The sequence below is a fragment of the Pipistrellus hanaki genome, assembly GCF_964339955.1.
Source record: "Pipistrellus hanaki genome assembly, chromosome: 1".
NCBI classification, from domain to species: domain Eukaryota; kingdom Metazoa; phylum Chordata; class Mammalia; order Chiroptera; family Vespertilionidae; genus Pipistrellus; species Pipistrellus hanaki.
In genome coordinates this window covers 68,286,750-69,426,572 of record NC_140503.1, presented here as the reverse complement: position 1 = coordinate 69,426,572, position 1,139,823 = coordinate 68,286,750, and the positions used below count along the sequence as shown (strand labels likewise).

Genomic DNA, 1,139,823 nt, shown 5'->3' with positions numbered 1-1,139,823 from the left:
CGGTTGCAAGCTCCTCCCCAGCCCTGGAACGTGCAGGAGGCAACCAAGCTATGTGTTTCTCTCACACTGATATTTCTCTTTGTCTTTTTCTGTCTCTTCCACTCTCTCTGAAAATCAATGGAAAACTATCCTTGGGTGAGGATTAAAAAAAATAAATAAGTAAATAATCCCAGCCTGTGGTAAGGCCATGCCTTCGGGTCAGTGATCTTTATCATTCTTCATTCTATTCTTTCTCAGTCACATTTTCCAATAGTTTTAAATAGGCATAAGAGAAAATTCCTCATTGAAAACGTTATAGAAGCCATGATTAATAGTCTCCCAGTGATAAGGCACCTAAGGCTTCAAAACATATTTCTTGCCAGGAATTAGAAAGCATTTAATCTTTAAACCTAGAGCCAACACTCAATTTACTTTTCTAAAGTCTAAGGAATAACCTTATGCGTAGGGAGGGAAATAAAATAGAGAAAAGATAAAGAATGAAGATTTAAAACATGGCAAAAATGGGGAAAGTGATAATTAGGAAAGACATGCATAATATAAAGGAAATGCTCATCCAGAGAAAAGAGCTGAATAAGGTCCAGGTAATATGAAATATGTAGCTTCTGTCTCTAAGAACCCAGGTAAGTTAAAGAGAACATCAATCTCTCACCTTTAATTCGTGATTGCTCCTGTCTTTGACACTAGGTTCATCTAAGGAAGAAGACAAAAGGCAGATGCTTCTATTATATGCCCTCTAAGGCTCACAGAGTTTCTGTGAAAACCACATGACAATGAACAGAACTATTGCTCGTTATATTGCACAATGATATACATGTGTAATTTACGGTAAAGATTTTAACTGTTGGTATGATTTGAGGAGTCTAGTATATACCAAGCAGGAGAAGGGGGTACACAGGACAGCAGACAACAGGCACGTGAAATTCCCCCTGGTGTGTGCTTTCTGTGTGTTCTACCATTCCGGAAGGGTTCTCTGTCTGATCAGCTTCTGTTACTGAGGGTCACAGTACAGTTATTTCCAAAGGTATGTGGTGCTTCTTCATGGTGGAGTTATCACACAGCTATATGATCACATTCAAAAGTCCAGAAATCATTTCCAAATTTTCATTCCTATCTTCTTTAACCCTAAAAAGACAAACATTCACAGATTGCCTTTCAAACATTATACCAGAATGGTTAAAGCCTCGACCGAGAAAGAGAGAGAGAGAGAGAGAGAGAGAGAGAGAGAGAAACAGGGGTATGAAAATTATCTGTACCTTCTGCCCAATTTTGATCTGAACCTAAAAGTGCTTTAAAGAATAAAGTTTATTAATTAAATTTTTAAAAAGAAAGAAGGAAGAAAACAAGAAAAAGGGATGAAATACAGTAATTTTGTGACTTAAGAAAATGAGAATAAATAAAAGAGTATAAATATAAGTTGAGGTAGCAATTTATATAAATTTTCCACTTTGTGAATGGGCAGTTTGGACCTAGTATATCATACACATATTATACAAATCAAATTGGTTCATTAATGAATGAATGATATGATAGGGCTGCCAAAGAATGAATTAATGAAAAGTCCCCAGTAGAGGCTGGATGACAAAATTTTCAGAGGACCTACATGACACTCTGTTGTAACCCACACCAGCAATGCTCAATAGCTTGAAATCAATCAAAAAGAACTGAAACCATTAGGATGATGAGGGTTGAGAAGTGGAATGGAAGGTGAGGCAGAAGGCTACCAAAGGAATAAAAGTTTTTAGGTATTGGATAGACTCACCAGGTGGCCAGGCTGACTATAAACCACAGCCTGAAAGGAGGGCATATGAAGCCAAAAAAATAAAAATAAAAAAAGAGGTCAAACAGTTGGGAATTTGGAAAGGAGGGCAAGTAGTCACAGCTAAACTGAGTCTTTCCTGAGATTCTTCTACAATTTTATTCTATTCTTTGAGGGCAAAAATGTACAGTTTCCCTACTCAGCCCCGCAACTGACCATTCAAATAATTCTTGTTCATGAGCTGCATTCCTGCTCCATCCTTCTTCTCTGGTGCCAGCAGCAACCTGCTACATAGAAAGTTGACATCACAGTGAGTTAAGAAAAGCTTAAGTTTTGCAAGCCTGGAACATAATAACCTTGGTTAGCTTATTTATTCACTATAGATTTTATTTCTGTCCCTCTTGCCTACCTGTTTTGCCAGGGAACTAAGAGAATAGCATCAGTTAAGATTCAGAAAGATATAGTTCTTCCAAAATCAACTGGATCCTATGCAGGATCATTACAGACAAACAAAATGGCTGTATAAAACAGTCAGAGCATCAGCTAATTACAGCCTCAGGAGGGTAATGACCAAGGGATGCTGCAGAGATCTGAGATTGTGCGATCACTTGGCCTGGGGAATCATGGCCCATGGTCCTTTAGGTTTTCCCAGTGTAGCTAAGCAGGGATGTTTTTAATGAGAAAAATAAAAGCATTTGGTTTTCTTATGACAAAGGGTTCTTTTAACATTTTTATAACTATTTTTTAAATGTATTGGGGTGACATTGGTTAATAAAATTATATAGGTTTCAAGTGTAAAATTCTATTATATAAGTGGTAGGCACACAATGCAATATATGGAATTATTTTAAATCTTTGCTTTATGATGACTAAAAGTGAATTCCAGAGTACCAATTAGAAATTCTCTCTTAAATTTTTTAATCATTTAATTATTTTTATGATTATCACAATAATATTCAACTTAACCATAGAGTACATTAAAAAGTGTAAAGAATAAAGCCATACAATATTCCATGAAAAAAATACAGAGAATATATATGGAAATGAGATCTAAATTGACTTCAAAAATAACATTTTTATACATATTCCACTGAATCCTCACCTCACAATGTGAAGCAAGTGTTGTTATCCCCACATAAACTCAGAACTATTTTTCATCCAAAATTATGCAAATATTAAAATGTTGAACTACATATGAATTTAGGAATTTCTCAAATTTGTCTTCTTTAACCTACAGCTACCTTCTTTGATTTTTAATTGAATTTATTGAGGTGACATTGGTTAATAAATTTACATAGGACTCAGGTATACAATTCTACAATACATCATCTGTATATTATCGATATATTATCTGTTTGCCACCCCAAGTTAAGCCTTTTATCTCCCTTTTACTCTCTCCTATCTCTCCCACTCCCTTCCATCTGGCCATCACCTTACTGCTCTCTGTGTCCTTGAAGGGTTTTTTTGTTTGTTTTATTTTGTGTGTGTGTGTGTGTGTGTGTGTGTGTGTGTTGTTTTATTTTTTTGTTTGTTTTTACCTAACTCCTAAACCTTTCCCCCAGTTCCCAACCCTCTCCCCTCTGGCAGGTTTCAGTCATTCTCTGTCTATATGAGTCTGTCTCCAATTAGTTTATTTTGTGCATTAGATTCCACATATAAGTGAATTTCTAATTGGTACTCTGGAATTCACTTTTAGTCATCATGCCTTTCTCTGACTTAGCATATTTCACTTAGCATAATACTCTCCAGATCCAATCACGTTATCAAAAAGGTAACATATCTTTTTTATGGCTGAGTAGCATCCACTGTGTAAATGTACCACAGCTTTTTTATCCACTCATCTACTGGTGGGCACTTGAGCTATTTCCAGGTCTTGGCTATTGTAAATAACATTGCTATGAACATAGGAATGTATATATTCTTTCTGATTGGTGCTCAGGTTTCTTAGGATAAATTCCCAGAAGTGGATTCACTGGGTCAAAAGGCAGTTCTAGATTTAAATGTTTTAGAAAACTACATACTGTTGTTCACAGTGGCTGCACCAATCTGCATTCTACCAACAGTGCACCATGGTTCCCTTTTCTCCACATCCCCACCAGTGCTCGTTATTTTTTATTTATTGATGGCAGCCATTCTGGCAGACATGAGGTGATATCTCATTGTGGTATTAATTTCCATTTATCTTATGATTAGTGACATTGAGCATTTTTTTCATATGTCTATTGGCATCTGTATGTCCTCTTTGGAGAAGTATCTATACAGGTTCTTTGTACATTTTTTTAAATTGGATTGTTTGCCGAAACCGGTTTGGCTCGGTGGTAGAGCATCAGTCTGCAGACTGAAAGGTCCCGGGTTCGATTCTGGTCAAGGGCATGTACATTGGTTGCAGGCACATCCCCAGTAGGGGGTGTGCAAGAGGCAGCTGGTCAATGTTTCTCTCTCATCGACGTTTCTAGCTCTCTATTTCTTTCCCTTCCTCTCTGTAAAAAATCAATAAAATATATTTTAAAAATAAAAAATAAAAAAATAAAAAAATAAATTGGATTTTTGCCTTTCTGGTGTTGAGTTGCATAAGTCCTTTATATATTTTGAAAATTGACCCTTTATCAGATGTATCATTGAAAAACATGTTCTCCCATAAAGTAGGTTCCCTTTTCATTTTGTTTAAATTAAATCTTATTTGGTTTCATATAAATTTTTGAAATATTTGTTCCAGATAATGAAATATGCCATTTGATAGTGATTGCATTGAATCTATAGATGGCTTTGGGTAATATGGGTATTTAAAAAAAATTTGACCCATTTAAAAGCAGCAAGAGAATAGCCATAGGTTACTTACAAGGGAGCTCCCATAAGATTATCAGCTGATTTCTCAAAGGAAATTTCACAGGCAAAAAGGGATTCACACAAAATATTCAAACTGATGAAAACCAAGAACCTAGAAACCAAGATTACCCAGTAAGGCAATCATTTAAAATTAAAGGAGAGATAAAGAACTTTCCAAACCAAAAAAAAAAAAAAAAGCTAAGTAACTCATCATCATCAAACTAGTTTTATAAGAAATGTTAAAGAGATAAGAAGAAAAAAAGGAAAAGGAGAAGGAGAAGGAGAAGAAGGAGAAGGAGAAGAAGGAGAAGGGGAAGGAAAAGGCAAGAAAAGTAAAGAAAAGAAAAGAAAAGCCCAGCCATCATGACTCAGTGGTTGAATGTTGACCTACGAACCAGGAAATCATGGTTCAATTCCCAGTCAGGGCACATGCATGGGTTGCGGGCTTGATCCCCGGTGTGGGGCATGCAGGAGACAGCTGGTCAATGATTCTCTCTTAACATTGATGCTTACATCTCTCTCTTCCTTCCTCTCTGAAATCAATAAAAATATATATTTTTAAAAGAAAAGAAAAAATAAAATTGAAATAACTACATAACTATCATAAGCATTTCAAATGTAACTTGATTAAATGCTCCAATCAAAAGATATAGTGTAGCTGAAAGGATAACAAAGCAAGACCCATACAAATGCTACCTACAAAAGACTCCCTTCAGAAGGAAAGACACACAGAGGCTAAAAGTAAAGGTGTCTTAAAAGATATTCATGCAAATAGAAATGAAAAAAAAGCTGAACTAAAAATATACAATATAGACTTTCAAATAGAGGCGATAAGAGCCAAAGAAAGACATTACATAGTGATAAAGAAATTAATACAAACAAGAAAATATAGCCCTTATAAACATTCATGCACAGAACATATATAAAGCAAATCTTAATGGATATAAAGGGAGAGAATGACGGTAATATAATCATAGTAGGAGATTTTAACACCCCACCAACATCAATGATTTTCCAGGCCAAAAATCAACAAGGAAATGGTAACCTTAAATGGCACACTAGATTAGATTGATTTAATTGATATTTTCAGAGTATTTCATTCCTAAGCAACTGAATATACATTTTTTTCAGTGTACATGGAACATTTTCTAGAATAGATCATATGTTAGGACATAAAGCAAGTCTCAGTAACTTTAAGAAGATTGAAATTATATCAAGCATCTTCTCTGATCATAATAGTATGAAACTAAATATCAATCACAAGAAAAAAACTGAAAGACATAAGTAACATATCAATAAATAACGAGTGGGTTAACAATGAGATCAAGGAAGATGTAACAGATACCTTGAGACAAATTAATTAAAAACACAAAAGCCTAAAATCTATGGCATACAGCAAAAGCAGTCCTAAGAGGCAATACAGTCCTACCTCAAGAAACAAAAAAAATCTATAATAATAAAAGTGTAATATGCTAATTAAGCCAGACGTCCTTCCGGACAACCTTCCAGACAAAGCTGGGGCTGTGAGGGAAGCCCGGGTCCCAGGTGCCTGCTGGTGGCTGGAGGGAAGCCTCGGTCCTGGGTGCCAGAGGGAAGCTGGTGGCAGCAGCCAGGGAAAGGAAGGCCTGCTCTTGCTCAAATTTCATGCATTGGGCCTCTAGTCTCAAATAAATAATCTAACCTTATCCCTAATGGAACTGAAAAAACAATGACACACAAAGTCCAAAGTGAGTAGAAAGAAAATAATAAAATCAAAGCAGGAGAAAAAAGAATACTCCTAAAAAGCAATACAAAAATTAATGAAACCAAGAGCTGGTTCTTTGAAATGATAAATAAGATTTATAAGACTTTAAATAAACTCATCAAGAAAAAAAATAGAGAGGAACCAAATAAATAACATCAAAAATGAAACAGGGAAAGTAGCAACTGTTAACACAGAAAAACAAAGAGTTGCAAGAAAATACTACAATTATATGCCAGCAAATTAGATAATCTGAAAGAAATGGAGAAATTTCTAGAAACATTCAATCTTCCAGATTAAAACAAGAAATTTAAAAAAAAACTCCCAACAAACAAAAATCCTGGAATTAATATCTATTTTTCTCAAAATATTTGAAAGATGCTCATTATAAAGCCATCATTATCCTAATTTCAAAACCAAACAGACATAACAAAAAAGAGAAATTAATATTTCTGATGAGCATAGATGTAAAAATTATCAACAAAATATTAAACCAAATTCAGGCTTTCCTCCCCCCGCGCCGCCGCCGCCGCCGCACGCCAATGGCCGTGGGGTCTCGCACCGCCGTACAGTCCCCACGAGGCCAGCGACCCTCGCGTTCTGGGCGGCGGCGGCTGCTGCAACGAGGCCTAGGAGGGGGGCGGCGCGCCAGCCAGGACGGTGTCGTCAGCAGCAGCCGCCCGACCCCGTGAGGAAGAGAGGCTGTGGCAGCGCGTACCCCCTCTCCGCGCACCCCCGGCCCCCTCCTCCTCCTCCGCCTCCTCCTCCTCCTCCTCCTCCTCCTCCTCCTCCTCCTCCGCGGCGGCGGCGGCCACCATCTTCCTCTGGCTGCCAGTGGTAGCGCTCGTCGGCGGAGCTGGGGTTGAAAGACACACAGAGAAGTCTTCATGGATATAGTTGATACATTTAATCATTTAATTCCTACTGAACACTTAGATGATGCCCTATTTCTAGGATCCAACCTGGAGAATGAAGTCTGTGAGGATTTTAGTACACGTCAAAATGTCTTAGAGGACTCGCTGAAGAACATGCTCAGCGATAAGGATCCTATGCTAGGATCTGCAAGTAACCAGTTCTGTTTGCCTGTTTTGGATAGCAATGATCCCAATTTCCAGATGCCTTGTTCAACAGTTGTTGGTCTTGACGATATTATGGACGAAGGAGTTGTTAAAGAAAGTGGCAATGATACCATTGATGAAGAAGAACTGATTTTACCTAACAGGAATTTGAGGGACAAAGTAGAAGAAAATTCAGTGAGATCACCAAGAAAATCACCTCGTTTAATGGCACAAGAACAAGTAAGAAGTTTGCGACAAAGCACTATTGCCAAGCGTTCAAATGCAGCACCTTAAAAAGCACAAAAAAAGCACCTGTGAAGACTGTGTCTGCCCCTAAAGCAGGGGGGAAACAACCAGAAAGGTGTCAGACAAAAGAGGAAGCTTGTACATCACCGAAATCTGAGTATCATAAAGAGAGCAGAAGGAGCAGTCGGCAACTTGAACAAACTGAAGTATCAGAAGAATCAGTATCTTCAAGTCACTCTTCAGTGTCATCTTGTCTTGAAATGAAGGATGAAGTTGGATTAGATTCTAAGCAGAAGTGTAATAATCAAGATAAAGCAAATGTGCCATCTCATGAATTAAATTGTCCACTCCTTTCAGAGACTTGTGATAGTATTGAAGAAAAGAAAAATGAACCTCTGGTTGAATGTAAAATCAAGACTGTTAGTCCATTGTTTACATTTTCAGATAAAGAAGAACATGAAAAGAATGATTCTATTTCAGATAAAGTGGATGAGACTATGGTAGAAGAAATGAGTGCAAAGGGAAAAGTTGAACAAGAATCAAAGGAAATGATCAAATTATCCCATGAAGGTGACCAAATTGTTGAGGAACCAGAATCCTCTGCTGCTTTCTGTGGTGATGCAAATCCAAATAAGGCCGAAAACAACCTTGTAGGTTTGTCTAGCACTGTGGATGAAGTAAATGAATGCCATTTGGAATTGAAGAATACCAGGGAATTTGATCAAGCTAAGAACTCTCTTCATAGAAATGAACTAGAACCATTGAGTTATTGTAAAGACATAGAGTCTAATCATAAACAGTTGGAGAGCACTGAATTTGACAAACCAAACTTTGATGAGGTGGTTGATACTAATGCTTTTGAACCAGAGTGTAATGTTGTAGAAAATGCTATTTGTGATGTGCCTGACCAAAATTTAAAACAGTTGAATATTGTTGAAAGTATTGAAATGGAGTCTCATGGAACAGCAACCCTTCAGGATGTCAGAAACAGCCCACCAAATAGTGTTTCTTGCTTAGAATCAAAAAACATAAAATCCAAACACACAAAACCTGTAATTCACTCTAAGCAAAACACGAGCACAGATACTCTGAAAAAAATTGTTGCAGGGAAGCATGAATTAATGCACAACAAAACTAAAGCTAGTGTCAAAAGTGTGAAACGAAATGCCGATGAATTAGAATCTCAGCAAAATTCTCATAGGCCAGTCAAAGTGAGAAAAAAGCAAGTTGATAAGGATTCAAAGATTCAGAGTTGCAATTCTGGGGTTAAGTCTGTGAAAAATCAAGCTCATTCCAATTCGAAAAAAACGCAAGATCAAAATTTAGCACAGATTTCCAAACCTGTAACACATTGGTTGAGTGATAAGCCTCATGGTCAGCCTGGTTGCTCTAAAGAACCTCATCATCCTGCACAAACTGGACATTTATTACATTCCTGTCAAAAGCAGTGCCACAAGCCCCAGCAGCTGGCTCCAGCAGTAAAAACCAATAGTCATGCGAAGGAAGAGCTTGAACATGCAGGCGGTGCAGAGCATTTTAAGGAGGAGGATAAACTGAAACCAAAAAAACCTGAGAAGAACTTACAACCCCGTCAAAGAAGAAGCAGCAAAAGTTTTTCTTTGGATGAGCCACCATTGTTCATTCCAGATAACATAGCTACCATAAAAAAAGAAGGCTCAGATCATGGCTCTTCATTTGAAAACAAATATATGTGGACTCCCAGCAAGCAGTGTGGGTTTTGCAAAAAACCCCATGGCAACAGGTGTGTGTGGTGTGTGTGTGCGTGAGTGTGTGTGAGTGTGTGTGTGTGATGTGTACATTGAACAGACATTCCTTTTTTAGTGTGGGATTAGTGGGAACATTTTAATAGAAAGAAATTAACATCAAAGACTTTTGCAGGAACAAAAAAAACCCTCATCAATCCTGGATAAGTTATAGAAAGATGGAGCCACTGAATTTACAAGTATATTATTCTAGCATATTTTAAAAAGTACCTATAGCATGGTATATGTGGAGATGTTTTGTCATTGTAACCAGTTGGTGTAATTTAGTCATTACATATGGAACAAAAAAACTTTTCTGTTAATCAGAAAATGGTTATACTGTCTTGGGTCTGTATATATTTTATTTGGCTTGAGAAGGATTAGTAATAAAGTGTGAAGGTCATAAAAAAATATATATATTAAACCAAATTCAGCAATACATTAAAAAGTTCATACATCATTTATTCCAGGGAAGCAAGATTAGTTCAATACCCATAAATCAATTAACATTATACATCACATAAACAAACTGAACAATAAAAATCATGTTATCATATCAATACATGCAGAAAAACATTTGACAAAATTCAGCATCCATTTATGATTAAACAAAAACTCTCAGCCAAGTGGGAATAGAGGGAACATACCTCAACATAATGGAGGCAATATATGTCAAACCCTCAGCCAACATCATTTTCAACAGGGAAAAGCTAAAAGTATTTTCCTTAAGATCAGAAACAAGACAAAGTTGTTCCCTTTCACCATTTTTATTCAACACAGTATTAGAAGTCTGAACCTCATCAATTATACAAGAAAAAGAAATAAAGGGCATCTGAATTGGAAAGGAAGAAGTAAAACTGTAATTATTTGGGTATGACATGATACTGTATAGAAAGAACCCTAAAGATTCCACCAAAAACCTACTAGAACTGATCAATGAATTCAGTAAAGTAGCAGAAAAACATTAATATTCAGAAATCAGTTGCATTTTTATACACCAATAATGAACTATCAGAAAGAGAAATTAAGGAAACAATCCCATTTGCAATTGAATTTTAAAAAAAAGTACCTAGGAATAAACTTAACCAAGGATGTAAAAGACCTGGACTTGAAAAATTAATTATCAATTATATCCTTGAAAAATAATTGTATGAATGCAACATGGCTAGACTGAATGTGTAATGAATTTGAAAGGTTTGTTTTTTAAAGAGGCTAAATGACTTTTGTCATTTAGGATACCTGATAGATTTTGAGTATACAGTACTAGATATTAAAGGTCTTAAAACTAATTGAATTGTGTTATCACCAACATTAAAATAATTAACTTGAGTTGTTATTGGGTTTCAGATTTGTTGTGTTAAAAAAAATAAAAACATATTGATTGATTAGTACTGTCAGTAAAAGACAGGGCTCCTTTATCTCAAAAACAGACTCAAATTTTTAATATTAAGAAGTCAGCCGAAACCAGTTTGGCTCAGTGGATAGAGCATCTGCCTGCGGACCAAAGGGTCCCGGGTTTGATTCCAGTCAGGATCATGTACCTTGGTTGCGGGCACATCCCCCGTGGGGGGTGTGCAGGAGGCAGCTGATCTATGTTTCTCTCTCATCGTTGCTTCTAACTCTCTATCCCTCTCTCTTCCTTTCTGTAAAAAAATCAATAAAATATATTTTTTTAAAGAAATCAAATAAAAATAAGAGACAAAAACCAAAGTGCAACCACCAACTAGAAGAAAATGTCTAGCCTCCTTTGAATCTTGATTTGAAGCTACTGCCACTATGGTTCCCTATCTGAGAAAATAAAAGAAATATAGCCACCCACCCTCCTACTATTTCTAAAGTAAAGATGAATTTTAAAATTCACATTACAAGTATTCACATTAAAGGTTTTCACATCTTAGAACTTTTTATATTAAGTATTTTTGTTTATAAAACCAGAAAAAAAATGGTATAATTTTTACATTCTCAGATTAGGAATTTTCTAAAGCATTCATTAGTAAATTTAAGAGTTTTTATACAGAAATTTTTTCCTCAAATAAAGAAATTTGGTCTATTAGAAACCATATTTTTTACTTACTGCAGAAAGAAAGAACACAAGAATTCCAAACTAGCACTTAATTAGGATAAAGTGGGTTGAGGTGAAGAAGGACAAGTTACGTAAATCACAAGATATTCCCTGGTTGTTGTTACACAACTGATGGAAATGATTGATGGGAATGATTGTTCCAGTTCTTAGTCTTGCACAATTTGATGACTGTGCTCTGACCCAACCAGAGCATCAAAGAAAGTAGCCTCACTCCTGATCCACATCACTGTCAGGATCTCTAGATGACATTGTTGTCACAGAAACAGTAGTTTTGCATTCATTTAGAGACTGATCTCCATGCTCCTTTCGTCAAATGATGAGCTGGTGAGTCATATGGCATGACAGCAACTGTACAGCGGCACTTAAAGGTTTGGAAGTTGCTTGCTCTTTCAATGCAAGACCACAGTAATGATTAAACATTGCAGAGTGGGGTCAGAGACATAATTTAAAATTACCAAACTGATGCTAAAATAATGTGTCCCCCACTTAGCATGCCAGGTAAACCCTCTTCTTCAGTTTAGAGAAGAATTGTTCCATTTCGCTCCTATATTTATCCAAGTATAACAAAAAATGTTGGCAATAACACAGGCATAACATACTTGGTTAGCCAAAAGAAAATCTAAAGCTATTATCACCTACGCTAAAATATATAGACTTACTTGTTGTATCTCAAGAGTTGTCAGACTCATTATAGCTTTGGTTAAGGTTAATACAAATTTCTGGGAGAATAAGAAAAAGATGCTCATACCTGTTGATGATAAGACTAAGTATATCACCAAAACCAGTTTGGCTCAGTGGATAGAGCGTCGTCTTGCGGACTGAAAGGTCCCAGGTTCAATTGCGGTCAAGGGCATGTACCTTGGTTGCGGGCACATCCCCAGTAGGGAATGTGCAGAAGGCAGCTGATCAATGTTTCTCTCTCATCAATGTTTTTAATTCTCTATCTCTCTCCCTTCCTTTCTGTAAAAAATCAATAAAATATATTTTTTAAAAACAGAAGGGAAAAAAAAGACTGTGTATCACATGAGTTCCTTGTAACATTTGGCCATATCTGCTTGCAACAGGGTGAAGTCCAAGATCAGATGATATTATATACATGCATACATTAGGTGGATGAATAGGTAAGTAGATAGATTGGTGCATAGATACAGTTAAATATATAGAAACTTAGATGCATATGTAAATTCAATGTTAGGTTTTGATATGTGTATATAACATTTTAACTGGAGTAGCACTAGTAAGGATTGCCAGTGCAGGGATTGGAGAAAGTTGTTTTTCAACATTTTACATCAGATATTTTACTTCAGATGGCCAGCAGGAGGAGCACTGTGATAAAGCAACACTTGAGCAAGGACCTGAAAAGAGGGAGAGTGTGAGCTAAGCAGGTGTACCTGGTGTTGTGGGCAGAGTCCTGCTGTTCACTGGAAGGAAACGGGTGACTTGGAGGTGTGTGGGTCCCTGCATAGGGAACCAGAAGCGCTGGACCTGAGGCTCAGGGAGAGGAAACCTGACACCTGAGCTACAAAGCTGTGAAGCTTCACGACAGTAAAGCCCTAGCATCAGCTGGTAGGAATCAGGGTCAGGATACAACAGCAATATATGACAGAACCTTGTCCCCTCACTGATCATGGCTAGTAGGAGGCAGGGTTCCTTGAAAAAATGTTCATATTATAACAGCAGCAAAAAAAAAATCAAGATTGAAAAGTATATATATATATATATATATATATAGAGAGAGAGAGAGAGAGAGAGAGAGAGAGAAATTCTAATTTTTAAAAGTGTATATTTTTATTTTAAAAAGTGAAGGTGACATTTTTAAAACATCAAATGATATTCTTAGAAGAAAAATAACATAATGATTTTTAAAAAATCCAACCTTTGGCCCATCCAGGGTTGCTCAGTGGTTTTAGGCTCGAACTCCAATGTGGGTGTGCAGGAGGAAGCCTATCAATTTTTCTTTCTCATAATTAATGTTTCTATCTCCCTTTTCCCTTCCTCTCTGAAATCAATAAAAAATATTTTTTTTTTAAATCCAGCCTCTGGAACCAGAATTAAACTCAAATATACCATTAGACAAGTTATTTAACATCTGTGTGCTCCATTTCCCAATCTGTATAATGGGATGATAATAGTATCTATCTCAAGGATAGCTATGAGGATTAGATCAATTAAATAGGTAAAGCTAAGAGCAGTTCCTGACACATAGTATGTACTCTATAAATATTTGCCATTATTATTTTACCAATGAATTGAAAGAGGAAGAATTAAATCTTCAACTTGACAGGTGATATAAAGCAATGAAAGTACATACACAATACTATGAAAAGACAAGATAATTGAGATATATCACAAGATATATTTTCAGGAGGTGAGGGGAGTACAAAGGAGAAGACAAGGTTAATATGTATTAGAATATAAAACAAATTTTATTTTCAAACTGACAGACTCTAAGCAAGTGGTAATAGCCCAGGAAAGGAACCCAAGCTAATTTTTAAGTGGATAAAGCCCTTTCAAATATCATCTGACTTAGTTATAACCATAATCTGTGAGTTGTATTTCAGCCTTTGAAGAAACTGAAATTCAAAGAGGTTAAGTATTTTATGTAAGGTAAGTAAGTTGGTGCTGTTTGGACCAGAATCTCTGAATTTTAACTGTAAATTTTGAGTGATGCTATACTGCCTTTTATTTTAAGACAAAGACTATGATATTTGGGGGAATACAGAAATCTATACGTTGGGCATCCCAAATCTATCATGCTTCCTGTTTTTGTAAATAAAGTTGTTGTTTTTTTAAATATATTTTATTGATTTTTGTACAGAGAGGAAGGGAGAGAGATAGAGAGTTAGAAACATCGATGAGAGAGAGTCATCGATCAGTTGCCTCTTGCACACCCCCTACTGGGGATATGCCTACAACCAAGGTACATGCCCTTGACCGGAATCGAACCTGGGGCCCTTCAGTCCCCAAGCCAACGCTCTATCCATTGAGCCAAATCGGTCCCGGCTGTAAATAAAGTTTTATTGGAACTCAGTAATGTCTATTCAAGTATGTGTTGTCTATGGCTATTTCAATACTACAACAGTGGAAATGAGTAGTTGCAAAGGAGATCATACAGCCTACAAAACCAAAACAATCTGCCCATTTACAGAAAAAGTTTATTAACACCTGATGTACTTGACTAAAAATAAAGGCAAGAACATTCTTCAACATATAGAACAAAGTATGAAAGCAAGACTTGTGAATTAGAATGTGTAACTAAAATCTAAAGATGATTGCTACTTTTTGCACATAACCAAAAGGCTGAGATAACAAAGCAGAACAGGTGAAAAGGGAGATATGGGATACAAACATGGACTGAAGCATGGTTTTAACAAATGTATCAAATATAGGGCAGAGTAGCTTGAAAACAATAGTATGGTTCTTCTGGAAAATACTTATTTACATCATAATTTAACATATGTGAAAGGTATTATTGGCACAGTAATTTGGGAACTGAAACAGAAGGGTTAATATAACCTTTGATTTCTATACCAATCATATACTATTAAAAGTCTCTCTGTGTTATCAGGAAAGAATGTCACCTGTTAACGGGAGAAAAAAAAAAACACTGAAATCTGTAAAGAATTTTGTGAGTTCATTTGAGCCAAACTGTCGACATATTTAGGGAAGCAGAACCTCAACAAATTGAGATAATGCTCCAGAGAAAGGCGGGTTACATTTGTATTTATATATTGCAATCAAAGGAGGGACTTAGATGGGTTACATGAAATCCATTGGTGATAGATGAAGGAGGTGGGGTAAAGCAAAGCTGTGGGAAACCCCTGGGGTTGGATAAAAAAGTAAAATGGTGGACACATACTTAGGTGAGTGCAGGAACAATTAACATGATAATGAAGGAATTTGTGGTATCTGTCCTGGCTCCCACCACATTTGGTTGTGCCCCAGGGGCTCCGGGAAAAGGGAAGTTACAAGTTACCCAAACATCTCACAGATATGTTCTCTTAGAGGTAAAAGGCTCAATAAAGATCTAAGTTGATCTTCGTCAGGGAAGATACTGGCCTAGGGCCTAAGTGCCCACCATAACTGCGTTTAAAGTTTAATTTCAGACCATTCTTTGTGTTACTTTAGGTCTCTGAGTTTGCAAAGCGGTCATGCAGGCCTCCCCTGACCTTGTCAGATTAGCATGTGGCCCCTTTTGTCCACATACCCATTCTTCAGTAAAAACAAAATACAGGAGAATATGGCGCTGAAGGTCCATAAACCCTCAGTAATGTATCCCAGAAAATGGTCCTGGTTCGGTTAAGAGGGCCCTAAACTCACCTTCTCCCTCAAACATACCAAATCTACAGTACATTTGGAACAAATTCCTCTGAAAAATAAAAATAAAAATAAAAACTGGCTAAGCGACTCCTACACATAGACCCAAGGAGAGCAGGTAGGAGAGGCTAGAACACAATCTCGTCATGAACCCCACCCTGGGCTCAGTGACCCATAGTTGGAAAGAACCCAAAACCTGGAGCTGCTTCCTAAGGATCAAAGGGTTTGAACCCTACAACAAGCACCCCAACTTTTAAGACCTTCACCAGTGACAACCCCCCAAGCCTTGAAAAGCTAACAGGGCTGTCATCCACAAGACCATCAAAGCCATAATAATCTGAAAAACTACTTTTCAGGCACAGAACTCACTTGCCCCAGGGCTCAGTGTGAAAATGGTGGCCCAGGGCTATCTGAGCCTTGTGTGGGAGAAGCTCCTTTGATTTTTACCTACCATGTGACTTGACACACATTTGAGGACCTGCTAGAGCGCTCTCCAGAAAGAGACTGAGCAGCACCATCTCCTCACTCTCCCTATGCAGATCTCTAGAGCAGTGCTTTCCAACCCATATGCCCCAAGAATTTTTAAAACATGCAATACCTAACTATTTAGTCAAGGGCACTGACCTCTTTTCCCTTAATTGTCAAATTAAAGAAATGACAACAGCCAACACAATTGCTGTCTGGTGTGAATGAGTCAAAATTTACCTATTTTTTTAAATCAGTTCAGCCTAAAATATAAAATGTATTTTGGAGTTCTTCAGAATTCTAGTAGTTTATGTGTGCCAAGCGATGAAAAAGGTTAAAAATCGCTGCTCATTAGTATCTCCCCAAGGGGAGCTTCTACGTGGGTGTCTGGAGCTCTGGTCTTTGTGACTGCCATCCAGAGGATGTCCCTTGAACACCTGTTCCTGGTGGCCAGAGGGGCTGGGTTCCTGGGTCCCAACAGACTATAAAAATTGCAGAGACAGCTTTAGGCAGGACTACCACCCCCAGTGCACAGCACAGAGAGCAGTCTTTCTGTGAAAGAGGCCTATTTGCCTGAACTGGAGCTCTGGCCTGAGGGGAAAGCTTCAGGTTGGCCCAATATAGGGGCCCAGGGACAGACCTGCTCTCAGAGAATAGAGGCAAGTGCCCACCATCTTTGCATTCTCCCTCTGCTCCACAGAACTCATCATTATCTCCCAAATAGGAGCTTATATATTCATCTGAAACCCCAATTTTTGTAAATGCTATCCAGGGGGTTGCCTGGAACTGATGGTCAGCGGGGCTTATGCTTGTGGTCCCACAAGACTATATATATTTACAAATTTTAAAAATTGCTACCTGAAGATCTGGCTTTTAATCATCCTGAATCTTGGTGCTGACCAAAATCCTCGTCTTAAGAAACTGATAGGTCTTGGCATACCCTCAATAATTACTGGGAGCCATTAAAAATAAAATGGGCTTAGGAGAGGTTGAGGGAAGTTCAATGGGGAGGGGGAGATAGGAGGTATATGTACTAATATATGAAATATGTTAAACAATAAAAAAATATTTAAAAATAATAAAAATAAAATGGGCTGACCCTGGCCACTATGTCTCAGTAGTTAGAGTGTTGGCCCACACACTGAAGGGTCATGGGTTCAATTACCAGTCAAGTGCATGTACCTCAGTTGTGGGTTTATTCCCCAGCCCTGGTTGGGGTGTGTGGGAGGCAACCAATTGATGTGGCTCTCTCACATCAATGTTTTTCTCTCTTTCTCTCTCTCTTTGCCTCTCCTTTTTCCCCTCCCTTCCACTCTCTTTGAAAAGCAATTTAAAAAATATGCTCTGTGTGGGTTAACAAAATACCTGGCCACCATCTTCCAGGAAGACCTGGGTTAACAAAATAAATGAATGAAATAAATTAGAAAGTGTGGGAGATAACCAAGAGTTAGGGCAGGGTTGAACAATAAGGTTTATCTCTGATATGAAGCCACTTTTTCAAGACTGGGAGCAATGGCTGCTTTATCTAATGCATGGAAACTACCACAGACAGTCAGCAAAATGAAGACTCAAAGGAATATGTTTCAAACAAAAGAACAAGATCTAAGAAAGATGGTTCACTCTTCATGAAGGTTGGCTATTAAGGACAGAAAATTTATGAATAGTCACTTGGAAATTTTGTGTTTTAATAAAGCCACTTAGTGATTTTTTCTAAAACCCATAACCTGACTGAACACTCTCCTTACTGCCATCATCAGCTCTCTGTTTCTGAATGTGTAAATGACTGGATTTAGAAATGGAGTTAAAACTGCATCAAATATGGCTAGAAATTTATCCAGATGTGTTGAAGGTAAGGGCCATATATAGAAAAAAATCAGTGGACCAAAGAATAAAAACACCACAATAACATGAGCTGACAGTGTACAAAGAGCTTTGGATGAACAACCTGAGGAGTGTTTCTGAAGAGTGACCAGGAGGAAGATGTAAGAGAGAATGAGCAAGAAGAAAGCACCCAAGGAAATGAACCCACTATTAGCAGTGACCATGAACTCCAATTTATGGGTGTCTGTGCAAGCAAGTTTGATGAGCCGAGGTATGTCACAATAAAAGCTGTCTACTACATTAGGCCCACAGAAGGGCAAGTTTACCACAAATGCCAACTGGGCCGAAGAGTGAATGAGACCAATAGTCCAAGCAATCACTAAAATAAAAATGCACACTCGTGGGCTCATGATGGTCAGGTAGCGAAGAGGTCTACATATGGCCACATATCTGTCAAAGGCCATGGAGATGAGCAGCACCATCTCAGTACCTCCGACAGCATGGCTAAAAAAAATCTGAGCTAAACAACCCCCAAAGGAGATGACTTTCTGCTTCCTGAAAAGATCACAAATCATCTTGGGTCCTGCAATGGAGCAAAATATCATGTCAATTATGGAGAGGTTGGCTAACAGAAAATACATGGGGGAGTGTAAATAAGGATCGAACGTCACAGTGACCACTATGAGGAGGTTTCCCATCATACTGGACAAATAGAAAAGACAAGAAAAGCCAAAAAGAAGGAGCTGGATCTCCCAGGAGTTGGAGAGTCCCAGGAACACAAATTCAGACACCACAGAATGATTGGCTTTATACATTGACTCGTTTGGTAGGTGCACTCTCTTGTACCTAAAGGAAGAAAATGACACAACTCAAATTAATGCTATTATATTAATACCCTCTGTGGAAAAGTACATAAATTTTGGAAATCAAATATTACCTGAGCAATTCACAAATATCACATAACATTCTGCTGGCCACTGTTGCTGTCATTACATATGACAGTAACTGAGTTGTCAGGTGGTCTCGCTAGCACAAGGAATGGTGAGTGACCTGATGGACTGGTTCCCATGGGTGCACCTGATGAAACCATAAACAAAGGGCATTCAATATTAAATTGCTTTATCAGTTTCACCACCATTAACTATCCTCTCCCTCACATACTGACTAGGCAAAAGAGGACTATTCCATGACAGAAAGACTTGTAAGATCCTGTGAGTCTGATTTTGCTCAAGCAAGAAATTATCCTGTTTTGATTTCCAAAAATATAATTAATTCATTAATATACAAATCAAATGGTACCTCATGTCTAAGTTTACCCATAGCCCACCTATGCATCCACGTTTATTTACTGTATTTAGAGTTGGTCACATGTATATTTCCTCAAATGATTATAAACTACTCAAGGTTATAAGTCATTGTGCCTTTAAATTTTTAATCTCATACAGAATCTTACAAATATTAAGTAGTAAAAGAAATATTTTAAATAAATGAATGAGTTACATCAGAAAAATGGCAGTATGAGAGGTCCCTTTGGCCTGCTGCCCGGAAACTTCAACAAGTTAATCAACTATAACTCAAAGTATATCAACAAAGAATTCCCTGTTCAACATAGAAACACACCTGAGAGACCGGTACATTGAAGCATTTAATGGTGAGCAACTAGGAATAAACGAGGAGGCAAGAAGGGAGAAGAGCCCAAACAACCACAGATGCAGCCCAACAGCTAGGCCTGTAGAGTGGAGGAAGCTGGTGGTAGCAGGCTCTTTCTTGGATCTGGAGGAGCAGAGAGTCAAGCTGGGCTATCCAGCAGGCAAGCAGTGCAAACAGTGGCTGAGTCAGCAGAGACATGAGGGCAAGGACACAGCAGAGGGATTATGCCACAGCGTCTGCTGTTGGGCAGTGATGTTTCAGACAAAGAAATGGAGCCACAGAGCCCTGCTGCACCTTGAATTCCCCAAACTCATGTCCAGTTGCCTTGGTATCAGGTCGAGGAACACATTATCTGTAAACCAAAGGCTATTGCAATAGGATTGTGGTTTCCCTCTATGACTGATTCCCGTGTGGGGCACACTGGGAGGATCCCATGGAGGTCCAGGGTCATCAATACAGTGAGGGCAAAACAAACCCCACCCCAAGCAACACAACTGTACTGTCTGAAGAAAGTCAAAGAGGTCAGCTATGGGAAGTCACAGAGGTAAAAAATCTTGTGATTCTGTGCCACCTACTGGAAAATAGTAGAAAGACCTCTTCAGTTAAAACTGGTTGAGAAAAGTCAGCAGTACAATAGATGCCTAGACAGAGACCTACAAATACTATGAATAGCCATGGTAATGAGGAAGTTCAGAAAGGAAATTAAAACTCTCCAGAAACCAAGTTGGAACATTTGAAAATATATAATGTAAATGACCAAGAATTCACGATTGCAGTTCTGAAAATACTCAATGAGATGTGAGAAAATAGATAGGCAATTCAAGGCACTCAGAAAACAAATTAATTAACAAAATAAGTAATTATCAAAGTAATTAAAGCTTTAAAAAAAAAGAACCAATCAGAAATTCTGGAAATAAAGCATGCAATTAAGGAAATTAGGAATGAACTACTGACCTGTATACTGAAAACTACAAAGCATTATTAAAAGAGATTGAAAATATACATAACAAAATGAAAAATATCTTGTATTCATGGATTGGAAGAGTCAATATAGTTTAAATGACTATATTATCCAAAGTAATATACAGACAATGCAATCCCCATTAAAATCCTAATGTCATTCTTTAAAGAAATAGAACAAAAAAAAAATAAGATTTATAAGGAACCACAAAAGATCCTTAATAACCACAGCAATCCTGAGGAAAAAGAGCATAGCTAGAGGTGTCACACTTCAAATTCTACTACAAAGCTATGATAATCAAAGCAGCAAGGTAATGGCAAAAAGACACACATATCAACGAAACATAATTGAGAGCCCAGATATAAAACCACATGTATATGGGCTGATAATTTTTAACAAAGGAGCCAGAAACACACCATGGAGTAAAGAGACCATCTTCAGCCTGGCTGGTGTGACTCAGTGGTTGAGTGTCGACCTATGAACCAGGAGGTCACAATTGGATTCCCCGTTAGGCACAAAACCAGGTTGTGGGTTTGATCACCAGCAGGGGGCATGTAAGATACAGCCAAATGATGATTTTCTCTCGTCATTGATGGTTCTATCTTTCCCTCTCCCTGCCTCTCTCTGAAATCAATAAAAACATATTTTTAAAAAATAAAGCCTTTTCAATAAATAATGTTGGTGAGATTGGAAAGACACATGCAAACAAATGAAATTGGATTATAGCTTGTCCTGTTGTACAGAAATGAATGCAAAATGGATCAAAGACCTAAATATAAGATCAGAAACAATAAGTTACATAGAAGAGACAGCATAGGTACTAAACTTATGGACCTTGGTCATATAGAATATTTTATGAAGTTGACTCCAAAGGCAAGAGAAGTAAAGGCAAAAATAAATGAATGGGATTATATCAAACTAAAAAGCTTCTGCACCTCAAAAGAAACTGACAAAAAAGGCAGCCAACTGAATATTTGTGAACAATAGCTCTGACAAAGGCTTACTATCCAAAATTCATAAAGAACTCATAAAACTCAACACAAAGCAAATAAACAACTCAATTAAAAAATGTTAATTGAGGACCAAAACAGACACCTCCCAATAGAAGGCATACAAATACCCATAAATAGCCAACAGATATATGAAAAGATGTTCAAACTCACTAGCAATTAGGGAAATGCAAATCAAAACTGCAATGAGATACCACCTCATGCCTATTCGAGTGGCTATTATCAACAAGGCAAGTAATAACAAGTGGTAAAGAGGTTGTGGGGAAAAGGGAACCCTCATTCACTGCTGGTGGGAATGTAGACTGGTGCTGCCACTATGGAAAACAGTCTGGCAATTCCTCTAAAAATTAAGAATAGAGCTACCATGTGTCCTAGCAATCCCTCTCCTGGGTAGATACCCAAAAAAACTTGTAAACATGTAATCTCAAAGATATATGCACCCCTGTGTTCATTACAGCATTATTCACAGTGGCCAAGACATGGAGACAACTGAAGTGTCCTTTGATAGATGATTAGGTGAAGAATACTACTCAACCAATAGAAAGGATGAAATATTGTCATTTACAACAACAGGGACAGACCTTGAGAATATTATGTAAGTGAAAAGTCAAGCAGAAAAAACTGAGATCCATGCAGTTTCAGTCATATGTGGGATATAAAACTGAAACTCATTAACACAAACAGCAGTGTTGTAGTTATCAGAGGGAAAGGAGTTGGGGATGAAGGGAGCCTAATATATGGTGACTAAAAATGAGTTGTCTTGGGTGATGGGCAATATATAGATCTTGTAACATAAAAATTTACACTTGAAACCTAATTGATCCTATTAACAATGTCACCACAACAAATTTAATAATAAATAAGTCAATAAATAAATAATAAATGGACTGCCGGGACCGGTTTAGCTCAATGGATAGAGCGTCGGCTTGGGGACTGAAGGGACCCGGGTTCGATTCCGGTCAAGGGCATGTACCTTGGTTGCGGGCACATCCCCAGTAGGGGGCGTGCAAGAGGCAACTGATCGATGACTCTCTCTCATCGATGTTTCTAACTCTCTATCTCTCTCCCTTCCTCTCTGTACAAAATCAATAAAATATATTTTTTTAAAAAATAATAATAAATGGACTGATTCAATACAGTTACTGTCCGGTCCTATTAACTCATTTCCTTCAATAAACATTTATCAAGCACCTACTATGTGCTAGGAAACAGTCTAAGCACTAGAAATATAGCCAAGAACAAAAATACCTATCTCTTGGATTTACATTTTGGCAGGGGGGAAAAAGACAATTAAATATATAGATAGATATATAAATGTCAGTTGATTGTTTCAGTATGGATAAAAATGGGCAAAGGAGGGGAATAGTATGGGGAGTGCTTTTATAATAGAATTTATGAGAAATTTTTGCTGATAAGTTGACTGATAAGAAAGCTAAAGAAGGTAAATGAACAAACCATGAAGGTTTGGGGTGGAGATATTCCAGGTAGAGATAACAGCAAGATAAAAGCTCTGATGTATGAATTCACTTGGTCTTGAACCTGAATTTTTGGGGGATGGAACAAGGGGTGCAGTATGTGTAGTAGGGCCTTATGAGTCATAAGATTTAGGTTATTATTCTGAATGAGATAATTAGAGTTTGAACAGGAAAACAACAAAATCTGGCTTACATTGTTAAGAGATCACTCAGGCTGCTGAATTGTTAATACACTTAAAACTGTCAAGGATATAACTAGGATTATTTTTGCAATAATCCAAGCAAGAAATGATGGTGACTTAGAGGAGGGTGATAAAGGTAGACTTAGTGAGACCTTGTATTCTGGATGTAATGAGATGATGCATGGTGAAATTTTCAGGGCTATAAATAACCCTCACATTTTAGAGATTGTAAAATAGTGCACATCATGCAGAGCTTTTATAGGAAAATAAAAGAATTATGAAGGGTACTAATCCAGTAAATGTACATTTGGTCACCAAATTTAGTAAGAACTCTAGAATAAGGAAGCATTTGAAGCTTTAATATGGAGTCTGTAGGAAATTTAAAAAAATAATCTCTAACACAGAAAATAGAAAGCTATGGGACTCAATAGTGCAGATAGTAGTACCGGCTAAAATGTTGTTATAACCCAGTAGGAATTATTATGTGAAGATAACAAAATATTCTCTATTTAATTTTTTGAAGCTAAGTCATTGGCTTCTCTATGCAGCCTCACCAAAATACATCCAAAATTGCAAATAATGAGCAAAATACTAGCGCTACATAAATATTAGTTTCTATATTTAGCCAGAAAAAAAATATCAACTCGGTTACTGTCAAACCTGCATGTACCAAAAGACAAAATGCCTCTTTGCTATGGTTGGCTACACTGGCCAACTTACCAAGGGCAGGCCAAATTACACTTGGGCAAAGATGCAGATACAGCCCCTAAAGCATAACTTCAGCCACTTCTACTACAATGGATGGTGGATGTTACAAGAAGGTGTTCTCTTTCTGTGTCATATGCATTTATTCTGCCAAGACATCTAGAACTGTGATAGAAAATTATGTGTATTCTGCTGAACACCCACAAAGATGAACATTGAAGTATTACAAGCAAGTGTTAGTTGTACCACTATTTAAGAAGTTTCCTCTGCATATCTAAAACATTAGGCAGAGAAAAATTTAATCCTCCATAGCTTCTCTTTATAGGTTTATAACCAGGGTAAATTAAAAGTGAGAAATATTTATCTCTGAAAATAAAGAGCTAAGAATTTTCGATACTATGGTAAAACTCTGCTGTCATTAATACCTGTTAATTATCAAAACTTCAGCAAAAAGACAATTGCAAATTCTTCTCACTTCTACTTATCACCAATAGATAAAGATTTCCTATAATCAAAATTTTACAGGACCAAATGAGAAGCAGGAAAGCATTTGAAGCAATAGTCAGATGGCTCCTTGAATACTAGAACATAAAGAACTATGGCATTCCGTCAACACTCTCCAAACCCTGAAGCAAGCTATGCTTCTATTTAGAACTTAAGAGAAAACAGCATTGGAGCATCAATAAATGAAATGATGTAAGCAAAGGAAATGTAACAGTAAGGGACCTATATTATCTGCTATCTGAGCAAAGCATCCAGTAAGATTTAATGGAACATTGTTTAACTGTTGTCAACCTTTGTTTGTGACATAATATATGAGTAATAACAACTTCATTTAAAAGTAACCAAAAAATTTTATTAAAAAAGCACACATAGGCCCAAAAAAATTTTTTGTTGAAATGATTGCATATTCCAGTTATTTGCATCCTGATCTGCATACCAGCTCATTTTTAATAGTTTAATAACTACTTTCTTTAAAAGATAATTTATGGTACTTATCTCTACACGTCATTTCAATAGAAACTACATGATAGAAAAAGCAATAATAAAGTCTAATTAACTATTTTGACTGAATAATTTACCTGGATGAGTATCTGTCACATGAAATACCAAAATAAATCAATCATGAATTATGGTGAATAGTTTTCTGATATGTATTGTATCCTTTTGGGATCGAACCAAAAACTGCTTTGCAGAAATATATTAGCAATGACCAGAGGTGGGAGCAAAGTCAGAATATATCCAAAATATACCCTCAATATGTGTACCTTTCTTATAGGACTTATCAAAATACATGGAAATAGGTCCTTTTCAGTCTCTCTCATTAAGCCAGTTTTCTTATTGAGGATGCTTTTGGCATGTCTGGGAACATTTGGCAATGTCTGGAAACATTTTTTGTTATCACACTGGAAGGACCAGGATTATTACTTGAATCTAATGTGTAGCGGTCAAGGAGGCTACTAAACATTCTCCATTGCCCAGGATAAAAGTATAGCCCCCAACAACGAAGTATCCAACCCCAAATGTCAATAGTGCCAAGGCTGAGATGCCCTGCATTAAACTACACGTTTTTCCAGGGAAAAGTCAAAGTCTTTTATTCTATTTCTCCAGGTTCCCAGCACCATTCCCATCATACAGTGTGCCTCTAATTAGTGTTTGTTGGAGGGATAAATGAATAAATGGATGGATGAATGGATGGATGGATGCATGGATGGATGGATGGATGGATGAATAGATGGATAACTGGATTGAAAGAGTGAAGAATGATGAATAAATGGACAGACAAAAGACAGATAAGAATAAAGCAAAGAAATAAATATTTCTAAACAATTGCTAACAAGTCATTTTTCTAAGCATTATGAGCTAATAATGACCACACTTCATAAAAATGCAAACTTTATGGAAGAATTCATTATCTCTACACATACATACACACACACACACACACACACATACACACAAATGATTATATACCAAATGTACTCTCTAATTTGGTAGTTAGAATTAGACTTTTTCTAGGTACCCAAGTGATACACCTTGGAAACAAAATACTAATGTCTCTAGTCTTAAGCAATAAGAAATTACAACTCTTTCACATCCTTATGTAAATTACTTTTTCTTAGCACTTTTGGGGATTAGTAGCTAACACAAATATAGGTATGTAAGCCACTGTGATTTTAGACAGTATAAAAAGCCAAATAAATTTGGAACAGTATAATAAGCCTAAAGGAGATGCATCAAAGTTTTGGATAAAGAAACAAGAAAAATGTGAACTCTAAAAATGAGTCCAGTAATCTAAAAAGGGAAAGAAAGCAAAACAAAGAACTGAATATCAGAACACATTAATGTGTATATGGTTTGTATCTTCAGGGTTTCAAAAACAAAAGTGACTCCTGGTTGAATACCCAAAACTAGATGAAGGCATCTACCAGCCCCTGAAAGAGTGATATGAGCCAATTTTTGCTCCAAGTAGATTGAGTATGTTCTGCAAGAACACTGAATCTTTTGTTCTCCAGGACTTTCATTTAACACCAAACTTTTCTTAATTAAAAGCCATGAAAGTTATAATAATTCTAACATTCACTCTAAACATTGTGATTTCTTTTTCATACTTACATGGATTTGGTCAGTCTCCAGGGAGAAACTCTCATTTATTTTCAAGTTTATAGTTGAAGAAAATAGAGATAATTAGTGTGCTACTAAATCAACCTACAGAAATAAACCAGTAAGTATGTAAATGAATTTCTGGCCAGGCATATATAATGCATCAGTTGGCATATCTAAATCATGAATAAGACATAGTATTTGAGAATTCAGTACCTCTGTTTACCCATTCCTATGCTTTATCACTCTAGAGTCCAAGATGTTTTTCCTGCTTCCAACTGAACTCTCTAGTTCTTTATTTTAATTCTATATCCACTTGTCTGTTGATCTGTGAAAGTAAAATAAAGATATTATCAAAAACCCTTTTAAGTGAATCCTTACAGTACTTGATTGAATTAAGTAACCACATTAAGTTGTCCCTTTCTTCTTATGATCAGTTTCCATATTTCTAGATTCCTAAATTTATTATTTTCTCCTAACCTTATTTGACATTGTGGTGGCCAAAAGTAGATATGAAGGGGAAAAACAACTAAATACCCAACAAATCAAGATTTTTTTTTCTATATAACAGTCAAAAATTATGGTAGATATGTTGATAGACATGCAGGTGGGGTCAAGTACATTCTCAGGAAGACACTTTACCAGTCAATCCTTCTCCAAACTCTGTGTGCATCATTTGGTTCTGGTCTCAAGCATAACCATTATGGCTGTTGCAGTTTAGGTTCTTACAATGGTATTTCTTGGATCACATGATCTCACACATCTAGAGGAAATAATGAACAACATAAACAGACCCAGAGAAAGAGAAGCAGCGATCAGACTCTCAAACCTCAGAGGGAAAGTAAGGGAGGATGGGGGTAAGGGGAAGAGATCAACCAAAGGACTTGTGTGCATACATATGGGCTTAGCCAGTGGCCATGGACAATGGGGGTTGGGGGGGGCCATATCTAGGGAGGGGTTTGGGATGGGAATGGGGGAATAAGGACAATTATGTGAGACCATAATCAATAAAATAAAAATTAATTAATTAATTTAAAAAAAACAATCTCCAACTCATTCTTTATCTTTATAATAAAGATAATATTTTATCCTCTTAAAAAAAATACCTGAAGTGAATATCATCCTTTTTTAGCTTCTCTGTAAATACAGAAATAAAACAGAGTAAGTGGTCTTGACTTCTAACTTCTGTGAATTATTAATTTCCCTTCACTCCAATTAAAAAAAAAGGTCAATGAGATAAAAAGTAAGTAAATCTTTTTCTAAGTCATCATTTGAAACACCAAATCCCTTGCCTGTGCTACAGGCATTGCATTGTGCTGATCCTGACTCTCCTCCACAGCTTTAGTTTTACCCTAGAAACCTGAGATACATTTCTAGCAGCAAGTAAAAGTAAGTCAGTTATTTGATTTTCTAAGCAATCTATATTGCTCCTATATACTTCCTAATGTAATCTGTTCCTTTTCCCTACATTATAACCTACCTAACCACACCAAAATTTTTTCCTGTTGTTATCTTGACTTTTCATCTTTTGCCTACCTGTTCTTAGACCACAGTATCTTCCGAGAACTAGAATATATTGATAACTGAGCTTCTGCTTATACTAATACTAGTATATAAAAAGCTGACAATTTTTAAAAAGGCAATTAATTGACAGCACCAGAGAATAGTGATCCAGGGCTGCTGCAAAGACTGGATTTGCTAACTTAGCTCAGGTGGTCAAGGGAATTGTCTCTGGAACCCAGTCAGTTTGGTAAGAACAACTGGAAGGAAAATCTTATAATGAGTCACTGGAGATGAAACAAAACAGAGACTGGATGTTTTAAGAGCATCACCTTTGAAAATTTTTCCTGTCAATTTAGACTCACTTACTGATGATTTAAAATGAGGCAGAATACCTGGGGAGTATGAAGACATTTAAACAAAGTCATGTGGATTTTACAATAATTTTCAATCAGTTTAAGCATACATAAGCTGAAGAAGCAGGAGAAATTGCTTAATCATCTTCCACATGTATAAACAATGGCAGGGATGAAAATAATAGGGTGAACTGTTATTCATGTTTAGTGTCAAGGTGACTGAGATCTCAGGAGTGAAGATGAGCTAGCATGGAAGACAACAGTGCATTGAGAATGCTTCTAGGAAAGGGAACAGCAGATCAGGCCTGATAGGAGGCAGATAGGAGTTGTGCATTTTTTACCCTTCAAAACCTGCTCAAAGCTCTCCTTTTCCAGAAACCTCCTAGTATTGACCCCAGTGCATATTAATCCTTCCATGTCTTTTTGGCATTTTCAGGACCTTCATCCAAGCAAACCCAGCCATAAAATGTGCATAAAAATAAAACCAATGAAATACTACTTTACTTTTTTAAATGATACCTTTACATTGAATAGATGCTTTCAAAAAAAATGAAACTAGACCGCCTTCTTATACCATTTACAAAAATAAACTCAAAATGGATGAAAGACTTCAATATATTACTCAAAACCATAAAAAAATTAGAAGAAAATATAGACAATAAAATCTCAGACATTTCTCATAGCAATATTTTTTCTTCTGGCACATCTCCTCAAGCAAGGGAAACAAAAGAAAAAATAAATAAATAAATGGGACCACTTCAAACTAAAAAGTTTTTGCAAAGAAAGTCATCAACAAAATGAAAAGATAATCCACTGAGTGAGAACATATTCATCAGTTATACACCTGATAAGGACCTAATATCTAAATCTTATTAAGAACTCATACTATTCCCCTCATTATGAGCCATAAGCTGTGTGCAGGCCTTTCCTGTGGCTGAAGGCCCAGAGCCAAGATACCAGAAGACCATCTGTGAAGAAGTTTCACCATTTGGTCTCCCCCTGTGTGGGGCAGCAGATGGTCAAGACAGGGGGTAGCAGTAAGAAGCTAAACCCTGCCCCTGTGAATCTAGGACACCCAAGTCCATGAAAAAAAATTATTCCTTAGATTTGATCCAGAGGAAGAAACTAGGTCTGGCAACAATCCACTGCCAGAACCTCTATGAAAAGGAAAGAGGAAGAAGAGGCTGGGTACCAAAAGCAGAGCTTGGGCCCTGGCAGCAAAGAAATCTCAAACCAGTCCTCTCAGTCCCACAGTAGAGACAACGGTTTGGAGTGTTTGGGGGATAGACAGCCCTGCAAGAGGTGCTGAGATGCTCCAGGTGGCTTCCAGAGGCTCAACTGGTGGTGCCCACGGTGCCAGCACAAACTGCAGGTTGGTCCTGCACTTTGGCAGAGGCGAATTCCTGGCATTTTATAATTGTCAGATATCCTGGAGCTCTTCCCCAGTGGTCCAACTCACCTCTGACATCTTGCCTGATAAGTCCCATCAAGGACAAGCCTTGGAAACTCTGGGCCAGGAGTAACCTGTCTACCATACACTGTTGGACCAAAGATACTTCTCAGGCTTAGGGAACATCATTAAGAATGAAGCCGTGTACAGACCTGGGATCCATCCCATTTCTCTTGGTTCACTCCTCAGACCTCTGCAAATTGAGATCCTCATGGATCACGTGGTGGAGTTCAGTACAGGATGGCTTCAGGGTAAGTTCCAGGGCAGACAGAATCACACACAGATCTACCAGAAAGAGCAGTGTCTTGCTGGGTACCAGGTTAGGAAGGAGGCCTTTGGCCCAACCTGGTGGGTTGCATGATGCTCCCGTCATACCTGGCTCAGGCCCCAACAATTCAGTGCTTGGACCTTTTGGTAATAACAAAAATGGAAAAAAATTAAACAATCCCCAGGTGACTTCCAGAGGCTCACCTGGTGGTGACCATAGTGCCAGCACAGGCTGCCACCTGATGAGCCAGAGCAAGTCCAGCTTTCCTAAGGCACACGGGCCCCTTCTTCACAAAACCTTGCCCTACGGGGACTGTGATGCCTGAGTGTAGAGAAATGGGATGTGGGCAAGGATTGGGACTAGAGGCAGGAATTAGAGGGAAGGTTGGGTCAGAAAGATATCAGTCCTGTTGATATTGATCTCACTGAACTTATGTCTAAGGCAGAGTTTTCACAGGGTTAGATTATTTTTTTAAAGTGTTGGTTAATTCTTCCTATCTAATTCTGCCATTGTGAAAGATAAGAAAAGTTATGTTGACATTTAAGAGAAAAGCCTCCCAGAACGACAGTGGGCTAATGAAAATATAAGTCTGTGAAAATAGCTGTGCCCCAACATTGCTGTTTGGGATGTTTTCTGTTATGAAATGTTGGTTAGTTTTAAGGCCCTCCATTTGATAATCAGAAACATGGAATTGTCTTTCTTCATTCCCTGGAGGGAATCGAGGGATAAGGATGGAGGAGCACAAGGTTCATGCTCAGATTCAACCTCTTGCCTGGGTCATTTATCCTTTCTCCTGGGATGGAGACACCAGGAGAAGGGAGTGGGGTTGGGAATGAGGGTAGCCTGGGAGTTGGACACCTTTCTGGTGTGCCCTGTGGGCTTTAGAACAGAGCTATTTGTTTCCTCCTAAGATGATATATTTGTTACCAGTGATATGTGGAATCAGCAGGAATCAAAGGTTGTGGAGACAGTATAAATGTGTTAGCAACAGCTAGAAGAAACTAAATAAAAACATTTAAATAAAGCTCTTTTTAAAAAATAAAAATAAATAAAAAAATAATAAATAAAAAAGACAACAACAACATACTATTCAACACCAAAAGAACAAACAATCCAATTTAAAATGGGCAGGGCGGCAATGCAGGCCCACCTATTAGGCCCATGACTCTGATTCTTGACACATGCACATGGGGACTATGATTCTCAGTGTGTGCAAGAACTATGATTCTTGGTGCATGTGAGGACTCTGATTCTTGGTGCTTCCACACACACCACCCCACTGACACAAGGCAACAGAACTGAGCATCTGTGACTCTGATTCTTTGGGCATGCGCATGGGGAATCTCAGTGCACAAATGCTGGGACTCTGATTCATGTCATGCATGCGAGGCCCCCACTGACCCAAGGTGGCCGCACCAAGCACCCATGACTCTGACACTTGGTGCATGTGCACCTGGGGGGAGAAGGGCTGCTGCTGACCCCCAGCAGCCACACCACCCACCTGCAAGCGAGCTTACTCTCAGCACACACAGCTCCTGCAGACCCAAGATAGCCATGCCTGTCAGTGCCTGAGCTCTTCAGTGACCCTTAGGTTGCATGATGCTCCCACCATACCTGGCTCAGGCCCCAACAACTCAGTGCTTGGACCTTTTGATGACAGCAAAAATGGGGAGAAAATGAAACAATCCCCAAAGGCAGAAAAGGAAGAATTGCCAAGAAATGAACTAAATGAAATAGTAGAGGCATGTAATATGTCAGAAAAAGAATTGATTGTAATGGTTATATAGTTAATAAACCAGATGGATGAGAAAATCAACAACCTATGCAAAAATCAGGAGGAAATCAAAAGTGATATAGCAATAATCAAAAACACGATGGAAGGATTCAACAGTAGACTAGGAGAAGAGGAGGACCGAATTAGTGAGATAGAAGATAAAGTAGAGAAGCAAGCCCAATCTGAACAGCAATTGGAGAAAACAATTAAAAAGCAGGAGAGCCTAAGGGAACTTTGGGACATGAAATAAAACAAAATCCACATAATAGGGATTCCATAAGGATAAGAAGAGCAGCAAAAATTATAGAATCTATTTGAAGAAATAATGACAGAAAACTTCCCTGATAAAGGGAATAAAAAAGTCACACATGCACAGAGAGTCCAAAACAAGATGAACCCAAAGAGATCCACCCCAAGACACATTGTAATTACAATGGCAAATGCTAACCATAAAGAAAGAATCTTATGCAATAGAGAGACAGAGAGTCACTTACAAATGATCTTCCATCAGATTATCAAATGATTTCTCAACAGAAACACATCAGGCCATAAGGGAATGGAATGAAGTAAACAAAGTGATGAAAATCAAGGGACCGAATGCAAGAATACTCAATCCAGCAAGGCTATCAATCAAAATTGAAAGGGAAATCAGGAGCTTCGCAGACAAAAAAAAAAAAAAAAAAAAAAAAAGACAAAAAAAGGCTAGGGGAGTTTATCACTACCAAAGCCAGCAATGCAAGAAATGCTAAGTGAATGCTGTAAAAAAATTACATAGAAAGGAAGAAAGGAACACAGGCTTTTTATCCAAAAGCCCCAAGTTCAATCATCATGTTCCTGATGCAAGGGTTCAGAAAGTCCCAGCTCAGGACACCATTAATGCCCCACATTGGCGCCATAAATGCCAGGATTCTTATTCCAGTATTAAGAAGGTTTCAGGAGGAGGTAAGATGGCGGAAGAATAGATGGGCAGATTCTGAGCCCTCTCCCGAAGCAGAAAGAGAGAGCAACTGAGGGTCTTGTGCTGTGAGTGTTTATTGGCAAGCTGGGAGACAGCGAACACCAGAAGAAACTGCTGGGGGGCTGCTGACAGAGGTGCCCCTCACAGGGAAGCACCCACGCGGGCTGTGTCCCTGCCCGGAGCTACCTACCGGCTTGGACGGGGAAACCTCGCCATCTTGAGAGGAAGATAGGATCGTGTCAGAGGCCTGAATATCCACAGCCGCAGCGACCACCAAGCATCTGTGACCCCCAGAACGCGGATCCCAAGCGGCGCGAACACTTGCCCTCACAGGATTGCCCCACTGCTCAGCGAAAAGGTCAGATTTTGCGGGGAGAGGGTGGAGAGCGCTCGCGGCGAAAACAAAAAGCCTGTGCGCACAGAGCGCGCTCCCGGAAGCTGGAGGACAGGGGTGGTGATTACAAGTAGAAGCCCCCGCTGTTGGGCGGTTGTCACCCTTGAAAGTGGACGGGGCTCCTAACAGGGGTGATATCTAAAGAGCAACACATTTGGATCCGGCTCGGAGGGATATCGGAGAGTTGCGGGAGATTGCAGTTGCTCGGACCTGCCCCTCCCCCCCTCCATAGTTCCAGCTTCAGAGAGGACGGAAAAAAAAAAAAAGCTGGAGAGGCTTTAGAGTCTGGGAAGTCAACCTAGAAACACTGCCCCCAGAGGCTAATTCACAAATTGACTCTAGTGTAATAAAAACAAAGCAAAACCTGCCTAAAAATCAGGACTGGATCATAACAATAGAGGAAGCGAATGACCTTCATTACTGCTAATTTTAATTAAATTTTTAAAATTTTATTATTATTATTTTTTAATTTTTAAATTTTTGTTTTTTACTTTTGTTTTCATTATTTGCAACGTTTACTCAAGAAACTATTTTTTTTTCTTTTTCCTCACTTGATTTTATCTTGGTAATTATTACATTGTATATGTAATCAACATTATTACTACTAATAATTTACCTTTTTCATCTTATTTTCTTTTGTTTATTTTTATTATTTTTATTCCATTTGATTATATATATATATATATATATATATATATATATATATATTTTTTTTTTTAATTTCAGGATTACTGTTCTACAGTCTTTATCTATCCTTCTTTCTCCAACGCTTTATTCTATCTCAACCCTACCTTTATGCCCTCACCCTCTTTCCAATCTTTTCCTTTGATACCCTGTTTATCTTAACCCTTTCCTGCTCTAGATTTCCCCCATTCCATCTGTCTACCCCCTCCTAAAATTTCACCCTACTTGTATATATCTAATTTCCAACTACCTGCTCCAAACCCATTCACACCTCCCTCGCAGTTGTCCTAAAAACAAAAAACAAAAACAAAAAAAACAAAACAGTCTTACTCTCTAACTCTTTGAAGTTGTATGTTGAATGTTAACTTTACTGAAGTTGTATGCTTTTCTTTTATAAGATTGATTTGCCTATGCTTTTTGTTTGATTGTATGTTTTTGTTAGCTGGGTTCTAGTCACCCTTATTGGTGGTTATTAATATCGCAAACACATTTCGATTCAGTGCCTTGTGTGTTGTACCTGGTTGTGTTGTATTTTGTGCCTTTAAATCAAAGCAGGAGAGAGAGAACTACACAACCAGACATCATAGATCATGGGGAGACCAAAAAACAGCCCGCATATGAAAGAAAAGCAGGCTTCACCAGAAAAGGAAGTAAACGATATAGAGGCAAGCAACCTACCAGAGCAAGAATTCAGAGTAACGATCTTAAGATGGCTAAAAAGAATGGAAGACAAATTTGACAATTTGAGTAAGACCCAAGAGGAAATGAAAAAAACCCAAGAGGAAATGAAGATGACTCAAGATGAAATGAAAAATGACATCGCTACTATGAAGAACTCAATAGAAAGCATCAAGAGCAGACTAGAAGAAGCAGAGGATCGCATCAGTGAGCTAGAAGACAAGATGGAAAAAAATACCCAATTAGAGCAGCTTCTAGAAAAAAAAATTAAAAAGCAGGAGGAGAGCCTACGGGAGCTTTGGGACAATGCAAAACAAAACAATATTCGAATAATAGGGGTTCCGGAAGGAAAGAAAACCGAGGTAGACATGGAAAATGTATTTCAAGAAATAATGACAGAAAATTTTCCTGAGATAGAGAAGAAAAAACCCACACAAATCCAAGATGCTCGCAGAGTCCCAAGCAAAATGGATCCCAGAAGACCGACGCCAAGACATATTATAATTAAATTGGCAAACACCAATGACAAAGTTAGAATCTTAAAAGCAGCCAGAGAGAGACAGAAAGTTACATATAAAGGAACCCCCATCAGACTAACAACTGATTTCTCAACAGAAACTTATCAGGCCAGAAGGGAATGGGATGAAATATACAAAGTCATGCAAAGAAAGGGTCTGAATCCAAGAATACTGTACCCAGCAAGACTATCAATCAAAATTGAAGGGGAAATCAGGAGCTTCACAGACAAAAAAAGACTAAAGGAATTTATCTCCTCCAAACCAGCAATGCAAGAAATGCTCAAAGGTCTACTGTAAAAATAAATAAATAGGAAGCGAAGAAGGAACACAGGGGTATAGAATAAAAATGGCATCAAATGAGTACCTATCATTAATAACATTAAATGTAAATGGTTTAAATGCTCCAATCAAAAGACATAGGGTAACAGATTGGATAAGAAAACAAGACCCATACATCTGCTGTCTACAAGAAACCCACCTCAGAAAAAAAGATGCACACAGACTGAGGGTGAAGGGGTGGAAAAAGGTTTTCCAGGCAAATGGAAATGAAAAGAAAGCTGGGGTAGCAATACTTATATCTGACAAATTAGATCTCAGAGTGAAGGACATAACAAGAGACAATGAAGGCCACTTCATAATACTAAAGGGAGCAATCAAACAAGAAGAAATAACCCTGGTAAATATATATGCACCCAATACGGGAGCACCCAAATACATAAAAAAACTGCTGGAGGACATTAAGGGAGAGATTAACAGCAATACAATCATAGTAGGAGATTTTAATACCCCACTGTCACCCTTCGACAAATCATCCAAACAAAAAATCAGCAAAGAAATATCAATCCTAAATGACTCACTAGACCAGATGGAATTAATTGACATCTTCAGAACATTCCACCCCAAAGCCACAGAATATACATTCTTCTCAAATGCACATGGGACATTCTCAAAGATAGACCACATTTTGGGACATAGGCAAAGTCTCTTCAAATTCAAGAAGATAGAAATCATATCAAGCATCTTCTCAGACCATAATGGCATAAAACTGGAAATTAACTACAATAAAAATAATCCAAAGAAATCAAACACATGGAGACTAAACAGCATGCTATTAAACAAGGACTGGGTTACCAGAGAAATCAAGGAAGAAATTAAAAACATCCTGGAAACAAATGACAATGAAAACACAACAATCCAAAATCTATGGGACACAGCAAAAGCAGTTTTGAGAGGGAAGTTCATATCCTTACAAGCCTATTGCAAAAAAACTAGAAAAAAGTGTAACAAATGATCTAACTCTACAACTCAAAGAGTTAGAAAAAGAGCAACAAGAAAAGCCCAGTGTAAGTAGAAGGAAGGAAATAACAAAAATCAGAGCACAGATAAACGACATAGAGACCAAAGAAACAATACATAAGATCAACAAAACCAAGAGCTGGTTCTTTGAAAGGATAAACAAGATAGATGGACCTCTAGCCAGACTAACCAAGAAACAAAGAGAGAGGACCCAAATAAACAAAATCAGAAATGAAAGAGGTGAAATAACAACAGACCCCACCGAAATACAACGGATTGTTACAAAATACTATGAACAACTCTACTCCAACAAACTGAACAACCTGGAGGAAATGGACATATTCCTAGAAAAATATAATCTTCCAAAACTCAATCAGGAAGAATCTAAAAATCTCAATAAACCAGTGACTTGGGAAGAAATTGAAACAGTCATCAAAAAGCTTCCAGCAAACAAAAGCCCAGGGCCAGATGGCTTCACAGGAGAGTTTTACCAAACATTCAAGGAAGAACTAAAAACTATCCTCCTCAGACTATTCCAAAAAATCCAAGAGGAAGGAACACTTCCAAATTCCTTCTATGAAGCCAGCATCACCCTAATACCAAAACCAGATAAAGACAACTCAATGAAAGAGAATTACAGACCAATATCCCTCATGAACATAGATGCTAAAATCCTCAACAAAATTCTAGCAAATCGACTCCAGAAGAGCATCACAAAGATCATACACCACGACCAAGTAGGATTTATTCCAGGAATGCAAGGATGGTACAATATCCGCAAATCAATAAACGTGATACATCACATAAACAAATTGAAAGATAAAAATCATATAGTCATATCAATTGATGCAGAAAAAGCATTCGATAAAATCCAACACCCTTTTCTGATAAAAACTCTTAACAAGGTGGGAGTACAAGGATCATACCTCAACATAATAAAAGCTATATATGATAAACCCACAGCCAACATTATACTCAATGGGCAAAAACTAAAACCATTCCCTCTAAGAACAGGAACAAGACAGGGATGCCCACTCTCGCCACTCCTGTTTGACATAGTACTGGAAGTACTAGCCATTGCAATTAGACAAGAGGAGGAAATAAAAGGCATCCAAATTGGAAAAGAAGAAGTAAAGTTATCCTTATTTGCCGATGACATGATATTGTACATAAAAAACCCAAAAGACTCCATTAAAAAACTAATTGACTTAATAAATGAATTTGGTAATGTAGCAGGATACAAAATTAATGCCAAGAAATCCATGGCTTTTCTATACACCAACAGAGAAACTGCAGAAACAGAGACTAAAAAAGCAATTCCATTTACCATCGCACCAAAAAAATTAAGATATCTAGGAATAACTTTAACTAAGGAAGTAAAGGACCTATATGGGGAAAACTACACGACACTGAAAAAAGAGATAGAGGAAGATGTAAGGAGATGGAAGAACATACCATGTTCATGGATTGGTAGGATCAACATCATCAAAATGTCCATACTTCCTAAAGCAATCTATAGGTTCAATGCACTCCCCATTAAAATACCAACGACATATTTCACCGACCTAGAAAGAACTCTCCAAAAGTTCATTTGGAACAATAAAAGACCCCGAATAGCCACAGCAATCCTGAGAAAGAAGAGTAAAGTAGGAGGGATCTCAATACCAGACTTCAAACTATATTACAAAGCCACTGTTCTCAAAACAGCCTGGTACTGGCACAAGAACAGACATATAGATCAATGGAATCGAATTGAGAACCCAGATATCAACCCAAATCACTATGCTCAACTAATATTTGACAAAGGAGGCACGAATATACAATGGAGTCAAGACAGTTTCTTCAATAAATGGTGTTGGGAAAATTGGACAGACACATGCAAAAGAATGAAACTAGATCACCAACTTACACCATTCACAAAAATAAACTCAAAATGGATACAGGACTTAAACATCAGACGGGAAACCATAAAAATACTAGAAGCATCCACAGGCAGCAAAATCTCAGACGTATGCCAAAAGAACTTCTTCACTGATACTACCCCTAGGGCAATGGAAGCTAAAGAGAAAATAAACAAATGGGACTACATCAAAATAAAAAGCTTTTTTACAGCAAAAGAAACCATCAACAAAACAACAAGAAAGCCCACGGTGTGGGAGAACATATTTGCAAATGATACCACTGATAAAGGTTTAATCTCCAACATCTACAAACAGCTTATACAACTAAATAAAAGGAAGATAAATAATCCAATTAAAAAATGGGCAATGGACCTAAATAGAACATTTTCAAAAGAAGACAGAAGGAAGGCCAAAAGGCACATGAAAACATGCTCAAAGTCACTAATTGTCCGAGAGATGCAAATCAAAACAACAATGCGGTACCATCTCACACCTGTCAGAATGGCCAACATCAACAAATCAACAAACGACAAGTGTTGGTGAGGTTGCGGAGAAAAAGGAACCCTTGTGCACTGCTGGTGGGAATGCAGACTGGTGCAACCACTGTGGAGAACAGTGTGGAGTTTCCTCAAAAAACTGAAAATGGAACTCCCATTTGACCCAGTAATCCCACTCCTAGGAATATATCCCAAGAAACTAGAAACACCAATCAGAAAGGATATATGCACCCCTATGTTCATAGCAGCACAATCTACAATAGCCAGAATTTGGAAACAGCCTAAGTGTCCGTCAGCAGATGATTGGATCCAAAAACTTTGGTACATCTACACAATGGAATACTATGCGGCCATAAAAAATAAGGAATTCTCATCATTTGCAGCAAACTGGATGGAACTGGAGAACATCATGCTGAGTGAAATAAGCCAATCAATGAAAGAGAAACACCACATGACCTCACTCATTTGTGGATAACAAAGAGCATTATAAACTGATGAACCAAAAGATAGATATAGAAACAGTATATCAACAAGTAGACTGTCAAATTACAGCGGGGAGGGGAGGAAGATCTGGGGGAGATAATAGATCAACCGAAGGACTTTTATACATGCATATAAGTATAACCAATGGACACAAAACTCTGGGGAGGGAGGGGATGTGTGGGAGGGAGGGTGGGGGGCAAAAAAAAAAATCAATAAAATATATTAAAAAAAATAAATAAAAACATAAAAAAATAAAAAACATAAAATTAAATAAAATTAAAAAAAAAGAAAAGAAATAAATAAATAAAAATAAAAATAAAAAAATAAAAATAAAAATAAAAAGAAGGTTTTAGCAATCTGGAGAAAGTCTGTGCATAGATTAAGGAGGAGTCCAGAAACAAAAGGTAATTTTGAAATGCACTGGAGGTCAGAGTAGCTTTAGTTCTCCTTGTCTCAGGACCCCTTGCTCTTTATTAGCACAAATTGTCCTAAGGCAAGGTGGAAACATACACTTCAAAGGGTTGGGTTTTGTACAGAAGCATTGTCAGATTGGAGAATAGCCTATGGCTGTTCAGGTGCTTGGCCAACAGGAGGCAGTAACATTTAGATTAAGATGCCCTGAGCTGTCTGGCAGTAAACAATCATCCTATTCAGGTTTGGAGGAAATGCCTTTAGCCATTCCCAAGTGATAACATATGTTAGTCAGCCCTTGTTGAGTCCCCAAGTTCCATCAACCTTTTTTTTAATATATTTTATTGATTTTTTATAGAGAGGATGGGAGAGAAACATCGACCAGCTGCCTCCTGCACACCCTGCACAGCCAATGTACATGCCTTTGACTGGAATCGAATCCGGGACCCTCCAGTCCGCAGACTGATGCTCTATCCACTGAGCTAAACCAGTTTTGACTCCATCAACCTTTTGATGAACCTCTTGCAATTATGACATGCTGGAATTGGCTTCCAGCAGCTTGCAGCTTTTTATATGAGAATTCAAATTCAAATAATCAAAATTAAATTTTGGACAACTGAATGGTTTGGTAATATTTTTTTTATAAAATAGGCATAAGTCTTCTCCCTGATATTATCAGAATGGCATATAAAGCAAGCATTTAAAATTACCAAAAATAATAATAAGGAACATTATAAACTAATGAACCAAAAGATAGATATAGAGACAGTAAAGCAACAAGCAGACTGTCAAATTACAGTGGAGAGGGGAGGAAGATCTGGGGGAAATAATAGATCAATCGAAGGACTTGTATACATGCATATAAGTACAACCAATGGACATAAAACTCAGGGGAGGGAGGGTATGTGTGGGAGGGAGGGAGGGGGGCAAAAAAAAATCAATAAAATATATTTTAAAAATAAATAAATAAATAAAAATTAAAAAAATAAATAAATAAAATAAAATAAAATTACCAAAAATATGTAAAATTATGTGCTCAGTCAACTGTAATTATAATTGTGGCAGTTTTACAGTGAGTCCACTGAAATATAACTTCTAAAATCCTTAGCTATTTTAAGATTTTAGTTTAATGTTAATAAAGTATTTTGTGGAAATTTGTTGGATAATCTACAATAATAAAAGCATACTATGCTAATTAGACCAGACGTCCTTCCGGATGACCTTCTGGATGAACCCGAGGCTGCAAGGGAAGCCTGAGTCCCAGGTGCTGGAGGGAAGTCGGTGCTTGCAGCTGGGGGAGGGAAGGCCTACTCTTGCACAAATTTTATGCATTGGGCCTCTAGTTGTTTATTTTCCTCAAATGTTTTATTGATTAAGGTATTACATGTGTCCATATCTCCCCATTGCCCCCCACCCCACTCCTGTACATACCCTTACCCGCCCCCCCAGTGTCTTGCATTCATTGGTTATGCATACAAGTCCTTTGATTGATCTCTTACCTCCCCACCTCACCCCCTTCCAGGCCTCTAGTTTTTAAATAAGACTGAGTATGAAAACATTGGTTATGATGTGTGTGTGTGTGTGGGGGGGGGGGGTTACTTATATCCTTATAGAAAGTTTATATCATTGGATCATGTTAGTAAAAGTGTTCCCTTTGCTACTTTAAGCATAATGTTTACTACCTTTAAGAATGCATAAATAGGATGTTGGTTATATTTCTGAGTGTTCCTGAGCTTTGTTAGTCTACTGAAATCATTATGATAGTTAATTCTCAATTACTCACTATTATGTGGACCAAACTTTAGTCAGGATCCACTGAATCCTCTTATCCACTAGGCCTCAATCTGGCCCCATACTTGCTAGACTGGATAGCTCACTTTTAGCAAGAATATTGTTAAATCAGTTTTGAAAAAAAACTCACTTTTAATATCCAATAAAATTTCTTGGATATTAAAACCCTACCCTTGATATCTGATCACTTGGCCTACCTTAACAAGAATCCTGTTAGGTCAATTTAACAAGCATTTTCCCTATTCTTAATGTATCCCCTTAGTAATTTTCCAACCACCAGCACACCCTTTCAATATGCTCTTTGGCTATAAATCCTAACTTGCCCTAATTGTATTGGGAATTGAGGCAGTTCTATACTAAGGTCTCTTTTCTCCTGTTAAATAGTTCCTAATTAAAATCCATTTTTTACCATTTAAACTACTGCCAGAGTATTGTCTGTGAAATAAAATTAGTTACTTTAAAAAGAATTAGTTACTTTAGTTAAGCCTTAAAGTGGATTATTGAGACTGTTCTAGAAGTAATTATAACCAAAAATTAAGATTGACTATACAAAATAATAAGATAGATTTTGTTTATCAAGAGAACAAGAGAAAAAGAAGGATAGTTTCATCTTAACATAAAATATCTGGTTATTTCAGCATCTGAAAGAGGATAGTAAAATACAAAACCCAATGAAGATAGAAAGCTTTAGAAGGTTCAGGAAGTAAATTCTGTTTGCCTTAGTATCTGAAAACAAATAATGATATATGTTAATATTTTGGCAATATTTGCAAAGCTCAGCTTTGATGGATTTAAAAAAAAACTCAGAAATGCTTTACCACAAAATACTATATTAAAGAAAGACTGAAACTGGGTTTTCTCTCTGTTATAATGACATGACAAATTTATTTTGGTATAATCTTAGGTAGTAAATGTTATTCTTTACCTTCTGTGTAATCTTCCAAGCTAGCAGAGATTCTTTAGTTTGCCAAAATAATGTTGTGTCTTATCCTTACTATATTCTCCATTATTTTAAAATTATAGTTAATTGCCTAGGAGAGAGCTAAAGTTCCTCTACTGTTTATTTTAAATATATTTTTACTCTGATCAATAGGTAGCTATGATACAACCATCCTTTTTCTCTACACTACTGTTGTAGGTTGATTTGTATCCACCAAATAAATATGTTAAAATCCTTACCCCCAATACCTGTGAATGTGATCATACTTGGAAATATAGTCTTACAGTATTTGCAGATGTAATCAGTTTAAGTTAAAGTCATACTGGATTAGATGTATTAGAATATATTTCTCAATGTTCTTAGGACCTTAAAGGAGTATGCCCTTTTGTGTGTTTCCAGAAATTATTTCATATAAATATTATTCTTTAGAAATGTGGGGTAAAGATTATTAAAATTGTTGGTTTACAAATACTTTATGTAACGTTCCCCTTTCAAAAATGAATGTTCCTTCCTTCTGAGTGAGAAACAAAATGGATTCAATATCAGTGTGTATAATAAAATTAAAGTAGAGCAAAGAAGAGCTTCTCTCTGAGTTTGACTACAATAATAAACAGCAACAATCAGTGAGGGATCTTTGGAATACAGGCATAATTTAAGAGATCTTCCTGTAATTCACCAGCTGTCTGCATACTCTTCCAATTGCTACTTTCATTTCTTGATTTCTGAATGTGTAAATGATGGGATTCAGAAAAGGAGTGATAACTGCATCAAAGATGGCCAAAAACTTATCCAGATGTGTGGAGGGAGATGGCCACACATAGACAAATATCAAAGGACCAAAGAACAGAACTACCACAGTGATGTGAGCTGACAGTGTGGACAGAGCCTTGGATGAACCAGCTGAAGAGTGTTTCTTAACAGTGAAAATGATGATGATGTAGGAAATGATCAGCATGGAGAAGGAGCCAACAGAGATGAATCCACTGTTAGCTGTGACCATGATCTCTAGTTGGTAGGTGTCTGTGCAGGCAAGTTTGATGAACCGAGGAAGGTCACAGTAAAAGCTATCCAGAATATTAGGACCACAGAATGGTAATTTTACCACAAATGCCAATTGAACCATGGAGTGGATAAGGCCAGTTATCCAGGCAGCCATTAAAAATAAAATGCACATTCTTGGGCTCATGATGGTTAGGTAGTGGAGAGGTTTACATATGGCAATGTACCTGTCAAAGGCCATGGCTATGAGCAGCACCATCTCCACACCACCAATGACATGGATGAAGAAGATTTGAGTGATGCAGCCACTAAAGGAAATGACTCTATACTTTCTGAGAAGATCATAAATCATTTTGGGAGAAGTGACGGAAGAAACTCCCAGGTCTATGAAGGAGAGGTTGGCCAACAGAAAATACATGGGGGAGTGTAAGTGAGGGTCATAAATCACAGTGAGCATAATGAAGGTGTTTCCTATGATGCTTGCCACATAAAATGTGAAGGAGAACACAAAGAGGAAAAGTTGGATCTCCCAGGAATCCGTGAGTCCCAGGAACACAAACTCTGACACTGCAGAGTGATTCGCTCCATCTGTTGGCTCTGTCAGCATTGCTACCTGGAAAAATGTAAATTATAATAATTATGTAATAAATTAGGAAGGAGATCAAAGTTATGAAAGTCTTTATCTACGCTAGCATTAAAACTGACCGAATATGCCAGGGCCTCTAAAATGTGACCACAGAGAAATTGGTGGTTTTCATGTGTAGTCGTTCTCTACTACAAAGTTGTTTCTGCATTTAATACCCTCTGTTTCTTCCCAGTATCGATGCCATAATATTAGTCATGACATAAGATGGTCAACATTAATAACAGGAATTCAATCTCAAATCTTTTTATCTTTTGCTTCAAAACTAATATCTGGCCCCATTCACATAACTAATTACTATTGCAATCCTTTCCAAGCCTGTAAACCTTTATCTGACAGACCCTTCTCCTTTTCCTCCCCAGTCTCCACCTCTGAGAACATATTTATCTTAAATATTACTTAATTGTTTACCATACATATGATGTCTTGCATTATTATTACTAATATTTATTTTACTAGTATAACCACCATGTTTTCTCTGCATTTAATACCCCTCTGCTTCCTTCCAGGGTAGATAGTATGATGTTCTTCATGAGACACAAGATTAATCAACATGGGTAATAGGAAAGAGTTCAACCCCAAATCCTTTTGATTTTTGGTTCAAGATTAATATATTGTGGCTTTAGTCACACAAAACTCTTTACTACTTTTCAACTATTTCATCCATTTCTAAGACCACCAGCCTTATTCTGGCAAACAAATCCTTCTGACTCCCTATCTTTGGGATATATTTATCATGAAGGTTCATTAAATTTTAATTATATCTGTGAGGTATTATGTTATATTACCAGCATTTATTTTACTATCTCTTGTATTTTAATAAATTGAGTACAATTCTAACTCCCTAACCACACTGTAAGCTTCTTGAAGGCAGAGATTGGGACTTATTCATATTTGGATTCACTGAAGCAATGAAAAAGTGGTCCACACAGTGGTCCAATTCAGTGGTCCATGAATTGTCTGTTACCAGTTTGCATCATATTAGGACAATTTTACATCAGAACAAAATTCAAGTGTGTGATTTTGTATTTATTAAGTTTCAACCCATGAAGAATTGGGGGCTAAAAACTAATTTTTCACCAAAAGTAATTTGAGAAGCATTGCCCTAGAGTACTTACCACATGGTCTGACAAACTTAAAACTACGAAGGGCATCATAGTGTAGTGAAAAGCATTTTGTTCAAGGCTTTGTGGAAGGACTTGTTTTGTAATTGTGTATTTAATGCATAGATATTAATATGTAATTATTTAGTAAATTTTTATTTTACGTATCTTTCTTTCATTTGTCCATTATAGTGCTTAACACATGAGATAAATAAATGAATATAAAAATAAAATGGTGTCAGCCAGAAAAATTCCATATAGAAAAGATATTTCAATAACATATTATGATTACCTCTTTCTTCTATCTATATATAAAAAACCCTACTATGCAAACAGACTGAACAGCAGAACAACTGAACAACCGCTATGATGGGTGCTGACCATCAGGAGGTACAAGCAGAACATGGTGGGCATCAGCCACAGTGGGATGGAGCAGGTGAGCAGGGGGCACTGGCCCTGCTAGCACCCACAGCTGACACTCAGTGCCATCAGCAGTTATGAGTGGTGGCTGCCAGTCCTGAGGGGCGATTGGAGCAGCAGCCACAGCTCACACCAGCTGCTGGTGCCAACCCCACTTGCACCTGATGCTGGCACCGGCCCCAATGTCACTGTCAGTGCATGGGAGTATCGGCTCTGGGAGCGGGGCTGTCAGCAGACAGGGGACCAGGGATGTGGTGGGAGGGGCCAAGCAGGGCACAGAGGATGGGCTGAGATCTGCCCTGTGCCCACCACAGCCTTGTAGCCCACAGTTCCTTTCAAGGTTTATGAATTCATGCACTGTTCCCCTAGTACATAATAATTGAGTATAACATTCATACTCTTTTAGTGATCAAAATAAAAACCATCCTATATTTATTAAATATATTTTTCTCAAAAAACACTGTATTTATTTGTAGTACTTACTACAAATGTTATTCATTGGGGGTTTTTTGTTTGTTCTCCCTTTTTTTCTTTTTTTAAAATGAAATATATTGGAGTGACATTGTTTAATAAAATTATATAGGTTTCAAGTATACAATTCTATGACACATCATCTGGATATTGCATTGTGTGTTCACCACCCAAAGTCAAATCTTCTTCCATCACTATATATTTAACCTGCTTTACCCTTTACTATTCCCACACCATTTTCCCTCTGGTAACCACCATACTGTTGTCTGTGCCTATGAGTTTTTGCTTATTTGTCATGTTTGTTCATTTGTTGCTTTCTACTTTATATCCCACATATGAGTAAAATTATGTCGTTCTTGACTTTATTTGTTCTATCTTCTGATGAGACTGCAACTCCCATAAAATTAAGGAATACATCTGTCTTATTATTAAATGTGTCCCAAAACTTAGTCATACCAAATACATAATAGGCATATGTAAATATATCAGGAAATAGATATCTGAAAGGTAAAAGAGGATGTATTTAGGTGATTTAAAATACATAGTAATATGACTAATTGTATAATTAATGAGTATGGGTTACATGATTACATAGTTCCTAAACAATAGAGTTAAATAAAAAATGAGAGATTATAAAAGTGAAAAAAATAAGTCAGTCAGAGAAAAAACTAATACCATATGATTTTACTTTTTGCAGAAACTAAAGTACAAAATAAATGAACAAGCAAAATTGAAACAGATTCAGAGATACAGAGAACTGATGGTTGCCAGAGGGTAGGGACATTGAGGGACTGGGTGAAAAGGGTGAAGGGATAAAGAAGTACAAATTGGTAGTTACAGAAGAGTCACAGGAATGTAAATATAGAATAAGAAATATCATCAATAATATTGTAATAACTATGTATGATGCCAGGTGGATACTGAAATATCTTGTGGGAACACTTTGTGAAGTATATGATTGTCTAACCACTATGCTGTACACTTGAAACTAATACAAAATAATATTAAATATAAATCATAGAAAAGTAATTTTTTAAAGTGAAGAAGTTTTAGGAAAAAGAAAAATAAGTGAGATTAAAAGGAAAACATAAAAAGGATGATATTGTGCCAAAACCTCTTATGATAGTTTCTCCATAAGCTTTTGTCAGCTGTGCACATGGGGCAGGAATGTATTTGGTTTTTTTTGGCTCTCTAATCTCTATCAAATAGGTAAGAAGAGGAAATTTTAGATTTAAAGCAGAATAAGACATAAATATTAAAAACATGAGAATATATCCATTCAAATATTAGGAAAAGTTAGAAATTTGAAAAGTTTGAATCATCACAGGTTTAAAGTCACTTGAGATAGTCAGAATCCAAATCTCAAAAGTCCAGAGCAAAACTCAGAGAGATTTCTAGATGGAGGTACAAGGATATGTTTATTTACCTGAAATCTGTCAAATGCCCATAGGGAAAAACTCCTGAATAATGGTGTTCTGAAACTATCTTATCTTATAGATTGGCTATGCTTTGAACTAACTTTTCTTTAAACATTTAATTATAGTCATAATTTTTTTTCAAATATATTTTATTGGTTTTTGTGATTTTTTTTACATAGAGGAAGGAAGAGAGATAGAGAGTTAGAAACATCCATGAGAGAGAAACATTGATCAACTGCCTCCTGCAGACTCCCTTCTGGGTATATGCTCACAACCAAGGTACATGCGCTTGACCAAAACTGAACCTGGGACCCTTGAGTCCACAGGCCAATGCTCTATCCACTGAGCCAAACCAGTTAGGGCTATATTCATAATTTTTAAATAATTAAATATCCATGATCCAAAAGACAAGGCCTAACTCTTTACCTTTTATTATGATTAATCTTTTTTTATCCATAGGGAATTGATTAATTCTCCGAACAAATTTCTCTAGATATTTAATCATTTATAGATGAAACAAATATTGGTAACTAAGATTCCAAATCATAAACTATTCAAGTTGAACACAGACAGCTGTTAGGTCTAAATAAGATACTAATATAAATAATCGTCCATATAAATATCCTCCTCAATTTAAAAATATTGTGGGTTTAACATCTCCCTCAGCTCAAACTTTCTGCATTTTTGTCTTTAAAATAAATTTACAAAATGTATAGGAACTGGAGAACATTATGCTAAGTGAAATAATCCAATCAGAGAAAGATAAATATCACATGATCTCACTCATATGTGGGATATAATGATTGACATAACTTGATTAACAAGAATGGATTGATTTAGAGACAAATGGTAGGGGAGATGGGATTAGAGAGCAACCAAAGAACTTGTATGCATGCATATTAGCATAACCAATAGACACAGTCACCAGGGTGGGAATGGCTGGAGGGAGGTCATTTGGGGAAAAAGAAGACATATGTAAAACTTTAGACAATAAAAAACAATAATAAAGTAAAAAAATAAATAAACTGTCACAAAACACCATCCTTATATCCAAGTAAAATCCTGCCTCCTCTAATCTAAGGTCACCTCTACTTTACTGTTTATAACTGTGGGAAATATAAATAGTTCTTGCCCTAGCCAGTGTTGCTCAGTGGATAGAGCATCAGCCTGCAAACTGAAAGGTCTCAGGTTCGATTCCAATCAAGGGTACATGCCCAGGTTGTGGGCTCTATCCCCAGTAGGATGCTGGGGATAGAGCCCACAGGAGGCAATTGATCCATGATTCTCTCTCATCATGGATGTTTCTATCTCTCTCTCCCTCTTCCTTCCTCTCTGAAATCAATAAAAATATATTTTTAAAAAATAATAATTAATAAATAATTATGTGTCTTTTCAAAAAACTTTATGTACATAAATACAACAAATTAATCACTCTTTAGCTTTCTGTTTGCAATACTCAACAAACTAAACACCTTTTATATTATCTATGAGGATCTCTTTCTCACTTTTTCCCTTTCGTCCAAAAAAATTTAATATAGAATTAATATAAAACACTCTAAATGATAAAAGACCAAGGAAACTAGTTCAATCTCCTGGTAGTTTATTTTTTAATTTTCTACACCATATTTTAAAATTACATTACATTGGAAATTATTTATTCAGTTTTCTATTTTTTCACTCCATGTCTTTTATTTCTACTGAAGTTTCTATAAAATTATTTTCCATCTTATGAACTTGACAAGTTCCTAATAAATTTGCTTCCCTTTTCACAGAAGATGATCAGTTTATACCAATCTCTTTTTAAAATTTAATGGAAAAATACAGTTATCCTTTTTTAATATTTCCATATATCATCAATTTGTCTTGCCTGTTTATTAAGTGGCAGAGGGTGAGAATCATTTCCTTAATCAGCATTGAGATCAGAGCAATTAGTTGCAACCTATGCTGAATCCAAGCTATTACAAAACCATTTGACTTTTTCTAATGTCTTTCACATTACTCGAGCAACAATTTAATTTTAAACTAAATGTCAAGGTTAGTTAAGCTTTTCCAATATGTCAATAAACTTTTCAAAATTATTCTTTTATACTATTCAGTTTCATATCCTGGACACTATCTACTTTGCTTTAGAATAACACTCAAGCACTTGAGTATATGGCTTATATTAGTATTCATATCAATTTCAAAGACAAAATTATGTCCGAACTAAAGATATTGTTAAATTTATTTTCATCCTTACATTTTACCTGTCTGAAGAGAACAGCATCTTCCAGGAGTCTGAGATTTTCCTGTGTTCTCTAACACAAAGGGCCATATAAAATCCTGCCATAACAACAAGTGAAGCTTATTAGAGCTCAAGAGGACAGTGACCAAGTGATACTGTAAAAGAGTGAATCTAGAAAGAGCTTATGGATCAAGAGACTTTGCCTCTAGAGAACTATTTGGTTTGACCAGAGCAACCAAAAGATCTAAAAATTAATAATAAGACAACCGAGAGGAAGAAGGAAACAAGAATGGAATATTTTTGCTTGAAATCTTAATGCTATTTTGTTGGAAATTTTATAAATATTGGTAGTTACCCATTAAAATTAATCTCTGAAAATTGGAAATATTAACTCAAAAAAACTATAATCATCGTGATCATCTCCAAAAGAGCCAATGTGCTTAATATTTAGTATAGTTTAAATAGTAGAAGAATGTACATAAGACTTCATTTTTATACAATCATATTTTGAGTAATTATTGATGTGCATGAAGATTTAGCTATACAGAACTTTATTCCAGTGAATAGTGTTTAGAATTAAATGAAACAACAGAAACATATATCAATTGATGATAAATTAGTTATAATACATCAATACAGTCAAATTCTCTGAAGCCACTGAAAATCAAGTTCAAATTCTATATAGTACAAAACATACTGTTGAATGAAATTCTGGGTAGCAAATAGCATTTTTATTATGTTATTGTCCATATAAATAAATATCCATATTTGAACAAATAGAGAATAAACCTTTTTGATAAGTACTTTAGGAGAGTGGAATTGTTAGTTGGGAAAACAAGCATTTTGACTTTCAATTTTGTATACTTGTGTCAGTCTAGTTCCTGCTAGGACCAAAAATATTGGCACATTTAAATTAAGTAACTGGGAAAGGGTTTTAAAAAGGCACAAAGTCAGTTGGAGAGGGGATAAGTGGAACTGAAGAGGCAAATGAAAGCTATTCTTTTCTCTCTGCATCCACCCGTCTTTCATCCCAGGAACAAATAGGACAGGTCAGATAATATCAGAACAGAAGAAATTGAACATCATAGAATAATTAGCCATTAAATTATTGCAGAGTGATCTAAACCCAAAATGTTAGCATCCACAGTGTACATCATATGAATTGTGTAAGTAAAAGGGGAAACAAATTATAATTAATATAAAACATAAATATAAAAATTTCCTTTTGTATTAGCTGGTCATGAGACCTATGTTGATAACATTTTCCCTCATTTCATCTTATCTTCTATCAGTACTTAGACTAGACAGGGTACTGTACCTGGTGGGATGAACAAAATTTTATTCCTGTAGATTACCAGCCTTGAGATGATCCTTTGCTTAATGGAATTCCACTATTTTCCACTGGGCAAAAAAATATTGAGAAGCACTCCAATAAAGCCCCTGAATTCTGGACTTGTCCCCATTGTGGAATAGAATTCAAATTTCCCCTGATAATTGGGATCTGTCAACCCAACAATGAATACTGTTCTTAGGCCCAAATAAGAGGATTCCCTGTCTTGGTATTTACCCTACAAAAGACCCTAAATTGGCCCTTCTGAGGAGAAGCACGGGACTTGGTTGGCATGTCTATAAAGAGGATTCTCCAATAGGTCATGGGCCTCTGAGGGAACCTTGCAGAAAACAGCAACCTCTACCTTGACTTTTGCAAACAATTCCAATCCCCTAGGGTGTTTTGCTACAATCTCTATGTTTAGTCTTTAAAGACACAACCTTTCAGAAACATATATATTTTCTCAAGGATACCTACCCTGCTTATTGTACCTAGAGGTTATTTTGAGTTCAACCTCTTGTTACAATAAAAAGCCAATGAGGCAGGAAAACAGGACTGCTTTTAGTACTAAAGTAAAACAGTCCCTTAGCCCTCTCTTTCACAGAAACGTGTGTCAGAACAATGTGTTCATCCATCACTCAGGGTCTGCTGGTCAGCCCAGGCACCTTCCCAGACATACCTTTCATCATGGTGTGAAGATTTCAAAAAACTAAAGAGACATGTCTACCTGGAGCTTATTCCCATTCTTCTAGATCAGATTCTGGTTTCTAAAACCCAGGAATTTTTTTTCACATTTCTTTGGGAACTTCCCCAATTTTACAAACCTGGCTTTTCAGGATTTTATATATATATATATATATATATATATATATATATATATATATATATATCATATAATTACCCTACATAATAAAGAGCTAATATGGTAATTAGACCGGGCAGTGGAACAATCTTCCAGGATGACCAGTGGGTGGGGGCAGGGCCATGGTGCCACAAGGCAGCTACCACCCTTTGAGGGGCAATCAATGGGGAGGAGGGAGCCTCCACTATAGATTGCCCAGAAGAGGGTGGTGGTAGCTGGGGCTGCCAGGGCCGAGCCCCTTGCATTAATTTCATGCATCAGGCCTCTAGTCCTATATAATAAAGGGCTAATATGCAAATTGACTGAACAGCGGAATGAGGAGTCACTTTGACATGCACTGACCACCGGGGAGCAGATGCTCAATGCAGGAGCTGCCCCCTGGTGGTCAATGCACTCCCACAGGGGTTGCACCACTCAGCCAGAAGCCAGGCTTATGGCTGGCGAGTGCAGCAGTGGTGACAGGAGCCCCTCCCACCTCCATAGCAGCGCTAAAGACCCTTCAGGGATGTCCAACTGCTTGCTTAGGGGAGCGGGCCTAAGCCGGCAGTCGGACATCCCCTGAAGGATCTCAAACTGCAAGAGGGCACAGGCCAGGCTGAGGGCCCTCTCGACAATGCACAAATGTCGTGCCACGGGCCTTTAGTTATATCTATTGATCAACATAGACAGGACAGAACATACTGTATTAAAGTTCTGTTATTTTGATTTATAACTTTCAAATATTTTAACATATAAATAGTAGACTTCCTGTTTAAATTTTCTTTTTCTTTATTGATTTTAAAGAAGAGGGTAGAGAAAAAGAAAAAGAGAGAGATGCATGTGAGAGAGATGCACCCATTGGTTGCCTCCTGTACATGCCCCAACAGGGGATGGAACCTGCAACCTAGGTATATTCCCTGAGGAATTGAACCCACAACCTTCTGGTGCACAGAATGATAACTCCAACCAACTGACCCACACTGGCGAGGGCATGGACTTGCATTTTTTGCCTCAGTTCCTAGAAATGTCAGAGTCAGGTACTTTTCTCTCTGGTTCAGTGATACAAAGGCCCCAAAGTGGCCAAAGACTAGACTTAGCTGTGTTCTCTTTTAAAACATTCTTCCACCGAAACCGGTTTGGCTCAGTGGATAGAGCATCGGTCTGCAGATAGAAAGGTCCCAGGTTTGATTCAAGTCAAGGGCATGTACCTATGTTGCGGGCACATCCTCAATGGGGGTGTGTGCAGGAGGCAGCTGGTCAATGTATCTCTCTCATTGATGTTTCTAGCTCTCTATCTCCCTCTCTCTTCTTCTCTGTGAAAAATCAATAAAAGATATTTAAAAAAAAAAAAAAAAAAAACATTCTTCCCTGGGTTACTAGATCTCCAAACCTACTAAACCAAAGTTCATAAGAAGAATAGAAAGCATGAATTTCACCCATAAATATTTGGTCTCTGCTGCCCCACCTGCTTCCCTCCCTTCTCCCTGCCCCACCTGCTTCCCTGTCTTCTCCACCACTCTGCTTGCTTGTTTCTCGTAGCTTCGCTCCCTTCTGCAGCGCTTGGCTTCTTTCTACACTGTCTTCAGTCTTCGCTTTGGCCTGGATATGCAAATTAACCGCCATCTTTGTTGAGTAATTTGCATACTCACTCTGATTGGCTGGTGGGCATGGCTTGTGGATGTAGCGAAGGTGCAGTCAATTTGCAAGTTTCTCTTCTATTAGAGAGGATACCTATAGTATTTTCATATATGTATAACTATATATTTTATACATTTCATATAATTTGTATAAAATAGATATTTATAATAAGTATTCATATATACTTACGTATAAATAACTTTTTGTAAGATGTATTTATAAATAATATTTATCCCTATGGAGTGAGATTAGAGATAAATTTCCTATGAAGAGAAGCATTTCCCCATTTTATGAAAGAAGAGTTTAACTTCATTAAATCTACCACAAGGTAGACAGCTAGTCCTCTCAGAGTAGGGTGAGATATAGTACTACACAGGGTGCTGTCCATTTGCTTTGGTGTTGAAAAGCACTTGAGCACAAAGTGATGATAAGCAGATCAGGCTTAGTGAGGGGAAGTTCATGTTGTTGATTTTATGCAGAGATGCCGACCATGCTACCATGGCCACTTTAGTGCCAGTTAAGCAATTCTAGAGCAGCTGGGGAAAGAAGCTGATTGACATCCATAGGGATAGGTATTTTTGTTCCTGTACAGTGAGTGAATAACCTCTAATAGGATTTTACATGGTCATGAATACTGTCGTCTTTCTGTGTTTTTCTGAGAAATCCACCTATATACCTCTCCCCAGAACACCAATGTTTTATGAGTTTATTCTTTCTTAGGCTCTGAACAACTAAACAAACCATTAGTCCTGCTTACAAATTAGTAAGATTTGTGCCACAAGCCATCTTTACTTCCAAAGAAAGTGTACAATGAAAGGTATTCCCTGAGGTTCTTTCCATTAGAAAGGTTTTCCTTCACCATTATTCTTCAAGGCAATCGCTGAGAAAAGTTTAATGTACAATAATAGCCATTTAGATACAGCATAACATCATAACTATATACAAACTAGGCTGTTTTTTCTCCTCCATTTGGGAGTGATGGGGTTCCCATTTGTGTGGAAAGCTAACATATAGAAATTGTTCTCAATTAAATGAGTTATTCTGTTAGTTATTATCCGAGATCCATAATGTGGGAGTTAGGATAACAGATCCTGAATCAAAACTCTATTACTTTGAGCCAGGTTTATTACTCAATAGACCTTGAAGATCTTTTTTTATTTAATTTATTGGAGTGATATTGGTTAATACAATTATATAGGTATTGAGTACAAATGAGCTTGGAAATCTCCTCTCCTCTTGAATTTTTTGGACTACTTTAGTAAAATTCACCTATGAAGCAATCCAGTCCAGGACATTTGCATGTTGAAAGTTTTATTATTACTGCTTCAAATTCATTAGTTGTAATCTGTCTATTCATATTTTCAAATTCTTTCTGATTCAGTTTTGGAATATTGTGACCTTGAGAACATTTAACATCTTTGTGCCTCAGACCCCTCTGTTGTAAAATGGGGATAAAGAGGATATCTGCTTTATAAAATTCAAGGTAAAACACTTAAAGCAATACCTATACTTAGACTGCATGATTTCTGGGTAAAGAAAACCTGCACACATATTTTATAAATATTTTCTTTTCTATTTGTTTAAATATTTTACATTTATTTTTTGGGGAGAAACACAATGATCTCAAGTGTGACTTACTAAAACAGAATACACAATTCATCAATCACATTGTTTCCCATCAAAAAAAAGGAACATCATTAAATGTAAATATTTGGGAGGAACTTTAGGCCTACAAAATAGAATTTAATCAAAGATCTCTCTGAACGCCACTGTAGACAAAAAAAATACTGTTAATAATGAATTTTAAACATTTTTAATAATTAATGCAATAGTTTAAAATCCACTTTTAGTATGTCCTGAACAAGGAAATGTATGTTAGCAGTAGAAATTAGGAAAGGATTTAGAATTGATAAAGACGTGCTCAATGCTAATGGGAATTTACTAGGAAGAAGGAATACAAATGGGAGATGTAAAGATCACCTTTCAAATAAATCATAAGAAAAAGTTAAAAGAATGAAATATGAGCAGAAATTTAAATGTAATATTGACTTGAAGGGCAAGGGCACTGACCTAGGATCCAGAGATAGTTTCTTATGCCTAACTATCTCTGGTGATGTTTGGCTGTGTGTCTCTGGAAACATTCCAGTCACTGTTCAATTCCTCAGTTTTAGCATGTACAACAGAGAGGATTAGAACAAATGATATTGGTTACTCATTCTAGCTTTAAATTCAAAATTCTAATACAGAATTAAAAATTTCCCATACTGACAGATAAAGGAGCCTGATAAGGAAGCAAAATATCTTGATACTGGGGAAGTAAAAAGTAGGCAGATTAGGAAAAAAAGAAAATTAAAATCAAAATGGTTATGTAGTAAATAGATGAAAATAATATAAACACATATTCCATCTATCAATAGAATAATCTGTCCAAAATAGAAAAAAAATAAACCATTATTTGCTCAATTACATGGCACTTTCTTAGACCACATGTTACAAAGGACATATGATTTGGTGTTTAACACTTTGATGTACAGAGTATCCAAGAACAGCATCATTTCTAATTTAATGATGAAATAGATACCATAATTTAATAGTACTAGATCTCTAGGCACATAACATGGCCTAAGTCTCAAATATTTCTCTGAAATTTCTTAATGTTTCCTCTGCATCCAGCATGAGGGAGAATCTATAGATTCCTATAGAGCCAATTCATTTAAGAAATCTTCCTGTAATGCACAAGATGACTGCACAATCTTTTTATTGCCATTTTCATTTCTTTGTTCCTGAATGTATAGATGACTGGATTCAGAAAAGGAGTGATAAATGCATCAAAAATAGCAAGATATTTGTCCAGGTGTGATGTGGGAGAAGGCCATGTGTAGAAAAACATCAGCGGCCCAAAGAACAAAACCACCACAGTGATATGAGCTGACAAAGTGGAGAGGGCCTTGTATGAACCACCTGAAGAGTGCTTCCAAACAGTGAACAGAATAAATATGTAGGAAATGACCAGCAAGACAAAAGATCCCACAGAAATAAGCCCACTGTTGACAGTAACCATGATCTCCAGTCCTAGTGTATTTATGCAGGCAAGTCTAAGGAGCCGAGGAAGATCACAATAAAAACTGTCCAATACATTAGGGCCACAAAAAGGCAAATCTACCACAAAAACTAATTGAATCAATGAGTGGATAAAGCCAACAATCCAGGAAGTGACTATAAAGTATAGACACATTCTTGGACTCATGATAGTCAGGTAGTGGAGAGGCTTACATATAGCCACATATCTATCAAAGGCCATAGTGATAAGCAGTACCATCTCAGCGGCCCCAACAGCATGAGTGAAGAAGATCTGAGTAATACATCCACAAAAGGAGATGGCTTTGTGCTTCTTGAAAATATCACAAATCATTTTAGGGGCTGTGATTGAGCAAAAAAACATATCAACGACAGAGAGGTTAGCCAGGAGGAAATACATAGGGGAGTGCAGGTGAGCATCCAAGGTTATAGTGAACACAATGACAAGGTTCCCCATCATGCCAGCCAAGTAGAACAAAAAGGAGAAGACAAAAAGGGGAAGCTGAATCTCCCATGAATTAGTGAGTCCCAGAAACACAAACTCTGATACTGTGGAGTGATTCATTCCATCCATTGTCTCAAACACCAAGGTCCATGTTCATGTTATCTAAAAGGAAGAAAATGGAAGAAAATGGGAAAGAAAAAAAAATGTATAGCTAAGTGTTAGTATTCAAGAAAGAAAGTCTTCAGTCCATGAAAACAATCATAATATTAACATCTCACACAACCAAATACTCTTCATTACATGTACACTCGACTTCTACTTAAAGCAGTCAGCTGGTTCCCACATGACATATGGTTTTCAAAACTACTATTACAAGTTTCATTATATTTCTGGATCTCTTTTACTTTTTCTTTCTTTAGGATTACATGCGTATTTTATATCCTCCTGTTCAATGTGCTCTACTTCAATAACATATGTTATCTTCAAATAAGTTTGACTATGATTTCTTATGAATTAATAGTATTTCAGTAGTCCAGAACATGCCCAGTCTAATTAGCATATTATCCTTTTATTGGAATAGATAGTCATCTTTACATGCTTTTAAATACCAAGTTAACAACTTCATAATTGGTTCACCTTTTTTATTTACGTACTAGAGGCCTGATGCACAAAACTCATGCAGGCATAGTCCTTCCTTCCCCCGGCTGCCAGCATCAGCTTCACTCTGGCACCTGGGGACCCAGGTTTCCCTCGCAGCCCTGGCAGAAGGTTGTCTGGTCTAATAAGCATATTGTGCTTTTATTATTGTAGATAGTAGTTATATATTAGTTACATTAGTTTCAGGTATACAATACAGTGACTCAACATTTTTATACCTTAGATGTGATCACTTCATTAATGTTAGTAATCATCTGTCACTGTGCAAACTTACCACAATATTATTGACTACCGGTATATTCCCTTTCGTCTTTCTTACCCACCATGCATGATTTCTTTCCCTCTGGAAATCATCCCTTCAGCCTATTTTCTATTAGTCTGTTTTGTTTTGTTTGCTCACTCATTTGTGTGTGTTTTTTAGATTCCACATATAGGTGGAACGATATTATCTTTGACTTATTTCACTATCATAATTATTTGGACTAATTGAAAAGCAGCTCAGAAACAATGGTGGAAGGAAGATTTCATGGCTTTTTTCACTCAGACAATAAATACACACATAGTATCTATAAAGTGCTAAGCCTTAGAAATAATATAAAGATATGGAAGTAAGGAATGAAAAAATTTAACATATATAAAATGAGACCATAAGTTTATCAGGACAATTTTAAGAGTTGTATAAACTGGTTTATGACTTATAACCAAATATCTGTGTCATGAACTATGAACTAACTAATCAAACTGTTTTTAGAACTAGGCAGAGAAAAAAAGCAAAAAGATTACTAAGGGAAGAAATTTTTCTAACCAAGTTTTTTAAGGCTCCCATTAAGTGGGAATAACAATGAGAATATATTATGAAGTAAAATATAAGTGGTGTTTCTTCTACATTAAAGTTTGAATAGCAAAAACTAACAAACGAGAACAGCAAAAGAAATAGAGGTAAATTTGACTGTTTATGAATTTATAAGAAATAGAGTTAGCAAAATTAGAAGAAGATTTATGAATTCATTTAGAAAAACAATATGAAATTTTCTATGACCAAATCTAATCGAAGGCAAGAAGGACACTTTAAAAAAAATGTTAAGTACATTTTAAAAATAAAAAATAAAATTCACAAAAAGACAAGAAAAAAAGGAAAGCAAAACAAAATTGGACTTAGGATGCAGCAGATGAGCAAGATCAGTTAAATGAAAAATTATGACAAAGAGAAAGAAATGGGAGAACAGGAGCTTGTTCAGATTTGTAATCTTAAAAGCCCCAGGACCCAAAATTAATTTGTAATTGCACTAGCATTGGGTTTTCTTTCTTTTATACTAATATACTGAATTCCTTAGTTTTACTTACATTGCTAAGGGAAGGGTACTCCATTAAGCTGTTACAAACAAGTTACCAGATGGTGGTCCTTAGCTCCTCTTATGAGGCAAGAAATGAATATTTTGACAACAAAGATATTAGTGACCCCTTTTAAACCTGATTCATTACCCAAAAGAATGATTAGCTTGGCTAGGTTGCTGCAGAAGATAGGTAAAGAGCAGATGAGCTCAGCCGGAGAGGAGCAGACCCCAGGAGCAAGAGCTAAAGCTGAGAACAGAAGAAATGGGGTCAAAGACAAAATGTGCCTACTTTACAATCCCTTAAAGAGTAAAGGAGACAAAATAATACCAAACAGAAAATATCAGCAGATCTGAAAACTTACCCAGGTCCTGTCTTCAAGTCTTAAAATTTCTTAGATACCTATTGGTTCAGAGTTATATAACCTCAGAATGGCTTCTAGTGAGAGATACTAGGTTCTGGGTGCTTGATCACTTTGAAGCATCTCAGACCCTCCATGTCTCCTAAGACCATTGCCATTATTAGGTTTTTCATTTTGAGTCCCCTAGTCTGATCTACCTATTACTTAGACTACTTAAATGATCATATATAACAAATGCAGATTCTTAATGAAATGATGATTTAAATATCTTCAGCTATATGGATTTAGAATTGGGCAGCCTCTTAAAATAGAGTCATAGGATGTCACATTTTAAAATTTGGGGCAGGGGTGGGAGTGACAGAGAGAGAGAAGTTCATTATTCCCAATTAATAAAATAATTTTGGCTGGAAGAGATCTAAAAATATATTCTGACCCAATTCCTTTGTCTTGTTTCTCCATCGAGGATATGTAAGTTTTTATGTTTGTTTTTTTTTTATCAGTTCACTAGGTTTTAGAATTCATTTTCTTCCTTGGTTTCCTGCTTTTTATTAACATAACCATAAGTCTAGTGCACAAATCCGGACATGGGTGGGGTCCCTCTGAATGGCCTGCAGGGATCAGGCTGAAACCTGCAGTCCAACGTGACCTATAGCTCCTATCTGCTGCTCCCCCTCATCCTGGTCCCACTGCGCCTGCCACAGGCTCGCACCCAATCAGTCCTGATTGGGAGAGGCTTGCACCACCAGCCCTGCATCTGGCACCCTCCTGAGGAGAGTGGCCTGAAGGATCAGACTAAAACCAGCTCTCCAATATCCCCTGAGAGGTCCCAGATTTCGAGAGGGCGCAGGCCAGGCCGAGGAACCTTACCAGTGCATGGTAGGAATGCTCCAGGGTGTGTCTGGCCCGTATCACCCAGTCCCCATAGGCCGGCCCGAGCAGCAAGCTATCCTACCAGTTAGAGTATCTTCCCCTGGTGGTCAGTGCACACATAGGGACTGGCTGACCAGTTGACTGTCTGCCCCCTGGTGGTCAGTGCATGGCATAGCAAGGGGTTGAGCGGCCTTAACATATCATTAGCATATTATGCTTTGATTGGTTGAACAGTTGACTGGTCACCAGACACCTAGTATATTAGTCTTTTGTTATATAGGATAGCACAAAAGTTATTCATTACAAAAAAAATTTTTTTCCTCTTTCAATTAAGCCAATATCCATTTAATTCTTTCTCTGTGAATATAAAGGTGTCAGAAAACCTCTCAGAAAAATGTTTAATATCCTTGAACTTGGTGAAATCAAATAAGGACCACTCATCTGTACCCTCTAGATCTATTCGCCTCAATTCCTTTAGCCTGTCCTCATAGGATTTACCTTCTATCCCTTTATCTTTGTCACTCTGTCCAACCACTCCCACTTCACCACAAACATTTCATGATAGTTTCCTACAAAATTTTCTTTAAATGTTTTAAAACACAAATTAAAAAAAAAACCGTTTCCAAAATGTTTCCAAAATGTTAAAATAAAAAAAAATAAATAAATAAAAATAAACCGAAGGATTGATTGCTGGCTGTTAAAGATTATACATTTAGTCTTTTTCCTCTGTTCCTCCATCACCTAGGTTAAACGACATTATATTATTTTAGGGTGAGACATTTAGATATTTTTCTTCTCACCAAGTTTTCAAGCACTCTCTCTTCACATTGATTCTATGAAGCTGGGATTTTATTTTCTTTACTTTATTTATTACTACTACCTAATGAAATTTATCCTCTTCATTTCTTAGTTATCTAAAGACAGAAGTAAAGCAGAAAACAAACTTTTTATGAGACAACACACACATTTGTCTTCACTGTCAGTACTAATAACTGTCTCTAAAGATCCCTGGGTCCAGTTAACAAATCAACCTACATCCCAGTCCTGGCCACAGTGTGGACTCCAGACTCTGTAATGTATCTTCAGTCAAACCTTGGGATCTTCAGGTCATATCCAAGTCCTAGATAAAAAGTAGGTTAATAATTCTTGCTCTCCATATCCACAACCACCCCTATTTATTCTCCTGTTGTGCTCATCATGTCACTACCATCACCATCTGTTCTTCTTGCATTCAGGTCAAAGCTTAATTGATACAAACAAAAAGCAAAATGTTACCTGAGTGTTTCTCATGTTGAAGTTTATCTAATTTAATATCTTCTTCTTGTCAACTTCACCCCATCCTTTCCTTGTAGCTATTCACAGACCGTTATCTCAAGAGGTTTTCAAAAATGTTTCCATAAATGAAAAAAATAGCTAATTAACTGCACTGGAGGATAGTGACCAAATAAGGCTATGGTGACCTGGGGTTGCAAAACTAACATCAATTAGTCAAGGAAATTGTCTCCTAAAACTGTATTTGTTGTGATTAAAGCAACAATGGGGAAAGCTGATAATGAATCACAGGAGAGATGAATGGCACTGGAATTTACAAAACTCAATCTCTGTCCTTTTTCCTTTTCTTTTTTTTTTTTTTTTTCATTGCCACATTAAATCCTGTTATAATGAAAGAAAGCATCCCGATGTCATTTGATAATATTTATTTTCTAAGAGATACAAATTACATGAAGCAGCCTTATAAATATTAATTTTCTCTATACATAAAGAATCTAGGCAAGTGAAAGAATAAACTATAAAAAGTAATTTAAAATAGTTTATAGTGTGACTTTGATAAATAATAAATTACCATATTATAATAAGCACTTTTGAAAATATGAGCTTTTGTCTAATTCATATTTGTGTCTTCCAAAGCAACTTGTACAGTTTCCAGAAATGAAGGAGACCTAATATACATTTGTTGAACTTAACAAAAGAATTCAGTCACTGAAATAATTCCATTGTCCCTTATTGTGCTTGTCATTTGGAGGCAGTAATAAAATAAATAAGGAGGTTCACTTCAAAATATTAAGAGAAAGTAACAAGATTTGAATCTCTGTCTTTTTTTATCCTCAGATACATAAAAATGAGGTAATCATATTACTCCACAGGATATTATTAGCATTGGTTTACAAAAGGCCCCTCTCTTGTTTTACTTATCTATTCTCTTTAGACTCCATTCTCCATTTTTAATCTCTTTCCCTCAGAGGCAATCATTCTAATGTTAATAAAATGTGTCCTAATTTGTATGTTTTATCATAAAACATGTATATTATTTTATACTAAAGGCCCGATACACGAAATCCATGCAAGAGCAGGCCTTCCTTCCTCCGCTGCCAGCACTGGCTTCCCTCTGGCACCCAGGACCTGGGCTTCCCTCCAGTCACCAGCAGGCACCCAGGACCCGGGTTTCCCTCGCAGCCCCAACTTGATCCAGAAAGTTGTCCATGAGGACATCTGGTCTAATTAGCATATTATACTTTTATTATTATAGATGCACATATATAGTAAGATATATATGTTATATATATATTATTGTGATTCTTTTTTAATATGTTTTTTGTTTATTTCAGAGAAAGGAAATGTAATGTGATATTCTGGATTGTACTCTGGGATAGAAATGGGAAAACTGGTAAATCAGAATAAAGTCTAGTATTTAGTAAATAGAAATGTACCAAATCACCACCATTTGTCCACCTACCAGATCTGAAATATAATGGCTGACATGTACACATAAGAAACTGTTTGACATTAAAATTGGGACCCAAAAGAACTGTTGGCCCAGAAAGGAACTCACTACAGACTGATTCATTTGCCTCTCAGCATAACCATTATGGCTTGTCTCAGTTTTGGTTCTTACAAGGGTATTTCTTGGATCACATGATCTTACACATCCAGAAAAAATAATGAACAACATAAACTGATGAACAAAAACAGACCCAGCCAAAACCGGTTTGGCTCAGTGGATAGAGCGTCATCCTGTGGTCTTAAGGATCCCAGGTTCGATTCCGGTCAAGGGCATGTACCTTGGTTGCAGGCACATCCCCAGTAGGGGGTGTGCAAAAGGCAGCTGATTGATGTTTCTCTCTCATCAATGTTTCTAACTCTCTATCCCTCTCTCTTCCTCTTTAAAGAATCAATTAAATAAATAAATAAATAAATAAATAAATAAATAAATAAATAAAACAGACTCAGAGAAAGAGAAGCAGCGATCAGACTTTCAAACTTCAGAGGGAAAGTATGGGAGGGTGGGGGTAAGGGGGAGAGATCAATCAAAGGACTTATGTGCATGCATATGAGGCCAGAGGCCATGGACAACAGGGAGGTGGGGGCATATGTGGGGAGGGGTTTGGAATGGGAATGGGGGGATGAGGACAATTATGTGATAGCATAATCAATAAAAAAATTTTAAAAAAGACAGTCTTGCCGATCCAAGATGGCTGCCCAGGCAAACACCTAGCCGCAGCCGCACACAACAATTTCAATAAAATACAACTAAAATATAAAATGGACATTACCCAGAACTACAGGAAAGTCGACTGACTGGAAATTCTACAACGAGAAGCAAGGAGAAAACCAGAAGGAAGCGCGGAGGAGCTGTAAAAGTCTAAGGTACGGAGACACACAGCTTGCGGAGCCGGAGAGGAGGGAAGCTGAGTGCCTGGCTGGGGTTCCCTAGCGGGAAGGAGATAAAAGCTCTGACTGTGTTGGGCCCCAGTTCTGACTGCTCTGAACCCCAGTTCTAGGCCAGACCCCAGGGGCCCAGGCTCATCCATAGGGAGCTGGGCTGTAAGGCGGAACCCCGGGGGAGCGGCTAAAGGAGGTCCCGGCAGAGCACACATTGTGCACAGAGAAGGGACGGTTGGCTGTGTCGCGGAATTGCCCTGGCGGGAAGGAGACGGGGCTCCAGACTGCTCTGAACGCCACCTCCAACTCCACTTCCAACTGAACTGAACCCCAATACCGGGCTCATTGGGGGAGAGCATAGACTGTTTGGTAGCAGTCAAAAATCGAGGGCACCTTTCTCTCAGAGGCGCTTGCAGTGAGCACTGAAGGACCCTGAGACTCAGGAGCCACATAGGGCGGGGCTGATGGAAGCCAAGGCTGTAGGCTCCATCCTGAAACTCCGCCCCATCTGTAGCTGCGAAATGCGACAACGAAATTGATCACAAATGAAAGAAATGGAGGACAAAAAGCAACTGGATATAGAGTTCAAATCTATGCTTATAAGGTTTTTCAAGAATTTCCTAGAAAAGATCGATAAGACCTATGAGGATATTGCCAGGACCGGTTTGGCTCAATGGATAGAGCGTTGGCTTGGGGAATGAAGGGTCCCGGGTTCGATTCCGGTCAAGGGCATGTACCGTGGTTGCGGGCATATCCCCAGTAGGGGGTGTGCAAGAGGCAGCTGATCGATGACTCTCTCATCGATGTTTCTAACTCTCTATGTCTCTCCCTTCCTCTCTGTACAAAATCAAAAAAAAAAAAAAAAAAAGACCTATGAGGATATGAAAAGAGATCAACTAGAATTAATAAGGAATCAACAAGAAATGATAAGGGATCAACAAGAAATAAAAAATACATTGTCTGAAATAAAAAATATTATACAGAGTCCTAAAAACAGAATGGAAGATCGCAAGAATCAAGTCAAAGATTTGGAACATAAAGAGCCAGAAGACACTCCTCCACAGAAGCAAGAAGGCAAGAGAATCCAGAAAATTGAAGATAATGTAAGAAACCTCTGGGACAACTTCAAGCGAACCAACATCAGAATTATGGGGGTCCCAGAAGATGAGAGAAAGCAAGATATCGAAAACATACTGAAAAAAATAGTGACAGAAAACTTTCCCCACCTGGTGAAAGAATTAGACTTACAAGTCCAGGAAGCACACAGAACTCCAAACAAAAGGAATCCAAAGAGGACCACACCAAGACAAATCATAATTAAAATTCCAAAAGCAAAAGACAAAGAGAGAATATTAAAAGCAGCAAGAGCAAAGCAGGTAGTTACCTATAAAGGAACACCTATACGATTGTCAGCTGATTTCTCAACAGAAACCATGCAGGCCAGACGGGAATGGCAAGAAATATTCAAGGTGATGAATAGTAAGAACCTACAGCCAAAGATAATCTATCCAGCAAAGCTATCACTCAAAATCAAAGGTCAAATAAAGAGCTTCACTAATAATAAAAAAAAAAGCTAAAGGAGTTCATCAACACCAAACTAGAATTATATGAATTGCTGAAGGGGGTTCTTTCAGAAGAGAAAGTAAATAAAGATAAAAATTATGAACAACAAATACATAACTATCAAGTGAATCTAAAAACCAAGGAAATTTTTAAAAAATCTGATGAACAATATTAACTGTTGAATATAATAGAATCAGAGGTATGGAAGGGGAGTGAACTGACGATTCTTGGGGAAAAGGGGAGAGGGGGATGAGGGAAGAGACTGAACATAAACTGTGCACCTATGGATGAGGACAATGGGGAGTGGGGAAAGGGCAGAGGGTGAGGTGGGAACCTGATGGAGGAGAGCAATGGAGGGGGCGGGGGGAAGGAACATTTGTAATAATATGAACAATAAAAATTTATTTAAAAAAAAAAAAAAAAAAGGAGAGAATCCAAGATGGCTGCTCGGGTAGGCAACTAGCCGCAGCTGCACACAACAATTTCAATAAAATACAACTAAAATATAAAATGGACATTACCCAGAACTACAGGAAAGTCGACTGACTGGAAATCCTACAACAAGAAGCAAGGAGAAAACCAGAAGGAAGCGCGGAGGAGCTGTAAAAGCCTAAGGTACAGAGACACGCGGCGCGCAGAGAGGACGGAGCCGGAGAGGAGAGAGGCCAAGTGCCTGGCTGGCATTCCCAAGCGGGAAGGAGAGAAAAGCTCCGACTGTGCTGGGCCCAGCTCCAACTGCTCTGAATCCCAATTCTAGGCCAGACCCTGGGGACCCAGGCTCACCCATAGGGAGCTGGGCTGTAAGGCAGAACTCCAGGGAACGGCGAGAAGAGGTCCCGGAGGCGCAGAGAAGGGCCGGCCGTCTGTGCCGCGGGATTGCCCTGACGGGAAGGAGACAGGGGCTCCAGACTGCTCTGAACGCCACCTCCAACTCCACTTCCAACTGAACTGAACCCCAATACCGGACTCATTGGGGGAGAGCATAGACAGTTTGGCAGCAGGCGAAAATCGAGGGCACCTTTCTCTCAGAGGCGCTTGCAACAAGTACTGAAGGACCCTGAGTCTCAGGAGTCGCATAGGGCGGGGCTGATGGAAGCCAAGGCTGTAGGCTCCACCCTGAAACCCCGCCCCATCAGGAAAGCTGCCTGCGAAAATGCCTAAACCAAATAGATCACAAACGAAAGAAATGGAGGACAAAAAGCGACTGGATATAGAGGTCAAAACCACACTTATAAGGTTTTTCAAGTGTCTCCTAGAAAAGGGCGATAAAATAAATGAGACCTATGAGGATATGAAAAGGAATCAATAAGAAATGATAAGGGATCAACAAGAAATAAAGAATACATTGTCTGAAATAAAAAATATTTTACAGAGTCCTAAAAACAGAATAGAAGATCACAAGAATCAAGTCAAAGATTTGGAACATAAAGAGCCAGAAGACACTCCTCTGCAGAAGCTAGAAGGCAAGAGAATCCAGAAAATTGAAGATGATGTAAGAAACCTCTGGGACAACTTCAAACGATCCAACATCAGAATTATGGGGGTCCCAGAAGATGAAAGAGAGCAAGATATCGAAAACATACTGAAAGAAATAGTGACAGAAAACTTCCCCCACCTGGTGAAAGAATTGGACTTACAAGTCCAGGAAGCACACAGAACTCCAAATAAAAGGAATCCAAAGAGGACCACACCAAGACAAATCATAATTAAGATTCCAAGAGCAAAAGACAAAGAGAGAATATTAAAAGCAGCAAGAGCTAAGCAGATAGTTACCTATAAAGGAACACCTATACGATTGTCAGCTGATTTCTCAACAGAAACCATGCAGGCCAGACGGGAATGGCAAGAAATATTCAAGGTGATGAATAGTAAGAACCTACAGCCAAAGATAATCTATCCAGCAAAGCTATCACTCAGATTCGAAGGCCAGATAAAGAGCTTCACTAATAAAAAAAAAGCTAAAGGAGTTCATCAACACCAAACTAGAATTACATGAATTGCTGAAGGGGGTTCTTTCAGAAGAGAAACTAAACAAAGATAAAAATTATGAACAACAAATACGTAACTATCAACAAGTGAATCTAAAAACCAAGGAAACTAAAAAAAAAAATCTGAGGAACAATATTAACTGTTGAATATAATAGAATCAGAGGTATGGAAGGGGAGTGAACTGATGATTCTTGGGGAAAAGGGAAGAGGGAGATGTGGGAAGAGACTGAACATAAATTGTGCACCTATGGATGAGGACAATAGGGGGTGGGGAAAGGACAGAGGGTGGGGTGAGAAGGGGGGGGAAAGGAACATTTGTAATAATATGAATAAAAATTTATTTAAAAAAAAAAAAAAAAAAAGACAGTCTCGCCGAAACAAGTTTGGCTTAGTGGATAGAGCGTTGGCCTGCGACTGAAAGGTCCTGGGTTTGATTCCAGTCAAGGGCATGTACCTTGGTTGTGGGCACATCCCCAGTAGGGGGTGTGCAAGAGACAGCTAATCTATGATTCTCTCTCATCGATGTTTCTAACTCTCTATCCCTCTCTCTTCCTCTCTGTAAAAAATCAATAAAATATATTTTTTTAAAAGGACAGTCTCTTCAATAAATGGTATTGGAAAAATTGGACAGATACATGCCAAAAAATGAAACTAGACCACCATACACAAAAATAAACTAAAAATGGATAAAGGACTTAAAACATAAGACCTTTACATGAAAATAAACATGAAAATCTTCAAAGAACCCATAGGCAGCAAAATAGCAGACATATGTTGTAGCAATATCTTTATCAATACAGCTCCTAGGGCAATTTACACTAAAGAGAAAGTAAACTAATGGGACTACATCAAAACAGAAAGCTTCTGCACAGCAAAAGAAACCATCAACAAAACAACAAGAAAGTCCACTGCATGGGAGAACATATTTGCCAATGTTATCTACAATAAGGGTTTAATTTCCAAAATCTATAGGGAACTCAACAAAAGGAAGATAAACAATCCAATCAAAAAATGGGCAAAAGACCTAAATAGACACTTTTCTAAAGGGGCCATACAACATCTACACAATGGAATACTACGATGCTGTAAAAAAAAAAAAAAAAAAAAAAAAAAAGGAATTCTTACCATTTGCAACAGCTTGGATGGAACTGGAGAGCTTTATGCTAAGCGAAATAAGCCAGTCAGCCAAAACCGGTTTGGCTCAGTGGATAGAGTGTCAGCCTGCGGTCTGAAGGGTCCCAGGTTCAATTTCTGTCAAGGGCATGTACCTTGGTTGCGGGCTCATCCCCGGTGGGGGGTATGCAAGAGGCAACTGATAAATGATTCTCTCTCATCGATGTTTCTAACTCTCTATCCCTCTCTCTTCCTCTCTGTAAAAAATCAATAAAAATATATTTTTAAAAAAAGAAAGAAATAAGCCAGTCAGAGAAAGATAGATATCACATGATCTCACTCATTTATAGAATATAATGAACAACATAAACTGATGAACAAAAATAGAACCAGAGTCATAGAAGCATTGAACAGACTGCCCAACCTATGAGGGAAGGCAGGGGATGAGAGGATAAGTGATCAATCAATGAACTTGTATTCATGCATTTGAGCATAACCAATGGACACTGAGTGTAAGATGATGAAGGCATGTGCTGAAGGGTAAGGGTGGCTGGGGAGAGGTCAATGGGGGAAAAGGAGACATATGTAATACTTTAAACAATAAATAATTTAAACTAATAAATTAAATAAAATTACAGGGGACAGAAAAAACAAAACAGGAGTCTGTCATCCTAGATTCTAGATATGAATCTTCTATATATTCCTTTTATTACCTTCAGCTAATTGGTTAATTTTTCCAGTACCTAAGATTTCATAAAATAGGGAAACTCTATAAGATTATTTATAATTTATTTTAAAGTTCAAAAATTGTATGATCCCAATAGAATTTTAATAATTTTCTAAGTAAGTGCATGCACTATAAAAGCTATTATCTTTTGGGTCCTTCCCCCAAGCTTTTGATAGGTTTTTGTTTGTAAGTTTTAATAATTCTAAACTCTGCTCTAGAGTAAAAGCTGCTTCCTACAAATGCTATGTCTGTGATATTTTAGATTTCATTCTTTATAAATACCTTTAAATTTAACAACTTTATACTTAATTAACAGTCTTTGTATCAAACTTTCCATGTTCAAAAAACTACTATGGTTTCTGTCTCCTCACTGGACCCTGAAAAAGCCAGCTTAGCAATAAAACCGAGGAATACCAAAGAATAATGAACTGGAAATATAGAAAATAAATAATCTGTATAGTAAGATAAATCCAATGACATAAAAAAATTAACATTTATTTTAAACGTAAGATATTATAGATCACTTAAATGGGAAAAATAGAACATGGACAATAAGCCATATGTTGACTTTCAAAAAGGATTGTTTAACATTTATATTTATTCTATTGCCAATAAAAAGAGGTCAGACAATTGGTAAGAGAACCACAACCTGTAGTCTTAGGTCTCTTACATGAACAGAGCCCAGAGATTAACACCACAATTCAATTTGGGGAACAAAACAAACAAACAAAAAATACAGGACACTGAAACCGGTTTGGCTCAGTGGATAGAGAGTCTGCCTGTGGACTGAAAGGTCCCAGGTTTGATTCCAGTCAAGGGCATGTACCTTGATTGCGGGCACATCCCCAGTGGGGAGTGTGCAGGAGGCAGCTGATCAATGTTTCTAACTTTCTATCCCTCTCTCTTCCTCTCTGTAAAAAATAAATAAAATATATTTTAAAAAATACAGGACACAACACATACTAGTACATAGTGACATTCTGTTTAAATGTAACATACTTTAGTTCATATCCATATGAAATTCTAGTATACTTTGCTTTTTTATACATCCTCAGTATATTTATGAAACTTTAATTCATAACTGAGTGCATAGTCTCCTCATTGCCACCTTCATCTCTTTATTCCTAAAAGTATAGATGACTGGATTTAGAAAAGGAGTGATAACTGCATCAAAGATGGCCAGGAACTTATCCAGCTGTGATGTGGGAAATGGCCATGTGTAGAAGAAGATTAATGGCCCAAAGAACAAAACAACCACAGTGACATGAGCTGACAGAGTGGAGAGGGCCTTGGATATACTGCTACCTGAAGATTTTTTCTGAACAGTCACCAAAATAAAGATGTAAGAGATGATCAAAATTAAAAAGGAAACCACTGAAATAAAGCCACTGTTGGCAGTAACCATGAATTCCAATGTGTAAGTCTCTATGCAAGCAAGTTTGATAAATCGAGGAAGATCACAAAAAAAGCTGTCTAATTCATTTGGGCCACAGAAAGGCAGGTTTACAACAAAAGCCAATTGAGTCACTGAATGAATAAGGCCAATTATCCAGGAAGTGACTAGAAGCAAAATGCACCTTTGTGGGCTCATGATGGTCAGGTAGTGGAGGGGCTTACATATGGCAACGTATCTATCAAAGGCCATGGCAATGAGCAGCACCATCTCCGTACCCCCAACTGCATGGATAAAGAAGATCTGAGCTACACAGCCCACAAAAGAGATGGTTTTGTGCTTTCTTAAAAGATCATAAATCATTTTAGGAGCTGTGGATGAACAAAACATCAAGTCAATGATGGAAAGATTGGCCAGCAGGAAGTACATGGGGGACCGTAGATGAGGGTCAGAGATCACAGTCAGCACAATGAGGAGGTTTCCCATCAGGCTTGCCACATAGAACACAATGGAAAAGAGGAAGAGGAAAAGCTGGATCTCCCATGAACTGGAGAGTCCCAGGAACACGAACTCAGACACCACAGAGTCATTGGCTTTGTCCATTGCCTCTCTCTCTCAGCAGTGACAACTCTCATGAAACCTGAAAAAGGAGAGTAAGGAGACACTTGTTTAGGGAAAATGGCACTGACCTTACTTAATCTTGGGCAATTAGTAGTTAACAGAAAACTAGACAAAGGCTGATGTCACAACACAACCCATATTCCTTTGTTGTATATTTCATTGCCAAAATAGATTGCACAGAGTAAGAATCCTTTTACTTATTTGAATGGGTAGTTCTGGTGTATTTCTAAATGTCATTATTTCATATTTATATATTACATATGACCATAAATTAAAAAACTTTTTATAAATTATGTAACTATATGAAATAATTAAGTGACAGTGAGTTTCATAATTTGGACATCTCTCGGTATATTGATACCATATCTATAATCACATTGTCAAGTTCTTTCAAAATACATATAAACAATTTTTAAGACCTAAGTTGTAATTTTCTGATATCTGAAAATTAGGAAGATAAGGTGAGTTATTTAGAGGAAGAAGGAAAGAAGGAAGTAAAGGATGCCAGAGCATGGCACTCACCATTTTAGAGAGGGAGGATAAGTGCAAGAGAAAGTGACACAATGATGGGTTCTGTGGAGGAGATTATGACTAAATAGAGAGAGGAAAAGATGTGGGACAAGAATGACAATGATGAGTCATAAATCCCAAGTAGAAGAAAAGAGTAAGAATGAAAATATCAGTGGTTTTACAGATGGTTCTTTTTACCTGTTTATAAAATACTTAACCTTGTTCTGAATTAAATGCACACCCATATAGCAAGACACTAGTTTTTTCTTATCATTTTGGTGGAGATTTAAACCTTTGAAAAAATTCATGGTTTGAGGGGGAATGTGGAAACAGGTATTCTTTATAACCAGTGATGGGAAAGTAAACTGATAAAACAATTATCACTCATGGATATGGACAACAATATGATGATTGGCAGAGGGGAAGAAGGGAAGGGGCAGGTGGAGAAGGGTTCAAGAGGAATAAATGGTGATGGGCAGCAACTTGGGGTGGTGAACACACAATAGAGTGTGCAGATGATGTGTTGTAAAAATGAACTCTGTAAAATTTTGTTAACCAGTGTCACACCGATAAATTCAATAAAAAGGTTAAAAAATAATACTCCCATCAACTTTCTCAAGAAGGTACTTTAATTATCCCTGATTTATGAAAAGAGAAATTGCAGCATAGGGGAACTAAGTAATTTGTCCAAGGTTTCACATGGCAGTACACCACCAGGTTTGCTTAACTTCAAAAGACAGCTTTGGTACATGCCATCACAATTTTGTGATGCTTCTCATTGTTTTGTAGAATAGAGCACTGTTGTTTAGCAGGTCTCTCATACCAAGTTACCTGATAAGCCTTCAACCTTGTTTCCCAAACGATTGATCTTATCATCCAATTGTGGGGCAGGATAGAAGGGGTCAATGGGGAAAATAGGGGGAACATATGTAATAGTTTCAAGAATGAAGTTTTTTTTTTAAGAAGAAGAAGAAAGTATTCCATAGAATTTCTTGATCCCCTCAATATTTCCTCTGGCCTTCTTTGTGAGCCAGTAACAATTATCTACAGCCTATTCATAACTTTTGGATTTTTACCTTAGTCTCCTCTTCTAAGAAAAGGGACAGCGATATGTATCACAGATGTTCAGCCACTAGAAAGCAGTGGGGAAAGTTTTTCTTTCCCACTGTCCTTTGAGGACACTTCTTGGTGACTTTTCCTCTTTCGTATCACAGAATCTATTTACAAGTGGTACCAAACTTCTGTATGGAGCCATCACTGAATTCTCTTTTCTCATAGCCTAAGTAGAGCCTCTGTTTGATTGGGCCTTCCATTTTTCTCTGAATTTTCCTCTATTTCTACTTTTTTCTCATTCTTTTCTCCCAGCCACATAGATTTTCATGCTTTTCTTCAAATATACCATGCATGCATGCTACTGCCTAAAACCTCTGTTTTGGCTGTTTCCTCTGTCTGAAATGCTTCAAATTCCTATATCCACATGACTAACACTCTCCCTTCAAGTCTTCTCTTCAATCTTACATTTACAAGGAGTCCTAGCTTCCCACCTGTCGAACTCCTGATTATATTGGTCTACTTTATTTACTCTTTTCTACAGTAACTACCACTTTCTCACATGCTATAAAATTTACTTGGTTATTTTCATATTTAAAAACAAAATAAAACATTTACGAATTTGACAGTACCTTTCCAAAATTGTATATACTCTTATGCATTGACTCTGCTATCTACTTTTAGGGGGAAATTTCTGCATATATGCAGTATGTGAGCACAGGAAAAATGTGGACAAATAAAAGATATGGAGACGTTTGCTGAAGCATTGTTGCTGATAAGAGCAAAAACCTGAAAATAACTTAAAAGTGTAGAAACAGAGGAGTAGTTCAATCATTTCTCTTAGACACCTTCCCTGGAATACTGTGCATTTATAGTGCTGAAATAGACCTAATTGTACATATACAGGATAGGGAGGAGGAAAGGGGAGAGTATCATACTCATTCCTCCTGGCTTTTTAAATTATATAAATAAATTACAAATATAATATTACATAAATAAAACAATGAATGGATAGAAAATGCCTAAGTTGACACAGCAAAAGAAAACACACATTAACTATAATTATTTGTAAGGACTGGGATTGAGAAAATTGTGCAGGAAAAATAATCTATTACTTTTCACTTTATGCTCTAACCTACTATCTTACATTTTTGCAGAGAATATATATCAATTTTACTTAGAACATACATCAATGTGTGTGGATGTGGAAAATTACACAATTGGTATCTTTAGAGATTCAAAGCTCCCAAAAAACGTAATCATAAAATATCTCCTAAATTATAACACAAATCAAAGCTACTCCTCTAAGATATTCACTAATAATTTTGTTACTCCACTCCTCCCTATATCTCACACTCTAGGCTAAACTACGTCCTCTTCCCTGGACATGCACTCATATGGTATTTACTCTTCCTTCATATACACTTTCAAATAGTGTGGCTCATGGCTTCCCTCTACATCCTTTGTTTGGCCGTCAATGCCCTTGCCTTCATTACATCTCTCATTCCTCCTATTCTTCAACAGCCCTCTGTGCAGAACTCCTTCTTTGATACCTTTACTTTTACATATACCAAATGAAGATAAATTTTTATATATTGTGGCAACCAAGCTAAAACCAAAGTAATAATGATAATAATAATCATCATCATTAATGGTCTAGCAAAGGCCACTATTTAATTCCCTGTCACTGTAATATCTTTTAAATATATCTTTATAATGGCATTTTTAGATTTTATCTTCATAATGGTATAAACAATATTCACATTAATAAAAAGCAATGCAGCTTAGAATCAATTGGGGTTTTTTCACAGGGATTTTTATCAGCAACCTCCCCACTGATGCAATTTGTCCAAATGATTACATTCTATTACCTTCCTGGAAACTGAAAAGATACTTGCAAAAAAATGAACTGAACACAAAAATAAACTCAAAATGGATAAAGGACTTAAACGTAAGATGAGAAACCATAAAAATCTTATAAGCTATATGCTACAAAATAGCAGACATTTGTCATAGCAATATCTTTACTGATACAGCTCCTAGGGCAATGGAAACTAAAAACTAAATAGAAAATAAACAAATTGGACTACATCAAAATAAAAAGCTTCTGCACAGCAAAAGAAACCATCAACAAAGTAACAAGAAAGCCCAAGGGAGAACGTATTTGCCAATATTATCACTGATAAGGGTTTAATCTCCAATATTTACATTGAATTCATACAATTTAACAAAAGAAAGATAAACAACCCAATCAAAAACTGGACAATGGACCTAAATAGATACTTTTCAAAAGAGGACATTCAGAAAGCCAAGAGACATATGAAAACATGCTCAAAGTCACTAATCATCCAAGAAGAGATGCAAATCAAAACAATGAGGTACCATCTCATAACTGACAGAATGGCTGTCACCAACAAATCAACAAATGACGAGTGCTAGAGAGGATGTGGAGAAAAAGGAATCCTTCTTCACTGCTGGTGGGAATGCAGACTGGTGCAGCCACTGTGGAAAGCAGTATGGTGTTTCCTCAAAAAATTAAAAATGGAACTGCCATTTGACCCAGTGATCCCACTTCTAGGAATATACCCAAAGAAAACAGAAACACCAATCAGAAATGATATATGCATACCTATGTTCATAGAAGCGCGATTTACAAAAGCTAAGATTTGGAAACAGCCTAAATGCCCATCAGCAGATGAGTGGATTAGAAAATTGTGGTACATATATACAATGGAATGCTACGCTGCTGTAAAAAAGAAGAAATTCTTACCATTTACAACAGCATTGATGGATCTGGAGAACATTGTGCTAAGTGAAATAAGCCAGTCAGTGAAAGATAAATACCACATAATCTCACTCATTTATGGATAATAAAGAACATTACAAACTGTTGAACAAAAATAGAGTCAAAGAATCATCGAACAGACTGTCAAACTACAGCAGGAAGGTAGGAGAGGGTTGTGAGGGTAAGAGATCAACCGAAGGACTTGTATGCATGCATATAAGCACAACCAACAGACGCAAAACACTGGGGGCGGGAGGATGAAGGCAAGTGTGGGGGTAAGGGAGTCTAGGAGGGAGGTCATTGGGGGGAAAAAAGAGAGACATGTACTACTATTTGTAATACCTTAAACAATAAATTTTTTAACTAAAAAAATAAAAAATTACCTTTCTGAAAGTTGAAGGTTTACTCCATCATGCTTCTGATTTCCACTCAATGCCAAATACTTTTTAATTTTTACACAAAATCTCATTTTATCTTACCAAAAATTAATTATTTTTTATTTTTTTATTAAATTATTTTCTGTGTACATATTTTAACATTGCCCCCCCTCCCATACATACCCTCCCTTCCTAGAGTTTTGTGTCCATTGGTTGTACTTATATGCATGTATACAAGTCCTTCGGTTGATCTCTTATCTCCCCCAAATCTCCCTACAAAATTAATTATTTTATGTATCAGATCTGCAGATTGTAAAGTTACATAATTCCTACTGTTGGTAAAAAGTTTGAAAACAGGATTGTACACTCGTTGTTGTGACATTGCTTCCTAGCCAGTCTTCCATGTTCTGTCTATCCTAAAAACTTGAGGAGCCATAGTCTGTACCAGTCTCCATAAACATCTTCCCTTTTAAACCAAGTCAGAATAATAGTTTGAATCTGATCTTTTCAGTGAAGAATAGAGTGAAACTCTCTGCTGAACTCACTACTGCAAAAGGAAAATAGCTTATCAGTGGGAATCAGCAACTTAGTTCCAGTATGCCTTTGTTGGTTCCTGAATCCCACTATCCTATTAACCCAGAGCACTGACTTCTGCCCACACTCCTGCCACAAAGCATAAGATGTAAGGAATGAGAGGTAACTTAGAGATCATCTAGTGTACAGTTGACTCCCTTCTCTTTTCATGTCTGCTCATCCTTGTGCTAATCAACACAAATAGGAATCAAATTACAAATAATATGGGCTTACCACCAATTCAAACAAGGCTGACAATTCTAAAGTACTTTTTAAAGTATCTCAATGTTGTCACTCACATAAAGATTGGTAATTATCTACTTCCTAACCTTAGTCTCAAATTATTGACAAGGTTGAGTTTAAATTGGAATTGATGAAAAGTAATGAATTTTTAAAGAAATCTTCAACCTGATCACCCTAAATTTTCTCCATTAGTTTGTTCTTCTCCATGTGGGTACAAAGAACTCTGGACACTTCAGAATAGTAGAAAGATGGTACATCTACACAGTGGAATACTATGCTGTGGTAAAAAAAAAAAAAAAAAAAGGAATTCCTACCATTTGCAACAACATGGATGGAACTAGAGAGCATTATGCTAAGTGAAATAAGTCAGTCAGAGGAAGATAAATATCATATGATCTCACTAATCTATGGTAAATAATGAACAGCATAAACTGATGAACAAAATCAAATCCAGAGATAGGGAAGCATTGCTCAGACAGTCAAACCTCAGAGGGAAGGTAGGGGAAGGTGGGGATAAGGGGAAGAGATCAACCAAAGGACTTGAATGCATGCATAGAAGCCTAACCAATGGACACAGACAACAGGGGTGTGAGGGCATGAGTGGGAGAGGGGGAGGTTGGGAAGGTAATGGGGGGATGAAGACAAATATGTAATACCTTAATCAATAAAGAAATTTAAATTTAAATTTAAAAAGAATAGTAGAAAGATGTACAGGAATGGTCACTGGAGTTTCATGCTTCCCAGCTGCTATCAATGTAGCATGTCTAGTAGGAGCCTGTTGCTGCTAGGATCTGAATAAAACTTTGCTAGTAACTGTAAAATTCTTATATTTTAGAGTTAAGACAACCAAAGCATAGAGAGGATACATGGATTTGCTGACACTGAAGAATAAGTTTATAATGGCAAAGCCAGAAGTCAAATTAACCCTTGACTTCTCCAGGCAATTTCCTCTATTTTGTGCTTCTTTTGTTGTGGTGGTCTAACCTTTTCATCCAGTCTGTGGTCCAAAAAAATCAAAATATATCAAAGCTAGTTTCTTCAGCATTGTCCAAAATTCTTCACATTTTATTCCCACTGGGTTCAAATCTTCAGCTCCTACTTTATTCTCTACCTGGAGACCAATACTCAAGACATCTGTGAACATGTTACTAGAATGACTTTTCCAATATAGAACATGAAGTCATGACTCTCTTTATCCTGCTGTCTTCTATATTTTGGTTGTGAGTTTATCTGCTGCAATCTCCACAGATTTGTGGAATAACAGATTTGGTTCATTTCTCCAGGTTGATTAGATACCCCTGCTCACTGCTCTTTGTGTGTCTACTTAAAGTTCTGATCTCCATCAAAAGCAGTTTCCATCCATTTAACCTACCTGGACTAATGGAGCTAGAACAGAGAATACGGGGCTCTTGCTTTTGAAATGTTATTATCACCTGGCATAAAAAGCCATGTGTACTACCTCCTTGGCAAGAAAAGCAGCCAATTAGCAATACTTGCAAGTTACGTAACTGCTGCAGTACAGACTTAGGGTTGCCATCCTCAGTGCATTTAGCAAAGGGAGTTGTTTCCTGGGACCACAGAAATTTGGCCACAGCAACCAAAGGGAAAAGTTGATAATGGGTCACTTGAGGAAGAGGACAGGAGACTGAGGATTTTTTTGTGATATTACTAAATCTTTTGTCTTTGTACCTGATTGTTTTTCTTAGTTGTGAAGGAAGAAACTCTGTAAGAATGAAAATATATACCTTTTTAAAAAGTGAAAATGATATTTATATCTTCATAGGAAGGAATGGGGGGAGAGCAAGAGGGAGAAAGGGATGATTCAATAGTTAGTCATTCATAAAATAGCAAAAAATGCCTGTTCCATAAAAAACTCTGACTGAGGCTGAAAAGGTCTGTACATTATTTTCGTTATTGTTGGTTATATTTAAATTTTTCTTTTATAATTTAAAAAAAAGGGATTTAATGTGGCAACTAGAATGTCCTCCATGTCCCATTGAAAGGATAAATATATTAAAGATATAATATATACAGATGGTCCAACAATAGTTAGTTCTTTTTTATGTGTGTGATGTGAAGAGATGAAGAGGTGTTATGATAACAACACAAGGAGCTGAATTCAAAATGCTAATGATGCTTGAATGAGACAAATCACTAATGGTTTAATCTCTCCTAGATCGGCTTCTTAAAAAGAAACAACAGAATAGAAAACCTCTTTTGTTTACATTTTATCTTTACATCAAAAAATGTGCAGAGCCCAGCAGGCGTGGTTCAGTGGTTGAGTGTCAACCTATGAATGAGGAGGTCATGGTTTGATTCCCAGACAGATCACATGACTGGGTGGTGGGCTCCATCCCCAGTGGGCCCTGATTGGACTCCATCCCTAGGCTCCATTCTCTCTCATCACTGATGTTTCTATATTTCTCTCCCTCTCCGTTCCTCTCTAAAATCAATAAAAATATATATTTTTTAAAATATGCAGAGTCAGTGAAAGGAACATTGATAAACTATAATTATACAGAGTACTCTGTATTAATTATCTATTGCTGTCCCACAAAGTAGATTAAATAAATAATTAAATCCCTACTGCACTGACTTATTTCTCTTAGCATATTGCTCATGATGGCAATTAGGGCTAAGCTCAGCTTGGCTTTCCTTTTTGGAATCAGTTATCTGGCAGCTTGAGTGGGTTTGGAGGATAAGATGGCCTCATTCACGTCTGGGGCCTTCATGCTACCTATTGGCTACATTGCTCTCCCCCAAGGGGCTTTTATCAATCAGCAGCCTCTTTGTCTATCACCCTCATTCAGTAGTCTTGCTGAAGCTTCCTTACAGGGTATTGGGGAACATTACAACAAGGCAAAGGCAGAAGCTGCAAAACAACCTATGCCCATATGCTGGAATTAATGTAACATCATCTTTTCCACATTCCATTGGTTAAAGCAAGAAGCATGATCAAATCAATTTAAGGTTGAGGAAATAGACTCTATCTCTTTACAGGAGAAGGCACAAAATATTGTAGCTATGCTTTTCAACCAACTAGAGACTGCATAACTACCCATTCTGAGTTGTTGATTGACTAAGTCTCAGTTAGAAACTTTAATATAGGGACCTGATTCTCTGATCTGCCTCTTAACAAGACTGTTTTTTCCTCCTGACTTTCATGGAGGAGGATTGCATGACACACCTTAGTCCCCTTCTAGATGCCTCATGTTCTCTTGGCATCATAGACAGATCTAAGTAAGAGAGAAGAAAGCTTTATCCTCAAGTGTTTACAAGCATCTGGGTTTCTTAAGCTACTTCAAACACATTCATAATTCATCCTGGCTGTTTAAATAACCATAGTTAGAGAAGGCAAATCTGTATTTCAGCATTTCAGAGCATCCTGGTTGAGTTCACCATTGAATTGATCCACATGAACTCCTTTAACTTCCCATAGAAGAGACTCAGCTCTTACCGCTACTTTTTAATTAATAGAGAAACCAAAGGTGCTTTGTCTCCATGACAAAAAAAAAAAAAGAAAAAGAAAAAGAAAAAAAAAAAGAAATAAAGTGCAGAACTAAACCAATTCAAATTATATTCCCACTTTCAAGACTGCCTCCTAACCATTAAAATCCCCCTTTTTGTATCTCAATCTTGGATATGAATGGATAAAAATTAATCATAATTTCATTTTCTGCCTGCATGTTGTTTTTCTTCTCATTTGAATTGATTCTTGCTCATTAAGCCCAATGGAAGATGCTTCTATTGTACAAGGTAGCATTTAATTTATTTTTATACAAAGCAATCTTATCACCAGAAACATCTATTTAGTACTGGACTTTGGGGGATTCAACATGGTACACCAATATTCCTAAGCTATTTTGATAAATGCCACCAACCCACTTATTTGAAGACATAGCATGTGACTTTTTCCAAAGAGTTAACCACATTCAACCTTTCCCTGTTTTTTTAGGTTTTTTTTAATATATTTTATTGATTTTGTACAAAGAGGAAGGGAGAGAGATAGAGAGTTAGAAACATCGATGAGAGAGAGTCATTGATCAGTCGCCTCTTGCACACCCCCTACTGGGGATGTGCCCGCAACCAAGGTACATGCCCTTGACCGGAATCGAACCCGGTACCTTTCAGTCCCCAAGCAGACGCTCTATCCATTGAGCCAAACTGGTTTCGGCCCTTTCCCTGGTTTAAACTAGTATTACTTCATACACACACACACACACACACACACACACACACAATATATTATTATTATTATTATTATTATTATTATTATTATTATTGTGGTAGATATGACTAATTGACACATAAGAGATTGTTGACCAAATGATATTGCAATCTCGATATGCCCATATGAGTTCATTAATCCATTGGAATTGTCACCCAAAATCTTGGCAGACCAAAAGAGGAAATTATTAATGAGTCACAAAAGAGAAGAAAGTTTCTCTTTCACATGGATGTTTCTCTCTCTCTTTCTCTTTCTCTGTTCCTTTTTCCGTCTCTAAAAATTAACAAAAAATATCCCCAGATAAGGATTTTTTTTTTTTAATGGAGGGATTGGCTGGTATGGCTCACTGGTTGAGCATCATCCCATGCACCAGAAGGTTGCCTGTTCCATTCAGATCAGGACACAAGCCTGGGTTTGGTCCTCAGAAGTGGTGTGCAGGAAGCATCAGATTAATATTTCTCTCATCAATATTTCTCTCTCTCTCCCCCCATTTCCCTTCCTCTCTATGAAATCAATAAAAAACATATTAAAGTGTTTTAAAAAAATAATAATAATTTCAAAAAAAATGTTTAAAGGAAGAAAACCCTGGCTGGTGTTATTCAGTGGTTAGAGCATGAGCCCAAACACCTGAGGGTCTCTGGTTCATTTCCTGGTCAAGGGCACATACCAGTTGGGGCAAGTTAGGGAGGCAACCAATCAATGTGTGTCTCACATAGATATCTCTCTCTCTCTCTCTCTTTTAATTTTTCTCTCTCCCACTCTATTTATAAAGCAACACTTTTTTACTTAATTGAAATCTTTATTAAATGGGGGGAACCAAGATGGCAACATAAACACCTAAACTTCTGCCTTCCACAACAATTTCAAAACTACAACTAAAAGACGGAATGGACATCATCCAAAACCACAGGAAAGCTGGCTGAGTGGAAATTCTACAACTAGAAGGAAAGAGGAAAGCACATGGAGAATCAGAACTGCAAAGGACTGAGGTACAAAGACGTGCACTTGGACAGGAAGGGCAGCTGAGTGCCTGGCTGGTGTTCTCTGGTGGGAGAGGGAAGGAAGCCCCCTACTTCACTGAACCCCAGTTCCGACTGCACTGAACCCCAGTTCGGGGTGAAACACTGTGGACCCAGGCTTATATGGGAAGAGTATGGATTATCAGGTAGAGAGAAAGGCACACAGAGACTCAGAGACTCAAGGAAGCCATGGTGTGCAGAGGTCTGGACATGCACACATGAGTGTGTGCAGAGAAGATTAACTGCTAAGGTTGCTGCTAGCTCTCCCTAGCAGAAAGGAGTCAGAAGCTACTGACTGCACTGAACCCCAGTTCTGGGCAAGTCTGGGGGAATCTGGACTGTCAGGCAGAAACCCAGGGGAGCACAGAAGGCAGAGGTCTGGAGGAGCACGTGCAAGGGCAGGGCTGACAGGAAGCCAAGACTGTCTGCTCAGCTCTGAGACTCTGCCCCATCCAAACTGAGCACAGAGGCTTTTGCAATTTTGCAAGTCTGGTTCTATAAGCCTATGTCCAGCACAGGTCTCCCAGCATAGACACAACTGATACACACAGCCAGTTGGCCCGGAAGTCAATTCCTCCCAGTGATACCAACAACAATCAAGACTTAACTACAATAAGGCTGTACATACAGACCACAAAGGGTTGCACCAAGAGTGTCCACCTCAGCTGACTGGGGAGGCTGACCCACTTGGCCATTTAGGAAATCTAGCACACAGAGATACCCTAAACTCAGGGAAGCAGTGAAAATGCAGAGACAAAGTAACAGATCACAGACCACTAACAGATCTCTAACCACTATACTGTACATCTGAAACTAATACAGAATAATGTTGAATATAAACAATAGTTGAACCCTAGCTGGTTTGGCTCAGTGGATAGAACATCAGCCTGTGAACTAAAAGGACCCAGGTTCGATTCCAGTCAAGGGCACATGCCCAGGTTGTGGGCTTGGTCCCCAGTGGGGGACTTGCAGGAGGCAGTTGATCCATGATTCTCTCTCATCATGACTATTACTATATCTCTCTCCCCCTCTTCCTTCCTTTCTGAAATCAATAAAAATATTTTTAAAAAATAAAATAAAATAAAAATAAACTGTAGTTGAATATACTATCCTATCTAATAAAAGAGTAATATGCAAATTAACCATCACTCCGCTATACCTACAAGCCACATCCACCAGCCAATCAGGATTGAATATGCAAATTAACCCAACCAAGGTGTTGGCCACAGAGAGAGCAGGAGGGAAGTGTGTGTTTTCCCAACCATGGAGGAGGCCAAGCTTTCTGCACACCCTGACCAGCCCAGGCCTCCACTAAAGGCTACAAAGTTTCAATAATAGAAGATAAATAAACCCCAACAGAGCGAGTAGAAGGCTTAGCTCTGCTCCAGGCTGCAAAGTTTCAATCGTAGAAGATAAATAAATCCCAGATACCAGGCCTCTGCTTGGGTTGCTGGGGGCATGGCCAGCCTGCAAACCACCACAGGGCTCTCGCCCAGGTCATCCCACACCCCATGGGAACCTTCACCCTGATCTGAGACTCCTTTCAGGGCAAACAAGTTGGCCCCTATCCATGCATCAGGCCTCTATCCTATCTAATAAAAGAGTAATATGCAGATTGACCATCACTCCAACACACAAGATGTCTTCCCCCAAATAATCAAAGATCCTGCCCCCATATGGACACATGATGACCAGCAGGAGAGGGTAGTTCTGAGGGACCAGGCCTGTAAGGGAGGGCAGCTAGGGGTTACCAGGCAGGCAGAAGAGAGAAGTTGGGGGGGACCAGGCCTATCGGGAAGGGCAGTTAGGGGCAATCAGGCCTGCAGGGGAATAGTTAGGCATCAATCTGGCCGGCAGGGGAGTGGTAGGAGGGTGATCAGACTGGCAGGCAGAAGTGGTTAGGGGCAATCAGGAAGGCAAGCAGGTGAACAGTTGGGAGCCATCAATCCTAGATTGTGAGAGGGATGTCTCTGATTGGAGAAGGTGCAGGCTGGACTGAGAGACACACACCCCCCCCAATGCACAAATTTTGTGCACCAGGCCCTAGTTGAATATAAACTGTAATTTAAAAATAAAAACATTTTAATAAGTGTAAGTATTGTGGTATTGGAGATCATCTAGATTATTGTGACCATTTTGCAAAATATACAAATATTGAATCATTATGTCGTACACCTGAAACTGATATAATAATATATGCCAATTATATCTCAATTTTTAAAATGGGATTAAAAATTTTAATACATGAAGAAAAAACTGCAAAAAAGGAATGACAACACATCTTTCCTCAAGCTTTAGACAATTTGATCTTTTACTTGACGTTCACTGGCAAATCTGTACAGGACAAAGGTTAAAGACTTGTCAGAAATATTAATTTCAGCCTACAGTATTGTTCTTCCCATCCTTTACTAACAATTTATTGTTGCAGATGATCACTTGGACTTTTATGGATGGTTAACCAGTTTCATACATACACATGAATAATAATACCTTCACTTAACACTTGTCCCTATTTGTTTGGTAACCCAGAAAGAACAGTGAAATACTCTTTAAAATTCTGAAGTTATTCATACTTTTTAAACAGTACATTTTTAAAATGATTGTATATCTTAGCCCATCAAAAGTTTAATATATTTCTTCACTATAGCTTTATATCTCTTCATTTATAGACAGTTTTTTTGTTTTGTTTTAATATATTTTTATTGATTTCCAAGAGGAAGAGAGAGAGAGAAACATCAATGATGAGAAAGAATCATTGATTGGCTGCTTCCCGCACACCCACTTCTGGGGATTGAGCCCTCAACCCAGGCATGTGCCATGACTGGGAATCGAACCAGTGACCTCTTGGTTCATGGGTTGACACTACCCTGGATGGGCTATAGATAGTTTTGTAATAAATTTTCTTTTGTAATATCTACACTTTTTTTGCTTTTTATTTAATTATAAACCTGGTCCACATAATATAGAAATATTTTACATTTTTATTCATAAAACAGTACCACCTCTTTTTAGCTTAAAAATATTCAATTATTTAAGAGTCGCATATTTTCTTTGCCATATAAAAATAATGACTTCTTTAGGAAACAGTTGGAGTAAAACATAATTACCATATACACCTTCTGATCTCAAAATATTTGATTAATAATAGTAAAGTTTCCTGAGTTGTCACTCTTTGATTTACTCCAAATTTCACCTTTCAATTTTAATTCTAAAAACCTTAGTACTAAGTCTGAGCATGGATGGGCATATCCAGAAGTTTGAAGCCTCAAAGTTTCAAAGCTACCTGGGTAATTATCTTCATGTTGTTTATTCCTCCTGGTATATAGACACTGAGTAACTCAAAGAGCATGAATTTTGATACATGTGTAGATTAGGAGAGATACGTCTCTGAGAATCACCACCAAAGATAAGACAATTTACGTTCCTGGAAAATATGCCCAAAATGTGAGATTACAGCTTTCACTAAAGTCTTCAATAATAAAGGACACTAAGTTCCAAAACTGAAGTCACTTCTCCTCAACATTTTCAGTATCCTTCGAAAAACTGACCAGACCAGAACAGAGTCCTTGAGGAGATATTTCACAATGGAATTTGAAATCAGCTGCTGAATTAAAAAGATCTATGAAACGTTTAATTAAAGAAATTCATTTCCAAGTACTGCAGTCAAGATGAATCTGAATTTCTTGGATTATGCATGAAGGAACACTTCCTAAAACTTAAAACCTTACCAAACAGTCTCCTCATTGCTACCTTCATCTCCTTATTTCTAAATGTATAGATAATAGGATTCATAAAAGGAGTGATAAGGGCATCAAAAATGGCTAAAAACTTATCTATGGGTAAGGTAGGGAATGGCCACACATAGACAATAATACAAGGGCCAAAGAAAAAGACCACCACAGTGATGTGAGCTGAGAGAGTGGAGAGCACTTTGGAGGAGCCACCTGAGGTGTGTTTGCGAACCGTGACCAGGATGAAGATGTAAGAGATAACCAAGATAAAGAAGGTGCCCATGGAAATGAAACCACTGTTGGCAGTGACCAGAAACTCCAGTCTGTAAGTGTCTATACACGCAAGTTTGATGAACCGAGGAAAATCACAGTAAAAGCTATCCATTTCGTTGGGACCACAAAAGGGTAAGTTTACAACAAAAGCCAGTTGGGCCACAGAGTGGATGAGTCCAATGGTCCAAGCAACAGCCAAAAGAGAAATACACATTCTTAGGCTCATGATGGTCAGGTAGTGGAGGGGTTTACAGATAGCAATGTATCGGTCATAGGCCATGACTATAAGCAGCACCATCTCTGCACCCCCAACAGTGTGAATAAAGAACATCTGAGTAATGCATCCTTTCAAAGAGATGACTTTACGTTTTCTGAAAATGTCATAAACCATCTTGGGGGTTGCAATGCTAGAAACACCTGTGTCAATAAGGGAGAGATTTGCCAGCAAAAAGTACATGGGGGAATGTAAGTGATGGTCTGAGATAATTGTCAGCACAATGAGAAGGTTTCCTAGCATACTTGCTATATAAAATATTGTGAAAAACAGAAAAAGAAGAATCTGAATCTCCCAGGAACTGGTGAGTCCCAGCAACAAAAATTCAGAGACCATTGAGTAATTTCCTCCATCCATCAACTTTGTGTGCTAGGCTGATCCTGAAGGTACCTGGAAAGCATAAGAGAGAGGTAACAGGATTTTTTTTAAGTTGGAAAGGAAGTCCTGGCTACGGAGTTACACAAATGTCAAAAAACTAAAGATCACCTTGTCATTGTACACAGCTACTTCAAGTGTATGTAGTTCAACAATCACAGAGAGCCAGCACCGGAGATTTTTCCATGTCTAGATCTTTGGTATCATTTAATCATGTGCCTCAAATTTAGTTTGGGCATTAGTGGATAAAGAAGGACAGGAAAATGTAGACAAAGGCACCTAAGAATTTAAGGAGAGGTACATCAGGAAATACAGAGACTTATACTTATTTCTATACTCAGATATGCCACAGAATGGAAACTATCTGAGAGGTGCTCTATTTTATTCTTTAATGATTGCCTGATATTCGCAGTGTAAACGTTCACCTTGTTCCTAGTTTTGTTTTTGTTTCGTTGGTTTTTTGGTGGTGATTTGCTTGGCTTTTTTTTGTTGTTGTTGTTTTGGTTTATGGATGTTTTTTTTGTTTGTTTGTTTTGTTTTGTTTTTGGTATTTTTTGGCCCCTACAGACAATGCTGCAAACAATTAATGCTTTCGTTTCTGTGTCATGGATTCCCAGGAGTAGTATCGCTGGATTAAAGTACATACATATTTGTATATGTTTTTGTTGATCTTTTAGAGAGAGAGAAAGGGAGAGGGATATAGAGATAGAAGCATCTATCAGAGAGGAACATCATCAATTGGTTGCCTCCTGCATACCCCCTACTGGGGATCAAACCTGCAACCCGGGCTTGTGCCCTGACTGGGAATTGAACTGGTTACTTCTTGGTTCCTGGGTCGATGCTCAACCACTGAGCCACACCAGCCAGGCAAAAGTACACATATTTTTAATAGTTCTGCCTGATTGACTTCAAAAAAGTCTGTAACCACACATATTTCCACAAGAATAAATGTTAACATTTTTTAAAATTGTTGCCAGTATATTGAGTGTAAAGTGAAAGTTTATTGTTGCTCTAATTTTCATTTCCCAATATATTTGAACAAGTTGGGCTTTTTGTTTTTGCAGTTTGCGTTTGCTCTGTGAATTTCCTATTCATATCTTTTCTTATCAAGTTGTAGGAGTTCTTTTTATATTATAGATTTTAAGCTTTTGTCATTTGTTATATATTTTCTCTAAATTAATTATCTATTAATTTTGTTTATGGTTTCTTTTGCTATACTCAAGTTTTTCATTGTTATGTGATTAAATACAGCTATTGCTTATTTTATAGCTACTGAGTTTAATCTTAGTTAAGATTACCCTTGCTCCTGGACCAAACATGTATAACTTAGATTTTCTTTCAACATTTTATTATTTTTTGCTTTTTATTTAGAACTGTGCCCTATTATTTCTTTTTTTTTCTTTTTTAAAATATTATTTCTTGAATGTTTTAGAATATAAGTCCACTCTTCACTTCTTTGGGGTGAATAGAATTGTATGGTACTGTGTGTTAAATAGCCTATTCTTTCCCCACTGAATTTAACTAACATTTTTTCATATGCTAAATTCTGGATTCTTTATTCTACTTCCAATGATATCTTTATCTATTTCTGTATAAATATTTGGGTATTTCACAATAGTGGCTTTATCACTATATCTAATAAAGCAATTCCCCTTTTCACTGTTCTTATACCTTGTTTTCTACTTTTTGGCTGGTCTTGAGCATACATTATTACATATGCATTTTAAGATCAGTTTATCCAGTCCTCCAAAAAAATTTTATTGGGTTCTGATTTGAATTGCATTAAATGTATATATTAGCTTTGAATGAAGTAGCATTATTATGAGGATGTCTTCCCATTCAAGAATAGAACATTCATCCATTTATTCAAACCTCATTTCATGTCCTTCGGTAAGATTTTGTACTCTGTTCATATATGTGTCTCTTTGTTTAAATTATTCTTATGTATTTTATAGTTTCTTTGACATTATGAATGGAATTCCTTTCCTCATCTCCATTTCCAGGTTATTCTTGCTAAAAAGGGAGTGGGGTTGTTTTTTTGTCTGTTACTCCATTCGGCTATTGTGTAAAATAGTTTTTCATGAAAATGTGTTGGGTTTTCTGGGCCTACAAAAAAAAATAACTTTTTCATGTTTAATTTTGGTTGGTTTGGTTAAGATGGTGTTCATTTAATCAGCCCAATTATTAACACAGAAGTCCTGTTATACTTTTTGTTGTTGTTAATTGTCCCTTTTCCAGTGACAAATGTCTCTATTCCTATTTTAAAATAAGATGCCAACTATTTTTCCTACCAATAAGTTTTATTTCTTTCCTGCTTTCCCTTACACCAGGTAAGATTATATCTTCAAAATATTTTTCTCCCCCCTTCATTTCACCTCCTCTTTCCATTTTAATTAAGTTAGTTCATTTTCTTTCTGAAACTTCTATTTATCATATTACTATGCCTCCTAAAATTTACCCTCCCTATTTTCTTTACCTTCATGATTTCCATCTTCCAGTTTGAAATTTGGATTTCAAGAATAATCATCCTCTACTTAAATTCAGTTCACTTCCAAAGGATCTTGTTTATACTGCTCATGAATCCCTTTACATGCTATTATTATTTTGTATTGAAAATAGCATCTGCTTCTTCCAGCAGACCTATATCTAATATCGGTCTAATATCATGTATAATGTTCTTTATGGATATAAATTTATTTGAGATGGACCTTCAGAAATAATCTATATCAACTATCTGATTCCAAGATTCATGTAATATATCCAGTCTAGTCTGGTACATTTTTACTCTCTAATTTCTCCAGGGATGCAAATGCCACATAATACACAGTTAGGATCTTTCTTAAGCATGGCATTGAGGTTTGAAGTGTGAACAAAAGGAGCCACATGCTAACCTGACAAGCTCAGGGGAGGCCTGCGTGGCAGTCTTGCAAACTCAGAGAACTAAAATAACCACAAAAGATGGTTTGAAAATTAAATATTTAAACTACAAACAGGTTATAGTGGGTAGTCATGTCCTAGGCTGATATTTTCCCTGACAAAGATCAACTTAGATCTTCTTTACTGAGCCCATTTACCTTTTTGCTTCTAAGATAACATATCTGTGAGATGTCTGCATAACTTGTAACTTCCCTTTTTCTGGAGCCCTTGGGGCACAATCAAATGTGATGGGCACCAGGACAGAGACCACCAATCCCTTCATTATTATGTTAATTGTTCCTGCACCCACCTAACTGTGTTTCCATCATTTTACTTTTTATCCAATCCCAGGGGTTTCCCACCACTTTGCTTTATCCCACCTTAATCCATCACCAATGAATTTTATGTAACCCACCTATGTCCCTCCTTTGATTGCAATGTATAAATAAAAATGTAACCCACCATTCTTTGGAGCATTATCTCAATTTGTTGAGGTTTTGCTTCCCGGCATATGTCTACAGTTTGGCTCAAATAAACTCACTAAAATTCTCTACAAGTTTCAGTGGTTTTTTCATTAACAGAAGTAAATTGTAACTCTCAAAAACAATATTCTTATTTATTGTTTTGTGATAAAATGATTAAAGAAAAACTGACTTGAGAGTTCAGTTTCTTTAAGACTCCAAACTTAAATTAATCTCTTCCCAAGTACCTTCTGGTACAATGAAGACTGATCTTGATGACAAATAAAATTTTCTCTACAAGATCACAAAGAACTAGAATCTAAAATAAAAATCCAATTATGATGTACAAATTTCCAGTTATAAAAATAGCCACAAAGATGTAAAGTATAGCCAATAATATTGTAATAAGTATATATGGTGTCAGATAGGTATTAGACTTATCAGGGTGATTTCATAAGGTATGTCAGTGTCTACTTACTAAGGTCTACATCTGAAACTAATATAATATTGTATGTCAACTATAATTGAAAAATAAAAAACAATTTTAAAAAACATTTAACAGTTGCTATCTTTCTATAGAGTCTATGGGTGATTTTTTTTCTCTTCTCTATACTTCTATACATTTTTTATTTTGCATGTCTTTCTCTTTAACAAAACTATTAATTTAAAAACCAATTGAGCATCAACCCATGCACAAGAAGTCACCGGTTCTATTCCCAGTCAGAGCACATGTCCAGGTTACCAGCTCAATCCCCAGTAGGGGCATGCAGGAGGCAGCCGATCAGATAGCTGTTTCTCTTTCATTGGTGTTTCTATCTCTTTCTCCCTCTCCCTTCCTCTCTCTCTAAAGTCAATAAAAACATATTTTAAAAAATAAAATAAAAAAAAAAACAAGTTGATGTCAGAATATAGCCTTTCTTCACTACACTACTCATTGATAACTTAAAGTCAAAAATAATTTCAAGGGTATGAGGAAGTAGCTTTTTTACTACCAAGGTATCTAATAGAATTTCATAGAAGACAAAGGGGGTCTTTGGTATCTACAACCTCATCTCTAGCTTCTGTACAGTCTTTTGTCATGCTGACTTCTACTACTGCTTAGTTGTCTACTGCCCTCACACTGACTGCTGACTAGCCAAAGTCCTTCATTCTGTCATTCTTACCCAAATATAGTCTGTTCTAAGTTTCTAGTCTCCAGAATTATTTTTTCCAGAGCGTTTTTTAGTTAAAACTATTTACATGTTGAGCCACTTATACATGAGGTATTAGGGAAAAATTAATACAGCTGACTGGGTTTAAGAAAATTAAACTCTAATCATATTTTTTATTTTAGTTAAATATGTCGATAACTATGCCATGCTTCTGAACTATTCCAGGCTACCACAATTTTCCTACACTCAACCAGCCCTCCTTGCACACCAAAAAGAGACATCAATAAACTAACTCTCAACCTCTGAAATTCTGCCTAAATCTCTGATCTTAGTGCCCTGTGGTGAAGTTTTTACATGACAATTGTAGCTCACTGCATTCCACTGACAACTTCACCTGAATTGGATCAAAAACAACATAGATGAGTGTTCTCTGAGCCCTAGAAATGACTCACACACCAGAATGGAAATGTTATTAATCCTATTTGCAAATGAAGGCAGTGGGAATGAGAACTCTCTCTTACCTGAGTTAGACCAAAAAAGAATTTACTCTCCTCAATGGTGATCAATTTTCTCCAAATATTGTGAGATGATACAAAGGTACCATTCATTATATAAGAGTCATAATTTCTAAAAGAGAAAAATAAGGATTAGTTTGATGGATGCTGTAAACCAGAAGACAGAAATTTGGAGTTTTAAAACATAGAAACTTAAAACATTACTTAGGAATTTGTTTAGCATTAAAAATTAAAAAGAAATACAGAATAGAGGAATAGAATGGAATATTAAATAGAAACAATGAAATTATTATGCTATTTCCCCCTCCTGGAAAACAATGTTTTAGGCCAAAACCCACCCTTCATTCACAACCCAGCTAGTGTCATCCCTTCCAAAAACAAATTCCCAATACCTTTAAAAAGAGCTATTACTTACTCATCTTTATACTCCCCTTGGTGCTTTGTCAGAATACATATGTAAAAATATTTGAATAACAACTAAATTGTAGATTAAGTTAAGAAAGTAAATAATAACTGAGTAATCATTAGAGAGAGACTGTTGAATAAGTTGAACTAATGCTCAGTCTAAATAGTAAAACATTTGTTTTACATATGTTTTCCATGATAGTAATTGAGGTAGGAACATTTTTCTAGGTTCCAGAAAAGATAGCTTCACCTCCTAAGATTGTAACCATGTCCAAAACGAAGTGCCTAATATTGTTTTTCTCAAGTAAAAAAGAATCTCATTAGCAATTTGAATATTGGTGACCAAATGATTTGTCTGAGCCTTGGGAATAGTTATCTTTTCTTGATTGGATTTTCCTGGGAATTATACCTCAGGGTCAATGTTGAATTTTACCTAGGGAAAAAAAGACAAAAGAACAGAAGAAAGAAAAGTATCTTTTGGGTACCAGATTTAATGGTGCCTTAGATAGATGTACATAAAGATTTTTGCTTTAAAATGAGTAAAATTTTTGCTTTAAGATTTGCTTTCAAATAACAGTAACTGACTGAAAATCCAACACTTTAGACTGCTTAAAAAGTAGCAAAAAGAGTTTTGCTCAACTCTAGTGCTAGCAAGATTGCATAGCAAAAGCATTCTTTTTAATGAGAACAAGGAGGTAACAGCAAATAAGAAACTACAGAACATAAAATTATCTCTTACTTCAACAATTTTGGCTTTTAAGATGCTTTTCAGTCCACAAGACTCAAAACTCGTGACCTTAGACTTCAGGAAATATTTCATTGGAGTGTTGTCAAGTAACAAAGTAAAATTAGTGTGGTATAAGAGGTAATGTCAGAAAGTTTGAAAACAAATAACATTTTTCAGAAAAGCCTCCCTTGACCACATTTAATAAAATGGGTTCTTATACTTCTTTCTCATAATCCTATTTTTTCTCTGTTTCTATTAATGGCATCATTCCTTGGGTATTATTGCATCATATTAACTCTTAAAAAGAATCACAATCAATTGGCTCCAATACCACCACCATATTTTGTCATAACCTAATCAGTATAAACTAGCAATCAGTGGTGCACAGTGCAGAACATATTGTCAATATTTAATTAATATTTCTTTTAAAAATATGTTTGAGAGTCAAGATGGTACTGTATTTAAATGCAGTGCTCAGAACCTCACATAATCACATTAAAATTACAACTAAACTACAGAAAAACCATTATCCACAATACCTGAAATTTAGCTAATAGAAGTCCTGTACCTAAGGATATAAAGAAGAAACTACAGGAGAGTGGTAGGAGAGGCAGAGATGTAGACTGGACTGGAAACTTATTACATAAGGTCACTCAACCAAGTTCAAAAAACGTATCAGCTTGACCTAAAACATAAAAACAAACACAGGGAAGCAACCAAAATAAGGAGACAAACAAGTCCCAAATAAAAGAACAGAAAAAAAAATATCCAGAAAAAGAACTCATTGAAATGGAGCCAAGCAAACTAAGAAATACACAGTTCAAAATAATGGTTATAAGGATGCTCAGGGAACTTGGTGAGAACATCTACAGAATAAAAAAAAAAAAGACATGGAAACCATAAAAAAGAACCAGTCATAAATAAAGGATACACTAACTGAAATGAAGAATTACAGGGAATCAACAGTAGAGTAGATGAAGCAAAGAATCATATCAGCAATTTGGAATATAAGTAAGCAGAAAACACCCAGTCAGAAGAGCAAAAATAAAAAATAATTCAAAACATGAGGATTGTTCAAAGGAAATGTCAAGCATACCAACATTCACCTCAGGGGGGTGCCAGAAGAAGAGAGAGAGCAAGAAATTTAAATCCTATTTGAAAAACTAATGACAAAAAACTTCCCTAACCCAGTGAAGAAAATTGACATAAAAGTCTAAGAAGTGCAGAGAGTATCAAACAAGATGAACTCAAACAGGCCCACAACAACACACATCACAATTAGAATGCCAAGATTAAAAACAAAGAGAATCTTAAAAGCAGCAAGAGAAAGAAATGTTAGCTACCAATAAAAAAAATCTCCTATAAGACTGTCAGTAGTTGCCCAGCTGGCGTGGCCCAGTGGTTGAGTGTTGATTTATGAATCAGACCATCTTAAAGAGCAGAACTGCTTATGACTAGGAACCTAGCATCATCAACACTCAATCTGGTCTCAGACACAAACTGGGACCCTACAGCCACTCGGGATAAAGTCCTGCTACCACAGCTGCAGAACCAAAGACATGAACGCTCCAGACGTCTCTGTCACAGATTTCTGTGAGTCACAGAGCCCATTCCCCTCCCCTCCAGACTGCTGCAGCAGGATAGGACCTGCTAGACCCACTCTGTGTGAGCAGGCCTCCTGCCGACACAGGGCAACTGTGCACACACAGGGAGTCTGTTTCCTGCAGTGCACGTGCAATCAGGCTTCCACTGACACAGGGCGGCTATATTACCTGACTTTGATTCTAGGTGGGCACATACTGGGGGTCTGTTTCCCACAAAGTGTGACCAGGCCTCCTACTGACACGGGTGGCTGTGCCACCTCACTTTGATTCTGGGCACGCACACACAGGAGTCTGTTTCCTGTGGAATAGGAGTAGGCCTTCCACAGACACAGGGCAGCTGTGCATCTAGGCCACCCAAGCTGGCTGAGGACCCTGATTCTCTGTGCAAGAGGCTGCACTGAGCACCAGTGACTTGACTCTCTGCACACACATGCGGGGACTCTGTTTCTCATAGGGTGTGCCCAGGAATCCTGATTCTCAGTGTGTGCTGATTATCGAGAACTGCTTATCAAAGTTCGCATTTTTGATAGTTGTTAGAATTGTGGAATATGCGCTGTCCTTACCAGGAACTAATGCTGCGACTGAACGCGTTTTTTCTATGGTAAATAAAGTGTGGACATCAGAAAAATCACAATTAAGTGTTGAGACTATGAAAGCCATTTTATGTGTGAAATATAATTTAGCAAATTCTTGTGAAAATTTTCATAACCTTTTAAACAATGACAGCAATCTACTAAAAAAAAACTCACTCAAATGAGAAATATGCCAAAGAATAAAATAACACTATACATAATTTTTTATTTATTATATTTGTAAATTGTACTTATGTTGAAATTTAAAAATATATATATTACAATACTATTTTTGTGTTCTATGAAAATTTTTGTTGCTCCATATAGACCAAATTTTTAATCAAGAACCCCACCCCCCCACACCCTCCACCCCATCCCCGTCAATGGTGTCCCGCTTTACCAATGCTAAAATCTGGTCACCTTATTCATAGGGCAACTCTCAACCACTGGGACATGACGGCAGGACAAGAAAAAACTTGTTTAATAGAAAGTCTTCTTGAATTTGAAAAGCCTGAAGGCAAAACCTTCAGGCTTTATAAGGAGAAGCAGCCAGCCCTGGCACATGCCCAGACAAATTGCTCTGCAGGTGGAAAGAAGGGCCAGTGGACAGGTATCAGACCAAGAGCTTGCTGTATTCAGGTAACAGAAAGTTCAAAATATCTAAGAAGAGTGAAAAGGGGTCAATGAAGCTGGCAGAGCCAGATCTTATCAGGTTTTGAGGATCCTGGTTAGGCAAGAGGCAAGAGAAAGAAATGTTAGTTACATGCTGTGGTATCAACCTGCCCTTATCCTCCAGAGTTTTCCATGAGCTTCTCAGGGCATGTACCTCATAAGATTGGTCAGTGTGGGCTTTAGCATTCACAAATTCACAAATGTCCTCTACTCAAATCCTTTTGTTGAGTCTGCCCATCTTACCATATCCCTTAATTGCAGTGATTTTTTTCCACAGAAATCCATTGTTCCTTCTTACAATTGAGTTGTATAGTCCTAACATGATTTTCTTTAGTTCCTACAACAATCTTGAGAACATAATGAATATTTAATACCTTTTTGATTAACTGAATTCCTATTTATAAAAAAAAAAAATTTAAAATTAGTCAGCTTGGTAACTTCTTCCAGTACATTAAAAAGCACCATCAACCAGGCTGGTATGGCTCCATGGTTGACCAAAAACCCATAAACCAAGAGTTTTGATTCCCGATCAGGGCAAATGCTCAGGTTAATGTACAGGAAGCAGCCGATTGGTATTTCTCTCTCCTCGATGTTTCTATCTTTCTATCCTTCTATTTCCCTCTCTAAAAATTAATAATAATAATAATAATAATAATAATAATAAAACAATAAAAATATGTGTTTTTAAAAGCACCATCCAAAACAAAGCTTCACAGAACTATTGCATAGCATATAAAAAGTCAATTTGAATATAAGAAAAGGAATATGTGAAAAGGACATTGAATTGTGGCATTTTGAAGCCTCTATATTTAAGAGATTTTATCATTTTAAATATAATACTCTGTTAGGAAAAGAGCAAATTCCTAAACAAAGTCTGATGAGTGGAGTTAGAAGAGAAGACATTAGAAAGAAATTTGTAGATAGCTTGGTAGGTTATCAAAACTAAGATGTGCTTTTATTGTTTTATTTCATTTTGTTAACAGGCACTTACATAACACCATAGAGCAAGAACTGTTTAAAGTATTTTACAAATATTAACTCAATTAATCTTTACAGCTTGTGAGAAAGTTATGGTTAGCCATAACTTAACTGCCATTTTTGTAAGTTAAAAACAGTCAAATACAGCCTGGCCAGTGTAGCTCAGTGATTGAGAATCGACCTATGAACCAGGAGGTCACAGTTCAATTCCTGGTTAGGGCACATGCCTGGGTTGCAGGCTTCATCTCCAGAATGGAGACTGCAGGAAGGAGGCAGCCAATCAATGATTCTTTGTCATCATTGATGTTTCTATCTCTCTCTCCCTCTCCCTTCCTCTCTGAATTCAATAAAAAGATATTTATTAAAAATTGTTAAAGCAGCCGAAACTGGTTTGGCTCAATGGATAGAGCGTCGGCTTGGGGACTGAAAGGTCCCGGGTTCGATTCCGGTCAAGGGCATGTACCTTGGTTGTGGATGCATCCCCAGTAGGGGGTGTGCAAGAGGCAGCTGATCGATGACTCTCTCTTCTCAATGTGTCTAACTCTGAGAAATCATTGTTGGTTTCAATATAATTAGGGCAAGGATTAGCTCTAGCTAGGACAACACTATTAAATAGGTCATTTTCTTTGCCCATTACCTGGCCCCCATTGTTCAAATCCCATGACATGCAACACAGCTTTTGAAATAACTAGAGTAATTATAAGGCTTAATTCATAGTTATCACATACACTAGCTGAAATGTTTAAGAAGCCATAACCCAGTGATCCAATTTCAGGCTGATGTTGTGATTTTTTTTAAACTAAAAATAATTCAAAATAACTTTAACTATTAGCATTCATTTATTGAATGGCAATATTTATTGAAGGGTAAAAAGCTAGACAAGTCTTTAAAATGTACTTTTTGGTGTGCTCTCCCTCCAAAGAATATGCCCATGCCATCCCCTTCCTCCTTTCCTTCCCCCATAGGCACATATATCCTAACCTCTAAGGAACCCATGAAACTTGTAACCAGGGGACCAATGGGCAGCTGCAGCTCATCTCAGGCTAACCCCCTGACCCTGTCTCCAAGGCTCCCTTTTCTCTGACTTCTCAGTGAGCCAAAGTATCCCAGCCTAGGCTTTCCTATTGTTTCTTCTATGCCCTTCCTTGTTTCATTGCCCTAAGTATATTTTTGCTGCCATCATAGGCTCAATTCCCTTTGGCTCAGTGCGGTGTAGCCCTTCCCTGTGGATATCCCCATCTCCCATCCCCTTTTCAAAACAATAAAATTATAAAATCCCCATTTTAACTCTTATCTGTTTTCTTCACACATTTCAGTTACTCCCACACATCTAACTATAAATCTCAACAACAAAAAACTATCCTAATAATTGCAAATTTTATCATATTTTCAAAGCACTTTTCTTCAGATTCTGCATCACAAACTCCAAAAATCAATCTGACAAGGGAGAGTTTGCCTCAGAACAGAGTAGGGAAAGAGCTATAAAGCCCAGTTCAGAATTCTCTTTATTAATGAGGGGTAGTAAAATGTGGAAACAGTGCTATATTAATACATTTTTATTCCATCACATTGCATAAGAAAAGAAAATACCATATTCTCCTTGGTTATGGCAGAATCTTGCAGAAAACACATTAAGAAAATATTGGACATTAGTAATTAAACTATTAACTAAAGCATCCATGGTGCTGTGTTTCATTGGATTCATGTTGGTAGTATGGGCAGGAAATGTTAGAGATGCTTGCCTTGCTGAAACTGGGTTGGCTCAGTGGATAGAGCGTCACCCTCAGACTGAAAGGTCCCGGGTGCGATTCCTGTCAATGACTCTCTCTTATCAATGTTTCAAATGACTACCTTGGTTGCGAGCATGTCCCCAGTAGGGGGTGTGCAAGAGGCAGCTGATTGATGATTCTCTCTCATCAATGTTTCTAACTCTCTATCCCTCTCTCTTCCTCTCTGTAAAAAAATCAATAAAATATATTTTTTAAAGAAATTATTAAAAGAGTTGCTTGTCTTTCTTGATATCAAAATCACTTAAAAGAACTTCCTGAAACTCAACACCTGACTGAATATTCTCCTCATTGCTATCTTCATCTCTTGGTTCCTAAATGTATAGATGGCAGGGTTCAAAAATGGGGTGATAATTACATCAAAAATGGCAAGGAATTTATCCACTGGCACCGTGGGAAATGGCCAAGAGTACACAAAAATACATGGACCAAAAAATAAAACCACCACTGAGATGTGAGCTGACAGGGTAGAGAGGGCCTTGGACAAGCCACCTGAAGAACGTTGCCAAACAGTGACCAAAATGAAGATATAGGAGATGATCAAAATGAAAAAAGTCCCCAGGGAGATGAAACCACTATTGGCAGTGATCATGAGCTCCAATCTATAAGTGTCTGTGCAAGCAAGCCTAATAAATCGTGGAAGGTCACAGTAAAAGCTGTCAACTTCATTGGGGCCACAGAATGGTAAGTTTACAACAAATACAAGTTGGATCAATGAGTGGATGATTCCAATGGCCCAGGCAGCCACCAAGAGTAAAATACAAGTTCTGAAGTTCATGATGGTCAGGTAGTGAAGAGGCCTACAGATAGCAACGTAACGGTCAAAGGCCATGGCAATGAGCAGAACCATCTCAGTTCCTCCAATAACATGAATGAAGAACATCTGAGCAATGCAGCCTTGGAAAGAGATTACTTTCCTCTCCTTGAAAAGATCAGAAATCATCTTGGGAGCTGCAACGGAGGAAACCCACATGTCAATAAAGGAGAGGTTGGCCAGTAGGAAGTACATGGGGGAGTGTAAGTGGGAATCAGAGATCACTGTGAGCACAATGAGAAGGTTTCCTAAAACACCTGTTACATAAAATACAGAGAAAACTAGAAAAAGGACTAGTTGCATCTCCAAAGATCTGGTGAGTCCCACCAACACAATCTCAGACACCACCGAATAATTTCCTACCCTCATGGTCTCAGTCACTTTGGGCTCCAAACTTGCCTGAAAGAAGAAGAAAAATAAGAAAGCGGAATTACTGGCTGTATCAGACAGGGTTCCATTAGAGAGGCATAACCATTAGGAGACAATATACTGAGGGATTTATAATAGTGACTTGAACTTACATAATCATGGAAGTTGATTCAGCAGTCTCAGTAAATCTGTTGACTTTGCATCTGATGCTGAAGTTTGAAGTCCACAGGACAAGCAGTCAAGAAGGAAAGATGAATATACATATATATATATATATATATATATATATATATATATATATATATATATTTTTTTTTTTTTTTTTTTTTTTTTTTTTTAATACAACAATATGCTATTTACAAGAGACATATTTACACAAGAAAACAGAGATGGAAAGGTTGAGAATAAAAGTTTGGAAAAGGATCCAGCCGCTGTGGCTCAGTTGTTGAGGGTCAACCTGTGAACCAGAAGGTCACAGTTCAATTCCTGGTTGGGGCACATGCCCAGATTGCAGACTCCATACCCAGTAGGGGGAGTACAGGAGACAGCGCAGCAATGATTCATCATTGATGCTTCTATCTCTCTCTCCCTCTCCTTTCCTCTCTGAAATCAATTTTTAAAAAGTTTTAAGTATGGGAAAGTTATACTAAGCAAATACTAATCAAGGAAAGCTGATGTGGTTATTAACAATATCATTTAAATCAACTTTAAGTCAAAAAGCATTACTAAATATAGTGACCAATTCAAACTGTAAAAATTTCAATTCCATAAAAAGACATAATAATCATTAATTTGTATGCACCTAATAGCAGAGCCTAAAAACATGTAAAGAATTAGCAAAACTATAGGAAGAAATAGACAAATCCTGTATATTTGTAGAAACAGTGAGAGAGTAAAACATACTTCTCTCAGTAAAAAAATGAATAAATTGAAAAAATATCAGTCAGCAGAGAGATCTGAAAGCATAATTAGTCTAATTAAATTATATAAATCCCTGTTCCCAATATATGCCTAATATACATTTTTTCAAGCAAATATAGAACATTACAAAAACTTGCCATATACTGAACTATTTTATAAAACAAATATTAAGAAATTTCAAGACTTATCATGCAGACCACATTCCAAGCCCAAGTTAAAACCATTAACCAAAAGATAGCTAGAAAATCTCCATGTGTTTGGAAATAAACATAGTTTTAAATAACTCTTAACTCAGAGATGAAATCACAGTGGAAATTTAAAACATTTCTTTAAACTAAGACATAAAATATTTTATACAAAATTCTATGGGATGTAGTTAAAGAAGTATTAAGAGGGAAATCTATAGCTCTAGCTGGTTTGGCTCAGTAGCTAGAATGTCTGCCTGTGAGGTGAAAGTTTGATTCTGGTCCATGGCACCAGCTGATCAATGATTCTCTCATCATTATTTCTATCTCCTCTATCTCTCTCTCCCTTTCTCTCTGAAATCAATAAAAATATATTTTTTAAAGTAATGAGCTAAGTATCCACTTTTAAACATTAGTAAATAGAACAGCAAAGCATACAGAAAGAATAAGAAAGTATATCATAAGAGCATAAATTAATAAAAATATTAAAAGGACACTACAGAGAATCTATAAAAACAAAGGTTTTTTAAAAGAAGTAAAAATGATAAGCCTCTGTTGGGACTAATCAAAGAAAAAAAGAGATGGCACACAGAATATTGAGTGAAAGAGAAACTTAGAGATGTTATAGACATTTAAAGCATAATAAGCAACTTTATGCCAACATATTTCAAAAATATGAGAATGTGAGCAAATATCTAGAAAAGCATAACTTACCAAAACTCACTGTGCTGAACATTCTAGATCCACTGTCCACTTCTTCATCCTGCTCTGGGCCTGACTTTAAGGACTGCATAAGCTGGGGTCCCTGCTCTCACTGTTGGTTGGTTTTGGTCAATGGCAGGGACTGACAAGAAATAGAAGGCCAATAAGAGAGAATGAAATATACAGATATTAGTCTCCAGATTTAGTCCCCTCCAGGCCTCAGGACAGCAGTGACTGCATTTCTCCACAATAGGGTCAGTGTTTTTTAACCTTTTTTGGGCAAAGGCACACTTGTTTCATGAAAAAAATCACGAGGCACACCACCATTAGAAAATGTTAAAAAATTTAACTCTGTGCCTATATTGACTATATATAAAGTAATTCTCTTAAATAGGAATAAAATAAACACAAAGAAAGTATTTTATAATTACTTTATTATGAAATATTAAGTAAACAAAATAGTGAAAAATTATAAAATTCTTGTCTTGTCTGCACCTACGGCACACCAGGCAACATCTCGCCGCACACTAGTGTGCCGCGGAACAGCGGTTGAAAAACACTGGGGTAGCCCTCTCCTTCATCCATAACTTTCTTTACAGGTTGCAGCTTTACCACTTCTTACTGGTTTCCTTTTATCTTATCCTTGCCTTTCTAAATAATCTTTCCATTATTAATCTCTTTATTACTGTATGTGAATATGCAGTTTTCTGTGGGAAACACAATAGATAAAAATGGGAATTCTAAATAATCCTTTAACTGCATTAAGTGAAATAAGCCAGTCAGAGAAAGAGAAATAAAACATGATCTCACTGGAATATAATGAGCATAAACTGATGAATAAAAATAGTACCAGAGTCATAGAAACATCAAACAGACTGTCCAACCTATGAGAAAAGGCAGGGGGTGAGGGGGGAAGAGATCAACCAAAGGATTTGTATACATGCGTATGAGCATAACCAATGGGGCATGTGTTGCGGCGGGAGAGGGGGTGGCCAGGGAGAAGTCAATGGGAGGAGAAGGAGACTTGTGTAATACTTTAAACAATAAAGAATTTAAATTTTAAAAAATAGATATTAAAGAATTTAAATCTAATTTTTTAAATCTCCCACAAACAGAACTCTGGTTTTAATGACAAGATCTACCAAAAATTTAAGGAACACAATAATTACAATCTACAGGAATTACGTAGAAAGACAAAAAACTTTTTCCGTACCTTAATTTATGAGACTAATATAATGTAGATGCTAAAATTTGACCAGGACATCTGCTCGTGGCACTCCCCCAACACGTCCTTCCTTGAAGGGAAATCCACGTGGCAGGGAGGGCAGGAGATGATGGATTCTAGTGTAGACATGTAAAGTTTGAGTGAAAGGTGGACATCCAGGTACCAGTGTCCAGCAGTATTCATCTTTAAACAAGTGTGGGACTTCTTTGCTTTGCCCAGTTTGCATACATAGCTGACAAAAAGAAAAAGCAAGGGATTGTTAACACAAAACAAGAAGGTAAGGGGAAAAAAGATGGAAAATTGTATGTTATATGTTTTTCATCACAATAAAAAAAAAGAAGGTAGAAAGGAATGAGGGGAATAAAAATAGAGAAACAGGAGCTTTCTAGAGGTCTAGAAAAACTCTTTTAACCTGAGTGGAAAATGCACAGAGTTCATTTCATTATTTTTAGGACACTCTTCTGTAAGTACAATATTTTACAAATTTTTAAAAATAAAAAGAAAAGAAGATAGGGACAATCCAGAGAGATGAAACAGCATATGCCAAGGTACAGAGCTGAAAGAGAGCAAGCAGTACTGGGGGAGAAAAATGAAACTTTTTTAGCTGTAGTAAAAGTCTGTGTAGGAGGAACATAGGAGATAAAATGTGAATAAATGTAGAAAACAAATTATAGAGACTCTGGATAGTAGGCTATGGAGGATGAAATACTCCATGGTAGAAGAGTAGCCAGTTGGGGATTTTGAAGAGGGTTTATTTATGTAAAGTTGTGCTTTAAAAAGAAGCTAAGACTAGAGAGGTAACTTAGCAACCATCTGCACAGACATAATCGTTAAAGCCACAAGAAATACATATCTAGAGAAAAGGTCAGTAATCCTATTGGAAAGTCCAAGATGTAAAGTAATGGAAAGGAAACAAAAGCAGTGCTGCAGCCCTAGCCAGTTTGTCTCAGAGGAAAGAGCATCGGCCTGTGGACCAAAGGTTCCTGGTGTGATTCAGGTCAAGGGCGTGTACCTCCGTTGTAGGCTCCTCCCTGGCCCTGCTCAGGCACATGCAAGAGGCAACCAACTGATGCGAGAGAATATTTTTCTCTGTTTTTCCTTCTCTCTCCCACTCTCTCTAAAAATCAATGGAGCCCTAGCTGGTTTGCTCATTGGATAGAGCGATGGCCTGTGGACTAAAGGGTCCCAGGTTTGATTCCAGACAAGGGCACATGCCCAGGGCTACCAGCTTGATCCCCAGTTAGGGGAGTGCGGAAGGCAGCCAATCAATGATTCTCTTTCATCATTGGTGTTTCTATCTCTCTCTCCCCTCTCCTTTCCTCTCTGAAACCAATAAAAATATATTCTAAAAATAAATAAATAAATAAATAAATAAATAAATAAATAAATAAATAAATAAAAATCAATGGAAAAATATCCTTGGGTGAGGATTTTTAAAAAACAGCACAGTGCTGCAGGCAGAGAAAGGGTGTCAGAGAATGAGGGCTGTAAAAGCCAAAAAATAAGATTATTTCAAGGAGATGAAGAGTATTGCAATATCAAGGAGCATAAGGATTAATTCAGTGTTTCTGGAATCATTAGTAAGAAAATAGGTATTTGAAGGCAAGGACCTTCAAGAAATTCTTCACTAATTCCTAGTGCCTAGAACATGCTTAACATCAGATATGCTCAATAAATATTTATAGACAATGAATAAATTAGTAATGGAGGGAAGAACTCAGACTAACACTTAGTCTATTAAGAGTATACAATCCTGCTAGGCCCGGAGCAGCAGCTGCCAGGCTGGGAGCGGCCAGGCCCGGAGCGGCCGGGCCCGGAGCAGCCGGGCCCAGAGCAGCCGGGTCGGATGCGGCCAGGCCCGGAGCAGCAGCAGCCAAGTCCAGAGCAACTAGGTCGGGAGCGGCAGTGACCAGACCCGGAGCAGCTGGTTGTGGAACGAACCAGAGCAACAGAGGCCAGGCCCGGAGCAGCCAGGCCCGAAACAGCTCGCTCCTCGCCTGCCCCCGCCCCAAGGCTGCCTCTCAGACATGGCTGGAAACTTTTGGGGGAACTTGAGGGTCTGCTGAATCAAGTGATGAAGGCTTAGATCTGGATGTGTTGAGTTAGTATAGCACTGGGGTGTTGATCTGTGAGTGCCTTGGGTGGGGCCTGGATGAGGCTGATTGACCTATTTGGAAATGTCTTTTGTGTGAAGTGTATCATTGGGCATGTGGAAGTATTATTGATATGAGAAAATGCTAAGTAACTGATTTACTATCTGAAAAGGGATTTACTATCGGGGAAAAGGAGGGAGGAAGAGACTGAACATAAACTGTGCACCTATGGATGAGGACAATGGGGGATGAGGAGGGGGCGGAGGGTGGGGTGGGAACCTGGTGGAGGGGGGAAGAAATGAGGAACCTTTGTAATAATATGAACAATAAAGATTGATTTAAAAAAAAATTTTAAAAAAGAGTATACAATCCTATATAATAAAAGGCTAGTATACAAATCAACTGAACGGTGAAACGACTGGTCACTATGACACACACTGACCACCAGGAGGCAGACACTCAACACAGGAGCTGTCCCCTGGTGATCAGTGCACTCCAACAGGGGGAGCACAGCTCAACCAGAAGTCAGGCTCTCTGGCCTCCAGGATGTCCCACTGCTGGCTTCAGCCTGCTCCCCAGGGGGACATCCCTGTCATTCGGACATCCCGTGAGGACTCCCGGACTGTGAGAGAGCGCAGGCAGGGCTGAGAAACACCCCACCCCACTGAGTGCATGAATTTTGTGCACCAAGCCTCTAGTTTAAGAATAAAATGAAGAATACTTAAAGATCGTTTAAAATAAAGGGACTTTATAACAACTAAGTAAACAGGAGACATGGGCATTTCATATGATCCGGTAGAGGAAAATCTGAAAGTGCATATGAGCTAGAGACAATTGATTAAAAGGTTCTGGAGTAACAGAAATAGATTAAATCAAAAATAAAGTTAAGAAGGACAAAATTAAAGGGCCATGTATTGTTCTGAGTCAGGAGTGAAAAGAGAAAAAGTGTGTTAAAATACAAAGAAATGTTACATGTAATAAGGCTTTTTGCTACAGTGAAAACTACAACAGAGTAGTGACAAGTGAATTTTAACTATCCTAGAAATTAGAAGGTCTGTCTTTTAGTGACTATGCTGTCAATAAGTTGTATGAGCTTTAAATCTTCAAGTAGACATTTAAAGTTATTTCTGCCTATTACTATCCCTTTTTTCTTTTGATCATATTTCCATCAAATAACTAAAGAAAAAACCCTGAAGCCAAGGAAAAAATCATAAGGTAACTTGGAGACTGAGTATTTGAGGAAAAAAAAAATCAAAATTTGTCATGATTTATCTGGAATCTGGCTGGGATGGAGTAGGATTCAGGGAGTCATGGAAGAAACAATAAAATAAGATATATGGAATGAACAGTAGAGTTTCAAGATGATAAAGTAATGAAAATTAACCAGCCATAGATGGGAAAGACACAGTCCTGCAAAATTCAAAGTGCTCCAGTCCTCAATGTATGCTCACCCCAGCCCATTCTACAGCAGATTAATATTCTGAAAATAATAGCTATGCCTCTCTTCTGCTCAAAACTGGTGGTCTTCCATTGGCTAAACAAAACTATAGTATTCTAGGGCCTCTGTGTTTTGGCCCAGCACTATCTCACCCTATCTTCAGCTAAATCGGTCCTTTCACTATCTCTTTTTCTCCTTTTGTCTAACTAGATCCTCCATTAAAAAATATTGTGCCTTATCTATTTTGAAATGTTGCTCATCTTTCACAGCCCAGTGTAAACACCACTAATCTCATGAAACCTCCATAGTTATCCTAGCTAGAAAAAAAAAAATCTTGTTCTCCTTCTTTCCCATAGCACTTCATACTTTCATAGTGCCTTTTGCCCTGTGGTGTAGTTACCTGTGCACGACTTATTTCCTCTGTTTCCAAGCACTAGAAGGCAGGGATCCTGTGTTATTCATCTCTGTCTTCCTCCTCAGCTCTGAGGACAGTTTGAGAGGACAGAATTGTTAGTTTTGGGAATTCAGTAAGTGTTTGCTAAATTACTTTTAAGTAATTATTTTTCCAATTTAATGCACTTCTTTAAAATAACTTTATTTTTTTTAATATATTTTATTGATTTTGTCAGAGAGGAAGGGAGAGAGATAGAGAGCTAGAAACATCGATGAGAGAGAGAGTCATCGACCAGCTGCCTCTTGCACACCCCCCACCGGGGATATGCCCACAACCAAGGTACATGCCCTTGACTGGAATCGAACCCGGGACCTTTCAGTCCTCAAGCCGACGCTCTATCCATTGAGCCAAACCGGTCTCGGCCTTTAAAATAACTTTAGAAGATGAAGGAAGCATACAAAAAGAAGAAAGTGAAGGATGGTAAAGGGTAAGGAGAAAAAAATAACAAAGAAAGAAGACAAGAAAAATTAAACAAAAGAATAATAAATATAGAAAAACAAATTAATGAAAAAAATTAAGTAGGCCCTGGCCAGTGTGGCTCAGTTGGTTGGAGCATCTTCCCCATACACCAGAAGGTGGTGGGTTCAATTCCCAGTCAGGGCACATACCCAGGTTGTGGATTTGATTCCCAGTCATATATGGGAGGCAACTTATCAATGTTTTTCTCTCACTCTCTCTCTCTCTAAATCAATAAAGAAAAAAAATTCTAAAGAATCAAGTAGAAGAGAAAGGAAAAAGAATGATAATAAAAACCTTCCTCAAGTTGTGAGGCTAGGAATTAACACATGCCCAAATGAAAAATAATACAGAAAAGGGATTAAAAACCGGCTTCCATTTTTAGAGCTCCAAAGAGCCCTAGCCACACAGCCAGTGAAAGGCTTTAGAAGAACGAGTTAAACTCATGACAACAGGATCTCAGTTTTCCTTCTCAGAGAGCCTTGTGGATAGAGAATGGCAGATCCTTAATGTGGAACCAAAGTTTCCCCCATTCTTTCCACTTCTTTTCCAATGAGACAGTTTCTAAAGAATATCCTTCCTTATTTCACCTTCCCACCTCTCAGCTGTTCCTGCTCTAGGTGCAGAGTGCTGCCATGTAATTGTCTGCTTCCATCTCCCACCCCAGACTCTGAGCTCAGGAAGGGAAGAAAGTGTGTGTGTTTTTTTCTCTGTATTCCCAGAATTCTGGACAATGTTAGAAACATAACAGAAGCTTAAGAAATGTTTTTGTTGAATTAAAAAAAAAATAGATATACCATTAACCAGATATCAAGGTCCTCTGAATATTTTAGGAAGAATGGGGTACAATTAAATAAGTTAGGTAGACTCTTTTACCTCAGCAATCACTTCAGATTTTTTTCTCCTCATTCATTATAGCTGATTAAATAGGAGGGTAAATATGATTTCTTGCGTCTTTGGAAAACACTGCTTAAATTGCACACTTCTGTATGCTTGGTCCACCTAGAAGGTGTCCTCCACAATTAGACCAAATACTATTACCAACTCTGGAGTTAGTGTTTACACCAAACTAAGTTGAATCAGGAACTAAATCTAAACATTTATCTGCATCCTGATGTTATTTCCACTGCTGTGTGCCTCCTGGGTCATGCCTGACTCTCCTACATCATGGTCCTTATCATTAAATGCTTGAGACCCTTTCCATCCATGTTAAGAGGTCAAAATTGATTATGGTGATGGTTGCACAACATGGTGAATATACTGAAAACCATTGAATTGTATACTTTAAAAAGGTAAAGTATGTGGTATGTGAATTATATCTCAATAAATCTCCTATTTTAAAAAAAAAAAAATGACCAAATTAGGTTCCCTGTAGAGTATCTTTCAAACTCTGCCCATTGACTCAGCCTTTCTCAACTCTTTCTCCTTGAGGTGCTCTCTTCTCCTATACCCAGTGGTGACTTCAAAATGTGAATTAATTACCAAAAAATACCTTTCTCCACAAAACACAACAATATGATTGAATCTGTTCTTGCCATCCTTCTCACTCACCTGTTTTTGAGCAGATCTGAACTAGCAGCATCTTCAGGAAAATCACAGTAGCATATGGACTTATTTGAAATTCCCCCAAAGTAGAAAAGAGATAACTAATTAGCAATACTGAAGATAGTAAAAAGTGGTACCAAAAAGAACAGGGAACACCAATGTTACTTCAATTTGTGCTGGAAATGGACTCATAGACTACAACTGACTTTCCCAGAGCTACATAGGAGGAGGCAGTTAATGGGTCACCTAGGGAAAAGGATCCCTCATGAATAAATAAGATTTATGAGATTATTTTCCTACCTGAGGGTTTGAGGGGAAAAATGAAGTCCTGATATTTATAAAATGTCTTTTCATTACTTTTTAATAAAAATCATCTTTATTGTCCTATATACATACATATAAGATAGATGCAAATATACATAGCTGTATATTTATTTCCTAGATACATGCACTTGAGCAGGTTGGGGGGGAAAAACACAAATGTATTCTGGGGCTTAACAAGAATTAATGCTACCAAAATTATAAAGAACCCTTATCCTTGAAGCTATCCTGAATTCATTTGTTAATATAAATATTTTCATCAATATTCTTATCTCTAAATGTCTATTGCTTTGCCAAATAGTATTTATGAGTTTTATGAGTTGGAGTATATTTCCTGTTTCAATTATGGTTTTTGCAGTGTATACTTAGTGCTCTTGAAAAAAAAAATATATATATATATATATGTATATATATATATATATATACATATATATATGTGTATATATATATATTGTTGTTGTTTTGTTTTGTTTTGTTTTTACTGTTCTTAGACTATTGATTAAAATGGCAGAGAAATTCTGGCCAATGTTGCTAGGTGATTAGAGCATCAACCCTGTGCATGGAAGGGTCGTGGATTCAATTCCCAGTCAAGGGCACATACATGGGTTTCAAGTCTATTCCCAGCTCCTGATGGGGTTCATTTTGGAGACAACCAACTGATATCTCTCTCTCTCTCTCTCTCTCTCTCCCTCCCTCCCTCCCTCCCTTCCTTTCACTCTCTTTAAAAATCAATGGAAAAAATATCCTTGAGTGAAGATTAATATTAAAAATAAAGGAAAATATATGGTAGAGAAAAGGGTGAGAGGACCATGGAGTTTAAATCATTTCCAATAACATTAATTGAGATTATAACATACTAAGTTCTGATAATTATACAAAAAAAGGAGGAGAAGGAAGAGGAGATATGGATTCTCCTTCAAAGAATTATAGTCTATAGATGAGAGAAAGATAAATAAATATTTTAAGTAAAATATTAAGTGTAATATCAAAATATCCACACATAAGTAAAAAAATATGGCTAGAAAATATGAAAATGTTTCATCAAAAAGGTGGCAGCTTGACTTTGAGCAGTGACAGAGGAAGAAACATATAGAGAGATATGAAAAATCTGAAATAGCATAGCACATTCAGAGACTTGTCAGCAGTTGTGCATGGAAGGCTGTGATTTGAGAGGAGAGATGAGGATTCTGGGAAATAAGTGTGAGCACCTTGCGTTTGTGAGAGAAGATGTGACCAAAAATCACAGACCACCTTGTCGTCAAAGAGCAACGAGGAGAGGTATAAGGGGGTTATCCACGCGGCAATACACAACAAAGTGGTATTTCCATAGCATTTTTATTAGAAAATCCTGAATTTTTGTTAACTTTGAACTTTGGGAGTATGAAACCCCAATATCTTGACTTAACATGAGTTTGTAGATAATATAATTAATTTTCTTTATTTAACTCTAAACGTTTCTTACTTTTACATTTTCTATCCAAATCTAGAAATGTCATAGATTTCTTGGTGTTAATTTTGTATCCTACTACATTGCTGAATTCATTTATTAAGCCTTTTGGTTTTTTGATGGAGTCTTTCTGTTTTTTTATGTACAATATCATGTCATCTACAAATAAGGACAGCTTTATTTCTTCTTTTCCAAATTGGATGCCTTTTATTTCTTCTTGTCTAATTGCAATGGCTAGTATTTCCAGTACTATGTCAAACAGGAGTGGTGAGAGTGGGCATCTCTGTCTTGTTCCTGTTCTTAGAGGGAATGGTTTTAGTTTTTGCCCATTGAGTATGATGTATGCTGTGGATTTATCATATATAGCTTTTATTATGTTGAGATATGATACTTCTATTCCCACCTTATTGAGAGTTTTTATCAAGAAAGGGTGTTGGATTTGTCAAATGCTTTTTCTGCATCAATAGATAACACTATGTGATTTTTATCTCTCAATTTGTTTATGTGATGTATCACATTTGTTGATTTGCAGATATTGTACCATCCTTGCATTCCCGGAATAAATCCTACTTGGTCGTGGTGTATGATCTTTCTGATATACTGCTGGAACCGATTTGCTAGAATTTTGTTGAGGATTTTGGCATCTATGTTCATGAGGATATTGGCCTGTAATTCTTTTTCATTGTGTTGTCTTTATCTGGTTTTGGTATTAGGGTGATGCTGGCTTCATAGAAGGAACTTAGAAGTGTTCCTTCCTCTTGAATTTTTTGGAATAGTCTAAGGAGGATAAGTTTTAGTCCTTCTTGAATGTTTGGTAAAACTCTCCTGTGAAGCCATCTGGCCCTGGGCTTTTGCTTGCCAGAAGCTTTTTGATTACTGCTTCAATTTCTTCCATAATAACTGGCCTATTAAGCTGTTTAGATTCTTTCTGATTGAGATTTGGAAGGTTATATTTTTCTAGAAATATGTCCATTTCCTCCAGGTTGTCCAGTTTGTTGGAATAGAGTTGTTCATAGTATTTTGTAGCAATCCTTTGTATTTCGGCAGGGTCTGTTGTTATTTCACCTCTTTCATTTCTGATTTTGTTTATTTGGGTCTTCTCTCTTTGCTTCTTGGTGAGCCTGGCTAGAGGTACATCAGTCTTGTTTATCATTTCAAAGAACCAGCTCTTGGTTTTGTTGATCTTTTGTATTGTTTCTTTGGTCTCTATGTCATTTATCTCTGCTCTGATCTTTATTATTCCTTCTGCTTACACTGGGATTTTCTTGTTGCTCTCTTTCTAACTCTTTGAGTTATAGGGTTGGGTAGTTTATTACCATTGTTTCTTGTTTTTTGCAGTAGGCTTGTAGAGTTATGAACTTCCCTCTCAAGACTGCTTTTGCTGTGTCCCATAGATTTTGGATTGTTGTGTTTTCATTGTCATTTGTTGCCATGATGTTTTTTATTTCTTCCTTGATCTCTCTGGTAATCTAGTCATTTTTTAATAGCATGCTATTTAATCTCTGGGTTTGATTTTTTTTTTGGATTATTTTTATTGTAGTTGATTTCCAGTTTTATGCCACTGTGATCTGAAAAGATGCTTGATATGATTTTTATCTTCTTGAATTTGAAGAGACTTTGCTTATGACCCAACATATGGTCTATCTTTAAAAATGACCCATTTGCACTTGAGAAGAATGTATATTCTTTGGCATTGGGGTGAAATGTTCTGAAGATGTCAATTAATTCCATCTGTCTAGTGCAGTGTTTCGCAAAGTGTGGTACACATACCCCCAGGGGTACAGAAAGAGTTTGGTGGGGGTACGTGTTGCACCAGAGTTTGGAGGGGATATGCACTGCACCATGCTTAGCTGCACCTAATTCTATGTTCTCATGAGTACGAGGGGTACTCAGCGTTACGAAAATTATAGAAGGGGTACACATATGTCGAAAGTTTGGGAAACACTGGTCTATTGAGTCGTTTAGAATTGATATTTCTTTGCTGATTTTTTGTTTAGAGGATTTGTCCAATGGTGATAGTGGGGTATTAAAGTCTCCTACTATGATTGTATTGCTGTCAATCTCTCCCTTCATACCCTCCAGGAGTTTTTTTTTTATGTATTTGGGTGCTTCTGTATTGGGTGTATATATGTTTACCAGAATTATATCCTCTTGTTAAATTGCTCCCTTAAGTATTATGAAGTGGCCTTTCTTATCTCTTGTTATGTCCTTAACTTTGAGATTGATTTTGTCAGATATAAGCATTGCTACCCCAGCTTTTTTTTTTCATTTCCATTCACCTAAAAAACCTTTTTCCATCATTTCACCCTCAGTCTGTGTGCGTCTTTTTTTCTGAGGTAGGTTTCTTGTAGACAGCAGATATATTGGTCTTGTTTTCTTATCCAATCCATTACCCTATGTCTTTTGATTGGGGCATTTAATTAATTTACATTTAAAGTTATTATTGAGACTTCTGAGGAGAAACCAAGATGGTAGCGAAGGTAAACAAGTGGTCTGCTGCCTCGCACAACAATTTCAAAACTACAACTAATATACAGAACATCTATCACCCAAAAACACGGGAAGGCTGGCTGAAAGAGAAAGGAGCACAAGCGCTGAAAAGCTGAGGAGCCTAAGTACTGAGGCAAGTGCGAATCAGGCTGGTGGCAGGCAACTGGGCACAAGGCTTTTTTTCAACCTAAGGGAAACAAGCTCCTGATCACTTTGAAATCCAGTTTCTGGGGTCATGCGAGGGACCCAGACACCTACAGCGAGAAGCTGGTCTGTGGGCCATCGGGTCCGAAAGTGAGGGTGACTCTCTTGCACACGTGCGCACAGTAATCATTGTTTACTGTGCTGGGTCACAGGGACACAGGGACTTGGAAACACAGAAAAGCAGAGAAGGCTGATGGCAGCCATAGCTGTTTGCCATGCCCAGCCTAGTGATGTCCTGAGCCCCCGCCCTGCCCTGAGGCCCCTCCCCGCACATTCTACAGACCCACCCAGGCACCACACAGCTGCTTTTGCATATAAATGGCCTGTATTGTGACAACATAATGAAAGAAATTGCAGCTCCAGCAACAAAACCACCAAGTCCCAAGCAAAGAGGACAAAACTGTAGTTCTTGCTGTAGCTCCTGATGGGTGGCCTCAGACAGTAGCTGAACTGCACCCCATCAGAGATCCAGAAACTAGTGTATCTAGTGGTCGGTGTGAGACGACACCAGATTTCAACTATTCTCATAAGAGACACGTTCAAGAGAAAGACTCAGTAAGCACCAAAGCCCTACGAGAACAAGTCCTCCCCCAGCACAGCAATTCTTCCATTATAGACACAGTGGGTCCCCACAACCAATTGGCCTGGAGGTCAATTCCTCTCAGTGACACTAACAACAATCAAGACTTAACTACAACAAGGCTGTATACACAGTCCACAAAGGGGTGTACCAAGAGTGTCCACATCAGGCAACTGTAAGGCTGACCCATTGAACCATATAGGACACCCAGGCCCACAAAGTGCTTCTACTGTGTTTCCCCGAAAATAAGACATCCTCCGAAAATAAGACCTAGTGCATGGAAAAATAAGACATCCCCTGAAAATAAGACCTAGTGCATCTTTGGAAGCAAAAATTAACATAAGACACTGTATTATTTTCGGGGAAACAGGGTACCAACTCAGGGAAACAGCGAAAATGCCAAGAAAAGGAAACAGATCTCAAACAAAAGAAATGGAGGAGAACAAAGGACTGGATATAGAGTTCAAAACCACGGTTATAAAGTTTTTCAAGAATTTCCTAGAAAAGGCCAATAAATTTAACAAGATCCTCAAGGATATGAAAAAGGACCAACTAGAAATTAAACATACACTGACTGAAATAAAAAATATACAGAGACTCAACAGCAGACTAAAGAACGCAAGAAACAAGTCAAAGAGTTGGAAATCAAAGAGGAAAGGGACACTCCTCCGCAAAAACAAGAAGAGAAGAGAATCCAGAAAGTTGAAGATAGTATAAGAAGCCTCTGGGACAACTTCAAGTGAACCAACATCAGAATTATGGGGGTGCCAGAATAAGAGAGAGAGCAAGACACTGAAAACCTATTTGAAGAAATAATGACAGAAAACTTCCCCCATCTGGTGAAAGAAATAGATTTACAAGTCCAAGAAGCGCACAGAACCTCAAACAAAAGGAATCCAAAGAGGACCACATGAAGACATATCATAATTAAAATGCCAAGAGCAAAAGACAAAGAGAGAATCTTACAAGCGGCAAGAGAAAAACAGTTAGTTACCTACAAGGGAGCACCCATACAACTATCAGCTGATTTCTCAACAGAAACCATGCAGGCCAGATGGGAGTGGCAAGAAATATTCAAAGTGATGAATTGCAAGAAACTACAACCAAGATTACTCTACCCAGCAAAATTATCATTCAGAATTGAAGGGCAGATAAAAAGCTTCACAGATCAGAAAAAGCTAAAGGAGTACATCACCACCAAACCAGTATTATATGAAATGCTAAAAAGTGTTCTTTAAAATGAGGAAAAAGAAGAAAAAAGTAAAGACAAAAATTATGAACAACAAATACATATCAACAAGTGAATCTAAAAGTCAAGTGAATTAAAAATCTAAGAAACAGAATAAACTGGTGAATATAATAGAATCAGGGACATAGAATGGGAAGGGATTGATAATTCTCAGGGGGAAAAGGGTGTCTGTATGGAGGGTATGGGAAGAGACTGGAAAAAAATCATATACCTATGGATGAGGACAGCAGAAGGGGGTGGGGGGGAGGAGGAGGTAAGGGCAAAGAGTGGGATGGGAACCAGGTGGAGGGGAGCTATTGGGGGGAGGGGGGGAGAAACAATTGTAATAATCTGAACAATAAAGTTTTATTAATGTCGAAACCGGTTTGGCTCAGTGGATAGAGTGTCGGCCTGCGGACTAAAAGGTCCCAGGTTTGATTCTGGTCAAGGGCATATACCTTGGTTATGGGCACATCCCCAGTGGGGGGTGTGCAAGAGGCAGCTGATTGATGATTCTCTCTCATCGATGTTTCTAACTCTCTATCCCTCTCTCTTTCTCTCTGTAAAAAATCAATAAAATATATTTTTAAAAGATTTATTAAGATTAAAAAATTAAAATTAAAATAAAGTTATTATTGATAAGTACTTATTTGTGGCCATTTTTTATTCTTTACCCCTGTGTTCCTTCTTCATTACCTATTTCTTTTTTTTTTACAGCAGATCCTTTAGCATTTCTTGCACTGCTGGTTTGGTGATAATAAATTTCCTTAGTCCTTTTTTGTCTGTGAAGCTCTGCTAATCTATCAAATTGCTCTGTGATTGGGGTAAATCAGGCAGTTTATTTAACAAAAATTCATATATTATCGATAACAATGGTTAAATTCATAAAAGTGAGTCATTTACTTTTGACACTACTAGTTCAATAAACACATGATAGATTCAAATATTTTCTACAAATTACCTACCAATGAACAATATAATGAATGAACATCTTACATTTCACAAGCTCTATAAGTCTGTCCAATAAAGGTTTTTACTTCTTACACATATTTTTATCACCATCAGTTGTAACATACCTTAGCAGATTCTATTTCAGGTTGTACTGAATTTGTATTTTCTCAATTTCTTTGAAAACATTCTTATCTATATTGGTTCCACACAAACTATTCACAGAGGTTAATTTTTCAGCCACTTCAAACTTGTCATTGACTCCTAAAATAAATGACAACTGAGAAATATCAGTAACATTAGTCAATTTATCAATACTAAAGGAGACCAATTGCAATAATTTGCCTTGTTTTTTTAATTGGCTATTGATGTTGCTCAAATGTCCCCAACTCTGCGAGTAACTATTCTCAGTAATTATTAGTAAAAGACTAATAATCTTAAACAAGTTTATTTTATCTAGACATATTGTTTTAGCTGCCACAATCAAACATGACTTAACTCAACATTGGTAAATGGATTTTCTTGCTTGGTTAACAAATAAACTACTTGAAAATTGACTTTGGTTGTAGTCTCATTTTCATTAAAAATCCACTTTTATTTTGTCATGATGGGTATTTATTCATATATTAGTCAGGGTTAAACCAGGGGATAAGAACCACTTATTTAAAAAAAAAAAAAAAAAAAGAACCAGTTATAGCTAGATTAGATAGATAGGTAGATAGATAGATAATATATTTATTACAAGGAATTGGCTTATGTGATTTGTCATAGTATTTTGAGGGAAGGGGGGTATTTTTTTATTATCACAAGGTTTTGCAATATACATTTTTAACTGATTAGTATCAAATAATTTTATACTACTTCACATATAGTGTAAGAAATTTTCATTTCCTCTATCCTGTCCTTTCTGCTATTGTCATACAATGTATTTCTACATTTGTTATTATCTCCATAACACACTGTTATTATTTTCTCTTTAAACAATCCTTTAAATAAATTTAAAAATCAGGGGGGAGAGTCATATTTACATACATATTTAACATTTCTATGGCTTTTCATTCCTTTATGTGCATCTGAATTTTTACCCTATACTGTTTTAATTCCACACAATCAGTGCCCACTGAGGCAATTGAGTTCAGCAGTTTCTGTGCATGTTTGAGAAACCTCCACCTACTAGCTGGCACATTTGGACGCTTTTCTTAAACTCTCTAGGCCTCAGATGCCTCATCTGCAAAGCAAAGATAATAATAATTTCTACATCACAGGACTGTTGTATTAATGAAGATAACACATGTAAAGTGCTTAGCACCTGCCTGGAAATCATTAAGTGCTTAATAACTATTTCTAGTTTTTAATATGACTGTTGCTCTTAACACCCCAAGTTCAGCATTGCAAACGCTCCCTGCTCAAAGAGGGACCAACATTTACAAATTGACCTACACAATATGATTTCTGACCCCAGCATGAAGCAATGTCACAGGAAGCTTCATAATCTAGATACTTTGCCTAATGAATCTGTGTTATTTACAAGTTGTGTCTCCCAAAAATGTAGATGTTGAAACTAATTCTAGTGAGATGGTATTGGAGGTTATAGAGCCTTTGAAAGTTAATCAGTTTTCAAAAGCTTCCTAATATTTAAATCAAAAAAGGGGGAAAGTAGCCAAAACTGGTTTGGCTCAGTGGATAGAGCATCAGCCTGTTGACTGGAGGGTTCAATTCTGGTCAAGGGCGTGTGCCTTGGTTGCGGGCACGTCCCTGGTGGGGGGTGTGTAAGAGGCAGCTGATCCATGATTCTCTCATAGGTGTTTCTAACTCTCTGTCCTTCTCTCTTTCTCTCTATAAAAAGTCAATAAAATATATTTTATTTAAAAAAAGGGGGGGGGAGTAGAAGAATATCATGTAAGGGAAAATATCCTGAAAGTAAATTACATCTAGAAAATTTGTACTTTAGAAAAGTAATTGTAATGCTAACAGCAAGACACAAATGAAAAACACACATGGTGTCAAAACAAACCAGAGGAAAATCATTTGGGCAAAAAAATGAAAAAGGATCCCAAGTCAAATTTGTAGAAAATATTCCTTTATTAACTTTTGGTCAAGAATATGTTTGTATACTTTCAGAAAACAACTCTGAGACCATGTGGATTCTGGCAACAGAGAGGAATTGACAGGACTACTCCAACCATGAAGACAGGAGAGAAGCAGTCCAGAGATGGAAGATGCTGACGATGCCTTGCCATAATAGCAGTCAGCAGCTGTGTATCACGTTGCCCAGCACCAAACCAGAGAGTGTCAGACCTGCATTACCACCATCCAGAACTGAAATATCATTGCTGACATATACACATAAGGAACTGTGTGACGTTGAAATTGGGTCTCAAAAGAACTGTTGGCCCAGAAAGAAACTCACTATAGACTCATTCATTTGCCCTTAAGCATAACCATTATTGTTTGTCTCATTTTCGATTCTTATAAGTATATCTCCAGTAGGGCATGATCTCACTCATCTAGGGGAAATGGTGAACAACATAGACTGATGAACAAGAACAGACCCAGAGATAAGGAGCCATGGGTCAGACTGCTGGACCTCAGAGGAAGGGAGAGGATAAAAGGGAAAGATCAACCAAAGAACTTGTGTGCATACATATGAGCCTAAGCAGTGGTCAAGGACAATAGAGGGGTGGGGGCATGAATGGAGAATTGGAATGGAGGGATGAGGACAAATATGTGATACCTTTATCAATTTTAAAAAATTAAAATAATAATAATAATAATAATTAAAAATAAAATAAAAAGGTGGAAAAAGAAAGGTAATCAGGTCATGAAGGTGGACCCTCATGAACAAAAGTGGTGGCTTTACAGGGGTCTTCAAACTACGGCCCGCGGGCCACATACAGCCCCCAGGGGAGTCTGATCCTGCCCGCCAGGTTTTTTGGGCAGTGAGCGCAGCCAAGGTGTCACAGTAGGAATTAGTAGTTCATATAGTCCGGCCCTCCAGCTCTCTGAGGGACCGTGATCTGGCCCCCACTTTAAAAAGTTTGAGGACCCCTGCTTTATAAGAAGGGGCCAGAGAGCTCTCTCACTCTCTTTCTGCCATATGAGGATACAAGTCAGCAGACTGCAACCCAGAAGAGGGCGCTCCCCAGAATTCAAACTGGTCTTGGACTTCCAGCTCCCAGAACCATGAGAAATCAATTGCTGTTGTTTAAAAGGCACCTAGACTATGCTCCTTCGTTAGGTCAGCTTGAATAATGAAGTTCGGTTTCTAAATGGGACTTGTGTTGAGAACTGCTATAGAGGTTGATTTTGATAGAGTGTGTCTGCCACCTACTGTAATTCTTGTGAAGTAACAGCCAACAAGATTCTTCTACCTAAGGAAAACTTGGACTAAAACCTCACTAACACTGTTCTAAGAACTAAGGGAAGTGCTGCAAAGAATACTGCTAGGGTTTGATATGACCCCAAAATTACACCCCTTTTCTACCTTGTGACAAATAAATCAGGTGGCTGGAGACCAAACACTACTTTTGTTATTGATAAAGCTGATGTTGTCTAGGGTATCAGAGCTAAATAAATGTTCAGCGCCAAACCCCAAATTAGGCCATCCTGGAACAAGCAGTGCTGAATCACCACAGACCTTCCCATGTGGAAGTCTGTTCTTACAAATTAGTGCCTAGAGCAAATGCTGCCTGGGAGCAGGAAGGAGAGAGAAATGTCCATTTTGCCCTCTACACTCCCAATCAGGTATCATACAATACCTCCACCCCATAGTATTGAGTGAATGTATGCCCATCCACAAGGGAGAAAAAGTCAGGAAGGAAGGAAGAATAACTATCCCACCTTTCATCCTACCACAATACTCCTAAAAAAGATCAGGAACCCAGACAGTGTGGCTCAGTGGTTGACCGTCAACCTATGGACCAGGGGGTCATGGTTTGATTCCCAATCAGGGCACATACCCAGGTTGCAGGCTCAATTCTCAATAGGGGGTGTGCAGGAGGCAGCCAATCAATGATTTTCTCTCATTATTGAATGTTTTTCTCCATTTTCCTTCCTCTCTGAAATCAATAAAAACATTTTTTAATATCAGGAAATTATAAATTATTGAGAATGAATAATTTATACAAATAGAGGTAGCAACAGAGATGAAGAACTGAACAAACATTTTTTTTTAATTTTTCACCTACTCTGACAACCAGTAGGTAATATAATGTTAGAGTTCTTTGTTGTGAGAATTAAATTAGCTAACACTTACAGGGTGTCCCCCAAAAAATGTATTGCAAATCAGCGACCTGGACAAGACGCCTTAATGAGCCAATTAGTTAGGAGTCATCTTTATTACTCCCAGGTTCAGAGCAGATTACCTCTGTCAAATTCTGAACCCCCAAAGGAGGAAGCATTCTCTCTTTCTCTCTCTCTCTCTCTCTCACTCTCTCTCTCTCTCTCTCTCTCTCTCTCTCTCTCTCTCTATATATATATATATATATATATATATATATATATATATATATATATATATTAGGTCTTGTGTGTTATTTTTACAGACAATTTGTAACCTTGAGTGCATATAATAGCTAACAAACACTTGTAACCTTGAGTATCTATCATATTTATACAGACACCTGTAACCTTAAGTACATATCATATCTAACAAACACCTGTAACCTTGAGTATCATATCTATACAGGCACCTGGCATCGATATCAATGTATCAGTCAGAAGGTTAGCTTTCAAGGTCAGACAGTTAAATTTATCTTTTATATTCAAGCAAAAAATAAAGTTATTTTATACTCTAAAAATAACAGAGCCGACCTACAGAATAAGAGACTGTCTAAGAATAACAGAGTAGTTCAAACAGCAGTTTCAAACAGCAGTTTTCCAAAGGAGGTATTACTATGCTTCACTGGTTCATAAGTAGAATCTGCAGCCTGGTCAGTGTGGCTCAGTGGTTGAGCATCATTGGTCAGTGTGGCTCAGTGGTTGAGCATCATCAACCAATGATGCTCAACCACTGAGCCACACTGACCAGGCTGCAGATTCTACTTCATTTTCAAAATGAAATGTATTTTAATAAATATTGCCTTTATAATTATTCAAAGTGCATATACATTCTTTTGGGACACCCTGTATAAAGCACTTAGCACACACCAGTTTCCACTCTGTGTGTAGAGAATCTTTTAAAGAAAGATTGTATGTCTCCATGTATGTCTCCTCTCCACTCATAACCCTTCATTGGCTTCTGGCTCTGCTCAGAGTAAAACTTAAGGCTATAAAATGACTTAGAAAGCTCCAGGTGATCTGGCTTCTCTGGGTCTTCCCCACATTTCCTATTATTCTCCTTCCACACTCCACTATTTTCACATCCTCCAGCATGCCCAGCAGGCTCCCTCCTCAGAGCCTTTTGCACTCATTCTTCCCTCTGTCTGGAACGCTGTTCTCCCAGATGGCTTCATGTTCACACCCTCTCTCCTCACATGTCCCCATCTCAATGGATCTTATCTGATTAGAACTCCAATTACCACCAAACCAACCTGCTCAGCACTCATTATGCCCCATCCTTACTTCAATTTTCCCTTTAGCGCTTAGCACCATCTGACCCTGTAGATATATTTGCTATGGGTTTTTTTTTTTTTTTGTCTGTGTCTCCCATCATCACCCATGCACATGCGCACTTGCACACACACACAACTTTTGAATGGAGCTCCAGCAGAGCACAGATTGGTTTATTGTGTTCATGGCTGTTTCCTGATACTCTGGAATACATAGCAGAGCCCACGCGCAATAAAGATTTGCGGGATGATTAACATAACAAATGAACAATGTACCCAGTTTTCTAAAAGTCTCAGATTGTAAATCACCTGGTGTGCTTTTGGGAAGATGCAGATTCTGAGGCCCAGCCCAGACCTCCTGATTAAAATCTGTCAGGTTGAACCAGGACATTTTTATCTACCTGGGAGCACACAAATGTTTGAGAACTACTGATCCAACCCAACCCAGCCATTTTATAGGAAGGGCATGATTGCCAAGGCTACAGAGCTAGGTTGTAGAAAACAGGGACTATATCTGCCATTCCATGATATTCCCAATGCAAATCATCTTCATTTGTATCATCTAAAATAGTGTTGAGTTCTCTGGAAGAACTTGAAAAATGACACTGGTCTTTGGGATTCCCACAGAGATGTGAAGCAACAATAATTGAAACATTTATTTCAGACAAATAGTTGCAAAGTGAAAAAAATATATAACCAAAAAGATATGAGTAATTCTAAAGATATAAACAATTTTCAGGAAATATAAGTTTTCATAATGGAATTTTATTTTTTCTTTTGACCCACATTTTCCACTACTACATTTCTCTCCTATACTAAAGTGTAAGAATTTATGTAAGTGATTTTAATTAAACGAGACTACATGCTCTGTTCTAGAGCAGCAGTAACAAAAGAGACAAAGTCTCTCATGGAGTGGACATCAGAGAAATATTCCTTAAACAAAAAGATACGTGTATTATTCAGAGAGTCATTAGTGCTGTAAAAGAAACATAAAACAAGTTACTGAGATGGAAGGCCACAGGAGCAGGACAGGAAGGAGGAGTGCTATTTTATACTGGGGATTGAGGAAGGGCTCTTGGAGGCATTTACAGAGGCTGGGATAAAGGAAGGAATAAAGCCAAAACAAGGTCAAGTGCCCTGAGTCAGAAGTAAGCTTCTTGTGGGTCTTAGGTCAGGAGCTCCAGCAGCAGACTGGGAGGAAGATCTGTTTGGAGTAATTTATTAAGAAAATTCTCCCCAAGTGTTGGTGAGGATGTGGAGACAAGAAAACAGGGGTACTGGTGAGAACATTATGTATAACCACCCTGGAAAACAGTATAGAGATTCCTCAGAAAATAAAAAATAGAACTATGATATGATTCAGCAATTCCACTTCTGGGTAATACATTCACTACCTCAAAAAGATATCTGCACTCCATGTTTATAGCAGCATTACTTACCATATCTAAAACATGGAAACCACCTAACTGTCCATCAACAGGTGAATGGATAAAGAAAATGTAGTAAGTATGTATACAATGGAATATCATACAATCATAAAAAGGAAAGAAATCTTGTCATTTGCACAACATGAAGGATTTTGAGGGCATTTTGCTAAGTGAAATAAGTCAGAGAAAGACAAATATTATATGATCTCACTTATATGTGGAATAAAAATAATAATTGAAATAGAGATACAGAAAAACACATTGGTGTTTGTCAGTCTGTTGGTGGGGGTGGGAAAATGTATAAGGTTGGTCAAAAGGTACAAACTTCTAGTTATGAAATAAATAAGTCATGAGGATGTAATGTATAGCATGGTAATTATATTGTATTGTGTATTTAAAAGTTGATAAGAGGAATTCAACCTGGTGGCCAGAAGGTCAGGAGTGAAGGAGGGAGTGTGAGTAAGAGATGTGTATGTGTATGGTGTGTGTAGTGTGTGTGTGTGTGTGTGTGTGTGTGTGTGTGTATGGGTGTGTGTGTGTGTGTGTGTATGGGTGTGTGTGTGTGTGTGTGGTGTATGTGTGTGTGTGAGGGACAGTTAGGTCTCACAGGAGTCTCAGGGGCTGGTGGATCAGGCTCTCATGAACAAGACAAAGAGCCCCTGCTGCCACCACAGGCACTCCCCAAGCAGATAAAGCTTTGGCAAGGAAACAAGCCATCTTGAAGAGGAGAGCAGCAGTGACTAGGAGCACAGCCTCACCACCACCCTGAATAGCCTTGGACATCACCCTGTACCCGTGCAGTGAGCCACTCGCTAGTGAGACCTCACAAGGGACACCTGTCATGGGAGCCAGGACCCCAAGGTGAATTGCACACCAGCAGGACCTTGCGAGAGACCCCATGGCTGCAGCTCAAGGACTTCACAAGGAGTCGCATGCCTGAGGAACTGTGCTCCTGCCCCCGTGATCTGGAGCACCTGCAGCTGACACATGTGAGACCAGATCCATGGGGGAAGGAAGTACAACTCAGAACAGAGACAATCGAGGTGTGAGAGTCAAGGCAGACCCAGTCTTTGGGTTAAGGAATATCTGACCACTGGACTAATAATCCCTTCAACCTCTCAGACCTCAATCAGATTGCCCAGGGCCAGAAAGGGACAGTGACTCACCTTCACCTGCACTAGAGCAGCTTCCAGGAGAACATGGATAGATACACCAAGGGGCAGATCCAACAACATCAGAGCAAAATCCAGTGAGCCCCAACCTCACTGGCAGCAAGTCGGAGGGGCGATCCTTCCCATGAACAGGACATCAACAATCAAATTCCAATTACAACAGGAGAGTCCAAATAATGTACACAAGGGGCAGGCATAGAGCATCTAGCACAGGTGAACAAAGATACTGCACCACTTTCTACAATAGGCCAGCCCACAAAGCCTGGGAGGCACAACAATTCTATCTAGTACATAGAAGCACTACAAAGAGATAGCTAACATGGGGAGACAAAGAAGCAACCCCATATGAGATAAATGAAGGAATCTCCAGAAAAAGAACTAAATGAAATGGAGTTTAAAGCAATGAGTATAAAGATGCTTAAGGAACTTAGTGCAAATTATAATAGTATTAAAAGGGAAATAGAGGCCATGAACAAGAACCAGACAGAATAAAGTATAATATGTCTGACATCAAGAAAACACTAGAAGGTAAAAGCAGCAAGAGGGGAGGATCCAAGATGGCTTCACAGGTAAATACCTAACCGCAGTCACACACAACAATTTCAATAAAATAGAACTAAAATATAAAATGGACATTGCCCAGAGCTACAGGAAGTCTACTGACTGAAAATTCTACAACAAGAAGGAAAGAGAAAACCAGAAGGAAAATCAGAGGAGCTGTAAAAGCCTAAGGTACGGAGACATGAGGCGCGCGCTCGGAGAGGACAGAGCCGGAGAGGAGTGGCGGCTGAGTGCCTGGCTAGTGTTCCCTAGCGGGAAGAAGATAAAAGCTCTGACTGTGCTGAACCCCAGACCCTACAGCGCTGAACCCCAGTTCTAGGCCAGACCCTGGGGACCCAGATCATCCAGAGGGAGACTGGGCTGTAAGGCAGAACCCCGGGGGAGTGGCGAAAGGCAGAGCCCCCGGAGGCGCGCACATTGCTCTCAGAGAAGGGACGGTTGGCTGTGCCTCGGGATTGCCCTGGCGGGAAGGAGACAGAAGCTCCAGATTGGGAAGAGCGCGATGAGGAGCAGGAGCCTCCGCCGGGCGCCTGCAAGGAGCCGGGCGACAGGGCCCCCAAGGGAGTGGGGGGGGAGGTGCCGCTGGGCCCTCGCCTGCTGATCATGGGCCACGGAGCCAAGGCCGGGGGCTGCTTCCTGGGCGGCGCTGACCCCGGCAACAGGCTGAAGCCACGCAGGAGGCCGCAGAGAACAAAGGGGCGCTGCGGGCCAGTCTACTGAGCTTCCAGGACAAGGAGGAAGAAACCAAAGAAGTTTTCAATGTGAAGAAGTCAAGTTATAGCAAAAAGATAGTAAAATTACTTAAGAAAGAATACAAAGATCTTGAAAAATTGAAGATTAAGACAGAACTCAACTCATCAGCCAACATTGCAACATAAATGCGTTTAAAAAAAAAAAAAAAAAAAAAAAAAAAAAGGACAGAATGTTGGAGCGGCGGCCGCCAGGCCCAGAGCAGCCAGGCCCAGGGCAGTGGCAGCCGGGCCCGGAGCAGCCAGGCCTGGGGCAGTGGTGGCCAGGCCCAGAGCATCCAGACCTGGAACAGCCAGGCCCTGAACAGCCAGGCCAGGAGCTACCAGGCTCGGAGCAGCAGCATCCAGGCCCGGAGCAGCCAGGCCCGGAACAGCTCGCTCCTCGCCTGCCCCTGCCCCACGGCTGCCTCTCAGACATGGCTGGAAACTTTTGGGGGAACTTGAGGGTCTGCTGAATCAAGTGATGAAGGCTTAGATCTGGATGTGTTGAGTTGTTGTATCGCTGGGGTGTTGATCTGTGAATGCCTTGTGTGGGGTCTGGATGAGGTTGGTTGATCTATTTGGATGTGTCTTTTGTTTGAAGTGTATCCTTGGGAATGTGGAGGTATTATTGATTTGAGAAAATGCTAAGTAATTGATTGGCTACCTGAAAATTTTAAAGTTCTGAAAGTTCAAGGTCTCTTGCCAAAAAGAGGTTTTAAAGCTAACACCTTAATTTTAATGGAGAAAGGGGAGGACAAGCCCTTCCCACCCAGAACAGGTAATCCAATTCCAGCCAGCAGCTATCTTTAAACAATGTGTTCATTTACATTTGAATGGCTATGCCTTTTGATAGCCTAAGGGCAAGTTTACATGTAAACAAGTTTGCTTCTCAGTTCCCAGGGCAGAAAAAACAAGGTTTAAAATTATTAGATTTTAAAATTTATTCTTAAAAATATAAAAGTTTATTAATTAAAAAAAAAAACAAGGAAATTAAAAAACCTGATGAACAATATTAATTGTTGAATATAATAAAATCAGAGATACAGGAGGGGAGTGGACTGACAATTCTCAGGGAAAAGGGGAGTGGTGGGTACGGAAAGAGACTGAACCTAAACTGTGCACCTATGGATGAGGACAATGGGGAGTGGGCAAAGGGCAGAGGGTGGGGTGGGAACTTGGTGGAGGGGGGAAAAAATGAGGAACTTTTGTAATAATATGAACAATAAAGAATGATTTAAAATAAATAAATAAAACACTAGAAGGTATATAAGGAACTCATACAACTTAACAAAAGAAAGACAATCCAATTAAAAAATGGGTAAAGGATCGAAATAGACACTACTCCAAAATGGACATATAGATGGCCAAGCAACATGAAAAAATGCTCAAAATCACTGATCATCACAGAGATGCAAATTAAAACGACAATGAGGTATCACCTTACACCTGTCAGAATGGCTACCATTAACAAATCAACAAATGACAAGTGCTGGTGAGGATATGGAGAAAAAAGAACTCTAGTTGGAATACAGACTGGTGCAGCCATTATGGAAAACAGCATGGATTTTTCTCAAAATATTAAATATGAAATTTCCATTTGACCCAGTAATCCCACTTCTAAAATTATATCCTAAGAAACCCAAAACACCAATCAGAAAGAATGTGTGCACCCCTATGTTCATAGCAGCACAATTTACAATAGCTAAGATCTGAAAACAGCCCAAGTGCCCATCAGTAGATGAGTGGATAGAAAAATCTGTGGTACATTTATACCATGGAATATTATGCAACAATACAAAAGAAGAATCTCTTACCCTTTGAGACAGCATGGAGGGACCTGGAGGGCATTATACTAAGCAAAGTAAGCCAGTCAGAGAAAGATAAGTATTACATGATCTCACTTATTTGTGGAATATAATGAACAACATAAACTGATGAACAAAAATATATCAAGAGACAGAGGAGCATCAAACAGGCCATCAAACCTCTGAGGGATCGCAGGGGAGGATGGAAGTGAGGAGGGTAAGAGATCAACCAAAAGACTTGTATATATGCATATAAGCATAACCAATAAACATAGACAATAGGGAGCTGAGGGGGTGTGCTGGAAGACAGGCATGGGGGGGAGAGGTCAATGGGGGGGAAAGAGACATATGTAATACTTTCAACAATAAAGAATTTTTTTAAAAGAAACAAAAAAATTTATACAAAAGCATAAAAGACCCCGGATAGCTGCAACAATCTTGAGAAAAAAGAATGAAGTAGGAGGGATCACAATAGTAGATATCACACTATACTACAAAGCCATTGTAGTTACAGCCAAATTATAACCAAAATAGCCTGGTACTGGCACAAGAACAGGCATATAGACCAATGGGTCAAAACAGAGACCCCATAAATTGACCCACACCATTATGGTCAATTAATATTTGACAAAGGAGACAAGAACATACATTTCAACAAATGGTATTGGGAAAACTGGACAGACACAAAAAGATGAAACTAGACCACCAACTTACACCATACACAAGAATAAACTCAAAATGGATAAAAAACTTAAATGTAAGGCATGAAACCATAAAAATCTTAGAGGAGAACATAGGCAATAAAATCTTAGACATCTCATGTAGCAATATATTATGGATACATCTCCTAGGGCCGTGGTTGGAAAACTGCGGCTCGCGAGCCACATGTGGCTCTTTGGCCCCTTGAGTGTGGCTCCTCCACAAAATACCAAGGCCTGGGTGAGTCTATTTTGAAGAAGTGGTGTTAGAAGAAGTTTAAGTTTTAAAAATTTGGCTCTCTCTCAGAGGCGCTTTGCAGCGAGTACTGAAGGACCCTGAGACTCAGGAGCAGCATAGGGCGGGGCTGACGAAAGCCAAGGCTGTAGGCTCCACCCTGAAATCCCGTCCCATCTGTAACTGCGAAATGCGACAACAAAATAGATCACAAATGAAAGAAATGGAGGACAAAAAGCAACTGGATATAGAGTTCAAATCTACGCTTATAAGGCTTTTCAAGAATTTCCTAGAAAAGATGGATAAGACCTATGAGGATATGAAAAGAGATAAACTAGAATTAATAAGGAGTCAACAAGAAATGATAAGGGATCAACAAGAAATAATAAAGGATCAACAAGAAATAAAGAATACATTGTCTGAAATAAAAAAGTATTATACAGAGTCCTAAAAACAGAATGGAAGATCGCAAGAATCAAGTCAAAGATTTGGAACATAAAGAACTAGAAGACACTCCTCCACAGAAGCTATAATAGAAGGCAAGAAAATCCAGAAAATTGAAGATAATGTAAGAAACCTCTGGGACAACTTCAAGTGAACCAACATCAGAATTATGGGGATGCCAGAAGAAGAGAGAGAGCAAGATACTGAAAACCTATTTGAAGAAATAGTGACAGAAAACTTCCCCCACCTGGTGAAAGAAATAGACTTACAAGTCCAGGAAGTGCACAGAACCCCAAACAAGAGGAATCCAAAGAGGACCACATCAAGACCATCATAATTAAAATTCCTAGAGCAAAAGACAAAGAGAGAATATTAAAAGCAGCAAGAGCAAATTCATTAGTCAACAGAGCCAAATATCAACAGTACAACAATTGAAATTTCTTTTGAGAGCCAAATTTTTATTTTATAAAGGAGCACCTATACGATTGTCATCTGACTTCTCAACAGAAATCATGCAGGCCAGACGGGAATGGCAAGAAATATTCAAGGTGATGAATAGTAAGAACCTACAGCCAAAAATAATCTACCCAGCAAAGCTATCACTCAGAATCGAAGGTCAGATAAAGAGCTTCACTAATAAAAAAAAAAGCTAAAGGAGTTCATCAACACCAAACCAGAATTATATGAATTGCTGAAGGGGGTTCTTTCAGAAGAGAAAGTAAATAAAGATAAAAATTATGAACAACAAATATGTAACTATCAACAAGTGAATCTAAAAACCAAGGAAATTTAAAAAATCTGATGAACAATATTAACTGTTGAATATAATAGAATCAGAGGTATGGAAGGGGAGTGAACTGATGATTCTTGGGGAAAAGGGGAGAGGGGGATGTGGAAAGAGACTGAACATAAACTGTGCACCTATGGATGAGGACAATGGGGAGTGGGGAAAGGGCAGAGGGTGGGGTGGGAACCTGGTGGAGGAGAGCAATGGTGGGGGGAACATTTGTAATAATATGAACAATAAAAACTTATTTAAAAAAATAATAAAAAATAAAATAAAATAAAAATTTGGCTCTCAAAAGAAATTTCAATTGTTGTACTGTTGATATTTGGCTCTGTTGACTAATGAATTTGCCGACCACTGTCCTAGGGCAAAGAAAACTAAGAAGAAAAACAAATGGGACTACATCAAAATAAAAAGCTTTTGGACAGCAAAAGAAAACACCACCAAAATGAAAATGTAACCCACTGTACGAAAGAACATATTTTCTAATGATACATCTGACAAGGGGTTAATATCCAATAGATATAAAGTACTCATAAAACTCAACAAAAGCAAGACAAACAAACCGATAAAAAAAAAATGGGGAGAAGACCTGAATAGACTTTCTCCACAGAGGGCATACAAATGGACAAGAGGCATATGAAAACATGCTCGAAGTAACTAATTATCAGAGAAATGCAAATTACAATCACAAGGAGACATCACCTGTCAGAATGACTATCATCAAAAAATCAACAAACAAATGCTGGTGAGGGTGTGGAGAAAGGGAACACCAGTTCCCTGCTGGTGGGAATGCAGACTGGTGCAGCCAATGATGCATCGTAGAAAACAGTATGGAGTTTCCTCAAAAAATTAAAAATGGAACTTCCGTTTGGCCCAGTGATCCCACTTCTGGGAATATATCCTAAAAACTCCAAAACTCCAACCAGAAAGAATACTGCACCTCTATGTTCACAGCAGAATTATTTGAAATACCTAAGATTTGGGAACAGCCCAAATGCCCATCAGTAGATGAGTGGATAAAAAAAGCTGTGCAACATTTACACAATGAAACACTAGCCAGCTATAAAAAGGAGGGATCTCTTACCCTGTGGGACTGCATGAATGGACCTGCGAAATATTATGCTAAGTGAAATAAGCCAAACTAAGAAAGACTAATATCACGTGATCTCAGTTATTTGTGGAATCTAATTAACAAAATGAATTGACCAACAAAATAAGACGCAAAGCATGGAGGCATGAGACAGGCTGACATACCTCGATGTGGTGTTGGGCAGATGAAAAGAGATAAACCAAAGAACTTATATACTTACTAGTGGCCCAGTGCACAAAATTCATGCATGGGGGGAGGGGCGCCTCAGCCCAGCCTGGGACCCCTCAGGGATGTCCAACTGCTGGTTTAGACCCAATCCCTAAACTGGCAGTTGGACATCCCTCTCATAATCTGGGACCCCTGGCTCTTAACCTCTCACCAGCCTACTTGCCTGATCATCCCTGCAGGCCTGTCTACCCCAACTGCCCCCTCTGCCAACCTTGTCACCCCCAACTTCCCCCCACCCCACTGGCCTAATTGCCCCCAACTGCCTCTCCTACTGACCTGCTCACTCCCAACTGCCCTCCCCTCCTGGCCTGATCACTCCATGGCTTCGTCTGGAAGGATGTCTGGAAGGTTTCCTAGAAGGTCTCCAGTCTAATTAGCATATTACCCTTTTATTAGTATAGACTAGAGGCCTGGTGCATGGATTCATGCACCAATAGGATCCCTCAGCCTGGCCTGTGGGGATCAGGCCAAAACCAGCTCTCCAGCATCCCCTGAGGGGTCCCAGACTGCGAGAGGGTGGTTCTCAGGTGACACACCCAGGAATCGGGCTTTTTCCTCTCTGGTTCCGGGTGCATCACACAAGAACTGCAGCTGTCAAGTCACTGCAGCTCAGCAGCTCCTGCGTTGAGCACCTGCCCCCTAGTGGTCACTGAATATCATAGTTACCAGTTGGATGGTCAAACAGTCAAAAGGGCGCTTAGGCTTTTATGTATATAGGTAGGCATAGCGTAGGGACACAATCAATAGGGTAGTGAAGACATGGGGGGGCGCAGGAGCTAAGGGTAAAGGGGAGGGAAAGAGGGATCATGTGATCACATGATAGTATCAATAATACTATCAACAATAAAAGGTTTATTTTTTTTAAGTTGCTAAGAGAGTAAATCTTCAAAGTTCTCATCACCAGAAAAAAACATATGTAACTATGTGTGGTGATATATACTAAGTATACTTATTATGGTTATCATTTTGCAATGTATATTTGATAATGTATCAAATCATTATATTGTACTAGAGGTCCAGTGCATGAATTCATGCACCAGTGGGGCCCCTTGGCCTGGAGTGGGGTCAGGCTGAAACAAGCTCTCTGACATCCCCGCAAGAGGTCCCAGATTGTGAGAGGGTGCAGGCCAAGCCAAGGGACTCCATTGGTGCATGATCGGTGCCAGGGAGGGACACAGGAGGTTGGCCAGCCAGAGAGGAACCACAGGAGGGCTCCAGGGCATGTCTGGCCTATCTTGCTCAGTCCTGATTGGACAGATCCCAGCAGCAAGTGAACCTACCAGTCAGAGTGTCTTCCCCTTGTAGTCAGTGCACATTAGCGAGCAGTTGAATAGTCTTAGCATATCATTAGCATATTATATTTTGATTGGTTGAACGAACGACCGGACACTTAGCATATTAGGTTTTTATTATATAGGATATCTGACACTTACATAATGTTATGTCAATTATACCTCAATTTAAAAAATCATTATGTTGTCTTGGCTGGTGCTCTCAGTGGTTAGAGCATCAGCCTGTTCACCGAAGGGTTGTGGCTTCAATTCCTAGTCAAAGTTTGATCCGTGACCCTCGTCAGGGCACATGCAGGGTGCATCTCTCACATCAATGTTACTCTCTCCCACTCCTTCCCTTCCACTCTCTCTAAAAAGTAATGGAAAAAATATCCTCGGGTGAGGATTTTTTTTTTTCTTTATTGATTTGTTTCCTTTATTGATTACATATGTGTCCTTATCCCCCTATAGCCCTCCCCCCTCTACTCATGCCGCCACCCTCCTAGTGTCTGTGTCCATTGGTTAGGCTTATATACATGCATACAAGTTTTTTGGTTGATCTCTTCCCCTTACCCCCACCCTCCCCTACTTTCCCTCTGAGGTTTGATGGTCTGATCAATACTTCTCTGTCTCTGGACTTGTTTTTGTTAATCAGTTTATATTGTTCATTATATTCCACAAATGAGTGAGATCATGTGATATTTATCTTTCTCTGGCTTATTTCACTTAGCCTAATGCTCTCCAATTCCATCCATGCTGTTGCAAATGGTAAGAATTCCTTATTTTTTACAGCAGCATAGTATTCCATTATGTAGATGTACCACAGGTTTTTTAAAAATATATTTTATTGATTTTTTTACAGAGAGAAAAGGAGAGGGATAGAAATTTAGAAACAGCCGAAACCAGTTTGGCTCAGTGGATAGAGTGTCAGTCTGCAGACTGAAAGGTCCCAGGTTCGATTCCAGTCAAGGGCATGTACATTGGTTGTGGGCACATCCCCAGTAAGGGGTGTGCAGGAAGCAGCTGGTTGATGTTTCTCTCTCATCGATGTTTCTAGCTCTCTATCCCTCTCCCTTCCTCTCTGTAAAAAATCAATAATAAGAAAGTTAGAAACATCAATGAGAGAGAAACATTGATCAGCTGCCTCCTGCACACTCCCTTCTGGGTATGTGCCCACAACCAAGGTACATATGCTTGACCAGAATCTAACCTGGGTCCCTTGAGTCCACAGGCTGATGCTCTATCCACTGAACCAAACCGGTTAGAGCTGCACCACAGTTTTTAATCCACTTATCTGCTGATGGTCACTTAGGCTGTTTCCAAATCTTAGCTATGATGAATTGTGCTGCTATGAACATAGGGGTAGATATATCCTTTCTGATTGGTGTTTCTCATTTCTTGGGATATTGTCATAGAAGTGGGATCACTGGATCAAATGAAAGTTCTATTTTTAGGTTTTTTTTTTAGGAAACTCCATACTGTTCTCCATAGTGGCTGCACCAGTCTGCATTCCCACCAGCAGTGCAAAAGGGTTCCATTTTCTCTGCATCCTGGCCAGCACTTGTCATTTGTTGATTTGTTGATGATAGCCACTCTGACAGGTGTGAGATGGTACCATGGTGTCGTTTTAATTTGCATCTCTCAGATGATTAGTGACTTTGAGCATGTTTTCATATGGCTCTTGGCCTTCCTTATGACCTCTTTCTAACAGTACCTATTTAGGTCTGTTGCCCATTTTTTGATTGGTTTGTTTATCTTTCTTTTATTAAGTTGTATGAGTTCCCTATAAATGTTGGAGATTAACCTTTATCAGAGATAACATTGGCAAATATGTTCGCCCATGCAGTGAGCTTTCTTGTTGTTTTGTTGATGGTTTCTTTTGCTGTACAGAAGCTTATTATTTTGATGTAGTCTCATCTGTTTATTTTCTCTTCAGTTTCCATTGCCCTAGGTCTAGGAGCTGTATCGGTGAAGATATTGCTTCAGCATATGTCTGAGATTTTGCTGCCTGTGGATTCCTCTAGTATTTTTATGGTTTCCTGTTTACATTTAAGTCCTTTATCCATTTTTAGTTTATTTTGAGTTAGGATTTTTTCAAAAATCATTATGTGGTACATCTAAAACTAGTATCACATATCTCAATTAAAACATTAATTTTTTTAATGGGAGCAATATTTCCTGAGTCCTTATATAAAAAATAATTTGCTCCCAAAAGAAACTAGCAAGGAAGTTGGGGAAGCAGGACATGGTGGGGAGAAAGCCAAGAAAGGGCCTCATACAAAGTCCAGGCCTCTGCAGGGGACCTCTGGAATGTAGATTATTGCTCAGAGTTTAGAGTTTATCCCTACTGGAGTCAAGTTCATGCTTCTGCAGTGGCTAAGGACTGGGAGGGTTGGTGCAGGAGGAATGTAAACTTCAGGTCACTCCCTTCGTCTTCGCCTTAGCAAAGCAGCTTCAATACTGATTTTGTTTCCTTTGGCTAATAACCCAGAAGTTAAATGAAACAAGCCAGACACAGAAAGCAAATATTACATTATCTCACTTATATGTGTAATCTTTAAAAGTAGAATGCAGAACAAGAGAATAAAACAGTGATTGCTAGAGGTTGGGGGCTAGTGAAGATAGGGAGATGCTGGTAAAGGGGTATAAACTTTCACTGATAAGATGAATAAGTTCTTGGGATATAATATACAGCATGGTAACTATAGTTAACAGTACTGTATTGTATGCTGAAATTTGCTAAGAAAGTAAATCTTAAGTGTTTTTACCAAGAAAGAAAGAAAGAAAGAAAGAAAGAAAGAAAGAAAGAAAGAAAGAAAGAAAGGAAGAAAGAAAGGAAGAAAGAAAAGAGGAAAAGAAAAGCTAACTTTGTGCGTTGGTGAATTGGTTAATTAACTTGATTGGGGTAATCTTTCCCAATGTATACGTATATAAAATCATTACATTGTACACCCTAAATATATAGGATTTTTATTTGTCAATTATATCTTTTTTTTAATATATTTTATTGATTTTTGTACAGAGAGGAAGGGAGAGAGATAGAGAGTTAGAAACATCGATGAAAGAGTCATCGATCAGCTGCCTCTTGCACACCCCTTACCGGGGATATGCCCGCAACCAAGGTACATGCCCTTGACCGGAATCGAACCCAGGACCTTTCTGTCCCCAAGCCGACGCTCTATCCATTGAGCCAAACCGGTTTCGGCTCAATTATATCTTAATAAGGCTTTTGGAGAGAAGCAGTTCTAGTAGCCCAAGGGCTATCCTCCTCAGAGATTTGCAGGTGCTGGCCATTAGCAAGCACAGAAACGGGTTTTTTTGTTTGTTTGTTTGTTTGTTTGTTTATTTGTTTGTTTCAAGTATATTTTATTGATATTTTTACAGAGAGAAAAGGAGAGGAATAGAGTTAGAAACATCGATGAGAGAGAAATATCGATCAGCTGCTTTCTACACATCCCCTACTGGGGATGTGCCCACAACCAAGGTACATGCCCTTGACCGGAATCAAATCTGGGACCCTTCAGTGCACAGGCTGACACTCTATTCACTGAGCCAAACCGGTCAGGGCAGCACAGAAATGTTTTACTAAGAGAACCAATAGGATCTAGGCAGCACATTGATAAGGTTCACTATAGTGGGTTCCGGAACTGAAAGTCTAGGAAGAGGAGAAATGGTTCGCGGGGGGAGGTTGTGATACTAGTTTCAGTATTCCAGAACACCATTCTACTTTTTCCCTCTTAATAGACATTTATTGAGTACCTATGATGTGCCAAATACTATGCCAGCCTTGAGGATACAGTGATAGACAACAGAGACACCATTATTGTGCCTTCTTGGCACCTATATATAGTCTGACAATGAATCGAAACACTAAATTATTTCAGGCACCAGAGGACAGGAAACAGGGAGACAATTACCAGGTTAGGAGTCAGAGAAGCGCCCCCACCCCCCACCCCCCAGGAAGCAGTATCTAAGCCAGGACTGAAGGGAGAATAGGATGTACTGAAGCATAGGCTGGATTAGTGGGGAGGCAAGGAGGGAGTGTTTCAGAAGAAGGAACCTCATGATCAAAGGCCAGGCAGCATGAAAAGTGTGGTGAGTTCAAGGAACTGAAGGAAATCTGACATGACTGCTGCAGAAAGAGTAAATGGCAGGAGGTGAGTTTGAGGATGATGGGAGTGAGCAGATTGGCTAGTGATTGGAATTAAGAACGATATACTGCAATCCAAGGATACTGACGAGATTTGAATGGAACTTGGTAGCTAATTAGATGTGAATGTGGTGCTTGGTGATGCTGTATTTACAATACATATTTCTAAGAAAAATTAAGAATGTAAGAACAAGTTTGGGAGAAAGCATTTTTGCCACTTCATTCTGTTTTGAAATGTAAGTATTTTTATTAATGTAAGATCTGTATTTTGATATTTCAAAACCTCTGAAATCCGAGTGTTATGTAAAAATCCCATTTTTGTTTCACATATATATAAAACTTGTATTTTTATATATGAGAGAATATGCACAAAATTGTAACAATAGGTTCCTCTAAGAAAGTAGATTGCTGAAGGTTTCTGCTTCCTATTTCACATATATCTGTATTGCTTGAATGTTATGAGCATTTATTTTCTATATACTTATTAAAATGTTGCCCATAATAATACTAAAAAAGAGAGAAAAGAAAAATAAAGGAAGGCCCTCTTTACAAATAAATGTTAGTTAGAAAATATCGAAATTATTGAATTATTAAGAAATCATCCTTTAGTGCCCTGGCTCAGTTAGTTGGGCATCATCCAGTGCACCAAAAGGTTGCAGGTTCAATTCCTGGTCAGGGTACATGGCCAATTGTGAGCTCCATCCCTGGTCGGGGGCGTGCAGGAGGCAGCCGATTGATGTATGTTTTTGTAGAGAGCGGCTAAGTCTTGGACTGACCTGTTGGCAAAGCCACAAACAAATCCCAGCTTAGAGGGCACAGCGCTCTTAGCATAATTAAGCTTGACCTTTTGACACTCCCTAGATCCTTCCTGGGTAGCTAATGGGCTGTGGGAGGTGTGGCAAGTGCTGCCAAAACAAGTGAAACTCACAAGAACTATGGTGACCACTACCTTGTTTACCTCGGACTCTAAAATAAAGGCTCAGTTTGCTGTCTGGATCTGTTCTGTGGTCTCAGCCAGGCACAGAAGATCCACCTAGACTCAGCTTATTCTCTTTGTCTGTCTTTTCTTCATCCTTTGCTGGCCCTCCCTCAAGCTTGTAGAACCCTTGGCTGTGTAGGCATGGCACATATTTTTTTCCTCTCTCTCCCTCTCCTTGCTTCTCTCTCAAAAAATCAATAAAAAATTTAAAATATTTTTTTTAAAAAAGGAAATTACCCTTCTGTCAACACAATTGATCATTGATTCAAATGGGAATAATGAATGCCAAATCATTAGGAGAGATTAGTAGTAAACATGATGCCTATGATTGATTGTAACAAATGGGCCAGTTCTTCTCCCTTGTAGCCATGCCTCTTGTAACGTGATTCTGCAGCTCCTTCATCAAGAGATGAAATGTTTTTTCTCATAAATCTTAACAGGTCTTGTGATTTGTTTTGACCTATGGAATGTGGAAGAACTGACTGTATCAGTTCCTAGCTAAGACCTCACACCCACTTTCTGTCTTGGATCCCTACTGAGGTCATAAAAATAAACACAGGCTAGCCTGTCTAGGAGATTCAAGGTGCACAGGCAATAGAGTCAACATCCAGGAGCAGAGCCACCTAACAAATCCACAGCTGACCATGGATGCATGAGGAAGTCCAGCTGAAGCCAGGAGAACCACCCTCTGAACTCAAGTGAAAATGCCAACCCTCTGAGTCATGAGCTAAATATACCATTGTTTTAAGCTACTCAGATTTGAGATGGTTTGTTATGCAGTGCCTTCCTGTATCTTAGATGGACAGCTCGTTGTGTCCTCACAGGTTGGAAGGCACAGGGGAGCTCTCTGGGGTCTCTTTTACTAGTATAACAGCACTAATCGCATTCATGAGGGCTCAACCCTCATTACCTAATCACCTCCCAAAGGCCCTTCTTCCTACTACTACCACATTGTGGGGTAGGTTTCAACATGTGAGTTTTGGGAAGAATACAAGCATGGCACCAGTCAACCTATGGAATTATGAGGTATTATTATCTGAGAATATGATTTTCATTTATTTGAGAGAGGAAAAGAAAGAGAAAAACATCAATGTGAGAAACATCAATCAGTTGCCTTCTGTATGCACCTCAACTGGGAATTGAACCCCCAACGTGAGTATCAAACCCCCAACCTGGGTATATGCCTTGACCAGGAATTGAAACCATCACTTTTTCATGTATGGACAATGCTCCAAACAACTAGCCATACCTGCCAGGGTTCATGAGGAATAATTCTTGTTGGAAGCCACTAAGTTTTAGGATGACATGTAACACAGCAATAGATAACTGAAACACATATAATTTTCTCAAAAACCCTATAAGGCAACTGTCATTATCATCCTCATCTTGTAGATGAGAAAACTAATACAGAGCTTAAATAACTCGTCCAAGTGTTACTGGACAGGGTCTGGGCCTTGGGCAGGTCTGCCTAGCACCCGCTGGTTAGGTGTGGGTTCTTGACATAATGTAGGAAAGATTTCATGAGTCCAGGTGATTTTGAGAGCATAATTATTAAAGCTGGGGACAGTGAAACAAAGGAAGGGCTTTAGGTAGAAGAAGCAACAGGAGGGAGAAAGTAGGAGAAAATAAGGGGCCTTGGAGTTCAGGGGGTAAGCCCAGGACAAGCTGCCACTGCCCATTGCTCCCTGGTTGCAAAGCTCATGGGGTTCCTTAGAGATTAGGAGAAAAACAGCAGAGAGACAAGGCATGGACATACTCTAGCAAAAGTGTGCCATGGATCCCTTGTCTTGAGGCTTTTTATCTTCCTTTGGCTGGCCAGAATCCTAGGGGAGGTCTCTGGGAAGGGTCTCAACAGAATATTCATTAACTTTTCAGGTATGTCCTTCAATATGTTGACTCATCAAAATGTGTGTATAATGCCTCACTCATCTAAGGGAAATGATGAACAACACAGACTGATGAACAAGAACAGACCCAGAGACAAGGAGGCATGGATCAGACGGCTGGACCTCAGAGGAAGGGTGGGGATAAAAGAGAGAGATCAACCAAAGGACTTGTGTGCATACATATGAGCCTAACCAATGGTCAAGGACAATAGGGGGGTGGGGACATGAGTGGGGAGGGATGGGGGATGGGATTGGGGGGATGAGGACAAATATGTGATACCTTAATCAATAAAGAAATTTTTTTAAAATGTGTGTATAGAGGGGTCAGGGTTATTTCCTGGTAGTTTTATTTTTAGAGAACTTTAAGAGACACTGTGACTGAGGTCAGTCTGCCCCGAGACAGTCTGGAATGTGTAAACCATATTTTCCTAAATGTCCTTGTTAGAGAAGATAAAACCTTACTTATTAGCTGGCTGTAAATTGTTGAAATTGTTTGACCTTGCCTGGTCAGCGTGGCTCAGTGGTTGAGCGTCAACCTATGAACCAGAAAGTCACAGTTTGATATCCGGTCAGGGCACATTCCCAGGTTGTAGATTTGATCCCAAGTGTAGGGCATACAGGAGGCAGCCAATCAATGATTCTCTCTCATCTTTGATGTTTCTATCTCTCCCTTCCTCTTTGAAATTGTATATATACTAGAGGCCTGGTGCACGAAACTCATGCATGGGGGGGGGGGGGGGACGGGATGGGGGAGGGCATCCTGGCTGGGGGTCCCTCAGCCCAGCCTGCACCCTCTCTAATCTGGGATCCCTCTCACAATCCAGGACCACTGGCTCACCTGCCTGCCTGATCGCCTCCCCTAACTGCTCTCCTACTGGCTTGATCACTCCTTAACTACTCCCCAGCCAGCCTGATCGCCCTGTAACTGCCCTCTCCTGCCAGCCTGATCATCCCTAACTGCTCTTCCCTGATGACCTGATCACCCCTAACTGCTTCTGCCTCAGCCCATGACACTGTGGCTTTGTTTGGAATAACGTCCAGAAGATGTCCCATCAAATTAACATATTACCCTTTTATTAGTATACTAGAGGCCCAATGCACAAAGATTCATGCAAGAATAGGCCTTCCTTCCCCTGGCCCCAGCTTCCCTCTGGCACCCAGGACTTGAGCCTTCGTTCTGGCCACTGCCTTCTGCCTTCGCTCTGGCCCTGCCGCCCTCCTATAGCTCCCTCCATCCCTACCCCCGCCCCCATAGCAGGTGTCCCACCCCACCCTGGCTGCTCTGCACCTGCATGCTCATGCAGGCTGCTCAGAGGCCTGAAGCAGCCAGGGCGGGCAGAACACCTGTGTCCTGGCCTGGCCTCCACCTTCTTTGTCATATTAGCATATTCCCTCCTTATTGGCTGAGGGCACCACTATCTTTGTTGTGGAGTGACAGTCAATTTGCATATTCCTCTTTATTAGTTTTGTTTTTATTTTTAAAGAAACTGTTTGGCCTTATGTAATTATTTTGTCTCAGTTTTCCTTATTCCACCTGTCAATGAATTTCCCTAGCTTCTTACTATCCTGCCTCACAAGGTCACAGTTCAGAAGTGTTAAAACCAGGAATTAAAATCCATATTGATCTGATACTAGAGTCTAACTGCTAAGTATTAGATTACAGAACTCCTGACTGAGGCTAATCTGTGCCCTAAAATATAAAATAAAGTACAAAATCCAGTTTAGAGTAAAAAAGATTTGTAGATAATGTATTCAGAACTTGAAGGAACAAACAGCTTCACTATAACATTTTTGTGACCTTGAGGCAGGGACTCCAAACACAGGGCTTCTATTCAGAAAATACTGTCATAAACAGCCCTATCAGTGTTCACTCCAGGCAATGCTAGAGCACCATGGAACACAGAGACTTTTACAAAGAAAGAAAAGAAAAAAACACCCTCCCAACAGAGAGTAAAGGAAGAACAGATATTAATTAGGACCAAGCATGATCACTAACATGTGGACTCAGTAGGTTATCATGGTTCAGGAGAAAAAAGTCTTTGAAGAAAGATTAAAAACCAATGACAGCAAAATGTGCAACATCACTAGCCATTAGAGAAATGCAAAATAAGATTACAATGAGAGATCTAGCTGGTTTGGCTCATGGATAGAGCATCAGCCCACCGACTGAAGAGTCAAAGGTTCAATTCTGGTAAAAGGGCACGTACCTTGGTAGCAGACCCCATGCCAAGCCTCAATCAGGAATTGTGTGGAAGGCAACCAATCAATGTGCCTCTCACACATCCATATTTCTCTCTTGTCTCTCTCCTACTTTCCACTCTCTCTAAAAATCAATGGAAAAAAAATATTCTTGGGTAAAGATTAACAACAAAAAAGATTAAATTAAAAATTAAAGCTAAAATTAAAAATAGTGACAATGATTGAGGGTCCTCCATATACCAAAAGGTTGCAGGTTCCTGGTCAGGGCACATACCTAGGTTTCGAGTTTGATTCTCAGGTCTGGACATGTACGGGAGGATATTGATGTTTCTCTTTCACTTTGGTGTTTCTCTCTCTCTCTCTTTCTCTCTCTCAACTCCTCCCATTTCCTCTCTCTCTCTAAACTCAATTAAACCACACACACAGCCGAAACCGGTTTGGCTCAGTGGTAGAGCGTCGGTCTGCGGACGAAAAGGTTCGATTCCAGTCAAGGGCATGTGCGTTGTTTGCGGGCACTTCCCCGGTAGGGGGTGTGCAGGAGGCAGCTGGTCGATGTTTCTCTCTCATCGACGTTTCTGGCTCTCTGTCCCTCTCTCCTCCTCTCTGTGAAAAAACAATAAAATATATATATTTTAAAAAATAAATAAAATAAAATAAAACACACACACACATCTGAGACTGTCATATGGCCCAGTAGCTTTGGTTAGAGCATCATCAAAATACACCACAGTTGTGGGTTTGATCCCCAGTTAGGGTACATATAAGAATCAACCAATGGGAATCTCAGAGGGGGAAATTAGGGGACATCTATAGTACTGTCAAGTATTTAAAAAAAAAAAAAAAAAAGAGAGAAAGAAAAGAAAAGAAAGAAAAAAAGAATCAACTAATGAATTCATAAATAAGTGGGACAACAAATCGATGTTTCTCTCTCTTCTTTCCTCTCTCTCTAAATCAATCAATAGAGTTTTTTAAAAGATCTGAGATTCTAAACACCCAAAAACATTTATTAAACATAGGTACATTCAGCACTGTGGTACACTCAGAACCACAGAGATGGAATCACCCATTCTCCCTTGCTCACACATGCCTTTATGCAGTAAGCTCCCTTCCTAAAACTTTTTTTCTCATTTCAAGCCTATCTTGAATATTCTTGAATATGTTAAAGTTTGTGATTTTCCCCCCCAAGTTCATCTCTCTCCCAAGACATTCTTGGTGAACCCAAGACATCCCGCGTTTGCTTTCTGTACTGAAGAGCAGTCCAACCTGTTAGCTCCTGAAAAAAGAACCTGGTGAAAAGATGAAACCAGGAGCTCCCTACTAAGGGTTGAGTCAGGGGGCACGGCACATTGTAGGAGGCTGACAGCATAGCTTGTGAATTCTGAAATGCAGAGTACATGAGAGGCGTCAGTTAGCAATAGCCATAGACCCCCATTATGAATCTGGGCCCAGTTAAACCACACTCTTTGGCAAACACATTTCTTCTCAGAGTTTACATCAATAAAGCTATTTAAAAACAAACAACAAAACAAATGGGGTGGTGGAGAGAAACACAGAGGCCTCATGTGATATTGTAAATTTCCAGGGTTTGCCATCAGACAAGGAGGGGCTGGTATTCTTGTACAAGTCACTTGGAAATCTCAGAAGTAGAAACAATATTGCTCTCCCAGGGTTCAAAAAATAGTGGAAATGTTGGTAAAGCATATGGCACTTGGCCAGGAATTCAATTTGGTGATGGGCAAGATGGAAGGGAAGTGGGCAGCCTGCAATCAACTTCAAGCCCTAGTGCATTTTGGATATGTGACTTTAAGCAAGTTCCTTGCCTTCTCTGTGTCTCGGCTGCAGAGGGGATTAAATGACACAATCTATGTAACTATCTTATGCCAGGTACATGAGGAAAGGAGCTATCAGTGGCATTTCTCGGAAAGAACATGTTACAGAAAACCGAAGAAGAACAAAGCAATACTTAGAGAGATGGAGTAACATTTATTATGCCCAGGTGCAGAGGAAAATGTCTCTCAAATTCTGGGCCTCCTCATGCAGGAATTTTCCTATTTACCGTGTTTCCCCGAAAATAAGACCTAGCACATGGAAAGATAAGACATCCCCTGAAAATAAGACCTAGCGCAACTTTGGGAGAAAAAATTAATATAAGACACTGTCTTATTTTCGGGGAAACAGGGTATATGTTTTTACCTTCTTTGTCTCTCAAATATGGAGTGTTTCCGGCCCCTTTCCAAGTTCTTAAAGAGCCCGTATGTACCGGGTCCTTGAGACCTCAACCAGAGGCCTGGCCTGGCTCCAGCACTGATAACCTTGTCTGGGGAAGGTTTAATGGCCTCTCTGAAGTGGGAGTAGTCTTAGCAAGCAAGAATTTACAGAAGCCAAATAGCAGGGTTAAACTTTCAAACAGCAGTTTTCATATAAGATGGATGCTTCAAACAGAGGGTGGTAGACTGACCCCATTGCCCCCAGGGCTGAGAGCTGGGGAAGCTGGGAGGCTCAGGAGCAGCAGCAAAACCAACACCCAGAAACTCCATCAAACACCAGAACAGGTCAGCCATGTCACTGCTACCACCACAGCCACAGCCACCACCACCACCACCTCCCAGCCTGCCCCTAATTACATAATTCTTGATGAATTGGTTTAAGATTCCATTTGGAGAGAACCAAAATTATAATTAAGTCTTGGTTTGGTGACAAGGATCATAGTGTAACTCCATTTTGAGCCTATTGTCTTGTTTTTAGGAGCACACACACACAATTTAGCTATACCTTTCAGGGATCTTCTATTATGAAAAAATAAATAAAAATAAAAAATATATAAAGAGAACAAAGCTAAATTAAATAAATTAGAAATAAAAATGCACCCTTTGCAAAGTTCTTGAAATGTTTTCTTGTTGCTGTTATTTAGCAATGTAACTTTAAATATATATATATATATAATTGATTTCAGAAAGGAAGGGAGAAGTAGAGAGAGATAGAAACATCAATGATGAGAGAGAATCATTTATCAGCTACCTCTTGCATGACTCACACTGGGGGTTGAGCTCACAACCCAGGCATAGGCCCTGTCAGGGAATCCAATGCTGACTTCTCCATTCATAGGTGGACACTCAACCACTGGGCGGGGAGTGAAGGCTGTTTTGAGCTGTTAATTGTATGTATTAGTTTTCAACAGTGGAAAACTAATAAAGTGGATTTTTGCACAAAGGAAAATCTCTGACTCAAACTGGCTTAACAAGCAAGAAATTTTATTTTCTCATACAACGGGAAATCCAGAAGTCCTTCAGACTTCAAATTGGTTTGATCAGAGGCTCTTTTTTTGTCATCAAAGATCCAGACTCTTTGCAGCTCACCACTTCCCTACCCTCAGGGTAATTGCAAAATGGTTCCAGCAGTCTTAGGTGCCACATTCAGAAAAACCCTAAGGATATAAAGAGAGTGTTAATTCTCGTAAGGCATTCTCTTGAAGAATGAGGCACCCAATGACCCCGCTGCCCTTTGATCTGCCATTGTCTTCAGGAAATGGTGATTGACAGGGTTGCAGAAGAGAGAAACAAAACAAAGTGAACCGAAGGTAGCTTTCTTTCTGCAAGCAGGGAAGCTCTTATTCCTTTTTGTCAAGGTTATTATCTTTCTGATTGTGATATTGGCTATGGGTCTCAAAGTTCACCCAGTTCCCTGATCTCCCCATCACCTGACAAACAGTGGCTGGCCAGTTTATGAGTTTCCTAGGATAGCTAGTCGTTTGGGGGTGGAGGATATTTGTCCTCTTACCGTGGAGAGAGGGAGACAGCAACAGAAAAGAGACCCTAGGAGGAAAAACTGTTGCGTCTGGAGCCATCCCAGCTTTCCCGGTACCCACTGGCCGCCTCCTCCTCCTGGCTTGCAGGCTCCAGGGAAGCACGTGGGCCAGCGTCCTGCGGGTAGCTGGCCAAGCACGGATTCCAGGAGCCCTCACCCCAGAACAGGTGCGCATCTTGCTCCGGCAGGAAGTGGGTGCGGGGAGGGATGAGGATGAGGATGAGGATGAGGATGCGGGCAGGGATGGGGATGCGGGGAGGAATGAGGATGAGGGATAGGATTCGGGGAGGGATGAGGATGAGGAGGTGCGAGGCACACCGCGGCCGCCGGGGGGCGAGAGCGCCTCCGGTACTCGCCAGGCCCAGGAAGGAAAGGTGGTCGGCTTCCGAGGGGAAGCAGCGGCCGGGAGCGGGAGACCTGGACCGCGCCTGTCCCTGAGCTGCCGGCCTCCGTGCACAGCGTACCCGCCCTCCCATCCCCATCCCCATCCCCATCCCCATCCCCATCCCCATCCCCATCCCCATCCCCATCCCCATCCCCATCCCCACCCCCATCCCCATCCGCTGGAGGTCCCCACCCCAACTTGCGCCCGCAGGGCGACTGGACCCGCAAGCCCGGTCGGAGCGCGACCTCGGCTCCACGCCCACCTCGAAATCCCTAACCCGCTCGCAGCCCGAGGCCAGCGGGGAGGAAGGCCGGAGCACCAGACCCGCGGGCATCCACGGGCGGGAGCCGAGCCCCGGCATCCGGCCTCCGCGGAACAATGGCCGGAGGGGCTGCGGGAGCCGCGGCGGGCGCGGCGGAGCCGGGGCGCCCGGGCGCTGGAAGCCCCGCCCCGCGGCCGGCGCCCTGACAACGCGGGCCGGGCCGCGCCGCCCGCTCCCGCCCCTCGGCGCCCGCACCAGGCGGGGCCGGGCCAGAGCGCCGCCGCCGCCGCCGCACCGCAGCTGCGAGCTCTGCAGAGCGGGGCCGGGGCCGCGGCCGGCGCCCTCCCTCCCGCCTCCTCCGCCCGCCGCTATGAGCCAGGGACGCCCGGGGGACTGCGCCCCCCTCGAGCCCACCGCCGGACCCTCAACGCCCCCCAACCCGTTCGTGCACGAGTTGCATCTCTCCCGCCTCCAGAGGATTAAGGTAAGTGCGGGTGTGGGACGCCAGGGAGACGCTTGGGGGATTGGAGGAGAAAGCCATGGAGAGACCTTGGCAAAGAAAATAGGGATGGGGTCCGAGAAGGACGTGCTGGAGAGGCTTGCGGGGCGGGAGTCGGGGTGCGCACGTGGGGGTGGCGGGGAGATGAGCTCGGAGCCCCGGGGAGGACGCGGTCTGGGGCGGCAGACAGGCTCGGAGGTGTGGGAGGATTGGCTGGGTGGGGATGGAGGGCTGCCGGGGAGCCAGGGGTGGGGGAGATGGAGGGCGCGGGGGATGCGGATGGCATCCTGCGGAGGCCAAGGGGCTAGGAAGGAGGTGAAGGCTACGGAGAGCCCGGGGTGGGGGCAGGGGCGTGCTGGAGGCTTCTCCGAGGCTCTGAATGAGAGGAAACGGGTTTCTGGGCCGCGAGTCTGCGCCCTTGTGCCCTTCCAACGCCCCCTCTTTCCCCTCCCCCGCCCCCACCTCCTCCCGGTACTGCAGCACCTCCGGGGCTGGGAGGGCTGAGGACCGGGTTGGCTACAGAAAGCGCGGGGTCGCACCGGCCCAGCGGAACTGAGAAGCGGCGTGGGCAGTGTCCTAGGTTTCTGCGGCCGTCACCTCCCCCGAGGCGAGCGCCTGGGGCTCGGTTTTGTTTACCTGCACCCTCCCTGGGGCAGCCCTTGGAGTCACCCTGGCTCCTGGCAACCCTTTATCCTTCGGAGGAAAGCCGAGCTCTTCTCTTCCCCGCCCCCCCCCCCTCAGCCCCCACTCCCCGCCCCCAGGACTAGGGGAGCGCTAGTGGGCAGGCTAGAGACTGCCCTGCCGCCTGCAGAGGGGACCTCTGTGCGTTCCAACCCTCCATCTCCCAGGCCCAACAGGGAAGGAGACATCCTCCTGGTGTCTGTTGGACCTAGGAGCTATTTATGGAACGGGACGTGGGAGAGGAGGAACTATCTCCAGCCTACTGCACATCAAGCACTGTGCTGGGTGTGTTCCCGTAGGTTATCATTACACACTCTCCACGGCCTCCCCGACTTCTGGGTGCATTGCATGGCATTCGATTGTCTAGGTGGGTTGGAGACCAACTGAAAGATAGGGAAATGAGGCCCCTCGGCCTAGTCATCTTTTATTCACTTGTTCTCACCCACCTTGGATGCCAACACAGGCTCCTGTTTCTACACTGCTTGTCTCCTGGGCTACCCTGGGTAGTGGCTCTCTGCTCCTGGGTCCATCGTTGTGGGGAAAGGAAGCTTTGGAGGGAGCATCCCCCAGCTTCCTTTGGAGGGAGCATCTCCCCGCCCTGAAGTGGCCTTCTCTCCCGCCCTCTGCAGTTCTGCCTCCTAGGGGCACTGCTGGCCCCCATCCGAGTGCTTCTGGCCTTTATCGTCCTCTTTCTCCTCTGGCCCTTTGCCTGGCTGCAAGTAGCTGGTCTTTCTGAGGAGCAGCTTCAGGAGCCACTGACAGGATGGAGGAAGTAAGTGGGGGGGTTAGCTCCCGGACACCCTACTTCTCGCTTGTTTCCTGTTGTTTGTTGTGCTCCCTCTTAGAGAAGAGCAGGAGGGAGGGTTCTGAAGCTCTGGTACCCGGCCTGGCAAGGTGAGAGGAGTCAGCCAGGCCCAGACCTGGCGCCCGGGACCTCATCACTAAGCGATGTGCCCTGCGGTGCCCCAGAGTAGCTAGAGACGTCCACCCTTTGGCCAGAGTAACGGAGGGCAAAGGAAGGGCACCTGCTTTCCCAGGCGCCTACACCTGGGTGAGTGAGGGTCACGCTCCCTGCCTCCACTGACGCCCCACCTTGCCCTGCAGGACTGTGTGCCACAACGGGGTGCTGGGCCTCAGCCGCCTGCTCTTTTTCCTCCTGGGCTTCCTCCGGATCCGCGTTCGGGGCCAGCGGGCCTCTCGCCTCCAGGCCCCTGTCCTTGTTGCCGCCCCCCACTCGACTTTCTTTGACCCCATTGTCCTTCTGCCCTGTGACCTGCCCAAGGTTGTGTCCCGAGCGGAGAACCTTTCTGTGCCGGTCATTGGAGGTGAGAGAGTTTAAGGGGGTAAATGGGAGAGATGACAGCTATGGGGGGGGGGGGGCGGGGGGAGAGACAGGAATCAGATGGACACACTCTGGAGAGAACTGACCTCAAGGTTGCAGGGGAGAAGTTAGAAGAGATTGACTGATGTGGGCCAGTGAAATGCAAATTAACACCATTTGTGAACCCACATCATCGTAGACTCTGAGGGCTGGGGCTTTAGGGAAGGTGTTGGAGGGAACTGCTGGTCAGTTCCCTAAAAGGAGGATCCCTAGGACAGAGGGGTGACTAGGAAGCATCTCCTGCTGTTGAAGGCGGGGAGGTTGTGGGTGTCATTGTCCCCTGGTAGGAACCGAGTGACTCCTAGTATCCTCTCTGGACCTCAGCCCTTCTTCGCTTCAACCAAGCCATCCTCGTGTCCCGCCACGATCCGGCCTCTCGGCGCAAAGTGGTAGAGGAAGTCCGAAGGCGGGCTACCTCAGGAGGCAAGTGGCCCCAGGTGGGTAAGGGTCTGAAGACTCTCTCCTCACCTTTAATGAGCTGCTACAGAGGCCTCTCTTTCCTCTTTCCTCTCTCCTCTCCTTCAGCCTACCCCACCTCATTCTGGTCCCTTGGGTTTTTTCCTCCAGGTTCTATTCTTTCCTGAGGGCACCTGTTCCAACAAGAAGGCTTTGCTTAAATTCAAACCAGGTGAATAAAATGACAGTGGGTGGCAGGGCTAGAGGCAAAAGGAGCCTCGGTTTGGAAGAGGGACTCTGGAATAACCCAAGACGGGGACGGGTGGGGGAGGAGTGGGAGACAGGAAACCGCCCAGCTGACCCTGAAAAGCCTCCAGAAGTCAGAGAGAAGATTATAAATGAAATGGGACAGAGCCAGATCTCCTTTGAGCACTGTCCCAGACCCCTGCACTCATGCCCTCCGGCTGCCTCTGTGGACTAACCTCTGCCTGGGGGGGTGGGGGTGGAAATGGGACTTAGGAGCTTTCATCGCAGGGGTCCCTGTGCAGCCCATCCTCATCCGCTACCCCAACAGCCTGGTGAGTCTCGGTCTGAGAGAGGGGGATGAGGGAGCATGAATTCACCCAAATGGGTGAAAACTGTCAGTGCCGCGATGGGTTGTGCACGCGGGGGGCGGGGCCAGGGTGGGTCCCGGCCTCTCTGCCCAGAGAGGATTGGCCCGTTCCAAGGAAGAAAATAATGCCTTTCTCCCCTCACCTCTGTTTCTCCCATAGGACACCACCAGCTGGGCATGGAGGGGCCCCGGAGTGTGAGTTCTGGTGGTCCCTGGGTGAGGGCGGGGAGCAGGGTCTATCAGACAACTCCTGGCCCATCTTCCAATCTCCAGACAAGGCCAGGGGCCCTTCGTTCTTGGCTGAGAGCATCCTAGGAAAGATGCTTGTTTCCCTATGTTTTGTCCTGCTCTCCCAATGTGATCTGGAAGTGCTTGGAGCTCTCCACCTCATCATCCGTGCTGTGATCGCAGCTCCTTTTCACTTACTTCCTTGTTCCTCAGTGATTTTCTCCTCCACTCTTTCCTTCCTGAGAACCACCACCGTGAGGCTTGCCTCTTGCCCTTTTCCCCATTACTCACACCTCTTCCCGCCCGCAGTCCTTCCTCTGGCACAGCCCTGAAGAGCCGAGCCTCTCGCTTTCCCTCCCGCTTTTCTGGCCCTTCCCTGTCTCCCAACACACTTGCAAAACTGACTGTATGGCTAGGAGTCCATCTTTATATCAGTGAGCAGAAATTCCCCACTCCCCTCTGCCTGGTGGGAGGAGCACGCAGTGAGAAATTAGTGAGCGTCTGAAATCTCTCTTGTCTTAGACTGAAAGTCCTCTGGCTCACAGCCTCTCAGCCCTGCAGCATCGTAGATGTGGAGGTATGGCCCCCGTGGAGGGGTGGGAGAGTGGGCGTCCCCTGACCCCTGAAGCTTTTGGGAAAGAGATGGAGTGGTCACCTGGCTTGGAGATCCTGATGGGAAGTGTGTGTGTATATTTCAGTTCCTCCCTGTGTACCATCCCAGCCCAGAGGAGAGCAGGGACCCCACCCTGTATGCCAACAATGTCCAGAGGGTCATGGCACAGTGAGTATTCTACAAAGAATTTCCTGGAGCAGATATACAGGGCAAAGGGACCACAGAGGGGGTGGAGGGCTGAGGTTTTGAGTCAGAAGTGGGGGAAAGGGCTGAGACAGGGTGGATGGGGGTAAAAGGAGCCTAAATCCTCTCCCTAGTCATTAGGTCAGCCAGTAATGAACCCTTAAAAAATTCTTCTGCCTCATCTCCCCACCCCCGTCCCCATTCCATCCCTCTTCATCCTATAGGGCCCTGGGCATTCCAGCCACCGAGTGCGAGTTTGTAGGGAGCTTGCCTGTGATTGTGGTGGGCCGGCTGAAGGTGGCATTTGAGCCTCAGCTCTGGGAACTGGGAAAGGTTCTTCGAAAGGCTGGGTAAGTGACCTTGGTGATGACGAGTGGTCAGTGTCATGTATACTAGTAGACAGAAAAAGAATAAGGAGAAATGGGAAGGAGGAAGGAAAGTCTTAAAAAAAAAAAAAAAAAAAGTGGCCCTGACTGGTTGGGCTCAGTGGATAGAGTGTCAGCCTGCAGACTGAAGAGTCCCAGGTTCTGTTCTGATCAAGGGCATGTACCTTGGTTGCAGGCACATCCCCAGTAGGGGGTATGTAGGAGGCAGCTAATGGATGTTTCTCTCTCATCAATGTTTCTAACTATCCCTCTCCCTTCCTCTCTGTAAAAAAAATCAATATATATATATATATATATATATATATATATATATATACACACATATATATATTTTTTTTTAAGTGGTATGATAGAAGAGTTTTTTAAAAGATAGTGGAGGAAAAAGAAAGAGGAAGATAAGCAATTGCCCGAGTGAAGAAAAAAAAAGTAAGACTGGCTCTCAAGGGAGTTTGAGTCAGAGTATATCTTAGAAAAACACCAGGTGTACCAACACTGGAAAACTCTTGGGGCTGGACCCAAGGTCCTGCTGGGTGGTGTGCCAGAAAGAAACTGAGTCAGCTCTCTGCCTTCAACAATTCCATTGCAGGCTGTCCCCTGGCTATGTGGACACTGGGGCAGAGCCAGGCCGGAGTCGAATGATCAACCAGGATGAGTTTGCTAGGCAGCTCCAGCTCTCTGACCCTCAGACCGTGGCCGGTGCCTTTAGCTACTTCCAGAAGGTAAAGGAGCCTGGGTGGATGAAGGGCGCAGAGCTCAGCATTTAAGGATGTCATCTGAGTGGCCGCGTCAGTCGCATTAGATGACCAATTTGGAGTCTGTGCTGGATGTTCTAACCGCTGTTGTCAGATGGCCAATTGCTGAGGTCCTCTGGGAAATTCTTTTTTTTTTTTCTTTTTTTTTTTTTTTTTGAGTATCCAGTACGTCACAGAGCAATGTTTTAATCCTTGTGAGGTCGAAAAATGTAGGAATTATTGGTCAGTGAGATCCATACATTTCCAAAGCCACTTTTAGAGATTGGCAAAGGCACGGGATCATATGACCTTGAAAGTCAGTCACTGCGTGAGGGTTTCAGAGAAGAAGCATGAAGGTTGTTGGGTGGGAAGGTGACATGGAGGAGTCAGCACTGGACAGGTTAGATAGTTAAGAGTTTGAAACCCATGAGTATTTGCTCTATTTGAGCAGATTTTTAAGAATATCCCACAGCTTCTCTTGGGAATCTCTGAATTTTCTTGAGAATTTTTGACAAACCAGATTATTTCCTGGGGCTTTACCAGGTTTTTCTGTTGAATTATAATAAGGTTGTCCCAGAAGATTCTTAATGTTTATGAACAACTACCAGTGGTCCTCAGGAGCTCTTTCTTTATCTAAGATGCAGACTGTGGCTCTCCACACCCTCTGAAGGGACAGAGTGTGACCAGGTGTGTTGAAACTTAAGATCAGACAGACTGTCTCTGGAAGGAGCGCCACCCCTTAGCCTGTGGCAGAACAGAACCAAAGCCCGAGTGTCATGGCTCCCCCTAGAGTTGGCAGGCATCCTTCTCGGTCTTTTTGTAAGAAATTATGCCAGTGGCCCCCTTTTAGTCTGTTGGACCAGTTCTCCCACACAGAATGAGTGCGGAGAGAATCAATTTGATAGAGTGCTATGTCACCAGGTGACCTGGGGTAGATCTTGAGCAAACGCATGTCCTGAGAGAACTCTCAGGGCTCCTGGAGAGGTTAGAACACTGGGTTCTCGGGAAGTGGACGCAGGAGTCACCCCTGTGCCTGCTGAGAAGAGGGAGGATGCGGGGTCGGTCCCCCACATCGCCCTCGCTTCTCTTTCACACTCCAGGACGCCAACGGTTTGGTGGACTTCCGAGATGTGGCCCTTGCACTGGCAGCTCTGGATAGGGGCACAGGCCTAGAGGAGCTGACTCGCCTGGCCTTTGAGGTACCCGGGGGAGTTGGGGGGGGCGGGGCGGGGTTGGACATGGCAGCTGTGCTCCCCCACCCAGAAGCCTGTGAGGTATCCTATTACCAGTAGCTTCTAGATAGCTGGTGCTTGGTATCCAGCCCTGTGCCACACTGTGAACTGCAGAGCTCCGGTGTCTGTACGTTGAGGCTTAGCTGGGAACAGGAGGAGAGGACAGCAGCTGTGAGGTTAAATTCTGCAGAAAGGACCCAGGGGGCAGGGAGGGCCTGTGTTTTGCATTCTTGGAAGAGGAGGAGCCTGTCCGGAGAGTATGGGGGTGATGGCATGAGCAGAGGGCTTGACCTGAGTCCCCTTCTCTACCAGCTGTTTGCCGAGGAGCAAGCAGAGGGGCCCGGTCGCCTGCTGTGCAGAGACGGCTTCAGCACCATCCTGCGCCTGCTGCTGGGGTCGCCCCGCCCTGCTGCCGAGACTTTGCATGCGGAGCTGTGCCAGGCGGGACCCCACCACGGCCTCTCCCTCTGTGAGTCACACTCTTCTCAGCCCATGTGGACATTCGGGGCACCTTCAGCCCTGGGCTGGAGGGAACAAGGGCACCTTCGGCGCTGGGCCGGGAGGGAACAAGAGCTGGTTGGTGGCCAGTGCCAGGGAACAGAACATCTGAGAGGTGAGAATGGGAAGGATTGGCTAGAAGGCTGATTTGAGGAACGAAGCAGAGGTGAGAGTGACAAAACATACTGAGGAGAAAAGAGCAGGGCACCCACTTTCGCGCCTTCTTAGATAATTTTACTTTCCGCATCTCCCAATTGTCTATCCAGGTCAGTTCCAGGACTTCTCCCTCCGTGACCCACTCCACGGGAAGCTCTTCAGCACCTACCTGCGCCCTTCCCAGCCACCAAACGCCTCCTCCCCAGGCAGCTGCGCCGCTCTGGCCAATGGGACTGTGCACTCACCCAAGCAGAAGGGCGACTGAGCCCCTCCACCTCCCCAGCTTGCAATCTGGCCCACAGACTCAAGACAGCGCCAGGGGCCGACCCTGGGCCTCAAGCCCTCTCTGCTCCTGCTTGTTTTTTTGTTATTGTTTGGTTTGTTTTTTTTAAGTTGATTTTCATTTTTTTGTTTGTTTGGGGTTTTTTGTAAGAAACTATTTTATATATAAATATAAATATATATCTATATCTATTTAAAAAACATGAAGCTCGGTCACATTGATGGTATCATTAGCTGGAAGGAAAGGGATTATTAGTTGCCGGCTGGCCATTGGATAATCCCAAAAGTTCCCCAGGTTAGTCCTATGGGCCAGAGCTGGGTGAATCCTCACTTGCAATTGAACATGGTGCTTTTCTGCACAGAAATCTTGCAATTCTCGTGTCCTTTCCTCCTGTTGTCATGCCCTGTGTATGCACATTTTAACAGGCTTACTCATGAACCTCTTTTCAGCCTATTCCCTCTTGTTCTGTCCTCGTTAGAGATTAAAAAATAGCTAACTGCCATTCCATATTTAATAATCCTACTGAGATTGATGCCTCCTCTCTGTAGCTCAGACCAACCACACAAGAGGGTTTTCTGCCATGGGATTGAATTGAGGACACTTCAGTCCCTTCTGTCCACCCTCTTTTCAAGGAAGAAGGAAATAAGGCCCTCCTATAGAGGTGCATTCTAGACACAGGTGTGGGAAAATTATATTTTAAAACTTAAATACCTATCCCAGGTTTTTTATTTATTTTTTTAAATATATTTTATTGATTTTTTACAGAGAGGAAGAGAGAGGGATAGAAAGTTAGAAACATCGATGAGAGAGAAGCATTGATCAGCTGCCTCTGTACACCTCCTACTGGGGATCTGGCAACCAAGGTACATGCCCTTGACCGGAATCGTACCTGGGATCTTTCAGTCTGCAGGCCGACGCTCTATCCACTGAGCCAAACCGGTTTCGGCTATCCCAGGTTTTTTAAAGGACATCTTTCATATATATATGTGTGTGTGTTTATTGATGTCAGGGAGAGAAACATCAATTACAGCTGCCTCCTGCACGCCCCCTACTGGTGATTCAGCCCATAACCCAGACATGTGCCCTGACCAGGAATTGAACCATGACCTGGTTTATGGGTAGATGTTCAACCACTGAGCCATACCAGTGGCATCTTTCCATATAGACTTCTGTGGGGTTTTTTTTGTAATCCCTCTTTTGTTTTGATCCTTACCTTTATCTGAGGATATTTTTTCCATTGATTTTTTTTAGAGAGTAAAGAAGAGGAGAGAGAAACATCTATGTGTGACACATCTATTGATTGCCTCCCATGTGCACCCTGACTACTGGACTGAGGATGGAACCTGCAACTGGGAATTGAACACGAAACCCTTCAGTGTGTGAGATGACATTCTAAGCATATCAACCAGGGCTCAATGTAGACTTTTAAAGGGAAACAATGACAGGCTGCCCAGAGAAAACCTCCACAAACACCCACATCCAGGCCTATGATGGGGAGGGATGAAGTCACAGGGACTTCTCAGTGCTGGGGCTTATCAGAGAGCCTGCGTAAGGCTAACGGCAGGAAAGGTGTCAATCTGTAGAGTCCAAGGCCCTCCCACCTTTCTTTACAGCATCTTACCCTGTCTAGGAGCCAAGAAGTGAATACAAATGAGCACACGGAGAGTATTTTCTAACAAAAAAAAAAGGTCTTTATTCATTTTGTTCCCATACAACTCCTTCGAAGGTACTCCGCCCTCACCTCCCACCAGGACACCTCCTCCAACCTGGCTGGTGTGACCTCCCTCCCCACACTAACCACTTTTTCAGAAAAACAAAGGACTGAGAACAAGTCTCTGTGTGCAACTGGGGTGAAATCTACTCAAGGGGCCCTGGCTTCAGGGACTGGCAGGAGGGATAGGAAGGTCCTGCTGCTCCCTACTGGCACCGGCGCCGTTTCTTCCTTCTGCCTGCGCCCAAGCTGTCACGCCTTCTCTTACGGGGCTGCGAGGGTGTCTCCCCAGAGACGGCAAGTGCAGCTCCCAGGTAGGGCCTCTTTCCAGCAGGTACTGGCCCTGCAACTAGAGCTCGCTTCCTAGACTTAGCAACAGGAAATGGAGGCTGGCCGGGGCCTCTTCTCTCAGCAGAGAGGGAGCCGGATGCGCTCTGGAGCCCCTGACCTCCCATGGAGGACAAGCCTGGAGCAGGGTGAGGACCAAGAGGAGGCCGCCTTGATGACAGGCTTAGTTTAGAGGCCAAGAGGTAGGCAAAGTCAGAGAGTTCCTCGTCTTCCTCCTCATCATCATCCTCCTCTTCCTCCTCCTCCTCCTCCTCTTCCTGACCTTTGGCTCCACCTGCTGTGCTGTGTGCTCCTCTAACAGGAGAGGCTTCCTTCAGAACTGAGGCATCCCTGGCTCCCCATCGAGGGGAAGTTCTTGCAAGGCCCCGGGAAGATGTGAGCTTGGGAGTCCCATGTGCATAAGACTCTTGATTCCCTAGTAAGGGAGCAAGGTCTTTTGAATTCAGTAAGTCAGTGTCCTCCCTGCCCTCTCCTTGGGGGTGATAACTGAAATGTAGTGGGCAGGTATCCTCACTCACCCCTAACTGGAGGCCACAGCCATCTCTAACATCTAGTATATGGCTGTCAACGGTGGTTTCCAGCAGAGAAATGGAACTGCCTCTGTTCCCTGCCTCTAGATTGGCCTCGGGGAAGGTGGAGGCATCCTGGGTCCCCAGGATAATGACATTGCCTTGACAAGCAGGCAGGAGGGTTTCTTTGGAAACCAGTGTGGAGGCATCAATACTGCCTTCCAGCAAAGGGGAGCAAGCTTGAGCCCACAGATCGCTGAGATCCTGTAGGGTCTCAAGACTCTGTTCCCTGTTTCCTCTAGGCCTCAAGGCTAGGCTATAGTTCCTCTTGTCTAGGGCAGCTGTGGCACCTGTGCCTCCACAGGGAATTGGACTGCTCCCCAGACCCCCAGGTGCTGTGGTTTCTCTTAGACCCAGTGCCTGGCAGCCTCCCTGGTGCTCAAGTACACATTCCCCGTCATCCTGGAAGGTCTCTGTGACCTCGATTTGTAAGGGCAACTCTAAGCCTACTTCATCCATCTCACTGCTGAGCCAAAGTCCTGGACTGAAAGAGGCCCCGTCCTCATCCTTGTCCTCAGCTGCTCTAGGGGAAGGGCTCTGGTCAAAACTCTGAAGCACAGGACTTATGTCACCTCCCCACATGACTCCGGAGCAGCCTTCCTGAGGCTCTGCTAGCAGCTCCTGCCCTTGATACATCACTCCAACACCCCCTGCCTGCTGTCCTATCTGCAGCCCCGGTTCCTGCAGAGGAACCAGCTCTGGCCCTGCGAGCACAGCCTCCAAACTGGGAACTATCTCGAGCTGGGGATCTTCCTGCCAGCAAAGGGACAGAGCCTCGGAAGTCCCATCAGCCACCAGGGAGTGCCCCGGGGACCCAGCACCTCCCACGTGGTCACCTGGCTGTGGGGATATTTGGTTTGGAACCTTTCCAGGTCCTCTTCTCTCTGCACCTAAGGACCCTCGAGTTCCCTGTGGAGATGCAAGTTCTATGTGCAAGTCCCAGCTGCTGGGAGGTGTCAGCGTGTTCCCATCCCTGCATATGCCCCTTGGGCCATCGAGGGCCCGTTCCTGCCCACTATGCACCTCTCTTGCTCGCTTTCCTGGAGAAGCAGATTTCCCAAGGCACACTGTGCCTCCAGCCACCTGATGCCCGGGGGAAGGCCGAAGCCGTCCACCCCCATCTTCATCCTCATCGGAAACAGAAGCACTTGAGTCCAATTGAGCTCCAGTGCAACTTGGAGCTGCCTCTGCATCCTCTTCCTCCTCCAGGGCCAAGAGTCGCTTCTGAACCAGCTGGAAGGAGAATGGACACATAGCAGGCTACACGTGACTGTGGGAGGGGTGGCTGCGTGGATGGGCAGGGCAGAGGATGCAAGCAAGTGGCTTACTCGACAGTATTAAAGACAGATGCCATAGCTCTCTTCTGCCTTCTTAGGCCTTAGTCCCAACTTTGAGCCCTTACACTTCCCTTTTCCTGCATGTCCACAGTCCCTTACCTACTGTTCACTACCCGTAGCCCGCTCTGGAAGCTGTTCGCCTCCAGAAGTCATACCATCCGAGACAGTGTAGGGTTAGCTAACAGCACGCAAGCTTCCTGTTCTGATACCCCCCAACCCCTCAGGTTTACCTGGGCAAGACTGAGTCCTTCTTCTTGCTCCAGCTCCTCGATTAAAGCCAAAGGGTCTTTCTGTTGTTCTGGGGACAGTAAATCTGCTAGAAACTGAGGGTGAATGACGGCCTCCACCTGGGCAGCAGAAGGAAAAGTGATGTGAGTCTGACAGGAGGTAACTCGTGAGCCAAGAGGCTCTAGAGTAGCCATAGTGCCCTTCCTCCTCCCCGCCCCAGGTTGTTATCAGCCATGACCACCAACCACTTGCTATACACATTCACACGCGTGCGTACACGCATATGCATTGCTCAGTACAGAACGGAGGAGCCTGGGGCAGAACCCTAGATCTTCCGTTCCCTGGGTTCCCACCCCAGGATCTGCTAAGAAGCAGATATCCAGGCCGGGCCCCACCTTGGAGACAAAGACTTCCTGAGAACACAGCTCATCGATGTAGCTCAGGAGATCTGGGTCTGGATACATCCCGTCCTCCTCCTGCCGCTGCTCATCCTCTTGCAGTCTTCCGTCGGACTCCCCCGGGGCCAGGTGGCTCCCCACCAGCCCTTCCATGATGTCGGCATACTCTTTCACAGCTTCTGGGGGGATTTCCTTGGGAGCCTCAGGCACTGGGGGCCTCTGGGTTTTGCGCTGCCGTCGGCGGGGGGTCCGCGCCTTGGAGGCTGCCTTCTTGGGAATGTACACTAAGGGGAGAGATGCAAAGGGGGGATGGACAGTGGCACAGAGACTACAGCTTCTGCCTCCCAGCCCCATGGGAGAGCACAATGGCTCCAGGCTGGATAGGGCCACCCCAAAAAGTACCAGCCATGGTAAAAGATCGAGGAGCTGCAAGGTCTGAGAGAGAGCCACTATCTGAAGAATCTTGGAACCCCTGAAATTCCAAGAAGTCCCTACTCCAGGCCCCATGTCTTAGGCAGTGAGGTATTATGGGCTGCACTCACAGCCTCGGTGAGAGAGTAGTTGGTTTACTTGGCCAAGATCAATACCTAGATTGGGACCAAGGGAACGGGAGAACCCAGTCTCCTATATTTGCCTTGTTGGGAACATCAAATGCCACCCCCTGGAGGAAAAGAGGCAGAAGTAAGGGTAATGCCTTCCCCTACCCACGCTTGCTTTCTGTGTGCCTTCCTTTGAGCCCCTGGTGTAAGGCTTCTGTTAGAACTGGGTAGCCTTACCTGGCTGCTGGCAAACCTCAGGGGCCCGAAGCTGTGGAGGATCGACTTTCAGAGGGGCTGCAGGAGGCAAACCCTGGGTCCCATTCACCAGCTGTGTGTTCTTAGTCTGCATCTCCTCCTCAGCCTCAAACTCCATGAACCTGCAGAGGGGAAAGGGAAGTGCTAAGGCCAGACCCATCAGGAACCCGGACACCAGGAGGCAGCTGCTCGCAGATGACCAAGTATCAGCTCAGGAAACCTCACAAGATCACCACATAGTTCCTTCTTCACCTACAGTGGTCACCTAGGTAGCTCGTTAAGAAGGTGAACAATGTAGAGCTTGTAAGCATCTCCAGTGCAGAGCCATGCCTTTCACTTCTTTCTCATGCCTTCTCTCACACAGCACCACCACGGGTAAAGAGCAGCAATGAATACAGGCGCGTTGCATTCAATCATGCCTGTGCCACAGCCTGGTGGATCCCACAATCAGGCCCCTTTCTCAAGGTTTCCCCTTTCCCTGCCTACAACCATAAAAAATAGCTGAAACCCTGCAGGGCCTGGGGTTGCCATTCAAGGCAGTTCCCACCAGGAGACAGTGCTGAGATCCAGGAGTCCTAAGACTGGGACTGGGAAGGGTAAATATAGGAGGTATGCGTCCAGAAGATATGGGGGAGGAAGTGGGAACTAAATATAGAGGAAAGGGATCATTTTCCTCAGAATTATTGAACCAATGATTAAATCATGAATAAATGGGGGAAGGTAGTATAAGGCAGGAGACCACTCTTGGCATCCAGGACCCCGGCTGCCACAGACCAGCCTCTTCAAGAGCCAGCACCTCCCTGTGATGAGAGGGGGAACCAATTTCTGTATCACTATTTCCAAAGGAGGGGTGGTCCTAAGGTCGGCATCCATAGGCACTTTGCTACCTGGCCAGTGAGATAGTAAGGAATCTGTCTAATAGTGCTTACCTGCTTATTGCCAGATCTCTGCAACATGGAATTTTTACACTGACTGAGCTCCAATCCCATCCTCAGAGCTTCATTACCAAGGCCCTTATACAACTCAAGGTCTGGAAAAGGGAGAGCCTCCAAGAGGAGACTGGATAGAAAACCTCAAGAGTAAAGGTGGTAGAAGAAGCAACAAGGATCCAGGAGATCATATCCTAGTCCTAGCATCCCTTTTAATAATCCCCCCCACACCCAGACTCCAGCCTCTCTTACCTGACCCTGCCCTTCCAGCCACACAGCCCCCCATTAACAGTAGGAGGGTTCCTCAGACTCACTTTTCTGCCATCTCATAAAAGATCATCCGGTCAAAGTTGCTGGTGCGATCCCACTCCTGCACGGCCCTTGGCAGTCCCTCTTCCAGGGTCATGGTGGGCTTCAGCCGGGCCAAGGAACGCAGCACTGGGCTAAAACCCCCTTGGAGTCAGTCACAGTTACAAGTGTTCCCACCCCACCCACCTGTCCTGACACCATCTTAATACACACACCCAGCCCCTCATCAGATCTAGTGTGGCCCTCACTCCCCGACACGTCCCACGTGATTGGGCTTCCAAAACCTTCTCCCCACCTCCTCCCAACCATTCATTGGCCATCCTGGCCTTTCTTTCCATTGACATTTACAAATTTCACACAAAATCAAACATGATTCTTCTCCCCATCTTTTGAAATCAACCACCCTTAATTCTCACAGTGCTTTCCTCCACTAAACTTTCCTTAACTCAAGTTATTAAATGAATAGGTTTCATTGTAAAGTAGGCTTAACCCTGCCCAAAAGGCTCTTGCATTAAATAAAATAAAATAAAATAAAATAAAATAAAATAAAAATAAAATAAAAGGCACTCACTAACTCAAATGAATCTAAGTGAAAGTGGTGTGGTGTTTTATTTGTTGTTTTTTGCTAGTGTGTTTTTGCCTCCAGGATACCCCTCACAGACCGTCAAATATCAATACTCTTCAAACTGTCTGCGATTCATTTTTGCTTCCCTGAAACAAGTCCTCAAGCATTACTGTACCTAGGACCGCCTGGTGGAGCTTGTTATAAATATGGATTCCAGCACTCAGCAGTCCAGAACTGAGGGCATGTCACCAGCTTCCCCAGTGACCATTGCAGAGGGTCTAGGCTGCACTTTGGGGGTAACCCTGCCTAGAGGCCTGCAGTATGGACAGCAGGATTAGTCCAGGGCCAGAAGCAGTACTCACTCAAGAGTTTGAAATTCAGCCTGCCAGGCTCCAAGAGAGACTCAGAATTGTGTGAGGAAAGCAGGGAGTAGGTTAAGATGATCTAAACTTAATTATCTGGGAGAGCCTCTTGATTTAATCACTCCAGAGTCAAAGTGGAAAGGGAGATTCCTTTAAGAGTCAGCCACGGGAAGAACAACATGCATGTTTTTAAAATCCAGTAAAATGCAGCTTGTGTTACCAAGTGGTTTACACAAAATACCGTGCAGTGGAGAGAGGCAGCAGGTCTACGTAGGAAACAGAAAAATTTCCCAGATGGCCAGTGATGCTGTTTTATAAACCCAAGAGACAGCCCATGATGCTGGGCTCTTTGGCTAAGCATCCGCTCACACTCTTAAGCAAAAGAGTTTGACCTTTTGTGAGTTCTCTTTCTCTTCTAGATTGCCTTTTTATAACAACAGCAGCAGCTACCATTTAGTGAAGCATTCTCTGTGCCCGGCACTCTGCTAAGCACTTCACGTGCATTTACTCATTTCACTGCTCAGCAACCCTCTGAGGTAGTAGGTATAATTACCCCCTTTCTAAGTGAGAAAAATGAGGGCAAAGATATGAAGTGTTGAGCCCAGGATTGCAAATCTAGGGAGCAGTGGAACTTGGACCCTCAACCACTAAGCAAGCTCTACCACCTTCCCATTTCAATTTGAATTCCCCCGAATAAAGTAGGGGTGGTGTGGGAGGACACTCAGAAGGGTCTTTGCCTGGCCCCACATTGTCCTCCCCTCCCATAGGAATGGGTCAGGGCACTCCTCATCCTGGCAGTTTGGATGGCTCAACTCAGTGTCTAAAGGTATTAAAATAGAACCAGAGGACCCTGGCACTTGGTGTCAGAGACCTACATTCCAATCACCTCTCCACACTTTATGACAGGAAACCTCTCTGAGCTTCAGTCTCCTCATCCCTAAGTGAGGATTACCAAAAAAACACTTGCCTGAACTCGGCGTTGTGAGCATCACTGGAGAGAAGACACCTGAAGGCTGCTATATGACTGTTATCATAATCATTGTATTTTTGAACTCTTCTTAGCATCTGTATCGCCCTCATGACCTGCCTCAAGTATTCCTCCATAGCCTACCCTCTTTTGTCCATCCCACAGCCCTCCTTGGTTAAAAGCTCTAGATAAATTTATCCCAGGTCTCCCCACTTACATAAGAAAGCAAGAAAGAGCTTCTGCATCAGGACTCTGGGATAAGTGCTTCCGGGCCAAGGCTTTGTAGCGCTGCCAGCGTCGGAAGTTCTCATAAACACCCTTGGAGGTATAGGAGAGGTCAGCCAGGGATGGCTTGGGTTGGGCCGCTGACACACCTCCTTCTCCGGTTGCCCCATGTGGCCCTGGCCAAGCCTTTTCGGGGGGCACAATGGGAGCCAGTTGGGCGGCTGGTGCTGCGACCTGAGCAGGAAGGCCTGGGAGGCCCTCCTGGCTCACCCCCACAGCCTCGCTGGGCAGAAGGGTCTTCACGTTGGAGGCTATCACAAATTGAGGTGGAGGGCCTTCGGAGACCCCACAGGGAGCACTCGAGGCAATCCAATTGTGGGCAGTCTGAGTTAGGATAAAGTTCTGAGCTTGAGAGGGCTCAGCTGCCCCCGCTTCTGTCTTGACTTTGACAATGACCTTGCCAGCTTCAGCTCCACTGTGGCCGGGGACCCCATCCCCTGTCACCAACAATGGGTTGGGGAAAGCAGAGAGCACCAGAGGGTTGCCTGGAGAGAAAGCTGAAGGCACGGAGGGCTGTGGCGGCAGCTCCCAGGGAGCTTGGTCTGGTGGGCCAGGGGCAGATGGGGGGGTGGGAAGTGCCGTGAAAGGAGACAGGGCAGTGCCAGGCTTCATGGTCATGTCTGGTCCAGGCAATGGAGATGCTGTTGAGACAAAGAAAAGCAGGGAATGGAACAGGAGAAAAGCAGACCATAAAGTAGGTTATCAGAGTTCTACTTTAGTCTTTGAAGAACCAGAGCTCTGATTCTCAGCAGGAGAGGAAGGGGAAATGGAGGGGAAACTTGTGTAGTTTGCAAACGTCCCCCAAGTAACTTTGATGTCCCTTACTGCCCACTGAAAATTATCATATTACACTAGACAAGCTGCAACGGTCCTTGGCCCCAACAGCTCATGCTCCAAATTCTAGATCAAGCTCACATCCCACCCAGCATACAGGAACATCTCTTAGGCCAACACATTCCAAAGCCGGTCAAACCACCCGAACGCTGCTTTCAGCTGCTCTGTGGTCCTGGCCACCCCTCACAGAAACACTGTCCTAGGGGAAGGGGTGCGGATGAAATGTTTGCGTCTCAGAAATTTTGTTATATAATCGCAGGAATGACTAGCGATAAGGGCCAGGAAATGGGGTGGCGGGGGAGAGGGGAGGAAGGAGTTTTCCAGAGCATTGAGTAGCTGCTGCACGTGTTAACATTTGGCAATGCAGACTCTCTGTGGTTCTGCTTGGAGCTGCTGTCAGAAATTTAGGATCCACCAAGAACAAGGGACTGACGCTGAAGTCTGAAAGAGTACCTGCTAAGAAGGAGTCATGTGGGCTCTAAGAGACCAAGGATAAATACATGAAAACGTTACTTAATGAATCAGGACATGTGTCTCCTAGGACTTTTTATAATAATAATAGATCATCTGCCTAATTCTATGCCACTCTCCTCCCCTATTGTAAAGAATATTAACCTGCAAATGAACAACATTCAGCGTCTACTTCTTGACACTAGACCATAAAAGAGACAGGGAATGTGAACAAACCCGTCATCTCAACCACAGAGCAGAGGGCCAGGGGTTTAGACACAATGAAATGGGTCTGAAGGCCTGAGTTCCACAAAAAGCAGAAAAATCAGAGCGTCTCAGGGAAGCCCCGGTTCTCGTCCTGGCCCTGTGGGAATCAAGGAAAACCGCGAAGCATCTCCGGGGCTGAAGGAGCCATGAGGTGAGCAGGGGTTACAGTACCTTCCAGTCTAGCTTTTAGGAGGGCATTTCTCTGTTGACTTGGCAACAGATAACTCCACCAAACAGATTTTTAGGGGGGGCCTCCATCCCCTCCCCCCCTCCCAACACATTGAGAATGACCCCAGCTGCCAAAACCAGTTTGGCTCAGTGGATAGAGTGTCGGTCTGTGGATTGAAAGGTCCCAGGTTCGATTCTGGTCAAGGGCATGTACCTCGGTTGCCGGCATATCCCCAATAGTAGGTGTGCAGGAGGCAGCTTGGTCGATGTTTCTCTTTCATCTATGTTTCTAGCTCTCTATCCCACTTCCCTTCCTCTCTGTAAAAAAATCAAAATATATTAAAAAAAAAAAAAAAAAAAAAAAAAAAAAAAAAAAAGAATGACCCCAGCTCAATTCTCTCTTGGCAAAATTCTAGATCAAGCTCCAATTACCTAAGGAAGACACAGGAACTTGGGTGTTCCCCCTGAACCATCTCTGCGCCACACATACACACATACCCCTTGTCACCAACGCTTGTAGAAGGGGCCCCTCTTCCAGAGTAGCAAGTTGCTAAGTGCCAACCCTTCTCTAGACATCAGCACTCTCCTCCCAGCTGCTTTGACCTTCCTCCCAAAAGGGCCTCTTCCTTCCCCAACCCCCTGCCTTAATGGCACGGTCTACTTCCCTAGCTTCCCCAAGTGCGATGCCTTTTGCGGGGTCTAGTCCTTTCACATACCCCTTGGTCAATCCAAGTGTTCATCCCCAAGTAAAGTGTCAAATTTGAATCTCCAAGGAAAACGCCCCCCTGCCCCCAACACGCACACCTGCAGACTTACCTCCATCTGAAGTCATCCTCTCAGGTTTGGGCACTACCCCTGGCTGTCTAGAAGAAGCTTCCAGAATGAGAAAGTCAGCTCCAGGCCCCAGAGAGTCACCTAGCTCCAGTAGATACACAGGGATCCAAGGAGGGAAGGGTAAAGATGGAATCAAAACAGAACTAGAATCTAGGATTCAAGGCATTCTATAGGGGAGGGCATGCGGAGGAGGGGGAGGAGCGTGTGGGAGAGGGGGAGGGGCATGCAGAGGAGGGGGAGTAGCATGCGGGGGAGGGGGAGGAGCATGCGGGAGAAGGGGAGGGGCGTGCGGGAGAGGGGGAGGGGTGTTCGGGGGATGGGGAGGGAGATATTCCACAAGGGGCTCTGGTAAATTGGCAGTAACTAGGAATTCCCTCCCAACCAGAGTTTGGCAACACAATTGTTGTGTGCCACTTTAGAGCAAATTGTGACTTTTTCTCAGATTCCCAACATTATATTTTACATCTGCATTCCCTATTCAATTGTTCATCAATATGTTTAGCTTTGTGCCCTTCAATCCCACCCAGTTCTGTAACTGACTTCCTAATAATAGTAGGTCGTGGCAGGCCCTTGATTTAATTCAGTGTTCGCTATATTTTCTGAACCAACTCAGAATACATTTCATAGGGAATGGAATATCTGAAATTAGGATTGTCTGGAAAGATCCAGAGTGTTTGGCTGCTGTGTGCATATCATTTCCTTGGGAAGCTGTCATATAGTTCCCAAACAATCCACTACCATCAGCTCCATAGCCCACAGAAGGCTTAACCTTAACCCTTGGCAGAAAAGCAACACACTATAAAAAAAAAACAACTGGCATTCAGCCTAAAATATCAAGACCAAAAAGTTCTTTTGTCTGTTAAATCGTTTTTTTAAGTATTCTGTTAAGTAATTAAAAAAAAAAAAAAAAATATATATATATATATATATATATGCTTTTATTGATTTCAGAGAGAAAGCGCGCGCGCAAGAGAGAGAGAGAGAGAGAGAGAGAGAGAGAGAGAGAGAGAGAGAGAGAGAGATATCAATGATGAGAGGCTGTCCCTTCACCCTTCCCCTCCCTCCACCACCACTGGGGAGGAGCCAGCGCAACCCGGGCATGTGCCCTGACGAATCGAATTGGGACCTCCATAGGTGGACGCTCAACCAGAGGCACGCTGGCTGGGCTGTTAAATAATTTTAAAAATGTTTTGCTTATTGAAATATTTTTGTTGACACTATTGCAGATGCCCCCATTTCTCCCCTCCCCCCTTTGCCCACCTTCACCCGGTTCCCGCCCTCCCGCCCCTCCCTCGCTCTTCCCGCCCCTCCCGCCCCTCCCTCGCTCTTCCCGCCCCCGCCTTGGTCCACACTATTTAGTGTCTGTGTTCATGGGCTGTGCACATATGTGTATAGGGTTTTGTATGTGTGTAGGGTTTTGTTTTTTCATTATTGCTGACAGTATTCTAGATGTCCCCTATTTTCAGGCCTCTTTCTCCTGCACCCAGCCCCTGCCCCACTCCAGGCCTTCACCATGCTATTGGTTCTAAAGTAAAGTATGCAAAACAGCAATCTCCCTCCCACTCCTCTCTCCTGGAACCCAAGTACTTTGTCTTAAAGGAAACCAATATTATGTTTATTGTGAATCCTTGTAGAGATATTTTATGCACTACAAGTAAATGTGTCTGTATCATTACATTTATATTCTTTTTTTTTTAAACATGACAACGCAAGTCAGATATTTTAATGTAAAGCTTTTTAGGAACGCATATGTCAGGTGTTGAATTAAATTGATCATCGTTGAAAGAATATTTTAGAAAAAAAAAAGCTAAAACAGAAACAGGACATTACATAGATTGCTGCTTCTTTTCCAAACACTTCTCAATATCATCAGGAACTTGACCAATTCGAAATTCACGTCCCGGACCAAATACTTGGGAAACACTAACTTCAAACAGAAATTCATTACCCTGTGGTGGTATCACCCTTTCACACATGACTATATTCCATTTTTAAAAAGAGCTTTCAGGTTTTTCTCGTTATAAAAGTAATATATATTCCAATGTTCTTGCGATTTTAAATAATACTGCAACGATCATTTTTGTAATGTTATCTGAGTTTCCAATTTTCATTTCTTTAAACTAGAGCTCTATAAGAGAATTTCTACGTTCTTTAAAGTATTCAAAATACCCCTAGGAAGTATATCTTATTATGTTATTATTAGTTACTCACCACTATAAGAAAGAGCGCTGAATTCGTGGTAGAGACCTGAGTTTGAATCTTGGTTCGACCACTAAAACGTACTTCACCAGTTTCATAAAATAACTGCACGCTCTCTTTGCGGTACATTGAATACCCATCATGCACTTTTACCGCCAGTACTTTAAGATAGGGCTGGGGAACCGGCTGTAAAAGAGGGGAGGAAAGAAATCTTTCTTTCTTCTCTAAGGTAAAGGGGCTCTAAATCCTGGAGCCATTTATTTTTCCAGTCACTAGAAACCCAATGCCCATGAAATGGTTGCGCATCTTGTGATAAAGACAGGATTCTATTCACTGATATTCATCCCATATTCATCCCTTTCCCCCTGTTACGCCTCGCAATGTCTGGCACACAATGGGCACATTTCACGTGTCTTAAAAAGCCTACAAGGTTGCAATTGAGCACCAATGGCTGCAGGGTTGCAACTTGGTTGCAACTGGGCCATGTCCCACACCAGCGCGCCGCCTTCTGCCCAGCGGGAGAGAGGCGCGCAATTGACTACATTTCCCGGCATGCCTTGAGAGCTATTTCCGGCTACACCGGAAGAAAGCTGACAACCACGCGAAGCTCTCTGTAGACTAGAGAATCGCAGACGGCGTTGGAGCCTCCTGCTTCAGCGAGATCATGTTTCTCCAGTATTACCTCAATGAACAGGGGGAACGGGTCTATACCCTGAAGGTGAGAAGAGGGAACAGATACGTGGGCTTGGCGAGAATGGTCGGGGGATCGGGCGGAGGAGAGGAGAGGCTGAGACTCGCCAGAGCCTGGCGTGGTGGAAGCTGGAGTGTATGACTGCTGGTTGTGACCGCCGAGCGTCCTGTCTTCCTGTTTTTACCCTTTTTCGCGGGTCCCTTTCCCTATCCCAACCCTCCAGGTCTCTTTCGATGCCGGTGATTGAGTTTCCTCATCCCTCCTGTACTGAGATTATGTCCTCTCTTTCCTTCCTCGAGCAGAAGTTTGATCCTCTGGGACAACAGACCTGCTCGGCCCATCCTGCTCGGTTCTCCCCAGACGACAAATACTCCCGACACCGAGTCACTATCAAGAAACGTTTCAAGGTGCTGATGACCCAGCAGCCGCGCCCTGTACTGTGAAGGTCCCTTGCATTTCATGTCTCTCCTGCCACCGGCGACCCCTCTGAGACTTTTGCGAAACCAAGCTTTTCCGTCTGTGAGCCTTGAAGTCTTCTTACCACCCTTGCTCTTTGGAATCGGTGTCATCATTACCTTAGAATCGAAGGCTTAGGTCTAAGGCTTGGAGCATGCTTGTGTGAAGCAATCATGGTAGCACCCTCCCTTGAAGAAAACAAGTTTGAGTCTGCTTTTCATATTTTGACTGCCACGTTATTAAAATGATTTGAAAGAGCTCTTCTTTTCCGTGTGTGGGGAAAAAGGAATGGTTTAAAAAATAAAAACAAAATCACGAGGAAGATGAGAGGGAAGAGTAACCCAGGGGTACACTTTGCCGAAAATCTTAAAAACTGCTGTACCTGGAGTAGTGCTGTACTGTTAGTGATAGGAGGGTGTTGGGGAAGGGAAGGTTAAGAAAGACTCACATAAATGTTGGCCTTCACTGAACAGTACCCCTGGGGTCATGTAACTAATTTCTTGCCCCTTGAAATGCCGTTTTGACTCGAAATGGAAGAGTTGCTTGAAAGGTAATAACCATATTGTAGAGCAGTGGTCGGCAAACTGCGGCTCGCGAGCCACATGCTGCTCTTTGGACACTGGAGTTTTTAGCAAAGGCCAGCTTAGGAGTACTCTAAGTTAACAACAATGTACCTACCTATATAGTTTAAGTTTTAAAAATTTGGCTCTCAAAAGAAATTTTAATTGTTGTACTGTTATTTGGCTCTGTTGACTAATGAGTTTGCCCACCACTGTTGTAGAGGGAAGGCAGTGAATTCAAAGTCAGGAAACCAGGATTTCCCCCGATTTGTATAACTTTAAGAAAGTTACTTTACCTGTTTAGTCCCATTTTTCTCATCATTTCTAAGTTCTCTTCTAAAATGGTTTGGATCAGTAGTGGACCTTAATTTACCTACAGTGTTGTCTAAATGTGAATATTTATGCATATTTACTGCCCCTCTAGTAATATTCCCAGGCTTTAGTTCTCTTCAGGGAATTGCCGTCTTACAGTAGACACCTAATTTTATATTCTCTCTGGCAGCTAGCTGCTATGTGGTTGGGAACTACATAGATCTTAATTTAAAAGATGAGATACAAGAGATTCAAGCAGAGATTTTGTTTTTCAAGCTACTGTTAGGGGTTAATAACAAAAATACTGGGAGATTTTTGAGTTTTGGAGCAGCTGTCATGGAGCAACCATGAAATTTTAATCCAGTTTATATTAAAGGGAAGATAAGGCAAAATATTGTGTATAAGGGCATTCAAAAAATGCTAGCTTGCTTTTTTGACTCTCTTTCTTTGTCAGGTTAATCCTCTCATTTCCCAGTCTTCTCATTTGTGGCTTTTGACATTAGATTTGAATGTTTGCTTAAGGCTACAGGTTTAAAAATTGCTTTGTGGAGATTGTATGCTAATTACACAATATTTTTTTTATTGCATCAAAATTTTAGACTCCAGAGCAGATGTAACTTAACTCAGTGCAAATTTAACTTATTTAAAATTGGTCCTGAAATGGGTTAGATATGTTTCTTTTGAAATCTGAAGTCTGAGCATCCCAGCAGAAAAATTCAGGATAATTGTTGACTGATGAGGGAAAAAAAAATCTAAACTTGGATCAAAGTTAATGGAAGATATGATTTTCAAATCAATGACTTTAACTTATAGGAATAATGAAATACTTGTTTCCTGCTTAACAATTTTTTCTTAGTCTGTTCATTTACAGGGTTCTTATCTATAGATCTGACGGATTTTAAAGGGTTATCCGGTCCTATTAAGGGGATAATGATTGAAGAAATGTTTAAAATTATGCAAATGGTTAGGAAAAAGATCTATGGATTTCAGAAACTTAGTGAAATTTCTTATTTTTTTTTAATGTTGACTGCAATTCTATCTTTATATTTACTCCCCACCCTCATACTATATTCTGTGTAGACAACTGAAAAGACTTTGACCTGGAAATATTTTGAATTGAAGTAGAATAGAAAGGCAAACTGGTTTGAATATACCAAGGACTTTTTCCTTAAGACAACTTCTAGGTATTAACATCTGAAATGTGCTCAGAAATATAAGAGCCTTAAGAGGTTTAGTATGTTGGTATTAGGCAGTGTTTACATATATAAGTGAGTGAAAATACTCTGGCATAAAACAAAATTTGATATTGCAAAACTCCAACATCCTCCTATATAATAAATAGGTAATATGCAAATTAACCCTCATGTCATCACAAGATGGCTGCCTATGACCAGGCCGGCAGAGGGGGTTAGTGAGGAATAACCAAATGACTGAACAAGCAGGCTACATGGGGCAACCAGGCTGGTGTGGGGGCAGTGAGGGATCACCAAGTTGGGGGGGGGGCAATTGGGGGTGACCAGGTTGGCTGGGAGAGCAGTTAGAGGCAACCAGACCAGCAGAAGGGGGGCAGTTGGGGCAACCTGGCCAGCATGGGGAGCAGTAAGGGGTGACCAGACTGGCGGACACACACACACACACACACACACACACAACACACACACAACACAGGAGCAACCAGGCCAGCAGGGAGGGGGCAATTGAGGGTGACCAAGCCAGCATGGGAGGGTGCATTCAGAGGCAACCAGGCAGGTAGGTGAGCGACAAGGAGCCAGCAGTCTAGGATTGTAAGAGGGTGTTGTCGGTTTAGGCCCAATCTTCAGTATTGGGCATAAACCAGCAGTTGGACATCATAAAGGGTCCTGGATGGGAGAGAGTGCAGGCTGGGCTGAGAGGGACCCAACACACACATACCTTGTGCACGAATTTCATGCACTGGACCTCTATTTTCTTTATAAAGGGAAAGTCTCTGAGATTTGAATGAACAGCAGACCTGCCTGAGAAAAAACTAATCCTTCAGGGAGATCAATTTTTTGCTTCTTAAAGTTAAAATCAATAGGCACAAGCTTTATAAAAGCATCCAGCTTTGAGGAGATTTACATTTTAAATGGAAATTGTTTCTCATTTTGTTACCTGGATCTTTTTAGTTAGACTTTGGACTTCGTCATTTGATAAAGGATAATTTCCTGGCTCAGGTCTTACAGTTCTGATCTATTGCTAAGGATGATGCTTAAACATTTCCACGTCTGTAGAGCAAGGGCACAGGCAAAGACAGGACCCAGATTGTTAAATTTAAATGTCTTGTCAAAGCTACAAGAAATAACTTTCAAACAAAACATTGATGAGCCAAAATATATTGGACACCTCCATTCATTAAATAAATAAGCTAAGAACCACATTCTGGTGGCAGTAGTAGGGAAAACCTGGGAATGGGATCAAGAAAAAGTATCTTATTCAGGTCTAAAATAAAAATGTTTTCGCCGAAACCGGTTTGGCTCAGTGGATAGAGCGTCGGCCTGCAGACTGAAGGGTTCTGGGTTCGATTCCGGTCGAGGGCATGTACCTTGGTTGCGGGCACATCCCCAGTAGGAGGTGTGCAGGAGGCAGCTGGTCGATGATTCTCTCTCATCGATGTTTCTAACTCTCCCTCTCCCTTCCTCTCTGTAAAAAGTCAATAAAATATTTAAAAATAAAATAAAGATGTTTTTGTTAATGAAATGTTCAGTCTGACAAGAAAGTGAATATAGCATTTTTTTCAACTTTATTGAGGTATAGTTGACAAACTACATATTTAATGTGTACAATATGAGTTAATAGCTGAATACATTGTGAAAGACAGCGTAAAGTACAGGAAAAGGTGAGAATACGTAGCTGCATAAATTTGAGCATACAGTGCAGTGATTTTCAACCTTTTTAAAAATATATTTATTGATTATAGAGGACTGGAAAGGGAGAGAGATAGAAACATCAATGATGAGAGAGAATTACTGTTCGGCTGCCTCCTGCATGCCCCACACTGGAAATCAAACCCGAAACCCAGGCATGTAACCTGACCGGCAATCAAACTGTGACCTTCCGGTACATAGGTCGATGCTCAACCACTAAGGACACCTCCATTCATTAAATTGGGCTCAACCTTTTTAATCTCATGGCACACATGTAAAATAATTACTAAAATTCTGTGGCACACCAAAAAACATGTATTTTTCTTGCCAATCTGACAAAAAAAAAACAAGGGGGAAGATTTTGACACATTCACACCTGATAGCTGTTTTATAATTTTTTAATTTGATAATAAGGGAAAAGAGGTCAGTGCCCCTGACTAAATAGTAAGGTATTGCAGGTTTTAAAAATTCTTGCAGCACACCAGTTGAAAATCACTGACACAATGCTTTAGAATAGACTTCTACATAAAAATTCCATTGGGAGGTTTGTGATTTAAAATAATTTAAAAAATCATGGCCCAAGCCAGTTTGGCTCAGTGGATAGAACATGGGCTCCAGTGAAGGGCACTTGCCAACCAATCCATGTGTCTCTCTCACATCAATGACTCTCTCCCCTCCCTTCCACTCTAAAAATCCATGGAGCTGAAACCGGTTTGGCTCAATGGATAGAGCATCGGCCTGCGGACTGAAAGGTCCTGGGGTTCAATTCCAGTCAAGGGCACGTACCTTGGTTGCGGGCACATCCCCAGTCGGGGGTGTGCAAGAGGCAGCTGGTTGATGTATCTCGCTCATCGACGTTTCTAACTATCCCTCTCAATTTCTCTCTGTGTAAAAATCAATAAAATATATTTTAATAAAAATCCATGGAAAAATAACCTCCGGTTAGGATTAATAAAAAACAATCATGAATTTTCAGGGGCCCTCTTATTAAAGGTCCCTGAGGTATTTGAGGATAAGGGGCAGGGCCTACTCCCTGAGATTCCCCCAGGAGTGAGGAAAGGCAAGAAAGCGGGTCTAAGAGGGAAGGGGATTTGCTTTCTGAAGTGCAGGTAGCTCAGGTCCAGACAGCCAATTACAATTCCCGTCGTGCCCAGGGCCTCCGGCGTGGCCCCGCCCCCTCAACCGGGTCCGCTGTCACTCCTCCAGCGAGCGAGGGCGCGCATGCGCGCCGGCAGCGCCGTCCCCGGAGGCCGCAGAGGCGGGGCGGGGCTCCCGGCACTGGCGGGGCGGACGGTTCCACCCTTTGAACGCTCCCGGCTTCTCTTAGGACAGTTAACCTCGAATGAGGAACAAGCCGGGAGGGAAGGGAGGGCCTGCGGCGGCGCCTGCACAGCCCGCCGAACCGGGGGCCGGGAGCGGCGAGGTCACGTAACTGCCGTTGTGGCGTCCGGCCGGCCCCCCTCCTGGCAGCCCGAGCCTCCCGGGCGCGCCGCGGCCCCGAAACAGTTACCGGCTCGTAAACAAGAGCTGCGCGCGCACCCGCCTCCGCTGGCGCCGGGACCCCACACCTGCGACCTCCGCGCGCCGCCGCCGCCCCCTCCGCACGGCCGGCCGGGACCCGCCTGCGGGGCTTGTCTGCTCTTTTGCTAGGACTCCACCTGCGCCGGGGACCCGGTAGGGGAGAGAGCGTCTCCCAGCGAAGGGTCGGCTCGTCCTGTCACACGCGGGGGACACCTAGCGAGCGGACCTTGGGCTGGACGGACTAGCGACGACTTGACTTGCCACGACCCTGGGCTGCCATCGGGGTGTCTGTCCGCGTCGCCTCTCTCCCCCGATCGCGGGCACCCTTCTGCCTGCAGCGCGGGCGGGCCGCCCCCGCGCACCTCTCCGAGGCAGGAATCCATCCGCTCTGCCCCTGCATCCTCCTCCGCTCGCCCTTCTCATTCTCCTCCGTCCTCGTGTGGGATATCTTTCCCGTTATGCATGCGCACCTCTCCCACCAGACACCACTGGATTATCGGCCTCACAAACCGCGGGTGGCTCTGCTGCACACGCCTCCTCCCAGCCAGACCTGTGGGGTATTCACCTGATACACAACAGGTGGCCGGGACCGTGGTTTTTTTGTGTGTTGTTTTCTTCTTCTTCAATCTCTCTGCTGTATTTGCATCCTAAGGGTGGGCTTGTGTGCACTTGGCTCCACTAAAACCGTGAGACATTTACCAGGTAAAAGAACCAACTACCTTGGCCGACACCTGGGGGTCGAAGGAAGAAAGGCTTCACCTGCTTCTCTCAGATCATGGCCCTGAGCCCGCAGCCCTGGATCAGGAGACGGAGCTAGCTAGCTCCTCATTCCGGAGGAACCAAGTTACACGAGATTGACATCGTTTTGTCGTCTTCTTTTTCTTTTTTTTTTTTTTACTCTTAAATATTTTTCAGCTACTGGTAGTGCACTTTCTAGGACAGTCTGCTCGAATTCTGAGTATAACGATTCTTATTTGGGGCTCCGTGTGGTGTAAATCAAGGCAATTGGTGGTTTTTTTTAAAGTTATCTTTTCTATTTCTGCGATCAAAAGCAGCTAGCGTTTGGAGGAAGGATTTTGCGGGGATTTCCTTTGTGCCGTTTTAAAGGAAAAGAAAAAGAAAAAGAAGAAAAAAAAATGCATCCTCCAGAAACCACCACCAAGATGGCTTCAGTTCGGTTCATGGTGACACCAACGAAGATTGATGATATTCCAGGTCTGTCTGACACCAGCCCAGACCTCAGCTCCAGATCCAGTTCCCGAGTAAGATTTAGCTCCCGGGAGAGCATGCCTGAAACCACCCGTAGTGACCCTATGAGCGAGATGTCTGGAGCCACCACTTCACTGGCAACTCTGGCCCAGGATCCAACCAGTGACCGGACTTCCAACCCCCAGGATGTTACCGAGGGTAAGTAGAAACCCAGATGACAGGATTCTTCCTTTATTGGTGTACTTGCCAAGGATGACTCTTCTGAGAGATCGGTTTTCTGTTACACCTTACAGTAATCAGGAGCCAAGGTACCTCTTTTTGAGGTGCTTAGGAGCCCTTTGAAATAATGGGTAGCATAGTGGTTCTATTGCAGTAGCAATTTGGCATGTGGAAGGTGTATGGCAAAGAAGAAAAGTTAATGTGTTTTGACTTCCTCATTTTTGTCTCCTTAGCACTGAAATGGGTATCTTGGTTAAGGATGAAGAGCAAAGAATGTAATAGTTTTTCAGCACAGAGAATCCTAAATGCTAGCTTTGGGGCTCGATAACTTTTACAGCCTGCTTTTAAGGCCATTTTCAAGGAGTAGTTATTGATCATATACTAGTTATTGGTTTTTCTACAAAGACTTGAGATACGGTATCACAAAATTCTTTTTTTAAATTATAATTTACAGAAACAGTAGTTCCAGTAGCTAAGCTTACTCAGCTGAGGCTGAGTAGACCTAGTGTGCTATCCTTTGGATTAGAGAAATTTCTCAAGAGGTTTGTAGGGGCTGATTCCAACTTAATGTTTTCACCTTGAACTTTAAAGGGAATGTATTGAGTATTGAACCTTTGTAGTCAGGAAGTAGCACACAAGCCACTTCTGACTTAGATTGACCATTGAAGATTTTTAGCTTTCTGAAGCAATCTGTGTTGGCTAGCTTGGACCTTTTCATTGGATTTAGTGAGAAGAGGTGATGGGGAGAGAAATGAGTTAAAAGTTCATAACATTTTTTGAGAACTGCCGTACTGCTTCATATATTTAGTTTTGCATTCACTATATATTTAGTTCTGTATTCTAACTGTAGATAAGTCTGTTAGTGGAAATTTCTAGTAAGAATCTTAGGCTCTGAAAATGATATTCTACCCAAATTTGAAAGCCATAGCTTCAACCACTGACCTTTGAAAGTGACTTACCATTTTCTAGTGTCAGGACATACTGTCCTCCTAACCCAAGGGGTGAGGAAACCAGAATAATTTTAGTTCCTTATTTCTGTTTGTATTTTTCAATGTCTGTAGAGAAGGGAGATTTGGTAGTTTATAGTCCTGTCTTCAACTATAATGATTATCTTCAACTAATCATTTATTTAATGGAGCTATTACAGGCTGGTTTTTGGACTTAACTATTTTCAACTTGACAAACTTTGCACTATTTACACAGCATTTAAAATGCATTATAAAATAAATAATTCCCTCTCTTCCAAATTAACTCTAAATTATAGTTATTTACATGCTGTATTGAGGTTGTAAAAATACCAGATAAAAGCTATATCAGTGTTAATTTTTTTATTGCTGCAATTGTCATTAGGTAATTTGTAGTTAAATGTTTTTAGACTTGTGGCTTATACGTTATGGAATTACATTTGTATTTTGTTTTAAAAAGTAGGTTTGTTTCTGTAATGTGTTAGCTTTTCAGAACAGGATTCTTGTCCAGGCCATTATCTTACCTGTAAGCATTCTTTACAGTCCAGAGTGGTATCATTTTATACTATAAGAGGAAAACTTGGATTTCACCTATGTGTAGGTAAAATCTATGTTGTTTAGATGGATACAGAAGTTAAAGCTTGTCTCTATATCTAGCATATTTCTTCATGTTTAAATATTCTCTGGTATCAGATGGAAGGGAAATTAACCATTGGATCACACATTCCCCCATATTCTGAAGAAACTAGTTACCTACTTTGTCTTTTTAAAATTTTTTCTTCTTATAATGACTTCATCCTGTGATATATTTTTCTCATCCTTGGAGGGGATTGGTTAGAAATATAATTATTTTACCTTTGGCTTTCTAATCCCTTGTTAGACATAGGTCTTCAAAGAATGTTGCTGTCAAGAAAATCAAGGACATATATAAACTACATTTGTCTCTGGAGTTAGTATAGGAAAGCTACTTCCTTTTCTACAATTAATTCTATTTTTTATTAGTTTTAGCGAGTAAGGGAGTGGAAGAGAGAGAGATAGAAACGTCAGTGATGAGAGGAAATCATTGATTGGCTGCCTTCTGCACTGGGGATCGAGCCCAAATTGTGTTTGCCCTTGTGGAATTGAACCTGGGATTCTTCAGTCCACAGGCTGATGCTCTATCCACTGAACCAAACCAGCTAGGGCCAATTAACTCTATTTTTATGCTCATAGTGTATTTCAAAATTGTGTTTGCTATTTTAATATTTAGAATTCTGTTGTGCGTGTACATATATATATATGTATATATATATGTACACGCACACATATTTTCCCTTTCCACACATTCTTCTATAGTTGTAATATTGTTATGATTCTCAATCCTTTCCCCACAATCCTCAGGCCTCCCATGTTTCTTACTGTAGAGAAGTTTGCCATGCTAACTAAGTTTGTTTTCTTATTACATACCTTTTACTCACATTACATTGCACAACCCAAGGCAGGAGTGATGCATGAAGTTTTAAATACTTAATTCTGTCTTTTAATTTTTTCTACTGTTGGCCTTTTGAAAGTAGGTAATTATCTTTTTTGCTATCAAAGTATTTATTGTTGTTTTTTCATTGTGTCAGGGTTCATTAGAAGTTATGGGACTGTACAGCTGGGAAATAAAATCAAGACTCTTAGCACTGTATTTGCTTATGCCTAAAGAATGTCTTGCCGAAACCGGTTTGGCTCAGTGGATAGAGCGTCGGCCTGTGAACTGAAAGGTCCCAGGTTCGATTCCGGTCAAGGGCATATACATTGGTTGCAGGCACATCCCCAGTAGGGGTTGTGCAGGAGGCAACTGGTCGATGTTTCTCTCTCATCGATGTTTCTGATTCTCTATCTCCCTTCCGCTCTGTAAAAAATCAATAAAATATATATTTTTTTAAAAAGAATGTCTTAAAGATATAGAAGGAACTGTTGAGAATGGATATCTCAACAGATGTTAACAGACTAAAGGAATTTGAAAATAGAGTGGAGAGTGGGAATTTTTCTTTCAATTTAGAAGGATAAGTACAATTTTTTATATTAAGAGTGTATCACTTTTGTAATAAAATTTTAAAAGAGGCATAGCATGTTAGGTAATTTCAGGTAATCAAGAATTGAATTTGGGTCAAACCTCATTTTACTGAGTGAGGAAACTAAGGCTTACAGAGACAGTTATATTGTAGATCACAGAGTGCAAAACCAAAGCTGACATGCAGGCCTCCTGGCTTCTCGCCAGTGCTTTCCATTTACCTCATTTTGCTTCTGCTGGGATGAACATTTTATTACATTTGCTTCATGAGTATTTGATTATCTTAATTGATTGTCAAAAGAATAATACCAAAAAGAGCAAGGAACATATTTTTATATGTCTCATACAGGCTGTAATATATTTCAACCTTTTATAATCAATAAAGGTTCTGATATGTGTGAGGCACTCTGGTAGGAATTACAGGAAATATTCAGGTAACATATTGTTTCTGCCTTTGGAGAGCTCATCTGTAATGGTGAAAATGACGAGAACACTATCCATTCCTTCATCAAATATCTGCTGAGCACTTATGGGTCAGGCCGTGTTCTGGGTGTTTAAGGATACAGGACTGATAAAAAAAAAAGAATTTAATAACTATTCTAAGGAAAACTATGATCTAATAGAGAAAGGAAACACATTTTCATATAAATTATAATGCTGTATGATAAATGCAACAATAGAAATACACATCAAAACACAAAAAATAGAAAAAATACAGCAAGTTTTAGAATAATACACAGTAAAAAAATACAGCAAAGGAAAGTGATGAACTGAGGTGAAATGGAGACCTAACACACTGGAGGAATTGATGAGGTAAAGTGGTTGTGAAAGATGTGGAAGGATCAGACTGTGGTCAGACAGTTGAATGTTGGAGTTAATGGTTTCAGAGGAGGGGCAGTTCCAGTGTTAACATGATATATTGTACAGCCTTGGAAGTAGGTTTCTGAAGTGGAGTAGACTTAAAAGCCAGTTGAGTCAAAGAACTCCATGTATTCCAACTGAGACTGGCTGTTACCAAGTTTTTATGGAGCAGCATTAGGTGGTAGAGATGCAAAATAATTAAGGTAGGTCCCTCCCTCAAGAGTCACCCTCTCTGAAACCTTTTCAGATTCATCCCTATACCCAGATAGAATAGAACTAATCTATTTCTTTAAGTCCCTATATCCCTTATACTTATTATTATTATACTAGAGGGCCAGTGCACAGACAAGTGCATGGGAAGGGGAGTGGTCCCTCAGCCTGGCCTGTGCCCTCTTGCAATCCGGGACCCCTCAGGGAATGTAGCAGTGCACCAAGCACCAGGCAACCAGGGAAGAGCCCAAGCTGGCGCTGTGCCGATCGATCTGCCTGCTGTGCCTGCCACCGCTGCTCTGTAGCACTGCCACAGAGTCCAGAGAGGCTCCTACTGCTACAGCTGTGCTCACCAGCCGTGAGCCCTGCTTCTGGCTAAGCGGCACTTCCCCTGTGGGAGTGCACTGACCACCAGGGGGGTAGCTCCTGCATTGAGTGCCTGCCCCCTTGTGGTCGGTGAGCATCATAGCGACTGGTTGACCAGTCATTCTGGTTGTTTGGTCATAATGGTCGCTTAAGCTTTTATATATATAGATAGCAGCACCTATTTCACTTAATTTTGTTTTGTTTACATGTTATTTTTCTCAATTAGGCTGACAGTTCTCTTAAGGACAGAGACAAAAATTGTTTTGGTATCTTCAGCACCTAGAATAATTGTGATGCCACATAACTTGTATTCAATAAATATATACTAAGTTGAAGATATAGAGTTAAAAGACAGGGATGCATTTTTACTATTTTCTGTGGTGTATGTATATTTTAAAACATCCTACATAATAAAAACCTACGTGGCGTCACACCCTCCACAAGATGGCCGCGCGCACAGTAGAGGCAGGGCCTGGCAGCCGCTCGTGTGATAAGGCCCGGAGGTCCCGCAGCTCTGCATGGTGGGGAGCAGGCTGGTCCCGGCATCTCCATTGCCTTGCGTGGAGGAGGTGGGTCCCGGTGGAGGAGGTGGGTTGTGGCAGGGGCGGGCAGTTGTGGGCGATCAGGCCAGCAGGGGAGGGCAGTTGGGGCAATGAGGCCCCAGCAGGGAAAGGCAGTTGGGGTCATCAGGCTGGAAAAAGGGGGCAGTTTGGGGCCATGAGGCTGGCAGGGGATGGCAGTTGGGGCAATCAGGCTGTTAGGGGAGCAGTTAGGCATCAGTCAGGCCTGCAGGGGAGCAGTTAGAGGGAAATGGGGATGGCAGACAGAAGCGGTTAGGAGCCAGGGGTCCCGGATTGTGAAAGATGTGGAAGGATCAGACTGTGATCCTTGACCAGACTAGAACCTGGGACCCCTCAGTCTGCAGACCGACTCAGAGGAATGTCTGACTGCCAGATAGGATCCGGCCTAAACCAGCAGTCAGACATTCCCTGAGAGGTCTCAGAGTGGAACAGTTGCAGGCCGGGTTGAGGAACACCCCTACCCCCCCCCCCCCCGGCCACCCCCCCCCCCCCGTGCAAATTTTGTGCACTGGGCCTCTAGTCTATGATAAAAACTTAAAAATTGTTGAGCTGCAATTAGGTGCTTTAATTGAAAAGGCTTTCTTTTATAGAAGTTTTCATAGAGTGCTCTAGATCAGCAGTTCTCAATCTGTGGGTCACGACCCCTTTGGGGGTCAAACAACCCTTTCACAGGGGTTACCTAAGACCATCGGAAAACACAGATATTTACATTACGATTCATAACAGTAGCAAAATTACAGTTATGAAGTAGAAACGAAAATATTTTATGGTTGGGTGTCACCACAACATGAGGAACTGTATTAAAGGGTTTCGGCACTAAGAAGGTTGAGAACCACTGCTCTAGATAATTTGATTAAATGCCAGTGATTGGTAAAGTAGTGCTTCAACATCTTCTCTTTTATCTTTAATGGTCACTTCTTTGTCCTCACTAATTCTTCCCACCAAGGGTTTCAGTCTTTTCCTCTCAGTGGCATGTTCTTTTTTTTTCCTTTTCTTTAAAATATATTTTATTGATTTTCACAGAGAGGAAGGGATAGGGACAGAGAGCTAGAAACGTCAATGAGATAGATACATCGACCAGCTGCCTCCTGCACACTCCCATTGGTGATGTGTTCGCAACCAAAGTACATGCCCTTGACTGGAATCGAACCTGGGACCCTTCAGTCCGCAGACCAACGCTCTGTCCACTGAGCCAAACCGGTTTCGGATCAGTGGCATGTTCTTAATTCCAGATTCTCATAAGCTTTGCTTTGATATTACCTACTGGAATAGAAAACAAAGAAGATACTCTTGGGGACCTGGGGACCTCATAAGTCATACTTTCCCATTTTAATTAAGGCTGTTAGAAAAAGGGGCATGTTTCTAAAACTGACTTTTAAGGCAATTTGTAATGACTTATGAGTATGACATGCTGTAAACTTTTGGATAGTGGACTCTGTTTGCCTAATAAATACTTGTGGACTAGCAAGACCCTTGTGCAAATTCTAAAAAGGCACCCCTTCTAAACTTCATTGGAGAAGGGCAAATTGGATTTCAGCCCACAGCCTGCAGCCCCCTATCCTTTTGGCCTGACACAATCTGCACAGCTACACGTGGTGGCCTTGTTGACACAGAATAATGTAAATTATATGTGTTTTAAGTTCTTTGTGATGTGTTTCCTAACAGTAGGTATGAAAGTTTGGAGAGCTATATTGTAGGAATTATGAAAAATTTTTAAAAATATATTTTATTGATATTCTACAGAGAGGAAGGGAGAAGGATAGAAAGCTAGAAACATCGATGAGAGAGAAACATCGACCAGCTGCCTCCTACACACCCCCCATCAGGGATGTGCCTGCAACCAAGGTACATGCCCTCGACCAGAATATAACCTGGGACCCCTCAGTCTGCAGACCGACGCTCTATTCACTGAGCCAAACTGGTTTTGGCTTATTTTATTTTTTGAGTGGGTAAAACAAATGCAATATTTTAATGAAGTGTTGTAAGTAAATGGAAAAACAGGATATTTCCATGAAAACCCTAGGATTAGTGCTTAGCTCTATTTTTTAGAATCCCAGCAATTAAATATGAAGATATGAACACAGAACTTTAGAACATAATACATACACACACAGCACTTTGATTTAATTATGGAAGTTCAGTTGGTGATTAATAGGAAATATTATAATACTTGCTCAGTTCTACAATGTTCATTTGTCATATTTTAAATGACAATTTCATTTGTCATTTGTCTTTTTTTTTTTAAATACTTCTCATATTTAGATACATTTTACTTTTGAAGGATTTTATACCACCATTAAATCATTGGAGGAATTTAGAGTTAACAAAATTTCATAATCAAGTCAATATTGTATGTAAGTTAATCTGACGGACTATGCAAAACCTTTGGCTGTCTTAATTGAAAGAATGTAAGGGCTGAAGCTTTTTATTTATTTTTTCCTTCTAAAATTGATTTTTTTTTTTTGCAGTTGAAAAGTACAGATATGGAAAACAAAAGCCTGTATTAAGTTATAAGGAAATGACAAGTATGTTTATGTCTTAAGTCTAACTTTGGGTTGTTGTTTTTTCTTTTTAAAATTTTCTGTTATTTTAGCTCAGAACTGGTTTCAGTCTCCGGTTTCCTTGCTAAATTAATCAGTGTCAACTTCTGCTTTGCATTTTTATTACTGCATTGCTAAGCCTTATTACATTTTTAATGGCCTTGAGAAATTTGTATGCAAGATACTCGATAGCATTCATCTGTTTACAGTTGGAACCATTTGATAGGTAGCTTTAATTTTTAGGAAAGTGGCGACTGAATTTCCTTCATTTTACCAGCTGGGTCTGCTTTTACTTTGGGGTAAGGCTATTCATTTTTATATTGCTAGTTTTAAAAAAGAAAACACTAATAGTTAAACATTCTTTTATATACGTATACATTTTCATTTTGCAGATCTATGAGAAATTGAATTCAACTGAAATTTTTCTCTATTCTATTTTGAGAGTATTAGCCCCTAGCTTTTGAAAAAATACCTAGAAATAATACTTCTTTTCAAAGCTGGTTAATTTACATCCTAAAATGCATTTAAAAATTATGTTTTGTTGATTTATTTTTTTGTAGGTTAGCAGTGTGCTAGTTCCAAAAATAATTTAGTAACTAGTAGGAAATAGAAAGTGCTCTTTCCTGACTATCAAATGAAGTTAATTCTTTTCTTTCCTAAAAATCATCAGTTTTGATTTTTTTTTTTCCATTAAAAAAAAGTAATTTTCTTCTGAGGTAAGATGGGATTTCTTATCCAGGAGAAAACTGAAGCTGATATGGTTAAATAAGGAAAATGTATGTGATTCTCACACCATTGTTCTTGTCATTACACTTTCTCTTCTATATTAACAATGGTTGTCTCTGTTGAAATATTAATTAAGCTTCGGTTGTATATTACAGAAGAGGAAGCATAAAAGAAATGCAAGTTTTGTTTTGTGTACATTTTTGCAATTACTTTGGCATTGGGGCATTTAAAGGAAATAGTGGGGGGCAGTTAATAAAATGGCGTTTCCCAAATAACTTAAAGTTCTACGTTCCTAAAAGAAAATCTATTCAAACCATGTGTATTTTACTGTTTGTTTCAAACACAAACGATGTGCAAATACCAGGGCAGTGTAGTAGTGCTGAATTACCTGAACAGTTATTGATTTAGTTACTTGCATTAGTCCATTTGTTCTAAAGTTAATGAATATTTGTATTTTGACCCAAGTACAAATCTATTTTAAAATGTTTTGTTGCAGGGAAGGGAGGAAGTAATAACTTATAAAGACACTTTTTCTATGAGATGAAAATTAACCAGGACATTTTGTTTTGACTTGCGTTTTCATTTCCTTTTTTGAAAATATGCCCTAAGTTTGGACAATATGTTGCTTAATATCTGTTTTTATTTTTTATACACTGTTCATAGTGTTGACTAGAAGCTCATCTAGCAAGTGTTTCACAATGAAAGAATGAAATGTCACATCAGAAATTAAATAACTGCCAGAGCTCTCTCTTTGGTTGGTGTTTCTTGCGTTCTATCATACCTGGACTATAATGACATTAGACTAATGTAAGAGATGGGCAGCCTTATACAGGAACTAACAATATTGTAAAATAAATAAATAATAACAGTGGAAACTGAGGGCTCAGAGTACTCAGATACTTTTGATAATGGCTTTTTCGTATTTGGGTCAGCAGCCAAAATGACTGACTTAGCTATCAAATTAAAGTAGCCATTCATCAACTATCCTACTGCATTCTTTTATCTATTAAAGACTCACAAGTTTAGGTCCCTGAAGAAGTAACTGGGTAAGGTGATAGTATGTTGTGCTCTGAAGGTTCTTTCTATGCTTATAATATATTTGTATGTATAGTCCTGGTTTTATATTGCCTTTTAGTCTATTAATTGGATAACAAGATCTCGAGTTCCTTGTCTGTCCTTTGGATTCATCTTTCCTGGCACATAGTGGACACTCAAATATATTGAAGAATGCATGATTTCTTCAGCCTCAGCAAAGCAGATTTTCCTGAAGTTTAGTTTGGAGAACTCTTTGTCTTCCTTCTCTACAATATTATGAATCCACCAGAAAATAATGTGTTTTTTTTTTCTATGAACAGTATTATCTTGTAGTTGTTAGCCTCCCAATGCATTATACAATATTCATCATTGATATCATTTTATAAAAATCAGTTTTCATAGGCAGTCTTATGTAATTTTGAGATGTAGAGTGGTTTTTTTTTAAAGAAAAATGTGCTTCTTTTTAAAATGTGTTTTTTATTGGCTTTCTCTAAAGTCAATAGAAGGGAGAGGGAGAGATAGAAGAATCAATGATGAGAATCACTGATCAGCTGAATCTTGCATGCCCCCTATTGGGGATCGAGCCCACAACCCCAGGAATGTGCCCTGACTGACCAGGAATTGAACTGTGACCTCCTGGTTCATGGGTCAACGCTCAACCACTGAGCCACATCGGTTGATCGAGATGTAGAAGTTTTAAGTCCTTGCCATCCATGGTAGTTGATCCTCACCAAAATAATTATTTAATTATTTCTATAATTGTCTACAGAGTAAGGTAAAATTTAGAATTTGTGACCATTTTGATATTTTAAACTAATATTTACTGTTGCATCTGTGGGAGAAGGATTTGCTAAATATGATAAATAAGGAAAACATATTCTAAAGAATGAGAGCCAGTATACTTTTCAGGCTCCAGTTATAGCTCTAAATTTAAATAATGAATTTCTCATTCTCTTTTCGCTAAAATGTTTACAAGATTCTGTAACACAGGGCTATTGAGAATGTATTATGCAGAGAGTGCTGGTCCATGAGCTGTTTATTACCTGTCTGTAAGGCCATGAGCTCAGAAATTGAGAGTTTGAAAGAATAGTTTTATGTCTTTTAAACTTAATAAAAATTGAAACTTATGTTTATTTTTATTTCATTATCTAGTAATTTTCACTTTATTTTTTAACAAAATTTTTAACCCACAATGAATATAGTCCTTTACCAGAGATACAAAACACTGTTCTCAAGAAATGGTTCATAGCCTTTCATATGTTTGCCTAACCTGAATGACACCACATTCAAGGGGATGTGAGGTAGTGTTTGCCTACCCATGGCCCTTTGAAGCATGAGTTACCTGAATGTGGTAGGGCTAGTCTGATATTTTTTTTTAAGAATCTTTGCTCCAACACATATTATCTCTTTCCTCTCTCCATATAACTCCATATTTGAAGTTGGATATTTTAAAGAAATTCAGATCTTTTACCTCTCGAACACATTTCTCTCAACAGGATGATTTATTAGATTGACTAGTGTCCTGGTGCATGCATATTGAAAGGAAATTAATTAGAAGAAATATTTTAATATCACTATTTGTCCTTTCTTTATAATAGAAGTGTCAACCAAATTCACAATCTACAATGATAGATTGAAACACACATGTGCAGTTGGCATCTGCGAGAGCTTTATATGTATTGCTCATGCACAAGTCAACTTAGCCTTTTATAGATATAGAATAAACTTGCTTAATTAGACCTGCTTTCTGATTTAGCTAAACTTTTTTCAGCCCAGTGAAGCACCCCAACTTCTCTTTCAGGTAGTTGTCAGCAACACAGCAGTAAATATCAACATGAAGCAGGTTATTATTGTAGATCACACAGGGAGAACAAAGGGTAAAATATTTAACTGCAGCAGTGTTGGACTATATTCTGTGCAGTGAGAAAACGTGAAGTCATTTTCAAATTCCACCATTTCTTTTTTCAGTCGGGTCAAGTTTCTAAACTTTCTAAATCTCTATTTTCTGGCTAATGAAAAGAGGATTCTACCGAGTCTCCTGTCTACCTACTGCAGGACTTCTGAGAGGATCAAATGAGATGAGGCACGTGAAAATGCTTCACAAACATTTTCTCTTGACTGGAATCGAACCTGGGACCTTTCAGTCCGCAGTCTAACGCTCTATCCACTGAGCCAAACTGGTTTCGGCTGCTTCACAAACATTTGGTTAAACTGTGAAATGTTTGCATCTGGCTATAAAGCAAGTTGGGTTCCTGGACTGAAGAAACTCTAAGGAGGCTAGGTGCTAGGGAGAGGAAGCCAGGCATTGCTATGTGATGTTATTAGGCACCCACAGCAACTGTTTCCGGGCTGGGCTGGGCTATGGGCCACATTTTGCACCATGGGGTCTTGGCAGCATCGGCTGTGATTTGATGGGATGTCATTCTGGGGTGGTGGCAGGGCTTGTGTCCCACTTGAGAGAAGCTGAGTTTTGGTTTGGCTGTTTATTTTTTACTTTTTAAAATATATTTTTATTGATTTTTTTACAGAGAGGAAGGGAGAGAGATAGAGAGCCAGAAACATGGATGAGAGAGAAACATTGATCAGCTGCCTCCTGTACACCCCCAACTGGGGATGTGCCTGCAACCCAGGTACATGCCCTTGACCGGAATCAAACCTGGGACCTTTCAGTCTGCAGGCTGATGCTCTATCCACTGAGCCAAACAGTTTCAGCTGGCCATTTATTTTTAAATGGCCAGTGCGTGTAACGGCAGCTCCTGCATTGAGGGTCGGCCCTCTGGTAGTCAGTACATGTCATAGATACTGGCTGGGTGGACACTTAGCCTTTTACATATATAGATAGTCAGTGCGTGTCATAGCTGGAACAGATACTTAACCTTTTATATATATAGACTAGAGGCCCAGTGCACAAAATTCATGCACGGGTATGATTCTTAGGCCTGGCCTGCAATCAGGGCCATCTTCCCCAGCTGCCCACAGCTGGCCCCACCCACCCCCAGTTCCCCATTCGCCATCAGGTGATTGGTGCCTGATGGCGAGGGGAAGGGACAAAGAGGTCAGTGTGCCTCATAACAACTGGTCCAGCAGCTGTTCTGGTCATTCTGCTGTCAGAGTCAATTTGCATATTATCCTTTTATTATATTGGATAGAGGCCTGGTGTATGGGGCGGGGGGCCAGCAGGCCTGCCCTGAAGGGGGCCCTGGATCAGGGTTGGGGGTCCTGGCTGGGGGTCAGAGGTGGCTTGAGCTTGGGGCCGCCGAGGGTTTGCAGGCCAGCCACGCCCCCAGCTTTGTGAGGAAGATGTCCAGTCTATCCAGTCTAATTAGCATATTACTCTTTTATTAGTATAGATTGTTATAAAGATTTATAGAATAAAGAGTATGAAAAATTTACAAATGAGGATAAAATCTTTGTAGCTCAGAGTTCTTCATAAATTTACTTTGAGCCAGAACATTATTCTGTGTAGTGAAAGGACTTTAAAAAATCTATTAACCACCAGTATGTGCAAAGCCTTGTAGTAGCTGCTGATGGAGAATAAGAATAGGGTACAAGTTGTGCTGTTAAAGGCTTAATTAAAATCTCATTTGTAAGATATGTAAAAAAAAAAAAAAAGTTTAATATAGTTAATTTCTACTTGTATTTATTTAGTTGCTAGCTAGTGGTTGCAAAGATTCAATAAGAATATCACCCTACCCCTGGCCGATTTGGCTCAGTGGATAGAGCGTCAGCCTTCAGACTGAAGTATCCCGGGTTTGATTCCAGCCAAGGGCACAAGTCTGGGTTGCAGGCTTGATCCCCAGTGTGGAGCATGCTGGGGCAGCCGATCAGTGGTTCTCTCTTATCCTTGATGTTTCTACCTCTCTCTTTCTCTCCCTTCTCTCTGAAATCAATAAAATATATTTAAAAAAAGAAAAAAAGAATACCACCCTAAATATTTTTAAATAATATTAGAAGCAACTGCTTGGAAATAAATTCCACTTTAGTACTTCTTGTAAAAACACCATTTCTAATAAACCAAATACTGTAAGCACAAAACTATTAATATTAATTGGTTGCAATTTTAAAGGGTGGGTGTCACTAGAGGTCAATAGTGGATAAAGCTCTCAGAATGGATCTTCAAACTATAAGAGCTTAGGAGAGATTCATAAGATTTGAATTTGTTTCTGTATCAAACCCATTATTCTTTGCTCAGCACTCTCACTGAACTTGTGTGTGTGTGTGCATGTACACTTACACTTAAGGTATTTGCATAAGACTTTGTCATATGAGGTGTGTGAGAGTTGGAGAAAGAAGTCTGTGAAAAGGTGTGGACAGATAAGATAAATTAAATCTACATTGTGTACGCTCATGAAATCTAATCTGTTCTATTTTATATGTCTCCAGCTTTTTACTAGCATGCTGATACCTTTGATCAAGCTTTAATTGCATTTTTTTATTTTTAAAAAAGAATGTTACTAAACATGTTACTAAAAACCTCAACATCATATCTACAAGATGCTCTCAAGAATGAACAGAATGACATTTGGTAAAATTCCTGCATTCAAAATGTATGTGGCTTTTTAATTCTAGGGATTTGGTTACTGCTCACTTATAGTTTTTGTGCATCACAGATCTATTTTTAGCATGAATTACTAGATTCTTTTTTAGAATCATTTCAGTAATCAGATTGTGTGGTTCTAGATTATTTGTATATCTTTTATACAGTTCAGTTCCCAGAGGAAATACATGATTTGCTCTAAAATTTATTGACTTTTCATAATATAGTATGATAATATAACCTGATAGAAAGTCCTCATTTGAAAATAAATTTCCATTGACTTTCCATTAATTGTTTTAATCTTTTCACTAAATCTACCTTGTCTTTGTTTACTTAATAGATGGGTTGAATAAAACAAAGTGATGGTTATCATAAGTTGTTAGCTGTGATTAAAAATAAGTAATTAGTGTAGCATAGTAAATTGTACTTTGAAAATATTACCCAAATAGACCCATTCTGCTAAAAGAAATGGGCTTTTTTTTTTTTTAAAGCAGGCGTACTCACAAAAAAGTGTTTTACTGAAAGTAATTAGTAAAATAAGTATAATGTGTATAATATTTGGCCTAATATATAATGGAGTAATCCTATCCTATATTATAAAAGCCTAATATGCTAAGTATCTAGTCATCTGTTCAACCAATCAAAGTGTAATATGCTAATGATATGCTAAGGCTACTCAACCACTCGCTATGATGTGCACTGACCACCAGGGGGAAGACAATATGACCGGTAGGTTAGTTTGCTGCTGATCCAGCTGATTGGGACTGAGAAAGATAGGCCCAACAAGCCCTGGAGCCCTCCCACAGTCCCTTCCCAGCTGGCCAACCTCCTGTATCCCTCCCTCGCCCGATTGTGCACCATTGGAGTCCCTTGGCCTGGCCTGTGCCTTCTCACAATCCGGGACCCCTTGGGGGATGTCAGGGAGCCTGTTTCAGCCCGATCCCATAGGCTAGGCCAAGGGACCCCACTGGTTCACAAATTCGTGCACTGGGCCTCAAGTCCTATATAATAAAAGGCTAATATGCAAATAGACTGGAGGGTGGAACAACCAAACAACTGGTTGCTATGACAATTGCTGACCACCGGGGCATGCACATGAAAAATAGTGGGCATTGGGCATGGTGGGATGGAAGAGCAGGTGAGTGGGGGCGCCAAACCAAGGCAGGGTGCTGGTTGCTGTCATTGGGGTGAGCCTCTGGTGGTTACTGAAAATTCTTCGCTCCCATGCACCAAGGCCCTGCCTGGTGCTCTCATCGGCTACTGGTGCTGGACCTGTTCACACCTGCAGCCATCAGCAGAGCCTCTGCTTGAACCCACTGGCGCAAAGGATGAGCTGAGACCCACCCCCGTGCCCACTGCAGCCTCGAGGCCCACCGGCCCCTAGTACTATTATAAAGGCCTTTTACCCTAGCCTGTCTTATATCATACTACTTTAAAAAAAAAATACCGTGCATTTTTTTTAAAGTAAATATTACAAACCTGTTTGATGACTCTAATTTCTAACAACATTCAATACTCTAAAATCTGCCGAAACCGGTTTGGCTCAGTGGATGGAGCGTTGGCCTGTGGACTGAAAGGTCCCGGGTTTGATTCCAGTCAAGGGCATGTGCCTTGGTTGCGGGCACATCCCCGGTGGGGGCCGTGCAGGAGGCGGCTGGTCGGTGTTTCCCTTTCATCGACGTTTCTGGCTCTGTACTCCTCTCAATTCCTCTCTGTGTAAAATCAATAAAATATATTTTTAAAAAATACTCTAAAATCAGAGTATGTAAAAGCATTTATGTAACTGCCTAAACCTTACATGAAACAGAATCTGAGCCATAAGTGATGTGCTTTTATATTTAGATGCTAAGATTTTTTAGATTTTAGTTGACAGATACTTGGGCTGTTTCCTGTTGGGCTGTTATGAATAAAACTGCCGTAAACATATTTGTTCAAAAATTTTAAATGAATATACACTTTTATTTCTCTTGGGTAAATAAATACCTAGAAGAAAAATTTCTGGGTCATAGGGTAGATGTATGTCTAAATTTATTGAAAACTGCCAGACCTTTTTCCAAAGTGGTTGTACCATTTTACATCGTCACCAACATTTGCTCTACAACATTTGCTCTACAGCAGTTTCAATTGTTATTTTAATGTGCATTTCCCTAATGGCCAATAATGTTGGGCATTTCTTCAAATGTTTATTAGCCATTTGTGTAACTTCTTTTATGACTTGAATGTTTAAATACTTTACCCATTTTGTGTTAAGTTGTTTTATTACTGAGTTGTAAGGCATTTCTGTATGTTCTAGATACAAGTCCTTTGTATATTTCCTCCCAGTCTGTGACTTACCTATTCATTTATATAATTGTGTCAGTTCATTGTATCTTTTTCAATATTTTATTATGAAAGCTTTCAAATATACAGAAAGTTTAAAGACTTTTATAGTAATCTAGAGGCCCAGTGCACGAAATTCGTGCACTCAGGGAGAGGCTCCCTCACCCTGGCCTTTGCCCTCTCACAGTCTGGGAGCTCTTCGGGGACATCCTTAGTGCTGTTACAGAGGCGGAGAGGCTCCTGCCACCACTGCTGTGTTCGCCAGCCGTGAGTCTGGCTTCTGGCTGAATGGCACTCCTCCTGTGGGAATGCACTGACCACCATGGGGCAGCTCCTGCATCATCCTATATAATAAAAGGCTAATATGCAAATCGACTAAACAGTGGAACAATTGATCGCTATGATATGCACCAGGGGGTAGCTCCTGCGTTGAGTGTCTGCCCCCTGGTGATCACTGTGTGTCATAGCAACCAGTTATCCCACTATTTGGTCAATTTGCAGATTAGCCTTTTATTATATAGAATAACACACATCCACCACTCAGTATCTTTCATTAACATTTTATACTTGTCCTATCACATGTCTTTCTTATTTGTGCAATCAAGGTAAATTGCAGGCATCAATTAACTTCTCCCAAATATTTCAAAATGCATATTATTAGATTTCAGTATTTGTTTACAGATCTTTTTCTTTTAAGGCAAACTTTATACAGTGAAATAACGCACATTTTTAAGTGAACATTGGCTGAGTTTTGACAAATTTATAAACCTTGGAACTCTAAACTCTATCAAAATGTATAATATCATCATCACTTGGCAAGTTTTCTCATGCCCCATATCCCAGTTAATCATCTTCATCTCGCCATAGGCAACCATTTACCTGGTGTTTTATTTTTTGTAACATAGATTAATTTTGCCTGTTCTAAAACCTCATCAGTGGACTCTAATATTATGTTCTCTTTTGTTTAAGACTTCTTTCACATAGCATAATGTTTTTTAGTTTCATCCATATTGTTGCATTTCTCACTGATTTGTTCCTTTTTAGAGCTGAATAGTAATTCTTTGTATGAATATATCATAGTTACTTTGCCCATTCTCCTGTGACGTGCACCTGGTTGTTTCCAGGTTTTGGCTATTATTATAGTAATAAACGGCCATGGACATCCTTGTATAAGTCCTTTTATGGGAATATGTGTTCATTTTTGGGGTGAATACCTAGAAGTGCAATTGATGGGTTATAGGGGGAAAGTTCCAGACCCTTTCCAAAGTGGGTGAACCAGTAACCATGTGTGAAAGTTTCTTTTGTTCACATTCTTGCCAAATTGGGAGTTGTCAGTCTTATCAATTTTAACCATTGTGGTGGTGGAGGTATAGTGATACCTCATTGTGGTAGTTTAATGTACCTAAAACAGCTATTTCTTACATTCCACCCTCTTTATATAACCATTCCTCAGAAATAGCACTTTACCACTTTCTCACCCAGTTTTTCTGTACTATTACTTTGTCTTCAATTTCTTTATGTCCCTGAACTTTTACTTATGGCCCACTGTAAGAGAACTATTTTAAAATTGCTGACAACTATGGTACCAAAGCATCAAGTTAATAAACAAATTACTCCTGTCATAGATTAACAAGAATTTGTTACCTTCCTACTAGTTTAGTTTAGGAAGCTTTTTAGAAGGGAGAGAAGACAGGATACAATTGTACAGGGCTTAGATGCACAAGCTGTACACAGATTTATAAACACAAGTCATTTTTTTTCTGTCCATCAATTATAGAAGATTAGTTATAGCTCAACTCTTTTTAAAAACATTTTTTTTTAATTGATTTTAGAGAGTTAGGGAGAGGAAGAAAGAGAAACATAAATGATGAGAGAGTCATTGATCAGCTGCCTCTTGCATACCCCCAAGGGGATGGAACCCACTACCTGACTGGAATCAAACTGTTACCTGGTTCATAGGTTGATGCTCAACCTCAGCCACACCAACCAGGCTAATTCAACTGTTTATAAGATAAATATGAAAGACAAGATCCTACTGGAAATATCCAATGGCACTAAAATATTCAAGAATTTGGAATCCAGAATATAATATTGAAATTTTTGATAATTTGGTAGTGTTTTAGGTTCATTTGAATCAATTAGTAGAATAGCTTCCTGAGTTGTAAATACAGAAAAATCACCCAGAGTACTAAATTACCACACCTGACTTAGTTTCTTTCAATGATAAAAGTAGTTACAAAAACTCAAGAGGTCAAACTTTTCTCTTTTCCATATACTGTATAGAAGTAATTCTCAATCTTGGCTGCATCTGAGAATCATGGGGAATTTGTTGCCCAGACTCTACCTGAGAGCAATTAAATCAGAATATGTAGGATGAGACCCAGGCATCAGTATTTTTTTTTTTTTTTTTACTAGCCAGTGCTACATAAGAATTCATCAAATAAATTAATGTAATATATGACTTTGTGTGTGTCCCCAACCCCCAACATCTTCTATGCTGCCTACCTACAAAGGTGTTAGAAGTTTTTAAGCGGGGCCTTACCAGTTACAAGCTCTGTGACTTTGGACAAGTTCTTTAGCCTGATGATTAAGTGAGATCATAATGAAAACTTCCTATTGCAGCAAAGAGCATAGAGTAGGTCTTCAATAACTATTGATTCCCTTCACTTTTAGAAGTGGTGCCTATTTGAATGAATGTGGGTGAGCACACAGTAGGCTGTAGTGCATGAATTCTGCCCCCTCTCCAGCTTTTGGCAGCTCTCGTAAAGGAAAGCTGCCTAAATAGTTCTTGGGATTCTTGAGTTTAATAACCATAAGCAAAGGGTGGAGTGCTAAGTGAAAGATAAATGCTGTGGAAGGCGTGTCTTCCAGTGTTCCACTCCCTCTAAGGTTGTTGATCACGTGAGCTGAAAGTACTTCCCTATTCCCAGCGTCTGTCTCCCTTAGGCAGTGTCTGAGTCTGAAAGGGACACAGCTAGGAAGGGGTGGGCTGAGTAGACTGGAAGGAAGTTTAAATACAGAGAAAGCACAGGATTCAATAACAATGCCACACTTTACCGTGACTAAGGTAGAGGACTCTGAGGAGGAGGCTGCAGCTTCAGTCCCCCCAGAGGGGGAGTCCAGCTTAGCAGAAGCTAAAGTCCGGATTCAGCATTCAGATGAAACAGGTAAGTGCTCGACTTGGGAGCTTTGGGAACTTACAGGGTTTTTTTGTGAGAGAAACGGTAACAAATATTCAAAACACCTCCTGCAGATGGAGAAAAAATATTGTGGTTAAAGTGTTTTTCAATCAACTGTTTCACTCCCTTGTACATCTGATAACCTCTTTTCTCACATTCTGGTTTGTTTTTCCTCACAATGAGTTCTGTGTTCCTTACCCACAGGTGAAACTGAATCAGTGGCAGTGTATGAAAGGAGTTTTCAAGCAAAAAGAAAGGCACAATAAAAGTCAATTTATGAGCAATTTAGAATTCACCTTTTGCTCAGACAGTTTAAATTATATCTGGAAAGCTACATAAAGAGGGAGCATGGTTGGGTAGTTTTGTACAATGGACTTTGCACTTGTGACTTCTCAAGTTATTTAGCATTTTGCCTCAATTTACCAGTTAAACAGTAACTTAACAGCGAATGGCCTAAAAATTCTTTAATGAAAGAACAAGAGTAGATTATGGTGACCAGCATAGTATTGGGTTTAATAAATTTGATGAATGTGGTTATCCCTATTATTTTCTTTTAATAGTAACAGTTACACTTCCTGAGAGAATCGTGGTTTTGAATTTTTCAACATGCAATTAAAAGCTTCGTTAATATTATATTATTAAATATAGTTTGCTTGAAGCTCTATTTTTTAAGTCTGTAAATTTTATAAATTGTCAAAAACTTCTCTAGTGCGTTAATGAAGGCTAAGGAAATAATCTCTAAAATTCCTTTTGGTTTTAACTTTTCTCTACAGCAGTAACACATCATAATTCCTTGCTATAAACAGCTGTTGATTCTCTCCTGTCTTACTAAGCCTTCATGAATTTTTAAAAATTTTAAAGATAAGGACTATCAAAAACAAATTTCCTTTTATTTTTTCCTGTCTAGTGAGAGAATTTACTAGGGAAGATAAGAAAGAAAGTTTTATGGAAACTCTTTGCCTGCCTGGTTATTTTCATTTTGCTGAATTGTCAGGGTGATAAGAAATTGAAAGTTTAACCTACTTTGAACTTCAACTTGATTTCTCACAACCCAAATAAGAAGTTAACTTTTCCTTCAGAATTGTGTGTTTGAAGCTACACTTAATTAATTGTTCATATTTTCTGCCCTTAAATTTTAACCTTTTGTATTTGCTATTCTTCATTAATTTCACAAAATGCAGACAAGTGAAGTCTATCTGTATCTTATTTCACCTCTCATTGTTTTTTGTCTTCTCTTCACCACCTCTGTTGTACTGTTTCATCTTTTGGTGCCAAAGTGTTTGAGGAAACTTGCTGTATTCAGATTAGAACAGTGTTGAAGTCATTTAATCTATTATCAATCATCTAGAAAAGCCATAAACATTTTTTTTAATAGCAACCAACCCTTTCATAAGTGACATTGCTAGGCTTAATTTATTTTCTTCCATGGTAATTGTTTTGGACAAGGGAGAGGTGACACATATAATCTGACTTGAATTTAATAGTGGTTTTTTTTTTATTGGCATTTTCTTTATATATATATATATATATATATATATATATATATATATATATATATTATTGATTTTCTACAGAGAGGAAGAGAAAGGGATAGAGAGTTAGAAACATCGGTGAGAGAGAAATATTGATCAGCTGCCTCCTGCACACCCCCTACTGAGGATTTGCCCGCAACCAAGGTACATGCCCTTGACCGGAATCGAACCTGGAACCGTTCAGTCCTCAGGCTGACGCTCTACCCACTGAGCAAACCGGTTTTGGCTTATTGGCGTTTTCCATGACAGCCCAGAAAGTGTCCACTTGAATGAACTATTGTTTGGTAAGTGAACAACTCATGGGAATACATTACCTAAATTGTATTTATCTTTATTTTAGGGTTAAATTAGAGGGGAAGAAGGGGGAAATGTATATGGGAATAACCTAAAAATTTTGTTGTTTTTTACTTAGGACAGTGGTTCTCAACCTTTCTAATGCCTCAACCCTTTATTATAGTTCCTCATGTTGTGGTGACCCCCAACCATAATATTATTTTCATTGCTACTTTCATAACTGTAATTTTGCTACTGTTAATGAATCGTAATGTAAACATCTGCGTTTTCCGATGGTCTTAGGCTCTACAACAGTGGTTCTCGACCTGTGGGTCGTGACCTACAGGTTGAGAACCGCTAGCAGGGTCACCTAAGGCCATCGGAAAACACAGATATTTACATTACAATTCATATCAGTAGAAAATTACATTTATGAAGTAGCAACGAAATAATTTTATGGTTGGGGTTCACCACAAGATGAGGAACTGTATTAAAGGGTTAAGGCATTAGAAAGGTTGAGAACCACTGACTTAGGAGTAGGATATTCTCTTTTTAAATATATATATATATATATATATATATATTTTTTTTTTTTTTTAATTGATTTCAGAGAGGAAGGAAGAGGGAGAGATAGAAATATCAATGATGAGTTTGATCAGCTGCCTCCTGCACACCACAACTCCTGAAACACCATTTTTCCTCAAGAATATCCTACTATTGAACGCATGACTCTTCAGTTTGTAGGTCAATGCTCTATCCACTGAGCCAAGCGAGCTAGGGCAGGAGTAGGATATTCTTGAGGATAGAAGATGTTTCTGAAATAGTTGACTGAAATGAAATTTGTTCGTTTGAGTTAGAATATCCTAAGTTGATCATGGCTTTTTGCAAGCACTTCTAATATGAGCTATTTATGTAACCAGTTGATTTGTTTTTCATTTTTAAAAAATATATATTTTTATTGATTTCAGAGAAGAAGAGGGAAAGAGAGATAGAAACATCAGTGAACAGCCTGATTGGCCCATGTGGCTCAATGGTTGTGTGGTTGCCCAGGAACTAAGAAATCACCAGTTCAATTCTGGGTCAGGGAATGTGCCCAGTTTGCAAGTTCGATCCCCAGAGAGTGCGTGCATGAGGCAGCTGAGATCCCCAGTCGGGGGGAGGAGAGGTGCATGCAGGAGGCAATCGATCCACAACCTCTTGGCTCAACTACTGAGTCACATTGGGTGGACAAGTATTTTTTTCTATGTATAATGAAAAATATGGAAAGAAAAATATATAGTGTCATATAAATTGAACATATTTAAAAACCAGATCATTCTTTAAATAAAGTTTAAAATGTTTTTTAAAAAATGACATTTACTTGAACTAGACAGGTAATTTGAGATAAAACATAAATATAACTAATTTAAGCACTGTCCAGTTTGGCTCAGTGGATAGAATGTTGGCCTGTGGACTGAAGGGTCCTAGGTTTGAGTCGAGTTAAAGGCACATGCCCGGGGTTGCAGGCTCGATCCCCAGTGGGAGGGCATGCAGAAGGCAGCTAGCTGATCAATGGTTCTCTCTCATCATTGATCTTTCTATCTCTCTCTTGCTCTCTGAAATCAATTAAAAAATAATAAAAAGAAAAAAATTATTTATGAAAAAACATACTTATATAAACTAATTTTAAAAAGAAATATATTCTTTTTATATATTCTGCCATTCTAGTTGCCAGAATGCTAATCTATTAGAACCCTGCTTAAGTTTCGTTTTGAAGGGAAAGGCAGAGACTCAAACATTCATGACTGTTTTTCTTCTCCCCAGTCCAGTTTCTGTGCCCCATCCTATGTTTTCTCAGCAACTTGTCTACAGAAATAGCACATATCACCTATTTACTTCTCTCTCCCACAATAGGACTGACTATAGATTCCTCGAGAGTGGAGACTTTGTGGGATCATTTTTGTATCTCCAGGTGAATTGGACTAAGGCAATTTGCTCACCAAACCCATTTAGTGCAAATACCATGCTAGGTGTTGTACTTTTTCCTAAGGCTACAAATGCACAGGAAGTATAAGTTCTGCACTAAAGGCAGCAGAATGGCGTTAGAGCCAGAGATCTGGCTTGGAATTCCAGTCCTACTAATTATTACTAATTAGGAGTAGTGATAATTTGTATTATTATGTGAATGACTTTGGGCAGTTTATTTAACTTCTCTAAGGCTTATTTTACTCATTGATAAAACAAAAGGAATAACAGTACACGTTTCACAGGGTGGTTAAGAATTACCTGGGAAAATTCATATAAAGCACTGAACATACGTGACACACAGCACTCAAAAGTAAGAGCAACCTTTGCCCTGGCTCAGTTGGTCAGGTGTCTTCCCCTGTGCCAGAGGGTTGCCAGTTGGATTCCAGGTCCAGGTACATGTCCAGGTGTCAGGCTTGATCCCCAGTGGGTGGCGTGCAGGAGACAGCCTATACATTATTCTCTCACATCAACGTTTCTCTTTCTCCTCTTCCTTCCTCTCTCTAAAAAATCAATAAAATCTTGGAGGGGGGTGTGTAAGAGCAACCTCTTACTTATTAGTACATTGCAGTGAGTGGTTTAATTAGAACAAAAAGAAACTGCTTTGGATAACAGATGGTGAAGAGAATCATAATATGTGGAGAGGACCCTGGACAGGTGTTTCAGAGGATGGGACACAACTGATCCTTGAAGGGAGGTCTAGAGAAGGAGATTACAACAATAGGAGCACTTAAGAAAGTATGACAGGAGGTGGAAAGCATGTGGGAAACAAAAGTTCAAGGTAGTTAACACACTGAGCATGGGTAAAGATAGCTAAGAGAAGTGTTATCAACTTCATCCTCTCCCTACTCTGTGAGAATACTAGGTGTTATTGCCATTTTAGAGATAAACTGAGGCTATTGACAGACATTTGTCTCAGGTAACATGATGAGTAGTGGCAGAGCCAGCACTCACACTTCTGAGTTGTTTTTTCAACACCACAAAGGAGCATGGCTGCTGTATGTTCCAGTAGCTAAGTTTCCATCTGTTGCACCTTCTAGGAATTTTAATAGCGATGGCATTGAATTTAATCAAAAGCTTTTCAACATCTACTGAGTTTCTCAAACAGTTTTCTTTTATCTGTTAACATTGAATTACATTAATAGAGTTTTTGATGTTGAACCACTTTTATATCCCTAAAATTGAATTTACTTTTTGTCATATGCATTATAATTTTTAATTTTTTCTTTAAAATTTTTTTTATTGAATTTATTGGGGTGACATTGGTTCATAATACTACAGGTTTCAGGTGCACAATTCTATAATACATCATCTGTAATATGGTATTGTGTGTGTACCACCCCAAATCAAGCTTCCTTTCATCACCATTTTTTCCTCCCCCCTGCTCCCTCCTCTCTACTCCTTTTTGTTGTTGTTGTTGTATTTTATTGATTTTTTACACAGAGGAAGGGAGAGAGATAGAGAGCCAGAAACATTGATCAGCTGCCTCCTGCACACCCCCCCACTGGGGATAGGCCCGCAACCAAGGTACCTGCCCTTGACCAGAATCTAATCCGCGACCCTTCAGTCCACAGGCTGACGCTCTATCCACTGCTCTATCCACTGAGCCAAACGGGTTTCAGCCCTCCTGTCCACTCTTATCTGTCTCTCCCCACCCCTTTTTCCCTCTAGTAATCACCATACTGTTTGTTTGTGAGGGCTTTTTGTTGTTCTTTGTGTGTGTGTGTGTGTGTGTGTGTGTGTGTGTATGTGTGTGCTTAATCTTAACCTTCACCTTTTCACCCATCCCTCACCCTCCTTTCCCTCTGATAACTAGCTGTATCTCACCCTCCTTTCCCTCTGATAACTAGCTGTATCTCACCCTCCTTTCCGAAACTCTGATAACTAGCTGTATCTCACTCTCCTTTCCCTCTGATAACTAGCTGTATCTCACCCTCCTTTCCCTCTGATAACTAGCTGTATCTCTGAGTCTGTTTCTATTTTGTTTGTCAGTTTATTGTATTTTGTTCATTAGATTCCACATGTAGTAAGTGAAATCAGATAGTACTTGACTTTCTCTGACTGACTTATTTCACTCAAACTTCTAAGTTTTATGTGCTTCTCATCACATCATGCCAAGTCCTAGCTTTTTAAGAATAACAGAAAGTGTTCTGGCCAGGTAGCTCAGTTGTTGGAGTGTTGTCTCATGCACCAACAAGATTGTGGGTTCAATTACTGGTCAGGACATATTTAGGTTGTGGGTTCAATTCCCAGTCAGGGCGCTTATAGGAGGCAACCAATCAATGTTTCTCTCTCTCCCTGCCTCTCTCTAAAAGCAATTTTAAAAAACATATCCTCAGATAAGAATTAAAAGAAAAAAAATAACAAAGTTATTTAGTATGTTAATGTGCATGGGCCACAGGATTTTGATGTGAGCATTATTAAATCTGCTATTTTTTTTTTGCTTTTACTGAACCAGGCATATTGTTACACACATTTATTTATTTATTTGTTTTTAATTTTTTATTTAACTTTTTTATTAAGGTATTAAAATGTGTACATATCTTACCAATTCCTTCCCCCTCCCATACATGCCCTCCCTCCCCAGAGTTTTATGTATATTGGTTATGCTTATATGCATGCATACAAATCGGTTGATCTCTTACCCCCGCACTCTACCCCTCCCGCCTTCTCTCATAGGTTGGACAGTCTGTTCGATGCTTCTATGACTCTGGTTCTATTTTTTGTTCATCAGTTTATGTTGTTCATTATATTCTACAAATGAGTGAGATCATGACTACTGTCTTTTATTGACTAACATTAAAGTAGATTGAAATAGATAACCACAGAACTTCTTTGTATTGATTTAAAAAAATCTTTTCTAGCCTACCTGGTTTTGGCTTAGTAATTGAGTATTGACCTATAAACCAGGAGGTCACAGTTCAATTCCAGGTCAGGGCACATGCCCGGATTGTGAGCTAGATCCCCAGTGTAAGTAAGCATGTAGGAGACAGCCAATCAATGATTCTCTCTCATCACTGATGTTTCTATCTCTCTCCCTTCTTCTCTGAAATTAATAAAAAAAATATATTTTAAAATATTTCTTATAATGAAGATTTAAAAGCTTTTTATTTTTTGGTCCTTTTAATATTCACCTGGGTTTTTACCAACCAAACTAACAGAAATTTGAATCTGCATGTTTTAATATCTCAGGATCAGAGTTAATCTTTAAAGTTGTCTTGATGAGGCCTTGGCTCATGTGGCTCAATGGACAGGGCATCATCCTGTGCACCGAAGAGTCTAGGGTTTGATCCCCTGCTCAGTTGGGTGCCTGCGTGAGACAACCAATCTGTGTCTCTCTCACATCAATGTCTCTCTCTCTCCCTCTCCTTTTCCTTCCTCCTTCCCTTCCCTTCTATAATACACACTCTCTAAAAATCAATGGAAAAATTTCCTTGAGTAAGGATTACCAAAAAGACGTTGGCTGGATGAGGAAGGTTTTTCTGCCTCCCCCATCTCCCCTCAATATTCTATCATTGTCTGAAAGTCTTAACATCGCCCGGAAATATTTTCCAATTCTTTTTTCCTCCTATCAAAGATGACAATACTAGAATACAAATTTGAGTATGATTCCTTTCAGTTCTTTACATCTTAAAAACTTTTAGTTTGTTAATCCTTTGTCATATTATGCTCTGACAATCATAAACGCTTTCATTCCCTATTTCAATACTTTTATCACCAGGTTTGTAGAATCTCTTGATCCCCAACATTTCCTTGCTTAGTGTACCAACCCTCTGTGTACTATCTGCTACTTTTCCCCATAGGAGATATACCAGATTGGAATTGATTTTTTTCTGTAAATATAAAATTTCTCCAAAATGTATATACATGCATATTGCCTAACATTTTTATCCTATACTGAAAGAAACATCTAGTTTAGGATTATAAACACATTATTGGCCTGATGCACGAAATTTGTGCACATTAAAAGGGAATTAATTAGAGGAAATATTTTAATATCGCTATTTGCCCTTTCTCTATAATAGAAGTGTCAGAGATGAAAGAAAATTAGTAAAATGTATATGAAAATCTCCCTCCTGTCAGAGTCTGAGGCGCACCATGGGACCCAGAGTCAAGTCCCCGCCCACCACCTGCACGCACTTCAAAATTGCAGGAGACCAGACTCGGCCCCATTCCCATCAGGCCCTGCTGGGTGGAGGAGGAGGGGCGCTCGCATAGCCTCAGGTCCCCCAGCCCAGTGCCAGCTAGGGGGTGAGGCCTGAAGTCCCCTGTCAAGTCCTGTTGGGCAAGGGGACATGGCCTGAAGTTCCCCATTAAGCCCCCTGGGCAAGGGGCATGGCCTGAGGTCCCCATCAAGCCCCACCAGGCAGGGGACGCAGCCTGAGGTCCCCATCAAGTCCCACGGGGCTGGCGGTGTGGCCTGAGGTCCCTTGCCCTAGTCAGCCACCATGCAGCCTCAAGTCCCTGCTGTTCTATCCTGACATTATAATGTCGCAGCTAATTTGCATATTTCTCTATTATATAGATAAATATTGTGTAATTTCAGCATATTGTAACATTCAAAAAGTTTTCAAATTTTAGACAATTTAGACAAATGGCATAGATTACAAAATTGAATATAAGCTGATAATCTTTAAAGAATTTAGTATTTTTTTCATTTTGCCAAGTTGAAAGAAGAAACAGTCTTACTAAAATTGTCATCAACATTATAGTAATAATTGTCAAGTACCCACTATATGTCAGGCATTTTACCAATGTTGGTTATTTTAAAAAAATTTTTTATTGATTTCAGAGATGATGGAAGAGGGAGAGAGAGATAGACACATCAATGATGAGAGAGCAAGCTGCCTCTTGCTCGCCCCACACTGGGGAGTGAGCCCAAAACCCAGGCATGTGCCCTTGACTGGAATCAAACCTGGAACCAGTCTGCAGGCCGTCACTCATCCATTGAGCCAAACCAGGTAGGGCCCAGTGTTGGTTTATTTAATCTTCACAGCAACCTGGACAAGTAACCATTATCACCATTTTATTTATTTTTAAAATACATTTTTATTCATTTCAGAGAGGAAGGAAAGAGAGAAACATCAATGATGAGTGATAATAATTGATCGGCTGCCTCCTGCACATCCCTTCACTGGGGATCAAGCCTGCAAACCAGGTATGTGCCCTGACCGGGAATTGAACTATGACCTCCTGGTTCATAGATCAACACTCAATCATTGAACCACACCGGCTGGGCCATTTTCACTATTTTAGATGAGAAGAGTGAAATGCCCCAAATTAGGTTTTCTAAGTGGTAGCTGTGGAATTTGAACTAAGTTCTCTGTGACTTGAAAACCTTTTTTCTTTTCATCACCCCACACTGCCCTTTACTTATTTAGTTTTGTGGTGGTGTTTTTTCTGAATTAGGTTGTTCTATTTTCTCAGTAGTTACTAATTTTTTTTAGGTTCTATTTTCTTTGTGGATTTCTCAAAATTAATTGAAAATTACTTGCTGTTTCTATCTTATCATGTGTTGGATTGCTTTTATACTTGGGGTAAACTATTTCCAAATGTAGATACTGAATTTTAATATAACAAAAATAAATATACATCTGGAAGTATGAAAAATGTGTTTATTTTAGTGCACTAGAAAAAATTGCTAATATTTCAATTACCATTTTTAGAGAAAGTTTATTTATATAGGTAGAACATAGACATGCTATAAAGATTGAATATGGTGCATAAATAACAAATTATTTTGATCAATTCCAAATGCTTATATAGTGAATTAGGCCTCATTTTCTTTCCTGTGTGTTCTTCTCACTATGGTATAACATATAATGGTTTTGTGATGAGATTTCAGTGGTCGTATTAGAAATGGTGAACCTATAGTAAGAGTACTTTTCAAAAGCTGTCTTAATCTTTCCCCACCACATTGCTTTTGATCATATATTTTTCTTCATTTGAACTCTCTTCTCTTCTTTCTTTTTGTCGATCATAAAAAGTTACACAAACCCACATCACCTTAAGACCAGGTTCGTACTCATTTCCTCCAAGATGACTTGTCTGATTCTATACCCCACCTTTGATTATACCATCAATCAGTACATATCCATCAGAAATTAAACATACTTTGCAGTATCCCCTGAATTTGCAGTGGCTTTGTAATTATATTAGTATCTGAGGTGAGCGATAGTGTTTTAATAGTATTTTTTAAATTACTGTGTATGTATGTGTATTTAATTTTCTTATCCTCACCTGAGGATATGTTTACTGATTTGAGAGAGAGAGAAAAATGGAGAAACATCAATCAGTTGCCTTACACACATGCCCCAATGGGATCAAACCCCAACCTAGGTATGTGCCCTGACTGGGAATCAAGCCCAAAACCTTATGATATATGGTATGATGTTCCAAACAACTGAGCCACCTCAGCCAGGTCTATGGAAAATTTCAAACACAAAAGTTCAGTGACTCTTTGTTGGTGTTCTTTATTTTTAGATGCTCTCTATATTTAGGGATATCAGCCTTTTGTGATGTAAATTACAAATATTTTTCCAAGTCAATATTTCTTTTTAAATGTTATTGAGATATAATTTGCAAAAACCAAACCACACATTTATTTATTTAATATATATTTCATTAGTTTTTACAGAGAGGAAGGGAGAGGGAGAGTTAGAGACATCGTTGAGAGAGAAACATCGATCAGCTGCCTCCTACACACCCCTACTGGGGATGTGCCCACAACCAAGGTATATGTCCTTGACAGGAATCGAACCCGGGACCTTTCAGTCTGCAGGCCTATGCTCTATCCACTGAGCCAAACTGGTTAGGGCTAAACCACACATATTTAATGTGTACAGTTTGTTGAGTTCTGAAATGTGTACATTCCCCTGAAACAATGATCAGAATCAAGATGATGAACATTTCCTTTACCTCCAGACATTTCCTTGTGCCTATTATGACCACTCACCTAATTCCCTCGTCCCCAGGCAATCACTGATCTGCTTTCTGTCACTATATATTAGTTTGCATTCCCCAGAATCTTATGTGAGTGAAATCATACCCTCTTTTGTCTGTCTGTTTTTATACAGCATAATTATTTTGACATTTATTCATCGAGTCTATATCCTTTAAATTCTACTTACATTAAGGTCTTTATTATTTCTCAGAATTTAATATTTAGTGCAGTAGTTGATAATGTTACAAACCACAGATATTTGTTACAAACCATAGATATTTGTACCACACAGAGGCTTTTAAAAAATTTTTTGCCAAGATTTGAATGTTTTTTGGATTGAATATTTTTTGGATTTGAATGTTTTTCTGTAAACAGGACTTACTTTTTAAGAGAGGGCTCTGGGAAGGAAAGAGAAATCTCACTATTTCTCTGTTCCTAACTCCAGCCTCTGTCTGCCTCTCTTGAGCCAAATGACCCCTTGATCCAGCAAACAGTTAGGTGCAAGGAAAATCTGGGCATGTGAGCGCCCTGTTGGGGAGCTGGCCCAGGTCATATTCCTCAGAGAGAACAAGTTGGACAAGAAAACAGGCTGGACAAGAGCCTGGGGATGAGGATGAAGGAGACAGGTATAGGAAAGAGCTTGGCTTGGTAGAGAGCCCTGGACTTCTGGGGGGAAGGAGAGAGGGGAAAAGCAAGGGAATTCACTATCCCCAAGGCTAGGAGATGTAAGGAGACCTGAGGCTTCCTCCTGGGTCTTGGCAGGGCTGGCAGCTTGCCTCCCGCACTGCCCGCCTGGGGGGTAAACACTGTGTGCCTTTCTGCTCCTTGGAGACTGTTCCCACTGTGGTCCTTCAATAACGAAACCTAAGCCCCTCTGAGGTAGCAAAGAAAACAACCTATCCAGGGAACCCCGGCAACCAGAAAGAGAAAAATAGCTTAGAATAAACAATGTGTTGGACCAGCTAAATAGAAATGCTGGAGAAGACCGTAACTTTAATATGAAAATAATAAATAATGGGAGCATTCCCGGAGGTTCAAAAGAAGACTTTATTGAGCAAAAATATGATTTCCTAGCTAAATAAGTATTGCTTCATGACTCTCAATCCATGCACACACACTCTTTTTTTACTATTTCCACTGAAATGTAAGTATTCTAAGAGCAGGAACTTTTGTCCCTTGTATACATTGCTGATCTTTTGTCAACATCCAATGTCTACAACACTGTCTTGCACATAGGTAAGCAACCAGTATGTAATTATTGAATAAGAAATGAATGAAAGAGTGTGATCATGTATTGGCCTGGAAGATCAAGTGGAAGAAATATCAAAGCAAAGAGGCAAATATACAAAGAAATTAAAAATTAAAAATTAAATAAAAAAATAAGAGCCCCACTGGTGTGGCTAAGTGGTTGAGCATTGATCCAAGAACCAGGAGGTCACAATTTGATTCCCAATCAATGATTCTGATCATTGATGGTTCTTTCGTTTTTTAAAAAAATCTTCACCTGAGGATATTTCTCCATTGATTTTCTTTGGAGAGAGTGGAAGAGAGAGGGAAAGACAGAGAAATATCAATGTGAGAGAGACATATCGATTGGCATAAGCCCCAACCAGGGCCTGGGCCAGGGAGGAACCTGCAACCGAGGTTGACCAGAATCAAACCAAGGACCCTTCAGTCTGCAGGCCAATGCTCTGTCCACTGAGCCAAACCGGCTAGGGCTCATTGATGTTTCTATTCCTTTCTCCTCCCTTTCTCTCTGAAATCAATAAAAATCTATTTAAAAAAAGATGTTTAAAAATCTATTTTAAAAAAGATGAGAGAGAGGATCCAAGATGGCTGCTCGGGTATACACCTAGCCGCAGCAGCTCACAACAATTTCAAGGGAATACAACTAAAATGTAGAGTGGACATTGCCCAGAGCTACAGGTAGTCGACTGACTGAAAACTCTACAATAGGAAGGAGGGAGAAAACCAGAAGGAAAATCAGAGGAGCTGAAAAAAAGCCTAAGGTACGGAGACATGCTGCGCGCTCGCACGCACGCGCGCGCGGAGAGGTCGCAGCCGGAGAGGAGGAGAGGGCTGGGTGCTGCCTGGCGTTCCCTAGCAGGAAGGAAATAGAACCCCCAGCCTGGGCTGAACCCCCGAACCGGCAGCGCTGAGCCCCAAGTTATGTGCCAGACCCTGGGGACCCAGGCTCCGGCAGGGGGAGACAATCCCGGGGGACGGCGAAATGCGGGGCCCCCGGAGTCGCGCGCACATGGCGCGCAGAGGACTGAATGTTGACTCTGATGCTGGATTACCCTAGCCGGAAGAAACAAAGCCTCCGGCGGCAGCTCTGAGCCTCATTCCAGACCGCCACGAACTCCAGGTCTGGGCCAGTCCCTGGGGACCCAGGCTCGGGCAGGGGGAGACGGAGCTGTGAGGTGGAGTCCTGGGAGCGCGGCCAAAGGCCGAGCCCCCGGAGTCGCGCACACTGTGCGCAGAGGACAGTCTGTTGACTCTGATCCTGGACTCCCCTAGTGGGAGGAAGAAAGAAAGCTCCAGACTGGAGGAACGCCACGAGGAGCAGGAGCCCCTGCCGGACACCGGCCAGCCGGGCGCCAGCAAGGAGCCGGGCGACGGGGCCCCCAGTGGGGGGGGTGCCCCTGAGCCTTCGACTGCTGAGCGCTGGCAACGGAGCCAAGGACGGGGGCTACTTCCTGGGCGGCGCCGACCCCGGCAACAGACTGGAGCAGCGCGGGAGCCCGCGGAGAACAAAGGGGTGCCACAGGCCAACCTGCTGAGCTCCCAGGACAAGGAGGAAGAAACCAAAGAAGTTCTCAATGTGAAGAAATCAAGTGAGAGCAAATGATAGTAAAATTACTTAAGAAAGAATACAAAGAAGATCTTGAAAAATCAAAGACTACGTCAGAACTCAACGCACCAGCCAACATTGCAACATAAATGCGTTTTGTTTTTTTTTTAAAAAAAGAAAAAAAAAAGAGAAAAAAGGGACAGAATGTTGGAACAGCGGCGACCAGGCCTAGAGTGGCCAGGCACAAGGCAGTGGCAGCTGGGCCTGGAGCAGCAGTGGCCAGGCCCCAGAGCAGCAGCAGCCAGAACAAGAGCATCAACGGCCAGCACTGGAGCAGCCAGACCTGGGGCAGTGGCAGCCAGGCCTGAGGCAGAGGCGGCCAAGCCCAGGGTGGCCAGTCCAGGAACACCCAGACACGGAGTGGCTGGGCCCGAAGAAGCCCGGCCCAGAGCAGCCGGGTTGGGAGCAGCTAGGCCCAGAACAGCAGTAGCCAAGCACGGAGCATCCAGGCTGGGAGCGGCCAGGCTCGGAGCAGCCGGGTCGGGTGCGGCCAGGCCCGGAGCAGCGGCGGCCAGGCTGGGAGCGGCCAGGCCCGGAGCAGCTGGGTCTGGTGTGGCCAGGCCTGGAGCAGCGGCGGCCAGGCCCGGAGCAGCAGCTGCCAGGCTGGGAGCAGCCAGGTCCGGAGCAGCTGGGTCTGGTGTGGCCAGGCCCGGAGCAGCGGCTGCCAGGCTGGGAGCGGCCAGGCCCAGAGCAACAGCTGCCAGGCTGGGAGCGGCCAGGCCCGGAGCATCCGGGTCTGGTGCGGCCAGGCCCGGAGCAGCAACTGCCAGGCTGGGAGCGGCCAGGCCCGGAGCAGCCGGGTCTGGTGCGGCCAGGCCAGGAGCAGCAGCTGCCAGGCTGGGAGCGGCCAGGCCCGGAGCAGCAGCTGCCAGGCTGGGAGCGGCCAGGCCCGGAGCAGCCGGGTCTGGTGCGGCCAGGCCCGGAGCAGCGGCTGCCAGGCTGGGAGCGGCCAGGCCCGGAGCAGCCGGGTCTGGTGCGGCCAGGCCCGGAGCAGCGGCTGCCAGGCTGGGAGCGGCCAGGCCCGGAGCAGCCGGGTCTGGTGCGGCCAGGCCAGGAGCAGCGGCTGCCAGGCTGGGAGCGGCTAGATCCGGATCAGCAGCTGCCAGGCTGGGAGCGGCCAGGCCCGGAGCAGCCGGGTCTGGTGCGGCCAGGCCCGGAGCAGCGACTGCCAGGCTGGGAGCGGCCAGGCCCGGAGCAGCCGGGTCTGGTGCGGCCAGGCCCGGAGCAGCGGCTGCCAGGCTGGGAGCGGCCAGGCCCGGAGCAGCCGGGTCTGGTGCGGCCAGGCCCGGAGCAGCGGCTGCCAGGCTGGGAGCGGCCAGGCCCGGAGCAGCCGGGTCTGGTGCGGCCAGGCCAGGAGCAGCGGCTGCCAGGCTGGGAGCGGCCAGATCCGGAGCAGCAGCTGCCAGGCTGGGAGCGGCCAGGCCCGGAGCAGCCGGGTCTGGTGCGGCCAGGCCCGGAGCAGCGGCTGCCAGGCTGGGAGCGGCCAGGCCCGGAGCAGCCGGGTCTGGTGCGGCCAGGCCCGGAGCAGCGGCTGCCAGGCTGGGAGCGGCCAGGCCCGGAGCAGCCGGGTCTGGTGCGGCCAGGCCCGGAGCAGCGGCTGCCAGGCTGGGAGCGGCCAGGCCCGGAGCAGCCGGGTCTGGTGCGGCCAGGCCGGGAGCAGCGGCTGCCAGGCTGGGAGCAGCCAGGCCCGGAGCAGCCGGGTCTGGTGCGGCCAGGCCAGGAGCAATGGCTGCCAGGCTGGGAGCAGCCAGGCCCGGAGCAGCGGCTGCCAGGCTGGGAGCGGCCAGATCCGGAGCAGCAGCTGCCAGGCTGGGAGCGGCCAGGCCCGGAACAGCCGGGTTTGGTGCGGCCAGGCCAGGAGCAATGGCTGCCAGGCTGGGAGCAGCCAGGCCCGGAGCAGCGGCTGTCAGGCTGGGAGCGGCCAGGCCCGGAGCGGCCGGGACCGGAACAACCGGTCCCAGAGCAGCCGGGTCGGGTGCGGCCAGGCCTGAAGCAGCAACAGCCAAGTCCAGAGCAACTAGGTCGGGAGCGGCAGTGACCAGACCCGGAGCAGCTGGTTGTGGAACGAACCAGAGCAACAGAGGCCAGGCCCGGAGCAGCCAGGCCCGAAACAGCTCGCTCCTCGCCTGTACCTGCCCACAGCTGCCTCTCAGACATGGCTGGAAACTTTTGCGGGAACTTGAGGGTCTGCTGAATCAAGTGATGAAGGCTTAGATCTGGATGTGTTGAGTTAGTATAGCGCTGGGGTGCTGATCTGTGAGTGCCTTGGGTGGGGCCTGGATGAGGCTGGTTGACCTATTTGGAAATGTCTTTTGTGTGAAGTGTATCATTGGGCATGTGGAGGTATTATTGATATGAGAAAATGCTAAGTAACAGATTTACTATCTGAAAAGGGATTTACTATCGGGGAAAGGGAGGGAGGAAGAGACTGAACATAAACTGTGCACCTATGGATGAGGACAATGGGGGATGGGGAGGGGGCAGAGGGTGGGGTGGGAACCTGGTGGAGGGGGGAAGAAAAGAGGAACCTTTGTAATAATATGAACAATAAAGATTGATTTAAAAAAAAAAAAAAAAAGAAAAGAAAAAAAAAAAGAAAAGAAAAAAAAAAAAAAAAAAAAAAAAAAAAAAAAAAAAAAAAAAAAAAGATGAGAGAGTTGGAGGATAGACTCAGGACACCTAATGAGGCTAATGTAATTTCCTGAGTTAAAGATTTCATTGAATAGAATAAAGTTTCAGGGAAGATCGGTGATAGAAAACATACACCTAGTGTTATCCTAGAAAAATATTTAAGTTCCAAGGATTCATCTTAGAAGCTTCCAGATAGAATTTATTATACCTATAAAGTATCAGACTGGCATCAGAATTGTAATCTACAACACTGGAAATTAGGAGACAGTGGAAGAGTATCCACAGGTTACCGAGAGAAAAAATAATCCAAGTTCATATTCCCAGTGAAGGGAATATGTGGGGGCTGTTTCTCTGTTTTCCGCGACCTGCATGAAAACGACAGGTTCCTGAGTGGAGGAGCTGGGGATTAAGAAATTAAAGAAAAAAAGAGACCAAGACACAGAAATAGAGACAAGCTGGGACCCGGGTGGGGGCTGCCACTCTGATGGAGAGACAGTCAACACCCACCACAGACAACACAGTGCATTTATTTATTTCCACAGGGGGGTTTAAGGTCAAAGAAGTTTTGTGTGTGCCCAGGTCCTATTCAGTCCTCATTCCTGGGATTTAGCATATCAAGACCTGGGTAAGTCAAGGTCCTATTCGTTCATCATTCTGTACTGATCAGCCTTCCACATTTTGGGGAAACAAGTTCCCAGGACGTGTTCAGCTGATGATAATTAAAGGTCATCTGTGTAAATTCCCAGGGGGCCCTCTACACCCTACAAGTGGAAATGAATTACAAATATACAAAAATACAAATATTTCTTCTGAGAATATTTAAGAAAGGTTTTTAATGAAATAAGTGAGCCAGAACAGAGATCACAAGATGAAAGGGAAGGAAATAGTGGAAAATGACAGACTCTCTGGGTATGTGTTATGTAAATGCTAAGTAAGGGCTCTAACCAAAATGGACATACTTTAGGGAACAATTTAATAATACTTATGATGTAAAAGTTCTAAATAAATTAATGGGAAAAAACCTCAAAAGTGTGGGAGGAAAGAGGTAAAAGCTTTCCAAGTGGAGATGAGGAGAGGAAAAACTGCCAGTAAGCACATGTAAAGCTGCTCAAAATTATTCGCCAAGAGGGAAATGCACATCAAAACCACAACGAGGTATTACCTCGCATCCTCTAGGAAGGCTTTAATAAAAATGATTGACAGTAACAAGTGTTGATGAGGATATGGAAAAACTGAAACCCTTGCACACCTCTGGTAGGAACAAAATGTTACAACCACTTTGGAATACAGTTTGGCAGCTCCTCAAAAAGCGAAACAGAGAGCTACCCTATGACCCAGCAATTCTACTCCTAGATATCTACACAAATGAAAAAGTAAACGTCCAAGCAAAAACTTGTACAGGAATATTCATAGCAGCATTATTCATAATAGCCAGAAAAAAGAAAGAAACAACCAAAATGTCCACCAACTGATGAATTAATAAAACGTGGCATATTTGTATAATGGAATATTATTTGCCAATAAAAATATATGAAGTACTGATAGCATGCTACAATGTGGATGAAGCTTGAAATAATAATCTACAAAAAATAGACTAGGGGTTACTTTGGATTGGCAGGGTGACAGTGAAATGAAGCTTGACTGCTAAAGGGTACAGGGATTCTTTTAGAGGGGGACCAAATTATAAAATTAGATTGTGCTGAGAGCTGTATAACAATGTGAATATATTAAGAAACATTGACTTGAATACTAAAGGGTAAATTATCAAAGCATTGTATATGTGCATGTGTATATACACATACATACACACCAAAAACAAGTTTTTAAATTTTCATATATATACCATAGTTTTTACCTTTTTTTGTATGAAATTTAGAAGATGTTAATTTTAACTTGCATGAGTAGTTAACCTTTAACCATGACATGAAATCAATACTGGCTTTTAAAATATCATAAATGTGCCGAAACTGGTTTGGTTCAGTGGATGGAGCGTCGGCCTTCGGACTGAAGGGTCCCGGGTTCGATTCCGTTCGGGGGCATGTACCTTGGTTGTGGCACATCCCCAGTAGGTGTGCAAGAGGCAGCTGATCGATGATTCTCTCTCGTCAGTGTTTCTAACTCTCTATCCTTCTCTCTTCTTCTCTGTAAAAAATCAATAAAATATATTTTTTAAAAATCATAAATGTGCCCTAGCCAGTTTGGCTCAGTGGGTAGGGTATCAGCCTGCAGACCATAGGGGTCCTGGATTTGATTCCAGTCAAGGGCACACACCTAGGTTACAGTCTCCTCCCTGACCTGGGTCCTGGTCGGGGCTCATGCAGGAGGCAACCAGTTGATGTGTTTCTCTCACTTCTATGTTTCTGTCTTTCCTTCTCTCTTCTACTCTCCCTAAAAAAAATCAATGAAAAAATATCCTCGGGTGAGGATTAACAATAATTAATAATAATAAATATATCACAAATGCTTATCATTTCATCTTAGCCCCCATAATGCAAGGCTTTAGCTTCATTGAATTCAGGTGTTTGGGTCAATTCCTTGTTAAGTAGATACTAGTCTATATCAGTGTTTCCCAAACTTCTCTCACGATGAGAATCACCTGGTGGAGTTGTTAAAACACAGATTCCTGAATCCCAACTAAGAAGTGCTAAACTAGAATTTTTGGGAACATATAGGTAAAATTGTATACTTAACTAGTGCTCTAAGACAGATTTTATATACAGAGCACTAAGTTAGGTATGCAATTTTACCTATATGTTCTCAAAAATTCTAGTTTAGCACTTCTTAGTTGGGATTCAGGAATCTGTGTTTTAACAACTCCACCAGGTGATTCTCATCGTGAGAGAAGTTTGGGAAACACTGGTCTATATGGTCAGACATTATTCTTCCAAAACCATTTTAAAATGGAGGAAGCATGAAATAGGTTTGCTAAAATGCATGAAGAATAATTTCAATCACTTACAAGCCAAAGAAGGACAAAAGGTATCAATAATATTCTTGAATGTTTGCAATAATTCCCAAATCCTTTCTTCTGTTACTTCTTGGTGAGATTTTTGTTTTTTCTCTTAACTGTGTAAGTACTGTCCTCTCCTAGCATTTGTACTTTTCTTGATTAATCAATTTGTGGATTTGGCCCAAGAAGCTTTCTTATGTTTATATCATGCTGTGGGCTTTATTAAATCTGCTTTCGCTATTATGCTTGCTAGGTTCCAAATGTTAAATAGACTGGGCATTGAAATAAAAACCGTCTTCATCACAGATAAGTTTTTCAATTTCCAGTGAATAATCTAGGAAGAGTTTTAGCAAAACTTAATCATTCAAATAAGTTCAGAACATACTTAACATCACATTCATTTTCTTTATGCAAATCTGAAGCCCAAACAAAACAAACAAACAACAAAAAGTGTCCTTATAGCCCTGGCTGGTTGGCTCAGTGGATAGAGCTTTGGCCTGAGGACTGAAAGTTCCCAGGTTTGATTCCCATTAGGTTCATTTAAAATTAAAAAAGTGTGTCCTAAGAACATATCTCATGCTTGGTACATCCTACTAAACAGCACTGGTTTCTTCAAGGGCCTCTATTAATCTAATGCTTATACTTAGCATATGTACCAGAATTTGAAGGATATTGTATATATAATATATGTTCCCACCATGCTTATTTTAGACACCCAATATTGATGGCAGATCTACTTTTACCTCCTAGTGTCTCCTACCTCCTTTTTCTATCTGGAGCCCAATATTTTCCCCTAGTACTATCAGTACCACCTCTTCCAACATTGGACTGTCCCCTGTCTGCACAAGAGTGGGCCCCTGCTGCAAGAGATGGCCTGTATATGACTCATATAACTCTGGTCCTGGTTCTTGATTTATTCAAGCTTCAGCTACATGCCTGCTGGCTGCTATTGTCTTTCCAGCTTTTTGTTAAACCGAGGCAGATGGATCAGAGGGGAGATTGCTAAATGAATTCTCTTTAGTTTCTTCATGACTTGTATATAATATTCTCTGTTTTTACCACTTCCACCTTCATGAACTTTCTCATTCTTATAGAGTCTAGATTGTTGGGGGTAAATCGGCATGACAGCATTGCAGTCAGTTCTTTCAATGATTCCCTCCTCACCCCCCCTTCTGATTCCTTCTATGGTTTTCTTCTGTTTGCTAGTATTTCCAGGACTTCATCTCAGTTCCTGTCTTTTTATATTAACTTTTAGGAAAGTTTATCCTTTTATCTCCAATTCTTATGGTGTTTTTTGTTAATTCTCACCTGAGGATATTTTTTCCATTGCTTTACAGAAAGTGGAAAAGGATGGGGAAAGGGAGGAAAAATGTGAGAGAGACATCCACTGGTTGCTTCCCGCACGTGCCCCAACAGGGAGCGAGCCCACAACCCAATTACATACCCTTGACCAGGAATCGAACCCTTGACCCTTCTGTGCATAGGCCAATGCTCTAACCACTAAGCAACACCAGTTAGAGCTCAACTATTGCATTTTGATGATGACTTTGAAATCATTATTTCCTGCATTAACATTTTGTTGAAATTCGTCCTGATTTTCTGTCTCTGGATCTTTTTCTTTAAAATCACATCAGTCAATTATTTAACAAACAAATATTGAACATTTTATAGTGTGTACAAAGCTCTATGTTACAAAAAAATTGTTATTGTCACAGCAACATTAAATAAAGTTCTTGTCCTCGTGGCATTTATAATCCCAGATTGACTCACTTGGCCTTCTCTCATTCTATTTTTAAAAAATTATTTGTTTACTTTCCTTCTTTCATTCTTAATCTTGGCAGTTGTGTTGCTGGTGGTGGGGAAGAGGGCGTATGTCGTCGCAGCTATGAAAATTGGTGCCACAATTTTCCAACCTCAGCTGTGCTGTTAACACTATTCAGAATTTCTTCTCCGTGATTCCAGTTAGCCTCTTTTATCTAAGTTTCTCACAAAACTTTTTAAATGCTCGTTAGGGTCCCCCTCCTCCATTCCCTTATAGTTAGCACAACTGAACTTACTTCACAGAAAAAACTGTATTTCCAAAATGCCTCTTCCCAAATTCTTACCAACACCTGTATTCACACTTATCCTTTATCCTCATACCTTCTTACTCGGTTTTCATCTGTGCAGCTGTGCTATAGAGCCTTTCTTGCCCCCCCCCCCTTGTGTTTTCTACTACATTACTGATTCCTTTTCCTCAGTATACTAAAATACTCAATGTTCCGTCTCCTCCCGTCTCTCCCTCTCTTTTCCTCTGTCTTTAACCTATTGTGGTTCATTTAGTCTCCCAAATATTTCTCAAATCTATCCTCTCCATCCTCATTGCTACTCCATTTACGCTAGTCCTTTGTCGCTTCTTGTCTAGGCTTCTAAAGCCACCCATTATAGTAACTACCATATTTCTCAAATATAAATGTCATCTTTTTATTCTCCCATTTAAAACCCTGTAATGTTGGGGGGGGGGGGGGCAATGTTAAAATATGTACACAGATAATAATTTAATTTAAAAAATAATATAAATAAATAAATAAATAAAACCCTGTAATGTTTTCCCATTGCCCACTGAATCAAATCTGTACTGCTTAGTAGATCATACATGTTCCTTTCTGATCTAGAAAATCTCAACAGCCTCCTTGTCTATCTGTCTTTTATACATACTGCACTCCCGATATAAGAAATGTTCTTAAAAGTCTACTTCCACATATTTGTTCCATCTTCCTGGAATGTTCTTTCCTGCACTTATCAAGCAAATACTCTTCTTTTAAGACTGAGCTCAAACATCACTTCTTCCTTAATGGCTTTTCCATTACATTTTCCAGGGAAAGTAATATAATGTACACACTTCCATATCTATTTGTCTATATCTCTAATAGAGTACTATAATCACCCTGATGTAATCCTATCTAATAAGGAGGGAATATGCTAATTGACTGCCATGCCTTCAAAGATGGCAGTGCCCACAGCCACAGATGGCAGCACCCAGTCCCCTCAGCCGCCCAGGGCCGGCCTGAGATGCAGGCAAGCCTCAGATGGCTGCTGCCTAGCCACCAAGGGCTGCCCAAGGCTCAGGTGACCAGGGCCGGCCGAGACTTGTACTGCTGGCAGGGGCAGCATCAGAGATGTGATGGGGGTGTCGCTTAACCCCCGACGGCTGGGTTGCCTCCCACCCCTGAGGGCTCCCAGACTGTGAGAGGGGGCAGGCCAGACTGAGGGACCCCCTTCAGTTGAGTTAACAACTACCTATTGCTACTATTTTAGACACCATGCTAGAGATGCTTGTTAGCATGTGAGTAAATTACAGAAGTCTCTAATAAATGTGGCATTTATTTCACTTTGTATTGCACTCACATATCCTTACCTGAAATACTGCTCTCATTGGTAGACTTCTACTTAGAATTTTAAAACTGGGGTTTTGAGTTCTACATGATTTTTAAAGTTTTTTAAAAAAAGTTCTACTTAAAGCTCTCACTGCCTTGATCCATATTGTTCTGCTCCTTCTTGGGTCTTTGCAGCACAAAAGGCCTTTTGGCTTTCTCAGAGCTAGTTTCTTTGGAAAATGGGAGTGATCCTTCCTCACAGGGTTGCTGTGAAGATTTGGGATGACGAAAGTAGGAAATTTCCCCTAAACTAAGTTAGTCAGAAACTACCTTTATAATCTTCCCAGTTTTATGTATCATCTTTTCATTAACTTAATATATATATATTTTTTTATTTTATTTTATTTTATTTATTTATTTTTAATCAATCTTTATTGTTCATATTATTACAAAGGTTCCTCATTTCTTCCCCCCTCCACCAGATTCCCACCCCACCCTCTGCCCCCTCCCCATCCCTCATTGTCCTCATCCATAGGTGCAGTTTATGTTCAGTCTCTTCCTCCCTCCTTTTCCCCGATAGTAAATCCCTTTTCAGATAGTAAATCAGTTACTTAGCATTTTCTCATATCAATAATACCTCCACATGCCCAATGATACATTTCACACAAAAGACATTTCCAAATAGGTCAACCAGCCTCATCCAGACCCCACCCAAGGCACTCACAGATCAACACCCCAGCCCTATACTAACTCAACACATCCAGATCTAAGCCTTCATCACTTGATTCAGCAGACCCTCAAGTTCCCACAAAAGTTTCCAGCCATGTCTGAGAGGCAGCCGTGGGGCAGGGGCAGGCAAGGAGCGAGCTGTTCCTGGCCTGGCTGCTCCGGGCCTGGCCTCTGTTGCTCTGGTTCATTCCACAGCCTGCTGCTCCAGGTCTGGTCACTGCCGCTCCCGACCTAGTTGCTCTGGACTTGGCCGCCGCTGTTCCGGGCCTGGCCGCACCCGACCCAGCCGCTCTGGGCCCGGCTGCTCAGGGCCTGGCCGCTCCGGGCCCATTAACTTAATATTTTTTTGTAAATTGAGTCACTGATCTTCTGGGGTTTATAAAGGAAACTTGCACTAAATGAAATGCTAGCATACTTGCTATAAATAGAGTATAAACTAAAAATAAATGTGATGCAAATGATATTAATCTAGTTAGATACTATTGCCATGCAGAGGCTCTGAGCCTGGAGAGAGAGAGAGAGAGGGAGGGAGGGAGGGAGGGAGGGAGGGAGGGAGAGAGAGAGAGAGAGAACATCAAGTTTTGAAGAAATGTTCAAGATATTTCAGCACAGACATAAAATTAAAATATTTGATAAAGTCCTTTGACTCTGCATTAACAGAGTTAATGGCAGGGGTGTAGAGAGATGGTGAAGGTAGAATCATATCCTGATCATCTAAACTCGAGTTAGACTCTACCAAGACATTTAGAACAAATTGACTTTAATAAACTTTGTAAGGTAAAAGTTACAACAAATATTTATGAATACGTGTATTCTTCTAGAAGTAATCAAAAGTATAAAAATAATAGAAATAAAATAGTCTGGTTACTAAACCTTTTCAAATATCAAAAACAGAATCATATTTGCTGTTCTATGTGGATAACCTTTATCTCTTCCTAATTTCTCTAACCTTTCAGCCCTGACTCTATTAGCTTTCATAATCACTTGAGTTTCCCTTACCCTTCTCATGTCCTGTGGGAAGCAGGGCTCGGTGTCTGACTCAGATATATTTGTATGATATTTTTATGGCTAGAGGCCTTACTTCAAGTTTCTGGTCAGATGTCACATTATATAGTAGACCTTTTTATTTATTAATTTTTTAAATACTATATTTTTATTGATTTCAGAGAAGAAGGGAGAAGGAGAGATAGAGTTTAAAAACATCAGTGATGAGAGAGAATCATTGATCGGCTGCCTCCTACATGCCCCACATGGGGACTGAGCCTGCAACCCGGGCATGTGCCCTTGACTGGGATCGAACCCGGACTCCTTCAGTCCACAGGCCGATGCTCTATCCACTGAACCAAACCAGCAAGGGTTGAGAGATGTTTTTAAACTCCGTTTCAAAACCAGCACAGAAACTACCCTCCACTAATTCTCTCATCTCTTCTTCTGCTTTGTTTATTATCACTCTTCACATATAATGTAGTCCATTGTTTATTGTTTGTGTCTTCTCCACAAATATGTAAGCTCTTTGATGGTAGTACTTTTGTTATTTTAGAATAGTGTTTTATATGTGGAAGATACTAAATAATATTGAATAATTGAAGGAAAAGAACTACAAATTTTAAAGTAACATGGACATTAAGTTTGCAGATTAACTCATGAGCTCTCCTTCCAGAAGATATCACCCTCACAACTTTTACCATCTTCACTACATTCATTATCATACTTTCCTAAGATTCTTGCAGTAGACTCCTAATTGGTTCCCCGTTTCTATTCTTGCGTCCTCCACAGTTCATCCTCCAGCCAGCAGCTCCATCTTTTATTTTTTAAATTTAAATAATTTTTTTTGAGTTTTTTAATATTTTTAAAAAATAAACCTTTATTGTTCAGATTATTACATATGTTCCACTCCCCCCCCCCCATAGTTCCACTCCATTAATTCCCCACCCCACCCCATGCCCTTACCCCCCTGCCATTGTCTTCATCCATAGGTATAAGATTTTTGTCCAATCTCTTCTAGCACCCCCTTACCCCCAATAATTGTCAGTCCATTCCCTTTCTATGACCCTGATTCTATTATATTCATCAGTTTATTCTGTTCATCAGATTTTTTAAGCACTGATTTTTAGATTCACTTGTTGAAAGGTATGTATTTGTTGTCATTTTGTTGTTCATAGTTTTTATCTTTACCTTTTTCTTCTTCTTCCTCTTCTTTTTTAAATATATTTTATTGATTTTTCACAGAGCGGAAAGGAGAGAGATAGAGAGCTAGAAACGTCGATGAGAGAGAAACATCGACCAGCTGCCTCTTGCACACCCCCCACTGGAGATGTGCCCGCAACCAACGTACATGCCCCTGACCGGAATCGAACCTGGGACCTTCCAGTCCGCAGACCGACGCTCTACCACTAAGCCAAACCGGTTTCGGCTCTTCTTCCTCTTCTTAAAGAATACCATATAATACTGGTTTGGTGGTGATGAACTCCTTTAGCTTTTTCTTCTCTATGAAGCTCTTTATCTGACCTTCAATTCTAAATGATAGCTTTGCTGGGTAGAGTAATCTTGGTTGTAGGTTCTTGCTGTTCATCACTTTGAATATTTCTTGTCACACCCTTTCGGCCTGCATAGTTTCTGTTGAGAAATCAGCTGACAGTTGTATGGTAACTGTTTTTATCTTGCTGCTTGTAAAATTCTCTCTGTGTCTTTTGCCCTTGGCATTTTAATTATGATGTGTCTTGGTGTGGTCCTCTTTGGACTCCTCTTGTTTGGGGTTCTGTGCGCTTCCTGGACTTGTAAGTCTATTTCTTTTACCAGGTAGGGAAAGTTTTCTGTCATTATTTCTTCTAATAGGATTTCAATATTTTGCTCTTTCCCTTTTTCTGGTACCCCCATAATTTGGATGTTGGTACGCTAAAGTGGTCCCAGAGGCTCCTTATACTGTCTTCATATTTTTGGATTCTTTTTTCTTTTTGTTTTTCTGGTTGGGTGTTTTTTGTTTCCTCATGTTTCAGATCTTTGGTTTGATTATTGGGGTCCTTTGATCTACTGTTGAATTTCTGTATATTCTTTATTTCAGACAGTGTATGCTTAATTTTTGACTTGTCCTTTTCCATTTTTTTGGCAGTCTCATTAAGATCTTTAAAGGTCTCACTAAGTTCCTCAGAGATTTTTAGCAGATGCTTGAGTAATTCTTGGTTTTGAACTCTATGTCTAATAGTTTGCTTTTCTTCATTTCTTTCATTTGTGACATGTTTCTTTGTCTTCGCATTCTGGCTGCTTCCCTGTGTTGATGGAGTGGCTTTGTGTGGTAAGTGACCTATAGGGCCCGGTGGTTCAGTCTCCCCAATTACCTGAGGTGGACACTCTTGGTGCACCCCTTTGTAGGCTGAGTGCACAGTCTTGTTGTAGTTAAGCTTTGATTGCTGTTGGTTTACTGGGAGGAATTTAGCTCCAGGACAATTAGCTGTGAGGACCCACTTTGTCTATAATGGAAGAACTGCTGTACTGGAGACACCCTTATGGGGTAGGACTTGTTTCAGTGGGGCTTTGGTGCTCACTGAGTCTGCCTCTTGAATGTGTCACTTATGGATGTAAGATGTTGAAATCTGGTGTCATCTCACACTGACTACTAGGTATACTGGCTTCTGGATCTCCAATGGCATGCAAGTCAGCTACTCTCTGAGGCCACCCACCAGGAGTTACAGCAAGGTCTGCAGATTTCTCCTGGTCTTACTAGAGCTGCAGTTTGTTAGGTTAAGCTGTGATAGGACAGGCCATTTATATGCAAAAGCCACTGCGCACAGTTTGGGTGGGTTTGTAAATTGGACGGGGCAGGATTTCAGGGAGTCACTAGGGCATGGCAAACAGCGATGGCTGCTAGTCAGCCGCCTCCCCATCTCAGTGTTTCCAAATTCCCGCATGCTGTACCTCAGCACAGTAAACAATGATTCCTGTGCACAGCTCTGCAAGAAAGCCACCTTCAATTTCCCACCCGATGGCAGATAGTCTAGCTACCCCCGTAGGGGTCTGGGTCCCCAGAGTTTCACTGGAAACTGGAGTTCAGAGAAATGGGGAGCTATGTCTCACTTCCGGTTGAAAGAAACAGCACACCCAGTCGCCAGTCACCAGCCCGGTTCACGCATGCCTTCGTATCTCAGCTTTTCCGCACTTGTGCACATCTAAATGCTCTTTTCTCTTTTCTTCTAGTTGTAGAACTTCCAATCAGCCAGCTTTCCCGTGGTTCTGGCTGCTAGAATTTTTGTCTTTTAGTTACAGTTTTGGTGTGGTTGTGAGAGACAGCATGTACAGGTGTATATCTTATGCTACCATCTTGGTTTCTCTCCATTTTTATTTTTCAATTGCAGTTGACAAACAGTAATATGTCTTCTAATCCTTTTCTTTTTTAATGTTTCAAGAAAAACAATCTTAAATATAATGTTACATGCAATAAACATTAATATCTCAAGAAAACTATTTTAAATATAATAATGTTACATGCAATAAGCACCAATTATTCAAGAAAGATGGTCTTACATAAAATAATATTATATGCAATAAACATTAATATTTCAAGAATAAAAGGATTTTAAGTATAACAATATTACCAAAACTGTACTAACATAGTACGATATCACAAAAGTTGCAGGAAATATTAAAAATCTGCAAATAACTGTATTACTTCTATTATATTCTAAAATATTTCCCCCTCTGGCTCAAAAAGAAAAGAAAAATATTATATCCTTTGTATGTTAAAAACTCAAGTATTTTTCAATTTTCCTTTATGGAGTAAGACTAGAAAATATGACTTATTAACTTTTTCTGTCTTGCTTTACATTTCCATCTCACTGTTTAATTTTACTTTACCTAAGATTGCCTGATGTTTTTCACCCATCTATTTATTTAAACACAATCACATATAAATTTTTCCAGGTCTATCTAGTTTAATTGCATTAAGTTCAAAATCTGTATGAAGAGGATAGTCTTTTCAGATTTTACCTCATTTCAACTTATTTCCTTCTTAGGTTTCTCACTAAAATGAGGGTTTACCCATATAGAGAGGCAAAATCTAATAAGTATGAATGTTGAAGTAATTGTCTTTGATTCAATCTTTAGTCATCTTTGCTTAAATCAGTCAGATAATTTCTAATGATGGTTGATGCTTCTTTGGTATTCTAAAAGTCAGAGTCCAGAAAATTAGAAATATGTTAAGGCTGGTGATTGGGGTATTTGGTATCCTAAAACACTTTTGTAGTATATCTAGATAATATAAACAGTAGCATAATAAGCTAATTGTCCTGATGTATATGCATGTGGTCATGCCTACATTTCCTAAACAATTAAACAACAGTCTTCGTTCACTATTGATTGCTATTTAATGAAGTTACTGATTTTATCTTGAATGAAGATAAACTTTTATTTATTTATTAAAAATATTTTTATTGATTTCAGAGAGGAAGGAGAGGGAGAGGAAAAGACAGAAATACTAGTGATGATAAAGAATCATTGATCGGCTGCCTCCTGCATGCCCCCTATTGGGGATCAAGACCACAACCTGGGCATATGCCCTGACTGGGAATTGAACCATGACCTCCTGGTTTATAAGTTTACTCTCAACCACTGAGCAACACCAGCTGGGCCACACTGAGTTTTATTTATTTATTTTTTTTATTTTTTTAAATATATTTTATTGATATTGTACAGAGAGGAAGGGAGAGAGATAGAGAGTTAGAAACATCGATGAGAGAGAGTCATCGATCAGCTGCCTCTTGCACACCCCCCACTGGAGATATGCCCGCAACCAAGGTACATGCCCTTGACCGGAATCGAACCCGGGACCTTTCTGTCCCCAAGCCGACGCTCTATCCATTGAGCCAAACCGGTTTCGGCCACACTGAGTTTTAGATGCATAATATAGTAGACTTTATTTACTTCATTTTCTCTACCAAGAATGGTAGATGAAGTGATTATCAAAGGAAATTCTGGAGGAAAAAAGACTATAGCTGTGGGCAAACTAGGGGAAATAATAAGGCTTTTCAGCAAAACTATTTACAGAGGCAGTTTTGCAAGTGAGTACCACCCACAATCATTTTTCTCTCTATTTTCCAAGGCACATGGCAAGAAACTGAATAAAATCTTCATTCTTTACCACTTATCCAAGATAAATATATTGAGCAAGCACCTGTTTGTAAAATGACTATACTATTACTGTTTAGAGGAAATAATTTTCAGTTTATTTTTATGATTGCATTTGTATAAAGTTTTATGTGTCTATTTTTTATATGATCTACCATTTGACTGGTAGATTGTCACAGGCTTTTGAGTACTAAGTGATTATATTATGACTCAGAAGCAGATTAATTTATTAAGACCATTAAAGAGTAGAAACAGTTATATTATTGGCAAATTGTTCCTATTATAGGAAGTAATTTAGTTAAAATACTTTCATTTTGATAATATTAGGGACAACTCCTAGTCTTAGGCAAACTTGGGTGTGCCTTCACCAGTGACTTAGGCAGGATAAAATGTTAAATGGGAGAGTTCAGATTTGGACAATAGAAAGATTCCCGGAACAATGTTGTGTTGATTGCGCTACACAATTTGGATTGCATACTCAGAAACGCCCTTCAGCATAAACCATTTACCAATTATGATTTTTACGGGCATGCCTAGATTTGCCCTTGTTTCAGCTTTTACATATATTAATGAAGCATTTACAGCTCTTAAGAGTTAATCTTCAGCTTACCAAATAAGTAAAGACTCCCCCCCATTACTTTAATTATAATTGAAAGATAAAAATCTAAGTTGGGTTTAAAGGAAACTACACAGGGTATCCAAAGGAAAAGTGCAGCTTGACTAGAGAATGCACACACATCATTTAAGCCAAGCTCAGAAGGCAAGGCAGTATGTCATACAGTACAGAAGAAAATAATTTTTTTTAAAAAGAAAAATCGCTTATACTCTGACTTCTAAAATCATACCTATTGTGCCTGAGTGTTCTGGGATGTTTTTCAATTTTTTATTCAGATACATTCCTGGCAATTTCTAATAAATTATTTTAGGCTATTGTCCTTTGTTTTAGAACAAGAAAGTTAGAATTGCAGGGAATTGAGAAGCATGAGCATAGATTCTCAAGACATTGACACTATTTCTCTAATCTTTCTCTTTTGGCAGAGGTAGGATGTGTCTTTGGCCGTTCATTAACCCAGGCATTTGTCTTCTCCACTATAAATACTAAAATCTGAGGTTCTCAATTCTGTTCTAGAACATCTGAGAAAAAAAGACATTCCCATTAATTGAGAAGGAATCTTGGTATGGTTTTAGAGAGAAGTTGCTGATAACTCCTCTCCAAATTACTCTTTAGAATCACTACAGTAGATCTAGATGATGATCAAAGTTCTTCTCGTTCTAAAATTCTATTTCTTTCTCTACTCCTTCCATACTATTTATACTGTTCTCTATAATGATGGGGTCCAAGTTTTCCCCTACAAGAGGGACATGGAGAGGATGAAGGAGACCTACCCTAATATGTTAACTTACTATGGATCTGTTATTTCTACTGGGTCTTAATGTGCAAGAACAACTATTTTTTTAAAACATATTTTTTATAGATTTTTGGAGAGGAAGAGGGTGGGAGAGAGAGAGAAAAAACATCAATGATGAGAGCAAATCATTGATTTGCTGCCTCCTGCACACCCCACACTGGAGATCAAGCCTACAACCCCAGCATGTGCCCTGAACGGGAATCAAACCCTGACCAATGCTCAACCACTGAATCATGTTGGCCGGGCTCATATTCTTTTTTATTTTTATTTTTTATTGAAACCTAATCGACATACAACAATATTTTAGTTCAGGAGTATAACATAATGATTTTATATTTGTATATACTGCAAAATGTTCACCACATAAGTCTATTTAACATTTATCACCATATGTAGTTGCAGACTTTTTTTTTGTGAGAAAATTCCATTTCAGTTTTGGTATCTGATTCTTTAAATGTATTGTTGAATTATTTTTGCCAAAAATTTCTTTAGGATCATTGCACCCATGTTCATCAGGGATATTAACATTTAATTTTTCTTGTGGTGTCTTGACTAGTTTTGGTATCAGAGTAATACTAGTTTTGTAAAATAAGTTTAGAAGACTACTTTTTTGAAAGAGTTTGAGAAAAATTGGTATTAATTCTTTGAATGTTTAGTAAAATTCACTAATGAACTATATTTTTATTTAGCTAGGAAGTAAGATGAGTTCAAATTAAAACTGGGAATTCAATTGCCAATATGTTGCAAAAAACATGTTAGAATAGAAAAATTTGGAATTTTTATTTTTCAAAGCTAAATTAAGAATGAAAATCTTCTAAAAATATATGCAGCTACTATAAATGTGATAGGAAAATATCTGATATCTATGGTTGACAAATTATAGGTACTTTGATGTAATTTGTTGCCTACATTTGGAGAAAATACTAAACTTCAATTAGAGGTTAGTGAAAATAAAGGTGTAATTTCCCCCCCATTGTTGTTCACAGGCTATCCCCCTACCTTTCTCCTTCCAAAATTTTTATTCCTTAGACACATTTGAGAAAGCCAGGTGTAATCCTGTGCATCACAAGAGACTTAATCTTTGAGGAAATGGAACTGAATCTTTTCCATATTTAGCCTTTAATGTTTTTCAAGCTTTTAAAATATTTAAGTGGTTAGTTGTTAAATGGTGATTCTCAATATCTCTTGCATTAAGAACTTGGCTTATAGCCATTAATTTTATGATAGGTTACTGAAGAAATAGATGTTTATAAAAGCCAGTTTTGTCATTTTATCTTAAGTTAAATCAGACCATTTCAATAGTTATGCATGCTATATTTATGTCTTGACTTTGAGTTGTTATGGATGTGTGTCATATGTTCTGTTGTCATTAAAGAGAAAATGTAACTCATGTTGTTGGCCCTGAATCATCCCTCTGCTTTATAAAACGAGTATTGCTTTGTCAAGTTTGTGCTGTTGTTGTTGTTGTTGTTGTTGTTGTTGTTGTTGTTGTTATACTAGTAGTCCTGTGCATGATCTGTGCGCCAGTAGCTTTCTGTGGGGCCTAGCCACTCTACACTCACTGCCTAGAGGCTCTCCGCAGCCCAGAGGCCCATCCGCACCCCAGCCTGGCCAGAGCCCATCTGTGGCTGGGCACAGAACACTCATGCTGCCCTCTGTCAGCATCCACTCGCACCACCCACCCCTCCCGCCTCCCAGGACTAGGGGACTCCAGCAGGGCTGAGAGGACTGGGCACCACCATCTTGTGGCTATGGGTGCCACCATCTTTGTCATGGAGTGATGGTTAATTTTCATATTACCCTTTTATTAGATAGGATTTTTTAATCCTCACCTGAGGACACCCTGTAACTCACATATGTGCCTTGACTGGGAATCAAACCAGCAACCCTTCAGTGTCCAGCATCCAACCAAATGAGCCACTCCAGCTGGGCATTATTTTTTTAAATATGTTTTTATTGATTTCAGAGAGAGAAAGGGCGAGGGAGAGATAGAAACATCAATGATGAGAGAGAATCATTGATCAACTGTCTCCTGCATTGTACCTACTGGGGATCAAACCTGCAACCTAGGCAAGTCCCCTGATTGGGAATCAAACTGTGATCTCCTGTTCATGGGTTGATGCTCAACCACTGAGCCATACCAGCCAGGCTGTTGTTAGTGTGTGTGTGTGTGTGTGTGTGTGTGTTTAATTTACTTTTTATTTTAGTAAAAACATATGAAACAAAGTGTCATTTTAACCATTTAAATGCTGGGATGATTAATTCATTGGCATTAATTACAATTCACAATGTTGTACAACCACTACCACTATTTCTAAAATTTCTCATCACTACAAACAGAAATTCTGTACTCATTAAGCAATAACATCCCATTTCTCCATTCCCCTCATCCCTGGTAACCTCTAATCTACTTTGTCTATATATAAACTTGCCTTTTCAAGATATTTCATACAATTAGAATAGTATAGTATTTGTTTTTCTGCATCCAGCTTATTTCCCTTAGCATAATATTTTCAGGGTTCATCATGTGGTAGCATGTATCCGAACTTCATTTTTTATGTCTGAAAATATTGCGCTGTCAGTATATATCGTGTTTTGTTTATCTATCCATTTTCTGAAGGACACTTGGATTGTTCCCACCTTTTGGCTATTGTGAGTAATGCTCTTATAAGCATTGACGCACAAGTATCTGTTTGAGTTCCTGTTTTCATTTCTTTTGGATGTATACCTAAAAGTGGAATTGCTGGGTCATGTGGTAATTCTGTGGCTTAATTTTTCAAGGAAGTAATGCAATTATTTTTCATAATAGCTTATTATATTTTTGTTATCCTTTCATTAATGTTTCTTAAGCACTTAAAAAATTGTTTTGCTTATTTCCTTGCTTAACTTTTGTTGCTGATTTTTAAGAAATTATTTTGGTCATTCATTTTTTTCTTTTCTTTTCAATTGTTTGTTTTTCAGAGCCGAGTCAGAACTCCATCACAGGGGAACACAGCCAGCTGTTAGGTATTGTATTACTGTGGGGATTGACTCTCTAAAGTTACCCTTTTACTGTTTATACTAACAGACATACTCCCTTCCCTAATTCTATTTTCTTTCTCCTCATTTTCTACTTTTCACTCCTCAACTTTTTTTCTGCTGTTTCTAGTTCCAACTTGGTAAGTTTTAGGTAACTACTTTTGCAATTGATTGCTAAGACTCAGTTTATAAAAATAATTTTAATACAGGTATCAAATTATGCTGTACTTGAGGCCCGGTGCACATAATTCATACACTGGCAGGGAAGGAATCCCTTAACCCAGTCTGTGCCCTCTCGCAGTTCGGGACCCTTCACTCCTCACTGCCTGCCTGCTGCCCGTTACCACTTGGCTCACCGCTCCTTAGCACTACCAGCCGTGAGCCTGGCTTCTGGCTAAGTGGCACTCCCCCTGTGGGAGTGCACTAGCCAGCAGGGGATAGCTCCTGCATTGAGCTTCTGCCCTTTGGTGGTCAGTGCGCATCATAGCGACCGGTCGTTCTGCTGTTCAGTCTATTTGCATATTACCCTTTTATATTACAGGATATCTGAAACTAATGTAATGTTCCTTGTCAATTATACCTCAATAAAAGTAATTTTAACTTAGTCTGTGGTGTTAAAAAATCTGTAAGAATTGGACCTAAGATACTTGCTGGCTGTGACACTTTCTAGGGAATTCTTCAGAAATTAAAATTTTTATATTGTATATTACTATCTTTTTTTACTTTTTCTGTCAATGAAATTATATTATACAGGCTGTTCTGTGACTTCCTTTAGTTCACTTAGCATTTTATCTTGGACATCTCATACCAGTACATCTGACTCATTTCTTTGTGGCAAAATAGTATTCTATTGTATTCCTATGATATAATTTTACTCATCCAGTTCCCTATTCTTGAGCATTTAAGTTATTTCCAACTGTTTTACTATTACAAATGATGTTGCCATGAACATCTTGTACATGTATCCTTGCATTCCTCTTGTTGATATATTTGTAGAATAAATTCCTAACAGATGAATTCCTTACTGAAAAGGTATGTACCCTTTCAAAAAGATACATCAACTTAAACTCCACCAATAAAGAGAATGGAGGCATACTCAGCTCCCTGTCATCAAAAGTAGGTATTATCGCCTAGCTCAGTGGTCGGCACACTCATTAGTCAACAGAGCCAAATATCAACAGTACAACAATTGAAATTCCTTTTGAGAGCCAAATCTTTTAAAGTTAAACTTCTTCTAATGCCACTTCTTCAAAATAGGCTAGCCCAGGTCGTGGTTTTTTGTGGAAGAGCCACACTCAAGGGGCCAAAGAGCCACATGTGGCTCGCGAGCTGCGGTTTGCCGACCACTGCCCTAGCTGGTTTGGCTCAGTGGATAGAGCATCAACCTGTGGACTTAAGGGTCCCAGGTTCGATTCCCGTCAAGGTCACCTGCCCAAGTTGTGGCTCGATCCCTAATGGGGGTGTGTGCAGGAGGCAGTTGATCAATGATTCTCATCATGATGTTTCTTTCTCTCTCCCTCTCCCTTCCTCTCTGAAATCAATAATATATATATTATTTTTTTTAAAGTAGGTATTATCAGCCACAAAACATTTTTCTTAACCTAATCAGTGAAAATGGCATCTCTAGTTTGTATTTGTGCTTCTTTAATTATGAGTAAGTACTTTTAAGTATATTAACAGCAATTTCTTTGTGTGTATATCTTTTGGTATGAGACTTTTCTTAATCCTCACCTGAGGATATGTTTTTATTGAGTTTTAGAGAGATGAAGGGAGAGAGACAGAGATAGAAACATGGATGTGAGAGAGAAACCATTAATTGCCTCTCAGACTCGCCCTGACTGGGGATGGAACCCACAGTCTAGGTATGTGCCCTGACTGGGAATCAAATCCACGACCTTTTGGTGTATGGGACAGTGCTCCCACCAACTGAGACACCCACCCAGGGAAGTTTGAGGTTTATTTTGATTTGTATATTGCTGAACTTTTAGCTGTTTGAATATGTGCAAAGCAGCTGTGGAAAATGTAAGCTGTCAAAATGTTTAAAGTAGGGAAAGTACTTGCTTATTAAAGTTTTGGAATATTAGCTAAAGAAACTGAGATACTTCTTGTCTTCTTTTTCAAGGTTAAGGACATCTTCTCATTCCTTAGAATGAGTTTATGTGCTAGAACAGTACATGGCACCCTTGGCATTAATTAGATATTTGTGAATTAATGATTTGACTTAAACATAGCTAGAAATCTGATTACCATGGTTATAGCCTTGTGATATTGGTGCTGTCACCATTCCTTTTCTTATATTAGTTTATTTAAACTGCTCCAAATTAATCTTCTCTATATAATAATTTCATATTTGGATCAGGAATGGTTAAGATTTCATCGAAAGGTTTCGTCATATTATGAAAAGTCTATTTCTCCCTAAATGATTAAATTGTTCCTGTTTCTAATACACGACTGGCAGGTGGAGAAGTTCAAGAGTAGTTAGTTCATCATCTGACCAGGAGCAGGTATTAGTGGAGGTCGGGGAGGACTTAGCTAATGAAATGTGCAGGAGGGGGGTTGGCACTGTCCCGGTGTTACTAAACTGGATTTTGTTTCCACTTAGGCTCTTGTAGTGAAAGATAGCAGACTAATTGTATGGAAAGAGAAATAGTATGTGATTGTGAAGGAAAGGTTTTCTTAATCAATAGTGCTGCAGAGAGACTTCTCCAGACATTTGGCAACTCACAATTCAGTTTTAAACAAACCTGGAAATTTATCCAAAGTCTTCTGGCCAGATTCTCTAGTAAGTTCATCCTGCTTGCTATCCCGGGTTCTCTCTCCCAGGTTCATTAGGTCAGATTGTATTTCCTTTTTTCTCATGCTTTGGCTAACTGCCATCTTCTGTTTCCCATCAGTATCTTTGTCTTAGCTACAGCCTCAAAATCTTTAAAAAGACTGGTTTATTAAAAATTATGTTGTTTGCAAAAAAAAAAAAAAAATGAAAGATGACTTTTTGTTATATTTTCCAATTATCTTAGAGTTCTCAGAAAAGACATTGGTAGTTTGAATTCAAATCTTGCCAGTTCTCTATAAAAACCTTATTTAGGATAATTTGGCCTAGTAGGTGAAAAACTGTTCCTTTGCCTTGCCTGCCCACAGAATGGAATTAGTCATAGCATTTCCAAGGGCTTCTAAATGTTTCTTCTGTCAACAGGGTGCAGTTCTTTTGAGGTACCTACTGTTCCCAGTGACTCATCAGAGCTCTTGCAAAACTCACGGTCAGGCTGAGGAGATACATGAAAGAGTGAAACTGCTATTGTGATAGGGAATCAAGCTGTATGCTTATGATTTATGATCTCCCTCTGTCTCTCTCACTGTTTGTGTGTGTGTGTGTGTGTGTGTGTGTGTGTGTGTGTGTGTGTGTAATTTTCAATTTAAAAAATTTTGGAAAGCAAGCAAGCAAGCAAATGAGCAGTGGGCCTTAGCACTCATAAACATTTTCCCAGACATTCCAGGAAAAATAATTCCTCTCTTTTACAGTTTCTCTCAAGAAATAGAAAAACAAGTAGACACTCCTAACTCAGTTTGAGCCGTGCCTTACCTTGATACCAAAACTAAACAGTGACAATATGAGAAGAGCATAGTCCAGTTTTATTTAGGAACACAGATATAAATATCCTAAACAAAATATTTGCATCTGAGTCAAGCAATATATTTAAAAATTGTCCCTGTTGACCAGGTTGAGTTTCTAGTAGAAGACATAGTTGGTTTATTTTTTAAAAATCAATGTTAACAGTATATTAACATATTAAAGGGGAAATATCTCAATAGGTTCAGAAAAAAATTTGATTTGAAACATGTTCCCAATATTTAGATTTTATGAGTACATAATGATACTTAAAAAATCTTATTGATCTCCAGTGGAATATCTTAGTGAACCAATCATTATTCTGAGAATTGGTCAATAAAGGGTAAAAGTGAAGTATTTCCTTGCCTTTATACCAATGGATAAGCAAATAGGATATTAGAAGGAATGTTCTTTTATAAAAGTATTTCAGCCTGCCCAGAGTGGCTCAGTTGGTTGAGTATCATCCCGTGCACTGAAAGGTTGCTGGTTTGATTCACAGTCAGAGCACATACCTGGGTGGTGGGTTTAGTCCCCTGTTGGGGCAGGTATGGAAGATAACTGCCTGATCTCTCTTTCTCGCTCTCCCTGCCCTCTCTCTCTCCCTTCCTCTCTTTAAGCATGTCCTCGGGTAAGGATTTTTTTTAAAGTATTTCAGCTAATAAGGAATAATATATTCAAACATCACCATTTTTAACTCCTCATAAATTTATGGATCTAGGTATTAATCATCAATAGTTGCTAATACAACCAGATAACATGTACTTCTAATAGAAGACCAAAATACCACTCTGAAGTTTTTCTCCCTCTCTCCATCTAAAAATACTAAATGTGGTTAAGTCTCTATACCCAACTACTAATTTATAGGAAATACCTCCCAAAAATATTAAACATCATCACATGGATGCCATCATCAAAATTCAGACATTACAAACTACTAAACAAAGGACATAGTTTCTTCAACAAATAAATTGCAAAAAAAAAAAAAAGCCAAAAAAAAAAAAAGGCTTAAGAGAGATAGTGATCAATCATACTGTGTGCCTCTTATTTGGCTACTGAGTTGAACAAACACTAAAATAAAAAACATAATAAGTGGTTAATATCCAGAATTTATGAAGAATTTATACAACTTAACACCAAAAAAAAAACATTCCATTAAAAAGTGGACAAAGGACCTGAATTGACACTTTTCCAAAGAGAACATACAGATGGCCAATAAACAGATAAAAAGATGCTCAATGTCACTAAAGCATCAGAAATACAAATTAAAACCACAGTGAGATATCACCTTACACTTGTCAGAATGGCTAACATCAATAAATGAAAAACAACAAATGTTGGTGAGGATGTGCAGAAAAGACAACCCTCATGCAGTATTGGTGGGATTGCAAATTGGTGTGACCACTGTGGAAAACAGTATGGAGGGTCCTCAAAAAATTAAAAATAGAACTATCTGTGATCTAGCAATTGGGAATACATTTTGAAAAAATACAAAACTCTAATTTGAAAGGATATATGTGCAACATTATTTAAAATGTTCATTGCAACATTATTTAAAATAGCTAAGGTTGGAAGCAACCCAAGTGACCATCAATAGTTAAGTGGATAAAAAAGCTGTGGTACATATGCCGAATGGCCAGATTATTATGATCTCTGAATACATCTGGCCACTCAGTGTATATCCTATGTATATCCTATGTAATCTGGCCACTCAGTGTATATCCTATGTAATAAAAGGCTAATATGCAAATTGTCCCCTTAACCAGGAGTTTGACCTGCAGGCAGGCTGGCCATCCGCCCATGTCCCCTCCCCCTGGCCAGGCTGGCTGGACCCAGACTGCATAAATTCATGCACTGGGCTATACAAACACACACACACACACACACACACACACACACACACACACAGTGGCCATATTATTATGTGTTCAGAGATCATAGTAATCTGGCTACTCTGTGTATATTTACAATAGGATATTTACAATAGGGCCATAAAAATGAATGAAATCTAACCATATGTGATAACATGGATGGACCTAGAGGGTATTATACTGAGTGAAATAAATCAGACAAAGACAAATACCATATGATTTCACTTATTGTGGAATCTAAAAAATAAAGTAAGTGAACAAATAGAACAGAAATAGACTCATAGATACATAGAACAAACTGAGGGTTGCCAGATGGGAGAGTGATTGGGGGGCTGGGTAGAAAAGGTAAAGGGATTAACTATTGATAGTTACAAAGCAGTCATTGGGATATAAAGTACAGCATAGGGAATATTTATCTATATATATATAAAAGGCTAAGTGTCCATCTGACTTGTAGCTATGTTGTGCACTGACACCAGGGGGAAGACGCTCAGTGGAGGAGCTGCCATGACATGCCCTGGCCATTTAAAAAGAAACCGCAGACCTGGTGCCCGCAAACCAACACTTGGCTTCCCCCAAGTGGGACACAAGCCCTGCCACCACCCCACCAAATTGCAGCCAACACTACCAAGACCCCATGGTGCAAAATGGCCACTCTGGGCACCGGGTAATGACATCACATAGCAACACCCTGCTTCCTCTCTCTAGTGATTAGCCTCCTTGGAGTTTCTTAAGCCCAGGAACCCAACTTGCTTTATAGCCAGGTGCAAACATTTTACATTTTAACCAAATGTTTGTGAAGCGTTTTCACATACCCCATTTTATTTGATCCTCACAGAAGTCATGGAGTAGATAAATAGGAGACTTGGTAGAATCCTCTTTTCTTTTCATTAGCCGGAAAACAGAGGTTTACAAAGTTTAGAAACCTGACTGAAAAGAAATAAATAGTGGAACTTGAAAATGATTTCTGGTTTTCTCACTGCACAGAATATAGAACACTGCTGCAGTTAAATATTTTACCCTTTGTTCTCCCTGCATGAGCTACAATAATAATCTGCTTCATGTTAATACTTACTACTGTGTTGCTGACAGTTACCTGAAAGAGAAGTTGGGGTGTTTCACTGGGCTGGAAAAAGTTTAGCTAAATCAGAAAGCAGGTCTAATTAAGCAAGTTTATCTCTATATATATATAAAGGTCTTGCTGGTGCCAATCATACATGTGTGTTTCAATCTGTCATTGTAGATTGTGAATTTGGTTGACACTTCTAATATAAGGAAAGGGCAAATAGTGATACTAAAATATTCAATGTTCACAAATCTGTGCACCAGGACACTAGGTGTCAATAATCCTGTATAATAAAAGGCTAATTGCAAATTGTCCCTGGGGAGTTCTACTGACACAGAGTTCAACTGCTCGCTATGATGTGCTCTGACCACCAGGGAGCGGCGTGGAATGAAGGAACAAAGGAAGGCCCCTTTTAGCCCTGATTGCCAGCCAGGCCTAGGGACTCTATCTGTGCAATAGTTTCATGCACTGGGCCTTTAGTATAGTAATAACTATGTATGGTGCCAGGTGTATATTGGAAATATCAGGGGAACACTTTGAAAGTATATGATTGTCTAATCACTATACTGTCCACCTGAAGCTAATACAAAACAATATTGACTCTAAACTGGAATTGAAAAATAAAATTCTAAATAATCAAAAACATAATTTATAACATTTGAGACAATCTTTCATGTTCATATAGTCACATAATTCAAGCCTATACCTGTGCCAAGGGAAGTTAAGTACATTTACTATTCTCCTGCCTACCTCAGACCAGCAAAAGGCTATTTAACAAGATCAGGAGATAAAGAATCTGAGATTCACATTAAGACCAAACTGTAGTATAAATAGTAACTGACAAAAGCAACATTAGAGAAGTAATAGCACCACAAAACTAAAGTTTTTTATAAAGAGCAGGACATTCTATTTGGAAAAAAAAAATGTATACCATAAAAAATGGAAATCCAAAATTTTCAGTAGAACCAATGGCATTTCTATCAGTTTTTAAAAATATATATTTTATTGATTTTTTACAGAGTGGAAGGGAGAGGGATAGAGAGCTAGAAATATCGATGAAAGAGAAACATCGACCAGCTGCCTCCTCCACATCCCCTACCGGTATGCACGCAACCAATGTACATGCCCTTGACTGGAATCGAACCTGGGACCTTTCAGTCCACAGACCGATGTTCTACCACTGAGCCAAACCGGTTTCAGCTCAATTTTCATTTAAATCAGCAGTCTCTAACCTTTCCAGTCCATGAGGTCTGAAAGGTTGGCCACCGCTGGTGTAAGGGAACCTTTGGAGCAGCGGTTGCCAGGTCGCCAACCAGTGGTCAGCGGACTGCTGGTGGTCCATGAGGTCCAAAAGGTTGGCGACTGCTGATTTAAATTGTACAAAGAAACACCCAGCAGTGAGTTGCACAGTAATATTAGCATTATTTGACTAGTAAAATGAGAAAAAAGAAACATAATAGTGATTCTCTGGGCTGTTTTAATTCAAGCATAACTGAGGCCAGTCTCAGTAGGTATCCTCCAGAGGAATCTTAGAATTGTGGATAATCCTAAAACAGCCTTCCCATATGGATTCGATTCTTCATTTTTGCAGAATAAGGTTATTTGTTATTCAGACTTTAAAACTCTTATTCCATTTGAAATTTCCTGGAGTCACACCAGCTACCCAGACTTCTGAAGCCTGAACATCTATCTGAAGCAGTACTTCTTACCAAGAATTGATCAGTGCCTTTTATTGTAACCACTCCTGATTTTATGCCTGATTGATTTTAGGCCTTTCAAGTAACCACTTTTAACAAGAGCTTTGTTCCTTGTCTAATTGACCAGGAGCTATCTGGGACCCTCCCATTCTACAACTCCACTACAAGTAGACCTTTGGTGGGACAATCTTGAAGGCATTGTGGGTCTCATAAATGCAGACAAAGTCTCTAGGGACATTCTTCCATTCCCCAAAAACTAAGCAAGCAGGCAAGTGGGAGTTTGGCCAGAAATGTGAGGATCAGAATGTCTGAAAGTTGAGTTGATTATACTTGAAACTTGAGACTAGAATGGCTCCAAACGTAATGTGCCAGGACTGTAGCAAGGGGAGCCAGAGCTGCTGGAGGTGGCTTGGATCAGCAGGCAGCAGGAATGTTCTGAGGCCAGATTTTTATAGCAACATTATTGTAAGTCTATTGAACAGCAGGGAAATTGGATGCTGAAGCTTGGACTCCTGTTCTGTAACCCTCAAGAGGGTTGAAGTAGTCCTGAGCCTTGGATACAAAATTATTAAATGGCAAATCAATGAAGGGTACAATAAGGAAGATGAGCATACTCAGGAATGAAGGACTGAAGAAGAAAGGAAAAGAAATGGACTTCTAAAGAGGAAACATATAGTTATTGATATAAAACAAATGAAAGGTAGATAAGAAATAAACAATAAATTAGAAACAACTGAAGAGTATTTATGAGCAAAAAAAACCAAAACCGTACTTAGATATATCTTAATGAAAACTGCACAGCACCTAAGAAAGATCTTGAAAGCTGCCACAGAGAAAAGACACTATCAGAGAACAACAGAATGATAGTAGTATTCTCAATAGCAAAGCATAACAAATAATGTTTTAAAGTTAACAAAATTATCCTGGAATTATGCTTAGCAAGATACTCAGGAAGAAAGACAGAATACAGGCAGTTATGGGTAAATAAAAGCTGAGGACATTTCTATCACAAGACTTGCTCTAAACTAGTGGTTTTCAACTAGGAACAATTTTCCCTCTGATTTATCTAGTTATAAAGCAGTTAACATCAGGACACTGGTAGTCAATAATTCTATATAATAAAAGGCTAATTGAAAATTGTTCCTGGGAATATTTAGAGACTTTTTTTTTTCTACTGAGATTATGTAACTTTTAACATCTACCTACTAGAGGCCAGGGATGCTTTTAAACACCTTACACTGTACTGGTCAGTTCCCCCATGACAAATAGTTATTTGGTTCAAAATTTTGTGGTGCTGAAATGGAGGAACCCTTCTGTAAAGGAATTCTAAAGAGTGTACCTCAAGTAAAAGGAAATGATCCCAGAAGACTAATGTTCTGAAATGCAGCACAGAATATTGAACAAATGAAATGATAAACTTGGCTCTTGACCTAAGTCAATATTTTCTCTATGAAATAATGTTAGTGTCTTATTTGTGGAGTAAAATAAAAATAGACAACAGCAAATATTAGACAATCTAAATATTATATATAAAAACCTAAGAAACCGTTACAACTGGATGACCAGTCAGTAGCTATGATACACACTGACCACCAGGGGGCAGATGCTCAGCGCAGGAGCAGAAACCACAGGCATGGAAACTTGGAACAAACTGATGAATCTCAGAGAGAAGGGGGGAAGGGGAAGGGCAGAGAGAGATTTACCAAAAATCTCATATGCGTACTAGAGGCCCAGTGTCCATCCACCAGTGGGATCCATTGGCCTGGCCTTCAGGGATTGGGCTGAAACTGACTCCCAACATCCCCTGAGGGGTCCCGGATTGTAAGAGAGCACAGGCTAGGCCAATGGACCCCACCATTTTACGACTTCATGCATTGGGCCTCTGTAACTACCGGTATATATCTATACATATAAGAAGCCAACTACTGTAAGGGCCTTAACAACCTAACAACAGTCACTATGATGCCCACTGTGGCCAGCGAAATGGGCTGATCAGGGTGTTGGGCCAGCCGGCCAACCACCCATGGTTTCTCCCCCCAGGCTGCTGCCCACTATTGGCACCACCCACCCCATTTGGGGACAGGGTCAGCCAACCCACTGCCCACAGCCCCTCTCCATGGCCATCCCCGCCCCCAATTGGCCCCCCAATCCCAATCGAGGGTGGGGCCCACTGGCCTCCCCCAGCTGGCCCAGCAAACCTCCTGCCATCTCCTCCTCCCGACAGGTCCAGCCCAGGGTCGCTCCAATTGGGCCAGGCTGGCCGGCCAGACCCCATCCATGCACGAATTCCTGCACTGGACCCCTAGTAATATTATGTGAGACCAGAGGAGAGAGTTTGAACTGAAGCATTTGAAAGTCTTTGTTGTTTGGGAAGATGACAAACTATTGTTTAATTTACTTTTAACAGTTTTTTAAAGTAAAATATGTGGTAAAATTTCAAGAGTAATTATTAAAAGAATAGAAATAGAGAATGAAAACTCCAAAATAGGATAGAGGGAAAAGTGGATTAAGGAAAAACAAACCAAAAAGTCCAGAGGAAGAAAATGAGAATGAATCACAGGGAAAGAAGGACAAACAGAAATAAAAACATGGTAGAATCAGTCCAAATATATCAGTCTCTGATGTTGATGGACTAAACTTGACAATTATTAAAAAGACAGATTGTCAGATTTTAAAAAATACAACTATTTTCTGTGGACAAGAGAGATCTGCCTAAAGCAGAAAAGGGCATTTAACCCAAAGACAGGTAGTATAGTTATTATCGTTTTTTCCCCTATTATCTTTATTCTGCTGTCTTTCTACCTTCCTGAAATAGGTACTTAGCTAATGTAATTTTTGTTATTACTTTTGCTGGCTCCGCCGAAACCGGTTTGGCTCAGTGGATAGAGCATCGGCTTGGGGACTGAAGGGTCTTGGGTTCGATTCCGGTCAAGGGCATGTACATTGGTTGTGGGCATATCCTCAGTAGAGGGTGTACAAGAGACAGCTGATCGATGACTCTCTCATCGATGTTTCTAACTCTCTATTTCTCTCCCTTCCTCTCTGTACAAAATCAATAAAATATATTTAAAAAAAAAACTTTTGCTGGATTCTACAGGTTTCAATAGGTAGTGTTTTCATTGTCACTCAGTTTTAAAGTATTTTCATCTTTGACTCTTGAATTGTTTAGCAGTATTTTTAAATTTCTGAATTTGCAAAGATTTTATTTTATTTTTTTATTTTTTATTTATTTATTTTTTTAAAATATATTTTATTGATTTTGTACAGAGAGGAAAGGAGAGAGATAGAGAGTTAGAAACATCGATGAGAGAGTGTCATCGATCAGCTGCCTCTTGCACACCTCCTACTGGGGATATGCCTGCAACCAAGGTACATGCCCTTGACCGGAATCGAACCCGGGACCTCTCAGTCCCCAAGCCGACGCTCTATCCACTGAGCCAAACCGGTCCCGGCTGAATTTGCAAAGATTTTAAAATTTATGCTCTTATAATTAGATTCTTATTGAACTTTTTTTTATTAATCAAGATCATGGATTATATTATGCCTGTTTGAAATTTATGCAGTCTTTAAGATCTAGTACATAGCTTGTAATAAATTTTCCATGTATGTTTAATAAAATTTATATTCTCTAATTTTGGATGTAGAACTTCTAATGTCCATTAGATAAACTCTATTATTCAGAACTCTTTACCCTTGCTTATTTTGTTTGCTTTATCTGTTATTGAGAGAAATATGTTTTAAAAAATCTCCATGTGTGATGGTAGATTTGTCAATTTCTTGTATAGTTCAATCCATTTTTCCTCAAATATTTAAAGCATGGATGAGTGGGTGGATGGGTGGGTGGATGGGTGGGTGGGTGGATGGGTGGATAGAATAGGAAGCTATTTTTATTGGTATCCAATGCTCCTTTCTTCCTAGTATTCATGCCCTTGTATAAGCCTTTGCACTTGGAGTGAAGACTAGACTTAATGACTCCTTCTAATTAGTAGAATATGGCAAAAGCGATGTTACTTTTGTAATGAAATTACAAAAAGGCTGGGACATCAGTCTTGCACTCTCTGGCTCTCTTTGGTGGCTTGCTTTGAGGGAACCTAGATGCCATGTTGTAAGCTGTCATTTAGAAAGGCCCACGTGGCGAGGAACGGAAAGAGGCTTTTGTCCAAAAAGCCTGAAAAGAACTGAATTCTGCCAACAATGATGTAAGGTTGGAAATGGATCTTCCCAAGGCCTTCAAATGAGACCACAGTCCTGGAAGGCCCGTGATTGGTGCCTTATGGGAGTCTGAGGCAGAGGGCCCAGCTAAGCCATCCCCATTTTTCTAACTCATACAAACTGAGATGAGATGTATTGTTTAGGCCACTAAGTTCGGGAGTAATTTGTTAAACGAAAAGAGAGAACTATAAACAATAGATGCCCTAGTTAGTTTGGCTCAGTGGATAGAGCATCAACCTGTGGACTGATGGGTCGCAGGTTCAGTTCTGATCAAGGGCACCCACCTTGGTTGCAGGCTTGATCCCTGACCCTGGTCAGCACTCATGCAAGAGGCAACTAATCAATGTGTCTCTCTCACATAGATGTTTCTCTCTCTCTCTGTCTCTCCCTCTCCCTTCTGTAAAAATCAATGGAAAAAGTATCCTCTTGTGAGGATTAACAAAAAATAAATAAAAATAGAATTACTAAGACAAGTGTTTTATGTTTAAAAGGTGTCAGCATGCTCTTGCTGGTTTGGCTTAGTGCAGTGGTTCTCAACCTTCCTAATGCTATGACTCTTTAATACAGTTCCTCATGTTGTGGTGACCCCAACCATAAAATTATTTTCATTGCTACTTCATAACTATAATTTTGCTACTGTTGTGAATTGTAATGTAAATATCTGTGTTTTCCAATGGTCTTAGGCTCTGTTCTGTGTTTTTGAGTCTATTTGAGTTTTCTTCATTTATTTTGTTATTTAGGTTCTACATATAAGTAAAATAATATGGTGTGTGTACAGGTGATTAGATTTTAAAATATGTTGGGTATTTCACAAATTTTAATGGTTAGCACTCTGGACTCTGCATATTTACATTTTAATCCATTCATTATTTATTTTTAGTAGCCATATTATTCCATTTTCCTTCAGGTTGGCTTTTCTGTCCTTTGGCATGACCCAGTTATTTTGATAGCTTGTAGCCTATTTCCCAAGCTCACCTTATATATAATTAAGGTTATAGGACTTGAAATTAACTTATTTAATTTTTATATTGGTATCTCTTTTCTCATTTAAAATCTTGGTTCTTAATGACATTTACATACTTTTAAATTTTTGTTTATTTCTCTTCTACCAATTATAATTATATAACTTACACAGTAAAGAATCAAAGTTAAAGAAGTACTCAAACAATCCAAACACTGCTGTCTTAGGAAACCCAGTCTCTCTCTCTCTCTTTTTTTTCTTCATAGCTGGTTTACCAAATTCTATGGGGGGCCTCTTTGAACATAAAATATGTAGCAAGTGTTTGTACAAAAATAATACTTGTTAAATCACCTTATGTCATTTAACAAAAGGTTGGACAGCAGTGGAGACAAAGTTTTTACTGCCGTTATCACAGCAACAGGGTGGGAAGTAGCCTATGTCTAGCACAGTATTGAGCATGTACTCAATAAAATATTTCTTTTTTCATTATAGATTTGGGTGACTTTAAGAGACTCTACTAGGCTGTTGTCCTAAAAAAATATTTCCAGACATCTTCATATTGTTAAGAAAAGGAATGACCCTTGTTTACTTCTTAGAGATTTGTTTTTGCTCTTGTTAGAGGGGGAACCATATTCTCCAAGCAATGCTAATTGAGTCTACCTTCTCAGTTTTAAATTTGAATATGAAAATTGGTTCTATATTAATACAGAGACAATATACAGTTATTTGGTGCTGGTGCTTCTTCAAAACCAATGAGAAACTAACTTGGTTTACTTTTTCCCCAGATGATGGCCATAAGAAAGCTCGAAATGCTTATCTCAATAATTCCAATTATGAAGAAGCAGATGAATATTTTGATAAAAACTTGGCACTCTTTGAGGTAACATTTGGGAGAAAACTAGGACAGATTTTAGGAACTGAGATTTCAAGATAGCTGTTTTCTACCCCATTCAGTTTTAAAACAGCACAGGCTGGATAACTTAATAGCTAATTGTTAAAATGCAATACTTACAGCTTGTCACTATGGTTGATTTAATGCGTAGCCATTAATTAAATCAAATTCCTATGAAAGAGAAAAGGAATGTTGACATCACAGGCATATGGAGAATGTTGCTATCAAATTCAGCTGGGATGTATTATAGATGTTTACATTGGCATTATCTTCTAAGTATAAAATAATGTATTTTCAGCTCTGCATTTGGGAGACTATTATTTACCTTCAGATTACTAACCAAAACCAGTGTAGGAAGCAGGCTGCTAGAGTCAGAAGACCCGTGTGGACTTTTGAGTTGGGATGTTGAACAGAACCTATTTTATTCCTGCATTTCTGTCCACTCCCTGCTGTTTTTTTGTTTTTTTGGCTTTAAACACTTCTCAGTGTGCCTGTGTTTTAAGTGATATTTTCTCTCAGCTTCCTTCAAGAAAAGGTTTGAGGTGAATATTTAGTTCACTCACAAAAGTTTTCTATTGACCTGCCTATTCTTGGTGCTATAAATAATAGCCATAAGTTAATATAATGTTAGTAGCCTAAAGAAAGAGAGTAATCTGGTAAAGATCGTATTATCAATGTTTTTTACAAAGTTACAACTGTGTGTAGGGGCCAGCATGATTTTGTTTTCACTGAAAAGTTAAGCTATTAGAAAGACTCATGAAGTTTTTCATTTAAGAATTTTATAAGGATTAAGTGTGATATTTTACAATAGTTTTGGGGGAAATAAAATCTCATTGATAAATCATCTAAATATTTACCTGTGAAAATATTTCTGGTAGGGCGGTCCTTTTGATGCTTATTTCCAATGTGTTCTTCATCACTCATTTCTTCCATACTTCCGGTTTTATAGGAAGAAATGGACACCAGACCAAAGGTGTCTTCTCTCCTCAACCGCATGGCTAATTACACCAATCTGACTCAAGGAGCAAAGGAACATGAAGAGGCAGAGAACATCACTGAAGGGAAAAAGAAGCCCACCAAGGTGAGGCCTTGGAAAACAAGGATAAATAAAAAGCGCCTCATATATACTAAAGGATTAATTGCCAAGACATCAGTTTCTGCTCTAGAATAGCTATTTATTGAATGCCTGGTATTTGCCAATACTGTCCTGGGCACTAGGTTCATAGCACAAAAAGAACTCACAATATCTCATTGTCACAGTCCTTAAGATGCTTTAACTATGATGATAAATGTTCTAAGGAAAATTGAAGCAGGGCAAAGAGATCGAGGTTGTTGGCCAGCAAGAAAGCCAGAGCAGAAGGCATTACTATTTTAGAGAGGCTAAAATGATATTTGAGTCCAACTAATGTGAGGACTGAGCCATGAAGACCAAATACCAGTCTTTTTTTAATCAAAATTAAAATACAGAATAATATTATAAGTTAGTTTTTTGGTTGGTCACTCAGTAAAGGTAAAAGGACACTTAGATTTTTATTTTACCAACTACAATGAAGGATTTATACCAAATTTTGAAGAGCAAGCCATTAGTTAATTTTTAAATGAAAAGAGAAAGTTTAATAGCTTTGAATAACAGAACTTTTTTAAGTTGTTTGGGTGCACTTAAAGTATATTTGTGGTTAGATGCCTATGTAAACACATGTGGGGACCTTTGAAAGATAAAAATGTTTAGCTATAGGAATAATAAAAGGTATGGTGATAGACATTTGTAAGTTGGAGATTTTGTATGTGCCTTTTTTAGGATATTTATTAAACTTATATCTGCTTTGAGATGATAGTTTTAGGGAACTAGTTTTCATACAAAAGTAAAAAGATGACTATGTAATTTTTTCTTTTATCAACTTCTTTTTTGCAGACCCCCCAAATGGGTACCTTCATGGGTGTCTACCTCCCATGTCTACAAAATATTTTTGGAGTGATCCTGTTTCTACGCCTTACATGGGTGGTGGGCACAGCTGGAGTTCTTCAGGCCTTTGCAATTGTCCTTATTTGCTGCTGCTGTGTAAGTCCAGATGTGGAACCTTGCTACTGCTCAAGAGTATATGCAGTTGGCCTCTTTGGGAATAAAACAAAGAATACTAGGGAAAGGCTTATTTCAATAAGAGAGATTATTTTGATATGAAAATCAAAAGGATTTTCAGTTATTTAGTCTCAGTTATTCACTGCTTATATCTATAATAAGATGTCCTAGAAATTATAATGGAAGTCTTCTACAGGAAGTAGAAGATACAGCCTATAAAGGATTCAGAATACAAACCACTTGAGCTTGATAGCACCAATGTTGTTACAGAAAATGTGTTAGAAAATGGGGTGTACTACTCTACTATAGTGTTGAGAAACAAAACTGATAATTGTTTTGGAGTAAGGAGTGTTTATTTTGTTTTGAAGTGCCATTCATTTTCTCTTCCCTAGAAATTCAGTTGTTTTTACCAGGTCTCCTCTCCACCATACTGAGAACATTTTTTCCCCCACATCCAAGAATATGCTTTTTATTGATTTTATTTATTTATTTTTTTTAAGAGAGAGGAAGGGAGAGAGCAATATCACTGTGGGTGAGAAACATCGATTGGTTGCTTTCTGTGATGCTCCCCTAACTGGGGATTGAACCTGAAAACTAGGTATGGGTTTCAGGAATCATACTGAGAAAATTTTAATCTTCCTTTAATCGAAATTCCTTTTATCTATGTTTCCCAACCACATCTATTAATTTTATTATAAGTAGATAGATTTTTTTCAAATTATTATTTTATTGCCTGACCAGTGTGGCTCAATGGTTAAGTGTTGACCTATGAACCAGGAGATCATGGTTCAATTCCCAGTTAGGGTACACGCCCAGATTGCAGGCTCAATCCCCAGTGATGGGTATGCATCATCATTGATGTTTCTCTCTCTCCCTTTCTCTTCCTCTGAAATCAGTACAAAAATATATTTTTAAAAATTATTATTTTATTGCCCTGGCCAGGTAGCTCAGTTGGTTGGAGCACTGTCCTGTATACTAAAAGGTTGTGGGTTCAATTTGGTCTGGGCATATACCTACGTTGCAGGTCAATCCCTGTTTGAGTGCGTACTAGGAAGCAAATGATCAAATATTTCTCTCACATTAATGTTTTTCTATCTTTCTCTGTCTTCCTTCCTCTCTCTCAAATCAATAAATATATTCTCTGCTGAGGATAAAAACAATCATTACTTAATTATTTAACTAGCAACTGACCTTTTTTATTATTATCACCATTATACCATCCATGTGTGCTTCATGCTCAGCAAATGCTATACAGAGCAGGGCAGGTAGTCATAATCTGTATCATTAACAAGTTAAAATTAATTGTACCATCAAGTTTTTCCCCCCAGTTTCTTAGTATTGAAACTTCAGTGCCATGTTTGGTTCCCTGATTGCCTCTCACACCCAATTAGCTACCCAGACTAATCATGTCTTCCTCTGAAATCACTTACATTCAACCCTTCCTTTATATTTCCACTTCTACCACTGTAGTCCTTAGATTTCACAGAATTACTATAATAGCCTAATAACAGGTCACTTTTCCTCTAACCAATCCCTATCTACAGTCCATGCTATACTGCCACCAGGTAATGTTTTTTAAATACAGTCCTTGCCAGGCCAGGGTGGCTCAGTTGTTGAGCATCTACCTATGAACCAGGAGGTCATGGTTAGATTCTAGGTTAGGGCACATGCCTGGGTTGTGGGCTTGATCCCCAGTAGGGGGCATGCAGGAGGCAGCCAATCAATGATTCTCTCCCATCAATGTTTCTATCTCCTCTCCCTTCCTCTCTCTGAAATGTATAAAAAAGTTTTAAAATACAGTTCTTATGAGCTTAGAAGTCTTCAGTAGTTCCCTTCCTTACTGAATATTGCTCTTGTTATTGTAGCCAGCCTTTACTCAGTTTCAAATTTGTTTTTCAACTTGTTTAGGTGAACTAGGAGGAGATCAGTAGTTCTCAATAGCAGCTAACCTATTGATTACAATGCAGGGGCATATATATGTGTGTGTGTGTGTGTGTGTGTGTGTGTATGTGTGTATATATATATATATATATATATATATATATATATATATATATGATAGGCTAATATGTAAAGTGTCCCCTTGGGAGTTTGACCAGGAAACTGGGAGTGCGATCACTTGCTATGATGTGCACTGACCACCAGGAGGGCAGTGCAGAATGAAGGAAGGCCCTGGCCAGCAGCCAGAAGGTCCCGATTGGCCCTGATTACCAGCCAGGCCTAGGGACCCTCCCCGTGCACGGATTTTGTGCACTGGGCCTCTAGTTTTAACAGAATACTCCAGGTAATAGTGTGCCTTGTAGAATAAGTTGAGCCACATCACCTCATTTCCATGCCATTGGGTATGACAGGTAACTCCCTCCATAAAAGTAGGTAGAGATAAGTTCTCTGAGGTCCACAGATGGGAAATAGTACATAAAGTTCTCTTTTATACAGTAACAATCTCCCTTTTTCTTTACAGACAATATTGACTGCTATCTCTATGAGTGCCATTGCGACTAATGGAGTGGTGCCAGGTCAGTAGGCTAAGTGCAGAAGCCAGGGATTGTCAGTGGTTACTGTGTGTTTATGATGTGAATCCCCAAAGTATAAACGTTCGAGGAATAGAATCCTATTATAATCTGATGGCCATAGACACTAATACTGTTTGAGTTTAGGATATATTCTTTAAAAATTTATTTTTGTTCTAGTCTAGAATTTTTCATTTTTGCTGCATCCTTAGCTTCCTTTAGTTGGAATATATTTTATTGGGCTATCTCATGCCTGCAGTAAATACTCATATTTTTCTAATACTTACAAATTGTTCTGCTTCCCATGGAGCATTAGATGTGCAGTGTATCCTACCATAAAGATTTCATATTTTACTCCCCACTAGCAAAACTGCTTTTTACCACATTCAGCATTTTCAAAAGCCTCAAATATTTATCCTTCATGCATATTTTTAATTCTTCTTACTTACAATTGTTCACATACTTCTTACTAATGTATTTTCTTTATCTTGGTCACCGTGTTCTGTGTGTGTTAGCTGGGGGCTCATACTTCATGATTTCCCGGGCACTGGGCCCCGAGTTTGGTGGAGCTGTTGGCCTCTGCTTCTATCTTGGTACCACCTTTGCAGCAGCTATGTATATTCTTGGTGCCATTGAAATTTTCCTGGTGAGTAATCACTTAATTGTGTTCTACAATATAGATAATAATAAAGATTTGGATTTACGTTGTTCTTTGATGTCAAAGCTTCTGTGAGATCAGTTATAAGTGATTGATTATAATCAGCTCATTTTATTTTATTTCACTTTGCTTTATTGCGCCTTTCTGTATTGTACTTAGCACTTGGCATCCAAGTGTGGATATGAGCAAAAAGGTTGAAGGAATCTTTTGTCTGCCTACTCCTTCCCCTCTACCCAATCACCCCCACCCCATCACTTCAACCAACAAGTTAGTCTCTAAGGAAGATATGTGCAATGGGGAAAAAGTAAAATGAAGTTGTGTTATTTTAAACATCTTTATTCCAATGAAATAAAATGTGTTTCATTTCTTTATTTATTTACTGGGATATATTTTTTATTACTTAAAATAATGATAGCAGAAGTAATTCTCAAGGTAATCATTATAATTATTTTATACTTTAGGCCCGGTGCATGAAAATTCATGCACTGAAATGCGGGGGTGGAGGGGAGGGCACCTCAGCCTGGCTTGCCCCCTCTCACAGTATGGGAGCCCTCAGGGGCAGGAGGTGATGCGGCAACCAGGTGAAGGCAATGCCCTCATCACACGTCTGCTGCTGCCACTACTGGCAGCACAAGCCTCGGCTGGCCCTGGTTACCTGATCCTCGGGCAGCCGAGCAGCCGACATCCAAGGCTTGCCTGTGCCTAGGGCTGGCTCTGGGCAGCTGAGGGGCTGAAGGAACTGGGGGACTCCAGAGGCAGGTTGGCAAAAAAAGCCAGACCCATCTGGGGGTGGTCCCGACTATGCCATGCGCTTGCCATCCCAGTGGGGCAGAAGGGACTGGGTGCCGCCATTTTGTGTCTGTGGGCGCTGCCATCTTTGAGGGTGAGGCAGTCAATTAGCATATTCCCTCTTTATTAGATAGGATAACCCTTTGAATATGTTAGTGTATTACTTTTTTTTTTTTCCATTTGGAAATATAGGTATTCAGAGTAGCATGTAGACTTAAAAAAATCAGTGATACCCCATTTCTGTAGGTGTTTTAGATCCAAATAGAAATTTGGTTAAGTCTCCAGCCACTGTCTGTCTCAGCTTTGTTTTCCTTTGTGAAACCAAATCCAACTGCAACATCCTTTTACTTGCCTACTTTGAAATTACCTACTTTTTTTTTTTTATCATTATTGCTTAACAGGTATACATTGTCCCCCGGGCTGCCATCTTCCGTAGCGATGATGTACTCAAGGAATCAGCAGCCATGCTAAATAACATGCGTGTCTATGGCACAGCCTTCTTAGTACTCATGGTATTGGTGGTCTTCATCGGCGTGCGCTATGTGAACAAGTTCGCCTCGCTTTTTTTGGCCTGTGTCATTGTGTCTATCTTGGCCATCTACGCTGGAGCCATCAAGTCGTCTTTTGCCCCTCCACACTTCCCGTACGTTTCTCTTTGATTAACCTTGATTGTTGGGTAGTCATTGACAGTATCTAGTGATGTGATCATTTCAAGTCAATTTCACAGTCTCTCTGAAATTTCCCTTTGGGATAAGCCCGGTTAGCATCTAGGCAGGAGGCCTCCCAGCGAACTGCCTAGTTTGTTCATGTGGATACTCTTCCCTCTGTCCCAAGCATAGAACTGGCAGCTATAACCATCATTTGGCTATAGATAATTAGTTTTTTTTCAAAATCCTCTAATAATGGTTGTGCATATTTGAACCATTCATGAAGGGCTTTTCAAACAGTATAGTTATTGCCAGCAACCTTTATAAAGTTGGATTCCTTTGCCGAAACCGGTTTGGCTCAATGGATAGAGCGTCGGCTTGGGGACTGAAAGGTCCCGGGTTCGATTCCGGTCAAGGGCATGTACCTTGGTTGCGGGCATATCCCCAGTAGGGGGGGTGCAAGAGACAGCTGATCGATGACTCTCTCTCATCAATGTTTCTAACTCTGTATCTCTCTCCCTTCCTCTCTGTACAAAATCAATAAAATATATATATTTAAAAAAAAAAAAAAAAAAAGTTGGATTCCTTTTATTAATGAAAAAATAAAGAGTCAAAGGAAATCTAAACTCCTAAATATTTGTAATTAATTAATTTTTTAATTCTGTTAGTGCCATAATGGACTTCCTAGTCATAAAATAAAGAAAAATAAATTCATTATTTGTATTTATATCTATGTGTATTACTTATATTATACACAATAAATAGTTCAGGTACTTAAACTGTATGTATATATATATATATATATATATATATATATATATATATTATTGATTTCTGAGAGGAAGTGAGAGGGAGAGAGATAGAAACAATGATGAGAGAGAATCATTGATAGGCTGCCTCCTGCATGCCCCCCACTAGTGTTCAAGCCCGCAACCCAAGCATGTGCCCTTGACTGGAATCGAACCCCGGACCCTTCAGTCCTCCGGCTGATGCTCTATCCACTGAGCCAAACCAACAAGGGCTTAAATGTATTTTTTTTTTAATATATATATTTTATTGATATTTTACAGAGAGAAAGAGAGAGGGATAGAGAGTTAGAAACATCGATGAGAGAGAACCATCGATCAGCTGCCTCTTGCACACCCCCTACTGGGGATGTGCCCGCAACCAGGTACATGCCCTTGACCAGAATCGAACCCGGGACCTTTCAGTCCTCAGGCCGACGCTCTATCCACTGAGCCAAACCGGTCCCGGCTAAAGTGTATTTTTTGAAGCAGTAATGGATTTGTACAGATATGGGACTCACAGGCTCACCAGTTTTCCATTTGACTAGTGGCATAGGGACTAACCAGCACTGAGTGATTAGAAATCTTGTTACAGAGATTGACTTTAAAAAGTTATCTGGGGATTAAATTCATCAGTCCTATGTTGATTTAACCTGATTACATAAAAGTAGATTTTTCAAGATGAAAACTTAGGTTCATAGAGATTAAATTAAATAACTTGCCCCAAAGTTAATTACTAGCAGAGCAAGAACATAAACCCCTTGAGAATGTTTTGCTAAAGGTCAAACCTCTGGCTACTGTTTGAAGAAAGACAGCTTGGCTAGAACGAAAAAGCACATCCCTCTGTGGCCCAGTATTTCCTCTAAGCTCATTGATATCTGAAATAGGTTCCATAATACTTTTTTAACCTGCTCATCTAACTATGGAGCAGCTAAAGATCAATTTTAGAGTCATAAAAATACTAACACTACATTCTGGCTATATCTTAACTTGGGAAATTCCATTTTGCCTTTGATGCTTCTTTTCTTTGATGCTTCTTCTCTTTTTTGTTGGGTAAAAGATCATGATGTGTGGTGGTTGTTTTTTTAATGACAGTCTTTTTTTAAATATATTTTTATTGATTTCAGAGAGTACCGGAGAGGGAGAGAGAAACATCAGTGATGAAAGAGAATCATCAATCAGCTGCCTCCTGCAGGACCCTACTGGAGTTTGAGTAACATGGGCATGTGCCCTGACCCACAATAGAACCATGATCTCCTGGTTCATAGGTCAATGCTCAACCACCAAGTAACACTGGTATATCTTTATTCGAGCAAAACAAGACAAAAAACCTAGAGGAATGGATAAAACAAGACTGGAAAATGTTGACAGTTGTTGAAGCTGAGTAATGGGGTACATGATTCATTGTGTATGCATGCTGCTATTTTGCAGATTTTAAAAGTTGCTTTGTTCCACCTGGTGGCGGTGGCTCAGTGGTTGAGCATCGACCTATGAACCAGGAGGTCTGTCACTACCACCTTCCATCTGTGTCAGGGCACAGTCCCCAGTCACACAGGGGGCAGCTGATCAATGATTCTCTCAATGTTGATGTTTCTATCTATCTCTTCCTCTCCTGTCCTCTCTAAAATCAATAAAAATGTGTTGTTGTTTTTTAAAATTGCTTTGTTCCTCCTTTTTAAAGGTATTTTAACTGTGGGTATATTATTCCTTTGTTTGTATTTATATCTCTGGGTTAGAGAAAATAAAATAAAACCAGGAATGAATATTTGTGTTATCCTTAAATACCCTCACTCCCACTGGGTCCAGGCTTATGTTCAAAACAGTTTTCTCTCAGGCCACAGAGGGATATGCTTTTTCGTTCTAGCCAAGCTGTCTTTCTTCAAACAGTAGCCAGAGGTTTGACCTTTAGCAAAACATTCTCAAGGGGTTTGTTATGAACATAAGGCTTTTCTAGGCCAAAAATAAAATTAGGGGAATTTAAAAAAAAAAAAAAAAAAGGACCCTAGGATTCTTTTAGACCTAAAAGTTGGTTAATAACCTAGAAATTGTGGAAGGTGAGTCAGCACAGTATATTCAGACAGTCTTTCTATTTTAATTCTGTCACTACCACCTACCATCTGTGTTACCTCATGCCGACTACTTTATCCCCACAGACTTCAGTTCCTGCATCCGCAAAATGGAAATAATGCGTATTGTGTGAGATTGCTCTAAGGATTAAATTGGCAGAAGATGAACGTCACCGTTTACAGAGCGAGTCAATAAATAGTCTCTTTCCATCCATGACAGTGTAGCTCTCAGAGATGACATTTTCCTTGTACCAACCTATTTTCTTTTTTTTAAATCCTCCCTTTGCTTCATTTTTCTCCCCGTTTGTTTTTACATAGGGTCTGCATGCTGGGGAACCGCACCCTTTCATCAAGACACTTCGACACTTGCTCTAAGACCAAGGAGATGAACAACATGACAGTACCGTCAAAGCTATGGGGTTTCTTCTGCAACTCCAGTCAGTTTTTCAATGCCACCTGTGACGAGTACTTCGTTCACAATAACGTCACGTCAATCCAGGGCATTCCTGGGTTGGCTAGTGGTGTCATTAAAGGTAGGTTGGGAGGTTTTTGGACACGTTTTTTCTTTTTCTCTGAGGAAAATGGGCTTTGCCTTCTTAGGCTCTTCTGTAGTCCACGAAGACCCACTGCCAGTGTCACTCCCCTCTTTAAGCTCAGCATTCAACCCTAATTTCAACACCTCTCTGCTTTTATATTAGTGGATTTATTCTTTCTCAGGGCTCCCCTGCAGTGTTGTCTGAAAAGTATTACCACCTTTTGAGAGCAAATCATTTTTTAACCTAGAATAAGATAATATAAAATATCCTTTGTGTCATTGTAAACTTGCTAATGTTCTCCTGCCATGTCAGCTAGAATGTAACTATTATAATGTCACCACATCCACATGTGTAGTTTCTAACTCAGCTAAATTTCTGAAATTCGTTCCTTAAGTGACTTCTGTTTTAAATGTTTGGTCCACAGATTCCTTTGCATGTAAGTAAGTTTTACCTAAAGAGCAGCACTGATAACCACTAATTAAAAAAAAAAAAAAAAAGACTTGGCAGGGCATTTAGCTTTAATCTGCTTAAATTTTACTAATTTATATTAGTAAATTTAACTGGATTTGTATATACCAAAGTATTTTGCCAAATTATATTTGAACCAGATGAGAAAGGGCACTCATTTTTTATATGTGCTTTATTGTATAGTGTGTGTGTGTGTGTGTGTGTGTGTGTGTACACGCGCGTGCGCGTGCGCATGCGCTCATGTAGAAGCAAACATATCTTTTTTTAAAAAATATATATATTTTATTGATTTTGTACAGAGAGGAAGGGAGAGAGAGAGAGAGTTAGAAACATCGATGAGAGAGAGTCGTCGATCAGCTGCCTCTTGCACACCCCCCACTGGGGATATGCCCGCAACCAAGGTACATGCCCTTGACCGGAATCGAACCCGGGACCTTTCAGTCCCCAAGCCGACGCTCTATCCATTGAGCCAAACCGGTTTCGGCTCTTTTTTTAAAAAAATATATTATATTGATTTTTTACAGAGAGAAAGGGTGAGAGCTAGAGAGCTAGAAACGTCGATGAGAGAGAAACATCGACCAGCTGCCTCTTGTGCACCCCCTGCTGGGGATGTGCCCGCAACCAATGTACATGCCCTTGGCCAGAATCGAACCTGGGACCTTTCAGTCCACAGACTGACGCTCTACCACTGAGCCAAACCGGCTTCGGCGAAGCAAACGTATCTTTAAAAACTATATAAATGATGAATGTTATTTAGACGGTTACTTGGGTAGATTATGTAATTATCTTCCTTCCTAACTGCTGCTGATTATATCCCTCTTGTCCCCCACTATAGAGAATCTTTGGAGTAATTATCTACCAAAGGGTGAGATCATTGAAAAGCCCTCTGCCAAATCTTCTGATGTGTTAGGCAACTTAAACCATGAGTATGTCCTCGTTGACATCACCACCTCCTTCACTCTTCTGGTGGGGATCTTCTTTCCCTCTGTCACAGGTAAGCATCTGGGCTGTTTTCTATTTTAGAAGCTGTCAGATACAAGGAGTGGTTTTTTTCTCAGGAGACAGAATTATAATCTCAGGGCTCCTCGCTTTGTTTCTAGTACCTGTGTTACTATCAAAGTGTTCCGGAACTCAGTAAGTTAACTTATTCTTTTTTCCTTTTCTAAAGGTATCATGGCTGGATCAAACAGATCTGGAGATCTGAAAGATGCTCAGAAGTCTATTCCCATTGGCACTATCCTCGCCATCCTGACCACCTCCTTTGTCTGTATCCTTTTCATGGGTCCAGCCTATCTTAGTCACAGGAACATCCAGAGGAACTAGAGTGATCAGTGTTTTTATCTTGGTAGTAAAGATATCTGCTTTCTCTGACATCACTTCTCACTAGATAATCTACCCATCTTATCTACTTTCTATCTCATCTTAGCGGGTGAACATCATTTTCCTTGACTCTCAATATCATAGATTTAAGCAATGTTGTCCTTTTTGGTGCATGCATCGAGGGCGTTGTTCTCAGAGACAAGTAAGTAGTTGATTTCTTTGTAATAATTATGTTTCTGTCTTCTATTTTGTCTGACCATCCATATAGCCCCAAGAGTCAAAACTCAAAACCCAATCTGAGGTATCTATTATGGCTAACAAGTAGTAAGTACATGTACACTGTATTCACAAAAAGCTTAGCAAATAATAGGGGCCAATATCTTGATATAAATGTGAGATGCAATGACTATAGCTCTTTAATGAAGTAGTAAATTTGTCTGAATAATAAGGACTTTCCTGAACATTAAGAGCTGTTGGATCCAGCTGGTGTCACCTAGTGATTGAGCATAGACCTATGAACCAGGAGGTCACGGTTTGATTCCTAGTCAGGGCACATGCCCAGGTTTCATGCTTGGCCCCAGTAGGGGGTGTGCAGGAGGCATCCCATCAGTGATTCTCTCTCATCATTGATGTTTCTATTCCTTCTTCTCCCTTCCTCTAAAATCGGGGGGGGGGGGGGGGGGGGGGGAATGTTTTTTAAAGAGCTGTTGGAAAACAGGACCAAAAAAAAGGCAGGCAAATTTAAAAAATACTTTCTGGTGTCTCTAGCATCTCTTCTATGAGTTATAAGTATGTATGTTTGTTATTCCAAATAAAAGTTTGAAACTTGCTTTCTTCATTTCCTTTATGAAGGCTTTTATGTGTTTTTCCTTTCTTCTCACTATGAGTATAAAATACGTTTTTGCAAGAAATTCCTAGAATATGTTTCCCTGAAACTTGCTATATCTCTTCCCATTTCCCTGTTTTGGGGAGTTAATAGCCTCCCCATTCACCCCTTTCACAGAAACCTATGTGTCATACTAGACTTTTTCCCATCAATTCCCTCATCCAGTTGGTTTCTAAGTAAATTCCATCTTTCACCTTAATAGATCTTATTTTCCCCACTATTCTTTATTCCCATCACTTTGTACACGGCTTCAGTATTTCTTTTAATAATCACCCTTTCAGTTTTATTGCCTTCTAATAATTCTTCTTCCATGCTGCCACCAGAATAATTTTCCTAAAAACAAAATTTCATCATACATATTGTTTCAGAGCCCGTCAACACCCTAAAATCCCATTACCTTGACCTGGCCCTGTCTATCTTTTTCTAATCTTATCTCTTGCCATTCCATCATAAATTTCCTGTTTTATAACGTAAAGTAAAAAGTCCCTTGTATCAGATCTCCATCCATCCACACATTTATGTGGTATCCTTTGCTTGGAATGACTTGTTCCCACCTGCCAGACTTATATTCATTCTCTCCTATGACGCTTTCCCAGAGATACAACCCACATTTCAGCTACCTGCTTTTCTGTCACTCTCCCCTACTAGATTGAGTTCTTTGAGAACAGGAACCCTAACACAGGCATACCTAATTTTATTGTACTTTGTTTAACTGCACTTCACAAATACTGAGGTTTTTACAATTTGAAGATTTCTGGCAACCGTGTATCAAGAAAGTCTATCAGCACCATTTTTCCATAATAACATTTGTTCACCTTTTTTCTGTCTCTTCATAACTCTCATAGTATTTCAAACTTTTTCATTATATTTGGTACAGTGATCTATGGCGCCACAAACCATGCCCTTATAAAACGGCAAACTTAATTGATAAATGTTCTGTGCGCTCTGGCTGCTCCACTGACTGGCAGTTCCCCCACTCTCTCCCTCTCCTCAGGCCTCCCTGTTCCCGAGACACAACAAGAATGAAATCAGGCCAAATAGCACCTCAAATGGCATCTAAGTTTTCAAGTGAAGGGAAGAGTCGCACCTCTCTTGTTTTAAGTCAGAAGCTAGGAGTGATTAAGTTTAGTGAGGAAGGCATGTCAAAAGTCGAGATGGGTCAAAAGCTGGGCCTCTTGCACCAGACAGTCTAAAGTTATTTCCAGGTCCGGTTCCCCACTCTCGTTTCTCTCTCAGGTTCGGGGATGCTGTGAAAGGCAATCTGGTGGTAGGTATCTTATCCTGGCCGTCCCCGTGGGTGATCGTTATTGGCTCCTTCTTCTCCACATGTGGGGCTGGACTTCAGAGCCTCACCGGGGCCCCGCGGCTGCTCCAGGCTATCGCCAAGGATAACATCATACCCTTTCTGAGGGTGAGTGACCCTTTCTTTTCCCTCTTCCTTTTTCCTCAGGTCTCAGAGAAACAGTATGGTCCTTATAGGTTTAGAAATTATGAGATCATATAATATGAAGACATGTGGGTTTTTAGTATAGGACTCCCCAGATCTGTAGTATGAGTTAATATGTGAGTTGAGTGAAGGTATTTAAGAGGTGGTGCAGGTATAACAGTGTTACCTTTTGGATATCTGCAACTGTAGCATTGACTCAAGCACTCCCCACACTCCTGTGTCTGATGCTTCCCTTCTCTGTACAGGTTTTTGGTCACAGCAAAGCCAATGGGGAACCTACATGGGCTTTACTTCTGACTGCTGCCATTGCAGAGCTGGGAATCCTTATCGCTTCTCTGGATCTTGTCGCCCCAATTCTTTCCATGTAAGATCCAGTTATTGTCTTTACTTATTCTTGCGTATGTAATGTACCATACATGTTGACTTCCATCAGGCATATAACAGCAATGATAACCACAGAGTTAGCCAAGTACAGGTGTAACTTCACCTAAATAATAAATATGCCCGGGAAGTTTCATGTATGGCTGATTGTCATGGTTTCTGCCCACCTGTGTAGCTTCACATGTTCTTTGTCGTCATGTCTGATCATTATTAATTGGTGTAGCGTTTACTACTACTGTTAGCTTTTATTCTTTCATCTGTAACTTATTGATGACTTACTACCTACATGGCGCTGGGCACCTCCTGGGAAAACAGATGCAGGAACTGTTGTCAGATGAAGGAAGCAGTGGTCCCTGCGATGGGCACTGTGGTACAGGTGCACACTGAGGGCTATAAAGGCTCTTAAGTGAGACATGTAAGAGGACTGATGTCTCAGGGAAGGTATTCTAGAGGAAGTGACACATGTATCTTAAAGGAGGATTGGTTGTTTGCAAAGCAGCTAAGGGGTGGAAGATATTATGGGCAGAGGACCTGTGAAGGAAGTGAGGGGTGAAATGATGCAGCACATCCCAAGAGCTGAAAGCAGTGAGGCTTTGACAGAGTGCAGGCTGCCTGCAGGGCAGCAGCCGACCAGAGAAGCAGAGAGAGCCAGATCAGAATGTACCTGGAACTTTAACCTGGAAGGAGGAGGTAGTACTTGGGAGTACAAAGTGACCATTATTTGTTTTAGAATGATCAACTTGGTATAAAAGATAGATTAGAAGGAAGCTAAAATTGATCTGGGAAAGCCAATTGGGAGCTTATTTAACCAATCTAGGAAAGAAGCAATGAGAGCTTGAACTAAGGGAATAGTGATAGTGATTTTTAAATATGTAGAATCCATAGGCCTTGGTAAGCAAATTTGGAAGAAGGATGCGTAACGGAAAACACTGGGTGAGGAGTGGTTGTATTGTCACTGGGAGCGAACATAGGAGAGTGAGCAGGTTTGTAGGGAGAAGTTTGCATCCCTGCTTCCTAGTCTTAATCAAAGGCTAGTGGGTTAGAACAAAGCCTTCAATGCAGCAAAGGTCCGGTTATTAAAATAGCTCTTGAGAAATCATTTTACAATAATAGTCACTCCTCTTACTCTTTTAAAATTCTGCCAGGTTTTTTCTCATGTGCTACCTCTTTGTGAACTTGGCATGTGCTTTGCAAACATTACTTCGAACACCCAACTGGAGACCCCGGTTCCGCTACTACCACTGGTAAGTCTGCTTTTTTTCCTTCTCTCCCCACCCCACCACCCACATTCAGAGAGAGCCCATCTTTGAACTTAGAAAACTGGGAGATTCTGGGATCTTGATGTAATTTTTTTCTTGGCCAGCTATTTCAATTTTCTGTGCTTATCTAAATTCCCAACCTACAGCCATGTTTTTCATAAATGCCTTTAAAGCAATTGATAACACACACTTGAGACTAAAGATCAGAACTATGAAAGAAATAGTTACATCCTGCTGCATTCTTCAGGTTAAAACAATTTTCCCTTTGTATATCTCTTTTTCCTACTTCCCTCTTAGCTGAGCACTGGACTTCATTGCTTTCTATCTGTATTCTCATCAGTTTCATTCTCAAACTCTCTTCCTAGGATTATTTCAGTTAGTAGTTAAAACTATGAGCTTTGGAGTCAGCTGACCTAAGTTGAAATGTCAGCTCTATTTCTTAGCTTTGTAACCTTCAACAAAGCACATAACCACAAAAATCTCATTTTACTCATTTGTAAAATGGGGCTAATAGTACTATATTACCTGTCCCAGAGAGTCGCTTTGAAATATTCTCAAATGCTTAGCACAGTGCTTAGCACACAGTAAAGCTCTCAGTGAAATGTTGTTCTCAGTCCTGAAGGAGCTGCCATGTTTTTAGCTACCACCCCATCTCTCCCATCTTTCTTCTCTCATAGCTAGAAGTGCTGTAATAGATCCTTTATGTACTTGTTGCTACATTCCTCTTCGCTAACTTTCTCCTTGATCCCTTTTGGCTTCACTTACCAGTAGTGGGCATTGATGTGACCTTTATTTGACATAAAATTTAGATCTTCACTGATCTTATACTACCTCCAATCTTGTTTCTAGCTTTAACTTTAGTTAAAAGTTCATTATGAACTTTTTTGTGTTACTGCTTTGTTTTATTGTTTTTCTTTTTCTCTTACCACCCTCTATTTTCCTTAGATCCAGATTAACAATTCTCCTATTTATTCTTTGAAACAAATTATAGAGCCAGTTTATTACACAGAAGAACTTCAGGGAATACAATTGTCTAAGTCATTTTAATTGCATTTTACACAAATTCTGTCTGTAGTTGATAGTGGTGTTTTTTTTGTTTTGTTTTGTTTTTTGGTCTGTTTTTGTTTTTCTATATTTTTATTTTTAGAAAAAATAATATCTTACCACAGTTTAGAAAGGATCTCTAGCCCTGGCCAGTGTTGCCCAGTGATTAGAGTGTTCGCCTGCACACCGAAGGGTCTCAGGTTCAATTCCCAGTCAAGGGCACATACCTGAGTTGCAGGTTTGATCCCCAGCCCTAGTCAGGGCACGTGTGCGAGGCAACTAATCAATTGTCTATCATCTCGATGTTTCTCTTTTCTCTTCCTGTCTCTCTTCCTTCTTCCTTCACTCCCTCTCTTCCACTCTCTAAAAATAAATGAAAAAATGTATCTTCAATTGAGGATTAACAAAACAAAACACACAAAAAACTATCTCTAGCACAGTCTTCTTTTGTAGATACTGAAAAGAATACTTTTTTATTTGTATTTTTGTTTTTAATTTTCTAGGACCCTCTCTTTTATGGGAATGAGTATCTGTCTGGCTCTGATGTTCATTTCTTCCTGGTATTATGCCATCGTAGCTATTGTAATAGCTGGTATGATCTATAAGTACATTGAGTACCAAGGGTGAGTGTGGATTTGACTGCTAAAAGTATCAAAACTGGCTAGTTTGATTAGAGCCAACCCAAAGAAATTTGCACTAGAATCCAGATAACTTCATCTATTTATAGCTAAATTTTGTAACCCTGGTGATTCTCCCATCCAAGTACTAACCAGGCCCGACCCTGCTTAGCTTCCGAGATCAGATGAGATCGGGCGAGTTCAGGGTGGTATGGCCGTAGTGGTGATTCTCTTAACCATCCTTTAGTAGTCACAACTTTTAATCGCAAGGAGAACCTGTTGAGAAAGTATGGATGGGTGGATAAAAAAATAACTAAAAGGACATATCCAAATAATAATAAGTATTAAAGTATAACACAAATATAAATACCCCAGTAGTCAAGTCATTTCTCTGAACTGAAAAAGAAGTTAGTCCTAAATAGCTTTATAACAACTAAGACTTGACTAACAAGTACTAAAAATTAGCAATAAATAATACCGATTCAGAAGATTAGATTGAGTTTTATTTCCTCCTATTATTTTCAAAATAAACTTTGGGTCTGTATTAAACTTCCTAATTCAAGTTGTTGTTGAATAGTTACTCAGAAGGGCAAGTGAGTGACCCTTCCAGCTTTCATTCTTAGCTGTGGTGCAGTACACTCTGTTGATAAACAGTAATGGTGATCTGCTTACATTGAGTTTATGTTAGTAAGAAGCATTATTACATCATTAATATGAGTTTCGATCTTCTGCCTGTGCATATGTTACTTTTAGATTCAGAAGAAAATACTTTATTTTTTGAAATTGTGCTTGCTATGGTTTAAATCTGTCCCTGCTCCTTTCTCCTCTTTCTCCCAGAGCTGAGAAAGAATGGGGTGATGGTATCCGTGGGCTATCTCTCAGTGCAGCCCGGTTTGCTTTGCTTCGTCTGGAGGAAGGACCTCCTCACACTAAAAACTGGAGGTAAAGAAGGGACGGGGGGAGGGCAAAATGTGTAAAAGGGTCAAATATATGGTAATGGATAGAAACTAGACTTTTGGTGGTGAGCACACAATAGTGTATACAGGTATTAAATTGTAATGTTTTTCACCTGCAATTTATATAATGTTATTAACCAGTTACCTCAGTGTGAATGCTGCATCCATTTGTGGCTAGAGTTCAGGATCTGGAAAAGGGGCCGAACACAAACCAATACACTAGACAAGAAATATGGCCCTAACTGGTTTGGCTCAGTGGAGAGAGCGTCGGCCTGTGGACTCAAGGGTTCCAGGTTTGATTCTGGTCAAGGGTGTGTACCTTGGTAGTGGGCACATCCCCAGTGGGAGGTATGCAGGAGACAGCTGATTGATGTTTTTCCCTCATTGATGTTTCTAACTCTCTCTCTCTCTCTCTCCCTTCCTCTCTACAAAAAAATCAATAAAATATATATTTAAAAAATATATATGAATTTAAAAGGCATTAGGAGGCCAGGTGGAAACCCTTCTCTAGTGGAAAGGCTTCACTGGGGCCCAGGCCCTGTTAGCTTTTATTCAATTTTAGAATACGCATCTTGCCCTTAGGCAGGCAATCCAGTAGCAGACAGACTATCTTAAAGGTCAGCAAATATTAGTGAAGATTTGCTTTGAGACTATTAGGTCAGGAAATTGCTTGAGCCACCATTGTCCTGATAGAACAATTGGTGCATAACTTTTAGCCTTGCTAAAGCTTAAGGTCCATCAGCCTTCCAAGTCCTCTCTTGCACTTTCATGATAATGTAGATAATAGATAGCTTCTAGCACCTCAATAAAAAAAGTTTTTAAAAATATAAATAAAAGACTAAAAAAAAATAAAGGAAATCAAAAGAGCTTTAGTGGTGTTGGGCACATAGTTATACACAGAAATATGTGCATTATTAATTACAGTATAAGAAAATTATGTGACTCAGGAATTGGTGTAATACACCTGTTTTAAACTGTCCAAATCCTTGATTTCTGTATTCTTCTTTTCTTGTGATTTGTGATCTCAATTTCTACCATTTTTATTCTTTCTTGAAGATGGATCAATTTTTTTAAGATAGATCAATTTGAGATAACACTGGAAGGATTCAAAATAACTCTACCCTCTTATCATTTCTTCTATTCTCTTCCTTCTTTTCTTTTTTTTTTTTTTTTTTTTAAGGATGTGGACTTTATTTTTTTTATTTATTTATTTTAATGTATTTTATTGATTTTGTACAGAGAGGAAGGGAGAGAGATAGAGTTAGAAACATCGATGAGAGAGAGTCATCGATCAGCTGCCTCTTGCACACCCCCTACTGGGGATATGCCTGCAACCAAGGTACATGCCCTTGACCGGAATCGAACCCGGGACCCTTCAGTCCCCAAGCCGACGCTCTATCCATTGAGCCAAACCGGTTTCGGCTCTTCCTTCTTTCAATAACATGTTTTATACAGATGCCCTGAATTAAGAAGCAGAACAGTCATTCTGTTTCCCTGACCCAAAGTGTTTTCTTGCCCTCATCCCATCCCCCTTGGGTTTCTTTGCAGGCCTCAGTTGCTCGTACTAATGAAACTAGATGAAGATTTACACGTCAAGCATCCTCGCCTCCTCACCTTTGCTTCACAGCTTAAAGCAGGAAAGGGCCTCACTATTGTGGGCTCTGTCATTGTGGGGAACTTCCTGGAGAACTATGGTGAAGCTTTAGCTGCTGAACAGGTAAAAGCCAAGGACTATTGACACTGTGGAATTGTGCTTACAGTTTTGTGGTGTTAAGTATTAAGACCAAGTTATTCCCTTTCCTGAGTCATCTAGGGAATTTCCCCCTGAATGCTGGCTTTTGAACAATCCTATTCTACAAGGTAATAAGGTAAGCCAGAAGATAGTAATATATTCTTTCTTCCTGTTTAAAACACTTCTAAACTATAAGATTATCAAGACTCAGCCCTGTGAGAAGTCATGTAAATAAGTAAATCTTTTCTTCAAAATATGGAGATGATTTTGTTCAAGCTTGTGACAAGGAGCAGTGAGCAACTTTTCTTTCATTTTACTAATCTACATGGTATCATGAGCTAGATTTCTTAGCTTCTTCTAATTTGCTTACTTAAAATTCTCCCCGAAGAAGAAAATAGTTTTCACTTTAATATTTCTTTTTTTTTTAAAATATATTTTTATTGATTTTTTTTTTTACAGAGAGGAAGGGAGAGGGATAGAGCGTTAGAAACATCGATGAGAGAGAAACATTGATCAGCTGCCTCCTGCACACCCCCCACTGGGGATGTGCCTGCAACCAAGGTACATGCCCTTGACAGGAATCAAACCTGAGACCCTTGAGACCACAGGCCGACGCTCTATCCACTGAGCCAAACCGGTTTCAGCTCTAATATTTCTTATAAGTGATAGAACCAACCCTTTGTTTGGAGAAATTTTCAGTTACATTTCAAAATTTTTACTGGGTTTTATTTTGGAATGCTTTGAACAACAACAACAAAATTAGAAATGCTGGAAAAATATTAATCCAGAATGATGGTAAAAATAAATAAAAGGTCCAGGATTGGAAATCAAGAGAACCCTGTATAATATCCTAGCTACATTACTAACTTAATCTGTTCCTTTGGGAATTCATATTCATTTTCCACATCATTATTTCCTTCACCTTTCCACCAAGAGGGTAGAGTAAGAGTAAATGAAATATCTTCAAATTGGCTTGGATAAAAGAATTGTAAAGCAAATACAGATGTCATCAGTAATCAGCATTAAAATATCAAAAGAATATGGAAATATGAGAGACAGAAAAGAAAATCCTAAAGCAAAACTGAATTATAAGAGCCTGACCAGCATGGCTCAGTGGTTGAGCATCAACCTATGAACCAGGAAATCATGATCCAATTCCCGGTCAAGGCACATACCCAGGTTGCGTGCTCTATCCCAAGTGTGGGGCATGCAGGAGGCAGCTGATCAGTGATTCTCTCTCATCATTGATGTTTCTCTCTCTCCCTCTCCCTTCATCTCTGAAATCAATATAAATATATTAAACAAAAACCCCAAACTGAGTTATCAGATTAAGTTTCTAGTATTAATAATATGAGTCAGGGCATGCCTGACTGAGGAAGAAAGTGTTATCAGGGAAATTTAGATATCCCTTTCTCTACTGAGTGCTTGGGGATGAAGTCCTTACGATATCTCGAGAAAAAAGAATTTTCTGAGACACACACAGGAAGATGAGGTGTTTTTATTTGCATGGAATTACATCCCTGGGTTTCCAGTGTCCCATTTCCCTTAATCTAGTCCTGGGAGAAGTGTAGCTGGGGACTCAGTAGAGCTAAAAGCAAAGCCAGTGTCCAGAGTTCCATGTTGCATCCAGGTCCAGTTCAGCTTCAGGCTAGTTACAGTCTATTGTGTGTGTGGGCGAACGTGTGGGAGCCAGGAGAGTGAGCCCCCTACAACAAGGGTCCCAAGAGAAACCAAGAGTATAAGAGTACAAGAGAGCAAATTCCTTTGTTCAGGGAATTAAGTGTCTCAAATTTTGCACCTTTGCAGTGCCATGCCTACTCTGGCCAGTGATTTGTTCCCAGGTATGACTGACAGACAACTACCTCCCCTAGTCCCCCCAACTTTACTGGATCTGTGTTACCTCCCTCCCTCCCCTGTTCAGTCCCTCCCCCAGCATCTATAGGGAGCAGACCGGTGGCTCCCTGGGAAGGGAAAAGCTTTCGCTTCGTGGCGAAGCTGCCCAAATGGCATGTCTGTGTCCACAACGTTTGGCCTTCCCTTTGTCCCTTTCCTGTTATTAATAACTAGGTTAATTATATAGGTATCTTTCCTCCCTGAGAAGGAAAAGGAACCTCTTTGTAGTCTTACAAAGGAGAAATGGACAAAGGTCTCTATCTTCTTGTAACTGCTTCATGCTGCCAGGGGGGTGCAGACCTGCCTGTCCTGAGGCTCAGAGGTTCTCCCTGTCGGACAGGAAGAAGGGAGCAAAAGGGAATGGAATCTTCGTGTAGGGAAGGGAGCTTTTGCAAATTCCAGGTCAGTCTGGTGTCCCTGAGGGTGACACAGTGATGTCTAGGAGGATGACGCATTGGATAAGCTGGCATTCTGGTTGTATTCTAGAAATTACAAACTTGACAAGAAGATTAAAAGGCATGTCAAAGGTGAGGAGACTTATAATAACTAAAGGTCTAGTGAGTGGTAAAAACTCATGTGATAAGGAGAAAGAGTAATGTACAGCATCCCCAGTTAGGTTGGAGGAGTGGCTTCCCTGGAGGCAGGTGTGTCACCAGTCTGAAGCCCTCTTGTCCACTCAAGTTAAGCTAAGGGAAATATTCTAGGACTTCCCCCATGAGACCTTTTCTGTTTGCACTATTTGGTCAGAAAATGGAAAACAGTTTCAAGCAAAGCTGCTAGACTGTCCATACTTCATTGATTCAGTCATAAATCCAGACTATTGAGTCTCATTTTTAGGATAAGGTGATGCAGATGGCTTCTGCTGTGAGGCCTATATTGTGTGAGCAAACCATCAGGTAAATTAGGATATAGACATGCATTCTGTGAAAACAGAAGGAAACAAAACACCGAGGTTAATGTTCATAGCAAATCATAAACTAGTTGAGGAGCCTTCCAGATGTAAGGCTTTTGGTGGAATGGAGTTACACAGTGACAGTCTGATAGTTTGTCTGCAAATAGAACATCCCTGGTGATGTCATCGGTGCTGAGGCCTGTATGGCATACACAGACACAGCCGTAAAAACAGAATTTTGAAGACAGTTAACTGCATTAGAGTCCTCTATCTATAACTGAACATGATGATTTTCATTAAAACATAATTTTTCTCCCTAAGATTACCCTCATTTTCAGACAGGCTGTATCAAGGCCTGATTATTTGCATAAACAGAACAATAATTCATCAAATCGATCACAGGCTTTTTCAAATTTGTTTTGCTGGAATTTTCACAAGGAATCTTTAGATTGACCTTTAGTGAGCAGTCAGCCCCTCAGAGTGGAGAGGCCCAGCCATAGTTGCCATCAGGCTTTGCCTGAAATATCTGTAGGTTTGGATCAAGTCCTCAAGTCCCTGAGGTGCCCAAAGGTGCCCTGAGGTGTCTTGAAGTTCTTTTCTTGCCATCTTTCAGGAAAGCAGCCTTCATTCCTTCCCTGGAAACACTGCCATGAACCATATGACCAAGTAAGGTATTAGGCCATTTCTGCAAGTGGCCTTTGATTGGCTTCAATCAGCTTTGAGAGTCATTAAGGCATTCTGGTAACATTTAGAATCCAGGCATGTCTCTCAGACATGACATTGCACTCAAAGTCTGGTTAATGAGATCACAGATTTGGAGCTAGTCTAATTAGATTTATGCAAAGAAATGTATTGCCATGAACCACTCATTAAGAATTGCCAAATTCTGGCACTGGCCTGTGTTTGTAAGTGGTTAGAGCATTGGCCCACGCACCAAAGGGTATCAGGTTCCGTTCCGGTCAAGGGCACGTTCCTGTGTTGTGGGTTCACATGCCCGTCAGAGCTCATTTGAGAGGTAATCAATCAGTGTGTCTCTCTCACATTGATTTTTTTTCTCTCTCCCCCACCCTTTCTTCCTTCTACTCTTTCTCTGAAAAACAATGGAAAAAATATCCTCAGGTGAGGATTAACAAACAAACAAAAAATTGCCTAATTCTGGAGGGATAAGGTAGGGAGAGAAAGCAAACACATTCCATATCTTTTAGAAACAAAGTCTTCTTCACTGGCAAATTCACTGATACTTTAAGAGACATACTTCCTTAGAGACTGGTATACAGCAAAACTCACTGATTTAGCAACTCATAGGTGAACTAATTCGATTGATTGACTCAGGTAGTCTAGACTTAGATAAGATTTATTTCTCAGATGCATTCCAACAAATGGTTCAAATAAGAATCACTGGAGACCAGGTATTAGTATTTCAGAGGCAGAGAGTCTTTGACAAACCCAGAATGAAATTCCATACCAGAATAGTACTGTACTTGAGAAATAAAGACTATATTACCATTTACTTCAGGGAAGAAAAATGAAACAATCTTTCATCCCTTTTATTCTCTTAAAAGGGAGATTCAATAGCTGAGGGAGGCATTGGGGCGGGGGGGGGGGGGGCATGACATTTTAGTCACCATGGGGTCCCCTGGCAGTCCAACCTAAGCCCACTGGGGGGAACTGACATTGGCTCACAGTCCAAAGTCCCTTCCCATGCCTGAGATAGAGACCCTTCCCAGAAGAGTGATATCACTGTCCAGGTGGGGGGCCTCTAACTCCACAGGGAAGATGAATGCCCCTGACCTTACTGGAGGCTTTACCCTTTACTGTCATGGTAGAAAAAGTCTAGCACTTTTAACTTGCTTCTAATAGCTGGGCTAGCAATCTGCTGCTGTCTCATGTTTCTAACAGCCTCAGTCCTTTGAGAGGCTTGGCAGCACAAGACAGTTTCCCATAAGTCTGGCTGGGTAGAATTTAATACACCAGACCCTCCACGCGCCCCCTCCCTCCTCCCGGGCACACTGTCACGAGGTTCGGGGTGCTCACCCTAATTCTGCAGGCCTATTCTCAGATAGCGTTGAGTCACCTGCACACGCACACACTGTCCCAGTGAAAGAGAAAAGGCAGGGAGATGAAGAAGGAAACCAAGCTGTGCCCACAGAAGCTGGCCACTGTGGCTGAGAGTCCCTCCCTCCTGCACGCGACCGCAGGGGGTGGGGGTGAAGCGGTTGGGTGCTTTGACTAGGGAACTCGAAGGGTGCAGGGGCTAGGAGGTGGAACTCGGAATCCCCAGCAGTAATCTCAGCCAGCATCCACTTGTGCCTTGTGCCTTGTGCCTGCGAAATTCAGAGGGGAGATAGTCAGTGGCCCCTTAAGCCCCAGGCTAGGGGCGAGGGTTTTTCTGGCCCCAGAGTAAATTTTAAAGTAGCTCATTTGTTTTTTCCTGGCACCCATCTGCATATTGCCCCGGGGAGTTCCCAGTCCTCTGTGTGCTGTGGGTACAGAGGAGACAAAACTGAGAGGCTGCGGAGAGGTGGAGAGAGAGAAGGCCTGCAAACTGGCAGGAGAACTTGGGCACTACGAATTACAATAACTTTGTGGCAGCATAGGATTGCTGGCCACTCCCAAGGCTTAAAGAAGCTGGGGTTTGTTGTTGTAGTTGTTGTTGTTTAGCTGGGTGCTGCAGTTGAGCCCTGTTTCTCCACACGCCCTGGGGCTCAGTAGGGAGCAATAGCTCTATAGCAACCTGCAAAGCCATTTCCAGTGGCTGTCCTTTCCTAGGCCAGCTGTCTGATTCTGTGTGCCTGGGCTGCTAAGTAGTGCTTGGGGCACCTGAACCAGCAGCACCAGAGGCAGTGGAGGACTGAGATAAGGAAATAGACCAACACTAGAGAGAGAAAGAGAGAGTTAAATGGGTGATAAAACCCCCAGCTTAGGGAGGGGAGATTTCATCTCACCACATTCCAGTTCAGGTTTTCATCCTTCCCAGTGCTGGCCAGATGCAGGCCCGAATAGTTATAGGCACTGTCAGATTCTATTTCTTCTGCTATTTCACCCTGCTAGAGTGCTGGTCTGGAGGCCGTGAGGAGTGGGAAGGAAAAGAGAGACGCTTTCCATACTTTAATCCTCTTATTGAGTCCCATCTGGGTCACCATTCTGTTATCGGGGAAGTTGAGGTATTCCTTTCCCAACTGGGGGTGGCATCCTTAAAAGATCTCGAGAAAAATAATTTTCTGAGACACACACAGGAGAATGAAGGGTTTTTATTTGCATGGAATTACATCCCTGGATTTCCAGTGTCCCATTTCCCTTAATCTAGTCCTGGGAGAAGTGTAGCCGGGGACTCAGTAGAGCTAAAAGCAAAGCCAATGTCCAGAGTTCCATGTTGCAGCCAGGGCCAGTTCAGCATCAGGCTAGTTACAGTCTATTAGTCCATTGTGTGTGCAGGCGAATGTGTGGGAGCCCCCTATGAGAGTCCTGAGAGCCAAGCACACAAGAGTACAGGAGAGCAAGTTCTTTTGTTCATGGAATTAAGTAGCCCATATTTTGCACCTTTGCAGTGGCCACCTGTTCTGGCTAGTAATCTGTTCTCAGGTGTGACTGATACACATGTTCCTTCTCTAGTTACCCCTAACTTTACTGGGTATTCCTCCACCTCAGAAGGAGATCTGTTCACACTCATCCCGGTCAATTGGGAAAGAATACTAACTATTCATTTTGTGAAAATCCCTATTCTTAATATTTTAGGTATGTTACAAAGAAAAAAGCAGAATAGAAAGAAAGCCAGAGGACCTACATAGACAACCACCTATATATACAGGGTGTCCCAAGAAAATGTATACATACTTAAATGTCTGATAGCTCAATTTTTAAAATGAAGTGTATTTTAATAAACACTGCCTTTACAATTATTTAAACTGTGTGTATACATTTTGGGGGGACACCTTATATATAGTAAGCACTTAGAAAGTGAAAAAAGACAGCCCTGGCCAGGTGTCTCAGTTGGTTGGGGCATCGTCCCATACACCACAGTGTTACAGGTTCAATTCCTGGTCAGGACATATATATATATAGATAGATAGCAGGTTCAAATCCCAGTCTGAGCATATTCAGCATGTCTCCCTCTCCTCCCTCCCTCTCCCCATTTCTTCCTCCCCTCCTTCCCTTCCTCTCTCTCTGAAGTCAATGAACATATCCTCTGCTGGGGATTAAAAAAGAAAAAAAAAAGTGAAAAAGACAAAGGATCATGAAATTTCATTGGGATAATGTTAACTTTTTGACTTTTCTATAGGAGATACCATCTTAGGCAGAGTTTGGAAAGAGGAGTAGAATTAGAGACGGAGTAATTAAAAGGTCCAGGATGAAGCAATTCAGTGTTGAAGTTCTGTCTCTCTTGCAGACCATAAAGCACCTAATGGAGGCAGAGAAGGTGAAAGGATTCTGCCAGCTGGTGGTGGCTGCCAAGCTGAAAGAGGGCATTTCCCACCTCATCCAGTCGTGTGGCCTTGGAGGCATGAAGCACAATACGGTGGTGATGGGATGGCCCAATAGCTGGCGCCAGAGCGAAGATTCTCGGTCTTGGAAGACTTTTATTGGTACAAAACACTTCTTATACTATACCTGTGGTCGGCAAACTGCAGCTCGTGAGCCACATGATGCTCTTTGGCCCGTTGAGTGTGGCTCTTCCACAAAATACTACGGCTTGGGCGAGACTTTTGAAGAAGTGGTGTTAGAAGAAGTTTAAGTTTAAAAAATTGGGCTCTCAAAAGAAATTTCAATTGTTGTTCTGTTGATATTTGGCTCTGTTGACTAATGAGTTTGCTGACCACTATACTATATCAAGGGCCCAAATAGGGCAGATAGTTAAATCCCTGTTTCCCTAACCTAGGGGTGTCGAACTCAATCAGAGAAGGGGCCAAAATCTAAAATCCAGCCTAAATCGCGGGCCGAATGGTTTACTGAACAGTCATAAACTGACAATGTCATAAACTGACAGCGGAGTGCAGTGATGACAGCGCGGTGCGGGCCACATTGCAAGGCCTGGCGGGCTGGATTTGGCCCGCGGGCCTTGTGTTTGACACATGTGCCCTAACCCCAACCCCTAGCTTTGTTAATAGACGCTATGCCATTGCTGAAACATGCTCTTAAGGACACCTAAATAACTACTGGTAACGATAACCTTATTCTACTCATCCCTTCTAGCTTTACATTATGTGCATGAATTATGTCTGTCTGTCAGGTTTTATGTTAGCAATTATCTCTGAAATTGACATATTTGTGAGTCCCATATTGACATTCTCAGTGCCAGCCAGATGCAGGAATTGGAAGAGTTGCCCTCAGCTTCAAAATCTCCCAAATTCACATATTCCCCCTTAGAAATGTAGTGAATAGAATATATTCGGTAACATACATCACAGTATTCAATCTAATTCTGTTAGCTTTTTAGTTTTTTCACAGTGGTTTTCATATTTGTGGTACACCTACTATGTAAATAGGACACCTTGCTCAAAGCAATGTAAAGGAACATTGTCCTTGCTTTCCTGCCGTGGTGGGAAGCAGGGCAACCCTAAGGTTCCTCCCTGCTTGTCCTGATTCTCTTTTCTCTCCCTAGGCACAGTTCGAGTGACAACTGCTGCCCACCTGGCCCTGCTAGTGGCGAAAAACATCTCCTTCTTTCCCAGCAACGTGGAGCAGTTTTCTGAGGGCAACATTGACGTGTGGTGGATTGTGCATGATGGGGGGATGCTCATGTTGCTACCATTCCTACTTAAACAGTACAAGGTATTTTAGCATCTTTTTAAAAAGTCTTCCTCCCTTAACTTCTGTCCCATTTGTTAGATAAGTTCTTCCTCTTTGATTATATAGTGTTAGGGCTTAGAATCAGAAGTGTTGGGGATTATTCTTGGCTCTCCAGTTTCAATCTTATGAGAAATATTTTCTCTGTAGTTGATATTTACCCCTCTCTAAATGAAATCCCATAAATTGATAGTTATATGTGATGTCTTGGAAAAAACACTAACAAGTAAACATTTCTTTCCTTTAGTATTTTTATCTTATTTGATTGATTTGAGAGAGAGAGAGAGAGAGAGAGAGAGAGAGAGAGAGAGAGAGAGAGAGAGAAAGGCATCAGTGATGAGAGAGAATCGTTGATCGGCTGTCTCCTGCATGCTCCCCCACTAGGGATCAACCCCACAACCCAGGCATGTTCCCTGGCCAGGAATCAAACCTTGACTTCCTGGTTCATAGGTCGACACTCATTCCACTGAGCCACACTGGCCTAGCTAAACACTTTCTTAAAAAAAAAAAAAAAAAAAAGACCAAGGTCTTTCGAATTTGGAAAAGCAAGGGTAAACGTGCTTGTTTGTGTGTCAGTTAAACTGAAATTTAAAATAATATATTCTGTAAGCATGTGTCAATATGCTCTCTGAATAAAGCACCCTCTTAATGTATCACACATCATCTTTTCCTTTTTGCCAGGTGTTTTCTTGTTATGAAATTAAGAACTGCTTAAAACAGTCCTGACCAGGTGGCTCAGTTGGTTGGAGCATCATCCCATACACCAAAAAGTTGTAGGGTTTTATTCCTAGTCAGGACACATATACTTAGGTTGTGGGTTCAATCCCCAGTGGGACGCATTCTGGAGGCAACTGATCAATGTTTTTCTCATATCGATGTTTCTCTCTCCCCCCTCCTTTCTCTCTCTAAAAATCAATAAAAACATATCCTCGGGTTAGGATAAAAAAAAATAAGACCTGCTTAAAACAGTATTTAATGTGTTTCTTGTCAAACTTTTGCCCTAGTATAATAATATTGCAAATAGGAAGCTAGGAATCAATACTCTGGTACTCTACCAAGATGTTCTAGGCAACAGTGCCTTGTTTTGTAAGAAATAAGTCACCTTTGCCTTCTTACATAAAATTTCCCATGTGCGTACGGTCCTTTATCAGGTGTGGCGAAAGTGCAGCATACGGATCTTCACAGTAGCCCAGCTAGAGGACAACAGTATTCAGATGAAGAAGGACCTGGCCACCTTCCTGTATCACCTGCGCATTGAGGCCGAGGTGGAAGTGGTGGAGATGGTGAGAAAGCTGAGTGAGACCAAAGAAACCACCTTCACCCGCCCCTGTCCTGTCCTCCTAGTACCTTTTCTAGTTGGGAATTCTTTAGCTGCAAATGTGGATTAATCCTTTAGTCCCAACACAACCCTAATATATTGATCTAAATAAGTAGAATGTGTATGTGATGTGTTTGGTGGTTTTTTAAATTTTTTGTTTTCTTTTTTGTTACATAGCCCTGATATTTCTGTCAGATTCCTGTCTGATTAATATAATTTCATTAACTTTTCATTCATGTATTCATGCTAAAATCATAGCTTTAAAAAAAAAAAAAAACACCTAGCAGATTAAAAAAGACTAGAGTTTGTGTTTTAAAGAAACATGTAATGGTTAGATTATGGACAGGATTCTCAGGGCTTCTGGATTTGATCTGTGATCCACAATGTCGGGTTTATGTGGCTCAATGGCTAAACAAAGCAGGAGTGAAGCTTTGGTCGACATTGTGATACTTGGTCTGGTTTAATTTTGTGAGTGAAGATGAAAATGTGTGGTTCATTCTGCTTTCTCCTTTGTGTTTCTTGCCCACTCTGATATATGTGGCAGCACGACAGTGACATATCAGCTTACACCTATGAACGTACTCTGATGATGGAGCAAAGGTCCCAGATGCTCCGGCACATGCGACTCTCCAAAACAGAGAGGGACAGAGAGGTGAGACCTTGATGCATTAATCTGATCCTGGCCTATGAAATCTGTCGCTGAAAGGAATACCATATTGTTTTTATGAGATGACAAATTCTTCTCACTTTATCAGTTATCCCGCTATAGCCACATTATTGTTTAAAAATAATTGAAAAATGAAGCATGAGGGGAAATTGGGTATAGAGTCAGAGCTGTGTTGGGCCTTCCACAGGCACAGTTGGTGAAAGACCGGAATTCAATGCTACGACTGACCAGCATTGGCTCTGATGAGGATGAAGAGACAGAAACCTATCAGGAGAAGGTGCACATGACTTGGACGAAAGACAAGTACATGGCATCCCGGGGGCAAAGGGCCAAGTCAATGGAAGGATTCCAGGACCTGCTTAACATGCGTCCGTAAGTTTTCCAGCTCACAAGCTTATCACATAACGGTATCCTAATCAGGGCCACAGATACGCCTTTGCCAGGATACACAAGATGGAATCTGTTCATCTTACCCCAAATGCAGCCATCTCTCTGTTGTTTGCCTATGCAATACCAGCTACCAATTAACACTGTACACAAGGTAACCATCCTCCTTCTTCATACCATGTTCCTGGTATAAATAAGCAAACATAGAATGAGAAAACCCAAGGTGTTAATATTGTGAGGAAGTCATTTTGTTCATTTTATCATTCATACTCAAAGTAAAAACCTTTATATCTCAAGTTTTTCTTAAGGTTGTTGATGATATGCCTCGTTTTCTGTTTGCCTTAACCACTTGTCTTCCCCCTCTTCTTCCCCTTTCCCTCTGCAGGGACCAGTCAAATGTGAGGCGGATGCATACAGCAGTGAAGCTCAATGAGGTCATAGTTAACAAGTCCCATGAAGCAAAGTTGGTTTTGTTGAATATGCCAGGGCCACCCCGAAACCCTGAGGGTGATGAAAACTGTATCCTTTCCAAGAGTGGAGCTACCAGTAGGGAAAATATTAGTTTGCTTTTTATTTTTATATTTTTATTGATTTCAGAGAGGAAGGAGATAGAAACATCAATGATGAGAATCACTGATTGGCTGCTTCCTGCTTGCCCCCCACTGCGGATAGAGCCCGAAACCCAAACATGTGCCCTGACTGGAAATCAAACCATGACCTCCTGAGCCACACTGGCTGTACTTAGATTGCTTTTTAGATGTGACTACTTGGTCACTGTGAGTGATCATTCCTGCCACCATTTTCCTCTTGAAGAGGGAGACTTTTAAAAGTCTTATTAGCCGAAGCTGGTTTGGCTCAGCAGTAGAGCTTCGGTCTGCGGACTGAAAGGTCCCAGGTTCGATTCCGGTCAAGGGCATGTACCTTGATTGCGGGCACATCCCCAGTAGGGGGTGTGCAAGAGGCAGCTGGTCGATGTTTCTCATCTACGTTTCTAGCTCTCTATCTCTCTCCCTTTCTCTCTGTTAAAAATCAATAAAATATATTTTAAAAGTCTTATTAGACAAGGAATCTTACAAAACAGTGAGATTAATCTTCCTTTAAGGAGTTGGGGTTATAATATGTTCTCTCTGAACCCTAGACTTTTCTTAGGTACAGTATATTTGCAATGTTACTTCTAATATTGTGTATGGAACCCTTGCTGACAATCCCAGAGACAGAATCCCCATATCCTTTCTCCTTTCAAGCTCTACCCATTTGCAAAACCTCTTTCTTCTGAGTGGCATTAGGGGAGAAGCAGCTGAAGTGGACCCTCCTCTGAGGGGGCGGGGGGGGGGGGGGGAGTTAAAGGAAAAAAAACAAAAATAACAGGAATTTTTGAGACCGCTTCAGCACTGCAATGGTGACACCTGACCCATTCCCACCAGTAAAGAAGATATTTTTTTAAAAAAAGGAAAAAAGAGCTGGCAGAAAAATTCTACTTGAGTAACTTCACTTAGAAAACTTGGGTTCTCTCTAGAAAATCTTAATGATCTGCCTGTTGTGGCTTTTCCTTTCTTAGCTTATTTTGCTACATAATATATTACACATTACTTGTGTGTTTTCCCTATTTTTAAAAAATATTTAGAAAAAAAATGTAACAAGTGGAAAAGTCTTATATTATATATGCAAAGGGACTAGATCCTTGGATTAATTCATAGGGTGAGATTGAATTACAAAGTACAGTCTTCCAATTCTGAGTATGCAATAATTAATACAAGCATGTTGATTTTTTTAGCTTTCTAATCAGATAAACTCTGATTATCATGGTACAGGTTGTAAAGTGTGTTCTGCCTTTGTCTCCTTGACAAACCCCGAAGACATGGAGTTCCTAGAAGTGCTCACCGAGGGACTAGAGCGCGTCCTCCTGGTCCGAGGAGGTGGCAGTGAAGTGATCACCATTTACTCATAATTTCCTCCTGAATGACTCTGCTTGGCTTTCTGTTTCCTAAAAGGCTCCTATCCTCCATGAGTGCCAGCTCTTTACTACCAGACCTACCAACTAGAGGCCTGTGTCCTATACACATCATCTGAATGAATTCTTAACAAGCTGAGCCTCAAGTACTTGTGCAAAAATGTAACAACAGTTCTGCTCTTTGCTTCCATACGATCTGCCCCCCTTTTAGAAGCAAATATTCCCTCAACATTAGAAAAATGATCAATTACTAAAGCCATAGCTATACCAGTTGAAGGCGAGTTAGAATTAACAAGCTAACCAATAAAATGAATTGTCAGAAGGCATACCAGAAATGCAACTGAAGACAAAAAGCAAGTACATATCCAGCGTTAAAGATGAGTCTCAGAAGTCATGGTTCAACAGAGAAAAAAAGTCATCATTCTAAGGAATTCATGGCCAACTGTATGACGACCTAACATCCCGGTGAAGATAACCTATGGCAAGCCAAGATGAAACCTTTTTTAGCTAATTTTCTTGAGTGGATCCACTGCTCTGCAGGACTCTAATTTTATATCAGGGTACTGATATACAAAATCTGAAATATGGCTGCAGCTTCTACTTCGTCCTCCAAAACAAGATTTCCCACAAAAGCAGTGTATGTACACATACTGGGTTGTTGAATATTTCAGCTATTTGTTTTCAAACCCCACTCTGTGATTAAGATTGTAATGTAGGCAGTGTTAACATGCAAAGTTTTAAAAATGGAGTAAAAATTATTTCTTTCAGGTTCTTTTCAAATGGCCAAATTAAGGAAATCCTAAAATAACTATTAAGATTTACTGAAATATAATCTGGTTACTTATGTGACATGGGCAAGCATACAAGCTATTTTCTAAGAAATACAGATAATGATGTACACTGACCATAGGTTCACCTTTCCTTCTCACTTTTATGTCCTCTGGGTTAGCAGACACAGGTAAAAAATCATAGGAACACACACTAGGAAGCTTGGCTAACCTTCCTAAAAGGTTTCTGTCTTTTCACGGGGAAATCCAGCAATGGAATTCAGAGTTCTAGAGCCGATTCCTTCAATAGTGCCCAAGTTATTGCGATGCTGCTACTCGCTTACCTAGCTCATTAAGTGGCATACATTGGCATTGGCCTATTCAAGTAACTTCTTCCAAGAAACCTGTGAACTCATTTCTAAAGCCATAGTGAAGACTTGAGGCACTCACCTAAATGCCAAGTATGCGCATTTTCCTTTAATTTTAATTCTTCATTCTGACTGCAGAAACGTGGCTCTAAACTAGGAGACTGTCCAAGCCAATGGTCTTCTGCTATTTCAGTTTTGCTTTAGAAGCTTTAAGTATGTTATGGAAATACTTATGCAAGCTTAGCTTATTTGCTAACTTATTGATCACAAAAACATGTTTTTCAAGCATTAACAAAATTATTCTGTGTGACTAAATGGTAACTTCAAATATATGAGGATAAGTTATTTAGAAAAACTGTTTGCCTATACTTCTGGCTTTAGAATTTCAATAGAGGCCCTTTTTATTATCCTTAGGATAATGGAGCAAGCTGACCTAGGTACCAGCAGACTCTTCATTTGACCTTTATAGAGAAAACCCTTCAGTATGACTTAAAAAATTGTCATTTCAATGTATTCCTTTTACTTTTCTTTCAACCTTCAGGCACAGTCATGGTAGCAAAGCAGACAGAATTTTTTTCTTTTATTCTGCTCCTTCCTGCAGAGGGTAGAAGCATTATTTACTGCTTCCATTGCAACACTCCATTGTTTAGTTGAGTCCAGCAGTAGGACAGGTTTCCCAGGACTCAAAATATTGAAGATCCATGCTCTAAAAGTCTGCCGGTCCAGGAATTCCTCTACATTTACACACACCTTCTGGCCAAAGTGATATTTATATATACTTCCATATAGAAAAAATATGGGCAGAAGTTAAGGTTAGTTTTAAAAGCATTTTGTGGTTAGAGCTCTATAAAAATCTTTTAAAGGGATAAGGAAATTCATAGCTATTAATATAGCCACTACTTCAGCCCCTAAATACAAAATCATTGTTACATGGAAAAATGGTTATTAGGCCAGATTTAAACTCATCTCTGTCTAGGGCATTTCATGACTCTGTGTTGCTTATGTTGTTTGTCTACAAAGTATCTTGTCTCTTTTAATCACTGCAAATAAAGCAATACCGAAAACTTTACGAGAATGCACCTTAGGGGAAGGGGTTTTGTTTCAAGAAGGAAGAGAAAAAGACTTCCTCCTGCCTTTTGAATAAGATCCAACTTTTAAGTCTGAGCTATGACTTTACCAGGGCAGGTTATGATAACATACATTTTCCAATTGCTGGCCCTCTGCCTTCTATAGCTTTCTTAAAAGCTGAAGTTTGAACTGCAGCATCTGTTTGACAGGTACCAGGCTCCTCTTGGCAGGGGAAAGATGCCTACTTTGATACTTCCGTTGCCTCAGATTCCTGTGGCCCCAGCGATTCCTCCAATCCTCATTCCCCCTAAATGTATTAAAAATCCATTGTGGATATTAAAGTAGCAATTTACTGTAAGCATATTTATGTGTTTTTTCGTCTGGTTTATTTTCCTTTTCATCATGTATAATCAGAATCTAGCATTAGTTACTCACACCTTCCACAAGTGTCTCCAACAGAAGTTTTATGTCCCAGCTTATGTTAAATAGAAGTGAAATATTAAGGAAAACAGATTTATTAGAAACCGATATAATTTTTTTAAAGCATTGTTCTCGACCGTTGTTTAATTTATTGAAAGGAGATGCTGCTGTGGTTCTTGGTTTAGCAGCAACTATTCTTTTGTTTACATAGTTATGGTTTTATTTGTTGTTTTGCTCTATATTGAAAACATAAATAAAGTTTTCTATATTATTTTCAGTCAAGGGTTGTGGCACAGTTTCTTTGTGTCTGTAGTGATATATACATTATCTTTCTAGGATGTCTGGAAAAAAGGGTGCTTTCAGTTCTTCTCAGCACGAGTGATAATGTTAGGGGTGAATATCCTGAGGAATCATCACTGGGTGTAAAGAAGGTTGTAAATGAGATCCAAATACATAATCACCAGTTGCTTCTTTCTCAGGTTCACAAAAGCAGTCCACCACCACTGAACTCCATCCTCTGAAACAAGAAAGAACAGGTGAGTGGGAATGAGCGCTGAAATAATTTCCTGAATCAAGTACTTAATACTTTAATCACAAGTCATTTTATCCTTTAAAAATTACTTCCAGCCGGGACCGGTTTGGCTCAGTGGATAGAGCGTCGGCCTGCGGACTGAAAGGTCCCGGGTTCGAGTCCGGTTAAGGGCATGTACCTTGGTTGCGGGCACATCCCCAGTAGGGGGTGTGCAAGAGGCAGCTGATCGATGATTCTCTCTCATTGATGTTTCTAACTCTCTATCCCTCTCTCTTCCTCTCTGTGAAAAATCAATAAAATATATTTAAAAATAAATAAATAAATAACTTCCAGACTCCTAATGGATCTTATTTCTTAAGAAATGAGCTCTAGCCGAAACTGGTTTGGCTCAATGGATAGAGCGTCGGCTTGGGGACTGAAGGGTCCCGGGTTCGATTCCGGTCAAGGGCATGTACCTTGGTTGCGGGCATATCCCCAGTAGGGGGTATGCAAGAGACAGCTGATCGATGACTCTCTCTCATCAATGTTTCTAACTATCTCTCTCCCTTCCTCTCTGTACAAAATCAATAAAATATTAAAAAATAATAATAATATAAAAAAAAAAAAAAGAAATGAGCTCTAGCCCTGGCTGGCATTGCTCAGTGATTAGAGTATGAACCCCACACACCTAAGGGTCAAGGGTTTAATTCCCTGGCCCAGGTCGGACCACGGGCAGGAGGCAACCTATCAATGTTTTCCTCTCACATCAATGTTTTTCTGTGTGTGTGTCTCTTTCTCCCTCCTCCCGCCCCTCCCTACCCCCCATCCATCCTCCCTTTCATTCTCTCTTGGGTGAGGATTAAAAAGGAAATTCGCTCTACCAATTCTAATCCCCTACATCAAATGGATCAACTATTTACTATCCCTTACAACTGGCACCAAAGTTAACTTTTCTTCTGCCTTACCTCAGGAGGTTCAATGAAGGCTAACCAGTCTGAGGCGTGTGTAGGCAACAGTCCCATGGATTGGCACTTATAAACAGCCAATGCCAAACCCATGAGATTTCCAATGAGATACACCAAACCCTGAAGGAACTTCTGGCTTGAACTTTCTAGCATCTTGAAAGCTGTTGGGAAAACAAAGTGCCAAAACAACTTTTTAAAAAATTATGAATCAGGCACATTAATTAAGATATAAATAATACACACCAGCCCACAGTAAATAGCAAATAGAACTATTAAGGTGAACAAAGTCCAAGATACACTCTGTTTTCCCCTCCATGTCACCACCACTACCATCACCGTCCTCACACCCTCTCTGCTACTAGCCAAGAGCCATGCAAAGATTTCCAATATGGGTTTTGCCTAAGAATTTACCTTTAATTCTTAAAACTTTTGTAAGGGTTATTAGTTCAAGAATACTTACTGGCTGAAATGGCCATAAGTGCCTGAATGGGTCGCCAAGCCATCATACACACCATCATCGTAGGAAAGATGGAGATAGTATTGCCTGCCATGTACATGATGAAGAGGTTCATGGGAATCTGTTTGAGGGGACCCAAGGCAATGTCCCAACAGCGCTAAAACAAAGACACAATTTTAATCACTGAGCACTCAGTTCCACATTTATTGTATCACTGATGTTAAAGTCAAATGAACACAATTTTCAATTTCACCACCTCTGGCCGCCACTACATCACTATAGGAAGCCTGCTCTTCCACTAAAGATAAGGCATCCTCATTATGTGTCATGTTTTTCCCTATAGGTTTTTCAGGAACTCAACTCAAGTTATACAAAGCATGTTCTTTGATTACCATGCAATCAAGCTATAATAGAATTCAATAACAAATAGATAACCCAAAATCCATTATGAGTTGAAATTAACAAATGTACTCTAAATAATCAAAGAAATTATAATGTAAAATATAAATATTTTTAACTGATCAAAATACATTTTAACACCTGTAGAACATAGCTAGAAGTCTGAGAAATTTATAGCTTTAAATTCAGATAAGAACAATAAAAATAAACTAAGCATCTATTTCAATAAGTTAGAAAAAGAAAAAATGAAAAGAAAAAAAAGAGAGTAGTAATTAGTGAGATAGTCGTTAAATCAAGCCAATGGTGGTTTTGTTTTGTTTTTTTAAATTAATAACATCATACTGGTGAGCCTGATGAAGAAAAATGATGTAAGATAAATATTCAACAGGAATGAAAAAGGGACATCTCTATAGGTTTTGCAGATAATACAATGATCATACTATGAATTTTAGGAAACAGTACAATTCTAAAAAAAATAAAATACAATTTATCTAAATGGTGTAAGAAATTGGAAATATAAATAATGCCATAACTATTTTAAGAAACTGAACTTGTAAGTCTGTCAGATGGTTTTCCTTGGCAAATTTCAAACATTAAAGGAAAAAATAAAACTAATCTTATACAAACTTAGAGAATAAAAATGAACACTCTACAACTCATTACATGGGACCTCATAAATTATAGACCACTATTAGTCATGAACATAAATGCAAAAATCTTAAGTAAAATATTAAAGCAAACCTAGCTATATAAAAATAATATACCACTATCCACTTGTGTTTACTCACATTAAAAGAATAAATGCCCATACTTGTAAATAAAGTTTCCCAATGTGTCATTTACATAGATCAATTGTAAGCTTAAATATCAAATTATCCATACAACAGAACTAAAGTATTTTATGACAATCTACTTTAAAATCAGGCTATGTTAATACTTTTACTATCATGTATTATGTTACAATTTGATACCAAGATGAAAAATTATATTTATCAAGAAAAAAATTGAGAATAGCCATCATTTTCATCTTGTGAAAATCACTGAAATTTCTTGAAACAATGATCACTTAGTACTGAATAGCAAAGCTGAGAGGGAAAAAAAGTGCAGGCACTTGGGAGAGAAAAACCTGAAGCTTACAATAATGAAAAGATAGGTAGTAAAATAAGTAAACTGTGTCATGTATATGAATGACACGGAGAAATGTAAAGTGGGGAAACAGAACAGGGAGTGCCATGAGGGCAGGCTTCATTGAGATAAGAGCAAGCCATAAAGGGGCTAGGGAAGAGTATACAGGAGAGGGAAAAAGTACAAAAATCCTTAGATGGGAGCTTACCTGGCGTATTTGAGGAGTAGCAAGGAGGCTAATCTGACTAGATGGCAGTGAGCAGAGGGGAAAGTGGTAGCCCTGGACCAGAGGCTCAGTTGGTTGGAGAGTTGTCCCTTATACCCAAGGGTCCTCAAACTTTTTAAAGTGGGGGCCAGATCACGGTCCCTCAGAGAGCTGGAGGGCAGGACTATATGAACTACTAATTCCTACTGTAACATCTCGGCTGCGCTCACTGCCCAAAAAACCTGGCGGGCCGGATCAGACTCCTCTGCGGGCCGCATGTGGCCGGCGGGCCATAGTTTGAAGACCCCTGCTTATACCAAAGGGTTTCAAGTTCGATCCCAGGTTGGGGCAGCTATGGGAGGCAGCCCATCAATGTTTTTCTCTGCCATTCATGTTTCTGTTTTTCTCTCTCCCTCCCCCCCATTCTCTCTCTCTCAAAATCAATAAAAACATGTCCTTGGTTGAGGATTAAAAAATACTAGCTTTGGCCAATGTGGCTCAGTTGGTTGGGTGTCATCTGGTGCACTGAAAGGTTGCCAGTTCCATCCCGGTCAGGGCACATGCCTGGGTTTCAGGCTTGATTCCCAGTAGGAGGCGTACAAGAGGCAGCCTATTGATGTTTCCCTCTCACATCGATGTTCCTCTCCCTCTCCCTTTCTCTCTAAAAATTTTAAAATATTTAATAAAATAAATAAAGGGGAATGTGATAGGAGATTAAATCAAAGATGTTACAAGGGACTTAGTCAATGCAGAGTTAGGTAGAACTTTACAAAGACTTTTGCTTTTACAGTAAGTGAAATTAGTTACAGAAGAGTTTTAATAGGAATGATCTGACTCATGTTTTAAAAGGGTCATAGTACTGGCTGCTGTGTTAGGAATGGACTACAGGAGGAAGTAGTGAAACCAATTAGAAATCTGGGGCAGAGAGGACACAAGGAATCTTTTGGAGATGAAGAAAATGTTCTTTCAAGATAGTCGAGGTTTCAAGGTGGTATACAACTATTAAAGCTCATCAGACAGTACTTTTTAAAAATCAGTGATTCTCAACAGGGGGCAATTTACCTCCCTGGAGACATTTGGTAATGCTGGAGACATTCTGGTTGTCCCAATTGGGGAAGGGCACTTTTAGCATCCAATAGGCAAAGGCCAGGGATTCTGCTAAACATCCTACATTGCACATACCGCTCCCACAATAATGAAGACATCTGGGTGAAGGATGGTAGTGGCTTAGCCCAGGATGATAGGTGAAGTAAGAAGTAATGCCGAAACCAGTTTGGCTCAGTGGATAGAGTATCGGCCTGCAGACTGAAGGGTCCCGGGCTCGATTCTGGTCAAGGGCACGTACAATGGTTGCAGGCACACCCCCGGTGTGGGGGGGGGGGGGGGGGGGGCGTGCAGGAGGCAGCTGATCAATGTTTCTTTCTCATCGATGATTCTGGCTTTCTATCCCTCTCCCTTCCTCTCTTGAAAAATCAATAAATTTTTTTAGAAAAGAAAAAGAAAGAAGTAGTAAGATTTTGAATCTATTTTGAAGATAAAGCCAACAGAATATCCTGACAGGTTATGTGATGTAAGGAAATTAGGGTACAAAAGGATGACTTCAACTGAAAGGCACTGCCACCAATAAATAATTTTCAACCTACTTTCTTATGCCTGAGGTTCTAAATGTCTTTTTCCCCCCCAATTCTTAAGCACCTTTGGAGCTGATATATAAACTACCGTTAACTAATCTCAAACAGTTGAGCTACCAAAATATTCAGGATAAGGCCCATCTACAATAAGATATTCATGTGCGACCTAGGAGAGAAGAGTGGGTGGGTAGGGCAGGACTAGCCCCAAAACTACGGTGACATCTATACCTCTGTACCTTCTCCACCAGGATCCGGTCCGTCTCTTGCACGCTGGTATCCGGTACTTGCTTGTCCAAGTAACCAACTGGGTACAGCGAGTCTCCCTGACCACCGCCCCGGTCACTTCGGCCCCTAAAAAAGCAAATCAAGAAACAGGCTGCTCAACCAGCAGGCATGCCTCAGTGGTTGAGCGCTGACCTATGAACCAGAAGGTCATGGTTGGATTCTGGTCAGGGAACAAGCCCGTGAGGTGGGCTCGATCCCCGGTAGGGGGCCTGCAGGAGGCAGGCAATCAATGATTCTCTCTCATTGATGGTTCTATCTCTCTCTATCCCTCTCCCTTCCTCTTTAAAATTAATAAAATCATTTTTTTAAAAAAATTTAAAAAATAACGAAACTAAAGCTGTGGGCTCCCACATTTCCTGTTCTATTACTCATAGGAGTTAAGATCTTCAGGTGCATCTACCCAGATTACATCAATCCCTCCTGTAGGTTCGGCAGATCCCTGCCCATTGGGAAGATTGAACTATGCATCCTTTGGACACAAAACCTCCGCGGGTTCTGCCGCTGGCTGCCCAGGCGTCGTCGTTGTGCCGCCCCCATCCAGCCCAGGTCCCGTGCCCCGGGGGTAGTCCGGGGGCGAGGCCCTCAGCCCAGCGCCTCACCTGCTGCCTCCTCCAGGCCCGCTCAGCTCAATGGCCCACTTGAAGCGCCGGCCTCGGTTGGCCACCAGGCTCCCCTGGGCCGTCATGGCACCGGACGCCACTAACGCCGGGAAGCTGTTCTGTCTCTAAGGCGGCCCACGGAGCCTCAGGCACCCCTGTGTCTGCGACGGCTGGTCCCTGTCCGCAAGCCCACTTCCGGCGCGTGAGGGTAACGTCACTTCCGGGGGTGGGGCGCAGAGTCCGGAAGCAGCAAGCTTGGCAGGTGAGAGAAGCTGATAGAGAGTTTAACTCTTCCTAAAGCGACCCTGGGCGCCCCTCCTTTTTGGAGAGGCCCGTCAGGTGTTCGCTGACCCCGGGCGCAAGGTACCGGGCCGAGGGAAGGTCCGTACTGACTCTGCTTCAGGAGTGGAAGCCAAGAAAAGGTTTTCAGTCCCTCCGCTCTCCCGGAAAGCACAAGATTCAGAGCTCGCTTTTAATCCTGGTTTCACCACGGACTGTGGGTCCTTGAGTTATTTAGTAGCTTCCGAATAGTGGATGCCCACTGTGTTCCTGGGACTTTGTGTTTATTATTCCATGTGAGTCTCACAGCAGCCCTGGGAGGGGGATGGTGGTACCCCCGTTCTGCACCGAAGCTAGGAGGCAGGGGGCGTGGGAAGGCTCGCGGGCTCGAGATTCAGATAGCCTCCTTTTGAATCCTGGCTTCATTACTTATTTTTGTGTGACCTTGGGCAAGTTAAATTGTTTATATTGCAAAAATTGAACAATGTACCTGTTTTAAAAGTTTGTTGTGAGGTTAAATGGTGTGCTCAGCACACACGCATGGTGTGCTTTTTACGTCATTAAATAATCTACATTATTTATACTGAGTGGGTTTTGTGTTCAGTTGTACACCTATATTGGATACTTACGTTGTTTTGTTTTATTTTTCCCTTTTATAACCCATGTTGCTGTGAACATCCTTGCACATCATTCCTTATTTCCTTAAATTATTAGAACAATTGGTAGATCAGAGTATGCACGTTTTAAAGGAATTTTTATTTAAAACGCCCACTTCTTTTAAAATTACATTAATTTATATTCCAGCCCTGGCTGGTTTGATTCAGTGGATAGAGCGTGGGCCTGTGGACTGGGTTTGATTCCGGTCTTCTGGTTGTGGGCTCAGGCTGTGGGTGTGCAGGAGGCAGCTAATCAATGATTCTCATCATTGATGTTTCTGTCTCTCCCTCTCCCTCTCTGAAATCAATCAAATAATATAATGTTTTTAAAAAAAGAAAGGTAACTAATACAAAACTGAGTATACTATAATTACATTATGTAAAATAAAGGGTAAAAATTAGAAAGGAGGGAGTACATAAAATGTTATACATTGTATTCTGGTAATAATTTTGTGTAATATTGTCTGGTTTCCAAGCTATTCTTGCCTTATTCTTTTTTAAAAAGTATTTTTTTTTTTATTGATTTCAGAGAGGAAGGGAGAGGGAGAGAGAGGTAGATATGTCAATGATGAGAATCACTGATCAGCTGCCTCCTGCACACTCCCACTGGGGATGGAGCACACAACCCCGGCATGTGCACTTGACCAGAATCAAACCCAGGACCCTCCAGTCCAAAGGCCCACACTATCCACTGAGCCAAATCAGCTAGGGCTCTTGTCTTATTCTTTAATAAATTAAGGAACACTTTAAAACATTGTTAGTCACTTGAATCATATATTCCTTCCATTTTAAGTAGTCCCCTACATGTCCTAACCAGTTTGGCTAAGTGGATAGCATACTGGCCCCCAGGGACTGAAGAGTTCTGAGTTTGATTCCAGCCAGGGCATGTACCTTGGTTGTAGACTCCATCCCCAGCAGGGGGCTTGCAGAAGGCAGCTGATGAACTCACTGATGTTTCTAACTCAGTATCCTTCACTCTTCCTCTCTGTAAAATCAAGAAAAATAAATCTTAAAATAATAATAAAGTATCTCTTACAGCCCAAGCCGTTCCTCCTCTTCCCGCCCCCTGGCTGCATTTTCTTTGCCTTTCTTCTCCTAAGCTCTGTACCTTGTTTCCTGAGTCCGTGCAGCCCAGCTGGCCCACTTCTACCTCTGTGACATTCTTAACTTTCACTTGTAATTTGGAAATAAATAAAAATAAAGTATTCCCTTATTTCTTTAAAACAAGTTTAACTATAACCTGAATCAAAGTTGCTTTGGCCTCAATAGTCTTTTATTGAGGTCTTTTATTTCTTTATCCTGGGAGTCCTCATAGTGTTTAATTTGCTAAAACATATTCCAAAGAACATGAAGATATTAGGACTGAACTGAGGAAGGATTCCAAGGTAAAATACTGCATATTATATTTTGCAAATACTACCCCAGAGATTCTGTGCTATTAGTATAACATTAAAATCACAAGAAATTATTCCATAAGAATCTCCTTTAATTTTGTTTTCCAATCTACCTAAATAAGAGCCCACTCCTTATTACATCTGTAACACCCAATGGAATCAATGTTTTGTAAAACACAGTGGGGACAATGCTGTATACTACAATTCAGGAGAAAGATGAAGGCACTCTCTATAAAACATTGCTTTTTTAAGATTATAAGAATACTAGAGGCCCAGTGCACGAAATTCATGCACTGGAACAGGGGTGGAGAGGTGGGTGCCTGTGCCCTCAGGGGATGTCCAACTGACAGCTTGCTCCCCGTGGAGAGTGGGCCTAAGCCAACAGTCAGACATTCATAGCACTGCTGCCAAAGCAGGAGAGGCTCCTGCCACCATCACTGTGCTCACCAACCATGAGCCCGATTTCTGGCTAAGCAGCACTCCCCCTGTGGACGTGCACTGACCACCAGAGGGAAGCTCCTGCATTGAACGTCTGCCCCCTGGTGGTCAGTGTGTACCATAGCAGCTGGTCATTCCGCCGTTCGGTCTATTTCATATGAGCCTTTTATTATATAGGATCATTAGGAAGAATCCTTTATGGAAATGGAGTTTTAACTTGGAATTAAACTTTTGGGGATTCCAGTTTTTGTACAAATTTTATTTTGCAAGAAAAATTAAGAAAAACCTAGATTCTAATCCTGACTCCAAATGAACTAACTACCTGAGTCACTTTGAATTTGGAACTTTCTTGGCCTTAATTTCTTCATCTATAAAATGAGGGACTTAGCCGGACCGGTTTGGCTCAATGGATAGAGCGTCGGCTTGGGGACTGAAGGGCCCCGGGTTCGATTCCGGTCAAGGGCATGTACCTTGGTTGCGGGCATATCCCCGGTGGGGGGTGTGCAAGAGGCAGCTGATCGATGACTCTCTCTCATCGATGTTTCTAACTATTTCTCTCCCTTCCTCTCTGTACAAAAATCAATAAAATATATTTAAATAAATAAATAAATAAATAAAATGAGGGACTTATACTAATTAACTTTTAAGGCTACCTTCCAGTTCTAAAATGTATAATTTTTGAACATTTTGCATGTTATTTCATATACATTGAAAAACTCAAATGATAAACATATAAAGAAGTAATGGGATTTCAGAGAACTTTTTAAAGTTGTACTTTCCGCCGGGACGGTTTGGCTCAGCGGATAGAGCGTCGGCCTGCGGACTGAAAGGTCCCGGGTTCGATTCCAGTCAAGGGCATGTACATTGATTGCGGGCACATCCCCAGTGGGGGGTGTGCAAGAGGCAGCTGGTCGATGTTTCTCTCTCATCGACGTTTCTAACTCTCTGTCCCTCTCAATTCCTCTCTGTGTAAAATCAATAAAATATATTTTTTTAAAAATCTCATAAAGTTGTACTTTCCCATACTTTTCCTAGTTTTCTGCATTGTGGATTTAGAAAAATATAAATGTTTTTTAAATATCATTTGTGGTGATGGATGTTAACTAAATTCATTGTGGTAAATATATAGAGTATATAGGGTATTTTTGCATACAATTGAGAGTATGGGCAACAGTTTATTCTTATATTATTTCTTAATTATTGTATTATTTTCCATATGAGCAATTGTAAACCTACTTTTGCTCCAACTTGTATACATATATCAAATCATTAAGTTATACTCCTAAAACTAATTCAGTGTTTCATGTATTTATATCTTGATTAAAAATTTAAGAAAGAGAAAAATATTATTTTAATGAGGTAACATTGGTTAATAAGTTTCAGGTGTACAAATTATAATTCAATATCTCTATATATTATAGTACTAGAATTCATGCATGGTTGGGGTCCAGGCAGCCTGCCCCGTTGGGCCAATTGGGCCGGGCCGGTCCTGGGGAGGGTCCACAGGCGGTTGGAACTCCCAATCAAACCCCCAATTGAGGGGACAATTTGCATATTAGGCTTTTATTAAATAAGATACTCACCACCCAAAGTCTAGTTTCTATCTGTCACCATACATTTGACATCCTTTACCCATTTCACCCTCTCTTCACCCAATTATAACATGACATGATTTTAAACCTAGAAGCTTAATGGTTCTCTGTCCTGGCGTAACCAGAGACTCACCTTGAGACCTCTTAAAAATACTGATGCCTGATGCAAATCAAAACAACACTGAGGTACCATCTCACACCTGTCAGAATGGCTATCATCAACAAATCAAAAAACGACAAGTGCTGGAGAGGATGTGGAAAGAAAAGAACCCTCCTGCATGGCTGGTGGGAATGCAGACTAGTGCAGCCACTGTGGAGAACACTATGGAGTTTCCTCAAAAAATTAAAAATGAAACTGCCATTTGACCCAATAATCCCACTTCTAGGACTATATCCCAAGAAAACAGAAACACCAATCAGAAAGGATATACTATGCACCCCTATGTTCATAGCAGCACAATCTACAATAGCTAAGATTTGGAAACAGCCTAAATGCCCATCAACAGATGAATGGATTAGAAAACGGGTACATCTACACAATGGAATACTAGGCTGTTATAAAAAAGAGGGAATTCTTACTATTTGCAACAGCATAGATGGAACTGGATACCATTATGCTAAGTGAAATAAGCCAGTCAGTGAAAGATAAATATCACATGATCTCACTCATTTGTGGAATATAATGAACAATATAAACTGATAAATAAAAATAGAGGCAAAGAAGCATTGAACAGATTGTCAAACTACAGCGGGAAGGTAGGGGAGTAAGAGATCCACCGAAGGACTTGTCTGCATGCATATAAGCACAACCAGCCGAAACCGGTTTGGCTCAGTGGATAGAGCATCAGTCTGCTGACTGAAAGGTCCCAGGTTCGATTCCGGTCAAGGGCACGTACATTGGTTGTGAGCACATCTCCAGTAGGGGGTGTGCAGGAGGCAGCTGATGGATGATTCTTTCTCATCGATGTTTCTAGCTCTCTATCTTTCTCTCTTCCTCTCTGTGAAAAATCAATAAAATAAAAAAATAAATAATAAATTAAAAAAAGCACAACCAACAGAGGATGGGGGAGTGTTGTAGGGGAGGCTGCGGGGAGGTATTATAAATGGGGGTGGGGGAAAGGAGACAAGTACTACTATTTGTAATACCTTAAACAATAAAAATAGTGATGCCTGGGCTACACCTCCAGTGATTTTAATCCATTTGCTTAAGGTGGAACATGGGCATCAAGTTTTTTATTAGTTCTCAGGGTGATTCTCCTCAAGGATGGAGAAGCACTGACTAGAGCATTTTCTTGCTTTAAAATAACAAGGTTTGAATTTACACAAAGTAATTTAAGCAAATAATCAGTTTTTGAGAGCCTCCTGTAAGCCTCCCACCAGACTAAACTTGAATTAGAAAATAATGGGAATACTGAAATTGTAAAAATATACATTAAACTTTGTTTGCTTTGTGCCTTTGAGCAAATGTGATTTTAATTATAGAAACTGAGAGGAGTGTAATTAACTAGTCCACCATGATTCCATAGGTTATACCAGTTGACTTGACTTTTATAATTTGTGCCACCTACACATTTTTTGTAATTGTGTTTGTATCTCATTCCTCCCCCACCACTTCTTTAGGAGTCTGAGAAGCTGACTAGTTTTATCATAATACTACTTCATGCGATTCTCTTCAGAGCAGTTGCCTTTGGATTGAAACTTGATCAAGTACATTTTCTTTTCAACCATATTTAGAAGACTAGATCTCTCTAAGGGGGGAAAGAAGAGCTTTATAGATATGTTTTAAGTCTATGCCATTTAACAATGTCTTGTGATAAATCTATTCTGCTATCCTCACTGGTCCAACCAGTTCCCCGGTGTGCCCTAAAAGCTTTTAAGCCTTTTGACAGCTTCAGTAAAATGGGCTTCCATTGCAAATCCAAGTTATTTGTGTTTACTATCATGATTGCCTTCTGAAAAGGACTACCCTACACTATTTTATTCATGATGCAATTTATTTCATGTCAGTGATAGGGCCTTAACAAGAGGAGATTTTTGTCCATTTTGTCTGTTTGCATAGTCAAACCTCATTACTGAAAAAAAAAAAAGTTTTTATTATAAGATCCCACCTTGCGAGTTATTGCTAGGTTTCTGAATCAATTCTGTGCAGATTACATTTTTTTCAAATTCTGGTTCATGACTCTGCAGTGTCACGTCACCCTATCAGCAGTGGCCTGAACTAGTACGGTGCTGGCAGATGTTGGTTAACAAAAGCATTCTTCCTTAGCAATTAACTTTTTTTTTTTTTTTTTAATTTCAGGAGGACTGTTGTGTAATTCACATTTTAACAAGTTCCCATTATAGCACTTCCCTCCAATGCTTGCTTACGAAGCTGGGAGGATTGCCATTCCCACAGATCCCATTAAAGGATAAGAATGAACCATAGCATGAGTCACAATGATGTATTACTGATGGCCCAACATGTTTCTTCAAACTTGTTACTCTGGATTCTCTGGTAATTAATTTCAGCTATCTTGAAAGTGGTCTAAACTGTCTCTACATCAAGTATCTGAATGACCAATTTAAGTCCTTTGTGGCATTGTTTCCTATGTGCTAATTTTTAAAAACTTTAATTGATTGTTTCAAATATAAAGCATTTTTTTATAGCCTGGATTGTTTGTTTATTTTTTGGAAGGAAGATTTTAATGGACTTAATGTTTGTGTCCTCCCACAATTTATGTCTAAACCCTAATCCACAATGTGATAGTATTTAGAAATGGGCCTTTGGGAATTACTACTTAGGGTTCCACAAGGTCATGAAGGTAGGACTCTCATAATAGGACTTGTGTTCTTATAAGAAGAAACACAGAAAAAGTATATTATTGTCTAACCACTATTTTATACATCTGCAAGTAACATATAATAGTATTGAATATAAACTGTAATTGAAAAATAAAATTTAGCCAAAACCGGTTTGGCTCAGTGGTAGAGCGTCGGTCTGCGGACTGAAAGGTCCCAGGTTCGATTCCGGTCAAGGGCATGTACACTGGTTGCGGGCACATCCCTGGTAGGGGGTGTGCAAGAGGCAGCTGGTCGATGTTTCTCTCTCATCGACGTTTCTAGCTCTCTATCTCTCTCCCTTCCTCTCTGTAAAAAAAAATAAATAAAATATATTAAAATAAAAAAAAGGAAAAAGAAAATTTAAAGTTCACTAAAAAAGAAAGGAAATAAGAAGAGACACAAGGGCTTGCTCTCTCACTTAGCCAGTGAGTACACACAATGAGAAGGTGGCTGTATTCAAGCCAAGAAGAGAGCTATCACCAAGGACTGAAGCAGCCAGAACCTTGTCCTTGGACTTCTCAGTCTCCAGAACTATAAGAAAATAAATTTCTGTGGTTTAAGCCACCGAGTTTGTGGTATTTTGTTATGGCAGCCTGAGCAGACAAATACAAGGATGAGGTTGGATTCAGAAGAATTGAAGGAGAACATTAGTACCTTTAGGTACTTGAAAGACAAAGTCCTACCTTAAAACATGCATAAGTGTAGGGTTGTTTAATTTATAGGAGGTTATTTTGTAAATGGAAACATACTACACACTGTCCACTGACTTGTTCCTCCTACCCCCCACATAGTCTATCTTGGGTGTTTTCCATGCCTGTCACTCAGATCTACCTCATTCTTTTTATTTTATTTTATTAAATATTTCTTTATTGATTTCAGAGAGGAAGGAAGAGGAATAGATAGAAACATCAATGACGAAAGAGAATCATTGATTGGCTGCCTCCTGTACGCCCCCTACTGTGGATTGAGCCCATAATCCCAGCATGTGCCATTGGGGACCCTTCAGTCTATAGGCCGACGCTCTATCCACTGAGTCAAATCAGCTAGGGCTACCTCATTCTTTTTAAAGTCTACAGAGCATACATGGCATGGATGTAGAATAATTTAGTTAACTAGTCCACAATTGATGGACATTTAGGTGGTTCCCATTTGTCTCTACTATAAAAAAAAGTTACTGTGAAAATCCCTGAGTAGATTGTCAACACAGTTCTGTAGGGGAATCATACAATTAGAATTGCTTATCACAGAGGTTATCAGTTACAATGTTCACAGGTTCAAATAGGCCCTCCGAAATGTGCTGATTTACATTTTTAAGGGATTGTGGACTAAATATTTTTTGTAAGTCGAATAGTGTCAGACAAAAATTCACACCCACCCAGAACCATGTTATCTTATTTGGAAATCAGGTCTTTGCAGATGTAATTCGTTAAATGAGGTGGGTTATGGTAGGTCCCAAATCCAATGACTGGCATCATAAGAAGAGGAAAGGGCGCATACACACAGGGAAGATGTCCAGGTGACAATGGATGCAGATATTGGAGGGATGCAACGATAAGCCAACAGCTACCAGAGCTAGGAAGCGGCGAAGGGGTTCTTCCCTAGAGCCTGCAGAGGGAGAGCATGGTCCTCCCAATACCTTCATTTTGGTCTTCGGGCCTACAGAAGTGAGAGACTATATGCCTATTGTTTTAAGCCACCCAGTTTCTGGCACTTTGTTACAGCATCTCCAGTGTAAACAGTACAGGTTTCTAAGAGAGGTTCCATACAGATGAATTAAGCTAACAAGGATTAGCTCAAGTGGGAAATAACAATACAAGCTGCCAAATCAAATCCTAAACTTGCAAAAATTTGCACGAAAAGTTTAATTTCCTAATTGCTGATTGTTTCCTCTAATAAAGTGATTTTTTTTTTTTAATCCTCATCCGAGGATATGCTTATTGGTTGTTTTTTTTTTTAAGAAAGGGGAAAGGAAGAGAGAGGAACATAGATTGGTCAGCTTCCATACATGCCCTGACTGGGCATTCAACTTGCAATCTAGGTATGTGCCCTGACCAGAAATTGAACCTGCAACCTTTTGGCATACAGACGACACTCCAACCAACTGAGCTACACTAGCCAGGGCTAATAAAATGATTTAAAAAAAAAAAAAAAAGTTTAGCCGAAACCAGTTTGGCTCAATGGATAGAGCGTCGGCTTGGGGACTGAAGGGTCCCGGGTTCGATTCCGGTCAAGGGCATGTACCTTGGTTGCGGGCATATCCCCAGTAGGGGGTGTGCAAGAGGCAGCTGATCGATGACTCTCTCTCATCGATGTTTCTAACTCTCTCTCTCCCTTTCTCTCTGTACAAAATCAATAAAATATATTAAAAAAAAAAGAAAGAAATGTCTTTAAAAAAAAAAAAAGTTTAATTACAAAGGACATTTATTGTATAAAATGTGAAATGCAAATAAGTAAAAAAGATCATCAACAAATCCTGCCATGCAAAAAAATCAGTTTTTTTCCATAGACATTTTTATTTTGATTTGTCTAGATGTTTTTGATTTATATTTATATAATACTTATTTAGCATACTGCTTTATAACACTATTTCATGAAGATACATATTTTTATTTTTTAGAAAGGCAACATCCTGACTGGTTTTGCTCAGTGGATAGAGCGTCAGCCTCTGGACTGAAGGGTCCCAGGTTCAATTCTGGTCAAGGGCATGTACCTTGGTTGAGGGCACATCCCCAGTGGGGAGTGTGTAGGAGGCAGCTGAATCAATGTTTCTCTCTCATTGATGTATCTAACTCTCTATCCCTCTTCCTCTCCATTCCTCTCATTAAAAAAAAATGAATAAAGTATATATATTTTTAAATTAGAAAGGCAAAAGGTATGGCTAAATTTTTATTTCAGTTTTTCTTTAAATGCCTCTTACAGCTCTGCCAGCTGTCCAGGCTCTGTTGCTTTTATCCTCCCTGGCTATGATCAGGAGGCTCCACCCCCACCCAGCCTGCAGCTGGAGCTACATCTCTTTCCCAAGACCCCTACTAGTCCCGCCCCTCTTTAGATAAGAGAAATTGTTTAGAATATTTGTGTTCTCCTTTTTAAAATATTCAGAATGCAAGTAAGTTTGAGCAGCACTAGATAAACCTTTCTTTTAGATAGGCACAGTTAATGTCAGTATTTAAAGGGTCTGAGAAGTGCTATAATAAAGAAGTATTTGTTAATCTAGCAGTTACCAAACTTCTGTGGCCAAGGAGTCCTTTCCTTTTTCTCTTTGTTTTTCAACCTGTCAACATCTTGTAGAACCGGTGTTCTGAAGAATACAGCTAATTGGGGTAAGAACTCAAGCCAGTTTAGGTTCAGACTCAATTTTGTTATTCCAAGAGTGGTTTTGCCTTGAAGTGAATCTAATCAGCAATCTTCCTACTGCTCCCATCTCTTGAGGCTGGAGACCTGCTGTGTGTGTACCTTTAAGTTCCCTTCCCAAGGACATTATCCTGCTTTTGATAATTGTTGCTCTGCCCGTTTCATTCTCTGCCTGTCTGCCCCCTGCCCTTGAACTCCTCTTCACTCCCTGTTTGTTAAGAGGCCGCAGTAGTACTGAACCTCCTAAGCAACTGCCTGATTAGACTTACTGTATGGTCATACCTTTCAGATATTCAGTACTGATTTCCTGGCTGTCAGTATCACAGCTAGTCTGTCTCCCCAGCATTGGCCCCCACTCCGGGAGCTGGTCCTACATTTTCTAGCTCAGAATAATATTTTCCGAGGCAGCAGCCAACCATATTGTGCTCTCTGTATTGAGGGGGAAAAGCAGTGAACAGATAAAGTTAGGGGCGGGGATGTTTTGCAGAGAGAGACACAATCACTGCGCTAGGTACTGGTGTAGTGTCTTACATAGTTTATCTTATTTTCCATCAACACTGGAGAAAAGAGTATTTTTATCCCCATGGTGCATTTAAGTAAAAATGGTGCAGAAAGGGCCCTAAGGCAGTGACTTAGGATTCCAATGGAGGTGGACCTTGCTCCAAAGCTAGTTTTCTTTCTCTTCTAGCTTGCTGCCCTGAACCATCTTCCACTTGGTGAGTGTACCCTAACTACAGGTAATCTGGGTAATCTGAATTACCTCTCATCATTTCATCAGCTAAACCCCAGATTTGAAAATTATAAATACCAAATATTGCCACCTGCTTCTCAGCTGCATAAGAAACAAATTGTCAAAAAGGAGGATCCCTTACCATCCAATACTACCTACCACTTCTACCTTCCACCAGCCAAAAAAAAAATCCCAAGTAAAACTGCTGCTTCAGTTGAAAAAGATAAAGTATGTATTTATGTATGGAAATCTGTCCGTGATGTAGTATTTGTGAAATGGGAATATGATTAAGTTATATGACATGTATACTGCCAGTCCATTTTATATGTATATATGTTTACAAATACAATACATAGAAAGATTCATCCACTTGTTAATAAGAGAACTCTGGTACAATATAGGGATGGTTGGGAGGAGATTTTTATCTTGTATTTACATATGTTTCTGTACTGCTTTATTTTATTTTATTTTTTAATATATTTTATTGGTTTTTTACAGAGAGGAAGGGAGAGAGATAGAGAGCTAGAAACGTCGATGAGAGAGAAACATCGGCCAGCTGCCTCTTGCACACCCCCTACCAGGAATGTGCCCGCAACCCATGTACCGTATTTTTTGGACCATAAGACGCACTTTTTTTCCCCCCAGAAGTGGGGGGAAAAAGTCCCTGCATCTTATGGTCCAAATATAGCCTACACATATACTTTTAAAAAAAAGTTTTTTTACTTGCCCGGCTCTGTGTGGTCTCTGTGTGCTTGCCCGGCTCTGTGTGCTTGCTGCAGCCACTGTCCATTCCTCCGTGCCCAGAGTGTCTGCCCCGCTCTGTAAACCCCGAGTGGTAGAGGAGTTCTCATGTATGGTAGTCAGCCTTCATGCCCTCGCTGCAGCCATATCTCCATGTCAGCCCAGGTGCGGTGTACGGTAACTGCGTAATCCAAACTGTAATAATCGCCTGTACCCCTTGCTGGCCCGTACTCCGTGCCCGGAAGAATGCCGCGTCTATTCCCCCAATCATTCCTCTCCGCCCTCTGTTGCCATGCTTGACTACTGGGTAGGCGTACTGTAGATCTCAGCAGAACCTTTACCATAAATCTTCAACTTTATTCTAATTTATTACTGAAGTCTCTCGTTATTGTGTTTTACAGTACATTTTGTCTTTTGCTGACTGTATTTGTTAATAATGGTTCTAAATGGTTCTAAATGCTGCTGTTTACTTTACAGGGTTGATTACATGTGTTTATGACTGTGATGTTGGGTTTTAATGCACATAAAATATTTTAGGACACTATTTGTTTCAGAATCTTTTTTTCTTCATTTCCCTTCTCTAAAAACTGGTGCGTCTTATGGTCCGAAAAATACGGTACATGCCCTTGACTGGAATAGAACCTGGGACCTTTCAGTCTACAGACCAACGCTCTACCACTGAGCCAAACCGGTTTCAGCTGTACTGCTTTATTTTTGTTTTACAACCAGCAAGTATTATTATTTTTTATAATTAAAAAGAGTCCAGCAGGTATGGCTCAGGGGTTGAATATTTCCGGTTAGGGCATATGCTGGGGTTATGGGCTTGATCCCCCAATTAAGGGGTGTGCAGGAGGTAACTGATCAATGATTCTCTCTCATCTTTGATGTTTCTCTCTCTCCCTCTCCCTTCATCTCTGAAATCAATAAAATATATTTAAAAGATAACTTAAAAAAAAGTACATATTTACACATTAGGGGGGAAAACACCCTAATGCTTCTGCCACCAAAAAGGTCATTAGTATTGTGGTGGTATTTAAAAATCATGAATCTTATAAACTAGCAGTGAGATTTGCTCATTTTTGTTGCTTTTGCCTTATCTGAAATGCTCCCTACTTCCTTCCACCGTCAGCACAGGAAGGTGAGGAAGGGAGGAGCAGATAAAAGGAATCAACTTCTCACTTTGCCAAAATCACCACCTGGAATTTTCCAAAGGCTCAAATGCTGAGCAGCGGATGTAGTCACTCACGGGATGGATGAGCTATTGCTGTCTGGTGTGAGAGAGAAACATCAGTGGGCTGCCTCCAGCACACCCCCTACTTAGGGATCAAGCCTGCAAGCCAGGCTTGTGCCCTGACTGGAAATGGAAACTCAGACATGAGATGATGCTCAACTAACTGAGCCATGCCAGCCAGGCCATTTATTTTTTAAGTTTCAACTGCCATTTTAAAAAATTCTAAGTATTACATGCGTCTCCTTTTCCCTCCCATTAACCACACCCACTCCCTCAAGCACATGCCCTCACCTGCCTATGTCTGTGTCCATTGGTTATGCTCATATGCACACATAAAAGTCCTTTGGTTGATCTCTTACGTCTGCTCGATGCTTCTATGCCTCTGGTTCTATTTTTGTTCATCAGTTTATGTTGTTCATTATATCACACCTATGAGTGAGATCATGTGATTATTATCTTTCTCTGACTAGCTTATTTCATGTAGCATAATGCTCTCTAGTTCCACCCATGCATCAACTGCCATTTTTATTATGTGCATTTCTACAGACTGGTATGGATTGATCTACATACCCTGTTTCCCCGAAAATAAGACAGTGTCTTATATTAATTTTTGCTCCCAAAGATGCACTAGGTCTTATTTTCAGGGGATGTCTTATTTTTCCATTAAGAAGAATACGGTACACATTTATTGTTAAATGAAAATAAAGGAAATTTATTACCTGTATACGGTACGGTAGTATGGTAGTTGTCAACACAAACCAGACAAACTGTGAATCCTATAGTATCAAGAATTTACTCATTTATTCAATGACAATCATGTCATCATCTTCTGGAACATCATCATAACAATCCAATTCCTGAATTTCCTGGTGAATTTCTTGTGACTCCATTTCTTTCAGAATCAGTGGACCAAATCTCTCATATTTAGCCTGGGGGGGGGGGGGCTTATTTTCAGGGGGATGCCTTATATTTCACTCAGAAGGAAACCTGTAAGTAGGTCTTATTTTCGGAGGATGTCTTATTTTCGGGGAAACATGGTAATATGATACTTAATATATTTCACTTTTGTTCTTAAATATACATTTGCATAGTACAGAATCAGTGCTTATCCATGAGTAATAGACCTTCAAGGGTTCCTAATGATTTTTTCCCCCCTCAAATACTTTTATTTGATCATTTTAGATTTTTAAAACCTGCCAAGTGACTGCATACCTTTTCAATCTTCACTCCTGCTACTCTTCAGAGCTCTTTTCATTCTAATAAAATCAGGATAGACAGTGGTCCTGGTGTTACTGGAAAGGGACGGGGTCTGGAGCCGGCAGCCTATGGTGTGAGTTCTTGACTTCGTGCAGAAGAGATTTTGAAATACATCCAGGTGATTTTGAGAGTACGGTTATTACAGGTGGGGACAGTGAAACAAGGAAGGGCCCAGGATAGAAGCAACAGAACGAGACTAGGAGGGACTGCTTTGCCTCTCTATGGGAAAGAAGTGAGCCAAACTGGGGCTTCTGTCAGCTCATGAAAGAGAGAAAATGGGGCCTTGGAGACAGGTTCAGGGGGTTAGCCGGGACAAGCTGCTGCTGCCCATTGCTCCTCTGGTTGTAAGTCTCATGGAGGGGGTAGTTGGAGCCCCTCGTTCGGGCATCAATTGCCAGGGTTCTTTGCCCCCAGCCTTACAAAGCGTTCAGCATTCTGGAGAAAGGGCTGCACGTAGATGATTAAGAAGGAGTCCATGGATGAAAGATATTTTTGAGAGGCATTGGGGATCAGAGGAGCTTCCAGCTGAAGGAGCTAGAAGACTCTACTTGTCTCAGGACCCCCGGCTTTTATTAAACACAATCTGTCCCAAGGCAAGGTAGAAACATACACTTCAAAGGTTACGGTATCAAAGGAACAGAAACATTATCAGTTTGGGGAATAGCCTACAGCTGTTCAGGTGTTTGGCCAACAGGAGGCAATAAAATGCCCTGAGCTGTCTGGCAGCAAACTATTATCCTGTTCAGGTTTGGGAGAGATGCTGTGTAGCCGTTTCCAACAGGTAAACTACATGTGACTCAACCCTGTTGAGCTCCCCAAGCTTCACCAACCTTTTGGTAAAACTCCTGTAATTACTGCACGCTGGAATTGGTTCTTGGCAGGGGCGTCCCTTAGAGCTTAATAGATGCACCCCTGAGGGGCAAGAAGAGGAGGAAGGGAAAGGGGTGGGCATGCTCCAAGAAGGAGAACAGCACTTGGTCCTTTGTCCTGAGGATTTTAAAGGCTAGAGGTCTTAGGTCAGTAGAATGTTCATCAGCTTTTCCAGGTGTGACCTTTCTGGGTCATGGTCACTGCTGATTGGCCAGTGCCAGGGTCATTCACTTCCTTGGTTTGGATGCTTTTCTGGGCCTGGAGCTGAAATACAACTGAGGCCTCGATGTTATCTCCAGAGAGGAAAGGTCAAGGTGTCTAAACCACAGAGCAAGTGATATGCAGGGAGGCTGGGGGAGGAAAGACCACCCTGGGGGCAAGGTCAGTGCCAGTTTTGCCATTGCTAGGCAGCCCGGGCTTTCCAGCCTAGTGACCTGAATCTGGCTGTAAATTGCTCAGCAAGTTTGTTCAGCTACCTGTCTCCTGTCTCTGTGTCCGTGTCGTCGTCGTCGTCGTCGTCGTCGTCGTCGTCGTGTGTCCCCCCCCCCCCCCCCCCCCCCCGGCCTGTACACTTGCCAAGGAATTTTCCTAGCTCTTTACTCTCCTGCCTCACTTACTTTGCACTTCCCCCCACTGTCTGGAACACCCTGCCTGTCGAAAATCCTGTCTAACATGTCAGGCCTGGCTCCCACGTTCCTCCACAATCCCTCCCCTAACTCTCCAAGAAATGGATGTGTGACTTTGCAGGAGACTTCTTTCCTCATAGGAGTCTTTATGGTTAGGTTACTCCATACACGGCCCCTGAATGACGGACGTCCATACCCTTCCATGGAAGGGTGAGAAGCAGAAAGGCTAACTCCGCTGCCCTTCAGTCAGGTGGAAGGAATGTTTATGGCAGTGAGAAGGAAGGAATGAGGGAATGGCCTGGGTAAGATCCCTCAGAGACTGTCCACTGTGAAGGCTCACAGTGAACCCTCTTTCTGTGCCCAAGAACTGGTACAGGGATAATAAACATATGTTTGATCTGCACTTTTTTATTCGCCAAAAAATTAAAAACTTGACCCTTGCTGTTTTGCTCAGTGGTTGGAGCATCAGCCCATGGACTGAGGGGTCAAGGGTTCAATTCCAGTCAAGGGCGTGTACCTCATCTGCAGGCTCTATCCCTGGCCCTGGGTGGAGCACATTCGGGAGGCAATCAATTGATGTGTCTCTCTCACATCAATGTTTCTCTCTCTCTGTCTCTCCCACTCCCTTCCACTCTCTCTAGAAATCAATTGGGAGGGACGGGGGGAGGGATTATCCTGGGCAAGGATTAATAACAACAACAAAAACATTTAAAACTTGCCCCTGGCTGGGTGGCTCAGTTGGTTGGAATGTCATCCTATGAACCAAAAATTACTGGTTCGATTCATAATCAAGGTACACACTAGGTTGGGGTTTGATTCTCAGTTGGGGGGCATACAGGAGGCAACTGATCAAAGTTTCTCTTTCACTTTGATGCTTCTCTCTCTCTCTCTCTCTCTCTCAAATCCATTTAAAAAATATCTTCAGGTGACAATTTAAAAATATAAATAGCCCTAGCTGGTTTGGCTCAGTGGATAGAGCATTGCCTGTGGACTGAAGGGTCCCGGGTTCCATTCCAGTCACGGGCACATGCCCAGGTTGTGGGCTCCATCTCCAGTAGGGGGTATGCAGGAGGCAGCCAGTCCATGATTCTCTTTCATCATTGATGTTTCTCTCCTCTCTCTCTCTCTCTCTCTCTCTCTCTCTCTCTCTCTCTCAAATAAATAAAACTATTAACAATAAATAAATAAATAAATAACTGAGCTCCAAGGGAAAATAATTTCAACTTTATTGACTTAGAAGTGTCAATGAAGAAAATTGACCTGCATTTTCATCATTAAAATAGTATATATTTCAAAAGTAGCAATATAAGGCCATTTTAAAAAAAATTTCACCTTCAATTATGCTGACACTTGGCAGTCACCTGAGCTCTAGGGGCCAGGGCCGCTCACCCATTGGTCTAAGCCTCCACACCTGAGCCTGGAGGTGAACCTGCCTGGGACACCGTGCCCTAAGAAGCTCAGAGGTGAGAACATAAGATCCTGTCAGGCCTTCAGACCGCCTGGGTCTTACACAGGGGAGACGCTTCTGCGTTAACCCAGCAGACTTCCCGAGGCCCCGTTACTTGTCTTACCACATCATGCAGCATCCCCGAGGGTAAGTACTGTCTCATACCTTCCTCACCTTCCGCTGAGGGCCCAGTACAAGGCCTCTTCTGTAGTGGGCCATCAAGAAATTCCTGTTTCTGATAATGGTGATGAAGAAATAGCTTGGGAGAAAGTGACTTCACCCATGTGTACTGAATTTTATTTTTTTTACAGCTGCACTCCTACTTAGTGGAATGTTCTACGTTGCAGACACCTCGAACCCAGGGCTCCTGCTTTCTTCGCTCACCCTGCTGGGCTCTCTCTCCAGTCCCGTTTGCTAACAGGTGTGGCCCCACACAGAGGCATGTTCCTGCTTGTGCTTGGTATAATCCGAGAGCAGTTCAAAGGCATTGCTTACGAGAAAAACATACCCTAAAAATATTTCTCCCATGGACCTAAATTCAAGCCTGGAAAATTTCACCATTGCTTACATTTTCACAGTAAGAGCCCTGTTACTAGGGAGGAAAAATACATTGTTATTCTCAGGGCCAGAGAGGAGTAGAACAGAGCAAAGCAGAGTGTGCATCCAGAACAAACTGGAGCAGGACAGAGTGGACTCGACCATATTGGAAGGAAGCACTGCTGTCTACCCAGAGAAGCAAGTCACCCTAGGGAGACCTAGACACAGGCCCCTTTGCCCCAGGGACACAGCACAGCCATGTGCTTCCCTAGCTGTGCTGTTCTAGCGCGGTGCTGTCTCCTCAGTGAGCTGTGTCACTACTGAGTGGCCGCCATGCTGTAACATAATTAAGCTCTTTGCACTGAATAAAAGTTTGGTTGACAGACCTTAACAAACACCTTATCAAAGAAGATGTTCAGATGGCAAATAAGCATATGAAAAGATGCTCCACATCCTTTGTCATTAGGAAATGTAAAGGAAAACAGTAGGATAGTACAGATCTGTCAGAATGGCCCAAATCCAGAACACTGACAATACCAAATGCTGGTGAAGATATGGAGGAATGAGAACTTTCATACATTGCTGATGGGAATGCAAAATGGCACAGCCACTTTGGAAGACAGCTTATTGATGTGGTTCAAACGACTTTCATCTTAATATTAAGGTGCTTTGGCAGTTCCTTACGAAACTTAACATACTCTTACCGTAGGATCCAGCATCATGTTCCTTGGTATTTAATAAGATACCAAGGAACATGATGTCCTTGGTATTTTTTTTAAATGAAAACTTATGTCCACACAAAAATTTGCATATGGATGTTTGAGGCAGCTTTATTCATAATTGCCAAAGCTTGGAAACAAACAACCACTTATATTTATTATAAGATGTCTCTTTCTGGTTTAAATACTTAGGTGAAATTGTCAGTGAGATCCTATGGCAATGGTTTAAAGAGCTTTGAAAACAGTATCGGTATCCTTGCAATCCCCTTCCCCAAAAAATAAAACTCCTTACCTCTTTGCCTATCATCTACATTTAATAGATAAGGTGATATTTTTAAAAGTGGTAAATGTATGAATATTTACATAAAGTGATTTAATAGGGAGCTGACTTTTTATTTTTCCTTCATTTAATAGCCACTTCCCACCTGTGTACCTTGTAGCTGTCACTATATAAGAATAGAAAGGTTTTAAGTTAGTTAAAAAAATACATTGTTATTTTCACCTAATGACATCTCAGCTCTGATTAGTTTATCTGCCCCATAGTATTTAGAATATACCCTTTTATCTGAACTCCCATAGTATTTAGAATATACCCTTTTATCACTGCATTCACCATAGTGTATTGGAATGACTCTTTCCCTGTTTTCCCAAGCCACTGTGAGGTTCTCAAGGCTATCTCAAGCGCCTGGCACAATTTCAGTGTGGCACATAGTAGACCCTCAAAAATATTGCTGTGCCAAACATAACCAACCTATTTCTTAGGCAAGCCCAGGAGAGTTCTGTGAGGAGAGCCTTAAAAAGGTGCATCAAAGGATGTAGTCTTGCAGGGAGGATATTTTCCATCAGGTGTATTACTTGAGCCCTGGCTGGGTGGCTTAGTTAGTTTGAGTGTTGTCCTGTACACCAAAAGGTTGAGGGGTCCTATTCCTTGTCAGGGCACGTACATACAGTAGGTTTCAGGTTCGATCCTTGGTCTAGGAGCATGCCATGAGGCAACCGATTGATGTATCTCTCTCTCACATTAATGTTTGTTTGTTTGTTTTTATCTCTCTCTAAAAGGAAAGTAAAATAAAACATATCCCCAGGTGAGGATTAAAATAAATGCACTACTTGACTGGCTTCTGCAAGGGGTGAGAGGCCCATCAAAGACTACTTGCTCCTGTTACATTTTGGTTAACCTTGACCAGTGGCTCATTGTTGAAGATGGGTAGACTCTGACTCCACTAAAATAAAGATAATTACCCTCAGTAATTAAAAGCATGTCAGGGACAGACCCAAATTTGACCTCATACTTGAGTGTACTCCATTCCAAAGAGACTAAGCCTGCCTCCTGGGGACAGCATCTGCATCATGCATATTTCTTGTGTTCTTATGAGTCTAACACAGAGTCTGACACATATTAGGAACAATTATATAGTGCTTACCATGTGCCAGATACATTCTTCTAAGCATTTTATATGTATTAACTCATTTAACCCTCACAGTAGTGAGGCAGCTATGACTATTACCCCTAGTAATTTTACAGATGAGGAAACCAAAACACACAGGAATTTATATGACATACCCAACGTCATATAGCTCGAGAGTCCATGCATTTAAATCCTTTGTCCAGTGTGGAAGTGACTAGCTCTCCCCGTTGTACCATATTTTTATAGCAAATAGTTTGAAACACTTAAGGTACAGTCTCCTCCCGTCCCCCCACTAGATGGTCATTAGCACAAGGCCATTCTTTGACTTTTATCATCCTCAGTTTCTAGAGCAGGTATTACCGCGACGTGTGCGTATCTGTGACCACCAGGGGGCACTGTGGCCACACGCCCTCTTCGCCCCCTCCCTCCGGCGCTCCCCGAGAGGGGCGGGGCCAGCGTGGGGCGGGGCCTGAGAGACGCCCAAGGGGAGCAATCCCGGCGGGCCCCGCGCGCGGCCGCGTTTGAATGGCCCTGAGTGGGGCTCGGCCCGGGAGCCCGGGGACGCTCTAGGCTTCCGGGCGCAGAGGGTGAGCGCCGGGGCTCGACGGAGGCGCCGCGGGACGATGAGGCGCCGGTAAGTGACGGCCGGGCCGCGCGCGCCCCCGCCCGCAGCTTGCCGGGCCCGGGCAGGGCTCCCTCTGGGGCCCGGCCGCGCCCCGGGCCCACCTGCAGGCCCCGCGGGGCCTCGGCGCGGCCGGCCGCGGGACTGCCGGGCCGGGGCCGGGGCGCGAGGCCGCGGTCCCCGGGGCGAACCCCCTGCCGGGCCGCGGCGGGAGGTCGGGGCTGCGGCCCCGGGGGCGCGGGGGGTCCGGGCGGGCGGGCGGGCGGGGCGCGGACGGGACCTGCTGTCACTGTTTGTCTTCGGGCGGAGCCGGCGGCCGCGGCCGGGGCGGGGGACGGAGCCTCCGCGAGGCGCCGGCGGAGGACAGGCTTCCCCGCCGCCGCCGCCGCCGGCCCGGCCGCCGCGCGTTCCCGGTGCTCCGCCCGCCTCGCGGTGCCCGGACTGATAAGCTTTTGTGTAGCAGGACAAAAACTTGACATAACTGCATAAGAATTGCTGATTGCAACCTTAAAAGACCTCATTGTGCTTTCTGAGAAGTTGGTCAAGTCACTACCTAAGCCTTTTTCTTCGCTCCCGAATGGACTTACATATGGAGATAACAAAGAGCGGATTTGTTTTCCTGGTGGCTTGTAAAGCTCCTTGAAGACAGGGTTGTCTATGTCAGTTTCCTTGCAGATTAAAAAAATAAAAAATAAGCTACTGTGACAGACAGGAATTCTGGAATAATCGCCGGCTTGGCACCGGCAGAAATTCTGAGCGACTAGTCCACGTAATAGCTTAAACTTGTAAACAGCTTATCCTGCTTTTTGTGAAACCAGCTCCCGACTGGAACCAGAACTTGAGACATTGAGGCTTCTTACTAGGCTAATAGCGAATGGTGTAATAATAACAGGGTCACTGTTTATTTTGTGCTTTCTGTATGCAAGCACTGTTTCGAGACTTTCGATGCGGGACAGGTACTATGACCCCCACTTGACAAGGAGGAAACCGAGGCACAGAGAGCTGAAGTGACGTGGACAGGGGGACACAGCTGATCATTGCCGGGGCCCACGCAGGCTGGCTTCCAGCGTGCGACTATGCTGCCCTGTCTAGTCTGTTGCCTTCTTTGTATGTGGCTTTTTTTATTTTTATTTTTTTAAGTTCACAAAGCACTTTAATTTCATTTACTTCTCTCGGCTTGGATATAATATAGATGTGTGGAAAGTGTATTTGTGTCGATGTATACCCAGACACTATAAAAATTGAATTGTCTGCTCTTGTTGACCATACTTAAGTTTTGTTTTGTTTTTTAATATATTTTATTGATTTTTTTTTACTGAGAGGAAGGGAGAGGGATAGAGAGCTAGATACATCAATGAGAGAAACATTGATCAATTGCCTTCTGCACCCCCCTCCCCACCCCCACTGGGGATGTGCCCGCAACCAAGGTACGTGCCCTTGACCGGAATCGAACCTGGGACCCTTCTATCCACTGAGCCAAACCAATCAGGGCCATACTTAAGTTTTGTACACTGAGGAAAAAATCCAATCCATTGGGTATTTTAAAATAAATGGAGTTCATAAAGTTCATGTTTAATAGTTTTAAATTAATAGTTTTAAATTCTTTGTATGATTTCCTGAAAGTGTAGAGAATATTTCAAAACCTACATGTTTCCAAAAATTTTAAAGGGAAGGAAAAAAGCCCACCACTAGGTGTTCCTGAAAATATACCATTAAATATTAATGTTTTCATTCTGAAAACGTTTTGAAGGTTACTGAGCATTTCGAATGATTATACTTAACCAATCGCTCCATTAGGTTCAAAAGCAACTTATTAAAAAAGAAAACAATAGCTTACACCATTAACAGCAGTGCATTTAAATTCATTCATCAGTTGTCCAGCTTTAATTGCCTCTATGCCCAGCACAGGGTTAGCACAATAGCTATACAGCAGAAATGTGCCTGCATAATCTCCCTAAAATTCTGAGGGAGGTTACTCTAATTCGGGGTATGAGATTAACAAGCAAACAAATATGTATGTGTATATGTAATGCTCTATGTTAGTGGGCGTATGCTGAACTGAACTGAGCAAATCAGTAAAGGGTCTGCAAAGAACTGACAATTGAAGAATGGATATAGGCCAAAATATGAATGGGAATTGTAGTGAGGAAACTGTTCAAAGGCTTGGAATTGAGAATGAAAAGGATTCTTCTAGGAAGTTCCTACTGAGAAAAATAAGATGTGGGCAAGACTGAGGAATGTTTTTTAAGACATATCAAGAAGTGTAGGCCATATATATATGCAGATACATATATGATTTTGGAAGTTTTATAACTTTTCTTTTTTAAAATACATTTTTATTGATTTCAGAGAGGAAGGGAGAGGGAAAGAGAGATAGAAACATCAATGATGAGAGATATGCCGAAACCTGTTTGGCTCAGTGGATAGAGCAGGGGTCTTCAAACTACGGCCCGCGGGCCACTTGCAGCCCCCAGGGGAGTCTGATCCTGCCCGCCAGGTTTTTTGGGCAGTGAGCGCAGCCAAGGTGTTACAGTAGGAATTAGTAGTTCATATAGTCCGGCCCTCCAGCTCTCTGAGGGACCGTGATCTGGCCCCCACTTTAAAAAGTTTGAGGACCCCTGGGATAGAGTGTCAGCCTGTGGACTGAAAGGTCCCGGGTTCGATTCCGGTCAAAGGCATGTACCTTAGTTGTGTGCACATCCCCAGTTGGGGGTGTGCAGGAGGCAGCTGATCTATGTCTCTCTCATCGATCCTTCTAACTCTCTATCCTTCTACCTTCCTCTCTGTAAAAAAAAAAAAAAAAATCAATAATAAAAAAAAAATATATATATATATATATATATATTTTTTTTTTTTTTTTTCTTTTCTTTTTTTTCTTTTTTTAAAGGGAGAGATAATCACTGATTGGCTGTCTCCTGCATGCCCACACAGGGATCAAGCTGAAAACCCTGGTATAAGCTGTTACAGGGAATCAAACCATGACCTACTGGTTCATAGATCAATGCTCAACCATTGAGCCATGGAAATTTTATAACTTAAATGTATGACTCTTGCCCTGACCGGTTTAGCTCAGTGGATAGAGCTTCAGCCTGTGGACTGAAAGGTCCCAGGTTCGATTCCAGTCAAGGGCATGTACCTTGGTTGTGGGCACATCCCCAGTAGTAGGTGTGCAGGAGGCAGCTGAATCGGTGTCTCTCATCGATGTTTCTAACTCTCTTATCCTTTCCCCTCCTCTCTGTAAAAAATCAACAAAATGTATTTTTTTAAAAATAAAAATAAACGTATGACTCTCAACTGGGGGCAATTGGGCTCCCCCCCCCCCCCCCCCCCCCACACACACACATTTGGGAGAAGCCACTGGCATCCAGTGGATAGAGGCCAGGAATGCTACTAAACATCCTGCAATAGGCTAGCCCCTTCATAAGAAATAATCACCCCTAGCATCAGCGCTTCTGAGTCTGAGAATCACTATTTTAAGTTGATTGTTTATATGGTCAGCTCTGTTTCCATATGCTGTAGATAAGTATGAATGATGAGTTTTAGGAGCATGTATACAAGTAATAGTAAGTTGGGGAGAAGTGGGCTCAGGGACCTCAAGGGGAAGAAGGCTGTTGTTAGAGTCCTGGGGAAGGCAAAGACTGAAGGAATAGGATGAGAGCAATGAAAATAGACAAGGAGTGGCAAAATGAGACAATTTTTAAAAAAAGGATTTTTCTAAGTTTGAAAATAATGCAAATTTATGATAAAAAAAAATTTTAGGAAATGTGGATAGAGAAAGTGTGAAAAAGCAACACAGTTATAAACTCCCTTAAACAGGAAGAACAACTGTTAACATTTTCATGTAGAATGGTTCCTTTCAAATCTTTTTTTTTATGCTGATAACTATCTTCTCTTTTATGAAACTAGGATTATACATTTTTCTCCATATGGCGGTTGGGTGTTTTGTTTTGACTCAGCATATCTTGAATACTTCTCATTTTTCATTTGAAAAATGTTCTTTTTAATAGTCAGTCTTCGTTTTTTTGTATGTATTCTTTTGAAATTGGGAATTTTGCTTTATATTCACAGGAGACATTTTGAAGGAAAAAATATTAGAATATGATGACTGATTAACTGGAGAAAAAAATTAGGGTAAAAGTCTATAGTATCTCCAAGATTTTAAACCTGGAAAACTAAAAGAATAGTGGAGCTACTGAAATAAGTATACACACTTGTGATGCTTTTCGTTTTAGGTATGTAAACTGCCATTTACAGAGGCACATAATAACATTTTAATGAGGACCCTTGATGCCTATCACCTCACATTCTCCCTAAAACTCCTAAAGTAGTTAATCTTCCTTTAATTTCCTTTCCTTTTAATTTTTTTTTTTTCCAGTTCTTTCTTTGCAAATCTTCCCTTCTTGGAGAAAGAAATCTTCCATTCTTGGAAAGGATTTTAGAAATACATTTTTTGTTAATATCCTAGATAATGCTCAAGTTTATATTGAATTTTACTTTGAGGATTAAAAGACTAGTTTGGGCCGGGACCGGTTTGGCTCAGTGGATAGAGCGTCGGCCTGCGGACTAAAAGGTCCCGGGTTCGATTCCGGTCAAGGGCATGTACCTTGGTTGCGGGCACATCCCTAGTAGGGTGTATGCAAGAGGCAGCTGATCGATGATTCTCTCTCATCGATGTTTCTAACTCTCTATCCCTCTCTCTTCCTCTCTGTGAAAAATAAATAAAATATATATTTTAAAAAAAATAAAAAATAAAAAAAAATAAAAGACTAGTTTGGGATTTTTTTATTTTTTTTATTTTTATTTTTTTTACACATATAGATTGCTACAGTTTATAAGCAAGAGGTGAGTATAATTTTTTGTGGGGGAGGAGAAATTATCTTTAAAAATGATTGCCAAGGCTGAAACCGGTTTGGCTCAGTGGTAGAGCGTTGGTCTGCGGACTGAAAGGTCCCGGTTCGATTCCGGTCAAGGGCATGTACATTGGTTGCAGGCACATCCCCGGTAGGGGGTGTGCAAGAGGCAGCTGGTTGATGTTTCTCTCTCATCGACGTTTCTAGCTCTATCTCTCTCCCTTTCTCCTCTCTGTAAAATATCAATAAAATATATTTTAAAAAAATAAAAATGCTTTGCCAAGGCCTGGTTGGTGTGGCTCAGTGGTTGAGTTTTGACCTATAAACCAAGACTTCATGGTTGGATTCTTGGTCAGGGGCACATGCCTGGGTTGCCACTGGATCCTCAGTGTGCAGGAGGCAGCCAATCGATGATTCTTTTTTAAAAAGTATATCTTTATTGATTTCAGAGAGGAAGGGAGAGGGAGAGAGAGATAGAAACATTAATGATGAGAGAGAACCATTGACTGGCCGCTTCCTGCACACCCCCTACTGGGGATTGAGCCCGCAACCCAGGTATCGAGCCCCTGATCAGAATTGAACCGGATCCTTCAGTCTGAAGGCCAGTGCTCTATCCATGGAGTCAAACTGGCTAGGGCTCGATGATTCTTATCATTGATGTTTCTATCTCCCTCTCCCTTCCTCTCTGAAATCAGTTAAAATATATGTTTTTTTTTAAATGCTTGTCCAGTGATGGAATGCCTCATAATATCACACCAATTAATATTACATTGCTACTTTATCAATTCTTTTTTAAAAAAATATATATCTTATTGATTTTTTACAGAGATGGGGAGAGAGGGCTAGAGAGCTAGAAACGTCGATGAGAGAGAAACATCGACCAGCTGCCTCTTGCACACCCCCGACCAGGGATGTGCCCGCAACCAATGTACATGCCCTTGACCGGAATTGAACCTGGGACCTTTCAGTCCGCAGACCGACGCTTTACCACTGAGCCAAACTGGTTTCGGCAACTTTATCGATTCTTTACTTATTCAGTTAACTAGAGGCCCAATGCATGAAATTTGTGCAAGAGTAGGCCTTCCTTCCTTCCCCCAGCTACTGGCACTGGCTTCCCTCTGGCATCCATGACCCGGGCTTCCCTACAGCCTCCGGCAGGCACCCAGGACCCAGGCTTCCCCTGCAGCCCCGTCCGGTCTAATTAGCATATTATGCTTTTATTATTATAGATTTGGTGCTTTCTGGAAAACGTATTTAGGAAAGTAAATCTAAAAAACATACTCCTTAAACATAATACAAATGGTCCTTTTACTGGAAGCATACACTTTTCAAGTAGGATAGAATATAATTTTACATTGTTGGATTAAAATGCTGTGTTTTCACCTGACCAGTTTGGCTTAGCAGTTGAGCATCAACCTATGAACCAGAAGATTATGGTTTGATTCTTGGTCAAGGCACATGCCTGGGTTGCAGGCTCGGTCCCCAGTAGACAGCATGCAGGAGGCAACCAATCAATGATCTTCTCTCATCATTGATGTTTCTATCTCTCTCTTTCTCTGCCTTGCTCTCTGAAATCAATAAAAATATTAAAAAAATAAAATAAAATGCTGTGTTTTCTACTTTGTGCTCATCTCCAAGTATCTTCTGATTGCTAATATCAGTTAACTTTGGGGAAGCTTTATATTTTCTTCTTTGTTCTTAGGGCACGATGAGAGAAATGAGAGAGAAGGTAACTATTAAGGGTTCTAGTTTCAATATATTAAGTTCAAGAATAGATGGCTGTTAGACACTCATATGGAGCTGACTTGTGGGTGTTTAGAGAAATGAATCCAAAGCTTAGGGGAAACATTGAGATAATTGTTTATTTTTTAATGAATAGGTTAAATTTAATTACAGTTAAGTCTTGGACCTGGGAGTCATTACACCTCCCTAAGGTAGTGTTTGACTCCTTTGCTGGAGAAGAGTGTTCTCTAAGAGACCGGGACATTTTCAGACTTCAGTGTAATTCTGACCTCAGCCCAGGACACATAGCGGTAACAAACCACTGTAACTGATAGGGCTGTGCAGTAATCTCAATTTAAGCATTGGAGAGTAAGAAAGATTAAGAACCATTGTTCTTAAGGACTCTAGCATAATCTTTTGTTGATTTTTTTAATTCTCAAAGGACAATCTGCCCTTATATCAAGGTCTTAGGGTATCCTTCACATACTGATCAGGTACTACAAAAATTAATCACAAGTGTTAACAGATTGGTAATAGATTTGTCTCAAATCATGAAGATAGTGTTAAAGTTAGTGTAATAGCATATTAACCTATGTTTTTGAGAGTCATATATCTTAATGGTATATCCTTTCGTACATAGAATCTGTTTATCTTGAAAGCTTCAGAAATATCTTTCGTAGTTAAACAAGGGGTGAAAAAGGATCCTTAAGTTGACATTGTTTTGTATATGTATTTATATATACTTTCTTTTTTGAGTTTAAGAAGACATTTAGAAAAGTTTAGAGTATTTTTCCTCCCTGTGAATATTTCCAGAAAAACAGTGGAATGTTCTAAGAGGGAGAGTAAGGGATATTTACCAAAATTTGCTAATAAGATAATCATCTACTTGGCTTAAGAAACTCCCAAGTGTTCCCAAAGATTCAGATGCTTATATAGCCATTTAAGAAGAAATGTATAGTATATTATTAGTAAATGTATAGTATACTAATAGTAGTATTCATTGAAAGTAAAAGTCTAAAAGGGAAACATCTCCTTCTCACCTAATCCCCCTGTCACATATAGCTTCTCTCTAGAAGTGATATTTGTCCCTGATTTCTTTTTTTTAAAAAATATATTTTATTGATTTTTTACAGAGAGGAAGAGAGAGGAATAGAGTTAGAAACATCTATGAGAGAGAATCATCGACCAGCTGCCTCTTGCACACCCCCTACTGGGGGTGTGCCCGCAACCAAGGTACATGCCCTTGACCGGAATCGAACCTGGGACCTTTCAGTCCGCAGGCTGACGCTCTATCCATTGAGCCAAACCAGTTTCGGCTTTCCTGATTTTTTGTATATCCTTCCAAAGATAATCAGTGGATATATAAGCAATCACTCATGTACACATTTTGTTTTTACCTAAGTGATAGCATACTGTTCTGCACTTGCTCCCCACCCCCTCTTGAAAAAATTAAATTTATTGGTCCAAAACCACGATAAAGATGATGATAAACAACCACCTAGCTCTCAGAATTTAGCTAACTTCATGTTCCCATTTTTAATCTCAATTCCTTAATGGAGTCTGCTCAATGGACCTCGCTATTAAAACTAAAGAGGAGATGGTGGGAATGGTAATTCCCCTTTAGCATCAACTTCATACTTTTTGTTTCAGGGTGACTTACTTGGTCATAAGAAAGTTGGAATTCGGTTTGGTCTAATTGATTGTAATGATGTATTATCATGTTGTACCTGCTGAATTTCCAAAAATCTGTGTTTTCATGCTTGACTTGCCTTCCTGAATTTGACATTGTTTCTCAGACCAGCCTTCCATGGGAAACTGAATTAAGAGAAGGCGGTGCGATGAATCATCATTCAGCCAATACAAACATTGTGAGGGTTTATTTCAGGTACTAGGGTTTTGACTTGTTCTGAACATGGAATCAGATTAAGGGGACTTATTTTTATATTTTGAATATTTAATGATTATCAGGCTCTGATGACTTGGTAAATTAATCACCTATAATAAACCTAACAAGTGTAGGAGACATTCCAGGTAACTTGATTTGTCATGAATAAGTACTGCTTGTATTTGTTTCTGTGCTCTTTTTCTTCTTCTCAGTGTTCACCTTCTTCCTCCAGTCCTGCCCTCTCTGAAACATTCTTTAAAAATGTTAACTTTAATTAGATTAGAACTTTAGAAAGGATTAAAAGGCTCCAGACAAAACTAAAACTCAATAGAATGTATCATTATTCTAGCAATCTAATAGTGTCTCATATAGCTTATAAAAGCAGTGTTAACATTCTCTTGGTCACTTTTAGATACTGCCTTTGTACAAACTCCCCTCCCCACCCCTGGTCAGATATACCTAAGAAAGAGATATCACACTTAGGGAATCATGTGATCTTTTGAATCTGGTTTCACATTATTAATCCCAATTGGGATTTTGTTTTTGTTTGTTTGTTTTGAAGTCTTATGATAAGTTATAACAGCTCTATACTGGGTCACATAATTTTTCAGCCCAACATTTGTTTTGAACACTTGTAATAGTTATGAAAATTAATTTTATACATTGATTAAAATTTAGTGGAACACCTACTGAGAATCACTAGGCAAATCCTGCTGTACTAAAAGCTATTACTTTGTAAAATGATTCTATGAATATCTTTGCTTTAAACCATGCTCTTCTACTTCATAGCTTAACTCAAAGAGCAGTTTTTCTTCCTAAGCTCTTTAGATAAATCTTAAGGGATATCGCCCTGCTTAACACATTTTATTACAATTTTTTGTTTTTGTTTTTTCCATTGTAAACCTTGTGGAGATGATGAGAATTTAATTACAGGAAAGGGAAGTTTAAGGGTACAAGCAGAAACGAGGCAGGAAATTACCAGTTGGTCCTTTTTCATATCCTCAAGAATCTCACTAAATTTATCAACCCTTTCTAGAAAATTCTTGAAAAACCTTATAAACATGGTTTTGAACTCTATATTCAGTCATTTGCTTTCCTCCATTTCTGTCATTTGTGACCTGTTTCTTTGTCTATACATTTTGGCTGCTTCCCTGAGTTGATAGAGTGGCTTTGTGTGCTAGGTGTCCTATAGGGCCCAGTGGCTCAGCCTCCCAGTTACCTGAGGTAGACACTCTTGGTGCACCCCTTTGTGGGCTGTGTGCACAGTCTTATAGTTAAGCCTTAATTGTTGTTGGTATCACTGGGAGGAATTGACCTCCAGGCCAGTTCTCTGTGAGGACCTGCTGTGTCTATAATGGAAGAACTGCTGTGCTGGAGACACCCTTCTGGGGCAGGACTTGTTTCAGTGGGGCTTTGGTGCTCACTGACTCTGCCTCTTGAGTATGTCACTTATGTATGTGAGGAGTTGAAATCTGGTGTCATCTCACACTGACCACTAGGTACAGAGGCTCCTGGATCTCTAAAGAGGTGCAGGTCAGCTACTGCCTGAGGCCACCCAGCAGGAGCTACATCAAGATCTGAAGATTTTTCCTCTTTGCTTGGGGTTTGGAAGTTTTGGAGCTGACCCTGCTGCAGTTTGTTAGGTTAAGCTGCGATAGGGCAGGCAAATCGTATGCAAAAGTCGCTATGCACAGAGTCCCGCTTCTCCCCAAAGGAGTCTGGATCCCCAGAGTCTCACCGGAAACTGGAGTCCTAAGCAGTCAGGAGCTCGTGTCTCTCTTCAGATTGAAAAAAACCAAAACAGTGCACCCAGCCCCGAGCCCGATTCGCGTGCCTCCGTACCTCTGCTTTTTCGCGCCCGTGGTCTTACTGCTACGGCTCTTTTCTCTTTCCTTCTAGTTGTAGAACTTCTACTCAGCCAGCTTTCCCATGGTTCGGGGTGATAGATATTTTGTCTTTTAGTTGTAATTTTGATGTGGTTGTGAGAGGCAGCACATGCAGGTGTATACCTTATGCCACCATCCTGTTTTTTCCTCTATAATTTAAAATAGGAGCATATCGCAGGGTGACCTGTGCCGCCGGCTGGACCGCAGTGTTTGCCTCCTCAGTCTGGGTGTCCTGGGCCGGTGTCCCCCACTGAGGGCTGGACTCCACTGTCCCGGTGTCCGCAGGTGAACGGGGACGCGGCAGCCAGATCAGGAGAGAAGCCCAAAGACCCTGCCACAAGCCCTTTTCTTCCAAGTTTTACATGTATTAAAAAAGCTCACGATGGAAAAACAAAACAAAAAAAAAAAATAGGAGCATAAAAGCATCCTATCTAATAAAAGGAAACATGAAAACTGACCGTACCTCTGCTATGCTCACAAGCCACACCCACCAGCCAGTCAGGACTGAGTATGCAAATTAACCCAACCAAGATGGCAGCAGCCACGGAGCTGGAGCAAGCAGGAGGCTTGGTTCTCCCCCCTCTGCCCCCCAATGGAGGAAGCCAAGCTTCCCACCTGCCCTGGCCCGGCCCTGGCCTCTGCTCAAGGCTACAAAGTTTCAATTATAGAAGATAGATAAATCCCTGATACCTGCTTCCAGCCCTGGCCTCTGCTCAAGGAGGCACTGAAAAAAAAAAAAAAGCAAAAAAGGAGGGTCTGGGAGCTTGGGTTGCCAGGGGCCATTGCCAGCCTGCAAACAGCCATCAGCCCCTCACCTAGGCTGGCCAGGCACACCATATGATTTTATTGATTCCAGAGAGGAAAGAAGAGGGAGATGAGAGAATCATTGTTTGTCTGCCTCCTGCTCGGCCCCCACTTGGGAATTGGCCCTCAACTCAGGCATGTGCCCTGACCAGGAATCGAACCTTGACCTCCTAGTTCATAGGTCTATGCTCAACCACTGAGCCATGCCAGCGGGGCAGTGCATGACTATTCATAACAGCTTTATTATTGGTAATAGCTCAAACTGGAAACAAATTGTGGTATATCCACTGGTTCTGTGGTAAAAAATGAGTGATGTAATGCATGGATGAATCTCAAAATAAGTATGTTGAGTGAAGGAAACTGTTACCGTCTTTACCCCCCAAAAGAGAAACATCAATGAGAGAGAATCATTGATCAGCTGCCTCCTGCACACCCCCCAAGGTACATGCCCTTGATGGGAATCGAACCTGGGACCCTTCAGTCCGCAGGCTGATGCTCTATCCACTGAGCCAAACTGGTTTCCGCTCTCATCGATATTTCTAACTCTCTATCCCTCTCCCTTTCTGTAAAAAAATCAATAAAATATATTTAAAAACAAAACAAAGAAAGTCAATTAACCCCTTAATCACATATCCAGCCAATATTTAAACATCCTTGATTTTAAACAGGTTTTAAAAAACTAGGATCTAAGCAGTGTCCACACATTGCATTCAGTTGATAAAGTTTCTTCCATTGATTTTCTTTTCCTTTTTTTTTAGCAAGAGAGGAGGGGCAGGGGGAGAGAGAGAGAAACATTGATGTGAGAACAAAATATGGTGTGGCTGCTTTCTGCATCCTCCCTATGGGGGATGAGCCTGCATCTTGGACATGTACCCTGACTGGGTATCAAACCGGCAGTCTTTCGGCGCCTAACCAACTGAGCCATACCAATACCAGCCAGGGCAATACAGTCCTTTTTTTTTTTTTTTTTTTTTTTTTTAATATTTCTCTCTCTCTCTGTCTCACTCTCTCTCTCTGTAAAGTATTTGTTGAGGAAACAATTTTGTGTCCCAAAGACTTTGTTTTTCTAGATTTATCCCTATAGTAGTGTTATTAGTTTCCTTTTTGTGTTCTGTATCTGGTAGATGGTAATAGGTAGGTGAGACTTGATTATGTTCAGGGTAGATTTTTTTCACAAGAATATTTAATAGTCTTGTTTTATAGTGTTTCCTGTGTATCACATCAAGGGCATATAATGTCTGGTTGTCTCCTTTTTTGTGATGCTAAAGTTGATTAGTGGTTTAGATGTTGTCAACTTGATCTATCCATTATGAAATTTCCCATCAGCTTCTATATCTTTTTTTGCTTTTATTTATGGTCAAATTAAATAATCATTTCTGGGAAACCCAAAGTATGGAAATAAGGAAAGCTGTAGATGCTGATATATTGAGTATCAGTATATGGGTTTTGCTATGGTTGCTTAAATAGAGAGCTTTGCTTCATTTCACTTGTACAATTTCCTGTTTATCTTCAGGACTCAAATCTAGTTTGACCTGAGATATTTTCCTGGATGCTTTGGTGCTTCTCAAATTAGATGCATTGCTGCTGCTTTTTCAGCAACTTATACTGTCTATTATTCTTTTATAGCACATAATTATTTTATATTTATTGAGTTTCTTGTTATTCTTCCCCACTAGCCATAAGCTTCTTGAGAAATAAGACATACACTTTGTTTTTCTCATTTATTTTTATTAAATTTATTGGCATAATATTGATTAATAACATTATATAAATTTCAAGTGTACAACTTTATAATACATCTGTATACTCCTATTTTGTGCTCACTACCTAAAGCCTAATCTCCTTCCATCACCAAATATTTGATCCACTTTAATCTCTTCATCCTTCCCCACCCCCTTTCTCCTCTGTTAACCCCCCAGTCTGTGGTCTTTATGAGTTTTTCTGTTTGCTTTAAGACATGTACTTCTTTCTTTTTTTTAAGGAATTGAAATCTGTTTTGAAGGGAAGATTTAAATTTTTTTATATTTTATTGATTTTTTTACAGAGAGGAAGGGAGAGAGATAGAGAGCTAGAAATGTCGATGAGAGAGAAACATCGACCAGCTGCCTCTTGCACATCCCCTACTGGGGATGTGCCCGCAACCAACGTACATGCCCCTGACCGGAATCGAACCTGGGACCTTTCAGTCCACAGACCAACGCTCTACCACTGAGCCAAACCAGTTTCGGCAAGACATGTACTTCTTATTCATCTCTTGACATGATAGGTACTCAGTAAATGTACGTTGAATTGAATACATAATGCTTTCTTTCCTTTTAGCATTTAAAAATGAACCTTAAAATCTAGGACTTTGTAATGATCTTCATTTGCTCATTGGAGAATATATATATATATATATATATATATATATATATATGTGTGTGTGTGTGTGTGTGTGTGTGTGTGTGTAGTTTTTGTATATATTTAAATTAACTAAGAGTTGTTGAATTGCTTTAGGTTGTGTATATAAAAGTATAAAATCAGGCCCTTCTCATGAGAAGTTTTGCAGTCTAGTTGGCAAGAGGAAACACAACTGAGTCAGTTAGTGCCAGATGTCTTACATGTAGGCCTTCAATTATTTATTAATTGTTAAAGACCTACGCTGTGTGATAATAACTATGTTCCATTAAAAGGTGGTGAAGGAAGAGATCAGTGAAGATAGGAATCAAGAAAAGCTTAAGAGAGGAAGATTTGAACTCAGTCGTTACAGTCAGAGGCTGTGATGAACTAGAAAGTAGGGAAAGGGACTTCTCAGGGAGAAGAAACAATTTGTATCCATAAAAATCATCAAGTATTAGGAGAGGCAGGAAGTTTTATAGCAAAAATTCAGAGAATGTTATAAAGACCTAATGTTATAAAATATCCTTTCTGTGTTCAAGGATGCTTATAGTGAGTTTAGGAGTCCCTACCATTTTCCATGTCTTTTTGTGAAAGCTTTAATGTGGTTAGTTTAAGGTTTTGCCGTCTTCTCAGAAACTCACTCCTTGATCTCTTTAGTTGGATAAAGAAACTGATGTGGGGAGAAGGGGGTAAATAAGTTAACTACTACCAAATGATTAAAACTTGAGATAATATTTTGAGTGATCAATGTGATTTCAAAGTAATGGGCAAATTCTGGGGAGGGAAAGAGTACTAGTGTTGGAACTTCAAAGAGAGATCAAGTGAGTCATGAGAAGATGGCAAAAATGAAAACTAACCACATTGAAGCTCGCTCTCTCTCTCTCTCTCTCTCTCTCTCTCTCTCTCTCTCACACACACACACACACACACACACACACACAAAAAAAAAAAGTAGAGATTCCTAAACTTACTTTATCTTTTGCAACAGCATTGATGGACCTGAGAGTGTTATGCTAAGTGAAATAAGCCAGTCAGGGAAAGACAAATACCGTATGATCTCACATGTGGAATCTAATGAACAAAATAAACTAACAGACAAAATAGAAACGGACTCAGAGGGGAGGAGAGTTGGGGGGCTGGGTGAAAAAAGGTGAAGGGATTAAGAAGAAAACAACTTATAGACAACAGTATGATGATTACAAGAGAGAAAGGGGTTGGGGAAGAAGAAGAGGCGGAAGGGTGGACACATGGTGACAGAAAGATATTTGACTTTGGATGGTGAACCCACAGTACAATATACAGATGTACAATAGAATTGTACATCTGAAACCTAAATAATTTCATAAATTGTTACCCTAATAAGTTTAATAAAAAATAGAGAAAAAATTCATTGTGAGCAAGGTTTTTTATTCCTTTGGAGTGAGAGAGGGTAAAAACACACATCTCTACTTTATAGTTGAGGAAAATGAGGCTCAGCTGCTTCCAAGGTCACATAGCTAGTTAAATGGGAAAGGTAAAAATTTGAACATGGGTCTGTTTGACCTAATCTTTTAGCTATATCAGCCTTTAAGGTTGGATGAGTCTTTAATTTTTCACCCAAATAGTGAGTTGTGATAGCTATTGCATAGTGAGCACAAAGCTTTTTAGAGAGCTAGGAGAGACATGGGCAACCTAAAGGCCTTTGCAAATGCCCACTGGTATTCAAGTTAGAGGACTCCACTTCATTGCACAGAGAGGGCACTGAGGGCATCTAGCATCCTCAGGGCCAGACTTTAGTCCACATGATTGAATAGATTACAGGGGTCTTCAAACTACGGCCCACGGGCCACATGCGGCCCACAGAGGAGTCTGATCCGGCCCGCCAGGTTTTTTGGGCAGTGAGCGCAGCCGAGGTGTTACAGTAGGAATTAGTAGTTCATATAGTCCGGCCCTCCAGCTCTCTGAGGGACCGTGATCTGGCCCCCACTTTAAAAAGTTTGAAGACCCCTGGAATAGAACAAAGAGAAAGCCAGAGGGGCTGGCATTAGTAATAACCAGTCAAAATATAAATATTACAGATGCTTTGAGGAACATTTCTGGAACTTCCAGGCTTGAAGGGTGGGCTAGTTTCTTAGGGGGGAAAAAAAAATGGATATGGCTCAGTGAAGCCATTTTCTGTCATGTGCGTAGCTGATTGTCCAAGGAGCCTGGTGAAAAACCATGAATGACATGTGCTCTGCACTCCAGTTTTTTGTTGTTGTTGTTTTTGTTTTTTTGTTTTTTAATATATTTTATTGATTTTTTACAGAGAGGATGAGAGAGAATCATTGATCAGCTGCCTCTTGCACACCCACTACAGGGGATGTGCCTACAACCAAGGTACATGCCTTTGACCAGAATCGAACCTGGAACCTTTCAGTCCGCAGGCTGACGCTCTTATCTACTGAGCCAAATCGGTTTCAACTGCACTCCAGTTTTTTAAAGTCAGGCTATTGATATACATTCATATGGGTTTTATTGTACATACAGTTGTGTGATCACTTTCATAGTCAAGATACAGAACCTGTTTCTCACCACAAAAAGTTGCCTTTTATTCTTTTGCAGTCAATTTCTACCTTCTCCCCAGACTGACAACAATTGATATTTTTCTTTCCCTATAATTTTGCCTTTTCTAGAATATCATAAAAATGAAGTTGTAGCCCAGCCTTTATGGCTCAGTGGTTGAGCATCGACCTATGAACCAGCAGGTCATGGTTCTATTCCAGTCAGAACACATGCCCAGATTGCAGGCTTGTTCCCCAGTACGGGGTATGTAGGAGGCAGCCAAGCAATGACTCTCTCTTATCATTGATGTTTTTTTTGTTTTTGTTTTTTTTTAAAATATATTTTAATGATTTTGTACAGAGAGGAAGGGAGAGAGATAGAGAGCCAGAAACATCGATGAGAGAGAGTTATCAATCAGCTGCCTCTTGCACACCCCCGACTGGGGATATGCCCGCAACCAAGGTACTTGCCCTTGACCGGAATCTTACCCGGGACCCTTCAGTCCCCAAGCCGACGCTCTATCCATTGAGCCAAACCGGTCTCGGCTCATTGATGTTTCTTTGGATGTCTCTGTCTCCCTCTCCATTCCTCTCTGAAAACAATAATAATTTAAAAAAAAAAAAAAAAAGTTGTATAGTACTTAGTCTTTAGAGTCTGCCTTCTCTCATCTTATCTAATAAAAGAGTAATATGCAAATTGACCATCACTCCAAGACACAAGATGGCTGCCCCCATGTGCTCAAAGATGGCTGCCACAAGATGGCTGGCAGGGGAGGCAGTTGTGGGCAGTTGGGATGACCAGGTTGGCAGAGGAGGGCAGTTGGGGGTGACCAGGCTGGCAGGGGAGGGCAGTTAGGGGCAATCAGGCCAGCTGGGGAGCAGTTAGGCATCAATCAGACTGGCAGTGGAGTGGTTAGGGGGTGATCAGGCTGTCAGGCAGAAGTGGTTAGGAGCAATCAGGCAGGCAGTCGAACAGTTAGTAGCCAACAGTCCTGGATTGTGAGAGTGATGTGTGACTGCTTGTTTAAATGGGCAGTCGGACATCCTTCTAGGGGTACCAGATTGGAGAGGGTGTAGGCTGGACTGAGGGAAACTCCTTCCCCTGATGTATGAATTTTGTGCACCGGGTCCCTCGTTTCATATAAATATTGAGTGATCAGTAATAACTTACATGTAATCTCATTTTGATCTTCATAACCATATTTCCATTTCACATTTGAGAAAACAAATTCAGGATAGAGTAAATGACCTGCCAAAGTAACGAGCTAGGATATTATAAACCTGCATCACCTGTCTACACATTCACCCTTAATCTCTCATCTTAATGGAGAGGTAGGCAGTATAGTATATTGGTTGAAAGTAGAAGCAATAATGACAGAATGCCTGGGTTTGAGTCCTGACTAAACTTTATTGCTCTTTGACCTTGGCCAAATTATGTAACCTTTCTGTGCTTCCGTTTTGTCACCTATAGAAAGGGCATAATATGACTATGGTGAACATATAGTGAGTTTTTAAATAAAAGTCTAGCTATTATTTTTAATAATATTATTGTTATTTGATTGGTACCAATGCAGTAGAATTTTCCTGCCTCAACAAAAACTTCCTGACTTCCCCATATTAAAAAAAAAAAAAATAGTGGGGGATGTTTTGCTCTTTTTCCCCCCCATCTAATTAAAAAAATATATTAATTTCTCTTAGGTACTTGATTGTGAAGGTTTTCTACATTTAGATAAATAGTTTAGTCTCGGTGTAGTAAATCAATTTCACAAACTATGTTCCTTGGAACATCTGCATCTTTTTATGTATTTTTGGCAGAATTTAAAAAAAAAAAAAAAAAAAAAAAAGGATGGTGGCTAAGTTTGAGACCCAGAGTTGAATAAAATTATGCAGCCTTCTCAGAGACTTCTTTTTTAAACTAGAGGCTCAGTGTCCCTCAGCCTGGCCTGCGCTCTCTCACAGTTGGGGAGCCCTCAGGGGATGTCTGACTGATGGTTTAGGCCTACTCTCTGCAGTCAGTTGGACATTCTTAGTGCTGCTGCGGAGGCTAGAGAGGCTCCTGCCACTGCTGTACTCAGCACTCCCCCTGTGGGAGCATACTGACCACCAGGGGGCAGCTCCTGTGTTGAGCATTTGCTCCCTGGTGGTCAGTGCACGTCAGCGACCAGTTGTTCAGCCATTCAGTCAATTTGTATGTTAGCCTTTTATTATATAGGATATATTTATGGATTTCAGAGAGGAAGAGAGAAAAACATCAATGATGAGAGATGTTTCTGCACATCTCCTGCACACCCCACACTAGGGATAGAGCCCGAAACCTTTTTCCTGACTTGGAATAAAAAACATGACCTCCTACTTCATAGGTTGATACTCAACCACTGAGCCACACCAGCCAGGCCACGGAGCCTTTTTAATATATTGAATTAATTTCAAGGAGTAGTTTAGCCGAAACTGGTTTGGCTCAGTGGATAGAGCGTCGGTCTGCGGACTGAAAGGTCCCGGGTTCAGTTCCGGTCAAGGGCATGTACCTTGGTTGCGGGCACATCCCCAGTAGGTTGTGTGCAAGAGGCAGCTGATCGATGATTCCCTCTCATCGATGTTTCTAACTCTCTGTCCCTCTCTCTTCCTCTCTGTAAAAAAATCAATAAAATATATATATTTTTTTAAAAGAAAAAAAGAAGTAGTTTAGCCCTAGTTTAGCTTAGTTTGTTGGAGCATCGTCTCAATATGCCAAGGGTGTGGGTTCCATCCCCAGTTAGTGTATGTATACAAGAATCAACCAATAAATAAATAAATGGGTGGAAATTCTACCTAATAAAAGAGTAATATGCAAATTGCTTGCACCTTTGCTACACACAAGCCACGCCTACCAGCCAATCAGGGTAACCATGCAAATTAACCCAATCAAGATGGTTAATTTGCATATCAAGACAGCGTAGAAAGAAGCCAAGCACTGCAGTGGGAGCAAAGCTTCGGAGAAGCAAGGAGAAGCAAGCAAGCGGGGTAGGGGCGAAGGAAGGGACGGGAGCGGGGCAGCGACTACAGCAGGAAACCCAATGCAGGAATCTTCCTGCAACAAGCTACTAGTAATAATAATAATAATGCAAGAAGTAGTTTAACATGCAGCATATTCAAATATATTTGAACAGAGTAAAACATCCATTAAAATCTCTCTTTTAAAATTAAAAAAAAAAAACAAACTTTAAACATAGTTTGGAAAATTCAGTAGGAAACTTGGCAATTTGAGGATTTTGCCATGAACACTTTAGGCAGTGATAGTAAAGGATGATCTATAGGGGCCAGGAACAGAATGTTGTTAGGAAAAATCAGATAATTCTTACAGTAATTTAGGTTTGAAGTGATGAGACTGGAGATCTGACAATGGAAAGGGGAAGGTCAGAATGGATCCAGGAAATATTCTGAAGGAAGATTGAAAAAGATTTAGTGATTGTTGGAAGGAAGGAGAGAGGAGTCAAATCAGGTTTCTAGTCTGAGAGAAGATTGATGCCAGTAATTTAAAATGTAGCTAGGAAAGGCAACTAGTTGGTTTGATATTGGAAGAGGTTGAGAATATTAGTTTTAGATGTGTTGACTTGGACCCATCAATGGCAGGTCAGGAAGCTGAATACATAGAAGTTAGTGAAGAGACTCGGTATAGCTGAAACCATGAAAGAATATTTTTCCATTTTTAGTTTAGAGAGAAAAGAGTCATTGAAGATAAAGGAACCAAAAGGGAGTAAAGGAACAAGGAGAGTCAAGATAACGCTGTGTCATGTGAACAGAACAATGGCATTGACATGATAAAAATGCTAAATGGTAGATGAAGAATGTGCAGTCTTTAGAGTTGGCTTGGCTGACCTTGATAAGCATTATCATTGCTTAAAGGCTCCCTTATAGCTTTAAGTGACCTTGAAGATGCATTTTTTTCAGAGGAGAAGGCAAAATAAAAGTAAGGTCGTAAAGGGTTAAAAAGAAAATGGAAACTAAAAAGCCCTCATTGTAGAAATTTGGCAGGGAAGAGAAGTGGAGAAAGAGTATAGGCGTTGATAGAGGAAACCTGAGCATGGTTGAAAGCAGAAGGAGAGGAATCAGTTCAAAGGGAGAAATCGAAGTAGAAAGTATATGTGGGAGCTGACTCCCAGATGAGGTGAGGAGGCAAGAATTGAGAAAATTAGATGGGAGTGTCCTAATTTTGGAAAAGTTAAAATAGATTCTTCTTATAAAATGTCACCCTTGTGTGTTGGCATTTACAATGTTTTCACTTTTTTTACTTTAAGAGAGTTGAATAATTAAGCTACTTTTTATAAGATAGTGACTTTATTATGTTAAAAATATTTCCTCAGATTATAAAAATAATTCATGTTCATTGTAGAAAATAGAGAAACCTGTAAGTGAAGAAAAAAATCACCTGTAATTCATAACTTGTTAATGGTTTTATAGAACCCTTTTGAATTGATTGACTTTATATATTTTTTTTAAACCAGGATTATACTATATATTCAGTTTTCTGCTCTGCTTTTGTTTCTTTGTTTTAATCCTCACCAGAGGATATTTTTACTACTTTTTTTTTTTGTTTTTTTGTTAAGAGAGTGTGGAAGAGAGAGAGATTGATTGTTGCATGCATCTTGAACAGGGCCAGGACTGGGCCTGCAACCAAGGAATGCCCTTGACCAGAACAAACAGGGGACCCTTCAGTTTGCGGGCTGAAGTTGTATCCACTGAGACAAATTGGCTAGGGTTCTGTTCTGCTTTTTAAGATGCTATTGTTTTGGAACCTTCTTCCACTTAACGAAATAGTCCTTGTAAGTAGTGTGTTTAATATTTCCATTGTAAGGATTGATCCCATTTGGGTCAACCGTGGCTTCTCAATTCTCTTTTTAATCTCCTTATTTTACCTGACCCAAATTCCATTATTAAACACTAGTGTCCCGGTGCACAGATTCATGCACATTGAAAGAAAATTAATTAGAAGAAATATTTTAATATCGCTATTTGCCCTTTCTCTGTAATAGAAGTGTCAACCAAATTCATAATGAACAATGACAGATCAAAACTCACACCTGCGATTGGCACCAGTGAGAGCTTTTATATGTATTGAGCATGCAGGAGTTAACTTAGCCTTTTATAGATATAGAATAAACTTGCTTAATTAGACCTGCTTTCTGATTTAGCTAAACTTTTTCTAGCCCAGTGAAGCACCCTAACTTCTCTTTCAGGTAATTGTCAGCAACACAGCAATAAATATCAACACGAAGCAGATTATTGTTGTAGATCATGCAGGGAGAACAAAGGGTGAAATATTTCACTGCAGCAATATTTTCTGCACAGTGAGAAAACATGAAGTCATTTTCAAGGTCTGCCGTTTCTTTTCTCTCTTCTTTTTTCTGAAATGACAAATTTATTACAAAAATAATGAGAAGTACATTATATAATGGAAACAAGGTGTGAAATCAAAACCATATGGGGGAGGGGAGGTAAATGTATAGTTTTAGATGTGCCTATTGTAAAACAAAGAAGAAAGTAAATCACATTAAAATGAAGAGGTTAAAGAACCTCAATATAAACACTACTGAGCATTGTGTCCACCATTTCTTACTTCTTTTCAGTCGGGTCAAGTTTTTAAACTTTCTAAATCTTCATTTTCTGGCTAATGAAAAGAAAATAGGATTCTACTGAATCTCCTGTCTACCTACTGCAAGACTTCTGTGAGGATCAAATGAGATGAGGCATGGAAAAACACTTCACAGAATAGTTAAAGTGTAAAATGTTTGCACCTGGCAAGTCAGGTTCCTGGGCTGAAGAAACTCCAAGGAGGCTAGTCTAGGAAGAGGAAGCCAGGTGTTGCTATGTGACATCATTACCCAGAGCCCACAGTGACAGTTTCTGGGCTGGGCAGGGCAGGGCAGGGATGTGGGTTGCATTTTGTGCCATGGGGTCTCAGCAGCATTGGCTGCAATTTGATGGGGTGTCGCTTTGGGGTGGTGGTGGGGCCTGTGTCCCACTGGGGGAAGCTGGGTGTTGCCTTATTGGTGCTAGGTCCACATCGCCATTTCTATGTAAATGGCCAGTGCACGTCATGGCAGCTCCTGTGTTGAGCGTATACCCCTTGGTGGTCAGTGCACATCATAGCAACAGTTGGATGATTGGAGGGACTTAGCAAATTAGCCTTTTATATATATAGAATATATATAAATAAGTGCTACAGATGACCAGAGGAGTCATTGAGAGTCTGAGTTGAATTTAGAAGGAAGGAATCAGTATCCCCAGGCTCTAAAAGGTTGTCTCAGAAAATCTAATCTTTTTTTTTTTTTAAATATAGATTTTTTTAATTGATTTCAGAAAGGAAGGGAGAGGGAGAGAGTGATAGAAACATCAGTGATGAGAAAGAATTATTGATCGGCTACCTCCTGCATGCCTCCTACTGGGGATCAAACCCTCAACCTGGGCATGTGCCCTTGACTGGAATTGAACCCGGGACCATTCAATACACAGGTCAATGCTCTATCCACTGAGCCAAACCATCTAGGGCAGAAAATCTAATCTTTTAACTTCTGTTCCTTTTCCCTTCACTGAAGTCCTTGAAGAAAAAAGTCCAAGTTCATTCTTCCCTTTAACTTTTTGTGTGGTATCTGCCTCATAGAGAAACCAATGATTTGCCTTTTAGCTCTATAAATTCCCTCTGGGAGTTTATAGGGAGAAATAAAGGTTATCCTTATAGGGAGGGGAGGAAAGGATGGGAGGTGGTTTATAGTTTATGTTCATCTGTCCCTCCTTTGTCATTTCCTAGAGAAAAAGGTACTCTCATCTTCGGTTATTCAGAAATGAAAAGTGTTGACTACACTCTGGTAATGAATTGTATTCAATTAATGAAAACAAAGATGTGGTAGAATGACATGGATTGATTTTGTGCCTTTCTAACTGGCTGACTGTTGTTGGGCAACTTACTTGATCTCTGGATTAAAAAAAAAATTAGGCTGAAGCTTTAAATTCTAAGACCTCTTTATGTATCTTATTATTATATTATAAGACTAGAGGCCTGCTGCACGAAAATCGTGCAAGAGTAGGCCTTCCTCCCCCCAGTTGTCAGCATCAGCTTCCCTCCGGCACCCGGACCTGGGCTTCCCTTGCAGAGGGAGGCCCTGCCCACCCACCACTGCCCACAAGTTGGTGGCCTGGGCCTCCCTCTTTGGGGTGATTGTGGAACCCTCCAATTGATCACCCCTCCAGCTGGTGTCCTGGGTCTCCCTCTGCAGTGATGGCTGGGCTCCTGACCAATCACATCGCACGCACCTTGACTGGCTTGGCGCCAGTGGGTGTCTTAAGTGTAGTCCCAGATGGTGTTCGGATGGCCATTCCGCTGTTTGCCAGTTGGTCAATTTGGCATTTATGTTTTTATTATATAGGATAGTAGTTATAAATTTTTAACCTCAAGACTCTTGGCAAGAATACTATACACGCCCTTTGTAATGAGCATGACTTTGGTGGTGGTAATTGGAAGAGAATCACTGATACCAGAAATATTAGTTATTATAATTCTTTGTATACAATCATGCTTTGTTTTTCAAGAAGAGGAATGAAATTACCTAGTTAAGTCTCAAGCTTAAATACAATATAAATAATTGAAATGCTATAATATATTAATATAAAAAGAAAGTTTAACTTAATTTGATCTTGAGCTGTAACAAGTTATTAGAGACAAAAGTCCAGACATGTTTCATTCCTGTGTGATGAGCTTTTCTCATTGGAAGTAGGTAGAGAGTATCTGAACACTTTAGAGCTGTTTAATCTCTTGATTTGGCAGCCATTATAGTAAATTATCTGAATATATCTTTTCATCTTTCTGATATGAAATGACTACTAAATTAAGGCAATTCATCCCTCCAGCTTCTTTTACATGCCACTGTTTTTCTACATTCTCAAGAGAATACCTATAGCAATTACTTTATTGTCTTTAGTTAAGAAAATACACATTATATTAAGTGTTCAGAATAGTTAAGTAAAATTAGTATTTTGTTCTCTTCTTGATATGTCCTTTATCTCTCAAGGCCTTGTTTCCTTTTATTCTTTTTTCATTAAAAGATTATTCTATTTTCTATAATCAATTTCTTCAACCACTCTTGATCTCATTCTGATTATTCTCTTTTTGAATATTATCAAATGGCACCTCAGAAATACCTAGGAGCCTCAATAAATGCTTTAAACTCTCTGAGTAGCACTGTCAAATGTTCTTGGGGGGAAAAGAGAATTCTTTATTATTGCCCAAGAAAGGTACTACCAAATTTATAAGGCGTAAAGCAAAATAGAGTTTGTAATATAAAAATCCTTTGTAAAAAGACTACCATTATAATGTTGATTATTTTCTTCACCTTTTTAAGCTTTATTGAAATCATAGAGGTCTGGTGCATAAATTCATGCACGAGGGGAGGGCTCTTTCAGCCCAGCCTGCACCCTCTCACAATCTGGGACCCCTTGGGGGATATCCCTCTCACAATCTGGGACCCCTTTCGGGATGTCCAACTGCCAGTTTAGGCTGATCCTGCAGGGATCCCTGTGGCATCGAGCCTAAACTGGCAGTCAGACATCCCTCTGGCAATCTGGGACCACTGGCTCCTGTCCACTTGCCTGCCTGCCAGATTGCCCCTAACCGCTTGCCTGCCTGACTGATCGCCCTAACTGCTCGCCTGCCTGATCACCCTTAACTGCTCATCTGCCTGTCTGATTGCCCCTAACTGCCTCTGCCTCAGCCTTTACTTGCTGATGCGATTGTCTCTGCCTTGGCCCCTGCCACTGCGGCTTTGTCTGGAAGGACATCTGGAATGACGTCCAGAAGGTTGTCTGGCTGTCTGGTCTAATTAGCATATTACACTTTTATTATTATAGATAGCTTACATACCATAACATTCACCTGTTTTAAATATACAGTTTACTGATTATATATAGAATTGTGCAATTACCAACCCAATCAACGTTTAGAGCATTATCATCAACCCCCAAAGAAACTGTGTTCACTTGCAGTTATTCTCACTCCCACCCATACCCTAGACAACCAATACTCTACTTTCTGTTTCTATAGATTTTACTTTCATGGGCATTTCATATAAATGAACCATATAATATGTGGTCTTTGAGTTTGGCTCTTTTCACTTAGAACGGTATTCATATATATGGTAACATGTATCAGCACTTCATGCCTTTTTGTTGATGAGTAGTATTTCAAGTGGATATAACTTATACTGTTTACCCATTTACTAATTAATAGACATTTGGGTCTATCCCATTTTTGGCTGTTCTGAATAATGTTGTTATGAACATTTGTATACAAGTTTTCTGTGAACATAAACTTTCATTTCACATGAATAAGTATGTAGGAGTAGAATTGCTGGATTATATAGTAAATATATAATATATAAATATAAAAAAAAAAAACAAAAAAAAAACTGTATTTAACAGTTTAAGAAATTGACAAACTGTTTTCCAGAGCTACTATACCATTTTATATTCCCACAGTAATATATGAGGGTTCTAGTTTCTCCACATCTTTCTCAACACTTCTTATCTGTTGTTTTTATTATAGCCATTCTAGTGGTTGTGAAATAATAGCTCATTGTGGTTTTGACTTGCAATTTTCTAATGATGTAAAGTTCTTCACTCTTTAAAAAAAGTCAACATTGTACGGTTTTTTAAAAAACTGTTTTAGCCTCTGAAGAAATGAATATTTTTTCTATATAAAAGGGAGCTAGACTACCAATAAATGTTATTTTCTAAATGCAAAATATTTAAGTTCTATACATTTTAAAAATTGTGTGTGTGTGTGTGTGTGTGTGTGTGTGTGTGTGTAATCAGGATTAATTTATGAATAAAGGATTCTGGAAGTTTATACTAGAAAAGGTTGAATTAAATACAAAAGATAAAAGCTGTTTCAACCAATTATCATTTTTACATAGTATAGAATGGACTTACTCATTCAACATGTGTCTATAGAGCACTTTGTATGTGCCAGGTGGTATTGTAGGCCCTGGGAATGTAAAAATGAAAACAAGCAAGATCCCATCTTTCAAGGAGTTTATATTCTAGTAGGGAAAACATATGCTAAACAGACATATACTGTATATCTAGAGTAGCAAGTATTATCAAGAAAAACGGTAGGGAAGGGTAAGGAGATAGAGAAGTGAAGTTAGGTACTGTGGGTCAGGGAAAGTCACTAAGGAAGCAAACCATCCTAATATATAAAAACCCAGGGTCCATAACATTCAAAACGACCAAAGGCTCTACTGACTGGGAGCCAGTGCTTGGTTGCCATGGAAACCCAGCACTGATTGCCATCACTGGGGGTGCCCCAACCCAGCACTGACTGCTGAGGGGATTGCAGATCAGGACTGAAGAGAGACCTGGAGAGAAAAGCAGGGTCTGATCCAAGCCTTCATGGCAGCTGTTGATCAGCACTTGCCTCTCTCTTTTGTTCTGGGCCTGGCCAGCAGCCATGCTTCTCTTTTGGGCCTCCCCTGGGGCTATGCCAGAGATGCTGACTGTCATAGAAACCGACCAATCAGAACCTAATCTGGGTGAACTGCAAAGGCAGAACCTAAGGTGTGGGCTAAGGAGGGGTTTTAAGGGCAACAGCTGATATGTGTAAGATGTAAGAAAGCGGTTCAATTTTTTAATGACTGGTTTGGCAGTATAGTGCATATGGCTGGCTATCAGTCCAGATATGGGGATTATGTATTTCTCTTTGCCAAGAGCATCTGCTGATGAAAATGGCTCCCCCTGCCACATTTAAGCAATCCTATCCTATATAATCTATACCACTAAAAGGGTAGTACGTATGCTGAATTAGACCAAGTCGACAGGCCATCTTCCAGACGTCTGACTTCCTTCCTGACAAAGCCATGGTGGTGGGGGCCGAGGCAGAGGCCATTAGGGGCAATCCAGCTGGCAGGGGAGGGCCTTTAGGGGGTGAGATCAAGCCAGTAGGGGAGGGCAGTTGGGGATGAGATCAGGCCTGTAGGGGGAGGACAGTTGGGGGCAACCATGCTGGCAGAGGAGGGCAGTTAGGGGCGATCTGGCAGGCAGGCAGGTGAGCAGTTAGGAGCCAGCAGTCCCAGATTGTGAGAAGGATGTCCATTTGGAGAGAGTGCAGGCTGGGCTGAGGGATGCCTCCCTCCATGCACAAATTTTGTGCACTTGGCCTCTAGTATATAATAAAAGCCTAGCGATGGAATGGTGGAAAGATTGGTCGACCAGTCGCTATGATGCACGCTCAAAGCAGAAGCTGTCCCGTGGTGATCAGTTCACTCCCACAGTGGAAGCGCCTTGACTGGAATGAGCAGTACTCCCACAGGGGGCTAATCCCCACCTTTCACACCCCCCCACCAGTACATGAATCCCTCACACCAGGCCTCTAGTCTTAATGTATAAAAACTCTGGGTTGTAATGACCAGTAACACCCGGAAGCTGACCAACCGGAAGTCATTGTTGGCCCCGCCCCCAACCAAGTGATAAGGGGCAATCAGGCAGGCAGGCAGGCAGAAGGGTTAGGGGTGATCAGGTAGGCAGACAACCCCTCGCAGGGCTGGCCCTGCCCCCCAGCAAAGAAAGAGGGAGGCCCAGGCTAGCTAAGCCATTGCACCCCAGCCTGTCACCTGTAGAGGGAGGCTACTGGTGGCAGGGAGGCTACTGGGCAGCGGTGCACAGATGGCAAGCAGTGGCAGTGGTGAGGGTGGGGCCAGCTGCCTGCAGCCTGGGGAATGGAAGCTCTGGTAGGCCTTGATCTCAGGCCAAGCCTAGGAGCCCTATTCGAGGTGTCCTGGATTGTGAAAGGGTGCAGGCCAGGCTGAGGGACGCCCCTTCGAGTGCACAAATTTCTGTGCACTGGGCCTCTATTCTACCTAATAAAAGAGTAATATGAAAATTAACCATCACCCTGTACACCTGCAAGCCACGCCCACCAGCCGATCAGAGTGAGTATGCAAATAAACCCAACCAAGATGGCTACGGCCACAGAGAGCAGGAGGGAGGCTTGGGTTTCCCAGGCAACAGAAGAAGCCAAGCTTTCTGCCTGCCCTTGCTGGCCTAAGCCTCCACTCAAGACTATAAAGTTTCAATTATATAAGGTAAACAAATCCAAACAGAAATGGCGGCAGCCACGGAGCTGGAGAGAGTTGGAGGCTAGGGTTGCTTGCCTCTGGCAACTGGAGAAGCAAAGCTTTCCGCACACCCAGGCCTTCGCTCCAGGCTACAAAGTTTCAATTATAGAAGGTAAATAAATTCCAGATACCGGGGCCTCTGCTTGGGTTGCCAGGGGGCATGGCTGGCCTGCAAACCACCACAGGCCCCTCGCTCAGGCTGCCCCATGCCCCAAGGGAACCCCTACCCTGGTCCAGGACACCCTTCAGGGCACCCATGCACCAGGCCTCTATCCTATCTAATAAAAGAGTAATATGCAGATTGACCATCACTCCAACACCCAATATGGCTGCCCCATGTGGACACAAGATGGCCACCACAAGATGGCCAGCAGGGGAGGGCAGTTGGGATGGACCAGGCCTGCAAGGGAGGGCAGTTGGGGGTGATCAAGCCTTCAGGGGAGGGCAGTTAGGGGTGACCAGGCCAGCAAAAGAGTTAAGTTGGGGCAAACAGGCTGGCAGGGGAGCAGTTAGATATCAATCAGGCTGGCATGAGAGTGGTTAGGGGGTGATCAGGCTGGCAGGCAGAAGTGGTTAGAGGCAATCAGGAAGGCAGGCAGGCAAGCAGTTTTGAGCTAGCAGTCCTGGATTGTTAGAGGGATGTCCGACTGCCCTCAAGGGGTCCCAGATTGGAGAGGGTGCAGGCTGGGCTGAGGGACACCCCTGCCTCTAGTTATAATATAAATGAGATTCTGAATATAAAACATCTATAGTTCCATGTTAACAAATTGCGGACAGATCACAAGAATTCTAGTGTTTTCTGGTATAAGGCTTGTGACCGATCATGAAAATTCTTTAAAAGTATAATAGCTTGTAAAAACATGTAATAAATAACTTTAAAATGCATTGGGCATTTAATTTTAAAAACGTGCCTTTAACATTTATTAAAACGTTTCTATAATCATTCATTAGAAACTTATCTGGCCACTGGGTAAAGCTAGCAATAAAACTACTGGTCTGCAATGTGTTAAGTGATAAAATGACATTAGAGACCTCTTTCTCTAATTACTTTTATTTCTCAAGGTTCTTTTGTGATAAAGGCAACTTCATATTATTTTATTCATTTGTATTAAGTTTTTTGGGGAGGGTTGTTAATCCTCACTGGAGGTTATTTTTTTCATTGATTTTTTTTTTTAGAGAGAGTGGAAAGGGAAAGAGGGGGAGGAGAGAGAGAGAGAGAGAGAGAGAGAGAGAGAGAGAGAGAGAGAGAGACAGACACATACATTGATGTTTGGGCCAGGGATCAAGCTGCAAATGAGATATGTGCTCTAGCCAGAATTGAATCCAGGCTCTTTAGTCCAAGGGCTGATGTTCTGTCCACTAAGCAAAACCAGCTAGGGCAACTTCATATTTATTGATGAGTTGGATTACAAAAAGTTGACTTTTTATAGACTGAATAGTAATCAGGTTGTATCTTGTCAGAAACAAGGGTCTACTGTAATAGTAATTAATTTCCAGTGGTCTTAGTTCATTTTTTGCCTCATTTGTGTTTCATGGATGCAGTTTGTTCTTATCTCTTAAGGCAGTGGTCTGCAAACTCATAAATCAACAAAGTGACAAACCAAGGCTCCCGATGTGTTTTCCTCTGGGATTGAGCTTTTGCCCTCTTTTCTCAAGTCTATAAGCTTGGCTGCAGGCCTCTGTGAGGCAAGTGGTAGAATAAAGGTTAGAGGTCTTAATATTAACTTTGTAAACTTTCACTTGATCCTCTTCCCCACCCTGGTTTATAATATGCTCCTTTCGCCTTCATTCATGACTGGTGTTACCCATCCCAAAGGTTGTGTTTTAAGTTTTCCATACTATAAAACTAGTCTTTTACTGGAATGGGGAAGGGGATGTAGGGATGAATCTAGGTGTCTTGAATGGATATTCATGTTACTTGTTCTTAAGTCCACCTTTATCCTCACTTATTGAGGTCCTCAGTATTGCCAGTTACTGAACCTTTTGAGGATTCTCCTTTTCACCTTTCCTTACTGTTGTTGATTTAGGATTTGGCTTTCTCAGATCTGCCAAGTCATTTATCATTTCTGCTTTGCCATTTCCAAAATGTTGTCGTCATTTCCTCTTCTTTGTCCTAATGGGTTTTATGTGTTTAAAATTTTTTTTCTGTCATTATAATTGGGTCTCAGGTAAGGGTGGAAGTGTTTCATCTCCTATTTTTAAATGTCTCTCTTCCCTAAAAAAAAAAAAAAAAAAAAAAAAAGCCTTGACCAGTGTTGTTCATTCGGTTGGAGCATACCAAAAAGTTGCTGGTTCAATTTCTGGTCAGGGCATATACTACCTAAGCTGCAGGTTTTATCTGGATCTCTGGATATCTCATTCTTTCTCTTACTCTTTCTCTTTCGCTTTCTCTTTCTCTCTCTTTCTCCTCTCTCATTCTCTCTTTCTCTCTTGCTCTCTCTCAATTCAATAAGTGTATCCTCAGGTGAGGATTAACAACAAAAAAGCTTAGCTCATGAACAAACCCTTTATGATCTAGATCCTGCCTATCTCTTCCAGCCTCATTTCTCACCAGGCTGTAATCCACTCCCAGCCTAAGCTCCAGTCACATGCATCTGCTTAAGATAATGCCAGACAAATCTTGTTGCTTCATGCCTTTCAATTCTGCACATGCTGTTTGTTAAGACTTTCCTCAGTGAAGTTTTGCTCACTCATATGGATGCCCCTCAGCCAGTGCTTATTATATTAATGTAATTATTTATTTATTTTTTTAAAAGTCTCATCTGAGAGGTTTCTTAACCTGGAGTACATTGGATTATTTTTTTCAAAGGTAGAAGAAAGCTTTGGAGAGCTAGCTACAAGAATGAAAGAAAAATGTAAGGGTTAGTCATAAACAAGTTAGATATTTATAGTTCGATTTTGGTTCCTCTGCTGCTTGGGGTGGTATATGTGATTTGGATAAAAATTTTTAGGCTTCTGTAGATTTGAATGCCATAATTACTACTATACACATAGACTTGATTTCATGACCTGTAAGTTTAAATTTAACATATGGCTAGTGATATGGAAAATGGGGAGATAGACATTTTGTGTTGGGCTAAAATGCATGCCATGTTATTATTATTGGTGATGTCTAAAAAGAATGAGAACAGAAAGACCTTTAATTTCATGAAATGCCCTGCTCTGTATTTGTTTTGTAAAAGTGTGTAGATCAGAACTGTGTTCTCTGCTTTACTCATAAGCAGTTTTTACATAGCAAGCTGTTTTTGTATTTTTGTATGTGTATTAAGGAAATAGGCTCTTTTGCTGTTTGTATTTTCTATTTATTCTTTTTATTTTGTTGTCTAGGTATTTAAGAGATTATGGCATCTGAAACCCACAATGTTAAAAAACGGAACTTTTCTAATAATATTGAGGATCATTCCATTGATCGTCCTAGAAAAAGGATCTCTAATTTCACTAATAAGAACATGAAGGAGGTAAGTCTACAGTTTCTAGGTAACAGGTAAGACAGAAAATATTTTAGTCTGTTCAGGCTAAGAATACTATGACAGAATACTATAGACTGGGTGGCTTTAAACAACAGAAATTTACTTCTTATAGCTCTAGAGGCTGGGAAGTTCAAGATCAAGGCCCAGACAGATTTGGTGTCTGGTGAGGGCCTGCAGATGACTGTCTTTTCACTGTGTCTTAGCACGGTGAAAGGGGTAAGAGAGCTCTCTGGAGTCTTTTATAAGAGCAGTAATCTCATTCATGACACAGTCACCTTTCAAGAGGCCAACCTTCTAATAGGATTTCAACTGGAATTTTGAGGAGACACAGGTTTTTTTCATTTCATCACAGACAATTTAAACTATTAGGTGTATGGTAATTCTGGTTAAATTATTTAAAAAACAAGAGATACCAATTTTGTTTAACTTGCCAGAATTAAGTGGAATTAATGAAATATTGAAAACTTTATATTATATTCTGAAAGCTCTAAATTTTTTTTTTACCTGTGTACTGTTCTGATAGGATGTAATTTTGATATTATAATGTAATATTAAAGGATATTTTTAATTTTTAATTAATTAATTTATTTTATTGTCTAAAATTTTACATGTCTCCTTATTCTCCAATTGACCACCTCCCACCACAGCCATTCCCACCGTGGGCAAGCCCCCAATGCCCCAGTGTCTGTGTCCATTGTTGTGCTAATATACACGCATACAAGCCCTTTAGTTGCTCTTTAACTCCCTTTCTCCTACCATTTGTCCTTAGATGTATTTTTGTTTATCAATATATGTTGATCATTATATCCCATATATGAGTGAGATCATGTGATATTTATCTTTCTCTGACTGGCTTATTTCCCTTAGCATAATGCTCTCCAATTCCATCCATGTTGTTGCAAATGGTAAAAGTTCCTTCTTTTTTATAGCGGCATAGTATTCCATTGTGTAGATGTACCAGTTTTCTAATCCACTCATCTGCTGATGGTCACTTAGGCTGTTTCCAAATCTTAGCTATGGTTATTTCTGCTGCTATGAACACAGGGGTGCATATATCTTTTCTGATTGGTGTTTCCGGTTTCTTGGGATATAGTCCTAGAAGTGGGATTACTGGGTCAAATGGCAGTTTCGTTTTTAACTTTTTGAGGAAACTCCATACTGTTCTCCACAGTGGCTACATAGTCTGCATTCCCACCAGGAGTGCAGGAGGGATTCTTTTTCTCCGCATCCTCTCCAGCACTTGTCGTTTGTTGATTTGTTGATGATAACCATTCTGACAGGTGTGAGATGGTACCTCAGTGTTGTTTTGATTTGCATCTCTGGGATGATTAGCGACTTTGAGCATGTTTTCATATGTCTCTGGGCCTTCTTCTGTATGTCCTCTTTTGAAAAGTGTCTATTTAGATCCTTTGATCATTTTTTTGATTGGATCATTTTTCTTTTGTTAAGTTGTATGAGTTCTCTGTAAATTTCGGAGATAAACTCTTACCTAAAATATCATTGGCAAATATGTTCTCCCATGTAGTGGGTTTTCTTGTTGTTTTGTTGATGGTTTCTTTTGCTGTGTAGAAACTTTTTATTTTTCTTTAATTGCTCACTAATTATTATTTTTTAAAATATATTTTATTGATTTTTTACAGAGAGGAAAGGAGAGAGATAGAGAGTTAGAAACATCGATGAGAGAGAATCATCGATCAGCTGCCTCTTGCACACCCCCTACTAGGGATATGCCTGCAACCAAGGTACATGCCCTTGACCGGAATTGAACCCGGGACCCTTGAGTCTGCAGGCCAATGTTCTATCCACTGAGCCAAACCGGTTTCGTCTCACTAATTATTTTTTATTTTTTTAATATATTTTATTGATTTTTACAGAGAGGAAAAGAGAGGGATAGAGAGTTAGAAACATTGATGAGAGAGAATCATCGATCAGCTGCCTCTTGCATACCCCCTAATGGGGATGTGCCCACAACCAAGGTACATGCCCTTCACTGGAATCAAACCTGGGACCTTTCAGGCCACAGGCCGATACTCTATCCACTGAGCCAAACCGGTTCTGGCACTAATTATTTTTTGTATACATTTTAAGGACAGATATGCCAGGAAACAGTTATAAATGTGTATATTTAATACCAGGGCATAAAAGTATATTTAACCATCACTGCTTCCTTTTTCCTTACTGTCAATAATTTGGTTGCAGTCTCAGAACTGCTTATCTTTTTTTTTTTTTTTTAAATAAGTCTTTATTGTTCAGATTATTACAATTGTTCTTCTTTTTTCCCCCCCATAGCTCCCCTCCACTCGGTTCCCACCCCACCCATGCCCTTGCCCCACTGTCCTCATCTATCCATAGGTGTACGATTTTTGTCCAGTCTCTTCCTGCATCCCCCACCCCTTCCCCCTAAGAATTGTCAGTCCACTCCCTTTCTATGCCCCTGATTCTATTATATTCACCAGTTTATTCTGTTCAACAGATTTTTTATTCACTTGTTAATATTATAGATATGTACTTGTACATAATTTTTATCTTTACCTTTTTCTTCTTCCTCTACTTAAAAAATACCTTTCAGCATTTCATATAATACTGGTTTGGTGGTGATGAACTTCTTTAGCTTTTTCTTATCTGTGAAGCTCTTTATGTGACCTTCAATTCTGAATGATAGCTTTGCCTGGTAGAGTAATCTTGGTTGTAGGTTCTAGCTGATCATCACTTTGAATATTTCTTGCCTCTCCCTTCTTGCCTGCATAATTTCTGTTAAGAAATCAGCTGACAATAGTATGGGTACTCCCTTGCAGGTAACTAACTCTTTCTCTCTTGCTGCTTTTAATATTCTTTCTTTGTCTTTTGCTCTTGGCATTTTAATTATGATGGTCTTGATGTGGTCCTCTTTGGATTCCTCTTGTTTGGGGTTCTGTGCGCTTCCTGGACTTGTAAGTCTATTTCTTTCACCAGGTGGGGGAAGTTTTCTGTCACTATTTCTTCAAATAGGTTTTCAGTATCTTGCTCTCTCTCTTCTTCTGGCACCCCCATAATTCTGATGTTGGTACACTTGAGGTTGTCCCAGAGCTCCTTACACTATCTTCATATTTTTGGATTCTTTTTTGCTTTCCTGGTTGGGTGTTTTTTGCTTCTTTGTATTTCAAATCTTTGACTTGATTCTTGCAATCCTCTAGTCTGCTGTTGGATCTCTGTATATTATTTTTTATTTCAGTTAGTGTATGCTTAATTTCTAGTTGTTCCTTTTTCATATCCTCAAGGGTTTCACTAAATTTATCAGCCTTTTCTTTAAAAAAAATATTTTATTGATTTTTTACAGAGAGGAAGAGAGAGAGAGATAGAGATTTAGAAACATCAATGAGAGAGAATCATCGATCAGCTACCTCTTGCACACCCCCTACTGGGGATGTGCCCGCAACTAAGGTACATGCCCTTGACCAGAATCGAACTTGGGCTCTATCCACTGAGCCAAACCGGTTTCGGCACTTTATCAGCCTTTTCTAGAAAATTCTTGAAAAACCTTATAACCGTGGTTTTGAACTCTATATTCAGTCGTTGGCTTTCCACCATTTCTTTCATTTGTGACTGTTTCTTTGTCTACACATTTTGGCTGCTTCCCTAAGATGATAGTGACTTTGTGTGCTAAGTGTCTTATAGGGCCCAGTGGCTCAGCCTCCCAGTTACCTGAGGTGGACACTCTTGGTGCACCCCTTTGTGGGCTGTGTGCACAGTCTTATTGTAGTTAAGCCTTGATTGTTGTTGGTATCACTGGGAGGAATTGACCTGCAAGCCAATTGGCTGTGAGGAACAGTTGTGTCTATGGTGGGAGAACTTCTGTGCTGGAGACACCCTTATGGGGCAAGACTTGCTTCAGTGGGGCTTTGGTGCCCACTGAGTCTGCCCCCTGAGTATGTCCCTTATGGATCTGAGGAGTTTTAATCTGGATGGTCCTACTCTGACCCCTGGGTACATTGGCTCTTGGATCTCCAAGGAAGTGCTAATTTAGTCTCTTTTTGAGGCCACCCAGCAAGAGCCATGGAGAGATTTGCAGATTCCTCTTCCTTGTTTTTGTTTTGGAGGTTCCCAGATGAGGCCAAGCTGTAAAGTAATGCAAGATGTTGTGGGGCCTTGGGCTTTCTTTTGGATTTTCTGCGTCCGTGGTCGGCAAACTGCAGCTCGAGCCACATGAGGCTCTTTGACCCCTTGAGTGTGGCTTTTCCACAAAATACCACAGCCTGGGAGAGTCTATTTTGAAGAAGTGGTATTAGAAGAACTTTAAGTTTAAAAAATTGGGCTCTAGAAAGAAATTTCATTCGTTATACTGTTGATATTTGGCTCTGTTGACAAATGAGTTTGCCGACCACTCTTCTGGGTCTCTCTGGCTCAGCTGCAGTTTGTTAGGTAAGTTTAGATTTCAAAGGAGCAGACCATTCATATGCAAAAGCCTTTGTGCACAGCTTGGATGGGGCAGTCTCAGGGAAGAGCAAACAGCAGTGGCTTTCCATCAGCCCTTCCCTAAGAAGCCCCCGGGTCTCAGTGTCCTTTGGTAATCATTGCAAGCACCTCTGAGAGAAAGCCACCCTCAAGTTCCACCTGCTGCCGGACAGTCCAGTTTCTCCCCATTTGAGTCTTGCCCGGAACTGGAGTTGAGAGCAGTTGGAAATATGTGTCTCCCTCCGGATTGAAAAAGCCAGCTGCATACTCAATTGCCAGCCCTCTCTTCACACACCTTCGTACCTCTGCACTTTACTTCTGCAGCTTCTCTGAGTCTCAGTGTGCTTTTCTCTTCCCTTCTAGTTGTAGAATTTCCACTTAGCCAGCCTTCCTGTGGTTCTTGATGATGTCTGTTTTGTCTTTTAGTTGTAATTTTGAAGTTGTTGTACGAGGCAGCAAGTTCATAGTTACCTATGCCGCCAACTTGGTTTCTCTCCAGAAGCTTTTTATTTTGATGTAGTCCCATTTGTTTTCTTTCTCCTTAGTCTCCATTGCCCTAGGAATTGTGTCTGTAAAGATATTGCTATGACAGATGACTGCTATTTTGCTGTCTATGGAATCTTGTAGGATTTTTATGGTTTCCCATCTTACATTCAAGTCCTTTAGCCATTTTGGCTTTGTTTTTGTGGATGGTTTAAGTTGGTGATATAGTTTCTTCCTTCCTTCCTTTTTTTTTTTTTTTTTTTTTTTTTTTTTTTTTTTTTTTAATGTTTCTGTCCAACTTTCCCAGCACCATTTATTAATGAAACTGTTTTGACTCCATTGTATGCTCTTGCCCTCTTTGTCAAATATTAATTGAGCATAATGGCTTGGGGTGATTTCTGGGTTAAAGAAGAATCTTAAAAGTGCTTTTTGTTTGCCATTGTTAGGCATATCAGCACTGATATAATTTCTCTTAAACCACATTAAAATTCAACTTATTAAGTACCCTGTAAATATAATATGTGACTAGTGGCATAGAAAATAGGGAAATAGATATACCAAAAACATCTCTATACAGTGTTGTTGTAACTAATGATTGAGATAAAGCTTTACTCTGAAAAACTTAACTGTTGAATCTCAGATTTGTTAATATCAATCACAAAGTTTACATAGCTTTATTTAAAATCTTAAATTTGTTACAACTATCTATTTTAATTTTTCAGGTTAAGAAATCTCCAAAACAGTTGGCTGCTTACATAAATAGGTAAGAGCATCTCTAAAGTTTGTGGGACACAGCAAATGTTGAAAGCTGGATAAGTATTCTTTTATATTATAATAATTATATTATTCTCAAGCATTTCCTTTTTGCTAGTCATTGTGCTAAACACATCAATATTATCTCTAATAGTTACCACAGTCCTACTGGGTAGGTTTCATTCCCCCCTCCTAACAATTGATGAGGAAACCTAAAGATCAGAGAAGTTAAGTGATTTGTTCAGGGTTATGCACTAAGAAAGTGATAAAAATGGCATTCCTTCTCAGATTTGCTGAACCTTCTACTAAACCACTGCTTCTTACAGTGTGATCTGAGACCCTGGGGTTCCTGAAGCCCTTTCAGGGAGTTTTTGAGATTACTGGAGTCATATCAATACGAAGACATTATTCACCTTTTTCATTTTTATTCTCTTACAAGTGTATAGTAGAGTTTTCCAGAAGCTACATTTGATATCACAGATAGAGAAGGAAATAATGAGAATCCAGCTGTCTTCTGTTAAATATTAGAGATTTTGTAAAAATATAGAACAATGCCATTCTTCTCAGTGTGTGTGTGTGTGTGTGTGTGTGTGTGTGTGTGTGTGAGCGAGCGTGTGAGCGTGTGTGAGCCCTGGCCGATGGTGGCTCAGTTGGTTGGGCATCGTCCTATGCATCAAAAAGGTTGCTGGTTCGATTCCCAATCAGGGAAGATGCCTGGATCCCCAGTCGAAGGGGTTGATGTTTCACTTTCACGTCCGTCTTTCTCTTTCTCTTTCTGTCTCCCTTCCTATCTCTCTAGAAGTCAATATAAATATTTTAAAAAAATCTGTTAATCAGTAACAAGTCTATTCTTTTTTTATTTGTTTGTTTGTTTATTTTTAAAATATATTTTATTGATTTTTTTACAGAGAGGAAGGGAGAGAGATACAGAGTAGAGAGTTGAAACATCGATGAGAGTCATCGATCAGCTGCCTCTTGCACGCTCCCTACCGGGAATGTGCCCGCAACCAAGGTACATGCCCTTGACCAGAATCAAACCCGGGACCTTTCAGTAGGCAGGCCGACGCTCTATCCACTGAGCCAAACTGGCTTCGGCAGTCTATTCTTTTTTTAAAACATATATTTCTTTATTGATTTCAGAGAGGAAAGGAGAGGGGGAGAGAGATAGAAACATCAATGATGAGAGAGAATCATTGATCAGCTGCCTCCTGCATGCCCCCTACTGGGGATCGAGCCCACAACCCAGGCATGTGCCCTTTGCCGGAATCGAACCTGGGACCCTTTAGTCCGCAGGCTGATGGTATTCACTGAGCCAAACCAGCTAGGGCAAGTCTATTATTTTTAAATGAATTAACACATTTTCTCAGTTTTAGTTCCTAATACAATAAATATCAAATATTTCCCACATAAAAAAATTATTTTGAGACCTCAAGAATTTAAAAATTTTTTTAATTAAATTTATTGAGGTGAATTGATTAATAAACTTATATAGGTTGGTTTCAAGTGTTCAGTTCTAATACATTATTTGTATATTGCATTGTGTGCTCACTACCCAAAGTCTATTCTTTTGTCACCGACTCCCTTTATCCTTTACTACCTTCCCACCCCCCTTTTCCTCTGGTAACCACTATACTGTTAGCTAGGTCTATAGTTTTGTTAGTTTGTTCATTTGTTGTTTTCAGTTTTATATCCCACATATATATGAATTCATATGGTTCTTGACTTTTTCCATATGATTTATTTTGCATAGCATGATATTCCCAAGATCCATCCATGTGTCAGGAATGGCGGTATTTCTTTCATCTTTTCTTGTGGCTGAGTAGTATTCCATTGTATAAATGTACAACAGCTTCTTTATCAGATCATCTATCGAAGGATATTTCCATTGTTTCCTTATCTTCGCCACCGTGAATAAATACTGCACTAAACATGGAGTACATATATCTTTTAAAATAAAGTAAGGTTTTTGTGTAGCTATCCAGAAGAGGGGTTGCTGGTCCTAGGATAACTCTATTCTTAGCTTTTTTGGGAACGTCCATATTGTTTGCCATAGTAGCTGTACCAGTTTACATTCCCACTACAGTGAATAAGGGTATTTTTCTCTGCAACCTCTTCAACTCTTATTATTACTTGTCTTATTAATAGCCATCCTAACAGGTGTGAGGTGCTATCTCATTATAGTTTTGATTTGCATTTTCCTAATAGCTAGTGAAATTGAACATCTTTTCATATATCTGTTGGCCATTTCTACGACTTCTTGGGAGAAGTGTCTGTTCAGGAGACTTCAAGAATTTTTAAAAGTGCAAAGCATCCTGAGGCCAAAACTTTTGAAAACCACTATACTAAACCATGAGATGTGTTCTTTTGTGGTTTCTTATTCAAATAAAATTAAGTATACTCAACTTAATAAAAATAAACTTTAAAATATTCAAAATATATATAATTATTTGTCAATTTGTTAGAAAAAGTTTAGGTGATTAGAAATTGTTATTATTGTCATTCTAGGAGTGTATCTCACTGTTTTTTTTTGTTTGTTTGTTTGTTTGTTTAAATATATTTTATTGATTTTTCTTACGGAGAGGAAGGGAGAGAGATAGAGAGCTAGAAACATCGATGAGAGAGAAACATCGACCAGCTGCCTCTTGCACACCCCCTACCGGGGATGTGCCCGCAACCAATGTACATGCCCTTGACCGGAATCGAACCTGGGACCTTTCAGTCCGCAGACCGACGCTCTACCACTGAGTCAAACCGGCTTCGGCATGCCTCTTTATTTTCATTTGGTATAAAGTATCGTCCTGTTAATTGCTTTTCAAATGGTTTGTAATTTCCCTTTTTAAAATTTAAGATTTTTAAAAATTCTGTTTATTTCTAATTTTATTGGATTGTAATCACAAAATGTGGCCTATAAAATCTTTGTTTAAAAACGTTAAAGGTTTGAATGTGGGTCTTTTTCATTTTTTACAGAACAGTTGGACACGCTGTTAAAAGTCCAGATAAACTACGTAAGGTGACCTATCACAGAAAGAAAGTTCATTATCCTTTTCCAAATTCTTGTTTTAAAAAGAAACAGTCCCCTAGAAGTGGGGGCTGTGACATGGCAAATAAAGAAAATGAACTGGCTTGTGCAGGCCACCTGCCTGAAAAATTACACCATGATAGTCGAACATATTTGCTTAACTCCAGTGATTCTGGATCTTCACAGACAGAAAGCGCATCATCAAAATACAGTGGTTTTTTTTCTGAGGTAAGTTAATAAATTTAAGTTTATAAACTTAACTTTGTTCTTGTTATACTCTTGTTTTTTTTCTTTGCCATATTCTGCTATTTGAATAATTACCACACATTGAATTCAGGTTTATTTGAATGATTGTAACTCCTGACACAGTTTTCCTGATTACAGCAAGCTGCTGTAAATACCCAGAATGACAGATTGGCCAGTAGAGATTTAAAGGAATGTAAAAGAAATCTTACTTATAAAATAGACCACCAACCTGGCTGGCATGGTTGAGTGTCAACCTATGAACTAGGAGGTTACAGTTCAATTCTTGGTCAGGGCACATGCCTGGATTATGGGCTTGATCTTCCATGGCGGGCGTAAAAGAGGCCGCTGATCAATGATTCTTTCTCGTCATTGTTGTTTCTATCTCCCTCCCCCTCCCCCCCTCCCCCTCTCCCCCTCTCCCCCTCTCCCCCTCTCCTTCTCCCCCTCTCCCCCTCTCCCCCTCTCCCTCTCCCTCTCTCCTTCTCCCCCTCTCCCCCTCTCCCTCTCCCTCTCTCCTTCTCCCCCTCTCCCCCTCCCCCTCTCCCCCTCCCCCTCTCCCCCTCCCCCTCTCCCCCTCTCCCCCTCCCCCTCTCCCCCTCTTCCTTCCTCCCTCTCCCTCACCCTCTCCCTAGCCCAGGCATGTACCCTAACTGGGAATTAAACCATGACCTCCTGGTTGGTAGCTCAATGCTCAACCACTGAGCCATGCCAGTTGGGCTTTAGTGTGTGTGTGTGTGTGTGTGTGTGTGTGTGTGTGTGTGTATTTGTTTATTTATATGTTTTGTAAATGGAGTCACCTTTGAATAATTTCTTAAATTTTATTTTTAATTTTTATTGAATTTATTGATGTGGCTTTGGTTAATAAAATTATATAAGTTTCAGGTGTACAACTATATAATACATTATTTGTATACTAGAGGCCTGGTTCACAAAATTTGTGCCAGAGTGGGGGGGTTGTCCCTCAGCCCAACCTGCACCCTCTCCAATCTGGGACCCCTCGAGGGATGTCTGGTGGAATTGGGTCTAAATAGGCAGTTGGATGTCCCTCTCACAATCCAGGACTGCTGGCTCACAACTGCTTGCCTGCCTGCCTTCCTGATTGCCCTTAACCGTTTCTGCCTGCCAGCCTGATCACCCCCTAACCACTCCCCTGCCAGTCTGATTGATATCTAACTGCTCCCCTAGTTTTTTGCCCCCAACTTCCCTTCTCTGCCAGCCTGGTCACCCCTAACTGGCCTCCCCTGCAGACTTGATTGCCCCCAACTGCCCTCCCTTGCAGACCTGGTCCCTCCCAACTGTCCTTCCCTGCTGGCCATCTTGTGGTGGCCATCTTGTGCCCACATGGGGACAACCATCTTTTACCATATGGGGGCAGCCATATTGGGTGTTGGAGTGATGGTCAATCTGCATATTACTCTTTTATTAGATAGGATTGTATTATGTGCCTTCCACCTCAAGTCAAGTCTCCTTCCATCCAAAAATCACCATCTTTGTATAATTTTACAATATGTCTACAGGAATGATTTAATTAAGAAACTTATTTCATATCATGTTTCAGTGTGCTTTTTAAGAAATTAGATGATTATCTTTCAGGTATCTCAGGATCATGAAACAATGGCACAAGTTTTGTTCAGCAGGAATTTGCGATTGAATGTAGCTTTAACTTTCTGGAAAAAGAGAAGTATAAGTGAACTTGTAGCTTATTTGGTGAGGTAAGTGGACCTTTTTGTTCAATAAAAAGTAATTTTTAATATGCTATTTAGAAGTGCCTCTTCTTTTTTATTATTACTGGCTAAACTATGTTTAACTTCAATAGAAACAATATAGTGTAAATTACATTCAACACCAGTTAAGAGTAACCAAAATAAAGAAAACCATCAATTTTATCAGAACGAATAAAGCTGTTACCTTCTCTAAGATTATTTTTTAAAATATATTTTTATTGATTTCAGGGATGAAGGGAGAGAGAGAGTTAGAAACATCAGTGTTGAGAGAGAATCATTGATTGGTTGCCTTCTGTACGCCCCTTACTGGAGAATCGAGCCTGGAACCCGGGCGTGTGCCCTGTATCAGAATCGAACCTGGAACCCTTCAGTCCACAGGCGAATGCTCTCTCTATCTACTGAGTCAAATCAACCAGGGCTTCTCTAAGCTTCTTGTCAATTATACTAAGAGATACCAATATTGGAAAACTAAATCTTTAAGAATCCCCTTTGAGTGAAAATTTTAAATATTACCTTCTCAAATGTTACCCTAGTGATGCCTTCCTTTGCCACCTTATTTAAAAATATATACTTCTTTACTCCCTGTCTTTTCTGTGTTTTGTTTTTTTTCTGTAGTATTTACCATCATCTTCATGTTCTATATATTTTATTTGTTTACATGTTTTCTAGAGGCCTGGTGCACAAAAATCATGCATTTGGGGAGGTTCTCTCAGCCTGGCCTATGCCCTCTTGCATTCTGGGAGCATTGGGGGGATATCCAACTGCTCGGAGACAGAAGAGGCTCCTGCTACTGCCTCTATGCTTGCCAGCTGTGAGCCTGGCTTCTGGCTAAGCAGCGCTCCCCCTGTGGGAGCACACTGACCACCAGGGGTCAGCTTCTATATTGAGCGTCTGCCCCCTGGTGGTCATTGCATGTCAACCAGTCGTTCCACCATTTGGTCGATTTGCATATTAGCCTTTTATTATATAGATTGTCTGACTCAGCATTCTCCCACCCACCTCTAACACATCTCTCTCTCTCTCTCACACACACACACACACACACACACACTAGAAGGCAAGTCCTATCTCTTTACTGTTGTACCCCCAGCATCAGGCTAATTTGTTGAATGAGTGAATTTCTCAAAGGCAGTGTGAAGGTCATCCTGTATAATAGAATGTTGGAGACCTCCCGAGGTGTCCCGGATTGCAAGAGGGCACAGGCTTGGCTGAGGGACACCCCTCTTCCAGTGCACCGTGCCTCTAATATGAAAATAATTGAAGAAATTATCTCTTTAAGTAATGCTATTCTTTTTGTACCCACAGGATAGAAGACCTTGGAGTGGTGGTGGATTGTCTCCCTGTGCTTACCAATAGGTAAAAAAATATTTTTTTTCCAGAAAACAAATTAGTTTGCAAAAGATAAATTATGACTTATTCATATTTTTATGACTTGTATTTATTTTAGTTTACAGGAAGAAAAACAATACATCTCACTTGGCTGCTGTGTAGACTTGTTGCCTCTTGTGAAGTCACTACTTAAAAGCAAATTTGAAGAGTAAGTGCTGATCTGAATCTCAAGTCAATTTTCTTTTTCAACTTTCTGTGCCCTGTGAGTGCATTAGTAGAAGATTGAGCTCCTGAAAACATACATGGTTTCTCTTTTTAACTTGCTTATAGTCCAGTTAGGAAAAGAATATGAAGTGACTAAAGACAATTACAGAAACATCTATAAACAAGTTATATAAAATACAGTAATGTTTGCATTGGGTTATTTTTGAATAGTGGAAGTATTATTTTGTGTAAAGGCTTCTTAGATGAAAATACTTGAATTTTGTAACAAAATGTCATTTCAGATATATAATAGTTGGTTTAAACTGGCTTCAAGCAGTCATAAAAAGGTGGTGGTCAGAACTATCATCCAAAACAGAAATTATAAATGATGGGTGAGTATACCTTTAAAGATAACCTTATGCTTCTAAATTTTATTTTATTTTACTTTTTTTTTTTTTTTTTTTCCAGAAGAGCAGTTGTATTTAACTAGATGATAATTTTATTCTGTGATCATCAGTATATAATATTCTCTTTATTTTCAGGGAATAAATTTGGATACTGTTCATGTGTGAAAATTACACATAGAAGTTGAATTTCAGAGTCCAGTAACCTCTTATTTAGCAGAACCCTACTCCTCATTTTAGAAGGAAAAAGCACAGCAATGATTTAACCATTGTAATGAATAAGGGAGAGAAAAAGAGATAGTCCTTAGTGGAATAAGTAATGAGGTACAGGAATTGAGGTATCCTTCAGAGTACTTTAGCTATCTAGATACTAACCTTAGAATCCAGTTCTAAGAACTATATTATAATCATCATAATTTGAGTATTGCAATTAGGTTTAGTATCGAACTTTGAATTTTGCCATCTTAAAAACTATATTATAGCCATCATAATTTGAGTATTGCCTTGCTATGAAAATACGTAGGTTTTCTACCAAATGAGCAAGATTATCATGAAGCTACTAAAAATGTCTCCCAAAGTTTTCCTTAAAGTTTACAGCTTTCTTTTTAAATTCACAAAATGTCCTCCTCTATACCCAACAAGTTGTCTAAATGCTTCGTGCCTAGTATTCTAACCTGCATTAACAAATAACCTTTAATTTTTGTGATTGGCATGTACTATTTTAAAGAGTTGCCTGACTTCAGTAGTATAATATTCTCTAATAAATACTTGAAAAATTTAAAACTATTTTCATTAAATGTATTTACTACCAAAGTTCATATCATATTTGTATTTTCTTTTTTCCTCCTAGAAATATTCATATTTTAAAACAACAATTAAGCAGATTGTGGGAACAAGAAAACCATCTTACTTTGGTTCCAGGATATACTGGTAATATAGCTAAGGTAATCTATATTTAAGTTTAAAAATTTAAGGTTAAAAATTAATATTTAAGCTTAATTAAAATTTAGAAGTAATATGGAAGTATGCATTTATAAATGAATTCTTTCAAATTTTGAGACAAAGTAATTCAGTACTATTCAGTAAGGTCTACAGTCAGTTTCATATTTGCAAATGCTTATGGTCTTCTGGATATGAATGTGACTTTGACAGGGAGCACAAAATTACCCATTGAATGTGTTTGAAATATAGCCACAGAAATAATGTGTTGGAAGTTGTTTAATGACCTAGTTCTAATAAAAGAAAAATATTTGAAAAAGTTAAAAATTCAGGTAAGAAAGGGATCTAAAGATTTAGTAAGGAATAAATTAAATGGTTTGGGGATGTTATATTTTACTTGACTGTTACTAATATCATGCTCTTTAGGAAAATATACTGTTCAAATCACAATATGAATTTGATATTGGTCTTTATTGGTATATTTGTCTCTTAAAGGAAAAGGTACATTAGATTTTAATTTTTAAACTATAGAAAACATTGGTATATAAAACACATATAATTGCAGAAAAAAGTCAATTGTTAAATGTTTCCACCCTTTTATTGAGCATATTGCTATCATAAATGGACATTAGTCAGAAATATAAAATTGTTTTTTAATTTTAAAAAATATACTAAATAAGAGGATTTTTGTTATAGATTTAATTGTAAAAATTGTCTTAGATACTTTTCTTTTTTTTTGTTATTTTAAAAAATATATATTTTATTGATTTTTTACAGATAGGAAGAGAGAGGGATAGAGAGTTAGAAACATCGATGAGAGAGAATCATCAATCAGCTGCCTCTTGCACACCTCCTACTGGGGATGTGCCCACAACCAAGATACATGCCCTTGACCGGAATCGAACCTGGGACCTTTCAGTCCGCAGGCAGACGCTCTACCACTGAGCCAAACCGGTTTCGGCTGTCTTAGATACTTTTCAAGGAAAGAAGCAAAATGATGTACCAAGTATGTGTTTTACCACTGTGTACAATTTAACTTTGTAGAATTTTTAATGATTAAAATATTATAAACAGAAATCAGTTTTCCAGAAGTATTTTTCTGTTGTTCTTTTGATAAGGAGGGAGGGAGGAGAGACAATGAAGCATAAAAGCTGAAAGAAATTGGAGTGCTTTAGAGCAGGGGTCCTCAAACTTTTTAAAGTGGGGGCCAGATCACGGTCCCTCAGAGAGCTGGAGGGCCGGACTATATGAACTACTAATTCCTACTGTAACACCTCGGCTGTGCTCACTGCCCAAAAAACCTGGCGGGCCGGATCAGACTCCTCTGCGGGCCGCATGTGGCCCGCGGGCCGTAGTTTGAAGACCCCTGCTTTAGAGCATACCAGATATATCACATTGTTCTGGAGGGGTCTTATATTCTTGTGGTAACAGAACTGAAAAATTAATATTTTCTTAGAAATTTGCATTTGATCATAATTTTTTATAAATAAAGAAGCTTTATTGTGAACATGAGATTAAGATAAAGACAATATGGAGTGATTAAAAGTTCTGTGAAGTTCCTTAAGCTATGATAAAAAACCTCTTTTATAAGATTAAACACTCAATTATAAATTAATTTTCTTGAAGGTAGAAATCAGAAAGATAGGCTATCATCAAACTGAAAGAACTATTTTGAATGATTTAATGATCTTGCCTAGCTAAAAAGGCAGAATTGCTTGATCACAAGAACCAAACCATTTACTCAGCACGTAGCAAACATTTGTTGAGCTCTTGTGTGCCAGGCCCTGTGCTAAACAAATGTAGATTAACAAGTTGATACACCACATCATTTACCCTCAAAGGTTACAAAGGGAAACTGAGGCAAATCAAGTAACTAAAGGGAGAAGAAAGGGGTGGTGTATATATGTATTTACTGTACTAGCTAATGAAATGTTTTTGTTTTATTTTCTAAGGATGTAGATGCTTATTTATTACAGTTGCATTGAAAGACTTCATCTACTAAAGAACATTTGGTTATTCAAAACATCCCTGGACTATATGATTTCCAAACAAGTCTCATTGGAGAACTGTGAACTGTGGAAGAAATCAAAACCTTTTCCTTTTAAAGCCACGTATGAAACCAATAACAAAACCCTAACAATCTACTTCACATTGAAGTGGAAAAATATCCGAAAGGAAGCAGCTTCAACTTTAATAAGGTGAAAGTGCACTATGAAGATTGTTCACCTTTGCTGCATTTGGGATTTATATGGTTTCTTGGCAAGAACTACTGGATCTTAATGCAATCCTTCATAAGAATATACTTTATATTATGTGAAAAAATAAGACAAAACTTACAACTAGGAAAAGCAAAGACCAATCATCATTACTTTTTTTTAAGATTGTGTTTTGTAAGAAAACACTCAAATATGTGCAGCTATTTTCTTATTTTGAAAGACTGAAAGTTTTAAACATCATAGCAAATAATCAATACTAAAAGTTTTTTTGTCCACACTGAGATACTGTGTAAACAAAATGCCTTAATTATTAATAAGCCAATGTATATGATACCAAGATTTGTCTAAAAAAAAAAAAAAGGTAAAACCAACCATGCTTCTGGCATGAAAGTTATGGAATTAAATCAGGGGTTTCCATTTGTGTGGAATGTTGTTAAAACTTATTCCACACCATCTTTAAAACTTGAGAATATTTTTAATGTCTCTGAATTTTTTTTGCCAGAATTGTCATGTCATGTATGTATGTGTTATTACTATATAAAAGAAAGTGGTGACTATGTATTTGTATGTGTGCTTAGCTGGAAATGTTCATAGAGTTGGCTAATTTATATTCACTTTCTATTGTATATAGATTTCTAATATTTTCAGTTCTGTATCATTTAAGCTTCATTTGAGTAAATTTACTAAATACTTCCATTTTTTGCTTTTTAAAAATCTTATTTTGTATGAATTCTAATTGTTTTTCACTACATTATGATTTAAAGAATTACATACAATGCTTTAGCAATGTTTACAGTTAGTGCTGACCTTATATTTTTAATTCCAATACTTTATATTACTACCTCCTTCAATGGTTGGTATGAAATGCCAGCAGACTGTATGAGGTCTTTTTTTTTTTTTCCTTAATACCATTTTTTGGTGTCAATGACTCCACTTGTGGAATGTCTTCACAGCTGTATATTTTAGCCTGTCTTGAGAGTGATTGGGCTTTAAATACCACTGTTGTTTCCTACATCATCTCATCTTTAATGAGCTGGAGATGCATCTGAGCAAAGATTCTTAGTATTGAATTTCTGTGCAGTAATCCTTCAAGCACTTGAATGTAAGTCTTTAGCATTTACCCAATTAGTGACTACTGATGTGAATCCTAAACAGACATCTTTTATTGGTTTAAAAATATTAAAAAATGTTCTCTATTACTGAGTTCTCCTTTTGTTTAGCTATATTCCATATAGCTATGTATTCTTCACAGTAGTAATTGGCTATTTTCTTAAGTCTTTAGGATAATTTCAGAGTATTGCACTTCTGTGATTTAAGAGTTCAGTTATTTAAGAATTCATTTTTCAGGAGGTGGGAATTTGAATCGGAAATCTGAATCACCTCTGTGAAACCTTAAGATGATGAGATATAACCTTTCTTTGTTCCTATTCATTAGTTACCACTTTTATCTAATAGTTTGAACTAGTTAACTCAGAGCATGATGCTACTGAGGCTAAGGACAGGAGCTTTACTAGTACAGGTTCATTCATTTTACACACATATACAGAACTATTCATAGTTACAGAACGCACCTTTCTTAGGTATCTGTCCCAGATTCAGCTTTTGGTCACAAGGAAGATTGTGTGTATACTTAGCATAAACCCTTCACCTCACATAAAAAGATATCTCAAATAATTGGTATATGTAATACTGTAGAATTTGAATCTAATATTTAAAACAATATAATATTAAAAAGTATAATATCTAAGACACTATGTTATTATAATTTTCTCTGATAAGATCATTGAGTAAACAATATCTTCTAAGATTAAACTTCAATAAATCAAACTTTAGTAAAAATTAAGTACAAATGAAACATATTAAGAAAATGCACTTCCTCATTCACTCTGAGTTCTTGTGCCTAACTTTGGGTGTGTTGAAGGAGAGTTGATACTCCATTTTATTTACTTGGAGCTATATAAAGCAGCAGTCTTTAGCTCACAAAGATTATTCAATAGCACACATTCCTAATTCTTGGTCTTTGCAATTGGCCTTAATACCTACCTCTCACTGACTGAGTTATGATTAGTGTTATTTGATTTTAAGATTGTTGATAAAAAATGTTAGATAAGTAAATATTATTGAACACTTCTGTTGTGATTAAGCTCTTAGCATGCTATTTAATCAGAAGAGTGTTGATATCCAGAAAGAGCCAAAGAAAGTGTTTACAAAGTATTTTGGCTGTTGTATTGACCTAGATTAGGACAATTGCTGTCTGTCATCACTCATTTGTGGCTGTGCTGCTAAGCAGTGTACAGACTACCCACGGTTTCTGTGTCTTACTACCTCTTCTACCTTTTCAGTTTTCTGTACTGAACTTTGCTAACTTTGCAAGTCTAAGGACAGTTTATTGAAGAGATAAAGGGTTGTAATCAAGTAATTTGTTTCTACTAGAAATAAAGTGAATGGATTTTGTAATAAGTGATCATGATCAGAAAAAGGGTTAAAAGTTAGGAAGCAAGCATTATCAGATGGTTTTAAAAATTAATCTTTTGGCAGTAATTTTAAAGGTAATCGACAGATTATTACATGAGCCCTGAGATTGAGGATTTGGATATCTGCATCTACTTTGGGGAATCATTAATGTCAGCACTGAAGTCTAAGGGCTACTGAGGAATTAAACTCTTTTTTTTTTTTTAAATATATTTTATTGGTTTTACACAGAGAGGAATTGAGAGGAATAGAGAGTTAGAACTGTCGATGAGAGAGAAACATGGATCAGCTGCCTCCTGCACACACCCCACTGGGGATGTGCCCGCAACCAAGTACGTGCCTTTGACCAGAATTGAACCTAGGACCCTTCAGTCCACAGGCCGACGCTCTATCCACTGAGCCAAACCGGTTTCGGATGAGGAATTAAATTCTTATCCATTCCCCTAAACATATTTGGTACATGCCATATCCTAACCTTAAGAATTGGGATGTGTGTGTGTGTGTGTGTGTGTGTGTATTAAAGGCTATATTTCTGGCCTTTGAAATAGTAATTTTCTGAAACTTGGAGCATTTCTACATTTGGCAAGTTATTAATATAATTAATATTAATGGTAATTAATTTGAGTAAAGATTACTACCTATTGAATACTGGAATAGAAATCATGTAAATATTTATTTTTTATTTATTTATTTTTTAAAAAATATATTTTATTGAGTTTTTACAGAGAGGAAGGGAGAGGGATAGAGAGCTAGAAATGTCGATGAGAAAGAAACATCGACCAGTTGCCTTTTGCACACCCCCTACGGGGGGTGTGCCCGCAACCAAGGTACATGCCCTTGACTGGAATCGAACCCGGGACTTTTCAGTCCACAGACCGATGCTCTACCACTGAGCCAAACCGGTTTCGGCATCATGTAAATATTTATTTAGTTACTTAAATGAGTCAAGGAATCTGGAGGAAAAAAAAAACACCACATACACACTGTAAATTAATATTTTGTTACTCATTACCAGTATCTCTTCCTATTTAAAAACAAGATGGTAATGTCAGTTACCTTTATTGATTTAAAGGGGAAAAAATAGAATCACAAGCAGCTGACTCACTGGAGTGGTCCATTTGGATGGATTACTTCTTATCCTTCAATATAGACTATTTTCTGGACTACTTCCCGTGAAAAAAGTATTGCTGGACATTTGTTGGTAGGTATTTACTTCTGTGTTATTCTTTCCCCCTCTTTCCAGTTCTTCTAGCTGTGAAAATTGTCATAAAACAACACACTATCCCCCCTCCTTTTTTATTCTGTAACAGGAATATAGAACAAAAAGTTCCTCCCTAAACACTGTATGCTTTTAATTTGTAGTGTAGCTTGATTGATTCAATAACAGCACCAACTATAACAATAAAAATAAGTACTGCATATAATATACCCAGTATACTGAGTATACTTTTGTGTGTTTTAAAATTTATTTAATTTTAGAGAGTGGAACGAGAGAGACAGAGAGAGACAGAGAGGGAGAGAGCGAGCGCCCAACACCACCTTTTGGTGTATGAGATGATGTTCCAACCAACTGAGCCACACTAGCCAGGGCCTGAGTACATTTTCCAATGTTGTACTTATTTCAAATATTGTAGGCATTATTTTCTCAGGGTTAGATTATTGATTAATAGTGTCTGCTAAAATCACATTTAAGTACAAAACATAATTCAGTAGACCCTTGAACAACCCTGGCTCTCCCACACCCTGCAGTCAGAAATTCACATAGGATTTTTGATACCTCCAAAATTTAACTACTAGTAGCCTTCTGTTAACCAAAAGCCATCGTAACAGTTGTTTAACACTGTTATATGTATTATATGTTATATTCTCTTTAAATATAGCTTATTTTTATGTTCCTGGCATCTTCATTTCTCCCTCCTTTATCATATCACTTCCACACAAAAGCATCTCGTGATTTCATAGTAAAAAGAGCTGATTTCTCCAAAGCTCTAAGAGAAGTTAGCACTGTACACATAAAACACTTTTAGAAATTATTTAAATTCATTAGTCACAATTGTTCTCTCTTTTATTGACATAAAACAGCTAAAGATGGGCTTTCCAGAGAGCTCCAGTGAAGGCTTTACCAGGGGAAAAATAGTAGGACACACCACGAAACCAGAAGGAAAGTTCACTCCAGGTCTGTGATTTACAGCTTCGAGGTTAAATGAACTGATAAGACTTGGGATGAGGAAGAAGAACAGTAGCCAGAATGCATTGTTGGCAGACTTGAGTAGGGGAAAGGGAATGTTGACCCGAGGAAGGAGAGCTGGTGCTTAGTATGACAGCTGGCAGGTGCGTCATCAAAGGCCCATTTACACCATCATTACCTCACCACTGCACAGGAGATGTCTTTTTGAGTATTAAATTGGCATCCTCTAAAATATCTCTTTCTCCCCTTTGGGAAAAAATGTCCTGGTATTCACCACCTCCAACCTCCTTCATTCCTCAGAATGCTGTTTATACTTGAGACATTCTTAAAATCATTTTAGTTGATTGTGCATTTTACAATCTGCACAGGGAAATTGAGGCACCATTGGTGACTCTTCTACAAAGTGTTCCAGCCTAACACCATATTTCTATACAAAACTTTTTGAGAGTATTACAGATGTGTCCCCCCTTTTACCTTCATTACCTCCCTCCACTCATTTCTCACCCAGCCCTAGGCTTTCCCCACATTATTATCTGTCCATAGGTAATGCATATATGCATATAAGATCTTTGGTTGATCTCTTCCCACCCCCTCCCCCTTCTGAGATTCATTAGTGTGGTTTATGTTTCTATGCCTCTGATTCTATTTTATTCACCAATTTATTTTGTTCATTAGATTTTCTGTTCATTTATTTTGATTTTTAGATTCAATTATTGATAGATATGTATTTGTTGCCATTTTATTGTTCATTTTGATCTCCCTCCTCCTCTTTTTCATAAATAATATTCTTCAACAGTAGTTTTACGGTGATGAACTACTTTAGCTTTTTCTTGTTTGTGAAACTCATTATCTGACCCTCAATGCTAAATGAGAGAGCTTGGCTGGGTAGAGTATTCTTGGTTGTAGGTTCTTGCTATTCATAACTGAATATTTCTTACCACTTGCTTCTGACCTGCAAAGTTTCTGTTGAGAAATCAGCTGACGGTTTTATGGGCATTCCCTTGTAGGTAACTAACTGTTTTTAAGATTTTGTTTGTCTTTAACCCTTGGCATTTTAGTTAATCTTGGTGTGGGCCTCTTTGGGTTCCTCTTGTTTGGGACTCTTTGTGCTTCCTGGACTTATAAGTCTATTTCTTTAATCAGGAAGGGAAAGTTTTCTGTCATTATTTCTTAAAATAGGTTTTTAATATCTTGCTCACTCTGTTCTCCTGGCAACCCCATAAAGTGAATGTTGGTATGCTTGAAGTTGTTCCAGAGGCTCCTTACACTCTCCCATATTTTTGGATTCTTTTTCTTTCTGCTATTCTGATTGGGTGTTTTTTGCTTCCTTATATTCCAAATTGTTGGTTTGACTCTCGGAATCCTCTACTGTTGAATCCCTGTAAATTATTCTTTATTTCAGTTAGTGTATGCTCAATTTCTGACTGGTCTTTTTTCGTGTCTTTGACATTCTCATTAAGATCCTTGAAAGTCTCATGAAGATCCTTGAGTAATCTTATACCATGGTTTTGAACTCTATCCAGTAGTTTGCTTGTTTCCATTTCTTTCATTTTTGTCTTCACATTTTGGCTGCTTCCCTGTGTTTATTTCTATGTATTAGGTAGAGCTGCTGTGTTTCCTGGAATTTGTAGAGTGGCCTTGTGTAGTAGGTGTCCTGGGCACTCTAGGTGTTCCCCTATGTGGGCTATATGTACTATCTTCTTGTAGTTGAGCCATTATTGCTATTGAGTCACTGGGAATAATTACCCACGGGCCTATGAGGACCAGCTGCAATTATAGCAAAAGAGTTGCTGTGCAGGAGACACCTTATGGAGCAGGACTTGCTTCAGTGAGACTTTGGTGCTCACTGAGTCTGCCTCTTGAGTATGTCACTTGTGGATGTGTAGAATTGTAATCTGCTGTGGTCTGAAGCAGTTCACTGTGTGCACTAGCTCTAGGGCCTCAGGGAGGTGCAAAGTCAGCCACTGGCTGGGGCCACCTCACAGGAGCTACAGAGGGAACTGCAGATGGCTGCTATCTGCTATTTGTATTGGGCTTGGAGTTGCCCAGGTGGAGCCCAGCTGTGAAGCAAGGCAGGCTAGTGCTAGTGCTGGGTCTTGGGTCTTTTAATGATAGTTTTGGGGCACTCTGTCACCAGCTGCAGCTTGTTTGAGAGATTTTAGCAAAGTCTGAAGCCTGAGCCAGGACAGGCCATTCATATAGAAAAGCTCCAGCAAACAGCTTGGATGGGGCTGCAAATTGTATGGGGCAGGGTGTCAGGGAATCCCCAGGATGAAGCAAACTGTGCTCCAGGCTGATGGAGACTGAGATATGGCTACCAGGCAACCCTGTGACAGGAGGTCACAGCACAGGAACAATGACGCTTGCAGCACTCCTGTTTGGGAGAAAGGCACTCCTGAGTTTCTTCCCCGATGCCAGACAATTCAATTCCTCCCTGTATGTGTCTGGGTCCTCCAAAGCCAACTGGGTGCTGGGAGATCAAGTAAGTTCATGCACTGGCCCTTTAAAATAAACATCTGGATGAATCTCCAGGTCACTCAGTCACAATGCCCGCTGGTTTTTACAGCCTGTAGTTTTGGAGACTTCTCTTCCAAGTTCTGAAACCCTGGCCTGGGGCTCTGGAAGTCTGGTTTGGGGCTAAGACTCCTTGCTTTTTACAGGCAGCCTCCACAGAGACTATCTCCCTTCCAGTTAAAAAAAAACAACTAGTTCATGTGGGTATCAGACCAGCCCATTCCCTGCCTCTGCCCCTCCTACTACCAGTCTTAATGTGTTTTCTCCTTTACTTCTCTAGTTGTAGGACTTCCACTCAGCCAGCTTTCAGTACTTAGTTGTAATTTTGATGTGGGAGGCAGCGAATAGAGGCATTTACCTACGCCACCATCTTGGTTCTCTTTGTACTATATTCTTAAACAAAGTGAACTGGAGAGAAGAAAATGTTATTAAAATCATAAAGGAGAGAAAATACATTTACAGTATTAAAAAATATGCATATAAATGGACCTGCACAGTTCAAACACATGTTATTCAAGGGTCAATACCACAGTATTTTCTTTTATAGCTTGTAATTAATCATAAAACAAAAGGGCAGTTACTGTATACCAGGAGTTCTATGAATAGACAGCCCCATAGTTGCTAGTATTTTTCATAGCAAAGCTAGTTATATAGTATTGCTTTGATACACAAATGATAACTTTCTGAATTACGAACTTCTCAGATAAGAGATGCCAAGAGCCTGAATAAGGATTTAGCCCCTAAATACACTTGATTCTTATGTTTTACAATATTCCAAATTTTTTTTTTAATGTCTTAGACCCAGGCAAGTTTGTTGTGACTGAATTTATACCAAAGCTAAGAAGAGTTGATCCAAAGTATTTTCTAGGACAAGAAAGAGTTATTGTGGGTGTCCCAGAATACACTGAATTGCCAGGTTTGCTTGTTCCTAGAGTTATTTTATTGGATTTATCAACCAAACTTTCATCATGGAGCCTGGACTAAAATTTGACCTTACCTCACAGGAGTTAGGAGCTAAGTTAGCATCCATTTCCTTTTCTACTTTCATTTAAAGAGAAAGCAAGAAGGAAGAGAATAATAACTGCAGCTTAGCCTCAACAACAGCAGGAGAAATGTAGTCTATACCTTACTCTTAGGCAGGTTCTAAAGCTTACAAAATGTTTAGAAGAGGCTTATCATTTTTCTTTAGCCATCCAGATTCCTTTTCTGCTATTTAGAATAGATTATAAGAAATCATCAAAGGAGTGAAACCAAATCACTTTTTTTTTTTTTTCCAACTCACTTTTTAATCTCTTCTTTGAAGGTGCCTCTGCCTGTCCCTAAGACATTGGTGTTCTTCAAGATTGTCTTATGGTCTTTCTCACTCTTCTGTTTCCCTGAAAAATTCTCTTATTTTCATGGCTTCCTTTGAAATTCTTTTTAAAAATGCAAGGATGTAGCATCTTTGGGGATACATTGTATTAATCAATATTAATTCTTCTCATTTTGGGAGTGGAAGAAAGGCTATTTTGGGATTCAAGTAGGCATGGATTTTTTTAAAGGTTGAGAAAATATTGAACTGTATGTTTATCATTCTCAAAAACATATCTTGCCCTAAACCTAACTTAGCTTATAAATTATTTATTCATTGCCTACTGGAAACGTCCATCGGGATATCTTGTAGATCATATTAAAGGCAATATATCCTGAATTGACCTCATTCTCTACCTCCACTTCCTTCCACCAACCCTACCCCGCCCCCACCCCCATACAGAGGGACAAAAAGTCTGTTCTTGCTGTATCCTGGGTTTCCATTCTCACTGAATAGCCCTAACATCAGCATTTATCAAGCCACAAACCTGTGAATCATCTTTGAATCATCTCCAACTCACTGAAATCCTGTTGGAGCACCCCCTAACTCTTACCTTTATCTCCCCACCTTTCCTGCCATTATCATAGTCTCCATTATTACAGCAGCCTCCTGACTGGCACTGGTCCTTCATTTCTACAGCTCATTCTCCATACATGCTGCCCTGGAGTAGTCTGTAAAGCACAAGTCTTACCGTGTCACTCCTGAGACCTCTTAGGACAGAGTCTCAACAGTGGGATTTACTATCTTTTGACATTTCCTCTCCTCCCAGTGCTCCAGCTAGAATAAACTTGTTTCACTTTCCAGAAAGCATTACACTTTCTCTGCAAATGCTTGCTTTTTCTGAACACTATTGACCCCCAAGTTCACACAGTTATTCCTTTCTTAGCCTTGAAGTCTCAGCCTTCAGTCCACAGGCTGATGTTCTATCTACTGAGCCAAATCAGCTAGGGCTGAATTATATACTTTAAACACCACTGAATTGTATGTAAAAAAAAAAAAAAGAAAGAAAATTCTATGCTGAATTTTACAGTATATGAATGATATAGCAAAAACAAATAGTTGAAATCTTAAAAAATCATTTCTGCTTTGTCAGAATCCATATGGTTAGATTAATGTGTAATAATTTCATTCTACAAATCTTCCAAATATGAAATAGCTAAAGTTTGCTTTAAAGTTTCTGGTGATAACTAGAAATTACGCTTTGGTACATTATCTAAACTAGTTATTTTCTGTAAATGTCATTAAATATACATGTAAGTTTGGAATTAAATAATGATAGCTAAAGTGATTTTAATAATTGACATGTGCTTGGTGTAATCTTAAGGAGAATAGCTAAAGTTTTAGATTAGTATTACACCATATATTTTCTTAAGCTTTTCTTGGACAAATCATATAATTTTCTAATTAGGACTAAATGAAAATAGCCTGGCTTCTTGTTGTCTTTATTAGGTTAGTGGAACCTAATAATTCTTTGAAACTATGACCTGATATGGGGGGCCTCAGTATAAATTTTGTTTTTAAATGACATAAAAATTAGGGCTTTTCTTTTCTTTTAGGGCTTTACTTTAAATTGTAATTCAGCTGCCAACTAAGGAACTGTATTTGAAATCAAATACTTTAATTAAAAGATATTTATAAGATGTCCACAGCTTCCAGGAGCTGCTTGTAGCAGCTGGCACACCCACATTTGTCATATCACATGTGGTATGAGTTTCATGTCTGCTACTTTTATCTCTTGATCCATCTTTTCTTTCAAGAAAAACGCCACAGCTGACTATATAGAAGAAAAAGCTTCCTCAAGTACAGTCTGGTAATATTTATTAGCAGTTGTCTGGGTAAATTGTAACATCGATAATTTAGAAATATACATATACAATCACTATAAGCCAAATGTTTAAGATAGCAAAGAAACACATTTGGTTCAACATTCAACAGTTAAGTTATTAACAAGTGTTTAAATCTATATGAAGAAAGAGCTTCAAAATTAATGTTGAATCTTTTTCTTTTACTTAGACTACTTAAAATTTATTTTCTCATTCTGATTATACAGCTCTCTAAACATCATATATCAATTAAGTTTTCTAAAACATTTATTAGAAAATTAAGAAGTTGGTTTTATGTCCCAATGACTGCTAACAGGAATGATTGGGGCTATGCCTAAAGTTCTCTATTTACTGCATGTCATTGTTTCTGGTAATGAGCTGTGAGACTGTAGGTAATAAACAGATTACTTGCTATATGCTTGTTGATGTTAAGCACTATGTGGGTACAGTCACTGTCTTCAAAGAGCTATTCCTTTTTTAAAATTCAGATTCCCCCTTATTTTTAAAATTTATTTTTCATTTCAGTTGACATTCAATATTATATAAGTTTCAGGTGTTCAATATAGTGTTTAGACATTTAACCTTATGAAGTGATCAACCCTTAAGTCTAATACCAATCTGATACCATACATACTAGATATTAGTGTTATTGACTATATTCCTTATGCTGTACTTTATATACCTATGACTATTTTAATAACTGGCAATTTGTACTTCTTAATACCTTTTACCTTTTCAACCATCCCGCCAAAGCCCCTCTCATCTGGTAACAATCAATTTGTTCTTTGTATCTATGAGTTTATATTTTGTTTTTTATATTAAAAAAAATCATGTATTTATTTTTCTTTGACTTATTCACTTAGCATAATATCATCTAGGCCCATCTATGTTGTCACTGCAGCAAGATTTCTTTCTTTTGGCTGATTAATACTCCATTTTATATATGTATCACATTTTCTGTATCCATTTGTCTATCAACAGAAACTTAGGTTGATATCTTGGCCATCCTATATGATAAAAGGCTCATATGTAAATTGTCCCTTGGAGTTTGACTGCTTGCTATGACATGCACTGACCATCAGGGGGTGGCATGGAACAAAGGAAGGCCACAGCTGCAGCCAGCAGCCTGGGGAAGGAAGGCCCTAATCAGCCCTGATCACCGGCCAGGCCTAGGGACCCTACCCGTGCACGAATTTCATTGCACCAGGCCTCCAGTTGTAAATAATGCTGCAGTGAACATAGGGATGCATATATCTTCTTGTATTAGTGTTTTAGATTTCCTCAGATATGTAGAAGTGGAATTGCTGGGTCATATGATAGTTCTGTTTTTTAAAAATATGCTTTTATTGATTTTAGAGATAAAAAAAAAGAGAGAGAAACACGATGAGAAAAAGAAACATCAATTGGCTGCCTCCTGCATACCCTTTCCTAGAGATCGACCCTGCAACCTGGACATGTGCCCTGACCAGGAATAGAACCTCTTAGTACATGGATGACACTCAACCAACTGAGCCACACCAGCCAGGGCATTATAGTTCTATTTTTAATTTTTCGAGGAACCTCCTTTCTGTTTTCCATACTGGCTACAACAATTTACTCAAAGAGTTGTTCTAAAATTCTAAATGTACTACAATTCTAAAACTGTACTACAGAAAAGACTTTGAAATCTTTAGTTTTCATGTACACTTTTAGGAAGAACCAGATCTTAGCAATTTCATACTCAAATGCATAAAGTAGTATAATATTTTTTATTTATGTAATACATGTTACTTTTTACTTCATGCCTGGCTGCAGAAGAGTAAAGCTATTCACTTTGGTGTTTATAGGTCCCTCAGATCCTTTATAATAAAAACTCAAGTAGTAATTAAGATTAATAGGGAGTTTTGTATACCATGGCCATCCCTGTTTATTTTTAAATTAGATATATGATATTCAGACTTACATATTGGTTCATTATTCACCCTTAAGTCTTTTGAGAATAGTGGCATCAAGTGGATTAAGGTACAACTCAAGGACATTTTGTATCCTTTTCTGCATATTATGACTTGTTTAATGGGAAGCTGCTTGGAAGTTATCCTTATAAGAACTTGATCCAAAAGAATCCTGGTCACACCATTTCCAGATCATTTTAAACGTATCTCAGTTTTTAAAGGTTTATTGAGGTGTAATTGATATACAAAAGCTGCACCCATTTAATGGACCTGCTTCAGTTTTTCCACCCATAAGATGGGGGAAACGGTAGTACTGCCTCAGAAGGATCATGTTATGTCCTACTCTTTATAATCAGGGCAAAAACATGTTGCTGCCCATACAACAGCAAGATGCCTTTCACCTGTATGAAAAGTATGGTCACTGGTGCATGCAGCATCCCGGATTGTGAGAGGGATGTCTGACTGTCGGTTTAGGCCTGACATCCCCTGAGGGGTCCCAGATTGAAAGAGGACACGGGCTGGGCTGAGAGACTGCCCCTCACTCCAACCCCCCCCCCCCCAGGAATTTTGTGCACCAGGCCTCTAGTCTTTTATAAGAAAAAATGTATATATTATGTGGAATCATAGACTTTAAATATATCCATCCCTCGCCTTTTCCCTGAGATACCATTTTAGCTCAAGTATCACTGCCTGGGGGAATTGGCATTATACAGTGGTTATGCAATGCCTGCAGATTGTGCTCCTAATGTACAAGATAAAGCCATATGCCAAAAGCACTCCCTTTGTAGGGGTGTGGTTAGCCTAGAATAAATGCATTCTGTGAACTCTCTCAAATGAAATTGCTGAACGTTCCATTCCAGAATTGCTTAAATTCTTGTGAACTTGAGTTTTTCCTTTTTTTGTTTTAATTAATTAATTTTTTGATCATTTAAAAAAATTTTCAATTACAATTGACATACAATATTAAATTAGTTTCAAATTTACACCCCAGTGACTAGACGTAATAAAATTTGCTAAGTAATCATTTCAAAAAACCTCATACCCATCTGACACCATGCCTATAGTTGTTAAAATATTTCATTAGCTGTACTTTTCACCCCCATAATGCTACTATAACTACTTACTTTGTACTGCTAAATCTATTCTCCTTTTTCATCCATTCCCCAACCCCTCTCCCATCAGGCAACCATCAAAATGTTCTCTTTATCTATGAGACTGTTTCTATTCTACTTGTTCATTTATTTATTGACATTTTATTGTTCATATTTTTCATCTGTTTTCTTCTTTTTCTTAAAAGAAGACCCATTAACATTTCATGTAATACTGGTTTGGTGATGATGAACTTCTTTAGATATTTCTTATCTGTGAAGCTCTTTATCTGACCTTCAGTTCTAAATGATAGCTTTGCTGAATAGAGTAATGTTGGTTGCAGGTCCTTGCTTTTCATCACTTTGAGTATTTCTTGCCACTCCCTTTTGGCCTGCATAGTTTCTGTTGAGAAATCAACTGATATGGGAGCTCCCTTTAAGGGAACTAACTGCTTTTCTCTTGATGCTTTTAAGATTCTCTCTTTGTCTTTAAACTTTGGCATTGTAATTATGATGTGTCTTGGTGTGGGCCTCTTTGGGTTCCTCTTATTTGGGATTTCTGCGCTTCCTGGACTTATATGTCTAGTTCTTTCATTGGGGAAGGGAAGTTTCCTGTCATTTTTATTTATTTTTTATTTTTTTATTTTTATTTTTTTAAAATATATTTTATTGATTTTGTACAGAGAGGAAGGGAGAGAGATAGAGAGTTAGAAACATCGATGAGAGAGAGTCATCGATCAGTTGCCTCTTGCACACCCCCTACTGGGGATATGCCCGCAACCAAGGTACATGCCCTTGACCGGAATCGAACCCGGGACCCTTCAGTCCCCAAGCCAACGCTCTATCCATTGAGCCAAACCGTTTTCGGCTCACTCTATATTTTAATTTATATGACGAGAAGGGCTATTTTTTTAAAAATTTTTTTTAAAAAGAGTGCTTTATTTTTATTTTTATTTTATTTATTTATATTTTATTGATTTTTTTACAGAGAGGAGGAGAGAGATATAGAGAGCTAGAAATGTCGATGAGAGAGAATCATCGACCAGCTGCCTCTTGCACACCCCCTACTGGGAATGTGCCCGCAACCAATGTACATGCCCTTGACTGGAATCGAACCTGGCACCCTTCAGTTCACAGACCGATGCTCTACCACTGAGCCAAACCGGTTTCAGCATTTTTAAAATAGGTTTTCAATTTCTTGCTCTCTCTCATCTCCTCTGGCACCCCCATGATGTGAATGTTGGTACACTGGAAGTTGTCCTGGAAGCTCCTTACACTATCTCCATGTTTTTGGATTATTTTTTCTTTTTGCTCTTCTGATTGGGTGTTTTTGCTTCTTCATATTCCAGATCTCTGATTTGATTCCCAGTGTCCTCTACTCTACCATTGATTCCCTGTAAATAAGTCTTCATTTCAGTTAGTGAATCCTTCATTTCTGACTTGTTCTTTTTTATGGTTCCTAAGTCCTTCTTCATGCTGTTGAAGTTCTCACTAAGTTTCTTGAAGTTCTCAGTAAGTTCCTTGGGAATCCTTATGATCATTGTCTTGAACTCTGCATCTGGTAGTTTACTTGCTTCCATTTCATTTAGATTTTTTTTCTGGAGATTTCTCCTGTTCTTTCATTTGTGACATGTTTCTTTGAGTTCGCCTTTTGGCTGCTTCCCTGTGTTGGTTTCTATGTATTATGTAGAACTGCCATGTCTCCTAGAACTGATAGAGTGGCCTTGTGTAGTAAGTGTCCTGTAGGGCACAGTAATGCAGCCTCCCTAGTCACCTGAGCTGGGTGCTTCCAGGTGTGCTCCTTTGTGGTCTGTGTGCACTGTCCTGTTGTAGTTGAGTCTTGATTGCTGTTGGTGTCACTATGAAGTATTGATTCCCCAGGACAACTGGCTATGAGGATCAGTTGCAACTATAACAAAAGAGCTACTATGCAGGTATTGACCCTACGGAACAGAACTTACTTCAGTGGGACTTTGGTGCTCACTGAGTGTGCCCCTTCAGTATGTCATTCTTGGAGGTAGTTGGGTTGTAGTTTAGCATGGCCTGAAGCTGTCTATTGGGTACACAAGTTTTGGGGCCTTCTGGAAGATGCAAAGTCAGCCATTGCCTTTGCCCTGCCTGGGGCCACCTGGCATGAGCTACTGAGCAATCTGCAGATGGCTGCTTCTTGGAGGTGCCCAGGAGAGGCCAAGCTGTGAAACAAGGTGGGCTGTTGCTAGTCCCAAGCCTGGGGTCACTTAGCGAGAGGTACAGAGCACACTGAGGCCAGCTGCTGCTTGTTTGAGAGACTTCAAGAAAGTCCAAAGCATGAACCAGAGAGGCCAGGTATATGGGAGAGCCAGTGGAAATGGCTCATGCCCCAGAGTTAGGCAGGCAGGAGGTAGCTTATCAATGATTCTCTCTCATCATTGATGTTTCTCTCTTTCTCTCTCTCTTTCTCTCAGAAATCAATAAAACTATATTTAAATGAAAACTTCAGAGAATTGAGGCTCAGAGAGATTTTCAGGTGAACTGGGTTTCATTTATGTAGGAGAAATGAGTCTGACTTTAGCTTACTACCCCCAAATAATAATTAACCCTGATTTGTGATGTCATCTACATTCTATACAATTTCTGCTTTGACACCACAGAGGAAGAATATCTTGATAGAAATATGCTAACTTTGGCTTCGAAAGACAGATTTAGACAATATTTTATGTTAACTGAAATCTTTTTTATATTTCTGAAACTTGGTGAGAAGCTGAGCTAAACCTGCAATGCTTAATAAGATTAGCTCCTTCACTCTAGTCTGACCTGCCCATTTTTTGTTTATTTAAGATATTAAAGACCTCAATAAATATACAATAGCCAGTTGATTATAAGCTTTGACTATCTGTATTTATAGAAACATTACAACACCTCAGGAGAATCCAAGATGGCTGCTCGGGTAGGCAACTAGCCGCAGCCGCACACAACAATTTTAATAAAATACAACTAAAATATAAAATGGACATTACCCAGAACTACAGGAAAGTCGACTGACTGGAAATCCTACAACAAGAAGCAAGGAGAAAACCAGAAGGAAGCACGGAGGAGCTGTAAAAGCCTAAGGTACGGAGACACGCGGCGCGCGCGGAGAGGACGGAGCCGGAGAGGAGGGAGGCCGAGTGCCTGGCGGGCGTTCCCAAGCGGGAAGGAGAGAAAACTCCGACTGTGCTGGGCCCCTGACTGCTCTGAACCCCAGTTCTAGGCCAGACCCCGGGGACTCAGGCTCAGCCATAGGGAGCTGGGCTGTAAGTCGGAACCCCGGGGTAGCGGAGAAAGGAGGTCCCGGAGGCGCGCACACTGTCCCCAGAGAAGGGACGGTCGGCTGTGCCGCGGGATTGCCCTGACGGGAAGGAGACTGGGGCTCCAGACTGCTCTGAACGCCACCTCCAACTCCACTTCCAACTGAACTGAACCCCAATACCGGGCTCATTGGGGGAGAGCATAGACTGTTTGGCAGCAGGCGAAAATCGAGGGCACCTTTCTCTCAGAGGCGCCGGCAGCGAGCACTGAAGGACCCGCATAGGGCGGGGCTGACGGAAGCCAAAGCTGCAGGCTCCACCCTGAAACCCCGTCCCATCTGTAACTGCGAAATGCGACAACAAAATAGATCACAAACGAAAGAAATGGAGGACAAAAAGCGTCTGGATATAGAGTTCAAATCTACGCTTATAAGGTTTTTCAAGAATTTCCTAGAAAAGATGGATAAGGCCTATGAGGATATGAAAAGAGACCATCAAGAAATGATAAGGGAACAACAAGAAATAAAGAATACATTGTCTGAAATAAAAAATATTCTACAGAGTCCTAAAAACAGAAGGGAAGATCGCAAGAATCAAGTCAAAGATTTGGAACATAAAGAGCCAGAAGACACTCCTCCACAGAAGCTAGAAGGCAAGAGAATCCAGAAAATTGAAGATAATGTAAGAAACCTCTGGGACAACTTCAAGCGAACCAACATCAGAATTATGGGGGTTCCAGAAGATGAGAGAGAGCAAGATATCGAAAACATACTGAAAGAAATAGTGACAGAAAACTTCCCCCACCTGGTGAAAGAATTTGACTTACAAGTCCAGGAAGTGCACAGAACTCCAAACAAAAGGAATCCAAAGAGGACCACACCGAGACACATCATTATTAAAATTCCAAGAGCAAAAGATAAAGAGAGAATATTAAAAGAAGCAAGAGCAAAGAAGGTAGTAACTTATAAAGGAGCACCTATACGATTGTCAGCTGACTTCTCAACAGAAACCATGCAGGCCAGAAGGGAAAGGCAAGAAATATTCAAGGTGATGAATAGCAAGAACCTACAGCCAAAAATAAGCTACCCAGCGAAGCTATCACTCAGAATCGAAGGCCAGATAAAGAGCTTCACTAATAAAAAAAAGCTAAAGGAGTTCATCACCACCAAACCAGAATTATATGAATTGCTGAAGGGGGTTCTTTCAGAAGAGAAAGTAAACAAAGATAAAAATTATGAACAACAAATACGTAATTATCAACAAGTGAATCTAAAAACCAAGGAAATTAAAAAAATCTGATGAACAATATTAACTGTTGAATATAATAGAATCAGAGGTATGGAAGGGGAGTGAACTGACGATTCTTGGGGAAAAGGGGAGAGGGGGGCGTGGGAAGAGACTGAACATAAACTGTGCACCTATGGATGAGGACAATGGGGAGAGGGGAAAGGGCAGAGGGTGGGGTGGGAACCTGGTGGAGGAGAGCAATGGTGGGGGAGGGGGGGAAGGAACATTTGTAATAATATGAAAAATAAAAACTTATTAAAAAAAAAAATAAAGTGATTATTCATACATAAAAAAAAAAAAAAAAAGAAACATTACAACACTTTATTTGGAAGAGCACCTGGTACATGCATTCATTACCTTCTGAGAGGATTTGCTGAGTCACTTGATTCTGTTTGATACTTCAGGACATTTAGAGAACTTAAACATTATTCCTATAATTATGTTCCACAAGCACATTTTTTTTTTTACTCTTACATTCAAATCTTAATTTCCATTCATAAAATCTTCTAACATTTTATATCTATTTACCCAAGACAAGTCAGATTTATGAGAATCAGGTAATCTCTCCCATTTATTTTTCTCCCAAGAGCTGTTAGTATTTTATTGCAGTTTTATATTAATAACCATCCTAATTATTTTTAAGTTTTTAATTTAATTTATTTTTTTCTATCACCTTTTATAGCCTCTATGCCCTTTCCCAGCTCCACTCATTCCTCACCACCCCCGCACATTTTTCTAATCATTTGAGCTGTTGATATTGTACATTTGTTATTGCAGATCAAAGATAATGCTAAAGAGCACAAGTATTTAACCCTTTTTAGAAGCATAAAAGCCCTTGCTGTAATGGAAGGCCCTCAGAATAAAGAGTTTCTGGAAATTATAATAGCTAACACTGACTGCTGAGTGCCAGGCAGAGTTCTGAGTACGTTACATATACTCACTTATGTTGTCCTCACAAAAACCATTTGGTACTATAATTGTCCTTATGAGGAAATGGGAGTATAGAGAATTTAACTGACTTGTCCCAGGCCACCCAGCTCCTAAGTGGCAAAGCAGGCAACCTAGAGTCTGTGCTCCTAACCATTAAGCTATAGTCCTCTCCCAGAATAGTAAGAGAAAGAATGTGGGCATGAAGGCAATTTAAGCAAAATTCTACCTTTGAAAATGGCATTTAATTAAATAGGTATTACTATCATCCTTGGCAGTTATGTGAATTTTGTAATTCTTCAAAGAATCTATTTTATTCTCCCAGGATATGTGTGTAATGTTTTTCCTTTTGCATTATACATATTAAATCTTACATGTATATTTTGATTTGTTTCTATGAAATTTCAATTGTTCTTCATAGCAATCACTTTTCTACTAGATCTAAAATATATCTTACATGTTTATACCTGTTATAAAAAATAATATTAGCCGAAACAGGTTTGGCTCAGTGGATAGAGTGTCCGCTTGTGAACTGAAGGGTCCCAGGTTCGATTCCCATCAAGGGCATGTACCTTGGTTGTGGGCACATCCCCAGGAGGGGGTGTGCAAGAGGCAGCTGATAAATGTTTCTCTCTCATCGATGTTTCTAACTCTCTATCCCTCTCTCTTCCTCTCTGTAAAAGTCAATAAACTATATATATAAAAAATAATATTAACAATGTATCTTTGCTACTACAGCACCAAACAGTTATTTCCCAAAGTGCTGTGCCTTCCTAGCTATAGGTAGATCAAGGAAAGAAAAACTTCTTTTAAAATTAATTTTGCTAAATATAGCAAGAAATCAAAGATATTTCTTCTATTTTTCCTTAACTGTGAACATTTCAGAAGATATCAAAATCTCTTTTGCATTAAAATTGACAAGATCAAGTCTAATCTGTTGCTAAATTACAATTTACCAATACCCTAATGGAGATAAGCAAAACTAAGAAAATTGATGCCGAGATAACTATAATTAGCCTGTGCCTTAAGTTAAAGCAAGGGAAAGAAACAATTATGCTGCTATTATATCTAAAGGAGTTTTTTTTTTTAATTATAGTTTAATCTGTGAAAAGTATTCATTATTTGTATATGTGAAAGGTTTTCATTATTCAATATATAAAACCAGAGGGCAGAAAATCTCTAGGAAAAGTAATATGCTCAGGTCAGTGTGACTCAGTTGGTTGAGCATCATCCCATGTACCGAGAGGTCACAGGTTCGATTCCTAGTCGGGGCACATGCCCAGGTTTTGGGTTGGATCCCCAGTAGGGAGTGTACAGGAGGCAGCTGATCCATGTTTCTCTCTCTTCTTCTCCCTTTCTTTTTCTATCTCTAAAACCAATAAGAACATATAAAAAACGTAACTAGGACAACTCTATAGTAAGAGTCACAAAATAAGACTTCTAATCTGAAGGTAAAGTTAAAGTGATATTGGATTCCTTTCTAATCTTAAATTAGAAGGCTTACATTCTACCTACTTCACCCTTACTCCCCACCATAAAATCCTTAAAATGAACAGGAGGATAATTTTCCTGGGAAGTCTATTGCCAGGGATACAGGTTTCATGAGTGAGAGTCAGTTTCACAAAAGCCTGCCTCCTTTGATCCTGGGAAGCTTAAGGATGAGGAATAAATGGTTACATTTTCTGCCTCTTTCCCCAAAAGTGAGTTTGGAGATAAAATTCTTAAGTTAAACCATCCTTTTCAAGCTTCAAATTCTTGTCCTCCCCTCTTTCTCTTGGACACTGTTTACTGGTGTTCTAGGTGTTAGAAAAATAAAGATGAGCCCTAACTGGTTTGGCTCAGTGAATAGAGCATCGGCCTGTGGACTGAAGGGTCCGAGGTTCGATCCTCAGTAGGGGGTGTGCAGGAGGCAACTGATCAATGTTTCTCTCTCATCAATGTTTCTAACTCCCTATCCCTCTCTCTTCCTCTCTGTAAAAAAAAAAAAAAAAAAAAAAAAATCAGTAAAATATATATTTTTTTTAAAAGAAAGAAATATAAAGATCAGACTTGGCTCTGCCCTCAAGCGGTTTCCAACTTCAGCAGAGTGTGTTAGGCTCAGTAGTGGAGGGAAATATAGGACTTTGTGGGGCTCACAGAGTAAGAATATCTACCTAGACTGTGGGAAAGGAGGCCATAAAGAAAAGATTCACAGAAGTAACCCAAGCTGAAGGCAAGTGAGTAGGAGTTGCTGGTTGAGGAATGGCAGTCCAAGCAAAGTAACCAGTGTGTCTGAAGGCATTGTGGATGAAGCCAAAGGCACACTGTGGAAGGTGACAGTAGATTTATATGAGGGGCCAGATAATAAAAGATTCTGTGAGTTTTGAGAATAATATTCCAAGTCCTTGCATATATATATATATATATGTATGTATATGCCTAAAATGCAAATTGTCCCCTTGGGAGTTTGACCAGGAGACTGGGAGTTTGATCACTTGCTATGATGTGCGCTGACCACCAGGGGACGGCACAGAATGAAGGAAGGCCCTGGCAGACAGCCAGCAGCTGGGTAGGAAGGCCCCGGCCAGCAGCTGGCAACCAGGGAAGGCAGGCCCAGGCTGGCAGCCAGAAGGCCCCGATTGGCTCTGATCTCCAGCCAGGCCTAGGAACCCTACCCATGCACGAATGTGCCTCTAGTATTTAATAATTCAAAGCAATTAAATTTCATGCAAATTTATGTATTAGACAACTTATTCTGTTAGTAGTGTGGAAAAAGACTTGCACAAGGCTCAATGGAAGGAAAATGCTCTGTTAGAACACTACAGGATGACCCAGGCCAGAAGGGAAGTCATTTGAAATAAAGCAGAGGCAATGGAATAAAGAATAAGATAAGAAGGCTATTAAAGTGGACATTGTAGAAATAAGTGAAGTTGGTGTTTCAGTTGTCTGTTGTCCTAAATTTTATTGTCATACCAACAAGATTGAAGAATATAAGATCAATATAGAAAAATCTATATTTCTATACAGTAGCAATGAGAAAATTGAAAATGAAATTAAGAAAATTTCCATTTCACCATTTGCCCACCATCCAGAACTGAAATATCATTGCTGACATGTACACATAAGGAACTGTTTGACATTGGAATTGGGCCTCAAAAGAACTGGGGGCCCAGAAAGAAGCTCACTACAGACTGACTCATATGCCTTTCAGCATAACGATTATTGCTTGTCTCATTTTTTATTCTTATAAGTATATGTCCAGTAGGACATGGTCTCACTCATCTAGGGGAAATGGTGAACAACATAGACTGATGAACAAGAACAGACCCAGAGATAAGGAGCCATGGGTCAGACTGTTGGACCTCAAAGGGAGGGTGGGAATAAAAGGGAGAAATCAACCAAAGGACTTATGTACACACATATGAGCCTAACCAGTGGTCAAGGACCATAGGGGGGTGGGGGCATGATTGGGAGGGGGTGGGGGATTGGAATGGGGGGTTGAGGACAAATATGTGATACCATATATATAGGTTTTGTTTTTTTTACAGAGAGGAAGGGAGAAAGATAGAGAGCTAGAAACATCGATTAGAGAGAAACATCGACTAGCTGCCTCCTGCTCACCCCTACTGGGGATATGCCTACAGCCAATGTACATGCCCTTGACCAGAATCGAACCTGGGACCTTTCAGTCCGCAGACCGACGCTCTATCCTCTGAACCAAACCTGTTTTGGCAATATGTGATACCTTAATCAATAAAGAAATTAATTTTAAAAAAATCTTCCATTTACAATAGCACCAAAAAGAATAAAGTATTAGAAATAAATTTAACAAAAAGTAGTTTTATATTCTGAAGACTATAAAACATTGTTGAAAGAAATTAAAGAAAACCTAGATAAAGGGAAACACATATCCTGTGTTAATGGTTTAGAACATATTGTTAAGATAAAAGTATTTATGAAATTGATCTACATAGTCAATGCAATCACTATCAAAATCCCAGTTGACTTTGCAGACATGGATAAGCTGACCCTAAAATTCATATGAAAATGCAAAGGTATTAGAAGAGCCAAAAAAATCTTTAAAATGAAGAACAAAATTGGAGGACTCACACTTTGTGACTTCAATATTTGTTATAAAACTACAGTAATTTGGACAAGTAGTACCTGCTTATGAATAGATGTTTAGATCAATGGAATGAAATTGAGGTTCTTGGGGGGGGGGGAATCCTTAGATTTATGACCCATTGATTTTCCACAAAAACAAATGGAAAGAAGATAATTTTTTCAAGAAATGATCCTTATCCACATACAAAGGAATGAATCTGGACTGCTCACATCATCCACAAAAATTAAAATGAACCAGATTCAAGCATAAGAGCAAAAACTGTAAAACTTAGAAGAAAACATAGGTATAATTGGATTAGTCAATATTTTGTTCCATATGACACCAAAGACACAAACAACAAAAGAACAAATCAGACAAATCAGACAAATTTTTCAAAATATCAATTCTTGTGCTTCAAGAGATACCATCAAAAAAAGTGAAAAGACAACCCACTAAATGGGAGAAAAAATTTTTTAAAAAATATATTTTATTGACTTTCCACAGAGAGGAAGGGAGAAGATAGAGAGCTACAGACGTCAATGAGAGAGAAACATTGACCAGCTCTCTCCTGCACATCTTCTACCGGGGATGTGCCCATAACCAATATACATGCCCTTGACCAGAATTGAACCTGGGACCTTTCAGTCCGCAGACCGACGCTCTATCCACTGAGCCAAACCAGTTTCGGCTGGAGAAAATTTTTGTAAATCATATATCTGATAAGAAACATATCTAGAGTACATTTTAAAAACTATTATAACTCAATAATTAAAAGTCCCAATTAAAATAGGGACAAAAATCTAAAATAGTTCTACAAACAAGATATATAGGACAGATTAGCACATAAAAAGTTGTTGAACATCACTAGTTGTCAGGGAAATGCAAATCTAATTCACAATGAAACATCACTTCTAACTCACCATGATGAAAAAAGACAGATAACTATAAGTGTTGGCAAGGATGTGGAGAAATTGGAACACTCACATAATACTGGTGGGAAAATAAAATGGTGCAACCACTTTGGAACAGTCTGATAGTTCCGCAGCAGTGAAACGGAGTTACCATGTGATCTTGAATTCTGCTCCTAGGTACCCAAGAGAAATGAAAACATATGTCCTTTAAAAACTTGTACATGAAGGCCTATAGAAGAATAATTCATAATTTTAGGGGCAGAAATACAATATTGGGGACCAGCTAGAATTGTGAGAAATTTAAATCAAGCTCTGTCAACCATGAATGTTTTATTCTGATTAAAGAAGACACATTCTTTCTTTAAAAAAAAATAAAAATATTTTATTGATTTTTTACAGAGAGGAAGGGAGAGGGTAGAGAGTTAGAAACATCCATCAGCTACCTCCTGCACACCCTCTACTGGGGATGTGCCCGCAACTAAGGTACATGTCCTTGACCGGAATCGAACCTGGGACCCTTTAGTCCGCAGGCCAATGCTCTATTCACTGAGCCAAACCAGTTAGGGGAAGAAAACACATTCTAACATGGCTGGGAGCTCACCTGGAAAGGCAGCCCAACCTCCCCATTGAGAGCTGCCTATTATCATGGGAAGATTAAAACTGCTGCAGAAACCAGAATTGCCAGCCTTTTGAAGACCCCCAGCCCTTTGCATATCACTAGCCCTTTGAAGATCCCTAGCCCATATTACCTGTTAACTGCCCATTTAGCATACCTACTTCCCCATGTAATCTTTGTTCTTCTACCCAATATAAGCAGTTGACTTATGAAAAGAAGGAGAGCAGATTTTTTGGATGACCTGCTGGCAATATTGGAATAAATGCTAATATATGATTCAACCCTGTCTCTGCTTAATTGGCTCAAGTAGTGACAGACGACAGCACGAATCCATTGATTGTCTGGCTACAATAATAGCCCAAAGTGCCTTATGGACAATGTTTGTTTCCCCTTCCAATTCATACATTGAAATCATGACCCCCAAAAAGTGATGGTATTAGGAGTTGGGGGCCTTTGGGAGGTCATAAGGGTGGAGGCCTCATGGATGTAATTAATGACTTAATAAAAGAGAACCCTAGAGAACTCTCTTGCCCCTTCTGATATGTGAGGATATAGTAAGAAGACAGCCATCTCTGACCCAGAAAGCAGCCTGGCACCAGGTATCAAATCTGCCAAGATCTGAAACTGTGAGATACAAATATTTGTTGTTTAAACCACCTGCCTATCCTATGGGATTTTTCTTATACTGGCGTGAATGGCCTAAGACAAAGTATAAACAACCCAAATGTCCATCAACTGATAAATGGATAAACAATGGTATTGTAAATGCAGTATATACATACAATGAGACATCATTTGATAATACAAAGGAATGAAGTATTGATATATGCTGCAACATGGATGAACCTTGAAAAAATGCTAAATGAGTGAAGCCAGTTACAAATGACTGCATTGTATGATCCCATTTATATGAAGTGTCCAGAACAAGAAAGTCAATGGAGACAGAAAATATATTATTGGTTGCCTGGGGGTGAGGTGGGAAGATTAGGAAGTGGCAGTTAACCTGTTAACCGAGCGGGACGTATAAATACGTCAAACGTAAACAATATCGGGAACGGGTAGGACGTATGAATATGTCCTGGAAATATATGTTGCGCCCTGAGAGGGACGGTATATATTTTTTGTAATCTTTATAATTGCTTGTAAAATTTATAATTTTTAATTCAATGTTTCCATTTTTTTGTTGGTATTCTTTTCTATTTTTTTTTTGTAATTTTGTATTTTCCTTTGTGCTTTATATATAAGTAACTGAAAAAAATATATATCATTTATTTTAATTAAGTATAAATAAATAAAAAATAATAATATGAAATACGTCCTCCGGGCCTGACGTACTGACACGTCCTAGTGAAAAGAGTACGCGCCCATTACAGGTTGCGTAATTAAAAAGGGAACTCCCCGGTTAACAGGTTTTAAGGGGAATAAGAAGGATAACCTAAATTTGATTATGGTGATGGTCACATAACTAACTCTACGAATATACTAAAAGCCATTGAATTTTACACTTTAAGTGGGTGAATAGCTCAATAAAGCTGTTAAAAAAAACTTACCGGTAGTGTAGTAAAAACACACACACACACAAAAAAAACTAATAGTGAAGTAAAATAACAGCTGTTTTATTACGCTCACAATTTCGGGAGTGAGGAATGTGGGCAGGGCACATAGCCGGAACAGTTCCTAGCTACTCCCCATGACTGGATCCTAAGCTGGAGTGACTTGACTGGCTAGAATTGCCTGGTATGGCTCAACTCAGGTCATAGGCATTGTCATGCTGGAACCAGCTTGGAAACCGGGAAAGCCAACCGTGTACAGCCCAGCTCCACCATCAGTGGCCTGACCTGGTAGCTGTAATTGGTCATGGTGGGAGTATTTACACCACACAAATGGGAAATGCTACAGATCAAGATTTCCCGATTGGAGTGTTAAAGCAAAGTCCAAAGGAAAAAAACCCACACTGATTTCAGAAGCCTCTCTAAAAAATGCCTATAGGTGTTTTGTTCTTTGTTATTTTTCTTTGTTTTCAACTAAGATCTTAACAGAAGAAACAAGTAGTTAGCATGAAGGAAGTGTTAATAAGATGGCAGAAGGAAAATTAAGATTCGAACATCCTCATGCTAAAATCAGGCAGGTCTCTGCCAGCCTTGTTTTCAGGTGACTCTCACCATGTGACATGCTCTTTCAGAAAAATAAAGGGCAGTAGCAGTTTTGGCTAACAGATTGTTATGCATGTAAACACAGAGATTTAAAACCATACTTTCAGCCCTAACCGGTTTGGCTCGGTGGATAGGGCATCAGCCTGCGGACTCAAGGGTCCCAAGTTCAATGCCAGTCAAGGGCATGTACCTTGGTTGTGGACACATACCAAGTAGGCAGTGTGCAGGAGGCAGCAAATTGATGTTTCTCTTTCATCGATGTTTCTAACTCTCTAGCCCTCTCCCTTCCTCTCTGTAAAAGAAAAAAAAAAATCAATAAAATATATTTTAAAACAACAACAAAAAAGATACCTTCATTGAAAAAGACCCTATAATCAGTACCTGCTGTGTGCTGGCCTTTATGGGCTCTGCCCTAGTAAGCAGGTACACACCTGGAAAAAGGAAGTGACGGAAATGGCAGAAAGCATATGGAGGGAGGAGTGTGGTTGTGTGTGCTGTTGTTTTGTTTGTTTTCCTTTTTGATGGGTGCAGTTGAATAATGTTTGATTGTTTTAGATGGAAGGAATCTGGGAAAGAAGTTCTTAGTACTCAAATAGCAACTTCAGATAGTACAGGTCAGCGATTTCCATCCCTTTTCATCTCATAACTCACATAAACTAATCATACTAAAATGCTGTGGCTTACCAAAAAAATATATTTTTTGCCAATCTGACAAAAAAAAAAAAAAAAAGGTATAATTTTGATTCAGTCACACCAGATGGCTATTGTTGTGTTGGCTGTTGTCATTATTTGACAATCGAAGGGAAAGAGGTCAGTGTCCCTGACTAAACAGTCAGGCACTGCCCATTTTAAAAATCCTTGTGGGAGGCATGGATAAATGGAGCAGACTGACAGATCTCAGAGGGCAGGAGGGTGAGGAAGATGGGAAGGGATCAACCAAAAAATGTTTTAAAAAGACATTCTTGCAGCGTACTGGTTGAAAATTGCTAGTATAGATCAAAGAGCAATTGCTTTCCAGACAGACACTTTATAAGATTGCTGTGGACAGAATTTCTTTGTCTTCTAATTGGAATAGTTTTATTACTGATATATTAGGTCTAGTAATAATTAATGTCGTTTTCTAATACTTTTTTAAATCGAATTTATTTAAACAATACAACAAAATTTAATCAACAATATAGTTGCCGTTGTTTTCTACTACTTGTGCCCAACGCTCAGGAAGCATTTTAATCCCTCTGTTGTAAAATTCTTGTGATTTTGATGCAAAAAATTCGGTCAATGCATTTTTGAGGCATTCTTCATTATTAAATTTTTTTCCAAGAAGAAAGTTTTGCAAAGAACGAAACAAATGGTAATCGGAAGGGGCAATATCAGGAGAATATGCAGGTTGAGGGAGAACTTCCCATTCCAACTGGCGCAGTTTTTCAGCAGTGATTCTTGCAGTATGCGGTCGTGCGTTATCGTGGTGAAGAATTACGCCCTTCCGATTAATCAGCGCGGGTTCTTTTTCTCTTAAAGCTTGGGCTAAGCTTTCCAATTGGGCACTATACACTGCACTTGTAATGGTTTGGTTAGATGGTAAAAGTTCATAATGAAGAATTCCTTTAAAATTCCACCAAACACACATCACTTTTTTCGCATGCAAGTCAGGTTTTGGCGTGGGCTGCGGAGCCTCATTTTTGTCCAACCATTGAGGCCGCCTTTTCAAATTAACATACAGCACCCATTCTTCATCTCCGGTAACAATTTGCTCTAAAAACGGCAAACGGTTTTGACGAGAGAGGAGCGAACTGCAAATTGTGACTCTTTGATTACGGTTGTTGTCGGTCAACTCATGAGGAACCCATTTTCCAAACTTTTGGACTTTGCCAAGTGCACGCAATTGATTGGAAATTGTTTTTTGTGAACAATTTAAAGTTGTCGCAAGCTCTTGTTGGGTAATTTGAGGATTTTGCACCAAAAGAGCTTGAAGAGCTTCTTGATCAAAATTGGACACACGGCCTCGACCACTCTTGTCATCTAACGAAAAATTTCCCTTGCGAAATTTCTCAAACCAACGCTGGCATTTTCTGGCGCTAACTGCATCTTGACCAGGAGCACTACAGATGCAGCCTCACTTGCTTTTCTTCCTAATTGGAACTCGTAAAGCATGCAGTGCCGAATATGCTCTTCATCCGCCATCTTCTTAGCCCTAGTTCTGCAACAAAAACCAAACCAAACACAAACTTTTTCAAGCAAAACTTGTTAATTGCACTTCACAGGTTCTGTAAATACCACGTGTTTGAAGGTTATGTCAATACAAGTCAATGCCAAGCAAGATTTTAAACGAATGTTTAAAAACGACATTAATTATTACTAGACCCGTACACTAAATTGCTGTGTTCTTCCTATTTTACAGTTGATTGGGCTTTAGAAAGAAAAGGGTTTAAAGCACCCACACCAATAATCTATAATAATAACAGCATAATATGCAAATTGATTGAACAGCTGAACAGCGGAATGACCGTCTGGATGACCTCCCAGATGACCTTCGGGACGAAGCCAGGCCTGTGAGGGCGGCCAAGGCAGCCGGGGCTGCAAAGGCCGACTCTTGCATGAATTTTGTGCATAGAGCCTCTAGCACAGTGGTTCTCAACCTTTCTAATGCCGCGACCCTTTAATACAGTTCCTCATGTTGTGGTGGCCCCCAACCAATTATTTTCATTGCTACTTCATAACTGTGGGGTCGCCTAAGACCACTTACATTATGATTCATAACAGTAGCAAAATCACAGTTATGAAGTAGCAACACCGAAAATAATTTTATGGTTGGGGGGGGTCACCACAACATGAGGCACTGTATTAAAGGGTTACGGCATTAGAAAGGTTGAGAACCACTACTCTAGTAGAAACATAGAAGTCCAACCCTCTTTAATTTGCTCAGAATCTGTCTGATTTAATCACTTCAACTCACTGCTGCTAGTTACCTAACTGGACCTTCCTTGAACCTTAATATGTATGGTTTTAATAAATATAAAAAATACTATAGGCTACTCTTTTGGATGATAAAGTTTTATAATTCTATTAGGCAAGTTGTCTGAGGCAGGAGTTTAACAGAATTATTAAGTTTTCTCCCTTATCTCATGCAACAAATAGCTAGAGGGTTTTTTCCACTTTATAAGAAAGTCAAGTCACTTCCTGGTTTAGACTATTTCAGTGGTGGTGTATTGCCTCAGGATAAAGTACCTTGGCTTACTAGACCTTTCATGTTCTTGGCTTTGCTCATCTCATCTTGATATCGCACACTCATACCACACATGCACACCACACACACACACCACACACCGTATACCACACATACATCACTCACCACACACACACCATATATACCACACACTACACAGCATACAGCACATACCACACTAAAACCACATACTACACATACAATACACACCACACGCCATGCACACACACCACACACACATACCACACACACACACACACACACACACACACACACACACATACCACACACACACACACACACACATGCCACACCACCAGGTGCCAGTGTGCTCTTCAGCCAGTTTGTCTGACACGCCCTGCAATTTCAATTCCAAGCTTTCAAACTTGCTGTTCCTTCTGCCAAGATCACTTCTCCCTCCCTCTCCCTCTCGGCTTCTCCCCTCCCCACCTTCTGAAATAACTTTCTTGAATCTATGAGTCTTCACTTATTCTTCACTTCCAATTTTTTGTTTACATCATGTGTGCCACCTTTGTGCTCTGAGAATGCTCTGTACCCCCGCCAATGATGGCACATAGGTATACCTGGCTACACTGTAGTTTACCTATTTGTTAGTAGCTTCTTAGGTAGGATCAATCTGTTTAATTCACCACTGTATCCCCAGCTCCCAGCACCATGCATCCTAAATAAAAAATATCCAATACAATTTTTTTTCTGAAGAATGAGAAAACAAAGGAACAAAGGGCTACTGAGTACTTTTAGCCAACCAGAATATTCAGATAAGACCCAGGTGCCTGTACTTATCGGTCTCTCATTCTTCTTGGCTGTAGCCACCAACTGGCACCTGCTTCTCTGTGAAGGGAAGAGTCGCAGTAACGGAGCTGCTGTAACAGGACCCGCCGTGCTGCGGATGAGCACATCTGCAAACCCTCTGTCACGGCCATGGGGACTCGCTGCCTTACACATAGGTCATTCATTGTAAGACGGCATATTTTGTTGCAGGATGAAGATAACAAATAGACAATAGCTGTGACAATGAGACACCCACACAGTACCTTTACAGCTCCATTGTTTGATAGATGTGCTGATAATTCTGATAAAACCCAGGGGACCTCTAACAGTTCACCAGGATCTCTGCTGGCAGGTCTTCTGTGGAGGTTGATGGCCCCACCACACCAGCTTCTTTCCTCCGAGGCGTTCCCAGGGAGGGTGTGAATAGGGGGCTCGGTAACTGTATTGTCAGCATCTCCAGCTCTGCCAGGGACTTCGCTGTCAGCTTCTGCCCTTTTCTGCCTCACATCACCCTCCACCTCCCACCGATGCAAAATCACAAAGTGTTTGGGAAATGAAAAGTTGTTCTCATAGAAAAAGATTAGGGACTTTTGAGAACCAGAATTGGGTAAGACTGGGATAGGGCCATTGAACTCTCTATTGGAAATACAATTGCTGAAGATTCTTTATCTGAACATTGTTCATATTTAGCTTAACCCTATGCATTAGAGCATCCGGCTAAAAGAACAATGATTAATGCTGGTTGCCGATTACTGGTATTGCTTTTCTATCTGGTATCAGGTCATAGGCTTCTCACCACTGTAAGACCTTTTTTTTTTTCCCCTTAGGAAAACATGCTGGTTTTGAGAGAGATGTTTGGTCAGGGATAGAACATTAGTTTCCCAAATCTTGGATATGACACATGTCCATTTCAGGCCATTAATGTCTTTCTGTAAAATGATCTCTTTGTGTAATTATAGGGGAGTTTATGAGGAATGGAAGAGACTAGATAAAATTACTTACTTTAAAATAGATAAAACAGCCGGGACCGGTTTGGCTCAGTGGATAGAGCGTCGGTCTGCGGACTGAAAGGTCCCGGGTTCGATTCCGGTCAAGGGCATGTACCTTTGTTGCGGGCACATCCCCAATGGGGGGTGTGCAAGAGGCAGCTGGTCGATGTTTCTCTCTCATCGACGTTTCTAACTCTCTGTCCCTCTCAATTCCTCTCTGTGTAAAATCAATAAAATATATTTTAAAATAAAGTAAAATAGATAAAACATTTCTTTGTTGTGTGTATAATTAAAACACATGTATATTTTGCCATCTCCTGGTACTAATATATGGTCACAGAAAACTTATTAAATTGATCCCATTTCTGTCCTGACCAGTTTGGCTCAGTGGATAGAGCATTGGCCTGTGGACTCAAGGGTCCCAGGTTTGATTCCAGTCAAGGGCATGTACCTTGGATGAGGGCACATCCCTAGTAGGGAGTGTTCAGGAGGCAGCTGATGGATGTTTCTTTCTCATTGATGTTTCTAACTCTTTCCCTCTCCCTCTCTGTAAAAAAAAAAAAAAAAAAAAATCAATAAAATATATTTTTAAAAATAAATTGATCCTATTTCTAATTCTGTATTAATCATAACAAGGTCACATTGAAATAATCTAGTGGTTAGTCACCCTAATAATACTTCCATTAATTGAGTGCTTCTCACATGCCTATAGCTGTGCTACATGCCCATTCTATCATCTCATTTAATCTTCATAACAACCCTGTGAGGTAAGTACTCTAATTCCTGTTTTCTCTCTGTGAGAAATTGAGGCTCAGCAAGGTGAAGCCACTTGGCCAAAGCCTCACTGTTAGTAATGGACACAGCCAAGATTTAAACTCTGTTTGACTTCAAAGCCTGTGTATATATTCGTCACCCCTGCACTGTTCTAAACATTGAGTTGAGCTGGAGAAAAACTTGCTAGTATCCTGATATATGGACATAATAATTTTGATTTCTGGAATGTTGACTACACAGGAATCTTTCTGCTTAAAAATAAAGTATTTGCCCTAGCTGGTTTGGCTCCGTGGATAGAGCGTCAGCCTGCAGACTGAAGGATCCTGGGTTCAATTCCAGTCAGGGGCACATGCCCAGTAGGGGGGTGTGCAGGAGGCAGCTGATCGATCATTCTCTCATCATTGATGTTTCCCTATTCCTCTCCATCCCTCTCTGAAATCAGTAAAAATATATTAAAAATTTTAATACTTAAAAGAAAAAAACATTTATATTATACTTTGTTTTCTAAGTTTTCTACTTATTTAAAAATGCTTACTCCTAAATAAAAAAATAAAAAAATAAAATAAAAATAAAAATGCTTACGCCTGCCAAAACCAGTTTGGCTCAGTGGATAGAGCGTCGGTGTGCGGACTGGAGGGTCCCAGGTTCGATTCCAGTCAAGGGCATGTACCTTGGTTGCAGGCACATCCCTGGTGGGGGGGTGTGCAGGAGGCAGCTGATCGATGATTCTCTCTCATTGATGTTTCTGGTTCTCTATCCCTCTCTCTTCCTTTCTGTGAAGAATCAATAAAATATATTTTAAAAAGTTAAAAAATATAAATAAAAATGCTTACTCCTGTGATGGGTCAGTAGCTCTCCAACGTGCAGCACTAGTCACCTGGGAAGCTTGCAAACATGGGAATGCCCAGGGCCCCATCCCAGACCCACTGAGTCACATTCCCTGAGGGTGGGGGGCAGGATTCTGATGTTTAATAAGCTTCCCAGGTGATTCTGACACACATGGAAGTTTGAGCATCACTGAGGTATGTGAACAGTAGGAGGGTTATTTTTAGAAATGATAATACTCAGTAGATTTACTTAGGACCTCACAGGAAATTTGTGAGTGACTAACCTACAATGCATAAATTCCAAGCCATTATCCTAGCTAAATGTATAGACTAATTCTCAATTTGCAACATCGGTGGTATGACTTCACGTAATAGAATTTATTGTCTCCTTTTTTTTTTTTTTTTTTTTTTTTTTTGAGAGATTGCTTAGTAATGATAATAGCTAGCACTCAGGTTTATATGCGCTGAGTCTTTTTCATCTGGCATGTGAGAAATGATGATTGTATTTCCTGAAATCACTATTAATAAGATCGCAAGGAGTTTAAAACAACAACTGTTAAGATGCCAAATCCCAAGATGAAAACCATCACATACAGCCACATGTTACTTGAATTCTCCTTTATGGCATCTCCACCAAGTGGAGACATGTTCTGACAACTGAAAAACACTGTGGGAAATTCTCTAACTGCTTTAGTATTAAGGGATTGAATGACATTTTAACTAGAGTAATATGTGTCTTAAGGTCTGGTTTTGGAAATTTATGTTGATTTGTATCACTAAATTTTCTAGATTAACTCCCATATAAATTAACAGGTAAAGTGCATTAACAGTAACTCATAATTAAGAATAGGAATAGCAGCAACTGAAAATTATGACCAACTCAGAGCACTGCTGGTGCAGTGTTTCAGACAGCATCCTGTCTGAAAATTGTAGGAATTCTAACTATCTGCCCTCTGCTCATTAACTGTGGGAGCGCAGCAGCCTGCCAAGTATTGTGTGGCTGCCAGTCCTCCTCTTAGAATTCTGGTCTTCAGTAAACCAAGGCCAACTTATGTATTACGCTCAGTAGGCACAGTGCCTAGGGCCCAGAATACTTTTAGGAGTGTGTCTTAATTTCTTTTAAAATAAAAATAAAATAAATAAAATAATGAGTATATAATAATGAATCTGCCTGAGTTATATATGTCTTTATACCCATGTAGTCATAAAATAGAATTGTGTGTGTGTGTGTAGGAAGAGGTCTACAAAGGTAAAAGTGCCTAGGGCCTCCTAAAATCATGTATGGCCCTGTGGTAAGCTCTAATACTCTGTTAATGTAGCTCATAAATACAAAAATGGAATGGTTCTTAGTAATTCACAAAATATAGCATTTAGTGTCATATGAAATTCTATGTATGTGATCATAAGAACTAAAGAGAGAACTTGTATTTTAGTATCTGGACTGGGGGCCCCTCATAGTCCACCCATAAGCAGAGAGCCACACTTTGATGATCATAGCTCTCCCCCACAGAGCCCTGCTCAAAGTATAGTTCAGTGTAGTCCAAAGCAGCATACATGAATTTGTTAGAAATGAATACCCTTAAGGATCTGCCCTGGCTACTGTTCCTCGATGGTTAGATATGTTGGCCTGTGCACCGGGGGCTCTCAGGTGTGATTCCCCATCAAGGACATGTATCTAGGTTGCAGGTTCAATTCTTGTGCACACAGGAGGCAACCAATCAATATGTCTTTCTCACATCAATGTTTCTTTCTCTCTCTCTCTTCCCCTCCTCTCTTCTACTCTCTAAAAAATATCAATGTAAAAATATCCTCTGGTGAGGATTAACCAAAACAAAAACAAAGCACTTAATCAGAATGTATGTTTTTACCAAAAAATTCTCAAATTATATATATATATATATATATATATATATATATATATATATACACACATACATACATACATACATACATACATACATACATACATGGGGAAATTGAGAAACAATGTCCATTTTAGAAGCATCTATACCTAGGAGTACCCTGCATTCTAATAGGACTTCTTCTTCATAAAGGATGTGATTGAGGAAAAAAAAATCTTTTATCAACAACTCTCCCCTAAAAAAATGAGTTCAGATCCCATAAGAAGCAGAGGAATCTTCTAACAAATGTAATAAAGAGGCAACATGCAAATTGACCATCACTCCAACACACAAGATGGCTGCCCCCATGTGGTCAAAGATGGCCGCCACAAGATGGCCAGCAGGGGAGGACAGTTGTGGGTGATCAAGTCTGCAAGGGAGATCAGTTAGGAGTGACTGGGCTGGCAGAGAAGGGCAGGTGGGGGGGGTACCAGGCCTGCAGGGGAGGGCAGTTAGGGGGAACCAGGCCAGCAAGGGAGGGCAGTTAGCAGCAATTATGTTGGCAGGGGAGCAGTTAGGTGTCAATCAGGCTGTCAGGCAGAAGTGGTTAGGGGCAATTAGGGAGGCAGGCAGGTGAGCAGTTGCACAACAATGTCAATATACCCGTATTTTTCGGACCATAAGACGCACTTTTTTCCCCCCAGAAGTGGGGGGAAAAAGTCCCTGCGTCTTATGGTCCAAATATAGCCTACACATATACTGTAAAAAAAAAGTTTTTTTACTTGCCCGGCTCTGTGTGGTCTCTGTGTGCTTGCCCGGCTCTAAAATGGTTCTAAATGCTGCTGTTTACTTTACAGGGTTGATTACATGTGTTTATGACTGTGATGTTGGGTTTTAATGCACATAAAATATTTTAGGACACTATTTGTTTCAGAATCTTTTTTTCTTCATTTCCCTTCTCTAAAAACTGGTGCGTCTTATGGTCCGGTGCGTCTTATGGTCCGAAAAATACGGTACTTAACACTACGTAACCATACATCTAAAAATGGTTAGAAGGGAAGTTTTATGTGTCTTTTACCAGTTTTTATAAAAGGACAGTAAGACTCAAATCAAGGCATAAAGAAGACGCTGCTTTTAGACTTACGCACAAACGTAAAGCGTGTTAATGTTTTATAAAGGCTGGCATGTGAGGCAATTGACCCAGGGATAGTGCAAGGAGGGTTAGGGATGCTTTGTGTGAAGCTGGAGTTCAACTACTATTGCACTTCTCAGATCCTGTGACTGGTCTTAAAGCCAATCCTTTAGCCTCAGTTCCTGTGGTGCATTGAACATTCCTGTGCTTTCACTATAGGTCCTGGAGAAGCTGGGTCCACCAGGCCAGAGGAGCCCAAAGCACACAGGGTACTTAGTGTTACATGACTCCTTCATCCTAACACATTGGTTTCTTATTCACTACTGAGGCCTGGTGTATGAATTCATGCACCAGGGGTCCCTCAGCCTGGCCTGCAGGTTTGGGCTGAAACTGGCTCTCCAACATCCCCTGAGGAGTCCTGGATCGTGAGAGGGCGCAGGACAGGCTGAGGACCCCCACTGGTGCGCGATTGGGGTAAGAGTAGGGCTTCCTTTCACTGGTCGGTGAACTGGGCCTCCCTCTGTTGAACATGGGGTGATGGCCGGTCCCCTGACCAATCACACATCTCACCTGTCTTGGCTGGCCTGGTGCCATTGGTTGTCATAGCATGGTCCCAAATGGTTGTCCGGATGGTCATCCTGCTGTTTGGGCATGTAGAGTTGCATATTATGCTTTTATTACATAGGATACACACACACACACACACACACACACACACACACACACAATTAGCTTCTCCCTTTATTTTTTAAAATAGCTTTATATCTTTATAATTTGTATTTATTTTTAAAAAATCGCAAAATCAGAAAAACGAGAAAAAAATAAAATAAATATCAACTGTAAAACCCAGAGTGAACCTCTGTTGGTATAACCCAACATTTATAAAAATTCTGTGGTGTGTTTTGAGTGTCTCTGTTCCTATCCTTGTTTGCCCCCTTGTGGCCATGATACGAAGAAGCCAAGAGCCAGGCAGCAAAAAAAAAAAAAAAAAAAAAAAAAAAAAAAGAGAGAGAGAGAAAAGCAAAGGGCCTGGGTAATAAACAGGACACCTCTCACTTTCACGGTATTTTCCATAATTAAGATACATGCATCTCCTTGAAACCTATATGGGTCAGGGTCTTGCCGGGAAATACATGGGAGACTTGAAGGGGTGATTGTAAATTATCTTTTCATTAAACTTTCTTAGAAGTATGGGCAGTGGTAAGGGAAACAGAAAGCGATGTCCTACTAATACCTCCCATGGCTAAACCCAACTGGAAACACCCAGAGGACAAAGGAAACCAATCATTTTTTTATTTAAATTATGTTTTTATTTATTTCAAAGAGAGGAAGGGAGAGGGAGAGATGGAAACATCAATGATGAGAGAGAACCATAGAATGGCTGCCTTCTGCATGCCCCCTATTGGAGATGGAGTCGGAAACCTAGGCATGTGCCCTGACCAGGAATCGAACCAGTGACCTCTTGGTTGAACCAAGTTTTTGCAATCCTTCACAATCCCCCTTCCAAGGCACAAAGCAGTAAAGGTTAGAAAGTGGATCTGGCTGGGCAAACAGAGCAAGTCCAGTACAAAATCTTTCTAACATAGTTCTTTACAATTATAGTTTCTTTTATAAGGTACGAGTCCAAGGACTGCATTCTGAAATAATTATTGTATTATTTTTCACTGAATATCTATGCAATTCCTGTGGGAAGAAAACAGATAAAACTTCACGCTACCTGAAAACATTGCTTAGGCTTCTCTCCTCCATCTAATGACTGTGGAGGTATAAGTTTTAGGGGTTCAAAACCTTGGATACTCTGGTATAAGAGTGAGAATAAGGCACGGGGGAAAAGAGAAAGGCAGAAATGGGGACATAGAGAGCTCAGTTGCTGTTTGCTGCTGGTCTTCATCCACCCTTGCCCCACGTGGAAAGTAAACTTCTCAGATCCTACTTGGGGTATTGAGGCTAGCATTGATTATTAGTCAGACTAAATGGGTGCTTAAGATACCAGCAAAGCAGGGTCACCAAAAATATGTGAAAGAAAATCAGAACATTTGGGGAGGAAGCTATTTGTATCTCAGCTTAGTTATAAATGTATCATTTTAGAAAAGTGAAATGTTATTTCATACTTCAGCATAGATTGCTGCTGGTGGGAAGGGTTATAGCACATGATAATATTTTTATAGCAGACTTGCTCCTTCCAAAGACCAAATGTGAAAAAAATGGCTATCTTCAAAAGACTTAGGGAATGTTCTCCTAGAAGGCAGTTGCTGATGTCCAGGAGAATAGAGTAACTTCCCCACCCCCTCACCCACCACACACATACCTTCCGGGCCAATATAGCCAGGGAGCCCATTATATTCATCTCCCTTTGACCCCGTCTGGGGACCACCATTCCTGTGCCTTGGGACAAGGGCAAAGGGCGGATAAGTGGTGATGGAGACTGGACTTGGGGTGGTGTACAGACAGATGACGTGTTGTGGAATTGTGCATCTGGAAACTGTTTACTTCTGTAAACCAGTGTCACCCCAATACATTCAATAACAAGGAAAAGAAAACGAAAGGCTTGCTGATCGCTGAAATCTCCGGCTTAGCCCCAAGATCAACATTGGCAGGTTTACCCCCTCCCCATAACCTTGTGATGCTCACCAAAAAGCACTCGAGATAGGACGAAGGGTGTAGTGTCAGATAAATGTTCCCCAACTCTTTCCCTTTTCACCAGAGGCAACCCTTAGTAAATAAATTCACGCATTTTCCCAGCTGTTTTCTCTGTAGAGACATTATCTCTCTTGAGCACACAAAGGGGGCCTTTTCATCTCGTACGTCTTGGGGAATCTCTAGAAATTGTTTTAAACGTGTGTTGCTTTTTTTTTTCTGGATCTCTGTCTTCCGAAGCCTCCGCCTCATTTGCAGACACTCCTTCAGCCCCTCGGCCCTCTCTGTCTTACCCTCCATCATTCCCGAGTGGTCCCAAACCTCGGCGGTTACCACAGCAACACGCTTGGCACCACCGTCCTTGAGGGGGCGGTCCTTTCCCTTGACAAGCTCCTTAGCCCGCGGGCCAATCAGGAGCGCGGGGTGCGTCCGCCTCGTCTCCGCCTCGCAAGTCGATTGGCCAAAGCTTCCGGGTTTGAGCCCGCAACTCGCGCCGAGGCCGGGCGCGCTGTGATGACGCAGCAGGCGGCGCGGTGCCTGGGAGACGGGGGAGGGCTTCCGGGGCCGCGGGTCGGACCGTGGAGAGCTGCTGTCATGGCGGCCACCCGGTGGGTCTTGCTGTGCGCCCTGCTGCTGCTGCAGCTGGCAGGGAGAGCCCGCGGCTCGGAGGCGCCCGGCGCTGCCGCCGAGGGCCCGGCGGGGGCTGGGGCCGGCCTAGGAGATCGCTTCAAGATCGAGGGGCGCGCGGTGGTCCCCGGAGTGAAGCCTCAGGACTGGATCTCGGCGGCCCGAGTGCTGGTGGACGGAGAGGAGCACGTCGGCTTCCTGAAGTGAGCGTCCCGAGGGCGTTGGGATGGAAGCCGGAGGGGGACACCCCCCCCGGAGAGCTAAGTGTCAGGACGTGGCGGCGTTGCTGTCGGCGGGTGGAGGGGCGGGCTCCCCAGCGGTCTGCGCCCGCAGACCTTGCTAGGAGGGCAGACGCTGCCCCTCCCGGGCCCGCGGCTCCGAAACGCGCCGGCAGGTGCTGGGCCGGGGCCGGGGCCGGAGCCGGGGCCGGGGCCGGGGCCGGGGCCGGGGCGGTTGCATTCACTCCATTGGGCCCTGTCTGGGGACCAGCACTCCGGCGAGGGACCATTAGGTGCCGCTTGCTGAATTCTTTCCTTTGAGTTTCATCTGGCTTCCCTGGAATCTGGCCTTTTTTGCATTCTCTCTCTCTCTCTCCCTCCCTCCCTCCCTCCCTTCCTCCCTCCCTTCTTCTCCCTCCCTCCCTTCTCCTCCCTCCCTCCCTTCTCCTCCCTCCCTCCCTTCTCCTCCCTCCCCCCCCCCCCCCCTCTCTCTCTCTCTCTCTCTCTCTCTCTCTCAGCTTGATGTTGTGTAGAAAGATGCTAAGCAAGAGGGAATTATGAAAGCCCAACGGGCTTCTAGTGATGACATCGATTGGGAGGCTGATGCTGCTTCTAAAGTTAATAGGCCCCGAAGTCCCTAATCAAAGCACCCTTTTCGCCTGGAGGTTGGGCGGTTGTTCTTTTTTTCACACTTGAATTCATCGTGGGATTGGCAACCTCGCACTCGGCGTTTATGTATAAGACTAGGGTTTCTCTGTGTTGCTTACATGCTTCTGTCCTCTCTAGCAGTTAGCAGAAATGGGATTTCAACCTATCTTAAAAGACGTGTTGAATTTATTAGCGCTCTCGTGTTGAGGCAGCCCGCTTTTCGGATGTCTAGACAACAAATGTGATGTTTTAAATCCTTTTAATCGCTGCTTGGAAAGGGAAACCGCGAACTGAAAGAAAATATCTAGGAGAGGGCCGGGACCGGTTTGGCTCAATGGATAGAGCGTCGGCTTGGGGACTGAAGGGTCCCGGGTTCAATTTCGGTCAAGGGCATGTACCTTGGTTGCGGGCAGATCCCCAGTAGGGGGTGTGCAAGAGGCAGCTGATCGATGACTCTCTCTCATCGATGTTTCTAACTCTCTATCTCTCTCCCTTCCTCTCTGTACAAAAAAAAAAAAAAATCTAGGAGAGGAAGTGTTTATCTGGTGGGTTTGTACACCACCACGCAGTATCTGAAAACCAAACCAGTTAAATGTGGACATTGAATTCTAAATTTGATTTGCAAATATTCAGATCATTCAGATGTATTTGAATGAGAATTTCAACCTTAGATTAATAAATAATGACAAGAAGCTTACAACCATTACTTTAATGCTATTTGTCATTAAAGATCTGACATTAGGGTATTCTTTAGGTTTACCCTAAATAATGTTTTTATGATAAAGTTTTCATTAAGCTTTGGAAAATTAACCTTACTTGGCTATTTGGCCTGTTTCTGCTGCAGTATACAATTATTTTTCAAAGCATTTATTATTTCCATTTAAAAATAACATCTAAGTAACATGTATTGAGGAAAATATAAATAATAAAGTAGAGATAACAAACCTTAATATTTCATTGTGTCTTTTCCAGCCTTTTTGGAGTCATATTTCTATATTTTTAATAGTAAAATACAACATATACACTTTGTAACCTGCTTTTTTTTGTTTTTGCTTACTATTTTGTGAGCAGCTCCTGATACCATTTTATGTTTTTACATTTGTGTGTAGAAAGTTTAAGAATTAATATAAGGAGTTTGTCCAGGCAAACTTCTTGGAAAAGAGATAGGTAATTTGTCTTGTACCTGTTATGCATAACCAGCATGCAGTTTTGATTTCTATTTATGCTTATTGGAGGTTATTTGGGACTTGGTTAGTAGAGATGAAAGGAGTTTGGCTTGAGGACTCCCCATGCCACTTCTTGCTTTTATTACTATGTATATGAACCATAATTTATATACATCCACTGAACCAAACCAGCTAAGGCGGCAGTTTTCAATTTTTGTCAGGAAGATAATGTACTATACTTTCCTTTATAGACATGAACTAAAATAAACAGAATGGCTTAGTAAATCCTTAGGTACCTATCACAATCTACTGTTTGTTTAATGTGTCCTCTATACTTCATTTGTTTTTTCCTAGGCTATTTAAATATGATCCTAAAGATGATATGATTTCACTTATAAAAACATTATTTCGTATCTCTAGAAGATAGTCTTAAAAAAATAACACCATTATTGATTCAACAAAATTATTAATACCATAACTTCATCTACTAATACCCAGTCAATTTTTATGTTTTCCTACTTATCTTAAAAATGTTTTTATGGCCCTGGTCAGTGTTGCTAAGTGATTAGAGCATTGGCCTGTGCACCGGAAGGTCTTGGGTTCGATTCAAGATCAAGGGCATGTACCTGGGTTGCAGGTTCAATACCAGGTCCTGGTTGGGGTGAGTGTAGGAGGCAACCAGTCAATGTGTCTCTTTCACATCTATGTATGTCTTTCATCATCCTACCCTTTTCCTCTCTCCCTCCCTCCCTTCCACGCTCTCTAAAAAAATCAATGGAAAAAATAATTCTAAAGTGAGGATTAACAAAATAAATCTATACTAAAAAAAGGGTAATATGCTAATTAGACCAAGAGACCTTCCGGGAGACCTTCTGCATGTCCTTCTGGATAGTCATGGTGGCGGGCTAAGGCAGAGGCTGTAGGGGCGATCAGGCTGACAGGGCACAGGGGGTGAGCAGATGGTGGTGGGGGGCAGTTGTGGGTGAGCAGGCTGGCGAGGGGCAGTTGGGGGCAAGCAGGCCTGTTGGGGGCAGTTGGGGACAATCGTACTGGCAGGGGGGCAGTTGGGGGCAATCAGGTAGGTGGGGAAGCAGTTGAGGGGGCAGTTGTGGGTGAGCAGGCCGGCAGGGAGTGGGCAGATGGGAGGAGGGGGAAGTTGGGGGCAAGCAGGCCTGTGGGGGGCATTTGGGGGCAATGAGTCTGGCGGAGGGGGGCAGTTGAGGGTGATCAGGTCAGTGGCTGGCTAGTGCAGCTGGGGCAGCGCAAGCCTCTCCGGTGGACACACCCCCTGCGTGCCCCGACCCCATTCAGACTGCTGGAATCGGACCAGCATCGGGACTGATTGGGCACAATTCCACAGCTGCTTCTCGGTCATGGGTGCTCGGTATTGCCCTAGGGTGGGCGCTCGGAGTCTGCAGTGGAGTGGCAGCGAACCTAGTGGGCGGTGGCGGCGGCAGCGGCAGCAGGCACAGCAGGGCCAGGGTGAGTGGCAGTGTGCCTGCCGCTTCACGCACTACTACGTTCCTTGGGGGTATGTTGGACTGCAGTTTCTGCCCCATCCCTGCAGGCCACACCGAGGGACCCCGCTGGTGCACGGGCCTCTAGTAATGCATATTGATTGTTTCCCTTGAATGAACACATGGCTTCAGAACAGGAACTGTGCTTCTGTGCCTGTTATCTCTGTCCTCAGAGGGAATAGAAGTACTTTCTATGTCGGGGTTCTCTGCCTCTGTGGAGGGTCTGGGGTATTTTCAGAACCCATTCAGTGTAATTATGGAAGCTGAAGCATGGGCAACTCTTGCTAATTTGGGAGTATTTTTTTCTAATTGCTCTGAATGTCATTCTTGGGGGAGTTGGTTTGTGGGTTAACAAGATGATCTAAAACATTAGAAAAGAATAAGCTATTGATCAGAAGTGACTAAATGTGATTTTCATTTTTCCAGGACAGATGGGAGTTTTGTGGTTCATGATGTACCCTCTGGATCCTATGTGGTGGAAGTTATATCTCCTGCTTACAGGTTTGATCCCATCCGAGTGGATATTACTTCAAAAGGAAAAATGAGGTCAGCAACTGATTTAATTTTTACCAAAGTGTGGGCTACAGTATTACTTAAATTGTTTTAATCTGAGGATTGATAATATTGTAAAATTGAACTTCCTTCTGCTCTGGTTTAAAAATTATTGTAAATGTCTTAATGTGATTATATAGAGAAGAGATAAGATTGCTTACTATATAACAAAAGCACTGTGGAAGTTGTAAATGAAACGTGATTAAAGTTGGGAATAATTTAATTTTTCTAAATTGAAATATTATTAATCAGCTGTTTTCCATTGGGATTTTTTTGAGAGAGTAAATCTTTTATTTATTATTATTATTTTTAAAATTTATTTCAGAGAGGAAGGGAGAGGGAAAGATAGAAACACCAATGATGAGAGAGAATCATTGATTGGCTGCTTCCCACATGCCCCCGACTGGGGATCGAGCCCCTCTGGCCTGTGACCTTGACTGGAATTGAACCCAGAACCCTTTATTCCATAGGTCGATGCTCTATCCACTGAGCTAAACTGGCCAGAGCCATTGGGATATTTTGATAATATCTTAGTACCTATTTCATAGTGTGTTGACCTAGACATTTCTATTATTATTTTTTGGAATATTTAATGTGCAATGGAAATTCAGTATCTTTTGGGATAATAATAGATTATATTGTAGAGGTTTTTTTTGTGTGTTTTAAAAAAATATATATTTTATTGATTTCTTACAGAGAGGAAGGGAGAGAGAGAGAGCTAGAAACATCGATGAGAGAGAAACATCGACCAGTTGCCTCTTGCACACCCCCTATCGGGGATGTGCCTGCAACCAATGTACATGCCCTTAACCGGAATAGAACCTGGGACCTTTCAGTCAGCAGACCGACTCTCTACCACTGAGCCAAACCGGTTTCGGCCATATTGTAGAATTTTTAATTTTATTTTTAAATGAGATCATAAGAAGAAAAAGAAAAGCACAGTGTTAGAGGCTGACAGACTAGGAAAAATTTCAGAATTTGAGGTGAAAAGAATTTTGGATTAATTCAGGCTGTGAATATGGAATACCACAAATACATTTGCAGTTGGAATTGGTTGTGTAGATATCCATAATATTCAGATTCATTCAGCCTTTTGTTATAACCTCCAATATATTTATTTGTTTTATTATTGTATTCTTTTTGTCTAATCTCACCAGGAAGTATATGAAGCAATTTTATATATTTATTTTTCTAGCTTTATTGAGGTATAATTAACAAATATGAAACAGCTTTAAATGCTAATATCTCTTCTTTGTTTGAGCTATCACAAAATTATTGCATGTTGCTGTAATAAAGCAAGAGTCATGTAATGGCAAAAATAATTTGGGGGTTAGAGGAGCTACATTTTATTACTGACCTTTTCAGTATGTGCCAAGCCCCTGTTCAGGTTGATTTATAGCTACTCCAAATTGAGATGACATAGAGATATGTTCACTTAATACCATAATATTTACAGTTGAATTAGTGTTTACTTTTAAAATGTTTTACTTTTTTTTTATGCTTTTTTTTAGTTAAAAGTTTTTAAAGTATGATATGTAAACATGCTATAATTCAAATAGAGTAACACACAGAGCCTTCTTATCCTTTATATCAGCTGCATATTAGACCATGAGTTGATTTGCCATCATTTTCATAACCAGCTCCTACTGAAAGACATGTAGGATTTTCTTTCTCTCTTTTAGCATGTATAGTGAACAGAGACAGTTATTCCATAGTATTTTAAGTTTTTTTAAATTATATATTTTATTGATTTTTTTACAGAGAGGAAGGGAGAGGGGTAGAGAGTTAGAAACATCGATGAGAGAGAAACATGGACCAGCTGTCTCCTGCACACCCCCTACCGGGGATGCACCTGCAACCAATGTACATGCCCTTGACTGGAATTGAACCTGGGACCCCTTAGTCCGAGACCGACGCTCTATCCACTGAGTCAAACCAGTTTAGGCTAAGTTCTTAATGTTATAACGAAACCAATATCAAGATGTCATTAAAAATGCATTAAGAATTTTTTTTTAAATTGATTTCAGAGAAGAAGGGAGAGGGGGAGAAAGAGAGATGGAAACATCAATGATGAGAATGAATCATTGGTTGGCTGCCTCCTGCATGCCCCCCACTGGGGACCAAGCCTGAAACCCGGCATGTGCCCTTGACCAGAATTGAACCCAGGACTTTTAGTTTGCAGACCAACATCCTATCCACTGAGCCAAACCAGCCAGGGCTAAAAATACATTATTTAGAAACAAATTCCTCTCTTTTCGAAGTTCAGTTTTTATCTTAGATTATTCTACTTTGTCCAAATTCTAATCATATTTCTTGATGTTGGCTATTTAGAGCAAAAGTGAAGCTTGAATTGAAGCTAATACCTTGCAAATATGTTCATAAATAATCTGATGAACTAAATGATAAATGGATTGCTTTAAAGTACATGAACCTCATTAGGTATCAACTTTCTCATTCTTTTTAGGGACATAAAGATTTAAAAAAAATGTACAGGTAAAATTCTAGTATGTAAATTAAATCTTAAAAGACTTATCATGACTTTTACACATTTTGAATTGCAAGCTTGGAGATGGTAGAATATGTAGATTACAGTATACATTATATACAGGTTAGAAAACTTTCCCCCCTCACTTATATGTGGAATCTAATGAACAAAATAAACTGACAAACAAAATAGATCCAGAGATATGGAAGCATGCAACAGACTGAGGATTCCCTGAGAGGGAGGAGGAGAGAAGAGATCAACCAAAGAAACTAATATGCATGCATACGTAACTCATGGACACAGACAACAGTGGGATGAAGGCCTGGGGAGGGGATGGGAATGGGGATGTCCCTCGTTTCCCCCATTGCCTCCCTCCACCCTTAAAAAACTTTTTAGATAGCAAATACTGAATTCTGGAGGGGATGAGAATTGTTAAAAGGGAATACTTGCCTGTTAAAAACTAAATGATTTTTATTCTTTTTACTCTGTTTGAATTTTGAATTTGTAGTCTAAGCAAATAGAAATATTTTTCTAAATATGGAAGTTTTATTTGCTTTTTTACCTCGGGGAAAGAGTACTTCCTGCTTTAGCATTTAAGGACTGGTTGCAGCAATGGGATTCTTTTTTTTTTTTTTTTTAGCAATGGGATTCTTATTCTCAGATCTATTCCTAATGATTGGATGCCTAAAGCATAGATAAAAAGAAAACAAGGACCTTATCAAGTGGGATTCGTATAAGATCCTAATATTCTTGCCCTGGCTTGTGTGGTTCAATTGGTTGAGCATTGTCCCATGCACCAAAAGTTGCTGGTTCAATTCCCGGTCAGGGCACATACACAGGTTTTGGGTTCAATCCCCAGTTGGTTTTTTTGTGGGAGGCAGCCAATCAGTGTTTCTCTTTCTCCCTCCTCTTTCCCTTTCCCTTGCCCTTTTCTCTCTAAAATCAATAAAAAACGTTTTTTTTTAAAAAAGATCCTAATATTCTTGACCAATGCTTTATAAGCATACTTGGTAAGTTAGTTTAAAGTATAAGTGAGACTTTCACTTCTGACATTTTGGCCGAATGTAAAACCTTAGAATGCTGGATAAAATATGTATCGCTATTTCTTTTAAATGTGTAGCTTGATTCCAAGTCTTGTGTTTTTTCTTTACATTTTGCTAAATATTTTAGACATATGTAAAGCTACTTTGATCAGACTTTCAAGTCAAAAGTTTAGATATCTAAGTATTTGGGAAAAGCTATAGGTAATTATAAACCATTGCTTATAGGCAGTTCTTTGAACTAGTAATGTTTTTAGTAGAACTACTGATTTTTCATGTTGTTTTATCAGAGCAAGATATGTGAATTATATTAAAACATCAGAAGTGGTCAGACTGCCCTATCCGCTTCAAATGAAATCTTCAGGCCCACCTTCTTACTTTATTAAAAGGGAATCATGGGGCTGGACAGACTTTCTGATGAACCCAATGGTATGTATCAGGTTATAACAAAGTATCTTTACTAATCTCTCATTTGCTTCTAAGCAGTTGAAAACTTTTAACACTTATGAGATAGAAAGCTGACATCAGATTGTTGAGTGAAAGTATAATTAGTGGGTTTGAGGAATATTTAATGAAAAGAATATAATGAGAATTGCATGGTAGATTTGACATTGTAATTTCCAGTCAGGGCACATACCCAGGTTGTGGGTTCAATCCTCTTGTCTGGGCTCTTGTGGGAGGTAACCAGTATTTATTACCCCTCCCCCCCATTCCTCTCTTGCTCAAGTCAATAGAAAAGAATTAAGAAAAAACACTAACAGAGTACATTCTTTAGAGGTAAATTGACTTTTTTTGCTGCTTTTGAAAGTTGAGTTATTGTTAGAATTGTCTAAGTTTTGATCATTCTTTGCTGATAGCTATTCAGATTACCAATAGGAATGTTTAGGACTGTATATCCTCTAGAAAGGAATAAATTAGTACCTAGAATCTCCTATCAGGGATAAAGAAACAGAAGGATAGAGTAGATAGGAGAAATCAGCAATGAGACTTCATGTTTCAATTTCTTTATTTAAAAAAAAAAAAAAATATATATATATATATATATATATATATATATATATATATTAATTTCAGAGAGGAAGGAAGAGAGAGAGAGAGATAGATAGAAACATCAGTGATGAGAGAGAATCATTGATTGGCTGCCTCCTGCACACACACACACACACACACACACACACACACACACACACTCCCCGGGATGGAACCTGCAACCCGGGCATGTGTTCTTGACCGGAATCAAACTTGGGACCCTTTAATCCACAGTTGACTCTCTATCCACTAAGCTAAAGTGGCTAGGGCTCCAATTTCTTTTATTATTATTATTATTATTTTTAAATTGATTTGAGAGAGAAAAACATTGATCTATTGTTCCACTCATTGATGTTTTCGTTGGTTGATTCTAGTATGTGCTCTGATGGGAGACCGAACCCATAACTTTGGTGTATTGGGTCAATGCTCCAACTAACTGAGGTACCCGGTCAGGGCTATATTCTAATTAATGAAATTCATGGAAGCATATCCAAAGCTATAAGCTTCTAAGACATCTTTTGATCTGCTAAAATAGTTGCCTAGAAATATATTGCTCTAGAGCAGTGGTTCTCAACCTTTCTAATGCCGTGACCCTTTAATACAGTTCCTCATGTTGTGGTGACCCCCAACCATAAAATTATTTTTGTTGCAACTTCATAACTGTAATTTTGCTACTGTTAATGAATAGTAATGTAAATATCTGTGTTTTCCGATGGTCTTAGACTCTACAGCAGCAGTTGCAATCCACAGGTTGAGAACCACTAGCAGGGTCACCTAAGACCAAACTAGTTGTGTTAACTAAAGCTATAAACAACAAAATGGTAGATGGCACAAACTCAGAGTAAGGTATCTATTGAATATAAAATCCAAACACATACATATAGACAAGGCTTTTATATTCTGCAACAGTCAGACATTGATGAGTACCGTGTTATCAGCAAAGCTGGTTCAGGAGAATTGAGGTGGTTGCTACTAGTTTATTCTATACTAGAGGCCCAGTGCATGAATTCGTGCACATTCAAAGGAACTATGGGTTGCAAGGCTGCGGTGGGCACAGGGTTGGGTCTCAGCCCATTTTCTGCACCCCTATCTAGCCCCTCCTGCCACAGTCCCCAATCCCCTGTTTTCTGGCAGCCCCTCTCCTGCCACCACCATTCTCACACGCTGTTGGCACCGGCCCTCTCCCATTGACGGCACGGAGTGATTCAGGCTGGCAACTGCAGTGGGTGTGAGAGGCAGCTGCTGGCCCCAATTGCCCCTCAGGAGCAGGGGAAGGTGGAGAAGCCCTGAGGGGTGATTGGGGCCTGAAGCTGATGCTCACTCCTGCTGATGGTGCCGAGAGATTGGTGCCGGGTGCCGGCAGCGGGTATGAGCAGCAGCTCTGACGCTGGCAGCGGGTACAAGTGGGACTGGTGCTGCCAGCAGGTGCAAGCACCTGGTGGAACAGCAGCATGCTGGAGCAAAGAATTTTCAGTAACCACCAGAGGCTCACCACAATGACAGCAGCTGGTGCTCCGCTCTGGTCTGATGCCACCTCTCACTTGCTTCACTATGTTCTGTGCACGCTCCCTGGTGATCAGCACACATCATAGCAACCAGTTGTTAGGTTGTTCTTCTATTCTGTCTATTCGCATATTAGGTTTTATATATATAAATACAACATTTAAATCTTTAATTTTATCATTGATTAGATGCACATTTTGCTCTACTGTTAAGTGGAAAGAAACATTTTCTGATTTTTTTTTCCCTCTCACAGGTTATGATGATGGTTCTTCCATTGTTGATATTTGTACTTCTGCCCAAAGTGGTCAACACAAGTGATCCTGACATGAGACGGGTAAGATGATTGCCTAGCTGTGGGTTTTTGAACTATATTCTGATGCCTGGTCCACCAGTGGCTGGGTGGCTTGGATCTTTCAGCTTTATCCTAATTCCCAAGCCAAATTCATCTAGAGGTTGTGCTAATACAGTATTATGTCCCTGGCATTTAGATAGTCATTACCATTGCACCAGATAAATTCAGTTGTTTCAGCTTAATAAAAGCTGGTGTCTCTTCATATAGCTAAAACATTCTTAGTATTAGACTCTGTGCCTCACTTGTTATAGAGTTGAAATGTGTAATAATCCTGGTATTCTCAACCCAAATATTTTGCAAAATGATAGCTTCCTATATTCTGTTTTTACTTTATAAAACTCTTTAGAGTACACATTTAGTTTATGTGTTCACACACATGAAAAAAATTTGAATAGACTAAGGTTGAAAATAGAATAGTGGCTTTTAGACTTTGTATCACAAAACTGGACTGGGGAGATACGCGTAGGATGCTTCAAGTTTAGTGCCACAGCTTTGTCTCTTTTAAATTGGCTTCCATATAAAATCTTCAGTTTTTTAAAAATCATTGTCCATTCTTCCACTTAAACTAATCAATAAATATCTTCTTAGTTCCAAGTTTTCCCATTATAATTAATTAATGTATTTAAAAAATATATATATTTTATTGATTTTTCTTACAGAGAGTAAGGGAGAGAGATAGAGAGCTAGAAACGTCGATGAGAGAGAAACATTGACCAGCTGCCTCTTGCACACCCCCCACCGGGGATATGCCCACAGCCAATGCACATGCCCTTGATCGGAATCGAACCTGGGACCCTTCAGTCCGCAGGCCGACACTCTACCACTGAGCCAAACCGGTTTCGGCTATAATTAATTAATGTATTGATGTGTTGATATCTTATTCATTGCTGAAAAACATTTACTAATTCTAGGTTCTTGATACTGGGGAATATGCAAATGAGTTATTATGTCATCTCTGTCATCAATAAGTTCATAATCCAGTTAAATATAGTGTGGGAAATTGAATGAATTTGTAAAAATTCTTCTTGCTAAGATAAACATATAATAAATAAAAATGTTTGCTAAGATAATAACTTCTGTAGAAGGTGAGACATTTTATTCCAAGTTGCAATGACAGAAAAAGCTTTGTGGAAAAAGAAAGCTTTATAATGTCTTATAATATTTTATTGCTAAATTTTGGCATCTCTGCTTCATTGTTGGTCAGAAAGTGTACATCCTATAGATTCCTTGTATCTGTTAAGCCACTTAACTCTCTGTGGCATCAACAGATACAGCATTAAAAGTCATATTGGATTAAAAATTAATTTACTTGCAAAGTACTTTTCACATGGTAAGCAATATAAAAAGTTGTTCATTCAAGAGCTTCAGGTGTGCTCCCTCTCCCAGGAGCATGCCTGTGTCTTTTCTTCACCTTCTCTCTCAGGCATGCACCTTCTAAACTAGGGGTGTCGAACTCAATTAGAGAAGGGGCCAAAATCTAAAATCCAGCCTAAATCGCGGGCCGAATGGTTTACTGAACAGTCATAAACTGACAATGTCATAAACTGACAGCGGAGTGCAGTGATGACAGCGCGGTGCGGGCCACATTGCAAGGCCTGGCGGGCTGGATTTGGCCCGCGGGCCTTGTGTTTGACACATGTGTAAACTCTAAGGGTCCCCATGAAATTTGCAACCAGGGGAGCAATGGTCAGTGGCAGCTCATGCTGGACTAATCCCCTGAACCTTTCTCCAAGCCCCCCTTTTTCTGACTTCTTATTGAGCCAAAGCAGCCCTGCCTAGGTTCTTCTGTTACTTCTTCTGTCCTAAGCTATTCCTTGTTTCATTGTCCTCATCTTTAATAAATGTAATCTCAGAATAAAAAAAAAGAAGAGCTTCAGAATTGAACAGATTAAAAAATAGAGTTGAGCCCTAGCTGGTTTGGACATCAGCCTGCGGACTGAAGGGTCCCAGGCTCGATTCCAGTCAAGGGCACATGCCTAGGTTGTGGGCTCGATCTCCAATGTGGGGTGTGCAGGAGGCAGCCAATCGATTATTCTCTCTCAGAATTGATGTTTCATCTCTTTCCCTCTCCCTTCCTCTTTGAAATCAATAAAAATATATTTAAAAAAAATAGAGTTGATATATTTTTGCAGGGACTCAAGACTTATTACCATATACATTTAATTCTTTATTATTAGGACACATTAAACATATTTGATTTATATTTATAATGTTTCTTTTCCTGACCTTATTTGTAAAGCACTTTCTCCTTGAAAACCTATGTATAAATTCTTCCTTTGGGGAGAAAGTCCAAGCTAATACCCAAAAGGTATTAAATTTTAAGTGATAGGTAATATAGTATTTGCTATTTTTTTCATATCTGATCTTACCGTTTTAAATTCACTTTTGGAATGCCACATAAAATTCAAATGAAGCAGACGTTATAATATCAATAATATTGCAAAAGTGGAACAGTACTTGCGGGTTTTTGGCTTAATAAAGGGGAAGACAGACCTCAAAATAAAAGTGTCAAACCCTTATTCTGTCCTGCCAGTAACTTGTTTGTAGCATTTGTGTTGCTTGCTTTAGATGTTATAGTTGAGGCTACCCAGGTCATATGACATAACTGTATTACTAAGGGCCTTAGGAATCAAGTCTTAGAAATACTGCTGTTCTCTTCCAAATTATGCTGATATCTTGATAGGTAATTAAAGATTGATGTTCTGGTTATATGTATCTAAAGAAAGTGTGAGTTTAAAAACACTTGTCAAAACATTGTAATCAGGAAACAAATAAGGTGGCAGGAATATGATAACATATGTCCATCATTAGAGGAAATCCCAATATATAAAGAGCCAGGGTCCGTAATGTCCAAAATGATTGAATGGACGCCCGAATGCCAGGCTGCGCATGCAGCAGGCTGGGGTGGGCAGGGACTGGCAAGTGGGCTGAACTGCTGACCTCTCAGTCCCTCCTGGGTCATGGGCACCGTGGTGATCCAGCACTGACTGCTGCTGCCAAGGCAGGTGCAATGCGATTTGTCAGGTGGTCCCCCACAGAGGCTCCGTGATCGCCCCAAAGAGGGAAGTCCAGGCTATCTGGCCAGCGGCAGTGAGCGGGGTCTCCCCCTGTGGGGCAATCAATCGTGGGGCTCCCAGACTGCAAGAGGGCACAGGCTGAGCTGAAGGCCCTCTCCACCCGCCCCACCGAGTGTATGAATTTTGTGCACTGGGCCTCTAGTGCCTTTTATAAAAACACGAGGGGCCCAATGCATGAATTCGTGCATCTTGAAAGGAACTGTGGGCTACAGTGGGCACAGAGGTGGGTCTTGGCCCATCCTCTGTGCCTCCACCTGGCCCCTGCTGCCCCCACTCCCATGTGCTGACGGCACCAGCTTCACTCACACCGGCTGACAGCGCGGAGTGATTGGGGCTGGCGCCGTCACTTGGTGCAAGCGGTGCTGCTGCCCTTATCGCCCCTAAGGAACAAGGGGAGATGGAGAAGCCCTCACGGGTGATTGGGGCTGGCAGCTGCTGCTTGCACCCACTGATGGCGCCAAGTGATTGGGACTGGTGCCTGGTGCTGGCTGTGGGTGCAAGAGCCAGTCCTGATCACCCCTCAGGAGCAGGGGAAGGTGGAGAAGCCTTGAGGGGCGATGAGGACAGGCAGCTGCCACTCGCACCCACTCATGGCGCCAAGCAATCAAGACCAGTGCTAGGTGCCAGCAGTGGGTATGAACACAATGGCGCGCAGGAGCAAAGAATTTTCAGTAACCACCAGAGGCTTGCCCCAATGATAGCAACCGGCACCTTGCTTTGGTCTGGCACCCCGCTCACCTTCTCCACCATCCTTCTGTGGCTGACACCTGCCGTGTTCCATACTCTGCCACCTGTTGCTGACACCGCCATGTTCTGCGCCTGCCCCCTGGTGGTCAGTGCACATCATAACGACTGGTTGTTCAGTTGTTTGGTTGTTCTGCTGTTTGGTCTATTTGCATATGAGCCTTTTATTATATAGGAAGGATTAGCTGAGGCAGACCCTAGGCAAGCATTTATTGGACATTTACTATGGTTCAAAATGCATCTATAATAATAAAAGGTAATATGCTAATTAGACTGGACATCATTCCAGATGAAGCTGGGGCTGGAGCGAAGCCACCGAGGTCCCAGGTGCCTGCCAGCAGCCAGAGGGAAGCTGCCTGCATCCTGGGTGCCTGGGGGAAGCTGCTGCTGGCATCCGGGGGCGGGGAGAAAAGCCTACTCTTATATGAATTTTCATGCATCGGGCCTCTAGTACTGGTATAAAGGAGGCACAAAACATGGTTTCTGAAGTGCTTTTGGGTATAGCAGTGCATCATTGCTTAGAACCAGTGCCTTTCACTTGTTCCACTCCTTTCCTTCTTCCTTCATGGAAGTGTCAGTTGTTCAGTGACCCAGGGATCCCTGTGCCTTTCATGTCATTATGCTTTCTCTTCCTGCAGGAGATGGAGCAGTCGATGAATATGCTGAATTCCAATCATGAACTGCCTGATGTTTCTGAGTTCATGACAAGACTCTTCTCTTCAAAATCATCTGGCAAGTCTAGCAGCAGCAGCAGTAAAACAGGCAAAAGTGGGGCTGGTAAAAGGAGGTAGTTGGGCAGTCCAGAGCTGGCATTTGCACAAACATGGCAACACTGGGTGGCATTCAAGTCTTGAGGGAAAACCATGTGAAGCAACTACTGTAAACTTGAGTCATCCTTAAAGTTGATCTCCTATAACTGTTGTGTGCGATAACTCTTCAGTACATGTTTTGAACTTGGTACACAAGAAAACCCAGCTTTTATCCTTGTGTGAGGTCAATATTGATGTCACTGAATTAATTACAGTGCCCTATAGTAAATGACATTAATAAATTATATGAAGTACTATACATTATGTATATTAAAATGTCTTAACCCAGAGATAAAATTATCTTGTCATTTTTTTCCACTTAATGTTTCTTTTATTCCTGAAAGTTCTCTTCTTTCATTATCTGAGGCTTGAAGTTGATTCTTCCTGTTTAAAAAGTGGTTGATATTTTTAGAACAGCATATACCATGTTATTTTAGCCAGATTCTTCAAAATTCTCAGCCCTGCCCTGCCATTTAGCATACCCCGATGATTGACTTGTTTCTGATATACTTTCAGTTTTTATTATTATAGTTCGTTTCAGAGTATGGATATATGAATTAGAATACATGTTATCGATTTTTAAATTCTGCTTACCAACTATGGTATTCATTATTGAGTATCAGCTTTGTGCTGTGATTGATTCAAGGTGCCTGTCTCAACAGAGTTTACCACGAAGAGAAGGACAACAGTAATAGGGAGTGAATGGCCAGGGGAAGGAAATGCAGCAGTAGGAGAGCCTTCTAGAGTCTGAGGACAGAAAACCAACCTTAGAACTTCATGTAATATTAGAGGTATAGCACAAGTAGCTTTTCAATTCCCTCAGCTCTCCATCTCTGATTCTCAAGAGTTGTTGGAATATAAATTACTATTTTCCAATCAGGGGTGTCTCAAAAACTTATTATTTAAATTCGCTCCTGTATTAAAGACCTCCCCTATTGCTTTTTTCCAGGTTATTAAATCAGCAAAAAGCTTCAAAAAAGATTGGTTCCAACTCTCATTTTTCCTTTTATAATAGGTGCCATTTTCATTTTGAAATGAGGTACGTAAGTTTTCTTTTAAAGAAGTAAGTCCCCATGCAGGATATTTACATTATATAAAGGAGGAACTAAATCTCTGTTTGTATTATAACAATAAAGTAACCAAACTGGTTATTTTATGAATGATTAATGTGAGAACTAGGTCTTTTAAATAGAGTAATTTATTGAAAATAAAATACTAGAACACTAGTTAAGTGAAAGTTATATTTTAAAATAGAAAGAATATAGTAAGAGTCATAGTTATATGACCAGAAGTCATCTTGAAAAAATTTAAGAAGCAGATTGTCAGAATTTGTATATGAAATCCCTAATGACTTATGACAAAGAAATTAGAAAGCACTTCCAAGGAATTACCATTTCAAGTGTTAATGAAGAATCTATGTGTGGTTATTTTACATAGATTCTAACATGATCTGAATATTATATGTATACATCTATACATATATTTCCTACTTCCTTGAGTTCTTTCTGCTATTCCCCATTTGGAGACAATATTATTTTGCTCTTGTTTAGGGCCTGCCTTAGATTCAGTTTACATGTAGTATCTCCTTTGAAATTTAAGCATATTTTAAAATATTTTAAATCTACTAAATTAAACCTGGGTAGTCACTGTGCAGAACAACTTTTTTTGTGCAAGGCAACATACATATATATCCCTTATGTTGCGGAATGTTATTATATCACTTGCATATGAAAATCTTATCTTTGCATAGAACCTTCATCAAAGCTTAGTGTACTTACAGATACAGAAATGATTGTATATTATTAGAAAATAGGGTTTAGTGCGAAGAGCCCCTATTTACCTGCTAACTTGCTTTGTGGCTTTGGGCAAGCCACTTTCCCTCTTCGGACCATGTCTTGTTCATTGTATTTCCAGCATTGAGCATGTAGACACACAATAAATATTTTTTCAGTGAATAAATAAATGGGCCTCAAGGGTCCTCATCTGTGAATTGAGGATTGGGATTTGATCTGTAAGTTCCTTCTCAGATCTAAAATTCCACTTACTTTTAACCCAGGCCTGTTATTTCCTACCCTTAGGAATCATATGATAAGCCGAAACCGGTTTGGCTCAGTGGATAGAGCGTTGACCTGCGGATTTAAAAGTCCCGGGTTCGATTCCAGTCAAGGGCATGTACCTTGGTTGTGGTCACATCCCCATTAGGAGGTATGTAGGAGGCAGCTGATCGATGTTTCTCTCTCATCAATGTTTCTAACTCTCTATCCCTCTCCCTCTCCCTTCTTTTCTGTAAAAAATTAATAAAATATATTTAAAAAAGAATCACATGGTCAGTGATCAGTGCCAGCTTTCTCGTTTTTTTTTTAAAAATGTAGTCTTATTGATTTCAGTGAGGGGGGAGTTAGGGGTAACCAGGCAGGCAGGCAGGTGAGCAATTGGGTGCAGGTTGGGCTGAACCTCCCCGCACCCTCCTCCCCACCTCCGCACGAATTCCTTACACTGGGCCTCTGGTACTATTATATATGTTCCAAGGGCTATTAGGTGAGATGACACCATGATGGGCAAAATAACATGAACTCTGGTCTCAGAGCTTAGAATTTAGTGGAAGAAACAGACCAAACTCATACAGATGTATAATGAAAACATTAATAGGTACTTCAAGGAAAAGTCGGAAGTGCTATAAAAGCTCATAACATGGGCCATGATGAGAAGGTAGAGGACAAATGGAGGGCCACTTCCCTGAGGAGGGACCTGTGAGGCAAGACGAAAGAGAAGGAGTTATGCCGAGACCGGTTTGGCTCAGTGGATAGAGCGTCTGCCTGCGGACTGAAAGGTCCCAGGTTCGATTCTGGTCAAGGGCATGTACATTGGTTTCGGGCACATCCCCAGTAGGGGTGGTGCAAGAGTCAGCTGATCGATGACTCTCTCTCATCAATGTTTCTAACTCTCTATTCCTCTCCCTTCCTCTCTGTAAGAAATCAATAAAATATATTTTAAAAAGAAGAAGAAAAAAAAAGAGAGAAGGAGTTATACCGCAAGAACAGCACAGCTGGAGCGCTCCAGAGGAGGGGGGTACCTGGAGATGCAGTGCAGGCCCGAATTCACCTGATCCGAGAGCACACCTGGCCCTCTCAGGACAAACTGTAAGGGAAAGCATTGTGGGGGAGTTCTGAGGTCACCACCTGGCTGTGCCTGCTGCTAATCGGTCTTAGAACAAACTGTTATGAGAAAATCATTGCCAGTTGCCTAGAATCTGGCAGAAACCTCAGAATTCCAGAACTTTTGTGATAATATAGTAATTGGAAGAAAAACGAGCCTTGCCTTCCCTCTTGCCTTGCTCCCTACCCACCTCTGGTTCAGCCTCAGATCTTTAAATGGTCTGGCCCAGCAGAGGTCTGTGGCATAAAGATGCCTTTTTCCTTTTATCCTCTTTGGGAAGGCCTCTCGGCTCCTAGATGGCGTGCTCAGTCCTCTGACTCTGAACTAGCTGCTCAACTTGAGACTCTTTTCTGTCTTCACTGCTTCAGGTTGTCTGTATAGAATATGTATGTGACTTTATGTATTTGATTTTCAAAGTGTTCTTGCAGGATCCTACTGACAACTCTAATTTCTTCATTACCACCTGACCTCTGCCCTAGAGAAGGGTTTGAGATACGGTATAGGACAGTTAGGCTATATCCAGACGGGGCAAGACTCCTTTTTTTTTTTAAAGGCATAACATCCTGGCATGTGGCCCAGGAAGTTGGAACAAATTGGGAAAAAATCCCAGAGGACTGTGCTCCTAAGAGCTTCTAAATGGGACGTTGCATGTAATCCAGATTCATTTTGTTACTCTTCACTCACCCTCTCTCTTCAATCAGGTAAGCACTCTACCCTTTGCAGTTCAGACTTTGGTGCTAATTTCCTCTTCTGTGCCGAAGAGGATGGTGAGAGAAGCCTGAAGAAGGGAAATGTTTGTGCTTGGGGAGGAGGAGAATCTCAAGCCAATGGTGGGGTGATTCTCTGTCCCTCATTCTGTTAGTTTCTATTCCTGAAGGGCAGGGACAGTGTCTTATTTCCTTTTGCATCCCTAAGGTGCCCACATAGGTTAAAAAATCATTTGCCGAACAAAGGGATGTTTTTAGGCTCCCTGAGTGGTGTTTCTTGGATCCAAGAAGGAAATGGTGCAAAGGTTTGGGGCATTTGGAGGAGGTGGCTCCAGTGACTAGTAGAGGACAGAAAAAAAAAATGATTAAATGATTAAAAATGAAGCAAGGGTTACTGATTCTGAATAGAACGTATTCATTATGGAGATAAAGACCCAAGTGCTTTCATTACCACTTTTATAGATCAGGATCAAGTTAATAATGGTTATGGATAGTGAATAGATTAAGGTCTTTATTTTGTCCCAATCTGAGATTTAAACCTTCAGGGCCCCTGAGAGATGGTGCTGGGAATTTAGGAAGGAAACTTTCCCTTGAATTTCTGAGCTGCACACTCAGAGAGCTTAGCTCAAACGAGGCTCCAGATGTGTGGGACTAACGCCTCCAGAGGTACTCCTTGCAAATATAGAAGCAGCTTTACAAATTTGGTTCCATTCCATTAGTTTCCTGTATTTCCTCAGGCCAGGAGAGAAGAAGCCAACGTACTTGAAAAATGCTAGGCAACTGTCCCATGCCAGTCAAGACTGCCTAGTCCTGCCCGGTCCCTCTGCTGGCGTTGATGCTTCATACGTTAACAGTGGCTCTGAAATCCTTCCCATTTGATACTGCCCAGCATTGGTCTACAGTTTGTTCATCTACAAAATAGAGTGTTTTCCTTGCTTGGATATTGTTATGGATTGAATTGTGTCCCCCAAAATATGTTAGAGTCTTAGCCCCCAGTACCTCAGAATATGACCTTATTTGGAAATTGGGTGTTTATAGAGATAATCAAGTTAAAATGAGATCATTAGGGTAACCTAATTCAGTATGACCAGTGTGATTATAAAAGGGGGGAATTTGGACACAGAGGCAGATATGCACAGGGGAAGATAACGTGAAGAGACCCCGGGAAAAGGAGGCTCTCTGCAAATGCCCGAGGCTACCAGGAGCTGGGAGCGAGGCCTGGAGCAGACCATCCTCAGGCCTTCCGAGAGAGCAGGGCCCTGCTAACTGTGAGGTAATACATTTCTGTGTTTCTAAATCATCCAGTTTGTGGCACTATGTTATGGTAGCCCTAGGAAACAAATTTTATTTATTTATTTTCAATTCTCAGTCTGTGGCTCGTTGATAAGTCACAATTAGTAAAGTTTTTATTATTGCTGTTTTTTTGCTAATCCTCACCCAAGGATATTTTCCCATTGATTATTAGAGAGAGTGGAAGGGAGAGGGAGAGACAGAGCAGCATCGATGTGAGAAAGACACATTGATTGGTTACCTTCTGCACGTGCCCTGACCAGGGCCAGGGATTAAACCTGCAACCAAGTACATGCCCTTGACCAGAATCAAACCCGGGACCCTTCAGTCCGAGGGCTGATGTGAACGTGAGGATTGCTGAACAGTACTTAGCAACATTGTGTGTTTTAAAAAGTGTTTATGTATAGAAAATCATTGCTAATACAACTCTTTGGAGGAATGCTCTTAGCAGGACCATAAGGGCATTTGTGTTTTTTTGGGGGGGGACCTCTGGTGGTATGGGGCTTATTTGAGGGCCATCTAAAGTAAGATTAGGACTTTTTGGACAAATGGATTACCATAAGGCACACTAATGTAGATAAGTCTGAATGATGGCTTTTTCATTATCGAAGATAAATTTAACATGGATGCCTCCCCCACCCCACACATTAATTCACTGAGGGAGATGGGACAGTGCAGTTCATTGGAGGATACTTTGCCTAGATGGATGGGCCCTCTTTGATTTTAATATGAATATTTATTTGAATGTAAGTCTTTTGCTAATTATTATTTAATGTCACCAGAGTTGTTCAACTTGTTCTACTTGTGTCCTCCTCATTAACTGAAGCAATTTTTGAACATAGTAATTTGATGCTATCCCTTCAATCTTTTTTTTTTTTTTTTTAATATATTTTTTACAGAGAGGAAGAGAGAGGGATAGAGAGTTAGAAACATCGATGAGAGAGAATCATTGATCAGCTGCCTCTTGTACACCCCCTACTGGGGATGTGCCCACAACCAAGGTACATGCCCTTGACTGGAATCGAACCTGGGACCTTTCAGTCCGCAGGCTGATGCTCTAGCCTCAGTGGGGCACCAAACCGGTTTCGGCTTCCTTCAATCTTAATCCAAAAAAAAAAAAAAAAAAAAAAAAAAAACCCCACCAAAAAACCTGCAAACAAATATTGGAACTTTACTAAAAGGTTAGTTTTTCACAGTGATATGGGAGTGGCAATTCTGAAAATCTTAAAAGATTAAGCAAATGAGCAAGTGATGATTTTCACTGTTGAAGAAGGGAGATACACATATGGAAAAGGAAGAATCCTTTGGTGTAGGATTAGAATTGCAGGTGTCAATATGAATTCATTGCTTTTAATAAGTGTCCACATGTACATATTTCTTTTTAAAAGAGGGGAGAGAGAGAGAGAGAAGAGAGAGAAACATCAATGATGAGAATCATTGATCGGCTGTCTCCTGCACGCCCCCTACTGGGGATCCCCACAACCCTGGCATGTGCCCTTGGCCAGAATCAAACCTAGGACCCTGCAGTCAGAAGGCTGACATTCTATCCACTGAGCCAAATCAGCTAGGGTGACCTCCTGATTTATAGATCAATGCTCAACCACTGAGCCACACCGACTGGGCCATATTTCTTAGTTTCAGTCTAATAGTAATGAGTATATCCTGAGTCCTGATCTGAGCCAGGACCATTCTCTACTTAAAGGAACCAGGGCTCCTTGAGGAAGTGGCAGATTCCTGGGCTGGGGTAGGGAGAGTCAAGATGAGCCTGGAACTTTTTATTGTTCCAGAAAGTAAGGGAGTGCTACAATAATAGGATATGTCTAAGGGACAGTCATCTTGAAGCTCTCACTGTTTAAATTTGTGATAATTTGAGCATTGAAATGATGGAAATGGATTTTTTTTCACTCCTCACCCAAGGATATTTTTTTCCATTGATTTTTAGAGAGAGTGGAAGAAAGGGAGGGAGGGAAGGGGAGAGAGAGAGAGATTGAGAAACATCATTGTGAGAGAGACATGTTGATTAGTTGCCTTCTGCATACACCCCAACCAGCATCTGGAATTGAACCTGCAACCCAAGTATGTGTCTTTGACTGGAAATCGAACCCATGACCCTTCGGTGCGCAGGCTGCCCTTCTAACCACTGAGTCACACCAGACAGGGTTGGATTTTTAACCCAATTACTAAAATAAGAGTTATGCCCATCTAGTGTGGCTCAGTGGTTGAGCATTGACTTATGAACCAGGAGGTCATGGTTCAATTCCCGGTTGAGGTACATGCCCGAGTTGCAGCTCAGTCCCTAGTAGGAGGTGTGCAGGAGGTGGCTGATCAACAATTCTGTCTCATCATTGATGTTTCTATCTCTCTTTCCCTCTCCCTTCCTCTCTGAAATCAATAAAAATACATTAAAAAAAAGATAAGAGTTATGAGTTCATAATGATAATAAGTACATAAATAAATTAGAAAGGAAGAAAAAGCATTCCCACAATAGAATGTCAACCACTTGGCAATCATCATAGTAATAACATGCTTGGGTGAGATTAATAAATATATGCTATACTTATTGGGTGAAAACCTGATGACTCACAGGGAATTTATATAGGTTCAGTTTATTTCCCCAAATTATTAATTGCAGAGAGAAAATAGTAAATTTATACTGGAGAAATCTGGTAGGGTATTGGGTGAGACCTAAACCAAGTGATCATTGTTAACATCACTTCCTTCTGTGATACATGGAGGATAATTTGTCCAGATGAATGGCATATTATTACACAATGTCATGTGTTACTCCTGCTCAAATCGAGACAAACATTAAATTTAACTTAATGAGGAAAGATCAGACAAACCCATGAATGATGGAAATTATTTTTTAAAATTAGATTGAATGTACTCTTAAAAAATGACCATGTTATGAAAGACAAAGGAAAGCTGAAGACCTCTTCCAGATTAAAGGAGTCTAATGAGACATGACAATTTCGTGCAAGTGTGATCCTGGGTTAGATCCTGAACTGGAAAAGAAATACATCATTTGGACAACAGGCAACATTTGAGTATGGACTGTATTACATAATATTCTAGCAATGCTAAACTTCTTGATTTTTATATTTGTATTGTGGTTATGTAATATAATCTCCTTGTTCTTAAGAAATATCCACCGAAATATTTAGAGATAAATGGACACAATGTTTGCAATTTACTCCAAGTGGTTGAGAAAAAGTGTGTGAGTACACACACACACACACACACACACACACAAATGTACAAATATGGCAAAATGTTAACAGTTGGGGCACATGGGTGAAGGATATAGGAGTTCTTTGTACTATTCTTGTTCCTTTTCTCTAAGTTTAAAATTATTTTGAAAAATTTTGTTTTTTAATTTCCTTCTTTGATACTTTAAAAATGTATTTCCCTTCTCCCACTCGCCATCTGAGGTCCTTAGTAGGTAAGAGTTTGTGTAATCTCGCTCTTTACAATTGAGATGTCTGGGGGTGGGGTGGCGGATGGAAATTGGTGTCACTTACAATGGAGGTGAAATGACTAGGGTTCCAGCCTTTGGAGCAGTTGAAGCGGAAATGCTGCTGCTGTTTTGTTGCAGGGTCTGTACCAGCTAAAGGGCTGTGGTTTGGGGTCTGCCCCAACTCCCTTGTCCTGGAGGGAAAGGGAAGCATTTTAGTCCAAGGAATCTTGTCATCATTATTTCATCTTAATTTGGTCCTTGGTAACTGAGAGGAAAGGGGGAAACCACAGAGGTACAAAGAGGGATGTGTATCTATTCCTAAGTGGCCAGGCCATGCAAATGTGTGTGGGATCTCTAATCATATGGATCTATCAGGCTAACCTGAGACCATTTTCACATTTAAATGCTTTGTATTGGAATACTGCGTGGTTAAATTTCTTTAATTTCCAGAATGATGCTTGTACAATACAAAAAAGCAGCCCAGTCCCTACATCCTTTGCTATAATTCCAGTATTTATAATAGACAACTGGATATTCCAATCCAGAGATTAGGTACAGATTTCACAATTACAAAGAGTGAAACAGCAGCAACTCCCTCAAAGGACATTCACCAAAGGAGCAAAGCAGAGGCAGGAATATTGACAAATGCTTTAACCAAAATTTGTACTGAAAAGAGATTACTTCACAAGCCATCAAGTTCACAGCCAACGAGAAACACGATGTTAGCAACATAGCAGCATCCAGCATGTAAGCAGTCAAACAAAGCTCTACATAGTTTACCATAGAAGAATTTGGGAGTCAGAGTGCATAGAAGGTCACAGATTTGAAGTTAGCACACCCTACCCACCCCCCAGGTTCCTGCCGTTCACCATTGGGCCTTCATTCTGAGGACCTACCAGAGGCCAATGCTCGTGCCCCCTAGTAGTGTGGGCATTTATTTATTTATTTATTTTGGTCTATGTCAAAGGGCATAGGTAGTCTGCAAAAGCCAATGATGGGAGAAAGGGGACTTAATATATGGTGACAGGAGAAGGTTTGACCTTGGGTGGTGGATAATAAACAGATGTTATAACATAGAAGTCTGCACCTGAAATCTATAAGTTCATGCTGAACCAATGTCACCCCAATACATTTTTAAAAAGCCAATAATAAGGAGGCATAGGCCTCTCCATTACTTTCACATATGATGAACAAAAGGTCCCAGATTGCTGTGGAGCGTGAAAGTGTACCTTCAACTCCGCCACCCATCCCCACTTCAAGTTCTGCACTCTTTTGTTTGAACTGGCTTGTTTTTCTTATCTCTCTCTGAACAGTGAATGCCCAACATGGGCTTAAAGTGCTATTCCTCTCCTGGAGGGATTTTCATTTTTCTCAGGAACCCAAAGCCTTAACCTAAAAAACCCCCAACTGTTTACCTAGAGCTGGTGGAGCAGGTTTGCTCATGAAGTTACACCCTATTAGCATCACATAGGCCGGGAGCGCTCTCCTGGAGAACTGAGCCAATTAAGATTCTCTAGCAAATTCTTGGCAGGTGTCAACCTGCCCTCACAAAGGCTCAGCAGCTACATCGCTTCTAAGATGTTACACCTCAGCATTGGTCCCTACAGGGCTGGAGGGGTGCCCTGGGCTTCTGCTGCCCCGGAGCATTCTTGGGACTTAGTGAGAGGCAGGTTTGCCCTTCAGGTGTCCGGTGCAGCTCTCCTTTGCTCAAGTACATGCCTAGTTCCCAGGACAGCTAAGCTAGCTATTTTTACATCTCCTTAGCAAAGGAGGTTGAGAAAGAACTGGCCTATATTCTGTGAAATGACGTCCAGAGATTTTTAAACACTGCAGATACAGCCAACAGGTTAAATAAGGAGTCCCGTCTGACTCATCTTTAAATTTCTCCTCAGAGCTGCCCTGCTGCTTTCTTTGTGTATCTTTAATGACATGCACTAGTTTATAGTTTCAATTTCTTGCACATTGGTTTGTTTTCAAAATTATCAAAGAAACAGCTTAGATGCAGTTTGTTTATGTTCACAGATTTCAATTAAATTTGGCTTTAATAATCCTGATACTCTAATGTATGTTATGTTGATATAACTGATATATTTTTAATGGCTGTAGCCAGCTTCACCAGACTCAACTGTACTTTTCCAGACTTCTCATCCTTGACCATGAATTTGGAGTGGAATGAATAGTAAGTCATTTCTGAACCCTGATTCAAGAACCTATTTGAGAAAGTAATAAAACCTTTCCCCTGCTGTTCCTCCACAGTGAAGGGAGGCTGGAGGCTCCACAGGGACCTGCTTGTGCCTGGGAGTGAACTGGGGTCTGTGTGAAATGAGGGAAATGGGGGCCTGCTAAATGACCAAGGAATATGGGGTGAAACCAAATTTGTTTTCTACAATTTGCCTCAGGTTGGCCTTGCAAAGAGATTAGAAATAAAGACGGCTGAAAAACACTTTAAGAGAATCCAGAGGAATCCCCCAGAGAAGATCTTTAATCAGTGAAGCACTGTGTTAACAACTAGTCTTCCTAAGAACGGAACATGAATAAAATGGGCTTAAATGGGCACAAAATAGAATGCACAATATTTAAGGAAAAAAGGGGAAATCCCCACTGGTAAACCTACAATAAGTGACTGTGGAGACTGGAACATATTTATTAGCAGAATAGAGTCCCCTCTCTAGGATTGGGTGTGACCAGGCTTCAGCTCCATCCAGGCACAGGATTCTGAAAGGAAGGATGGGGGCCAGCTCGATTTCAGTGGATACCAGGAAATGGCATCAGTTGTAAAAGGGAATAGCAAGAGCTTTGCTCAGGTGTAGGGACAGGAAAACATACCACAGCGCAGAACACATAATAGCTGTATAATAAATACTTTGTGAATAAATACTGATTGCTTTATAAAGAAAGTCTTAAGAAGCCAGTTGAATACCACTCTTGTTAACAGGTAACACTTACATTCCCCTGGTTCTCACTGACACAAGACAACGTCATAGACACATACAGACTGCACAGAAGACTATGACATGTTTGCACAGGGGACACATTTCCAACCGGTCCCTGCTGTTCCCCACAGAAGGTTAGACAAAAGTGCCCTCAGTCACTCCACCGTGACCCAGCATTGACTCCCGCCTGTGAGGCCACGAGCCCGTTCACTTCAATGGCAAACTCCTTCGACATCAGGCAACCTCAGTCACAGACGGGAATAATTCAGTGGGGCAGCAGCTGTGGCAGCTGTGACTCCTTTCTATGGGCAGCAGATCTCAAGCCTTTACAGAGTTCTCAGGGACTCAAAATGACAGATGTCTTTTTTGAACACCAGCCAACCGGAATCAGGAAGTGGATGATGGTCATTCTCTTGAGGGGAGTTGGTAACTTTTCAGGGGAGCTTGCTGTTTCCCTGCCAGAACAATTTTTCTTCCACTTTTTTCTTTTTCCACCGGCAGAGGAGCAGCATCTTAAAGGTCTTCCGGAAGGTTCTGTTGCAGAGGGCATAGCAAATGGGGTTGACCGTGCTGTTGACATAGCACAGCCAGTAGCCCAGGTGCCACAGGGTGACGGGGACGCACTTGTCGCAGAAGGTGGAGACCAGGACCATGATGTTGTAAGGGGTCCACGTGATGATGAAGGCCAGCAGGATGGCACTCAAGGTCTGGGCCGCTTTCCTCTCTTTGACGAGGACCATTCTCTTCCGCTTGGTTATCTGGTGGCTGAGGTTGGGGTCCAGGCCTTTCGTGGAAGGGTCCTTGGACGCCGGGGAGGAGCAGGGCATGATTTTCACCTTGCGACAGCCGTTGTTGGCCTCCTGGGTCCCATCGGCTTTCACCACCAAGCGGAACTTGTAGGCCACACATTTCTGACTCTTGGGTCTGTGAGCAGCCGCGGGAGACAGGAAGTATTTTGGGGTGTCGCAGTCATTTCTGTCAGCTTGACCTTTCACAAAAGTTTCCTTGGTCTCTTCAGTCCCGAAGTCTTCCTGCGGGCCGTCCTTGGCCTGGCTCTTGTAGGCCACCTGGAAAACAGGGTCGGCACTGGGCTTGTCCTCATCCTCCGAGGAGGGGCAGCTGCTGCAGGTGGTGAGCTGCTCGGCTTTGTCCCACTCAGTGTTTGGGCCGGAGGCCTGGGCCGGCTTCCCGGGGGTGCTCCTGCGGGAGGACGACCAGGAGGCCTGGCTCCGCTCCCTCTGGGCCAGCGTGGGCCTCGGGCAGCCAAAGCAGCTCAGCAGAGCCTTGTGAGCTGGCTTTCTCGTCTCAGTTTCAGCTACAGAGTCAGAGCCCTGGAGGTCAGCAAGGTCCTTGGTCCGCTTCTCTGTTTCCCGGTAGATCCGGCAGTAGAGGATGGTCATGACGGAAACAGGAATGTAGAAGGCAGCAATGGCGGTGCCGAAGGTGATGGTGGGCTCTGAGAGGAACTGGATCTGGCACTCATCTGGGGGCACCGTTCGCTCCCCCACCAAGTACTGCCAGCAGAGGATGGCGGGGGCCCAGAGGATGAAGGAGATCAGCCAGGCCAAGCCAATCATGATGCCGGCCCTCTTGGGGGTACGTTTGGCCCGATACGTCAGGGGTCTTGTGATAGAAAAGTAACGGTCGAAACTGATCACCAGAAGGTTCATGACGGAGGCGTTGCTGGCCACGTAGTCCAGGGCAAGCCAAAGGTCACAGGCCAGACTCCCGAGGGCCCAGCGCCCCATGAGGATGTAGGTGGTGTAGAGGTTCATGGAGAAGACCCCGATGATGAGGTCTGCGCAGGCCAGGCTGAGCAGGTAGTAGTTGTTGACCGTCTTCAGCTGGCTGTTGACTTTGAAGGAGATCATGACTAAGACGTTGCCCACGGTGGTGATCAGGCTGACCACAGCAGTCACAGCGGCAATGGTGACGACTTCCCACAAGCCATGGCGTCCCAGAGGCCGGTGGCTCACCGGGGTGCCGTTGGCAGGAGTTGTGTTGTGGTAAGATTCTCCTTCCATCCTGGTGCGAGAATTTACATTAGGAGTGAGTCAGGTTCTCTACTGTCCTCTTGTTTACCTAACACCTCTTCTGGGACAGCATCTGGAAGAGAGGGAAATACATTATCTTCACTTGCCAGCATGAATTTCTTTCCCACTCATTGTTTATAAATTCTAACAAAATACTGAATGTGGTCCCATACATATTTGGGGCAAGATGATAAAATAAAATCTCTAAAGTTTTTTTTTTTAGAATTCTCACCCTAGATATTTTTAAAAATATGTTTTTATTGATTTTTTACAGAGAGGAAGGGAGAAGGATAGAGAGTTAGAAACATCGATGAGAAAGAAACACTGGGGATGTTCCCACAACCAAGGTACATGTCCTTGACTGGAATCAAACCGGGGACCCTTCAGTCCACAGGCTGATGCTTTATCCACTGAGTCAAACCGGTTAGGGCCACCCTAGATATTTTTATTTTTTATTTTTTTGAGAGAGAGGAAGGGAAAGAGCAAATGGGAGAGAGAGAGAGAGAGAGAGAGAGAGAGAGAGAGAGAGAGAGAGAGAGAGAGAGAGAGAGAGAAACGGTGATGTGAGAAACATCAATTGCTTCCCGTATGTGCCCCAACTTACAACCTTGTGGTGCACATAAGGACACTCTAATCAACTGAGCCACCTGGTCAGGGCAAATCTCTAAAGTTTTGAACATTTTTATAAGGGCATCCTGCCTTTGCTTATGATTAATGCCTGAGTGATTTTCATGTACAAGGGGCTGCTGCCCTCTTGTGGTTCTGAAAGGCAGTTTTTAAAATGAACTGGGATGAGAGCAATGGAAAGGGAAAGAGAACTGGATTGTTGGGGAGTATTAATGAAGAGAAAGCAGGTGACATTGTTACTTTCTACTGCAATAGCCTTAAGGTCAGACACTTTTTAAGCTCCTGGTGATAAGTATTTAGCCAATTCTACACTGGAGAGGAAGACAAGTTATATCAACTTTATAGTCCAATTATTTAGATTATTGAGTCTAATTATAAATTCAGTTATTATACATTATTGAGGCATTGTTGTGAGCCAAGACTGCATTATAAAACCTCACCCTGACTTAGTGCACAAACTCCCAGTGGGGAGCTGGTTTTCTTTTTCTTTCTTTCTTTCTTTTTTTTTTTTTTTTGGGAGCTGGTTTTCACTGAGAGTTTTGAAGTTTGTCCCATATGATAAGATGGTGACCCTCCCTTGGGCTATTTGCAATGCCATAGAAATGTTTTAAAATATCTTTCTAAAAAATTTATTTTGTATTTTTAAGATGATTTTTAAATTATAGTTGACATATTTTATTAATTTCAGGTAGACAACAGTGATTAGACATTTATAAAACTTATGAAGTGATCACCCTGATTAATCTAGTACCCATTTAACACCATACACAGTTATTACAATATTATTGACTATATTCCTATGCTGTACTTTATTTTTTTTTTATATTTGCATGATTTAAATTTTTTTAAAATTGAATTTATTGGGGGTGACATTGTTTAATAAAATCATTGGTGCAACTCTATAATACATCATTTTTTTTGTTGTTGCCATTTTGTGATTAACAGGTCTTTTATTGGTAGTAAACTAGAGCAAACTATCAGAATAATACATATGCAGTTTCAGTACACACAATAAAAGTTAGAGAAATCCAAAACCTGTATAAAACAGAACACGGGGAACCGTACATCTTAGATACAGCGGGAAAGGCCCTCTCCGCCCCTCACAGCTCGGGCTCTGCACCCCACAGAACTGAACCGCGTTCCCCAAATGAGAAATACAGACTTTAGAACCAAGTGGATGTAAGAAGGTTAAACACGTTTTTTCCTAAGAATCCTGCAGTGACTCAGAGGTGACCCTTCAGCTGGCAAAAGCACGCTTAAGGGAGGAAGAAGTGTGTGTGTGGGGGAATTAACTAGTATTCTGTAACCATCTTAATAATTCCTTATTTCCCAAACACTGCTTTCGTAACAGAAGTGTCGTACACTTGCACAAAAATTAATGAGTGTATAATACTTAATTTGTATATTGTATTATGTGTTCACCACCCAAATATCTATCTATTTATTTATTTATTTATTGTTAATTCTCACCCAAGAATATTTCTTCTATTGACTTTTAGAGAAAGTGGAAGGGAGGGAAGAAGGGAAGAGAGGAGGGAGAGAGAGAGAGAGAGAGAGAGAGACAGAGAGAGACAGAAAGAGAGAGAGAAAGATTGAAGTGAGAGAGACACATTGACTGGTTGCTTCTGGAACTCACCCTGACTGGGCCGAGGATTGCATCTGCAACCCTTGACTGGGAATCAAACCTGGGATCCTTCACTGTGTGGGTCGATGTTCTAACCATTGAACAACAATTGAACAATACTTTGACCCTACTGGCCAGGGCCAAATACCTGTTTAAAATCTGACTATAAAGTAATATGCTCTTTGTAAAAGTTGAAACAATATCCAAATATATAACTTGGAAAACAGAAGACTCTTCTAGTTCCGACTCGCAGAGGTAGCAGTGCTAACAGGTAAGTGCGTATTTCGACAGCTTTTCTTTATGCATATTAAACAACATTTAAATACAGTTATTTTTAAGTGGTTAAATTTTTTAAGTGGGTGAATTTTTAATATTTACACTCTGAATGTTGCTTTTTACTTAAAAAATCACCACAGACTTCTTTTGCATCAGTGTTTTTGGGATCAAAGAAATATATTTTTTGCATTATTTCATTTAATGGATATACTATAATTTATTTAATCAATTCCCCATTGATAAATTCCAAATCTAAAAAGAAAAATTTCTTTTCTAATTTAAAAATTTATGTACATGATAAGAGCTTCAATGGCTACACAAGGGAAAATGGTAAGAGATAGGTCTTCCTCCCACCTCTGACCTTCATACTCTCTTATGCCCCCTTTTCCAGAGGTAATCAGTTACCATTTCTTTTTTTTTAATGCCTTTTTATTGATTTCAGAGAAGATTCTAGAAGGGAGAGGGAGAGAGAGATAGAAACATCCATGATGAGAGGGAATCACTGATTGGCTCCCCTCTGCACCTCCCCTATAGGGGATTGAGCCTGCAAACCAATCATGTGCCTGTGGCTGGAATTGAACCTGGGACCCTTCAGTCCATAGGCTGGTGCTCTATCCACTGAGCCAAACCAGCTTGGACCAATTACCATTTCTTATCTTTCCTTCCAAACAAAAACGTGTGCATATAATACATATTTGGTGATATATGAAAATAGCATTACAGAATTCCAGGCACCATGGCATGATGATAGGAAGCTGAGAGAGGAGGCTTTTTGATGGCCCTCAGAGCGTGCTATGTGGCAATACCTGCTGGCTGGTTTTGACTTCTTTAGTAACAGTAATTGATATAAAGGTGAAAAATTTGTGAAGGATTATATATTTTTGTTTTATATTTTAAACTGTATCTTTAGATTTTTAAAATCTCAAATTCAATATGGCACTGAAGACATCGTCTTATAACAGAATCCAGATTCTCCCACCTTCCTCATCTTGCACCCTTCTCTTTCACATCCCGACTAATGCAGTCCAGTTTACCTATGAAATATTTCTCTTATTGGTCCCTTTCCATTCCTGCTGCTACCACACTGGTCCAGTTTCCTGTTATCTTATACCAAAAACTTCTTGGTATCACCAACATCCAAATGTTGGCAAAGTAAATCCCAAGAGTGCCAGGTCACCAGACACTGACTCACCAGAACCTGAAAAGACCAAAGTTACTTCATACCCTACAATTATCTGGGCAGATGCCATCACAGACTGTCTCCCAGTTGTCAGTACCAGGCTGTGCAGTGCAAGAATTTTCTTATTTCCTCCCCTCCTACCTTTCTTCCCTCCCTTTCCCCTCTCTCCCCCTCCTTTCTTTTTTTCTTTTCTTTTTTTTTTTTTTTTAATATTTTTATTGATTTTTTACAGAGAGGAAGGGAGAGAGATAGAGAGCCAGAAACATCGATGAGAGAGAAACATCGACCAGCCGCCTCCTGCACATCCCCCACTGGGGATGTGCCTGCGGCCAACGTACATGCCCTTGACCAGAATCGAACCCGGGACCTTTCAGTCCGCAGACCGATGCTCTACCACTGAGCCAAACCAGTTTCGGCTCCCCCTCCTTTCAATCAATATTTATTGACTGTCTATTACATGTTAGGCTCTAATGCTGGGGATACTATGGACAAGACCCTAGTGGGGGTGTAGATAAATATCTGGGGGTTGGTTCTGCATGCCAGAGTGCACATGTGAAGGGCATCTAACCCCGTCAAGTGATGGTGGGAAAACACTCTGAGGAAAAATTTCCAAGCCCAGACTTGAAACATGAATGGGCTTTAGCTAGGCAAAAGGGGTGGGTGGAGTTGGGGGAGAATGTTTCAGCCCCATCTGGGAAGAGCTTGTTTGTACGCCCAAAGCCCAAAGGCCAAAGGAGGCGCCCAGTCCTAGGAAGTCTGCGATGGGAGAGGTGAGCCCAGAGCGGTTGAGGGTGGGGTGAGAGGGACAGGAGTGGACCTGAGACAAGTCTGCTTTCTGGGAGAACTGTGTCAGCTGTTTCCAGACGCCTCACCTGCTCTGAAGGAGGTCCCGACATCCATGGTGCTGGGGAGACACAGTAAAATGAACTGACTGACTGATTGCTGAGCTGTTCGAATCAAGTCTTCAAAATAGAAATAACTGGTTTTTTGGAAGGATTTAATTCCCACTTAATTTTAGTGAGCAATTTATAACAGATAGATTGAGTGCATATTCTCTCTGACCTGATTCTCTATTTGCAAAAATAAGGAAATTGGACTATAAAATCTAAGATATTTACATTTCTATGGTTTTGTATTTTATGTAATATGGTGTATTTGTATTTGTCAACCTGATTAGGCTAGGTACCTAATTGCTTAGTCAAACAGCCATGTAGATGTTCCTGTGAAGGTATTTTCTAGATGTGAATAACATTTACATCAGTAGGCTTCAGGTAAAGCAGATTACCCTTCAGAATGTGGGTGAGCCACATCCAATCAGTTGAAGGCCATCGTGGAAAAGACAGGTTTGCCAAAGAGGAAGGCATTCTGCCTCCAGACTCCAGACTATGGCGCTGACTCCTGCTGGGACTTCTAGCCCTCTGGCGGCACTGCACATTGCAGACTTGCCCCCACAATTGCACGAACCAATTCTTTAAAACTTTCTTTCTCTTCCTATCTCTCTCTCTGATAAGCAGAATAAACTCGTTGATGCATGGAAAAGCAGTGCATTTAAAGTGGCGACATCATCTCATAATTATACACCTGAACCTGGCATTGGGAGCTTCCGGTCCAAATCACAGCTTTGAGCTACGGCTTTCAGCATAGTACTTACCCTCCCTAAATTTCAGACTCAAACTTTTAAAGTGGGGATAATAAAAAGTCATTACCTCATAGGAATATTTTAAGGATTAAATGAGATAATCCATGTGAAGTGTTTCTCAAAGTGCCTGACACGGCAATATTCATTACGAAGCTGCAAGCCATAAGGAGACTCTTCCTGCGGTGGGAATGGATCTGAGGTGTGGTCTATTAGGGGACAAAGTGGGATGAGACCACGAGGCAGTGCTTTGGTGTTTGAGGTACTGGCTGTGTGAGGTACTTTGTGGTGCAAGTGATAGGTCTCCCTTTAGTTTGTGCAGCTGGTGTTCTAGGGGCAGAGCAAATGCTCCCAACCAGCAAAACAATAACCTTGAAGAGAGCCAAGAGTAGCACAGTCTTCCTCAAAGTCTGCTCATTAAGACTATTTCACTATGCTTGATTGAAAAGAAAATGTTCCATGGTCAGTAAGTTGAGAGAATGCTGTATCCTATATAATAAAAGCATAATATGCAAATAGACTGAATGGTGGAACTGACGGGTTGGGCTGGCGAGCAGGTGGGGCTGGTGAACAAGAGAACAGGAGGCTCCAGTCCAGCCAAGTCACTTGCGAGAGGGGTGAGGGGGTTGAGAGAGCACTGATGGGATAGGGCAGGGGTGGGGGGTGGGGGGGAAGGGAGCGCAGCAGTGACTAGTGGCTCCTGCATGCCCCCTACTGGGGATCGAGCCCACAACTCCCAACTGGGAATTGAACCATCATGGGTTGATGCTCAACCACTGAGCAACACTGGCCAGATAACTTTTATTACAACATATTGTCATATTGTTTTATTATTATTGTCTAATTTTATTTACTTATTTAAATCCTCACCTGAGGGTATTTTTCACAGATTTTTAGAGAGCGTGGAAGAGAGAGGGAAAGACGGAGAGAGGAATATCAGTGTGAGAGAAACACGTCGATTAGTTGCCTCCTGCACAGACCCCGACCAAGGCCGGGGACAGGGGATGAGCCTGCAACTGAGGTACATGCCCTTGACAGGAATCGAACTTGGGACCCTTTGGTCCACGGGCCGAAGCTCTACCCACTGAGTCAAACCGGCTAGGGCTATTGCTGTCTAATTTATAAATTAAACTTTACCTTAGGTCTGTAGGTACAAAACAAAACAACAACAACAACCCCCCCCCCCCCCCCCCAGGATATAGGTTTCAGTACTATCCCCAGTTCCTGGCATTTGCTGGGGTCTGGAACACATCCCCTGCTGATAAGGGGGACAGCTGAGTGGTAGAGGCCGGATCCTCTTAAACACTAATGCTCAGGACAAGCTCCCACCACAAAAATGGTCTACCTCTAAATGTGCCCACGTTGAGAAACTCTTGATTTGTGCTAATGTCTGGCATGAGGTTTATATGTGGATGTTCATCTTGAGGAGAGCCCAAATCTGCGGTGTGCGTGAAACTTAATCTGTTTCTGCCTCACCCCCAACGAAGCCCTGATTGGCAGAAGTTTGCCCATTTCTGTGGTGTAACAGTTTCCACTGTGGCCCATTTCAAGATATCAAGTTTATGTAGTGACCATGGGATTAGGAAGAGACAATGTACCAAACCTTTATCAGTTCTGGCCACACAAGGGGGACAGGTTGTCCACTGGGTTCTTAAAAATAATATTCATATCCATCTATCTCCTGTTAGCTCCTTTATGGTGTGCAGAGAAAAGGATACAATGCTCTCCACTCGTCTCATTTTCCTGTTGTCTTAGCGTTTCTCTAGAGCACATGTGTCAAACACAAGGCCCGCGAGCCAAATCCAGCCCACCAGGCCTTGCAATGTGGCCCGCACCGCGCTGTCATCACTGCACTCCGCTGTCAGTTTATGACATTGTCAGTTTATGACTGTTCAGTAAACCATTCGGCCCGCGATTTAGGCTGGATTTTAGATTTTGGCCCCTTCTCTGATTGAGTTCGACACCCCTACTCTAGAGGTAGGATTACTTGAGTTCAATATGGGAATGAATAACTTAATCCTGAACACCGTGGTAAGTCTTAATTTTACAAGTAGAGACAAGGAAAGACTATTATTCTGCCCTGCTAGTGTGGCTCAGTGGTTGAGCATTGACCTATGAACCAGGAGGTCATGGTGTAATTCCAGGCCAGGGCACATGCCTGGGTTGTGGACTCCATCTCCAGTGGGGGGATGGGAGGGTGCATGCAGGAGGCAGTCAATCAATTATTCTCTCTCACCATTGATGTGCCCTTCCTCTCTGAAATCAATAGAAATATATTTTAAAAAATATTATCCTAACAACAGTCTCTCCTGCTTTCCCTCTCTTGACTAATGGCATCAACTATTTGGTCATTCAACCAAGAAACCTGGGCATCAATCTTAACTTTCTTATACCCCTCTGACCTTCCCAATGGACACAAAGTCCTGTTAATTCTTCAGTCTTCTATCTGTCCCTATTATCTGCCTCCTTGGCGCCTAACTTAATTCAGGCACTATTTGTGGCCTAGATTTTTCCAATGGTTTCCAAAATGCCTTTGCCTAGAATTCTTTTTTTTTTTTTTTATATATATATATTTTATTGATATTTTACAGAGAGGAAGAGAGAGAGATAGAGAGTTGGAAACATCGATGAGAGAGAATCATCGATCAGCTGCCTCCTGCACACCTCCTACTGGGGATGTGCCCGCAACCAAAGTACATGCCCTTGACCAGAATCGATCCTGGGACCCTTCAGTCCGCAGGTTGACGCTCTATCCACCGAGCCAAACCGGTTTTGGCTTTGCCTAGAATTCTAATTCTCCTCCACAGAATACCAACCGGGCAAACTCCTGCTCAAACCCCAGGCCCTGGCTTAAGGCTCTATTTCTCATGAAGCCTTGGGCAACTCCTCACTTAGGTATAGTTTGAATTTTCTTCCCCTGGGCCTTCACCTTAAGCCACCCACTGTACTCACCACTCTACTGCAATCATCTGTTTACAGGAGTACTTTTCTTGTGAGAAGTGAGCTATTTGAGGGCAGACATTTTTTTATTTTTTATTATTTTTTTTAATCTTCAGGACCTAGCACTGTGCCTGACACTGAGTAGACAACTAAAACAATGAATACATTGTGTGTGTGTGTGTGTGTGTGTGTGTGTGTGTTTAAGCCAGAAAAGACTGTGGAGGAAGAAAACACTTGTTTTACAACACTGATTGCATGATGGACATTTTAAGTCCTTGGTTTTATTTCATGTGATTTCTGCAATACAAAGTTAAAAATGACTTCCAAGTCACTTCCATGACTTCTTGTAACTAATTGCACTTTTCCGCTTGGTTAAAAATATAGACTGATCCATGAAATGGACTAGTTACTATTTACGTATAAAAGAAACCAAACATTAATAATGAGTCTCAAAAAATTCCTGCCGAGTAAGTGAAGCACCCGGCTAGACTGCCGTGAGTGAGAATGCTAGTTCCCGTTACCTAGCCCTGTTACACCAGGCGAGTTAACTTCTCTAGGGTTGTTTCCTCACATGCAAATGGGGGTAACAGGGCTGTTAGCGGGACTGCATGCCCATGTGCTCAGTAAGAGAGCGAAAGCAGTCACTCTGCAGGCACTCTCTTGAGGACTCAGGGCCTGGCCTCCCCATCACCAGTTTGGGGCCCATCTCTCCCCTCCTGGTTGCTGGCTGCAGCCCACACCACCTCTCCCCTGGGCCCTTCCGCCTTTTCCTCCACACCCGCTCTTTACCCCGAGTTCAGTACCTTTACAATTATATTCATTCTTAATAATCAGGAAATTAAACTGCAAAAGTAGTTTTATGCAAATACTCCCATATTTGTGTTGTGTGTGTGTGTGTGTGTGTATATATATACACACACATATATACATATATATACATATATATACTTATATATATATACCTATATATGTATTTTTTTTTTTTTCAAAAGCGAATTTATATTATACAAACTGTCCTATAACCTGTCCTTTCACTATCACTGTCCCTACTCCATACCACCCCGCCCCGCCCGGCTGCGGGCTCCCCCGGGGTCGGGCCGCCGTCGGAGCCCCCGGCCTCCCAGCCCGCGCCCGCCCCACCTGCCGCCCGCCGCCCCGCCCCGCCCCGCCCGGGCTCCGGGCCGCACGCCGCAGGCCCCGGCCCCTCGCGGCTCCGGCGCCGTTTCCGGTGGCCGGGCTCCCGCGCTCGCACCGCCGCGGCGGGCAGATGCAAGCGGACCGCGGCGCTCGGGGCGGCCACGGACGCCGGCCCGGCCGCGACCGGCCCGGCGGGGACCGCGACCGCGAGAGGGTGGCGGCGGCGGGCGGCGGCGGCGGGGACGGAGGCCGCCGGGGCCGCGGCCGGGGCTTCCGCGGCGGCCGGGGCCGAGGCGGCCCGCGGGGCGGACGCCGGGAGCAGGGAGGCCGCGGCGCCGGAGCCAGAGCGCCGGTAAGAGGCGGCGGTGGGGGGCCGGGCCGGGCCGGTGGGGTGCGGGTCGCGAGCCAGGAGCCGCGAATGGCGTCCCGGGCGCGCGGGGCGGGGGCGGCGCCTGCGCGGGGCGGGCGGGCACGTGGCACCCCGGGCGCCGCTCCCTCCGCCCGCCGGGCTGGCCGGGCGCACAGGGTCCTGGACCGGGCGGTGCTGGGGCTGGAAGCCTAGGGGCTGGCCGGCTTCGGGCGGGTGTCATGGGAGTGGGGGGGAGTGGGGCCAGGGCGTGGTCTGCAGGAGGTAACATTCCTGCTATTAGCAGAGAAGGGATTTTTAAACTTATTTTTTAGTCTGCTGAGGTCACTGTGCTATGCCTGGCACACCGTAGGCACAGAATAAATGTTTATAGAATGAAAGAATGGCCCCGATGGACCGGACTCAAAATTCTTGGGGATGGGATCAGATGCATAATTCTCCTTTATAAAGCGAAGTTCTCTTTTATTTTAGACTAGTGACCCGGTGCATGAAGTCCATGCACATTACAAGGGGGTTAATTACAGGAAATAATTTAATATTGCTATTTGCCCTTTATAATAAAAGAAAATTAGTAAAATGTGTGTGAAAATCTCCCTCCTGTCAGAATCTGGGGCGCACCCCGGGACCCAGAGTCAAGTCTCCACCCACCCACATGTACCTTAAAATCCTGTGAGACCCACACCCGGCTGGCCCTCCCCCAATTGGGCTGGGTCCAGACAGGCCAGTCCTACCCTTGTCCAGCCCTGCAGGGCAGGGGGCATAGCCTCAGGTCCTCTGGCCCAGACCAGGTTGGGGGGGGGGGGGGGGGGCGTGCCTTGAGGTTCTCCATCAAGCTCCATCAGGTGGGGGACATGGCCTGAAATCCCCTGTCAAAACTCAGACCAATTTAGTGTGCACATGTTACCTTTATAACAACATCATTTATATAGACATATAACTTTATATAACTATAACAACTTTATTTTTAAAGCAGCTTAAAGTTATTTAAACAACTTTATGTATTCGTTTAAATGTAACATCTTTAACTTGACAGGTTAATGGACTTGCCTACTGTCATAGCTAGTGGCAGAGCTGGGATATATTATACCGACTTGCCCTGGACTCCACTACATTTTATCTCTTAATTTTTGTGAACCAATCACCTCTTTACTGAGAACAAAGTAGACACTCCTTGTCTATAGGGATCATATTTTAATAGAAATTGTAGTAATGGTTCTTTTGGGACTTACTGAAGTGTCTGGTGCAAAGGCCTTTCTTTAATAACAACTGTCTTTATCTTGTTCAAGTGAGTGAATGAAAGTGCTTCTCTTGCATTTATCTCTGTGGAGCTAAATTGAGTAAAATGACGGCCTATCATTTAGAGGATAAATAATATTCTTTTCATTTTTGCTAATATTGTAATCCTTTCTGTTAAATTTTTAGGCTTTATCATTTTTGGAATGGTTTTTAAAGTCTCATATTATCTTTTAGGAGTTTCTCACTTCACAGTTTGATCCAATGTGTTAGTGCCTGTGAATGTGTGGCACCGTGCCTGGGGCATAACAGTTGCAGCCCCCACCACTTCTACCACTGTTACCACCACCGTAGTATTTTTTTTTGCGGGGGGGAGGGAGGAGAGGGAAGATAGGAAAGGCACTGGCATGCTCCCAAGAGGGAGTGTGCCCCACCATCATGTTTTCAGGCAAAGCCGGATGAAGAGATGTGGGAAAGATTACTCCTTCATTTTGGTTTGGGTTGTTGACCAGTAAGGTCCCTTCCACTTTCAGATTCTGAAGTACTGTTCACATTCAGGCTTGCTAAGAATAACATTATTGGTGCCTAAAGATTAGGTGGGACAAGATAGATGGCCTAACCTGAGACCTTCTTGTTCTCATATCTCATGGTGCATTTGTGCCAAAATGGGGATTGATTGAAATGATCAGAAAGAAGAAAAATCATAATACAGTCATAGCTGTGTAAGGACCAGTTGCCTAACTCTGGAATTTAGTACTGTTTACATACAGCCTTTGCTTTCTGTTTTAGACCGACCATCACACATACATGGGCTTGTAAATGGAAAATAAGACAAAATAAAACTAGATAAAAAAAAAAAACTTCTAGATACATAATACTCCAAGGTAACTTATTTTTTAATTTTTTTTTTATTTTTCTTTCTCTCCTCCCCCCCCTTTATTATCTGTGTACATATCTTACCATTGACTCCAAGGTAACTTAATTGAGTATATAGCATCTGCGAGTCTCTTGTTCCTAAATCAGTCCTGCAGATGGTACAAACCCAAAGACTGCAGAGTGTGAGTAAGCATTCTATATAATGAAACATGCTAAGTGTCTGGTTGTCCGGTCACTTTTTTCAACCAACGAAAGTGTAGTATGCTAATGATATGATAAGGCTGCTCAACAGCTCACTATGATGTACACGGACCACTAGGGGGCAGACACTCTGACCAGTAGATTAGTTTGCTGCAGGAATCTGGCCCATTGGGACTGAGCAAGAAAGGCTGGACATGCCCTGGAGCCCTCCCCAAGTCCCTCCTTGGCCCCAATCATGCACTGGTGGGGTCCCTCGCCCTGGCCTGCGGGATGGGGCCGAAACTGCCTGTCCAAAATCCCCTAAGGGTTCCTGGATTTCAAGAGGGCACAGGCCAAGCTAAGGGTCCCCACTGGTGCATAAATTAATGCATTAGGCCTCTAGTATATCGTAAGACTAATTATGATATACTAGAGCATGAGGTACTTGATGCAATCAATAACTTAAAAAAAAAACCCAAGACCCAGATATTGGGGTTTGTTAGTATTATATTCATCTTTGCGATGAGCTATTAGCAAAGAGAAAGTCAAGGCCTATTGGCTTTCTTTGGAATTTTCCCCATCTTTTCCTCCATATAGTTAATAATAATAATAATTCACAATTAATCAGCATCTGGTATGAGATGAGAAAACTTAGGCAGTTAAGTAACTCACAGTTAGGAGAGGTTAAATAATTTACCCTTTATCACTCAGCCAGCAAATTGCAAAACCTGGATTCAACCCAGGCATTTTGATTTGAGGACCTGTTCTTTCAATGACTACCCTAACCTGCCTCTGCAGTGACTTTGAGATTTGAAAAGGGGATGTGTGAAGGACTGTTGAGTGATGCTTTTCACATAACCTGTCTTATCCTGTTGTTTCGATATGGTTATAAGGCTTTAAGGTAATACTGATACCATCTTCAGTTATTGTGGATGTCAGATCTTAGCTTTCTTGCTCCATATCTATATGGCAGCTGCTTTTAATCATCTACACGAATAAAAGAGAAATATGTGAATTGACCGTACCTCCATGACACCTATCAGCCAATCAGGAGTGGGTATACAAATTAACCCAGCAAAGATGGTGGGTTAATTTGCATTGCAGGTGTGGAGTGGCTGGGCGGGGAGGGACACCTGCTATGAGAGGGAGGATGGGGGGCGGAGGGAGCTACAGGAGTGGTGCTCCGGCCCAGAGCGAAGACTTGCAGGCTCCCAGGTGGCCAGGAGCGAAACCAGGGGAAGAAAGGCCTATTCTTGCATGAATCTTTGTGCAACTGGCCTCTAGTCTATGATAATAAAAGGGTAATATGCTAATTAGACCAGATGTCCTTCTGGATGTCATTCTGGACGTCCTTCCTGACGAAGCAGGGGCCAGAAGGAAGCCAGCCAGGGTCTTGGGTGCCTGCAGGCAGCCCAAGGGAATCTGGCCCAGGTCCCAGGTGCCTGTGGTGGCTGGAGTGAAGTCAGCCCAGGTCCCGGGTGCCTGTGGGTGGCCCGACAGAAGCCAGCCTGGGTCCTGGGTGCCTGCCAGCCTCCAGAGGAGGGAAGCAGCCCGGGTCCCAGGTGCCTGCTGGAGGCTGGAGGAGGGAAGCCCGGGTCCAGGGAGCTGGAAGGAAGCTGTGCCGGCAGCCAGGGGAAGGAAGGCCTACTTTGAGCAAATTTTCATGCCTCTAGCCTAAGTGACCGAATGACTGGTGGACTGGTCACTATGACATGCACTGGCCACCAGGAGACAGATGCTCAGCTGACCAACAGGCACCAGACACAGGGCTCATGGCTGTCTGCCGCAGCCCAGAGACCGCAGTGGAGTGGCAGCAAGCCTACGGAGTGGCGGCGGCAGTGGCAGGTGCAGCGGGGCGGGAATAAGCAGGAGTGGCAGGCGGTGTTGGACTGCTGGTTTCGGCCCAATCCCCACAAGCTACGCCGAGGGGCCCCATGGGTGCACGAATCTGTGCACTGGGCCTCATGTGTTTTAATAGTTTACTAGAGGCCTGGTGCATGAAATTTGTGCCCTCGGGGGGCATCCCTCAGCCAGGCTGTGCTCTCGCAGTCCGGGGGCCCTCGGGGGATGTCTGGCTGCCGCGGAGACAGGAGAGGCTCCCACCACCTGCACTGCGTTCGCCAGCTGTGAGCCCGGCTTCCGGCTGAGCCGCCTCCCCCGTGGGAGTGCACTGACCACCAGGGGGCACTTCCTGTGTTGAGTGGGATTGGGCCGAAACCGGTTCTGCGACATTCCCCAAGGGGTCCCGGATTGTGAGAGGGTGCAGGCCAGGCTGAGGGACCCCACCAATGTATGATCGGGGATGCAGGAAGTTGGCCAGCTGCGGAGGGACCGTGGGAGGGTTCCAGGTTGTGTTCTACCCATCTCGCTTAGTTCCAATCGGCCAGACCCCAGCAGCAAGCTAACCTATGGGTCGGAGTGTCTGCCCCCTGGTGGTCACTGCACGTCATAGTAACTGGTCAACCAGTCGACTGTCTGCCCCCTGGTGATCAGTGCACATCATAACAAGTGGCTGAGCAGCCTTATATCATTAGCATATTATACTTTGATTGGTTCAATGGACGACTGCACATTTAGCATATTAGGCTTTTATTATATAGGATGTCTAATAAAAGATAAAGTAGCTGTTTAGAACTGCATCAAGGAAGGTAGTAATTGGAGGCATTTTTTTTTTCTTACCAAAAGTTTGCTTTGCAGACAATAGTGTAAACCCTTTGCCTGAGGATTTGACATTTGATATTTTTTTTGCTACTATTTCACTCAGTAAAAGGAATCTCTGACTTTGATGTTCAAGTTTACTATGAACCTGGATGAAGACAGATGTCAAATCACAGTTCCTGGCAGGTTTCTAAGGCACTTTCCCCTTCATTGTTGCTGGAAGGAGTCACCCTTATAGTGTCAGACAGAGATGAAAAGCTCAAACTAAATGACAGCCTCTAGACTACATTTCTTTCTTTTTTTTTTAAAGAAAGATTGAAGCACTTTTGGTTAAAAGCTGAATGTGTATCCCCCCCAAAATTGCTTTAAGATTAACTCTTCAAAACCCAACCCATGAAATTGACTCTCCTGTTGCAAACTGCTGCTCAGATACTAGAGCTATTTTGGTATCCTTATCCTTTCTAATGTGTCTCATTTTGAGGTTTCTTTTTCTTTTTCTTTTTTTTTAAATTTAATTTAATTTTATTGATTTTTACAGAGAGGAAGGGAGAAGGATAGAGAGTTAGAAACATCAATGGGAGAAAAACATTGATCAGCTGCCTCTTGCACACCCCCCACTGGGGATGTGCCCGCAACCAAGGTACATGCCCTTCCCTTGACTGGAATTGAACCTGGGACCTTGAGTCCGCAGGCCGACGCTTTTTCCACTGAGTTTATGTGTTTTAATTCTGCATCTCCTACAGAACTTAAACCAGAGCAAGGTTTGTTTTTCTTACCGTCATTTCACTTATATATTTCCATTATTTAAAAAAAAAATATTTTTATTGATTTTTTAGAGAGGAAGGGAAAGGGATAGAGGGTTAGAAACACTGATGAGAGGGAAACATGGATCAGCTTCCTCCTGTACACCCCCTACTTGGGATCAAGCCTGCAACCAAGGTACATGTCCTCGACCAGAATCAAACCTGAGACCTTTCAATCCATGGCCCGATGCTCTGTTCACAGAGCCAAACTGGTCAGGGCCGTATTTCTATTAATGACACAGCTAACTCATTCTTAAAACTTTCTGCTTGTATTCTGCCTGAACTATTTTTTGATAAATTATGTATGATTCTGTACTTTAACATTTCCAACATTTTAAGGTTCAGATAGTTTTAGAATATAAAATTTCCAGCATATTGTATATATAGACATTAAATGGAACCATCACATCATTGCTATGCCTGGATAGAGTCTAAATACTTTATTTCATAGTCACAGTCATTCATTTAAGAATCATATTCAGCTATTTAACAATGATAAGGTTTACATGATTTCTTATTCCTTTTAACTTGTGTTAAAAAATTTATCTTTATTGTTGAAAGTATTATAGTCGTCTTCTTCTCCCCCCACGCTGACCTCCGCTATTCTGCCCCCATTCCCCCAGACCTTCACCACACTATTATTGTCTGTGTCCATGGGTTATGCATATATGCACATAATTAGCTTGTGTTTTAATTCTGCACCTCCTACAGAACTTAATGTAATATACAGGGTGGGGCAAAAGTAGGTTTACATTTATGAATATGGAAAATAACAATAATAATATAAAAATAAGCTTTTTTGTATACTCATAACTGTAAACCTACTTTTGCCCTACTCTGTATTTTTGAATTAAAACATTTTATTTTAATTTTATTTTTTTAAATTTAATAAATCTTTATTGTCCAGATTATTACATTTGTTCCTCTTTTTCCCCCTATAGCTCCCCTCCACCCAGTTTCCACCCACCCTCGGTCCTTACCCTCCTCGCACTGTCCTCATCCACAGGTGTATGATTTTTGTCCAGTCTCTTCCGGCACCCCCACACCCTTTTCCCCCTAAGAATTGTCAGTCCACTCCCTTTTTATGCCCCTGATTCTATTATATTCACCAGTTTATTCTGTTCACTTGATTTTTTATTCACTTGATTTTTAGATTCACTTGTTGATAGATATGTATTTGTTGTTCATAATTTTTATCTTTACCTTTTTCTTCCTCTTCTTAAAGAATACCTTTCAGCATTTCATATAATACTGGTTTGGCGGTGATTAACTCCTTTAGCTTTTTCTTATCTGTGAAGCTCTTTAGCTGACCTTCAATTCTGAATGATAGCTTTGCTGGGTAGAGTAATCTTGGTTGTAGGTTCTTGCTATTCATCACTTTGAATCAGGGGTCTTCAAACTATGGCCCGCGGGCCACATGCAGCCCCCAGGGGAGTCTGATCCTGCCCGCCAGGTTTTTTGGGCAGTGAGCGCAGCCAAGGTGTTACAGTAGGGATTAGTAGTTCATATAGTCCGGCCCTCCAGCTCTCTGAGGGACCGTGATCTGGCCCCCACTTTAAAAAGTTTGAGGACCCCTGCTTTGAATATTTCTTGCCACTCCTGTCTGGCCTGCATAGTTTCTGTTGAGAAATCAGTTGACAATCGTATGGGTGCTCCCTTATAAGTAACTAACTGTTTTTCTCTTGCTGCTTGTAAGATTCTCTCTTTGTCTTTTGCCCTTGGCATTTTAATTATGATGTGTCTTGGTGTGGTCCTCTTTGGATTCCTTTTGTTTGGGGTTCTGTGCGCTTCCTGGACTTGTAAGTCTGTTTCTTTCACCAGGAGGGGGAAGTTTTCTGTCACTCTTTCTTCAAATAGGCTTTCAGTATCTTGCTTTCTCTCTTCTTCTGGCACCCCCATAATGTTGGTACACTTGAAGTTGTCCCAGAGGCTCCTTACAGTATCTTCATATTTTTGGATTCTTTTTTCTTTTTGCTTTTCTGGTTGAGTGTTTTTTGCTTCTTTGTATTTCAAATCTTTGGCTTGATTCGTGCAAGCCTCTAGTCTGCTGTTGGGTCTCTGTATAATATTTTTTATTTCAGTTAGTGTATGCTTAATTTCTAGTTGGTCCTTTTCATATCCTTGAGTGTCTAACTAAATTTATCGACCTTTTCTAGGAAATTCTTGAAAAACCTTATAACCGTGGCTTTGAACTCTAATCCAGTCATTTGTTTTCCTCCATTTCTTCCATTTGTGACATGTTTCTTTGTCTCCGCATTTTGGCTGCTTCTCTGAGTTGATAGAGTGGCTTTGTGTGCTAGGTGTCCTATAGAGCCTAGTGGCTCAGCCTCCCAGCTACCTGAGGTGGACACTGTTGGTGTACCACTTTGTGGGCTGTGTGCACCATCTTACTGTAGTTAAGCCTTGAATGTTGTTGGTATCACTGGGAGGAATTGACCTCCAGGCCAATTGGCTGTGAGGATAAACTTTGTCTACTGTGGGAGAACTTCTGTGCTGGAGACACCTTTATTAGACAAGACCTGCAAAAGCCTCTGTGCTCAGCTTGGATCGTGTTAAGTCTCAGGGCAGAGGAGATAGCAATGGTTTCCCGTCAGCCCTGCCCTAAGAGGCCCCTGGGTCTCAGTGGTAATCACTGCAAGCACCTCTGAGAGAAAGCCGCCCTTGAGTTCCGCCTATGCCCAGACAGTCCAGTTTCTCCCCGAATGAGTCTGGGTCCCCAGAGTCTCGTCTTCAGTTGCCCACCTTCTCTGTGAATGTGCCTCAGTACCTCTGCCTTCTGCAGTTCCTCTGAGTCTCAGTGTGCTTTTCTCTTTCCGGACAGTCCAGTTTCACCCTGTGAGCCCTGTTTGTAGCTGAGTGGCGCTCCCCCTGTGGGAACGCACTGACCACCAGGAGGCAGCTCCTGTGTTGAATGTGGTCAGTGTGTGCCATAGCGACCAGTCATTCCACAGTTCAGGCGATTTCATATTAGCCTTTTATTATATAGGATTGCCTGGATGAGATAGAATTTAGCATCAGTTGTTTTCCTAATTTTTGTTTTTATAGATGTAAGCACTGAGAAACATTGGTAGATGGTAATGGTTGGAGTTTCATTATATGTGTCACTTCATTCTTTGAATATTTTTCTAATTGTATGCCAAAATAATTATTATAAAAAATGTTAATGATTTGTCAGCTGTCAACTGGATTAGGTTCTCCTTCAATTTTGTTGAAAGCAAGGATTGGAAATTATATGATTTGCAGAAGGACCTGTTACTTTGTCTTTAGAATTATACTCTCTCAATATCTGTGCCTATTTTTAAAATGACCTCTTTGCTTGGGGACTCAGGGAACACACCATAGTCGGAGTGAGACTAGCTGAGAAGGGTTTTTTTTAGAGGGAGGGTGTTTCGAGGGGAGTTGGGCTGTGCACCATTTGTAGACTATGGTTTCCAGTTATTTGTCATTCTTAACAGACACAGTCTCTGCTAGGATGGAAAATGGCAAGCTCTTAATTTGTGTTTCCTGGAGAATTAGATACTAGCCCGTTGGTGCTCTTTCCTGTGATTATTTCCCCCTGTACCGGGCGGCTGATCTCTGAAGAGGTCAGGTAGCTCATCTGACCCTAAACACACCACAGCACAACTTTCTAGCATTGTTTTTATTTTTTTATTTTTATAGAAATTAAGTTATTGTAAAGGTGTTTTCTATTCAGATGGCACTATTCCCAGATGCACTTTGAAATATCAAAGGAAGAATTAAAGACCATACTGACCACAATTATTTCTATTCTATAGAAGCTACCGGTTAAACTTATTATTGGGGCATTAGATTCATTCCTTTTGAAATTTCATTTTCTTTTGCTAGCAGTCATATGCGTGGTTGTGTGTGTGTGTGTGTGTATGTCTGTGTGTGTATGTATTTTGAGGTGCCAAGAGTAAAGACATTATACTTTTTTTTTCTTTTTGATGCAAATAATTAAAAATTTGGTTTTGTCTGAAAAAGGAGTACTAGGTAGATATATGTTATAGATATTTCACTTTTGAGTGGATTTTGTCAGAGGATGTTGGGAAAAAAAATACAAACCAATGTGCTTAATTTTATCCTGATGTTGCTAGGATGATGTTTTCAGAATTTGACCAACCTGATGTCAGTCAGCCTTAACTTGCTAAAAAGACAATTTTTGTAAAGAACACCGCTCCCAGCTCTTGGTATGTGCACCCAGGATGAAAATGAAAAACTACGTAGGAGATTGATAGAGTTACCTGTTGTATACTAAGTCCTACATTTGTGTCCTCTTGCTATTAAGTACTGATATAAACATATCTGATCCCTATTTCTTTCTTTCTTTTTTTTTTTTATAAAATATGTTTTTATTGATTTTAGAGAGAGGAAGGGAGAGGGGGAGAGAGACAGAGAGAGAAAATGGGTGAGAGAAACATCGCATCCATCAGCTGCCTCCTGCATGCCCTCAACTGGGGATTGAGCCCATAATCCAGGCATGTGACCTGTGGGGGAATCCAACTGGTGACCTCTTGGTGCATAGGTTGATGCTCAACCTCTGAGCTACCACAGCCAGGGCTGATACCTATTTCTTTTAACACCAAGTCAAACTTATGTTGTGGGATAGTTAACACTCTTTAAAAAAAAGTCAATTTCAGAGAGGGGGAGAGAGAGAGAGAAACATCAATGATGAGAGAGAATCATTGAGTAGCTGCCTCTTGCACGCACCCTACTGGGGGGTTGAGCCCACAACAGGAGCATGTGCCCTTGACCAGAATTGAACTTGGGACTCTTCAGGCCACAGGCTGACGCTCTATCCACTGAGCCAAACCAGCTAGGGCAGTAACCACATTTTAATGTAATTAATCTAAGTAAAGCATCATGGGGATGACAGGACTGTTACCAAAAATCCACATATCAATGGGTTACCAGTGCTGTGATTCCTCCATTTTGGTATTTAACTGTGAACAGTTACTAATGCTGAGAGATTTTGTTAATGGGTGTGTTTTCTGTGAAATAGTCGCCATAGTTAGATTTTGATCATCTTTGGTATAAAAGGAACAATTACAGCTGCATTTTGGGAAAAATTTAAAATATCTAGTATTCCTTCTCAAAGTCTAATGTGGTGTGAATTTCATTTAAGTAGAGGATTTGGAATCTGTGGTTCTGTTGAGTGTGAATCTCAAGTTCACATCCCAGTGGTTGGAATGATATTGAGGAGTAGGCTATTTCACCCTCATGCTTTCCTTTTGCCACAAGGCTGGCAATAAAATAACATGTCCTTGTTTAATATATGGGCTTATTAGAGCCTAGTCTTATATTATTGAGGAAGGCTTAACCCCTGTTGCAGATTCATAAACTCCAAGTCCTTTCAAAGAAGTTATAAGTTTTCTGGGAGCAAAGGTTGCTGAAAATGAGTATTTTCCTGAAGACAAAGTTTGGCTTCCAGTTTTCCCTTACCATTCTTCACCAAGCTCCCAGGTTATGTTTTAGCTTGTTGCTGCTTTTCTATGTCAGCATGATTTTGTAGAGCAATTCCTATTAAGTTTTTAGAAAGTATTTTTCTCTTCACAGCCAAGAGAATCATTGAATTAAGAGGCGACCAGAAAACATTGTTTGAAGAGCACATATTTTCCATGCATTGGAAGGAGAAGTTAAGCAGCCCAGTTGATTTGTTTTTCAGTTTGACAATGTGGAAGTAGACTGAGAGGAGGTGGCGTTTAGATAGACCTGGTGGGGAGTGGAGCTCAGGTTTGCACCTCACCAGTTTTCCACGTGGCTTCCTGGTGGGCAGGGTGCGAGGAGAAGGTGCTGTTGGACCTCGAGGATGAAGGTTCACTCTGGGGGGTGGCACCATGGCGACCCCTAGCTTTAGTGTTAGACTTGGAGAATTATGATCAGGGAGTAGTTTTCTCCTCCCTGCTTGTTTTCTCCTCCCTGCATCCCCCTGCACCCCCATCCACTGGAGCCTCTATAATTCATAGACAAGTAAATAACCAGGGTATAACTTCTCAGGCCTACTAAGTATTCTGCGTTTTATTTGTCTTTCTTCCTCCCCCGCCCCCACCTGTGTTTTTTAAAAATCTTTCTTTCAGGGGGAGATATCACACGATGGTCAATGATGATATTTTGGAGTCTAATAGACTGGTTAGAATCCTACCTCCCAAGCCCTCAGATGATCGCTTTAGTTGGACAGGCCAAGTACCTGTCCCTTTTCCTCCCGTCTGTCTTTCCACACATGCATGTACTATACTTTTTAAAATAAAGATTTAAAAACATCTTTAAGAGGAAATGGTAGACATGATGTCACTTTACCCTTAAACACTTAAGTGTGTATTTCCCCAAAGCAAGGGAAGTTCTTACATAACCATAGCACAGCTATCAAAATCAGGAAATCAACATTGAGATAATACTATTATCTGTCCTTACTGAAATTTTGCCCATTGACTCAGTAACAGCCTTTATTAGGCTTTGAATCTTGAGGTAATGAATACAGCTGTAGGAGAATTAGAGACTCATTATGGCAGGTACCATGGCATCCTAGCTAGTGTGTTTCTCTTACGTCCCTGTGGCTGAATTCTCAGATTCCTGCTTCCCGCTTGTTTTCTCCTCCCTGCACCCCTCTGCACCCCCATCCACCGCAGCCTCTAGACTTCTCATTGATTGTACAAGCTACCTGAAATTCTTTTAGAAATTCCTTTTCTGCCTAAGATAGCCATAGTTCTATAGTTTGCAACCCGACCTCTGCTGTTGTATTTTTACACTTTCCATTCACACGCTGAGCTCCATGCCACCTTTCTCTGGGAAGCTTCTGGTTTTCCTCATCGAGCGTCTATTTAGGAAGTAGTTAGCAGGTGGGTGGTGCAGGCTGGAGAGAGTGTTTCTGGGCCCTGTCCTTTGGGATTTCATGTCAGGAGGACCCTTTCTGTTTCATTTGCTTTAGTTGCATTAGTTGAAGTGCCCTCCTCTTGGTGGTTGAAAGCTCAGTAACTAAAAAGTTATTGCTCTCCCAAGGGCCAGGTTGACATAAGAGCTTTAATTCACAATGGATTTTATATTTTCCTAGTCCTAAGACCATCAAACTTTTTGATTTAATGCAGGCAGCAGATTCTCTAAACTGTGAGGTTGAAACAGGAAATTTAGTAACCAGAGGTTTTATATCTATAGAATCCCTTTTCACTATTTTAAACTCATTTGTTTTATATATTATTCAAGCTTGATTATTTTACCTATGCTTCGTATCCTTTTCTACTTTTTACCTTTAATTTTTTGTCAATCATTAAATAGTTTTTTAAAAGCTGCTTATATAATTCTGTATTTTTTATGATATCTGAAATGTTAGATTTCATAGGTAATTGTAGTATTTAATTTTTCTTAACTGTTTCTTAAGCTATTGGTGATGAATTGGCAAGAGTAGATTTTTGTTAAAATTAAACTAGAATTTATTTATAAAAATGCTGTGTTTATTCTATACAGAATAATAGGATTGGATAATTTTTTAAAAATCTAGCAAGAAAAAATTAAAGTACACCAGCTGTTTAGTAGTACTCCTTTCTACTGTAAAAGAGGGCAGGACTAACTCAGGACAGAGCATTTCTTGTGCCTCATTTCCCTGCCTCATGTATAACTTTTTATCATTACACACAGTATAGGTGGAAGACAGTATCATCAGAGGCACACCTTTAAAACCATGGGGCACATAGACAAGTGTCTAGTACTTAGATCCATCTAAATTTTTAGTTTAATGATAGAATTCTAGGGAAATACCAGTAATGATACCAAGGCCATTCATTTTGATGATGGCTAAGGTAATTCAGTTTGTGGCAACCAGTACTCTCCTTTCTAGAATGTCTTGTGCGTCCATTTAAAAATTATTATTAATTTTGTTTCTTTTGATAAATGGGAATTATAACTTCTTGATTGCTTCAAAGAGATGATGTAAACATAAATTAGGTTGCTTACAAATATTTAAAAAATCCTTATTAGTTTTCTTGGTGATAAATTTCCTAATGAAACTATATACAGGAAAAAAAAAACCACCACACTTAAAACTTTTTTTTTGTTCATAGTAAGTATTGTCTGAACTTAGATTCTCTTGGTGGAAGTTGATACAACCAATAAATGAGGCAATTTGACATAAAAATTTAGCCTGTGGCCCTAAATTCTATATTTAGCAGTTTATCTTACCGAACAAGTTAGCAAATACAAGTAGATAATGGTTCACAGATGATTGTTCACGCCATGTTGTTTAAAATAAGGAAAACCTGGGAACAACTTCCTAAATATCTATTTAGAAGGACTGGTTAAGTAAAAGATGGTATGTCTATGCACAGGAATACCATGCAGCTGTTAAAGAATGGGGTAGATTTGGAAAATGTTCAATACCGGGGGAAACACTTCAGAGAAGCTAGTATAGTATCACACCATTTCTGTGAAAAGAAGGTCCTCATTTATATGCATGGAATATTTCTGGAAGGCTGTCTAGGAAGCATGTAGTAGTCACCTTTGGTGATAAGGAGGATGAGGAAACTTCTTTTTTTTTAAAATATATTTTTTTAATTGAATTTTTACAGAGAGGAAAGGAGAGAAATAGAGAGCTAGAAACGTCGATGAGAGAGAAACATTGACCAGCTGCCTCTTGCACACCCCCCACCGGGGATGTGCCTGAAACCAAGGTACATGCTCTTGACCAGAATCGAACCTGGGACCTTTCAGTCCGCAGACCGACGCTCTATCCACTGAGCCAAACCGGTTTCGGCGAGGAAACTTCTTTTAATATCTTCTGTACTACTTAAATTTTTATTTTGTTACCATGAGCATGCGTTATTCGTATGTTGAGGAAATCAGTTAAACAATAAAACTTAAATTAGCCGAAACAGGTTTGGCTCAGTGGATAGAGCCTGCGGATAGGCCTGCGGACTGAAAGGTCTTAGGTTCGATTCCGGTCAAGGGCATGTACCTTGGTTGCGGGCACATCCCCAGTAGGGAGTGTGTAGGAGGCAGCTGGTTGATGATTCTCATCCATGTTTCTAACTATCCCTCTCTCTTCCTCTCTGTAAAAAATCAATAAAATATATTAAAAAAAAAACCCCACCTTAAATTAACTGAAAGTGCTTCTTCAGGGTAGCACCTGAAAGAAATACTCACATTTAATTGATTATCAGAACCCCCCTGTGAAAGGGGCAGGCAGTCTTAGATGTAGTTTTACAGAGGAAGAAATAGTAATTGGGTGGACTTAGACATTTTTAAGGATACAGCCAAGTAATTGGTGATGGGATGGATACTTGAACTCGAGGTTTCTGACTTTTAGATTGAGATTTATTGTTTTTTGTTTATGAATGAGCAAAACAACTAATTCTGAATTGTTAATTTTGAATTGTTTCTTCCTCTCCTAATATAATTATTTTCATGCTTTCCTATCAAGCATGATAGCAAATGGTTTGGCTGCATTTGCTATATTGCTTTCCTTTCAAGCAATATAGCAAATGGTTTGGCTGTATTGAATTGTAGTTCATCCTTTAGATCTGTTGACTTCAGTTTTTCTAGTTTATTTAATATGTATCTTGTTATTCCTTGAGATTGCAACAGGTACAGCAGTAAAATATGGAGATGGGAATTTAAGGTGTCTACCAAATGACTTAGGAATTGGGGCTTCTGCCCAGTACCTAAAGTCGAAGTGTGTGACTTCACCGCACTCCTTCCCAGGCTGTAAAAGTCATACTCCCACCCCCAGGTTCTAGTTCCCTAAACATACGTTCTAAGTGGGCTGCTGTGATATGTGACATTAAAAAGATTTTTGAAACTTCCATTTGCCTTTCCTTCTCAAAGTTTTTCTTCCTAAATTGGAGACATTTATAAAAAACAAGTATTAATTCATTTTCATTCAATCACTTACACAACATTTAAATGTGAAGTCTTTAGAATGCCATCTTTATAGCTTGTAATCAATTAAATTATCCTTGTTGATTAAAAAGCTTAAGAGTTAGATTGAGAAATGCTCTGTAAATACACACTCTGGAAGCTCAAATTGCTTAAAAATGACTGTGATGGTGATGCTTCATTCCCTCTTTATAAAAAAAAACAACTAAATTTATTGGGGTGACATTGGTTAATAAGATTATATAGGTTCCAAGTGTACAATTCTATGACACATCATCTGCATATTGCATCATGTGCCCAACACCAAAGTCAAGTTGCTTCCCATCACTGTATATTTGTCCTCCTTTATCCTTTACTGTCCCTCCTACCCCGCTTCCCTTTTGAAACCACCATACTGTGGTCTGTGCCTATGATTTTTTGTTTGTTTTTGGTTTGTTCATTTGTTGCTCTCAGTTTTATATCCCACATGTGAGTGAAATCATATGCTTCTTGACTTTTCCTATCTGACTTATTTTAATTAGCATGATATTCTAAAGATCCATGCATATTGTTATTTTATTTTACAGAAGTTCTGCTTATAGGATTTTTTTTTTTTTTTTTTAAAAACAAGTGAATAGTAGTTAAAAGCAAATGTGTAAATGCCTTTTGCCTGATCAAATAAAGGGCCATCGAGCCATCTGTCAAGTGAAGGTTGGACTAGATGTATGAACTCCAAGGCCTTTGACCAGTAGCAAACAACAATGGAAAGAACATTTCAGGCCGCTCCCAGGCACCGTCTGTTGCACAGGTGTGTCTGCTCACAGCTGAGATGAAACAGCCACCAAAGCAGTTTTAGCAGTGAACAGCAGGTGGGGTAAGAAGTCCAATATTTTTTCAAATGGAAGTAACATTCATTTCATACTTGAGTCATGGAATGCATGCAAAGCTGAGTGTGTTCAAACCTTAGCTGAAGAGGTTAAAACATCAGCAACAATATCTTTTTAGTGATTATAATTCTTTTTTTTAGAGAGAGAGGAAGGAAGAGGGAGAGAGATAGGAATAGTGATGAGAGAGAAACATCTATAGGCTGCCTCTTGCACACCCCTACTGGCAATCAATCCCCCAACCCAGGGATGTGACCTGACCGGGAATGGAACCTGTGACCTCTTGGTGCATGGGTCAATGCTTAACCATTGAGCCACACTATAATTCTTTACTCGTCAATTCTGATTGCTTCCTGGATTGTTGATATTATTTCAAACCAGACTGGAAAATCTAAGGAACGATGTATACTCATTATTCTCCTTTGTGTTACTTCTTTTGTTAGAATAGTACAGTATTACTCATTGGGGAAAAGAGTAGGAATCAGAGAAACAAGTTACAGAAGAATATCATCCTTTGTTAATGGGGTTTCTTATCTTTTGCGTATGTGGGCATTACCTCTGATCATCAATGTGTATCATGGTCAAGGGTAATTCAGGCAAGGATAATTAGTAAATGTGTGAGTTTAATATGCCATTTAATATTTTATCCTTAACATAGGTATTTTTAGGTGAAAATGTTGTCTGAGAGCACATCAAAATCTAACAATTTTTAAAAATATTTATAAGGATGGTTTAATTGATTATCCTATCTAATAAAAGAGTAATATGCAAATTGACCATCACCCCAACACACAAGATGGCCGCCTCCATGTGGTCAAAGATGACTGCCCCCATGTGGACACAAGATGGCCAGCAGGGGAGGGCAGTTGTGTGTGACCAGGCCAGTAGGAGAGGGCAGTTGGGATTGATCAAGCCTACAGGAAAGGGCAGTTAGGGGTGACCAGGCTGGCAGAAAATGGAAGTTGGGGGCGACCGGGCCTTTAGTGGAGGGCAGCTGAGAGGGACCAGGCCTGCAGGGGAGGGCAGTTAGGGGCAAACAGGCTGTCAGGGAAGCAGTTTGGCATCAATCAGGCTGGCAGAGCAGTGGTTGGGGGGTGATCAGGCTGACAGGCAGAAGCAGTTAGGAGCTATCAGGAAGACAGGCAGGCGAGCAATTGGGAGCTAGCAGTCTTGGATTGTGAGAGGGATGTCCAACTGCCCATTTAGGCCCAATCCAGGTAGTTGGACTCCCTGGAGGGTTCCCAGATTGGAGAGGGTGCAGACTGGGCTGAGGGACACACACCCCTGTGCACAAATTTCGTGCACCTGGCCTCTAGTCTATATATATAAAACCCTAAGTGACCGAGTGACCATATGACCAGTCGACTGGTTGCTATGACATGCACTGACCACCAGGGGAAAGATGCTCAATGCAGGAGCTGCCCCTGGTGGTCAGTGCACTCCCACAGCCAACCTCCCATGGCTGGGCCAACCTCCCACACCTGGCCAATCCCCTGCAGTTCCTCTTTCCTGGCTGGCCAGCCCCTCTCCCCACATCAGCCCCAATCACTGGCCAAGCCGAGGGACCCCACCTGTGCACGAATTTGTGCACTGGGCCTCTGGTAAACTATAATGATGGCATTCTAGAATTGAATAGTCTCTTAAAGGCTTTTTACATTTAAATGTTTAAAAGTGAGAAAGAATGAATTGATACTCTTTTACTATACGTGGCCCAAATTTAGAGATTGACGTAAAGTATAAACTCCACATCTGTTATGGATTATCATATTCATGAAATTTCAATATAGTTTCATTTGTTACTGAGCTCTGGTGGCTTAGAATCAAGGTAGAAGTGAAATGTACAGAATAAATTTTGTGGAAAAAATTGCAGATTTTGGGAGTTGTCCTTTTCTTTTGGGTTATTAGCTTCTTCTGATGTATTAACTCTGTGTCTACTACCTTTTCTGGATTGTAAAAACTGAGTTTGCAGTTGCATTTTATGTATATAGTGACTTTTTGGTGCCAAAGCCATCTGTACCTCCCATTTCCTCTAAGAACAGGAATAAGACAGTGATGCCCACTTTCACCACTGCTGTTTGACATAGTACTGGAAGTGCTAGCCATAGCAATTAGACAAGAAGAAGAAATAAAAAATATCCAAATTGGAAAAGAAGATGTAAAACTCATTATTCACAGATGACACGATACTGTACGTGGAAAACCCTAAAGACTCCATAAAAAAATTGTTAGACTTAATTAATGAATTTGGCAATATAGCAGGATACAAAATTAACACCAAGAAATCTATGGCATTTATATACACCAATAGTGAACTTACAGAATGATAAAAAAAGCAAACAAAAAGCAAACAATCCCATTTACCATTGCACCAAAAAAAAAATTAAGATACCTAAAGAATAAACATAACTAAGAAGGTAAAATACTTATACTCAGAAAACTATAGGACACTGAAAAAAGAGATAGAGGAAGGCATAAACAAATGGAAGAACGTACCATGTTCATGGATTGGTAGAATCAACATCATTAAAATGTCCATACTACCCAAAGAAATCTATAGATTCAGTGCACTCTCCATTAAAATACCAACAGCACATTTCACAAACCTAGAACGAAATTTCCAAAAATTAATCTGGAATAAAAAAAGACCCTGAATAGCTGCAGCTATCCTGAGAAAGAAGAACAGAGTAGGAGGGATCTTAATACCAGATAACAAGCTGTATTACAAAGCCACTGTTCTCAAAACTGCCTGGTACTGGCACAAGAACAGATATATAGACCAATAGAATAAAAGAGAGAACCCAGAAATTGATGCAAACCACTATGCCCAATTAATATTTGACAAAGGAGGCAAAAGCATACAATGGAGTCAAGACAGTCTCTTCAATAAATGGTGTTGGGAAAATTGGAGAGATACATGAAAAAAAAACAAAAAAAAACTAGACCCAACTTATACCATACATATAATTAAACTCAAAATGGATAAAGGACTTAAATATAAGATGGGAAACTATTAAAATCTTAAAGGAATCCACAGGCAGCAAAATCTCAGACATATGCCAAAGCAATATCTTTACTGATACAGCTCCTAGGGCAGTGGAAACTAAAGAGAAAATAAATAAATGGGACTACATCAAAATAAAAAGCTTCTGCACAGCAAAATAAACCATCAACAAAGCAACAAGAAAACACACTGCATGGGAGAACATATATGCCAATGTTATCTCAGATACATGATTAATCTCCAACATTTATAGGGAACTCATACAACTTAACAAAAGGAAGATTAAAAAACCAATCAAAAAGTGGGCAGCGGACCTAAATATATACTTTAAAAAATATATATATATTTTATTGATTTTCCACAGAGAGGAAAGAACAGGGATAGAGAGCTAGAAACGTCAATGAGAGAGAAACATCAACCAGCTGCCTCCTGCACACCCCCTACCAGGGATGTGCCCGCAACCAATGTATGTGCCCTTGACTGGAATCGAACCTGGGACCTTTCAGTCCGCAGGCCTATCCGCAGGCTCTATCCACTGAGCCAAACCGGTTTCGGCTAAATAGATACTTTTCAAAGGAGGACATAAGGAAGGCCAAGAGACATATGAAAACACTAGAGGCCTGATGCACAAAAATATGTGCAAGAGTAGGCCTTCCTTCCTGGCTTCCGGCACCAGCTTCCCTCCTCCAGCCACCAGCAGGCACCCAGGACCCAGGCTGGCTTCCCTCCAGCCCCACCTTTATCAGGAATGATGTCCGGAAGACATCTGGTCTAATTAGTATATTACCATTTTATTATTATAGGTGCTCAAAGTCACTAATCATCTGAGAGATGCAAATCAAAACGACAATGAGGTACCATCTCACACCTGTCAGAATAGCTATCATCAACAAATCAGATTTGATTTTGTTTTGACTTCTTGATCTGTTAAGACTGGGTTTGAAGTGGATTTTAACATCAGGTTTAGCTCTGAATGATGGAGAGTAAGATGGTGAGATTAGCCTTGCATTTTTATGTTCTGTAGGTCTGCCTTTCCATCATTTAGGATACAATACAGATTCCTAAACTATGCCCTATAAGATCCATGATCTGATGGCTGCTTGCCTCTTAGGCCTACTGCTTTGCTTTTTCTTCTGAGTTTGACCCATTGTAGCTATGATGCTTGCTTTATTTCTGATTCTTGAATGTGGCAGGATTGTTCTCTCCTGCCGGCCTGTGCATGTACTGCTTGGAACATTTGTCTCTACCCCCAGAACCTGGCCTGGCTTGCTCCCTTAGCCTGCCTGGTTCTCGGCTTAAGTGTTCTTTGACTATTCTGTATAATAGTGCCTTCCTCCTTCTGCAGTTACCCTACTCTACCTGAAATCACTGTGTTTTACATATTTATACACCATTGTGTATTTATTATTCATTTGCTTGTTGTTTGACTCCTGTGGTAGAATGGAAGCCGCTGTATTCCTCCACATTGAATGTGCCTGGCACAGTACAGACTCTCAGTAGCTAGTTATGTGATTGAATAATGGATTCTGGTGTTACTTCCACTGGAAGCATTTGTGTTCATCTTCTGTTAGCAGGTTTATGCTTTTGCTATTACAGCTAAAAGCAGTAAAGGGAAACCAAACCCACCCTAAGAGCTCCTCCCTGGACACAGTCCACTGTTTTGCCATCAACGAAAAGAGCCAGAATGAGTTACAATGCCTCTGCCAAAGAAAGAAGCCTCTTCCAGAATCCCTAACAGTTTCTTTCTTTGATGCCTTAACAGCCTGAACATGTGTAGATTAGTGTCTTAGGCTAGACCTGTGGTCTGCAAACTCATTAGTCAACAGAGTCAAATATCAACAGTACAAGGATTGAAATTTCTGTTGGGACCCGAATTTTTTAAACTTAAACTTCTTCTAACACCACTTCTTCAAAATAGACTTGCCCAGGCCGTGGTATTTTGTGGAAGAGCCACACTCAAGGGGCCAAAGAGCCTCATGTGGCTTGCGAGCCCGAGTTTGCCAGCCACAGAGGTCCTAGGCCACTCTATTGATGATGAGCAGCTGTTTTCAATGAGTGACCTACCCTCTGGCCTCTTAAGCCAGGTGTGGTTGGGAGGGAAGGCAAAGGATGGAGGCTTACAGCCCTGAGGTAGTTTTGTTTTCCTTTCCTGCCTCCTTTTATTAAGGATCTGACATAAATAGTGACAGCTAAGAGAAGGGTAAAAATGTGCGCCAACTATCATGGCTTCATAAGAATCAGTGATGGGGTTTCTCCACCCTGGCAATACCCTCAGTGGACAGTGAATGGGCCCGGCGGGCATGCTGCCCTGACGTGAATGGCCAGGAGAGATGCGGCCTCGGCAAGCAGCTGAGATTACCGGGAGGACGCGACCACGGAGGAGGCAGCCCACTGCGGCCTCTTTCTCCTGCTGACTGCGATGGAAAACTGTGGACAAATTGATCACTTGACTCAGAAAAGTAAAGAAAAGCTGGCAAATGGAGAAAGGAGTGGAAACTCAGACCAGTGACGAGTCTGGGGGACCAGTGGGGTGAGTTCCTTATTGTTTTTCTTTTCCCTCTGGCCTGGAGGCAAGGGCCGGCTCTCAGCAGAGCTGCCGCCATGGTGCAAAGGCAGCTAAAATCCTAGAAAATCCCATCTTCTGGCCAGAAAACCAGGAAAATGCAGGCTGGAAAGTGTGGCAGAGTCCCTCTTTTTTTTTTTTTTTTTTTTTTTTTTTTTTTTTTTTTTTGAGTGACTGAGGGTATATGGAAAATATCTGGACTTTCTGCTCAATTTTGCAATGAACCTAAAACTGCTCTAAAGAAGAAATCTATTAAAAAAAAAAAAAAAAAGCCAGCCCACAGACTGGGATAATATATTTTTAAATCACATATCCAAAGAGGATTTGTATCCAGAAAATATATAGAACTCTCAGAACACAATAATAAGGAAATAAGTAATCCATTAAAAAAATGGGGAAAAGATTTAAACAGACAATTCCCCCAAGAAGATATATTGATGGCAAAAATGGCCTAAGACACTCAACATCATTTGTTAAGGAAATCCAAGTTAAAACTGCAATGAAAAACCACTGTATGTGCATTGGAATGGCATAAAAACCTGCCAGTACCACATCTTGGCAGTTTCTTATCAAGAAAACATATACTTACATGATTCAGGAGTCCCACTCTTAGGTGTGTATTTACCCAAAAGAAATGTAAACTTATGTGTGTGAATGCTTATTGTGGCTCCCCCCCCCCCAACAATTGCTAAAAGCCACGCACAACCCAAAGATCCTTCAGCTGGTGAGTGGATACACAAACTTAGGCACTTCTACACCATGGACTGCAACTTGGCAATCCGAAGGAATGAACCACCGTTACTTACAACTCGGATGACCTGCCCTGAGTGCACTGTGTGAACGAAGGCTGTCTGGGAGGGTTGATGGGGCTGCTCTGCCTCTCACTGTGGTGCTTAGGGGGCTCCATTTGTCTAAACGCCTAGAACTTTGAATTTTATTGTGTGCAGATTGGTCAAAGGAAATAATCATGGAACCATCTAGTCATGGTTTTGACCAGATCCTAAACGGGTAAGTATTCTAGGCCGAGAGGACTGCTACTTTTCAGGAAGTGTGTTGGCAGTTAGTAGAGGGGCATCAGCCCCCTTCAGAGGTGGAAGGGACGAGCCTGGCCACCGGCAGACTCGTAAATCCCTGGTTTCTTTTTTAAAGCGATTGAGCTTCTCTGGGTCAGGGCTCTGTTCCTGTGGACTCTCACTGTCACTGCTTTTTGAGTGGCCTCAGGACCGCTGTAGATAAGAATAAGAGGAGTTTTCCTTTTTCTCTCTAACCTTAAATGTGGATAACGTCTCAAGACTGGTCTTGGGGATTGTGTAGCAGGACGCAAGGCTTATCTTGCTGGTGACCTTTTCTTTGGGATACACTCTGTTTCCTAGGCCCTCCTTCCTGTCCCTCTTTTCTCTAGGGCTGTGGGAGACTCCCATTCAGAGCTATCTTGATAACATTGCACCCAGCACATTTTCTTTTCTTCTCTCCTTGTCAAAGTCGTGACAGTGACAGCGAGTCACTCTCAGGAAAGGGCTTTACATATCAAGTTCCTTCCATCTAGTCAGTGTTCTCTCTGTACAGAAATCCCAGCGGGCACTGCGTGGGGCGGATGAGCCTTTTTGTGCTAAGCATATTACAGGAAGATACAGCATTTTCATCCTGCCAGAGCTGAGTTCACGACCTAACAGGCTTTAGCTTTTTCAGGTTTAATCCTCTTGAGCGTGGCGATTATCATTTTAAATTCACATGCCTCCTCACTGGAGGAAAGCAATACTAGAGTTTAATTTATGCTTCTTCCACAAAAGCGTATTTGGATCCTGCTGGTGGATCTAGAGAAGGTGGAATAAAGCATTGCTTTACATTTCTGTGGAGCAGAGAGAGCCTCGCACTTCCAGAAAAGATAAGGCACACATCCCATCAGTGTTGCTGGCTCTGGGGGGATTTTACCAGCATGCAGTTCTTTAGGCTTGCTGTGCCCGCCCAGCCCCAGGGCCCGCAGCTGTGTGCTCTGCATAATCCTGGCCCTGGGATTTTCATTCTGTCCTGGTGGCTCCAGAGCTTTGGGAAAATCCACCTTTCTCTAATGCAGGGTAGAAAGCCATCCCCCTTCCTTAGGCATCTTTGCTGCCCTTTCTTTTAATTAAAGTTTTTTTCCCTCCCCAGTGTTGGAGTAGCTTCCTAAAGGTCACCCTTGAAAAGGGCTGCTGAAGAGAAATGCAGATGATAGTATTTTGTTCTTTTATGGGGAACATTTTCTCTCGAATCTTTCTGTGTCTGAAAAGTGCATTTTCTTTCTTTTCTTTTTTGTATTTCTCAATTTTGGTTAAAATAGTGTGGCTTGGAAGGAAGGTGGCTTTTTTGCTAATATGTAGCCACGATGTCATTCAGCCAGAGGCTGAGGAACAAGAGAACACCGTTCAGCCAGGACAGAAGACCCTGCCCGCCGAGCACCTCTTACATGTCAAGCACTGTGTGGCAAAAAAGGTCTTGGCTGTAATGCATGCACTTGTCTCCATAGCAGACAATGCTGTCGTATTTCAGCTATAAAATATTTGCACTTGAAATCTCTGTGTACGATTTTTGCAGTTATTTGATTTCCACAGACTTTCTGGGAGCCCGCTGACATGAGTGCCATGAGTGCTCTAGTCCTTTCTCTTCATGTTAATGTTGGCTGGGTAAGTGCTCTCTTTTTTAAAAAAAATATTTTTATTGATTTCAGAGAGGAAGGAAGAGGAAGAGAGAGATAGAGACATCAGTGAGGAGAGAGAATCTTTGATCCACTGCCTCCTAACACTCCCCCTACTGGGGATTGAGCCTGCAACCTGGGCATGTGTCCTTGACTGGAATCCAACCTGGGACCCTTCAGCCTACAGATTGATGCTCTATCCACTGAGCCAAACCACCTAGGGCTGGGTAAGTGCTCTTGAAGAGAAAAGAGTTGAATATACACAATATTCATCCAGTCCACAAAGGAAACATTATGCATTTCACACAATTCTGTCCACCAGGAAAGAGATGAAAAGGAGGATAAAGTCAAAGAGGAGCTTCAGATGGTGGAGACCAGCTCTCTAGAGAAGGAGGAAGTGTGTGTCACATTTTCTCACAGATGCCAGTAAGATACACGGACAGAGAAAGACTGCTCAGATGACTGGTCTAGTGAGCCATTCCTCATCCTTCGGTCAGTGTGTGTCTAGGGGCCGTCCCACCTGAGTGAAATGCTTAGAAGGAAGAGGGTCCTGGCCCCTGTACTTTAGTGTGAAATGGCAAGTTGAAGCAGTTTTTATCAGCGAGGGCTCACGTGTGGTCCTTGTCTAAAGATAGAACCACTAAGAGTTATGTGGAGATATTATCTTGTATCATCTGAAATTGGACCCTGTTAAACTTACAGCTTCCGGCCATAAGGAGAGTAAGATTGTAGTGCAGTCAGGGGGCCTGAATGGAGGTAATTCATGGAGCTTTCATGAGGCCCATGAATTTGCGCTGTGCAGCTGAAACGGGCTCAGTTACTAAGGCAAGCAGTGAGACTGGCCGTCCACCTGCCCGAGTTGTGAGGTGGGGCAAGTGTGTTCTACCAGATGGCTGCATCAATCCTGTAATTAATGAGGACAGATGAAGAGTACACCTGTTTGGTATGGTTTCCTTGTTTCACATTTCACCAGTTTGTCACTGGATGACTTCATCTTCTGTTTCAGTTTGCTCTGAGGTACTTCCCACAGGTTTTTCAAAAATGCTCCCAACTCCCTTGTGTAATTGCACAGTTTTATTTATTGTCATTGATTATGTGTGTCCCCCTCTCTCCAACCTCTGGTCATATTTATTTCTTCTGTTAGTGATTTCTTACTATAAAGCCTTGCTATTTTAAATGATTATTATGAATGGGTTGCTGTGTTTTTTGGGTCAGATTTGTTCTTTTGTGTGGTTGGTAGGTTTTTGTTGTGAGTACATGCCTATTTCAACTGCATTTCACCTGTGTATATGTAATTGATTATGTGTAAGGAAGATATGCCTATCTTCCAGGGCTTCCTTGAAGTTAAATAAGATAATTGAATGAGTGAGTTTTGAGAGAAGCAAGATAGTGTTATTGATATAGGGAATATGGTTGAACACATCAGATGACATGGAGGAACACCCCCTCCCTTTCTCCTTTCCTCCCTCCCTTCCTTCCTTGTTTTTAAAGTTTTATGAGACTTTACTCAAGCTAAAAGGACAAACAATTGTCAGGAAGCAAGATCTCAACAGATTGAGAAAAAGCTCTGGAGAATGGCAGTTTTGCAGCTCAGATGATTTTTGAACCATCAATCTCTGGCTTGCTACATCTCTTTTGCCCCTTGAACAGTCTCATTATTTTTCTCCTAATACTCAGAACTTTGTGTAGAACCTTCACAAAAGTGTTAGAAACTAAGACACTTGGCCTTAGCTGGTTTGGCTCAGTGGATAGAGTGTTGGCTTGGGGACTGCAGGGTCCTGGGTTTGATTCCAGTCAAGAGCACATGCCTGGGTTGAGGGTTGGATTCCCAGTAGGGGATGTGCATGAGGCAGCCGATCAATGATTTCTCTCTCATCATTGATGTTTACATCCATTTCCCCCTCTCCCTTCCTCTCTGAAATCAATAATAATAAAAAATATCTATATATAAACAGAAACTAAGAGTCTTAAAACAGTAGAGAAAATTATTTATTTTACTAAAATTTTGCTTAGCAAAGAGATGTATTTGCAGGAGCACAGGATTGCATTTTAGGCATATTTTCCTTCTTTCTCTGCTGTAAAGACCTTGGCCAACTTTTCTCTGAACCTCATTTCATATCTAAAGCCTTGGGGCTTAAACCAGATGATCTACAAGGATTCCTTAAGAGAGAGAATTGTTTAAAGCAAATTTCCAATTTGCCTGCTTGGATTAATATTGTGGAGCAACTTTGTAAAGGTATTAGTAAGAAGGTCTCTTTTAAAGGTAGAAAAGGAGCCCTAGCTGGTTTGGCTCAGTGGATAGGAAATTAATTAGAAGAAATATTTATTATCACTATTTGCCCTTTGTCTATAATAGAAGTGTCAGCCAAATTCACGATCAACAATGACAGATCAAAACACGTGTGTGATTGGCACCAGCAAGAGCTTTATATGTATCACCCATGTGCGAGTCAACTTAGCCTTTCATATGTCTATATATATAAAAGCCAAGCAACCAGAACGACAGAAAAACCGGAATGACTGAAATGACTGGTCGCTATGACATTCACTGTGATGGCCAAACCAGCCTCAATTGGTTCCCTGATTGGTTCTCCAACCACTCATGGCCCCTCCCCCTGGCCAGCTCTGCCCTTGATTGCCCCCTTACCCCAGTTGGGGACAGGGCCGGCTGCCCAACCTCCCACATTCACTCCCCTCTGCCAGCCTAGCCCTGATCGGCTCCCATTGGGGCTGGCTGCTGGACCCCACCTGTGCATGAATTTGTGCACTGGGGCTTTAGTATAGAATAAACTTGCTTAATTAGATCTGCTTTCTGATGTAGCTAAACTTTTTCCAGCCCAGTGAAGTACCCCGTCTTCTCTTTCAGGCAATTGTCAGCAACACAGCAGTAAATATCAACACAAAGCAGATTATTATTGTAAATCACTCAGGAAGAACAAAGGGTAAAATATTTAACTACAGTAGTGCTTGACTATGTTCTGCACAGTGAGAAAACCTGAAATAATTTTCAAGGTCCATCATTTCTTCTTTTCAGTTGGGTCAAGTTTCTAAACTTTCTAAATCTCTGTTTCTGGCTAATGAAAAGAAAATAGGATTCCACTGAGTCTCCTATCTACCTACTCCAGGACTTCTGTGAGGATCAAATGAGACGAGGCATGAGAAAACACTTTATAGGCTTTTGGTGAAAGTGTAAAATGTTAAAACAAATCATGTTCCTGGGCTGAAGAAACTGCAAGGAGGCTAGTCGTCACTAGGGAAAGGAAGCCAGGCGTTGCTACATGATGTCATTGCCCAGATGGACACTTAGCATATTAGCCTTTTATATATATAGAATGCAGATCCTTTGAGTGTGGCTGGAATAAATAATTGCTGGACAACAGAGTTTTCAATCCTTTTGGAACCTCTGAATAAGGCTTACTGAAATAACCCTGCTATTGGCTTCTTATTAGAATTGTTAGCTACACAGTAAATGGGACATCCCATGAAAAATCTTAAGTGATAAACATTTCAAAATAGCTGCTGATAAGGGATGTCTTTGAGGAAACTGTTCAATAACATTATTGGAACAAGGACAAGCTCTCCATGCTGTGTAAAATGGCACATGGTGGTGGTTACTTTGCCGCCTCGTTTTGTAGGGAGAGTTGAGCACTCTGTTCAAGGCTTTCTGATGAACTGCTAACAAGTGGACTGACTGGGTGAATCTGGGGTGGGTGGGTGGGTTCTTGCATATAAAAAGACATTTGGGAAATCATATTATTTTGATAAGCCAAAGAGATGATTGAAAAGGCAGCGGTTTAACTCGGATGTGAAGAAGAAACAAACCTTTGTGAAAATACCTATGCTGTTGTGAGCGACCTATGCATGTCTTGGTTTTGTATCCTCACTACCTGACCTGGTGCCTGGCTTGCAGTAACTACTCAAGAAATGCTTGTTGGGGGAATCTTGGCAACCGTTTAGCTAAGGGACAAAAGCAGCCCTCTTTGGATGCTTTGTAGGATAGACAGGAGGAAAGATAAGTGGCACTCAGAGTTACATTTAAAGAAAGAAGTGTCTTGAGAAGGAACTGTAAAGGCGACTGTAGGAAGGAAGCGGCCCTGGCCAAGTCACATCTGCTGAGTCCATTTTGATCATAAGCAGGAAGGGGTTGTTGGAACTGAAGAGATTTAGAACAAACAGTGACACTGATTAAGGGATTGGAAGTTTGTGCTCATGAAGGAAGCAATATCGTCAGTTTGGGTAGAGAACACAGTCACAGACGCAGGCATAGGGTAGACCGGCCCAATGTGATTTCTACGTAATTCAGCCTGAGGGCTGGACTAGGGCTACCAGGTTCCCTCTGGTTCCATAATTCTTTACTTGTTAATTAAGTTCTCTTCCTCTGGTGAGTTGAGGGTTTTGGGGAGAATCTTAAAGTTGGCCAGATGAACAGTTATTTTCTGGGAAATGGAAGGTTAAAACCTCAGTAACCAAGGAAACCAGTCCTATGCTAGTGGATAAGAGAGGTGAAAATTTAACTGAGCAGAGTCAAAAGAAAATCTGGCCACTTTTCAGCATTAAGCTCATGCATTGCAATCCCGGGGGGAGGTGAAAGAGGGAGGTGACCTGAACCATCACACGCCTCCTTAGCAGAAAGAGGGAACCAGCTGTGCTGGTTGTGGGGAATATGTTTTTTTTTTTTTTTTTTTTTTTTAATCCTCACCTGAGGATATATTTATTTGAGAGAGAGAGAGAGAGAAAGAGAGAGAGAAAGAGAAGAGAAAGGTTGCACGGTTCCCTCCCACACCCGACCAGCTGTTGAATCCATTCAACCTTTCAGTGTACTGTGAACGTATGCCGATGCTCCAACCAGCTGAGCCCATCAGCCAAGGTTCAAGATGTAAAACAGATAAAATGAACCTGATTCTATTGCTACTCTCCCCCTCCTTCCCGCAGGGACTCCGTGTAAAAGGACTTCCACGGAGTGTAGTTTAAAATCTCCAATTAGTCCAATTGCTGCAGTTTAATTTTCCAAACTACCCTTAGGTCATGGAAGCATAAAACGCTGAAGGTCTTTACAGTATGTCTAGCCCTGTGTGGGCTGACAGCAAATGGTAAAATTACCTTTCTGTGCCGCCTATTTTTAGCCAGCTCTGTGGCACAAAATCACCCACCTGAGACAGATGTAAGGGCTTAGGGAAAGAAGATGCAGGGATTCGGGATGAGTGAGGAGGCCTGTGAGGTGTTACTGAACAGCTGCTTGGAGGGTTGGGCACCGTATTCTCTGGCATAGATCCCTCTACCCCTCCTCTCTCCCACGGCTGATCACAGGGAGGGAGAGAACAGAAGCTGCTGTCAGTGGAATTTGAATGTAGTCTGGATCACTTTCCCCCATTCTTAGTGGCCACAGGATTTTGGTCCTCAGATACTATGTACATTGTTTGAGGCTTAATAGATAATTGAGATGTATGCCATATGTTGCATTTACTATAATATTTTTCACATATGATCATGCTCTAATGTGTGTTATATTTAATACACAATGACTAATGGAAACATTCTTCTTGGTATACCTGTATACTATATATGTAGTATACACATTTTAAAAAACATATTTTATTGATTTTTCACAGAGAGGAAGAGAGAGGGATAGAGAGTTAGAAACATCGATGAGAGAGAATCATCGATCAGCTGCCGCTTGCACACCCCCTACTGGGGATGTGCCCGCAACCAAGGCACATGCCCCCGGAATTGAACCCGGGACTCCTCAGTCCGCAGGCTGACGCATCCACTGAGCCAAACTGGTTTCAGCTAGTATATACATTTAAAATTTTTTTTTATTGATTTTCCACAGAGGGGAAGGAAGAGGGATAGAGAGCCAGAAATTCGATGAGAGAGAAACATCGACCAGCTGCCCCAAGCACATCCCCCACCGGGGATGTGCCCGCAACCAATGTAAATGCCCTCGACTGGAATGGAACCCGGGACCTTTCAGTCCACAGATCGATGCTCTATCCACTGAGCCAAACTGGTTTCGGCAGTATATACATTTTTAAATTGAAATTTAGCTTATTGAAATAATACATAAAGCTGTTTTTGCTAGAACTTTTTTCTAGTACAAAATCTGCTATTGAGTTCTTTTATTTCTTAAAAAAAATATTTTTATTGGTTTTAGAGAGGAAGGGAGAGGGAGAGAGAGAGTTAGAAACATCAATGATGAGAGAGAATCACTTATCGCTGCCTCCTGCCCGCCCCACATGGGGACAACCTGGGTATGTGCCCTAACTGGGAATTGAATTGTGACTTCCTGGTTCATAACTACTGAACCATGCTGGATGGGCATTGAGCTCTTTAATTTTAATGGTTTATGAAAGTTTCTATTGTTAAAAAGATAATTTTTTAAGTAGTGAAGCGACAGTTGCTGCTTATAGACCACAATGTGGTGATTACCAGAGGGAAAGGGGGTAGGGAAATAGGAGAGGGAAAGGGGGGATAAATGATGATGGGAGATGTGACTTGGTGTGGGGAACATGAAATACAATGTACAGATGATGTATTATATTGTAGAATTGTGTACCCAAAACCTATGTAATTTTTGTTAACCACTGTCGCTTCAATAAGTTCAATAAAAAATGAGTTACAAATGTAAAGGTAATTAAACAATGACATATTTTAAAGCTTGCTAACATTTAAAATTTTAAAGTAGGGTGCATTAATATAATTTTCCAACTATACACATTGTAACATTTTCGGTTGGATATGTTTGACAGTAATTGAATTCGGTTTCCAGTGATTTTGTGTTGGAGGGTTTCCTTAAATGTGTTCTCTCCCATGTCTTTCTATTCCACTTGTTCCCTTCTATGGTATAATTACATTTTGTGAGGAACATAGGGAACTGTTGAAGAAATGTGATTGCCTGTTTCAACCTCTTTATTAGGGTTAAAGCAGGAAAGTCTTTACAGCCCTTTACTCCAGGGGAAAGTAGAACCTTCAAAACCTGAGTACAAAAGGCTTTGAATTGCATCTGTTGTCTCTTGTTATATATTACTAGAGGCCCAGTGCACAACATAGCAGGGGTCCTCAAACTTTTTAAAGTGGGGGCCAGATCACGGTCCCTCAGAGAGCTGGAGGGCCGGACTATATGAACTACTAATTCCTACTGTAACACCTCGGCTGCGCTCACTGCCCAAAACACCTGGCGGGCCGGATCAGACTCCTCTGCGGGCAGCATGTGGCCCGCGGGCCGTAGTTTGAAGACCCCTGAAACGTGTATTGGGGGGGGGGGTGGCGTCCCCCTCAGTCTGGTGTGTGCTCTCTCGCAGCCTGGGAGCCCTCAGAGGATGTCCGACTGCTGCAGAGACGGGAGAGGCTCCTGCCACCGCTGCTGTACTCACCAGCTTCTGGCTCAGTGGTGCTCCCTCTGTGGGAGCACACTGACCACCAGGGGGCAGCTCCTGGGTCGAGCGTCTGCCCCCTGGTGGTCAGTGCGCATCATAGCGACTGGTTGTTCTGCTGTTTGGTCAATTTGCATATTGCTCATTTATTGTATAGGATTAATAACTTATGAAGTTTTTTTTTTTTTAAATATTTTATTGATTTTTTTTATAGAGAGGAAGAGAGAGGGGTAGAGAGTTAGAAACATCGATGGGAGAGACATCGATCAGCTGCCTCTTGCACACCCCCTACTGGGGATGTGCCCGAAACCAAGGTACATGCCCTTGACCGGAATCGAACCTGTGACCTTTCAGTCCACAGGCCGATGCTCTATCCACTGAGCCAAACCAGTTTCGGCAACTTTTGAAGTTTTACTGGCTTATCTGAAAGCTCTTCATGAGAAAGATCATCTTTTAAATAACTCCTGTCAGACTGTTGCTTTTTTAAAAGAAAAGTTAGAGGATATTTTAAAAGGAATGTTGCCCAAACATACAGTTCAAAGGCCAGCCAGTTAAATTAAGCAGACTGCAAATTAATGTAAATTGTTGTACGTTAAATAGGACCACAGCTTCGGTGAATGCATCTTTTTATTGGTTCTGTTGTGCATAGAGTACCGTTTGTCTATTTGTCCTAACCATTATTGAAAGTGGGATGTCGAAGTTCCAACTAGTATTATATTTGTACTGTTTCTCCCTTCAGTTCTGTCAGCTTCTGCTTTATCTATCTACTACCCGAGGCATGAAATTCGTGCAGGGCTTTCCTTCCCCTGGCTGCTGGCACTGGCTTCCCTCTGGCACCCGGGACTCAGGCTTCCCTCACAGAGGGAGGCCCCGCCCACCCACCTCAGCCCGCTGGCTGGTGGCCTGGGCCTCCCTCTGTGGGGCAATCATGGGGTGATGGCCGAGCCCCCGACCAATCGCATCGCACCCGCCTTGGCTGGCCTGGTGCCAATGGGTGTCATAGTGTGGTCCTGGATGATCGTCCGGAAGATCGTTCAGATGGTTATTCCCTTGTTTGGCCGTCCAGTCTAATTAGTATATTACACTTTTATTATTATTATAGATTTTGGAGTTTTATTGTTAGTAGCATATGTTTCTATGTTTATAATCATGTCTTTTAAGAACATGGACCCTTTTTTTCTTGTATAATGTCCTCCTTTGTCTCTTATAACAATTTTGCCTGAAAGTCTATTATCTGACATAATAAAAGCCTAATATGCTAAGTGTCCGGAAGTCTGTTCAACCAATCAAAGCTTAATATGCTAATGATATGCTAAGGCTGCTCAACAACTTGCTATGATGTGCACTGACCACCAGGGGACAGGCGCTCCAACCAGTAGGTTAGCTTGCTGCTGGGGTTTGACTGATCAAGACGGAGCAAGATGGGCCAGACGCACCCTGGAGCCCTCCTGAGGTTCCCTCCCCCCCACCCCCCGTTGGTCAACCTCCCACATCTCTCCCAGCCCTGATCATGCACCATTGGGGACCCTCGGCTTGGCCTGTGCCCTTTGCAATCTTGGACCCCTCAAGGGATGTCGGAGGGCCGGTTTCGGCCCAATCCCACAGGCCAGGCCGAGGGACCCCACTGGTCAACGTGCTCCAGGCCTCTAGTTTCTTATATTGGTGTAGTCATTATAGCTCTCTTGCATACTATTAGCATGAAATTTTTTCTCATCTATACTTCATTATAATGACATTCTGTCTTCAAATTTAATGTGTCTCCTGTAGAACTCATAAGTTGTATTCATTCTGTCAGTACCTGCTTTTTGAAAGCTTGTTTGGAGGTTCTAGCAGGGGAGCGCAGCTACTCGTATACCCTTGACCGAAGACCGGTCCTCTCCTCTTGGGGGAAAGTCGTCCTCTTCGACCGAGTGCGCAGCTTCGGGAGGGACGCACATGGATCGGTGAGGGAGGAGGGGGACACCCGCCTAGCCAGCCAGATCAGCCAAATCAACCCTGGCGATCAATGGGGTGACAGATGTCGCAGCCAGATTGCCCTCACATCCAGTACCTGCTTTTTGATTGAAATAATACATAAAGTTGTTTGAATTCTGTTCACATTTAGTGTTATTGATATAGTTGAATATTTGTCTGCCTTTTTATCTTTTGTTTTATCTGTCTCATGTATATTTTGTTCCTCTCTTTTTTTGTATGAAGTGAGTATTTTAAAAAAATATATTTTTATTGATTTCAGGGAGGAAGGGATATGGAGAGAGAGAGAGAAACATTAATGATGAGAGAGAATCATTAATTGGCTGCCTCCTGCATGCCCCCTTCTGGGGATTGAGCCCAAACCTGCACATGTGCCCTGACTGGGAATTGAACTGTGACCTCAACAGATCGACGCCCAACCACTGAGCCACATCACTTGGATATGAAGTGAATATTTTTTAATGTAACATTTTAATTTCTTCAGTTATTTTTTCACTTTTCAGTCATTTCTTATATAAATGTGCAAAATGTACTGTGTACATTTTAGCTTATCAGAATCTGCTTAATTCCAATGAGATAAAGAAACATTACTCCTGTATAGACTGTTCCCCTTTCTCTTTTTTATGGTATTGTTAATACACATTACATCTGTATGTAATAAAACCAAGTTGGGGATTAGTGAGTTATTCAATTCTGTGAAGTCCAGCCTATTATAATTGTTATAATTCTTACCTTATGCAATTTTATATCTTTTAAAAGCTATGAGAGAAGAAGAATAAGCATGTTCTTATAACTTTTGTTATATTAGCCTTTTTACTTTCCTACTAGAGGCCTGGTGCATGAAATTCGTGCATTGTGTGGTGGTGTTCCTCAACCTGGGACCCCTTGGGTGATGTCTGACTGCCGGTTTAGGCCCGATCGCAGGGGTCTGGCTGGTCAGGATTGAGCAAGATGGGCCAGTCCGCCCTGGAGCCCTCCTGAGGGCCCCCCTGTCTAGTCAACCTCCCACGTCTCTCCCCAGCCCTGATTCCCAAATCCCAGGGATTGGGCCTAAACCGGCAGTCAGACATCCCTCTCACAATCTGGGACAGCTGACTCCTAACCGCTCTCCTGCCTGCCTGCCTGATTGCCCCTAAACACTTCTGCCTGCTAGCCTGATCACTCCCAATTACACTCTCCTGCCAGCCTGATCACCCCCAACTGCCCTCCCCTTTGGCCTGATTGCTCCCAACTGCCCTGCCCAGCAAGTCTGGTCACCACCAACTGCCCTTCCCTGCTGGCCTGATCTCACCTCCAATTGCCCTCCCTTGTTGGCCATCTTGTAGTGGCCATCTTGTGGTGATGTTGTGTGTGATGCTACCTAGGCTTTTATTATATAGGATTTCTAGTATTGTTCATTTGTTTCTGTGTATTTGAGTTTCCATATGGAGTCATTTCCTTAGTCCAGTGCAGTATTGCTTCCAGCTACCTCCCATGAGCAGGTATTTGCAAATGTATTGTTGGGCCTATAACATGTAGAAACATAATTATGCACACATTGTTTTATAAAATTGCTTTTAAAAATGAGTTATGGAAGTAGAGGTCGTATCAGATACATGATTTGCAAATATTTTTTCCTATTTTTTAGGTTCCATTTTCAATTTGCTGATGGTTTTCTTCGCTGTGCAGGAGATTTTTTGTTTATTTTTGCTTTCATTGCCTTTGTGTTTGGTGTCATATCCAAAACATCACTGCCAAAACTGATGTCAGGGAGCCTCTGAGCTATGTTTTCTTCTAGGAGTTTTGTGGTTTCAGGTCTCACTTTCAAGTCTTTAATTCATTTTGAGTAGATTTTTGTGTATGGTGTGCTGTGCAGTTTTCCTAGCACTATTTATTAAAAGACAGTCCTTCCCCTTTATATAGTCTTGGCTCCTTTTTCATAAATTAGTTGACCATTAGTGTGTTTTTATGCCAGTACTATACTGTTTGATTGCGATAGCTTTGTAATAGAGTCTGATGTTTTTCTTTCTCAGATTGTTTTGGCTATTTGATGTCTTTTGTGGTTCCAGACAAATTTTAAGATTGTTTGTTCTATTTCTGTGAAAAATGCCTTTGGAATTTTGAGAGATATTACATTGAATCTATAGATTGCTTTGGATAATATGGACATTTTAACAATATTATTTCTTATAGTCCATGAGCACAGACTTATCTTTCCATTTGTGTCTTCTTTAATTTTTTTCATCAATGTCTTATAGTTTTTAGTGTATACCAGACATGTTTCAGAATGATGATATTAATATAATAATGCTTTCTTTATATTTATAGTTTTCACATTTTATCTCAGATTTTTGCAAAAGGAACCAAACATAAAATCTTTAGGAGTTTTTAAAATACACCTTTTTCCAAGTTACATCAAATGTCTTCTAATCTTCATTACTTCTTACTACGTACCCTCTGATGGAGGCTAATGACAACCGTCCTTGTTACTGCAGTTGGTGGGGGTAATGAGATCCTTGTCAGTGCATTTTCTAAGTTGGGGATTAGTGAGTTATTCAATTCTGTGAAGTCCAGCCTATTATAAACATTTGGTTAATATCAAATGATGATGATGGCAGGACCATTAATTCTGTCTAGGTCTCCTGCCTCCCATGCCAGTGCTTGTTTCATTGAGTTCATAGTTCCTTAGGTGTTTCAGATCAGAGCCCTCTTTCATATCAAGCTAATTACTTTGTCCAGGTTTACATTTTTTTGCCATTTGTTACAACTGTGTTCAGTTTTGTATTAACTGGGGAGGTCTCTGAACTCTGATTACCCAGTGGGCCAACAAAAGAATATTGGATTTTCCCAGATTAAACCTTTCTAGTATTTTCAGCTCTAGCTCTAGCCCCCAAATTCTTATTAGCTGCAAAGCTATTTTCTTTAGAATGTCCCTGGTATTTGTTATTTATATAGCATATCTCATTCAGTCACATGCCTTTCACCTGCTAGCATCTTTTCTTTCTGAGAAACTTCTAGCAATGACAGGAAAGCTCTAGGGTTTAGGCATTCTTTGCAATGCCTAGGTTATAATGTAGATTGCCATTTTTGTCTTTGTGCTGTCAAGGAAGCTTATGATGATATTTGAGGGCTGAGAGTGATCTTGGAAGCTCAGTTATTTCAGCGTTTCATGAAAACGTATGCAATTTGAATTGAGGATTGAATGGTTGATGGGTAACTAGAAATTTTTAGTGGAACAAGATAACACCACACAGAGTAATTCCTAGATGCAAGGGTGGAAACATAGTGGGTGGGTCAGTCTTCATTATCCAAACTCTGGTTAATCTTAGCATTACTTACGTTGGTTTAGCCTTTTATCATCTGTTATTTGTTGTGATGTTTTATAAAGTTCAGAGCACCATCTCTGATGAATTTTAGCCCCAAAACAAACAAACAAACATACACTTTAACATGACTCCATTGGGCAGTTAGATTTTTTTAGATTTTTAAAATTTGATATTTCCTAGAAACTAATCTACAAGAAAGCACTTTAGGGAAGTAGTCAGACAGAAGATGAGTCCTTCTGCACTCAGTAAATTAATATAATAAAAATAGAGATGCGTTATATTCAAAGAGACTTAAATGACAAGCAATTTTGATACAGTGCATGGTCTTGAATAGGACACAGACTTGAGTAAACTATCTGTAAAGGGATTTTGGGGATTAGGGAAATTTGGAAATAGTCTAGATATCATATGAAATAAAATTAACTGAAATGGTGATGTCGGAACACACCAGATTTCCTTTTCAAAATATCGATGAGAAAAATCCGGTTACCAAAAAATAGTATATAGATAGAAAAATATGTAGATAGAAAAAAATCTGGAAGTATATGCAATATAGTGTCAGTAGTGGTACTTTCAGGTGATGGGATGATGGGGTTTCATATATTATTTTTTTGCTTGTTTTCCCCTCCCAAGTTTTTGCATGTCCTGTTTCTGTGTTGACACAAACTTATTTTTAAAAAATGTATACTTGCCCGTCCTGTACAGATGGGTTGTTTTAGTATATTTCACAAGTTTTTCTTGATTTTATAATTTTTAGGCTATTTTTTTGAACTGGTCTTTAGATTCTATATGCATCTCTCTTTTAGTTATGGAAAATATTAAACACATATAAAAGTAGATAGAATAACATAATGAATTTTTATGTTCCCATATCTGGCTTCAGCAATGATGAGTTATGCCCAGTTTATTTAATCTGTACCCACCGTTCCTTTCCACCCATTACTTGAAGCAAATCCCACATCATTTCTTTTCATTCATAAATAGTTCATTATTTAGTTGTGAAAGATAAAAACATAATACACAATACTAAACTATGTATAAATAAAGTAATATCCTTATTATAATCAAATATGCAGTCATTGCTCACCTTTCTTCACTTGTCTCATAAATAATTTGCTCTAATTATATTGTTTGAATCAGAGTTCAAATAAGTTCCCGACATCACAACTGGTTATGTTCCTTCTTCTCTACCATTTTTTCCCTTTCAATTTATTTATTGAAGAAACTAGGCCCTTTATTTTTAATAATTTCTCACATTCTGCATTCTCTCTCAACCTCTGAATGCCTAAGACAGGAAACTGTTCTGTAGAATGCATCTGAGCAGGGTTCCCATTTAAAGTTTACAATATAACATATTTATGGAATGTTTGTAAAATCTGTAAATTGAAAGGGTCCATTTTTATCCTGAAGTCCTTTGAGTTTAACACTCTAACAGCCTTGATTATTTTAGTAGGAGGAAACAACTATTGAAGTAGGATACAGTGGGGTGAACTTGAGATATATAAGCCACATAAATTTTAAAGTAGGAACTCACCAGATTTCCTTTTCAAAGCTAAGTGAAAATTTACCCTGAAAGTACACTCTGGTGTAATGGGATTGTCTTGAAATATTGCTTACTATCCTCAGAGAGCTCGGTCAGTAACGTGCTCTCTAATGTGATACCTTGTACTCCTGCTGAGGCTACTGAGGTCAAGATTTACATTGACTATGTATTGATTTTCTCCAATGATTGCAGGTGGAAGATGGCAGTGATGCAGAGACCTATGGAGAAGAGAATGATGAACAGGGAAATTATTCTAAGAGAAAGATAGTCTCTAACTGGGATCGATATCAAGATACTGAAAAAGAAGTCGATAATGAAAGTGGAGAATCGCAGAGGGGGACGGACTTCAGTGTTCTCCTCAGCTCTGCAGGTATGAATTCCAATTGCTCACACACTGGTTATGCCATGAACGTTGCAGAGACATTGATGCTCCTTCTTAAGTCACATCTTTTGTCTTATGGATTTTTAAATCTAGATAAAGGACAGTGTGTCTAATAGCTTGCAAGGATAGAATGGTGTTTCTCTACGTGGAAGGCAGAGTTTCTATGTGCTGATAAAATGACTTAAGTTGCCGTTGAAGTGGATAATAGTCTTCATAGAAATGAAAAATGCTGAACCATGCGCTTCTCAAGTGGGCAGTCTGAGAAACAGCAGGGTTTTCTTTGATATCAGAGGAATTGGTACTTATGTTTATAAAAAGCTTTATAAAGTTTCTAGAATATATAATATTTTCCCCCTTGTTTTATAGCCAGAAATGTGCATATTAGTGGATACGCACATTTTGGAGACATATATACCTGAATACCAAAACTTTTCTTTTTTGCCTTGAACAGTCTTCTCTTTCAGTAGAGTAAAAATCTCATTCCTCCTATGGCCAGCTGTGTTGACTCTCATCGATGTGGAACTGGAGGGTAGTTACAGTAGAAAATGGGGAGAACTGGTTTTATGGATGGCTACTCCCTGTAGGATGGGACATAAGAAATTGAAGGATGAATGGAGGGCAGCCTAGTGGTTTTCAGGGGTTAGGGATGGGAGGATGGGAGGTGAATGTGGTTATAAAAGGGCAGTATGATGGAGCCTTGTGGTGCTCCATCTGTGCAAGTGATAAAATTGTGTAGAACTTACACACACGTGTGCACACACACACACACACACATACACATACACACACACACACACCCAAGTGAGGGCAAATGAACCAGGGGAAGTCTGAATAAGATTGGTGGGTTCTGCTTGTGTCATGTCCATATCCTGGAGGTGATAGTACACTGTAGTTTTACAAAATGTTATCATTGGAGGAAACTGGGCCAAGCATATGAGATTTCTCTGTATTATTTCTTATAACTGTACTAGAGGCCTGATGCACAAAATTCGTGTAAGAGTAGGCCTTCCTCAATAAAATATATTAAAAAAAAAAAAAAAAAAAAAAGTAGGCCTTCCTCCCCCCGGCTGCTGGCACCAGCTTCCCTCTGATACCTGGGACCCGGGCTTCCTTTGCAGTCCTGGCTTCATCTGCAAGGTTGTCCAGAAGGACATCTGGTCTATTTAGCATATTATGCTATTATTATTATAGATTTATTATAGATGTGAATCTATAATTACCTCAATAAAAATACTGCCAGGTTAAAAAAAAAACCTAAAGGATTAAGATGTGAGAAGCAGTGAGATAATATGAAAATAATATTTTCAGTTTGTTTTGAATTCCCTGCTCCCAACTTAAGAGCTCTGCCTTTATTTCCGGTCTGCCTGTATATTTTGAGTGCCTGAACCAGACTGAGAGTTATAAAGTGATGAGTTCTCTCCCAGCGTATTAGTTGGAAAGAAAGAGGTAAATGGAGCGAGTATTATTGTGAATCAGAGGAGCGGCTCAGTCTGGTGTCATTATTTGTAAGGGGCACACAGTGTAACCACCTTATGTAGAGGTTTGCTGATGGCATCCACTCAATGACTGTTCAGGGCCTGGTGACTCATCTTTTTTGCCACTCAGATGAGTATTTTTCTCTTGTTATCTGCATTTTGGCCAATTATGGGTCTAAAAGCACTTTTATTCAAGGTTGGAGAAATGTGAAATGCGTGCTGGTTAGCTTCAATTTTTATCAGTTGTTCTGCTTAAAAATTTCCGGGAAAATTGAGGCAGTGCAATAAAATTAACATGTGGGCTACCTGTGGATTTAATGGAATCAATTGTGCAGTCATTGTCACGACAGTATCTGGCGCTAAAGATACTGCAGACTGTTCTCTTGGGCAGCACATGTACCAAAATTGGAACGATACAGAGATTAGCACGGCCTCTGGGCAAGGATGACATGAAAATTTGTGAAGCATTCCATAGTTTTTAATGTCAACGGTAATTGAAAAAAAACCCTGCATAAATGTTTGAAGGTGATTCAGAATTCTAGTCTAAGGCAGCAGTTATGCACATTGGCTTATGGTTTTGGTTATTTATTTTAGCATTTTTTTAAACTTAAACCTGGCATGGTTTAAGTACATATATATATGTAAAAATATGTGTATATATATATTTGTAGTCTTTTTGCTTACTGATTTCTTAAGTGGCTTGCTTATCTGTGATTGGTTTTTGGGAGATCACAATTGTCACATCTTTTAATATGTGCTTATATTTCTTCCTTCCTCTGCTACTGATTTATTATTTTCTTGTCACATACCATTAGCCTGGGAATAGCTGTCCTGCTGTCTTCATATATGTTAGAGTGGACTGTATTGGTCTACTTTTGAGAAGTGGACTTCATTTTGTGGTCATAAAATATTAAGAATATCCTCCAGACAGCCTGACCATACTTCTTGGCATGAATCTGCCCTTGTTTGTGTAAGTCAGCATAACAACCCAGGAAAACATATCGCTGGTTTGTTAGATGTGCACATCACAAACTTTCTAGGTATCGCCAAATTGCTCTCCAATGCTGAGACAAGCTACAATTCCTAGAGTCCATTGTCTTTGCCAATATGTAGCACTGTAGAATTTTTCACTGTGGCCAGCTGGTTGAATGGTATCTAGTTGTGGTCTGTTTAACAATTATTTGAGGCCCCACTATTTCCAGGTACTGTTTTAAAAGCCAAGTAAACAGCAGTGCACAGAACAGACAAAAACACCTGTGACACAGAGTTAACGTTCAAGACAGACTCAGTAAGGAAAAGAAAAGAAGAGTAGATACCCTGTTTCCCTGAAAATAAGACAGTGTCTTATATTAATTTTTTCTCCCAAAGTTGTGCTAGATCTTATTTTCAGGGGATGTCTTATTTTTAGGGAAACATGGCAGATCTTAAATGGTGATAATTGCTCAGGATAGAAATGAAGTGGAGAGGGGCTGTTACAGTTTTAGAAAGGGTGAACAGAGAAGGTCTTTTTGAGAAGGTGGCATTTTGAATAAAGACTTGAGGAAGGTGAGGGAGCAGGTATTGAGGCTCAATGGGAAGTGTTTCAGGCAAAAGGAGTAGCAAGTTCAAAGGCTTTGAGTCTCTGAGATGAGCAGCCACTGGAGGGTTTTGAAGAGAAGAGTCGTATAGCTAATTCATATTTTAACAGGATCACTCTGGCTGCTGTGGTGGAGTAACCTGAAGACCGGTGAGGGAGGGAGCAGGTAGACCAGTTGGGCTATTGCAACAATGCAGACAGTGATGTTGGCTGTGGCCAGGGTGGTAGCAGTGGAGGTGGTGAAACATGGTTGGGTTCTGAATCTAGAGGAAATTGCATATAGGTCTTGTGACTATGGAGAATAAAATAAAACTATGCGTAGGTATGACACCAAGTTTTTGGCATAAACAGCTAGAAGAAGGGGGTTGCTATTATTTGATATGGCTGAAACTGTTGGAAGTGCTCAGTTTTGCACATAAATTCATATTAAGTGAATTATATTAAGCAAATAATGTTATAAATATCCAAATGACCCGTGGCAGAAATAAGGTTCCCCACCCCATATTTACAAAGATGTGGTTAGGTTGTAGGGGAAGCACAGAGATAGTACAGTCTGGGGAGGGCGGGTAACAGCAGAGGTGTTACCACCCCTGGCTCCCGGAACTCTGAAGGAGATTCATGGAGAGCAGTTTACCGCGAGAGGATCTCTATTTTTCTCCTCATTCTCAGTGTCTGCCATGTGGCAAATGTGTAATTCAGACTTGGTTTCTCAGACAAGGACTCTGCGCTTTGAACTGTTCTTTACATTTTATTTTTCATTCTAGAATTAGCTGTGCCAGACACACACCTCTCTGCAATTCTCAAATGTTGTTTTTGAAGGCAGACCTTTTGCTGAGAGCACATCTAGTTTAACCTGTTGTTTTCTCCCAGTAGGATTTCCATTGTAACAATGAATTTTTGCAGACCATTTATACATTTAAAGAGTAAATTTCTGTTGCACACACTGTTAGAGTATATGTATGTTGGTATATTCACTTTGGAAAAACAGTTTGCCATTTTACAGTAAAGTAGAAGATCCAGTATAGAGGAGTTCTATACATGTGCACCAATGTTCATAGCAGTGTTTCAGAAGAGCCACTATGGAAGCAACTCAAATGCCCATGAACGGTGGAATAGGTATATAGATGAGCAGACTAACCTAAAGTGAAGTAAAAGACACCCCCCCCCCCAATTCCTCGGTAGGATTCTATTTTATATATAAGTTCAAACTTAGAGAAAAGTAAACTGTGCTATTTAGAGATGCCTATTTCAATGGTAAGATGAAAATCAAGGAAGTGATTAGTACAGAATCAGGATTGTGGTCACCTAGTGGAGAGGAGGGGTAGTGACCGGGGAGGGCATAGAGCAGGTGGCCAGGGGGTGGGGGAGACTTCTGTGATGTTGGCAGTATTCTAGTTCTGACCTGGATGATGGTTACTTTTGTTTGTTTAATAATTCTTTACATTGTGTATATATTACCTATTTTTTTTTTTTTTTTTTTTTTTAGGTATCTCTCTATATACAAGGACAAAAAAAAAAATCTAAAAATGATAGAATTTTAGTTGCCACCACAGACCGTGGGAAGTGTTTTTGGTGAGATAGTCCTTGCAGCACCCTTCAGCTCGTGCAGGCAGCATGCAGGCGCCTGCTCTGTCTGCGTTTCTGGCCATGGCAGGGGGAGCTCCTGCTTCTAAGTGGAGGATGTAGGAAGGGGGCTAGTTTGAAATCATGCCTTTCCTGGTAGGGTTAGGAGTCTTCATTGTTTTTTTTAGGACTCTTTCTGTGAGTCTCTGGAATATAATGATGCCTTCAGCCTTTCTTTTTGAACAGTATTCTTTCAATTCTGTGTTACCTTTAACAAGCTTTGAGGATGGTATCATACTCTCATTTCACATTCAGGCATAAAATGTTAGATCTTTAAGCAATCCACCCCCCTACTTTTTCCCCCCAAATGATGAGTCATTGAATTAATGCCATATGCTTTGTTTCTTTCTTTCAAGATGTCACAGATAACTAGAGTTAAAAAATGTTTACTGCATGAGCAAAATGCATTGGAGCAATAGTGAAGATGATCATGTAAAAAAAAAAAAAACTATGTGCAAGTCTATAAGCTGTTTTTAAGTGGCACAAATAAAAATGAAACAGACTACAGTTTGGTCAGCAGAGTTGTCTATGCATATTTTCATTTATGTATCTTCTTCAGTGTAATTTTATGAAAAGTTAATTTTGGGAGATTTGAATATAATGACTTTTGTGTCCTTTTGCCAGCAATTAGCCTGGACGGGAAAAGAAAACATAGCAGTCTAGCAGCCTGTACTTTTAAATTAAATTCTGGACTTTTTCTTCCCGTGAAGCAGCAGGATAGTGGTATTGTCCTCATCAATTCAGTTCATTTCTTTTTCCTCTTTTTAAATGGCATTTTATTAGTTTTACTAATAGAGCCTCATATTACAAAGGCAATTTAATGGAAGAATCTTCCTTTGACATTTGAGGCATTTGAAATAACACAGACAGAACTAGACATGAAAAAAATTCTTTATTTGGATAACAACAACCAAAGCATTTAAGGAATCTTTAACCTGTCTAGGTTAAAACACAAAAACAATCTTTCCTTTCTTACAACTAGACCTTGAAGTGGGCCGGCCCAATTGGCTTTTCTCTTTCAGACCTCCTGAGATGCAAGCAGGTGAATACGTAGAAATTTGTTCACTCAACTACTGGTGTCTGCACCGTTCTATGTGTTCTGTTGTTCTGAGGCAGGTTCTTCTCTGTTTTTGCTGGTCCGGCGGCACGGTTTTCATCAGGGTCATCATGGTTATCAGCTTTCACTCTCTTGCCCTGAAACTATACTTTTCCTTTAATAGACCCAGCCGTGGCAGCTTTAATTTCTTTTCCTTTTCATCTGTGACCTTTTGATTTCCATTTGTTTAGGGATTCTTGTTGATCCTCTGTGATTTTTTTCAGTTCCGCTTTTCTACCTCTCCCTGGGCGTCCCATATCTCTCCTTTGTTCCTGAATTGTAGGTCACCGTTATTGGCGTCGTAGTTCTCTAGTACTTCTTCAGCTTTTTTTTTAAAAAATAGGATTATTCCCTCTTTTGTTTCTCTGATAAAGTCTATCCTTTTCATTAGTATTTATCTATTAAATTGATTGCAGTGACATTGGTCAATATGAACATGTAGGTTTCAGGTGTGGGTTTCTATGTTATAAGATCTATATATTGCAGAGTGTGCCCCAGCATCCAAAGTCACATCTCCTCCTGTAAAGTCCATTTAATTTTACTTCCCCACAATTTGAGAAAAGGAAATGTGGATCTACTCTTGAGGTTTGATTTATCACCCACAATTTCAGTAAATATCCTCTCTTCTAGAGTTTTCATTTCAGCATCTATTGTACTTCTGTTTTTCTTCTTGTTTAGCTCTTAATTTAGTTTACATTTTATTTTGCTTCATGCTTTTTTTTTTTTTGCAAAGTAGTCTTACTTGAATAGTATTTGAAGGCACATGGCTTTATGCTTTTGGACAGGTGTTTTTGTAAACTTTAGCATTTTTAGTATATCAGACATTGAAAATATCCATTCCTTAAATGCTTTGTGTAATGTTTTACTCATTTGAAGATTTTGTTTTTGACCCTTATCTTTTAATCTTTCTTTTATGTCACTAAGGGTTGCATCAGTTGGGAAGTCTTTTATATAAATGGGTCTATTTTTACATAATTCTTTTATGAGTCATCAGAAAGACCTTTTATACTCATGAGAGGTTTGCATGGAGAGCTTCTGCTTTTTATCTTTATCTTCATTTATTTCCTTTGATTTTCTTAATGCTTCTGTTAAAGTTTAATATATTGAATTTTATTATTATCTCCACAGGTATCCAGATTTCATTCAATTTGACCAATTCCTTTAAATTTTGTCTCATAGCAAATTAGTTACTAAAATAATACTTGATTTGATGATAGATTTTGCTCCGTGAGTAGCCATTTTTTCAGTCACCGTTTTCAGTTTCAACAAGTGAGGAAAGCTGTGGAGTTGCAGAATATCTTGAACGTGGACCCATTTAACTGAGTGGCACTGTGGCCCAATTATTTTTTTAATTTTAGTTTTTTATGTTTTTTTTCTGAAGAGTTGCAAAGATACAAAGAATTCCCTTATCCCCTTCACCTAGGACCACGGTTGGCAAACTGCGGCTTGAGAGCCACATGCGGCTCTTGACACAGCCTGGGTGAGTCTTTTTTGAAGAAGTGGTGTTAGAAGAAGTTTAAGTTGAAAAAATGTGGCTCTCAAAAGAAATTTCTATCATTGTACTGTTGATATTTGGCTCTGTTGACTAATGAGTTTGCCCACCACTGACCTAGGGTGATATCCTTTTCCTGTTCCAAATCAGGACACTGTGTTAGTATTTATTTATCTCCTTAGTCTACTCTAATTTGTGGTAGTTTCTCAGCCTGTTCTGAACCTGTCACTGTTGAACAATACTGGTTAGGTATTTTGTAGAATGTCCCTCTACTTGGGTTTTTCTGATGTTTTCTCATGGACTAAGGCTGTGGACTTTAGGGGAGAATACCACTGACATGATGTGCCTCCCTTGTTGGATCTTATTAGTGAACACATAACACCAACACGACATTACTAATAATGTTAACTTTGATCACTTGGTTACGATGGTGTCTGTCAGGTTTCTCCATTGTAAAATCACTTCCTATTATCTGTTTATTTGATGAGTGACTAATTGCTATTCACACTCAGGAGGATGGGCATTAAGCTTTATCTAAGGGAGAGTATGAAGGAATTTATGAGCATATGTTAAAACAATGACTGTAAATAGTAAGTAGCCTGAGGCTGTGCAAATACCCGGGTTCTCTCTCTCTCTCTCTTTTTTTTTTAATATATATATTTTTATTGATTTTTACAGAGAGGAAAGGAGAGAGAGAGAGAGAGCTAGAAACGTCGATGAGAGCGACCAGCTGCCTCTTGCACACCCCCTACTGGGGATGTGCCCACAACCAAGGTACATGCCCTTGACTGGAATCGGGACCCTTCAGTCCACAGACTGATGCTCTACCACTGAGCCAAACCAGTTTCGGCGGTTCTCTCTTATATATATATTTTATTGTTTTTTTACAGAGAGGAAGGGAGAGAGATAGAGAGCAGAAACGTCAATGAGAGAAACATCAACTAGCTTCCTCCTGCACACCCCCTACCGGGGATGTGCCCTGCAACCAGTGTACATGCCCCTGACCGGAATCGAACCTGGGACCCTTCAGTCTGCAGACCGACGCTCTACCACTGAGCCAAACCGGTTTCGGCTGCCCGGGTTCTCTTTAAAGGCTCAGGGGAACCAGTTCTCTCAGACTGAGTCAGAGGATTGCCTCAGATAAAAGTTCAAATTGTAGATGAATGGGTAGAGAGCCAACGAAATGTGACTCAGCCGTTAATAAGAATGAAATCTTGTCATCTGCAATGATATGGATGGACCGAGAGGGCATTGTGCTGAGTGAAGAAAATCAGAAAGACAAATGCCAGATGATTTCACTTGTATGTGGAATCTAAAAAGCAAAATAAATGAACAAACAGAACAGAAACAGACTCATAGACACAGAGAGTGGACTGATGCTTGCCTGATGGGAAGGGCATTTGGGGGATGTGTGTAAAAAGATGAAGGGATTAAAAAGTACAAATTGGTAGTTTCAGAATAGTCATGGGGATGTAAAGTACTGTATAGAGAATACAGTCAATAACAGTGTAATAACTATGTATGGTGTCAGATGGGTACAAAATTTATTAGGTGATCACTTCATAAGATATATGAATGTCTAGTCATGGGGTTGTATACCTGAAATTAATATAATATTGTATGTCAACTGTAATTGAAAAACAGTTATTTAAAAGAAAAAGTCAAATTGTGATTATTAAATAATTGACCTTTTTGTTTAAGCTTTATTGCAGAGCTATCTATATTATAAACAGTGCTGTTCAAGTGTTATTGACTCTTCTGTCAATTTCTTAAAAGAGTGGAATCATTTATGTTAACTGAAGGGGGTAATGAGGGCACATCTGTGAAACAAGGTAAAATATCAATAATTGATTTTAATTTCTTCCTCATTAATTAGTTACAGAATGCTTACTTTCATCTCAGCATTTGTGGTTACCAGGTTAAACTATATATGCAGGAATTGGCAGAAGTAGGTTTATAGTTGTTGGAAGGAAAATAAATAATAATACAAATGAATAAATAATAATAGAAGGAACAACTATAAATCTACCTTTGCTCATCTCTGTTTATATATACACGAGTGCCTATTATGATCTCTGAATGCATAATAATCTGGCCATTCAGTGTATATCCATCCTATATATGTGGTGGAGGGGGCCTCTCGGGACCCCTTGGGGGATGTCCACCTGCTGGCTTAGGCCCGCTCTCCACCTAAGCTGGCAGTTGGACATCCTGGACTGCAAGAGGGCACAGGCTGGGCTGAGGGATCATGACTAGGGGAACATTACTCTTCTTACTTGCTACTTGTTTCATTTATACTGAAAAATATGGAAAACAAAATATGGACTTATTTCAGTCCTCTGACTTGTATTATTAATAAAGTTACTCAGGTGCTCTAATATGAAAAATGAGTTTTTCTTTGCTGCTTATAATTATTAACTAGGCAAAAAGATAATTATGTGTTAAACTATGTATCATGTGTATGTGCAAATGAAATTCATTAAGGCATCACTTGTTAATATTTTTCATATTCTAAGATTCTTTTTTTAAACTGTACATCTTATTTTTTTAAAAAAATATTTCTATTGGTTTCAGAGAAGAAGGGAGAGGGAGAGGGAGAGAGAGAGAGAGGGAGACAGAGAGAGAGAGAGAAACATCAGTGATGAGAGAGAATCATTGATTGACTGCCTCCTGCATGCCCCCTCCTGGGGATCGAGCCCGCAACCTGGGCATATGCCCTTGACTAGAATCGAACCTGCAGGCTGATGCTGTATCTACTGAGCCAAACCAGTTAGTGTTGATGATCTCTCTTTTAAAGTGACAGAGTACTTATTTGCAAAGTTTCTGAATCCCAAGCTAATCTTTTTTTTTTTTTTTTTTTTTTTAGTTTTGATTGGAGGCTTGAGTGATATCATTTTTAGCATAGGCTAGTTGTAACTATATAAAAGTTATATTTTCTCCCTTATATTTGGAAATCAGAATGGTATTGCAAGTTAGTAATGCTTTAATTTGCATGCTATTTAAGTGGGATTTGGGAATTAGCTAAGGTATTTGCCTATACCTATCCTTAGAGCAGGAAGTAATTTGGGGGCTCTCTCTGTGTATAGATGATAATGATAAGTGGACCATGTTGTGGGGCACATTTATCTTCAGACCTCCACCTCTTTTTCCCTCTGTGGCACTGCTTTTCTTACCCATTAGGTGCCTGACTACCTATTTTAGTACCTGAGGCTCTTATGCACTCATTTATGCTTTGCCTGCTCTTGGGCAGCGTCTCCTAGGAAACCCAAGCATGTATGTTTAATATCCATACTTTATGCTCATGCTGTACATGGCCAGCAGGCCACACACAACTAGGGAAATGGGAGGGAGTGTTGCTTGAGAGGAAGTCCATTTGGAGTGTTCATGAGTGGGACTGTGTGTATTAGGACACCCTTATGTAAGTAAAGCAACAGGTAAAATGAAGTCATTTCAGAGTAGGCTGCTTGGTGAGCTCTTATCAAGTGAAGACACTCCCAGTGCACTGGTAGTTGAGTATTTGAAAGGTATGCCGCTAACAAAGATATTATTAAACTGGTGTGTGTAGGAGTATGCATGTCTGTCAGCTATACCGTGTAATTCCTAAATGAGAATTTGCTGTTCCTGATGGAACTTTAAAATAATGTGTTTTCAGCGCTACATATTTGATTTTCTTGTACCTAATCACCACGCTGCCTGGTTGCTATGAACCATACTAGTTTGCAGTGGGATCATTTAATAAAATAGCACTAATTCAACTAGACTATTCGAAGTCTTCTCTTGTGTTACCTTTAGGCTTTTTTTTTTTTTTTTTTTTTTTTTTTTTTTTTAACTTGAAAACTCAAAGTCAGAGTGAAAAAGTGACTTGTTTCTTGCTTTGAAACCAGAGAACAGATAATTAAAAACTCTCATTGCACAATGAATTCACAGCTGGGACAAGTTAGTGTTCACCTGGAGGGTTTCTTCCAATACCAGTTTTCAGCCTCTTGCGTTGCTCCTGCTATTCAATAACCAGCAGTTGACTTAAGAAAAACATCAGTCACATATAAGTTGCTTTTTCCCTGAGCACGTAAGGTCTCTATTGCTTCTCTGCATGTGCCTTTTAGATTCCCTAGGGCCGTGGTGGGTAAACTGTGGCTCACGAGCCACATGCAGCTTTTTGGCCCCTTGAGTGTGGCTCTTCCACAAAATACCATGGCCTGGGCGAGTCTATTTTGAAGAAGTGGCATTAGTTTAAAAAATTTGGCTCTCAAAAGAAATTTCAATTGTTGTACTGTTGATATTTGGCTCTGTTGACTAATGAGTTTGCCGACCACTGCCCTAGGGTGCGAAACTATGTTCTTTCAGTTGAGTGATATTAGTGTATCTTGAATTTTTGGTGTCTTTTCCCTCATTCTTCAAGGAGCATCATAGAATATACATCCAGAAACAGAACATATTATTTGGTCCATATCTTTTCACTTTTCAGATGGGGAAACAGACTCATATAAGTTGGGGTTTAACCTAAGGCCACATAGATATTTGTTGGAGATGAATTGCTCAGCTAAGTATCTTTTCTATAGGTTCACAAATAGTGTGGTTTCTAAATCATAGAAATATACATTCCACTGAATTCCAGTTTTTATTTGGGAGAGGAATTTGAGTAGATTTCTTTGGATAAACTATTATCAGATTGGTATGTAGAAAGGAAGTAGAGATAATTTCTTTTTGTTCTGAGTTAAAAATTCGGAATATTTTCAAGTGTATAGATACTCCTAAATATGTTAATATTTTTTTCATAAATATTCATAGAGAGTACGAAAGAAACTTGAGGTACTATATAAGCCAAAAGGTCCTAACTGTTGTCTGTTTTTGATCTGTCTTATTCCTATATTCCAGGAACACATTGTTTTAAAGTAAGTTATTAACTTGCTACAACTAGCTTGTGCCTTTGTGACCACAAGTTCACGTATTTCTTTTCTACGTAAGAAATCATTGTTGAGAGTTGATTTCCTACCCAAGGGATCCTGTAGTATTGATTACTTTCCTTCTATCCAGATGTCACTGTGTCACAGGAAGCTGACTCAGGGGAAAGATTAAAGAAACTAGCCTATGATTCTGTTGCCAAGGACATTGTTTCAAAAGTTCTTCTGGGCATCTGAGAAAGAAAAGTACAATGAATGGTTTTCTGTTTTTTTTTTTTTTTTTAATTCTCACCTGAGGATATGTTTTTTTAAAATTGATTTTTAGTGAGAGAGAGAGAGAAAGAAAGAAAGAGAGAGAGAAGGGAAGGGAGGGGAATGATGAGGAAGGAGGGGAAAGGAGGGGAAAGGAGAGGAAGGGAAGAGGGAAACATAGATTGGTTGTGGCCCCCATGTGCCCTTACTGGTGATTGAACCTGCAGCCTAGGAATGTGCCCTGACTGGAATTCGAACCCGCAGTCTTTTGGTGTATGGGAAGACGCTCCAACCAACTGAGCCACCGAGTCAGGGCCAATACATTTTTTTTTTAAATCTTTGTTTCAGCCATATCCAGCAGCTCAGTTGGTTAGAGTGTCATCCTGATTTATCAAGGTTGCGAGTTTGATCACCAGTCAGGGCACATACAAGAAGCAACCAATGATGTAGCCGGGTGACTCAGTGTTTGAATGTCAATCTATGCACCAAGTGGCCTCTGGTTCAATTCCCAGTCAGGTTGTGGGCTTGATCTTCAGGGTGGGTATGGGGGCTGCAGAAGGCAGCTGATTGATTTTCTATCTCTCCTTCTCCCTTCCTTTCTCTCTACAACCAATAAAAACATACTTAAAATTTTTTTTTTTTTTTTTAAAAAGAAGCAACTACTGAATGAATAAATAAATGGAACAACAAATTCTCCCTTTCACTAAAATCAATTAAAAAAACCTTTGTCTTTTGTCTTGGTATTTACATTTATTTAAAGCAGCGTTTTTCAACCGCTGTTCCTGGTGTGCCGTAGGTGCAGACAAGACAAGAATTTTATAATTTTTCACTATTTTGTTTACTTAATATTTCATAATAAAGTAATTATAAAATACTTTCTTTGTGTTTATTTGATTCCTATTCAAGAGAATTACTTTATATATAGTCAATGTAGGCACAGAGTTAAATTTTTTAACATTTTCTAATGGTGGTGTGCCTCGTGATTTTTTTCATGAAACAAGTGTGCCTTTGCCCAAAAAAGGTTGAAAAACACTGATTTAAAGTATTTGTATTGAAGATAATTGTATATTATGATTACGAAGGTCCTTTTCCTGATACTTAGAAACCTTAATAAAGATGTATAAGTTATACCTAGCTCTAACACACTTATCTCAAATATTGCCTGCTAGAGTTTTTCTTCCCAGACCTATTTATGGAGGACCATGAAAAAAATCTGATGCAAAAATGGCAAAACTTGATATTTGTTAAAGCTGAGAGGTAAGTACACGAGTTGAAATAATTGATAGTAAAATATTTAAAAATAAATATTATAGATTCTCAAGAATATATTTTAAAAGACTTTAAAGCCTTTTAGGGAGAAAAAGAGATTGCTCATTTGGAAGATTAGGTTCAAAATAGGAATTATTTGAGATTTTGGAATAACAGTTATGAAACTTCCTTAGTATATAGGAAATAGTGCTGGAGATGATCAGTAGATGGAAATCATTAATTTTTTACATAGTCATAATAAAATGTTACATAATACATTTATGACATAACTAGTGGCCTGGTGCATGGATTTGTGCACACTGAAAGGAAATTAATGCCGAAACCGGCTTGGTTCAGTGGATTGAGCGTCGGTCTGTGGACTGAAGGGCCCCAGGTTCGATTCCAGTCAAGGGCATGTGCATTAGCTGCGGGCACATCCCCAGTAGGGGGTGTGCAGGAGGCAGCTGGTCGATGTCTCTCTCTCATCGATGTTTCTAGCTTTCTTTTCTTTTCTTTCTTTCTTTCTTTCTTTCTTTCTTTCTTTCTTTCTTTCTTTCTTTCTTTTTTTTAATATATTTTATTGATTTTTCACAGAGAGGAAGAGAGAGGGACTGAGAGCTAGAAACGTCAATGAGAGAGAATCATCAACCAGCTGCCTCCTTCACACTCCCTACTGGGGACGTGCCCGCAACCAAGGTACATGCCCCTGAGCGGAATCGAACCCGGGACCTTTCAGTCCACAGGCTGACGCTCTATCCACTGAGCCAAACCGGTGCTGGCGATGTTTCTAGCTTTCTATCCCTCTCCCTTCCTCTCTGTAAAAAAATCAATAAAATATATTTTAAAAGAAAGGAAATTAATTAGAAGAAAGATTTGTGTGGTAATTATGTTACTGCAAAAATTACATGTCAAAATAGTATATATAATATAGTATTATAAAATTAAAACGTGTACAATTGGTGCCAAGAGCTGTATATGTATTGCACATGTGTGAGTCAATGTTTATTTCTAAATTGCCAGTACGCATCGTATGTACCGGCCGGTCGGATGGACGTATAGTCATTCATTTAACTTTTATATATATATAGAGTCCCGGTGCACAAAAGTCGTGCATGGGGAGTGTCCCTCAGCCATCCTGTATGCTCTCCAATCTGGGACCCCTCAAGGGATGTCTGACTGCCTGTTTAGGCCCCATCCTGGTGAGATCGGGCCTAAACGGGTAGTCAGACATCCTTCTCACAATCCAACACTGCTAGCTCCCAACTGTTTGCCTGTCTGCCTGCCTGATTGCCCCTAACTGCTTCTGCCTGCCAGCCTGATCACCCCTTAGCCACTCCCCTGCCAGCCTGGTAGACGCCTAACTGCTCCTCTGATGGCTCGATTGCCCCTAATTGCCCTCCCCTTCCAGGCTGGTTGCCCTTAACTGTCTTCCCCAGCAGGCCTGGTTGCCCCCAACTGCCTACCCTGCAGGCCTGGTAACCTCCAACAGCCCTCCCCTGCAGGCCTGGTCACCCCCAACTGCCCTCCCAGCAGGCCTGGTCACCCCCAACTGTCCTTCCCTGCTGGCCTGGTCACTCCCAAATGCCTATCCTGCAGGTCTGATCCCTCCAACTGTCCTCCCCTGCAGGCCTGATCCCTCCAACTGCCCTCCCCTGCAGGCCTGGTTTCCCCCAACTGCTCTCCTCTGCCAGCCTGGTCACCCCTAATTATTCTCTCTTGCAAGCCTGATTGCCCCCAATTGCCCTCCCTTGCAGGCTTGGTCCCTCTCAACTGCCCTCCCCTGCTGTCAATCTTGCTTTGGCCATCTTGTGTCCACATGGGGGCAGGAATCTTGTGTGTTGGAATGATGGTCAATTTGCATATTACTCTTTTATTAGATAGGATATGTTTCAAAAACATATTTGAAACATGTTTTTTTTTGGGTGGAAAATGATATTTCCTCTTGAAAAAAAAAAGGTTGCTTTTCTTCAATATATCCTGCTAGATATATAGATATATATAGTTTGTAGTTTAAATACGTAAGCTCTATCTCACTCTCAAAGTCAAGTAAATTACAGAGCCCACAAACCTGGAATCAACTCAAGGAAACGAAAATGTTTGGCACTGTGTTACAGTTGAAAACATATTATAAAGGGGGCTTCATGGTATTTCCAACAGTTAAATTCCATTGATTTTTTTATACTAAAATCTCTTATTATGACAAATTCTCGGTTTCATTTCCATGCCTTCTTAATTGCAAATGATGTAATTTTCTGAGATTTTGTTAATTTTAGTAACTTCTGTGAAAATTTAGCCCACTTTATAGATGTTTAGTCCTTGTTTACCTACTTGTGATTTATGTGAATTGTAGGTCCTGGTTGCTTGATCATTGTTGAGACAACAGACTAATTGAGTCGTATTCTGCATGTCTCAGCAGCGCTGTTGCCACCTGTGCCCCCTAGGCTAGCAAAAACTATTGCGTCACATACCTCACTCCAGGAATGTTGGAGTATTTGGTGGTGTCTGTAGTGAATCAAATTCATATGTTAAAATGCAAAATACCTTTGTGGATCTTCTAGATGGCACAACAATTACAGCACATACACCTTAGGAGCCAGTCCAGGAAGGGGAGGGGAGAGCAAGGAGAGATGGGATGTGTAAGGTCTCTTCTAGCTAGCAGGGTCCTAAGCTTTCCATTTCAACCCAGCCACACTAGATCTGCTTTTGTATGCGTTATACTAGTATATCTCGATGGTTTACCTAAGATCTTGTTTGAAAGAATGCAATACTACTGAAAATGATGGGATATCAAAGGTCAAAAATGTTGAGTTGTGCACACCAACATCAACCCCCAGATTTCTGTGGGGACTTAATGTACACATCACCCGCGTGCCTGAGCATCTCTAGAGGCTAGAGGACTCCATCCCGACACACATGCTGATGAATTCTAGAGTGAATGCTGGCCTTCTTCATCGCTCTTCCTACCTTAATTTCTACCAGAGAGGATAAGGTGTAGAATAAGCTTTAGTCCTTATCCCTGCTGTGAAAGAGATCACCATTGTTGGCATAGATTTCATAGTAAATTGGATACGTTGGCTCTGAAACTCAGAAAGGAGATTGGGCTTGGGTACTTGCATAGATTCCTTCTTCACTCAGGGAGGGAGAGAGCATACATAGAACAATAGTAAGATTTTAAGTCTGCCCCTTCGCCACTCTCATCTTTGAGTAGGAAGCTGATTGTGGTATCACTTCAGTTTCTTTTGCAAAATGCTTATGCAAATTCTCCTGTAATCACTTCTCTAATAGCAGGGCCAATTTAGATCCTTTTGGACAATTGATGAAGTTCTAGATCACAATGTTATGGCAAATGTGATTTCCATATGGCTAATACAGCAAATAGGAGATATATTTGATGACTGTATTTGTACACTTCAGCTATAATAATAAAAGCGGAATATGCTAATTAGACCGGACGTCCTTTTGGACCACCTTCCAGATGAAGCCGGGGCTGCCTTCGAGGGAAGTCCCGGTCCTGGTGCCAGAGGGAAGCCATGCTGGTACCCGGGGGAAGGAAGGGCCTCTAGTAGTAAATAGCATACTTCACAGACCTGATCTCATTATAGCCAATCGTCTAGTTTAATTGCCCCAGAAAGTTCCACACTTGGGGACTGTTCTGTACTTGTCCTATTTGTTAATTACTAATGAGCAGAAGATCAGGTATATTTTAGGATTGTATTCTTCCGCTTGTTTGATGAGATTGCCCTTGAGAATGTATTAGAATACATTTCCAAATTCATTTTGCACATCTATTGATTAACTAGTCCTGTGCTTCCTTGGGAATAGACAAGTTAATGAGATGTGATCCTCATTCTTGAGGCCCTCACCCATGAGGATGCAGAGTTAGGTAGGCAGGATGAATGTATAAATAGGTTTCCAATGCAGTACAACAAGATGCCATAAAAGAGGTGCGATCCAAATGCTGTGGAAGTTTATAGGCATGAAAAACTTCTGTATTACTACAGGTTACCCAGAAATTGCTGCGTGTAGAGGACTATGTTCTTGCAGCACATGAAAGAAGACATGCAGCTGATGAAGGATTAAATGTTAGAGTAGCATCATCTAATATTCAATCCTTAGATTAGGTTCTAAGCCTGATAGATTTTAGATGATGCACCTCATCCCCTGCCCTGGCATATTTAGATTATTGCACCAAGAAAATTCTGTAAACAACTGAAGATATGGAGACAACTGAACTGGAAACTGTTTTTGATCTTCACTATCCAAAGAGCATATTATACATTCATATAATAACCAGTAAAGAGGAAGCCCATGTATACATCTGACAGTGTGACCTCAAACTATGGGTCTATTAAAGTGGTAATGTTTTTTGATTGATCTGCATTCTTGAGTTATTTCACTAACACCTCTAATATCATATGAAAAATGTAGCTTGGTAAGATGTTCAAACAACTGTTGAATAATAGTGGTAGTAATTAACCAGGACATAAGACTGGAAGAATGCTTTAAGAATTCTGTCACACACCTTTGTTCAAGCAAACTTGTAACTATAGAGAACAAGACCTCAGGTTGGCTTGTAGTTATTCATAGAATTGTTATTCTTTTCTCATACATCATCTCTATTGTCTGAGTCTAGGAGCTAAGACACAAGTGACTGTTGTTTTGAACTGAGACTGTTGCAGCTAATCAAAGGATAAACTGTACCTGTGCTCTGTGTGGAGTATTGGTTGTTCTCTGTCCTTTGCAGCTAGAGCTGCATAAAAGATGATAAAAAAAAAGGAGAGATGGTACACAGCAGCTCTTGTTTTGTCTCCTTTGTTGAGCTCTTACTCCCAAATTGTTTTTATTATTTTTGCAAATTTTTAAAGACTTTTGTAGAACACAGTAGGTTGGCTTATTAAAGAGATTTTTCCTCTTTTATGAATTCATATTTTCTTCTTCCCACCCCCATTTTATAATATGTGCCTGCCACAGATTAATTAATCTATGTCATGGGATCACCTCATTATCTTTCTTTAGGAGTCTCTCATTCCGAGAGATTATTTTTCATTTTGAATGTGTGAATGATCTTCTCAGTTTCCTGAGTAGCATCAGTATTACTATTGGAACTCGGGTGAAATTTTGCTCCTAATTCCTCAGTTCTCTAAGTTCCACTTCCATTATTGTCTGGTTAGTTGCTGGTATTTTCCTCACTCCCATTTTACCATCACCTGTGAATATTATTAATGTAATGTTTACTGCCTTTTGAAAATTATTAATGAAGAAAACTGTGAAATGGTACTTTTTATTTTTAATAGTTGATGCTGTGAAAGCATCAACTGCAATGGAAGGGTCTTTCTCTAAACTGCGCCTCTGTAGTGCCTCTGTGATACGCCTTGAAATGATAGTGCTCACATGTCTCACAGCTAGTTCACACTGAAAGGATATAATCATCTGTTTGATATCACAGCCACTTCCCCAGCTACTGATGGTGATGTCACACATCAAAGACTATTCTCTCTCAGCAGGAGACTCTGGAGAGGAGCTGAATCCCCATGATGAACTATCATCCTATTCAAAGCTGGTTGATTCATGAAGAAAAGTGGCCATAATAAGCATCAAACATGCCAGCTAGTTGAAATATCCGGTTGAATTAAGCTTGGAAAACTTTTCCATTATACTGGAATGTCAAAGAAGGCCTTTCAAAAATTTTAAGGAAAATTTGAAAGTTATAGTATTGCAGATGCCAGTAAACATGCAGTGTCAGTACCATTAAATAAAACGTTAACACTTAAACATGAATTCTAGGTATAGCTCTTAATTTTATAAACAAAACTATGTTGCTTGATATTTCAGACAAAGTTAACATACAAGGTCAACAGAGACACTAAATGGAAGTACTCATTTTGACCTGAATACCTACTTTCATCTCCTCATGGGTTAAATAAAAAGTTTATAGCTTTCAGATGTTTTAAAATGTGCAGAAGATGAGGATATGGTGATAAATATCATTGCAAGGACAAAATATTTGTTCCATTTCTATGAAGCATCCAATAACACACAATCCTATTATTTTTATAATATATTTTTACATAGCATGCATAAAATACATTAGGCAGCCATTGACTACTTCCCAAGAACCTTCAACATTTTTTAAAAATTTGTTAAATCTATCAACACAAGGGCAAAACTTCCATAAATCAAATCTTCAGGTACTAGCATAAAATTCCTTGTCCATTTGTACCCATGGGATACTAAGCAATTTTCAGCTTTTTAATACATAATTGATAAAAGTTAGCTAATTGATGAAATTTAATTAATTGATAAAATTAGCTAATATTTTTTATTTTTTCACTAAAATGAAGAGGAAAATGTAGGTTAATCCACATTACTATAGTGTTTTAAAAGCTATTTTTAAACTTCAATGATCATTATTCAGAATGGATTATGATAGAGAAAAACCTTGATTTAGATGGGAAGAAAATGACTCATTGAGATTGTTGCTGATCAGAATGAAAGGGGAGAGGAATTGTATCAGTTTGCCCATTGATTGTCATTAGGAGATAAGTCATAGAAGCAAAGTCCCCAAACTGGTGGGATATGAATCTCTGAATGTTACAATGAAGGCATAAAATCCAGAAGACTTCAGAAATATAATTTTATACCCCCTTCAATTCTGTTCATTGGAAACAAATTGTTGAACATAATGTTAGTTTCATATTTTTTTTGCTAAAGTTAATTAAATTATTCAATTAGTTGAAATATTAATATTTTTACTTACCAAATACATAATATACAGACTTTCAAGGCATAGTATCAGTTTACAAAATAGATCATAATGAGGAAAAGATGAAAAGAATTAAGGATTCAGGTAAATCTCAATGTAGGCAAAAAGTAATACTTTACTTTTAGTTAGAGCTGGTAATACAAAGTAACTATATTTAAATTTCTTAATAAACATTTTTCTTTGCAACAAATTGGTACATTACAGTGTCACTGCTTATATTTAAATTGTTGTTTTATTTTGGTCCTGGAAATTGAATTCTATAATGAATTCAGATGCAAAAGACTTATGATATTTAAGGTTATTTATAGATTGCCTTGAAAAGAGTGATGGATCATGTAATTCTCTCTATTAAAATTTGAAAAGAAAGAATTCCGTGAAATAGAAGAGAATAGTTTCAAATTTTACGGTTTTTTAGAAAAGTACTGAAAATTACTTCTGATAAATTTCCTTATATTGTCAGATCTCCATAGTTAGGTGTGAGTTGCTTTTGTTTCCCCTATCTCCCGTCTTTTAAGATAATAGGAATATATTGTTCGTTATAGAATTTCTTTATGAAAAGATTGGCCTTCGAACTTTTCCTATTGAAGTTATAAAAAAACTAATAAGGTTGAATTTTGGCTAAAAAAATCTATGTAGGGAATTAAAATTCTGACAATCCTGTGTGTGTGAGTGTGTGTGTGTGTGTGTGTGTGTGTGTGTATGTGTATGTGTGTGTGTGTCTAGAAGTCTCCTTATGGGGTGATTTCTAGGGAATTTCTAAAAGGCACTGTACCCTTTAAAATTCTTTGATGGCTTCAGTAGTTCTTTGCATTTTACAGTTTGGACCATTGATCTGAGTTAAAACTGTTAAAATACCAAACATCTTTTTGTTCTATTGTTATATTAAAAAATGTCCTTATTTAGTCTCTTATATAAAAATGCCTAGGACCTTCAAGGTAAACTCAGCCCATTCCATTGAAGGGTTATACCCAGTTCACTAGAGATCGTTTTTCTTTAGCGTGAATGAGAGTGACAGCACAGTCTGCTCTATTTTTGTTATGACAAAAATCAGTCATTGAGCTTTGTCCTTTTGCACTAATAGAAATAATATAAAACACGCATTAATTTTTTCCTGTTTTACCAAGTGTCTTCAGAAACAAATTTCATTTGAATATGTTCAGTTAATAGCATCTGTGAATGGCTCTTGTGCCCCATTCAGGGCTCTCTCCATGCATTTTTTCGAGCCATTAAATAACACAGAATTGGGATTTTAAAAACAAAGACAAAGATGGGACCAAGCCAGTAAAAATTGAATGGGGATTACTTGGCTGTTGTATTATTATAGTTAGGAATGATTATTTCATGTAGCATAAGTGAAAATAAGACTTCCCCCCAGAAGGCTTGAGTTTGCATAAGGATTGCGTAAAATTGAAATCTCCCGGCTCATTCACAGCATCAGCAGGTTTGGTTTCACAGTCAACATATAATTTAGTGTTATAAAATTAAATCTTACCTGGTCGTGGTTCGTTTGAAGCTCAGTGATTCCAAACTCTGGCTGGAAATTGTAAGCTTCGATACCTGAGATGCCTTCTCTACGTGCCTTTCGTGTTTTCTTTTGCCACTGTGTTTGATTTCTTGCAGTGCCTGTATCTGTATTCCTGGTAATCCTGTAGCTTTAGTCAGGGCAGCATGCAACAGATGAAGATTCCATTCGGATAGGGCTAGAGAAGTAGACGGTGTGTTTTGCCTTTATCAGATGGCAGCAGTTGATCTGACCACGGACAATCTGAGTGTTCAGAACTTATTAAAAATTCATTGAGTGTCTCAGCAATGAGCAATCCTGGTTCTTTCTATAGACGTTCTGCCTTCTGGAAAAGTTCCGTCCATATTTCAGGATGATACACACTCCAGAATCAAGTTGCTTAAGAAATTACCTGGACAGAAGCATTTCCTTGTTTTCCCCAACTTTTCAGTCCATTAGCTTCTTTCTGTAGAGACTGAAGGGATTTCTTCTGTCCTCCTTCTGCTTCTGTAACACACCGCTCTGCTACACTGTTTTTGAATAGGGAGGGAAAAATCCAAAAGGAAGTACAGCTTTATCACATCTCCGGACAGTGAGTGTAGTTGGCATGAATGAAGAGCTGATGTGAGCTATTCACACCAGACAGCACACTGACGGGATGACGCTCTCATACACAAAAAGCCCATTAATTACTCCTCTGATGGACAGCAGTGTGCCTGAAAGGGAACGGGGACGGAGCAGATGATCGCACTTGGCTTGCTAGGTGCTCTCGAGCAGCTTGTCACTGACAAGTGGATCCAGGCGAAGCTGCAGCTTTGGAATATGATCGGGTAGAATGGGCTAGAGGTGTTTTGGCAGACAGCTAAATGACGTATCCTGGGAGGAAAAAGAGAGCAGAGCACAGGGTTAGCTGGAATAAGGTTCTAACATGGTTTGGAAAATGTTCCTTTTCTCCTGTTAGTCCTTTGGGCTGGAGGAAAGGACTCTGCATTTAACCTATGCATTGTTTGCAGTATTTGCTGAGCTCTTTCCTCATGATATAGTTTTCCCTAAAGGAGGGAAATCATTTTAAAAAGTCTTGAGATAGAAGAGTGTGCCATGAGTTTTGAAGATTTGTAGCAGGGAAAAGGCTGCTTTCTGGGAGAGGCAAGCCTGTTTTCACACATCTTTGGGCACATGCATTTTGTTGTGGAAAAAGCATTTCGAGTCAATACTAGGTAGACAATTTTAGTAGGGTCTTCATTTAAAATGCTTCTTAAATTAGATGGGATTCTGAGTAGCTGTATAAAATAGATCTAAAAATGACAACTTCATGATTTTTGTACTTCGTTGTTGTGTTTTTTTTTTTTTTAAATATCAAAAGATGTTTTTTTTTCCCCTACTTGCCCACAGAATTTGGAGTGTTTCTGAACAATAGAATGCTTATGTTTTAAAAATTAGGAAAAATATCAAACATATATAAAACTATGGAAATATATTAGGTCTAGTAATAATTAATGTCGTTTTCTAATACTTTTTAAAATCGAATTTATTTAAACAATACAACAAAATTTAATCAACAATATAGTTGCCGTTGTTTTCTACTACTTGTGCCCAACGCTCAGGAAGCATTTTAATCCCTCTGTTGTAAAATTCTTGTGATTTTGATGCAAAAAATTCGGTCAATGCATTTTTGAGGCATTCTTCATTATTAAATTTTTTTCCAAGAAGAAAGTTTTGCAAAGAACGAAACAAATGGTAATCGGAAGGGGCAATATCAGGAGAATATGCAGGTTGAGGGAGAACTTCCCATTCCAACTGGCGCAGTTTTTCAGCAGTGATTCTTGCAGTATGCGGTCGTGCGTTATCGTGGTGAAGAATTACGCCCTTCCGATTAATCAGCGCGGGTTCTTTTTCTCTTAAAGCTTGGGCTAACCTTTCCAATTGGGCACTATACACTGCACTTGTAATGGTTTGGTTAGATGGTAAAAGTTCATAATGAAGAATTCCTTTAAAATTCCACCAAACACACAACATCACTTTTTTCGCATGCAAGTCAGGTTTTGGTGTGGGCTGCGGAGCCTCATTTTTGTCCAACCATTGAGGCTGCCTTTTCAAATTAACATACAGCACCCATTCTTCATCTCCGGTAACAATTTGCTCTAAAAACGGCAAACGGTTTTGACGAGAGAGGAGCGAACTGCAAATTGTGACTCTTTGATTACGGTTGTTGTCGGTCAACTCATGAGGAACCCATTTTCCAAACTTTTGGACTTTGCCAAGTGCACGCAATTGATTGGAAATTGTTTTTTGTGAACAATTTAAAGTTGTCGCAAGCTCTTGTTGGGTAATTTGAGGATTTTGCACCAAAAGAGCTTGAAGAGCTTCTTGATCAAAATTGAACACACGGCCTCGACCACTCTTGTCATCTAACGAAAAATTTCCCTCGCGAAATTTCTCAAACCAACGCTGGCATTTTCTGGCGCTAACTGCATCTTGACCAAGAGCACTACAGATGTTTTTTGCAGCCTCACTTGCTTTTCTTCCTAATTGGAACTCATAAAGCATGCAGTGCCGAATATGCTCTTCATCCGCCATCTTCTTAGCCCTAGTTTTGCAACAAAAACCAAACCAAACACAAACTTTTTCAAGCAAAACTTGTTAATTGCACTTCACACGTTCTGTAGATACCACGTGTTTGAAGGTTATGTCAATACAAGTCAACACCAAGCAAGATTTTAAATGAATGTTGAAAACGACATTAATTATTACTAGACCCGATAATATGTGAACTTCTATAAATCCATTGCCCAGATTCAGTCATTTACCAAGCTGTTGCCACATTTAGCCTCATTTATTATTATTTTTTAGCTGAACTATTTTAAAACAAATCTCATTTCATCCCCACATACTTTAATATGTATATTTAAAAAATATGACACTTTCCCACATGTCCACTGTGCCGTTATCATACCCAACAGTAGCAATAATTAAAATTAATAGTGGGGTTGATTGTTAATAATTCTTTGGGGTCATATAATTATAGATTTTTTAAAAAGTTAGAATCTAGATACAGTCCATACTTTGTAAATGGTTATTAAGCCTTAGAATTTTAAACATGGACTTATATGATTACATATGGGAAAGAAGTAAAATTCTGTTTTATAGTGGTCTTCTCCATATACTTATGAATATCTACATAAGAAACATATCTCTAGAATATTTTCTTGAAGTTTTTCCACTTAACATTATTCATAATATTGAAAAGGAATGCCATTTTTATAGGGTAACGATTGGCCCCTGGTTAGATTCATTGTTTCCTCTAAGTTCTTCCTGACTTGTTCTGGAGGATGAGGTTCATGATTCTGCTCCACGCCCTTGAGACTCCCTTTGGGGCTGGACAAATTCAATCAAACACATTCCAGGGCCAGTTCTACTTTATTGCTGGAAAAAGACCATTTTGCTTGTTTGTCTCATCAAAAACAATACACCTCTATAATAAATACTCCAAGTGTTAAGCCAATGATTATGAAGCCATTTCCAACATTTGAATGTGACTTAGAGTTCTTTGAAGATCTAGAAAGAGAGAAGTAAAAATCAGATGGCCCTGTTATGTTCATGACCATTGCCTATAATACTATGTATTGTATTATATTGATAGATAAATTATTAAATATTTTTTCAACAATATCAGGTCCCCCCCTCCCCCCCCTATGAATTTCTATTTCCTATAAGATTTGAACTCACAGCTCCTTTCTGAAAAAGCAAAGCCTTTGTCCAGCTGCCCTTTCTTCCGCTGAAATTCATTCTTAGGTATATTTTCTCTGTTTATTTTCCCCCACCCCCCATCTTCCAAGTTGGCTAGATGAAGGAGAATGTGAAGGTGAAATATGGGGCGCCATTAAAGGGGCATCAATGGGAATTATACCTAGGCCCAAAGCCACTACTGAAGACCATGCTCCCATGTCTATTTGAGGGATACAGAATACAGCCCTCCAGAGGTCTTCCGATCATGTTTCCTGTCATATGTCATGTTATGGCATGATTGTTTGGTAGCTTTGTGTAGCACTCTATTTTTCACATTATGCCCTGTCTCATATCTTGCTGAACAAGGAGTATAGGTATGTGTTTATTACCTACAGATGTGCTTTACTGAGAGCTCAGTAAGTAGTTACTATGACCATTATATACAGATAAGCTGAATAGAAAAAGGAGAGCCAAAATGCTTCTTTTTCTAAGTTTTCTTTGTAATTTTTTCTCCTCAACATGTGAACTTTGCAAATGTCTAGGTTCCACTGTATGGTTGGTGAGAGTGGCTCTAGAGGAAACTAGATGAATAGATTGTGAGTGCATTTTTGGGTGCAAGTCCCCACTCAAATTCAAATCATCATCTCCCGGTGGACTAACTGCGAGTGGAGTTAATAGGAAAATATTGGTCGAAGCAGTGACTGTAGAGTTCCAAACCAAAGGAGGGGACCTCTGCCCCTGAGTCACTTTTCCAAGATTTTGCTGCTGGTATTCCTGATGTTGATCTGTTTTTAGAAGCTACATTTATTTTTTACTTTCTATAGAATGGACTTGATGCTGTGAATAATATTGTTGAGCAATCTAGAAGATCTAGTAGCTAGTGGCATGGTTGGCTTGTCTCCTCACCCCCAAACTCCCATATGAGGGTTCCTCTTTGATACATGTAATAAAGCACAATTTTCTTTTGTTCAGATGTTTCAACTCCCATTATTGTCATGTTTAATCTAAACGCTCCCATTTCCACTATGAAGTTGGTCAAGCAAGTTTCATAAGCATCATAGACTTTTAAAGAGCTTTATATATAAGATAAAATCTCCCCCTAAGTTTTTTTAAGGTATATTTGGTCCATACCTAGAAGCCTGCTCACAGCTATTCTTGAGTCTTTGTGAAATTATAACTGCTTTTAAAAAGAAAAAAGTATGTCTTTCATTTCTTAGATGAATAGGATTTGTGATTAAAGATCTCATCTATAAAAAGGCAACTACTTTTTAAAAGGGCATTTTAAATATTTATAATATCAATTAAATATAATTATTTTTCAGTTAATGCACCAAGAAAAAAATGTTGTATTTTAAAAGAGTATTGTAGAGTCATGAAAGCTCTTTTTAAAATAAATATGTTTGATGCTAGAACTTGTGATGTCTTGATTTAAATTAATAAAGCTGTAATACCTACAAGTTAAGCCTTTGGATTAAGTTGTAAAAGTAAATAAATTGAATTGTATGAAAAAAATATGCTTGCCAGGCTGGTGTGGCTCAGTGGTTGAGCATTAACCTATGAACCAGGAGGTCACAGTTCCTGGTCAGGGCACATGCCTCAGTGTCAGGCTTGATCTCCAGTAGGATGTGTGCAGGAGGCAGCTGATCAGTGATTCTCTCTCATCATTGATGTTTCTATCTCTCTCTCTTCCCCTCCTTTCTGAAGTAAATACAAATATATTTTAAAAAATGCTTGGCTGCTGCTCTTGTTAAAGATGTCAAATCTGCCGAAATCGGTTTGGCTCAGTGGTGGAGTGTTGGTCTGCGGACTGAAGGGTCCCGGGTTCGATTCCAGTCAAGGGCATGTACGTTGGTTGTGGGCACATCCCCGGTAGGGGGTGTGTAGGAGGCGGCTGGTCAGTGTTTCTCTCTCATTGATGTTTCTGGCTCTCTATCTCTCTCCCTTCCTCTCTGTAAAAAAATCAATAAAATATATTAAAAAAAAAAAGATGTCAAATCTTTGTTGGCTTACACAGGTCATTCTATCATTGGAGCTCATTAATTGTAATAATTGACAAATACTTGATTCCTTACTAGGCAGATGACTCTACTCTAGGTTCTTTGAATGTGTAATGTATCTATTTTTTTCATAGCTTTGAGAAACTGTTATAATTTCTACTTTATTTTTAAAAATTTTATTTTTCAAAATACAGTTTATATTTAGTAGTATTTGGTATTAGTGTCAGATGTACAGCATAGTGGTTAGACAATCATGTACTTTACTAAGTGTTCTCCCTGATATTTCCAGCACCCATTTGGCACCATTCACAGTCACTTCTATTTTATAAAGGAGGGAACAGATGCAGAGAGGTGAAGTAACTTGCTCAAGTTGGCCCAACTAGTTAGACCTTGAATTGTGGTATGAATCCAGTCAGATTCTCTTCCTGGGAGACATGCCCTTTAAGTGTGAGGCTCTTGAGTATAATTTTGAGAATGGTATCTCTTCAGCATAACCAACATTCTATCAAAATGGGGTCTGTAGTTTCTCTGAGATCACAGATGACTGGCAGATGACCCAAGTTGTTGACTGTCTTTGAGAAAAAGACAGTGAATTTAATATAGAAGGACTGTTTCCATCCTAGCTTCCATGCTTAGAATTTATAAAGGGGTGATTTTCTTTTTCTTTCAAAATCGTTTACTTTGTTCTTTTATAGCCTCTCAAGTAACAATATATTTTGGAATACTAGTCATTTATGTTTAAAGACATTTAAACTGTGTGTGGTGTTATGAGAGACTTATGAACTAGATTTGCTGTACTTTATAATAAAACTATTAATATTAAGAAACAATTAAAGGGGACATATGTAATACTTTCAACAATAAAGATTAAAAAAATTGCGTTCTTCATAATGTATCACAATCATATAAACTGTGTTTCACCTTCTTATTTGGGCTTGTTTTATGCTTATTTTTAATCTTCTTTAGATCATTACTCTGTCACAGCACTGCCTAGGGCCTTCACCTGTGTCCTAGTGCTTGGTCCTTTCCAGTCTGTCCTCCTCCTGATTCTGACTTCTCTCAGTGAGGTGCAGACACCACTAGAGGTCTCCAGCCCACACAGTAGGAAGCTCTGATTTTGCTGGCACACCCTACTCAGTGGAATGGATATGTCACTTGGGAGATTGGTTATTAATATTTCTCATTAAGTATTTATTACATGCTTCTTATGTTCCAGGTCCTAGACTAGGCTATGTCTTGGGGTAAATTAAACAAACAAACAAAAAAGGTGAGGTCTCTGCCTCCAAGAGCCCTGCAGTCCAGTGAGGACACGGAGGTGAGCGCACACGGTGGTCACAGAGCGCTTGTTAGGCACGGCCACCTCACATCCTCTTAGATCCCAATTGCCGGGGTCGCTGAGACTTCCCGGTTTAGCAGACTCACTCATACTCTTGACCTTCTCTGTAGCTCTTCATCAACAGTGAGGTCCCTTCTGCTTTCTTGCTGAGCCTGATGATGCATCTTAATGGCTCCCGCCAGCCTGATGCTCAAGGGCAAGTCAGGTTATTCGGCTAGGCTCCGGGTTTTGCTTCTGATGCCTTTCTCAGCAGCGGGTCTTCAGGGAAGCACTTCATAAAGAGTCAGTCTCTTCCAATCCCTGGGAATAAGGCACCCCTCCACAGTTTGGGACATTTCCATTTTGCTTTGTTAGAGATTTCTTTCAAGAGAGGGTCTGGGTCCACTTTGCACTTCTTATAGGTTAGGGCAGTGGTTGGCAAACTGCCGCTCTTTGGCCCCTTGAGTGTGGCTCTTCCACAAAATACCACGGCCTGGGCGAGTCTATTTTGAAGAAGTGGCATTAGAAGAAGTTTAAGTTAAAAAAAATTCGGCTCTCAAAAGAAATTTTGGTCGTTGTACAGTTGATATTTGGCTCCGTTGACTAATAAGTTTGCCTACCACATGGCTAGGGTGTTTAAGTTAAGAAATGTCTCATGGTGACGTGTTTGTGCACTTCCTCTGCATGAGCCACGAAACGCCCCTGGCACAGTGCCTGGCACATAGAGGGCAAGTGTTCGCTGTCAGCAGTTGCCATTGTTATGATGGAACTTGATTTAATTTTAGTGCTAGAAGGGCCTTCAGGGATAATTTAGTTCATTTCATACAACAGGTTTCAGTCTTTTTTCCCTTTTTCATTCAGGCTGTGTAACTGAGTTGTTATCTCCAGTGCTATCTGTCCCATATCGGGAAGGCCAGGATTTTGACCCAGTCACTATCAACTTATTGATTACAGGATTTCATAGGAATTTGAATGTGGATAAATATTTTGAACAAAATGGCAATTTTGAACTTTAAAAGAAGTTAAGGGTGAAATTGGGAAAGCACTAAAAATATTTCAACACAAAAACAGTGCTGCTCTAGAAAGCCAGGCAATTTGTTCGCCTTTTATCTGTAGCAAGAGTTCCAGGGGAATTCTGAAAAATAACAGGATAATGGCCTTTTAGAGGGTAGACCTACTGTTTTTTAAAGTGTAGAATTCTCAAATACTCAGGTGAACAATTATTGAAAAAAAAAGTAGCTTGGTTTCAGAAATGAATAACGATATGGATAAATAGAAACTATTGGATTGTATTTTAGATTTTAAAAAATATTTGGACACAGTTTATGCCTTAAAGTTGTCAAAAAATAATTAACAGAGCCACTTTAAAATGGAGCTTTAAAATTGCATGTCTTATGCCTCCAATCTTTGGAATATTAAAACAAGTCAAAACAACCTTTGGACTGGAATTAAAGCAACATTGAACCCCAAAGAACTGTTTGCAAAGATAACAAGAAATCAGTTATTCTGACTACTGCACTGGAAATTAAAAACATTGCTTGGAATTAACATCACTATGCTATATATCTGCACCAATAGAAATGCCTTCCTTCTATTGATGTAATTGCTCACTTTTTCTTTCTCATAAATATCCCATTGCCTTTGTCTTCTAATCAGACATTGTTTGGGCTTCTGCCTGAATCAGTGCATCCTGATCTCAAACACTTGTTGCCTTTCACTTGAAAGGCCTTTTAATTTTTAGATAAGCAAAGGCTATTTAAAAAAACCTTAATAAATGGCTAAATATATAAATAATCTTGGGTACCTTTAAGTGAATAGGTAATTGTTGAAACCAGCAAGAGAACTATAGGAATAGATGTCAGCTATTGCAATTGGAGAAGTTTTGGGGACTCTCTAATATGAGAAAGTTTTCAGTTAACATTTTAATACATTAATTGACAGGTAGAGGCAAGAGGAAAGCTTTAAGATTCACGGTAATATATAATGCCATTCAGGATGAGTCCTAGGGTAGGGCGTATGAGTGAGAAATTTAGTGTGCATTTAGTGTGGGCGGGAATAAGTGAAAATAATCTCGATAATAACTATGTGATGATATGCAGGAAAGTGAGGGGGTGGTTATAGGAAGGTTCTCATGCCTTAACCATGCTTTTCTGTTTTTAAAGGATCTCTCTGAGTCCTGTGTGTCATGGTAAGAAATTGGTAGACCAGCAAGGAGATTATTGTGATGCTTTAAGCAAAATATGATGGTTTCTACCTTAGTCCACAGACTGGGTGGCTCAGTCCACTGGCATTTGTTTCCCACAGTCCTGGAGCCTGGGAAGCCTGTGCTCAGGGTGCGGCATGGGCGGGTTCTGGTGCGGCCTCTTCCTGCCCTCAGATGCCTCCTCCTTGTTGTGTCCTCATGTAGCAGAGAGAGGAAGCTCTGGTTTCTCTGCCTCTTCTTAAAGGGCACTAATCCCATCACCGAGGACCCACTCTCCTGCCCTCATCTGGACCTAATTACCTACCTCCCAAAGGCCCCGCCTCCTAATGCCATCACACAGGGGACTAGGGATTCAACATGAATTTAGTCCATAACAGTTCCTTAGACTAAGATAGTAACAGGAAAGGAGAGATAGACAGATTAGAGGAATATTTTGGAGGTATAAAAGGTAGAACTTGCTGATGAATTGGCTGTCTGGGTGTGAAGGAGAGTGAAGTGTTAGGATGACTCACATGTGTCTGGGGTAACCGCTGCTGGAGGTGCCATTTGCTGCCATTGGAGAAGCTGGGTGGGAGCAGCTTTGGGAAGAGGAAGATCAAGGGAGAGAATATTGAACAAGTCGGGTGGTGGGTCTGGTAATTCTTACCTTCTCACTGGGCATGTGAAAGAATACCGTATAATCATTGCATTGAGTATCAATATATTCCTGTATGTTATAGGTATTTTTGGAAATAGGTATTTTTCTTGTATTAAGTGATGTTTTTTTCTTGTCTCAGCTATTTACATGCAACAGATACTTATCGTAATTCTCTCCTTGCAGGTAGTCCAGGGAAGTAGGGAAGTAATTGATCTTTCAATTTTCCTCTAGGGGCTGTGGCTTGTAAGACACACTCTAGGAATAAATGGGGTGTGCTCCTCCCTGCCTCCATATTCCCAAACCTGGTTGAGAAAAATTTCTTTAACTTCTATGAATGCTTTTGACCTGCCCAAATTATTATTATTTGTTATCCATATTCTTCAATGTTTTTTTTTTTTTTTTTTTTTTTTTTTTTTTTTTTTTTAATTTCTTGCTTGCATTGGCTTATAGGCAGGAAGGACTTTTCCTTCTCAGATAGTCCAGACACCTAATCTTTCTACAATAGATAAGAAAGCTGCACATCTTCGAGGTTGGCATTTGCTCAAGGATGCAGATCTTGCAACAGGTTAACAAGTAGATAACCCCAAGCATTGGAATCTCAGCCTATAGTTCTGCTTACTTAATTTTTTTCATAAGAGAAATTCTTATGAATAAGGAACAAAATGTTTTACAAGAAATGCTTGATAAGTTAAAAACGGTTCTATTGTTCTGTAGAGATATTTTATATTTGTAAGTTGATAGGATTATGCAACGTCCTCAGGTGAACAGTTTAACACCTAATATAGCTGCACTGTTCTAGGCACAGGCTGGACAAAGGTGACTGAGGAGAAACTCTGTTCCCAAGCAGTTGACATGGAGAGCGGGAGACATGCATCCAAATGAACAACGCTGTCCCCAGCGTGATACTCACTAAAGTAGCCACTGGGTTGGAGATAAGATGGGGCTTGCAAGCCGGAGGAAATAGATAGTTTCGCCTGGAGAGACCTGGGAGGTTTTCTACAGGCGATGCATTAAGCCGAGTTGGCGAGGTGCTTTTTGAAACCCTTCAGTAGACTTAATTCTAAGAAGCCCACTTTATTTTTTTCAAGTTTATTGCAAAACACTAACAAGAGGTTTGTTGTGTATGAAGTGAAGAATGTGTTTGAGATTATATATAAAATATTGCAAACATTTCTTATGGGTATGGCAACAAAACCTGCCCTGCACTCACAGACTCCTTTTTCCTCTCTTTAACCCATGTGTTCTAGTTGCCATAACAACCTGATTATGGTAGTGCACTTGTGACTGTAGTTGAGATCGTGTCAGCAGTTCCTTTATAAGCTGCAATTTTCAGGATTTTAAATTCAATGTCATGTTCTCTTCAATGACATGTAAGTTCTATCTATCTATTGATTTCATTTTTCAGTATAGTTGAGTACCCAAAGTCATTCTCCCTTCCCCTCCTATTGAAAAAGTCCATATATTCAGTGCTCAGGATTCTGCTTTGGTTTGCGAATATTTTTTTTTGCTAAAAGAAACCTCCATATCTGATCAAGTTCTCTTCCTTTTTAATGAGGAAATTGAGGCACCAGGGGATTAAATAGTTTGCCCAAGGGCAAATAATTCAAAGGAACTTAGTAGTCAACACACTTCCACACTGGTGGAGGTCAGCAGCAGCCCGTGAACCCTTCGGCCTTTGATTAAATCTCACAATGCCTTCGATTTACTTAGATATGTGTCTCTTTGTATGTGTGATGCATGTCCTTTCTCATCTATAATAGCATTCTTTTGTCACACACAGTCTGGATTGAGAAAGTTTGTTGATAGGTCTGTCCAGTCTCCACTAAATTGAGCTTCTCAGAGTCAGCCACCTGCCTCACCCACTTGTCCAGCATTTGCTGTGGAAGAGCAGCTCAGCCTCTTCTTCCTTCTTGCTGTGACTCACTTCACCTGCTTCTCATCTTCTGAGTTGCCTGTTTCTAGTTCTTAGACCTAATGGCCTGTCATGGGTGTGTTGTCATTTGACTTTTCCATGAGGACACAAGAGGAGGAGCTGGGGACAGAGGAAGTGAGCAGGACTCCTCAGCAGAAGGAGAAGCACATGAAGTCTGGGAACTCGAGGGAGCTGGCATTTGGAGGGCTGTTACTTGGACTGAAGTATATAGTGGCCAGAGACAAGTTGGAGACACTAAGTGGCCTGAACATAGACTCATACTGGACTTAACTGCTAAGGAAGTTGAACTTTATCTAGTAGGTAATAGGGACGGATTGAAAGGTCATAAGGGGAGTGGTATGGGATTACCTAAAACTACTAGAATTGAAGACTGAAATGTGTATAACAAAAGTGAGGCATAGATAGATACACATTCCCCAAAGTGAAAAATGTTAGTGCCCAGAAGGAGCAATGAATTCTGTCTGGGGAACTTCTACAAAAGAGGGGACATTTCAGCTGGATTTTAATGGGTAACTGGGATTACACCAAGCAGTGAAGTGGGAGAGATGGCATTGGAGAGATGAGAAACAGTTTGAACAAGGGATTGGAGGCAAGGACATGCTTGGCGCACCAATGTTGGTGCGGTGTAAGGTCTGAGGGGGCCAATGGCTCGAGATAAGGCTGGATATGTAAGCTTGTAAAACGTTCGCTAAAGGTTTTTGTGCCTCATCAAAGAGTGCAGACTTCATGGTCTGGAATAGATAGAAGGAAGCCATGGTCTTTCAGAAGGAGCAAGAAGGCATTGAGCCGACATAGAGATATAGCTCTGGCAATTTAGCCACTGACGAGGAGAGAGGTAGAGGTTCCTATTCTACTAGACCAGGTCAAAAGTGAAGGTGCCTGTTGAGATAGGGTGCTGGGATTAGAAGGATTAGAAATGGAGGCTAAGAATTGAAGAGCAGACACTGTCCCCTACTTTGAACAGGAAGCACCAGGGTCACAATTAGCAATTATGTGGATTTTAGCCTTCTCCATTTTGTTTTGTTTTTGCCCCCAGCTTTATTGAGTAGTTAAGAATTGCACATAATTAATATATACAATTTGGTGATTTTTGGACATATGTGTACAATCATGTTACCACCAATACAGTCAAGGTAGTAAACATATCCATAACCTCCAAAAAAAAAAAAAAAGAAAAAAAAAAGAAAAGAAAAAAAAAAAGAAGAATTGAAGAGTGGAGACATTTCAGAGGTGAATTTATTTACCAGATGTGGTGATTGACTGCAGAGAGCAAAAGAGGGGAAAGATTGGAAGAGGGAGTTTTTTCATTCAAGCTTCTAGGTGGATTATTGTGCCATTTATCAAGGTAAGGAAAACAGGAGGAGGAGATAGATTTGGGTTAAAGATAATATTTAAAGAATCATCCAAATTTTAAAAATTCAGGTGTAGTTTACTTACAAAATGCTCAGATCCTAGGCAAACATTTTGATGAGTGTTGACTATTGTGTACACCTGTGTAATCACCTCTAAAACAAGATGTAGAATAGGGGTTCTCAACCTTCAATGCTAAAGAGACATCTGGAGCACACCTGCAGTCTGTAGCACCCTCCCCCAGAGTTTCAGATCCAGGAGCTCTGGGGCAGGGCCTTGAGAATTTACATTTCTAACGATCACAGGTTCTGCTGGTTACTTGGAAAATTGCTGAACTTTGTGGTCACTTCAGAAAGGCTTTTCTCTCTCTCCCCCCGCTTCCCCATGGAACCATGGCTTGATTTATATAATCATGATTAGTTTGCCTGTTCTTGGGTGGCCTACAAATGAAATTATGTAGTATATAATCTGGCTTTTTTTTTCACATGATATAATGATTTTGAGATTCATCCATGTTGTTGCATGTAGTTTATTCCCTTTTATTGCTGAAGAATATCCTATCATATGAATACAGCACCATTTATTTATTGGCCATTTATTTATTGGAACTAAATTGGTTTTAGTTCCAATTTTGGGCTATTATGAATACAACTTCTATGAACATTTATGTACAACTCTTTGTGGCCATATATGTTTGTTTCTCTTGGGTAAGTATCTAGGAGTAGAAATCCTGGTTCATAAGGTTGATTTATGTTTCATTTTCTAAGAAATGGTCAGATCATTTTTTCATAGTGGTTGTAAATATAACTAGTTGAATTTTGATTAAATATTCATTGAATCTAGTGAGGTTGGTAGATATTGTCTAGACCAGCGGTTGCCAACCTTTTGGACCTCATAGACCAACAGTTGGCGATCGCTGGACTAGACTGAGAGACTTTTGTCAAAGAAGAAAGGGCTGGGTGGACAGGGAAGTTTGGCAAAACTACGCTTTGGGTCATACGCTGAGTTAATCAATAGAGATGCATCTCTTCTGCAAACCCTAAGAAAATGTAAATCTGTGGTTGGTCTTAAAAATATAAAGCACTATTTATTCAAATAACATTTATTAAGCAGTTACTGTGTGCTGGTCACATGACAGTACATTGGTCCCAATACTTAACCTTCTTGTATTTTAAGAAGGTTTAAGACAATCAATGTCTTAAGTTTAACCTGCTCTTAAACCTAGTTTATCTGAATGTCATTTCAGAAATTCTATGTATCAGGAAATCCTGACATAAGCAAAAATCCTCAAACCCTCAAACTCCAAAGCATTTCAGGTCATTGGGAAAAGATGGATTTGTCAATCAATGATGTTGGTCCAAGTGGAGTCATCGCCTGGGAAAAGAAAAGGGATTAAAAACTCACACTGTATGGATAGTAGGATAAAGTCTATGTGGGTCAAAAAATTTAATATAAATTTAAAAATTCATAAAATATTAGAACAAATCACTGACAAATTCAGAGTGTCTGAATGGGGAAGGTCTTTCTAAATATCGCAAAGTTCAGAAACCATAAAAGAAAACACTGAAATTTGATTAATAAAAATTAAGAATGCCTGCATGGCAACAACCATAATGAAAGCCAAAAGCCAAATGATTATGTGCAGGGAGATGGGGCTGGTGGAAAGGATCATCACTTATATCACAGAGAACTAATTTCCAATCTATATGATGAGTTTTAACAATCTTATTAAAAAAGGGCAAAGGCTATGAGCAGACTGTTCACAGAAAATGAAATGCAAATAAATGAAAAATTCTCAACCCACTCATGATAAGAGAAATGCAAATTGAAATTAAACTGAATACCTATTTTCAGCTATCAGACTGTCAGAGATCAGAAAGTTTGATTAAACACTGTTGGCAAAGGTGAGGTTGGGTAGTTGGAGAAGGACGTTTGGGTTGAGGGAATGGCAGGAGCAGAGAAATGGAGACCGAGAAGTTGGGTCAGCAAATTAGAGCAGGGCATGGACTGGGGATTGGGAGCAAGCCTGCTGACACTAGCAAGGAGTGACAACAAGCTAATGTCAGGGAAGAAGATTGGGAAACCAGACACATGAAAAGCAATAACTACAAATGTTCATTACTGTAGAGACCAACAGCCACATAGGTATCAGCAGCCTCAAAATGTCACTTTATAATGATTGATCAGGGTCGTCACAAAGGTTACAATATGTCCAGCATTTTCCTTTTAAGAAAGCATTGAAGTAGAATTTTAAATGAAATTAAGCACACTTAATAAATGGTAATTTAAAGATAGATTTTATTTTCAGTTTTCTCCAATTTAATTTTTAGGGAAAACTGTGTTTGAAGATGACAAATAAATGGAATATATCGTAACTGTTTTAGTTGCTTATTGCTATTCTTAGCTTCTCTTACAGTCACTTCTGTTACAGCACTGAAAGTTTAAGACAGTAGTGGCCAGCTCTTTGTCTCTCTGTGGTTGCCAAAGAATAGGTGGTATAATTTACAGGTTGGGAGGGACTCCTATTAGACTTACTGCTAAGGAAGTGGAGTCATAGCAAGAAGGAAAGACAATGCTTTTGCAGTGCTTGAAAAAGCAAGTAATATGTGTAATTTAACAGAATGGTGCTTTTATTTTTTATTTCCATTCTCTCTACTCCCCCATGCTTCTTATCCTTTTACTACTTCTGCTTCATTGCCCATTCTACTCTCAGAGTTCTAAAATTATGATCCTCTTTTAAATGAGGTTGTATCACTCTTCATGATTAGTTTAGTATTGGAGGCAAAAGGTTAGATCAGATAACTACTTGAGATGCCTTTTGGCCTAGAATTATCATTCTCTGCAGTACTCCATGGTTGTACTAGTAAGCGTTGTACATTGTGGATTGTGCCTTCAGATTTTACAAGTATTCGGGGCAAATAGGGCACCAAATATTTAATGAGATTCTTGGCTACTTATATTTCTAACAAAGAATTTAATTATATGCTCAACCAAAGAAGTTAATTTACATTTTCCTTCTCACTCACAATTTGGTTGCTGTCTAGACTTTAAAAAATTTAATTCTGTGCCCAAGTATATTCGATAGCTCCTTAGAGTTACTAAGGCAAAAGCTTAAGCAAAAAGATAAACCTACTAGAGTACTTTGAATGCTGATCAGTATAGATCCCCATAGGATTTTCTGATAGGCAAGGCTGAAGTTGCTATTAAAAAAGAAAAAAGACTGGGATGTTAAATAATTATTATGTTCTATGGCATCTGAAAAGCAGGTATTATTTTGTATTGGATTTTTGGAAGTGTAAGATGTCTAGTACTCTGTCCAGTGCAAAGCTGTAGGAAAGATGCCTGTTTGATAACTTTTAGTGGTCCTTTCAGGAACGTGTCTAGGCAGAAAATCTAATGATGGAGAAATGGTGATATTGATAACTCAGGTGTTATTCATCTCAATTAAGAATTGGGTTTGTGAGACTCTGAAGTAGATGGGGAAAAAAATCTTGTTTCCTGATACTGGGATACTTAGGAATCTGTGTGTATCCTTGAAGTGTTTTGTTTTCCTCTGTAGCTCCCTGTGGACAGGGTCACGCCAGACTCGCTGTTCCTGTGAGTATGTAGCTGTCCTCTTACAGTGCCATGTTAGGCACGCACATGTCGTTATTGGCGATCGACACATTTTTGTACATATCAGAAAATTAGGTGAAATTGAGTTGGCATTCAAGCAAATGCATGTTTTATTTATGCTCTTTTTTCCATTTATGCTGTTTGGGGAACCATTTTTTTTTAAAAGTTAATACTGTTTTATCATTCATGCAATTTCATATCCTTTCAAAGAGTCATTGTAAATTTTTGCCATTGAATGTATTGGTGTCTGACTCAGAAAGAGAAGAAATACTGAAATTGCAGTGAATGCGACTTAATTTCTCATTTCCCTCTAACCAACAAACACGACAGGAATCGATGTGGCAGGCAAAGCAGGATACATTTTGGAGTTGTCTTCTAAGATTCAGGGAAGAGGTTGCAAGGTATATTCTGTCTTCTCAGTGCTTTGCTTCTTCCAACTCCCTCCATCTGTACCCCTGGAACCTAGAGGGAATAGTTTTTTCTTTTGACCTGGAAAATAGAACTGACTTATATTTCTAAGGGAAGGCGCTCTTAATCCCCCTCCTCTCATTGGTGAGCTGCTGTTATCTGTATAGCCACCTTGGTTACAGACTCTCTAAAACTAGGCCAGACAGAATTTGCTTCTATATACATCCTTTGTCCCTACAGCCACGTAAATCCTGGGTTATCCAGAGATCTTGCTATTGAAATTAAATGGATTTTTGAGCTCTAGAGCTGTGCTTACTTGGGTGGGGATGGTGAATTGTGAGTGGTAAGTATTTAGGAAATTAAAGTTTGGTATTGGTCTTGCCCAGCTATTTCTCTGAAGAATAGAAGCATCCTTCTCAGTTAAAATACATCTGAAGTTTATGAATGAAATTTTTATCTTGTCCTCTCATGGTTTTACCTAAACAATTTCTTCTTAGCTCTAAAGGATGAGATTGATATTAAAGAAAAAGGGGTGGGAATCTGTAGATTGAAGTCTGAAAGGAAGAAAGAGAGGATATATAATACTAGAGGCCTGGTGCATGGAATTCATGCATGGGAGGGGAGGGGCGGGGGCTGTGTCCCTCAGCCCAGCCTGCACCCTCTCCAATCTGGGATCCCTCGAGGGATGTCCGATTGCCCTCTCACAATTCAGGACTGCTGGCTCCCAACCTCTCCCCTGCCTGCCTAATTGCCCCTAACCACTTCTGCCTGCCAGCCTGATCACCCTCTAACAACTCCTGCCAGCCTGGTTGATGCCTAACTGCTCCTCTGATGGCCATATTGCCCCTAATTGCCCTCTCTTGCAGGTGTGGTCACCCCAACTGCCCTTCCCTGTCAGCAATCTTGTATCCACATGGGGGTGGCCATCTTGTGTGTTGGGGGAATGATGGTCAATTTGCATATTACCTCTTTATTATATAGGATAAGTAATACAATTGGTCAATAATGCTATGTTTGTATTTCTACTCTTTGCTCTTCTGGAACCCTAAGGATAACGAGCAATTTTATGCTCAAATTGCTGGAGATATGGGAGAGGTAACATCAGAAGCGTCATTGTTGACAAGGGTGCACTGTACATGCTAGATGAATTCAGAAAGAGAGGGTATTAAAAATGCGCATAATGGTTATAGAATTATTGAAGTTATGCAGAGAAAATGTGCTGAATATGATGGATGTGGAATTTCTGTTTGAGAATATCTGTTTCAAATAGATTGGGGAGAAAATTTGGTTCAGTTATATCTAGAGCCATTTGGGCAAAATGTCTCCTGCCTTCAAGGGGACAGGAAGAACATGGGCTGAGGAGTACTGAGATGAGAGGTCCCACACAAAAGAAACGGAGATTGTGCAGGGGGTTGAAGGCTTGTTTATCTTTATTTAATTTTGGCTCAGGGAATAAAGGCAGTAAGTATTACATTGACACGGTCAAAGTAGCACTTGTTAAGAATTCGTTTTAGGAAGACTGCAAAGCAGTGGAACCCAGGGACCGAACAGTATTTGCCTCCTTCCCACACAGAGGCCTCCATGAAGCTCTGCTGCTGAAGCCGTCACCTCTCTCACACACCCACCCTTAATTATGCTTTCCTGGCACACCACGCTCTCTACCTTTTACTGCTGTTTTATCTGATTTTTCTCCCGAATCCACTTTTCCCTTTCCTTTAAAAACTCTCCCAAATTCTCATTTCCGTCCTGAAACTTCCCCCAGTGCCCCAGTGCAGTCAGTTAATCCTTTCTTTCTGTGTCTTCTTGGCCGTGGCTGGGTGGCTCAGTTGGTTAGAGCATTGTCTGGATTTGCCAAGGTTGTGGGTTCGATCCCATGTGGTCAGGGCACATGGAAGAATCAACCAATGAATGCATAAATAAGTGGAGCAACTAATTGATGTCTCTTCTTTCTCTCAGAATCAGCAACAACAATAATAAAAGGATATTTTCTTCCTGAATCCTCTCCCTACCTCGGACCTGTGCTCTCACAATGATTGTCATGACTTGTTTGAGTGTCTGTCTGAGCTTCTTGAGAATAGAGGCAGTGTCTTTCATCTTTGAGGTCCCAGGGCCTAGCAGGATACTTGGTATATGATAGACTATCAATAATAGTAAACATTAGTGAAATGAGTTGAATTGTCATATTTATTTAAGAGTTCAGTAGATGTTTATGTTCTCCGTTAATTGAGTTTTTAACAATATTTTAAGAATAAAAGCACAGACAATAGGGTGTTCCAAAAAGTGTATACATACACTTTGGTGTTAGAGAATATGTACTATTGGTTTACTTTAAATTTTTTGGTTCATAAGAACTGAGCTAAATAAAATTATTTTTGTTCCTTTAAAGTTGATAATCACCTTTACAGCAACCATGTCATAGCACTTGTATTAATAATCTGAACTGTTATTCATTGATTTTGGAGTTGATCAGAATCCTCCTATATAATAAGAGAGGAATATGCTAATTATTCATTATGCCTTGAGGTGTAACAACCAACAGCATAACGACCAGATCACAGAGCTGTGGGGAGGGGGAGGAAACACACACACACACACACACACACACACACACACACACACAGCAACTACAAGTGAGCAGTGGAAAGCTACAGGAGGGGGCAGGCAGCAAGCCATGGGCGGGGGGAGGGGAGGAGAGGAGGAGTGGCCTGGGGGGGAGCTCAGGAAGGTGGCAGAGAGCTACTGGTGCATGGATTCATGCGCAGGGCTATTAGTATATTTATATGAATTGTCAGATTTAAACAGCCTTCAGAAACTTTTTTTTTTTTAGATGTGTTCTTTAAATCCTGTCACTACAGTGGTGGTTTTTTCTCTTACATTTTTAGTACCTTGAGCTATTTATTGAAAGATGCTAAAAGTGTTACTTAAAAGTATAGTTGCTCTCTTTATTGTTATGCCTCTTATATCTTTAAAATATTGATGTTCTTTAGACATTTAGGAATTTAAAATTTACTTTTTAAATATACAAAATAAATTATTAGTTTAGTGATGCTTGATTCTTTATATCAGTTTGTACAGTAACTGAGAAAGCTGATATAGACAATTAAGAGACAGTATTTATATGTATATTGGATATTTTAGAAATTGTGTGTTGTTTCATGTTAATATCTGATTGTGTATATACTTGTCTACACATATAGACAAAAAATCAAAAGATTTTTGAGTATGTCTACACATATAGACAAAAATCAAAAGATTTTTCCTGTCATTCTTGAAAATGAAAAACCTTTAAAATGGTTGGAATTGTTCATGGATTTCCTACCTAGCAGACACTCATTATTGCAATAGTTTCCACCCATACAGACATTGCATATCTATCACTCATTTCCAAATGATTGTTTCCAAGGGAGTCTAAGCAATTATACTTCATGGTTAAATTACTTATTTAATTTAGTAGTTCCCCAGTGCATCTGTATATCATAGATATTTCTGTTTTTCTTGTCTTTTTCTCTCACCTTTTCATGATGCTTTTTCACTTTTCCCATTCCATGAGTTGGGGTACATACAGTGCTCAGTTTGCAAGAGCTCAGACTACCCCAGCTGCTCGGCTTTTCCCTTCCTCCCGCGGGGAGCAGTTATCGTTTGTGTTTTGCCCATATCGGCCTCCAGCTGAGGCATATGTGTCTGGCCCCCTGTGTTTTCTGAAGTGGGTTCTTGTAGTTAGACAGGAAAAGGGGCTGGCAGGGTGATCTTGTGTTTGCCACTTGTACCTTAATCTTCCCATTTCCGTGGAGGACAGCCCCGGCAGGGCGGGGGGGGGGGAATCATTGCTTCAGTGGACCCTTCTGTCATCTGGCCTCCCACCCCACCTCACACCTGGCTGCCCTTGCACTTCACATTCCCCGCCCATCAGTGGCTATACTGTTTGACCATGCTTCTACTTCTAGATCTTGTCCCCACCCCCTCTGTCTGGAATGTTCTTTCTCTGGACACCTGCCTGGGCCACTTCTTTCTTTCAGATTTCTGCTTGGTAGCAAGAGCCACAGCACATGCCCTGTTCCCTGCCCGGCTTCCTCCCCCTGGCTCCTTAGTCAACATCAGATCTGCCAGGCTCAGTGCTATTTCTCCCACTAGAACGGAAGTGCCTGGGGGCAGGGCCTTAGCTTTGTTCCCTCAGGTTTGGGAGCTTCCAGACTGAGCCTGGCACAGAGCAGTTGTTCTCTATCAGTTGATCAGTTGAATGAATTTCTCTGGAGAAGTATCCCAGCTGGCGTTGGAGCAGGGTTGGTTACGTGATTGGTTAGGAGATCTGGGGAGTCCAGCTGCACCCTCCCTGCCAGCACACATTCAGAGACATCTGTGCCTCCCATCTGGGCTTCCCTTCTAAGGCTCACGTGACTAGGGCTGCCAGGTCAATTACCTCCCATTTTTTACTGCTGTGATTTCTTCTCTGATCTTCCGGATTTAGGCTTAAAAATGTCTATAGCAGTTACTCAAGTGAGAGGTCAGGAGGGAGTGGAGGTGAGATTTGTATTTAGTTCACTCTGTCAAACCAGAAGTTGGGCCCTTTATTAATTCCTATTTCATTCACTTATACATTAATTTTTCCATGCATTTTTAAAATATCAACTTTGTGCTAGGCATATAGCTCTTGCTCTCATTGAGGCTGTGTCCTAGGGTTAGTCTGTGGTGAATCTTGATGAGAAAGCTCAGGAGTTTTTTGTACTATTCTTGTCTTTGTTAAGTTTGACATGATTGAAAAGTAAATGCTTTTAAAAAACCTGTCATTCAGGAACTAAATGGTAAAGAGCCTTCTCTGGCATGTCTGATAGCCTGATGTCTCTGTGAACCATTGAAGGTTTAAGGCAGGTGAGCGCTATAAAGATTAATAACTCTGAGCGTAAACTAGGATGGGTTTGAGGCATATGTGACTGGAGGCAGGGAGAGCAGGCTGGAGGCTTTTGCAGTAATCCAGAAATGATGAGGGCCTAAAACAAGACACTGAGGTTAGACAAAGGCAGCTTTCCCCCTAATATCCATTTTATCGGATTCCCCGGGAGCTAAAGCTGTTTCTGTGGTAACAGAACCCACTGACATCCCATTATTAAGGAAAGTGAGATTGTTCTTACAGACTAAGGGTCTCTGGTGGTGGCACCCAGAAACGGCACTAGGATTTATGACAAAATTGGCACTGCCGTGGGCAGGAAGACTTGCCGGAAGGTAACTGGGTGATTACTGACAGCTCCGTGGCTGCAGTTCTGAGACATTGCCCAGACTAAATTCAATTGGTCCGATAGAGAAAATATTGGAATTTGCACTAATACAGTTGTTTAAAGTTATCTCAGCCAAGTATTATAACCCTATTATATTGGATTGCATATTTCTATATACTGGACAGCCTTTGCTTGCTCTTGTTGCTATGGAGAGTCTGTCCCTGCTATGCTAGGCTAATCTGTGCATTACGGATTCTCTATATATCTTCTTTTTGGAAGAACCTTTCTGTCATTTTTACTTCAAGTGTTTCTCTCTCTTTAAAAAAAGAAATCTTTACTCCTTGAAGATATTTTCCCCATTGGTTCTAGAGAGAGTGGAGGGGAGGGGGAGAAAGAAAAAGGGAGGGAAAGAGAGGGGGTGGGGAGAGAAGAACATCATGTGTCAGAGATACATAAATAGGTTCCTCCCACACATGATCTGATTTTAGGGGGTGGGGGCAAGGGCACATGTGGAGAGGGATCAGACTTGCAGCCCAAGTTATTCCCTTGACTGGGAATCGAACCTAAGACCCCCTAGTGCGTAGGCTGATGCTCTCACTACTGAGCAACACAAGTGTTTTGTTTTTTTTTTTTAAACAAAAGAACTTTTGGTAAATTGAAAATGTAAAATTTCTATTGACTTCTGTTCCCATGTGGGTATTTTTCTTTGTGCTTACTGTTATGGGAACTTCATCTAAAACAACAGTCCACACAGATCCTGGTTTTCCCATATAGTATAACAGGTATTGAGAAGAATTACGGATCTGGTCAATTCCTTGCACAGGTGATAGGTCCCCAGCTCTGAACAAGGCACGGTGGGCTTCTCTGATCTGCTCAGGGCAGAGGTTTGGCCTAAGCAGTTTTTATATTCCCTGCAGTTGTCATAGAGTAGCTGCTGGATCACTGTTGAACGTAGCCGAGGAAATGGAAGGCTGTGTCCTGGGAGCCACATTAGCTGCCTGGACTTGCAGGCAACTTCATTCAGCAGGTGTCTGCATGTGTTGAGTAAATACGGTAACATCAATTTTACTTAAAGATTTGGGCTGAAGAAAGTGATTAAAAACATTAAAAAATTTGTGGCAAATACATACAACCTAAAATTTACCATCTTGGTCATTTTTCAGTGTATGATTCAATAGTGTTAAGTATAATCAAAATTGAAACAGATCCTTTAGAACTTCTTCATCTTGCAGATCTGAAACTTTTTAATCATACATAACTCCCCTTCCCTCCTTCCTCTACCTATAACCACCATTCTACATTTTATGCATTTGACTACTCTAGCTAGATACCTTATATAATTAGAATCATGACATACCTGGTTTTTTGCAACTGGCTTATTTCACTAATGTCTTTACGGTTCATCCATGTTGTAGCATGTGACAGGCTTTCCTTTCTTCTTAAGGCTGAATAATTTTTCATTGTATGTATACATTTTATTAACCCATTCATCTATCAATAGATATTTGGGTTGCTTCTCCCTCTTGGCTCTTGTGAATGGTGCTGCTATGAACATGGGAGTGCTAATATCTTTTGGAGTTCTTGATTTCAGTTCTCTTGGATATATAATCAGAAGTAAGATGCTTGGATTATATGGCAGTTTGTTTTTAATTATTTGAGGAACCTCTGCTGTTTTTTATAGTGGTTACCACATTTTATTATCCTAACAGTGCACAGGATTCTAATTTCTCCACTTCCTCACTATCACAAAAACATTTCTATTAAAACATGTATACTGTGCTGTTGAATATATGGATTTCAAATGAATTTTAAAGGTTAAACAGAAGACTTCACGTAAATTTTGACTTGATGATAGATCCTCTAACAAAAGTACTTTTGTGGAAACATTTGAGAAGATCTGAATTACAAAAGAAATGCTCAGGGTAATCGAGATGAGGAGAATTCATGTGCATACATGGAGATAAAGAACATCTTAAGGCAGCATGTCTCGAAGTACAACTCCATCTTTAAACACTTAGCACCGTAGGCATGTAGGAGGGAAGTGACTTCCTGAATGGGAGCTGGAAGAATGAAGGTAAAGGGAATTGACAGGAGGAAGAAGGTGCATTAGTGTAAAAAAAAGTGATCTCATAATTTTACAGTCATAGAATTTGACATTGAGAGCCAATTTACTGTGCTTCTTCTTCTCTGCAACTGGATGTAGTGACTGTGAGTTTTTTAATGAGGACAGGTTCAGTATTTTTGTTGTGATATTTCATCTGACACTAAATCTTCAAGTGCCGTAATGATTTGGGTCACAAAACCCTTGGAGTGAACTTAAAAGACTTGACAAACACCATTTTGTTAACTAATCTATTATGACCAAGTGTTTTGATGATGGTGATTTAGGGTAGGCTGTTCCTTTATTGTCTTCTTCTTTGAAATAACTGGAAGGAAGAAAGAATACTTACTATTAAGAGAGCAAAAGCTGAAAAACGGAAATATTTAGATACCTAACAAAATGTTCTACTTTTTGCAAGTATTGCCCATTATGTGTGACTCGAAGTAAATCTTAGTTCAAGTGTTTATATTTTTAACATGAATATTGAGTATAAGCCTGCTGTCTTATGTTTCTTTTTTTAAAAATTGCTTTTTTTAATCCTCACCTGAGGATATTTTTTCCATTGCTTTTTATAGAGAATGGAAAGGAAGGAGGGATGGAGAGAGGGAGGGAGGGAGGGAGGGAGGGAGGGAGGGAGGGAGGGAGAGAGAGAGAGAGAGAAAGAGAGAGAGAGAGAGAGAGAGAGAGAGAGAGAGAGAGAGAGAGAGAGAGACATTGTTACAACGATGTGAGAAAGACACATTGATTGGTTGCCTCCCATATGACCCTCGACCAATGGCCAATGATTTAATTAGCCACACCTACATAAAGAAGCCTCAATGAACACCCAAAAGGAGGGGGATCAGAGAGCTTCTGGGCTGGTGACCAGGTGGAGGTTCAGGGAGAACGGCCTGCTCAGAGAGCAGGGAAGCTGTGTGCCCTTCCCCACACCCTACTCTCTACATCTTTTTCATCTGGCTGTTCCTGAGTTATGTCCTTTGCAATAAACTGGTAATCTGGTGAGTAGAATAAACTCGTTTCCTGAGTTCTGTGAGCTACTCTAGCAAATTAATCAAACCCAAGGAGCGGGTCGAGGGACCCTTTGGTTTATAGTCAGTAGGCCAGAAGCACAGGTGACAACCTGGACTTGTGATTGGCATCTGAAGTGAAGGACAGTCTTGTGGGTCTGAGTCCTTAACTGTGGAACCTGGTGCTGTCTCTGGGTAGATAGTATCGGAAGTGAGTAGAGATGTAGGACGCCCAGCTGGTGTCTGAGAATCGCTTGGTGGCGTGGGGGAAGCCCTGTCAGACTAAGGCTGTGACCCCTGTCATCCTGGAGCTGCCAGGCTGTGAGGAGGAGCACGGTTCTCCCAGGTTTCCTCCATCTCAAGCCCTCGTTCATCAGGCTGTGTCCTGTAAAGGGAATGTTTGAAGCAGTGGCTTTCAAACTTTTTGAGCAGGATCCAAGTAAGAAATAACAATTTATACTGCTGTCCCTTCTCCACACATACCAGACATAAAAGATTCATGAAACATACCTTACATTTACTATATATGGTATCTTTGATGTATTCTATTGTTTATTTCATTTTGATACCCACAAAATTGATTTTACAAACCACTGATACATCGAAACCTGCAATTGAAAAATAATTCTGGTTTAAAGGAGACCTTTGTTATTTTCCTTCCTAATTGCATATTATTCCTGTTACAGTTTAACTTCCTCATAAAAGTAATGCTCCAGAACGTGTCTGTTGTAATATCTGTGTACATAGTTTGTCTTGTGTGTGTCTACATGTAACTGACAAGATCATGTTACCGAACTGAAGGGGTTGGTTTGCCTGTGTGCGTTCATCAAAGCCCAACCAAATGCAAACGGGAGTTTGCATCTGAGAAAGTAAAGGTTATTTAAGGAAATGCGCCAAGCCTGGAGTCACAGGTGAGGTAGTGCTCTAAGAACACCTGGCTCCTGGTTGCTGCTAAGGATGGGTTCTGTAGGGAAAAATCATAATCATGGTGACTCAGGGAGTCAGGGTCCTGGTCGATAATAATGGGTTGGAGCCAGAGTAGAGGGTAGTTGATCATCAGGTCCTGATATTAGCCATAGGGTTGCTTTTCCTGGTTTCACAAAGGTGTGGTCAGTGGGGTCATTCTGCTTTTCTGAGCCTGGAGCGTAAACACAACCGAGACCTACGTGTTATCTTTAGTTTGACTGGAAACTCTGTGGTCAACACACCTGAGGCTTTGCTCCTAAGACTGATGCTGACCAGAACCTAAGTGTCCTGAGGACTTAATGATTAAATGAGTTGGGGCAGGCAGGCGTGCAAGGAAGGAGGGAAGCAGATGAGTCTTGTGCAGGACTAGGCTAGTTTGAATCAAAGGAAAGAAAGGAGAAAAAGGTCCTATTAAAACACTAGAGGCCCAGTGCATGAATTTTGTGCATGGCGCAGGGGTGGTCCCTCAGCCTGACCTGCAGTCTCTCCAATCCTCCGGGAGCCCTCAGGGGATGTCCTATTGACGGCTTAGGCCTGCTCCCCGTGTTCTCTCCCTGTTCTCTCCGGGCCAGCTCCATCCGTGGCTTGCCTCACCATGCACACAGTTCCCTCCCACCCACCTGTGCATGCAGCCTCCTCCTGAGCAGTTGTGACGTTACAGCGTCCCAGACAATTTGTATTTTATATATATATATATATATATATATATATATATATATATATATATATATATATATAAAGTGTCTGTGTGATTGCAATTACTGTATGACTTTTCAACATGTGTACCCACTGGTGGAAATGGAGACTTCAAACTATTTTGTAATATTAGTTACAAATTTGCCAAATTGGGTATATGTTATTAAATAGTACATATTACAAAAAGGACCAAAGGTTCTCAGAACTTGGTTTTTATTCTTCAGATTTCTGCTCATTTGTATCAGGAGAGATAGCTTATTTATAACATCTGATGCTACTCTTAGTGATTTGCATCTTGACCTGGTAAGATGCACTTATTAACCAACTTGATGATTTTCTAATTTTTACAAACTAACTTTATAGGATACTGGGTAGTACATTTCCATGGAGGTCAGTGCCATTTCTGAATCAGTCCTGTCCTTGTCAGTGTGGCGACTCTGGTGTTTTATTCTCTCTGTGATCTCTGTGCCTTTCTGTCAGGGGGATTGTTTGGACTATAATGAGCCATTTTCTTTGTTGCAAATTAGTTGTACTTCTAGCTGTGAGAAAGAGATCTTTCTAACCAATTGGCTCTTGTATTTTGCCTACTACATGAATTCTAATGACCAAGGTCTTATTAAGGAAAAAAGAAAAGGATGAGCCTGCCCATGGTGGCTCAGTGGTTGAGTGTCGACTTGTGAACCTGGAAGTCATGGTTTGATTCCTGGTCAGGTAATATGCCAGGTTTTGAGTGTGATTCCCGATTGTGCAGGAGGCAACCAATCAATGATTCTCTCTCATCATTGATGTTTCTATCTCTTCCTCTCTAAAATCAGTAAAAGTATATTTAAGAAGAAAAAAAGATGAAATTAAATATTTAAAATTAAATAGTTGGTTTTGCTATAACCTTGTATTTGCTATTTCATTTTATTTTTTAAAAAATATACCTCCATTGATTTCAGAGGGGAAGGGAGAGGGGAGATAGAAGCATCAATGATGAGAGAGAATCATTGATTGGCTGCCTCCTGCATGCCCCCCAATGGGGACTGAGCCCGCAACCTGGGCATGTGCCCTTGACTAGAATAGAACCCAGGACCCCCCAGTCTGCTGGCCGATGCTCCATCTGCTGAGCCAAACCAGCTAGGGCTATAACCTTATTTATTTTAATGAATTTAGTGAAAACATCCAGCATACTTTCTTTTTTGGCAAACACATAAATTTTAAAAAAGGTTTTAAAAGGTGTCTTATGCCGAAACCAGTTTGGCTCAGTGGTAGAGCGTCAGTCTGCGGACTGAAAGGTCCCAGGCTCGATTCTGGTCAAGGGCATGTACGCTGGTTGCGGGCACATCCCCAGTAGGGGGTGTGTAAGAGGCAGCTGGTAGATGTTTCTCTCTCATTGACGTTTCTAGCTCTTTATCTCTCTTCCTTTCTCTCTGTAAAAAATCAATAAAATATATTTAAAAAAAAATAAATAAAAGGTGTCTTATAAGCCTAACCAATGGACACAGACACCAGGGGGTGAAGCATGAGTGGGGAGGGGGGGCAATGGGGCAATGAGGACACATATGTAATACCTTAATAAAGAAAAAAATCTAAAAAAATCACACACACACACACACACACACACACACACACAGAGGTGTCTTAATTTGATAGTTATGTGCTGGGTGAAATAACGTAAAAATAAACCTATACAAAAGATCTTATAAGTGGAATTTCAGTTTTTGAAAGCTGCCTTGTTTTTTAAGTGAAGAGGGATAATGGTTTATGATTCAGACTACAGATAATGTACTCATTATTTACACTATACCTGTCATTGGCAGTCATCTGAAAGAAAAGCACCTACAGGAGCTTGTATCTTCTGTTTTTTTCTAAGGGGTAGGTGGTGTATGCAAGTAAAGCACAGGATCTGCCCAGAGAAGGGAAGGAAAGGGGGTGTTTAAAAATCATGAACTCATGATTATCATGATTATCATGCCATTAGTTCTTAGAATTTAATTGTAACATATTGCTTTTCATTCAGAATTTCATATTTAGTGGTATCATCCTAAGTTTTGGATTCACAGTAACTATTCCCATATCATTTTTCATTTAGCAGGAAGGTATTCATAGGCTGTTTTACGTGAAAGGAAGAGGGAGTATTTTGCTCCAAGTCTTTAAGAAAAGAGTTATGGATTATAATTTATGCATATTTTATTCATGCTAACATTCTTTTGTAGAAAGTCTCTTTGTGTCCAGGACCTGGCTTTTACTTGGTTTAAACTGAACTTCATATTAATATTTAGTTAATAAACTGTCTTTAGGGATTACTAAAGGGGTTCTTTTTTGCTGATGGATCCAAAATAGTATGTCATTCTCCACTTGTGTCAAGATGCTATCCTGAATCCTATTCTTTTCCTTTTCCTTTTCCTTTTCCTTTTCCTTTTCCTTTTCCTTTTCCTTTTCCTTTTCCTTTTCCTTTTCCTTTTCCTTTTCCCTTTCCTTTTCCCTTTCCCTTTCCCTTTCCCTTTCCTTTCCTTTCCTTTCCTTTCCTTTCCTTTCCTTTCCTTTCCTTTCCTTTCCTTTCCTTTCCTTTCCTTTCCTTCCTTCTTTCTTTCTTTCTTTCTTTGGTGTTTTGATATATTAAAAAAAATCTTTATTGTTGAAAGATTACATATGTCTCCCTGCTCCCCTCCCCCCATTTACCTCTTCCAGCTGGCTCCTATCCCCACCCCAGGCCTTTACCACCCTATTGTCTGTGTCCCTGGGTTATGCATATATGCATACAAGGTCTTTGGTTGCTTACTTCCACACACCCACCCTTCCCTGCATCCCCACCCTTCCCCGCATTCCCTCTGAGGTTTGACAGTTATGTCTCTGGGTCTACTTTGTTCATCAGTTTATTTTGTTCATTAGATTCTACATCTGAGTGAGATCATGTGATGCTTATCTTTCTCTGACTGGCTTATTTCGCTTAGCATAATGCCCCTTAGGTCCATCCATGCTGTTGCAAATGGTAAGAGTTTTTTCTTTTTTATTATAGCTGTGTAGTATTCCACTGTGTAAATGTACCAGTTTCTTTTATTCCCCAATTAAATAGTCTCAACTCCAGTACATAGTTCTGCTCATTCCTGAAAGATTAGGAAACCACAGAGGGACAGAGAAAGAGAGCAGACGATTATTTGTAAAATGTTGCAAGGTATTTGTTAATTTTTTTCTGTTGTCTTGGGGACTTACTGTGCCATATTAGGACAATTTCCTAATCTGTTCCTCAAATGCGGTGCATTTATGGGATTCCTTTGGTAGATCTCAGACAGACAGGACTGTCCCCCCTCCCCTCTCCAGCAGTGATGTCTGTTATAACTGAGCATATTTATTTTCATCAGTCTGTAATCACATAATTTTAATTCAGTTTGCTAGTAGTTTAATGCCTTATGTTCCTATTTGTTCTGAATAAATTTTCCTTCTGAGATGTGTAAAGATTAAACTTCACTTGCCTGCTTCACTGTGTATTTAGGGATACTGTGCTTCCCATTTATCACCTGCAGCTAATCTTCAGCAGTGAGATTAAATGACATTTGTTAGAGGGTGTTTTGATCTACCTTTGAAAAGGGTAGTAAAGAGTAATTCATCATAGGAATGCCTTTTTCTTTCTTTTCTATTTTGTGTGCAAATTTAGGTTGCTTGCTATAACATTCTAATTTTGTAATGTAGTAGAGAATTCTTGCGTTAGTTTCATGGTTTGTTTAAATAATAAGAAATCCGATAAGTCCTTGAAGCATTTGTAGATGCAGCAGCCTTGACAGGTAGCCTCCTTTCCTGTGGCAGCTCACAAGGCCGGCTCCAGGACCAGTCCATAGTTTTTCTTGTTTTCCTTTGACCCGGGGGTTGGCCCGGGCCTGGCTATTGAAAGGCAGCCTACAGCTATGAGGTGTCCGCCACTCGCTTGAAATCACTCCCATTATGAAGTCAGGACCTTGGCAGTATGATGTTAGACTTCCTGGGTGACTGGGCTTAACGTTTCTGTGCCTCAGTGACTCAGTCCACACAATGTGTGTGGGAAGCAGAATGCGTCAAAGCACAACTAAGACTCTGGTGCTCAGGTGATAAAATGCACGCTTTATCTGCTGAACATATTGATGATTCTGGGTCAGGCATCCCGTTCTCCACTTCCCTGGGTCTAAAGCCCCACCAAGAGCACCATTTCCCTCTCCCCTGTCAGTTCCTTCGTGGCGAGCTCTCTGCCTGTTTTACTCCAAGCTTCTGTACCATTTGTTAGTCCTAGGAGTGCACTCAGCTTAGACTTACTGGCCGCAGCCCTCCCTACCTCGGTCCTTTGGGGTGGGGGGCGGGGGGTGCGGAGGGAACCTCTTCCCTGCCAACTTCACAGCCCCATCTTGCTGGCCTCATTCCCATTGTAAAATTTAGAAACATCTCTCTGCCTCTCACCAGGTCCTGGGCAGCCAGATGTGCAACATTCCATCACTGCTGAACGTCCTGCTGGGCAGTGCTGCTCTTGAGGGTTGTGTTAGATCCATAGTCCAAGCTCTCACACCTGCCCCACATTTCTCTCAAGATTTGTGACATATACTCACGGTCACTTTAAAACGTTTCCGCATTTTCACTTGGCTGTTTCCCCCACCTGAAAGCACCCCCTGCTTTCCACTTCTCTAATTCCTACATTCTTCCACTTTAGTTATGCTCAGTATGCTCAGATGGTCTTATGAGACGAGACCATCGGAAAACACAGATATTTACATTGGGATTTATAACAGTAGCAAAATTACAGTTATGAAGTAGTAATGAAAATAATTTTATGGTTGGGGGTCACCACAACATGAGGAACTGTATTAAAGGGTCGAGGCATTAGAAAGGTTGAGAACCACTGTGCTAGATGAAGTGACTCTGATTATTTTTTATTTTTTATTTTTTTTATTTTTTACAGAGAGGAAGAGAGAGGGATAGAAAGCTAGAACCATCAATGAGAGAGAAACATCAACCAATTGCCTCCTGCACACCCCCTACCGGGGATATGCCCGCAACCAATGTACATGCCTTTAACAGGAATGGAACCTGGGACCTTTCAGTCCGCAGACCAACACTCTGTCCACTGAGCCAAACCGGTTTCGGCTGATTAGTTTTTATTAATGCATTTGCTTGACTATTATATTGTAAAGTTACATATGATTATCCTTAACATTATGGAAGTAAAACACATGTTTCAGGGTAGAATAAATTCCCAAGTACTCCTTTAATTGCTCAAAGAATATTTGACTAAATCTTACCTTACTGATTCTTTTTTTCTGCCAAATAAGATTGTTTCATTGAAATGAAACAAAGAATGGTAATTATCAAGTTCATACCCACTCTTTTTACCTTATCCCTTTCTAATGCAGTTTGCCTTAATCTTGTAAAAACTTTCTAATTTTAAAATACAATTTACATTCTTAAAATATGTTCTTAGACCAATTTAGGAAGTATAAGATTTATTTTATATATTTACTAAAACATATATAATACTGATTAGAATACCTGTAAAGCAGACAAAAAGTCAACATTAATTTATTCATTCCTAACAAAATTTTGATTAAGCTTAGTTAATAGGACAAAAAAAGGAAAGAGAAAAACATTAAAATATCAAAAGTGAAGCAGAAAATGCATATCATGAAATAAACTGTTCAAAATATAAGAGTCTTTGAGATAACATAGATCCATAACAATCAGATCTTATCCCACATCAGGCTTTATTGATAATTTACTAATAATTGGTTACACAATTTGTAAGACATATTTTAAGGAATTATATGTCATAAATTTAAAGTTCTAGATTTAATAACAATAAATAATCCTAGGCAGAATTGGTATGTCCTGATAAAATAATTACATAGATCAGGATTCTTTTGTTGTTGTTGAAATAGGAAAAGTTAAAGTCAACATTTTTCTTAAAATGTTTTAAAAAGTCATTCTGAAAGAGGTTGAGTTACTTGGGAACTCGTTATGCCTTCAAGAGGTGTTGAAGATGAGTTCTGATGCCAGAGGAATTAATGCCTCCTAAATATAAGACATAATCAGAGACACTGAGTCAAAAGCCAAATTTTCTATAATGGAGATGCCATCTAGCTAGGACAAATTTCTTCTTAAGTTACTAGAGGCCTGAGGGTGTCCCTCAGCCTAGCCGGCACCCTCTCCAATCTGTGACCCCTCAAGGGATGGGATTGGGCCTAAATGGGCAGTCAGACATCCCTCTCACAATCCAAGACTGTTGGCTCCCAACTGCTGGTCTGCCTGCCTTCCTGATAGCCCCTAACCACTTCTGTCTGCCAGCCTGATCACCCCTAACCATTCCCCTGACAGCCTGATTGATGTCTAACTGCTCCCCTGACAGCCTGTTTGCCCCCAACTTCCCTCCTCTACCGGCCTGGTCACCCCTAACTGCCCTCCCCTGCAGGCTTGATTGCCCCCAACTGCTCTCCCCTGCTGTCCTGATTGCCCACAACTGCCTTCCCTTGCAGGCCTGCTCCTTCCCAGTTGTCCTCCCCTGCTGGCTATCTTGTGGTGGCCATCTTGTGTTCACATGGGGGCAGAATCTTTGACCACATGAGGGCATCCATCTTGTGTGTTGGAGTGATGGTCAATCTGCATATTACTCTTTTATTAGATGGATAGAGGCCTGGTGCTAGGTGGGGGCCAGCTGGTTTGCCCTGAAGGGTGTCCTGGATCAGGGTGGGGGTTTCCTTGGGCAAGGGGTAGCCTAGGTGAAAGGCCTGTGGTGGTTTGTAGGCTAGCCACATCCCCAGCAACCCAAGCAGAGGCCCTCCTATCTGGGATTTATTTATCTTCTATAATTGAAACTTTGTAGCCTTAAGCGGAGGCCAGAGCAAGTCAGGGCTGTAGAAGCTTGGCTTCCTCCATTGCTGGGGCAACCCTAGCCTCCTGCTCTCTCCAGCTCTGTGGCTGCCACTATTTTTGTTGGGACTTATTTATCTTTTATAATTGAAACTTTGCAGCCTTTAGCAGAGGCCAGCCAGGGTGTGGGGAAAGCTTGGCTTCCTCTATCTCTGGGGAAACCCAATCCTCCCTCCTGCTCTTTCTCTGTGGCCGCAGCCATATTGATTGTGTTAATTTGCATACTTGCTCCTGATTGGCTGTGGGTATAGCAGAGTGATGGTTAGTTTGCATATTACTCTTTTATTAGATAGAATTTGAGCTCAGGAGGCTTAGCAAGGTGGAAACAAGGGAAAGTGTCCTTGTTATCATATAATTGTTAACTCAGGACTTCACGATGAAAATGAAATTAGGGTTTATCCCAGGATGGCTAAATAACCAGTAATTTGAGGTTTCTGTAAATATCTTATGGAAATTAAAAAGATCCTTGTTTTTACTTTTATAATTAGAAAAAATGTTATTAAAAATGAACAGCTGTTCTCCCCTGTAATCTGTGCACCCCATTGTGGGCTCTCTAATGGCTTGTGTCTCAGGCAGCCAACAAAGGCATTGGTTTGCCTGCACTGAGTCCAGCCTGGCTTGAGTTAGGTGTTCTATGCATGTTTCTATGTTTCAAATTAATCTCTAGGGAGGTAGACCTAATTACTTTGCCTCTTTCAGTAGTCTAAAGAGAACAGGAACCTTAACATAGAGTGTTACTTTGTTAAAAACTAAAATTCAATGTGAAAAACTATGGTCCCAATAAGTGGTTGAAGCTAGACTTTATAGTAAAGCATTAAAAAATTATCAAGGTCAAACATAAATTTGGTGATTGAAAATTGAGAGATGAGGAAGTAAATTGAGAAAATGAATCATCAAACATTTTTATCTTTTATGTACTTGCACTATGCTAGAAGATCCAAAGGTGAATCAGGTAGCCCTTGTCCTCAAGCTCACAGTCTAGTGAGTCAGAAGGACATTCTAACAAGTGAGTCATTAGGAAGGCAGGTGACCAGTCCTCTGGCAGAGCGATGACTAGGCTGTGTGGTCTCAGAAGAGGGCCACTAATTCAGAGTAGGGTGGGCGAAAGGAACTCTTTCTGGAAGGGTATGATGAAGGGAGATGACGGTTAATGTAAAGTGTATAGAATTGAGGTAGATGAAGAAGAAGGTGACAGATATTCCAGAGAGAAGGGACAACAAGAGCCAGGGCATGGAGTGGAGACATGTCCCAGTAAATGGGAGGGTGAGGGGGCGTGTCTGTTACTACAGTGTGAAGTTCAGGTAGGGGTCAGACTGAGGAGATGGGCAGAGAGCAGATAACAGTGCTCTCCGCCCTGTCCTTAAGATTTTAGACTTTATTTTCTACATAGTGGCCTTTCAGGGGTTTTAAGCACAGAGTAGCCATGAGATTTGCAAATTAGGAAGGCTCTGTAGTAGAATATATGGCATGTGGCTAGAGGTACATTAAATTGTACCTCTAAAGGAGAAAGAGCAAGCAGTTAATGGCCATTGAAGTAAACCAGACAGGGAGGAGGATAAAGATCATATCATAGCAGGTTGATAAGAGTAGAAAGGAAAAATCAAGTATGTATATTTTAACACTAGTTTGTTAAAAAATTTCTTGCATCTGTGTATACACACACAGAAAAAAATAACTATAAAGTAAAAACTTTATTAAGACTATGACATCACCAATGTTAATTATCTTTAGATAGTAGGAATTTTTCTTTGTGTTTTTCATGTATTTTACTTTGAACATGGATTACTTTATCATCAGAAAAGGAACATGGCCTTTTAAAAATAGTGGGAGAAAAATAAAAGAGTACTGGGGTTAAGATATAAATAATATTTAGGGATGAGACTACTACAAGAAGGAACATGATAAAGTATTGACCAAAATAATAATAATAATAATAATAATAATAATAATAAAAAAGAGAAATATGCAAATTGATCAAATCTCCATGACACCTATGAGCCAATCAAGAGTGAGTATGCAAATTCACGCAACAATGGTGGTGGGTTAATTTGCATAAACAGGTGCCGAGCGGCTGGGCAGGGCAGGATGCCTGCTATGAGGGGGAGAGTGGGGTGCAGAGGGAGCTACAGGAGCGAAAACTTGCAGGCTTCTGGGTGACTGGGAGCGAAGCCAGTGGAAGGAAGGCTTATTCTTACACGAATCTTCATGCAACGGGCCTCTAATAGTAGTAGTAGTAGTAGTAGTAGTAGTAGTAGTATAATGTTCTAATAATAATAATAATAATAATAATAATAATAATAATAGGACCAAGAGAGGTAAGGCAGGCACAAAGATACAAATACTGTATGATCCCATTATATGAGGTTTCTAGAGTAATCTAACTCAGAGAAACAGAAAGGAGAATGGTGTTTGCCAGAGACAGGATGTGGGGATGGTGGGTTGGAGTTGGTCATGGTGAGTTGTTTAATGGGTACCCTTCCCCCCAAAAGAATGTAAAATATCTCAATAATTTTATATTGATTTTATATATGACTTTTGTAATAATTTTATAATAATATTTTGGAGATATTTAGTTGAATAAAATATATTAGTATTAACTGCACTTATTTCTATTTTTTAAATAATATGTCTAGAAAATTAAAACTTACATGTATGGTGCCAATTATTCAGCAATGCTGCTGTCAAGAAAAATTTCAAATATAGATCAACTTTTTAAAATGAGTTAAACTATAGTGTCTAGAACTACATTGGGTGATAAAACTTTAATTGTTTAAAGTACTACATATGTCTCCTTTTCCCCCAATTGACCCTTGCCCCCCACAAAACTATTTTTTAAAACATAGGAAGTAATTATTACAAACCGAGGGCAGGGGTTAGTAATAGGGGAAGACCTGGCTGTGAATGGGCTGCAGCAGAAGGAAGATTCCTGCTGACCAGCCTCTATTTCATGACCCAGGTGGTGATTGCAGAGGTATTTAAGCACATCCACGTATCCCAGATTTGGCCTGTTGGAAGCCCCTTTAGCTAGCTGTTCTTCTCTACTTGTGACATACCTGATAATTTTTTTGTTCCTTACTTTCTCGCATTCAGGATGTTCCAAACTCATCTTGTACCTGCTCTATCCCAATCCTAGAATTGGCCATTTCTCTCAGGAGCCCTAGTTCTTTTTTGTTCTAATGGTTTTAAAGACCAAGGTATGGGCACTAGGGCATACGTTGTTCCTGGAGTGTCTTTGCTAAGTGGCCAGAGCTAGAAAATAGATATATGTGTATATACACATATATACATATATTGATACATACATGCATAAGAGCACACACATACATGCATGTATACATCTCTACATACATATATAGTATATATTTTTGTAATCATGAATTCACACCAGTACTTCCAATTCCAGTCTATCCCCTTGGGTTCTTTCTTGCTTTTCTCTCTTCCATACTTGTATGTCCCTCCCCACAGAATGAGAACCCTGACACTCAGCAATATCAATCCATTCACTTATTTGCACCGTGCTGTAATTCATGTATTGTAGTATAGTTTCCACCACTACAAAAAACAAACCTATTAGAAAAAATTCAGGATTTATTGGCTATTTTGCCCCCACAATTCAGAGACACATCAAATATGGTCTTTATAAATTTGAATTAGTTCTTTCCCCCACCCTCCTTCAGTGTGGTTGTTTATAGAATTTGTTTAAAATACAAAGGAGTATGTTTGTTTATTTTGGTTTTAGGTGTTTCTTCCTCTACTTGCTCTTACTGATTTAATTTCTATCATCTATCTATCTATCTATCTATCTATCTATCTATCTATCTATCTATCATCATCATCATCTATCTGCCTATTTATCTATCTAATTACCTAATGAAAGAACATTGTCGTCTTTAAAAGTTAATACTATCAATATATAAGACACACCCAGGAAAGGCACATTCCCTCCTATATCTCTCCTAACCCACTTCCTCCAACCCTTGTAGGCAATTTCCATCACTGTTTTCTAGCTTATTCTTATGTTTCATTTTGTAAGAATACCTTTCCTTCTCACATAGTGTGTCCAGACTAGGCAAATCTATAGAAACTGAGAGTAGATACACGGTTACCTTAGCGGGGTAGGGAGGTTGGGGTCAATGAGGAACTAATGGGCACAGAGTTTCTTTCTGGGATGAGGAAAATGTTCTAAAATTGTGGTAATGGTTGCAAAACTCTAAAGGTACTAAAAACCATTGAATGTGAATTGTACACTTTAAATGGTGAATTGTATGATATGTGACTTACATCTCAATAAAGTTATTTTTTTTAAAAAAAGGTAGCATGTCTGATGTACTCTTTGTACTTTGCTTATTTTACATCTAACTGTATCTCCTAGAAATCACTTCCCATAATTTCATAGAGATCTTTTGCTCTTTTTAATAGTTTCTTAGTTCTTCACTGTGTGGATATAAAATAGTTTATTCAGTTGACATCCTGTTCTTGGATTTAGCTGGTTTTCAGTTATCAATGGACCACAGTGAATAACCATGTGCACCTGCACGCTCCCGCTCGCTGTTGGAGGGTTATCTCCAGGGTGCATTCCCAGAAGTGGGATTGCTGGGGCAAAGGGAAAATACATGTGTAGTTATCAGTAGTGCTGATTTTCCTTTATAGAGACCCCAGTGTCTTACTTTGCAATGAGTTGAATGGCTGTCTCTCTATAACCTTACCAACAAAGTATATTATCTAGCTTTTCAATTGTTGTCAATATGATGGCTGGAAAATAGTATTTCATTATGTTTCAGACTTGCATTTCTCTAATTTTGTGTCAAATTGAATATATTTTAATATTTTAAAGACCACTTTTATATCTTTTGTGAATCACCTTTTCATGTTTTTTTTTTTTTTTTTTTTTTTTTCCTGTTTTGCTGTAAATTTTTGTTCGTGTTCTGCCATTTAAAAAAACTCTCTGTGCTTGGCTGATGTTGCTCAGTGGTTGAGCATTGACCTATGAGCTAGGAGGTCATGATGTGATTCTGGGTCAGGGCACATGCCTGAGTTTCAGGCACCATCCCCAATGGGGGGTGTGCAGGAGGCAGCTGATCAGTGATTCTCTCTCATCATTGATATATCTGTTTTTTGCTTTTTTTTTCTTCCTCTCTGAAAAAAATAAAAACATATTTTAGAAAGCTCTTTGAGAGTCATTTACCCTTTTTCTCTGTTGTATGTTGCAAATATTTTCTCACAGCTTGTCTTTTTGACTTTGCCTATGCAAAAGTTTTAATTTTTAGCCAAATTTTTCATATCTAGATTTTAAATCATAGTGAGAAAGCTTTTCCTTATACTCATGTTAAAGAGGAACTCACCAATACAGTATTTTCTTCTAGTACTTGTTGAGTTTTGTATTTTACTTTTAGATCTCTGATGCATTTGGAGTTTATTCTGCATAGTTAGAAATATCTAATTTTATCTTTTTCCAAATAGCTATTCAGTTGTACCAATCCTATGTATTCAAAAGGCTGTCTTTATCTCAGTGATTTGAGATATATCTCTAACATATGCAAGATATGGATCTATTTCTGGACTTTCTGTTCTGTTGGCATCTCTGTATCCATGTACTTACACACTGTTTTAATCACAGAGGTTGTTTTTTTGTTTTTGTTTTTTTTCAAATATATTTTATTGATTTTCAACAGAGAGGAAGAGAGAGGGATAGAGAGCTAGAAACATCGATGAGAGAGAATCATCTATCAGCCGCCTCTTGCACACCCCCTACTGGGGATGTGCCCACAACCAAGGCACATGCCCTTGACTGGAATCGAACCTGGGACCCTTCATTCCACAGACTGACACTCCATCCACTGAGCCAAACCGGCTTCAGCAATCACAGAGGTTTTTTAATGTGTTTTAATATTTCTCATGGTTCTTCCTTTTCAATGTGTCCTATCTGTTCTTGTGTGTTTATTTTTACATTTGGACTTTATGAAGAACAACTATAAGCCAGTCAGGGAAAGACAAGTACCATATGATTTCACTTATATGTGGAATCTAATGAACAAAATGAACTAACAAGCAAAATAGAGATACAGATAGAGAGCAAGTTGATAGCTTTGGTTGAGTTTGGGTGGATGGGTTCTAGGCTTGTGTGGTGGTGGTAGAGGGATTGAGGAAAAACAGGAGGGAAAAAAGAGGAAAAAAATCTCACGGACTCAGACAACAGTGTGGGGATTGCTGTGGAGAAAGCTGTGGTGGTGGTGGGGGAGTGGAATAGGGTCTGGGGGATAAATGGTGATGGAGTGTGACTTACTTGGGGTAGTGAACACACAATATAGATGATGTGTTGTGGAATTGTGCACCTGAAATCTATATAATTTTGTTAAGCAGTGTCACCCCAATACATTCAATAAAAAAAGAAAAGAAAAAAAAGAATGACTATAAATCTACTCTAAAAGAGTTCATTGCTATCTTGGGGGATTCCATTAAATTTTACATTAACTTAGGAAGAACTGACATTTCTTTTCCACTCCTCCAATCTATACATATAAAAGCCTAAGCGACCGAATGACCGCACGACCAGTTGACCAGTTGCTGTTATGCACACTGACCACCAGGGGGCTGATGCTCAATAAGTGAGCTGCCCCTGGTGGTCAGTGCACTCCCACAGTGGGAGCACTGCTTGGCTGACTGAGGGGTGCCAGACTCAGGGCTCCTGGCTGGCTGCAGCCCGGAGACCACAGCCAGCCTACTGAGCTACAGCGGCAGCAGCCCAGAGTGGCCAGGAGGAGCAGGAGCTGCAGGCGGTGTTGGACTGCTGGTTTTGGCCCAATCCCCCAAAGCCATGCCGAAGGGCCCCAATGGTGCACGAATCTGTGCACAGGGCCTCTAGTATAAGTATAATTCATTCACCTCCTCCCCACTCTTTGTGCAATTGTTTACTTCCAAATATGCTGTGGACCCCACATTACAATGCTGTTATTTTTGTTTTAAACATGAGCGATCTTTTCAGGAAATTAAGAGAAAAGAAGAAAAGATGGTCTTTTATATCTGCTCACATATTTACCATTTCTAGTGCAAGGGCTACCTTTTTACTTGTTCAAGTTTAGGTTGGTGTTCTAGAAGTGGTGGAGAGGACAGTCTTGCCTTGTTTCTGATTTTATTTTTGGTCATTTCATTTTGACTTAGTGGGCTGATTTTCAGTTTCACAGGCAATGTATACACGTTAGTGAGAGAAGTAATTTGTGTATGAGAGTTACCACCGTGTTAGATCTCATGTCAGGTTTGCTGTATTTGCCACTCGGCATATTGCTAGCCACCCTATCACGGGGCTTAGGAAATACTGCAACGTGATTTTAATATTAGGTGAAGCAAAACATAATTAGGAATACATATCTGGGCAAATCCCCTGAGGTTCCATAATGTGCGGTGCAGTCCCATATTAATGATGTTTTGGTTGTCTCTATTATCTTCTTCATTAAGAGAACAATTGTAGTGTTGAATACTTGGGAATTAGTGTTGTTTGGAATCTGCATGCATATTTCTGGTCTCTTTAATACCAAATCAGTTTAAAAGTTTCACATTTGGTTTCAGACTTTGTTTAAAAGCAGCCATGGCTACTGTTGAGGTAGGAAAGTAAGAAACTAGGAACATTCCCTGGCAAGTGGGATGCGGAAACTGAGACAGACAGCTGAAAAAACTGGATGAGCAATTGGCTGCCAGGTACCGAAGGTCACAGGGCAGAAAGCTCCGGGTGCGTAGCAAGGGGCAAAACTGGTGCCCGACCTCACTCTGGGGGTGGCCTTTTCTCCCCTGGCATATTGCTGGTTTTTTGGTTTAGACCCCTGACCTTTCCTCTGTAGAGATAACATCTGGGCCTCAGTTGTATTTCAGCTCCCGGCCCAGAAAAGCAGCAAAAGCAGGCAGGGGATGCCAGGAACAGGTCATGACCCTGGCGCTGACCGAGCAATGGAAACCACAGCACTGAAAGGGCACACCTGGGAAAGCTGGTGAATGTCCTATTGAGACTTCCTCTAAGGCCACCCCTGAACTCCCAGCCTTTAAGAGCCCTCAAAACAAAGGGCCCTGCACTGCTTTCCCTCCTGGGAGCACAACTGTGCCTTTCCCTTCCTACCTTCTTCCCCCGGAGGCATGCGTCTCCTAAATTCTGTGTCCCCACGAGACTGGCAACCAGGGGAGCAGTGGGCAGCAGCAGCTTGTCCCGGGCTGACCCCCTGCACCTGTCCCCCAGGCCCTCTTGTCTCTGACTCTCCAGTGAGCTGACAGCAGCCCCAGGTTGGCTCACTTCTTTCCCATAATGTTTCTAGAGAGGCAAAGCAGCCCCACCTCCTCTCTCTCCTGCGGCTTCTTCTATTCTGAGCCCGTCCTTGTTCCACCGTCCCCAGATTTAATAAATGTGCTCCCAAACTCAGCTGGAGTCATACTGTGAAATCTTTCCTGCAGGAAGTCAAGAACCCACACACTAAAGTCTGGCCTGAAGTAGACCCGCTCAGGCCTGGCCCCTTTGTAGTAACATACTGTGTTTGTTAAAGCCTCTTTATATCCTTTTTCTTATTATGTCCTTTACATGATAATCTTTAAACAACGTATTTCTATCTATAAACAAGTGTTAGATTTTCACTAGTGAATGTTAGAAAGTTCTCACCGAATATGGATTTTAGTCGCTGCCCTAGAGAGACTCAGTTTCCCCCTTTGCCATCTGTGGGAATGTCGTGCACATGAGTGCCTTATGTCACCAGTCTGGTTGTGATGATAGATTTGTTTAATTCGCAGTGAAAGACAGACTTATCCCTTCCTAGAAACCACAACAGAGCTGAGCCTAGAGCAGCTAAGTGTTTCAAATGGGCAGAACTTCGACTAAAGTGTCCTATTTGAGAGGGATTAGGTTACACGTTGATGGAAATATATACTTGGTGATGTTTTATATTGTACTTTTCTCTTATGCCAAGAATTGTCCTTAGCGTTATAGGAAATAATTTTATGAGAAATCTCATTTAGATGCTTATACTTAAGTAACTTTTTCTATGAATATTTTACGTCTCTCAATTTTATTAAAAACTTCTCATAAACCTAATTTTAATGACTACTATTCCTTTTTTTTTTTTTGATTTTTTTTTTATTTATTTATTTATTTATTTATTTTTTACATATTTTCTTGATTTTTTTTTATTGCCCCCCTCCCTCCCTCCCACACATCCCCTCCCTCCCCATAGTTTTATGTCCATTGGTTGTACTTATATGCATTTATACAAGTCCTTCGGTTGATCTATTATCTCCCCCTGATATCCCTACCCTCCCCACTGTAATTTGACAGTCTGCCTGTTGCTTTACTTTCTCTATATCTGTCTCTTGGTTCATCAGTTTATAAAGATCTTTATCATCCACCGATGTGTGAGGTCATGTGGTGTTTCTCTTTCGTTGATTGGCTTATTTCACTCAGCATGATGTTCTCCAATTCCATCCAGGTTGCTGCAAATGATGAGAATTCCTTCTTCTTTATGGCAGCATAGTATTCCATTGTGTAGATGTACCATAGTTTTTGGATCCAATCATCTGCTGACGGGCACCTAGGCTGTTTCCAAATTCTGGCTATTGTAGATTGTGCTGCTATGAACATAGGGGTGCATATATCCTTTCTGATTGGTGTTTCTAGTTTCTTGGGATATATTCCTAGAAGTGGGATTACTGGGTCAAATGGGAGTTCCATTTTCAGTTTTTTGAGGAAACTCCACACTGTTCTCCACAGTGGTTGCACCAGTCTGCATTCCCACCAGCAGTGCACGAGGGTTCCTTTTTCTCCGCAACCTCGCCAACACTTGTCGTTTGTTGATTTGTTGATGTTGGCCATTCTGACAGGTGTGAGATGGTACCGCATTGTTGTTTTGATTTGCACCTCTCGGATAATTAGTGACTTTGAGCATGTTTTCATGTGCCTTTTGGCCTTCCTTCTGTCTTCTTTTGAAAATATTCTGTTTAGGTCCATTGCCCATTTTTTAATTGGATCATTCATCTTCCTTTTATTTAGTTGTATAAGCTGTCTGTAAATGTTGGAGATTAAACCTTTATCAGTGGTAATATTTGCAAATATGATCTCCCACACCGTGGGCTTTCTTGTTGTTTTATTGATGGTTTCTTTTGCTGTAAAAAAGCTTTTTATTTTGAAGTAGTCCCATTTGTTTATTTTCTCTTTAGCTTCCATTGCCCTAGGGGCAGTATCAGTGAAGAAGTTATTTTGGCATACGTCTGAGATTTTGCTACCTGTGGATGCTTCTAGTATTTTTATGGTTTCCCGTCTGATGTTTAAGTCCTGTATCCATTTTGAGTTTATCCTTGTGAATGGTGTAAGTTGGTGATCTAGTTTCATTCTTTTGCATGTGTCTGTCCAATTTTCCCAACACCATTTATTGAAGAGACTGTCTTGACTCCATTGTATATTCGTGCCTCCTTTGTCAAATATTAATTGAGCATAGTGATTTGGGTTGATATCTGGGTTCTCAATTCTATTCCATTGATCTATTTGTCTGTTCTTGTGCCAGTACCAGGCTGTTTTGAGAACAGTGGCTTTGTAGTATAGTTTGAAGTCTGGTATTGAGATCCCTCCTACTTTACTCTTCTTTCTCAGAATTGCTGTGGCTATTCGGGGTCTTTTATTGTTCCAAATGAACTTTTGGAGAGTTCTTTCTAGGTCAGTGAAATATGTCGTTGGTATTTTAATGGGGAGTGCATTGAACCTATAGATTGCTTTAGGAAGTATGGACATTTTGATGATGTTGATTCTACCAATCCATGAACATGGTATGTTCTTCCATCTCCTTACATCTTCCTCTATCTCTTTTTTCAGTGTCGTGTAGTTTTCCGCAAATAGGTCCTTTATTTCTTTAGTTAAGTTTATTCCTAGGTATCTTAATTTTTTTGGTGCGATGGTGAATGGAATTGCTTTTTTAGCCTCTGTTTCTGTAGTTTCACTGTTGGTGTATAGAAATGCCATGGATTTCTTGGCATTAATTTTATATCCTGCTACGTTGCCAAATTCATTTATTAAGTCAATTAGTTTTTTAATGGAGTCTTTTGGGTTTTTTATGTACAATATCATGTCATCTGCAAATAAGGATAACTTTACTTCTTCTTTTCCAATTTGGATGCCTTTTATTTCCTCCTCTTGTCTAATTGCAATGGCTAGTACTTCCAGAACTATGTCAAACAGGAGTGGCGAGAGTGGGCATCCCTGTCTTGTTCCTGTTCTTAGAGGGAATGGTTTTAGTTTTTGCCCATTGAGTATAATGTTGGCTGTGGGTTTATCATATATAGCTTTTATTATGTTGAGGTATGATCCTTGTACTCCCACCTTTTTAAGAGTTTTTAACAGGAAAGGGTGTTGGATTTTGTCAAATGCTTTTTCTGCGTCAATTGATATGACTATATGATTTTTATCTTTCAATTTGTTTATGTGATGTATCACGTTTATTGATTTGCGGATATTGTACCATCCTTGCATTCCTGGAATAAATCCTACTTGGTCATGGTGTATGATCTTTGTGATGTTCTTCTGGAGTCGATTTGCTAGAATTTTGTTGAGGATTTTGGCATCTATGTTCATGAGGGATATTGGCCTGTAATTCTCTTTCATTGAGTTGTCTTTATCTGGTTTTGGTATTAGGGTGATGTTGGCTTCATAGAAGGAGTTCGGAAGTGTTCCTTCCTCTTTGATTTTTTGGAATAGTCTGAAAAGGATAGGTTTTAGTTCTTCCTTGAATGTTTGGTAAAACTCTCCTGTGAAGCCATCTGGCCCTGGGCTTTTGTTTGCTGGAAGCTTTTTGATGACGGTTTCAATTTCTTCCCACGTCACTGGTCTATTGAGATTTTTAGATTCTTCCTGATTGAGTTTTGGCAGTTTGTATTTTTCTAGGAATATGTCCATTTCCTCCAGGTTGTTTAGTTTGTTGGAATAGAGTTGTTCGTAGTATTTTGTAACAATCTGTTGTATTTCGGTGGGGTCTGTTGTTATTTCACCTCTTTCATTTCTGATTTTGTTTATTTGGGTCCTCTCTCTTTGTTTCTTGGTTAGCCTGGCTAGAGGTCCATCAATCTTGTTTATCCTTTCGAAGAACCAGCTCTTGGTTTTGTTGATCTTATGTATTGTTTCTTTGGTCTCTATGTCATTTATCTGTGCTCTGATTTTTGTTATTTCCTTCCTTCTGCTTACACTGGGCTTTTCTTGTTGCTCTTTTTCTAACTCTTTGAGTTGTAGAGTTAGTTCATCTGTTACCATTTTTTCTAGTTTTTTGCAATAGGCTTGTAAGGATATGAACTTCCCTCTCAAAACTGCTTTTGCTGTGTCCCATAGATTTTGGATTGTTGTGTTTTCATTGTCATTTGTTGCCAGGATGTTTTTAATTTCTTCCTTGATTTCTCTGGTAACCCAGTCCTTGTTTAATAGCATGTTGTTTAGTCTCCATGTATTTGATTTCTTTGGATTATTTTTATTGTAATTAATTTCCAGTTTTATGCCACTATGGTCTGAGAAGATGCTTGATATGATTTCTATCTTCTTGAATTTGAAGAGACTTTGCCTATGTCCCAAAATGTGGTCTATCTTTGAGAATGTCCCATGTGCACTTGAGAAGAATGTATATTCTGTGACTTTGGGGTGGAATGTTCTAAAGATGTCAATTAATTCCATCTGGTCTAGTGAGTCGTTTAGGATTGATATTTCTTTGCTGATTTTTTGTTTAGATGATTTGTCGAAGGGTGACAGTGGGGTATTAAAATCTCCTACTATGATTGTATTGCTATTAATCTCTCCCTTAATGTCCTCCAGCAGTTTTTTTATGTATTTGGGTGCTCCTGTATTGGGTGCATATATATTTACCAGGGTTATTTCTTCTTGTTGGATTGTACCCTTTAGTATTATGAAGTGGCCTTCATTATCTCTTGTTATGTCCTTCACTCTGAGATCTAATTTGTCAGATATAAGTATTGCTAAATACTGGACTGCCCTGTTCACGGCAGATGATGACTACTATTCCTTAAATGATACTTTTATATATTAAGCAAAAACTACCATTTGAAGTAGAATATCTTCCAACTATGTATTTGTAAAACAGAGCATATGGGGAGCACTGGCATTTATTATGGCTCTTCTAAAAGACATACATGTGTTCTTTCACTTGAACTTGACAATAGATCTAGGCAGTCGATAGTATGAATTCTTATTTTACATACGAGAAAGTTAACAGGATAAATAACTTTCCTCAGGTCACAGAGCTGTGGAGCTGAGTTTTAGACACACGTCTCTTTGACTTCTGATACCGATGCCTGTTCCGAAGATCCACAGTAATTTACATAATGCAAGGAGTCTGTAGGTGACACACATCTTTCCCGAAGGCTAGCGTTTCTGCCCTTTCCCCTCATCAAATACAGTTATTGGAAGGTCCAGCACAAAATAGTGGATAGATTAGCATTTCACCTTCTTCCCTCCCTCCCTCCCTCCCACTCCCGCTCTCTCTCTCTCTCTGCCTCTGAAAGTTCTTGTGTACCTTGAGCGAACATCTCTCTCTTGATGTATAACTGAGAAGAAACTAAGTCATTCACTAGCTGTCAGCCTGTAAATAACATGAAGTTTACTGACGATTCTTAATTGTTATTGCAATGGTGTGTGTAATTTTTAACAAATTAGATTTCACTCTTTTCATATTGCCAATTAGATGGATACACCGTGATTTGCATACTATATATATGCTTTTATTCTCAGAGCTCTGTATTATTAACCATTATGTTTAGCTCTTCAATGGTCCCAGTTCATGGCTCAGAAATTATTTTATAAATCCTTGTCCTTAGATTTCAAATGTAATTTATGCTTTTAACAAAGAGTTATTCTCCCACTTGGCCTTGCTGTACTAAAAAAACATGTACCTCTTTTTCCAGACATTGCATTATTTCTAAAAGCCACTTTTAATGAAAAGTGTCTAGTGCCATGTGAAAGGCTCTGTAAAATATTTTATCATTTCCATGGGACTCATTAAGGAGAAAAGGGAAGAAATGAATGCACAGATGGGAACAGCCGAGGCAGGATTGTGTGCAGATTTTGTTGTGCTTGCTGTGGAGTCTCTTCCGTTGCTGAGAGGCAGTGGCGCTGCCTGGTCTGGGGAATATGCTATAACATGGAGTTGGCTTGACCAGAGTGGCATCGGCATGGAGGTGGTTTTGATCCTGGGCATGGTGAGAAAAAGTGGAGATGCCGGAGTGTGTCCTGAGAAGAATAGGAAACATTTATTTAATATCTATAAACTAGGTACCTGTTGCAGGAATATCCCTGCAAGACTTCTGGCGGGCTTCCCTCCTGCCACCCCCACCTCTCCCACCACCCCCACCCTTCCGCTGTGGTGGGCAGAGTGGGGCGAGCGGGACGGGTGCCCATCCATCCCGCCTGCCCCACTGCGCCCGTGGCCACCTCCACCACCTTCTCCATAGCCGCATGTGCTGCCACCACCACAGCACGCCTCGCCCTGCACTCATGACCCGCTGCACCTGCTGCTGCTGCAGCTGCCTTCAGGCCGAGCCTGCTGCTGAGCGCCCCACCCTGCCCACCTGACCTGCTGCGTCCACTGTTCCTATTGCCTCCCGCCCCCGCCGCCTCCTTGGCCCTGTGAGCACTTCACCTCACCCCGCATGTGCTGCCAGTGCTTTCCTTCCAGCAGCTGCAGGCGCCTTGCTTCCCACTCTCTCTCCCTCTTCCTTCTATGCTGTCTTCAGTCTTTACTCCTCTCTCCGAGTATGCAAATTGACTGCCATCTTTGTTGGGTTAATTTGCATACTCGCTCTGATAGGCTGGTGGGCATGGCTGGTGGGTGTGGCTTGTATAACAGAGTGATGGTTAATTTGCATATTACTCTATTATTAGTTTAGATGTTTTTGAGAGAAGATTTTAATGAGTTGGATTTAGTTCCTGGAACTGTTCTCACTGTTTTAGATTCTCCCTTCTAATTCAATGTTGAGTCACAGCGATTCATTGGTTTAAAGTTGCTTTTCTTGCCAAGAGCTCAAAGCACTTCTATAGGGAATATCTGTGATCGTGGTGGCTGCCCAGAAGTGGGCAGGTGGAGAGTTGAAGCGACAGGTAGCCAGCAGTGGCAGTGGGACTAGTGTGCCTCCTGCCTCTTGGTTAGAGCTACCGGCCGGACCTCAGAAAACACCCATTCCCTGGCAGGTCTGTCCCTGCAGGAGTAAATGCCTCAGTCCGGCTGCAAATGTTCATGTTATTCCAGCCTCACCAGCGTGTCCCATTAGACAGAGATCCTGGCATGAGCAAGGCTCCCTCTGGTGAGTTGGGCATTTTATGAGCTGCAGTCTCTCTTCCTGTCACTTTCAAGATCCTAGACCAGAAATTCCATGTGTGCTCTGTGAGAAAGGAAGCCTGTGCCACCATCGCTGTCACCGTGGGCTGCGTGAATGCACATGCATACTGCTAGAACTATCACCGGTAACAGTTACTTTGCCCCCTTGGCACCTGTGGATGGCACACACTCTGTGGCCGGTGTTCTTCCAGCAGCAGGCCAAAGCCTGGCAAGTATTGTGTCTGGAGTAAATGTGTTGGCTTTTTTTTTTTTCATTTTAATTTCTCTTTTGTTCCTTCCCACTGGTGATTTCTAAGTAGATGCTTTAATAGTTGTGGGGCAAAGTTCACAGCTACCTCATCTGTTTTTAACGCTCCCTCTAGCTCCCGTTGGCAGGTCTCGGCGGAAGGACAGGAGTGTGTGCCATCCACAGGTGCCAAGGGGACCCCGCAACAGACTCATTTTGACAGGCAGTACCTTGCTTGCTAAGCAGACGTTTTAATGCTTAAAAAGAGTCCTAGATAAATTCGAAGTTAGGTGTTTATAATTTTAATACCTGGTGGATTTAGTAATTTTAGTCTTTCCAAAATTCTTTTGATTTTAAACATTTGAAAAATGAAATAATACATAAATGTTTTTTCACTGGTGGGTTGATGGGGGATAGAAATATAGCAGACACTTTTAGCATCTAATTAATTTTTTTGTTTTACTTCCAAAACTAAATTGCTAATTCAAAGGAGCCGTGTGCAGACAGTGCCTGCAGTTAAGAAATTCTCCTCTTTGTCTACATGTTTTTGTATCTCACAGCAAACATTACTGTTAACAGGAAGAAGAGAGTCCTGCTTTCTTATTCAAACCTTGAACTATAACATGTCAGTATTTATCACATTACTGTTAGTGCATCCGTATATTATAGCATAAAATCACTTTATAATAGCAAGTGGGCAAGTAGTTTGTTCACAGGAGAACCCTATGTTTCTTTCCCACTGCATGTTTTACTTTCCTGTTCTCTGAATTGCCAGCCTTTTACCTGTCTTTCTGCCCCTCTCCAAGGCAGTGGGCACAAAATGTCACCTTTGTTCTGGGTGTGGAAGGAAAGATGTTTCTGCTCTGCGCCTTCCCCAGAAACGTGGGTTCCTGTAGAATCGCACAGTAAAAGGACAGGGCTTAAGGGGACAATAGAGATCAGAGCTGGCCCCTCAGAGCCTCAGTAGCTTTGTAAACTGATCAGTAACAAGCTCAAGCACCCAAACAGTACCCAGTAATTAGGGAGATAATTTGAGGGAAACTGGCCATGCCTCAGATCCCCATTGTGTCGCTCAGACCCATGTGACCGCCGTCATCTTTGATGGTTTCTCCTTTCCCCAGCAGCAGTCCCCTGCGTGAGCCAAGAGTCAGACCTTCTGTGGTTTTGTCCACTAACTGGATTATATGTGTTTTTTAAAACATTGATTTGTATACAGTAGCCAGGAGGGGAAACTGTGATGCTCATTGATGGATGAATGGATAAACAATCTGTGGCACATACGTACAGTAGAATATTATTCAGCTTTTAAAAGAAAGCAAATTCTGACACATGCTGCAGCACGGATGAACCTGGAGGACATTATGCTAAATGAAATAAGCCAGACACAGTAAGCACTTGTGCTGTATGATTGCATGTATGTGAGGTTCCAAGGGCAGTCAAATTCAGGGAGACGGAAAGTAGAGTGGAGGTTGCCAGGGGCTGGGGTGGGGTGGAGGTTTTGTTTGAGGGCACAAAGTTCTAGTGTGGGACGATGAAAAAGTGCTGGAGGTGGATGGTGGTGGTGGTTGTCAAACACTGTGAATGTACCTAATGCTATTGGACTGTATAGCAAAAATGATTAAAGAGGTATACCGTGTTTCCCCGAAAATAAGACATCCTCTGAAAATAAGACCTAGCGCATGGAAATATAAGACATCCCCTGAAAATAAGACCTAGCGCAACTTTGGGAGAAAAAATTAATATAAGACACTCTTATTTTCAGGGAAACAGGGTATTTAGTCATGTATGTTTTATTTGCCACAAATCTTTAAAAAAATGGATTTGTAAAGTGTAGATGAAGGAATAGTTTTTTATCTGTTGGTTGTAAATACATGTCACTTGTCTTTTGACTTTATAGTTTTGGGCTCTACAGCCACTTTACATTTTATGGAGTTACGTGAGTTTTGTATTGTGTTTATAAAGGTCTTCCTCACCGCCAAGGTTATGAAATGTAAGATTTACCCATGTTTTCTTCTAGCACTGTCACATCTTTGTATATTTGTGTCTCTGCTCCATATTGAGTCTATTTGGGTTGTCAATCTTGTGGTAATAAAACAGTTTCTTTTATTTTAGGATTTTAGGGACTCAGCCTCGGCTCTCTGTTGGATTCTTATGAACTGCCGAATTTTAACTTGTGTGCGTATGTTGGGATGGAGGTGAGGGGAATGTGTGCCTCCCAGGCAACTATTCGACAAATTATGAGGACTTTGCTAACATGCTGGCCTAAACAAGATCCCATTTCCTCCCTTCTTGATGAGCAAATCCTTTTTTTCAATGTGTGAAAAGCATGGAACCAGGGATTGACAATGACCCTTAAGAAACAGACATGTCATCTAAAGTGTACAATCCAGTTTGAAAGAAAAATAACTGGCCTTGGTGTCCCAGGCTTTCCCCTGAGACACCCCTTAAAATTCCCAGAGCTTGTCATGCCAACTGGCCTCGATGGCTGTCTTGGGGACAGAGTATATGTTTTTGAAGCACTCGGACTTCTTCGTCTCACCACTTCTTCCTTCTTTGTGGCCCTGGCCCAGGGAATCTGGGAAAGGGAGGGAGGAGAGCAATGTCCTGGGCACGGCTGAGGAGAAACGATGAGCTGCTCACTGCTAATTATTGGTTGACGGATATTGCCATTTATGAAATTGAACAATTAGGAGTTAGAAAGAGAATCTGATTTAAACTTGTAACCTATTGTGGTTGAAGAGAAATATGACACCAAAATGATATTTTAATTGACTTATCTGGCGATGCAATCAGGTATTTCTTGTTTAAAAAATTTTTTAAATTGTTTTTCTGAAACTGTCCACTTTCCCATACTAGAGTTATAATCCCAGACATTGAGAACATTCAGACACAATGTAGCTTTGTGGGAGAGTTGACTTTCTAGATCCCAGAGGGTTTCAAGGATTAATTTCCATAGAGCAATTACAATTGTGTGGTCCCAGAAAAGGGCTTAGACTCTAAGAGAGAAGACAAAGGGGGCGGGGTGGGGGGAAGAAGGTGCTAAAATACAGGTGTAGATGCTAGGACAGGAACACATGCAATAACTGTGGCCTTGGCACTCTGACTGTGAGTTTCAGCAGAATTGTTAGCAGTTAGATTCTCTGTTCTGTGCTCTTTTTTTTTTTTTTTTTTTTTTGTAAAAACAAAACAAAAACAAATGCTATCATTTGAGGATGTCCAGCTTTATAACCTAAAAGGATGAGTTGGTTTGCACTCTGGGAACACTCTTGGAGAGAGGCATTACCTAAAAAAACAGTTTTCTCGTCAAGTTAGAAATCCTACTAACTTCTGTACTGTAGGTTGCAATTTAACACTAGAAAAGTCTTTTACTGAAGCAAATAAATATAAACACCTTTGAATTACTGTTGTATTTTCAAGGGGGAACCATTTCAGCAGATGAATGACATGCATTCCACACACAGTAGCAGAGTGGGGCCCTCCCGCTGTTTCTAGTTCTGATATTGCATGTTGGCTGGGTCAGTGGGACAAATTGCAACCTGGGTGATGTGAACAGCCCAAAAGACTATTCATTTGAAAAGTTACTGGTCTTATTATGTGAACCTCTCTGCTGTGTTTTCTGGGCAGGCATGAGAAAAGATCAATTTTTACTGCTGTTGCTTCCTTAGTGGCTCAACAATAACATCTGTGGAATGAACTGCAGGCTCCTCATTTAGGCATTTTACCTCTTGCTACCTGGACCTTGTTCTCACCTACCTTTCCAATATATCATTCTTAGAGCTAATGCTTTCATCCAACTGGACTTCTTCCTCTTATCATTCTTGCCTGCCTCTGTCTTCTAATATGATAGCGTTTCTTAGAACGACCTAGCACATCCCACTCTTCTTCATATCTTCTATCCAGGATCATTTCAAATACTGTTTTTAAATACCATGAAACCTTCTCTTACGCCCCCTTGAACTTCTGAACCACTGCACTTTCTATGTCTTTTTGTGTTGTCATATCTTTGCCTTGTTTCATAGCTATTTCTGTGTATTATGGATTGAATTGCAGTTAGAGCAGCCGTACTTCGACTCATTCATCTCACCACTTTTTCCTTCTTTCTGGCCCCGAACCAGGAAATCTGGGGAAGGGATGAGAGCTATATCAGAGCTATTCAAGGGAGAAATGGTGAGTTACTCACTGCTAATTATGTTTAAGCTTTAACCCTCAGTACTTGTGAATATGACCTTATTTGGAAATAAGGTCTTTGCCAGTATAATGAAGTTTACATGAGGTCATGCCAGATAATACAATGATATGTGTCCTTAATAAAAGAGGGGAATTTGGACATAGAGAGACAGAGGAGAAAGACAGAAGGGGAAGAAGGCCATGTGACCAGGAGGCAGTGTCGGAGTGATGCAGTGACTTGGAAAGGAGCACCAAGGATTGCCAGCAACACCAGTTGCTCTACCAAAGCCTCTTGAGGTGCAGGGCCTACACCTTAATATCAGACCTTTAGCCTCCAGAACTGCAGGAGGATACATTTCTGTTGTGGGCTCCCCTAAGTTTGTGGTACTTTGTTAAGGCAGCTCTGGGAAACCAATATATTATGTTTATCTAATCTTTACTGCTGCCCTGCCCACATTATGCTGAAAATTGATTAAGTTTGGACTCTGATTTACTCATCATTTCTTCAGCTATTTTTTAAAAATAAATTAATGTCTTTGTCTTTGAGGTATAATTTATGTGCAGTAACATTTACCCTTTTTAGGCAATATCAAGACAGGACATTTCCATCAACCCCAAGAGTTTCTGTGTGTCCCTTTGCAATTCCCTCTCCCTACCCCAGCCCCTGGCTACCACTGATTGGCAGGTTTTGTTATTTTCATAGAATGTAGCCTTTTGTGATTGACTTCTTTCACATTGCATAATGCATTTGAGGTTCATCTGTGTTGTTGCATGTATCCATATGTTTCTTTTTATTGCTCATTCAGCTAATTTTCATTGAGTATTCTTATGCACTAGCTATTGTGCTGATACTCTGCAGATGCAGTAATGAATACCTACCTTCTTGAGGTTTATGGGTCAGACAGGTACAAAACAAAAGAATGAAGAATATCACAAGTGCTTTAATGGCGAAAGTACAGGGTGTTATGGGAGCACAGGGCAGAAACATTTCACTTAGATTTGAAGGACCATGGACCATGGAAGGATTCCCAGAGTAACTGATGTTGAGACCGGAGGATGAGTGTTTACAATCCAAGCAGGTGATGGGAGGAACAAATGCAAACTTGTCACAGCTCATGAGAATTGATTGTTAAAAATTAGAAAATTTTCAAGCTGATTGTTAAATCATTGCTAGCTTGAAGTTGGTAGTATTTACATAATGGATGTTGTTGAGCACATCCAATCAGGACTCTCCCCCGCCCTGATAGTTTTCCTGTATACCAGGACAAACAGGGGAGATAGTTAACAATGAAAGCAAGAAAGAGCTTGGTGTTTTTGAAGAACTAAAACAAATTCAGTAGATATGAAACCTAAAATGTTGAGGGGAGACTTGAAGGCCAGAGAATTAGCTAGGGACCAGATGTATTGGGGAATACAAGCTATGTTAATAAGGCATAAGGTCCTTGTCTGCTTATTTTAATATGGCAGGTAATTTTTGATTGAATGTCAAAAATTGTGAATTTTATCTTCTTGGGTATTTCACACTCTTGTAGTCCTATACATCTTAGGTAGTTTTATTCTAGGATGCAGTTAAGTTTTACCTGGAAACGGTTTGATCCTTTGGGGTCTTGCTTTTAAGGTTCCTTGGATGAGACCAGAGCAGTGTTTAGCATCAAGTTAATTATTCCAACTACTTCAGCAAGACCCATTTGAATATTCTTTTTGATGCCCCATGAGTTGTAAGGTTTTCTAGTGCTGGTAGAAACAGCACTATTCCTGGCCCTGTTTCGAGTACTCACATGCTTTCCTATAATCATTTTGGTTTTTTTTCTTGGTGTTGGACAGTTCCTCACACTTTGCAGTGATCAGAGTCTGCTGAATTCTTGAGGGAGACCCTCTCTGATTGCCACATTCCCTCTCTTTGAAGCTCTCCCTTTTCTGGAATTCTCTCCTAAAGACTATTTACTTTGATTCCCTGGATTCTTAGTTTCATCTCTTTGTGGGTAGTCTGCTGGACTGTGCCTAGTTTCTCCCAGATTTTTCTATTGTTTCAGGTGGGAAGATAAGTTGGTTCCTCATGTTTCATCTTAGCTGGAAATAAATGTTAAACTTTATCTAAATTCAGTGAAGGGCTGCGGTTGAGCTTCGACCTATGAGGTCATGGTTTGATTCCTGGTCAGAGCACATGCCTGAGTTTGGAGGTTCTGGCTCAATGTGTAGTAGGGGGCACACAGGAGACAGTTAATCAATGATTCTCATCATTGATATTTCTGTCTTTCCATTTCCCTTCCTCTGTGAAATCAATAAAAATATATGAAAAAAATAAAGTCAGTGGAGGGCAATTGATGAGAGCTTTAAAAAATGGGGCGACAGGATCAATTTGCATTTGAATATAATATAGAAAAGGGATTGTTTGCTTACCTAGTGGACTTACTGGGGACTTGAGACAATGATATTAAAGGAAGGTACAGCAATGAGGACACTATTGCAACAATTTAGTTAAGAGAGCGTGGTGACCAATGGCAGGGAATCATCAATATGATGTGACAGTAGTGTATCCGTGTAAGAAACACCCGTAGGGGCCCTTTTGGCTCTCTGAGCAGCTCCATGGCGGTGGGCAAGAACAAGCGTCTTATAAAAGGTGGCACAAAGGGAGGCAAGAGGTTGATTCATTATCTAAGTACGATTGGTGTGATGTGAAGCACCAGCTCTGTTCCAAATGAAAGACAGAAAAACACTGGTCACAAGAACTCAAGGAACCAAAATTGCATCTTGCTCTCAGCAACTTTCAAGCACACAGTACAGCACAGTATTATTAACTATAGTTACCATGCTGTACATGAGATCCTTAGAACTTATTCTAACAAAGTTTCTATCCTTGGATCTACACATTCCCCTTTTCCAAGCTGCTGGCAGCCACCATTATATTCTTTACTTTTATGTGTTTTTTATTTAAATTCTACAGGTAAGTGAGAGCATGCAGCAATTGTAGTTTTCTCTGTTTGGCTTATTTCACTTGGCATAATGCCTTCCAGCTTCAAATTACAGGGTTTCATTTTTTTTATTTTATATTCTATTGTGTGTGTGTGTGTGTGTGTGTGTGTATGTTATATCATTGAGCCAAGTGATTAAGTAACATTAAAAATATATAGTTGTGAGGAAATTTGCTGTTATTGATATTAATGAGTTATACAGATGAACAAGGTGAACATGAGGTTGATTTGGTCATTGGAACATCTGATACATTAATGGGTGTGAATTTTGAGATTGTCTTTTCCCTCTTATTCCATAATAATGTTTTGTGGTGATAAATTATATACTGTTATTTGGTGTAGAATTATCTACATTAATAAAAGAGGAAGATGCAAATTGACCGTACTTTTGCAATCCCCACCAGCCAATCAGGAGGACGTATGCAAATTAATCCAACAAAGATGGCAGGTTAGTTTGCATGTATAGGCGCTGAGCAGCAGGGGTGGGATGCAGGTGTTCTGCACTGCCCCAGCCACTCTGGGCCTCTGGGCAGCATGGGAAGGCAGAAAGGCGGCTCTGGCCAGAGCAAAGGCGGTGCCAGCAGCCAGGGGAAGGAAGGCCCATTCTTGCATGAATCTTCATTCATCAGGCCTCTAGTTTCTAAGTAAAAGAAATTTAATATTTAGTATTTATATGTTTTTCTTTTTTATTATGATGGAGCAGTTTATAATGGGATTTAAAAAAAAATCATCAAGTCTTGAAAAGTAGTTTGAATGCCTTACAACAGTGGCAGTTCTTCCTATGGTCCTCATAATTTACCCTAATAGTTGATGTTTGGTCTTTGAAGGCAGTGAGTTTCTCAGATAGAGTTTCTAACCTTAGTCTTTTTTATTCATTCTCATTCAAGATTACAGTAGAAATGTATTATTGTAAAAAGCAAATGTGAGCTTTCGAACAGTCAGTCATAGTACATGGCTATCACTGTTTGCATTTCATTTCATCCTGTGGACCCATGGCAAAGGTTTTTTCCTTTGCTATGATCTGTTTACAGAATTGGTGCAGGCAACTGAATCTGAGTCTGAGACGGATTAATTGACATTTTTGGGGGAGAGCCTTGGCGTCACTTGGTTTGGGGGCATAATATATCTCAGGATGGAGCAGCATCATAATTTCTACTTACTGTTTGCTTGGTGATTATGTTAACAACTATATATTACTAAGCATTTACAACCATCAGTGACTATGTTAAAACAATTGTATTTGCATAGCTCATTGAATCCTCAGAATCTCCCAAGGCTAGGGACTGTTCTTATTATCCCCATTTGACAGAAAGTTCAAACAACTTTCTTTAAGAAACACAGTTACTAAATAGTGGGGTCAAGATTCAAACTCAGATACTTGACTTTTCAAAACAAATATCCCTAAAATAAAACCCCCAATTCTGTTCTAGTGGCTTGCTTCACTTCTTTCCTCTTTTTTCCCCTTTCTTTGAAAATTAGGTCTGAGGACTGAATTTGGTATCCTTCAGGCTGGTCTCACTTTTTCCCTTGGCACCCCTGATTATATTTGAGAAAATGCAGCCCCTCACCTTTCAAGGTGTCATTGACTATTCAGTGACATAGTATAGTGTCATTGAATCTGTTAGGTAAACCTTTGCTGTTTCTTGGAAAGATTATAAGTAAGTGGATATTAAAGTCTTAAATGTATACTCTGTGAATTTCCTTTTATATCCAGCTACTGTATTCCTTGTCAGCAGTGCTGAAATTCTGTGATTATCGGATCTGACAGTAGACTCAGTTACCTGGTGATAATAACAGTGTCCATGAAGGACCTCTCAGACTGAAAGTTGACTCTGGTCCCTGTGGATCTTGCTGGGGACGGGTTGCGTGAGCAGTTAGGAGTAAGCTCTGGAAAACTGGTATATCTACACAATGGTATACTACGCTGCTGTAAAAAGAAGGAATTCTTACCATTTGCCACAGCATGGATAGAACTGGAGAGCATGATGCTAAGTGAAATAAGTCAGAGAAAGATAAATATCATATGATCTCACTTATTTGTGAAATGTCATGAACAACATAAACTGATGAACAAAAATAGAACCAGAGACATAGAAGCATTGAACAGACTGTTCAACCTATGAGGGAAGGTGGTGCACTGAGGGGAAAGAGATCAACCAAAGGACTTGTATTCATGTATATGAGCATAACCAGTAGGCTGGCGAGGGCATGTGCTGTGAGTAGGGAGCGGCCGGGGGAGGTCAATGGGGGAAAAAGGAGATTCATGTAATACTTTAAACAATAAAGAATTTAATTTGAAAAAAGAATATTCATAGTGGGGTTGGTAAAATAAATAATAGTACATGCATATAATGAAATAATATTCGGGTATTTATTCCATTTCAGAAATAATTACATTGGGAAATGTTCAAGGATTTATAAAGTGATTAAAGTGGGTTATTAAACTATATACAAAAAAAAACAACCAGTAAGCTCTGAGCTTTGTTTCAGTCTTGAGTCAGAGTAAGCATGTCGTCATGGGTCTTGTTTGTACAAATCATGTGGCCTTTTGTGACATGCATGGTTGATGGTATTTATTGAGGAGAGCTGCTTTGAAAAGTTATGAAGTCTCAGTGTGAGATCTCCTCTCTCCATTGGTGGCATTCTGCGTGATGCTGGTCTCTGCCGTTTTATTCAATATCAATTCTAAGGCTTTCCCCCCCTTCACATTGGTGGCGAGTACATATTTTGTTGTAGTTTATGACTTCTCACTGCACTGTGAAGCCAGTCTACTATGGTCTTCATGCTGTTAGCTAATCACAGGCCTGGCAAGCAACCCAACAAAAGGGAGAAGTTAACCATGTTAATGATATACAGCTTATCAAAAAGTTAAAGTTAGAAATAACAAAATATATGTAAACCGCATAATCCAATCTTTCTCTAGAGACAGTAGTTACCTGGAAATACTTTGCAGCTATAGAATGATAAGCTTTTGAATGTCATAACTGTTAAAAAAAAAAGAAGTATTTCTCATTTGGCAGGAGATGGCCCTCTCCGGAAAAGAAACCAAAGGAAAGCAGTGCCAGAATTTATTCTGTTTAAACAGTTTTAAATATATATTGGATTTAGAAACATTGACATTTCAAATAGCTATTTTTTCTCTCCACTCTCCACCAGAAAAGAGAAAACTTTAGCATCTTCTCTTGAAAAGGGGTGATACAAATTGAAATTTTATTTTGCAACAAAATTTTCCTTTACAATTCAATGATAATTCTGACTTAAAGGCAATTTTAGCAATATTACATCATCACAATGACAGCTATAAATACATAAGGTTAGTTATGTATCATTCACTACAATTTAATTTGTGAACACAAAAGAATGCTTAGTATAGTTTATTGGAAAACAGGTACGTGGAGAAGCAGGAAGTTTAGGTTCCCCTGCTTTCGTGCTGGGAGCCCTGGGACAGAGGAGGGAAAGGAGACTGCCCATGTGCCATACTCAGCAGACGCAGACTTGTAGACATCAGGTTGTATGTGTCCTGAGACAGGGACCTGTGTGCAGTGGGTGCTCCCTTTCCTTCCCTTCAGCCTGTGGACTCTGCAGCAGGGACAAGAGTCCTGCCGCTCCATACGTCCCATAGAGCAGTCTGCCCAGAGCACGGGCTGAAGAAAGTCAGATCTCTTATAATTCCCGCTTTAGAAACCTCAATTTAATTATGTACCATTTTTTTTTTTTTTTAACTTTCCTAGAACAGAATTTTCCTGTATTTACCCTGGACACAAATCTACTTTTCTTTGCATCCATTTCTGAATTACCAAGATGGGAAAATGGCTTGGAAAGTAACTTGTCATCTCTTCTACTCGCTACCCCATTTTCTTGGAAAACAAAATGGGTTCAAAATTGGATACAAGTACACCACCATTTTCCTGGGTGACTATCATCTAATCTCTTCTCATTTGAAAAAGCCTGTCAGTTACCATCCTGGATTTTATATGATGTTACTATTGATGACCATACAGGCTGGGCATATTATCAATCATTTCACCTTTTAAAAAACTTTATTACAACTTAAACTTATCCTAATTTCATTACAAAATGATACTACTGATGAGCAGCAACTTCAGGTCCTACTCATTTCCTAACCATTCAGACAGACAGTGGGCTTGGGATATTTTCCTCCTGTCCAGATAACTCTAAAAGCCAACATCACATCTTTATCTAAAATTGGATTCTGTCCTTATACATTTTCATTAATTTTTTTCTGATTTAAAAAGCATTCATCCAGAAATTGAATTTCAATCTGATCAAACCTAGTTTTAACTACGTTTTATAGGAAACGTAGAGGGAAAAAAAAGAAAAAGAACGGATTAGACAATGATATGGGAGTGCAAGTCAGCAAAATCCAGAAAGTGAAAAAACAGATAGGTTAAATGATCTGGTTTCCTCAACTAACGGTGAACCCTAAAGAGGTTTGAGGGACACATCAACTAAATCCATCCTGGGGTATTTATTTGGATCATGATTTGAATTCGGCAACTATAAAAAACAATCCTCCTCTCCCCCAAGAGAAACCCAAAACATTTTATGGAGATATTTAAATATTATCTACATATTTGATAATGTATTATTTTTATTTAATTTTAAATTGAATTTATTGGGATGTCGTTGGTTAATAAAACTGTCTAGGTTTTATTAGGTGTAGAATTCTATAATACATCAACTGTACACACTATTGTGTTTTCACAACCCCAAGTCAAATCTTCTATCTCCATTTATCCCCTCTTTAATCTCTTCTGCCTCTCCCATCTCTCTTCCCCTCTGGCAATCACCATCCTATTGTCTGTGTTGATGAGTTTTCTTTTTCCTTAATCCCTTCACCTTTTTCACCCAATCCCACAGCTCCCCTCCCCCCTGACAGCTGTCAGTCTAATTTATCATTTTTAATTACTGCAATTTATTCACATAATATTATTTTAGTATTAAAAAAGACCTCATACTTTAGAAGTATATCCCAAAGATAAAAAAAAAAAAAGGATACTATTTGGTTAATACCCAAAAAGCCTTAGATGGGGCAAAATTTGCAGAGTTGAATGATTTTTTTAAAAAGGCCCTTAACTTGCTGAATTCTGCCCAACGGCATCTCTCTGAAACACAGTAAACATGAAACCGAATAAAGCTGGTTAATTATGTAAAAATTGATTGCTAAAACTTGTCAGATAACATTTGGCAAACAGATTCCACTGACACCTTGCCTAGCTAAAGTTTCTCATACAGTGGCAAAAGGTTTAGAAGATATTTCTTCCTTTGAAATAGCAAAAGCAAACCCAACATTTATTACCCTCATCTTACTGCTAAAACACAAGAGGTACACCACTGATACAGAGATGCTACTATGTTAATTCACTGCCACAAATTCTACTCTGAGCTTTGGAATCTTGAAAAATATTGCTACTTTTGATAACACCCATGAAAAGCAATTCTTTTGAGAATACAATCGGACACAAATGTACTCCTCAAAGCAGAAACCCTTGAGAGGGAGCATCCAAACACCAGTGCTTTTTCATAGCTAATCCACCGACATTGCTGTAACTTCACAATGAATGCTTTCTGAAAAGTTTTAAGAAAAGCTTCTGGAAACTCAGTCACATTTTAAATATGTCATGGAGTCTCAGCAGATGAATCTGCTCATGAATCCTTTGTAAATCGGTAAATTATTTAGTTTATCAAGTTACTGACTTATAATTTTATGTTTCTGTATATCAGATTTCCTTAAAACTCTGTCTTTTAGATAAGGAATGGCAAATTTAGATAAAAGGAAGCCAGGCATGCTCTAAGGCAGCTGTAAATAATGAGAATCAACACCCCTGGTACTGACTTTCTCAAACAGATCTACCAAATACTAGGCAACTTGTCACTTTCCAATGAAAGCAGTGTGTATCACTGATATGAATAATGCCAGCACCAAACAGTGCTCATCAGAACGTATTGGGTAATAACCTGCCCCCCACATCTGTCATCAGTTTATCTTCCTGTTCAAGCCCAGTACATATGTATGGCAATCAGAATTCCCCAAACGAAACAATTTTATCATCTGGAATACAGTACTGTGCTCAATTTCTTTGGCCTTTTTTTCTTACAGATTCCATTCATTTCCAAAGTTATTTAGGGCAACAGCTGCCCTCCCACCCCTACTTCCTTCAGGAAGGCTGTTTCATACATTTATAATATAGTTAGATTCGCTTATCAGAGTCTACATTTTTCCCCCGTGGTATCCCCTGACTCCCCAGATTGGTTTTTAAATTTACATATATTACAATTCACTCTTCATGTTGCAGGCGCCCTAGGTTTTGAGAAATGCATGATGTTTTGTATTTACCATGATAGTATCATAAGAATAGTTTCACTGTTAAAATCCCCTGTACTCCACCTACTTTTATCCCCTCCCGAAACGCCTGGAAACAACTGACCTTTTTACTCCTGTCTCTATAGTTTTTCCTTATCCAAAATGGAACCATACAATACGTAGTCTTGAGGATTGATCTTTATATTTTTATTTATTCACTTTTATCTAATCACTTTCTCTTATCTTGGAGAGTTCTGTCCCTGGATTTGATGTTGTCATTTCTGGAAATATTTGCCCTGAGAAATTGTACTACGTAGATTGTCTACAGTGGGACAGGGTTAACATAAATTATTCAACTATTTTGAGGGAAACAGATTCTAGAATGTCAGCATCATCCTTCTATCATAAAGCCTAGAACCCTTTCATCGTACCTGAGTAGATTTGGCTTTCCCTTCTACATAATCCTTGCAGATGGGGAAGCAACTTTTTAGGGCCATTGGGAAGATAGGCACACCTATTATGTAGTGCTCAATGTGGATATTTGATGCTCAGGGGCTTTGGGGGCCCCACACCTGGTGAGAAAGCTAATTATAAGTCACTATTGAGCAGAAGGAGATATTTTTCTTTTCTCTTGTTCTTTTGGCTCATGATGACTTTTTTAAGTTAATCACTGTAGTGGCTGTATAGGCTTCCTCACAAAGACAGGTGTGAGCTGTTGCTTTGTTTTAGGGTAGATGTTTGAGGGTTTGACATCTGCATCTAGAGAGGCTCATCCATTGAAGCTTGAAGTTGGGGGAGGCAAGACTCATTATGTCCTATAGATTTGATGTCCACAAATCTCTGAATTGATCTGTGGACTTAGGATCCCGTTGGATCTTCCAACTATCTTGTAGAGAGAACAGAGATATTTAGAGAGAAGAAAGGGTATGTTTCATTTTCTATAGCAGTTATTGTGGTGACTGTTGGGGCATATTCTTTTTTTTTAATGAAGATTGTGAACTTGTCAACTGACAAAGTTTGTATGTGTTTTCCCAGATACATGGTGTTCTGGTGGAGGGCGTATTTCAAGGGCTGTGGGGGAAATAAAGGAAGGGGATCGTGATAAAGAAAAGCTAAGACCATGTAGCTGAAAGTGAAATACTCATCTAGAGCTAGTGGTACATTCCTCTTGCTTTCGAGAGTTGGTTTCCAAAAGAATGCACCACGAAGGTCTGGGCCAGTTTTGTGAGAAAAAGATCCAAATGTCTAGGACAGACGTCAGTTATGGGAATTGTCACTGCCCTATCATTGGAGCTGGGTGTTATTAGCTGGGGCACGTTTTCCATCTTCATATACACCTAAATCTGTATTGTCGAAGCGAAAGTCTTTGTAGGTTTCTTTTTGCCCAGATAAAGATTATTCCTTGTAACCCCGTCTTAACTTCCACTGGAGAGTGTGGTCATGTTAAGTACTTTTGTTTGGAAGAAAGCCTTTCTTTGCTGATCGGGCTGAAAGGGTAAGCTTAAAATTCAGACTTGTTACCTATGACTAAACTTTTAGAAAGATAGTACTGCAGAATTCTAACAAGTTTAGTGTCCATGTTGCCATTGATAATAAGACATGTGTTAGACCAGTGTAAGAAGAGAGGCAGAATGAGAATCCCGGGTATTATAAATAAAGTGTTGCTGTATTTATTTCTCTGATGCTATCATTATTAGAATACCTAGAATTCTACAAAAACACTCTTTTTTTTTTTTTTTTTTTTTTTTTTTTTTTTTTTTAAGTACTGTAATAGTTACTTAAAGAAACCCTGAGTGATTTTTTTCTAAGTTTTTAAGTTTGGATTTTCATACCTTCAAATATTGTCATCATGTCAAATATTAGTGAAGGAAATGGCATAAACTATTTATTGTTTGCTTTTGTTCTAGGGCAGTGGTTGGCAAACTGTGGCTCACGACCACTGTTCTAGGGAATTCAGATAGCTGAGAAGCCTAGTGTAAACAGTGGAAAGAGTTTTTTTTTTAGTTGTAGACATAATAATAAATGCTAGGAGCAAAGAGGTCTTGGTGTCCAGCCATGAACTGGCTCTGTGGCCATAGTCAGGCCATCGAGCCTCCCAGACCCAATGTTCTTCCTTGTTCTATAAAGAGAAGGTTGCACGAATGGCATCTGTGATTCCAACTTTGAGATCTAGGGATGTTTTGCCTTAAATGCATTCTGAGAAGGTCTCTGCCTTTAGGAAATTTAGCTTTTTTCCAGATTTCCTTATTTCTGTTTGGCTCAGTTTCAAAAGTAATAAGTACTTGTTGTTTACAAACTGGGACATGTATTGTACTTAAAGGAAGAAAGTTTCCCTTAATTCCATCCTCTGAGAGATAATCATTCTTAAAATTAGTATATAATATCTCGACTTATTTCTATGCATATATCAGCATTTTTGTGTGTATAAGTATATCTCTATCTTACTCATACTAAACTAAAACTTGATTTTTTTTCACATAGCAGTTGAGTAATGGATATCTATTCTTATACATATAAAGCTACCTTATTTTTAAAATGGCCTCATAGAATGTCATTAACTAAAATTCGAGGCACACCAAATACATACTTTGACCAAATTGTCAAGTGTGAAATCATATTTAGCTGAAGCTAAAGTGAAATATTGCTGTTGTATAATGGATTTCCAAAACACAAGAAAAATATCTTAAAATTGAATAAACTTGTTGAAATTTTTTTAAAATACATTTTTATTGATTTCAGAGAGAAAGGGAGAGGGCGAGAGATAGATATAATCATCAATGATGAGAGAGAATCATTGATTGGCTGCCTCTTGCACTCCCCCTATTGGAGGGGGGGTGTTGAGCTCACAACAGGAGCATGTGCCCTTGACCAGAATTGAACCACAGGCTGATGCTCTATCCACTGAGTCAAACAAGCTAAGACTATTGAAAAATTTTTATAATTGGTTTTGGCAGCTGGATTTAATTTTGATGATGTGCAGTCATTCTCATTTCTCACCACTGTCTTCTGTTAGATTGTCCCCACAGACACTGTGATGCTAAGTAAATGGTGGCTTTCAGCTGAGATGGGTAGAGGGGCAAGATGTTTGGCTAGCTTTGCCAGGGTGGAGTGTTGGTGGTGGTACTTAGCAGTTAAACTTGTTCTCTATTTAATGGTAACTAGAAAAAGAGCAGGTTATCAACCAGGTAAAGACTTAATCTCTTCATTAAACCCTAGATTTGGAGATTTGTTTGCTGATCATGAGTTTCATTGAAGGAATCCCAGAAATTTAAGCATTGTGCACTGCTTGAAACATTTGTTCAGAATATTTTCAGAAGCATATGTAAGATTGCTGCCATCCTACATGTCTAATTGTTCAACATTTTTGCTGCTTCACACAATCAATTGAAAAAAATCTGTCATTAATTTTGCCTCTAGAAATGTGGCTTTAGCAATGTAATTGACTTTTAAATTATAACAAGATTGTCTCAATGTCAACTGCATCTCAGATTTTATTGCATGCACACTAACCTCAGCATTGCGACAGGAATAGAATTATGTGAGACTTTTTATTATGTAAAAAAAAATGAGGACCCTCAGATAAATCAGTTTCACTTTTTTAAAGCATATCCTAGTGAACAAATTTTGTTTTTAATAACAAAATCATTGGATTTAGTAGACTGCTACTTCGGTATTCTTATCTGCAAAATATTGGGTCGGCAACTAAGTAATTGCGGATTTTAAAATCAAAGACAATTTTTTCATGGAACTAAATAACTTTATTCTGTAATGTATTGCCCATTTTTATCAATGACCTTTTGCCATCTTTCAGGCAGCATCATAATCCCACGTTCAAAAAACTTCTGGTTTTTATTAGCAAAAAACTGAATCAGGTACGATTTGACATCATCATCATTATTGAAATTTTTACCATTCAAGGAGTTTTGTAAAGATCGAAACAAAAAGTAATCAGATGGTGCAAGGTCAGGACTATATGGTGGATGTGGCAAAACATCCCAACCAAGCTCCATTAATTTTTGCCGAGTGACCAAAGATGTGTGTGGCCTTGCATTGTCATGATGGAATACAACACCTTTTCGATTTGTCAATTCGGGCCGCTTTTCTTCAACTGCATTGTTTAATTTCATTAGTTGTTCAATGTAGACATCAGAATTGATCGTTTGGTTGGGTGGTGAGAGTTCAAAGTAGACAATTCCTTTGTAATCCCACCAAACTGATAACAAAACCTTCTTTTGATGAATATCAGCTTTTGATGTTGTTTGAGTTGATTCACCTGGCCTGCTCCACGATCTTTTCCGCTTGATATTGTTGTAAACAACCCATTTTTCATCTCCAGTTATCAGTCATTTTAAAAATGGATCATTTTCATTACGTTTCTTTAGCAAATCGCAGCTGCTAATGCGTTGCGTTAACTGTGATTCTTTCAGTTCGTGAGGAACCCATGTATCGAGTTTTTGAACATAGCCAAGTTGTTTTAAGTGATTTTCAATGCATGTATGTGATACATGAAGCTTCTCTGCAATCTCACGTGTTGTACTGTGACAGTCTGAATTGATTATTGCTTTGATTAGGGTGTCATCAACTTCAACTGGACTACCAGAGCGTTTTTCATCTTTGAGTGAAAAATCACCAGAACGAAATTTGGCAAATCAATTTTGACACTGCCGTTCTTTTAAGGCTTCGTCACCATAAACAGCACATAACTTTTTATGAGCTTGCGATGCGTTTTTCCCTTTGAGGAAATAAAAAAGCAAAATATGACAAAAATGTTCCTTTTGATTTTCCATTTTTCAACGAACGCCAAACGAAAACTACAAAACAGATCAAAAAACTTTTTTTTACTGATTAACAGCTGAATAGCCAACTATCAAATAACAAAATGTGTTTTACATTTGTACTACGTCTGCAAACCTAAAAATTCAACTGAAGCCATATATGTGTGAAACCGCAATTACTTAGCTGCCGACCCAATAGAAGAGTCTGGGGTTTTGTTGCTGTTGTTCAAGCAGCCTAATGGGCACTTGCTGCTCCTTCATGTCGTTTGAGGACTTTGTATGAGTTCCACTGCCTCTTAGAAGTCATGGAATTAGTCTTTGGCTGAAGAAGAGGGAAGAGAGTGCTGTATTCCTTTAGTGATTCCTAGTTCTGGTCAGTCCACTGTGCTGTTATTTTTCGAACACACAGCTGGTGAGTGCTTCCAAAACTTTGAATGCGTATGACTCCCAAGGCATGCTCCCTTCATCATTTGTTCCATTGTCCACAATAGCTGGCTGTCACCGTTCTCTACTGGTTTCCATTCCATACTTATTCAGTTGGTGACACCATGAGTGAGAGACCAGGAGCTCTCAGACAAGGAATAAAGCAGGAGCAGAATGGAATCACTGCTAATGTACTGTGCTGTCTCACTTCACCAGTGTCTCCAGTTGTCTCTGCATGTGCACATATGTGATGTTCAAGACATGGGGTGGCACATTTGATAACACTACCATCGCTTTCGTGCAGGTTGTGATAAAATTCAGGAAGAATTTCAGAAATGTTTTCTGGAAGCACTCTTATTTCTAGGATTCATCATTTTGATAAGTGTGAACACCTTCATATTCAGTGAGAGGATTAGAGGGGTTTCCATTTCTCAGTAGTCATTTTAACTAGCTTATTTTTAAAAATCAGCCACTTTATGCTTTATTTATTAGAGTTTTAAGTTTTGTTGAAGTTTGATAACTGTAATCAAATGTGTTTTGGGTATCTCATTTTCCTCAAAGCTTTTTTTCCTGTATTTTTTAATGTGTATACTTTATATGAATTGAAGATGACTTCATGGTTGTCAGTGTGTGTGTCTGTGTGTGTGTGTGTGTGTGTGTGTGTGTGTGTATGTGATTTTATAGTTTTTCCTGGTCTTGAAATTTTCACCTTGCAAAATCACAAAATCCAATTTTGATAACTCCAATAACTTGTTTATTTTCCTTTCTCTTAGTTTTTTATTATCTCAGTCTCATCTCTTGATAAGCCTGCTGTTTTTTAATGAATTTTGGACACAGTATATAAAAGATGGTAGAGATAATTTTAGGCTATGCCATTTTCTTCTAACAAGGATTTCTTTTGCTTCTTATAGGGAGAATCAGTTTGATCTGATTCACAGATTTGCCTCAGACTTTGTGGGGGCTGGCCTATTCCTACATCATCCCTATTCAAAGATGTATTATAGTTGTCAGGGGTCCCACATGTGAAAGCCCTGGGTTTTTTTGGTTTTTTTTTTTGTTTGTTTGTTTGTTTTTAACTCTTTCTCTTTCATAGGCCCTGAACTGCAGTTTTGGTTCGCCCAATGCAATAGGCTGGTAGAAGATCCCCGCAGCTTCACAACTTTCCTGGTTAGGTTCAGTTTTTCATTCTTTCAGCACCCTCTACCCCCCTTTGGAAATTAACAAATGCCTCAAAGGAAAAAGCAGCTCTAAATATTAAACTTACCTCCTTGTGCTTTTCTTCTCTCTCTAGATCTTTGTCCCTTATGTCCTCATGGCTATGGCAGCTCTCTAATGTCTGCAGATAGATTATTTCTTCTTCTTCCTTTTTTTTTTTTTTTTTTGGCCCAGTGTTCCTAGTTCTTAGCAAGATTAGTTTGCAACAAGCTATTTAGCCATTGTTGGAGTCTCACCTGTATTTGAAAGTAAATATTCAGATATTAAATGCCTTGTTTGCATTGCTGATTATATACTAGTATTATAATAATTTGTGCAATCATAGGATCATTTATAATATAGAAGTTCAGGAATGCCAAAGATAAGCTATTCAGCTATTTGGTTAAGTTTTAAAAATCTACTGGATTGATTTTTCAAAAGAATATTTTTGATTTTGCCATTTTTAATTTCTTTATAAAAATTTTTATTTTTTGATTATAGTTTATATTTATTATTATTTATATTAGTTTCAGGTGGACTGTATAGTTGTTAGACAATCATAACTTTACAAAGTGTTCCCCCTCAATATTTTGAGAACCAAGCTGGTACCATACACAATTATTACAGAATGATTGACTATATTCCCTATCCTGTACTAAAGTTACATCTTGTGACTATTTTGTAGCTATCAATTTATACTTCTCAATTTCTTTATCTTTTTCACCCAATTTCCCAACCCTCTTCCGCCCTGGCACCCATCAGTCTGCTCTTTGTATCTATGATTCTGTTTCTATTTTGTTTATTTTATTCTTTATGATTCCACATATAAGTGAAATTATATTGTATTTGTCTTTCTCTTTGTGACATATTTTACTTAGCATAATGCCCTCTATATCCCTATCCATGTTACAAATGGTAAAATTTAATTCTTTTTCCCTTCTTTTTACGGCTGAGTAATATTCCATTGCATATAGGTACCATAACCTTTTTATCCACTATTTATTGTTGGGCACTTGGGTTGCTTTCAGATCTTGGCTATTGTAAATAATGCTGCAGTGAACATGGGGGTGCATGTATCATTTCCAATTAATGTTTTGGGTCTCTTTGGATATATTCCCCAAAGTAGAATTGCTTGGTCATACAGCAGTTCCATTTTGAATTTTTTGAGGAACCAAATACTATTTTTCATAGTGACTGCACTAGTCTGCCTTTCACCAGCAGTGCCTGAGGGTTCTCTTTTCTATACATTTCACCTTGTTTTTTGATTTATTAATGACAGTCATTCTATCATGTGGGAGGTGATATCTCACTGGCTTTAACTAGCATTAGTGATGTTGAGCATCTTTTCATATGTCTGTTGGTCATCTGTATGCTCTCTTTGGAGAAGTGTCTATTCAGGTTGGCCGCCCATTTTTAATTGGATATTTTTCATGTTGAATAGTTTGGATATTAACCCCTTATCAGATGTATCATTGGTGAATATTCTATCCCATTTAGTAGGTTTTTTTTTTTTTTCCTTTTGTTGATTTTTTTCTCTCTATAAAATCTTGTTAATTTGATTTAGTCCAATTTGTTTATTTTTTCTTTTGTTTGCCTAAGGAGATAGATCATAAAAATGTTGCTAAGAGAAATGTCAGAGGTTTTACTGTCTATGTTTTCTTCTAGGAGTTTTATGGTTTCGAGTCTTACATTTAAGTCTTTGATTCATTTGAGTCTCTTCTTGAATATGGTGTAAGAAAGTAGTCTAGTTCCTTTTTTTTGCACATATTTTTCTAAATTTCCCAGCATTTATTGCCAGTCCCATACAGTTTTTCTTATTATAGCCTTGAAGTATAGTTTGATATCAGGTAGCCAGATTAATTTTTAATTTATTGATTTTTATTCATTTATTATTTATTATATATCATATATATACTAAAGGCTCGGTGCATGAATTTGTGTACAAGTGGTGTCCCTCGGCCTGGCTGGCGATCGTGGCCTATCAGGACGCTGGCCAGCAAGGGTGAGGGACTGTGGGGAAGTTGGCTGGCCAGGGGGAAGGACCGCGGGAGGTTGGCCAGCCGCCTCCAGATCAGGGCCGATGGGGAGACTAGCTAGCTGAGGAGAGGGTTCCATGGGAGGTTGGCTGGCTGCCCAAGGGGGAGAGCCTGCCTTGGGAGGTTGGCAGGGGGTGGGAGTGGAGAAGGGCTGTAGGAGTTTGGCTGGCCGGGGGTGGGGAGGGGCCACAGAAGGTTGGCCTGATCTTGTGGCCTGGGGGGAGGGACCATGGAAGATTGGCTGTGGGAGTGCACTGAACACCAGGGGCAGCTCTTACATTGAGCATCTGCCCTCTGGTGGTCGGTGTGCATCATAGTGACTGGTCAACTGGTTGTTTGGTTGTAACGGTTGCTTACTGGTTGTTCGGTGTGTCATAGTGACATAGTTCAGTGGTAATGGTCGCTTAGGCTTTTATACATATATACTAGAGGCCCAGTGCATGAATTCGTGCATGGTTGGGGTCCCTTGGCCTGGCTGGTGATCAAGGCTGATCAGGGCCATGGGAGGTTGGCCACGGGAGGTTTTGATCGGGTTTATTGGGGCAAGCCAGCTGGGGGGAGGGGCTGCAGGAGGTTTTAATTGGGACCATCAGGGGCCAGTTGGCTAGAAGGAGGGACCACAGGAGGTTGGCTGTAGGAGCACACTGACCACCAGGGGGCAACTCCTGCATTGAGCATCTGCCCCCTGGTGGTCAGTGTGCATCCTAGTGACTGGTTGACCTGTTGTTCAGTTGTTTGGTTGCGTAGGCTTATATATATATATATATATATGTAGATACTAGTGGCCCATTGCACGAAATTCATATATGGGGGCGGTTCCCTCAGCCCAGCCTGCACCCTCTCTAATTGGGGATATCCCTCTCGCAATCTGGGACCACTGACTCCTAACCGCTCACCTGCATGCCTGCCTGATGACCCCTAACCTGTCTGCCTGCCTGCATGATCTTGCCCACAACTACTCTCCCTTGACAGCCTGATTTTGCCGCCAACTGCCTCTGCCTGCCTGATCACTGTTGGCCAGGCCCCGAGAGAAAGAGAGAGGCAAGGGGTGATCAACATGGACCCTGCCTCCCTCTCTGGGCCTCTCTTCAGGCCTGATCTGCAGCCCCCTTGGCAGTCAGTGCTGGGTCACTGGAGGGAGAAGTGGACTGGACCTGAGTTTTTGAAGTATAAATAGGATATTAATGGGCAGAAGTGTGTGGGTCTTCTGAAAAGAGGGACGGATTAAAAAAAATGAGAATAGAATGGAATATGAAATATGTTTGGAATATGGAAAAGACAGATTCTGAAACAGAAAGTCTGAAGAAATAGGAAGTGGCTTAATGAGGCAGGACCACATTTTGGAGGATTCTGAAAGCTAGGCAGAGAAATAATTCTTCATTTATAAATTAGGTGTTTTTAATGCAAATAATAGGATAAGTACACTTACAAAATAAGCCTATGTCAAAGCTCGCTGTACAGGATCATTTTTCATGCGCTTATGTTGATCTTACATGTTCATTTTCCTTTATTCCGAGAGTTCACTGTATCATGATTCATATTAACCAATCTAAGACAGACACATTCTTTGAATTTGGTCTTGCAGCTGTCATTCTAAGCAGGTGATTTTTGGAATGCTGATAGAGGTTCATAACCTCACCTCAGAGAGAGATTTTAAGTTTCATATTGTGGATCAGGCTAGAACTGCTATCCTTCAGTTCTGTTTTTCTCCTTTTCTGCTGTGCCCACTCCCCAAATCATAAATATTAGTTTCCTTGCTTGCCTTAAGCAGATGAAGTATGCTAACTACGGGTAGATGGCCTGAACTGTTTTGTTGTCTCTCAGTGAGGATGTAGGATAGTGCCTTACTGAGAGCTGAATGGAGCAGTAAGTGCAGGTTCAAACACTATTTCATGTGAGCATCATGCACAGGCTGCTGTGCAATGACGTGGAAGCCAGGGCCTTCCTGAGTTCAGGATGGTTGGCTCTTCAGAAACGGCACTTTCATCCCATCCCACAAGGGGAGTTTAGAGAACTGAGCCTTTTTTCTTGGGCTTTTCTGTGAAGTTGTATGTTTTTTTTATATTTCTAGGGGACTCCTTCTCACAGTTCCGGTTTGCTGAGGAGAAAGAGTGGGATGGTGAAGCTTCATGTCCAAAGCAGGTAAGATGGTTTGTGTTGAATGTGGGGGGTTGGCTCTTTTCAGGTCTGGAAACTAACACCTCTGATATTATTGTTGAGCTAGAGTCTTTATGTAGGAAAAACTTTAGTAATTCATGGACAGTTTAGTCTCAATTACCTCAATTGCTCAGAACATTTTTAGGGAGCTTACATTTTACAGATCCTTGGAGCTAGAGTTAACCTTTATACTTGCCCATCTGTGTGACTTGCTCACAGACTAGGTTGCAAAGGAGAAAGCTGAGAGTCACGATTTTTAGTGGACTACTTTGCCATTTGGGCTTCCTCCTTTTCCATTTCTGAAAATTCCTCTTAGGGTTGAAAATTAATTTTCCCTCCACATTGTTTTTGATGTTGAGAAAAATTCTTTACTTTATAGCTTTAAATAACTCGACTTCCAGAATTAGGTGAATAAAGCTATAAAATAAGAACAAATATCATATATGTCTTTCAGTGAATCCATAAAGCCCAGATATTTTATTTGCTTTGTGTTCATGCTATGTTTTTCTCCTTAGGAATTTTGATTATTTTTTCATGCACGATTTCACTGATTTTTTCTTATGAAAGATAACAGATATTTTCACACCTTTAAGATGCACAGAGAGCCAAAACCGGTTTGGCTCAGTGGATAGAGCGTCGGCCTGCTGACTGAAAGGTCCCAGGTTCGATTCCGGTCAAGGGCTTGTACCTTGGTTGCAGGCACATCCCCAGTGGGGGGTGTGCAGGAGGCAGCTGATCTGTGATTCTTTCTCATCGATGTTTCTAGCTCTCTATTCCCTCTCTCTTCCTATCTGTAAAAAATCAATAAAATATATTAAAAAAAAAAAAAGATGCACAGAGAATTGTTGGTGGCTTGCCATGTACTCTCTGATTAGATCCCAGGGATTAGACAGTCTGTCCAGCCTCAGACAGGTGGCTGAGCAGCAGCCCCAAAGCCCAAAGGTGAGGCACCCTCTCCCCCATTCTGCCACCAGCTCAGTACACACACTGCAGGCGGTTCATCTATGGCTGGGCTGGTGTTGTGTTTAGTTGTTTGAGATGGACATTGTCTTATACAAATTGAGGAGTTACTGTAAAAGTACTGCCTGTAACTTTGCAAAGAGTATATATTTTACAAAAAGTTGGGAATTAAAAGTATTTGTATTTGTTTCCGCCTCTTTGGGCATATACATGAGATATAGTTTAGAGTTCTAGGACAAGTTGAAATCACAAACCAAGGTCATTGATGAATGTGGTGAAAACCAAACAACTCATTTTGACTCCTTTTGTATTTTCAAAAAATTGATTTTTAGAGAGAGAAATGGAGGGAGGGAGGGAAGGAGGTGGAGAGAGAGATACGAGAGAGAAACGTGGATCAGTTGCCTCCTGCACGTGCCCCGACTGGGGAGTGAAGTCACAACCTAGGTACTAGAATGTGCCCTGACCAGGAATCGACCTTCTGCTGCATGCGATGATGCTCCAGCCAACCGAGTCAAGCTAGGTCCTCAGAGGACATCCTTATGGGAGAGGGACCCAGCGCCCTCCTGCTGACTTGCCTTCACTTCTTTGTGCTCAGGTGCAGGCTGACAGGGACGGTGGCCTGGCGGCAGGGTCGGTGCTTAGCCGTGCTGGCTCCGTCACTATAGGGAGTTTCCCCTGAGGTCCAGGAGTGGGATTTTCATGTCTTTCCTTTGGACATTGAGGGACATGTGTGGAGAGAAAGGGCAGGAGGAGAACTTCTTTGGGTGAAAACATAGATCTGTTTTTTTAAAAATCACTTTTTTTTTCTATTCCACCTTTCATTTTTGTTGACATAATGACTTGTTCAGCAGAGCTTCCCTGAGGGAGTGTTGCATGCTTGCTGGGCCAGATGCAGTGGTTCCTGAGCCTGGCTTCTAAAGGTGTAGCCCCCAGATCCCCCTCCAGACTCTGGTTCTGAGCGAGGCTGAGAATCTGTGTCTGGAAAGCTCCCCAGACTGGGGTCCCTGAGTCCCACACGAATATGGCCAGTGCTTTGGCTCCTAGGAAGGTGGGCTGGGCTGAGGAAAGGCTATGGTGACTGCTCTCAGAAAGGAAGAAGAGAAGAACCAAAGGAAAGCAGTGCTGGACTTTTTTTTTAAAGTTGCAAAGTAGAGTTTCTAGCAGGTTCTTTCCTCACCAAGTACTGTACCTTTACACAGACTCAGAGACTCGGAGCAGAATGAGGTTCCTGGACAGAGCAGAGCTGCAGGATTAGATTCTCACTCCCCAGACAGGCTTCTGTGCTCACTGAGGGCAGAGGTGGGGATGGGAAGGGGGATTGTCTGAGTTGGGCTGCTCCCCTCTGTCAGCAAGGACTGTGCAGGAGAGAGGACACCAGGGAGTCCCATTGCAGACCAGGCTGCGACTCCAGCTGCGAGTGACCATCAGAGTTGGCCAAGTAGGTTATGGAGACTGCGCTCTCCAGGCAAAAAACCCTGTGAATTATTTTAAAGCTAATTCATGGTTATTATTCCAATTAAACCTATTTTAAAGTTCACGCTTTACACAATTCACTTCATTCCGCTTTCTATCTAGGGGTGTCAGCTTTAGCCCTTTAGGGGGACAGTGTTACAGTGGTGTTTGATGCCAGGCTCCTGGCTGCGGGACTCCTGCGGGGAGACAAGGAGCAATCACCCTGGTGGCTCCAAGTGTCTTGGGCATCATGGAGGTGGGACAGCGTCAGCTGGGCCTCAGGTGACGGTGGGGATTAGAAATGTGGGGGGAGGAGACATTCCAGTAGCAAACACAGCCAAATGCCCAAAATTCAGAACGCAGCTCACAAGCACAGCAGGCCGTCTGCATATCTCTGTGTGGTCACCTCACAGACTCCTCTTTGTTTATGATGCACCTTACAGTCATGCTGCACACGATGCCAGAGAGGGCGGAGGAAGTTTGGATACCTTTAGCCAGAGCCCAGCACGCCTCAGCGGTTCTCCTGAGAGCTGAGAGCAACAGGTCGCAGAGGGCAAGTTCTCACTCTTTTGTAGGCTGAATGAAGGGGGTATACCCATGTACTTTGCAGACCCCGTGGCTGTGGGGAGGGTGAGATTTTCAGGTTGTAATTTGCTGACTGACCCGGGTGTTAAGCATTCAGGATCACACCTTACTAGTGGGCTGAGGGAGTTTCTCCAAACTGGGAAACAGGAGCTTGGCCATGCTGGGTGTGATCAGAGCATGTAGGTGCTGAGGCCAGGGCGACACCTACTGAGTTTCTCACTTTCTCATCAGGGCTTCCTTACCTCCATCCTGTTCCCCAAATACTTTTTTTAAAGATTTAAATTTAACTTTCCCAGGACTAGGGGCCCTAATTGGTGTGTCAGCATTGCTTCCCGAATAAGCCAGCCATCTTCGGAAAATTTCAGCAGGGTGTCGAAAAGCCACTTTGTTTCTTGCGATCTGTGTGCCGTGGTGGGGATTAGGGTTAGAGTGGGTCTGGGTTTCATTTCGGGGCCCTTCTTGAGCACAGCAGGAATGATGGAGTATTTCCATTATAAACTCCTCTGCCCGAGACATTCCTGCGGTGGGATCGAGGTTAGACTGGATAGAGGAGTGCTGGATTTTATCTAACTTGATGTCGGAGATGATAGAATAAGACATGCTTCCAGCTGTGCTGTCCTTGGTAGATGAGGTGTCAGTGGTGTTTGCCTCTAATGCAGTGGTCAGCAAACTCATTAGTCAACAGAGCCAAATATCAACAGTACAACGATTGAAATTTCTTTTGAGAGCTAAATTTTTTAAACTTAAACTTCTTCTAACACCAGTTCTTCAAAATAGACTCGACCAGGCCGTGGTATTTTGTGGAAGAGCCACACTCAAGGGGCCAAAGAGCCGCAGTTTGCCGACCACGGCTCTACTGTGAGGTCATTGTAACCACCTTCTAGTTTTTTCCTTCTCTTGGCTCCCAGGGCTCCCAGAGCAGCTGCTATGCTATAGGTAAGCCAGGTGGTAATCTGGAATGCTTTTTCAGATACTGTCAGTTTGGGAGGTCACTGTATGAGTATGAATGGGAAGGGAGTCAAAGGGAGCTTTTAGTGTTGGCCACACACAGCATGCTGACTGCTCAAGGGTGAGTTTCCATCCTCTGCTTTCTTGTTAGCAGGTACCTCACAGGCTCCTTGGGCCTGCCTCTCAACCTGTCACCGTCTTACTGCCTAGACAGCTTCCTCTCCTGAGGGTCAGCACCTGCATTTGAGAATCCACTTAGATTCCACGGAATGCTAATTTTTCTTTCAGTTTGCAGTAAGTCCAAGAGTGTCCGGTTTCCAGGTTATTGTGCATTCCTGACGGTGGGGTGCGCTCTCCCCGCTGCTGCTCCAGCGGCGTGAGCTGTGGCTTAGGAAGGTGGTGCTTGGTTCTGCTCATCTTAATGCAGAGGTGATAGATATAACCATATCAACCGTATCAAGTGTAATCTATGATCTGACTTACTCTCAGCTAAAGTAACTCCAGGGAGAATTTATTTCCGTCTTCTCTTTCATTTCTAGAAGGTCACATGTAATAATCACCAGGAATACATATGTATGTATGATCTATGTATCTTTCTTATTTATTTATAGAATTCAGCATTTTATGTGGACTGTGAGTCATTGGTTCAAGCCCTTCAAGAACTGCCTCTCTCCCTCCGACTCAATGTTGCTGCTGAATTGGTCCAGGTAAAAGCCCTGATGGCATCTTCGAGCTGGCGTGGGTTAGGGCAGGAGAAGGAAGAGTGAAAAATAGCCCCTGGCAGGATGTCTCAGACTCAGCTTTTCCTTTTATGAAGCTGAGGGTTTTTATCAGGTAGCACTTTGTAAAGCTTTAAGGGAGAATGAGTTAATTTTTCTAAAGATTTTTTTTTTCTTTACATTTTATAGTCGAAACATTTTAAAGAATCAGATGTAATGAAGTTTAATGAAATGTAAAAGTATAAAGTCTGGCTGGTACAATATTTATATTTGGTACTAAGGAAGCAGTGGTTGAGTAGACAGACATGGTTCCTGCCCTTGTGGGGCTTAATCTATTGGGAAAGGTGGGTATTAAACAGATTATCACACAAAAGTACAAATCGTGATAACTGCTAGGAAGGGCTAGCACAGTGTACTGTGGGATTATATAACACTGAACCTGATGTACTCTGCTGCGATTGGGAATGGATTTTCTGAGGAAGGGACAGATAAGCTGAGACCCAAGGTAGAAGGCCATTTGAGTTGGAATTTAGACAAGGATCTGATTAACAGCACTGCTACTGCTGATACCAGTAGTAGACTGCTGATACTTGCTGTGGACAGCAAGTGGGCCGAGGGGTTGGGGTGGGCGTGTTTATTGGTTAATCCAAACTTACAAGAGAGGAAAAGAGGGGATGCAAGTTGGGAGGCTGTTGCTCGGGTCCAGGCGAACTTGGAAAGGGTGATGATGAGAGAGGTGGCACAGAATTGTAGTTTTCTAAGAGGAACTTCCAAAGAAAAATTAAGAGGACTCAGAGAATGACTGAAATGGAGAGAGAGTGGGCAAAGAATTACTCTAGGTTTTTCCCCAGCTTGTGCAACACTGCTAGGTGGGACCAGGAGGGGTGAGGTTGGAATATTAGAGATTTGTGCCTCTGAGATATGAAAGTGAAAATAGAAGTCAAATAGACATAGAGATTCATAGTTCAGAATTAAGGGCTGGAAATAGAAATTGGGGAGGTGTTCCTGTAAGATAGTGATTGAGAGGAACGGACTGTATATAAGGAGCTTCAGAATTTAAGTGTGGCTCGCTTGACTTTTTAAATAAGTGAAACCCTGGGTAGTACTAGTTTTAAATAGGATCCCAGCAGCCAAAATGGCTAACTTTGCCCTTCATTTGAATGGGATGCTGTTTCTATTGCAATCACTAGTCTCATAGTTAGGGCAGCAAGGAGGAGGAGAGGTAAGGGCAGAGAAGTAGAGGGGTTTCACTGGCCTCTGACGGGAATCACTGCTCTGTAGGAATGTGGGGTGCATTTGGGGTTGTGACTGAGAGAGGCCGGGTGTCCCGGTGTTCAGGGTTCTGACGTGTTTGGTTTGGTCCCACACGATGAAGAATGGTTAAACAGAGCACACAGGGAACCACAGAGATGAAGGAACCACAGAGATGGGGGCCCAGGACTCAGGAGAGAAACAGGAAGTGTTGTGAGCATTTGAAAGTGAAGGATGTATTGGTGGTAGGCCTTAGAGCAGGGGTCTTCAAACTACGGCCCGCGGGCCACATGCGGCCCGCAGAGGAGTCTGATCCTGCCCGCCAGGTTTTTTGGGCAGTGAGCGCAGCCGAGGTGTTACAGTAGGAATTAGTAGTTCATATAGTCCGGCCCTCCAGCTCTCTGAGGGACCGTGATCTGGCCCCCACTTTAAAAAGTTTGAGGACCCCTGCCTTAGAGTAAAGGTAAATACTAATAACTGCAATAACTTTGAAAACCAGGCTAACTTTGTTTTGAAATCCCCCCCCCCTCCCCCCCGCTTTCTGTGCCATGATGCACAGCAGTTATTTTCAATTGTGTTTCTATATCAGAACCTCCCGGGCAGGTAATAAACAACCAAACCAGGTGTCCAATTCCAGACACCCGGAAGCGAAATCCCTGGACTGGAATAGAGGACCACATCCCGGCTTCGTCCGGCACACTGACAGTATGAACATTTACGTTTGTGCGTCCAGTCATACTGTCAGGAGCCTGAAGAGTTGTTAGCAAATTGGATCTGCTCAGGGTGCTTACATGTCCAAAGAGGGGACGGTGCTGCCAATAGTGGCCGGCCTTCATTCTAAACCTATCCACTCCGATGCCGTGTTGGTCACAAGGCCTCCTGCAGGACGTTGTTCTCAGCCTAACTCTGCATTGCAATTACCTGCAAAATTTTACCTTTTATTACATCACTAGAGGCCTGGTGCACAAATCTGTGCATGGGTAGCGTCCCTCAGCCTGGTGGGCGATCAGGGCCATCTTGCCCAGTCCTGATTGGGGCAGTCCAGGGGGAGGGACTGCAGGAGGTTGGCTGACCACGGGAGGTTGGCTGTGGGAGTGCACTGACCACCAGGGGGCAGCTCCTGTGTTGAGCATCTGCCCCCTGGTGATCAGTGCACATCATAGCAACTGGTCGACTGGTGATTTGTTTGTAATGGCTTTTATACATATAGATAACGTAGAGACAGAAAAGTGCATGCAAAGGCAGTACTTACCATTGACTTAGCATCAAATCAAGAATCAGAATGTTGCCCACGCTGCTCAAGCCACCATGTCCTCATTGCTCTGAGTCAGTTCCCCTAAAACCACTGTTTTTACTGCTAATGCTAAAGACCAGTTTTGCCTGCTTTTGGCTTTTTACAAATGCAATCAAATAGTATGTTTTTCTTTCCCGTCTGACATTTTTGAATTCAATTTGCCTCTTCACCTTTATATTAGTGCTTTCAAGTACAATGAACAGATCTGATTTGCTAGTTACTCCTTGGTCCTTTTCCAGAATTTAAATTTAACTCTCATCACAGACTTTAGTGTACCTTCGGTAGACCTGTGGTACTGTGATTTCTCAGGCCTGAGAGAGGACATGGCCCTTTTGATTTCAACTTCGAGGCAGTCAGCACAGAGCTGAGTGGGGGGTACAGCCCTGTTATGTCAGTGAGGTCGCCCGCATTTACCCCCATGTTAGTAAGGAGGGTGCTGTGACAGGCCCCACCGGACACCCTTTGTGAACTTCCTGTCCGATTCTAAGGCAGTTTGATGGCTTCTTTTGCTTCTGTTTCTGTTTGAGCAAATGGCACAGAACTCACATTTCCAACTCGGTTATTATGCTTCTCTTTCAGACCACCCTTCCTTTAGAGCTTCCTCAGGTGAAACCAAAGAGAAATGACGAAGGCAAGGGAGTAGGCATGCCGCTAAGGGGGCCCCTGGGGCCTGGAGGAAAGGGGTCCGTGTCTGAGCTGAAATCTGCGCCTGCTGGCTGCCCCGGGGCCCTGGGTAAAGCTGGCCCCGGACCAGGCCCTTCAGAGGGCTCCCAGGAAGCCGTCCCCCAGCAGCAAGCAGCGGACCATCTGGAGGAAGAATTAGACCTGCTGCTCAGTTTAGATGCACCTGCAAAAGCAGGAGCGAACATCTTACCAGACCAGATGCCTCAGGACCTGGAATCTGAGAAAGACGGGGAGGTGCTGGCTCAAGAAGAAAAAGGTACGGTTTTCATTTTATTCCCTATCCATCTTCTTGATTCCGTGCTTTTATGAGAACAGCCTCACCCGTGTCACATCCACACACATCTCCATTGGTGCCTGACATCACTCTGGTGTCATCCACTGACATGTTTCTGTGCTCCCATCTCCGCTTCCTCCACCTGACCTTTCTGACAACATTCCTCTCTCAATAGAGCTGCTTCCTTGCCTGATCGCAGTGTTAAATATGGGGCTGTGAACTGAACGTGAACTATAAACTGGCCTTGAGATATTTGTAGCCCTGAGGTGTGCGGCAGCAGGCCTTTTAACCGGCTGTCTGAACAGCCCTGTTAACCAGCTCTTCCTTCGTTTTACTGCTTTGATCTTGTTTTTTACAAGAGAAGGACACTTTCCTGTGTGTGCGTGTTCCCTGAGGCGGTGGCCCATCTGATGTGGAGAGGCCCAACGTGAGGCCTCAGCGTATGCTGTGGTCAAGAGCCTTAATACTCTCCAGCATTGCTACAATAGTGCATGGAAAACCGAGCATTGGTCTTTTTAACAAACTAGTGAATTGTGAAATTCAACTTGAGAATGAATAGAGGGCAAATTTCTACCCTATTCATTTGTTTGGGTATCATTGTATCTCCTTAGGGAGTAGAAACAACAATGGAATGTTTTCCCTTGCTTTAAGCAAAGTAATAATTATGGCTGAATTATATCATGGAACAATGCCCAGGGAAGCTGTCACCCTCTGTCCTGGGACTAATGTGAAGTTGTTAACTTTGCCTTTATCTCCTACTTCCTGCAGAACCACCTGTGGCGGAAGTAAAGATTGTGGAACCCAAGCAACCAAGCACATCCAAAAATGTTACCGAGGAAGAGCTGGAAGACTGGTTGGACAGTATGATTTCCTAACGAAAAAGAGGAAGAAAAACACGCCTGACGTGTAAGGCCGGGCCCATGGCTGTCCTTGAGAGCAGCTAGCTTATGAGCTTGCCCAGTGCCTGTGTGTTCCATCAGCTCACACAGTGCACACCTACCTCTGTGTTTGACAGCAGCCACAGGAATACATGACGAGGCTCGGGGCATTTTTCTCTGACTTAGTCATCTCAGACTCAGGGAGGACGGAGATGCGCTTGTTGCTAGCACAGCAAGTGCTGCTGCTGAAGAGAAGAGAGCAAGCAGCCGGGCATGCATTTGGCGAAATAAATCAATGCTGGTCTGAGGAGTGTTTTCCCTTTTTGTGAAGGGGTTTAGGGGTTCTCTTTGTCTCATGTCCCTTTCCCAGCAGCCACAGTGTGGTTGTAGAATCATCCAGAGGTGATGAATTACAAGAGGCCAAACCACGGGTCGGCATGTATCACTTTATTGCAGTGGGCACTTCATTTTACTTAAGATTCACCTAAACATAGTGGCTCCACTACTTAAGAGGGACCATAAAGCATTACTCAATTTGGCATCAGATTGAGATTTTTCTGAGTTTTCAGTACAGTACTTTTCTTCTAATAACAGCAATCGACAAGCTGTTACTGAGAGAAAAATTATATGAATAACCTTCAAGTGCAGTTTCTTAAAGTAAGACAGAATATCAACACAATTATTTAATGGGACTGTCCATCTGGAACATAAACATAAAAAACTTGCATAGCTATATCTAAAGAGGTTTTAAGGCACTTAATCGATATTTCAGTGTCGACAAAGTGTTGGTTTTTCTGTTTTCTATTTCTTTAACTGGTTAAAGCTTTTCAAGCTGATTCTGGGTACATTCACAAGTAAGTACCATGGGAAAAATTAGACTGCAGTTAAAATGATTTTTTGTAGTTCAGGTCATGAGTCACTCGTGGATATTGTCATGTGGCTGACATTCAAGTGTGTAAAATTTCATGTATTATGCATCCAAGACTTCATACTTCTAGTCCCTTTCTCAATGCTGCCATCTTGACAAGCACGTTACATGAGAACTGAAAATCTTGAAGGCATTCAACTCGAGTCCTTGATTTAACATTTTGAAAGGTTATCTCCCACAGGGTTTGTCCATTAGGCATAAGAGTCCAATCAATTCCAGAATATCAGATTGTTTTTTTTTTTTGTGGCTTCTTTTTGGGGTTGTTTTTACACAGATTTTTTAAACAAACTATTTCTTGATGTAAGGGAGGTATTTAGAAAATGTCACCTTTCAGAAATGTTGCATATGAAGAGTAAAAGAGGATTTTAATTTCACTTTTAAGTTGTCAGTCCTGACTCGGGGAGTGTCATTCAGGTTTATCCCAGCTGATCCTCATATTGTTTCCGGAAGCAGTCGCCAGCTGGGAAGAAATCCCAACACCTTTCTTGGTACATCTTCCAGACATACGATTCCTGAAATAATCGGGGGGGAAGATACTTCTTTTTAAACCACAGTAAGCTGGAGCTCGAAAACTCTGTTTTCGCTCTATTTGTCTCCCTTTAGGAATTTTGATGTGGATTAATATGAGGCTCAACTGGCACATTCATTCTTGTTCTGTTCACAGCCCATTTTGGCAGCAAGAGGTTTCTTCCCATTTCCTCCTCCCGAACACAGAAACCAGCTCAGTGATTGACATAAAAATACTTAAAAGATTACGTAATTTGTAATTGGTGGAAGAACGCACGATGGGGACCATGGAGGCCTGGCTGAGGTAGATTAAAGCCAGCTCCGGAAACCAGCTGCCTCTCATAAATGCTCGAGCTGTGAAGAATTCCTACAAACCCAGTCAAGGTTGAAAACTTGGTAACCTGCTTCTTTTGCCTGTGTTCGTTGTCTTTACATCTCATATTCAATCACAGAATCCCTTTGACACACACCTTCATTCATACTCTCACACCCACCCCTCCCCGACTCAAGATTATCTTTCTTATGCCATCCTCACAGCATTTGCCTCTGCTCCCCTGTTCTGTGTTCTCACCACCCACTCAGCTCCTCATTATCTTTTGCTCTGTAATGCCCCCAACCTCCAGCTCCTTAACTCTGAAGGGTGTGGAAAATGTCAGTGTCGGCTGGAAGGATAACCAGGACTCTTTTGGGATAGAATGGAATTGCTTTAGAATTCTGGCTTCTTAAGTCATGGTGGATGAGGCAGAAAGCAGTGGGGAACAGCGTAGATGCTGATGGGATCACCTGTCCCCGTCAAATAGCCTGTGCTCAGCCGATTCGATTCTTGACACTTAGGCAAAGGAAGTGCTGCTGTGGGGGGGTGTGATGCTTAATTAGACTTTCCCCCTCACCTGACCCGTGTGCTCTGTTTCATCTTTGTTAATCAAATACATCAGGAAGAACCTGGAACGAGGAAAAAGGGTATAAAAAATGGGGAAAAGACAATGTTATATACTTCTGTTGGGAAGCCTAGTTTCATTTACTTAATTAAAGGAACCAGAGGAAGGGTTCAAAATATGCTTTTTAGTGTCATGCTGTCCACTAGGCCTTTCTGAATTGGACAAATGTGGCATAGACTCAAACCGTCGTTTTCTGATGATAATGTTAAAATTAGCCTTTTCATGAGAAGAGATCCTTTTTACCGTCCCCAGAGCTTAAGCTAAGATCCCCTGTGGGGAAGCATTTTCTCTACCATTTTATTGTTTTAAAATATCCTAATTCAAACAATGAAGTGATATTCCAGACTCTTCCCGCATAATTTTCATCATGACATAAGAATTAAATATTTTAGCCAGATTGGCTCGGTGGATAGAGCGTTGGCCTGTGGACTGAGGGGTCCTAGGTTTGATTCTGGTCAAGGGCATGTACCTTGGTTGTGGGCACATCCCCAGTAGGGGGTGTGCAGGAGGCAGCGGGTAGATGGTTCTCTCTCATTGATGTTTCTAACTCTCTATCCCTCTCCCTTCCTCTCTGTAAAAAAGTCAATAAAATATATTATAAAAAAAAGAATGTAGAATTAAAATTACCAGTATATGGTGTTAAGGATACGGGATTTTTTTGAAAATATTCAAGTTGCCCCGATTCTTTCAGAAACACAGTTTTGTTTTTGTTATAGACAACTGAGCAATGCCAAGGTGGTTTCACTTGCTCAGCTGCGAGTGTCTGAGGTTTGGGTCTGTCTGGAACACGCAAGCATCCCGGGAGGCCGGGAGCACAGCTTGCATTACACGGCCTCAGAGACAGCTGCCAGAGGAGCCGGCCTCGTGCCCTTCAGGAAAAAGACTGAGCTCTCGGTCAGAACGAGAAAGTAGAAATAACTCTCTTCGGAGGGTGGGGAGAGCTAAACCCAGATTTTGAGTTCTCTCAGGGTCCCCTGAGTTTATAGCTTCAGATTGTGGCGCACAGTAGAGGCTGTAAACATATTAGTTTCCTCCTTTGTTTATCACACTAAGAAACAGGCATGGCCAGGATCTGACCTTGTTGAAGACTTAGGCACTTTTATTTGAGAAAGCACCATTTGGGTGTTGGGGGGAGGAGTGTTTAAACATGAATAAAATGGGTTCTTTCCCTTCAAGCTCTCTGCTAGAGAGGCACATAGAGAGATACAGACTATTAAATATAGAAGGCTAGCAAAAGATGTAGAAGGGGTCCCAACCCAAGTACCATAATGCTCTTCCTCTCTCCTCTATTCACTGGTCCTGACATGTGGCTGTGTGCTCACCTTTCATAGAAGGACGTTCACTGGACCCCCTCCAATAAGATGCAAACTCTCTTAATGAGAACGAACAAGGATGACTACCCAGACTTGAGGGAAGGCATGCCAACGTTAGTGTTTAAAAATTTGTGTTTTTGTCTTAAGAAATTCTTAAACTGTTGTCTCTTTGACAATAACACCGTTCCCAAAGGCTATCTGTTCCATCTTAAAGGAAGTTTAGGATTTTCTAAATATAGTGTGGACTCAGAGGGGCAGGGCCAGGCCAGGGAGCCAACCCCAGCAGTGTTGTTGTTTTTTCTTTTTTCTTTTCTTGTAAATGATCACTTAGAGAATCTGAATTATCAGGAAATCTGTGTTATCTATACATTCTATAAGTTATAAGTTTCACAGGCAGTTCACAGAACATCATAGGCTCTGAATAACTTGTCTGGAGTGAGTGCTTTACCTCAGGTGCTGGGATAGAGCCGTGTGAAAATGTCCCCAAACCTCACGGAGCCCATGTGTCACCAGGGGAGGAGGACATGGTGAGGACTGAAAATTCGCTACGGAACACAGCACTGTGTGGACCCAAGGCCACTTTGACGAGTGCAAATGGGAGGGAGAGGAAGAAGCAGGGCAATGGCTGTACGTAAAAATGCAGCCACAGACCTTTGTCTTTGTCTAGGATTTTAAAAGTCTGTATTGGGATAGGAAAATTCCAGCAAAGGAAAAACATTGCTGGAGTTATGTGACCTTGAGATGGATTGTGGGATTGACCTCCGTTCAGAGCAGGAACAGTCATAACACACATCTATGAAACATAGGAGGCGGGGTGCTTGCACAAGGACACGGGCTCCTGGGCCTTCTTGCCTAATTGCCACTGTTTCTCAGAGACAAAGGAAACAGCATCAACAGAGACTGAACTAAATGACTGTTGGCATTACTCTACCACTTCTCCTCCCCTCCCATGCCGCCCCCCCCTTCCCATCATCCCTATCGACCGAGGGTACTCACAAGTAGTTGGCTAAGTTGTGCTCTTGTAATGTGTGTGTTTCAAAGCCATGAGGGGTTGTGTCGAAGTAGTCATTGCCAATCCCACAGATGAAACACTTAGTCTAGAAAAACAACAGAGGTAGTAAAGGTATTAGCAGGCGTGACATTACAGGCAGGTGGGAAAAAAGTGATGATATCTGCTTGAATTGAGACACCGAAAGACATTTCTCTCTCAGATGCTTCAGGCACTTAGTCATCCACTCCCTGGTGCCACACACTTAGCTCCTAGTAGCTCCCTTCACCATGGGGCATGGTGAAGTGGATGGGATAGTGTAGAACAGTCATTTGCAAACTCATTAGTCAACAAAGCGGCAAACCTCGGCTCTCGAGCCACATGTGGCTGGCAAACCTCAGTTTGCCGACCGCTGGTGTAGAACACAGGGTGTAGCACTAAATGCCCAGCGCTGGTAGGTAGGCACCAGAAGAGGACAGGAATGGGAAATTTTATTGGTAATTCTGCCTAGTGCTGGCTGTGAGATAAAGAACTAGAATTGGAAGGAAAACTCAGGAGAACTTTACCTCCATATCTTCTCGTACTTGTTCCTGCTGGTCTCTCAACTCTCCAAAAGCATCAATAATAAGACCTGGGATTTTAAATATAAAGACAGATAAAGTGTTTTAAATAATCTGTTCAGGATAGAGGAATGATAGAGGGAATGGCACTGGCCACTTGGTTTTAAAAAGTAAGTCATCAAGCTTATTCAGAGAAACAGAAAAAAACAGTGCTTGTTTTTAAATGCTGCATCCTGGCTAAACATTCTTCCTCTCACCTCACCTTTCTGCAGTATGTGCTAACTCCCTCCTCCTAGAAACACTTTCCTCTCTGCCAGTCCCTCTCCCCTGTGTGGCTCCCCTCTCTTCTGCCACCTCTGGAGCTCTCTGCCTTCTCCTCGCACTTGATGCAGGGTTTCTCCTCAGTTTCTTTGCTTCTCCTGCTGGGAAACTTCTGCACCAACACTTATTTGACCACCACGATGGGCCTCATTTCTGTTGTTTTTATTACTTTACATGTCTTACGTTATTTCATTCCTGACTTGTTCCTTGAAAGACCTATTACAGCTAGCTAACTACTTATTAGCCCCAACGCCTGCAAGTCTTACAGGAACCATAACGCACCATGACTTCAACTAAAGTCATCCCATTCCTCTAATTCCTGACAAGCATTGGCTAAATCTCAGTATCCCTTCCCCAAGAGAAGAGAAAACCTGTCACACGTTCATAGCTCCTCTCCCAGCCCCCAGGAGTCAGGAGGCTGTGGGCCAAGGTTAGACCCAGGACCTCTAGGAAGCAGGACAAGCAGGTGATGGTCACGTTAGAGTGGGGAGTGGCAGGAGTGGCTCTCTGTAAGGATTCTCAAGTTTCTCGTATAGGCAAACCTCGGAGATTTGCGGGTTTCGTTCCAGAGCACCATGGTACGGTGAGCTGTAATAAAGTGTGTCGTAATCTTTTTTTTTTTTTTTTTTTTTTTTTTTTTTTTTTTTTTACTGGTAGAAGGCCTTGACTTCAATTTGTGAAAGTAAATGCAACATTTTATTGTGTAAAACACAATGAAAGGAGGTAAGCCTATATCAGTGCCTGGGCGGATCTTTCTATATGGGCAAGGCCTCATACGTAATAGATGCTCAATAAATGTTCAATTAACAAGTGAGTGCGTAAACCTCTCTCTATAAAATGAGGCTATAGATGCAGGATGGTAGGACTAGATTAGGCCCTGTTCATACTTGACGTAACTGGCAAACATGCCTTGAATGATGGCCAGCAAGATGACAATGACAAAGAAGAAGAAGGTGATGTCGAAGACGATGCGGTACATTTCATAAGGATCCCCAGCGGGGTCTTCGATCTCATCGCCGATGCCGCCTCCAGCTCTCACTCCCACGTACATGTGGAATAGGTAACACTGGGCAAGAAAAATAATGTCTATTCAAATGCAAGTTGCAGAGTTGTTTTTAGCAAGATGATCAGATCATTCATTTAATCAGATCAACCTGTGTCAGCCCTGAGCCAGGGGGTTGGTGCCCACCAACCATATCAGTATTCCTGCCGCTCACTGCTCTCCACTGCACCCTCCAGCCAGATTGTAAGAGAGTTGTTACATGTAGCCTTCAAATGACAAATTTTTGCTCATATTTTAAAAAGTCTTGAACTTTTTGATACATACAAGAGAGTTCATTTAAGACATGTGTAAGTTAAAAGACCTTTAAACCTGATGAGTATGGCATATACCAGATGTGAGTTTCCCCTCATTTAATTGTAAGGGCGCTGGGCTCCAGCCTCTGGAAAGAGGTCCCTTATAATTCTTCTGCATTTCCCTTACACCTAGGAGGGGAGGGATTTCCGTAGCATCTGAGAGAATAGACTTACCCTCCCTCTGGGCTTCAGCTCTCAGAGCAGGGCACCCTGCATCTTACCTCCTGCCCCTTCTGCCTGGACGGGTTAGGTCCAGAGGAAAAGGCAGGAGACTTATAAGTGATAAATAAAAAGCCAGGGGCAGCACAGAGATGGGTCACACTGGTGCTCTGGCAACTGTAGTGTTGGTGTCACATGAGTATCTCTCCCCTCCCCCCTCCCACCACTACCAAGAAAGCATAGGAGAGTTTATAGCCAAGAAGTCTGACCCATTTTCTAGAGCACACATGTCAAACACAAGGCCCGCGGGCCAAATCCAGCCCGCCAAGCCTTGCAATGTGGCCCGCACCGCGCTGTCATCACTGCACTCCGCTGTCAGTTTATGACATTGTCAGTTTATGACTGTTCAGTAAACCATTCGGCCCGCGATTTAGGCTGGATTTTAGATTTTGGCCCCTTCTCTGATTGAGTTCGACACCCCTATTCTAGAGGAATGGCAGCAGGCTGGGGCAGTTCACTGTCACCCGTCACTGCCTCATGTTCTTAGCTGGACGTCTGGTCACCAGGAACCTCTAGAATTGCTACTGCAGCTGTGCTCGCTCACCCTGAGCCATGCCCTTCTTGCCCAAAGAGGCTCTCACTGGGAATGCCCACCTGATCCTACTGCTGTTAGGTTTTTGTCAGATTACGGTGGTGAAAGAACCCGCTCTGGCCCTCGCTGGTTTGGCTCAGTGGATAGAGCGTCGGCTTGTGGACTGAAGGGTCCTGGGTTCGATTCCATCTAAGGGCACATGTCTGGGTTGCCGGCTTGGTCCCTAATAGGGGCAATGCAGGAGGCACCCGATCAAGAGAGATCATTGGTGTTTCTATCTCTCCCTTTCCCTTCCTCTCTGAAATCAATTAAAAAATATATTTTTAAAAAGAACCCATTCTGGCTCAGGGAAATAAATTGGGCACCAGAACCATGGGACTGCTCTCAGAGACAGAATCCAAAGCTTGCCTTCTAAGTATTCAGAACATTGCCACAAATACAGGTGAGCAGTGGTCTGCTCCTAGCTGAGCTGCTCTTCCACAGCCTCAGGGGAGTGCTCAGGAAACTCCATCACCACGGTTTCTCTGGGACGCTTTCCCCTGGGAATGCGACATCTATTCTGCTCTGTATCCCTACCAGTCGTGGTCCCCCAGACCACACACAGCGCGCGGCCCAGGGCCTGAGAGGCTCTCACCGTCATCATGTCGTCACACTTCATGTCGGGCTCATCGTCGTCCTCACTCTTGTTGTAGAACTTGCGGAAGAAGTTGAAAGCCACCACGGTGTAGAGGTAAACCACCACAGCCAGGAGGCCCACGGTCAGAACCAGCTGGGGGGAGAGAGAAGGAAAGGAGGTGGGTCTTCTCCGCCTGGAGGTGTTCCCGGGTGAGGCCAAGGAAACAGGAGGGTGAGGCCGAGCAGGGGACAGAGGAGATGGTAGGTAGAAACAGACTATTGAGAGAGAAGAGTAATGACGGGGTGCTGAGGACTAAATTGTCTCCCCCAATTCATACGTTGAAGCCTTTACCTCCAATACATCAAAATGTGATGATGGAGGTAGGGCCTTTAAAGAGGTAATTGCATTTATTTATTTATTTTTAATATATTTTATTGATTTTGTACAGAGAGGAAGGGAGAGAGATAGAGAGTCAGAAACATCGATGAGAGAGAGTCATCGATCAGCTGCCTCTTGCACACCCCCTTCTGGGGATATGCCCACAACCAAGGTACATGCCCTTGACCGGAATCGAACCTGGGACCCTTCAGTCCCCAAGCCGACGCTCTATCCATTGAGCCAAACCGGTCCCGGCAAGAGGTAATTGCATTTAAACGGGCCTGCAGAGTGGCCCTCCTCCAATCTCTCTGGTGTTCATATTGAGAGAAGAGATTAGGGCCTGGAGGCAGCAGATAGCTGCATGTACATAGGAGCCGAGCAAGTGGAAGAGCAGCAAGAGGGCGGCCAGGTAAGAGCCCCAGAGGCCTCAGAGAAAGCCTAACCTACCACACCTTGACCTGGGCTTCCTGAACTTCCCGCCTCCAAAACTGAGAGGACCTGTCTGTTGGTTAAGCCCCCTAAGCCAGAGCAGGCTGGTACCTGGGGCCGGTGTAAACTAGGGATGTCAGGATCGAATAGCGAAGGTGCCAGGAAGAGGGTTACCTAGTTTTATTACAGAGAGAGTAGAGACCTGAAGCTGCATGATGCCGCTTCTACTTGAACGCTGCCTCTGAAGAAACGAAAGGCTCTTTGGATTGGCAGGTGGCCTTACATTACAGTGTTTCATAAATAACCATGGACTGGATAGTTATCACAGCTTTGAAGTTACTATGCGAATTGTTTATGATGGTTGAGTAAAGTGACATTTTTCATAACCAACATATCTGCTCAGGACCTCTGCAGGGGTCATAGGGCATGTTCATTTCCTGGTGTTATGAGTTCTACAAACAAGGAGCACACAGGACCTGGCCTATAGGAGGGACTAGGTGCTGAGCAGGAACTCTGAGAATCAATAAGTTAATGTCTCTGTCCTGAAGGAGCTCTGTAATGGGTGGGTATGAGCACTAAAGTAGCAGAAGAGACATCTACAGGGATTTCTTGAACAATGAATAATAAGCTACTTAACTCCGATAGCAGGCCTTACAGAACCAGCTGGTTTTAGAAAAACAGAAAGAGCCCAAGTTTTGCACTAAAGGAAGAAAGAAGCTAATTGTGCCACTTAGTAGCTGCATGGTCTTGGGAGAGACACGGCCTCCCTGAACCTCCATTCTCTAACCTGCCATGTGAGCAAAACATCTACCTTACAGAGTAGCTGTGAGCCTGTTGCAGTACTTGCCCATGGTACAAGATGGGCACATTAAAACAAAAAATCTTGCCAGAGTGTATTCAGCAAGGCCATATAAAAAAATTCACTGTTTAAACTTCCCATTTAAGTTACAGTCTTAATGCCATTAAGCCAAATCAATAAAAACTGAAGTTGCATATCTGAGTAATTCTAAAAGAACATACTGAACTGGCATTCCACAGGCTACACTGGGAAACACCACCTTTACAGGATCAAACTTCCCAAGATGCCCATGTTAAATACATGATGCCTTCTCCCAGGAACCTGTAAGTAAGCATTCAACTCTAAGCCAACTTCTCTATCACAGGTTCTGTTCTTACCTCCCCAAACTTCAGCTTCTTGTATGTGGCAGCAAATTTCTATCTCTAGCTTTCTCCATTCTTCTTTATCACCAACCCAAACAGGACATATTGACTGTTGCGACTACTAGAAGCCTAGAAGAAATACTGAATGATCTAATATACCCTAATTAATACCTGATGACCTAGCACTTTTCATTTTAGAACAAAGGTCAACTTGATTTTTTTCTGCTTGGAATCTTCATGTATTTTTAAGGTGTACAACCTGATTATTTAATATATCTATACATATAAAATGATGATCAAATCAAGGCAATTAATATATCCATCACCTCATATAGTTATCATTTTTCTCTCTGGGTATGGTAAGAACACCAAGATCTACTCTCAGCAAATTTTAAACATATGGTACAGTATTTTTAACTATAATCACCTTGCTTTACATTAGATGCCAAGAACTTTTTCTTCTTATAACTGGAAGTTCATACCCTTTGACCAACATCTCCCCATTTCCCTGACTCCCCAGCCCCAGGTAAATACTATTTTACTCTTTGGTTCTATGAGCTCAACTTTTTTAGATTCCACATATAAGTGAGATCATACAGTATTTGTCTTTCCGTGTCTGGTTTATTTCATTTAGCATAATGTTCCCAAGGCTCATCCATGCTATTACAAATGGCAGCATTTCCTTTTTTTATTTGGCTGAATAATATTTAATTGCATGCATGTATATACCACATTTTCTTTATGTTCTTCCATTGATGGACACTTAGGTTGTTTCCATATCTTGGCTATTTAGAATAATGCTGTAGTGAATGTGGGCTGTAGCTTTCTTTCAAGATATTACTGATTTCATTTCCTTTGCATATAAAGCCAGAAGTGGTATTGCTAGATCACATGGCAGTTAAGAATTTAATTTTGTAAGGACCCACCATACCGTTTTCCAAAATGGCTGCACCAAACTGGGCACAGTTTGATTTCCTTTTTCTCTCCTCCTACAAAGGTTTAGAGGTGTGTGGACAAGTCTCAGTCATGGAATTGCACTTAATTGGAATGCTAAAGGGTCTGAGTTTATTGACAGAAATAGCCATTAGAGGATTTTAATCAAGGGTTCACCCTGACAATATTGTCCAAGACACACTGGATATTGATTGGTGAGAGTGGACATGGCAATGGCGATATAGATACATATCTTTTAACATTTACTATACTAATCTGTATATAGATTAGTATAGTAAATCTAGTATATCTATATTAACTAGTATATCTATATTAACTCAGCTTTTTATACATAAACACACACATATATGTATAGCTGTTTATGTATGTGTATATATACATGTCGTAATCATTAGTTCTTAGTTGGACACATATACCAGAAGTACCTGAGGAGTTTTTAAATTATAATGACAGTTGCTAACCTCCATTGAGTACATCAGATCCATTGAGGAAGGGGGAGGGATCTCAAAGTGATGATATGTCAATCACCTTCTTCTCTCCCCCACTTCCCTGCTTGACCTAAATGTTAGGGGTTTCTGAATTAACCTCTTAAATGGTGGCTATAATTTTATTTTTAACTAGAAGCCCAATACATGAAATTTGTGCACTGGGGGTGTGTGTCTCTCAGCCTGGCCTGCACCCTCTCTCAGTCTGGGAGCTCTTGTGGGATATCTGACTGATGGCTTAGGCCCATGGGCCTAAACCATCAGTTGGACATCCTTTAGTGCTGCCCCAGAGGCAGGAGAGGCTCCTGCTGCTGCTGCACTCGCCAGCCATGAGCCTGGCTCAGGGATTCTGGCTGAGTAGCACTCCCCCTGTGGGAGTGCACTGACACCAGGGGGCAGCTTCTGCATTGAGCATCTGTCCCCTAGGGTCAATGCGTGTCATAGCGATTGGTCGTTTGGAGTTTGGTCAATTTGCATATTAGCCTTTTATTATATAGGATTGGTTGCAATTTTATAAAAAGATCACTAGAAAGGGGTATTATATACTGTACATGTATCTTCCTGTTATGCACCAGTTGTGCTACTTGTTTTGGTTAATTTTCCACATCTAGGTCCATTCTGTCCTGTGTTAGTATAAACCCAGTACCTGTTTGCCATTATGAGTTACAGACGATAGGATGGTCCTCAGTGTCTTGAAGCCCATGGCGATATCCAGCAGGTGAGCGGCGAAGAAGAAGTTGTTGTAGTGGCCCAGGATGGACATGGTTGTGTACCAGGCCAGGTAGAGAAAGGACTGTGAGGATGGAAGAAATTTAGAGGCTTTTCTGGCATCCATGCTTCCTGATGCTCACTAAACCATTTTTTCTCAACTTTGGGGACAGAGTGAGGATAGAGGTTTTTATTTATTTATTTTTTAAATATATTTTTTATTGATTTTTTACAGAGAGGAGGAGAGAGGGATAGAGAGCCAGAAATGTCAATGAGAGAGAAACATCAACCAGCTGCCTCTTGCACACCCCCCACCGGGGATGTGCCCGCAACCACTGTACATGCCCTTGACCGGAATCAAACCTGGGACCTTTCAGTCCGCAGACAGACACTCCACCACTGAGCCAAACCGGTTTCGGCAGGATAGAGGTTTTTAGATACCGAGGTGCTGTGAACCGGTCTAAGAATTGCTAAGTGGAACCCAGTTTGTCATACATGACTGCACAAGAGAGGCCTGTCCCAGCATCGTCAAGCCCTCAATCTTTCTGCACATGCTCTCTAGCTTTTTCCTTGTGGCATCTAATGCCATCCCTGAACCTGGGGCACAGAATCTTGTTTGTCCAGATGCCATACTTACGTTGTCAGTAAAAACAACTCCCAGCTTCCAAATATGGTACTTCATGTCGATGGAACTTAGCCTAAAGGGGAATAAAAAATTTTAAAAACATGTAAATGTCAGGCTTTAGTAAAGTGTTTAATTAGGGGGAAATTAAGTTTTTTCTCTCTCAGGTTTAATAATCTAAATATGACTTTGAGCTTCTTTATCAAGTGGTATGTGTTCCCTGCGAGACTGAGAGAGGTGGAATCACCCATCCTAAAATTTTAGTTTTTTTCTTTGAGTAAGGCATAAAGGCTGATAGGTCCTTACATTTTTTTAAAGCAGTGCTCTCCCAATATGTTAGAATCTAGAGGAAACCCCTAAGCCAGACCGGAGCCTGGGAGAACAAAGATCTGATTGAGATTTTCCCCTTTAGCACCTTGAAAGGGCTGGAGAAATCAAAGGGTCTACTTTAGCCAGACCGGATTTTAACGCCTAAGCTCTGTACCATGACACCAGTGAGGCCGCCTCTGCTTTGGTCTCTTCTACGGGGCTAAAGTCCAGGGCATTTTTGTCCAAACCCAGGAGTTCAGCAATGCGTTCTGCTCCGTAGAGGTCACCATACTTGTTTATCACCTAGAGCAGAAAGGAGGACGGGGTGAGTCGGGCCACGTGTTACCAGCCATGCTTTCTCTAGCCCAGTGTCCACAGAGTCTGCTGCACTCCGGGCTCTTCCAAGAGGTTCACAAAGACATGATTCAAAATGCAACAGGAAAATAAAGAGAAAAAATAACCTCCAAAGAAAACAGAAATGATAAAGGCAATCAAAAGAAAATTGCTTTTTGAGCTGCTAGCTTTTAGGAGGGGAGAAAAAACACACAAAAAACTAGTGTGCAGAAAACAATGACTGTTAAGCTGTCATTATCTCCTTAATGCAGATAAGGAGAGGAATGAAACCAAACACCCACATGTGTTCATATGCACCTCTTCTGTGGCTTACTCTTCCCTGTCACAAAAGCAACATCCATTTTACTCATGTTTGTCTATGGAGAACTTAAAGCCTACATTTCTTTGGTGGGCATGGAACTCACCCCTCTGACAAGGCATACCTTTCTCTTTACAAACTTGTCCCAGTAGTTATTAGGAAAAGATCTGAAAAAAAAAAAGAAAATGAAAAAGGGGGGTTCTTAACATCAAGGCCAAGCACATCGAGAGCCTTTGTAGTTGGCGTGTCTGGATCTGTGATCCCGTGGTGGTTGTCCCGCTCACTGAAGGATTCAAAACTTGATTGAACTTCAGAGTCTCCACAGGACTGACATATGGTTCCACTACTTTGAACCGACTTCTAAGCACTTGGAAAGCCAATCTGCATTTTCTATCTAAAATTATGGTTAAGAGCCAGGGACTGTGATGACAGGATTAGACAGAAGTAGATATATGTTTATTGATCCCAGTATTGAGTAGAACCAGAACCCTGTAGGAAACAGCTTTTTTCTTCTTTTTGTTTTTGTTTTATTTTCCCCCCCCCTTTTTAAAATTAAGGTATTATATGTGTACATATATTACCAATGCCCACCCCCCCACTCCCATATATACCCTCACCCCACAGTGTTTTGCATCCATTGGTTATGCTTATATGCATGTATACAAGTTCTTCGATTGACCTCTTATCTCCCCCATCTCTCCCTAACCTTCCCACTATAATTTGACAGTCTGTTTGATACTTTACTGCCTTAGTATCTATATTTTTGTTCATCAGTTTATAATGTTCTTTATTATCCACAAATAAGTGAGATCATGTGGTATTTTTCTTTCATTGCCTGGCTTATTTCACTTAGCATAATGCTCTCCAGCTCCATCCAGGTTGCTGCAAATGGTAAGAATTCCTCCTTGTTTATGGCAGCATAGAATTCCATTGTGTAGATGTATCATAGTTTTCTGATCCCGTCATCTGTTGATGGGCACCTAGGCTGGGAAACAGCTGTTTTTAACTTCGTTCAATGAGCATCTAGTGTTGTCAGTAGCTGGGGTAGGTGCTGGGGATCAGTGGGGCAACACATAGACAAGGTCCCTAACTACATTAAGTTTCCAGTCTGGGAATTATCTTTAGTTAATTTCCATAGCATGTGGCTTAACCGGAATGCTCTTCCATTCCCTTCTCCATTCCCATATAATCCTGTGGGGTCTGCTTTTCTTGGGGTTTTAGATCTCTCTCTCTGTTGGAGGTGCTTCCCTAAACCATCCCATCCCTACCCCCCAGGGGGAACTTCTTTCTTCTGCTTGGCATCTTCCGCTAGCTCCACTACAAATTTCTATTGTTCAAGTCTGGAAAGAACTGTCACTTTCAGGTACGTAGGCAAAACCATTTAACATATTTTGCTCCTCTACAGAATGACTGATTCTTCCTGGGAGGGTTCCATGTGAGGCTAGATTGCAGCCAAGGAACTGCTGGCCCTGGCACATAACTTCCTCCTTCTGCTCTCCTTTGAGTCATTCTTGTTGGATGTGGCACACACAGTCTCCTCTTCTAGAAATCACCCAAGTTGTGGAGGTTAATGGGGGCTTCCCCCTCTGCATTGGCCTCTCAGAATAACCCTGAGCAAATGCCACCTCTCCCCAGCAGGTGATAGTTAAAAAAAAATTTTTTTAATATAGTTAAAGCAGCTTCTTGTCTTAAACATCCAAATGCCACCTAAAAGCAAGAACAAATGCTGGCTTTATAGAGTAAATTACTAATAAGAGGACAGAAATAATTGTGTTGGCTTTCTTCTTTGTATATTTTTCTGCTACTTGATTTTTTTATGTACTGGATTTAGAATATAAAATAAAACAAACAAAAATCAAGCCACACTTCCTCTGTCCACACTGATACCACCTTTCTCTTAAACCCATTATAAAAATGGTCCATAAAATACAACTCAGCCTTGGCTACATTTTGTTGTAAGTGGAAAATGACACAAGTGGTGCAGGGCCACTGACCAAAGGTTCCAGGCAAGCCCTTTTGCAGATGATCTTCCTTTGGTCCGAGTCTGTTTTGTCCCCTGACTAGATATGTAAGCTCCTCGGAGATAGAAAACATTTTTACTTGGAGATATTCCTTGGAGTATGGGATAGAGAAAAGAAACTTCAAAAGGGAAGTACATAAATTAATGATACATCAGTATATGAATGGTCAAGAAAAATAAGATGCTCAACTTCTTTGGAATTCACAATGAGATGCCACTGCTCACCTCCTGGCTTCGCAAAGCTGATGGCAAGTGCTGGCAGGGAGGCAGAGGAGCAGGAACTCTCCGACAGAGCTGGTTGGCAGGTAAATTGGGACAGACATTTGGATACTCTAGTCAGCAAATTATTCTTCTGGGTCTCTATCTACAGGAACTCTTTTACTTGTGCATGAGTTATAAAAATGTTCATTGCAGCACTGTTTGTAATAGCCAGAAATGAAAACACTGCCTGTAAGTATCTGATAACAACCTTCTATCAGTGTTTTGAAAATGTTTTGAAACATTTCAGTTTTGCAAATGACAAAACTGTGGGTACACACATCAGCATAGGTGAGTTCTGCTGTTTGACCCCGTGATCCCACTTCTAGGAATATATCCTAAGAAACCAGAAACACCAATCAGAAAGAATGTATGCACCCTTATGTTCATAGCAACACAATTTACAATAACTAAGACCTGGAAACAGTCCAAGTGCCCATCAACAGATGAGTGGATAGAAAAGCTGTGGTACATTTATTCCATGGAATACTATGCAGCAGTAAAAAAGAAGGACCTCTTACCCTTTGAGACAGCATGGAGGGACCTGGAGAGTGTCATGCTAAGTAAAATAAGTTAGTCAGAGAAAGACACGTACCACATGATCTCGCTCATATGGAATCTAATTAATAAAATAAACTGATGAACAGAGAGGATCCAGAGACATGGAAGCATGGAACAGAGTGTGGAATCTCAGAGGGAAGGTGGGAGAAGATGGGAGGGTGGGAGGTAATCAACCAAAGACCTGGTATGCATAATACATGGACACAAACAATTAGCTGGTCAAAGCCAGGGTTGGAGGAGAGGGGGCGGGGATAGGCTGGAGGGAGTTAATGAGGGAAAAAGGGGATATATGTAATATTTTGAACAATAGAGATAAAAAAAAAAGTTCTCAAACATGGCGCTGAACAAACGATTCAAGTGACTAACATATATGTACAGTTCAAAAATAGTTACAATGAACCAATATCTAAGAACAAACACCTAAGTGCTAAAACATAAAGCAAGAAATGATTATGACTTAAGTCAGTTAGCTAGGGGTTGGGGAGATAGGATAAAGAAGGATCATAACACCTGGGACCACAAAGCTTTCAGCAATGTTCCATTTTTTAACCTTGCTAGTTCAATTTATTATTATACTTCAAAATATACATATACATTTTATGCCTTCTAAATGTGTGTTTAACAAGATATAAATAATATTAAAAATGAAAGCTCTTCATATAGTTAACTGAAAACAACAGGTTACAAAGTATTACACATACTGCAATGCTGTTACTATGAAAAAAGTAAAGATTAATTTATCAAAAAATATTTTAAAACATCTATTTATTTATGCATTGTTCTCCTTGTGGACACTTATGCCATTTCAAATAAGTTTTATCAGCTATCCTTGTTGAGACATTTTAGTGTTCTTGCCTATCTCCTTAGGATAAATTTCTCAAAACTGAACTGCCTTTTTACTGGTATTTTGGGGCCATATCATTTTGTGCCACAAACATTACTGATAATTGCAGAAAGCCAACTAAAGAATTAAATTATATCATAGTGCCCAATATTTCTTGCCGTAATGTCCAAGGATCCGAAATGGAGCTTGACCCTCTTCCTTACTTGAAGAGATTGGTAGGCACAGACTTTTGGCGTGCACACTTAATTTTCCCCTGTGAGAAGAGTCTTCCCTTTCTAGAAACTATCTACAAAGCTCAGTCGCACCTTTGTAGAGCTGCCTCTCTCAGTCTGCTGAGCATCTTTGGGGAAGAAGCAATTTCCTTCTTGTAAGGGTCAGAGCTGTTGTTTCTAGATGTGCCTGTTCTAATTGTCCCAGCTAAGCGTTTCAACACAGTCGCCTTTGTTCACCTATCCAGCTCTATTTCTTTACTTTGTTTTCAGGACATTAGTTTATCTTGCAGCTCTCACTTTTGCAATGAATACACTAATATTAGAGCATTACTTTCACTAATGATGGACATTTTTTGAATAGTTAGGGAAAGGGAATAGCTTGATGCCACCATGTGCCAGGCACTAGGCCAAGCATTAATATCCCCAGACTGTAGAAGGTGGTATTCTCATCCCTCTATTACTGAAGAGGGAACTTAGGCTTAGAGCATGTGTGTGTGTGTGTGTGTGTGTGTGTGTGTGTGTGTGTGTGTGTGTGTAAGTGTCAGGGGGGAGGGGAGGTGATAACTTACGGTGTGTTGATTACTAAGCGGTCCCATTGCCCTTTGATGTCATCTTCAGATGGCTGTTCGGTGATATACAGGCCATCAAACTCCAGCTTCCTGGCAATTTCCTTTTCTCTTTTGAATACCACCAAAGGGACCTAGAGGGGAGGACACAGTTCCTCAGAAGGCTTCCTAATGAAAGCATTCTCTCCTAAGCATTTCAATAAACAGTCCTTCCACCTTCGGGACAACAATCTCTTTTTAGTGGGATTCTTAGGGTGCCTAATTATGTGTCCAGAGTCAAACCTCTTATCACTCCTTGGGCTAGTACAGCTTCCTTTCCAAAAGCTGATCTTACTTAAGCTACCCTTTAAGGTTTTGGTTAAACAACTAATATTAATGCAAACTGGACCCTTGAGCCATCCTAGTGAGAAGGCCATATGCAGATGGGTCCCTGGGGCGGAATGAGTTAGGTCTCCTCAGACTCCTAGGCTGGAGTTGAACTCAGAAGGGATGATTGACTATTGTGGAGTTGATTTGTTACCCATGAGAATACCATGAAATATTCCACCCCCCATCCCCACCCCCAGTGGCTAGGGTCATATTTATCTCATGGCTTTGAAATTTGGTGAATGAGACATGTATTGATGGACAGAAGGAGAGTGCTCACTGGGCCCCATACATAGTCTTTCTGGATTGAGGTTTTCTTCCTCAGAGGCTTTCCCAGGAGAGTGCCTGCCAGGTAGGAGTGCTCTTATTTGCTCTCAACGATCACTCCCTGTTGTCTTGTTCTAAGTCTGATTTTAGATGCAATTGGTGGGGTGGCTATAGAGATCTACCAAACAGAAGGATGGGGAAATAACTCATCACTCCAACCATCACCAACACACACACACACACACACACACACACACACACACACTTCAAATATGGGACAGAGTTAGTGAGGTCAGAGGCTACTGCTGAAATCCCAAGGGAAATCAGAAGAGCCAGAGCACCTCTAGCCAGAAAAGCTTAACTCAGACAGAACCACACTTTCTCATTGGCTGGGAAGCCACTGGTTACTTAGCAACATCCTTGAGACCTTGGTCTCCAAACAGTTTCTTCCAATAACTGTTCCTTAAAGCTAATGACATCCAAATGCCTCACTCTGCCCCTTTATTTCCAAGACAAAAAGACAAAGTTTAGATCATGATTTGTAAAGAGTTACCTCTTGTTCTTTCTTCTTTAAAACAATGAAACTACACTGAGGAAAGAAAAGACTAATGCTAGGAAGATGGCAAAGGCTAATAATAGGCGTTGCACACTGGGAGGAATCAATGACTGCTGTCAGCTAATGGATGATGTGGGAGGGGAAACAAAGATAAAGCTATGCTGACTAATTTCTGCTGTATTTTGAAATGACTCTGAATAACAATAGTAATACCAAGTTTTAGAGCGGTTCTAAGCTCTGGGATTCAAAGCATTCCCCTTCAGTCTTCTAGGGGTTTGTATGCTTTGTAAGCAGGATTTGCACATTTTATTCCCCAGAGAGTGTTTCTCTAGGCCAGCAGTGTATCTGCACTTTACACAACAGGTGAGCTCTGGGATGGTGACCTAGGGAGCAGCAGCTGGCACTCTCAGTTACTCTCTGACGTTCTGAATGCTTTCATGCATAGCAGTTCATTTAATCCTCCAGCAATGTTCAGGGATCAGTGGTATTATGATACTCATTTTTTACAGAGGAGGAAACAGAGAGATGGCTGAGCTGTGAATCCAACTCAGGTAGCCCGGCTAACAAATCTGTGCTTTTATTGTTACAGTTGGGTCCTCTGTGTGGTTTAGGGCAGCGGTTGCCAACCTTTCCGACCCACGGACCACCAGTGGTCCACAGACCACCAGTTGGTGACGGCTAGGTTAGGCAGGGCACATGCTCTCTTCAGCAGGGTAACTGAACTTCCTACATGATACCATAGTACACTGGGAAGTGAGGGTCACACAGATAGAAATATATTTCCTGGGTTTTTCCTTGGGAGGAGATGGCTTGGTAAAGAGCCAAGGAGATGTCCTACTAAAGAGAAGTAAAAAAAAAAAAAAAAAAAGTAAAGAGAAAAATATGTGGCACAATAGAAAAAGAACTGGTCTTAGAACACCAAACACAGAATGACTGAAGACTCACGTAAATGGGTAGTGTCTGAAGACATAACCGTGGCCCAGCGAACCTGGTCTCCTAGTATTAATGCCCTGTGCAGCCCTCCTCACCCCTGAGCCACAGTGAAAATGGGCTAGCTCTGTGACTTGCTTTCCCCGGAAGGATGCAATAGAAATGACTCTGTCAGTTCTGGGCCTGGGCCTGGGCCTTAAGAAGGGCTAGCAGCTTTCACTTCTGTGCTCTTTTTGGAAACTCCAAGGCACCAAATGCAAGAAGTCCAGCTACCTGGCCAGGGAGAGAATGTGGAGAGGCAAATGGACAGGGCAGTGCCCTGAGTCTGTGTGGAGAGGCCCAGCTATGCCAGCCTGCCAGCGGCTACCTCTCCACTGTGCAGGTGTGAGCCAGTGCCAGCATGGACAATCTAGCCCAGCCGAACTCCCACATGCCTGCTGATGTAGCCGCCTTCACATGGAGCAGAGGAGCTGCTCACCTGGCCCAGCCAGTTCACAGAATCAGAGAGATCAAACATCATTTTCAGCCACCAAGTTTAGGGGTGATTTGTTATCAGCAATAAACAGTAACTGAAACTCTAACTCATTAAGTGTTTCTCCTGATGTCTCAAAGAGTTAAAACCTAATAATTTTTGAAAGGTGAAAAGCATTTTTGTAAAAAACTCCAATATAAATGTAGAGATCAGAAGACTCTCACATGACAAGGTCCATCTGTGATTTAGACTGATGCTTCTAATTTTATCAAATTTTACAGGTGGTGCCTGAAATGGGACTTAGAGAGCAAGCCTTCTCAAAAGAATGAGGATGCAGATCTTCTGGGGATCATGTTACAGTACAGATTCCAATTTAAAAGGCCTGGCGCTGGGCCCACAATTGTATGGGTCTAACCAGCTCCTAGGTGATACCCAGGATGCTGCTCCACAAACCTTGGTCTATTAGAACAGCCTTAGAGAACAAAGGGCTGGGTGCAGAAATGATGCCAAGGAGTCAGATAAGATTCAGAGTGGACAGCAACTCACCTTGAGGCAGTAATAGCCCACCACGCAGACCAAAGAGATGATGGTGTGGATAACGGCCAGAGCTCGCAATGTGGGGGCCATGTACCCAGTGCTCTCCTGGAGGACAAAGAACACCATCGCCTCCTCCTCGTCGTCGTCACTGAAGGAATGCCACAGGTTCACCACATCCTCTGTGTCCTCTTCTAAAGGCTCTTCAGTGACCTGGCCAAGACACACCCTCTTACAAACACCAGGAAGAGCATCCGCCGTTGGGTCTCCCCACGGACTATGTCGCTGTGCATATAGCCGTGACTCAGCATTATTTGCTGAGTGTGAGGTTTTGGGGCAACTTATTCCTAGGAATCCCCAGTAGTTCTAATAATCGCAAACAACACTTTAAAGAGACAATATGTATCTTCTGAGAAAAAGCAAAAAATGTTTAAAAATTAGGGAAATTTTACTAAAAATTAGTAAAGGCCTATCATTCATGAATTCATTCCATGAACATTTATTATGTGCCTGCAGTATACAAGACCCCACCTATCAATGCCATCCATCTTCATTCTCTTGATTAGTCCCTCCTTTTCCTCACTCAGGAAACAACTGTTAATTCTCCCTTCATAAGGGTTCTAACATGGGGACCAATTATAATGGCTCTTTCTGCTACCTTATTCCGCAAGGAAAGAACTGCATTTTGAAATGACTACCACTTCCTAATAAAGGCTCAAGGACATAGCAGATCCCCCCAAAATATTCGAAAAATTTATTAGGTAATGAATAGAACAACCGTGAACTACTGGAAAAGTGTCTCCATTCTTCCCCTTGCTGAAGAACGACACCCTTTGTAGAAGCCAGTGTCTTAGAAATGTCTTTAGATATTAGAATCTTAGCTCCAATTTCTATTTTTTTTAAATGAAGTACATTTAGTGAAGTACATTTGGTAAATGATCTTTGAATGAAGCATCACCTTGTAAAAGAGCAGGATGAAGTTGATAGCGAAGGCTACAAACAGAGCGAGGAACCTCAGGTTGTAGAAATTCCTGGCCAGGTAATGCTGCAAAGGAAAGGACAGGCAGAGACGAGGAGCTTTGCAAGGAAAAGGGGACTTCCTTCTATCACACAGACGGTCGCTTCTCGTTAGAAGTTTACACAAAACTAGTTCTACTCTTTGGTAACCAGTATTCTAGGACAATTCTGGCCTTCTTGGGACTTTATTTGAGAGAAGAACCAAAAATGATGATTTAAAAAAAAATTGCTTAGAATGATGCTCAAAGGAACCCTGGCCCAGATTGTTCTTTCTGGAACCAAATGCCAGACATGCCACCAGCAGACTCAAATGCTGCTATGAAGGCATGCATGTGTGTGTGTGTTGCATGTGCATGTATCTGTATGTGTGTGTGCGCGCGCGCGTGTGCATATACTGAGCACTTCGCACGGACATTAGTCTTTTGGGACATTATGGATGACCTAAGTTCACAAAAAACCTCTCTGCAGTTCCTACCCTGCATACAACCAGACTGACTTTGGGTGTCTGTCCCTTTATAAGCCACAATCCCAGAGCCCCTGCCTCTCCCTTCCCAGGGGCACCATTTCCATCCTCACTGTCACCTTCCTGGGAAGATCAGCATTTGAGGACTAGGATGGCAGCTGCATGGGGAAAGCGCTCAGTCTCTCTGTGGAGAGCTCTCACCGCAGGTGCCGGGGACGGGGTTGTCCTGGCATCAGCAGCTGTACCTCAGGAGGTAAATCATCCGAGAACTGCAGAAGCTAGGCTGAGGGCTAACTGCATGTGGAAGAACAGCTTTTGGGGTTTGTTGTGAGAACCCACTTGATGTAGGTAGATTCTTTCTGCATCCCTAATGATCCTACTACTCGTGAACTTTGGCCGAGGAGCAGCTAAGTCCCCACATGACACAGCTAGGAAGAGGAATTCCCATGCTGTCTGAGACAGCGCAGGGCAGAGAGGGTACCCACAGTTGGGCAGGGGAACTGGAGCACTTGGCTTTTGCCAGGTTAACCTCTTTTGCTTTTCCTCCAACACAAGTGGAGCAGGCAGATAAATGAGAAGAGGAAAAGAAGAGGAATGAGAAAGTGAGGGAGCATAACTAACCACATTTTGAAACAAAATCATGGCCATTTCTCTGAGATTTTCCTCGGGCCAACTCCTGCACCAGAAGTGGGGCCTGGGCTGGAGCGCTTACCAGTAGCTTGGTCTGATAGATTTCCAGCCCTTTAAAGAAATTAGCCATGAAGGCTTCAGGCTTCTCGACTTTCTGCCCACGTCTCCGCTTCTTCTTTTTTGTTGCCTCTGCCCACAGGACCTTGGCTTGTTCTTCTCCGGCTGTCTCCTCCTTCTCCCCATCTTCCATGCTACAGGAGCAAGCAACCCATTTAGCACGGAGGCCAGGGGGAGGCCCAGCCCAGACAGGGAGACTGAATTCAAGTCTGGTAATTCTTTCTTGGGAGGTGGAAGCCTTAGCGATTTATTACCCACAGTGCCTGGACATCAACTGTGCACTTAATGAGTAGTGTCCACTTTGATGAGCCATGGTCATAGGTACAATAGTTATCAATATGTTTGTAGACTTTTTCTGAAATTTGGTTTAACTTTTAACTTTTATTTCTTCTTTGGAAAGGTCCTTTATTATTTATTTTTTAAGACCTCATTTGAGTTAGCAATAGTACATATTCTTCAAATTTGTGGCAGATATTAAATGAGATATTGTGTAAAAGACCTTAACATAAGACCTGGCATGTAATAGGTATTGAACACCATATTTTCCAGCGTATAAGACGACCCCCTAATTTTACAGTTAAAACATAGGTTTAGGCCTATATTCGCTGTATAAGACTACCCCCCACTTCCGAGGCAACACCAGTTCTTTTTTTAATAGACTGCCTCTCTGACTCTGGCCAATCTGACCAGGCTTTTTACTAGAACACAGTGTACCTTTGGGTACAGAACATGTATAATTTGCATGCATAAAAAGCCTGCTTGGATTGGCTGAGTTAGAGAGGCGGTCTATTAAAAAAAGAACTGGTGTTGCCTCGGAAGTGGGGGGTAGTCTTATACAGCGAATATAGGCCTAAACCGATGTTTTAACTGTAAAACTAGGGGGTCATCTTATATGCCAGAAAATACAGTATATTAGATACCATCATAATCAACATTATACAAAAGTTATGAAATGTTGGTGTTTGGTAATTTGGCCAGATGGTGAAATTCTGACCTACCAGTGAGATAAAATTAAGATTAATGAAATGTTTTTATCATATAGCTGGGGTAAAAATAAATGTATTCAGAGCTTGAAAAATACCTATCTATATATATATATATAAAAGCCTAAAGGACCTCTGTAACTGGATGACTGGAACAACTGGAATGATCTATGGTGTGCACTGACCATCAGGGGGTAGACACTCAACACAGGAGCTGCCCCCTGGTGATTAGTGCACTCCCACAACCAATCTCTCATTGCCCCTCCCCCTGTCCGGCCAACCTCCCGTGGCCCTTCCACTCCCTAGTCCACCAACCTCCCACATCTCAGCGCCTCCCCTTGGCCTGTCAACCTCCTGCTGCCCCCTGATAAGCCTCCATGGCCAGCCAGGATGAGGGATTCCACCCGAGCATGAATTTGTGCACCAGGCCTCTAGTTTCTTATATTATTACTAGAGATCCAGTGCATGAAATTTGTGCATGATGGCAGTCCCTAGGCCTGGCCGGTGATCAAAGTACAAGTGTCTGGTGTGGAAAGACAGGTCCCAGCTGACATCTGGGCCCTGGGTCCCTTGGCCCCCACATGCTCTCCTCCACCTGAGTCATGGTGCCCAAATTCCTACGTGGAGATACGGTGAGTGCAGGCCGGGGTACAGCATGGGCCTCTGGGCCACCCAGCAGCACTGCATGGAAGCTGGGTGGGCAGGGCACTCTCTCTCTGCTGGCTGTGCAGACCAGTTCCTGTGTGAACCCACAGGGAGCCTGACCGGCCCCTGTGGTCCCAGTGGCTGCAGCCTGGCTCACCTGGAAGATGCAGCACAGGTGTGGGGTGGACTCCTTGTGGGTGCCTGGCACTTGAGTGTGGGGGGCTTCCCTGGTATGTGAGCCCTGACATCAGTAAGAGTGCAGGGACAGTAAGAGTGAGCTCAGCGGACACCCCACAGTGTCACCACACCTCCATCCCTGTCACCCCTGCCCCCAGGTAGCTGGCGAGAGGTCACAGTGCATTGCTGACACCCGCCATGTTCCTTGTCAGCCCCTGGTGGTCAGAGCACATCATAGCAAGCAGTCAAACTCCTGGTTTCCTGGTCGAACCACCACCAAAGGGGATAATTTGCACATTAGGCTTTTATTATATAGGATAGCATTACTATATAGCTATTTACCACAGCAATAGAATAGTAAATGCTATCAAGAACTGTCTAACATGAGTTTGAGTTTTCGAAGCTACCAAGAACTTACTCTGCCTTCTCGGGTTCCACTTTTCCTTCTGAGTCATGTGCTGCTTTCATCTCTGCTGCCTAGATAAAAACAATAGTCAGTCAAGTTCTCCCAGAATCAGTGTGTTCATGGTGAAGAGCCAATATCGCTGGCCACTTTCATCTCCTTGGTCAGAAGTCCCAATGGCTTTCTCTTCTCCTGCTTCTGCTTCTCTCAGGGTCATGGAAGGTGAGTGTCCTGCTACATATCCAGGTGCTCTGGAGAGATGCCAAGACAAAGATTTCAAACCTGAAAACTCCACTGCCCTCTTATTATTAGTCAACTCAAAGAGAAAACTTGTGCTTGGATACTGTCAGAGCCTTGAGGCAGTGGTCCCACTACTCCATGGGGTCAGGGAGAGATGGACCATATCAGAAACTGCTTCCATCAGACAGGATACCTGCCTCGTCTTTAATCCTCTTAGCACCCGATCCGCACGCCTTCTGCCTGATGACCATTGTACTTCGAAGAAAATTCAAGCTCCTTACTGAGGCCTACTGGCTGCAGGATGATGGCTTTTCATTCCATCTTACACCTCTTGATTCCTTACTTCCTACACCCAAACACCTAGACCTCATTTTCTTTCCTGGGACATTCTAAATCCTTCCCTGAACCCGGACTTTTGCACCAAGCATCTCCTCTGCCTGGAGTGTGACTGCTGTGCATGTGCCTGATATCCTTCAGGACATGGTTCATAGGACAGCTTGTCAGAAGCCTCCTTGATTATCCTATTTAAAGTAGGGCCCACATTCACTCTGTAACACGTGTCCTTGTTCATTTATTTTAGCATGTGTCACAAATGGTAATTATCTTATTTATTTGTTGTCTTCTTCCATTAGAAGTTAAGCTCTATTAAAGCAAAAATGTCTTTCCTGTTAACTGAGTTTTTATAGCCTCAGAACACAGCTTGGCATGTAGCAGGCCTTGAATGAATCCTATTATGTTTATGCCCTGAGGCTACATCAGGGAGCCAAAAGGAGTAAAGAAATTAATATTGTAAGAATGCCTATAGTTCTGATGCCTTCTTCCCTGATTCGCAAAGCCAGGCGAGAGTTCTCTTGTATACATATCTTTAGCACCTGGCATTCGTCCTTCCCAACATTCTTCATGCCTGTACAGATTTATGCAAAATCTCTTCTTCACTGAATTATAGGGACAATGCACTTTTCACTTATCCTTATATCCCCAAAGCCAAAAATAATGACAAGCACTTGTTAGCTATTTAATAAATATTAATGTAATGAATGAATAAAAGTTGTCTTTGGGCTTTGATCTCTTTACACTTCTCTCCATACCCCCTTTAGTGCTAGTATGATGCTGTGAGTTGGATGATGCAACAGAGGGAAATACCTATGACCAAGGGTTGATCAAGGTCAACATCCATGACCAAGGGGCTCTGAATTACAATTATCTTATTCTCTTAATCTAGTCAACTGACTTAAAGCCCAAATTTAATAATGGCTGCATCACAATAATGAAATGTGATATTTAGCACAGTGTCCCAGCCAATAAGACTCACTGGGACACTGCTAAATTATGATACCATCTGAACCTTTTGGGACACTGCAGAATTATTGTCTCACCAGAAAAAAAACATCCACTTATGTTATACCTGGTTTTCTATGCTTTTAGTTTATTAAAGGAACCTGTCAACCATGAGAACTAACCTTCTAATAAAAGCGTGGAAGTAAAGTGATCATCACAGATCACCATGTCTGAACTCTACAATGTAAACTGAAGACTACCCAGCAATTTGACACTGAGACATCCATTTACACCTTGCACTTCCTTGACATAGTAGAGCTAGAATGAAGAGATCTGGGTAATCATAGGAGAGTGGGTGTCTAATACATTGTTAGCACTCAGGGAGTTGGTGTCAGTATTAGTTGCAAAATATAGTAGCAAGTGTTCTTCAGGGCATAAAGAAGGATGATGGAAACAAATTATGCTTACCTGTACTTTCCTTTTCTTCCGTACAGTACTCTCTAGTGTAGGGGGTTCATCTTTGCCAACAATCTCAGAGAGGTCACCCAAACCCACTTCCGGCCCATGCTTTGAGCCACCTTCTTTCTTAGAGTGGAATCCCAAAAGATCTGACATAATATCCACATCTCCTTTATCACCCTTTAAAAAGTGCACTAGTTCAGTGGTGATACCCGGCTCCGTCACTTCTGCCCTCTCAGCCTCCAAAACATCATCATGGATACCAAATTGGGTTGGATCAGGCATGTCCCCCAGGATCTTGGTCACCCTGATGTTCTTTGCCCCTTCTACAAGACCCCCTCCAAATACTGTGTTCCACAGGATCTGAAAGATTCCCCCTAAGATGGTGAAGAACAACTGGAACAGCCCCACAAACAACATCCAGAAGAACGAGAAGAACACCTTTACCAGCTCCTTCACAGTCATCTTTTTCACCTTCCTGTATTGCTTCCTGAGGTTCTTCAGGGTTACCCTCTTTAGAAAGTTGGCAACATTCCTCTTCACTGAGGCACAGGCCATGGCAAATGCAGAGGCAGACTCAAAGGATTTGTCATCCTCTTCTTCCCCCTCAATCTCTAGTGTGTAAGAAGAGTCTTCATCTTCCTCCTCCTCCTCTTCTGGTCTGTCAGTTGAGTCAGATTCAGAGATCTGAGATGCTAACTGCATTTCAAAGATGGTATCCTCACAGAAGTTCACAAATAGTTCCATCTTTTCCTGCTCCCCACCTTCATTGACAACATCAAAGATGAATTGTCTCTTAGATTCCTTCACTTGGGGCTTTTCCCATTGAGTTCGACTGGATTCACTGATCTCAAAATAAACACGCTCAATTTTCTTGGCACCACCCATAATCTCAATGCGTCCTAGGTATGGTTCGAAGTAGTTTAGCACACTTTCTGCTGGGTCCAACAGGCATTTAAGGCGAGAATCATTTGGCATATGTTCTGAGAGATTTGTCAATAACACTGCCACATTAAACCCTATGTCTTTGGCTGGCTCATGGAACCGGTCGACAAAATCAATGTAATTAAACATGTCATTCTCATCAGCTTCTGCACAAGAAAGGAGAAAGTCAATCTCTGACTGAGTGTACTGTTTTTGCCCTTCCATGGCCTTCTGGAATTCTTTTTTGGAGATAATCCCTTTACCATCTGGGTCATATTCTTTGAAGGTGTCTGAGCTCGTTAAGTCTTTAAGTTTCAAGAACATGTCAAAGAATTTCAAGATCATTTCTACATTGGTAGATGACTCCACCAGTGTGTCAACCATCTGCTTGCCAATAGTTCCATTTACCACATTCCCTGTGAGGCAGGTTCAAAAAGACATACAAATATATCAATAAATCTAAGCCATTCTGTAACTGATAAGCTATTTTTAGACTATGTACCAAATCAGTCAGCTCTTTTCTGACTGTGATAATTTGGAAATGGGCAGGAGGGAGAAGCAAGCCATAAAGACTACATCACTAGGAGCCAAGGGGGATAGAAACAGAGGGAGAAGGAGATGGCTACCCCAGTGTCTTTTATCTGGCTTGGGGCCTGAGAATTGGTTTTGTTATTAGATTATTAGGGACACATAGGAATAAGTGGTGCCCCTCTCATCCCCTTAGACCTAGGAAAGTGACCAACTAGATGGCTGGCATACACACTGGCAGCCAGATGTATTGAAAAGCAATGGGGAGAGGGAGAGAATAGGAAAGAGCAAAGCTTAGAGGTTTTCCCCAGTTCATTCTGGCTTTCCTATTGTCATAAAATAAGTTGGTTTCAGGCTTTGTCCATCAGACCATGTTCCTCTCACTCATGTTTTGTTGACGAAAATTTGGCTTTCTAATCAATGTTATATGGCATGAATGACCTGCCAGGAGGATAATCTGCGTGATTAGTATGGTTAGCCCTTGGACCAATTACAGTTGTGTGAATGCCTAGTTATACCAAACAGCCCAACCTTCCAGGAGGGACAGAAGCATCACCACCATGTCCTGAAGGAGATCCAAGAGTTCCTTCAGCAGCTCGATCTGACTGGAATCCTAGAACAGAAACAGGAGATACCCCTGAGCTATCTGATCCCTCAGCAAAGTACAGGGCAGCGAGCAAAGTACAGTGCTGCTCTGGAAATACTAGGTGAGGGTTGCGTCAATCTTGGGAATGAATTCCCTTCTCATTGTGAATGCAGAGGTCTTACCATCCACTGCTTGTAGCATCAGGAAGTTGCCTGCAGCAGGGCATGGCCAATAGCATTCCTTTACAGCTTTCCTTTTATTAGCACAATGTGGCAGATATACCACTCATTGTCCAAAACTACTGAACAACCCAATCCACCAAAGAGCTGTTAGGTATCTCATAGTTTATGTTGTTGTTCTTGATACTGGAGAAATGCAAATGAGCTTTTTGGGAATACTATTGCAATCCAATTAAGGCATTGAGCTTAAAATCACTGAATGGGTTCTCCTCTTTTTAATGGATTAATTTAGGTTCTCCTGATTCTAGTTGGTGGTGATCTGGGTGCCACTGGTCCCTTAAAATGTTATATAATTGAGGCTATTCCTCTGGATGGTTTTGATCCTAGTCTGTTTGGTTTTAATTTCAGCATTGCAGACAGGGCATTGCTAAGCTAGCACTGTGCTTTGCACCCTACATCACAGAAGGAAAATAATCCTTGGAGGATCTGAGGTGGGCAATCAGAGGGTGAGATTAAAAACGCATCAGCGCCACACTCCTCTTACAGACTCTCTTTGTAAAGATAATTACTTGTCTAGCTCTCTAAATTTCAGAGGGAAATCCCCCAGCTCTGGTGTATGTCACGGCTTTATGCGAAATAGACGTGTAGAATATTTGAGCTGGAAGACACCTCAAAGGTTCGATATTCTAACTCCCAATATTTTATAGTTGATGAAGCAAAAAACAAGAAAAGGGACCTGACTTTCTGAAATTTACCAGTGAGGAGGTGCCAGGACCAGGCTCTTGTCTCCAGAGCCCCTCACCATGCTGCCCCAGCTGGGTTGACATAGGAGTCAATCAGCTGACATGTTACTGCCGAATTAGCAGCCCTCCCAAGAACTCTCTCCTCCCATAAGGCCAGAGTCAAAAGGGGAAACAAAATGAAAGGGTTAGATAGCACATTCCAGAAGGGAGGAGGCAGATGTGACAGCCTGGAACACTGTAGGTACACATTATTTAAATAGATGCTACAAATGTTATTCTAATCAACCTGAAACATCCTGAAGTTCTCCCTCATGTGTTGCCATGGAGAGAGACGATCATCTACTACATATACTACATTTATTTGTTCATAATAAATGCTCTGAGCGAGTCTGAATCATCTTGCCAGAGAGATGGGGAGTGGAAAGGAAAGGCGGAGAGGGGGAGGGAAGGGGAAGCAAAGGTGAGAGCGAAGGCATAGGTGAATTAAAGAGACATGCAGGTATCAGACAGATCAGAAAGGGCCATCAATTGTTATAAACTGACAAAACAGTGACAAGGAAGCAAAAGGATTAGCACCATGAAAAGCAAATGTTGAGGCAATTATGAAAAGGGTAAGTTGGTGGGACATAAGGAAGGAAGCTGCATCCATGCAAAAGCCTGTCTGGGACATTCACTCCCGTCTCCCATTTAGACCCAGGGTTTTATAAATGAGACCTAATCTGCTTGGCTTTTTCAGCCATTTGATCAAGCAGCCACATTCACAATGGGAACACCAAGGGGGTGAGGATTAATTTAGCATTTCACACCAACAACTCACTGGGGACAGGCCACAGTACCTGAGAGAGTTTCATCTGCATGTTAGCAAACACGTGGAGGAAGCCGACCACCGCATCCCACAGCCTGCTGTGAGCCAGGCTCTGCTGGTTCCCAATGCAAGGGCCCTGTGGAGAGGAGGGATCTTATTTCACTGCAACATCACGAGCTGCTCTGAAGGGCTCAGCAAGGGCCCATGACACTAGCTGATATGAACAGATAGCTCCTCCCCAAAGTCACGTTTTGAGCCCAATATTTCCCCCAAGATATTTGCACCCTCATCATAGGATCCTATGTCTAACAAAAGCCACTGGAAATTTCATAGTCTAGCAATATCCAGAGGTTTTCTTTTAGCCTTAGAATATTTTCTTCAAAGAAAATCTTACACTGAAGAACATCATTTGAAAAAGCTCAGTACTCTGGCTGAATAAGAGTGAAGGGCACTCCTGCCCACTTCATTTTTCTTTCTTTTTTCTCTTTCTTTTTAAAAATATATTTTATTGATTTTTTTTTACAGAGAGAAAGAGAGAGGGATAGAGAGTTAGAAACATCGATGAGAGAGAATCATTGATCAGCTGCCTCTTGCACACCCCCCACTGGGGACGTGCCCTCAACCAAGGTACATGTCCCTGACTGGAATCGAACCTGGGACCTTTCAGTCCACAGGCTGACGCTCTATTCACTGAGCCAAACTGGTTTCGGCACTCCTGCCCATTTTCATCCACACCTTCACATACAAGGGGTCCGAGGAACTCAAGGGTTCTGTGAAGGCCAATGTGAAAATCAAGCCCTAGCACATTGACTGTTATTTGGCAAAGCTGCCTGGAGAATGCTATGACCACATGGTTATCTATTCAAATAAAAAACAAAACAAACCCAAAATACTGAATAATATTCCTGGTCAATTACTTTTAGGATTTTCTTAACATTAACCTGAACTTCAGGTATAATACCATCTCTATATTTTCTGAAAGCCATACACAGAGGGAAGACAATGACCAGTTTGCATTTTTCTTGTTAATATCCTTTCCAATTTTTTCAGATTATTGATCTGATATTTCTTATTGTAAACTCTTCCTTATAGTTCAATTTTCCTACCTTTTAATCAATTCCCAAATCACCCTTCAGTAAGAAATTTCCGAAAAGAACACTAATATTATCTCATGTTCTGGAAGAGTCTTGACAGAATTCCCAGGGGAGAGGTGAGCAGAAGAAATATTGCCTGCTTCCTTAAATCATGTAGCCTTATTTAAAAATCACTGTTCATGTACATTTGGTATCTGATTCCTAGAAAACTCTAGATTCTTTTTGGAACAAAACCCTTTGTACAAAGAAACTCACAAAGTGTCTGCTTTACGTTAAGGTGAAGTGCTGCATGGGGCATTCTGAAAATTGCAATGGGTTCTGCAGAGAGCAAATCAGATGCTTGTCAAATCTGTTCAATGGTTTTCGCAGGCATCTCCCATTCTGTGACACTTCAGATGAGACACCTGTTCCTAAGTTTATCTCTCCACGTTTTTACCATCCTTGGGTGACAATGATCAATCTCTCCCTTAAAACCTTCCTTTAAATTTAATAGTCTTAGTTTTATGTTTATCTTAATAAGCAAATATGATCTGACTGTGCCAGTTGATTCCTCCTACGGATCTTTAAGAAACATATGTAACATCACCGAGGACTGCAACATGGCTACTGATTTCATAGCAAATTATGCCCCAGTATGACCTCTTTTCATGATAGCTAGACTGCTGTAGTCAATGAACAGAGAATGCTGTGAACAGAAAAAGGATGTTGCAAGTTGTAGACATTCAACCTGAAGTTCACTTGTGGACTTAACTGGCATTCATATAGCTTATGTACTTCTGAAGTTACCTTATCCAGAGTTCATTTCTGACAAATTCATAGAATGTCATTAATTCTGTTTTTAATCTCAAGACTCAAGGTGACATAATTTATTCCTTCATTCTAACAATCATTACTTTACTTCACTGTCCATGCCTGTGATGTAGACATTGTGCTAGAAATGAGGAATTTTAAATTGAATGAGAACTTTTTTTGTCTGCAAAACATTTTCAGTTAAGGAGGGAAAGCAAAATATAACTAGATAAATGCAAGTGTGACAATGCTATGAATGAGTCACAGTGGGGGACTCATGAACCACAACTTCCCACAGAGTGTAGGTACTATTGGTTCCTATTGACAGAAAAGAAGTGTTGTCAGCAATAGGGCTAGATACCCAGTCCATCCGCGCACCCACATGTTCTGTAGGGAATGTAGAGCACAGGGATGTTGGTAATGTTCTCCTTGTGTTTGAACATGTATTCTGTGCACATACCTGGATGTATTCTGTAAGAGAATTGAAAATCTGCTTTGTGACCACTAGAGCTTTGGAAAAATTGTGCTGTCCGGATTCATCAATGATGTCCTTCCCTGAATAATACCAGTAGAAATCACTGATTGATTCCTAAGAACAGACAAGTAGAGTTTAGTATTTCTCCGGCTTCAGTTAATGTAGCTAAACTCGACATTCAGGAAGAAGACAAGGTAATCCCCATCTCTAAGACCTCTTCATTAACACAGGAGCCTGGCACTCTGGGAAGAAGCACAGAGATAGCTGATCCCTGGCATCTCGGAAGGACAGATGCCCCTCTGTAGGAAAGAACAGATAGGAGAGAGAACAGCTGGACCCAGGTGACTATGATGTAGGACAATTTACTCAGAGGAAAAATGTACCCTAAAGATAAAGATCATGATTATCATCCAAATCATCATGATAACAACACCACAATAACGAATGCTATAAGTGCCAGGCATTGTTCTGAGTTTATTGTATATATTAAATCTCTCAATCTTTACCATCACCCATTGAAACCCCTTTTACAGACAAGAAAACTGGAACACAGGGAGGTCACATAGATCGCTCTATTAAATGGCAGAAGTGCATGAAGAATCAGTAGAGAGAAAAGAGAATCCTTTTTATGTTTGTGTAGATTTTCATATATATATATATATATATATATATATATATATATATCCTGTTTCCCTGAAAATAAGACAGTGTCTTATATTAATTTTTGCTCCCAAAGATGCTCTAGGTCTTATTTTCAGGGGATGTCTTATTTTTCCATGAAGAAGAATATGGTACACATTTATTGTTAAATGAAAATAAAGGAAATTTATTACCTGTATATGGTACGGTAGTACAGTAGTTGTCAACACAAACCAGACAAACTGTGAATCCTACAGTATCAAGAATTTACTCATTTATTCAATGACAATCATGTCATCATCTTCTGGAACATCATCATAACAATCCAATTCCTGAATTTCCTGGTGAATTTCTTGTGACTCCATTTCTTTCAGAATCAGTGGACCAAATCTCTCATGTTTAGCCTAGGGGAGCCTTATTTTCAGGGGGATGCCTTATATTTCACTCAGAAGGAAACCTGTAAGTAGGTCTTATTTTCAGAGGATGTCTTATTTTCGGGGAAACACAGTGTGTGTGTGTGTGTGTGTGTGTGTGTGTGTGTGTGTGTATGTATATATATATAAATTTATTTTATTTATTTTTATTTATTTATTATTATTATTATTATTATCATTATTATTTTTTACAGGGAGGAAGGGATGGGGATAGAGTTAGAAGCATCGACAAGAGAGAAACATTGAACAGCTGCCTCCTGCACACCTCCTACTGGGGATGTGCCCACAACCAAGGTACATGTCCTTGACCAGAATCGAACCTGGGACCTTTCAGTCCGCAGGCCGACACTCTATCCACCAAGCCAAATCAGTTTTGGCTATGTAGATTTTCTTGATATTATTTGGATTTTCCTTCAAACAATTAAACCAAGTGACTTCTCAACACTAAGAACTTGTAGACTCATCTTAATTCGGACTGCTTTCTGTAACCTTTTCCTAGTGAAGAATCTTTTCTCAGTCACAGGTTGTTTGATAGCTCCAGGACACTGTGGCTAGGTTTTCACAGGCAAAACTAAAATAAACCAGCATTTCATAATAGATTATATGGTTTTAAACCACTTCCCCCAGGCCAGTCTTCAAACACTCAAATACACATTTTAGGCACAGCAGGTTCTTGAATAATTGTCTTAATGCTGTTAGGTTACACTATTGATGAGATGCTGTGGAAACTTAACTCTTGTTTTAAATCAGTTAGCCTATGGCAAAATTGGTTCCATTAAATGTTGTTTCACTTAAAGTCATCGAACCTATTGATGATATTGAGGACTTACTGTATTTTACTGCCTCTTACTGGGTTTTTACTATCTTCTGGGCCTCCCTGACCTCATGTGATTAACTGTCTTTAGATTTTGGAAGTACATCTGAGACATGCCACCACCCAAGGCCCACTCACCTGAAGACGCAGAAGGTAGTCCACAGTGCTGATAATGATGTTTACGGTGGTGGTGTTACCCATCTGAGTCCGCAGGAAATTCTGAAAGTCTGACAACAGCAGGACTGGATCAGAACCTGTCTCTGAGAGCCGGTTATGCTTTCTTTGCTAAACTCAATAGAAGCACACTATGTGAAAAACTTTACAAGGTTTAGGTCTAGGTCTTGGTGGATCTTGCAGGACCGAACTCTGACATGAGCCCTCCTATCCCAGTGACACCAGAAACCGGACCTACTGAGCCTTGAGGGCCTTGACAGAAAGGGCTGTTAGTTTCACATCTGAAGATCCTGGAAGTCACTTAGACTGGATAGTACTAAATAACTTTAGTCATGAGTCCAAGGTCATTTAACATAGGGTTTCTTATTTAGGAGTGAGTTAACGGTTGCCCTGAAATTAGCTACTGCTGGAATGGAATGTGGCTTCCTGAATGGAATCAAAATTTTGCACCTGAATGCTGTTTTCCCTTGACAAATCTCTCTGTTCCACTTACCATTGTTATGTCCTTCACAGAGTAACTGTAGGAATCTAAAGAGATCTCGTGTGAACTCGTCATTCTGAAGCACTTTTTCACCTTGAAAACAGAGGACACTAGTGAGCATTTGCTTGCTTCTCAACACAGAACACCTTCTAAGACAAATGACTACAAAAATGCTTCAGGAGCTGTGTCTGAATGCTTTGGAAAGGGAACTATGGATGTATGCTGATCAACCCGATTAACCCGGAACTGAGGCTGCACAACACAATGATCGGCAAAGCTAAAATATTTAGCCCCAAGATGCATTTGTAAGGAAAATAACCGGGCTGGTGGTAGGAATGGTTCCCAAACCATAATCCTTACTTGTTACATGAAAAACCTTTCTTTAATTAAGCATCAAACTGTTGAGTTAAACAAGTCATGCAACCACCAAGCCCAAAATGTGTTGGAACTGAGGCAATTAAATCAATCTCTTAGGATGCACCCATGGTAGGAACTCCAGCCAGAAACTCACACTTACCACGTTCACGAACAATGACTGGTGAATAAGAGAAAAAGAGGAGAGTACAAAGTAAGAAAACCATAAACACCATGACAAACTGTCTTTAGCTAGCACTGGCTCTATGAACACATCCAGCCTGGATGATGGTTTTATCACAGTTACTGATGGAAATATTTTGCTAAACTATTTATAAAATGTATGAAATGTATGAAATGTAGCCAGTCCTCAAAGATCAATGAGCAGGGCTCTAACGGGAAATAATTAAGAAATTTTTTCAGGAAGAGAGTGGCCTTCGAATTCATTAGTTACTTACGTGTTCCTTCCTCAGTAACCATCCCCAGGCCTTCAGCTTTATTCTGCCTCTCAAATGCATTCAAATCAAGGACACTTGTAATAGACAAAGGAAAGCAAGTTTCAGGGCTGTGCACACCGGGAAAATAGATTTCTAACGTCAATGCACCTACTGACTAAGATCCTGTCCTTGGGTTTTCACAAATGCACTAACACATCACAGTGTGTTTGAGAGTCAGGTTTTATGCTGCCAATGTTTCCCAAGGAAGCCTAGTGCTCACAGACCTTGTCACACCCGTGAAGAGGGGTAGAAACACTTGTGGTGGCTGTCGTTTTGTCCAGTTGGAATCCTTTCTTATGAAGATTTAAAAAGGCTTTTCAAATAAAGAAGAAATGATTTGTTTCTAAGATCTTTCAAAGGAAATTTACAGTCAATTGCTAATCAATAAAATATATTAAAAAAACAAAACACAATGAGCAGACTGTGTGTTCATATTATTTCCAATTGGGGTTCATTCTATTTCTCTAAAAAACTCTAGCTCCTTCTCTAATCTGAAAGGTTTCACAGAACATAAAGTCTCACAAGACTATAGCTCTTAGGGAAGCTTATGGCTGAACCCATTAAGATTCTGCAAAACCTACCATGCCTTTTATTATTGGGCAATGGAAATGGCCATCGGCTTGGAAAGACATTATTGGAAAACGCAAAGCCTATTTTTCCCTTTAGGGAGTCACAGACATGCTTTAATTTAGATGAATTTAAAAGAGAAAACAGTGAAAATTCCTGTTTCCATCTTGTTGGTTCTTCACAGATCCTACTGTCAAAAGGGTCAGTTCAATAACACAAATGACCTTTCATTTTGGTTTTGCTGTCCAAGAGGATAACATAGAATAGGACATTTGCTTTGAAGCAGCAGTTCTGATTCAGGAGGCAATCTAAGCAACAGACATTTCTGACCCTTACTCCATCACGAAATACCCATTTCAAATCTTTATGTTTCTCTAATGCTTAAATGTTTTACAAATATGTATTATGTTTATAATCGGACTCAGATGACTAAAATACCTTCAAACATGTGTTAGAACTCATTTGGCCTATAAAGATATGTCACCTGTCCCTCCCTCCAAGTCAGCCTTATAAATGAGTTTAACAATATTGAGTATTGCTGACCACCAAGGGAATTATTAGGAATTTAATTGAGACTTTCATGAGCAATATGGAATGGAACTGCCATGATTTTCGCCACCTGAGTGCACATGCACAATTTTACCCTCAGTGAGTCAGGACTGGCAATATTACATTTTCTTTTTCTAAGAGAGGTAATAAACAAATTGGCTCTCAGTGTGGGTTGGGGAGGTAAGAACAAGGGACTGTATTGCAGCTCAAATATACTCCCTCCAGCCCCAGAGTACAATACTTACCCAATCAAGTAAGGTTAGTAAAATTATGAAGTCCACCATAAGAAAGAATGTTCATCCTCCAAATTTTCAAATGGAAAATGTAATGTTCCATTCTAAAGGATATTAACTGGAGGCAAATGAGCCAGATAATTATATCTTTGAATTATTTTTTTTTAGAATGAGTTGCAGACTATTCAGAAATATATGTAAAAATTAGAGAATAAACTGACACTTTTCTTAGATTTCTGGCTCATTTCTGAAATGAGCAGTTATGGTAACCTGACTTTAGGTTACAAACTGTTCATTTGTCAGTAGGTTCCACCATGAGGAGAGGCTTACACACTTTGTAATATGCTTGGAAAGTTTAATGCTTTGATTTTTAGATTATGACAAAATGTTCTCATGTTAGGATGTACCTCTGTCAAAATATATACCTACCAAATATCTATTCAGGCTCCAAGGCCAGTTAAGACTAAAGATTAACAAAGTGCTTAATGAAAACATAGCATTGAGTCATAATGAGGCATTCCTCCTCTTTTCCATTCTTTTCTGGTTTGATTTTTATGAGCATACTAGAGGCCTGGTGCATGAAATTCGTGCATGAGCTTAAGGGGAGGTATGTGTCCCTCAGCCCAACCTGCACCCTCTCCAATCTGGCACCCTCAAGGGTAGTCGTACACCCCTCTCACAATGCAGGAATACTGGCTCCCAATTGCTCGCCTACCTGATTGCCCCTAACTGCTTCTGCCTGACAGACTGATCACTCCCTAACGACTCCCCTGCCAGCCTGATAGATGCCTAACTGCCCTCCCCTGCCAGCTTGGTCACCCCTAACTGCCCTCCCCTGCAGACCTGGTTGCCCCTAACTGCCCTCCTCTGCAGGCCTGGTCACCCACAACTTCCCTCCCCTGCAGGCCTGGCTATCTCTAATTGCTCTCCCCTGTAGTCCACGCCCCCCCCCCCTCACCTCCAGCTGCTCTCCCCTGCTGGCCTGGTTCCCCTCAACTGCCTTACCTTGCAGGCCTGATCCCCCCCAACTGCCTACCCCCATGGGCCTAGTCCCTCCCAACTTCCCTCCCCTGCAGGCCTGGGTCCCCCCTCACCACCACCACCACCCAAACTGTCCTCCCCTGTAGGCCTGATAACCCCCAACTGCCCTCCTCTGCTGGCCTGATCACCCCTATCTGCCCTCCCCTCCAGGCCTGATTGTCCCCAATTGCCCTCCCTTGCAGGCCTGGTCCCTTCCAACTGCCCTCCTCTGCCAGCCATCTTGTGTTCACATGAAGGCAGCCATCTTTACCACATGAGGGCAGCCATCTTGTGTGTTGGAGTGATGGTTAATTTGCAAAGTACTCTTTTATTAGATAGGATGTTTTTAGGAGAAACTCACACTCAGTTCTGAGGATAACAACATAACAAAAAAAGGAGGTGAGGGTGATTACCAATCCAACAAACAGATGTGTGTGTGTGTTTGTGTGTGTGTGTGTGTGTGTGTGTGTGTGTATGTGTTTCCCCAATGGACATTACATTTCCCCCTCTGAACACAATTTGAATATCATCCTGAAGGCTGGAGGAACAATACCCATTCATCCTCTTCACTTTCTCCAGTAGGTGACTTCTTTCTCAATAACTTCATGGCCCTCCCCATATCATTTCCCCTTCCCTTGAAGAATGAAGAGTTTAAAAACTGATGTGGGTGGTTTTCCCATATTTACCTGCAAGACTGCATAAGACCAGAAAGGCTTTGAAAGAATCCAGCATCCTTTTTCTCCTTTAGGTAATCTAACATTTTCTGCAAGGGAGACACATTTTAAAAGAAAAAAACAATGGAAACTATACCACAAGTACTGACCCTCCTAATTGTAAGGGAGAAATAAGCAAAGTCCTAGTCAAGCAGGCACACTGAGTCAGATCCAGTGGTGGGTTGTTACCCTGTGGACTTAAACCTGCCATGTGTCTGACCCCCACATCCTCTACTCAACAGAACCTGGATCGTTAAGGGTGGAAATTTTTATAAAATCCACTGGAATTTCTGCTAGGGCAGTGTGTAGATCTTTCACATTCATAGACTTACAGCTTGAAGTCTCTCCTATTTGGGAACAAGCACTGAGATCATGATTTAGTCATGTTTGTGGTTGAACAGCTCCCACAATGAGTTTGACACACTGAAGCAAGGAGCTTAGCAGTAATGAGCCTCTCTGAGAGCTCAGCATTTCTTTCACAATCAGACTTTGTCTCCTCTCTTCTCTGTTACTGTGAGGGCAGGAACTTTGTCTGGCATAATAATATTTCTTTGTTTTTAAAAACGGCCCTTTAAGAAAATCAGCTAATGAGGTGGTGATGGAGAGGGGTGTCTTAGAAAATAGTAGTTCTCTTTTTTAAAAAAAAATGTTTTTATTTATTTCAGAGAGAAAGGGAGAGGGAGAGAGAGAGAGAGAAACATCACACATGAGAGAGAAGCATCTGTCAGCTGCCTCCTGCACGCCCCCAACTGGGGATTGAGTTTATAAACTGGGCACATGTGTCCTGACTGGGTATTGAACTGTGACCTTCTGGTTCATGGATTGACCCTCAATCACTGAGCCACACTGGTAGGGCAGAAATGGTAGTTATTAATAAGACATTTGTTTGGGATTAATAAAGGCTGGGAAGAATTATATTTGATAGTGGTATAATTTGAGTTTGGATTCTCAAAAGCCCTAGGATTTAAGCACCACGAATGCCAGGAATATTTGAAATGTCACACAGACATCTGCATACAGATGCTTTGAGCCAGAGCAACAGTGGCACCGGTGCATGCCTATCTCCTGCATCCAGTTCCAATTCAGATTGTTGAATGAATTCCCTGTGCCAGGCACTCTATGCTAATGTGTTCTCATGTAATGCCTGCTGGCAGGGGATTTTATGTGCATCACTCACTGCTGCACCCTGCACCCCTAAAGCACAGCCTGCCTTCGGGGCATCACTGGCAATCACTAAATAGTTGCTGAGTGAATGAATGAGCAAACAACTGGTATGTGGGATTAACTGAGCAGGCTCCTTGCTCACAATAGAGTTGAAGTAAATAATTTAAGGTTTAGAAGATTTCTTCTAGAGTGTAATTGCGTAAAAAACAACTTACTAGTGAAAAAAAATGTTTTTCTCTTTGAACCCTGTGTAAACCCTCTCCATTAAGTACACATTTGCCTGTCAACTCCCAGCCTGGCTTGATTGGTGTCCACACTTACTCTGATCTAATTGGTCACTAAGGACAAATACCAGCAAAGATGTTTCTGGGTGGTGGCTCCTGTAGCCGAGTCAATGACTCTTCCCTGAAGTGTGATGGTTGTCGATGGGAATACCCCAGGAAGCCTGACTCCTTCTGAGAGTCCCCATTACCTGTTGCACGCCAGCATTGCCTCCATTCAGAATGGCAATCCCCAGCTTCAGAGTCTCAACCACCATGGGGCTCCGCTCACCTATCGTGGTAAAGATTTGGTTGAATCACCAAGGAAAGAGATGGTAAATCCCACCTAAATCCCACCAACTGGGCTTTATTGGGACTCTTTCATAATGACTTCATTTTACAGTATGAATTCTTGGTGGAAGTGACATGGGCCTATCCAGAAACCTTGGGAACTACCTTTGCTGGCACTTATCATCTGAAGGACCATCTCGGCAGCCCCACGATCATGCAGCCGAGCTTGCTGATAGAGGGTTTTCTGCTTTTCCATTTCTTTTTCCTGGAAAACATACACAGGGACAAGATTTGCTTATCCCCAGGGAATTCTCTGTGGGAAGGTAAGTTGAGAGAGAGGATCTTTACCTGCCTAAGGAAGGTAGCACACAAAGCAGAGCTTTTAAGTTTATTTGACAGATGCTACTCAGCTTTCCAGAACTGTCCACCCACAATTCACTCATATTTTGATAAGATTTACTTCTGGTAAGTGGAAAATTCTTCTTTTATTCTATGATTATGGGAACTAACCTCAGATTAAAATGTGCTTGATTCCAATGTCCTGCCATATAAAGAGACCGGCGGAATGGTCACCTGGAGTTTACCTGTGAGACTATAGAAAACACCCACATACCTAGAAAGTTCAGACCACAATCAACAGAGACTCTATTGGATTTGGGATACCAGAATGCCAAGGCTTTACAGAACTGTAATTATATTAATTTATTGTCACTCTTTTTTATTTTGTCTATAAAAGAGTACAAGTCAACTAATATAGTTTTATCTTGGGAGATTTAGGGTTCTGCATTGCCTCAAAAATAAAAACTGCTATAATTGTATTACATTTACAGATCAATAGGGCCAAAACCATTCCAGTGTCTTCATTGCTTTGAATTTTCATTTTTGGATGTTTGAATTTGTCCTTCTTTGGCCTGTCACTACCAAACTTGGGTATAAAGTATAAACTTGGGTATAAAGTATAAACTTTCCCAGAAGAACTAATCTAATGGGTGGTTTGCTGACTGACTGGCTGCCTGCTACCTTTCCTCAGGCAGGCAGGCAGACAGACAGACAGACAGCAGAGCCACAGGTAACAGAGTGTTTTATCCAGGCAGACTTTTGTGTTTGCTACCAGATACACATGGTGGGTGGGCCACATGGCTGTCAGCACCCACCTCTGAAGGTTGGCTTTGGAAGGTGGTTCTATCTTCAGTCTTAGTGAAAACTTACTTCAAATGTTTTTTCCTTGTCTTCCTCCTCTTCTTCATCCTCCCCATTCTGACAACTCTGGATTTGGTGGAACAGAGAAAGGAGACAGACAATCACATTACAGGTGGACCTGAAAATCAAGACTGTCCCGCTGTGAGGCAGGGGACAGGACACAATTCACAGGATCTCACGCATGTTGTAAAACCAAGGACATTCTTACCACTGCAGGGCAGTTACAAAGAGGTTCAGAAATTAGAATGGGAACTCCAAGACCACACAATTAATGAGGACCCATCTGGTTTAAGCAGAGACCTGGATTCTCTCACCCAGTCAAGTTCTAGTATAAATCAAGAGATAGGAGCACAGAGAGCTGTCCCTTTCTGAACAAGAACCAGGGCTTGGGAAGAAGATCAGAGACACCTAGAATGTAAATCCCTAAGTGCCCCTTCCCATCGTGCTGTGTGGCACATCTGGTCAAGGAAAAGGTGCTCTGTACCCCAACATGCCCCCCTTTCTGCCTGACACATTTGAGAAGAAGCAGTTCCCTTAATCACTCAGTATTCCAGAGGTTACTGTCCCTCCATGCGACACAGAAATAACATCTCTGGCCCTGCTGCCTCCTTTAGAGAACCCTAGGATCTCCCTCTAGTTTCTGAGCCTGTTTCCAAACGTACTGAACTTCCTTTGCCTACAGATGTGTTTGAACAGTTGGATGTATCTGAACACTGAGTGAAAATGCCAGGGTGGTCTGTATGTCCAAGCCCTGGTTAGCTGGTTTAGATCTGTCATGTGATCCTAGCCACTAGTACCCACTGTTTCTGCAAAGCCCCAAGGTTTCCTAGGAGGACAGTGGGGTGGTTTTCTAGTGTTACCCATATGGCACATGGACTGTGCTCTGCCTGGAGCTCTCGTCATGACTGAGTCCCAGGCCTGCTGCTCAGCATGACAGATTCTGTGCTGAAGAGCTCTAAGGAGAGAGAACAACTGAGACAGTGGGCAGGAACCAGGTGTACCTTGGCCATCATGCTGGAATAGGAGGTGTACAAAGGGTCGTCTTCCAATTTGCTGGAAAGAGGAAAGGAAATATTTAGCAGGCTACCTTCAAGGCCCAGAGGAAAAGACTAAGAGCCACATAAATCTTGAATGATATATGTACTAGCGAATTAATTAGACCCCAAACCCCCACCCCGATTCTGAGAAACCACTCTGGGGATCTGAGTGGGCACTGGCTTGCCATGGAATTGAGGGAGGAATCTATTAGACCAGTGAGTGTCTGGCATTATGATGAGAGGGCTGTGGCTTATGGGGTTTCCCTAGATGTTTCCTGATGGCCAACATGAGGGCAGCAAGGAGGGTGGCTTGAGCCTGGAAGCCCCTCTGCAGGCATGCCATCCGTGAGAGGAGGACGTGGGAGGAGCAGGTGCCCTGGTGGTGCTGACCTCCTCTCCGTGAGAGCATTGCGGCTGAAGTGGAGAACGATCTGGTGCAGTGGGTCTGGCTGCTTTTCCGTCTCTGCCTCCTCCTCCTCTTCCACCCTGGGGGATTTCTACACAGACCAATGCAGACAGGTTTTAGGCGTGGATTTCAGCATGTGCCACACAACTACATGCGAGCAGAGAGAAGGCAAAGCGCAAGGCACAGTGTCAGACTACAAGCACAAAGAGAAACCACTATGTCACGTATTTACTTCAGGACAGAAGCCCTAAGGGTGCAGGGTTCAGCATATAAATGGATATGTGTGTGTTTTTTTTCAGTCAAAGAAACATTCCAATTTTGGGTTAAAACAAGATGAAAGGAAAAGCCAAAGCCTGACTACAGCCGAGGCCCTCCACACCCCAATCAGCAAGATGCATGCAAGCTCTGGGCACCCCAGCTCAGGAGGGCAGCCCTGGACAGTCACTGAGAGGCTGGGCCTCTCACCTGAACTTGCTCTTGGAGAACTCGGCTGGAAAAGGGAAGAGGCAAGAGTGACACAGCCCTGGGGCCATTTGGGGACTAATACTACTCTAGACTCAACCTGGCCCAACATCTCTCTTTCCTAACCTCACTCCTGATTCTAAAATTCTTGTTCCTGAGAGATGCCAGCCAGTAGCTGCAAGCCTTATAGTTTCTCCTCTTGTCAAGTCTCTATCTCCTTTTACAGAAAGGGCTACAGCAGCTGATGCCAGAGGTAAAAGTGAGCTCTCTAGCACAGCCAGCAGGATGGACCATATTCAGCAAACTGGTGAAAACTGCATAGATTGTGTGAATGGTTCAGAAGAAGTACACAGCCAAAATGATGCTCACTGTCAACTTCATACTAATGGAGACTGAAGGGCACATATGAAAACAATGAGGGCCATCAAAGACAAATGGAAGGAAAGTAGGGGGGAAAATATGAAAGGGGGAAAAAAAAGAGGGACAGCGGGAAAGAGAAAGAGAATGATAGGGAGATATAAAAAGAGGAAGAAATGTGGGAAACAGTGAATATGAGAAACATGGGGCAAGACTAACAGAGAGAATAAGGGCTAAGAGAAAAAGATAAGTGAGAGAAATAAGAAAAAGTGAAAAAATAATCAACCATGGTTTGGCTAAAGGAGAGGAGGGTTTATTTTCTTCCTGGACCAGGATGAAGCTCTGTGGTCTGCTATAGCTCCCTGCCTTCCCCCTTGGGTATAATTGTAAGTAGTTTTACAGTATGATGTCTGTTAGAGATGGGGCATGACACATTTTCTGAGGGCCAACTACAGAAACGTGGAATGTAGGAAGGGGATTTAGATGTGCCTTCCTGACACAGATGCAGGGCCTGGGCTCGGGCTGGCGGCCTCCTGCGACCAATGGTGCTCAAAACTTAGCGAGAATTTCCCATGGCATGGCCGTGCATCCCAGGAAATATTAGCTGTTAATAATGATGACGAACAGGACAACAGTGATTAGCACCTCCAAGTGAAATTCATTCCCTGGCTCTTATGGCCATTATCAGGGCTTCCCCCTGGTAATTTATGCCATTAGTTCTTTTCAAATTTACACTCTTGATTTTTGCGAATTTTTGACTGTTATAATGCACACACGAATACAGAAATCAAATCCATTCACACTCATATCTTCTCCCAATTGAGTCAGTACTTACAGCCAAATCCTGTACTAGTCTCTCTTCAAAGGAATACTCCTCTGTTTCTATCCAAAATCTCTGATAGCCATGGAGGAAGAGGTTAATAGAGCGGTGCCTGAGCGAAAGGGGTGAGAGTGAGGTCAAGAGGGATCCATGGGACACCTTACTTTAGTTTGGGAGGTTAACAGTTAGTAAGCAGAACGGACTTTTGTACAATTCTTATCCTCTGATTGGTCAGAGTAGCCAATAGTACACCACCATAAGCATTTATTTCAAAGAAACCAAAACCCTCTAACACAGTGCTTCCTGAATGTCTGGGGCACCTTCTGAATGAACTAACAATGGTTAGTGGAAGGCCAGGAGGTAACCACGATCCTGGTCTCACAAGGTCTTTATCACATTTCCGCTTTAGGAACAGTTCAGAGTATTTGTTGAATACAGCAATTTGGTTCTTCCTTTTTGGCCGACCACCTCTCCAGGTGATCCCATCTAAATCATGCTGACGGGGAGTGGATTAGTCTCAGATATACTTTACCGGGCCTCCCAGGAGCCATGCCTGCAAGGCGCTCCAGCTTTTACTTAGGAAGTCAAGGCTTGGGCGAGCTGCGCTCATTAGTCTGCCTCCAGTGTGCCCTGCAGGTTCTGGCTGTGGCCCTGGTTGCTGAAAACGCTGAATAACTGGCACAAGCCACTCGCTCCCTAGAAGCCAGGTTTGACTCTGGGAAAATTAGCCACTGAATAGCAGTCAATGGGTTACCAAATGTGAGGAGAGCAGTGAGGAGGGAAGGAGAGAAAAGGAAGACGGTCAGGACCAGAGTCATCAACCTGCCATAGTTTCCTGTAAAACACAGCCGTTGCTTAGCTTTCTTTAAAATCTGACCAATCAGAGTTATGTAAAAAAATTGTACAACTTTGTGTCTTTATGGTAATGTTAAATCATGGTCAAGGAAGGAGGAGTGTGCAGAGAATGAGCAGGTCCCTCCATAGGTTACATTACCATTAAAATGGGTATAAGCCTGTCATACTGAGTTTTTTCATTAACCTTTTCCAGCCAAACCCGTTGAAAGGTGGTCAGGAAGAAATTGTTAATTTTGTGTCTGGAGAAAAGCACACAGGTTTTCTTTTAAAAACTAACATCAGAGAAACAGTTTCCACACAATAAAAGCAATCCCTTTAGCCCTTTAGTTTGGAAGGTTCCATGCAGTCTACGACATCACAAAATGAAGAAGAGGTGTGGTTTCCCCTAATAGCTCCTTAGCCAGTTTTTATTGTTGCTGTTATGAAATCTCCTTACATTCCTCCACCCTAAGGGGAAATCCAGGGCAACCCCCCAAAACAACTGGGTTAGGGGTGGGATGGCTATGTTTCATTAAGGACACAGTGAATTCCTGAACTTACTGTTACCCACACAAGGGTAGAGTTGCTGAAGGAGCAACCAAAATATGAAAGGGTAGTAGCATCCTCAGTGTATTTTTAAAAAAATAACTTGTTTTTGAGAGGTGAAATTTCTGCCTAGCTGGTCCTGGAGATATGTGCTTAGAGCTGAGCTCTTCTGGAGGCCAAATTAGCACAATGTCAGGCACGAATTCCCACCAGAGAGGAGTGTGCATGCCTTCTGTTGTTTCACCATTTCTTGAAAACAGACAGAACCCTATGCTTTTTGCCTTTTCTACCGGGCTATGAATTTCACTGTTGTTTTTTGGCCAGGACTTCAGTGAGCCTTCATTCCCATGACAGCTTGACTTAATTTTCTGATTTTTATTAATGAATTCTATTTGATTCTGTAGTGCCTGATCCCCTTCCAAAGACACTAGTCTGTTTTCCTGAGAGTCCTGGAGAAGCAGGTGTGTCTCAGAGGCCATGATTATCCACCATCTTCAAAGGCCCCAACTAGGGAAGCTCAATGGTCAGTTGACTCGGGAGAGGGTTACAGGACACTCTGGACAAATGATGGTCAAGATGCACAATTTGATAAAAGTAAAATGTCAAGCATAGAAATAGTACTTTATCTGATTTTCTAAAAAAACAAAAACCTACCTGGGAATCAGAATGTACTCAACCAAATGAGTTTATTTTTCCCAACCAGGTGAGGATGTTCTTATTGATTTCAATGCTGATAAAGCAGAGGCTGATACATTGACCACAGACCTGACCTCCCTAATTCTGAAATTAGTCTGAGGATAGAATGTGATCACATCACCAATGACAGTGAGTCCAAGGGGCCAGTGCTGGCCAAATCTGTACCGGTACTCAGCACGTGTTCACACACATTCCAGACAAGCCTTCACATAATATTAAACTCAGATATGGAATAAATACCAGGATAAAGGCATAATGTCCATGACTAGCCTTTTGGGACAGTGCCCTTTCTTCACCTTGAAGGCACATACACTGTGCAAAGGATTCTCAAGTTACATTTCTGTACCTGCTGAGGAAACACAGTGATTTTGGTGTCATCCAAGTGCCTGAGCAGAGAAATATTGTTTGATCTGTTGATGGAATTTAGAAAAAAGCAGTTGACAAAATAGTTCCTTTATTCCAGGGTGCCTTTACATCCTCACAAAGAATCCCACGTAGGTAAAACTAAAGAGTTTCCATATGCTTATGTGGCTGACTTCATGTGCAAAACAGTGAGCTGAGTAAGGCGTGGGGTACTAGGGAATCTCATCTGGTTTCAGTTTTTATGCTTACCCTGACTGCCTTAGCAGGCCTTTATATCACATGAAGACTATAATGGCTCCATGGGTGAAGGACTCCAATTTCTACCTCTTGGATCATGAGTGTCGGGGCCAGAAGAGAGCCCAGCTGTGGGAGGATACCTTAATTCCCACCACTGGCTCACAATACAGAAGATGACAGAATACTTGCCTGGGCAGGTTGTAGAGAGGGGCCATCCTGAAACAGGCCACCACCGCCCGTTTCCGCTGCTTGGACAGCAGCTTGTGCCAGACTGCCTTCTTGGACCTCAAAGGCTGCTCCACCTGAAGAGAAATCACATGGGCAAGGAGCACAGGCTGACAGGGTGGCGAAGGTGGTCATCTTTAGCCCAGACTTCTCTCAACCCTGCAAGAATTTTGATTTCTCAACTGTAGTCAGTAAGATGTACCCAGTAGTACAATGGTTGGCAAACTCATTAGTCAACAGAGCCAAATATCTACGGTACAATGATTGAAATTTCTTTTGAGAGCCGAAAACCGAATTCTGCGCATGAGGCACAAAGTTTCAATCTCACTGTACGTGTGTGCCCACACGTGGTATTTTGTGGAAGAGCCAGATTCAAGGGGCCAAAGAGCCGCAGTTTGCCAACCACTGCATTAGTAGAAGATTTAATTTGTGGAGATATTAAATTTGCTTTCTTCTCCTCACTGTGGTTGGCTATTTATTGATTAACAGAAGCTTTACAAATGGGTAGGGTATTTCATTTGAGCTAATGGCAAACATTTGTAAAACGCTGGAAGGGGAAAGAATTGAGGAGTCTGCTACCATGAACTGCCAAGATGACACCTGGGTGTGAGCTGGAATGATCCTTGCTTCTTATTTTCTGTCTTACAAGAACATTAACTAAGAGCTGAGTGTAGACAGGAGTTTTGTATTAATAGTATCTAAGGTAGTCTTGCTTCCCCAGTCCTCAGCAGATGCTCCTTACCTGTTCCAGGTGGAAGACAGCTGCTGAAATTCTCTGCACACGCTCCACAATCTTTTCTGGATCGGAAGGTTCTTCACTCTTCAAAACATCCTTATACAGATTCAGTTGCCACTTTACAGCTGGATCATCAGACTGAAAATTAAAAGCTCATACATGAGATGAAGAATTTTCGATACCTCTTGTATTGAAAGAGCCTTTCATGTCTAGCACGATTTCATATTAATCAAGACGGTATTCTATTATTGCCCCTCTCTTATTTTCTCTATTATCTTCTTCTGGAATACCATAGATTCTGTGCAGGGACTTCTCATTCTAGTCCATATGTCCCTTAACTCTTCTATTCCTTTCTCTGTACTGAATCCTAATTCCTTAAGGCAAACTTCCAATTCATAAATTCTTTTTCAGCTGTGTCCAGTCTATTTTTTTAAAACACATAAATTGGATTTCCAGTTTCAATGATTATTTTTGATTTTTATAATCACTATGAGGTCTTTTAAAATAATATCTTCCTTCTTTTTAAACAAAAATTATGTGCAAGTCTTGATTTATGGATTCCATTGCTACTTTTATCTCTTTAAATATTTTAACCACATTTAAACTCCTTTCTGCAGTTCCTTAGGCTTGAATTCTTCTCTTTTCTGGCTAATAGCAGTGGGTTTCCTTTCACACTTTGTATTTTTTAAATATGAGCTTGTCTTTGGGAAGAATTCTATTAATCGGCCCATATCCCAGGGGGTGGAGTCTCTACTAGTGGTTTCATGGTTGTCTTTGCAGGAGATTCATGTATTTCACTGGTTCAAGACTAATTTTATGTAAGTTTCTTGCTCTGAAATTATACACAATATGAGTAATTAAGTTCCACAGCTATCTTCCTTTAAGGTTATTAGAAACCCCAGCCCCTAAAATACATATCTAGAACAGAGAACTCTACAAGTTTTTCCAACTGCTTCAACCTCTCCTCAATACTATGATTTAGTTTTTTTTTTTTTTTTTTTCTGGCACTTGGGATTTCTTTTTTTTTTCTTTTTTTGAATATGTTTTATTGATTTTTTTTTTTTTTACAGAGAGGAAGAGAGAGGGATAGAGAGTTAGAAACATCTATGAGAGAGAATCATCGATCAGCTGCCTCTTGCACACCCCCTACTGGAGATGTGCCCACAACCAAGGTACATGCCCTTGACCGGAATCGAACCTGAAACCTTTCAGACCACAGGCTGACACTCTATCCACTGAGCCAAACCAGTTTCGGTGGGATTTCTTTTTACTGCCCTTTTTTGGGGAGTATGTCCAGCTCCCCTATCATTCCTATATGTTTGAGATGAAAAGAAGAGGCTATTTGTGTCAGCCTATTTCTCCATCTCAGGGAATAATGTATCTGAGGAAAGAGCTGTTCAGATTTACAGGCCTGGGAAAATATCAGATAGCCTTTACAATAATAAAAAAAAATTTATCTTTATTTTTCTGATTATACCAACACAGATATAAAAATAGTTTGTTTTCAACTCTCTAGAGCAGGAGGTGCCAAGATTCCCCCCGCCCTGCCCCCTGTCTTGCTTCACAGTTTAGCAAGCACCACTGTCAGTAAAGCTGAGGCCTGACCCAACCCTGAGCCCCCTCCTTGTTTGCATGCTCACAGGACCACATGAACACACACCACGGACACCTACGGTCTCTGCACACTCACTTCCTGGCTGAATGAGAGTGGGGAGAATGCTTTCCTGGATGCCTCTTTGCAACAGCAAAGGAAAGAACAAAATATAAAAATTAAGGGTGGAGAGCTAGTCCTATGATTTGACACAAATACTCTGAGACTGTTTCTAGGAAAACCTGAGTAAATTAAGCATGAAGATGGCACCCGGCAGCCAGAGGGAGGCCTGCATAGGTCCTCATTGCCTTCCTGTGCATCACCTTTTCCTGCAGGTGCAAGTTATTTCGTAGGTGCTCCTTCACCTCTTCGTCGGTGTCCCTCTGTGGAAAGAGATGCTCCGTTTTATTCCCAGAGGTCACTGTGCAAAGGTAAGGTGGGGTGCAGGACGTACAGATAGCCAAAGGAGAGTTTTGCTGGGATTTTTATTACAAGAATGGAAGAAGAGAAACGACAGGCGTGCTCCAAAGGGAACATGCTAACTCCCGGACCAGCTCCAACCATGAGGGCGTGCTGTCTTTGCACAGCTTGGATTTTGTCCATATGCTCCCACCCTCCACCCAGAGGAGGACGGAGGGCCTGACATGCTCAGCCATGGCAGGCGGCCACTTACGCAGCTGTATCGTGACTTTGCGAGGGAGATCAGCTCCTGATCACCCGGGGTGCACATATTCAAACCAATAGGCAGCATTTTCTTGAGCGCAGCCACGATGAGGGAGGTCTGGATGGAATACAAGTCTCCCCTCCGCTTCGTCTTCTTCCGCTCCTGGTCCTGCCCTCCAGACTAGGAGACGAGAGGACATAAACAGAGGGGCTCAGTGATTCTGAAGGGAACTGCCTCTCCTCAGGGGCAACCTGCCTCCTTGTGGCCCTGTCAGTACAGGCAGGGCCTCGGGACATTTCAAAGGACAGTAAAAGGATTGTGTTCAACAGCCAACCAGGTGGCCCTAAAACCCCGAGCCCCCTTCTTGTGCACATGCTCACAGGACCACATGAACACACACACCACGGACGCCTACGGTCTCTGCTCACTCACTTCCTGGCTGAATGAACAGATAAACTGGTATTTTTAACAAATGATGTGAGAACTGGCCAGATGACCCTGGTTCACACTTTCTCATCCCTCACAGGGAGAGTTCATCCAAGGAAGCAGTGAGTTTCAGAGGAGAGTCCAGAGCACTGGCTGAGGCAACCAACCCAGGACCCTCAGTGTCTACAACACAGGGCGGTGGGGTGGGGGGCTCAGTCAGACAAGGCACTGCGGTGATCCCACTTTTCATGATGTCAGGCCCTGCAAGAGCAAAGCTTCCCAGGTGGTGCCTTAGTAGCAGACTCTGCCTCAGCTAATGGGCACCTGCTGAAAGTGTAAGTGTGTGTGTGTGTGAGAGAGAGTGTGTGTGTGAGTGTGTGAGTGAGAGTGTGTATGTGTGTGTGTGTGTGAGTGTGTGTGTGTGTGTGTGTGGTGGGGGGAGTGATAGAGGTGGGGGTAGAGGAATGGGGGGGGGGGGGGGAGGAGGCCAGGGGCTGCAGAGCCAGAAGCAGAAAATGAAGTCAGGGATGCCGAGGAAGAGCAAACTGATGCCCACCAAAGCTCTGCTTCATGAGGTGCCCAAGAGTATCTGAGCAATGAGGTGGCAGCCCTGCCATGGGCACTGAGCCCCAGGGCCCTCAGAGCAGTGCAGAGACCAGATGCCAAACCTCGAATTGGCATCTATGACCTGGGACCCTGGGCTGGAGCAGAGTTCATTTCATACAGGGTTGCCTTTCAGAGAGAAAAGGGAGTCAAAATGAACAGTGCCTTGGGAGGGTCTCTTTAAATTACTTTCTGAAGTGTGAAAGAGGTTCATAATTATTAATAGACACTCTTAAAATGATGCGACTTCTGCCACCCAGCTCGTGGCGACTGCACCTTCGGGTGGTTATATCACAGAAATCTCAGCAAAGCCCCTGACCAGCGAGGGAATTCTCCTGGCTGCAGGGCCACTGTGGGCCAGGTGCTCCAAAACAGCAGGCCAGACCCGGACCGCAGTGGGAGGCGGCAGTGAGGAATCTGAGCGGGAGGAAGAAATGAGGCTAAAAAGCAGTGGCTTCGTGTGTTCCAGAACACGGTCAGAAAGCTGGTTCGCACAGGACCACAGGAGTCCTCGCTATCACTTCCCGAGCGCTTGCAAGGTTCCGTCATGTCCTACCTCTGGTACAGAATTCTAAAGGTTGCAGCTAAGGCTAGACTCATTTACAGTCTAAATTACCCTTGAAAATGCTTCAAATCATTCATGAAGGATACAACCCAGTTTTAAGTATATAAACCATGAGATACCCTGTACATCTTATAAATTTAAAAGATAACTCGCTGTTTACAATACAGTAAATGTGCAAAATGTGATGATGTGGACTTGATTCACAATTTAAATAGTTGATTGCTCACTCTCTACTTTATCTCACCAGTCCCAGTAGTTTATGATCAAATGCTGCTTCTATGATGTGACTCCAATGTGCCTGGCTACTGAAATAAGACATTTCTAATCCTCCCAACTCTAAAATAGAAACAAGTTGGTTTTATTGATGAGAACATGATGCTCAGAAAGTGAAGTGATTTTTGCAAGGTCACAAAACAAGTAGCAGCTGAGTCAATATGTAGACCCCAGCTCTCTGGCCATGGCTCTCTTTCCCCTTCAAACCACGGGCTCCCTGGGGCCCAGTTCCTGCACACCCCCTCTCTCTCCACATCCCCGAGGGAGAGTGCTTGAAACAATGGCAGCAGATACACGTTAATGAAGAGATAGAGAAATATTTCCAAGCAAGAACCTGTATGGATTCCCTGGAAAACTGTCTTAAGGTTTATTACACCATATATACATTTTATGCAAAAATTCATGGTTATCTGCTGACTTCAAATTCTGGACTTGGAAAACCCGCTTTGAATCATGGGAACCTTGCACAAGAGGCAGGAATGTACAGTGTGAAGGGCTGGGACCACTGACAGTAAGTGGGATTCTGACTCTGCAGGGCACAGCAGGAAAGCATCTCCCAGGTCTCAAGCTTTGTCAGTATTTCTATCCTTATTAGCATGCTGGCCGCAGAGTGGCAGCTTAGGAAGGGAGCAGAGGTAGCAAGGAGACCTCAGGTAGGTTAGGGCGAGGCTTGGCTGGCTTCCCCGGCTTTCCCCTTCCAGGGTGGGTAGGCCTACATTCACTCTTTGACAGGCAGTTGTCTTCCCTGGAGCAGGCCTGAGGAGATCCAGGTGAGAACATCCATCATGTACCACCCCCCATTGGTGATCACAGGGCAGAGGGTGGCCAGAGCCTGAGATCTCTAATACTACAACAGAAAAGACACATCATGCATTTGACCTGTACCTTTACTTGCATGGCCTGTGTGGAAAGACAAAAGAAAAGAAACAAGGAGAAGAGTCAGTCAGTAAAAGCGAGGGTCCAAGGCATAAGGTACCACATGTTAGTTATAGCTTCTGAGCCCCAGTTCCTCAGCCAACACAACAGAAACTCAACCGCTCTGGGAGCCAGTTGAACATGGCATGTAGAGTGAATGGGAGATTAGGATGGAGCTTAATTTGGCTATAAAGACTTATACCCAGACAGAGCAATGCATCATTTCAGAGACCAGCCTTCCAGAGTGTGTGACATTCACACCCAGGCCTTCGGATAAAGGCTTTAGACCTAAAGTCTTTCCCGCTCCCCCTTACTTTCACCTGGGTGAGCTGCAGACAATCTGTCATGTAACCAAAGGCCCCATTTTGTTTTTCTTCCTTCCACCCACATTATCACCTCTAGCAGATCTGTGGTTACCAAACATGTAAATGTCTAATTACTATGTTGTATACCTGTAACTAATATTATATGTCAACTATAGTTAAAAAAAAAATTAAAAAAAGAAGAAGAAAAAGAGAAGACAGACCTGTGCTCAAGGGTGATGGGTGTAAAAGTCTGCTTTTAAAAAAAGGACTCTAGGAGTATCTCAGGTTCAGAATCACTCCACAGCCTGAAGGATGGAGCACCTCACTTCTTGTGTTGTGGCCTTTATATGCCTTAGGTCAAAGCCTCCCACATCCTACAAGTTCTCATTTTATTCTTTTCTTCACATGTCGCTAAGATTAGTTAACTCAATTCATTTTTGCTAATACTGGAAATAGGTTTGCTTGTTTTTTTAAAGTTGCCTAAAGTTTTTTATTTTTAAAACAAAAATCTATGAATTACTATAACTTCAAAATTGTTTCATTTTCCCCAGTAGTTTAAGATGATTTTATGTGTGAACTTAAGGAAAAACACAGACTTTTAAGAAGGTGAAGAAGAAAAGGGTGCAGAGAGAAGGAGAAAGGAGAGGGAGAAAAGAGGGAGAGGATGTGAGAGGGAGAGGGAGATAGAGAGCACTCAAGCTGCAAATGTACAGGAACAAAAGAAATAAAGATAAAAACAAAAAAGGTGGGGGACTGGAGGGATGAGAGAGAGATTTAGATTGAGAGAGAGAAGAATAGAGGAGAGAAGAGAAGGAAAGAGTGAATAATAGGAGATATTGGAGTAAGAAGAAACACACACACAATTCCGAATACCCTTAAAAAACAGACATCTAAACTATTCCCTGTCCTTTTACAGTACTCTGAAACCACTCATGGGGTGGAGTGGCTTTAAATAATGAGTCACTCCAGTATTTCCTGCATCACAATTTTTTCATTTAAAATCTTGGTCAAAGAACTGGCATTTCTTGGGCTAAATGTGTTCTAACTTACCATTGCCCTCCGAGGAAGCTGCTGCCATTTTTTGAGAAAACAAAACCAGTTTAAAAACAAAACAAAACAAAAAAACATGTGCTCAGCTTTGTTATGTTTAGCTTAACATACATTTGCAAACTGATGTTATATTAACAAAATATACAATGAGCTCTCAAAAACCAATCTGCTTTAGCCTCCAGAGAACTCACATGTCTTTGAACTGATTTCAGTTAACCAAGTCTGAGAAGGGTGGCCCACTGTATATTTTTCTCTGCTTCCCTTCCATTCGCAATGGTGAGTGCAGTGTGTGGACATGCAGCATTTCAGTATAACGGCTGCCTTGTGCACTGTGGCCAAGTCCACTTACACACCAGAATTCAATTACGATTGGAGATAAAAGCAAGCACAGGTGACAAGTGACCATTCAGATCAGGTAGAAGGGAGAACCTCTCATTTCAGGGAGGCAAAGGCAATGAGAATTCAATTGATAATTGAAAGAATACCCCCCTTCCTTGGCTTCTCAATATGTAATTCTACATTCAAAAACAGCAGTAATGACTATGAGTTGCTGTTTTGGAGGCATGTATCTCTCTGAAATAGTGCCATGCACGTAATATTATTTTTCCCCTAGAGATGCAATTTGATATTGACTTTTAAACAAAACATCCTAGTAGAGCTGCGGGGAGTCAGGTAAATTGGGGCCCAGAGGAGGTAAGTGAATGAGGCAAGGCCATACCTCCAGTCAAGAGTTGGGCCAAAGGTAAAACTTAGCTTACTTTTAGTCTCTAGTCCTATTTACTATCACATTTTGTGTCTCAACAGATGTAAAAGGAACAATAGTAACATTTGTTGCTCCACGGAACATGGCAAATATTATTTAATATCTAGGGAGGGTCCCCACATCCATTACACTATAACTTTGACTTTATCCCATGTGGCTCAGAAAAAACTGGCATACAATGTCAATGGGAATGAAGTGAAAGTGTTTGCTCCTCTAGACTAACGTTCTCAACAGGAGAGATGCAAAGATTCTGAATATGACCATCCTCTGACAAGACAAACATACTCTTTTTCCTCACTCAGTGATGTGAATGAACATGATTTCAAGTTAGTTTGTTAGTATAGGTTAGTTGTGAAATGTCAATTCTTTTCACCTCATCTCTTTCCAAGTATAAACCCAAGGACCCAAGTATCTACTCAGCACCAGAAGGTTGATATGTCTTTGCCATTTCTGCTCCTCTGAGATATGAATCCTTATATCAGAGTCATTTCCACTGCTTTGCTGTCATCGCTGATGGTGGCAATCAATTCTAGCTGACTCAGTCCTGAGCCAATGGATATACTCCAAGTTGAAGGTAGCATGGGATCTGCCTGGGATTTACTTAGGTAGGCAGGGTCAAAGGAGAGCCTGTGGTGGCTGTAAGAAGACCCTTCAGAGGGAACTTAAGATAGATGTCCAGGGATCAGAAGTCTGAAATATTCTGTATACCTGACACGAGCAGCAGATGTGTTCACTAAAAGTTGAATGCAAAATAATTTTTTGAAAATAAAATAAATAATATAAAGCTCAAAAGAATCCACCATAGGGAAAGTTCCTAAGATTCCTCTTGAATGTAAATATGCACTCCTGATTGCTCCACTTTGCATGTACACAATTTTATTTATAAAACTTTATAGAAAAGTGTGTATCAGATTCAAAACTCCAAGAATCATTTTTTTGGGTGCTGGAAGAAGTATTAGTGTCAACATAGCTAAATGATGGAAGGGCGGGAAGTTCAGAGTGACTGAGCTGATCAGAGCTAGCCAGACATGGTGGAGACGAGTGTTGATTTTTGGGGTCCTACCAGCCCCTTGTCTGCAGCTCCACATACATAGGTCTTCCATCAAAAGATTATTTGAAACGATGCCCCAGAACTACACTATAAACCCATCTTTCCAGAACAGATTTTCAGTTTTGAGGGGTCCCCATGCATACTCCTTCATATTCCTCTAAGTCAGCACTGTACCAGCAACAAGAGACACACATCCCAGGTATTACAGTGTCACCTATACTTGACATACATTGTTAATACTCATTGAGGCATGCTTCTCAAGGGAAGAGAGTCAAAGGTAAGCCGTAACATCTGGTAACAAAACATCCCATTTAAGTAAGCCTGCCTGGCTTTTGTATATACACCTGAAGGAGTGTATGTCAGAATTCTCTCCAATCAAAATAGTAAAGCCTTTCTGTGCAGAGCTGACCTAGAAGGAACTGGAGGTCAGCTCCCCTTCCCATATTCCTGCTATAGTCCTCCTTATATGTAACTTTTATTGTCAGACAGATATCTGGTATGCCCTCTTTCAAACATTTCCAGCAGGGAGATGGACAAATGTCTCAGTTTCTGAATGCAACTCATGTGGGAAATAGACAGAAGGCATTAAGAGGTCAGCACAGTTGAAACAGAGCAGCCACTGGATGTTCCAGATAGGAGGAAAACAAGTACACGTAAGAATGTGTACTAATGAAATCCTCAAAGCAAAATAATTTTCTAATCAGAAGGTGACTCTGGGCACCTGTATTTTTGCAACGTCACCACAAAGGAAGTCGTTCTGTTTTAAAACTACTGATAGTAGGTTTGTTTTAGAGGCCTCCCAAATTCCTTATTAGGCAAGCCTTGAAACATAAACTTTTGGACATACAAGCAGCTATTTATTCATAAAAATGTGATGACCAAACTTGAGAACAGTTTCTTCTGTTCATTCTCAAAGAAACAACAATGGGGATTGTTGGTTTGACTTAAATGCTGTACGGAGTGGATTATGTCATACATCAGAGATACATAACTTAGGTGAAGGTTGAAACGTCTTTGGAATTGATTTCTAAGAACTTACTTTTGACATCTTGCTTTTGCTGTCGCCAGTTAAAAATGCCAAATTATTAATTTCATTCTGAATCACAAAATTTTGCTCTTCCCTCTTGAAGTTCTAAGTGGGGGGCGGGGGAAAAAAAAGCAAACATTATAAGACAGTTCCCCGAGGCCTGTACCTTTCATGCTGTCCCTAAGCCCAGGGCCCAGGAGTCCTTACGTGAGACTTGCACCACAGGATGAAGACCTCTGCCACCATGCGGAAGAGCTGGTCTGAATCAGCATCGGGGCTTTTGAGCCAGTTGGATCTGAGTTGAAAGGTAAAGGAATATGCATATGAAATTCAGTACAATTAAAATAATCACACTCATTGGATATTGGATGCACACATTTATCCAGATAAAACTATATTCCTACATATCATCAATATTCTCTTTCCATGCTTAGATATAGACATTGTAGATATTTTAGAGGACTTATAATAATCATTTCCATTGTCTCCAAAGGATTCAAGGATTATTTTAGCAAACAGATGTCAGAAATCAACATTTCAAAACTGTCAAAGATAGTTTTTTTTTTTCTTTAAATTGATGACGTGATTAAGATTACACTCTAAATTTTGGGACAAATGCCTTTTAATACATAAAGCAGGCAAAACCAGGAAAGTCTTGGTCGTCATGTCATCTAGTCTTATCATTTACACTTGTCATTGTCAAGCCTCTGAAATGCTGAGCACTTTACAAACAGTTCAGGCTTCATCCTTTTCCTAACAAAGCCAGTTTTATGAATAAAATTTGTAAGACAATATGTTTTTCACTGTTGACTGAAGTGCTTGGCAGAGACCAAATATCGCCTATGCCTTCTGAAATTGTTTGGAAACTCCCCATAAATAGGCATTATCCATTTGTCTAAAAAACATACACATACACAAAACAGGCTAAACAAAACCAGCTGCATTTATTTAAAAAAGCAAACACAGTAGCAACAAGAAGGCTAAATTGCAGTAGAATTCAGTCAACTTCTAAAAGTTCTCTCTCCCCTAAGTATCTTATACATTTGATTTAAATTATATTTGGAAAGGTCTGGGTGAGCTGGCATTTTCAAATATCTATAAAGAGTGAGATAGAAATTAAATTGTCTATGGCCTTCTTTAAAGAAAACTTTGGCTTTCACAATGGCCTGAAAAACCCAATGTCCTGTGGTACATGTGGGGTAAGCTATCAAAAGCCAGTTCTCATCAGAATGAATTGCGCTGAGCAGCCTGACATCCTTCCCATTCACAGAGAGCACGCACCAGACTAAGAAAGAAAGGCGGAGACTTTGAGGCCAAGACCACTTTTGGGTCTCTCTCTCATCTCCTGAATTCCTTACTGCCCTGAGTTCCAGCCTCACAGATGTTCTTATCTAATCCTTGTTTTATTTTCCTACTATTCTCTCCTTTATATGGCAGACAGTATAGGTTGTTTACTCAGTCTCTTCCCTTCATAGGAGCAAAACCCCATTTTATTCAGGATGGCACTGTGCCCTGCTGAAGGTCACATTACCCAGCTTCCTCTGAGAGATCACCATGTGACTAAGTTCTGACCAATGAGCTGGAAGTGGTAGTTGTTGGGTGAGCCTTCTAGAAAAGCTTTCTAAAAAGGGATCAGATAGCTGAAGGTGCCTTTTTGCCTTCCTGCTTCCTGTCTGGAATGATAATATGATGGCTCTAATTGGCATTTTGCACTATAAAGTAACTTTGAAGATGGAAGCCAATGTTAAGGATAAAAAGACAAAGCACTGAGGGTCTCTGAGCAGCACCACACTAGTCCTGGGCTGGGTATCTCTGGACTTCTTTTATATGTGAGAGTTAACTTCTACTTTGTTTAGGCCACTGTAATCATGTATCCATTAGCCGGAAGCCAAATGCAATCCAAACTTGAGGCTTGAGATCGATAATGCTTTTTGATTTTTTTCATATTGATTTTTCAGGAGCACTTTTTCATGGTCAAGTGCCAAATTTGATCAGAACTGGCAGCTATTCATTCTTTAGTGTTTCCATTTAAATAAGCCTTATAGGTTTGCACTGTGCCTGAGTGGAAAGAGACGAGAGCCATATTCTCTCCTACCAAGGAAAAGCACAGCCACAGGCAGTGTGAGTAGTAGCAGCACTGAAAACAACCTTAGGTCAACATTTCCTCCCAGGAGAAAGAAGATGATTTTGATCACTTTGCCTTCATATGAGAAGGCAGTTTCTGCTGAATGAATTTTGTTTTCACCACTCTTCTTCTAAGAGGCAAATCTTTACTCTTTATTTCTGGTGAACTTCTTTCGTCAGGTTCAGAGTGGTGGGTGTGCATGAAGAATATCTAATTAAATGTTTCCCAACAATGTTCACAAACTCACTGCACCTCTCTCAAGCCAGATTAAGATGGTATTTATAGGTGAGAAGATCCTGACCTTGCCTCTCCTATTTGCCCAAAGCCTTTCTTCCCCTAACATGATGTACCAGACTCATCTTCCCCTGATCCCAATCTCCCACAGAATTCATGATCTCTTAATATTCAGACTCTTGATCCTTTTGGAGGCACTAAGCTTATTTCTGAGTCTATTTTCATCTGCATTGCATGCTGCCAAAGAGCTGTGGGAAAACGCAAGGCTGTAGGTGGGAAGAAGGTTGGATTTAGAGGTAACGATCAGTGGGGGTGATGGCTGAAGCAACCCAAGTGGATAAAATTAATGAGTATATTAGTGGAGAAAAGAAGGACAACAATAAACTCTTGGGTGATGGCAAGAGTAAAGAGAGTTTGACTTCCATTCTCAAAAAGATAAGTTATCAAACATTGAAAGAAAGTAAAGCCATGCTCCTATGTTCATGGTCAGGTTGTCTGACTTAGAGGTAGGAGTGTCTCTCAGCCTTATTCCTGAGCCTCCAGGTGAAGACACAGCCTGAAGCAGTCACCACACAGGGTTCCCTTCAACAGGCTGAGAGATGGGTTTTCTCCAAAACCACACTATTTAAACTTGTTTACTTCCATGTTCTGATTGTTTCTGATTTCTAGGGAGTTGCACTTTTTGAGAAAGTGAGTCAAGCCAGAGTGTCTTGTAGAGAGATTGTCCTGGACCTATGCTGACCTAATATCTTCTGGATGAGGAGATGGAGAGCTGATTTGCCCTGCCCTGTCCGCCCCACACCACACTTGGAATTCCGGCTTGTTATGGGTTGGTCTCAAGCTGAACACTGACACACGGAAGCTTCTCTTCAGAAGAGTGTTGTAGGTGGTGAAGAAACTTGAAACACTGCCATGCCAGGGCTGAAGGAAGTACAAAGATCTAATGTAACGAGGAAACACAGGGAGGAGGACAAGAGAAGATGGCCCCCTTCAATATTTAAAGAGCTGCCACAAGAGAGATTGGCATTAGTCTTGTGTGCCTTCAATGAGCAAGATCAGAGCCAATGGTAGGAATTACAGACTGAGCTCAGATGGTGTGTGAGATTAGAATGGGAGTTGTAGGCAGGGAGAGGTGTACCTGTTGTTTATAGCCAAAGAGGATAGTCAGAGGCAGGGAATACACTGCTGGAAAAAGAAAGGGGGTATTTATTTATCCAGTTAGAGGGTGGGTGAAATGACCTCAAATATTCCTGCCACCTCCATCATTCTAGAATCCCAAGTCAGCTAGTTCTTTTGAGTGAAGAAAGAACTTGAAAAAGGTAAAGACACACACATAGAAGGAGGCATTTCCAAGCCAGGCTCAGATGACCATGATGCTCGCTGATGTTCAGGGAAGAACGGGTTGAAAAGCAGGGATGAATGAATTAATGATGATCTCAAAGACTCTCTGACATTGCCATTTTTAGCACTGTCAAACACGGTGCAGGTGGAGCACATTCTATCCTGAGTCTTGATCGTCAATAGTGACAAATGACATTAAAGAGCTATTCTCGGAGCAACCTGACTCTACTTTCATTTTTGTTTTCACCTCGAACTCTGACAAATTCCTTCCCTGAACTGTTAACATAATATGTTAATCAGAAATGACTAAGATGATGACTCTCAAAGCAGGATTTCTTTTGAGAAAGTGAGTCAAATGTCCCATAGATAGGTAAGGGATTATATGTACACACGTACACAGTGTGTGTTTGTAAGGTATTTATTGTGAAATGTTAAATATAAGTAATCTTAAATTATTTTAAATAGTACATAAAATAAATTCTGAAATGGGCATATTTGGACCTATTTTCTGCCCATGACAGAATGGCATAACACTCAAAATGTTAGGAATGTTCCCTCAAATATTCCTAAAGCTTTTGACTATCTACAATGAGGTATTTTAAAATCAAGCTTCCCCAAATTTGTCTTTTAGGCCTGCAAACGTTAAAGGGTGTGGTATAATAAAAAAGATCTATTTGGTTTTTGACTCCCACTAGGACCAACAATACTTTGATTTTTTTTTTTCCTGTTTATGGTCATTAGTCTCTTATGTGCTCATTTCCCTCATCATTCAGTTTAAATTCCATAGTCAATCTTTATAATCACCAGTTTACATATACTCTTGACTCCTAACCCCGTGGTCGGCAAACTGTAGCTCGAGAGCCACATGTGGCTCTTTGGCCCCTTCAGTGTGGCTCTTCCACAAAATACTACGGCCTGGGCGAGTCTATTTTGAAGAAATGGTGTTAGAAGAAATTTAAGTTTAAAAAATTTGGCTTTCAAAAGAAATTTCAATGGTTGTAATGTTGATATTTGGCTCTGTTGACTAATGAGTTTGCCGACCACTACCCTAACCCATTTTTTCTTTGTCATATTCACTTAACAAACTTCCAACCCTGGTCAAATCAACCTCTCTTCCTACTCTGGGCCAAAACCTGGCAGCAGAATAGACTGGAGAAAAAGACTTTAAATTCATGATCATGAATCTCAAGTGGAGCCCTTAATGCTACTTGGCATCACACCACACTTCTTTGGTCCATCTGCTCTCCCACCTCTCCCTGGTCACTGTCTTATATCTTCTTCTTACCCCTCAAATCTCTAAGCAACCTCTCCCCAACCTCACTTGTAGCTGATCATCTTGCTTCCTACTTCACTGAGGATGGAAATATCAGGAAGGGATTCCTACAGATTCTACCCATCCATATACAGGGTGTCCTTCCCAAAATGTATATACCCTTTAATAGCTGATAGCTGTTTTGAAAATGAAATGTACTTAATAAACACTGCCTTTATAATTATTCTGCCTTCCTGACTGCTGTTGTGAATGAACTATATGAGGCTGATCCTTTGCCTGTTTAAGGGCATTGCTTTAGAATCAGATCTTGTAACATAGAAACCCACACATAAAACCTATATGTTCATGTTGACCAAAATCACCCCATACAATTTAATAAAATAAAATAAAAAGAAATCCTCTCTCTGATCAATTTCCTCCTCTCTTCTGGGTTATTCCCATTAGTAAAGAAGCAAGCTGAAAAGTCTCTCATCTTAAAATTCTTCTCTTGACTCTACTTCTGTCTCCAGCTATTTCTCTGTCCTCCTTTTTAATAAAACTCCTTAAACAAGTTCTCTGTATTATTGTCTCTAAATCCTTTCCCTCCATTCTCTTCTAGTCCACTCCAAAGAGGCTTTGATCTCCATTGCTCCACTGAAACTGCTCCAGTCAAGGTCACCAATGAACTCCATCATCCTTTCCTACTGGAAGTGCCTTATAGAATTGGCACCCAGGACACATCATTTTGTTGATTTCCTCCTGTCTCATTGGTTACTTTCTTTTAGTCTCAGGCACTGGTTCCACCTCCTCTGTCTGACTTCTTCATGTTAGAGAGCACAAAGGCTGAGTCTTTAGAACTCTCTCTTCCCTTCAATCCTTTATCTCATCCAGTCTCCTGGTTCTTAAAGACTACATGCCAATATGTTGATTACTCCTAAATTCCTATATCTACACCAGACCTCTCTCCTGAACTCTGCACTCATATTCAACTGCCCACTCAACACTGTTATTTCTATATTGATGAGACAACTCAGATTTAACATGTCCAAAAGCGAGGCCCCATCTTCCTCTAAACATCTTTTGTACCCACAATCTTCCTCAACTCAGCTGATAAAGATCACACCCTTCCATTTGCCAGAATCATCTTTGACTTGACTTTTCTTTTTTCTTTCATTCCCTATCTGGAAGTCCTGAGGGCTTTACTTCATAGTAGACCCAGAATCTGATGTCTTCTGTCAACATTATTACCATGGTGGCCTCAGCCAACATCAACTTTTTTTTTTCTTTCTTTTTCTTTTTCATTTTTTAAATTAAATCTTTATTGTTGAAAGTATTGCCTCCCTCCTCCCCATTAACTCCTTATAGCCCACCTCTTTTTAATTGTGGTAAAATACGTAAAACATAAAATTGGCCATTACTGATATTTAGCACATTCACAATGTTAGGCAACTGTTTCTAAAATATTTTCAGAACTCTAAAAGGAAACTCTAATCACATTAAGCAGTTGTTCCTCATTCTACCCCCCACTAACCCCCCTTTAGTCTGGCAACCTCTAGTCTGCTCTATCTCAATTAGCTCTTGACTGGATCATTGTGATGGTTTCCTCACTTCCTTATTTGCCTCCATCCCTCACCATAGTGTTCAAAGAATGAGTCAGATCACATCACAGATGAGCTCAAAACCTCCACCAACTTCTCATGTCACTCAGAGTAAAAGCCAGTCTTCACAGTGGCCTCCAAGGCCCTGACTCATGTTGCCTCTCTGACATCTACAATCTCTGCACACCTCACTCTTCCCCAACTAGTCTCCTTGTGATCCCTTGAACATCCCAAACACACTCCTTCCTCAGGGCCTGCAACAGATGTTCCCTCTTCCTGGAATACCTTTCCCAGATCTGCAGGGTTCCTAACTTCATCTAGGTCTTTGCTCAAATGTCGCTTTCTCAGTAATGTTCTGTTTACAACAGTAACTCCACCCTACCCTTGGACTCATAATTCCCCTTATCCTGCTTTACACAGATTACTTTTATAAGTTAACTGTATATTTAAATAGATAAGTATATATAATGATATAAGTACTTATTTTGTTTATTGTCTATATGCCCCACTCCCCTCCCAGAATGAAAGCTCCCTACACCAGACATCTCTGTTTGTTTTGTTTATCCTGCTCCCCAATGCCTGACAGTCAGTAATATCTACTGAATGACTGTGTGACAGAACAGCAGAAGGGCAGGCATGGGTCACTGCTGTCCTTATTCGACCAACTCCCTCTCACCTGTGGTATTTGAGGATGGAAGAGATGGCCATGCCACTGAACATATAGGATCACTGGTCGAGGAAAGCATAGCTTGGAGGTCTCACACTAGGGACTATTGGGGGAGGGAACTGGTGGGGCCGTTGTGACCTCCCTCTATAACTTTAACACAACCAAACACCACTTTCCTCCCTGTGGATATGCTCCCCAGGCCTCCCCCGTACCTGTTGTTGTCCACATAGCGGATGAGCATGGGGTAGAAGGCATAGAGGTCTCTGCAGAGGACTGCGAACTCATCCAGGATGAGGAGCTCCGCCTCCTGAGTGTCCCCTTTGCTGTCAGCTTTCAGCTGCTCTTCCTCCTGCACAGTCTTGACAGCTTTTTTCTTCAGCTTCTCCAGAGTTGGGATGAAGTGGCTTCTGAGCAGGTCAGGCCTGGCTTTGCTGATGATTGGCTGGGCGTACACTGCATTTGCAAACAAAAGGCCTCCCCCTCATTTCATATAGTATGACAATTGATGAAAGGAAAGAAGTGCCACTGAGAGGTCGAGGCTCTGAAAATCTAGCAACTCAGGGTGGCACCTGTTCACACTTCCTAGCTCTTCCTAACAGATATCTTAAATCATTTTATAGTATGTTCATGTTGGTTTTGGCTCACTAGCTAGATTATAAACTCCCTGAAGGAAGCATTTTGTTCATAATAACCAGTACTGTGCTGAGCCAAGAGTAAGCACTGAACTCTATGCTTTCTGGTTATTTTATAGAAAAAACTTGTTGCTAAAAATACATTAACCCAACCACAGTTCTCAGCACCCAACACTTGAGAACTATCAGCCCAATGCCTGGAGGCTTCCTGGGACCCTGAGGAAGGCAGACAAACTATTATCAGCAATAATGAGCTGAGAGGAAGAGGTGTCAAAGAACAGAAACAAGCCTCAGTGGGATTTGGGACTATCATCCTGACCTTCTTAATGAGAAAGATAAAAACTTTGTCTCATCCTATTTCTTAAATGGAATATCCTATTAAGGTTTAATTCATAATAAAGAGCAGAATCTGGGTGCTTATATTAAAAAAGTGGAATGAAATGAATGAGTTGACAATATTAATGTATATTTCAAAGTTTCTTTAGTTTAGGGCATTTTAACTGAAAACAGCCTACTTTTCATCATTTAAAAATATTATTTTGTTTCATTTTTAATTTCATAAAGAAGACTGTTTTAGAAAGAGAAAGTGACAGTAGCTCTCTGTTGAGATGCATTAACCAAGAAGTCGAAACTCAGAGCCGGGATGGCTTGGATTTCACCTCACACCTCACCCCTCATGGAAGTGCTTCTCTGCCTTGGAGCTATAAGAAGGGCTATTCCAGATGTGGGTGATTTGGGATTACTATTTAAAATTGATTTTGCTCAGGTACCAGGAATTAAGTGGCCTGATGGTAGAATTAATTCATCTGTGGAATAAAAGACCAAGTTCCATTCACATCAGTGCTTCTCTTGTTGTGACATCTTTTCTCTGGGCTCCTCTAGGGGACTTTATCTCTTTCTTTATCTCTTTATCTCTTTCCTTCCTTTAATCCAGATTTACAAATGAAAGCTTACCAACAAATGCCTCAAGGTCAACAATATTCTTGGGCTAATAGATAAGAAAGGAATGCCAACTTTATTTATTCATGTCTCTCAGAAGCCTATCTCTACTATCTAGTAGCCATTAGCACTCAAATATTTATAATTTTGATCTCAGTTCATTTCTGAGAAAAGAAGGAGGTAGAAACTTTTCTTCCTTGGTCATGCGGAGGAATGCTTACTAATTTATCTGGGAAGGAAAATACCCAGAGTTGGGCTGATACTCCCTGTGACTCGGTCACTGGGTGTCACGGTCCAGGAGACTATATGGGTGAAGCTGTTCTGGTGGACTCTTCTATCTAAACTATGGGTCCATCCAAAGCAAGGACTTTCCTATCTCCTCAGACTCTACTTTGACACAGAGGACACTAAATACTCATGGATTCCTGACTGTGGAAAGTATGGTTATTTGTTTTCTAAGTCTTTCCTTTCTTTGAGGTTGTTCTAGGAACAGAAAATCAGCTAACACCATTGCCAAGAACCTACTGCATGCAAGGAGTTCCAGAGGAACACAACCCTCCACCCTAAAAAAATCATCCCAAAACAAAGTGATACAACTATGAACCTAAATTAGAGAATGTCCAAGAGAGCATAAAGTAAGACACAACTGCCAGAAACTAACAGCCCAGCCCAGATGGCAGTGAATTTTATAGATGTGGAGAACATAAAGGACCACTTATCAAGAAAATAGGGACAATTATTACCAGGAGAGCAAAGGGGATTCTTAAGTACCAAAAGCAAATAAAGCCCGGGTTATGTATGTTAGGTAGAGTTTATCAAGAAGGTCTCAGAGGCCTGGACTAGCTGGGGAGTAAGCACGAGCATTTGCTCTAAGAAAGTCTACAGAGGAATAAGTCAATTCTTTGTACTGTTAAGTAATGGAGGTGGGTAGGGAGGACAGATTAAAGATAGTCTAAGAGGTGAAAAGAAGCTCTAAGCATCATGGTCCCTGAGCTGGGCTGGGGAGAAAGGCATCTGTGGTACCTGCAATGCGCTTCATCCAGGAGGCCTCATCGATGCCCAGGTTGTTGTTGATGATTTTTAGGATGTTGCCCAGGATGACACTGAGGTGTTCCGAGGTGACTTTGGTGCACCAGGGCCCTGTGCTGGGGGGCAGGTGCTCCGGCCCTTGCTCCCACCAGTAGGACAGGTAGTTGCAGAGCATGGGCAGGATCACCTCGATGACATGGGGCATCTCCGTGTACCGGGCTCCAGACTCGGCTAGGTGGTGGATTTCCTTCATAAGGCGTTCCAGCGGGGGGATGTCAGGACACATTTCTTCCACCATGTCGGGCATCCCCAGAACTGGCCGAGAGCATACAGGAAGAACAAAGGCACAATAATTCAAAAGCACAATGGTACAACCTTCTCTCCTCTGTCCCACCCTCCCTTTGGTCAGTAGGTGTGAGTTTCCAACCGAGAGCCTTGCACGAGGGAGCCCTGGATGTGGAGCTTCTGTCAGCTGAAGACTGCAGCTTCCAGAGGCTGGGTTATCCTCCCAAATGTCAGACTAAGTTTGAAGCACTTAAACATAAGGTTAAAGGAGCATGACAGGGACCCGGATGAGGGGCATTTCCCAAGACCTCTCTGTGACCAGGCTGGTCTCTGGGCTTCTCCCTCCTGTCCTGAGTGCACTGCAGGGAAGGCGGGTCTAGTTAGACCAAACCCCCTAATGGGTGTTAGGTTGCCAACTTGAGGTTCAATCACCAGGATGGCAGCTGCACTGCTTAGAAATGGAAAGGAAACCTCATCACATGTTGCCTTAGCTGGACCAGAGACAATACGTTCCATCCAGTTGGAAATTTTGGGAAAGGAACATTGCACATGAGTTGATTTCTACATTTACAACTGACCTGTGGTGAGCTGTCAATCACTTAAGCCTTTTTGTTCCTGCAGGCAAATGTGCAAGGAATAATGAATAGCCCTGCTCTTTCTTCACTCTGAATGACTGCAATCACTTCACTGAACAAGGACAGAAGGGATGAAGTTGCAACAGAGTTCCACATTAAAGGTTATCAGATACAAGAGGAGCCAATAGAAGAAGCCAAGGGCTAGCTGTAACAGGTTCTCTGCAAGGAAAAGGACACCTCCCCTTCCTCCCCCCTTAAAGCTGGGAAGAGAGACTAAAAGCATCCTGAGGTTCCTTACAGGTGAGGAGATAAAAAGGGCGCTGAGTGAGGGACAGGGCGGGTTGAGAAAGAAGCACAAGTCCAAAGCTCTACAGGTGCATCCCTTCATCTTACTGCTCCCCACAGAGTCCACCTGGACTTGGGGGTGGGCACACGCCACCCAAAGGCCAAACTTCTCACACTGGGCCGAAGCAACAGGCACCACAGTGGCCAGGGAGTCTGAGAAGCCACAGGAAAATGTAGAACATTTTCCCAGAGCATCAGTTCCACTAGAAGATTTGAGGAAATGATTTTTGGTACTAGAAGTACAGTTCTCATGAATTTCTCAGGACAAAGCAGGAGCCTTCAAATAGAAGTTTGTGATTAGTGAAGTGGGTTATTCCTGCAGGCTCTCTGCTATTGGTGTTGCTGCTGGTTGGAGGTCTGCTTCAGACCTTGAGTCCACAGGAGCTGAAGGGTTAATGAGTGAGAGGCCAAGGCAAATTCTTTGGCCTTTAGAAATACTGGCTGATTGAAAAGGACTATTTTGATTTCCCTCGTGATCATACTGCCTAGAGCAGACATATAGAATAGCCCTGGCTCCTGTGGAGTGAATGAATCTGTAGCAGAGACAGGTGGTTCTGCTGGATGGCATGTGGCAACTCAATGATGGACCCCGGGGAGCTCCCTGCTACGGAGCAGTCCCATGAGGTCCCAACACACTTTCCCTAGGACAACTTTCTGTTGTTATCACTACGGCCTTTGGTAAGTAGCAGGCTAAGGATCTCTCTGCCTTGGAAGTTAGGAGTGGACCAATATTCTTTATTTATTTTATTTTATTTTTTAAAAATATATTTTATTGACTATTTACAGAGAGAAAGAGAGAGGGATAGAGAGTTACAAACATTCATGAGAGAGAAACACCGATCAGCTGTCTCTTGCACACCCCCTACTGGGGATGTACCCGCAACCAAGGTACATGCCCTTGACTGGAATCGAATCTGGGACCTTTCAGTCTGCAGGCCGACGCTCTATCTACTGAGCAAAACCAGTTTCGGCAGTATTCTTTAAAACCCAGACCATTCAAAAGGATTCACAACATGAAAACCAAAGACCCCTGGGTTTACAGTGGGAGGGAATTCCTTGGGCCAGATATGGTCCCCTGCTCACCCAGGCTTTCGCAGAGAACAAGTCTAGCCTCTGTCTTTTAGCAGAACAACAACCAGGGGTGACATCAACATGGGGGCCTGGAGAGACTGTCAAAAAATAATTTTATACGGTGTCAGGATAAAGAGGTAAAGACAGAGGAGTCAAACTGTCTACCTCCAGCTCTGCACACAGAGCAATGCCAACCACCACAGTGCAACTGAAGCTTATAGTTGTTTGCTATAAAATTATAAATAAGAAGGCTCCTGTGTGTGTGTGTGTGTGTGTGTGTGTGTGTGTACATGCGCATGTTTAAGTGGCATGTAGACAATACCTCAATAGGAATACTTTTTTTTTCTTAAGGAAAACACAGTGTTGCTTGAGGTTTCTGCACTGGAGTTATTATAATGACCTTTAAAAGTTATTTATATGTAATTGGATCTTGCCTAGAGGAAACATTTGAGATTCAGATGGTGTTTTGTACTTTAAATGCCATATAACACCACAGAATAAATGCTGCTGCGTTATCTACCTGAAAAACAGCCTTAGCTGGGTCTTGTCAGAATCAGACACAAGACTGTTAGGGAGGATCATTTGAACCACTGCCCTTTCATCTTCTAGATAAACAATTTTTAACCTTTCCTATCTCATCACACACATAAACTGATTACTAAAATTCTGCAGCACACCAAAAATATATACTTTATGCTGGGCTGACAAAACATAGGTTTAATTTTAATTCATTCACACCAGATGGCTATTGTTGTGTTGGCTACTGTTATTTTTATTTGACAATCTAAGGGAAAAGAGGTCAGTGCCCCTGACTAAACAGTCAGGTATTGCATGTTTTAAAAATTCTTGCAAAACACCAGTTGAAAATCGCTGTTCTACATCAATGGTTCTCAAAGTGAAGTCCTCCCAGCAGCAGCAACAGCAAAGTAGTGATAGGACCTTCTGAGTCCAGACCCACTGGATTAGAAACTCTATGGGTTGGACTCAGCAAGCTTCTTTCTAACCAGCCCTCTGAGGGATTTTGATGTATGCTGGGATTTGAGAACCACTGAGTTATTATAGATTCTAAAGATGTATATTTTTTCACTGAGCAGCTCTTCCCTCAAGAAGAGGGCAGCAGAGGTCCATGGAAACTGGACCTCCTTCCTCTGGTTAATTATCCCAATTGGGGTGTGCAAAGTAAACTGGCTGATTAGTATGTTTTGGCCAATTTAATGTTCTGATTAATAGACCACTGCCACACATAATCAAAGATTTTATCTAGTTTTGAATAACTGGTACATAACAGTATTAAACCTTTTCTAGGCATCTCTTTATATTTTTTGCATGAGTCAGAAAATGTAGTAGGATCTTGTAAGGTAAAAGAGTTACTAATATGACTACCTGCTGGCTGAACACTAACTGTCAATTAATAGAGATGTCCATTTGGCTGAAGGCTTGATAAATCAGTTCATATTGTATTTCTAAACTGAAGACTTACCTCATTTGTCACCCTATACATTCCTGCCCCTTCTTGATCCCTTCAGCCGTCCACTTTATATAATGAATGAAATCTACTTTAATAGAGTCTGTTAGGCCATCACTCATTCTCTGATTCCAGGCAAACCTGGTTACCCCACAATACATATTCATGCACAGTCTACTTTCCAAGAGCCTTACACATGATCAGCATTCACCCTTTGATTCACTGAATGTTGAAAAACATGGGCCCTGAGTCGCACAGTATGTCACTGATGGATGAAGAACTATGTCATCTCTAATCACAACCTTGTCCCTTTTCTTCTTTGTAAGTAAGCAATGATGGGTACTTATTTTTTTTTTTTTTTATTTATGAACATGTCTTATCAAATCAATGTGGTGGTATGTAAAATAAGAAGCAACATTTTTCAAATAGCTCTTGAGAAGGAGAACAATGGGACAGAGCTGATACCCTCCCTCCCAAAGCCAATCTAGGTTTCCTCCATCTATTTGTCAAGCTCTCACTTTGCCTGCTGCTGTGCCTCTATGAGCTCAGGAGCAGAGTAGGTCTCTCTCTTTCCCAACATGTTGGTGATACTGAGACAAAGGTGCCCTATTTCTTGAATCAAAGTAGGAGCAGAATGAATGTATAAATGTCCAGCACAGTCGTGACTGGGCCCATATCTCTTTGGAACTGGGGAGTAATGCTTAGTCTGGCATTTGCCTACAGATGTCATAGCCTTTCTCAACGTTACTAAAGCCACTCAGTTGCTCATCTCCCACTCAGCAGCAAGATGTGACTCATTTAGAATCATGAGAGGGTGGAAAAAAAACCAAGGTCGAAACATATTTTTGCTAGTCCAAGAAAAGGGGAGGAAGGGTGAGATGAGGCTGAAGGGAATGAACTTGGAAATTTCATCAGAGACTTTGGAAAGTTGAGGCATCTTAGCAGTGTTTCTTTCTTCACCAGCCCTGAGAATACCAGTCCCCATTGTATTCTTGCTCAGGAGAAGAGTTTTATAAAGTGGCCTTATCTAAGCCATCCTGGTGATCATTTCTGAGGGCAAGGTGTTTCTTTTATCTGAAGTAGAAAAAGCAAATAGGGATAAGCCCACCTTGGCTGAGCGCTCTGCATTCTTAGGTGGGGAGACTGGTGATAAAGAGTGGAACATGAACCTGTACTCTCTTAGCACTTTCTCCCTTAGGATCTCATAGCAGCTTGAGAAGGGGGCCCGAACTAAATAGAAGCGCTATGCTGTCCATCACTTGTTGGTCTGGTACAGTGGTCGGCAAACTCATTAGTCAACAGAGCCAAATATCAACTGTACAATGATTGAAATTTCTTTTGAGAGCCAATTTTTTTTTTTTTAACTTAAACTTCTTCTAACACCACTTCTTCAAAATAGACTCGCCCAGGCCGTGATATTTTGTGGAAGAGCCACACTTAAGGGGCCAAAGAGCAGCATGTGGCTCTTGAGCCGCAGTTTGCCAACCACAGGTCTGGTATATCAATATTTTAAGGAAATGTTGGTTCTGGTTTTAAATGGATTACTATTTTTTTAAAATTATGTTTTTTGTTTAAGGATTATGTTTTTATTGATTTTAGAGCAAGAGAAAGGGAGAGGGAGATAGAGGGAAATATTGATCAGCTGCCTCCTGCACAACCCTATGAGAGATTGAGCCTACAACCAGGGTATGTGCCCTGCCAGGAAAAAGAACAGGTGACCCTTTGGTGCACGGGATAACTACAGACTAACTGAACCACCCTGGCTAGGCATGGTTTTTCTTGATATTGATTAGGCCCATGGTGTGGTAATTTTTACTTCATGTTACTTTTTGTTTCATGTTACACCAAATTGCTATAGTTCTTTCTAGTTGATTCAAGGTTTCTGGGTGAAGCTCCTCTATTCCATGGCCCTTCAGTGGGATCCTAATTCATCCAGATGTGAGGAGTCTCCCTCCCACCCTCCAGGAGCAGGTTTACAACCTGCCTTGCATTCCAGTTCTAAGTTCTTCTAGGATAGGGGTGGACAACCTTTTCTGTAAGGGGCCAGAGAGTGAATATGTTGAGCATCACAGGCCAGACAGTTTCTGCTGCCATGACTCAGCTCTGCGGCTGGAGTGGAAGGGGAGCAGATGTGCTGCTGCAAATATGCCTCTTTGGCACAGGGATTATTTTGAGCAAGAAATAGCACACAGAATCTCTGAAGAAGGATTAGAAGTTACCCTTTTGTCAAGGAACTCTACATTTATATAAGGGATTTACATTAAAAAGGCAGTCTACCAGGAAAAGGGCTCTTATCAAGCAGGAGTTTCATCTGAGAGACCCCTGAATGGCTTGGCAACCTTTGTTTACAAACAGCTCCTCTTCTCCCCTTCCTGACTGCCTCCTTCCCTTCCACGCCCCATGCCTTTGGCCCTTTCCTTAGCCCTGATGGTTTTTAAGGTTCATTCCTCGGGCTCCTTTTCCAATCTCATATCTCTGTGGGGCACATGTACATATACATGTGATTAAAATAGTTTTATTTTTCTCTTGTTCATCTGTCTTTTTACAGGGGTTTTAGCCAAGAATAATGCAGGGTAGAGGGAAATTACTTTTCCTTCCTAAGATAGTGCTAAAGCAGCCACAGCAACATCTAAACAAGTGGGTGTGATCTGCTCCAATAAGAGATTATTTACAAAAACAGGCAGTGGGCTCATCATCACGGTTTGCCTACTGCTGTCTTAGAACTTAGAACAATGCTCTGTCCTTGTGTGATTTCACTTCCCTCTGGTGTTTTCCTGCTTTATTCCCCATGCAGCTGGAGAACGTGTGGCCATCATCCTTGGAAACAGTTTCTCCGTGGACATGAAGAGCATAATTAGGTTATTAGTGCAGACCTGCCCTTCTGCTGATGCTGGAGAGACACCGAACAAGTGATCACATCCCCAGGGGACAGGAGGAGAAGGCCCAGGGCAGACAAGAGAACCTGAGGTTTCAGGCCTCCTCATGTTACAGAGGAAGAAACCAAAGTCCAACAGTATCAAAGGACTTGCCCACGCTCATTTTCCCAGCAAGTTGGAGACATGCAACACATCCAGCCCTGACCTCTGGTCCCTCAGAGCATGTCAGGCTGCAGTGCTGCAGGCCACGGCTCCCTGTTCCTTCCTGGCTCTCCTCCCAGCACACAGCTGATGACCTGTGTGTGGGAAGATACTTACTAGATCTCTCCCTGGGGGTTTTGGTGTTGAAGACCGAGAGCGGATTGTAGCGGTTAAGGGTGGGCTCCAGGAATGCCACTGGAATGGCAGCTGCCAGGGAAGCCAGGCATTCTCCGAGGGCAGGACGTTGTCTGTAAACAAACAAGTCCAGTTAGAGGTGCTGCCACTCACATGCTGGCCCCATGCATTGGCGGGCCAGGCCCCTTCCCTAGGATGTCTCAGGCGCTTCTCTTTGGTGAGTCCATTGGACATCCCTGGGCCCTAGGCTCAGCAGGGCTGCATGCACACCTTTCCCTCCCATCTTTTGCTGGACACTGACCAATGCTCTGCATTGGTCTCACTACTTGGAATCCAGTTATCAATTGGCTAAGGTGATATAATATGCTTTGTAGTTTTGTACTTATCTCCCAGCATGTCTGAGAGTAAGTTTTGCTGGCATCCACACTGAATCTGATCCTCCTTATCCCCAAAGTGCTTTGAAATCTTCTGTGTAATTTCTCTGTCTATTCTCTGCTATGGCTGGAGCCTGTGTTCACCAGTGGGAACAGTAGATAATGGGCCAAAAGTACTAATGAGACACAAAATAAGATACCTAACTTATAATAAAAATAATAGGTCCCAGAGCATCTTGCTTGATTTAGAGGAAAGGCCTCTAACACCTATTACTTCTATCTCTTCCTTTCACGAACATTTGAGTGTCCAGCATGTAATGGGTTTGAAATCTTCCTCTGAAAAAAGCAACCAAACAGAAATAAAGTGCTTGGGATTCCCTAATTCAGACTTTTGGTTTTCCCACTGAGAGGATTTGTGCTTTCTTGTGGGATGACCAAGCCTGCAAGCGTAAGTGACGGGAACCAGCCATTGGCTGGTCTGCGTGAAGCTAGTACTGAGCAGTGCTTCCCTCTCGCAGAACTGGGCTTAGCCTCGAGTTGTACTGTCTAACCCAGTGGGTCCTTTCTGCTGGTGAGACAGTGCAGTGACAGTGCTGGCTTGAGGGCCATGTGTGGGGCTTTTATCTGTTGCTTTCTGGTGAACGAGAAAGCAGAGCCATCTGTTCTTCACTCACAAATATCTCCTCTTCGCCACTCATTGGAATACAATCATGGACAGACCACACACTGTTTCTGTGAGTTACATACGTGATGTCAGCTCCCATATAAGGGAAACATTTCTTCAAACAAACCAATACTGTGAGTCCTTCGTTAGACCATGATGCCAAGATAATCAGTGGGAAATGCAGACAATTGGTCTATAATTAAGAACTGGGAGGGCTTAGAGTGCTCAAGCCCATCTTGTTCGCTTTGCTCTGTGACTGATCAACTCAGATTGTGCACTGATGCTGTGAACATGAAGCTCACTAGCTAAACCTCTGATGCGAGGGTGTCGGGCTGTATCTCTGGGGAACCCCCATGGAGAAAACTGCCAGCAAGAGTGCGCGCACTTGCAGCCAAGAGCAGACACTTAACCCACCACCGCACTTCTGTGGAAACAGAAAAGCATTCAGCCCTCGGGTTCCCTGCAGCTCCCACCAGAACCTGCATCCAAGGCTGTGGAACCTGCCCTTCCAGGGGATAAGAGCCAACACATCTGGCAGCATCAAGGCGCACAAATGTCAAAACTGCAGGGTCTCTAGGCACAGATAACAAGCATTTACTCTGTGATGGGGGTGACCAGGGGAGCCAGTGCTTCCTGAGGAGTGAGCCAGACAGTTTTGGCCTTTGTCTTCCCTTCTTGGCTAAGCTCAAGGTGGTGGGAAAGTGTGAGAAGACAGGCATCCTCTTAACTTCAGGCCTGAGTGACCAACACCCCAGTGACCGCTTAGGTGAGGCCTGTCTCCCTCACACACGAGGATCTACAATAGGCTGCTCACTTTTCAGTCAACACTCTTTTTGTTTAACTAACCACCGTGGCCAATGAAGAGAGATACTGTGTTTCTTCTCCTTCAGTCTTGCTTTTTGAGGCGGAGGAGGAAATAAAGAGCTAAATCTCCATGGAAAAGAAATGCCATGGAGAGGGCACCGAAGGGAAACAATCCTGGGTGAAAGTCAGGGATGGAAAGGAAGAGCAGACCTGAGAGCAAATTTGAGCTGGTCCAGGGAGATGAACCTGGGAAACAGCAGGCCCTGGGTCATCTTGGTGCTAAATGGACCCGTTATTCCCCTCTTTCTTACTCTCTCACCAAAATTAAAGTCATGAACTCATGACAGTGAATTTCTAGAACGTCAGTCTCATACGAAGGCAGTCCTCAGGATGGAAGACAGTTTCCCGGTGCCGCACTGACTCGAGGGGCACGCATGTCCCATCCTCCCAATATTAATTACTGAGAAACCGGAGTCTCTCCCAGCTCACTCCAGGACGCATTCTAGTCTGGAGCTCACAATGATGCTAATTAGCCACTAGGCCAAAAGGGATATAAACAACACTTCTCCTGGCCTGAAAGTTTTATAAAAATAAAGCTCAGAAGTCTGCCAATTAATGCTCCTGGCTGTGAGATACCAGGGTGAATGACTGTGACCTCCAGGCCCCAGAGAGGCTGAGCTGATGAAGGCCTGCTGTTACAATGCTTCTCTGGTCATTAGCGCCCCCCAGAGGGCAGCGTGGCTGTGGACCAATCACGGCATGGGCTACTCAAACAGCTCCATAGCAACCAAAGGATCTATCTTCTTGGGAGTTTCTCACTGGATGTGGAAACTCTTTTGTCTTTCTCAGTTCACCCTGTCTAGTAGAGTATTTTTCATACATAGTACTTGGTCATGGTGACAGAATGAGGAGGGTTCAATTTGTATTTCAGTTTTTGTTACTTCCAAGTCGTTCTCTCAATTTTATTTCCATGGATTGGGACCTTGTTGCCAGGGACACAAGCAGAGACAAAGTCATCACAGCAATAATAATTATGCCTTGCACATATCTGGGGATTTGCAGCTGTGAAAGTTCCTGCATGTATATTGCAGAGGATGCTAAGAAGAGAAAACAACACATTGCAGGGGGCAGAAAGCAGGGGCAGGGATGGTACTAAAAAGCAATCTCAAAGGGTTAGGGACAGCTTGCAATGTTTGAGCACCCTTGGTCAAAAGCAGCCAGGGAAAGAAGGAGAAGTAAATCTCTAAAATATGTCTCACTTTCACAAAACAAAAGAAAACAAACAAAGGTGGTTAATAGCAGTAGCATCTCAAGTGTAGGATTTTAAATCATTAACTAGCAGACAGACAATTGGAGCAGCCTTAAGCTAGGTGCTTCTCCCAGCTGACTCCCACCACCACGGAGTGTACAGGCACAATATTCACAGCATTGCGGGGAGCAGATACATAATAAAATTGCAATAAATATATGAATAAAGCATGAAAAGTCATATGAATCTTTTTCTGGTCTGACATTTCATAGTTGACCTTTATTTGACCTTTTTTTCCAAGAGAATAATGCACAAGCTTTAAAAAAATGTACAAAGAAACGCATGCACATATAGATGCATGTATATACATACATAAAGATGAAAGAATAAGAAATTGAGAAAAGATTCACAAATGTTTAAGGAAGGAATTAATTAAAGACATCTTCCCTAAGTAAAATTCTTGACCAACTCCCAGCAAATGGAAAATTTTAACTTAATTCTCTAGTTGACTTGGTATAATATGGTTGAAACTTTTGTTTGCCCAGTTCTAAATGACAAACATCCATATTTTATGTAAAGCAATAAGGAAAGCTGTGCAACTATAAGGAATTAAAATCATAATAAAAATAAAGTAGTCAATAGTTTCTCAAACTCTTACATCCAGAAGCTGTGTGAAAGCTGTGATTATGAAGACAGACATTTCTTGAACATGTTTAGGTTACTAGCACATGATTTCAAGTCATAGTTCTTGAGTTTTTTTGTTGTATTTTTTAAAATTGATTTCAGAGAGGAAGGGAGAGGGAGAGAGAGATAGAAATATCAATGATAAGAGAATCACTGATTGGCTGCCTCCTACACACTGCACACTGGGGATTGAGCCTGCAACCCCGGCATGTGCCCTTGACCGGAATCAAACCCGGGACCTTTCAGTCCGCAGGCCAACACTCTATCAGTCCTAGGCAAACCAACTAGGGCTAGTTATTGAGTTTTTGAAAGAACCAGAGTATTTTTTTGTTGTTGAAATTGCAGTAAGAATTTATGTAGGTTTTGATGTTAAATAAGGATTTATTGTTGACATGATAATGGTACTATAAACTGAGAAGGCACACTGGGCATAGATACCAAGACATGTTTAGATAAAATAATTTCAGGCACAGATTGAATTCCTTCCAGTTTCCTCATTTGAAAAAAAGGGGGGGGGGGAGGAAAAGAAAGACTTCTAAGGATAAGACTAAGTTTGGTTAATACTGTGTTTATCCCTCTGATCTTCCCCATACACTTAAACAGAATAACACAATGCATGGAATTTGATGGTGAAAAGCAGGGAAGGGGTCACAAAGGCCTCCACGCTCCAGGCAGATTAGAGAGCCAAGCTGATACCCATGCCCTCTGTCAATCAGCTTGTTCAGATTCAAGATTACTGAAAAGCATTTCTGCCACCAAAGTGTGGCCTCGTTTGAAACTATAGCTAATCTGTCAGCCGAGAACGGTCAAGACCCAGGATTGTGTCACATAGAAACTCATTAAACTCTAAGCAACTGCCTCATGTCCCTCGAGTTCCTCAGCCAGCTTTAACCATAGGAGTCCTGGAAGCAATTTGGAAGCTGTGATTATGAAGAAATGGGCATTTCTGGGACCTTTTTTGGTCACTAGCACATGATTTTTAGCTTGGCTCTACTGCTCCTTCGCCAGTTATCTCCACAAAAGTCCTAAGTTCCACTTCTTAACATTGCCATAAACATTGCATAACCTAGGCTCACGGTCACCATCCCATTTCAGCGAGCATTTTGATTTTGCTGGACTGAAAAGATGCTATGGTTAAGTAATGCTTTTCTGGGCCTGAACGTGTTAGCCTCCTGTGTTCACTCATTACCTTTCCACATAGATGTTCTTTCCTGTTCCAAGGGAGTAGAGGCTGCACAGTATGTGGTAGCAGGAAATCTGCACATCACCCACTAGAAAGAACAAAAAGAGCATCACCGCCTTGCACCATCACAGCTCGCCACCTCCCGCACACCGAGAGGGTCTACCAACAGAAAAAGGCATTGGCATCACCCGAGAGCCAGAGAGATATTTTTCTTTCTCTTCCTCCTCCTACCACCTCCCATCCCTAGAGCCTCTTTTTACCCTGGTTATAGTTGAACTGGGAGAAAAAATATTGATAGAAGACTCTCCTCCACTGAGCCATCCCAGTTCCTCCGTGGGGCTCAGGTTGGGGATCACAAAGAACCATTAGACCACCGAGCCCTTCCATATGGGATTTTTTTTTTTCTGAGTAGGAGGAGACACCGTAGTCAAATTTTAGCCAGAGGAACATATTTCCTTGTTTTGAAAAAAAGAATGCAAGAAATCTGAAGTTTTAATGAGCCTTCTATTCATTTCCTAAGAAGATATATCCAATGTCTCTACCTCTTCCGAGTTGGAGCAAAATTCCTCATTTTCACCTGTCCCAAGTTCTCTGAGGTAATTTAATCAGGTTGTGATTTTGCCACGTTTCCTGAGGGAAGGACTTGTTCCACTTGGGAGCTCACAAGTTTATCTGCAGGCCACATGTCCCTGGTAATATCTGCAACTCATCACATGGCTGGGACTAACCACGCTGAGAACTAATTCAATATTTTATTTTTTAATACGGAGGTGAGTTAATTCCATGACAGGAAATAATGGGCTGAGATGTTCCCCCAACCCCACAGAAATACTAACTTTCAGTTGTTCAGGGATATAGAAGACCCAGCTCTAGCTACCGACAACTGGCTAAATTAAATTAAATCTTGCTAGCATTTAAAGTGTGAAACTGAAGCTTAGTGGCAGAATATTTTCAGGAGAGTTCTATACATGATTTTGAATGCAAACTAAGGTAAAACCAATCGAATATGGTCTTCTGAAGCCCCAGATAAGAAAATGGTAGCAGCTTTCCTTTGCTCCTGGTATTCAATGAATAAATTAGGGCTTCTTAAGAGGAAACGTGGTGTCTGAAAAGCCCTGGGAGCAGTCCTGCTGGATTATTCAGATAACCTGTTCAAATTAAGTAGGAACAAAAGGCCCGGAGCTAAACCAGAGGGTGGAAAATTTTGGTCCTGAATAATAGTAGGAAAAGATTAAATACTATATATACTCAAATTTGGGGATTTCGTGTCTTCCAAGAGTTTACTAAATAATTTTTAAATATAAAAAGAAAACGTGTGGAATGATTCTCTCTCAACCCCTCCCTCAAGGTCAACCTCAGAGACTGAGCCACACACACACACACACACACACACACACACACACACACTCTTCCTGTCTGTGGCCAGGTGCACGTGAATCCACGGCATCTGACTCACAGAGTAAATCCACCCCGAACTGGTGCTGAGCCACGTGCTCAAAGATGGACGTGAGGATGGGGAGCAGCGCCACTGTGGTGTAGTTAATGTTCTGAGAGACGCCTTTGATCTGCGTCCTGGAATGGGTGAACTTCCCAAGCTTCAGGTTTTCCGAAGTCTTCTCCAAGTCCTCCGCAGCGTTTTCAAAGAAGGCGCGCAACCCAGCCTTCACCAGCTCTGAGCCTGACTTCATGACGGTCCTGTAAGCAAACAATGTTCAAAACCAGGAGCATAGCCCAAAACTTTGGCCAACCTTCTTCCTGAAACTGGTGACCTGCAGTGCACACTGGGCAGATGTTAGACTCCCCAGCCACCCAATGACACTTGGTCAGGAGAGAGGGAGAGGGCCGTGAGCGGCCTGGGGGAACCTGGACCACACAGTCCCTAAGAGTAAGGCTAGCACTGGATGGTGTGCTCAGTTTGAGGGAATTTGTATTCAACTCGCTGGAAACACAGAGGATGATTCAGAATGAAACCGATATTGGTCACCTGGTGTCTGTATGTGTCACAGCAGGCTACCTCCTTTTGCAAAAATCTAATTAAAAGAACAGTGAGGGAAGGTTTTTTTTTTTTTTTTTTTTTTTGCAGCTCACTGTAGGATAAGCAACTTTGATAAGACCTGGCAAGAAATATTCACTCTCCTACGATGCCAGAGCTGAGAGAGAACAAAGAAACAAGCCAAGTGGTGTGTGGATTTCTACAGCTTGCAGGATGTCCTCACTTGGAGGAGGGAAGGAAAAGGGACAGCCAGCCCTTTTAAAACAGACAACTTAATTCACTTCAAGAGCTATGGATATCTGAGGCCCTCCTTCAAAAACTATTTTATAAAACTTAGAATTGGAACAAAGCCTACAATCTCTATTATTTTCCACAGGTCTGCATCTTATTCATGAGATGATGACGGGCCTGCTATAAGCACAGCTGCTTTTTATCTTTGCTTTTATGATCACCCAATTAACCAGAAAAGTAAAAACAAGGACATGAAGTCAGCGAGGCTTGATTCTTTCCTGAAAGTGGTCATGAGCTTTCCAATCTCCCCCTGACTTCCCAGTCGCAGGTTTTCTCAGGAATGATGATCACACTGACCTGCGTTTTTTAAAAAAGTGGACTCCCTCTCTGAAGGCATTCCACATTTCTGGGGGGAAAGTTCCCTCACTCACCCCAACTGCAAGGGATTTCAGACTCCTGGGTCTGATCCTGCAAACTTTGTGCTGTTTCTTTCAAAAACCTAAAAATCCCCTGAGGGTTTTCTTTTTTCTTTTTGTAACCATTCTTAGTTTGTGGTGGATTTTCCCCTGGCCACTCCGAGGTTGGGCCTCTCCTCTACATCCGGAAGTATGCCTTTGACAAGGGCTCTGCACAGTGTGCTGATGAAAGCTCCTGTCAGTCCTTTTCACGGCTTCCCTCTTTTTTATCTCATCAAATATAAAATATTTATTTTATCTGACTACATATATTTTTAAGACTTCTTTTCTGTTCAGGCATCTTTCCTACCAGACCCTCAGGCTGTGGGCTCAAACTCTGTCTGCGACCCTGCATTTCCTCCCTCCCCAGGACTCTTAGGCCTTGCCACCCATCAGCAGTGCTTGCTTTTTTTTGTGGAGAATTAGGTACAGAGTGGCATGGCACTGTGCCTCACGATCTATTTTATCTTCTCATAGATGAATTTCTCAGGAAGAGAAGACAAGAATGGCCAGATGCTCAGCTTTTGGTGTTCAGCATACACCACAGTGGTAGCCCTCTGCCACGTGAACTGAGAAATGAGAGTGCCAAGGCCAGGGTGAGAATCATCTTTTCCCTGTGTCCCCCCATATTGCCCCAACAGCACCTGCAGAGCAGTGACATGTCTTCTTGTCAGTAAAATAATGTGTGAGAGGAGAGGGTTAGAGAGGGAGATTTGAGAAATATTTGGAAAAACTGGGCAGTCTTACCTTGTGTCCAGTGTTTGAGCTAAGATGTGAAGGCAGCTCACCATCGTAGTAGAATCACTCCCTAGAACAAAAAAATATCACTGTGACTTCCTGAACCATTCAACCCATCTTTCAAACACAACCAACCACAGCCCAGTGAAATTAACCACCAACACACACATGCCAGGCCTATGGGCAAGGATGATGAGTTTATCTCTGGCCTAACATATTGCTTTAGGATGGATGTTGAAGGCAGAGCTTAAAACATTCATTGGTGTGGGAAATCTGAACTGTTCAAGGGATAGAGAGGTCATTTATCATACTTTAGACTAATTTTCTATGGCAAATTAAGGCGACACATTGGTCCCCAGGCTCAGATTGTCTGCAGGAGCCACAAACAAAGCCAAAGTGTGAGCTCAGGATAATTACAAGAAGAATTGCACCCTTCAGCAATACCTGTCTCACTCACCGAAGAGGGAAATCCTGTGCCGAACAAGAGCAGCAAGTTTGCAGAACAGGCTGAAGCAGAAAAGAGCATGAGTCGGAGAGGCATGGAGATTCAAGGATTAATTTGTCCCTCCCTCTGTCCCCCATGCTGTGACACAGAGAACACTGAATGGCACTCTAGCAAGATGCCCTGTGTTCTCCTCAAACAAGTCTCTGGACCACACCTGGAAAGCAGGTGGTTCTCATAGTCTTGTTGGAGAGTCATGAGAGGCACCTCGCAGGCAGCTCCTACCTTACCGAGAATGAGCCTTCTGGAACAGTTACAGTGTTCTGCAGTGAGCCGGTTGCTGCAAACCACACCTTGCTATAGAGTACTATAATACTAATTTGTATGACATCTGGGGATAAACAAGGACTCTGGATGGAGGCATAATTTCTCCATTGTTGCAATAGATGGCAAACTATTCGGCAGCCTTCACTGGGGTGTGAGCTTTTTGCTGGGAGATGGGCGGGAAGGTGGTGCTGGAAGAATGTTCATGGTTCAGGTATGAGCAATATCGTGTGGCGCCCCAAATGTAAGGAATTTGCTTTTCTTTGTCGTTTCCTATTCATCCATGAGCCTGTCTGGGTTGCTGTCCTAGCTGGGTCCCTGGAGGCCAGGAACGCCCATCTGCTCTGCCTTTGTGCTTTCTGTCCTACGCCACGCTTCCCGCCCATATTGTCTGCCGTGGAAGCGCTGGAGGCCAGCTGTGTCTACTGTTTTACTTTCCACAGTGCCTAACAGAGGGCCTTGGGGAGCTGGAAAGGAGCCCATGGATGTTTCTGAGCACACTGCCCATGGGCCCTGATGGACCCTGTCATTTGACCTGTGTTGTCTGTGCGCATAGGAGGAGATGCCTCTGAATCCCACCTGACACTAGCACAACTAGACAACCTGACGACCCCTTCAGAAAGTAGCCCTTCCCAGGGGAACAGAAAGAGGGGAAGCAGAATAAAACACTCGGTACTCCAAGGTGAGGCTGAGCTGAAGTCTCATTCACAGTTTCTCACGGGCTCCGTGCCCCACCCAGGGTGGAAGTCTTTCAGAGGACAGCTCAGAGAACTACTACTTCCCGAGTCGGGTGGGGATGATGACTTGCTCACCTTACCCTGGTTTCCAGTGACCACCCTGGGCCTTTGAGGGATGTCCCCTAGAAATCACAGCCCAAGTCCCTCATGGTTAGTCATTATTTCCGCAGTGGAAATAAATTGGGACCCCCAGCCTAGAGCTTAAGAGGACTCAGAATGAGTTCATAGAAACGTGGCATCCAGCTAGTGTGAAATGAAATCTGGATTGCTTCTTTCTTTTTATCTCTTCTTCCAGTTTTCCCCCCCCTCCCCCCCCCACTCTGTATCTGGTATCCAATAACTCGCAGAGTTGAGGGAGGGGGGCCGTCAGGAGGAATGGGAGTTCTGTGGTTCTGTCCTGACCAGCTGGGCTGTGGGTGAAGCCACTTAATGGTGGTCAGGGTGTCAGCTTTCTCATCTGTAAGTACAGAGTAGTCACACTGCCCTTAGCTTTTAGAGCTAGGGGCTTTCTTATTTCTGGTGAAATAAACACATGCTCTGTATAAGTACAAAATAACACCTCTCTAGCTGAAGCAGATGGTTTGCTGTTTGATCCTAGTGCTAGCATGGCTCCTCTTGCTGTGGGATGTGCCTTCTCAGGTCAGCGAGGCCAGGGCCCCAAACTTCCACAGGCTCCTCCTTGTCCCCTAGGGGGCCCATGATTTAAGCAGCAGCATTGTCCTTAGCCCAGAGTCGTGAGAGGCCTGGGTCCCCTCTGAATGTGAAGGTGATAAATTAAAGGGACCCCAGGAGAGAGCCCAGAAAACCTTGTGAATAGCATTCTGTGCACAAGAGGTGGGGCAGGGTGAAGGATGCAAACAACAGGGGTCTGAAAACGTGAGCAGGTGCAGTGAGCACCAATGTCTACGCAGAGGGCAGCAGGCGCTGCTGGGTCTGAGAGCTATTTGCAAGGCTGATCAGCTCCAGGTTGTATGCCAGCCGTGACAAATGGTGCCTGCTGAACAAATGTTACATTTCCATGAATTAATAACCTAAAAAAAAAAAAAGAAGAAGAAAACAGACACACCTGCCCTCTGTTGATGTACCTGAGTATCTCATTTTTGCTCCTCAATTTCCTAACTGCTTACAAAATACACTGGGTGCATCCTAAAAATATTTAGAAATCACTGGCCAGCAGTAGATTACAAGGGTATCCCATTTTGATAGCATGAGTTCCTCCTCTCTCAGCAAGTGAGGTAAGTAATGACAGTGCAAGGAAAATGACAGTTGGTCTTGACCGAGGACTGGGCCTTCATTCCTGCCCTAGTTTACTCACTGTTGCTTCAGGCACTGTGTCAACCTGACCAAACCTCAGTTTCCTCATCTGCAAAGTGCAGATTATAATACACAGTGTTCTTAGAATTTAAAGCATTGAGATAATGATACCCAAGTGGACACACTCTGCCTATAAAAAATTAAGCTCACTGCTTAGCCATGTGTATTTAATAAATGCTAGCTAAATCCTAATGTTGAATATCTTCCCAAAGGTGCTGATACCTAACAGCTGGGTCTTTTATTACAATACATGACCTGGTGCATGAAATTTGTGCACATTAAAGGGGATTAATTAGAGGAAATATTTTAATATTGATATTTGCCCTTTCTCTATAATACAAGTGCCAGAGATAAAAGAAAATTAATAAAATGTGTATGAAAATATTTCTCCTGTCAGAGCCTGAGGCGTGCCACGGGAACCAGAGTCAAGTCCCCGCCCACCCATGTGCGTCTTGAAATCACGCGAGATGCAGGCCTGACCAGCCCCACCACCACTGGGCTATATCCAGACCCGGCTGGCCCCAGCCCCATCAAGCCCCACTGGGTGGATGGGGGCAGGGGCACGGCCTCAGATTGCCTGGCCTGGCACTGAGGCGAGGGGTGGGGGGAGAGAGGGGGAGATGTGGCCTGAGGTCTCCCAGCCTGGCACCAGGGCACGGGTGCAGCTTGAGGTCCCCTGTCAAGCCTCACTGCGGGAGGCGTCCCTGCTGATTGCTCTTTAAGGCTCATTACAGAAACTCAGTCTCTGCTGTGGGTGCAGCCATTTTTGTTATGGCTTGACGGTCAATTTTCATATTCCCTCTTTATTAGATAGGATCATGTACACTATTCACCATCAGTGGATGCTAGGGAAGGATTTGATTGTCTGCTTTCATTATAGTCTTTAACTCTCTGTCATTTATAAATCTAACCCTCCCTTGAACTCATAAATTAAACACAGAGAGAACCTAAGGCATGGTGGAGTCCATCTCTGAGACTGATCATGAAGCATCCCTTTTGTTCTCTGCCGAGGCATCCATGTATTATGCCCCGTAAAATGTAAAGGAGCTGGTGCTTTTTTTTTTTTTTTTTTTTTTTTTTTTTTTTTTTTTTTAAACACACAAATCAAACATTATTATTGATTTAAGAGAGGAAGGGAGAAGGAGAGAGATAGAAACATCAGTGATGAGAGAGAATCATTGATTGGCTCTCTCCTGCATGACCCACATTGGGTACTAACCTGCAACCCGGGAATTGAACCATGACCTCCTGTTTCATAGGTGGATGCTCAACCACTGAGCCATGCTGGCTGGGCAAGGGCTGGTGCTTTTGATGAAAAATGTTTCCCTATTAAGAATTTAACTTGAATTATGTTGCTCAACATTGTAAATCTCAGATAGTCCACACCAGAATTTGTAAGATATGATTCTGTTTCTAAATTTTAAGCTTAAAAGGCCTGATAAGAAAGGGATTGAACATAGCATTAATTTGCTTCTTCTCAATGTTGTGTGTGTGCTTTTCTTAAGCTTGAGAATTACTTTCACCTTTATCTAAATGTTATTTCAGGATAGAAGTTAACCTGATATATAAATTTTCCCCTAGCCCTACTAAAACCCCCAAACAGTGCACTTTTCTATGTTGCCAATATAACAATCTATAATAATAAAAGTGTAATATGCAAATTGACCGAACGGCAGAACAGCCAAACAGTGAACCAACCGTCCTTATGACTTTCCAGACAACCTTCCAGATGAAGCTGGGGCTGTGAGAGCTGAGGCAGCCGGGACTGTGAGGGCCAAGCCCCTTGCATGAATATAATGCATCGAGCCTCTAGTACATAGATAAGTATTAATAAAATTACTTAAAAAACAAACAAACAGGTGATAACTAAAACCTCTGAGCCACCAACCATCAGGATACAATTCATTTCTCCAAAAGACTCATTGAGTCTCCAGGAACCTGGGGTTTATATAAACCACATCAGCACCAGGACCTTCTCTTTCCTGCAAAGACTCACCTGGCTACCATTTCTTTCTCCTTATGGGAGGCATACCCGCTGCTGCTAAGGGGCTTCAGTGGGGATGACAGGAAATAGAGGCGGTGATTGGTGAAGTACTGGTCAACCAGCGGGAGGAGCACCTGGAAAACCCAGCAGAAGTTAACTTTTAGGAAGCCAGCCAAAGCCCTTCCTGTGGTTCCTTTGGCAAAGTTCATGCTCAGTGAGCAAAGGCCTCTGACCGGCGGCTTTCTAACACATTTTCCTCTCCTATGCTTGAACCCAGAGGTCCTCGTGTGCATGAAAGGATAAGGCCACCAATGAGCACAGACCCGAGTCATCATTGTCAGGGGTATCCTGTGGGTCACCTGCACTGAGACATGACTTCCTGGGCATGGCAACCAACAGGTACCTGGTCCAGCAATACTAGCCTGGCACATTCTATCACTGCTTCTCAGAACATGGCTGACCCAAGGCTGCCTGCCCATGCAGTCAGTCCTCTGAATGGGGTTGTCTGGCAGAGACTGCTTACTGGCTCCCAGATTTACCCCTCCCCCCCGTATTTATCTTAGCAATAGAAACCCCCTAGTTTGGGCACAAGGTCACCAAACTGGAGAATGCACTATCCAGTCTCCCCTCTAGCTAGGCAAGGCTAAAGTGACTAAGTTCTAGCTATTGGGATTGAGCTTTTAAAACAGTAGCAGCTTGCCCTCCCAACTCCCTTCCCTCTTTTCCACAGATGTGGTACAGGTGAGCTGGTTAGGACCACACGGACACAGACCACACCATAGGAGACGGTGGAGCATCAGAGAAGAGCCTGCGACCCTGGGTGATGCGTGGAACAGAGCAGGCTGCCTGCCTCCTCGGACCACCTTCCTGCCTCGGGAATGTTCCACAGGAAAGAAACATGAGAAATGTCAGTCTCATCGAAGCCATTGGACTTTTGGATATCTTTGTGGGGTCGGCTTAACTTGTATCCTAAATCATATGGATCCTAAGAAGAAAGTAATTAAGTAAGCACAGAGAGTCACTTACTTTGGCAAAGAATTTGATCTCCTGGTCATGGGGAGACCTTTCAGTTTTCCCACTGATGACAATGGCTTCTACAAAGACACAAGTAATGCAGAGTTGGTCAGAGTTAAAAATCCAGAACCAGTCACAGCTCTGTTTTTAGAAACAGAGCAGCTCTTCCCAAGGCCGCGAACAGGCCATTTGACAAAGTATCTTTTATTTTACAAAGGACTTTACAGTTGTGCTGGTTAGTTACTTCCTGTGTCAGTTCTCTAAGCTGTTTCACTATCCTTTTATCCACTCATTTTTAAAAAAATTAAAAATAATTATTTTCTCTTTCTCCACGTTATTGATGAGAAAGGAGCTTCAGAGAGGGTAAGTCATATGCCCATGGTCTCACAGCAAAACAAAGAGAAAGTTAAAATAGGACAAGTTATATGAAAATAAATGACAAGTAGTTTAATCAAAACCAGCATGGAAACCAGCATGAAACTGATTTTTTAGAGGTAGGTGGAGTAGGGGTGGGATCTCTGTCACTGTTTCCTCCCCAGAAACATATGCCTAAATGAATCATGAACAGCTACAGTATGAGGGCCTCATTCCTGGATAAAGAAATATCAAATGCTTTGATATAATGAAATATTATGAGGAGCATACATGTTTGTGACATATTGCAAAGATACTTACCCAAATGGGCAATAAACTCTTGAGCAGAATCAACATATTTCAGGATCTTCTTCAAAAATTTATAGGCAAACCTCTTTTCCATGGAGAAGGCATCCAGCTCCATATCCTTCATACCTCTAAGGTTGGAAGCAGGTAAATCCCGGGAAGCAACAGAGATAACTACGTGACTTTGGTGCATCAGCAATCCTACCTGCATTGACTTCATTTTCCAAATGAGAATCCCTATTCTGGCTCAGTGACTTGACTCATTTGACTAATTTCCCTTTGTACCTGGAACTGCCTCCCTGAGCAGTTCCAGGTACACTTATACTACAATAATTTCTGAAAATATTTTTAAAAAAATAACTATTATTTATTCAACAGACATTGAGCTGAGAATAAGTCAACGAAGCAAGCAAGAGCCCCTGCCCTCCTGGAACTTACATGCTAGCTATAGACAGAAAAAAAGAAAAAAAAAAGAAAACAAGATATAAATTATATGGAATGCTTGAAGTTTATAAGTTTTGTGAAAAAAAAAAAGAAAGGAAAAATTAAAGCAGGAGGAAGGGGCCCCAGAGTGTCAGAAGTGGGGGAGAGTGGACTGTAGTGTTAAACAGAATAATCAGTGCTGCTCTCATGGGGTGCAGGATATCGGAGTAAAGGCTTGAGGGAGATGAGAGGACGTGCTTACAGACATCCGGGGAAAGAGCTTTGCATATTAGGGAGAGGAGATGCGAAGGTCCTGAGGTGGGAGCATGCATGCTGAGTTGAAGGCATATGGCAGAGGGCAGTGTGGATAGCATGGAAGTGAGCAGGCAATCAGGAGGGTGTTGTTGGACAGGAACTAAATCATTAGGGCCCTGTGTGCCATCCTTCAAATTTTGCTTTTCCTCCGAGATGGGAGGCTATTGAAAGCTTTGAATAGACGAATGACATGATATGACTTACACTGTAACAGAGTTACTCTAGATTTGAGGTTGACTGTGTGGACAAGGATTGAAACAGGGAGCCCAGGTGGGAGGCTCTTTCAGCAATCATGATGACAACATGGAAGTGGTGAGAGGTGATCATATATTAGGTATCTTAAGGTAGAACCATCAGAATTTCCTGAAGGGTTGGATGTAGGTTGGAAGAAAAAGAGAAGAGCCAAGATTTCTGGCTTGAGCACCAGAAGGGACTGCCACGGAGGGAGGGGAAGCTGAGGTTGGAACAGGTCTGAGCTGTGAGTAGCAGATACTGGGAGTTCTCGGCAGTGACAGGGACTCACTTCCTCATCTATATGTCCAAGTGCCCACCACAGACTCTGGCTCATGGTAAATGGCCACTAGAACATGCTTCCCCAATTCAATTATCTTTCTTCTTTTCCCCTTCTATTTCCTTGATTTTCTTGTTGGTTACAGTAAAGAGGAACTTTTCATTTCTGTGAGCAAGTGATTTATCAGCAAATCACCGGACGCATTCTTGGTGTTAAGATCAGGATTAAAAAGATGATGGGAGCCTTTCTCACATGCTTCCTGGAGGCTGTCTCCTGTGGCCTGACCTTTGCTGCTCAACAATATGGCAAATATGTTTAGTTATTTTTCTATGTGAGATATAACTGAAATATTTGTATAGGCTTTTAGTTGGTTTTCTGCTATTCAGTAGCAACATTCTGTAGGAAACGGAAAGAAACAGCAGCTGGCTCAGCAAACATTTCTTTAGGAGGAATGGCTCTATCAGATAGGAACACTGGTCTGCCTTTCACTCCACAAAGTGCACAGCACACAGGTCCCTGTGCAGCACAGCCACCACTGGCCTTTAACCAGCGGGAAAACAGGTTCTACTTTTAAGACGTAAGCAGCCAAGACCATTCTCATATAAAACATTCACCTAGTTAATTCTGACAAACCTAAGTTTGAGATAAAACGTCACTGATGCTTACTATTATTGTTATGTAACTTAAATAGTATATAAAACAACAAAATAAAAGTGTCAAGAGAACTGTTGATTCTATGAGAACTAAATTGCATATTTTGCAAATACCTGCAATTGCAACCAAATACATATATGTATGTACATATTTTTTAATCTTCACCTGAGGATCTGCCTTTTGATTTTAAATAGATAGATAGAGAGGGAGGGAGGGAGGGAGGGAGGGAGGGAGGGAGGGAGGGAGGGAGAGAGAGAGAGAGAGAGAGAGAGAGAGAGAGAGAGAGAGAGAGACTCTGATTGGCTGTCTCCCATATGCATCCTAACCTTTTGGTGTACAGGATGACACTCTAACCAGCCAGGGCCAAATGCATAGTTTTTAAAGTAGGTATGGGTGAGAAAAATATAAAAGATAGGGGAGGAAATAAAAAACAAAACCAAAACACCTAGAATAATACTGCACTTCCATTGTTTAGCATGTGCCATAAGTCTCACTGCTGTAAAGAAAAGCCACGATTGCAAAGCTCTGAGGATGCACAATGGATGTGGTTTATTACTGCAACCAATGGGGCAGCATATGCAGAAAGGCCTGGCCTAGAGCCCTAGACTTGTGAATGACTGCATATTTACATGTTTTAAATTACAATGAAATGTTTACAGTGTGTATGTATAATTTGTCATGACTCTGCTGTAAATGATTTTTTTCTATTTTATTAAAAATATTTTTCCCATTACTATTTACATTCAATATTATTTTGTATTAGTTTCAGGTGGATATCACATAGTGCTTAGAGAGTCATATACAAATTGTTCCCCCTAATATTTCCAATACCCACCTGGCCACATAGTTATTCCAATACTAGAAGCTCAGTGCACAAAATTCATGCACTGGGGGGAGGGTGTGTGTGTGTGTGTGTGTGTGTGTGTGTCAGGCCAGCCTGCACCCTCTCCAATCTAGACATCCTTCTCACAACCTGTGACTGCTGGCTCCTAACCACTCACCGGCCTGCTTGCCTGATTGCCCCTAATCACTCTGCCTACCAGCCTGATAGCTCCCTAACTGCTCCCCTGCTGGCCTGATTGATATCTAACTGCTCCCCTGCCAGCATGATCATCCTCAACTGCCCTCCCCATCGCCCCCAACTGCCTTTTCCTGCGGGGCTGAGGGGACAGGGGACTGAGGCTGGATGAGGCTGGATGCTGTGGGGACTGGGTGAGGTAGGGCTGAGTGTACCGGGGGACTCTGGCTGGATGAGGTGGGCCTGAAGTGACTAGGGGACTGAGGCTGGATGAGGTGGGGCTGAGGGGACTGGGTGCCACCAGCTTGTGAAGGTGTGACAGTCAATTAACATATTCCCTCTTTATTGGCTGTGGAAACCACCATCTTGTGAGAGTATGATAGTCAATTAGCATATTCCCTCTTTATTAGATAAGATCATTGACTACAACCCTTATTCTGTACTTTAGGTCCCTGTGACTATTTTGTAATTACCAATTTGTACTTCTCAATCCCTTCACCCTTTTCACCCTGTTCCTCAACCCCCTCTCCTCTGGCCACTTTCAATCTGTTCTTTGTGTATATGAGCCTGTTTCTGTTTTGTTTGCTTTATATTGTGCTGTAACTGATTTTTAAAATTAATATTGATTGGTTCTGTTTATGTCAGGAAAGAGGGCTTCATCCTGCAAAATAATTTTTTCTTCTTCTTATTTCAAAAGACACCCACTATCCTTGCTCTGACCCATTCTGTAGGCAGGTGATTAAATACCCAGAGAGGGAGGCCACACCTCCAAGCTTGCCCAGCGCACTAACATCACCTGGAAGATGACTTACCTCGAAACCACGATGCCATTCACTTGGAGGAATTTAAACAGGTCCTGTGCCTTCTCTCGGTCCCTAGACTTCTCCTTGGCAGTCAAGGTGTCATATGGAACCAAAAGAGGGTGACTGCCACCACCTGGGTCGGTAAAATGAGAGATAACAACACATTTGGCTCTTCCGTTGCACTTCTGGGGAAGCACACCTGCCCCAGCTCACCTTCGGGGGGATGTTGGGAACCAGGCTCACCTTTGCTCTCCAGCTCCAGCTTCTTCTTCTTGGCCCAGATGTTGTGATAGTTCTCAGCTATCACCTCCACCATCCCCTGTGTCCCACCAGACAGAGGATCGTCAGAGAGAAAGCAAAATAACAGGCTCATGCCTGCCAGGCTTTTCAGTTTTATATTTTCCCATACAACAGAAAACAGTTCCGGATTCTGCCTTTTGTTTATAACTTATCATCCTGGTGGTTTGATGCATTCACAAGAGACACACATTTCCATTTGGAAGTGCATTTTGATGGCACTTGATCTGCCATAGGACCTGAGATTTGAGAGCTGGAAGTGTGGGTGAAGGAAAAGTCTAGAATCCCTGAAAGCCTTTAGCTTAGCAAACTAAAAATAGTCATGTCTTGGGGAAGACTACTGCAAATTAGATTTCCCAGATAGAATTCTCTCTATAAGGTTCATGAAACAGTGACCTTGAATGTGCACTTTGGAAAAAAACTTTCTCTAAAGCCAAAGGGTTGGTCTGAGGAGCAATGGCCTCTGGCTGGGGCCTGTCACACCTGGCAATGTGTGCAGGAGGGCAGGACTGGGAGGAGGCAGCTTTAAGGCCCTTAATTTCATCTTCTTGGTATACGTGCCTAAGTCCTACTCGATTGCCTGTCTGCACCTTCTGGGAAGTCAAGTGAACCTGCTATGGGATATGCAAGTGTCCTCATGGTTGGGGGGACCTATTGGGACCAGGAAAGCACCCTGACCCAGGGGTCTTTGCATAGATTATCGCCTGTTATCAGTTCTGTTGTGAGTTTTAAAACACTAATTTGTTTGTTCTTCCTTTTGTTGAGTGATTACCTATTAGGGTGTCCCTGGTCGAAGTACAAAGCCTCAGCTTCTTAGATGGTTGCTTACTTCTGCTGAGCCCTTCCCTGTGGCCTCTGCCCAATGTGCCCCCTTTTCAAGGTTTGTATTTTAGTGGTGAGATGTTCTAGGCATTTTTCCTTCTTCTTATTCTTTAAAACACAACAACCTCTTGGGAGGGCAATGTATTCTGCACGTGGGGCTTTAGGAAGCGAGCTGAGCTGTCCTGGAGGCAGCGGCACTGACCTGCAGCTCCCTGGAGAGCGCCACGTTGCAGAGGTCCAGCGGGGCGGGGCTGTAGCTGTTGCCCTAGGGGAAGCACAGGCAGAATGACCGGGTGGCCGTTATTCTCATTCTCACCAGCATCCTAACATCAGCCGCCAGAGATGGATCCCAGAGATCCCCCAGGGCTCCGTATGGGTGGTCCTGGCCTGGGAACCCCCAGGAGGGCTTACCAAGTCGAGCCCAGTGATGTCCATCCTACCTGGCTGGCCTGGGACACGCTTCGAAGCTTCTCGTTTTCCCGTTGTTGAACGAGGGCTTCTGCTTCTTTGGTCCTCTCCACAGTCCAGCCCACAGCCAGCATGGTTTTCAGGGACTCTCTGGCTGGCCAGCGATAGATTTCCTTCTCCTGGAAGGAAATTGGAGCAGGAGAGCTTTGCAGGGCACGCCCAGCACTCTGCCTGGCCTGTCTCCCTGTGGAAGTGGGTCCCACGATTGAGCGGGTGCTACCTGGTTTCAGAGTCCTCCCCCTAGCTCAGAATCCCTCCGCGGCACTTCGCCCACAGCATGCAGTCTTTCCGGTGTTTTTAAATAGAAGACCCCATAGCCTCCTGCCCCCAGACATCACCCGCAGGCTGGCGATAAAGAGGAGTATGAACAGAGAGTGACTTCTCTCATACTAGTAGCTGGTTAAGAGGGGACTCGCTAGAACGCATTTGCCAAAGCTGTCCTTGGAGCATGGGAAACAGAGTTTCTGAGATTTAGAATTCTCTTCAGAGCTTCATAGGTGGTCAATATGCACACACATTAGGCAATTAACTTTCCAAAGTAGTTCCTCTGATGTTTCCAGTACCCACCTGGCACCACACAAAGGTATGAATGCCGTCCTTTACGTGTGACCCCAGGCCTAACGTGTACCGAGCACCTTGTATGCTGAACCCCATTTCTTAGTTAAAAAAGCCCAAGAGACCTGTGTATTTCCTTGGGGACTCTCTTCTCTACTCCTATTATCTTCCCTGATTATCTTCCATCGCCCCTCTCCCCACCTCAACCATTGAACAAAAGCCCTTCCTAGTTCAGCTGCAAGTGGCCTACAAAGGCATTTGCCTCAGCTCCTATGTGCTGAGCTATGCTTCTCTCCCCAAAGGGCTCTGAGAGCCTAAGAACAGACCATGGGCTGGCCTGTTGGCATCCTGGTGGTGCCTGCTGGTGAGTCCCTGAGGAGTTGACTGCGTTTGAAAGTCTCTAAGTAGCTGAGGGTGAATGTGGCCTCCTCTGACACTGTCCCCAGGGCAGGACACCAGAAGCCGTGCAGTGTGACCTGAGGCCCGCTCCTTACCTTCTCCGTCAAGGTCTTGAAAGGCCTTATCAGTGGATGGGTCTTCACGTTCTCGTCCAGGGAAATTCCATATTTCCACCCGCTGTGACTCTGTAGAAAGGTCCTCACTTCAATATCCTTGGCACCCAAGAAGTCCTGCTATGTGACCCTCATCCCAGCTTCTATCTTCACTGAACGTATGGAGTAATGGAGGGTGACAGAGCTTGGAAATTGCCCCCGTGAAACGTCTAATGGATCCATTCAGGCTGTCAGGCTCTCTGCCCCTGAATGTTGAACTCCGCTCCTTTATTTCTTCTTGTTTTAGCTGCTGTCCCCTCCACTGACTCGCTTGTGTTTCAGGCTCACGACAGACAGAAGGGTTTCAAAAGACCCGATAACAATGCTTCTCACAGTGTGCCACGGTCTCAGGCAGGGACAGAAGTCAGGGCTAAATAAAGACCTGTGAGGACTGGACCCACTGGCCACAGCACCCCTGTCGGCCAACCCGAAGCAAAACTGGAGCAATGCAGGGAATCGCAGAAGTTTGAGAATTTCAAGAGTCACTCAACAGACATCTTTTGCATGCCTACTACTTAGGTGCCAGACTCAGTCCTAGGCACCATAGGCACAGAAGCAAGCACGAGTCCCTGGCTTCTGTAACCTCACAGCTTAAAGAGTCCTGGCTGCTTTTACTCAGTCTCTGCCACTGGCCATTTGTTAATGTGTATATGTCTCAAGATTGTGTCCTTTCTCACTGGGCACACTCTCCCTGGGTGATCCAATCAAAGCCCACAGTCCATTCCATATGAGGACTCAGTATGTCCAGCCCAGATGTCTCTCCTAATTTCCAAACCTACGTAAGCTCTGCTTCCATGTTTCCACAGGTTTCTCCAACATGCCTGCACAGAACCTGCATTTTACTTTTCTAAGTGGCTCCTCCTCTGGGGTTCCCTGAACCTCAGGGAATGGCACCAGCTTACACTCACTTTATGAGCCAGAAATGTGAGTATCTTTGCCCCTGTTTATCTGCATCTTCTCACATGGTTCACCTCCCATCTTCTGCCAGGATTTTGATTCAAGCCACCACCAGCCATCACCAGGGTTATGGCACCAGCTTCGTACACAGGCCCCCTGCCTCCAGTCCACCACCTTTCTGACCCATTTTTTAATAGCACTGCTAGATGAGATCTATTAAATCACTCCCATCCAGTGATGTTAAAATTTTCTGGTTCCAAGCTGCCATCATGGCAAAATGCAAACACTTTCTGGCCTTTAACGCTATAGCAAAGAACTCATTGACTGTCTAGACTCATCTCATCATTCTTCCCCTGACCCACTCCATGCCCTGCCATATTGAACTAGGGTTCCTTAAACCCGCCACACTCTCTCTTGCTTCTCTAGATCTGCACCTGCTGCCCCCATAGGTTGCAATACATTTGCTGCCTTGTGCCTGAACAACTACCTGCCCTTTATCACTTACTGTAGGTGTCACCAGCTTGAGGAAGTATCCTGAGATCCCCATGATGGGATTAGGGATTCCTCCTGTGTGCTCATGCCCATCATAGCATGAGTTGTGATGAAGAACAGTGGTAGGATATGACCTGTGCCACCATGGCTGATTTATTCTGTTTCTCCCACAATACTGTAGGGTTCTTTTATTTTTAATTAATTTATTAAAATTATTTTCAGTTATAGTTTACTGTCAGTGTTATTTTGTATTGATTTCAGCTGTACAGCATAGTGTTAGGCAATTAACTTTTCAAAGTAGTCCCTCTGATGTTTCCAGTACCCACCTGGCACCACACATTGTTATCGCAATATTATTGACTATATTCCCCTATGCTCTACTTTACATCCATGATTATTTTGTAACAACTGATTTGTATTTCTTAATTCCTTCACCTCTCTCACGCAGTGTCCCACCCCGGCATCCCTCTGGCAGCCACCAGTCTAGTCTCTGTAAGACTGTGGAGTTCTTGAGGACAGGGAAAATATTCTTTTTCTTGTTAGATAATTGATGCCCATCTGGCAATGGTGAACAAATATCTTTCCTTGCAAATGTGAGGCTTAAAGTCTAGTGAAGAGAGAGAATAATAAAATACCATACCAGTAAATGTATAGTTGATAACTGGCATAAATGTATAGCTGTTGTAAGTATAACCATGTAAAGGGAAATTCTATGATGGAAAAGAACAAGGCGCCAACAGGGCTAATATCTGAGACATCTGGGAAGGAGGCATCCCGGGAACTCACATGTGGATGGGTATTTGCAGGATGAGCTGATGAATGGTGTGTGCATGTGTCTGAGTGCAGATGGGCACTGGCTCAGGCCGAGGGTTTCAGGCATGCATGTGAGCATGTGTGTACATGCGTATGCATGTGTGCAGTGCATGTGCGATGCATGCGTGTGTGTGTGTGTGTGTGTGTGTGTGTGTGTGTGGTGGGCAGTAGGTAGAAAGAAGGGATGTGGCTGGAGGGCAGAGGGTGAAAGGAGAGGTGATGCTAGAGATGGTAGTAGAGGCCAGATTAGGATGTGCCTACTAGGCCACATTAAAGATTTTGATCTTTATATAAAAAAAATAGTTAGAAGCTGTTAAGGAATGTTAGCAAGGAGAAGGGGCTGTGATGGAGAACAGTGGTAGGATATGACCGATCCGCACGCTGAAGCTGTCACTTGCCCGCAGTGTACAGGGCGGGCTGGGAAAATGCTTGAGGGGACACTAGTTAGGAGATCATCACAACTGTCTGGGCAAAGAGGACAGCAGTTCAGACTACAGCTCTGGGGTGCGGCCAGAGACGGATTCGCACTGAGGAGAGACTAAGGAGGTAAATCCACATGGCTTAGTGATGGATGGGCCATGGCCATGGACTGAGGGGGGGGGGCTGCTTTTCCCTCTTCCACAAACTGGCCCAATGGCATATGAAATGAGTGCTGAAAAAATATAGATGCTCTAAGAAAGGGTCAGCCAGCTACAGCCCTTGGGCCAAGTCTGGCTGGCCATCTGCTCCATAAACACAGTTTTATTGGGCCCAGGCATGTGCCTTCATCTATGTAACATCTGTGGCTGCTTCTGTGCTGTGATGGCAGAGATGAGCAGTTGCAATGGAGACTCTCTGGCCACAAAGCCTAAAATGCCCACTATCTGGCCTTTTACAGAATAGTTTAGCCAACCCCTGCTCTCGAACCATGAAGTATTGGCCCATTCTACAATTACAATGATTGTTGTGATCATCGGCCCCCAACAGGGATGATGGAAGAATAGAAACTGAGCCCAGACCACTCCAAGGCTGAGCCAGTGGTGCAAGGTGTCCCTCTCCAGGGCACGTGGCATGGAGGTGGTGTCTGTGGCCCAATCTGAGCTTGCTCCTTGGCTCCACACTGAAGCTGCAGTTGAGCAATGGCCCCAACCCTTAGCCGGCTGTGCCCAGGAATTCTGGACGTCTTTGGCACATTCCTCTCACTCTCCCGCCAGCATTAAAGGGCTGTCAGAACAATTATACACATTAAGCAGGCTGACCTCATGTGGTGAGGAATTTTAAACACCAGATGGACAGCCTTATGAATAAGGGAGAGTCCGGGACTTATGCTGCTGCCTGCCATGGGAAGATGTGTGTCCCCTCCTAGAATAAAATCCAGCCTCTTGGCAAAATGCAAGGGTAAGAATTTAAATTTTATTTTCCCTTTTCCAAAAAAGAAAAAAAAATGTCAAAGAGAAATTATAATAGAAGCCTCCCAACCTGTATTAAGCATTTAGGTCGAACACATTCGAGCATGTGCTTGGGTGTAAACTCCAGGAAATGCAATGTTGAGGAGGGACTGAACACTCACAGAATGGATGATCTTCTTGAGATAAATACAGAAAGCAGCACCTCCAGCTTCTTCCGCCTGTTTCTCTGACCTCCACCAACCCTGGGAGCGTGTGGCTCAGAAATAATGAATGCTCTCGGCCTGGCCAGCCTGTCACTTAGGCAGATTTCCAGCACTGGACCCTCTAATGTTCTTGGGCTGTTTTCCCCTCTGACAAATGTCAGCTAGAGGATAATCCCTACCTTGTCACAGGCCCATTTATCGTGTGAATGCTCAGCATACTTGGTGACGATGTATTCCAATTTTTCAGGCAAGGAGAAACTGAAATAAGAAGGAAAAAAAAAAATCAAATTACAACCTTGCCAAGCACCTCAGCCACATGTGCTAAAAAAGATGGCCAGAACCAACAATCAGCCATCGAAGCTGGATCTGATCAGTCAGCTAACCCAAAGCCGAAGCTGGACTCCAGGTACCTGGAACTTTCTGAGCAGAAGGAGTGGCTGACTGACTCAGTTAGACACACCCAGATCCAATCAGGGGGATCACTCTGTAGGAGGCTCTGCTGTGTAGTTAGCCTTCCTCTAGCTGTTCTGGGTTCTTTTGGCTTCTGAAGAACCACTTTGGTTCCTGGGCAAGACCTGTCTAGGTTACACAATGAGAACCCCGTCATCCAAAGACACTGGCCTGTCATCTTGTGGCTGCAATCTAGGAGTGGCAGGAATGGTGGCTAGAGGACCAAATGCTACAAAAAACTGGGTGTCTACCTTTTTGGCTTCAATGACTCACCTTTAAATGTTAGAATTTTGGAAGTACACTAGACACCTGTTGTTTCCATTAGTTCAGCAGTTTCTGTACCTTTAGTTGGCCACAGCACCTCCCTTTTCCCGTAAGGAATAAACCCTACATTGCATGCAGTCTTATGTGAACTGAGGTGGGCGTCTGACTGGGCCATTCAGACACACTCTCCCAGAAATTTGAATCTTGAGTCAGGTGAGACCAGGGCAACACACTCTTCAAGGGGGCTCATCCAATGGAGACGTCTGAAGACTGCCCACTTGGCCACTCTGTCCCGGTGTCTGCTCCTGCTGAGGCTGGTTAGCCAGCCTTTCACTGGGTTCTGATAAGGACCCCCGATCCTTACAATAAGGCCCCTTTCTGCTCATATTATCCAGAATTAGTTTCTATTACTCACATCACTTGAAGAACCACACTGATGTCAAGGTATATGCAAAGAAACCAGAACTCTCAAGTTAACATGGAACCACTCATCATTAGCACACAAATTACTGTCTCATAATGTTTGTAAAAGCATCACATTATTACACCATTTGTATCCATCAGCACACTTATATTTTCATTGAGTGAAGGTATCCAAAGTCAATACCTGCCTTCTCTTTTGGCCCCAGCTCAATGGCTTACCATGCCTCTTATCTCTTTCTTATAGCAGCTTCAATTCTCTTTCTCACCATCCATTCAGCTCAAGGCTTCATCTGATGGACTGTGTACTAATTGTTAACAAATAACAGTTTTATATGTTATCAAAGCTGACAGCCCCAGGGAAGAGCTCAGGCTGTGGCTTTCATTTGAGAACTATTGCCACAAACCACAAGTCTGAGGGGCCGTATAGGATGTCTTACTTTCCCTGCTCATTCTAAAGCCAGTTTGGAGCTCTTCTCTTAGAATGTACCTGGAGATGCCCCACGGACACACAATCATAACTGGGGTGGACCTGCCACCAGCCAAAATTGAGCATTTGTTCCATCCAAGGCCTAATCATCCCCCAGGAGTGAAGTGATGCTGGAGAATCAGAGGGAGAAATTAAAGGTGCTGTTGTAGTGTTCCAAAGCTTCAGCATCCCCTGGAACGGGGGAGAGCAGGGCCAGTCTCTCAGGTAAGGACTCCATGCTGTTCTGTCATCACACCCAAGCCTTGTGCTATTTACAGAGCTGTTTTGATGTATGATGCAATTATAACTATACAGGCCTAATTAAAAAAAGTGAAGATTTTGCAAAAAAAAAACCACACAAAAAAAACACCCCACAAACCTCATTAATAAATTAATTGCCTCATTTGTTAGGGTGGTTCTGCAATGTCTCAGATGTCACTTATTGTGGAGAGTATGCATCTCATAATAAATAAACCAACCCCACCCTCTACAACAAAAGCCTAGCATATAATCAATTATACAGTATGGAATCAGATATGGATGGATTAATCCTTCAGGAATCGAGGACAAGATCCAGTGCCTGATATGACGTGTGGTGTCAAGAGAAATGACAAAGTGTTGGCAGGAGGAAAGAAAAAGACTCTTAAATTTCTTGCTGCCTTCTGAAAGAAAAACACTGGCCACTGGGCAAAATATAAGACCATCTTAGAGGTGGTCTGAACTCACTTCATGGTGTTGATCGGTTTGGGGTCAAAGTTGCCTTCTGCATCCACTGAGATCTGCTTCTCCAATGTGGCTGAGTTTCTGGTGTCTAAGTAATCCGGTGGCAGGGCTCCGGCGATAGCACTGAGACAAGGCAGGGCCATTCGGAAAAGATCTGGGTCATACTTCTGTGAGGAAAACCAAAGAGCGTGTTGGTACAGAAACCAGAACCCTGGCCACAAGGTGGAAGCATTCCCCAATTAGCTGACAAAAGCACCATGCCCTCTTTTGTCCAGGTCAACCTGCACGGGGAACAGGTAAGCCTGGTGGAAACAAGGGGTCCTTGGAGGATGCCATCACAGTCTGCAAAGCCCTCCAGTCACCATTTGCTTCAAGTTGAAAAAATGTTAAATCAAGATTTAAATCAGTATCTCCTAGCCCTGGCCAGGTGGCTCAGTTGGTTTGATACCAAAAGGTTGTGGGTTTGATTTCTGGTCAAGGCACTGTAAGTAGCACCAGGCTTCAAATCCCTGGTTGAGGTACCCACAGGAGGCAACCAATTGGTGCTTTTTTCTCATATCAATGTCTTTCTCTCTCCCCCCTTCCTCTCTTAAAAACAAAAAACATATCCTTGGGTGAGGATTTTTTACAAAAAACTATATCTCATAAATAGCTAATTTCAAGAAAGAGTTAAACAGGTTCTTGCTAGGCCAGAAATGTCTATAAACCTGCTTGCCGTAGCATAGAAGTGTATAGTAACTGACCCAACCTGTAGCTGGAGAAGGCATAAAAAGCTGTGCTAGGCTTCTCAGTAGCTTATATGGGACCTGTGTGGATATCAGCAGCAGACTGCTTATAACACATCTATTCTCTCTTGAACGGGCAAGGAAGGAATTCCAGTCAAATAACAAGGGGTAGGGACAGCTTTGGCTTTGCTGACCCAGACCAAAGGACTTTAGGAGTGAATACAGCGTAAGCGCAGGCGAACACCTACCGTATAAGACAACATTTGAAACGAGAAAAAAGCCTGCTCACATTGGCCAGAGTCAGAGAGGCGGTCTATTAAAAAAAGAACTGGTGTTGCCTCGGAAGTGGGGGGTAGTCTTATACAGCGAATATAGGCCTAAACCTATGTTTTAACTGTAAAATTAGGGGGTCATCTTATACGCCGGAAAATACGGTATATCACTTTCCAGATTTCTGTAAGAAAGCCAGACCTACTCATGTTCTACTTCTAAAGCTGATGACCTGGAAACTTTAAATAAACTGGCTTGGGGGGCATGGGAAGCCTGAGTCGTAGGTATATTTCCCTCAGGCAGTGTGGGAGGCTCTGGGGTCAGAGGGGCTCAGTTCTCCTCCTTAAACTAGTGGTTCTGAATAACCTCCCTCCCTGTGGATTAAGTCTCCTAGAATCCCACATCCTGACCTGAGCAGATGTCAGGACTTCTCCTCTGGCTGGACCTGGCGAAGACCTGCTAACCGGGGCCCCACCTCCGGGAAGGAGTGGCAGTGGGCTCAGTCAGGGAGACTGAGGCCAAGAGTGTTTTTGTGATTCACTCCGGTAGTCGCTCTTCGCTGTACTAGCTTGGTGTGTCTGGCAAGTTATTCAATTTCTCTGGGGCTTTTCCTCACCTGTAAAAGGAGGGTTAGAGCAGTTCCCATTTTAGGGGGTGGGGGCACGGATGAGTGTCACACACTTGGCAAGCACTTGGCACAGTGCCTAGCACAGGGGAAAGCCGGAGATCGATTAGCCAGTTAGCCGCTTAGTCGTTATGATCGGTAGCAGCTGGGGGTGGCTGAGGGCCCCCCCCCTCTGTTGGAGAAGCACTGCCATTACCTTGTGGGAGAGGGAGTCAAAAATCCCCCAGAAGAGCTTCTCTGTGAGGTGCAGCTCCTCCTCCACGGCGAGGCCGTAGCTGCCCCACCCCGAGGGCAGGCAGTAATACTTCCAGCACTGCTCATAGTGGCTCGTCAGGAGCTGGCGGGTTCCAGCAGGGCGGCACCAGTGGGGAGGGGCATCGAAGATCCACAGGCATCAACAACATGCCAGGGAGAATAAAACAGCAAGCAGCCATCAGGAGAGCGAAATGAACATGGAAACAGGTGGGCCATCTAGAGACAGGCCCTCAGCCCCCCCCCCCCTCCCCCCGGAATGGTCTGCTATCCTGCCTAATGAGCTCCAGCCCGAACTGAAGCTGCCTAATTAATCCATGGGCCTCCTAGGGTGCCCCTAGCAGTTACTGAAAAATGGATCACTGTTTCCACTCCAAATGAGAGAATTCTACACTCTGAAAGTAGTCACCGTGTGTTGTTCCAATCAGTCCGGAGTAGGAAGAATTTCGTCTGAGACCTCTGCTTATGAACCTGGAAGGTGCTGGGTCATGCTGCTATGGGGGAGGGGACTGTGAGTCTGAAGATTTTCTCTAGATTGATTACTGCCCATGACTTTCCTCTCACTCCCATCCATGTAACAACAGTTTCACATTTGGCCAGCAGAGGGCAGAAGTACACTGCCAATGTTCCCATCCCAGCAGGTGGGAGCGAGGAAAGATGGAGTTTCCGAGTTGCGTGAAAAAGGTGAATGGACTAAGAAAACAAACAAACAAACAAACAAACAAACCGACCAAAATTCATAGACACAGACAACAGAAGGAAAGGGACTTGGGGAAGGTAGAAGAGGGTATAGGGAGTGTAAACAGCGATGGAAGGAGACTTGATTTGGGGCGGTGGACACAATACACAGATGATGTGTTATAGAATTGTACACCTGAAACCCACATAATATTATTGACCAATGTCATTCCTATACAGTCCATAAAAAATCCCTGATCTAAGAAGTAAAAGTGAGTTTACTGAGGACTATTTATAGGCTCCTCTGTGGGAGCCAGGATCTAGCCGACAGTCAGGCCTGCTGAGGAGGCAAGGCCAGCTTGAACTGTGAGAACCCTGGCTTTCAGCAGTGGTGCTTTCTGAGATCAGAACGGGGCGGTTAGGGTTGGAGAGACAAATGAGTCCTTGGAGGGCGGTGGAATCTCTGACAGTGAGCAAGCTGCTCTCTGCTGGTGTGGAGAGAGAGGACTGAACTAAAGGCTCCTGGGAATTCTGTTTAATCTCAGTAAAATGCTTCTTGAAAGCCTCGCTTGGACTATTTGTGAAAAAAGGAAAAAATTTGTTAAAATCACCAGGCAGAATATTTGGCTATGTCTGGGACTTTTGAAAATGCTAATATTGCAGATGCCGCAAAGGAAAAAGTTTAAAAAAACAAACAAAACCCACCCTCTTGTGTGTGGGGTGATTCTGATGACCCCTGCCCCCCAGGCTCAGATGCTCACAGTGCTAGTGAGAAATTCAGGAATGAGGGCAAAAATCAAAACCCAAAAAAACAAACAAAAAACAAACAAACAAAAAGAAATAAAGAAAGAAAAGAGAAGGCTCTGTGGCTTTCCTTTTCATCAGTAAAGAAAAAGAAGTAAAAAAAAAAGGGAGGAGGGAGGAGGATCTGTTATAAAATAAACATACAAAATAGTACGGAAGAGAAAAGGGACATTTTAGTTGTTGTACTTAAATGAATAATCACAAACCTTCAAAGGTTTTTGAGATTGAAAATATTCTGACAACCTAATTAGGGCAGGGAAGCACAAAACCCACATTGCCTCACTAACCTCTGCTAAATACCAAGAACTTGGTGGAAAGCCATGCCAGAAAATTGGAGCAGTTAATGAATCTGGAAGTTTCCTCCACCAGACACACTCAAGGAGGAGTTCATTTTGTAGGTTGCATTTTATTAGTTCTCAAAGGAGTGAAGCCCATTTAGCATGTATTTTGCTCCCAAATCGTGAGGCCATCCTGTTCTACAAGGCCAGTTTCCTGTGCCATTTACTGTATTTCTGTCACAAGCGCAGGATTTACCTTAAGGGGCATTTTGCAGTACTCATTGAGCTGCGGCACATCAAAAACTAGGCGTCGCAGGAGCTGCTGTAACATGGAAGGCCTCAGGTGACTGCAGCAAGGAACAGGAAGAACAGGATAGAATAAAAAAAAGAATAAGGAAGAAAGTAAGAAAGAATATAAGAAACACTCAACAATAACCATTTATTAGAACTAAGCCTCAAAACAATTAGCTCCTAAAAGACATGATCTTGTAAAGTACAGCCTATGATAGAACACTTTAAACACAGAGTATAGGTAAATACAGAAAGAAGGACATGTGGCTAATAAGTTGAGGTACCTAAGGTTCAATTCCAATCACCAGGTGAAAGGGTGTTCTAGGGTCTATGCACACTCAAAGTACAGCCACTGGAACAGAAAAAAGGGGCAGGTGCTTTTATTCTAAGAATCCCAAATCCTGCTGAGCTCTGCAGAGGGAGAAGCTGGGATTGACCAGTTGCCTAGGTGGAATCTGAGGCCACCTACTGGAATGACCTGAAGGGAAGTTTAAGGCCCCCTGAGTTACTATCTGATCTTTGAAATTCTCATTACTGGAATCATTTCTTTGGGCTAAGTCTCCATCCTCAAAAACATTCCCTTAAACAGCAAAGGCACTAACTAATTAGAGAATGTTTTATCCAATTATTGAAGAGTTTATGGCCTTGGCATTGGATGCAGGTGAATTCTGAGATAAAGGGGAGATAAGCGACATTGAGCCTTTATTTTCAGATTGCCTAACTTTTAAATCTTTCTTTTTTAGAATTAAAAATTTATTTTGCAATTATAATTGATATTCAATATTATAATAGTTTCAGGTGTATAACAATGATTAGACATTTATATAACTTATAAAGTGATCATCCTAAGTCTAGTACCCATCTGGCACCATAATATTACTGACTATATTCCCTATGCTACACTTTACATATCTGAAAGTATTCTGTAACTGCCGATTTGTACTTCTTAATCCCTTCACCTTTTCCACCCAACAACCATCAGTCAGTTTATTCTCTACTTTAAGCCCAGTGCATGAAATTTATGCATGAGGGTGTGTGTCCTCAGCTCAGCCTGCACCCTTTCCAATTTGGGACCCTTCAAGGGCAGTCAGACATCCCTCTCATAATCCAGGACTGCTGGCTCCCAACTGCTCACCTGCCTGCCAGCCTGATTTCCCCTAACCACTTCTGCCTGCCAACTTGATTGATACCTAACTGCTCCCCTCCAGCCTGTTTGCCCCTAACTGCCCTCCCTTGCAGGTTTGGTCCCTCCCAACTGCCCTCCCCTACTGGCCATTTGTGTCCACATGGGAGCAGTCATCTTGTGTGTTGGAGTGATGGTCAATTTGCATATTATTCTTTAATTAGATAGGATAGAGGCCTGGTGCATGGGTGGGGGGTGACTGATTTGCCCTGAAGGGTGTCCCAGATCAGGGTGGGGTTCCCTTGGGGCATGGGGTGGCCTGGGTGAAGGGCCTGTGGTGGTTTGCAGGCCAGCCACACCCCCCAGCGACCCAAGGGGAGGCCCTGGTATCTGGGATTTAGTTTCTATAATTGAAATTTTATAGCCTGAGCAGAGCCACACCTCCTGCTTGCTCTGTGGTTGCAGCCATTTTTGTTGGGATTTATTTATCTTCTATAATTGAAACTTTGTAGCCTTGAATGGAGGCCTGGGCCTGCCAGGGTGTGTGAAAGCTTGGCATCCTCCATTGCCAAGGAAACCCAAGCCTCCTGCTTGCTCCGTGGCAGCAGCAATCTTGGTTGGGTTAATTTGCATACTCACTCCTGATTGGCTGGTGGGTGTGGCTTGTGAGTGTAGCAGAGTGATGGGTAATGTGCATATTACTCTTTTATTAGATTGGATATCTATGAGTCTGTTTCTCTTTTGTTTGTTCATTCATTTTGTTTTTAGATTCCACAATATAAGTGAAAACAATGGTATTTGTTTTTCTCTGTTTGACTTATTTCACTTAGCATAAAACACTTTAGGCCCATCCATGTTGTCCCAAATTAGATTACCAAGGTTTTAAAAAAATCTAGTGGAATCTCTGGATATTCTGCAGAGAAAAGCATATATACATAATACACACAATCTGACAGAGAAGGTCAGTTTGTGAACCCATGAGTTCCTTCCACAGATGCGTAAGTACCATGGGGGTAAAGTTAGTCACTTTGAGGGTAAAGAGCTGGAATGTCGGGGAAAAAAAGCCTTGGAGGCCTCTTCAAGGAAGATGAACAGAAACTGAAAGGGGCAATAAAACTCATCTGTTTCACAACTTTTCCTAGAGCTGCTCTGTTGATAAAAAGCTCTGGAGTGAAAAGGATCAGTCAAAATACACAGCCAGTCAATGGCCTTGTAGCTAACTAGTAATTATGATGTAAAATCCCTCAACTTTCACATTATTGGTTAACATATTAGAAATATCACTTAAAATTGACCAACTTGAATGAAATCAAGGCATGGAATAAATCTCTAATTCTATTAATTCCTGATTTATTGAAAGTAAATAACTAGTTAAATTCAACCAGCTCATCACTGTATCTAGAGCTCACGTGGGCCAAGAGGAGGAATGTGGAAGCCCTTCTGAGTGTAGTAACAGGGCTGTTAGCTACCTTTTCAGTTTGATGTAAGAGTCTAATTTCCCCAAGGTCTGATTCTTTAAAAGCATTTGCAGCTGATATCAGTCTCACCAACATAGTTTTAATAGCAGGAAGTAGCTTATGCTGGGAGACAAGGGCTCCTTGATTGGTCTGGTTCCTAAGACACCTGCTGAGCTCAGATCTAGCAAAGGCAGAGCAAGATCTGCAGCTGCTCCTGATGCAGTTACCAGCCAATTACAGAATCAATAGTGTAGGATTTCTAGTGTGTAAACTCATTATTTATTCCCTTGCCACCATTGAGAAGAAAAGCAGAGACCCATCTACACAAGTAACTGGGCCATTACTCTTCCTTTGGAAGTGGCAGAGTGGAAACCCAGGCACCCTACTGATTCCTAGAGGCATGCTAGTGCTTCTACCCAGCTTTTTCTCTCTTTCAAGATAAAAAATTCTATGAATGTAATTCTCTGCCAGTTATAATAATCTTGGAATGAATGAAAGAGTTTCAGAGTATAGGCCCTGATTTTGGTGGAGTTGCTCAGAGAGAAATATCTTTTATGAGGCCTAGGGGAGGCCCATCCCTCTCAGCCTTGTCCCTTTCTCTATCCATTCTCTGCCCTCTATTCCACATCCCAGGCAAATAATACTGAACAAGGACACAGCTGGTTCCCTGAAGTAGTTAACGCCTGTAGGCCAGATGATAGAAAGACAGCAGATATATTGGGTCGGCAGCTAAGTAATTGCGGGTTTCACACATATATGGCTTCAGTTGAATTTTTAGGTTTGCAGACGTAGTACAAATGTAAAACACATTTTGTTATTGATAGTTGGCTATTCAGCTGTTAATCAGTAAAAAAAGTTTTTTGATCTGTTTTGTAGTTTTCGTTTGGCGTTCGTTGAAAAATGGAAAATCAAAAGGAACATTTTTGTCATATTTTGCTTTTTTATTTCCGCAAAGGGAAAATGCATCGCAAGCTCATAAAAAGTTATGTGCTGTTTATGGTGATGAAGCCTTAAAAGAACGGCAGTGTCAAAATTGGTTTGCCAAATTTCGTTCTGGTGATTTTTCACTCAAAGATGAAAAACGCTCTGGTAGTCCAGTTGAAGTTGATGACGCCCTAATCAAAGCAATAATCAATTCAGACTGTCACAGTACAACACGTGAGATTGCAGAGAAGCTTCATGTATCACATACATGCATTGAAAATCACTTAAAACAACTTGGCTATGTTCAAAAACTCGATACATGGGTTCCTCACGAACTGAAAGAATCACAGTTAACGCAACGCATTAGCAGCTGCGATTTGCTAAAGAAACGTAATGAAAATGATCCATTTTTAAAACGACTGATAACTGGCGATGAAAAATGGGTTGTTTACAACAATATCAAGCGGAAAAGATCGTGGAGCAGGCCAGGTGAACCAACTCAAACAACATCAAAAGCTGATATTCATCAAAAGAAGGTTTTGTTATCAGTTTGGTGGGATTACAAAGGAATTGTCTACTTTGAACTCTTACCTCCCAACCGAACGATCAATTCTGATGTCTACATTGAACAACTAACGAAATTAAACAATGCAGTTGAAGAAAAGTGGCCCGAATTGACAAATCGAAAAGGTGTTGTATTCCATCATGACAATGCAAGGCCACACACATCTTTGGTCACTCGGCAAAAATTAATGGAGCTTGGTTGGGATGTTTTGCCACATCCACCATATAGTCCTGACCTTGCACCATCTGATTACTTTTTGTTTCGATCTTTACAAAACTCCTTGAATGGTAAAAATTTCAATAATGATGATGATGTCAAATCGTACCTGATTCAGTTTTTTGCTAATAAAAACCAGAAGTTTTTTGAACGTGGGATTATGATGCTGCCTGAAAGATGGCAAAAGGTCATTGATCAAAATGGGCAATACATTACAGAATAAAGTTATTTAGTTCCATGAAAAAATTGTCTTTGATTTTCTTTTAAAAATCCGCAATTACTTAGTTGCCGACCCAATAGCTTAATTTTAATAAGGCATTTAAATAAAAGAAACTTTGTCTATAATAATAAAAGCATCATATGCTACTTAGACTGGACAGCTGAACAACCTTTTGGACGGGGCTGTGAGGGCTGAGCCCCTTGTAAAAATTTCGTACATCAGACCTCTGGTATTTAAAATATAAGTGTGAGACTGCTTTTTAGTTTAATGTTCTAAAATGAACCAATTGACTGTTTTTTTCTAGGTGACCCTAGCCCCTCAATATATGGTCACCCCTTGTGTGATTAGGAAACAGCTTATTCAACAAGAATCAGGACCATACCCAGCTGGTTTGTGGGTCCCGTCTCCAGGACAACCTAAAGCAGAGGTTCTCAACCTTGGCGGCATTATGGAATCACCGGGGAGCTTCAAAGGATAGAGGTCTGGGTCCCATCCATAAAGGTTGAGCTTGGGGGGTGGACGTGTGACCTGGGCACTGGGATATTAACCTAGTATCGAGCCAGGCAATTCTCATATGCAGTGGAGGTGGAAAACTGGCTTAAAGCAGGAGACCTGTTCCTGGGCCAGTGGCTGAGACTGCCACCAGACCCGACGGAGTTTCCCGAGAACCCAAGTCTCTTGGGTAGACTTAACCCTCTGTCCTTGGTGGCTCTGATGCCTGTGTGCAGTGGTGAAACCCCCTGTCCTTACTTCCCACTGGGACTTCTTCTCTTTGCTCCCATGCTCTGAGGAGGTAGGCTGCTTTGGTTCACTCTTACAGCTGGCCTCTGAGTGAAGGTCCACTCAGAGGGAAGGCCTGCTTCTTAGTAACGAAAACAGTAGTTCTTAATCTAAAATTTCAGGCCTGAAAGACAGTCTCATATCCTGGTCCACCAACCCTATGGGATAGAGCCTGAGCAGTGCCCCCGCCTCACTCCTCACAGGGATTAAAAATATCCTGGGGCAAATAAAGGGATGTTAAGGGTCGGGTTGGTGTATGGCAAAGGCATGGAAGCTTCCTCACACTAGGTTCTCCAGTTTTTTTTCTTTAAAAAAAAATATTTTATTGATTTTTTACAGAGAGGAAAGGAGAGAGAGAGGGATAGAGAGAAACATCGATCAGCTGCCTCTTGCACACCCCCTACTGGCGATATATCCACAACCAAGGTACATGCCCTTGACCGGAATCAAACCTGGGACCTTTCAGTCCGCAGGCCGACGCTCTATCCACTGAGCCAAACCAGTTTCGGTGGTTCTCCAGTTTTTAGATTGATAATACAATTGAATGCAGCTGACATGGGTGCGTACACACAGGTGACATGGATGTGTATGCAGAGGTGAAACACATGGGAGGGGGTACTTACTTGCAAATGGCAAGCAAACATTCTTCTATGGTGTCCCTCTGAGCTTTGGTGAGGGAGCGCCCCTTGGACAGCCTGTATATTGTCTGCAGTGTTGAATCGATCAAAGAGGTACAGTGCTCCGTTCCGGCAAAGAGAGGGGCACACCTTGTGAGGAGCGGGAGCACAGCAGAACATATGTACCTATTCAGCGCCAGCGCAGCCTCTGTGGTGCTTAGGGACACCTAGGAAAGGGTGTTGGGACATTGGTTAATCTCTCCAGGAAAGAGCTAAGCTTACCCCATGTATCCAGCGCCCATCTAGCGGGCAAGGAAGCACACACATATCTATCTACATATCACAGCAGCAAAGGGAACAACGTTGTACCTTCTCAACAGACTGATTTCTCTTTTGTATTTTAAAATGAAAATAAAAGTCCTGCTAAAAATAAATAAACAGAAGAAAGCAAAGGCTGGCTAATTCACAAGTATCCGGCCTCCTCCAAGAATTCCAAACTGTTCAAATCAGGTGACAGCCAATCTAAGCCATATCCTTGATGTTTGTGAAGTTCAACTATATTATCTCATTCTAGCTCCTTTTTTTTTTTTTTTTTTTTGTTATCACTTAAGGGAGACTCACAAGTTGTCCTCTAGTGATTCTGAGATTAGTATTATAGTTGGGTGGAGGCCATGGGAGCTCTCAAACTCACTGGTTTTGCAGAGAGACAGTGGAGGAGCTCTGACTCCCGTCACTCATTTATGAACAATTCATAACCTAATAAATGACACGAGGGCAGACCTCAGGGGAATAAGTGTCCAAGGAATAGAAATGAAGGACCTTCTCTAAAATGGTGTAATGCTCACACACAGTGTTCTCTCTTGTTCACTTAAACTGGATTCAGGGAAGGGCTCACTTAGTGACATGAAATCTAGCAAAAGCATATTTAACCATCATCTGCAAAACTTTAAAAAACCTGGAGATATGCAGAGATGAAATATTATCCTTATTTTCTGTGATCATCACAGTAATTATATTTGTAACTTGTGATTTGATAAACTGCACAGATTGCTGGTGTTCTTCTTAATTATCAGAAGTTTGTCTCATAGAAGCTTGAGTAATCATACTGAAAGAGCTAATCTTCCACATTTATCACTTTAACAGTTGTTAAAATGAGGAAGACAGAGCTTTTATTACAGTGGCTTAAAAGTTTTCAGAAAAGAATGCATGAAAACCTGTGTGCTGAGGAACTGAATAGAAATATTTTTTGTAGATAGATAGTGCTGAGGTAAGCATGTGATCTGGACATCAAATGCTAAAATAGCATTTACTATTTATCTGACCTATAAAAAAATCAAATGCTTTTATCAGGAACTTTAGGAATATCCCATAAGTTAAAAAATTATTATAATTAAGTTATATATAGAGAAAGCTGAACACAAAAGAAGCTGTGGAAGTATTGTTGTAATTATCCAAAAGGATCATATTCCCTGAACACCTTCATGGTTCTACCATCTCTTAATCTCAAGCCAGAAACAGGGGTGAAGCTCTCATTCAGATTGGGGACTGTATTGCTTCCAGTTCCAGGTCACTCCACCCATTCTCAGCAACCCATTCCCATGGAATCCATTCCAGCTAAGGTATTGGCCACCTGACACCCATAAAACAGAACTTAGATTGCTATCTCTTTTGGACAACAGGTGGAACCTTTGAGAAACTGTTCAAGAAGACATGCTCTGGCTCTTTAAAAACAAGCCTAAACTGGAGAGATAATCTTAGACTAAAGCTGATTTAATTGTCTTTTCTCCTTGGATCCAGTCTCTGCTTAGTCCTGACTTGGGGCATGAGGCATCTAAAATCTTTAACTCTTGGGGCCTCCTATCTTGATGTCTGTTGATACTGGATGGCTGTACCTTACACTTGACTGCCAAACTTGGATTTTCCCATGGCTTCTTGTCCTGTGTCATATCCTGAGCTCCAGACTATCCTGCCTGATGGACAGTGCATTAAACCTCGGGAGTAATGTGGAAGAGTATTTCCAGCCTCTAATGCTGCCATCCAGCCATTTTCATAAGCTACAGAGCCATACTTTTCACATGAGGGTGATTTTGTCTCACAGGAAACATTTAGTGAAATCTAGAATTAGTCTGGGGGTAGCAAGTAGAGGCCTGGATGCTACTAAACACCCTGCAATTCATAGGATTACTCCCCACCACAGATAGTGCTGATGTTGAGAAACTTTGGAATAGAGGGAACTGGATTGAATATCTGAGATCATGTTTACATACATCTAAGTCTCTGACCAATAAATTAATATCTTCCTTTACTTGCTTCCTCTGCTTTTTTACCCTTTAAAGCATGCTACTAAGATGTAACCAGTGAGTAGATAATAAGGGCTCACTTCTAAATCCAATATTACTTATTTATTTACAATGATGGGAAAAATATTTTTTTTCTTATTTTAGTCACTTACTGTATCGAGAGAGGCAGAGGCTCTTAAATCAGGTAAAAATCCAACCTCCAGCAGGTGGAGCAGAAAAGTTTGATCCTTAATACCGTAGACACGGTCCAAGAAGAGCACCATGGGGGACTTGTGGTCAGGGCAGAAGCTGGCTGCCATATTGGGCTCACTGACAGACCCATCTGAAAGACACACAGAGAATGTCATTCCCCCTTTTGTATCTCAACAGTCACAAAGGCAACACAGAGTTTGTCTATGACTTGTTCTACTAACAGGCAACAGGAATTTTGGAAACAATATAAAATTGTGCTGAATCCAGCTTATACTGGGTAGAAAGAGCTGATTATTAAAATTTTAGGAGTTTTGTGAACCAGTTGTTAGATATGCTCATTATTATTTCTTCAACCAGGTTTTCTATTCCTTGGTTAGTTTCCTCTCCTTCTGCCATACCTATTATGTGCATGTTGTTTCGTTTCATTTTGTCCCAAAGCTCCCTTAGGCTCTCCTCCTGCTTTTTACGTTTTTTTTTTCTTCTCCTTTTTCTTTCTTTCTTTCTTTCTTTCTTTCTTTCTTTCTTTCTTTTTTTTTTTCAGTTGTTGCTCTGTTTGGGTGTTTTTTCTACCTTGTCTTCTAGCTCACTGATGTGGTCCTCAGATTCTTATAGTCTCCTGTTGATACTTTCTATTGTGTTCTTTATTGCAGCTATGTCATTCTTTATTTCCTATTGGGTTTCGTTATTTCTTCTTGATTCTTACACATGTTGTTGAGTTTGTATGGGGGTTGTTTCTTTGTCCCCCCATTCTCTCTGTTCCTTTGTGGTTATTTCTATGTATGACACCCATTTTTTTTGAGTTTGTCTTATATAGTCAATGTTTTGTGGGACCAAGTGGTGCAATCTCTCTAGTCTTTTGGCTGGGTATTCTAGGGGGGGCCCCTACTTGGGATATTTGGGTTCTCTTGGTACAATTGGGTCTTGAGTATTACTTTCCCATTTGTGGATGGAGTCTCCTCTCAGGGTGTCTGGTTATGTGCTCACTCTCTACCACATTCACTGAAAAGCACAAAATACAACTCGACAAGACACAATACACTCATGATACCAGTAACCCCAATAAAAGTGACCACCAGAGAAAAGAGAGTTACGATAGAAAAAAGAGAGCAAAAAATGATATTGAGAAAAGAAAAAAGGTAAGAGAGAAAATAAAAAGGAGAAAAAGGTAGGGAAAAATGCATATATGGGAGAAAATACCACAAAAAGCAGATAAACCAAAAAATGCAAACAACACCCAGAAAAAAAAAAAAAAGGAGGTGGTGGGGACAGAATATATAGAGGCAGAGATTATATCCAGAATGTAAGGTTAAAGAATTGAATAAATTGGGGAATGACCATGAATCAGTATAGAGGAAGTAGAAAGAGAATGAGTTGATAAGAAGAAAAGTTGAAACAAAATAATCAATAAAAAATAAAAAGATAATAATTATCTATCTATATATTCATCTATTTTTGGAAAAGGAGAATAGAGGAGAGAGCATATAGGGTTGAGTTTAGTGAGTGAAACTAAGCAATTTGGAGAAGAAGAGAGCAAGAGAGGAAGGCAAAAACAAAAGCATGAAAAATTGGCTAGCAAAGAAAGAGAAAAGAGAAGGGTGCATAGACTTGGAGCAGGGAGAGGAAATTAGATATATGAATAAGCCATAGTAGTGTGCACAATAAAATGCTTAAAAAAGGATATATGAGTAAGCCAACAGAGACTACAATAATATCATGTCAATATAGCAGATAAAGAAGATCAATATTTAAAAAGGGGTAAAAAGAAAGAGAAAAATGTTCTTCAGGAGTCCTCTGTCCTTTCCAGCCACATATAATCTCACTAGCTGTGTTTAACTCACCAATTCTGGGTGGTTGTTATTCAATTTATTTGTTTGAAGTCTGCTCCATGAAGCACAGAACACATCTACCTATTTGGCCACCATTTTGACTTCCCCCCTCAATATGCTCATTATTAAAATAAAGTTTACAATTAAGTAAATTATATTTAAAAAGATAACAAAAACTCAAAATTCATCACTTCCTAATTATTCTCTTGAGGTTATTTACATCTGTTATATTGGTAAGTTGGAATTACAATACACTAGTGTGCTATGTGCCAACCCTCTGCTCAGTGACATCACAGTGTTAACTTGAAATTGTCCATGGTGAGAGTATTGCATCACAGAAATGGGAAAATACCAGGAGTCAGGACTTGATTTTACTGTTTTATTGATTGAAGAAAGGGAGGGAGAAAATGTAAGGCAGAATAAATTTAAAAGTCTGCATGACTATTGCTGTTACATCATAAGTAGCAGCAAACTGAGGAAATCTTCCAGTATTTTAAAAGTATTATCTGATTTAGGTGAAATTTGGATCAGATCATCCAATAATTCTAACCTTATCTTAATGAAGAAGTTCAAAGGTGAAGTGGGGAGTAACATGAAGAGAATACAAATTGCTTGACTTGGAGAATAAAGAAGGATTTTGAAATATAATAACAAAGAAAAAGTCTTCCTCTTACACAGTCCTTAAAAGATGAATCTCTAGTCAGAGCATGTTTAAATACCATACTTCATGAGGTACCTTAAGAAGACTAGGGGAGCTGGATCCGAGTTAACCTCTCAGATACACCTGGTTTGCTTAAAAACGTTTTTGTGGTATATCAGTAAGTTTTTTTTTGTGCTAAAAAAATTTGGGAAACACTGAGTTCAACATTTCTTTTTAACCATACATGTTCTCAGAGACTATAATCCAATGTACTTGATGAAATTTCATAAAAATGTGACATTTTTGAGAGTGATGTCACCACAATTGAAGAATAGGAGATCCCAGTCTCTGTACCCCACAAAGATCAACAATTAAACAGCCGCCCATGAACAGAAATAGCACTGGTAGAGCTCAGAAGTCCACTTAAGAAACTTTAGCAATGTAGTGGAATGAAACACCCAAGAATAACTGTCCAAAAAGGGAAGGAAGAGCAGCTTTATTTTGCCTGCATCATCCCATGCTCCAAGCAGCACTGCTCAATGCCAAGAGCGAACACCTCAGCTAGAAAGAGATCCCCGTGATGGAAAAGGGGGTGGGGGAGCAATCAGCTCCTCCAATCTATTGGAGCACTACTTTGCTTTCATACTTGGTGAAAATATCTTATTACTAAAAATATTTCTGGACTTCCTGACTGTTCTCATCTTTTCCATTTGTGAGTATATAGAGGCTAATATGTAGGGCAGAGGACAGATGTAAGTTCAAGACTGACACTTGAGTCAGTCCAAATTACTAACAATTAAAATACCTTGTTTAATCAATAGCTATATAAGACACACCTTGCCTTTCAGCACCTACTAGAATCTTATGAGAACTTTTCTCAGCTTGTCTTGTTTTGTACATGATAATTTAGTTCAGATATATCTCATCTCCAAACATTCATCTACAAGATTGCTCCAGAAACACCAGGCTGAATGAAAGAAAGCTTTTCCTTCAACTGTGTCCTCTAATGAATTTGAGCCCTTTTGCACAGCAGAAGAGTTTATAATGGTAGAAGAAAACGCTGTAATAGCAGATTATAAGTCAATTTTATGACTTCATTAAAACTGTTGTCATTTAATATTAAATTAGGTCAGAATGTGTAAACATTTTTCAACATAGTTGATTAGGTTTTGAAAACTATTGTACCGAAGAGCCCTCTTTGTAGCTAAGCATTCTTCCTGAAGTATAGCAAAGTCTGACAGGCAGAATAGCTGCAGGCACACTTAAGTACACAAGTACAAATAATTTACTCTGCTGGCAATTATGTAAAGAATAAAATAATTAATTGCAATTGTACTTACTAAATGGAGCTCGTCTGTTTCTGATTTACAGGGCTGTTTGTATACAAAATAACAGCATGACCTTAAAAAAGACCTTTAAGACACTGAATATTCACAGGGAGCAGAAGCAGACGGGATCTACTTCATGCTATCTGGAATTCTCCTCCAGTTATGTCCATTCTTCTGTCATTTAAGTACAGCATTTAACACGGTGAGTTGATGTTAGAGATGATTAAGAATAAGAAAGATGGGCAGGGCTATTTGTATCAACAGGAGCCAAAGTGGTCCCCAGTGACCTGCTCTGCAGAGAACCTCGGCAGCTTTGGCCACTGACTAAACCAAAAGCCAGCACAGCAATCACAGAACCTGGCACATTTCATAGGGTATCCGTGTTTGCAGATGCCCAGATGCCTGAGTCTTCCTCCACTCCCACTCCCCTCACTGCTAGAACCCAAGATCTGTACTGGCAGCCTCTGCCGCTGTGTAACTTCAAGATGCCAGCTTAGACCCCTGTAGCAGACACCCATTGCCATCTGTGCATGGGAACAGACTCCAATCGTTGGCCTTTATGGCCATGTACATATAATGAGGCCCTGCAGCCATGCGAGTGCAAACTGACAACCAGGGCTGCCATAACTGCTTGTGGGCCCAGCTCCGGCCCTGTCTCCTATCAATGGCCTGCACTGCTGTAGCTAGTACCTTAAAAACATTTTTCAAATTGATTTTAGAGAGGAAGAAAGGGAGGAGGAGGAGGAGGAGGAGGAGGAGGAGGAGGAGAAGGAGGAGGAGGAGGAGGAGGAGGAGAGAGAGAGAGAGAGAGAGAGAGAGAGAGAGAGAGAGAGAGAGAGAGAGAGAGAGAGAGAGAGGAGAGAGATCAATGATGAGAGGGAATCATTGATTGGCTGCCTCCTCCATACCACCACTGGGGAATGAACCTGCAATCCAGGCATGTGCCCTGACCACAGAATCGAAAGGTGACCTCCTGGTTCATATGTAGACACTTAACCCCTTAGTCACACCAGCTGGGCTATAGCTAGAACCTTTAGTGGTGAACTTGTACATCACTGGCCAGAGTCTTGTCACTGGCATCCACTGTTGTGCACCTGTGGCAAGACTCTGAAACAACACAAATGCACACCAACAGCCATGGTCCCCACAGCTGCTAGTGTACCTACAAATGACTCTTGTTTTTGATGCTGGCTTTGGCCATTACCACTATGTGTGGGTATGCAATTGCTCTGTGCCACTATATCTGTGGCTGGTCCCTGCAGCTGAGTGCAAACACTAGCTCTGACAATCACCACTGCCTGGCCTGTTCCTACTTGCTAGACCCAGAAGCCCGCTAAGGACCTCAACAGCTCTTGCAGTCATTGAGGATTCCTGGCAGTTCTTACCAAGGACAATACAGTTGTCAATGTTGAGGACTCCAGTGTCCCTGAGTTGACAAGACATCACTCCTCTCCCAAGACCCAAAGCTGCTAACACCCCTGCACTTGGCACCCTGCTTTACTACACCTGGGGTCACAGCACACTCCAAAGTGCCCCACCCACAGGTGAAGGTTTTTCCTTACCAAAGTCAGTCCGTAAAGTCTGGAAGAGATGACTGATTTTTCAAGTGTGCAGATAACTGCAAAACTAAAGGTATCACAAAAAATAAGGAAACATGACACCACAAAGGAACACAATAAACTTATTGTAACTGACCCTAAAGAAATGAAAATAGATGAATTGCCTGATAATTTCAAATAATTATTTTAAATGCTCAGAGAGCTACAGTAGAACACAGAAATGCAATTTAATGAAACCAGGAAAACAATATGAGAACAAAATGAGAAATTCAACAAAGAGATAGAAAATATAAAAACATAAAAACAGCTAAAAATTTTGGAACTGAAGAATATAATGATTGAATGGATGAATTCAACAGAACACATTGACAGCAAACAAATAAGCATAAAAATCAGCAAATTCTACAAAATTCCAATGTCACAGATATAGAAAAACAATCCTAAAATTCATATGGTATGACAAAATACCCTGAATAGCCAAAGCAATCTTGTAAAAGAACAAAGCTGGTGGTACCACATTTCCTGATTTCAAACTATATTAAAAAGCTACAGTAATCAAAACAGTGTATTATTGGTATACTGTGGCAGACACATAGATCAATGGAACAGAATTGAGAGCCAAGAAATAAAACTATAAGTACAAAGTCAAGAAAGATTTGATGAGGGAGCCAAGAATACTCAATGGAGAAAGGATGGTCTCTTCAATAAATGGTGTTGGAAAATTACATTCACATGCAAAAGAATAAAATTAACCCATGTCTTACACCATTCACAAAAATTAACTCAAAATGGGTTAAGAAAACTTAAGACCTGAAACATGAAACTTCTAAAAGAAAACAGTCTTAAATTCCTTGACTTTGATTTTGGTAATGATTTTTTGGCTATGACACCAAAAACACAGATAATGAAAGCAAAAATCAACAGGTAGGACTCCATAAAAACACACACAACAGACACCACACACACAAAAAAACAACCTTTGTTACAGCAAAAGAAACAATAAAACAAAAAGGCAACCTGTGTAATAGGAGAAAAATTTGCAGACCACATATCTGAAAAGGAATTAATATTCCCCGCACACAAGAAATAAGGAACATACAATAAAATAGCAAAAGAGCAAGTAATTCAATTAAAAATGGGGAAAAGACCTGAATAGAAATTTTCCCAAAGACACAAAAATGACCCTCAGGTATATGAAAAGGTGCTCAACACTAATTATCAGGGAATTATGAATTATGCAATTCAAAACCACAAGATATCATTTCATACTTATTATAATGACTATTATAAAAAACACAAATGCTAACACATGCTAGTGAGGATGTGGACTGTTGTGCAGTGTTGATGGGAATGTAAACTGGTACAGTCACTATGGACAATAATATGGAGGTTCCTCTAAAAATAGGACTTCCATTTGATCCCACTGCTGGGTATATATTAAAGGAAATAAAGTTATTACCTTGAAGATATATGCCTCCCTATGTCCATTGTGGCATTATTTACAATAGCCAAGATTTGGAAATAATCCAAGTATTCATTGATGGATAAATGGATATAGAAAATGTGACACACACATACTGGAATATTGAGCCATAAAAAATAAGGAAATCCTGCCATTTGCAACAGTATGGCTGGACTTTGAGGGCATTATGCTAAGTGACATAAGTCAGACAGAGAAAGGAATTACTGTGTGATCTCACATATGAGAATCTAAAAACACTGAACTTATAGAAACAGAGAGTAGACGGATAGTTACCAAGGATTGGGGTGGTGGGAAAAATGGGCAGATGTTGGTCAAAGATTTAAAAACTTTCAGTTATAAGATGAGTAAATTCTGGGGATCTAATGTACAGTAAGGTGATTATAGTTAACTAGTGGCCCAGTGCACAAAATTCATGCATATTAAAAGGGAATTAATTAGAGAAAATATTTTTAAATTGCTATTTGCCCTTTCTCTATAATAGAAGTGTCAGAGATGAAAGAAAATTAGTAAAATGTATATGAAAATCTCCCTCCTGTCAGAGTCTGGGGCATACTATGGAACCCATAGTCAAGTCCTTGCCCACTCGAGTACACTTTGAAATCTCACCTGAGACCCAGACCCGGCTGGCCTCACCCCCACTGGGTGAGACCCAGACGAGGGTGACCCCACCCCTGTCGAGCCCTGCTAGACAGGAGGGGGGGCAATGCCAGGGCAAGGGGCATGGCCTGAGATCCCCTGCCCCAGCTGGCAACATGCAGCCTCAGGTCCCTGCTGATTAGTCATTGCATGTCACTGCATGATGACCATTTGCATATTAATTGCATGCTAATAAGACTGGATGTCCTTCCAGACAAAGCCGCAGCGGGTGGGGGCTGAGGCTGAGACTGAGGTGGCAGAGGCCCCTGGCTGTAGTGGTGGTGGTCAGGGGCCAGTGCCAAGGCCCTTGCATGAATTTCATGCATCAGGCCTCTAGTATTGTGTATTTGAAAGTTGCTATAGGAGTAGAACAAAACAACAACAACAACAACAAAGGTAATTATGTGAGGTGAAAGATGTATTAAATAACCTTATTGTGGTAAACATTTTGCAATATACAAGTGTATCAAATCATCATATTGCGTACCTTAAACTTATATGATGTTATATATCACTCATATCTCAATAAAGCTGAAAAAAAATGAGCCACATTCTATAGCATTTTCCAAACTTATTTGACTCCAAACTTCTTGTATACCCATTAATATCTTCAACAAAAATGTTCCAAAGAATACCAGTTTGGGAAACACTATAATATTCAGAGTCATGCTATCTTTTCAATTCCCCCATCTGCTGGATGAAATTGCCCGGATAGCAGGTGGAGTGAGGAGGAGAAACTGAAGGCTTCTGGGGGAGTATACATTTTGCAAAGTTAACATGAATTATTGCCAAATGTCACAAGTAGCATTGGGGAAAATCTGTTTATGCTCCATGGCTATGAGGTACATAGATCACACTGTGGCAGAAGGGAGCCTGTTCAGGCCCTATTGCTGCCCCAGGTGGCTGCACTATCTGGGTATGTGGAGGCAGAGAAAGATGGTGAGAGTTTTCACTGGTCCCATTCCATCAGCATCCTTGCAGGGGGTTAGGGTGTTTCGCGGACTGTGAGATCTGGACTGTCCATATCTATGGGATGTACAGGAATCTCTGACATGGAAGCAGAGGAGACAATAGCCAGCTGGAGCCAGAAGGAGAGGAGAGAATTCATCATCAGAAAAGGAGCAAGACCTTCCCTGATGCTGCCTGCCCTGCAAGTAGGAGCATGGAAGAACAACACTGGCAGAGGCCTGACCCCGAGAGAATGGGAACTGGCAGCACTCAACCCTGAGCTGCTTCTCTTACCTTTGTTCAGGGAGGGCAGTTTCAAGGGAATGCTGATGATCCCAACCAAGTCCTCAGTGGGGACAAGGGAGCGTAGGATTGACCTGATCCGGATGGCTTCCCCTTTTCCTGTCTGGATAAGCTGCAATGCAAGGTTAGAGAATAAGATAAAGGAGCTCTTACACTCTCATTCCACTCCCTCCAAATCTCTGGCAGAGAAATGGTTCTACTTAAGGGGTGGGTACTCTTCTAAATTTCTGTAACTGCAAAAACATGACCACAGGGAAAGAGAGGAGCTTTCTCCTGATATTCTAGAAGAGGTGCTACTAAGGAGGTCACTTGCAACTACAATGGTCATGCAGTTATGGTATCAAGTCTCAGCAGTAAATGTGGACCTTGCTGGTGATTCTTGGTATGACAGCAACAGGGAGCTCTCTGGCTGTGACAGAGGTGTTGAGAATGTGGCCATAATTCCAGACTCCTGAATGCAGCTGAATGTAGAAAAACTTATGAATTTTAGTTTCCTAAAGGGATGATTAATGTGGGACTGGCAAGAGGAGCATAGAGAATGCCCTAGATAAACTTGGAATCTCAGTGGAGCTATTCTGGGATGGATGGCATGATCCATACAGCCATAAATGGGATAAGCAGCATGTATAGGTGACAACAAGTATGGGGGCAACAAGTATGCTTCTGGGCCCTCAGCAGAGAACTGAACTGCCATGATCTCAGAATGGAATCAATGCTAGGTCAGCTGCAGGGCATGCTGGGATATTATGCACAGAGGCCCCAGGGAAAGAATGCCTGTGCACTCAGCCCAGCTGCTATCTCTCATTCCTGTAGGTAGAGGGACAGCTGTCAGTGATGATGGCATCTCCCCTCCCACCACCACTCACAGAGTAGGGTCCAGAGGAGGGATCTGGCAAGGTGTGTGTGTGTGTGTGTGTGTATGTGTGTGTGTGTGTGTGTGTGTGTGTGTGTGTGTGTATAAGTGTCAGACCAGAGGAGAAATAAGGAAGGAAGGAACTTCTTCCCAGATGGGGCTCTGATGGTGCAGCTATCCCATGCTGCTGTCTTCCTGAGAATAAGCAAACTGTGTAACTTGTTTTCTGAACTAATGACAGGTGAGCAGGGGAACTGCCATCCCTGCACTCAAGACTGTAGAACACCTAATATTTCCCTGACTTCCTTTCGGTTTTCTTTATTTGTTTAAGGCACAGAAATAAAAATATGAGCCCATGTGGATAAGGCTGGTTTATCATAGTAGAAACTAGAATTCTAAGGATTCTGACCAGCCTTCTTTATCAAGATTTTGACTTTTGCCCTACTGGTTTGGCTCAGTGGATAAGAGCTGAAGAGCATCAGCCTGTGGACTGAGGGGTCCTGTGTTTGATTCCAGTCAAGGGCACATTCCTGGGTTGTGGGCTTGATCCCCATTGGGGGAGGCACAGGAGGCAGCCAGTCAATGATTCTCTCTCATCATTGATGTTTCTATCTGTCTTTCTCTTTCCCTTCCTCTCTGAAATCAATACATATATTAAAAAAAAAGATTTTGACTTTCTTCTAACAACAGTTGATCTAGATTCTTCCATGTTGGAATCATTTCCCTAAACATGTGTCAATGGATTTGCAAATGGGCCAGACTATATAGTAAGAAAGACCCATGAAATCCTGGAAGAAAGGTAAGAGTAGACTCTTTAACGCAGTGTTCTAAATTACAGGCGATGACCAATTAGTGGGTTGTAAAATCAAGTTAGTGGGCTGTGATCAGCATTAAAGAGCACGAGAGTATTATGGAGTAGAAGAAATTAGAGTGCAATGTCCATAGTAAGGATAAATTTTGTTTTTGGAATACATCTATACTAGGAGGCAAGATAAATTATATTTCTTACTATGATCAAAACAAATTTTTTTAGTCAAAAACTTTAAAAGCCACTACTTTAATGGGTTTTGTTTTTCATTAGTATTAAAAAATGTATAACACCCACTTGGCAGTGACCATTTATACAGTTTCATCAACACCAGATACAACTGTTTAGTTCAGCTTAATCTGCATTGCAAGTGCTTTTGGAAGATGCGCTGTAATAATCCCAATGCTGTGAGCACTACAGAGAGAGGCAGGAAGGAGCCAGAGCCCAATGAGCAAGCCAAACAGTTCTTCCAAAGAATTATTAAGTTTTTTTTAAAATTTAAAATATATCTTTAGTGTTGTCATAAAATAAGCAGTTACTTCCTCTCTCATTTATGACATGAGACTTTATATGAAATAAGGACACTTTCTTTCAGCCCACAGCAGAGGTAAAAAAAAAAAAAAAGGGAGGAGAAAAAAACAAGTTGTAAGATCAAAACTGGAAATCTGAGAAGACATCCCATAAAAACGCCCCTTTTGGGCATGTCTGTAAAGCTTATCCCTGGGAAATAATCATAGATTATGGGAAAAGACTACTTTCCTGGTACTTAATGCCATAGTCATAAAGAAAATAGGGTTTTCCATGTGGAGTAGCCTGATGGCCACCATAAAGAATAAATTTGGGAAACAGAAACAGACTCACAGATACAGAGAACAGATTGAGGGCTGCCAGAGGGGAAGGGGTTGGGGGACTCGGTGAAAAAGGTGAAGGGATTGAGCAGGACAGATGGGTAGTTACAAAATAGTCATGGGGATATAAAGTACAGCATAGGGAATACAGTCAATAATATTATAATAACTATGTACAGTGCCAGGTGAGTACTTGAAATATTGATGGAATCACTTTGTATCGATAAAGTATCTGATTGTCCACTATGCTGTACACCTGAAACTAATACAAAATAATATTGAATGTAAACTGTAGTTAAAAAAGAAAAAGAGAAAAATCATAAAAAATGAATTAAGTTGGTAACATTTTGAAGAAATTGAGGCATATGGTATATAATTTTTGGGGGCTTTTGAAACAGGATATGGGAAGATATGATCAACTAGTGCCACAGAGAAATCACACATCACAGAGATTTGCCCAGGAGTCATTCCTTAGTCCCACTTTGAGCACATCATGAGAAGGCAGGGTTCTTTGGAAAAGACAATAATGTGGGGGAAAATGGAAGACAGATGAAAAAAAGGAAGACTAAATGTTAGATGGTTTGACTTCATAGAAGAAACCACAGGCAGGAGTCTGCAGGAGCTGAGCAGGGCTGCTGAAGACAGCCCTGTGGATATCACTCACTCACAGGGTCACCAGGATTCAGAACTGACTTAACAACAGGTAATATACACACATTCCCTAGAAAGCTGCAGAGGCAGGTACCAGAGCTGGAAGCTACTTTTCATGTTAGCTAAAAGGAGCTGAGAGAACATCATGACAGCACATGACAGAAGAAAAACTTACATTCAGAAAATCTACAGTGCTCTTGGATCAAGCCCCTCCAAGTTGCCCTCTGAGAGCTCAATTACTTACATGCATTTCAGGAGCACAGCGGCCCAGTAGATCTATAAGAGCTGAATAAAATGACATAATTGCATTGCCCATGTGTACGATCTCTTCTTCGTCTTCACTGTCTTCTGTGCTGCTGAGAAAGAACCAACACAAGGAGGTGTGAGGAAGCCTGGCAGGTAGGGCCATGGCCATGCCATTGGACATGAGTTACATGATATGAAAATGCTCTGCTCATCCTGGGCATCAGCATCCTTCCCCTTGGACACCTTTCTTTCCTCCAGAAGCCAACTTAGGCACTAAGTTCAATGGACCCAAATAATCACGCATGACATTCCTAGGGTCCCATGAACTTTAAGGCATGCGTACTGATACTGGCTATCATTCAGACCATATATATTCATGGCGAGGCACCAGATTCCCCATAGTTCCTACTAACCTTTCCTCCTCCTTTCCTTCCTGAATACACAAGGAACACATTGGACAAAGAGTCAAGAGGGCTGCGGCCATGCTCAGGCTCTGTTGCTAACAAGCTAGATAACTCTGGGCCTCAGTTTTTTTCTCATGTTACATGAGGGAGTTGGGGCAACTTATGTTTTAGATTCTTTCTAGTTGTACTAGGTCACCTGACAGAATAAGTGACAAAAGAAAAAAAAAAAAAGCCAACCAGCTGGAGTTCTACCCACTCTTTAGATTCTGGGTCCAATCCAGAGGCTGTGATTGAAGAAAGGGACATGGACATAAGACACAATGAAAGAAGTCACAAGGCAATCCACCAATGCACCAATGATCTTAACCTTTAAATACCAAGGTTAGGGATGCTGTGATGTTTCATATTTGGCAGTTCTCTTTTTTTTTTTTTACCTAAAGAATAAAATCAAAATACTTTCAGAAGAGGAAGTATTAAAAGAGAGGTATGAGATGAGAAACCAAACTTTAAAATACTGAAGGAAACAGTCTCGATTTAGACAACTATGGTAAACTTGTCAGTCCAGGCCTTGTATCCTCTGCACAGCTTCCCCTGTAGGGAGGACAGTGTTGTAGGGAGGACAGTGCTGGCGAGAAGCTCAATTTGCCAATTGGTCAGAGTGGGGTGAGAAAAATGGAAGTGGGTGGAGGCGATATTGATCACTGGGCTAACTGCAAGAGTGAAGACAGCAACGTGCTTGACAAAGTGATTTAAAATGTTTTCACCACAACTGTACAGAACCTGTGCTTCCTCTAGCGGGGAGAATTAGTGACACGTCGTTAATGATTCCTGTATTGATATTTGGAAGTTCACCAGCTAAATCCACACCTGAAGGCAATTCCATTCACTTACACTTCTCTCTTGTATCCCTGAGAGGGGAGGTCGAGGGCTGGGCTCTCAGAGATCTTAATGGCACCCTGCATGGCGGCCAACAGACCATTTCCTCCTTCACCCCGCAGGGCTGGGCCGAAGCACTCGGGGCGTCTGATGAGCAGCTTGACCACGACACTGGCATTTTCTTCCACACTTTCACCTATGGAAAGAGGCATCGTTTCCTTCTCTTTGGGAAGGACAACCCCACGATTTATTTCTAATCGGTGAGGCTGGGAGAACAGCATTTGACTGAGCTTGCCACTCACTCTTTTTTTTTTTTTAAATCCTCACCTGAGGATATTTTTCCTATTGCTTTTTAGAGAGAGTGAAAGGGAGGAGGAAGGAGGAGAGAAAGGAAAATAATCGATGTGATTAAGACACTTCATTTGGATGCCTCCATACGACCTTGACCAGGGGCTGGGGGTCTAACCCACAACCTAGGTACACACAAGCCCTTGAACCAGTATCAAACCCTTTACTTTTCAGTGTGTGGGCTGATGCTGTAACCATTAAGCTACACTGGCCACTCACTCTTAAGATCAGGAGGTAATATTTTTTAAAAATATATATTTTATTGATTTTTTACAGAGAGGAAGAGACAGGGATAGAAAGCCAGAAACATCAATGAGAGAGAAACATTGACCAGCTGCCTCCTGCACAACCCCCACCAAGGATGTGACGCTCTATCCACTGAGCTAAACTGGTTTCAGCAAGATCAGGAGGTAATATTGATGGAAAGAAAGGTGAGCTTTGATAAATCAGATTGGAATTTGTTTATTTGAAGTATTACAATTAACCATTATAGAATAAAATTTTGCTTTTAAATTCAGACTTTTGTGCTGTTCAGATTATTTCACCATCTTTATGTCCTCAGAGGGCAAGAAATAACACCACAGAATCTCCCACCAACTACAGAATAATTTACAGTTGACTTAGAGAATGAAAAAACTTATATATTTGCTAACTCCTTGAGGAGCACTTAAAAGGTATCTCCTTCCTTCTGTGAGAGCAGGTAAAAGAGTAACTCAAGCTGATGTGCCTCAATCAACCTGTGAGAGGGGACATATTAGCTCCTGAGCTGTAGTCTCAGTCTAGTACCTGCCCCAGAACAGCCAAGTTTGTGTGGATGGAACTCAGGGCATTCCTGAAATTATTTCTCCATGAAACAAATCTATTTGGTAAAGTTGCCTTGGTTATACTTAAAATAGCTCCATGGGAAGCTAAAGGTTGGAGAATTATAGTCTACTGGTATTTTTCTTTGGAAGAACCGCAGACCACCAAAGAAGTGATTAAGCAGCAGGCCTGTCACACCTAGAAAGGAACAGCCAATGCTTCTCAGAATAGCAGTTTGGCAGCTGTCCAAACAGCGCCATAAAACATACCTTCTGTCTTAGATACAATCTGAATTTGTGTCTGAGAATTTATCTCTCAGACAAAACTCAAAAGACAATTCTTTTTGATGTTATACATTGGATGGAGCCTGAAGAAAAACTTCCACAAAATCTTTAGATACTTTTTGGAGGATTGAGCTCTATAATAGAGGTTGCATCCTGATATGCTGTTATATTAAACTAATAGCCCGGTGCACAAAATTCATGCACAATACAGGGGGATTAATTAGAGGAAATAATTTAATATTGCTATTTGTCCTTTCTCTATAATGGAAGTGTCAGAGATAAAAGAAAACTAGTAAAATGTATATGAAAACCTTCATCCTGTCAGAGTCTGGGGCATGCCATGGGACCCAGAGTCAAGTCCTTGCCCACCCACATGTGCCTCAAAAATCATGTGAGACCCAGACTTGGCTGGCTCCTGCCCCCATTGACCTAGATCCAGACCTTGCCAGTCCCACCCTTGACAAGCCTGGCTGGGCAGTAGATATAGCTTCAGGTCCCCTGGCCTGGCGCCATGATGGGGGGAGGGGGAGGGGAGATAGCCTGAGGTCCCCCAGCCCAGACTGAGGCAGGGGGCATGCCTTGAGGTCCCCTGTCAAGCCCTGCCAGGTGGGGGACATGGCCTGAGATCTCCTGTCAAGGCCCGCTGGGTAGGGGGCATGGCCTGAGGTCCCCAGTTAAGCCTCACCAGGTGGGGGTGAGGGGACTCAGCCTCAGGTCCCCTGGCCCAGCACTGGGAGGGGGGCACAGCCTCAGGTCCCCCATCAATCCCTGCTGGGCAGGGGGGCACGGCCTGAGTTCCTTGGACCCAGCACTGGGGGTGCACTTTGAGGTCCCCCGTTAAACCCTGCTGGGTGGGGAGCATGGCCTGAGGTCCCCTGTCAAGTCCTGCCAGGCAGGGGGGCATAGCCTAAGGTCCCTTGGCCTGGTGCTGGGGTGGGGGAGCATACCTTGAAGTCCCCAGTCAAGCCCTGCCAGGCAGGGGTGTGACCTGAGGTCCCCCAGCCTGACGCCAGGGAGAGGGGGCACAGCCTGAGGTCCCCTGTCAAGCCCCATGAGGGTAGGGGAGGGCATAGCCTCAGGTCCCTGATGATTGCTTGTTAAGGCTCCTTATGGGAACTTGGCTTCAGCTGTGGATGCAGCCATCTTTGTGATGGAGTGATGGTCAATTAGCATATTCCCTCTTTATTAGAAAGGATACGTATGCATAAAATTTACCTTAACAAGTAGCAGGCTAGAATAGTAAGCATTCATTATCTTACAGTTACTGTAGGTCAGGAATACTAGAGTGACTAAGCGAGGCTGTGAGATATAGTCAAGATGCTGGCCAGGTCTGCAGTCTTCTGAAGGCCTGACTGGACACGGAGGATCAGCTTCCACACTCACTCACATGGATGTTGGCATGAGGCCTCAATTCATCACCATGTACACTGCTCCACTGGGAGGCTTGAGTGCTCTCATGGCATGACAGCTGGATCCCCACAGAGCAAAAGCCCCAAGAGGGGGAGCTGGAAGAAGTCGCAATGCCTCTTACAGTTTTGATATACATCATTTCTGCCACGTCCTATTCATTAGAAGTGATTCTCTGTGTCCAGTTCACACTCAGCAGAAGAAGCAGGCTCCATCTTTTGGAGAGAGGGGCACTGAAAAATCTATATGCACATCAGGGAAGTTTTTCTATTTAATAACAATTTTTATGAATCAACTTAGAAGTGTTATGAGTAGAGCATCAGTATGGGAACCAAGAAAACATGTGCTTTCAGTCTAGCCTTTTAGCAAATCACGGTGAGAGTATGTACCCTGCACAATCTCACTGAGTCTTATCTGCACTGTTGTGATGTTCATGCCTCTTCTAGGTTTAGAATGAGTCTATTAGTTTAACTAATATGCAGAGATTTCTCCTGTAATGTCCAGGATTCACAGGGCTGAGCTTGCTGTCCAAATGCTTGAAATTAGCTTGTGCTCATCTCCCCATGAACTCATTCTTGAACACATTTGATGGTCTTACAGCCCTGGAGACCCAACCTTATGTCCCAGCCATAGTCCTTCTTGGTCCAGAGGTTTGCCTGCTGATATCCTTTCTTTTTAAAAAATTACTCAATTTTTTTCAATTTCATAATTTAAATTGTGCAATTTGCAGAAAAGCTCAGATAAAGTGATGGAGGGATACTTAAAGAAAAGCACCAAAAACTCAACATATTTGAAAGCAAATATTCTTAGTCATAGATAAACTAATAGTTTACTACTTTCAAATGTTTTTGACCCCCAAAACTTATCAAGTAGCACATATATCTATCCTTACAGTATCATTTTTTATCTTAAGAATAATGAAGCTAGCTTTTCTACCATGTGAGAACACAGCAAAAAGACACCAGATTTGCTGGTGACTTGATCTTTAACTTTGTAGCCTCTACAATTATAAGAAATAAATTTCCATTTTTATATAAAAATAAGAATAATGAAGCTAACACTGAAATTTCTGATGTTAAAATAAGAGGGACTCCCCTCCCACATTAATCAGCTTATTTAAATATTGTACCAATTATTTAAGTTGTCAGGATGGAAATACTTGTGGATCAGCTAGCCTTTACCAGTGTGCTCTTCAACTTAGCTCTTCACACTGTCATCAGCATCATGGAGTTTGATGAGACATGGACCACAATGCTCAAAAGGCTTTGAAAAAAATAGGCTATGAGTTTTATACTGAGTTTGCTATTGAAATTCTTTGCCACTTGAGCCTTATTTTATCTGAATCTCAGGTTCAGATTTAAGCCAATTAGGTTGGCTCTACCAACTGACCCAGGAAGTCATTCATTGATTAGTGAATAGTGGGGGATACAGAAGGCAGCCTGCAGGAGAAAGGAACTAAAGTGCAACCACTGCTGTTAATTAGAGAGGGGATCATGGGAAAGAATTTCCAAAGGCTACAGAAGGTACAGAGACTGGCATGATTAGAAGAGAGAGAGAACATTTTCTTCTTAATTACCTGTAGCTTAGCAGGCTGGACTACCAAACAAATCCACTGTAGGGAAGATGAATATTGACCCTGAGGGCATTTTTCAAGGGAGTGAGAGATCTGAGGTAAATTAGGTTTGCCCAAGGGCTTACAACAATGCTTTTGCTTGAGTTCCAAAAAGAATAAAGTTTCATAACAGTGTGACTGTTCACAGTGACTTTCTTCAAAGGCTCTCAACACTGTCTTCACATTACTGTCTTCTTTTTCACATTCCCAAAACATTGTATGGAAATGGAATGATTGCTATTTTACCCTGAAGCAGTTATTCTCACCACAGGGATGATTAGTAGGGATGCAATGGTTTTCTTTTTAGACCATCACTTTCCTTAATCTCTATATTCTAACTATAGTCCCTGTTTTAAAGTCCTTTACCTGAAATGCTCTTTTCCTCCTCATTCCCTTGATATAAACCCTTGATCTAGGTTAACTCAATTTCATCCTTCAGAGCAAGCTTGTTCTTGGAAGTCCCAAAGGACCTGGTCTTTTCAAACATCTGTTCCTCTTCCTTGAAGCATTGAACTCAAGTATAACTAATTAATTGTTTGTATCTGTTTGTGTCAGTTTTTCTCACTAGACTCTATATCTAATAAGAGCAAGGCATTATGTCTCTGTATGTTTAAGCATCTTGGTAATGCCTGACATATAACAAGTACTCAGAAAATATTTTCCAAACAAATGAAAAGACTCCATTGAGACTCAAAATAGAAGCTTGAAATGATTGGATGGAAAGTGGAGGGTGACCATGCATCACTACATCATCAGGCCAATTATTAGCCTCTGTTTACAAGAACCTGATTTCTCAGATTTCAGTTAGTCCTAAGGAAGTGAACATATCCTCACTCAAGTCCCAGTGCATTAAGGAAAATCACTGGGGGCCCAGCAGGAACGAATCTAGAGATGCTCTCATTTAGTTAATTTAGAGAATCACAAGGCAGAACTGATGGTCAGAACTCAATACTTTTTTTTTTAAGTTCCAACTTTAATATGGTGGTAGGAAATTTGTATAAACAAATTAATAAAAGTAGTTAAGACATAAAATAACCCTCTTAGTGCTTGGGAAGGGAGCTAAAGGTGTGCCAATGCCAGTAAATTTACTGTGACAGAATAGGAAAAATAGGGGTTGGTGGCACATTTGGTCATTAATCCAATCACTCATTGAGCCTGTATCACATGCCAGAAGCTGATCCAGGAACAATGGGCAAGTAGTGAAGACGACAGTTAAGCCTGGATAACAGAATGAGATGAGTGGAACAGGGCCACCCCAGCAGATCCACAGGCCTACAGTAGAGCTTTCCAGCCAATTTGCAGGTATCTGAGCAAAAAACACATGCTTAAAGTATATGTCAGTGAGATTATGAAGTTGTTTGTTGTATAGCAGAGGCTGATTGATACAGGGGTGAGAGCAGAAGTGGGGAAACCAGTTTCCCTGCAACTGTAGTGGCCTAGGTGGAGGATAATGATAGCACGGGGCAGGATGTGGACAGTGGAGGTGGCAAGAAGTCAGGAGATTTCAGGTGTATTTTAGGCGTTGAATCAACAGAATTCTTGATGGATTGAATGTGGGGAAAAGGGAAAAAGTTGAATTAAGGATGCCTTCTAAGATTTGATTTGAATATCTGCAAAGTTAGTTGAGCTAGTAAGAGAGAAGTCAAATCTATGAGAAGAACATGCTTGAGTTGATAATTATAAATTCAGCTTGTAACATGTACAGAATTTGAGATGCTTATTCAACTGCCAAGTGGGAATATCAAATAGGCTACTGGATACACAAGTCTAAGGCTCAGGGAAAAGGAAAAGGTCAGAAACGTACATTTAGGGGATGATCTGTATTTATGTGAAATTTGAAACCAACGGACTAAATAAAAATTGCAGTGTAGAATGACACAGTAATAAAAAAATTACAGAGGCCAATATTCAATCCCAGAATCATGCTACAATTTTGCCAAGGTGTCTAGAATTTGGGGATCCTATGAATTTTTCACTAAGTATGAAATAAAACTTGGTTGATATGGGAGCCTGAAATCAGAACTGAGGAATGCTCTGAAAGAATAGAATCCACCTATTAAAAATGGGCATTCTCATCGCATTGATAAAACTAACTGTGATGAGCTCATGCCATTTTGCGTGGATAGTTTTAATGCAGCAGTTTTTGTACTGCTTTACTATTTCATCTAAAATGCACAATTTTATTTAGGTATCAGACTTTATTTACCATTCTTATCAGTAAAATGACTGATAAAGAATTCATATACACATATGGGTTTTGGATGTCTGAGCCCACTGCCAAGCTGCTCAGCCACTCTCCTGCTGGAACCAGACAGGGAGCTGTGGTGAAGAACTGCTGCGCAATTTATTGAGCATGAAAAGAACATGGCCAAACATCTTTTCCTCAGGCACAAACTTCCTGATTTCGGTTCTCTGGGCATTGGTTTGCTATTGTCCTCTTTGAGTAAATTATTTTCTGTTACTTGTGTTGTTTTGACTACTTATTTCTGGGATTTGGTGCTCTTTTATTTTGAGATTTTATAGATGGAGTCACAGTTCCTTGTCTTTGTGTCTATAAGCCTTTACCTGACCTCACTGAATGATTTCCTTCACCTTCTCAGGCACAGAGATTCAAGAGGTCCAGTGGGAGAATGAAGGAAGTGGGGAAGAAGAGAATGCACATGTCTTATAATAGGTGAGAAGGTGTAACATAGATGTTAAGTACCCATACTCCACTGGCCCTATCTCAAATATGTCTCATAGTCTACCTTCTCTTCTTACTCTTGAGTACAACACTGTTATTCATAACTGTTTTAAAATATTTAAATATTTACATAGGCCAATGTTTTGAAAATTTGCTGAATCTTTCCAACTGTATTGTAAATTTGAGAATAAGCCTAACCATCCCCAGTCTTTAGTACCAATCATACTGAAGAATGGCTATTATATCCTTTCCTACTCTAAAAACATGAATACATAAGCAGAAATGAACCAGTGGATTCTTTTAAGCATCTGTACTGACTATGCCCTTCAAAGCTAATGTGCTATTTTTGTACACTTGTCCCTAAAATAATTTTCTAGCTTTATTGAGATAATAGAGGCCTGTATATGAAAATTTGTGCACTTGGGGGGAGTGTCCCTCAGCCTGACCTGCAACCTCTCACATTCTGGGACCCCTCAGGGATGTCCACCTGCTAGTTTAGGTCCACTCCCCGGGGGATCGGGCATAAGCTGGCAGTCAGACATTCCTCTGGCATCCTGGGAGCCCTTGGGGGATGTCCGACTGATGGCTTAGGCCCACTCCCTATTGGACAAGCCATCAGTCGGACATCCTTAACACTGCCAAGGAGGCAGGAGAAACTCCTGTCACCATTGCTCTGCTCGTAGCTCTCAGCCCAGCTTGTGGCTGAGTGGAGCTTTTCCTGTGGGGATTGACCACCAGGGGGCAGCTCCTGCATTGAACATCTGCCCCCTGGTGGTCAGTGCATGTCATAGCAACTGGTTGTTCCTGGTCATTCTGCTGTTAGGGTCAATTGGCATATTATCCTTTTATTATATAATATAAGATAGTTGACATATCCTAAAAGATTTATGTCTCCCAACTTAAAGGCCCATCAGTATGATCTCCTCACACTGTTAAATTGTGTCAATTTCTTTCTTCAAGACATTATTCAACACTTGCCTTCTTGCCCAGACATTCCTAGATTCACTCTACCAGATTCCAATAAGAACCATCAGTTTTGGCATGCCAACAATCATGTGCGCCACTATGTAGGTAGGTGTGGTTGATAACAGAACTTTTAGTCATTATCTTATATATATTTCTGATAATTCAACTTAGGTTTGCTCTGTTTCCTGCTTTAATTTATAACTGACACCAAGGCAGAACTTGTAGAGTATGTCTCTTCTCAGTTCTCATAGATTCTCATAAAATCTTCACATGTCATGTGATGGATGTACAAATTATGATCACTGATGATAAATCTGCCCAGAGAAATTCAGCAAAGCTAAGAGATACTATGTTTTCAACAACAAAGTTTGTAGCCTGGGGAATATATCACTGAAACACTCCAAGGATTCAAAGAAGCACAGAAGAACTCTTTCCTTCTTCTTGCAGATTAGTAAGAAATCTATTACTTCTTGGAAGATATGTTAGGAAGGGATTAATCAGGCACCCAGACATATCTGAGTCTACATTGATTATAGAATTTGCAACTGCCGAGTAAATAGAAGCTTCTGAACTTCATTATTCTCAGTTAAACACATCCCAAGGCTTCCAGCTAGCTAATAAAAATAAAGTAGATAAATTATATACTTCATAAAGTTCTTTTAAAGACAAATCTTGTTTAAGAAGATTTAATACAAACATTAAGAATGACTAGGAAATAATGTTAAAAATAAATTTCAAATTTTGTTACTTTGATAGAGCAAGAGCTTTGACTTGGCTTTTAAAAAATGTGTTTAAGAAAGCATTAGCACCAAACAGTAATTTAATAATGCCACAGTTTATTTTTGACAAGCTCAAAGGAAAAAAAAAATGCTGTTTCTCCTTGTTCATTATGGAGACAGTGCTACCAAGACAATACTGCATAATGATTAGACTGTTGTTTGGTCCCCTAGGGCCTATTTCTTTCACCAGGTGGGGAAAGTTTTCTGTCATTATTTCTTCAAATATGTTTCCAATATCTTGCTCTCTCTCTACTTCTGGCACCCCGATAATTCAGATGTTGGTATGCTTGAGGTTGTTCCAGAAGCTCCTTACATTGTCTTTATTTTTGGATTCTTTTTTTTTCTGGTTGGGTTTTTTTTTTTTTTTTTTACTTCTTTGTATTTCATATCTTTGACTTTATTCTTGGGATCCTCTAGTCTGCTGTTGGATCTCTGTATATTATTCTTTATTTCAGTCAGTGTATGCTTAATTTCTGATTGGTCCTTTTCATATCCCTGTGGTCTCACTAAATTTCTCAGAGGTTTCTAGAAGATTTTTGAGTGACCTTATAACTGGTTTTGAACTCTACATCCAGTAGTTTGCTTTCCTCCATTTCTTTCATTTGTGACATGTTTCTTTGTCTCTGCCTTTTGGGTACTTCCCTGTGTGATAGAGTGGCCTTTTGTGCTAGGTGTTCTATAGGGCCCAATGGCTCAGCCTTTCCAATTATCTGAGGTGGACACTCTTGGTGCACCCCTTTGTGTGCTGTGTGCATAGTCTTGTTGTAGTTAAGCCTTAATTGTTGTTGGTATCACTGGGAGGAATTCACCTCCAGCTCAATTGGCTGTGAGGACCAGCTGTGTCTATAATGAGAGAACTATGGTGCTGGAGACACCCTTATAGTGCAGGACTTGCCTCAGTGGGGCTTTGGTGCTCACTGAGTGTGTTGCTTATGGATGTGAAGAGTTGTAATCTGTTATGGTCTTACACTGACCTCTGGGTACAATGGTTCTTGGATTTCCAAGGAGGTGCAAAGTCAGCCACTGCTTGAGACTACCCAGCAGGAGTTACAGAGAGATCTGCAGATTCCTCCTATTTGTTTGGGATTTGGAGGTGCCCAGATGAGGCCCAGCTGTGAAGCAATGCAGGCTGCTGCTGCAGTGCCTTAGGCCTTCTTTTGGACATTTGGACTCTCTGACCCAGCTGCAGTTTGTTAGGTTTTAGGTTGCAAGAGTGATAGGCCATTCATATACAAAATATGCTGCTCACAGCTTGGGTGGGGTTGTAAATTGGGTGGGGCAGGGTCTCAGGGAATCACGTGGGTGGAGCAAGCATCAATGGCTGCCAGTCCACCCTGCCCCGGAGAGGTACCCGGGTCTCTGTGTCCCACGGCCCCATGCAGGAACAATGATCACTGTGAGCACCTCTGAGAGAAAGCCGCCCTTGTCTTCCTGCCCAATGTCAGACAGTCCAGTTTCTCCATGTATGAGTCTGTGTTCCCAGAGTCTCTCCTAGAGCTGGAGTTCAGAGCAATCTGGAGCTTGTATCTCTCTCCTGATTGAAAACAACAGTGCACCCAGTTGCCAGCCCATTTCATGTGCCTCCATGCCTCCGCACTTCCGCACCTCCTACCAATCTCAATGCACTTTTTTCTTTCCTTATAGCTGTAGAAATTCCACTCAACCATGTTTTCTATAGTTCTGGATGATATTTGTTTTGTCTTTTAGTTGGAGTTTTGATGTGGTTGTAAGAGGCAGCAAGTACAGGTGTTTACCTATGCTGCTATCTTGGTTGTTCTCTGTAATTTCTTTTACATGTATCTTTTACATTCCAATCCTACTACTACCATTATAACTCATAAGCTTGTTATCCAAACCTGAGTCTAGAAGTAGCCAGTTTTCCTGTTAGTAATTTTTTTTTTTTTTTGTAAAAAGATCTCCAAGTTCTCTGCACATTGAATCAAAACTAAACATTCCAGGTTGGCATTTAGGTTTTCCCCAAAGGAGCTGCCCAGCAGGCCTACCTTTTAAAAGACATCTTTTACTAGAGTCATTCATGTATCTACCTATCCTCTAGACCAGTGGTAGGCAAACTCATTAGTCAACAGAGCCAAATGTCAACAGTACAACGATTGAAATTTTTTTTGAGAGCTAAAATTTTTAAACTTAAACTTCTTCTAATGCCACTTCTTCAAAATAGACTCACCCAGGCTGTAGTATCTTGTGGAAGAGCCACACTTAAGGGGCCAAAGAGCCACATGTGACTCACAAGCCGCAGTTTGCCGACCATGGCTCTAGACTAATAGGACACTGTGTTTCCTGAGCATAACATGCTTTAACCTTCCAGTCACTGTTCATGCTCATCCCCAGCTGGATCACCTCTCCTACATCTCTGTCCCTAGACATTTGATCCCTTTAAAGCTTATCTGTAACATCACCACCTTCATGAGGCCTCTTATGATCTTCTCAAGAAGAAGGGAGTTACCCCTCAGGAAGCCTTCCAGCCCTCTGTCTGTGCCTTACTCCACTGAAAATTTTTTGAAAGCAGATGCTAAAATTATTTGCTCAAATCAAATGTGTCTTAGTATTACAGAGACATAATAAACATGAAAAACAAATTGCACGTATCTTCTGATTGACCAACTTGCTAGAGCTAGCTGCATTATGAAATGGCACTGTAGTCTCTAAGGGCATAAAACAACTTACTAGCAAAGGGGACAGACTGACATTTTGGTCTAGAGTTTATGTAACCAGTAGAAGAAATCCAGAAAGGAACATAGCCAATGGATTCCTTTGCCTTCTTAACCTATACAGACAGTCCCACTAAATGAGTCAATAAAGTTCTTGATTGGTCCTGTCTTTTTACATAATTTGATGAGCGTTATGCATCCTCAAAATATACTTTAAGAAAATTCTCTTTATTACTGCAGTGACGGCATTAATTTTGGGCATGTGACCACTTGGATAGGAAGTAGAACAGACATAGAGGCTATTCTGAAACTAGTCCCAAAGAAAATGGAATCCAGCAGTTCTGGTGATGAACAGATAGGGACAGACAGAAGCAAATATAGGCGATTAAGAACTAGGCTGGATGAGATCCAGAGGAACAAAATACAAACATCTCAAAATCTGTGACCCAAGCAGAAAAAGGGAAAACTAGGCAAATGGAAATTATTCAAATGTTAAGAATAGATTATATTATAGTGTAGGAAGGTAAGCACATGGGATGGGGTGAAGAGAAATGAGAAAATAACATCTATACATATAAAAACCAAGCAACTGGAATGACCAGAATGACCTTTGCTATGATGCACACTGCAGAGGCCAACTGGCCTGATCAGTGCTCCAACAGCCCGTGCCACCCCCTCTCCCCCAAATCCCAGCTGGCTCCACCTCATATCACCCCTTTCCCCATTAGATCAGGGCCAGCCAACCTCCCACATCCCCTCTCCCCTGCCATCCTAGCCCTGATCAGCCCCCATCAAGATGGGCCAGCCAGACCCCACCTGTGCATGAATTTATGCACTGGGCCTCTAGTTGAAGGTTCTATCATGTCAATATATTTTGAGGTAAATTATTATACTTAAAACAACTCTTATGATTGCTTATTAGCTGCAATTGCTTTTTTAAATCACTTAATAAGCCCAGTTGGATTTATTAGCCTGCAAGACCAAACTGGGAGAAGGAAGAATGATCATAACAATAATGTTAAAACAAGTGAATGAGTATTATAACAGAATCATCTTGGAATAGAAGGTATATTTTCAAGAAAGCAGTCCAATTATTTATACAATACCAGCACATTATAGGCTAGGGCAAGTACAAATTTTTAAAAAATATATTTTACTGATTTTTTACAGAGAGGAAGAGAGAGGGATAGAGAGCCAGAAACATTGATGAGAGAGAATCATTGATCAGCTGCCTCTTGCACACCCCCTACTGGGGATGTGCCCACAACCAAGGTACATGCCCTTGACCAGAATCGAACCTGGGACCTTTCAGTCTGCAGGCCGACGCTCTATCCACTGAGCCAAACTGGTTTCGGCAGTACAAAATTTTTGTAGACTTGGAATTCACTAAATATGGGAGGTGACTTGCACTAAGAAGAATATTTAGTGTTGCTAAAGCAATTTGTTTTTCTATGGAGTTAAGTACCTTTTATAGTTATTTAGTTATTTTTTATTTCCATTGCTAATTTATTCATTAGCCATCATTCCATCCATCCATCCATCCATCCATCCATATATCTAATAGTCTAAGGATCTGGAGGCATCTCTGCATTTAACTCTGTGAACTAGTAAAGTAAGATGAAGATAATAAGTCCCTCTTTTATTGATAGAAGAGATACAGAGAGCTGATAAGCCCAAGCCCACAGAGTAAGTTTCTTGCTGCATCTGGCACTAGAACTGAGTACTCAGTCCACTGGATGCTTCTCTTAGTCCTCGTCTGGCCTGATTTTCCCTAATATCTTTCCACCATCTGCCACCTGCCTGTAGGTATCTATCATCTTTATAAATAGGAAGCAATGCAACGGATCTTCTTTTCCCATATTTACCCACAACTGTGCCCTCATTGGTCTAAAAGGCATAGAACCCTTGGGACTCACTGTTCACGAAGACGGCAAACCTCAGGAAGGACAGGTACCGCTCCCCTTCAATGGGGTTCCACCCGACGTCAGGGTATCCTTTGGCCAGCAGCATGGGGCAGCTCTGGAGGCCACAGCCTGCCAAGTAAGTCACCACCTGCCAAGAACAATACAAAAGTAAGTGCCCAAGGTTTTTACAAAATAGCTTAAGTACTGTGCAATTCTGGGACCGGAAGGCTTTCATTCCCTTAAAAGCTAGAGAGAGCCCAACACTTTTAAAGCAAGTAATTTAGTAGATTTGAAGCCAGAACCTCCAATTCATTTTTGTTTCCAAGTAATCAAATGACTGATGATCACCCTCGTGTCTGAGAACACCATGTGCTATCCACTCCCTGGTTTTCCCTGTCCTGGCACAAGGGAGCTGCCTTTTAAAAATAGGCCTACCTAGGCACACCTGGGGAGACAGAGGTGGATCTAGGCTGGCCAGGTACACTTGGCCATGGGATCTCATGACCAAATATCCAGTCACTGGTCGACTCTCAGTGGGCCTTTAACTAATCAAGTTCTGCATCAACAACAGTTACCCAAGGGAAAAGCCAAGAAATGAAGGTTGGGGTAGAGAGGCTGCAGCCAGTGATAGATTAGGACTAGTAGTGTTTCCTTTGCTTCCAGATTACCAGACACCAAAAGATCTCAGCTCTGTGATTATGTAGAATATTAGAACCTGCCCAATTTAGAAGGTGTCAAGCAAAAGCCTGGCAAATAGACATTTTTCTTGACATTCAGTTGTTATTCTAATATAACCTTGGATATTTTATGTATACAGGGAGAAGAGGAAAATCCACGGGACTGCAAAATCCTCCTAGTCAGGAATGGTGTATTTTTCATTTTTTAACCTCCACGGTCTTTAACCAATGTCACCCGGACAAATTTATTACAAAGTAAAAATCCCCAGGGTCTGGCGCATATTAGGTGCTCAATAAGTGTTTGTCAAGTGAATAACATATTTGCTGATGTCAAACACTTGAACTCAGTTTGCAAGAATAATGAATCAAAGTCAAAACCCAGTAAGAAACTATCGTCCTTCTTAAACCAATAAGGAAACTATTCTGTTTAGAGTGTAGAATTGATTTGGCCTTTAAAATGTCAGGAAAAACATCAATCAAGGCAGGAATTAGGCAGAGTTTTCAATATTAGGGACCATTTCATTGGCCCCTAAAATAAGTGCGCTTGTGTGTGTGTATATGTGTTTGTGTGTGTGTTCTTGTTGTTGCTGTAGTTCAGTCTTAAGGGACATAATTTCTGCTGTGTTCAAAAGAGGGAAGGAATTGCAGCATTTATTGGCCCTTTCTCCATCTCTCCCAGGAGCAAGCTTGGGAAATTTCCTGACAGTGGTCTAAACTAAGTCTGTGCACTGTGCTAAGCTGCTGGAACCACTTGAAAGGGGGTGGCACACCTCATCATCCCCTTTGCAGATTTTCCTAAGTCCCTGCTTCTTCCCCCTCCCCCCAGTCCCCTGGCCTCCATTGATATATCTGCACCTTTCAAGAGAGGCTCGGGGTCTTTGTTGAGCAGTGTCATTTGAAAAGATGAATGTGGCTGAGGAGGGGAACTGAGCACTACACCTTGTGGCCCTGTCTGGCTGTAAGAGAACCATTAGCTACCTTTTTATACAGGTGCCAGTTTTCACCTCACCACCTAAAATACTGCTATTTGTTACTGTTTAAATGTAAGAATAACAGAGTTCGAGTTAAGTCTGTCCCATCAGAGGCAGAGACTGTGGATGTACCTGGCACCATGGCACAGCGTTGGAATGTGTGTGTATATAAGGTTATCTTATTTTCTGTTCTAATCACTTCCTCTTATTGAAACCAGGCTGTGCTAAAATGCAAATCATGTGGTGCTGCTCCTCTGCTTGAAGACCTCCTGTGATTCCATTCCTCCTGGCTCTGAAGTGAGGCCCTGCCATTTCACTAGAGCATGGCCCCTGGGCCCAGATACTTTTGAAGCCTGGCTCTGACAACACTTACAAGCCCCACGACTTTGAAGATGCTGCCTAATCTCTCTCTGCCTCAGTTTCCTCTCCTGTCACTGGGGGCAATAATAAGATGGCGTGTTCCAAGGCTCACGTGAGGTAATTCAGAGTGGGGTGGCAAGCAGGGGTTCTGTAGGGCATACGCTTCTGTTATTAATTGTGATGGTAGCACAAAGTTCAATTCCTTCGTCATCCTGATCTCTCATTCCCACCATGCACTCTGTGCTCTTGTCATAGACAGCTCCCCCATGCCCAGGCACCCCATGCTCTCCTCTCTGAACCTCAAACACTCTGGCATATAGGTGATTAGCTCCTATTCACCCCTCAGCTCATCACTTGCTGAGTCTCCTTTCTGATCCCCTAGCTGGGGGATAGGAGCTGCTCTGACATATGCTCCCAAATTCACCCCTCAGGGGATGACCTCTGATTTGTCCCCCCTCACTAGGATGCACCTCCCCACACTCAGAGAACACACTGTGACTCTTGTTAGCTGCCCCGTCAAGGAAGCAGTGCCAGAGTGGGGTGGGGAGAGGTTGGGTGAGTCCGCCCTGGCCACCACCACCAGAGGCGCAGTTTATGGTCCCAGCGTGGGCAGCTCAGTTCTGTCTTATTTGTACATGGACAGGTCATGCATAGAATTTGTTTCCTTTATGCTGATTATACAGTTTTCTATCATGTCTTTCTGGAATGTGAGTATAAACTTGAGGACCCAGAACCTGATCGGAAACCACAGGTGCCTGGTAGTGTTCCATGTGGACCCGTGAGGCTGGGCCTCATGTACACAACTGTCCATATACTGTGCCTATGAGGAGGTTGGCAATCTCTGCCCACGGGAAACACTCTGATCCCAACTATCATGTGCTGCCAGCTACTCACATTCCACCCCTTTTCACTGAGGGTGAAGGAGGTTATAATGGAACTACTGAGCCTTTGGTCTGCAGCTGCTTGGCTTGGCTGCGCTGTACACAGGAAAGAGCAAGCACAGTGCCTCCCCAGGGCCGGTACCTTCTCGAGGTCTGGTTCCTCTAAGCCCAGTGCTAACTCATTGTTGTCCATCACGGAGGAAGCGGCCACATCTAGCGGCGTGGATCCCCTCATCGACGGGGAGGCTAAGAAAGGAGGAAAGAAAGAGAAAAAGGGACCAAGAGAACACCCTTTGCTGAGCTGAGACTGCAATGCACACAACTGGCCAGCAGAGGACAGCAAACACTAAACCTGGCTCAGATCACTATTCTCTGAGGGGACCTCTTGCCCAGTTTAAGAACAGTTCTATTTTCTTCCGTCCTCCCTCTCCTTGTAACCCCGCCCTCCCAAAACTGATTGAGTACAGATTAAGCTGGAAAATCAGTTCACAGGATCAACTGGGACCACGTATTTTCAAGTGCTTTTCTATTTTCAAGTGCTTTTCTAGCATGAAACTTCCATTTGATGATCACCCCACAGATGCAGATGTCGCTTGAACAACTAAGCTCAAGTGACTTGGCCATTTCTGGAGCCACCACCTAGAATTTAAAAATAGCCTCAAACAGCATTTGCTCATATAGTGATCAGGTCACCAATGTTGTCTGGTTTTTCGTTGTCTGGTCCTTAGGCCACAATTAAGAAAACCTTCAGGTGGCTTTTTACAAAAAGGTCGGTAGCCTGAGGTTGCAGTTGACAAATTGTAAGCCTGAAATTTCAGATTTCACGTGCACGGATGTGTGTATCTGCGCCACTTGGTTTACATGCAGAACACCGAGTGAGGCATGTGCTTGATGCTGCTTTTCTTGTGGTGGTGAGTTCACAGTGTTTATCCACCTTGCAGCTACAGAAAGCACTGGCTGGTTGGCTAATAGCCATGCTAATAACACATGCCGCCTACAGCCAGGCTGCCAGGAAGGGACTGCATCCATGACCTTGGTCTCATTAGCACTGCTCCGTGGTCCACTCAGTGGGCCGGGAGGAGCTGTGTTCCAGACTATATCTGCAATTTCAGGCAGCATTTTATAAACCTGGTCCCAAGAGAGAGGAGGTAAAACTGTACGACTATGCCCACAAACCTGTCATTGGTACTGGCTGGGAGCAACATCCCTACTCAATGGAGAACAGGGACATGGACTCGTTATTTCACTTGTTTTTAGACCAGGCAGGGGACCTTTTCCTATTAAAAAAATCCCACAAAGCCTGGCTGGTATTGCTCAGTGGTTGAGCATCAACCTATGAACCAGGAAGTCACGGTTCGATTCCTGATTAGGGCTCATGTCCGGATTGCAGGCTTGATCCCCAGTGTGGGGCATGCAAGAGGCAACTAATCAATGACTCACTCTCATCATTGACGTTTCTATCTCTCTTTCTCCCTCTCCTCTCTAATATCAATAAAAAATATTAAAAATAATCCCATAGAATGCATGTTGCTTCTTTCCTTTCACCTCCTGAGTAAGTGGTCAGCAGGGGGAGTGCCACCTCTGAGCCCCAATGTGGAAGTTACAACGTGACATACCTAGGCCAACACTGCTATTCTCCAGCAGGTAACTCAGGTGCTCAAACATGGCCTTCTGATTCTGCCGGCTAATTCGACAGAAATAGCAGAGGAAGCGGCAACAGCTAGCCACCATCTTTGGAAAAGCGATCTGTCGGGAGAAGTAGGAAGTGTCAGGAAAAGAATCTATCATGAGGTCTTTCCAGAAAGTCTGACTTCAAGGAGTCCTAGGTTGAAGTCTGGCAAGCTGTGAACAGTTTGGGAAAATAAGTTTTCTCCTTACTTTCAGCTTGTGCCAAGACTTATTCATAGGAGAGACAAGAGAGTGTACACCTAAGGAGAGGCTTCCAAAAATACTGACAGCGAGTTATAGCTCCTGAAATATCTTTCTCAAAGGAAACAGACATCAAACAAGAATCGCATTCAGGCTCAGATGCCACGTGGAATTGCACGACCCCACAGCAGACGATTGTTTCTAAGTAGGAAGGGGGCAGACAGGACTGTGATGGGAAAGTTCAGGCGGGAGATGGGTGGTCATAGACACATGAGGCCCAGCGCTAGGTCAAACCTGAGTCCTCTGGGTAAAGGCTGGCCCTCCAGTTGTGGAAGCCTCAAGGCATCCCCTTCTCAGTCTGTGAGCTTTCCCCAACGAGTTCTGTCCTTCTCTCCTATGAGCTCCTACAGCCCTTGTAACTGGGTTCACCCAACTGAGCACTGAGATGCCATCTTCTCTTACTGTTGACTGTGTTTGGCTTCTCTGCTGATCAAAGTAATTAGCATCTCCAGGGCCTGGCCTTGTCTTAGTTTTGATCCAATAGTGCTCAGTAAATGGTGTCAGAGTTAATTTTACTCAGGATCCTCGGAAGCCCTCGCTTTCCCCATTAGAAACATGGAGGCGCTCAAAGAAGCCATGTTCTGACACCTGCTCAGGCACCGAACCTTTGCTCAGGGATCTTCCGGAGAGAATCTACTTTCCCAAGAAGGCAGATGGGAGCAAGTGAGCTTGGCATCTGTTCTTCTGTCACACCCTGCCTCTCCATACTTGTGGGACCACTTTCCTAGGACCCCGGCTTTCTAAAATTTCCAGCCTATGTTTTGAAAACATACCCCACCTTCTGCTTTCAGAAGCTATCTGACTCTGAGGAGGACCCCAGACAAGTTGGGCCCTGTTCCCTCCTTCCTCCTTGCCAGCAGAAACTCCCCCTGACAGTAGGTACCTTATGAGGACTGGTCAGGACATCCTCAGGAGTGCGGCTCACAGAGGAAACCCGCACACTCCCAAGGGGATGCTGCCAGGATCGTTACTGAGATCTTATTCTCCTTTAAAACAGCCACCTGCTGACACAGCACAGGACACACCAGGCTCCTAAGTGGACCAAGAGGAATTCCAGCTGGGAGGAGGCTGGGCTGCACACAGCAGCTGAAAGCCAGCAGAACAGTGAGAAAAATGCCTGAGCTTCCGAGGCTGAAGCTCTTGCTCTGGCTGGAGGCCACTGAGCAGCATCGTCCAGCTGTGGGCTCCTTCCTGGCACTGTGACGCCCCCCCCCCCCTCCCTGGGAAGAATAGCTGAATCAATGGGCTCCAGCCATGTGCCTGCAAGCAGGTCGCCTCCTGTGTCCCCGCCCAGGGGTTGAGTTCTGGCATTACCTGAGATTTCTCTGCGCCCAGCACGTTCACCATCACCTCCATTACCGTCTCGTGCATGCCGAGGACGCGCATGAGGTTGGGGTGCTGGTAAAACACCTTGTTGTTCATTATGTCTCTAGGGTAAGGACCAGAGAGAGATGTCAGCTCGTGCTTACTTCAATGCTACGGAAATTCAGGGATGAGAACACACATGCACATACACACACTAATGGTGAATCAGTGTAAATGGGACAGGCTGAAAATATAGTAAGTTTGCACTAGGTCAGTGGGAACATGTGTGGGGTGTGTTTTTAACTGTTAGGAATAGTCTGTGCTCTTATCTCTAGTAAGGACTTGCTTTCTCTCTTTGAAGCATTTCCTTCTAATGACATAGTAAGCTCCATGGTCTTTGTACTTATAATACTTTTTTGGCAGCCTACATCACTGAATTTCCCTCCCTCCAGGTACTTTTTTTTCCTACTGTTGTCCTTATGTCTATGTCTCTATGTTTTCTTAACCATAGGGCTGTACCCCTTTTCTCAGGGCAATTTGTATTAGATAACAATGAGGACAGTGGTCCTCAGAATCCAATGTAAATTATCAACAAAAAAATGCAAAAGGAATTATGTTTTTAAGTAATTTAATAGAAATTCACAAAATAAAGCCACAGGAAAATCCGAGAGCCGGGGCAGCTGGTGACTTGGCTGTGTGATGTCTGGCAGAGGTTACCAATCCCTTGCCAGTGCTGCAGCCTCTAAGAGAAGACACCATCAGTTTTTATTGCTGCTATGTCTTCTGCAAGGGATGAGGGAGAGGCTGATTCGGTAGCTTTTCTATCTTTCCATAAAGTCCTTTCATTTCTACTGGATGACTCTTCTTTGGAAATGAGTTTGAGGAATGCACGCATACCCCCACCCCATCTGGTATCCTCAAAGTCTCTGCCCTGGGCCCTGGTGATAGAGGCTCAAGAGTGGTGGGTTGGGACAGTCAACAGCAGGAAGGCTGCAGTTCTAGTTCTTGATTTAAATAAAGTGAAACTGTGAGCTGGTCAGTGAACCTATTTAGGCCTTCATTTTTTCACCTGCAAAATGAGGTCTTTTTAATGTCTAAAATGCTATCCTTTTGACAACATGGCTTCTAAGGATGAGACACAAGCTATTGTTATGGGAAAAGGTATCACAGAACTGACAAAAATGACACTCTAGGATAACCCCGAGAAAGAAAGGTGTAGATAGTAATGTTTCAGAGGGAAGTCCCAGAACTTTTCTAGTCACAAGCAGATAGGCTCAAAAGGTGTCTCTCTTATTGGGTTGAACACTGTCCCTTCCTCTAAATTTTTTTCAGTGCTTTTCTGAGACTATTTGCATCAGATTTGAGCTATATAATTGTTTTTCTCCAAGACTCCTCTCCACTTCTTCTGGCAATGTCCCTTCACTCTGATTGGCAGGTAGCTTGGTCTGTCAGGTTATGAAAGGTGACTGCTGTGGCAAGGATGTAATCCCACAGGGGTGCCTACAGGAGGGGCACACAGAGATGGTATATGATTTGACTCTGGAGCACCCGTACAGCAAGGTAAACTACTTTTCCCAAGTGCTGTTCTTCGGAGACTTGCACTTCACCATGAATGACCTACCCCAGCCCATTGATCATGAGCAGCTCCTCTTCCTTGCCCATTCTGACGCTGAGGAGGCAGCGAATCTGGCCCAGGGCAGCCAGCAGGTAGATGGTGTCACTCACGGAGGCCTGGCTGATGGTGTAGGTCTTCCTCAGGGCCTGCAGCAGCTCCCCGATGCTGTCGTACTGCCTCCGGAGGAGGTTGAACATCATCCGGATTAGGTCTGCATCCTGGATCTGGTCCTCCTGGGCCCAGCGGATCATTGTCTGTGAGATGAGTTCCTTCAGTGTCGCTAGAAGGACAATAGAAAGGACCAGTACTGTGGCCAACCCAGCTCAGGGAGAGCTGTGTACCTCAGCTACTTTATTCAAGCATAAGACACATCATCAGCTGATCAAGGTTAACAATTTTTTTTTTTTTTAGAACAAAGCCGGAGGTATCATACTACCTTACTTTAAATTACACTACAAAGTGACTATAATCAAAACAGCATGGTATTGGCAGAAAAATAGACACACAGACCAATGAAACAGAACTAGAAGCCCAGAAATAAACCTATGTGTATATGGACAAATAATTTTTGACAAAGGAGCCAAAAACATACAATGGAGAAAAGAAATCCTCTTTAATAAATGATGCTGAGAAAATTGTAAAGCCACATGCAAAAAAATGAAACTAGACTATTATTTGCCCCCATATACAAAAATTATCTCAAAATGGATCAAAGACCTAAAAATAAGACCTAAAACAATAAATTACATAGAAGAAGACATAGGTACTAAACTTATAGAACTTTTTCTTAGAGAGAATTTTATGAATTTGAGGTCAAAGGCAAAGGAAATAAAGGCAAAAAAATTAATGTGACTATATATAACTAAAAAGCTTCTGCATAGGAAAAGAAACCATCAACAAAATTAAAAGGCAACCAATCCAATGGGAGGAGATATTTGCAAACAACAGCTCTGACAAGGGGTTAATATCCAAAATATAAAAGATTCATACAACCTATCACCAAAAAACAAACAATACAATTAAAAATGGGCAAAGGACCTGAACAAACATTTCTCCCAAGAAGACATACAAATGGTCAACAGATATATGAAAAGATGCTCAACCTCACTAGCTACCCTGTTTCCCCAAAAATAAGACAGTGTCTTATATTAACTTTTGCTCCCATAGGCCGATGCTCTATCCACTGAGCCAAACTGGTTTCGGCTACATTTTAATTTTATAAAAATCAAATTTTATCTTTATTTTTTACTAGAGGCCCAGTGCACAAATTCATGCACCAGTGGGGTCCCTCAGCCTGGCCTGTGTCCTCTCGCAATCCAGGACCCCTCGGAGGATGTCAGAGAGGCAGTTTTGGCCTGATTCCTGCAGGCCAGGCTGATGGCCTCTAGTATGCATATAAGATCTTTGGTTAATCTCTTACTGCCCTCCCCCTTCCCCCCTCCTCTCTTCCCTCTGAGATTCATCAGTCTGTTCCATGTTTCCATGCCTGTGGTTTCTGCTCCTGCATTGAGCATCTGTTCCCTAGTGTCAGTGCACATCATAGCTACTGGCCAGTCAGCCAGTAGTTTAGGCTTTTTATATATAGATATCATCATGTAATAAATACTAAAATGGGGCATGTGCAAGTGCCATGGGGTAGAGTGGGGAGTGATAAGTTCTGGTGGATTGAGGCAAGAGAAGAAGATGTTGGTTCTGCCTCTTTAGAGTTAAGCAATATTAAGCACTGGCATTTCTCCACCATAGGCACTACCTTTACATATGTAAAAAATACCACACACCACAACTGATTAGGCCATGCCATTGATTCAAGAATTGTAAGGGATGATATAAACATATAGATACATTGGAAAATAGAATGAAATGGATAAGAATACTCTGTCAGGCCTAAAGGCTTTGCATTTGGACCATCACATCCTGTACTGTGCTGCCCAGATCTCAGCAGTAGTCAGTGGGCATTGCATCGTGGACTACTTTCACAAGCGCCAAGAGAGAAAGACCAGTAGACTTTGAATTTGGAATTTCTTATGGCTCATACTAGTGCCCAGAAATACCACTGGTTGTACAAGGAAAAATTGCTGAAGTAGGACTCAAATCAGCTGTGGGACCTTCAGAGGTTGGACTAAATGGCCCTGAAAAGTGCTGATCGACACTAGTGTGGGAGGATGATCAGAAGGGTGAGGGAGAACTGAACAGGAGGAGAGATCAGAAGGTTCCCTACCAGAATGGCTGGGTAGGCACTGCTCACCCCTCCCCATGCCAGACATACTTCCGCAAAGTGCCATGACAGAGGTGAGAAATTCTGCTTTTAAATCATAATTCAATCTAAGTCTGGCTCTGCCTATAATATTTCTGCAAGATGTGAATGGCACCAACAGCCTGAATTCAGAGCTGGGAATAAAGGCAGAGCTCAGGGAACAATGAAGGTCACACAGTCTATCAGTGAAAGGACTGAGGATAAACTCAGACGGGTGCTTCATTGCCTGTGCCATTTCTAATAGTCTAGTTTTCTACCTTCATATACTATATATGGCAGGTGTCTGCTCTACATCCAATCTTGGTTCATCAGAAGGATATAAAAATAGAGCTCCAGAAGAGATCTAGATGTAAAAGATTAATTTAACTTACCACTGTGTCTATCAACACTGTGGGTATTTTAGGCTCAAATGGGAAACATAAGCTGAAAAACTGAAAAAATGGATACTGAAGTCAGAGAGTACAGTTAAAAGATGTTCCTAAGAGATCTCACTAGGCAGGTATTGCTGACTAATAGCTGTTAGGTTAGATGATATCTGAACCCCCTGGGGGGGGGAAGTTATTTATGGGCTAGACTGGGCTCCTCTCATAGCCTTATTTCCTCAGTAGCCAAATGTAGAATTTCCTTTCTCCTAGTTACTATTCACAGTAAGGAATGAAAGCGAGACAAAAACATAAACACTCTTGGACCCAACTTAAGTTTTTTTAGTCCTGTAAGTACAATTCCCCTTTTAGCCTACATTTTGGGCTGAAAGAATTATCGCCTCCACACTAACAAGCAAATTCTCTGCAGAAATAATACACATCATCACAGTCCCTGCCACACTTGAGAAACAACAATCAGAACTGTCAATCAATCTAGGTCCATCCTCTTTTCAACAGGGCATTTAGAGTTATAATGAAACTAAGTAAATACTAGCTTTTACTCAAACTGGCTTTCAGATTAATTCAGGATTTGGGTGAGCTCTTAGCTTCACAATGCCTTAAAAATCTAAATCAATATGTATAGTCCAGAATATGGAACATTTATGGCAAAATATCTCACTTGAGGGCAAATGAGAAAGGAAACAGCCCTTTGCCTGAAAAGATTGTGAGCTCTTAGCTTCACAATGCCTTAAAAATCCAAATCAATATGTATAGTCCAGAATATGGAACATTTTATGGCAAAATATCTCACTTGAGGGCAAATGAGAAAGGAAACAGCCCTTTGCCTGAAAAGATGGAGTGGGGATCACCCATAGGTTCTTTGTCCTTCAAGGTAAGAATAAGAGAATGGGATAAAGAAATATGAGTGGGAACAAAGCTCAGTTAAAAACATAATGTGACCTCAAGATCACGATAGAAAAAGCAAGACTCATCACTGTTGTGTTATTGATGGACAGATGTAATTCATTGAAGGCATGACACTGAAGGCTATTCTTGTTGGTTAGGCTTTCCAGATGTGAGACTGAGGTCCAGAAAGTGTGAGAAAGAATATTAAAGAAAGAAATAGGAAGAAAAGTGTGTGTGTGTATGTGTGTATGTATGTTGTAAGGAAACATTCCCAAGACCCCTGAAAAGCAATGTATTTTGTGGCCTGACATATGCTAGAGACCTAGCACCACCAAGCAAGTCTAGGTTGAATCAATGAATTTCTAAAGGTCTAAACCCTCTGAAACTGAAAATGGAGCTCTATACCACTGGCAATAATGCTACTGAAAATTCCTCAAGATTTTAATTAGCTCCCAAGATCCAGTGGCAGAACAGCATCAATATCAGAAGCTAGTAGGCTCTCCATGTATCTGCACATTTGAGGATTAAAATAGTTAATGCTTATAACCATGCCAGGCACATATTGTGAGCTTTATATAGGTTAACTGCTGTCTATATAGCAGTGATAAAATTGTGATCCACAGACCCTTGAGGTAAACAAGATCCTTTAGGCAGCTTGTAAGGCCAAATATACTTCCATAATAATTCAAAGGCATATTTTCTTTTTTCATTGTGCTGATAGCTGTTCTGATGATGCAAAAGCAATGGTGGGTAAAACTGCTGGTATCTTAGCATGAATCAAGTCAGTGGCACCAAATTCTAATCTTTACTGCCACATCCCCAGGAAAATGCCCAGTTTCTCTTAAGAATGTCCTCAATAAGATATAAACAATTATCAATTTTATTAATAATAAACTTTTGAGTATACATCTTTTTAATACTCCATTATAACAAAATAGGAGGAAGTATGTTGAAGCACTTCTCCATGTCAAATGGCAGTGGTTTCCTTGAGGAAAAGAACTTGTGTGATTGAGCTGCAAGGTAAACAAACTAGCTGCTTGCTTCATGAAATATAACTTTCTTAAAAATGAAAGAAATGAGTCTATCACATCACGGAAAACCAGTGACAGCGTCTGTTTCTCTGATATAACTTGAGTTTTCAAGTGAAAACTAGAATTTTGGAAAAAGTTTATCTGCCATTGTGAGCTTGACAGTTTCCCAAAACTTAAATACTTTTCTTAGTAAATTGTTATTAACAAATGTAATTTAAAAACATTTCATAATATAAATATGTTGACATTTGGAAGCTTTGCATAACTTGGTGAACCAATAATTCCCCAATGAACAATGCATCATGTTACCTACAAAATCATTCATGGGTAGAAGATCCATTCAACATGCAAGACACATCAATGCATTTTCATGTAACCAAGTAGAAGACTTTATTTAATATAACTTTAGATTCCACATGGCAATTAACTTTTGAGAAACTACTACTTGTTGAGTTTAATTTTTAAAGAGGAGAAAATCAAAGTTTAATACATTCGCTTGGGGAATTCACATAAGCATGATAATTCCATAAAAAGTCCAAAGACAGTGAGGCAACGTTGGGTATATAAGACAGTTTTGGACAAAGGTGAAAGGGAGAGATTATACTTGTTGAGTTTTTCTATAGTATTAAAGGAGAATTTCCACAATTATCTAAACAAGCTATTAAAACATTCCCTTTTCTAATGATACATCTGTTTGAGGTAGATTTTCTTCCTACTCTTTTATCAGGTATAAGAATCCAACTATCTTCTTGAGACATATAAAAATGCAAACCAATGTCACTCTTCTTATAATTGTTTTTGTAGTAAAAGTTTTAGTTGTTTTTATAAAAGTATGTTCTTTATATAACACTAGAGGCCTGGTGCACAAAATTTGTGCATGGGAGGGAGGATGTCCCTTAGCCCGGACTGCACCCTCTCCAATCTGGGACCCCTTGGGGGATGTCTGACTGCTTAAACTGACAATTGGACATCCCTCTCACAATCTGGGACTGCTGGCTCCTAACTGCTTGCCTGCCTGCCTGATTTCCCCTAACTGCTTTACCTGCCAGCCTGATCGCCTCTTAACTGTTCCCCTGCCAGCCTGATTGACTCCTAACTAGCCCATGCTCACCTGATCATCCCAACTGTCCTCCCCTGCTGGCCTGATGGCCCCCAACTGCCATCCTCTGCTGGCCTGGTCGCCCCCAATGGCCCTTCCCTGCAGGCCTGGTGGCCCCTAACTGCCCTCCCCTGCAGACCTGGTTCCCCCCAAAATGCCCTCCCCTGCCAGCCTGGTCACACCTAATTACCCTCCCCTGCCAGCCTTGTTCCTCCCAACTGTCCTCCCCTGCTGGCCTGATGGACCCCAAGTGCCCTCCCCTGAAGACCTGGTGGCCCCCAACTGCCCTTTCCTGCCAGCCTGGTTGCCACTAACTGCCCTCCCTTGCTGGTCTGGTTGCCCCCAACTCCCCTCTCCTGCAGGCCTGGTCGCACCCAACTACATTCCCCTGCTGGCCTGTTCACTCCCAACTGCCCTCCCCTGCTGGCCATCTTGTGATGATGTCATGCAATGGCGTGACATCACCTAGGCTTTTATTATATAGGATAATTTTTTAAATTATTTTTTAAATGAATTAACACTTGTTTAAAAATTTCTGTTTTAAATTCAGATTCAGTAATATTGATAGGTACAATCCACATACACAAAATCTTTAGGAGGTCTTTGAAAAATTTTAAGCATGTAAAGGGTTCTTGAGATCAAAAGATTTGGGAACCACTGATCTATGTAACAAGGTCTCTGCTGACGGAAAGCCATGGCTGAAAGGGAACGCTTTCCCTCCACTGAGAGGAAACTGTTCCATGAGGCTGTGTGTCTCCAATTAAGTAACTGAGACAGGAGCCTCGAGAGCAAAAGCTTAGGAAGCTTTCTGTGTTGGTTTCTGGAGGGGAGATAGGATAAATGTGAACATAAGAAGAGTGAGAACATAAGAAGAGTGAGACATCTCACAATGAGAAATAAAGAGAGGATTAAAGAATCATTATTTTAAAAGCTGAATTCTGGCAGTCATCAAAGGCCCCAGTCATTATTCATTCATCACTATAGGGTTTTCCACCAGCATGAGGGGCCCTAAATGCTTCCCTCTTCTAAATTTAATACCTGGGTTTAAGATCAGCCATCTTAAAGGGAGGAGCCAGGTATTATACTTTGCACACAGAGGCTGCGTGGCCTTCTTCAGCCTGTTCTGCAGACAGTGCAATGAAATGGGGCACACAGAGAAAGGCACACTACTGCCTGGATGGACACTTAATCCTAATCCTTTGCTACTGACATTAGCTGACCCTTCAGCAATGACTTTACTCTCATTCATACTGGAAACCAGATTGTCCACTCCAGAAGACTTTGCTAGAAAGTCAGTGTATCTATTTCAGAGAGGAAGAGAGAGAAAGATAGAAACATCAATGATGAGAGAGAATCATTGATCTGCTGCTTCCTGCATGTCCCCTACTGTGGAATTGAAACCAGGACCCATCAGTCCACAGGATGATGCTCTATCCACTGAGCAAAACTGGCTAGGGTGAACCTCTTTCTTAACCAAAGAGAGGCAGATACATTAAGAACAGTTACAACTAAAAAAAAAAAAAAAAAAAAAAAAAAAAAAAAGATTTAATTTTTTGTTGTTTTTCTAAGTTCCTCTTGGAAATGCTTCCCTTTAATGACTTAAAAACACTTTTATACTAATAGAAAACACAACTCCTGAAAAAGGACAGACTTCAGGAGAAGGCGAGGGTAAGGACGAGAGCTCAAATCTACTGCTTGATACATTTATGGCCCAGTTTCTCTCTCTCTCTCTCCCTCTCTCTCTCTCTCTCTCTCTCTCTCTCTCTCTCTCTCTCACCTAAATACTCCACTTATATAATTAAATTGTTTCCATAGCCTTTGCTGCAACTCTAGGATTTTTGCCCACTGATTTACCTGTTTCAAGGAGGACTTGTCAAGCGCACTAGGTTCAGCTCATGGTTTTTTTTTTTTTTTTTTTTTTTTTTTTTTTTTTTTAAAGCTATAATGTTCTTTCCAAAAGGAAAAGAGAAAGAAAGATGAGTAATAAAACACATGTTTTCTGCTTAGATATAAAATAAACCCTATGAAACAGATTGCCTTAGGGAAGCTAGTCATGTGCATGTGATTTCCTTGGCGATTATAAATAGCTTCATTTATGAAAGTATTAACATTCTAGCTCACACCACTTTCACAATTAATGTAATTAGGGAGAGTCACAGCTAGTCAACTATTTCAAATATGTGATCTAGAAACTGCACTTGAAATTATTGTTCAGGCTAACTCGAAATGGAAATATTTCTAAGGCATTGTATTGTTTAGGAAGACTTGATGCCTGAAAGATACTTTAAAAGAAAAATAGCTACTTCACTATATGATTTCTGGATTGGTCCAATATTCCACTCAAGAAGAAAAGATTAGTCCTAACTGGGTTAGCTCAGTGGATAGAGCATCAGCTTTCAGACTCAAGGGTCCCAGGTTTGATTCCAGTTAAGGGCATGTACCTTGGTTGTGGGCACATCCCCAGCAGGGGGTGTGCAGGAGGCAGCTGATCGATGTTTCTCTCTCATCGATGTTTCTAACTCTCTATCCCTCTCCCTTCCTCTCTGAAATCAATAAAATATATTAAAAAAAGAAGAAAGGATTAGAGTGTCTTTAAGTTAGAGCTGCCTTAGTACATCAGTTTGGGAGCCCAGGTATTATTATTTACTTGTTTCCACTTGCTGTTTTGTAAACTGTGATTGGATCTTAGAACCCCAGGACACTAGTGCTGGGGACTTCGTTCCACCTCTGGCTGTGAGGCCTTGGTCAAGTTGTTTAACTTCTCTGTGTTTGTTCACTTTTATGAAGTCAAGTCACTTGTGACTTAATATTCTGGTATTCTGTCTCTCTGACCCACTGAGCTCTCAGAAGAATTGTACTAATTTATTAAAATAGCAAAGGAAGGCCTAAGGCTTTTTGGGAAGTTAATGAGCATCCAGAATTTTACCATCACATTTTAATGCCAACTGACCCTATCTTGACATTACCCAGCTTTCATTTACTAATAGTGAAACCTGAGATTGAGAAAAACTTGAACATCCCAGGGGTACTGACCACAGAGAGTGAGTGGCCATTATCAAGGCACCACTAATTGCTTCTGTGAGGAGACGAGTTGAGGCGACTCGATGGCCTTTCTGACGACTGCCCTGACCGAAGGCTGAGGGAGAACCCTTCCTATGTCAGGGGTCAGGTGGCACAGCAGCCTGCTGATTTAATTGGGAAGGTTTCCTGGAGAAGGTCTCATACCCTCTGCTCTCTATGCCCCAGAGCTTCCTCTGGGCTGAAGTCTGCTCTGCATTAAAAAGTGGCCAGACATCTACTCCTTATTAGCATAGAAGGCCAGGGTAGGAAGTGAAATCCATCCACTCCAAGGGACTTGGCAGATTCATCATATTAACCTCTCTGTGCTTTCCTGAAGCCTCTCTGGCCTGATGTAGTAGGGACCAGCTTGTCTCATTTCACTAGAACAGGATGCTGTCTGCTGTCAGAAACCCTGAGAACAAGTGACAAATCTCTGAAAACCTGAAAGGAAAAGCCTGCAAAGACAACGTGTAGAGCATTGTTCCTGAATGACGAGAAATAACTGCCCATTTACTGCATGTCCCCAGGGCCCAATGACCGGGCACTGGCACTGATCCCCACTAGCTGCCCAGTCAGAACCCCAGAGGCAGTGCTGGTTTGGGGCCTGCCCCAGGCCCTGCAGCAGGTGCGGAATATCCAAGAAAGCGCCAGCTCTCATTCATCCACTCTCTATTTGATGTTTGGATGTGCACACGTGTTTCCTTCTCTATTGGCTCCACTGGCTGGGCAATGAGGGTAAAAGTTCAGGCTGGCCAGAACTCTCTATTTCTTTTTATAATAAGAGCTTCCCATCTGTCAGACAGACTCTGTGCTAAACACTGCACCTGAACTGTCCTTTAACCCTCACAACCACCACAGAGGAATAGAAAAAGACACAGCAGGAACAGTTTCCTCAACAATGGTGGTCATTATTCGACTTCTTCTCACTTCATTTTTTAATTAGGCAAAGAAACACTCAACTTAATTAACAAGCCAAGGTTCCTGTAAATAGGCAGACTGCTGAGGCAGCAGGGGGTGAGGGCTGGGGACAGAGGCCTGGACACGGAGCCTCCCGCCTTCATCCACAACTGGCATGATCCCCACAATTTGCCCCGTCAGTCAGGCCTGGCCTGGCCACCCTTGACCTTGGCTTGCAGGGCCGGCTGGGTGTGGACAGTTGAGTGGCATTTGGGTATTTCTGCTAAGTCTGTTTCTAAATTTCCCTCCCTCAGTGGTGTCCTACCTTGGCCAGAGCCTCCAAGGGAGACAAGTGTGGAAGCAAAAGGACTGTTTCTCCAGCTGCTACACACTCTCCCTGCCAGAGCAGCCCTACAGACTACCAGTGAAACCACCAATTCAGCCAGTCCACCTCTGTGGCCCCCTGGGTCTCATTCATCACATGGAGATAATTAGCCTGTTGTTTATGAAAGCAGTCAACCAGCCCCATGATCACTTCTTCAAAAAACATTTAGGCGATTAAATGATCAATGGTGACAATGGGGAAAAGAGCAGAGAGATTATATGATGTCTGATGGGCTTGGGAGGTATGTCTCTGAAATGAACATGCAGCAGAGGTGGGACCGTAAAGGACTCAGAGGACTGAGGTCTCTGTCTTTACTCTGTGGGGGAAATAATCGATCTGCTTTTATTTTAGTTTCTACGGTCTATTCAGTATAAACTGATTATGGGGCAAGCTATGGACCAGGCATCCTCAGTATCTAGGCTTCTCTAGCCTCTCCCCTGACCCCTAGGCCCCCTCCCAGTCACCTCTGCACAGTGTTCTGAAAGGGTAAGGGCCTGGACATGGAGCAGGATTCCAGCCTTGGACTCTTTCTTACTTACGGCTAGAAATTCGTCCAGATTATTTGGCTTCTTTCAGCTTTAGTTGTCTGGTGTGCAGGTCAGGAACCTGGCTGCCCTGGCTGTATCTCAGTTGGTTAGAACATGGTCCCACACACTAAAAGGTTGAAGCTTCAATTCCTGGTCAGGGCACCCACCTAGGTTGCAGGTCTAATACTCAGCCAGGTCTAATCCTCAGTACAGGAAGCAACTGATAGATGCTTCTTTCTCCCTGTTTCCTTCTCTCCTTCCTTCCCCTATCCTCAACCCCTCTCACTAGAAGTTAACATAGGAATATCCTCAGGTGAGGAAAACACACACATACACATACACACACACAAAACACAAAACAAAACAAAACAAAAAACAACAACAAACAACAAACAAAAAAACAAACCAGGAACCTGGCTGCCACTGTATCTGGTTGTTTGCATGAAGACAAAATCAGATGAGGGGATGTGAAGTATCTAGTACAGTACCTGGAACAAAGCAGGTGCTCAGTATATTTTCGCTCCCATGACAACCAAGCTCTCTTCTCCATCACTAAAATACAGGCTACCAATGGGCAGGCCTCACTGACTGATTCAACAGACGCAGAATACTACCTGCTATGCATTTCCTGCCGAGAAGCACTGGATTAGAGCCAGTGTGCTATCTGAATGAGTTCTGCTTCCTGCCTTGCCTTCCATGGGGATGAGTTGCTTAATGCCTTGGATTCTCCATTTCCTCATCTCCAAATATTAGGACATTACACCAAGCATCTCCTTCACAGGGCTCTTCAGGTGAATGAGAGAGGTGTGAGAAATCTTGTGACTTATAAGGAGCTAAATAAAAGTCAGACTCTGCTTCTTTCCTCTGTTAACTCAATTGCCTACCTCAAGGGATCCATATAGACCATCTATAACACCCTCCTCTTCCTCACATTTCTAAAATGGTTGCCAATATATGTCAACCCTACCTTTGCAAGATGTCTGATACCCAGTATTCTCTTCTTGCTGTCACTACAAACTTAGAGACAAAGCAACAGAAATTTACAGTCTCACAGTTCTGTCATTCAGAAGTCTGACCCAGAGCTGGGCTAACCTAGACTGGTTGTCAGGGGAGAGAACAACCTAACATTTATTTAGGACCCACTTTGTGTCAGGTACTGTGATACATGATGCTTCTGGGGGAGTAACTCAGTGGCTGCATGTTTACATTTAGGGAAACCCTGCTTAAACTGTAGTGTGTGGGAAATACTGGCCTAGAACTAGCAGGCAAATGGTTTTCTAGGGAATTTGCTGGATTGGGATATGAAAACAAAGCATAACCCAGTATGGTGGGCTGTTACTATCAGATTTCCTCTCTTCATTCTCATGTGATCTTTGATAAGATTGTACAGCTTTCATCCTCAATGGATTTGGAGTTAGTTTAGGCAAATCCAGCCAGCAGGATTCTCATGGGTGCAGGACACTGTTGCTTTCTGTTTCCTAGAAATGTTGAGGTTTCCCTTCAGATTACCTGGGAAACACCACCTTCTCAGAGAGGAGAAATTGTATTACCTACCCTGGAAGCCCTGAGTTCAGAGATTTGACTTGGCTGATTTTTTTTATGTTAAAACTTTGACCTTCTGAGTACACATAACCATAAGTCAAATAGTGAGTTACCTCACAGATGCAGTAGGCAAGGTAAAATGTGATGGTTTTAAAAGGCCATTCTGTATGTAATACTTATGTTGGGGGTGCCTGATATATACACTGAAAAATTCTTTGGCAAGTTGCATGAGGCAATGGAAAGAGGGGGAATCAGTCAGAAGACTTGGATCACAGCTCTACGCATCTTGGTTACCTGAAGCTGGTGACATTCAGTCACCTGTAAATTTTTCTGGAACCAGGTAATGTGGAAAGAATAAAAGAATCCCTAATATTCTGAGTCCTATATTCATTAATTAAACAATGGAGGAGTTAACAAACAAATAAAACAAAACACAAACACAACAGTCATCCATTGGTGTCTGCAAGGAATTAGTTCCAGGACCCTCTATTGCTACCAAATTGGATGGGTGCTTAATTCCCTTATATAAAATGGTTTAGTATCTACACTAATAAAAGATAAACATGAAAACTAACCATCACTCCACTGCACCCACAAACCATGCCCACCAGCCAATCAGGAGTGAGTGTGCAAATTAACCCAACCAAGACGGCAGCCAGCCACAGAGGTGGAGCAAGCAGGAGGCTTGGGTTGCCCTAGCAATGGAGGAAGCCAAGCTTCCTGCCTGCCCTGGCCAGCCCTGGCCTCTGATCAAGGCTACAAAGTTTCAATTATAGGAGATAAATAAATCCTAGATAATTGTTTCCAGCAGGCACTGGCCTTAGCTCAAGGAGGCGCAAAAAAAAAAAAAAAAAAAAAAAAAAAAAAAAAAAAAAAAAAAAAAAGGAAAAAGAAAAGAAAAAGAAAAAGAAAAAAAGAAGAGGCTGGAAACCTTGAGTCGAGGGGGTGGGGGTGGGGGATGATTAGGCCAGGATGGGACAGGAGGGGCTGTTGGGGGTAAACAGACTAGCAGGGGTCCAGTTGAGGGTGTGCAGACCATCAGTGGGGATCTGCTGGAGGTGATCAGGACAGCAGGGGGAAGTTTGGAGTGAGGGCAGTTGGGGCTGAGCAGGCCAGTGGGGAGGGAAGGTGAGGGCAAGCAGGCCAGCAGGGGAGACAGTTGGGGATGGTCAGGCTGGCGGGGTCGGGGGCAGTTGAGGGTGAGCAGGTCTGCAGGCAGAATGATTAGGGGCAATCAAGCAGGCAGGCAGGTAGATGAATGGCTGGAGCCAATAGTCCCGGATTGTGAGAGGGATGTCTGATTGCCGGTTTAAGTCTGATCCCTGTAAACTAGCAGTAGAACATTCTTCAAGGGGTCCCAGATTGGAGAGGAGGCAAGCCAGGCAGAGGAACACACGAATTTTGTGTACCAGGCTACTATTATAGTTTGTATATAATCAGTGTACATCCTCCCATATACTTAATATCACAGCTAGATTACTTATAATATCTAATACAATGTAAGTGCTATATGAATAGTTGTTATACTGTATTATTTAGAGAATAATGAAAAGAAAAAAGTCTATAAATGTTCAGTATAGATACAACTATCTTAGGCCAAACTACAGACTAGGTGTACTGGTTAATAATGCGGATTTTTTTTCGATAGATGGTGTTACACATATGTTGATATATAAGATGATTTGATATGTATGCTATTTTGTTGTATTGACAGCAAGTTTCAAAACTTCATGTCAAATTTTCTGAAGGTGTTAACATCATAGATATTTTTATACTTAAAAATGTTGAATTTTGTGCCAAAAAAAGAGAGCATTTGTAGGAAGTTTTAATTCATTATTTTGAAGAAAAGTGCTGCTGAATACTTTGAGAAGCTTATGGTGAACATACTTCATCTCAAGATACTTGTGAACACTGGTTTAAACACTTTAAAAGTGATGATTTCGATGTGAAAGACAGAGAAAGTCCAGGTCAACTGAAAAAGTTTGAAGACCAACAATTACAAGTATATATTATTGGATGAAAATGCATGTCAAACTCAAAAACAACTTGCAGAAAGATTAAACGTTGCTCAGCAAAACATTTCCAATCATTTACAAAGCAATGGGAAATATTTCAAAGGAAGGAAAATGGGTGCCATATCAACTGAATGAAAGACAAATGGAAAACTGAGAAGTCATCAGTAAAACGTTGCTTCAATTACACAAAAGAAAGTCTTTTTTTGCATTGAATTGTGACTGGTGATGAAAAGTGGATTATTTTGAGAATCTCAAATGCACAAAATCATGGATTGATCCAGGTCCACCATCAACATTGACTGCAAAGCCAAATTGCTTCGGAAAGAAGACAATGCTCTCATTTGGTGGAATCAGGAAGGTGTGGTGTATTATGAGCTTTTAAGACCAGGTGAAACCATTAATACATGATAGCTACCAAAAACAAATAATCAATTTGAACCATGCTTTGATTGTGAAACCATCAGAATGTTCCAGAAGACACGGCCAAGTAATTTTGCTTCATGATGATGCACCATCACATACTTCAAAACCAGCTAAAGACACATTAAATGATCTTGCTGGGGAAGTATTAACCTACTCACTATATTCACCAGACCTTGCTCCTTCACATTATCACTTGTTCTGATCAATGGCACATGCACTTTCTGAGCAGCACTTCAAAACATATGAATAAGTGGAAAATTGGGTCTCTGAATGGTTTGTCTTAAAACAAGAAAAATTTTATTGGGAAGGAATCCCCAAATTACCTGAAAGATGGGGAAATGTGTAGCTAGAGATGGACATTACTTTGAATAAAGCACTTTTGATGTTTTTCTTGAAATAATCGTGTTTTCTTTTATCACAAAATCTGCTATTATTAACCAGTGCGGTGCACCTAGTAATACATGTAAGCAACAAAATAACAACGCAGAACACAAAGATATAGAGGACTGACTATGTGAAGTATTGTCAACTCACAATAGCATGTTATTCTCTTCTATACTTTTCGTATTTTATGAAATGCAAGGCTAAGAGAAAATCAGATAAGCAATAACATGGACAATATAGCCAATATTTTAAAGGATTTTGACCCCTTTATTTCAACTGGCTACATGTTAAAAAATATTTTCTCCATTCCATCAAATTAAAAACAATTTGGGGTGTGTGGCAATTAAACCATTCCTAAGATGTTCTCTTAATATGTCAGCTCTGAGTGAGAGACCTAGGTTATCTGGAACATGCAGCAGGGAATCTATACACTGACAAGCAGACATGCTTCACCACTTTTTATTTCTATTTCTGGGACTCCAAGATGGAAAATGTATGACACAAAGCTTGCACCTTTCATAACCCTGCTTGTGGAAGGGAAAAAATATGTGCTGACGACATGGTCTTCGACAGGGGTGGCCTCTTGGGTTTGCATGTTCCACCAGAGCAGACAGAATCCAGCCTTTTGGCCCAAGGTCCAGGGTCCAGTGCTAGGTTACAAGCCTTGGAGCCTGGGCACCATTCTTAGAGTCAGGGAGACTCCACAGAGCCAGGTGATCTCATCACAGACTCTGTTTCCCTAACATGAGATGGCCCCCTTGGAGGGAACCCAGTCGTGACATCTTCTATTAGAAAGAAACATCCACTTTCAAAATAGACTCAGCAGGTAATACGGGTCAGCTCAATCTATTTTTAGTTCTGCTTTGACAGGAACCACAAAGGGAGTCTAATTTCACATTCTTTTGTGCTTTTAGAAATCCTCCTAGCATATCCTCACCAAATACCCACCCTACCCAGTCCTTGGTGACAGATGGGTCTGATCAAGGGTTGCCAGGACAACTGTTGCCAAGTACCCCATATACTTTTCCAGAGGCTTCAACACTTCTGCTGATAAATGGTGAGGATTCTTTCCTTTCAGAGATGGTCTGATGAACATGGAAGGTCAATATAAAGGGCAATAAGACATATGAACCCCTAAGTTAGAGTTTTCAGACAAACCCATCATATCTTGACAGGCTATTGCTCAGACTATGATTTGAAAGCATATTCTAAGATGGATAAGAACAGGGAACAAGACAAAAGGCAACTATATTAAACCCGTGAAAATCCTTCTTCTTTAGACAAATGATATATTTGCAGAATCTGATACTAAAGACAGATTGATTATATGTAATATGCAGACAACGCTCCTTTTGCAATGTTAATGGTTTGTAGACAATAAACTGCCCCATAGAACAAATTAGGATCTTGTCTCAACATGGTCACATGGTAGAAGTCACCTACACTGTAAGAACTAAAGAAATGAATTTGATCAAGGTTTGGCATTGATATAAAAATAGAAGGTCAAAGTCCTTTAGGATATTACATTATGAAAACTGTAGCCAAAAGGCACACACACAAACACCTCCCTAAGATGCCACATCCTATTTCCTTTACTCCCCTTTTATTATTACTTTGTTTCCTCACTGGGAAATTTTCAGTGCTCAGGAAGTACAAGCAGAAGTGACAGAAACAAAAATGGTTAGAAGAGGAAGATGGTGGAAACAGAGAACACAACACAGAAACATTTGTCCAGGCATTTTTTAACTAGATACAATAAGAGCAGACCCACTATGCAATGGACCCCCCAGGTTTCAAAAAACTCTGAAAGTAAATTGCTTCAATGAGAAGAAAAGCACAACTCAATATATACAACAATAACTACCACCAATTATAGCAGATACTTTCTTTGAAGCTAGATGCCCCATCTCTATCATAGATGTTTGTTAGAAAGCTAATTCCCTTAATTAGGTCTCAGAGGAGCCCTGTGCTGGCAGTACTGTGATTGAAAGGTCACTTACTAGGGCATCTCTCTTCTTCCACTGCTGGCTGGTGCTTTTCTGGCTTGGGAGGGCCTTTGATTTTCTGCAACAAGGCACGAAGTTTGCCAGTCCAAGAGCTGTCTTCCTCTTCCTCTTCCTCTCCCTCCAGGGGAACCCCTAGCAAGTCACAGCACACAGTGAAAATCTTGAACAGGATATGAAACCATGAAATGAATGAGAGAACATAAGAACTCTGTTTCTCATCCTTAAGTATTTGCCTATAGAATGTCTTTTCACAAGTTTTTTTTTTTTTAAAAAGATGATTTCTTGTGTTTAAGAACATCAAGTAATTTCAACCTCCAAACTTAACTCTTCTAACCTATATTTCCAAAGCACTCTAAAGTACCTAGAAAGAGTTAACATTGGGTTATTTCAAATGAAAAGATCATCTGTTATCCAATATATTATTCAATCCACTGATATGTAAGCAGCACAAATGCTAAGAGCCACTTAAAACCAACAGATATGTATCAAAGGGAGGAATTGCTTGCTTAGAATCCTTTAGGCACAGACGTTACAATAGCGTATCATTGCCAAAGTACAAAGCAAAGGGGATCAGAAGCAGAGTCCCAAACCCAACTCTCTCACTGAAAGTGTTTTGGGTGAGGTTTACATAGAACAAATTACTTTATTTCCTTCTTCAGAGACACAGTCCCTTCTCATATCTCAGCACAGTCTCTTGCAGGTAGAAGACATTTCAGACATGAATTATGGCAGGATTATTTCCTGTATCTTTTCTGACCCAAGTAGTTTGGATAGAACCATTTTTTAAATAATTAGAATTGTAATTTTTAAAATGGAAAAATAACTTCCCACCTCCCCTCCCCCTACTGGCTTCTAACGAAGGAGCCAGGAACCGACTTGTCTCTGACCAAGCTGCATGCTGGAAGCTCACCACAGTGAGTGAGAAGGTCCTCATGGAAGTCATACAGCTCCTCCCGGATCTCGTCTGGGCAGGGGCAGTTCTCTCCCAGTTGAAAGTTGAGAAGCATGTTGATCTTTGAGGGACAAAGAACAATGGCTAGTTTGTTCTCAGTGGTGGTCCAAAGAACTCAGATCCTGCCCTAGACAGATACCCAACATTCATCGCAAATTTTATTTAACTCCTTTTTTTTTTTTTTTTTAAACGGTCAATGTTGAAAATCTGAAACACTAATTTGAAAGAATGTGTGTACCCCTGTGCTCACTGCAGTGTTATTTACAATAGCCAAAGTTTGGAAGCAGCCCAAGTGTCCATCAGTAAGTAGATGACTGGGGAAAAAAAGCTGTGGTACATTTACACCATGGAATACTACTCTGCCATAAAAATGAAGAAAATTTTACTCTTTGCAACAGCATGGATGGACCTGGAAACTATTATGCATAGTGAAATAAGCCAGTAAGAGAGAGACAAGTACCATATGATTTCACTTATGTGAAATTTAATGAACAAACTAAACCACTAAGCAAAATAGGGATAGACTCATAGATAGAAAAAAATAGACAGCTCTGGTGGGGGAAGTCTGTTGAGGGTGTATGGATAGGGATGAAGCAAAAATGAAAAAAAAAGAGAGAACTCATGGACATGGACAATAGTCTGGTGATTACAGAAGGGGGGAAAAGAAGCATAGAAGAAATAAATGGTGATAAAAAATTAAATAAAAAGTTAGATAAAATATAAATAAAAGTAGCTTGTAATTTTTTCTGATTATAAAAGTTTATTAATTGCATAAAATTTGGAAAATACCTAAAGAAGAAAATGTACTGATAAAACCAAAGAAAACCACTGTTAAGATTTTAGTTAATATCTTCCAAATCTTTATGTATATGGGCTGAGATTATATATGGGGGATCTAGATACACTTCTGAAACTCATTTTTTAAATTTATTCAACAATTTATCTTGAGCATTTTCTTATTTCCTTAACCTAATTTTTTAAAAATATATTTTTTATTGATTTCACAGAGACAGGGAGAGGGAGAAGGAGATAGAAACATCAATGATGAGAAAAAAATTATTGATTGACTGCCTCCTGCATGCCCCACACTGGGGATTGAGTCTGCAACCCGGCATGAACCCTGACTGGGAATCGAACCATGACCTCCTGGTTGATAGATCAATGCCCAACCACTGAGCAACACCTGCCAGGCCTTAACCTATTTAAAAAAATATATATTTTATTGATATTTTACAGAGAGGAAGGGAGAGAAATAAGGAGCTAGAAACGTCGATGAGAGAGAAACATCGACCAGCTGCCTCTTGCACACCCCCTGCAACCAATGTACATGCCCTGGACCGGAATCGAATCCGGGACCTTTCAGTCCACAGACCAACGCTCTACCACTGTGCCAAACCGGTTTTGGCTTAACCTATTTTTTAATAGGTGCATTGCATTTTCATTATATGGATAAATAGCAATTTATGTAAAATTTATGTTAAATTAATGACCTGATATGATATACTTGTTATTTCATTTCTTATCTTTATAAATAAAGTTGGTTTTAATTTCCTTTTACATAATTTTTGTTCACATCTCTAACCATTTTCTTCAGATAAAATACTAAAAGCAAAAGTTTGAGATAAAAAGGTTTGCACAGTTTCATGGCTTTTGATATGAATTGCCAAAGTGCCCTCCAGGAAGCTCACAGCAGTTTGTATTATCATCAAATTTATACAAGAGTGTGTATTTCTTTGCCATCTCCAGTACAATAATGAGAGTTAACACATTTTCAAATATTTTCCAATTTAATGGGTGAAAAATGTCATATCCCTGTTGCTTTAATTTGCATTTAATTGGTGAGGCTGAACTTAGTTTTTCCACAATAAGGACCATTTTTATTTCACATTTTAGAAATATCCCATCTATGTTCTCCTTCCATTTTTCTGTTGGGCAATTATCATTTTAAACATTAATCAACATTGCCAAAACTGGTTTGGCTCAGTGGATAGAGCATCGGCCTGCGGACTGAGAGGTCCCAGGTTCAATTCTGGTCAAGGGCATGTACTTTGGTTGCGGGCACATCCCCAGTGGGAGGTGTGCAGGAGGCAGCTGATTGATGTATCTCTCTCTCTCATTGATGTTTCTAACTCTCTATCCCTTTCAATTCCTCTCTGTAAAAAATCAATAAAACATATTAAAAAAACCATTAATCAACATGTACTTTGCATATCTCTAGACTTAGTTTTACTTACTCTTGTATTTAGTTCCACCCCCCAAGCATGGTTTTTTCATCTCTCTGATTACTTTCTGGACATAGGACTGAAAATCTTTATCTTTAAAGGTTACAGAAGGATGAGATAATCATATCACTGTTTTAAAATTCTAATTCTTATGCACTTTATTTCCCAAGTGATTTTGCATTGCTCTTCCCTAAAACTGATCTCAATCTTCCACATCCTTTGCTGATATTAAATTCTTGTTTAGAGAGCTTCATGGTTAGATTCCTTCTAGAAATGAATACTCTGGGAGGCGTGGCAGATGGGACAGCTGAGTTTGACAGCAGTTACTGTCCATTCTTTCTTTTAATTTCTAGACCAGCAGCATTAACATTACCTGGGAACTTGCTAACAATGCAAATTTTTGGGCCTCACACTTAGACCCACTGAACTAGAAACCCTAGAGGTTGGACCAGCAAATTGTATTTTATTAAGTCCTCTGGTGATTCTGATGTCTGTTCAAGAACCACTGGGCTAACACATTAGGGAAGAATTTATTGAGTTACAGACTTCTGAATTGAGTCTGAAGTGACTGGGCAGTGGATTGTTTAGAAGGCTAAAGGAGGAAGTGATGGCTGGCCCAGGGGAGGCAGAAGAGAAGGTAAGGAGGCAGAAGGGGAAAGAAAGGGTAGGAGTCCGCCTTTCCAGGAGCCAGGATCGTGAGCTACACCCAGGAGGACAGGGCACCTACTCCCATAGTTGGGAAATAACGCTGACCATATTCTGTTGATCTCTGATAGAGAACAGTGATTTCTGGAAAGATTGGACTGAAATTTTTAAAGTGGTGGATCCTTGTTGGGGTGCAAGTTGCATACTGACAGTGAGCCAGCTTTGACTTAGTGAGAGAGAAATAGATGTAAAGGAAGGGAGAGAGTGCTGCCCTACATGCAGGTTGAGAAGGGTTATTTCCCACCCAAAAGATAATTGGCAGGTGCTCCTCAGTTGTCAGATGGGGGCTGTCTCCTGGTGCACTGGGTCTTTTCACTCCCTACAGCTTGGTGCTGCCAGGCACAGAAAGGATTCAAGTGCCTTGCGCCCATAGGGTTCACATTCTTCCTTAGGAATGGGATAGAGGCTCAGAAAGGGGTTTTCACCTGCTCCTGTGGGGGTGAGCGGAACTCCTTGGTCTTCCTGGCAGTCAGAGCCGCAGACATGTTCAGGGCCTGCATGAGCTCATTGTAGCGGAACTTCTGATTCGCCTGGAGCTTGGAGACATAAATGTCACCAAATGCCACAATTGCCTCCACTCGGTGCTGCAGCTCACAGTCACAGAGGTAGCTGAGGAGCTCACACATCTGCAATAAAAGTGCATATATATATATATGCAAATAATGCTTTATGGAGGAAGCACCTAGCATCCCCATTTTAGAGATGGTAACACTGAGACATAGGCAATTTCAGTAACCTCACCAGGGTCACACCATAGGAACAAGTTGGACAGAATCAGGAGACCAGTTCTTCACCATTAAGGTCAGGAGGACAACAGAAATAAGCTCACTAAAGACAGAGTAAATCTCTCTGCAGAGAGAGAGAGAGAGAGAGAGAGAGAGAGAGAGAGAGAGAGAGAGAGAGAGAGAGAGAGAGAGAGATTTCTAAGTATGTTTTCCTCAGCTTAGTATAGAACCTACCACTGTACTGCACTGTGAGCGTGGCTCCTGCCTGACATCCTCTGGCTCTTGCACTGTTTTTGTTTATAAGCACTGCATTGCTGTGATTAGTTCCTTAGGATTGTTGTCACTAATCTTGTCACTGTTAGACTTTACACCAGTAAGAGAAACAATAGCCATCCTTCCTGAGCACTGACTGTTCGCAGGACACCGAGCCAGGCATTTGCTATCCTTTGTCTCCTCTAGTCCCCATGTCCCTGATATTTTTAGTGAAGCGGTTCCATTAACCTGTCCCCACTTAATCCTTCGTGGGATTAACCAGCACTCTCCATTTGTCTGGGTAGCGAGGACTCTCGCCTCCCTGTACACAGTCTCTGGCCTATCTGCAAAGCTCCGTTCCTGCCAGACAAACTAGGACCAAAGCTTATGCCAGTCACACATGTGATGCAACTACAACAGTTAATTAAAAACTGTCAGAACCAACGAAATAGGAAAACTAAGTTAAATGACAAAGGGATTTTTGTAAAAGTTAAGTGTTTTTTTCCCCCACCCCCAAATGCTAAAAATTGGGTGTTAGACAACTACAAAAAATGGGGCAAATCATAAAAATCTAGAAGCATTCTGCACTCAGCTTTCCAATTATCTCTAAATCTGCATGCAGTCTACTGGAACTGCCAGCTGTAGATGGTGCATGACAGGTGTCATCCATGCACAAAAGAGGGCTCTACGTGCCAGCCAGGGACTCACATTAAAGGAAAAGTCTCTCAGCCTTATATGAGACTAGCACAGTTATACATTTTAATATAGCATTCAAGGTTTATATGTAAAATTTGTTGTGCTTCTTCTCCATATTTAATACCTTGATTAACTGACCCCCTACCAATTTTATCATATTGGATAAGAGAGCTCCAATGATGGATTATTTGATGGTAGTACATTTTATGATAAAACACATTTCATACTGTATTTTATAAAAATGCATTTTAAATATGCTTTACTATATTATCATCCACATTTTACAAATAAGAAAGCTAAGACTCTGATGGGCTACTGACTTGGCACGTTTACATAGGTGGTTAAGGGATTTAGGGTGGAGCAGGAGCTGAAATTTAGGGATGCCTGAGCAGGGCTCACTCATGAGGCAGACTGTTCTACTCTCCTCATTTCCATTGATCTTTCCTCAGTTCCTAGAAGACAAATGTTATTGTCATCAGTTATTTACTGATGTTAGCTTACATCTGGCAAGACTATGTTTTAGGAAATGCTGAGGTTTCCGAGGCGATGCTAAGGGAATGCTGCTACATTACCCTGCCTCTCTTCCTTGGCTGGTATGGCAGTTCCTAGTACCTGTGAGTGTAACGGGTCCACATTCCTTTGGTGATCAGAGCATGGATACAAATGAGAGCTGGTGGTGAGTGTGGCCCCCTAAGTGTCAATTCCTTGGTTTTACTCCACAGCCAAAGGCTCCTTCCTCTCTAGATAGGATCTCACAAATGCACCTGTTAGCCCCAAAGGGCAAGAGATAAGACCAGGGCAAATCCATCACTAGTGCCAGAGAAACAGTTCTGAGGCAAGTGCCTTATTGACAAGAGCTGGTGTTTTCACCTTGGCATGGGGAGACATATTCCATGTCAGAAATGAGCATGACTGGTGGGCACTTTGAGCAACTCTGTTACCCTCCAGGTTTAGGCCAGTATCCACAGTCCCAGCCTCAGCATCGCTAGGCTCCACTGTCTCGCTCCCCAGCCCTTTCCAAGGGCAGGATCTTTGATGCCCCGAGTTACCTGCAGCTTGACGGACTCTGGTAATCGGGTCTGTAACAAGCCTTTCACTGGAGCCTCCTTGCTGGCCTTTTCCCCAGCCTCCACTGCCTTCTCCTCCACCTGAGTCATTTCCTCCTTCTCTGCTCCCTCCTCTGTCTCCCCGCTGTGCTCCCCAAACACAGATGGGTCAATCAGGAGGAGAATCTGCCGAACATCATCGTCGTCAAACACCCCCATGACCAGCAGGGTTCCAATGAGCTTTAGCACAGGCACAAACTGGAACTCCACAGAACCCCCAACGGGGTCTCGGATGTGAGCCCCACTGCCCTGCACGGCCTCTGTCAGCATGCTCAGCGCCTTTGTCTTCAGAATGTCCAAGGGAATCTCGGGGCTCTGCTTCTGGTGCTCCTCACTGGTCATGACAACACAAGGAGTGGAGAACTTGAAGCCTGGCTTCAGGCACATTCTCAGGCCCACCCCAGGCAGCCCGTGCCTCTTTGACTTGTCTGGGTACAGACGGATTTTCCTGGTGGTGCTGGTAATGGGGATGATGTACTCATTCTTCATCATCAGCTTCCTCTCCTTCACGTTGGCCAGGTGGATGCTAATGAGCAGGTCATAGAAACCGGACCGCAGGAGGCCAGGGAGGTACTTGTTATCAATGGCGTAGAAGAGCTGGGAGAGGTCCACGTGGCTACATAGGGCATAGGCTACGCGGCTATTTCCCAGGGCACACACGGCACTGTAGAGTCGCAGCGTGTGGTAATGGAATTGCATCAGGTCCTCCTGCTCACAGAGCTCCAGGATGTCCACACACCTGAGAAAGAGACAATCAATCACTCCACTGCGCGGTGGTGTGTGTGTGTGTGTGTGTGTGTGTGTGTGTGTGTGTGTGTGTGAATTTAGCAGAATTCTTGTTCTCTGAATCCCCAGGGATTTTACCCAACCCAATGAAGGCAGAGGGCATAGAAGGATGAAGGCATCTGTTACACTTTCTCTTCCTGATTATCATTCCTCTCCCAGTTCTGGTCCACATCTCATTTCTGATAATTTACCATATCTAACTATGAGGGTTTCCAAAGTCTATAGGCCTTAACAAGACTAGCTTACCAAATATTAATCTTCCTTTATTAGGGAACCCCTCCAAATCTGAACACTGAGAAACATTCAGGTATAAGACAAAGGTGACTTGGTCCTCTTAGTTGTAGGCTCAAGGGGATCTTCTGTTTCCTGATGGAAGAGGCCTCAGAAGATGTAGCTGAAGCCCTCCATCAAACTACTATCTACCTCATCGTTATAATCTCCAATCTGCCATCATCATGGGGCTTTCCTTCCCCTGAAAACAAACACACCGCATTCTTGTCCACAGAGAAAAAGTTTCCAACTAGAGATGAGCTGGCATAATCAATTCACTTTCTCCCTCCTGATTTGTGTTTGCTTGTGTCATGTTCCCTCATTTATGGGGGGTCTAGGGTGTGTGCTTGGATCTTTGCTTAGATTTTCCACTTTGACTTGCTCCTCACCATGAATCTGAGGACCCTTGGCATTGGCTCCCATGGGTGGACTTCTGGTCTTTTCTGCTCCTTCCCTACATTAGCCTGTCTGGGTGCTGTCCATGACCCAACAGAATACCCAATTGGGATCTGGGCAAGTGTCAAAAAACTTCACCCTCTATTTTTTTTATAGTCCAAGAGGACAAGGAGTCATAATATCCACAAAATAGAACTTATTTATTCTTACTATGTACAGAACTATACTATATTCTTACCTACACAATCTCATTTTTTTTTCTCCCAGCCATCCTTTGGGCATACATTGATCTCACTGTGTCCATGAGGAGATGAGGCCCGGAGTGCATAAGTAATTTACCAAAGGCCACACAACCAGAAAGTGATAGAGCTGAGATTGAACCCAAGCTATTATCCAAGAATGCCCCTTAATGAGGGGAGACCAGCAGCCTGATTCTTCATCTCTGAGCAAGTTAGGCATACCTCCTTCTCCTTCTGGCCACTAATAAACATATATTTTATAGTCACACTAAGATTTTTAATTAAGTGCATGGACAGTCCCTGAGTACAGGCACTCAGAGCTGCAATGAAGGCCCTGCAGTAGGCATATCATAGCGAATACTCTGCTGTTTCTGAGTGAATAACTAAAGCTGAGAAAAGAAAGTTGAGAAACTGAGACTTTGGGGAAACCAATAGTCATCTTGGGGCCGACTGAGCAGGGCCCTTGGCCAATGAGGATGCTCCTCCTCCCCACTGGGCTTCCTAGTCTCTGCCTCCCCACCCCCTAAGCTGGCCCCTCCACATGGGCACCCCCACTACCTGTTCTCCTCAGGGATGTAGAGCGCCATCATCTGCAGGGGCTCCAGGCACTGCACCACCCAGCCATGGCGCTCGCTCACCCGCTCTGTCTCCACCTTCAGGAAGCTGCTGGGCATGCGGCTCCAGAGCACAGGCTGGATGGTCTGCACGTCCAGCCGCGGGGGACACTGTGGGGCTGGATTCTTCTCCTCGCTCTTAAATATGGCTGCTGACAGGGGCAATGAGGTCTGGGCCAGGCAGAAAGGCATGTGGAGGAGGGAAGAACACATGTGCAATACAGAGATTCTCAGATGCTGGCCCATGTTAACCAACAGGGCTAGTATAAATTAAAGAGAAACAAATATATCCAGGGACCCCTAAGGCCTTTCCCAACATTAAGTAAGACCTCACCTCACGAGTTATATAAGCATTAATTCTTCTAGCATCCAATAGAAGTGAGAGAAGGAGAACGTGAGAAGGGCACATGAGAAGTGACAGAGTCCCTCTTGTTCTGAGGCCTAATAGTCAACATGCCTTCCCCTTCATAACCATTCCATGAGGGGACAGATAGATACCTTCAGCTTCCCAAGTTCAAACTGAAACAAAGAAGTGCTTGTGGGCTGCAGGAAGACTGCTGGGAACACTTTGGTATTGGGCTCCACCTGAAAACCAGAACAAATGGAGAGATTTGTCCAGAGTGATAAAATCACCGATGGCGAAGTCGCTGGATGTTTTTTTTTGTTTTTTGTTTTATTGTTTTATATTTATTTATTTATTTATTTATTTATTTTTTATTGTTACAATTGTCCTATTTTATTTATTTTTTATTTTTTATTTTTTATTTTTATAATATATTTTTAATTAAATTATTATTTTTGTACATATACCAATGCCCCCCACCTCCCATACATACCTTCCCTCCCCAGAATTTTGTGTCCATTGGTTGTACTTATATGCATGTATACAAGTCCTTTGGTTGATCTCTTATCTCCCCCAGATCTCCCCAACCTCCCCGCTATAATTTGACAGTCTGCTTGTTCGCTGGATGTTTTAATCAGCGACCCACTCTAACTTTGGCTGGAAGAGGAGAGAGAGAGGTCATGGACTGGTAGGTCTACACTGCTCAGAAATTTGTTGAGAGCTGGTGCCTGCTGGTAATTATTGTCTCTGTTTCCCACCTTAAATACCCAGAGGAGGGGGTTCTTGGGAAGGTAATTTCTGAAGGCAAATGGACATTGGTCAGACAAGCCCAGGCGGGCTAGCAGGGTTTCTCAACCTTGGGACGATTGACATTTTGGGCCTGGAAAGTCTTCATTGTTGGGGCTGCCCTGTGCATTGTGGGATCTTTTGGTACCCCTGACCTCTGCCTACTAGATGTCAGTAGTGCTCCTCACCCTACCATAGTTGGCATAACCAAAAATGTCTTCCAAGAATGCCAAATGTCTCTTGGTGAGAAAATCAGCCTCACTTAAGCACTGCTGCTTTGCAGGCAGGGCTGTGAGGCACTTCCCTGGAATAGAGGGCTGCCTCCACCATCTGCCTCCTCTCTCAAAGTCTTTCTTTCCCTTGGTTCCTCTGGATTTCTCTCCATCCCCTTCTCTCCCAGGTTGTAGTTCTTACATTAAATGATGTGGATTCACTGAATATCTAGCTGCCACTTAGTTGAGGCATGTGGATTTATTTATGACATTGGGGCTATACTTATCAGTTGCAAACTTTGATGCATGGCTTTTGATCAGACAGTGAAGGAGAAAATGGGACTCTTACTCCACTCACTGAAGTCTTTTGCCTTTAAGAGAATTCATACATTAGGAGATTCTTGCAACTTTTTTAACCAACCAAATTATGGGATGGTGGGTACTATGGACATACCCTGAGGTGCCCCCTCTGTCACAGAGCTCCTAGTGAGTCACACTCATGTACAATCCCCTGTGTTAGAACCTATGTGCTGTTTCTGGCAAAAGTGAAAGGACTGTCATTCTATATTTGACTCCACTCAGCAGACTGGACAGAAAGAAGGATACTGCTGTGTTGTGAGAAGGCCATGTGACAAGGAATTCCAGGGGATCTCAGGGCATTGAGAGTGGCTGGCCCTGGCTGTAGCCAGCAAAGAATGGAGCCTCCATTCACAAATGCGAGAAACTGAGTCCTGTGAACAACCACAGAAGCTTGGGGAAGACATGAGCTCCAGACAAGGACACAGCCTCGCTGACACCTTGATGGCCACCTTGAGAGACCGTGAAAGAGGACCTCGCTAAGCTATGCCCAAGTTCTCACCCATGAACCCATGAGACCATATATATATGCTGTTTAAGTCACTGAGTTCAGGGTAACTTGTTATGCAGTCACTGGAGATGAATACAGTGAGTTGTCTTCCTGTCAGGATTGTTACAGGCTTCCTTTGCATCATGAACTGCATCAATACAATAAGATATAAAGTTCATAAAAACACATTTTCATGGCTGTGACTTAAAAGATTGCATGGCTCAGTGCTATCATTTGCATTGATGAAACAGGCCAGACTGTAAACCCTAGCCTTGTGCCCTGCACATGGTCATTCTAGCACACAACAGTGGGCTCATAGTTGAAGTTCAAATATTTGCTTTATCCCCAATGCTTCAGGTACCTCTGGGAAATAGGAAGAGATAAACAACTGTAAAAACAAATAGCAGTGACAGATGCTTTATTAAAGACATTCAACAGATAATTATTTAGTACCCATTACACACTGGCTTTATGCCAGACACTGGGTTTACAGTGGTGAGAGTTGAAACTAGGAAACCCTGATTTGATGCCGGTGTGACCTTGGCCATAGAGCAGGGCTCATTTCTGGTCTGGCCCCAGATTTCTCAATACCCATTAAGTGACATCCAGAACAATGCATAACCCTCAAATCATTGCAGCCGAAAGAAAGCAGAGCTCTAGTGACTGAGAAAACTTCACCTGCACCAGCAATAAGCCCTTGAGTCTGTGTTTCTTGCGGGGAGAAATGTAACCAGCTGAAAGTTCTCTGTGCTGACCACTATCACACCTGTAGGGGAGCTAGAGGCTGAAGATGAGGGCATGATGTTAGGTCCCTCAGGACTGGTCCCTACAAACATCATAAACCACCCAGCCAAGCACCAGCGCTTCCTCACACCTCCCTCAGAAAGGAGGTGATCTGAGAGCTTCACAACACCCTGGGGGAGGCTGCTTTCTACCCCACAGAGGACACTCCCACCACGAGGAACAATGGAAATTTCTCTTCTACCACAGAAATAAGGCGACCACACAAGTGTGGGATCATGATGGATGTACACAATGATAAAACTGTTAACTGGGGGTGTGGTAAGCAGAATCCTAGCTGACTCTCATGACTCCTGCGTTACTCTGTGATGGTGTATGTCACAAGGCAGGAGGGGTTTTGCAGAGATAAGGAAGGGTACCAACTAGTTAACCTAGAGATAGATTATCCTTGAGGATCTAATCTAGTATCAGGAGCCCTTCAAAACCAGTGTTTTCATTGCTGGGGTAAGAGGAAAAGTCAGAGAGATTAGAAGCTTGAGAAGAACCCAACATGCCCCTGGGGCTTTGAAGATGGAAGGGGCCACATGAGAAAGGAATGTGGGCACCTCTGGGAGCAGAGAGTGACCCTGAGTGAAGGCCAGCAAGGACACAGGGACCTCAGAAGCCTCGCCTACAATCATAACTGAATGCTGCCAACAATGCAAATGCAAGTTCTTCCAGAACAGGGGTCCTCAAACTTTTTAAAGTGGGGGCCAGATCATGGTCCCTCAGAGAGCTGGAGGGCCGGACTATATGAACTACTAATTCCTACTGTAACACCTTGGCTGCGCTCACTGCCCAAAAAACCTGGCGGGCAGGATCAGACTCCCCTGGGGGCTGCATGTGGCCTGCGGGCCATAGTTTGAAGACCCCTGTTCCAGAACTTCCAGATAGAGCCGGCTCAGCCAGCTGACACCTGATTTTGGCCTTGTGAGATCTGGAGCAGAGATCCCAGTCAAACCTACAGAACTGCAAGATAATACACGTGTGCTGTCAAAAGCTGCTAATTTGGGGGTAACTGGTTAGGCAACACTTAACCAATACAGTGGCTTTCCAGCGGAGTTGGGAAGTTTGACAACAAAGGTTTAGCCAGCACTCGCTAGGTGCCAGGGGCTGTGTTAATGTGCAGGAGACCTGGCCATGAACATGAGAGCAGGCCTCTTTGCTTGAGGAACTCCCACTCTGGATGGTTAGCTCACATTTTAGTGGAATGGATGGCGAGTCCAGATTCGGGTCTGTGGTGGAGTACCGCTGACAGTTGCCCCTTTGTGTTTGAGGTAGCTTTGCCCCTGGCTGATCTACGCTGTCCTTGCAATAATAGCCATTCTATTTCTAATCCTGTATACAGATCAGGGCATGGGAACTGGCCTGAATGCAAAGCTACCTCTTCGCGTGACTCTGGCTCAGTTCTCAGAGCAGGGTGGCTGGGGCGTCAGCCACCAAGCAGCAGTATCTCTTAAACATACATTTTATTTCCCATCTCACCCGTGATTACATTAAGTAGGGCAGACAGGTTTTCAAATTGCCGAGCAGTCTTTAATGGGGGAGCTCTAAACACTTTGTTTGAGAGAACCCTTCTCTTGTTATTTTGGTTACTGGTCCTTTCCCAATAAAGAGACAGTGTATAAATATCACTGTCCTGCTCCTTCGAGGTAATTGAAAAATGAAAATGGCTACATCTGCAGAATAACAATTATCTCGCTGCCAGGAGACCAGAAGCACAGCCACACACTCCAGCGTCTCTCCTGTGATGAGAAGGGGCTGGCTGTGTGTGAGCCTCCTCAGACCCTCTCCCCACTCCCCCACACAGAGCCTGGCTTTCTCCCCATTCACAGCAACATTCCTTAGGACAATAGGCAGGCCTGGGACCCAGAGCCAGAAATCAGGGTTTATACATGCAAAGTAGAGGCAGGTGTTTAGGGGCTGGGGATAGATATCAACACACAGCTCAGAGAAGACAAGTGGCCAGCCCATTATCACCCAGGAACTACCGTGAAAGAGGAGGTTAAAAACAGCCACAGTCCTGCCTGCTCTTTGTTACAACATCTCAACATCATGGGAAGTCTAGTCACCGCTGCTTCGAACGCGACGGGTAGTGATTTATTTAGGGACCTCCGACGCCCAACCAGCCTTAAAAGTTATTAGATGCTTTAGAGCTCTCTGCAGCTCAGGGAGGACCCTGCAGTCAAACTCATTTCAAATTTAATGGGAAAAAGCTAATGGATTCTGAAGACAGACTAATGTATATAAGCAGTTTCTCAGGGGACTTGGGGGAGGGTGCAATCATGAGAAAACACTAGAAGAATAACAGCCTGGTTCCCAAAGGCCTTTTCCCGGGTTACAGCTGGTTGGGCCCCAGTGCTGGCCTGTGCTGCCTGCATGGTGGTGAGGATCCCACTTCTTCCGGGAACCCAGGCAGGTACACTCTCACCCACTGCAGCAGGCTGTCCCCGGACCCCCGAAAGGGATGGGCCCATCTGCTCCTAGCCGTCAAACATCTCAGATTTGGGGAAGCCGCTTTCTCTCTCCTTTCTAGATGTCCTCTCCCCAACCAGGAGCCAGAAAAAGGGCTTTATCTATTTACACAGCAGTGGGATGCTTTCATCAGCTGTACTTAGCTAAGCTTCCTTAAACAGGGCATGTCTTTGTCCTGGGTCAGCAATGTCCTCACTTCTTATCCATGACCCCTCCTTTCTAAATGGTGTTCTCAACCACTAACCACAAAGGTCCCCTGCCAGTCTGTCCATCAGTCTGTCCATTGTTCCTCAAACATATCTTATGCTTCCCTATCTGCATAATGCTTCTTGTGCCATTCTTTCAACCTAGTATATTGTATATTCTTCTCTCTTCAAGAGGAAGTTTTTTTTTTTGTTTTTTTTTGTTTTGTTTCAAAATTAAGGTTCCCCCATGCTAAACACTCTCCTGACCACTACTGATGGAGGCCGGCTTTTCCTTCTCTGAAGTCGAATGACACTGTCCACACATACATGAGACTCCCCATTCCATCCTCAGAATGTTGAGAAGGTTTAATACAAATTTAACTCCTTATCTTAGCCTTTCTGGGATGTGCTCTGTTGAACTCTAGGCTTACAGAATATTACTGTTACAGTAAAAAAAAAATAAATAAAAAAGCTATTCTTGGTCAAATAGTATGAGAAATGCTTGGTTAGAAAAGTGTTTCTCAGACTATTTTTAAAGTATTTCTCAAAGTCAGTGTTCATTGAAAACTTCAAATGGGGGATATAATACATGGCATTCTCCAGCTTACCCGGCCTCAGGGATGAAAATCCTGCTTAAAGGAAACCAGGTTTATTGTGCTTTTTCTTTTCCCCCCCATTATCTCGTAATTTTATTTTTGTCCATATTTTAATTTTATTATAAATTGGTTTCAGGTGTACAGCAATAGTGGTTGTCAACTATATACTTTACAAACTGGTCCCCTGGATATTTCCAGTATCCACCTGACCCCATATATACCAGTAGTTATTACAGTATTATTGACTACAGGCTTCTTGTGCTAATGACAGGTAAACCTACATGTGTACAACTGGTGGTTTTCCTGAGGAGTTCTGTCAGAGTTCACAGTAAGGTAATAGGGAAGCACATAATTTACACACATGCATAAATAATTATAAGGACCTGTAAGGAATCTATAGGGAATGAGAGGAACCTTCTGCCAAGTGAATGTTGCCTGGCAAATTAATCCATTTTATGGGTCTATATTTGATCACAGAAGTTTCTTTTTTTTATTTTAATTTTTGAAAGTATCACAGATGTTCCCCTTTCCCCCTCATTGATCCTCTCCTCCTTGCTCCAGCCCCTACCCCAGGCCTTCACCACACTATTGTCTATGTCCATGGGATATGCATATATGCATACAAATTCTTTGGTTAATCTCTTCCTGCCGCTGCCAACCCTCCCTCTGTCTGTCAGTTGCATGCTTCCATGTCTCTGGATCTATTTTGTTCCTAGGTTTATTTTTTTCATTAGATTCCAGAAGTTTCTTAAAGCAAGGAGTATCTCTGTTCACCTCTGAAACTCTGCATCTTGTATTGCCCAGGTAACATAAAAATTGCACAAGAAATGTTTATGAAATAAATGTAAAATCTTTAGAGACCATCACCAACGAAAAACCTTATCTTCTAGAAAGTTGAACAGCATATCTGATCAGTCAATAAATATGATATATCCCCCTACCCCTATTTTCCCCCTCTCTGGACAAAATGAAGCAACTCTGCTCCTTTTTTGTTTTCTCATCGCCTGCTAAGATGGGATGCTGAATATGGCAAGTGAGGAGCAGAGACCTAAGACAGGAACACTGCTGTCTTGGCCCCAGAAGCCACCCCTACCTGGTAACAGGTGCCAAGTTCTCTCCCATTGGCGGAGAAGGACAACATGCCCATTGCCAGATCCACGAGGCAGCCGATCTCCAGGTCCACGTTGCTGCGACTTGACCGTTGGGAAGTGGCCACAATGTCCCCACCCCAGACCATGTAGCAGTTGCTGCGCTTCACACTAGGAGCCAAAAAGATGAAAGAAAGGCACAGAGTGGGGACTGGGGCCGTTTGCAATCAGGACTCAGGGATAAACTGCCCCAGACCTTCTAGTTTGCCCCCATATAACTCTTTCTTAAACTAATTCATCTAGCTTCAACCCAGTTTCCTCAGGCACAAACCTCTCAGTTTAGGGATGTGGCAGTCAATCAGGCCACTTTGGTCCAGAGAGCATAATGTTTGGGAACTGTTTCCTGGTTCAAAATCACTCCGGCTTTCTGAACCAGAGAATGGGATGTTTGTATTCTCCCCTTAGAGATGGGAAAGGAGGCATAAGGATACCCTCCACAGGCAGATTTATTCACTGTATAGGCATTTGGCATGTGAGGCCAGAACAAAACTCCGTGTTCAGAGTCGTAACCCAGTGTCAGGGCACTTGGACACTCAGGGCTGCATTTTTTAGGATGGCAGGCCTGGGCCTGGGGAGACTTGTGGAGTAGGTCACACTGGTCTCTGATGCTCTCGCAGCTCCCTGGAGTTCTACCCCACACTCTTCCCTAACTACCAGCTGGGAAACAGTACCTTTCTCCGCTGGCTGTCCACCACCCTGCAGTATGTAATCTTTATGGTCGGCACCATTATGTAGATTTAAAAGCCAACTATAATAACGAAAGCAGCATCAAGTCTCCAAAGCCTGGTTCCTTAATTGTAAGATTTCAAATCCCAGGTTGGTTTAGAGAAGTGGCACAGGGGTAAAGGTGATTCCTGAGCCTTTTGCAATGGCTGTGGGCACTGGACAGCTGTCTGGGTCTCCTCCTACACCCAGTCCTGAGTGTAGCTGGTCACTTGAAGTAACACAAAGAGATTTTTCTCAGGTAAAACAAGAGAGTGAGTATGTACCTGATGGAAGGGAAGCCCTTTTAAACATCCTATGGTCAATCTGATTTGATCTTGGAAAGTCAAGGTTTGGTTAGAGTTCTTCAAGATTCTTTCCAGCTGTAGAATTCTATTATTCCCTGCCTGTGCCCCTCCAACCCCCTGCCCCCCCCCCCCCCAATCCCATCCCCTATTGGAAATCCCTTTGTAAGTCACTTCATGGCCACTTCCCAATGATCAGGTCTTCCCTCCTCTCTTCTAGGGCCCCCACTGGGCTGTTCCTCCATGTGAATGCCCTCAGGCAGGGCCAGTGCAAAGTGCTCCTTCAATGCATTGCAGTCATTGTTAGATTTCCATAAAGGTTAAACCGCAGCCATGTTACTACTGCTTCTTAGTGATTAGGGACTGAGTATATTCGTTACTACTACAGAATTCAATTAATAATGCATTGAAGCGGGGAGAGGGTGGAGTGCCATGCTTTGATCATATTTTAAAGGGCCCAAAATTGAAATACCAAAAAACATTTGAAGATCGACACTGCATCTCTTGTTATATGAGACAAAGAAGAATTACTGAGCACCGATGATATACAGGGTCTTATTCCAGGTGCTAATGTGTCAGTTAGTTTTCACAATAAAAACTGTCACTGAGGCTCTCAGATAAATCATGGCCAGCAAGGCACAGCCAGCAAACTAGAGAAATAAACCTACCTGAAATGGGCACATCTGCCTTTTGATTTTCTGGTTGAAAAGGAAAGCCTGGGCTGTCAACGACTTTCACATACTTTCCTCATCAACCTGAACCAGGTGTTGCTTATAGCATCTACTCTGGGTCTTATTACATGATAAATGTTCAGTAATCCTATACAATAAGAGAGAAATATGCTAATTATCCGTTATGCCGTGAAGTGTAACAACTGACTGTGTAACAACCAGATCACGGGTCTGCAGGAGGATGGGGCACAAGCTACAAGCAGGTGGTGGAGAGCTACAGGAGGGTACAGGGCAGCAACCTATGAGGGGTGGTGGTGCCGAGGGACCTACAAGAGGGTGGGTCAGTGGGCAGAGAACTACAAGAGGGCGGTAGCGATTTGTGTGTAGGGCTACTAGTAGTAATAGAAGTAGTTAATGTCTTCTAGGCATGTTTTAGTGTGGCACTCTTCTAGGCATGTTTCTATGTATTATCTCTCTCAATCTTCACAATATTCTTTAGCAGCAATTTTCAACCCTTTTCACCTCATGATAGTACATAAACCAATTACTAAAATTCTGTGGCATACTGAAAAATATATCATATTTTTTGCCCATTTGACAAAAAAAAGGTATAATTTTGATTCATTTGCAGCAGATGGCCATTGTTCTGTCATTTTTTTAAAAAAATTTGACAATCTAAGGGAAAAGAGGCTAGTGTCTCAGACTAAACAGTAAGGTATTGCATGTTTTAAAAATCCTTGCAGCACACCAATGTGCTGTGGCACACTGGCTGAAAATCGCTGCTCTATAAGACTGGAACTGTTTTTACTTTACAGGCAAGGAAATTGAGCCCAGGGAGGTGTGTGACTGGCCCCAAGTCACAGTTCTAGTCGGTACTGGAACCCAGTTTAAAATACAGGCAGTTTGCTTTCAGAGTCTGTGCTCTTAACCACCTGCCCACAATGGTCCTCCTGACATAGCACTTGAGCCTGACCACTCGTCTTTGATGAGCCAGTAGCATCTAACAAACACTGACTGCAGAAACATTCCTGACTTTATAGGGCTAAAGGGCAGCTTAAAAACAACTTTGTGTATCTTTACATGTCTGCCTGGGGAAAGACTCCCCACTCTCAGGTAGAAATAAGACACGGTCTCCTGGGTCTCCTCTGGCCACAGCTGGCCAAGGCTGCTCTCTCTGGGGGTGATGTCAGTGGACTGGTGGGAGGGTGTGGGTGTGCCTAAAATGTGTCTTCCCTAAAGACCCCTAATTTTTACTCAGTGGTTATTAGTCATGAATTTGCAGTGTCTCTTTGATGTTCTTCGTGCCTTCAGCCACGACACACTTTTGGGATGAGGAGTCCTGACTTGATTGGTTGCTGTGTGATGTGGTGCATCATTTTCTTCTGAAGCAACTTCTCTCAGGCACCCAGGGATGTTTCTCTGTGTTGTTCTGTTGTAGAAATCAGGCTTTCCCAGACACCAGGGAGGAGACTAAAATGGAGCTCAGACCTCCCAATTGTGCACCTGTGTCACCCACCCGTGGGTCATGTTTTATAGACATGACGAAATGATCCACGATTTTCACTAATAACATGTAGTACTCACCCCCACCTGTTTAGTTAAGGATTTTAAGCCTGTGCTTCATTCCCCCTTCCTAATAGATGCTGAATGTTTCCTTCTTTTGGGTTGTGGGGGTAAGGGGAAAACGGCTGCTTGGGGAGGGAGTGAGGAGCCCCCTTACCTTTCGTGGACCCGGCCTCTTTCATCCCCCAGAGTAACAGTCACCGTACAGTTTTTACTCAGGTCAAACTTTTCACTGTAGAAGTGATAGTCCGGAGTCACCCATCCAACCCAGACGCAGGAGGGGTCTTGTCCGGCAAAGATGCGGATTGCATAGTAGCATTGCTAGAGAGAGACCGCAGATGAGTGAGTGACTCTCAGTTAGGGATGTGGTGCTCAGAAAATAGGAATAGTGCTGCAGCCCCTTGGTTCCTTTTCTTAAAAAGCATACCGGGGTCTAGAGGGGCACGGCTGCACTCTTAAAAAAAAATACATTTTACTGATTTTTTACAGAGAGGAAGGGAGAGGGATAGAGAGCTAGAAACACTGATGAGAGAGAAACATTGACCAGCTGCCTCCTACACTCCCCTCCCCCCACCAGGGATGTGCCTGCAACCAATGTACATGCCCTTGACTGGAATCGAACCTGGGACCCACGCTCAATCCGCTGAGCCAAACCGGTTTCGGCTGCACTGCACTCTTGCTAGGAGGAAGGCCTGGTTAGTGTTTGGCTTCCTTATTTGTCTATTGTCTATTGGGCTTGAGCAACCACCACCCTTTGCTGAGAAGATGCTGCTGGGGAAGTAAGTGGCAGCCACTCAGAGTGGCCAGCACAGGACCCAACCCTTTCCTGGGCACTGACTTGGCCCCGAGAGAGAAAATAGTTGAGGTTCAGAGAATTCCTGCTACATTTCCACTTCTACAGAGAAATCCAGGGCATTTTTGGGAGATAGTCTTGAAAAAGATGCTGTAAAATAAAGCCTATTAGATTGGCCAAACATGCTTTATGTGGTCAGCAGGCTCATTGACACAGCAGTTCTTGGCAAATGTTATAACAATAACTAAAATTTTAAGGTAAGTGATTCCTTCACCATGTTCTTTATGAAACTGAGCACATTCATTCTTAATGAAGTTACTTCTATTCATCATCTGTCCTCTTTTTTAAACTGGAAGATAAAAGGATAAGCCAGTCAGAGCTGGGCTGGAATCTTAGCACTGGCAGCTATTAATCCTGGGACCGTTGACAAGTCCTGTGTCCTTTCTGTGTCTCAGGATATATAATGTTGCCCATCTCGCATGGCTGCTGTGGGAATTTTTGGGAAGGTGGTGCAATGTGCCTAGCGCAGTGCCCTGCACATTCTAAGCATGTGACCATTGCAGCAAGAAGCCTCTTCCTGATGGCAGTTAACCTATGAACTTGGGATGTAGGGTCACGTAATAGAAGGATGACATGAATTTCTTAAAAAATGTTTTTTGTCAAGTGCTAAAAGAAGAATGAGAGAGAAATTAGAAAGTGATGCTCTCTGACTACTATCTAGCTCTAGAAAAGGAGCCAAAAGCTGCCTTCATTTTTCAGGCTGGTTCCCTGGCTCCTGTTTCTCATTTGAATGCTTTCAACATGATTCCTGGCATTGCTCAGAGAGATGGGAGAGTTGATACATAGAAGTTTACATAAAAGAGCAAAGAAAAGGATTAAATTAAGACACCCCCCAGCTGATATTCATCTCCATTAGAAAGGCAGTGCTGGGCCCCTGGTGGCAAATGGGCAACAAGTATACAATAATGCCCAATTAGATGCTCCAGGTAGAGCTTCTGCCTCACACTGAATTACTGTCTCTTCTCTCCATCTGAGAAATGCCAGAGACGTGTATTGGAAGCATCAAGATGCATATTAAAAGACAGAGTAATTGGCAATTACAGAGAATCTCTAGACAGATCTTTGCTAGAAGGGGCATATCACCAGGCACAGCAAAGACTCAAATAATTAAAACCATAATTGAGTATATTTACTTACTGTTGTTGTTTGAGAGAGTAGTTCTTGCATCTGTTTCCTGGAGGGAAGATAATCCATTTAGTTATTTGGCTGTAGAGAGAATCCCACAATTCTGATAGGCAATTGATCTCCCTTTAATGATGAAGGTGAGTTTAGGGAACTATTTCCTATACACAAGTAATCCCAACTTGTCTTGGGATGTGTTCATTTGTAACCTGCTACCACAAGTCAGGACTATGACTCCCAACTCCTGTCCCTCAGCCCAGGGGTTGAGGGTGTTGAAACAATTATAATAACGTGTGTGGGGATACTTCTGGATATATTCTCCTGTTCTCTCAAGTAGCTGTGCTTGTTTAAAGCTTGGTAGACAGTGAAACTCTAGAGAAAACTTGGACAACACAGCTCCAAACAGGCAGATAAACCTCAATGATTAAAAATAGACATTGAAAGAAAGAAAGAAGGCAAGGAATACACTCTTTAGCAAGGAGAGAGAAGTCACTCACTCAAGAGTCACATGGCTTCTGGGCTGGACCCCAGCCATAGTAACACAAAGAAGGCGGTGTTTGCCTTCAGAAGCTTCTAATTTCACACACAGGCAACAACAACTGCAGCCTCTCCTTTTACACCAAAAGTGTAGTAATTTAGCGTGCAAGGAGGCCAGGGACTCAGAGGCTCCAGAAGAGCAGAAACTTTTCCACTAGAAGTAACTCTGTTTAGCTTGATTGCCTCTCCTAATTATGCATTGCACACACACATGTGTACATACAAGTGGGTATATACATTCAAATCCCCATTTCTTTACCTACCTGAGGGCAAAGGGAACCCTACCCACAGAGTCCTAGTTATGCTGAGGTAGAGTGAGAAACAGACAGACGGAAAGCCAACTTTAAAACAGACATGATAAGTGCCTCTGAGGGCTGGAGGCCTGGCCCTCACCTTTTCTGGAAAGCATCACTGTCCAGGCAGGGGCCGTGGCTGAAGGAGGAGTGGCACTCAATGGGCATGCTCAGGCGGAGGTAGATCATGCTGGCATTGCTATTCTGTGTGCCAAATGTCTTGTGGGTCACCTTAAGGCATGGAGGGCTGTCCATTGTGCTGTCGATCCTCATGACCTGAAAATACCATGGGTCCTTTATCTGATGCACCCACAGAAGCCTGACCTTGACTCTGTCCCTCCTTCCCTCATTGACATTACATATGTCAAGACTCTCTGTGAATGATAAAAGTGGTCACCAGTGATGACCAAATCATTATTCTCATTATTACTTGGACCTTGCCCAATAGAAAAATAACAGGTCTTTCTCTGTCTGGAGAAATTAGAGATTTAAAAACCCCCCTCCTGGGTTTTCTGCAAGGTCAAGGGTGAAGAATAGGTCCAAGATGGCGGGAGTGGCGGGAGGAGTGTCTCTGGATAATGAAGCATGTTTTCCACTGAGGCTGACCTTTCAGGTTAAGGGGCAAATGGCTAAAGAAAATCATTCCAAAGATTCCCATTGTCAGTAGGCTTGAGACTATCTAAAGGAGAGGACACCGGAAATCCCAAAGCTCATGAGAAAAAATCACAGCTCCTTGGAGGGTGCTGTCTCCCATCTGTGCATTTCCCATCTCTGCCACAGTCCCAGCCTGAGCACTGAGGCTCACCAAGGCATCTCTAAACACTGAGGAAATTCCCAGCACAGGGCATGGACAGTGCAGGGGAAGGGGTTGGAGGAAGAAAGGTCAAAACTAAAATTTAAAAATGTATGTGTATGTGTATGTGTGTGTGTGGGGGGGCATTGGGGAGGAAGAGAAAGTAAAATGGGACTTATAATAATAATGTCTTCATGTTCCAAGCATTTCTCCCTGAATTCTAGAGACTAGTTTTTATCCTGTGGTCTATGGATGTGCTTAAAATTTTTTGTGCAGTTTGTAGATTTTTCTTTGTGTAGCGTCTATAAATCCCATTAGTTTATGAGCCAGTTTTCTAAAGCAATGGCCAGGTAGGAATCTGAGAAAGAAACCTCTCCACTATGTCAGACTGTGGGGAAAAGTGGGGGGTTGAGAGTTGATGCTTGTGGAATTTAGATTGGAAGGTGAGCTAGAGGAACTTACAGTTAGGCAGAAGCAAGCCACTCAGTCTAATGCTTCCATGGAGCTGATCTGTCTGACTTTTAAGCAGCACCCCTACCCCCAACCCCAAATCATGAAAAAACAAAACAAAACATGGTGGGCACAGGCAAAACAGAGGCAAAAAGATGTAGCATCAGAACCCAAATCATGCTTCTTATAGTTTTTGGCTCTGCTGAGCCCCCCTGTGAGATGCCAGCATCATAACCAATGACTCCACCTCAGCTTAAAATGCTGGAAATGGTTCTGGAGAAATTAAACCAGTTTATGAGCAGAGGAGAAGCATGTCCAGGACATCTTAACAGGCACTGAACTTTTTAAGGAAAATGACATTGAGGTCTCTGAATACTGTATTACTATGACAATGGAAGTCCAGGAATGCCTGGAGAAAACACAGTGGCCCAAAGGCTTGGAGCCTGAGCTGCAAAGGGTATGTCTGCAAGGTGGTTGCCATATGTAAGATGCCACTGAGCTGCCCCAATTAAGGTGTCTGCAACGACAGCTCTGCGGGCCAGCGAGGAGGAGGCTGGTAAGCAGCCAGGGCATGGGCTTAGGTAAGCAGCTGCCCTGTGCCAGGGGCATTAGCAGGAGCTTAGTGACTTGGCCCATGTGTCCTGCCAGGTTTGCCCATGACGGGTAACATTACCTCTATGTGGGGATGATCCTTTGGCACGTTGACAAATGTTGGGAGGCGCTTGCTGAACCACATCGCAACATCTCGGTTCATGTTGACAGCAAAAGGCTCAAAGCCCTCTTGGAGGCCGCACATAGTATAAAACTTGAAGGTACTGGCATCCATCCCGAGGTTCATGCGGCCAATCTGAGACAGCCCCAGAGAGCAGATGGGCACAAAGCCTGCAGAATGGTGAACGAGAGCCCTGCCTCAGCCTGCAGTCTCATCCCAGGACTGTGAGGAAGCCTGACCTTTGCCTCCTTAACAGCTTTGAGTCCTGGCCAGAAAGATGGGACGCCACCCTTCCTGGCAGGTAAACTGAACAACAGCAGGCACATGGAGAGGATGGTTGCCCATGGTGTATGTGGGAAGGAAAAGTACTTTGGTTCAAAGTAATTTTGGGGAAGAAAACAATCATCCAGGCAGGATTCTCCTTAAACTGTAAATAAACATAAGCTGGAAAAGTAAAACCAATAAGAGAAAAAGTTAAATTCTTTATCTATGTCTTAGATCAGTGTTTCCCAAAGTGTGGTACGCGTACCCCCAGGGGTACGGGAAGAGTTTGGTGGGGGTACGCGTTGCACCGGAGTTTGGTGGGGATATGCACTGCACCGTGCTTAGCTGCGCCTAATTCTACGTTCTCATGAGTATGAGGGGTACTCAGCATTATGAAAATTATATAAAGGGTACACATATGTCAAAAATTTGGGAAACACTGTCTTAGATGAAACTGCTATTGGACCCTGGGAAATTTTAAATACTGCCCTAAACAGAATAGCGTGAGAAGCCTAAAGGAGGACTTGGTGCAAACACCTCACTTTTTCTGGGCCTCACCATATCCCCCAGGGAAATAAGAGCTCTGGTGATTTTATCAATCCCAGAGTATGATTCTGAGAAGTTTCAAATGCTGACAATATGCCTCTGTTTACCAAACACAGTTTCCAGCCCCCCATCCTCCTAATTACTGAGATGGTCCCCGCCTGAGCAGGAAGGCATAATTTTTGAGCAGGAGCTGTGGGAAACTCTCTTCCCTCCTGCATGTCTTTTCTCTCCAAGCTCACATCAATTTAAAAACTGCCTAATAGGCCAAAGCAGAAGTTCAAATGGCTTGGTGTTCTTCTTTGTGGGTATTTATAAATCATAATTGTGGACCAATAAATCAGCAGAGCTGGGAAAGCACTCTTTATTCCGGGTTTGGGAGGACGAGGCAGGCAGGCGACCAAGAGTACTCAGAGGGGAGGAAGGGCTCTGAGGCTGGTGGCTGACCCAGGGGTCTTCAAACTACGGCCCGCGGGCCACATGCGGCCTGCAGAGGAGTCTGATCCTTCCCGCCAGGTTTTTTGAGCAGTGAGCACAGCCGAGGTGTTACAGTAGGAATTAGTAGTTCATATAGTCCGGCCCTCCAGCTCTCTGAGGGACTGTGATCTGGCCCCCACTTTAAAAAGTTTGAGGACCCCTGGTAGAAATTGGTGTCCCTGCTAGCACAGGGATGTTTATTTAAGGGGAAATTTAAAAGCCAATTTTGTTAGCATTTACATTCAATAGTAAGAGCAGATCCATTTTCATTGTAGAGACCGGGACCAAAATGCGCTCCTCGGAACACAGTTGCTTATATGCTTTATCTAAGCCACAGAGTTCTGTGTAAATCCGTGAAGTGAGTGGGAAGTAAATCCCTCACAAGCGAACTTTGCTGCTTTCAGAAATGATGAACTTGTTTAGGACACTATTTAATACTGTGTAAGTCATTTCTAAATGAAGAGAGCTTCACTGCAATCCGAGTAGAGTGAGGGTGATGTCTATATAGAGATTGTCCTCTCCGGGCCACCAAGGACTGAGAGTAGGTGGTGGCCATGGCCCTCAGGAAGGTAGATGCACAGGCCAGTCAAACCCACATCATTCACACACCCTCCCAGGCACCGCTGTGCTTCTGGAATTGTTGCACTACGGGGTCTGATTGGTAAAACCATCTCCTTTCTGTGGACAGAGATTTTTATACATTAGGAATCTTTGGCAATCTGACTACCGAGTGAAGTAAGGATGCTTATTGGCAAAATTCTTGTCCCTGCTGGGACAGAGGCCCGGCAATATGCTATGAGAAGATGTGAAGGAAGGAAAAGAAACTTCCCAGATCTCATGGAGTTTATGGATATGAAAATGGCAAATGGACTAGAGGAGAGTCCACTGCTACTCCCAGGACAGTGCTTTGGTCTTAGATGGGGGCAGGAGACTACCACCCCCTGGAGCCATGATCATAAAGTGTTTCAGCCTATGGGAGTAGAGATAGGGTGTCTTAAGAAAATATCTCTTTTCCTTCCTCCTCCTTCTTCTTCTTTTTCTTCTTCTTCTTCTTCTTCTTCTTCTTCTTCTTCTTCTTTTAAAATATATTTTATTGATTTTACACAGAGAGGAATTGAGAGGGATAAAGAGTTAGAAATGTCAATGAGAGAGAAACATCAACCAGCTGCCTCTTGCACATCCCCAACTTGGGATGTGCCTGCAAACAAGGCACATGCTCTTGACCGGAATTAAACCCGGGACCCTTCAGTCCGCAGGCCGACTCTCCATCCACTGAGCCAAACCGGTTTCGGCTCTCTTTTCCTTTCTTGTCTATTAACGTGAATGGGGCAATAAGTGAACAACAGGTATAAAAGTCTGATTGGGAAGAAGCAGAGATGAGGACTTCTGAATATGAATAACTTCCTAGTCACAGTTGGGCAAACAATGTAAGGTATATGCAGAAAGGTAATATCTATTAGCATGGGGCCTTTTTTTCTATAGAACTTGGGCTCTTCATCATCTCTAGGCCATAAGTAGAAGAAATAGCACTCTTCTGGAGATAAAACTAAAGACTTGAAGAGGTAATGGACCCGACCAAGGTTATAAGAAGGGCAAGTGGTAACACAAGACAAGATCCAACACCCTCTCACTCATAGCCTAGCTGCCAGCCAATGCGTAAGAGCAGGAGTAAACATCATAGGAACATAATGCAAATAGTAGTTCTGTGCCAGGGCAGGGAGCTGCACTTATCACAGAGTAAAGTGTGATCCCTACAGGGTGGGAGCCCTTTTTATAGGGGAGAGTGCAACACTGCACCAGAAGAGGTGCGGGAACAGGAGTCCTAGAGGTGAAAGCAATGAGAGGGAAAGAGTGGGGGTACTTCCTGGAGGCTAAGTGGGCACAGCTGGGACAGCTCTTTAAAGCTGCAGAAGAGAAGCTACATTCAGACCTTAAGTCAGAAAAGAGAACCTAGAAAGGACCGAGAGCAGAGACAAATCTTTATAAGGCACCAGCACTTTCTCCTGGTGCAAATACTCAATAACCAGCTATATTAGATCAGCTCCCTCCACCTGGTGCAGAGGCTCCAATTAATGATCTACCCATATTTACAACTTATTTATTTGAGACATTAATACTTTATGTACCTTTATAACTCTTCATGATAGAAAAGGGGTACAATGACAATAAATCACAATAGATAATACTTATCAAGTAATTTCTAAGCACTGGGTTTAGGGCTCTGTAGGGTTATTTCATTATTAGCCCCATTTTACAGATACAGAAACTAAGGCTTAGCAGGTCAAATGACTTGCTGGAGGTCTGTCACCTCGGAAGCTGCAGAGCCAGCACATGGACAAGTCAGTCTGAAGCACAGTCCAGAGCAAGAAGTGGGGAGTGAAGCTCTCTAATTCTTACCCACAATGACTTGATTCTTACCCACAAAGTCTTCCTTCACTTTTCAAGCGATTTTCCTACGTGTCCCATCTTTGCCCAGTGTGCCTATAGAGCAGGCAGCCTGAGGTCCATGACCACAAGACCTAGGACTGATGACAACAGACAGCTTAGAAGAAAAGGGGCGTCCCAGCTGGCCACGTGGCTCCATAGAGTTGACCTGGATAAGGTAGTTCCATTTGGTAAGGCCCTGGGCCAGTACTGTGAACACTGACTCTTCTAAGCACTTAAACCACAGTGGCAAATGAAACGGGAGAAGCAAGATAGACAACTGAATGGGGACAGAAATACCCCTCCCTTTTCGAAGAGGTGTGAGGAGAAAATTTGCAGATGGCATTACCTTGAACCAAGATGTGCATAGACTTCTTATTCCGGAAAGGGAACAGAAGGCACACCTGTGCTTGAGTCCTAGGGATGATCCCAGCTTCTGATATACTTTGCATTATAGGCTTCATACTGACTTTGTGACTAGGGAGGGGGGTAGCCAGGAAGTCATCTTTTTATAACTCAGGAGCTTGGAAGGAAACCAGTTCTATAGAAAATCCAAACACCGAATCACTTTTAACCCATTTCAATTTGATGAAAGACACGAGAGCAAATCACTGCCACTTATAGAAAAACAGATCTTGGAGAGAAATGGTTAGATGACTGCCCAGACCATTCCTGGGGTGTTTCTGGTGTCTCAGCCCAACAGCACATGTATTACCCAATACTTTCCATTTCTTACTAAGCTTCCCAAAGATGGATTTGAGAACCAGCACTGTTTGCCTTGCAGAAAACACAGGAAACAAAAGGCATGTTTGCCCTGCCACAGCCACTCTCTGAAGCATGGCACCCATCAACAGAAAGAATGGCAGGGGACCCTTGGTACCAACATATTTGTGTGCAGTGGCAGTGACACTTCTGGCAAGGACATTTCATCTGCTGCCTATGGAAGAGCCGCCAGCAGAGTTGGGGGAGCTATTAAATGCCGACAGGCTGATGGCAGAAACAGCGCAGGAGGCTGCCCCTCAGACCCCAAAGCTGCCGCAGGAGCAGGATTTCCCCCAGGGGAGTACTGGCAGAGAGGCCGGACAGGAGACTGGCACAAAAGCCTCTTCCAGACGTTACATTCTGAGGTCTGGCAGGATGTTCGGGATTTTATCTTCCTTCCCTTTAAATGGAATAAAAGAGAAGGCTAATAGTAAAGGTTTTGCCATGGGAGCTGCTGGGCTTCCAATGAGAACTGTGTTGGTCCAGGCCAGGGATGGATGGGGTCAGGAACAATGATTTGAAAAACTCTAATGAGGCAGATAAGAGTATATCATTTACGATGCAGAAGAAGATGGAGATAAGGACTTATAAATAACTCAGAGAGAAGAATAGCCATGGATTTTAATGTCTGCTCCCATTCCTTTTCTCAAAGGACTAAAAACTTCCCACAGCACAACTCCCGCTGGGATAATGGCCCAAATCAAGGCCAGGAAGCTAGTGACCAGAACACAAACACATAGGGGATTTTGCTTCATGAGGGCTACAGTGCACAAAGCATTGTGTGTTTTGTTCCTGCAACAGATGCTTTTCCTAGCAGCTCAAGGTGAGAACTGCTGCCTCTCTCCACTTTATACAGCAAACAGAGAGATGTTGTATGATTATTCTAGGCTGCTGTGCTATTGTTATCAAAGAATGGCATGCAGACTCCTTTTCAACCTCCCTTTCTGAGCCATCACAGAGCTAACTGAAAGATCCTTCCAATTATCTTGTCTGTTATTAAAGTGCAATATGATACTACAGTATAATGTGTCAACATAATACAATTCTATTCTAAAACCACTTCCTAGTAATAGACTTTGTTGTTATTCTGAAGGTCAAATCATGTCCCCTCACACACAAAGCCTATGAGACATCTTTTTCATTACAATAGATGATCTCTAAAAGCAGAGCTATCCTAATATATCCTCCTATTATATAGTATTCCTCTGTTTAAACCCTATAGCAGCCCCATCCCCCATGTCTTAGAGAGTTCAAGGGTGCTTGGCCCAAATTAGATGATAAAATTATCTTGAATGAAAAGATGGAGTCTTGGTAATTGAGGCTGAAATCCGTACCTTGTCTGTCTTTCCAGCTTCATCTTCCAAAAATTCCACATGCAAATCTTCCAAACTACCCCGCCCTTTCCTGCAGTTTCCTGAGTCCACAGCCATTCTCTAGTTATATCCTCTGAGTGGAGTACCCTTCGCCTGAGAGGTAGACACCTCAGATTCTTTAATGCTCAGTGTCAATCCCATTCCTATAGAATCTTCCTTCTGTGTTAGTCATTCATAACCTATGGCTTTGCATTATTATTTTTTATCTTATTTATTTATTTTCTAATTACTCAAGTGCCCTCCCCCAGACTTCATTGATTTTTAAAAGGAGTGGAAGGGAGGGGTAGAGACACACAGAGAGAAACATCAATGTAAAAGAGACACATTGATTACTTGCCTCCTGCATGTGCCCAATGGGGGCCAAGGAAGGAGCCTGCAACAGAGGGATGCATCCTCGACTGGAATCGAACCCATGACCCTCCAGTCTGCAGGTGGACGCTCTAACCACTGAGCATAACTGGCTAGGGCAAAAGCTTCTTTTTAAAAAAGAAAATTAGCTTTCTGATTCTGCGCTTGTGTCTTCAATACATTCACAATGGTTTTCTGCTCCTCACTGAGGAAAGCACACTTGATCCATTCGCTGACACATTTAGCACTGGCACTGCGGACACGGTTTTTCTTCTTAGACAATCTCATTAGAACTTTAGGTCCCTCAGCATGAACTCTGAGAAGTTGACCTGGGCACACGCCATATACAGACTTTGGCTCTTTCCTAACCTTCTTGGTATAAAGGTAAACCATTCTATTACAAGAGGTCAGGACAGCCTCACTTTGTTCGAGGCTGTATTGTAGGGCAACCTCCGATGGATGCCATATCAAATTCAGGACCATTCTGGACATCTGTGGATACACACCATCCCTCAGAAGAGAGCACCTTATTTAATTTTACAACTGGAAAATGAATTCTTTCAGTCAGGCACCACACTACTTACTTCTCAGTCTTTAATGTGCGTACAAACCAGGGCCTCCTGGCCGAGTGCAGTTTCTGGCTCGGCAGGTCTGGTGGGGCCTGCAAGTCTGCATTTCTAGCAAGCAGATCACATTGGAGTAGCAAGGCTTTGGACTTACAAAGTTCTCTTAACCCTGCACCACAGACATAATTCTTAGCTCGTCCTTATGTTGAGTCAAAGTCTCCCAGTTAGTCAATTTCCCCAGTCCATGCACAGGAGGGCTAGGAAAAAGTCTCCTGTTTTTGGGCTCCTCCTACCCCAGGGAGCTCCTCAGATCCAGGAGGAGCCTGAACCTCCTAGTGTTTCATTTTCTTCCACTGGTGGTGGTGGTAGTGGTTGGGGAGTTGCTGGGTAAATATCTGTTTCCTAAGAGCAGTGTCAGAAGAGGTCTTCTCTACATTGCCCTCATCCACCTATATATTTCCTCCCCTTTGCCTCTGAACCAGCCCACAGGTCTTGCTCTCTGCTGGCAACGTCTTCCCACACATTTCCAAAAAATAGGATTCTTTCATTAGAACTCTGATTTAAAACCTTTCAGAGGCATTAAAATATGACCCAATCTGGCTTTAGCCATCCTGTCTTTCTAGGAAAATACATTGACTCACAACCTTTCCATTTCCCCAAATATGTCGCTCTCAGAAGAATCTTTAAAGCTCTTTAAGGGTACAATTGGATATGAATGTTCTCGATAACAGGTATCTGTAAAAAGTGACTTATAAAGCTAAAAGCATTCTGTAAATAAGAAATATTTATATTATTATGTATACAATTTCATATATTTCCACCGCTCTTGCCTATGCAGTCTTATATTTTTTAGCTTTGTCAGTAGGGACTATTTTTTTTTTTTTTTGTAATGTCTTAGACATTTAGAACTACCAAGGAGCTCATTTTAGAGGGGGGGATGAGATGCACAGATGTTAAATCAAATCGACCCAAGATGCCACAGGTGGGGAATAGCAGGGGCAGGAGGAGAGCTCAGGTCTCCTGACCCAGAGTAGTCTCTTTCCCTCTCAGCTACTCTGCCCCTTCCTTGTCTGTAACGAAGCAGCAGAGAGGGGCACAGCAATGGTGTGCACTCAGCAGTTAGTAAGTCATTGCCGTAGGATTTTATATCTGGTGAGGATGTTGTAACTGAGGGGGGGGGAGGGTCTGTCCTCTTATTATCTGGTCTGGATGGAGAGAGTGAAGCCCAGAGCAGTTAAGCCAGGACACAGCTTGTTAAGAGGGAGTCAGCTGCCTCTCCTGTCCAGTGCTCCTTCTCCTATGTGCCAACGACTTCTGTACACAATGAAGCCCTGTAGACAGGAAATCAGAGCGTCAATTGCTCCTTTGTGTGTCTAAAGTACTGCTCCGATTATGGTCCATTGATGGACATTAATAAATGCCACTGTGCTCAGGCTTCCCAGCATGTTTGATTTTCAAAATAAATTGTATTTCATTCAAGGGAACAGCTAAGTTGAACGTTAGTGTTTTAATGGTTCTCATCAAAGCATCAAGTTCAATTACACAAACATGCAGACTGACAATTTAAATCAGAATAAAAGAATAATTCTTTAATTCACTGACTTCTCTTCTGCCAGGGACATTAGTCCACATGCAGTTAGCATTTCTTCTGTAATACTAGGCACCCTGGGGAAATTTAAACTGCCAAGGTGCAGATCAGGGAATTAGAGGAAAGCTTCTTACTCAATCTGCCTGGAAGTTTACTAGTATTACTTATAGTTATGCTGTATATACCAACTATCCTCATTATCTTGATTTCTTCAATAATGATAGTATAAGGGCTAGTTTTCACCAGTGGGGTTTCAAATATGCAAAAGACAGAGCATCCTAAATAAGAAGATAGAAGAGCTCACCCAACTCTCCCTGGATTTTTCTACAACTCATGGAGTTGGAAGGAAGGGAAAGGTGGTCGATTTACCATTCTCAATCTCATAATCTGCGAAGGCAAGTTCTGAGCCTTTGTTGGTGATCAGCAACTCCCCATTCAGTGTGAAGATCATTGAAGCATCATCCAGGTTAATCATACATCCAACCACATCTCCTGGCTGCCAGGTACGTCCAAAATACCCACTCCCTTGATGCCAACGCTGGCCCTAGGAGATAAGATCCCAGAGCTCAGAGTGATGCTAGAGAAATGACCAAAGGAGCAATTTCTCCTAACTGGTAGTGGTACCTGGTTTCTACAAGGCACTCACTTCTCTACCAAGGCCAAATCACAGGGAGGAGTGATCTATCTTACAGATGAATGAAACTGAGATACAAAAGGCTCATGAGAAAAGGTGGCCCAAGTTTCCCAATACCTAGTCAGCTATGACAATAAGCAGGCCTCCCTCTAAGGCAAAGTGGTAAGACTTTCCCAGATACTGGCTGCATAGTGTTCTGTGAACCTCCTCTGGAGTAGAGGCACTGGGGTGAGGGACAAGGGCAGATAGATGTACAGGTAATTACAGAAAGAAGTTGGGTGTATAGTTCTCCCCTTCACCAGAGCAAAGAGCAAAATGATAATCACTAGGTAATAACCTAATAGTGGTTTAAATTAAACCACTGTGGTGGTGGCCACTGATTTTGAAGCCAGAGACCCAGACACTCAGTATTTTCAACTTCCAGTGAAGTGTTTGGAGCAAGAAAAAAACTTGGACTGAGGATGTGTGGACACTGTCCAGACTCACCCTGCTGCCTTCAAACACAAAGGCTTGATCATCAGCCCCCAGCTCAACATCAGGCCGACAGCCCGGTCTGGCCCAGCCCACACGCATGTCTCCTCCGGTCACCACCTCAAACTCAAAATACCACTTTCCAGATCTCACTGCATAAGACCTCTCTACTCGGAAGAATCGGATCTTGTCTATGCTGACTTTCTCCACAGCTGGGTCAGCTATCATGAGAAGGAAGGGGAGTTGAGGGTGCAGAAGGGAAAGAGAGAGAGAAAAGACAAAACTTTATTAATTAGGTAGCATTCCCTGAAAGAATCTGAAAACAACAAAGACTGATGATAGATCTCCCACTATTTAATATAATATTCTGTTCATAATATAATAATCATCATTTGAATCATATCATTTTACAGAGGAAAAACTGAGACTCAGAGAGGTTAATAAATCACTTGTTCAATGTCACAGAGCCAATAATTCAAGAGCAAGGATTTGAACCCAGGTCTGTCTTATCCCAAACCCATCCCTATAACCACTTGTAATACTGCTCCAGTGGCCTGGAGGAATATTATGGGGTATGGGATGACAATGACATATAAAGTATAGCTGTTGACTTAAATCAGTGAGAGAATTTCATTGAGGGATGAGATTATCTGGTCCAAAATTAAGCTGATATTCACATGTTTGGAAAATAAAAGAAATGAAGGTTTTGTGACCAAATAAATAACCTGAAAAGTTCAGCTATGCTGGATAATAATTTACTCCCTGTAGGATTGAGTCATAGAGGTGCTCATTACAGACACATCTGTCAATGGGACAGTGTTTTATTATCAAACATAGTTTCCCCACCCATCACCCTGCTTCTTAAAATATCCCATTTAGTTTAGTGCTCTTCAGCACCAGTATCATTTTTAATGATACAAGTTAGACTTACTCAAAGGTAGCATTTCCCCAGAAGAGGGCAAGTAAAGTTAAATAGGGACCAGAATGAGCAATCTCCACTCATTACCTAGTTCCTGGTCTGATGGCTCGATGTTATAGCCATAGCCAACGAATGTCCGGACAGCTTCGCGAAGGCTGTCCCTGTTTGACTTCTTGGTACGCTCATCCAGTAATGCATATGGCACCAGGCGGGGATTTCTTTTGTTCTTCAAATCCTAGGCAAGGCCAGAGAAAAAAGGTTTGAAGAAAATACATTCTGTTTTACAAATAGCTTGTCCCACTCACACATTCCCAGCCACAGTCCCTTCTTTCTTGTGAGTCTACTAGCTCTTCTCCTAGTGCTGGGATATTTCGCAGTATGCATATCTATTACTTCTCTTCAGACTTAAATGAGTATAAATGGGAAAAAAACTTAATTATATTCAAAGCCAGCATTAAAGAAACACTTTTTAAATAATGCCAGGCTAGGAGTATAATGAAGTGTCATGAAAGAGTTGGAAACCTCCATTCTCAAGGCAAGGCAGATGGGGATTTATGTAACTACCCCCCATGGAACAATCATGCCATGATTTAAACTGTTAGAGCCTCCTCACAACAGCCTCTTAACAGAGAAACGTTAGAAAAGGTGGCAGAACCATAGTGGGTCCATTTCATTGCAGAGACACATACTCATATCAGAGTCTGCCTCAGTTCCTTAGGGAGGACTAAGAAGATAATTGCAGTGATAAGTCATTATAAATAAATATTCAGCCTGACATTAAGCCCTTTAATTCCCTCCCTACAATGGTTCCTTTCGTAGTGGTCTTCTTGCTTCTGCACATGTGTAGGTTCAGAGACTCAGATATGAATGAAAATGAGTACACACAGCTATTCCTGAACTTCCTTGACTCTAATCCTGGTATTTAACATGAGGAAGGAAGCATCTCAAGAAGAGAGTGTGCCAGATGGTTTGGAGCTGAAATCTGGCTCTAAACTCTTCCTAATTCCTTGCTGCACCCTGGCTCTTAGGCTGCCTCCTGCTCAAACTAAGAATCATGACTGCCCAGGAATCTTGGCCTGATGAACTGAAGTAAGAGGGGCACAGGATTCTGAGAAGGTTGGTTTGCCCCTCGCCTGTGTTAGTGTCCCCTCCTTTTCACTCTCAGTGGTAGATATGTGAGACCATTCCAGAAATACAGCTGAGCTGATGTTGATTTGTGAGAGCCTTGGAGAGTGGCATGAAAGCTCAATTCTCCACAAGGCATGCAGCAAGACAGGGAGGGGATGAAGGCAGATGCAGCCAGTAGGCACACACATGCAAGGGCAACACAATCACAAGTGAACCAGACTAATAAAAGAAAGTAAAGTTGTCCTTCTATAAAATTGGAATTGTGCTGAGAGTTAATATCACTGTTATGATTATGAAGACTGTCCAGGCCCAAGATTCTATAAATAATGAATGAGCTGAGGCAGGGAGGACAGAATGCAAGGAAAATGGCCATTTTCCAACCTAACGCCCACCAAAATAATGGCATGTTGATGGAGGATCACGTCTCCTAACTTTCCCAGCAGGCCTGACCCAGCACTTCTCACCTGTTGAATGCCATAAGTCCATCCTTGTTTTATTCTGTCTTTTGCCCAGACATTATGTGCATTTTCTGCAAGCTTATCCACTAAGATTTCCTGAGAAGGTAATAGCTTCACATCAGACAAATCCAAAGGGACTGGTTTATAGCCATTAGACATGATATAGCTACAAGTAAAAAGAAAAAAAATTATGTTTTGAACAGATCTGTATGTCTCCCCCATTTCAGATTTTAGATCAATAGCACATAGTAAGAGAATTCTGAAAACTGGGCTCTAGTCACAGCCTCTCTCCTGTGGCAGAATGGATAGGTCAATTCTATTTCAAGTCAATAGATGAAGGCCCTCATCCACCATCATTTTAGTCAGAGTGTGTCACAGACTCAAAGGTGACTGCTGAAGAAAGTGTATGTATCCATCCTTATTTGTAATGAAACACTTATTGCTCTACAAATAATGGGTACCGTTAGCATGCTATAACACCAAGAAGCTCTTCCATTCTACTTTAAAACACAAAAGGTTCTAACCATATCATTAAGGACAGGACCTTGAGCCAATGGTTTCTTATAAATCAGCAGAGAATGATTGTTCAGTCTTGGAAAATTAAACCTTTACTTTGGGAATTAAAAAAAATCATGGCACTAGAGAATCTCTGATCTTGAAGAGACCTTAATGGTTAGGTGTCCGGTCCAGGAGTCACAGCCTCAAATGTCTTTCTTTTAAAGATGACGTGAAGATGAGAAAAAGCAGTATAGTCCATGTATTGTAGATGTGTGTGTGAATGCAGAGGACAGGGTGCACTGTAGAGTGACTCTCAGAGGATCAGATGATCATGCCACTTGGGAATGTGAGTCCAGAGGTGCCCATGGCTTCAGGATCAATGAATGCCCAGACCAGGGCCAGAACCTAATGGTGATGACTTGTAGACCAAGGCTCACACTACCCAGGAATCTCTAAGCAGGGTGAGATTCAGGGTCTATTGTAGGCATAAGATACTGCCCCTCCTCCACCTTTTCAGGATGCCTGATTATGAACTAGCCAAAATGCATTGATTGCTGCCACTGACTCCAGCAGCCTGGGCCAGCAGACTGCCCCTCCTTCTGCTGCCTCTTAGATGTGCTGCTCTCAGGCTCTGAGAGAGGAGCTTGGGAATTTAACAGGGAAGAAGGGGAAGAGAAGCATTTGATTAATTCTGGCAATGCCCTGGCTCCATAACTAATTATGACACCTGTGCGAATGTGTGAGCATCCAAGTCTGGCATACGAGGGAGGGCATTCGAGCAAGCCAGTGTGCCCCTGAGCATGTATCTGAATGTGTGAGCCCATGTGACTCTGAATGTGCAGGAAGGAGGAAGAGTAGGGCACATCCAGAGTTAGGGGCCAAATTAAATGTTGGCAGAGACACCCATTTTCACAAAGAATTTGGGAGGCTGGCCCGATGTGAGAGCAGTGGATCTTTGCTGTGGCTACCAACCATTTTCAGGGTCCTGTGCCAACTGCTATTTATAGACCAAAGGCAACACATCCAGCTGAGAGTGCTGCATCTCTTGGCTCAAAATGAATAGTAGTGTAGATCTGGGCAGAAGGAACAGAAAAAGGGAAAGCCTGGAAACACTTGTACTTTCGCAGGCTCCTGTCTGGGGCTTTCTGTGCAGCCTGAGGAACTGGAGGAGTCACCCTGGCCTGGTACTATCAGTACCCGGGGTTGTTATCTGTCTTTGTGCATGGGTCTCTCATTCTCCCAATTTGAAAACCAGACTGAAGCACTGAAGTCTTGGACCATTAAAAGCAATCACCTACTTTTTGGACAGTTTGACCTTCTTGAGATTCTCTTCAGCAGCTGGGTTAACATGAGCGATGTGACACCCCAAGGCCAGGAGGGTTCTGTGATGAAACAGAGGGAAAGATTAGGCTTAGCTGCAAATAGAGGACAGCCAGAACCCTATCTCACATCCCAGTTGATAAAAGCAAACAACTGTCATTCATTTAGACCAGCGGCTTACCAAAGCTTTTCTGCAAAGGGCGATAGTAAATGTTTAGGCTTTGTGGGTCATGTGTCTGTTACTCAACTCTGCCAGTCTAGAGCATGAAAGCAGTCATGGACAATAGGCAAACCAATAACCTTGGCTTTGTTACAATAAAACTTTATTTATAAAAATTGGTGGCCAGTCAGATTGGCCTATGGGCCATAGTTTGCCAACTCCAGATTTAAATGATAGTAAGCGTAAGAATATTAAAAATGCCATGAAAAACACACATGGTGTCAAAACAAGCCAGAGGAAAATCATTTGGGCAAAAAATGAAAAAGGATCCCAAGTCAAATTTATAGAAATATTCCTTTATTAACTGTTGGTTGAGAATATGTTTGCATATTTTCAGAAAACAACTCTCAGACCATGTGGATTCTGGCAATAGAGAGGAATTGACAGGACTACTCCAACCATGAAGACAGAAGAGAAGCAGTCCAGAGATGGAAGTTGCTGACGACGCCTTGCCATAATAGCAGTCAGCAGCTGTGTATCACTGCAGTTACCCAGGACCAAACCAGAGAAGGTTGGACCTGCATTACCACCATTTGGCCACCATCCAGAACTGAAATATAATTGCTGACATGTACATATAAAGAACTGTTTGACATTGAAATTGGGTCTCAAAAGAACTGTTGGCTCAGAAAGAAGCTCACTACAGACTGATTCATAAGCCTTTCAGCATAACGATTATTGCTTGTTTCGTTTTTTGATTCTTAAAAGTATATTTCCAGTAGGACATGATCTCACTCATCTAGGGGAAATGGTAAACAACATAGACGGATGAACAAGAACAGACTTAGAGATAAGGAGCCATGGGTCAGACTGTTGGACCTCAAAGGGAGGGTGAGGATAAAAGGGAGAGATCAACCAAAGGACTTATGTGCATACATATGAGCCTAACCAGTGGTCAAGGACAACAGGGGGGTGGGGGCATGAGTGGGGTGAGGGTGGGGGATTGGAATGAGGGGTTGAGGACAAATACGTGATACCGTAATCAATAAAGAAATAATAAAAAAAGAATATTAAAAATGTTGGTTCATAATCCCACTTCGAGACATTTTGGAGTTTACAAATTTGAATTAGAATTGTATCCTGCTTCTCTGATTCCAGGGAACAGATAGGATCATAATGGCAATTCCTGAGTCAGCGAGTACTGACTGAGCCCTCCCAATGCAGGGCCTTAAGCTGCACTAGTCACTGTGAGGTACCAGAGCCGTAACCTCAGGAAGCCTCAGGGTGACTGAAGACATCACATATATGAGCCCCTGGCAAGGCAGGATGACCCAGCATTGTTTTGCCAACAAACCACAGTGTTAAAATGTTTTGCCCTAGAGAACAGAAATACAATACACAGAGAAGAGGTAACAAAGGAAATTCAAGTTGGGAGATATCAACTTGGGCTAAAAAATGTAAAGTCTGAATTAGGCTTTTAATCATGTGTGGGATCACAGATAAGTTAAAAGTGGTTTTTAAATTGAATTTTAGTGAATCAAACCATGTTTTCTCATTGGTTTTTCAAAACACCATATCTTGTTTTCTTGATTTAACCTAACTACAAAAAGAAATTGGTGCTTTGATTCTGTCACACACCCCCCCCCCCCCCACACACACATTCCTTTTCTCTGGAAAATAGCAAATGGCCTCTAAAGAAATATATATGCTAAATAACAATGGTGGGTGTCATTCACTCTGCTAAATCCTTTTGTGGCATGAATAATCACCCTCTAATTTATCAGAATGGGTCATGTTTTCCAGGCAAAGGACATGTCTTTGAAATTTAGTTAAACGGCATTAAGTCATCCACTCACTTTAGTCCAAATTCAATTCCACTGAACACTCACTTTAAGGTTTCAGTTGACATTTGCAGGTTATAATTCTTCTCAGTTTCGGGAAGCTTTGAAAACTCCACAAGGCAGGGGTGTTGCCTTTTATTGTCATCCCGTATCTAGGTGACAACATAAAGAATATCATTTAAGTTTGACAGCTGGCACTGCCTTGGAAAACAGAAAAGGACACAGTGTGAAACATGACCCAGGTAATCTCTATCAGGCAAGGGAAAGACAGTTATTTGCTGATAGGCAAATAGATGATCTCTCTAGTAAATGTTTCAGTCCCCTAGCTGCCAGTGGCTTGTGCTCTGTGCAAAGCCAGGTATCTGCATTCAGAACATACTTTTCCAGAGAAGCAATTTTACACATGGTAGCCATGCTCCAACTGGCCGAATTCATGGAACTGCAATGCTACTGAAGGCAGCATTCTTTAGATCATAAAGGACTACAGAAGCTGGACCAGGTCAAGGTCAGCCATAAAGATGCACCTCACTTATGATTTCAGATTTTCTAGTAGCCATATTAGAAGAGAAAGAACAGGTGAAATTAATATAAATGATGTATTTAACCCAATATATCCATCATATTGCCATTTTAAAAGTAATATGAGATAATTTATTAGATATTTTAAATTATTTTTCATAGTAAATCTTCAAAATCTGGCATTTGTTATACTTACAGTGCATCTCAATTCACACTATGGCTATTGATTTAGTTAATGAATTACTTCATTAATTCAACAAATATTTGTTGAGTGTCTACTATGTGGTTGGTAATGAGCTAGACACTAAGAGTTCACTGGTGATCTGGGATAGCCCCATCCCCATGAGTAGATAAAGTCTAATGGGGCAGAATGCAATAAAACAATCCTATATAATAAAAGGCTAATATGCAAAATAGACTGAACTGTGGAACAACCAAACAACTGAACAACTAGTCACTAGGATATGTACTGACCACCAGGGGGCACGTGGGAAACATGGCAGGCGTTGGCTACGGTGGGATGGTGGAGGTGACTGGGGGTGTCAGACCAAAGTGGGGCATTGCTGTCATTGGGGTGAGCCTCTGGTGTTACTGAAAATTCTTTGCCCCCGTGCACCATGGTCTCACTCAGTGCTCGCACTTGCACTCACTGCTGGCCCCACTTGCACCCACCGCTGGCTCCTGGTGCTGGCCCTGATCTCTGGTGCCATCAGTGGGTGTGAGCAGTGGCTGCCAGCCCCGATAGCCACTCAGGGATTCTCCACTTCCCCCTGCTCCAGAGGGGCAACCAGGGCTGGCAGTCACTTCTTGCACCTGCTGCCAGCAATGGCCCCGCTTGCACCCAATGCAGGTGCCAGTACTGCTTACACTCACAGCCACTGCTAGAACCACCACTCACATCTGGCACCAGTCCCAATTCCTTGGAGCCAACAGTGGGTGTGAGCAGTGGCTGCTAGCCCAGATTGCCCCTGAGGGCTTCTCCTCCTTCTCCCCCTGCTCCTGAGGGGAAATTGAGGCAGCATTTGCACTCATTGATGGCCCTGGCCCCAATTGCTCAGTGCCATCAGTGGGTGCAAGCAGGGCTAGTGCAGTCAGCATCAGCATATAGGAGTGGCGGAGAAAGGAGCAGGGCTGCCAGCAGACAGGGTACTCGGGGCCGTGATGGGAGGGGCCAGGTGGGTTGTGGAAGATGGGCTAAGACCTGTCCCTGTGCCCATTGTAGTTCTTTTCAAGGTACACAAATTCATGCACTGGGCTCCTAGTAATAGAAATAAAGGAAAAGTTACAATTGTGCTTAGTTTTCTACAGGAGAGGTTTGCGGTACTATCAGAGCATACAGCAGAGAGGTGGTTAGATTCAAGGAGAATATTTCATGGTAGCTATACCAACATACGTGCTAGAGTGCAGGACCCCTGGCAGTAACTTAGCTGAACCATGAATAATTTGAGATTGTCAGGGTCACAGGAAGCTTCAGAACTCACCTATACTAGTACTTCTGCCTCAGACATGACCTTACAAATCACAGAACAAAATCAATTTTCAGCCTCAGTGAAAAAAGCTTTCTCATGAAAGAGGCTCTTTAACCTCCCCTGAGTGTCCATTAACTTAAGTGATATGTCCAAAAACCGTATTAAACAAATTCTGATTCCAGACAATGAATCAGCTTCTTTTTATCACCCATGCAGAGAGCACAACTTTCCTAAAGGAAAGGGAGATGACTGGGCTATCCAAGCGGTGCTCAGAATGGACCTCACTCGCTATTCCCTGATAAAGGAAACCATCATTTGGTAGTAAAAAGAGAAGTAGGTTCCTGGGTTTGTCTGTGCAAAGCGGTGCTCAGAATGGACCTCACTCGCTATTCCCTGATAAAGGAAACCATCATTTGGTAGTAAAAAGAGAAGTAGGTTCCTGGGTTTGTCTGTGCAGAGCTGGCCTTCCCAGCACTCCTGACAATGCTAAACCAATGACCAAACAAGCCTACTGCTGCACACAGTGGCAGCTAGACAGGTGGTAGTCAGGAGCGCGTTTTAGCATATGAGGCTCCCTTCCTCATTCAAGTCTTTGGAGAATCCTTCCAGGTAACAAGGCAATCCAACTGTCCACCTCGGCCTGGCCATTGGAAGCCGTACCTTGCCAAAAGTCCAGCCAAGCTCTATTTTGTTCATTCCCCAAAGCTCGTGGATATTTTCAGCCAGTCTGTCTCGGATCTTCTCTAGGTGAGGCGGCAAAACCACCTAAAAGGAAAAGGAACAAGTGTGAAGTCAGAACTACAAGAGCCAACTGTTCTAAATCTACCATAATATCTCTATGGATCAGGCGTTCTAGTTGACTTCCTACGTGTATCCTAGGATTCTTTCCGCTCTTGGCTTCCTCTCTGCCCATCTCCTCTCAGTCTTCTTTGCATGTTCTTCTCCTGTGAATACTTCCCTGGGCCATATATCCTCTCTCTCTCTATGCTTTCTCCCTGGGAGCTTTCACCTCCCTGCAATGGGTACTCTCAAGTAAGTACTTCTCCAGTCACGGTCTCTCCTGAAGTTCAGACCCATTGTTCCAACTGCCTACAGGATTTTTCCACCAAAGTAAACTCAATATGTTATTAAAATATAAATTCATTATTTTTCCTTTTAAACCATTTTTTTCTTCCTGTCCCCCCCCCCCCTCCTTTTTTTGTTAATGGGCCTCACCATTGCTTTAAGCCTGGAAGTCATCTTAGTGTCTTCCCTCTTGGCATTATCTGTTTCCCCATCCACCTCCCCTGTCTAATCAGTCATGAAATATGTCATGTTTATTCACTAAGCATAGTTCTGAAGGGTTCTCTTCTCTACATCATTCCACCTCATTATTTTCTCCCTAGAACACTGTAAGAGCCTCATAACGGGTCCTTATCATCAATCTATACTCCATACTCTCTCTGGTCAGAGTGATAAGTCTATAAAAGCAAAACCACATTAAAACACATTCTTCCTGCCTGTCTCCAAGTGTTCCTTGGCACTCCTAAGACATAGACTAGCTATCTTAACTAAGTGTGTTTCTTTAGTTTTCTCATCATGGTCCTCCCAAACATATTCTTTCCAAACTTCTTGAAATTCTAAAAGGTCACACACTGTTCCACAGTTTGGTGCCCTTGCATATGCAACCTTTACCTTATACTCACCATGATACACAAATGACAAAGACTCTTTCCTTGATCAAACTCTAGACAGGTACTTCTGAGCCTTTTTTTTTACTAGGCTCCATTTTTGGCCCTGCCCTCAAGACACTAGTTTTAGAACCATGCTAAATCAGTTTAATGAGAATCTCCTACTCTTGTTATCTGATCACTTCCCATATCTGATCAAATTTCCTCATCCCCCGCCATTTCCCAGGTAGCAGATCACTCCCTCCTGCCCTCATCTAGAATCCTAGTACATCAGGTTGGCAAGAATCCATCCAACCCCTGATATTTCCTTTTAGTAACTGACCATCATTGACCACCCCAGGCCCTACTCTTAAACCTGCTCCTTGGCTGTAAATCCCCATTTCTTCTCGCTGCATTCAGAACTGACCCAGCTCTGCGCTGGAGTTCTTTTCCCTTTATTGCAATAGACTCAAAGTAAAATTTATTTTTACCACTTTAACTGCTGTCCAGCTCTGGTTTTAACACAAACACCCTCAATGTTTATCCTTCTCAATTTAGCTCAAATGTCACCACCTTTGGGAGGTCTTCTACAATTACCTTCAGGGAAGAATTTCTCTTTGTTTTCCTGGAACTTTGCTTGTCTCTCCACTGAGGTTACAAACTGTGGGCCCCACCAAGTAGTTTCTCTTTGCCCCCCATTTTAGTTTTAGTTTACTACTACAATAATAAAACAAATTACAACTGGATTTTACTGGTTAACGAAGATAATATTTTAAAACCAAGTGCTCCATTAACTGATTATAGTCTGGAAGTAGATTTGCACAAAGGAGGAACCACATGCTTCAGTGAAAGAAGAAAATGTGGAAAGAGGCCTCCACATATAACCCAGATCACAATGTCAGTGACCTCAGCTGATGACTACCTAGGACGGAGTAACACAGGCTTTATTACTGCCTCCTAGAGGTCTGGGGACTGGGTTGCTCAGAGCTGGGCTCCTTTCTCTTCAGGGGCTGTGTGGTTCAAGCCCTGGGCACTGTTCCTGTGTAACCACAGGGCTCTAGTTAGTGATACTTAATCGGCATATTGGTTAATGTGCCCCAGGAAGAATGGAGTTGACTATGTGTAAGTACCTTGTATTTAACTTCTTCTTTGAAAATAATTTCACAGGATAGTAGATTCTAATAAATGACAAGGTCTCCTTCGAGGTAATAAATTGTACCTTTCCAATGAGAGCTCCCCTATTATGTTATTTCCCATACCAGTTCACCTTTGGGTCCTGACAGTACCTTTCTGGCTTGTGGATCTATCTCTGTTCTTTGATTTCCAAATGTTCAATTCTGCATGTTTAGTAACTCTTCTCACTCTTTGGTCAAGCCCTCTTCTCCTCCCTCATCAAAACTTCCCCTCATTTAAAAAATATATTTTAGAGGCCCCAATAAGCCTTTTCTGAGGAACACACAGTGATCTGGTAATTTATTAAGAAGAGCAGCACAGGGAAGCAGGAGTCATGCTCCTGTTCATGCTCTTCCCCCAACTCGGGCATTAGTATCCTTGTATACACAGAAAAGCTAATTGGGTTCTTTGGTCCTCAAACTTCTTGTCTAGAATAGCCAGGAAACAGAACCAGATGACGGAGTCCTAAGATCACCCTGACTCACAGACTCCATAGTTTCCCATCTACTAGCACATTCTCAACTCCAACTACCGTACTAGGTGCTGTACTAGGCTCTGTGAAGCAGGTGAAGAAATGCTACAGTTTCTGTTCTATGGGACCTCACAAATTATGAGCTACAGGACCTGAGAAGGAAACTCATGAGCATGTGCACACTTTTGAATGTAACAGTGTCATACGAATTATATGAAAAAATGTGTGCTTGAGACCTTCTATACAGCAAAAGAGCTTTGTGCCTCCAGACCATTACCCCAAGCACCTCAAAAACAAATTCCCTTTTCACGTATTTTCTCTAACATCTAGAATAATGATTTGAGCAGCACTGGCTTATAGAAAATACTGAAAGCTATTTATGCCCTTTATCATAACATGTGAACCAATTTTTTCTCAAAATATAGATCTTAGAAGGGAAAAATGTCCATTTATCAGCACTTTAAAAACCCTTCTCTCTATCCCATTTCTTTCAATTTTATTTCTAACTATTTTCCTATATACTTCTCTTCTTCCCAGCATCCAGCCACATAGAAGTACTAGTACTAATTACCACCTGCCCTAGTTGAGTTTTTACTTCTAGTTCCTTACTTATCCCAATCCTGCTACTTCATCCCCCTTTAAGCTTATTGAGGTCCCTGACTGAATTCTATCCTCTTTACACAGACTCTTAAACCATTCTTGTTTAGCATTTCCTTGTGCATACTCTTAATTTTGAAGTTATTACTTTTAGACTTTAAAAAAGTAATACATTCACTTTTTAGCTCTTAAACCTGGTTGTGAATTCCCAGAGAATACCAAAAACAGTTCTGCCTATGCATCACAGGGAGAGCTTAGTACAGTGCCTTGTGAGTAGCAAGTGCTTAACTTGTCCATTAGTTAAGAAATCCTTAAAGAGATCAACCTACGCCTATGGTGGAAACATGAGGAATAACAATGGTTCACATTCTATGACAATTCTATAGACAACAGAGAAAGAATGATGTAGCCCTATTACTTCATCCTCGTGGGTTGCCTCCTGTTGGCAGATTGAACCTACCTGACTGGTGTCTATGGGGCATGGGGTGAAAGAAGCTTGGGAGAGGAACTGGGTGGTTCCCAACAGATCTCTAATGCCTTCAGTGTCACGTTTATATTCTTTGACAGGCTCCAGTCTCATCTTTTCTTTGGGAAGCAAGGCTTCATAGCAAGGGGCATAGCCAGAGGGAGGCAGAAACTTAAATTCCCCATGACGTCCACCCATCAGGAAACGTACTCTGTGTCATTTGGAGAGACCAAGAAGAGAGAGGTTAAAAAATATCCCAGTCCAAATATGCACAAATTCAAGATCAGTTTCCCCTACACCCAAGTTATTTTGTGGGAAGTGACTGGATTCAGACTCAGCACAGCAAACATCCTAAAGTGTGAAACAAAAGCAGTGGACAGAGGACTGAGTGTGGTCCTTAGTTGACCATGTCAGCCACATTTTTAAAAGACTGATAAACTCACTAGAGTGAAAAAGATCCAATTCTAGTAGATAAATAATTACTACACACATTATCACTAAAGTATTAAAAATAATAACAGGGATAATGATATTATTCTCTAAAAATAAGATTGGAATTAGTGCATGGGAACTTTAAGTCTTTTAATCTGAGGGAGATTAGTCACATGTCAATGAAAGGAAGGACGATGTAAGTACCTGAGGAAAATAGGAAATTCCTATTTCTATATGAAGGCAAAGGATTTAGTAGCACCAGAGTATTAAATACAAATGGTGTACATGCCAGGCGGCTTTTATAGAAATACACTGCAGAGGCTGCAGTTCTCCAAAGCAGCCATATGAGGGCGACTCTGAGGAAACATCCTTAGGTGGCCATCGCCAGAGAGGCCAAATGGGAACAAAATGTTTGCTTATTAGAGTCCTGGTGCTTTTCTTAGGGGCATAGCCACCCTGCTGGTCTCCAAGCCAGATTCCCTGGCTCCCTTCTCTGGTGCCTGAAGGGACCTCCCTCCAAAGGAGGGAGAAAAGACAATTGGGGCTCATAGTAATGGCAGGCACTAATTACCATGCGCTGAAGTCTTTTTCAACATTTTAATTCAGCATTCTGGCTAAATTTTAGCCCCACATCTATAGGTTAGGTCAGCATTAGGGTTGGACCCCAAGGAACAGAGGGTGAAAGTGAACCATTTCATAAAGCACCTTCTTATTTTTATTTTATTGATTTTTTTACAGAGAGGAAAGAAGAGGGATAGAGAGTTAGAAACATCAATGAGAGAGAATCATTGATCAGCTGCCTTTTGCACACCTCCTACTGGGGATATGCTTGCAAACCAGGTACATGCCATTGACCGGAATTGAACCCGGGACCTTTCAGTCCACAGGCCGATGCTCTATCCACTGAGCCAAACCGGTTTCGGTGAAAGTGAACCATTTCAAAATAATATTCACATGCTCCTAAGTTAGCAACTAGAAATACAGCTTTTCCAAGTCAACTGAAATTGTGTTAAATTGATGGGGAAATGTGACTGAAGTTTTAAGTAATGAAAACATGGTAAGGTGTGCAGCCCTGCAGGGTCAACAATAATTTCACACAGGAGAAATCAATCGACACACATAGCATCTGCACACAATGCTCACCCCCTCCACTTGACCACCATTTGCTGAGCTCCTGGGACCTGCAATGTTCTCCACACTAAGGATTTAGCACCGAACAAAGCACAGAGTAGGCATCCAACTAGACAAACAGGTCTAATTTCTTATTGGGAGACATGCAGTGAGGGAATAAAGAGGGAGACAAATAAATTGGGGAAGAGGGTTGCTACTAGATTGGAGTCAAGTAAGGTATCTCTAAGGAAGAGACATATATAATAAGTAACCCCTTAGGATGAAGAAGATGCTAATGAGTTCAAAATCTGGAGGAATGCATTCCAGGCAGAAAAAAACATGTGCAAAGGCCCTGAGGTAGACAGAGCTCAGGTAGAGGTGGTATGGCGAGAACATGGAGTGACTGAGGGGCAGAAGATGAGGCGGGAGGTGGCAGGGCAAGATCAGGCAGGGTCTGTGAGCCACGAGGAGTTAAGATTTTTTTCCAGGTGGAAAACTTCCAAGGGATTTTTAGAAAAGATAAAAAGATTCAAGTTGCTCTATGTAGACAGGACTGGGGAACAACTTGGAGGCAGTTGTAATTGACACCATTCTAGTCACAGTGAGAGATGAGGGTGGGTTTGGACTGGGGTGATGATGGCCAACATGAAAACAAGCATAGAGACCCCACTTTAGGGGGAGGGAATTAGGAATGTTAGGGATTGCTGATGGAGTGGGCATGTGTGTGTGAAGTGAGGTGAGGTACACAGAGGAAAGACTGCGATCCAGCAAAACTCTCTACTAGGCCTCACTTCCTTCACCTGAAACATCCTGGCAGGGCAGCCTTGCGAGAGGAATCACAGTGTGGGCTGAGTCATTGTGACTGTAGAAATAGCCTGATTGTGAAAATAAAAAATAAAAATCTCTGCAAGTGAGAGACCTTAGGGTTTTTCCTTTCCAACACAAATACATTCTTTATTTTAAGATTAATTATAGAAATATGAATCCTCCCACTTTCCCATTTTAAAGTACTAAACCACAATGCTATAGAGCCAGCACCACAATTATTCCTTACCCATGTTCCTACATTAAATATTATGCAACAGGGCACGATCTACATATATTAAGAATATGAACAATGACATTAAAACAAAATTGAGTCATTAGCCTGCAGTGTTACTAATTTTGTGAACCTTCAGGAAATAATGACTAAGCCTGGCAACCATTTGTTGAGAACTTCCCAATCCATCCATAACAGAACAGACTGTGTTACTGACATCTGGAAACTACGGGGTAAAACGGGATCTTTTTGAGCAAGAAATGAGTGTGGGTTTTTTGCCTTTCTCTCCTCATTGAACATCCTTCCTGCAAGAAGCCGAGCTGGGAGCTTGTACGGCGAGTGTGTTCTTTGTTACTCGGAACTTAATTACTCTTGAGCTCTGTTTCGTTTTAAAATTTCTCTTACGTTTTAAAATCGGCTGTCCTCTTCTGGAAAGATAACAAATCAAGAAAGGTGGAGTTCCATGTAGCAGTAAGGAGAACAATGCTTTCTGCATGTATATTCAGTTATTAAAAAGAGAACAACAATGAAGATAAATCTTAATCTTATCTCTTGTAATGGCCACACAAACTGTAAAATGAAAAATTTACATAGTGAGCAATCAGTGTTTACTGCTTGCTGAAGCATCATCTTCCAAGCCATTATGCTATGCTTCAGTGGGTGGCAGGATTGGTCTTGGGTTGCTTCCAAGGCCTGTCAGACAGGAGCCCAGCTCCCAGCAGGTGGGACTGGACAGGAGCTGGCGCCAGGCACACCCACGGTCTGTGACTCCTTCCCCCACAGCCCATGAGGAGCTGCTCAGAGACTGTGGGATGGGCTCCAGCAAGTCGCCACCACTATTGGGGGTCCTCCCCCTCACTGGCTCACTCAGGGAAATCTAGACTGACCAGGTCGAAGGAAAGAACTAGGGATGAAATGTAGGTATGAAGGAAATAATCAAAGGAAAGGAATGAAATGGCTGAAATCACTTTATTTGAGGATATTAGGGTGGGCTCCCTTTTGTCTCAGACTTATAGCAGAGCTTCCAAAGGAGGATAATTGAGGGAATGCCAACTTTTTCACATCCTGGAGTGAGGTGCTCCCAGTTCTGTTAGCTTCAGCTCACTGTGCACCTCCACAGGGATAAGCGAGGTAAGGAATTAACATGGAGAGAGAGAATTGTCAGGGAGAAAAGGAGGTGGGGGTTCCCTCCCATCTGAAGTGAAAGGGTGAGGGAGGGCTTCAAGGACCTACTCAGAAACTTTGCAATTGGCCCCTAAGGTTTAGTAAGGGACACATTTGCCTGTGATGGGGCTGGTGGTGGGGAAGGAGAGGGTGGGAGGTTGGAGGGAAGGGAGAGAGCTCATGGGAAAAAAGGGAGAGAGAGAGAGAGATGGGGCCAAGGAGTGTGCCTCTGGAAGGCTAGATAGAGAATCTAAATGAGCCAGCTGCCAGCTATCTCCAGAAAGGAAAATTACTGAATAGAGATCAGAAACCCAGGGGGTCAGGAGCTGGGAGGCCTGGGAAAATGCAGAGGGAGGTTTGGAGTCAGAGGGAGCAGCCAACACAAGTGCAAAGCTTGTATTAAAAGAATTGCCCATGTCAGAGGCTTCCAGCTTGAGGCCCTTCAAGAAAACTACAGAAGGCCCCAGAAGGGAGAGGCAGCCATTGCACAGCTGCAACACAGAGGTCTGATGCCACATGACAACCCCCATAGTTTATTCCTATCAATACATCCATTATCTGGCACTCAATATTTGTCTTTTGGAATCATTTGCCTCATTCATAAGTGAGAAGTTTCCAATTATAATGTAAGTCTCTCTCTTCTAGGTGTATTCTTCCCTGCTCCTTGGGTTCCACAGACTCTCCCAGCATCACAGAAAAGGTCAAAGTTTAAAAAAAGATAATTTAAGAATAGATTTCTTAATTAAAATTAGTTCTTCTTTATCCTCAGATTTTTCTATGCATTAATAAATTTTAAAATCAATTTCATTAATCAATTTAATCTCTTCCACTAAAGCATTTTGTGTCATCTTCTGGGGTCCTTCCCATGGCTCAGACACTCCATCAGCTCTCAAAGATTTTTCTTCCTACAGTGATTACAGTAAGCAATTGTGTCCTCAGATTCCTCCACCTCAGAATGAGCAATAGCTTCAGTAATGGCCACTTGGGAGTACTGGAGTTTCGGGATGTGTGGAAAAATTTTCTATTTACTTGACGGATTTTGAAAATAGAGCAAATTGTATTGAAAAATCCTCATGAGCATTTTCATCTTTTGAGATGTGTGCGTTTTTGCTTGCCAGTTTGCAGAAGAGATGAGAATACCTATTGCAAATACTCAGATTTGAAAGACTGACCCATGAATAAAAAATACAGTAAAAATCAAAGCTTTGCTGTGCTCAGCAAGGGCTAGGTTTCCTTATTCACAGCTTACAAGCAATCGTGTGAAGATATTTTAGTCTTAGTTACTCTTACCTGCTACTGAGTCCCTCCCAGAGAGTTAGGATGGTGTCCCAAAGAACAAAAGGATACAGATTGTGGTTAAGAGGAGAAAGACTTAGCAAGCTTTTGTTGACCTGAATTCAACTCATAAGTCATGATTTGTAATGGCTTCTTTAGTCCGTATTGCTTAGACAGGAGACCAACCTGAGTTATGTTACATTCCCACATTCATATTTCTTCTTGGCCAGTGTTCAATGAAAGCCCAGGGCAACCTAGCCAGTGCTCATCATGTTCTTCACAGAAGTATATTTATCTCAGCAATAATTTCCACAGCATTGACCACAGCAAGCTGGAAATGACTAAGCTGTTGGTTACCCAAGTTTCAGCCAAATCCGTAGATACCAAGGGAAAACAAAAAGCAACTGCAAACACCAACCATCTTTGCATATTGAAGTTTTTATAAATTAGCAAGGGCTGGTAAAGAGTTATGTAAGATGATAACATAATATTTGGGGAGTTTATAGATATAACATATATTCTACTATAGCAGCAATTTTCAACCTTTCTCATCCCTAATGAGAAAGTACTCCTAATTATTAAAATTCTGCGGCACACAAAAAATGTATTATATTTTTTGCTGAGCTGACATAAAAACAGATCTAATTTTGATTCATTCACACTGGACAGCTATTGTTGTGTTGGTTGTTGTCATTTTTTTAATTTGACAATCTAGCACATGTGTCAAACACAAGGCCCGAGGGCCAAATCCAGCTCGCCAGGCCTTGCAATGTGGCCCGCACCACGCTGTCATCACTGCACTCCGCTGTCAGTTTATGACATTGTCAGTTTATGACTGTTCAGTAAACCATTCGGCCCGCGATTTAGGCTGGATTTTAGATTTTGGCCCCTTCTCTGATTGAGTTCGACACCCCTAATAAGGGAAAAGAGGTCAGTGCCCCTCACTATATAGTCAGGTATTGCATATTTTAAAATTTTTATGGCACACCAGTTGAAAATCACTCTACTACAGTGATAAATTCATCAATTTCCTGCAAAACAAAATGTAATACCCAAATTTCACTATATTCTCAGCTTCTGCATAATGCTCCCCAGTGGGTCATGCCGTGATGCCGTTTGGTAGGGTCAGACCATCTTTTAATAAGAGTTTCCTGGCATCTAGGTAGCTGAACCTTTTTGGTGGGCTCCAAGGTACTTATAACTCATCCCAGCTTCTGTCTTGTCATGAACAAGGCTGTTACACCGAAGCTCTGCTAACTAATCACACCGGCCACAAATCACACCAGGAAGAAAGCTAAGAAGGCATATTCATAATAGGAGAGATTACGTATTGATGCGTGGATTTTGTTAGTATCGATAACTACTCATGCTGCCTTTGATTCCACTGTGGGTAAATCTAATTGAAAATATTTTTGCTTTTTGATGACTGCTGGGAGGGACATCTTAATCAGGTGTCCTTATTAACAAGATAGTTTGTAATTACAAAAACAAAATGCGGGGTCACCAAGACAAGACTTCCACCTCAGTAAAGACCACTAAATAGGAGCAATGGGGCTGTAAAAGAGAAATCTTATTTAGAAGCCATACAGAAGTTAAAATTGAGGCAATTTCTAAGTTCATCTCTGATGGGAGAGGAATCTTCCTCTTGATGAGCATAGCCTTGCACCATGCCAGGAGAGACACTAAACAACAGGTGAAATTCTACTCTATTGGGTAAAAAATAATTTGTTTTCAATCTTATTATTAACACATTTATTTTCAGTAAGATCCTTTAACTTGGAGTTAAGATCCTGGTTTCTCTTTCTAGCTCTCTGCACAACTGAACTAAAGCAGTAGAGGACTAAAGTGAAGTAGGAACTGCTGTGCTTCAGTACAAATCACACCTCCCCAGCTGACGTGACAGTCAGTATGAGGACATCGATCCCATTTGCTCATAAGTGAAAATAAACCGACACAGGACCAGCACTGACTCTGACCAGTGACGCCATGTGATGGATTGGATGTACTTCAGCGAAAGGTATTTCCCAAGAATGCAGGCCAACTGCGATCCATCTCTTCTCAGATCATATCATGTTCTGAGAACCAAAGACAGAAATATCTCAGAGGTGATATTTTCCTGACAGGAAGGAGGCTTGAGAGACTGCAAACCCCTGGCGTCCCGCTGAAGCTTGCTGAGTTGCAATAAGCAAGAAGCTCTCATAACTAAGGTGTTAGCTTTTCAAGTCAGCACATTTGCACAGTACAGTTTCTTAAATTCTCTCAGCAGCTGTGCCTTATAAATGGGTAACCCATATCATCATATAATTTTTCTCCTCTGAGAACTCTGCTTCTCTCTCTCCCATGCATGGAGAAGGCTGCGTGATCTACTAACCGAGGGACAAGCTGCTAGAAAGATCTACAGGTGGATACCTATCAGTCACCTATTTCTTCACTTGCTAGCTGCAGTTCCTTGCCAAGAAAAGATTTTTTTAAATCACCCCCCACCACCACATACACACCAAAAACACACACACATTTAAAAGTCCTATCTCATAGCTCTGAGGGAGATTAGATGGATGAGTTAATGATTAAAAAATCATTATGCAACAGGCAAGATTGGATGTACTATTCTCTAAACACAGAACATTCGGAAAAGTCCATTAACCAGCAGACTGGAAAAGACCCCTCTGGAGAGATTTGACTTCTAGCTAAGTGCTTCTCTCAGATGGGAAGCAAAACCCATTACATGGGATGTGGCGAAGATAAAGACAGGAGGAGCACCGGTGCTGGGCATCCATGGCCATCAATCACCAGGCAAATGGGCAATGCTGGCCTGGGCACTGACGGCTCAGAGTGAGCAGTTTCTCCAGAAGAAGGCACCGAGTCCACAGGTGGATAGCCAAACGCTCTTGCCTTGTATTTAGATTTCTATTCATTCTCCTTATTTTTGGGGAATGGAGTGGGAAGATGAGCAATGGGGCTTACACTGGTTTCCCCCAGCTGCCAGGGGGTCTTTGTCCAATCAGCTTCTTTGTGCTTATGGGTGCCTATATCTTTCAATATGCTCCTTGTTTTCTAAATGTTCCTAAGGATTCAAACGAGGAATGATATGTCACACCACACATATGAAGGGAAAATTGGCATAAATTCTCATGGAAATATCATCCGCACAGAGAAATACGCACAGAGAGATACGGGAAACAACTCCCAACTTTTAGAATTTAGTCCCTGGGGCTAATGTACAAATCCTCTTGCTAAAATCTGTGATAAGTAAATTTACAAACCTAGCAAACTTTTACTATCGTGGTTCTCCTTTTCTTACAAGAATAGCCAGCAATGATAATGTTAATTTCAATATATTATACCCATCTATATGAGAATGCTTATAAATATGCACGTGTGGGTTTGTGGGTATGTACATGGCTATTGTGTTACTAGGTGTGTTTGTAAACATACATTACTGTATATACTGTGCATGCTTGTCAAATTCTAAAGGTTGAATGTCATTTCCAAAGGATAATATTTTATTCCTAAATAGTTTATTTACTGGAACAGGACAGAATTTTTATCCTCTGTTATAAATATGTGAACATATCTTGATTTTTCAGTCTGCAGGAGGTGCTGAGGCACATCACAGTGCTGTCACTCTAGAAATCCCATCACTGGGATACTGGGAGCTCTGTGATGGCTTTTTTGTGGTCCCACAAAAACTTTGCTCTGCACAACTCTCCTTCTTGTATGGCCCTTTCCCGTGGTTTCCCCAGAAACCACAGTGATCCTAACTAGTTTCCTGCTTAACTGATGGTGATCTCCTTAAGAGGCAAGAAGCAAGATGGCTAAGAAAATTTTGGGAAAAAAGAGTTAAATTAGGATTTTGCCTTCCAGATGTTAAAATGTATTGTTAATACAGCATCCAAATAGTGCAAAGAAGAGGGAGAGCAATGAATACAATAGTTAGTAATACTAGGCAGACAATCAGCATGTAGCACACACCAATAGTACAAGTCCAATTTAATGTAAAAATATTGAGATGCATAAATAAAAGGTAATGTGATTATCTCTGGTGGTATGATTATGGGGTCTTGTTATTTTCTTTAACTTATATTACTTTTGTAAAAGGGAAAAACAAAATAGAAAAATTATGTATTCAAAAGTAAATCACAAACTGAGAATATTTGAAAACTGTAAGGCAATAGTTTAATAGCCTTAATATATGTAAAAATTGTTCCAAAATTTATACCAGAAAGGCAAAAAACAAAAAAATTAACAAAGATATTGGGTTAAATAATACATAAAAACAGTAAGCGCAAACAAGCTCAACCATATTCCTACTCAAATAGAAAATTAAAACTTTAAGATACAAGTGTCCCAAATTAGCAAAGATGAAAAATATCCAATAACAGAAAAAGTTCACGAGGATCCTTTCAGTTGGGTGTTTCCATATATTGCTTTAAATGATACTCTAGAGCCAGTCCTTTATATGAAAAGTTTGGAGCTGTGTATTAGACTGCAGAATTCTTTAGATTTAAAGAAAGAAAGAAGAAACACGTAATATATTAAAAAAGTTACTACAGTCAGGTGGGCAGCTGTACCCTATAATCAAATACATTAATATTTCTATAGTTAAACAAGTAAATATTCATAAGATGTGAAATAAAGGAAAGACTAAAAATAGCCTCATTTTTGTTGCTCATAGTTTTTTTAAAAAAATATATATTTTATTGATTTTTTTACAGAGAGGAAGAGAGGGGGATAGAGAGTTAGAAACATCGATGAGAGAGAATCACCGATCAGCTGCCTCTTGCACACCCCCTACTGGGGATGTGCCTGCAACCAAGGTACATGCCCTTGACGGGAATCGAACCCGGGACCTTTCGGTCCTCAGGCCGACACTCTATCCACTGAGCCAAATCAGTTTCGGTTGTTGCTCATAGTTTTGCCACAAAATGAGTTTAGTTCAGATTTTGTGGGTGAAAGAAATCATAAGAAGTTTGTTTCTCAGAGCCTTTTAGATTTCAAAATTATTGATAATAAATTCCAAACTTTTCAATCTTTCCAAAAATCTATTGGCCACATAATTATAAACTTGGACTTCACAAAGTTCATTCCTTCTGACCTACTTGTACGAGGCACTAAATAGAAATGCAGACAAAGCTATGCTCAAGGATATTCAAAATAATTTATAATGAAATGGAATCAGCATGAAAGTGTAACAACAAAGTAATGGCTATATAATGGGAGAGCCAAATAAAAGGATATTATATGGCCATATAAATCATGTGCAGGAGGATACTTAATGACTCAGGAAAATACTCATTACTTACTCCTGAATGAAAAGTAATCAAGACATAAAAATTCAGATTTAGGGGGATGTCGATTAAAATTATACACACATATTTGTAGAATAAAAGACCTGAAGAAAATACATAAAAATATCAAGAGATTATAGCTCAGTGATGGGGTCATGGGTGATATTGTTTTATTTATGACTTGTATCTTTTAAAATATTTATAATGAGCACACGATACTTTTCATAATTGTTAATTTTCTACACAGGATTTATTTTATTTGTCTTACTATCTATCTGAGGACATTCTATAACCCTGGTAGGAGGTATGTGTTCTACAAGTGTATATGGAGTGAATGGATGGCTTTGCATTGCTCTTCCCTTCCTGGGAGAGTTAGGTTTGGGGTGGTGAAGCTCTGAAGGAGATTTCCACGCTTCCAGCTCCAGGAGTGGTGGGAGGTGGGGTAACAGCTACTCTCCATGAGGTCACGGCCATAACTTACTTGACACCTGCTGAAAAGCTCACCACAGGGAAGAAGAGCCCATCTGTGTTGAAGTTCTCAAACATCCCCTGCACAGGCTGCCCGTTGATGCGGAAAGAGATGCTGGGCACCCCTAGGTCCAGGCAACAGCTCACCACGTCGTCTGATTTCAGGAGGTGCTGGTTGATGGAGGCCACAGCTCTAGGGATGCGGCCTGGTGAGCAAAGAACAAGAAAAAAGTGTGTGGGACTCTAGAGCTAGAGGAAATGCTCACGGGCCACCTGTGGGAAATGGGAGGTAAGATGTCACACAGGAGGTCTGGACATGCTATTGCATTTGAAATGCAACCTGGCTTTCTGAAACAGTGTGAGATGAGCAAATGAGAAATGACTTCCTAAGCTGGTGAGCGGGCAGCCTGAACAGCATGAGTCTCAGAGGAAACTCTCAACCTGCCAGAAATGAGAACAAGTAAGAATTCAATCTGCTCTATGTGTGCTCAGAATCTGGCCTAGTGTCTGAAATAATGAACAAACTGCCGTGTGTGCGTGTGTGTGTGTGTGTGTGTGTGTGTGTGTGTGTGTGTGTTTGTGCTCTATATTAGTATTTCTTCTAAGTAATGTTCTGGCAAGCTTACTTACTACTAGCCTAGTATTTCATTTTTGGAGTTATAGAAACAAAAACAATAGCAATAGCATTTGTTGTTGATTACGCTGTGTCAGGCTCTCTTCTAATCACTCTACATGGAATAATTTATTCAACATTCACAGCAAGCCCACAACAGTATTATTTTCATTTGACAGATGAGGACAATTGAGTCCGCAAAGGTAAGTCACTTGACCAAGGTCACACATTTAGTAAGTGACAGAACCAAGACAGAAGCCCAAGTAGTCTCATTCTAGACACACCCCTTACCTGCTACACACTACTGCCTCTTGAGTGGTATATAGAATATATCAGTCATTTGTTTCATCAAAAGCATAGGAATAATAATGGTACCTTAACAACTATTGACAGCCATGAGGGAGTCACTATACCCATTTTACAGATGTAGAAGCTGATGGTTTTGGTAAAATTATAGGCTCAGGTACATGTAGCAGGTAAGGAGTTGGAATGTGAATTCAGTCCTCTGTGACTTCAAGACCTCTTGCCAACTTCATCCCCATGCCATCTTATTACAGAGCAATTGGAAGGATACCCACATTAAATGTGGGTGCAGGACTCTTCCAATTTGTTAGGAGCCTTGAGAGCCCTCACATGGGTAGATATAGCCACTTTAGTATTGGGTGCAGGAGCCATCAAAGTCAAAAACAGCAAAGCCATCTAGCCATTACACTATTCGGCAGAGTTGGCTTATTTCTTTTAAAGAGCATACTTGTCCTTTCAAATGCTCTCTAATGAAGTGGCATGGGGTGGGGAGTGATCTTGAAGATGCAGAAGGCTGAGTCTGAGTATAAAGCTCCAGTCTTTACCTGTTACAGAAAACTGGACCTGTGATTCTACTAAAAAAATCAGCTTCTATATCTGTAAAATGGGTACAGTGATGCCTCCATGATTATGTCAATAGTTATATGAAAGGTACATTATCCCTATGCTTTTGATGAAATGAATGACCGATGTGTTATATTGCTATATATCACTCAAGAGGCAGTAGTAAGTAGCAATTAAGGGACATGTGTCTAGAACCAGACTCCCTGGGTTTGAGTCTTGGTTCTGTTGCTAACTGTGTAATCTTGAGCAAGTCACTTACCTTTGTCAACTCAATTGCACTCTTCTTTCAAATAAATATAATACTGTTGTGAGTTTTCTGTGAATGTGGAATAAATTATTCCATGTAGAGTGATTAGAAGAGTGTCTGATGCATTGTAACCTACAACAAATGCTATTAGTTATTATTTTTGTTTTGTTACCAAACCAGCAGTGAATAATCTTGCCAGAGCACTGTATTTATTTTATGTCTTTTGTAATATTAGGAAGAAATAACAATATGGAGAATTATAGCATTAAGAACTTGTTCTAGAAAGTGATTTGAAAATCATTTGAGTTATTAAAATCATTAAGTCCCTTAACTGATAGTGGTAAAAAAAAAAAAGTCACTTTCAAATATGTTTAATGAATTTAACCCCTTTTAGAACAATGGACAGAAAATACTGTGGCAAAGAAAAGCAGAGTTGGTCCAGAGAGTGTTTCTAAATTGCCTCAACTGCTTTCTTTTCAATATATTAGGAACTCTGAGTAATCCTAGAGACCACGCACAGAGACAGGCTGGGAGGTGTGGCCCACCTGGAACTCTAGGAAAGGCCATTTCTAACCTAGCAAAATAAAGGAAAAAAAACATTTTATCATCTGTTGCACATCTTCAGATTAACCCAAGGATATATTATTGCATATTTAGTCTATTTTGATGAGTAATGTAGGCATATGGAAACACTGATGCTCAGCACATCTATTACCCTGGTCACTGCAGAGCTTGGCATATATATATATATATATATATATATATATATATATATATATAGTGACTATAATGCTGTAATGACTGAAGGCTTGACTGAACACTGGAAGCCAGTCCTGCAGTCAGTGCTGGATTGTTATGGTGACCCAACACTGACTGCTGAGAGGGCTGTGGATCAGGCCCAGAGAGAGGCCTGGAAAGAGAAGCAGGGTCTGATATGTAGTCTCTGTGGCAACTGTTGATCAGTCCTTGACTCTCTTTCTCTCTGGACCTGGCCAGCAGCATGCCTCTCTTTCTCTCCTGGCCTCCATGGGGGCTGATGATCAATCTAGCCTCTCTGATTAGGCCTAGAGATAGGCCTGGAGATATTGACTCTCATAGAAACCAACCATTCAGGACCAAATCTAGGTGAACTGTGAGGAGCCAATGGCTGCCTAGGAGGTGGAGCTTTTGATGCTGACTGGCATAGAAACTGAGCAATCAGAACCTAAGCTGGGTGAACTATGAAAGCAAAACTTAAAGTGAGGAGTGAGGAGGGTTAAGGCAGTTGAGGGTGAGATCAGGCCAGCAGAGGAGGGCAGTTTGGGATGAGATCAGGCTGGTAGGGGAAGGCCATTGGGGGCAAGATCAGGCCAGCAGGGGAGGGAACTTGGGGACAAGATCAGGCCTGAAGGGGAGGGCAGTTGGGGGTTAAATCAAGCTGGCAGGGGAAGACAGTTGGAGGTGAGATCAGGTTGGCAGGGGAGGGCAGTTGGGGGGGCAAGATTAGGCCAGCAGGGGAGTGTCATTGGAGATGAGATCAGGCTGGCAGGGGAAGGCACTTAGGATGATCAGGCTGGCACGGGAGGTCAATTAGCGGCAATCAGGCAGGCAGGCAGAGGCAGTTAGGGGTGATCAGGCAGGCAGGCAAGTGAGCAGTTATGAGCCAGCAGTCCCAGATTGTGAGAGGGATGTTCAACTCCCAATTCCTGTAGGATTGGGCCTAAACCGGCAGTTGGACATCCCCCAAGGAGTCCCCAATTGGAGAGGTTGCAGGCTGGGGTGAGGGGTTCATGCACTGGACCACTAGTTATAACATAAACACAAATACTTAGACAACTGGAAATAGAGAGGCCTCACTGGGACTGGAAAGGTCTGAGTCATGATGGGGTAAGTTTTTACAGACAAACTGGTACCTTGGGGTTCATCTTAGTAAGGAGACAATAAAGACCCTCATATAAATTTGACTGTAGAGACACATTATCTTGATGAGTCTGAAGTCATGTTAAATCAAGAGGCATAATTGTACTCCATTCATTCACTTATTATCATCATTCATCTCTTGGGAAGGTAAATTCCTCTACTTCTTCTGATTTTGCAAGGGAAAATCCAGGGCAGGGTAGGTGTGATCTCTTCCTGTGAAGCTGCTCCCTAGCCAGTAACATACTCTAGGCTTCTCTGAGTCACATTCACTTCCAAATGCAGACCTGAAAGGCCAGGCCAGGAGAGGGACAGTGGTGCCATGACAATTAAAGAACCATTCCTCCCAGAGGGAAAATGCAGAGGCTGAGCTGACCTTGGATTCTGTAGAGAGGGCTGGTCAGGGTTGAGAAGGGGGATATTTGTACCGCAGATACTTGAAAGAGAATTCACAGGCTTCTGTGGTGAAATAGACCTATTAAGACTGCCCTCCCGCTACACAGAGAAAAAGCTCATGGATACTCCCAGGATGTCATTCTGAAACTTCCTTTCTTATTCAACATGGGATTTGGGTTCTTTATCCCCTTAAGATTGGGGTACTCTTATGGTCTCGAGTGAGGGACCCAGAACTTTGGGCTTGGTCTTTAGGAGAAGAGTGGATGTGCAGACAAGGAGGGAAGTTCAAGTCATATTTACTGGGTATCCAGTGTGTGTCAAGAACTACGCGTCCCTCCTGGAGATTATTATGGTAGGTGAAATAAGCGAGTACAGAAGATAAAAATATCACATGACCTCACTTATAAGTGGAATCTAAAGAACAAAATAAACTGAAAAACAAAATAGATCCAGAGACAAGGAAGCATGTGATAGACTGATCAATCTCAGAGGGAAGGAGGTAGGTAGGAAGAGATTAACAAAGAATTTATATGCATATATGCATAACCCATGGATACAGGCAATAGTGTGGTGAAGGCCTGAGGAGGGGGCAGCAGTGGGGAGGAAGGTGTCACTGGAGGTGGGGGGAGAGAGGGAGACATCTGTAATACTTCAATAATAAAGATAAATTAAAAACAATTAAAAAAGTCATGTCCCTCATCTCATTTAAATTCTATAGGAGCGTATAGCACATCTTCATTTTATCTAAGGAAATTAAGACTTTGAGAAGTTAAGTCTTTTGCCTAGTAAGCAGAGGAGCTGGGACTCAAACTGGGCATAACTCCAAAGTCTTGCTGTTTCTTATCCACTCTTTGCAATGACAAAGCATTGGAGGCACTGCCATTTTCTCCAACCATGACAACATCTCTACTGTGCTTCCATAAGCACCTTGAAAACCAATTCAAGACAGTGGCTTAATTTATGCCTTCAACATGTAAGTTGAAAGTTAGTGGGCCTGGGCATTTGGATTTCAAGGAAAAGGAGAAAAACTGTTATAACCAGTTTCCAATCTCTCTTCCTGGCCACCCTCCATTTCCTCTTATAGCAAGTAAATTGGAGGGTCATTTCCATTTTATTTCTTCATCAGACAATTATCCTTTCATCAGATAGTCCGGAATTCACTGCTGTCCTGGTGGGAGTCATTAACAGAACCCTATTTCATCAGCTGGAGCACCTGCTGACATAGTTACCTGCAGTGCCTTCTGCGAGATATATGTTCCTTGTGTGCCGGTTGGAGAATTCAGGCCCAAGGAAGCTTTGTATTTTAGTGAGCATGAAAATTATAAATCTCACAGGCACTGGTTTCCCTATCTCATCAGGCACTGAAGACTGAGGGGTGAAGTCCTCTAAATGTACTTATATTACTAAGTGTGGGTAATGCTCAGAGAGCCACTGTCAGCTTCTGAAGAGCTGAGACCCAAGCCTCCTCCTCATCCCCAATAATAGAGGCATTGCTAATGATAACTGGTGTGAGTGTGCCCACACCCCTGGTCTTCAGAGGAGTTAGGACAAGAGGGATGAGGGGATCGCTATACTCTCATGTGCACTGTCCATTTCTGTGCTCTGTCAACTCCTGGAATGATACACAATTAGATGAGACTCAGGTCCTAAATGTATGGACAGCAGCCCTTTCTAGATATACAATGAGTAGGCTCTCTGATGCCCTCCTGACTAATTGATGTATTCATTTTGGAAATTCTACAAAGGGATATACTTGGGGTTTCATGCAGTGCTGCAAAGTCTGGAAAAGGCCAAACTTTTTTTTTTTTTTTTTTTTTCCGTTGAGAATTGTTAATTTCTCTTTGAAACAAGAATCCATTTGCTTCATCCATGGGTGTAACTGTGTTTCATATTTCTTTAACCAACCCTCATGCAGAGTTCTCTTTGGGAGTAGACTGGGACTCAAAAAAATACTCTTGCACTGTGTTGGTGAGATGGTGGGAGATGAGCAGCAACCAGCAAGTAATGGGGTAATCATTGTCTCAAGTCAATGGCTCTTCATTCCTTCACAGATTAAATTCACCAAACTCAGGAACTATGGGTGGGTGTGAGCATGATGATGTCTCCACAAATCACTTCCCTAAAGACAACTTTCTGAGAACCTTGTGAGATGTGATGATAACCTAAGCCAAATGCTACTACGGCACAGCCACACATGATGGGGGTCTGAGAACTGAGAAGGCAAGACCCACCACTACCCCATGAAGAGAAACCAGGGAAGGTTGAGTTGGGAGGATAAGCGAACAAGACAAGAATTTCACCTGTTCTAGCATCTGCTTTTATCTGTACCATGCTGACCCTCGGACACTCAAAACACGGACAGAGATGGGGCTTTCTCTTTCTTCCCACAAATAACCCAGGACAAGTATGTAAATATATTCACACCATTCCTAAGAGTTTAAAGATGTTTAAAATGAATTTAAAACAGCACCCACACCTACACACACAAATTGAAAATAAAGACCCACTGCAAGAAGCCTGTCATCAGGACCTGAGCTAATGGTTTTGGCCTGATAGCTAAGGGCAGAAGGGAAACACGATGGGTTCCCAGCTACAAAACAAAATGGACAGGTTCGTCATTTAGAGACAAACTTTTCCCTCCTACTGAATTGAAGGTAGAATGTGTGTCATGGTTCCTTATGTAAGAGGCACGCAGCACAATGCTTATGTAAGGGATTTCTATAAGGAACACAACTGCAGTTTTGCAAAAGATACAGGTAAGACACACTGCGGACAACAGACAGCGAGGGAGAACTCCTTTGCTGGGCTGAGAGCATGGGCGTTCTTGCATTTTCACCCAGCGGAAGCCAGCTCATTCCCACACAGCCACAGGCTGTGGACACACTTGGGGAAAACAATGTTTATCTTTAAAAAGGAAGTTTCAGGTTATTTTTAACTGATCACCATCTCTGATGTGTTAGGTACAGACCCATACGTTTTATAAAGTGCATCATGAAGTAACACACTGCACTGACAAGGTGTCGGGCTTATTGTCAGATCCTGACACCTCCCAAGGTGACTGTGAATAAGTGACTTAAATATTTTTATGCCTCAGCTTCCACATCTGTACTACGGGGTCAATATTATCTACCTTAAGGAGTCATTGTAAAGATAACATGGGATAAAATGTGTACAAAAGATATGTAGCTCACTGCTCAGTAATAAATGCTGGCTTTCTCCTTCCCCGTTTGTCTATATAATCCTGAAAGCCCCTGCTTGTAAGGACACAGAGCTTGAGGAAAGGGAAGGGGCCCATACCCATCAGGCAGCTGAAATGCCAGAGTCATGGCTAAAGCAAGTGTCTCATTTCAGATCTGATGCTCTTCCTACCTAACAATCTGTAGTTTACACTCAAGTCTATTTCATTCATACAGAAAGTGACAGTGTCAGCTCACACCAGTCAAGCCTCAGTCACCCCCAGTAAGAGATAAGGGGCCAAAGCTTTGGCAAAGTACTCACCTGACCAAAGGTGAAGTCCATCAAAGCCATAGGAGTATAGGTCATCACCAACACCGTTGCCTCCCCATCCTTCTCCGCCTCCTGGGTACGGAGCATAGCCTGAGGATGAGGCCCAGCCCACCCGCAGGTGTGTGGGCTCTGGCGTTAGGAAGGGGTCCACCTGGTCAATGATGAGCTCGAAGTACCACTTCTTGTACTGTGCTGAGCCCTCAGAGACTCCCAGGAAGATGTTTGGCCGGATACTGAAATTAAACATAGGGCAGATTGCATTAACTGACTCCTAAGAACTGAGAAAGTAAATTGAACCAGAACAGAGGAGGCACTGCTCAATTAATCCAAGGGCAAGAATAATTTTGTGTTTTTCATATTCCAAAGTAGAAAAAGCTTTGAGCCTCCAACAATTTTTGTTGTTGCTGTTGTTAATCCTCACCAGTGTGTGTTTGTGTGTGTGAAATATATATATATTCCCCTCCCCCACCCGCCTCACCCCCACTGGTTTTTCAGAGAGTAGAAGTGCAAGGGTCTGGAAAGGGGGTGTAAGAGGAGAGAGAGGAAAAAAACACATTGATGTGAGAGAGAGACATTGATTGGTTGCCTTCTGCACATGCCCCGATGAGGGTGGGGGATGGAACAGCAACCCAGGTACACGCCCTTGACTGTGAATCAAACCCAAGATCCTTCAATGCATGGGCCAATGCTCTTAATCACTGAGCAATACTGACCCATGGCAAGCCTCCAACACTTGATCACATTTTTTAGGAAGGTGTCAGGACAACATTAATTCCATTATAAAATATAGAGAACCTGTCTGTTTTACTTTATTTATTTTTTAAATATATTTTATTTTTTTTACAGTGAGGAAGGGAGAGGGAAAGAGAGTTAGAAACATCTATGAGAGAAACATCCACTAGCTGCCTCCTGCACACTTCCTACTCGGGATGTGCCCACAACCAAGGTATGTGCCCTTGACTGGAATACAACCTGGGACCCTTGAGTCCTCAGGCTGATGCTCTATCCACTGAACCAAATGGACAAACCCATCTCTTTTTAATTGTTCCACTCAAGGTAACCAAAATTTACTGAGTGTCAGCCACAGGTAAAGAGGTTGAAGATGTCATATAGAGCTGCACAATTATACATCCTCATTTCTTATTGTAAGTGAAAGAAATGACTTCTTCCATTCTTCCAATAAATTGGTTTAATCACCCCCATTTCCATAACACTAGCTTTGTCATCAAGCATTATTAATAACAATGGCCTTTTGAAAGCATTAAGAAGTCACATTAAAAATAAGCCAGACAGAGAAGAAAATACTGCATAGTATCAATTATATGTGGAATCTAAATAAAAATGCATAGAAACAGACAATAGAAAGTGGTTGCCAGGCGCTGAGGTGGAGGCAGGAAAAATAGAGTTGGTGAAAGGATATAAACTTTCAATTATAAGATAAATGAAGTCTGAGGATCTAGTGTATAACATGGTGACTATAGCTGATGACATTGCTTAATTGAAATTTGCTAAGAGAGAACTTAAATGTCCTTACCCTCCTCCCCCCAAAAGGGGAACTATGTGGGGTGATGGATGTATTATTATTATAATACTTTGGGTAGAGTCCCTTCACAATGTACATGAATATCAAATCATCACGTTTTATACTTTAAATTGTCTTATCATATTGTTGGTCAATTACTATATATACTTCAATACAGCTGAAAAAAATAAAGTTCAACCTAGATGACAGAAAAGGGGATGGGGGAAGAAGTCACCTTTAAGCAACTTTGTTAACGGCCAGATGTTTTAAGAGCTTGAGACAAAATACTCAGAGTTTTTCTCGGTGTCTACTACTCTGGGCTGGGGCAGTGTTCCATTTTGGGTGGACAGGGAAAAACCAGGCTGGTCCCAAGAAGCAAAATATTGGTATGGATGGCTTAGCTCTGCTGCCTGCTCTATACTTCAGAGGGGAGGTCCTTCTCTCACCATTACAGATTAGGAAGTGGGCCCAAGTGGAAAGTTGTTGAAGAACCTTGGGCCTGCCTAGTCCAGACCTAGTAAGTTCACATGACTCTCAAGTGCGGACCATCGGCCTAGAGTTCTGCCTGTGCCTATGCTTTCCATTTGACCAGCACAATTATTCCTGGGTGAATGGCCATGTGCAAGAGGATTCAATAAGCCATGGTATCAACATGGGACATCTATTCTGTAAGAGATGTTTAGAAAAAAAGTTGGTATATAGAAATAAAAATAAATATGTTATGAAGAAGGTACAAGATAGATCTGTATTGATGTTTAAAATAAAATGTGGTAGGCCACATTTTCTTTCTGGCCAAATTCTTCTGGCCAAATTCTTCAGCCCTTGGGTGGTACATATACTCCTTGGGCACTTCAGGAGAAAGTGGGTTGGAGACCAAGGCCCTAAAAGAGAACACATGTGTCTGCCTTCATCTTATGTGCCAGAATCATCACAGAAATGATGGTTTTGGAGTTAAAATCAGCTCTCTTCCCTGTCTGGAGACAAGATACCCCCTTTGGAATAATGATGGTGGCCTTACCTCATCACGTCATTAATCAGCCGTGTCTGCAGGAGCAGGTTTCTCCGGGGCAGCAAGTTGTCACAGATCAGATTCTGGTTGGCTCTCACAGCCACCCCATTGCAGAGACAGAGGGAGCACAGGACATCTAGAACCTGCAGCAAGACATGCCCACCAACTTAGGGCCTGACTGCCAGGTGACAGGACAGAAGCAAGCTTCCTGCAGGGTGAGGGCCTGGTGATAGACTTGATCAGAGTCAAGGAAGCTTCCCCTCCACCCCAGGCATGAGTGAGTAATGCCCCCAAGTCTTCAGCCTCTTGGGAAATGAGGCTGGGCTTCTTTCCATCCCCTCTGCCCTGGTCTTATGCCCTTTCCTCCAAATTGCACATGTCATTTGTGGTTACTGTTCGGTTAAAGTGGATGAGTGGGCTCTGAAGACAGACTGCCTAGATTAATACCCCTTCCAGGGCTGGAACCAGGGTGAGAAGAGGCATCCAGGATAGAAAATCCAGGCACCTCTTGGAGTTGTGCACAAGTAGAGGCCTGGGATGAAAGGTTCTTCATTGGTCACAAACTGAATTCGTGCTCCACTCTGCATCAGAATCAATAGGCACTCATGCAGCCCTCCATGAAAGGAACTTGGGTTCCCATTGGGCTAAGTCCCATAGCAGGCTAGGAAAGCTCCTGTGGGTTGGGTAGACGTGATAGCAGGGCAGGTTCCAGTTTGTGGGTCTCTCACTGTGAAGATACTCTTATATTCCTAGAAATCCATCTTCAAAAGCATTTCACCCGCTCTCCTTCTCCCCTCTAGAGTGATGCCAAACTTGCAAGAGCACAGTGGTGCCTGAATCTGAGACCATCCAGCAGCTTCTGTTCCTTTTGTTTGCCAGTTACCCTGGCCTCCTCCACCACACAGGTTGGCCTCTTGCCCACCCTGACTCCTTGTGCATAATCCTCTTTCATTCAGATTCTGTTTTCCTGCCACAGTAGAGCACACTGTGCTGGACCAGGTACTGCTCCTCCCTGTCTCCCCTTCAGGGAGCCATGGGCAAACAGCAGTCCATAAGTAAAAGCCAGGGCTATGGCAAGCTGTAATGACAAGGAGGGGGTGGCTGCATTTCAGTTTTTCAAAGTGGCCACTGGAAGACCCAATGATTGGTGGGTTGGATAGCTTCAGGTTGTTGGTGGCATCTGAATTCATAATTCTCAGAAACTAGTGTTCTACTTGACTCCCTAAATGTCAATTTTGTTCCACATAAATACAAAGCACATTTATGGGACAAGCAGAAAAGGATGCCATCGAGTTTTATGGACTCTTACCATCACCAGTCTGTGGAATGTATGTGCTGTAAAACTGGAAATCCAGAGGGTAATTTCTCAAAGAAAAGAGCTATAGATGGGCAGGAAATTAAATACTTATCATCCAGTCTATCATACGTTTTCATCTGTCTTGCCTTGGAGTGACAGATGCAGGAGCTTTGCTGTCACAGCCAGAGGGAAGCAGAGCTTAATCTATATACAATATAACAGCAGAAAGAAAAAGGGCTCCCAGAAAATATATAGCCTAATAATGTCTCATCTAGGAATAGTTAGTGCCCTAAAGCAGTGGTTGGCAAACCGTGATGTGCAGCTCTTTGGCCCCTTGAGTGTGGCTCTTCTACAAAATACCACGTGCGGGGGCACACGTACAGTGCTATTAAAACTTCGTGGCCCATGCGCAGAAGTCGGTTTTCTGCTCTCAAAAGAAATTTCAATCATTATATTGTTGATATTTGGCTCTGTTGAGTAATGAGTTTTCAGACCACTGCCCTAAAGTATTGTGGCTGACACTGTTTAGGCCCATGGTCAGCAAACTGCTGCTCTCAAGCCACAAGCAGCTTTTGGCCCCTTGAGTGTGGCTCTTCCACAAAATACCATGGCCTGGGCGAGTCTATTTTATAAAGAAGTGGTGTGAGAAGAAGTTTAAGTGTAAAAAATTTGGCTCTCAAAAGAAATTTCAATTGTTGTACTGTTGATATTTGGCTCTGTTGGCTAATGAGTTTGCCCACCACTGGTTTAGGCTATCTTTCAGAAGGCTTATCTTTGGGTAAAATAAGGAATGGCAACACACCTCCTTTCCTAGGAAATTTAAATGGATTCTCTTGAAAGTGAAAGGAGTGTAGAGAGGGCCATCATGGGGACATAGGCTCTGTGCCTACTGGTCATCTGTATTTTCCAATGGAGAAATAACATCTCAGGGACATCTGGGATATGTGACTTGCTGTGGCAGTTACTGCTGAGTAAGTCACCAGACTCTGTTTTCCTTCATATCCTGAGCACACAAGAGACTGCATTTCTCAGCCTTCATGGCAGTAATGTGAGGCCATGTGACTGAGTTCTTACCAATGAAAAATGGGTACTTCATTTACACTAATGTACTGGCCCCTAAAAACCCACAAAGTCCTTTGTGCACTGTCTCCAGCTGGTTGTAGAAATTCAGTAAGAATGATAAAACCCAATGGTCTCTTTATTCCAAATATGATCTGAGGAGCTTACCAAAAATACAGATGCTTAGGTACCACCCCTCCTATTCCCAGACTCACTAGATCAGAGACTTTTTTAATACCAACCCTAGGAGATTTGTAATCACATTACAGTTTGTGAAGCCCTGTCTTAGAGGATGGGGAAGGAGCTAGAGGGAAAGAACCTGTCTCTGACCACACAGAATAGAGCCCTCCTATTGATTAGTCTTGAACTGAGACAAGACCTGTTCATATATGTGAGTTTTCATCCATTCAAGGTGAGGTGGGAATGGATTCTGGCTCTACTCATTCATTCCTTTTACTCATTTCTTATACCTTTAACTAACGTGTATCAAATGCCTGCCATGTATAACATATGGCACTATGGGGATTACAAAGCTGATCCCTAAGGATGCCACACCCACTAGCAATGGAGAAAGATAAGCCATATGCTTCTCCAATAACACCTGCTATGAAGGAACTTTATATCTGTGAGAGAAATACGTGTGTAAAACAAAACAAAAACAAACAAACAAACAAACAAACAAACAAAAACTATAATAAAAGGCAGAATGGGACCACCATGTAACAGAGTGCAAGTGGTAAAAGGATTTAGGAGAGGAAACCAGGGCCAATTGGAATAAAAAAAAGCTTCATAGAAGAAGTGGCATTTGGACTAAGTTTTGAAGGGAAGAATTTTGAAAAGTAGGGAGGTGATGCTGAGGGATCAAGAGACAGAGTGCATTCAGAAAACAGGAAGTGGGCAGTGTACCCCACTCCTGTCCCTTTCACTTCAAGGATTGTGTTCTTTCCCTCTAAGCTGTTTATATTTAACTTGATTATGCTTTAGATGAGTAGCAATGCTTCGTATAGTAGGGACAGAAAATTCTTAAGAGAGGAAGGGAGGTATACTAATCACCACCATTGTAGATACTCTTCATTCTAAGCATGTTATTACAGGGGACATGGTACAGACGGGAGTTTCTCAAACCCACAAGATGTAAAAACCTTTTTAAAAAGAAAAATATCATGACTCTGAAGACCACTTTTAGGAACTCTAAAACTTTAACCTGAGAAACATGAACTCATATGAAAATGCCTTCTAAGTGTGAACTCATCACTACAAAGAGTTTGGTATACAAGATAACTCTAAAAATAAGAACACAAATGAAACTTTCTCACAGAGCATGTCGGCCCTGAATAACATGTTTATATACTTCAGCTTGAGAAACCTGGAAGGAATATTAAACTTGGAGGTAGGAGACCAAAATGCTGGTCCTACTCTGCCAATAATTAGTCTTGTGGCCTCTGGCAAGTTGCTTATTATCCCAGAGCCCTTGATTTCACCTCTGTCAAGTGAAAATATTAATAACGTTGCTCTATGGCGTCATAATGAGGACTAAAAAAATGCATGTGAACACTGAAGACAGTACCTGGCATTTGTAAAATACAAAATAAATGTTAGCTACCATCATCCTCATTATTACTGTTGCTGTTGTTGCAAGAGTTGGGAGATGCCTTGTGGCTGTAAATTTCTGCATATATTCTGTCACTGTCTTCATAGAAAACTAAGTAAAGGTGCAGAGACACCTGGGACTGGAGAAAACAGAGCTGCCTAGATAGGAAAATGTAACTAAGTTGGCATTTTCCAAGCAAAGTTAAAGTCTCTCAATAGTAGTCTGGTCTGTGCTCGGCACATTCTCTGCAAAGCTACTACAAATACCCCTCTTGCTTATTTGAGACTAGACTTGTCTTTGAAAATATGTTATCCAATTGAGTAATCTCTAAGAGTAGAACTAAATTCATGGCAAGGAAGCCTTCATCCAAAAATCTATCAAAAATCAAAAGGGGGACATCTTGAAGAGACTATCTATGTATCAAGACCATGTTGCCTGAGCTTTGACAACATTGCCAGGATTTTTCAAACAAGATTTCTTGGCTCTAGGCAAGTGTTTCCCAAAGTGTGGTACGCGTACCCCCAGGGGTACGGGAAGAGTTTGGTGGGGGTATGCCCTGTACTGTGCTTAGCTGTGCCTAATTATACGTTCTCATGAGTACGAGAGGTACAAAGCATTCCGAATATTATAGAAGGGGTACACATATGTCAAAAGTTTGGGAAACACTGCTCTAGACGATTAAAGATTAATCTGCTGGTGCACATAGGTAACATATAAGACCAGGAATAGATTTCTAGTAAAGCCTCAACTTATTCAACTGTAGAATGGGCAGAATAGTCATCAACCTGCTGCCAAGTGACATCCATTAATGCTTTGTGATTTTTGGCTAAAAGATGTTCTGACAAACTTGTTTTTATGAAATGCATTAGGCAGTGTGGTCACAAAGAAGCCCTGGGGATAATGACATGACAACAGCTTCCCTGTCTAAGGCTCCTTTGACATCTGCGCATAGCTCATGGCTCAGACAATGTGTTACTCAGGTACTTATCAATTATTCTCATTACATTTTGCAGGTGGGAAGAAACATGTTGGGACACTGAGAAGCTAGATTGCAGTTGGAACCTCATGCCTGCTTTTGATTCACCACATTTGGGAAAGCAATTACAGACCCCTCATATTTCTTTCTAGTCTTTGCCAAGCAATTTCACAGATGCTAAGAACCCTGGCTTTTTTACTTCCTAAGGATGATACACATAATCCAAGCAATACTGCAAAAGCTCATTCTCCTGGGCCCCCTCAGGTGTGTCTTAAATGTGAAGTGCCCTAAATGATGGCAACCAAAAAATATCAAGCTTAATTCCCTGCACTCCGCAGGATCCCAGCTGTTGTCCCCTATGTCCAGTCATGCCATCTGCTTTTGAAATACACTTCTTCAATCTAAAGAGTCAGTGTAGCAACCTTCATGTATGAGGGTAATATACAAAAATCATCAGGGTAAAATGTATTTTAATAGACTTTCCTCAAAGATCATTGTGTCTTTAGACATATAATTCCATAAAAATAGAGGTTAGGATGTAGAGACCTCAAAAAAAATTGATGTAGCATTCCACCTTAGTAAATGAAGCGCTTTCATTTTACAGAAGAAATAACTGAGGCCTAAAGTCACACAGCTGTTTTGTATCAGCTTTAGTCTTCTTGCTGGCTCATGTGCATTTATTTATTTCACTTGGCCTGACTCATGGTAAAGCCAATTTCATTTAATAACAAGACTTTCTACATTATTTGTATCTGATTTTTGTGTATTTTCTTCATATAGCTTGAATTAGCTGTTATACTGTTAAGCTCCTAGACTCTAGGGCGGAAGTTCAGCCTAACTGGCCTTGTATGGACTCTAGCTAAGGGCCTCACACAGTCTGCTATTTGTTAAGGGCTAATGATAATGAGCAAGACTTGGAAATGGAGATATCTAAGATCCAATGTGATTGTCTGGCTTGTAGGATCTCCTAGGCAAGGAAGGATCTTTCAGAACTTGTTTCCCAATGTGTTATTTATTTATTTATTTATTTATTTATTTATTACCAGGAAAGAGAGCAGGCAACACAGTCTCAATAACACCCAATGGATACTAAGTGGCAGGAAGGGAAAAGCCAGGTAAAGCCAATCACCCACCTTGTGGTTCCGTCCATGCTTATCCAGCAGGGAGATGATGGACTTGATGTGGCCTTCTGCTATCAGATTTAAGGCTTCTGGGCTTTCAATCAGGATGCAGTGCAGCACTTCCAAGATGCCTATGTGAATGCCACAAAAATCATTGGGACATTATTAAATAACTTACTGACTTGGCCATAATTTTGAGACACGAGAATGAAAAGACCATCCTGAGGGGACAGAATATCATCAATTCTCTGAATCTATTAAATATTTCCAGCCAGAAGGAAGATGCAGTCATCTCTTGTAGACTTCAGGAACCTCTGAGGGCCAACCAGTTTGGAATTAGCATTGAATTTTATTCAGCACCATCCCCATTTCCCCTTTCCTGAGCAAAGGCACAACACTTCTGTGTCAAAATATAGAAGAGCAGCTGTACACTGGAATTCTTACTTTGATCAAACCAAGAAATACTTAATTTAAAAATAAAAAAGCAGATGCCCAGGTTATTATAAATTCTAAAGGTCATTCAAGTAATTTAGACAAAGGATATTTATGCAGACATGCACAGCCCATGGGTACAGACAGTAATGTGGTGAAGGCCTTGGGGGACAGGGTTGGGGGCAAAGGGGGAGGGACAGTCAATATTTGAAGTGTTCCTCAATTAAGAGTTTATCTAGGAATTAGCCCAGAAATTATTTTTATTTTATTAGCTCACTAAAAAATACTATTTGGTTTTCCTCCCTTTTCTTAGTACATTGAAAAGATTTTTTGTGTTAAATAAAGGCTTAAGAAAAACTAACTGGTGCCCCAATAGTCTGGCATCTGTAAGGGTAAAACCAGGATAAAAATTCAAGGGAAGGTGGGTGGGTAAGAAGAGATCAACCAAAGAATTTGTATGCATATATGCATACCTCATGGATACAGACAACAGGGTGGTGAAGATCTGGGGTGGTGGTGAGGGAGAGCTAGAAATGGTCAGTGTAGGAAAGAGGGCAACAAATGTAATACTTTTAACAATAAAGATTTTTAAAAATTATACTAAACAAAATTAAGGGGAAGAAGTTGGCCAGTATCTTCCTTGGGTTTATTGAAAAAATTCCTCATCATTCTGTTTCCCCCCTCCCCCACAAGGGTTTTCATAAATTGCCCCGAAATGTAGTGTGGCCCATGTCTAAGAGATAATGAAGAAAACAGGTTTAAAAGATGAGTGGGTGGACAGTCTTAGGAGAACCTTCCCTTGGTCTGTCTTGTTCAAGCTCCTGTCTCTTCTAGACACTGAAAAAGCATCCAAATCTTTCAGCTTCTCACAGAGGGGCCCACGCCTGTCATGTTTCTCATCTCCGAGGAAGCCAACTGCTGAGCCTGGTCACTTGGCCAGTGACTACTCTCTTGGCTCAAATTCTCTGTGAGTCATGAACGGCTCTAGATATGAAGCCAATGGTGACTCAGGGATGGGATAATTGTCATTACTCTCATTGCACAGTTATTTTTCAGTCCTGCTTCTACCCCAAATTGTTAGGAGGACCATGTCCAGAGAGCATTTAGAAACCCAGAGAGAGTCTAAGCAGGAGATCATGACCCTGGTGGGGGGGCGATAAAATGATCCAGGGGATAAAGATGAATACACAGAGTGAAACATGAAACACAAGCAGACTTGGGATCAGGTTAGAATTATTAAAAGTTATAGGGGTGTCAGGAAGATTTAGCTCTTTTTTGTTGTTGAAGTAATTATTTGATTGCAATCAAGTGGACAAAGTATTGTTCAAAGATTTAACATTTTTTCTTTTTTACAAAAAAAAAAAAAAAAAGGCCATCCTCTTCTTTGGTGTCCTGTCAAGTCTTACCTGAGGAAGATTCTAGTCTGTCCAATTTGCTGATGAGCCAATCAAGGTTATTGGAGAATTGAGCACAGTTGTTTCTGTTTCCACGGATGAGGGCAGCTATGAACAAAGAAATGTTTGGTTAAAGGACACAATGATGGACATAAGAACTTGGGAAGCTGTTAAATATATTTCAGCTACTTAGCAACTAAAAGGAGATGAATGATGATCTTCCCTCTCTAGCCTTTTGATACAATCCAGTTTCTATATTTAGAAGAATATAAATCTAACATTCATTCAAATACTTCCAGAGAATCTGCTATGTACCAGATACCTGTCTAGTTGCTGGCAATAGAGCAATGGGAACACAACAGCAGAGTTCCTGCATTCATGAAATAGGATAAAGAGGTAATAAACACACAAGCCAATAAAATTACTTCACATGATGATAAACAAAAACAAACACAAAAAAAATAGTATCTGCTTGGTTATTTGCTTAAAAACTCAATTCCTTGCAACGTTCTCTTAAACCTAGCTAGATATTTAATATTTTTTCAGTGCTAAAAGAAGGCACCCAAATGAACACAGGTGGATAGGTTGGTAAAACTACCAGGTAAGTAATAATTAAACATAAAACTCTAAAATATATAGAACACATCAATATAGGACAACGGTTCCCAAAGTGTGGTCTCTTAGATCGTAAACTCAGTGTCGCCTGAGAACTTGTTAGAAATGCAAATTCTCTGCCTTTGTCCTAGATCCACTGAATCAGAAACCCTGGGAATGAGGCCCAGCATCTGAGTTTTTTACCAGCCCTCCACCATATTGTGATGCCTGCTCATGTTTGAGAAGCAATGATAGATAGTATTGCTAAGGGGAGGAGAAATATGATGTCATTAGATTTTCACCAAATCTAGAGCAGGAAGTAACCTTCTTTCTATAAGCCAATTGCAGATGTAACTCTGGAACAAATCCATGTAAACTGACTGGCCCCTAGTAGCTTGATTTTGATGCTGTTGATTTTCAAAGACTGGGCTTTTACAGATGCTTGTAAGGTATTTGGATAAAGAAAGGTCTGAAAAAAAAAAAGAATAACTCAAAAAAAAAGAAAAAAGAAAAAAGAAAGGTCTGCCTCAGGACCTCTGCTTTATGTCTGCAGTCAGTGGAGGCAAGAATTAGTTCTGAGCTCCTAATCTTCTTTTCAGGTCAGCTTAAGCTCAGGGAGGCAGTCTGCCCAGGCTCAAGCCACAGTTCCACCACTTGCAGCATGTATAACCTTGTGAGTTTCTGAGCACCAGTTTCTTTATCAATAAAAAAAGGATAATAGTAGTATTTACACCTCAAAGTGTTGCTCGTAGGATCAGAGATATTCCAGTACTTGGCACACAGAACCCAGTAAATGTTAGCTAGTATTGTGATAATTATTACTGAATTTGAGCTGTATCCTTACAAAATATTAGAGTTGGAAGAGATTTTACAAGGTCACACAATACCATGGTGGTCCAATCAGCCTGATACATTTTTGTTTTACAGAAATTTTTTTTTATTTAATAAGTAGAAAGAGTACACTCTAAAACAACAATAGACAGTACAGTATGATAAGTACATAGTCAAGTATCACATACACATGTTTGTATGTGCTATATTCTTATAGAACAAGCACAGTAGGCTTGTTTACACTAGCATCACCACAAATACATGAGTACTACAAAGTGATTACAGCTACAACATCATCAGGCAATAGGAATTTTTCAGCACCATTACAGTCTTATGGGATCACTGTTGTATATGTTATCCATCATTGACCGAAATGTAGTTATACAGCACGTGACTATGTAGGACAAAGGACTAGTATCCAAAATATGTAAAGAACTTGCAAAATTCAATAGTAAAAAAATACCCAGTTGAAGGAAATACACAGAGGGTAAGTAAGCACATGAAAAGAACCATCATCAGCCATAAGGAATTGCAAATTAAAACCACAATGAGGTATCACCATACATCTATCAGAATAGCCAAAATAAAAATAGTGACAACAAAAAAGCTGGAAAGGATGCCAATGAACTGCATTGCTCAGACATTGCTGGTGGGGATATTAAACAGTATAGCCACTGTGGGAAAGTTTGCCTGATCTTCAAAAAGCTAATAGAAGATTCCACATGATCCAGCAATTCCACTTTTAGGTATATACCAACAGAACTGAAAACAGAGACTGATACTTGGCACATACATATTCATAGCAATTGCCTATCCACAGATGAATGGATACAAAAAATGTGGTCTATACATATATTAAAATACTATTCTGCCTTAAAAAAGGAAGGAAATCCTGACACACTACAACGTGGATGAACCTGGAAGACATTATGCTAATAAAACAAGCGAATCACAAAAGGACAAATATTATATGATTCTATCACATACAGGAAGTAACTAGACTAGTCAAAATACTGAAGATAGAAAGTAGAATGGTAGTTTCCGGGGAGTGGGGGTACAGAAGAAAGTGGAGTTATGGTTTAATGACACAGAGTTTCTGTTTGGGAAGATGAAAAGATTCTGGAGATGGATGGTAGCGATGGCTGTATATATCATGTACAGTTTACAACAATTTAAAAAAATTCCATGACCAAAGGAAACCCCTTCATCTATGGTAACTGGAAAGTTAGATGCAGATCAGCTTTCCAAAGTGCTAGGATATCAGAAGATCTTAATGCCTGGGTGCTTGCCCCAACCCCAGCCCTCTAGGATTGAGTTGGCTCTACAGGCAGGTACAGGAGTTTCTTCTTCATCCTTTTTCTCTTTGTCATTCAGATCTTCTTTCTTTGTTCCACTTTGAGTATCAACAATGTCATGGTTTCTAGGAGGAAGTCTCCATTCTGGGCTGATTCTGTCTCAGCATATTTAATTTCCCCTCATTAACCATTTCATTCCACAGACTACAGAGCCCATCTCTTGTGAATGCAAGATGTATGCCTGTTTTCAACCATTTGGAGCCAAGTGGAGCCAAACAGTAAGAGTTGGAGGGCATCTTTCCTCCAGTTTCCTCCCAGCTGTCAGATCTGAAGTGCACAGGCCCGGCCACCGTGTGCCTGTGACACAGCCTCCTAGCCTCTCCTGGCTCGATGGAGGCCATGATCCCAGTGTGTCAGCCTGATCCGTGACATGGAGAATGGGTCTAAGCTGATTTTTCTGGACTCCTCTCTGGCTCCCTTTTAATGCTGAGTGTGTGGTCATGTTCTGGTGCTTGCTATGTCCAGTACCCTCCTAGGAGCCCAAACTGACAGAAAGTGGGAGGAGGACAGCAGACAACAGTACTGGCCTCTGCAAAGAGGTGGCCAAACAATAGTTGATCAGATATGGTGACAAGGCAGCATTTCCTTTAATGAAAGAGACATTGCAGAGAAAAGCCCTAAAATGCTGCCTTGTCACCATGTCTGATCAACTACTGGTGGCCAACTCTTCACAGAGGCCAGTACTGTTGTCTGCTGTCTTCCTCCCACTGCCTGGCAGTTTGGGCTCCGATGGGGGTATAGCAAGGACCAGAACATGACCACACACTCAGTGTGTGAGAAAAAAGTCTGGGTGCTGAGACATCTTTACCACCTTAATTTTCCCACTGAAGTGAAATTAGGAATAGGCCAAAGCAGCAAGAATCGTGATTGATCAATAAGCCAACAGTGAAAGGTCACCAGGTTTAAGGGAGTGACCATCCGTAAAGTGGAGGTGTCAGAAGTGTAGAACTGGAGACACCTCATATTAAAGATGAGGAGCTGAGGTTCAGAGAATGTTAAGTGTCTGCCCAGGGTTTCACAGGTAGTTCTGGAAAAATTGATCATGATCTGATTCACCTGCTACTGACTTCTTGCTCTCTCAGTTTAGAAAATACAATAAGCTACTAGTTAATGGAATAAATGGCTGGGTTAGAATCAAGTGGTTAATGAAAGGCTTCCAAGGAAGGAAGTCAGATGACAATCTTGGTTTGTCCCATGGAAATCCCAGGGAGACCGCCCTTGGAAATCTTCCCGGGAGAGGGCTCTGTGCACTTACCCAGCAGTTTGTACAGGAGGTTCAGAATTTCCTTCCAGGCCATGCCACTCTCCTCCCTTGCGATTCCTGCGAAGTGTGCTACACTGTTGTAGATATTTAAGCGATCGATGCATGTTAACACCAGGGCCAACATTCCCTGTGACAGCAAGTGGGGGAAAAGCAACAATTCCTGATGAAGGAAGTGGACCCCTTCCATTCTGTTCTTTCTCCTCCCATAACACACAGTTTTTAAGGCTAATAATGCTAATATGCAAATGGGCCTTCATATGCTGCCAGCTTGGGTTTTGTTTTGTTTTTTTCCTCCTAAAAACAAAATATTCATTTCTATGCCTCAGAGACCTAAATAGCATCCATTTGGGGAGTGAGTCAGCAGTCTCCCCTGACAGGGCTGCCCCACACATTTAACAAACCGAGGGTGAGTTGAGGAAGAGGGAACATAAATGAGTATCACAAATGCCTGCTTGGTGCCCCATGCAAAATGACTGACTCACTCAGAGCCCTGGATATACTATTTAATTTTCTCTCTTTTTCTTTAAAATATGTTTTTTATTGATTTCAGAGAGAGAAAGGGAGAGGGAGAGAGTGATAGAAACATCAATGATGAGAGAGAATCATTGATTGGCTGTTCCTGCACACCCCCATTGGGGATCAAGCCCAAAACCCAGGCAAGTGCCCTGACCAGGATCAAACCATGACCTCCTGGTTCATGGGTAGATGCTCAACCACTTAGCACACCATCCAGGCCTACCTATTTTTTCTCTTAAATCTCAAATAAGTTCAAGAAATTCTAGTCAGCTACACAAGAAAACCATGCTTGCTTCCTCCTCCTCAGCACCCACCCCAAAGGAAAAGTGGGATTTAGAGATAAGACTGAAAGAGTATTTTTAACTACAGTTCAATCTAAATTACAATACTCCACCACCTGGTAAAAAACATCTGGTCTTAAGGAGCTGTAGTTCCAATGGTCTATAAGGCCTAATGTCCCCGAGCTTCTCTGCTTAGACCATAGACTGACTGAGCAGCATGCGGCTCTATCCCATGTCACTAACTTTGGAAATGCCCAAGGGACAGGCTCTGTCCCCAGGAATGGGGCAGGACACTGCAGGAGTATGTAATGAATCCTGTCAACACAGATTTGGCCTGCTAGTGCTAAATCGCCATGTCCATTTTCAGAGACAGCATGTGACTGACTTGTCTAAGGTCATGCACATTGGGGATGGAGTCAGACTAGGGCCCCTGGAGCCCTAAGTTAGTGTTCCCCTCATATCCAGCTCCCATCCCTAGGGACTCAGAGGCTCAAGGTGCATCTAAGACTGAACATCATGTGTCTTTCAGACCAGCTCCTCAGTCATTTCTAATATGGAAACTGGGCATTTGTATTTTTTCAGACAGGTTTCCTATATAATTCTGACTTCCAAAATTGAGGAACTGCAGCCACTGCCATGGTCTAATGGCTGAGATTTACTGAAAATGGACTTTGGATGCACATGTGCACTGACATTTTAAAATCTAACCTGGCTTGAATGTGCCAATGTACATTATTACCATGTCCACTGACTGCGGCATAAGCCGGGGTGGTGGACAGGGAAGGTCAGCTGCCCATGAAGCCTTCCTTCCCAGTGTCCTCTTTTTCTGTGCTCTGTGTCTCTTTCATAAACATGTGCAAGCATGAAGACAAGGTAATGCGGTCCCAGGGATACCTTAGCCTTGGACACAAAGAGAATCTTGACGTTTAATTTTTTTGGACATACCTCTTCCTTGAAAAGATTCTGTCTGTTTTTGAGTGAGCGGAGCTTGTTTTGCTTGTCTTCATGCTGCATCTCCTCCTCCGGGGGCTGGAAGTAGGCGATCAAGTCCCGTAAGGTCTGCAGGACCTCTTCTATCGGCAGCGTCACTGGGGCAGCTGTGCGATTGTTTCCACTGAAAAACCCAACATGGACAGGGCTCAGGCACTGGGATTCCAGTAGGACCTTAGGAGCAACCACTGGGCCCTGGTTCCGCATGCCACCTCCCCCGCCCTCTGGCACAGGGCACTGTCTCCTAACGGAGTCACTATGCATGGCAGCAAACTGACATCTGCCAACTAACAGAGTAACAGAAGAGAATGTTCTGATTCCATTTTAAAGCCACGTTTTAAATAAAGGAAAATGGTCCCTGGCTGTCTGCCACACTTTTTCCTTTTAAAACAAAAACACTTTTAAAAATAATCAACTTTTTAATCCGTAGTTCTTTTTCACTATTACATGTTCTTCCTGGAAGAGGTGAAACAAGGCTGGGAGGGTTTCCATCAATGGACTCCCCCTCCACTAGATCTTTGTCTTCCCTGACTCTCTCCATGTATCTTTGATATTGGTGTGCTTTTCACTTAAAGTTTCTGTGGGCATGCATGCACTCACCTGTTTCCCCCATGCATTTGCTGATATCTCCTTCAATCTGTATCTGTCTCTTTCTCCCCTGACTTCCTGTGTGTCCTCCCTCTGTATCTCCTCCCTCCTCTCTTTCTCAGCATCCCCACCATTTCTCCACATCCTTCCTCTCTGCCTCAATGCCCCCTCCTCGCTGCCCCCACCATCTCCCTTTCTGCATTGTATTCTCTTCCTGGATGTGTCAGTCTCTCTAACACAGTTGGTCATACTTTTAAAAAAGACTTGTAATTAATCTTGTCAACACAGAGAGATCACAAACGTCCACAAAGTGTGAAATCAGCCCTCACCTTCCCCTTCTCTTGTGGGGTATATTGGTGAGTCCTCCTGAGAATAAAGGATATGAAGAAGTTGGGGAAACAGACCAGCCCCCAGGGAACTGCAGCATTGGCCCCAATGGACTAAGAACGGATTGCATGTGTAAATAATGGCAGATCTTTACCTTGGGTCAATTTCTCAAGAGTTCTCTTTGCATTTATTGGTTATTTATTAACCTGGACATGTGAGAAGTAAAGATTGTTCTCTAGACTTGAAGCAAAGACTAAACAATCCTGGAAAATACTCAGGTTATAAGGTGACAACAACTCCAAACTTGTGTAAAAAATGCCAGGTACATACAGTGAAGACAACACCCAACACCAGTGGACTGCACAGAGAAGCACTCTCACACTGTATGCTCAGGCCCACTGTGGGTGCTCAGGAAGTGGTTATAAATGATTATCTGGGATATTATTGCATGCAAAAACTGTGGGGAAGAGAATATCACGAGGACACGAGGTAAAGGTTTGGGATTACAAAACTCAACAGAAATGACTTTCCAATTCTAGATTCAGTTAAGGGATAAACACACTTTCCTTAATATTCTCTCTCTCTCTCTCTCTCTCTCTCTCTCTCTCTCTCTCTCTCTCTCTCTCTCTCTCTCTCTAACATTTTGAGTTTACTAAAGACACTGATGCCAGTTAAGTCAGCAGTGTTTCTTCAAGTGAAAAGAAAAGGTGGAAAGGAGATATTTGTTGGCATTTTTTTTTTTTAGCTTTAAAGGGCACTACACAGAGGGTTAGAAAACCCCAGTGATAGTCACTGCCATTAACCGTGTTATGTCTGAGTGCCTCCTGACCTCTTATTCTTCAGTTTCACATCTGGAAAATAGGTCAGGTATACTCTATGCTAGCCAGGGCCCTTCTGGGTCTAACATTTTGTTTTGTTGCTTTTTACTGTGATCACTTCATCTTTCTCCTTGAGAAAAGATCAATACAAGTCTGCCACTGGACTGAGGCAAAGGCATACCACAAATTGACAAGCATGTATTTAAAAGTATGAACCTTGTAAGAACAGGGGAAGTCTATGGTGTTTCAGCCTGAAGCTATTCCCTTGCCTTCCCCATTTTAAAGAAAATAAATTCTAATAGGTCAGGGAAGACTGTGTGTAAGGCCACCCACATACTCAGGGAAAATCAGAGAGGAACTTAGCTCTCTATTGATCTGTGGCTAAACATCAGCCTTCTCTATACAAGCAGATAGTAAAGCATTAGACCAGTGGTTGGCAAACAGAGCCAAATATCAACAGTACAATGATTGAAATTTTTTTTGAGAGCCAAATTTTTTAAACTTAAACTTCTTCTAACGCCACTTCTTCAAAATAGACCTGCCCAGGCTGTGGTATTTTGTGGAAAAGTCACACCAACGAGCTGCATGTGGCTCAAGAGCCCCAGTTTGCCGACCACGGCCTTAAAACTTAAAACTACCTCAACTTTTGTGTGTTACCAATCCACATGGGTAGCAGGCTTGTCATATAAGAAACAGGAAGGGTAGCCCAGCTGGTGTGGCTCAGTGGTTGAACATCAACATAAGAACCAAGAGGTCATGCCTGGGTTTTGGGCTTGACCCCTAGTAGGGGGTGTGCAGGAGGCAGCCAATGAATAATTCTCTCTCATCAATAATGTTTCTATCTCTCTCTCTTGCTCTTTCTTCCTCTCTGAAATCATTGTAAAAGAAGAAGAAATACTAAGTGAAGTCCTTCAGCCTGAAAGGAAATGATACTAGACAGTAACTAGAATCAAATGAAGAAAGAGAGAGCATTGGTAAAGTAAGTATGTAGGTAAATATATAAAAGATAGTATAAATATAAAAATGCATATAGGTATACTAGTATTTCTCTTATTCTTATAACTGATTAAAAAAACAAGTGCATAAGACAATAATTATAAAACTGTACTGCTGGGCTTATAACACATGGAGAGGTGGTGTGCATAGCAATATTATGACAAAGGAGCAAAGAGAGACTAAAACAACATTGGAGCAAAGTTGCTTTATTTCACTTGTTAAGTTTATATTAATTTGTTTCAAGTTAAATACACAGTGAGTTCCCTAGAACAACCACAAAGAATATAACTAAAAAAATAGTCAAAAACTCAACAAAAGAATGAAAATGATACACTAGAAAATATTTACTACAAAGGAAGGCAGTAAGGAGGAACAGAGAACCATAAAAGACCTGAGACCAAAATCACATAGCAAATAACAGACATAAACCCAACCCTTTGAATAACTACATTATCTATAAATAGATTACACACACCAATAAAAGGAAAATATTGTCAAACTTCATTAAAAAATCCAATGTATGCTATCTATAAGACACATGGTGTAGATTCACAGACACAAACAGATTGGAAATAAAAAAGATTGAAGAAGATCTATCATCTAAACAGTAACAATAATCTACATATAAAACATTTGGAATCACTCTAAAAGTCATACTTTAAGAAAAACAATGTTCATAGAGAAAAAGAGACACGCTTTTTAACTATACATGACTCAATTTATCAGGAAAATGTACCTATTATAAACATAAGCATCCAACAACTGAACTCAAAACATGTGAAGCAAAAATGGACAGAATTAAGGGAGAAATAGACAATTTAATAAGAACAGTTAGAAACCCAGACAATTCAATAAGAACAGTTAGAAACCCAGACAAAAGCAAGGCATAAAGAGGGGCCTAGCTATAGAGCTAAGCAGAGACACAGAAACCCTCCTAGGTGCTCCACCTATGGGTCACAGACAGCGCCCCAGGAAGACGAGTGGTATGACCGCCCTATGGAAATCCTGATAGGTACCAGGCGGGTTTTCTGGGACCTATCCTGATTATGAGGAGAACTGGAGAACTAATTACAGGACCTGGTGTGAGTACTATTCTGCTGATTCTCAGTCCTATTACTGGAATGCTCAGAGTCATTCAGGGACAGTCATTCAGGGACAGTCATTCTGCTGATTCTCAGTCCTATTACTGGAATGCTCAGAGTCATTCTAGTGTATCAATGCTCAGAGACAGCCTATCACATGTATACTATTTACCTACAAGAAATGATGCATGGCAACTAGTGATGATGGCCATACCTCAGACAACTCAAAAGTATCAGCAAGTGTTTCCCTTGAAGAGCCATCCTCCGTGACCTATAGTAGAGTGGCATTTTTGAGAACTTGAAAAGTCTCCAGGCTTTCTGCAGGGTACATTTATTTTTCTGATTGTTTTGACCTACTAAATCTATTATCTTATTTTAAGAAACTTCATGGGCCATATTCTTGAAATATTTTGGGACAAAGGGTGCCATTTTCTATAAGTCATTCCAAAATGAAACATTTTAAAAGACTGATATATCACTGCTTACTTAAGAAAATAAAAACAGTTGAGGTTTGAAAAAAAAAACAAAACCAGATATTTCAGTATTCCATTCTCAATCAGTTAATGTAATAAATATATTAATATAGGACAAAACCATATGATCACCTCAAATGACAATGAAAAAATTTGACATAATCTAATATTCTTTCGAGATAAAAAAAACACACAAAACAAAAAACCACACACACACACAAAAACACAACAAACACACAACACACACACACACACACAAAAAAAAAAAAAAACAAAAAAAAAAAAAACACAAAACAAAACAAAAAAACCCCAAAAAACCTATCAACAAACCAGGAATAGAAGAAAACTTCCTCAGCTTGATAAAAGGGCATCTACACAAATTGCATAGCTAACATCACACTTAATGGTCAAAGAATGTTTCCCACTAAGATTAGGAACAAAATAAGGATGTCTGTTCTCTTCACTTTTATTCAATGATGTTCTAGCCAGGCACAATTGAAAGAAAGAAAGAAAGAAAGAGAGAGAGAGAGAGAGAGAGAGAGAGAGAGAGAGAGAGAGAGAGAGAAAGAGAGAAAGATAGAAAATCTTCCTTCTTTCCTTCCTTCCTTCCTTCCTTCCTTCCTTCCTTCCTTCCTTCCTTCCTTCCTTCCTTCCTTCCTTCCTTCCTTCGAGAAAATCTTGGTGACTTTGGGTTAGGTAAAGAGTTTTTAGATATGACACTGAAAACATGATCCACAAACAAACAAACAAAAAGTTAAATTAGACTTCATCAAAATTAAAACTTCCATGCTGAAAAAGCACCACTAAGAAAATGAGGAGAAAAGCCACAAACTGTGGGGAAATACTTGAAAATCATAAATCTATAAAAAACAACCAGAAGATACAAAAAACTCTCAAGCCTCAATGTGAGGACAACCAATCTAACTAAAAAAATAGGCAAAAGACTTGATGGCACTTTACTAGAGAAGATATATAAATGGCTGATGAAAACATCAAAAATCATTAGTCATTTTGGGAATGCAAATTAAAACCACAATGACATAGCACTTTATATCCATTAGAATGACTACTACTAAAAAGTCAGACAATAACAACTTCAGGCAAGGATGAAGAGAAAATGGAATTTCATAGATTTCTGAATGGATGTAAAATGATGTATCTGCTTTGGAAAACTAAATTTTCAGTTTCTTAAAACTAAGCATCCCCAATTACCCACTGATAGATGAACTGCTAAAGAAAATGTAGTATCTATCTATCTATCTTATCTATCTATCTATCTATCTATCTATCTATCTATCTATCTATCTATCTAAAACCCTAATATTCAAATTGACCAAATGGTGGAACGACTGGCAGACAACCAGTAGCTATGATGTGCACTGACCACCAGGGGGAAGACGCTCAATACAGAAGCTTCCCTACCAGCAGTAGACCCCAGTAGCAAGCGGGCAGCACCAGGCCAGCTAAGGCGGGTGTGAGCTTGACCCTGATCACCCTGCTAGTTGCCCCACAGATTGGCCCTGATCACCTGCTAGGCCTAGGGACTCTACCCATGCATGAATTTCATGCACTGGGCTTCTAGTAATATAATAATATTCAACCTTAAAAAATAATGAAATTCTGCCGAAACTGGTTTGGCTCAGCGGTAGAGCGTCGGTCTGCAGACTGAAAGGTCCCAGGTTCGATTCTAGTCAAGGGCTTGTACATTGGTTGTGGGCACATCCCTGATAGGGGGAGTGCAAGAGGCAGCTGGTCGATATTTCTCTCTCATCGATGTTTCTAGCTCTCTATCCCTCTCTCCTCCTCTCTGTAAAAAATCAATAAAATAAAAAAAAAATAATGAAATTCTAACATATGCTACAATATGAACCTGAAGACATTTTTGTTAATAAGCCAAACCAAAAAAGACAAATATTGTAGAACTCCACTTATATGAGGTACTTAGAATGGCAAAATTCACATAAATAGAAAGTAGAATGGTGGTGACAAGAAGCTGGAAGGAGGGGAGAAAGGGAGTAATTGTTATGGAATTTCATTTGAGATTATGTAAAAGTTCTGGTTGCACAATAATTTCAATGCACTTAATGCCACTAAATTGTATACTAAAAATGGTTAAAATAGTCGCTTTTGTTATGAATATTTTACCACAAAAGTATTAAAAAGTTAAACACAAATTTATATATATATGACTCAGCAATTCCACTCATAGGTATTTACCCAAGAGAAATGAAAACATATATTAAAAAACTTTTGCACTAAGATCCATTGAAGCATTACTGATAATAATAAAAAAATAGAAACACCCCAATTTTTCCTCAATTGATGAATTATACAGAATGCGAAGTATGTCAGTCTCTATCTCTATAAATAACTAAATATATATGTATACATATATACATTCTAGAGACCTGGTGCACAAATTCGTGCACCAGTGGGCTCCCTCAGCTTGGCCTGCATCCTCTCACAATCTGGGACCCCTTGGGGTATGTCGGAGAGCCAGTGTGGGCCCAATCCCACAGTCCAGTCCAAGGGACTCACCAGGGCATGATCTGGGCCATGGAGAGATGCAGGAGGTTGGCCAGCTGGGGAGGGATCATGGGAGGGCTCGAGGGCATGACCGCCCATCTTGTTCAGTCCAATCAGCCGGACCCCAGCAGCAAGCTAACCTACCATTCAGAGTGTCTGACTGCTGGTGGACAGTGCATATCATAGTGACTGGTTGACTGTCTTCTCTCTGGTGGTCAGTGCATGTTATAGCAACTGATCGACTAGTTGATTGTCTGCCCACTGGTGGTCAGTGCACATAATAGTGAGTGGTGGAGCAGCCTTAGCATATCATTAGCATATTATGCTTTGATTGGTTGAATGGCCAACTGGTCGACTAGACACTTAGCATATTAAGCTTTTATTATATAGGATATGTATCTTTATACACAGAATCATACATATACAAACATTTATACATTTAGGTGTATACTAGAGGCCCGATGCACAAAATTCATGCAAGAGTAGGCATTCCTTCCCCAAGCTGCTGGCACCAGCTTCCCTCTGGCACTTGAGATCTGGACTTCCTCTGGCCATCAGCAGGCACTTGGGACCCAGGCTTCCTTTACAGCCCCAACTTCGTTTGGAAGGTCATCTGGTCTAATTAGCATATTACACTTTTATTATTATAGATGCACCTCTACATCTATAGCTATATCTGGTACACATACAAGAAGAATACTCTTCAGCTATATAAAGAAACACACCATTATGAGCTATGACAGAACAGGGTTGAACCCTAGAATGTAATGCTAAGTAAAAAGGCCCAATTCAAAAGAATTATATGATTTAATTTATCAATTTAATGTATCAAGTGAGACAGAAAATAGACCACTGGTTGCCTAAGGCTGAGGGTGGAAACTGGTATAAACTGCTAATGACATAAGGAATTGTTTTGGGGTGAAGGAAATGTTTAAAACTGAATTGCAGTGATGGTTGTACAGTTTTGTAAATTTATTAAGATTCATTCAAAAGAATAAATTTTATGATATGTAATAAATTATAGCCAAATAAAGCTGTTTAAAATATTTTTCTCGTCAGGCATTTAACTCCCACTTACTTTTTTTTTTTTTTTTTTTTTTAAATAACAGCTTATTGAAATATAATTCACATATCATACCATCAGAAGGGTGTAATTCAAAGGGTTAGTAGTTTTTAGTAAATTTACAGAGTTGTGTAATCATTACCTCAATCAGTTTTAGAACTTTTTCATCAGCTCTCTCCACCCCAATCCCATTAGTAGTCACTCCCCTTGTCTTCGATGACTACCCTAGACAATCACAAATCTACTTTCTATCTCTACAGATTTTTCTGTTCTGAACATTTATATAAATGGAATCATGTAATATGTGGTCATCTGTGACTGGCTTCTTTCACTTAGCATACTGTTTTCAAGGTTCATTATATTGTAGTGTCTATTAGTACACTATTCCTTTTTACAGATAAATCATATTCCATTGTAAGGATATAGCACATTTAATTTATCCATTCATCAGTTGAATGTTTGGGTTGTTCCTACTTTTTGGCCATTATGAATGATGCTGATTTGAACATTTGTGTACAAGTTTTTGCATGGACATATGAGAAATTGCTGAGGGAAATTTCTGGGCCTTAGAGTGACTCTATGTTTAACCTTTTGAGACAATCCAAAGTGGCTGTGACATCTTACATTCCCATCATCAGTATATGAAGGTTCTGATTTCTCTACATCCTGTCCCATACTTCTTATTAACAGTCTTTCTAATTAGAGTCATTCTACTGGGAATAAAGTATTGTTAACTATCTGTAGTGTTGATTTGCATTTTCTTGATGGCTAATGATGTTGAACATCTTTTCATATGCTTATTGTCCATTTGTACATATTCTTTGGAGAAGTGGCTATTCACATCCTTTGCTCATTTTTAAATTGGTCCATTTGTCTTTTTAATGTTGAGTTGTGAGAGTTCTTTAATCTAGATACAAGTCCCTTATCAGATAGATGATTTACAAACATTCTGTCCCATTATGTGTTTTTTTTCCACTTTCTTTAAAAAAAATTTTTTTTAAAGAGTTGTCATCATATTTTTATTTTTTTAAAAACATATTTTATTGATTTTTTTACAGAAAGGAAGAGAGAGGAATAGAGAGTTAGAAACATTGATTATCTGCCTATTGTGCACTCCCTACTGGCGATTTGCCCGCAACCAAGGTAAATGCCCTTGACTGGAATCAAACCTGGGATCCTTGAGTCCGCAGGCTGATGCTCTATCCACTGAGCCAAACCGGTTAGGGCTTTTTTCACTTTCTTGATGGTGCCCTTCACAGCAAAATAGTTTTCAATTTTGATAAACTCCAATTTATTTATTTTTTATTTTGTTGTTTTTGTTTTTTGTATCATATTGAAGAAACCACTGCCTAAGCCAAGGTTATGAAAGTTTAAGCCTATTTTTTTCTTTTGCAGGTTTTATAGTGTTAAGTCTTATAATTAAGTCTTTGATCCATTTTGAATTATTATTTTTGGTACGTGTGAGGTAGGGCCTAACTTTTAAGAAAGCTTAGCACAGAGGCAGCGGGAACAAAGCTATAGGGACAGGGGTTGAGAGAATTAAGGGCCAGATAAAGTAAACTGCCTACTTCTAAAGAGACAGTTCTGGTAATAGCCTAGACTACATGAAAAACTCATGTTTGTGTGTAGCTATCTGTTTTGCATGTACCAAAACATTCATTCTTATACCATTTCTTTGAAGAAGGGAAACATGCCTAGATGTAATTCAGCGGAGAAAGGAGGAAAATTTTTCCCAAGGGATCACAAGAAATCAGTGACAGAGCCAAAAGCAGACAAAGGATGGTTGACTTGCAGGTCTTAGTTCTACCCTGTGGCAAGGATGCATTCACTGTCTACTTTCCTCTCTCTCTTTTAGTAATGGCCTCTGAGTTGCTGGGTACATAGCCATCAACCAGATATTATATTTCCCAGCCTTCCTGCAGCTAAGTGTGGCCATGTGACTAAGTATTAGCCAACAAACTTAAAAATAAAGTGATCTACTTTAGGGTCATATTTTTAAAGCAAGAAATATCTTGCCATCCACTTTGCTCTCTGCAGGCCTGGAGGTTTCACTGCAGACACGGAGATGAAGCCCCCATGCACTGCTCTCCGCTCTCTGCCTGCCTCGCCATGCGCCATGTGAAGGAAGCCCCAATGCCCAGCAGTGTGCTCTGTCTGCCAGGCCTGGGGGCTTCGCCGATACCAACACACTAAGGAAATTCCCATGACCTGCTGTCCTGGCTCTGTTTGTGGGTCCTGAGGGTGTTCCCACTGCCACCTTGCTAAGGAAGCCCCCAAGCCCTGCTGTCTGGGCTCTGTCTGCTGGGCCAGGGGATGTTCCCGCTGCCTCTGGGCTAAGGAAGCCTCTAAGGCTAAGCCCTGTTGTCCAGGCTCTGTTTGCTGGGTCTGGGGGTGTTCCTGCCCCCTCTGAACTAAGGAAGCCTCCTTGCCCTAATGTCTGAGCTCTGACTGCTGGGCCTGGGGGTGTTCCTGTCACCTCAACGCTAAGGAAGCCACCAACCCCTGCTGTCTGGGCTCTGTTTGCTGGGCCTGGGGCTTCCCTGCCGCCGCCGCCACTGTGCTAACTGCTGTCCAGGCTCTGACTGCTATGTCTGGGACGAATCAAAAAGCCCTCCAGAAACGGATCCAGCCTCGCTGCTCCTGCGGAGAGGTCAGACACTCTAGCAGCGGAGCTGAGGGGACTGGGTGCTGCCATCTTGTGGCTATGGGGGCCACCATTTTTGTTGTGGAATGATGGTTAATTTGCATATTATTCTATTATTAGATAGGATAATATTGTGATAACTATGTCAGATGGTTACTAGACTTATCAAATATATAAATAAGGTATATAAATACCTAATCACTATGTTATACAACTGAAACTAACATAATATTGTCAACTATTACTGAAAAAATACATTTAAAAAAAATCTACAAAACAACAAAACTCTGGTGTTTGAATCAGATCCCAGAGATTGATACAATTGATACAAAGTGCCACCTGAGGATCGAGGGTGTTAAAATCTCCACAGATAAATATAATATGTGGCCAAGGTTAAGACTTCTACTCTGAGGTAGTAGTTTGTAAACTTTAGCATGCACCAGTATCAACTGGAGGGCCTATTAAAAATATTTTCTGGGGTACCACTCCCAGGTGTTTCATTTTAGTAAGTCTGGGGTGAAACCTGAGAACTTGTATTTTTAACAAATTCCCAGGTGATGCTGCTGTGCTGGTCCAGGGACAAAAGCCTGTAGGAAACTTCAAAGTAGCAAGACAGAAGGAACCGGAGCCCCAGTATCCAAACAACTTCCCTTAAAACACTCCCCTACCCTATAGTATTACCTTAAAGAGAAATGAAAGTTTATCCTGAACTGTAACAACAGCTTAGCTTACATCCCAGCACAACCCCTCCCCCCATCACATTGTTTTAACAGGAAGAAAAGTAAAGATATAATTCCCACCCCCCTCATTTTATGCAAATTCACATGCACAATCTAAACCCTCTTGGCTTTAGAGATATTTGCCTACAAAAGAAGGGTGGCTAGGAACACTGCTTATGATAGAATGCATGTCTTGTGATAGCTGGTGAACACAATCTACAGAGCCCTGTTCTGGCAGCATTGTTGAGGCTGGGAGATTATAATCCAAGCAGGCAGTTCAGTTTAAGTCCCAGTCATAGTTGGGTAGCTCAAGGCTTCCAATACAAATTTACTTGAATGTAAACCATAGCAATGATTCTGAATGATGTAGAAAGCTTTTCTAAATAGCAGGAGGGAGTCGGTCTACGTCTTTTCCCTCCTCTCCTCTTAACACTCTGATACTTAGAGCACTGAAGCTCTTTCACTTAATTTCCATGAGAAGACCTTGAGTATTCATAACAACCTGAACCACCAATGGGGCTTGGACACTTGTTGGGCAAAGAGAGAGGCCAATAGGAGGTCACCTGCTTGGGGAATATGTTTCAATCCCAAGCTCTCATTGGTAAAACTCTTTGCTAGTGTTTAATTAGTTCCTAAAAACACTCACAGTATTAAAGGGAAGTGGGCAGGTGGGATCGGAAGGTCATAGAGTAGAAACTGAGTTAGAAAGGGAAGGAATGCACATACCTTACAAACTGACTGAATAAGGCTGTTGTGTTCCTGATGATCCGAGCAGCCTGGGACTCCTCACGTTGGCATCTCTGTAGTGTTAATCCGTCATCCATGTGGCCTTCTTGGTGGAGGATGACCTGCAGAGCAAAGCACACCAGACCCAGCTCACACACACTTCACAGCTGGGCAGCCAACATTTCTTGCAGTGTTTCCCTCCACCCCTGTCCTCTTTCTCCCCAACCAAGTTCCCTCAGGCCCATTTTGAAAATGGGACATTTACAAAGTTATTTTGCCCTAGTACTGACAAGAACTGTCCTTGAGGCATGATTCTTTGATGAAAATAAAATTTTATGTGTCACTGTGGTATGAATTACAATAAATTCCTTGAGACTAGACTGTGAATTTGAAAGGATAAAAATACTTTATATATTTCTCTTAAAGTGAGCACAAAACCTTACTCTTGGTCATTGAAAAGGTCATTTTTTTAGAAAACTTATCCTTCAGAAGTAAATTGAGAAAGAAGAAAGACACATTAAGGAAAATCTCTCTGCTGGGATCAGGCTTGAAAGAGAGAGAGGCTGGTAGGGTTGGCTCACTGTTGAACTAGGGAAGTAGTTCAAGGTGGTATCTGCTTCTCAGGGAGGCTTGAGAGATCTGAAAGCATAGGCTCTGGTGTCAGCAACCTGAGTTCTAGTCCTGCTACTCAATTCCTAGCTGTGCGACCTTAGGCAAGCTCCTTAACCATTTTCTGCTTCAACACTACCATCTGCAAATGGACATATCTTAAAGGGGTGTTTGGAAGATTAAATGATTTAAATGTAAATAATTTAGTATGTTTCCTAGAATATGAATGTTTGTTATAAGGGGCAGTATGTTACTGATCTCAGATTGGTTATCTGGGAGCTAAGCATACTTATTGATCACTAATGACATCATGACAATTTTTGGGTAAGGCTAGCAGCTTTTGGTATGGAGGTCAGTAGTGTTTTCCCCTAAAAGGGTCAAGTATGTGCAGATATTTACCGGGATGGTTTGACTCTAGTTAAAATCGGGATCAAATCTTGGTTCAAGATTCAAGTTCCTGGCATAGTTTCTTCTTGAAATGAATAAGCGAAGGGAGACCATTTGCAGGTCTTGGGAGATTTGGAGTGGATAGATTAGTCAGTCTATATGTCAAATAAAACACACACATATGGCTTTAGAAAATACCTTTAGAATAAGGATTTTAGGTCTTTCTCATTCTTAGCACAAAGAAACAACGTACTTTCCTTCCCATGTGAAAATCTCTTCCCTATGTTTTTTCTTCTGAAAATATGTCCTGATAGAACAAATTCACACAGGAAGTAGAATACTGGCTTGCAATAGTTCATGTTCTCTTTTTGTAAAAATACGTTGTATCCCATCTACATATGGTAGCTCCAGCATCAGTAGTAAATGATGCCCTTTGGAGTCACCATTTCAAAACATTAATTTGCCAGAACTTTCCAGCAACTGGTTAACAGTGCTACATTTGGATTTGACAAAGCATTGCCATAGGTTTACTCTGGCCTCATTCCTAGCTTTCTAGTCCCTACAGACTCAAATCCTTAGGTTTTATTTGCTCATATAACACATTCCAGCTGACCAGCCAAATAGGAAAGTAATGAGAAATGGGGAAATGCAGCTGTTAACATATTGTTGTTATGTCCCCAAGGATCTCTGCAGCCCAGTTCCTAAGGTCCTCCCCCCCAAATCCACCCCCCCCCCCACCCCCCTGCCCTCTCAGCCCTCTGGGGGCATTCCATAGCCCAAAAGCAGAGAGCACAAGCCTGAGATATGAATGGGAGAGAAGCTGCTTCCTTTAAGGTAAGTGACCATTCTTGAGGTTTTTCACTGTGTCTGTTCTCCATTGGTTTCCCCGGGTTTCTGTTTTGTTTGTGTCATAAGATACTGAACACAGAGATCGACATCCTTTGTATTTTTAGAGAGAAACTTCACCTATTCCTCATCAAATGTCAAGGGTCCTTTGAGCATGTCCCCTCCCAGGAAGAGTTACAGCTTAGATCCACATAATCCACTCCCTCTAAATGTCACTATTATCTTAGTAGGTATGAAAACTTGTGGAGGCTGTATGATATTATCATACTCTGTAGAGGATTTAGTTTTCTGTTTGGTAGGATAGATGATGGATTTTTGGCATTTACTTTAAATTTGCCCTTATTTCTAGGTATAGTTTTTGTTCCCAGAATAGAGCCCTTTTGGGATTTAATTGAAATTTAAATGGTATTTTCAAGGGTCATTCCAACTTGAGGGACCTCTGTCTCCCTAGTACTGCTGTACTGTTCACATCGCTGCTTTGTTCGTCTCCCTCGCAGCTGATACTGAATGTCTGCTGTCTTAGCTTCACAGCCCATCCATGGGCAGCTCAAGATCCCAGAGGAACTTGCAGGTAGCATTTCAGGTTCACATTTCTACACTTCCCTCCATTCTGCAACCTTGGCCCCTCAAGTCACAGAAACCTTGGCTGACCTGGTCCCTAACCTGTCTCTCCATCCCAATGATGCTAGCACACACCCCATTCTTTGGTGCTACAACTCAGCAAATACACCTGGTGAAGTGGTGACAAAGGTGGGGCTCATCTCAATGCACTTACGCTCTATTTGGGATCTTTAGTGCTCATGTCCTGGATGCTCTGGTAGTTGAAACATTCAAATGGTTCACTTAATTTTGGTTGTGTTTTATCCAGCCTTTATAATTGTTTGCAGAGAAAGGGTTGGGCTCATACCAGCTATTGTATGGCCTCTCATTTATTCTCTTTTCTATTTCCTCCTGATCATTTTATTTTCTCTTTTCTGTATATTTTCATGGTATGTTTTATTTTATGCAAAAGTAAGCTATTACCTTATGGTTTGCTACCAACCTCTTCTCTTATCATCATCAACATTCTGGGAAATTAAACTTTTCATTATCTCTACATTGGGCTGGGATACCTGAACTAACTTTTATAATACCATCTAGAACCTCATCTAAACTCCTTGATTAACCAATCCCATGTTTTGTGAGGTTTTCCAAGAAAAAAATAGCATCGTGCCCATGGCATTTATTTTTTGGTTCCCATCAAAGAAACTCTCGCAGAAATTGGTTTGGCTCAGTGGATAGAGCATCAGCCTGCAGAATGAAAGATCCCAGGTTTGATTCCGGTCAAAGGCATGCACCCAGTAGGGGGTGTGCAGGAGGCAGCTGATCTATGTTTCTAACTATCTCTCTCCCTTCCTCTCTGAAAAAATCAATAAAATATATTAAAAAAGAAACAAAAGAAACTCTCTTATGGCAATTGATTTCCTGGTTAAAAAAAAAGAAATAAATAAAAGATGCTCTGTGTGTGTGTTCAAGCCAGTGTCCCATGATAACATGATGGACCACTCAGATCAGGATACATTCTCTGTGGAGACAGCGTCATTCCACAATATCTCATCTCTCTGCATATTGGTTCCTGTGGGCTTATTATCATGCATTTGCTTTTTCTCTGGAAAGATTCTATTTAGTCTCTATATTACAAAAACTTCAGAATAACTCAATGATCAACTTAAATGGAGGGAGCAATGATGTGGTTAATCCCCAAACACCATACCACCAAAAACCATTTGGTGCAGGTTTTAGAGTCCACTGAACAAGTTCTGCCACTCCTAACACATGTGCCTGCTGTCTGTTTAACTTTCTTTTTGAACTGAATATGAGGTCAAAGTATGAAATTAGCCTTTATAATCAGTCACAGAACAGCAACTAAACATACATCATGTTCACCTAATTCTCACAATCACTTCTCTTGCCCCGTAGCTTCCACCTTAGTGTAAAACAATTCTGGACAGCCTTTCTGACTCCTCACCTTTCTTTTCAGGGGTCCAAGGCGGGATGTCTTGGCATCTTGTGCTTTGTAGGTCACCCACAGACCACTGGCTATGTGCTGGACAAAGCAGACAGAATCTCCATACTTGATTTCTGGAACTCCCATGCCTTCTATATCTCTTTTGTGAGTAGAATCTAATTTCTCCTTGATTTCCTATTTCACAGAAAATGAAAAGAAACAAATGCCGGCATGTCTGATTAAACAGAAACACAACACAGAAAACAAATCACCCATGCTGAATTTGTAAGCCAGAAAACTGATTACCAAAATCATCATGTTGCTTCTGGCCAAGCCAGGATTTCAGCAGTGCCTGCTTCCCTTATCTGCTGTTAATTGTAAAATCAATGGTTTCAAGTTTTGGCTACTTTAGTGATTATTTAAGTCCATGGGAAAAGGAGATGGCTGGTCGGCCTCTCTTTGGTTCTGATTTTATATAATTCTCCATTATATTTCTACTTTTATACTCCTGACTCATCTTGATAATTAACTCTTTACTGGTCAATTAACTTTCATAAAGTTTTGTATCTTCCATAATTTTAATGGCTATCTTATATAAATGCTTCAGGAACTTTAAAAATATCATTTATAGAAGTCAGAAAAGCAGACTTCTCGAGCATGTGGGGCTACTGGGCACAATTGTCATGCCTGTCACTTATGGGCTTCTCAGTGTGTGCTGGGGTCATGGTTTCATTCTTCCAATGACATTGTTTCACTAACCTTATGAAAAAAGGAGTTAGCATGCATCAGGGGTCCCCTTGGTGACAACCTGAGGTGCCTGTCACAGAATGAGTCTGGAAGTAGACCTATGCATGGTAACTCTGTCCCCTCTTCATCAATCAAGACCTGCGTGGCTCTACTCTATTTCTATTTCATATTTGGATTTTTTTTCTACAGAAAATGTTGTGTACTGTTTCCTCTGCTTGTGACAACTCCATTCTCATTCTTACTGATAGAACAAGAGTAATATATGTATTGAGCTCTTACCATGAGCAAGGCTGTGTTCCAAATTCTTTACATATATTAACTCTTCATAGCAGCCTCTGTTGTAGCTACAGATATCATACCATTTTTACAGAGGAGAAAATAACGGTAAATACTTTGCTCAAGGTCACTCAATAAGTGAAAGGACAAAGATTTAAACCAGGAAGTCCTGCTCCAGAGATTTGCTCTTTCCCACTGCTCTCAACTCCTACTCACCCTTCAACACCCTGCTCAGATGCCACCTTCTCTGTAAAGACAGAGCTATTCTCTCTTTCTGTATGTCCCCAACACAGTCTCATTTCTCTACTGTGCAATTGACAACTCTAATTGTAAATGTGCTTGTTTAGATGACACTTTGCATTTGCAAGGCTGTAAAAGAATCAAGGGCTAGTCCACAGAATCTAGCATCTATCAATTACTTAATAAACATATATTGAAAGAATATATGAGTAATTTCTTCACACACACACACACACACACACACACACATAAATATATAATTTATCTTTATTGTTTAAAGTATTACAGATGTCCCCTTTCCCCCCATTGACCTCCCTCCTCCTTGCTCCTGTCCCCTCCACAGGCCTTCACACTACTATTGTCTGTGTTCAGGGTTATACAAATATGCATATAAATTCTTTGGATGATCTCTTCCCTCCCATATTCCCTTTCTAACATATTTTTCATTTCAGCCCTCTTTTCTTTTTCTTCAAACCTTCATAAAAGTAAAATTAGTTAGTTTTCATATATTTACAGGATCATTTTGAGCAATGTTAACACTTCACAAGAAATTCTTATTTTAAATGTATGTTGAAATATTGGCTGGATTGTTAAATATGACTTCTTTCTCAACACAAATATTTCCAAAGAAACTTATTTTGATTTTATTCCTGCTTTCCAATAAAAAAGCTAATGGGAAAACAGAATTTGATATATTAGGATTTCTTTACAGGCAAGTGGTTAAGAGTACATTTATTCTAAATAAAAATAACACAGTGACTACTTGATTTTCACTTCAGAAATACCCATAATTCTGTAGCTACTCAGGCCAGTAAAATATTTAAGTATGTCAAGTTTTCATCACCAGCCTGTTTTGTAACCATAGGCAGTGCAGCAAAATAAAAATAATACACACTACAACAGGTAAATGTAAATTATTACACTGATCTTGAAGAGCTCACAGTTAAAACACTGTATGCTCCCAAACTGTCCATGATGATGGATTTTTCATTTCTTTTTCACTTTTCATTTATTTAAATATGACTTTGCCAAGTGAAAAAATATCTAGGATTTTTTTCTAGAGTCTCTGAAATAAATGGATCATTATTATATAGAGAATGAAGTGTCTCACTCTGTCTTTGCTTTTACAAAATAGCATCAACTCCCCAGATTTTATGACAGTCACTGCAGTGGCTGCTTCTAATTTAAAAGAACAGGAGCAACAACAAAATCTAACACATGCAGATAAACCAACACTAAAGCCTACTCAACTGAAACCTAAACAACAACAGTGACGTATCATTAAGGAAAGGGAGTAGTCCACAATAGAGAGAAGCCTGGTTTGGTGGACAGCAGACTGGGCATCTTCTTCTGACTCGAGCATGAACTAATGCTCCCCTCTCTGTTTTCACTTGAACATGCTCCAGATTTCTCACTCTACTCCTGGAAATGGAACCTTCCCAAAGGAGAGGGATAATCCAATCACTCCTTTTCAATAACTCCCTAGTGCCTACAGAATACAATTCTCATTTCTAACTTTTATATACCATATGCTTTAATTGAATTGGCCTATGGTGCTTTGATATGTGAAGTGTTACATTTCTATAGGTCTTTATTGACATGATACTTCCTGTTTGGAACTCCCCTGCCTCCCTTCTGCATCTTCACATCTTAGCCTTCAAGCCTTTCCCAGGTCCTTTAGATTTTCTCTGTTCTTATGGCAGCTTCCTTCACCTCTCTCAGGACTCTTTAGCATCTTCTGCAATATGAGCCCTTTGCTGGTACACTCCCTGTCCCCTGCCACTTTGAAAACTCACCAAGGGCAAGCCTGAGATTTGCTTGTCTTTGTATTCCACACAATACTCTGCTTAAAATAGGTTGCAAATAATTTGCTTTTATTTTCTTGGTCTATGGGCATCAATTTGTCTATCTTTTTATCTGCACAATCATTCCTGTGTTAGATTCCAAGAAGGAACAGGTTATTTATTCTAATATGTGTTGAAGGATAAAAATATCATTATCCCCATTTTCACTGAGAGCTTACTTATGACCACATCATGATTATCACATAAATATTTGGTTTAGATGACTAAGTTGCTGCTCTCTAGATTGATTTAAGCTTTCTAGGATAAGAAAGAAAACTGGAATGAGTGTTTGTCTAGTGCCTACTTTGAATAAAATATTTTGCTAAGCACTTCACAATGATATCATCATCAGGTGAACTTACAAAAGACCCACAAAGTGGTATGTATTATATATGACACTTAAGAACACTTTCACTAAACATTTCAATGGCCCTGTTGTTTTTATGTCTCCTACTTTATAGATGATGAAACTGAGGGCTGCAGAGTTTGAACAAGTTGCTGGTAAGTAGTGAAACAATTCAAAATCAAGTGTAAATCCAAAGCCCATTTGTCAGTTGAACATACTTTTTTTGAATTGTTACCATTATCATAGATACATATCAATTATGTTAATATTTTAGTTGTTTAAAGGTGATGATAAAGAATAAATTGAAAATATACTTTAAAAATTATTATTAAAATTATATTATTAAAATATATATTAAAATTATTTTGTGAAAAATAGCTTTGGGTTTGTCTAAACTTTAGGAACTGTACATACAAACTTATGACAACTAGAGGCCTGGTGCATGAATTTGTGCATGGGTGGGGTCCAGCTGGCCTGCCCCAATTGAGGCCAGGCCAGCCAGGGGGAGGAGACATGGGAGGTTGGCTGGCTGGCCTGCCCCTGATTGAACTGGTTGGCTGGATGGGTCATAGTGACTGGTTGTTCGGGTGGTTCTGGTGGCTTGGCTTTTATATATGGCTTTTACATTTACAGGTAAGGTGATATGGTTTATATTCAAGGTATAATAGGAGGTTGGAAGAGAGAAAACTCAGACTGTCTGGGAAGTTATAGATGATTTTATTCAAGATCTACACTTGATATGAACTCAGCCAGGAGAGAGAGGAGAGAAGGAATATGGAAGGGCATAGCATTCTACGAAGATGGGAATCCTGAAAGAGACTTGAACAAGGTCTATGAACTTTATATTATAGGTTCATGTTTCTCAATGTCAACAAACTCTATGGGGAAAGAGGATATTGGGCAAATAATGTATCTTCTTTCAGAAGTCAAAGAGAACATTAGGATAGTTTAATATGGAGTCTTATGAGTCCTACAGTAAAAAGCAAACAACAACAAAAATAATTTTAAAAACTTTTGAATTCTGTTTAAGGTAGTGTCAAATTTTATTGTCATAGAATTATTGCTTGGAACATCTTTCTGGAAGAGCCAGTGTAGGTAATAAAATCTACTGAGAATTTAAAGCAGGGGCATAACAAAAAGGTTGCATCTTAGAATAACTGTTCCAGCAGCTGTGTGAGTGATGGATTGAAAAGAAACAAGGTTAGAGATGAGTGAGTTGTTAGCTATGGCATTAGTAGAGAGCATGAGATCTTGAACAGAGAAAATACTAATTCATCTGTATTAATTAGGGTAAAATTTGTTATTTGGCACAGTTAACCCATCTGTATCCACAGAGGACAACAAAGTTCCTTTCCAACAGACTAAGCACCCGAAATGTTTCAGAAGAAGAGTATATATGGGAAGATGGGGCCCATTCATAGGTACTAGAGTAAGCCATCAAAAAAGCCCTGTTACCACCTTCCAAGATGTCTCTGGAGATACTTGAGAAATCACCTTTGGATTCATTTCTCCACCAATATAGTCCTTTTCTGAATTTCTGACCATCAAATGTCCTTAAATAGATACTACTAGAGTCTGGCTGGCTGCAGAGCCTCTGCTGGGTGGCTGACAAGGGCCTCTGCATGCAGAAGTAGTGGATGTGTCTGCCTCGTTTGTGAAGGTGCAATGAGTGGAAGTCATTGTGCTGAGCTCCTTCCTCCATCCTTGCAAATCAATCTCTCCTCTCCCCGATGGGTAGGCAGCACTATTGATATTTTGTGCCCAAGGAGATAGACTCGCAGGTCATCTTCCTGGTCTCATCCAATCCTCACAACAATCCTCCAAGGCACAGTCCTTCACCCCCATTTTTTATAGGGAGGAACATGAAGGCTGAACAGCAAATGGCAGAACCAAAATTCAAGGCCAGATTTCTCCCACTTCAAGGCCCATAGTTTTCCTGCTTATTTGGTCCACTTTGAACAGTAAAAACTGGGGAAACATCAACTTAAAATAAAAATTCTTTGTAGATTTATTTAAAATAAAACTTCAGAAAGTGGTGCTGTCTTTAGATGTTTGGATCTTAAGATAAATTTTCTCCTCTCCTCCCCCCTCATTTGTTCCATACCCTCTCTTTCCCCAGATGACAGGATGGTGAGGAAATGGAGCATGCCAGGAGCCGGGCACAAGGGCAGTACTTCAGCATCAACCTATCCATTGAGAGGGGCACCATGTGCTCAGCTGCCATTTGTTTCAGGTCACAGAGGTTAAAGGTACCTTCAGGATCCAGAATGCAGGGATGCTTTTCACTCCCAGCAGAGAGAGAGTAGTTGGTGGTAGGGAAGATGACAGTGCTTAGCACATAGTAGGTATTTGCTAAATGGTGATGAAAGAGAATTTTAGATTTTTAAACCTTGAGGGAAAATGTCCTCTAATGGGGAACAGTGATAACTCTATGCATTTATGCAATAAAATAGGCGCAATTTGAGGTTCTATCTCAGTCATTTATTCAAGATTTGCTTGAACATTAATTTTCCCTTCTCTGAAATGAATTCAGTGTTGTAAACTGATGCTGAGACATGACATCTAAATAGACAGTGCTGCCATGCCAGAGTAAATATTAAATCAAGTTATCTGACAATCCCTGGAAAATGGCCTTGCAATGTCGAGAGCATGGGAAGATGATGTGAAATCAAATTCATAGAAACATGATTTAGATGTTCAAAATAATAAATCTTTTCTCCCTCAATGTTTGTAGAGAGAGTGTTATGACCCAAAATGATTATTCCATGATGACAGGATACTTTTATGAAGATGGCAGGGGTTAGAATAAAATTGATTTCACTCTCTTTTAATGTGTGATCATATTCATCTGTCCCTTCACCAAATAATTTTCAAACATCCATGCTTCACATTGTGCTGGGAGCCAAGGCTAGAACTAAGGGGGTCGTATGTGTGGTCTTGTTATCCAGGGCTCCTGGTTAACAAGCCAGTAGTGGTGGCTTTAATGGAATCAGGAACAGGGCCCACTGGAGGACAAGGGAGAGCATTTCTCCTGTAAAGGCGTCTGACATTCACCTGGAAGGATGAAGAGTTCACTCATCAAGGCATGTGGAGGGGTAAAAAGCATTTTCAGTATAGGTTGGTGGTGAGAAATAGACAGCATGTTTGAAGACTCACAAAAACATTTAGTACAATAGAGTTCAAGGCAATGGTGAGTGAGTGGCAATAGGCATGATGGAAGGGTGGGATCTTAATCTTTTATAACAGACTTCAAATAAGATGCAACTCAATTAAGATCTCATATATGATACATGAGGGTCAAGGCCAGATCTAGGTGACCTGGAGGCCACACTCTATCTTCTCCCACACCCCTTTCAGATTACAGGAATAACGTTTGATGCTGCAATTTGGAGGCAACAATACATCCCAAACTTCTGGTCTGATTTTGATCATCCCAGACATGGACAGGGGAAAAAACATTGAGCAGAATAATACTCTGCTCATTATTCTGTACAGGAAAGGACAAAAGTAGGGCTACAGTTGTGAGTACATGAAGCCCAGTTTATTCTTGTATTATTATTTTATTAATTATTTTATTATTTTCCATACAAACAACTCTAAATCTACTTTTCCCCACCCCGTATGATCACATAGCTTGCTTCAAAGACCTCAGTTTGAGTCTGTCTGAGCCAGGACATGCCAATGACTAGAAGCTGTTTGGTCTGGTCACCTTCCAACTAAGGCTTAGCCACACTCCTGTCCAAGATTCACATGGACACCTGGCATCTTTCTCATAAGGGCAGCTTGCTAAGGATGGTAACACACTTGTAGCTGTTCCAAAGCCTTCAACTAAGTACTTAAGGCTGTCACAAGCTAAGGCCACCTGACAGGAAGCATGACACAGAGTGGGAAGCACATTGTTGCCAAATGATTCACTTCCCAGCTAACCTAGTGTCATCCCAGAACACAGAAGCCCCATCAGTGCTCCTCTGGGAGTCTCTTTTCTGTCTTCTAGATTCTCCAACAAGCAGAGAGGATCGGAAGAATGCCCTACTGAACCCCATTAACAAAGGCCATGATGCACCCCAGTTCTACCTCCCAGCTTGTCCAATGAGTGCTCCCAACACCTGCATCACCACCCAGGCCTGAAGCACTCTCTCGTCTCTATCACATAACACTTGAAATAGGCAGAAGCTGGCAAGATGGCTCAATGCCCTCACAACACTGAAAAATAAGACCATCTTTCTGCAGGGGACAATGACTATTTCCCAGAGAGAGATGAAGCATACTGGAGAGCCTGTGCTTTTTGAGGTAAGGCACATTCACTAAGGAGGAAGCTGGAGGCCCAGAGAAATCAAGTCATTGCTGGCCTTCTTCCCCAGAAGTTCTCTGGATTGTACAAGGCAGAACTGTGTGTCCCCCACACATTCTCTCTTTTTGTGTAGCTTCACAGGTAATGTCATACTCATACCATGTCCCAAGGAAGCCCTGATCGCCTGTGGGAACACAGCTATATCTTGGCCTGCACAGAGCATAGGCCATTTTAATGTCAGTTCCTTTCAAATTAGAATGAAGATAGCTGGGATGAATACTGTTGCACTGAGTTATTTAAAACCTCTAACATAGTAACCTCATGAAATATAGCCACACTACCAAGTATAGGATGATGTGACTTAAGGGCAACTTTTACATCCAGCTCCACTATGCTGGAAGCCCCATGGTGTCTCAGTAACATTCAGACATCGGCTGTTTGTCTCCATGTGCATGGGAATGAAAGGACTTGGCATAACAGGCAGTGAGCCTTCTGAGGTAGAATGTGATCATAGGCCATTCTACTAAGTGGAAGGAGCATTATAAGAACTCTCTATGGTGCTCTGAGCTTTTCTGGATTTTCCTCGAGACTAGGGCATAGCACTGAGCCATCTCCACAAGGCTGACCAAGAAAGGAGTAGATGCAGAGTCCCCTTGGAACAAGATCTTTCCAGCTGCCTGGGAGGCCACCAGACTTATCTGCTGCCATAGAGGAGCCCTTTTCTGAAATGGTAAAGTTCAGTGTCAGCACATCTGCAGTGGGCTGAGGAGCCTGGGGTAGAGGGTTCAAATAAGAAAAAAGCCAAGCAGCCATTCTTAGAAAGGCATTTACTTGAACATCAACCACGATGAAACACTTCTTATTTTCCAATTCCCCAACTCTCTTCACCCACTCTCACCCCAGACCTGACACCCATGTCCCAGGTGTGTCATAGGGAAGAATGTGGTCTTGTTTATCTCTGTTCTTAGGACTTTTCCATTGCTTTGTTTCAGTGATTTTTTTAAGCAAGCTGTACTGCCCTAAACCACTTCCTGAGGCCAAAAATGTGTGTGTGTGTGTGTGTGTGTGTGTGTGTGTATGTGTATATATATATATATATATATATATATATATATATATATATATATATATAATCCTCTTGTGATAGGAATCTTTAAACAAACAAACATGAGAGTAGCATGAAAGAGGTGTGCTCAGAAAACCAAAATGAAGTCAAGGAGCCAACACACCATTGAAAGAGAGGCAGAAAATGAAGGTAATGTTGGTGGGGAATTTAGGGAAGGAAGCTGGCATCTTTAAATATTTGAAATATGGTATGGAAAAAGACTAACTTTGGTATAGGGATAGGGCAATTTTGGGGAGAAAAACCTATATGTATGCTAAGAGGATTGCTGCCTAAAAAGACTATAGGACTGGAAAGAGGGAAAATGAGTCTCAGGCCTCTGCTAAAAAATGGGTAGTGCTGAAAGCCTGTCCTCTGACTCATTAGGAGGCAGAGATGCCCCATAGAAAACTGGGCTGTCAGCTTCATACTGAGTCCTACATGAACAGAATTATCAATAACCCTTTTCTGAAATCATGTTGCGAACACAATTCAAGGTTTGTTTCAGAAAAGAGCAAGGACGAGTGAAACCAGAGATGAAGCTCCCCACGGAGATGTTGAGCTATCCTCTCAAGAGGTGCAGACTCCCTGATAAATATGCATATGTCTGTGCACAGCATTTCTTATGCTTGGATGATGTTTCCAGAACAATCATAAAGCAACCGAGCATCCAACTGTCCATCAGAAGTTAGCTCAACCTGCCATTCTGACCATCCAACTAGATCCTCTGAGTTATGAGGAATCAAAACCTGCTGAACATTTAAGGTAGAAGTTAAAAAATAGTTCTTCATAAACATGTTAAATAGTAAAAGCTACATGTTTGAGGTTAAGCTAACTAACACAAGGTTCACTGTTAATGAAGGTTGGGGATGAAGAGGTGAGAGCTAAGAGATATGAAGAGAAGAGATGACCTAGGAAAAGGATGAGAAAGGTATGGGTAACTTGGTATAATGCAAGTAACTGTAAGAAGATGTTATCTCCACTGTTGAATTTCAGAGAGAAGACAGGTGTGGGTGAATGGGTGGCTGGGAAGAAGTCAACCAAAGAACTTATATGCATATATGTATAACCCATGGACACAGACAATAGTGTGGAGAAGGCATGGGTTGGATGGTGGGGATGGGGTAAATGGGGGAAAAAGGGGACCTATGTCATACTTTCAACAATAATGATTTAAAAAAAATGCCACATCCAGAATTATGCCTTCTCTAAATATTTTCAAAAGAAGAATTTCCTTGATTCAAACAAAAGTAGCACTGAAACTCATAGGAGTATGTTACTACTGCTGTATAGGAATGAATCTGTGACTTAAACTATTAAAAACTACTTACAATGAAGTGTTAAATAATATTTCCATTAGCCTCTGAGCAAGAATGTTCATCTCTGTGATCCTTTTGTTTTTTCCTACTTTTCACTCTTCTTTAAAGTCTCCCTTAAGATGTCAACTTACATCTAAGGTACCACATTTCTCTATGAACTCAGTTCAACAGATACAGAAAGGAGGTGATTATTATAGGTTTAATTTCCAATTGTAGCTTGCTCTAGCCTACATTCTTTTCAGTCAGATTTCTACCTAGATGGTTCAGAGCTTTTGCTTTTAGAACAAGGTCAAAGTTCACTTCATCAGACCTTACCTTTGATGCTCTGAAAGAGAAGGCCGTGGACTTGGTGTCTGACTTTACCCGGTCTTGCAGTATAAGGCCTTGGTCCTCAGTCAAGGCCAAGTAATGGCCTGTGGTGAGATGCCGCAGCCGGAAAGCCTGGCCCCATTTGATGTTACTGCCACTCCAGCTGGGCAGTTGAAATAGAAAAAAAAAATTGCTTTTACACAAATATAAGTCCTTTTCAACATTTTATCCTGTGCTTTCATACACATGCTAGCAGACTCGTAACCCTTCTGGGGCTCATCCCCTATGGGACAAAGCACCAGTCTCCTGGATTGCTCTAGAATTTCCAGTCTGCCTAAAACAAAGCATGTGCTCCCTTGTGACCTCTTTTAAGATCTCCAACAAGGAACATGATCCTAGGGCAGGGCAATAGTTTAATGTAACTGGAAGTTCCAAGCTTTCAATTTTTCCTTCGCTCTACTGAAGCATCTTAATGAAAACAAAACAACAACAACAAACCAACCACAAAAAGAATGGGAAAGTTGCCTTTCAAGGGAAATCTGCTTCTGGGAAAGCAAAGCCTTTCCAAATGTGCCATCTAAACTTGAACATTTTTCTACCACAAAGAATCTTATCTTCAGAGAAACAGGACTATTTGTGCAGCGTACACTTGCCAGAGAGAGGGAGAAAATAAACAAGCCTGGTAAATAAATTAATATTATGTTATATTAGAAGGCAATAAATTCTATGGGACAAAAGTAAAGTGGGATGATTGATATAAGAATGGTCCTACATAAAAAAGCTTGGCACTAAACAAAATTGCCAGGGATAAATTACCCACTGAATATTCTATAATACATTTATCTTTTAAGTTAGAATAAAACATTTAAGAGATACATATGCAAAATTTTAAAGTAACTCTTCTCTTTATCTGACTCATTGGAGCATAAGCAAATCCAAACTATATTGTTAACATGCTTAAATTCTTCATGTTTAGGATGTAGGGAAATAAACACCTGTTACTAGCAATCTATATACATACTTAGTTTGACCTTTTTTTAAATTTAATTTTTTTTTTTGTAACAGTCCACCAACTAAGAATCACGGGCTAGCCGGACTGGTTTGGCTCAGTGGATGGAGCGTCGGACTGTGGACCGAAAGGTCCCAGGTTCGATTCTGGTCAAGGGCATGTACCTTGGTTGCGGGCACATCTCCAGTAGGGGGTGTGCAAGAGGCAGCTGATTGATAACTCTCTCTCATCGATGTTTCTAACTCTCTATCCCCTTCTCTTCCTCTCTGTAAAAAACCAATAAAAATATATTAAAAAAAAAAAAGAATCACAGGCTAATATCCTGGGAATAAGATTGTAACTTTGAACAGTGCTGGAAAAACAATGTAAATACCTCAAACAGATAATAAGTAGGTGCCCCTTAAAACCAGTATTCTTTAAACTAGCCATCTCCAGAGTTTTTCAGTAAAAATCTCTCTCTCTCTGTGTGTGTGTGTGTGTGTGTGTGTGTGTGTATGTGTAAGAAAAATTACAATATATTGTTCTGATCCCTAGTGGATTATTTTGAGAACATTTTATGAGAGAGACTTTTACTTTGAACATGTGTCCAGGGGAGAATGAGCAGAGACCTAGAGAAGAAAACCAAGATGGCAACACTTGATCCCCTTCTCTGATTCAAAGAAGTTTAGCTCTAGCCTAACTTGCAGTCTCAGCAAAATAAAGATCCAGAGCTTACCTGGATCCCCTTTTGTTACTTGAGCATTTGTAGTCCAGGTATTTTCACTCAAGCACATGGCTCCAAAGTCTCAGCCTCATATTCCTTCCATCCACATACAACACTGATCATGACAAGTTCTGGTAAGTACTGCTTCTTCACAGCTATGTTTCCAATAATGTTTTAGTCTTCCCTACCTCACACCTTCACAACCACTGCACTGTTATTTAAAGCTAACTTTCCCTGAAGACAATAAAGATGCTGAGAGGAAGACTTACATGGATTCTAGAGAATCTGGTTAAGAAAACAAGTGGGAGAAGGGCACCGATGGCTCAGCAGTCACATTGGAGCTTGCGTTCTGTAACCCAGGCACCGCAAGGGCAGCAGGAGCCAGCTGGCTTCTTAATCAAAACAGAGGTCTTAGAAATTGTGTGTGTGTGTGTGTGTGTGTGTGTGTGTGTGTGTGTGTGTGTGTGTGATTCTTTAAAAACCAAGTTACAGGCATTTTAGATTTAGATGTGGGCCAAGAACTTGAGAATCTGCCAGGTGATTAATGAAATATTTAAGAGAATGGACTGTACCAGGAAGGAAATAATCTTGAAAACAGCACCACCCTGACCCTTGTTACCTTATCCGTAGGGGTTCCACTCTCCACAGAGATCTGGCTCGAGTCGCAGCTCCCCCTGCTTCATAGAATATCCTCCTGTGAGCAGAGCTGGAGGTTAGTTCCTGTGTGACACCGATCAGCACCGGGCAGGGGACAGCTCCCTGCGGTGGTTGCTCAGACTGCTGTTTCTCTAAGTCAGCAAAGCTAAAATCAAGAGTCAAAGGGAGGCACACTTTCCCACTATCTCCCTCTCACGAAGGGAAAAAGTGCTCAAGGCGAGGGAATAGCTTGCCATATACACAGCCTGGACACTCACAGACCATCAGGTATACAATGAAGGGATTGTCTCCATTTCCACACCACGAGTCAAAACAGCCCAGTCACATGAGACTGGATACTGAGTGCTCCAGCTCTTTCAGGTTAAGTGCTTTGATGTTTGACATCTTTTTAAAATGTATTTTCACTTTTAAAACATATATGCAACATAGTGTGAATTCATTTCCACTGTTCAAGAAAGCTTGGAACAAAAGTTTATGCTCAGTGGCTATACTATTCATGATTTTATTACTGTGTTGTCTCATTTCCTGCAATAAGATAAGCTTGTAATGTGTTTTTTAAATAAAACGTTTATTTTGGAATAATTTTAGATTTTCAAAAAGTTGCAAATATAGTACAGAGATCTCCCAGATAGTCTCCATCAGTTTCCTCTAATGATATCATCTGACATTACAGTGGTACCATGTCAAAATGAAGAAACCATCATTGGTACATCATCACTAGCTAAACTCAAAACTTTATTTGGATTTCACAAGTCTCTCCACTGAATTTTTGTCTGTTCAGGATTTGTTCTAGGACACCACAATGCATTTAGCTGTCAGTCTCTCCCATTTCCTCTGGCATGTTATAACTTCTTAGTTTTTCCTTGTTTTCCATGACTAGCAGTTTTGAGGAGTATTGGTCAGGTATTCTATAAGGACATCTGGGTTTGCCTTATGTTTATCTGATAATTAGCAAAGTCTGCTTTTCTGTATGATAGGGACCAACCTATCTGTATCACAGATTATGGAGAATTAAATAAACTATTCTATTTTTTCCTGAATTACCTGGAATTCTAAATCCAGACACATTTTGAGAATCTCATTACCTTAGATTAAGACTGATCACTTAACTGCACTTAAGTTTACCAAGTTAAGTCCTTTTTCTACCATAAAGGATCTGTATACATCAACTGGATCTCTCAAGTCTCTGAAGAAACTAGCAGTTTTTGAGAATAGGTAATCAATAGAGGCAAAGAGAAAATTTTTCTCTAACATAGCAGCATAATTACGAGATAGTTAAAATACAGGGCTTGGGAGTCAGGTGACCTGAGTTTGAGTCTGTCAGCTGTGTGACCTCAATCAAGTCCCTTCAGCTCTCAGTGCACTGTTTTTCTCATCTGTAAAGTCTAATGAGGACACTTAAGTCACAGAACAGTTGTGAGAACTTAATGTTTTTTATTAATCAACTAGAGGCCCAGTGTACAAAATTTGTGCATGGGGGTATCCTTCAATCCACCTGCACCCTCTTGCAATCTGGGACCCCTTGGGGTATGTCTGACTGCCAGTTTAGGCAGGGATTGGGCCTAAACCTGAAGTTGGGCATCTCTCTTGCCATTGGGGACCGCTGACTCCTAACCACTTGCCTGCATGCCTGCCTGCTTGATTGCTTGCCTCTAACCACTCTGCCTGCCTGCCTTATTGCTCCTAACCATCTCTGCCTGCCTGATTACCCCTAATTGCCTCTGCCTTGGACCCCCGCTGCTGTGGCTTTGTTCGGAATAATGTCTGGAAGGTCTTTCAGCTGTCCAGTCTAATTAGCATATTATGCCTTTATTATTATTATAGGTGTGCCCAAAGATGCTCCCAGATGTACAAAATACTATGCATTGTGGGTTAATCCAAATTTTGTTTAAATTTAGATATTTGTACACGCATAGAAAAATACCTTTAATGATATGGGGATACAAAAACTATATTAACAGTGGCTACTCTGGGTGGTAGGATGATAGAAGTCATTCTAAAATCTTTTCAAATGAACACATTATCAGGAAACACATAGTAAATATTAGGAAAGAAATCCTACATTATTTTTTTCTCTACCACCCCAGGTGTCTCTGTGCCATGCCTAGAATAGTAATGATACCGCACTAACCTCCCAGCCACACAAGACAACATGCTGGGATTTTCACTGATGCTTCTCCCTCTCAGTGAAGGCTGGAGGGTCTCTAAGTAGGAGAGCATGGAGCAGGTCCCCTGAGGTTGCAGTATTAGAGAACACTCTCCTTCTGACCTCTAAAGAATTCTGGAAGGTTCCTCCTTCCCACGGAGAAAATACAGGCAATGTGTTCCATTTATTCTCTCAAGGTTACAGAGGTTGAAACAACCTGTTCCCATTTTCTAAAACAATTACCCCAGTTGGGTGGGGAATAGAGTGGGTGGTAAGCTGAGGTGCTTTTAAAAGCTTGGCTGACAGCTTAGCTTTGACTTCAATAGCTTACTTGACTTACCCCAGGGTGCTTGATAAGCCACAGGCAGAGCCAAGGATCAGAGCTCAGAAAGCCAGATTGATTTTGGGTTTGCACCCTGGGACAATCGGCCTCTCTCGCCAGCCTGACTCTGCTCTCAGGCTTCAGAGGGAACAGAAATTACTTCCCCCTGAAAGTCAGCCCTATTACAGTGCAATCACTTGCATGGGGTCTTTAGTGTGTTCTCCGTTCCCCATTCTTTTGTGCTCTCCCAGATTTCAGACTTCCTGGCCATCCTGGCCAGTGCTGAAAACTTACGTGATGACCTAAGATAACCATATGGCTTCTCACTCACCTTACTTAGATATCAAATACTACCAAGGCATCCCACTTTGATTAAGAGGCCAGTTGACACAAAAATTCAGGTTCCAGGACAAAAAACAACAAAACAAAACTGATTATTAATTCTAGTCTCAACCCCTTCATATATTTCTACAAAGAAATGGATGTATCATTTTTATTTTCATCTGAATTTCTTTTTTTTACCCAAAATACAAATTAGATCTCATGGAATCCTCAGCCGAGGGAGGGCCGCCTTCACTCTCATTTCAATCAAGGCATGAGTGTCTGCTTCAGGTGCCCACTTTGGGAATTCCTTTCCATCTGGTTCACTCTACCCAGTGCCTCCTTTCAAATACCTGCCAGCCTTTCTTGGTTGCCAGGATCTTGTTTAACCACCTCACTGGAGTACCCACCAAATGACAAGCTTCTCTAAGCAGTATAGTTTCTGCACAGGCTGCTTCTAATATGGCTATAACTCAATGACAGGTGTGGGTGTGGATGGGGGTGAGGGTAGAGTGGGGTAAAAGGGCTATGTGCAAAGTTAGTATTTCATTTTCCCCCAAATTCCTATTCTTAAAAGAACAGGTATGAGAAAAAAGCTCTAGGATATTCCATCTCAGATGTAACTCTGTGAAACTCACCCACAAAACTTCAATTCTTTATCCACCTGCAAACTTTCCCCTGATGCAGCAGAATAAAATATTAAAGAGACAATACGTGGGCTATTGCATAATTCACTGTTTAAAGATAGGGAAAAGAAATTGCAACCAAATAAGATCACATGACATTGTGCAGAGCATGGAGTCCTGAATTCCAAGGGAAATCAAGTTTGCCTGACCTGACCGTTGGACCAGTGCCAGGAGTCAGTGAGTGAATTAATCAGGCATTTGCGATCGGTTTGTGCTTTGTGTGTCCTAGACACTGTTCTAGCTCCTGTGTTACATCTGGTTCCCAAGAAGGGATATTCAGAGGACAGAACAAGTAGGAAGAAGACTCGAAACAATAAGGCAGGGGTTCTCAAACTTTTTAAAGTGGGGGCCAGATCACGGTCCCTCAGAGAGCTGGAGGGCCAGACTATATGAACTACTAATTCCTATTGTAACACCTCGGCTGCGCTCACTGCCCAAAAAACCTGGCGGGCCGGATCAGACTCCTCTGCGAGCCGCATGTGGCCCGCGGGCCGTAGTTTGAAGACCCCTGCAATAAGGGATACATATTGCCAGTGGATGGTTTCTAAGATGTATAACAATATGTTCAAGCTCATTTCTCCCAATGGTCCTTTAATATATCAAGTAAGGAATGAGCCCTGGATGGAGAGTCTGCAGCTCTAGCTTCTAGACTCCCATCTCCTGTCAGCCAGGGTGCAACCTTTAGGTAGGAGCCTGACTAAGATTATTTCTAAGTTGTGTGGATGTGGTCCATGCTTCTAATAAAGAGAAAGAGACAGTTAACATGGTTCCCATAGGCATGGTGCACAAACGAAGAATGTATTACCACCAGGATACCAGACTCAATGCAGTACCAAATTCAGTCTAATTTGGATTTGAGATTTGATTTTTAAAAATAAATGTATATAAGATTTCTATAGTTGTAGGGGCCAAGCTCTTTATACTCTTTTCCTCTGATGATAAACAGAATACTAAATCACCCTTCTATATGAGTTTAAGACCTGAATTAATATATTTCATCTTTAGGTTTGAATTTTTAAAATATGTTCACTGAGGGGTCAACTAGAGGACCAAAGATAGCATCATCCTCAGCATCACCCTCTCAATGTTGCCCTTGGCACCATCCCTGTGCTAAATCCAGCTGCTGGTGGATATGACATTTGTTTCCTTGAATCCTATTTTGTAATAAGTAAAAGGAAATCCCCAAACTCCACCTTAGTTACTTAGCTCATGAAAAGGGAATAATAGTGATGATCTGCCTATGAAGAGCCAGGTGGATAATTTGTGTTAGTTGCCAGACCTACTAGAATAATCAGGTAAATTTCCAATACCAAAATGAATTCTTCAGTCTACAATGAATGCTTCCAGAAACTCTTAGTGACAGGAGCAACCAGAGAAAATGAAAAGGTAGAGAAGCATAGAACTAATTGCTGAAGGAGCAGTGTACCTATGTATCTGTGAGTCAGCTCTAGTGTCCTGCCATTTCTGTTTACAAACTGTGTCCTATGGTTGACGTGGGGTTTGCTATTGACCACCACTTACAGAATTCATCTGTGGCCACCTCCAAATGGAGGTCAGTGTGAGTCATCTGAGACTGGAAAGAGGTAGGAGGTGGAGGAGGAAGCTATTGGCCTACCTGTGCTGGGAATCATTCTGGTCCGTAGATAGTATCGTCAAACACTCATCATGACCGTGGAAAAGACGTACTACATGCCCACCAAGTAGGTATCCTATAAGAGAATTATATTCTACCATAAGCTGATGCCACGTTTAATAAAGAGAACACCATGTTTAAAAGGGTAAATTTGTTCAAGTCTGAGTCAGTTATTCAAAACACCAAGTGAGAAGTATTGGGGAAATTACAGATTCCATGAATTCAGGCCTCAGGCAGAAAAGACAAGGATGTCAAAACAATTCTGACATTGAAAGTTAAATAGGGCTTCAGGGATGAGCAAGTCCAACCTCAAAAGATAAGGTGAAAATAATGTCCATTCATATAATTAAAAACCAAAAGGAAAGTTGAGTTGCTACTCTTAAGGAGATAAGGATTTTCCAATTGCTTGTAACAATTCCACACCAAAACCCCGGATGGGCCCTTACAATTCACTATGTATGCTTTGTGGAAAAATCCAAATCAGGTTGCTGGGAAAGAAAGAAGGTGCTGGGAAGAGGGTAGCAAACTGTTATTAAAAGTTGTCTTAGGAGAAGCAAGCTTTGGAATGCATTTAACAAATGCAGATCAAACCTGGACACCAATCCTACCAAAGGAATCTGAATAGCCATGGAGCTCAGAGATGGAGAGGAGACAATGAGATTCAAGGACCTGATGACCAATTAGTCTTTGAATAAATTCTGAGCCTTAGTTCACAGCACAGAGTAGCAAGAGAGGGGCTCCAGTCTGAGCCCCTTGCAAAAACAAATGGACATTTTTTATCCCACTGAGTTAAACAATTCTCTGGGCTAGTCTATTCTCAGAAGATATATGAACTTAATATGCTCAATGTCTGTAGTAGGATTTAAAACCACATATTTAGATCACTTTAGGAGCTGGTCAAACTATTTTGGGTGTTGCATGAAAACAGTAGAAATGAGAAGTCATGCCAGAAGAGAAATGTGTTAGCTGTGTATCTTGTGCAGGGACAGGCTGATATTCCCTTTCATTTTTCTATCCATCCAGGCAAGGCAAGTTTTCTTAAACTTTCCAAACATTCAAACATATTTTTCCAGTTTTTCTTTAACTTATTGTACTATTTCCAGTTGCATCTTTTTTGGCATTAAGATCATTCATGCCTGGCCCATGGTGCTCAGTGATTACAGTGTCAGCTTTAGGGTCATGTGTTTGATTCCTGGTCAAGGCTACAGGCTAGATTCTGGCCCTGGTCAGGGTGTGTATGGGAGGCAACCAATTGATGAGTCTCTTTCACATCTCTTTCTCTCTCCTGCGCTCCCTCCATTATGCTCCCCCCTCTCTCTATTCCACTCTAAAAGCCAATGGAAAAAATAGCCCTGGGTGAGGAAATAACTACAAAAAAAGATAATTCATAATATACTGTAAGGGAATTCGTAATAGCCAATTTATTTAGAAAAGTAAAATCATTTATTATCATTCTCTTAATTAAATTCTCCATAGTCGTCTCATGATGGTGAGACCATGGCCTACTTGGAGATAATCATTTATAGTTCTCAGGCTCCTCCAATCAATATTCTATCCACATGGAGAAAACTGCCAAATGCTGGCACATCATGTTTCTTAATTGAAAGATGCAGGGTGATAGGCAGGAAGTAAGGGTCCTGATGAGGGTCACTTACACTCTCAAGGGCTGGAGTGTGTTTTTCACCAGTGGATGCTGACAGGCAATTGTCTGCAGGCCCAGATGACATGTGATGAGTTACCCTCGGGCACTCAATACTTCTATAAGGACCTTTCTGACATGATTTGCAAATACTTTTTAAGTAATATCCACAAGCCCTCTGTTGGGCATGGAAAATAATTTTATTCCTACAGTAACCATGGAAAATTTAACATGGAGAAGATTCAGTCAAAACTTCCTTGGGAAAGATTTAAACCCAGTTTCTTAATTCCTCATAGAAAGGGAATGACTGACAATTAACATAGGGTGGTGGGTTAATTTTCACATAAAACAAGGGGGATAAACATACCCAGCCTTTTTAAAGCCTGGTGCAAGTCACCGAAAGAGGTAAAAGTCTGTTGTTTACTGATTAGTCAGCTTAGCTGTGATGCCATCTAAAACTGGGGCATCACCTTGCCACTCTCAGCTTACCACTGTCAAACATCATGTCACAGCAGGGCATTCCAAATTTGAAACTACTGGGCTCAGGATTAAAAACAGGGTTAAAGTCTGTGATATGAGTATTTTTTAAAAATGATGTTGCTCTGCAGTGTTACAATGTAATGTGATAACCTACAGGTCATTGACATTTGATTATTTTGCCCAAATATGATACTACTCGTGAATAAGGTAAGGCCAGTATATTTATTACATAGCTTAGAAGGTGCATTGAGTTTGCCTGGCTCCAAGAAATAGGGTATGTTGAATAGACTTTGATGATCTTACTTCCAAGGAAAAATACAATACTGAGAATATTTCATTTGTTATTGTTAAATAGCCTTCCATAAATACAAGTGGAACAAATGGCCAAACATACTTTTCTCAGAGAGAAAGTCCTTCTCCCACCTGTATGGAGAGATGCATTGGGAAGAAATTTTAACACCACCACCTTCTTGGCAAATAACCTCCTCTAAAATTGAAGTTGCTTAGTCTATTCACTTGTAACTATACTCATAAATAAAAATGAAAAGTCAGTTGGTGAAGGAAGGTGCATATCCAAGTCCAAAATGCATCTAGTGCTAAAATATTAGGTATAAGTAATTCCAAAGGATTAAAAATAGTTCCAGGAATGCTCAGGTCATCAGAAATCAGGACAGAAAATAATCCACACCAACATCAGAGAAGGGAATTCAGGTGAACTAAATCATGCTCACTGTGAGTCAAGACATTCACGCGGGAGCTGGGAAGCAGCAGAAAATGTCAATATAGACAACACAGGACAGATTGGCAGGTGGAGGGCTGCATGCATATAAAAAGCACACCTTCTTCGATGCTACTTCCTGAGCACGTAGGATGTACATTCCAGAGTGTTTGCATGAAGGAGGCATCCACTTGTATGTTAGCATTGGATATGGAGAGGTGCTGTGGCAGAAACAAAGATGAGACAGCCTTTAAATCACTTGGCCAGTCCTGACAGAAGCCACTCACCTGGAATTTCAAGGATTGAACAGCCTTGGTGTCATCTGACTCTTTCTACATAGCTGTGAAAGATTTCCTTCCCAATCTAGAAGTGGCTTCAAAATGGGACACTTTATTCAGGGAAGAAGGAACATTTAGCTACAGAGGTGACAAATGTTGACTTCATCCCTGTAGCTGGATCCCTGATTCAATAGGAATTTATAAAATGTTTATTCTTGGTAGGATACAGGAACTCACAAATGGGAAAAATTACTCCAGTCTTTGGTCTAGGCCAGTGGTTGGCAAACTCATTAGTCAACAGAGCCAAATTTCAACAGTACAAAGATTGAAATTTCTTTTGAGAGCCACATTTTTTAAACTTAAACTTCTTCTAATGCCACTTCTTCAAAATAGACTCACCCAGACCGTGGTATTTTGTGGAAGAACCACACTCAAGGAGCCAAACAGCCGCATTTGGTTCAAGAACTGCAGTTTGCCAACCATGGGTCTAGGCAATGTAAAATCTGCTAATAGGATTGGCATTAAGAAGCTTAAAAATTTATATCTGGCATTTCTCTGATCTTCACATATTCCACACATGCACCCCTCCTCCCCACCAGCCATGGGTTTGATGTCAATGATGCTTGTCTATTACCTATTCCCACGTGTAAAATCTCACCTGCATCTTCCAAATTATGATATCTCACATGCTGAAACATTTTAAATTCTCTTTCTGTCTCCAAGATAATCTTATTTCCCTATATCCCATTCTTTCAGTCTTGTTTTTCACTGGATGAGAGCTAAGCAAGGTGATAAATTCACAGTGATGGCAACTAAAGAGTTGGCTGTCTCTGGAGGTGCCTGGGGCAATTTAGCAGAGTTTGCTGGTCACTACCTTATGCTGAAAGGATAACTCACAGTTAAATTCCAGGTCCCTAGACAACCTGGCAGGGGAGAGGGTTTAATCACCTCTCAAGTACATTAGGTAAAGGAGCCTGTCTGATCCCATGTAACCCTGCTGTGGCTTTGTTCTTCTTGACCAACCGTTCCTAAAGGAAAATATTCTGAGAATAAAGATGTCTATGTTAGGAGGTACTTACAAGGTATCTTTCAGAGGATACGCTGACGAGGATAAGGTCATCTCCAATTCGAACTTTTTCTCCCTCAGACCTCTGTTTGGAAGCGGGATGTATGGTCCACCAACAGGCTTCTCCTACATAGAGACTCCTTGAGTTAGTCATTGCTTCATAGAAGCCATTGTCTCTAATTCTGTCCTTCACTCTGTTTTCTCCTGATGATAATCCCTCAAACACAATCTCTCCCTCTCCCCTCCACTTCAGACCTCAATTTCTATTTACCTATAAGCATTCCAGTTAACTCAATGTCTGCCTTTGCCAAGTCTATCATTCTCATTTCCTCTAGAGACAGACAGACAATGTTGGGAAAGAGTCTTGGAGGCCAGAAGCTACAGGAGCCTGAGTATCAATACTTTTAATACATATAGACAAATGCTTTCTTCACAGGCACTTACAAATCTCTGCTTTAAGAATTGACTCCATTGGATGACTGATCACTTATAGACTTTTATCTTTGCCCAATCCCTCTATAAATTTTACTGAAACTTCAGTATTTCTACTGAGGAGAGATTTTCAAAAGGCCTAGATCTACAGGAACTAAGATAGGTGTGAAGTTGACACCAATGAAGAGAAATTGGCATTTTGATACAAAGAAAGCAGGTAGGTGGTGTTTGGCAAAGAGAAAGCTAAGACTCAAGTCTTTGGGGGAAGAAAATGGGTGGGAAACCAATCTTAATAAATAAGACCATTCCTGTTGCATATTCCCCAGAAAGCCTCCAGAATTGGAGGTAACAGTTACTGTGAAAGCTGTACAAAAGTAGAAAATGGGATAGAAAACAGGAGGACTGGCTGAAAGTTTTAAAGGAACGTTTAACCCCCTGCATCCCTTTTTCTGTCTCCCTCACAAATACTAAACTGGCCTTCTTCAAGGATGAATTTGAAATGGATTTGTGAGAGAGAAGTAAAACAAATTATTTTAAAAGGCTCTAGGTTTTCGTGAACACCTGGTCAACCCCTTTCCACCTGTCTTCTGCTAAACTCAGCTTCTGATCAGCCAACTTGAATGTGGGTTGGCTCATGTGCTCATCTGTCAGCAGACTTCATATCATATCTGTTTTTAGGAATTTACAGGGTAAATTCCTCTATTTTTATTGGAGGCTCTAATATTAAAAAAAAAAGATTTCCTAAACACATGAATAGAAAGTGTTTTTTCTCACTTTCTTCCCAAATCTCAAAATGTCTAAAGTCATTTAATTGATATAAATAGAGTGACCTCATAACTTTTCTGATTACCTGTTCTCCAAGACTGACAGCTGGCTTATATTAAATGCCAACTTCCATTCAGAATGTGGTACTTCACTCAATTTATAATTTTCAGAAAATGTTGACAGCAACTTAGAGGAAAGTGTATTTTAAGAATAACACGTTAGCTGAAAACAAAGCAACCTTAAATCAAATTCAAATATCAATATATTCTTATTTTAGGGGGAAAATATATCGAGCTGAGGTAAGGCCATCTTCTACTTTGTACAAATAGGAAGAGAGAAAGGGTTTCTCCTCAGGGATTCTGAGACACCACTGTGTCTAATGTAGGAACAGCAGGTACATATGGTTTAAACTCCAGAGTTTTTGTCTACATCATTTGCAAAATAAGATAATCTGCATCATTTCCTTCTGAACTGACAGTTTTAGAACATTCATATAATCTTTTGTTGTTTAGCTACCTAACAATGATCTCTTCCTCTTCTTTTGGGCAAAATGCTATGATGTCAAAGACTGCATCCAGGAAGACTCTTTCTGCCATGGGACCTACGCTGTTTTCTCTTCCCTGGTCTCTTTGTTCCTGCTCCCTTTCCAAGACTGGGGCTTCAGCTTTAGGTGGGTTCTACCCAACATTATTTCAGTAAATTCTCATTCTGCTTGAGATAGCCTGAGTCAGTTTCTGCAGAATCTGGATTGGTACATAGCCTAATTTCTAAACTGAGCAGAAATTCTATATGGAATGCCCTTGGCAGATGCCCAGATTTCCCATGAATGTTTCCAGCCACAGGGAGTACTCTACATCCCAAGGCAAGCTGCTCTTCTGCTGAGAAACTGTAGTATTAGAAAGCGGTTTCCTTCATTGATATGAAATATACTTCCTTTCAACTCCTATCCACTGCTCCATTGGTCTTTGGAATAACCCACAGCAAGTCAGACCTTTCTTTGATACTATAACTATAATATAAATAAATAACTATAGTTTTCTCGACTATCAATATTGGGACTAAACTAAAAATAAGCATATGATGTATATTGCTGGTGGTAAAAAACAATTAAGCAACATTTAATCATATAGTGAGAACTTTATACTATTTTTATTACTCCTTTATACCTTCTATTTAAAAAAGAAGAAGGTTTAAATTTGGAGCTTCTATACTAGTATCATGAACACTTTTATAATATTTGACAACCATGCTTCAATGATTTAATGACATGAGTTTCTTTTCATTATATTCATCTTTATGGCAAGCAGTTGTAAAACTTTATGTATAAAGGTAGGTAAATTTAAAGAAAATATAAGTAAATGATAATGAAGTTGATTCATTGGAATGCTAAAAACCATGATGGCCATGCCACTAACATTTGTGAATATTTCTTTAGAAATGGCTGGTTCACAGTAGAATAAAATGGGACTACTCCTTTGATCTGCATCCTCCACTACATTACTGAAGCCCTTATTGTGCTATTTGTGTTTTTAGCAGTTATTACCATTGGTTTTTATCAGGAATAACTTCACCGTTTATTTTCAGTACTTAACCCTATAAAACTGTTTTCTTTGAGTCCTACAGGCGGTGCTTAAAGCATTGTTTTCTCTTAGTCTTAGTTCCTATGTTTCCATCATTCATTCTCCAAAATTTTATCAGACCTATTTCTTGACCTCAGTGGTTAGTTGGTTTGAAATCACAGTGAATAACATATTCTATATCCTTCCTGAGATCCCACTGAGCAGGAGATCTGGGAATGTGGACTTACCTGTGGCATGTTCCCGCAGGCCTACATCAAAGGCAAGTTTATCTGTCTGGGATCTTGATGTAGTCAAACATGTTAGATACTGTGAAACAAGACAGATGCTCGTGAAATCATACTCTTCTATCAGGTCTTGGCATCTCAACACTAGTTGGCTCCCAGTTGTCAATGTCAACATTGAGCTACTGTGAAAAGCGCTTCCCTTGTTTATTATTATAATACTATTGAAATATACTTTTATAATATATTTAAAATCTCAAAGATATTCTTGTCTGATGGTCCTGTGACTTAGCTTATGTGACTATATATTATAGAGATAAGTTTGACATATTAGGTACACTTTAGTTCAAAGACACTCTGAGAAACCTTTAAACTGGAAACAATATAAATGGAACATAAATGACCAACAATAATAAAAAGATTGATCAAATTTGGTACTTCCTTTTTATGGTCTATTATGTTACCATTAAGTGCTTTTATCAAGATTGTGTAATAGCATGGAACAAATACAAAACAGCCTATTTGTAGGGTTAATATATATGCAAAATTAAAATGCCTAGCAACCAGACTAAAGGAAATGATGCAAACTGACAGTAGAAGTTATCCTGGACAGAGGCACAGATTATGATGATTCCTCCACTCCTATTTATTTTTCATTTTTCAAATTTTCTGTGACCTTTAAAACATCTCAAATTATGTCTAATTATAAAAATACATGGGAATGCAAAACTTAACAATGATTTAAAAAGTAACTTGATAAATGAAGAAAACAAAACCCTGGCCTGTTCCCCGTCTCCTCTATTGACAGGCCCAGAGGCTGACCTTAGGATTAGCCTGGGAGGCAGACATGCACTTGAAACATGCTTTCTGGGTTCTACTCCTAGTTCTCTGCATCCAGAAGATGGAATGACTGCACTGTGCAGATCCATGTCTCACAGGCCCTGTCCTCAGAGCTGCTCCTGAAGGAGCAGTGTAGAGATTATATTAACCGTGAGTGGGGCTTTTTGGAAGGGCAGTAAATCTAATGGTGAATAACATGGGCCTGCATATCTCTACCACGATGTTAGCCTGAGTTTTTAAGGCCAGGGAAAAGTGTGCTGTTTGAGGTTTTGATTGTTGTGTGCAGGCAGAAAAAAGAGAGGTATTAAGGTTTAATTTTCCCTTATAGATAAGCACTAGGTTCTGAAAGAAAAATGATCACCTCTTAGTCCTAGAGATAGTCTGAATACAGTTTCCCCACTCGCTAAATGTCCCCATCTCCTGTTTGGACAGCCTTGCATTTGGTCATTTTTGTTTTCTGTCCTTTGCCATGAAGGACTGAAACAGATGAACGTTCAAGCTGAAAAGGTCAACTTTTTACCAATGCTCAGGGAAAGAAATGCTGTAATGAATGCATTATTTAAGAGGCAGCTGCTGCTCCCGCTGCCAATCTTATAGTTTAAGCATTGAGATGAACTTTGCGGTGTGCTGCAGGTGTAAATGTGTAAGAGTGAAGTCTTGAATGAATTTAACAGTTTCCATTAGAACAGAGAAAGAAGACAAATCTTACTTCCATAGATAGCTAGTGAGGATGCTACAGGCAGAGACTAGGAGTGATTGTGACTCAAGTTGGCACAGATTATAGTTGATTGAGATCACACTAATCTCCTTAACTCCCTTCCAAAGATATACATTGTCTGTTATTTACAAATTTATTTAAAACTTGGAAAAGTTTTTCAAGTTACATAATTTTCACCATTCAGGTTAATTTGGGGTTTAGATTCCTAATTAGCTATAGCTTAGTCAGCTTTCTCCTGCCTCTGGATTAACATAATACCTCCAAACTCTTCCAGCACTGGAGGCAATGGATATAATTCCATGTCCTTTAGCTAGTGAAAGAGGAAAGATTTCATGAAAATTTCATTTGGTGGATTTCCCCCTGTGCTGGTTATCCTTATATACTCGAGAAGTCAGTTACCCCATAGTTTATTTGATCAATGAAGCAAATCATTACTGAGAATCTAGTATGTCGAAGTACTGTACTTGATGGGATTATGTTTAATTAAATAAAGGCATGGTCCTTTCCTTCATGGAGTGGGGTCAGACATTATGCAAATGAAATATAGAATTGCAGATTGAGGTAAGTTATACAAAGGAAATGCCAAGATAACAATGTTACCTCTGCTGTTAATTTGATCTAGACACTTGCTGGTTTCCTGTACTTCCCCCCTCTTTATCTTTCCCTCCTCCTGGAATGGTGAAAAGTGAACACCCGGATGTGCTTACCATTCCGCTAAAAGAGTGCCGCAGGAGAATCGCATGGCCATAGAGCAGGGTCCTGTGGCCACCCCCTTGTGCTGCCTGGTAGGGAAGGAGAGGGACAATGTCAGCACAGGCCAGTTTGTGGCCTCTCACAAAGCAAAGCAGCACAAGAATCCTATAAGACAAACTACAAGGAAAAGACACATTGCAAAGCTCCCAAGAAATTCATTCTAAAAGATAGTGGACAGCCTACGGGCAGGGTTGAGGTAGGAGTGGGGGAAGAAAACTCATGACCACAGTCATGCAACATCCTTGGGAGCGGGTGTGTCGGACCAAACCTCTTTTCCAATAAGGCCCCTGCCTGGTATCAGCAGAGACGCAGGGCTGTTCTACAGGAGCAGCATGGCAATGAGATAGGCACTCCTTACCTTCCTTTGAAACTTCTCAGAAGCATTCAGAGTGAGAGAGAGAAACAAATATGATGTAACTATATGCTAACCATAGAAAGGCAGCTTGGGACAGGTGGATGGGCACATGCTGTGACTGGTGATCTTTTCCCTTCATGGCTCTTGTGCCTTTTGCCCACTCACTTAAAGCGTCCTATTTACCCAAATCTCACCATCGAGAGATAGCTTGGGCATCAAGGCTTTAAAAAGGCAAATTCTGCAGAAATAGATCCTTCAGTTGAGGGACCATCGAGGTACCTTGGCTGCCTCACCGGGCAACTTCACTTTGGCTGTTCACCCAGTGGCAGCCCACCCAGTCGGAGAGGAACGCACGTGAGAAGAGGTAGCCCTCCAGAAAGCCACTGTGCTGCTTCCTACCTTTTTCCTTAGTCGGATCCACATATAACCATTTCAACTGAGTACATGATATGAGACAAAACTATCATTCCCAGGTAACATGGAAAACTGAAATCTACAGAAACTCTAGAATATTTTGGCATCAACATTTTCAATCTTTTGCATAAATCTTTCTGTTATGATAACCTGCCCTCAGATATGATCAAATTCTCAGATATGATAAAATTATTTTGATTACATACCCCTTTTAGGGTAAATATTTGCACATAGCGCCCCCACCCATCCCCAAATACACACAAAAAGAGAATCCAATGCTTATGATTAAAATTAATCATATAGAGAAATTATATTTTCCTTCTATATGCCAAGGGCATCGTTTATGCAGCACATTTTATTAGAAGCTACAGACTCACAGCCCAGGGGCCTGGTCTGAGATGCTATACCTCTCCTGTATCTACCCTCTATCAGAGCCATGAGCAATAGGGGAAAGCAGGGGGTGTGGAGAGAAGGCAGAGGTTGGATAATAAAGCCTGGAGTGATTTTAATTCAACTCAACTTGGATGAACAGAATCACTCTGTCAAAGAGATGATTTTTCATGTCATACAATAAACCTAAAGAAAAAAAACACAGTATCTTGTTTAAAAAAAGTGGATAACTATATGTAACTCTCTCTCTATAGATATAGATATATATACACAGTTACAACTTTATATAGTTATATAACTATACATAACTGTGGCTATGGAGCTATTTAAGACTTTAATATTGTGGAGGAATTAAATGTTCTTCTTCACAATATTTCCAAGTTGCTTGAAATCATTTGAAATAACCTTAGCTGCTATATTTACAAATGTATTAACAGCTTTTGAGAGAGAGATTTTTGAGAGAGAGATATGTATTAACAGCTTTTGTTAAAATTAGTCATATTAAATTTTTACATCTTGGCAGTCCAACTGATATTTTCACTGTACACTGTATTATCACACATTAACTGAGAGGTCATGATAGCTCATGTTGTAGGTGTATGCTCCCAAATGAGTCCCATGTTTCAAATTGAACTACAGACTAAATCACATTTCCTAGTGCTGACCATGGTCACACCTTTCTTTTCATTTCTATCAAGTCTGTGAGTAATCATAAGTAAAGAGCCAAATGTTGCTGACCCCAAAAAGTGGTTCTAAAGAACTTGTGCTCCTCCCTTCTCTGGCCCTCATGTCCTTTATTATGGTGACAAGAGAAAAGACACTAGAGAGACATCACTCCCCTACTGGGATTGAAGGGGACAGTACAGTCCTGGAGTGTCCTCCCAGCCCAGCTCCTCCCTCTTTTGGGGCGACATTTATCAGCCAGAGGTGCACATCACTGGTTAAAGCAGAGGCCTCTGACCGAATTCCACAATGTTCATGTCATCAGGCCTGGGGTGGGGCCTGAGAACCTGCATTTATAATTCGTTGCAGGGGGCAGGACACTGATGTTGCTGGTCTGGTGACCACACTGAGAACCACTGCTTTAAGGAAAGACCAAGCTTCATGCTAGAAGTGGAGGGGTTTTCCAGGCAGGAACTTTGACCCTCCTCCTCCTCCTCCTCCTCCTCCTCCTCCTCCTCCTCCTCCTCCTCCTCCTCCTCCTCTTCCTCCTCCTCTTCTTCCTCCTCTTCCTCTTTCTCGTGGAAACTACTGTTGGGCACACACTATGCCCAGGTGCTGTATGTACCATCACAGCTCATTCTCATAACGCTCCCAGTTAGAAATGGTTTCCCACTTCACATGCAAGGAAACTGAAGCTCAAAGAGGGCATCTTGGCGCATGTCATACAGATGGGCATGGTGGGAACCGCACTCAAAGTTAACTCCAGAACTTGAGCTCATTTCTCCTGGCTTTTCATAACATATTCATTAGCCTACTGTGTACAAATGGGTGTACAAAGCACCGGGAAAATAGGATACAAAATACTTCCGCAGCTCCACAATGAAGGGGAATTCGCATCATTGCTGGAATTAAATGAGCCCTAATTATACAGCAGGCACAGAATTATACCAAGTGTTGTACATGAATCAACTCATTTTATCTTTTTAATTAGTGCTGTGAAGTAACTATGGTAATTATCTCCATTTTACAGCAACACAAACTGAGGCTTAAAGAAATGAAGTAATTTACTTAAAGTTGTACAGGTTCCAAGCGCAGGACTAGGATTTAACAAAGACCAGGAATTTAGCCATATGCTCCATTGTCTCCTTCTGTATAGTCTGGTAGGGGAGATAAGACTGCATAAAAACATTGTTATGAACAGAAACAACATGTCTGTTAAAAGAATTAAAGACACAGAGCATTGGGACAGACCAGGAGGGTAAAGAGGGTATTAAGGAATAGCTTTATGGAAAAGGTAGACCATAACATCCTGATAGGACTGTAGACATGTAACAATGGTAAGAAAGAGGAACCCACATGGGTGAAGACCTGGAGGTGGAAAGTATGAAGTGTACATGGGGACAAGCAGCCATTTGTTTCAGTGATCAGTGTTGTGGTAAATGGAAGAAAACAGCTGAAAATGAGTCAGGACACAAATGCTGAGTGGGCTATGACAACTGTTCAATAGCCGAGGGGACAATGGTCAGTGTCACCATCAAAACTGTACCTTAAGGAGAGAACCCTTACTGTGAAATGGTGAAAAAACTCGGGTGTTAAACCCTAGGGGCAGAAAAGATCATTTACTCATTCAGTTTCCATGAGAGCATAAGGAGAGAATAGAGATGAAAAATCTTGGAGTCATTCTTTACTCCTTTCTTGCTCACATCATACTCCACAGTCATTCAGAAGCTGCTGTGATGCTACCTTCAAAAGAGATTTTGTATCCAACCACCCCACTGCTACCAGACGAGTCCACTGCTGCCTCTCTCACCTGGACCATCATCAGGGCTCCTAACACTGCTTCCTGCTGTAATCTCCCTTCTATATTCTGAGTTAAAATGGCAGGCAGTCAGAGCATCCTTTAAAGACCATTGATCACATTGTTACTTTCTTGTTCAACCCTCCATCCCCAACCCGCAACCTCCAACTTCCTTTCACCATAGCCTCCAGGGCACTGGATCAGGAGTTGGCAAATATTCTCTGTAAAACACCAGATAGTATCAGGTCTATGATCTATTTTGAGTTAAGTTTTGTACAAAAATTAGGAACAGTAGTCTAGTTTCATTCTTTTGTGTGTGGTTTTCTAAATTTTCCCAGAACCATTAATTGAAGAGGCTTTCTTTTCTCCATTGTATGTTTTTGGCTCCCAAGAAGATAGAGAAATGGCCAACAGATACATGAAAAGATGTGTAACCTCACTAGCTATTAAGGAAATGTAAATCAAAACTAGAATAAGATACCACCTCACACTTGTTAGAATGGCTATTATCAATAAGACGAATAACAATTGTTGGAGAGGTTGTGAAGAAAGAGGTGGGAACATAACTGGTACAGCCACTATGGTAAATACTACAGAGGTTCCTTAAAAATTAAGAATCAAGTTACAATATGATGGAACAATCCCTCTTCTGAGTATCTACCCCAAAATTTGAAAAAATTCTTTGCTAAGATATTGTATATGCACCACATATTCACTGTAGCATTATTTATGGTGGTCAAGACATGGAAACAACCAGTGTCCTGTGATAGGGGATTGTATAAAGATGTGGCACAAATGGAACACTACTCAGCCCTAAGAAAAGTAGAAATAATGTCATTTGTGAATGCATGAATGGGTCTGGAGAATATCATGCTAATTCAGACAACGTTAAAGATCATATGATTTCACTCATAAGTGGGATATAAAAGTGAAAGCAACAAATGAACAAACAAACAAGAAAAACAAACAAAAACTCATAGACAGAGACAACAGTATGGTGGTTACCAGAGAGAGGAAATGTGTGTGTATGAGAGAACAGTAAAGGTAAAAGGGAATTTAATATATGGTGACAAGATGATTTGACTTTGGGTGGTGAACACACAGTACAATGTACAGATAATGTGCCATAGAATTGTACACTTTAAACCCATACATTCTTAATAACCAATGTCACCCCAATACATTTAATTAAAAAATAATACCTACAATAGGTCATCTTATTTTACATAAAAAAAGAAAGAAAAAGAAAAAAAGAAGAAACTGGATAGTAAGTATTTCAGGCATGGCAGAATACATATGGTTCCTCTTATAGTCTTCTTTATTTTAAACAAATTTTTTCAAAATGTAAAAGCCACCTGTACCTAGAGATTCTCTACATAAGCAGACCATAGGCTGGGCCTGGCCTTCTGGCTGTCCCTGCAATCCTACTGGATCTGGTTCCCTTCACTTCTCTGACTACCTCACCTACTAGGCATGCTTCCCATCACTCCCTCTGCTTCGGTCACATGGTTGTTCCTCTATTGCTTACACAGGCATGCTCCACTGAAGGCCCTGCACATGTGTTCCTCATGGCTGGAATGCTCTTCCTCAATATTCTCATTCCCAGCCTTCTTTCAGTCCTGTGCTCAGACATCTCATTAGAGAAGTCTTCTCTCATCACTCCTTTTCATGGCATTTATAATTAGCCGCTATGAATTCATATGTTATTTTGGATGTGTATCTGCCCTCCCTAATGAACCACATCAACATCACTTTTATCAGTGCCTGGCAATAGGAGGCACTCGTTTTCACATTTCATATTCATTTTCCCTGAAGGAATAAATAATAATTGGTCTTTTTGTATCCCTTTTACAAATGGGAAAAGAGAAACTCTCCCATAGTCATCTTGTGAGCTTGGATTTGAATTTGGGTCTAGATACAAATTTCACTCTTTTCACTACTTAGTGCTAATTCTGGAATAACATTCTAGGAACAAAGACTGCATGGATCTATTCACAAGGAGGATCCAGACTCAAGACCTGGAGACTTTAATGGGACGGCCGTTCTGTCTCTGTCAGGAGCAAGATTGGCTGCAGCCACTGGCAGGAGGAGAACTTGTAGTCCCACCTCAAAGAATGGGGGCAGGGCAAAGCTGGTGAAGTACCCTGCTGCCATGTCCAGAGGAAAAATGTTCAACTAGATCATTAATTCAATCATCTCACTAGTAATTTCAAAATTCATTCCATCACTGACATTTCTTTTGGTGATGCCTGGAGGACACTGCCTCCTGGTAAGATGAGCCTATTATACAATAGCAACAAAGAGGAGGGAGAACTCTGCTTCTCTCCATGCATACACTCATGAATGTTTCAAGACTGTTAGATCTCTAAACTGCCTTCTCTTGTAGTCAGAAACCCAAAATTCCACTTTGGAGGTCCCAGGTTCTAGAAGGCCCCTTGCTGAATGTATCATGCCTCCCCAGGGGGGCTTGGGCAGCATGACATTTTCTGGGTGTGCACAGGCGCTTGCATTTTTCTTTTCTTCCCAACCCCACTTCAGTTCCAGTCTGTTAGGCTATCACAGAATAACATTCCCTATCCATGCTAGAGACCCTGTATATTTGCCTAAGAGGTTTACTTTGACACATGTGACAAGTAAATGAGAATGATGCCATTTAAGTAAAAAAAATAAACAACAACACAACAACAAAAACCACACCAAAAAAACAAAACCCAAACAAGCAAACAAAAAAACACAGCCAAGTAACATTGAATAGAAGGGGGGAAAAAGAAAGTAACCCAGCATTTTCAGTTAGAAAACATAATGAAAGATTCCATTCATGATTGCTACAAGATATTATTATTATTTTTATTATTATTTTTTTTTTTTTAGGAATTTACTTAGATGATGAGCTAGACCTTTAAAATGAGCCTGAACTAAATCTTTAATGTAAAATGTCAAACCTTTACATTATAAAATGAAATTAGATTTGGTTACATTCTCATTGTTACAGAATGAGAATACTAGTAATGTTTGTAAATGCTTGTTCTCCTAAATTTAACTTATAGATTTAATGTGGTTTTAATAAAAATTCCAAGAGAGTATTTTGGAAATAACCTGCTATAAAATTAACTGGAAATATAAACAGTAGGAAGCAAAAATAATTCATTCTGGTAATGGTTCAAAAAGAAGAATGTAGCACAGTATAGGCAGTTCATAAACCAACCTCAAATGTAGCATACAATAACGCAGATTTTTAGTATAATGGGGGAATGGCAAGATTTTCAAGCACAGATATGTGGAAAGCAAATCAGAAAAGCATTCAGTAAGATCCATAAGAAATATGAAAGATAGATTCTGAATAGATAATAGAGTTAAATATTTCATTTAAAAATCAAATTCTAAAGCAACTAGCATGTAATGAATAGTCCACATCCCTTTACAGCCCATGGATAATACTTATCCATGCTTTGAAATACAGAGGAACTGGAAGGAAACAAAAAACAGATAATGCCAAGATGACAAGACTTCAAACAATGGAAATATCAACATTTAATAGACTACAGACATTCTTTGTATCATTTTGACAAAAGAGGTAACATTTCATTGAAATGTAGAAGAAAAACAAGCATAATAAAGAAATAGAAAAAGGATATGAGTAAGCAATTCATATCAGGAATAAAATTAAAGCATATGGGAGAGATTTTATTTCCTCAGAGGAGATAAAATGAAAAGAATGATTATTAAAGCAACTTTTTAAAAAATATATTTTATTGATTTTGTAGAGAGGAAGGGAGAGAGATAGTTAGAAACATCGATGAGAGTCATCCATCAGCTGCCTCTTGCACACCCCCTACTGGGGATATGCCCGCAACCAAGGTACATGCCCTTGACCGGAATCGAACCCGAGACCCTTCAGTCCCCAAGCCGATGCTCTATCCATTGAGCCAAACCGGTCCTGGCATATTAAAGCAACTTTGGTATATCGTTTTACATCATTTGAATTTGAAAAAATGGGGGAAGACCCTAATACTATCAGAGCTGCAATTTAGCAAGTGTGACCAATAGAAGTTAGCATTGAGCAAAACTCCTTTTGCAAAGCAATATTGGGATGCATGAAAGAGCCATAAGAAGATCATAATCTTTGTAGTGATAATTCTATTTATGGGAATAATTCAAGAGAAGCAAACAAATAAAAGTGTACATACAGTTGTGATAAGAGCATTATAACAGGGACAAAAAGAAACCTGGAAAGAACCTAAATATCTGGAAAAAAAAATATTATCTAGTAAATCACAGGCTTCTTCAGGATGGTCTATCCTGTGACCATTAACAACCATTACAAGAGCAAATGGAAACACAAAAAGTGTTTACCATAAACTACTGGTAAAAAGGCAGTAGACAAAATGCCTTTAACAATTTTTTTTATTCAGCAACTAGTGGCCTGGAGCATGAAATTTGTGCATGGGGAGGGGGTGGTGTTCCTCAGCCCAGCCTGCACTCTCTCCAATCTAGGACCCTTTGAAGGATATCCTACTGCTGGTTTACAGGGATTGGGCCTAAACCAGCAGTCAGACATTCCTCTCACAATCCGGACCGTTGGCTCTAGCTGCTCACCTGCCTTCCTGCCTGATTGCCTCTAATCACTCTGCCTGCTGGCCTGCTCACCCACATCTGCCCCCGCTGCCAGCCTGCTCATCCCCAAATGCCCCCAGTGCCAGTCTTCTCATTCCCAACTGCCCCTCCCCCCACTGTCCTGCTCGCCCCCACCTTCCCCCCCACTGCTGACCTGATCACTTCCAACTGACCCAACTGACCCCCCTTACTGGTCTGCTTACCCCCAGTGGCCCCTGCCATCCAATCCTGGCCTGATCACCACCCCACCCCTGCCAACACCCCCCTCTGTCCGCGCAACCCAAGGTCCCAGTCCCTCCTTTTTTTTTTTTTTTTTTTTTTTTTCCAGTACCTCCTTGAACAGGGTCAGCTGGAAACATTTAGGATTTATTTATCTTCTATAATTGAAACTTTGTAGCCTTGAGCAGAGGCCAGGGCTGACCAGGGCAGGCAGGAAGCTTGGCTTCCTCCATTATTGGGGCAACCCAAGCCTCCTGCTTGCTCCAGCTCTGTGGCCACTGCCATTTTTGTTGGCATTTATTTATCTTCTATAATTGAAACTTTGTAGCCTTGAGATGAGGCCAGGGCCTGCCAGGGCAGGAAGCTTGGCTTCCTTCATTGCTGGGGCAACCCAAGCCTTCTGCTTGCTCCAGCTCTGTGGCTGGCTGACATGTTGATTGGGTTAATTTGCATACTCATTTCTAATTGGCTGGTGGGAATGAGTTGTGGGTATAGTGGAGTGATGGTTAATTTGCATGTTTCTCTTTTATTAGTGTAGATAATCAGAAAACCTATGTTCATAGCAATTTGGTTTGTTGAGGACCATCAGACTACTGTTTTTCTGAATCTTTCTTTAACACTATTGCCATATTATCATTTTAACAAAAAGTATATGTGTATGGAGGGAGCAACAAGCTGCATGTATTTAAAGAAATGGAGTTCTATAAAACTGTTTTGTCTATTGGTTACAATTTTAGTTGCTCAAGATGTAATTTGTTAGAATCCTTAATAAATGACTTTTCCTATCTGAAAGATGGGCTGATGGATAGCTAGCCTGCCTGCTTTCAGGCACTGATTCCAGAGTGTTTAATGGAAACCCCACAAAGGTAGCTTTTATCAAAGATACCTGTAACACCCTAAGTTCCCTTAGGCCCAGCTCCAGACTCCATGGGAAATAAATCGCTTGCCACAGGGAATCACTCCTGCTTGGATCCCAAATGACCTGATTCTTCTGACTGTGCTTGGTGGACCCTTCACCTGGGATCCCATCCTTGTTCCCTGAGCCTTGGTTTTTACACTGCTTCATGCTTCCCAAGACTACTTTTCCAGCCACCAGATTGGACTTCTCCCTACTACTACAGGCCATCAACCCCATTCGGGCCAAACTCCCAAGACCCCACACTCAGTCACCTCACTTTTCTCGGTGGGGTAAACTGTTGGGACTGTCCAGCTCAAATGACATCCATGGAACTGCTGGGGCATTTTCCAAATAGGTCTTGGAGTATAAACTCAGATAACAGGGACAATTTTGCCTCTTTAATAATAGAGCGGCACATGGGGTTTAGAAAGTGGATTCCAAGGGTAGAAGGAAGCATGCACTAATTAGTCGCACCCATGACCTGGAGTCAGAACCAGAGACCATGACAACAGAAACTCAATAAGCACATTCCTGTCCTCCTAATCCCCTCCCTACATGTGAAATCCTGAAAAACCCAACACAGGACACTAAACCATTGTCTTCACTACTTTTGCTGGATCAAATACCCTATTCTTCAGCTGGGTAGTAACCAAGTCCAGCTTTTCCTGGGCTCCCCTCCCTGGGACATAAAAACATTATACAGGTATAAGGAATCTTTTTAAAAATTTGATACCTTGATTTTCTACATGCAGTGTAGTGGTTAATATGGATCTAAAACTCTTAATCAGTGGTTCCTGAATCATTAGCCACAGAAGGCCCCATCATCAGGACGAAATCCCCTGAAAGGGTTTGGGACAGTCCAACCAGGACGGCACAGGCCCTTGAAAGGAGGCTTCATTCTTGGCATTCTCCAAGGGCCTCTTGGGATAATGTTAAAAATTAAAATTATGAAATAGAATTTTAATCAAGTTCAGAAAAGAGGAGGAAGGTGTGGTAGCTGACAGTCCACTTCTCCAATTTCAGTGATCTTGGCAGTCTCCCAGGTTGCCTTACTGAAAAGCAGGGCCCACATATCAGAGGCTGCAAAGCACAATGGGACCCCTAAGAGAAAAGGCTAAATCTGGTTGGCAGAGGGCCTATGGCAGTCATGACTCCCGCCGCTGCTGTGCTCTCCCTGAAAGGTCAGCAGGGTGACCTTGACTCCAGGGATCCTGCCTCCCACACCCTCAGGGTTCCCACTCCCCATCAGCACAAATCATAGGACCGAAACAGGGAGTGCTCCAAAAACTGTATAGGGAGACAGGCTCCTTTCCTTTTTTCTTTCATTTTTAAGAAGGGAAAATAGGCAAAACCAAGTAATTCACCTACTCATGACTGACGCGCCCCTTCCCCCCATTCTCAGGGTTTATAATTCAGTGAATTCAGCCAACCCACCTTCTTGGGGGCATTCAGAATTATTTTATTTTGGCTGAGATTTGGCAATCTCATTTTTGTTCATGTTATTAATTTCATAGCCATATGGAAGGATTTCAGGAAAAAGGATAAAAGGCCAGAGACTGATTGAGGAAAGCATAACGTCTGGGTCATAAGCATCATCTTCAGAAAGAACCCATAGAGCAAGGAGGAATTCCATCCCAGGAAAATCTCTTTCACATGTTGGCCCAGGGGGTAAGTAAAATCTGAGATGTTCAGATAAATTAGGGATAGTAGGGGTACCTCTGAGCCCTTAAAGCCATGAGAAGGGGGTGGTAGTGTTGGTGCCACTCAGCCCAGCCTTCACCCTCTCTAATATGGAACCCTGGATGTCCAACTACTGATTTAGGCCTGATCCCTGAACTAGCAATCGGACATACCTCTCACAATCTATAACTGCTGGCTCCTAACTACTCATCTGCCTGCCTGCCTGATCACCCCTACCTGCTTCTGCCTGCCACCCTGATCACCCTCTAACCACTCCTCTGCTAGCCTGAAGATACCTAATTGCTCCCCTGCCTGCCTGATTGCCCCCACTGCCCTCTTGTGCTGGCCTGATCACCCCATCTGCCCTCTCTTGCCAGCCTGGTCACCCCCAACTGCCCTCCCTCATGGTCTAGGGTATCTCATCTAGGGGACACGCAGTAAAAAGCTTAAAAGGGATCTGTGCCATAGGAAAAGTCAGGTAATGAGATAAGGAACTAGAATTCATATACACAGGGTAATGAGACTGCATTCTTGAGAGAGCCCAGGAATTCTATAGTCCTATTGCTCACCTACTGACTTTGACTGAAATCAATGTTGCTAATAATTCATGGATGTGTATAAGCCTGTTGCACTGCACATCCAAATGGCAGCCCTGAAGGTAACAATGAACTTGGAAACAGCAGTTACTCATCCTCCTGGTGACCTGGGTCAATTGTCTGAGGTCAGGGAAGGGTCCACAAGGGAAGCCCACCTGAGTGGGCTTCTGGGATAGAACAGGGAGTCAATACCCCCATAGAATTGACAACCCTGTGCAGAGCAGAGGTTCTGAAATGCTAACATTTTGTTTAAAATTCATCCTCCTTTTCCTCCACTATTGGAATCTCTAGATTAAATAGGTATAGAAACATGTTTTGAACCCATTTAAAGTGAGGTGACCAGACGTCCTGCTTCTGGCGGGACAGTCTCGATTTTTAACAATTTGTGCTGCAACCCGAGGCATTTTAAAAATTGTTAAAAATTGGGACTGTCCCACCAAAAGCGGAACGTCTGGTCACCTTAATTTAAAGGCTGAGAGAAAGAATATGAATTTGAGATTTTATTTGCATCAGGTCATTTCCCCCCAAATTTGTATAAAACCTAAAATTGGACCAGAGTTTGCAAATAGTTCTTTACCAAGCTGTCGTGAGAAGATCCCCATGAGGGCAGGACACAGGGCACAGCTGCCAGTGTTGAACCAGAGGGAGACAGTTCTGCAGACTTTGTGGCAAAGTAGCTGGCTCTCTCTGCTTGTCTATGTGCCCCCAACTACAAGTGCAAAGTGCTGCCTTAAGTTTTAGAGAATCAGCTCAGAGCTCTCTCTGCTTGACTGACTGATGGTGCCTCAGTACTTAGGACGCAGTTACCTGTAGGACTGATAAGATAAAGACTGGATTTCTGTACCCCAGTAGCAATCCTGAAAATGTTGAATACCAGTCATAAACAATTATTTGAGAGAAATACATGCAGTTTTTTTTTTTAAGTAGTACATTCAACTTACCTTTGTAGTATCTCACCAAATACATGAAAATGGGTATTTTCAGGAATGCTATGCCATGGGTTCTCCTCCTGATCCCCACCCCCTCCATGCTCAGGAAGTCAGGAGAGAAGGCACTTTCTCAACCAAATTCCTAAAGACTGTTCTGCAGCAGAAACCTGTGTGGTATGGCTGCATTGCCTTTGTAACAGCTCAACCTCTTTAGAACAACATCCCTGCTCTCCTGCCCAGAGCCCTCCACCACAAAAGCCTCAGAGAAATGGGGGCGGGGCACCCAGCTACACATCATTTATGAGATGGCAGCAGGTGATTCTTATTGACGTGCTGGTTCCACTTTTCTCTCCATAATAAGAACGGGAGGCACAACTGGTGCCTATCATCTCAGAGCACCGCTCCCTTCCATCACACAGAAAGAGGAGGATAACTGCAACTAGGGCACCAACTAGTATTACAAATATTTTGTAAAGCAACAGCTTTTAAGCCATAGGAAAAGGCAGGTAATGAGCTAAGATAGTGTTTGGGTAAACAACTAAGAACTTGGTACTCACTGTAACAAGTTCAAGAACCTGTGCAATTTCAACTACAGGAGCAAAACCGATCATCAGCATTGGTGCCAAAAGGGCATTAAACGAAAGGAAGAAAACTGTTACCTAAACCATCACTATAATTTCCCCAAACCTCCACAAACCCCGCTTTTATGACAATTATACTACTAAAAAGACACAATCACAGGAAATAAAAAAGGTAGGCTTTCCCACTTATAATTTTGGCTAAATGAAACAAATCCTACCTCGTCTTTACTGTCCTCATTTTCCCCTGCTCACTTCTGAATCCTTCCTCAAGGACAGACCCTGGGACAGTGGCCAGAGCTGTTGAGGAGCTTCCAATGCAGCCCAGAGCCCACATTTTGCTGATGGGCAGAACCAGGCCCGGAGAATGGCAGTGCCCAGGCCAGAACATCCCACTTCCACCAAGCCAGCACTGTCTTCCCTCTACAAGAGCAACATCTCAGGACTGGGAAATAGTCTTAGAGTCAGAGGGGGCAGTAAACTTACTGGGGGGGGGGGGTGTCATCATTTTATAAGTTATATAAATGTCTAACCACTGCTGTGCACTTGAAACTAATACATAGCAGCGGTTTTCAATTGGTGTGCTGCAAGAATTTTTAAAGCATGCAATAGCTGACTATTTACTCAGGGCATTAACCTGTTTTTCCCTTACATTGTCAAATAAAAAAAAGATAGCAGCCAATACAACAACAGCCTTCCAGTGTGAATGAATCAAAATTATACCTTTTTTTTTTGTCAAATTGGCAAAAAAAAATATGATATATTTTTTGGTGTGTTACAGAATTGTAGTAATTAGTTTAGGTGTGCCTTGAGATGAAAAAGTTGAAAGTCGCTGTTATATGGAATGTCAAATGTAATTGAAATCAGCTGCAGAAGACACCAGGTGGAAACGGAAGCATTCAGCCTTCAGCTTCCTTCTCCTCTCAGGTGGCACTCTAGCCCTCTGGGGAGCAGAGGCCTTTACACCATCTCCCTCCTCCCTCCCTCTCTATCTCCCCCCCCCGCCCCCCCCCAAACACACACATATTTTTGTTCTTATTCTCACTCTTTTTCCATTGATGCCACCTGGTCATTTCATGCTCTTCCACTCTCAAACCAGACAGTTGAGTCCAGGGCTGGGGTGCTGGCCACAGAGTTTCTACTCCAGTGAGGATTAAAATGCCAGTTGAGATCAGGGCTTCTTTGGAACCAACTTAATTTTTCTTTACCAGAATACCCACAGAGGTGCTTTCTTAAACATCCATGAGACGGAAAGTAGTTGGAGTTTTTTCTAGGTTCTACAATGTTCCTCACAAATATGTATTTTAAATGCTGGTAGCTATTAAAAGTAAATCACACAAAGGAAAAGTATAATAAATAAACTGAAAGGTTTCCATGCTCGCAGAATTTCTTGAATGGGCTTTATTTGTAAAAAATAAGCAGATCTCTTAAAACAAAATATTTCCCCCAAATTCAAATATCTTACAATTTAGGATTAAAACACATTCCTAACAATCCATTTTTTTTTTTTTACAAACCTTCATTGCCACTGCCCTCCAATAACGTTATTTTTCTTAAAACTTTCAGTATAATCTCCCATCAAAACTTTCCTCCCCCAAGAATAAAAGTCTTTACCTACTTAGTACTATATGCTAGAGGAAGCTTAGACACCCTAACTCCTTCTCACTACTCTGAGAAACTTTAATAAAAACCTTTATGTCCCACCTGCATGGCTCAGGTTGACCTAAGAAACAGGAGGTCAGGGTTTGATTTCTGGTCAGGACACATGCCGGGGTTTCTGGCTCAGTCCCCAGTGGAAGGCATGCAGGAGGCAGCCAATCAATGATTCTCTATCATCATTATCATCATCATCATCCATCTCTCTCTCTCTCTCTCTCTCTCTCTCTCTCTCTCTCTCTCTCTCTCGCTCTCTCTCTCCCTCCCTTCCTCCCTCCCTCCCTCCCTTTCTGTAATCAATAAAAAACCTTTATGTTTTTTTTGCAGTTAAAATGTAAAACACAACACACATACACATAAACAAAAACAAGAAACCACCTTTAGTCCAGTGATGGGAAGAAGCTCAAGCTTTCTAGGTTGACTAAAGTCACCATGAGGTGACTACACTTAACAAAGCATTCAAAAGTCCACAGCACGAATGGGAAGAACTACAGAGCAAAGCTCTAAGCTATCACATTTGCCAAACAACACCAGGATCACACAGGCATACTGATTTTGAATATGAAGCACTGACTTCAGAATGAAAAAAACTGCACCAATGAGGAGGCAACTTCTTCTAAAGCTGAAGCACTGTATTCAGAAAGGGGGGTGGGGTATTTGACAGAGTTTGGACTTTAAAAATGAATTCTGTGGGTTCTTTCACTTGAAAATGCTTCTCCTCAGGATATGAAGAAATGTAAAAAGCTAGTTAAACTTAATGGTTATTCTCAACTGTTGGAATTAACATTTAATTCTTTTGTTGGCTCACTTTGGGGATGTCGTGTGAGAAAGGAAGAATGTGGAACTAGCTTTTTCCATTTTTATTATGAATTCCAGTCTCACGGAGGAGCAGAGCTGGAGTTGCATAATAGCCCTGGGAAAGGTCTGAAGCACCAAGCAGCTTGGATTAAGGCAAGGCTGCACACTTATCTTCCCAAGTCCAAACCTATAACCATGGGCCATCTAGACCACATTCAGGGGGAAAAGAGAGAATTAAACCAATTTTCAGTGACTTGAAGGAAAGGAAAAAGAATCCACAGGCAAGCCTTTCTTCTAATTACAGAGTAGCAGTTTAACATGAGCTTCTTGGCAACAGATTTCTAAGTGTGCAGCCACGTCTAATTCCACAAGATTGAAGTGTGTCGTGTTTTCTTACATGGCAGAGGCACAAAGAATGAAAATTTCCCTGAACACTCACAAGTGATAGGCCCAGCTCATTACAAATACAGCTGAAGCCAGTTGTCCATGCAAAGTACATGTAGATTAAAGGAGTGAATAACATACCCATTCCGAGAGGTCACTGAGCTAGCAAATCAAAAACAAAATAGTCAATGGATATGTTAGTGGGTGCAGGTCTTGCTGAAAGCTTTTAAGTAATTTGAGGAATCTACTGATAGTTACTACATAGGAAAAAAACAACAACAAAAAACCCCAATGAGAATAAAGAGAGTGGATTTCCTACTTGGTGAGGATTTTATTTTAGCTAGAAGCTAGCAGTAGCCTTAGATACAAAAATTTGTCTTTACTTCCTTTTCCTGGTTCAGTGCTGATGTCAACAAGAAACTAGCAAGCAAGCAATATGCTGTAGTCTAAATTTGTCTGTAGCACTTTTTCATAATTACATTATGCAAGAAAATCCCCCCTAAGGAAATGGTCAGTACCTACATTAAGTTATTTGGGATTTTTTTCTTAGAAATACTGTAAATAATCTATTAGAATTTTCTTATACTAAAAAGGGGCTTTCTTACCACAAAGTAGGTCTTTCAGATGGCATATTAGATATTAATTAGATATCATGTTATCAAAAGGTCAGTTCAACAATAAAATGAGTTACTTGCATACATTTTCATAAGTATCAGCTTCTCAGAGAAACATTAAAATACATTATCAATAAAATTCATTATCAATCCAGTATCAACATAAAATCCTAAAATCATAGCATAACACAAGAAAGAACTGTAAGGGGGGGGCAAGAGAAGGGACATATGTTTAATGGCAATTTAGTCTATGAAAAAACATATTCAAAGCTTTAGTTTGGAGATCTCTCATTACTATTTAATTTTTGAAAATAATATCTGGCTCTCTGAAGAGAGAAATCTGTCAGTGCTACAGAATGAATCCCATATTCTTTCACAAGACAATTTGCAGGAGATTCATGTCTCATGCACATCTAAAATTATATTGCCATCACTTAGTTCTTCAGGGTTGCTGTCTATCCTCTTTGTCCACACCAAGGCAGAAAGAAAATGGACACATTGATTAAAATGATGGGAGCCAGGGTCTCAGGAATAATGGCTAATATAAACAGGCTAGTATTTCCACAGCTAATATGATAACTTATAGTCAGTCCAGGGGGAGAGCAGCAGTGACACTTTTCCATTTTAACTTGGTACACTGCAATCTTCACAGACAGGAGGATGTACTTCTGCATCTAAACAATGTAGTAATTTAGAAATGGTGAAACCAAAGCCCAGAGCTGGGAAGAGCTCTGCCCACAGTCAAACTTTCAGGTGGTGAAAGTGTGAGGACTAAACCCAAACCTCTTGACCCCAAGTCATAGTCAGTCACCAGAACAAGCTGCCTGCCATGAGCAAATTTGTAAGGTGAACTCAAGCCCAATGCAAATTTTAAAGAGTAGTTGTCAACATAATCCCCCCAAGCTTTTACATGAAAGAGCAATTACACTAGGTAGATTTGGTTGTTATATTGTAAATACAAAATATTCTTTTTGGATGATCAGAAAATAGATAAAAACACACAATAGAAGAATTCAAAATCAGAATGTTATTTTTTCTCCCTTTCAAAAGAAAAACAGGGGAAAGTCAAACAAGTTGATAATTTAATACCGTGGTATACAGTCCCCACAGACTGGACACTTGGCAGGGGTAGTAACCCCGGATTGAACACATAACCTGCTGGATGCTGGCCCTGGGTGGGGAAGTCCTCATTGGGGGCACCAAGAGATACTTGGAGAGCTTGATGCAGTGGCTTTTTACCAACTAGTGCAAAAGAAGTTCAGTTTAAACACCTCTTGGGGTTATGTTGGTGCATCCTGGTTACCCTGGTATATGGGCAGAGTTGCAGTTTAACATGAGCTTCTCGACAACAAAGAAGCTCATGGGATTTACATCATGCAACTTGCAGAAGTGATTGTACTTTTTCTGAAAAAGGATATTTTATATCCTATTCTAAAAGTATAATTACTGTTAGAATTTACCTGCCTAATGTTAGATTTGACTCATTCAATGATTTTCCTCTTTTTAAAAATGTTCTCTTTAACAAAATGTCAATGGAGATGAGGTTTATTTAGAATTATGTACATAGTTCCTCCATCAGACTTCTCTCCCCACACACATGCCAAAATAAATTTTCATTTTGCCTCTTTTCTGACAATTATGAAGGGAAGGCTAAAACCTCACATAAAGAGGCTAAATCTGGATGAGGGGATATCCCCTCTCTTCTATAATATAGAAATGACAGACAGTGGGAGCTCAGGGCCCCAGAAATAGAGGTAGGGATCTTATAGGCCTTCTTTGTTCTGGATGACTACAAGATCTCTAAATGTGGGCACAGCTGGAGTTCAAACTTTAGACAGGCTTCAAATTACTCTCATCAGCATCTGTTTTTATTTGTTTATTACATAACAATGTCAGGGTAGATGCATCTTTAGCACATTCTTTTTTAATGATGTTTTCACATTTTTGTGACTAAAATTATCTATGATGATAAGATGAGTGAATGTCCTGAACTTGGCTATAAAGTTCATGACCTGTTCTCTAAGGACCTTTACATGAATAGAGCACAATGGAAGGTTATGCCACACTGATTGTTCACAAGGTCACATGATGTCAGGAGACAACCTCCTAGCTTCTAAGAAGGCATGGGAACCTCATCCTCGGGTATGACAAATGTGCCATACCATTTGTATACATTTCTCTAGCAACCGTGCTGTGGATAGTATTTCTACTCTGAAGACAGGGGCAAATGAAAGGAGCCTAAAGCTTCTTTTTAGGATTAATGGGACTTTCACATAAATAATTCAGTGAAGAAGCAAAGAGAGAGGAGCCAAATAAATAAAACCAGAAATGAAAGAGATGAAGTAACAACTAACCACACATAAATACAAAGGATTACGGGGGAAAAAAATACTATGAACAACTCTATTCCAATAAACTGGACAACCTAGATGAAATGGACATATTAGAAAAATACAAACTCCCAAAACTCAATCAGGAAGAATAAAAAACTGAAATAGCCTGATAACTACCAAAGAAATTGAAGCAGTAATAAAAAAAAAAATCTTCCAGCAAACAAAAACCCTGGTCTGGATGGCTTTATAGGAGAGTTCTACCAAACATTCAAAGAATAACTAAAAGCTATCCTCCTCAGACTATTCCAAAATATTCAAGAGGAAGGAACACTTCCAAGCTCTTTCTATGAAGCCAGCATTATCCTAATTCCAAAACCAGATAAAGACACCACAAAGAAAGAGAACTACAGGTCAATATCCTTGTTGAAAATATCAATAGATGCTAAAATTCTCAACAAAATTCTAGCAAATTGGATCCAGCATTACATTAGAAAGATCATATACCATGACCAAGTGGTATTTATTCCAGGGATGCAAGGCTGGTACAATATCAGCAAATTATAAATGTGATATATCACATAAACAAATTGAGAGACAAAAGTCACATAATAATATCAATTGATGCAGAAAAAGCATCTAACAAAATCCAACAACATTTCTTGACAAAAACTTTCAGTGAAGTGGGAATAAAGGGATCATACCTCAACATAATAAAAGCCTTATATGATAAGCTTACAATCAACATCATACTCAATGGGCAAAAATTAAAACCATTTCCCTAAGAACAGGAACAAGACAGGGATGCCCACTTTTACCACTCCTGTTTGAAATAGTACAAAGTGCTAGCCATAGCGATCAGACAAGAAAAAGAAATAAGAGGCGTCCAAATTGGAAAAGAAGTAGTTAAACTGTCACTATTCAAAGTGACATGATATTGTACCTATAAAATCTCAAAATCTCCATAAAAAACTACTAGACTTAATAAATGAATTTGGCAATGTAGCAGGATTAACACCCAGAAATATATGGCTTTTTTATATACCAATAATAAACTCACAGAAAGAGAAACTTAAAAAAATCCAATTTACCATTGCACACTCACACACAAAAAATTAAGATATCTAGGAATAAACTTACCCATGGAGGTAAAAGACATGTGCTGTAAAAACTATAGGACATTGAAAAAGGAGATTGACAAAGACATAAACAAATGGAATAACATACCATCTTTATGGATTAGTAGAATCAACATAATTAAAATGTCCAAACTACCCAAAGCAATTTATAGATTCAATGCAATCCCCGTTAAAATACCAAGGGCTTATTTTACAGTCCTAGAACAAGCTCTCCAAAAATTCATCTGGAATAAAAAAAAAAGATCCCAAATACCCACAGCAATACTGAGAAAGAAGAACAAAGTTGGAGAGATCCCAATACCAGATATCAAGCTTTATTACAAAGCAACAGTTCTCAAAATTTCCTGGTACTGGCACAAGAACAGACATATAGACCAATGGAATAGAACAGAGAATCCAGAAATTGAACCAAGCCATTATGTTCAATTAATATTTGACAAAGGAGGCAAGAACATACAATGGAGTCAAGACTTACTCTTCAATAAATGGTGCTGGGAAATTTGGTCAGAATCATGCAAAAAAAATGAATCTAGATCACCAACTTACACCATATACAAAAATAAACTCAAGATGGTTAAAGGACTTAAATGTAAGATAGGAAACCATAAAAATCTTAGTAGACTCCATAAGCAGCAAAATCTTACAGCAATTGAAACTAAGGAGAAAATAAACAAATGGGACTACATCAAAATAAAAGCTTCTGCATAGCAAAAGAAACCATCAACAAAACAAGAAAGCCCACTGCAACAGAGAACATACTTGCTAATGCTATCTTAGATAAAGGTTTAATCTTCAAAATTTATAGGGAACTCATAAACTTAACAATAGGGAGATAAATGATCCAATAAAAAAATGGGCAAAGGACCTAAATAGACACTTTTTAAAAGAGGACATACAAAAGGCCAAGGACATATGAAAACATGCTCAAAGTCACTAATCATCTGTGAGATGCAAATCAAAACAATAATTAGGTACTATTTCACACCTGTCTGAATGGTTATCATCAATAAATCAACAAACAAGTGCTGGCGAGGATGAGGAGAAAAAGGAACCCTTGTGCACTGCTGGTGGGAATGTGACCTGTGCAGCCATTGTGGAAAATAGTATGGAGTTTCCTCAAAAAGTTAAAAATGCAGCTCCCATTTGACCCAGTGATCCCACTTCTAGGATTATATTTCAAGAAACTAGAAACACCAATCAGAATGGATAAATGTACCCCTATGTTCATAGCAGCACAATTTATAATAGCTAAGATTTGGAAACAGCCTAAATGCCTATCAGCAGATGAACTGATTAAAAAATTGTGGTATATATATATACAATGGAATACTACACTGCTATAAAAAAGAAAGAAGTCTTACCATTTGCAACAGCATGTATGAACCTGGAGAGCATTATGCTAAGCAAAACAAGCCAGTCAGAGAAAGATAACTATCATATGATCTAACTCATATGTGGATATAATGAACAACATAAACTGATGAACAGAAATAGATCCAGAGACAAGGTAACACTAAATAGACCATCCAACCTCAGAGAGAAGGCAGGTGAGGGGGGATTAAAGATCAACCAAAGAACTTGTATTCATGCATATTTGTATAACCAATGGATCCAGACACTGGGGCAGTGGGAGCTTGTCTTGGGGAGTGGGAGTGGCGGGAGGGCAATTAGAGAAAAAAGGATACATATGTAATACTTTAAACAATAATTTAAAAGAAAAAGAAAACACAAAGACACAAACAGCAAAAGAAGTTTCATTTGATGTATAAATATCAGCATAGAAAAAGAAAATAATCCTATATAATAAAAGCCTAATATGCTAAGTGTCCAGTTGTCTGGTTGGCTGTTCTGCCAATCAAAGCGTAATATGCTAATGATATGCTAAGGCTGCTCAACTGCTTGCTATGATATGCACTGACCATTAGGGGGCAGATGCTCCAATTGGCAGGTTAGCTTGCTGCTAGGGTCTGGCCAATTGGGACTGAGCGAGATGGGCTGGACATACCCTGGAGCCCTACCCATCTGTCAAACCTCCTGCATCCCTCTGTGGCCCCAATCATGCACTGTTGGGGTCTCTTGGCCTGGTCTGTGCCCCTCTTGCAATCCAGGACCCCTTGGAGATGTTGGAGAGCCAGTTTTGGCCCAATTCCGCAGGCCACACCAAGGGACCCCACTGGTGCATGAATTTGTGCACTGGGCCTCTAGTAAATATGTAAGTAATAAGTAAGTAAATAAATAAATAATTTGGGGAATTAAAGAACCACCTGTCAATGAGCATATTTGTAAGAAAGGTACCTGCAGAAATAACATCTTCCCAGGTCACATTTCCTAATCAAGGTGTATTAACAGTCTGGATCAGTGGTTGGCAAACTCATTAGTCTACAGAGCCAAATATCAATAGTACAATGATTGAAATTTCTTTTGAGAGCCAAATTTTTAAAACTGAAACTTCTTCTAACACCACTTCTTCAAAATAGACTCGCCCAGGCCATGGTATTTTGTGGAAGAGCCACACTCAAGGGGCCAAAGAGCCACATGTGGCTCACAAGCTACAGTTTGCCAACCATGGGACTAGATATTTGAGCATTTCAAGTCAAGCATGACCTTATGTGTTCATGATGTTATGTGGTCTTATGTATTGTATAAAGTATAACATAAATGTGGCAGCCATAACATTAATTAAAATTATTTTTATAGGCATATTTCATATCCTTTTTTGTTTAATGGTAAAAGTCTTCCAGTGATTTAGTCAACTTTTAGAGACAATCAGAGCCCTTATCAAAAGGAATGCAGCTGGTAATTTTGTTATTCAAGGCCTTTCTTTTTCAGAAGCATTCATGTCAAAACCCATTTGTAGTTACACAGCGTTAGATGTAATAAACACCTGGTCACGTAACATGGAACTCTCTTTTCTTTGAATATGCACATGTCTGAATGGTCTGTGACAGGCAGACGTGGACCAGAAAGAAAAAGAGGAACCAATATTCATTTCCACCATCTCCCTCAATCCTAAGAGGTAGGTTGCATTTTAAAGACGTGAAAACAAGGTACAGAAAGGAGAGTTAATTTTCCCAAGAGGTCACCTGGGCTGGAAACACATCTGCCTAATTCTAAAGAATGACCTTTGCTTGCTACAAATGCTGCATGCTCTATATTCAAGGTTGTTTCTATAGGATGATGGGAATAAAGACTCAGAGGGAAATGGTGACATCACCCCTGGCCTCATGTCCTACTGAAGGTGACTGGGTATTGCACATACTGTCCAGCCCATCAATCACAAATGTAAAAAATACTTTAATGTTTGCAAGCAGAGATTGTATTTCAAACTCCAGACATTTAGCCCAGCCGGTGTGGCTCAGTTGTTGAGCATCGTACTATGAACTAGGAGGTCATGGTTGAATTCCCAGTCAGGACACGTGCTCGGATTGTGGACTTGATCCCTATTGGCGGGTATGCAGGAGGCAGGAGATTAAAGATTCTCTCTCATCACTGATATTTCTATCTCCCTTCCTCTCCCTTCCTCTCTGAAATCAATATAAATATATTTTTAAAAACTCCAGACATTTAATTGGTCACGGTGCCAAATATTTATTTGTTGGCAGTTTTCCCCAGAATAAAATCAGATAAAATTGAATCAGAGATAGAGACCCAAGGATGAGTTTAACTAGGGTGGATTCTGAAGCGCACCCAATGTTCTCTGCCCCCAGTTCCTCCTTATCATTTATTCTCCTTTTCAGCATAAAGCTGTGTCCCCTGTGCTGTTGACTGCAGCTAAGAACATTTCAATAATAAACTCTTTTTGTTAGATGTGGAGCTGGACAGTTTTTTTTTGTTTTGTTAGCAAGAGTTCCTGAAAAATTGTAAATCTCTGTAAAAGGACTTCTGTACACTCATCACGTGAATAAATAAACAACTGAAGTCATTTTTAAATTGTTCAGCTTCTGCACAGCAGTGAACAGACATACCATGCAAGGACCAATTTATGGCTGCAAGGAAAAACCCACACTCATCAAAGCATCCCCTTTGGTGGCAGCCATGATCATTAGTGAACATAATATCTATTTAAATGCAGTAGGTACCTATTTCCAAACTGAAGGGACTGGCATACAAAGGAGGTGTTACGCCATTTCAACACCCTTAGGCTCCTCAGCGAATCATTATGGTCTGTCATGTTAACTTATTTCCTTCTTTATTTTTCCTCTTTTTCTTTTTCTTCCCTGCTGAATATTATCATCTAAAATCAAATTAATTTCTAATAGCAATTGTGCACAGCAATCACTTCAGAAAAGGAAAACAACCATACTCAAGAGGTTATATACAAATATAATTTCTCATAACAAAGAGAGAGAGCCCAGATGGAATTGTGAGAGAGTTCCAAGAAGCTTGGAGTTACTGAAGCTGCTGTTTAGGTAACTAATTAGTGGAGCTGCCAATAAATAATAAAACCTTAATAATTTAAAAAGAGTATTCTGTCCCACCTTACTCCAACTCTCTTTTCCTTTCCTGCTAGCTCTAAGATTTCTAGTTAATAATAATATAATGTGTCAGGAAGTAAAATAACTGTTAGATCTCTTTTTGTTTATTTATTTTTTGTAAAATAGCACAAAAAAGGCAATAAGACATATTATCCAACGAATATTTAATAATAAAAATGTCATGTGTTTATTTTGGACTTGAGTCTTCAAAGAGAATAAACCCCCCAATAAGATTTAATGTATTGGTTTTTACATAGTATATATTAAAGATAGGCCCTGAAATATATAGCTATATTGAGTAAACTTCTGCTATAACATGGCTAGTAATTAAGGGAGGTCTCATTCATATGTTCCAAAACTAAGTACATTGGTCTTTGCCTTCTATTTGGAAAATAAATTATTTATTCTTTTTAAAGACAATTTAATTAAGGCTATTATTTAAGTTCTTGGCAACAAAGAAGAACAAGGATTATAATCAGAACACTTGAATTTACTTTGTCATCTACAGGACTTCCTGACTCACTCATGCTAAATGATAAAGGAAACAAAGTCCTTTGAAATGCAGTTTTTGAACAAAACATAATGCTCAAGAGACAATTCTCCAGTTAATATAGCTTCTGTCTTCCCACTTTCTATCCTAGGGCCATAAATAGGCAGGTCTAGCTGATCTTGGTTGGCAGTGAAAGTCATGATATTCCAAATCAACTAGTCTGCCCTCATCAAAGAAGTCTGTAAATGATGAGTTATTCATCCTGGAAAAAAAGTTCACAATGAAAAATAAATTTGTCCCACTAAACTGGAAATGTTTGAGAGTGTGTGCCTTTGGAGGAAAGCATGGGGTTCTGAGGTCAATGCAAGGAGGAAGTGAACATAGACATCAGTGAATATCAAAAGCACACAAAAAAATTCACCTGTGTTCCTACTCTAATGAAGAAAACAAAGCTATTTTCTGGTGGCTGATGAAAGCATTTTATTCTAAACCAAAACAGTGAAGAATTACAAATATTAGTGTTAATGACCCTAGACAACTAATTAAATATTCTAATTTTATAGATGAGAACCCACTGGTCTCAGGAGATGGAAGACTTGTGTGAGATTATATTAGGAGCTGGAAGATGGCCTAACTGTAAATATTGTTTCTCTTGAGCCAGTCATTGTCTCTTATACCACAAATGAGATACTTCTTTATTATGCAGGAGTTCATTATAATCAAGTAAAAATAATCCATGCTAGGTATAGCAAATAGATCTTACCTATGTGCACTTACTCTCCAGTACAAGATGCAGAAAATTAGACTTGCAATTATGGTAGAGAATGATAATAACTATTTACTGAGTTTTGCTCAAGCAAGGTACCCATCCTAGAACTGCAGGCTCAGCAAAGTCTTCTCAGTTGATCTAATACCTAAATTGGCTCCTTTAAAGAGAAGTATAGATGACCTACAGGAAGAGAGGAGTAAGAAGCTGTTCTAAATGAAGGACTTGCTGATACACATGATCATAGGCAAAGAGAACTGTTGTTCTTCTAGAAGTAAAAGGAATTCAATATGATTGGAACACCAAGTGTCCTGGGGGGATATGGTGAGAGATGGGACACCAAATCCTGAAGGCCTTTTTGTCTACTTAAGGAACTTGGAATTTTTCTCAAGATAATGCATGACAAAGGATTTTAAAATTGGGAGGTAGCCCAGCCAGCATGGCTTAGTGGTTGTCAACCTATGAACCAGGAGGTCACTATTTCATTCCTGGTCAGGGCACATACTGGTATTGCTGGCTTGATCCCCAATGGGGGCATGCAGGAGGCAGCCAATCAATGATTCTCTCTCATCATTGATGTTTCTGTCTCTCTCTCCCTATCCCTTCCTTTCTGAAATTAATAAGATATATTTTTAAAAAATAAAACAGGGAAGTATAATGATTAGATCTGCATTTTAGAAAGAACACTATAAACAGCTGAATGGGAAAAAGTGGTGGTGGTGAGGAGTAAGTATGGAAGGAACAATAGCAGTATAAAAGAACAAAAGAAGGAATAATACAGTGTATAAGGGAGATAGAAAGAGGTGTTTGTTTTTGAAATATTTAAGCCATAAAATTAAAATAATTGATGATAAATGTATATAAATAGAAGTGGGTCATTAAGGGAAAAAAAGGGTAAAATATTATTCTGAAGTCTCTGGCCAAGGACCTTCTGACACAGGAGATATGACAAATCACTCCTAAGTTTAATACTTAGGTGTCATTTTACTGGCCCAAGTAAGAGAACCTCAAGATAGCTCTGTGTTTGGTCATCATAAGTGAAACTGTGGAGATCTGGGCACATGTCCAAAATTTTGAATTCCAAGGAAATCTTTTCCAAACTGCTGTAACCTGGTGTTATATGGGGGCAGTCAAAACTCTTCAAGAAAAAAGACCCCGTTTAATAGGCACTCTCTATCTCAAAGCCCTCTGAGTCCCTCACATTTCCTGGTGGGTTATGGAATAAAGAAGGGGAGTAGGTTCAATATCCAATTCCCTGCTCAGGCAGCATCAATGGTGGTCTTTTCTATTTTTTTGGTGGAAGTTGGTTAATCAAAAGGAATAAAGATTAGGATTGCTAAATAAGAGGAATTAAACCTAGAGAGAAAGATTTACTGTCTCCATATGAATCACCCCAAGGACCCTAAGGTTTTTCCCAATCAAAGCTCAAGGAACAAAATGATATATGTATTTTGGGCTATGGTGCATCCCAATCCTCACCTAGGCCATAATTCAGGTACTTACCCCTTCGCCACCATTTTCACCTGTGTTGGCAAGCATTTCCTGCAGAGCTCTCACCGAGAGGGACTGCTCCAGCACGAAATTGCAGACACAGAGATCTGGAGGAACACACTGTGGAAATAAAATCAGAATGAGGATACCTACTCATATCAGTTAGGGATCAGTCATGTAATAACACGTCAAGGACAAAAGCCTATGAATCAAAGTGACAGTTGGATGAATGGATGAATAGGAAGAAAGAAAGTGAATTTCTCTTGTTCATGTTAAGGTGGGTTTTATGCTGGATTCTAAAGGGTGAGAAAAATAAAATTCTCAAGTGTTAAGGGAACAGTGACCAAGATGTCAGGATCAATTTAACTGAGGATTGGAGGCATACAAGGGGGAGAACACACATGTAACTCAGTGAAGAAGGGACAGGAAGGATAGGCTGAGCTACACAGATGTCTTGGAGGGACCAAAGGAAGAAAGCCACCAGGACCTCATCATCAAAATTCGTTAAGATGTTGATGGACAGACTAGAATGTGGCACCTAGATAATGATAACCAGATTAGGAAATTTGTTTATTTAAAAAAAGAAAAAACACCTTGATACCACAGTGAAAAAAGAACCAATAAGGGGAATTAAGAGCTATATAAATATAGTTATGGACAAAGAAATGTCCAGAATTATAAGAATTGATGACCTCTATAACAGTCATTCTAATTTATTATGTGCTCAGGTCATGTTTTGATATGTCTTATATGCTCTGGAATATTATCAACCACAATTAAAGAGAGCCTTCTTTGTATCGTGACTAGTAATGTCTAATGCTCATTGAGTACTTTCTCTGCCAGACATTAAGTGCTCTACATAAACTACCTCACTTAAATATCACGACTTCCCTACAAGGTAGAGATGGTTGATATTCCAGTTTCCTGCCCAGGAAACTAAAGCACAGAGAAGTTAGATCATCTGTCCAAGGTAAGGCTTTTATTTGGCTGAGGAGGATTCAAATACAGGTAGTCTGTCTCCCTAGCCCTGACACTTAAATTCTATGCTGTGTCTGCCACTGATGATAATATTAAGATATTTTTCACAACTAGAATACTTTCAATCAGCACATCTTTAAGTATGAATGACATTTATGTAAAAGACAGTGGTTGGGGATTGAGAAAGATAAAAAGACACACAAAACAAATCATTGTTCTTCAGGAGTTTACAATCCAGTCTCCCAAAATTTCTCTGGGAATATGATTTACAATCAGTTTGCATACCAAGCCTTTGTTTCCTAGGTGATATTGGCAGAACCCTGACACCATGAGAATATCAGGAATGAGGAAGGAGGACCAGAAGTCACCAGCAGCTATGTCTAACACTCCCAGACAGGTAGGGCTGTTTCCATGGAGCTTCGATTTCAAAAGTTAAAACCAGCACAGAGAACCTCTCTGACACCAACATTTTCATTTTTAAAATACAGATTATAGAATTGGTAATCTGTAAGTACCTCTTTAATTTCCAAGTGTTTGTACATTCTTTATCCCCCTCCCCAACCTCAATGCCTTACTTGCTGGTCCTGCCTACTGATCCTATTCATTAAAGTGTTAAGACCCACCCCACCTCCCCCAAGCCAAGAATGGGTAATCCTTTCCCAAAGGCAATTGGTCCATGGGTGACATACATTTTAAGTACTTTTCTACTTCAATAACTTTTATGCTTAGGGTCTTGACAGTCAGAAATCCTAAAAACCCATTCCTTCTAGAATTTTGGTATTATAGGGAATTGCCCAGTTCTCTTTATGAAAGTGTTGTAACCTAGGAGAAATTGTAACACCAGCAGGCAACAATTATTCCTCACATCCCCTGCTTTGTTTTCAAAGTCTGTTCTTGCTATAGGTAATTAACTCATTTGTATGGGACTTGAGCAAGCAGACAGCAGGTGATGCAGGGCAGAGCTTCACATCCAGTGTTTTTAGAGCACATATAGCATCATTACAAGAAGCATACAATAATAGGATAAGGCATTTCTCTAAAGACCTTATGCCATAAACATATCATCCAATTCTCCCAAAATATGATGCCATCTCAGATGATTTTATGGAGGTCTTTTCCACTGCTTCTTAGTCAACTGTATTTCATGTAACCAGAATAGGAAGACAAAAAAAAAAAAAAAAAAAAAAAAAAAAAGCCCGGTTTGAGTGTCTACTCTTCCTCCGCCACTTCACTGCAGCATGTGATTTGAAGATTTCCTAGGAATGCTTGCAGTTATGGCTAGTACTTTTCAGGATGCTCTTTGACTAATGGAATGATCTCAACATTCATGCTCACTTCTACAAGAACCCTGTTCAGTACTTTCTCTTTATGTTGGAAACTTTTCACAGTTCCAGTGCTCGAGATTCTGCCTTCACACAAGGTTGTGCAATTCTAAATCAGCTTTTTTTACTCCCTGTGCCTATGTGCTTGGACAGAAGAGAGAAGCTCTCCCCCAACACTGTCCTCACCCATCCAGACGGAGCACCACTGACAACACGGACACTAGGCATGCTTCAATCATATTTTTCTTTTTCTTCCAGATTTAAAAGGCCCATAGTGATCATGATTAAATCACTGGCAATGAAAGGGCACATTACACCAGGTCACAGTGAGCAAGGGGAGGAAGCATTTTATTTGGGAGCACTCCATCTGCCACTGGTTCACATAGTTTCCTTACAGGTTAGTTTTACTATCTCTGGAATGTGCTCCCTGCCTGGACTCTATACTCAGAGATAAGCTCACATCACATGGGCAGTTGCAAAGGAAGGAACAGGGCAACAGGAATATCTGAAGAAAAAAAAAATGCCATTAACAAATCTTCATGACATGAATGGAGTGCAGAGCACATAGTCATCTGACCCGCTACTCTAGCTGCCATCCTTAATTAAACTCCACACCAACCTGAGCTCCCTTCTACACATTGCCCAAGAATGAGCAAAAGCCACTGGTCCAGCAAAGCTAATTTGTTTTCAGCGTGATAGTCCCCCAGGAGGCCAGCTCATTGTCTCTGTGCTCCGGAGTCTGTGCCTCAGTCACTCTGTCTGGCAGGCATGGGGCATGTATTTGATGATTCTTAGCACGGAGAGGAGAGCTCTGTTGACATCTGTTCTGAAATAGCTCCTCATCACTCTCCCCAGACCTGTCCTCAGACTACAGAAGCTTCCAAATGTCCTACAGAAAACCTTGAAAAGCCAGGGCCCTGGGTAAGCTAGGAACTAGGTATTCATTTAGCCCCACTACATAAAAAATAGTGAAAAAGAAGGCCTATGGATTGTTCATGTCCCACAAATTTATGTAACATCTTCCTCCTTGCAATAAAAGTAATTTCTGGGACTTACTAGATCTAAATTGTGGGAATCTGATAGTCCTCTTACTAGATTTATTTAGCATTTTTCTACCTAGCATTCCACAATAAGTATTCAGTATGGTATTCAGACAAGCCTTCAGGGAAATGAAGAGGCAAGTTAATTATAAGAAAGGGGATTGACATTCCTCTATTACACTGTTAGCTATAGTGTGTTTTGGCTTATACAATTCTTTATGAACTATAGTCTGTTTCACTAGATTGTGGGTATCTTGAAAAATGTATGTCTAATTCTACTTTTGGTATTCCCAATACATAGACCAGTAAGTGCTCAATACAAGTGTTCTTGAACTGACTCTCTATGTCCCAAAAGACTATTCAATATGTGGCTGTGGTTGCAGATGAATTGCATGGAGCATCCACCTGCCCAGCTGAGTCCCTTCTCAAGTCTCCTGCTTATTGCTCAAGAGACCCTTCTTTTTTCATTATCATGAGACTCCTCCCACTTCTCTGTTAATCAATCTGGCTCTCTCCCAAACACGCCTAAATAATATGCCCTGTAAATGCATCAGTAAATTTGAATTAAAAGCAATAAAGGGCATATTGGTTAAGAGTGAACACTCTAGTGTAGTACTACCTGAGGTCCTGTCTCTGTTCAACTACTTTTTTTTTAATATATATTTTATTGATTTTGTACAGAGAGGAAGAGAAAGGGATAGAGAGTTAGAAACATCGATGAGAGAGAGTCATCGATCAGCTGCCTCTTGCACACCCCCTACGGGAGATATGCCCGCAACCAAGGTACATGCCCTTGACTGGAATCGAACCCAGGTCCCTTCAGTCCCCAAGCCGACGCTCTATCCATTGAGCCAAACCAGTCCCGGCTGTTCAACTACTTATTAGCTGAATGATGTTAGTCTCTGTGCACATTAGTTTCCTTATGTGTAAAATAAAGATGTAATAGTACTTACTTCTAAGGATGAACTACATTTTTATATTTAAAGAGATTAAAACAGAATCTGGTGTATAATAACTATTCATAAATGTCAGATTTTATCCCACACAGAGAAATAAAATCAATAACTCACTTAAATATTCATTTATATAACCAACTATAGGCCCAGTGCACGAATTTGTGCATGGGTGGAGTCACTTGGCCTGGCCGGTGATGGGGGCAGATTAGGGCCATCTTGCCCAGTCCTGATCAGGGCCCATCAGGGTCGGCTGGCGAGAGGAGGGGCTGCAGGAGGTTGCTGGCCAGGGGAAATTGGCTGTGGGAGCAAACTTAACACCAGGGGACAGCTCCTGCATTGAGCATCTGCTCCTGGTTGTCAGTGTGCAACATAACTACCGGCTGGTCATTCAGTGTCCGGTCATAATGGTCACTTAGGCTTTTTTTATAGATAGACTAGGGGCCCCATGGTCAAAATTCATGCAAGAGTAGGCCTTCCTTCCCCTGGCTGCCAGCACTAGCTTCCCTCTGGCACCCGGGACCCAGGCTTCCCTTTGGCCACCAGCAGGCACCTGAGACTCAGGCTTCCCTCACAGCCCTGTCTGGAAGATCGTCCAGAAGAATGTCTGGTCTAATTAGTATATTATACTTTTATTATTATAGATATTTTTGAAGTCTTATTTTGTGTAAGGATAGGCAAAACCTCTGCTCCTTAAGGCTGTGTGGTCTAGTGGAATGTTGGGGAAACAAATGGACAACTTCCAAAGTATGATTCAAAATGTCCAGAGGTGAGTAAGAATGAATGTAAAGAAGCACACAGAGTTGAATGTGTCTGGAATAGTAGAAGGAAAAGTGGGAGGAGAAGGGGGATGGGGAAGCAAGCAAAGGAAGATGAGAAGTGAAGCTGAAGAAAAGTAGGTGTAAGATTGAGAAGAGTCTTGTGTCTCCTTGTCAAGAGGGTTGAACTTTATCTTCAGAACAATGGAACACAATTAAAGGAAGTATTGCAGGAAGCAATGTAACAAAATTTTCATCTTTGAAAGATCATTAAGGTCCAGTGTGAAGGGGGCTAGATAAAGGCAGAGAAACACATTAGGAAATGGTTGCAATAAAGTAATGACAAGGTGACAATGGTATGCATTAAATCAACTGCAGTGGAGATGAAAATAAGGGAATGAATTTGAAATATCTGGAGAAGTTAGTTGTTATAAGACTTAGTGATTAATTGGATATGGGAGATGATGAGAAAGGAGTGGAAGAAGACCAGTGTTTCTATTGGATGGTGCAGAGTGAAAAAATATAGGATTCAGTGAGAACAAGCCACACCAAGTGTCCAAAGCACCACAGGGACAGTAATTACTCTTGGCAAAATGTCCACTGGAATCTCCCATTTGGGCCAATGATAATGGGAGGGTAAAGAAGTTGCTCTAACTATATATGGGTATCTCTGCAGATGCCAGTAAGGTAGGGTCATCTAGGAGGAGAGGAAGAGTTTGAGAAAATGACACATATTCTCTACAAAGAGAATTCCTAGAGACCTAGCAAACAAAATCACCCAAATTAACCTCATATTTCTTTCCCATATCCCTCAAGCAGTCAGTCAGCATGTAGGTAGCACAATAATATGCATTCTGGACTGTGCTAGCAGCTGTGGGAAACAAAAGAGAAAAGTAAGACTTTTTCTATCCTTTAGGGAATTTTTAACCTTCAAGAGACAGACCTGCTATGTACGATACTTTATGAAACAATGCAGAGGAGTATATTCAATGTGAATTTGAGGGGTATGAATATGTCTTGTAGGACCCAGAGCCCTCTCAAAGATGTTAGAAAAGGCCCGCCCAGGCTGGCCCTTGGCCGAAAGAGGGTTTATGTAGGCAAGAAGTTCCTGGCACACAGCAAAACTCAAAATTTTGTTTAATAAATGAATAAGATGAATTATTCTTTCCATTTTGTGTGTGTGTATTCTTCTCTTTTGTTTAAAATTCCATTAGTTGAAATAGCATTATTAAGTTATGGGCTTTACACAAACTTTTCCCTTACTTTCCTTTGTTTTTTCACCAAAAGAAAAAGTCAAGTACTGGAAGTATTATGAGTCAGCAAACGAGTGAGCAAAGGAAGGAGAAAGTAGTAGATAACTCCTGCTTACTAATTTTTGTACCTATAACTCCTACGTCAGTCCCAGGACTGAGCAGCTAGATAAATGTCATACTTATGGGCTGTGGGTTTACAGGAACTCAGCCCTACATCCATGGCAGGCTACAGAGTCTCACCTGCAAAGTGAAGTGACTTCTAATGTCAATCACATGAGGAGGAGTGACTGTGATAACAGAGGCCACACCTAAGGAAGCAGAGCTGAGATAGCTGGGAGAAGTGAATCTCACATTCTTGGACCCACATTATGAAGAGTCAACATAGCCTGTGGGCAGATGTTGCAAAAACATCCAATCAGTGACAAGTCTGAAGATAGAAAGCAAGGGACTCAGACAGGTCATTCTTTCCTCTGGGGTTCCATGTAAACAAGGACAGGAGCAGTGAGTATGTTAATTAAGAATCAGAAATTTTAATCCAGAATATAGGAATACATTGGCCTTTCCATCTTTACTTTTCTTGTGTACTTCCATAGGGTTTAACAAAAACAATTTTTTGGAATTTCTAGTCTACTTTGGTTAGATTATGTAAAGTGAGAAAAAATTCTTGGTCTGTAAGTGAGCCAGAACACTAAAGAGAGAAAAGTGCTCCCCCGTGGCCTACAAGATGGTAGTAGGCGTAATCAAACAGAAGAACCATAAAACAGTAGCAAAACTCAGGGGACAAAGCTGGGGGGGGGGCAGTCCTTGACAAACAGGATATCTTTATTCAAGAATAAGCCTTGAAACTTCTAGATTTTATTAAGGAAGACTACGTCAATTGTACCCATTCGTGCTCTCTTCATGCTGCTTGAGACTGGCTAGTCTCAAATCTCACAGCTCTAGATTTCAAATTGGGTGTATAAAGGAGACTGTTCCTCTAAGGGCAATTTGTCTTAACAGTCAGAGCTGGTCTCAGTCTTCTACATGATTTGAGTTCCATTTCACTGCACTGCCTCAAAGAGGACTGATAATCATCTCTTTATGATGGCTCAATGTAGTCCCACTTAGAGACCATAGATGAGATGACTTCCTAAGCCATCACGGGCAGAAAACCATTCCCTCTTCCAGAAAATGTGCCAGCTCAACCAGGCTCCCTTGGGTACAGTGTGATGTTGGCGAAGGACCACTGTCCATGGAATAGCCTCAGGATAGCCAGAGATGGCACGTGTAATTTGCATTTCAGGAGCTCTAAGCACTTTATAGACATTATCTCATCCACCTCCAGCAGACATGAGCTCATTAACAGACACCGTATCTATTATTGATAATACATAATTATTTGTATTGTGTTTATACTTCAAAGCTAGAGCAAGTCATTAACCAACCTAATACCCACATCCATCCCAACCAGGTTTGATTTAAGCATTTAGGCAGTTCAGTGCTTTTAAACCTACCTTTGCCACTGCTGCTAAGTTGTTGATAGTTTATAATAGAGTTATATAGTGAACTAGAGGCCCAATGCACAAAATTCATGCATGGGTAGGGTCCCTAGGCTGGTAATCATGGCCGATCTGTGGGGTGAGCGGCAAGGTGATTGGGGTCCCCGCTCATACCAGCCTTGGCTGGCCTGGTGCCACCCGCTTGCCAGTCCTGCCCCCCACTGGTGCTGCCTGTGGGCTGGGGGCAGCTCCTGTGTTGAGCATCTGTCCCCTGGTGGTCAGTCCAAGTCATAGTAACTGGTCATTCCACCAGTCATTCCCCAGTTCAGTTGATTTGCATATTAGGGTTTTATATAGATAGATTAGAGGCCCATTGCACAAAGATTCATGCAATAGGCCTTCCTTCCCCTGGCTGCTGGCACTGGTTTTCCTTGAGCACTCAGGACCCAGGTTAATTTGCATACTCACTTATTGGCTAGTGGGCATCACTGAGGTATGGTCAATTTGTATATTTCTCTTTTATTTGTGTAGATGGTTAAATTGAAAGCTTCTGCAAGTCTCTGGATTTCTATGAAAACAGATAGCTTAACACATTGTAGACCAGTAGTTTTATTGCTAGCTTTACCCAGTGGCCAGATAAGTTTTTATTGGACAAGTACAAAAAATGTTTTACATAAATGTTAAAGGCACACTTTAAAATTAAGTGCCCATTGCATTTTGAAGTTATTTATTACATGCTCTTACAAGTTAGTATCTTTTAAAAGCATGATACTTTATAAAACACTGTGTAATATGAAGCAAGAATTCTCATGATCTGTCTGTTAGGTGTTATCAATCATTTTAGAAGTGGGTCAACTGAGATACAAAGATATTAGGTAAAACTTCTATGGGCAAGTAGAGAAATAAGAATAGAACCCATATAACACATTTTAAATGTCTCTATTTACCTATCTATATAATTATATTAAGTATTATTCCAAATGTTCATAAATATTATCTCATTTAACCTTTACCTCAACCTTTGCAGGAAAGAAATTATAGCCATTTTACAGATGAGAAAACTGGGACTCAGCAAGGTTGAAACACTTCTCCACAGTCATATGCTGTGGATAGCATTTAAATCCCGAATTTCAAACTCAACTCTTTCTGACTCATGCTGTGTCAACATTCCTGCAGAGAAGTTTCACATCCAGACATCAAGACTACAGAATTCTATTCCCATGCCCTCTGCAAACTCTTATACTCTAATAAAAACTTAAAGAATTTATATTGGGTTCTAGACTATTTCAGAAAGAGGTTTCTATTTTGGAATGACAACTAAGAATACAAAGACTACAGAATGAAGTTGCTGGGACTCCTAGGGTGCTGGAACTTTATAAAAATCAAGATTTCTGGCAGGCAAGATCATTGCCATCTTTTCATGAACTTTCAATATCTAAGACAAACTTTCCATGTAAGCTTTCTCTTCCCAAAGGCACCTCAATTCTGGGCATAATGGGACAGTTTCCATCTAAGGACATACATGTGTGCATTTAAATTGTGTCTATCCAGATTCTAAACATTTTGAAGGAAGAGATTTTGCCTGTATTAAGAGCTGTTACCATCCATGGAACAAGGTTGCAGCACATAAAACTTTGCCTAGGTTTTCTATTCTTTAAATATTTTGCTATGGTAAAGGATAGAGAGTCTTTCTGAAAATACATACAGAAACTATTCAAAATAGTTGAGTTTCAACTTTTTGCTTGATTTTTCTAACAAAAGCCATTATATGTAGACTGCAAGGTCCACAAAATTGAAAATGAATGGAAAAACTTATTGTTGTGGAAGAGAAGAGGGATATATATATATATATATATATATATATATATATATATATATATAATTGATTTTTTTACAGAGAGGAAGAGAGAGGGATAGAGAGTTAGAACATTGATGAGAGAGAATCACCGATCAGCTGCCTCTTGCACACCCCCTACTGGGGATGTGCCCACAACCAAGGTACATACCCTTGACTGGAATCGAACCCGGGACCTTTCAGTCTGCAGGCCGATGCTCTATCCACTGAGCCAAACCAGTTTCGGCAATATATATATATTTTTAAATGAAGTAAATAAGGTCCCTCTTGATGCCTGAGGAACCAAGCACAGGAATGTGATGCTCTCAGCATCGAGCAGTCTCTAGGTGGTTCTTAATTCGAGGGATGAGGGAGCTGCCCTGGGAGGACCTAAGCTGTGGAAAATCACCAAGGCGCTGCAAGGAGACTTACTAAGCAGAATCGTTCTCAGCCACGAACAGAGCAATTACAGCATCTGATGCCGCTCTGGCCTGAGGTTTACTCCAAGACAAGAGCCAGTATTCAGAAGGGAAGTAATAACAGTTGACTATATGCAAGGAAAAGGAAGAATGTTATCAAGTTATAGAAAGGTGTTGATATTTTTAAAAATAAAAGGTTTCTAATAGGAAATTAAATATTTACTTAAGAACACTTGCTGAAACATTTTCTGTGCAAGGGAAGTAACACCACCACCTAGGAGCAGGAAATCCAAGTTGCAGGCCAATTTTCCCTTGATAAAAGTCTTGCCGAGAAATGCCAACCCCAAGTAATAAAGCACTGAAAACACAATCGCTGCTCCGTTACCTCATCCCTCAAGTGCCCAGGTACTGGCTGTTTTACTGACACTGATCGACAGAACCATTACATCTAGCCTCTTTTAGGGAGAATGTTTATTAATTCAAGTGACAGCAACATTTGCAACATTGATTATCCTTGTAATGATGCTCAGAGATTTCTCAGTAGAGCTCACATAAATATAAGCTTTCTCTGAGGCATTGATGCAGAAACATGGTGGGTGGAAGGATCTCCTGGGTGAGGCTGCTAACATTCCAGACCTTGGGACCCTTCTCCAGTGGGTACTTAAGGAGTGTTCCGGGCCTAGCTAATGTGGCTCATTGGACAGAGCGTTGACCTGTGGACTGCAGAGTCCTGGGTTCAATTCCAGGCAAGGGTACATACCTTGGTTGCAGGTTCCCCGTCCTGATCCAGGCATGAGGAAGGCAAACAATCAATGTGTCTTACTCACATCGGTGTTTCTCTCTGTCTCTCTTGGTCCCTTCCACTCTCTAAAAATCAATGGAAAAATATCCTCAGGTGAGGAAAAAAAAAGAATAGTAGTCCAGGTGTTTTCCAGGAGGCCTCTGATTCTCTTTGAGAGACTCCGTGTAGCACCTGGATCAAACAAGGAAAATCAAGTCCCTGGAGAGCAACTGATTTCCTCTAGGTCTTTTGTTAAAGGTTTCATCCAAATATAGGACTTTCTTTCAAATGAGTAACCCAATTATTTGAAATGCATGTGATTGTTGCTTTTATGATCTTACCTCATATGGTCCCAACCAAAAATAACACCAAGGTGCCCTGGTCACCTCTATTCTGCCATGCATCAGTTATTTCTGGAAATTCAAGAAAAATGTTACCAAGGGCCTGGCAAAAATGAGCGCTGTGAAGCTCGTGTTCTTTAAAATAAAGGGAGGCCAGAAGAAAATCAGAGACAAAATGCTGGGCCGAGGCTTGTCTGCCTGCCTGCTGGGGGAAGCATAACTGACGGGCGGGAGGGTTGATTTGGTTCTTGATTGAGCCAAGCTTTTCTCCCTGCCTGGCATGGTCAGCTTGTTAAATAACAAAGGTGCCAGGGCTGGACACCTGGAACACTTGCACCTGGAAAAACAAACTTACAGAGAGGCAGCAAATTATACTGTTTGTTGGCAGAGAAAACCGAAACAATTACTCTTTTTTATGATCCTAAAAATATGGCCATAATGAAAATTCAGCTTAATGAGCGGCATAGGTAATGCAACAAATTCTGTGGATAAGTACTGGGATCCTGAAGTTCCCAGTTTTCAATGGGAACTCTCCTGATAAACCAGAGCTGTTATTCTGAAGAGCGTGCATATTAGAAAAATAGCTGAGATCTGGAAAGAATAAAGGCACACGTGAGGAAGGAGATGAAACCAGCATGCATGTTCCATGCTCCACAAATCAGGGGTACAGCCTCCACTAAAGAAGAGCCCAGCGTCCAGGGTGGTGGGGTTAGAAGCAGGTCTGATGGGCAGCAAATCAAGGGACGAGGTAAAAGCTGAGTGGGGCAGGCTGGCAGGAAAGCCTCGTCTCAGCTTGCCCTTTATACTTCAGACTTGAATTTGGTTACTTTAGTTTGGGTGGAGCATGCACCTCCCACGTGTCTCTTTCTGTTTTGCTCACACTCTCCTCTCTTTGGACCCATGATATGGTTGTGAAGGAATTCAGAAACCATGGTGAAGCTTTTCCCTATCACTCTGCAGTGGTATCCGGCAGCTGCAGGACAGGAGGCTTTTCATTGCACACAGGAAAAGATTGAGGAAAGCATTCTGAGGCGCCCAGGAGAACTGAGAAAATGCTGAGCTGGAACTGAAGGTTGACAGAGAGAAGGGAGACACTGGGTGTCCAAGGAAGTGCTGTCCCCTGAGGCGTAGCTGTCACCAGGATCACTTGTTTGGAAGAACTCCACTGTACTGGGACCTCCCTGACTGCATTGCCAGCTCCGTGGGGCTCATGGACTCATGATCTGAAGTAGGCACACAGCTCAGAACAACAAGGGCAAGACGGCAGCTTGGTTTCCAAATGGCTTAAAATTTCCCCCAATGCTTCCTTCCCACTCTCAGATAGAATCCAAATTATAGTGTGGAGATGCAGTTTTTATTTTTGCCCCTCCATGTAGGGGTGAAAATATTCCAATACAAATAGGCATATTACTATAAACTAAGTTCTGGATTAAAACATGTTTAGCAGGAATATGTGAATAGATGTTCATTAAGGTTGCAGTTTTAAAAATCTTTGTGGAAGTAGATAGCAGTGATAAATATTTTTACCCAATATGGGAAAAGCCCTTCTATACCCCCATGTTAAACTAGACTCCACCCTCCAACTACCTCATAGTATCTGAGCTAAACTCCTACCACTAGATATTTACATTTGCAAGAATTAGTATTACATTCAAGGATTAGTACTACATGCTCCCCTTTGGAAGGGAGCATGTGTTTCTTATCACAGATATATTTTATATATTTTTATTAATTTCAGAGAGGAAGGGAGACGGGGAGAGAGATAGAAACATCAATGATGAGGAAGAATCATTGATCAGCTGCCTCCTGCATGCCCCCTACTGGGGAATAGAGCCAGGCATATGCCTTGACCAGGAATTGAACCATGATCTCCTGCTTCATAGGTTGAAGCTCAACCACTGAGCAACAAGAGCTGGGCTCAACACAGATATTTTAAACATGCACCTAAAGCAGAGATTTAGAACTGCCAGTCAGTAGCTACATGAATTAAAAACATTCACATAATAATAAGCACTGCTCCAGTGGATGGTAACAGAGACCTGTCACCTCATTAGGGTGCATCTTCTTTAATAGCATCACCCTCACCAGGAAGCATCCAAGTATGAGGACGGGCAATCATCAAAATGCTTTGGTTTGGGTGGATATCTGTTGAATCTCACTCTTTCCAAACCTTCCCCTATTGAAGTCACTCTGGGCATGAGCCAGTTCTGATCAACACAAGAAAAAGCATTAGGAGACTCAGTTTTCTTCCTACTTGGACCCAACCCATCACTCTGCATCTGGTGAAGCTGGCCAGGAAATTCCATGTCAAATACTGCCTCTGCCCATCTATCCAAGGTCCATGGCTGAGCCTTCACTTGAGTTCTTTCCCTTAGCTCCACTAGGAAACCCAGGTAACTGAGGGTCCCCACCCATAATGAGAGCAGAATGTGACCTTTCCTTTCTATTCCCCTCCCGGATAATCAGGAGTTACCTCCAATACATAATGGTTAATTTGGTGCCATGAAAGAGAATGAACATACTGATAGAAACAAAGGAAGCAATGTCATATCTCAGAAAAGTAAGTCCTTGTTCATGGTGACCTTCGCAAAGTTTGTCAGACACTATGAAGATTAATGCTTCAAATTAGCCAGCTGCTCTCCAGTGCTATCTGTCCTTACGTTCTGAGTGAACAAGAGGGAGATGAAAGCTGTGTTTGGCTTCCTATTAGACTCCCACATTTTGGGGAAGAAGCAAGTACATTCATTACTATAACAATTGAAAACTTTCCATGGCAAGCTTCAGGCAAGTGAATGTGATCCTAATGAAATCAAAGTCCTAGCTTTGCTTCATTTTGAGATGATTTCTGCACACCTAAGTTGGCTGGCTACTAGTACTTTGTCAATACTTAATCAGACAAGGAAACAAGTGTTGTATAATGCTGATGACTACAAATTCAGCCCTGCCAAAATTTCTGAAAGTCTGGTTTGAGGACCACCTCTCCATAAGAATCATTCAGGAATTTCAGAAAAATAAAAGCTGAATTCTGGCCCTACCCCAAACCAGGATGGGGATTGAAGGATATGCCATTTAGAAATGGTTGCCCTTCTAGGCAAATTCTGTGCCAAACCCCCTGATGCTGGCTGGGCTTATGATCTTTAAGGATAAAGCATTCTTGACATAACTTCCTTGGAAATTGGGTAGTGATCAAATATGCAGCAATACTAAGTTCTCAACTTGAAACGTGATGGTAGGAAATTGTGGACACTTTCTCATGAGCATCAAAAGTTCTCATCTTTCTCGGCTGCATTTTTCACCAAAAAGTAGTAACCTTTAGCTGTTTATTAGAGGCTTTGCTAAAGGATAATATTGGACCTCCTGCATTCACTCACTTTCAGAAGGGCATTAAATATTAAAAACCTTCCTCACCTTTATTTAGGCAAAAGAAGTGAAATTGCTTGAACCTAGATTCCACAGCTAATTAGGGTAATAATTCACATTTCAAATATCAAGTGACTGCTCTTGGGATGTAAGAGGTGGGGTAGAGATCAATTATTCCACCCTCTGTGCTCTCAGGCAGAAAGCACCTCAACCACCCAGAAGATGTAATAATCTGTTCTATTTTGAAGTAGAAATATTTTGGGATGTACAGGGAATTGCTAAAATAGGACTGAGGCAAAATCCTTGATGAAAGAGCTCCAATAAAACATGGGTCATTAGGTCTATTTTTTTTTTTTTAATTTTGTCATCCACTCCATAGCTGGAAAACAGCTGTTTGAGAGAGGTTTCCAAACATCTTTCTTGTAGCAGTTGTCTTCATCTTCTAAAGGCTCTGGATAAAGCTGAACTGAGTTTAAGTAGAATGATTTGAAAATATCCTAGCAGACAATGCAGGTAAGTCCTGGAATGACTGCATTAGGAATACTTTAAAAAAAAAATCATTCTCTGAATTTGAATGAAGAAAAACAAAATAATCCTCCACAGTGTTTTGAATTACTTAAAATTGCTGCATGTCAGGAAATTAAGAAAAAACAAGGTATTGTTTGCCTGTGATTCAGTAAATTCTCCAGTTCACATAGTTTGTTCAAGTCACTACTTTGAAAGAATAAAATGATCAAATAAACTACTGAAAAAGAGAAATAATCTTGTCTATTTAAATGTCTGAAAATTAGCCTGGCCAGCATAGCTCAGTGGTTAAACACTGACCTATGATTCAGGAGATCATGGTTTGATTCCTGTTCAAGAAACATACAAGGATTTCGGGCTTGATCCCCAGTGGGGGCGGTGTGCAGGAGGCAGCTGATCAATGATTCTCTCTATCTATCAATGATTATGTTTCTATCTCTCCCTCTCCCTTCTTCTGTAAAATCAATAAAAATATATAAAAAACAAATGTCTGAAATTTTTAATTTCTAATCAGTTTTAAACATTTCCTTTATAGAACTCGTCTTGTGTGGCAGGTAGGCAAGAAGACTTGAGCTGCTATGCAGCATAACATTTTATAGCAAGTTGGAGGGAGAGCAAAACCAGATCTCTTAAATCACTATCCAGTGTTCTTTATAAATAATAGTTTGATCTGTGAATTAGGACGATTTGCACAACTTCACAAGATCATGCAAAAAGTCCTAATTGTGACTTAAATTTCATCACCAGGTTTTTAAATAATCATGGGGGGAGAAAAAGGTACATGTGACATGGCTTGGGTACTTAAGACTCAAGTTCTAACACAAAGGCAATGCAGTGTTTTTCTTCCATTGAAAAAGCAACAACCAGGAGACATTCTCCTAATCACAGAAAAGGAAAAACAGGAAAGTCTTTGTGATCTAATTAGTAAGTTCAGGAGTTAGTGGAGGACAAAAAAAAAAAAAAAAAAAAAAAAAAAAATACTGCTAATTGAGACCAAAATAGCAGCTATTAGGTCTGAAGAGCAAAGTACTAAGCATGGCGGAGGAGCGGGGGTATGAATAATACCTGCTCATAATTCACCCGGGCCACCTGCCTGCTGTGAAAAAGTAAATGACAAATGGACAGCAGAGCGGCAGTGCCACCTTACACACCGAATAAATTCTTTGTGAAGATCTTCTACACTAAGGTACAGGCTGTCTTTAAGTAAAAAGAGGGGGCTGGTATTACCCCAAGCAGATACGTTATCATGACAGCATTAATAACTCAACTAGGAAGGAGGACAATATAGATGAGGAGAGATCTCAGGGTTAAAAGGTTGGACTTTATTTCTTCTTTTTAAGTAGGTCTTTGGAGCCAGCAAATGACAAATGCATTAATAAATTTGACGTGTATTGTGCTTGACTTTTATGCTATTTCTTCGGATCTGTTTCTCTTCTCAACACTGGATTACAACTAATAACAGGCATTTGGTTCAGTTGGATGTAGAAATAAAACTTCTGGGAAAAACAGTCTGGCTGTTATTTGGGAAGGTCTGGAAGATGGTGCCATGTTTTACAGAATCTGAGTGCAGTGAGGATTGTACTCCCACCCTTCAGCTTGATAAATTCGCACGTAGACCAACATGCTGTAGAGATTTCAGAAGGAGCATGGCTCTGCCAGCACCTTTATTTCAGGTTCTATTCTGCAGAACTGTAAGATAGTAAATTCCTTTTGTTTTAAAGCCACCTAGTTTATGGAAATTTGTTACAGCAGCCCTAGGAAAGTAATGTGCTCTATGAATAATCTATCCCATTTTATAGTCTCTCAGTTATTTTGCTTCCTTTTGGTCCATGATATTCCACACTCCAGTTCAGCCACTCTCTATCCTGGTTATACACCTGGGGCCTGTTCTCAGCCAAAAAGTTCCACTCCGAAACCTCTAATTGACACGCTCCTCTGTCTATCCATCCACTCATCTTCCAGCTTGCTTGCTTGCTCACTCAATTACTCTCATTACTATTTATATCCTTTTGCAATACCATTCTCCCCTATCTTTAATTCTCTCCTCATTCAGCTTAAATTCCAGATGTCATGGTCCAGTTGGGCCTCCACACCTTAAACTCTCGCCCCTTTGTTGTCCATTACTCTCTCTTGGCAACACATTGACTCTGGCTAAATTTAACTAGCCTTGTTCTTCATGACTATGCTGGAACTGCTGAGGGCTGCTGCACAAAATTGGTAGCACTAAAAATTCCTAGTTACCAACCTCGGCTGGCTTTCAATGTTGGGCCAGCAATCCTATTACTCTTCTCTAGGCAGCTCACTCTCCAAAATTTACTCTTCACAAAACCTACAGATCTACTTCCATCCTAGCCTTCTTTCTTTCTATTAAATGGAATAGGAGTTCTTCCTCTACTCAAGGCCAATGTTTTATTTCTGTTCATAATAATAATCATTTCCACTATGTCATCAATTTTCACACTAAACTATTCCTCCCCTCACCTGTATCACCTTCTTCTCCTTCTCGACTTGTACTTTCCCTCCAGCATTTAAACATGCTTACATCTTTCCTATTACAAAAATCCTTCCACCCCCCCAGACCCTCTCCAGCTATCCCTCTTTTTCTTTCAGAGATGTCTGCAATGGTTGTCTTTATTCTTCTACTTTTCTCTCACTCTTCTATGCTGCTAAATTGGTTTCTGCCCTAATAAACCCATTGAAAGGGCTCTCACCAAAGTTGCCTTTGGCCTCCATGCCACATACTCCATCCTATTACTTGATCTCCAAGTGGCATTCTATTGACTATGCTTATTGACACTAGTCCCTTGATTTCTGTGGCTTCTCTGATATTTCATATGGCTATTTTCCCTCTAATTTCTCAGAATTCTTTTCTTTCCCTCATTTTAAAATATTTTTTGTGTTTCTCTTCTTTCCCTAATTTTAAAATATTAACTTATTCCCGGCCATCCTCTCTTCTTAATCCATTATTTCCCCTATTCACTCTCAAAGCTTGATTTACTACCCTTAAGCCAACAACTCCTTCATCTCAACGTCTCTTCTAATCTCCCAATTCACATATCCAAATGTCTATCAAAATTTTATCTTGAATGTTTTCCAGGCCTTTTAAATTTAGCATATCCAATATTCAGTTTATAAGCATCATCACCACCATTTATTCTAAAATTTTCCTTCCTAAATACACCCCATTTTACTAAATAATATACCTTTTATAGGCAGCTAAAGCCCATAACTCTAGAGTCACACCTGACTTCTTCTACCTTAATCCCTTTACCATCCTGTGAATTCCATTAATTATACCTATTAAACTTAATCCCAGTCTATTCATCATTGTTCTATTTATGAGGAACCTACACAGCTTCCACAAGTTCATGTTTTCCTCAGACAATAAGCCCTTGTTCTTGTTCAGCCCCCATCCTTACTTCAAAATCTGTGCCTTTACCTCCTTGCTTTTCTTTTGCATATGCCAAAGCTATACTCAATTTAATGCCCTCAATATCATATGTTAGTTCCCTCTCTCTTTTTCAACCTCAATATCTCCTTCTCTACAGCCTCCTTCCTCTCTGCCTAGAAACATGGTCGGGTTTCTCATCTTGGAAACTCCTTTACAACCTAGATTCTGCTTCAAGACTATTTTCTCTTCTTTTATGACTCAGCTCCTTTCAAGAGTAGCAAACACTCACTGATGAGGTCCAGGTGATGATAGAGAAGCTCAAAATATAATAACTCTACTGACAATAACAATTATCAACCCCAGAAAAAAATTAAAAAAATATATATTTTATTGATTTTTTACAAAGAGGAAGAGAGAGGGATAGAGAGTTAGAAACATCGATGAGAGACAATCACCGATCAGCTGCCTCTTGCATACCCCCTACTGGGGATGTGCCCGCAACCAAGGTACATGCCCTTGACTGGAATCGAACCTGGGACCTTTCAGTCCGCAGGCCGACTCTCTATCCACTTATCCAAACTGGTTTCGGCAACCCCAGAAAAAATTTTTAAAAAATAATTGTTTGCAGGCACTGGGAAGCTGGAGGGAATATGACTCTTGAGAGATGGGAAGCTAACTAGGTGATATCCACATTTAACTAAATCCTACTCTGCCTGCCCATTCCCCTCTGCATTTCTCTGTCTATGGATCCCTTGGGGGATAGATCCAATAAAAACAAATAAACAAACAACCTGTTATGCAGTCAGAGGTCTTAATTTGAGGCTGTCAAAATGTCTGCAAATTAAAGAGGAGAATGCTGGAAAGAAGGGAATCACCATAGACAATAAAACCCCCAAATCAGCATACTAATTCCCCTCAAATGGTTTTCAACTCATCAACTATACAGGCAACACTCTAAGTATCTGATGGAAAGAGACAGCTGCAGTGCGAAATTGAGTAGAAGTTTCAGCAGCTACCAGTTTTGAAGTGTCATAATTTGGTGTTCAAGTCTTGCTATATACAATAGAAGGAGTTAGGAAACACTTCAGGATTTTCATTACAACCCAAGAAGGCTACATTCCCAAATCAATGATGATACTTTAGAGTTAAAGACAAAAATAAAATAGACTGAACAATCAAGGAAATCCCGCCAGTAATTTAACTGACTGCCAGAAAAAACACATTACTCTTCAGGGTAACATGAAATAAACCAGAGTAACATTGCCTACAAGGTTCAGTATACAATTACTATACATTCAAATTAATAGGAAAATGTGATTTATACTCAAGAAAAAAAAATAGTCATTAAAAGCAGACCCACAAACAATCTAAGAACTACTATAAATATGATAATAAATTCATGAGAAAAGTGGGAATAATGTAGAAGAGAATGAGAATGTGAGGAGAATGTAATGCCTTGGGAATAAACTAATGGGAATTTTATAATTTATAACATTTGATTCACTGGAGAACGTTAATAGCACATTTACATTAAAAAAGAAGAATCAGTAAAAATTAAGTCAACAGAAATTATTCAAGCTGAAAATCAGAGAGAAAAATAATTTTAGGAAATTATAAACAGTTTTAGTGACTTATGGAATAACATAAAATAGTTTAATATATGAATAATTGTGGCAGACAAAATATTTTAATAAATAATGGCCCCCCAAAGTTCCAAACTTGATAAAAAGAAATACAAAAAAAAAAAAAAAAAAAAACACAAAAAACAAGCAATCCATAAAGTTCAGCAACATCCAGTTAGGATGAATACATAGAAAATTACCCTCAAACACATCATTCCAATTCTGACAAAGAAAAAAAAAACTTCCAGAGTAAAAGACATTACCTACAGTGGAATTGATAGCTAATTTTTCATTCAAAAAAGAGGCCAAAAAACAACAAAATACCATCTGTAAAGTGCTGAAAGAAAAAAGTCAAACCAGGGTTTATATCCAGAGGAAAAAATCCTTCAAAAATAGAGACAAAATAAAAACATTCTTAGTGAAACAAAAATTGGGCAAGTTTGTCTCCAATTATAAGAAATACTAAAGGATATCCTTCAGATAAAGGAAGTTGCTATCAGATGGAAATCTAGATATAGAGGAAAGAATGAAGAGCACTGAAAATGGTAACCATGTGCCATAAAAGTATATTTTTTTCTTTTCTTAATTTTTTAAAAAGACAAGTCAATCCTTAAAACAAAGTAATAAAATACTGCACATTAAATAACATACATGATAATAATAGCACAAAAATATCTAAGGAAAGTGGTATAATATTAATTCAAGGGAAATTATAACAAGTTAAAAATTCATACTGTAATCCCTAAAGGAATTATCAAAAAATAATACAAAGAGGTAGAACTAAGCCAAAAAAGAATATACTAGTAAAGTGAAATACTTAAAAATACTTGATTTATCCTAAAAAAGACAGAAAAGGAGAAACAGAGGAACAAAAACTAGAGGGTCAAAAAAACAAATAGCAAAGATGTGCACCAAAAACTCAATAGTATGAATTGTTACAATGAATGTAAATAAACTGAATCAATATATAGAAAAGGCTAATATGCAAAGTGTCCTTCTATTGCTTGTTATGACGTGTGCTGACCACCAGTGGGCAGCATGGAATGAAGGAAGGCCCAAACCAGAAGCTGGCAACCAGGGAAGGGAGGCCCCAGCTGGCAGCCAGAAGGCCCTAATTGGCCCAAGTCACTAGCCAGGCTTAGGGACCCTACCTGTATACAAATTTTGTGCACCAGGCCTCTAGTACTCTAATAAAATAATAGAGATTTTAAATGGTGGACAAAAGCAACACCTAACTATATGCTGTTTAAATAAATATATGTTGTTTATAAGGGACATACTTTAAATATCTATAATAATAAAATTATAATATCCTAATTAGACCAGACAAAAATGACCTTCTGGATGTCAAATGACCTTCTGGATGTCTTTCTGGATGTCCTTCCAGATGAAGCTGCAGTGGTGGGGGCTGGGGCAGAGGCAGTTAGGGGTGATCAGACAGGCAGGTGAGCAGTCAGAGGTGATCAGGCAGGCAGGCAAGTAATTAGGGGCAATCAGACAGGCAGACAGAGTGGTTAGGGGTGATCAGGCAGGCAGGCAAGTGGTTAGGGGCAATCAGACAGGCAGACAAAGTGGTTAGGGGTGATCATGCAGGCAGGCAAGTAGTTAGAGGCATCAGGAAAGCAGGCAGAGTGGTTAGGAGTGATCAGACAAGCAGGCAGAGGCAGTTAGGGGTGATGAGGTAGGCAGGCGAGCGTTTAGGAGCCAGCAGTCCTGGATTGTGAGATGGATGCCCAACTGACAGTTTAGGCCCAATCTTATAGGGATCCCTGGCAGTTGGATATCCTCCTGAGGGTCTTGGATTGCAAGAGGGTACAGGCCAGGCTGAGGGACACCCCCAAGTATACAAATTTTGTGCATCAGGTCTCTAGTCTATATATATAAAAGTCTAATCAACTGTTATGACCGAACGACTGGAACGACTGGAAAGACCAGTCAACCAGTCACTATGATGTGCCCTGACCACCAGGGGGTAGATACTCAATACAGGAGTGCACTCCCACAACCAACCTCCTATGGCCAACCAACTATTGTGGTCCCTCCCCCTGGCTGGCCAGCCCCCATTGGCCCCTGGTGCGAAACCATTCATAGTCGACCTGCTTCTAGGTTAGAGTTTCCTTGTAGTAAAGCAGCTCTCTCATGGTGATCTATTGAAAGTCAGCCCTCAACACAAGGTTTTATCTCACTCTCGTCCTCTCCTTTCCCCAGGGGCCATCGATCCTCTGTGGTGGCAGCATGGCAGAGAGGGAAGGAAGAGAGGGAGGAGGTGGGGAAATGCATGGTGGCAGAATGCCAATGGCGGCGTCAGCATCTATTCCTTCCCCTCCCAGCCTGGTGACCGTTGCCTCCTCTCCCATCCCCCTCGTGCCTTTGGTGCCCGGGCTGGGAAGGGGACCCAGGGATAGGTGGTGGGGGATACGACCCCTTTCCCAGAGGGGCCAAGGGCTGGCTCCCTTCTCATGGCTGGCTGCCAACATCCTGTGATCCCTTTCCCTGTCAATTTCTCTGGCAATTGGCCTAGCCCTGATTGGCCCTGATCACTGGCCAGGCCTAGGGACCCCATCCATACACAAATTTATGCACTGGGCCTCTAGTAAATTTATAAAGACATAAACAAGTTGAAAATAAAGATACAAAAAACAAATCCCACACAAAGAGTAAGCATAAGAAAGCTTATGGCTATATTAATATTAGTCAATGTATAGAATATGACCAAGGAGACACAGGGACATTTGATGATGACAAAGGATTAACTCATTAAGAAAACAACCAGAAATATTCCTAAGTATATATGAACTTAAAAATGAGCTTTAAAATGTATGAAATAAAAGTGACAGAGCTAAAAGGAGATAACAGTTGAACACCTCTCTTTCAGTAATTGATAGAACAAGGAGGTATAACTTAGTAAGGCTATATAAGATCTAACACCACAATCAACCATCATGATTTTCATAAAACACTACATTCAACAACTAGAGAATACACAGGTGTGTTTTTTTAAGTATACATGGAACATTCACCATGGTAGACCATATGCTGGACTATATAATAAGTTCCAATAAATTGCAAAAGGATTGAAATAATTCAGAGTATGTTCTTTGACCATATTATTATTAAATTAGAAATCAGTAACAAAAAATCTATACCCTGTTTTATTTATAAAACCATTCACTCATTGCTTAACTTTTTTCTCTCTAATTCTTCATTATATTTCACTTTGAAAGGTCCTTCTAATCATTAAATTCAGGCCTTTAAACTATTTAATTAATTGATTTAGAACATGGGAAACCCGAGTTACACAACGGTTCCTGAGGACCTAATATGTGTCTGGCCTCTGCTGGGGATAATAAATGTGAATGCTTAAATGGTACTTTTGGTGTATCAGGCACTGTCATAAGCACTTTACAACTGACCCTGAATAACACAGGTTTGAACTGGACCCACTTATATGGATATTTTTCTCAATAAATGTATTGGAAGTTTTTTTTTTTTTTTTTTTTTTTTTTTTTTAAGATCTGCAATGATTTGAACAAAACTCGTGGATGACCCTTATGATTTTCTTATCTAAAGCTTAATTTACTGTAAGAATGTAGTATATAACATACAAAATATGTGTTAATTGACTATGGTATCAGTAAGATTATTAGTAGTTAAGTTTTTGGAGAGTCAAAAATTATACATGGATTTTTTTTTCTTGAGAGGGAGAGAGGGAGGGAGAGAGAGAATGAGAGTGAGAGAGAGAGAGAGAGAAAGAGAGAGAGAGAGAGAGAGAGAGAGAGAGAGAGAGAGAGAGAGAGAGAGAGATTTGATTGATTTGGTATACCACTTATTTATGTATTCATTGGTTGGTTCTTATATGTGCCCTGACTGGGGATCAAACTTGCAACTTTAGTGTATGGGGATGATGCTTTAACTAACTGAACTATCCAGCCAGGACCTATAGATGGATTTCCAACTGTGCGGAAGTAGGAGGCATCAGCACCCTTAATCCTTGTGTTGTTCAAGGGTCAACTGTATAATTATGAAACTAAATCTTCATAATAATCCTATGAGGTGGATACAGTTTTAAAGATAAGGTAACTAAGTCAAAGAAAGGAAAGTCATTTGCCCACATCACAAACCTATTAAGCAGTGGAGTTAGAATTACCAGCCCGGGAAGACTAGCTCCATGGCCATATTTCTTAACTGCTGTACTGCAGTACTGGACTTCAGTGCTCCTAGAATGGTGGAGGACAGGTAAACCATCATAATTCAATGCAGCAAGTCAATTCAATTGACTTCCCCAATTACAGTATATCTGTACCTTATATACTAACACTCAGGCATTTTGTAATCTGACCACCCCCTTTTATAAATTTATTTTCTAGAAAATATATAGTTTATTTTATACCATAAAAAATTAGCTATAAAACTTTAACACTGCTTAATGTGCTCTCTCAGTATATTTGCATTGTAGAGGTTTATTGGATTTAAGCAAAATACATATTTCTAACTTTGGAATGTCAGGCATTTAGAGGACAGATTCTGGAAGGCTGTGGGAGGGAAATGAAGAGCTTCCCAGGTATCCCTAAATTCTAACCACATGGAGAAATAGGTCTTCTTTAGCCTTAAATTGAATCTATGATACTTTTATTAGTGAGTATTATAGAAATCAGAGATTTGAGATTGGAAAGGATCTCAAAGAAAGTCATTGGACTATCTAAAGTTTTGTACCTTTCTTGTGGGATTGTAAGGAATACATGAGAGTATGTCAGCACCCACTGCAGTACAGGGCATATAGAACATGATCCTGATAAATGTAAAAAAAAAAAAGTTCAAAATTTCAACTTGTCTCTTTATATTACATGACAAGGGCAATTTTTGTAAAAAGTTTTATGCTAGTTTGGCCTTTCATAAGGCCTCAAACCCACCTATACTAATAAAAGAGAAAGATGTAAATTGACCGTATCTTTGTGACACCCATCGGCCAATCAGCCGGGAGCAGAACGCAGGTGTTCTGCACTGCCCCAGTGGCTCAGAGACTCTGGGCAGCATGGGAAGGTGGAAAAGCAGCTCTAGGCTGGAGCAAAAAGGCAGCTCTGGCCGGAGGAAAGGCGGTGCTGGCAGCCAGGGGAAGGAAGGCCCATTCTTGCAGGAATCTTTGTGCATCGGGCCTCTTAGAAAACAATACACACTAAAATACCAACCGGAAGTTCAGTGTACACACCAGGATGAACCTTTGTCACTGAAAATTTACACAGTCTTAGTTATTTATGAGTAAACAGTAAATCTATTTCTAAGTGAAAGATAAAGATAATAGAAAATAAGTTATTTTTAGCCTAGAATTCTATCACAATTTATGCTATCTGCAAAATGATGTTTGCAAAATCTCAGATGTTTAATCCGGGGTCTTGAGAGCCTATACAACTTTTCAGAAACCATAGCATACTGTTCTTCATTTTCAAAAGGAGGTGAAGACAACAGTTTGAATATTGCATTTGAAACTGAAATTCTATTTTGAAGAAACCATAATCAAGAAGATAGACAAAGTGTTATCCAACAGAGAACAACCTTCATTCTGAGACACCTAGAGCCCAAGGACTTTAGACAGTCACTGGATTTTCAAGGACACCAGAGTAAATTGTTTCACTTCATCAATTTCAGTTTTATCATCACTAAAATCAGCAAAACAAACAAATAACTCTTGGTCTAAAAAGTTTCCATATTATTCCTACATTTTGCTGATGATCTAAAATTAAAGATGGTAGAAATAATGATTTAGAAAGGTGTTGGTATTCCCCGAACATCTGACAAGGCTACAGTGGTTTAATAATTGTCATCAATAAAGATTACTGTGGACTATGGCTTATGAAATTCTTTTCCCCTTCTGCATGAGATTTCTACCTTCAGTTAGCTGTCCAATTTTGTTTTTTGGGACAACCTGCTAAAGTTGATATGATAATTATGTTGCTAGGGAACATTGCTTACAGTAAAAATGATCCCTGATTAGTATCTTGATTCTTGACTGGGAACACTACCAATACCTTATTAGGAAGCCATATCTTTGTGATTCCCTAAATATAAAGACTCTTATGGCTGCTGTGGTCCTTTGTTGTGAGCCCCAAAACTATTACAAGATACATTGGTTCCTGAGGTTCATGAGGCTTTTAAGCCATAGTGATTATTATACCCGCCTGATATAGACCTCTCTCTCTTTACACCTAAGCTGTCACCTAGGGAGGATGAGGTGATGGGGGCAAATGGAGAGATTCAGAAGCCAATACCTGTACCACCGCAAGAATCTTTAAAGGAATGTGTTACACTTCCCAGCAGGCAAGCTGCAGCTCCAGTCCCACTGAGCAGACTGGTGCCAAGTGATCTATGAGAGTCTTTTGAGTCTGGATATGAAGTATAACAAAACAAGATCTCTTGGTGGAAGTTTCAGATACACAACAGATCACACACACACACACACACACACACACACAAGACCAGAGGAAAAATAATTAATCCTGGTTCCTGGGAACAGATGTTCTACCAAAAAATGTCAGTAAACAAACATTTGCTGCTATCATAAATAAAATAAAGAAGCAATGTTTTTCTCTATGTTTCCTAGTCTTGATATAATTCTGAGTCTTTCCTACAAAACAAGATGCTTTTTAATTCCTGTAGCTGTGCTTAGTTGAAAAGTACACTGAATGTTGGCATATCCATCAATTGACATCTTCAGTTTCAGGGGAAGGGTGGGCCATGGCATATGGGAATCAAAGTGACAAGAGCTCTCCAACGTGCTAAGTAGTCTCCATGTGTGTAGCGAGTGTTGATATTCTTATACTTTTGCTTCTTATTCTTCTATCACCTCTCTCATTGCTTCAAGAGGACCTCCTTGTCTCAGGGCTTGTCCACTAAATGCATACTTTGACAATCTTATCTCATCCATTCTTTCTCTGAGGTTTGTCTTCTCTTTAGAGTGCAGCTCAATATTCTCTCTCTGAGTTTCAACTAGATTTAAAAACCATTGAATTGGAAAGCCCAAGGTCATTGGTTGACTCTGATAAGAGCAGTGGTTAATGTCTGTGCCTCATGTCCAGTGCCAGGCTTGGGAATACACTTTCTCACTTCATTGCAAGAAGTGATCTTAAGTTAGCTTCCAAGAATGTAACAATAGCTCAACTAGCTGTGTATTGGATGGTAGAGAATTAGGTAAGATATTTAGTGAAAAGGGAGGGGACATACCAGAGGGATGTATGTATAGCTGTAGTTGATTGCAGGAAAGACTAAGGACACAGAAAATGGATTCATCTAGCAGGCTGCTCCCCCAAATTTCCAAATACCTACCTACTCTAGCTTTTCTATGAACTTGACCCTGTTTCTCTGTGAGAAGCTCTCATAGTGCACTTTCCTTATTACTATGTGTAAAGAGGCATACACTCATGAAATGAGAATGGGCATGCCAACTGTAACAATTGGTAAATTCTTTTAGGAAAGCAGTTTAATACTGTTCATGCTCCTGACACCATTATTTCTACCCTAGACACTTAACTTATTCCAGAAAGCAAAAGTAAACAATAAAACCATATGCAAGAATTTTTTTTTAATAACCAAGAACCATTATTTTTATAAATAGGGCAATGGTTTGGCAAACTGTGGCTCGTGAGCCCCGGTTTGACGACCACTGACCTAAAGGATACAAAGCATTTTTAGGTTATGAGATATAGTTATTTTTAATCTGCTTTACAGTGTGTGGCTTAGGTAAGATTAAATCACAATATCCAATGGTTACACAGAGTTTGCAATGTACTAGGCAACTTACATGTGCTATGCACTTCACATGTATTAACTTATTTTATCCTAATGACAACCTTATTCAGTAGTTACTACAAAATTCCCATTAAACAGATGAAGAAACTAAGCTCAGAAAGGTCTTGGCTTATCTGCTGCATGATGGAGACAGGATTCAAACTCTGCCAGTCTGGCACCAGAGCCTGTGCCCTACACCTCTGTCCCATGCCCCACTCAGTGGATGATTAGAAAATGGTAGCAGTGGTTTCTAATTCAGGCCAACACTCCCCTGTATCAGGCTGCACCTCATTCTGGCAGATGAGAAAACTGAAATCAAGGCTGAGTGACTTTCCCATAGTCAGATGACTAGCTAAAGGTTGAGAATTAACTTTTTGACTTCTAATCGAATGATCTTCCTAATATTCCAGACTGCTGGGAATGAAAAGAAAAATATACAACTCAGACCAAAAGCAAATGAGAAAAGGCCAGGGAAATCAAGTCTAGGATCTTTAAAAAGATAAAATCTTCCTTGTGTCTTTGTTCTGCCATTTATTTTAATGTGACTCTGTCCTATTGGTATTGGCCTTGTGCAGATCAGTGAGAGTGAGCATAATTGGGAATACACTTTCTTGATTTCAGGCCTCTGAAAGATGTGTTCTAGGATAGGATCAAACTTTGCATATGTGCTTGTATTGTGTATGTTCATGCGGAGAAATGCCATGCCGATCAGCTGATCCTATAGGAAAATGTAACCCTTTTCTGATTGATTAAAAAAAGTAGATCACATCTTTAATACTCTCAACAATATAGTAAATTTTTAAAAAAATGGTTCTGCAAGGAAAGCTGGAAGGTGTGGTGATTGGCTGTGTGTCAATTTGATTAAGCTACAGTATTCAGTTGTTTAATCAAATACCAATCTAGGTTTTGATGTGAACATATATTTCATAAATGTGATTAATATCTATAATCAGTTTATTTTAAAGGTGATTGCCCTTGATAGCAAAGGTGGGTCTCACCCAATCAGCAGTCTTAACAATAAAAACTAAAAGAAGACAATTGTGCCTGAGACAGCATAACTCCTGCCTGAACTTCCAGCTGACCTGAACTAATAGATTTCAGACTTTCCAGTCCCAAAACTACATGAGTCAATTTCTTAAAATAAATCTCTATCTATCTATCTATCTATCATCTATCTATCTATCATTGATCTTATCTATCTATCTATCTATCATCTATCTATCTATCTATCATCTATCTATCCATTTTTCTACCCACTCATTTACCCACCCACCCATCTATCTAGAGGGAGAGGTTCTATTTGTTTTCTTTCTCTGGAGAACCCCAAATGATATAAGCATTTTGACAGGACTGAGAATGCTGAGCACACAGATGTACTTGACATACAGATCATAAAAAGTAGAAACAATCCAAAAATGCAAGTGTGGCTGAAGAGACATGAAATCACATGCTATCACACAGGCAGGGACCAGAACAAAATATTCTCTGCCCCCAGGTCACAACAGGCTGACAATTATAACAGTCTCAGCACAGTCAAAACTAAGAGTGTTTTTCTTGCTACAAAACACAGACCCCAGTCCCCATAGCAATAAATGACAGCTGGCAGTTAAGAACACACACTCAGATTTCTAGGAATTAATAACAGAAAGGGGGTTCTGGAAGTATTAAAAGAATCTCCTCCATGAGTTCTGATGTTGATCTCAAGGCCTCCCTATGTCCTGGTGAACACAGACAGACAAAGCCCTCTAATGCTTTCCAATGCTCTAGGTTCCTACTGAAACATGTCCTGGGCTGGGGACAGTTATGCTTTAAATCTGATCTGCTTCCCATTTGAGAAATAATCTGCCCTTTTCTTTTTAAATGAACAAACAAAACAAAAACAAACAAAGATACAGATAACAGACTGGTGGTTACCAGAGGGAAAAGAGGTTGGGATGGGTGAAAGAGGTGAAAGGGGTACATCTACACAATGGAATACTATGCTGCTGTAAAAAAGAAAGAACTCTGATCATATGCAACAGCATGGATGGACCTGGAGAGCAGTATGATAAGCAAAATAAGCCAGTTGGAGAAAGATAAGTATCACATGATCTCACTCATTTGTGGGATATAATGAACAACATAAACTGATGAACTTCTAGGCCAGAGACATAGAAGCATCGAACAGACTATCTAACCTCAGAGGGAAGGCAGGGATGGGGGATAGGAGAAGGGGTAAGAGAACAACCAAAGTACTTTTATGCATGCACATAAGCATAATCCATGGACAAAGACAGTAGAGGGCATGTGCTGGGGGGTGGGAACAGTCAGAAAGTGGTCAATGGGGTGGAGGAAGGAGACATATCTAATACTAAACAATAGAAAAGGTGAAAGGGATCAAATGCATTTTGATGTATAGTAACTAGGCTTTACTTTTGGATCACTTTGTAGTATATACAGATGTTGACTTATAATGCTACACAGTTGAAACTTTAAAAAATAAAAATAAGTAAATGTGTCCTTTCACATTTCTCCACCATCCTCATCACCATCTTCTGGAAGCCCCATTCCTTAAATGACTGCTTGGGAGGCCAAGGGGGAAGGTGCCGGGCAGGTAACCAATCTCACCTTGGCTTCTGAAGTGGGTTCCAAGAAGCACAGGCGATTCCCAAGGCCCTCGGCTGCCAGGCAGAACTTCCTCTGCTCCTTGTGAATGTTGGCGATGCATTGGAGAACCACTTCGTCTTCCTGCAGGAAGAACAGACACACAAATGTGAGCGGTCAGGGACCCCCCCACTCTATGTGAACCAGGCCCCCGAGTCACCTTGCTTTATCTTTATCAGGTGCACCGAGAGGCACATGCTTTTAAATATTAAATAGATAAAGGAGACTTTTATTCACATGCCTGGTTCACATGGTATTACTGAGAACTGCCCCTAATGAATATTCTGGTATAGAGACACCAGGAGCAAGTACATGGAGTGGACATACTACATACATATCCAGACAGCATAGACCTCACTTGTAAAATGTATACAATGCACACAACCCAGAGGAACAGATCATTTCAACACTTGAGTGAATATGAAAGCAAATCTAAACTATCTCTCCAGATATGAAATACAACAATAAGATGTGATTGAGGGAAAAGAGAATACAGCAGAGATGGGAGGGAAGTGGAATTCATTGAGGGAAAGTCTTTTTTGTGTGGGGGGCTGTGGAGGAGGCAAGAGTCATGTTTTGTCAGGGGAGAGGGTGTATGTAGGGGGGTGTATTTGCCAGATATGACAGAAGGAACCTGGAGGGTAACAGATGTTTTAGGCATATGGGAAAGGAAGATTGAGACTTCTTGAAAGTTGAGATTAAAAGAAGGAATTGGAGGAGGAGTCATTCTAAATTCCTAGGGAAATACCTCCCTCCTGTGCATCATTTTCATAAGCAGCCTCTTACAATCTCAGAGATCTTGTTTGAATTGCATCCTTCTTGTCGATGGTCAGAAAGAAGACTGACCTCCATGTACACTGATATGATTTCTTCTTGCATAACTCTGCCTGAGGCTGAGATGAAAACCTTTCCTTACCAATTCCTCCATTCTTGCTCCTCCAATCTACTCATCTGTGCCTTGTATGAACCACTACTTGACTTTGAAATTCAAGCCTCAAAAAGATGTCAGGTGCAGTTAAGTTAAAGGCGTCACCAGAGATGAGCCGGTTGGAGCTTCCTCCTTAGCTTCCCTCTCCTGTCCTCTCTTTCATCCCCATGTCCCCTGGTGTTAATGTTTATCCAGGCAGACGAAAAAGAAACAAGGCTTTATGAAATGGTGTCTGCACTGTACCTGGCCATCTGGAAAAATAAAACCCTTCCATCTGGTGGGAAGATGAGATTCAGTAGCACCAGACTCCAATAGAGGTGTCTGCTGGTGCCCAGAGACTGGTCAGGGGCCACAAGGATATGAGAGAAGCCACAAATCACAGATAAAAATCAAATATGAAATGAAGATTGAGAGAAGGAAAAAGTTCCATGCTTCTCCTAGCACTGGAATGTCACTGCTCATCATTAAAGTGAATCAGTAATAAATTCCAGAGCCTCTGCTTATAATGAAGTCAGGATTCATGGACTTTATTTGAACGGAGACAGAAGAAAACTCTAGAACATCACTGCTTTCAAAATGTGGATTCAGTGAAAACTCTGAAGAGAATAAAGACTTTCCCCAGGTGGAGTCTCCCCCAGATCCTAGAATGACCAGAAGCAATACCATCCTCCTAAAGGGCATGGGCATTGTGGAGTGCTTGCAGTTGTCAAAATGATTGAGAGGTGCTACATGCATTGTGAAGCAGGGGTAGTGTGAGTTAAATGGTCTGTACTGTAGTCTTCAAAACATATAATTTTTCTGTCCAAAAATGTCAAGAGGACCCCCTATTGATAAATATTAAATATGTAACACCTACACAGAATTCACCGTAATAAACAGGCATTTGCAAATCACAGAAGAGTGATTTGCAAAAAACCAGACTTTCATGACCTAGTGAAAGTCAAAAAAGTTTTCCCTTCAGAATTTTTCTAAAGAATCTCTTTCCATGATTTCATTTCTCACGTCCTTTCCACCCAAAGGAGCCCAAAATACCGTGGCTTCCCTTGCATTAGCTGCCTTGAGTCTCTATGTGTCTTCTGAAATGTACCTGTCCTATAATTCACATCTTCATAACCGAGGCTGCCAATCAGCTAATGCAATGAAGGAACCTGGCTCAATAGCCATTTGCTGGAGAGCAGTCCAACACAAGTCCTTCCCTAGGTCATCACTCAGGGGGACACACAGATGGGTATGGGACTTGGAGTCAGATTTACGCTCTCCAAACACTTTCACTGCTCTCCACCTGCTGTCTGGAACTGTATGCTCAGTGCTGACCTGGCTTCAGGCACCACCTGGAGTGGCAGCCTGTACCAGACAGAAGCTATTATCGCCACAAACCTTTAAGAAACAGACATCTGGAGTCTTTGAGTGTCCAGTACTGAAATCTTTGCACCACCATTTCATTTGGATAAGTTAATTCAACCTCATTTCCTCTCTCACTCCCTAGTGAAGCACAGAACACAAGCCTCTCCAGCTACCCGCCCTACTTAGTTCATTCATTCTTATATGATCTACCTTCCTTTTTCCATTTGCTTTAAACCAAGTCTGGGAATTCCAGAGAAGACCATTTCCAAGGAAGCCCCTTTAATGGCAAATTCTTTCATATTTGATATCACCCCAGAAGACTGTGTTCTCCCCATATTTTCCAGTGTCAAATTCAGATTGGTACTCTTTTACTCAGGTGCAAACACTCTTATGGTTTGAAGTAGATGATAGCTAATCTCCACATCTTCTTTGGAAATTTATCTACAGCCTAGCTACCACTTACCTGAAACCTAATGACAATAAAAAAATCTGATAAAATTTTTGGTTAATAAAAAAATTAGGTGAATAAGATTATGTAGGTTTGAAGTTCACAAATCTATAATACAACACCTGTATATTGCATTGTGTTCACCAACCAAAGTCAAGTCTCCTTCCATCACCATGTATTTGACCCCCTTTACCTTCTTCTGCCTATTCCTACCTCCTCTTTCCCTCTGATAACCCCATACTATTGCCTGTGCTTATGAGTTTTTGTTTGTTTGTCTTATTTGTTCAATTGTTGTGTTCTGTTTTATATCCCACATATGAGTGAAATCATATAGTTCTTGACTTTCTGAAGAATGATAGATTTTTTGATAGAGAAAATATCACAACTCTGGGGGTTTGTTCCTCTAAAAATGTATGGGTTTTTGTATTATGTTTAGCTTTTTTGAACTCTGATTTCACTGGAATAAGACCAAAATATTTCCCCCCCCCCTTTTTTTTGTAGTACCCACAGCAGATTCAACTCAGACAATATCAAATAACTATGCCTCCCATCTATAAGAGAAAGGGAAACAAACTAAAGAGAAGGAAGTGCTAGGTTGGAGGGCACAATAATCAGTAATGGTAAGACTTTTCAAACCCATTCTCATCCTTAAGGGTGAGGGGTAAAAATCTCTTAAGTCCCCAAGAAACAATATCTATAAGATCACAAAAGTTTTTCTGCTTTCTACCAAGGAATTCAAAGGTCCCTGACTGAGTTTTAAGGTGTCCCCCACCCTCAGTTGAGTTCTCCCTCCCACCTCCAGCCTTATCTCTCCTTCATTCCTATTACCTTACTGTCTCCCAGGTAAGTCTTGCTCTGCCTCCATAAAATGCTGCCTCTTGAAAACCCCTCCATTCCTTTATTCAATTCCTCTGGTTTTCCTGCCTTTCTGATGGAGCCTTCCCGTGTTCTCTTTCTTTTGCCACCTGTAAATATCAGAATTACCCAAGAGTAGGTCCTTGTCATTTCCCCTTAGCAAGCTCATCTATTCCTTAGTCTTCCAGTTTTATTCACAGCAGTTGTTATATCATCTTTACCTCCAACCCGGTGATATTCTAAGGTTCTAAACCTTCACCTATTCTTAACTACATGGACCTATGAACACCTCAGTATGTCCCAGTGCACTGACAGGTTTCCTTTGCAGTCTGTTTTTATGCTCCCTATGCTTGTTAAGGACACATCTAACCTCTCAGCAACCCAGACTCAAACAGTATCTCCTGTCTCTGAGTCTTCTTCCCTTCCTCCTATAGCAAATGGGCCAGGGGAAGGAGAGACTGGAGGTCTAAAGACTTTTACAACACCAGACCATTCTTCCTCTGATTTGTTGAGGGATAGCTCTGACCTTCTCATTTTCCTGCTGAAAATCCATAATGGCACTCTCGCCACTATCCACATAATAAATACAAAATCCAAGGGCCTTCACTTTCCTACCTACTTCCCCAACTTCTTCCCTATACTAGTAGAACTCCTTGGTGTTCTCTACCTCCATACCTTTACTCATGCTATCTCTAATTTGAAAGCTGCCCTGTTTTGCCCCCTTTTTCCATATTTATATATTACCTATCCTCCCAAGCTTAGCTCAAATCCCACCTTCTTTTTTAAAAAAATATATATATTGTTGATTTTTTTTACAGAGAGGAAGAGAGAGGGATAGAGAGTTAGAAACATCGATGAGAGAGAATCATTGATCAGCTGCCTCTTGCACAATCTCATTGGGGATGTGCCTGCAACCAAGATACATGCCCTTGACTGGAATTGAACCTGGGTCCTTTCAGTCTGCAGGCCAACGCTCTATCAACTGAGCCAAACCGGTTTGGGCTCAAATCCCGCCTTCTTTCATGAAACCCAAGTAATCTCTCTTCTCTGAACATTCATAGCAGTATTACCAAACTCGTGTATTATGCTTATTTACATGCATGCCTTATCCCCATTATACTAGATAATTTGAAATGGCTAACATTTACTGATTTCTGACTCTCTGACAGACAATGTACTTTATGCACAATAACCTAATTAAGCTTCAGATAAATACTCTTATATAGGTACTACTGTTATCTCCATTTGACAAACAGGGAGCCCTTATACAGAGCAGTTAAGTAATTATCTAAGCATACAGTCCATGCAGTCTGCATCCACGCTCTCTCTCCTACTCCTCTCAGCTGCCTCTGTAACCCTGGGAGGCAGGGTCCACATCTGGTTCATGTTTACACTTATCAGATTTCTCACTAGCATAATAGTTTATGCACATTTCACATCCAATTGTAATTTATTAAATGGGTATTTTTTTTAACTTGTAATACCAGTTAATTATAAACTCCGTTAGAATAGAAAACTGCTCCCCCATCCAGGCTGGGAACATAATGCTTGGTAAACACATGCTGACTGATTGTAATATGGAATAAGAATAAAATAAGAGATTTCTCCACTCTCAGCCATATCACAAGAGTTAATATGGAAAGAGTCACTGTTTCATTCATGAGTCAGAAATGAATAAAAAAAGAACAGATGTTGACATAAAGAAGTAATGAGGAATAAGCAATAATGAGGCTTTGGAGCAAACATTTTTAGTCTGTTGCTTAGTTATTATTATTGATAACTAGGGGCCCAGAGCACGAAATTTGTGCCGGGGGGAGGGGTAGGGGGGGAAAAGGGGAGGTGTCCTCCTCAGCCCAGTCTGCACCCTCCCCAATCTGGACCCCTCGGAGGATATCCAACTGTCAGTTTAGGCCCAATCCTGGGGTTCGGGCCTAAACTGGCAGTCAGACAGTCCTCTCACAATCACTGGCTCCTAACTGCTCACCTGCCTGCCTGCCTGGTCACACCTAACTGCCCCCACTTCTGGCCTGGCCACCCCCAACTTTCCCCCCCTGCAGGCATAGTTGCCCAGAACTGTGCCCCTCCACCAGCCTGGTTGACCCCAATTGCCTCCACCCCCTGCTGGCCTGGTTGTCTCTTATTGTCCCCCTGCCAGCCTGGTGGACCTCAACTGCCCCCCTCTGCCAGCCTGGTGGCCCTCAACTACCTCCTGCCCCCATGGGCCTGGTAGCCCCATGTAGCCTACTGCTCAGTTGTTTGGTCACTCCTCACTAACCTCCCTGCCAGCCTGGTCACCCTACACAGCCAGTTTGGTCATCTGTTCGGCTTTTTTTTTTGATGCAATAGTCACTTGTCTTTTATATATATAGATTATATTAACTATTCATTCTATATTGGACACTGCTGAGATGTCCCCCTAGCTTGTTTAATATTCACAACAACACAACTATGTTAAGAATGAAGAAACCAAAGCTCAGAGGAATTAGGCAATTTTAATGAATGAATATTTAATGAAGTTATTATGTGCCATCATAGTATGTATTTCAGTGTAATCCTTACAATCGGGAGGTACTAATATAGATATTTTCAAAACGGAGATAAAAAGGTTGAAGTACAGAGAGTATGACATAGCATGTAAGTAATATATCTTGACCTTGAACCTGGGGCTATCTTAATTGGAAGACAGTCCGCTTTCCCATGGTGCCAAACTGGCTCTCTTAACCCCAAGAGACTGATCTTCCCAATAAGTCTGAATTCATGCCTTCCTGGCTCTAAGGCATGGTGATGGTGCTGATAAAAATAGATAGTTTCCAGCCTCTCACATGGCCATACAACACTGCAAAGTAACCCAACCACAGAACATGCCAGAGAGAACAGCCTGGGAGCTAAAAATCCTATAAAACAACATTTTTCTGTGCCCAATGACTATAGTCATTGTGAACATCATCCCAAAACTTGTAGCAGAAGGGGAAAATAATTAAAATCCAAGGTATATTGTATGTCTGCATCCCTCCAAGCTATTCAATATGCAAACACCAGCTATTCCTGTTATAGATGCAGCTTGTGGTGGTGTTGAGTGATTGTCCCTGGATATGAATATACACTCATTGGTTCTCTTTCCTTAGATTTCATATTATCATCATAGGTCAGCTCTGACAAAGTAAAGCTTTTACTATAGCCCTCCTCTGGCTATAACTTGAAAATGAATGGAACTTGCCTATTCTATCCCTGTTGCTTCTTTCTTACACCTTGGCTCAGAGCCCAAGGCCAGAACAAGCTTGTTTGCCATCTCTGAGTTGATGGCTGGGATACCGTGGGTCTCTCTCTTCTCTCTGGATCATTTGTAAAGAACTTTTTGGTGCAAAACAAAATGGTTGACAGCCCTATTAAAGGTAGATCATTAGGCAGCTGATGACAGCCCTATAGTTAGATCTGCACATCACTGATACCAAGAAGCTTGTGATCAGGGAGCACGTGGGACAGAGTGCAGGCCAGCAGATTTCACGGCCCACATTTAAGTGCAGATATTACTGCAGAGGAAAATCCATAGTCATTTATTGTTTTAAAAATGGAAGATGTGTCTTAGCCATTCACCTTAAACATCAGGGATAATTTTAGACAACTGACGTTAAGTTATATTTAGCATATAACAAAGACATAGGTGAAAGAGCTAATTCTAAGGCTTTACCCAAAAGCACCTCCTAAAAAAAGGGGGGGGGGGGCTTTTGGATGATGAGACTATTTATCTCCACTTTCCACAAGGATTAATGACACAGGTGGGTATTTGCATATTCTAAATAGCAATTGTTTTTGACTATTTGCTTCCTTAGATTCTGAGCTCCTGGGGGAAGGAGACTCTCATTTCTCTGTGAACTCGCAGTGTCTAGCATAGTGTTTGGTACTGAGTAAAAAGCACAAATATTTGTAAAAATAATGAAAAAGCTGTATTTTTTTTAAAAAAACAACTAATACAATTAACAAAATAATTATGCATCAAATTGCATAATAAAGATCCTTTTTCACATTTTCTTACTCATAGTATCTGGGATACCAGCATGGAAAAAAATCAAGATTACATGAAGTGATCTATTATACCCTATTTGCTTCCACAATGGCTCATGACATAAACAAATATTCTTAATCTAATTTAAAAAATTATGAAGCCAAAGATTATACATAAAGGAAGAGACTAACTAGTGCCATCTACAGTTCTCAGAAAATGACAATATATTGTGTCCCTGGGACATCTCTAGAGATTCTTATTGTCTTTGAATTGGTCAAAAATTAAGAGTGGCTCCAATTCTGGTTCTTTGCTATTCGTTGATTGTTGTGAAATTTAGTGAAACCGAAATTTCAGAATCCTAAGAGACAAAGTTGATATACTCTATAATTCCTTTCTTGTTTAAATACTTTACTCATTTGTCTTATAGGGTGAGTATACCTTCTTTTGCTTTTCTCTCCTGTATAGTAGCATTCTTTCTCAGTGTCCTTGGCTGGCTCATCCTTACCTTCTCCTCTTCAATGCTGAAATAGTGCTCTAGGGCTGCTCCTCAGGCTTCTCTTTATCTGCATTGCTACTGGCTTTGAAAACCATGTGTATACTGAGGACACCCAAATTTATATCTTTTGCATAATTTTCAAATTTGCTCAAACTTTTCTGAACTACAGACTCATTATCTCCAATTGCTTATTTAACATTTCTATGTGGGTGTCTAATTGACATCTCAAGTTTAGTATGTGCAACATCTGACTCCTGATCATCTCTCCCAAGTATGTTCTCCCTGTAGTCTGTTCTATATTAAGACATGACAACTCCATTCTTCAGGTGGCTCAGGAAAAATAGGTATTTTGAAATGGAAAACATCTTAGAGTCATATTTATCCCCCCTTTTTTTCTCCTCCCCTCACATCCACAAATTCTACCCATTCTACCTTTAAACTACATCCAATTGGATTGCCTTACATCCTCTTCACCACCACTTGGCTTATGCCATCATCTATTATTACGATTATTGCAATCACCTCTGAACTTGTTTCCCACTCACATTTCTTCTCTAAACTGTATCAAGAGGGAGATTTTGAAAATATAACTGAAATCTCCACTACTCAGAACTCTCCAGTGGCGTCTCATCAGGATCTACGAGGTCCTAAAAATATGTTCACTTTCCACAATCTCTCTTCTTTTGCTTGGTTAGCATAGTTAGCATAGCTAGACTGGCCTCCCTTCTAGGAGCTCAAATCTTTGAAGCATGACTCTTCTTCAAACCCTTTGAGAGGTCTAGGTACATGCCCACACTCCTTTGGTTACTTTCTCCTTTAGGCATATCATTCAGAGGAGGAATGAATGAGGAAATATACTAATGCAAATCACAATGGTCCATGTCTAACCTCAGAGATGGCAAGGGTTGATAGTAAACTTACAGAAGGAAAATTCAGGTCTCTGGATCTAACATTGCCCTGAACCTGATTTTATAAAGGAGATTTGACTAGGAAGCTTCAATTTCCCAGTTTCACATTATAAATGCTGATGTTTTCATTGTCTCCACCTTGATGTAACCTAAGCCTTGTGACCCCAGAAAGACACAAAGAGCATTTTGATTCTACCATAGCACTACTGAGAGACCTTGATGAAACTGCACAATGATACCTGTATTTTTATATTATTAGATCTATTCTTTACTTTTAAGTAAATTTTCTTTACTTGTATGAATGGTTTCAGGACCTTTGGCTTCTAAATTGAGGCATAGTTCCTTCCCTTGGCCATACAATTCACCTGTGACAGCCCACCCACTTACAGCCTGATGTCCTGACAATACCTATGCTTATGGGAGTGAGGCATGTTACCATCTGCTCTTCTTTCTAGAGAATAAAGTAAGTATTGATGTTCTTTTTACTTATATGAGGCAGTGCCTCAGGCAGGGTACTTTTGGGATTTTTTTCCTTTAAGATTTGTAGAAAAAAATGAAATGAAAATACATAACACGTAGGACACACTCAGATACTCTGTGTATGTGCATAATCACACCAATTTACTGAAAGCCAGAACAAAGCATGCACTTTCCACACAAAATCTAATAGCTATGAACACTCTGCCTTTTTCAAAAAGGCTGCTGATAATATTAGTAGTTCTTAATGAATTTAGAGGGCTGACATTTAGGTGGGTAAGTCTTTAAAAACAGATCACTTAAAAGGCAAAAGAAGTGTTTTTATAATTGAATGGTACATAAAGCCATATGAACTGTCCAGGACTTATTCCTTTAAAAAAATCATCCATTTCTTCTAGGTCCATTGAGAACTAAGTCATACATCCATGAGAAAAGTATTTGCATACCTAATGATGTTCCAGATTCTGTCTTATGACCTGGGGTACAGTGGTGAACAAGACAGGTCAGGGATCTGTCCTCCTGAAGTTTCCCTGTTCTTTTTGAACATTCGGAGTCAAACTGGCTGGTGGTTTGCAGAAATGATATAATGGAAGACCAGAAAAATCTATGACAGAGAGGAGAATGCAGGGAGGAATGTCTGAGCTACTTCTGTTTCCTCCCTGGCAGTTTTTTTTGCCCTAGGATGAGTTCCTATGTATATGATTCTATCAGAGGTGTCTCCATCTACATAGTAATTCTTGGATTTCTTATCTAAATCCCTCTTTTCCAGAATTCTTGTCTCTATCCCCAAATTCAGAAAAGGATTTGTTTGTATCCTTGATGCCTACCAGAAGGCAAACATGTCACAAATGCTTGTCAATTGAAAGGAATGAAAGTCTGGAGAAATAGTGGATCAGAATGTGGGTCAAATCTAAGAGAAAAATCTAGAGACTGGGTTCCCCAAAAGCCGGGAATTAAATCCAAACACTGCCAGGGATCCTAGGTCCCGCCTCATGGAGAATCAGCAGACCCTGGACAGCCCAGCTAATTTCTGCTGACAGGACTACTCCTCAACACCACCTCCTGCGGCTGGGCTCAGGGCTTAGCTCTCAGTCTCATGTGGGGTTAAGTAGGCTATTGTGCACAGCAACTGCCTGTACTTGAGGATTTCGATTCCACCAGGCTCTTTCTATCCGGACACAATAAACAGCACAAGGGAAGTTGTCTATGGGCAGGCCACGAAAATATAAGGAGATTGCACCAGGCACTAGTGTAAGCACTTTATATTTCATAAAATCTTCATCAAATTAGTTATCACTATGCCCATGGTTGGTGCCCAGGGCAGGCTGCCCCAAGACATCCCACAATGGCATAGCGATTATTCAGAATTAATATCCCTAGAGAAACAGCAGAAGTAAGAGGAGCTCTCTTATCTCCTCTGTTCCCCTAAATGCAGCAAACAAATCTGCCACGGGATAGGTGCCCTCCCTGCTCCTGAGGGCTGAAAGACCACCTTATCAGGAGAGTTAAAAAATCCAGAGTCAAGAAGCCTATAAAAACAAACGTTGTAACACCCTCCCCAATTTACTTCCCCAGCCCAAACCTTGCACAGGTTCCTTTCTAATGAGCAGCAACTTTTTTTTGTCCTGTCAAGTTCTTGTGAATTTCTTGCTTTTTTTTTTTTTTTTGTCTAAAAGGTATTAAAGGCTGCCCAGTTTGATCATTTCTGAGTCTCATTTTATGATGTCAGCATCTTATTATTCTCCCACGTGCACATATGAACTTGGTTTCTCTCCTGTTAATCTAGTCTTGTGTCAGTTTTATCATTTTATTATTAGTCCACCTGTAGGACTAATAATAAAATTAGTCCTCCCTTTCCCTGACAGTTTTGATGAGCCAGCCAGGAGAATTTCCCAGTTGGAAAAGTGATTTTTCTGAGAGAACTGCAGCAAAGAGATCTGGGTGTTTGACAATTCAGCAGGCAAACAGGTAAGCTTTTCTTACCTTCTTTAGCTCCTAAAATCTTTATCTGAGGGTCTGGTTTAAAAAAGAAAAAGGAAAAAATTGTCTTTCTAAATTTAGACTAGCAGGAGAAAGCATTGGTAAAACTAGTTTCTTAGGCAAATGCAACTCTAGTAAAGATTTGGTTTGATATTTTCAAGATCCATCCATGTTGTTGCAGATCAATAGTCCATCTTTGATCCCCTGTGTTTGGAAACAGCCCCCTTATCCTTCTTAGGCTAACTCTGGCAATGAACTTTTGGAACTAATGAGGGCTGCATCCTTTGCATTCTTATGTCTTTGGTTAAGCCATGAGTAGCTATTAAGATGAATAAATCATGCCCCTGAATGGTCAGAGATTGATCCTGAATTGGAATAACTTCAAAATTGAGAAGAAAAATTTTTTAAAGAGGTCTCATATTGATATAATGGCTAACCATTAAGACTCTCTTAATAAAATTGGATAGAAATTAAAACAAAAATCAAAGTTGACTCATCTCCTTTCCTATTTGCCTTCTGGCATTTGTAGATATTTATAAAAAATCAGGACATTGGAAGAATAATTGCCGAGTACTTAAAAAGAAAAAGGGGTAAAATGATATGACAGTTTGACTTAAAGACTCTCTAACAAGATAAAACAACAGAAATGAGATTTAAAACCCAACATAAATTCCTTAAAACATGCACACACAAAAAATAAAAAACCTGCCCAAATATCATTCTACAGGTAAAGACAGTTCAGTTAGGCTCATATATGTTAAGTGACTGCAAAGAGTCAGATGGCGACTTTTTCAGTCCATCCATTATTCATTAATTTATTAAGTATTCATTAAATGCCTATTATACACCATGCATTGCTAAGTCCTGAGAATACAAAAAATACATCAAAGCTAGAAAGTGGCTATTTAAATCCAGTTCAGTGCAAATTTAAAACCTAAGTTTTTCCAACTATACTGAAGTTCCTCTTGTGAAGAAAATGTTTCAGTAGCTCCTATAATTGACATTCACCACCACCACTTAGTGATGCAACTTTTCAAGTTCTCACCTTATTGGGGGGCAGGGGAAAGGCTCCAGCTGGAAGGCTTTAATCAAAGAGACAGCTTCTTCTTTCTTAAATAACAAATAAACACTCAACTGTTTATCATTGTTCTATCAAATGAGCATAAAACTTTCAGCCCCTGGGCCATTCTCTCTGCTCCCTTCCCCCTGCCACACTCCTACCCCTTAGCCTGCCATAAAAATTTCTGAGCAACCACTACATCCTATGATAGATGAAGAAAATGCAAGCATTCTCCTGCAACAAAAGTTTTCAGAGCTCTTGGCCAACCCAAAAGCTAATAAAAACCCAATAAAATTAAAAGCATATGAGATGTGGTTATTCAATTAATTTAAGCCTCATTACTTGATTCATTTTGCTACGGAGACTAGAAGATACACCAGATCCTTCAGATGAACAAAAAAAGAAAAGAATAACTTCCAAACAGCAATGTCTGGCTCTGAATCCTTACTTGCAATAATTTCAATCTCAGTCATGTTTGGGGAAACTTTATTCTCCCTATGGCTATGTAATTCCATGAGATTCACATATTCCATGAAATTTGGAGCAAAGCACCTGGTCTACAGTCCATCTAGATTGCTGTAGAGATGCCCCTTGTCCAGATCTGTGTAGTCCTTCTGATGACAAGTATCCACTGCTTCTTTAATAATGTTATTAGCCACAGAGAATGTGGAACCCAACGTCCTCATGTATCTTGGCCCTCACAGGCCTACCACCTCCCAGGTGGAGTATATGTGTAGGTCTCTGCTACCTGTAAAACCCCCACTTTTCTCTCCATCTTCTGAAGCAAGGTTTTCCCAGGTTTGGGCACTTAGCCTTACACTATCCAAGCCTCATGGTCCATTTGCCACTAGGACCACCAAAATTTTCACCTCCATGAGACTTTGGAACATGTCTCAGTTCCAGTCCAAGATAAAAAGCAACCCCAGATCTCTAGGACACAAAGCACTTGTTGTCTTGTGGAGAAAGCAAAGAAAGGAAGAAATAATTCATTTTTTATTCTATATTTTTCCTGAAATTCTCTTGATTTGATAAGTTTACAGGGAGATAAAATAAACCTGGCTCTACTTAGAGCAGTGGGGCTAAACCCCATGTACACATGAGAATCCTCTGGAGCACTTTAAAAATATACTGATGCCTGGGCCCCACCCCAGTTCAAATGAATGGGACTCTCTGAGGAGGGATTCTGGGTGCAGGTAATTAAGCTCTCCCCAGGTGACTCAGGTCAAAGGTAACAGCTGGAGAAATCAGAGTAGGCTGGCAGATATCCTCTCCAGGTATGAAATCAAAAAAAGACACTTCCATTTTAGATGTAATAAAAGGAAAATAGTGGGGGAAAGATCAGGTATGACCTCATTTCCTTTTAGTCAAGGATCCTGAAGAGGCCATTTATGGACTCAAGAGCCTCCAAGCAACAATGCCTATACCATGTGCATGCCCCTCATTAGTTGTATTCCTCTAGAACAGAGGTGGGGAACCTTTTTTCTGCCAAGGGCCATTGGGATATTTATAACATCATTATCGGGCCAAACAAAATTGTTAATTTAAAAATTAGCCTGCTATATTTGGTCATACATTTAAATAACTCACCCCTAGTGCCTTGGCAAGGCCAGACCTAATGATTTCGAGGGCCTTATGTGGACCACAGGCCGAACGTTCCCCACTCTGCTCTAGAACATAGCCCAACTCCCTTCCTCTTTCTTTCTAGGCCTTTATAATGTTGCCTCATAAGATTTCTTTCCCTGAATACAGGGACTAGCAAGATGATCTGTCAGCTATAAGTAAGCAGGAGAAACTAATATCTCACAGACTTCTTCAAAACTAGAAAATTCTAAATATACAATGGACCAAGAAGTTTGAAACATAAAACTAGCCAACCAACCAGTAAGTACCTGTGGAATGCCCTCAATGCCCCTGGCACTATCTGTGCCATGATACTCGAGGATCCTTCCTCTCCCTTCCTAATTCTCTCCCAACCCATCCTTGAAAAGTGTGAATAACTTCAAAAGAAGATAAGTGAAACTATTTTGAATGAATAAAACTCTTTCTATTCCCTAGAGAAACTGAAGTGCTTTATAGTTGGGGTTAATTGAGCCTCAAAATGTCTAAGGGAACTCACAGGGATTTTGGAAAAGAATCAAGATTTCCTGCTCTCTCTTCAATAACACATTTCCTTTTCAGTGGCAGAAGTTAGAATATCTAAACAATGCTCCAAAGTTAACCCATCTTACTTTTTCTTAGGCACATATTTTCTACCTGGAAATATGGACAGGACAATGTTAGCCTTCTTTTCAAAATGTAGGAAATATATTCGTTTGGTATCGTACATATTAAATAATTTGCATGACACAGAGTATACTTCAAACTTTTGAAATTATAGCTCATCTTCGGGTAGCTATCCACGTGCTGAACACAAGCAACATTCTGTTCACTATGCAGTGTTTATAGTCCTAGGGATTGAGAGCCTTTCCTTTAATAACTTTAGGTTGTAAGTCTTTGAGCCAATTTAGAATTAATCACCAATATTTGCTCCTTTTCCATAAAGCAGATCAGTGATACAGAAAGGCCCCTATTTTGTCCTGGAGGGCACTAATTGCGGCTCTTATGATTGCTGATTCACACTTGACCCACTAAAACAGAGTAGACCACACCAGTAACAGCCAAAAACAGTACCCATCTCTACTAGGAAAATCCTAAGAAAGTGCTCATGATCTCATTCCTCCTACATTACCATAAGCCTTCCAAATAAACCTCCAAACCAAGATAAAGAAAGAAAAATGGTTCATATGGAATCATAGAATGCTTAGGGGGAGAGCACCTCAAAAGTCATTAAATCCAAACCTCTTGGGAATTCATCTATACAAATGTCAAGGAATTGATATGCAAAGAACCAAAGGATACATAAAACCCAACTGAAATCAGCCAGTGTGGCTCAATGGTTGAGCATCGACCCTTGAACCAAGAGGTCTCTGGTTCCATTCCCAATTAGTACACATGCCTGGGTTGCAGGCTCGATCCCCAGTAAGGGGCATGCATGGGGTAGCCAATCCATTTTTCTCTCATTTATGTTTCTGTCTCTCTCCCTTTCCCTTCCTCTCTTTCTTAAAAAAATAAATAAAAATATATATTATATTTTAAAAAACAACAGAGAACATAAAATCAACTAAAAGATGTAATACTAATTTATACACTTCTCTTTCTGATTAAAATTTCCCTTGTTATGTGCTTGCCTGTTCTGCCTACAGTCACTGTCCATTAACTAGTTAATCTTCTTGGCATTCTGCAAGATAAATTCTTTAATCTTTATTAGAGTTATTTAGCCTTTGGAATTCCCAGCAGAAAGTAAATTTATTATTCACTTGCAAGTATGGGAAGGATTAATATATGGAAAATGGTAACCATCTATTATCCACTGAGGTCAAAATGAGACAAGGTAGCCCTAAAAATATATCTGAAGAGACTGAAATAAGATAGGAAAAAGGACTTACTGAAAGTGAGGGTTAAACACTACCATAAATTATCAAAATTGGATTCCAGTTACTTACAAATAATACAGAATTATCTTTTCTGGGATTTGTAAAGTATCTAGTGACTAGAATTCTATGAGAACATATTCTATGAAAATAGCCATTAAAAAAGATTACTTTTGGTCCATTTACCCAACTTTAGAGTCTTGAGCCTCATGCTCCATGAATGCATAAACTGTGTTTAATTCTCCCTCTACTCTGTTTAGCATAGCATTATGTGCAAATAAATAGGCGATAATGTATTCTTACTGCTCTTTGTTATAACAAGGTAGGCTGATTTGCCTAATACTTTTTTCTAGAACCAATCTCCAGAGACCAGGATCCGGGGCCTGTTCTTTGTGACAATGTGACCAAGCCTTATCCATTTGTTCAATGATATAGCTGCTCTAGAGTCAATTGCTTACACTTCAGGTTGTCACCAATCTCCTATTTGTCATATCTGAGGACATTTTCTGATCCTGTCTTTCTGACCTCTCTATGTGACAATGGACACTACCGATACCTTCATTTTCCTGGAAAAGTCTTCTCTTTTGTCTTTTGAGGGAATGCACTGATCTCCCAGTTGTCTTCTCTTCTTACCTCTCATTTAGTCTCTGTCCTAAGGCTTCTGCTGTATTCATACTGTTTACCTATTGACTCCATTCAAATGACTGATTTCAACTCATTCCTCCTTCACTGATGACTTCTCAATCTCTCTTATCTGAGCACCAGATCCATATGTTAGAATGAAGGCTGCTTGTTCTTCTCCATTTGGATATCTCTGACTCACTGTGAGTCAATTCATCCAAAACTCATTATATTCCCTTTCCAGACTTGTTCCTTCTCCACTCCCTGTGTGGTTGGCAGGCATCATCCTTCACCCACATACCCATGGCAGAAGTCTGGAAGTCATCTACAGCTCCTCTCTCTTACATATCCAATTAGAATTTCCTTTACTTTGCCCCTCCTACCCATTCCCATTGCCCCTGCCCCTAGAATTGCAATGGCTTCCTTACTGAGGTTGGCCTTCTGTTCACTCCTCTCCATCAACTCTGCATGCTCCTGACAGAGTGATATCCTCAGAAGACAAATTTGAGCATCTCACTTTAGAGCAGTGGTTCTTGGCCTTTTTAATGTTGTGACCCTTTAACACAGTTCCTCATGTTGTGGCTCTGCAGCAGTGGTTCTCAACCATTCCGTTGTGACCCATAGGTTGAGAACCGCTAGCAGGGTCACCTAAGACTGTCAGAAAACACAGATATTTACATTACGATTCATAACAGCAGAAAAATTACAGTTATGAAGTAGCAACAAAAATAATTTTATGGTTGGGGGTCACCACAATATGAGGAACTGTATTAAAGGGTTGAGACATTAAAAAGGTTGACAACCACTGCAGAGCTTAACATCTCAAGTGGTTTGCCCGTAATTCAGATTTTGTGAAGATAATTCAAATTCTTCCTCCTCGTCTGTCTCCTGCTCTCAGCTCCACAGCCTCAGTTCATACCTCTCCCTCCTTAGGCCCCCTGCCATTCCAATCCTAACCTTCAGCCCTCTGGAGCTACTAGCTGAAGTGATAAGTTTTTCTTTTACCTCTAAGCCTTTGCAAACACTGTTTTAGCCTAGATTTCCTGTCTCTGTCACACTCCTCATTTTCTAAGACATCATACACTTCACCTAATCTGGAAAGGCCCATCACGTACTTCTGTAGCAGCTCTTTGCAGCTTTGTCTGCCTCCTTCTGTTGGCTGTTACAATAGATCACTGAAGATGGGGACTATATCTGATTCATCTGTGTGCCTAGAAAACGGTCTTACATAAGGAGGTGCCCAGTAAATTCCCAGTGAATGGATGATGGAGCTTAGTTGGCCCAGGATCTTAAGATTAAACTCAGCATGTTACACTGATATAGTCACAATTTAATTTATACCTTTTAGTATTTAGGCCAGGCCATTGGATGGCAAAGTAGGTGAAAAGAAAAGGCCAATGTTATATGAAATGGAGTAAGAGGCTGGTTTAAACCAAGTTTTACAAATGAGTGCCTCCGCTGCCTAGTCTGGCCAGTTAACAGGCATATCTTGTGCTACTCTCCATGCTTTCTTGTGCATCACAGATGCTGCAATCTTTACAAATTGAAGGCAGTACCCTCCAACAGCAAAACAATTACAACTTGCTTTACTGCAATACTCACTTTATTGTGGTAATCTGGAACCAAGCCCACAATATCTGTGGGGCATGCCAGCACTCTGACTGAGAGTGCTCGACAGTCTAACTCTGGTTTCTTTGCCTCCAATCTTCTCTTCTCTCAGGAGCCCTGTTTTTCAATTCTCCAGTATCTTCCCTTTGTCGAGTGAACCCCAACCTCAGAAAGAACCAAAGGACCAGAAGAGGTGATGTCTCCTAGCCTTAAGTCAAATTCTCATGATGCCATTTCAGATTCTGGGTTAATTGCCAATTTTCAGGGCCAATTCTATCCTCCAAGCCTCAGTCTGACAAGAACCCAGCAAAAGCTCATTCAAAATGAGTCACTCATTTACCTAGAGACACTCAGAAAGGAGACAATGGAAAGGCGAGGCCACGTCAGACTTGTTCCTCTCCAGCTGAGCCAAAGGGTTAATCATTTGTGTGCTCCTTTATGTGCAAGTTAAACATATGTTTGCCTCTCAACTATGAAGCTAATGTTTCCTTTTGCAATAACACCCTCATTTCTTTTCCTTTAGGTAAAAATTCATGAACTAAAATCCATGTGACCATTGCAGAAACACAAGGACAGTGCAACACCACCTGCTCATTTTCCAAAAATAACAGGGTCTGTGATAGAAAGGCAGTCAACATCTGCATACAGATGGACGTTTTTAGGAAGGCTAAATTGTCATTGTTTATACTATTGATAGACCAGTTGGTCCTTTTCGCAATAAACCTATAGAATTGTCATATGTTCTACTTGAGACTTCTGCCTTTTTATGGATAAGCAATTAGCATATTAGACTTTCTCATGCAGGCCATCATGGGAGCAGATGCTGTCTATCACTTGTGATATCATATGTTTTATGAAGAGATTGCTCTAGAGAAGGAAGCTATAAAAGGCACCCAAACAGCTAAAGGTAACCACTGGAAAAACTTGCAGAATCAGCTGCATCTGGGCCAGGATCACAGATAAATGGGAACTAAATGCCTAAAAGCTATCTGAACATTAGTTAAGGGTTTGTTGTTGTTTTCCTACAAGACTTGCTTTTTAAGATGGCACTTAACCTTCTCAACTTTCTACAATTTAAGTTGACAAATGGATGTTTTAATAAAGGTCTTAGTATGTTTAGAGCTTTGAGATAGAACTTGTTGCTTCACTATATTTCCCTTTGAAACTATAACCTACCATTCAAGTCTTTGACCCCAGAAGAAAATTCTAGTTTCAATAGCAGCAAACCTCACTGGTGTCTTTGAAGAGAGAAAAGAAGACAGAGCAAAGTGCCCTGGGCTCTGTGACTCAGGAGAGTTCATATGATAAGTTACACATCCAGAGAGAGAAAGTCTCCATCGGGCGCTAATGCATTTTGCTGCAGGTGTTTATGTAATCATGGTTCAAGCACTGAGATGTTTTTAAAGTCTGTCTTGTGCATTGACTGATTTTGCTACTTTGGTTTTCATATGAAATCCATTATAGCAGAGTGGAGAAGAGGACCAGGCTCTGAATTCAGACTGGCTGGGTTGGAAGCTTATCTGTGAATTGAGTCATGTGGCCTTGGGCAAACTGTATTTACTTCTTGCCTCAGTTTTTGTTTTGTTTTTTTCAGTTGTGAAATGTAAATAATAATTTATTGTGCATTGTTTGAGATTAAATGAGTTGGTAAATATAAAACCCCTGAAACAGTACTTTCACATAACAAGCACTCAACTGATAATAGTATTTTGTTTATATTACTATTATTTTATTGAAGCCCTTTATGAATATGCAGAATTCAAGGGTCTCTGTCTCCTTATAACAATAGACTACTCTGCTCTTTACAGACATATCACTGATGGCTCCAAAGTTACAACCATGAATTAGAAGAAGAAATTGGGCTAGTGTTTTATTTATTTTTTAAATTCTTTGTTGTTTAAAGCATTACATGAGTCTCCTTTTTTCTCCCATTGACCTTTCCCCTGCCACCTCCTTTCCCAAGCACATGCCCTCACTCCTAGTGTTTTTTGTTTTGGTTGCTTTTCTTACAACTGAGATGCCCCTTAAACCTAAACAATATATAACCCCCTAAATAGATTACTGACCTAAACCTATTCTATCAGTCCTGCTTTTGGAAGTAAACGGAAAAGAAGTTTTCTTTCTGTCTTACACTGAACTGCCAACACCCTGGGTACTGATACCCACCAAGACTGACTCAAAAAACAACCAGAAACAACTGTTCCACTAGCTTTGTGCCCCATCCGTACCCCATAACCAAGCTTGTCCATTTACTCCAAATAAAGGTTAGATCATTTTCATTCTTTGAAGTCAGTTCTAATTCTGGGGAAGAGACAAATAAACATGCCTGGCCCATAAGGTTTCACCCCGCACTCCAGTTCTCAGTGATTGCTGGAGTACAAAGGCCCTTTCCTGTCCTCCAACCAGACATCCATTGCCCTCGACGGTTTGATTAAGTCTGTGATCATGATTTAATAGAAAAAGAACCAAAATGAAATTCCAAAGTCCCCGGGTTGAGAACTGATTAGATTACTTGCTAGCTGCCTGGATTTGGGTAAGTCCTTATTGCAATGAGGCTTTACTTACAAAGTGAAGTTAATAATGCCCAAGTCAAACATTATTGTGAGAGGTACATAACCTTGTGTGGAGATGCATTCTATAAACTGTCAAACACAGGACAAGAATAAATATAAATAAGTCAAGTTCTTAGCCTTTAACTTTATTTTTTAGTCTCCCGATCTGCCTGGGGTCCTACTGTCCTTGCCCTGTAACCCCTAGCTCCTGTCTGGACTTGATCTCTGGCCTCTAAATCTTCTGGGCTCCCTTCCACTCAGCCAAGTCATGGATGAATTAATAATCATGGAGTGAATATAACCTGTTTGCCTGCCTCCTCATCTCATGTGCAGTCTATTTTTCCAAGTTTTGTTTTGTGTTTAAATTTGGACTCCTCTTTCCTGACAATCCTGACAACTTCTAACAGAGCTATTCAGCCAATTGCATGCTTGTATTCAATTTCTATATTTGAACCTCTACTTGGCAAATGGAACTGTTACTACTTGAAAGGTGTATGGGGGTAGAAAGAGATGGAGAGGAACAGAATAGGGTGCAAGTTTGAGGCAATGACTGCCAGTGACTGCTAACTGCTGAGGAAAAGATGAAGGAAGCCACCATTTACTGAATTCCTATATAAGCCTGTTCTATGAGAGACACTATATTATATAAACAGAACTTTATGAAATACTAACGATAACCTCACATGCATTTTATAAGTAACAAAACTAATAGGGTTCACAGTATACGCCGTCCACCCCTATCTACACAGTGGTAGAGATGAAATAAGAATCTAGGTCTGCTGGAATGAATCAAGAGAAAAGTCAGCTCATCTCTGCTTCTTCTCTGTCAGCTTCAGGTTGCCTCAGCCACCTCAACAAGTTTCTGATAAGGACTACAGGGAATCTTTATTTTGCTTCTTTCAGAGATCACTGCAAGTCTCAAAGGGGATGGGAATAGGCACTTGAATTTGTGAGCTGGAGAATCACTATATATGCATCTTTAACTCAAAGTAGTGAAAAGCTACCAGAGACGGAGATGTATGGACATACAGTCCTGTGGTTCAGATCATGGATTCTGGAAAGCTTTTCTTTTCTGGCATCTATGTGTGAATTGGGCCCAGCCAGGAATGAATGCTTCTGCAAAGGTAAGATCCTCTGGGCTCTGCCATCTGAATAAAGCCTACATATTAGCCCATAAACCACCTCTGTATTCAAACAAATGCATTAAGAGACCAGGCCTTACTACACTGTATCCAGTAATGAGCAAGGCCACTTCTTATAAGCAAGGCTCAGTAACTTCCAAGTAGTTTCCTCTCTGTGCTCAGGGCCCTGTAAACTGCTTTGGGGAAATACTTGATTTAGCACAGCTTGAGATGAGGACAGGGGTTGGAGGGCCTTTTCTTCATGCACACATAGTGAGGCTTGGTGGAATCCAATCCCTCTCTTCTGCCTCTGAGCCTTAGAAATCGATTATTCAATATAATATTGTAGAAGCCTAATATGCTAAGTGTCCAGTCATCCCATAGTTGGTTCAACCAATCAAAATGTAATATGCTAATAATATGCTAAGGCCTCTCAACTGCTTGCTATCATGTGCACTGACCACCAGGGGACAAATGCTCTGATCTGTACGTTAGCTTGCTGCTGGGGTCCAGCTGATCTGGACTGAGTGAGACAAGTCAGACATGCTCTGGAGCCCTCCCATGATCCCTCCTCTGCTGGCCTACTTCCTGCATCCTTCCCTGGCTCCAATCATGCACTGGTGGGATTCCTCTGCCTGGCCTGCACCCTCTTGCAATCCAGGACCCCTTGAAGGATGTCAGAGAGCTGGCTTCAGCCCAATCCTGCAGGCCCGACTGAGGGACCCCACTGGTGCACGAATTTGTGCACCAGATCTCTAGTGTGCTATAAACTCACCATCAGACTTTTAGCTGACAGACTCAAGATCTAATTATATAGCTGGATGTCTTCTTTGTGCAGAAGGGCATCAGAGAATCTCAGATTCTTGGTGAGCCTAAGCCCACAAACCCCTGCTTAGGAAAGGCCATGTATGGTGAGTGATGCCCTGGCATTCTTCTGTTTGTAAGGTGTCAACAGAACTAGCTCCCTCATCTTCTCTCTAGGTCTCAATGCTTCAATCACAGTAAGGATGAGTAGATTGAGGTGAGAGAGATCTTGGGGATACTTTCCTCTCTAGTAGGAAATGGTAGGACTGCCTATAAATACACATTCAAAATAGGTTGAATTTCCTTTTGATTATTTCTCCACCTATTGCACTTCCCAATTGCCATTTGTCCCCCTCCTCTAAAAATTTCAGTGTCTTTATGCTCCCTTCTGGCTCAATACCTTCCTTTTATGCCATGGGCACGCAATCTTTAGAGCAAAGAGATCCATGTTCCAAAGTTGATGACCTACTCCCTCACACCTTGTCAAAATGTCCATGCTCTTGATAACCATGCAGACAGATGTGAGATGCATCTCACTGTGGTTTTAATATCATCTCTCTGATGACTAGTGATATTGACCATCTTTTCATATGTCTATTGGACATCCATATGCTCTCCTTGGAGAAGTGTCTATTTGTTTATTTTTCTGATGTTAAGTTGTCTTGAATTATCTATACATTTTGGATATTAACCCCTTATCAGATGTATCATTGGCAAATATCTTCTCCCATTCAGTAGTTATCTCTCTTTTTTAATTTTGTTTATGGTTTCTTTGCTGTGCAAAAACTTTTTAGTTTTATGTAGTCCCATTTGTTTATTTTTTTCTTTTGTTTTCTTTGTTTGGGGAGATATATCAGAAAAAATATTGTTAAAGAGAAATGTCCAATATTTTACTGTCTATGTTTTCTTTAGCAGTTTTATGGTTTTGAGTTTTACATTTAAATCTTTAATCAATTTTTAGTTTATTCTTGTATACGGTGTAAGAAATGGTCTACTTTATTTTTGAATTTATCTATCCAAATTTCCCCCACCCAAAAAAAAGAGTTGGTGAGGACATGAATAAAATAGAACCCTAGTATACTGTTGCTGGGTATGCAGATTGGTGCAATCACTATGAAAACAATGTGGAGTTTCCTAAAAAATTAAAAATGAAATTGCCTTATAACTCAGCAATTCCACTTCTGAAATATATCTGAAGAAACTCAAAACACTAATTTGAAAGAATATATGCATCCCTATGTTCATTACAGTGTTATTTACAATACCAAGCACCCATCAATAGATGAATGGATTAAAAAGCTGTGGAATATTACTCTGCCATAAAAAAGAATGAAATCTTATCTTTTGTAACAGCATAAATGTATCTAGAGGGTATTATGCTAAGTAAAATAAGTGAGACAGAGAAAGACAAATACCATATGATTTCACTTATATGTGGAATCTAAAGAATAAACAAATAAATAAAATAAAAACAAACTCATAGATACAGAGAACAGATTGACAGTTGTCAGAGGGGAGGGGATTTGGTGGCTGGGTAAAAAAGGTGAAGGAGTTAAACAGTACAAATTAGTAGTTAAAGAATAGTCACAGATATGTAGATTATAACAGTGGGAATATAGTCAATAACATTGTGATAACTATGTATGTGGTCAGGTGGATACATGATTTTTCTGGCCACTTTGTTGTACATCTGAAACTAATTCAGAATAATACGGAGTGTAAACTATAATTGAAAAATAAAAAAGAAAATAAATTTAATTAAAAAAACAAACATTCATGCTCTCGATGTTATCCAAAAAATTATCTGATATTAAACTTTAGGAAACTATCATAATTCTTTTACTTTTATTGTGGCGTTTGTATTATTTTTATATTCAGTATGGGACTACACATTGCAAGGTTACATTTTAAAATATATTATTGAGAAAACAAGTGTATTTCTTTAATATATCCAATATCCTGCCTCATAAACACCCCCTCCGATGACCTCCAGTGATTCCTCCCTCCTGGGGTTCACACCCTCATGTATTCCCTGATGCTTGAGTTTGGCTAGAACTAGTGACTTCCTTTGAATGAAAGAATACAGAAAAAAAAATGGTGTGATATCACTTCCAAGATTGGGTTAAGAAGAGATGGTGGCTTCCATGTTGCATGTCATCTCTTGCTCTCTCTGGTGAATGACAGCTGCCACATGGAGAGGTCCATGTGGTCAAAAACTGCTAAATGCGGTCAATAGTCAGCAAGAATCAGAGGCTATTAACAGCCAGATGAGTCTGATAATAGGCGGATCCTCCCCCAGTCAAACTGAGATGAATACCAAGATGACAATCGATCCTGGAAACACTTGATTTAGCCTGTGAGAGACCTGGCATCAGAGGATCCAGCAGAGCCACATTCAGATTTCTGACCCACAGAAATTGGGAGAGCATAAATGTTTGTTGTTTATGTCACTAAGTTAGTGGGTAATTTGTTGCATAATAATAGGTTAACACTTTACCTTGTACATTAAATATTCTGAGCATTGAAACTCTCCCCAGGATATTCTTCTCAGACCCTTAAGTCACAACTACTTCCCTTTCTGGACCTCTGGAAGGTGTGGATAATCCATCACCACATTCTCCCTCCACACTCCAGGCAGCCACTTCCAATCCATCAGAAAGGGCCACCAAAACAAAGTCATTTGTCCTCAGGAGCTTACTGCATGAAAAGTACTATCACCTGTCAACATCTATCACCTAATGAGGCCTACAATCATATTTCTGTGCCCTCAGTTCCCTTATTCTCTGATTTTCTTCAGGAGCCCAATTACATTGAAAGGGTAAGACTACAGAAATAATTGACTTCTGAATAAATCTCACCTTTGCTCCATCAGCAAAAGGTCCCTTCATTATTTTGTCACTATCCATAAAAACTCCTGCCCATAATTGATATTTTATGTACATTTCCTTATTTCATTTAGTGTTCAGCCATCTTCAAATTTCACTTTCAAAGCTTTTTCTTTGTTCCCTTCTTTAGAAATATTTATTAATTTTTCTAGTAAGTCTCCCAGTCTCCTCTGGTCAGGGTGTTTTATAAGTCACATAGAAACATGCATAACGATTGGCCTTCTTTAGTCTTTCAGGGTTCTTTTCTTGTTCAACCAGTGCACTTTTTTTTTTCTTTTTTTCTTTTTTAATACATTTTATTGATTTTTTTACAGAGAGGAAGGGAGAGAGGGATAGAGAGCTAGAAACATCGATGAGAGAGAAACATCGACCAGCTGCCTCCTGCACACCCTCCATTGGGGATGTGCCCGCAACCAATGTACATGCCCTTGACCGGAATCGAACCTGGGACCTTTCAGTCCACAGGCCCATGCTCTGTCCACTGAGCCAAACTGGTTCGGCCAGTGCATCTTTTCAGTGTTAGATTAGGTAGCCTCAGAGTAAGTGTTTTCTGTCTAGTCATATCCTACTCTAGGTCCCAATTAAACATGACTTGGACCTGTTTAAATGAGATGCCAGGATGGGAAATGCCTCCACACTCTCTCCTGGTTAGCAGCTGAGCAGACTTCTGCTTTCCCTGGGAGGAGCTGATCATACTCTGGGAGGCTCTCAATGCAAGATTCAGCCTCCACAAGGCACTGGGAATAAAGACAAGGTGGCCAGCAGGAACCTGAAACCAGCTTAACAGGTCGAGTTTTGTACTATCTAACTTCACTGTCACAGGCCTGGTTTTGTACTATCTAACTTCACTGTCAAAGACATGCAAGTTGTGCAGTACCATTTTCTATCTATTAAATTAGTAATCTTAAAAATAGCATATTCTATTGTTATCTTAGCTCTGCTACTTTCTAATTTGGGGTAAAATAGTTAATTCACTGAGCCTCCATTCCTACCTGCTCAATTTGAGGTTTACTAGATTCTAATACATGGTGAGTGCATATGAAATACAAAAGGGCACTTATTACAATTATCATCTACTGAAGTTAATGACCACTAAAAGTTATGACCTAAGCTTTAGAACCATGTGGAATAACAGCAGTCTCTGTGATGATTAAAATGTTCTATAGTCTGTGCTGTTTAATGTGTTAACTACTGGTCACGTGTGGCTACTGAGTACCTGAAATGTGATTAACATAAGTGAGAAACCACATCTTTAATTTAATTTTAATTTTAATTAATTTAAATTTATATAGCAACATATGGCCACTGGCTACTGGACAATGCAGCGTTAGAATATCTTATCCATGAATAAGCCTAGCATTCTCACATTCAACTCACAGGGAACATAAGTAGATGGCCTGCACCGACCAGAGAGCACAGCAAAATATAACCTTGACTTCTGAATGAGTTTCAGAGCCCAATATGTCTCAGACAAGACCCCTTTGTACGCAGGCATGGGATGAAGAGGAAAGTTCTTTCAGGCAAAAACTATGCATCTGACCTACTATTTGTAGGATATTCCATTCTAGTTGTACTGAAGAAAAGGGTTATTTTATACCCAATTATCATCATTATCACTACTTACCCCAATGGAGGGAGAAGCTCAGCTTTCCTATGTCTCCCATTTTAAAGGGAAATCTTTCCCCCCAATCTCTTATGCCTGGTCCCCATGGGAACACTAATTTGAGGAAGAGAATCAGGAAAATATAAGTTAGTGAGGCCAGTGATAATTAAAGACATTTTCTACGGATTCTTAGTTTCCATCCTAGAATTCCCTCATGCAGAAAATACATATTAGGGATGGGAATATTCTTTTTAAAAACATTTTGTTAATAAATATGTTTGTGTTGGTTTTAGAGAGAGAGGAAGGAAGAAGGAAAGAGAGATACATTGGTTAGCTGCCTTCTGCACACTCCCTATTGGGGATCAAGCCCGCAAACCAGCCGTGTCCTGAGCAGGAATTGATGCAGCGAATCACTTGGTTCAAGGGTTGACACTTAACCACTGAGCCACACCTGCTGGGCAGGGGTAGGAATATTCTTTTATTTATTTATTTATTTATTTATTTATTTATTTATTTATTGTCTAAAGCACATGTGTCAAACACAAGGCCCGCGGGCCAAATCCAGCCCGCCAGGCCTTGCAATGTGGCCTGCACCGCGCTGTCATCACTGCACTCCCCTGTCAGTTTATGACATTGTCAGTTTATGACGGTTCAGTAAATCATTCGGCCCGCAATTTAGGCTGGATTTTAGATTTTGGCCCCTTCTCTGATTGAGTTCGACATCCCTAGTAAAGTTTACATGTCTCCTTTTTCCCTGATTCACCCCTCCCCCCACCAGCCATTCCCACCCTGAGCAAGCCCTCACTGCCCCAGTGTCTGTGTCCATTGGTTACACTAATATGCATGCTACAAGTCCTTTGGTTGCTTTCTAGCCCCTCCACCTCCCCTGTCATTTGTCTCTGGGTCTATTTTTGTTCATCAACTTATGTTGATCATTATATCCCACATATGAGTGAGATCATGTGATATTTATATTTCTCTGACTGACTTATTTTGCTTAGCATAATGCTCTCCAGGTCCATCCATGCTGTGGCAAATAATAAAAGTTCCTCTTTTTTATAGCAGTGTAGTAGAGAAACTGCCTCCACTGTCCTCAGGACTGTACTCTGGAGAATGACACTGAAGCTACTCCTGGGAGGACATGTAAAGGTTTAAGGGAAACAAGTCCATAACATCTAATTAGGCCCCTCAGTGACCAAGAGCCTTAAGGCTCATCTTCATTATCTAACTTAAAACACTTTTCTCTGTCCTTTATGACATTACAAAAATTACCTCAATTCTCCTCTATAAGATGTACAAAATATCACCGTACAAAATAACTTTGTTTTAACTCTCATCAAAACAATACTCATTACATATTCCCTTGAATTTATTTGAGTCTCAAAAGGGCTTTCACATTGCTGCGTGTGTGTGTGTGTGTGTGTGTGTGTGTGTGTGTGTGTGTGTGTGTGTATTTGGGGGGCAAAATGAGTGAGGAAGGACAGGAATTGGCATTCACTATTTGAGGCTGAAAACTGAGAGGCAGGTTCTCTATGTGTCTGCCACATTCCTTACAGGGGACCTCAACCAGGAAAAATAAGATGTGTTTCTGTACTTAGATGGCTAAAAGGCATTTTAATGTGAATATGCCCCAAACAGATATTTTAATTTCCTCTCCTGTCTTCCCCAATACTGCAAATACCATCATTCACTCAGTTGTTCAAACCTCAAAACTAAGATTTATTCTTGATTCCACCCTCTCCCTAATCCCCTCCAACACCCAACCTCTCATCTGTTACATCACTGTCACCTTTAAAACATATCCCATCTTTCTGTCTCATGGCACCCTCACTGCTGACTGTCAGACACCTGACTGCTCTCCCCACCTTTGTTCTGACCACGGTCACAGCTTCTTAGCTCATCCTCCCACCTCCCTCTTCTCTCCAGCCTGGCTGGTTACCTTGGTACACAAGAGGAATCTTTTCACAACAACCCACTCCTCTGTAAAATCCCTTCAAAGGTGTCATTTTCTTTGGGTAAATCCAAAGACCTTATGTGTCCCACAAGGCCTGGCATGAGCCTTCCACTGCCTTCATCACTACCTCAGCTACCATCATTCTCCCGCCAATTCACTGGGATGGGCCCAATCAAAGTCTCTTCCATGTGACGAGCCCTTCCCCTCTCAGGGCCTCAGAATCTACTGTTCTCTCTGCCTGTGATGCTCTTCTGCGAGCTCTGGGTGCAGCGGCTCACTCACTGCTCACATGCAGTTGCTGAGACAGCTCTTCGCCTTAACCTCCCTCACATGCTGTTATAATAGTATATGTTTCAGGGCACCTGCCACAGCCTCGCCTGTATGTTAGCTTCGCAAGGGCAGGCAGGTCCTGTCTTCCCTGCCCCTCTGCCTCCACCACTGAGCTTGTGCTGTGCTGGTGGCCTCTGAGCAGCCTTACCTCGGCGGAGGGGTGTGGCCCTTCACGCTGAACCCAGCATAATGAGGCATCTTTTGCTTCTTGCTCTAAAACTGAAATTAGCAAAATAATAATTTTAAACTTCCTATGTTCCCCAAAGCAAATTAAAATGCAAATCAGCTTCATTTGAGGAGCTGCTGCTAAGAAAACTTCCTGTTCCAACAAATGGAGCCAAATAACTAGTATGTCCCTTACCTGTCTGCCCAGTCTGTGATAGCCTCCTGGGCCAGGTTTGCTCACTGATGCTGTCAGCAGCAGCCCATGACGTCGAACAAAATCCCACCAAAATTTCATTATTGTGGAAACAACTTTTTTGGGCCAAAAAAACCCCAAAAAAGTTGTTTCCACAATAATGAAATTTTGGTGGGATTTTGTAGTCGGGTCGTGTGCGGCCAGGCCCGGAGCAGCGGCTGCCAGGCTGGGAGCAGCCAGGCTCGGAGCAGCCGGGTCTGGTGTGGCCAGGCCCGGAGCAGCAGCTGCCAGGCTGGGAGCGGCCAGGCCCGGAGCGGCCGGTCCCGGATCAGCCGGGCTCAGAGCAGCCGGGTCGGGTGCAGCCAGGCCCGGAGCAGCAGAAGCCAAGTCCAGAGCAACTAGGTTGGGAGCGGCAGTGACCAGACCCAGAGCAGCTGGTTGTGGAACGAACCAGAGCAACAGAGGCCAGGCCCGGAGCAGCCAGGCCCGGAACAGCTCGCTCCTCGCCTGCCCCTGCCCCACGGCTGCCTCTCAGACATGGCTGGAAACTTTTGTGGGAACTTGAGGGTCTGCTGAATCAAGTGATGAAGGCTTAGATCTGGATGTGTTGAGTTAGTATAGGGCTGGGGTGTTGATCTGTGAGTGCCTTGGGTGGGGCCTGGATGAGGCTGGTTGACCTATTTGGAAATGTCTTTTGTGTGAAATCTATCATTGGGCATGTGGAGGTATTATTGATATGAGAAAATGCTAAATAACTGATTTACTATCTGAAAAGGGATTTACTATCCGGGAAAGGGAGGAAGGAAGAGACTGAACATAAACTGCACCTATGGATGAGGACAATGGGGGATGGGGAGGGAGCGGAGGGCAGGGTGGGGACCTGGTGGAGGGGGGAAGAAATGAGGAACCTTTGTAATAATATGAACAATAAAGATTGATTAAAATAAATAAATAAATAAATAAATAAATAAATAAATGCTATCCACAAAGCTGTCAAATTCATTTCAGGCACACGGGACATCTTGCAATTACTGCTCCAATATAACCTATGGGGTATGAGATAACAATCTCCTGCTCCAGCTGCCTCTTCCAGAATAGTGCTGTGTCCCAACGGAAGTGGGTTTCAGGCTGTCTTACATGGAACCCCAGAAGAATTGTCAACACATAGGCTGGAATCACCAAAGGTGGCAGGAGTAGCATGAAGACTGAAAACAAGAGGGAATAATAAGGCAAATGCAATAAAGAGCATTCTACTGCTGTGCGCAGTGGCTGCAGCAATCCGGTGAATCCCTGAGTGGATGAGCAATATGGGCATGTTCATTTTGTGTCTGCCCCATCATTTCCAGACTCTGGGGTCCCTGGGTCTTGTAAAACAATAAAGGACTTGACCACCTGACAAGTACTACTCTGAACAACATCAAAACCTTCCTTACCATCTTCAGTAAGCAACACTTCTGATATTATATTGTCTCATTGTTAGAGGCTGTTTGCTAATTTCTCAGAATATGGGTTAATCTCTTTTTAAGTGGATTACAAACTCTTGCTTTATTAAGCAGCCCATGTTTAACATAATTTAGTCCAATGTTAATAACTTAGGCCCACTGTAATCAAATTAATTATTTATGTTGTGTCCTTAATGTGTCTGATAGCCTATCTGAACAGCCCCAGAACTCTGCCCTGTGAATTTTTCTGACTTCCAGGGTTTGGTTCATTTTCTAATGTCAACTAGAAATGTTTTGCTTTTGTTTATATAGTTTGCAATTCCTGCCTTTCTCCCATTGTTAAATGTGCTGTGGTCTTGGAATCCACATTAGTAAAATAATGATTCTAATTTAAGAACAAATATACTTTAAGTATGGCCTTCTCTATGGATGAATACATCCATTCAGTGTTTTGGCTTTGTGAAATCTATTTTGTCTATTCGGACGTCTTTGCTTATTATTAGATTAGCAGTTATATTTTAAATGTTCACAGATATTAAGTGATCTCCAAGTAAATGAAGTATTGCTATTGTTGAAATTTTTGTCTGAAACTTATGTCTTGATGAAAGGAAATTTTTTAAAAATGTGGCATTTCCAAGCAAGTTGTTGACACAGTCACGTAGTTATAACCAGTGGTTCTAATTGTCTTTGTTATCAGCATCACCATTGTTGAATTTCACTTCTTTGCAAACTAATTCCCCTATTTTATTCTTTCAGAAGCATCACAGAATACCATTTCCCATTGAAATCCTCAACTGTAATTTTTTGAAACTTTTAAAAAATGTTAGAAGCAAAGTCAGGTGGCATTAAATATATTAAAAATTTAAGTTACCTAATAATAAGCAAAATAAACCAAAAAAAAAAAAAATGAACACAAATGCTCCAAGATAAGTTGTATGAAAACTGCTAACTTGGTTCCCAGAGAACATAAATAGGAAATGACATAAAACAATGTACCTAACTCACAGTGGAAATGCCAACTGCTTGGCTGAATATTATTTTCACAGCCATCTTTTCTCTCAGGTGGAAAAAAAGATAATTTATTATATTGATTACTGTATGTTTATTGTCAACTCTCAAATACATATGTAAGTAACAGATGATACCAAGTTGATAAATCAAAAATGTTCTATTTGGTAGGGACACACACTGAAGTCACTCACTGACACTAACCCAAGTCTCTGGCTTTGAACTCTCCCTGGTTTAATTCTACAGTCAATACTCTAAGACCCAGCTGAGTGGTAGAGAAAATAAAACTTGGAAGTTTCTATGCATAATCCTAGCAGAAATAACTGACAATTAATATACTGAACAATATGTCCAAAAAGTATGTTTTTTTCGGTATAAATAATTCTCTATCCTACTCTTTTAGGAAAAAAAAATGGTTCAGTCTCTGGAATCCAATTTGGTGACCATGTAAGGATCTAGGACAGGTATTTCATATTTAATAGTGGTAATGTCCTTAGGGCATTTTTCGAAATAAAGTATAACTAAAAACCCAAATGCATAAAGCAGAACATTCAGTTAAAAGAAGAGGTCTTTTATACAATGAACTTATAGGGCATGAGCACTGTGTAAATTTAATTCTATGACCACAGAAAATATTTGGGAAACCTGATTTGGTCAAGTGGCTGGGAGCAGGGGCTGAGGAATGAGAATGTCTGGGTTTGAGTCCCTACTTGTACCAGTTGTGTGATAAGGGAACATTACTTATCTCCATCTGCTTCAGTTTCCTCACTTAAAAATGTGGATAGTAATAGCACATGCTCATCAGATACCTGTGATATTTAAATCATCTAATATATTGAAAGTACTTGGAGCAATTCCTGGAAAATTGTAAGTGCTAAGCAGTGGCTAAAATGCACCTTTTATGCACAGATGATCTCTACAAATGGGTTTTTAGTCAAAGTGACATTAGTTAATTCTGTGACTGAAATGGATGGTCAGAAAGCCATGACAATTTGTCAAATAGAGAATAAAACATGACATGAAATTTCCTCTAGGTAGTCTTCACTCTAACTGCAACCAGGATTTCAATAAGTGAATTTCTGTGAACCGTCCCATATATTTTGTCCATAGCACTCAGCCTTCTTTGAGCCTGCCTAGAGTGATGGCAGATCCTCACTGATGTGACCCTGAAGATGTGTCTGGCTGAACACTAAGTGCTTGATGATGACAGAAGCCGTTCAGCTGTGCTGTGCATGTAACCGGGGTAAGAAACCACGGCTACACAGGCCTGGTGACTTGAGAAATCATTGTTATGACAAGAAAGAGCAAATGACTCTGGCTGCTTCTCAGCGCAGAGCTCCAAGCACTCTTGCTGCTGACCTGACTGTCATTCTTTCCCTTTTGCCCTCTACATTCTTGGCAGATGCATTTATTAAAATGCTCTCACTGTGTCTATTTCAGTATTTGTTAAGGTAAACTCCCAGAACCACCTACACCAGACTTATCTGCATGTTTCAAAATCCAGGTTTTAGGGCTCTACCAAGTAGAAAGATTCTCTAGGGGTGGGCCTTGGAATTTTAGAATTTTGAAGAAGAAACCCAAAAGCTATATACTAGAGATAGTATGTGGGAGAGTCACTTTGATATGTGCAGGTTTTAAAGGTAGCACTATTGACATTTTGGATCAGATAATTCTTCGTTATCAGGGCTGCCTGGTGCATTGTACAATGCTCAACAGCATCCCTTGCTTCTACCCACCAGAAGCTATAGCACTACCAATACCCTCATAGTAACAACAATCAAAAGCATTCCTCAACATTGCCAAATGTTCCCTCGGACTAAAACCATTTAGCTAGCCTATCCTTAAACACACATGGGGCCAAGGCTTGGAGGACTGCCTCAGTGCAGCATGAGCCTCACATGGTCATTCATCTGCTTCCTTGTTTAAATGGGTTCAAGGTAGCACTTCACACACTGAGGCTCATACTTTTTTGTATTTCCCATAACACCTTGCATGAGGTTGGACTCAATTTGTTAAAAAGAAGTGTTATAACTTGGGAATTTACAGGGACTTTGTTGTATGTGGTTTTTTAAAAAATATATATTTTATTGATTTTTTTACAGAGAGGAAGGGAGAGGAATAGAGAGTTAGAAACATCAATCAGCTGCCTCCTGCACACTCCTCAATGGGTCTGTGTCCTTGACCAGAATCGAATTTGGGATCTTTGAGTCCCCAGGCCAACGCTCTATCTACTGAGCCAAACAAGTTAGGGCCATAAGGACTTTGTTTTGAGCTCCCTATTGCTAGTTGCTCTGACATCAAACCAGACCCAGAGAGTTTGAAGCCAAGGAGCAATCTCTCACAGACCTGCCTTCTGATGCATGGTTATTATAACTGTGGTGTAAGAAAATTAATCCCAGTACATTTAGTGGTTATGAATAGAGTGGTTACGAATAGCCTTACTTGTGTAATTACAACACGCAAAAGACAACCTGTTTACAATAAGGAAAGAGCAAGCACGTAAGTTTATGGACAAGAAGGGGCTAATGAATGATAATATAATCCTATCTATCATTGTGTGTGTGTGTGCTTGCTTTCTATATATCAGCCAATGAGCTAAATGCTTCATGTGGATTATTTCAATTAATCCTCCCGATAACCCCATAGCACTGGCACTATTATCATCCCCATTTTATTTATAAGGAAAGTAGAAACTTAATGATATTGAATAACTTGTCCATGATCACACAACAATTTTATAGTTGCAGTTGATCTAGTGTTAAAAGATCTTGAATAAAGATTATAAATAGGGAATGTTCCCCATCTCATTTTATGTGATTAAAAGCACTTAAGGAGAATAGGGGAAAATCAAAGACTACTCTCATTAATGAGTATAAATTTAAAAAATGACAAAATAATGGCAAGCTCAATCCAATAAAGAAAAAAGATATTATGTCATAATGTAATTGAGCATATTCCAGGGATTTTAAAATTGAGTATATAAATATACTTTCTGATGTTTCACCAATCACATTAATGGAATAAAATAGAATAATCATATGATGATCTTTACAGATGCAAGAAAAGCACTGGAATACACACACACACACACACACACACACACACACACACACACAACCTCTACCAAACTAGGAAGTAAAGGGAACTTGCTTAAGTCATATTCAATGATAAAACATTGGAAGGCCTGACTGGTGTGTCTCAGTAGTTGAGCATTGACCCATGAACCAAGTGGTCACGGGTTTTGATTCCCCATCAGGCCACATGCCCGGATTGCGGGCTTGATCCCCAGTAGGGATACATATAAAAAGCAGCCATTTGGTATTTCTCATAGATGTTTCTATTTCCCTCTTCCTTCCTCTCTCTCTAAAAAATTAATTAAAACTTATTAAAAACATTGGAAGAAATCTTCTTAAAGATTAAAAGAAGTCAAGTATAACCACTATCATTAGTACTATTCAAAATTGCACTGTGCGATGTGGCGAAGAAAAAACTTGTCCTTATTTACAGTCTATATAATTTCTTGCATAGAAATCCCAAGTGAGTTCAAAGACAAATAAATATATTGAGAATTTACAAGGCTTCTGGTTCTAAGATCAACATCCAAAACAGCAGTAAAGGATCACAAAACAAAGTTTTTGTTTTGTTTTTTTAAATGCCCAGATTTAAATAACAACAATAGCAATAATGCATAAACAAGGAAAATATGATACCAATTACAGGACTTATTTTTATTTTTTATCATAGTGAACTTCAAACTAATAGAAATCCTTACCTCTTGGCTCTTAAATCAATATTGGTCCATCCCCTTTCCTTTCTACTTCAATTCCACGAAACCCATAAAAACATTCTAATGTTTGACGTTCATCCTTTTGTGTGAATTCTCATAAGGTGTAGATTACAGTTTTATATGCATGTATATTTACCTGACATAAATGGTAATGTGCTATTGATTCCATTCTTTCATTTACTTATTATACTTTAAAATCTAAAAATTTCAGGAGAAAATCACAACCTTTATTGAAGTTAAAGAAGACCAGAATAAAGAACCATGATTAAAGGTACAAAGATATATTTAAGATGTCAATTATCCTGAAATTAATCTAAAAAGTCAGCATAACACAACAAAAATACCCAGTGTTTGTGTTTAACTTGAGAAATTGATTCTAAAAATTATATGGAAGATAAAAGGAGCAAGAATAGCAAAGACATTTGAAAGAAGAATAGTAGGGAATAAGGAAGGGACATTTGTCCATGTACAACACACTTTTAAAGTTATAGTAAGGTAATGTGGTGTTGGGGCAAAAATAAGTATACAGACCAGTGAAAAAATGTAGCTCAGAAACAGGCCACTGTGGTTGGCACTTTAAGTTGACTCACTCAATACTTGGTATTATTTATTAGGATTTAGATAGATATCTACATGTAACAAACCCTAAATAGAAGCAAGAGAATAACAAATACAAAGTTTTGGTCAGAGGTTACCTCTGAGGAAGGAGAGATTCAATTAGGGAGAGACATACAGGTATTGATAATATTTTGCTGCATTAGCTGAATAGTAAGTATATGGGATTTTAAAATCTTTATTCTTTGTACCTTACATATGGATAATATAAGTTTTATCTGCATAAAATAATTCATAAAATTGCCACGATTTCACACAAAACTCTATTTCCAAAACGTTGCTGTGAAGTTGGTCAATGTACTGTATTACAGAGAAGAGATAGATTTAGAGGCATGGAAATATGGTGAAGAATAAATAGATCCAACAGAGTTCTACAACCTTCTAGAGACAGTATACTTTCAAATATTTATTTTTTTAAATTGATTTCAGAGAGAAAAGGAGAGGGAGAGAGAGATAGAAACATCAATGATAAAAGAGAATCATTGATTGACTGTCTCCTGCATGACTCCTACTGGGGATCAAGCCTGTAACCCAGGCATGTGCCCTGACCAGGAATCAAACAGTAACCTTCTGGTTCTGAGGCCAATGCTCAACCACTGAGTCACACAGGCTGGGCTACTTTTAAATCTTGAAGTGTGCAGATGGCATAAAGCTCTTGCAGCTAATAAAAACTGCTAAGTACTGCAACCACCAGGACATTGGAGGTAATCTACAAAGCAAACACCAAAGGCTGTAACTGGCAAGCAATCAACAAATAAGCAAACAACTTGTGTATTTCACCGAGGGCAAGCAAGCACCAGTCAATATTTACTGAAAATATAATCCATATTTTACAGTTTGCCTGATGAGCTTTCTCTCTGGCACAAGTTAGAAAGGACAACTTGATGACCACATAAACTATTTTTAATGACAGTGACCTCCTGTGCTATTGTCTAAAAAAGAGGTCAACCTGCCGAAACCGGTTTGGCTCAGTGGATAGAGCGTGGGCCTGCGGACTGAAAGGTCCCGGGTTTGATTCCGGCCAAGGGCATGTACATTGGTTGCTAGCACATCCCCGGTGGGGGGTGTGCAGGAGGCAGCTGGTCAATGATTCTCTCTCATCGATGTTTCTGGCTCTCTATCCCTCTCCCTTTCTCTCTGTAAAAAAATCAATAAAATATATTAATTTTTAAAAAAGTAAAATAAAAAAAATAAAAAAGTGGTCAACCAGTTGTCAACTGCCATCAGAAAAGATACAAAATATTTTCCTATGATTTTGGAGAACAAATCCTTCTGCACTTGGAACCTTATGTGCAGTTCAAATTGGAACAGTTCAAATTGTTGCACTGTAAGAAAATGTAACCGAGCTGATAAAGATTTAATAATATTAAGTATAGTAATCAAAGAGCTGAAGTTGTGTCCATCAGGTCACACTAAAATTCAAGAGTTTGCAAATTTGTAAGGTGAGATTTGAAAAGAAATGTAAATGAAATGTATCAATGTATTCAAAGGTATGGACAAGGCCTCTCAAAACTTGAGAGAAGGAAGAGGAAACTGCTATAACTGGAAGTCTAAAATGTACTAACTACTTTTTTTACCCTTTGTTCATACCTCTATTACTGCATTCATTTTTACAGATTAATCTTTTGTAGTGTCCTGTAATCTCTTTGAGAGTAGTATTACTTCTTTTTCATCTTTTATGTCCAGCATAGAGTACCTGACAAGTTTTTGAGCACCTGGTATATACTAATTAAATGAGATAATGAATGAGCAAAATAGATTTATGTAAATCTATTATACAAATGGTATAATAATGAATAAAGAGTTTTAGGAGACATGCCTAACTGCTGACACTAATCATATATAATAAAAGTGTAATATGCAAATCAACCGAATTATGGAATGACCAGTAGGTGGGGGGAGGGGGAAAGGGGGCAGAGAGCAGGTGGCACCAGGCCAACCAAGGTGTGTGCCAGCGAGCAGAGGGAAGGGATGACAGGGGAAGTGGCAGTGACCAGTGGTGGTGGAGGGGCAATGCAGGGGCAGGGGGCTCGGGGCCGCACCTGCCTGGAGGGAGGCAGGCAGCAGCGGTGGGGTGATGGGGGTGGCACCTTCCCCTGATCAGCCCGCCTGTTTGCCTCCCACAGAGGGAGGTCAGACTGTGGTTTAGACCCGCTCCCCCTGGACATCCCCTGAGAGCTCGAGGACTGTGAGAGAGTGCAGGCCAGGCTGAGGAACCCCTCTCCCCGAGTGCACGAATTTTCATGCACTGAGCCTCTAGTGTAAAAATGTCACGCAAGGATGCTCTTATGAAAGAACAGAGAGACAGAAAGCTGAGCAGTGTAGGGACTTGGATCCAGTCCAGGTAGCAGTATTATGCTCGCACACACTGACAGAAGGCACATACCTGACTATATCCAATGTAAGATGCATCTCTCTGCTACAGACAGCAATAATTTAGAAGCCCATTTAATCTTTCTCCAGTGTGTTTGCTTGAGTCAAGGACTAATGAAGGAAAAAGTCAATATAGGTTTTGGGCAATGGACACCCTGGGTTAAAGGGTTGATCAATACACTAATTTGAGGCAGCAAACATGACTGGCATTATTTCCAGACTATCCAACTAGATTAATTTAGGCCAAAGAGTTGGAGTCTATTGATTTTTCTATCCTCACTTCATATAAGCCAGACATTGATAAAACCAATTCATTCAATTAGAATTATTGGGGCTAGATGTATTCACATCTGGTGGGATGCAAGTGGTTCCCATAGTTAAAAATTGATGAGTAAGATGGGTGACTTTATCTCAAGACTAGTTCCACAGTCACCTGAGAAGCTGACGTAAATGCAGCATTGTTGCAAAGCTCAGGAATGGGAATCTGAACTGACAAGAAGTTTCACAGCCCAGAGGAAAGGAAAAGTGTTAGAACAGCAATTTTTCTCAAACAAATGATCCAGCTACAGGATTAAGGCTGGCAGGTTAAATGTCGATGTGCTATTTTCAAAACTATGTTTATATAGTCCTTTGGGCTCCTTAGATATCAAGCTCCTCTCCCTTTCAACGTAAAGCAGATATTTGGCTTTTTTCCTGCTGTGCTTGTCATCTTTTCACATTGGCACCTATGATTTTATGATCCTCACAAGTTCCTATTCATGGCACTCATCTTGGCTTTCTCTAAAAAGCTCACTCAGCTATGAGAGAACATGCACTTATTTTTATTTGGAAGTGCATAATTAGTAATTGTGAGGCACCTGTAAGTTAAACAAGAGCCATCGGTTATATAATAGTATTTTGCAAGTAGTCAAATCTGAAATAAGTCCTGGGAAAGGACCATGAGTGATGGTAACCCACTGACTTAGCAGTAGAAATAATCCGTATTTTCAATAAGTCAAGTTGTTATCTGAAACTAAAGATCTGGTGCATGAAATTTGTGCATGGGGTGGTGGTCTTTTAGCCCAACCTGCACCTTCTCTAATCTGGGACCCCTCAAAGGATGTTTGACTGCCCATTTAGGTCCGATCCCACTGGGGTCAGACATCCCTTTCATCATCTAGGACTGCTTGCTTCCAACCATTTGACTGCCTGATTGCCCCTAACCACTTCTGCCTGCCAGTCTGATCACACCATAACCACTCCCCTGCCAGCCTGATTGCCCCTAACTCCCCTCCCCTCCTGGCCTGGTCACCCCAAATTGTCCTCCCCTGGAGGCCTGGTAGCCCCCAACTGCCCACCCCTGCTGCCCCCCCCCAACTACCCTCCCTTGCCAGCCTGGTCACAAACAACAGTCCTCCCTGCTACCCATCTTGTGGCAGCCATGGGGGAGGCCATCTTGTGTGTTGGAGTGATGGTCAATTAGCAAATTACTCTTTTATTAGATAGGATATGTTAGCATACCAATTGATGATGCAACCTCCCCACTCCCAAGCCCCACAAGCTACCCAGTCCCAAAAGGGGCAATGCTCTTCTTTTTTGTTTTAAGCTTAAATTAAATCAGTTATGACACACATTTATTTGTCTTCTTGGCGCTTCAGAAAAAGTTAAATCCTCTATGATCATCCTCCATTCTTGTCTCCTCTCTCTCTTTTCAGAGGTAAGAATTAGATTTGTCTCCTTCCAGACACACCTATAGACACATACACTCATATCTATGTGTGTTTGTATATAAATGCAGCAATAGGAATGATATGGTATCTCATAAAACTCATATATATGCCAACTTTCCCCCCCTACTCAGTGATTTTCTGTGTTGAGCTTGGACAGATCTAACCCATTCCCTTTAATTGCTTCATAGTTCGTTTCCTGTGGTATGGAAATACCTCTGTTAGTTGTCAGTGGACATGCTTATGCTTACCCCCTGCTGGATATACTGTAGTAGAAACGGTGGGTTGAATAGAAACTTCCAAGTCACCTTCTAATATGGCTGTGCTGATTTATACTTCCACATTCTCATTTATCCTTGATATTCTCAGTATTTTTATTTAGGACGCTGCACTTCGACCCACTCTTTTTTTGGGTCCCTGAGTTTAGTCATTTTCCTGGGCAGGGATAGGGAAGGCAGCTTTTATAAAAAAAAAGAGATAAGAAAGCAATTTAGAGGCTGCCAGCAGTCGATGAGCTTAAGCAATCAAATCTTGCAAAACAAACACATACTCTCCTCTTCCCCAGTTTCCCCTGATGTTGGCTGGAAATCTCACTCATCCACTTGCACACATGCCTCTCTCATTTCAGACCAACTCCAGGTAAACCCAGCTTGAAGGCCTCGTGTGCTCTGGAGACCCTCTGGCTAAAGGTATCTGGAGACCCTCTGGCTAAAGGTATCATAGAAAACAAAGAAACATCTTTATCCCAATGATACTATTTTTCTTTGCTAAAGAAACACTAATAATGGCCCATCTTTTGAAAAGAAATCTTTTTTATGCCATACAATATTTAACAGAGCACTGCCTTTCCAAAAGCCTGGGATCGGGCCTAAACCTGTTTGCGGTCAGACATCCCTCTCGAAATCTGGAACCACTGGCTTCTAACTGCTCACCTGCCTGCCTGTCTGATCGCCCCTAACCATTTTGACTTGCTGGTCTGACCACCCCTAACTGCTCCCCTGATGCCTGATAACTCCTAACCACTTTTGCTTTGGCCCTCGCCACAGTGGCTTTGTGCGGAAGGACATCTGGATGGATGTCTGAAAGACATTTGGTCTAAATAACATATTAACATTTTATTCGTATAGATTATACAACCTAAGCTTTAAGGTAGAATTGCATTAGTAGAAATGAAGAGATACTTCATTTAAAAATGTATATTGGTTTGACATGATTCAAATCCACTTGTTTATGACAAAAATCAACTCTTTAAGAATAGGATTGATTGCCTTAGCAAGTTTGGCTCAGTGGCTAGAGATTCAGCTTGCGGGCTGAAGAATTCCAGGTTTGATTCTGGTCAAGGACACATGCCTGAGTTGCGGGCTTGATCCCCAGTAGGGCACATGCAGGAGGCAGCTGATCAATGATTCTCTCTCATCATTGATGTTTTTATCTCTCTCCCTCTCCCTTCCTCTCTGAAATCAATAAAAATATATTTAAAAAAATAAAAGGTTAAGATTGCTTTGCTATCAAAGCCAAGTAAAGTGTGTCATTTGTTGTCCCTGATGAAGTCTGAGCAGCTCAGTTGCTAAGCGACTTCACTGGGTTCTTTTCAAATAAAATCTGTGGAGAAGCAGTTATGCCCACCATGCATTTAGGCTATAAAGAATGAAAGTTGGGGAGGGCAGAGTGCTTCTAGGGTAGGAGACAGTGAGGGTCAGCAGCTGGGAAACAGGGAAGACATGGGATTGCCCAGTGTCTGGAAGCACCAGAGGATATGGGATATGCAAATCTGCTGAGGGCGGGGTCAGGCCCTGTGCTTGGAGAGGTTAGGTCTGGAGGGATGGAAGGGGTGCAGTTCTGGGGATCCCCTTCCTGTGAGGCTCCTCCTCTGCCCCTTGACCCCCTAACCTGTCCATTTGGATAAAGTGGGTGGGAAGCAGGTACGCAATGCCTGGGCGGGATACCCCTCAGTCCCAGATCTTTCCCAAAACGCAGGGGAGCGGTGTTTGTATTGGTTTATTTGATTCTCCTTATATGTTAAAGGGGGTAGCAGGGGGGTGTCTGCCAGACATGGTTTCCTTCTGCTTTCTCTCCATAGATGCAAGTGATGCTTTTTCCCTTCCTTCCCCGCTGCCCCTAGCCAACGTGCATGAGATCGCCAGGGACGAAACTGGGGCCCCTGTCGTATTGCGTGGAGATTGCACTCCATAGGAACCTGCCTGATCCAGAGAGGGTTGGGGTCATTCACTGTGGGAAAGGCTCGATTTAAAAGAAACTGTTGCTTAGATAGGTGTTGGCTGAGCCGTTTGTGGAGGGTTTATCATCCCTTCTGGCTGTTTCCTTGGTAACCACAAACTCAAGATAGAAAAATTGGGGGGCTTCCCCCAGGCCAGGGGGCCTCTCGGACAGGCAGTGCGGCAGGCCTGTGCATGCCTCGGCCGGGGGGCCACCCTTGGCAGGGCTGCGTGGAGGCCCTCTTGGTGATGGCAGTCCCTGCCCACCCGCTCCTGCTGTGCATGCCTCCTGCTGACCTGCCATGATGTTATGGCATCCTGGCTAATTTGCATATTCCTCTATTATTATATAAGATTACTATATAGGATAGTATTAGAAGTCCTAGCCATAATAATTAGGCAAAAAAAAAATACAATAAAAGAAGGAAAGAAAACATGTAAGTCAGAAAGGAAGTGGTAAAACTGTCTTTGAAGATGATATTATCTTATATATAAAAAATCCTAAAGACTCCATAATATTATTATAACAAAAAAATTCAGTTAAATTTCAGGATACAAAGTCAATATAAAAAAATCAATTATTTTTCTATACAATAATAACAAACTATTAAAAAAAGAAATTAAGAAAATAATCCTATTTATAACTGCATCAAAAAAAATATTCCTATCAGCAGATGAGTAGATTAAAAAATTGTGGTACATCTACACAATGGAATACTATGCTACTGTAAAAAGGAAGGAAATCCTACCATTTGCAACAACATGGATGGAGCTGTAGAGCATTATGCTAAGCGAAATAAGCCAGTCAGAGAAAGGTAAATATCACATGATCTCACTCATTTATGGATTATAATGAACAATATAAACTGATGAACAGAAACAGATCTAGAGACGGAGAAACATCGATCAGATGCTCAAATCTCAGAGGGAAGGTAGTGGAGGGAGGAGGTGAAGGGAAGAGATCAACCAAAGGACCTGCATGCATGCATATAAGCATAACCAATGGACACAAACACCAGGGGGGTGAGGGCATGAACGGGAGTGGTGTGGACAATGGTGAGGATAAGGACACATATGTATTACCTTAATCAAAGAAAAAATAAAGAACAACATTTCTAAACTTTAATAAAAGTGTCTAAATAAACTTTTTTCAAACACTTTTATTTTTTTAATTTAAAAAACTTTTTACTTTCAATTTTAGTTGACATAATGTTGTATTATATTCAAGTGTACAACATAGTGATTAGACCTTTATATAACATGAACTGATCACCTCAGTGAGTCTAGTATGCATCTGATTCTATGCATAGTTGTTACAATATTATTGACCATATTTTTTATCCTGTATTTTATATTCCCATGACATTTTTTTAAGGTAGGAATAAATTTAACCATGAAGGTAAAAGACATGTATACTAAACACTGTAAGATTGATGAAATTGAATATGACACAAGTAAATGGAAAGATATGCCATACTTGTTGATAATAAAATATTGATATTGTTAAAATATCCATACCACCCAAAGCAATATTCAAATCCATGTAATTCCTACATGACACCAATAACATTTTTCACAGAAACAGATCAAATAACCCTTAAGCTTTCATGGAACCAGTAAAGGCCTCCAATAGCCTATGCAATTCTTAGAAAGAAGAACAAAACTGGAGACATCCTGGCTCCCTGATTTCAAAATATACTACAAGGCATTGGTAATCAAAATAGTATGGTGTGGTCATAAAAATACCAAAAAAAATATCAATAGGACAGAATAGAGAGCCCATAAATAAACCTATACATATTTGGTCAATTAATTTATGACAAAAATGCCAAGATATACAATGGGGAAAGGACAGCCTCTTTGATAAATGTTGAAAAAACTGTACATTCACATGCAAAAGAATAAAACTGGATCACTATCTTAGATCTTACACAATCATTAATTCAAAATAAAGACTTGAACTCAAGACCTGAAACCATAAAATTCCTGGAAGAAAAGCTTGGCAATAAGCTCCTTGACATGGTTTTGTTGATAAGTTTTTGGATTTGGTATCAAAAGCCAAGGCAACAAAAACAAAAATAAATAAGTGAAATTACATTTTACTAAAAAGCTTCTGCCCAGCAAAGGTAACACTCAACAAAATAAAAAGGCAACCTACTCAATGAGAGAATATTTACAAACATATGTGACAAGTTATTAATATTCAAAATATATAAAGAACTCATTTGCAAAGGAGATACCACTTTATCCTATTAAAGTGATTATTACCAAAAAGAAATAATGGTGAAAGATGTGGTGAAAAGGTAATCCTTGTATACTGTTGGTGGGAGTATAAATTGGTGTAGTGACTATGGTAAACACGGAGGTTACTTTAAAAAATTAAGAATAAAACTATAATATGATCCAGCAATTCCATTTCTGGAAATTTATCCAAAGAAAATGAAAATGCTAACTCAAAAAGGTATCTGAACCTCTTGTTCATTGCTATATTATTTATTATAGCCAAGACATGGAAATAATCTAAGTGGCTATTGATAAATGAATAGATTAAACAAATGTGATACACACAGAAACATAGCTACACACAATAGAATGAAATTCATCCATAAAAAGAATGAAATTTTGCCATTTTCAATAACATGAGGGCATTATGCTAAGAGAAATAAATCAACCAGAGAAAAAAATACCATATGATTTCACTTATAAGTAGAATTAAAAAAAATAATAAAGTAAATAAAAACACAAACTCATATATAGAAAACATCATGGTTGTCAGAGTTGGGCAGTGGTGGGCAAAACAGGAGAAGCTGGTCAATGGATACAAACTTCCAGTTCTAAAATAAATGTCATGGGATGTAATGATGCAGCATGGTGACTACAGTTAATAATATTGTATTGGGTATTTGAAAGTTGCTAAGAATGTAGATCTTAAAATTTCTGATCACAAGAATAAAAATTTTATAGTCATCTGTGGTAACGGATGTTAATTAGATTTATTGTGGTGACCACTTTGCAAAATGTAGACATATCTAATCACTAGAGGCCCGGTGCACAAAATTCAGGCAAGGGGCTCAGCCCTTGCAGCCTGGCTGACTCGGCCAGCCTTCACAGTCCTGACCTGCCCTCAAAGCCCTGGCTGGCCCTTGTAGCCGCAGCTGCCTCGGCTGGCCCTCTCAGCTTCTCGAAGCCCCGGTTCATCTGGAAGATGATCCAATCGTTCTGCTATTTGGTCTAATTAACATATTAGCTCTTTATAATATAGGATAATGTTTTATACATGAAACTAATATAATTTTATATAGTAAAGGTCTAATATGTTAAGTGTCTGGTTATCTGGTTGGCTGTTCAACCAATCAAAGCGCAATATGCTAATGATATGCTAAGGCTATTCAACCGCTCACTATGATGTGCAATGACCACCAGGGGACAGACACTCCAACTGGTAGGTCAGCTTGCAGCTGGGGTCCAGCTGATCAGGAATGAGTGATCCCACACCCTGTGTCTGGCCCTCTCACAGTTCCTCTCCAGCTGGCCAACTTCTTGTGTTCCTCCCCGGCCCCAATCTTGCGCTGGTGGGGTCCTTTGGCCTGGCCTGCACCCTTTCATAATCCAAGGTATGATGTCAGAGAGCTGGTTTCAGCCCACCAGTGGAAAGAACGGTCACTATGATGCACACTGACCATCAGGAGGCAGATGCTCAAAGCAGGAGCTGCCCCCTGGTGGTCAGTGCGCTCCTACAAGTGGGGGAGCTGCTAAGCCAAAAGCCGGGTTCATGGCTTGAGATCCCAGCAGTGGAGCTTCTGCCTCCACAGCAGTCGTGACCCACAGGTTGAGAACCGCTGTCAGGGTCGCTTAAGACCATTGGAAAACACAGATATTTACATTATGATTCATAACAGTAGCAAAATTACAGTTATGAAATAGCAACAAAAATAATTTTATTGTTGGGGGTCACCATAACACGAGGAACTGTATTAAAGGGTTGCGGCATTAGAAAGGTTGAAAACCACTGCCTTAGAGGGTTATTGAAAGGGTTGAATACAATTAGAGGTTTGTAAAAGCATTTAACAAACCATGTAACTCTTGTATAGTTTTTGTAACTATGAAACTGCCTTTAGTACAAAAATATTACTCTTACTTCTAAATGGATGGCAAGGTACCACTTCAAGGGCAATAATTTTTAATAACTAGATAAAAACAACAAAAAACACATGGAATAATGAGTGCTTGTAGCCTACTATCTTTCAAACTCAGGAACAATTCTCACTTCCAAGGCTGGATCCAACCTCATCTCAAATCTGAAAGCAGAGCTGAAACACATCAAGGACAGCAGTGGACGCCCACCATCGCCACATTTTCATAAAAACAAAGAAAACTTTCAACTAAGCAATTTCAAAGTTTTGAAATCATAGTATTTTCAAGTGCTAATTCAGTCATTGACATTGACTTTATTATTCTCTTTTGCCTTAATTATCAAGAAGTGCAGAACTAAGTTTTATGCCTCGCTTTGAAGAGAATGCTTAGCTTCTGCTTTTTGTTAGAACTTTTTTCCTGACTCACATCTCTTCCCCCTTTTATTAATGTCTTTTCAGAAGTATGCTACTGATTTTGTAGCTCTTATTATAAGACAAGAGAGTCAGGAAGGATGTTGTAAAAAAATGAAGGAACATATACACACATTTTCTTTAAATATATAAAGTGACAAAATTATGAGTTCAACCTAATAGAAAAACTTCAGGCTACAGAGTCAGCATTAGAGAACTCATTGGAGATTATAGACAAAGCAGGGTGAGCTTGTTGAGTGTTTATTTCTGAATTACTACCTATTGTGAACTCCCTCTTGACTTGTAAACAGCAGGATTTTTCTTGTCTCTCTAGTTTCAGATTTCACGAGAAAATGAAGAGCCGAGTCAGGACTACAAGTGGTTCCATCTGCCCACTATTTTGGAAATAAAATAATGCCACGAGGAATCAGAATTTCCAAGTACCTCTCAAAAAAATGGTAGAGACTACAATTTCTCCTAGATTTTACATTCTCAGAGTCATGATGTGAGCAAGAAAATTTATCTTGAGAGGGCTCATTAACAGGAGGATCTTATAAAATTCTATGTCTCCTTAGGGAGACTATTAAGTGACTTACACAAACTGAGTGTTCAATAATATTGTTGAATAAATAAAACAATGTCAAGAGTAATAGCAGCAAATAATATTTCCCCTTGGTTCACCTTTAAGGCATCTGTCCTGATGACTACATGACCACATGAAAACACAGATAAGTATAAAGACACAGAAACCGTATTTCCAAGTCTGAGCAACCATGTCAAGCTAGAGAACACAGGGAGAAAGAAAGGCTTGTTTCTGTAAAAGACTTGGTAAAGTAATTTCCATATTCATATCCTGATCCAGCCCCTACAGTAGGCATGATATACAGTAAATAGGTATGATAAATGAGATCTATCAGAGAAGGCTGTCCAAAGCAAAAGCACCCCTGGACAATCACTGTAACAGAGATAAGTGAGCCATGACCCACCCAGCATTCCAGATAGGGCATCCATAGGCTTGAGAATCAAGATACATTATTTAAATGCGGTTCAATCAGGCAGAGGGAAGAGCAGGCACTGGTCTCTGGTCACATGAATGTGCTGGTCTATAGCAGCCAGTGGCTCAGAGGGCTGAGGCGAAGGAGTGAGGCAGCAGAAAAGGCTTTCAACCCAGGCTCTCAAAGGGCCTTTTATGAACTGCCAAGCAATTTGAACTTTGTTTGGGGAAAATAGAAATACCAAGTAGTTCAAGCAAAGGAGATCTATCATCATGATTTTAGAAAGGTAAGTGCAGGCTGCATAACAGGCCACAAATTAACAATTACTGACATGCTTTATGTGCCAAGCAAAGTACCAAGAGCTCATCATGCAGTGTCCTCACAACAGGCCAATCAAGTAGATACCATGGTTTTCCCATTCTGTAGGCAAGGACATAGAGTTAATGAGATTAAATGACTTGTCCAACTTATCACAGCAGTGTGGCAGAGCTAGGACTCAGAGCAGGGTCTGATTCTGATGCTTGTGCTCATACAAGTAAAAGGAGAGAAGACCACAAATAGGATCTCCAGCCCAGAGATGAGGAGGGTCTGAACCAGGACAAGGAAAGTGGGGCTGTATAGCTTGATATATTGCAATAGCCAGGAGCTTCCGTTCTAGCAAATTGATCCTGAATGCTTCAGAAGGAATTTCAAAACAAATGATTCTCTAAAAAATTTGAAAGAATACTCCAACTACAAGCCTTAGCTTAGACACACAGTCTACAATCAAGTATTTTCTATGGCAAAAGCAGAAACACTTGTCTTAAGAAGCCTCATGAACAAAAATGTCTTCAAAGGTTGGTATTACTCACTAGAAAACATCTTTGCATATCCTAATTAGTGAGCACACAACCACAATGAAATTGTACTCACATCCAGTAGGATGGCTATAATAGTAAAAGAAAACTGCAACAGAAAATGAAAATAAGTGTTGGCCAGGATGTGAACAAATTAGAACTACCATACACTGTCAGTGGAAGTGTAGAGTGGTTCAGCCACTGTGGAAAATGTTTTTGTGGTTACTCAAAAAGTTAAACATAGGATTATCATATCTCCTAGAAATCCCACTTCTAGATACATATGCAAGAGAACTAAAAACAGAGATTCAAGCAGATATGTTTAGGCCAATGTTCACTGCAGCATTATTCACAATAGTCAAAAGAGAGAAACAACTCAAACATCTACCAACAGATTACTGTATAAACATAGAATGTGTTTTATACATACAATGGAATAGTATTCAGTTAAAAAAAGAAATAAAATTCTACAACATGGTGAAACTTGAAAAAAACAATTCAGACACAAAAGGATAAATATTGTCTGATTGCATTTAGAATAGGTATATTCATAGACAAAGAAAGAAGATTAGAAGTTACCAAGGCATGGGAGTTGGGGATGGGGAGTTATTGCATAATGGTTAGAGTTTCTAATGGTTTGGGGGCATAGAAAGTTTTGGAAATTGATAGTGCCAACCACTGCACAATATTGTGAAACTACTTATGTCATTAAATTGTACACTTTAAAATAGTTAAAATGATGCCTCACTGTCGATTTAATTTGAATCTCTCTGATGATTAGTGACTGAGCATTTTTTCATATGCCTCTTGGCCATCTGTATGTTGACTTTAAAGTGGCGTCTATTTAGATCCTTTGCCCATTTTTTAATTGGGTATTTGTTTCCTTATATATTTTGGATATTGACCCCTTATCAGATGAATCATTGGCTAATATGTTCTCCCATACAGTAGGTTCCCTTTTTATTTTGTTGATGGCTTCTTTTGCTGTGCAGAAGCTTTTTATTTTGATGTAGTTACATTTGTTTATTTTCTCCTTAGAATCCCTTGCCATAGGAGATGTATTGGCAAACATATTGCTACCAGAGATGTCTGAGATTTTCCTGCCTATATTGGCTTCTATCCCTCACACCTGTCAAATGGCTACCATCAACAAATCAACAAATGACAAGTACTGACAAGGATGTGGAGAAAAAGGAACCTTAATATATTGCTGGTGGAAATGCATATTGGTGCAGCCATTATAGAAAACAATATGGAACTACCATTTGATCCAGTGATCCCACTTCTATGTATATATCCTAAGAAACCCAAAACACAAATTAGAAAGAATATAAGCATCCCTATATTCATAGCAGCACAATTTATAATAGATAAGATTTGGAAACATCCAAGTGTCCATCAGTGGATGAGTGGCTATAAAAGTCGTGGTATGTTTATACCATGGAATACTATACAGCAGTAAAAAAGAATCTCTTACCTTTTGGGACAGCATGGAGGGATAGTAAACATTTGACAATTTATGAGTTAAAGTCCCCTAAGAACCCTTGGCCTAGTTGGCCAGGAACCACCACTAAAGATGTGATCATTGAATTTCTATCTCCCCTATGCTACTCTGGTCCTGCTAAGTAGATCTTATTGCCGGATACTCTGCAAAACAGAGAATTAAACATGCACATAAAAATCTCATTCTTGCTCTTCTTCAGAGCTTTTTGTTATCAATAAGCCAAGGAGAAGCCTGAGCCATTGCTCCAATGTGGCAGCCTGGCTCCTGCCAAGCACTTGAAAATGACTGTGTCCTGGGTCTTGTCTCCTGGAGGTGCCACCTGACACTGCAGCAGGTGCCTTGTTAGTCTTCAGAGGCATCCCCAAAAGAAAGAAGCTGGACTCTGTTGTGATTGTCCCTAGGGGCCAACCTGAGAAGGTTACCAAAAGGTCATGCCACATTTCATCAGAACTTCACAGTGGCTCCTAAGGTGCTCATTTCAGAAGGACATGGCTTGGCCTAGTCCTAAGGCTCATAAATCCAGGGTCAAAGAAGGCTCCCATAGGTCCTTCAACAAGTCCAATTCATAACTCCTTACTCACATGCTCCCCATCTCTCACTCTGAGGCCAGACGCATGTTGTAGCTGATGCCACAGCAAGAAAAGACGGTGAGATGCATAGGAGGGTTGAAGCCCTAGGGTTTTAACTCTGGCTCCTTAACTTAATCCCATGTGGGAACCCGGCACTGTTATTCACTGCTAAGTCTCTGCATTCCCAGTTTAACTCAGCAAACAGATACATGAAAAGCTGGCCCTCAAAAGAGCACTGCTAACAACTGACCATTACAAACATTAAGGGCCAGAAGCTTGAACTTGACTAATTACTGGGATGGATTCATGAGCCTGGCTCTTCCAAATCTGAGGCCCCGGGGCTGTTCTCACTATAGGCTGGGCTGGATTCTTCTTGCATTGCTTCCATTTTATTTTATCCATTTTAACTCTCTGTGGAGTTCTAGAGACTTGAAGCAACAAGGAGACAACAGCTCAGTGTGGGTCCCTGGGAGACTGAGGGCTGCGGCCAAACCACAAAAGCAATATTAGAGAAAACACTCTTGACTTTAAGTCAAAAGACTTTAAATTGCCTTTTTTTCAAGAATAGGTTCGGTTTATTCCATGGTTAAATAAAAATAAAGATAACACTGTTCACTCGGGGGTGATATAAAAAATGATGGTAATTCAATGACTCGGATGTTTCTGAGTCCTTTTACGTTGTGGCTGCTTTGTGCTTATTGTACCAAGGAAAACACTTTCACAGTCTCATGGGTTTGAAATGAGATCTCCTTCTCATGTTGGTCTGTTGTTTTTAATTTAATTTATTGAATTCCAAGCATAAACTTCGAGATACTAGCAATTCTGAGAAATGTAATGGGCCGAGCCAGATTACTGAAGGATTGAAAAACCAGGTGAAAGTGGACACCAATTTACATTATCCTTGTGCCCCTCCCTGTACTGGGCATGAACCCTTCCCCTCTCATAATTAAAGTGCTTGATTTAATGAAGCTCCTTTTTCATAGGACAACTTTCTTGACACATAATTTACATTCCATAAAAGTCACCCTTTCCACCTGTACAATTCAGTGGCTTCAGTGAGTTCACAAAATGTGTGCAATTTTCACAACCATCTAGTCTTAGAACATTTTCATCACCTCGAAAAGAAATGTCAGGCCCATTAGCAGTCAGTCCCCTTTATACTAGTCCCTGGCAACCACTAATTTTTATTTATTGATTTTAAGAGACAGAGAAACAGACCAAGAATTGATTTGTTGCTCCACTTATCTATACATTCATTTGTTTATTCTTGTATGTGCTCTGACCAGGATTGAACCAGCAACCTTGGTCTCTGGAGACAATACTCTAATCAACTGGGTTACCTGGTTAGGGCTTCTCCACAGGCTTTAATTCTTCTGTGGAAGACTTAGATCTTTATCTCTAGCCTAGATCTCTCACAACAGTCCTCTGGTCCATATATTCCTGGTTTTTTGGGCATCTCTTCTTGAATTTATCATAGATAATTTAAAGTTAAAAGGTATCTAAAATTTAGCATATTGTCTCCTATTATCCCTCAAAGCCACCACCTCTTCTTCCAGTGTTCCTTACCTCACCATTTACCTGGGTTTCAGAATCAGAAACCTGACATCACTCTTGAAGTCTTCCTCCTTTGCCTTTTGCCTCCACATCCAGTTATCACCAAGCCCAATCACATCTTCCCAAAGTCATCCAGATTACTTTTATTCTCAATGCCGTTTTCCTAGTCTAGGCCTTGACTTTTAATCTGGAGTGTGAACCAACTCCAACTTGCCTTTAGCCTTGTCTCCTTTCAGCCTAACATTGGCCCCAGAGTGACTAACTCAAAACAGCCCTGGTTAGATAAACTCCTGTGCCCAGGGCCCTTCCACGTACCTGACACAGCCTGCAAAGTCTTACAGCATCTGCTCTCTGCTTCTTTCTCTAGTCTCAACAATACCTCTCTCAACTCTAAAATTCAGACCTAAGTGTCTCCTCTAATTCACTAGGCTTTTTCTTATCTCCAGACCTGTGTTCTGGATAGAATGAATAACAAGTGAAGTCCTCTTCTCAACCTCTCCAAACGCTTTCCCCTTTTTGACCTGACTAACCTATTCAGGTCTCACTCAGTCATCTTTTCAAGGCAATTCTCCCTAACTAAACACCACTCCCAATAAATGATTAGAGGCACATCTTTTTTGTTCCCATGATACCTGTACTGCTGCCACTATAGCATTTTTCATATAATTTGAATCACCTGTTTACTTGCTTCTGTTTCCCACCAGTCTGAGGTCTGTGAGGGCAGGGGGAGTGTCTGTTCTTCCCCACGAATCCTCAGTCTCTAGCACAACACAGGTGCTTTCTACCACTCTTAGAACAGCAGCTTGCCATCTGCCACATACAGGCGATGGGCCTGCTTGGATTCCATTTTACCAACAGTGGGTGCTGAGCCAGGATATTTTTGCTTTTTTATTTTTTCTATCTGGGCATATTTCATCCTGGGCCCTAACAGAAGCAAACAGATCCCTTTCTGATATGGTAGGCAAAGAACTAGGCAAACAACTCGAACATTGGTTCGATTTTTAAAATTTCATTTCTTTCTGTTTCTGAAGGAAAGGAACAAGAACATACTGCATCTCTGAGACCTTATTTTCATGCTCCACCTGTCCCTGACCTGCTTTGCTAAAACTATTTTGTGCTTTAACTCTCTCTTGTGCAAAATGAGGACGATAAAATCTACCTTGTCAGGATGTTGCAAGAACAAATAAGAAGAGATATGAAGGTTTCTTAACTCCGAAAAGCGTGGCCTACAAAAAAGCCAACAGATTTGCCTTGCACTTGTAGGCCATTATAAAAATATTAGCCAAACTTGAATGCCTATACAAGTAACATTACACATAGAATGCATTATGCTTTGCTGGGGCATGTACACAGGGCCCTGGGGTTGAGAGCCCCAGGCCATCTGAGCACCTTCCCCTGACACTCTCTCTGACTCTTCTGTCTCTGGGTTGCTTGGCTACATGTAGGGAGAAAATCAAATTTTCTTTTTCAGTTTTGTTGGATGAGTAACACATCCTTTTCTTCTATTCAACCCTCCCCGCAACTCAAATTCTTGAGAACGAGGCTGGGTTCTCCAGAGGAGAAAATGTGATTGGGGTAACACATTAAGGGCTGCTGTGGGACACCACCTATTGTCTGATAAATTCATAATTATAGGTTGCATCTCCGCTCCCTCAGAGGCACCATAACAGTCTCAGTTTTTAATTCTGCTGGTGGAGAGAAAGACGTTAAATCATTTAAGAGACCAGCTGTGTTGTACTTCAGCTGCAAAATACGAACGTTCTCAAGTATGCTTGGCATATATTCTGAGCCGAAGCACACGCTGCTTATGCAGGCAAAACGTCCTTGTACTGCAGATGCCCAGGGAAGTGACTGGGGACTGTATGAACACGCGGCCCAGTGACACCAGCTCCCTCTTGACAAGCACATGCTGTGTCACACTTTCCTTCTGTTTCACATCTTGTCAGTAGGCACCAATGCAACTTGGAAACATCCACCACAACTTTCCGGGATGAAAAGGAGTCTTAGCAACAATCAGGTCTAATGCCTAAGTTTTGTAGGTAGATAATAATAATAAAGCCCAGAAAGTATGAGCATCTAGTGGTCATAATTGTCAGGGAAAGGCACTATTTTCCATTAAGTTTGATAGAGCCCTTCACCAGAAAGATACTTTATTTCCTTACAACTTTTCAAACGAAAGTCCAAAGGAAATCACATCGATTTTTTTTTTTAAACAGGGAGGGAGGAGAAGCTGTGTTTGTGATGAAAGACAAGAGAGTCCAATATCCGACTGATTGCTTTGTGGCAGTGAGCCTACCTCCAATAACCAATACTAACGTTCCTACTTGAAATGGATTCCCAGCCCCTTCCAGGAAAGCCCACAGCAAGCAGACACAGGACTGAAGCCTCTAAGATGCTTGTTGCAAGTGGAAGAATGTCATGTCAAGTGTGATGTGCTCCTGTTACCAAAAGAGATAAAGCAGGTTTCTGGAACCACAGTGGCTCTTTCAAATTTGACTTCTTTACCTAATTCTTGATTCCTAATGTGTGCCCATGACTCCTTGGAAACCTTCCCCTGCTAATTTCTCCCTTGCTCTTCTATATCTTCTCTCTTCTCTCTTCTCTCTCCCCTTAGAGTCTTGTCCTCCTGCCTACCAGGAGCTTAAGCTTGCCTCAGCAGGAAGCACACAGAGCAGGGTGGATGGCACCACCCCCTTTCTCCCACCAGAGGCTACTCACCTCCCTGCCTTCTCCTGCACCCTCGAGGAGTCATCTATCCTCATGGATACCTCTTCCTTACTCCATTTACCCCTTATCTCACTACCTCTGGCTCTGCCCTCACCATGCTAGCAGACTGCCTTGATTCCTCAAAGCACCTCAACTTGCAATTCCTGTTTCAACACCATCTAAATATTTTGTGAGTGTCTTCCTGCCTCTTCCCAATGTCTGAAGTGAAGGCTATCACATCTCTCGACAATGGCCTTTATTCCTGAGGGTTTCTGTCTTTGCCTTTCCCAGCAACACAATGATACTGCTTCCAGGGCTAGTTGTCTTAAAAAAATACAAATCAGATGCCACCCCCTGCTCAGAAGCCTTCACTATAGCCAAGTTTGTTCTATAGGCTATGCTCTAGGATAAAGACCAGTTTCCCCAATTTTTCCATGATCATATTCGTCCACTTGCTCTCACCTCTGCCCACACTAAATTTTTGCTAGAATCCTTGGTCCAGCTCTTTCAGGTCTTACTATCTCCCTTTATGCTTTTCTCACCACCTGAAATAAGTGCTTCCCATTTTCTCCACCTACTCTATTTCTACTTCTCCTTTAAAGTCTAGCTCACATGTCGATTCCTCCCTGAAGCCTCCCTCCCTGGCTTGCAATGGCCATCTCCTTTCTCGCTGTCCTCTCTGCTCCTAAGCACCGGAACACTCTCTATTACAACACTTAACATACTGCACCATAATGATTATTTTTTAAAAGAGGACTACCCCATCTATCAGACAGCATGGCTCTTCCCCAAGGAATTAACTGTTCTCTACTTCGGTTTCATAGTTCTTCCATGTGTTTGGAAACCATACTTGCCATAGATAGATAGCATCTCTTCCTAATGTTCATCCCTTGAGAAGGTTGCTAAAATATGATGAACTTTTGCCTGAGTCATAAATCTTTTGAGAATCATCTGAATTAGTGAGATGAGTTTTGGGAGAAAACAAATATGTTTTTACCAAGTTTCCTGAGAAATGCATCACTTTCTTTTTCTGACACGGCATAACCACTCCTATTTCCCCATCAGTGGCATGAAATGTTATACGAACACTGCATTTTTTTTTTCTTCAAAAGAAGACACTCATTTTATCTATTAAAAAATAGTCTCTGAATTAAAATTCATAGTTATCAAGATGGTACACTTGCCTCTGAGGCTCAGATATGGGCAGACCATTCCTGTCCTCCACAAGAGCACAGCAATTAAAATATGGAGAAAATAGATTAGGGAATCTTCTTTGCATGAACAGAATCTTTTTCTGTTGATCAAGATGCAATTCCAGATAGGGAAGTGTGAGGATAAGGGGGAGAGATCAACCAAAGGACTTGTGTGCATGTATATGAGCCTAACCAGTGGTCATGGACAACAGGGAGGTGGGGGCATGCGTGAGGAGGGGTTTGGGATGGGAATGGGGGGATGAGGACAAATATGTGATACCTTTTGGTGGATGGCACCAATAAAGAAATTAAAAAAAAAACACACACACACAACCCCAGTTGCTTCCCTCCAGGGAGACTGGCTTTCCTCCCCTTTCCCTGACACAGATGCCTACAAACTTGGTTTTCTCCATTTAACGAGAAAATCTATTTGCAAACTGGAAGCTGCCAAAGTGTGAGGGTGTGAAACCTGCAAACTGGAGGACAGTTCTGAAAAATGAAATTGTGGAGTAGTTTGATTTAGCCACACCGCTCAGTATTAGAGTTATATCCAAACCGGTGCATGCCCAGTAGTGCAGGAGAGGGCCCGGTCTCATCCTCCTAGGCCCTGCTGACAAACCCTCGGCCGTGAAGGGAAACCACAGGGCTTTCCTCTCCTTTCGCCAGAGGGCAGAGAGACCTCTGTCAACAAGCACAGACATTAGGATGTCTGCAGTGTGATCCTACTGGTGACAACCAAGTTATTTGATGGAAACTCACACCACCACCTGCTGCTACTCCCAGGGCCATAAAGAGCCGGGGTTTCCGCTGTCGGTTTGCTCCCCTGGGAGGAATGGCATCAGAGCCCAGGTCCAGCTCGAGAACATACCACTGGCACTTGGATGAGGTCACCAGCAAGTCAGTGCCCAGAACAACTTGTGGCCTTCCCTGTGTCAGGCCAAAGGGTGACTAAATGGAAAAGCTGCATTCCTTCACCAGAAACTACTGACTCATAACTGTGTCTAAAAGGGAAATGGGTCTATTTCATTTCACGGGTAATTTTATAATCTCTATGCCTGAGGAACTATTCCCCATAATTTAGAAACTGTTCACTAAGGAGCCTGTAATTGACACATGAGAAACCTAAATTTGATACTATACATCCACAGTAATATGAGATTTCTTGACAGACAACTGTGACAAATTCTTTTGTAGGGTTAATTGAGCTCTAAAATGTCTTTATGAAGCTAATTACTATAGGAAACAACCAAAAGATAGGAAAGACAGACCAGACCTTTGCAAAGTATCTCATAGTTTTCTCGTTTCTTGACACTTATGGTAGAGTGATGCCATCAGCACGGTACATACATGAGACACTATCAGTGGACAACCAAAAGGAAAGACCTGCTCAGAAACATCAAAGACATAGCAGCTCAGAAAACACAACCTTTTGTGTATAGGCAATAAGGGAAATTAACTCTTAAGGTAACGTTGTTGCTGTGGTGAGTTTACTGAAAAAGTTCATTTGGAAGACAGCATGCCCAGGGAACAAGTGGTGCTTCTTAATCACTCTGCATGTCTCATTTCTAAGCCAACCTTGTATCTTATTCCTTTTGATGTTCCAATGTGGCACATTAACCCCTCTCACTATGTACATTTTGATTCATTTCCTTCAATCCTGGCAATTAAAAATGTCTGTCTTCATAATCATATATATATTTCAGAGAGGAAAAGCGAAGGAGAGAGAGAAACACATAAATGATGAAAGAGAAACATTGATTGATTGGCTGTCTCCTGCATGTGCCCCCACTGGGGATCGAGCCCACAACCTGAGCATTTGCCCTGACTGGAAATCGAACAGTGGCCTCCTGGTTCATAGGTCAATGCTCAATCACTGAGCCACACAGCTAGGAAATAATTCTTAAAGGCAGGAAGCACATTTGCCTGTGTTATTTAATACCCCAAAGATGCCAAGGTGATGGTCACATGTTGTGTACAGACAAGAACAATATATTATTTACATTTAATTGGGACATCTCACAACTTTTCTCAGAGGCTCAGCAATACACTTAAGCACTAGGGAAGCAGACTTTAAATACCCAGAACCAGGGAAACCCAGGCACAGAGGCACAAACAGATCAGCTTCTGAGCCAGGGCTGGACAGTGAGTAGCAATGGTATACCAATGGGCACTATACCCACGTCTGAGCTGTGAATGGGTAAAGGAGGGCACTGCTACTATCACTCTGAAGCTGAAAGAATTTATAGTGAAAAAGAAACTTCTCTGAGAGATCTTTATATCTCAACTAGAGGCCTAGTGCATGAATTTGTGAACTGGTGTGGTCTAGCTGGCCTGCCAGAATTGGGCTAACTGGGCCGGGCTGGCTGGGGGGAGGGGTTTCAGGCAGTTGGCAGGCCAGCCCTGCCCCTGGTGGAACTCCCAGTCAAGGGGACAATTTGCATATTGGGCTTTTATTATATAGGATTCCGAGTCTCAATGATGAGATGAACATAAAGCAACCAGGAATACCCTGCTCACTGCTTTCTCAGTAGCTGGTTTTCTTCACCTGATAAGCCTTTCTTCTTAAATCCATTATGAATGGCTGGTCTGGTGTTTGAATAATGAGGATGAACTTTAGTGATAAAAAGTTTGTTTAAACTTATAACAAATCATTTTCAATATCTTGACATGTAGTGAATAATTAATTTCCACTATGGAGACTACCTGCCTCTTCATTTCAATTCATCTCAGATGATCCCAAATAGGGAGCCCGGGCTTTGTTGAATGTTCCAAATAAGCAAAGCATCATGTTCAGTTATTTAAAAATACATGATGAGCAAAAATGTCACCAAGTCTGATGAGCTAGCAGAGCAGGCCAAATATCTACTTAATCAGGGCTGTGACGTCTATTCCCTAGGTGGCTGCATTCTATGAGTTTCTCACTACAAAATATTCCTCTGGCTATCATTTATCACTGTACACAAATCCCCAGATTGCATTTATTCATGGGGATGTATAATCTTTCCATGTTTAAAATCAAATAGTGAAAGAAAGCATTCTCTTTTAACTTGACCTCTACATTTTGGGGGAGGGGGGGGAGGGTTCCTACTTGCTTTGGACTGCTCTAAGCTAGGGATATAACTTAAATCCCAGAACAACTGGATCCTGGTTCTTTCAGGAGTCTCTCAGGTAACAATCCTCCTCCAATCAGGCCTACTTAGTCTACAAGATAAATTCTTGATGTCCTCCAAGAAGTGTGTCTTAATTTAGTGTTTTTTTGGGGGGAAGGCACAGCTAGAACCCCAGGAATGAAAAAAAAAAATCCTTGAAATACTGCCTCTTACCTCTGACCATCATGGAATAAAAGAACTAGATTTATGCTTCCTCCTGAAACAACTCCAAGAAAAAGAAAATACTATATATGAAACAATAGTTTTCAGGACACTGGACATCAGACATGGAAGGCCTGTGAACCCTAAAACTGCCCCAGCTTTCTGTCTGAGGTCATTCCAGGCTAGGACATGGGGAGGGGATGCCCGGGAGGAGCCTGAGTGAAGGAGATGGAGCTACAAATCTGGGGAGACCAAGGCAGCTAGGTTTCACAGACCAAGTGCCAGAGAGGCGAGAGCTGCAGAGAGGGGGCCAGAAAATATCCTGGGTCAAGAAAGTCTGTCCTATACTGCTAAGCAGAATGCTGTCACCTAGGCCATTGGCCAAGCAAATGGGAAAACTGGACATCCTCTGCCTGTCAGCACTTGCAGACAGAAGGGCCAGTGGTTTACAATCAAAAAGTAGAGTGCCTGCTGCCTTGTGAAGGAGTGATGTTTAGGTCTTTTTTGACCCCCAGCTGGTGACACATGCACAGTGTGGATTTCTGCCGGATCTCTGAGGAGCACATTTCTAGGCACAGATAACTCTGAGTAAGTAGGTGACTGTAAATCTTAAAGATCCATTTTTCCATTCTAGAGGAGCTGTGATTGCAGTTCAGGTAGGAAATATTACAACATTGTTTTACTCAGTAGGGTTACCAGATAAAACATAAAATGGTACCTAGAATTTGGGACATACTTATATTGTACTTAAAAGTTATTATTTATCTAAAATCCGAGTTTAACTGGGTGTCTTTTTTTTTTCTTTTTTTTTTTTTCTTCTAAATCTGGAAAGCCTACTTCAAAGTGTGTCTGTGTGTCTGAGCATCACAACACAGCTTAACCCAGAATCCAGGGACTATGCTGGGAGTAAATGATTTTACAGGCCTCTTTTCTGTAGACTCCATCATTCTCTCTTTGCTCATCTCTTTTGCTACCATGGATCAAGATTTCTACTTAGCGGGTATGAAGCTATGTGACTCCCATCCAACTCTATCTAATGACACAAAGTCAAAGTTACCCAACTCGGGTCTTGGTATCAGGGTGAAATGGCACATCACCTCTCCAAAGCTTTCCTATCTCCCTCAGAGTACACACCAACATCCTCACAGTGGCCTCCAATCTGGCTCTCTCACCCCCACCTGCTGTTCCTCGGTCACATCAAACATTGCGCACCTCAGGACCAGACACTTCTTGTTCTTTCTGCCTAAAACTATCTTAGAGAAGGCTCTCTCTCTCTCTCTCTCTCTCTCTCTCTCTCTCTCTCTCTCTCTCTCTCTCTCTCTCTCTCTCTCTTTCTCTCTCTCTCCCCCCTTCCCATAAGGTCTTTTTCTAGTGAGGCTCTTCCCTTCCCCCACACATAGCCCACCTGTTACTCTGTTTTACTTCTCTTGTGACGTACACATTTTCTTGCTTATTTACTGTCACTCTCTCTCCTAAAACGAACAGTCCAGTAGGGCAGGAACTTTGCTTCATTCACTAATGTAGTCTCAGAACTTGCTCAAATCTGGCACATGTTTGGAATTCAAGAAACATTTGTGAAAGGGATCATTGGACTGGCCTGAGGTGGTGCTCCACAGTTAGCTTTCAGCAGTGTCCAAACTGATCCTTCAAAACACAGGGCTTGAGACGGTAGCCTGAAGCAGACTAGGCGTTACACTGTATTATTTGAGGATTTTCAGGGCAAGGCTGCCTGACCCACAAATAGAGAACTTCTGTCCATTGTTTCATGATCATTCTTTAGTCTTTGGCTCTTAAAAGCTTATCTTTTGGGGGGAAAAAATCTCCAGTGCAAATGTTCTTAGGAGGCAATTAAATCTCTTTTGGTCAGCACTTTCACTGTCAGGCTGATGAGAACAGATCACAAACAGAGGTTTCATGGAAGTGGAGGAAAAACAGTTGGAGGATTCCTGAGAGCAGACCTGGAACACCAAAGGCCCAGCTGTCAGGCCAAGGGGAGCTGGCCCATCTGTTATCAGGTGTTGTACTCCTTGAGACTCTTTCCTCCCTAATCATCTATGTAATCAGAGAAAGTGGCAATGAGAAGAAAGCATTTCTTTGGCATCCAATTGGACTCCTATTTCCATGTACCCATGCCAAGGCACAGAGAGTGCTCTAATGAACCAATTTGATACTCTTTCCACCCCAACCCCCTTTCCAGACACAGGGGTGATCTGGTAACTCAGGTTGAACTGTCAGAATAGCACATCTTTCCAGGTCCATGGCTAAGTTTAAGGGTAGGCACACGACCTAAACAGGGCCTTTTCAGAACTAATATGGATGATGGAGAAGGAAGGAACACATTCTTTTCTCTAAGTAAGTGTTATCATTCTTATTTCCTCAGTGAGTCAACCAAGGCTCCCCAAGGTTGTCATTTGTCCAAGGTAACACAGCGAATTATAGGGCCAGGATACATTGTCTACAGTGGTGAGGATGCTATGGGCCTGGAGCCACCGTGGGTCTCTTTGACCCCATAGAGAGAACCTGCCTGAAAATGGAGCAAAGGACAGCAGGACCAACCAAGGGAAGCAAAGCAGAGTTCTGACATCATCTAAATCTTCCTGTCAACTGGGTCTGAAGCCAATAGCACTGCTGCGACTATCCAGTTACATTAGCAAATAAGTTTCTGCTTCTATAAGCTCATTTGAGTTGGGTTTTTGACACTTGCAAGTGAATGGGTATCATTAATATACATCGTTAATATACATCAACAGGCCTTATCTGCTTGTATGAGGGGCATCAGTCTATTAATTAAGCTGACTACAATGCTTTCTATTGGAGAAACTACTTGTTGAACACAAAATATATACGGGCTAACGGAATACATCATCACACCAGACAGAGATTTCATGGTTCTCCAGATTTGTTCAATCCTCCTGCTTTCTATTATGAAAGCAAGGTAAACCTCCTGTGGTCCTAGAATTTTGTGTTTGGCCTGGCATCTTAGCCAAATAACTTACTGAAAAGGCTGAGGGAATATCCCTAGAGAGTGACCACAAGACGGTTTATAAGGTCACATCTTACCTGGGTAAGCTCCAAACCACATGCTTAAGGCAGTGTGTCAGGACTGGGGTTTAGAGCCTTAAAGAATGAAAACCATCCATCCAAGACTGCTTGCTTAGAGCACTAAGCTACCTCTTGCACTAAAAATACCCACCCAAGAAGACTGAAGTTTTCTTGTGTTTGTTTGACACCCCCCAAAAAATCATCACATTTGATTTAGAGAATACATTTATAATATTTCCATAAATATTATCTCACTAGAGCAACCTATCTGCCAAATGAGACAACAAAGGCTTTCTAATGTTACCATTTACCCAAGGTCACAAAGCTAGTTAGTTATAGAAGCAGGACTTGGTCACCTGACTTAAGGATTCATGCTCTTTTCCCTCTGCTTCCAAGTTTCCCCCAAACGCTTGATGTTTGATTAAAAAAAAAGAGACATTTTTAAACAAAGATTATGAGATTATATGCATATAGTAAAGGTATATGTTTTGTCTGAAAAAACAAAAATTAGTCTGCAAGTTTAAAAAATCAATTTAATTAGTGTCAGTTTTGTTTATATTTTTATTATGGACTTTTTTTTTTTCCATTTGCCTTAAGACTTTGCAATAGTGGTTAATACTTTTTGGTGTTGTTTTTTTTTTTTTAATATAATTTGCTTGATTAGTACACTTTTAACAGTGACTCGAGCCTAGTGTTTTTCCAATTTAATAGTCATTCTTTGTTTAAAATCATAAATAAGCCTGACTGGTATGGTTCAGTGGTTGAGAGTTGACCCATGAATCAGGAGGTCAGGGCACATGAGAGGGTTGTGGGCTCAATACTCAGTAGGGGTCAACCAATCAATGATCCCCTCTCATCACTGATATTTCCACCACTCTCACCCTTCTTTTCTCTGAAATCAATAAGAACATATTAAAAATAAATAAAATAACATATAGGTACTGTATTTTATTGATATATCAATTGTGCTAAGTGAATTAGCTATTTCAATGATAGTTATGCCAGGAAGAACCAACCAGCTGGCTAAAGAGAATGGTCTAGCCCAGTAATGGGCAAACTCATTAGTCAACAGAGCCAGATATCAACAGTATAAAAATTGAAATTTCTTTTGAGAGCCGAAAACCGACTTCTGCGCATGGGCCACGAAGTTTCAATCACACTATAAGTGCATGCTCACACAAGGCATTTTGTGGAAGAGCCACACTTAAGGGGCCAAAGAGCCACATGTGAATCTAGCCCAATAATGAGTTTTTAGATCAGATAAAGTTACTTTCAGATCACAATCTCTCTTTCCATCTATGTGAGTTAGCAGGTTTGAGGGCCATTGTTTTAATTGGCTAAGAAGGGGTGACCATTTATTTACCATGTAGAATTTTTGTGAAGATTAAATGAGCACATGAACACATAAGTGTTTAATAAAAGTTCCTTCCCTTTTAAGATCATCAATATGGTTCCTCATTTATAGTCAAGAGCATAAGCTAAAAAACAATGCAAGCAATGTTTTGATTTTACATCCTGTTAGCATTTCTACTAATGAAAGGTACCATTTCAGATGCAAGCAAATTGTCATTTTACCTCCCCATCACCCCTGAAAAGGAGAGGTAAGCACATCTAAAAAACCAAGAACATGTGGCCTGCTTTATACACGAAAAATACGCATACAAAATAACTGTTTGTCTCAGAGTTGACAAGATATTCCAAATGCTTTTTGGCAATTATATTTATTTTTTACAATTTCTTTAAAATTATTGTTGGCTAAGAGTATCTCTTCTGGCTGTAATTTGGAAATCATCCAAAATATACTTTAAGGACAAATTCAGCCAAATCCAACTAAGAGTAAAGATCTTTTGAAGAAACTGGAGAAAATAGTGGACTACTGGAATATGCACAGATATATTACTCTTATTAATCACTTAAGTTCAATGTTGTATGTCATAGACACAGAAATACCTGAATATAATTATTGTCCATGAAGCTGGTGGGAGACAAAATTATGTCTCAATTTTGCTGAAAAAGAAAAATGATTCAATTTTTTTATGTTTTCTAAAATTATATTAATTTAGGTCAATGCATCATACGTATCTGAGAGTTTTGTTACAGAATTATTATTCTAAAGTGAACTTTACAAATTGAGCTAGAATAATTTTCAGAGATTTCATCAAACCTGTTAGTATTGAAAGACTCACCTTCATTTCTTATATGTGTGTTATATTCATGTACTAAAAAATGTTTGTATTTAATATGTACCAGGCATATACATCACTGGGTAAATGTACTATAGATACTTTAAAAATATTTCAATTGATCTGTTTGATTACTTAAGAACATCTAACATCTACCAATAGGAAAAAAAAATCAAATCTCAGCATTTCTCAGTATAGTTTTCAGAATTAGTTTCATAGCTTTAGGCATCTATCTTATTTAGAGTTTCGACTTGCTTATCTTTACAAGCCCAAATATTTTATCAATTTAACTAAAGATATTGGTTCCAAGGTTAAAAAAAAGAAAAAGCATTATCTCAAACTGGTTTAATCTGCTCCCTATGCATGGTTAGAATGTAAATACAATATAAACAGTTCAGACATGCTAAAGAGATCTGGCTTCAGTTAGTGGGTTTCAAACCTCCTTATAGAGTCCTGGTTCAGAAACAAAGTCTTCAAGATTTCTCATGTCCAAATCAGCAGTTCCAGCCACACATTCATTCCTACACTGCTTCATAATAAAGATGCAAGCTAAACTAAAATACCAATGCAAAATGCCATTAACATATTCTGCCTCTAGTCATTTGATGGTGGACTGTGTCACCCATGGCAGGGTCATGACTGAGGTCGGCACTGCCCATCCACATCCATCTGTGGTAAGTTCACAACTGCCCACATCTCTGTAGTTGACACCATGGTCAACCTAATTAGTCTCGGCCCTATCAGACATATGATTTCATAACAACAAATAGCACCATGTCCCACTGAGACCTGACAAAACACAAACTTGACATCCCAGCAGCCAATCTGCTGAGTCCTTGAGGTGGAATCTTGGCATCCCTGCCTTAGGGCTGTTTTGGCTGACATGCTCATAGTCCATGCAGGATTTTCACTGTCGAAGGTAGAGGCCTAAGTCTAGCAGAGCTGTTTAATATTCAGCCTCATATTAACAAAATCGACCACAGCCTGTCTGCTATTTCCACCGTAAATCATCTGGAAAGTAGAAGTCTGGGGTCAGCTGAGGAAGAAGCGATGTTTATCCAGGCAACTTGTGACTGTACGATTAGGACAGAGTCACCTGGTTAATGCTTTTCATGTACTTGATGCAACTGGTTTATAAAAGATTTCTTTGTACCTTCAACATTTTGGGAGTAAAAATCAAATTAGGAAATCTAAATTCCATTATCACTTACTAATCCAACCACTTCAGTGGTCTATAAAATGGAAGCTGTTACAGTTTCCCTGTCCTACTAGGAAGGCACTTATGAAGAAATCAACCACAGATCAAGTATAAATTGATTAGTGCCTTATTATGTCTTTCCCATCTGATATTCGTACATTGTACAGACTATCTGTGACCAAGAAAATCTCCTTGAAATACAGTATGTCCTTGGGTTATGTCAAAAATCTGTTACTACGGTGCGATGTAACGTGATTTTCACAGTAAGTCGGAACCTACATAAGCATCTACATCACTCACATGGAGCAAATACACAGCAGTAATGAAGTAAAACAGTAAAAAAAATTTTAAAGAAAGATAACAATTCCTGATCTTTACTTGTGATAAATAAATAATAAAAAACATAAAGCACAAATGTACATATGTTGAAATGACAGAACTTTTTTTTATTATAAATACTGTAAATGAGAGATGGTGACATAACCACGAAACAACATATGTTGAGTCCAATGTAACCTAAGGACTGTCTGTACAACATTTAAACTAGTTTCCATTTCCTTTCCCTGAAACCACCGTCTCCCTAAATACCTTTAACCATGTCTGCAGAAGATGTGTTTAGATGCTTCCCTTCTCCATCCACATCTTTATATAATCACTAGAGAACAGGTTCATGAAATTCATGCATGGGGGCAATCCCTCAGCCCAGTAGGCAGCCTCTCCAATCTGGGATGTTGGATTGCCAGTTTAGGCCCAATCCTCTAGGACTGCAGTTGGACATCCCTTTTGCAATTCAGGACCTTTGGCTCCTAACTGCTCACTTGCCTGCAGGCCTGATCCCCCTAACTTCTCTCCCCTGCTGGACTGATCCCCCTAACTGCCCTCACCTGCCAACCTGATCCCCTAACTGTTATATCCTGCAAACCTGATCCCCCTAACTGCCCTCCCCTTCCAACCTGATTGCCCTTACTGCTCTCCCCTGATGGCCTGATCACCCCTAACTGTCTCTGCCATGGCCCCACCACAATGGCTTTGTTGGAATGTCGATGGGAAGATGTCTGGTCTAATTAAACATATTACCCATTTATTAGTATAGAGGGGAAGAACCTTATCTTTCTCTGGTAGAGAGTACTACTCTGATTAAGGGGTCTTTGGGCCTTGTATGTTACTTTTCTAAAAAGTCATTGTTTTGGAGGTAATATGCATTCACTTATAAAATTTGAAAAATGCAAAGGATACAAATAAAAAGAAAGAAAATGAAATCCGTACAGTTTCCTACTCAGAGATAATCACTGTGAATATTTTGGTGGATATCATTCAGTTATTTAGATATAGATTTGAGAAAGCAGGAAAGAGCAATCATAATAATTAACTCCAAGATGCTAATCAAATATAAGGTTTACCATCCATATCAGAACCTTGTTGGGTAGGGCACACATTATAAGATATATCTTTAGTTCAAAAATGTTCAACTATGGTAAAATGTGTCTTAGTCTTAAGGAAAAATATTTCTTAGTCTTAAAGAAATATGACAATCCTTTTTTCCACATGCTGTTTTGTAACCCATTTCCTCAAGTAAAATACTGTAAACATTTCACCATGTAAAATATTATCCTACAGATTAGAAATTCTAGAATGTCCACATTTTTATTTTAAAGGCTATATAGTATTCAGCTGAGAAAGGGACAGAAAAGAATACAATCTTTTGAAGAGCTGTTGAAGTTTACCAGGTGGCTTAAATTCATGCAATATATATATATAATGTGCTTGTGAAATCATACATCTGAGACAACAAAAAAGTTTCACCTATCCCAGTGGTCGGCAAACTCATTTGTTAACAGAGCCAAATACCAACAGTACAACAATTGAAATTTCTTTTGAGAGATAAATTTTTTAAACTTAAACTATAGAGGTAAGTACATTGTTATTACCTTAATTAGGGTACGTGGTATTTTGTGGAAGAGCCACACTCAAGGGGTCAAAGAGCCGCATGTGGCTTGCAAGCCTCTGTTTTCCAATAACTGACCTATCCTAAATAAGGCTATTATTGTAAGGATAAAAGTAATAATTTTTGAATCAGGTTTGAGAGGTTAAAAGTGCTCCATTGATGGATAAATGGATAAAGAAATTATGATATATATTTTTAAATTTTAATTATTTTATTTTTATATTACACATGATGTTTAATGTTATTTTATAGCAGCTTCAGGTGTACAGCATAGTGTTTAGATATAATTATATAATTTACAAAGTGATCCTCTTAATTCAATTACTCACTTGGCACTATACATAGCTTTATACACACACACACACACACACACACAATTATTATTCAATCATAAAAAATGAAATCTTGTCATGATGAGCATTATGCTTGAGGACATTATGCTAAATGAAATAATCAGACAGAGAAAGACAAATACCACATGATCTCACTTTTAAGTGGAATCTAAGAAAGAAACACACAGAAGACAAATTGGTGGTTGCCAGAGTTGTGGGGTGGAAATAATAGATAAACTGTTTTTGTAGTTTAAATAAATTAAATATTTTTTTAAAGTGCTCTGTAAATGTAAGTCAGTGCCGCCATCACCTGAAGGGAGGCGTCTGGTGGTTTCCACACTCTATTCCCCTTCAGGATGTTTGTCCCAGAGAACCATACTATTTTCAGACCTCATGATAACTGAGCAGAAGACATTGTAAAAAGAAGGTTCACAGAGTATTTTTTGCCATTCAAGTCATAGCTTTAATGTGTTGAGTTATGAGTTAGGGGAAGAAAGTGAGAGAGTGATGGTAACTTGAAGCCAACTTTTGTTTTAAGACTAAAACATCAAGCACCCTTATGCCTGTAGAATTGGGCCAAATCAATTCTCTGACATCCTCTGAGAGGACCTAGATTGTGAGAAGGCAGGTCAGGCCAAGGAACCCCACTGGTGCACAATCAAATTGGGGGAGGGACACGGGAGGTTGGCCAGCCAGGGAGAAACCACAGGAGGGCTCCAGGCATGTCTGGCTTATCTTGCTCAGTCCCGATTGGCCAGAACCCCCCCTCACAGCAGGCTAAACTACTGTTGGAACATTTGCCCCCTAGTGGTCAGTGCACATCATAGCAAGTGATTGAGTGGCCTTAGCTTATCATTAGCATATTATGCTTTGATTGGTTGAACAGATGACCCAACACTTAGCATATTAGGCTTTTATTATATAGGATTTATAGAGTATGTCTGGCTTAGTTTCTAGATCAAGGAAATAAAGGAGTTAGTTTGTGATATTTGGCCATGTAAGCATTTCTTTTCTGGGTTTCAATGTCCATAATGGGGATTGAAGGAGGAAAGTGACTCTCTGAGTGTTCTTTCCTATACAATGAGAGGTCTGTGGCTGAAAGGCTAAAATCTTTCTAGGACTCTAGACCCAGCTCACCTGTTGTCTCACTGATGCCAGCCAGCATAGATACCAGGGCCAGGTCCCTTCTACATGCTGATGTCTAGCATAGATGTGCAGGGAGAAGCAGAGGTGGGGTTGGGGACCACTGAGGCCCGAAGGCACAAAGAGGTTGCTTCTGAAAAAAGGTCAGAAATGGAAGATCGGACCCTATCTGACCCACAGACATTTTCGCCTGTCTCCAATAGAGCTTCAAAAATATGAATTTGTTGTCAACATATAAAATCAGGAGATTTTTATATAATATTTTGTATTTAAAGTTTCCCTTGAAACTCTTTGGTCTCGAGTTCCTTCTCAGTAACAACTGGCTGGAGTGAAGCAGCAGGTGTTCCCTGTAGATGAGGCACATGTTCTCCGTGTGCCACAGGCCCAAGCACTCCTAGCACCTCCCACAGGCCTGTCTCACTCCATGTCATCTGTCTGGCTATGTGATCATTCAGGCTTGAGACCTCTGATCTAGAGAGAGAGGAGCTGAGAAGAAGAGAATCTGTAGTAATCCCCCTACTTTACCAAAGAGCAGGTGAATGGCTTTCAGGTGGGTAGAGGCCAGAAAAAGACACTTGAGGTGAAAATCACAACTGTCCCGGTTGGGCAAGGTGTCAGTCAGCCATGGAAACACAAAAGGGGTTGAAGGTGCTCTACTCCCCACCCATTCAAACTGGCTATATTTTCCATTTAATTTAAATGAGAGCAATTCCCAAAAGCCTGTGCAGGCTTTTTTAGTGAGGTGTGCCTTTCTGAGCCAGAGTATGTCCAGCTTTCAGAACTACTCAAGTGGACCAACAACTGAATATGAGATCGCTCAGACAATACCTACTGGTACATCCCTCCGGGCATTGGAGAAAACTCCTAAATTCAAAATGCCTGTGTCCCTGAATGACAAATAGGTGGCCCAGACATCCACAGGGGACAGGCAGGGCAGGACAGATAAAAACTCAATTTCAAGGCGAGCGGTCCTCAAGATAAATCACCTAGCTAACCAGACAGGACTTAACAAGCAAGATCCTCAGAGTGAACTATGTCCACATCCAGGGCACGAAGCAACCAGATATGTTTTCTAGGCTGTCTGATAAACACAGGGCGCTAGCTACAGAGGAAGGACTTAGCAGAGCTTCTGCCCATGTTACAGGCAGCCTGTCCGTCATGGGTCTGGCCTTGATTCTATCGCCAGCTCAAATTTTATGCTCTGCCTGTCTCCCTAGTTTGCCTGTCAGTCATCTGAGAGCTGAGCCTGCCATGAAGAAATGTCCAGGGTTTAAGTACTTCTGTGCATAGCATCATACAGCAGTCATTGAGGTAAAAGGGCCCTGGATGGGTTCCACTTTTAAGTTTTATTTTTAAAGAAACTAGCAGTGCTCCAGGAACTAATGGTGAGAAAGAATAATGCAGAAAAACATCACCTCTGCATTAGAAGCACCTTTCTATAATCGGTCCATGGCTGGAAACTAGAGCCCCAAGTTTGTGACTAACAGAAAAAAAAATCTTACCTTGATGTGTGCACAGCTATGACAGTGGATACTAGTTTCTCACAATGGGACTTAAAGCAGACTTATGTGTTTGAGCAAAATGTCTTGTTTTTCCTCTAAAAATTACCTTGATAGCTCAATCTTTGGAAAACACATGTTATTTTCTAGTCCAGTGATTCTCAAACTTTGGGGAGCTTGTAAAATCTCAATTCCAAAACTGTACATAATATTGTACCAATTAAACTAGAACCTCTGAGAACCAGGCATCAGTATTTTTAAAAAAGCCATGATGCCCTGGCCAGTTGCTCAGTGGTTAGCGTCGACCTGCGCATCCAAGGGTCTCGAGTTTGATTTCTGATCAATGGCATATACCAAGGTTGCAGGTATGATCCCAGGCCCTGGTTGGGTGCGTGCAGGAGGCAACCAATCGATATGTCTCTTTCACTAGATGTTTTTCTTTCTCTCTTCCCTTTTCCCCCTCCCTTCCACTCTCTCTCTAGAAATTGATGGGAAAAATATCCTCAGGTGAGTGCTGACAATAACAACAAAATTCCTTATGACAAGTGGTATACTCTATATACCACTCTTTGAAATTCCAAATTTATTTCTATCTCTCAGAATTCGCTTTCAAATTCAATTTCCCTCCCTCTTGTTATTGCCCTATATGGTTGCTACATTATTTGGAAATTAGCTTGACTTGTACAAACCAGAACCAGCACATCCTGGATCCGTAAAAGCCCCAGAGATTCAAAGATGAGCTTTTTTATACAGCATCATTTTAGAATCAAGTTAGTTTGTGGCTTTAGCCAAGGACCTCATGTAAGGAAGGAAAGGATTCTCCCACAGAGTTTACAGTTCTCTTCACAGAATAACACCCCAAAGAGATACTGAGGAGAATGTCAGCTCAGCAGCCAAAGTGACAATTTGTGACTCAACAAGATAGAAAAAAAATCAACAAGATGCTCCCTGTCCCCAGGCCTAAAAACAAAAGATCTGTAATCTGAGCCAATCTGAGCTGCCTGGGAAGATGGAAGGTAAAATGGGAATCGTTTTTCTCTCTCCTGACCACCGGACCCAGATTACTACATGCTCTGATATGCCGATTCCCCATCTCTCTTTGTGGCTCTGCAGAAAATTTAACATTATTAAATTCAGGTGGAAAGTCCATGTGTGGTGTAATGCCCTGTTTCTTTGCCTACTGCCTCAGCCCCTCGTGGAGTTGTCACCTTGCTCTGAATGGAGACACTGCCATAGAGTATTAAGTGTGTGGCCTACCACATTCCCCAACATGGAAAATGAGGAGAGTAGCACTTCAGCTGACTTCCTAAGGCTGTGGGAGAGTGGACAGGTAACCTGTGCCACATGGAGTCGGCAGAGGCACAGAGTTTGGAACCTGCCACTTACAAGTTGGTCAACCTTGGGAAAATTGCTTAATTTCTGAGTCTCAAGGTTCCTCATCTGTAAAAGGGATTGCATCATCTGTCTCATGGGGCTGCTAGATGCATTATCAGAAACCACCCTGTAGAACATTGTGTCTGGAACATGTTCCTTGCTCAGTAGCTGTGTATTGGGAAAGCCAATAGGAAAAGGCGTGTTATGTTCCAAAGATCCAAGATTGGGAACTTGCCAGTGTCCAACAGACTCTGAGAACTTCCCAACCTGGCAACATGCCAAGCCTAAAATCCATAATGGAAAGTTCCTAATCCTGAGTCCTACTAAATAATCACTCCATGTGTTTGAATTGTTCTCATCTTGCTCCTCAGCCATAAGGGGTTCAAGTAGGCTCATTATTGAGATTCACTGAATAAATAACTTGTTTCCCTTACTATAAACAATACACTTTTTTGAATCCCTCCTCAATTTTTTTAACAGAAATTTATACTCTCATAGTTCTTTTTCCTAAATATATATTTTACTGATTTCAGATAGGAAAGGCGAAGAGATAGAAACATGCCTCCTGCCCGCCTCCAACTGGAGATTGAGCCCACAACTTGAGCATGTGCCCTTGACTGGAATTGAACCTGGGACCCTTTAGTCCACAAGCTGATGCTCTATCCACTGAGCCAAACCAGCTAGGGCTTCTCCTCTACTTTTTAATATGTGCTTCATTCTTCTCTTTTTCTCCAGAAATGGCTTAGGAAATGTTGCATTTTCACAATTGTTATGTAGTTCCCTGTGCTCTTTATAACAAGCTTCCTATAGAAATAAAACCACTCCCTGAGGGGAAGTTTGGGAGGTAAGGAGAAAGTTCACTTGATATTTATGCTGAAGTTTTGAAAACAAGTAATTATTTTGGGACAATACTGCAGTTTTCTCAGTCCTCGGATGTTTCAGTCCCTTAAGTTGGGTCAGCTATTAGATTCTACCTGTTAACATCCACTTAACAGAACTGTTTTTCAAAAATGTTTAACCAATCACAAAGATACACGCTCAAAGACAATTGCAGTCAACAGCATCCCTCTTAATAGAGATGGCCTCATGTGACATAGGTGAGGTGGTACCAGCTTCTCATCAGGGCCCTTAGGGAAGCCTGTCTCCAGAGTTTCCAACTCTATACCCAACGTAAGCTTTGCTGTTACCACAACTACTTATCTGTAGCTTGCCAGCTGCTCATGCAACTCACTGCCCCTGCACGTCCCTAAAATATATTTAAGCAATCATAACTGCATATACACATATAAACTTTCTTCCTTTCATTTTCAACATATGACACAATTATAAATTCTCCTTGCTTCAGTTTCATCCACTGGGTTTCTAGACTGTAGCAGATGCTGATGGTGACCCACTCATACACCCTAACACCATTTCAGTGGAGGCTGAGGTCTTGCTATTACAAACATTTTCTACTCTTAACTCATTAGCTCCTGTGGCTAATGAAGCCACAAGTGGAATAGGCTGGAAGCGTCAGGAAGTTAATGATCCCTGGATCTTGTAGCCTTCAGACAAGAAAGAAAAGAACTAGTGAAAAAAAAATACTCAATTTCTCACCCCTCAGTTAATGACTCTGAGGCATGTTCTACACAGTATCCAAGGCCCCACGTGTGGTTCAGTCCCAGTTCCACAGGGATGACCTGCTACTTACCCTGGGTTGGCTTCTTTCCCTTCCCTGCCTCACTTGCCCTCACCCTACCAATGCTTTCTGGAATCACCTTCCAAAGAAACTACTTGTACTCCAAACTCATCTCAAGATTGCTTGTGAGTCTGTCCAACATAAGACACTGATTCATTCAATATGACCAAAAAGGCTTACCATCACCACAAGATAGTCTCTTCATTTATTTATTCAACAGAGCTTGCATTATTGAAGGTTCATCATTTACCTGACCCTGTGCTAGGTTCTAGGGGGTGTAAGAGTTATCAAGACAGTATCTGTTTCTCATTAAACATATACTCTAATTGGAGAGACAGACATCAAACTAGCAAGGCTTCAATTGATGGATGCTATAAAGACAAAGTGCAGAACACACGAATGTATAATGAGACCTATCTACGTCTGGGGAGAAGCGTTCTCCTAGGAAGCAGCTTTGAGCCAAAAGCCTAGGGATGGGTAGGAATGAGCACAGTAAACAGTGGGTGGAAGAGTATCCCACACAGAGGAAGCAGCAAGTGTAAAAGCCCCGAGGCTTAAGGAGACAGCTTTCAGGGAGAAGACAAATGGGTTGGAGCATTGTGGGAGAGCCCACACCCTCTCTAATCCCTTGTGGCAAAACACCCTAAAAAAATACTGAAAGGACTATTTAATTTCCTTTGGGAGTAAAAATAAAAACTCAACACTGTTTTATTTTTTTCATCTATTGATTTGTCAATTCTGTTTGGCTCAGCCCTCCAAAAAGTGATTACTTAGAAACTGCACATTAAAAACATGAAATGATAAAATTATTGTAAAGTAAAATTACTTGGTTTCATGGAAAGTGAAGCCTCGGTGGAGGCACACCAGTTCAGAATGGTCGGACTACTAGTCCTTTCTTAGAAAATGTTGTCTATGTTTGAGAATTATTCTAATCCTTGATCTGGTGTGGGTGTGTGGAGGGGAGGGTGGATTAGTGGGGAGATGGCTGGGTGGTCTGGAAGGCTGAGGGGAAAGGTGCATGATTAATATAATTTCTATTGTTTCATGTGTTCCAGAGATCACCCCCCCATATTTGGAGGTTCACTAGAAGGATTCATGAGACTTTGCTTATAGGACTCTTGGCTATGATTTATTACAGCCACACAGTAAGAATGCACAGCTGGATCATACGGGAAAAGCAACAGGTGGAGGAATCAATATCAGACTTCCTTAAGCCCTCTCCTCCTCTGAGGGGATGCATTTGTGTGTGCTCCTTTCTCTGGAAACTAAAAGTGCAATAACATGTGATGTTTCTGCCCAGGGAGCCCATTAGAGATCCAGCACCCAAGCTTTCCTGGGGTGTGGTCACGGGGGCACCCTCCTCCAGCGCACATTGCTATTATGGATTCCAGAAGTAAGTCCATGTTCAGCACAATCACACTGTTTGTGCAAGCAGTCTGGGCAGAGTGGACCACCTTTATGTTATGGAGAATAAGTGACAGCCAAATCCCCAAATGCCAGCTGGGGGCCAGCCTCAGAAGCAGACCCTTCTAAAGAAGGCCCTTGGCCTGCTATGTTAGCTCTCTGCTGCACTGCCACCACCCCTGTAAATGAGAAACTGTAAAACAAATGGGCCTAATTTCCCCCTATTTTCAGTATCAGAAGATCAGCAGATAAAAATAAACAATCTACTAGGACATTTTATAGGAATTTATAGCGTGGCCCTGTGTGCTTGGGGAAAGTCAGTGTGTTAAGCAGCTCAGGTGAAATGTGGGCCCTTCATGTATTCAGATATTGAAGCCGAGATAGAATAACAGATTGACCAAGAACTCCTGGTTTGTAAGTCTCAAACAGACAACACAAATAGGCTACACTTAATGCTTGCTTTCATTTGAAAAACCCATTTAAAATTGACACCATCTCTTCTCCTGCCTCCCAACAGCAAGACTCCGCTTGGAATAAATGTGCAGATTTCCAGTAATGAAGCCAAGTCATCTAGTGACATAAAATCCATTTACCACACACATAAACAACTTTTCAGCAATGATTTACATATCTGAAATGAAAGAAATTGGAAACTGATCAGCATACCCTAAATAAACGACCCTCTCCATTGTCACTCTGTTATAGCCATAGTGACCTTTCTTAGTGCTAACGCAGCATATTTATGGGATGCTATTTTCTCATGTAACTCACTGTCACATTACATTTCACAAATATTCCTGAAAGCTAAAACAGCTGCATAAAATAGTAACCCATAAACACTAAGCTCTATCCTTGAGAAAGCAATGTAAAAACATTAAATAGAATTTTACAAGGAAAGAAGCATTCAAAATTTCACACAAAATACCTATTTGATCTACATGTTACTTTTGGTCTCTGTCCATATGTATATATATTTTGTCAACTTAAGATCATGTTGTACATCCATTTTCCCAGATTTTTAAACTACAAATATTTTGCAAGTGTCTCTATAAATATCATAGTTATTATTCCATTCTATTATTTGCTATCTTAGAATCATTTTACTTTTAATAAATGTCTATTAAAAATTCTTAATCTGTACACATTGTTTAAAATCACATATTTAAGAATGAGTAATATTGAAATATTACAGTCCCCTTACCATACCACATCCCACCAGCTGTCATTTCTCAAAATCAACTGCTTATAACTGTTCCTGTTTTATTTTATTTTTTATGTTTTTATTGATTTCAGAGAGGAAGCAAGAGGAAGAGTGAATCATTGACCGGGTTGCCTCCTACACACTCCCTACTGAGGCTCAAGCCCACAACTCAGGCATGTACCCTGACTGGGAATCAACCATGGCCTGGTTCATGGGTTGACACTAACCACTGAGAAACACCAGCCAGGCTAAGAGTTTCTATTTAAAATTTTTCTTTGATTATATCCATTTCACTGTATAACATACTTATGTGACTATCAATTTGACTTTAGAGATTACCTATTATTATTTTTAGTGTCTTTAATCTTTTTCTTCATAAGTAGGTATCATACTTATCTTTATTTCTTCTTCTTATCTACTAAGGCAATACTTTTTAAATTTCCCACTTTGTGAATATGTGAAGAGTTATGATTTCCCTTATCCTCCCCTTCATTCCTCCTTTCCAATCTCTAATTCTGAACTTATGTAGTTCATATTTGTGCTTTTATATGTAAGATTGATATCTTTTACATGGATTCTATGGTCATGGCTGTCTTCTATGGCTTATTTATAATTTAATTCTAAAACTTGAAATTAATAAACAATATCTATATGATGATAACTCCATAAATATTGTTCACTTTATCTTTATTTTTTAAATTTATCTTTATTGTTGAAAGTATTACAGATGTCCCTCTTTTTCCATTGACCACCTCTGTGTCCAGCCCTCTCCCACGCCTTCACCACACTATTATCTGACCATGGGTTATGCTTATCTGCATGTAAGTTCTTTGATTAATCTTTTTCTACCCCTTACCCCTGAAATTTGACAGTCTGTTGCCTGCTTCAGTGTATCTGGATCTATTTTGTTCATCAACTTATTTTGTTTATTAGATTCCACATAAAAGTGAGATCATGTGATACTTGTCTTTCTTTGTCTGGTTTATTTCACTTAGCATAATACTCTCCAGGTGCCTCCATGCTGTCTCAAAAGATAAGAGATTCTTCTTTTTAGTGGAAATTATTTAGCTACATAGTATTCCATGTGTAAATGTACCATATCTTTTTCATCCACTCATCGACTGAATATTGCTCATTTTAGAGCTAAATTGTATAGTGTGCTCACACCTCCTTTCTGGACATTTATTATTATTATTATTCCTGAAGTTCCTAATCATCTTTGTTTTCCCTCTTGCAATGGTTTTCTATATCACATACTTATATTATTTAAAAAATCTAAGGTAGTAACATGTCTATAGAATCTTTCCCCAATTATCCTTATTCTCTGATATATCCTTTATAAAGCAATCTTTTCTCCTGTTTGAATCACGTCTAATTGGTACCCGTCGGTCAGGACCACCTAGCTATCATCCTAAATTCTCTTTCATTACACTCCTGGGTTGAAACTATTTCCAGGGTTATTCCTTCCCTTTTGCTTGTTTGTTTCCCCCCATCCCTCTTCTAACTTATCTGAAAATATTTGTATTTTACCCTTACACTTGTCTAATAGTTTTTCAGTACAGAGAAATCTAAACTGAAAATAATTTCCACTAAAAATTTTGAAGTTTTAACACTATTAAAATATTGTCTCCCTTGTGGCTATGATTCTGTTCCTTTGTGCGTGGCCTGCTTTTATGTTTGTTTGTTTTTTTCCTTAAAAAGTTCACAAAGGCTCAAAATACCAGCCCCAGGTGTTGTGAACTTTCAGAAACAGTGTTTTCTCTGTAGATGGTGTTTGATTCACTTGTGCTAGACATTCTATGATGTTTTTCACTCTGGTCCTTCAATTTTAGGAAATTGTCTTAAATCTTAAATCTTTCTGGGCCTCCAGGATTTATCCTCTCTTACTATATTTCTTTCATATTTTCCATCACTGTTATCTCTATCCTATTTTGTAAAAGAATTGTTTCAATACTATCCTCAACATTTCCATATTTAAAAAATTTCAAGTCATATTTTAAATGTTTTGTTGTTCATTCCTTTTTTTTAGAGCATCTTGTTTTATGGGTGTAGTATTTATTCACATTTTCATTGGACTTATTTCTGTTTTCTGTGAGGCTGTATTTTTTTCTGTCTCTTCATCTTATTTTCTTTTATCATTTTTCAGACCATCTTCAAATATCAGGTGACCCTTAGTTTCTCCTATTTAAGACTCCATCAATAAAAAGCTTAGAGGCATTACATCCCATCAGATGGCTATTATTGAAAACAAAACAGAAAATAAATGTTGGCAAGGATGTAAAGAAATTGAAACTCTTGTGCACTGTTGGTGGGAATGTAAAATGGTAGAGCTGCCATGGAAAATAATACATGGTTCATTGAAAATTTTTTTAAAAGGTTATCATATGACCCAACTATTGCACTTCTGGATATATGTCCTAAAGAATTGAAAGCAGGGTCTCAAAGAGTTATCTGTGCATTCATGTTCATAGCAGCATTATTCACAATAGCCAAAAGGTAGAAGCAACCCGAGTGTCTATCAATGGATGAGTTGATGAACAAAATATGGTATATACATTCGCTAGAATACTCAACCTTAAAAAGGGAAAGAAATTCTGACAGATGCTACAATGTTAATAATTTTTTAAAATATATTTTTTATTGATTTCAGTGAGGAAGAAAGAGGGAGAGAGAGATTTTTTAAAATGATGAAAAAGAATCATTGATTGGCTGCTTCCTGCATGCCCCCCTCTGGGGACTGAGCCCATAACCAGGGCACATGCCCTTGACTGAAATCAAACACGGGACTCTTCAGTCCACAGATCAATGCTTTATCCACTGAGCCAAACTCATTAGTCAACAGAGCCAAATATCAACAGTACAATGATTGAAATTGCTTTTGAGAGCCAAATTTTTTAAACTTAAACTTCGAATGCCACTTCTTTAAAATAGACAGCCATGGTATTTTGTGGAAGATCTACACTCAAGGGGCCAAAGAGCTGCATATGGCTCGTGAGCCACAGTTTGCCAACCAATGGGTTAGGGCAATATGAATAAATTTTGAGGTATTATAATAAAGTAAACTAAGCCAGTAGCAAAGACAAAGCTGTATGATTCCATTTATACAAGGCACAGAGATCAAATTCACAGGAACAGAAAATAGAATAGTAGTTGCCAGAGGCTGAGGGGAGGAGGAAATGAGGATTGTTTAATGGGTATAGAGTTTCAGTTTTGCAAGATAAAGTTCTGAGGACAGTTGCACAACAATATGAATATATTTAATGATACTGAATGTACATCTAAAAGTAGTTAAGATGGTTTTTTTTAAAAACCAACAGAAAGCTGTAGCAGAAACATTGGGATCCTACCCATTATTTCTCAGAAATTACCACTGCATCCCATGCTGGTGTAATTTCAATTAGATTTGAATGTACCAGTTCATGGCAATTTTATCAATTTGAAATGTGGTCAAGCTCAATATTAATATTATACATTCATATACACATTTTTCTCCAAGAAAATGGGCTGCCTGACACCTTTAAAGTTATTCTGGAAGCAAAAATGTTCATAATTTTGCTAAAATTAAGGCACCAAGGAATGGAAGGATAGTTAGTTGAAAAAACTGCTCACAACTCAGGAGTTTTTATTCTTAATTCACATCTCCTAGGGAGATACAGAGCAAGCAAGCAGATAGTGTTGGGAGGGAAATAATTTCAGGGTGTATGGACATAATTAAATGATACTAACTTCAAAAAAACTGACAAAGAAGGTAAAAAGATTTTTCTAAAGATTCACCTTTTAAATCCATAAAGTCTGTTTTCCTAAAGAACCCTAAATAGAAACAGCAATATTGAGGGGGAAAAAAGTTGGAAGAATAATGCTTTCTGTTATCAAACTATACCACAAGGCCATAGTAATCAAAACAGCATGGTACTGGCATAAAAACAGATACATAGATTGATAGAACAAAATTGAGAGCCCCAAAATAAACCCACTTCTTTATGGCCAATTAATATTTCACATACAAGGCAAGAGTACACAATGTAGTAAAGACACCTTCCAATAGATGATCTCTTCGTAGGCCTGCAGACCAAAAGGTCCTGGGTTCTATTCTGGTCAAGGGTATGTACCGGGTCAGGGTTTGTGCAGGAGACAACCAATCAATGTATTCCTCTCCCATCAATGTTTCTCTCTATATTTCCATCTCTCTTTTATTCTCTCTAAAAATTCAATGGAAAAATACCCTTGGATGAGGATTTAAAAAATGTAAAAAGAAAAGAGAAGGATCTCTTACACTTTGTGACAGCGTGGATGAACCTACTGAGTATTATGCTAACTGAAATAAGCCAGTCAAGAAAGACAAGTACCATATGATTTCACTGCTTTGTGAAATCTAATAAACAAAATAAACAAACAAAATAGAAACAGACTCATAGATTCAGACTGCAGGCTTGACAGCTGTAAGAGGGGAGAGGGTTTAGGGGGTCAGATGAAAAAGGTGAGGAAATTAAGCAAAGAAAGAAAAAACTCCTAGACACAGACACCAATATGATGATTACCAGAGGAAAAGGGGATGGGGGAAGGTAAAAGAGGATAAATGGTGATGGAAGGAGACTTGACTTGGGATAGTGAACACAATACAATATACAGATAATGTATTATAGAATTGTACACCTGAAACCTATGTAGTTTTATTAACCAGTGTCATTTTAATAAAGCCAATAAAATTCTTAAAAAAGGAAATATTGTTTCTGTTTTACAAAATTAGACATTTTTAGAAGAAAAGAGGGCATTAGTGTCAGCTCATTTTTTAAAATTGTTGCTGTAGAAGCAAGTCATTTCCTCCCGCAAACAGTAATAACCTAAAAGATGAGTATTTGGCTTTGCCATTCAGATTTTAAAAACACTCTGAGATGTGTTTTTTTGTTTGTTTGTTTTAATGTAGGGAGATAATTAGACACTTGTTAATTTCAGGGTCTCCTCACTACACATATAAAAGCATAGTGAATGCAGTTACAGAACAAAATGATTCAAATCACTCAGCTAAAAGTAATTTGTTCAGCTTAAGTATTCTGGCATTTACAGGGATAAAAGAGAAAATTTCCATTATCCCTGTTGTTAGCCAAAGGAACATATTTTTCCATCTTCTACAAGAAAACAAAAAAACAAAAATTACCATTGAGCACAAAGAATAGCACCTGGCTCTAACTCAATTCTGCCAAGAGGCCCAGAAGTAATCAATAAACACTTATTAACTAATCATGTGGCATCTCAGTTCTCTAAATGGAACGGCAAGTGTACAAATCCAGAAAATAACCCTTAATATAGAGGGGAAAAAAGTTGGGGAATAAGAAAAAATGGTAGCAACAGGTATTATATTAAATTTCACAGGAATAAGTTAGCTTTCTTCTTTCTATACCTTCTGGGGATCATCCAAATGTAGAGGAAAAAGATCAAGGCTAATGTACTGCAGTCATATTTTATCATCTCTTCCATAGTTACCCTTCATTTTTAAATGCTTATGAGATAGCCTCATAAGTTCCACACTACCCTTAATAAACCTGTAAAAATTCATTAGTCCAAACAAATGCAAAGGACTCTATTTGTGTCCACAAAACTGAATTACAATCAGAGAAGCAAATGAATTATCCAGACAATTCAGACAAAAACCACTCTGATGCCCATAGCCTGTACTGTTTAGTAAACTAACTACCCCTTCCTTTTCCCTTTCGAGTGCCAAGAGAGAGGCAGCTGATCTAGGTTGCGGGCTCTCCAAAGCTTTTAAAAAGAACATATGCAGTCAAGTCATCTTCAGTCTGGCTTCCCCATCCACAGTGGCAAGATTCTCAAGGGAGACCTAGATTTAAAACCTAGGAGACATTGTATGCATATATGCATAACCCATGGACACAAACAAGAGGATGGTGAAGGCTTGGGCAGAGGAGGAGTTGCTATAAGGGGTCATTTGGGGGGGACAATGGGGGACATATGTAATACTTTCAACATTAAAGATTTTTAAATAAATAAATAAATAAATAAATAAATAAATAAATAAATAAATAATTCTGAGTAGACAGAACTAACTCCCTATCAAACAGGGGCAGAGTGCACAGGGATAATGTTGCTTTGATTATCTCTCTATGATCCCACTAACTAGAGATGAACTGGATTCCTATAGTTGTAAAGGTAAGACTTAGATGCTATGAACTCCATGAAAATGCTAGATGTTGACCTATGTTATTGGGTGTGAAGACCAAAAGGAAATTCTTGAAGATACCAACAAGGACTACCAGTCCTCTTAGTCAAAGAATACTAATTGTCTAACAGAGGCACCTCAAATGTGACATGTCCCCAAACTCTGACAGATTTCAAAACTGTAGTCATTTTTTTTTTTTGGGGGGGGGGCATCTTCTTATGTTCCTTCTCTCTCTGGTGACATCACCAGACAGTCAGTTGCTACAAACCTGGCAGTCATGCTACACCCTTCCTTACTCCTCCTATACTAGTATGTCCTGGAGCTCTGACATACTCATATTTGTTTTCCATCCACTGACCTTGACCTCCACTGCTGCACTCCCATCATTTTGCTCTGAGATTCCTTCAGTAGTCTCCAACAACCACCTGGTCCCCCTGCCTCCATTAGGCACTTCTTCCATCTCCTTTCTTATTGCTGTCCTATGTTCTTTAAAAAAAATTTTTCAATTACAGTTTACAGTCAATACTATGTTGTATTAGTTTCAGTGGTATAGCATAGTGATTAGACAATCATATACTTTACTGTATATTGTATTATGTGTTCACTATCCCAAGTCAAGTCTCCTTGTGTTCCCCCAATATTTTCAGTACTCACCTGGCACCATTTATAGTTATTACGATAATTATGGACTTTATTCCCAATGCTATACTTTACATCCTATGCCTGTTTTGTAAGTACCAATTTGTGCTTCTTAACCCCTTCACCTTTTTCACCCAGTGCCCCAAACCGTCTCTCCTCTAGCAACCATTAATCTATTCTCTGTATCTATGAGTCTGTTTCAATTCTGTTTGTTCATATTTTTTTATTCTTTAGATTCCACATATAAGTAAAATCATATTGTATTTGTCCTATGATCTTTTTTAATGTGATCACATCACTTCCTTATTTAAAAATCTCAGTGCCAGTGGTTCTAGGTGTAAGGGTTTGCTCATCTTTTAATTAAGATTGTTTTTTTTAGCTAAGTTAAATTTTTAAATAATACCAATGGATATTCAATGGCAATGCATGTCAAATTTTACCTCAATTCAGACCCTGAGAGCTCCTGTTGTTTCTTACATATCACAAAATTTCTCTGTGTATATATACACACATATATATAATCTTACATTTTTACCTAATTTATGTTGACAATTAAATCATTTAAATATATAGACATACTTCCTTTTTAATCTTTTTCCCCCCATTACTATTTATTCCCATTATCCCGTCTTCCACCTCTATCCACCCACTCTCCCTTAGCAATCACCATACTGTTGTCCATGACCATGAGTTCTTTCTTTTTTCTTTTCTTTCTTGCTCAATCCTTCCACCACTACTCCCAACAACACCCCCTCCACCAGAGCTGTCTGCCTGCTCTTGGTGAGTCTGTCTCTGTTTTGCTTGTTAGTTCAGTTTATTCATTAGATTCCACATATGAGGGAAATCATATGGTACTTGTCTTTCTCTAACTGGCTTATTTCACTTAACATAACGTTCTCCAGGTCCATCCATGCTGTTGCAAAGGGTAAAATTTTCTTCCTTTTTATGGCCGAGTAGTCATACTTCATTCTTTTATTAAAATTTTTAAAAATATATTTTATTGATTTTTTTTACAGGGGGGAAGGGAGCGGGATAGAGAGTTAGAAACATTGATGAGAAAGAAACACTGATCAGCTTCCTCCTGCACACCCCCCACCGGGGATGAGCCTGCAACCAAGGTACATGACCTTGACCAGAATCTTAACAGTCCGCAGGCCATTCGCTGAGCCAAACCAGTCAGGGGTACTTCATTCTTTGGACTAGTATTCAATTTAAGAATAAACTTTAATATATGTAATCACATTTCTGTGGAAATTTGATGGGTATTTTTTGTTTGTTTCTGAGAGTAAATGTCTAAATTGCAATGAATGTTCAATCAAGTTCAAATACTTCAGCAGACAAGTCCTTTAGGATCTGGCTGCTGCATACACATGTGCTTCATCCCCTCTACTTCCCCACATGCAGTCTTCCTTCTGGCCGCACAAAGCTACATGCAGTTCCCTAAAACACTGTCTATAATGTGCTCCTTGCTCTTCTTTGTCTGGCCAACTCTCACTCACCTTTTAAAAGTACTCAGATTTTATTCTAATCTTGATGTCCCTTCTTCCCCTTCTGAAAGCCCTTGATTCCTGTGCTACAGTACGCTCTATGCATTCTGGTAATAATTTTCATACTTACCCCTACACAGCAGTCAAAACACAAAACAGACGAAGGTAGGCATATAACTTGGTACAATGATAGGGATTTAGAGGATTGAAAGAAGATGAGATGAGGCCTAATGGAGCATGAATGAAAGTCAACACTCACACTCTGTGGTATTGCCACGCAACAAACAGAGCTCCTGCAGGAAAAGGATGCTGTGGGGGCAACATTAGACCGTGCTCATGGGAGACAACCATCACACAGCAGCCTGGGCTAGGTGAGCCGTGAATACTGCAGATACCACAGGAGGCCAATTGAGTGAGAGACCTGAAATCTGGGGCTATAGGAATGATTTCAATGAATGGTAGGGTTGAATTGAGCCTTGAAGGAAACATTCCACAGAGAAAATCTCAGGGTATGAAGACTGCTAGGAGCAATCACCTGGAGGACAATTAGACTGGGGCAGCCGAGGTTTTCCAAGGGCAGGAGGAAGGTGAACAGAGGGCTGACCTGAGATTGTGATGACTTTGAATAAATTAAATAAATATTTATTGAATTTCTGAATGTTCTGGGCACTGGTGACACAACAATGAAAGAAAGAAAGAAAGAAAGAAAGAAAGAAAGAAAGAGAGAGAGAGAGAGAGAGAGAGAGAGAGAGAGAGAGAGAGAGAGAGAGAGGGAGGGAGGGAGGGAGGGAGGAACCCTGACCTCATGGAGCTTTCATTATTCCAGTTCTGTTGCTAATTGCCAGTGTCACTTTGAGAAAATCACTTCACTACTGTGTATCTACCACCTTGTCTATAACAAATGTGCCTTGGGAATTTCTGAGATTCCTTCAATTTCCAATATTCTGAGATGAATAAGAAGAGGTTGGAAATGTTTGTGGAATCACATGATGCTGAGCTGAGGGAGCTGGATTCCATCTGGGCAAAGAGGGCCTTGCTGATTTGTGTATGGGGAACACACCGGAGGTTCAGGAGGTTTAGGAAGACTGGTATAATACACTGAAGACAGAAGAGAGAAAACTAGAGGTTACAATCAGTGTAGAAGATAATTGATCTTTATAAGGTGATGAAGCCTCAGACATATATCTTAAGATTCAAAATCATGGGTGAAAAGCACAGATTTGATAGACCATAAATAGGCACTTTTTCCAAAAAAAAAAAAGATACTGGCTTTAATACATAGTGAGCTATAATGACTTCATAACCATGATACTAACCAAGATTGGCAGAACTGGGAGAGATCTGTAGGCTAAAGACAATTTTGGATCTGTAAAGGACTAAGCTTAACTGCATAAGTGTTGATTCCTGAGCTCCAAAGGATATGGCATACCAGGGAAAAACCAGCCTCCTCCCATTGTGAAACACTATGCAGAGTATAGCTTAACATCGAGTATAACTATGACTGGCTGTATTGTGTAAGACGAATGCAGCCCAAGTAATGGGAGTTGTCTCCCCTGGTATTCTGATAAGTATATCATGTGGAATTTGCTATCTTTAGCCCTCTCCCTAGAAAATTCTAGTGTGCTTATCACCCTAGTAGTTAATGGCTAAGCCATCTCAAGTTCAGCCTTCCCATGGCTAAAAGACTTTAGAAGTCACTCAAAGATAAATTGTCTCTGCCAGAAGAGCCTTAAAATAGACTGTTGTAAGGATCTCTCTGGTGCGAGTAATAGGCACTTACTTCAGAACACTCATCCCGAGTTCTACCTCCTGCCTCCAAGAGCAGGCTCTTTGGTCAGCTCCTTCGCTAAGACTGGCTTATAAATTCCATTGTTTGCTCCCAATCCAGTAAAAAGCAAACACACAAACAAACTGATGAGTGTTTTAGTCTAGGGTCACAGGACAATTCAAGGCAAAGTCAGGTGGACTTTGCTAACAGAATAATGACAAATGCATTTCCCCCCAACATCAAACCAAGCCAAAGTCTCTTTTTAGTGCTTATTCTGTTCCAATCCTCTCAACATTGCCCTTCAATTCCACTCCTTCTAAACTGTAATAAGCAATGGCCACATGACTAGTCATTAACCAAGTGTCCCTTTTAACCTTATTTCAGAATATTACATCAGTTCATTAGTGTTATACAATGTCATGGGCGAGCACTTCTTCACTTTCATGAAATTACCAAGCAACAGCTAGAACTGCTTGTACTCATTTTTTTTCCTTACCAGAATATCAGAATTTGTAGTCTTTACCACCTTCATTTTACATGGGTATGAAGATTGACATCCAGAAGGGTAAAATAATTTATCCAGAGTCACTCAGAAGGAAGAAAATAGAACATTTTTAGTAACCACTCAAAAGCTTTTTATTGGATTAAATGTATTAAAACATATTTTCAACCTACTTCTTTCCTAATATTAACTTCTGAAAAGCCAAACACATACTCAGAGCATAAACACCTTTCTCATTTATTCCATTAAAAAAATTAATAGGTTCTCACTCCTCATTTGCTTCTCCTTTGCGCATCTATCTAGGATTTCACTATCACTGCAAACGAGCTTATCAGCAACTACATTATCCTCTGTCACAGATGAAGAGAAAGTTTCAAAATACCCACAATCCAAGATGCTTGGGACCAGAAATCCTTTAAAAAGTCTGCTATGTATGGCCTCTAACCACTTAATAATACTTCTCTCAGAAAATAACTGATAAATTTAAAGTATTGTGGGGCTCAGAGGTGTTTCAGTCCTGATGTTCTGATCCCTCCAAGAGTCTCAGGGTTTGTGGAAGAAAATACTGAACAGAGGGGAAGAAGCTGGCTGGACTGGGGTGGCTCCCCTGGAACTCAATGCAATGCCTACAGGACCCTATGGATGTGCATGACGACAACTACTATTAACTATATGATTATGCTATGCCAAGCACTATGTTAAGGGCTATATGTATACTAATTCTTAAAATTCTCACCACAACCCCTTAAGATAAGTAATATTATTCATGACTTTTAATAGATAAGGAATCTGATACATAAGGAACTGTATGTAACATGCTCTGGGTCACTCATTTGGTAAGGTGCAGAGGGGAGTTTGAACATGGATGAATCCAGCTCATGCATTTAATAGCTCTGCTATAAAATGTCCCACAATTAATATTACCAAATTCTACCTTGTTCCTAATCTAACTTCTTCCTAGGCTCCCCTGTGGCAGAAACAATGTTCATGTTTAACAAAGACTGCATTTTCCAGTCTCCCTAAAAGTTAGGTTGGGTCAAGTGACTGGGTAATGGACAACTAGATATGAATGGACATGATGTGAGCACAATCAAGCCAGACACTAAAAAATGTCTCCTGCATCCTTCAGCTTTCTCCTCCCCATCCACAGAGCCTCAATGGGCACAAGTTCCAGATGGTGTAGTATAAGATGGGAAGAACTAGAGTGTCCCATTCATTGTTTGGAGAAGAGCTACCCAGGAGAGCCATTCAGCTCACGGTGCTCTGAGGATGAGGGAAGCTTTTATGGACTTAAGCCACTAAGATCTCAAAATCAGTTTGTAACTACAGCATAGCCTCGCAAATTCTGAGCACACGCCATGTGATCTACTTTAAGTTTAAATCTCAGGGCCCATTATTGTCTGCATCTGCTCAAAGAACCTGGAAAATCCATGCTGCTTTCCTTGCTTCCCTAAGCTCCAAATTACTTTCCTGATCAAGAGAAGTTACACTGTTTCTGCTAGATTTCTTTCAAAACATTGCCTCATGTAAGGATAAGTAAATAGATCAATGAAACAGAATAGAGAATCCAAAAATAGACCCAACAAAGACACCGAGTTCAATAGGGAAAAGAAAGTCTTTTCAACAAATTGTGCTGGAACAACTGGATGTCTGTATCTAAAAACACAAGCCTCAACCCCTAACTCAGTCCATACACAGAAATGAATTTGAGATTGAATATGGACATAAATATAAAAGAACCATAACACTTCATAAAGAAAATGGGAGAAAACATGACGTGGTGGTTGAAGAACATTTCTTAGACAGTTCTAGTAGACACTGTGATGCACCATCCAGGTTCCCACTCTGACCAAAACCCTCAGGCCCCTGGCTGCAGATGTAGGCTATTGTGACTCACAGACAAGTCTCTCTGTAGACATTTCCCCAGAAAAAGAAATCTGCTTCACCTAGAGTTACATTCTGTCCCTAGAAGCAGCCCTCATCCAATGACTGGTCAAACTGGGATACAAAGGCATACCCCCTGGTCTCAAGTTGAGACAACTTTGAAGGGTTATCTCAAGAGAAATGAAACATGAGCACACAGAAAGATGTACTCATGGTTCAGTCTTGTTCATGACAGCTCCAAACTGCAAACCCAAATGTCCATCAGAGAATGAACCAAGTATGGGATATTCACACAAGGAAATACTACTCAATAATAAAAAGGAACATCTAATACACCCAGTGGATGTAATAGATGATCTTTAAAACATTAGGTTGCATTGAAGAAGCCAGGCAGAAAATAGTACACATGGCATGATTCCATTTATATGAAACACCACATCTGTTAAAACTATGACACTAGGAAGGAGTGGCTGTCTCTGGGATGATGAGGGGAAAGTTGCTTGAGAAGTGGCAGAAAACAAACTTTCTGGGTTGTTAGGGCTGTTCTATATCTAGTGAGGATGGTGGTTACAATTGTCAAATCTTATCAAACTCTATGCTCAAGATCTCTACATTTTCCTGTATGTTTCAATAAAAAAAAAAATGTTTGCTGGGCCTGGCCAGCGTGACTCAGTGATTTAGCATCAACCTATGAACCAGGAGGTCATGGTTCAATTCCCGGTCAGAGTATATGGCCTGGGTTGCAGGCTTGATTCCCAGTGTGGGGCATGCAGGAATTGGCCAATCAATGATTATCTCTTATTATTGGTTTTCCTATATCTCTCTCCCTCTTTCTTCCTCTCTGAAATCAATAAAAATATACATTTTTAAAAAATGCTTTCCTGGCATCTGGGCTGGCTCTTTTACCTTCCATAGATGAGCAGGGTTCTCTACTATTGTTGGATTTAAAGAGTGGTTCTTGACACAACTCCCAAAGGGTGGTTCTTAACACAACTCCCAAAGGTTGAAGTCCGAAGCCTTGAAACTTCCCTCTATGGCTTCATCCAGGACTCTGCCCCTCTTCTTTAATTCACTCCTGGGTTCCAACTGGCTGGATTTCCTTATTTTAAGGGGTTTTACAGTTCTTTGAGGGCTGTGACAACTTTCTTTTCCATATACTCTCCATCTCTGAGCTCAGTTGGCCAGACTCACTATTTTTCCAGCTAAAGAATCAGCCTTTACTCCATCCCCAGATCAGTGAGGACTTAAAAACAGCAGCAATAACAGTAGTTGCCATTTCTCCAGTGCTTATACAGGTCAAGCAGTGGGTTCTGGTAGCCCTCCGATTTGCCCCAGAACAAACTAGCACAATTACATTTCTGTCCATTGAGTGTTTACTGCAATATACTTCACCTGCTCTCAATTACAACATTACCATTTCATTACCGTTCAGAGCACAAATTTGCTGTGTGTTATTTTTTTAAACCCCAATTAAATGAAATTCAGACCACCAGACACAACTTGAAACTGTCCCAAAGGAGCATGCTTGACCTACAGACTTGAGAAATCTTTATCGATGCCACTAAGTGTGGATATTTTCCACCTCCTCTGTTAGGCTGCTAGTGAAAGGAGAGATGAGTTGACAACTAGTGACATGTCACTCAGCTGGGGAGGCAGCCACAGTTCATACCAGGTTATACCAGGTTCATACTGGGGATTCAGCTTCTGAAATTAACTTTTTTTTTCCTTTTTTTAAAATTACTTTTTCTGTGTTACTCATCTTCCTCTCTCTAGTTACCTATCTTATCAACATTTCACTACTGATTAGCTAGCTGCTCCACTGGAGAATTTTTTAATGTATTGATTTTTAAATAGTGACAGGAAAGAATAGAGGAAGGGAGGGAGGGAGAGAGAGAGATGTTTGTTATTCCACTTATTTATGCATTCATTGGTTGGTGTCCTGACTGAAATTCGAACCCACAACATTGGAATATGGACAGGACAATGCTCTAACCAACTGTGCTACTTAGTCAGGGCTCCACTGGAGATTTGAAAGAGCAAATAAAGATACCAAATTCAACCAGCTTCCTGACAGAAGCCCCAATTCAAGACATGATGAAGAAGGTGGTTTAAACCATCAGGTGAAATATGATTTATTTTCTTTAACTATCTGTAAATTTCAATTACTCTTTATAGCTTCCAGTCTCTAATTCTCTATTTCTACTGCAACACATTAAACTCTGGTTTTCACTTCCATTTGGTGCCTTGTGCTATTACAAAATACCATGAATGCTGGCAGCCTTTGGGGGAAGGCATGAGTCATGTTTTAAATGGTTTGTATTTGGAGTTAGAAACAGATACCCTGTAGAACCAAATCCCTTGCTGGGGTTTAAATGGCTAGCTGCTTAATCCCCTGGAGATGTATATTGTATTTTAAAGGGTGCAGTATCCGAACTCTTGGCTATTTTTAAAGGAAACATTATGTTTTCAGCACCACATACCATGTAAGCTGCTTAAAAATTAAGCCATTAGGGCACTTTGGGACGTCCTCTGCTCTGAGTGACAGCTCTCACTGCTAGGGCACCCCATAGCTCACAGGGTGGGCTGCACTGTCCTGAAAAATACGTTCCCTGGTTCACTCAGTGCCAGCCCTGGGGACCAACTGCATCTTCATGTAACCACGGTAACTGTGAAACAAATGAAGCAGTGTACTGCCTGTTTCTCACCCCTGTTTGCTACTTCCCACAGCCCTCAGTTTAATCATTTGGGAACTATTCAAGGGCATCCAATTTAATTGTTGTGGGTCTGCAGCAGAACTAAGCATGATAGTGCCTTTTTCTAAGACTGTCTGCAATTTAAAGCACATCAGAATATAAAAAGCAAGTCACCTTCTGGAAACACCCTGGACAAAAAGCAAAACCAAACAAAACATCAAGCGGTTGCTGTCTCAATATCTGACAAATGCCTAGAAATAAACATATTAAAATTCCACTCAGTGGTGTACCACCAACACTGTGATACTTCATAAAAACAGGAAGATCATCTATACCAGACCCTTTGCGTGAATTGTATCAGTTAGACCTTGTAGCTACCTTATGAAATAGGTATTACTCAGTCCAATGTACAGACACAGAAATAATGATCAAAGAAATCAAAGAAGTTAAATAACTTGTTGAAAGTCTGTCATCTGCTAGGTGAACTAGGGATAAATGCATCACATGATCTTGGTTTTCTCTGGCATTTCTATACAGATGGCAGAAAAAGAAGATAAAAACAAGTAAGGACTCTAAGAACACCATATGGAGATTTATTCTTAAGACAAGTTGATGAACAAGGACTCCCAGGTCAGCCACTTGCAGATGCTTATTGGTGAATTTTAGAGAGAGCAGGAAGGAGAAGGCATGATCATTTTCAATTCCCGGATAATGGACTCAAAGAGATTGGGTCCCTCAGTAAAGTCTTTGGTAGAAAGGAGCAATGGCAGAGAGATATATGGGAAGTGGAAATATAATGTTGTGTGCTATTCCCCATCATGTTGAAGCCCTAACCACAAAGTGATGGTATTAGTACTAGGAGGCAGGGTCTTTGGCGTGAAAGTTGGTTTAGATGAGTTCATGAGGGTGAGGCTATCATGATGGGATCTGTGCCCTTATAGGGAGAGGTAACAGAGAGCTCCTCTGTCCTCAATTTATTCATTTATTCTCTTCCCTTTTTCTTCTTCTTCTTCTTCTTCTTCTTCTTCTTCTTCTTCTTCTTCTTCTTCTTCTCTCTCTCTCTCTTTCTCTCTCTCTTTCTCTCTCTCTCTCTCTCTCTCTCTCTCTCTCTCTCTCTCTCTCTCTCTCTCTCTCTCTCTCTCTCTCTCTCTCTCTCTCTCTCTCTCTCTCTCTCTCTCTCTCTCTCTCTCTCTCTCTCTCTCTCTCTCTCTCTCTCTTCCTCACTCCTTCCTTTCAATCATGTAAAGACACACTAAGAAGATGCTTCCTGCAAGTCAAGAAGAGAGCTCTCACCAGAAGTTAACTATGTCAATATCCTCTAGAATAGGGGTGTCGAAGTCAATCAGAGAAGGGGCCAAAATCTAAAATCCAGCCTAAATCGCGGGCCGAATGGTTTACTGAACAGTCATAAACTGACAATGTCATAAACTGACAGCGGAGTGCAGTGATGACAGCGCGGTGCGGGCCATATTGCAAGGCCTGGCGGGCTGGATTTGGCCCGCGGGCCTTGTGTTTGACACATTTGCAACTTCTAGCCTCCAAAACTGTGAGAAAGAAAATGTCTTTTTAAGCCACCCAGTTTCTGGTATTTTGTATGGAAGCCCAAGCAAACTGAGACAATGTCCCTGCCTGCAAAGGATGGGCAATCCAGATTGGGCACCAAAATAAACACAGAGACAATGGGTGATACAAGGGTGATACAATTATTATGCGCTAAATTAAAAGTCGTATAATTTTGGAGAAAGCAAACATAGATTGGAGTACTCAGGAAGGCTGCTAAGGAGTTGAAACTTGAGCAGAGCTTTAACTTGTTGGAGGAGAGGACCTGGCAGGTGAGAGGTGCGGGAGAGAGCGAAAGGGCACACTCAAAGTATCGCCTGAGTCGCCAGTGGAAGAAGGCCAGGTTCTTGGTAATAAAGACAGGACCTTCAAACTCTGTAAATGCTGCGTCGAGGGAAGAGCCCAAGTCTCCTCACTTACTTGGGAAAGCAGTGGTGCCTCCTCCCCAGCCCTGCTGTGAGCACTAACTGGGCTCACCCACATGGAGCAGTTAGCACAGTGCCTGGAATGCAGTGAGCATCCGTGAAATGTCAGGTGCCATTTGCAGACCAGTTTCAGGAAGGCAAATGCTTCATTGGATGGGGTGAGTAAGCTTTGACTGAAGCCTCCAGGCCTTAGCTTCTTGGAAGAAATGCCCAATAATCACTGCTGGCTCAGCTCCCCAGCCCTTTGTTCCCTCCCAGCTGGCCCTGAACTCCTGGGCAGTAGTCTAGAATTCAGGCCTTCCTAATTGTAGTTTGCACCATTCACTCCAAGAGTCAGTGGTTCTCATCCCAGATAAAGATTCCTCTTGCTAGATGTCAGCCTGTCCCTAGTTCCCAGCTCTCCTTGTCCCTGGTGTCTTGTCTGCTGAGAGGCAACTGACTACAAGTGACAGAAGAAGCTGTGGACCGAGGCCAAGGCCCTGCACTACCGTTTCCCAGCTGAGCGACCCTCTGGCCCTCAGCCCCTTGAAGCTCCTGCCTGTTCCCTCATTCATTAAATAAGATAATGTACCTCCTCAAAGGGCTGCTGCAGGATCACACAAAACATGGATGCTTTTGCTAAATCTATGCATGAATGCTTTTGCTAAGTCTAAGTTACAAAGTAAATAGTAAATAAAAATATAGCTGTCCTATGCTCATGTATTCATTGGTCAAATACTTACTAAGTACCCACTATGTGCCAGAAACTGTTCTTGGAGCTGGAGGTCAAGTAGGAGACAAAACAGCCCCCAATCCCTTCCTGGTGGTGCTTATGGTTGAGGGCCTAATCTCCCTGGAATGTAGATGATGTTCAATTGGGTCACACCATCTCCAACAGCTATTGCTCTGGTTATGAGTTCTCTTCCTTCCTGGGGTCTTATGGCGGTCTTCCCTGCCTGCTTTAAGTTTCTTTAAACCTGACTTTGCCTTGGTTCCAGTTTTCCCTGCGGTTCCTCTGGATGCTTTGCTTGACTTTTTCCATCCTGGCTCACAGCCTTGCTTGTCTTGCACCAAAGCTGCCAACATCCTGGCATGACAATTCTCATAAAATGCCCAGCTGAAAAATGGAAAAATGGGTAATATTCCATCGCCAGTAAGTTTATTTTGCATCTCTGCCACAATAGTGATTGCCTATGTACGGGATGAGAACCACAGCCAGGAACTGAGAGTTAGCACTCTCGATGGCCAGCTGTGTTCAGTCTGCAAGCAGCATGGCCAGCCGGAGGATTTTCCAGCTCATCCCTCATTAGGGCCTGGACCTCTGGGTTCTGAGCCAATGATGGCTGGTGATTTTCTGACTTTATGATTATTGTCAGTAGCAGGTGAGAGGTGGAGGTGGTGCAGACCAGGTAGATTTCTGCAGAGGGAGGCAGGGTGAAGGGCTCTACCTCCTCAAATCTGCTCAGATGGAAACAATATCTTTCTCTAAAGAGTGTTCCAGCGTATGGTTTTTATAGCAGCAGGTAGAAGAAAATGCCTTCAGAAACTAAGACATACTTCCAAGTCAAACAGATTTGGTTGCCATGGTACCAAGAATCCTACAGGGGGAAAACGATGCATTTTCAAACAGTTGTTTAAAATATTCAACTAAATGGCAGTAAGATGGCTGAAAGTGTCATGAGGTCCCTTCCACTCGAGTGAATAAGCGCACATCCGTGAGCTCTTCCTATGTCCTGAGCACATTATATTCGGTGTGAGAAGGGTGCTGAGATGAATATGATACTGTCCATGCTCTAAGCCTTAGAGCCCAACTGGTTTATACTTAAGTTTGGCAGAGAAACATTTCACAAGGAGAGCTAAAACATAAGGCAGAATGTGATTGTTATTAAAGGAAAGGTACAAAACCTATTCATTTATTTACTTATTTAATCAAAGTATATTTGCATCCAAGTTGTCTTACAGGCACTGGGTATTCTGTAATAAGAAAAATAAACTGGATTTCTTTCTTTGTAGTACAGGGCAGGGAGAGACCTGAGCAGTCAATGACAGAGTAGATAGATGAATGATGGTAAATGTGATAAATGATAGATGATAGATGATAGCTAGCTAGCTAGCTAGCTAGCTAGATAAACTGAAGGTAACAGACAGGATCCTATGACAAAAATGTTCCTTGAGCACAGAGGTGGGAAAAGTATCGCTGGAAGGAGATGGGTAAACTTCATGGAAGAGGCAGGCAGTAGGGGAGCTCGACCATGGGTGATGATGAGATTTTAATAAACATGAAGGGAACCAAGGGCATCCAAAGACAAGGAATTGGACAAAGGCGCCGAGCTCTGAGTTATCAGTGGTACTGTGGACAACAGAGATTGGGTTTGGTTAGAATGTAAGGAGAGAGCTTGGAGGAGGAAGGAGAGAGGTAATAAGGTCTGTGCTGGGACAGCAGAACACAGGGGTTAAGACTTGATTCTGGAGCCCGCTTGCCTGGCTTGTCACTTTCTAGGTGTATGGTCTTCAGCAAATGACTTAACGTTTCAGGGATTCAGTTTCCTTCTCTGCAATAAACTGGGGGTTATGGAGTGATTTAAGGATCAAGTGATTTTATACAATTCAAATGTGTCAGGTAGTACCTGCAGCTAGCAATGCATGTTATGGCTGAGCACAGAATGGTGGTGTCAGGTAAAGCCTCTGACAGTGCTGGTGCCAAGCCAGAGCTAATGCAGGCCTGCACCGAGCCTTGCAAATGTCCCTGGTGATGACTGGAGGCCATTATTTGGGGTGACTGAGGAAGGTAAAGCTTTCAGGATACTTCATTCTTCTGGGCCTTGCTGTAAGTTTGGAATGAAGGCTTGCTTCTCAGATTTCAAGGCCCTTGACCCCGCACCAGAAAGAAGCTTTCTCCCATTGCTCTCCCTGCTGAGGGAGCAGCTGGCTCTGGGCTCTGGGCGCAACGCTGTGGCCACTACAGGGGAAGAGACTGCAGTCCGCGAGGTGGAGCAGACGCCTGCGCACTGAGTTCTCTTGGAAACGACGTGTCTCACTGGGATGGTGCGACCATTATATACTGAGTATGATCACCTAATTGAATACCACTAACGTGGACCGGGAGGCGCAGTTATCCACCTCACCACTCCCTGTGGTGGCAGCTTAAACAGCCTCAGCAAGGCAGCAGAGGCAAGGCGGGGAGCAGATGTGCTGCACAGACCAGCGTGGGGCTGCTGGCCGCTGAGCCCTGATGCCCATCTAAATGCACGCCCTGCTGACTCTACAGGAGAGGGTGGCGCTGGTTCGCTGGGCCTCATGCTAGGGAACCAGCGTGGGGAAAAGAGAGAGGAAAAGAATGACTACAGCAACGAGGCACGACTCCCGTCCTCTAGCCGCACAACCAGGCCATGACCCAGAATCTAGTCCTACTTCTAGATCTGGATGAGCCGAGGTCATTCAAACTCAGCAGGGGTTCACTTGTTCCCTGCACTGGGCCCTTACATCTCTCTGTGACTTACTTTTGTGACTTGGTTGCTAGGCAGGTTTTTCCTTGCTAGGCAGGTTTTTCCAAAGGGGATGATTAAGCACACTGTGGAAACTTAAAGGGTTTTTGCAATCTATTGGCAGAATAGTGAGATATAAATAAACTAGAGTTCAGTTTAAACCTCTGTTGCCCTTTCGTACCTACACTGCTCATAATACCTATATTCTATTCTTTCTGTATGGAAAATGTGCGTCACATGAGTGAGGTGAAGGACAACTTTTCATGTGAAAGATCATTTGCAGCAGAGAAGCCACACAACCTTTTTTAAGTCCGTTTTCTCAGTGGGTCTCGATGTTCACATCTGCAAAAGGGTGAGGCTGAACGGGGAGGTCTCTGGGTTCCTTGCAACATACAAGGTCTGGGAAACTTAGGGGAATATGTCGTCACCAGATCAACCAACTCTGCTCCTGGGTATAGTTTTAGGAATACAGGGAGCAGTTCAGAAATTTACAAGACTATGTAGGTATGAAGAAAGAACTTAGCTGTTTTGTTTTTAAATCATAGTGCACAGCATTGTTTAAGTTCTTAAGAACAAATCCATTTCCTGCCAACCTTGGTATCTAACCAACAACTGTGCTCATCAGCAATGGTGGAATTCTAGGGCCTCGTTTCTCTTTCCTCTCGCTTCAGGATTACTCTGTGATGCGTTCTTATGACTGGAAAAACTGTTTATGGAATGTCCTATAGTTCAGACCTTTTCATTAATTCAATCAGCTTTCCAACATTTAAGTTAAATAAATGGAGATGACATCAGAAAAATGACAGTACAGAAATCTCTAACACCTGTCCCCTTCCAGACATATCAGTTTAAACACTATCCATGTATGAAAAGACCTTAATTAGAGCTAAGAAATCTGGGTGATGAATTATAGCCCCTGGAGGAAGTGAAAAGATGAGAAAGAATGCATTGAGGAAGGTAGGAGAGATAGGCTCACATTATCCCTGTCAGTCCACTCTGCCCTGCAGTGGGACAGAGACACCTTCTCTGTAGAAGGAGCATGAAATTTTACTGCAGATCCAGCACCAAAGCTCCCCAGCACCGGGCTAACTCCTGCCACCTAGAGGGGCTCCCACAGTGCTCTCAAACCCATATCCCAGCACATTCTAGTACTGGCCTGGTCCCAGGATCAGGTGCCTCCTATAGCCTGAGGCCCCCCATCAGCTCCTGCGAACCTAGGCTCCAGGTGAGTACCCACTAACGCAGGCTCCAGCTGGGCCCAGCGCCAAGCTGACCACTCAGAAGCCAAACCCCTGTCAGGCTGGCCACCCTCCAACCTAAGCTCTCATGAAACCAGGCTCCCAGCATGCCCCAGTTCCAGATTGGTCCCCACAGACTTAGATGCCAGGACCACCCCAGTGATTCCCAGCACCTGTCTGGTCCTTGTGTACCCACGATCCGGATCTACTCATGATGACCCATATCCCAGGCCCATCATTGAAGATTAAAATGCCAGATCTGCCACAGTGACCCCAGACTCCAGGACTGTCCCCAGGGACCCAGGCAGCATGCCTGCCCACCTGCTAGCCTCAGACACAAAACCTGCCCTCCAGCAAACTCTTTTGAAAATGACAAGAAAGAGTTTTTTTGTGTTTTTTTTTTTTGTTTTTTTTTTGAAGCCAGCACTACCTTGATACCAAAGCCAGATAAGGACACCATAAGAAAAATCTAGGCCAATATCCCTGATGAATAAGATGAAAAAGTTCTCAACAAAATTCTGTCAAATTAATTCAATAGCATTAAATGGATTTATACACCATAATCAGCTGGGATTTTATCCCTAGAATGCAAGAATGGGTCAACATACACAAATCAATAAATGTGATATAGCACTTTAGTAGAATAAAAAGCATATGATCTGAATAGATGCAAAAAAAGCATTTGATAAAATTCAACATCATTTTTTATAAACATTCTGAACAAAATGGATAAAGAAGGCATGTACTACATGTAATAAACTTACAACTAATATCATACTCAATGGTGAAAGTTTGAACGCTTTCCTGCTAAATCAGGAACAAGACAAATGTGGCAACTCTCACAACTCCTATTCAACATAGTACTGGAAGCTCTAGCCTGAGAAATTAGGCAAGAAAAAGAAATATAAGGCATCCAACTTATAAAAAAAGAAGTAAACTTGTCTCTGTTTGCATATTCTTTAGTCTTCCATTTAGGAAATTCTTAAAGACTCCATCAGCAAATTGTTAAAACTAATAAATGAATGCAGTAAGTCACAGGATACAAAATCAACATTAAAAAAAACTAAGTCATGCTTCTGTACACTAAGAACAAACTGATAAAGGTTAGCTAGCTAGCTTAATTAGGCAGATAGGAAGGGGAGGGGATACAGGGAGGATGGGGGCATTTCTGGCCTGGGCAATTAAAATAGCCATAGGTAGATCAAAAGCAGCCCTGACCTGAGCAGCTGAGAGAGCCATAAGGGGGATCAAAAGCAACTCCAATCTGAACAGATAAGATGGATAATGTTGCAAAATAAGGGGAAGAGGAGGTGGAAGGCACCACTGGGCTTTGGGCTTTGAAACTAGTACTATGTAGCAGAGTGACCAGGGAGGAAAGCACAGGGGCCCTAAATTAAGGAAGAGTCCAGTTAGAAAGGGTCAGGTCCAGATAAAGAACTGCAATCTTTATAAATAAGAGACATAGAGACATGAGAGAGATTAAAGATTTCAGATTTTTTTGGATTGATGTTTTTCCCATTAGAGAGGATACAGGCTTATCCTATTTGGGGGCTCCTCCCCAGGGGTTCTCCTTTGGGACACCCTTGCCCAGATGGAGCTTGTATATGCTTCCAATAAACTTCCACATTTTTATTAAAGAGATCTGTTTGTCCACAAATTTATTCTTCAACTTCATTGGACAAGGACCCACGAGAAGAAGTCTGCACTCCAAAAAATAAAGAAAATAATCGCATTAGCCTTAAAAACGACAAAATACTTATAAATTTAACCAAGGAGGTAAAAGATCTGTACACTGAAAACTGTAAGACATTGATGAAAGAAAGTGAAAAAAACACAATCCAATGGAAAGGCATCAATGTTCATGAATCAAAAGAATTAAGATTGTTAAAAATGTTTATAATACCCCCAAAAAAATCTAGAGATTCAATGCAATCAATCTATATAAAAAATTCAATAATATTTTTCACAGAAATAGAAAAAAATCCTAAAATTTTTATGGAACCACAAAAGACTCCAGATATCCAAAGCAATCCTGAAAAAGGAAAACAAAGCTGAAAGCATCACAATTTCTGATTTCAAACTATACTATAAAGCTATAATAATCCAAGCAGTGTGGTTCTGGCATAAAAAAGTCACATAAATCAATGGAACAAAATAGAAAGCCCGGGGGGCGGGGCGGGGGGGGCGGGAATACATCCATATAAGATCAAGTAGTATTTGACAAATGAGTCAGGAGCAGTCAATGGGGAAAGGGTAGTCTTGTCAATCAATGGTGTAGGAAAAAACTGGATATTCACATGCAAAAGAATGAAACTAAACCCCTATTTACACGACTTACAAGAATTAACTATTAATGCATTAAAAACTTAAATGCTAGTTCTGAAACCATAAAACTCCTAGAAGAAAACATAGGGGAAAAACTCTTTGACAAGTCCTGGCAATGATTTTTTGGATGTGATATCAAAGCTCAATCAGCCAACACAAAAAATCAATAAGTGGGATTTCATCAAACTAAAAAGCTTCTGCAGAGCAAAAGTAGCAGTCAGCAAAATAAGAAGGCAAACTATGGAATGGGAGAAAATATTTCAAACCATCTATCAAAAGCAAAAAATAAACAAACAAACAAATAATACAATTAAAATATAGGAAGAGGACATGAATAAATATTTTCCTAAGAAGACATGCAAATGGCCAACAGGCACATGAAAAGATGACCAACATTACTAATCATCAGGGAAATGCAAATCAAAACCATAATGAGATATAACCTCACACCTATTAAAAAGGCAAGGAATAACAAATGCAGGTAAAGTGGCAGAAAAAAGAAAACACTTGTGCATTGCTGGTGGTAATGTAAATTGGTACAGCCACCATCCAAAAGAGTATAGAGATTCCTCAAAAATATAAAAAATAAAATTACCATGTTGTCTAGCAATCACATTTTTGTGTATTTATCTGAAGGAAATGATATCACTATCTTGAGACAACTTCATGCTCATTTCGGCATTATTTACAATAGCCAAGACATGAAAACAACCTAAGTGTCCACTAGTGGGTCAATAGATTAAAATTGTGAGATATGTATAATATTTAATATATATTGTATAATGAAATGTTATTTAGCCATAAAAAAAAGGAAAATCCTGCCTTTTGTGACAACAGAATGGACTTTAAAGGCATTATGCTAAATAAGTAAAAGAAAACAAATAGTGTATTTTCTTTTTTATCTGTGGGATCTAAAAAATCCAAACTCAGAAATAGAGAGTAGAATGGTGGTTACCAGGGGCTTAATGATGGGAATAATGGGAAGATGTTGGTCAGAGGATACAAACTTCTAGCTATGCATAAGATGAATAAGTCCTGGGATCTAATATATGGCATAGTGACTGTAGTTAACAGTACAATATTTTATACCTGCATAGAGGCCCAATGAACAAAACTCATGCAAGAGTAGGGCCTTCCTTCCCTCAGCTGCTGGCACTGACTTCCCTTTGGCACCCAAGGATCCAGGCTACCCTCCAGCCACTGGCAGGCACTTGGGACCCGGGCTTCCCACACAGTCCAGGCTTCGTCTGGAAGGATGTCTTATCTAATTAGCATATTACACTTTTATTATTATAGACTAGAGGCCTAGTACATGAAATTCATGTGGGGGGCGGGGTGTTCCTCAGCTCAACCTTCACCCTCTCTAACCTGGGACATCCTGCTCACAATCCCAAACTGCTGGCTTGTAACCACTCATCTGCCTGCCTGCCTGATTGCCCCTAACCACTCTGCCTGCCAGCCTGATTGTCCCCTAACTGCTCCCCTGATAGCCCAATCGCCTCCAATTGCCCTCCCCTGTTTGCCCTGTCATCCCCATCTGCCCTCCCTGCAGGCCTGGTCACCCCAAACTGCCCTACCCTGCTGGCCATCTTGTGACAATCTGGGGGCAGCCATCTTGTGAGGATGTGAGGGTCAATTTGTATATTATCTATTTATTATATAGAATAGTTATTAAGAGAGTTCTTAAATGTTATCAGCACACACACACACACACACACACACACACACACACACACATAATCCTATATAATGAAAGCCAAATATGCTAAGTGTCCAGTTGCCCAATTGGTCATTCAACTAATTAAAGTGTAATATGCTAATAATATGCTAATTATAGGCCATTCAACTGCTAGCTATGATATTCACTGACCACCAGGGGACAAATGCTCCGACCAGTAGGTTAGCTTGCTGCTGGAGTCCAACTGATCAGGACTGAGTGAAATGGGCAGAACATGTCTTGGAGCCCTCCCTAGATCCTTCCCCAGCTGACCAATTTCCTGAGTCCCTCCCCAGCCCTGATTGTGCACCAGTTGGGTCACTAGGCCTGGCCTGCCCCCTCTCACAATCTGGGCTGAGGCCCCCCCAAGCCCCTGCACCGAGTGCACAAATTTCATGCACAGGGCCTCTAGTGGTAATTATGTAAGTAAATGGAGGTGAGAACTAACCATATTGTGGAATTCATTTTATAATACATACTTTTTCAAATCATCATGTTGTATACCTTTAATTTACTTTGTTTAATCTTTGAGGCCAAAATAAATTACTTAATTAACTAATAAAAAAAAATTAAGTAAACTACATCTAAAAACTCTGAAAATGACAATAGAATCACAAAAAGAATATCTAGTTAGAAAATGGCAGGAGCAGGGAGGTAGGGGGAAAAAAGAGAAAGAGAAAAGGGAGAATTCAGAGGAGAAAAATTATGTCCCTATATCTATTTCTTGGTTATTTATTTTTCTTATACTTCCTGAACATTTTTCAGAAATGCAATGTGACAGAATTTAACATCTAGCAATAAACTACATTTATTCTAATGATATAACCACTAGGAGGTATTATAGCCTCTGGCTATTAAAAATAATTTACTTATGAAAATAAAAGTAATGTTTTGTTATCCATTTTTCACAGTTCTTAAATCAACTGCAATGTCTTCAGTAGCATTTAAATGAATGAATGAGTCCAATGCTCAAGTGCTAGAATGGCCTCTATGATAGCAGGTATATCAAATGCCACTTAGGCATCCTTGAATTCCTCTAGAGCAGTGGTTCTCAACCTTCCTAATGCTGTGATCCTTTAATACAGTTCCTCATGTTGTGGTGATCCCCAACCATAAAATCAGAAAACATAGATACTTACATTATGATTCCTAACATCAGCAAAATTAGTTATGAAGTAGCAACGACAATAATTTTATGGTTGGGGTCACCACAACACGAGGAACTGTATTAAATGGTCGAGGCATTAGGAAGGTTGAGAACCACTGCTCTAGAGACAAGGTGGCTTGTCTCCATCTGGGATGCTCTATTCTATCTGAGCTGTTAGAAAATGCTTCCCTCTGATGGGCTAAAACTCATCTCCCATATTTTCTGCAGATCAGCCCAATTACTCTCCATTTGGACCATGTGTAATAAGTAGATTCTTATATCCTAAGTTGTTCCAAACATACTTTAAAAGGTTTCCAATAGCTGGATCCAATATCAGTTATTACATTTAAATTAATTAAAATCAAACAAAATATAAAATTTCATTCCTCAACTGCATCAGCCACATTTCAAATGCTCACTAGCCACATGTGGCTGGTGGCTTACCCCAATGGGCAGCATGGTCTAGATACACAGCAAGTTTTAAGAGTGATAACGACTCTTGAAAAAGTTTCTAGGGCTCAACTCATAAGTGTCATTTTTAAGCTGACATACTGTCACTGAGAAAATACAAATCGATGGAAAGAATGCACTGCATTAGGTAATCCCTTCAAATAATTTAATTTTACTCATCACGGAAATACAAAGATGTACTTGAAAACAATTCTAGTACAAACATCTCAAGAGAGAGTATTTCTTTTAGCCAACACATACAGTGGTGCCTCACACAACGAACTTAATTCGTTCCAGGAGCAAGTTTGTTATGCGAAAAGTTTGTTATGTGAAACGCGTTTTCCCATAACAATACATGTTAAAAAAATAATTCGTTCTGTAGCATAAAATATGCTAAGATGACATAAAAAAGATAAATTTTTTGTTATTATTTTTATTTAGATACATCTAAAAACATAATTTTTTTTTAAAAAAAAACACACATTTTTTTAATTTTAAGACAGACTAAGTAGAGTCTACCGAATCTTGCACATCTTCATCTATTTTCTGCTTTTTGGCCGATGGTTTCATGAAAAACCTGTCCAAAGTCGTTTGTTTTTCTCTTTTCTCCAACATCTGCCGGAAATAACGGACAAGAGTATCGGAGTAAAGATCGTTGATCCTGTTTGCTTCAGCTGAATCCGGATAGTGGGCATTGGTAAACTCCTGAACTGCTTTCCATTTGACCAGGATGTTCTTGATGTCAGCAGTTGGGATTGGTTGATTGATTGTTGCTCCTCGTTATCAGATGATGCTTCCCTTTGAGCATTGTCCTGTTGCTGGACCAGAAGTGCTTGGAGCTCTTCAGTTGTCAGCTCTTCTTCGTGTTCCTCAATAAGCTCCTCTACATCCTCTTCCTCTACCTCTAATTCCAACCTTTGGGCCACTGTGATGATGTCCTTCACCACTTCTGTGTCATCAACTACTGCTTCTTCCTGGGTCCACGAAGGCACAAGCATCTTCCAAGCAGAAATGAGGGTCCTTTGTGACACTTCTTCCTAGGCCTTCTGTATAAGTTGTATTGCCATAAGGACATCAAATTTCTCCTTCCAAAACTTTCGGACAGTCATATTGTCTCCACCAAACTCGCATTCTTCAAACACCTTATTAAAGAGGGCTCTAGTGTAGAGTTTTTTAAAGTTCGCAATAACTTGCTGATCCATTGGCTGAAGAATGGATGTGGTGTTTGGTGGCAAATACTGCACCTTGATAAAAGGATAATTTTCCTGCAATATTGCCTCTAGGTCTTTTGGGTGAGAATGGGGCATTGTCAAGTATCAGAAGGGCTTTGAGCGGCAGTTCTTTTTCCAGCAAGAATTTCTTCACGGCAGGAGCAAAGGTTTCCAGAATCCATTTGTTGAAGATAACTTGGTCACCCAGGCTTTTTGATTGGACTTCCAATGGACGGGCAGTTTGGACTTAATAACGTTATTTTTCTTGAAAATTCTTGGATTTTCAGAGTGATAAACCAATAGAGGTTTGATCTTGAGGTCTCCGCTGGCATTAGACGAAAACATAAGGGTAAGTCTGTCCTTCATGGCTTTGTGTCCTGGCAATTTCTTCTCCTCTTTTGTAATGAAGGTTCTGCTCGGCATTCTTTTCCAGAAAAGACCCGTTTCATCGGCATTGAACACTTGTTGTGGGCAGTATCCTTCATCCTTAATACATTTTTGAAAGTTAATAGAGAACTTTTCTGCTTCTTTCTTGTCAGCACTGCCAGCCTCACCATGCATAGTAACGCTGTGGATTCCACACCTTTTCTTAAATCTAAAAAACCACCCCCTGCTGGCTTTGAATTCTTCTTCATTATCTTGATTGCTGCTACTTCCAGGGACGTTTTTCTTTAGATCGTCATAAATTCTCTTGGCTTTGTGACAGATAATATCTTGGGTTGTTACGTCACCTTTCACCTGCCTGTCCTTAATCCAAATCGCTAATAGCCTCTCCATTTCCTCGTGGCTTGAAGACCTATGTTTTTCATGAAATAGTTTTGATACTCCTTTGGCTACTTTGGCTGATTTGATTGCATCCTTATTTGTCAAAATGGTGAAAATGGTGGTCTTGCTGAGGCCAAACTCTTTGACGAGGTCACACTGTTTTACCCCACATTCACTCCTTCTAATTATTTCCTGTTTCATTTCAACAGAAATCACCTTCCTGCTTTTTTTAGAAGCCATGATATAAAAAAAATATTGAGTTTAACTTAAAAGAACGACTGCCGTGATATGTGCGTGATTTAATTCGTAATGAAGAACGATTGCCGTGATACGTGCTTAAGTTAAGCACAGTGACTAACGACTGCCTGCAGTGCCTGCGCGGAAGGATGCAATACATCGGCAGCTCAGGCGAAGCAGTCATGGAAGCTCGGGCAAAGCGGTCGTGGAAGCTCAGGCGACTTCGTTGTGTGAAACGAAGTTCGTTGTATGAATCATGAAATGAAGTTCGTTGTGTGCAGCGTTCGCTGTGCGAGGCGTTCTTTATGCGAGGCACCACTGTACTTCTTAATATGGTACACATGTGAATTTGAAAACTTACTGTACTTAACTCCTACCATACCCCAAGAAGCTCTATGCCACAAGCTAGAATCCCCTGGCCAAAGGATTCCTTGTATCCCAAAACCAAGCATTAGAAATTTGTACAAGAAGCGCTGGCTAGTGTTGCTCAGTAGTTAGAGCATTGGATTGCAAATTGAATAGTTGCAGATTCGATTCCCTGTCAAGGGCACATACTTGGGTTGCAGGTTGAACCCCTGGCCCCAGTTCAGCATGTGTAGGAGGAAACCAATTTATGATTTCTCTAACATTGATGTCTCTCTCTCTCTCTCTCTCTCTCTCCCTCTCTCTCTCTCTCTCTCTTTCTTCCTCCCTCCCTTACACTCTCTCTAAAAATAAATCAATGAAAAAAATATCCTCAGGCAAACAAAAAGAAAGAAAATTTTACCAGTTAAAATGCAAGAGACAGCTCCTGAGCCGTTAACAATCTTTAACATACTCACAAAAATCAGTCATCAAATGTAAGCGAGCCAATAATACCACAGAACCAATATGTTTTAATTGGAATGAGGGAGGACAAGAGAATTTGGAGCCAGGGCCACACTGGCTGAGGAAGCCTCTCTGCAGAGAGGAGGAGAGGTGGGAAAGGAGGCAGGAGCTAGGTAAGCTGCCCGCCTTCTCTAAGGCTGACTGATAGGCCTGGCACCTCGTGATGTCCATTATATTTTTTATTTATACATTCTACCAATGGGCATGGAGATGTCACCATATGCCATCACTGTGTTGGGAAAGGGACAGGGAAGGGACAGGGTGAGGATACAAAGAAGTATGTAATTCACTAAATATATCCTAAAGCCACTACCCTTATTCTCTAATAGGGAAGAGAAGACTCAAATCCAATTGATTCCATCACTAGGCAGAAAGTATAGGTGGAATAAGGGAGGTCAAATAAATTATACAGGCAACCCCTGGAGAATCCATAGGAGGGAACTATTAAAACTGTCCAGGGAGGCTGGGGAAACTTAGGGGAGAGGTGACCGGAGTGCTTTATCTTGGGCACTGAAGCTGGTCACAGTACGTGATGCTTCTGGGAAGGGCTTGCTAAGCGTGCAATCTAGTGTGAGCAGACACACAGACAAGCATGGAAAGGAACACTGAGCCATTCGGCTCACTCAAAGCACCGTGTGGGTGAAAGGTGAAGTGAACATTGACGAGGAAGGCAGGTCAGTCTTGGCTGCCAGGCTAGGAGTTGAGTCCTATTAAATGGAAAGTTGGAATCCATAAAGGCCTTTGAATAGAAGGTTGAAACATATACATGTATTTATACAAATGTCCAAGCTTATAGTCATGATATGGTGATAATGATGACGATGAGGACAACTAATACTTACTGAGTGATTATGTACGAAGGCCTTGTCTAAAGGGTTTACATGCATTATCTAATTTAATTCTCCCAACACCCCTTTGATGTAGAGGAGAGGGAGAAACATCAGGCTGTTCATTTTGGAACACAGCAAAGCAAAAGAGAACAGAAGACAAAAATACCAAACAATAAATGCAGCAACACAGGCCAACAGGGAGTTCTTATTTACAAGAGCTGCAGAGCATTCGGTACAAAAAAATAAGAGGTGACACATTGCGTGAGGCAGGAGTGATGTGCTATAAATAACACAGCATTAACCCTGTCAGCTTCACCTCTCGTGGGATTCCATTGAGACATTCTGAAGAGGGTCAGGATTGGCCAGTGGCCAGGCGGATAGATGGCCAGTAGCTGGGTGGCTCTGCCCAGTCACTGTTCTGCCTCCAGTCAGTTACTTTCAAGGGTTTCCCACTGAACCCGGCTCACAGAGGAAGAAGCCAGGCTTAGATCACTCTTTCCCTAATATACTCCCCTGACAAGCTTCCAAATCATCTGGGAATTGCCAAAATGCTGATTCCTGGGTCCCGAACCAGACTGATTAGCTCCAACCCACTGGGAGTAGGTTCTGGGGGTAGGAGTTTTTAACACAACACCAGGTTATTCCTCGCACACTAGGAACTGGGGACCATTGGCTCTTATACTGGCCAAGCTGCTCCCACTCCAGAGGGGAAAATCATAGAATAAAAGGGCTCCTCAAGGCTGAAGAGCTGTGAAGCAAGTGTTCTGCTGCTTATTTAGCTAATATTTTACACTTACGATGCCGCCTGGGACTTGGGCACCTGCCCACATAACAGTCTATTCTAGTTTATTATTTCATTTTTTTAAATCACCATTTGTCCCCTTAATGCCCTCTTCCACCTTGAACCAACCCACCCCTCCTGCAACCATCACCAAACAGCCCAATTAAAAAGTGGGCAGTTTATTTTCGTTTTCTCTGCTCTGGCTGCTCTTTAAAAGGTGTAATACAGAATTCCTCACCCTCCTCTGTGAAGTCACACCTATTGATACCAGTATGCAATCTCCACACTGCTAGACTGCAGACAGCCATTCAAGGACAGGTAGTTTTATTCCTCTAATGTTTCTAGTGAATATTTGCTTGCCGTCCTTCCAATTTGGCTGCAGATGGCTAAGGGACCTGTCCATTGTAATACTTCTGTCACATGTTCAGCAGCACCCAGTGGAGATCCCCAGGTGAGGAAGACAAAGACGTCTTTATCCAATGGGAGAACTCAGATCTAGTGTCTGTTTCTCACCATATACATGGAAGGTGCAGTAGCAAAGCCACACAGCCCAGCTGATGACTTGCATGCAGGCCCACCAGCAACTCAGCTCCATGGGGTGCAGCTGAGAGGCCTCCAGCTAGCGAGGAACATGCAACATGCTCCCATTAGAACAAGAGCTGCTGCTGCAGCTTTTCCCTCGATACGACTGCTCTGTGGTCAAAGGATGAAGTTACTAATAAGGAAGAAGAGGAGGAGGGGGGGGAGTAAAGAAAGAAGAAAACTGAGGAGGAAAGTAGGTAAACACCCATTTACTCACAGGTTGAGAACCGCTAGCAGGGTCACCTAAGACCATCAGAAAACACCAATATTTCATTATGATTCATAATAGTAGCAAAATTACAGTTATGAATTAGCAATGAAAATAATTTTATGGTTGGGGGTCACCACAACATGAGGAACTGTATTAAAGGGTCTCAGAATTAAAAAGGTTGAGAACCACTGCACTAGAGAGAAGTGAAAGTAAATATCTTCATGAAGTCTTGTGCATAAATGTTCACAGCAGATTTATTTATCATAGCCAAAGACTGTAAAGAGCCCAGATATCTATCAGCTGGTAAACTGATAAACTGTGGTACATCCACAGAATGCTATACTACTCATCAATTAAAAGGAACAAACTGCCATGGCCAGTGTGGCTTAATTGGTTGGGCGTTGTGCCAAGCACCAAAAGGTTGCCAGTTTGATTCCCTGTTAGGGCACATGCCCAGGTTGTGAGCTCAATCCCCTATAGGCATGTAGGAGGCAGGTGATTGAAGTTTTGTTTCTTTCTCTCCCTTCCTCCTCTCTCTCTCTAAAAAATAAAAAGGAACAAACTACTGTAATAACAAAGGTAAGTCTATGTATTAAATCTATATATTAAATACGAGAGGCCTGGTGCATGGGTGGGGTCTGGCCGGCATGCCCCATTTAGGATGGTGGGGGCTGGTCGGGGGTAGGGCTGGCCTGGGGGAGGAGCCATGGGAGGTTGGCCAGCCCCACCTCTGGTCAAACTCCAGGAAGAACTCCAGGTTGAGGGCACAATTTGCATATTAGCTTTTTATTATATAGGATATATCTTTAATGCTTAGAAAAGAAACCATACACAAAAGAGTAAATACTGCAAGGTTCTATTTATATAAAATTCTAGTAAAGAGAAACCTAATCTATAAAGAGGCTTGAAGCTTACTTCTTAAGGAGGAAGACAGATAATCAATGCACAGAAATAGATTCTTGGTGATAAATGTCATATATAAAATAGGGTAAGGGATAGAGTGACAGAGATGCAGATTTTGATGGAAGCCGAGAGAAGGCCTCTCTGAAGAAAATACATTTGAATACAGACTTCGATGAAGAGTGAAAGAGAGAGAGAGACAGAGGAAGAAAGAGGAGGAGGGGTGAGCCAAGGAAGATGTGGGGGGAGAGCATCCCATCCCAAGCACTGGGAACAGGAAGTACAAAGGCCCTGAGAAAACAGTGTCTGGGAGAAACCACTATGGCTGAAGCCAAGAGAGCAAAGTTGTGAGTGGGACAGTGAAGACCTGATCCTGCAGAGGCTCTGAAGACTGTCCAAGGGATTTGAAATGAAGAACGTAGGAAAATGCATTGAGGCTTATTTTGTTATTGTTGCTGTTCCTTTGTTTAAAAAGAAGAATAATTTTTTTATCTGATCTGGTTTGTGGTTTAAAAGCACCATGCTGGTTGTTATGTATAGGAAGAGATGGAAGTGAGTAAAGATGGAAGCAATAGTTGTAAGACTATTGTAGCACCCAAGCAAGAGGTGATGGTGACCTGGACTGGGGTGTAACTGTGGACGTGGTAAAAGGGGATCAGCGTAAATTTGGGAAGTAAAGAGAACCTACCTTCTAGGGTGGCTCTAACGAAAAACTGGAAAGTCCTTCACATACTCTAAGCACCTGAAATATTGCTTAGACTAATACTTCCAATATTCTAACGGTCTTGAAAGTGCTGAGAGTAGCACCTGGCAGGGAGTTCAGTGCTCAGCCCTGTGAGCTAGGACTCTTGCTTCTTTTTGGTAGAATAGTCATCATCCCTTGGGAAAAGGCAGTGCTTCATTTCTTTGGTCAAAGGGTTTTGAGCGGGCCTCACCCACACATGCTTAATTACTGCAAAGGGGCTAGGGACTGCAAGAGAAGCAAAATTTAACAAAGTGTTAAATTTAAGTAAAATAATTCTGCCCCTCCTCCCCTTTTTTCCCTGTTACCCTTGTTTCAATAGGTATTACAAGAAGACTCAGTCAAAATTCTGTAACTATGAGAGACTTAGGCAGGAATTAAAGACTCAGCTCTAGCGCGATGGTTCTCAGCCTTTCTAATGCCGTGACCCTTTAATACAGTTCCTCATGTTGTGGTGACCCCCAGCCATAAAATTATTTTCGTTGCTACTTCAGAACTGTAATTTTGCTACTGTTAATGAATCATAATGTACATATCTTAGTTTTCTGATGGCCTTAGGCTCTATAGCAGCGGTTAGAATCATAATGTAAATATCTGATTAGGGAGGAGGGCATGATTGTTTTCTGGGAGTGTAGCTATGAAAAATTTGCAGAGGGTTCCTCAGGCCTCAGAGGGGCAGGCTCTGGCCAGCAGCCCTGTAGAGGTGGCCAGCCCTGGAGGCACTAGCGGGAGCAGGGTGTTAAAGGAGTGCTAAGGGGGAGGGAGGGGGGAGGCCAAAGAGGGAGTAACTGTCAAACCTTCCCATTTGGTGCCCCAACTGGTAGGTATCCTGCACAAGGGCCACACTGTACCTTACCTAGCACTTTTTAAGGGTGTAGTAGCTTGATCCACTGTGGGTTAATTTAGACAAGTCCATCAAGTTGGCATTATTATCCTCATTTTACCAAGGAGGAAAGTGAGACTGAGCTGCTGCTGTGGGAGAGGGGAAGGTAGGTGGTGACAGGGGTGCTCTGACCCAAAGGGTGCTGCTCAGGCTTGCCTCCACCTGGGTCTGAAGTTGTAGGGAAGAGAGGTGTGCCCAGCCCCAGTGGAGGAGACCCCAGGTGCCTCAGGGCGCTGATGGGTGGTCGCCCATGTGCTATTGTTATGGGTGCCCCTGGAGGGGGTGGCGGGGGGGGGGGGGAAGAGATCAGGAGTAGGAGGTTTGGGCTGCTGCTACCCTGAGGCTGGGTCTTCTCCCCAATCAGTCAGCCGCCCAGTCCTTCTGAGGCTGCAGGGACTGGGGTAGGGTGTCCGTGCAGGGGGATTGGAAGAGTTCCCTGTGGCCACTTCCTCTTCCTTCTTTGCAGTCCATGCTCCTGTCAGGCACTCTCCTCAGACCCCCAGGAACTTGGATCCAGCCGCCCACCTCCTGCTGCATGTGCAGCCTCCTGCTGGTCTGTCAATATGCAAATTGGTCATTACTGGAACACCATAACGGATACTTAGCATATTACCTCTTTATATGTATAGATTACTGCTGACCATTTTTTAGATGCTTACTGTAAGCCAAGTTAGAGGGACGTTAATGCTGCATTGGTCTCTGGACGGCAAATCTCAGTCATGTCCTGCTGAACAACTTCCTTAAGACTTGGGAAAATGTTTGCTTTTCAGATGCCAGAGCTTAAGTGGAGGCTTATGAGTATCACCTAAGATTTATCTGATACTTCACCCCAGCAACTCTGGGAACCTCTTTGCCCTTCATTCCCTGGATCTGAGCCTTCATTCCCTTCATTCCCTGGCCTCCATCCTCTATCTTGGTCTTATCCTGGGAGCCTCTTCAGAAGGGCTGCCCAGCTTCTGAATTCCTCTTCACTCTCAGGATCCTCTGAGGTCACCTTGATCCATGCATTGTGGTCAGCCCCACCTGACCTCTGCCCTCAGCCAGGACCTCGGGAGCTTAGTCTTGTTGAGTACAAGGGGAGCTCTGCCAGTGTTGAGGGAAAGAGACACAGATATGGGCATATGGTATTACAAAGGAAGCATATGTTGCTATTATTAAATTCACTTCCAAAGTGAATCTCCCTTCAGTCAAGGCGGCATAGAGCTGATAACCTAATCCAAAATGACACCTTTTGAAAGCAGATTGGGTTTACAGAGTGTTAATATTTTTATCATTTATTCAGTCAATTCTAGTGGCCTGCTGCATAAAATTAAATTTCAGAAATCACCAAATCTTCAGGTTTTAACAAAAACATTCTCAGATTTGCTAATAGATCTTTACTCAGAAAGATCCTAGTGCTTCTTATATAATAAATACAACTAAGGGCTCCTTACATAAACTCACAACAATAGTGTTTGTAAATTATTTTTGATGAACTGTGATTTACCATAACAATCCATTATTCTAATTATTGCTTTGGTGTTAACAGCTTTTGTTGTTCGACAGCCTGTGATGCTTACTGAAATTAATGAATCCACAAGCCCATAAAGCTAATATTTTATTTGGCTATATTCTTTCAAGTGAGTAAAATTAGCTGATCTTTCCTTTTCCATACATAATTCTGGGCAGTAGACCCAGCTAACTTGTGCTTCTATGTGTGCTTCTCCTGTTTACCTATAAATAATTCACCTGTGGCAATTCCATGTCTACCTGGCTTTTTTAGGACCTTTGTATCCAGCTCTGTTGAATATTAGAATAGTGAGAAGCAGGCCCTAATGGTGTTTATTTTTTTAATATATTTTTCTTTATTTCAATGAGAAAGGGAAAAAGAGAATCATCAATGATGAAAGATAATCATTGACAGGCTGTTTCCTGCACACCCCACATCAGGGATTGAGCCCATAACCCTGGCATGTACCCTGACCTGGAATTGAGCCCTGATCTTCTGGTTCATAGATCAATGCTCATCTATTGAGCCATGCCAGCCAGGTCATCCTACCAGTCTTGACAACTGGTCTTGACTAATGGAAAAAACATATGGGAAATTCCCATTTGGTTCCATCTGTCTAAATATTTAGCTACCATGGGTTTCAACTCCACTACTAACTCATTATATAAACTTATTTTTATTAATACATACTATTTATTGCATGCTTATTATGTGTCAGTCACTGTCACAATAAACTGTCTATATAGAGAAGAGGGAACAGAGGGGAAAAAACTTGAGTAACTGGTCATAGCAAGTGGCGGGGCTTGCCAACCAGTACACTAGGCTGCTTCTCAATAGCCACTGAGCCAACTTCTTGCCTGGCTATGCTGTGCCAAGGATTATGTTAAGGAGTTTTATATGCATTTTTAACTCTCATTTAATACTCAAAATGAACATATGCATATAATCACTTCCATTTATTGAGGGAGAAACCAAGATTCATAGAAATTAAACAACTTAACCTTTTCCCATACGTAATTTATTTATCAACATAAATGTTACTTATAAACATTTATGTTGATATGTTCTTAACTATCACTGTTTCTTCCATCTATCCAAAGAGAAAGGTCTACAAACTCAAATTTGAATTTTAAGGCCTACCTCCAAAGTGGCAACCAATCACCAGGGGGTTGGTTCTACGTGGATCCAGCCCCACCTACTTTGTTTTTCTCAGTTGCTTATAGCAACAATAATAATAATAATAATAAGAAGAAGAAGAAGAAGAAGAAGAAGAAGAAGAAGAAAAACTGAAATTTTGATAGTAAATTGCACCTTTATTGCTATCTTTATGACAACACAGTAAAGAAGGAATGTAATTATTCTGCTTTAGAAATAAAGCTTTATGTTTAGTAGATGTTACATAGCTTGCCAAGGTCAAGTATGTAAGAGGTAGAAATGAGGCTATATCACAGACCTTTCACTTCAAATTCTGGGCTCTTTCCAATAAACGATGCTACTTTACTTAGATTCAGCAGACAGACCTCATTATATGTATGATTCATAGAACTATACTCACAGTCTTTATCTATTTCTCAAATTCAACTACAGCTCTGCTGTCCATTTGCTGGCATATCTATCTGAATGTTATAGCTGAAGGCCTTATTCCCTTGGTTCCCTCACAGTGTCTGCAATGGGATCCTGCACGAATTGGGCACTTAACAATTTTTGAATAAATAAATGAAGATTTTAAAGAATATAAACTCTTACAACTGAGCTAAGTGGTGTAGTAGGGACCTGGACAGTGGAGGTACTGGAAGATACTAAGCTCCCTTCCTCTGCAGTTAAGTATCACTGGCATTAGTGCTGCCCAGCCCAGAAGACCAGGGGTGAGAAGCAGCCATTTCCTTTGGGAGCTCGAGACAAAGGGCCACCACAGGGCCACCAGCCAGGAGACCCAGACATTCTGGATATCTTATGACTGGATTAAAGAGTCTATGAGGGAATTTGGCAGAAGAGAATCTTGAAGGTAAGCATCATGTCTTTGTTTTATGGTATCCACAGTAGTAGCAGACCCATTTCTAATGCTTACCAGCAATGTGAGCCTGCAAAAATCCCTTAAAGTTTTCAAACCTCAGTTTCCTCATCTATTCAACCACACAGGGCTGGTAGTAGGCTGTTAAATGAGGCATTGTATGGTGCTAAATAAATACTAGCTATTATTAGATGCATAAATCTTATTCTCTTTGCTTTTAAATGATTGCAAAGTAAGAAACTTTCATAATTAAATATTGAACACACTATTTCCCCTAATCCCATGCTTCATTTGGAAGATAAAAGGAAGACAAGTCTATCCAAAGCAACTAATTACATGATTTTGGCCGTCAGAGTACATGGTGAATGCTGCTGCAAGATGGTTCTATATTAGACTGGGCAAGGAAATCCAAGTGCTTTACTTGAGAATTGTTAAGGAAATTGAGGATCACAGAAAAGAGTATGTTTTCAGAGCAATCTTGCTAAAATTCCCTGAAATACAGATCTACTTATTTTATAAAGAGTATATACAAGAGTTAGTAAGAAACCGCCCCCCCCCCCTACTCCCAATCTTATACCATAACTTCCTGCCCTGCTCAGAAAGCTGATTAAATCAAGTCTAAAGCAGGTTTGCAAAGCAGATGAAAGGTCTAGCATTCTTGAATAATAAAAAGTTAAGAGTAGCATTATGAAGAGGTACTTGACACTTAGCAGTTCTTTTTGTGTAAAGATGATCTCATTGACAGGATTTGAAAAGCCTCTTGATATTTCCCCATATGTAGGTCCAGGCTTCATGGGTGGCAAGTCAAAATGTTTACCATTAATGTGTGCGGTTTGCAGAAAGGAAAGCAAATAGGAGAAAGAAAAAAAAAAAAGAAGAAAAAAGAAAAAAAAAAAAACTAATGCAGAAGTGGGGGAAGGGCAGACAAGATTCTAAAGAGAAATAGAACAGAGGAACAGTAACAATTGGGCATGTTTCTACAGGAGGTTTCTTGGCAGGTGCTTCTGAGCAGCTGAATTTAACATCTATAAGGTTGAATGCATCTCTAAGGGATTCTCATTAGGCCACGTGTATCTTGGGTCATGACAATAAAGACTTACTAAATTTTGTATTCGCCAATTTCTTTTGCTATACAACTCAAACCATTTGCTACAGTCACAAAAGTGATCTCAGGAGGTTATGTCGATCTTTCCTTTGATTCTAGGCAGCCTTCAGATGACTGGCTGTCCTATCTGCTCTTCAAAGACCTTTCAAAAGGGAGGACTCACAAGCTTCCATTTCCTAGAGCTATACAGTTAGAAAATTATTTCTTTTTTAGAAGCTAAATCTTTCCTACTGAGAAAGAGCTCTCTTTTGTATAGATGTTATAAGGATGGGTTGTTATTCTTAGGATGCCCTCCGAGGTTTCTGCTCTAGTTCTGACAGAAAAACATACCAAGATTGCCATTATCCCTTCCCTGGGGGAAAATTGCTCTGCAGGAGTACTTCATAGACTCACAGACATCTAGAACTTTAGAGCTAAGAAGAACCATCATGATTTGTGAATCTAATCCTTGACTTTATTATTTTTAATTGTTATTGATTTTGAGAGAGATAACAACATTGATTTTTTGTTCCACTTATTTATGCATTCATTGGTTGTTTCTTTTATGTGACCTGATTGGGGATTGAACCCACAACCTTGGGGTATCAAGACACTGGTCTAGCCAACTAAGCTACTGGACAGAGTCTTCTGATCCCTGATTTTATTTTATTTTAGTTTAGTTTTTTAAATACATTTTATTGATTTTTTACAGAGAGGAAGAGAGAGGGATAGAGAGTTTGAAACATCAATGAGAGATAAACATCGATCAGCTGCCTCTTGCACATCCCCCACTGGAGATGTGCCTGCAACCAAGGTACATGCCCCTGACCAGAATCAAACCTGGGACCCTTCAGCCCACAGGCCGACGCTCTATCCACTGAGCCAAGCCGGTTTCAGCTGATCCCTGATTTTAAAGAGTGGACAATCCCTCACTATTATTACCTGTGTAAAAACTGGGACCAGTTTTGAGCAAACCACTACAGTAGTTGTCATATTTCCCAATCAAATTCAATGTGTCAGCAAGTCTAAGTAGCTCTCCTTCCTTTATGATGCCTATTCTCCAACTCCACTGCTTCCACTCAATCCAAACTGCTGTCTAACTTTGCTTATCACAATCGCTCCTTCATGTGTTTCCCTATTTCTACTCTTGTCTTCCTAAAGCCTCTTCTGTACACACCATTAAGAATAACCTCTTTAAAAAAGAGATAAAGTCACATCAATATCCTCCTTTAAATCTTTCATTTGTTTTTCTTTGCAAATAAAATAATTTAGAAATATTTTACCAAGGCAAAAAAATCAGACTTGGCTGTACATTACTAGATTTTCACAAACATATTAGGCTGTTCTCTCTGAAATTCAAACTAAATAAAAATTATACCCATATCCTTTAGAAGAATAGAGATGAAACAATACTGGATTTGCTGCTCTAAACCTTTCTAGTTGGCAAGACAAAAGTCAGAAGAAAACATCAGAGAGTAGGTTCTCTGTCTTAGGAAGCATTTTCCACAGGAGACTCCTTAGGTCTAGAAAAGATTTCAAAGCCTATAGTAAATACACTGAGAGAAGAGCAAACAGGTCCACAAAGTCCTAATATGCTAAGTGGGGCATTGGGAATTACTTATACATATTTTCTAGAAATGGTCCATTTATAGCTTTAACATTGACTCTCTACATAAGCACCATGTGTGAACAGAAGTGGGGATAGGCTTCTGCTTTACAAGCTAATTGTAATAGCCAACTTAGAACCTCAGTGAAATGAATCACATATTTTGACACTAAAGCTTTTGCTTGTGAATAACATCTCACAAACTATTAGGTTAAAGAGTATCAGATCCAAAATAACTGAGGTACAGAGAAATAATACCACTGTGTTTTCAAGCTAAACAACTAATAATGAGCAGAGCCAGAACTAAGCACCGAATCTCACAGGTTTCTGTGTATCTGCCTCCCCATTAGTTTAACCTAGTTAGATCAACAAGGGAGGCTCCAAAGAGTAATGAGCTTGGCAGCAGTGAGAATCTAGACCAGTGGTTATCAAGATAGGAAGTGGCGGGGGCAGGGAGGGGCAGAGTAGAAAGCAATGGTTGACTCAGAACAACTGATCTTGTCTGCTACCAGAAGGCTTCAATTCTAACACACTTTAAAAAAAATCAATTACATTAGCATTCAATATTATTTTATACTAATTTCAGGTGTACAGCATAGTGGTTAGACAATCATATAATTTATAGAGTTCCCCCTGATATTTTCAGTACCCAACAGGCACCATACATAGTTATTACAATATTATTGAATATATTCTCTATGCTGTACTTTTCATCCCATGACTATTTTGTAACTACCAATCTGTACCTCTCAATCCCTTCACCTTTCTTACCCAGCCTCACAACCCCATTCCCCTCTCTGTATCTATGAGCCTGTTTCCATTTTGTTTGCTTGTTTATATTGTTCTTTAGATTCCACATATAAGTGAAGTAGTATGGTATTTGTATTTCTCTGGTTGACTTATTTATATTAGCATAATGGACCATCCATGTTGTTACAAATGGTAAGCTTTTGTTCTCTTTTACGGCTGAGTAATATTCCATTGTATATATGTGCCACTGCTTTTCCATCCACGCATCTATTGATGGGTTGCTTCCATTTGTAAATAATGTTGCAATATGCCGAAACCAGTTTGGCTCAGTGGTAGAGCGTCGGTCTGCGGACTGAAAGGTCCCAGGTTCGATTCCGGTCAAGGGCGTGTACATTGATTGCGGGCACATCCCCGGTAGGGGGTGTGCAAGAGGCAGCTGGTCGATGTTTCTCTCTCATTGACGTTTCTAACTCTCTCTCCCTCTCCCTTCCTCTCTGTAATATATATATTTTTTAAATAATGTTGCAATAAAAATAGGGGTGCATATATTTTTTTGAATTAGTGTTTCATGTTTCTTCAGATATATACCCACAATAAACTGCTAAGTCATAACGCAGTTCTATTTTTTTTTTTTTTTTTGAGGAAACTCTACTGTTTTCCACAGTGGCTGCACTAATATGCATTCCCACTAATAGTGCACAAGGGCTCCCTTTTCTCAACACCCTACCAACACTTGTTATTTGTCGATTTATTAATGATAGCCATTCTGACAGATATAAGGTAATATCTCATTGTGTTTTTAATTTGCATTTCTCTGATTATTAGTGATGTTCAGCATCTTTTCATATGTCTATTGGACAGCTGTATGTCCTCTCTAGAGAAGTATTTATTCAGCCCTTTGTCCATTTTCAATTGGATTGTTTATTTTTTTGGTGTTGAGTTGTATATGTTTTTTTATAAATTTATACAACTCAACAACTTTTGGATGTTAACACATTTCAGATGTATTATTGGACAATATGTTCTCCCATTCAGTGGTTTGTTTTTTCATTTTGTTGACAATTTTCTTTGCTGTGTGAAAACTGTATAATTTGGTGTAGTCCCATTTATTTTTCTTTTGTTTCCCTTGCCCGAGGAGATATGCCAGAAAAACTACTGCTAAAAGAAATGCCCAAGATTTCACTGCCTGTGCTTTCTTCAAGGATTTTTATGGTTTTGAGAATTATTATACATTTAAGTCTTTATTTTAAATTTAGTCTTGTACATATCTGTCCAATTTTCCCAACACCATTTATTAAATAGTCTGTGTTTTTAACCCATTGTTTGTTCTTGCCTCTTTTGTCAAATACTAATTGACCATATAGGCATGAGTTCATTTCTGGGCTCTCTATTGTGTTCCATTGATCTACATGTTTGTCTTTATGCCAGTACCATCCTGTTTTGATTACTATGGCCTTGTAGTATAGTTTGATAATAAGTAGTATGATTTCTCCAACTTGTTCTTCTTTTTCCAGATTACTGTGGCTATTTGGGGTCTTTAGTGATTTCATATAAATTTTTTGAATATTTGTTCTAGATATGTGAAATACGCTATTGATATTTTGATAGGAATTGTGTTGATCTATAGGTTGCTAAAGCTACTCTTTGAGAGGAAATAAAATATTAATATAATTAATAAAACATGAAAGACACTGTTAAGAGGGTAAAAAGACAAGCCATAGAGTAGAAGATATTTACAAAACATATATCTGGTAAAGTACTTGTATCTAAAATATATTTTAAAAAAAAAACTCAAAAATTCAACAATAAGAAAACAAACAACTTTAACAGCAGTTAACAATTAACAAACAATTTTAAAAATAAAGGATCTGAATAGTCACTTAAGGAAGATATACAGATGGCAGAAAGCATATGAAAAGATGCCTCAACATAATTTGTCACTAGAATGACTAAATCCAGGAAACTGACATACCAAATGCTGGCAAGATGCTGAGCAACATGAAGTCTCATTCACTGCTGCCAGAAATTCAACATTTGGAAGAATTTGGTCATTTCTCACAAAGTTAACATAGTCTTACCATACAATCCATCACTTACGTTCCTAAGTATTTACCTAGTTGAGTTGAAACCTTATGTCTACACAAAAACCTACACATGAATATTATTTATAGCAGTTTTACTCAAAATTGCCAAAATTTGAAATAGCTGAAATGACCTTAAATAGGTTAATGGATAAACAAACTAATACATTCATCCCATGGAATGTTATTGATTAAAAAAGAAATGAACTCTCAAGCCACAAAAAGACATGGAGGCATCTTAAATGCATATTGCTAAGCAAGAGAAGCCAGTTTGAAAAGGCTACCTACTGTATGATGCTAACTACTAATATATGACCTTCTGGAAAAGGCAAAGCAACAGAGAAGAGGAAAGATCAGTGATTGCCAGAGTCTCAGGGGAAGGAAAGGGATGAAGCATAGGAGATTCTTAGGGTGATGAAATTATTCTGTATGATATTCTAATGCTTGATACATGGTATCTGTCAGAACTCAATGAAATTCACAGCACAAAAAAAAAAAAACACCTTAATTCTGACAAATTTTTAAAAATCATTTAGGAGATCAGAGAAACTCAGAGAAGAATGAAGACAATGACATGAAAATTTAATTGTAATACAAATACATGAAACAACTCCACTGTAAGGAGAGAGGAAACAACTTCGCTAACCTAAGTAACTTTGGAAATAAACGCTGTCTGTAGGACTGAAGCAAAATGAACTATACACAGCACTGTGCTCCAGTGGGTGCAGTTGTTTCCCACAGGGGTATAGGTTAACAATTCTAATACTGCTGTATAGGTAGACCGGAACTGAACAATTAAGTTAATGGATGGCAGATGGTGGGAAACAGGTTTCTCACTGTGGGAGTGCAAATTATAGATAAGCAAAGGGAAAGCCTAGAACGATCCATGTGGTAATGTATCAGATTTGGAGACATCAAAAGCACTCATGTTTAACTTAATAGAGATATATATTATTATATACAGAACTAGAAGCCCAGTGCATGAAATTCATGCATGGGGGCATGGTCCTCTTAGCCCAGCCTGGACCCTTTCCAATCTAGGATCCCTCAGGGGATGTCCAACTGCCACTTTAGGCCCAATCCCAGAGATCTGGCTTAAACTGGCATTAGGACATCCCTCATAATCCAGGCCTACTGGCTCCTAACTGCTCACCTGCCTGTCTGCCTGATTGGCCCTAACTGCCCCCTGCCTGCCAGCCTGATCACCCCTAATTGCCTCTTCCTGCTGACCTGGTCACTCCTAACTGCCCCTCTGCCAGTCTGGTCACCCCCCAACTATCTCTCCCACCACCACCAGCATGGTCGCCCCTCATAGACTGCTGTTCAGTTGTTTGGTTGTCCCTCACTAACTCTCCTGCAGGCCTGGTCACTCCATACAGCCTGCTATTCAGTCATTTGGTCATCCCTCGCTAACCCCCCGCTAGCCTTGTCACCCCAGGCAACCTATTGGTTGTTACTGATACTGTTACTGTGAGGGCATGCTGGACAATTTACATATTCCTCTATTATTAGTATAGACATTTATAGACATATGTGCATATAAAGGTTAATATATACATGTATATTTGTTTGTCAGATGAAAGAACCTGAAATAAACACAGTACCAGTAGCAACAAGCTCATTTAGCATCTGGCACTTGATTTCTAAAAATCATTCTCCAACAAAAGGAGAATGGCTGATTCTAGGACTGGGGCAAGAAATATGCAAGGTGAGTATGGAGCATATTCAAGTGCCAGAAATTAGGGAAGTTCAGAGAGAGAGAGAGAGAGAGAGAGAGAGAGAGAGAGAGAGAGAGAGAGAGAGAGAGAGAGAGAGAGAGAGAGGTATTAAAGTGGTACAGGAGTCAAATGAAAGAGTTCCTAATGGCCAAAGCTAGAACAACTTAAGCAACAAAATAAAGTGACATTGGATTATAACTCAAAGTCTAAAATAATTATCCACAATTCCATACTGATATAAATATGTTATTGAATAAATTAGTAAATGGGAGAAGAGACAAACCTCCAGGCAGAAGACTTCCAAATAATTTACAGAGATGCTCCACTCCTAAGAACAGTGACTTCCCTTCAAAGAGAACAGTGTGAAAAGGGGCTAGAAAGCAACTTTACTGTGGAGAAACCTGACAGACACTTTATCAGCCAGATGATGGAGGTCAGCACCAAGAGTCATAAATCATGTTGAGAGTATGTACCTTTGGTGTAATGTGATGAAAACGGTGCTTGGCCCCTGTGATGTTCCTCCACAAACCCGAGAACCTCAACCAAATCATGAGAAAAACATCAGACAAATTCCAAAAGAGGGACATTGTACCGTATACCTGATGAATATGCCTCAAAATGGTCAAGGTCATCTAAAACAAGGAAAGTCTGAGAAACCGTCTCAGCCCAGAGGAGCTGAAGAGGACATGACAACTAAAGGAAATGTGGTGTCCTCACTGGGATCCTGGAGCAGAAAAGGGATGTTAGTTAAAAACTGAGGAAATCTGAATAAACTATGGAGATTAGTTAATAATAATGTATCAATATCAGTCCATTAATTGTAAAAATGAACCATCCTAATGTAAGATGTTTATAATAGGGGAACTGGGGCAGAGAGGGGAGTAATATGGAAACTCTGTACTATCTGCTCAATTTTTTATAAATGGAAAATTATTCTAAAAAAAAATAAAGCCCAATAATGAACAAAATCAACAAAACTAATTTGTGTTCAAATATGCTATTTTTTAGGATCTGCACAAATAAAGCAACAGGATTATGCTGGTTGACTGTTGCTCTTTCTGCTGTCTCTCACAGAGAGTCATAGGAGAACTTGCCTAACAGTTACCTTGATGTCAACAGATTTCTATTTATGACAGTATACCCCTCAAAACAGGGCATTTGGAAGTATTTTAAATACATGCCAATTCTTACATCTGGATGTGAATATTTGAAATCTTCCCCTGGATAGAGATGTTCAATATTAGGAAGTGAAGCCACATTTAAACAATCCACTGTACTGCCTCCCAAAGGGTTCTGGGGTTCCTGGTCTTGTAGCTTCATGGATAGTACTATCATATTTTGGTGCAAGTTTTATTTGAGGATTCAGATACATAATTAAGAGAAATTGATTTCCCCCATTCTTTCAATACCACTGTTTTGAAATCACTGAGGTTAGTATGTATGAGCAATGGGATGTCATAGTGTCATCTGTAGAGAAATTACAATTCTTTTTTTTTCTCAATAAAATTGTATGACCAATTCCCCGTCAGTTACGTGCCTCTCATACAAACACACACACACACACACACACACACACACACACACACACACACACATGCACTTGCACATGCACACACATGCACACGCACATCCAATTTTGTTTCTCCCTTATATTCTAAAAATCAGTTTTCACCTTTATCTTAAAAAGATAAAGAATGGTCAGTATCTTTTAGAAGTTGGCGTGGTACTGTTTTAGAAATAGAAAAATATGTAAATGATAGTTTAAAATTATGATACACCCATTCAATGGAATGTTAGCCTTTTTTTTTTCAATTCTCATCTGAGGATATTTTTCCATTGATTTTTAGCAAGAGTGGAAGAGAGAGAGAAAGACAGAGAAAAATATCGATGTGAGAGGAACACATTGATTGGTTGCCTCCCACATGAGCTCAGACTGGGGCAACAGAAGTATGTGCCCTTGATCAGAATCAAACCTGAGACTTTTCGGTCTGAAAGCCAATACTCTATCCACTGAGCCAAACCAGATAGGGCCTATGTAGCCTTTTAAAATTAAATATACTAACATGAGAAGATGTCTGAGGTAATTAAGTAATAAAATTTGTAGACTAAGTAAACATAATTTTATTTTCTTTAAAAATATTTGTATTGATTTTTTAAAAGAGATAAAGGAAGGAGTGAGAGAGAAAAACACCGATGTGAAATCAAAACATTGATAGGCCACCTTTCATATGTGCTGCCCCATCCCCCCCCCAACCCCCTATCATGATCAAGCCTGCAATCCAGGCATATGCCCTGACCTGGAATCGAACCCACAACCCTTTGGTATAGGGGATGACATTCAACCAACTGAGCCACACCAGTCAGGGCAACATAATTTGATTTTATTTAAAAATGGCATATTAAAAAACTCCAAACTGCTTTGTAGAAGGGTGGGTGTTATGATAAATAATTTTCACTTTCTTTGATTCCTGTAATGTTGAAACTTACAAATGGAGCATATTAATTTTGTAATTTGAAAAATGTTTAATATTGAAAATGTCTAGGTATTCCTTCTGAATACCATGTGGCCTCATGGAATGAGGTGCTGGTGATACAGAGAGCTGTGCTCTCTTCCCTTTCAAGTTCTGCCAGGACCCACAGTGGGTCCATGAATGAGAGAATGAAGTCTGAGGCCTCCTCCTTAGTCCTATGTTACACATTGCCTCCTCCGGTGCTCAGTTGTTATCTAGCTCTCGGATATAAATGCATTTATAGGAGCTTTCCAGGAACCATAGGACCTTTGAGCTGTAAAGAACTCTAAAGGCCATCTCACTCAACCTCCATTCATTGCTAAAATGCTCTGTTGAATCCCTACCTGGAGGTTATCCAGAGGCTGGCTGGGCACAGGGATTATAGTACCCTATAACAACCTTTGTGCTCATAAGAGTTTTATGATAAATGCCTCTCCCCAAACAAATTTCTAAATGTTGCTTTAAAATGTAGCCGTCCAATGACATCCTAAACAACTATTTTAATGCTATGCCTAGCACAATGCATGGCATATAGTAGCTACTCAAGTAATAATTATTGAATGAGTTAGTTGATTGTTCACTCTGTTCTGTTCTTCTTTCACCCGTGTTCACATCATATATTTGGGCCACTACATCACACAGTTATGTCATACTGAACTAACAAAAAAGCAATGAATCAGAAACCAAGAAACATGAGTTCTGTTTCTGGTTGTGCTAGTTATTGTCTGTACAAATGTAAGGAAGTCATTTCACACTTTTGAACTCCTCTTTTCTACTAGTAAGATGTGGGGAGGACTGGGGAGGTGGATTTTAGCAATAAAATTCTGAAAATAAGCTACAGCAGTATCAGGACTTCTGCCATCCAATATGAATAATCAGACCTTAGCTCAGGACTTTTCAATATTATTAAGTATGATCTTTATATGTTGGTCTCTTATTCTGTGTATTAAGTCACATCTCCTCACTCTACCACTTTAGCTATTTAATGGCTGGACATTTGATAACCCAACTGAAAGTGGAATGAACTGAATGTAGATTTGGTTGCCTAAAGAGACCAACTTAGCATGTTTGTACTATTTTACTCATCAATAGACTTTCACCCAGAACCGGTTTTTGAAGTTAGAGTTGAATGGAAACATTTGAGAAACATCTTGAAGGCAGTGGTCTTAAGAACCACCCAGAAAAACAAACAAAAACAACAAATAAAACTCTGCCTAAGAAAAAAACAAAACAAAACAACCAACACTATTTTTTTCTATACAAACTGGCTGATTCCAAAACTTCTTTTTGGGGGGAAAGGGGCATTCATTGATACGGATAAATATTTTTTAAAAATATATAACTGAAAGCTTTCTTAGGACACACTTGCCAGTGTACCTGCAGCCATCATTGGATCTAATTTTTCTAAATTAGATTTAAATTGTCAAGTGGTCAGTTCTGGAGAATATGTTCTAGAAAGAAATGACTTTTCATTGCTCAACCCAATGTTTCCAAAACGCATTTATTCAACCATTTGGCAGATTAGGTTCCGAGATACAAGCTGTTTAATGAAGTCAACAGGGGCGTTTCCTTTGTCAGTGCAGGTTTACAAGGATGGATTGAAGCCCCACCTTCAATGAGGGAAAAGAGTTTTCATCTGCTGATGCAGACAGGTAGCCTGCAGTAAAGCTGCTTTGTGAAAAGCAACAACAAAAATCCCAGCCAGTTTGAATTTCCACTTGCGACAGCATTTCAGTTCTCTTCCTCTGGCTGAAAATTGTCTGAAGCTTAAAATAAGCTTGCTAGGAGCTGCCATCTTCGGAAATCTTCTTAACATTCTCCATTACACTAATCGCTGCTCCAAAGCCAGAAAATATCAAGAATTGCTTCTGTATAGGAAAAATGCAGTTGCCCCAGACATCTTTCTGAATCACTAAGTAGTCAAGCTATGTGCAACTGGGCCAGGTAATCAGAAACTGAAGCAAAAGCCTGCTTCCATTCCTGGAACTAGAACCTCTCTCCCCCCCCCCCCCCCCCCCCAGCCTTAACTTCCTTCCTCTGAAAAATGGAATTGAAACAAGAAGGACTGAGTATAATAATAAATGGCAAAGTATTCTGAAAATATCAGGATGTGTAGACAGGAAATAATCTGAAGGAAACGGGTGTCTTTCCACTGATAGGAACCATCTCTTTTCCTGAGACAGTGAAAAATAGGCAAGGATGATCATAAAGCACTCTTAAGAGGGAAAGTCTGGAGCATTCAAAAGACAGTTAAATAAGAGCATCTGAAAAGTCAAATGGGTGGTGGGGGAGCACAGAGCATGAAACTGAGACAAAATAACCTAAAATAAATTCTCTGTGTGATTCAGCAGGAAGTACCACAAAGAAGACTGTGTAAAGCAAAGCACAATGAGAGGTGTTTGTTAGGCTGCAAAAGCGAACTGAATAAAAGATGAAGGTACTTTTTTAAACTTTGCATTTGATAAGGAAGAGCAGTTTAGGGGAACGGAGTTTGGTGGGAGGCAAAGAGCCACCTCCATGTTGTTAAGGAGTTCAGAACTTTCAGAGGTCCTGTGGAAACAGATTCTCCTTACTCACACCATGGCGATGCTGCCAAATACCCCTAATATAGACAGCTCCATGAATTAGCTCATGGGCTGTTCTTTTAAGCATTTTTTATTTATTTATTTTTGTGTGAGAGGTAATAAAATTATGCTTCCTGACTCCAAGTTCTCATTTCCATTATCAAAAAAGAGCTTTGCTGTGGATGTTCTTTTGTGTCTTAATTGAAGCAACAGAATATTAAAAACAATCCACTCCGGTTTTTGCAAAGCCTTCCACTTTTGCTCCTGAGATGAGGGATTGTATCTAGATTCCTCCTCACAGAAGGCAATTTGTCCTCCAACATTAACTATGAGGAAGGACCTAGGGGGCAGAGTTTGAACAGAACTTCTGAGCTATGAGTTAATATCAATAAGAAATGTCTTTTTTCCTTTGGTGGTGAGGTTAAGTCTTAGAGTCTGGCTGGGAAATTTATGGTTTGAATTCAATAGCAATGTGAACCAGAAATCTGAGGCATAAATTCAGGTAGCTAGAGAATATTTTTTTAAAAATAAAAACTCATGTAATTTTGAAAAGAAGCATCTTGTTCCTGATTTTGAATTTAAGGGAAGCAAGAAGGATTCTGAATTGAGGACACTGACAGATACAAATTTATTTTAAATATAGTAAACAAGATAATCGGTAATATTGTGTACATGAAACTAGAGACCAGCCTTCCTTGAAAATGATTTTTTAAACTATTGCAAGGTATGGGAATTCCACCTATTGGTATATTTTAAATTCTTAATCAGTGGATAGCAACTCATAAAGCACAAGTGTAAAGAAAAACCGGCATCGGGGCTGAGTTCTTAGCACAAGAAATTAATGTCAAAGCCCAATTTATCCGAAAATAATGAACATGTCTCAGCTTTCAACAGGCAAAAAAAATGGACGAGCAGCGTTTTGTAAGTTTAACTTTCATCATCTTATATTTTATTCCTAATTTCTAAAAATATTTTGAGGCCATGCAAACAATTGTCTGTTTTCTAAACCCCACGTTGGAAATGTGCAGATGGAAGGGGCCAGAAGTCAGCGAAGGCTCCCGGCAGGAGCACTTATGTAACATATGCCGCCTCCCTAAGTGCTGAAGTGATCCACCCACCACAGCTGCAGGAGAAGGACCTGCTGCTCACCGGGAAGCAGAAACGCTGCCCGTCCGTTCCCATGTTAATTCTCCTCCTCCCCCTGCAGAGTCCTGGTTAGCATGCTAAGTAGGTATAGAGCAGTTGGACTGGCCAGGTGAATCATCAAACCTCAGTTCTGTTCCCGGCCCTGCCACTAATTTGCTGGGAGGTTTTGGGTAGGTCATCTTTGAACCTCAGTTACTTCCTCTGAGAAAGCATAATTCTGGTCTAGAAATGACTTACAATCTCTTTGAGTTCTAACATCTTTTGATTTTTTAAAATCCCTCTTGGACAGAAGGCAGTGACAGATATGATAGTCTTTCTAGTCTCCTACAGGCTGTGGACACCACGTTGAGGGAGGTAATGCTCGTCACTGAGTCCTTCCTCTCCGCATTCTTGGGCCTTTCATACGAGCCTTTTTCTTTTTTTCTTTTTTTAATATATTTTATTGATTTTTCACAGAGAGGAAGAGAGAGGGACAGAGAGTTAGAAACGTCGATGAGAGAGGAACACCGACCAGCTGCCTCTGGCACACCCCCTACTAGGGATGTGCCCGCAACCAAGGTACATGCCCTTGACCGGAATCGAACCCGGGACCTTTTAGTCCGCAGGCCGACGCTCTATCCACTGAGCCAAACCGGTCCCAGCCATATGAGTCTTTTTCAACAGGGGTTCCACGAGAGAAGGAAACTCTCATGCCCTAAGCCATCCCTCTCTGTGGTGAATGATTTCCCTCCTATGCATCTAGATTGGTGCAGACTAGTTATGTAGCATCCTTAGGAGAACTGAGCAAATAGTCACTCAGATCCATGTTCAGGTTGTGTGATTCAGAAAGACTGCAAGTGGTCACCTTCCCAAAGGATCATTATGGAATATTAAAACTAAAAGACTAAAGATCACTCTATTCCAATGGTTCTCAAAGTGTGTTCCTAGACCAGGAGCAATAGTGCCTGGAAGTCTGTTCAAATGCAAATTTTCACTCACCCCAGTGCACCAATTCAGAAATTTTGAGAATGGGGCTCAGCAATCTAGTTCAACAAGCCATTCAGACAAATGCTCTTGTTTGAGAATCACTGCTCCAGTCCTTGCACCTTATTTTCAGATGTAGGGAACAGGAGTGCAGGAAAAGTCACTGGCCCAAAATGGTACCTCTGGTGCTTTAATTAGAACTGGGGCATTATAAACTGAAATATATCCTCTCCTCAAATTTATATGTGGAAGCCGTAACTCTCACTGGGACTATACTGAAGAAAGGGCAGGTCTTAAAGATGTAATTAAGGTTAAATGAGGTCATAAAGCTGGGGCCTCATCCAATGGGACTAGTGTTCTTTAAGAAGAGGAAGAGACTCCAGGAATGTGTGCACATAGAGAAAAGGCCATGTGAGGACAGAGAAGGCAACACCTGCAAGCCAAGGAGAGAGGCCTCAAGAGAAACCAACCCTATAGACACACAGATCTCAGACTTTTAGCTTCCAAAACTGTGAGAAATAAATTTATGTTGTTTAAGCCACCTCAGCTGTGGAATTTTATTGTAACAGCATTAGGAAAAGAATACACCAGGCTTTCTGATTCTCTTGAGAAGAATATTTCATTTTAATTAAGTGGTTTTAGAGTTTTGGAACAAGCTTCCAAAGCACAAAGCAGCAAAGGCATCTCTCGGATAGCTGTTCTGTCAGTGTGGCAGACAGGGAGAAGAGGGCTCCCAATGCCCCTGACCACAAACGTGCACACAGGTCAGACTCTGCTCACAAAGTTTGAAGGTTACAACACAAATTCTGACTTGTGTTACGGATTTATCACAGTAACATGAGAGCTATGCTCCTTCATAGAAGGGTTCAAAGCTGCCAATGAAGCAGGAGAAGCTAGGAAAGATTGAACAACACAGGGGAAGCACTGTTTGTCTCTCCAGAAGGAGCACATGGTAGTATTGGGACAGGTCTCTAGGAAGGGCAGTAGCCAAATGCCCTTTGATAGGCCAGCTCTGGAGAAAAGTATACACTTCACGCTCAATCTGTGGTCTTTCTTTTCTCTTCCCTATTGGGCCACAAAACATCCCTCCTCTGGCATTCCACAGCTCAGGTGTTAGCGTTTTTAATCTTCTGAATATGCTGCCTGGGACCCTTGAGGTCACCTTTGACTTTTTGATTCCCTCATCCCCCGTAACCAGCAGGCAGCACCAATCCTGCCCATTGGCCTCCGAGATACCCTACAAATCCTTCATCCCTTCTCTATCCTGGCTACCACTACTTTGGATGGCACTTTTGCCATCTTTTGCCTGAACTAAACCTGAAGACTTGCAACTGGCCTTACTGTTTCATATCCTCTTCAAAATATGGTCAGAAATCTTCCCTCCAAAACACAAATCTCATACAAAGCTCTTCGGAATCCTATCTGTCCTCCCAGTTTGTCCTTCGGGCACACCCTCATCACCTCCACCTGCTGAGCAGCAGCTAACTTCCCCAGTCCTGACTCCCCATGCTCCTTCATTCCTCTGGGTCTATATGTAGTAGTCTCAACTCCTGAAAAATGCCTGTTTTTCTGTGGTGTGTATATGTGCATGTGTGTATGTGTGTGTGTGTGTGTGTGTGTTTGTGTATGTGTGTGTAATGTCCTATGGCAGTGTTTCCCAACCTTCTCTCATGATGAGAATCACCTGGTGGAGTTGTTAAAACACAGATTCCTGAATCCCAACTAAGAAGTGCTAAACTAGGATTTTTGGGAACATATAGGTAAAATTGTATACTTAACTAGTGCTCTAAGACAGATGTTATATACAGAGCACTAAGTTAGGTATGCAATTTTACCTATATGTTCTCAAAAATCCTAGTTTAGCACTTCTTAGTTGGGACTCAGGAATCTGTGTTTTAACAACTCCACCAGGTGATTCTCATCATGAGAGAAGGTTGGGAAACACTGTCCTATGGCATAACAACTCTTGTGTTGCCACCACCAATATAAGAATAAGAACCAGAATATTACCAATCTTAAGAAGCTCTCTCCTCCTACCTCCCCACCTCCATCTGTCAGAGGTAGCAGATACTTTTAATTTGCCAGGGTATTTTAGTCTCTCACTTTCCTTCATAGTTTTACTACATGCACATGTATCCATAAATAATATGTTGTTTAGTTTTGCTTGTTTATTAGAAAAACCAAATGTTTGTATATTTTGAAGACTTGCTTTTTTACTGTTATGTTCATAAGATTTAACAATATCATTGTGGTAACTTTAGATTATTCACTTTCTTGTTCTCTATACACATATATTATGTACACTTTTTTCCATTCTATTGTTGATGGGTGTGTGGGTTGTTTCCAGTTGTTAAACACTATTACCATGCTTGAACATATGACCATGTACATGTGCATGAGTTTAGAGGCTGTATTTAAGAAAACTATGGGGCCACAGGATATGGGTATGTTCAACTGTACCATATTATCAGGTAACCCCACTGTTTTCCAAAGTGGCTGCACTAATTGGCAGTCATGATGTACTAACTTTTTCACCTATTGATAAATTCAGTCTGGTGATATTTTGTTTAGGATTTTGTATCTGTATTCAAAGTGAACTTGATAATTTTTCTTTCTAAAATAATCATCGACTGATTCTGTTTTAAAGATTGTACTGGGGGGGGGGGGAAGGTTGTACTGACCTCTTACATTAATTTAGGAGTGTTTCTTCTCTTCACAGTCTTTTAAAAGATTTTGTAAGATATCTGTTGAACCGAAACCAGTTTGGCTTAGTGGATAGAGCATTGGTTTGGGGACAGAAGGGTTCCACGTTCAATTCCACTCAAGAGCATGTACATTGGTTGTGGGCACATCCCCAGTAGGGGTTGTACAGGAGGCAGCTGGTCGATGTTTCTCTCTCATTGATGTTTCTAGCTCTCTACCTCTCTCCCTTCCTCTCTGTAAAAAAAATCAATAAAATATATATATTTTTAAAAAGATATCTGTTGCTTAACCTTTTGCTGTTGTTATAGAACTTGCCTATAAAATTATCTAAATCTTGTGTTTTCAGAGGAAATTTTTGATATGTTGATTCTTTTTATTTAATAGTTTATAGAGCATTCCAATTTCTGTTTCTTCTTGAATCAGTTTTGATAATTTATACATTTTAAAGAATTTGATCCAACACCTAAGTTTTCAAAATTATTGGCATAAAGTGGCTTATAATACTCCTTTGTCTTTTATTTTATTTCCTTTTTATTGAATTTATTGGGATGATACTGATTAACAAAATTATAGAGGTTTTAGGTGCACAATTCTGCCACACATCATCTATACACTGTATTGTGTGTTCACAACCCCAAATCAACTCTTAGTCCATTATCATTTCTCTCCCCCCCCCCTCCCCCCCCAAACCCTCCTCCACTTCCAACATTTTCCCCTGGTACTCATCACACTGTTATTCGTGTATTCCCTTATCTTTTAAATTTTGACTGCACCAGAAATTTAACAATATTATTCTTAATATTGTTTACTCATGCCTTTCTTATTAATATCAGTCTTTCAGACTCTGAGAAGCATTATTAGTCTTTGCATTGCAACACAAACTTTGTGTATCACATTCTTCTTCTGCTCTTGCACAGAGCCCATCTATTCTGGATCACTTCTCCACTGTCAAATCTGGATGAAGGATCACACTGCTGATTGGATGTGCTGACCAGCAACATGCTGTTCTTGTTGAGAGTTCTGTGTGCTTTTTATTTTATTTTTTAAATTTTTTTTACCATTTTTTAATTAAATTATTATCTGTGTACATATCTTACCATTGCCCTCACCTCCCATACATGCCCTCCCTCTCCAGAGTTTTGTGTCCATTGGTTATACTTATATGCATGCATACAAGTTCTTCGGTTGATCTCTTATCTCCTCCAGATCTCCCTACCCTCCCCACTGTAATTTGATAGTCTGCCTGTTGCTTTACTGTCTCTATATCTATCTTTTGGTTCATCAGTTTATAATGTTCTTTATTATCCATAAATGAGTGAGGTCATGTGGTGTTATTATCCATAAATGTGTGAGGTCATGTGGTGTTTCTCTTTCATTGACTGGCTTATTTCACTCAGCATGATGTTCTGCAATTCCATCCAGGTTGTTGCAAATGATAAGAATTCCTTCTTTTTTATCGCAGCATAGTATTCCATTGTGTAGATGTACCAGTTTTCTGATCCAATCATCTGCTGACGGGCACCTAGGCTGTTTCCAAATCCTAGGTATTGTAAATTGTGCTGCTATGAACATAGGGGTGCATATATCCTTTCTGATTAGTGATTCTAGTTTCTTGGGATATATTCCTAGGAGTGGGATTTCTGGGTCAAATGGGAGTTCCATTTTCAGTTTTTTGAGGAAACTCCATACTGTTCTCCACAGTGGTTGCACCAGCCTGCATTCCCACCAGCAGTGCACGAGGGTTCTTTTTTCTCCGCAACCTCGCCAACACTTGTCGTTTGTTGATTTGTTGATGTTGGCCATTCTGACAGGTGTGAGATGGGACTGCATTGTTGTTTTGATTTGCATCTCTCGGATAATTAGTGACTTTGAGCATGTTTTCATGTGCCTCTTGGCTTTCCTTCTGTCTTCTTTTGAGAAGATTCCATTTAGGTCCATTGCCCATTTTTTAATTGGCTCATTTATCTTCCTTTTATTAAGTTGTATAAGCTGTCTGTAGATTTTGGAGATTAAACCTTTATCAGTGATAACATTTGCAAATATGTTCTCCCATACAGTGGGCTTTCTTGTTGTTTTGTTGATGATTTCTTTTGCTGTAAAAAAAGCTTTTTATTTTGATGTAGTCCCATTTGTTTATTTTCTCTTTAGCTTCCATTGCCCTAGGGGCAGTATCAGTGAAGAAGTTCTTTTGGCATATGTCTAAGATTTTGCTGCCTGTGGATGCCTCTAGTATTTTTATGGTTTCCCGCCTTATGTTTAAGGCCTGTATCCATTTTGAGTTTATTTTTGTGTATGGTGTAAGTTGGTGATCTACCGTATTTTCCGGCATATAAGACGACTCCCTAATTTTACAGTTAAAACATATGTTTAGGCCTATATTCGCTGTATAAGACTACCCCCCACTTCCGAGGCAACACCACTTCTTTTTTTAATAGACCGCCTCTCTGACTCTGGCCAATCCAAGCAGGCTTTTTATGCATGCAAATTATACATGTTCTGTACCCGAAGCTACACTGTGTTCTAGTAAAAAGCCTGCTAGGGCGGTGGTATAGTGCTATCCTAGATTTCCAAGTGAGGTGCTTTCTATCCGTCCTCTTTTCTCTGTTCCCTCTGCTGAGACCTGAATTCAGACCACTGAAAAAGCCCGGTTGACGTTTTTTCGTTTCAAAAGTCGTCTTATATGCTGGAAAATACGATAGTTTCATTCTTTTGCATGTATCTGTCCAATTTTCCCAACACCATTTATTGAAGAGACTGTCTTGACTCCATTGTATATTCGTGCCTCCTTTCTCAAATATTAATTGAGCATATGATTTGGGTTGATATCTGGATTCTCTATTCTATTTTATTGGTCTATATGTCTGTTCTTGTGCCAGTACCAGGCTGTTTTGAGAACAGTGGCTTTGTAATACAGCTTGAAATCTGGTATTGAGAACCCTCCTACTTTACTCTTCTATCTCAGGATTGCTGTGGCTATTCGGGGTTTTTTATTATTCCAAGTGAATTTTTGGAGAGTTCTTTCTAGGTCAGTGAAATATGCCGTTGGTATTTTAATGGGGAGTGCAGTGAACCTATAAATTGCGTTGGGAAGTATGGACATTTTGATTATTTTGATTCTACAAATCCATGATCATGGTATGTTCTTCAATCTGTTTATTTCTTCCTCTCTTTTTTTCAGTATAGTTTTCCACGTATAGGTCTGCCTCTCTGCTTTTTAGTGGTCCCCACTTATCCATGGGAGACACATTCCAAGACCCCAGTAGATGCCTGAAACTACATAGTACTGAACCCTCTATGAACTATGTTTTTTCCTATACTAACATATCTATGATAAAGTCTAATTTATAAATTAGGCAGAGTAACAGATTAACAATACCCAATAATATGCTCTAATAAAATAAAAGTTATGCACTAACTGGTTTGACTCAGTGGATAGAGCATTAGCCTGCGAACTGAAGGGTCCCAGGTTCAATTCTGGTCCAGGGCATGTACTTAATTGCTGGCACATCCCCAGTAGGGGGTGTGCAGGAGGCAGCTGATTGATGTTTCTCTCTCATCAATGTTTCTAGCTCTCTGTCCCTCTCCCTTCCGCTCTGTAAAGAATCAATAAAATATATTTAAAAATAAATAAATAAAATAAAAGTAATATGAATGTAATTTCTCTCTGATAACCCATCTGATAGCTGAGATGGCTACTCAGTTATGACCAGATGGGAAGTAGTCCTTACCCGAGGTTCTGCTTTCATGAGCACCCAGATAAAGCAGTCTTTTCAAATGAGCAGATTTTGGCTTTGTTTTATGGGTCTTTATTTTTATTTTTGCTCTTGACTTCATCATTTTCTATTCTTCCTTTCTCTGGTTTATTCTGGTTTTTGTTTTTCTTTCTCTAAGTTCTTTTAGTTTTTCTTTTTCTAAGTTAAATGGTTAATTCATTTATTCTAATTATTCTCTTTTTTTAACAGCAGCCCTTAAGGCTGAAGTCTGCAATTGAGAGCAATGGCCAAAACTGCCCCTGACTGTTTTATAAATAAAGTTTTATTGGAACATGGCCACACCCATTCATTTTCTCCTTGTTGGTGGCTGCTTTTGTGCTACAATGGCAAAACTTAGTAGCTGTGAGAGAATTGTGAAGGTAAGTAGTGATATTTATGATTTATTCATTATAGAAAAAGTTTGCCAATCTCTGCTTTTTTTTTAAATAGGCTGATTTAAAAATTTTAACTTATATATTTAACTTAAAGTCTAAAGTTAGATCTTTACCTTTGTACAAAAATAAAAGGACCCAATAATTCTTTATCATCAATCACTTCCTTCCTAATTTATATATTCTGATTGTCCAGAATTTTGAATATGTAGTTTTTCTTTTACCCCAAACTTACTATTTCATATAAACTTGTTCACCATTTTTAAAAATATATATTTTATTGATTTTACACAGAGAGGAATTGAGAGGGACAGAGAGTCAGAAACGTCGATGAGAGAGAAACATCAACCAACTGCCTCCTGCACCCCGCCCACTGGGGATGTGCCCACAACCAAGGTACATGTCTTTGACTGGAATCGAACCTGGGACCCTTCAGTCTGCAGGCCGACGCTCTATCCACTGAGCCAAACCGGTCCTGGCTTGTTCACAATTTTTATTTGTTTCAGTTTTGTTTTCCTTGCCTTTTGCTATTTCTTCTCAGACCTTCTTTCTGAGATCATTTTTACTCCTCATAAAGTATATCCTTTAGTGAAGTATTATTGGTAGCAAACTTTCTTAGATTTGTTTTGTATATAAATGCTTTTGTTTAGTCTTTACTCTTAAAAGACCATTTCACTGGATATATTATTTTCAGCAGTTAAGGTACAAATATATGTTATATGTATATGTTTTTGTCACAGTAGAATTATTTAATTATATACTTATTAAAGAAATTGTAAAATTATTATATTGAATGTATACATTATACGTGCATTATTTTTGTTAAAGCAGAATAACTAGAAGCATTGTCATCACTAAGTGAATCATAGACACTAAGAGTCTATTTTTAGTTAAATTATTAAGAGACTATTTTATTTTCTAGCTAAGAGTCTGTTTCTAATATGCTACCAAAAATTACTTAATTAAACTGGACTATGCTTCAGTACATCTCCCTAAAATGTGGATTTAGCTAGTGATCTACTTCATAGAAACATCAGCAAATTAAATAGCTATAAGAGAATAGATGGAATAAATTTAGGGACAGGTTATTTTGCCTTCTTAACTATATGGATGTCTCTTAAAAGAGCTAGGCATCAAGAACATCTTTACATTAATATTTGAAAGAGAATAAATCAGGTTTCAAAAGGTTATTCTTCCAAAAGGCTCAAAGAATATTTGTCTTGGAAAAAACTTATTAGCTCTAATGTATTAAAAAATATACAGTAGGACGAAGAGGCTGAAAACCTTAAACATCAACCTTTAAAATAGGTTCTTTCAACTCTGCTCATAAAACTGCAGAAAAGGCTTTTTCACTTGTGAGCTGGGCTCCTGAGGAAGCAGCTTCCCGAAAATGAAGTGGAGTCCTCTGAATTTATAGAGCACTGATGAGTCTGTATGCATTACAACCATCAAATGTACCTCATTCACCAAAATAAAGACAAAACCAAAACACATAGTATTAAGCATAAACATGCACAAGCACATGGACCAGCATTGACATGGATCAGTGTTTCAGCAAAACTTGGCCTAAGCCACTGCCACCTCACCTGGACCCTGCAGTCACCTTCCAACTAGTCTTCCAGCTTCCACTCCTTCCTACCACGTGGAAGTCAGAGTACTTAACCATGTCACTTCTTTCTTAAAACCTCCCAAAAGGCCCTAGCTGGTGTTGCTTAGTGGTTAGTGGCAGCCCACACATCCAAAGGGTCGCTGGATCAATTCCAGGTCAAGGGAACATGCCTGGATTTCAGGATTGATCTCTAGTTTCATCCGGGCATGTGTGAGAAACAACCAATCTATGTGTCTCTCTTACATCAATGTTTCTCTCTCTCACTCTCTCGCCTCCCTCCCTTCCTGCCTTTCACTGTCCCTAAAAATCAATGGGAAAAAATATCCATGGGTGAGGATTAACGAAAAGAAAAACAAAAGAATAAACTACCAAAGGGTTCTCATCAGAATGACATCCTAACTTCCTACTAGAGAAAGAGTGGAACACAGTAATCAAGGGTGGAATCCTCGGAGCCACACCACTTGGCTCGGGCGTGTTAATACAATATGAACTTAGGGTAATTACAATGCCTACCGAATGTATAAGCCTGAAATGTAAGTTAAATGAGTTAATACATAAGGCATTTAAAATAGTATGCTCCACTTGATCTATTAACTTGGCTTCAAGGTCCTGTTATATATGATGTCATCTTTTTACCTCTAACTTCATCCTCCCCTTGCTCATTCCACATCAGCTTCTCCTGCCTTTGGGCCACTGACCATCTCTATCTATCTATCTATCTATCTATCTATCTATCTATCTATCTATCTCTGTCTCTGTCTCTATCTCTATCTCTATCTCTATCTCTATCTCTATCTCTATCTCTATCTATCTCTTTATCTCTGTCTCTCCTTTTCTCTGTGACTTCTCTCTCATACCATTCAGAACTTGACTAAGATATAATCATATCATTTTGTCTTAAATAACCAGACTTCTCCCCTGATTCTGTACTATTTTATTCTCCTTAACCTTTAAAAGTATATGAAATTATATTTACTCTTTTTTTTATGTTCATTGTCTGTCTCCCTCACTGTAGTGTAAGCTTCGAGAGTACTAAATGCCATGGTTCCTATCATATCCCTAGTTTCCACTGCAGTGCCTGACACATAGTAGGAACTCAAAAGTATTTCTTAAATACTAGAATAAATAAAATGCTTACTACAGAATATGGTTACTCATAAATAACCTGTCAATTATTAGTATTGTGAGATAATATTAGACCTGGAACTGAATTACCTAGCTCCAGACAAATAAAAAATAGTCCAAGTTTGCCAAACTAGTGGCAGAGCTAAGACTATGACCCCAGTGCTAAATGAATGAGTATACTTTTTAAGAGCAAATCCTGAGAAAACTAAGATTTCACTGGTTTTTGTTCAAAGTTGAATTCTGTGCAACTGTACCCATAAGATTGATGAAGGGGACTAATAACCTGGGACTAGGGTGGCCATGAGTAGCTATTCCACTGCAACTGCGATCTCTGCTATCCTGCTAGTAGTGTGCCTAGAATCCCAGTTATTAGTCCACTTCTATGGATCAAAGCAATGGAGACTGATTTTAAAATAAAACTACCTAGGCACAGTCTTTGTCAATTTTTAATACTCTAGCTCAGATTAATTCACAGGTACAGTAGCAAGATATCAAACAGAACCTCAAAGTGAAGGAACACTGATTGGGTCAGCTCTGGAAGGAAGAGTTAGAGCACAGGAGAGCCAGACTCTGAGCAGCGCCCTTTAGTATGTGTGTATGAAGATACAGTCAGCCAGTGGGAGGCACACTGAGAAGCAAAAAATGGCATTCTGGCAACTGTTCCGGTAAGATTATTTCATAAAGGGAAATGCAAGGATTGAGAAAACAAAAACAAAGAAACTCTTCTTTTCTCTTAACTTAGTATCAGTTTGTTTATGGGAATGACTAGAAGGCACGAGAGAGAAGTTTAGGTAGGTTTGACTGGTACATGAAAGACAATAGCCAATAAAGGGTATACCCCAATAATTTGGGGACAAAGAAATGTTACCCTGGAATGAAGTCAACAAGAATCTTCTTCAGATGTTACCTGTGAGATTAATTGGTCAGATGGTGACTCCATAAAATGTAACACAAAAACTGACCACCTGGCTCCTGCCCAGAATGCCTCAAGCCTGTACAAGCAGATGGTCCTGAGGAACCCTTAGGGTCTTTGTCTTTAGACACAGGATCACTTCCTTTTGACTGTTTGCACTGTCATCTTGATTTAGCAACTATTGCCTTTCTAACTCCCAACTTTTGGCTCCATTTCTTAGATTCTGCAAAATAGCTCCTTCTTCGTGTTATATAACTACAAATATCCCTCTGTGCAACAAACTCTGGAGTCTCCTGCAATTCTGGGCTGCTTATACTGGGAAGAAACCAGTCCTATGGTCAGACATTGAGTAAAAAATACACTACCATTTGCCAGGTTGTAAGAAACAGATACTGTAATAGCAAAAGGGTTTAATGCTGAAATACATAATGAGAATTTTGAGAACTAGAGATTAAGCATTTACTAGCTTGGCTCCAGCTTCAAGTATATAATATGCACCCAAGTAGAACATCTCTCCACACACTAAAATGAGTAAGCATGACACAAATATCCTTTCAGGAATATGTTTCCATCTGTCACCATCAATTCTTCACTCATCAGTTTAATGAACTTTAAAAATCCTATAAGTAATTTCTCCTGGTAAATATGAAGCTTGACTTTCTCATTTTTATATCAATCTTTTGGCATTTTTATTAGCATCACTCCTGTCCCTTAGGAAGTGATGTCCCTGGGGACATAACATTTTTAGTTTTTTTTAAGAGACAACATTAAATATCTGATGCTAACCCACTGTGGAAACCCAACTTAGAACTCACTACCTACATAGTTCTTATCTCTATATAAAGTAGAGGGGGCAAAATACTAGCACTTGTGTTTGATACATGATTTAAAAATCTTCTCTAAGTCAAGGGGGAGGCAATGGGCTTGGGAAAGAGGAGGAGAGAGGAAACAGTCCGTAGGCTTGCAGACCAGACATGCTGGATAACTACGGAAGGCCAGTAAACAAGGGACAGCTGCTGTTGCTCTCACCTTACATCTCCTTTAGCTGGATCCCTGATGGCCTACATTATTATTCCAGAGCTACACTTTACGTGAACTTATGCTTATGTTCAGAGAAAGACTAGGAAAAAGAGAGCTAGAAATGAGGAAACAGAGACGCAGCTGATAACAAGGACAAAAGAGAGAAAACACAATATAAAAGCAAGTGGGCAAGGGATAAAGGAAAACATATGCATGAAAAGGAGGAGGGGGAAAAAGTAGTCTTATAGGTATACACACGTCTGAATGAGTGTGCATCTGGATTTATTAAAACACTGCAAAATGATTCAGACATTTCAGTGGCAATATTAGATCTGGTACCCAAAGACTAAGTAAGACAATAATTGCACCCATTGTAACTTTTGGAGAGGAATGCTGCAGATCAATCTTAACTAAAACATGGGGAATATGTGGACTCATTACTGCATAAATGTAAGGTCCCCCAAACTGTAAGGAGGCTCTTGGTGAAAGCAAAGAGAGTATATCTGAAGCATTCACCTTAATGGTTCCTGTAGGTTAGAAATAGAGAGGGGGCTCATTTGAAGATGTAGCACAGGACCTTAGACCTGAAGGGGGGGATCTGAGAAGGGGTACCTGAAAACTAGGTGAGAGAAGGAAGCTGTGATGAATGGCCCTCTTGATTAGCACTTTTACAAGAGAACAATGATAAACTTGGAAAGCACTCCAGAAAGATAAGGATGTTTGTGAGCAGAGCTGTGATAACAGCCCACACTAGGGATTCAATAATTCCTTCTAGATGGACCTAGAGGTAGAGTTTAGCTGGAATATGAGGTATCAGATTTCAAATAAATGTATGTTTTCTCCATTTTGTTTTATTAATTTGTTCTATAAATGTTTATCCAGCAAATGCCATGGGCTGTGTTATGTTGGCCATTTGGGGATACATCAGAAACAACAATAAAAATCCAGTCTTTGACTTAATCTCGGATACACACACTCCTTTTAAACTACATGGAGAAGAGTCTTATGAAGAAAAGATTTTTTCTACCATGAAACAAAGTTTGTGCAATGTAAGAAGTATCAGATTATTTAGTGCAGGCAACAATAGTTAACAATTACTTTCCAGTCATATTCCTCACTAGACTTTTAGCAAAATGTTAAGCAAACAATTTGAATTTGTTTTGAATTTTTATCTATTTTTCCATGACTAAAGGGCAAGAGCCAGAGTAAATGAAGTCTGTCCAAGAAAGGGTTGCAAAATGCCACTTCTAGTGGCTTTAGAGGGCTGTGCACTCCATGGACTAGGATTGCAGGAGTGCAGGAGCCCAAGTTTAGCAATCTAAGGTATGAGGGATACCGCTGGTACTTAACAGAGTCCTCAATAAGGCCTGTAATAGGGCTATAACCCTTCAATACTAAACAGTTTCTATTTTCTAGATGGGCTTGAAGTACCTACTTCTTTTTCTGTCATCTCAAACCCCTTGGCCTGAGCCAAGGTGAATCATCTTCTGTAGCTATAGAGTAGTTCTCACTCCATGAAGAAGTAGTTTAGGTGCAACATGAGACTCTTCTCTCATTTCCATTCCAGGGGCAAGGCCAGTTCCCTGTCAGGGGATGTTCTCTCTTGCTAATCATCCCAGACCTCTCAAGGCCAGTCTTTACGGATGCACTTGCTTCAGTGATCTATGTTTGTCCCTAAAGATTCTCAAAGCATCAGATATCCAACTGTGATTTGAAGAAACCAATTTTTAAAAGATCACCCTTACATAATCTATATCTATATATTCTACTTTACCAAAATCATGCATATTGAATTAATATAAGCATATCTTTTTAAATCTTTAGAATGAATTGTATTTATATTACAGAGTTCTCCATTACCTAATAGGTAAAGGCCAGATCATCTTGATTTGCTCCCCAAATAGTTTTCCAACCTTATCTCCCAATAGTCTTCCATGTACCACCTATACTCTAACCTTTATAGTTTCCTGAACATGTCATATACTTTCACACCTCTGGGTTTTACTTTATAATGATCCTTCTGTCTGAAATATACTTTTAAGTCCATTTTCCATTGACCAACACCTTATAGAATTCACCCAGTTAAAATAATCCCTCTCTTCAAGCTTTCCCTGACTCCCTATTCAAAATTAACTATTCCCTCTAGAGTGCATAACTTATTTATATCACATTTTTCTCCCAACTTATTGTTAGTTATTTAAATGTCTGACTCTCCTAGTATATCTATATTTTAAGATCCATTGAAATAAGATTATGTATTTTGCTCACTTTTAAGTCTCTGGTCCCTACACGTGCCTTTCACATAGTAAATATTCAACAAATGCTTGCCACCTAGAGAGTTGGATGGACAAATAACACATAGCATCTCTGCTTCCCTACACAAAAATTAACATAGGATTGCCAAGACATTAACCTATTTGCATAATATAATAATAAATCATAAATGTAATAATAATAATCATAAATGTCTTGCGATCCTTTTATAAAGGTATTAGTTATTATCTAGGTCAACAGACATTGAAAAAAAATACCTCAATTGGCTCATATAAGAAAGAGAGAGAAAACTCATCATAGTCTATTCAGGAGGAAATCTCAGAAGAAGGTTCAATAGAACCTGTAGGTCCTAAAGAGGGACCAGGGTTAGGGAGAAGCAGAGATAATATAGAAGTAGAAATAAAGCTAAGCAACATGAAAATAATAAAGTATATTTCAAAGCCAAATAAAAATCAAGCCTGAGTGATTCATTAACAAACTATTAATAAAATGGCTCTCTTTATCTGTGGCTAGGAGTGAAGCTAAGTTTTCCTCCAAGTCTACATGGTCACATGCCAGTGGAGGATGCTGGAGTCTGCTGTCTACAGCACCCAAGAACCCCATGGAAATAAAGGAGCCATCTAAAGTGGTTTCTGGTCTGTGTACAATACATATTAGATATTTGAAAAGCACACAAAAATCCTTTCCGAAGTAAATAATATAATAAACATTTCTCAAATGAAGCATCAGTTTGCAAACACCTAGAAACACAAAAACTACAAAAATACCAACAGTCATTCAACTCGTGAGAATTGGGCACACATGTATGTGATGGCACAGCCATCTTCATTTCTGTTTTCACAAGCTGACTTCATATAAGTCATTGAGGCTAGACACTGAGACATTAGTCCCTATAATCCGAGTCTGAGTGACATCATGATATGGCTGGGTTTTTACGTTCATGGTAACATTTACATCAGTCTCACCAATCTTAGGGCAAAGAGAGAGAAACTTAGAGATAACTCAGTGAAGGGAGAATCATTTGTTCATTCAAGTATTTTTGGAGACCTACCATGTGCCAAGCACAATCCTTAGTAGTAAGAATTTAGCAAAGAAGACAAAGACAAAATTCTGCCCATGGAGCACAAACAGGATATGTAAATAAAATATATAGTATGTTATTTTAGATGTTGATAAGTGGCAAAGGGAAGGAAAGTAGGCATCAGAAAGAGATATTTAACATTAGAATCACTCCTCTAATAATAGAAACCTATTATTGAGTTTCATCTAAGATACTGGCATCTACAAAATAAGGTTGACATAAAAATTATGAAATCAGTGATGAAATCAGTGATGCTTGGCCTCTGCTCCTTGATCCTTATTCTTTAGATGCCTTTTTTAAAATGTAGCCTCTCTTGCTCCTATTTCTCTAAGACAGCGTTTTTCAACCGCTGTTCCGTGGCACACTAGTGTGCCACGAGATGTTGCCTGGTGTGCCGTAGGTGCAGACAAGACAAGAATTTTATAATTTTTCACTATTTTGTTTACTTAATATTTCATAATAAAGTAATTATAAAATACTTTCTTTGTGTTTATTTGATTCCTATTAAAGAGAATTACTTTATATATAGTCAATATAGGCACAGAGTTAAATTTTTTAACATTTTCTAATGGTGGTGTGCCTCGTGATTTTTTTCATGAAACAAGTGTGCCTTTGCCCAAAAAAGGTTGAAAAACACTGCTCTAGGTCTAGGAGATCCAGGGTAAGCTGCTACAGAATTAAACCTGCCAGTGCCTAGTGACCATTCCTTATCTTTCTTTTTTTTTTTTTTAATATATTTTATTGATTTTTTTTACAGAGAGGAAGGGAGAGGGATAGAGAGCTAGAAACATTGATGAGAGAGAAACATCCACCAGCTGCCTCTTGCACACCCCCTACTGGGGATGTGCCCACCCACAACCAATGTACATGCCCTTGACCAGAATTGAACTTGGGACCTTTCAGTCCCCAGGCCTACGCTCTATTCACTGAGCCAAACCGGTTTTGGCCATTCCTTATCTTTCAACCTCAACAGCCATATCACCAGATCAAGATATTATTCCTACACAATCAAACAATCTAAGAAAAAAGTATAGCAACATCTAAACCCACTCCCTTACCCTTAGACAATACATCTGCCTTGGAGACAAATGCCTTAATCCAAGAGTATCTTGAACATCAGGAATTCCATGCACCTTGTCATAGGATAAGAGACAAGTATGAGGCAAAAGGCTGACATCCTTCCCAAGGACATATTATACCGATCATGGGGCCAGAGAGAGGTTAAACCTAAGTCTTTTTTACTCTAAAACCCCAATAAACCTACTTTTTAATTTTCTTTTGATTTGGGGAGTTTAGTTCTGGGATCCTCTTCTGGCTTTTTGTGATATTTGCTTTCTCATATGCATTCTGAAAGCTTCACCATGCACTCAGCTCAGTCAGAGACCACAGCAAAGCACCAGGATCAGTCAGCGTATTTGTCATCACCTACAAACAGCTGGCAGTCAGGCATAGGTTCTTGTTGTTCATTAAAAGTGTGATTCTGGGCTTCACGGGTTCAGAAAATCAAGCACAAACACATGCACACCCACAAGTTTGCATTTGGCAAAGTTTTCCAAGGAGCAGGTGGGAGAGCTGTTTAGATTTTCCCCAATTAGTTGAATTAGAAATTATAGTAAATAAACACTTTAAGTAAATCTTCTGCTCTCCTTCCCCCAAATGTTTCCCAAATCACTGAGGAGCAGCTGCTTTGGGATCCCAGGTGGCTGTAGAAGTCAGGTCTGAGCATTGGTGCTGGGGGCCTGTCTAGGGGAATCCCCAGCTACTGGATCGTAGGCTCTACCATCAAGAAGTGAATTATATCAAATCATATTTTGTAGCAGAGAAAAGAAAATATGCATAGATGAGTCAGATGCTATGTTCATTATAGTTCTACAAACATTACCATATTTAATATCTCAACAGTCATGAGAAATGTTATTTATTCCCGTTTTAGAGATGAGGAAACTTTCAGGTCTCATAGCTTGTAAATAGCTTGCAAATGAAGAATCCAGAATTCAAACCCATGTCTGTCTTACCTGAAGCTCTCAACTACTCTCTTAATGTAGACCACATGTGATAATGATATTGACACTGCTGACAATGATCATGGTGTTTTGAAAGTAATATGTGGTTCCAGAGAAATCATCAAGTTTTAGGTTGATAGTAGGAAAGAACTAGGAAATTCAATAGAGAAAAAAATCTGGTCTGGCTAGGCAAAATTTATACTAATAGTTATTTATATGAATTTTATACAATTATGCCTGATTATGATCCAATAAAATATTTACATACAAAAATTAATGTCAGAATAACTTTGATTTAAATTTAACTTGATTAGAATAGTGAGCTCTCTGTACATGTATAGTCAGGCTTCACTATTGCCCGGGTTCTGATATGCGTGTGCGACATCTCCTCAGTATTTTATACTTTATAAAGCATGCTCTCAAAGCACATCCTTAGGCCAGACATTATCAGATGTTGGTGAAGGAGTAGTTAATAGTAATAAATAGGGCCTTCTTCTGGAGAATATTGGGGCCCAATCGTTTTAGCCTGACCCTCCCCAGTGAATTAGTTATGATTCTATAGATTAGGAAACTTGAATCTGGAATAGATAAAATAGCTCAACTATATAGTTTAGTTCTATATCCACAGCTAAAATGGTGAAATATATTGCTAATTAATAAAATACCCAGATTTAACACCAAAAGAAATCTTTCTATTGTTTTTTTAAAAAAAATCAAAAGTCCACCCATTCTGTGTCATATGGGGAAATCTCACTTGTACTTTTTAAATGAAATTTCCTGTATACTTAGCTCAATTTAGCTTTCAGTGATTGAGACGTGCTTTATGAGTGAAAATGAAGAGCTAATTTGAGTGATGCAATTTAATGAAAAACAAGATGTACCTAGACCCCCTGTATGCCTGTCACTTTTAAATGTTTAAGTAGGTAAATATTTACTCTTATCCAGGAGGAGAAAATGCTTAGGAGTTACTAAATAGCCAACATCATCCAACTTAATTTCATGGATATCAGAGAGTAGCAAAATGAGAATAATGTTTGAGAGAGGAGGGGGTGAGACTCAGAGGTTTGGGCCACTGCCCAGCAGCAAGGCCCCCAGAAAAAAGGGCACTAAATATGTAACAAGAATGGAGCTTTCCAATAGGTTCATGCTTCATATCCACAGACACGAGAACGGATCAGAGAAGGTGCAGAGCCAAACCTTTACAGTGGGATGACCTTGCATTGCTGAAAATACAGCAAGTTCCCAGGAAGGTAAATTTCCAGATTTAAAACACAGTTGAAAAAAAATCTCCCAAACCAAGGACAATGAGTTGCTTGTGTTTAGGATTCTCTAAATCATGTTGTCCATCCCTTGATGTAAGTAACCAAAAATTGTTGGAGGAAAAACCAATCAGCATTTACAACAAGAAGCCTTACAATATAGGCCCTCTGAGAATCGGCCTATCAATATGTGTTCCTGAGGCCATGTCCATTCCAGACACCTTTCCACCAGCAGAGCCTGGTCTCATTATAGTTCAGCAGGATGCCAGGATTTAAGATCACAGAATAGCTATAGGATATCATCCCTTTGTACTTTTCAACAATAAAATAAATGTGCAATGACATTTGGAGTAATGTCAATGTTTACACTGTTTGTTGAGAGAATATTAATAGCTAATATATATTTATTGAGGACTTACTATATGTTGGGCACTCTTCCAAGCACTTCATACGGATTAATTCATTTAATCCTAACAACCACCCTTTGAGACAGGCAATATTATTACTCTCATTTAACACATAAGGAAAAAGGCACAGAAATTAAGAAATGTCTCCAAGGTCACACATTTAATAAGAACATTTTGTATTATAGAAGTATGAAAATTTTAAGTTAATTGTCATAAATTCACCTGAAATGACTGATGTCCTAGCTGCCTCAAAACGAGACTGAGTTCCCTCTTGTCACTCAGCTGGGGGAGGCATGGGATGTTAAGATGTCTTGCTCACCTATAAAATTCTCCCCGTGACTTGTTCAGAGCCAGGCATCAGGATGTTGGTCAGTAAATGTTGAATAGATACCTTACTTACTCTAAATTTCATGATATCTATATCCCTGTGACAATTTTAAAGGGTGTTTAAAGAGCTAGCACAATCAGAATTCATTTTCAGGATCAAGTCTATCATTTATTAAACCCCATTCATCTGTCTGCCTGCCCATATCTCTCTTATACACTGTGATTAATGACACGTTGTCATTTACATTGACATTCTCATCCAAGGACGTTGATTGTGAGACTGATCCTACTCATAAAAATATTCATGCATTCTAGGGAGCGCATTTGCTCCAAATCTGAGATTTCATCCAAAGCTGCAAACTGGCAGGCAGCTCACAATCCTGCTGCAGATGTGTTTTGCTTGGCTGGCAGTGTTTAAGAATTCTGTTATTTGAATGAATTTGTAGACCAGACCCACCTTTTTATGTAAAAATAAAAGGGGGTCGGGGTAGGGAGAAGGCCTATTCACGCATTTAGTTACCTGCCTGGACTCAAAATATTTTTAAGTTTGTGAGCTCTGACCAAAATGTACCTAGTGATTTGAAGTCCACTGAAATTAACACCTCTGTGTCCCTGGAGTTTATAATCTATGGTTCATGCTTCAGAGTGATAGCATCCTTTTCAGGCAATCTGGCAATAAATAATCTTTATTCCAAGCTACTCCCTCCATGTACTATATACACACCTAGTTCTCTTAGAAGAAACTTGTAGTCACTTCACTACTATTTTTGATCTATAATCTATATGATCTCTGATCTATAATCATCATTGCATGATTGATAAGTGGATGAACTAAAACCCAGAGAAGGACAGACAATTCTGCAGGTATCTGGCAGTAGAAATGCCACCAAATAGAGCAAACACTTTAGCTCTGAGTTTTACCCAGTTGACTGGTATGTTCTCTGTTATGTTTTTCATTCTAAAATCCTCTTACAAATAAATGAGATTTGTTCAAGACATCACTATGACTTCTCCTTGGACACCTCCTTTCTAGCCTGCCAGGACAGAAGAGAGGATGACTTGGTGGGAAATCACTGCTAAGGTTACGAACAACAGCCACGTGTCCTGAATAATAACAATGAAGGGAGTGATGAGGGGCTCACCCTCCTCCAGGAGTAGCTGTCTTTATTTGACTTGACCTCTTGGATTCAGCCTTTGGTCCAATATGGAGTTGAGATCAACTGGATCTCTCTTACTGCCCTGGTATTACTTACAGTCTGGACCTGCTCATGGCTTAGAGTGCCGCAGTTTCAATCAATATTTCTTACACTGTGGACACTCACATGCCATTGATGGAGAACTTTCCATTTCTTGCTGTAGCTCTCTTCGCTCAGGCCCATTAAAGAACTCAGCTGTGAAATTATTGGAGAGTAAATGTCAGACCCTGTCACTGGGCTGTTGAGAAGCCAGAGCCTTCCAATAAGATCCTTTCCTGTTTGCTGCATTGGGAGATATGCAGGTCTTCTTGGCATTCTCTCTTTGTGCTGTAGGAACTGCTAAGTTGGTTTCAGGGACTCTGGATCATTTTCTTGGGATATGATGAGTAATATATCAACAAATATGATAACTAATAGTGAAATTTTGCTGCTCAAACATTTTTCTACTTCAGGAAGGCTGTGTCTTAGTTCTCACTTTGATGTAGAACACCTCATCTTATAAAAATCTGAGACTTTCTTTTTCTGATAGTTGTCTCTGATTCTGAGCCATCTAAAATGAAGTATTTATGAGCACCAATCCTGGCTGCAAATAGTGCTTTCCCAGTGCCTGCCATGAGGTTGGCCACCTTCTCCTGTGTAGCTCAAGGCTTCCTCGCCTCTGATCAAAGGTCATAAGTAGATACAGATGCAGATGCAGTCTCTGTGGTACCACCCCCAGAACCCAAACTGCTCTGCCCTGATGCTTCTTCTGCCCTCTAAGGGTTCTCCTAGAACCAGTGCAGTGCTCACTTAGGTTTGTCCCTCTTGATAGTATTCCCAAGTGCTCTTATCTTTCACCCATTCAATTCCTATTCCTTCAGGAATTGGTTCTGCTCAGCTGTTAATGATGCTAATTACTAATGGTACCCGCTGAGGTAACAGCTTTGCATCTCTATATTTTGATAGAAGGAATATGATAACTAATAGTGAAATTTTGCTGCTCAAACATTTTTCTACTTCAGGAAGGCTGTGTCTTAGTTCTCACTTTGATGTAGAACACCTCAGCTTATAAAAATCTGAGACTTTCTTTTTCTGACAGTTGTCTCTGATTCTGAGCCATCTAAAATGAAGTATTTATGAGCACCAGTCCTGGCTGCAAATAGTGCTTTCCCAATGCCTGCCATGAGGTTTGTCCCTCTCGATAGTATTCCCAAGTGCTCTTATCTTTCACCAATTCAATTCCTATTCCTTCAGGAATTGGTTCTGCTCAGCTGTTAATGATGCTAATCACTAATGGTACCCGCTGAGCTAACAGCTTTGCATCTCTATATTTTGATAGAAGGAATTTCTTGAGTCAGTGCTTTATCCCATAGGAAGACCAAGGAGAAAGAGAGCCTTTGTACATGTGTCACACTGACATCGATACCAACCCAGATTTTTATTCTAACACTATCCTTACAGCTGTGTTGCCTTGCTCATCCCTGGTCAGTTCCATAGCATAGATTAACATATAAACTGAACTCAGTGGAGAAATTGTTGATGGCTAGTAAGATTCTACAGGCAGCAACAGCTCTATCTCCAGAGCTCTCTCCTGTCTCCATTGCACTCTTAAAGTAACAACAGTAAGCAGATGTCACCCCAAAAGGTTGCCTCTATTGGAGCACCGAGTCTAATAAAAATATGACCTCATTAAACAGATAAGCCCTGAAATCAATGAGGAGTTCACTGTCTAAGAAGGTAGAAGGTGAATGAAAAACAAAACAAACACACAGATAAAAGGGGTCTGGTGCCTCAGTGTCTCCTACCTGTAAGGCTGTGTCCCACCTAAAAGGAAAAGAGCCCAGCATAGTCCTGCGGAGTCAGCAATGTGCCCTGAGCTAGAGACAGGAGGAACAGCATGTGAGGAGAGGAGGCACAGCTCTTCTGTTTTTAAATATTGCATCACCAGCCTCAGAACTGATCTGAACTTTGGTTTCTAACTATCAGAAATGACATAAGGAGGGGAAAAATAGTCTTGGTGCCTCACAAGGCCCATCCCTGTAGTTATGATCAGGGCTAAGGTGCCAGCACTTTCTCTTCCCTTGCTCTGAACCGAAGAGATGCTATGATGGCAAAACTCACTGGGGCAAGGGAAACTGCAGTGGCTGGAAATGTCTTTGTCCCTAAAATATCCCACTGACGTCCAAACAAGAGGATGGCTGAGAGGACACTAGTTCGAAGCCTAAACATGGGACTTGGCTTGCTGGGCAGAAGTAGTGCCCTGCAGCCTCAGCATTGGCTGGGCTCCCACCGCAAAAGCATCTGCTTCATCCAGGTGCAGCCAACAGGAACTCTTCAGAGGCCCTGACTCCCTAAAAAGACGTGACAGAAGCAGCAAAATCCCTGGGAGGAGAAGCAGGGCTGGTTTACAGGAAAGCTGGTCCCAATTCTCTAGGGAAAAGGAAGAATGGGCTCATAAAAGAAGTGGAAGGGAGGCATGGGGAAGGATAGCTTTGAAAGGAAGAGATATGGGATTCAATAAGAAAAGGTGGTCCTATGGGAAATAATTGCTCAGGTTATTTTCTAAGAAGACAAAAAATAACTGAATGCTCTGTTTCTGGCTCAGAATCGAGGAAGCCTACGTAGCCTCATGAAGAATATTGCGCCAACTGATTTACCTTCTCCATCAAGTCTTTTGGTCAAATCACTTGAGAAAAGTGGCCAATTGCTTTAGTCAAGTAATTTCCCAGATAGATGTACTGGGGCTAGACCAACACTGGAGACGACGTAATGACACTAAGATGAAAGGGTGGGCCTGTGGCAGAAACCATATGAGAGAGAAATGTAGCTCTGTTTCAAGATCCAGTCACAGTAGGGTTATTTCCTAGTGCAGGAGAAACACAAAGATAATCTCCTACAAAACATACCTTCTCCACTCTTTAAGGGTATTATTGAAATTACCATTGCCTCTTCCCATACTTCTGTGAAGTTGTCAAAGCATGTTCTATCTCCATACAGTGGGGCAAATAAAACTTCAATTTTCTTAAGTAACTCATCCAAGGTCACAGTGAACTAGGTCTAGAAAGAAGAATTCCTGCCTCTAAGTACATTTTTAAATTACATCATTCCATCCTACTGGGTAAATCTTGTATTAAGGGTACTATATAAAGGTACCTTTATATGGATGTGGAATTATGGGAAATGAACTAAAAAGTATTGGTATCTAAAGACATGGGACCTCCTGGGCCTAAACAAGAGATTGGTACAATTAACTAGGAGGGTGCCAAATGTATTAATAGTAAGGTAAAGAAACAATTAAATTATGAAATCAAATGTCATTCCAGGAATAAGTAAAAACAGACAATCACAAAAAAAGCAAAAGAGCAAATGAACACAAATATAATAAAGACCCATTTAAATACAAATCCTTCAAAAATAATCATCAGAGTGTTTTGCTCTCCAGATAAAATATTCTTCTTCAACATTTTTTATCTTCAGATCAACTCTAAGAAACCTGAGAAATATTTTCCCCTCTAAATCAATATTGAAAAAGAAGTAAAGAATTGTTTTTTAAAAATGTATTTCCCTGAAGTGTCCTCATTCTGCTTTGCATTTAATTTTTAATTATATTTTTATTGATTTCAGCCAGGGAGGGAGAGGAAGAGATAGAAACATCAGTGATGAGAGAGAATCATCGATTGCTATTGGAGATAGAGACTACAACCTGACCATGTGTCCTGGCTGGGAATTGAATCCTGACCTGTTGGTTCATAGGTTGACACTCAACTACTGAGCCATGCTGGCCAGACCATATTAGCATTTAAAAAAAAATCCACAGACATCAGGCATACTTACTTCAACTACAGGCCTATCTATGGTCTCACTCTTACTCTGGGCTACCACACATTCCCAATATTTCCAAGTTCACTGTCACTGTCACCTCTTTCCTGGTAGCTCAGCAGCTTAAAAGCCCTTGGGACAACCCTGACCATGGACCATCAGTGCCTTGGAGGTAAGAGCCACCACCCCTAGTCCTGATGAGGCTTTCTGACACAAGTTAGTTCCTTTGTGAGAAGGATCTAGCTTCCTTCTCACAGCTCTAGGGTCATCTCCCTGACAAGGAGGAGATATTGGATGCCCAGCTGCTCTTTATTACGAGCTCTCTGAAGGGAAGGGAGAGTCTGGGAAGGGCAGGATGTGACCTTGGGAGGCTCAATCTAGAAATGTTGTGTGTTTTCTCATTTTAACCATCAAACTAATAATTCAGCCCAACAGCTCTCCAAAATCATACGCTGGGGCATATGGACCTACCTTCCAGCACTCCGTCCATTACTGCTCAGTGTCACCCTGAGTTGCTGATCCTGAAGGAAGAAGTCACTTGTGTGCACTCCCTCCCCCTGCCTCCTTGAGGAAAAGCTATCAAAAGCATGACACTGGCATCACACAGCTGTTACGTACACAGACTCCACTGAGGGAAGAAGCAAGCAGTAATCTATAAACCACCAAGTGGACGTTCCCTGTCATCCCAACCTGGGAGAGCCTGCTCTGGAAGGACGTGAACTCACACTAGTGCCGCAGCTCAGATGCAGGGATTAGTTCTGCTCACCCTGCAGGGCAGAACCCTAATGATGGCCTTGGTCTCCATTCTCAGCCGGGTGCCTTCTCTTGTTCATTGAGAGCAGCAAATTTAGATAAAGGAGGACAACTTTCTACAAGGAGGGCTAAAAACCAATCTTCAATAGGAAATGAATAGGAACGAATGTCTACATAGTCCTGTTTCAATGAACTTTGTGGTGGAGAGGCGTTTGAAAAGAGAAAGCTGGGGTATTTTAAAGCTTAGAGGCTTTTCTCCCTTTCTTTTTAAATGGATACTATACGGGGGAACACTGAGAGGAGAAAACATCTCTGGCCGGCTCTCCCGAAGCATGACGCGGTGCCAGCTCCACCAACTGTCTGGAGATAGAGTAATTGTCACTCTTCTAACCGTAACTTCTTGCTTTCAGATCAGCGGCTGGCAGGTTTATCTGCCTCTGAGCAGCTTCGAAGCCGCGTCAGTGACATTGGCTACGTCAGCAAGAGCAGTTGGAAGGGAGGTTGATGCCACGGCCAGCAGCGGTGGAAGGAAAATTTTAGCCTTAAGTAAAATTCTTAGGTCTATTTGTCTGGCAGACTCTTTCTCACTGACTTGTACGACTGCCCAGTGACTTCAGAGACCGGGAGAGATGTATAGTTTTGCACAGCTGTTTTCAGCGTTGGGGCACAGGAGCATTTACTTAACATCACCCCTCCCACGTCCAAAGCCGAAGGCCCCACTACCCATGCGTTATAGTCATGGCTGCAGTGATCCTGGCCTATTTCATCCCATCGATAGGTCTCGCTGCTTTCATGCCTGTCACCGTCATAATAAGCAGAACACCATAACCACCAATTTGATGAGGATCCTCAACATAATGCTATTCTATGGTCTATTGATTTTTAACAGGTTTAAAAACTTCTGCTTTTGGAGTGGAAAACCTGTAAAGTTCCAGGGTTTCAAAGACAGGATTCTATTTCATCATTATATCAACCACCTTCTAGTCCAGAACAATGTTACGGTGAGGAGGCATTACATGACTGACATATGACCAAAATGCTTTAAAAGATTTTGTTTTGGGAAAGAAAGAAAGAAACCCTAAGATTCACACTGAAATAACTTCTCAAACCAAGGCATATTAAAAAGTGAGAAAACTCCTGTGCTAGCACAGCCCTGTCATTCCTGAAGCCCCTAAGAGCAGCAAGATAAAGACAAAATTTTACGAAGATCAAGATTTATGGTGATTGGGTTCAAAGAAATGATTTGGTTTTACTCATGGATAACAAAGGAGAGGGTCAGAATTTGGAAAACAGCAGTTTTCCTTTCAGTATATTTTCAAGGCTCTAAACTCTGGAATAATGCTCAATGCCCGGCTCCAGCGGGAATTTAATCTGTCACTATGTAATGACAATTATCAGTAACTTACTGGGCAACCATGGCCAAGTCCCTGATTTTTCTGAGCCTCAGTTTGGTCACCTGAGCCTATTTCTCTCCAATAAGCCAAAGATGAAGATCAGCTGCTTCACAGGGTTACGGAGGAACACACCTAAAAATACTTAAGGTGATTACGAGAAGAAAAAGAAATAGTAATGTCACATTTGGAGTCCCTCGCCCCATGCTTACTTCTACCCTGTTTCCCCAAAAATAAGACAGTGTCTTATATTAATTTTTTCTCCCAAAGTTGCGCTAGGTCTTATTTTCAGGGGATGTCTTATTTCCGGGGAAACACGGTAGCTCTCTCTGGAAGCCATAACTGATATGTGGTACCTCTGCAACCGGGGCCCTTAACATCGGTCCTGGGACCCAGGGGCTATGGCTGGGCTTTACCGGTAAAAGGAGCAGTATGCCCAAGACATAAAAGTTGAAGAACCACTGCTCTGCAGTAAGCCTTAGCTGCAGGTATACTTAACATAGAGAGGAAAAGTCAGGGAGGTGGCCGCAGAGGCCAAGAGGAACATGTAGGACTCGGATCTCAAGAAAACCACCAGGATTTTGCCTTGACCCTCTGGTTTATCTATTCAACACTGACCCTGTCTGTCAGAAGGGATTTCTTTTTTCAATCAATAATGCCTAGAAGATCACTGATAATAAACAGAGACATGAAAGACTGAGGAGGGCACAAGAAAGGGAGTACCTGAGCTGCCAGCCACCCAATACACCTATTAGAAGGAAAGCCTAGGAACTCCACAGGGCGTTGGGAAGACAGACAGCTTTGTAACAAACGGGCTGTGAAGAGGGGCAATTTTGGGCCCCATCTTGTGTGCACTGTGAGAGAGGAGGAGGGGGTCTGCTTCTTCTGATCAGATGGCTTATTCTGCAGTACCAAAAGGGTGGTAGGTACCACTCTAGCTCCCAAATGAGACCCAAGTCCCAGCCCTGATAGAGAAGCCATGTTTGGAAGAGAAATGAAAAGGAATTGCAAGAACGCACTTCAAGAAAAAGAAGGAATGGTCCAAAAGATGGACAAGAGCTAAGTTATGAATTTCAGAGATCAGGTCAGAAGGGTACACAAAAAGAAAGGAGGGAGAGAAAGAAGAATTTTGTTCTAATTTCTCAGAGCCAGACAGCACATATAAAAGGATCTAATACTTATAGAGCAATTTACAGTTTACTAAACATTATGACAGTCATTATCTCATTTAATCCTTATCACTCTGAAACGCTGGTTATCTTTTCTCCATTTTACACGAGGAAATAGAGGCTAAAAAGGGCGGATTCATTGATTTGTTCAAGGTCACCTGGCTGAAATCAGAGCTGAGGTGCAATCCCAACCCTCTCCTCTCCCCCTTTCCCCCCATCTACCCTCCCACACACTCATCCTAGTTGTCATTCACCTTGAAAGTCTTTTCATTAACTTCTAAAGGGCAAGGCTGATGTGGCTACAACAGACACCCCTCTCTCCGCACCCCCGCTTCCCCTAAAATCTGGGACAGAGCAGCGCCCTCCAGTGCCAGGGAGGGGACCTGAGTGACGCTGAGCCACACACCGGGGTTTCCCTGTCCTGCAGGGCTGGCTCCAAGGAGCCCGGAGCAGAAGCCAAGGCTCCTCAAGTAACGCTCCCATAGCAGTTGTGGGCTTGGGGCTTAAGGTGCAAAGGGATGGCGCTGGGTGAATTTTCTTCCCAGCGAGTCCAGGACTGGGACCGAACGTCTGTGCCCGCTTTGGGCGCTCGGATCCTCTAGCTGGCCCCTGCCCCGCGGGTTCCTCCCCGGAGGCTCCCCAGTGCGCGGGGCCGCCTCCGAGGCAGGGAGCTGGGGTGCAGAGTTAGGGCTGACAGAGTGGGCCGACTCTGGGGCGAGATCTTCTACTTCTGATCCTCTGGGTCAGGGCAACCAGGAGCAAGCAAGCCCTGGCTGGAAGTTTGGGCACCCGAGGTTTCAGATCAAGTAGCAAGTTGCCAGGAGAGCAATAGAGGTGGAAGTGGAGGTCTGGGATGGGGGTGGAGGTAGGGGAGAAAGGGACAGGCAGGAGAAAGAGCCTCTTCCCACGCAGCCCCTCGCGGCCACGCGGGTGGGTGACTGGTCCGCCGCTGCAGCCCCTGGGTGCGGAGAACGCGCCGGGCACCAGGCACCGGGCACCGGGCACCTCGGCGCAGCGCAGCTCCTCCGCGCCCGGCTCCGCGCTCCTCCCCACCGGCCCGCCACCTTGCCCCGCCGCGGAGACTCACAGTCCGCAGGAACTGGATCTCGTCCTCGCCGCCTTCTCCCCCTTCGGCCATGGCTCCCGAGACGTCGGCGCTGCCCCAGCCTCCGGCGCTTCTGCTTCCCCCGCAGCCGCTCTGCGTGCGCTGGTGGCTGCTGCGCTCCTCTCCTCTCTTCTCTTCTTCCTCCTCCTCCTCCTCCTGGGCTCGCGGCTCAGCTCAGCAGCGCAGAGCTAATCCCCCACCATATATAGGGAGCTGTGCTAACACCCCACTGCACTGCAGAGCGCCAACGCCAACCGCGCAGCCCGCCCACCCCTCTCACCTCTCGCCCCAGCCAAGTGCGCTGCGGCCGCGGCCCGGGAACAGTGCTGCGCCCGGCGGGGAACGCGAGTGGGGGCCTCCCCTCACCGCACCGCGCTGCGCCGCACACTCAGCGGAGGCGTGCACCCCGTGGCGACGAGACGGTGCCCCCCTACCCAGCTCAGATCCACACACAAAGGCCAGTTGCTTAGGTCCAGCGCAGCAAAACCGAGCACCAGCCCTCTGCCCACTTTGGTGTGTGTGTGTGTGTGTGTGTGTGTGTGTGTGTGTGTGTGTGTGTTGAACTCGAACGCCTTGTTCCAACCTCAGTGCCTTGGAAGGCTGAGAGGGGTGTGCCTGTGGCTTTCTGAGAGGCAGGGAGAAAACGGTGCAGGGAGGGTGTCTACCCATTCATAAGAAAGTTTGCTCCTCCAGGGACAGCCCTTTCTGCAGTCAGAGAGCCCCTGCCCCCTCCATATCCAAATAGTCTATTTCACCAGCCCCCTTGATCGTCCATTGCTGCAGGACAGGGGAACTTTTCTCCTTGCCTTAGGAAGCTTCCCGGGCTCCCACTCCAACTGCAATTCAGAGGTCAGATGGCATCAGAATCCTTTCTCTCTGCCTACCTCTCATTTCCTAAACGTATTCCGCATTGTTTGGTGTCAGCTCTGAGAACACTAAAAGGGACAGAGGGGAGTATGCACAGTGTCCTTGGGCTGCTGACATCCCACCCAGCCCTAGGCATTTAACTGGGGTTGAAGGCTGTCTGGATTGGTCCTTGCTAAAGCTGAGGGTACAGGGTGCCCCCTTCTGTTTGCTGGCCAGCAAGCTCCAGGGCAATAGGAGCATTCCAGAGAGGGGTCCCTAGGAAGAGATGAGGACCTCAGATTAGAGAAACCCAAAGGATGTATGGGTGACAATTCTGGCCTGATGGTAGCAGAGGAAACTGGAAAGCCAACCAGTTTCACATTTCCTTGTGGACCTCTCTCTCTCCTTTCGGTCTTAAGATCTCTTTCCTGAGCTCAAGTCCCACGTTATCTACTAGACATCAGAAATGTGAGGAAAATTATGTTTTTCTTTCTTGTGTTGTAATCCAAATTGCTTCCTTCTAGAGTCTGCACTTTCAGCCTACTTTCTTGTCTGAAGCCTGCCGAGAGTAAGTCAAACCCTCTGCACATTGCAGCCCTTCACATATTGGAGGGCACTTGTCATGCCCACCTCTGTGACCACCATTCCTAGTCTTGTCTTCTCTTGGCTGAAGAGTCCTCTTCCCCTCACCCATCCCCTGTAGCACAGTTTGCAGCACCTCCACCTTCTTGGTCATCTTCCTCCTAAATTGTAGTGCTCTCCTTGTTTTAGACTGTTTCTACGTGCAGCTTAGGATTGGATGGACTATGGAGCAGCTTTAAGGACACCAATTATTTTAGCATTTAACTAGAATTTCTAGGGTTGGTTTTTATCTCTTCCACATAAACCACTAAAGTCAAATCTTTCCCATTTGGGTCATATTCAAGCAGTTAAGTACAAGCTTTAAAAAAATATTTCTTCCTATTGTAATTTATTTTATTAGTTCTGTTTATATTTGCTTCTTTAAGATTTTTTAAAATCTAGATCCTCCCATCCAAATTGCTAATTATACCTAAACTATGAGATGACATACCTTTGATGTACCACTAGACACCTTCTAGGTTAACTTTCATATATTTCTTTATGATTATTTAATAGGTAAATAACCTAACTAAATATATTAATTTGCAGAGAAAATTTCTTCTTATTCATTTTGATACTACAAATACCTTTTCTTTTTACAAAAGGAAGAGGGAAAGGAGGGCTGTGACAGCATAAGAACACCCACTTGGATTCTTGGTGATCACACAACAGAATTCCATTAGTGTGCTCAGATATGAGCTGTTTAACTAGCCAGTCTAAGATATAGTCTGGTGCTCCGCCTATAGTTTCTTAGCCTATAGCTTCAACCTAAAGTTTGGGGAAAGTAGCACATATATCTCTATATGAAATCCTCGCCAGTTTCCTAAGGTTTTCCAAAAATTCACCAATAATAATGTTGTACTCTTAGAAGTTAGTTCATCCAGGTCTGCATATATAGCATTGGATGTGAAAGTCAAAGTCCTTGTTCTCAGGAATAATTGAAGAAAAAAGTGGGAAACTAGGGTAAGATATAGATAGGTAGGTAAGTAGGTAGGTAGATAGATTTATTTGATTTATTTGAAACTTTGGGCTCTGACATATGTTTTGTTATTAGTTCTCCCATCAAGCCTGGGAGAGAATAAAGTAGGGTTAAGTTACCTGTCTAAATTTATACATCTGGTAAGTGGCAGAGCTGGCATTCAGACTTGCATTGTCTAAGTCTAATACTTTCCAGTACTTTTCATACTATACCACCTTGTCTCAGGACAGAAAGGTGGAAGATGTCAGATTCAAAACTGAGTCTCTTCCCAAACCAGTTACTCTTTGTAGAGAGCAGAAAACGTGGGCCTTAGGCCTTAGAGGGTATAGTAGCTACTGTATTCTCATCTGAAAAAATCAAGCCTCCCAGGTTTTAAACCCCTGGAGAAAGTCATCAGCCATTATTAGTCAGGTGCACACACGAGCCATTCAGTGAGGTGCCCACAGAATAATAAAATACCTTTGGCTATTTAGTTTTTTTGAATGTCGGGGTATGTGTAGCTGGTGCCAACAGCAACTGGAAAACACATAGAAAGCACATAGCAACAGTCTTAGGCTTGCGGGGCCAGATTAGAATGTTCTCGTTTTATCTTTTTAGCACTGCTGTACCTTTTACATATATAATTTTCAAAGACCTGATAAAATCTGAAACCTGATTATTAAAATAAAATTTGTGTATTTATTTTTCCCTCTGAAAGATCTTCAAATGAAATATTGGTCTTGAGGGTTTTCCCACATCACAGGGCCTCTTATATGTGTTTTACCAGCAAGATTGATGTAGTTTTAAAATACTGGTGAAAAATGGCCATAGTCATGTAATTCAGTTTCTCATTTGGTATGCTTAATTATTCATGGTGGCCCACTGCCCACCTGGTGTTAATGAGGGTTGTGGATTTAATTCCAGCAGGACTGGCTAGCTTCACTCTGTATACTGGCCAAAGAGACCGGTCCCTTCATTCTAGACAAGAGCCTTAAAAATCATTGTTGATTTAACCACAGGGAAGGCAGGCCCAAGTCTGGTGACTAACTAAGACCTGCACAAAAGCTAAGAGACCACATTGTATAAAGATAGCTCCACCAGATTATTGGAGTTACATTAACCTCTACACAACATTGAATCAGTCTTCAATATCCATTTCAGCTTCACCTCCCAACTACAGGAGTCATTTATTTGCTGAAAATAGATTTCTCCAGCGAATGGTGTTCATGGCTCTGGTCTGCCTTTATCCAGACTCTGCCTAGGGAAAGTATAAAGGACAATGACAATAACTGCAGACATGAGGGGCTGATTCTGCTGGCTGTCATCTTTTTTTGATATAATACCATATGTATAAATACTATCCACATATTTACTGAAATTTTGCTTATTTTTCCCATTCGTGCTTTTTCTTCAAGTGTTCAAATTGTGAAGTTCTTTTATTGGTGGTAAGGCAAGAAAGTATTGTCACGAATTAAGCCCATGAACTTAAATTATTCCTGAAGGAACACCTTGCCTTTGGTTTGGCGCCAGTGGGAAGGATGGCATAGACACTTCCAGAATGCTGACATTAAGAAATGTTTAGCATTCATTTCCAAGATATTTGCAATAAGCTACTAAGTTGATATATTCATTTGGTTCCAAGAATTGAAAGCCAAGAACCTTATTAGTCATGTGCCCACACTAGTCATTCAGTGAGGTGCCCACAGAGTAATAAAATACCTTTGGACCAAAGAGCCTTGACTTAAATTCCTTTCTTCAGTAGGGAGGGGACAGATGCAGAAAAATAGTTTTAGTTTTCTGATATCTGCTTTATCAGATATTTAATCTCTCATTGCAGCTGCTTAACACAGGCAAGGATCCACAGTTAAGGATTCCTCTTGTAGCTGTCTTTTTTTTTTTTTTTCTGTCACCTTAAAATTGGAAGATCAAAATTAATATGCCATTCTGGGGAAAGGCTCCTGAACCTAAACCACTCAAGAAGGGGACACAGTCTGAGAGGGGTTTTGACTCTGAGTCTTAGCAGAGATGGAGGTACACTGGGCACACCTGCAGAAGCTGGGGGGCGGATCCTCCCACCATGTGTTATCCATTGAGCTGATCCATCTTCAGGACATCTCCAGCTGGAACTGTTCGGTAAAGCAATATATTAAGCCAACCACAGTATCATCGCTCATTTTTATCTGCCTCCAGTCAACCTCTGTTTAACCTCAAACTTGTACTGTGGCTACTGTGTAACATAAACTCTGACTTTAGGAAGATGAGAGTTTGAGTCCTGGGTAACATTATATGACCCTGAGAAAGTAATTTTAACCCTCAGAGCCTATTTCATCTCCTGGGAAATGGGGATAAAAATACCCACATCTCACGGTAATGATAAATCACTTAGTAGTTGGAAAATGGTTGCAAGTGTCTTGTAAAAGTGTACGATCCTGAGATCCTGAGGTATTTCTTGCAGATTTGTTCCCCGCTTCCTCCTCCTTTGTATTGGTTTCCGATGACTGCCCTTCAGGTCTGTTTGTTCCTGTCTCTAAAAGTTCCATTCGCATTTGACTTTTCATGAGGTCTTTACACACACACACACACACACACACACACACACACACACACACAAAATAAGACACAGTGTCTTTGATTTAAGGAAGCAATTTACTGCCCCAGTAAACAAAACATTCTGGACAGATCTCATGCGTGTTAAGTGAATGGTGAACAACAATGCTGTTTCCGCCTTTGATTCCTAAGGAGTTTTTCTCTGAGCTGTATTGTGTCTGCATCTTAAATGAGAAATGCATTCCGTTGCTATGGCATATTGAAATTGGAGGCTTCTTCTGGAAGGTGGGGCTGTCAGCCTCCAACCCCCTCAGGTTTTCCCTTGGGCTTTCTGAGATTGAGATCTAACCGTTTATGAAACTGCACTTAATCAGATAGGACTCACATGAAACTCAATGCCTTTGGTTTCTAATGTCTGCATTTTAATTCTTCCTGCAGTTCAGTGGCACAGATTTACTAAAGCTGCTGCCAGCAACAACTTGCTTTGACCTGCTACAGTTTTAATAGTTTTGCTGAAATAGGTGGGTACACAGTGGGAAGGAGACAATGAAGTTTTATGTCATTTATTTCAGGTGGCAGGGTAAAACCCACATTTCAGTAAGTAAAAAATATAGGTAAGTAAATTTATTCTGGCTTCAGGGTAATGTTTCTGTGGCCAACCCCAGGGTTGAATTTGTTCCTACAGCCTGTTCTGAGCAGATCCCGTTTCCAGTATCTTCGAGCTAGTGAAATTTCCATAAAAATGACTCTAAGGATGGTTCATTATGGATGTATAAAAATGCAACCAATTTATGGATATTTTTGTATCCTGATATTTTACTGAATTAATTTATCAGTTCTAGTAGTTTTTTGGTGGAATCTTTAGGGTTCTGCATATATAGCGTCATGTCATCTGCAAGACAGTTTTTTATTTTTATTTTTTTATTGATTTTTTACAGAGAGGAAGGGAGAGGGATAGAGAGTTAGAAACATCGATGAGAGAGAAACATCGATCAACTGCTTCCTGCACACCCCCCACTGGGGATGTGCCCGCAACCAAGGTACATGTCCTTGATTGAAATCGAACCTGGGAACCTTGGTCCACAGGCTGATGCTCTATCTACTGAGCCAAACCAATTAGGGCTGCAAGACAGTTTTACTTCTTCCTTTCTGGTTTCCATTGTTTTTGTTTCTTCATCTCACCTGATTGCTGTGGCTAGGACTTCCAGTACTATGCTGAATAAAAGTGGAGAAAGTAGACATCCCTGTCTTATTCCTGATCTTAAGGAAAATGCTTTTAGTTTTTGCCCATTGAGTATGACGTTGGTTTGCCATATATGGCTTTTATTACATTGAAGTATGTTTCCTCTGTTCCCACTTTGCTGAGCATTTTAATCATAAACGGGTGCTGGATTTTATCAAATGTTTTTTTCTGCATCTATCTATATGATTATGGGGTTTTTATCTTTCATTTTGTTTATGTGCTGTAATATATTTATTGATTTGCAGATACTGTCCCAGCCTTGCATCTTGGGAGTAAATCCCACTTGGTCATGGCATATGATCTTTTTCATGTGTTGCTGGATTGATTTGCTAATATTTTGTTGAGGATTTTAGCATCTATGTTCATCAGGAATATTGGCCTGTAACTCTCTCTCTTTGTACTGTATTTACTGGTTTTGGAATTAGAATAATGTTGGCCTTTTAAAAAAAAAATGAACTTGGGAGGCTTTCCTCCTTTTGAATTTTTCTGAATAGTTTGAGAAGGATGGGTGCTATTTCTTTTTTTTGAATGTTTGGTAAAACTCCCCTGTGAAGCCATCTGGACCAGAGTTTTTGTTTGCTTGGAGCTTTTATTATTTTATTATTATTATTATTATTATTATTATTATTATTACTTCTTTAAGTTCATTAATTTGTAACCTGTCTATTCAGATTTTCTGATTCTTTCTGATTCAGTTTTGGAAGATTGCAGTTATCCATTTCATCCAGATTGTCCAATTTATTGGCATGTGGTTGTTCATAATGTTTTTTTTATAATCCTTTGAATTTTTTGGTGTCACTTGTCACAATCACATATATCATGTTCATGGATAGGAAAAATTAAAATCATTAATCACTACCTAAAGAAGCTATAGATTCAACACAATTCCTATCAAGATACCAATGGCTTATTTCATAGACCTAGAACAATTATTCCAAAAATTTGTATAGAACCTCAAAGACCCAGAATACCCACAGCAATATTAATTTTTTAAAAAAAGCATTAAAGGAATCATACTAATTAATATCTAACTTTACTACAAGGCCATAGAAATCAAAACAGCATGATACTGGCACATAAGCAGACATGTACACTAATGGAACAGAATAGAAAGCCCAGAAATAAACCCTTGGCTTTATGGTCAATTAATATTTAATAAAGGAGGTACATATACACAATGGCTTAAAGATCATCTGTTCTGCCCAGCTCAGTAGTTGAGAGTCTACCTATGAACCAGGAGGTCATAGTTCAATTCCTGGACAGGGCACATGCCCAGGCTGTGGGCTCAATCCTCAGTGTGGGGCATGCAAGGAGGCAGCCAATCAATGATTCTCTTTCCCATTTGATGTTTCTATCTCTCTCTTTCCCTCTTCCTTTCTCTCTGAAATCAATAAAAAACATGTTTTTTAAAAGAGAGTCTATTCAATAATGGTTTGAAAAATTGAAAGATACATACAAAAAAAAAATGAAGCAAGGCCACCTTCTAACATCATACATAAGAATAAACTCATGATCCAGGGCCCTGAGGAGGCCCCAGGACAAGCATCTTCTCAGAGGCTGTGTGGAAGGAGGGGAGGAACCTCTGGCTAGAGGCCAGGTGAGGAATGCTGGTGTCTTTGCAGGCCAAGACCAGACTGAGGGACACCCCCCACCCCACACCCCCGTGCACGAATTTTGTGCACCAGGCCTCGTGTGTGTGTGTGTGTGTGTGTGTGTGTGTGTGTGTGTGTATATCCTATCTAATAAAAGAGTGATATGCAAATTTACTGTCACTCCAACACACAAGATGGCTGCCCCCATGTGGTCAAAGATGGTCACTTCCATGTGTACACAAGATGGCCACCACAAGATAGCCACCAGGGGAGGGCAGTTGGGAAGAACCAGGCGTACAGGGGTGGGCAGTTGGTGGGACCAGGCTTGCAGGGGAGGGCAGTTTTTTCTTTAAAAGAAAAATAATAATTCCTCACCTTTCCTTGTGGTAAATAAATAAAAAAAACATAAAGCACATGTACATACATCGAAATGACGGAACTTTTATTTTATAAATAGTAAATGGAAAATGGTGATGTAACCATGAAACAACGTACACCGAGTCCTACATAACTCAAGAACTGCCTGTATATGTGTGTGTGTATATATATATATATATATATATATATATATATATGTATGTGTATATATATATAGTGTGTGTTAACCACCCTAAGTTAAGTCTCCTTCCATCATCATTTATCTCCCCTTTATCCTCTTTACCTCTCCCAACCCCCTTTCCCTCTGGTAATTACCATACTGTTGTCTGTGTCTAGAAGTATATATATATATTGATGGAAGGAGTCTTAACTTAGGGTGATGAACACACAATACAATATACAGATGATGTATTATAATAACACACACCTGAAACCTATGTATTGATAATTGTATTAATTAGGTCACCCCAATAAATTCAATAAATAAAACAATTTTAAAAATAAAATAATTTAACAAAGTGAACCTTTTTTGTCTCTACTAGGATGCACATTTTTCTGTTGGCATTCAGAACTCCAGTGTCCTGGGATGTATGCTCTGCATTTCAAATTCCTTCCCAAAATGTCACTGTTGCTGACAGTTATGACAGAACTCTAATAAGAGTTCGGGAAACACACAGTGCTGCTGGGCGACTCCTGTTGCTCTTATCTAAGATCCAAATAAAAGCCAGAGATTTTAAGCTCTACTCACCACATTCGATCTAGAATTGAAGAGAAAATAAGCATTCTAGTCCAGTGGGTCCATAGTCAATTAAAAATCTAGAGAAATTTTTCAGTAGTCCCATGATGTTACCAGCCTTCTACGATGCTACTTAAGAACATGAGAAATCCAACTGCTAATGCTTATGACACTTGTTTTATAGAAGAGAAAACATTTTAGTATAATAGTAGAAAGGACAAATCTTGGAATTAAAAATAAATCTGACTTTATGAATAACTCATTGATATCTCTTTCTCTCTCTCTCTCTCTCTCTCTCTCTCTCTCTCTCTCTCTCTCTCTCTCTCTCTCTCTCTCCCCTTCTCCCCCCATTTGCTGCAAAGAAAATGTAAATATCATCAGAGAGTTACACTGTTTTGGGAATCATCAATGAAGTTAATCTCCCTGTTCTAAGGTTAGAATACTGAGGGTCTCTGAGATTAACTGAATTGATCAAAGTTGGGACTAGAGCCCAGATCTTCTGGCTCCTTGTCTAGTATTTCTTTTCTCCGCCTTCTTTATAATGGAATTCAGGATAATAGCCCAGAGGAACAGAAAGAACTTGGAGTGTCTTTTTAATCATCAAATACAACTATTTTGTCTTCTATAAAGTCATAATGTTAAGTGAATTTGCTATAGTCTAATTCTTTAAAGACATACAATACATATGGAAATTCTCTAATAGCCAGCTAGAGTACTGATTTCCAACTATTTACTAGCTGTTAAAACCAATGAGAAGAAACAAAACAAATCTATGAAGTTAATATTGTGGTCAATCTTAAAGACTCTTCACTTAAAGACTTAAACATTAAAACAATGTGGTGAGGAGGTTTGAGGATTATTGAAGCCTACAGTTTGGGGTGGTTATAGAATACCCTTTGCAAAACCAAAGGATTGAGTTACTAGATTGCATGACTTACACATCACTTTTAACATTTCCCATATCCTTTTCTTAGTTTCTATCTTAATATTCTAGTTGCTGGGCTCAAAGTTTAAGAGAGACATCCTAAGTACTACATGTTCATTTTGGTCTTCATTCTACAACATGAACCTTGCAGTATTTGGACCTGTTGATTAGTTACTGTTTCTTGGAACTATTCCCCATTCTTGGGCTCTATATCATGGCACCATTCTGACTCTCCTACTTCTATGCCTCCTTTGATGGCTCCTCTTCTTCATCCTGACATCAAAACTTGGCTTTCCCAAAGATTCAATCCTTTGACCTTCATTCTCTGTAAATTCAAGTGTTATTATCTTCTAAAGTTTCAGCCACAACTATTTCCATGTCCAGTTCTTTATTATAAGCTCTTCCAAATTCCAAACTCACTTTTTTCTAACTTCATGCTAAATATTTACAACTGTGTATGTTATTATTTCTTCAAACAAAATTCATCCCATAGTAGGGGTCTTCCCACTGATTCCTTTTCCATATCACCTGGCTTCTTCCTCCCAAAATCTCTATCTCCATCATTGGTCCCATTGTCCTGGATGAACAATTATTAGAATGAAGGCCTTTTTTCTTCCAGTGACACTGTCAAGGAAACCAGCAGAAATAATGAGTCAAGATATAAGGAACCCTGACCTGTTGCATGGTTGGTTGGAATAACCAGGCACTATACAAAAAAAAAAAAAAGGGAGGGGTGGGTGGTGGTTGTTGATTTGATTCCCTGTCAAGACACTTACTTAGATCTTCAGATTCAATCCCGGTTGGGGCATATACCAGAGGCAACTGATTGATCTTTCTCCCCCTCCTCCTCCTCCTCATCCTTCTTTTTCTCTCTAAAATCAATAAACATATCCTCAGATGAAGATTAAAAAATAATAAGACATAAGTACATGCTGTTTCTCCACCCCTGCTTTGGCCTTCATAACAGAGTTTGCCGCATGAGAAACAAAAGTAATGCCTCCAATAAAAAGTTACCTTCAGACCACAGACCAAGATCACCTAGTCTAAAAATTTTAAAGCAAAGACAAGATTTGGGAGTTAATAAGACAAAATGAGCTTTGCCAAGGACTCATGGGGGAAGCTGCGACTGTTATCCAATAGGCAGGATATCTACTTGTATCAGCAAATTTTGGAGTTTCTTCATTATGAAAATTTATGTTTTGAATCCTTCTTCAACATATATTAGCTTTGTGAACTTGGGTATGACAGCTAACCTTTCCTTGCCTCAATTTTTTTATTTGCAAAATGGAAATAAAATTAAATCATTTTAATAAGGTGGTTGAAGAACACAAGCAATCAATATCTGTAAAGCTTTTAGAATGGATGCTAAGTTAATGTTTGATTTTCCAGAAGCAGACCCTGAAGCAAGTTTTTGGGAGATGATCCCATGAAATACCTATCAGTGAGGAAATGAGGCAGGGCAGAGAAGGAAGGCAGTAAGAGGTAAGTTATCAAGCTAGATATCACTATGAGGAAGACAAGCCTAATTTCACATGGGAACTCTGGGAATTAGTGAGGAACATCTATTGCATAGTCATATGAAGGACAAGAAAACTAGTCTTTATATTACTGCCTCCAGTCAGTCAGTGGTTAAAGCTGGTCTCAGGGTTGTGGATACTTTGGCACTACCACCTATTCTGGCCACCAGAGAAAACCCTCAGGCAGTTGAAAACTGAGCTAGCACATATCCCACAGTGGTAGGGCCCAAGGAAATACATGAGAACATTGTCTACCAGCATGCTCAATAAATACGTTGCTGTTATTGCCATAAAGTCCAAAGGTAAAACAGATTAAAGCCAGACTCCTCTGGCTGAAGCTGGTAGGCAAAGGTGATGAACCCATGGTTTGGGAGCTCATTTCTCTCATCCCAAGTGACATACCTAAGTCACCTCTACAGATTAGAGGTCCACAGAGCAGTTTATGGAGCACAGTTCATGTTGCATACCACTGAGAGTAATTCGAAAAAGGTAAAAGTCCACTTCCTATCCTCAAGGCACTGTAACTTATCTAGTTTCAGAGACAAACTATAAACATAACACAGTAAGGTGTACAGCAATCGAAGCTATGTTTGCTAAGTGTTCGGTGAGTGGAGCAGCAATTGTTTGGAGGGGTAAGATTGCTACTGGATGTGACAGTCAGATGGGCTTGTAACCACAGAACCAGCTCAAAATGGTCCTATCCTGTTTAACGAGATACTGAGTTGTTTTTTTAGAGTCAACAGACCAAAACCAAAATCATGCAGTGGCATCATGTTGTAGAGGAAAGAATTTTGACCTCCAGCTGCACTCAGATCAAAGTCTTTACATACACACACACACACACACACACACAGAGAGAGAGAGAGAGAGAGAGAGAGAGAGAGAGAGAGAGAGAGAGAACCAAAGCACCAAGACATAACCTGAACTTCAACACTGGAATCCTTTCAGAAGTAGAAGGTGCATTGTCTGGGAAGATCTCACGTTGACTCCCCTTTACCATAAATGGCTGAGTTCCAAGGTCCTCCAGTTAAAACTTGCCTTACCACCACTTACACATTCCTGTCCCCCTAACCCCTTAAAAACACTTAACCTAGTCTAGCCAGTAAGATGGGTTTCAGGCACCATTAGGTCTCCCATCTTCCTGGTTGGCACCTTCTCCATCAATAAACCTTTCCTTACTCCAAACTGGGGTTTTGAGTTTTGGCCTTTGGGTATATTGGGCACATAGACTGTGGATCAGTAACAGTTTCCACTGAGTCAATAGGAGTCAATTCAGCCCTATAGAATGATTAGAGTTAGATTAGAAGATGAGAGTCAAGGCACAATTTCCAGGAAGGTAGAAATACATTCATTGGGCCCAAGAATTTCCCTGATCCAGATACGGAGAGTGCTGCTTATCACAGTCCCTCAGTTGTGCTGGAATAAAATACCTTATGCTGGTGGTGAGGCTACTTTCCCCAAATACCACTTCCAGAGGCAGATCCAGCTTTCAGTCTTTCTTTTCACCATTGCACTGATCTTTCATATAATCTACATATATAAAAGGCTAAATGACCATCTGACAGGCTGGTAGGTGTGGCATACACTGACCACCAGGGGCATATGCTCAGTGCAGGAGCTGCCAAGCTGCAGTGACTTGGCAGCAGCAGATCTGGTGACGCATGCTGGAACCATAGGTGGAGGGAGCCTGATTTCAGGCTGTGTCACCCAAGAACCACTGTCTTATAATCTGGGACCCCTTGGGGGATGTCAGAGAGCCAGATTCAGCCTGATTCCCGCAAACCAGGCTGAGGGACCCCACCTGCCAGAGAGACTCCACTCATTTTGAAGATACCCTTCGAGCCCAGCACCACTCCAAGTTGGTCCACTGGAGAGGGACCACAGGAGGTTGGCTCCAGGATGTATCTGGCCCATCTCACACAGTCCCACCCTGCCAGCTACCTCCTAATTAATTTTCTTTCAATGTGAAAGAATCCGTGCACTGGGGTACTAGTAATAATATGATGATGCATGAACTTTTATCACCATTTAAAGATGAAGAGATTGATAATAAGGTTTAATGAATTCCCCTGAAATTTCACAGCTAAACTTGGATTTGCATCCTAGTGTATCTGATTCCAAAGCCAGACCAAATCATTATGCTTTGATACTTGCAGTTCAAGCAAAGAGAAGAAAAAGAACTCTTAGTTACTTTCAATTTGTGGATTGATCCATAGCACTTGTATTTATATGTCATTTAGTCTCCCTCAACACAGCTAGAGTGATTCCTTCTAAGGCTACATCAATCCAACTGCTGCAAGCTTATGGACAACAAACTGAGACAGGAAATGAAGAATAGATTTAAATCCATTTGAGTGAGTGCTTTTTGGCTTTGATCAACAGATGGTGCATTTATGGCATTTTTGGATCTCTAAAAGTAGAAGAATTCCTTGAGATCTGAGTTCAACCCTATCTGTACAAAAATTGCAAGGCTTATTCAGCTAGTATTTAACATTCCATCTGTTACCTTTTGGCAGTTGTTTTTGTGATATTTTTCTTTAATCAAAAGTACTCCTTACATGAAGTTTCCTTTTGCAGTAACAGATGTGTTAAAGATACCATCATTTATTTATTTATTCATCCATTCATTCCTAACAAGGCAGGTTAAAAAAGTAGAGAGGGTAAAATATTATTCTTCAATAGAAGTAAGAAAAGGGAGATGACCAATAATGATCCTTCTATTTGGAAGATATAGATATAGATTTCAGAGAGTAAGAGATAGAAACATCAGTGATGAGAGAGAACAATTAATTGGCTTCCCCCAGCATGTCCTACACTGGGGATCGAGCCTGCAACCAGGCAATTCCTTGACCTGGGATTGAACCCTGCTCTCCTTATTCATACCTTGTTGTTCAACCACAGAGCTACTCTGGCCAGGCTGGTCTTTTTCTGTTGACATCTCCCTCCTCCTGACCTAGTCAGCATCCGCAAAGGAAAAGGCTCTGCAAGATTCTGGAGTAGATCAAAAGGCAGGGCAGATGCAGGCTCGGTTCACCTTTGTTATGGCTTGCTAATCCCAGAGGCTAAAGGTCTTTTCCAGTTTTTCAGAAGATAATCCCATGACTGGGCATTAAAAATCCTTGGGTAAAATCACACCACATGAAATAATTCAAATACACAAAGATAGTAGCCCTAGTCCTAACTGGTTTTGCTCAGTGGATAGAGCGTCATCCTGCAGACTGAAGGGTCCCAGGTTCGATTTCAATCAAGGGCATGAACCTTGGTTGCAGGCACATCCTCAGTAGAGGGTGTACATGATGCAGCTGATGGATGTTTCTCTCTCAACAATATTTCTAACTCTCTATCCCTCTCCCTTCTTTTCTATAAAAAAATCAATGAAAATATATTAAAAAGAAAAGATATTAGTAGAGGACATCTCCCCAAATATTTCAGAAATATTTAGGATATTCTGGGCTTAGCAAGGCACTGAGCTAAAACCACTTCTGTGTGTGGACGTGCCATTTCAAATTTAGAATTTCATGAAGCTAGCAGGAGCTTAGAAAATTAATGTTGAAAATTTAAGCTAGCTCCCTAAGGGGCAGTGAGTAGTCTTAATTGCCTGGAGGTGACATTGTGTTTCTCTAGAAGGATATATATAGAGATTCTTCCCTAAACTTTTAATGGTGTTGATGATAATAACAGCAGTAGTAGCAGTAACAGGTAACGTTTACTGTGTGCCAGGTACTATCCATTTTTATATGTGTAGTAAATCATTTATTTCTACTATCGTTCTCTGCAGACAGTGATATTACTCTTGTCTACATCATACGATGTGGCAATGAATTCAAGTTACTTGCCTGAGGTCACATAGTTAATAAATGGTGGGATTTAAATTCAAGCAGTCTGTATTAGTTATCTATTGCTATATAACAAATTACTCCAAAAGTCAGTGACTTGGATCTGAGTGCTGCTTAGCTGAGTCCTCTGAGTCTCACAGGCTACATTCAAGGGGTCAGCAAGGGCTGGTCATATGAAGGTCTGACCTGAGAAGGATCCACTGCTAACATCTCATGTGTTTATTGACAGGGTTCAGTTCTTTGTGAATCATGGCACTGAGAATCTCAGCTCCTCTGACTGATGGCTAAAAGCTGCCTTCAGTTCTCATCTCTCCAGCCTCTCCATGGGAAGCTTAGAGCATAACAGTTAGCTTCATTAGAACAAGAATGAGAGAGAAAGAGAGAGAGAGAGAGAGAGAGAGAGAGAGAGAGAGAGAGAGAGAGAGAGAGAGAGAAAGAGAGAGAGAGAGAGAGAGAGAGAGAGAGAGAGAGAGAGAGAGAGAGAGAGAGAGAGAGAGAGAGAGGAGAGAGAGAGAGAGACATGGAAGTCACAGTCTTTTGAAACCTAATCTCAGAAGTGATAGCCCATTGGGCCATATTATACTCATTAAAGGTGATCCACTAGTTCCAACCCACATCCAAGGAAAGCAGATAATACAAAAGTCATGAATATCATTTGCAGCAACCTGGATGGAATTGGAGAACATCATGCTGAGTGAAATAAGCCAGTCAATGAAAGAAAAACACCACATGATCTCACTCATTTATGGATAATAAAGAACATTATAAACTGATGAACAAAAAGATAGATACAGAGACAGTAAAGCAACAAGCAGACTGTCAAATTAAGCGGGGAAGGTAGGGAGATATGGAGAAGATAAGAGATCAGCCAAAGGACTCGTATGCATGCATATAAGCGTAACCAATGGACACAAAACTCTGGGGAGGGAGGGCATGTATGAGTGGGAGGGGGGGTGGCAATGGTAAGATATGTACACATATACTACCTTAATAAAAAATGAAGAAGAAAATAAAGTAAAATTCTGGAGAATTAAAAAAAAAAAGTCATGAATACCAGATGACATGCTCTCTGGAAGCCACCTTAAAGGATGCCTCCCATTCAACCTGACTGTAGATAGAAAGCCTTGACTAAGAGAGGACAGAAGTCACACAGTTTTCCTGTTTAAATTCAGAAGAACCAAACCTATCAATAAAGAGTGTAGGGATGGGGAGGCTAGCTCCAGCCAGAATCTAAAGTTAGTAGTTTCAGGTTACTTGAGCCTCTAGAATTATATTTCCCTATCTGGCAAACTTTGACACCTATGCCATTTAGCTCGGAGTAAAGAAAATGAAGAGTTGTGAATAATGATCATTTTCCTAATTCCTACTTTCAAGTTAGTGATGGGGGCAGTTTAACTCAGGAATAGTCACTCTTTCCTCTTCCTCTCCCTTCCAGTTCATTTTGTTGTTAATCCTCACCTGAGAATATTTTTCCATTGATCTTTTAGAGAGAGTGGAAGAGAGAGGTAAAAACAGAAACATTGATGTGAGAGAAATGCATCCATTGGTTGCCTCCTGCAAGTACCCTGACAGGGCCCGGGCCTGGGAGGACCCTGCAACAGAGATAAGTGACCTTGACTAGAATTGAAACCGGGACCCTTTGGTCCATATTCTATCCACTGAGCAAAATGGGCTACAGCCCTCTTCCAGCTCTTTGTCTTTCCCTCTATTATTCTGTGTGTATGTATGCACATCTCTTTGGCAATTTCTCTGTTTTTTTTTTGTGTCTCTCCTTTGTTCCTCCTCCCAACTTCCCCCTCCTCCCGCTCCCACACACACACCATCACCACACACATCCTATCTTCTTATTCTAGATTTTTCTCTATCTTTGTCTTGGTTGTTTTTTCTAGTACTTTATTTATTTATTTATTTATTTAGTTAGTTAGTTAGTTAGTCCTCACCTGAGGGTATTTTTTCCATTGATTTTTAAAGAGAATGGAAAGTAGGTAAGCCGAGGGGGGGGGAGGGGAGATAAATATTGATGTGAGACCCATCAATTGGTTGCTTCCCAAACATGCACTGACTAGGACTAGGGAATGAACTGGAAATCCAGATTCATGCCCTTGATCTGGAATCAAACCCAAGACCCTGTGGTGTGCGGTCCAATACTCTAATCATGAAGCATTCCAGTCAGGATGTTTTTACATTTTAATTTCTAAGAGGAAGAAGTCTATCAAACAAATTCATGAAAAAGTAGTATGATGGTGAGTTTTATGTGTCAACTTGGCTAGGTGATTATACTCAGTTATTTCATCAAATACTAATCCAGATGTCATAATGACATGTTTTGTAGATGTGATTAAGATCTACAGTTTGAGGACTTTAGATAAATATTATCCTGGATAATCTGAGCAGTCCTGGTCCAATCAGTTGAAAGTAAGATTTCCTTGCAGAAGAAATTTTGCCTGTGGACAGTGACATCAGCTCCTGCCCCAGAGGTTCCAGCTTTCTTGTCCTGACAGCTTGCCCTGTGAATTTAGGACTTGTCAATCCTGCAGTCTTATAAGGCAAGTTCTTTCAGTAGTGTGTGTGTGTGTGTGTGTGTGTGTGTGTGTGTGTATGTGTGTGTGTGTAATGTACATATGTGGGTACATATCTAGATCTAGATTTAGTGGGAACTTGGGAAGTTAATGTTGAAAATTTAGGTCTAACTCCCTCAGGGGCAGCAATTAGTCTTAATTGTTGGGGGGTGACATTGTGGTTTAGATCTAGATATATAAATAAATACAGAACCTAGTGACTCTTTCTCTGGCACATTCCTGAATTACAGATGACATGCTTTCATTAACATAAAAAAGAGTTGAATAACTATAAGAAATGAGTTTGCAGAGGTACTTATTTTTCCCAGAGGAGAATTCTGGATGTCCCTTAAATTATGCCCTTCTGGCCCCCTCCACTTTGGACTGAGTTAGGTCTTGATGACTTATTCAGCCATCAAATCTTCTCTTTCCCATCAAATCTTACTTGTCATATTTTCATTCTCCCAGGGAACAATTTGCTAATAAACTTTTCTATTATTCTGTTTTACTCACATTTATGTTCATGGCTCTAAGTCTTACTTATGCCCATTTAATTTATTTAAAAGATGACTGATAAGTTTGCATTTATTTTTTATTTTAAATATATATTTATTGATTTCAGAGAGGAAGGGAGAGGAAGAGAGAAATAGGAACTTCAATGATGAGAATCACTGATCGGCTGCCTCCTGGCCCCCTACTGTGAATAGAACCTGCAACCCAGGCATATGCTCTTGATCAGAATCAAACCCAGGACCTTCAGTCGTAGGCCGATGCTCTTTCCATTGAGCCAAACTGGCTAGGGCTAAGTTTACATTTAAATGGAAGCATTCAATGTCTTAACCCAAAAATAAGACTAATGATCAGGTTTATGGCACCATGAGGGGCAGTGAAAGGGAGATACTTTGGGATAGGAGGACCTTTTTATGCTTCTCAAATTCTATCACTCAGGTAGCTGCCTAAGTGGCCATCCCGTCACACAACACTTCCGTATCTGTGCCAATGTGGTCATAGGCTTACATAAAGCCTTGCAAAGTGTCTGTGCCCAAACTCAACACAAAGATCATTGGTCTCAAAATGTGGTTTGAGGACCCCTAGAGGTCCCTAAAACACTTTTGGGGGGAATGGTAGGTCATCCTTTTCTAGCTACATATCTGTGGTGAAACTAAATTTTTTTCACATACTTCAATCAAAACAACATATCCCAATAGATTATAAATAAAGGAGAGCAATTGTAAGACTCATGATGTATTTTGTGAGGTCTTTAATTAAAGATATTCTTTTAAATGTAAAACTATGCAATTTTTCTCATTAACTTGGGGGAAAATGCAATTATTTTTTCATAAAACATGTTATAGGCAATGAATTTATTATTTCTATTTTAAAATAAATTAATAAATATTTTTAAATGTATCTGCTTTAATTTTGAGTATGATAAATGTCTTTAGATGTAACACAATAAACAAAAGCTCTTTGTGTCCTCAATTTTTAAGCTTGAAAAACTGCTGCTATAAATCACTGATTATATTTCTACTGGGTCAGGAAGCACAGTGGGCCCCTAGGGGTGACTGGCTAGACTCAGGAATTAGGAGCAAATTAGAGTGACATGGAGCCTTGAGTCTAATGTCCATATCTACAACAGAGGCACTTTTTCATTTTCTTTCTTTACCTTCGGCAGAGCCCATCAGGGCTGTGATCACATTATATACACTCTAAAAAATATATTGATTTTTGTTCATTTTTAATTGTGTAAAATGTATTAATTTAGAATTAGGAGATACCAGCCATATAGCTCAAGAAGCTCAATGTAACCGCAAGAGCTAAAACCTGAGCAATTGGAGAGACTCCCTCTCTCAGCTTATTGCAGCTGCCATGTGAATCCAATGGTTGGGGAAGGAGACAGGAAGAAGGCCCAGTAACCTTTCAAGAAGCTGGAGCTGGTCTCCTCAGCCTAGAGATAGTCCCCAGTACATGGAGTCATGAAGTCCAGGAGATTCTGAAGTGTTCCTTTGGCTAGAGAAGCTGGTGGGATATATGCCTAATTTTACAGCATTGGGTCTTAGATGAACTGTAGATGAATAATTAATGATATAAACCCCGAGGTGTGCTACTTGTATACATGTTCCATTTTAGTACAGTGGTTAAGTCCAGATTTGAATATACTTACAGGTGCTGAATCTAAGCTCACCTTACTGGCTGTGAGATCTTGAGCAAATATTTCACACTCTACCTGCTTCAGTTCCTCTATGTGTAAAATAGAAATGATAGTAATACTACCTGAAAAGGTTGTAATGAAAATTAAATGCTCTAATGTATGCCAAGTGCTTAGCACAGGAGCCTGGCATAGCAAAGAATATAAACTACTATGACTATTATATATCTAACTAGTGGCCTGATGTATAAAAATTCATGCAAGAGTAGGCCTTCCCTCTGGCACCTGGGACCCAGGCTTTCCTCCTCCAGCTGCCTGTAGGCACTCAGGACCCAGGCTGGTGTCTCTCCAGTCCCAGCTTTGTCAGGAAGGACATCCAGAATGACATCTGGAAGATGTCTGGTCTAATTAGCATATTACCCTTTTATTAGTATAGATATTTCTTGTGTTAGGCAAAGTAAAGGGGCTGGAAGATGGACTCTCTGTTCTTATTTGATAGTTAATATTTAATTATATGCTAAGCACTAGAGAGACCTATTAGTTTCCACAATGCTTACTGAGAATGGGACGGGAAAAAACAAATCTCCTCTTACTTGGATCAAAGGCCCAAAGATTGAGGAAAAGGAGGAGGTAGGGGACAGCCACTCATTTACAAAAGAAAACATTCTTTCACTTTGACCATCTGCTGTGTGATTTTGCCACAATCCCCTTTCATCCAACAGAGTCCAATTTTTTTGAACAGGAGCTTCTGAGGGAGCAGAAAGGACATCGTGTGACAGGGCAGCATGTTTGTTTGGTCTTGGAGCTGCTGGTTGAGTCTCCAGGCAGAGTTGGTTTTCAGGTCTGGAGCCAGGAAAACGCACTTCTCAAATAGCCACATATTTGCAGAATGACATTGGGCTTGGATGCACTGTACTGGGTGCAGCCGCCATCTGATTTGTTTCTCAGGAAAGATTGTCTTCATGAGATATTATTAGGGATGAATTCTGTGAACGGTGTGCACCAGGGACAGCAGCCACCTAACTTTAAAGGCTCCTTCCCTCACAGGCTCCTGCAAACAGGGCTGTGTCCTCAGCCTGCCCCCAAAAGATCTGTCAGCAGAGAGGGGACTGTAACTTTGCATTGGAGAATCAAAGGGCTAATTTCGGGCAAAGATAGGCTTTTGTGTGGAGACAGCAATGGGGACTGCTTTCAAAGGAATAGAAAGCAGCATGAATTCAGACTGAATGGCTGGCTCTGGTGTGTGCTTCAATTAAAACCAAAGTAAACAAGAAAATACCTGCTCCTGCCCCTGTGATGTGCTTGGCTCCACAAGAGGCAAATTAATGCAGGGGTCCGAGCAAGAGGATGTGGAAAATGAAATCAACCAATCTACTTGTTTCAGAAGAGGGCACCAAAATAATAGAAAAGTTGGAAAGTAGCAATATTAGGTAATGTCTGAAAAGAAGCTAAAAAGAATGTATATTATTTTTAAAGAAAAGTAAAAGATGAAGGAAAAGATCTAACAAAACACTGTATGTTTAACAAGCTGTTTTCATCACTAGTGAACGGAGGCGATGGAAGTGGTTCCTACTCGACTGTTAGCAATTGGGTTACACCAGGAGAACTCTGGTACTGTAGGAACAGTGAGGAGGGGGCATTTTCAGCATCTGTTCCTGTTTGTGGCACTCCCCGCTCAGCATTTTGGGGCTCACTCCACATTCCAAATTACCCTTCCTGAGAGTTGCACATAGACATAATTAGGTTAGGTCGCCCTCTGGTGGCACAGAGCTACTCTGGCCTCTGATAAAGCTTGCGTGTCCTCTGCTATTATTCTGATTTGAGTTCAATATTCTGGTAAGTAGTGTTTTCATATGTAGCAAATACAAACCTCATCATTTTTACAAAATGAAGAAACAGGGTACACCTAAGTATAGTTTCTGTTTAATTACCTGTAAAGAATTCAGAAAGCACTTTGGGATCTTGAAGAACCTATCGATAAGTGATACTCATTGTAATATACTATCAAAAGAGGTGTTATTAATAGGGATTCTATGGTACTGAGATTGATACCATGTCTGATAAATAAGTGTTCACTGTTTATGGCAATCAAAAATTCTCTGGTCAACCTGCATAAACCTACTTGAAATACTGGGGAATAAAAGACCAACAAATATTGACAATATCTAAGAGATAAAAATAAATTTTAATAATTGGCTTTCAATAATTGTTCCAGCAACACATGTAATCAACAAACATGATTCTATTCATGATATTGTTGCTATCTACCTCTGTGTTCTTGGATTTCATTAGTTGCTCCAATAGTCTAAATAAATTTCCTATTGTTTTTTAAAATACCTCTGATATTACTAGCAATCCAAATATTAGCAAAATTAATATTAACTCAGTATTAATACTCTCCAGGAGACTGCAGTCACCATAGACCTAATAATATGTGTGTCCACATTATAAAGACAATAAAAAACAATGAATGTATGAGGAAGGCTTCCGTGATTTGGAAGGCACTGGAAAATATGGCAAAGTGAGATCAAAGCTGACATGTTATGGACACAGCTTCAAGGAGAGAGCCTGACAGGTGGTATCAAGCTCAGATTTTGGAGGCAGAGGCTGTGATGACTCCGGCTTTGGTCATGGACAACCCAGGTCTATATGCCTGAAGCTATGAATGGGATGAGACTGGGGGCTGGGGCAGATAGTTCAATAGATGTCCACTGCAAGGCAAACTCATACTATTCTTTTAAAAAAGTGAATAATCTCTTGCTTTGATCCTTGATAAGTGTGTATCTATGTTGCTGCCGTTTTTGATAGTTAATAAGGAAGTGGATTTTTTTTTTTAATTTATCTCATTGAATAAGGTAGTAAAACTTGAGCTATGTTATTTGGTTAATATATTCTAACTTATGCCACAAAAAAACAAACAAACAAGGTTTTATGGTTCTGTGAAGACTTATTACAACAATTATGGCACAATAAAAAAATTCTCAGATAAAAATACATCTGAGCCTATAATGTTTGCTATAAAACTCCATAGTTTTTTAAAGTCTATTTTTAATAGAAGAGTTTGAGGCAGGAACGAAGATCATTGATGAAGTATTCTTTTACTATGTTTTTGTCTAACAGGTTTATGTTTCCAGTGTCTTATATTAGCTATTTCCTCTAACCTTGCAGAGAGTAGAATTTTTAGTTTATGTCAATTTTATTAATTAGGGGGGAAATTTTGAGGGTTTTTTCAAGGTAACAAAAATACTCCTGAAAGAATTCACATGGTTCTTGTTTGACCCACTCAACCATCCATTGTTACATCTATTGACTAAATCTATATATTCCTTATGTATCCTTATAAGGGTAGCAAAGGTAAATAAGATAAAGTATTCCTGTATTTAAAAAGCTTGAAATATAGTGGGACCAATCAGGCAACTATATGTATAGATATAGAAAATAAGCTGAAATGGATGCTTTAAACATTCATAGGATTGAAATTTTAGAACATTAGGAGGCCTTAGAAATTATGTACACTCTAGAGAATACTTGGTATCCAGGGTCATTTCTTTTTTTTTTTTAATATATTTTATTGATTTTGTACAGAGAGGAAGGGAGAGAGATAGAGAGTTAGAAACATCGATGAGAGAGAGTCATCGATCAGCTGCCTCTTGCACACCCCCTACTGAAGATGTGCCCGCAACCAAGGTACATGCCCTTGACCGGAATCGAACCTGGGACATTTCAGTCCCCAAGCCGACGCTCTATCCACTGAGCCAAACCGGTTTCAGCCAGGGTCATTTTTTAATACTCCTGAAATATATGAGCAGTGTTTAGAAATGTCCCTGTAATATATGTATATAAATGAAAACCACCCATTTTGCATTTGCACCGAGAATAAATTCCTCCTGATATTAAGCAAACAAAATCTTCCCTTAATTTAATCTTTACTTTCTAAAGCTTTGCTTACAATTTGTAAAATCTTCTTCATGATAGATATTCTAACAATAGACCCATCTCCCCCTGGGTTGTCAGGTTTCGGGGGGAGGGCCTGAAACTCCCTGTATGCTGCTTCCCTCCTCTAGAAAAAAAAACTAATTTTGTGTTGTCCTTAATGTGATGTCAAAATGGGTCTGATCTAGTTGAAGTGTAACGGGCCACTTCATCTCACGGTAGTTGTTATATGCCTGCTAACAAATTATTCACGAGTATGTGCTTCTGCGGCACCTGTGGCACATTGATGACCTGTGTTATACTTGAATTCAACTGAAGCCCCGGCTCCTGCTGCTGCAGCCATCGTCCTGCTGGGAGAAGTAGTTGTGCCATGGAAGGGAGAGGGGTCCAAGCAGGTCTAGTTAATGAAATGGTCTTTCCACTAGCTAGATCTGAAGTATAGAATCTGGGCATGTGGGCAAAGCTAGCCCTGGCCCTGGGATAGAGGACTCAGGCTAAGAAGAAATTAAAAGAGGGTGCCCTGGATGAGGGTAGGCCAGAAAGCAAGGGAAAGTTAAAAATTTAACATTAAAGTGCAAGTCAAGTTAAAAATAAAGCTACATGTGCTGAAACCAATTTGGCTCAGTGGACAGAGCGTCGGTCTGCGGACTGAAAGGTCCCAGGTTCGATTCCAGTCAAGGGCATGTACCTTGGTTGCAGGCACATTCCCACTGGGGGGTGTGCAAGAGGCAGCTGGTCGATGTTTCTCTCTCATAGACGTTTCTAACTCTCTATTCCTCCCAATTCCTCTCTGTGTAATATCAATAAAATATATTTTTTTAAAAAATAAAGCTACATAATGAAATTGTGTCAATAAGTAACTGACAAGGATGGAAAGCAGATTTCAGAGGTGGAATTTAGAAAGGGAACTTGAAGCAATTTTAGGTCTTCCAGGGGTGAGCTCAGAGAGAAAGAGGAAGCTCTTAAGAGGACCAGTTCCAGCATCTTCACTTAATCAATGTTTACTATGTACCATGCCCTAGGCTAAGCACTGATTATAAATGATGAAGACCATGCCCAGATCTCAGAGTTCCCCCAGCCTTCTTTGGGAGGTGGATGCAGGCCATCTACCTACCTCATTGTGTGGGCAGCACAATGACACAGAAACACATGGGGGCTACAGAAGACCTCTGATGGAAGTGGGAGGTAGATGGATGAATGGAATTGGAAAGGACTTTCTGGATGGATGAGAAACATCAGGAGAAGGCCAAGAAAATGAGACACAGTATGACATGGACAGGAGCCACTGCAGTTCTTCATTGTTGGATTGTCAAGTGTTAATCACTGTAAGTCAGACTTTTCCTTTCCTGTACTTGCGACATTATGTTTAGGACCAACATTTATTAATCTTAACAGTTATATTATTTGTTTTGCCCTTTCATATTAGTCTTAGAATATTCTCAAAATATCAAAGGTCTAGATTCACTATTTTCTGGGGCTATAGATCATCTGAAAATTTGATGAATGTTCTTTTTCTAGCTTCCTTTTAGTCCTCAATTAAAAAAAAAATGGTTGAACAGTGCAGTGTCAAGTCCAGAGCCCTTCAGTAGTCTCTAGAGATCTCCTGCCAAATTGACATTGACCTAGCAATCAACATCCTACACATATAAATGTTAAATTGTTAACACTCCACAGTAATGAGAAACAGTATGACAACTATAGCCAGGAATGGCAGGTTAGGATAATTTGGAAAGGACCCAGACATATATATGCATCTGCCCAAGGGGAGGCCAGGCATATGAAGATAGATCTACATGTCAATTCTGGATGGAATCTAGTCCAACAAGCAGCACAGCAGTATCTGAAAACTGTGGTAACAGACACAAAACAAGTAGTCAACTGGGGAAGACAGAGAACGAGGATTTCATAACCTAATGGAATTATTCCAAAATGGAAGTAGAGCCGAGTGATAGAGCAGATATTTGGAAATCCAAGGAGACATTCAGAATCAAGATAATAGTCTATGATCTAGAAGAACCGTAGCTACTAGTCAAGTTTATGGGCAGAATTCCAATTCCAAGGAAAAATATAGGAAGGTGAAAATATGGCCCTGGAGATGAAAGCAAACCAAAATTGCAATGAAGCATAGGAAGCCAGTAGGTACTGGAAGTAGTTATCAGAACTTGAACACCAAGTGAGAATTTGGTTTCAGAAGCAAGAAAATAGCCTAGAAATGCAACAAGTGACCTGGGCTGGACCACTTGACAACCTCTTACCTGGAAACAGTAAGGCTGAGCATGTATGTGGAGAATGAGTGGTCCCAGGTTTAGGGAGAGAAGGGCTCTAGAGGCCAGGGATCTGTATATCAACAGTAATAAGTAGCTCATATTTATATACCCAGTCTTTATAGAAATATGAGCTACTTAGTACTTATTGCAAGATGTGGTCATATGCCTTGGTCAGTTGGAGATGCCTCTATTATTTCCCTGAGACATCCGTCTTACAACCAACCTTCTCATGAAAAGGAATGAGATTCTGTTGAAGTGGGATAAATCTGGGTAAAAGGTATTCTGAAATCTTTTGTACTTTTTTGAAACGTTTCTATAGATCTAAAATTATACCAAATAAAAGTTAAAAGAAAAAAAATAAAGCACATAATGTAGTAATGGGATGTAGTGTAGTGACTAGGTGGCTCCCAAAAGGCTAGTGTCCAGGTGGAGGTGCTAAGTATCAGGTGGAGGCAAGAGCAGAAAGGAGAAGGAAGTTGGAGACAGTCCACAAGCAAAGTTGCCCATACATGGGCAACTGCAGATATGATGCAGGAGCTCAAAGGACTCGAAGTTTTCAAGTTAAGGTGACTCACAGTTGGAAACATCCACTTAATGGTTCTGATAGAGAGCTACCGAAGAGATTTCAAAAAAATCTACAATTCCAGAAAAGAAGTGTGAATGGAATAATATTGATACCGAATTTTTGAACTGGAACCCGGATTCTTTGTCCCCCAGAATCGAAGAATGAATCCACAGACAAAAAAGTGGTATAGCAAAGGTGGAGATTTATTGATGAACAAGTACAGACTCCCATGTGGGGAGGGGAAGGGTCCCACAGAATGGACTCCCAAGTAGGGAGGGGGAGAAGGGTACCATTGGTTCTTTTTCCCCACTGCTTATATAGGCTGCAAAACTTGGTGCCTTGATATCCCCTCTTACTGGTCACAATTCCCTTAGACTGGTTACTACAGTAACTCCTGGGCTCAAAGGTTGAACCTCAACACTCCTTCCTTCTAAATGAAGGGCTTCCTTCTCCATTTTGTAAATGTGACCTTTCTTGGCTACTTCTAGTTCCCTTGTCTTATGGAAATATACCTGTTGCTGCCTCTTTGTCTTATGGAGATGTGACTGCACCTGGCTTCCTTGTCTTTTGACTGCATGTGGCCTTTGTGTTATGGAAATTACCTTCTCCCTGTCTGCAGCCCCACGCTTTCCATGGATCCCAATTCTAAAAAGTCCCTAAGCCTGCCTATGTGTCCACCTAAAATTTCTGCTTCAATATGGACTGAGTCTAGAATCACTGAACACTTAATAGACAAATAAAATGTGGTGGGGTGTTTTGTTTGTTTGTTTGTATGTGTGTATGTTAAAGTGTTACAGTTTTTGCCTATATATACTTGTGAGCTTTTTTGCTCGGGGCTGGACTCCTCTGCTCCTGCGTGAGTTACGAGTTGAGCCCTAGCATGCTAGAATAAAAAGCCTCTTGCTGTTTGCATCAAGTGACGCCTCCTGCGGTTGATTGGGGGGTTGATTGGGGTCGCCGTTTGTCCCTGGGACAGAGTGAGGGTCTACCTCTGGGGGTCTTTCAATTCAAGCAGCTAGAAAGCAAAGTTAATTAACAGAGTAAGTGGTCATCTAAAAAATAACTGAGTTGACTCAAAGGCAAGGGACCATCTAATAGCAGAGAATTTACACTTGATCTTAGCCAAAAGGCTGAGAAGCGATAATAATAGCAGAGAATTTAAACAGTATTTAAAAAAAAATAGGTTAGCCTTCTCAAAAGTATCCAATTAAATTTAATTGTGGTCTATCTGATAAATTTTTATTCATGTAATGAACCAGAAAAAAATTGCATGAATCCCCAGTGAAGATGAAAAGATGAAGATTGAGTGCTGAAAAGTAAAAACAAGCCCCTCTCAGAGGGAAGGTGAGGGAGGGTGTTGTGGGGGAAGAGCTCAACTAAAGAACTTGTATGCATATATGCATAACCCATGGACACAGACAATAGGGTGGTGAAGGCCTGGGATGGGAGAGTCAGGCGAAGGGGAGGAAGAAGCAGGTTAGAAGGGGTCAAAGGGGAAAGAAAGGGGACTTATGTAATAATTTTAGCAATAAAGATATTTTTAATGATAAGAAAAAACAACAGATGAACAAGAAATCAACCCCCACAATTGTGAGATAAGCTCTCCAAACAGGGCAGGTGCTGGCTGGGCTGCCCATCCCTCTCTGACTCCCCTCTCTGAGAGTCTGCCTCAGCCAAGTTCTGTGACTTTATCTGTTCACTCAGGTGACGAGGCTCAGTAAGAGAGGCCCTTCATGACCAGAGCTTGCTGGTACCTTCTTGACTGCACTTTCATATCCTGAAGTATCAAGCCTCCACTCTCTGCTTTTCCCAACAAGCTTCTTCGCTTCTCAACAATTGTGGGGGGTTGATTTCTTGTTCATTTGTTGTTTTTTCTTATTATTAAAAATGTATTCTTTATTCACAGTTCTTCCTTCTGTTAGGTCACCGAATGAGGTACTCATGAGGCCAGAGTGGTGAGGGACTACAAATTTATTCCATCATCCGCACACCAGTCTGGATGGCTCCAGAATCCAGTGACAGGAGTCAGCGGCTTTTAAAGGACTGTTGACGGGGTTTTTTTCTGGGCAGGGACTTCTTTATGCATACCCAGAAAAGATATAATGGAATGTGGTCACCTCTAGTGAAATGTGGTCTCAGCAAAGGGAATATCCATAGTGAAGTGACCTGAAAAGCCAGTTCCTGGAGGAGGGCTATCAATTCAGATTGCTCAATCAAACCTGCCCTAGTTCACCACATGGACCATGTGGATGAAAAGACAGGTGCAGGCTCTGAGCAGAGCATCACTGGTTTCTGCTGCCACTCTTGTCCTCCACCTTCTGCAGAACCCTGTGCTCTAACAAATGGCTGCTTTCACTCTGCTCTATGTGAACCAAACCCTGGACCCATGTCTGGACAAGTTCATGTCATCTTTGTAATTCCATCCCCAGCATTTGGCTAGGAATTGACTGGCAACAAAATTCTGCTAATGAGAGAAGTCTGCAGAGGGCTTTGGGGAAACCCAGGAAGAAATGGTCACTTCCTTAGGACATTGTTATGAGTGCATGCCACCTTTGGAGCGCCTCAACCACCTTCTACCAATCTCAGAGCTAAGATGACTCTCTGACAACAGACCAGAGCCTCAGCGGCATTGCCAAGCCACCGAATCAGATAAGCCTGAAGCCTTTGCACTTCAGTTATGGAAATGATACATTTCCTTATCAGCAGGTCACTGGAGCTGGGAAGAGATAAAAGGCCAGGGGAGTGACTGGCTGTGGGGTGAGAGGGAAACCCCAAGGCATAAGCTTAATGATGGACAGTCATACCTGAGCTCATAGACGGGCGTGGGGGTGACTTAGGTAGACTGGGGCCTTTAGTTTCCTCCCTGACTAAGCAAAAGCAAAGCAAAGCAAAGCAAAACTGAAAGAAAGAACTTCCTTGGGATTTCATCTGCATTTTTCTCAGCCTGTGTAACAGGATTATAAGTAACACAGACTCTATACTCATATGTACAGAGAAGCTGTAGTTAATTTTCTATAAACCTTCATCCTCACTAGCTACCAGAGAAACTTGCTAATTAACTTACTAATTAAAGTTTCTGTCTCTTCGGGTTTAAACAGTCTCCTTTTAGTTAAGCAATCAGTTCATTCAAAGTTCACTTTCCTAGTGGGGCTGGCATAAATCGTGCATTTTGGATGTCTTGGTCTCTGGGGTAAATTCTCAGCCTTCCAGGGTGCTGCTCTAACACTCCTCTGCATCCCAAGCGGTACACGAGGCACCTGCCTGGGTCCCTGCAGTGGGTGTCCTCTGGGGCCTTGCTGTCTCTGCTATAGTAAGCCATGTCCAATCTGCACCCTTAACTGCTCATCATTGTAATGGGATGGTGTCTGTTCTTGGAGTCAGTAGTCCTAGACACCTGGTCCCTCTGAAGGCCCCTCTTACAGGAGCCTCTTTATCTTACTGGTGCTCTGGCTCTGCCAGCCCTTTGCATCCCTTTAGCAGGGCAGGGGGGTATCTCTGCAGGAGCCAGGAGCACTGCCCCAGGCTCACCTGCCAAGTCCATTGGCTCCTCTCCATCACTCTGACCCATGTTGGACTTGAAGCCAAGCAGCACACCAGGGCTCCCCAAGAAGCTTTGCCTCCTCCAGACCTCTTCCAGGAAAGCAGTCCTGAGCCCCAGGACTGTGAATGCCTCAATACCGGCCTTAATGCTCTCACACTTTCACTCACTCAAGGTTTGGGCTCCAGAGGAGGAGAAAGTCCCTCTGGACATGCAGTCAATTACTTTCTTCTCTTCATAATCCTGAAGGTATTAAAAAAAAAAATTGGGCTTATCACTTCTCCATCTTATCTTACAGGCCTCCGCAGCTTAAGATTCTAGGATCAAGACCACCAGTCATCTGTGAACAACAACAAAAAAAAAGAGGCTTGGGACAAATCTGACAAGCTCAGGGGCCACATGGCAGGCCTGGCCAGCTCAGTAACTGAAAGAAACCACACAGGCTGATCTGACAACAAATTCCTATCTGGACAGATCATAACAGTCATCATGCTGCAGGCCTATAGCTTCCTTAGCAAAGGCCAGTCCTTACATAAATGAGCTCTGCCCATTATTCTTATGCATCTATGATAACATACCTTTGAAATGTCAGAGTAACTTTCTTTATAAGACCATTCGAAGGCATAGCTAAGAGTACCAGAGCACAGGGCCACAGAACCCTCATTGTTCTCGTGTTGCCTGATACAATCTCTGTATGCTGTGAATGTTCAATGTTGACTATACTGTACCCACCAGTGTAAAAGGTATGTTTCTCCACTTCACTTTCTCTCCTCTCCCTCATCTGCCACCAGGAGACTCTATATACCTTCCTTATATTTTCTCCTTTGATTCTAAATGTATAAAATAAGCTTCAAAACTGCCATCCTCTGGAGATTTTCTTGATCTGTTGAGGTCTTGCTTCCAGAATGTCCTCAAAATTTGGGTTAAATAAACTCTTATCAAACTTTTCTATAGATTTTGACACTTTTTTTTTTTTTAATCAACATGTAGATCTGCGAAAGAAGGGAGATTTTATACACAGAAATATCTCTTTTAGCTCCATAAAGCTTTTCTTTTAAGACTTTTTAATTTACTAAATTACTTAAGCAAAATCCCCCACAAAACTTTAGGTTTGAAATAAAAATTACCTTTTTTTTTTTTTTTTTTTTTTTTTTGAAATGTAGTATTAACCTTGTACTCATATGGGACAATGAGTCCCAAGGTTGCTTAGAGGAAGGAGGTCACAGAGTATTAGACTTAAAGGGAAAAAAAAGACAATAAATTAATTATATCTACCTGTCTAGAAAAAAATGTGTAATTATATACTAGTTAATATTATTATATTATGTTATACCATATACATGTATTTAGCCATACTCAGGTTTAGGGATTGAATGGAGACACTTGGGGGTGGCATCCCCCTAGCTACCCATTAAAACAACATTTTCTCCCCTCTCCCATAGCCCCATTGCCAACCTCAGAAATGCAAGCTCTCTGGGCTTTTTGATCATTGATACATCCTTTCTAAATGATTTGATGAACAGTTAAAATTAGTCTTGCAGATTTCTCCACTGTTACAGTAAGGAATAAAATTAGAAAAGCTACAGGTAATCTTTGAAAACATACTATTTAAATGAAGAGGGGTCTATAAATTTGTCTCAATGAATCTCAAATTAAAATAAGGGAGGCCATGTTTGTTGGGGAATTTTCATGGGATAGATCCAATATCAAAGCACACACTGAACTGAAAGGTAGGGGGAAATTGCCAACTTTTTCAGTATAGAACATTAAATCAGCATTCAATGATGAATATGGTAATTCAAGAGTCTATCCCTTAATTCCTTAACCCACGGTCTTTCCTTTTGTTGTTGTTGTTTGCTTATTTAACTGCAACCCATAATAAGAAATTCATTTTAGAAAAAAAGACTCACACCGAGGATCCAAGATGGCTGCTCAGGTAAACACCTAACCACAGCCGCACACAACAAGTTCAATAAAATACAACTAAAATATAAAATGGACATTGCCCAGAGCTACAGGAAGTCGACTGACTGAAAATTCTACAACAAGAAGGAAAGATAAAACCAGAAAGAAAATCAGAGGAGCTGTAAAAGCCTAAGGTATGGAGACGTGCTGTGCGTGCGCGGAGAGGACAGAGCCGGAGAGGAGGGGGAGGCTGAGTTCCTTGCTGGTGTTCCCTAGCAGGAAGGAAATAAAAGCCCCAAGACTAGGCTGAACCCCAGAACCAATAGCGCTGAACCCCAGTTCTAGGCCAGTCCCTGGGGACCCAGCCTCATACAGAGGGAGACGGGCCTGAGAGGCGGGATCCCAGGGCAGTGTCAAAAAGCAGAGCCCCCAGAGTCAAGCACATTGCGCGCAGAGGACAGTCTGTTGACTCTGATGCTAGATTGCCCTAGCGGGAAGGAAACAAAAGCTCCGGCTGTGCTGAGCCTCAGTTCCGACTGCTCTGAACCCCAGTTCTAGGCCAGACCCTGGGGACCCAGCCTCAAACAGAGGGAGACAGGGCTGTGAGGCGGAATCCCAGGGGAGCGGTGAAAGGCAGAGCCCCCAGAGTCACGCACATTGCGCGCAGAGGACGGTCTGTTGACTCTGATGCTAGACTGCCCTAGCGGGAAGGAGACAAAAACTCCAGCCTGGGAAGAACGCGATGAGGAGCGGGAGCTGCTGCGGGAAACCAACAAGCTGGGCACCAGCAAGGAGCCAGGCGACAGGGCTCCTGGGGGGGAGGTGCCACTGGTCCCTCGACCACTGATTGTGGGCCACAGAGCCGAGGCTGGGGGCTGCTTCCTGGGCAGTACCAACCCCGGCAACAGGCTGAAGCCACGCAGAAGGCCACGGAGCACAAAGGGGCGCCGCAGGTCAGCCTTCCAGGACAAGGAGGAAGAAACCGAAGAAGTTTTCAATGTGAAGAAAATCAAGTTATAGCAAAAGATAGTAAAATTACTTAAGAAAGAATAAAAAGAAGATCTTCAAAAATCAAAGATTAAGACAGAACTCAACTCAGCAGCCAACATTGCAACATAAATGCGTTTAAAAAAAAAAAAGACAGAATGTTGGAGCAGTGGCGGCAAGGCCCAGAGTGGCCAGGCCCAGGGCAGTGGCAGCCGGGCCCAGAGCAGCAGCAGCCAGACCCCGGAGCAGCAGCAGCCAGAACCAGAACAGCAGCAGCCAGAACCAGGACAGAAGCAGCCAGGCCCAGAGCAGCCAGGCCTGGGGCAGCAGCAGCCAAGCCTGGAGCAGCCAGGCCAGGAGTGGCCAGGCCCAGAGCGACCGGGCCCAGAGCAGCTGGGTTGGGGGCAGCCAGGCCCAGAGCAGCAGCAGCCAGGCCCAGAGCAGCTGGTTGTGGAACGGACCAGAGCAACAGAGGCCAGGCCGAAGCAGCCAGGCCCGGAACAGCTCGCTCCTCGCCTGCCCACGCCCCGGGGCTGCCTCTCAGACATGGCTGGACACTTTTGGGGGAACTTGAGGGTCTGCTGAATCAAGTGATGAAGGCTTAGATCTGGATGTGTTGAGTTATTATAGCGCTGGGGTGTTGATCTGTGAGTGCCTTGTGTGGGGTTTGGATGAGGTTGGTTGATCTATTTGGAAGTGTCTTTTGTGTGAAGTATATCCTTGGGCATGTGGAGGTATTATTGGTTTGAGAAAATACTAAGCAATTGATTTACTACCTGAAAAATTTAAAGTTCTGAAAGTTTAAGGTCTCTTGCCAAAAAGAGGTTTTAAAGCTAACACCTTAATTTCAATGGAGAAAGGGGAGGACAAGCCCTTCCCACCCAGAACAGGTAATCCAATTCCAGCCAGCAGCTATCTTTAAACAATGTGTTCATTTACATTTGAATGGCTACGCCTTTTGATAGCCTAAGGGCAAGTTTACATGTAAACAAGTTTGCTTCTCAGTTCCCAGGGCGGAAAATACAAGGTTTAAAATTATTAGATTTTAAAATTTATTCTTAAAAAAATAAAAGTTTATTAATTAAAAAAAAAAAGAAATTAAAAAACCTGATGAACAATATTAACTGTTGATTATAATAGAATCAAAGATACGGGAGGGGAGTAGACTGACAATTCTCGGGGAAAAGGGGAGTGGTGGATGAGGGAAAAGACTGAACATAAACTGTGCACCTATGGATGAGGACAATGGGGGGTGGGGAAAGGGCAGAGGGTGGGGTGGGAACCTGGTGGAGGGGGGAAGAAATGAGGAACCTTTGTAATAATATGAACAATAAAGATTGATTTAAAATAAAATAAAATAAAATAAACAAATGAAAACTCTTCAAAAAATTAAAAAAAAAAAAAAAAGAAATTCATTTTATTTTCTGTGATGTACTCCATTCTGTTTGTTTTTAAATGCTGGTAATGACTCACTAAATTAATGTCATAGCCCTCTAGTAGATTATGATCTATAGCTTAAAAAATACATACAGACTTTATTTTTTAAATTTATTTTCTATTGTTGACATTATTACAGGTGTTCTCTTTTCCCCGCTAAGATTTGGAAGTAGTCCAAGTGCCCATCAGTAAATGAGCGGATAAAAAAACTGTGGTACATTTACACAATGCCTATAAAAATGTTTCTCAAAATGTGATTCGAAGTCACCCCTCAACGCCCCATGCACACTATATCATAACCTCCTGGGGTTCTTGTTTTAAAATGCATGTTATGAGGCCTTCATTTCATTTCTTAACTCTGAAAGGGAATACATGTGCCTATGGCAATGGCTCCCAAATACTATTATCATTCTGGCATGGATGACTGCAAACCATGGGTTTAAAGAGTAAGGATGGACCAAAGAGAGGAGCCTGCGCTCAATGCTGAAGGAGGCTTGGCAAGCATCAGCCCCAAGGGGTGGGCAAGGGGGAAGCTGCAGGACAAATAGGCCAGGATGAGTGAGTGAGAAGAAGAGAGGAAAAGCAGGGCAAGGGGCAGGGGCTGAGCCTTGCTGGATTAGCAAATGCAGAACAGAGCAGCCAAAGAAGCTCCAGTTTGGCCACTCTCTGTGGGTGCTGACCAAAAGCAGAGCCTGAGAGTAAGGCCTGGGATTTCAATTGAAATAAGCTCCCTGGGAGATTTTTATGCAAATTAAGTTGTAGAGACATTGCTGGGCATTAGTTATGCCATTCACCCTCCAAGAAGATTAACATTTGCAGCTTCAGGCATGCAATAAGTGTGTAACATGTAGCTATCCACCAAAGCGAGCTTTAGTTACTTCACTGTCATGAGAAGACATGCTGGCGTCTTTCAGTGCAGTTTCCCATGTGTTTCCAGCCATAGTTTAAACAAAATATTTCTTCTTTTGCAGGAGCCCCAGTAACTGGTTACAGTTGTAACTGAAATTCAGACCCACTTCTCAGGATCAGATGACTCAGGGTCCTCGTTCAAATGGGGCTTAGGAGGGCAAACGTGTGAGACTAAGGTGGGATTTCTGAATGGGGTAGCTTTGAGGGTAGGATTTTCTCAGCCAGAATACACAAAATATCCCATCACCCTAGAAACCAAATTCAGAAAGCTAATAGGTTCATTTTTTAATGAAGAAAATGTAACTATTAGGAAGATGGATGAACCCTCTCCCTGCAGGCAATTTCCCGGGAACATTGCTTGGTGATGATGGCATTATAACAAGTGCCCATTGATGTCGGGATAAATGAATCTTCCTTTTCCCTAGGGACACAGTTGTCCCTCGCTTGGTAGGTCTCACTCCCAGGGTGAGGCACTTTCTATCCTGGACACTTCTGAGACACAATCTGGCAAAAGAATCTCTAAATCTAATTTTTCTTCCTCATTTTTACAAAACAAAGTTTTCAAAAATTTTCTCCTATTTGTTCATGAAGGAAAACAGCCCTGGTAGGTTTTGCTCAGTGCTTAGAGAATCGGCTCTCAGACTGAAGGGTCTGGGGTTTGATTCTGGTCAAGAGGACATACCTAGGTTGGAGGGGGGTTGCATGTGTGAGACAACCAATTGATGTGTCTCTCTCTCTGTCTCTCTCACATCATTGTTTCTCTCTGTCTCTTCCCCCTCCCTTCCACTCATTCTAAAAATGAATGGAAAAAATATATCCTCAGGTGAGTATTGACAACAAAATATCAATAAAAACATATTTAATACATCTATAAAATAAAAGGTTCTTAAAAAACACACAACTCATTTCATCAAAGCACACTATATAAAAGACACCCTCTCAGAGAAAACTACTATTAACAACCTGGAGATTCTTCCAGACTCTTCTGTTTCTATCAATTGTTGTTCTGATCTCTTCTGAGCATGGTAGCTCCTGCTCCCACTCCCCTCCCCAACCAGGGGTATATCCTAGCCTGGGGTAAGGCAGAGGCGGCAAGCAGAGCACACAACTCCATACCTTCTCAGAGGTGGCAGCACCCTGAGTGGGCAGCACTGTTGCACACAAATACAGAGGCAAACCCTCTGGGAGTCTGCCACAAATTCCCCATAAGCTGCCTCTGCTCAGGGAAGCAGAACTTGTCAGTGGGGAGCGAGGTAGTAATTATTAATAATACTTATGGACCATTTATCCTATGCCAATCAGTGTTTAAATATTTCTTAAGTGCTTACTTGGTTCCAAGCATTTTTTTCACACACCAGAAACAGAAATAAAATAAAACAAAATGGATGTGGGGAGAGGTGGAGGAAGGCATGGGGGATAAATGGTGATGGATGGAGACTTGACTTGGGATGGTAAACACACTACCCTGTGCACATGATGTGTGGTAGAATTGTGTGCCTGTAACCTTTATAATTTTGTTAACCAGTGACACCTCAATAAATTCAATGAAAAGGAAAAAAAAATGAAACCCTGTTCTCATCAAAATTCCATTCTCATGTAGAGGTAAACAATGTTTTAAACAAGTAAAATAAGTTGTATGTATTAAATGGTGACTAATGCTATGGAGAATAATAAGGCAGGAACAGAGGTAGACTGGAGGAGGGTAGAATTTTAAAATCCAATGCTTAGGAGAAGCATTGTATTGGGGAAGGTGGCATTTGACTAAGCACCAGAAGGGGGTGAAGGAGAGAACCATGTAAGCATCTGGGGAGGAGGGAATTCCTTTAAGAGGAAATAGCATGTGACAAGGCCCTGAGCAGCCAGAATGGCTGGGTTGGAGTCTGGAAGCAAGGAGGATAGAGGAGTCCAGGGTGGAGGCTAACAGTTTGTGTTGGGCCTTCTTTATAGGCCACCATAATGACTTTAGCTTTTACTCTAAACTGAAATGGGAAGCCCCTGGGAGAGGAAAGTAGGGAAGTGACACATTCTGATTTCCTTTTCAAAAGACCCCTCCAGCTTGCTGTGCTGAGAGCACACTGTTGGGGCCCAGGTTAGATGGGAACTTGTAATACTCCAGGGGAGAGGACGATGGCTTAAAGGTGGGTGGCAAGGTTTGGGTATGTTTCAAAGATAGAACCATCAGGGTCAAGACTTGCTGACAGATTGGAAATGGGGTCCAGAGAAAGAAAGGAATCAAGGCTGATAGGGTAGCTGGAAAGATGAAGTTGCCATTTCTTGCAACAAAGAAAACTGTGGGAGAAGCAGATAACGGGAGGAAGAGCAAGTGTACAGTTTAAATACGTTAAATTTGAAGCACCTATTAGATGTAAAAGTGGACATAACTGTCCTACCGGCATAAACATGCAGTCAGCTTGTTAGATGGAAGGAGATCACCTAAGAAGAAAGCATGTAGAGAAGAAAAAGGTCAAAGGCCTATTTCTGAGTCACACCACTACTTAGAGATCAGGGAGATAAAGAAACATCAGGTGATGAAACTGAGCATGAGAACCTAGTGATGGAGGAAATCAAGGAATAGGAAGCCAAAGTGAGGGATAAGGGAAGGGTGTTAATACTGCAAAGAGTGAAGGAAGTCCAGTGGGGTTGGCACTGAGGAAATTATTAATGGCTTCAACAACAGCCATTTCAATGGAGGCATTGAAGAATGAAAGCTTAATTGGAGTTGTTTCAAGATAGCATTTGAGAAGAGGAATTGGAAATATAATAGATAATTCTTTCTGCAAGGTTTGCTCTGAAGGGAAAGGGAGAATGAATGGATTAAAAGAATGCTAACTTGCTCTAAGTGCTTTTTATTAATTAATTCATTAATCCCTGTAACAGGTCTATAAAGTAGGAACTAGACTCATGCATAAATAAGAAAGAGATATGCCCAACCAAGCAAGACTTGTGAGTAGAAACAAGGAGCAGGTGGTTAACAGATCTACCTCAGATCCCAACAATTGGTTCTTGTGTATCTTTATGAGTTGCCTTATTTGTCTTAACTCAATGACTAAGGCTTCATTCCATATAATGTAATAAAGAGTCCAATTAGCATAGTATTATATTTTCAATCTCTCTCTCTCTCTCTCTCTCTCTCTCTCTCTCTCTCTCTCTCTCTCTCTCTCTCTCTCAATAAGACCGTATGACAAGAGGCAGAAGTTCATTTGCATCTAATGGGTCATTTCTGAATCCTCCTGCCATTTAGATTTTTCACAAGCTGGCATACTTCTGTTTCTAGCTCAATAGCTTTTTTATTAAACAGAATCACTACACAAAAGCATTGTGTGAGAAGGGTCTCAAAGTCTGGGACCCTTCCTAAGGAATAATAGAGGCTATTTTAATCCAATAAGAAGAAAATTGAAATATTTAGCATTTTAGTCCTTCAAGCTGATCATGTTTGCATGAATCACCTCTCTGATTCTAATTTGAGAAAAGGTTTCTGTGAATAACTTAACTTACCAATTAATAAAAGTATTCTTTTACTGTCACTATTCATTGCTTTTTCTCAATCTTAGTGTCACAATTTTACTTTGATGTGTCAGTGTAAGTAGTGACAGCTGATTGTGTTGACAATCATTACAGTTCCAAATACTTTAATCAAAAATATGTGTAACCATGCATATCTGCCAAATGTGAACTACAGTAATCTTTCTTACATCTTCTCCATTTCAAGTAGCAATTATGACTTTATCAAGTAGCAAGCATGTCTTTATCAGAAAAAGAAATATCTGTGTTTCTGTTTTTGGAAGAACACATGAGGAAAGATTGCATTTAATGCCTTAAAGCAGCCTAACAAAAAAATCTAACATTAAGAACCCCATTCATATTCTAGTTTTGAGACTTCTATCCAAATCAATCTGATTTCGGTTTGGAAAATTTTTTTCTGTTCTGCAAAAACACATTAAAAAATATAGAAACCCCATTATTGTTTTAAAAAAGACAGCATTCACATCAGTTATTCAGTAAATGATGTGAAGAGACAAACAAAATAGTTTTATCTAATGAATGTCATTGTTGCACCAATAGTTTTATTATATGACACTTATCAGCAGCAGCAAGATAGATTGTGTATCCTCAATCCACAATTCAACTAATTTGTTTTGGGGATTCAGCTGAAAGAAGAAAGTGAAAATGTAAACTGTTTTTAAATTTATTTATACCACAAATATTTATTGAATACCTGATATATGTCAGTCACTGTACCAGTAAGAATACAAAACTAGGGCAAATGGGTGCTTGAAAGATACATAGCATTCTTGTTAAGTGTACCTTGGTAAGGGAAAATTCTATAACAAAAAAAAAATTGCTTATCTGGTGGACTCATCTGACACCAGAATATTGATTACCTTTGTAATTTTGGGGTAGGCTGAATTGATTTAGAGACTAAAATAATAAAATCATAATATACTAATTAGGTCAGACAGCCAAAAGACCTTCCTGATGGCATTCTGGATGAAGCCACAGCAGCGGGGGCCAAGATAGAGGTGGTTAAGGACAATCACGCAGGCAGGCAAGCAGTTAGAGGTGATGAGGCAGGCAGGCAAGTGGTTAGGGATTATCAGGCAGGCAGGAGAATGGTTGGGGTGATAAGGCAGGCAGGCATGTTGGTTAGAGGCGATCACACAGGCAGGCAGGTGAGGGATTAGGGGTGATCAGGCAGGCAAGTGATTAGTAGTGATGAGACAGGCAGGCAGAGTGGTTGGGGCAATCAGGCAGGCAAGCGAGCAGTTAGGGGAGATCAGACAGATAGGCAGAGTGGTTAGGGGCAATCAGAGTGGTTAGGGGCAATCAGGCATGCAAGCAGAGTGGTTAGGGGCAATGAAGGCACGCAAGCAGGCATAGGCAGTTAGGGGCAATTAGGCAGGCATACAGATTGGTTAGGGGTAATCAGGCAGGTGGGTGAGTGGTTAGAGGCGATGAGCAAGGCAGAAGAGTGGGTAGGGGTGATCAGGCAGGCAGGCAGGCGAGCAGTTAGGAGCCAGTGGTCCTGGATTGCACAGGAATTGGGCCTAAACTGGCAGTCAGATATCCCCCATGGAGTCCCATATTGTGAGACAGTACAGGCCAGGCTACGGGACACTCCTCCCCCCATGCACAAATTTTGTGCACAGGCCTCTAGTCTATAATAATATTTAAGAGATTATTTCTAATTATTTTAAAGTTAATCAAAGGATTGAAAATGCCTAAACTCACATTGACGAACAAGAATAGTAATTTAACATGTGGATAATTTACATATAATTAAATGACAGATAGATAAAGAGATAGAAATAGAATAAATAAAATGCTATATCCTGGTGTTTGTGAATTAACTTCTAATCCATCTTTACTACAAATTAGTGAATTATTTCTCTTCAGCTCCAGATTCTTTTTCTCTTCCCTGAGATTCTACTGGGAGCAATTCTTGCTCCATGCTGGTCTGGCCATTAATGGCTGCTTCCTTATATCAAGGCACTTGTTGCCAATTTCAAAGAACACATGCTGATTAGGAGATGTACAGGTTGATATGTTATATGAGGTCCCCACTAGTTTTATTTCTTAGGAGATTTAAGAAATTGCCATGTGTTAAGCCAGCATGGCAAAATGCTTGCCAATATAAACTCATTAGTTGAATGTTCCTGAAGCATTTGCAGAAAAAATAACATGTGTATTGCATTTGGAGTTGGAAAGACACTACAGGTGCCACAATTCTTCTTTCATCTCTTAACCTTTAGACACACTTCTGTTTAGATGCCATTTAAATTCTAGGAGCTCAAGTTTTAAAGGGGTTGTACATTTATAATGGAGGTATATACATAATTCTGTGAGATTAAAGAAGAGGGGGTAATTAATTGCTCTAGGGGTTGGGGGTTTACAAAGGCTTCAGAGAAGAGCCAACCCTTGAGAAAAGACTTGAGTGTTTGCCAGAGAAACAAGTGAGGGGACTTTCAGGTAAAGAGGAAAGACATGGAGGGGGTAAACTTTCATTATGTTTAATTCAGTGATTCTTTTTAAGGAATCATAATCCAGTTTACTCTGGTCTGCTACAGAAGATGAGGGCCAACCCTGGAAAATGATGAGACTTATCTTCAACTTTATGCATCTGTTTCATTTCACAAAGACCAGCTCTCCTGAGAAACTATTCAACTCCTTTTTTTACATCAAAATGTATCTGTCTAGCTTCCTCCTTCAGTCAGGACATTAGCATTAGCTTTCCAAGGCAACAATTTCTCATTTCAAAAGGTTCAAGATAGTTCTGGATGCTGTGGCTTAGTTGGTTGGACATCATCCCAAGCACTGAAAAGTTGCTGGTTCAATTCCCACTGAGTGCACATGTTGGGGTTTCCAGTCTGATCTCAAGTAGAGAGCCTGCAAGAAGCAGCAGATCACTGTTTCTCTCTCTCCCTCTCTCTTCCTCTCTCTCTCAAATCAATGAAAATGTATACTTTGATAAAAGGTCCAAGATAAAACCTTAGTGACTGATAATAACTGATAGAGTACTTTTTCTAGAAATAGTAATATTTTAACAGGTTGACCCTAAATGCAAAAAGGTTTAATGAGAACTAATGAATCCTTATCTTTGGAATTGCTGGAATTTGGGCAGATTGTTGGGGACATATTTTAGTGCAGTAATGTCTGTTAAAACAGTGTAAAGAGCCTGGCCATTGTTCTAAGTGGTTAGAGCACTGCACTGTGCGCCAAAGGGTCGCAGGTTTGATTCCCAGTCAAGGACATGTACCTGGACAGGGGGCAACCAATAAATGTATCTCTCTCACATCCATGTTTCTGTCTCTCTCCAACCCCTTCCTTTCCTCCCTCCCACTCTCTCTGAAAAGCAAGGGTCAATGGGGGAAAAGGAGGTACCTGCAATACTTTTTTAAAATAAAGATTTTTTTAAATATATAGGTTAAAAAAATATATCCTCAGATGAGGATTAACAAAAAACTTAAAACTGTGTAGGAAAAAAAATCTTTGAAATATGATCCTTTCTTTGAATAATCAGATGTTAATATTGTCTGTTAGCCATGGTAATCTTTGTTTCATTTGCCCTTTATAATCAAGATTCTATTTTTCTCTGTCCATGATGAACTGATTTCATTGGAAGCTGGGATGCCTTTTTGAGCCTTAATTTGTTTAAAAACTAGGAAGAGGAATGGCAATTTTAAAATGTGCCAAGAAGCATTTATACTCATTTAGCTTACCAAGATTGCATTAAGTGTTTTTCTTTTCTAATGAAGCTTTTAAAAGAGGTAATTTGCCTAACTTTTAAAAAAATTTCTATGAAAAACCTTTCATCACTGTTCTGGTCCCCCTCCTCATCCCTAGTAAGTATAAGTGTAGCGGTAATACATAAATTAAATGTTCTAATCAGATTCTGTATTACAATTAAGTATTTCAACTATCCCTTAGATGTACTTGAGAAAAGGAAAAAGAGTTACTAATAAATTTTAGAAATGATTGAAAGCTCTATGGTTATCAAGGGGCCACTATTAATGCCTGGGAGATAATTCTACCCTGAATCTGGGCCATCTTTATGTTCCCGAGACAGTCTCCAGACTTGGGTTCTTTGTGCAGGGACTCTTGTGGAGTTGGGTTGTTCATAGGCATGATGACTATTTTTGTCTTTGTTGACTTTGGAACTATAGTGTGGAAGGTTCACATTTTCAAGTGTCCCAGTTTCAATTACCTGGAGTTAAGCCCTCAGGGTGAGGAAGAAGGTGCATGGAAGACATTCACTATCAACCAGAGAAAGGCGAGACGTGGTCTTTACTGTGAAGGACTAGGATGGAGTGCAGGAGGTTGAAGAGTTAACCAGCAAGGCTTGGAGCCACGCTGTGAGCCTGGGATGACAGTCAGTTTTTTAAGCCTGCTGCTTCTTTCTTATGAGGCCCAGTGGATATAAAAATCCCCCTGCTTAACTTCTCATTAGGTCTCTTCAGTTGTAGTGTTCTTGAATTGAAACACTCTTGCTGTTTTTGTATCTGGAGAGATTCTAATCACCTCACTCTCAGTTTCTTGCCTCCATATGTGACACCTGCTGATTAGACAGCATTCTAACTCACAGCTGTCATCCACAGCTATGTGACAGCAAACCACATACAAAGCTTAGATGGTAAAAGTTACAATATCTTTTTCCTCAACCTATAATATGAGCAGGACCCAGCAGGAATAGCTACTGTCTTTTCTATAATGTTATCTGGGCTGGTCAAGTAGGGGCTGGAGGACCAAGCTTCAAGATTTCTTCCTCACATGGCTGGAAAGTTGGCCCATGGGCCCGACATTTTGGTGCTTTCCATGGGTACCTCTGGCTTTCTCAAAGCATGGTGGCCAATTCCAAGAGAACCAATCAGAAGCTTTGAGGCATTTTCTAATAGCTTCAGAAGCCATTCAGTGTCACTTACACTGAATTCTATTTATGGAAGCAGTTAGAAATACAGCCACATTCAAGGAGGAAGGGACTTGAACTTCATAAGGGAGTGGCCAGTCCTAGAAAAAGCTCTCTCTGTGGTCTTCTCTGGAAATGTGCTCTGCCCCTGTGAGGTGCCTGATGCTCTGTGTTCTTTCTGTCCAAGTCCATCCAGTCTTCAGTTCCATGGCTCCTCCATGGGACCTTCTGAATATTCTATAGCCCTCACCAAACCTTTCTTTATCTGCCAACTGCCTAATGGAAAATTAGTGTCTGAATTACTCTTCTACATTTAAATTAGCTTGTAGATTAGTTCTCTTTTCTTTAAAATTAAGCACTGTAGAATAATTTCTCAGGTCCCTTGAGCACTAAACTCTGTCTGTATCTTTCTTAGTATTAAGAAGATTATACTTAGAGCATATATTATGTACTTTGAAGAACTTTCTATGCAACAACTGGCTTTTATTAATGTCATGAAAGATAGAAGAAGGCAAAAGAACTGTTCCATCTATAAGGGGACTAAAGAGAGATGACAGCTAAATGCAATGTGGATGGAACCCTTGATACAGGGAAATGCTATAAAGAACACTATTAGCACAATTGACAAAATTCAAATACTATATAAGTAATAGGCATTATGCAACTATGTATTGATTTTAAATTCATTTAATTTTAATATGTTTGAATTATAATACTTAAAGTGGCATGACTGATATTACAATAATCATAAAAATCAACAATTATTTATGTTCCAAATGAATACCCTCCCACCAGTAGCAGTAAGGCATGGTCAGGCTAGGCAAATAAATAGAATATATTTAACCAAATATTCTTCTTCAAATAATGAGGCTCTTTAGTGACTTATGGAAAACTAAACTCAGTGTTTCTCTGCTTTCATCTTTTATTTTAATATATTATTTTTTATTAATTTGAGAGAGAGAGAGAGAGAGAGAGAGAGAGAGAGAGAGAGAGAGAGGAGAGGAGAGGAGAGGAGAGGAGAGGAGAGGAGAGGAGAGGAGAGGAGAGGAGAGGAGAGGAGAGGAGAGGAGAGGAGAGGAGAGGAGAGGAGAGGAGGGAAGGGAAGGGAAGGGAAGGGAAGGGAAGGGAAGGGAAGGGAAGGGAAGGGAAGGGAAGGGAAGGGAAGGGAAGGGAAGGGAAGGGAAGAGGGAAGAGGGATTTGTTGTTCCACTTATTTGCACACACCCTGGTTGCTTCTTGTATATGCCCTGACTGGTGATCTAACCCACAGACTTGGGCTCTCAGGACGATGCTCTAACCAACTGAGCTACTCTGCTTTCATCTGACTTCACAACAGGGCTTCTCTGTTTTCATCTGACTTCACAGCAGGCGAGCCTCTCACCCTTGCAAACAGCCTAGAAATGAAGAGAGTGCTTGGCTTCTGTTTTAGCACTGACTGCTCACACTGCTGCCTGCACCATCTTTTCTGTCTCCCTTTTGATTCAGGACTTTGCCCATGTCTGGTCTGTCTGTCCCATTGGGATCTGCTCTATTGTCTGCCCAGTTCTAAAGCTGCACAGGTACCCCCTCTTAATTAAAAGTCCTCTTCTTTTCTCTAGAGAGTCTATGTCTGTTGGATTCCACACTATGGTAACTCATGAGTCCTAGACTGTCATTGTTCTGTTTTTCTAAGTATTGGCATCAGATTCAAAAAGAGGATTCAGATTCTCACCCTCACTTACTGCCAAATAGCAAGAAATTCTAATCTTGAACTCCTGTCTGTCATAAATATTAAGTAAAACTTAAATATTAAGGGGTCCTTATTTCATTGCATTTTTCAATCTATTTTCCACAACTTTCCTGCTCCCCACCTGGTCCTCAGACTGATTCACCCGCATGCCACCTCCCTGCCTCTTCCTACCCAGCCACATTTCTCTTCCTCTCCTCTGTTCCTGAGCTTTATTATGAAGACAAATTTGGCTTCTTTCCCTCACTTTCTCTCTGTTCCTCCTGTCATCTGGAGCAATGATCTGTTCTTCGAGCCATAAACAGAGAGCGATGAAGAGCAAAAAGATAAACTAGCAAACACAAGATTCATTTTTCTGAATGGGAAATGAAGCATGTGTATGTTAATCTTTTATTTAAACCCCCTTGAAAAAAAAGGTAATAATAAAACACCTTATAAAGACATGAATGAATGTTCCCACCATACCAAACTGCAAAAAAGACCATCTATCTTTTTTTCTTCATAAAGTCAAATGTTTTTTAGAGGAAACCATAGAAATGTATTGATATTGGGCATCTCATTGATCTAAAAAAAGTTGGCTCATTTGACTTTATGAAGAAAAAAAAATGGCTGCTGTGACTTTCCCATCTTTGCAGATTCTCAGTGATGGTTTCAGCAGTCCTATATTACACTTGGGCTAAAAGAAAAAAACCTGTTTGGCAATTGCCTTTTCTAGAAAGCCTTTCTCTTCCTTTCAGCTGTTGTGAACACCTCTCCTTCATCCCCTATACCTCCCAAGGGTATACTAAACTCAGACATCAAGAACCCAAAACCCAGGCCTTTCCTCTATATGATTTATTGTGAAATACTGAATAACCATATTACAAAAACATATATGTAGTATTTAAGGAATAATTAGTCAACACTCAATTGACTAATAAAATATACACCAGAAAATATATATATATTCCATAAGTCTCCTGTACCCTATCCTGTCTCTCCCTCAAAATATTAACCACTATTATGGATTTTGTAATAATTATTCCCTTGCTTCTCTTAGTAGACTTTATTATCTGCATAAGTACTCTAAAATAGATTGTTCAGTATAATCTAGTTTGAACTTTGTATATTTCAAATTAGAATGCATACATTATTTGTTACCTGCATCTTTGGAGATTTATTCAGGTTATTGAGTATAATTGAAGATTATTTATTCTGTTGTATATCACAACTTATTTCTTCATCTACTGTTGATGAAAATTTGGGCCTTCAGTGTTTTTCTATTATTAACAATGTTGTGTAAAAATTATTGTCATTCTCTGTTGGGATACCTTTGCAAGAGTTTTTTTTAGAGTATAATAGTAATGACATTACTGGTTTTTTGGATGGGTACATGTTCTATTTTGCCATTTATAGTTTTCCAAAGTGGTATTGCCAAAGTGGTTGTTTTCTCCAAAGTGTTTCCAATGGTTTTTCCAATTTACACACCACTAACAGTGTATAAGATTCTTGTCACTGCCGAAACTGGTTTGGCTCAGTGGATAGAGCGTCGGGTTGCGGACTGAAGGGTCCCGGGTTCGATTCTGGTCAAGGGCATGTACCTGGGTTGCGGACACATCCCCAGTGGGAGGTGTGCAAGAGGCAGCTGATGGATGATTCTCTTTCATCGATGTTTCTAATTCTATCCCTCTCCTTTTCTCTCTGTAAAAAATCAATAAAAATATATTTTTTAAAAATAGATTCTTGTTATTGCATACATTATTAGGCCATTCCTAACATTGCTTAAGTGAAATTTTTATTTTTCAGTGATTCCAGAAAGATAAAAGACAGCAAAGTTTTCAACTACAGAGTCTGTTATAGGTGGTCTTACAGAGGAGAAATCAGATTTTAGAGTTTTCAAGAATCTAATGTTATCATTACTTTTATCATAAATAATCCTGATGTCCTAAAAATAGTAGAGAGATTCTTAGAGTATAGATCTCTCCCAGATATTGAAAATATCATGAGAAAAAAATGTTATCATGATGATATAGTTTTTTTCTTTAGTGATAAAGCCATTCATTACATTTTTATCCTGGTATAAACTTTGATTTAAAATTGTACATACCATTGTTACTTGTGAACAACTCTCTCTTAATACAGGAAATTTTTATTTTATTCTATTAGTTTTGATTGACAACCTAGTCTTAATATTATGAAAAGTTATACAAAATGCAAAATAAGTAGATCTCTTCTAAATCTCAAAAGATTTATTTTTTGCATATTTGCATGTAAAAAATGAATGCAAAATCTTTAAAAGTCATTAAATTTATATTATTGACCTTCCTAGTATACAGTCTAATGACTGAAAACTAATTTTCCTAAATCAGAAAACAGTTAATTCCTCACACTGCAAATATGTGTCTTGCCACGATATGGTATTTGGAGAGAACTAAAATAGCATAATGACACAAACTCTTCTGACTTGTGGAATTTCTAACAAAAAGGTTAAAACTGTATTTTGCAGCTATGCAAATTAGCATAGACATCCTCTACAGCCTCTGGTACCAGAAGGAAACAGGAGCAGTTCTCCATAAAACTAAGCCTCTGAGAATAAAAAGTCAGAACAAAACAGTAAAAGGAGCCTTAGATTCTCTTTTCCTAAGTTGCTGAAGCTTAGAGTTCCCTGGTGCATCATTGCAAGTATATTGCCAGATATAGGGAGGGCCATGGGAAGTCCAAAGTGCTGACTGTTTTTACATTTATTTTTTAAAAATTTGAGGTGCTTAAAATGCTTTTGTCATCTTGAGATAAATACATACATAAATATATCATTCTTTTATTTGCTAGTATGACATGAATGAAACTATAGCAAGCAGGAGAGTATTTGGGTATGTATTCATAGCAAATGGTTCACTTTATGGCTTATATACTATTACTGTGGAGAGATAAACCAAGAGAATAAAATACATGATCCATACCTTTAAAAGTTTGTATCTATGGGGATCCATGACTTCAAAATATATTACATACCATAGAAAGACCAAAATACACTTTACTAATTAGTCATACATATCTCAGGGCTAATAGAGTTACTTGAGAAGCCAAGAAAAATATATTTAATTATATATATTTACATTGGCTTTGCCACTGAAAAAGAAAAAAAAAAATTTCCCCTTTCTCTTCTGATCACAGGTATTCCAGGAGCCTTGGAGCCATGCAGACATGGCCAAGTCCAAAACCACATTACAAACAACCAGTCCTCAAAATGGTACAGAAATGGCACTAAGAAACCCCAGTTGTTTTAGGGGGAAACCCCAAGTTCCTGGGGACATGTATAGCAGACAGTAAGATAGGTATGAACAAAATACGAAATGTCACTAGGGCGATTTAGACTCCCTGACTTTCATACTGCTGTTCATGCAATTTGGACCCTTCCCTGATCTTCCCTTCCCTAGTATGTTGCTAGTCATGTGATAGACATCCTTAGGGAAGGAAAAAGGGACAGGAGAATAGCCTCATATGACTCCCATCCAAGCCCTTGTATGATAACCTATTTACGCATTAAGCCTTCAGGACAATGAGGTTCTGGCCCACATCAAATAATCTTAAGAACAACACTTTGGAGCTGCTGACCACAGAGTCAGAATTTTGGTTAAACTAGACATGACATTTAGGCTTCAGTTGTGTTTCAGCTTCAGGCCCAGAAAAACACATGGAGCAATGCAATGGCTGACAGCAGGACCAGATACAATGACTAATGACTTCTTATCCTGGCAACAACCAATCAGTAAAGACCATGACCATGAGGGTACACACCTGGAAAACTGGTAAATGTTATATTGAGATCCTCCCCTGATACTTCCAGATAAAAACCCTCAATCAAAAAGAGAGCGCCAGCTCCTTTCCCCATTCTTCATCCCCCAGGCACTTTGCCTTTCTTTCTCCTAAGCACCAAGGGCCCTTTTTTTGCTTCTGTAACTTGTTTCTTGAGCCCATACAGCCCAACTGGCTCACTTCTTCCTACCTCTGTTATTTTCTAAGTAAACTTTCTCCTTTGATTTGAGTTCCTTAGCTCTGAATTCATTTGCCACACTCAAGTACCATGGTTAATGAACTGAGACCCAGTCTAATTTTACCAGTAACACCTGGTGCTTTTTCTCCACTAACACATGCATTTTTGCCAAGCAGCACAACAAGAAGGGCCTGAAAAGGATGCAGGCCAACAACACCAAGACCATGAATGCACTTCTGAGGCTATCAAATCCTGCATAAAGCCCAAGGAGACCAAGCCCAGGATTCCAAAGGGCAGCAGCTGCAAGCTCAATTGACTTACCTACATTGCTCACCTCAAGCATGGGAAATGTGCTCATGCCCACATCACCAGGCTCTGCTGCCCAAAGTTCAAGGCCAAGGCTCAAACCAAGGCCCAGGCTGTGGCTGTGGCTACAGTTCTGGCTCAGGAACCCAAAGATGTTCAGGCCCCCATGAAGACTCCAGAATAGAAGACTGTCTGCTGATGTGAGGATGGAAGGACTAGTATAATCCCTGAGCTACATAGGCCTAGTGTTCTCCTTTGCTCTTTGTACAAATAAACCTGAGGCTGAATCCTTCAAAAAAAAAATCCCATTTACAATAGCATTTGCCTAGGAGATAGGGAAACTAAACGCTGTATCACCAAAATTGGATCTAACCAGCTAAACTCTTGAAAGACTATGACCTCACCAATTGATTTTCACAAAGAGACAAAAACAATTCATGGAGAAAGGATAATTTTTTTCAACAAATGGTTCTGGAGCAATTAGACACCATAGGCAAGAAAACAAACCTCAACATAAACCTCAGACCTTATATAAAAATTAACTCCAAATGGATCATAGATTTAAATGTAAACTGTAATACTATAAAACTTTTAGAATAAAGCATAGGAGAAAATCTTAGGGACCTAGAGCTTGATGATGAATTCTAGATGGCTATTTCATCATGCCAGAACCCAAAGTCTGTGCTACTTCTCCCTTCTCTCCTGTTTGATGATTATAACCAATATTCCCATGAAATGGCTGATAAGCTTGACTGGAGCTGACCCTCTGGCAGGAAATAGCTCTAAACCCTAGACAACAAAGCACATGAGCATTCAGGAGGCACTGGAGAGTGAATAAAGACAGACATAAATTGGAGGAAGCTGACACTGGGAAGAAAGAAATGAGAGTGGGTAATTCCCCAATTTTATTTTTTACATGTGTAGAGCATAATGTCACAGGAAGATCAGACTATATTGCCACCCATGAGAAGTTATCCCAAGTTTTGTTGGATGTGTTATATCAGAGAAACTATTGATTCCCCCATTTTTATTACCATCAGCCTGAGGACAAGTTGTGGGAGCAATGAACCAAGAGGAGAAAACCTGTAGTCTTTCTGAGCTAAAAGAAACTGGAGGACAGCAGAAACCGGTTTGGCTCAGTGGTAGAGGGTCAGTCTGTGGACTGAAAGGTCACAGGTTCGATTCCGGTCAAGGGCATGTACCTTGGTTGCAGGCACATCCCCAGTAGGGGGTGTGTAAGAGGCAACTGGTTGATGTCTCTCTCATCGACGTTTCTAGCTCTCTATCTCTCTCCTTTCCTCTCTATAAGAAAAATCAATAAAATATATTTAAAACAAACAAACAAAAAACCTGGAGGACAGAGTTAGGGACAAAGTTCCAAGATAAAAAGTAAAGAGCCAGAGTTGGAGAGCCTCACATTGTGTGTCTATATGCTACCCCAGCCCGTAGGCTAACCTCTAAACCCTGCATGCTCCAGGCAGTCTGCAAGGAGCCCAGCAGAGAGTATCAGAACTGAATTGAGCCTGGCCAATATGGCTCAGCGGTTGAGCACTGACCTATGAACCAGGAGATCATGGTTCAACTCCCAATCAGGGCATATACCTGGGTTGCAGGCTCAATGCCCAGTGTAGGGTATGCAGGAGATAGCCAATCAATCATTCTCATGATGTTGCGCTCTCTCTCTCTCTCTCTCTCTCTCTCTCTCTCTCTCTCTCTCTCTCTCTCTCCCCCCGCCCCTTCCTCTTTGAAATCAATAAGAATATATTTTACAAAAAAACCTGAACTGCACCCAGAGTAGACTCCTTGCAGTTTGAATTTAACATTTGGGCAATGTCAGGGCTACTCTTCATTGATTGCCTTTTCTCTTAGGAATGGAACTCATTTTCCTGGTCCTTAGTATGCTGAGCCATTATGAATTTTGAATGTTCAGTATTGTGAATGTTATCAAGAACCTAGGAAATAAATCATAGATACCACATGACTTAGAAAAGCACCTTTCAACAGCCCCTCAGATTCTGTTACTAATTCTTAATCAGATCTTTTTGATCCAGATTCACAGCCCAGAACAACTCTTCCCAAGTAATGAAACTTGGATCTATTCTGGTAGAAACCATTCTGAACAACATGGTAAGTCTTCCTTTCCCAAATTGGAGTTTTTCTTTATCCCTTCCTCCTCTGTCCCCAACCCTCCTTTTTCAATAATTCTAGAGTGGGGCAATAAAGAGCTTCAGTACAGTACTCTACCCTGTGGCAGCTATAAAGTGGCACAGCCTGGATTCAAATCTAGGCAGTCTGTGTCGGGGTCTAAGCTCTTAGGTACTTGGCTATACTGCTTCTCTGTGAACAGGAGACAGGCACAGAGGTGGCTTTTATTGCTTTTCACAGGAACAATTGAGAAACAGAGGAGAATCTTTTGGTATGGGAAAGTGGCGGAATCTCGTGGGGGATTTTTGGTTGGTTGGTTTTTTTCTAGTTCAGGCCACATTGACTCTGTAGAAGCAAGTGCCCTGAAAAGGGAACAAGGAATCAGGATAAATACATCCATCACCCAGAAAATATGAGGCAGCCCCAGATTTCTCCCAACCCTTCCTTCCTTCTGTTTTCAACCCCAAAGTTATAAGAAGTTGGTGGTTGGAGAAAGTGGCTGTTTCTGAGAAGTTCACGATGAAGGCTGAACCGTGCAATTCACCTGCACTTGCCATTCATGTGATCCTGGGTATGGCCCTTTTCCATTATTCAGGTCCTGAACCTGATCGTCTCTGCTAAACTCTACTGGGAAGAGCGTTCCTGGTGCATTCATTTTTTTAGTACTTTCACTGAAGACTCTAAAATTTTAGGGGGAAAAAATCACTTGACATATTAATACTTTCAATAATAAAGTTTTCTTATCACTTGAACTAACTGTGCTTTTTTGTTGTTTTTTGAAACAAGGAGATAAGCTCATGTGGCACTTTAAAGAAAAGTTTTGATTTGTGACATTTCAAGATAGTTGAAGACTGAAAGGACAAGTTTTAGGGTGGAATTTTCTTGAGTGCACACATTAGTCTCTTTGGCACTTGATGTTTAGGAAAAAAAATCTTAGTCATTTTACCTGATTGTTAAGTTCAGAAATGGCCAGTCTTACTTCAAATTCTAGAACTGCTTGCTATAGTGTGTCTAAGAACCCCAAAAGGCCTGCCCCATATATATTACGTATGAAGTCTCTTTTGCACCTGCAACTTTTCCTTGTGGACATCTATTTGGTTGGAGGGCTTAACTGTCAGGAGGGTTGAATTCAACTCCTAAGCATTACATCAAACTTCTGCTATCACCTCTTCTCTACCCCTTCTATCTCCATTCCCAATTCCTCATCAGTTTTGCCTGAAGAAAGTAATTCCCCAGTCATTTATTAGCATGTGGTTCACGTCCTACTACTGGACCCTGGGCTGTTTCTTTCCTCATGCTAATGCTGAATGTCTCTTTGCAGGCTGTTCCGGTGTCTGGCTTCATGGTCATGATCCGCATTAGGCTGCTGGGTTGTGTGCTTTTCCAACTGCTGCACAAACCTGACCTTCTGGTGGATGGATGCCTTCCCTGTGGTAATGAGCAGGGACACCTGGAAGAGGCTGAGGGACATTTATTTCCCTTCCTCACTCTAGAGGTGGAAGAGGTTCTACCATACTAGTCAGGCGTGGCATGAGGGCTTTACACCACACCCAAGTGGAGGGGGTGTTGTGTGTGGCTTTGCTCCATGTGGGTGATGGGCCAGGAAGGAAGTGGGAACCTTGCCTCAGAGCTGCAACTCTGACATATGACCTCTGCATTTCATCCTCTTGCCTTGCTTTCCCTCTCAAATGACTCCCTTTCATATAAAGAATACATTTGACCAGAGCTTGTGTTGGCCTGTGAATCCTAGGGCCTCTCTAGGCACTCACAGTTTCCACCCTGTGCTGTTTGAGAAAAGTGAAATAAAAAACTCCCCCATAATAAAAAAAAAAAGGAGAGAAAAAATTATTTCTTAATTTGTTAGTTACTCTACTAACTCTGGGGTAGGCCCATAGGGTCATTCAATTGAGGAGCTACTAGGTGGATATAAGGATTGCTTCCGTCTAATATTTTAACAACACATTATAATCCCTAAAATGTTTCTTTTTATATAATGCTATGTCTTAGAAATGTGGATGTCCTGAAAAGATGACCTTTTTCATGTACACAGATAGTTATTCTTCTCAATTGAGAAGAAAATTACCCTAAAATTTAAGTGCCATATAAAAAGCAGTGAGTAAAATCAGAAAATACTTTAGACATGACTAAACACAATTTTGCACGTACCTGCAATTCAACTGCTTATTAAAATGCCATCTCTCCCACAATGCTTCCTCTGATCCCTCCTGCCCGGAGACAGCCTCACCTGCCCTCTTCTGTCTATTCCCTGCATCATCTTTGGGCTTCCCTTAGTGGCCTGCCTATTGCTACTCTGTAGGGTCATTACTCTGTCCTGACTGTAGGTCTTCTGATCACTTTATTCTGCATCATCCTGTGTGGCCCCTAGCATAGTATCTATACAAAGTAGGTACCTAGTAAAAGAATGAATGATTCCTTGGAGAGTTCATTTTTTTTTTCTACACAGCATCTAGAAAGTGACGATTAGAACCATGAGCCTAGACCTTATGTTGTAAGAGCTACTCTTGCCCTAGCCAGTTTCGCTCAGTGGATAGAGCATTGGCCCAAAGGTTGAAGAGTCCCGGGTTTAATTTTGGTCAAGGGCATGTACCTCGGGTGCAGGCTCAATCCCCAGACCTGGTCAGGGCATGTGTGGGAGGCAACCAAATGATATGTCTCCCTCACATTGATGTTTCTCTCTGTCTCCCCCCGCCCCCGACACACACACACACACACACACACACACACACACACGCGCGCGCGCGCACACACACACTAAAAATTAATGGGAAAAATATACTCAGGTGAGGATTAACAAAAAGAGCACCCTCTTTGCCCGTATAGCTATAGGTTACTGAAGCTCCTTTCAAAACCATTCTTGATATAGGTTTTATTTTTATTTTTAATTTCACTTGGATACCAGTGTTGTAAGAAAAGCACAGTGCATGTTTGCTTTGGCTGTAGACATGATGCTCTCCCATGTTTTGGGGTTTTCTTGAGGATGTTTTGGAGGGAAGAGGGTGAATTGTCCCAGAACAAGGCTTTTAAAAAAGTGAAAACTGATCACCACCACCCTCTTGTGGCCAAATGCATCAAAGCAAAGTGTGCTTTACCCAAAAAGGCAAGAGTGTGATTAGCAAGTTGAAAAAAAGGAAGATGGATCACTTGTCATCCCTGGACAAGTTTCTTGATGAGCTCTAATAAGTCCAATTAGTGTTTATTCATTCAACAAATATTTATTGATTCTCTTTCTTGGGGAAGGCAGTGTTCTAGGCATTGGGATTATAGCAAAACAGACAAAAATATCTGTGCATATTCTAGAGGGTAGAGGCAGATAATAATTAAAATATAGAAATATCAAATGACATTAGGAGATATAAAAAAAAAAGTTAAGTGGGGAGGAGGAAAGGAGTACCTAGGAGCAGCATTTACAAAGCTAACTTGAGAAGTTGACATTAAATTCAAACCTGAATGAGATGAAAGTCATGTGGATACCAAGGTGGCAGCATGGCCGGCAGGGAGATAGCAAGTGCATGGCCTTGAGGCTGGAGTGTGCCTGGTACATTTAGGTTCCTTAGCTGATTTCCTGCTCACTCCTCTGTGCTGGTCCCTTCATTAAACTCTCTTCTCTGAAATCTTCTGAGTTGAATTATGGTTCCTGCCAGGACCATGGCTGATACATTGTCCCTTAGCCAGAAACATTCCTTAGACCAGAGGCTCACTGGCCAAGAAATATACACACCACATATTATTTCCTGAGTCCTTCCCATCTCTGGCCACAGAATCCTTCATAAGCTTATGGAGCTCAGGCTCTCCTCCACCTCCCAGCTCTTCCTGCAGACTCATCCTAGATAAGACTGACTTGGGAAAATAGAGACTAGGTGGCCCCTCACTGGCAGTCAGTGCTCAGTGGGGATTTGAAACCATGAAGCTGTGCTGGAAGTCCACACGGCAGAAGCACAGTGGGCTTTTCTGCCACCAGAGAACCTGCTTCCAGGTAGGAACCTAGCTCTAGAAGGGTCTGGATGGCATTCTCAAGTCTGGGAAACAGAAGAAATGGGTCACTGCTTTAAATAAGCGGTGCTGAGTTGGACATCTGACTCCAACATCTGGGAGCTTATCATCACCGAATAGCCACCATTTTCTGAGAGATTATAAGACACCTAGCACAACAAAGGGCACATGGTGGGTATTCAAACAAATTGAGTTTCCTTTCTCTTATATTAGATGAAAGTTTGCCTCCATCCAATAGTTAATCTTCATTCTGTCTTATAAAGCCACATAGAAAAATGACTGCCTCCTTCATATTTTAATCTCTAAAATAGAACAGACTTCTGTTCTCCAAATGAGCATTTCCAAACTATCACATGACATGGCTTCCAGATCTCGTATTATCTGATTTACCCGTCCCTTGACACCCACTGAAATGAACAGAATACTACAGATGAGGTCTGACTAGCAAAGGACAGTAACACTATTCTCCTTTTATTTTGAACACTATGGCTTTCTTAGTGATTCCTAAGATTTTATTATCCATTTGGAAAGCTGTACCACAAAGAGATAGGAGTTTGGAGTCAACCAAAATCCCTAACCCCTTTGATGAATTATTCTTACTTTACATCTTATCTGTTTTGTAATTGTATAGGTTGAAAACAATATGAAATACTGGACTTCCCACGTGCTCTGATAAATTTCATTTTATTGATTTGGTTGCTTGTTTCATCATCATTCAAAATCCTGATTGTATGAAGAAATGAACTAGCCCAGTGGTTGGCAAACTGGGGCTCTGTTGACTAATGAGTTTGCCAACCACTAGGATAGGGGCTTAATCACAAGGAACAACAACAGCCTGTAATTTTTGGAATCAAGAGTCTAGGTCAGTGGTTGGCAAACTCATCAGTCAACAGAGCGGCATACTGAGGCTTGAGAGTCGCAGTTTGCTTAACACTGAACTAGCCTATTTGGTGACCAGACATACTAGTAACTGCTACAGTAGAAATTGCTGAACTCTGTGTATAGAGAAGCGTGGATATGAAATTTTTGGCTGGCCTTGTAATAATTGGTGACCTCAGGCAGCTAGTTAGCCCTACTGTTTAAGTGGTTAATAACACTCTCTCCCAGGAGTGAGTTACAACAGCTGCGAGTCCTTTATTCTGAAGTGTAATTTCTTTGGGACTTGAATTCAATTAAACAAGGTAGACACTCTCCTTATGATCGTCTCA

The 1,139,823-nt window shown here is 40.9% G+C and overlaps 15 protein-coding genes and 1 pseudogene across 25 annotated transcripts; 8 read left to right on the top strand and 8 right to left on the bottom strand.

The window, feature by feature from the left end:
- Positions 1–7,078: 7,078 nt before the first annotated feature.
- LOC311610481 (PHD finger protein 3-like) lies at positions 7,079–9,789 on the top strand. The gene is given in 2 exon segments (XM_084861782.1): positions 7,079–7,670; positions 7,673–9,789. Coding segments are annotated over 2 exon segments (2,202 nt in total). The 5' UTR covers positions 7,079–7,210; the 3' UTR covers positions 9,415–9,789.
- An 8,163-nt stretch (positions 9,790–17,952) lies between these two features.
- Positions 17,953–18,891, bottom strand: LOC311610715 (olfactory receptor 4F15-like; the record flags this gene model as incomplete). The annotated part of the gene is made up of 1 exon (XM_084862258.1): positions 17,953–18,891. One exon carries the CDS (start codon positions 18,889–18,891, stop codon positions 17,953–17,955), a length of 939 nt encoding a protein of 312 aa, XP_084718384.1.
- Positions 18,892–21,882: 2,991 nt separating this feature from the next.
- LOC311620421 (endonuclease 8-like 2) lies at positions 21,883–30,507 on the top strand (annotated as a pseudogene). The gene is made up of 3 exons: positions 21,883–21,927; positions 29,460–30,317; positions 30,422–30,507. The product of its transcript is annotated as an endonuclease 8-like 2 (transcript).
- Positions 30,508–43,214: 12,707 nt separating this feature from the next.
- LOC311610657 (olfactory receptor 4F15-like) lies at positions 43,215–71,440 on the bottom strand (the record flags this gene model as incomplete). Of its 2 annotated transcripts, none has more annotated exons than XM_084862164.1 (2): positions 43,215–43,871; positions 71,159–71,440. In XM_084862164.1, 2 exons carry the CDS (start codon positions 71,438–71,440, stop codon positions 43,215–43,217), a joined length of 939 nt encoding a protein of 312 aa, XP_084718290.1. The 2 variants fall into 2 exon arrangements, with proteins under 2 accessions (XP_084718290.1, XP_084718291.1); XM_084862165.1 differs by lacking the exon at positions 43,215–43,871 and adding an exon at positions 56,363–56,936 and having other exon boundaries at positions 71,076–71,440.
- Positions 71,441–85,906: 14,466 nt separating this feature from the next.
- On the bottom strand, positions 85,907–86,884 carry LOC311610992 (olfactory receptor 4F3/4F16/4F29-like; the record flags this gene model as incomplete). The annotated part of the gene is made up of 1 exon (XM_084862658.1): positions 85,907–86,884. Exon 1 carries the CDS (start codon positions 86,876–86,878, stop codon positions 85,907–85,909), a length of 972 nt encoding a protein of 323 aa, XP_084718784.1. The 5' UTR covers positions 86,879–86,884.
- Positions 86,885–98,928: 12,044 nt separating this feature from the next.
- Positions 98,929–99,867, bottom strand: LOC311610710 (olfactory receptor 4F3/4F16/4F29-like; the record flags this gene model as incomplete). The annotated part of the gene is made up of 1 exon (XM_084862243.1): positions 98,929–99,867. One exon carries the CDS (start codon positions 99,865–99,867, stop codon positions 98,929–98,931), a length of 939 nt encoding a protein of 312 aa, XP_084718369.1.
- Positions 99,868–145,995: 46,128 nt separating this feature from the next.
- LPCAT4 (lysophosphatidylcholine acyltransferase 4) lies at positions 145,996–153,856 on the top strand. 2 transcript variants are annotated; one of them, XM_084870002.1, is made up of 14 exons: positions 145,996–146,254; positions 147,580–147,722; positions 148,055–148,275; positions 148,656–148,768; positions 148,899–148,959; positions 149,262–149,305; positions 149,501–149,535; positions 150,091–150,145; positions 150,267–150,349; positions 150,589–150,714; positions 151,337–151,469; positions 152,582–152,680; positions 153,026–153,182; positions 153,478–153,856. In XM_084870002.1, the coding sequence occupies exons 1-14, from the start codon at positions 146,141–146,143 to the stop codon at positions 153,630–153,632; spliced, it is 1,539 nt and encodes a 512-aa protein (XP_084726128.1). In that variant the 5' UTR covers positions 145,996–146,140; the 3' UTR covers positions 153,633–153,856. The 2 variants fall into 2 exon arrangements, with proteins under 2 accessions (XP_084726128.1, XP_084726127.1); XM_084870001.1 differs by having other exon boundaries at positions 149,247–149,305.
- Positions 153,857–155,473: 1,617 nt separating this feature from the next.
- On the bottom strand, positions 155,474–165,036 carry NUTM1 (NUT midline carcinoma family member 1; the record flags this gene model as incomplete). Of its 2 annotated transcripts, none has more annotated exons than XM_084899829.1 (7): positions 155,474–157,511; positions 157,846–157,962; positions 158,239–158,525; positions 159,018–159,157; positions 160,279–160,407; positions 162,385–163,093; positions 164,988–165,036. In XM_084899829.1, 7 exons carry the CDS (start codon positions 165,001–165,003, stop codon positions 155,568–155,570), a joined length of 3,342 nt encoding a protein of 1,113 aa, XP_084755955.1. In that variant the 3' UTR covers positions 155,474–155,567. The 2 variants fall into 2 exon arrangements, with proteins under 2 accessions (XP_084755955.1, XP_084755956.1); XM_084899830.1 differs by having other exon boundaries at positions 164,976–165,003.
- A 2,747-nt stretch (positions 165,037–167,783) lies between these two features.
- On the top strand, positions 167,784–168,491 carry NOP10 (NOP10 ribonucleoprotein). Its single transcript, XM_084891063.1, has 2 exons — positions 167,784–167,922; positions 168,198–168,491. The coding sequence occupies exons 1-2, from the start codon at positions 167,869–167,871 to the stop codon at positions 168,336–168,338; spliced, it is 195 nt and encodes a 64-aa protein (XP_084747189.1). The 5' UTR covers positions 167,784–167,868; the 3' UTR covers positions 168,339–168,491.
- A 4,815-nt stretch (positions 168,492–173,306) lies between these two features.
- SLC12A6 (solute carrier family 12 member 6) lies at positions 173,307–278,505 on the top strand. Of its 3 annotated transcripts, none has more exons than XM_084861730.1 (25): positions 173,307–175,033; positions 228,171–228,215; positions 242,424–242,518; positions 243,480–243,611; positions 244,443–244,589; positions 247,069–247,123; positions 247,633–247,763; positions 248,966–249,207; positions 252,381–252,595; positions 253,902–254,060; positions 254,235–254,333; positions 254,531–254,588; positions 256,509–256,683; positions 256,965–257,083; positions 258,246–258,344; positions 259,907–260,026; positions 260,858–260,962; positions 262,525–262,693; positions 269,881–270,076; positions 271,093–271,262; positions 272,429–272,560; positions 273,140–273,247; positions 273,450–273,634; positions 274,035–274,168; positions 275,506–278,505. In XM_084861730.1, exons 1-25 carry the CDS (start codon positions 174,763–174,765, stop codon positions 275,595–275,597), a joined length of 3,453 nt encoding a protein of 1,150 aa, XP_084717856.1. In that variant the 5' UTR covers positions 173,307–174,762; the 3' UTR covers positions 275,598–278,505. The 3 variants fall into 3 exon arrangements, with proteins under 3 accessions (XP_084717856.1, XP_084717857.1, XP_084717858.1); XM_084861732.1 differs by lacking the exon at positions 173,307–175,033 and adding an exon at positions 194,188–194,399; XM_084861731.1 differs by lacking the exon at positions 228,171–228,215.
- EMC4 (ER membrane protein complex subunit 4) lies at positions 278,338–284,607 on the bottom strand. Of its 3 annotated transcripts, XM_084862507.1 has the most exons (5): positions 284,401–284,606; positions 283,753–283,867; positions 280,160–280,313; positions 279,700–279,860; positions 278,338–278,740 (listed from the first exon to the last, which is right to left on the bottom strand). In XM_084862507.1, the coding sequence occupies exons 1-5, from the start codon at positions 284,484–284,486 to the stop codon at positions 278,705–278,707; spliced, it is 552 nt and encodes a 183-aa protein (XP_084718633.1). In that variant the 5' UTR covers positions 284,487–284,606; the 3' UTR covers positions 278,338–278,704. The 3 variants fall into 3 exon arrangements, with proteins under 3 accessions (XP_084718633.1, XP_084718635.1, XP_084718634.1); XM_084862509.1 differs by lacking the exon at positions 279,700–279,860 and having other exon boundaries at positions 284,401–284,607; XM_084862508.1 differs by lacking the exon at positions 284,401–284,606 and having other exon boundaries at positions 283,745–283,866.
- Positions 284,608–304,971: 20,364 nt separating this feature from the next.
- KATNBL1 (katanin regulatory subunit B1 like 1) lies at positions 304,972–353,724 on the top strand. The gene is made up of 10 exons (XM_084862343.1): positions 304,972–305,131; positions 336,635–336,765; positions 342,414–342,454; positions 345,412–345,691; positions 347,303–347,421; positions 348,739–348,789; positions 348,881–348,970; positions 349,269–349,358; positions 350,221–350,314; positions 352,262–353,724. The coding sequence occupies exons 2-10, from the start codon at positions 336,649–336,651 to the stop codon at positions 352,292–352,294; spliced, it is 915 nt and encodes a 304-aa protein (XP_084718469.1). The 5' UTR covers positions 304,972–305,131; positions 336,635–336,648; the 3' UTR covers positions 352,295–353,724.
- A 38,125-nt stretch (positions 353,725–391,849) lies between these two features.
- On the top strand, positions 391,850–409,437 carry EMC7 (ER membrane protein complex subunit 7). The gene is made up of 5 exons (XM_084862393.1): positions 391,850–392,181; positions 395,954–396,073; positions 399,895–400,033; positions 402,390–402,470; positions 406,948–409,437. The coding sequence occupies exons 1-5, from the start codon at positions 391,865–391,867 to the stop codon at positions 407,098–407,100; spliced, it is 810 nt and encodes a 269-aa protein (XP_084718519.1). The 5' UTR covers positions 391,850–391,864; the 3' UTR covers positions 407,101–409,437.
- Positions 409,438–418,342: 8,905 nt separating this feature from the next.
- CHRM5 (cholinergic receptor muscarinic 5) lies at positions 418,343–492,357 on the bottom strand. Its single transcript, XM_084861854.1, has 2 exons — positions 491,680–492,357; positions 418,343–420,767 (listed from the first exon to the last, which is right to left on the bottom strand). Exon 2 carries the CDS (start codon positions 420,683–420,685, stop codon positions 419,096–419,098), a length of 1,590 nt encoding a protein of 529 aa, XP_084717980.1. The 5' UTR covers positions 420,686–420,767; positions 491,680–492,357; the 3' UTR covers positions 418,343–419,095.
- Positions 430,137–574,687, top strand: AVEN (apoptosis and caspase activation inhibitor). The gene is made up of 6 exons (XM_084862073.1): positions 430,137–430,466; positions 469,572–469,749; positions 565,250–565,320; positions 569,892–569,987; positions 573,124–573,484; positions 574,271–574,687. The coding sequence occupies exons 1-6, from the start codon at positions 430,245–430,247 to the stop codon at positions 574,375–574,377; spliced, it is 1,035 nt and encodes a 344-aa protein (XP_084718199.1). The 5' UTR covers positions 430,137–430,244; the 3' UTR covers positions 574,378–574,687.
- A 125-nt stretch (positions 574,688–574,812) lies between these two features.
- Positions 574,813–1,082,819, bottom strand: RYR3 (ryanodine receptor 3). Of its 3 annotated transcripts, none has more exons than XM_084861661.1 (103): positions 1,082,589–1,082,819; positions 923,726–923,845; positions 893,297–893,404; positions 865,962–866,036; positions 863,703–863,781; positions 860,712–860,824; positions 859,476–859,575; positions 856,500–856,593; positions 851,372–851,446; positions 849,047–849,203; positions 838,588–838,761; positions 834,738–834,859; positions 822,731–822,899; positions 820,980–821,115; positions 816,957–817,052; positions 815,131–815,249; positions 809,084–809,217; positions 806,535–806,776; positions 799,031–799,223; positions 788,236–788,452; positions 784,545–784,649; positions 781,945–782,048; positions 779,874–779,957; positions 778,084–778,243; positions 776,579–776,726; positions 775,588–775,793; positions 774,837–775,011; positions 766,084–766,292; positions 764,268–764,443; positions 763,353–763,389; positions 761,520–761,683; positions 758,067–758,232; positions 751,248–751,334; positions 750,694–750,920; positions 748,388–749,183; positions 746,091–746,291; positions 742,697–742,799; positions 741,781–741,918; positions 724,899–725,172; positions 723,287–723,401; positions 721,660–721,789; positions 720,186–720,289; positions 717,167–717,302; positions 703,717–703,897; positions 702,420–702,531; positions 699,007–699,127; positions 690,253–690,422; positions 687,807–688,027; positions 681,864–681,954; positions 679,792–679,932; positions 677,979–678,142; positions 675,829–675,907; positions 671,800–671,889; positions 670,723–670,869; positions 670,485–670,547; positions 669,407–669,482; positions 669,173–669,296; positions 665,455–665,570; positions 664,792–664,859; positions 663,778–663,899; positions 659,422–659,471; positions 658,974–659,034; positions 657,004–657,242; positions 655,554–655,635; positions 650,572–650,702; positions 643,631–643,951; positions 641,249–641,489; positions 634,027–634,114; positions 633,832–633,924; positions 629,594–629,608; positions 626,851–627,021; positions 626,501–626,560; positions 624,593–624,724; positions 623,815–623,927; positions 620,965–621,061; positions 619,295–619,401; positions 618,869–618,920; positions 617,877–617,933; positions 616,833–616,932; positions 616,589–616,668; positions 614,926–615,002; positions 611,828–611,905; positions 611,032–611,129; positions 610,503–610,591; positions 608,463–608,591; positions 606,151–606,255; positions 604,338–604,419; positions 602,364–603,694; positions 600,393–600,451; positions 598,135–598,303; positions 596,901–596,987; positions 595,955–596,155; positions 592,821–592,951; positions 588,481–588,523; positions 587,880–588,007; positions 587,411–587,471; positions 586,712–586,858; positions 582,677–582,811; positions 580,845–581,001; positions 579,621–579,685; positions 579,063–579,163; positions 576,706–576,757; positions 574,813–575,820 (listed from the first exon to the last, which is right to left on the bottom strand). In XM_084861661.1, exons 1-103 carry the CDS (start codon positions 1,082,637–1,082,639, stop codon positions 575,725–575,727), a joined length of 14,616 nt encoding a protein of 4,871 aa, XP_084717787.1. In that variant the 5' UTR covers positions 1,082,640–1,082,819; the 3' UTR covers positions 574,813–575,724. The 3 variants fall into 3 exon arrangements, with proteins under 3 accessions (XP_084717787.1, XP_084717788.1, XP_084717786.1); XM_084861662.1 differs by having other exon boundaries at positions 702,420–702,528; XM_084861660.1 differs by lacking the exon at positions 629,594–629,608.
- Between the last annotated feature and the right edge of the window lie 57,004 nt (positions 1,082,820–1,139,823).

Bases quoted from the DNA above. Each gene is read 5' to 3' on its own strand.
- LPCAT4 (XM_084870001.1), top strand. From the start codon at position 146,141: ATGAGCCAGGGACGCCCGGGGGACTGCGCCCCCCTCGAGCCCACCGCC. The intron at 148,276-148,655 runs GTGAGAGAGTTT...TCTGGACCTCAG, and splicing joins TTCTGTGCCGGTCATTGGAG to CCCTTCTTCGCTTCAACCAA. The intron at 148,960-149,246 runs GTGAATAAAATG...AATGGGACTTAG, and splicing joins TTTGCTTAAATTCAAACCAG to GAGCTTTCATCGCAGGGGTC.
- NOP10 (XM_084891063.1), top strand. From the start codon at position 167,869: ATGTTTCTCCAGTATTACCTCAATGAACAGGGGGAACGGGTCTATACC. The intron at 167,923-168,197 runs GTGAGAAGAGGG...TTCCTCGAGCAG, and splicing joins AACGGGTCTATACCCTGAAG to AAGTTTGATCCTCTGGGACA.
- SLC12A6 (XM_084861730.1), top strand. From the start codon at position 174,763: ATGCATCCTCCAGAAACCACCACCAAGATGGCTTCAGTTCGGTTCATG. The intron at 252,596-253,901 runs GTAGGTTGGGAG...CCCCCACTATAG, and splicing joins GGCTAGTGGTGTCATTAAAG to AGAATCTTTGGAGTAATTAT. The intron at 274,169-275,505 runs GTATCCTTTCCA...CAAACCCCGAAG, and splicing joins CCCTGAGGGTGATGAAAACT to ACATGGAGTTCCTAGAAGTG.
- EMC4 (XM_084862507.1), bottom strand. From the start codon at position 284,486: ATGACGGCCCAGGGGAGCCTGGTGGCCAACCGAGGCCGGCGCTTCAAG. The intron at 283,868-284,400 runs GTGAGGCGCTGG...TTGCTTTTTTAG, and splicing joins GGGCCTGGAGGAGGCAGCAG to GGGCCGAAGTGACCGGGGCG. The intron at 279,861-280,159 runs GTAAGTATTCTT...TTTTCCCAACAG, and splicing joins ACTTATGGCCATTTCAGCCA to CTTTCAAGATGCTAGAAAGT.
- KATNBL1 (XM_084862343.1), top strand. From the start codon at position 336,649: ATGGCATCTGAAACCCACAATGTTAAAAAACGGAACTTTTCTAATAAT. The intron at 342,455-345,411 runs GTAAGAGCATCT...CATTTTTTACAG, and splicing joins TTGGCTGCTTACATAAATAG to AACAGTTGGACACGCTGTTA. The intron at 345,692-347,302 runs GTAAGTTAATAA...ATTATCTTTCAG, and splicing joins ACAGTGGTTTTTTTTCTGAG to GTATCTCAGGATCATGAAAC.
- EMC7 (XM_084862393.1), top strand. From the start codon at position 391,865: ATGACGCAGCAGGCGGCGCGGTGCCTGGGAGACGGGGGAGGGCTTCCG. The intron at 400,034-402,389 runs GTATGTATCAGG...TCCCTCTCACAG, and splicing joins ACTTTCTGATGAACCCAATG to GTTATGATGATGGTTCTTCC. The intron at 402,471-406,947 runs GTAAGATGATTG...CTCTTCCTGCAG, and splicing joins GTGATCCTGACATGAGACGG to GAGATGGAGCAGTCGATGAA.
- CHRM5 (XM_084861854.1), bottom strand. From the start codon at position 420,685: ATGGAAGGAGAATCTTACCACAACACAACTCCTGCCAACGGCACCCCG.
- AVEN (XM_084862073.1), top strand. From the start codon at position 430,245: ATGCAAGCGGACCGCGGCGCTCGGGGCGGCCACGGACGCCGGCCCGGC. The intron at 430,467-469,571 runs GTAAGAGGCGGC...CAATGATTGCAG, and splicing joins GCGCCGGAGCCAGAGCGCCG to GTGGAAGATGGCAGTGATGC. The intron at 469,750-565,249 runs GTATGAATTCCA...TTATATTTCTAG, and splicing joins TGTTCTCCTCAGCTCTGCAG to GGGACTCCTTCTCACAGTTC.
- RYR3 (XM_084861661.1), bottom strand. From the start codon at position 1,082,639: ATGGCCGAAGGGGGAGAAGGCGGCGAGGACGAGATCCAGTTCCTGCGG. The intron at 750,921-751,247 runs GTATCTATCTGT...TGCCTGGCCCAG, and splicing joins TTGAACTTGGGAAGCTGAAG to ACCTCATTGCCCCTGTCAGC. The intron at 579,164-579,620 runs GTAAAGTTCTCC...TTGTTTTTCTAG, and splicing joins AAGTACGAGAAGATATGGAG to ACTAAGTGTTTCATCTGTGG.